A 1,153,433-nucleotide genomic window follows, 5' to 3' on the forward strand; every position below is an offset into this window, starting at 1 on the left:
TAAATTTTATTTTCTTATGTTTCAAAAATAAAATCACACTAGTATTCTTGGGAATAAACTTTATTACTAGGGCTTTAAAATGTATACAAGATAATTGTACTAGTACCTGCAGGTAAATATGGGGATTGAGAGAAAAGGAATTCTTAGGAAAATTCTACATTCTACCTAGAGTACCTCTTAAGCTCCCTCTGCTGGCTACCATTTAAATAAAGTAGAAAAAAAGGTAAACCTTTTTTCTTTTGGGAAGTGATGGATGAGAGACGCATGATGAAGCTGACAACACTACTGCTGAAACTGAAAGGGAAATTCTTTTAAGTTAAGGGCTAAGTCTAACTGATGACTACCTTCCCTAACAAGGTAGGACTTCCAAACAGATTTTGGGGGTGGGGAGCACTTAAAATAAGGGAGTTACTGTCAAGTCTGAATATGTTAATCATTAAATTGATAAGCAAAAATGTAAAAACATTTAGTACAAAATAAATCAACTATAAATATCATTTAACACTAGAAAAATTGAGTCAAATATATTTCACAAACTTCACTAGAACAAAAAGCTTACACCACACTATTTAATCTATTAATTTCAATATTAAATTTATTTTTTTCTTCCAGAGTGGGGTTAAGTAACAATTTAAATAATTATCAGGATGTATAAATGAACACCCATTCAGATAAAACATTACTGCTTAAAAGTGGCTATCTAAGAAATATTTTGTAAGTAATAAATATATTTTATGTTTAGGTTAACAGGCACCATCTTGAGAGCAGAAAAGTTTTTTTTTTAACCAATAAATAAATTACATTCAAGAAAACAAGGTGTTTATATCTAAAGTATGATATATCCTTAAACGTTTTTCTTCATGTAGCACCCAAACTTCCAAACTGTTTAGAAAGTATCTCCCAAAATACAACTCATACCTTAAGTCATAAAAATAAAGGCCAAGAAAAAAATCAATTTAAGACAAAATTTACAGTTTATATTCTTAATTCCCCATTCAATAAAATATCAATTGCCAATTTATTAAAAGTAATTGAACTGTATATATGCAATCTGTTACTGCTGAAAATCTGAAATATATACTTTTAAAAGTCACTCTTTCTCAAAGTATTTAAAATATTGCATCTCTGGTGGCAAACCCGAATACTATTAAGCATTTATCTCCCTAGTTTTCACACTTCCACTCCCACCCCTACCCCTTTATCCTTTAATAGCCATCCAGTTTTTTGGGGGGGGAGGGGTGGTAAATATATACTTACTTATGTCCCAAACACAAAACACTGACAACACTCCTTGGTAAACAAGGAAATCCCAAAATAGTCCAAGCCTAGAGTTTTGCTCCCAAATGTGGCACAGGCTAAATGACAGCGGGGGAAAAAAACAATCGATGGCCCTTATTGATGCAGTCAGAACGCTCCTGAGAGTCCGTGACTGTTCGAGAATTTGCTGATGTAATCCTGAAGAAAGTTTCGACACATTTTTCAGACAAATATCAAAGAATAAGTCTTTGATTGATAATTTTTCTATTTATTTCTGCCAAGGCGACTGAAAACACGAAAGCCTTTTCATCAGAGAGGTTAGCATAGATGTCAATTTCCTTTTCCTGTTTCTCTGTTAAAAGAAAAAGGGGAAGCTTAATATAAAGGCAGTAGATGTAGTAATTTTTTTAAAAAAACTTAAAGCTTTCAAGTATTTCTTTAAATGACAAATATTATACGTTATACTACAGTGTACACTGTTATAAAGTATGCTACTGAACTGAAAATTTTTAAAAATTACACAAAAGAGTTATAGAAATGCCATGAACTAAATTCTAAGACTAAATGGAAATGATGTATGTTTCTATACATAGTCTAATAGCTACATCATTTTTCTAAGACTCTCAAACATTTCCTTCTCCTCACTAGTATGAGCTCACTGTCTTGGTCAAAATGAATTTTCTCACCCTAAAGATGGTCCCTTCTGAACATCAGTGGTGCCTTTATGAATATATTAACTTCTTCACCTTAGCCCTGCTACAGAAAATAAGAATAATGAACATTTATGTCTATTTTTCCCCCTCCTGATTACAAATGTAATCCAAGTTCATGGTAGAAAATTTGAAAAATATAGAAAAACAAAAAAGAAAATAAAAATCATCTATTTTCTCATGAGCCAGCTAAAGTCACAATTAACAGCTTTGTGTACATTTTTCCAAATTTTCTCAGGCTCTATTATGATTCTACTTTTTCCTGTTTTTTAATTTTGTTTTGACCTTTTAATCAAAGGTAAACATGCACATAATTTAGAGTCAAATCATTTTTACCAAACTTGCTATAAAAACAGAAGTCCTCCCCCCATATACATTTCCCACTCTCCAAATGCAACTACTTTTTTCTTCAATTGTTCCTTTTTGTTTTTATGTCTCTATCTCTAATATTTTTTATATGATGTTACTTTTTAGTTTTTTGATTTTAGGCATTATTAAGTGACTTTCTCCCATGGAAAATTAGGATTTTGTTGTTTTCCACGTATTGTACCACACTCTCCCCATTATATCACAATTTCGGTGAGATCAATATTCAATGTTTACATTATTCTATGTAAATTATTTTCCTTTTCCTGCACATTGCTTTCCCTGAAGGGATTCTCTTTTTTCATTTGCTTAGGTTTTCATTACTAATTCAACCCAAACTCTCTCCTAGTTATGTGTGTCTTTCAGAATTTTAGACATATTATGTATTATATCAATGTTATCGTCTTGAAGAAATCTCTCCAAGTCATCTGATGTGCTCCAATCTGAAACGGTTGTTTTCCAGGTCTGTTACACAACTGTTATCTTGAATCTCTTAACACCATGCTGCAGATTCTCTTCATCTCTCTCTTGAGTTGGACCCTGTGACCCGGATCCCAAGATACTTTCTTGGTTTATGTCTTCATTTTGATAACATGTATCCTGCAGTAGCTTCCTGAAAAAGGGAGTACAGGTAGCAAATTTTTTGAGACCCTAAATGTCAGAAAGTGTCTTTGGTCAACCTTTACACTAACTCATAGCGTGGTTGACAAAGGACTCGTAGATATCCCCCTAGGATCATGAAGGCAAAAAATTGTCTGCCAACTACTACTGGTGCCACTGTTAAGAAAACCCAATACTGGGGCTGGCCCCATGGCCAAGTGGTTAAGTTCTCATGCTCTGCTTCGGCAGCCCAGGGTTTCACCGGTTTGGATCCTGGGCACAGACATGGCACCACTCATCAGGCCATGCTGAGGCAGCATCCCACATGCCACAACTAGATGGACCCACAACTAAAAACAATACACAACTACGTACCAGGGGGTTTGGGGGAGAAAAAGGAAAAATAAAATCTTGAAAAAAGAAAACCCAATACCTTTTTTTATTTTTAAAATTATTGCTCAATTTACATACAGTGAAATACACAGATCTTAGGTGTACAATTGGATGAGTTCTGAGAAACATACACATCCATGTAACCCACACCACAATCAAGACATACAAAATTCTTCACGCTTCTTTCTGGTCAATCCCTCCCCACCCTCCCAGCAACCACTGTTCCGATTCTACCACCATAGATTCATTTTGCCTGTTCTTGAACTTCATATAAATGGCATCATATAGTATGTACTGTTTTGTGTTTAGCTTCTTCGTTCAACATGTTTTTTAAATTCACTGACGTTGCTCACATATAAATAGTTTGTTCCTGGCTGGGTAGTATTTTTCCCACTGTATTAATTCCAATATTATTTGATTCTTTTTTCTCTAAACACTTGAAGGATTTTCCCTTTAACCAAAGAGATCTGATTTATGATGAAATGCTCTGGTATAATCTCTACTTTTAACCATCCATTGGGCTGGGAATCTGGTGGGCCATTTCAACATGGAAACTGAACGTCCTTCAGGTTTGGGAAAATTTCTTAAATTATTTCATTGATGACTTCCTTCTCCTCCATCTTCTATGTTCATTTTCTGCAGCATCAATTATTTACAGATGTTGATCTCAAACTGGTCCTCTAAATTTCTTATCTTTCCCATTTTATTTTTTTCATCTCTTTTCCTATTGCTCTATGTTCTGGTACATTTCTTCAATTTTGTCTATAAGCCTTCTGTTAAAGTTTTTCATTTCTGCAAATCATATGAACATATATACATATATATGTTCACTTTTTTGGGGGATTCACTTTTTTTTTTTTAAAGACTGGCACCTGAGCTAACAACTGTTGCCCCACTGGTACATAGTTATATATTTTAGCTGTAGGTCCTTCTGGTTGTGCTATGTGGGATGCTGGCTCAGCATGGCTTGATGAGCAGTGTCATGTCTGCGCCTGGGATCTGAACCTGAGGAACCCCAGGCCACTGAAGCGGAGCATACGAACTTAACCACTCAGCCACGGGGCTGGCCCCAAGATTCACATTTTAAAGTTCATTTTCCAGGTAATTTCTTGACATTTGCAATTTCCTTTTAAATATCATCTTACTCTTGTTTCAAGACTACAATATCTTCTCTTGCGAAGAATATTAATGATAGTTTTAATTTTTTCTTCTCCCTGCAAAAACTTGTTGTATCCAAATTATTTTTTCCCCTGTTGATTTGGTCTTAGCCTTTGATACTAGATGCTTTCTTCTGTATATCTCGGTAATTCTTGGTAATGTGCTCATGTTTAGGGGCGGGACCAAAAAAAGTTAATTAGCTCATGCACATATGTGGAGCTTGACTGTGGTCATCACTTTAGGATGATCTGACTGGGCCATTTCTTTGTGAAATCCCAAATGAATGTATCTGTATCTGGTATCCTAGAGAAGATACTTCTAATCTCTTACCTGAAAGATATAAAATAAGCCTGAACTCAATATTTATCATCTCAAATTTTCACCTAATCTTCCTGATCTTCACATAGTACCCCTGCCCTCACTGATGCCTGGTGTTCCCTAGACCAGAAACTCTGTTTTATCTTATCTTTCCCAAACGATAAACTTGGAGGGAGGATGAGGTAAACAGTCCTAGGGGGCTATTAAAAAAGAGACTTCCAAACAATCTTGTTTTTAGCTTCACCTTCACCTCTACACTTCCAGACATAACTGATGCACAAATTCCTGCCTTAAGGCAATTGTGTAATAAAAATCAGCTTCTTTCTTAGCTCTCCCCAAAGGAGCTTACAATTAGGTTTCATGGGTCTCCTCAAACAGTTTTCACCTCCTGGAATTTTGCTGCCTCTTCCATTCCTTGTCCTTGGGGGTTTTGCCCTTTAAAAAAAAATCCCTTTACTGTGATTTTACTAGGATCTGGTAGGGTACAGAGCTAGATGTTTTTATTCAATCCACCATCTTTAACTTGAAGTCTACATTAATTCTATATGTTCACTAATAAAACACTCAGAATTGCAGAACATACTTTAATCAGTTAAAATATCACCCCTACATTACTAATATCCAGGATAATCATACTCCCCACATATAAAAACATCTTAAACTGACCAAAAATTGTTAAGTTTAAAGGTTTGTTTTTATTATTTGTTATTATCTAGGTGTCTAACAAGCTTTCCTTTTCCATTCTTTTTCCTACTCTTTTTCAAAATACAGAAAACAATAAAGTCAATTAAAAACATGTTTTCAGACACATTGTCAGGTTTTCCTTATTAAAATAAAAGTAAAGCTTGCTTCAAATTTTTCAACTGCCTATGAAGAGGGAATCAAAACTGATTTAAACTAATTACTTAACACTAAGAAACCTATCAAAGAAGTCTATTCTAAAATATACAGATATTTCAAAAGTTCATATTTTCTATCCGCATTATATTTAGAAAACATGGTCTGCCTCAACGGTTGGCAAAAATACAGCCCAGGGGCCAAATCTGGCCCACCACCTGTTTCTATAAAGTCTTACTGGCACACAGCCATGCACATTCATTTACATATTGTCTATGGCTGCTTTCCAGCCACCACGACAAAGCAGTGCAGCTGCGACAAAGACTGTAAGGCCCACAAAGCCTAAAATATTTATTGCCTGGCTCTTTACAGAAAAAGTTTGCTCACTCCCCTGGACCTGGAGATTCCAGTTTATTCTCCAAAAATTGCCTTGAGCACTTTCCTGTTTGTACTAAAAGCAAATAAAAGCATATCTTACTCTAGAACTAGCTTTCTTAAAACTTTTCTATAATAAACTGAAAATACCTGACAAAAACTTACAGCCAAATAAATCTTCTTTTTTCAAGTTAACATGAAATAAAAGTTCAAATCTGCATATATCGAGTCCTAGCACAACTCTATCAACTTCATTTCCCCACTAAAAGACTGTCATCATCTGCTTTCTCATCTCCTCTCAAGCACCACCAGAAGCATTCCTTCTCCATTCTTTGGGTTATATTCCCTTTACCTCAATTGAAAAGAATGTTCTGCTTTCTAGGCCAACCAGTATTTCCCTCTTTTCTCTTTCCTCTTTGACTTTTCGTTTCCTTCGGAAACAGTCTTTTGCATAGATTTTCTGATCATCCCATTGTTAAAAAAGCACATTCAAATTGAGAAAATAACTCAAACTCTCTGGAAGAGCAGTATAATAGAAGGAAAGAGAAAAAGCAATAAAATTACCCAAGAAATTAAGGTGTATCTAAGTACGGTCTTCATAGGATACAGTCAAATACAACATAAACGCTATTCCTTTGGCCATACAATATTAAAAAATCTTTAACTTTGATAAAATTTAGGGACAGCTATACCAGTGAAGTTATTTTCCCCAGCAGCAGTAACTTTATGTAAATAAAAGCACACAAAGCAGACAGAAATGGTGACTGGGTAAAAAATTCTCAGCATCTAAAATACGAGAAATCTACATTTATGCTTGAATACCTGAATACCTAAGACTGACTACTTGAAAAAGCAAAGCATAACTCACAAATAATATCAGAAATTATAAACACATTTCACTAAAGAAGAAATTATATTGGCAGAGGTTTTTAAAGAATTATAAAGAGCAACTATCCTTTTTTTTCATTAATAACTGGCTTCAAAGTCTCAATTTTAAAAAGATAATCATGGGCACATGGGGGTTTCATTATACTATTCTCTCTTCTCTTGTGTAATCTTTTAAATTTTCCATAATAAAAAGCTTTTTAAAAGATGTATAAATCAAAGAAGAGAAGCTAAAGCTTTAGTATGGTTAAAAACAAGTTATTGGTAGACACATTACTTATCAGAAGAAAGGAGAAGATACGTAAGGAGAAATATAAACACATTTTGGACCAAGGGGAATTTACCTAACTATCTAAAAGCTGCTTCAAAGTAGGAAGGACACAATAACCAATCTAAAAACTCATACTGAGGAACACTTTCAATAGTAAATTTTTAAAGCACATAGTATAACAATTTGAAATAAGTCTGAACAGAACTCAGATCTATCCTTAAAAAAACAAAATAAACTCCAAAGTACAGTCATTTTAATAGGCTTCTCCAGAAGCCATTTACAAATTATCATCTCTGAACTCTATTAGTTTATAGCAAGGTGAGTTTTACTTAAGCCTTTAGCTTTCCAGTAAGAATTAAATTTCTGTGTTTTTTAACAAGCATCTACCTCAGAGGAAATGCTTTCAAACTAAAATATGATTGTGATTTCAGTCCAGGAGTTCAGTGCCTCCCAAACACTTTCTTCACTACCATCTAATGAAGATCTGAGACAAACTTCATCCTTGGAAAACCTGCTTGGGTTTGTTCATACCTCGTTCCTCCTCGTGCTTTTTGGCAGACGCACTCTTAGGTCTTCCTCTTCCTCGTCTGATATGATCTGAATGGCTGTTACTTCGAGATCTCTTTCTGTTTTCTAAATCCTTATTTACTGTAGAATTTATCTTCTCTCGCCTAACTCTCTCTGTCCGCCTCCTCTTGGCCTCATGCTTGTTTTCTGTACGGACGAGTAAAAGTGATATACTTTAGAGCTTAGCAAGCACTACCTGCCCAAGTTCTCAATGCCTTCTTTTTCCTTCTAAATAGCACTAGAGTTTGCTGCTGGCATATTTTATAAAATGATAACCACAACATCTATGTCCCTCACACCCGCACAGGAAAAACAGAAATTCAACGGAATTTAGATCCACATTAACACATAGGTAGGAGGAATCTTGTAACAGAAGACAAGTTTCTTTATTTGGCACATTTAATTTCAACCCCTACAAGTTCACACAATTTCACAGTGACCTTTCTGCCTTTTTCCTTCTCTCTGCTTCCAATTAAAAATAGTCAAGTATTAGAAAAGGGAAAAAAATTCCATTTCTTTTTGTCCCCTACCCAAATTACAGATTTGAAGTATGTCAAATATGCAAAAGCAAAACTGACCTTAACCATAATATATTAAGCTTACCAATAAAAAGCAAACAGAAAGCATCCATAACAAATATAAAAACACTAGGGAAGTAAGCAGTTAGTTTTCACTTTAGCCACAGATGACATCATTTCTGACATTCTAGGAACATGTTAATCCCTAACTGGAATAGCAACAGGAGAACTTTAGTCAATATGGTGATTTAATTAAGTAACGCAAGAAGCCAGCCCCTTCACTCCAAACAAATCAAAATGTTGGATAAGACAAACAACAAACTAAAAACCAAAAATTTGCTTTAATACATACCTGAACGCAAAAGCAAGAAAGAGAATTTCCCAAATGCCTAAAATCACAACAGTAAAGAGGCAAAACAAATAAGAACATTCATATCCCAAGAACTAAAGGGAACAATTTAAAAGACTGTCAAATAAGTATGTTCAATAGGCTACTGTAAAGTTAAAAAAAAATTTAAGTAAAATATGTAACAGTTATTTTCAAATACCATATCCTTGGAGAATTAGTTAATTCCAGGTCTCAGATCAGATATATACCAGATGATGTGTTTAATTATTCCTGATTGCAAGAAAGTTATCAAGGAAAACAGGGTCTAGTTAAAGGACTCAATGGCTAACTTGAAGAGGCTCCCATTGACCAGTAGACGACAATTCGAACATCAATAAAAACAGTAACTATAACAGACTGAAACATATCAAATATACTTAAAACCAGGAGTACATGACATTAAACACAAAAACAAAAGCAAAAATTACTTGGTCACCATAGGAAGACGCTAAAGAACCAACTCACCATTTTGAAAACTTAAATAAAGAAAAACAATAAAGCATGTAGCCTGCCTTTTCTATTAGAACTGTACCATTCACTGGGTAACCAAAGAGCAAATGAAGGGAAGTTTCTCATTTTAGAATTACGGCAGCTAAAAAAATGAAGAAGGAGTGACAAAATCAGAGTATCACCATTTTCAACCTGAAATGAACTAAAGGATCTAAGTACTAAATAAACATCAACAGCTGCTAACATCACAAAAACAGGGATAAAGCAGAATTTATGTGCCTCCTGATAGAAGACTTCCCTAATTAAGTACTCTTGTAAAAAAAAAAAAAAAAATCAAATTTCATCAAGCCCTTAGATCCAAATTACAATTCACAGGAAAAACAGAAGTCCATGGAGAGACAAACAGCACATCCAGACGGACAGGTGATGGAGATTTTTAACATATAATTTGCAAGGAAAAAAAAGAGAAAATAGATAAAAAGAGAGCTAAGAAAAGATATCACCCAGGGCCAGCCCAGCGGCACAGTGCTTAAGTTTGCACATTCCACTTTGACAGCCCGCGGTTCACTGGCTCAGATCCCGGGTGCGGACATGGTACCGCTTGGCACACCATGCTGTGGCAGGCATCCCACATATAAAGTAGAGGAAGATGGGCACGGATGTTAGCTCAGGGCCACTCTTCCTCAGCAAAAAGAGGAGGACTGGCGGCAGATGTTAGCTCAGGGCTAATCTTCCTCAAATAAATAAATAAATAAAGATAGCACCCATATGCAATGTGTGGATCTCATTTGGAATCCGTTTCTAAAAGCCTTAAGACCATTTATGAGAAACCTGAAAATTTCAACACCAGTTGGACACTGATATTAAGGAATTATTGTTAATCTTTTACTGTGCTTATGTTTTTAAAGGTCTATCTTTTAAAAACAGAATGAAATATTTATAACTGAAACTATATGAAATTTGCTTAAAAATAATATGCAAGGGAAGGAGTAAATGTGGGTGTGGATGTGTCAGGGTTGGCCATTTTCCACTCTTGTGTATGCTTAGAATTTCTCAAAGAAAAAAAGTTGAAAGAAATAGTAATAGGTAAAGCTTTTTATAGTATGCCTTTTAAAGTTTGACACTGAATTTAGGTGTGTTCCTCCAGCTACCCACTCATCTCTGCAACCTTCTTCACAGCCAACGTTCTCAAAAAAGAGGAACCTGTACTTTCTGCCTTAAGTTTCTCACCTCCCATTCACTCATCAATCTACTCCAGTATAGTTTCCAACACAATGAAAATGATCATCAAGAAGGACAAAAATCTGTTATCAAATCCAACAGACATTGCTCTTTATTCATCTTAATATCATCTCTCAAAAATTCAACAAAGATGACTACTCTTGTCCTTGAAATTATTTCACTTGATTTTCAGGCTCTCCAGGTTTCCTATCTCACCAGCCATCTCCTTTGCTGTCTTCTCCTCTTCATTTCTAATATGAAAGCCTCACGACTCTGCCCTAAGCCCTGTTCTCTTACTGACACTCTGCCTAGATAATCTATAGACCCAAAACAATAAACACTATTGTTATGATGGCTCTAAATTTATACTTTCAGTTCTGACCTCGTCCCAAAATTCTAGACTGCCTACCTACAGCTTCACCTTCTATCACAAGCATTTCAAATGTATCAAAAAAATAACTCTTGGGCTGGCCCCAGCCCCGTGGCCTAGCGGTTAAACTGGGTGCACTCTGATTTAGCAGCCCAGGTTCAGTTCCCAGGCACACACCTACACCACTCGTCGGCAGCGACCCACATACAAAGAGAGGAAGACCGGAACAGATGTTAGCTCAGAGAGAATCTTCCTCAAGCAAAAAGAGGTCGATTGGCAACAGATATTAGCTCAGGTAGAATCTTCCTCAGGAAAAATAAAATAAAATAACTCTTGATTTTCCTTCATCCAAATCTGTTCCTCCCCCAACCTTCATTATATTAGTAAACAGCACCAACCAGTTGGACAAGCCAAATAACTTGTCATTTGTGGCTCAGTTTACTGAAGCTTACATCATCCAAAGGTCCAAAGATACTCCTTGCAAAATACATCCACAATTTCTTCATTTTTCTCCACCTCCACGGGCAACATCCAAATCAAATACATTCCCTACAGAGCTGCCAAAATTATCTTAGAAACAAAAACAAAAACAAACTGTATGGCTCCCCTTCTAAAACCTTTCGTTTGGTTCTCACCATATTTAAAATAAAGTCAAATTTCCTTACCAAAGACTCCAAGTCCCTACAAGAACTGACACCTCTCTCCAATCTCATCTGACACCACTAGCCACTTTGTTCACTGCACCCCAGACATGCTTTCCTTTTAATAAAACAGGCTCCTTCCTCTCCTTGAGTCTCTGCATTTGCTAATCCTTCTGCCTAAAGCTCTCCTCCCAAGGCTCTTCACGAGACAGGCTTTATTTCCTTCAGCTGTCAATTTATAGGTCACCCCCAGAACCCCCCCCAGCCCATGTTACCTTCTAGAATCTACTACTACTACTACTATAATCTACTACTATAAGCTGTCGTTTTTTTAATTATATGCTCAATATGTCCCCCCCATCCAAATATAATCTCTATGAAAGCTGGGACACCTTTGTCTATCTTATTCACAGAACCTAGAATGTTACCTACTCATAGTAAGTGGTGATGAATAAATAAAATCAGACTGAGCACATGCATTTATTTCACCACCTTCTCACGATACCATTGAAATGAAACTAAAACATAGGTAAAAAGTAAAGGGAAAAAGGAAAATAAATCTGCAGAGTTGGAAACAAGGAAAGGGTACTATTAATGATCCAAAACTACAGAATTTCAGCAAACTAACAGGCTGAGAGATTCTGATTAAGAAACCAGAATAGAACAAACTGTAATCCAAAATAGGAATAAGAGATGGCTCCTATAGAAGGGAGAGCTGTTCTTCCCAAAGATACTCCCAGGACAGGACAAACAGTACAGTAAGGGAGAACAGGCCACAAGGTGATCATCAGAATAACTACGTTTAGGACTACTGCTGAACAGTTGGGCCTGTGTATACAGAGCAACTGACATAAGGAAGTAAAGCTCTCTCGTGAACTAAGCAACGTTTAAGAGAACTTTGAACCTCCACAACACAGAAAAGAAGAAACAAACAAACAAAGGCAGCTCCTCATAAAAATGAAATACTCTAAGGGATTCCACACTCTGCCCTAGAACGAAGCTTTCCTTATTTTGGCAATCATGGAATTCAACAGCTGCCCCCAGCTCACCTAATTTACATCTAAAAGCCTGCCAATAAGCTCCTCCCGATTATACAGTAAAGAGATCTGGTGTCAAAAAAGACCTTCTGGGGCCAGTCCACGGCCGAGTGGCTAAGTTGGCATGCTCCGCTTTGGGGGCCCAGGGTTTCGCTGGTTTGGATCCCGGGTGCGGACATGGCACCGTTCATCAGGCCACGCTGAGGCAGTGTCCCACGTGCCACAACTAAAAGGACCCCCAACTGAAATATGCAAATGTGTACTGGGGGGATTTGGGGAGAAAAAGCAGAAAAAAAAAAAAGACCTTTAAAACAGTGTAGGATATTCATGCAAGTTATCTCCAGTGATAAATGAAGTCCTTCATTTATAAATATCAACAATTAAGGATTATCAGCTATTTGAGGAAAACAAAGTGTGAGAGAGAAGGAACAAGATAAAACAGGAGGAACACAGGTAGTTCAGGAAACAAGAAAAATATTTTCTAACATTCTAATGCATACCTTCAGAGAGATATGAGAGGAGATTATACCATTAAGAATAAGACTCTTTTGCAGAAGTAGAAAATTCCATCCTAGAATTCATATGGAATCTCAAAGGACCCCAAATAGGGAAAACAATTTTGAAAAGGAACAAAGTTGGAAGTTTCACACTTCCTGATTTCAAAACTTACTACAAAGCTATTGTAATCAAAAAAGTGGACTGCCATATGACATACAGACCAACAAAATAAAACAGAGAGCTCAGGAATAAATCCTCAAACGTATATTCACATGATTTCCAGTAACGGTGCCAAGACAATTCAAGGAGGAAAGAACAGTATTTTCAAGAAGTGGTATTGGAAAAACTGGCTATCCACACACAAAAAAAATTAAATTAACCCTTATACCATATACAAAAACTAACTCAAAATGGATTGAAGACCTAAATATAACAGCTAAAACTACAAAAATGCTTAGGAAAAACAACAGGGGAAAAGTGCCATGACATTGGACTTGGGAATGATCTCTTGGATATGACACGAAAAGTACACGCAAGAAAAGAAAATAGACAACTAGGACTTCATTAAAATTAGAAATTTTTGTGCATGAAAGAACACTATCAACAGAGTAAAATGGCAACTCATGGAATGGGAGAAAATGTTTGCAAACATCTATCAAATAAGGGATTAACATCCAGAACAAAAACAGGTTCTACAACTCAATCACAAAAAACAACTCAATTAAAAAATGGGCAAAGAACTTCAATAGACATTTCTCAAAGAAGAGAGACAAATGGCCAATAAACACATGAAAAGATGTTCAATATCACTAATAAATAGGGAAATGCAAATCAAAATCACAAGACATTACTTCATACCCATTAGGATGGATATTATCAAAAGCACATAAAATAATAAGTGTTGGTGAGGATGTGGAGAAACCAAAACCTTTGTGCGTGGCTGGTGGTAATGTAAAATGGTGCAGCAGCTATGGAAAAAGATGTGGCAACTCCTCAGAAAATTAAACAGAGAATTATCATATGATCCAGCAATTCCACTTCTGGGCATATCTCCAAAAGAAATGAAAGCAGGGAACTGAACAGGTATTTGTACACTCATGCTCATTAGCAGCATTATTCACAATAGCCAAAAAGTGGAAGCAACTCAAGCGTCCAGCAATGCACGAATAGATAAACAAAATGTGATATATACATAAAATGGGATATTATTCAGGAAGGAAATTCTGACACATGCTACAACATGCACGAACTGCAAAGACCCTATGCAAAGTGAAATAAGCCAGACACAAAGGGACAAATATTGCATGATCCCATTTATGGGAGGTAACTACAGTAGTCAAATTCACAGGCACAGAAAGAACAGTGGCTACCTGAGGCAGTAGGGAAGGGGAACGGGGAACTATTGTTTAATGGATATGGAGTCTCAGTTTGGGAAGATGAAGAGAGTTCTGGAGATGCACAGTGGTGATAGTTAAGTACACAATATTAATGTACTTAATGCCACTGAATTGTATACATAAAATGGTTAAAATACTAAATTTTATGTTACATATATTTTACCACAATAAAAGATATGATAAAAATAAGATTTTATGAAAGAAGAAATCAGAAAACAAGATGAACTGCTAAAAATTAAAGCGCAAAAGACAAGCTAAATAATGGACGTGTCTGAAGACAGAAATACAGATCTAGAAAGGGAAATCAATGAAATTTCCTGGAACAAGGCAAAAGGACAAAGAGAGAGAATATGTGACAGTAAATGAAGAGAAATGAAGGAAAAATCCAACAAATCTAATAATTATCTATGATGTAATTGCTAATTATCCACCCAACATTCACTTCCCCCTTTTCATCAAGAAGAGAATCTTGTTCTGCTCAAGAAGGCAAGGTGCCTAGCTAAGATATACACATTCCAAGACTCCTGCAGTGAAGTGGCCATGAAATTTAGTTCTGGCCAATGACATGTCAGTGGAATTGGGTAAGGTTTTCAGAAAGATTTTTCTTTAAGGGCATAAGCATGGCTGGCATGCCCCTTTATCTCTCTGCCCTTCCCTCTTCTTCCTGCTTGGAAGGCTCATGGGATGCCTCAAAGTACAACAGCTACCTTGTAACAAGGAGGATGAGAGCCTCAGGATGGAAGAAAGAGAAGAGCCTAGGTCCTTGATGACATCACTGACCCACTGGTCCTGTAGTGCCAACTTCATCTTTCTTCACCAAACAGGAAAAGTAAACTATCTGTCCAGTCCCATGTCAGTCAGGTTTTCTGTGGATGGTGATCCTGATAATATCATCCAATAAGCATGCCAGAAAGAAAAAAAAAAAGGAATGGAGAAAAAGAAATAACAGGTAAAAATTGCCCTAAGCTGAAGACTTGAGCCTTCAGATGGAAAGTACTCACTGAGTAGCAAAGAATGAGAATGACATTTAAGTGTGAGTGCAAAGGAAACGCATTCTTCACAATGGGAGAGAGGAAACGTACCACCACTTCTCTCTTACGAAAACTTTTTCCAGGTGTGAAACAATTTCTGGAAAGTTTGTTTCAGAAATAAACACACACGGGTTAAAAGAAATAATAGTATCTAAGAAAAAGTGAGATTATCCCTGGAGTACAATGGAAAGAAATCTTAGTATGACAGCTATGCAGCAGCCCTAAAATCAGTCAGTCTTAATTAGAAGTAATCAGAGGATTCTATTTAAAAAAAAGTCTTAAATATAAATATAGATATCATTATATAAACCATATGATTAAGAACCTAAAAGTACAGATGCAGAGATGAAGTTATGCATTTCTTCATCAAAAGGCAAAATAAAAACTACATAAAAAACATGTTGTGCATATGAAACGTATAGCAATTTTAAGTGATTAGCACATAAGAAATAATGTTTTCTGAAATAAAACCAAACCTTCATTGTCAAGCAATTCTGAGTTGAGGATCACTTACTTCTAAATTAATGCTCAATCACTTTGGGTTTATAAAAGGAACTGGTGATAATCATTTCTCCATTTTTTTCCCCTTAACTAAAAGTGAATATGTCATTTATAGACTTTTTTGCTTATTTATCAGCCTGTGCCTGTTAACTTATCTTAGAAAATAATTTGAAAAGTAAGTTTAGGTTTAATTTTTTTTGTCCCTTTTTTCCTTCCCCTAATGAAAAATAAGGAGGTTATTTGACTAAGCTTAACCTAAAGCTTATACCCACTGAGAAATACACAGTTAAATATTAATAAGCTATTCCAATTTCCTACTTTTAAATCTTTTTTCTTACCTTCAGAAGTCTTTTATAAACTAGTATCTCATCTAGAATTTCAGTTTTTCTTTATAGTTTTTATAATTAAAATTTTTAAAAGGAAAAAGATATATCCATGGTTATTAAATGCAAAATGGCATCCTTAAGATTACTAACCAGCCAGAACACCCATCTGGAAAACCAAATTAAAAGACTTGGAACAAACTGGGTTTGTTCTCACCAAAAACTGCTTCTGTCAGTATTTGGTGACTGACCAAATATTTCAATAGATAACTACTACAGTAGTTACAGACTGATCAAATATTTGAAGAACTACTACAGTGCTCAAGGTTTGGTCCTTTGAGATACTCTCAATTTTAGGAAATACAATATTTCCTTTCATCTCTTTTTTAAAGAAATATCTTCAAATTGACAGTTTAAGACTTAATCTCAAGGCTACTTTTTAAAATCTCAGTCAACCATTCAATTTAGAAATTAAATTCTACATAAACAAGACAGCTAATTTCAAAAAATGTATCTCCGTTTAATATTGGCCCCCCAAAAAGGACAAAAGAAACAACACATACCTAACTCATTTGGAAAGGCGTCAAAGAATATTTTGCCTTGAGGTTCTATGCACTCGTACAAAACACTGAACATTTCTTAATACAGTTTTATTTGGAATACTCATCTCCTCCTCTGACCAAAATTAATTTTAAACTTGTAAAAATCTCTTCATTTCCATAATAGATTTTGTTTATTTATATGTGTTTTCAGCTAGACAAAGGTCTATATAATTTTACTGTCCTACTTCCCTATTTCTATGTATGTTATAAAGATACAAAGATAATTAATATACTTGAAAAACGTGAGTTTTGAACAATCCAAACCTAGATAAATCTATTTTACTTAGATTATTTTCCTCCTGCATGTCACAAAGTTACAATAATAACTAAGAGTTTTCCACAAACTGAAATTTAAAATTATCTTTTATAGCTTTGATTTCACTTTTAAAATAAGTGCAATTTGAGCTTTAAAGATGGTTCTTTTTTGTTTTAAATGTTTAACTATGCAAATAAATCTTCCTTGCTATCCAGTGATCTATCCATCTATACATTTACTGATTAATAACTACATGTAGGAATCATTTTGTGGGGTTTTAGAAACAAACAAAAAATAGAACTATATGATCCAGCAATTCCACTTCTGGGTATTTATCTGAAGAAAACAAAAACACTAAGTCAAAAAGATATATGCACTCCCATGTTTACTGCAGCATTATTTACAATGGCCAAGATGTGGAAACAATCTAAGTGTCCATCAACAGATGAATGGACAAGCAAAATGTGGTGTGTGTATATACAATGGAATATTCTTCAGCCATAAAAATGAATGAAATCTTGCCACTTGCAACAACATGGATGGACCTTGAGGGCATTATACTAAGTGAAATACGTCAGCCAGAGAAAGACAAACACCATATGATCTCACTTACATGTGGAATTAAAAAAAAGAACAAAACACCAAGCTCATAGTTACAGAGAATAGACTGGTAGTTGCCAGAGATGCAGGTTGGGGAGGTGGGTGAAATGGTGAAGAGGGGTCCAAAAGGTACTTCCAGTTATAAAATAAATAAGTCACAGGGATGTAATGTACAGCATGGTGACTATAGTTAATAATACTGTATTGCATATTTGAAAGTTGCTAAGAGTAAATCTTAAAAGCACTTATCACAAGAAAAAAAATTTTGTAAAAAACAAGTTCAGGGGCTGGCCCCGTGGCCGAATGGTTAAGTTTGTGCACTCCGCTGCAGGCGGCCCAGTGTTTCGTTGGTTCGAATCCTGGGCGCAGACACGGCACTGCTCATCAAACCACGCTGAGGCAGCATCCCACATGCCACAACTAGAAGGACCCACAACGAAGAATACACAACTATGTACTAGGGGACTTTGGGGAGAAAAAGCAAAAAAATAAAATTTTACAAAAAAAAAAACAAGTTCATACAAGTATTGTTTTGCACTTTTTTCTAAAATAGTTTTAAAGATTTCTTCCAACTCAGTACCTAAAAATCTGTATCATTCTTTCTAATCAGCACATACCGTTGTTCCCTAAAAGATGTACCCTACTTAACTAACCATTCCCCTACTTATGATATTTGGCTTAACTTTTTGCTACTATAACAGTGTTGCCTGAAAATCCTAGTAAATATTTTATTGTGTATCATAAACAATTATGTCTCTAGGCTACAGACCTACTGACAAAGAGGTCTAGATTCTAGGTTACGTGCATTTAAAACTTTCAACAACTGCTGTCAGATTGTTCTCCAAAAAGACTGTGCCAATTTATACTCTCACCACTAGTATAAGACTATTCATTTTGCCATACTCATAAAAGCACTTCGAAATCCTTTACATTTTTGTCAGAAGGTGAGCAAAAAGAACGGTCCTTTATTTCAACTACATTTCCCTGATTATTAGCAAAGCTATCTTTCCAGATACATAGTATCCATTTTCATTTTTTCTTCTATAAATTCTCTGCTTATTTAAACTGAAATGTTCTAGATCCCACTGACAACATTCATAAAGAACTTCATAAACTGTAGAGATTTTAAAAACTATACTCTTCTCAATTCCCTTACTATGGACTATCCAAGGTAAATCTTACTTTCAGGAAATTTAACTGTAAAAATGAATATTTACTGAACACCTATAACATACCAAGCTTTGTTTACAGTAGACATTTTCATACGTACTTCCTTTATATTTCACTCCTCTAAGATTGGTACTATAAATCTATCTTATACACAAACAGCAGCTGCTTGTGGAGGTTAATTAACTTGTTAGCCAGTGACAAAACTGGCATCCAAATCTGAAGCCAGGTCTTCTGACCCCATGTCTGAAATATCAAACTGTTTTCCAGGCTTTGAATACTCTTAAGCCTTCTCCTTAAAAACCTTTCCTCCTTTGGTTTCTATGGCACAGTCTGTCTCTGATGTTTCTCCATCCTTTCTAACTATTCTTTCTGGAATTTTTTTGCTGGTTACTCTTCCTTCTCCCTGGGATTTCTAGGCTTCAAAGTTTTGTCTTCACTTCAAGGTCACAAAGACACTTACTAAACAACAGAATCTTAGGAACCTAAATGTAAAATAATAATGAATTGCTTCTCACTCATCACCATGACTTATGTAACATCACTCTGTTGGCTGTTCTACAGGTGACATTTCTTCTCAGTTGACCTAACCTCCCTACCCACTTCCACCCTTTAAGATTGAAGTTTGCCAGACTTCAGTCACTGACCTCTTCCTCTTCGTACCCTACAGACTCCGTAGCACAAACCCATCCATTTCCACGATGTCACCTACCATCTCTATTCCCTGATGGCTCAAAAGGGATTTATCTTTAGCTGAGGCTATTCCCTGAGCTTCAGTCTATACATCCAACTGGGAAGAAAAAAACCACACACGAATGATATTTCACAACTACATCCAAAACTAAATTCTTTATCTGTCTCTCAAAACTTATCTTCTCTTTTATATTCCCTTTCTAATCAGTAATCCAAGTCAGAAATCTGGGAATCATTCTAAATTCTTCCCTCTGGTTGAAATGATTCTGACTCCTTAACACTGGTAGCATCTGTCCCTTCTCTCTGTCCTCGCTGGATTTCTTCCTTACCTCATTTCTCACCTGAATCATTGGTATATAGACGGGGCTCGAAAATATCTGTTGAATAAAAAAAAAGACACACACTTGTCCCACTAGGGGCATGGACCATATCTTACTCATTTTGAAGACTCAGAACTGAGCTGATATGCCACTCCAGCATATCTAATGAATGAATCATTCCAGGGTTCCCATACCTGAATCAAACTCTTAGGGAATAAGACCCAGGAATCCATGGGAGCCAGCCCTGTGGCTGAGTAGTTAAGTTCTCGCACTCCGCTTTGGCGGCCCAGGATTTCACTGGTTCGAATCCTGGGCGCAGACATGGCAGCGCTCATCAGGCCATGCTGAGGCAGCATCCCACACGTCACAACTAGAAGGATCCACAACTAAAATATGCAACTATGTATTGGGGGGATTTGGGGAGAAAAAGCAGAAAAAAAAAAAAAAAGATTGGCAACAGTTGTTAGCTCAGGTGCCAATCTTAAAAAGAAACAACCCAGGAATCCATTTTAAACAAGCTTTCTGGATGACTCTTACATAACCAATCCAGACAACAGCCTTTAAGAGCCAATAAATTAAGTCCATTCTCATGATGAAAGGGAGCTAACTCAGACAGAGGAAGAAATAGAATTAAACAACTTTCCTGCCACCTCTATATAACCGAGGATAAAGAGACCTCTCACAGACATAAATATAAATAATTCTTGAATTATCTGCGTTTATAACCACCCTTGGCATCCTCACTCAGTTAACATATTGTAACAGCCCACTTCCATCTTGTACGCCCAAACTATTATCTAGACAGCAGCCAGAATGAGCTTTCTAAAAGGCAAATCAGAGCATGCCACCTTCCCCTTGCCCCATTCCACATCCTAGGAATAGTTTCTCCTCACATTTTAAGAACAAAATCTAAATTTTTTACTCTGGTTTACAAAGCCCTGCATAATCTGGCCCCTGCCTATCCCTCTGGCCTCATCTCCCACACTCTCCTGCTCTTACTGTCTACACTGCAACCACACTGACCTTTTTGTTTCTAAACCATACCACACTTTTTCTGCCTCAGAATTTTTGCATTTGCTATTTCATCTATCAAGACTGCTATGATTCTCCCTGCTGTTACCATGGCTAGCCCCTTGTTCCTATTCAGTTTCAAGTTAAATGTCACCTCTCAAAGAGGACTTCTCCAACCACTCAATCAAAAGTAGCCTTCTAGTCACACACTAGACCAGCACTCAATTTTAATTTCCTACAAGGCATTTATCATAAGCTGATATTCCACCTATTTACTTGTTCACAAGTAAATGCCCATAACAATGTAAGCTCCATAACAGCCGTGAACCTGCCTACAAAGTAGATGCATTCATTACTTTACACCTACAGCTTAGAACAGAGCCCAGCACATAGAAGGTGCTCAATGGATATCTGTAATCAATCTACTCCTATCTGGGGATCATTAGTGCATGAAGTTCTGATTTTATCAAAGAATAAAGTAACAAAATTTCATCTTTTAATAAATATATCCATTGAATAAATCCTATTTGTGTACATTAATGGGAAAGCAAAATTCAAACAAAATTACTTTTTAGATATTCTAAATCAGAGAATTATAAAAAATAACCACTATGTCTAATACTTATATTCACACCAAAATCAAGTTATACTTTCCCAGTCACTAATTTTAAAAAAAACTTAAAAGTTATTACAAATTTTACCAGCACTATGAGAGGAAAAAACCCAAATGTCCACCAACCAGTGAACAGATAAACAAATCGTGGCATATCCATACAAAGAATACTACTCAGCAATAAAAATGAATGAACTCTTATTGATATACACAACAGGATGGCTGAATCTTAAATTATGCTCAGTGAAAGAAGCCAGGCAAAAAAAAGAGTATATACTGTATGATTCCATTTATAAAGTTCTGGAATAGTGACAGAATGCAGATCAATCAGTGGTTATCTAGGTGTGGGGGTAGCAAGAAGGAGAGTTTACAAAGGGGAACTAGAATACTTTTCGAAATTATGAACATGTTCATTATCTTGATTGTGGTGATTGTCTGACTGGTATAAACATATGACAAAAACAAACTGTATACTTTAAATATGTGCAACTTATTGAAAGTCAATTATACCTTAATTAAACTATTTAAAAATTTTTTAAAAATCAGACCAGGTCACTCCCTTGCTTAAAATTCTCCAATGGCTCTCCATCCTCCAAACTAAAAAACAGAAAATTTGTTACAAGCTTTATCAGCATTATAAGGGAGGTAACATTTAAATGGAATGAACAGCAAACTAATGTCACCAGCTAATTTCCAATAGATAATAAAAAGCAAAGGCATACTTAATAGATTTTAATTTTTAACTTCAACAAAAATGTAAATAGTAAATTCATGAAAATTAATTTTAAATTTCTACATAAAAAAGCTAAAAATGTGGTAAACTCTCACATTTACCTGTAGAAGGTGGTGATTTCTCTGGGTGTTTTGCATTTAAAAGTTTTCTGCTAATAAATATGTAACCACAAGGACACGATTTACACGCAACAGGAACCTGTAGGGAAAAAACCCAAAATATATTATTACTATTTTTCTATAAAACTTCTATTTCTATTTTCTATTAAACTTCTCAGTGTTTATGTAGTCTCCTGAACTGAATGATAAAGTACTTAAGTAGGAACCACAGATTTATTTAAACCCCACCTCCTTACAACAAATTATCTGAGGTGGGTATTGTGTCCTGCGCATCTTCACATTCTCCTAATTCTTTATGATATCATGAAAATAGTAAATGCATGATACATGTGCTGATGCGAGTAACCAACAGGAAACCATAATAAGGTCAGAGCCAGAAAAAAATACATGGGAAAAAAGGTAGCATTTCCTAAACTATTAGTTTAATAGTAGTTTACATAAGCAAATTAGAAAAGGGAGCATGGTTGAGAAGTCATTAAAGTAATCCCAGCGTAAGACTGTAAGGGCCCAGCCAGAATAGTGAGAATGGAAATGGAGAAAAGGTAGATCTGTCAGACATTTCAAAAGGGGAAAGAACTGAAAATGACTCATGTTCTAACATGAGAGGGTAAGATGACAAAAAAAAGACAAAGAATAGTTTACAACAACCAGTTTGAGGGGCAAAAGTACAGTACAAACAAAAGAGAATGGAGGAGAAAGTAGGATTGAGATAGGATCTAGGATCTTAGGGTCTTGGCTCCAGGAAAGACATTAGATAAAACACTTAAGCTCTTAAGGTTTCTGTTTCTAAATCTGTAAAATACTTAACAAGTGGCTCCTTTCTCTATTTCAAGTCTATACTTTTTTTTAAGCCAAATGTTATGGAAAATCATTGAAAAAATTTTTAGATTTCCCTCCATAATTGTTTCATTAATATTAACCTTAATAATCCTTGGTATCAAGACATGTTCAGCAAAACCCAGAAATTAATCTCAACAAAAAGCATTCACAGAATAATTACAGTCGGAAAATGACAATTCCCTTTGTAAGATAAATTCCATTTGCCTATTGTTTTGCTTGTGTAAAAGTTTAGTTATAATACTAAATATAAACAATTATAAAGCTTTTTATCCACGTATGCACAGAATGCCTCATATTCTAGAATATAAATACTTGATCTAATTAAGCTAAATCAAAATTTTGGCAGAATTCTTTTTCTTTGTATAAAACACTAAACAAAGCATCTCTAGTTTGTATTAAAGAAAAATAATAACTACATTTTTTAATAGTGTAAAACCTGTCCAAAATAGGTATGCCTGTCATTTTTAAAATTTCACATCGTCATAGAAACCAAGCTCAAAGGTACTGACTCATTTCCTCTACACTTAAACACATCATTAGGACATCCACAATACTGAAAATTGTTTTAAATTAATGCTAGCCAAAAAACACAGAAACATGACGATCTTATTCAACAGATCCTTTGCTACTCAGCAAGTATTTCTTCCAGCTACTGAAACTCAATAAATTTAAATTTAGGTCTCTGTCTCATTCTCAAGAAAATTACATTAACCCATATCCAGAATTCACAGAGTGCTGCAGTTAGATGAGAAATGTCCTTTGGGCTTTAAGATGAAAAATGCACAAACGCTGATTCACTTAGGTGAAGGTTGATCTTCATCCCTTAATGAAAGTGTTTCACGCTTAAGAAATATTCACATGCCTGAGCTAATTCACCATAAAGTCTTTTTTAAAATGGAAAGTTCCTTCCTCCCACCACAACCCCTCAAAAAAACAACCAACCACCGCCACAACCCAGATCCTATAAAAAGAATTATTACATAGGGTGGACAAATTCAGTAATATTAATCTCTTTACAGTACAACTTGAATTTTAAACACACACCTTAAAGTTCCTGCAAATTTCAGTTGTAATGCCAAAGATAACAGGAATGAAACTTCTCACGCTACAAGGCATTTATCACAAGCTGATATTCTCCCTATTTACTTGTACTTTCACGATTTTAAAATGGAAAAAAAACATCCAAAGTTTTCTTTATTGGTGGCTTATTGTGCATCAATTTATTCCTTGAAAAGTGTATTTAGGTTGTTTGTATGTTTTACCAGTAAAACGGGGAAAAAAACCTGCAAGAAACAAAATCCTGTCCTATATTGTTTCACTGATTTAAAAAAGCTCAAAAACATAACCACATTATGGAGAACTCATTTATATCCTTTGCGGCTAAGAGAATCAGTTTAGACATATTTGCTATATGTCACATAAAATTTCCTATAAATGAAAAAAGCTGCTCTATTTAAAAAAAAATTTAAGGCAAAAAGAGAGACACACAAAAGATACCAGAAAACTAACAAGAATCTTGAATACTACTACACACAAAATGGCTCAGTAATTTGAGTTAGTGGATGTGAAGCCCCTTGAAAATGAAAAGTATTGTGGTTTAGATGTTTCAGATCTAGATTTTCAATAGAGGCATGTAAAGGGGATGTTATAAAGCAACTGAAAATCTAGGTCTTTCTGGTTTGCTGATCTCTACCTGTCTTTAAACTTACACACACACAGAACATATGTAAATCTATTCAACTAGGGCTATCTTCCCAAACTTTAAAGATTTTACATTAGTGTTTATAAACAATACCTAAATTCTAATTTAATATTCATCACGCAACTTACAATAACAGCAGTATCTCAATGTTGTTTAAAAAATGGCTTTCTGGATTAACATTTTTTCCTCGATTATAAATACAGGAAGCTTGTACCTTCAAATAATTAGCAAGCTAAAATTAACCTATTATTTTCCTCAATTCACTTCACTTACTTTTAGCAAAAGATAAATAGCTTTTAAAAATCACCAAAACTTTTAATTAGTCCCCACCTACATAGAACAAAGTACAAAACAAACCAACATTTTAAATTACATAATAGCTTGCTATGGACTGAATTGTGTGTCCCCTGCCCCCAAATTCCTACGTTGAAGCCCTAAACGACAAGGTGATGGTATTTGGAGATGAGATAATTAGGCGTAGGTAAGGTCATGAGGGTGAGGCCCTCATGATGGGATTAGTACCTCATCAAGAGACAGCAGAAAGCTCTCTCTGCCAGCATCTTGGACTTTCACCCTCCAGAACTGTGAGAAAATAAATTATTGTGGTTTGAGCCACCCAATCTATGGTGTTTTGTTTTGGATGCTGGAGGAAGGCGTTGTGTATGTATAACAAAATTAATGTGATCTTTCCAAATAAAACGTGATCACATTCTCTTGAACGGTTACAAGGACTCCTACACGCTTATTATCCTTTCCTCTTTCTTTAACCAGGATATCAAAAACAGGTTATTTTTCCCAAAAGGTTACTTTATGCCAAGTTAAACAAGGTCAGGATTTGCATTAACTTGTGCCCTATAGAAACTGGAATGTATAATGCATACCATGTAAACCTTATACTTCTGCACAATTAATTGGAACAAACGGAAATAATTTAAATATTGAAATAATCTTCTGCAAAGAGACTTAAATCGCAAAGTGCAATTTTCTCAGAATTTTAAAAATTGTTTAATGGTAACAATGGAAGATTAACTCTTTACTTTGGAATTTATGACTAAATCGTTTTTATACTTTATACTAAATAAATTCATAAGATCAATAAACTAATTCTCCTTGCACAATCTTCCTCTGCTCAGCATTTCTATCACCGCTCATAAAAAAAATATTGATTAAACCATATAACATCTTCTATTACAAGACTTGTCAACCTACAAGCTTGTCTCTTAAAGAATGCACGAAAATCAGCTTATTAAACAAGGCTCCAGGCATTTCAAGGTACTACTAATCAAAAAGGCGGCGGCCAGGGAGAGGAGACGCGCTCATCCTGTAGAGATGCGCGCCCGCAGGCTGGGCGCTGGAGGCGGGACGGAGGCGGGCAAGGGGCGGGGCGGAAGCGGAGGCGAGACGGGCCCGGGGGCGGGGGCGGAGGCGGGGGCCTCGGAGCGGCGCAGCTCCCGGGAAGACCGGGAGCGCTGGACGGAGGAGCAAGGACGCGAGCTGACAGGCTACCGGCGGCACTACATCTGCGCAGAAGGCAGTCCTCGAAAAGCCATGGAACCAGACACTTTCCAAAAGATCTAGAAGCAGAAACGCCAGCTCTGTGGGCGCGGCGGCGGGCAGCGTCCCTCGAGGTCTCGCTCACCACCACGTGAAGACGCGCTGCGCGGTGACTTACGTCAACAGTGTGACAAATACAGCAAGGAGGGAAAATCTCCAGATTCGCTGAAACTCAGCCCCGCCGCCCCGCCCGCCGCCCGCGCGAACAAAGCGGCCGCACGGCCCGCCGCGCCCGGAGCCGCCCAGGCGGCCCCGCCACGGCCCGCACACCCAGCCCGGCCCGGCCTGCGCGGCGGCCGCACGACAGAGCCCCCGCCCACACGGCCCGCCCGCGGCCACCGAGCCCCCGCCCGCCCGCCCGGCCCGGCGCCCCGGCGAGGGCTCTCCACGGCCAACGGCCGCCCCCGGCCCGCGCGCCCGGCCCCGACGCCCACCTGTTGGTCGCACTCGGGGCACGATTTGGTGGCCATCTTCACTTTCTTGGCCCGACTTGCAGACATGCTCCTCGGCGCCGGCGGCGGCTCGGGCTCCTCCCCCGCACCTCAGCGGCCCGCTCTCCGCCCGCCAGTCCTCGCGGGCCAGACCGAGGCCCTGGCGGGTGCGCGCGTGCGCGAGCTCGCGCGGGGCCTGCGTGCCGGGGGGGCGGGGCTGCGCGCGACCGCGGGCCGTGCGAGTCTGCGAGCGCGCCCCGATTCTCACGAGAGCAGACGGTCTGGCTCGACCGGCGGGACAATGGCTACGCCTTCTCTCGGCCCGGCGCGCTCCGCGGGGGCGTGGTTTGGGCGGGCCTCGGCAGTAACGGGCGTCGGGCTGGACCAACGAGTGCACAGATAGGGCGGGCCGTGGTGCTGGCCACGCCCCCTCCCCGGGAGGACGGAAAACAGCCGCGCAGGAGGAGGTGGCAGGTGAACCCTGGCATTTAATACACCTTAGTAACTGTTTGCAAGTCTAACCACTGAGGAATTGTAATAGGCATATGATGAGATTGCTCTATGCCAAGGCCTGGACTCGGCGCTACCAGATATAGAATTCGTTAAGTCAAATATTTGAGGGCTAATTCTGCCAGACAAATGTTAATAATAAAGGTGAAAAAACACGCAGTCTAGTGGTGTAAACGGCCTAATATTTGAATACAGCGGAGTTGGGCTGCTGATGGAAACAGTAAATCAGATGACTATAGAGTGTTATATCAAAATTTAAAATCCACCTAGCCTTTGATCTAGCAATCCCACCACTAAGAATCTGAAGAAAAGATATTCCCCACCTGTGCTCAAATCCATTTGTGTGAAGATGTTTCACTTTACAGCATTGATTCTCATAGCAAAAATCAGAAACAGCCGAAGCGTCCATCAACAAATTGAGCAAATTAAGGTATGCATACAACAGAATATCACAGCAGCTCTGCAAAAGAATGAGATAGATCTATATGGAAGTAATATAATCTCAAAAATACAGTGTTAATTGGAAAAACAAGGTACAGAACATCTTGTTTAAAATTTTGCAAACGTAATATGAAAATAGATTTCCGCTTGCATGTGCATGAAAAAACTGGAAAAGAAACTGGAGGGCAGGGATTGGAGGGAGACGTATTTTTCATTCCAAATCCAATTGTATTAGTTGAATTTTCTACCAGGTCAACCTAATATGAACTTTTCCCCCCTGAAAGGGAAAACGATTAGTACACAGCTGCTAAGGAGGCCACTAGACCCAGTGCTGAGGGAGTTGAGGTCCTAGAAGGCTTTCTGGAAGACTTGTCCAAAGCTAAATCTCTGAGGACGTCAGGTGGACCCTCCCAATCACAGGTGAAGACCTACCAGGCAGCTGGGACAGTGTAATCAAAGGCAGGGAGATCAACAGTTTGCTGTTCTGGGTACCCAAGTTCAGGGCAAAGAGTCAAGGCTGGAGAGGGGGGCCATGTTCATCTATAGAGGATCTTTGCTACCGTGGGAAGGAGTTTGGGCTTCATCCTGAGGACAATGGGGGCAATAAGGATTATAAGTTCTGGAGTAACGGATAGATTTGAAGTTGAGAATACCTGGCCCAGCAAACTGCCTCAGGTATTAGGCCTGAGCCAAGGGGAGAGGAAAGACAGTAAAAGAGAGGGACATAATTATAAAAATATGAAGGCCATTATATTAGCAAAACTTGAGGAGCTATTTTGCTGGGGGAGGGAGGGTGGTCAGGGACATTTCCAGGATGACTCTCAAGTGTCTATTGCAAAGGACTGGAGGAATATAAGTAACAGAAGATTGTACCTCAGTTTTCCCAAGAGAACAGCGTGAGGCATGAATCAGGAACCCCAGGCCCTACCATCCAGACCCTGAGCAGTTTTCTGAAAGTTTCATTTGAATTGGTCTTTTTTCTGGAAATCTCTCAAGAACGCCGGAGCGGGTGTTAAGGAAGAGGTCTTTAACTCTGTGGATTTTATTTTTTATTGAGTTCATAATAGTTTACATCATTGTGAAATGTCAGTTGTACGTTATTTCTGCTCTGTCACCACGTCAGTGCTCCCTTTCACCCGGTGCCCTCCCCCACCCCTTCCCTGGTAACCACGGAACTGTTCTTTGTCCATGTGCTTGTTTATAGGCCACATAGGAGTGAAGTCATATGCTGTTTGTCTTTCTCAGTCTGGCTTATTCCGCTTAGCATAGTAGCCTCCAGGTCCAGCCATGTTGTTGCAAATGGGATGATTGTCTTTTTTTTATGGCTCAGCAGTATTCCATTGTATATATGTACCACACCTTCTTTATCCAATCATCGGTCAATGGGCACTTGGATTGTTTCCATGTCTTGGCTATTGTGATAGTGCTGCGATGAACATAGGGATGCATATGTTACTTTGGATTGTTGATTTCAAGTGGTTTGGGTAGATACCCAGGAGTGGGATGGCTGAGTCATATGGTAGTTCTCTTTTTAGTTTTTGGAGGAACCCCCATCTGTTTTCCGTACTGGCTGCACCAGTTTGCACTCCCACCAGCAGTGTATGAGGGTTCCCTTTTCTCCATACCCTCTCCAACATTTGCTATTTTTAGTCTTAGTGATTAAACTCATTTTAACAGGGGTATAGTGGTATCTTAGTGTAGTTTTCATCTGCATTTCCCTGATGGTTAGTGATGTTGAACATCTTTTCATGTGTTTATTGGCCATCTGTATGTCTTCTTTGGAAAAACGTCTGTTCATATCCTCTACCCATGTTTTGATCGGGCTGTTTGTTTTTTTGTTGTCCAGTTATGTGAGCTCCTTATATTATGGAGTTTAACCCCTTGTCGGATATATGATTTGCAAATATTTTCTCCCAGTTGGTGTCTTTCTGTTTTGATCCTAGTTTCTTTTGCCTTGCAGAAGCTCTTTGATGAAGTCCCACTTGCTTATTTTTTCTTTAGTTTCCCTTGTGTGAGAAGACATGATATTCAAAAAGATCTTTTAAGTTCAATATCAAAGAGTGTACTACCTATGTTTTCTTCCAGGAGTTTTATGGTTTCAGGACTTATTTCAAGTCTTTGATCCATCTTGAGTTTATTTTTGTGTATGGTGTGAGATAATGGTCTACTTTCATTCTTTTGCATGTGGCTGTCCAGATTTCCCGACACTATTTATTGAAGAGACTATCTCTTTTCCATTGTATGTTCTTGGCACCTTTGTTAAAGATTAACTGTCCGTAGATGTGCAGTTTTATTTCTGGACTTTCAGTTCTGTTCCATTGATCTGGGTGCCTGTTTTTGTACCAGTACCATGCTGTTTTGATTACTATGACTTTGTAGTACATTTTGAAGTCAGGGATTGTGATGCGTCCAGCTTTGTTCTCTTTTTCTCAGGATTGCTTTAGCAATTCGGGGTCTTTGGTTGCCCCATATGAATTTTAGGATTCTTTGTTCTGTTTCCCTGAAGAATGTGATTGGGATTCTGATTGGGATTGCATTGAATCTGTAGATTGCTTTGGGTAGTATGGACATTTTAACTATGTTTATTCTTCCAATCCATGTGCATGGAATCTTTTGCTGTCTTGTTATGTCATCATCTATTTCTTTCAATAACGTCTCACAGTTTTCATTGTATAAGTTCTTCACTTCCTTGGTTAGGTTTACTCCTAGAGACTTTATCCTTTTTGCTGCAATTGTAAATGAATTGTATTCTTGAGTTCTCTTTCTGTAAGTTCGTTATTAGAGTACAGACATGCAACTGATTTTTGTAAGTTGATTTTGTACCCTGCAACTTTACTGTAGTTGTTAATTATTTCTAATAGTTTTCTGATGGATTCTTTAGGGTTTTCTATACATAAGATCATGTTGTCTGCAAACAGTGAGAGTTTCAGCACTTCACTCCCTATTTGGATTCCTTTTATTCCTTTCTCTCACCTATTGCTCTGGCCAAAACCTCCAGTACTATGTTGAATAAGAGTGGTGAGATGCCACAACTAGAAGGACCGACAACTAAAATATACAACTATATACTGGGGGGATTTGGAGAGAGAAAAGAGCAGAAAAAATAAAAGGGGGGTGAGAGTGGGCATCCTTGTCTTGTTCCTGTTCTCAGAGGGCTGGCGTTCAGTTTTTCCCCATTGAGTATGATGTTGGCTGTGGGTGTGTCATATATGGCCTTTATTATGTTGAGGTAATTTCCTTCTATCACCATTTTGTCAGGAGTTTTTATCATAAATGGCTGTTGGATCTGGTCAAATGCTTTCTCTGTGTCTTCTGAGATGATCATGTGGTTTTTATTCCTCATTTTGTTCATGTGGTGTATCACGTAGATTGATGTGCGGATGTTGAACCATCCCTGTGTCCCTGGTATGAATCCCACTTGATCACGATGTATGATCTTTTTGATGAGTTGCTGTAGTTGGGTTGCCAAAATTTTGTTGAGGATTTTTGCATCTATGTTAGTCAGTGATATTGGCCTGTAGTTCTCCTTTTTTGTGCTGTCCTTGTCAGGCTTTGGTATCAGAGTGATGCTGGCCTCGTAGAATGTGTTAGGAAGCGTTCCATCTTCCCTAATGTTTTGGAATAGCTTGAGAAGGGTAGGTATTAAATCCTCTCCAAAAGTTTGGTGGAATTCTTCAGGGAAGCCATCTGGTCCTGGGCTTTTTTTTTTTTTTTGGGGGGGGGGGATGCTTTTGATTACTGTTTCAATCTCTTTACCTGTGATTGGTCTACTCAGATTCTCTATTTCTTCTTGATTCAGCTTTGAGAGGTTGTTAAGAGTCTAAGAATTTATCTCTTTCCTCTAGATTGTCCATTTTGTTAGCATATAGCTTTTCATAGTATTCTCTTATAGTCCTGTGTATTTCTGTGGAGTCTGTTGTGTTATTTCTCCTCTTTCATTTGTAATTTCATTTATCTGAGCTTTCTCTCTTTTTTTCTTTGTAAGTCTGGCTAGGGGTTTGTCAATTTTGTTTACTTCTCAAAGAACCAGCTCTTTGTTTCATTGATCCTTTCTACTGCCTTTTTTTGTTTCAGTTGCATTTATTTCTGCCCAGATTTTTATTATTTCTCTCCTTCTGCTGACTTTGGGCTTTGTTTGTTCTTCTTTTTCTAATTCAGTTAGGTGTAACTTCAGATTGCTCATTTGGGACTTTTCCTGGTTGTTAAGGTGAGCCAGTATTGCAGTGAATTTCCCTCTTAGTAACGCTTTTGCTGCATCCCATATGAGTTGGTATGGTATGTCTTCCTTTTCATTTGTCTCCAGATAATTTTTTATTTCTCCCTTAATTTCTTCAGTGATCCATTGGTTGTTTAATAGCATGTTGTAGTCCCACATCTTTGTCCCTTTCTCGGCTTTTTTCTTGTAATTAATTTCTAGCTTCACAGCACTGTGATCAGAAACAATGCTTGTTATTATTTCAATCTTCTCAAATTTATTTAGGCTGCCCTGTTTCCCAACATATGGTCTGCCCTTGAGAATGCTCCGTGTGCACTGGAGAAGAATGTGCCTTCTGCTGTTTCTGGTTGGAGTGTTCCGTATATGTCTATTAAGTCCAACTGGTCTAGCTTTTCATTTAATTCTACTGTTTCCTTGTTGATTTCTATCTGGATGATCTGTCCCTTGATGTGAGTTATTTCTTCTTGGTGGAGTGTCCCTTTGATCATTATATACTGCCCCTCTTTGTCTCTCTTTACCTGTCTTATCTTGAAGTCTACTTTGTCTAAGTATCGCAACACCTGCTTTCTTTTGTTTGCCATAAGCTTGGAGTATTGTCTTCCATCCCTTCACTCTAAGCCTCTGTTTGTTGTTGGAGCTGACCTGTATTTCCTGGAGGCAGCATATTGTTGGGTCTTGTTCTTTAATCCATCTTGCCACTCTGTCTTTTTATTGGAGAATTCAATCCATTTACGTTGAGGGTGATTATCAATGCATGAGGGCTTAATGCTGCCACTTTCTCTCTCGTTTTCTGGTTCTCCTGCACTTCCTTTCTTTCTTGTCCTGTGTGTTTTGGTCTATCAATTGAGTTATGTAGTTCGTTATGTTGTGTTTCTTTCTTTTGTCCTTATATATTATTCATGTCTCTGTTCTTTTTTGTTTATTGGTTACCATGAGGTTTGTATTCAAAGTCTTGTAGATAAGGTAGTCCACGTTCTGGTGGCCTCTTCTTTCCTTAGACTAAACCGATTCAGTCCCTGTCCCCTTCCCCTCCTAAGTTGTTTTTCTCACATCTTATTCCATTGTGTTGTCAGTTTGTGGTTAAAATGACAAGATTATCTTTGTTTTGGGTGTTTTCCTTCCCTTTATCTGCTTTTCCCTTTAATTTTTTTCCTTCTTCTCCCCAAAGCCCCCCAGTACATAGTTGTGTATTTTTAGTTGTGGGTCCTTCTAGTTGTGGCATGTGGGAGACTGCCTCAGCATGGCCTGATGAGCAGTGCCATGTCCACACCTGGGATCTTATCCGGGGGAACCCTGGGCTGCCGAAGCAGAGAGTGCGAAATTACCCACTTGGCCATGGGGCCAGCCCCTCCTTCCCTTTATCTTTAATGCTTTTTTTATTTGCTAACCTCTTCTGATGTATAGGTACAATTTTCTGATTTTTGTCTACCTAACTCCTTACTCCATGCTTTGTAACCCCTTTCTCCCTTTTGTCTTTTTTCAGGTATGAGGGCCTTCTTGAGGATTTCTTGTATGTGTGTGTGTTGGGGGGTGGTCTCATGGCTACAAACTCCCTTAGCTTTTGTTTATCTGGTAAAGTTTTTATTTCTCCATTGTAGCTGAAGGATATTTTTGCTAGATAGAGTATTCTTGGCTGAAAGTTTTTGTCCTTCAGAGATTTGAATATGTCATTCCAGTCTCTCCTAGCCTGTAAGGCTCCTGCAGAGAAATCTGCTGAAAGCCTGATAGGGGTTCCTTTGTAGGTTATTTTCTTCTGCCTTGCTGCCATTAGTATTTTTTCTTTGTCATTGACTTTTGCCAGTTTCACTAGTACTGCCTTGCAGTAGGTCTTTTTACATTGACACATTTAGGAGATCTGATAGGCCCTTCCACATGGATTTCCATCTCATTCCTTAGGTTTGGGAAGGTCTCTGGAATTATTTCTTTAAACATGCTTTCTGCTCCACTCTCCTTCTCTTCTCCCTCTTGAATACCTATAACTCTTATGTTGCTTTTCCTAATGGAGTCAGCTATTTCTCAGAGACTTTCTTCCTTTCTTTCTAGTCTTAGTCCTCTCTCCTCCTCTGTCTGGAGCATTTCAACATGTCTGTCCTCAGTTATGGTGATTTGTTCCTCTATGGTGTCCACTCGCATGCTCAGGGAATCCATATTTTGTTTTCTCTTCCATTGTGTCTTTTGTCTCCAATATTCCTGATTGATTCTTTATAGTTTCATTCTCTTTTGTGAAGTAGCTCCTAAACTTGTTGAATTGTTTCTCTACATTCTCTTTTAACTTGTTGATTTTTTTGATAGCTATTTTGAATTCTCTGTCACTTAAATTACATATTTCTGTGTCTTCAGGACTGATTTCTGGGTACTTGTCATATTCTCTCTGTTCCGGAGATTTTTTTTTTTTTTTAAGTTTTTTTTTTTTTTTTAGATTGATTTTTTTTTTTTTAATTTTTTCCTTTTTCTCCCCAAAGCCCCCCAGTACATAGTTGTATATTCTTCGTTGTGGGTCCTTCTAGTTGTGGCATGTGGGATGCCGCCTCAGCGTGGTTTGATGAGCAGTGCCATGTCCGCGCCCAGGATTCGAACCAACGAAACACTGGGCCGCCTGCAGCGGAGTGCGCGAACCTAACCACTCGGCCACGGGGCCAGCCCCTCTGTTCCGGAGATTTGATATAATTTTTGATACTGCTAAAGCGCGTGGCTCTGTTTTTGCGCTTCCTGGTACTATTTGGTTGCAGTTATCACCTATTACCCCTGGGTGGGGGTCAAGAGCTGCCTATTCTGAGGCCCTCTGTGTTGTGCTGAGATCCCAGGCACTGGACTTGGTGCTGGGCCAGGGGTGGGGAGGGGCGCTTTCTCCTGCGTGCCCTCAGGGTTTTCTCACTCTGCCCTCGCTATGTGCTCTCCTGGGCTGTTGGCTTGATGAGTTCACCCCCACCTCGGTAGGGACTCTCCCCTGGGCTACAAGGGCCCTAGAGCATCTCCCATGTGCCCATGAACAAGCCTTCCCTCCCCCCTTCCTTCTCTCTTGGAAGCCTCCCACAGTCCCGGATCTGTCTTTTGGGGAGGGAGCAACCTTTTCTCTTACCCGTTCCACCTCCTCTGAGGGGGGCTCCACCTCTCTGCCCTCTGCCATATGGCTGAGTTATGTAGTTTTTTGTGTTGTGGGACTCTCAGACACCTTTTGTGTTGTGTGGATGTCCTCTGTTGGAATATGAATGTCTTTTTCATTGTATGGTGGAGGGGAGAGATTACTGGTAAAGCCCACCCCACCCTGATGCTGACCTCACTCCCCTGTGGGGTTTTTGAGATGGTTAATGTGGCAGACGCTGACAGTTGGCTGATGCAATCTCCATCCAGGTCCCACCCCCCTTTTTAGCCACCTCCTAACTAGGAGTGGTTATGTGGCGTTATCTCTGGCCAATAAGATATAAACCAAAGTCTGTTGAGTGAGATTTTTGGAAAAGTTCTGAGTTCCTGATAAAAATGAACAGATTTGTTTAAAAAAACTCTCATTGTCCTTTGCTTTCCACAGTTTTTCTTACACTCTGGAGCATGAACATGAGGCCCTGAAGGTACAGCAGCCATCTTATGACAATGAGACAAAGAGGTGCTGTAATAGTTATCTATTGTTACATAACAAATGACCCTAAGACTTAGTGGCTTAAAACAACACTTATTATCCCTGCTTCTGTGGGTCAGAAATCCTGGTGTGGTTCTGCAATTTCATCTGCATCCTCCACGAGAGAGAGATCCACTTCTAAGTTCACTCATTTGATTGTTGGCAGGGCCCAGTCCCTCATCACTTGGGCTCTTCATAGAGCTGCCTTGCAACATGGCAACCAACTTCCCCTAGATAATGACTGATCTGAAAAAGAATGAGAGAGAACATGCACGACAGAAGCCATTCTTTTTTTCTTTTGGAAGAACTACTGTGTTAATTGGTTCAAATATACATTGTTAAATCTAGGTAATGGATGTCTGATATTGCTCTATTTTCTGTGTGTTTGGAAAGTTTGTGCGTTTTTTTTATTTTATTGAGGTCATAATGGTTTATTACTGTGAGATTTCAGGTGTACATTATTATTTGTCAGTATTCTGTATGGACTGCATCATGCTCACCACCAACAGTCTAATTTGTATCCATCACCATATATAAGCAGCCATGTTGTTTTATAACTTAATTGCAGCAATGGCATCCCATCAGCTCTGCTGCATTCTGTTTGAAGCACATCATGAAGGCCAGCCCACACTCAATGAGAGGGGATTACACAAGGGCAAGAGGAGCCAGAGGCGAGGATCACTGGGAGCCATTTTAGAGGCTGTCTGCCCCAGGTGACATGCACAGAATTATGATCAGCCACTAAGAATAATGAACAGAAAGTGAGAAAGTGACTGGGTCCCTGACACCATTATTGAGTAGCTGCCTCAGCTTTGGCCTGCCTCCTTAGATTCCTTATAATGTGAAAGGAAAAAAATTGCTCCAAGTAAGATTCAGCTCAAAGCCCACCAGAATAGATAAAACTAAAAAGACTAATAACATCAAATCTTAGTGAGAGGGGGATAAAATGGTGTAATAACTTTAGAAAAAGGTCTAGGAAAACTAAGTATAAAATAATCTATGGCCCAGTATTTCCTATCTTAGGTATGTATCCAAGAGAAATAAAAAACATGTCCACAAAATGACATGTGCAAGAATATTCATAACAGCTTTATTCATAATAGGCCCAAACTGGGGGGCAAAAAAAACCCCTACAGATGTCTCTCAAACAGGTAATTAGACAAACAACACATTGTGGTATATTCATTTAAGGGAGTACTAATCAGCTTTTAAAAGGAAGAAATTATGGATAAATGCAACAAAGTGGATGAATTTGAAAAACATTATGCTTAGTAAAAGAAGTCTTACATAAAAGAGCACATACTGTACAATTCCATTTAAATGCAGTTCTTGAACAGGGATAAAATGAAAATGGGTATGAGGGAACTTTCTGGGCTGATGGTAATAGTCTGTATCTTTTTTTTTTTTTAAGATTTTATTTTTTCTTTTACTCCCCAAAGCCCCCCAGTACACAGTTGTATATTCTTCGTTGTGGGTCTTTCTAGTTGTGGCATGTGGGACGCTGTCTCAGCATGGTTTGATGAGCAGTGCCCTGTCCGCGCCCAGGATTCGAACCAACGAAACACTGGGCCGCCTGCAGCGGAGCATACGAACTTAACCACTCAGCCATGGGGCCCGCCTGGATAGCCTGTATCTTAAGAGGAGTTTGTGTTACACAAGTATTTGCATTTGCCAAAATATACTGAAGAGTATACTCAAGATTTGGGCATTTTATTGAATTTAAATTTTATCTCAACAAGCACCTTAAGCAAACAGCAAACTCTAGGTAAGAATATGTATGCTCAGCTATCTAGGGTGAAATGTGCTAATGGCTGCAACTTACACTGAAATGCATCAAAAAAAAAAAAAAGATGGCTACATAGGTAGAGAAGTGATAAAACAAGTATAGTAATATGTCAATGGTACAGTCTAGGTGGTTGGCATACAGGTGTTCCCTGTAAAATTCAAGTATTTTGTATGTTTGAAAATTTTCCTAAGTTTTAGGAAACAGAACCTATTTATTTAAGCCACTGTTCACTAAGTTTTCAATTATTTGTTGTCAAACACATTCCTTACTTACACGGATACCAAAACAAAGGTTTTCTACAAAGTGGATGAAACTGGCCCTAACACTTACTCATTCATTTAATGAACATTTACTCATTCCTACTTCATGCTGGACCTTGTGCTTTTGATAGGGGTACGATCTTATGAGCAAAACAAAGTCTCTGCTGTGAATCTTATAATCTAACAGAGAAGACTGAGAAACACATTCTATCACACAAATAAATATATAACCACTGTGATCACAATTATGAAGGAACCATACTGGGGCTCTAAGACCATTAGCAAGGTGGCCTGACCCATGGTGGGCTGGGACAATCAGGCAAGACTTCCTGGAGGAAATATGCATGATGGGTAGAGTTAATGAGGTGAAGAGGAGTAGCAAATATTCAGACAGAAAGAACAGCATGGGCAAATTAGCTGAGGTTAAAGGAAGTGAACAGAGGCTATTGTGGCTGAAACACAAATAGAAAGAGCAAGAGAGAATCCAACACACTGAGGACTGGTACTAGAAGAATCCACTTTCCACTGGCTTTCGATGCTATTTCTACCTTTGCTCAGGATCCTTCAAGCGTTCTGTTACAGTGGCTGCAGGTGCTCTAGTCACACAATAAGCAATTAGCATAGGCAGCGCTTCTTTAACAACAGGTGTTATGTACTTAATAAACCAAAATGGCTATTCAAAGCCATTTTTTACTCCTTTTTTATAATTAGGGCCCAAGCTACTTCAGGGAGATGTGGTGGGGGGCCTCTATCTCCACTCTGTTTTTTTAATTTCTTTTAAAGATTTTATTTTTCATTTTTCTCCCAAAGCCCCCAGTACATAGTTGTATATTTTAGTTGTGGATCCTTCTAGTTGGCATGTGGGACACCGCCTCAGCATGGCTTGATGAGAGGTGCCATGTCCATGCCAGGATCCGAACTGGCGAAAACCCTGGGCTGCCAAAGCAGAGCATGCAAACTTAACCACTCGACCATGGGGCCGGCCCCTCCACTCTATTTTGACACTCAAACCAAAGTTTCTACCAAGGAGCCTTTTAAAGCTTTTCCTTCTTTTCTAGGGAAGGCAAATGAGGGCACTGAGATGGTTGGCAGGTCTTTGTGTGTATAAAACGTCTCATTTTTCTTGAAAATCCAATATAGCTCCTAAATTAAAGAGTTATAAATTTAAAGCTGTTGTTCCTACTTTCCAAGGCAATGGGAAGATGACCATCACAATGATGAAAATGTAGTCATTGTGTGTTGATTCTGTTCATAACATTTACATTCCATATTTCCAAAAAGGAGTAGTCTCTGATTAAACAAAAGAGAAAGAGATACAAATAACTGCCAAAGTAAAGACACAAGAGGGTGAGAAGCCTCATCTTTGTCCTTTTCCTCCTGCGTGGCCAATAACGTACTCAGTCAGAGAGCACTCACTGCAGAAAAGCCACAGGCTCAAAGCAACTCGAGAGGCCAGCCTTCCTTTATAGCTGGGTACCTCTGGACAGTCCAAGCCAGGTACCAGCCTTCGCTGAGCAGTGAACTCAGCGCAACGGGCCTGCACTGGGCACAGAGGCGTCCCACACCTTGCTGTGCCTCCTTTGCTTTTCCCTCTCACAGGATTAAATACTAATGTACTGGGCATCTACTCTGTGCCTGTGTTTTACAGTAATTGTCCCTCTTCCTCCCCAAACCCTGCAAAGTGGTATCATGAGCCCCATTTTACTGTTAAGTAAAGTAAGGGTCAGGGAGCCTATCGGTCAGAAATCTTTCTTCTGCCAAAATTAAAAACTCAATTCAAAATGGCTTAAGCAAAAAGGGCTCACATAAACACTGGCTCACATAACCAAAAGACACTAACAGTAGTACCAGTTACAGGCACAGCTGGATCCAGGTGCTCACAAGAACCATAGGGCCCATTTCTGTCTCTCAGGTGTACACCCCTTTTTGGAGGTGATAAGGGAAATCGCTAGGATAATTCCACATCCTCTATCTGCTCCTTTCCCTGTCTCATCACATTTCACTGCTTCTGTTTGGGTTTCCCCAAACCACTTACTTGGCTGGACAAGGATATCCACTGATTGTTTTAGACCAAAGTCTAGTATCCAGCTCTTGAAGTCTGACAAGAGGTCTGAGAATTGAGGGATGGCTGGATGGCCATAAAACAACTACCGTCCAGACAAAGTAACTATACAACATCACTTTCTTGCATATTGGCCAAGCCACTGCTCTCGCCTTCTGTGACCATTTAGCCTCACCCTTGTGCTGCCTTTGAAATAAAATCCTTCCTACACTCCTGGTCTTAGCCCTGTTACCCTATCAGTCTGAGCTAAATCAGAAGCTTCACTCTCTTAGGAGTAAGCAAGAGTCCTCAGAAACATTGAGTAGATTCCTTGACAAACCCAAGAATGGAACAGTAAAATGAGCAGGTGACTCCAGACCAGGGCATACAATCAAGGGAGTAAATTAGGACTGAAAGCATCCTATAAACTGCTCACCAAGCCTTATGTCATAGTGCTGGGCTGCTTATACCCAAAAGAAGGAATTTTATTTTTTAATTTGCAGTAAAGCATCCCATAGTTTTACTCCTTGGGCTCATGGTCAATGCTACTTTAGGGGATTTTCATTCCATCTCTCCCTCCCTCCCTTCTGTCTCTCTCTTCTTTCTCTCTCTCTTTTACTCTCTCTCTCTCTAGGTAACATCCATTCCAGGATGTTCTTCTTTCACTTCTTACCTCTTAGGATTCCTTTACTCTCCTCTCCTTCATGGAATAGACATAGCAGGTTGTCAACAAGGAGAGAGGCAGGAAGAGGACCATCCCAATATTTTTACCCCAACTGAATTCCTGGATGCCACAAAGAGTAACTGCAATCTAGCTACGAAATCATAAAAAGGCCATTAATTATGGTTTCTGATCAGTCACCTGTACTTTTTAAAAACATAGAAGCAGATTGGAAAACATACGAAAGAAGGGACTGGCTCTATGTGATGGGGTAAGTATTGTCATCCAAAAGCACCACTGACCCACGTCTACTGTATGCTTAGCTTTTGATGTTACGTGCTTTCATATCTTTATTCAAAAAATACTTTCTGGGGCCAGCCCTATGGCCTAGTAGTTAAGTTCAGTGCACTCCACTTCAGCGACCTGTGTTTGGTTCCCGGGCACAGACCTACGCCACTCATTGGTTACCAAGCTGTGGCGGTGACCCACATACAATAAAGAGGAAGATGGGCACAGATATTAGCTCAGGGTGAACCTTCCTCGAGCAAAAGGAGGAAGACTGGCTACAGACATTAGCGTGAGGCAAATCTTCCTCAGAAAAAAAAATGAAAAACATATTTTCTGAGAGTCTGAGACCTTTGATGAGGCTGCTCATCTGCTTGGAATGCTCTTGACCCAGATCTTCGCATGACTGACTCCTAAGCATCTCTCACACACACATACACTTTGGGTTGCTCCACATTCCCCCAATGAAAAACCCCGAAACGCAGGAGCAGCTTGCAGTTTTCCTTAGGTGCCTCAGGTACCTTTTCAGTCTTCATGCTCTGATAGGGTCTGGGAAAGTATCAGGTTGAACCATATGAAACTGGCTTTTTGTAGGTCAAAATGAAAATGTTCTATTTTTGAGAAAAAGAAAAGCTTTATTCAACCAAAATATGCACTGTTAGCATTAACTGCTTTCCCAAAATGATAAATTTCCCCAAATATTAAATGACATATACCATATTTGTGAAATTCAGCATTGTTAAAATTTACTCAAGGGGCCAGCCCAGTGGCATAGCAGTTAAGTTTATGCACTCCGCTTTGGTGGCCTGGGGTTCGCAGGTTCAGATCCTGAGTGTGGACCTGCACACCGCTCATTGAGCCATGCTGTGGTGGCATCCCACATACAAAACACAGTAAGTCTGGCACAGATGTTAGCTCAGGGGCAAGCTTCCTCCAGCAAAAACAGGAGGATTGGCAACCAATGTTAGGTCAGGGCGAATCTTCCTCACCAAAAAAAGAAAAAAGAAAAAAACTTATTCAAATCCTCCAATTACTCCTTCTTAATGGGAGAACATTCTGTTTCTCAGAAAGAGTTCCAAATGATGAAAAGGTGGTAATCTGCTGAAAAAAGGTCAGGTGAGTATGATGGATGTAGCAAAATTTCTTAGCCCAATTCAGTTAACTTCCCTATGGTGGTTTGTTATTTCTGTGATTAAATGTTGTCATAAAAAAGCATAGGTCCATGTCAGCTAACCAATGCAGAAAGCTTTTAGATCAGTTTTTGATACATAATTTCATCTTCTTGACAATAAGATGCTACTGTTTGTTTTATCGGGGTTAAAAAGCTGTAATGAAATATCCTTTTTGCAGCCCATCATACAGCTACCAGAACCTTTTTTTTGTTGCAATGATGGTTTTAATATGTTTGGTAATTTCATCAACATCCAACCATTGTCCAGATCACTTTCAATTTCATTTTTTGTCAAAGCTTATGATTCTCTCCAAAATAGATCTCTGCTCTTGCAAATCTTAAGGGATGAGCATATCTCTAACCATCTCAGTTGATGATCATCCCTCAACTGGTGTGGTACCTACCCACCTGTCCCATTTTTTCACCTTTCCTATTGCAGCCAGGTGTCGAGAAATTGTTGTAGCAGAAACTCCTAAGTCAGCTGCAAGGCCTCGAATTGCTGTTTTGGGGTTAGCTTCCACCATGGCTCTCAACTGATCTTGATTTAAAACACATTTGGGTCTCCCTCGAGGCTCATTTTTCAGACTCAGCTCACCAGAACGAAATTTTTCAAACCACCACCGGACAGTCCTTTCACTAACAGAGCCTTCTCCAAAGACAGAATTGATGTTTCTACTTGCCATGGCTGCACTATGTCCTAATTTAAATTCATATAAAAAAAGTATTCGCAAATCTTTCAGAGATATGGTATCGTTCACTTCTGTGGAGAAAATAAATAATAAAAACTCAATCATCAAATAAAACGAAGAGCATAATATCATTAAGAATACTAAACAACCAAGCTGAAAACAGACCTGACATCAACTTTAGCAATCCTGGTCAAGTTAAAACTGTTCAAACACCAACTGCATGTGGGGGGTACATGTTTTTATCACCGTGCTCTGCTGTCATCAGTTTCTGACAGGTGGATGTTACTTTTAGGTCTTTTGCCTTTCCAATAGGAATAAAATTTCCAGTAATTTTATAAGCATCTACCAAGGAAGAAATACTTTTGAACTAAAATACGAGTTATGCTTTTAAATCCAGGAACTCAATACCTACCAATTTTTTCAGTATGATCAAATGAAGATCTCTGATAAATTTAACGTTGGAAAAAAATTCTCCCATAATGGGTTGATAAACACCTGTTTCTTATGTTCTCTGACAGAAGTATTTTTAGATCTTTCTCTTCTCTGTCTCATGTGCTCTAAGTGACTGCTACTTCATGACCTCTTTATGTTTTCTACATTCTTATTAACTAAAGAATTTATCTTCTTTTGCCTCTCTATTTTACTTCTCTTGCCTTCATACAAATTTTGGTGTAGATGAATAAAAATAATATACGTTAAGAGTGACGTCAGCATCGTGGCAGAGGGAATTCTCCCAGCATTCTCTCCTCTCCACCATACAATGAAAAACACATTCATGACTGGTGGGTGGAGCAAAATGGCGGGGTGAGCTGACCTGGGATTCTCTCTCCTCCAAAATACAACAAAAGATTGGAAGAACTGAATTTCAGACAATAAACATAATGCCAGCTCGTTAGAGACCTACTATACCAAGGAGGAGGAGATCATAAAGCTAGCTTTACACCTTCGGAGGCGCCGGAATGGCAGGAGAGAACATCGCTCCCTCCCCTAGAGTCTGCAATCGCTGCGGCGCGGGTCAGGAAGGAGCGGGGGAGGGGCCGCGCGACTGGGGGATCATACAGGACTCCAGCCGCTGATTCAGTGGAGACCCGCTGACGGAGGGGGGGGGGGGGAAGCTTCCGTCTGCGGGGACCCTATAAATAAAGGGCCTTGGGAGACCAGAGAACAGAACTGATCTGAACCCAGACCGGGGCGTGTAACAGCCCCTCCCCCCTACCAAAACCAGTGGGCGCAGCCATCTTGCCCCGAAGGCGGAGAGCTGACACGCCGCTCTCGACCCCCATCTAGTGGCCACAGGCTGTAACTGCAACTGAATTCTACCACCATGAGAAAAAACCGCTCCTCTACCATCCGGCAATTTATAAAAGCCCCAGACCAGAAGGAAAACAATAAAAACACAGAATTAAGTCCTGAGGACTTGGAATTAGGTAAACTAAGTGATAATGAATTCAGAGCAGCTATAATCAAAAAACTCAATGAGGTAGAGAGAAAGACAGAGAAACAAGCCGAGTTCTGGAGTTACTTCACAAAAGAGATTGAAATCGTAAAGAAGAATAGAACAGAATTACTTGAGATGAAAAACACAATGGACCAGATAAAACAGAATACGGATTCCCTGAATGCCCGTGTAGACAACCTAGAGGAGCAAATCAGCATAATCGAGGAGAGACAGGCTGAATGGCGCCAGACAGAGGAAGAAAGAGAACTAAGAATTAAAAAAAATGAGGAAAATCTCCGAGAGATAATGGATTCAATGAGGAGTAAGAACATAAGGATCATAGGAATTCCTGAGAATATGGAAAAGGAAAATGGAGCAGAAAGTGTGCTTAATGAAATTATTGAAGAGAATTTCCCAAATCTAGGGATCAACGGAGAAATGTGTGTAGAGGAGGGTTTTAGATCTCCTAGATTTGTCAATGTACAAAGACCCACCACACGGCACATAATAGTAAAGTTGGCAAATAGGAATGATAAGGAAAGAATACTCAGGGAAGTAAGAAAAAAAAAGAGAATAACCTATAAAGGAGCCCCTATCAGACTGTCAGCGGATTTCTCTACAGAAACCCTACAAGCTAGGAGAGAATGGAGTGATATATTCAAAGCTTTAAAGGATAAAAACCTTCAGCCAAGAATACTCTATCCAGCAAGAATTTCCTTCAGATATGAGGGAGAAATTAAATCTTTCCCAGACAAACAAAAGTTAAGGGAATTTGTAACTAAAAGCCCTCCATTACAAGAAATCCTCAAGAAGGCTCTCATACTTGAAAAAAGAAAAAAGGGAGAAAGGGGACACAATCCACAGACTAGGGAGACCGATGGATAGAACCAGAACAGGATAGCAAATATTCAACTATAGCATTAGGGTAAAAATAAGGAAACTACCAGAACAAGGACGATCTTAGCACTCTAACTACAAATTAATTAAGACGAGTTGGAATAAAAAATGAAAATAATTATTTAGGAGGGGAAGAGCAAAGGGTCTAAATCAGTATTGGTCAAGTAAGAGACCACCAGAGAATATACTATATTATACACGAGATTCTAAATACAAACTTCAAGGTAGACACTAAAATAAAGTACAGAACAGAGTCACAAATCATAGATAAGGAAAAATCTAAGAAACCCAGCATAAGAAACTGCAGTATTAAATGGGTAGTCTAAAGCACACAGGTAAAGAAACACAGGAAAACAAGATAATAAGCAACAGATTGACAGCATTAAGTCCACATGCATCAATAATCACTCTCAATGTGAATGGATTGAACTCTCCAATAAAAAGACACAGAGTGGCAAAATGGATTAAAGAACAAGATCCAACAATTTGTTGCCTCCAGGAAACACACTTCAGCCCCAAGGACAAACACAGACTCAGGGTGAAGGGGTGGAGGACAATACTTCAAGCAAATAGCAAGGAAAAAAAGGCAGGTGTTGCAATTCTCATATCAGACCAAGTGGATTTCAAAATAAGACAGGTAAAGAGAGACACAGAGGGACAATATATAATGATCAAAGGGACACTTCATCAAGAAGAAATAACGCTTATAAATATCTATGCACCCAACACAGGAGCACCAAGATTCATAAAGCAACTATTAACAGACCTAAAGGAAGATGTTAAAAACAACACAATAATAGTAGGGGACATCAACACCCCACTCACATCAATGGACAGATCATCCAGACAGAAAAGCAACAAGGAAATAGTGGAGCTGAATGAAAAACTAAAACAATTGGACTTAATAGACATATATAGATCATTCCACCCTGAAGGAGCTGGATACACATTCTTCTCAAGTGCACATGGAACATTCTCTAGGATAGACCATATGTTGGGAAACAAGACAAGCCTCTACAAATTTAAAAAAATTGAAATAATAACAAGCATCTTCTCAGATCATAGTGCTATAAGGCTAGAAATTAATTACAAGAAAAAAGCTGAGAAAGGCACAAAGATGTGGAGACTAAACAACACACTACTGAACAAGCAATGGATCATTGAAGAAATTAAAGAAGAAATTAAAAAATACCTGGAAACAAATGAAAATGATAGCATGCCATACCAACTCATATGGGATACAGCAAAAGCTGTATTAAGAGGAAAATTCATCGCAATACAGGCACATGTTAACAAACAAGAAAAATCCCAAATAAGCAACCTTAAAGCACACCTAACTGAACTAGAGAAAAAAGAACAAATGAAGCCCAAAGTCAGCAGAAGGAGAGAAATAATAAAAATCAGAGCAGAAATAAATGCTATTGAAACGAAAAAGGCAGTAGAAAGGATCAATGAGACAAAGAGCTGGTTTTTTGAGAAGATAAATAAAATTGACAAACCACTAGCCAGACTTACAAAGAAAAAAAGGGAGAAAGCTCAAATAAACAAAATCAGAAACGAGCGAGGAGAAATAACAACAGACTCTGCAGAAATACAACTGATTATAAGAGAATACTACAAAAAACTATATTCCAACAGAATGGATAACCTAGAGGAAATGGATAAATTCCTGGACTCCTACAATCTCCCAAAGCTCACTCAAGAAGAGGCAGACAATTTGAACAGACCAATCACAAGGAAAGAGATTGAAACAGCAATCAAAAACATCCCAAAGAATAAAACCCCAGGACCAGATGGCTTTCCTGGGGAATTCTACCAAACTTTCAGAGAGGATTTAATACCTATCCTTTTCAAGCTATTCCAAAAAATTAGGGAAGATGGAACACTTCACTTCCTAACACATTCTATGAGGCCAACATCATGCTGATACCAAAACCTGACAAGGACACCATGAAAAAAGAGAACTACAGGCCAATATCACTGATGAACATAGATGCAAAAATTCTAAACAAAATTTTGGCAACCAGAACTCAGCAATTCATCCACAGAATCATACATCAGGATCAGGTGGGATTCATACCAGGGACACAGGGATGGTTCAACATCCACAAATCAATCAACGTGATACACCACATCAACAAACTGAGGAATAAAAACCACATGATCATCTCAATAGATGCAGAGAAGGCATTTGACAAGATCCAACAACCATTTATGATAAAAACTCTGAACAAGATGGGCATAGAAGGAGACTACCTCAACATAATAAAGGCCATATATGACAAACCCATCGCCAACATCATACTCAATGGGCAAAAACTGAACCCCATCCCCCTGAAAACAGGAACAAGACAAGGATGCCCTCTATCACCACTCTTATTTAACATAGTACTGGAGGTCCTGGCCAGAGCAATCAGGCAAGAAAAAGGAATAAAAGGAATCCAAATAGGGAGGGAGGAAGTGAAACTCTCGCTGTTTGCAGACGACGTGATCTTATATATAGAAAACCCCAAAGAATCCATTGGAAAACTGTTAGAAGTAATCAACAACTACAGCAAAGTTGCAGGGTATAAAATCAATTTGCATAAATCAGTAGCATTTCTATACTCCAGTAATGAACCAACAGAAAAAGAACTCAAGAATGCAATACCATTCACAATCGCAACAAAAAGAATAAAATACCTTGGGGTAAATTTAACTAAGGAAGTGAAGGACCTATATAATGAAAATTACAAGGCCTTTCTGAGAGAATTGGATGACGACATAAGGAGATGGAAAGAAATTCCATGTACATGGATTGGAAGAATAAACATAGTTAAAATGTCCATTCTACCTAAAGCAATCTCCAGATTCAACGCCATCCCAATCAGAGTCCCAATGACATTCTTTACAGAATTAGAACAAAGAATCCTAAAATTCATATGGGGCAACAAAAGACCCCGAATTGCTAAAGCAATCCTGAGAAAAAACAAGAAAACGGGAGGCATCACAATCCCTGACTTCAAAACATACTACAAAGCTACAGTAATCAAAACAGCATGGTACTGGTACAAAAACAGGTGATCAGATCAATGGAACAAAATTGAAAGCCCAGAAATAAAACCACACATCTATGGACAGCTTATCTTTGACAAAGGAACTGAGGGCATACAATGCAGAAAAGAAAGACTTTTCAACAAATGGTGCTGGGAAAACTGGAAAGCCACATGTAAAAGAATGAAAATTGACCATTCTTTTTCACCATTCACCAAAATAAACTCAAAATGGATTAAAGACCTAAAGGTGAGACCTGAAACCATAAGGCTTCTGGAAGAAAACGTAGGCAGTACACTCTTTGACATCAGTATTAAAAGGATCTTTTCGGACACCATGCCTTCTCAGAGAAGGGAAACAATAGAAAGAATAAACAAATGGGACTTCATCAGATTAAAGAGCTTCTTCAAGGCAAATGAAAACAGGATTGAAACAAAAAAACAACCCACTAACTGGGAAAAAATATTTGCAAGTCATATATCTGACAAAGGCTTAATATCCTTAATATATAAAGAACTCTCGCAACTCAACCACAAAACATCAAACAACCCAATCAAAAAATGGGCTGGAGACATGAACAGACATTTCTCCAAAGAAGATATACTGATGGCCAATAGGCACATGAAAAGATGCTCATCATCGCTGATCATCAGGGAAATGCAAATCAAAACTACACTAAGATATCACCTTACACCCATTAGAATGACAAAAATATCTAAAACTAATAGCAACAAATGTTGGAGAGGTTGTGGAGAAAAAGGAACCCTCATACACCGCTGGTGGGAATGCAAACTGGTGCAGCCACTATGGAAAACAGTATGGAGATTCCTCAAAAAACTAAAAATAGAACTACCATACGGTCCAGCCATCCCACTACTGGGTATTTATCCAAAGAGCCTGAAGTCAGCAATCCCAAAAGTCCTGTGCACCCCAATGTTTATTGCAGCACTGTTTACAATAGCCAAGACGTGGAAGCAACCTAAGTGCCCAGCAACAGACGAATGGATAAAGAAGACGTGGTACATATATACAATGGAATACTACTCAGCTGCAAAACAGAACAAAATCATTCCATTTGCAATAACATGGATGGACCTTGAGAGAATTATGTTAAGTGAAATAAGCCAGCAAGAGAAAGATAATCTGTGTATGACTCCACTCATATGAGGAATTTAAAACTATGGACCAAGAACAGTTTAGTGGATACCAGGGGAAAGGTGGGGTGGGGGGTGGGCACAAAGGGTGAAGTGGTGCACCTACAACATGATTGACAAACATTAATGTACAATTGAAATTTCACAAGATTGTAACCTATCAATAACTCAATAAAAAGAAAAACTAAAAAAAAAAAAAAAAAAGACATTCATACTCCAACAGAGGACATCCACACAACACAAAGGACGTCTGAGAGACCCATGCAGCCATATGACGGAGGGCAGAGAGGTGGAGCGCCCTCAGAGGAGGTAGAACGGGGTAAGAGAAAAGGTCGCTCCCTCCCCAAAAGACAAATCTGGGACTGTGGGAGGTTTCCAAGAGGGAAGTAAGAGGGGAGGGAAGGCTCCTTCGTGCGCACATCAAAGATGCCCTAGGGCCCTTGCAGCCCAGGGGAGAGTAGGAAGAGGGAAGATTTCTTTTTCAGCAGCTTTAATGCCAGCCCCTTATTAGCATATACTACTCCACAGCAACTTTTTCTGCCTTTTTCCTCCCCTCTGCTTCCAAGATGGTAAAGTGGAAAAGGAAAAGGTTTCTATTTATTTTTTCCCTCACTTAAATTCTAAATTAAGCTATTTCAAATAAGTCAATAATTAATCTTCTATTACAAAAGCAGAAAAAAATCCGACCTAAACCATATTATACTGTCATCAAAATTTTATATTGTAACTATAAGATAAATATTAGGAAAGTGAGTAGCTTCATTTTACTCCCTAGTATACTGAAAGCAATTACCCCGTTGTTCCTAAACGGAAAACAAATAGGGGAGAGAGGTTTCAGATCAATATGCTAAAGTACATCATTCATTCCATGATAAAAATAGATCATTTTCCAAATGGCTACCCATTTGTCCTGCACTATTATCAAAAGTTCCATCTTTACCCACGGCTAACATCATGTTCAATGATGAACACCTGAAAACTTTTCCCCGACGATCAGGAACAAGGATGCCCACTTTCACCACTGCTACTCAACATTGTACTGGAAGTTCTAGCCAGAGCTTTAGACAAGAAAAAGAAATAAAAGGCATCCAAATTGTAAAGGAAGAGGGAAAACTATTTCTATTCATAGATGACATGATTCTATGAATAATAATAATCCCAAAGAATCTACAAGAAAACTACTAGAGCTAATAAACAAGTTCAGTGAAGTTATAGGGGACAAGAGCAAAAATCAGTTTTGTTTCTACATACCAGCAATGAATAATCTGAACAGAAAATTAAGAAAGCCATTCTAGTGATAATAGCATCAAAAACAATACATACTTAGGAATAACTCTAACCAAGAAGGTAAAAGTCTTGTATGCTGAAAATATTGCTGAAAGAAATTGAAGATTTAAATAAATGAAAAGACAACTGTGTTCATGCATAGAAGACTTAACATTGTTAAGATGTCAATATTACCCAACGTATCTATAGATTCAACACAATCCCTATCAAAATTCCAACATGAGTTTTCAAAGAAATGGAAAAGCAGATGCTCATTTTCATATGGAATTGCAAGGGGCCCTGAATAACCAAAATAATCTTGAAAAAGAAGAATAAAGTTGGAGGACTCGCACTTCCCAACTTTGAAATTAACTACAAAGCTGGAGTAATTAAAACAATATGGTACAGGCATAAGGACAAACATAAAGACCAATGAAACAGAAAGCCCAGAAATGAACCCTCATACATATGGTCAACTGATTTTCAACACGGGTGTCAACATCATTCAATAGGAAATAGTTTTTCAACAATGGTACTGGGAAAACTGTATATCCACATGCCAAAGAATGAAGTTAAAACCTAACCCACACCATAGACAAAAATTAACTCAAAATGGATCAGAAACCTAAAGGTTAAAAACTAAAAGTATAGGGGCCGCCCCGTGGCTGAGTGGTTAAGTTCGCGTGCTCCGCTGCAGGCGGCCCAGTGTTTCGTCGGTTCGAATCCTGGGCGCGGACATGGCACTGCTCGAGTCACGCTGAGGGGGGGTTCCCACATGCCACAACTAGAAGGATCCACAACTAAGAATATACAAGTATGTACCAGCGGGCTTTGGGGAGAAAAAGAAAAAAAATAAACTCTTAAAAAACAAAAAAACTAAAAGTATAAAATTCTTAGAGAAAAACATGGGGGAAAATCTTCATATTGGATTTGGCAACAATTTAATGGGTATGACACCAAAAGTGCAGAACAACAAAAGTAAAAATAGGTAAACTGGACTACATCAAAATTTAACATTTCTGTGCAAAAGATACAATCAACAGGGGCCGGCCCCCTGGTGCATAGGTTAGGTTTGTGCATTCGGCTTCAGTGGCCCGGGGTTCACTGGTTCGGATCCCGGGTGCGGACATGGCAGCGCTTGGCAAAAAGCCATGCTGTGGCAGGCATCCCACAATAAAGTAGAAGAAGATAGGCATGGATGTTAGCTCAGGGCCAGTCTTCCTCAGCAAAAAGAGGAGGATTGGCAGTAGATGTTAGCTCAGGCTAGTCTTCCTCAAAAGAAAAAAAAAGATACAATCAACACAGTGAAAAGGCAACCTAGAGAATGAAAGAAAATATGCGCAAATCATATATCTGATAAGGAGTTAATATCCAGAATATATAAAGAACCCCTACAACTCAACAACAAAAACAAGAAATAACCTGATTAAAAAATGGGCAAAGGACTTGAATAAACATTTCTCTAACAAAAATATACATGTGGCCAACAAGCATATGAAAACGTGCCCAACATCACTAATCATTAGGGAAACTCAAATCAAAACCACAATGAGGTATCGCCTCACACCCTTTAGGATGGCTACTAAGAACAACAAGACCACAGGAAATAACAAGTGTTGCCAAAGATACAGAGAAATTAGAACGCTTGGGCACTGTTGGTGGGAAGGTAAAACAGCACAGCCGCTACGGAAAACAGTATGGTAGTTCCTCAAAATATTGAAAATAGAATTACCAGATGACCTGGTAATTCCACTTCTGAGAATATATCCACAAGAACTGAAAGCAGAGTCTCGAAGAGAGATGTTGGTACACTCATGTCCACAGAAGCGTCATTCACAACAGCCAAAAGGGAGAAGCAGTTCGAGTATCTATCAATCAATTAATGGATAAACAAAATGTGGTAAATACCTAAAATGGAATATTATGCAGCCTTAAAAAGGAAATTCTGACACAGGCTACAACATGGATGAACCTTGAAGACATTATGCTAAGTGAAATAAACCAATCACAAAAAGGCAAATACTGTATGGTTCCATTTATATAAGGTACCTAGACTAGTCATATTCATAGATCCAGGGGCCATTATTAAGTTAAATAAGGGTTACTTGAACACAAGCACTGCAGATAACTAAGACAGCTACTAAGTGACTGAGTATGGGTGGGTAGCACATACAGTGTGGATATGCTGGACAAAGGGATGATTCATCTCCCAGGTGGGATGGAGTGGAATGGCGTGAGACTTCATCACGCTACTCAGAACAGTGCACAACTTAAAACTTATGAACTGTTTATCTATGGAATTTTCCATTTAATATTTTCAGACTGCAATTCACTGCGGGTAACTGAAATCACGGAAAGCAAAACCTCAGATAAGGAGGGACTACTATATATCCAAAGCACTGAAACCAGGGATTCAAACAGATACTTGTACACTAATGTTCACGGCAACATTATTCACAATCACCAAAGTTAATCACCACAGGTAATACAATCCAAGTGTCCATCAACAGATGAATGGATAAGCAAAATGTGGTACATACATAAAATGGAAATTAATCAGCCATAAAAAGGATACAGACAGAAAGGAGAATAGAGATTGCACAGGGCTGGGGGACAGAGGGAGGGGAAGGGAAAGATTGTTCAATGGGTACAGAGTTTATGTGGGGATGGTGAAAAAGTTTTAGGTATAAAATAGTACCGATGGGGACACAGCATTGTGAGTGTATTTCATGCCACTGAATTGTACACTTACAAATGGTTAAAATGATAAATATTATGTTAAGTATACTCTACAACAATAAAAAAAAAAAGAAAAAAGGTCCATCTTTACCCCGGTGATTTGAAATATACCTTTTCATATACAAACTTTCCATATGAATTTGGGTCTAATTTTGCACTTTTTATTTTCTTCCACTGGTCTATTTGTCTATGTCAATGCCACAATGTTTTAATTATAGAGGCTTTATAGTATATCCACAGGGTTGTGAATCTAATTTTAAACATTTTTGCCCCTCTCAAAGAAATTACCCATTAACACTTATTCCCCATTCTCCTCCTATCCCTTTCCCAGCTCTAAATCATCAGTCTATTTTCTGTCTATAAAAGTGCCTATTTGGACATTTCCTATAACTGGAATCATACGGTGTGTGATCTTTTATGACTGGCTTCTTTCACCTAACACATTTTCAAGAGTCATTCATGTTGTAGCATATATCAGTACTTCCTTTCTTTTTATCAATATTCCTTTATATGGATATACCACTTTTGTTTGTCATCAGTTTATGGACATCAGGACTGGTTCCACTTTTTTAGCTATTATGAATAATGCTGCTAATAACATTCACGCACAAGTCTGTGTGTCAACTTATGTTTTCAATTCTCTTGGGTATATATCTACGAGTGGAATTGCTGGGTCGTATTGTGACTCTATATTTAACCATTTGAGGAACTGGCAGATTACTTTCAAAGTGGCTGCAGCATTTTACATTCCTATCAGCAGCATATGAGGGTTTCAATTTTTCCACTTCTTCACCAATACTTATTTTCTGTCTTTCTTATTATTGCCATCTTAGTAGGTATGAAGTACTATCTTGTAATGTTGATTTGCATTTCTCTAATGACTGATAATATTGAACATCTTTTCATGTACTTATTGACCATTTGTATATCTTTGCACAAATTCTACTCAAATCCTTTGCCCATTTTTTAAAATTGAATTATTTTTCTTTTTATTATTGAGGTTTAAGAGTGCTTTATATATTCTGGATACAAGTCCCTTAGCAGATATGTGATTTGCAAATAGTTTTCCCCATTCTGTGAGTTGTCTTTACACTTTCTTGATATCATGTGCAGCAAAAAAAGTTTTAAATTTTGATACAGTCCAATTTATTTTTTCTTTTGTCATCTGTACTTTTTTTTTTTAAGATTGGCACCTGAGCTAACATCCATTACCAATCTTTTTTTTTCTCCTTTTTCTCCCCAAAGTACCCCACTACATAGTTGTATATTCTAGTTGTAGGCACTTCTGGCTCTGCTCTATGGGATGCTGCCTCAGCATGGCTTAATGAGTGGTATTAGATCCACGCCCAGGATCCGAACGGGCGAAGCCAAAGCAGAACACACAAACTTAACCACTCGGCCACGAGGCCAGCCCCCTCACTTGTACTTTTGGTGTCATATTTCAGAAAATACTGCCTAACCCGAGGTCACAAAGGTTTACTGCTACGTTTTCCTCTAAAAGTTTTATAGTTTTAATAGCTCTTACATTTAGGTTTATGATCCTTTTTGAATTAATTTTTGTGTAAGGTGTGAGATAGGGGCCCAACTTCATTTTTTGCACACAGATAGCCAGCATGTGTCCCAACACCATTTTTTGAAAAGATTACTCTTTCCCATTTAATTTCCTTTGGACCCTTACTTAAAGTCAATTGACAATTTTCCTAGCTATTTTGCATGTTTGTTTTTCCATATGAACTTTAAAATCAGTTTGTGTAACGATAAAACAACTTGCAAGGATTTTTATAGGATTGCATTGATTTTATAAATTAGGGACAACTGACATCTTTACGATGTTGAGTCAAACTATTCAAGAACAAGCGATGTTTTACCATTTGTTTACATCTTCTTTAAGGTCTTTCAGGAATGTTTTAAATTTTCCTTGAATAGGTTTTGCACCTTTCTTATTAAATTTATTCTTAAGTATTTAATCTTGTATGTTGCTATTATAAATGGGCTTTTCTCTAACGCTATGTTCTGTTTACATTTTGTAGGTTAATTCTAAATCCTCCTCCTTCACTTAACTCTTTCTGTTTTAGTTAGTTTTGTTACTGATTCTCTGGGGTCCAGGCATACTCTGATCCACAGACACACACCATTTTGCTTCTTTGTTACCCGTTCTTAAGCCTCTTATTGATTTTTCTTATCTAACTGACTTAGCTAATTTACCTCTAACACAATACTGAACAGTAGTGGAAACAGTGGGTATGCTTGCCTTGTTCCTGATCTTAATGGAAAAACCTGTAGTGTCTCCCCATTTAAATAAGGTACTAGCTTTAACACTAGGACACTTTATCAAGTTCAAAAGTATTCCTCAATTCCTATTTTCTTGATTGCCTTTATCATGAATGGGTAATGAATTTTGCCAAAGGGTTTCTCAGCATCTAGAGAGAGAACTTCATAATTTTTTCCTTATATTTATTAACATGATATATATTATTAACAGATTTCCTTATATTGTACCAACCTTGCATTCCTAGAATAAGTTCAGCCTTGCAACTTTCATCTTTGCTTTCCCCTCTACCTAGAATTCGATTTCCCTAGTTTTCGTATGTCTAGCCCCTTTATCTATTCAGATCTTAGCTAAAATTACCTCCTCAGAGATACATTCCCCGACCACTCCATCAAAAGCAGCCTTCCAGTCAACCTCTAGGACAGCACCCTATTTTAATTTCCTGCTCAGTACTTATTACTAGCTGATATTTTTCCTATATATTCCATACATATATTCCTGTGTATGTATCTTCCTGCACTATGACAGCACTAAAGCTGTCTTGGTAGCAGATTTATTGCTGTATACCCTAGATGTACAATACCTGGCATATGTTAGGCACTCAATAAATGTTTGTAATAAATCTGCTCCCATTTTGGGTTCACTACTGTTAGAATGTCTGATCTTATCATAGGAAAAAATAGTAGTAACAAAACCCCACCTTTTATGAATACACTTACTGAATAAATCTAGATTTGTCAACTAAAGAGAAAACTACAAACCCAAGCAAAATTAAAATCAGCAATGTTTTAGATAGTCTAAATCAGTGAATTGAACAAAGTAACTGGTACTTTAAAAGATTATATTAATACTAAATCAAGGTTCCCTTTCTTCCAGTTAACATTTTCAAATCAAAATTTCTTAAAATTTGTTACAAAGTTATCGTAAAGGAGTTAACATTTAAGTTGGATAAAGAACAAATCAATGTCAAAAACTGACATATTGTATCTAATAAAAGCCAAAGATGCACTTCAACAGATTTTAATATTATAACTTCACCAGCAAAAGCATTTCTTAACACATAAACATTAATTTTAAATTTATATGATACAAACTATAAAAGATGGAAAGGTGGTAAACTCTCACAATTACCTGTAAAAGGTGATGATTTCTCTGAGTGTTTTATTTTTAGAAGTTTCCTATTAATAAATACATAACCACAGGGACAAGATTTACATGCAACAGGAACCTAGAGAAGACAAAAAGGAAAATATATATTACTATTTTACTATTTATTAAACTTTTCAAGTGTTTATGTGATCTCGTCAACCCACACAATAAGTTACTCGAAGGCAGAAATCACATATATATTTAAACTCCACCTCCTCATAAAAATTATTTGAGATAGGAATCATATCCTTCCCATTCTCCCAGTCCTTTACAGTTCCATGCATACAATACATGGTTAATAACGCTAACATGAGGGCCAGGGGAAGAGGTGAAGCACAGAAATTATTTCCTAAAATGTAGATATGGCAGGAATGGTAGGTATGTTTAACTTTTTAAGAAAACTACCAAACTATTTTCCAAAGTGGCTGTACCATTTTACAATCACACCAGCACTGTATGAGAATTCCAGTTCCTCCACATCCTCACCAACACTTGGTATGTTGTGTCATTTTAATTTTAGCCATTCTAATAGGGCAGTGGGATCTCACTGTGGTAATATGCATATCCCTAATGACTAATGATGTTGAGCATCTTTTCATGTGCTTAATTGCCATCTATATGTGTACTTTGGTAAAATGTCTATTCAAATTTTTGCCCATTTTTAAATTGTGTTGTTTTCTTATTGAGCTTTGAGAGTCCTTTAAAAATTTTTGATACAAGTCCTTTATCAGATATATGCTTTGCAAAGATTTTAATCTCAGTTTGTATCTTCTTTCCATTCTCTTAACGATGACTTTCAGAGTAGAAATTTTCATTTTGATGCAGTCCAATTTATCATTTTTTTCTTTTACGGGTCATACTTTTGGTGTTGTAATTTGCCTAACTTAAGTTCACAAAGATTCTTTGACAAGCATTTAAGTTCACAAACATTTGCCTAACTTAAGTTCACAAAGATTTTTTACTATTTTCTAGACGTTTCATAGTTTTAAGTTTTTCATTTAGTCTATGATCCACCTTGAAATATTATTTGTATATGGCACAAGGCAAGATTCAAAGTTCATTTTTAAAGACAGTTATCATTCAAAGTATCTTCTCCAACCATAACAGGATAAAGTTAAAAATCAACAACAGATAGAAAATTCATAAATTTGTATAAAATAAACAACATACTCTTAAATAACCAATGGATCAAAAAAGAAATCACAAGGAAAATTAGAAAATACTTAGAGATGAATGAAAATGAAAATATACCATACCAAAACTCATGAGACACAGTGAAAGCAATGCTAAGGGGAAAATTTATAGCTGTAAACACATTAAAAAAAAGAAGAAACATCTCAAATCAATAACTTTACAACTTAAGAAACTAGAAAAAGAAGAATAAACTAAACCCAAAGCTAAGAAAAATAAGGAAATAATAATGATTAGAACAGAGATAAACAAAATAGAGAACAGAAAAACAATAAAGAAAATCAATGAAATCAAAGTTGGTTTCTTCAAAAAGATGAACAAAATTGGCAAACCTTTAGCTAGATTGACTAAAAAAAGAGAGGAGACTTAAATTACTAAGTCAGAAATGAAAGTGGGGGGTATTACTACTAATTCTACAGACATAAAAAGGATTATGAGAGGGCCGGCCCCATGGCCAAGTGGTTAAGTTTGCGCGCCCTGCTGTGGCGGCCCAGGGTTTCGCTGGTTCGGATCCTGGGCATGGACATGGCACTGCTCGTCAGGCCACATTGAGGCAGCGTCCCACATGCCACAACTAGAGGCAGTCCCAACTAGAATATACAACTATATACTGGGGGGATTTGGGGGAGATAAAGCAGGGGGGAAAAAAAGGATTATAAGAGAGTACTGTGAACAACTGTATACCAACAAATTGGATAACCTAGATGAAATGGACAAATTCCCAGAAGCAGAAAACCTACCAAGACTGAATCATGAACAAATAGACAATATAAGAGACTACAACTAGTAAGGAAACTGAATCAGGAATCAAAAATCTCCCAACAAAGAAAAACCCTGGACCTGATGGCTTCCTAGTGAGTTCTACTAAACATTTAAAGAACACCAGTCCTAGGGGCCGGCCCGTGGCCGAGTGGTTAAGTTCGCACACTCTGCTTCGGCGGCCCAGGGTTTCACCAGTTCGAATCCTGGGCGCAGACATGGCACCACTCATCAAGCCATGCTGAGGCAGCATCCCACATGCCACAACTAGAAGGACCCACAACTAAAAATACACAACTATGTACCCGAGGGGCTTTGGGAGAAAAAAGGAAAAATAAAAAAATTTTTTAAATCTTTAAAGAACACCAGTCCTCAGATTTTTCCAAAACAAGCTACACAACATGAACCTTGAGGACACTATGCAAAGTGAAATAAGCCACTTACAAAAGACAAATACCAGATGATTCCACTTATAAGAGGTACCTAGAGTAGTCAAATTCATAGAGACACAAAATAGATGGGTAGTTGCCAGAGGCTGGGGGGAAGGAGAATGGAAGCTATTGTTTAATAGGAATACAGTTTCAATTTTGCAAGACGAAGAGTTCTGGAGATGGATGGCGGTGATGGTTGCACAATATGAATGTACTTAATACCACTGAACTGCACACTTAAAAACGGTTAAGATGGGGGCCAGCCCCATGGCTGAGTGGTTCAGTTCGTGTGCTCTACTTCAACGGCCCAGAGTTTTGCTGGTTCGGATCCTGGGCGTGGACATGGCACCGCTCATCAAGCCATGCTGAGGCGGGGTCCCACATAGCAGAGCTAGAAGGACATACAGCTAGAATATACAACTATGTACTAGGGGTGTTTGGGGAGAAGAAGAAAAAGAAAAAAGAGATTGGCAAGAGTTGTTAACTCAGGTGCCAATCTTTAAAAAAAACAATGGTTAAGATGATAAATTTTGTCATGTGTATCCTACCACAGTTAGAAAAATTAGAGAAAAAGTTGTGGTTTTTTGGCATATGCATATCCACTTGTTCTAGCAGCACCTGTTGAAAAAAATACCCTTTCTCTACTACTCTGGTCACCCTGCAGAGACAGATGGACCTCCTATCTAAAATTTGGTTCAGATGTTGACACTGATGATACCATCCATGCACCAGGAGGGTATGAAAAGCCTTTCATAAAGAGGCTTTTTGGGAGTACAAGGCAGGCTCCCAGGCAGGTCCAAAATGGTTTGAGAGAGCAGGTAAAGAAGATTGGCTCTGTTTTTATTGTGGTTAGGAGGAGGGGCTGGGGTGAGGGTTCCTGCATGTGAGTGGCTATGGCTTACACAATTTGAACTTTCTGCTGTCACTAAAGGAGGGAGTACTGGCCTTTCTTATCAACTTGCCCAGATGTGGGACAGGAGGGGAAAGACATGCTGAGGCTTCAAAGCTGTCAGCAATCAAACATCAAAAACGGGAGTCAGGCACTTTATTATAATTCACTCTCCCAATGTTAACTGATGACTGAAATGTGCTGTTTCACTTAACTGAACGTGAACTTGTTTAAACAAGCCATTATGGCAATTATATGAGGTTTGTGCTTTAAGATCCTGACTGTAAAGACTGGGTGCGAAGGCAGGGCTGTTGAGGTACCCCATGGGTAGCTAGGTAAAGGTGTATTATATTCCCTTGAAGATGATGGCAAGGTATGGCTGAGAGAGTCTTCAAACGGCACTAACCAGAACATGTTAGTTAAATCTATGCAAAGCATTTATGAGATATTGATTGGACTGAGTCAGTAATTTCCATTATATTGGGTACAGAGGCCTTAAAGGGTAGGACAGCATTAACGTTGTGGTAATCGAATGCATGGCACCATTCATTCTTTCCAAGTTTAAAAATCAGGTAAAATTGGGCTAATTAAATGGAGAAGCAGTGAGGATAATTCCTTCTCTAAATAAGTCTTGTATCAGAGGTTTCAATTCATGAAGGCCTTGTTTCCCTTTACACTGTGCCATGTTAACTATTTTAACTGGGGGGACCAGGAAGTCTGTGGGGTCCCGTTTGGTAAAGCTGATGGTAAGTGCCAGAGACTTAATTTTAATGTATTACTTAATGGGTCAGGGCATCCATGCCCACTATGGGATATTTTAGGCTAAGAGACACTATGTCTATGGGGAATTTAGGCAAAGGAATAGTTCTGATGGTTAAGGTGAGACACACCTATCTGTTCTCTATTTTACATTTGGTAATTTCTCTGAAAGTATAGGTGTACCTTGTTTAAATTTAGTGAGCTCCCAGATACAACTGTAATTGGAGGCCCAGTATCAATTAAGGCCATGAAGGTTTGTCAATTGGTACACTTCAGCAGATGTTAAAGTTAACTCAGAATCTATGTTGTCGAGGCACAAAAGGCAATCAGAGCCCTTTTATCTTTTCGTTGCACAAAATCTAACTGGAAATTTTGGGTTTCTATTTGGGTTAAATTGTGGACCTGTTTCAGCTTTTTGTTTCCTTGGCTCCATCTCCTCAACTCAGAGAGCCTGCCATGCTACTCCTGAGCGTCCTTTCCCTAAGCCATAGCCAAGAATTCTCTTGGGAGAACCATAGGGCTCATCTAATTTGTTTCTCAATTCTCAGGGTAACTATCCTTCATTGCCTGATGTCCAGTGTCTTCAAAACCATTGTTTCAAATGTTTCATCTGTTTTTTCATAGCTGTTTCAGGTGGGAGAATAAATCTGGTCTCTATTACTCCATCTTGGCCAAAAACAGAAGTCTGTTACTTTTTTTTTTTTTTTTTTGCCTTTTATTTGTTTTGTTTACTTTTTATTTAAGGAAATTGTAGAGTCACATGCAATTATAAGAAATACTACAGAGAGGGGCCAGCCTGGTGGTGCAGCGGTTAGCTTCACAAGTTTTGCTTTGGTGGCCCAGGGTTTGCTGCTTTGGATCCTGGGTGCAGACCTATGTACCACTTGTCAAGCCTTGATCTGGCAGGCGTCCCACATATAAAATACAGGAAGATGGGCACGGATGTTAGCTCAGGGCCAATCTTCCTCAACAAAAAAGAAAACAAGAGAGAAGGACTGGCAGTAGATGTTAGCTCAGGGCTAATCTTCCTGAAAAAAAAAATACTACAGAGATCCCTACACATTTTGGCCTTTCCTCCAATAGTAACACTTTGCAAAATTACAGTATAATATCATGACCAGGACATTGATATGATACAATCCACTGTGATCTTATTTAGACATTTCATCATACTTTAACAGTTAAATCCCTTGCAAGAAAAACTTTTGAAGAGATACTGCCACCAAATAGTTTCACTAATGATGATCCTTAAATCAAAAATTATTCACCAAAAACCAGAAATGATTTTCAACAAAACAGTACCAGCAAGAATAAGTACAGACAAAAAACTGTAATTCCATATGTAAAACAGCCCATTCTCTTACTGTTTTTCTTTAATAAAGCCTAGTTATAGTGCTTTATATTCATGTAATTTCAAGATGCCTTATATTCTCGAACATAAGCACTTTATTAATTAAACTAATTAAGCTAACTAAAATTCTGGTACAGTTCTTTTACTTCAGTAATGTGAAACAGAATAAAGAAAACCTCATTTAAAATGAGGTCAGGAGGCCAGAAGGGAGAGCTCTCACACATTACTACTCAACATCAATTACAGACCCCAACAGGAAGAATCATCAATCACTACCCCAGCAGGAAGAAGATTTCCTCCTTGCCCAGCAACTCAGCCAATCAGAAACTGTCACCACTCCGAACTCTTGCTTTCCACCTACGGGTTTTCATTCAAAACAACCCCTCCCAACTTCCTCCGTTTTCTCCGCTGTTTGCTGACTTGCCTGTGACTTTTCAGGACAGGACTTGCTTGTCCTGAATTGCAACTGCTCTGCTATTCCCATATAAACCTATTTTGCTGGGAAAATAACTGGTTGTTTTGTTTGTTTAGGTTAACATTACATGGTGTCAGCAGTGAGATCCAGAGAAGACCCCCAACAACTCCAAGGCTGGTGGGCAAACGGGTGCTGGTACCCAGAGCCCACTGAGGTCACTGCTTTCTTGCCGACCCTGGAGTATGAGGTTAAGTTTTCTCCTAGATTCAATCTCTTCTCTCTTTGCATTTTGAGCTATCTAGCTTTATTCAAGATCTGTTTTATAAAGCCTTCATCCTTTCTGTATAAAAGCTTCATCCTTTCTGGTTAAAGCCTTTGTCCTTTCTAGGAGTACTTGTTTGGTGTAATTAGGCCTATTAGAAGTGTGCTAGCATTTGGCATGATTCCATCAGAAATCAGGCTGTTTAGAAATTTTTCTTTTGCCCTGGAGAAAAACCTCAGAGAAATGGGATCCCAGGCATCTAAATGCTTTGAGGGCACTCCTCCTCCTCAGGGACCCCATCCAGTTTTATGTTTAAAGATTGCAGTCCATTCTGATGTGCATTTATAACTAAGTGGACCGACTTAACCAAAAGTAATTTAGATGCTAAAGTTTCTAAAAGACAAAATGACTTCAAAAACAGCTCTAAAAGGATCCTTCCAGCATACAAATAAAAAACCTTCAGTTAAAAAAAACTGGTCACCTGAGCAGGTAACCTAACTCTGCCAGAAAGTTTGTATGAGTTTCGTACTTGAGATATGGCTAAAATTTTAAAATTTCTGTGTCTATCTGTATGCTATGTATGTCTGTGTATGTATGTAACAGATATGTGATATTTTTCTACCTCTGAATGGTATTGCCAAAATTAATTTGTAAAAGAGTTCTATTTAATTGCCTTAAGGAAAATCCCATGCTTATATAAAGCATTCCTAAAAAAATATATTTCAGTAATATAACAGAACCTCACCCAAGTGCTTTTCAAGTTCACATGATCTGAGAAAATATCAGAATTAAAGCTAGTTTAAGTTTGTTGGTTTAATTGAAACAGGTAGGTCTTTAGAGTTGTCAGCATTAAATATAATATTTTTCTTCTACCTCAGTTTATTAGTCAAATAAGTTCATGTTATCTTTGCAGCAAAATTTGTGAGCAAAAAAAAAAATCACTTGAGATAACAGCCAACTTTGTCTAACGTCTCATGAAGTTTTTGTGAATAATCCGAACATAATTGTTGGGAACAAATTATTTAGATAGATGAAAATGGAATAAGAATTTTTAGGTACAATAATTACAATATGTGTGTTTAAAAAATAGCCTCCTTGGCCAGCCCAGCAGAGTAGTGGTTAAATTTGTGTGCTCCGCTGAGACGCCCCAGGGTTCATGGGTTCAGATCCTGGGCGTGGACCTACACACTGCTCATCAAACCATGCTGAGGCAGCATCCCACAGACAAAATAGAGGAAGACTGGCACAGATGTTAACTCAGGGACAATCTCCCTCAAGCAAAAGGAGGACGACTGGAAACAGATGTTAGCTCAGGGTCAATCTTCCTCACCTAAATAAGGAAATAAAGAGCATCTCTGGGCCCAGCTCTGTGACCAAGTGGTTAAAGTTCCACATGCCCCACTTCAGTGGCCCAGGGTTTCACAGGTTTGGATCCTGGGCGTGGACGTGGCACCGCATATCAGGCCATGCTGAGGTGGCATCCCATAAAGCAGAACCAGAAGGACCTACAACTAGAATATACAACTATGTACTGGGGGGCTTTGGGGAGAAGGAGAAAAAAAGAAGATTGGCAACAGATATTAGCTCAGGTGCCAATCTTTAAAAATATAAAAAACAAAATAAATGGAGTTGGGAGGCCAGAAAGGGGAGTTTTCGCACAGTACCACTCAAGGTCAATTACAGGAAAGACAGTCAATTACAGACCCCAACAGAAAAAAATGTGCATTGCATCCCGAATAGAAATTGACTACCCTAGCAATTCAGCCAATGAGAAACCATCACCACCTTGAGCTCTTGCTTTTCTCCAGTGGACTTTCATTCAAAACAACCCCTCCCAATTTCCTCCTTTTTCCCTATCAAAAAATGTTCCTCTCCTTTGATTGTTGGACTTGCCTATGGCTTTTGCCATAGAATGTGTTTCCAAATTGGAATTCTTTGGTTTTTCCCGAATAAACTCATTTTGCTGATAAAATAACTAGCTATTTTATTTTTAAGGCTCATAAGGGAAACTTTTTTTTTTTTAAAGATTGGCACCTCAGCTAACAACTGTCGCCAATCTTTTTTTCTTTTCATTTCTTCGCCCCAAAGCCCCCCAGTACATAGCTGCATATTCCAGTTATAGATCCATCTGGTTGTGCTATGTGGGTCACCGCCTCAGCATGGCCTTATGAGTGGTGCTGTGTTCGCACCGAGGATCCAAACCAGTGAAGCCCTAGGCCACTGAAGCAGAGTGCGCGAACTTAACCACTTGGCTGGCCCCCAAAACCTCTTTTAATTATGGCCTTTTGGAAACAGCCTCATCATAATCCTATGACAAATTAATCTTTTCACTTGCTTTTTCTAAAGAGTTAGAAAGTTCAGAATTCGCAGAAGTCTCTCTTTCCTCTGGACTATTAACTGACTCTGGGTTCTTACCCAAATTCATGGTTTCTGAATTTGCGACCTGATAAGCTGTATTAGTGGGCAATCTATTTGGTTCCAAACAGTTCTTTTGAGATAACAATACTGTCTTAATACATCTTCAGAGTTTTGCTATTTTTGTGAAGAGTTGTGAAGAGCTATTACTTCATGTTTATTCCCCCACTGTATCTTCCCAATGCTCTCAGTTAATTCTACAAGTTTGTTCTCTTTCTGTGCTCACTGTTCTATTTTCTCTTCCTAACTAACAGAAGCCTCCCATTGATCCACTTTACTAAATCCTCATGGTTACCTTAAGCAGGAACGTCCAGGAAGCATACAAGACTCCGGATTTGCCTCCAGAAGAAGAGGCTTTTTCCCCTGGGATGAAGTAAGTGCCAGTGACAACATGATTAGAAACTTCTCCCTAATATTGAGAGAGCTAGCCAATTCTAAAGCCAAAAACAGTAGCAGCCCAATGATTACTTAACTCACTAGCTAATGTAGTCTTAGCTCTCAATTACCTACTTGCCGAGCAGGAAGGTGTGCAATAGTGGCCACCACCTATAGCACATGGACAAACTCCTCTGGGGAAATAGAAACTCAATTGCATACAATCATAGAGCAAGCATACTGGTTGCAACAAGTCTCACCTGGCTCTCCATGGTCCCTTGATTTGTTCAGTTGGCTACTTTCAGGCCTAGGATCCTACTTTAGAACCATCGTACAATTTGGAATTGTCATGCTACTTATTTTCTTTTTCTTTGTTTTTTTAGGAAGATTAGCCCTGAGCTAACATCTACTGCCAATCCTCCTCTTTTTGTTGAGGAAGACTGGCCCTGAACTAACATCTGTGCCCATCTTCCTCTACTTTTATGTGGGACGCCTGCCACAGCATGGCTTAATAAGCAGTACGTATGTCCACACCCAGGATCCAAACCTGCAAACTCCAGGCCACCGAAGTGGAGCACACGAACTTAACTGCTACCCCCCCAGGCCAGTCCCTGTCATGTTACTTTTGATTCTGTTTTGTATAATTATTTTTAAGTTTTGTACTTGTTGCCTCCCAAACCTTTTATAAAAACAATATATCCAATAACGTGATGCTGATTCAACACTGCAAAATGATCTCCAACACTTATGACCTTGATAAAACATAGACTTTAGACAGGAAGGGCCTGAGTTCTCCCTCCTACCCTTCCTTATTACTCAAATATGACCTCAATAGGTTTCTAATCTGTGAACTTTCCCTCTGACATGAGACACAACATCCAGGAAGGCTCTCTTCTTGGCACCAAGGAACAAAAGCCACTGAATCAGGAAAACCTGACTCTTGATCAGCAATGCTTTCAAAGAAAGGTCTTGATCAAAAGGGAGAATGCGGGAACCAGCCCAGTGGCATAGTGGTGAAGTTTGCGAGCTCTGCTTTGGCAGCCCAGGGTTCGCAGGTTTGGGTCCCCAGCAGAAGGAAGGAAGAGTTCCTCCTTGCCCAGCAAACAAGCCAATGAGAAACCATCCCACCCTGAACTTGCTTTCCACCAATGGAGTTTTGTCCAAACAGCCCCACCCAACTTTCTCTTTTGCTCTATAAAGTAATGTTTCTCTCTTTTGTTTGCCTATGGCTTTTGCTGTAACTTGCTTGTCTCAAATTGCAATTCATCTGCTATTCCCAAATAAACCCATTTTGCTGGTAAAATAACCAGTTTGTTTTATTTGTTTAAGTCAACAGTAAAAATACTGAAAAAGCAGAACTCTAGCTTGTATTTAAGAGAAAAACTTTAATAACTGATTTCCAAAACACACCTGCACTTCAGGTGTGTCCAAGTCCACATTTTATTAAGTATATCATTTGGTTCTTCAAATCACAACTAAAAACATTAATTTTTTAAAAAGATATATATGCCAGAGATAGGCATGTTTATCATTTTTTCATTTTACATCTTTGTTCAAATCAAGTTCAAAAGTATTAATTCACTTATTTAAGACTAAACATATGCCCAAGAAAATCATCTATGCCCACATTCAGAACTATCAAAAACTGTTAAATGAGAAACAGTACACACTCACATTCAATTAACAGGCTGATGTCCATTATGTAATGAAAAGGTTTAACGTAACATTCCTGCAATTGAGCTAATTATCACCATGATAACAACAAACTACTACTACCTCCACCAAATCCATTTATAAAAAGAGCTCCCTGTAAAAACAACTGTAAAATGGGTTGGACAAGTTGGATACTATTAATCCAAGAGTTAAGGACAATACAATGTGTACTCTGTGTTGAAGACTATTAATGAATTGCTCTAATGTTGCATTTCCAGGATTTTAAAAAGAAAAAAAATCCAAAGTATTATTTACTGATAATATTGTTTGTAGGGGCAACTACATCAATTGACTCCTTGAACATAAATTGTTTTTACATTTTTCCAAGCAATACTGTAAACAAACCTAAGAAAAAAGTCCTTGTCTTATTTTGTTTCCTAGAGTAAAAGAAGCTAAAAAATAACCACGCTATAAACAATTCATTCCAATCCTTTATTACACAGAGAAGCAAAAATCACTGTTAGAAGGTATAAAATTCATAAAATCATGCTCGGTGTCAAAACATTCATCAAATAGAAAACAAAATAGCTCTATTAGAAAAACAGAAAGAAAATACCTAAGATAATAATTAAAACAACAAATACACAAAAAAATACCAGGAAGAACAAATGTTGTATGATTCCACTTACATGAGTTACCTAGAATAGGCAAATTCATAGACAGAAAGTAGGAGAGAGGTTACCAGGAGTTGGGAGGAGTGGGGAATGGGAAGTTGTTGTTTAAGGGGTACAGAGTTTCAGCTTGGGATAACAAGAAAAGTTCTGGAAACGAACGGTGGTGATGGTTGTACAACACTGTGAATATACTTAATGCCATGGAACTGTATACTTAAAAATGGTGAAAATGGTAAACTTTATTTTATGTAGATTTTACTAAAGTTGTTTTAAAGATTTTTTTTTTCCTTTTTCTCCCCAAAGCCCCTCGGTACACAGGAGTATATTCTTCGTTGTGGGTCCTTCTAGTTGTGGCATGTGGGACGCTACCTCAGCGTGGTTTGATGAGCAGTGCCATGTCCGCACCCAGGATTCAAACCAACGAAACACTGGGCCACCCGCAGTGGAGCGCACTAACTTAACCACTCGGCCATGGGGCCAGCCCCTAAAAATGTTTTAAATACTGAAGTTATTTCTTCCAAAGAGATTTATAATTACTCAAGTCAAATTATGTCAGAACATAACTAATTTAATTTTAGACTAAGAATAGGAGTAATCTCTCACCTTGGAAAACATTACCAAATCCTTTTCATCCTGGTGGTGCTTCATGGCACTGGAAAAACATAAATTATATTTCTCTTGTATAATCCTTCTCTGACACTTCCACCACTGTCCTTAAGACACATTTGTATAAAACATAATATAGGGGCTGGCCCCGTGGCCAACCAAGTGGTTAAGTTCGCACACTCTGCTTCAGCAGCCTGGGGTTCGGATCCTGGGCATGGACCTACACACTGCTCATCAAGCCATGCTGTGACAGCATCCCACATAGAAGAACTAGAAGGACATACAACTAGGATATACAACTATGTACTGAGGCTTTGGGGAGAAGAGAAAAAAAAGAGGAAGACTGACAACAGATGTTAGTTCAGGGCCAACTCCGCCCCCCCCCCAAAAAAAGAAAGAAAAGAAAAGAAAATTAGCTCCTTTAAAAAAAAAAAACTATCAATTTGGTTGATCCACAAGATTGCTCCCAAAACAATGTGCTAATACCTCCTTTAAAAAAGAAAAAAAAAAAAAGGCTCTCCAGTCTTTTAAAATTACTCAAACTTAAAATGATAAATATATGTGTAAATACAACTGTGTACAAATATTTTTATTTTCTTCTATTTTTTCTTTTGAAGACATATGATTGGTTAAAGAAGGTATCAGCAAGTTTTTCTGTAAAGGGTCCCAGAGCGAACATTTTAGGCTTGTGGGTCACATAACTGTGTCTCATATTTTTCTTTTTCCTTTTTCTTAGTAACTCTTTAAAAAGGCAAAAACCATTCTTAGCTTGTGGGTCCTAGAGAAACAAGCCAGGAGCCAGATTTGGTATGGGAGCCATATTTTGCCCACTTCTGACTTAAAGCAAAAAGTATAACATTGTATTGTTGAGTTTGTAACATTTATAGATGTAACAAACATGATAACTATAGCAAAGGTGACCAACCTTTCCAATTTGCCCAGGATTGAGGGAGTTGCCCATACAGAAGAATTTCAGTGCTAAAACCAGGAAATTCGCAGGTAAACAGAATATAAACTGATCACTCTAATAATAGCACAAAGATTGGGAGAAGCTTTAAAGGGAACTAGACGGTTACAAAGTTCTTATATTTTTCCTAAACTAATCCAGTATTGCCTCTAAATAGACTGTGATGTTAGGTTGTGTAATATAATTCAAGCAAAGAAAAAAAAGGTAAAAAACCCATAGAGAAATTAAAACATAGTACCCAAAACATGTGATTAAGACAAAAGAGGGAAGAAAAAGGGAAACAGAACAAAAAGCACTGAGACAAAAAAGAAATAGCAAAAAACTTAAATCCAAACATATAAATAGTTACATTAAACACAAATGGATTAATTCTCCAATCAAAAGGCAGATATTGTTAAATGGATAAAAAAGCAAAACCACACTAAGCTATTCACAAGAAACACACTTTATGTTTATACAAGTATAATTGACATACAACAGCCTATTAGTTTCAGGTATACATCATAGTGATTCAATATTTATATACATCACAAAATTATCACCATGATAAGTCCAGTTACTATCTGTCATCACACAAAGTTATTACAATATTATTGACTATATTCCCTACGCTGTACATTCATCCTCATGACTTTATTTTATAACTGGAAGTTTGTATTCTTAATCCTTTTCACCTATTTCACTCCCTCCCCCCCCCACAAACCCTCCTCCCTCTAGTAACCACCATTTTGGTTCCTGTATCTATGAGCCTGGTTTTGTTTTGTTTTCTTCATCTGTTTGGCTTTTTTTCCCTTCTCCCCAAAGCGCCAGTGCATGGTACTACATCCTAGCTGTAAGTTCTTCCAGTTTCTCTATGTGAGCCACTGTCACAGCACGGCAACTGACAGACCAGTGGTGTGGTTCCATGACTAGGAAGTGAACCTGGGCTGCCAAAGTGATGAGAACACCAAACGTGAACCACTAGACCATCAGGGCTGGCTCCATTTGTTTTGCTTTTAAATTCCAGATATAAGTGAAATCATATGGTATTTGTCTTTCTCTGTCTGACTTATTTCACTTAGCATAATATCCTCCAGGCTTATCTATGTTGTTGCCAGTGGAAAGATTTCATTCTTTTTTTATGGCTGAGTGACATTCCATTGTATATATCTACCCCACATCTCCTTTATCCATTCATCTATCAATGAAACCTTAGGTTATTTCCATATCTTGGCTACTGTAAATACTGCTGCAGGGAAGAGAGGTGTGCACATCTCTCTTTGAATTAACATTTTCACTTTCTTCAGATAAAACACCTCAGATAAAGCACAATTGCTGGGTCATACAGTATTTCTATTTTTAACTTTTTGAGAAACCTCCATACTATTTCCCATAGTGGCTGCACCAATTTACATTCCCACCGTCAGTATACAAGAGCTCCCTTTTCTCGACAACCTCACCAACATGTTATTTTTTTGGCTTTTTGATAATAGGCATTCTGAGAGGTGTAAGGTGGTACCTCATTGTGGTTTTAATTTGTATTTCGCTGATGATTAATAATGTTGAGCATCTTTTTATGTACCTTTTGGACATCTGTACATCTTCTTTGGAAAAATATCTACTTGTAACTCCTCTGCCCATTTTTTAATTAGGTTGGGTGGGGTTTTTTTGATATTAAGTTGTATAAGTCCTTTACATATTTTGGATATTAACCCCTTAATGGATTATGATTTGCAAATATCTTCTCCCATTCAGTAGGACGCCTTTTCATTTTGTTGATGGTTTCCTTCGCTGCACAAGAGCTTTCTAGTTTGATGTACAAGAAATACACTTTAAATACAAAGATGCTAACAGGTTGAAAGAAAAAAAAAGAAAAAACATATGTCACTGTGAGATAATAGAAAAAATAGATATATTAATCTCTGTCGTGGGTTCCTGGTACAGAGCTCCTAAATCTTTTGGGAGTTTCCCAGGTGACAGCAGTATCTTTTGTTCTAATGAGGTGACTCTTGGTGGGCTCCTGGGTGGGGGATGGCCACCAGAAAGACCAAGCCATGATCAGAAGCTTGGAATTTTCAGCCCAACTCCCAATTCTCCAGCATTTGAGAACCTCCCTGACCTTGCCCTATGTAAGTAACTCTTCATTTGGCTGTTCATCTGTATCCTTTACTATTCCTTTACTATACAATAATCTAGTAAATATAAGTAAATGTTTCCCTGAGTTTTGTGAGCTGCTCTAGCAAAAATCTGAATTCAAGGGAGAGGAAGTCAGGGGACCTCTGATTTGTAGCCAAGTAGGAGAGAAGTTGTAGGAAACCTGTAGGAAATACTTGCAATTGGTGTCTGAAGTAGGCGGCAGTCTCATGGGACTGAGCCTTAATCTACGGTATATGTCACTATCTCCAAGTAGACAGTGTCATCAGAATTGAGTTAAATTCTAGGACAACCAGCTGGTGTCACAAAGAATTGCTTGGTGTAGGAAAAAACCACACAAATCTGGTATCAGAGGTGTTGGGAGTGTGGTAGTAACATGAGAGTAAAGGAGAGGGAGAAGTGAGTTTTTCCTATTCCACCATACAAACAGCAAGTATAAGAAGGTTAGACTGGCTACTATAAAATCAGACAAAGCAGATTTCAAGATAAACAGCATTTACTGGAGACAAGGAGAGACATTTAATAACAGAAAGGTCAATACATGAGGAAGATAGAAAATTATAAATGTATATGTGTTTAATGATAGAGTTTCAAAATAAATGAACAAACATTGAGAGCACTAAAAAGAGAAACATTCAAATCCACAATCATAAGTGGATGTTTCTAACACACTTCTCTCAGTAATTTATAAAACTAGACAAAAACCTGAGTAAAGATACTTGAACGAAAATATCAACAACCTTAAGATAAGAAAAATTTGTAGAACACAACACCCAACAGCTGAAAGAATATCCACTCGTTTCAAGTGCACAAGGACAGTTACCGAGGCAGACCGTATACTGCGCCATAAAATAATTCTCAGATTCCAAAACGCCAAAATCTTAGAGAAATGCTATCTGACCACAACAGAATTAAACTAAAAATTGATAAAAATAGGATATCTAGAAAGCCCCAAGTATACGGAATTTAAACACTCTTCTAAAAATTACAGGTTCAAAGAAGAATCAAAAGGGAGGTCAGAAAATATTATAAACTAAATAATAATCAAAAAACAACATATGGAAATTTGTGGGATGCAGTTAGCCAGTGTCCAGAGAGAAATTTATAACTTGAAATGATTATATTAGAAAAGAAATGTCTAAAATTAATTATCTTTCTTCATAAAGCTGGAAAAATAAGAGCAAACTAAAACTAAAGCAGAAAGATGAAAACAGTAAACAAAATCAATGAAAAAGAAAACAGGCAAGAGAGAAAAATCAATAAATCAAAAGCTGGTTCTGTGAAACTATCAAAATTGATAAACTTCTAGGCAGATTGATGGATGTAAGAAATGATGCAATTTAACAAAATATCAAGTGTGAAAGAGGACACCACTACAGAATCTACAGACATTAAAAAGATAATAAGGTAATATTATAAACATTATATCAACAAATTAATCCAGATGAAATGGACATACTCCTAAAAACTACACACACTTTCAAAACTGATTCAAGAAGAAACAGAAATATAAACAAATCTATAACAAGAAAGTGAATCATAATCAAAACAACAGCCAACAAAGCACAGTTCAGCACCAGATGGCTTCACCTGTGAAGCCTACCAAACATTTAACGAATTAAATCCTTCTCGGGACCAGCCCTGTGCCCAAGTGGTTCAAGTTCTGAGCACTCTGCTTCGGCGGCCCAGATTTGCAGGTTCGGACCCCTGATGCAGACCTACTCCACTCACGAGCCTTGCTCTGGAGGCATCCCACATACAAAGTAGAGGAAGATTGGCACAGATGTTAGCTCAGGACTGATCCTCCTCAAGCAAAAAGAGAAAGAGGAGGATTGGCAACAGATGTTAGCTCAAGGAGAATCTTCCTCACCCCTTCCCCTAAAAAAAAGGAATTAAATCCTTCTCAAGGTCTTTGAAAAAACGAAAGAGAGGGAACAATTCATAACTCATTCTATGAGGTCATCATTACTCTGATACCAAAGCCAGACGAAGTCAGCACAAGAAAAGAATACTGCAGACCAATATCCCTCATGAACATGGATGCAAAAATCTCCAACAAAATATTACCAAACCAAATCAAGCAACATATTAAAATGATTATCTACCATGACTATGTGGGATTTAGGAATGCCACGGTAGTTCAAAATAGGAAGATCAATCAATATAATACACCCCTTCCCCATTAATAGAATGGAAACAAAAAAAAAACACATAAGCATTTCAAGTGATGCAGAAAAAGCATGTTACAAAATCTAACACTGTTCATGATAGAACGCTGAACAAATGAGAAATAGAAAGGAACTTCCTCAACATGATAAAATGAATTTATGAAAAACCCAGAGCTAACAACCTACTCAACAGGAGGGACTGAAAGCTTTCCTTCAAAGACCAAGAACAAGATAAGCATGTAAAGACCAAGAACTAGATAAGCTGCTGCTTTTATTCAACATTGTAATGGAAAGCCAGAGAAATCAGACAAGAAAAAGAACTACAAGGCATCCAAATTGAAAAGGAGAAGTAAATCTCTCTCTATTCACAGGTCACATGATCTTATAAATAGGAAATCCTAAACAATACACACATACACACAATATTAAAGCTAATGAATGAATTCAGCAATGTTACAGGATACAAGATCAACAAACAAAAATAAGTTTTATTTCTACACACTAGCAAAGAACTACCCAAAAGTGGAATTAAGAAAACAATTCCATTTATAAGATCAAAAAAAATAATTTGAAATAAATGTAACCAAGAATATGCAACACTTGTACACTGAAAACTACATACCATTGCTAAAAAATTAAAGACCTAAATTAAATGGAAAGACAATCAAGTTCATGGATTGGAAGACTTAATATTGTTTTAATATTGTTAAAATAGCATTTCCCAAATTGATCTACAGAGTCCATGTAATTCCTATCAAAATTCCAATGGCCTTTTTTTCAGAAACGGAAAAGCTAATCCTAAAATTCACATGATTTGCAAGGGATTCTGAAAAGCCAAAACAATCTTGAGACAGAAAAACAAAACTGAAGGACTTGCATTTCCTGATTTCAAAACTTGCTACAAAGATACAGTAATCAAAACACTGTGCACTTGTGGTTTCCAGTTCCAAATGTAAGGAGCATGAAAGTCACCAACTCTGCCCTAACAAGTAGAAAGCTGAACAAACTGAAAAACCAACAACTCTTCTTAGATCTGTAAGAGAAGTAAGGTCCCGGGGCAAACCACTGCCCCAAAATTGGAGAAACAGAGGTGAATATAGAGAATCTAAACTGACCAAAACAGAAATTCAAAAGCAAAAAAACCTCTGTAGGAACCAGTGCCAGGGTAGAAAAAACTCAATTATAATTGACAAATTGCTGGAGGCTCAGTGTGGACATGTCTGAAAGAAAAACTCCAGGGGGACTCAGCCATAGGAGGTCCCCCACGCTTTTGTTAGTTTTACCTCCAGGAGCTCAACCAGGTTCTTACAGTATCAGAGAAAAATCCCCCTGTGCTTTCGGTAGAAGGAAGAGAAAAGGAAGCATTTTGAAATATGCCAGAGCACTCTATTATTCTTAACAAGCCCTGGCCTCAGGAGAAAATATTTAACCAAAGCCTAACTTGCTATGGTTTTATTAGTACCTGACTCGAGAGAAGAGAAATACCCAACTCCAGCACACTCTAGCCATCTAAGGGGAGACACAGGGTATGGGGGGGTCAGGGATAGGAGGAATAAGGAGCACTTGTGAGGTCCACAGTCCAGAGGCTCACCAAAAGGCTAAGACCTAATCATAGGACTAAAGAATGCTTCCTCACCCTACATCTTACCACCACGTTACTGAAGGCCTATTTATAGCAGTTTCTTTTATCTAGTACATCATGTCTGGCCATCAAGAAAAAATTACAAGGCATACTAAAAGGCAAAAAATACAGTTTGAAGAGACAGAGCAAGTGTCAGACCCAGACACGGCAAGGATGTTGGAATCATCAGACTGGGAACTTAAACAACTACGATTAATATGCTAGGGCTCTAACGGAGAGACAGCAGGCAACAACAGATGGGCAATGTAAGCAGAGGAAAATCCTAAAAAAGAACCAAAAAAAATGACAGAGATCAAAAGAACTAACAAAAATGATGAATAAATTTGAGGGGCTTACTAGCAGCCTGGACAGAGCTGAGAAAGGAATTTCTGAACTTGAGGCTATATCATTAGAAATCTCCAAAAATGAAAAGCAAAGAGAACAAAGACTGAAAAAAACAGAAAAAAGTCGGACACCAGCAAAAGTGTAACATACGCATAATGGGAACACTAGAAAGAGAAAAAGGAACAGAAGAAATATTTGAAACAACAATGACTGAGAATTTCCCCAAATTAATGTCAGACACCAAACCACAGATCCAGGAAGTTCAGAGAACACCAAGCAGGATAAATTACAGAAAAGCTATACCTGGGCATACCATTTTCAAACTGTAGAAAATCAAAAATAAAGAAAAATTTCTGAAAGAAATCAGAGGAAAAAAAAAACCCTTATCAATATTAGGAACAAAGATAAGAATTACATCTCCTCGTAAACCACGGAATCAAGAAGAGAGTGGTGTTTAAACTGCTGAGAGAAAAAAAACACCAACTGGAATTCTGTACCCTGTGAAATTATCCTTCAAACGTGAAGGAGAAATAAAGACTTTCTCAAGCAAACAAAAACTGAGGGAATATGTTGCCAGTAGACGTGTCTTGTGAGAAATGTTCAAAGAAGTTCTTTAGAAAAAAAGAAAATAACACAGGTCACAAACTTGGATGCGTATAAAGAAAGAATGAGCATCAGAGAAGGAACAAGTGAGGGTAAAACAAAAACTTATTTTTCTTATTCTTAATTGATCTAACAGATAACAATCTGTTCAAAGTAATAATAGCAACATCCCTTTATCATCCCTTTAATGTCCCTTTATCAGAAATCCAGCAGGCAGAAAATAAGTAAAGACACGGCTGAATGCAACAATCATCAATCAACTGGATATTACCGGCATCTTAGTCCATTCAGGCTGCTCTAACAAAATATCACATACTGGGTACCTTATAAACAACAGAAATTTACTCCTCACATTTCTGGAGGCTAGGAAGTCTAAGATCAAGGTGACAGCATGGTCACATTTTTGTGAGAGCCCTCTTCCTGGTTCATAGCAGGCTCTTTCTCACTGTGTCCTGAGACAGCAGAAGGGATGGGGAGTTCTGTGGAATCTTTTTTATATGAGAGTACTAATTCCATTTATCAAGGCTCCACCCTCATAACTTCATCATCTCCCAAAGGCCCCACCTACTAATACCACCATCTTTGGGAATTATGATTTCAACATATGAATTGTGGGACAACACAACATTCAGACCATAGCAACATCTATACACTACCTCATCCAACAACAGCAGAATACACATTATTCTAAAGCCTACATGGAACAATCACCAAGATAGACCACATTCTGAGCCATAAAACAGATCTAACAAATTTAAAAGAAAAAGCATACATTGTCTGTTCTCAGACCACAACTGAATTAAACTAGAAATCAATAACAAAATAACTGGAAAATCACAAAATATACAGACATTAAACAACACATTTTGAAATAACACATGGGTGAAAAAAGAAATCTCAAGATAACTTTTTAAATATTTTGAACTAAATGAAAATAGAAACAATATCAAAATTTGTTGGATGCAGTGAAAGCAGTGCTTAGAGGAAAACTTACAGCATTGAACGTATATATTATAAAATAAAAAATCTGAAATCAATAATCTAAGCTTCCCCTTAGAAAAAGAGGAAAAAAGAACAAATTAAATCAAAGCAAGCAGGAAAAAAAATAATAAAAATTAGGGAAGAAAACAATGAAATTAAAACAGGAAAATCAACAAAACCAAAAGCTGGTTCTTTGAAAATATCAATAAAATCAATAAGTCTCTAGCCAAGCTAAGAAAAAAGAGAAGGCACAAATAATATTAATAGCAGAAATGAAAGAGGGAACATCACTACAGATCCCAGGGACATTAAAAGGATAATAAAAGGATACTATGAACAACTCTATACCACAGATTTGATAACCTAGATGAAATGGATCAATTCCTTGAAAGATCCAATCTGCCAAAACTCACAAAAGAAACAGACAACCTGAATAGGTCTATATCTATTAAAGAAACTGAACCAATAATTAATAACCTTCCAAAGCAGAAAGCGCCAGACCAGATGATTTCCCTGGTGAATTCTATCAAATAGTTAAGGAATAAATACGAATTCTCTATAATCACTTTCAGAAGATAGAAGCAGAAGGAATACAACCTAAGTCATTCTATGAGGCCAGCATCACTCTAATACCAAAACCATATAAAGACACAACAAGAAAACTATAGACCAATATCTCTCACAAACACAGATGCAAAAACTCTGAACAAAATATTAGCAAACAGAAAGACCTGTACACTGAAAACTATAAGACACCGTTGAAAGAAATCAAAGACACAAAGAAACGCAAAGAGAGTCTGTGCTCATAGATTGGAAGAATTGACAGTTAAAATGTCTGTATTTTTAAATCTACATCTTCATCAAAAATAACTTAGGTAATTTTAGAGCAAATTTCTAAAGCTTTATAGATGATGATTATCCTTGCCTTGTTAACAGGTCAAGTTAAATTGATCAGACTGCAGCATAATGGGAAAAAAAACTAAAACAAATGGATGGAAATAAGCACTCCTATAACTCCATAGCTGGGAGGGTAAATTGGCAAATCTTCCTGGAAAGCAGGAGTTTAAAACAAAAAACAACTTTTCAATTTAAAAAAAAAGTCTGTACTTCCTAAGGCAATCTACAGATTCAATGCAATCCCTATAAAGTCCTAACAACATTTTTCACAGAAATAGAACAAAGAATCTTAAAATTTATATGGAACAACAGAAGTCCCCAAATAGCCAAAGCAATCCTGAGAAAAAAGAACAAAGCTGGAGGTATCACACTCCCTGATTCCAAAATATACTATAAAGCTATAGTAACCAAAACAGCATGGTACTGGCACAAAAACAGACACACAGATCAATGGAACCGAACTGAGAGCCCAGAAATAAACCCACACATTTATGGACAGTTAATTTTTGACAGATGGGCCAAGAACATACAATGGAGAAAGGATAGTCTCTTCAATAAATAGTGTTTGGAAAATTGGACAGCCATATGCAAAAAAAAAAAAAAAAATATGAAAGTAGACCATTATCTTACACCATACACAAAAATTAACTCAAAATGGATTAAAGACTTGAATGTAAGACCTGAAACCACAAAACTCCAAGAAGAAAACAAAGGCAGTATGCTCTTTGATATCATGGTCTTAGCAGTATCTCTTTTAGTATCATATCTCCTCAAGGAAGGGAAACAAGAAAAAACAAACAAATGTGACTACATCAAACTAAAAAGCTTCTGCACAGCAAAGGAAACCATCAACAAGACAAAAAGACAACCTAACAATGGGAGAAAATATTTGCAAATCATATATCTGATAAGGGGTTAATATCCAAAATATATAAAGAACTCATACAACTCAACAACAAAAAAATGAGCAAACCAATTCAAAAATGGGTAGAGGATCTGAACATTTTTCCAAAGAAGACAGACAGATGGCCAACAGACATAGGAAAAGATGTTCAACATCACTAATAACTAAGGAAATGCAAATCAAAACCTCAATGAGATACCAACTTAGACCTGTCAGAATGGCTATAATTAAAAAGACAAAAAATAACAAGTGTTAGAGAGGATGTGGAGAAAAGAGAACCCTCATACACTGCTGGTGGGAGTGTAAATTGGTGCAGCCACTATGGAAAACAGTAAGGAGATTCCACAAAAAATTAAGAATAGAGCTACTATAAGATCCAGCTATATCATTTCTGGGTATTTATCCAAAGAACACGAAATCACTAATTCAAAAAGACATATCCATCCCTATGTTCATTGCAGCCATATTCACAAAGCCAAGACTTGGAAACAACCTAAGTGCCTATCAACAGATTACTGGATAAAGAAGATGCGGTGTATATATATACAATAAAAACTTCAGCAGCTAAAAAAAAGATGAAATCTTGCCATTTGCAACAACACAGACGGACCTTGAAGGCATTAAGCTAAACAAAATAAGTCAGACAGAGAAGGCCAAATACCATATGATTTCACTCATATGTGGAAGACAAAAAACCAAACAAAAACAAGTACACAGAGAATAGACTGGTGGATATCAGACGGGGAGGGGGGTGGAGGGAGAACAAAAGGGATAAAAGGGCACATACGTACACTGATGGGTGGCAATTAGACTTTGGGTGGTGAACATGATGCAGTGTTCACAGAACTCAAAATATAATGATGTACACCTGACATTTACATAATATTATAAACCAATGTTACCTCAATTTAAAAAAAAGAAACAAATTAGCAAATTGAATTTACCAACGTATAAGAAACATCACATACCACAACCAAGTGGGATTTATCCAAGGTATGCAAGGCTGATTCAACATTCAAAAATCAATTAATGTAATCTATCACATCAACAGGCTGAAAAATTCACATGATCATATCAACAGATGCAGAAAAAGCATTTGACAAAATTCAACACCCATACATGAGGATAACTTTCTGTAAACTAAGAATAGATGGGAACATCCTCAGCTTGATAAAGAATATCTACAAAAAACCTACAGGTAATTTCAAACTTAATGGTGAAATTCTAGAAGCATTCCCACTAAGATCAAAAACAAGGCAAGGACGTCCCTTCTCATCATTCCTTTTCAACATCATACCTAGCTAATGCAATAAGACAAGAAAAGGATATAAAGGGTATACTGACTGGGAAGGAAGAAATAACACTTTGTTTGCAGATGACATGAGTGTCTATGTACAAATCCAAAAGAATCAACCAAAAAAATCTCTGGAAATGAGCCACCAAAATAGGGTTGCAGGATACGAGGTTAATATAAAAAAGTCAATCATTTTCCTATATACCAGCAATGAACAAGTGGAATTTGAAATTAAAACCACAATACTATTTACATTAGCACACCAAAAACAGAATACTTAGGTATAAATCTAATAAAATATGTACAAAATCTATATGAGGAAAACTAATGAACAAAATCAAAAATCAAAACAAAATCAAAAAAGAACTAAATATATGGATATTCCATGTTCATGGATAAGAAGACTCAATTTTGTCAAAACGTCAGTTCTTCTCAATTGATCTAAAGATTCAGTGCAATCTCAAACAAAATCCCAGGAAGTTATTCTGTGGGTATCAACAAACTGATTCTAAACTTTATATGGAGAAGCAAAAGACGCAGAATAGCCAATCCAATATTTAAGGAGAAGAACAAGTTTGGAGGACAGGCACTGCTGAATTTCAAGATTTACTATACAGCTACAGTAATCAAGACAGTATGGTAGTGGTGAAAGAATAGACCAATGGAACAGAACAGAGAGCCCAGATATAGACACACATAAATCAGTCAACTGATCTTTGACAAAGGAGCAAAGGCAACACAACGGAGCAAAGGTAGACTTTTCAACAAATGGTGCTAGAACAACTGGACATCTACATGCAAAAACAAAAACAATCTAGGCACAGATCTTACATGCTTCACAAAAATTAATTGAAAATGGATCAAAGACCTAAATGTAAACACAAAACTACAAAACTCCTAGAAGATAACACAAGAGAAAATTTAGATGACTTTGGGTCTGGTAATGACTTTTCATATACGATACCAAAGGCACAATTATGAAAGAAAGAATTGATACGCTGGACTTCATTAAAATTAAAATTTCCTGCTCTGTGAAAGACACTGTCAAGAAAATGAAAAGACAAGCCACAAATTGAGACAAAATATTTGCAAAAGACCTATCTGATAAAGGAATATTATCCAAAATATACAAACAACACTTGAAATGCAACAAGGAAATAACCCAATTAAAAAATGGGCCAAAGACCTTAAAAGACACCTCACGAAACAGATGTACAGATGGCACATAAGCATATGAAAAGATGCTCCATGTCTTATGCATCAGGGAAACGCTAAGTCTAACAACATATCTATTAGAATGGTCAACATCTAGAACACTGACACCACAAAATGCTGATAAGGATGTGGAGCAACAGGAACGCTCATTCATTGCTGGTGGGAATGCAAAATGTTACAGCCACTTTGGAAGACAGTTTGGCAGTTTCTTATACAATTAAACATACTCTTCTCATAGAAGCTAGCAATCATGCTCCTTGGTAACTACCCAAAAGAGATGAAAACTTATATCCACACAAAAATCTGAACACAATGTTTACAGCAGCTTAATTCATAACTGTCAAAACCAGGAAGCAACCAAGATGTCCCTCAGCAGGTGAATGGATAAATAAACTGTGGTACTCCCAGACAACAGAGTATTACTCAGTGCTAAAAAGAAATGAGCTAACAGGCCATGAAAAGACATGGCAAAACCTTCACTACATACTAGTAAGCAAAAGAAGCCAATCTGAAAAAGCTAAATATCACATGATCCCAATTATATGACATTCTGGAAAAGGTAAAACCATGGAGACAGTAAAAAGATCAGTGGTTGCCAGGGTTTGGCAGGAGGGAGAGATGAGGAGGCAAAGCACAGAGGATTTTTAGGGCAGTGAAAATATTCTATTATATGATACTGTAATGGTGAATATATGTCATTATGTATTTCTCCAAACCCACTGAACATACAACACCAAGAGTGAACCACAATGTAAACTACAGACTTTGGGTGATAATGATGTGACAATGTAGGCTTACCAGTTTTTTTGGTTTTTTTTAAAGATTTTATTTTTTTCTTTTTTCTCCCCAAAGCCCCCCGGTACATAGTTATATATTCTTCGTTGTGAGTCCTTCTAGTTGTGGCATGTGGAACGCTGCCTCAGCGTGGTTTGACGAGCAGTGCCATGTCCGCGCCCAGGATTCGAACCAACGAAACACTGGGTCGCCTGCAGTGGAGTGCGCGAACTTAACCACTCGGCCACGGGGCCAGCCCCTAGGCTTACCAGTTTTAACAATGGACCACTCTGGCGGGGGATGCTAATAATGGGGGAAACTATGCATGTGTAGGGGCAGAGGATATAGGGGAAATCTCTGTACTTTCCTCTCAATTTTGCTGTGAACCTAAAACTGCTGTAAAAAAAATAAAGTCTTACTGTGGTGATCATTATGCAATATACACAAATATCAAATCATTATGTTGTACACTTGAAACTAATACAATGTTATAAGTACACCTCAATTAAAAAAAGTCTTCAAAAAAAAAATACTGTGGATCAGCAAAAAACAAAAAACACTGTAATAAGAACAGACATATCAATGGAACAAAACTGAGAGTCCAGAAATAAGCCCATGTATCTATGGTCGATTGATTTTCAACAGTGACGCCAAGACCATTCAAGGAGAAAAGAAGAGTCTCTTCAACAAATGGAGCTGGAACAACTGGATATCCACATACAACAGGATAAAGTTGAACCCATACCTCATGCCATCTACAAAAATTAACTCAGAATCAATCAAGGGCATAAACATACGAACTAAAACTATAAAACGCTTAGATGGAAAAAGGGGTGAATCTTCACAACCAAGGTTTTGGCAATGGTTTCTTACTTATGACACCAAAAGCACACACAACAAAAGAAAAAATAGACATACTGGACTACACCCAAATAAAAAACTTTTGTGCGGGGCTGGCCCCGTGGCCGAGTGGTTAAGTTCACGCGCTCCGTTGGTTCGAATCCTGGGTGCGGACATGGCACTGCTCATCAAACCAGGCTGAGGCAGCGTCCCACATGACACAACTAGAAGGACCCACAACGAAGAATATACAACTATGTATCGGGGGGCTTTGGGGAGAAAAAGGAAAAAAATAAAATCTTAAAAAAAAAAACTTTTGTGCATCAAAGGACACTATCAAGAGAGTGAAAAAACCCACAGAATGGATCTTTGCAAGTATTTGTAAATCATATATCTGATAAGGGTCTGGTATCCAGAATATACAAAAATTCTTAGAACTGAACAACAAAAGAAAAATCACCCAATCAAAAAACTGATGGGGCTGGCCCAGTGGTGTAGTTGTCAAGTTTGGTGCACACTGTGGTGGAAACACACAAAATAGAGGAAAGATGGACACAGATGTGAGCTCAGGGCCAATCTTCATCAAGCAAAAAAAAAAAAAAAGGACGACTGGCAGCAGATGTCAGCTCAGGACCAATCTTCCTCATCAAAAAAAAAAAAAAAAGAAAGAAAGAAAGAAAAGAAAAACGAACTTGAAGAGACATTTCTCCAAGGAAGATATCTAAAGGACCAAGAAGCACATGAAAAGATGTTCAATGTCCTTAGTTATGAGGGAAATGCAAATCAAAATGACAATGACATCCCACTTCCCACAATACTAGAATGACTACAATGATTTTTTTTTAAACAAAAAATACCAAGTGTTGGTGAGGATGTGGAAAAATTAGAACCTTCATATATTGTTGGTGGGAATGTTAAATGGAGCAACTGCCATGGAAAACAATTTGGCAATTTCTCAATAAGTTAAACACAAAATTACCATACATCCAAGCAATTCCACTCCTGCAAATATAACACACGAAAGTAGATGTTAAAACAAAAATCTGTACATGAACGTTCACAGCAGCACTACTGACATGAGCCAAAAGGCGGAAACAACCAAAACGGCCGTCAGCTGAAGACCGGACAACAAACTGTGGTACGCCCACGCAGCGACGCTATTTGGCCACAGACGGCCCTGAAGTGTGACACGTGCCACAACGTGGACGCGCTGACTGCTACACCAGCGAAGTCAGACGTCACAGGACACGTACTGCGTGACTCCATTTACACGAAACATCCACAACAGGCAGATGCAGAGAGAGCGAGCACAGCAGCGCCGGCTCGGGCGGGGGGGGGGGGGGGGGGGGGGGGGGGAGGCGCAGCAAGGGCGAGCGCTCCAGGCAGCAGGGCCTCGCTCTGCAGCGAGGACGACGTCCTGGAACTGGACGGTGGGGACGGCGGCACCGAAGTACACACTTAACACGCTTTAAGTGGTGAATGTTAGGGTTTTTACTACAACAAAAAAAAAATCGTATTTCTATATACAATTAATGAACACGGATAAAATGAAGTTTTTAGAACAATTCCACTTACAATAGCAACCAAAAAGTTAAATTCGTAGGGCTAACTTTAGCAAAATACACACAAAGCTGCCCACTGAAAACCACCGCTCTCCGCTGAGGAACTAGAGGAGACAGAGACCCTCTCTCACTGAGGGACGGAAAGGAAGGAGAGAGGTACATTCTGGAAAGAAAGACACCTTAAGGGCTGCATTTTGGCAGAAAAGATGTCTTACAGACGGTTTTAATTGAGGCACTTTCAAATAAACTTTTTCTAGTTAAGAATATCAAATTTTATACATAAAGGAAACAGTAAAACAGCGCTCCGTTGGGCGACACACGTCCGCGGGGTTAGGGGCGCTCCCCGCGCAGCGAGGCCCGCGCCCGCCCGAGGGGCCCCGGCTCCGGGGAGGCAGCCGAGCGCCAGCCCCGCCCCTCGCCCGACGGCCCCGCCCCTCCGGCTGCACGGGCCCCGGAGCCCACGGACTCAGCAGAGCGCAGAGGCGCAGCGGCAGGTGCACCCGGAAGAAGCTAGAAGGACGTGCGCCGTCTCGGGAGGGCAGCGCCTAGGACACCGGCCTTTAACGGGACTTAGCAGTCAGCGGTGTAACACTAAAGACCCAGACCAGGCCGATGCCTGGTGCGGTTAGGAGCGCTGTGAGAACAGACTCAGATCACCTCAGGGCCGGCGGGCGCAGCCCACAAATGCGCACGTTCCACTCCGGCGCCCCGGGTTCGCGGTTCGGATCCGGGTGCGGACATTGGCACCGCTCGGCACGCCATGCTGTGGCAGGCGTCCCACATAGAAAGGAGAGGAAGATGGGCACGGATGTTAGCTCAGGACCAGCCTTCCTCAGCAGAAGGAGGAGGATTGGCAGCAGTTAGCTCAGCGGTAATCTTCCTCAAAAAAAAAAAAAAATCACCACCTTACCGAGATCTAAGAGGCCGGCCCCGCCCGCCGCCCGCGGGAACAAAGCGGCCGCACGGCCCGCCGCGCCCGGAGCCGCCCAGGCGGCCCCGCCACGGCCCGCACACCCAGCCCGGCCCGGCCTGCGCGGCGGCCGCACGACAGAGCCCCCGCCCACCCGGCCCGCCCGCGGCCACCGAGCCCCCGCCCGCCCGCCCGGCCCGGCGCCCCGGCGAGGGCTCTCCACGGCCAACGGCCGCCCCCGGCCCGCGCGCCCGGCCCCGACGCCCACCTGTTGGTCGCACTCGGGGCACGATTTGGTGGCCATCTTCACTTTCTTGGCCCGACTTGCAGACATGCTCCTCGGCGCCGGCGGCGGCTCGGGCTCCTCCCCCGCACCTCAGCGGCCCGCTCTCCGCCCGCCAGTCCTCGCGGGCCAGACCGAGGCCCTGGCGGGTGCGCGCGTGCGCGAGCTCGCGCGGGGCCTGCGTGCCGGGGGGGCGGGGCTGCGCGCGACCGCGGGCCGTGCGAGTCTGCGAGCGCGCCCCGATTCTCACGAGAGCAGACGGTCTGGCTCGACCGGCGGGACAATGGCTACGCCTTCTCTCGGCCCGGCGCGCTCCGCGGGGGCGTGGTTTGGGCGGGCCTCGGCAGTAACGGGCGTCGGGCTGGACCAACGAGTGCACAGATAGGGCGGGCCGTGGTGCTGGCCACGCCCCCTCCCCGGGAGGACGGAAAACAGCCGCGCAGGAGGAGGTGGCAGGTGAACCCTGACATTTAATACATCTCAGTAACTGTTTGCAAGTCTAACCACTGAGGAATTGTAATACACGTTTTATTAACACCCTAGACCCAGTGTCGGACATTGACCCTTCATTTCTTTGATAAAGAATTGCCTAAGGCCTGCTGTCAAGTAAATTTGAATAAAATGCATCGTCTGCCCTCAAGGAGCGCAGCCCAGCTATTTAGACGAGTGCGACTTTACTGTCCACGATGAAGGACCGTTTTGCCTTTTTGTCTGTAATCTATCAGTCACTGATAGATAGTTACTAAATTAAGATAAAAATAAATTACTCGTAAAATGAGTTAAAAAATATAGAAAATGCAAGTTCACTTTTTAAATATGAAATTTGACAGATATAAAATTACATTTCAATAAGTAATTGGAGCAAACATAACAGAGAGAAAATAATTTAAGAAACTGTACACTTTGCTCAGAGAAAATTTGCCAGTTTTTAGTGTAGAGAATAGCTATTACACTGGTAACTTTTTGTCCTACAATTGTACCTAAAGCAAAGTTCTGAGTGAAATTTCTGTTCTGCATATTAAATGCCTGTAAGCACACTTCGAATAAATACAATGTGTATACATATTTAAAGCTTTCAGTATGACAAATGAAATTGTTTAATCATCTATGTAAACTAGGTTGGATTGAGAAAAGCACTACTTGGAGTGAAAAATTTATGTCTAAACTATTTCTAAGTTCTCATGGTAGGAAACTATCTCTTGAAGGTATGTAATGGGAATGGAAGAATCGATTTTAAAGCCATTTCAGTAAATTTATGGTTCATTCTCAACCTTCATCCAAAACGAACTGATGATGTATATTCAAAATTCATATCCAATTGTCGTAAGTGGCTAGATACAATAATTTATCCCATAGAGTAGTAGTTAAAAGTTAAGGGGCTGGCCCTGTGGCACAGCGGTTAAGTGCACACATTCTGCTTCGGTGGCCCAGGGTTTGCCAGTTCAGATCCCAGGTGTGGACATGGCACTGCTTGGCAAGCCATGCTGTGGTAGGCGTCCCACATAGAAAGTAGAGGAAGATGGGCACTGATGTGAGCTCAGGGCCAGTCTTCCTCAGCAAAAAGAGGAGGATTGGCAGATGTTAGCTCAGGGCTAATCTTGCTCAAAAAAAAAAAAATTTAAAATATCTTTCAGTGTCATGCCACAACTAGAAGTACCCACAACTAAGAATATACAACTAGGTACTGGGGGGATTTGGGGAGAAAAAAGCAGGGGGAAAAAATACCTGTCAGTGAAACAAATGGATTCCAGATACATTATTTTTCTATGCTTGGATCTTCTTTTGAGGGAAAGTAGAATTCAAACTGTTCTATCACATTTGTAAAATATTTAATTATAATTTTTCACAGGTGTGCAATGTAAAGTTCATTATCTCTTTTATTGATGATTGTTGTTAAAATATGAAACATAAATAACAATATGTAAAATCACTGTTCTTCCAACTTTATAACTTAAATTTTTGTTCTTCACTCTTAACTGCTATATGTTGCATTCCTTCCTTCCATTAAAATATTAAGATCCAGAATACTCCACAAAATATTAGCAAACCAAATTAAGCAACATATTAAAAGGTTATACGTCATGACCAACTGAGATTTATTTCTGGAATCCAGGAATGGTTCAACATACAAAAACCATTCAATGAAATAAACCACAGGAGTGATATCAGCAAGATGGGAGAATACCTGTTTTCTGCCAATAAGCAGAAAGATTTCTTCCTCTCAAAGAACATTGATTTTGACAACACTCACAGGTAAGAGTACCTTTGTGGGAGTCTGGGAGTCCAGTGGAGAAGTTCTAGCTCATCCTTGGAGCAAAAAAACAAAAGCCAAGATTGGATGCATTGAAGAGAGTAAGAGGAACAGTTTCAGTTTATCTGTGTCTCCCTTGCCACAGGGCGGCACAACTCAGTGCCAAGAGAGATCCTCTTGGCCCCCAATTTCTCCAACAGCAGAAAGTGAGAGCATGTGAGAGAGTGCCCAGCTCCCTCAGGTGTGGGGAACACTGCCAAAGAAACCCACTTTTTTCTCATCCCATCCAGAATACTGAGGTAAGCTGCACACCTGAGGTTGGAGAGAGGCTGGGAGCACAGAAGGCAGAGCTTGGAATGCATCAAAGGGACACACTTCCTACTAACTGCTTTACAGACTCCATTCAGAGGACCACCCACAAACTACTGGAGAGGCCTTGCCTGCAGATCCCCACAACTGGCCCACAGTTGTGGGCCCCAACTCCCAACATTCCCCCCACCTCACCCACATAGCCCCCCACTACTTTGTGGTCTGTTCTCTGTATGTGCCCCTGAGAGTGGCAAGCACAAGCATTGGCAGAGAGCTTAAAAGAACACATAGAAAGCTGGCCCAACTCTGCAAGATTGGAAAAAAGCAAAGGAACTTGAACATTCACCACCACTTTAGGAAAAGTAAAATGGAAGCTATCAGCTCTAGGTATGGCTTTGTAGGATTGAAAGAAGTCATACAGTCCTAAGAATCATACCACCACCACCAAAAGGGAACCAGAAGTGTGGAGGAGGCCTATCCATATAAAAGTTCTGAGAAAGTCTCAGAATCCCTAGCCAGGCTAGCAGAAATTATTTCTCTCCCAAAGCCAGTCAGTAAAAAATGGAGGAGGTGTCTGCTTCTTCAAATGCAAACACAGCAATGCAACACTTCAAGGAACATGAAAAATCAAGGAAATATGAAACCACCAAAGGAACACAATAATTTTCCAGTAACCAACCTAAAGAAATGGAGGTCTATGATTTGACAGATAAAGAATTCAAAATAGCTCCTTTAAGGGAGATCAGTGAGCTACAAGAAAACACAGAAAGACAATTCAATGAAATCAGAAAAACAACACATGAACAAAATAAAAGTATTAGGAGAGAGATAGAAATCATAAAAAAGAACTAAACAGAAACTGTGGAGCTGAAGAAAACAATGAATGAAATGAAAATTGCAATAGAGAACATCAGCAACTGACTAGATAAAGCAAAAGAAAGAAACTGCGAATTTGAAGACAAGTCATTTGAAATTTTCTATTCAGAGAAGAACAAAGAAAAAAGAAAGAAAAGGAGTGAAGAAAGCCTACATGAATTATGGGGTACTATCAAACAAAACAATTTCAGCATTATGGGAGTCCCAGAAGGAAAAGAGGAGAAAGAGACAGAAAGCTTACTTAAAAAATAATGACTCAGAACTTCCCAAATATGAAGAGAGATATGAACATTCAAGTTCATGAATCTCACGGGTCCCCAATAAATTCAATAATTCAAAACCCCAATAAATTTTGGGCTGAATAAATTCAACCCAAAGAGATCTTCTGCAAACATATTATAATAAAACTGTCTAAAATCAAAGATAGAATATTAAAAGCAACAAGAAAAAAAACTACTCACATACAAGGGAACTTCTATAGGGCTATCAGTGTCTTTCTCAGCACAAGCCTTGTAGGCCAGGAGAGAGTGGGATGATATGTCCAAAGTGCTGAAAGGAAGAAACTGTCCACCAAGTATGCTTTGCCTGGCAAAGCTGTCATTCAGGAATGACAGAGAGATGAAGAATTTCTCATACTAATAAAGGCTGAGGGAGTTAATCACCAGGAGAGCTGCCTTAAAGAAATGGTGAAAGGAGTTCTTCAAGCTGAAATGAAGAATGCTAATTATTAACATGAAAACATATAAACAAAAAAAAACTAGTAAAGAATATAGTGAAATTCAGAATACTCTAATATTGCAATATAGTGGTGTGTAAATCACTTAACTCTAGAATAAAGGTTAAAGGACAAAAGTATTAACATAACTATAACTACAATAACTTGTTAATGGATACACAAAATTAAAAAATGTAAATTGTGACATCAAAAACATAAAATGGAGGAGTGATGTCAGCATCACGGCAGAGTGAACTTGCCCGGGACTCACTCCCCTCCAACATACAACAAAAAGGGACATCCATACTCCAACAGAAGACATCCTAACAACACAAAAACCCCAGAGAGACACGCAGCAACATGACAGAGGGTGGAGAGGCTGGAGCCCACCTTGGACGAGCTGGAACAGGGTAAGACAGAGCTTTGCTCCTTCCCCTAAAGACTGCGGTAACTGCCGCAGGAGGCTCCAAGAGGGAAGGAGCAGGGGAGGGGTGACTTGTTTGCTGGATCACCAAGGATGCCCTACAGTTCTTGCAGCCTAGAGGGAAGCCCTCTAACAGAGTGAAAGCTTTCCTGTGGTGTGACCTCATCAAGGCGACACCCCAGGAGACCAGATAGTGAGAGCTGATCAAGAAAGCCCGGAGTGCACACAGGAGACAACACCCCTCCCCCCACTCACCCCGCACCGCCTCCACTGCCTGGGATCTTGGCTGAAGGCAGAGAACTCAAAATATGCGGCTCTCAACCCCTACCCAGTGGCAATAGGCAGTAACTGCAACTGAATAATATCAGAATGAGAAAGACCTGACCCACCTCCTCTAACATCAGACACTACATCAAATCTCCAAGTCAGAGAGAAAATGACAAGCACCCAGAACTCAGTCCTGAGGACACAGAAATATGTAAGCTAAACGACAATGAATTCAAAACAGCTATCATCAAAAAACTCCCCGAGGCAAAAGAGAATGTAGAGAACGAAGTCAACGAGTTCTGGAGCTACTTCATAAAAGAGATTGAAACTATAAAGAAGAATCAATCATAAATATTAGAGATGAAAGACACAATGGAAGAGATAAAACAAAATATGGATTCCCTGAATGCTCATGTGGACATCATAGAGGAGTAAATCAGCATAATTGAAGATAGACATGTTGAAAGGCTCCAGCAGAGGAAGAGAGAGAACTAAGACTAAAAAGAAATGAAGAAAGTCTCCAAGAAATATCTGACTCAATTAGGAAATGCAACATAAGAATTATAGGAATTCAAGAAGGAGAAGAGAAGGAGAATGGAGCAGAAAGCATGTTCAAAGAAATACTGGCAGAGAACTTCCCATATCCAGGGAAAGGGAGGGAAATATGTGTGGAAGAATATTCCAGATCTCCTAGATTTGTCGATGTAAAAAGACCAACTGCAAGGCATATAGTAGTAAAACTGGCAAAAATGAATGACAAAGAAAGAGTACTTAGGGCAGCAAGGCAGAAGAAAATAACCTACAAAGGAACTCCTATCAGACTTTCAGCAGATTTCTCTGCAGAAAACTTACAAGATAGGAGAGAATGGAATGACATATTCAAATCTTTAAAAGACAAGAATCTTCAGCCAAGAATACTCTATCCAGCAAAATAGCCTTCAGATATGAGAGGAAAATTAAATCTTTCCCAGACAAACAAAAGCTAAGGGACATCATAGCCACAAGACACTCCCTACAAGAATTTCTCAAGAAGGCCCTCATATGTGAAAAAAGAAGAAAAGGGAGAAAGAGATCACAAAACACAGAGTAAGGAGATAAATAGGCAGACAGAATCAGACTACAATAGCAAATATTCAACTATAGCATTAGGCTAAAGGGAAGGAAAACACCAAAAACAAAGACAATCTTGTCACTTTAACCACAAACTCAAAACACAAATTGGAATAAGATATGAGAAAAATAACTTAGGAGGGAGGAGGAGAGGGAGTGACTTGGTTTAGACTAAGGAGATAAGAGGCCATTACAGGTCAATATCCCTGATGAACACAGACACAAAAATCCTCAACCAAATAGTAGTAAACTGAATTCAACAGCACGTTAAAAGGATTACACACCATGATCAAATGGGGTTTAACCCTGGGATGCAGGGCTCATTCAACATATGCAAATCAATAATTGTGATATGCCACTAAACAATTAAAGGATAAAAATCTTATATGATCATCTCAATACATGCAGAAAAAGCATTTGACAAAATTCAACATCCTTTCATGATAAAAAACTTTCTACAAATTAGGTATAGAAAAAATGTAACTCACCATAATAAAGGCCATACATGACAAGCCCACAGCTGACATCATACTCAACAGTGAAAAGCTAAAAGCTTTCCTCTAAGATCAAGATAAGACAAGGATGCCCACTCTTAGCACTTCTATTCAACATAGTATTGAAAGTCCTAACCAGAGCAATTAGGCAAAAAAGAGAAATAAGAGCAATCTAAATAGGAAAGGAAGAAATAAAATAGTCTCTGCTTGCAGGTGACATGATCTTATATAGAGGGAACTCTAAAGGCTCCCAAAAAAAAGAACTAATAAATAAATTCAATAAAGTTGCAGGACGAAAAAGTCAATATACAAAAATCAGCTGTATTTTTATACACAAACAATGAGCTAAGAGAAAAATGAGTTAAGAAAACAATCCCATTGACAATAGCATCAAAAGCAATAAAATACTTAGGAATAAATTCAATCAAGGAGGTGAAATATCTCTACACTGAAACTATAGGCATGGATAAGTTGAAGACGACACAAATAAATGGAAAGACACTTCTTGTCCGGGGATTGGGAGAATTAATATTGTTAAAATGTCTGTCCCATTCAAAGAGATCTACAAATTCCATGCAATCCCTACCAAAATTCCTATGGCATTTTTTACAGAAACAGAAAAAATAATCCTAAAATTTGTGTGGAATCATAAGAGATACTGAATGGCCAAAGCAAACCTGAGAGAGAAGACCAAATCTGGTAGTATCACACATCCTAATTTCAAATTATATTACAAAGCTATAGTAATCAAAACAGTATGGTATTAGCACTAAAATAGACACATAAATCAACAGAACAGGATAGAGAGCCCAGAAATAAATCCATATATATACAGACAACTAATCTTTGACACAGGCACCAAGAACAAACAATGGGGAAGGATTGTTTCTTCAGTAAATGGTGCTGGGAAACTGGATACACACACAAAAAAATGAAACTGGACCCCTAAATTGCACCACCCACAAAAATCAACTTGAAATGGATTAAACACTTAAATGTAAGACCTAAAACTGTAAAACTCCTGGAAGAAAACAGAGAGAAAGTCTCTTGACATTGGTCTTGGCAATGATTTTTTGGGGGTATGACACCAAAAGCACAAGTAACAAAATCAAAAATGAACAAGTGGGTTATATCAAATTAAAAAGCTACTACACAGGGTCAGCCCCGTGGTAGAGTGGTTAAGTTCGGACACTCTGCTTTGGTGGCCCAGGGTTTCCCCAGTTTGAGTCCTGGGCATGGACATGGCACCACTCATCAGGCCATGATGAGGCGGCATCCCACATAGCACAACTAGAAGGACCCACAACTAAAAATACACAACTATGTACCAGGGGCTTTGGGAGAAAAAGGAAAAATAAAATCTTAAAAAAAAAAAAAACCTACTACACAACAAAGCAAACCATCAACAAAATGAAGGGCTACGTAAGGAATGGGAGAAAATATTTGCAAACCATATACAGAAAGTCCCCAACTTACAATGGTCTGACTTATTGTTCAACTTTACAATGGTGCAAAAGTGATACGTATTTAGAAAAAACCATACTTCAAATTTTGAGTTTTGTTCTTTTCCTGAGCTGGCGAGGTGTGGTGTGATCCTCTCTCCTGATGCTGGCCAGCGGCAGTAAGCTGCAGCTCCCAGTCAGCCCACGATCATGCTGGTAAACAACTGATACACTTACCACCCTTCTGCACCCATATAAGCATTCTGCTTTTCACTTTTAGCACAGTATTAAATAAATTACATCGCTCAACACTTTATTATAAAATCGACTTTGTGTTAGACGATTTTGCCCAATTGTAGGCTAATGTAAGTGTTCTGAGCACATTTAAGGTAGGCTATGCTAAGCTATGATGTTCAGTAGGTTAGATGTATTAAATGCATTTTCAACGTATGATATTTTCAACTTATAATGGGTTTATCGAGACATAACCCCATTGTAAGTTAAAGAAGATCTGTATCTGATAAGGGCTTAATAGTCAAAAGATATAAGGAACTAATACAACTCAAGAGCAAAAATAAAAACAAAAAACAAATAACCCAATTTAAAAATGGGCAAAGGACCTGAATAGACATTTTTCCAAAGAAAACATACAAATGTTCAACACATGCATAAAAAGGTGTTCAGCATCACTAATCATCAGGGAAATGCAAATCAAAACTACAATGAGATATCACCTCACACCTGTTAGGATGGCTATCATCAAAAAGACAAGCGATAACAAGTGTTGGTGAGGATGTGGAGAAAAGGGAATCCTTGTACACTGTTGGTGGGAACGTAACAATGTACAGCAATTATGGAAAACAGTTTGGAGGTTCCTGAAAAAATTAAAATAGTAACTACCATATCATCCAGCAATTCCACTTCATAGCATATACATGAAGGAAATGAAATCAGTGTCTCAGAGATACCTGCACTTCCATGTTCACTGCAGCATTATTCACAGTAGCCAAGATACTGAGACAACCTAAGCGTCTGTCTGTTGACAGACGAATGGATACAGAAGATGTGGAATATATATACAATAGAATGTTATTCAGCCATGAGAAAGAAGGAAATCCTGCCATTTGCAACAACAGGGATGAACCTAAAAGACATAATGCTAAGTGAAATAAGTCAGAAAGAGAAAGATAAATATTGTATGATATCACTAATATGTGAAATCTAAAAAACAAAATAAAACCAAAGAAAGGTCTAAGTCACAAAAACTGAGTAGAACGGTGGTTACCAGGGTCTGAGGGATGGGGGAAATGTAGAGATGCTGGTCAAAGGGTACAAGCCTTCAGTTATAAGATGAATAAGTTCAGTGGATCTAATGTACGTATAGCTATACATAGTTAATAATCATACTTATATTGTTTTATATTAATAATTATATATTATACTTATAGACTATAGTTAATAATACCGTATTGTATACTTGAAATTTTGATATATGGTAAAACATGGATAGACCCTGAAAACATTATATTTTGGGCTGGCCTGGTGGTGCAGCGGTTAAGTGCGCACATTCCGGTTCTCAGTGGCCCGGGTTTCGCCGGTTCCGATCCCGGGTGAGGACGTGGCACCGCTTGGAAAAGCCATGCTGTGGTAGGCGTCCTATGTATAAAGTAGAGGAAGATGGGCATAGATGTTAACTCAGGGCCAGTCTTCCTCAGCAAAAAAAGGAGGATTGGCAGTAGTTAACTCAGGGCTAATCTTCCTCAAAAAAAAAAAAAAAAAGAAAAAGAAAACAGTATGTTTAATGAAATAAACCTGACACAAAAAGACAAATATTGTATAATTCCATTTATATGAGGTACCTAGAGTAGTCAAATTCATAGACACAGAAAGCAAAGCAGTGGTTACTACAGACCAGGGGGAGAGGGATGGGGGAATTTTTTTATGGATTTATTTTGTTTCCAGTTTTATTGAAATCTAATTGACATATAACATTGTATAAGTTTAAGGTGTACAACATAATGATTTGATATATATATATATATTGCAAAATGATTATCACAATAAGTTTAATATCCATCACCCCACATATTTACAAAATTTTTTCTTGTGATGAGAACTTTTAAGACCTCTTAGCAACTTTCAAATACACAATGCAGTGTTAACTATAGTCACCGTGCCATACATCACATCGCCAGAACTTATTTCTCTTATAGCTGGAAGTTTGCACCTTTTCACCCCCTTCGCCCGTTTCCCTCTTCCCCCACTCCCCACCAATGGCAACTGCCAGTCTGTTTTCTGTTTCTCTGAGTTTGGTTTTTAACTTTTAACCTTAAAGATTTTAACCTTTCACCACTGAATATGATGTTAGCTGTAGGCTTGTCATATATGACCTTTATTATGGTGAGTTACATTCTTTCTATACCTAATTCATTGAGATTTTAGTCATGAATGGATGTTGAATTTTGTCAAATGCTTTTTATGCATATATTGAGATGATCATATGATTTTTATCTCTCATTCTATAAATGTGATGTATCACATTGATTGATTTGCAGATGTTGAACCATCTTTTCATCCCAGGGATGAATCCCACTTGATCATGATGTGTGATCCTTTATTACGCTGCTAAAAATTGTTTGCTAGTATTTGGTTAAGGATTCTTGCATCTATATTCATCAGGGCTATTGGCCTGTGGTTTTCTTTTCTTGTGGTGCCCTTATCTGGCTTTGGTATCAGGGTAATGCTGGCCTTGTGAAATAAGTTTAGGAGTATCCAGAATTTGAGAAGGATTGGCATTAATTTTTCTTTAAATGTTTGGTATAATTCACCAGTGCAACCATCTGGTCCTGGGCTTTTTTTGTTGGGATGTTTTTGATTACTGATTCAATCTCCTTACTCATTATTGATCTGTTCAGATTTTCTATTTCTTCCTGATTCAGTATTGGTAGGTTTTATGTTTATAGGAATTTATCCATTTCTTCTAGGTTGTCCAGTTTTTTGGCATATAGTTGTTCGTAATAGTCTTTTGTGACCCTTTGTATTTCTGTGGTTTCAGTTGTTCTGTCTCCTGTTTCATTTATGATTTCATTGATTTGTATCCTCTCTCTTTTTTTCGTGGTTAGTCTAGCTAAAAGTTTGTCAGTTTTGTTTATGTTTTCGAAGAACCAATTCTTAGGTTTGTTGATCTTTCCTATTGTTTTTCTTTTCTGTATTTCATTTATGTCTGCTTTAATCTTTATTACTTCCTTCCTTCTGCTAACTTTGGGCTTAGTTTGTTCTTCTTTTTCTGGTTTCTTTAGGTGTAAAGTTAGGTTGTTTATTTGAAGAATCTTTCTATTTTCTTGATGTATGTGTTTATAGCTATAAACTGCCCTCTTAGAACTGGTTTTGCTGCATCCCATTAGTTTTGGTATCTTGTGTTTCCATTGTCCTTTGTCTCAAGATACTTTTTAATTTCCCTTTTAACTTCTTCTTTGATCCATTGGTTGTTTAGGAGTATGTTTAATTTCCATGCACTTGTGAGTTTTCCAGTTTTCTTCCTGTTTTTCTTCCTGTTTCTTGTTTCATACCATTGTGGTCAATGAAGATATTTGTCATGATTTCAATCTTCTTAAATTAGCTAAGACCTGGTTTGTGGCCTACCTTGACGTATTCTAGAAAATGTTGTACGTGTGCTTGAGAAGAATGTGTATTCTGTTGTTGGATGGATTGGGCTATATATATCTGTTAGGTCCATTTGGTCTATACTGTTGTTCAAATCTGCTGTTTCCATATTGATTCCCTGCCTTATTGATCTATATATTATTGAGAGTAGGATATTAAAGTCTCCAACTATTACTGTATTGCTGCATATTTCTTTGTTTAGTTCTGTTAGTATTTGCTTTATACATTTTAGGTACTCTATTATTTGTGCATAAAAATTTACAATTTTTATATCTTCTTGATGGATTGACCCCATTAACATTATATAATGACATTTTTTGTTTCTTTTAACCATTTTTAGCTTAAAGTCTGTTTTGTCTGATATATGTATGGCTACCCCTGCTTTCTTTTGGTTACCATTTGCTTAAATTTTCTTTTTCCATCCTTTTACTCTCAGTCTATGTGTGCCTTTAAAGCTAAAGTGGGTGTCTTGTAGGCAACACGTCTTTGGGTCTTGTTGGGGTTTTCCTTATCCATTTCTCCACTCTATGTTGTTGATTGGAGAATTTAATCCATTTATGTTTACAGTAATTATTGATAGGTAAGGACTTACTAGTGTCTGTTTTGTAGATCTATTTTCCTTGATTCTCATCTTGCTGTCTTCTTTTGTGATTTGATGTCTTTTTGATGTCTTTTTGACTCCTTTGTCATAATCTTTTGTGTAACTACTACAGTTTTTTCCTTTATGGTCACCATGATATTACATAAAATGTCTTATATTTATAAAACTTTATTTTAAGCTGATAACAACTTAACTTTGATAGCATTCCTAAGCTTTACACTTTTACTTCCCCCTTTCACATTTTAGGGTATTGATGTTACAGTTTACATATTTTTTATATTGTGTATCCAATAACAAATTCTTGTAGTTATGGTTATTTTAATATGTTTGTTTTTTAACTTTTAAACTAGAGTGGTAAGTGAATTACACGCCGTCATTACAATATTAGAAAATCTAACTTTGACTATATATTTACCATTACCCATGAGTTTTACACCTACCTTCATATATTTTTAATGATGCTAGTTAGCATCTTTTTATTTCTGCTTGAAGAACTCCCTTTAGCATTCCTGTAAGGCGGATCTGGTGGTGATGAGCTCCCTTAGCTTTTGTTCTTTGGGAAAGTGTTTTCTCTCTCCTTCATTTCTCAAGGACAATTCTGCCAGGTATAGTATTCTTAGTTGACAGTTATTTTCTTTCAAAATTTTGAATATATTATCCCATTCTCTCCTCACCTGAAAAGTTCCTGTTGAGAAATCTGCCAACAGTCTTATGGAGTTCCCTTGTATGTGACTTGTCATTTTCCCTTGCTGCTTTCAAAATTCTCTGTATCTTTGACTTTTGACAATTTAATTATAATGAGTCTCAGTGTAGTCCTCTTTGGGTTCAACCTTTTGGAATCTTTTGGGCTTTGTGAATCTGGATGTTCATTTCTCTCCCCAGGTTGGAGAAATTTTCAGACATTATTGCTTTAAATATACTTTCTCTTCCTTTCGCCTTCTCTGTGGCAGCATAGAACATTCTGGACTTCAGTCCCCTTACAAGAAGACCAACTAGCAACCATCCATGAACAGACTCCATTTTGAAAATCCTAGAACGTGAAAGTGGGGTTGAAACACCCCCTGGAACATAGAGACTGAGAAGGACTGCATTAGAAGGGTGAAAGAACCGGCTACATTGTGATTGCATCACCCCTCCCCCAGGCTGGCAAAGCACCTCACTAAGAGGGCCCCCTGGAGCCTACAGTTTCTCCAGTGGGAAAAAGAGAGCCCAAGGTGGGCATCCAGCTCCTCTAGTGTTGTGCGTTGTTTCCCAGGAGGCCTACTTAAGTCTCACCTCACAGGGATTGCAGGGCTTGACCACTGGAGATCATATTGAGCTGGAGTATGGGGGCGGGGCTGATAGCAACCAGTACTGGGATCTCAGCAGCCTGTGTTCCTCCTTGCAGCAGTGCCTGAACAGAGATCCCAGCCAGTGGCTTTGCCCATCTGCAGAGCCAAGCTGCCTGGCCAGGGAACTTGGTGTGCAGTTCTGCATTCAGTACCGCAAACAATGAGCCATGCCCACCTCGAAGCCTATTCTGCTGCTTCACCCAGGCAGGGAAGCTAATTTGTAGTCTTGCCAGTGTAGAATGTAGTGATGGTTGTACAATGTAAGTGTATGTAATGCCACTGAACTGTACATTTAAAAATGGCTACAGTAGGGGCCGGCCCCATGGCCGAGTGGTTAAGTTCGCGCGCTCTGCCTCAGCAGCCCAAGGTTTTGCCAGTTTGAATCCTGGGCATGGACACAACACCACTCGTCAGGCCATGCTGAAGCAGCATCCCACACGCCACAACTAGAAGGACCCACAGCTAAAAATACATAACTATGCACCAGGAGGCTTTGGGAGAAAAAGGAAAAATAAAATCTTTAAAAAAAGAAATGACCAAAGTGGTAAATTTTATGTACATTTTATCATACTTTTTAAAAAAGAAAAAACACTCAATAAGCTAGGGATAGAAGGAAATGTACTCAACAGGATAAAGGCCATATATGAAAAACCCACAGCTAACACCATACTCAATGGTGAAAGACTTTTCAGTCTATAGCTTTCCCTCTAAGATCAGGAACAAGATAAGCTTTCACCACTTCTATTAAATGTAGGTTTGGAAGTTCTAGCTAGAACAGTTAGGCAAGAAAAAGAAATGAGAGGCATCCAAATTAGAAAGGAAGAAGTAAAATGTTAGGATCATTAAAAATACTGAACATAACAGAAAAATAAGCAAGTCTGACTGACCAATTCCTATCTTTAAAAAGCTGGAACCTCAAAATTGTACTGAAAGTTCTAGCCAGGACAATTAGACAAGAAAAGGAAATAAAAGCCATCCAGACTAGAAAAGAAGTAAAATTATCTGTCTTTGCAGATGACATGATTCTGCATGTAGGAGGTCCTAAGGAGCCCACTCAACAGCTATCAGAACTAGTAAACGAGTTCAGCAAGATTGCAGGACACAAGATCAGTATACAAAACCCAATTCTATCTCTACATACTTGCAATCAACAATATGAAAATGAAATTAAGAAAACAATTCCATTTACAATAGCATCAAAAAGAATGAAATACTTCGAAATAAATTTAACAAAAGTGCACAATGTATACTTGAAAATCACAAAACATTGTCAACAGAAGTTAAAGGTCTAAACAAACGGAAGACATTCCGTGTTTGTGGGTTAGAGGACTGCATGTTGTTAAGATGATGATACTCCCCAAATCGATCCGCATATTTAGTGTAATCCCTATCAAAATCCCACCTGGATTCTTTGCAGAAATTGACAAAGCCATCCAAAAATTCATACTGATATTCCAAGAACGCCAAATAAGCAAAGCAATCTTGAGAAAGAACAAATTCAGAGGAGTCCCATTTCCACATTTAAAACCGACTACAAAGCTACGGTAATCAAGGCAGGGTGGCACTGGCACAAGGACAGACATATATAGATCAATGTAACAGAACTGAGTGTGCAGAAACAAACCCTCACACTTAATGGTCCATGGACTTTTGACAAGTGTGCCAAGACTACCGAACAGGGAGAGAACGGTCTCCTCAACAAACGGTGCTGGGACAGCTGCATATCCACGTGCAAAAGAATCAAGTTTGACCTCATATACAATATAAAAATTAACAGAGAATGGATCACAGGCCTAAATGTAAGAGCTGAAAGCTCTTGGAAGAAAGCATAGGCATAAATCTTCAAGACCTTGGATTAGGCAACGGTTTTTCAGATGTGATTCTCAATTCCTATGAGTGGAGGCTATGTGGAGGAAGGGAGCCTCAGATCTCTCGGCCAAACTTACTCACCAGGTATTTGGCCACTTCCACTGGGAATTGAAGGGGTTGACATATGTTGGTGCCCTATTCTTCTCAGGGAGACACCATATCCCTGGATTGGGAGCTGAGGGGAGAGGAAGCCCTGTCTTCTTGGCCACATTTTCCCAGAGTAGTGCTTACATCAAGCTGAGCTGGGAGGTTCAAGTGCCACAGGCTCTTGTTCTTAACGAGTTCTAATAGATCTTCTTTTTTCTTTTAATTTTTTTTTGAAGATTGGCACCTGAGCTAACAACTGTTGCCAATCTGTTTTTTTTTTTTATTCTTCTCCCCAAAGCCCCCTGTATATAGCTGTAGATTCTAGTTGTGAGTGCCTCTGGTTGCACTATGTGGGACGCCACCCCAGCATGGCCTGACGAGTGCTGCCATGTCCACACCCAGGATCCGAACCAGTGAAACCCTGGGCTGCCAAAGCAGAACGTGCGAACTTAACCACTCGGCCATGGGGCCAGCCCCAGTAAATCTTCTTGAATAGATGTTTCTTCGTTTACTTTATGTCCTTAGGACAATTTCCAGAGACTTTAAACAGTTGAGTTTCTTTTTTGTTTTCTATGGTTTCCACCAGTCATTCTTGTTTCTCTGAGTATTGAATCTATTAAGCTCTTCATGCTGCCATCTCAGAAGTGGAATTCCTCAAATTGATTTTGTGTGTGTGAGGAAGATTGGCTCTGAGCTAACATCTGTGCCAATCTTCCTCTATTTTGTATGTGGGATGCTGCCACAGAATGGCTTGACAAGTGTTGTTTAGGTCCGTGCCCAGGATCTGAACCCATGAACTCCAGGCTGCCAAAGCAGAGCGTGCAAACTTAACCATTACACCACCGGGCCAGCCTCCCCAAATTGATTTTTTATCTCACAGAATACCAAGAGTGTATTCCATACCTCAAACATTTTGACAGAACATTTCCCCTCTATAGGTCATCTTACTTCAGCCTATGTTCCAGTTACCTATTGCTCTGTACAAACAAAACTTAGTGGCTTTAAACAGCATTTTGTTATATCTTACAATTTTGTGGGCCAGGAAGGGCTGAGATAGGTTAACTAGGGTCACTCAGCAGTATTTGTCTGGAGGCTGGACTGGGCTAGAATGTCCAAGCTACTTCATTCAAATGCCCAGTGCATTGGTAGGGACTGCTGGAAGGTTGGACTCAGCTGGGCTCCTCTCCCTCCCCTCACAGACTGACGGCTTCCCCACACGGTCTCTCCAGTAAGACAGTCATACCTCCTACATGGTGGCTCAGGGCCCCAGGATAAGTATTCTCAGAGTCCAAGGTGGGGGCTGTGAGGCTTTTATGGGTTCGGAACGTCATGTGGGATCACTTCCGCTGGATTCTCTTGGTAACACAGGGCCAGGCCACATTCACTGTGAAAAAGAACTACACAATTGATTCTCATTATTTGCAGTAGTTAGGTTCTAAAAAGTCACCGTGAACTCTGATTAGTGAATAGTGAACCATTGCTCCCAGGAGAAATACAGGGTTAGGTTCCTTAAGTCTCTGGTCACGCTTTTGTCAACTGATTAATCCATAACCTTTTTATATGTGTGTTTTTGTTTAAAGACACCTTATTTACTATATATTTACTATATAGTGTTGATTCATTAACACTGAACTCATGGCCAACAGCTCTATAACTCATGCCTGAACAAAGCTTATCTAACATGTATGTGTTTTCTCCATAAGGTGATCACAGCCTTCTTGGGCTTAGGAACAGTAGACAGCTCTTCAGCACTTTTCTAAACAGCAAAATCACCAACAAAAAGCACAAAATGCAAACAATGTATCACTAAGCAGACCACAAAAGGGACACTTGTTTACACTATGAGAGCTGAAACAAGAAGACGGAACTGTCACCTTGTTCCACCTTAGGTGGGAATGTGCACACCAGCCAACTCCAATTTTGGCCACTCTGAGCATGTCTGCGAATGACCACAAATGCACTGCAAGTATTGATTTTGCAGTTACAAATAAATTTTAGCGAGTAGGCAAATTTGTAAATAGGCAATCCACAAACAATGATGATTGACTGTAAATACCAGGAGGCCTGGTCCATTCCGGGACCATCACTGGAGACTTGCTACAAGCTATCATCATGTACAATATCAATTGTTTGTGATCAGCTTCCATATTATCACCTAATAAAAGGAATAATCTTGAGTTTAATGTATTCATTTTTACATAATTCACAATTTTTTCTACATCCCTAAAGGCACTATTTACTTCAGCTGACATTTTTTTCACAGCTTGATTTTCTTTTTATTTTTGTCTTTCTTTTTTTTTTTATTAAGATTATGATAGATTACAGCCTTGTGAGATTTCAGTTGTACATTATTGTTAGTCTTGTTGTGGGTACACCACTTCCCCCTTTGTGCCCTCGCCCCACGCCCCCTTTTCCCTGGTAACCACCGATCAGTTCTCCTTGTCTATATGTTATCTTCCACCTATGAGTGGAGTCATATAGAGTTCGTCTTTCTCTGCCTGGCTTATTTCACTTAGCATAATACCCTCGAGGTCCATCCATGTTGCTGCGAATGGACCAATTTTGTCCTTTTTTATGGCTGAGTAGTATTCCATTGTGTATATATACCATATCTTCTTTATCCAATCATCAGTTTCTGGGCATTTAGGTTGGTTCCACGTCTTGGCTATTGTAAATAATGCTGCGATGAACATAGGGGTGCAAAGGACTCTTGGGATTTCTGATTTCAGGTTCTTAGGATAGATACCCAGTAGTGGGATGGCTGGGTCATAAGGTATTTCTATTTTTAACTTTTTGAGATATCTCCATACTGTTTTCCATAGTGGCTGTACCAGTTTGCATTCCCACCAACAGTGTATGAGGGTTCCTTTTTCTCCACAACCTCTCCAACATTTGTCGCTCTTGGTTTTGGATGTTTTTGCCAATCTAACGGGTGTAAGGTGATATCTTAGTGTAGTTTTGATTTGCATTTCCCTTATGATTAGCGATGATGAACATTTTTTCATGTGTCTATTGGCCATACTTATATCTTCTTTGGAGAAATGTCTGTTCATGTCCTCTGCCCATTTTTTGATCAGGTTGTTTGTTTTTTTGTGGTTAAGCTGTGTGAGTTCTTTGTATATTATGGAGATTAAGCCTTTGTCAGATAAGTGGCTTGTAAATATTTTTTCCCAATTAGTGTGCTGTTTTTTTGTTTCAATCCTGTTTTCCCTTGCCTTGAAGAAGCTCTTCAGTCTAATGAAATCCCATTTGTTTATTCTTTCTATTGTTTCCCTCAACTGAGGAGTTACAGTGTCCGAAAGGAGTCTTTTGAAACTGATGTCAAAGAGTGTATTGCCTATATTTTCTTCTAGAAGACTTATTGTTTAAGGCCTAATCTTAAGGTCTTTGATCCATTTTGAGTTTATTTTGGTGAATGGTGAAAAAGAATGGTCAATTTTCAATCTTTTGCATGTGGCTGTCCAGTTTTCCCAGCACCATTTGTTGAAGAGATTTTCTTTTCTCCAATGTAGGCCCTCCGTTCCTTTGTCAAAAATTAGCTGTCCATAGATGTGTGGTTTTATCTCTGGGCTTTCAATTCTGTTCCATTGATCTGTGGACCTGTTTTTGTACCAGTACCATGCTGTTTTCATCAATGTAGCTTTGTAGTATGTTTTGAAATCAGGGATTGTGATGCCTCCAGCTTTGTTTTTCTTACTCAGGATTGCTTTAGCAATTCGCGGTCTTTTGTTACCCCATATGAATTTTAGGATTCTTTGTTCAATTTCTGAAAAGAATGCCCTTGGGATTCTGATTGGGATAGCTTTGAATCTGTAGATTGCTTTAGGTAGTATGGACATTTTAACTATGTTTATTCTTCCAATCCATGTGCATGGAATGTCTTTCCATCTCTTTATGTCGTCGTCAATTTCTTTCAAGAAAGTCTTGTAGTTCTCATTGTATAAATCCTTCACTTCCTTGGTTAAATTTACCCCAAGGTATTTTATTCTTTTCGTTGCGATTGTGAATGGGATTGAGTTCTTGAGTTCTTTTTCTGTTAGTTCATTGTTAATGTATAGAAATGCTACTGATTTATGTATGTTGATTTTATACCCTGCTACTTTGCTGTAGTTGTTGATTGTTTCTAATAGTTTTTTTGTGGATTCTTTGGGGTTTTCTGTATATAAGATCATGTCGTCTGCAAACAGCGAGAGTTTTACTTCTTCATTACCTATTTGGATTCCTTTTATTTCTTTTTCCTGCCGAATTGCTCTGGCCAACACCTCCAGTACTATGTTGAATAGGAGTGGTGAAAGTGGGCACGCTTGTCTTGTTCCTGTCCTCAGAGGGATGGCTTTCAGTTTTTGTCTGTTGAGTATGATGTTGGCTGTGGGTTTGTCATATATGGCCTTTATTATGTTGAGGTACTTTCCTTCTATACCCATTTTATTGAGGGTTTTTATCATAAACGGATGTTGGATCTTGTCGAATGCTTTCTCTGCATCTATTGAGATGATCATGTGGTTTTTGTTTCTCATATTGTTAATGTAGTGTATCACGTTGATTGACTTGAGGATGTTGAACCATCCCTGTGTCCCTGGTATAAATCCCACTTGATCATGGTGTATAATCTTTTTGGTGTATTGTTGTATTCGGTTTGCCACAATTTTGTTGAGGATTTTTGCATCTATGTTCATCAGTGATATCGGTCTGTAGTTCTCCTTCTTTATGTTGTCCTTGCCAGGTTTGGGGATCAGAGTGATGTTGGCTTCATAGAATGTGTTAGGGAGTACTCCATCTTCCTCAATTTTCTGGAATAGTTTGAGAAGGACAGGTATTAAATCTTCTTTGAATGTTTGGTAGAATTCTCCAGAGAAGCCGTCTGGTCCTGGACTCTTGTTTTTGGGGAGGTTTTTGATTACTGTTTCTATTTCTTTGCTTGTGATTGGCCTATTCAGATTCTCCATTTCTTCCTGATTCAGTTTGGGGAGGTTGTAGGAGTCTAGGAATTTGTCCATTTCTTCTAGGTTGTTCAATTTGTTGGCATATAGTTTTTCATAGTATTCTCTTATGATCCCTTGTATTTCTTTGGTATCTGTTGTGATTTCTCCTCTCTCATTCCTAATTTTATTTATTTGAGATTTCTCTCTTCTTTTCTTGGTGAGTCTGGCTAAGGGTTTGTCGATTTTGTTAATTTTTTCGAAGAACCAACTCTTTGTTTCATTGATCCTTTCTACTGTCTTTTTTGTTTCAATATCATTTATTTCTGCTCTTATTTTTATTATTTCCCTCCTTCTGCTGACTCTGAGCTTTGTTTGTTCTTCTTTTTCTAATTCTGTTAGGTGTCGTTTGAGGTTGCTTATGTGAGCTTTTTCTTGTCTAGTGAGGTGAGCCTGTATTGCAATGAATTTCCCTCTTAGGACTGCTTTTGCTGCATCCCAAATGATTTGGTATGTCGTGTTCTCATTTTCATTTGTCTCCAGATAATCCTTGATTTCTTCTTTAATTTCTTCAATAATCCATTGTTTGTTCAGAAGCGTGTTGTTTAGTCTCCACATTTTTGCACCTTTCTCTGCTTTATTCTTGTAGTTGATTTCTAGTTTCATAGCATTATGATCAGAAAAGATGCTTGATATTATTTCAACTCTCTTGTATTTATTGATGCATGCTTTGTTTCCCAAAATATGTTTTATCCTTGAGAATGTTCCATGCGCACTTGAGAAGAATGTGTAACCTGCTGTTTTTGGATGAAGTGTTCTATATATATATATCTATTAAGTCCATCTGGTCTAATTTTTCATTTAATTCTATTATTTCCTTGTTGATTTTCTGTCTGGATGTTCTGTCCATTGGTGTTAATGGTGTGTTGAGGTCCCCTACTATTATTGTATTGTTGTTGATGTCTTCTTTTAGTTCTGTTAAGAGTTGCTTTACAAATTTTGGTGCTCCTCTGTTGGGTGCATATATATTTATAAGTGTTATGTCTTCTTGGTGGAGAGTCCCTTTTATCATTATATACTGTCCCTCTTTATCTTTCTTTATCTGTTTTGCTTTGAAATCTACCTTGTCTGATATTAGTATAGCAACACCTGCTTTCTTTTGTTCATTATTAGCTTGGAATATTGTTCTCCATCCCTTCACTCTGAGTCTGTGTTTGTCTTTGGGGCTGAGGTGTGTTTCCTGGAGGCAGCATATTGTTGAGTCTTGTTCTTTGATCCATCCTGCCACTCTGTGTCTTTTGATTGGGGAGTTCAGACCATTTACATTTAGAGTGATTATTGAGACGTGGGGGCCTACCACTCCCATTTTGTGTCTTGTTTTCCGGTTTTCTTCAATTTCCTTTGTTTCTCGCCCCATAGTTTAATCTGTTCTGATGGAGAGCTGCTACTCTCTGTTGTTGTCCTTCTACTTATCTCCTTTGCTCTTGGTTTTGTAGCCCCTTTCCTTTTTTGGATTTTTCAGGAATGAGGGTTTTCCTGAGGATTTCCTGAAGAGGAGGTTTTGTGGCAATGAACTCCCGTAATTTTTGTTTATCTGGGAAAGTTTTTATTTCTCCGTCGTATTTGAAGGATGTTTTCGCTGGGTAGAGAATTCTCGGCTGTAGATTTTTGTCCTTCAGATTTTTGAATATATCATTCCACTCTCTTCTAGCCTGTAAACTTTCTGCTGAGAAATCTGCTGACAGCCTGATGGGGGTTCCTTTGTAGGTTAATTTCTTCTGCCTGGCTGCCCTTAGTATTTTCTCCTTGTTGCTGACTTTTGCTAGCTTCACTACTATATGCCATGGGGTTGGTCTTCTTGCATTGATAAAGTTTGGAGATCTATTGGCTTCTGACACATGAAGTTCCATCTCTCTCACCAGGTTTGGGAAGTTCTCAGCCATTATTCCTTTGAATAGGCTTTCTGCCCCCTCCTCCCTCACTTCTCCCTCAGGTATACCTATAATCCTTATGTTGCATCTCCTAAATGCATCCGATAATTCTTGGAGAGTTTCTTCATTTCTTTTTAGTCTTACTTCTCTCTCCTCCTCTGCCTGCAGCATATCTATATTCCTATCTTCCAAATCGCTAATTCTTTCCTCCATATTATCGGCCCTACTGTTCAGTGCGTCTAGATTTTTCTTAATCTCCTCTATTGTGTTCTTCATTTCCAGTATTTCTGTTTGGTTCTTCTTTATAGTATCAAACTCTTTTGTGACATAGCTCCTGAACTCGTTGAGTTGTCTATCTGAATTCTCTTTTAACTCATTGAGTTTTTTAATGATGGCTGTTTTGAAGTCGTCGTCATTTAGGTTACGTATTTCACTTTCTTTGGGAATGTTTTCTGCGTATTTGTTATTTTCCTTCTGTTCTGGAGATTTAATATATTTTTCATATTGCTTGATGTTGTAGATTTGTGCCTCTGCATAGAGATAGAGTTTAGTTACTCCTTCCACTTGTTTCTACTGGTGTGGTGGGGGAGCAGCTGTTTATACTGCACTATCCAGGAAGCCTATCAGCTGTTGCTAACTGGGCCTGGGCCCCTCCTCGTAGTCACAGTGGTCCTTCCTGTGGGTTCCCTCTTCAGCTGTGGGAGCTGTCACGGGGGGGGGGGCTTCAGGCTGCTGGTGCCTACTGTTGCAGACCACCTAGACGTGCTCCCTCCTTGGGGTCTGCCACGGTGTTATGGGCTTTTCCAGCAGCCAGGGGTAGGATCACTTATATTTGCAGCTCCGTCACTGTCAGCACCCACAAAATCTCACTTGTCCATTATGGGTCACAGCAGAGCTATTGGCATCTTCTGCAGTATGTGGTTAGCTCGCCTAGCTATGCTACTTTTGTCCCGAGGTCTTCTAGCCTTGTGGCTGCCGGATGGGTGCTCTCTATTAGTGGTGTGCAGAGGCTTTCGCTGAGGCTGTTGTGAGACTGAAGGGTTTCCCCCTAGGCTACGGAGCCTGGTTGCTGGAGCTCCACCCAGTCTCAGTTCTCTCCCCCAGGATCTTGGGGAGCCCTTTGCCCTGTCTGGGGGACAGCTGGAGACTTTGATTTCAGTGGCAGCTGGCCAGCTGCTGCCCTGCCTGGTATTTTTCTCTCCGGGACCCTCCCAGTGTTGTGGATGCTGGGAAGAGCCTCTCCGCTAATGGCATGTAGGGGCTTTGCCTGCTGCCGGGGCGGAACTCTGAGGTCTCCCCCCCAGTCCACGGAGCCGGTCATTGGAGGACCACCCAGCCCCAGTCCTCCCCCAGGATATCTCCAGCAGTCCCGAGCCCTGCCCGGTAGTCAGTGGGGCAGGGAGTGGTAGCTGGCAGGCCGCCGCACTGTTTGGGATTCTTTCCGGGGCCTTCCCGGCATTGTGAATGCTGGGCAGGACCTCTCCGCTAATGGCAGGCAGAGGCTTTTGTCCACTGCCTGGCCTGAGTTCCGGAGCTTCCCCCCAGGGCCACGGAGCTGGCTGCTAGAGCTCCACCCAGCCCCAGTCCTCTCTGAGGGGATCTGCGGCAATCCTATGCCCCACTCGGCAGACAGTGGGGTGGGCAGCGGCAGCTGGTGGGCTGCCGCACTGCTTGGGGTTCTCTCCAGGACCTTCCCGGCCTTGTGAATGCTGGGAGGGGCCTCTCTGCTAATGGCAGGCAGAGGCTTTTGTCTGCTGCCTGGCCTGAGCTCCGGAGCTTCCCCCCAGGGCCGCGGAGCTGGCCGCTGGAGCTCCACTCAGCCCCGTCCTCTCCGAGGGGATCTCCGGTAATCCCGTGCCCTGTCCGGCAGACAGTGGGGTGGGCAGTGGCAGCCGGTGGGCTGCCGTGCCACTTGGGACTCTCTCCAGGACCCTCCAGGCACCGTGGACACCTGGCGGGGCCTCCCTGCCAATGGCGGGCAGAAGCTCTCTCTGCGGACTCAGGTGTGCAACTCTGAAGCCTCCCTCTGCATTTAGGTGGAATTGCGTGGGGCTTAGGTGGGGTTCTGGTCACCTGTTTCCACTGTCGCTCCTCCGGTGTGCGCTCTCTCCTGCCCTAGGTGTGTGCCGATGCTCCGGGGGCGTCCGCTGAAAGAAAGCTGCTTGCAGGTACTAGGCTGCTCGGTCGGGGTCGGACAATTTTCCCCCTATCTCCACATCCTACCGGAGGGAAGTCCGGCCGCCTTCCAATGTATAGCTGCATGGGTCTCTCAGGTGTCCCGAGATGCTGTATGGATATCCCTTGTTGAGCGATGAATGTCCAATTTGTTGCAGACTCGAAGGGGGAGAAACAAAGAGGACTACTCACACCGCCATCTTGGATCTTCTCCCCACAGCTTGACTTTCTTAATGAAGGAATCAGTGTTTTAATTCATACTCTGATCCTTCCTTGCTAATCTGGTACCCTACTCCAGGGTATTTTCCTGTTGCAGCTGTGCCATCAAAACGTACTTTACAGAATTCTTAAACTCTAACTGCATTTGTTGACAATATAATCTTTCATGGTTGTGCGCACTTCAGAGTTTTTTGTTTGTGACCAGAGAAGCAGCAAAAAATTCTTCCTTTATATCACCATTGTTTTCAAATTGCACATCTTACCAATGTCTGTGTATTTATCAAGTTGCAATGAAAAATACTTTGCTGGCTTTATTTTTCTATTCCTCTTCACAAGAGGTTCACCCAATATTTCCAGACAAATATCTTTGATGCAGTATTTCACCAATGACATGTACTCCTATGATTTTTTTGTCTTAGTAACCTCATGTACTACTTTATAAGAAGACTGAACGGTAGTAATATTTGTGTGGGAGATATTGAATGTCTGCTATTCTTGGCTTTTTTAAAGTAACAGGTTTACTGAGATGTAATTCATAAGCCATTTAAAGTATACAATTTAGTGGGTTTTAGTATATTCACGGAATTGTGCAAGATCACCACTATCTAGTTCCAGGAAATTGTCCTTACTCCAAGTGAAACCCCATACCTATTAGCAGTCACACCCCATTTCTTTCCTCCATCTCTTGGCAACCACTAAGCTGCTTTCTGTCTCTACGGATTTACCTATTCTGGTCATTTCAAATAAATGGAATCATATAGTCTATAGCATTTCCCACTTCTGACACCAAGTATGTGGGGTTTTTTTTTCCCCATGCCAACCAATTTTCCAACTCCCTCGATGCTAACTTGATGTCCTACAATTCAACACATTTCTGACACTAACTACCTGGAGATCCCACAGGTTAAGGGCTAAGTCCTACAAGACCACCCCTGTTTCAGATGCCAGTCCTAAGTCCTAGGTCACCACCTCTACTTCTGACCAACCAGCTGTAAATTGGGGGTTCCTACAATCCCCATTAGCAATAACTTGCTAGAACAGCTTGCGGGTCTCACTAACAAAACAAAAACAAAACACAAAACAAAGACAGTAAGGTTTGTTTTGCATATTACGGTGAAAATAAAGTAAATTTTCCTTCCTTAATTTAGCTAATAATATTAAACCATATATTTTTGAAGTTAATTAAAATTTGAAATGATTATAAATTTGGGAGTAGCTTAACTGGGTGGGTTCTGGCACAGGATCTCTCATGAAGAGGTTGCAATCAAGCTGTCAGCCAGGGCTGCAGCCATCTGAAGATTGAAGGCTGACTAGAGCTGGAGGATATGCTTCCAAGATGGCTCACTCACATGCCTGTTGGCAGGAGGCCCCGGCTCCTCACCTCATGGCCCTATCCACAGGGATGTGTGAATGTCCTCGACATTTCAGTGGATTCCCTCCAAATCAAGTGATCTAAGAAAGAGAACAAGGGTAAAGTTGCAATTCCTTTCATGACCAGGTCTCAGAAGTCACAAACCATCATGTCTGCTATATTCTACTCGTGAGAAGTCCACGAGTCCAGCCCACACTCAAGGAATTAAGGGTGGGGAGGCAATTAAGCTCCACCTCTTGAAGGGACACATATCAAGGAGTTTGTGGACATCTTTTACAACTACCACACTAGCTGACAGTGGGAGGCCTCAGTTCCTACCATGTGGGCCTCTCCATAGGACTACTTGAATGTCCTCATGACGTGGCAGCTGGCCTTCTGTTACCGAACCTGAAGTGAGTTCACTCACCCGTTGCACAGCAAGCCAATCTCTGACACCGGGTGTGGTGGAAGAAAGTAGGAATTTTATTTTTGCACAGTGCTGAGCAAGGAGAGAGGGCAGCTAACGCTCAAATCCCAAACTCCTCGAAAAAGCTAAAAGGAAGGGTTTTTATTTGGGGTTTTAGGTAGGGGAGGGGGAGCATATGGCCTTGCTGGTCGGAGCTTTCCCACCAGCCTGTCTTTGGCCTGGAGACACTTGCAGAGAGGAGGGAGCTCATGACCTTGCTGGTCAGAAGCTTTCCCACCAGTCTGTATCTCTTTGTGGGGAGGAGATAGTCCATGTGCTTGTCCTTGACGGTGTCTGTCTCCATGGAGCATAGTGGATTCTGGAGCCAGGAAGCCAGAGAGTAAGCAGGGAATGAGTGTTTTGGTTTTAACCCCATATATGCTGGGTTTAGTGTGGGGACACTGATATCAGGGTCGATATCAAATCCCCCCCATTTTATGTCCATCCCTCAATCTTGAGGGATTTGGGGCGGAGACCAATCTAGCTACTTCCTGCCGAAATGGGGCATAGGTTGTTTCATCTCATTGAACCAGTCTTTTAATAAGGCAGTGATGCTGGTGGGCTCCTGAAGGTGGGCCCGTATCATGTAAGTAAGTAACCAGGTATTTAATAAGAAGTTTTTCTAGAGAAACAAAAAGAGAAAAACAAGGTTAACGATTGGAGCAAGTTATAAACCAGTTTCTGAGCCCGGGGGCAGCCAATCAAGATTTCTAGAAGTCAGGGTTGAAGAACCTTTTGCAGCTTGAAATGTCTCTCATGGTGTCATTGGGCACTCAGGTAGCTTTTTGAGTGGCTTACACAGCAGTAGACATGAATCTCTCTTAAGTTTATATTGGGTCTTCCAGCTTCCGTTTGTAAGGCTTTAGGAAAAAGGGCAGATTTAGTTTTCAGTGACTCCAAATGAAAATAATAGGAACAAAAAAACCCTGAAAATGTCAATTTGGAGGTTTTTAGCCAGATATTTCAGAAACTAGAAGAATTCAAGATCCAGTCCAGTTAACAGAAGTGAAACAAAATTTCAAAGACAATTGAAAAAACTAAAATCCAATATTTATAAACATGTATTATAGTTTCTGTTGAAACATAATCTTCCTCCCTAAAATCACCCTCAATTTCACTAGATATAGCCAAATTAAGACTAACTGGTTTGCACAATGTTTAGTTTTAATAAGTTTGGCATAATTATTTACATAAGTACAGCAAGAATAGTAATTGATCATATAGGCTCTTTTAAATCTGCTTTGCTGAAACCTTATAAGGAATCTCAGGTTGAACTTTAAAGGTCTCTCAAGGAAAGCCAAGCAAAGGACCTGTTATCAGATTCTGCCTGCAGTACATGCAGATTTGGGCGAATCCCTCTCTTCGTGAGGTTCCCCAAAATACTGAGGTTCCTTGTACCTGCCAGAGGGAGCAACATTCTTTGCTCAACCTTACCAGGTTACAGAACCCATAAGCACAGTACCAGGCCAATATTTCCAAGTGGCTTTATTCCAGAATGTCAACCTTCATTCCTTAAAAGCTGTCGTGTTATATCCAAGCCTGTATGTTTTTTTTAAATATGATATTCCAGTCGAAGTCTTGGTAATATAACCAGTGTTTCCAATTGTGTCCTGTTAAAAGAAGAACAGATTCTTATTGTACTTATGCAAACAACCATATTGCCATAAGAATAAGAATACTTACTTATCAGAAGCTTTTGTGTTTTGGGGGGCTCAGATAGGGAGGAAAAAACAAATGCTTCAATTTTGTTTATAAATTGTTGTAAGTCATAGTTCTTTAAGAGAAGAGAGAAAAAGGTTTTCTTAACTCTGAAAAAAGCAAAACATCAAAAAATCAGCAATATCTCAATCAAAAAGTCATAAAAATTATAATCATCCCTATCAGTTTATTCTGTCCTCTGTAATTGGTCCTTGATCTTAATCTTCTGTCAGCAGTTTGTGAGGTCATCAGTTTCTCTGTTGGAGTTCTGTAATTTTTACCCAGTTTGGTTTTACAATCTGAACGTTTACTGGAAACCTGTATTCTAGAGTGTCAGAGTCCTTTCCATGAATTTCTCTGAAGATGAAACATATTTGCAAAAACATCAAAGTAAAATAGCCACTGTTCATAAATAACAAAACATTCAAAAATGGTAATTGACAAAGGCATTTGACCATATCTGTGATATATAAAATTTTGAGATAATAACCAGGATTCTAGCTGACAATCAGAACAGATCAGATAATTTTTAAAATATTTATATCAATAACACTCATTTACATAATACCATTTAAGAAAGTTTATCATTACTTATTTGACAATGATTCTCATGTAATTTAACATACAAAATAAGCCTTATTAGTTTAGCGTTTTTTGGGTTTTTTTTTATAGGAAGAGAGCAAATTTCTCCGAGAAGTCCCAGGGGCCCTCTGAAAATCCCCAGAGAAACTCTCCCTCTTCTTCCAGGTCAAAAGAAAGCTTTTGTTCGATACTTGAATATTTGTGTCAGGGGGAAGCTTGTCAAAAATATTAAAAGCTTTAAAACATTTGTTTAGATAGGAAACAAAGTTCACTGCAAAACCATGTTCAGGCATCTATTCAAAGTGACAACAGAAACAGTCAAGGGGAAACAGAGTTAAAATAGTCAAAAAAAGCCTTTTTATAATCTTTTTATCAAGAGCAGATTAAAAATTTAGGAAAATTAACCTTTTAAGAAAGAGGAAACCAAGTTTTAATTTTGTACCACTTTACTTTTGACATATAAGTGTATTTACTTAATTGGATTTACTTTAATCCTGGACAACTTGATCATACATAAATCCCTTTAGGGCTTTACTTTTACAAACCTTTGGTTACTTTTTTACATTCAGAATTTGTCCCAGCACTTTAGGACAAATTTATCTTTCTCAACTCAAGAAACAAAAATATTTCCATTCTTTATATCTTTTTACTGAAAACATATATTTTACTTTCCTTGAATACAGACCTTTTGGAAATATACGTTTTCTCATAGAAAATTTCTCAGCATACATAAAACATGTTTATTAATAAACCAAAGCACTTTTTAGTCTCTTTGATATAAGAAACCAAAGGCAGACAAATATATGCTCAGTAGTTAACCTTTAATATTTTATCTTATGTGGCAATGACCTAGATACCCAATAAACTGTTATTATTTAATTTAACTTAGTAAAACTATAAAATTAAGTTTCCAAAAAGATTTTGGAAGCTGTTTTTTAAGTATTCAGACTATAAAACATAATTATTGTACTTAAAACTCTTACCCAGTTTTAACAATTACTCTTAAAAACTTCATGTGACATTACAACAGTGAAGTATTATCCTCAGTTGTTTTAAGTATATATATCACAATATAATTATTATACATATAATTATATATATATTTATTTAGTTTACCTGTTCTTAACAATTATATTTAGATTGTCTACAAAAACTCCGTGAGACATTAAACAAAATTAGCTATTATACTGAGTTATGAGTTTTGCTGATAAATTTTGTAACAGAGATGACATGAGCTCATTTGACCAGTAAACCCAGGCTGTATGTCTGCATTGTAGCCAATGCTCATAACTTTGAGGACACGTTCATTTTAAATGAAACCAGCAAGCTTAAACAGGCTTTCCTTCATCAAAGATCATTTTATATCATGTTAAATGACTTTGTCTCTTAGAAGTTTTCGCATATTCATTAAAGACTGCATTCCATTATGAGAGATTTTGAATCCTTTTCTGAAAGGGGTTTGCATAATGGTCATTACAATCCAAATTATCTCAAAAGTTTACTTATTTTTACTCACTCAATTTTAGATCAGGAATTTTGGGGGAGTTGAAGCGAGGCTCAGCTTGCTAGGAAGCTCAGCAAGAGAGTAGACAAAAGCAGCAGATTTGGGTTCTGGCTGCTGGCATGTTTAATTATTTAATTATTTTCTCTTAAAGAGGAAGTAAAGTATTTCTAATTTTATTTAGAAGCCTCAAAAGATTAAAGCAGACTCCCCGTTGTTGCACCTGGCTTTTCCAATTGCATACATCAGTTTGCGTGAACTGAAATTGGCCTGTTTACGTATATCAATTTTTACAAAACTTTATCTTACTTTTACTAACCCTTATATTTTTAATTATAACTTACGTTAGAATTCTATTAACAAGTTTTGGTATTACAATATCGTTCAGGGGAAGCATTCCCAGTTAGACATAACATTTATTCCCAAAGAAAACATCCAGGCAAAGTTGACATAACCTCTTCATATAATATTAGCTTAAACATTTTAATTTTTATAGTCTTATTAATCTTAGTAGCCTAACTGTTGCCCCAAACAATTGTTGGTCAGGTTTCTCACTCTGATTTTTGCGTCCTGACCTTTTACATTTTTCAAACTGGGGTAAATAGAACAGGTTTGTCTGATGTCCTTTAATGTTGGGGAGCCAATAGGCGGGTCCCTTTAGCCCATCCAACCTTAGGCAGTGTTTTATTAAAACCTTTGTTTTAACTTCATTCATATCTATTCCATTTATCCCATTGAGATGAGTCCTGTGACTCTTCCCTTCCTAATTTCTCTTTGTTAACTTAACATTTTTGTTAGCATCTGTAAGACTACAAGAAGCTGAGATCCCAAGTTTGATTAAGTTCTTAAGACTAGTCATTATAGTTTCCTCTTAATTTGGTCTTTTCGTAGGTACCAATAAAACAGTTGTTGATCATAAGAGCTCTCTAAAAAGTTTCCCAACTTGAGGATCCATCTTTTGGCCATCTTTTCTCTCTCTGGAGTCTAAAGAATATTGTGGCCACGTAGTGTTACAAAAGAAAATCATCCCTCTTTAAACCTTGGCTTATAGCTATAGGTCGACCATCAGCCAAAGTTTTTCCCAAGGGGCTCTTAGGTGGAATAAATGCAGCATCTCCCATGTTAACACTTTTAAAAGGACAGACAAACAGACAGACAACAACAAATACCAAACAAGCGCGCATTCCCAAAAACCCTCGGCCACAAATGGAAGCCAAAACAAAGACCAAAACCAAAAACCAAAGTGCTTCCAGTCCCAGCTTAGTCTGTGTCCTACACTCGGTGGGCGCCCAACAAATGAAGATCCGCTATGCAGATCTTCCCAAATGAGCAAGGACAAGGGACCTCGGTTGTGCACACCCGGGGGACTTACCAAAATTTGGCCGGGGCGTCACAGCGACTTCAAAACAAACGGAGCCCAGAGGGCTGCCAAGGTACCCATTATTTCCGGCTGGTCCTGTTGGAAAAGGTTAACACAAAGACAAAAACAAAAACTACCAGCTACTTACAAGAGACGTCTTCCTAAGTCCTAAACCTAGTTTCTTCCACCACCAAAGCAAAAGCACCGTGGGCCAACGACGTCCGGCTAGCAGCCAGTCACTTGGGGCTGTCCCTGAGACAAGCTGCAGGACAGCTTCCAAGAGAGGCCTTTAGCCAGAGGCTGGTGTACCACAGGCGAGACGTCCACCTGGGACATGGTCCCATCTGGGTCGCCAAATTGTTACCGAACCTGAAGTGAGTTCGCTCACCTGTTGCACAGCAAGCCAATCTCTGACACCGGGTGTGGTGGAAGAAAGTAGGAATTTTATTTTTGCACAGCGCTGAGCAAGGAGAGAGGGCAGCTAACGCTCAAATCCCAAACTCCTCGAAAAAGCTAAAAGGAAGGGTTTTTATTTGGGGTTTTAGGTAGGGGAGGGGGAGCATATGGCCTTGCTGGTCGGAGCTTTCCCACCAGCCTGTCTTTGGCCTGGAGACACTTGCAGAGAGGAGGGAGCTCATGACCTTGCTGGTCAGAAGCTTTCCCACCAGTCTGTATCTCTTTGTGGGGAGGAGATAGTCCATGTGCTTGTCCTTGACGGTGTCTGTCTCCATGGAGCATAGTGGATTCTGGAGCCAGGAAGCCAGAGAGTAAGCAGGGAATGAGTGTTTTGGTTTTAACCCCATATATGCTGGGTTTAGTGTGGGGACACTGCTATCAGGGTCGATATCACTTCCACAGAGCAAGTGATCCAAGAGAGAACGAGAAGAATTCACAATGTGTCTTATGGCTTAACTTCAGAAATTACACTTTGTCATTTCTGTAATATCCTGTTGGTTACACAGGTCAGCCTTATTCAGTGTGAGAGGGTACTAAATAAGGGCATGTGTCCCAGGAAGCAGGGATCATTGGGGGCCGTCCTGGATGCTGGGACCCAAAAGAAGTGTGGGGACCTGAAATTGGCCACCCCAAGATATGTCTCTTTGGCATGAGGATTATTTGAGGCTGATTGCTTTTGATAAACTGGGACAGGGAAGGAGGCTCTGAGGAATGGAATTTGCCCTTTGTTGGGACACCTTTGCATTTGTAGGGTAAATCTCTATCTGTAGGGGGTGCCTCCCTCTCTGTACCAGGAAGAAGAAAGGAGATGGCCTTCTCTCTGGAAGCTCTTAACCAATACCAAAGGCAAGGACTTAAATCTGCATTTTATTGTGCTCCTCTGGTAACCTCCTGTAACTGACTTCCCTCCCCCTCCCAACATTGGCATTTCTTTAAGGATTAAGCATCTTTCCTTAGGCTAGGAACTGATTGCTGCGCTCACCTGTGACCGCCCAGCTCCAGACAATAGACTTGCCTCCTGCTACGCCCACGGAGATAGCAGTTCACTACCTACTGTGTCCATCAAGCACTGTGCCCGACAGGGCAATCTTGTGACTATTGTGGGAGGGACATTTCAGTCACATGTGAAACACCCTGTTTGGGGGTATATAACCACTATGTGCGGTGCCCTTTCTTCCTTCGGGAAGAAAGGCCCCGGGCCATGGTTCCTCATAAAGCTTTGTTTAATTTTCTCTTGCTATTCTGTCTCATGTGAATTTAATTCGTTCTCCAGCCAGACGAACCCCCATTTGGGGAGAGGAAATGTCCTCCTCCCCTACAGAAGCAATAACTGCTTCTTCCAGGGCATGCTGGAGAGGGCTCCAAAAATGAAGTGACATGAGAGGTAGGCTTTTGGGGTCCCACAGACTCAGATAAAAATGACAAGCACCAGCAGAAGTTATCTAGTCTATCCTTGACTTTGTAGGGAGGAAGACTTTTCCTCTACCTAAATGTGGGTTCGTCTGGCCGGAGAACGAATTAAATTCACATGAGACAGAATAGCAGGAGAAAATTAAAGGTTTATGAGGAACCATGGCCTGGGGCCTTTCTTCCCGAAGGAAGAAAGGGCACCGAAGAAGTGGGGTGCACAGAGTGGTTGTATACCCCAAAACAGGGTGTTTCACATATGGTTGAAATGTCCCTCCCACAATAGTCACAAGATTGCCCTGTGGGCACAGAGCTTGATGGACACAGCAGGTAGTGGACTGCTATCTCGGTGGGGGTAGCAGGAGGCAAGTCGATTGTCTGGAGCTGGGCGGTCACAGGTGAGCGCAGCAATCAGTTCCTAGCCTAAGGAAAGATGCTTAATCCTTAAAGAAATGCCAAAGTTGGGAGGGGGAGGGAAGTCAGTTACAGGAGGTTACCAGAGGAGCACAATAAAATGCAGATTTAAGTCCTTGCCTTTGGTATTGGTTAAGAGTTTCTAGAGAGAAGGTCATCACCTTTCTTCTTCCTGGTACAGAGAGGGAGGCACATTTACAGATAGAGATTTACCTTACAAATGTAAATATGTCCTAACAAAGGGCAAGTTCCATTCCTCAGAGCCTCCTTCCCTGTCCCAGTTTATCAAAAGCAACCAGCCTCAAATAATCCTGATGCCAAAGAGACATATCTTGGGGTGGCCATTTCCAGGTCCCCACAACTTGAAGACAGAAAGAAAGAACTAGGATAGGTGCCAGGAGTGTCCACTTTTCACTGCCTTTGATGCTATTTCTACCTTTGCTCAGGATCTTTCTAAAGTGGCTGCAGGTCTCACAATACCAATTAGATCAGGCGTAGCTTCTTTAACAACAGGTATTAAGTACTTGATGAAACGCAGTGGCCATTAGAAGCTACTCTTTGCTCTCTTTTGTAATTAGGATGTGAACTTCCTTAGGGAGATTGGGAGAAATGAGATGCAGCAGCCCCCACCTCCACTCCTGTCATTGTTTTTGCATTCAAATCACAAAGTCTCTACCAAGGAGCCTTTTAAAGCTTTTACATTTTTGGTAGTAGGAGAGGACAAGAGCAGTGGGAAGCTCAGCAGATCTTTAAAATAGAAAATTTTCCATTTCCCTCAGAAAACAAAAAATATCTCCTGAGTTATAAGTTAGAGGTCTTTGTTCTCTCTTGTGTTTTTTTCTAAAAAGCTTTGGGATCATCACAATGCTGCATGTGGTCATTTCACGTCTATTCTTTTAATTTTGTTGTAAACTTTACATATTTCCCCAAAAGAATAGTCTATAAACAATCATAACAAAAATAAATACAAAGAACTGCCCATTTAAGGAGAAACAGGGTGAGAAGCCTCATCTTTGTCCTGAGAGAGTTTTCCTTTTCCTCCTGCATGGCCAATAACGCACTCGGTCAGAGAGCACTCACTGCAGAAAAGCCACAGGCTCAAAGCAACTCGAGAGGCCAGCCTTCCTTTACAGCTGGGTACCTCTGGACAGTCCAAGCCAGGTGCCAGCCTTCGCCGAGCACTGAACTCAGCGCAGCTGGCCTGCCCTGGGCACAGAGGTGTCCCACACCTTGCTGTGCCTCCTGACAAATAAAAATGGCAAGTAATAGGATATATTGGAATATATGAGGAAGCCATTTGGTGTAAACCTAATTCGGCCTGACCTTGTCTTTCCAAAAGGGCCTGACTGAGGCGTTGAGCATGCATTGTATATCTGCTTTAGAGATTCCCTATGGCAAGAGCAAAGGCCCTTGAGATAAAGGTGCAACTTCTCTCCCCCTCCCAACGTTGGCATCTCCTTAAAGATTAAACATCTTTCCTTAGGCTAGGAACTGATTGCAGCACTCACCTGTGACCACCCAGCTCAAGGCAACAGACCTGCCACCCTGCTGTGTTCACCGAGACAGTGACCTACCTGCTGTTTCCATCCATCGCTGTGCCAACAGAGCAGCCTCGTGACTATTGTAAAAGGGACATTTCAATCATATGTGAAACACCCTCTTTGAGGATATATAACCACACTGTGTACCCCCACTTCTTTGGAGTGCTCTGTTCCTTTGTGGAAAGACTCTCCCAGGTTATAACCCTAAGATTTAAGCTCAGAATAAACTCGCCCAAATTTTCATTTATAGATTGGTTATGGATTATTTTCGTCGACACTCCTTTGCTTTTTCCTCTCACAGGATTAAATACTATGTACTGGGCATCTACTCTGTGCCTGTGCTTTATATTCATTGTCCCTCTTCCTCCCCAAACCCTGCAAAGTGGTATCATGAGCCCCATTTTACTGTTAAGTAAAGTAAGGGTCAGGGAGTACATCAGTCAGGAATCTTTCTTTTGCCAAAATTAAAAACTCAATTCAAAATGGCTTAAGCAAAAAGGGTGTTTATTGGCTCACATAACCAAAAAACAAAGCACATGGACCTGCAACTAAGATATACAACTACGTACAGGAGGGGATTTGGGGAGATGAAGCAGAAAAAAACAAAAAAAAAAAAAAAAAGCACATGATGGGCTTCAGGCACAGCTGGATCCATGTGCTCATGTGAGCCACCAATGCCTCTCATTTCATGTTTATTCTTTTATTTTGTTATAAACTGTACAAATTTCCACAAAGGAATAGTCTATAAACAATAACAATAACAAAAATAAGTACAAAGAACTGTCTAGGTAATGAGAAAAAAGATGTTGCCCTCTGCCCCTTGTTTTTGTACTCCCTGCAGGCAGGCTGTTCCTTCGTGGTGTTGGGGGGATGGCTGAGACAACCAAATACACTACATTTCATGTAGCGTGGCAGCTGTGGAGGTGCCCCATTTGGATCTCCCTTCTAAAATAACTTGCCATTCAGCTGCAAGGAGCACCATTGACTGACAGCCTGCAGCTGTACCACCTTCAGAATCCATGCCTTTCCTGGCCAAATACCAGCCAATGACTGCATATGGTAGGGGTACTAGGGCCTTGTCACTTCTGCCCAATACATGAGTCCTCTAATGGACAGTCTTTGCTCCAGGGAGTCCAGAGGCATTGGCTGGGATTGGCTGAGAACATTAAATCTGATTGTGCTCTGAGGCTCCCTGTTCATCATTCACAGGCATTGCCCTCTCTCCTAAACAAACCTCTTGTACTCCAAAAAGTCCATCTTTGGAGACAGAGATAAAAGTCCATCTCAGCATCTTCCTCCTTCAGGAGTCAACAGACATGTCACATCTCACAGGCTCCCATCCCCCTTGAGACAGAGATCCCTGCTCCACCACCTCCCTTTGGACGCCCTTGGACTGATCTTCAGTGCGCTCTTCCAGCTCCCAGCGCCTTCAGCTGTGCACAGCTGGTGCTCTCAGTGCCCCACAGTTAGCACTTCATCCTCACTGGACGTGTAGACCGCCCAGCGCCTGGAGTGAATGCCCTGCTTCCTCTCCTCCCCTCCCACCTGACCGGTCACGGGCAAGTCGAGAGCCTCACTGCTAAGCCTCTGCCTCCAGGCAGACCTTCTGAGACAGGATCGACCCTCCGAAGTTCCCCTCCAGGATCAGGCTGAAGCTACCCTCCCCAGGACTTTGCCTGAAATCATGCCTCGCCTGGCTTTCTCACCTTCTCTGCCCTGTTTCTCCCACTCTACTTCCCGTCTGCGCTGGGAGTGCTTCCTTAATAAATCACTGAGACTTAAATCCTCCTCTTAGGGTGTGCTTCTCGGGAACCCAACCAAGAACCAGCAGCTGAGGCCTCAGCACCTGTCAAGTGGTCCTCTCCTCCGGAATAGCTCCTGCTGGGGCCTCTCTGTCTTTTTCTCCATCAGGCCTGCTGGCGGTAGTGGCTTCCTACCGTCTCTAACTCTAGCGCGCCTCTCCTGTCTTGACTGTTTCTTAGTCCCTTCCCGATCCTTTGTGAGTAGCCCTCATTAAAGTCTCCCAAGTCAGCCCTTTGGAGTGTGCTGCCTGTTTCCTGCCAGAACCCTGAATCGTAAATATAACCATCACAGGGTTATTGTTTAAAATTATATCTCTCTCTCTATCTATCCATCCATCCACCCATTCGTCCATTCCTACCTGGATATCTAATCTGTTTATCTATGAAATTCATAGTACCCTAGAGTTTTGGAATGAAACACAAGTTTAACACTGTGACATGATTGCCCTTTTCCCCCATCCAGTCAATTTGGCTCTGAGACTGTACATATAAGAAGCTAAATTAGAGATAACACTGAAAGTCTGATTTTGAGGTTTTTCCTGATATGAAGGCAGAGGTAACGACCTCCTGCCTCTAATTGGCCCTCAAAAGGCCTTCCAGCTGGAAACAGCCAGTAAACAACTTGCAAAAGGTGACATCTGGCACTAGATGGCAGCTGTGACCCACCAGAGCTGTTGCTCACAGAAGCCTTTGATAGTCCCAGCTTGCCTGGCCCTGCAGGTTCAGGATTCACACTTCTGCAAAAGCCAGTTCACCTGCCAGCTCTCCACTCGTAAATGAGGTTTGTTGCACATTCCTCCAACACAGTCGCAGCGTGTGGTTTTCCAGCACCTAGGGTACCTGGGCCTCCCTGCCCTGCCAAGACCTGGGAAGGTTCCAGTTTGCATCTCTCTCTACAGGCCCTCCCTCAGGGCATTTGTTGCTAGATACTCAAACACCGATTCAGACCCCAGGGTCTGCGTGCCTTGGGAAGAGTTGTGGAACATAGAGGTTTAGGGAGAATGCCTCCTGGTGCAGGAAATATTGGTGTGTTTGGGCTGCCCTTCCCCCTGGTCAAATGACCTCCACAATTGCTTTAGCTGGTCTCCCCCACTCCCATTTGGATTTAGCAAGTGAGTGACATCAGTTAAAATAATTGTATTAATAAAGACACATTTAGTTGCAAGCAACTGAAGCCCTGTGAAAATGAGCTTAAGCCAAATAAAAAGATGGGAGAATTGTTTCATCAACAGCTTTAAGAGCCTTACTTATGTGAATTTAGACACAAATATATCCATGTGAGTTTCAGGCATGGCTGGATCCAGGTGCTGAAAAAACAATCAGCAGGAATTTATTTGTCTCCATCTATCTCTTCCCTTCTCTCTTGAGCACAAACTCCCAAGTGCTGAAAGAAATGCATGTCTTTCTTTATAGTTCTGTCAAGACTGTCTCAGACTTGGCCTTGGGTCCAAATTCATCCCCAGACTAATTGTGTGGGAGGAGGCCTGGGAGATGACATACCCAATTTGGTAATGTCAAGTGTCCATTGCTAGAAAGAGGCATCGGTCAGGATGAGAATGAAGGAGGCTTGGATTCCCAAGAAAAGAAATCAGGGTACTGTCACCTGAAGAAGGGACACAGGACAAGCCAAGGCAGCAGATGCCCATGACGACCAGGCAGCTGGTTTCCTTTCCTCTTCCACTCACTCACTTATCCATTGACTCATTCAGTACCCCTCGGGGTCTCCTGCCTCAAAGCACCTCCAGCTCTCCCTCTCCATTCCTACCCAGGTAAGAGTCCTGCTCATCCAACCTCTGGGTCCTCCCACCACACAACCTGCTACCATCCTGTTCTTTTCCTTCAACGCACTGATCAGTTCAAGATTATGTAGTGACATGTGATTATTTACCTGGTGTGTATCTTTCTATTAGATTGTAATCTTCAAGGAGACAAGATTTTGGTGTCACTAGACCCTAGTACAGTGACTGGTACATAGTAGGTACTCAGTACATATTTGTTCATTCATTCTTTTCATACTTTTCTATTAGACAGTGGGGATAGTAAGTCCAATCAGACATGGTCCCTGCCCGGCTTCTACCCTAGTGAGGGAGACAGACAAGTAAATCAATGCTCACATTGCAACTGCAATGCTTTCTCCAAGAACGGTGGGCTCAGGGAGCCTGGGGGAGGAGCATCTACAAACCAGAGGGATCAGGGGAGCTTCCCTGAAGAGTCATGACGCTGGCCTCGCTTTGGGGAGCGAGACGGCACAAGCAAGAGGGAAGGAGGAGGACGCCTCCGAAGCTCGTGGGAGAGCAGGAAATGTGACCAGCCTGGCATATTGGGGGCACTTGACAGCCTCAGTCTCATGGCATTACCCCTTTGGAATGGGGGTAAGTACCCTGGACTAGGTCTTTTAGCTAAGCCAATGCCTTTCTTTAAAAATAGAAAGAAAATTAAAGGGGGCAATGTCAAAAGTAGAATTTTTTGGACAAAAAACTGGCTTAAAAGAATATGGACAAGCTGTCTGATTACCTCAGCACCTGGGAGGGTGACTGCCATGTAGCAGGCCCTCGAGAAACGTTTGAATGTCTGGACAAAGATCACGGGAATCAACATGTTTCACTTGAAACAGAGAACAAAGCCAGCCAGGGATGTGGCCTATTAGGAATCCAAGCAGACTCCTAAAGGTACAGAAAGGAAATAAAGGGCAAAAGAAATTATTTTAAAACAGGAAGATTTATATAACCTTGTCTATGTGGAATAAAATGTGCCCAGCTTCACATGCCATTTGCTGCCAGGATCTGAGCTTGTTACTAAGAAAGGGGTGGGAGGAGACTGTTGACGGAAATCAGATGCCAAGACACAGGCACAGAGGATTCAGCAGTGAGCAGTTGGACAAGAAGGCTGGAACACAAGCCTCTTTTGTTTCTCAGGCTTCTCTTAATTGCCATGTTTGAGACCTGGGATTTATGAAGAAAGCACTGTTCAGAAGGACAGTTAACGCTTCATTGCAAAGTTCAATTGCAGTCCCCAGCTTCCCCTCTACTTGCAACTGAAGTCATCTGCGGGATGGCTGCACGAAGTGAAGAGGAGAGCTAGAAATGGTTTATAAATCAGCGTGTTGGGTCACAAACTGAAGCAGTTGCTGCTCCCCAGGCTGTCAGCGGAATCATGAATCAGAGTCTAAAGTTCTAGGACAATTTTTGTGAATTAAATCTCACCATGGGTTGTCCTTAATGGCATTCCAACAATTGTGCCCTCGATGCGAACTGCAGCGCAGCATGCAAATGCTTACTGCATGCCAAGAAGGATGAGCTGATGAGAGGGTGTACTCCAGTCACTGGATCTCGCAGTCTTAGGCCAAAGGAATCCTACCCTTTATTCAGTGCTTGCTGTACAGAGCGTTTCCCCTACACTCTCCTCAGGATCATTTAATCTCTATCAATAATGGCAAAGACTTGTCTAGATCTCATCCCATACCAATCACCGCTCTAAGTGTTTGCGCATATTTAGTCAATTTTATGTCACAACAATCTTATGGGGGGTGTGCTATCATCCCCCACTTTTCAGATGAGGAAGCTGAGGCCCCAAGATGTTTGGGAACTGCCCAGGGTAATACAACCCTTAAATGGTAAAGCCAATATCAGAACCAAGGCCATTTGGCTCCACAGTCCACACCCTCAACCATCGTGATATGCTGTCTTGTAAGAGGGGGGTGCCATCTAAGCCAGGCTGAGCTGTCCCTTGTCACAGCGCCACTCTTTTAACCATGCCTGATTCCCTCCTCCTTCCACTTCATTCAAGAAGCTCTGAAGAAGCAGCTACCTTGACCAGGCATGAGCCAATCAGCACATCAGCATTCCCCAGACCTCAATGATTGGCTCAGGGCTGGGCCTGTGACCTAATCAGAGCCAGGGAGCCATGGGGCACTTTTCCTGGGGCTCCTGGGGAGAAAGAAGTCTTCCATTCTCTCCTGGTTTTGGTGATGGGAGCAGGTGGGAGAAAAGCTGCTACTGTTCTTGTACTACTGTGAAGGGAGGCTGCTGAAGAGGAGTCAACGAACAAGGAAAGCAGAACGAAGAGAGGGACCCACAGCACAGGATTCCAGGGGCATGGCCAAGAGTGCACACAGTGCAGGGCTTGTGCCATACAGTATAATGGGCCCCCTGCAGTTGGGCAGGGCATATGGCCATGACCCGATTTGAGAGCCCTGAATTCAGCGACTCCTGAAGTGCCAATATATCCCTCTTTAAAAGTCAATGTGAGCCTGGTTTTCTGCAACTTGAATCACAATGCATCCTAATGAAAATAATCTCAATAAACCTTACGAAAGCTCAACCCCAAAGCCCATTAGTTATCAATGCTATGATGGTAAGCTTGCTGATCAAAGACGAAACCATGACTGAGGGCCCTCACCAAGCTGAAGCACAGAGAAACAGTCAAGTTTCTAAAATTGTCAACCCTTCTCAAGTTTTACATTTTTGCACAAATGGAAGACAAAAACAACATAGATAATCCCCCAAAATAGCTGTTAATGGATTCACTTGCAAAATTGCATTCCCTCTGGTTAATGTTAAAGCGACTTTAAATGCTCCCTCAGCAGGCCTGAGTCATGCATGAGAAGTCTTGTGAAGATGAGGCGAAGTTAGCCAGGCATCAAAAAATAGCCGGGGGACCCGGGTCGGTGAGGAGTGGCCAAAGAGGACTTTAGCCTTTTCCAGTGTGTTCCTCTCTTACAAAGAAATGTGTTTGTAAATTATTCATATAGTTAAAAGTTAACTTTAAAATAGATAGAGTTAAAGGATAAGCCATGTAATTGGATTATTTTGGATGCATGTTATCATAATGTTTTTTTTAATGCTTGGAACCCCTCAAATGAAACCTTATACGAAACACTGTAGTGAACATCTGTTGTGTTTCTGCTTCTTTGGTATAGGATTAAAAAATAGAGCTTGCTTTCTGGGAACCATCTTCTATTCACACCTAACCGTGGTTTAGGAACATGGCACACGGTCCGGTCCTGGCCTGGCCATGGGAACAAATAAAACAGTTTGCTTCCTGAGCTGACCTGGCTCCCTTTCCCTCCCTGAGAATTCTGAAAAGACATAGCGGTGTCATAGTTTCTTATTCTCCCTGAATCTTCTCCCCATCAAAAAAGAAACAAAGAAACAAAAAACACAGAGCACCTAGATAGTAAAACCAAAAACTATGGCCAACATCTACAGCAAGGCCAGATAATAAGGTGTCCCCCCAAAACTCCAAAATACAAGAGAGTGAGGACCACCACCAGCAGCACTATAAGACCTGCATGACATCCATATTTACACAGGAGACAGCAGAGGGAAGAAACAGGGCATCTGATGGGCCAGCAAAAGAAGTGTTCATGGGAAGGCAGTTGAAATGACAGGGGTTTGGCCAATATCGACTGAGTCCATGGGGTCTCTGATCAGCTCTGAGGGGGCTGGAGCAGTGTAGGCAACATGGACTCTTAAAGCCAGTCGACTGAGTTCCCTGCCGCAAAACTGATCAACAGTATAAACTAATATTTCACAACCAACTAAAAGACACTTGAAAAGGTACAAGATGTCAAAGAATAACATAAATCAGAACCGGAAAAGTACAGGGGCCGGCCCAGTGGTGCAGCGGTTAAGTTCGTACGTTCCGCTTCGGCGGCCTGGGGTTCGCCAGTTCGGATCCTGGGTGTGGACATGGCACCACTCGGCACACCATGCTGTGGTAGGCGTCCCACATATAAAGTAGAGGAAGATGGGCATGAATGTGAGCTCAGGGCCAGTCTTCCTCAGCAAAAAGCAGAGGATTGGCAGCAGATGTTAGCTCAGGGCTGATCTTCCTCAAAAAAAAAAAAAAAAAAAAGAACTAGAAAAATATGGCAATTAAGTGATAAAACTCAGGAGAAATTAGGAATAAATAAGTTATTTCAAAACTAAACCAGAAAGAAAACAAGAGTAACTACATACTGCAGATATTGCCTTATGAAAAACAGAAGGTGAAAAAAAGACAAAAGTTTTAAAATTAAAAATAAAGAAAGAAGAAAGAAAAAAGATTGGAGAGAAAGTGACAAAACATTACAATAGGAGTAACTACAAAAGAAAACCAAATCAAGGGAACAACTTGACAAATACTAAAAGTTTTAATTCAAGAAAAATTTCTTGAAATAAAGATCTGAAATTAGATATTGAAAAGGCATACCTTATACCCAAAATACTGACCCAGAGTGGCCAACACCAAGACATTTAAAGAGTGAAATTGGCTGTTTTTGCATCTAGACAAAAAGGCCAAGTGAATTATAACAGAAAGAAAATTAGATTTTCATTAGACTTTCAACAGCAATGGTTTGTGCTAGAAGAAAATAGAGTCATATAATTAAGATATCAAGCAAAGAAAATGTGAGCCAAAGATTTTATATCCAATTGAACTGAGCATAGAAGGCACAGAAACCAACAACCTGTTATCAACATCCAAAAACTCAGGGAATCTTGTTCAGAATTGTGGTCCCTTTGAAAAAGGGGTCATTGTGATTGAGAGGAGGCATGTAGATGGCTTCTGGGGTGGCTGCAAAGTTCTATCTCTGGTCCTGAGTGGTGGTTATGAGTGTTCACTTTACAGTAATTCACCAAGCTATACGTATGTTTGGTGTGGTTTTCTGTATATGTGTTTCATTTTATAATAGAAATTTTAAAAACAATAAAAATAAAATAAAATAGACAATTACACTCAGAGAAATTTGAATATGGACTAAGGGTGATATTAGAGAATTATTGTTCAATTTTTAGGTATGATATAACGGTATTGTATTTATGCATGAGATAATGATATTGTAGTTGTGGAGTAGAATATTCTTATTTTTTGGACACGCATGCTGAAGAATTTACTATAATCTACTTTAAAATGCTCTAGCAAAAAAAATTGATTCCAAGTCATATTTTGTTATTTTAATTTTTTAATTGAAGTATAATACATACAGTATTATGCATTATATTCAGATCTTAAGTATTATAGTTAAATGAGTTTTGACAAATGTCATTATTTTATCAAAATACAGAATATTTTCCCCAGAAAATTTTCTCCTGCCTCTTCCCAGTCAATCCTCTCTCCTGCCTCCGGCTGAGAGAACCACTGTTCTAATGATCTCTCACCGTAGACTAGCTTTGCCTGATCCAGAAGTTCATATAATGGAGTTATGTAACACATACTCTTTAGACACACGTTTTTTTCTTTACCCTGAAAATGGAATGCATCTTAGAAATTGGTGGTGTCTTAACAATTAAATGGTAGTGTTTTCTCTTTCTTATCGTTATATAAAATGAAGTGTCTTACAATCAATGGCATCTTTGATTTGATGAAGTGTATTATATATAGATGAAGCAAATATGGCAAAAACGGTAACAATTGTTGAATCTAGTTGGTGGGTATATGGGTGTCCGACTTTGCTGTGAGTTTGAAAAATTTTATATAAAAATTTATTAAATACATCAATAAATAAAAAGATATCACAATTGTTGTACCCTGCTTTGGCCTTTTTCCCCCCTTAATTAAAGTGACCCCTGAGTAATGGAGTGGCTGGAGCCTTTCTTGACTTCTGTGAGGCCCCGACCACAGCAGGGACTTGGGTGCTCCAGACTAGTACAAGATCATCAGCTCTTTGTAACATTTGCCTTTTGCTCATATATATTATTTTTCTCTGCTCTGTTTCCCCAAACTTTTCAAAAGCCAAGAGCCTCTGTTCTCTGCATCCTAAGGCAGTGAAAAAGGGGACCAAATTGTCTCTCAAGATCTAATTCAGCAAGCACAGCACCTGAATCCGAGGAAGAAAGAGAGTCTGGAGGCATAGAACCAGGGCCTTGAAGCTGGAAGGCCAAGGTTCTGGTTATGCAGGTATAGAAATACTTCAAGTTCCTCCTTGTGAATGGTGATCTTAGCTTAAGAGCTGACACCTTTCTTTGCACTTATAAGGAAGGAGCCTGTGAGCAGCAGCCCCTATCCTCCTCCGACTGGAACTTGCATCCCTGCTGGATCTTCCATCAGCAATGGTCCTAAAAGGTCTGAACTCCTTTCGCGTTCTGGCATCTGGCCTCCCCAATCCCTCACCCTGTCACCTTTACGAGGAGGAAGCACGCCCTTTGTCCATGGAGGCAGAGAATGTGACTCCACACTGGATATGTGACTTCAGCCATGGGCAGAATTAGAGTTGATCACATGGCACAGACATAGCTTTCAAATTGGAAACTCTGACTCTGCCACTAGATAACCCACGTGACCTAGAAGAAATCTCAAGATCTCTCAGTCCCAGTTTCCTCATCTGCACTACAGGTTAATGGCACTCACCTTTCAGGGTGGTTGGAAAACTGAATGAGAGGACCAAAGGGAAAACACACAGAAAATTTTAAAGCTGTTTTCAATGCGGACAGCTAACTTTATTCCTGGGAAGGGAGAGAGAAACACTTCATTTCAGATCCCAATTGGCCAATGGTCTGGGCAGCAGTAAAAACCCCCACTGGTCCCTATCTTCACAGAGAGAAGGGAAGCCGCTGGATAACGACAAGAGCCCTTTTGGCTGACATTTTGGTCTTCTTTCAGCATGGAGGAATTAAAGACACCAACATCCCTGGTGTCTTTACCAGGCCCTGGCTTATCCCATTTCCCTTGTTACCTACCTGGTGGAGACCACAGAGAATTGACTATGGTCAGGCATTATTAAAAAGATGCTTAGAGTGACATTGGCAAGATGGCGGACTAGGAAGATCTAGGCCCTCAACTCCCCCAAGGAAACATTAAATAAACAACTAGACACTAGCTAAAATAACTTAATAAGAGCTCTGGAAATCAGTCAAAGCTCTACAACAACCAAGCAAACGTCCAATTAAGAAAAAGTCACATTCAAAATGGAAGGAAGTTTCACGGTGTTTTTACTTGCCACTGCCCACCCCTTCCTCAGTGTGGCACAGAGTGGTTTAGGCAAAGTAGCAGCCCAGTCCCCAGTTTTCTTCCATGAACCAGTGAGAGTAGAGTGGACCTAATTTTCAACATTTTGATCTGTGTGGGAGCTGTCTGATTGGTCCCTGTGTCACCTAACTTGGAGCTCAGATAGCCACACATGGCACAGCTCAGATCTCAGGCTAGGGGAAGCTGTGGGAAGCAGTGGGAATGGCTCGTGACAGCCAAAAGGAGACTACAAACCCAGACATGCATGGGGCGAGAGATACTGATTGAGGAAGACAGTGGAAGAGCTAAGACCCTTTTAAAAACAGGAGTGAGACTCTTAGGAAAATTAAGACACTTAAAACCTGCCGTGTGTATGGGAGAATTGGGGGAAAAACACAAAGACAGGTGCAGGAAAGGCCAATGCCCAGAAAAGTCCCAAGGAGACCTTAAGCCTTCACACCGGGCTGACTAGTGAAGGTCTTTCACTGTACAGAGCCAGTCTGCAAAGACTGGGAGAGGTGCTTGTTTTTTCAAATGCCAAGTTTTGAACCAAAGGTCACAAGGCATACAAAGAAAACATGAAAACATGGCCTACCCAAAGGAACAAAATAGATCTCCAGAAACAATCCCTGAAGAAACATAGACCTTGGACTTACTAGACAAGGGCTTTATTTATTTATTATTTTTTTCCTGAGGAAGATTAGCCCTGAGCTAAAGGCTGCCAATCCTCCTCTTTTTGCTGAGGAAGACTGGCCCTGAGCTAACATTCGTGCCCATCTTCCTCTACTTTCTATGTGGGATGCCTACCACAGCATGGCTTACCACATGGTTCCATGTCTGCACCCCGGATCCGAACCAGTGAACCCCAGGCCACTGAAGCAGAACGTGCACACTTAACTGCTGCACCATCAGGCCGGACCCCAGACAAGGACTTTAAAACAAATGCCCTAAATATGCTCAAAGAGCTAAAGGAAATCAGGAAAATTACATATGAACAAAATAAGAATACCAACAAAGAGACAGAAATTACAAAAAGAACCAAACAGAAATTCTGAGGCTGAAAAATACCATAAGTGAACTGAAAATTTCACTAGAGGAATTCACAGCAGACTTGAACAGGCAGAAGAAAGAAAGAGTGAACTTGAAGACAGATCATTTGAAATTATCAATTCTGGGTAGCAAAAAGAAAAAAAGAATGATGTGAACAGAGCTTAAGGGACTTATGGGACACCATCAAGTGGACTAGCATTATGGGAGTCCCAGAAGGAGCCGAGAGAGAGAGAGAGAGAGAGAGAGAGAGAGAGAGAGAAAGGAGCAGAGAGGTCATGTGAAGAAATAATGGCTGAAAACTTCTCAAATTTGAGGAAAGACATGAATATACAAATTCAAGAAGCTCGATGAACTCTCAACTAGGATAAAGCCAAAGATATCATATCCACACTGAGACACATTATAATCAAACTATTGAAAGACAAAGTCAAAGAGAGAATTTTTAAAGCAGCAAGAAAGAAGCAACTCATCAACTACAAGATATTCGTGATAAGACTATCAGAGGACTCGTCAGCAGAAACCTTGCAGACCAGAAGGCAGTAGGATGATGTATTTAAAGTGCTGAAATAAAAAACCTGTCAGCAGAGAATTTTTTTTTTAATTTTTAATTTTCTTTTCCTTTTTCTCCCCAAAGCCCCCTGGTACACAGTTGTATATTCTTAGTTGTGGGTCCTTCTAGTTGTGGCATGTGGGACACTGTCTCAGCATGGCCTGAGGAGCAGTACCATGTCCCCGCCCAGGATTCGAACTGGTGAAACCCTGGGCCACCGCAGCGGAGTGTGTGAACTTAACCACTCGGCCATGGGGCCGGCCCTTGAGAATTCTTTATCTAGCAAAACTGTCCTTCAAAACCAAGGGAGAAATTAAGACATATCCAGGTAAGCAAAAGCTGAGGGAGCTCATTACCACTAGACCTGCCCCACAAGAAATGCTAACGGGAGTCCTTCAAGTTGAAATGAAAGCATGCCAGACAATAATTTGAAGCCATACAAAAATATAAAGTTCTCCAGTAAAGATAAAGAAGTGGACAAATATTAAAACCAACATTCTATAACTTTGGTTTGTAACTACACTTTTTGTTCTTCTACAGGATTTAAAAGACAAAAGCATAAAAAATAATTATAAATCTATATGTAATTTGTGACATTAATAACAGAAAGTGTGGGAAGGTGGAGCTATAAAGGAATAGTTTTCGTATGTGGTTAAAGTTAAGTTTGTATCAGTTTAAAATAGATCGCTGTAATATCAGGTTGTTATATGCAATCCCCATGGAAACCATAAAGAAAATATTTATAGAACACACACAAAAGTAAATGAGAAGGGAACCAAACCATGTCACTAAAAAATCAACTAAACACGTTAGAGGGCAGTAATGGAGGAAATGAGGGACAGAAAAATCATGACATACAAAAAACAAAATGGCAATAGTAAGTCCTTTTCTATCAGTAATTAAATATAAATGGGTTAAACTCCCCAATCAAAAGACATAGACTGGCAGAATAGCTTTTAAAAAACAGGATTCAACTATATGCTGCTGTGGTATAATAAAAATACATTTGTTTTTTTCCCCAGTTCCTGGCACAGAGTTCCTAAAACCTTGGAATTTCCTGAGTGATAGGAGTGTCTTTTGTTATTCATAATGAGCCTCTTTTAATTATATTTGAGTTTATGCTAACAAGGTGAGCCCTTAGATAGTTTCAAGGGAGGGGTTGACCATGTACCTGATTAGAGGATTGGAACTTTCAGCCCCATCTCCCAACTCCAGGGAGGTGAATGAGTCCAGAGATTGAGTTCAATCATCAATGGTCAGTGATGCAATCAATCATGCCTACATAATGAAACCTTGATACAAACTCTTGAACAAAGGTTTGGGGAGCTTATGGGTTGGTGAATATCTGAACATGCTGGGAGGATGGCATTCCCAGAGAAGGGCATGGAAGCTCTGTGCCCCTGCCCCCTCATACCTTGCCTTATGCATCCCTTTCATTTGGCTTCTCCTGAGTTGTGTCCTTTATAATCAAATTTTAATCATAAATATAGGACTTTCCTGAGTTCTGTGAGTCACTCTAGAGAATTATTGAACTTGAGCAGGGGGTTGGGGTGGGGGTGTCATAGGAATCACTGAGTTTGTAGTTATCTGGGCAGAAGTGTGGGTAGCTTGGGAACTTCACTAGTGACTGATGTCAGAAGTCAGGACAGTCTTGTAGGACAGAGTCTTTAACCTTCTTCTTCTTCTTCTTTTTTTTTTTGCTGAGGAAGATTAGCCCTGAATTAACATCTGTGTCAATCTTCCTCCACTTTTTATGTGTGGGTCCCCGCCACAACATGGCTGATGTGTGGTGTAGGTCCATGCCCTGACCCTGAACCTGCCAACCCAGGCTGCCGAAGTGGACTCCGCTGAACCCAACTACTATGCCTCAGGACTGGCCCCATGGGACTGAACCTTTAACCTTTGAGGTTCTAAGTTCGAGTCTCAGCTCAGCCCCTTACTAGCTCTGTGATTGTGACAAGTGGCCCAATCTCTCTGAGCGTTGGTTTTCCTATTTATGTAATGGTGATCATAGTAGTAAGTATGTCATAGGGTCATTCTGAGGCTTGTAAGAGATGCTGTAGTAAAGTGCTTAGCCCAGTACCCAACACTTTAAAAATGCTTAATAAATAGTAGCTATAATCTTAATAATACTGTTATTAATAAAGAAAGCTCTGTGCCAGGCCACCCTGGTGCTAAACTCAAATCATAAATAATATTCTAGGTAATTATTTGTGCCCATTACCCCAGGCATAAAATAAGAAACAGATGTGCTTTCTTAAAACACAGAGGGGCCTGAAGAATGAATAAGAACTAGAATTTAAAAATTAAAAGAATAAATAAGAACTCCAAAGCCTAAGGGATTACGGTATTTCATAAATATTTTTTCTAAGTTCCTAGGTCCCAAAACTATTTTGCAAGGTTCTCTGGTGAAAGATTCTGTGGCTTCATGAAGAAAATATCTGGGAAAACTTGGAAAACCAGCTAGGAATATTGATTTGAGCCATTGCTTAATATTTGGTCGGGTTTAGGGCCTGAATAGCTAAAGTCATTGAGTTTGCTGCCTAGGATCTCTTCACAAGAGCCCCTTGGGCCCTTTCTGAAGTCTTTCCCAAATGTCCCGCACGGCAGGGGTAAGGGCCAAGATTCCTCCTAGGCCTGCAAGGAGCAACACACACGCCGAATCAAAGACCCTGTGTTCACTCCCGCAGCTTCCACGCGGCCCCTGCGCCGCCGCTCCTCGACGTTTTCCTCTCCTCATTCTCCAGCGCTGCCAGATTTTGTCGAGTCGGCTGCTAAGACCACAATGTGCCTGCTTCTGCTTTGAAATGTCATCAATGTAATACGGAACTGTAATCCTGCCTTTGTGAAATGCCGTTTTCAGTCTCAATCCTCATAAATTACGCTTACGGTGAACGTGCCAGTCGCCTGTGTCGAGCTTGGCTTTGTATCACGTCTGTCTTTAACCCACTTTGCACGTCGTTTTGAAAGCTTACTGATACTGTGTCCTGGCTGTTAGCTCACCTCAACTGACACGTGCTTCTTAGAGAGGCAATAATTTGCTTCAGAGTCTCAGAGCAGGTGGGATCTTAATGAAGCCCCATAACTTTCCCCTAAAAACCCAAGCCCGACTTTAAAAGAAATGAGGCCCTTTTTTAGAAAGGAAAACATGAGGGGCAAGGATGGGAGCTGAGTGGTACGTGGCAGAGACAGAGGGAGAGAGAAGCTGGAGCAAATGTGTCCTGATGCCCAGAAACAGCTCAGTAGCGGTGTCTAAAACAAGGCCATAGCCATCCTAAGAGTTACAGTGTTTCCCTTTTTAAATTTTCTTGCATTACACAGGAAATTCTTGTTCATTTTTTTATTATGGTAAAATATACAGAACATAAAATTTAGCATTTTGAGCATTTTTAGGTGTATGTTCAGTGGCATTAAGTACATTTACATTGTTGTGCAACCATCACCACCATCCGCCTCTAGAACTTTCTCATCATCCCAGACTGAAGGTCTGTCCCTATTAAACCATGACCCCTGGGTCCCCTCCCCCAGCCTCGGTAATCTATTGTAATTTCTGTCTCTTTAAATTTGCCTACTCTACATACCTCTTATAAGTGAGATCATACAATATTTGTGCTTTTGTGCTTGCATAATTTGCCTTTGCCCTTTTCACTTAGCATGTCTTTAAGTTTCCTGTACGTTGTAGCATGTATCAGAATTTCCTTCCCTGTAAAGGCTGAATACTATTTCATCGTACCTTGTTAGCCAGCCACCTGTTGCTGGACATTTGCGCTGTTTCTACCTTTCAGCTGCTGTGATGCTGCTGTGAGCGTCGATGTACAAATACCTGCCTTCAAATCCTTCGCGTATATACCCAGATGTGATTACTGGATCAAATGGTAATTCAGTGTTTATATGTTTTTAACTTTTTAAAGTTTTTTATTACTATGTTTTAAAACATTAGTCAAAAAGAAAAATTAGTCATCAATAATCCCACCACTTAAAGATAACCACCACTAACAATAGAGTGTTTATCCCTTCAGACTTTCTAATCTACCCAAATATCCATAAGAAAAATAAATTTTAAAATATCATTTTAATCCTCTCAGCAACCCTCTGACACAGATACTGCCCTTACTTCCCTGACAAGTAAGGAAACTGAGGCTCAGTGAGCAGAGGCTGCAGCTGTCACTAGGCATGGCAGTTGGGTTGGAAGGGGAGGCTGGGATGTCTTCAAGCTCTCAGAAAAGCCAGTTCTCAGAAATCAGGTGGAAATACAGGTAGTTCTGTGGCTGAGGAAGCTAAGGCCCAAGCAGGGGTGAGAGCATTGGCTCAAGATCACATGTCAAATTAGTGACAAATTTGGAACCAGAATTCAGAACTCCCTGATCCGGGCTTTTCCCACCATGATGCCGCCCAGCCTTGCCCTGCACCTGTGGTTCTCAGACTTCAGGGCACATCAGAATCCTGCCTAAAGGAAAATCCCTGGGCAAACCCACGCCTGGAGTTTCAGGACCAGAAAGTCTAGAGCAAGGCTCTGGAATCTGCATTTTGAGCAAATACTCAGAGGCTCCTTGGTCAACACTTTAGAATCACTGCCCTGGACCATTAGCCAAGGCATTTGATTACCAAGAGCACTAACTTCTACCCAGCTCCCAAGCGTCCTTAGGAGCGAGGCACTAAGAGTTACCTTTGAGTTCACCCAAGCACCTAGCCTGAGCATAATTTTGTAGGGGAGGAAGACATTTCCTCTTCCCAAATGTGGGTTCGTCTGGCCAGAGAATGAATTAAATTCACATGAGACAGAATAGCAAGAGAAAATTAAACAAAGCTTTATGAGGAACCATGGCCCGGGGCCTTTCTTCCCGAAGGAAGAAAGGGCACCCAAGAAGTGGGGTGCACAGAGTGGTTATGTACCCCCAAACAGGGTGTTTCACATGTGATTGAAATGTCCCTCCCACAATAGTCACAAGATTGCCCTGTCGGCACAGCGCTTGATGGACACAGCAGGTAGTGAACTGCTATCTCAGTGGGCGTAGCAGGAGGCAAGTCGATTGTCTGGAGCTGGGCAGCCACAGGTGAGCGCAGCAATCAGTTCCTAGCCTAAGGAAAGATGCTTAATCCTTAAAGAAATGCCAAAGTTGGGAGGGGGAGGGAAGTCAGTTACAGGAGGTTACTAGAGGAGCACAATAAAATGCAGATTTAAGTCCTTGCCTTTGGTATTGGTTAAGAGTTTCTAGAGAGAAGGTCATCTCCTTTCTTCTTCCTGGTACAGAGAGGGAGGCACCTTTACAGATAGAGATTTACCTTACAAATGTAAATGTGTCCTAAGGAAGGGCAAGTTCCATTCCTCAGAGCTTCCTTCCCTGTCCCAGTTTATCAAAAGCAATCAGCCTCAAATAATCCTGATGCCAAAGAGACATATCTTGGGGTGGCCAATTCCAGGTCCCCACAATTTGATGTTCTGGGAGGTCATCTGTCTCTCCCTGCAGCCCCACGGCGCCCATGTGCTCTTCTCAGAAGACCCTCTCACTTTCTGTTCTGCTCTGTGGTTATTTACGAATATTTCTCATCATCCCTGCTCACTTGGGTGGCTCTCCCTGACTCTGAGGGCTGGCTGCTCTGCACTCTTCGGGGTTGCCCTTACCACACGTAACCACACACTGCCTATCTGTGGCCGGACTACAAACACCTCGAGATCATGGACCTTATATAATCTACTTCCTCACTCATTCATTCAACAAAAATTTACTGAAAATCTCTATGTGCCAGGTGTCGACGAAAATAATCCATAACCAATCTATAAATGAAAACTTGGGTGAGTTTATTCTGAGCTTAAATCTGAGGGTGATAACCCGGGGCCTTTCTTCCCGAAGGAAGAAAGGGCACCAAAGAAGTGGGGTGCACAGAGTGGTTATATACCCCCAAACAGGGTGTTTCACATAGGATTGAAATGTCCCTTTTACAATAGTAGCGAGACTGCTCTGTCAGCACAGCAGGTAGGTCTCCTGTCTCAGTGAACACAGCAGGGTGGCAGTCTGTTGTCTCCAGCTGAGTGGTCACAGGTGAGCTGGGTGGTCAAAGGTGAGTGCAGCGATCAGTTCCTAGCCTAAGGAAAGATGCTTATCCCTAAGGAAATGCCAATGTGGGAGGGGGAGTGAAGTTGCACCTTTATCTCAAGGGCCTTTGTTCTGGCCATAGGAAATGTCTAAGCAGATATGCAATGCGTGCTCAACAGCCACAGTCAGGCCCTTTTGGAAAAAACAAAGTCAGGTTGAATTAGGTTTATACCAAATGGCTTCCTCATATACTCCAATATATCCTATTGCTTGCCAGTTTTATTTGTCATTTTCCCCTTTTGATCTCTAATCTTTCGATAGAAAGCATTGATGATCAAAATATTGTCCCTCAGCGCCAGGGTGGTTGCTGCCTGCCCTGGGTCCATCATGTCCCTCGGTGCTAGGCTTTTAGCTCATTTATTTGCCTAGTCGTCCACGTTGGGGGGAAATAGTGGACAAGCATAGAGTTATACATATATTAACAGAGGAAGCATTTCATATGTCATGTAATTTCCAATTAATTTTAGATTGTTGCACAAACATTGTATATGTGCTTCTCTATGACACTTCACAATTACATTGTATATGATTATAGAACAAGCACAGTAACGATAATAACTCAGCATTTTTAAAAGGATTAGTCTGAAGTGAATTCTTAGTCATAGTCCCTATCAGAAAAGGAAATTTGTCCAGGGTTATAAGACAGATCGACCATCTCAAGCCGTAGAACAATCATTACTGTAGTTTGTATGCTACTCTTACAACACTGAGTAAAGAAAACAACAATTAGTTTGAATATTATGACCAGTACAAGGATTGCAATAAGTAATAGAAATAGGAATTCCAATCCGGATCGAAAAAGGGAACTGATACTGAAAAGGGAGCCAACGAAACTGATCAAACTAGGTGCAGGATCGCATAAGGCATTCACCTGCTTCTTCATGTGCTTTAGCAGAGATGACACATTGGAAGATTCATGACATATAAAAGCACAGCATTCAGTCTGAATGATTGTCTATGTACCACCTTGGGATGCAGTAAGACTATCTAAAGGCATTCTGTTTTGAAGGACAGCCCTTCTCATTAAAGACATTTCAGTATTTGAATAAGGTTATTCCTGCTTATCATTAAGAGCTTCTTGAGTAAATTTAGTCAGAGCTTTCATATGTAATAAGGACATCTTTTAGCCCCAAAGAAGAAGCAAATATAGCTGCAAATATAGCCACACCAGTGTAACACTGAACGAGCCCATCTGGCCTTAAGAGAGGGAGATTGACACCAGGTTTTAACTCAGCCTGACTCCTTCCCTGCTTTTAAAGGAAACTCAGGGTGCAGTGTCTTAGCCATCCAGGCAGTAGCCAAGGTCAAAGATTTGTTCCACGTAACCATTGAGTTCCATTAGGAGTCACTCGATAAATTCCTGGCCTTCAAGACCAGTCTGTTCCAAATTAATCACTTTTTTTCAGTATGATAACATTCCAAAGAAATTATAAAGTAGGTATACAGTTTAAGCATAACAAATGTTTAAATGAGGAGATATGAGGTTGGGAATATAGGCCTGGTCCGGAGTCTTGGGACAGCTGTCTACAACAGATGTCATCGTCTTCTCCTCCCGGTATTGTCCTTTCCAACAGGGCTGCAAAGAGTCTCATTTGATGTCTCTTTCAATAAATAAATTCTTCAGGTTACAGTCCATGATCCTTAAGTTCTGGGACTTCTCTGTGAAAGAATCAGCTACAAATCCTTCATTTCCTTTAAGCACCACAGTAAGACCATGAAAACAATGTAATACATCCCTTAAGCAAAGCTGGTTCATATATTTCTTCATTTAATTGCATGGGCTGTTGTATTATTTAAAAAGGAGACAGCCGATGTTTACAAAAGTATAGATCTAAGATTAAGGAGCACTAGCACAAGAGCTTTTGGCTGTAAGAGAGTAAATGCTTCTGAAAGCTTGCCAATTAAGTTTTGGTTGTGCCGTTAGTTCTTTTTACCAATCCTGAGGATCGAGGATGGTAAGCACAGTGGAAATGCTGCAATATTTGCCAAACATTACAAATAGATTTGAGTTCCCCCAGTCACTGTGTAACTCGGGAGGAATTCCTCAAACAGGAATTTATTCTTTTCGATAATAATTTACCTAAAGCCATCGCTCTTCTGCAAGGAAAAACCTCAAAACAATGTGAGAACATGCAGATCATTACATGACATATTTATGCTTGAGATGGTGGCATTTGGACAAAGTCCAATTGTCATACCTCAAGGGGTCCCTTAAGAAGGGGAAAGTGGCCTCGTGACTCATGAAGTGGCTTCTCTGGATTATACTTTGGGCATATAGCACAACAAGTAGAGATTATATGAGCCACTGGGAGGGGTTCCAAAAGTATTGTTTTTTCCCTTTTGTTGCAACCTATATATATATTATTTTTCTTCTTCCGTGGTGATTTCTTAAGCCTGTAGAAAGAAATCTTTTTACTGGGTTAACAGAGTTAACAGAAAGTAGCAGGCATTCTTGAGGCTGGGCAGCACATCCAGCTTGATAACATCCTCACTTATCATTAAAGTAAGACTCATTTGTAAACCAAATTAAACAATAGAATGCAGACGTGATCTTCTCCCCTTGTGATGTTGGAAGCAAGGTAGCAAGGTTAATGGTTGGAGCAAATTATAAATTAGTTCCTGTGTCCAGTGGGCAGGCAGTCAAGAAGATTTCTAGGTGTCAAAGTCAAAGCATCTTTTTGCAGCTTGAAATGTCTCTGATGATGTCATCGGGCATTCAGGTATCTTTCTGAGTGGCTCACAGCTTACACAGCAACAGACAGGAATCTCTCTTAAGTTTCTATCAAGTTGTTCAGCTTCAGTTTGCAAGGGTTCAGGAAAAAGAGCATGTTCAATTCTCAGTGATTCCAAATGAAAATGAGGGAAAAAATTGAAAACATTACTTTGGAAATTTGTAACCAGATGTTTCAGTAGAAGAATTCAGGATCCAGTCCAGTTCACAGGTAGAAAAAAAAGCCTCAAAAACAATTAACAGAACTAGGATCTAATATCCACAAATGTGTATTATAGTTTTTCACTGAAACATAATTCTTCTCTCCAGAATCACCCTCATTTTTACCAAAGATAGCCAAATTAAGACTAATTGGTTTGCAAAATAAGTTTAGTTTCAAGAAACTTGGCCCAATTATTTACATAAGTGCAGCAAGAATAGCAATTGATCATAGAGGCTCTTAAATCTTCTTTGCTGGAATTTTTTATGAGGAATCTCAGATTGAACCTTAAAGACTTCTCGAGGCCAGGAAAGCCATGCCAAGGATTTGTGCCATCAGGCCTTGCCTGCAATACCTTAGATTTTGGTGAATTTCTCTCCTTTCTTGAGATTCCCCAAAAATATTTCGAGGTTCAATGCACCTGCCAGATAAGCAAGCTTCCTTACTTACCAGGTAAGATTGCCAGAATCTCTGTAAACAAGGTACCAGGCCCATTTTTCCAAGTGGCTTTATTTCCAGAAAGTCAACCTTATTCTCAAAGGCAGTATTGTCATATCTGAGTCTGTATGTTTCTCTCAAATATGACATTCCAGTCAAAGCTTTGGTAAGATAACAAATGCGTCCTGTTATAAGGAGAACAGATTCTTATTGAACTTATGCAAACAACAATATTGCCATGAAATAACCATATTCACTCACTTACTAGGTTTCTAAACTCTGGAGGGATCAAGTAGGGAGAAAAGATAAATGTTTCAGTTTTGCTCACAAAGGTATAATTTCACCAAATTGCTATAAGTCATAGTTAGCATAAGAGAAAAGAGAAAAAACTTTTCTTGAATCTGAGAAAACAAAGCAAAACATCAAAAATCAGCAATATTTCAAATAAAAGTCATAAAAAAATTATAATCATCCTCATCAGTTCACGCAGTCCTGTATAATTGGTTCTTGATCTTAATCTTCTGTTAGCAGTTTTATGAGGTTATCAGTTTCTCCATTAGATTTCTGTAATTTCTTACCCAGAGTTCAGTTCTGTGATCTGAAAGTTTATCAGAAAACTGTAATCCAGAGTAAGTGTCAGAGTCCCTTTCCATTAATGCCTCTGAAGATTGAGACATATTTGCAAAAGCAAAAAGCATCAGAGTAAAACAACTGACTGTAAACAACAAAAGACTTAAAAATGACAATTGACAGTGAAACTTATTATTTCTGATATACAACACCTTAAAATAATATTTAGAATTATGACTGATAGCCAGGACAGATCAGAATTTTAGGAATGTTATATAATTTTCAAAACACTTATATCTGTAACATTTACCCACATAATACCACCTAAGAAAGACTATCATCACTTTGTCTCATGATGCTCCCAATGTAATTTAACAGACCAAATAAGCCTCATTAGTTTAGAATTTTCCCCCTTATAGGAAGAGAGAGCAAATTTCTCTGTGAAGTCCCAGAGGCCCTCTGAAAATCCCCAGAGAAATCTTCCTCCTTCATCCAGGTCAAAAGAAAGCCTGTATTTAGGATTTGAATATTTTTGAGGGAGAAGCTTGTCAAAAATATCAAAAGGTTTTAAAACATTTGTTCAGACAGGAAATAACGCTCACTGCGAAACAATGCTCAGGTATCCATTTAAAGTGACAACAGAAACAATCAAAAATCTTAAGAGTGACCTCAGTCATTATTTTAACAAAACAGATTTGTCTTTTAGGTAGACTTACTCAAAGGAACACCTTTTATACCCTCTTTATCAAGAGCAGACCAAAAGTTCAAGACAATTATCCTTTGAGATAAAACCAAATTTTAATTTCTGTACCAGTTTACTTTTTCATATTAAAATCCATTTACTTAATTAGATTCATTTCAATCTTAGCCAACTTCACCAGGCATAAAACTCCTTTCAGAATTTCTCCTTCACAAACCTTCTACAACTTTCTTTTTGCCTTCAGAATTTGTCCCAAAGTCTTTCTTTTTTTTCCCCCCCCACCTAGAACTTTAGGACAAATTTATCTTTCTTAACCCATCAAACAAAAATATTCCATTCCTTTTATACCTTCTTGACTGAAAACTTACACCTTACTTTCCTTAAATACAGAGCTGTTTTTCTTATTAATTTCTAGCAGATTTAATCACATATATTAGAACTCTTTAACCTTTAACAAACTGTAGGAAACACTAAAATGGTAAGCAATTATGAATTGTCTTTTATATCAGCATTCTAAACACTTTTCATAATTTCTAGAAACACACCACTTCACAATAAAACACCCAAAGACTTTTAGCCTCTCTGCAATAAGAAGGCAAAAGTAGATAAACTTAGATACGTTTAGCAATAATGTTTCAGTGTTCTATCCAATCCAAAAATGACCCAGATACTCAGATTTTTTATCATTTAACTTAACTTGGCAAAACTCAAGATCTTTACCAAAAAGAATTTCGAAGCTGGTTTTTTTACCCCAAGTATACAGACCATAAACAGTTATTGTACCCACTTTTATCTATTTAAATCATTTGTTTCCAACAATTATGTTCAGATTACCCACAAAAACCTCATGAGACATCAGACAAAACTGATCATTTAAAGCTATTATTTTGCTGACGAATTTCTAACAGACAACATGAGCTTATTTGACTAGTAAACCCAGGCCTGCGTGCCTGCATCGTATGCAAATACCTACAACTTTTGAGGACATGCCTTTTCAATCAAACCAACAAACTTAAACTTTCATTAACCAAAGATTAATCTATGTCATGTTAACTTGAAAGACATTTGGGTTAGTTCTACTTAGAAAAACTTTTTGTAAGCACTTACTTTAAGTCAATGGAATAGAGCTTTTTAGAAATTGTACCATCCGGAGGTAAAGTATCACACATTTGTAACATATATAGACACAGACAGACAGACAGACATATAGAACAAAGATTTTCCTTAGATTTCTGTTCTCATAGCAGACTGCAGTGGGAAAAAACTTGTTTTCCCAGTTTTTTTCTTCTTTCTCTCTTTCTTTCTTTTTGGCCTTAACAGTCTGGCTTGGGATCCCCCTTTGTTAAGCAATTGCAATCACAGCACGAAGCCAACCGGAGTCTGGAGGAAAGGCTGCATATTCGGGAACCGATCAGGCTGTCTCAGAAGCTCGATTTCCTGCTTCTCTTTTGATTTTGTTTTCTTATAAAGTCCGAACAACTTCTAAGGACAGTGTAGTGGGTCAGAAAGTGTGCCGCTTGTGAGTGTTACTCCCTATAGAAAGGTCGTAAACACTCTCTTACGTGCCTCAGTTTCTCCTCCGGCTATCTAAAACCACCGTAGGGGCTCGGAGTGCGCCGGGTGACCAGCCCTTATGTGTGCGTCCCGGGACGAGCCTGTAATTAATTACCGTGAATGAGAGTGGAGCTCCCTATGGGACTGCTGCACGTCGCAAGGATTGATCCTCTGACACTCCCGCTGAGGTCCTTAGTCACCTAAGGGCGCCTTTTGGTAAAGGCCGGGATGAGCAAGTGTCCTTTTTCTTTGGAGCTGAACACATTCAGTCTCTCATTTCTCTGTCAAGCAGTTTGTTCAGACTTTATAAATACAATTCTTTCCAATTTAAAGCCAAATTAAAAACATCAGCCTTCCCCATTCACTCCCAAGTTCCTCTAGGCTCCTCTGGCCTAGGAAATGTACCGGTACCCCTCAAACCTCTAGTCTTAAGACCTTACCCAGCTCATATAAACTCTTGGACCGTCAACTTAAAGTAAGGAGGTCCGGGTTTCAGGAGAACTCACCAGCGTCACCTGAAGAATGCAGTGATCCAGGGGGCTCAATGGGCCCTTATTGGTACCGAATGCTGGTTCAGTGTAGATTCCAGGTGGCCTTCGGTGGGTTTCGCTGAAATCCTGCCACGACTACGCCAAGAACTGTCGATGAAAATAATCCATAACGAATCTATAAATGAAAATTTGGGTGAGTTTATTCTGAGCTTAAATCTGAGGGTGATAACCCGGGGCCTTTCTTCCCGAAGGAAGAAAGGGCACCAAAGAAGTGGGGTGCACAGAGTGGTTATATACCCCTAAACAGGATATTTCACATAAGATTGAAATGTCCCTTTTACAATAGTCACAAGGCCGCTCTGTCAGCACAGCGATTGATGGAAATAGCAGGTAGGTCTTCTGTCTCAGTGAACACAGCAGGGTGGCAGTCTGTTGTCTCCAGCTGAGTGGTCACAGGTGAGCTGGGTGGTCAAAGGTGAGTGCAGCGATCAGTTCCTAGCCTAAGGAAAGATGCTTATCCCTAAGGAAATGCCAATGTGGGAGGGGGAGTGAAGTTGCACCTTTATCTCAAGGGCCTTTGTTCTGGCCATAGGAAATGTCTAAGCAGATATGCAATGCGTGCTCAACAGCCACAGTCAGGCCCTTTTGGAAAAAACAAAGTCAGGTTGAATTAGGTTTATACCAAATGGCTTCCTCATATACTCCAATATATCCTATTGCTTGCCATTTTTATTTGTCACAGGTAATATGCTAGGTCCTGGGGATGCAGAAGAGCCCTCCCGTTTCTTGTCACCCACACCCTGGTCCAGGCCAACAGTGGACCTTGTTGGTGCTCCAGTTCATCCTCCTGTACCTTCCATTGCCCTCCTCCAATCCATCCTCCATGGAGCAGAAGTTTAAACATAAATATGATCATATCACTCCCCTACCTTAAGACTTCCAGAGGCTTCTCATTGTTCTTAGGATGAAAACCAAAATTCTTCCATTTAGGACCTGCCCTGCGCGTCCTAACATTGCTCACCTCTGACCCCTGTCTTCGAGCCTTGTCCCTCCTTCACTGGGTGCCTATAGTCTCTAGACTAGCCTTCTTCGAGTTCCTCAGACCTGTAGGCCTTCAGTGGTCCCTGGCCTGGCATGCTGTCCGCCTCACCAGTGACACTGAGATAGAGTGAGGTACAAGACGGATATTAGGGATCCACTCCTGTAAGAAGAAGTGGGAGGAGGGAAGATCAGGCAGAGAAAGAAAAACTGTGATGCAGGCCTGCCAAAGCCTCAGCCAACCTCCTAGGGAAACCCTGGAGCAAACACTGCCCCAGCACCTCCCGAGTCTGGCTCAGTCACTGGGGATGGGCTTCTCCCCCAGGGCGTGGCAGCAAGGCAGCTCTGGGCAGGTGAGGCAGACCCCCGCGGCACTGACAGGAGGACGCCGTCTGCTGACCACACCCTCTTGGTGGAAAGCAAGTTCTCCCTTGATGAGTGAGGGCACATCTCCGTGTCCACCACACCTGCCAGTACTGCTATCTCTTACGTCCTGCCAGGGCCCTTCCTCTGGGAAACCTTTGCTCAGATCTCTGGGCTGGAAGTGCTCATAAAACTTTGTCCTTTTTCTCCTCAGCAGTTAACACAGTTTGTAGTCACATTTATGTGTGCGACTATCTAACTGATATCTGCCTTCCCAGGAAACTGTATGTTCTGTGCAGGCAGGGGCCATCTGTGTGACTCACTGTCGTCCCAGAGCTCATGCCAGTCCCTGGTACATGGCAGGTGCCCCGGTAGAACTCGCCGAGTAAGGAATGAAGAGTAGTACCATGTCTTGCCAACACACGACTCTCCCAACTGTGTGAGTCATCAAGAGTTTGCTGTGTATTGAAGCTCTCCTCCAGCTGACAGGGAGGGCATTCATGATCATTTCAATCCAGTTTTACCTTTAATATTTATTTTTTTTTTTAAAGATTTAATTTTTTCCTTTTTCTCCCCAAAGCCCCCCGGTACATAGTTGTGTATTCTTCGTTGTGGGTTCTTCTAGTTGTGGCATGTGGGACACTGCCTCAGCGTGGTCCGATGAGCAGTGCCATGTCCGCGCCCAGGATTCGAACTAACGAAACACTGGGCCGCCTGCAGCGGAGCGCGCGAACTTAACCACTCGGCCACGGGGCCAGCCCTTATCTTTAATATTTAGGAGGCTGCTCCTGCCTCACCCCAATCTGATCTAGAGGGCAAAATTAAGGCAAAGTTCACACTATTACCACCGTCATCATCACACCTACCACCCAGAGCCTTATAAGGGCTGCGTGTGGTGTGTTGCAAGGGGCAGCTCAAATTTCCAAACCCAGAGAGCGGCACTGGGTTAGGAATCACAGCTCCTGCTCTACACTTAACTGTGCCACCGGAACAAGTCACTTAACCTCTCTGAGGCTCATCTGTAAAATGGGGATGATGTCTATCAGTTTCAATGCAGTGATAAGCAAGAAAGTGCTTTGCAAACTATAAATTGTGTTGCACAAGAAAGCAAGGGAGCTTCCTCCTTGTGCAATCATGACAGGTTGGGAAAGGACATATTTGGGACACTAACTTGTTTTCTACAATGATGACGTGGGAGCCCACGTAGATGGGCTGTGTTCTGCGCACTGTTTTTCCCAGTTGTGCAAGTGGATTTGTGTTTACCTCTCTAAGCCCACCCTCCTTCCCAGCTCCTGTCGCTTCTGATCAGGAGCAGAGACAGCAGGAAGTACACCAACTCTGGGTGAACAGTGAGGGACTGTGTTTACATCATATGCAGGTCAAGGTTAAGTGTGTTTTGGCAGTGGAGGGGAGTGTGGGGGGTGTGTATCTTCCCAACTGGACAGAGAGGGTAAGAATGTGACACTGAAGGCAGCGGAATCCTGAGGGAAGCTAAGCTCCCTGGGGGAGAATCTTTTACCTGGAGACTGAGTACCTGGCCACCGAGACAGAGGCTGACGAGGAGCTAGTGTAGACACAGGTGCTGGGGGTGGAACCAGTGATAAGAAGCCCAAATAACTTTCCAGGGCCCTCGGTGGGTCAAACCAGTTCGCTAACCCGGGAACACTCAGAGAGGTCTTTGGTTTCCCTTGTTCTCCCCATCCTCTTTTTCCCTTTATCGGTAGTCAATTTATTTAATCAAAGTACATGGCATTCTCTTGACAAGGATGAATGAGAGCAACCCACACAAGAGGCTCCAAACTCGGCTTTTACACAGCTCCCTCAGTGAACTTTCTCCCCAGCGCCAGAACATACATATGTTACCACATTTTACAGATGGCAAAACTAGGCTTAGAAAGGCTAAGTAACATGATGAAACCTAGATTTTCCAGTACTTTCTCCCCTACGCTGCTGTTTTTTAAGTGCCTCCTGCCCCCTACTCTCATAAATCTAATGTGAGTGTATTTGTTGGGGTCAGGGAGCCCTGGGCTGTTTTTCTGCCTGAATACACCTAGACACAATTTCCAAGATGGGAAGGGACCTTGGAGGTCATTTAATCCAACTTATTTTGCAGATAGAGAATCCGAGGTCCAGAGAGGGAGAGTGACTTCCCCACATCCTGCCGGCCTGGGGTCTTCCAAGCCTAAGCTTGCCTGCTCCTGCTCTGGCTGAGCCACAGTGCCTTTGTCTGGAGACAGCTTTGCCAAAAATAACAGCCACCCTGTGCTGAGCATTCTATCTTCAACAAATACTTACTGACTGCCTACTACGTGCCGGGAGCCTGAAGCGCTGTGAGTACGAGGAGCAGGAATAACGCTGTCCCTGCCCTCTGGAGCTTATATGGTTCATGGGGGAGGTAGACCACAAGCCAGTAAAAAGTATCCAAACAAGATAATTTCAGATGCTTGTAAAGAAATAAAAAGAGGTAATGGAGGTGAGGGAGGGCTTCAGATGGAGTCGTCAGGAAAAGCCTGACCACTTGGGGTACGCCAGGTGCTGGTCCTTTAATTCTCACAGCGACCCTTAGAGACTGGGCAGATCTCCGTTTTGCTGACAAGGAAATCGATGTTCAAAGGGTTAAGGGTGGCAGCCAAGTCCCAAACTCCTGATCCCTACTTCCTACCAGCCCCCGTTGAGCGGCCGCTGCCGCCGTCAGGCCCTGGATGATGAAACTCGGCGCGAGGACTGCACCATCTCGCAGCCTGCGTCCTTGCAGGTGTGGGGGGCGGGGGGCGGGGGAGGGAGTGTGGGGAGGCGGGAGGTGCCTCCAGGGAGAAGCTGCAAATAGCTCGAACTCCGCAGCAAGGCTGAGCAGACAGCCCCAGCCCGGCCCCCACCTGGCTCTCCAGCCCCTCTGCCGGGACAAAGAGCCCGCCCAGCCCAGGCAGAGCCAAACCACCGCTCCCGCCTCTTGCCCGGCCCGGAGCGGGTCAGCGCGGGGCACTATCGGACTTGTAGTTCGGCCACCTCTCCACCCCTGCTCCGGAAACAGACTGGGGAACTACAAGGCCCAGGAGCCAGCGGGCAGGCGCGGGGCGGACTCGCCGGCGGTGGGTGTGCGAGCTCAGGGGGCCAGGCGGTGCGGGCTCCGGGTGCTGAGATGCGACTGGGGGCGCCGGAGCCCGGGAGCAGCTCCAGGCGTGCGCGCTAGTCGGGCGCGGTGAGGAGCGGCCGGGCGGCGACAGGCACGTAGCGTGCATGCACTGGGCGCAGCCTTTGCAAAACTCGGTTGTGCAGCGCTTTGGCTCTGCAGTGGCGCGGTGGCGTGTCTGAGGCGCCGGGGGAGGGGCGCCCAGCCCCGAGCCAGGCTGGCACCGCTTGCTGAAAGAGCCCTTGGCTGGGCTTGGGGGACAGGTGCCGGCTTTGGGCTGTGCGCGACGTGTTTGTTCTCTTTCTCTTTTTGTGCCAGGGTTTCTCTGGGCGGGCGCGCTATGCAGCGGGCAGCGGCGCTGGTCCGGCGGGGCTGCTGCCCGGGGACCCCCGGACCCTGGGGCCGTAGTCAGAGCAGCGCGGCCGCCGAGGCCTCCGCGGTGCTCAAGGTGCGGCCCCAGCGGAGCCGGCGCGAGCGCATCCTTACCCTCGAGTCCATGAACCCGCAGGTGAAGGCGGTGGAGTATGCGGTGCGGGGACCCATCGTGCTCAAGGCCGTCGAGCTCGAGCTCGAGCTGCAGCGGGTGAGCGCAGGCGCCGGGACCGCCGGGTGGGAGGGCCACGGGGTATCAGGGGACGCTGATGGGAAAAGCAACAGCTGTCCCCTTCTGGGGTCCGCCCGCGGGACTGCCTTCCACCCCCGTGGCCAGCTTTCTTTCGGCCAAGCTTGGCTAAAACAGGAGAACGCCCTCCTCCCATCCCTTCACCCACTAGTGCCCGGCACCTGGGACGAAGTAAGGTCCTCAGATACGGTTCACTTGTTGAATTGAATTCATCAATTTTAATTGAGCGGCCCATAGTGCCAGGCACTGCTTGTTATGTGCCCATCCTACCCGCGTGGAACCGAGATCCACTGGGCGGGGGGAACAGCCACAAGCAATAAAGAAATCAACAAGAGAATTTCAGATAGTGGGTGAGTGCTTCGAAGGAAGTAAAATGGAGGAGCCGTGAAATGGGGGTGCTGGAGGGCTGTGGTGGGAAGGAGACCGCTGTAGGTAGGAGGGGAGGGAGGAAGCCTCTGAGGAGAGTTGGGTTTGTTCCCGAAGCTTTTTCGCTCTCTGTCTGAGACCTTTTGGGTCATTCTGTTAGTAAAGAGTGGGGATTTGGAGCGGGATCCTGCTGATTCCTTCCTTTAGGCCTTCTCTGGAACCTTGACTGACAGCCACATTTTGTTCTCTGTCTGAGGACGCAGTCACCCCCAGTGGGTAGTCAGAGGCTTGGGCCTTTTGGCCTTGGTAGGGTGGCCCTGGGACTTTTTTCATCTTGGTGGCTGGCTGGCTGGGATCTTGGCTGGAGTTCACAGCTGTGTGTAAGGTGACCACACACCCAGAGGTGATTTCTGCCCCCTGCGACCAAGGTGGCTGGGGGTGTAAGAGATGCCCCTGTAGGATATCAGAGTTATAACCTCAGTGGGATTCAGGAGGCAGAGTCAAGGCAGAAATGTGAAAAAAGTCAGTACTCCTAAGATTTGTAAGAACTGGTGAAATAGTCACCCAGCTGCTTGCTCAAGATAGTTCTGACCCACAAAGGGGGTGGGGGAGGGTTCCTTGATCTTGCCCTCAGAGGCATCAGAATTGGTCTCAGGGGCGAACTGGTCACTTAGTGTCCCTTGAATGCATGGGAGGAAGTCATGGTGGGACCATGACACTTGGTCCCCATTCCCACGGGGACTTTAGGAGTTTGATGAGCTCATGGCCTGCTGAGACCTCAGTGGGACAACCAGTTCTGCTGACTCAGGGAGCTAGACAAGTCAGAGTCCAGTGTCTCCCTCTGACTTCTTGCAGGGCTAAGTTTAAAGTTTGACCCGCAGAAGGCTGGCTGGGTTTCTGTGCCTTCCTGGCCCAGTGGTGGTCCATGGGCAGAGAACACTGGTTTTTGCTGGTTTGCTCCTTGTTGATATCTGGCAGACTACAGTGGGCCCTCCTTGAGACAACAGTCTCCCTGTGAAAACAAAGCTGAGATTAAATTGTTCCCGGGTTATCACTTTACAGCTGATTTCTCAGGTTCTGGGAATTATCTCTACATTTTGCTAAATAGCAACTTGGGTGTAGGGCTCTGTGAAGTATGAGGATGACTAGGACAGAAAGGGGCACTATCCTTGCCTTCAGGGAGTTGACTGCCATCTTTTGCTCTGGGCCTGAGCCTTTTTTCCCCCAATTCTTTAAAGATTGGTGGGGTTTTTTTAGCAAGCAGAGAAAATGTGAGAGCAATCCAGGTTGGAGCAGGACTGTGAGCAAAGACAGGAGGTTGGGAAGTTCCAGGCCTTTGTGGAAAGGGGCTGGTGCTGTCTGGAGAGTAGTGGCAGGGCATGTGGGAGACAGTGAGATGGAAAAAGTGGACTGGAGTCTTGTGTGCCAGGCTCAGGACTTGATGGTGCAAAGTTTTGGTATGGAGTGGAGAACAAGGAAGGATTTCCAGCAGGGTATGGCCCAATGATTGAGGAAGACAAATTTCTTGATCATTTGGGCCGGAAACCCCCTGTGATTTTTGAGACACATGCCCCACACTCCCGTATCCTGGCCCTGAGTCAGTTGAGACATTCTTTTTGTCCACCTGCATTCTCTGGTGCTTTCACTCAATCTCATGCCTTCTTCTCTTCTCGCTTGTTGAGTCTCAGTTGCCCGGCTCTAGGTGCTGGAGATATGGCTCCAGCCAGGCCGGCAGAGCCTCACTTAAACCTTTCATTCTTAGGAGACAGCCGCTCTCCACTCTGCAAACTTAAACAGTGCCCCTCTGAGAGGGCTATATTTTCCCAGTCATTTCTTTCTTTTTTTTTTTTGGCTTGGCTTGACTTTGCACAACTTCAGTTTTTCTACCTCTCTTTTGAATTGTGTTGATCAAAATGACTGATATCATAAAGGCTTTGATTTGGTTAGAGATGGGCTGGGCAAGGATTTGTAGGGAGTAGGGTGACTTGGAGTGAGTCTCATATCCTCCTGAACTTTGATTTCCCTAGTGTATAAAAGGAGGGAGGTGGCCTGGTGGGCCCAGGGTCCCCCCTGCCATGACTTTTGTGCCTCCTTGTCCATCTGAAGGTGTCCTGAGGAACCTGGGATGGCCCCCAGTGGTACCAAGGCCTTTATGCTGCCTTATGGAATCATTTTGCCAGGTGCTCTGAAAATAGTACCGGCTGTTTGGCTGGACACGTGGCTCTGGTGTTTGACTTTGGGGTGGCTTGCTAGGCGAGTCCCATCCTTCTTCTGTGGGAGGAGTGGAGAATGCTCAGGAGAGCCTGAAGGAGGAGGGGAAGTTGGGTAAGTAGGTGTGAAAGGGGCCATCCCCGGGGGCCTCCTGCAGCCTGGTCTGCGTGCTCTCAGGGAAGCCCTCTTTCTCCCTGACCACAGCTCCAAAAGGGAGAACTGATCAGCTTTTCAGCCCTGATGTTCATTGGGAGCAGTACTTAAAAATAAGCTGCAATTTAGTAGGAGTCTGGAAAAGATCTGTCAGTTCTCCCTCAACCTACTTCTTTTTCCCTGGCTTTACTGGGGCAGGGGAGGAGGTTGGCACAAGTGGAGACAGAGGGATGACTTTATTTCTGTTTGTGAAAGTACACCCTGTCAGAGCAAACATTCATAAATAGGAAAAACATTCATAAATAGGAAAAACTGGTTACTACAGTCATGTGCTGCATAACCACCTTTCGGTCAAGGACGGACTGCATATGTGACAGGTCCTATAAGGTTAGTACCACAGCCTAGGTGTGCAGCAGGCTATACCATCTAGGTTTGTGTAAGTGCACGCTATGGTGTTTGCACAATGACGTAATCACCTAACAGTGCATTTCTCAGAATGTATCCCTGTCGTTAAGCAACACGTGGCTGTCCGGTTAACATCAGTGTGTGCTGCCTCTAAACACAGGAAAAAACAGGATACTAGAGCTCCTGGTTCTGGTTAGCCAAGAGCCAAGACTGGGAACCCTGGGTGTGCTGAGCACAAGCGGTGAAAGCTCATTGGTCGTTTTCTTTAGAATTTAGATGCTGCTTTAAAATAAAGCAATTTGTAGTGTAGGCTTCCAATGGGATGAACCTCCCACCTGCCCAGGTCACCATGGACCTTCGCCCTGAGCTTCGCCTTCATGTGCTGTGGGCCTCAGACAAGTTGTTCAGAGCACCTTGGCCTCAGTTTATTCCTCTGCAAAATGGGGCCAATTTCTCTCTCCTAAAGACTAGTTTGAGATGTTAGCGATGATGCAGCTGGAAGCCAATTAGAACTCTTAAGAGTCTGTTCTCAAGTGAATGAGCGTTCCTTGGGGAGAAGCGCTGAGGGCCCCCTTCCCTGGCCTTCCTCCTGCGTCCTGGGTCTGGGGACACGCTCCACGGAGTTGGCTCTCCTGCCTGGGCCTTAGCCTTGCTGTCGTGAGTTATCCTGTTGGGAGCTCATTCGAGGTCATCCCTGCTTCTGCAGATGTCAGCTTCCACGGCTGACCCTCCCACGGACCCCTCGAGCCCAGGGGCGACACCCAGCCTTCCCTGCTACGCTGGTTGGGAACTCAGCCCTGGGAGCTCCCACCTCATTTCTTAAGCCTGGGATCGGGTTCTACCAGCTTTGCTTGTCTTTCCGTGTGGTCGGGGCCAGGCCCTGTGCGCAGCCTCGGTTTCCTCAGCTGTGTAATGTGCCAGTTTGCGGGGACCGTGAAGACTAGTTGGAGTTTGTCTCTGGGCCCTCGCTCTGGAGCTCTCTGTAGGACTTCTGCCTACCCCAGTCCCGTCCATTGCCTTGGGGTCTTTTCACATGGGGCCCTCTCTCCGTCCCCTGTGCCCTGCCTGGGCTCTGAAGGGGGATGGCCCCTCCTATCTCCTGTCACGGGGCATGGGTAATCCATAAGTATTTGTTGAATGAGAGGGAGGTTCTCTGGGGAGTAACCCTCCTACCAGACCTTCCCCCCACTTGTCACATGTAATGACAGGAGCCGTCTCTTGCTCAAAACTGCCTGTGCCTATTAGAATCATCCACCACCTCTTGACTCTCATGGTGATCCTGGGGAAGACGATGGTAAGTCTTTTTTCCTTCTCCCCAGTAATACTTTCTGAAATATGCCATCCCCAGAGCCCGGGGACCTATTGCCCTGATCGCTACTTGAGCCAAATGGTGGGAAGGGAGCCACCCCTGGTTAGGACTTCATCTCTGCCCCACAGGGAGGCAGCTCTGGGTGGGATGTGTGCCAGTGGATTAGATAGGAGAGCTCTAGGATGCTGTGAGAGGGAACTAGGATGCTATGTGCTGACCTGGCAGGCTCCTAGGGGCTGTGTTGAGGCAAGGTCACCATTGGGTGTGCCTGCCAGGCCTGGATGAGTCACGGTAGGCAGGAGTCTGCCTCTGGCTCCTTGGTATTTCCCAGCCCACGTAGACCTCAAGTGCCTAGATGCAGGAGTCTGCCCAGAACAGCCTCCTCTGTATGGTGGCCTTTGGCTGGGTAGACTGGTCCCCTGCCCATTCAAGGGAGCTATTTTCCCACCCCCACAGCTCGTCCATCAGAGCAGTGTCTGGGGTCTGCGGGCGTCCAGATCCAAGAAAGGGGATGTTCAGTGTTCCCAGGCTCCTTGTCAGCAGGTCCTGGGTTGGTTGAGTCATGCAGGGGGAGGGCACGGGAAGGAACACCTAGGGCTCCGTTCCAGGCATCATTCTCTCCCTGCACTGAGCTAGCCGAGGGCCCCCAGCTGTATGTTGGTTCCTGACCCTCGACTGTGACAGACTTACTCCCTACTGAAGAATGGACTGTGTCACGCCTTGGAAATCACCTGTGTTCAGCTGGCCAGTCCTGCGGGGCTGTGGTGGTTCAGTCAGGCTAACAGAGGGTTCCATGCCAGGAGCCTGGGCCACTGTCAAGGGGTGGGTCAGTCTGTCCCTTTGTACACAGTGGCCTGGGTCACTCCCACATCCCAGCCTTCTTGGCTGTTGCCTTTGAGATGAGCCCTGAGGCCACATACCCCACAGCCTGTCTACAGGGTGCCTGCTCTGACTCCAGGCCTAGCCCCAGAGCAGTGGGAGCACTGGCCCTCTGGATGCCAGCAGCTTCACGGGGCCCCCAGGGACCTCTTTCCACGTTGGCCAGCCCTGAAGAGCTTGGTAGGAGGGGCAGAAGGGAATTAAAAGGCCTCTTTTCCCCCCAGGAATAGCTTTTGGAGACTTAGGCCCTGTTTGTGGAGGTGCAGGGCCATTTCTGGGGTGCCCCCCTCAGCCCCCAGGTCTCCTGGCTGCAGAAGCAGCTGAAGAGCTTCTGTGCGGAGGGACGGAGGGGACACACGAGGGCCGGGGGCCTGTCTGGCAGCTGCTCTCTTCCCTTAAGCCACTTAAGGTGTATATTACTGATTTAAAAACGATAAAGTTTTCTAAAGTTGCTTTTATTCACACATTGTGTAAAATGGAGAAAAAGACAAATGTCAAAACCATAGAATTGTATCTTTAAAACTTGTACTTAGGGTGCCTTTGGGGAAGGGGCAGCTGGAGACGGGAAGGTAGTTGGGCCTTCTACCCGGGCCACTGTTGGCACTGCCGCCTGCTCGCCCCACTGCCTTCCTCCACCGTGACCCTGTGACCTCCTTCCTTGTGTGGGTTTGTCAGTTGGTGACATTTGTACTCTGCCAAGCACTTCCATACTGTTTGTCTCAGATCATCCTTTCAGCTGCCCTGGGACGTCCTTGAACCCGCTGTTGCTTCTGACTCTGCCAGTGGCTAATGCTGGATTTATCAGGCAGCTGTGTGGAATTCCCACATTTCCAGATCCCCACAATCCTCCATCCAAACTGCATCTTCTCATTTGCAGCAGCCAGGGTGTCCTTCAGTCACCTCCACAGTGACGCTGTCTCCAGGGTCTCTGAGTTCCTCCTCTCCCTGTCATCTCTTTTTTGTGCTAAACACAGTACTCAGATAGTGACCTCAATTTTACTCTTCAGCCAGTCTTTTCATCCCGTATGCTTTTTTTAAGAAAATGTGAAAATCAGCCCACATTCTTCATTCTTCAAAGCCAAGGTTGCAAGGGAATGACTGAGAGGTCCCTGCTGATGTATCTTCTGGAGGGAATAGTGACCACAGTGCCCTTAGCCGTTTCCTTAGGCCATCAAGTGGAGCTGCCCTTCGGGGTGGTGGCAGGGGGTGTGGGACCCTCTCCCTGACAGCTGGCTTCTGCTGACCCCTCCTCTCTCCCACCACGTTTGCAGCAGGGCCCCCCTTTAGATACCCCTGTGAGGCAGCGGTCAGGCTGTGGACCTGCAGCTGCCTCAGGGTGCCCTAGCGGCCTGGGGAAGTTCCTCCAGGCTTTTCAGACAGTGGGAGACGGTGGGGCATAGTGGTTAAGAAGAGTGATCTTGGATTCTGGCTTCAAATCTCCAGTACTTGTATTTATCAATTATGTGACTTTGGACAAGTTTCTTAACCTTTTGAAGCCTCAATTTCCTCATCTGTAAACAAGATTAAAATTGGTTCTTCCTCATGGGGTAGTTGGGAAGGTTAAATGCAGTCAGGCATGTTAAGAGTTTGGCACTATGTCTGACACCTGATAAGGCTCAAAATAGGGTTGCTTATTAATATCCCGTGGGAGCATTGCATGACCTCTGGAATCCAGGGTCTGAGAGTCTCTAACCACCTGTTGCCTTCTGTCTGCACAGGGTATCAAAAAACCGTTCACTGAGGTCATCCGTGCCAACATTGGGGACGCCCAGGCCATGGGCCAGCAGCCAATCACCTTCCTCCGACAGGTAAGCTGGCCCTTGGGAGCAGTGGCTGCTGGGAGAGCACGGAGCCGGAGGTGGTAGGGCCAGCCATCTCCTCTCACCTTTGCCTCCTTGCCTGTCAGGCCGCCTCAGGACACAGCAGGCACCAGAATCCCAAAGGGAGGTGCCATTGAGGTAGCAGACCCCTCCCAGTGCCTGGTGTCCCCTGGTTCTCTCTCTCGGCCTCCTCCCCTTCCAAAGTTGTCCTAAATCCACTTTGGGGCTGCTCTAGTGTACAAGGCCCAGGGATGGTCTTCCACGGTGCATGGTCCTGGATGCTACCTTCAGAGCTTGGCTGGTGAGGGCACCAGAGAGGTAGGCAGGAGAAGTAGAGGCCCAGTGGGCTGGGAGCTGGTGTATGGAGGTCCAGATACAGATTCCCAAGTGAGACACCCCAAGTTTGAGTGTTGGCTCTGTTGCTTACCCGCTGGGTGGCTTTGAACAAGTGGCATCACCAGAGCGCGGCTTCAGAGCACTGCTGGGGGCCTCATGAGATGGTGAGCCTAAAGGCCTTGCCCGTGGCCAGCAGGAGAGTATGCATGGGCAACCACTGGCAGCTGCTGCTCTCCAGGCTGCCTGCCAACGTGACCCAGCTCACCCGCGAGGTCTCCAGGAGGCAGATTTCAGTGTTTCAGTTTGAGTACCAACTACAAGGATGCTGCATGGGCTGACACTGTGGGATTGGTGGACTGGAGGGGAAAAACAAAAGGCTGGAAAAACGCCTTAGGGCTGCCTGAACAGAGGCTGGAGACTAGCTATGGGGAAAGCTTGTTCCGGTAGAAGGTAGAGGCCCGTTTTGGAGAGAAATATGGTTCTTGTATGTGGCTCAGGTTCTTAGGCCGGGCCAGCAGGGAAGCTGAGCACCCCAGCCCCCTTTTCCCTGCCCGTGTCTCCTGCTGCAGAGGCTGGCACAAAGGAGGGGTGACCGTGCCCCACTGTTTGGGCGGGGGGTGTCGGGGGGCCGAGGCCTCAGTCTGCAGCCCCTCGGGGAGTTCACACAGGGTCTGGGGGAGAAGAACTGAGGCCAGCACTGACCTGAGGAACACCCACCGTGCCTCACTCCCGTGGCCACTGCTGCTGACCTCAGGAGCAGGCCGGCTCCCCTGAATATCAGAGGCCCCAGGCTGGGCCCAGGGTGGGGAAATGGGTCAGAGCAAACAGAGAAAAGGAGACCAAACAGAGGGGTTCTGCCAGCGAAGTAGAGGCGGGAGAAGGTCGGGGGGGCCTTGGCTGTCCTGGAAGCACAGAGCTTTTGAGGGAGAGGCCGAAAGTGGCCTCTCAGCCACATGTGCCTGGCCTCGGACGAGCAGGCTCCTGTTGCCTCAGCCCCTTCTGACTGGCTGGCGCATTCCCAAATCCAGCCCCGTGACTGGCCACCGCAGGCGCAGCCTCTCCACCTGGTGCTGGCCTCCTCCAGCCTTCACCATCTCCTCTGACCTGCGCAAGTGCCCCTGGGAGGAGGGCAGGCCAGGTCACCGCCCATTGTCCAGATGAAGAAAAGATGGGCTCCAAGAAGCCAGCACCTGCCCAATGGCACCAAGCTGATGTCAGAGCCATGAGTCCAGCCCCCACTCAGTGCCCTGGCACGGCTCCTAAGCTGCCAGCTTAGACTTGCCCGGTGAGCTGGGCTTTACCAGCACTTTTGCAAACATTTCCTTGCTTAATCCTCTTAATTTGTGAGGTTAGGGTGATTTTCTCTGTTACAGAGATAAGAACGGTGACAGGGTCTGACCAGGAAAGGGGGTGATGGTGAGGAAAGAGGAGGCGGGCCCGGGGTGCAGGGAGGGAGCTCGGGTGTGAGTAAGGAGGGGCTCTGTGCAGTCCTGCTCCTGTCAGCTGGGGAGTCACCTTCCTGCTCAGCCCTGGGCCCTGCTGCCTTGGGTGTGTGAGCTGCTGTCCTTTGTGGAATAGTTGGGGCCAGAGGCTGAGCAGCCAGCCTCCTGCTCCCTGGGTCCTCTTCTGGCAGCCCACCCGTGGGCTTCAAGCCCAGGTCATGATGTACCCCACCTCTCCCCATCTCCCCATCTGCTGCAGAAAGCCCACTGTCCTCCTCCCCGCCCACCCCATGGTCCTCTAGCACTGTCCCTAAGAGTCGCCATCTTCATGCCATCTCCCGACCGGTGTCCTCGTGCTCCTCCTGGGACTCTGGGGTGGGGAGCGCTGGGAGTCCAGCCTGCACCTCTGTTCCCCCAGGTGATGGCACTTTGCACCTACCCAAACCTGTTGGACAGCCCCAGCTTTCCAGAAGATGCTAAGAAACGAGCCCGGCGGATCCTACAGGCTTGTGGCGGGAACAGCCTAGGTGAGGCCCTGACTTGCCAGGTCCTAGACGGCGTGAAACAAACTTGTGTTCTCAGTCTGGGCCCCGGCCCCTGCCGTTGCAGAGGGTTATGCCTGTGAGTGAGTGTGCGAATGTGTGTGGGGCGGCTGACATGCAGAGTAGATGAGAAATAGTGTTCCTCTCCTGGCCCGAGCTCTGTTAGCCTCCTGTTTGCTGAGCTGATGAGGAAGGTGCCATCTTTCGGTGAGTTAGGGCACTTCAGGTGCAAGTGCCTGCATTTGGCTGGGTCTTGGTTATACCTGAGAGCCAGCTTCAACAGCCGAGCCTTCCGTCAGAGCAGAAGCTTTAACCCAGTGACTGGCCTTGGCCACAGGAGGCCGAGTGGAAGCGCAGTGCCCAGCTTTGTCCAGCCTTCTTGCCTCTCTGTGGCCCCCAGCTCCAAACACATGCCCACATTGTCTGGTGGCGGTCAGCTGCTGGGGAGGGCAAGCACCGCGAGATGCCTCTGAGCCCTGTGGGTGGCCTCCTGCGTTCCGCCTGTGCCGTCCACCCTCCTTTTCATTGTGTTGCTCCTCTCTGCTGGGAGCCCACACCCCACCTCTGCCTCCTACGGTGGGAGCACACCCAGCGCCGGAGGGCTCCGTGGAGGGAGGCCCCAGGATCTGGCCTTAGATGTGAAAACGGTATGCTCTCCCCTTCTCTGCTGAGATGGATTTCCAGCCTCTGGGTCTCGTGCTCTTTGTTCTCCTTTCATGTTCTTTTCTGTTTACTTTACAGAGGCGATCCAGCTTCCCTTGCCCAGAGGAAAACAGTTTTTCTTAGAGCTTTTTAGGACACACACCTGAATGTTCTGGAATGTGGCACAGGGATTCTTGTGGCTTTCTCAGCAGGGGATCAGCCACTCTTGGCCTCTCTGTCGTCTCCCTGCCTCTCCCTTCCCCTTTTTCTCCTCTGTCCCTTTATCAAGAGCATTATGCTTACTTTCCTGGCTGTGGTCACCCCACCAGCCCCCTGTCCGAGTCTGGGCTCTGTCCTGAGTGGCGTCCCTCTCAGGAAAGGGCCAGCTGCCCCTTGCTTTCCTGCCTGCCACCCTGGATGGGGTGTGGGCCAACACCTTGTGTGGCAAGGCCTAAACCACAAGCTGGCAGACAGCAGCCCAATAGCCCAGAGGCCTGGCCTCCAGGCTCCTTTCCTCCTGCACCCTCTGCCCAGCCCTGAGAACAAAGGTGCTTCTCAAAACCCAGTGGCTCTGGGCCTGAGACTCCTGGAAGCCTCAGCTGAGAGGGGGAGAGAGGGCGGTTGCCGCCTGCGTGTCTGACGTGACCGTCTGGAGAAGGGGGAGGGGATCTTTGTTCCACCTATGAAGCCTCATCAACAAGCTTGTGAAACTCGGTGTCAGCCAGTGCTGCGGGAGGAGGGCTGGGAGGCCATGTCCATGAGCCCCTCTGGGTGTTGTAGCAAGAGGACTATTTGCCTTTGGGGTTTGGGGCCCGCACTGAGTTCTCAGGAGCTCCTGAGGACAGTGAGGTAGGTGCTCTCTGGGCCTCTCTCCTCGTCCTTGAACTAGGAGGACTTTGTCCTCACCTCCTGGGTTTGTGAGGAAGGTTGGCCTGTGCTGAAGCCCCTTGTCAAATATGGAGAAGCCCCGCCCAGGGGTCACTACCAGGCCCTGCCCGTTGCCGGGACAGTGGGAGCTGGTGTTCTGTGCCAGCTAAGCCTTGGGCAGCCTGAACACCTGCCCGTCAAAGGAAAGGAAATAGAAAATGTCATCGTGCCTCAGGGCCACCCTGACCCAAGTGGGGATTGTTAAATGAGTGCACGAAGTCTCAGAGCTCACCCAGATGTGTTTTTATCATGCCCTTTAAAACTATTTATTTCCGGGCCTTCATTTATTTTCTGTTTGAAAATGGGTAGTTCGGTTATCAGGTGTTGAGGTAAAACTTAGACACACCTGCAGGAGGTGTGAGATCTGTGACCTCATCCAGCCCCTCCCTGAGCACACACTCTGTCCCAGCACTGCAGGACACTTCCCAAACAAGGCAGATGGAGTTCCTGTGCTCGCAAAGCTCTCTGTCAGATCTGGGAGAAACAAACATTAAAAAGAATTCACACAAAAACATAACCCCTAGTTTTCATGAGTTCTTGGGGAAAGAGTAGAGAGTTGTGGGGTTATAACAAGGGATTCTAATGTAGAGGGAGGGTTTAAGGAGAAAGTGGTATTCAAATTCATGTGGCAGATGAGTAACAGAGAACCTGCAAATGCTTTCCAGATCGAGGAAATGGTGTGTGCAAAGGCCCTGAGGTTTAAGAACTGAGTGTGATAGAGTGAAGGGGTCTGAGTGTGGTGGTATGCAGTGAGGCTAGGGAGTTTGGAGGTGGTGATGATGCCACTTTGTAGGCTGTGGGAGGGAGGCAGGCTGCCATCAGTCTTGGGGCATTGGGTCCTAACCCAGAGGGGTGGATGGGGCCCAGCAGGGAGATAGATGCTATAGCAGAGATGCACAGAAGAAATAGATAATGGTCCTTGCCTTCAAGGAACTTACATTCAACATGGGGAGGCAGGGCTTCATCTGTATAAAATAAAATAAGTGGAGAGAGGCTGGGCTGGGGCAGTGTCTTGAGGATAAGCCCTCTGCAGAGAGACCACATCTGAGCTCTGAAGGATCAGTGTGGTCTGGAGCAAACAGAAGATCTAAGGGAAAAGGGGGGAAGGTCTGCAGCCTGCAGGAGCAGGGAGCTTGCCTGGGGGAAGGCTTCGAGTGAGTGAGAGGCGGGAAGAAGAGGAGGCTCAGCAGGCCCAGCATTCGCACCTCCCACTTTGTAAATTTACAAACTATTTCAAACGTGTTGGAGATATGTAGCACGAGACTGCACCCGCCACCCAGACTTGATACACTTAATGTTTGTCATTTGACCCTTAGAGAACGGGTCCAGCCCGCCCATTTTACAGCTGTCCTGGGGCAGGGCGAGCCCAGTGCTGTGCAGAGGCTGAGGCAGAGCCCGGCTGGCGCTTCTGCAGGGGGAGCCTTAACTGTGCGCCTCCTGGTGCAGGGCCAGGACTGACCTGCGCTGAGGCCCGGAGAAAATGGTCTCCTTTCCAGAGCCCCAGCTTGCCTCCTGGTGGTGTTTCGCAGTAGCCTTAGAAGGAACGGGCCAGTTTTCTTTATTTTTTTTAAACATTTTATTTTTTTCCTTTTTCTCCCCAAAGCACCCTGGTACATAGTTGGATATTCTTAGTTGTGAGTCCTTCTAGTTGTGGCATGTGGGACGCTGCCTCAGCGTGGCTTGATGAGCAGTGCCATGTCCATGCCCAGGATTCGAACCAACGAAACACTGGGCTGCCTGCAGCAGAGCGCGTGAACTTAACCACTCGGCCACGGGGCCAGCCCCCAGTTTTCTTTAAATGTGGGATAAAAGTCAACGGTGTAGAAGGATATCGAGTAAAACATCTGCCTTCCTCCTCTGACCCCGGCCTGCTGGTGCGCTTCCCTGGAGAATTCGCCTCCCCAGTTTGTCTTCCTCCAGAGAGATTTTGTGCAGGCGTGAGGACCTATTTTGAATTTCTTTCTGAAAACATAGTGGCCTGACATTTTAAAAAACATTTTATCGAAACAGTAAAATGCACATATATGAATGTACAGCTTGAATAATTTTTGCACACACCTGTGTAACCCAGATCCAGATGTTGAACATCCCCAGCACTGCGGGGGCCCCTGTGTGCCCTTGATAGTCCCCCACCCCCTCAACGGCCACCACTGTTCTACCTGCCAGCACTGTAAATTAGCTTTGCCTTTTTCTTGAACTTCATGAAAATGGTGGTCTGGATTTTAATCCTAAATGGCAGCCTGAGGATATTGTTGACATGGGGTGGGAGTAGGGGGTCATGCCCAGCAGGTCCAGGGATGTGTGGTTAGTGCTGGTCGGGGCTGGCAGATGGTGCCGTTTTGGGTTGACCCATTCTCTCAAGTTCTGTGGACCCCTGTGGAGGCAATGGTGATAAAAGCATAGCAAGCCCAGCTTTAATGATTTCTACTGTCAAGCCCGTGTATAAGTCCCAAGAGGGGGTAAAATAGCGACGGGCACCATTTAACTAATTAGAAGCCAGGGCCTAGGATACTGCTTGACGTATAGTAGGTTCTCAGTAAATACTGGGTGGATGGATGGATGGGCGGTGGATGAACAGATGGGCGGATGGATGGTGAGTAGGTAGGTAAGAAGGTGGATGGATGGATGAGAGGATGGGCGGATGAAGCCGGACATGTGGTTAAGCAGCTTGCCACAATTCCAGAGCCCTATCCGAGACCTCCCCAACTCCCTCCCCCAGTTAATTATATGGATATCACAGACCCTATGGAGCCAGACACCCTGCCTCTAGTCACTATCTTGCTGGCTGTCTTACAGGGTCTTACAGTGCTAGCCAGGGTGTCAACTGCATCCGTGAAGATGTGGCTGCCTATATCACCAGGAGAGATGGCGGCGTGCCTGCAGACCCAGACAACATTTACCTGACCACCGGAGCTAGTGACGGCATTTCTGTACGTGAGAGGGTGGCTCATTGTTGTCCAGTAATCACTCACACGGCGAACAGCCTTGCATGTTAGGGCCAAGCGTGCGAGCCCACTGGCAGGGAGACAGGCCTGGGAGGAGGGATTGGCCACCCTTTGGTCCCTGCTGTCCACCCCATCCTGGTAGCCTGCTGCCCTTACCGCATTCACTCTTCATGAACCTGGATATGACTGCAGCCTTAGTGTCCTCCCAGAGTGCACACCAACAGGTCCAGCTGAGGGCACATGAGGGTGCCCGTCTTTCTGGCGTCACTGGCCTTTCCATCACTCGTCACGTACTGCTGTTCCTCCTCTGCCAGGCACTGTGCCAGGTGCTGGGAGACCGTGGGGAACCAAACATGTTTGACCTCTGCTCACACACTAGTGCTGGATCAGACTGGCATTGATGTCATATAACTAAGTGTCACATCACAAGCTTTCCGTTCCTCTTCTGGGTGAAGAGGACAAAGTGCTACGAGACAGAGCAGCAGGGACTCTGACCTGGGGGCAGGGGCAGAGGGTTTCTCCAGGGGAGGCTGAGCAGATGGAGATCCGGCAGATCGGCAAGGCGGGGGCAGGAGTGCAGTGGGGAGGCCTTGAGCTGGAGGGAGGCCGCCTGTTTGGAAATGGAGGGTGAGGGCCCGTTACCAGGAATGGGCTGGAGAGGTGGATGGGCCTTAGAGGCCACACTGAGGATTAGGGTTGTCCTCGTAAGAGCAGTAGGGAGCCACTGAAGGATTTGAAGCGGGGGGCACATAATTAGATTTATGTTCTTAAGTCTTAACTATGGCGGGGGCGTGCATAGTAGATGTGAGGGAGTATTGGAGGCGAGAGAAGAGGTGGTGTCAGCTGTGGACGGGGTGAAGAGGGGCTGGTAGCAGTGGTTACTTAGCAGAAGGAGTCTGAAACCCTGGGTCTGAGAGCTGCCTTCCGTCCCCAGCCTGTATGCTCGTCCCAGCACCTCGGCGGTACCAGGTGCCCTCAGCTCACTTACTCACCCTACTCGGGAGCGTGTGCTGTCTGAGCCCTTCCTTTAATGGGGTTATCTTTGTCTTTGTCGCATGGCCTCCAGTGCTGCTATTTTTGACACTTGTTGAGGGCTTTAATCCTTCCCCAAAGCCTTTCAGATGCATTAAACTCTTCTTGGAGCCCGTGAGGACACTGAGGCCCAGAGACATTAAGTGGTCTGCCTGCTCTAAGTCAGCATCTTGTGGCATTTGGGATTCTAGTGTTGGAGCTCAGGCCCCCCAACCATGGCACATCCCATGGTGTTCTGCTGTCATGGCCCCTCTCGATTGCTCGAGCAGCCCAGGTACAGACAGAGGTCCTGGAGGAGGGGAGGGAGGTGCCCTCAAGATTTAATGAAAAGAATGAAGTCATGGTGCTTTTGAATACAGTGGCGTTCTTGCAGCAAGGCACTGAGTCTGAGAAATGACTTAAGTCCCTGGTGGGGACTCGCCAAAAAGAGGGTTTAGCTTATTAAGTCAATGAATTACTGCCACCTCCACCAGTACCCCACAGGGTTCCCGTGGCTGGTTTCTCAGGAACCCTGCGGATGTGGGGCCCACTCAGTTTTGGAAACAGCTAGGTTGAAGCGCCACCTGGTGGTAGTAGATGGGTATTTTATCCCATTTCAACAACCCCTTCCTTGTCTGGCCTCAGCCCCTGACAAGACAGACTCCTGGCCCCACCCCAGACATACAGAATGAGTTTCAGGGCTGAGGTCAGAATAATTCTGAGCCAGGGCCAGTTTGCAGACTATTGCCTTAAAAGACCTCTAAAAAATACTCACTGGCATCAATCAAGTCTTTCACTACGCATGCACTGTGCTGAGAACTGTAAAGCATTTTATTTTGCCTGTTCCTCACAGCACCCTCATTCTACAGATGAGGAAAGCGAGGCCCGGGGAAGTTGAGTGACCCACATGGGGTTGCACTGGAAGCAGGCAGTGGGTGGCTGGGGAAAGGCTGGAGTTGGGGCCTTCCGGCTTGTCTGCCCGTCCGCCCCGCGGGGTGGGAGTGGCCATGCCCTGTGAGATGTGACTTCTTGGTTGCAGACAATCCTGAAGATCCTGGTCTCCGGGGGCGGCAAGTCACGGACGGGTGTGCTGATCCCCATCCCGCAGTACCCCCTCTACTCGGCAGTCATCTCCGAGCTCGATGCCGTCCAGGTGAACTATTACCTGGATGAGGAGAACTGCTGGGCCCTGAATGTGAACGAGCTCCGGCGGGCCGTGCGGGAGGCCAAAGAGCACTGTGACCCCAAGGTGCTGTGCATCATCAACCCTGGGAACCCCACAGGTCTGCGCTTCATTTCCTCGCCAGTTTCTTGGGCGGGCGGGCAGAGCCCCTGGTGTACTGGATGTCTGGACTCGAAAGAGTTAAGAAATAACACGGAGTCCTCTTTGCTCCCAGTTTCCCCATCCAATTCCAGATTTGCTAACGTAAGGCTGTAAAATTTGCCACAGGCCACTTAGGAGGTGAGCAAATGCAGGCGTTTTCTTGGGCAGGGTTGTATTATTATTAAGACCAGTTTTTTTCCTGTTTTTGTATTTGCGAAGAATCTCCTCCTTGAGGTTACACACAAGCCATTACCAGTAATCAGAGGCCTCATTTTACCTTTCCTCCTAAACCAGTTTTCAGAATGCTGGCCTGTGCGTTTTTGTTTTCTTTGACACAGCATTGCCATGTACTTTGAGGCCTGGAAAGGAAATGCTGTATTAAAAACAAAAGCAAACAAACCAAAAAACCTATTTCCAGAAGTTGAAAAGCCCTCCTAATTTTGCATATTTTTCTTTAAAAAAAAAAGGGGGGGGCACAGTCCTGCCTGTTTTGATCTTTCCAGGCCGCTGGCTTTATATGCTCACAGTGCTGTTTGGATGCTGAGAACAAGAGCTCCTCTCTCCTCCTTTGTTGAGATAAATTGGGTCAGGGCCAAAATGCCTTGGAGTTGATTATAGAATCTGCTTCTTGGGAACATCAAATGATGCTTCAGTCAGCTGGAAGCACCGCTTGAATTCCTAAATGCAGAAAATGGGTGCAGCTGGCTGTGACACTGGTTTGTTTACACCAGCTGCTTGGGGGAAGGGGTGAAGATTCTAACCATGATACAGTAGGAAAATGACAGAGCTGTGTTCTCAATCCTGGTTGCACATTGGAATCTCAAAGGGAGCTTTTAACAATGCCACAGGCCAGGCCGCATCCCAGAATCTGAGGATGGGGCCCAGGCCTCAATATTCTGTGCAGCTAAAGATGAGAAGCACTGCCCCAGGACAGAGGCTCTCAAACTCTAGCTTGTTAAAATACAACTGCTGGGCCCCACTCCCAGATAATTCAAATGTAATTGGGCTGGGGGAGGGCTCGAGAGTTTGCATTTCCAGCAAGCTCCTAGGTGATGCTGATGCTGCTGTCCCACACTTGGAGGAGGAAGTCTGCCATCTTAGGAGATACTCTGCATGCTTACTTTATATCAGAGTTGGTGACTTCTCTGCCAGGTGTTTACATAAATCTTTTCACTTGGCTGTCTGGGAAGAAAGAACCGCACCAGAGACTTTCTGTTTTAGGCAAAGCATTCATGAGAGTGCATATTAATATAATTCATTTTTAAAGAGTAACTTGATGAGGGGGCAGCTGGTTTTGCTCTGTCTTAATGTGTAAGATTGAGTCAGCTACTAGAAGATGGGGCATAGAAAATAGAAACTGACCTGTGATGACCACGTACCTTGTCTGGACCACTCACTGACCACTTTGGCTAAAAGGTGTCAATATGGACTGGTATGTTAAGCCCGGGCTCTTTGGGTTTCAAGACAGAAACCCAGCTCAAGGCTGAAGGGAGTGGCTCATGGAACTGTACAGTCCCAGGGGCAAAGCAGCACACCTGAATCAGTGTCATTGTCGCTAGGAACCTCAGTCCATTTCCCTGCTCCCTTCTCAGGAAGCATCCGTCCTTGGAGTGGCCTTCGGCAGCTCCAGCACTGCCCATCAGCTGAACATCCCCAGCAGAGAGCCTCTCATGGTTTCAACAGAAGTCCCAGGCCAGATTCTTTTTGGCTCAAGTCTTGTCACCTGCCCATCCCTGAACCAGTCAAATCACTGAGACTCTGGCTGGGTCTGTGTCCCTTGCCCCATGCTGGAGTGCAGAGAGAGGGAGTTCCCCATAGGACGGCTGAGCTCTGTTACTCCAGGGGAGCCTGCTGGGCAGGCAAAAGCAACAGATGTTCTGGCTAGTTTGCAGGAAATTCCTTTGGCCCAGCCTCTGGTGAGAGGCTCCTGGGAGACCCCTCTCCAGCCTTCAGGGCCTGTAGCAAAGCCACCTCTCTCTGAGGTGGTCTCCTGTCTCCCCCTGCTGGGCACAGCTGTGCCCTGGCCCCTCTAAAGCCATATATGACTCTCCCTTCTACACCACTGCATATGCTGTCCATCATTGGCTCAGCAGGCGTGTTCTGAGTGACTGCTACGTCCCAGGCACTGCCGAGAAATAAGCTCTGTCCTTGTCCCCAAGCTTGCATTGCACACATCAGTGAAATTAGCTGTGTACAGTGGGTCTCATTCCCTCTACCGTGCTGCTGGCTTTCTGAGGCTCTGGGCCCTGCTCGTTTCCTCTTTGCACTCCCCCTGACATCATGTGCACATGGCTTTGATGTTGTCGGTGCTCCAGTCTTTGCTTTCATTCTGACAAGATATAGTTTGTGGGATCACAGGCATGGAAGGCCAAGACCAGGAGCGTTTGCAGGCAGGCTCTGCCCTCTGGGTAGCCACCCCGTGTCTGTCTATGGGAACAGTGGCTGATTCCTTGTAGAATCCAGGGCTACTGCCCTTCCGGAATCCAAGAACCTGAGCTTGCTTCCTGGGGAGCCTGGCTAGTGCTTGCACGGCAGGAGAAAAGTTGATCCCTTTGTAAAGGAATTGGTTCATTGCTTGGATAGTTCAAGTCTGAGATCCTGGCTGAATCGTACCATGCTCTTAGAAGACACTTCTATATATTTTTTTTCACGCATTCTTGATATTCTTGCCTAGACAAGAATATAGGTGTTTTAATTTTTAACAAAAAGGTAACATACTTTACATACTGCTCTGCATAAAGATGTGTATATATGTATATATAAATAATACGTGTGCATATATATACACACGTGGACATGTGTAATGTCCCTAGATACACGTATACCTGTAGGAAAGAAACAGCCTTTATGAGGAGGTCAGCCAGCCTGACTGTAGTGGTGCTTTTCCAGAGCACATGCGAGCTCCTCAGACATCTCCAGGGCCACGCTGACACAGTCTCAGGAAATACTGGGCAAAGGCTCCATTTCCACCTGTTTGCATTTGTTCCTTTCCCCATCTAAACCCGTGGCATTTCCTGTGAACTGATGGATTAATATTTTGCTATTTACACTCGTTTCTCTGACATGGGTGGTGAGTGTTTCCACTGTCTGTGTTGAGTCACCGTCAAGGGGGAGCCCCTGAAAGGGAAACTGCAGACACAGCCGCTGGCAGCCCCCCGAGCTGGTGTGCAGGCTCATTCATGTAGCCCGGCAGGGCTTGTGCTGCAAATGTTTACTGAGCACCTGCTGAGCACTGGCTGTGAGGGCAGCCCGTGGGCTGTGCCGGCCTTGTCCCTGCCTTGCCGAGCCGTGTGCCTCTCTGGGGAGACGCGGCCCTCCCTCGGCAGTTACCGGTGTGTGGGAAGAGGGGAGCTGAGCTGATCGATGGCACTCCTCTGGTTTTACTGGCCTGCTCTTTAGGGTGCTTCGCTGCCTTCTTCTCCTCCAGGACGACAGACAGACAAACACACCCTTCTCCCCACACACCTCTCATAAGAATGACAAGGAAGTTGGGTGGGAAACACTACTCTCTCCGCCTACCTGGCTTTAGTGAGGCAGAAGGAGGGGGCTGACCCTCCAGCTATCCCTGGAGGTTAACTACACCCCCTCAGGCACAGCAGCTAGGGAGGGTGGGCCCTTAGGGTCATGAGGGAACACAGGACACCTGAGTGATTCTGGGTGGCATTCTTGCCTGGGGACAATTTAAACAGCATTACAACCTGCATTCTGGTTTTGTTTGGGGATTTTCTAGGTCAGGTGCAAAGCAGGAAGTGCATAGAAGACGTGATTCACTTCGCCTGGGAGGAGAAGCTCTTTCTCCTGGCCGACGAGGTAAGAGCAGCCCAGCCTTCAGAGAGGGCGTGCTTTCTCTTCCAGGGGAGAGGCCAGGCCTGACTGTTCTGGCCAGAGAGCTTTCTAGGTGTTGGAGGAGAGATTCTAAGTGAGGATGAGGATGTTCAGTGTTACAGCCTAAGAGACTGTGACCTAAATCATCCCCATATTGGTTTAGGCTCTTGGTTATAAATTTCAGAAATCTAACCCAAACCACTTTAAACTTAAAAAGAAAAAAGGTGGTGGGCTGGGGCCAGCCCGGTGGCACAGCGGTTAAATGTACATGTTCTGCTTCAGCGGCCCAGGGTTCGCCGGTTTGGATCCTGGGTGTGGATATGGCACCGCTTGGCAAGCCATGCTGTGGTAGGCATCCCATGTATAGAGTAGAGGAAGACGGGCACAGATGTTAGCTCAGGGCCAGTCTTCCTCAGCAAAAAGAGGAGGATTGGCAGCAGATGTTAGCTCAGGGCTAATCTTCCTCAAAAAAAAAAAAGTGGTGGGCTCACAGGTGTGGGGCTGGACCCAGGGCCTCAAACAGTATCTTCCAGATTCTATCTCATTCCATCCTGCTGCACTGGCGTCACGCACAGGCCTACCAGCTGCCCAGCCTAGAAAGAACATTTCTTCTTGGGAGTTCCGGCAGAAGTCTCAGAGTTGGGCCTCGTTGGTGCAGCTTGGGTCAAGCTCCCACTGCTGAACCAATCACTGTAGCCTGGTGGCTGCAATATGCAAACTGGCCCTGAGCAAGGGGTGGGGTCTCTGCCCTTCCATCCCAAACCTGGGGACAGAGAGCAGGGGAGGGGTGCTCCCTGAGGGCAAGTCAAGGGGCTCTTAAGAAGGGAGGGGGTGCTGGATGGGCGCAGTGCTGTGATCCTGTGTCCCCTTGTGCTTCTATAACCATCGTCTCATTTAGTTCTCACAGCAGCCTGTGAGGAAGGGGATCTTAATTAACCCCATAGCTGCTGCTGCTTGAACCCCAGTTCTGGAGCCAAGGTCTGCCCTTTCTTTTCCTGCTTTGCAAGGAAGAAATTGAAGACCTGTCAAATCCCATTTTCATCTCATCTTCTGCGTGATTTCTGGTTAGCCGTAGCTTCTGGCACACTACCTTTCTTTGCTCCTTAGCACCCCCCTACTCACTCACTCACACAGATACACACACACACCCTTACCCAGCAAAGTGTTGTCATAATTACCAGCAGATGGGCCTAAAATCTTCATTTCTGGAGGAGAGAAGGGGCAGCAGAGTGACCCAGGGTTTTCCTCCTGACCTGGGCAAGCCCCTCCCCTCTGGGTCTGGGAAGGGGAGGAGGAGCTGGACTCCTCCTGGCTTATTGAAGTGGGCGCTGGGCTGACCCTTCCACAGCCCCACGGTGCCCCAGAGAGCCTTGGCCCTGATCCCCGTGGGGTGGGAGGCTCATCTCCAGGGCAGAGCAGGGCGCTGCCTGCTGCATGTGTGCCATGTAGCCAGGGAGGAGCATGTCCACAGTGGTGGGAGAGACTGACAGTGAGAGCAGACAGAGGACGAAGGAGTCCCAACCCGGCAGGTGTCCCCAGGGCTGAGAGCCACACGCTGGCTCGTCAGGTAGGGAGGCCAGAGCACAGGTGCAGGAACTGCCTTCCTCACTCCTCTTGAAGGAGGTGAAGCCTGCACTTCAGGAAGAACACTCACTCTGGCAGCTGGGAGTCCTTGACAGTCGCTGGTCAGATGAAGTAGAAAAGAGATCTGGAGACTGGGTGGGGTGAATGTGGGAGAAATCAAGTGGACGTCCGGCCCGAGTCCTTTCCTCCTCACTTGTTCTGGAAAGTTTCTTCGGGCACATTCTGGCTCGTGCCTAGAAGCGTCCTCAGAAGCTGGGCTTCACACGATGCAGCCTGACTGCAGGTTGGCCCTGAGCACTGTGCCTCCCGCGGAAGCGCCTGCGTGGCTCAGCCTCTGAGGGCCTTTGGGCCTGTCCCCGTCCTGTCCTCTCCTGCAGGTATACCAGGACAACGTGTACTCTCCCGGCTGCAGGTTCCACTCCTTTAAGAAGGTGCTTCACGAGATGGGGCCTGAGTACTCCAGCAACGTGGAGCTCGCCTCCTTCCACTCCACCTCCAAGGGCTACATGGGCGAGTATGTCCGCTTCCACTCCCTCCCACTGCCTCTGGGTCTGCTGGTCCTAGTGCTCCTCTGCCCCGCCCCACAGGCGACCCACTGGACAGAGAAGGCCACCCTTATCTGTGGCCTCTGCTGATCTAAGAAGCAGGAGGAGCGAGGCCGCCCCTCCCCGAGGGGAGCCCAGTGGGGTGAGGACAGCCCTCGTGCAAGGGCTCAAATAAAATAAGGTGAAGCTTGGAGGAAATCAGACTGTGGATAAACGATGAAATGAAAAGAGGACCTCAAAGCAGCTTCCGGCACTAGTGTTTTCTGCCAGCCCTGTCACTCTGACGTTGACTGAAGTGGCCAAAGAAGGCAGGTTGAGCAGACAAGTGCTGTCAGGCCAGTGAGCCAAGCTCTGTGCAAAAGCTCTGTGCATACCCTTTAGCCCTGCATGACCACAGGGGCCAAAGAGTCAGCTTCCATCCTAGATTGTTCACTCAGCTAAGGTTTGTTGAGCTCCTGCAATGAGTCCAGCACTCATCTGATCACTGAGGTCGTAGCAGTGAGCAAACCACAGCAGACTTGCCCTTACACGGCTTATGTTCTGGTCAGGAGAGAGAGGCAATAGACAGATTAGAAAAATCGGGTGTCAGGTGGACAAAAATGATTAGAGAACAGATGGGAATGGCAGAAGCTGGGGGTGGGCTTACTGAGTTGGCTTTTGAGGTAAGACCTGAAGGAGCTGAGGGAGGGGGCTATGCAGATATCTGAGGGAAGAGCATTCTAACAGAGGGAACAGCATGTGTGAAGGCCCTGAGGTAGAAGCATGCATGGCGTGTTCAAGGAGCAGCAAGGGGACTGGAAAGGAGTGAGTGAGGGGTAAGTGGAGTAACTTAAGACCAAAGAAGTCGTCGGAGGCCAGATCACCTGGGTTACTTGGGTTATTTTTTACTTTTGCTCAGAGTGAGATGGGAGCCATTGGAGGGTGTTAATAGGGTCATGATCTCACCTGACTTATGTTTTACTACACCCTCTCTGATTGCCGTGGAATGGGGACGGAAGTGGGAACCCAGTCAGGAGACTATTACAATCCAGGCAAGGTATCGTGGCCAGGGTAGAGATGGGGAGAAGACGTTGGATCCTGGATATATTTGAAGATAGAGTTGACAGGAGCGGCTTGATGGAAAAGATGGATGTGAGAGAGAGGAGTCAAGGATGATTCTCAAGTTTTTGTCTGTACGACAGGAAGGCTGGAGTTGCCATCAGTAGACGAAGGCTGGGAGGGAAGGGACTCTGAGGAGCTGGTTTGGGACATGGTAATGTTGCAAGTGCCCGTTGATGTCCAGACAGAGATGGATGTGTGAGTCTCTGCTCAGAGCTGATATCCAGCTGGAGATTTAAGTTTGGGAGATGTCGGTGTATGAGTTGTTAGAAAGTTCTCTAAGCCTAGATGTCGTGCAAGGAGTGGTTATAGGTAGAGAAGAGGTCCAAGGGCTGGGCCTGGGTCCTCACTGCTCAGAAACTGGAGGAGGAAAGGAGGAACCTGCAAAGGAGACCGAGAAGGAAAAACCAGTGCATTCCCAGCTAAGAGCGTTCCTTCCTCACCTTTGTTGGGGTGCTGCCCTGTGCCGGGCATCAGGCTGGGGGAGGGTCCGGCTTGTTAAGCTGGAGGCCAGTGTAATTGAAGCTGTAAGAGGAGCTGTTGAGGTTGAGGGAGCTGCCCCTTGGGATGATTGCCCAACTGTTCTTGGCTTTATTTGGTGTGGGCAGGGGTTAATTTACGCTGGTCTTTCCGGTCTAGCCTGTAGCAGTGCCGGCTCCTTGCTAGATTTTCATGTACTATGTAACTCTTTTCCTAAACAAATGTGTTCTCTGTTAACTCACTTTTCAAACTCAAGTGTGTTTATCACGTGCCTATCCATCTCTCCATCTGGGTTATTGATTACTCTTCTAACAGTCAGTCCCCTGGACGTTGGTGTCCTGAGTCCTGGCCTGGTGCCCTCAGATCCTGATCACCCAGGATTCGGCTGCTGTGCTCCGTTGGATTTTCTGCTCTCAGCAGAGGATTCAGCAGAAAGTTCCTTCTTTCAGTCTTTGTAACGGGAAAGCTTTTGAGATGCCGGAATTTATCTTTCTGCCTTGGAGAGTCCAGTCCTGGGATCACATGGGGATCTGCTTTGCCAGTTTAGTTCGGCGGGCTGACCCCAAAAGTGCTGGATTGAGTGTCTCATCATGTGACGTGCTCCGAGCTTCAGGGGGCGGCAGTGTACAGAGGAAGGTGGGACCAGGCTCCCGCCCCAGGGTGCTTGCGTGCCTGCAACTGCTAGTCTGAACGTTGTCCTCACAGCCCAGAGGAGGCCCAGCCTCAGGAAGGGCGGCTGATGGAGCTGATTTGGTTCCGAAAGTTGTTTTTTTAACTCATTGCATGATCTCAGCTTGTTTTCATGTAATTAGAGTCTGTATCAGTCAGGATCCTTTTGGTGGTAAGTAACAGAAACTCAGCTTGAATTGGCCTAGTCAAAGAGGCTTTTGTTTTTTAATCCATATTGGTAAAAGGTCCAGGAGTAAAGTGGAGTCAGGGACTTAAAGATGTGACTGAGTGGGGGGGGGCCGGCCCGGTTGCGCAGTGGTTAAGTTCATACATTCCACTTCGGTGGCCCGGGATTCATCGGCCCGGATCCTGGGTGCAGACATGGCACTGCGTGGCACACCATGCTGTGGTAGGCGTCCCACATATAAAGCAGAGGAAGATAGGCAGGGATGTCAGCTCAGGGCCAGTCTTCCTCAGCAAAAAGAGGAGGATTGGCAGCAGATGTTAGCTCAGGGCTAATCTTCCTAAAAAAAAAAAAGTCACTGGGATGCTGTCTCTGCTTTCTTGCTTTTTCTCATTTTCTTTCTCAGCTCTGCTCTCCTTTGCGTTGGCTTTGTTTTCAGGCAGCAAAAAGTTCCAGCAAAAGTCCTCAGGCTGACGCTCTTTAACACGTGTGAATCATGTGCCCAGCCCTGGAGCCTGTGCAGGGGAATGCCAGGCTTGAGTCATGTGCCCCTTTGGAGCGGGGGCTAGTGTATTAGGTATGGTTTGGGCTAAGCTGCTATAACAAACAGAGCCAAAAGTACAGTGGCTCAGACAGGATGGAAGTGTGTCTCTCTTTGATACAACAGTTCAAAGGCAGGGGAAGTCCAGGGCAGGCTCTGCTCCGCAGGGTCATTCAAAGAGTGGGGCTGGTGGGGTGGCTCTGTCTTCTCAACATATGGCATCCCTCTCTAGCGCCGAGGCTGCTGCTCCAGTTCTCCAGTTCTCAGGAAGTGGGGGAAAAGGAAGGGGAGAGCATGCTTTCTCCTTGTGAGGATGTCATGTAGGATGTCCACATATCCCTCCATTTGCCTTCCGCTGGCAAGAACTCAGCCACACCTGGCTGCTCAGTGTTGGGCATGGAGATGGTTAGAGAAGATTCCGTCCAGCTGCACTGTACTTAGCTGAGGTTCTCCGTAACTAGTGGGTCCTTTCCCCCTCTTCAACCTGACAGGTGTGGCTACAGAGGAGGCTACATGGAGGTGATCAATCTGCACCCTGAGATCAAGGGCCAGCTAGTGAAGCTACTCTCGGTACGTCTCTGCCCACCAGTGTCGGGGCAGGCCGCCATGGACATCGTCGTGAACCCCCCGGTGCCAGGAGAGGAATCCTTCGAGCAGTTCAGGAGGGTGAGTCTGCTGTTTCCTGCGGCCTGTCTGCATTACTGCTCCAGCCAGGGTCACGAGTGTTCGTGATATATTCAGGGTTGCCATGGCCAGTCTGTCTCCAGATGGCCTCCAGGAAGCGCTCATGGTTCCTCTTAGCGCCTGAGCCACCCCTCTGCGTTTCAGTCTGCAGAAGCCGCTGGGCTGTGTTTTGAAGTGGGAGGACTGTGCCTGTGTGTGATGGGGGCCCTTCCTCTTCCTCACCTGTGAGCACCGTGGATGATCAGGCACCCAGGGGGTAGGGCCTTGTGTCCCCAGAACACCTCGGGGGGTTCTGTTACTAAACTAAAGAGGAGAAATGCGTAGGCGCCACACTGATTCTGGGCCGTGGGCCTGGCTCTGGCCTAACGGGACGTCCCCGCAGCACAGAGTGGTCCAGCCAGACCCTTTCGGTTGCAAGTGACAAAAACTCGACTCTAACTAGTTTAAACAAAAAAGGAATTTATGGGTCATATAGCCAAGAAGTCAGTTCCTACCTGTTCCAGGCTCATAGGTTCACATCTTTTCTTTTTATTGTGGTAAAATACATAGAACATAAAATTTACCATTTTAACCATTTTTAACTGTACAGTTTAGTGCGTAAAGTACATTCATATCACTACCGCCCATCTCCAGGACTTTCTCATCATCCCAGACTGAAACTCTGTCCCCATTGAACACTAGCTGCCCCTCCCCTCTTCCCCCCACCCCGGTCACCTCTATTTTGCTTTCCGTCTCTATGAATTTGACTACTCCAGGTACCTCATGTAAGTGGAATCAGACAGTATTTGCCTTTTTGTGATTGGTTTATTTCACTTAGCATAATGTCTTCAAGGTTCATCTATGTTGTAGAGGGTGTCAGTACTCCATTCCTTTTTAAGGCTGAAGAATATTCCATTATATGCATATGGCACATTTTCTTTATCTATTCACCTGAAGGCCACACCTTTTTGCTCCCTTTTCCCAGCAGTGCTTGCAAAGGTCCTGGACTGACTCTGTTCTAGCTTTGGACACGTGGCCAGCTCTGAGCCAGTCACTAATTTGCTTTGCCCAGGTCACGTGCCCCATGCACACCACATGGATTTTGGGAGGAGTAGCCCCCTAAAATGAAGTGGTGGGGCTGTCCCCTAGAAGCATGTTCTGGGGTGTTCTGTCTGGGGCCGAGTCCATTCAGGCTGCTGGGAAGGGACTGACTTTTCTTGTGTTCAGGAATGACATCCTGGTACTAGAATAGAACCCATGACACAGGCTCCCCAGGACCTACCTGTGGCCTGGAACTCCCTGTGTGCTCGTGCGCCCCACGCCACAGGGCACAATGTAGCCTCTCGCTCTGCCTGTCTGCAGGAAGCTCCTTGCAAGGGCGTGCGGTTCACCCACTGCCCTGGTTCGCTGTGCTCATGTGCACACAAACATGCCTTTCTCATCTGCCCTGTTACCCCAGCATGGAAGGGACAAGTTCTGGTGGCTGAAGTCATTCTGTGATGTCCAGAGATGCTGACTCCTGTGTTCTCTCTGTCTCATCAGGAGAAGGAGTCCGTGCTGGGTGATCTGGCCAAGAAAGCTAAGCTGACAGAAGACTTGTTCAACCAGGTCCCAGGGGTTCGATGCAACCCATTGCAGGGCGCCATGTACGCCTTTCCTCGCATCTTCCTCCCCGCCAGAGCCGTGGAGGCCGCTCAGGTCTGGGGCGTGGTGGGCCGGCTCTCTCACCAGGGTCACTTGGGACTGTGGAGTTGGGGGCTACTTCAGGCCTTGGGGAGCAAAAGTGCTGGTCCTAGAGGCCCCCTCAGCCAGTTGGTGCTTACTGTGTAAAGATGGCAGGCTCCCGGAGGCCCAGCCCATGTGGTGTGCTGTGCTGAGAGGGCAGACGGGAGGCCGGCCCCAGGGGAGCCGGCTGCACCGAAGGCAGGTGCCCAGTGTGAGGTGATGCATTTAAAGCTGAACGGACTCTGGGGGAGCAGCCAGAGCTGCCTCTGGAGGAGCCAGCCACGTGCCTGAGAGCATCGCTTTGCAAACTTCAGTGGGGCCTCCTGGGGTCTTGTTAAATGGCAGTTATGGTTCAGGAAGCCTGCAGAGCGGCCCAAGATTCATATTTCCAGTAAGTTGTCAGATGGTGCCACGGACTCTACTTTGAGGATCAAGGGCCAGAGCAGTATTTCAACAAGTGTCCTCACACCCCCAGACCTCCTCAATACCTTGTTAAACCTTTGAAATCTGGCCCTGCCCAGACCTACTGAATCAGAATCCCAGGTGCTGGGGACCAAGACTCTGCTTAACAGGCTCCCCGGGTTGTGCAAACCCAGGTGTGAGAAGCATTGTCCACAGTGCCCCTGGGAAGCTGGTGCCCTGACAGCCCCCAGCGGCTGCAGACCTCGGGGCCCCGTTGTTAGAGGGTGATGTGTCTTGGCCTGTAGGAGGCCACTGTCAGTGCTTCTTGAGCCACTGCTGAGGCTGGGGTACAGAGGAAATAGGCTGATACTTCCAGACAAGAATCAGAAGCCTCCCACCCGTGGCCACCCTGCAGCAGCCTTTGGGTCCTTGTTCCCTGTACCAGCTCGCAGCAGTGTCCAGCGTCCTGCCTTGGTCCTTGCGGGAAGAGGAGGGGAGGGGAGGAGGGCCTGCTATGGGAAAGAAGCCACTGTTTCGATTGTATTTGGCTTTGAGGTTTTAATGGTGTGTTTGTGCAGTGCAAAGCCAGGACTGAGTCCTAAGTTCTGCCCTGCTCCCGCAGGCCCACACAATGGCCCCTGACATGTTCTACTGCATGAAGCTCCTAGAGGAGACGGGCATCTGCGTCGTGCCTGGCAGCGGCTTCGGGCAGAGAGAAGGCACCTACCACTTCAGGTACCACTTCCTCTCTGCACAGAGAGCTGGTCCCAGATGTGTCTTGGGAAACTTGGCTTCTTGACATAGAGCGCAGGCTGCTTCAGAGACTGAGGTGTGTGCAGCCCCTGTCCTCCCCTGAGAGACACCCCCACCCATCCCATCCCCCACCCCCATTGTGTCCTGCTGCAGAGCAAAGCTGAGACCCCGTGCCCAGGGGTTCAGGTAAACTGTGTGTGGACTCCAAGCCCATCTCCTTGACCACTCTGTCTCCCCCCGAACTGCCTCTGTCTATCACATACCATCTGAAATGTTCCCAGTGGTGTGTTTTCTTCTTTTTCCCTGTCCTTTTTCAACTCCATAATGGCAGCATACAGCATCCAGGAGCTCAGTAGCGGCACCAAAAGCCTGCCGAGATGCCGCATCCAAAACCCAGTGGAATTAGCTCCACTCACTGTGACACATTTCCCCGGGCATGCTGACTCGGTGCCTTCACACATGGGGACTCTCAGGATGAGTGAGCTGGGCCAGCTCAGCCAGCTTTCCCCACCGAGGCCAGCTCTGTGGAGTACAGCACCTTCTCCGCGCACAGTGCTCTCAGATGTCTCCTGAAGCAGATGCTAAAAAAAGAAATGTCATGAGCTTAGTTAACACCTGGAGCCAAGTTTTGACTCAGTCAAGGTCATGAGCAGTGTGCCCTGGATGGACAAACGTGGGTGGCCTTTCCGTTCTAGCTAGGTTCACCTCGGTGACTCCTGGCTCATTCAGAAAACAGTTTAAACCTCAAGGGCAGCCCTTAGGGTTGCAAAGCATGTTGACAGTATTGGAGGGAGGGGTTAGTTACCATGGTAACTTGAGAATTCCTTTGGAGGGAGAGTTGTGACTGGAGGCTCTCACTACAAGAGACTGACTAGTGGAGATAAAAAAGGCCCATCTAGTAGGAGTGAAGTCTCGCTCTGTGTCTGCAGGCAATACTGACAGTCATGATCTAGAGAAAGTTCTCTTTATTTATTTATTTATTTTTGAGGAAGATCAGCCTTGAACTAACTGCTGCCAATCCTCCTCTTTTCACTGAGGAAGACTGGCCCTGAGCTAGCATCCGTGCCCATCTTCCTCTACTTTATATGTGGGACGCCTACCACAGCATGGCTTGCCAAGCAGTGTCGTGTCCACACCCGGGATCCGAACCGGCGAACCCCGGGCCGCCGAAATGAAACGTGCGAACTTAACCGCTGCGCCACCGGGCCGGCCCTGAAAGTTCTCTTTTTTAAAAAATTTTTTCTTCTCCCCAAATTCCCCGAGTACATAGTTGTGTATTTTTGGTTGTGGGTCCCTCTAGTTGTGGCATGTGGGACGCCACCTCAGTATGGCTTGATGAGCGGTGTCATGTCCTTGCCCAGGATCTGAACCAGTGAAACCCTGGGCTGCAGAAGCGAAGTGTGCGAACTTAACCACTCGGCCATGGGGCAGCCCCTAGAGAAAGTTCTCTTCACTGGTCAGAATGTTGTGCAGGCCTGCTGCGATAATGGGTGGTGTGTCTTAGCCTAAAGGCTGCCACCAGCTTATTGCTTTTGTTCACATGAATTACTAGGGTAAAAAAGAAATGTATGAATGGGGGGAAAAGTGGTTCAACAAGTGCCAGATGCCGCCCAGGGGCTGGAGCTATCCTAGCGGCCAAGACAGGCCCGCCCTCCCCCAAGCAAGTTGCCCACACCTTCTTGTCTCTGCAACTACAGGTGAAGGAATGAGCTGCTGGGTTCATTCCTCTCCCCTCTTGCAGAGCAACTTGTGCCCAGGCTGACGCTGTTGTCTTTCCTGACAGAATGACCATTCTCCCTCCAGTGGAGAAGCTGAGGACAGTTCTACAGAAGGTGAAAGAGTTTCACATAAAGTTCCTGGAGAAGTATGCGTGAGGACTCCTCAGGCCTCAGAGGGAGACTGGTCCTCGGGCCTTCCTCCTGACGCCCACCCAGACCGGACTGAACTCGCCTTCCCCAGCGACTCCGCCTCAGGCCTCACACAGGTCACTGGTCGCTTTCATGGTCATTTTGCCCCAGGAGACTTCTTTCTTTTGTGCCTTGATGTGGGACCACTTCTCTTCTGAGCAAATGTGAATTGGGGATGTCTCAGAAGGCTTGTTTTTTTGATGCAACCAAAGTAGAGGGGACTTGCTTAGCATGTGTGGCTGGCGTTCTCTGAGTCTCTTATCGTTGCTTTTGGAAAGTTCATTTGGGGTTTAAAATAACCAGGGTGTATTGGGTGAGATGTTTCAGATCTGGAGAAACACGAGAGTATTGGGAAATGTATGATTTAACCGTGGTGAGGACTGGAAATCTCAAACTCACCATGTGATCTGTAAAATAAAACCCTTAGTGTTGTAAAAATCTATTCCTTCCACCAGGAGAGCCTGGAAGTCCACTGGAGGCTCAGAGGGGGCCCACCCTTTGGCTTGGAGGCAGACAGCCTGTCCCTTAAAGACTGGTGAGGGCAGCAGCACGCGAGTTAGACTGGATGCCAGGCTGGGTTGTGGCAGGCACTAGGGGCTGCAGCAAGGTCAGAGGGTCCCACAGGGGAGACTGGTGTCAGCCAGGCTCCAGGTGAGGCAGGTCTGCTCCTGGGAGCAGGCGGCAAGGAGTGAGGACTCTGTGCACACGTGAGGGCTCTAGGAGGAGGGCTCTCTCAAGCATGCGTAGGTTGCGACCCCCATCTGAGACGCCTCCCTGGACTCCAGGGACTCAGGGTACAGCCCAAGAATATCCCAGTCAATGTGGAGGGATCCTGCCTGGTGACATGTGGCTCCATCCCACTGTTACCCAGCTACTGGTCTCTCCCAAGAGCTTGATTGAACACACAACACCCCCAGATGGCGACAGCAGGGAGAAGGAAACACTGAAAACGTCCTAGTGAAGGAGGGGCATCCTCAAGGACTTGACGGTGAAAATGCCCCCCACCGTCCTCCTGTAGTGTCTGTGGAGTTTTTCAACCTGCATTTGGTCCGTTTTCCAGCTCTTAATTGGTCACAGTACTTGGTGGCTCGGCTGCTATGGAAAAGTACATGTGATCTGAGTCAACTTTTATAGAAGTGTTTTCACTTAATGCCAAGTGTTTTGCTTCCACATTTGCTGCTAGTCGCCCTCCTGGAGTCTGCAGGCTCTCCTCTGGCATCAGTCGCCTCTCCAGACCAGAGGGGCATGGTCCTCCAAGCCTGCGGCTACCCTGGCATTAGCAAACCTGGGTGGGGGCCTTACCCACAGTCCCAGAAACTGGGTGCTACAGGCAGCAGCAGGCTGAGTGCCCTCTTATCCTCCACCAAGAGCCCCCTCCTGCCATTGGCCTTCCCCAGGGGCAGCTAGGGAAGCCAAGGCCAGGTCAGGAGTCTAGGGTCCCAGCAAGTCCCAGGGAATACTGAAGGAGCTGAAGCGAGAAAGCTGAAGAAGCTGCGGGTGTGAGCTCTGACAGCGGCCTCCCGTGCTGTAGTATCCACACTGGGCTCGTGCAGGGGACGCAAGAGGAAGCTTCACACTGTCCCCACTCGCTAGCATTGCCATCCCTGTGAAGTAAGCAGCCTCAAATAACAAAGGGAATGTTTTGGAACTTTTCCTTCCTTAAAAAGTGGAGAGAATTGCACGTGTGCTTGGTGACGGTGGATGAACCAGGATGTGTCCCAGAGTCGTGAGATTTCTGGTGGGAAGGTTAAGTCGTAGAAGCTAGTTTATTTTTTATATTTTTATAACAACTGCTTTTTTCATGGGGGGAGACAGGGTTAGTATTTGTAGTCTTAACAAGTCCAGTAGTTTTTCTATAAATCTCTTAGATTATAAATAACCCCGAAAACCTTTGCAAACGTTTACATGAGTTTTTAAAAGACGCCATATACAATTGGTTTGCTTTTAGAATAAATGACTAAAAACATGATAAGGTCAGCTGGTTTGGGGGCTGGGTTCCTTCAGGCAGGAATGCTCATCACCACCGCTGTGCTGTTCTTCAGATTCTATTCTGATAGCTCATTTGGGCCGCCAGAGAAAGCCGTTTGTCGTTTGGGTCGCACTTCAAATCTACAGTTAAGGGGTTTTCTGTCGTTCATCTGATCCACGCCTGAGGGCTGGTGGCCCATCACCTCGCACCTCCAGGCCAGGCTGGTTGTTGTCCAATGGTGTGTGGATTTGCGGGAAGAGCTGCCAGGCCCACCTGTGGCTGTTTTCCAATCTAGGTTCTCATAGGCATCTCTTGACAGAGGTACTTAATGATGGCTCTGATGGAAATTTCTAAACAATAAAGTACATGTCCAAAATGCTAACTGTGTTTAACTTTTGTACTTTAGATCTAAACATCACGCGGACTTCACTGATTGTACATCTTCACTCTTTGTAACTTGTATTCCTAACACAATAGTGAACCTTTCCCCCCAAATACTGTAAACTTCAGTCACAGCTTCTCAGTTTCTATTTCTTTTTAGGTGCCAACTCCAATGACCCTGAGCTGCTTTTTGTCGCTGAGGTGGGAAGACTTTGTGGATTCATTGAAATGGAATGTTGTTAAAATGAACACAGACCTTGGCTTTCTCATGGAGGTGAAATCAGAACTAACAGCTGCTTCATGGGGGAGGGGAGCGGAGAAGCAGCCCTGGGGCCAGTGGGGAGGGGGACGTCACCTATGCAGGGATTGCGTTCATTTTCCCCAGGCTTTCCCAGACGCACATCAGTTTTCGCGTAGGGTTTTGGAATTCAAAACTGTACTTTTCACCTAAAACTAAAATTTTTGAGAAAGTTTTTAAAGAAAATTTGGAAAATATAAAAAGAAGAAAGGACTGTTTCAGTTGGAAGAAATGGAAACCTACTCAAAGTAGCTTAAGTAGAAACGAAGAATTTATTGCCTTGTGTAAGAGGAATTTATTGAAGTCCTGGGGGGAAACTGGCTTCAAGCTGGCTTTAGCTCTCCTGTTCCCTCTGTTAAATGCAAAGCCACATTGTCCAGCTCCACATCGAAGATCCCAAGGAACGACCTTGATTGGCTGCCTTGGTCCATGTGCCCTTCCCTCACCCGGTCTCTGTGGCCCGTAAGAATAGAGTCCTTTGGTTGGCCCTGTGTGCAGAGTGGGAGGGAGAAAGGGAGCTTAGAATCACCAGCCACATCAGCGCTATTGGAGGAAAAGCTGTTCCCTGTAGGAAAGGGGGGTGGAGGTGGGGCTGCACCAGCAAACCTCCTTTACCACAGGTGGCTCTTTAGAGAGGGATGAGGGGGGAATGCGGTGTTCAAGGTGGGTTGAGTCGTTACTGTTGATAATCCGAGGGGACTGGAGTTGCTCTCTGCATCCTCCCTGACAGTGCACGCACACATGGGAACATACACATCTTGTCTGGGAGCTAAACTTGGTGTAGTTTATTATATATGGAGTTAATTAAGTAGGTGGGGTTTGAGAAAGAGTTGTTATTCTAGATTATTTTTGGTATAGGCTTTTCTGTAACACATCTAGAAAGACTTCAGCAAATATTAATAAGGACCCAATATGAGCCATGAACTTTTGGGGGATGGGGAGTCAAGAGATGTGATCACTGCCCTCAAAAAACTTAGATGGAGGGGCTGGCCCCATGGCTGAGTGGTTACGTTCGTGCGCTCCGCTGCAGGCGGCCCAGTGTTTCTTCAGCTCGAATCCTGGGCACGGACATGGCACCACTCATCAAACCACGCTGAGGTGGTGTCCCACATGCCACAACTAGACGGACCCACAACGAAGAATATACAACTATGTACCGGGGGGCTTTGGGGAGAAAAAGGAAAAAAAATCTTTAAAAAACAAAAAACTTAGATGGAATGGCCACGAGACAGTTCAGTGCTCAAATCCTGTGCGCGCAGTGGTGCTGGGCTTCAGAGAAGTCTGGGTGAGGCACCAGAGGAAGGCAGTGATGCTCTTCTCTACCAAGTTGTGGGGAGCGCACCCACCCACCTCTTCTCACTGCCCTCTGAGGGCTACCAGATGTCTTGCCTTTGGCCTTTATCCTGCCCCTGAGCCAGGGGATCCCCCTCCCCAGGAAAAAGAAAGATGAAACTTACTACCAGACACCCACCCAGCTCTCTTGAGAGTCCTGAGTCAGCTAGAGTTTCACACTGAGATTTCATTGTCCTACTTAAAAAAAAAACGACATATTTTTTGTCTCCTCCTCAGTTTCGTCTGCCTTTCCTCTGAATGCAAATATTGGGGCATCCCCTCGAAGTCCTTTTGAAGATATTAAATTTCAAAACTTCAAAGACATCCAGAATCCTAGAGATACTTAGAACAAGGTCAGAGCACAAGTGCACATTACACAAAAGTGTAAAATACAAACAATATTATCAAAGTAAGCATGTTCATGTGGAAAAGCTAGAAAATAAAAGTCTAGAGAATTTGAAATCCCCTGTAGTCCTCCAACCAGAGTAAATCAGGCCTAACATTCTGGGAGATCGTCTCCTTTTCCTGAGAATACTTTTAATGGTGGAGATGTGTGTGTGTGTGGTTTGGATCCTAACTTACGCCCCTTCTACATTTGAACATGGTGGTAAAGGTGCCTGGTGAGCAGTGTGGACGGCTACTCCATGAGTTCTCCAGGTGAACAGTTGTGTAGTTAACTGCACTCAAGCTTTTGGATTGTAAACGGTTCTTGGTTTTTAAGGATAATGCCACATAAGAAACATCCTTACATAAGGAGAGTGTTCCCCTCCCTCCCCCTTGAGTGCAGGCTCGTGTGGAACATTCTTAGGAGTATTTTCCGTAACCTTCAAGGGACTCATCCTCAGGTCAGAGTCCAAAGTCGGGCAGACCATGGTGCCAGCTGTAGGATCACTGAGCCTCAGGGCTTATCATCTGTAAAATGGAGCTAATAATACCCACTCATGGAATAATAGGATCATTGTAGGCATTAAATGGGGGGGAAATGTGCATATGTGTAACTTAGCATAGCTCCTGGCAAGGATCCTCATTTGCTGAGCACTTTCTGTGATTCTCTCTGATTTAGAGCAGTGTGGATATGCGATGCAGGTTCAATAAACATTGAAACTGAAGGGAAGACTGCCTTCAATATGCTGGATATAATATGAGTGACATTTTCAGGTAGTGAGAACCATTTCCCAACACTTCTGAACATACTCTGCTCGGCAAAGCACATTGGTTATTTTTTTTGTCAGTGGTAACTTTTTTGTCACAGTTTCTAAAAAAATGCATGGGTCCAGTTACGCTAGAGTCTTTATGAGGTAGGTCCAACTTAAAAATCACTTTTCACAACTTTGGTGTAAATGGATGTTTGGTTTTGGTGCAGGTCCATCTTGACCCACTGGTGCTGGTTAGGAACTGGGATCATTTGGACTCACTGGTATTTACATGGGATCATGTCCTTCCCCATAGAGGACCTTTGTGGGCCTTTGTCCCTTTGTGGTTAAGATGAGCTGTTGTTTGCCATTTCTGACTTAAAACTTTAAAAACAAGATGCCCCCAATGATATACCTTGGGTGCCAAAACTCCACTCAAGGAAGTAGAGTGTAAAGTTAGGATTCCTTTGATTGTACGTGATAGAAAACCAAACCTGAGAAGTCAAGAAGAATTAGCTAAATCAGACCTATACTTCCCAGCCTCCCTTGCAGCTATGTGTGGCCATAAATTTAATGGGACATAAATAGTGTCATGTGGCAGTTGCTGGGAACTTCCCTTAGAAGAAACCTACCCTGTCTCCTTTTTCTTCCTTGTCCTCTCCTCTAGCTGTTTGGAACACAGCTGCCATGGGAGGCATCTGAACCATGACAACAAAGATCACATGCTTGCACACAGTAAACACTAAGATTTAGCTGTTATTTTTGTTGTTGTTAGCACTCCAACATAATCCCAAGGACGCAGTCTTTTGGGCTTGCAGGAACATTTGCCTCGAGTTTAGATTGATCATCTCAAACTCGTTACCTACAAGGGCGGCTTAATAAGTGTTGGCAACATTCGTGGATGTGTGAAAGCCTCTTGTCGTTCGTTCAGCCCTGGCTGAGCAGCTGCGTGCCAGGCACAGTGCCCAGTGATGGGGAAACAGCAGTGAATCAGACATGGTCCCACAAGTTATAAGGCTGATAATGCCCCATGCTAGTAAGAGTGGGGAAACCAACACTGACACATGTTGGTAGGGGTGTGAATTTGTACAATCTTTTGGGAGGGCATTTTGGCACTGCCAACATTAAATATACACACGCCTACTTTAAGACTACAGTAATCGAGATAGTATGGTATTGCTGAAAGGACAGACAGCAGAACAGAGCTCAGAAACAGACTCATATCCATTTGGCATTTTGGCATAAAATAGACTACACACACACACATATATACATACACATCTTCAACACACCTGTATTGACCAAATAATTTTTGACAAGCATGCCAATACAATACAATGGGAAAGGAAAGTCTTTAACAAATGATGCTGCAACACCTGGACATCCACATGGGGAAAAAGATGAACTTCAACTACTCCTTCCTCGCACATATGCAAAATCTGAGATGGATGACAGACCTGAAATGTGAGAGCTAAAACTGTAAATCTTCTAGAAGAAAACATAAGAGACTATCTTTGTGACTTTGAGGTAGGAAAATATTTCTCAGGACAAAATGGCACTAATTATAAAAGAAAAAAGTGATAAATTGAACTACATCAAAATTAAGAACTTCTCCTTTTTAAAGGATACCATTAAGAAATGAAAGGACTGGAGCTGGCCCGGTGGTACAGCGGTTAAGCCTGCACATTCCGCTTCAGTGGCCCGGGGTTCGGCGGTTCGGATCCCAGTTGCGGACATGGCACAGCTTGGCAAGTCATGCTGTGGCAGGCGTGCCACATATAAAGTAGAGGAAGATGGGCATGGATGTTAGCTCAGGGCCAGTCTTCCTCAGCAAAAAGAGGAGGATTGGTGGCAGATGTTAGCTCAGAGCTAATCTTCCTCAAAAAAAAAAGAAATGAAAGGACAAGCCAGAGACGGGGAGAAAACATTTTCAGGACACAAATCTCATAAAGGACCTGTATCAAAAATATATAAAGAACCTAAAAAAATCAGTAACAATAAGATAAACAACCCAATTAAAAAACAAGGGAGGGGCAGGCCCGGTGGTGCCCCGGTTAAGTTCGTGCTCTCTGCTTCAGAGGCCCAGGGTTCGCCAGTTTGGATCCAGGCCCTGATGTATGCACCACCTGTCAGATCATGCTGTGGTAGGCATCCCACATATAAAGTAGAGGAAGATGGGCACGGATGTTAGCTCAGGGCCAGTCTTCCTCAGCAAAAAGAGGAGGATTGGCAGCAGTTAGCTCAGGGCTAATCTTCCTCAAAAAAAAAAAGAAGAAGAAGAAGACTGTGTTTGAGTTCCCTCTCCCTGTGCTGTGGCCTGGAAACTCACACTAGGCAGAAAGGTGGGGCCATCCTATGGCTCACTTCATTTGTTTGCCGTCTCTCAGGGAACAGAGTCTTGTGCAGCCTGTTGTCCAATGTCTGAAAACTATTTCATATGTTTCTTGTTTTTTAAGGTGGTTGAATAATCCAGTTATTGTTACTCCATCTTGGCCTGGAGCAAAAGTCTACTGTTCCACGTCTTCAGAGGGCTATGTGTTATACTGGTGGATTCATTTGTCAAAACCTGTAGAACTGTACACTTACGATTTGTGTATTTCACTGTCTGTAAATTATAACTCAACAGAGTTAAGTGGGGGGAATATATGCCCATCCCTTGATCTAGAAATTCCACCTCTAAGAATTTATCCTAGAATGTTTTCCCACATCTGAGAGATATGTGAACAAGAATGTTCTTGGCAGCATGGTAGGCCATAGCAAAAGGTGGGGGGAACCTAAGTAGCCATTAATAAGGGATTGGTGCATCCTTCAAAGGAATACCATGCAACTGTTAATCCAGATGAGTACCTTGATATCTACTGACATGAAAAGCCGTCCAACTGGAAGCAGCAATTGCGATTGCCGTGTGCAGTGCAGTAGAGGCGGACGTGTGCAGTATTGTCTGCCCACACTCACCCTGGCCGTCTCCTGAAACGTTCTTCCCTCCTCCCAGCCGGGGAGCCGCCTTCCTCTCAGGTGAGTCTGCACCCCATCGTCTGTGAGTGCGTCAGTAAGTCCATTCCCAGGATTTCCTAACATGAAACCGAGTCTCATTCTCCAAAGGCTGACATTATTAAAACAAAAACAAAAAAACCAAAAACATGAAACTCAAGCCCCAAAGACAAACATGGATCTCGCTCATGGAGGAAAAGGGGTCTTCAGTAAGACAACAAAACCAACATTCAAGGAGAGTCCAACGAGAGTCCATGGCCGGAGGGCCTGCAAGTGCTTTGCCCTGAAATTCTTCAGCTCATCTGAAAGTCCCCAGCTCTACCCCTGCCCTTCCTGTGGCTTGCTTGTCTGATTTCCTAGATTCCAAGAGCTGATAAATCCTCCCTGTTGCCAGCATTAGCTGGAGTTAAGTTTCTGTGCTTACAGAGCATGTGTGGGTATATGCATCGAGAGACGCTGGTCTATAGATGCTCAAACCAACGGCTCAGCTTGATTCTTAGAAAAGGGGAGGCGGAAACAGTGTGACCCCAGCTACCCACAGCTGTTGCCAGTTTGGTCAGAGCACTGGGTGAGGCGGGGCTGGTTTTGACTCCTTGAAGATGGCAGCGTGGCTCTGGAGCAGGGAGCAGGGGCCTGCCGGGTGAACTTGAGATTGCATTGTACTGAAATAGTATCTGATTACGGAAATCAGTTTCTCTCACTTTCTCTGTCTCTCTCAGTCTGTGTCTCTGTCCTGTCTTAAAGACAAAAGATTTTCCCCCTTAATGTTGTTTTGTCCTAAAATGCTTAAGCTGGCAAATCCTTAAGACGAATTCTTAAGAATCATTAAGGTGCTAAAAAGTTGCAAGCCCTTATTTGTCTTTAGAGCACTGCTGGACCCATCAGATTTAGTATTTAATTGCTTAATGTAATCAGTGTGTTCCCGGAAAAAATGTGTAAGTCAAAGGATTTAAAATTTTTTAATTGTTGCTTTTTAATAATAGATGTTATGTTTATTGTAAAAAAGTTAGAAAACACAGATAAGAAAAAAGAAGAGAATATCACTCATGGAAATATGAGTATAATGTGAGAAGTACAGAATACAAAAGGTTATTGTTAATTTTGTTAGGTGTGATAATGGCATTGCAAACATGTAAGAAATGTCCTTTGTAAAGATACATATCAAAGTATGTAGAGATAAAATTCAGTGATGTTTGATATTTGCCTTAAAAAACTTCAGGAGATGGGCCACCCAGTGCCTCAGTGGTTGAGTTCACACTTTCCGCTTCTTGGCCACCTGGGGTTCCCAGGTTCGGATCCCAGGTGCGGACATGGCACCGCTTGGCAAGCCATGCTGTGGTAGGCGTCCCACATATAAAGTGGAGGAAGATGGGCACAGATGTTAGCTCAGGGCCAGTCTTCCTCAAAAAACAAAAAAAACTTCAGGTGAATGAGCGGTCAGTTAAAAAAAAATAGATGGTGTGAATGTGACCAAATATTGATAACTAATGAATTGGGGCAATGTATGTATTACATTATTCTACTTTTGTGTATATTTTCATAATAAAAACATTTTTAAGAAGCTATAAACCTCAAACGCTAAGAAAATCATTATTTCCAACTTTGTGTATACCTTATCTGAAGAGTTGTGCAGGCATATATTTTAAAAACAGTATCATGTTGAATGCATTTTCTGTGAGATAATTAACATCATGTCATAAAACACTCTTTACAACATTGTTTTTTAATAATTACATTCTATGCACCTAATGGATGTAACAAAATTTAATGGGAGATGTTCGGGTAATTTCAAATTTCTCACCATCATAAACAATCTGTCAACCAACATTCTTTTGTTGAGTCTTGTCACTCAGCCGTCATTCCCCTCAGATGAAGGCCTAGAAGGGGAAATTCCAGCTGAAAAAATGTTTAAGCCCCGGGGGGAGCTGGTCTCCTATGGGATCCCCACGGGCAGTGTTTTTTTGTTTTGGTTTTTGTTTTAAAGCAAATGCCCGCTAATTTAGCAGCCAAGCCCATCTCAAATGTCACATTTCAGCTTTGTAAGATGAAAGTCCAAAACATCTGGCACACAGCTCCTGGGCAACGCCCGATACCCAGGAACACTAAACAGAGCCCCTTGTCTTTGAGCCCTCTTACTCAGATGGACAGTGGTGGATTAAATAGACATGAACACATACCGGTTATAGGGCTGTAGGCAGTCAATCTGTGCACTGAGGAGGGAACGGGCGGGGGTGGACATGCGCAGTAGAGTCTAGCCGGGGAGAGCCTGTTTGCTTCTTCATTGCTCCCTGGGCAGGTTTTGGCCATCAGATGATTCTTTCTGGAACATTCTCATTTTATATGAAGGCTTATGGTTATTTGACTCTTTGACTGGCTTTGAGATCTCTCTCAGACTCTTTCACAAGGTTGCAGGGAAGGAAATCGAGATGTTTAACAGTTGACTTGCCTCAGAGGTTGTCAAGATCCTAAGGGAGGGTTCCTTGGGCCCAGGAGCTGCCCCACGAGTCACTTCCCTGATAGATATACATTTCTTTGTCAGAAGGGGTGCTCTAGGGGTGACCTCCTGACACGTCAGCTGGTCAAAGATGACAATGGAAAAGGACAGAAGCACCAAGGCCAGGAGTAGAGGCAACACCAACTCCATGCCTCTCCCTGCCCACCTTCCCCCTGCCAAAGGTGGGCAACTGAAGGGACTCAAACACATAACATGCTGTCACCTTCCAGTCTCAAGCCTTTCTATATGGAAATGCTGACACTGGCACTGCCCAGGTCATGTAATTTAGGTGAGAATGGCTCCACCTCAGCCTCACAGTTGGGCATGTGACCCAGGCCTAGTGACCCTGACCACAGTGATTTGTTCAAGGATAGCATATGACCAACACCAGGCCAATGACAGTCCCTCCCAGGACTTTTGCCGGAAGCGTGGAGAAAGAGGAGCTGCTTTTACAGGGTTGCTGACTTGGTTGGCTAGCATCAAGCGGAAGAGCGTGGGCCTTGGAGTTTGCACTTGAATTGGAATCCTCTCTTCATCACTTATTGGCCACGTGACCTTTCTGAAATTCCTTAGTGTCTCTGAGATTTGGCTTTCTTATCTATCAGCTGAGGTGATAACAATTCTACTTTACAGGATGGGATTGTGGGTGTCACATAACGCAACAGATGTAAAACACTGCCAACTGAGCCTGGCACATATCAATCATTCCACGACCTTGGCTGGTGGTTATGACACTGTCCACACCCTGAGATGTGGAGGCAGCAAGCTTCCAAGTAGCTAAGCCTGTTAGTCCACAGTACTATTGCTCTCTCACCAAATATGTATTTATATATCTGTCCTTTTCCACTATCAGTATATTTATAAATTGGGCGTTACCAAATAGTGACGATACACCTGGGATTTTCTGGGAAATTCTTGAATATTTGATCCTGTTGACAGAAAACAAACGGCAGCTTCTGGTCAAAGGAACATAGTTCCTGTACATCTGTGATGAGAGTGGACCCTTGCTCTGGACATGTGTTTTAAGCCATGCCAGGAGACACAGTCATTTGTGCTGGGGCACCCTTGTGCTAGGTAGGACTCAACTTGTTACCAAGTGAAAGAAAACCCAACTCCAACTGGCTGTAATTCAAAAGAACTGAGAGTAAGGAAGGTGGGGGTTCCTTGGAGCAGAAGTATCCAAATTTTTCCTGAAAAGGGCCAGATGGTAAATATTTTAGGCCTTGCTGGTCTCTACTGTAACTACTTAACCCTGCCAATGAAACATGAAAGCAGTGTAGAAAATATGTAAAAGAATGAGCCTCGCTGTGTTCCAAAAACCTTTATTTACAAAAACAGGTGGTAGGCTAGATTTGACCCGGGGACTGGAATTTGCTGACCCCTGGCAACCAGAGGATAAGTACACAAAGAGAGGGGATTGAATGAAGGTAGTCAAAATACAAAAGATGCCCATTATAAGCCCTTAACACGCCTGACATAGTCTGTTTTTTCTGTCCTCTTCAAGCAAGCAAATGAAGTCACTAGCCTGGACCAAGGATCCTGTCTATGTGGCTGGAACAGAGAGAGGTTCTTTCTTTTTGTGGATTTGCTATACCAGGAGTTCAAACTCAGGACCTTAAAGAAGGACGTGCTGCATGCTGGGGAGCTAGTGTGCTGAGGTTCTGCTTCTTATTTTTTTTTTCCCCCTTCTTCTTCTCCCCTCAGCCCCCTAGTACATAGATGTATATTCTAGTTGTAGGATCTTCTGGTTGTGCTATGCGGGATGCCGCCTCAGCATGGCCTGATGAGCGACGCTAGGTCTGCGCCCAGGATCCGAACCGGGGGAACCCTGGGCTGCCGAAGTGGAGCACAAGAACTTAACCACTCAGCCACAGGGCTGGCCCCGAGGTTTTACTTCTTTATAAGCTGATTTCCTTCGTGCCAACTCTAATTTCTTTCTTTCTTTTTGAGGAAGATTAGCCCTGAGCTAACCTCCGCCACCAATCCTCCTCTTTTTGCTGAGGAAGACTGGCCCTGACCTAACATCTGTGCCCATCTTCCTCTCCTGTATATGTGGGATTCCTACCAAGGCATGACTTGATGAGTGTGTAGGCCCATGCTCAGGATCCCAACCAGCAAACCTTGGGCCTCCGAAGTGGAGTGCCCGAACTTAACTGCTATGCCACCAGGCTGGCCCTCCAACTGTAACTTCTTAGGCAGACCTCTGGACCCATGATTGTCCATGGATCAAGACTCTTGGACTTTCAATGATACTAAACGTATTATGGACTACTCCCCCTTCAGATGTGCCTCACTTCTTCTTATGAATTCTGGTGTATTTTTGTTAATTGTAATCCCAAGATGTCTTAGACTGGTCAGTGTTAGCAGAACGTTAATCAACCACTATGTACTCATGCTTTAGAATGTCTTGGTCAGATAAAAAATGTATACCAATTGCAAAGGCATTCTAAAGATTTTATGTGGACTGAATATTAAATAGTTTGAGGAATCTTATGTTGAACAAATTTAGTCAATAGTCCTCTTGAGTAAATATGACGAAGAACAAGGAAACTCTGTGGACAAACTCTTTGAGATCAAAGCCATCCTAAAAATAAGAAGCCAGAGGATTTCTAAAGGAGTGATGGCAGAGCTGGCCCGTGGAGCACTGCTTCTCTATCCTTGAAGTCTTGGAACTTTCTCACCTCTGAAGCATCAGCTATGACAAGAGCCTAACCAATAATTGAATCTCTTCTTTGATAGCAAAAAATGAAATATTCAAAGCATAAATTTTCATAGTGAGCCCACTACAGTGAACATCTCTAGCCTGCGAGGATGCACAGGGGAGATCCAACAGTGTCTGTCTTTCCTAGGATGATGATCTGGGTATCTAGCTACTGACTGATATCTAGGATCAAGCCAGAGAGGACCTAAGGAGCTTTAGCTGTAAGACATTCCTGGATCAATGAGGTGAGAAAGAAAATGCGATGAGGTGTCACCACGTTGTCCTGGACCCTGGTCATCAAGAGGGTTGGAGACAGAGGATTAGCTATGGCCTTGAAGGAATAGCTCAACCCTCCTGGTGAGCTCTGAAGAGTCCACCTTTACTTGCCTGAACAAAGCCAGAAGCTTGGAGACTTGAGCCCAGCTGACATCAGTTCCCATGAGGGAAGCTCAGTTCCCAGTGACATCAGGGTTAGTACATGAGGCTGGGTACTGGGCTGTCTTTAGTTGGGTGCTTCACTGCAAAAGTACCTGCAGTGTCTTAGGAGGTGGTCTGCAAGGACATTCTCCTTGACTGAATCTTGTGTCTTCCGAAGTTAAGTAGACTACTTTCAACATAGATCCCCATTTTATGGCTTTGGTTCTACTGTGAGTTATGTCATAGCTTTCAGGACTGAAAATTGTGGCTCAATAAAGTAAAAATGTAAGCACAGTCTTGCGCCGCATAACGATGTTTCGATCAACGATGAACACATATACGACTGTGTTCCTATAAAATTATAGCCTAGGTGTGTAGTAGGCTACACCATCTAGGTTTGTGTAAGCATTGTAGGGGAGGAAGAAATTTTCCTCTACCCTTCTAGGTTCTTCTGGCTGGTCTAAGACTTAAAGTGACATGAGACAGATTAACAGGAGGAAATCAAACAAAAGTTACTAATGTGCATACATGGGAGAAACCCAGGAAAACTGAGTAACTCATCGATATAGCTGAAGCCCTCACCCTAAATACCATCCTCAGCTAAAGAGAAAAGATGTTGGGGGCGGGGAGAGTGAGGGACTTCAAAGGGAAGGAAGGCAGTTCACAGGTAGATGAAAAGGAGCAAACATTTGGAAAACAAGCGTTTGTTTGGTCACAGAAACAGAAGACACAGAGGGGAGCCCACAAACAGGCTTTTCTAGGTCCCTCCCTGTTACCACCCGGTTCACATCGTGCTAAGGTGACAGCTCACTTCCTGAGACAGGTTTTTTATCTGAATTCTTTTAGGCAATTAAGGGGGAAGTAACAAGAAAAACTTTCTGAGTCTTTTGTTTCTTAAAAATAATCAGCCTAAAATAATCCTCATGTTAAGGAGACACATTTTGGGGTGGCTAATTTTATACCCCTTCAGTACACTCTATGATGTTCACACAATGACAAAATTGCCTAACGAGACATTCCTCGGAACGTAGCCCCATTGTTAAGTGATGAATGATTGTAATCATAACTTGTTTGGCAAGCAAAATATTTCATCATGTGGTCCTTGGTGGTAAAGAGGTTGAGAAATCACTGGTGTCTAACTGTTGGACTATGTTCATTTTAAACACGTTTTGGTTCCGTCCCTCGATTCTGGTATACTAATAGGCATATATGATGTATGTACGTAGAGTTCCTGTTCAGGGATACAGGTCATTATTTCAGACCCTCCAGATCTTACAGTTGGATGATCAGGAGGTACTTCTTTCATTCAATAAATATTTATTTATTTTCTACTATGTGCCAGTGTTCTGTGCATTAGAAGCTTAACATTGTAATCTGTGCATTGTGTACAAACGCACAAAGACATATTTGTGAAGATGTTATCCATTTCTTTGTTCATAATAAGAAATAATTGGAAACAATCCAAATATCAATAGAAGATTGAACAATGGTTCATCCAAACAGAGCTTTGAGATCATTAAAAAGAAGACATTGATCTTTGAGTATCAGTCTGCGAAGATGGCAAAGGAATAACAAAACCAAAGAAAAGCTGTAGAATAAGTTGTATCCTAGTTTTACACACCCACACATGAGAAATTGGTAAAAACAAATCTGTTCTTCTTGATAGACTCATAAGTGTGAGATTTCAGGGCGAATGGATTATTCATTTCTCCAAGTCATATAGTTCCGTTTGGTTTTTTAATGACCATGTACTGCCTTCCTAACAGAAAAAATAATTTGTAGATCACAAGAGGGGATTAGCTGTTCACGCAGACTGGTAAAATGCATCACGGATTGAAGCTTCTCACCCTACCACTGCCAAAGAGCTTTCTCGGGTCCTTTTCTTCCTATGGCTGAGAAGTCAGGTCTTCCAGTGTTTTCAGCCAGACTCATGGTGGTTGGTCTGGTTGGTCCACTTTGACCAGAGATTTAACTGAACTTTCAGAAATTAATGACAAACAAGAATCATACTATCAATGTTCTTATAAGTCTGTGCCAGATTATGTGGGCTTCAGAATTTTATCAAATCCCTTGCAACTGGAGATGAGTTAATCACAACACTTTTAGAGTAGTTATTAGATTATACGCAAACTCCAGCTATTTATATTAATACAAAATGTGTTTACTTAACACTGAAAGAATATAAAGCTTCCAAGGTGGCATGCTAGAAAAAGGAAGTCTAGGTTTATGGATCTAACTTAATGTGGCATAAGTAAATGGTTGGCAAGGAGAGGCAAGAAAACGAGTGGGTATAATCAATACTTGGGGCAAAATACACAAGACCTCACTGATAGAATTGTTGAACAGTAACTTCATGTGGGCTTCCCAAGGAAATTATCAGTTGCCAGACGGCATCAGATACCAGACACCATGTCCTATCTACTCCCAGAGCCAAATGACTGCTGTACGTAAAGCAGCTACTACACCACAGTGAGCACTGCAGGTCATCTCCCATGTTACAAATTTTGGTTAAAATTCTTCATATGACACCAAAAGCACAGGTAACAAAAGAAAAAATAGATAAATTGGACTTAATCAAAATTAACAATCCTTGTGCTTCAGAGGACACTGTAAAGAAAGTGAAGACAACCCATGGAATAGGAAAAAATATTTGCAAATCAGATGTCTTGTAGGAGATAAACAACCCGTGGTGCATACATACAATGGAATTTAATTCAGCAATAATAAGAAATGAGCTATCAAACCAGGAAAACATATGGATGAATCTTAAATACATACTGCAAGAGAAAGCCATTCTGAAAAGGTTACATACTACATGACTCTAATTATATGAAATTCTAGAATAGGCAGAACACTAAGAAGCAGTTGTCACAGGTTCAGGAGGGGACAAGGGAGGAGTTGAATAGGTGAGGCACAAGTGATTTTTTAGGTGGTGAGACTATTCTGTATGACACTGTAATAGTAGATACACGACACTACGCATTTGTCAAAACAGACTGATGTTACAGCACAGTGACCCTTAATTATGAATATTTTTAAAAGCCATTGGGGGGGTGTCCTAGGATGGAATGTGGAGTGCAACAACACAATCTATCACAGACATATGAAACAATCTCACTGAAGGTGGTGAGGGAAAAGGTGCTGAGCTCCGTGACTTTGGAAATGGAGTCTGTACAATTAAAGGAAGAGAAACTATATACAGCACTGCACTCTGGTTGGTAACGTTGCTTCCCACGTGGGCCTGGGTTAACAATTCTGATGCCACTGCACATGGATACTGGAACCGAACAACTAAGCGGATGGTTGGCAGATGGCGGGAGCCAGGTTTCTCAATGTTTCACTGAAATAACACTATACTGATTCATTAATGTAAGTGGGAACGTTAGAAGCAACTTTTATACATGTGCCTTTGTGGTTTTTAACATGCTGCATGTGTGCTGAAGTGTTTCACTGAAATAACACTGTGATACTGTGATAGATAGAATAATGAATATGTATTTGGTCTGCGTCCCAGTTCCTGGCACAGAGCTCCTAAAACCCTAGGGATTTCCAGAATGATGGGGTGCGAGGAGTGTCTTTTTTAATTCATAATAAGCCCTTTTCAACTATATCTGAGTTTATACTAGTGGGATGACTCTTGGAGGATGGGGACTGGTTACCAGAGGAATCAACCAAGGGATAAGAGAGTTGAAACTTCCAGCCCCAGCCCTCCACCTCCAGGAAGGGGGGAGGGGCTGAGAATGAGGCCAATCCCCAGTGGCCAATGATTTAATTAACCATGCCTATGTAAAGGAACTCCCATAAAAACCCTAAACGATGAGGTTTGGAGAGCTTCCGGGTAGGTGAACAGCTCAAGGTGCTGGGAGAGTGACCTGGCAGGGGGCTTGGAAGCTCTGCATCCCTTCCCCCTCCCCCCCCTCCCCCCCCCCCCCCCCCCCCCCCCCCGCCGTACCTTGCCCTATGCACCTCTTCCATTTGGCTGTTCTTGAGTCTTATCCTTTACTAAAAAATTGGCAATCTAGTAATTAAAGTATTTTCCTGAGTTTTATGAGCTACTCTAGTAAATTATTAAATCTGACAAGGGGTTGCGGGTACCCCTAATTTATAACCAGTTGGTTTTAGTACAGGAGACAGCCTGGGGCTTGTGATTGGTGTCTGAAGTTGGGGCATCTTGCGGGACTAAGCAAGCCCTTCACCTGTGGGGCCTGTGCTAACTCCACGTCGTGTCAGACTGTTGAGCAGAGGAAACGTTTTTCTTTTAAACATTATACTGGTTCATTCCTGTAACTAGTACTGTTAGAAACAACTTCGACACATGTAATACCCAGAGGGACATTCTGCAAAATATGACCAGTATTCCTCAAAATCATCCAAGTCATCAAAATCTGAGAACTGTCACAGCCAAGAGGAACATTTTTCAGAAGGCAGATTTAATAGTATATGAATATTTCAATAAAGCTGTTATATAAGATTGTGATTCTACTAAATATGCCTATTCTCTACAGACAGGGGCTCTATTAAGTAGAGCAAGTAGACTGAATGAAGCGACAGATCTTCTCAAGGTTTTACTCCCCTTCCATACGGTTCTCTTTGCTACAGTAAAAAAAACCTGGGTAGAAGGACTGAAAGAAAAGACTACACTGAACAACTCTCATGTTTCAGAAACCTTTATTGGAAAGGTTACAAACTTTGTATCGCCACTGCATCTCTTACGCTCAAAGTGGTTGTGGGGCAGTAACCATGGAGACAAAGCTACTCTGCTGCTGAATTTTGCCCAGGCTGGTTGTCAACTACTTTTCATACAATGGAGGTAGAGTGGACAGGGCAAGGATTTAAACCTCAGGCCTGGGTTAATGCCAGGACACCCTTTTTTTCCATTCAGGTTCTGGGAGACCTAGAAATAAACTACAAGAATTATATTTAGGCTCAGGGACGGCATAATCCATTTTCAGTTTTTAGTTTTCAGTTTCCCCCGATTTGTTCTTTTACAACTGAGGTCTCTTTTCCCTAAAATTAAAGTGTGTTCTAAAAATACCCTGGGAATGAAAAGAAGATAATAGAAGATGGAAAGAAGTGCAACACAACATCCTTTTCATAGTAGTTTTACCTGATTTTTTTCCTATCAGCCTGTCTTACTTTTCTACAAAACATAAGTAATAATCAATGCTTCCCCCAATCTCAAATATTGAACTTAATGGAGACAGAGAATCTTTAACTTAACATTTAATGAAAACAGAGCATTTTAACAGGTTCTATGCAGACATGGTTCTCATGTTGATTTGCTGTTACCTTATTTTTAAAGGGTGGTGGGGAGATACAGAGGCTAGATTAACCTGGCCCAAACGCTCAGGATCCTAACTTACGAGTATATAACTCACATGTCCTTGACTCTACAAGCGTCAATGGAAGCCAATAAAGCCTGTTTCTACCAACATATCAAACTTTCTTTTGCCTTTTAAAACTACAGAACGGGCATGTGCCTGCAGCATAAGCTTCAGGCCAATGGGTTTTTAAGGGCTGTTCAAGAACCAGAACTAAGGATACATTCTTCTGCTTAAGGATACATTTTACAGTTCAAAATATGCCTTCTTCTAAAAATGTGACACAAAGAATAATTTACACCAACTGCTTTTTATTATCGAGTTTCAGAAACCTTTCACAAGATGGTAAAAAAAAAAAAAAAAAAGAAAAGGAAAGAAAAAGAAAGCTTACAACCACAGCTAATGTTATTTTTTTTCCATTGTTCCCAGTCAGCTCCAAACCCATTGTGTGCAAAGCCCATTTTTCCATGCATCTAAATGATAGATACAGGCTATGAAATTCTTTATTCTATTTGTAGCAGCTTATGCAGGTGCAGCCAAACACAAAGCTTCAGGACAAATTGTACACAAACTTTACAATGTGGGATTTGAATTTAAAATATGAAACATAAAATCTACACAAAACTGATAAAAATCAAGCACAGATACCAGGACTGAAACTTATAACCCACGTGTGAAAGGGAGTCTTGTTTCCTTTCAAGTGCTTTATTCTGCTACAGAACAGTCGAAATGAAGATGTAAAGCTTTGTGGTTAGTTTAAATTATACACTCTGTAGATACTATACCAATTTTAAAAGTTACACACAGACCAACAGATGTCCATCAGTTCATCTGGATTGACCAGACACTCCAGCTGGACGGCTGGAGACAAACCAGGCAAACGTGGAAAGAAAATCCACCTGTGCAATTCGTTTGTAGAGTTTACTGATGGGCACATTGCACTCCTGGTCCATGATGGCTGCTGCTTTCTTCATCAGAGCTATCGTTATAGGCTTCACGCCTCTGACCACTTCCTGAGCCCCGAGTGCTATCAAATTCCTGAAGCTCTACCTCCTCTGTGTCTCCAATGATGTTTGGAACTTCTGGTCTAGATGGCAGAAGGTCTTCTAGTTCCTTAATGAAAACAAACAAAAACAAGCCTAGTTCTAAGATATCTTCATCAACTCCCCTTTTGATACAATTGAAGGTGTATGCTTCCTCGAGAGTTTAAATAGATAAGTCTGCACTTTAAGCCAGAGATCACAAACAGATGACCCACAGGCAAAATCTGCAGACATCTTTTATGCAACCCATCTAGTACTCAGAACACAAAAAAACTGGGGTTAGTTGCCAATATTTAAACATTGGAAAATTTCACAGAAGACATGCCTTCTTGCATGGAACAACCAGGACATGCTAGGCTGGGGAGTCGCCCTGATCTTCAGGTGAGGGATCTGTTCTCCAGGGTGTCCCAATCCTCTCACACCCAGTCCACTGCACTCCTTTTTTTACATGCCCTATTTGGCCCTATAAACATTTATACCAGCAATCCTCATCTTAGTTAAGAACCAGGACAGCCCATTAACCACTCAAATACTAGAAAAGCAAAATGTTATAAATTGTGTGGTCTGATCTCAGCACCAAAAACAAACGGAAAAATGACAAAGAAACACAACCATTATGAAACTTGAAGTCTTCCACTGCTCAAACTTAGGGAATGCTTACAGAAAGCTTATCTGGGTTGATCCAGTTGTTCTCAGGAAACTGCACATCAAACTTGATGTAAAGATCACCTTTTTCAAAGGGATTACGATACTGTGGCATTCCTTCACCTCGAACTACACGGACACATCCTATTAAGTAAAGAGAAAACTATTAAGAATTTTACCCAAGAAGAAAGATGCTCGATAATATTGAGAGTCGCCTACTATAAAAAATTACAAATTGTAAAAGTCCTGAATCAGACAAAAATCAAGATTTACCTGGTTCAATTACTTTGCCAGGGGGGTATTTCACCACAATCTGACGTCCATCAAGGTGCTTAAATGTGAACTGAAATCCACAGAGTGCTTCAACAAGTCCTATCTTATATGTCATGTGCAAATCATTGCCATCTCTCTGGAACACCTACAAATCAAGCACACAAAAACTTTTTTTTTTTTTTAATTATGGAGCCATATTCTTTTGTGCTGTGTTCCCTGAATCAATTTCCAAACCTTAATTCTACCATTCATTGCAAAAGCCAAACTGCCACCACCCTTAAATTCTCTAAATTTATGTAAGGAAACCTAGCTAATCTCAAGTAATATGCTAGAAACTTCCATCAGAAAAGCAAGGGAATTGGGAAAACAATGGCTCATAAGGCACAGCTGAGGCTCCAAAAACAGAACGAGGTATATTCTGCAATTAAGGCCCATTTCCTGACCCTGCCTCTGAGCAAAAACGTGTAGCAGGCCAGTGGGATTCCATAGGTCAGGTTCATCTTAGAGTGCTCCCCAGACATGGTCTTAACAGGGGAAGGGGAGGGTCCAAGTTCAACATAAAAAGCTCAATCAGTAATACTAAGCCAGTAAAAGCTATAATAATTTCTGAAAAACAAAAGTATAGATATAGAGGAGGGACTAACATCACCAAATATTGTGCTTCTCTGCTGTACAAATGCACAATGGTAGCCAGATCACCAAAACATGCACACAGCTGTACTGAAAGATGCATACACATTAAGACACACCACTCTCAAAAGTGAATGTTTTTAAACCAGAAGATTTAGACCAGCACCCACCCTAATCTCATGGCCTCACAATTCCTTCACAAGCACAAGTGTTGGGATTAAAAAAAAAAAAAAAAAGCCAAAAACAAAATAACAAGCTTTTTCATGAACTAGTTCAAACTAGTTAAGTTTTCTTCAGAGGATTAATATTTTCAGTGGTATAAATTAAATAAGATGCCTAAATTTCATCTTGGGCTCAAATTTATTTTACTGGTCATAACAAAACCAAGGAACAACCTTTGACCTCTTACTAGATGAACTTCCATTCTAACCTTTACTATCTTCTATTTTCTACTTTAGACAACCAGTTACATTTGCTGTCTGTTGGAAATTCCATGTAATTCCACTGCTGCCAACAATTTTAAGAGGTGACTTACTTTCAAATGCCTCCCCACAGCCCCAGAAAGAAAAGCAGCTTATTCATTCTCTTATTTGATTCTACAATATCCTTCCAAGGGAGGACCACCTTTGTTTTTAGCAAGTAAACCTAAGCCCAAGGAGGCCAAAGCTAGAGAGTCACAACTTAAGTCCCTTGTCTCCAAATCCAGTGGTCTTTATTTTGAAAATCTCAATTTAATTATATGGCAACATTAAAGACTGAACTGAGTGGTTAAAAAAGGTTTCACCATCAGTTTGATGTACCAACAACTCAAAAACGTCATCTCTACTCTCCTCCAAATAAGCATTACTTCTTAACTTCCTCACTACCCTCCCTCTGCTGCACTGTCAGACATCATTTGATTACTATCCTCAAACTGTTTCAATGATAGATCAATGAAAACACTCACATCCTGTTTATACCATCTTACAATATATTTTACTCTATACTTGAGCAGATTATAAACGTCTCAATTACTTGGTTGTCTTTCTATCTTTCTGCCTTTTATGCCTTGTACAGTATTGTACATGGAAGACAAGATTAAACAAAGAAAGAAGTGGCTAAAATGCCAGTTAATAGAAAATCTTGTAAGGAGTTACAAATATTTCAACCTACAAGACCCCAAGGCAGAATTCTAGAAATTACTCCTATTTTTTTTTAGCAATTTAGGAGACCCTTGCCATTTGCAGCTTCGGCAACATCTGCGAAGAGCCAAGATACACACAATAATTTATAGCTTTGCTAAGGCAAGAAATTTGACTAGTATACCCTGAGAAAAGCTACTGTAGGAGAGCAAGTCACAACCCAGTGAGGGAATGAATCTAATCAAATTGCCAGAATCTACATCTCAATATGGTTTTATTCTCTATTGGATAATTGAAGTGATTTTTAAAATTCACTTTATTTGTAGAAATCATCATCAAATGGGAGAAAATTTTAATGTAAACTAAAAAAGTGGTTGACTTGTGATGTAAACACTTTCAGAGGAACCTGAGTCAATGCGATCAAGTACAAAGCAGAACTCTGCCAAATGCTTCTCTATTCAAGAATCCGGGTGATTATACTACAGGGTTGTTTCGTGAAGAGCTCCAGATACATCCTTCATGAATAAAGATCTACAGTATATTATACAGCACATTAAAAATAGAGGTGCAATGGTATAAGCAAAATAACATACCTTAGACCACATAGTCAGACCAGTTCATTCTGCCTTGTACATAACAGATACAATACGTATTCATCAGAAATTTAAAAAATAAATTTTTTTTTAAACTGTAGAAGATTTTCTTTCAAGAAAAGCTCACCTGGATGTCTAATATGTAAAATAAATCAACAGAGCAGCACTGAGGACTAAAGCCCTGTCCACTTAGCACCCATCAAAGGATTTTCACAGTGAAAAATGAGGGGCCTTAGATGGCCTGGTCCAACGCCCTCACTTTCATGAACAAGGAAACTGGGATAGAGTCAACGGGACGACTTAAGCTTCCAGTGCAATGGCTGAGCTGTGACCAAAAGTGACTGCTTCTACAGTGCTTCTGACTGCACCTACCTTGTTGGTCCACAGGCATACCTTGCTTCACTGCACTTCGATTTATTGCAATTGAAGGTTTGTGGCAACCCTGCCTTGAGCAAGTCTCTTGGTGCCATTTTTCCAACAGCGTTTGCTCATTTCACATCTGTGTCACAGTTTGGTAATTCTTGCAATATTTCAAACTTTTTATTATTCTATTTGTTACGGTGATCTGTGATCAGTGATCTTTGATGTTACTACTGTAATTGTTTTGGGGCGCCACAAACTGTGCCCATTTAAGACAGTGAACTTAAACCAATAAATGTTGTGTGTGTTGTGACTGCTCCACCAACCCAGCCAAACTGGCCATTCTCGTCTTTCTCCCTCTCCTTGGGCCTTATTCCGAGACATAAAAATACTGAAATTAGGTCAATTAATAACCCTACAATGTTCTCTAAGTGTTCAAGTGAAAGGAAGAGTCCAACGTCTCTCACTTTAAATCAAAAGCTAGAAATGATTAAGCTTAGTGAGGAAGGCATGTTGAGAGGTGAGACATGCCAAAAGCTGGATGTCTTGTGCCAGTCAGCCAAGTTGTGAGTGTAAAGGAAAAGTTCCTAAAGAAAATGAAAAGTGCCACTCCAGTGAACACACAAATGATGAGAAACAAAACAGTCTTATTACTGATATGGACAAAGTTTTAGTGGTCTGGCTAGAAGATTGAACCAGCCACAACATTCCCTTCAGCCAAAGCTTAATCCAGAGCAAGGCCTTCACTCTCTTCAATTCTACGAAGGCTGAGAGAGGTGAGGAAGCTGCAGAAGAAAAACTTGAAGCTGGTAGAGGTTGGTTCATGAGGTTTATGGAAAGAAGCCATCTCCATAACATAGGAGTGCAAGGGGAAGCAGCAAGTTCTCCAGAAGACCTGGCTAAGATCATTAACGAAGGGGCTACACTAAACAGCAGAGTTTCATTGTAGATGAAGCAGCCTTATATTGGAAAAAGATGCCACCTACGACTTTCACAGCTGGAGAGAAATCAACGCCTGGCTTCAAACTTTCAAAGGACAGGCCGACTCTCTTGTTAGGGGCTAATGCAGCTGGTGACTTTAAATTGAAGCCAATGCTCATTTACCATTCTGAAAATCTTAGGGCCCTTAAAAATTATGCTAAATCTACTCTGCCTGTGCTTTATACATGGAACAAGAAAGCCTGGATGACAGCACATCTGTTTAAAACATGGTTGACGGAATACTTCCAGCCCACTGTTGAGACCTACTGCTCAGAGAAAAAGATTCCTTTCAAAATATTTCTGCTCAATGACAATGCACCTGGCCACCCAAGCAAGAGCTCTGATGGAGATGGACAATGAGATTAACGTTGTTTTCATGCCTGCTAACACAGCATCCATTCTGCAGCCCATGGATCAAGCAGTAATTTCAACTTTCAAGTCTTATTATTTAAAAAATATATTTTGTAAGGCTACAGCTGCCACAGATAGTGATTCCTCTGGCGGAGATGGGCAAAATAAATTGAAAACCTTCTGGAAAGGAGTCACCATTCTAGATGCCACTAAGAACATTTATGATTCATGAGAAGAGGTCAAAATATGAATATTAACAAGAGTTTGGAAGGAGCTGATTCCAACCCTCATGGATGACTTTGAGGGGTTCAAGACTTCAGTGCAGGAGGTAACTGCAGCTGTGGTGGAAAGAGCCAGGGAACTAGAATTACAAGTGGAGCCTGAAGATGTGACTGAATTGCTGCAAGCTCTTGATAAAATTTTTAACAGGTGAGGAGCTGCTTCTCATGGATGAGCAAAGAAAGTGGTTTCTTGAGATGGAATCTAGTCCTGGTGAAGATGCTACAAAGACTTTGTAATGACAACAAACTATTTGGAATATTACATAAACCAGGGTTTGAGGGAGAGAAGCGATTCCAATTTTGAAAGAAGTTCTACTGTGGGTAAAATGCTATCAAACAGCATCAAATGTTCCAGAGAAACTGTTCGTGAAAGCAAGAATCAATCAATGTGGCAAACTTCACTGCTGTCTTATTTTAAGAAATTGCCACAGCCACCCCAACCTCCAGCAACCACCACCCTGATCAGTCAGTAGCCATTAACACTGAAGCAAGACTCTCCACCAGCAAAAAGATTACGACTTGCTGAAGGCTCAAATGATGGTTAACATTTTTTAACAATAAAGTATTTTTAAATTAAAATACGTACATTGTTTTCTTACACATAATGCTATTGCATACTTAATAAACTACGGTATAGTGTAAACATAACTTTTATATGCACCAGGAAACCAAACAATTCGTGTGACTCACTTTGTTGCAGTGGTCTGGCACCGAACCTGCGTTATCTCTGAAAAAGGCTTGTACTAAATTAACAAGACAATTCTCATGAACTCAGCCCAACTACTTGACAGCTTCATCTATGTCCAGTGTTACTGCATGGAACCCAAAAGATCTAGCCTTAATCTTGCATGCAAGACCTATTTCTGAATAAAACAAACAAAAAGGAAATTACCTCATGTTCTTTCTCTTGTAGCAAAAGAACAATGTCCCCTGGTTCCACTCCTGGGGCCTGGTCTGCTTCCCCAGTGAATGTAATTCTCTGTCCATGTTTCATTCCTTTGTCTACGTGGACTTCAAGAATCTTGACTTCTTTAATCACCTTCTTCCCTTCACATTTTTTACAGCGGTCCTTTTCATTAATTACCTCTCCTGGAAAGAGACGTCATTCAAACTTTCAGCAAGAGTACCATACCGCAGTCTTAAATAAGATAGGTCTTGATAATGCCTTTATTCATTAAATAAACTTTCTGAACTTCTTTTATTTTTCATTTTTTTGAGGAAGATTAGCCCTGAGCTAACTACTGCCAATCCTCCTCTTTTTGCTGAGGAAGACTGGCCCTGAGCTAACATCCGTTCCCATCTTCCTCTATTTTATATGTAGGAAGCCTATCACAGTGTGGCTTGATAAGCAGTGCTAGGTCTGTACCCGGGATCCAAACTGGTGAACCCCAGGCCGCTGAAGCAAACTGTGTGAACTTAACCGCTACACCACTGGGCCAGCCCCTGGACATTTTTCTTTAATAAAGTGAATACAAACACACTTTAAAAAAGAAAAATTGTAAGCCTCTCCAATTTCTGCATTCCCAATCCATTTCAACATAGAACCAGAGAAGTACTGGCATGCATACCTTCTCCATTACAGTCAGAACACACAGACTGCATCTGTTGTACCATTCCTGGAGCCAGCTGTCTGATCATGATGCGTACACCTCGACCTCGACAAGCACTACACTTCTGAACAGCTCCAGACTTTCCACCTTGGCTAAAGCAATCAAAAGCATAAATTAGATTTTGCCCATAGACCATTCCAAGAAGCCATGACAAACAGGAATTGTGCTTTTCACCTTCGTTTTCAACTCAATGAATGGTACTTAAACTGGCTTTCAGAGGTATCACAAAATGTTCTTTGCTGGGTAGTTAGTTCTAAATCATGAACAATTTTCACCTGGTATAGACTAAATGTGCCACTGAAAGAACAGATAAAATTTATATCATAAACCAAAACACTTACCCATTGCATGCACTACAGAGTACATTCTTGCTAAGTTGTAGTTTCGTTGTTTTGCCATTATACAGATCTTCTAAAGATACTCTGGGGGAAAAAAGAATGAGGTTCAATCACATTTTGCCAAGTTCTCTTAAATACAAAACATAAATGACAGCTGATACAGCAATTTCACTATAATCTGCTAAAACAAAGAATTAAAAAACACCTTATACTGTCAACTTGACTAAGGTTTTATTTTGTGGCTCAAATCAGCAGAAACATTTCATGGCTACGGACAGCATATATGGTGCTCAAAGCCAGAACCTACAGGATCAGGCCAACAATTTGCTGTACTACATTTTCTGACAAAGCTGATAATTGCACAAATTCAAGCTTCACAATCTTCTTCTCGCCTCAGGCAGGAGCCCTCCACGTAATCCAACCCTCTGAAAAAGGTACAATTATTATCCCCATTTTACAAGACAAAACTGAGCATAGGGAGGTTAAGTAACTTGCTCAAGATCACACAGGCTTCTGGCTCCAGAGTCCATGCTCTATGAGGCCCTGCTCTCTCCAAGGACAATTTAGAAAGGCCACAAAGTTATATTACAAGTATAGGAGGCATTTAGATTGCATATGTCTCAAAAACAAGTGGCCTTGTCTACAGTATGACAGAGAGGAGGAAAAGAACAGGTTTTCAATAACAAGCATACAAGAAGTTTTAGATGTCTGAAGAACTCACTGAATTATAAGCAAAATTGTCTACCTGAACAACTTTTAGCAAATTTTCAAAGGGGTTTATGACCCAAAAAGATTGAGTTAAAAAGCCTATTAAACATATACAACTGATAAAACCCAACTCACCTTTATTCATATAACATATCTGAATTACAGGACCAATCATTTCCAAACTAACCTCAAAAAAGATCTATGCCTATCAAAAGTCTCACAAATACTATTCATTCAAGATCTCGCAGCAACGTATTTAATTTGGTTTTACCCTTCTCATTGTGTTTTAAAATCTTCTTTAGTAGTAAAATTTTACTTTAAAATAGAGAAACAAAAAATAGTTAAAAGTATTTTGCAAACCCACTATTTTGTAATATTCAAACTTTCTCAAAATTGTTATTTTAAGCTAAAACTTTTATACATTCTAGGTATCATAAGAACAAGAACACTTATGGACAAAACATTACCAACATTTCCAAATAATGACATATCAACAGTTTAACCTTAGACAAAAACAATTGGTTGCATCTGTCTTTTATACTCCTAGTAAGAACCTTTAACCAAATCATTTACAGAAAATACCTAAGTCTTTTACCATTTACATACTAAATTACAACTAGTATGCAAAAGCATTATCTAAGAGGCCAGAAAAATCCTCAATCCAACAAACATGGCCAAGGGAGGAAAAATGAGGTGAACAGTCTGGCAAAGCTGGCATTCTTCACCAGTGGGGCTAAACTGGCACAATACTCTACAAGGCAATTTAGTTGTATTTATCGGCCTTAAAACACTGATGCCTGCCTGAGAATCTCTGCCAAGAAGAGACAAAACTGGATATAAAGATACTCAAAGCAGCAATATTACAGAAAAAACTGGCAACATCAGAAGCACACAGAAAAGGTGAATGATTAAATAAATCATGGAATGGAATACTGTAAAGCCACCCAAAATGAAAGGTAACAACAGGGAAATTTTAAATAATGTTAAAAAGAAACCTTATTTACTGTACCATATGAAAAAACTTTTAAGGAGAACATGAAGAATTACAAGGTACAGCAAACACTCTCTCAATCCTATTTACTTCTTAGACCATTTCTATATCAAAGAAAAACAAAAGAACTAACCCACACAGCATGAGTACCACTCTTGGAATGATATCCAAATGATAATTTATTTCTGAGGATAAACTCTTAAAATACAAACAAATTTAAGAATGAGACTCAAACAATGTAACTAACATTATGCTTTAGGTTCCTCTAATCTCAAATGTATAAACTAGATAATAGGAAATTATTTTAAATAGACACTTGATCTTCAGTCTTTGGCATTTGCTAGTAAAATCATCATTGGTTCATGAAAAAATTAACAGGATAAAAGACCTCACAAATTTTGCAAAGTGAAACAGCTATTTTCATATTGTAGAGGGCTCAGGGGTTTGCAGTCTAAGATCAAGGTCAGATGCTACTCATATGTTGGCAGGTTCACGTCAGGCTTGAAGCCAGCAAGCTCCATGGAAACCAATTTAGGAGAGTTCACATTGAGGATCAAGTAATGACTGACTGTAACAGTAAACAAACTAGCCCGACAGTCGCTCGCTCTCTAAGTTTTTAAATAAAAAGTAACTAGCGGGACCTGCCCAGCGGTGCAGCAGTTGCCTTCGCACATTCCACTTCAGTGGCCCAACCCAAGGTTTGCCGGTTTGGATGGGGGGTGGGGTGGGCAGACCTCGCACGGCTTGACAAGCCATGCTGTGGTAGGTGTTCCACATATAAAGTAGAGGAAGATGGGCACGGACGTTCCTTGGACCAGTCTTCCTCAGCAAAAAGAGGAGGATTGGCAGTAGACGTTAGCTCAGGGCTGATCTTCCTCAAAAATAAAATAATGTGGAAGATTTAAACACGTCAAAGAAAAGAAACTTCATAAATGAAATTTTAAATCAAATGGTAACAAGTAGCCTCAGAAGCATATAACAAAACCATCTTCCTACTTAGCAAAAATGCCAATAATCTTTCAAGATCTGCAGCAAAATACAAACATCAAATTCAACTTAGTCACCCAATGAGGACAGTAAGACAAACAGAAGATTTTTTCCTCTGAAGAATAGAACATTGTTAATGTCCTTCTCTTTTACTGAGTATTACTACTTGAAAACACAGTACTTAGTATTTTTTAAAAAAGAAAAAGATATTTACTTGAGTGGATGCATCATGTCTTCCCCTCTTCTTCTGCCATTTCGACTTCTACTCTGATTGCCCATGAAGCCAAACAATCCCCCACCAAAAATGTGAGAGAAAATATCATCCATGCCACCACCGCCGCCGCTACCTTCCCGAAGACCTTGCTCTCCATATCTGTCATATAACTCGCGCTTCTCAGGATTTGACAGTACTTCATACGCAAAACTTATTTCTTTAAACTATAAAGAAAAAGGAAAAAAGAAAACACCTGAATTTTCAAATAAAAAAGCGTGAGGAAAGGCTACAAGCATCTAGAATCCACTTAATTCCAATGAAAGCTACAAGCTCCCTTTGGTTTGATTCTGCTTATTTCCCACCCACCAGCGCCCAGAATGTCAGTATTCCCATCACAAGACCAAAATAATCTTGACATAAACATTTGGCTCTGTGCACAGAGATAGACTTTTCTCAGAGTTCTTTTTTCAAGGAGGGCAATTTAAGTTGAAACCTGAAACTTCATGGAAAAAAATCTCAACTTACTTTGTCACCAGCATTTGGATTCTTATCAGGGTGGTATTCCTTGGCTAACTTCCTGTAGGCCTGTAGGAACGATGATAAGAAAAGGTTAGATACAAAGACCGGCTTAGAGATCTGAGAGTACTAACCGAACCTCCCCTTTTCTCAGCAGCAGTATTCTAAAATCATAACCTTCCAAAGATACCTTTTATTCCCTGCGATTGGCATCCTTCCATCTCAATACTGTTTGCTCACTACTTTAATATAACAAGGCAGACAGCAGTTACACTTGAAAATTGGTTACATTCAAATCCGATACAAACAACGTAACAGTTTTCTCTGTGGAAACATTGACACATTCCGCATCTTCACCATCGTCCAAGGTTTCCGACGGCCAGCAACTAGACCAAGACGGCGCCACGAGCTCCGAGGAAGCGGCTGCAGCTTCGCAGAGCGCCGAGCCTTCCCACCCACACGGAGCGCAGGGCCCCTCGCCGCGCGGGACCGCCCCTGCACGCCCGCTGACTGCGCCATCGGGCCGCACGACAAGCCCCAGGCCGGTTCCGAGTGCACACGGCGGGCGACCCGCGCCGGCAGCCGCGGCCCCGGGCCGCGCGGCGCTCGCGGACACGCCGATTGCATAAGTCGGCCCCGCACTTCCGGCCGGCTCACAGGAAGTCCACCGCACGCTCGGCCGCCCGGCCCGCCGCCCGGGGAGCGCGCTCGTTCCTCTCACTTTCGAACCCGGGTCAGCCGAGCGCCGGGAGGACGCTGGGGCTCGGCCGGCCGCCTCCAGCGCTCCGAAGCCCGAGCCTAGAGAGGCGCAGCGCGGCGGGCAGCCAGGCCGGGCCGCCGTGCTCCTCAGTCGGCGGGCGCTCGGCCGGCCCGGGCTCACCGCGGCGCCGGCCCGCGGGCGGTGCAGGCGCAGGGCCACCCGGGCGCCGGCGGAGGCGGCCCCAACCCGGCGCGGACGCCGCGGCCTGACCTGTTTTTCCAGGCTGGTGACCTCGGCCGGGCGCGCCCGGCGCCCGCGGGGGCAGGAAGGAAGCGCTCTCGTCGTGTCTGCGCAGGGGTGGGTTTTATCTGCTGCATCGGCCGGCGGGCGGGCGGGGCCGGGGGCCCAAGGTCAGCCCGGGCCGGCGTGCGCGGCCCCGCGGGCCGGTCTCGCCGCCGCCGCCGCCGCCCCCAGCCCGGGCCCGGAGCGGCCGCCCCCGCCGCGCAGGCCCGCGTCCCTCACAGCCCCTAGCCAGCGCGCTCCCCAGTACCTTCTTCAGCTCGTTCTCGCTGGCGCCGGGCGGGACGCCCAGGATGTCGTACAGCTTCGTGTCGGCTACGTTCGCCATGGCGGCCGGCCGGGCAGCGCTCGGGCAGGGGAGCGGCGGAGCGGACGGAACACAGCCGGGCCCACAGCGGCGTCGGCAGCGGCGCAGGCCGAGGGAGACGGCGAGGGGGAAGCGCGGGCGGGGCTGAACTTTGACCCGGCGCACGGCACGCCGTGACGTCGCTGCGCGGACACGCCCCCGAGCTCCAGGCCCGGGCCGTCGGGGTCGTGGGCGGCGCCGGAGATCTGGGCCCTCGGGGTCGCGGGCCGGGCAGGGCCGGGCCGGAGCACCTGAGGGCGCCCTGTGCGCGGCGCTCGCCTGGACTTGAGCTCTCCCGAGGCGTTTCTGGCGGGCGCCCAGGGGTGAAGAGGCGGCCCCGTCGGTCCGTTCGAGGCCGGCGGGAGAGAACGTCGGCCGGGCTCCTGCAGGAGGCCCGCTCGGCCCGCCGGGGTCTTGCTCGGAGATTGAGACGCCGCCGGCGGACCTTCTGGGGCCGGCTCCCTCGGGGCTTACGAAGAGAAACAGCAGCGGGGGGCGGGGTGTTCTGTGTTAGCGTATTTGCATACTTATTACCCCCAAGAGCACGACAGTGAGCCGCATCTTGCGCGCCGTGCTCCCTCTGTCCTCAGGTGTCTCTCTAACAGAGGCCTTTCAAGGCGTCGTCACAGCATCGCAGGTGACGAGGCGAACCCCGTCGTCGAACTCCCAAGCCGCGGCTAGGCCTGGTCCGGGGTCTGCGGCTTGCGCCTCCGCGCCGAGGCAGCCGCCGCCCGGGAGCGGCTCGCTGGACGGCTGCGCGGTTGGCCATCGTCGGCGGGCCTGCTGGCGCCAGGCCGGCCGAGCCCCCGGGTGACGTTCGCTTCGGACCTCGCTCGCTGCGCCCCGACCGCGGGCGCCGATGCGCAGACGCCTGGGCGGGCGAGGGGGGTCGCAAAGGACAAGCCTGGTGCCTGCCTGCCGCCCTCCCAGGACCCGCGGGGACAGCGGGCTGAGAGGTGCTGGTCCTGCGGGCCTGAGCCGGCGGGGAGGGCTCCGGCGCGCGCGTCTCCCAGCACCCTCCTTTGGCGTTCCTGCAGACCTGGTTGTGCAGGGCCTGGAGTACCATGCCAACAAGTTTGAAATGTATTCTGGACACACTGGGGAGGAGTTGATGTGGAGTTGCCTCTGCCGCCTCACTCTTCCCCTTTCCTCCAGCTCTGTGGCAAAAGCCGCTCTTTTGTGAAGCCTCCCTTGATTCCACAACCTGGTGAACGCTGCTCCGGGCCGCTGCCTTTTGTAGACAGGTCCAGCGTGCAGTTTGAATGGTATTTTGGTGTGAGTCTGAACTCCCTTAATGGGCTGTAGGTTCCTTAGGGGAAATACCACCTCCTGTGCCCCACAACGTCTGGTTTTGAATGCAGTCAAGGCCTCAATAATTTCCGTTTCCCCGCTTCCTTTTGACGTTTTGACATGTTCCTAAGAGGCAGCATCAAGTTGTGGTGGCGTTAGATTGTGTGGGTGGCCTGGCTCTGCCATTGAGTAACAGTGTGACCTTGAACAAGGTACTTAACTTTCCTGAGGCTGTTTCCTCACGTGTAAAATGGGATTTAATCGTATTTATATCATTGACTTGTTTTGAGAATTAAAAGAGTTAATACATATAAAGTGCTTAGCACAGGAGCTAAAACCAAGTATTAGCAGTTGCTTTTTGCCTGTTTGCCTGTAGGCTGTCTCCACATCGCTATTCATTGTCTTTACTCATTTAAATTGCTGGCTTTTCTAGTGGGATTCCCCAGCTTCCTCCACGGCCTGTGTGGAATGCCCTCAGTCCTTGCTCCTGATCTCACCTGTCCAGATGTCCCTGCTTGACAATTTCCATACTCTCTTCTTCCTCCATCGGTTCCTGCTCCACATGAGAATATGAACTGAAAACTTTGTCTTCATTGCAACCTTCAGATAGTTTCTCTTATTTTTATCTTATTTCTTTCTGCCCATAAAGAGTCAAAAAGAGCTGGACTTTTCTGTCTGTTCCAGTTTTACTCAATTTTTTTCTTTTTTTTTGCAAAGGGAAAAAAGAAAATCCTCACTTGGTTCAATTTTAGCTTTTGATATTCTAGTAAACAGTAGCTGGGTAAATTCCCTCCCTAGCTTTAAATTATTTTTTACCTGACTACATCAGTCACCCCAGTTCATATTTTTATTTTGTTTTCATTTATAACATTTTCTCCACTTCTGAATGTTAACTGTAGTCAGCATTGTTATTTGCTAATTTTATAGGTCAACAAGATATTTTAGAACAGTTCTGTGAGATTCAACTGATAGATGCTCTCCTCCCTATCATCACATGTTGAGTCAAACCTGTATCATTGGGGGCACTGTAACATTTCAGCCACTAACTTTCTGTTTTTAAGGTATTAGCTCATTTATTTTAGCTCCAGATTTAGCTAATGCCATGAGGAGAATAAGACCTTTATCTCATTTCATGGCTCAGGCACCATAAAATGCTGAGTCACAGTGCAACTGAGGGCTGCTCTTACTAGGCAAATGATTTAAAGTTCAAGGCTGGAGTGATTGCAGATTTCCACCAGGCTTATATTGTTGTTCACTTCCTTTTTTGAAAATTTGGTGTACTTGCGTGACTGCGGGGCGTGGGGGGGCGGCGCGGGTAGCTGGGGAGGAGGTGGATAAGGACTAGGGAGGGAGTTATGAACTACAATATTTTTAACGCTATTCATGCTCTTCACAACTAACTGAATACAGAACCATGTAATCCATTACTTTAGACAGCTCTCTATATATGATTGAGGCAGTTCAGACAGTAGTTTTATTTTCTGCCTTTTATCTAACTCGTTTTGAATGTACAGAGCGGGTGATGCTAGTTAAAATATTTTTCAGGGGATACAGAAGTTGCTAATGGCTATTCAAACCTCAGAACTGATGATTGTTGGTACTCTGGGAAGAAAAAATTGTGGGGTTTGGGTCACTGGATAATCTCTAAATTCCTTGAGGTTCCTGGACTAGACTGTTGGGTGATGGCGCGGCATGGTTGTGTAGGATGTTTACATATATACGTATATACGTGTACATGCATGTATACACATATATACGTATACATAAGGTGTATATGATTATATATGGTATATAGCCCCACTGCTAACTTGTCAAATTCTGTCATGGCAAACCCTTCCATGTCAATTAGCACATTGTAAAGGTTCAATTTGCTTATAAATTGCAATGTTATAGTAAGCAAAGAAGCTGGGTAAGTTTAGCTACCTAACCATTCATGTGGGAAAAAAATAATGGAGAAAATATGTCTATATATTCATTTATTTGACAAAGATGTATTATGGACCCACTCTGTGTTGGGCATTGTTCAGAGCTGGGGATACTGTCATAAACGAAACAAAACCCTACCCTCACAGAACTTACATCCTAGTGGGGAAGACAGACAGTAAACAAACAAGTCAATATATAGTGTATCAGGTGGTAATGTGTGCTCTGGAGAAAAAGAGGGATAGAGAGTATTGGGGTTGGATACCATTTTTATTTAGGGTATTTGGGGAGGACTTCACTGATAAGGTGACATTTGAACTTCAATCTAAAGGAAGTGAGGGAGTTAACCAGAAGGATATTTGAGACAACTTCCGGGGCAGTGGGCCTGCAAAGGTCCTAAGGCAGAACATGCCTCATTTATTCGAGGAAGGAGGCAATTATGGCTGGGTAACAGCAAGTTAGGGAGGTGGTGGAATGAGGGGTTGTGAAGTCAGAGACATTGTGGGAGACCCAGTCAGCTCCCATTATAAAGACTTTGGCTTTCACTCAGAGTGAGATGGGAAGCCATTAAAAGGGTTTTGACTAGAAGAGAGACATAAACTTAATTGCATTTTAAAGTGATCACTCAGGTAGCTGTGTTAAGAAGCTATTGCAGTAAAACTCCGGCGAGAGATGACTTGGGCCAAGGTAGAGAAGCTGGAGTTGGTGAGGAAGGGTTGGATTCTGGATATATTTTGAACTTGGAGCTGATATAATTAAACACTAGGTGGAAATGGGAGTGGGGTTAAAAGAGTTCACGTTAAATTAGAGATGTTTATTGGACATGCAAAGAGAAAGGTTGAGTAAACAGCTGAGTTTGAAAGAATGGAGTCGGGGCCAGCCTGGTGGCGCAGCAATTAGGTTCGTGTGCTCTGCTTCGGTGGCCTGGGGTTCGCCAGTTCGGATCCCAGGTGTGGACCTACCACCACTTATCAAGCCGCTGTGGCGGACATCCCACGTGTAAAGTAGAGGAAGATGGGCACGGATGTTAGCTCATGGCCAGTCTTCCTCAGCAAAAGGAGGAGGATCGTCCTGAAATGAATGAATGAATGAATGGAGTTGGAAGTGGTCAGTCAGGCTGGAGATGTAAATTTGGGACTCCGTCAACATGTTGGTGGTGTATAATGACATAAGACTGGGTAAATTAACCTAGGTATAGTTCACTCAATAACCGCACTTTGGAACCCTGGAGGAACTCTTTAAAAATGCCAGTGTCTGGTCCTCTCCTCCCAGAGGTCTTGACTGAATTGATCAGAAGTAGGGCATGGCACTGTATTTTTTAAAACAGTCTAAGCTGATTCTATTTTTGAACATTTAGATTGCACTTTTTTTAAACATTGTAAACATACTTCTATGAACAGTCTTAGAATTTAATTTTTGTGTGTACATTTTTAGTTGCTTCCATAGGATACGTTTCTAGAATATTGTTGATATTTTTATTTTATCAGTTTCACATGTAAAGAACACATGATTTTTTCCTGGCATAAATATTCTTAAAATATTCTAAAGTTATGAATTTTCTTAATAAAATTTCCACACCTTAAATGTTAGAATAATTGCTATTAAGTGATTGATAATATATATTAGGAAAATCATCCAAAATCTGTAGTGACATTTAAGTGTCAAATCTTTCTCCTAGACATAATGCTGAGAGGTCTCAACATTGTTTAAGCAGAAAAAAAAGAAATCATAGCTAAGAGCAAAAGATGAATAGAATACAGACCATTCAGTTCTGACTTGGTCGTCAAGGTAGTCACAATCTGGGATTCAGTTTAATTTTCTTATCAAGTACCTTCTTTCTCAGTGAATTTCATCAGGTTAAAACAAACCACAGTATCAAAGACACACAAAATAAAATTTTGGTAAATAAAGCTGAAGGAAACCAATTAGGAAGCTCACTTGCAGGGATACAGGAGAGAGAGAGAGATAAAGATAAGACAGCATGGACCAGGATGGCAGTAGTAAAAATGAGGAGAAGTAAATAGATTTGGAATATATTTTAGAATTAAAGACTGGAGGTGAGATGGGTGATCCTCATTGCTGTTTCCAGATATTGCTTTCTTCCACATTCCTGAAAAAGCTTTTAGTCTCCAGTCACCAGAGTATATCACCTACGACCCTACATTGCACTGTCAACTTATTGACCCCTAGAGTCACTCCCCCTTATTTCTCAAAAATTTTAGCTCTTGGCTCACTCTCCAACTCCACTACTATCTTCATTCTTTCCTTGAAATAGATGTATAAATGATCCTTCCAACACCCTGGCTTCTCACTTACTAGAACTCACATCCAGTGATCTTGTCCTCTACTCCCATGGAGCTACTCATTCCCATGGTTTTATGACTTTGTCATTGTCAAACATTCCTTAATCCCATTCACTACAACTGCCTATCTTTCCATTCACTCTAATACTCCGACTCCAACCATCTTTCAAACACACCAGGATCAGATTTAGCAAAGTAGAGAACGTTAGTGAGAATGGAGCAAGGACTCTGAGGGCGTGCAGGGGAGAGATGATGATATTTAACAGTGGGATTTTAGTGAGAATGTGGTACTATCAATGGATTATGGGTCCTGGTCCTATAGGACTTGCTGATGGATTTGATATGGATGTTGGAAAGAAGAGAAACATCAGGATGACTTATGGATTTTTGACTTGAGGCACTAAGATGGTGGTAGAGTCATTTAGTGACACGAAGAAGGCTAAGAAAGGAGAAGATTTGGTGGTTATGTGAATCAAGAATTGTAATTTGGCAGAGTTAAATTTGACATTCCAGTATCTAACTAGAGATGGAGACTAAGGAATCAGACCTAATCTCTTGGAGTTCAGGCAAGAGGTCAGGGCTGGGACAGAAACTTGGCAGCAGTTACTCTGTGGTGGCATTCAGAGTCTGGGGATTGGTTGAAGTCACCCTCTAGGCTCAGGGGTGAGGATAAGAAATAGCCACAGTTTGAGAGGGTTGCAGATTTCCATTTGGCCAAGATGGCAAAGGGAATGTTCAGAGAAGGAGTTGAGGCTATGGGAATTTTGATGGTTAGTGAATTCCAGAGGGCACAGAGGAAGGATTTCAGGCTTATGATAATTTTGGACCCAATCCACAGGAATTTAAACTTTTTCTAGTACCAGCCAATATTGCTTTGAAACAGTTTCAAATCTGGTGTGATCTGGCTGCATAAACCCTAGAATGATTTATTACAGAACTTTAATTGTATTAAAAGATATCAGTTGTTTTTCCAATTCTAGCCTAATCAGGAGTCTTAATACTTTCTCTCTAAATTTCTGGATCTGAAGAATTGACCAATTTCTTAAAGGAAAAAGGGAAAAAAGAAAAATTTGATTTAATCTACTTTAGAAAAATTTCAGTAAATGACTTTCAGAAACAACTTATTTTTCACAGTTTTTTCTGTCTTAACTTGAATGTTTCTTAGACCTATGAGTCCATGCAAGTAGACATCTTGCTTACAAGAAAATTAAGATTAAAAAAATTATTAATATATTTATGTAACTCGAAAGTTTAAACTATATAAAAATCATGTGAAGAAAAGTCTTGCTTCCACCCCTGTCCTCTCTATCCCTGTTTACCTCACTCTCATCGCCTATGTTTCTCACTTGTCCTTCCATTGTTTCTTTATACAAGTCAAGCAAGTACAAATTTATATTCTTTTTTATTGTTGTTGTTGAGGAAGATTCTCCCTGAGGTAACATCTGTGCCAATTTTCCTCCATTTTTTAGGATGTGGGCCACCAGCACAGCATGGGCAGTAACAGAGTGGTGTAGGTCCATGCCCAGGAACTGAACTGAGGCTGCTGAAGCAGGGTGTGCTGAACTTAACCACTAGGCCACCGGGGCTGGCCACGAATTTATATTCTTATCCCCACTTTTTGTTAATATAAAAAGTAGAATACTATATGCAGTGCTCTGCACTGGCTTTGGTCACCTAACGAATCCTGAAAATCCTTTCATGTTGGTACATAGAGATTTTCCTCGTAGCAACGTAAATTGTGAGGATGTACCATGACTCATTTAATTAGTTTTGTGTTGATGGACACTTGTTATCTGGTAATTAAAATATGTGTTTATGCCAGAGATAAAACTGCCTTACTGGGCGGGCCCCGTGGCTGGGTGGCTAAGTTTGCGCGCTCTGCTTTGGTGGCCCAGGGTTTCGCTGGTTCAAATCCTGGCTGCAGACGTGGCACCACTCATCAGGCCACGCTGAGGTGGCATCCCACATGCCACAATTAGAAGGACCCACAACTAAAAAATATACAACTATGTACTGGGGGGCCTTGGGGAGAAAAAGCAGAAAAAAAAAAAGATTGGCAACAGTTGTTAGCTCAGGTGCCAATCTTTAAAAATAATGCCTTAAAAGTTATTCTTTATTTCCCAACTTTTAGAAAATAGGATCTAATTCTTCAGGGGCATTCTAGAAGGCTGAATCAAGTTTTGAATTTATTTAATTATTTTTAAAGATTGGCACCTGAGCTAACATCAGTTGCCAATCTTCTTTTTTTTCCCTTTCTTCTTCTTCTCCCCAAAGCCCCCAGTACATAGTTGTATATTCTAGTTGTAGGTCCTTCGTCTGGTTGTGCTGTGTGGGATGCTGCTTCAGCATGGCTTGATGAGCGGTGACAAATCCGCACCCAGGATCCAAACCAGTGAAACCCTGGTCCACCGAAGCAGAGTGCGCGAACTTAACCACTTGGCCATGGGGCCAGCCTCTGAATTTATTTGTGATAGTTTAATTTTTAAAGGAAGTTGTTTTAATCAAAAGGGAGTTTCAAATTTTCTTTATGACATTAGGCATTAATGTCAAATATCCTGGAACTGAAGAACTCCCGGGGACTATATAAAGCCAACAGCCATCGGCATCAGCATTTGACATTTGAGCTCAAAGTCATTAGCTTTCTCCTGTGATTCAGGGAAAGATATCTCGAAATTGTAAGAACGCTTTGAACTACAGTTTCTAGGTCAATGGAATAGAGACATTACTTTAGCTGTGAACTTGACTAGCAGATTCTCCCTACTAAAGAAATAAGCCACTCAAGTCTAACTGGAAAAATACACAGAAGAAATCCAGAGGACTATTGGCCTTGGCAATGGACGCCTTCTTTTCCTCTAAAATAAACCATGGTAAAATACTCTTTAGGGCAGTCTCCACGAGGGATGGAACTCACTGAAATGACTGCAGTTCAAGTCTGTGTCTTCTTGTGAAGAAGATCCCATTCTGAAATTTTTTTTTTAAAGATTGGCACCTGAGCTAACATCTGTTGCCAATCCTTATTTTTTCATTTTTTTTCTTCTTCTCCCCAAAGCCCCCTGGTACATAGTTGTATATTCTAGTTGTAGGTCCTTTTGGTTCTGGCATGTGGGACACTGTCTCAGCATGGCCTGATCAGTGGTGCCATGTCCGCACCCAGGATCTGAACCGATGAAACCCTGGGCCACCAAAGTGGAGCACATGAACTTAACCACTTGGCCATGGGCTGGCCCCTTTTTTTTGTTTTTTTGAGAAAGATTACCCCTGAGCTAACATCCACTGCCAATCCTCCTCTTTCTGCTGAGTGAAAATTTATGCCCATCTTCCTCCGTTTAATATGTGGGACGCCTCCCACAGCATGGCTTGGTAAGCAGTGCGTAAGTCCACACCCAGGATCCAAACCGATGAACCCCAGGCCACTAAAGCAGAGGGCATGAACTTAACTGCTATGCCACTGGGCTGGTCCTGAAATTTTCTTTCAGCAAACCAAAGATAAGCCATTTAAATACTTTTTTTCCTGCCAGATTGGTGAACTGGCGGACTAAGAAGGGTCATGAATGAATAGCCCTCTTTATCTAGAAAGTCATCATTTCAGTGGTGGCCTGAAGTGAAGTGCCACACCTGAACTGCAAAAATTTCTTAAGAGTTCTTTTGTCTCGGGGCCGGCCCTGTGGCCGAGTGGTTAAGTTCTCGCACTCCACTGCAGGCGGCCCAGTGTTTCATCGGTTCGAGTCCTGGGCGCGGACATGGCACCGCTCATCGAACCACGCTGAGGAGGCATCCCATGTACCACAACTGGAAGGACTCACAACTAAGAATATACAATTATGAACCGGGAGGCTTTGGGGAGAAAAAGGAAAACAATAAAATCTTAAAAAAAATAAAAAGAGTTCTTTTGTCTCTTTTCTTAGCAGAATTAGTGAAGTTCTAAATGTTGGTTGTGACTCCTCTAAAAGTTGCTGTGGGAAAGGCCACAAGTTGTAGCTGTTCTCCTTTGCCGAGGTGGTCATTAGTAACAACAGCAACTAGCTTATTGAATACCCACTCTGGCAAGGTACTGCACATGGGCATAGCCTCTTTCCTCAAAGACCACACCATGAAGACAGCTTCAACACTGCCTAGGTTTTCTAGCAATTGAATTCCAGAATTGGATGGACGTTGAGAAGTGATTGTGGTTTACCACTAATGTGAAGGATTCCATTACTCTTTGGAGATAGGAGATAAACAATACTATAATTGTTAGGTTACAGTGTGCTCTATAAGGGTAAAGGAAGTGTCATCTGTAGATTTGTGCACAGACCAAGAACCATGGTTCTCTTGTCCTGTTGTGCAGTAAGTTTTCTGAATGTGAAAGTCATTTAAAGATTCCTTCCACTTTTTTGATAAGTTTCATGGGAGCAGGAGCTATATCTCTCTTGCTTGTTTTATTCCCTCTACTTTAAAAAGTGCTTCATACATAGTGTTAAAGAAAAAAGTATACAAAGGACACTTAGAGCATGCTAAGGAAGATTTTGCTCAAGGAGGGACCATCACAACAGGTATAGGGACCACTGGAAAGGACTTCTGCAGTGAAGGAGAGAGATTGTGCTCAATTTCGAGTACAGCGTGGGCAGTGGGAATTTATAGTCAAGGAGTAGGGCAGGGGCCAGAGGATGGAAGATCACTGAGCGGAAACATCAGGGGTAAGGGGCGATTCGGGCTACACCAACCTAACAGGATTCTTTCTGAAGGCAGGCCAGGGTGATCACACATCACCTGGGGGATGGTGGAAGATAAGGAACCTGATTGGATATCGAGGGTGATCAGATATTGAGGGTGGGGCATTTTGTTTAAACTGACTTACCAGGATTCTTGTTTAAATTGGACAGTGCAGATATGAATACAGAAGTCCAAAAGTCAGGCCTAGTTGAAAGAGTTCAGGAGAGTCTGAGTAGAACTTGATCAATGAGAGAATCTCTGTCAGTAGTAAGCAGTCAAATATCTGTGGGATGAATGAATGAATTCTTTCTATAAAATATTCATGTATTCATCCATTCATTTCACAAATATATATTAAGTGATACATTTATATAGCCATTGTTCTAGGCACTTGGGGGGAAAAATCAGTGAACACCACCCAGATTTGATGCCTGCCCTCATGGAGCTTATATTCTAGTTGGTAAACAAGATAAGTAAAATATAAAGTGCGATAGTGATCCATGCTAAGCAGAAGAAAAAGCAGAAAAGGAGAATGGGAAATGCTAAGCGAGGGGTAGAATGTTGAAATCTTAGATGTGGTGGCCAGAGAAGACCTCTCTAAGATGGTGACATTTAAGTAAAACCCTGAAGGAAGTGAAGGAGGGAGATACCAGCTGTGTGGGGAAAGAGCATTCTAGTCCAAGCAGAAGGATCAGTAGGTGTACAGACCCTGAGGCAGGAATGTGCATCTTGTGAGCAGTCAGGAGACAAAATCAGAAAGGTAAAGTAAGACAGGACACATAGAGCCTTATGTTTGTTGTGCAGACTGTGGCTGTTACCCAGGGTGAGATGGGAAGACACTGGAGGATTTTGAGCAGGGAAGGAATGTGACGGGGTGGACATTTTCAAAGGTTACCCCGCTGCATTGAGAATAGATTGAAGAAGAGTAAGGGCAGAAGTTAGGAGGTTATTGCAACAATCTAAGCAAGAGATGTCCAGGGTGTTATTGGTGCCAGAAGTTTAGCAGTAGCTGAATTCTGGGTTGATTTTGAAGGCAATACAGAAAGTAATGGCTCATGGGTCTGTTGTGAAGTGTGAAAGAAATGAGTGAAGGGTGAGGACCAATGTGGGCAAATGCTCATGCAGTTGATGTTGAGTTGTTTCTGCAAACGTATATGTTGCATTGAAACACTGTTCATGTATGTAAAGCAAAATATAAAACTCCCTGATGGGCCGGCCTGGTGGCTCAGCAGTTAAGTGCGCACGTTCTGCTTTGGTGGCCCGGGGTTCACAGGTTCGGATCCTGGGCGCGGACATGGGCCGCTTGTCAAGCCATGCTCTGGCAGGCGTCCTACATATAAAGTAGAGGAAGATGGGCATGGATGTTAGCTCAGGGCCAGTCTTCCCCAGCAAAAAGAGGAGGATTGGCAGCAGTTAGCTCAGGGCTAATCTTCCTCACACACACACAAACAAAAACTCCCTGAAAAAAGATAATGTAAAGTGGCATGCCCCAACCAATCTCTTGACTTTTGTGCATGTGCATACTAAGCATTTACTGCACTGGATTATGTGCTTCTTACATGTCTAACCCAGTTGACTTTAGGTTTTTAATGGGTAGGGATTGTGGCTTTCGTCTTTCTCTATTTCCTCACAAAATACCTGGCATAGAGTAGACACTGAATACGTGTTTCCTGAGCCAATGAATTCTTCTGAGCATCTTATGTTCCCGAGCATTTTCCATATGAGTTTATTTAAAAATCTTTTTGTTCATAAAGCACAAAGGTTTTTGTGTTAAAAAAAAATGTACAAATTGCAAATGATACTAGGGTTCCGTTTAGAAACATCTGCTCTTGTACTTTTTCTGTATATGTTGTAATTCAATCAAAATCTTTTTAGATTCCTATTGAACTTGTGTTATTAATATATCCCCTATCAATTAAAAGTTGTGCATTTGAGGATTTATTTTGTAATAAGTTTGATTTCTCTGAGAAGTTTCGTGTTCTTTCTTTTTAAGAAGTTTGTAAAGTACAAAAGTGGCCCTGCCAAGACACTCAGGTCCTCACCTCCCCCTTGCCCCAGCACCCCCACCTTTATCCTGTAAAGCTCTCATCCTGCTAGTCACTCCCGTCACAGACAACGTCTCTATTTCACCCTGAGCTCCCCTTTTTGATTTCCATCCAGTCCTGTCATTTAGTGCCTATCTGCTCTCAAGCTGGCAGACGAAGTGACTTCTCACCTACCTGTCAAATCCGACTTGGTGGCTGGTTACCAGAGTTATACCAACTTTGAAGGAAAATAAAATTAAATAAATTTTTTTGGACCTCTCTCATTTCCCACCTCCACTAGAACACCTGATAATGTAAAAGCAGCAGGACCCCTTCCCTTGTTTTCTTTCCAGATTCTCCTGCCAAAGAACTGAACTCTGCCCAGCAGACAAGTTTCTTCCTAAATATTCCGAAACCTTTTGAATCATTTGTCACCCCAGGAAATATGTGGAGTATTTAAAAAACAGATCATTCTGAGAAGACATATGTATAAAATGTAACATTATCTTAATCTTTGTAACATCAGCTGTGCTGTAAAAAATATCAATCACCTTTCTCTGGAAAGACATGTAGCGGATTCAAATGTGGTCTAAGAGCAGAGCCCTTGTGGCATTAACACCATCTCAGTGGGACCTGTGGATACCGTGTACATACAGGTAAAATCTATGTTTGCCAAGCCTAGCATCCCTCCTAACGTGTGGCCGCTTGACTTGCCTTTGTAAGTGTCGTCTATATAGCAGAAGGATTTATCTCAGATGCACAGGAGGGAATGTGTGTGGAAAATGTCTAGCGATTTTGTCAGACCTGTTGGTGTGTCCTCTTTTCAACATCTAGTCATTGTGATTTCATTCTGTCTTTCCACAAGTTTTTGTTGAACACTTTCTGTGCCAGACTGTGCTCGAGGCTGGGGATACATTCACGAATCAAACAGAAAATTTCTTGCTCTCGGAGAGCTTGCGTTTCACTTAGGAGTTGGGGAAAGACATACAAACAACAAATTAAAGAATATCTAATAGGGCTAAAAGCTAAGGAGAAAATAAAGCTGAGAAAGGGACTGAGAATGCTGGGAAGGCATGGGGCTGAGAGTGGGAGAAGCTGTTTTACATAGGGTGGCCGGGAAGACCCCACTGGACAGAAGACAACTGAGCGGGACCAGAGGGAGGGGGAGGGAACTGGCCACGCTCCTCTTTGAGGAAGAATCTTCAAGGCAGCGGGAGCAGCAGGTGCAGAGGCCCTGGCACTGGAATGTGTTTAGTGGGCTTGGTGGGTTGGTTGCTTGTTTGTTTTTTTCAGGAAAGCAGCTTCTTTTGACAGTCTCATTGAAACATTTGATATTTCAGCAAGTAATCCTCACTCAGTTACCATACACAGTCTACCTTCTTTTAAGAAAGGTTTAAATGGATCACTAAGATCACAAAATCCACTTTCAGTTGAAATATATTAATAAACAAAATGCATCACCATATTAATAACTATAAAGATCTGCCAGAATAGAGCCAATTAGCCATTTGATACAGAATTCAGCCCATCTATTAGAACCGCGGCCAAGAGAAGGCAGATGAGAGGCAACTCTGTTGCCTTAGTCACAAAAAGTTAAGAACACAGGGTGAAAAACGTGAATCAGACTCCTTTCCCTTGCTAATAGGAAAACAGACGAACTGGGAGTGCCTGATCTAGATGTTTTGTTTTTAAATCAGCCTTCCTTCTCGAGAGATTGGTGATGTCAGAGCTCTTTGGGTGGCAAGAAACTGAGATCCCCTTGAGCTTACTTAAATAAAGAAGACTTTATTATAAACATTTACAAGGTTTGACCCCTGGGATCCAAGACTAGGAACCACCACCAGAAATCTGGAACCAGGTACTGTGGGAGCTGCACGCCCCCAATCCTGGTGCCCGACTCTATCCTGTTCTCCTCGCTCACCAGCTGCCTCTAACCACTCCTCTAACAACTTTGACTTACCAATGGCTTTGGCTTTTTGTTTTCACCAGTTGCCGATGTTCCTTTTAAAGTAATACATTCATGAGTAAAGAATTATTTCTCTCCCACTCTCGACCCCTAGCCTTCTTCCCCGGGAGGCAATTTCTGTTAATAACAATCTCTTGTGCATCATCTCAGACATTTTCTGTGCACATATAAACATATATATCCCCATTGTATACACAGTTATGGGCATAGAATGCACAGTTTCCCATTTTCACCAAATTTGAATAAAAATTGCACCCAGAAACAGATTGGTTTACTAATTTACCATGTTTGACCAAAGCAGAGTTCAGAAAAAATTCAGTGAAAGTTTCTGCTTTTTTTGTAGTCTTATTCATTATTTAGTTTTCCTTTTTAATTTTCCAAATCAGATGAACCCTTGGGAGGCATATTAAAAGGTTTAAATTTTAGATCATAAAATAAGTCACTCATTCCCAATAAGCAATACACCACCATGCATTATTCATTCCAGACATGTTGACCACAGCTGTGTGTGGCTGGGAATGTTTTAGGATTTCAGCTTCACAGTGCTGTCATCCTTGGCAAGAATCAAATCAATTTTCCTTTTGTAGTGAGCACACAACTGAGGTTTGCAAGAAAAACTTTTTCTACTGTTCTGTAACTCACTTTCTACTTAGGATCTTATTTGACTAAGGTTGTGGAAATGTGGGAGTTTCCCTTTCCTGTGGTTGGGTCTGAGCTCTAGGGGCTCTCGTCACCCCAGGAAGTTGGGGTGTGTCGTCTGTGTTGCCTACCAGGTGTTCCTGAAGCCCTCCCTCTCCCCGCCTGCCTGGCCCCTTCAGGTCGCATGGCTGGGTGCTCACTGTTGTGAATGGCGCCAGGGCCGTTCTGCTGCTGCCTCCGCTGCTCTGGCGGGGATGGGAATAACCGTCCCTCCTCAGCTGCATCTCCCTAGACCCCTTTGTGGCCATTTCCTCTCTGCGGTTTTTCAGCTTTCCCACGCAGGGGGACACAAGCATGTCTGCTCTCAGCTTCTCAGGTTCCAGTGTATTTCCTTCTGCGTTGGGCCCCCTTTATCCAGATTTCACTGTGTCTAAACCCTCATCACTTTCCCTCCACCTCTCTTTTCTGCCCCACCCAGGGTACCAGACCTTAGTCAAGGTGTCTTTTGCCTTGGTCTGGGATAGTTGGAGGTGGAGAGGGTGATGAGCAAAGAGGTAAAAGGGGCCGTTGTTCTGCTACAGTGTTATTACTCTCTTAGCGTTTCTTTTGGGTTTCTGTTCACCCAGCTGACCCTCCCCTCCGCCTACATATGAGCCCGTTACATTGTGTAAAGAAAAATTCATTAGAAATGCTCCACCTGGTCTGCACTAAATTTTCCAGAGGCATCCATTTGCTAAAGTTTGATCTTCCTCTTTTTATCCCACTTCATAGGGTTAAGAGGGGAGGGGACTTAGGAAGGCTGAACCAGAGGGCCGTAGAATCTGGTTTTGTTTGCTCCTGAGGAGAGAAGTCCTGAGGAAAACAGCTGAGACGGCCCAGGCAGGAGGCTGAGCTGCCAGGCCCAGAAAACAGCCTGGATCAAGTCTTTGGTCCCTGGAGACGGAAAATTCGGGGTGGGAGGTGAAGCCACCTATGTCTCCCCAGCTCGTGCTGGATCTCTCTGCCTTCTAGACAACTGGCCTTTGTGGTTTCCTGCTTTCAACACAACTTTCCAGATATATCTCTTCCAACTGCTGCTGTCTTTAAACAGAGGGACGTAAGAGGGGCTGGCCCCGTGGCCAAGTGGTTAAGTTCGCGCGCTCCGCTGCAGGCGGCCCAGTGTTTCGTTAGTTCGAATCCTGGGCGCGGACATGGCACTGCTCATCAGACCACGCTGAGGCAGCGTCCCACATGCCACAACTAGAAGAACCCACAACGAAGAATACACAACTATGTACCGGGGGGCTTTGGGGAGAAAAAGGAAAAAAATAAAATCTTTAAAAAAAAAAAAAAACAAAAAAAAACAGAGGGACGTAAGAGATCGTGAGTCCAACACATAGTGTGTACACATGGTGCATAGTCCATATACATAGTGCATAGTCCATATACATAGTGCATACACATAGTGCATAGTCCATATACAAAGTGTGTACACAGCACATAGTCCATTAACATAGTGCATACACATAGTGCATAGTCCACATACATAGTGCATATACATAGTGCATAGTCCAATACACATAGTCTATACACATAGTGCATAGTCCGTATACATAGTGCACACACAAGCGCATAGTCCACATACATAGTGCATACACAGTGCATAGTCCATATACATAGTGCATACACAAGCGCATAGTCCATATACAAAGTGTGTACACAGCACATAGTCCATTAACATAGTGCATACACATAGTGCATAGTCCATATACATAGTGCATACACATAGCGCATAGTCCATACACATAGTGCATACACAGCGCATAGTCCATATACATAGTGCATACACAGCGCATAGTCCATATACATAGTGTATACACAGCGCATAGTCCACATACATAGTGTATACACAGCGCATAGTCCATATACATAGTGCATACACAGCGCATAGTCCATATACACATAGTGTATACACATAGTGCATAGTCCATATACATAGTGCATACACAGCGCATAGTCCATATACATAGTGCACACACAAGCACATAGTCCATATACATAGTGCACACACAAGCGCATAGTCCACATACATAGTGCATAGTCCATATACATAGTGCATACACAGCGCATAGTCCATATACATAGTGCACACACAAGCGCATAGTCCATATACATAGTGCACACACAAGCGCATAGTCCACATACATAGTGCACACACAAGCGCATAGTCCACATACATAGTGCACACACAAGCGCATAGTCCACATACATAGTGCATACACAGCGCATAGTCCATATACATAGTGCATACACAAGCGCATAGTCCATATACATAGTGCATACACAGCGCATAGTCCACATACATAGTGCATACACAGCGCATAGTCCATATACATAGTGCACACACAAGCACATAGTCCATATACATAGTGCATACACAGCGCATAGTCCATATACATAGTGCATACACAAGCGCATAGTCCACATACATAGTGCATAGTCCATATACATAGTGCATACACAGCGCATAGTCCATATACATAGTGCACACACAAGCACATAGTCCATATACATAGTGCATACACAGCGCATAGTCCATATACATAGTGCACACACAAGCACATAGTCCATATACATAGTGCACACACAAGCGCATAGTCCACATACATAGTGCATAGTCCATATACATAGTGCATACACAGCGCATAGTCCATATACATAGTGCACACACAAGCACATAGTCCATATACATAGTGCATACACAGCGCATAGTCCATATACATAGTGCACACACAAGCGCATAGTCCATATACATAGTGCATACACAGCGCATAGTCCACATACATAGTGCATACACAGCGCATAGTCCATATACATAGTGCACACACAAGCACATAGTCCATATACATAGTGCATACACAGCGCATAGTCCATATACATAGTGCATACACAAGCGCATAGTCCACATACATAGTGCATAGTCCATATACATAGTGCATACACAGCGCATAGTCCATATACATAGTGCACACACAAGCACATAGTCCATATACATAGTGCATACACAGCGCATAGTCCATATACATAGTGCACACACAAGCACATAGTCCATATACATAGTGCACACACAAGCGCATAGTCCACATACATAGTGCATAGTCCATATACATAGTGCATACACAGCGCATAGTCCATATACATAGTGCACACACAAGCACATAGTCCATATACATAGTGCATACACAGCGCATAGTCCATATACATAGTGCACACACAAGCACATAGTCCATATACATAGTGCACACACAAGCACATAGTCCATATACATAGTGCACACACAAGCGCATAGTCCATATACATAGTGCATACACAGCGCATAGTCCACATACACAGTGCATACACATAGCGCATAGTCCACATACATAGTGCACACACAAGCACATAGTCCATATACATAGTGCATACACAGCGCATAGTCCATATACATAGTGCACACACAAGCACATAGTCCATATACATAGTGCACACACAAGCGCATAGTCCACATACATAGTGCATACACATAGCGCATAGTCCACATACATAGTGCACACACAAGCGCATAGTCCACATACATAGCGCATAGTCCACATACATAGTGCACACACAAGCGCATAGTCCACATACATAGTGCATAGTCCATATACATAGTGCACACACAAGCGCATAGTCCATATACATAGTGCATACACAGCGCATAGTCCATATACATAGTGCATACACATAGCGCATAGTCCACATACATAGTGCATACACAGTGCATAGTCCATATACATAGTGCACACACAAGCGCATAGTCCATATACATAGTGCATACACAGCGCATAGTCCACATACATAGTGCATACACAGCGCATAGTCCATATACATAGTGCATACACAGTGCATAGTCCATATACATAGTGCACACACAAGCGCATAGTCCATATACATAGTGCATATACATAGTCCACAGTCCATATTCATAGTGTATAGGGCTCTTGATTCAGGGCTTTAAAATGTGGCTTATAATTTAAAAACGTTTAAGACAAAATATATTTTATTACAATCAACAGAGAAAGGGCAGGATATACATTCTCTTAGGTTGAAAAAAGCAGTCAGTTCCTTTTTTTTTTTAGCTGTATAGTATTATAGATTAAACTTTTAGAAAAAAAGTAAAAATATGTATAGTTTTGTTCATGGCATAGACTTTAAAAAGTCAATGTTCAGCATAGTCTGAGAAGTTGGGGGTGACGATATGCATCTCTGTCACGTTTGTGCTGCTTTGCCCTGAGGGGGCTCTGTCATCTCAGTAGCAAGGTCTCCCATCTCTCTGAATGTGCTGTCACTATGGTAAAAGAAAAGGCACTCATCTCTTTCCCTCTTTCAACACCAGTGATCATGCTTCATCACCTGAGAAGCGATGTTTTCCAGTCACAATCACACTTCAAGTTTAAGAAAATGCTTAGCATGTAATTTAAAGTCCCTGGGACTGCATAGCCTCCCACGGCAACTGCAAAAGTGGGTACTGGTAGGGAAGTGACTGTTTCTTGGCTTGAGTACCAAGAACCCCAAATTTTGGCTTCAAGAGTGTTATTCCAACAGTAATACACTTAAAATAAAACGTTGTTGTAGGGGCCAGCCCGGTGGCGCAGCGGTTAAGTTCGCACATTCCGCTTCGGCAGCCTGGGTTCGCTGGTTCGGATCCCGGGTGCGGACATGACACCGCTTGGCAAGCCATCCTGTGGTAGGCGTCCCACATATAAAGCACAGGAAGATGGGCTTGGATGTTAGCTCAGGGCCAGTCCTCCTCAGAAAAAAGAGGAGGATTGGTGGCAGATGCTAGGTCAGGGCTAATCTTCCTCAAAAAAAAAAAAAAAGTAGTTAATTTCTTTATTACTTTATTCTAAAAATGTATAAAGTGATGAATTTAAGCTGGTTTTACAGAAGGTTTGTACGAGGTTCATTTTGCTTCATATCTTTAGTTATTTTCTCTTTCTCTTTATGATACTTTGAAGAAAACCATTTAGACCAAGAAGGTGTCTGATATTCTAGATCAGAACTTGGAAATTCAATTAGCTGCAGAGCAGCGTGAATGGGGTAAACTGAAGGTCTTAGAATTTGGATTGATGAGGATTGTGGTGTTCTGGAGGACTCATGTCAACTAAATGAGGAAGCCACTATTCAAGTCCAGCTAATTATAGCCAAATGAAAGTGTGGGTGCCATGTTGCCAGAATACTATTTCAAGAAAAGATGGGAATCTAGATTTTCATGTGAAATTGCTTGATTTTTTTGAGTTTTATGGGACCTACCAAAACAAACCTGTGTGCCAAATTTGGTCTTTGGGTCACCATGTTGCAGCTTCTGTTCTAGAATTTTTGGTTCACATTCCTTTTGTTATAAAAATGAAACCATGAGACTCTAGAGACAAGTTTTGGCAGCATATATCAAATCGATACAGACAGTAGAGAAATTATTTTTAATCCAGGAAAAAGAGTGAGAAGTTAAAACTCCTTCCAAATGGTGGCAACATTCACACCTTTCTTCAGAGAATAAGAATAGAGCAAAAATTTGCACTAAAAGAATTTGCATATGGGGAAAGTATCTTTTAGAAAAGGATATGACAAAAGCTACTAAAGGAGCTCTTAGAAAATCTGAATGCATTCCAGCCACTGAGTGCAGAAGAAATGCCTCTGAGGTACTAAGGGGATTTATTTTTTTTCTCTATAATTTCCATTTAATTAAAAAAATCCACTCCAAATCTTTGCAAGTTAACGAATGTAGTATTGATTTCTTATCAGTCTTTCCATCATACCTCAAACTTGCAGGTGCTTCATGATCATCTCAGTTGTTCTTCAAGAACTGCTGAATGAGGGAGGCTGCGTTCCACTTTCCGTTTTTTAAAAGCAGACTAATGAATCTTGTGCTCAAGTCTGGAAGACAATGGGACTGTGCATAACATACACGGTAGGACTATACGGCCTCGAGCCACTTGAGAAGAATCATAAGGTTCTTTCCATTAGAATTATAAAATGTATGAAAAAATGTTTGAAGGAAACAAGATATTTATATTTGTACCTAAGCACTTGATAGATGTTTCAAAATTATTTTTTTAATTATTTTAATAAAACTTAGATAAAAATACTTACAGGAATTGAAAAACGGCCAAAAAGGCATAAATGGAAGGACACTGATAAAGGGTGAAAAACAGGGGCGCTCAGGCCCGGTCGATCCTCCCACAGTCTTTGTTAGAGACGCAGACACTGCAATGAGGACTAGACCATGCTGGGTCTCTAATGGAGCAGAGACCCCGAAGAAAACACGTATTCGGCCATCTTTTTTTGGGAGGAGGTTGGGTAATAAAGTGTTTATTTTAGAATAGATTTAGATTTATAGAAAAGTTGCAAAGATAGTAGAGAATCCCCATACCTCCTCGCCCAGTCTCGCCTATTGTTAACAATACAAGCATTGCCGTGGTACATCTGTCACAGCTAAGAAACCAACGTGGTACATTACTGTTTAGCTAAACTCCAGACTTTATTCTGATTTCCCTACTAATGTCTTTTTTCTGTTCCAGAGTGACATCCCGAATATCAACTTACATTTAGTCATCACACCTCCTTACTCTCCTCTGGTCTATGACAGTTTCCCAATCTTTCCTTGTTTCTCCTGACCATGACAGTTTTGAGAATCACTGGTCATGTATTTTGTAGACTGTCCCTCAATTTGGGTTTGTCTGATGCTTTTCTCAGTTATAGAATTATGGGTTTTTAGGGAGAACATCACAGAGGTGAAGTGCCCTTGTCAGCACATCCTCTCAGGGCACGTGCTATCAGCGTGACTTACCACTGGTGATGTCAACCTTGATCGCCTGGCTCAGCTGGTGTTTGCCAGGTTTCTCCACTGTGGAGTTCCTCTTCTGCCCACCGCCCCCGCCCCGCCCCCCCGCCGCATACTCTATTCTTTGGAAGAAAATCACTAAGTACAGCCCATTCTAGGGTTGAGGAGGAGGTTAAGCTTCACTTCCTGGTGGGGTGTTATCAATATAAATTCTTCTGCAAGAAAGATTTCTGTCTTCTTCCCTGTTTACTTATTTATTCAATTGTTTATCTATATCAGTATGGACTCATAAATATTTATTTTATATTTTGGGTTATAATTCAATATGATCATTTATTTTGTTGCTCACATTGTTGCAGCCTTGGCTATTGGGAGCTCTTCCAGGTTGACTCCTGGGTCCCTTTGACATGTTCCTGTCCTTTTGTTTGTTTGAGTACTTTCTGGCATTACAAGATGCTCCAGGCTTATGTTGTATTTTTCCTGCTCCAGACCTAGAATCAGCCAGTTCTCCAAGGAACCCTGGTTTCTTTTGTTGGAGAATGGTGTTTAGAAACCAAGAGCTCAATGTTGGAAGTGCTCATTGCTACTGAGGGAGGATGTAATCATTGCTACTGCCCTCTCAGTGGGCAGAGCTAGGAAAAATATAGATGTGTACTAACCCATGTGTGCACACACTCTATAATTACTTCTGTATCTATCCATCTGTGTCTATATTAAGCTGCACATGAGTTCATGCTGATGTTAACCATCCTTTCTAATGTATGCCTCTACAACACCAAGTACAGCAAATTTCCTGTTATCTGATGTGGTCAAGGAAGGCAGTACCCTGGTTGATTAACTTGCCTAGATCAGTGAGCATTACCAAATGTAACTTAAGCATATTATCAATCTTCCAAGAACTGGGCTATAACATTAAAATGATTTCTATAGATAATAACAAATCTTTGTATTGTAGTTACTATGTGCCTGTCACTTTACATTTAGTCTTCATAACCCTTCAAGTAGGTCCTGCTACTATCCTAATTTTACAGATGAGGAAACTGAGGTACAGAGAAGTGAACTTGCCTAGTGTTATATAGTGAGTGGCAGAGCAGCCGCCAGAATCCACCGTGCTATACCTCCGTAGCAAGCTTTGTCTGTCTTTGAGGGTTCAGAGGACAATGTGGAGTCCTGAGTCTGTGTCAGTTCTAAGTATTCTGCAGGTGCCTGGACATGCCACAAACCAGGGTTAGGATTTATTGAACATCAAGTAACCAAGAGTTTTGTTTTCCTTTTGGTTATCTGGAATTGCCATATTTTCTACAATGAGTATCTATTAATTTTATATTAAGCAAAAACTCTGAGCATCGTATACATATGTTGAATAACAGTAGCTGGCTACACCTCCCCACCAGAGTTTCTCCCTCCATGTCCAATATTGGAAGATCAGAGTTTAATTTTAGTAAGGTGAAAGGTAACTTTTCCTTATACTTGATACATTTTCTTCTTTTATTTATAAAAAGAACATTACATATCTCCCATTTCCCTTTGCTGTCAGGAAGCTCAGTATAACAACTGCACAGGTCCTTATGGCCTATGCTAATATTTTTTGGTCAAAATCTTACTTATAAAATATTAATTGTAATTTGGTGGATGGACCTTGAGGGAATTATGCTAAGTGAAATAAGCCAGATAGAGACAGATGAACTCTGTATGACTCCACTCATAGGTGGAAGTTAACATATAGACAAAGAGAACTGACTGGTGGTTACCAGGGGAAAGGGGGGGTGGAGGGAGGGCACAAAGGGTGAAGTGGTGCACCCACAACATGACTAACAATAATGCACAAGTGACATTCCACAAGGTTGTAAACTATCATAGTCTTAATAAAATTTAAAAAAAAAAAACAGCCAAGCAACTAAAAGAAAAAAATATATTAACTGTAATTTCGGTTTCATAATATGATACAATGAACTAACGTGGACCTCCCTCTTGCTGTAAACAGTAGATTAAAGTTTTTTTTAAAAAGTTCAAATCCAAAGTCAAGCTCAAAATAAAGAACCTACAATTAGAATGTACACTTATGTACTGGAGGGCTTTGGGGAGGACAAGAAAAAAAAAGAAGATTGGCAACAAATGTTAGCTCAGGTGCCAATCTTTAAAACAAAATAAAAAATAAAGACAGAGAATTTCCCAGGTGCCAACAATGACGGGAGCTCGCACCAGAGTGGTGCCCATGCAAGTCGCCATCATGGCCCAGAAAACAGTGGGCCTGGACGCCGGCCCACACAGTTCATTGGCCACACTGGAATAGGAGACATGCCTCCAGCCACAAGTGGCAGGGCACTGGAACTGGCCCCTGCATCAGCCTGGGGTCTACAATGGCTGCTCCGCTGTGATTAGGGAACCAAAAACATTGCTTGCCTACTCAAGCGTGAGAGTTTATCTTGTCAGGGCTCTGAGTGAAAAAAAAAGACGTCCTTAAGAAGTTGAAACCCCAAACCTACTCCACACATGAATGCAGAACCCAAATTTACTCTCCCTACTAGTGGCAATACAGAGCCAATAAATTAACGTAAAAACCGACCACAGAGAGGTGAGATATTGGAGTGTTTAGCAGAGGCAAATGCAGATCTGCTCTGCGGGGCCACTTCCACACACTAGACCTCAAAGAACGCGTGTGTGTGCACACACGCACACGCACACACATACGCCTGGGAAAGATGAGCTCACACGGGAGATTGCTACATCATCAGAGAATATCAGCAGACACAGTATCGAAAGAATTAGTGCCCCTGAGAACTTGAGATAAGCAGTATGAGAAATGACTCTACGGAAAAAGGACAGTCAGACTTGATGAAATACATGAATCTCCAGATGGAAGAAGGACCCTGAATGCTGAACAGGATGAGTAAACCAGATGTGCCCGTGAAGTATTTGTTTTGTCAATTCAGGTTTTCATAAATCGAGTGTTCTTAAAGTGGAGCCCACCATACACAGTGAGTGCCATCTGGAAGGATTTGGGAAGGCCTTTGGGCAGCCCTGACAAAAGAGGTCACCGCTTTCCAGATGCCTGGACAAAGACTCAGGCCACACTCTTTCTACCCTGAATGGTCCTCAGCAGTGCCCCGGCCCCCAGGGCTTGGCGGCCACAGGATGTCTTCTCGCCTAGGTCTGCTCAGGACACTGGATTAAAAGGTTGTGGGTTGACATAGGAGGAAAGACTAGAGGGGCTGAAAATGAGTACTGGATGGAGTGACATAGCTGTGCTGACAAGACAGCTGCCCGCACAGTCCTGTGGGGCATAGACAAGTCCACTGGCTTAGCAACGGCAATCTCAGAAACTGAGAAACAGAAAGTTAAGAGTGTGTGCCAGGGGAAATGGCACAAAGATACCAGATACTCCTGCCAAAGATACCTTCCTCAAGAGGAGACGAACGTTTGCAAGGAGAGAGGACTCAGCCCCGCCCAGGCTCTGCAGCATACAATGAAGCGAATCAGCTAGCTGGTTAACACACTCCCTGAAACAGTACGCTCAGCCACTTGTTCTCCTGTTCATCCTTCAAGACATGGCTGCAAAGTCCCCTTTTGGCAAAAATCTCTCTGCCTGTCCCCACCCCAGGCTCGGGTGTGCCCCTCCCTCAATGTACCTTTGATTCAAGTCCATATGGTGTCTGTCTAGTAACTCTAACAAAAAAGGCCACAGTGGCTAAATCCTTGGGCAGTGACCCCTGGGGTCTTTGGCCCCTGGGGTCAAATGATGGGATGTCTAGACGAGCAAGGTCACCACACTCCACACATTGCTTATCCCTGCTATGTGTGCAGGGACTAAGTCAACTGCTCTAACAGAAGGTGATACATATGCAGTGTTAATGCCAAGCAGGCAAATTGAATCAACTTATTAAGAAAAACCACAGTTCAGTGGGAACAGATCAAACAGATTTCTTGACGTGGCGTAGACAAGAGTTAATTGACTAAGTTCTGCTCTTCATTAAAACATTTGGGTATCATTTATACTATCATAATCATTTTATCTGCCTTTCCCAGCAGTTTTTTTTTTAATTCTGTTGGACATTTTAAATATCTTTTCCGGTCAATTCTGAAGGAAAGAAACTCATTGGGAGAGCCAGCAGTCTATTTTTAAATGGTTAAGTAGGCTATATTGCTATTTTTTAAACAGGATTTAAACATTTTAGCTATTAAGTTAGTTCTTGTTCCCTAAGAGTTTCTTTGGACGGTAGTGGAACAAGAGGGTTATTCTGTTTGAATAGAGAGAAACACAGTATATATGAAATAAGCTACTATTTAGATAGACTCCTTGACTTACTAAAAATGGTTCTTATTGTAAGCCCAATTTTTGAATTGGGAAAGGCATTTGTTAAAAGCATAATCTAGCATGCTCCAGTGCTGAAATCAGAAGGAGGGCAAGAAGTTCATTAAAAAGTCATTTAGAAGCTGAGTGAGTCTCCTTTTCACACGCGGCAACTTCTCGTTCAAATTGGTTCAGACTCGCAGCTCTGACTGCAGAGGTGATTCTGCGCTAGAAAGCTCCGGCGTGATTCCAGTCTATTAATACCTTGGAGGACATAGAACTGTGTCTTTCTGCAGCTCTTGGTCTAATCTTTCTGCCAGAAAGGAGCCTACAGAGCTCGAGGAGCCAGGCTTGTTGCTGTAAAACTGGAGGACGACGAGGCGGACGTCTTTTTCTATCCAGCCACGTGTGCTGGACCGAGGCGTGCATTCAGTGTCCTCCTGTGCGGGGTGAGATGACAGACGCTCCCCTGTGCTTCTGGCAGATCACAGCGTGAGAGGATGCGGGGCGAGAGAGGCCCACATGCCCTTAGTCACAGAATCAACGCTGTCTTGGGACAGAGATTGAGTCAATAAATGAAGGACTTTATATATTGAGATGTTAAAAGCCTTGATTTGAAATAAGACAAGTATGATTTAAAATAGACTGGCTAACTCATTGATTAAAGCAAGTCATGAAATTGGGCCAGGGTCTCAAATTGAGCCTCATGGGGGCATTTTTTTTTTTTTTTTTTGGAGGAAGATTAGCCCTGAGCTAACATCTGTTGCCAATCCTCCTCTTTTTTTTGAGGAAGGCTGGCCCTGAGCTAACGTCCGTGCCCATCTTCCTCTATTTTATATGTGGGACGCCTGCCACAGCATGGCTTGCCAAGCGGTGCCATGTCTGCACCAAGGATCTGAACCGGCAAACCCTGGGCCGCTGAAGTGGAACGTGTGAACTTAACCACTGCGCCACCAGTCTGGCCCTGGGGGCAGTTTGTTTTGATTTGGGGAAATACAGTGTCTCCCGATGGTTCTCAAACCCAGCTGATCTTCAGAGTCACCCAGGAAACTTTTAAAATACAAATTCTTAGGGCCGGCCCGGTGGCGTCGCAGTTAAGTGCACACGTTCCGCTTTGGTGGGTCCGGGTTCGTCAGTTCAGATCCCGGGTGTGGACAAGGCACCGCTTGTCAAGCCATGCTGTGGTAGGCATCCCACATATAAAGTAGAGGAAGATGGGCACGGACGTTAGCTCAGGGCCAGTCTTCCTCAGCAAAAAGAGGAGGATTGGTGGCAGCAGTTAGCTCAGGGCTAATCTTCCTCCAAAAAACACACAAAAAACCAAATTCTCAGGCCAGCCTCCAGATTTACTGAGTTGGGGTGGGAGAATGGGGCCCAGGAATCTTGAATTTGAGAACCACTGGGACTTGGAGAAGGAGTTCAGGCTCAGGGCCAGGCAGTCTGGCTGTGAATCTTGCCTGTGTGAACTTGAGCAAGTTTCTAGACTCTTCTGAGCCTCAGAACCTCTAAAAAGAGTAACTTTGGGGTGAATCGATGAAATGCCAAAGGTCTCAAAGGGTTGGTACAGAGTCTGGACATTAGTAGGCATTTGGTAACTGTCAGTCCATTCGCTATTTGGTAACTGTTATAGTGCATTTTGCTGTAACAAAAATACCATGGACTGGCGCTTGAACAATTTCTCTCTCGCAGTCTGGAGTCCGGGAAGTCTGAGAACAAGGTGCCGGCAGATTCTGTGTCTGGAGAGGGTTTGCTCCCTGGTTCATAGACAGCAGTCTTCTCACTGTGAGCTCACATGGCCAAAGGGGCAAGGGAGCTCTCTGGGGTTTCCTTTATAAGGGCACTCATCCCATTCATGAGGGTTCCATTCTCATGACCTAATCACCCCCCAAAAGCCCTACCTCCTAATACCATCACACTGGGAATTAGGATCTTAACATCTGAATGTTGTGGGGACACAAACATTCGGTCTCTGGGAGTAAACATGGGCTGCCCTCTCCTTCCTAACTCCAGCACATGATGCCCTCTGGGATGTCTGCAGACAAGACGATACTCAGTTAAACCATAATTAGATGGCCACATAGCAGGTCAAGAAGCTGGCTGAATCACAGAGAGGAAGTCTTTGACATCCAGGATAATTCTGATAACCTCAGGTTGAACCTGATTAAATGTGTGGCCGGCCAATCGAAGGCCAACAGCAATTGGACGGAACCAGCTGAGCAGGCAGGCATGAGCCTCATGGTTTCTCATTCACTGAGGAACGTTGCTTGCCTTGGATCCCCCACGTAGGCAGTAATCATGCTTCATGCTCACACACCTTCAGTGTCTTCAAAGTTTACTTGATTCTCACCATAACTGAGTGGAGGGTGGCCTACGGGCTCTGTCCCCCAGCCTGCTGGCCCAGGACCTTCTTCGGGCGCAGAAACTGAGGGAACTCGAGGGCATTTGGAGCCAAAGGATAAACACAGCCAGGGGATTGTCAATTTTATTCTGATCCTAGAGGGAGCAGCATTACTTTTACACTAATAATATCTAGTGTTAATGAAGCATTTGCTTCGTGCCAGCCATGTTATTTGATCCTAATAACAATCCTATGAGGAAACCCTGAAACGTAGGTACTATTATCATCTTTGTTTTATAGATGAGGAAAAATGGAGAAACAGAGAGGTTAAATAACTAGACAAAGAGGTACTGGAGGAGAGTGAGGAGTAAAAGGAGAGAGGGCATCCCTGGTAGAGGGCACAGCCTTTGCAAAGGCCCTGGGGCAGAAAGAAACACAGTGCATCTGAAGAAAAGAAAGGCAAGAATAGCCAACGTGCAGAGAACAAAAAAGATAGAGCCGCCAGATTGTGCATGGCTTCGTGGGCCATGGTGATTTTGTCTTTTATCATAAAAGCAATGGGAAGTGACTGAGATTTTGTTTTTAATTTAACTTTTATTATGGAATTTAAAAAACATATACAGGAGTAGAAAGAAGAAGATAACAGATCCCTATGTAGCATCACCCAGCTTCAACAAATAGCCCCTGAAATGTTTCAGGCAGGAAAGTGACATGATTAGCTTTATGTTCAAATCAACCAACCAACCAGCCCATGGCTCTTGCAGAAAAGGAACTGGAGGGAGCAAAGTGGACACGGAGAGAACAGTCGGGAGGCCACTGCAGTGGTCCAGGTGAGAGTGAGTGTCATGGCAAGGTGAGGATAGACTGAGGGCAGTGGACGGATTCTGGAGAAATGGGTATGGAGGGGTCATGGGTCTGCTTTCCCCAGAAGCAGACCCTGAGACTAGGATTTGAGTTCAAGTCGTTTATTTGAGGTCAGGAAATACTGACAGAGAGGCGTGACAGAGAGACGGCGAAGGAAGGAGGGCAGGCAGCCAACACCTTCTCAAACCAGTTACCCCTTGGGCAGGACCAGCTGCATAATTTACGGGGGTCAGTGAAAAATGAAAATGGGACGACTTTTGCTTAAAAATTATTAAAAATTTCAAAATTATGGTAGCAGAGTATTCAGCCAAGCACTGGCCTTGTATGCACAGGGGCCCTCTGCAGCTGTACATGCTGCATGCCATGAAGCCTGCCCTCACTTTGGACGCCTGTAGCTTAGTCCTGAGGGGAAATTCAGTGAAATGGGGTGAATCTACATCTGAGGGGGAGAGGGAGCATCAGTCATGGGGAAGGCTGTACTTGGAGCGTTCCAACTTCCTGGTAGTTCCAGCCTGCCTTGCCCAGGAATAATGGCTTTCCATGGCTTCTTCATGCAGATCCTGGCAGCTGGAAGTGTGCCAGTGCCACCGACAGATGTGGTCTCTCCTTTGGGACATGGGCCAGACACCAACAGCATCTGCTATAGGGGCTGAGGATGAGAGAGTGTCTCCAAGGAGACACAAGGTGACTTCTAGGTTTCTGGCTTATGCACTGGGAGGTCAGAGCGTCCTTCCTTGAGACAGAGAGCACTGGAAGTGGAGCTGGTCGGGGCAGGTAGGGGAAGCCCCTGAGTTTGGTTTAAATGTGTTGAGCTTGACTCATCCATTTGGAGATGGCAGGAAGGCAGTTGGTGGGGCCCATGGAGTAGTGATTAAATTCACGTGCTCTGCTTCTGTGGCCTGGGGTTTGCTGGTTAGGATCCTGGGTGAGGACCTATGTACTGCTCATCAAGGCATGCTGTGGCAGCGTCCCACATAGAAGAACTAGAAGGACTTTCAACTATGATATACAACTATGTGTTGGGGCTTTGAGGAGAAACAAAAAAAGAGGAAGCTTGGCAACAGAAGATGTTGGCTCAGGGCCAATCTTCAAAAAAAAAAAAAAAAAAGAAGAAGAAGAAGGCAGTTGGAGGAAATGCCTGGCTATGGGCATGGATGAAAGTGCCCAGGGAGGGTGTGCAGAGGGTTCTGAGACAACTGGTATCCACTGTCCGCAGGCTGGGGCCAGGTCACTGGCCAGCACCGAGGGCACTTAGGTAACTACAGCAGAAAGCTGCTCCCTTACGCCCCTCCTCCTCAGGCCCTAGCCTCAGGACCAGGAGTCAGGTGGATGCTCGCCCTTAAGGCCCTCCAGGTTTGTGCCATCTCTCCCTGGGGAGGCTGAAGCCATCACTCCCCCAGGCTCCTGTAAACGGCTTCCTGTGGTGGCCTTGGTAGAAGCAGAGAGCAGATGGTCTGAAACCATCATTGTCAGGCTGGCCTCACACACTCCCCGAGCCAAGGCAGAGGTGGAAAGAGAGGGAGAGGGAAGTTCTAAAATCGCATGTACAAACACTGAAATAGTTTCCCATCCTTATCTCCAGTTTCTGCCTTATGGAGGTTTTCTTTGCAGATAAAACCCTCAGTTTACTAGTGGATATTAAAACAATGAATTTCCCCCCCAAATGGAGACAGTGAAATGGCTGGAGTTTTACAGAAGTTAATTACCAGAAGCAGTTAAAGTATCCACAGCTTAGTGTGTGGGCCTCGGGATGACACAGGTGCTCTTGCATATTTCAGTGTCTATTTAAAGAAAGGGTGCCCAGGCTCCATTAGTGCCAAGAGAGCCTCCTGGAACCCACTTTATTTCTCATCATTAAAGTCAATGCAGGTTTCCAAACAAGGAGGAGGATATAGGAATCGCACCTGCCAGGCTCAGGCAGCCCTGGGCTCCTCCGCCCAGTAATTGCTTCCCTATTGGTCTTTCTCATTAAAACAAGGGTCAAAGGAATCACATGGCCCCTGCTGTTCTCACTTCAAGAGAGAGAAATCTTCCAGGAGGCCCTGGGGATAGTGGAGGGACCCGTGAGCCCACCGCAGGGGCAGTCCTGGGCCAGCTCAGGCTGTGGGTCAGCCTTGCGCTTTCACGGCTTTACTTCAGGTCTTCCTGGGCAGAATCTTTCTACTTTCTACTTTCCCTGTGCTTATAAAGAATGTAAATACATGGAACTGTGTCCTAGGTTGCAGTGTGGGCAGGTTGAAGTGATCCGAAAAAGAGCCAGAGTGCGTATCTACCTACTCGAAAACATTTAGACGGAAAGTGGAAAAAATGCAGATAGATGTGTTCTATTTGTCATTGTGGAAAGTTAAACATCTGGACTGTTAGTTAATTTTTTACTTTTTAATCCAGCTATTTTGGCATGGCAAAGTCACAGCTTGAGAGATTCTTATTTATTATAATTTCATGCTGTTTTACTCAGGGGTGATAAATATGGAACATCAAGTTCAGCATAAACACCAGTCGAAACCAGCCTGTCTATGGTCCTGGTGTGTGCTGGGCCCATGACAGTCCCAGCTGTCCTGTTCACTCTGAGACTGAAGGGAAGAAGAGGGGACAACGAGGCAGAAGTCTAGAAGGCATCTCCATTTGTCCTAGTAGCCTGCTGTAAACAGGAGGTGGAATGACAATGGTGAAAAAGCTGAGTGTTAGGTGACGCTTGTGTGCCCCGGGAATTCAACCCATGGAGGTTGGCGCCTGCCTGGCCACCCACTCCTAAGGCTGGCCTGCTGCCGCTGGCTGTCGTGATAGTGCAGCAGGAGCACACAGACACCATGGACTTGGAATTTGAAGATGGATAATCCAAGATATCAAAAATGACACTCCACATTGGTTCCAAACACAAGGATGTTTCATAATGTGCTGGCGCTGCTTGCCTCTTGCAGCTTCATGCTTCAAATGTTTTCAGCCCAATAAAGAGGCCTAATAGCCATCAAACTCCTGTCCAGTGTCATCACCATAAATCCTTATAAATGGATTCTAACATTGCTGAAGACACAGACACACAGCCATGGTCCTCGGGAAATGGGGCCACGAGATTGTTCTGCGGAGGGAGTGTGACACCACATCACGCCCGTGGGACGAGCCTGAGCTCGTGCTCGGGAAGTGAAGGAAATCTCCCCAAAGTGTTTTGTGGTTGTTACAGGTGGCATTAGTTGAGGGAAAGAACTGGAACACGAGACTATTACAGGAGAAAAATCAGTGGTGATACCCCTCAGGAAGCAGTGTTTCTACAATAACCATGAATGTGAGAGCTAACATTGATCGAGCACTGACCGTGTTGCGAGGCCCCCTTCTAGGGACTTCACATCCAGTAACTGCCGTGTGAGGTAGGCCTGGCTATCAGTCCCATCTGAGATGAGTCCCATTTGAGTTTCCATTGAGAGGAAAGAGCTGGCAAATAGCACAGGCAGGCGCTACCAGCCTACAACTCTTCCTCTTTAAATGCGTTCATTTGACACCAATACTGATACCTTCTGGGTACCCTGGGGGAAACACAGAAGGAGACCAACTTCTGTCCTTGATGGTGTGGCAGCGCCAATGTGTCCCGCAGATACAAGTTTGAAGACACTGGAGGGCAGCCCCCTGTGGTTGAAGGGCCCCAGGGAAGACTGGGAGGTGGGACATTTGAGCAGAGCCATGAGGATAGCAAGGTTCTCCTTGTTTTCACCCGCCCCCATGATGTGGATTAAAAATGTGAAGCTCGTACTACTGTTCTCCTCTCTCCAGCCCCAAGCTGGATTTAGACCCAGCCCCTCTGCCTTGCCCCAGCCTCTCTGGAACCTCCTTGCCCAGCCTCCCCCTACCCCACTCCCTGCCTTGCCCAGGTGGGCTCCTTATGGCCATTACTCCCCTCAGTAGGGTGCCAGATTTAGCAAGTCAAAGTACAGGATGTCAGTTGAATTCAAATTTCAGATAACGGAAAAAATTTTTAGTTTAAGTATGTACCAAGCAATATTTGGGACATATTTATACTAAAAAAAAAATTGCTTGCTCGGCTGGCCCTAGTGGCCTAGTGGTTAAGTTTAGCATGCTCCACTTTCCAGGCCCAGGTTTGGCTCCTGGGTGCAGACCTACACCACTCATCTGTCAGTGGCCATGCTGTGGTGGTGGCTCACATGAAGATTGGCAGTGGATATTAGCTCAGGGCGAATCTTCCTCAGCAAAAGAAAAATAAAAGAATAAAAAATTGTTTGTTGTTTATCTGAAATTAAAATTGAACTGGACCTGTTGAGTGTTTCATCTGGCAACCTAATACCCAGCCTCTAGGAGACCTCCCTTGGCACCTGAAGGCCTGGGCCATCCACCTAGGCCCTCCCAGTGATGGCTGCTCTGGTTTATCTGAAATTCATTTATGCATCCTTCAGAAATGGCCTGAGCATCCACCGTGAAGAGAGCCCTGTGCCATACTCTTTGGGGATGAGATGACATGGCACGGTCTGCCCTGGAGAACCTCTGTTCAGCGCGAGGGAAGGACACATCCGTAGTAACACTGTTACAAGGTGGGAAGCGCCAAGCACCGCCCAGGATCCTGAGCGGCTGTGGGCTGGGGCAGAAGGGTGCCAGGAGGAGGTAGTCTTGGAGGGGGATCTTGAGGGAAGGGTTGCCCCTGGAGCCCGGGAGAGCGACGCTGTGGGGCTGGGTTCAGGCGACTTACAGCCTCCAGCTCGTCCTGGCGCCTTCTCTACGGGAAGGGTGTTATCAGTAGAAACAAGCAGAGCCGTCCCCGACTCTGGCCACCAGAGGGCGGGCGGCCCGTGAAACGATCTTCCTCCGCCACGGGGAGCAAAACGGACCATTTCCCACGGGGCAGGTTCCCTTTTTCTTTGTTCTGCAGCCTGGTGAAAGATAAGAGGAAATGCGGGCACGTCCCTTCTCCTCTGACCGCGGAGGGCTTCCAGGAAGCCCCGTGAGAGCAGGACCGAGCCTTCCTAGGCCAGAGGCGGGTCCCCAGCGCCTAAGGCGGGGCCTGGGGCTCAGGGGGTATTCAGGAAATACGGAGGAGAGGGAGGGGGTGGGCAGGAGAGGGAGGGGGAAGGAAGCGGGGAGGGAGGAAGAAAGCGGGGAGGGAGGGAGGAAGGAAGGGGGAGAGACTGAGGGAGAGAGGAAGGCGCGTCTTCCTCGCTGGGCCAGGGGAGTGACCTGCTGGATGGTTCAGAGCTTCGAGCCCAGGGCTTGACACACAGAAAGACACTTGATGAAATACTGGCTGAGAAAGAGAATGAACGGTCCCGAGGAAGGGCAGTTCTTAGAACACTTTCCTCCCGGACGTTCAGGGTATCTATCATTGGTCTAGAGTGAAACCTGGGAAGGAGAAGTGGTCAGAGAGGACAGGAAGGAAGGGGGACACTTCAGGAAGAGAGAGGGATGGTGCAAGTGGCGGAGGAGTATTCCCACGGCTTTCAAATGTACTGTCTGACTTTGAAGAGATTGTGTAACTTTTTTAGGCCTCGGGTTCCACATCTGTAAAATGAGTGTTCTTGCGCTTGCCACCTTATAACAGTTACTGCGGAGGTGTCCTTCCCTCCCACGGAACAGAGGTTCTCCAGGGCAGACCCTGCCACGTAGTCTCATCCCCAAGGAGTATGGCACAGGGCAGGGCTGTCTTCACGGCGGGTGCTCAGGCCATTTCTGAAGGATGCATAAATGAGTTTCAGATAAACCAGAGCAGGCAACACTGGGAGGGCCTGGGAGGACGGCCCGGGCCTGCAGGTGCCAAGGGAGGTCTCCTAGAGGCTGGGTATTAGGTTGCCAGATGAAACACTCAACAGCCCAGTTCAATTTTAATTTCAGTGGTTGAAAAAAGAAAACAGACGTGATCGTGTGACAGTGCTTTGTAAACCGTGAAGTGTGTGCAAAAATGAGAGTGGTGTCAGTGTCATTGTTACTCTCCTTCCCCTGAAAACCAGGAGAGAGAATAATGTTGAATAAAAGGTGGGAAGCAGGGAAAGGAGGGAGGCGAGAAGACGAGAGACAGCGCTCTCTGCGTGTGGTCCGCATCTCCTCTTCCCCCCTCGGCCCGCGCTAGATGCGCTCCAGACCCTAGGGCTTTAATTTTCTTGGTTTCAGGTGAGAAGGTTTACTCATTGTTCGACAAGCATTTACTGAGCCCATAGCTCTCCCCTCCCCAGGGGAACGTTCTGTGGGGCCTCAGCCTGTACACCGCCAGGTTCCCTCGAGGGTCTGCAGAGCGTCAGCGTTCGCGGAGCGTTTTTACAGAAACTTTCTCATTCGTCCTCTAGGCAACTGAGGGCAGGTGCAGAGACGGATTAATTTTTCTCCATTTTAGAGACGGAAGCAAGGTTGGAGGCCCCGAGTGCTGCCTGAGGTGACCACAGCAAGTGGGTCGGTGGGGCCTCTTTTCAGCCAAATGCTTCAAACGTGGTGATTTGAAAAACAGCAGGAGAAAGGGATCTTGTCTGAGGAATAGGTGAGAAACTGTGGCAAAATCAGGAACAAGCTGTACCTTCTTCACTGGGGGAAGAGGCTCCTCACCTCCGGACGATGGAAGGCAGTGCCTTGTCCCTGTTGCTTGTTTGTTTCTGAGATCTTCTTCAAGGCCTGCCTGACTTAGGGCCCTCTGTGCACCAGGCGCTCTGCCGACCTTCCGCACAGTTCATCACTTCAGCCTCACACCAGCGCAACAGGCAGGCCCAGCGGCCACAGCGGGGCGTGCTGGGGCGGCTCTGAGCACAGGCCTCTCTGACTCTGGGACCTGCCTTCTCTTGATTACAGCTGTGAGACATGCTCAGCTCTTGTAGGTGTTCAGGGGGTTTGTGCAAAGGTTGATGGGTTCTCACCCCACTGAGACTTATTCCACTGACCGGGCTCTCCTCTCTGAGTGGCCCTGCTTACTGATTAGGCAGCTCTGTAGGCACTGACCTGGAGAGATGCCCACGAGGCCTTGTTGAGTGAGTAAAAAAAGGAAGTTACAGAACTCTGAAGACTGGTGTGTTAAAAAAGAAAATTTCATGTGGGCTCATATTTTTGTCTATGTGAAGAATAACTCCGAGAGGATACTGACCAAACTATCCTCAGTGGTCACCTCTGTGGGGAGTGGAATTGGAGTGCAGCTAGGTGTCAGACATTATTTGATGATCTTGGCTACGGTCTGAATTTCTTGTAAGATGCCTTGTACTTTAGAAACCTTGGAAATGTGTTTTTTGTAATCATGAAAATTTGGAAACAACCTAAATGCCTGCCACCAACCCCGTCACTCCTCCCAGTCCGTCAGGCCAGGCTGCCCTCCTAGCTCAGCCTGGGATGGGGCTGAGGGTTGGAGCACATCCAAGAATGGGAATCAGTCCAGATTTGAGTCAAAGAAAAGACAGTTGGGCGGCCATGGCAGGGCCCCCAGGGGCTGCCGGGATGAGAGCTGAAAGTCTATGAGAGTGTGCACACACGTATACACAGACATATCACCCCGTCCCCCATGACAGGCACTCTCTAACCTGCCCTCTGCTCCACAATCCAGAGGGTCCTCCATGTGCCTGCAGGCCTTGCCTCCTCTTGGAAGCCTGCTCAGGGCTAGGGGAGCAGATGTGGTCCCTGGCCCAGGCCCCATCATCAAGGACATTCACAGGTCAGATCTCTCTCTAACTTGCCCCTCTGCCTGACCCTGCTGACCGGAATGGGTCAGGAGAGGGGATTCAGGGTTATCGGGTCTCTGGACAACCAAGGCCCTGGGCAGCCCCAGGTTCTCTCTTGTTCCTTTTCTGAAAGGGAAGAAAAGCTCCTCCTCCAGCCCCTCGGCAGGTCTTCCTTCCCCAGGGTAGCTGGGCCGTGTGCGCTCCATCTGGGGAGGCTCTGATTTGGTGGGAAGCTTGTGGGTATATGTGGACATAGGTGTCAAGAAAGCTTTGGGGGATGTCGTCCAGAATGTTCACTGTGGTTATCGCTGGGCGGGGAATTGTGGGTGAGCCTCAGTTGCTTCTTTCCTCACATTTGTAGTTTGTATTTGTTTAATTTGTTTTTTAAAGTCTGCCTACAGCCCCAGAGATAAAATCATCATGAGAGGAAGGGAGAAAGTAGGAGAGACCCGCAGAAAGCAAGCGGGAAAGGGCAAGAGGCAGGGAAGAGAGAACAAAATAAAATGAGAAGGAGGGGGGCACAGGAGTGCAGAGAGTGAAAGAGGGAGAGGCAAGAGCAGAGGAGAGGATGGGGTGCCGTGGGAGGCCTGGGCTGAGGCCTTAATGTGACCCCCAGAGTGGCAGCAGCTGGTGTCCGGAGAGCCCACAGTCTGGCCAAGGCCAGCAGGCCTGGCACCGATTGGCTTCGCAGCTGCTCATGGGCCACCTCCAGATGGCACCATAATCCCTTTTCCAGCCACGCTTCCCAGGTCCTCTGGCTCTGTGGGCAGCCCCAGCATCTCTGCTGGTGATGGAGGCAGCAGGTGCTGTACGTGCCAGAGCTCAGCCTCCAGGCCAGAGCAGCTGAGTGTGAGGAGACAGCCCTCTGTGGATCTCTTGGATTTCTGCACATCTCGTGAGCAGAGACGGAGGCGCTGACCGCCTTTGTTCCGGATGACCTTTTCTAGGATGTCTGTATGACAAACAACCTTAGAGTCAAGCAACAGTGTTTCCTTCTGGAGCAAAGAGCAGACATGCCCACGGCCCATTATAAACTGTTCTGTTCTTTTAAGTCTCTGATTCCTCTTCTGGAGGTTTGCATTGCAAACTACACACAACCTCACATGGTATGTTAGACTCTTTGTTCTCAGAAATACAGGGAGCTAGTGTAGCCTAGTCATTAAGAGCTCAGACTCCTAGTGTGGGCTCAAGTCCCAGTGATACCTTGTAGCACGTGCCATAGGCATGCGACCTGGAACAAGCTGCTTGAGATCACTTCTGTATAGAATGTGATTTGAGAGCAGACTCTCAAAAGAGAGGTGGGCAAGAAAACCAATTGGTAATTTCTATTAAAAAGGAACATATGGGGGCTGGCCCCGTGGCCGAGTGGTTAAGTTCGTGTGCTCCGCTGCAGGCAGCCCAGTGTTTCGTTGGTTTGAATCCTGGGCGCGGACATGGCACTGCTCATCAAACCATGCTGAGGCAGCATCCCACATACCACAACTAGAAGGACCCACAACGAAGAACATACAACTATGTGCCAGAGGGGCTTTGGGAAGAAAAAGGAAAAAATAAAATCTTTAAAAAAAAAAAAAAAGGAACATATGACAGGGGCCGGCCCAGTGGCAAGGTGGTTAATTTTGCGTGCTTTGTTTCCACAGCCAGGGGTTTGCAGGTCTGGATCCCAGGCATGGACCTAGCACTGCTCGTCAAGCCATGCTGTAGCAGGTGTCCCACATAATGTAGAGGAAGATTGGACAGATGTTAGCTCAGCCACAATCTTCCTCACACACACACACACACACAAACGAACATATGAATACCCTATGACCCAGCAGTTTCACTCCTGGGTAGACACCAGAACTACATCCTCATGTGTGCTGAAAAACATCTACTAGCGTGTCCAAAGCAGTGCTAGTCAAGATAGCCCCAAACTGGAGACTACCCAAATGTCCGTCAACAGTGGATGGGTTAGTTGTGACATTTCCACGTGACAGAACAGTCTGCAGCGAGCAGGGAGATGGTCTATAGCCACAGGCAATAACATGGATGAATCTCACAGACGTCACGTTGGGGGAAAGATGCCAGGCACACCAGAGTGTCCATGATGTAGGACTCTGTTCACATGAATTACAGTGCGGGCACAACTGAGGGATGCTGTCAGAGGTCAGGTTACCTTTTGGGGGCAGTGACTGAAGGAAACACAAGGGGTGCTCCTGGGAGCAGGTCACCTCTGTGTCTTGCACTGGGGACCAATGATGCAGGTGTGAAAAATAATGATATGTCTCTCTGTATGTAAATTATTTTCCAATATGAAGTCTAAAACATGGGACGGGATGGTCGGGGAGGGATTTGTTTAACTCCAGATAATAGGACTGAGTTCTTTTTGAGCCTGAAAAGGGTTGTTTCAGAAAAATCCATAAGATCTTATACTTTTCACAAGACAATGCTCAAAGAGATGGATGCCAATAACAAAAAGAGAAGCCTAGGTATGTTCAAGGAAGCCTTGTCCACAGTGGGTTACTAAGAGAAACAGGTTTACTAACCCTCGATGTGGGCTGCACTGTGTAGTTTTCAAAGCACTTTCACATGTGTCTGATCATCATGTAGTGAGTATGAAAAAATTATTATTTTTTGGCTGGCACTTCTAAAGAAGGACATCAACTTTAGGAAATTCTTTGATAAAACAACTTGGGGGCGGAAGGTAATGTCCTGGTTTGGAAGGTGACAGTGAAGCAAAGAGGTCATCTGATTGCTTCACATAAGAAGTGTAAGGAGACGTGTGGCAGGGGGGCAGAGGAGAGCCGGGAGGAGGCGGAGTGGGCGGCGGCACATGCAAGATGGCGGAGGCTGAGATCTTAAGGATCAGTGACCCTCACACGGACTCACTTTGTACTGGGCACTGTCCTAAATTCCTTCACAAGTGCACACACACACACCCCCCCCCCTTACAAAAGTATTTGATCCTCCATTCAGCAGGAAAGTGACCTGAAGCAGCTTGTTCCAGGTCACACGCCTGGTGAGTGGTGGTGCACGCTGGCTCTCGGAGTCCTAACTGCTAGGTACACCGCCTCCCTGTGTCTCTGAAACAGAGTCCAATATGCCATCCCTGGGTGCTTGTGATAGGCAGGGTAAACCGTCTCTTCCCCAAGCCCATTTCAGTAAAGACCCCTCACATCTAGATGCCTGTGGGAGTATTTGGGAAGGGGCTGAGTTGCTTGTGGCATCAGCACTCAGCAGAGACACAGGAACAGTCATGGAAGTGAGACATGAGTGAGCTAGAACACCAGCAGGGGTGGGAGGTGGCCCTGAGTGCAGCCATCCCCAAGGAGTCACAGAAATCTTGAGGGAAAATATTGGATTTCCCGCTGACAAGGATCTGAGGTCCCAGCTAATTTAATTTGAATTTCGAAGAACAGCGTGAGTACAGCTGGCATCTGGGTTATATGACAACAACTGTGAGAGATGGGGAGGAAGGCTTTGCAATCTCAATTTCATAGAATAAATTAACCCCAGAGAGATTAAGAAACTTGTCCAAGGTCACACAGTGAGTGTGGTGCTGTGGGATTTGAATCCACCTGTCCTAAAACACCCAGGGAGAATTTGTGCCCTAAAAATACAGTTCCTAGCACCTGGGTTCCCAGGCTGCTGGAGCTCCTGCCCTTTCCAAGGCTGGGAAAGTGTGTTCAGCCCTTTCTCTTCCTCTGTGAGCTGCCTGGATCCTTCTGGAAAATTACCTTCTTTGGCCTAAGCAATCCAAAGGTGTTTCTTAACTTGCCAAGAAGTTAAGTTGCCAACTAACAGACTACAATGAGGCCTGCCCTGTGCCAACCCTCAGCCAGCCGGGGCACATGGACCCTGCCCATGTCTCAGAGGGCTCATAGTCAGGAGGGGAAGAATCAGCTGTCCTCAGAAGGAAGCTGATGCAAAGGTGTGGGAATGCTAAGAAGGGGCGTGGGCTCCCAAGGCCTCATCTGAGCTTCCCCAATGACCATTATTCTCAAGGAGCTGAGGTGGGAGCAGGGGAGGACGGGGGAAGAGGAAAGTGCCCCTAATTTGCAATGACTGGACTTGAATCTATAAATAGTTGTCAGAAATAGAACACAGAGAAGTCATTTGTGGGCTTACATTTAGTTCAGTGGTGGCCTTTTCCTTCCTTCTGAGACAATTTGATTCTATTCAAACTGAAAACAACAAAACCATCTTGAATTACCAAAGAACCTATTCAGACCCCTTGATGCCTTTCAGGATGGGAGTCACATGTGAGGGCCTTGTCCAGGGGGCATGTGCAGGTGATGGCTGCCGGGCGTGGAGGAGAGACAGTGACCACCCGGCCCTTCCCTCCTTCTCCCTCCAACAAGGCACCCGAAAAAGTCAGCACCAGCAGCCGGAGGGGCAAAATTCACTAGCAGGTCCGGTTTTGCATAATTTAGTAGCTGGCGTTAGCAAATTAAGTCTGCTTGGCCTCCCTCATTGCAATGGCCATCAGAGAAAATGTGAGGAAACCACAGGCTCAGCAGCCCAGCAGTTTTCCGGAGATGATAATTAAAAACAACAATGAAGTGCTAATAAGACTTCACAGTTTTTCCTTCCACTTACATTTTCTTGCTTGTTCCTCACAACTGCAGCAGAGGAAAGCAAGGCTGGATTATTGTCCCATTTGATGGACAGTGAAACTGAGACCTGGGGAGGTGTGTACAGCAAGGGAGGGAGCTGTCCTGGAAGCTGCCTTCTTCAGCTGTCCTCTGCCTACCTCGGGTGTGTCTGTGTGCCTGCTGAACTCGGGTGGTGAGTGACCTTGGGGAAGTCAGGGCTCAGGCAGGACCCAACAGCAAGGCCTGCACCCACAGCCTTCTCTGTGGGAACCTCAGTGCTCACTTGGCTAGAGAAAACTCTTCTATTAACAATGGCAGCAACAATAATAAAGCTAATATTTGCTGAGTACTTGTAGGCACCAAACACCTTACATATATACTATCTCATCAATAGTTCACAGCCACTCACGAAGTAGGCAGCAACATCGCCGCAACTCACTGGGGAGGAAATCAAGTCTCAGAGAGGTGTAACAGACACCAATCAGAGTGACTGCCTGGTCCCCAGTGAGTCTCTCTCTGGGAATGATCTGGAAACACAGGTGAACTCCAGTGGGTCTGCCTTTGTCATGTGGCCCTGGCCCCTTGGCAAACCTGATTGGGCCTGAGCTTGGTCAATCAAAACCCCTCTCTGGGAAGTGGTGTCAGCAACATGGCAGACTGAGCTTGCCCGGGACTCTCTCCCCTCCAAATTACAACCAAAAGGAGCAACTGAATTCCAACCAAAAGAATCCTAATAACACAGAAATCATCAGAGACCCACAGCAGCCAAACGATGGAGGGCGGAGAGGCTGGAGTGGCCCTCAGAAGAGCTGGAACAGGGTAAGAGAGAACTTTGCTCCCTCCACTAGAGACTGGGATCGCTGCCGCGGGTGAGGGAAGGAGCGGGGGAGGGGACGCACATCTGTGGGATTGTCTAGGACTCCCACTACCCGTGCAGCAGAGACCCCATCAAGCCAGGCCCCCAGGAAACCAGTGAGCGAGAGCTGATGGGAATCCAGGTCGGCGCGCGAGAGAAAGTGCCCCTACTCCCCCAACTGACGCTGCACATCACCATCGTGGCTGAAGGAGGAGGGCTCAGAATGCACGGCTCTTGACCCGCATCTAGTGGCAGCAGGCTGTAACTGCAACCGAATAATAGCATTACGCGCAAAAACCACTCCTCTACCATCCAGCAATTTATAAAAGCTCCAGTCCAAAAGGAAAACAATAAAAACACAGAATTATGTCCTGAGGAGTTGAAAATAGGTAAACTAAGTGAAAATGAGTTCAGAATAGCTATCATCAAAATACTCAATGAGGTAAAGGGAAATATAGAGAAACAAGTCAACGAGTTCTGGAGTTACTTCACAAAAGAGATTGAAACTATAAAGAAGAATCAATCAGAAATACTAGAGATGAAAAATACAATGGATCAGATAAAACAGAATACGGACTCCCTGAATGCATGTGTAGACACCATAGAGGAGAAAATTAGCATAATCGAAGATAGACAGGCTGAATGGCTCCAGACAGAGGAAGAAAGAGAACTAAGAATGTAAAAAACTGAAGAAAATCCCTGAGAAATAGCTGACTCAATGAGAAAATGCAACTTAAGAATCATCGGAATTCCTGAGGGTGTGGAAAAGGAAAATGGAGCAGAAAGTGTGCTCAACGATGCAATAGCAGACAACGTCCCAAATCTAGGGATTGAGTGAGAAGTGTGTGTGGAGGAAGCTTTCAGATCTCCTAGATTTGTCAATGTAAAAAGACCTACTCCAAGGCACATAGTAGTAAAAATGGCAAAAATGAAGGACAAAGAAAGAATACTTAGGGCAGCAAGGCAGAAGAAAATAACCTACAAAGGAACCCCTATCAGACTTTCAGCGGATTTCTCTACAGAACCCTTATAAGCTAGTAGAGACTGGAACGACATATTCAAAACTTTAAAGGATAAAAATCTTCAGCCAAGAGTACTCTAGCCAGCAAAAATATCCTTCAGATATGAGGGAGAAATTAAATCCTTTCCAGACAAACAAAAGCTAAGGGACTTCATAGCCACAAGATCTCCACTACAAGAAATCCTCAAGAAGGCTCTCATACCTGAAAAAAGAAAAAAAGGGAGAAAGGGGTGACAAAATACAGAGTAGGGAGACTAATAGATAGAACCAGAATAGGATAGCAAACATTCAACTATAGCATTAGGATAAAGGGGAGGAAATCACCAAAGCAAAGACAATCTTATCACTCTAACCACAAACTCACAACACAAGTTGGAATAAAAGATGAAAATAATAATTTAGGAGGGGAGGAGGAAAGGGATTGAAACAGTCGAGGCTAAGGAAGTGAGAGGCCACCAGAAAATGGACTATGTTATACACAAGATTCTGAATACAAACTGCAGGGTAGCCACTAAACTAAAAAAAAAAAGAGACACAAAACATAAATAAGGAAAAAGCTGAAAAACCCACCATAAGAAATTGCAGAAGTCAATGCATAGGCTAAAACACACAGGATGAGAAACAAAGGAAACACAGGAAAACTGGAAAATGAACAACAGAATGATAACATTAAGCCCCCATGCATCAATAATCACCCTCAATGTAAACAGATTGAACTCTCCAATAAAAAGACACAGAGTGGCAAAATGGATTAAAGAACAAGATCCAACAATTTGTTGCCTCCAGGAAACACACCTCAGCTCCACTCAGGCTCAGAGTGAAGGGGTGGAAGACAATACTCCAAGCTAATAGCAAACAAAAGAATGCAGGTGTCACAATACTTACATCAGACAAAACAGACTTCAAGATAAGGCAGGTAAGAGACACATAGAGGGCCAATACATAATGATCAAAGGGACACTTCATCAAGAAGAAATAACACTTATAAATATCTATGCACCCAACACAGGAGCACCAAAGTTCATAAAGCAACTATTAACAAACCTAAAAGAAGATATCAAAAATAACACAATACTAGTAGGGGACCTTGACACCCCACTCACATCAATGGACAGATCATCCAGACAGAAAAGCAACAAGGAAACAGTGGACTAAATGAAAAGCTAAAACAGTTGAACTTAACAGACATATATAGAACACCTCATCCAAAAACAGCAGAATACACATTCCTCTCAAGCACGCATGGGACATTCTCAAGGATAGACCATATGTTGGGAAACAAGGCAAGCCTCTACAAACTTAAAAAAATTGAAATAATAACAAGCATCTTCTCTGATTATAATGCTATAAAGCTAGAAATTAATTACAAGAAAAAAGCTGAGAAAGCCACAAAGATGTGGAGACTAAACAATATGCTATTGAACAAGCAATGGATCATTGAAGAAATTAAAGAAGAAATCAAAAAATGCCTGGAGACAAATGAAAAAGATAACATGCCATACCAACTCATATGGGATACAGCAAAAGCTGTATTAAGAGGAAAATTCATCGCAACACAGGCACATCTTAACAAACAAGAAAAATCCCAAATCAGCAATCTTAAACTACACCTAACTGAATTAGAGAAAGAAGAACAAACAAAGCCCAAAGTCAACACAAGGAGAGAAATAATAAAAATCAGAGCAGAAATAAATACTATTGAAATGAAAAAGGCAGTAGAAAGGATCAGTGAAACAAAGAGCTGGTTCTTTGAGAAGATAAATAAAATTGATAAACCCCTAGCCAGACTTACAAAGAAAAAAAGGGAGAAAGCTCAAATAAACAAAATCAGAAATGAAAGAGGAGAAATAACAACAGACTCCGCAGAAACACAACAGATTATAAGAGAACACTACGAAAAACTATATGCCAACAAAATGGATAACCTAGAGGAAATGGATAAATTCTTGGATTCCTACAATCTCCCAAAGCTTAGTCAAGAAAAAGCAGACAACTTGAACAAACCAATCACAAGGAAAGAGCTTGAAACAGTAATCAAAAGCATCCCAAAAAATAAAACCCCAGGACCAGACGGCTTCCCTGGGGAATTCTACCAAACTTTCAGAGAGGATTTAATACCTATCCTTTTCAAGCTATTCCAAAAAATTAGGGAGGATGGAACACTTCCTAACACATTCTATGAGGCCAACATCACGCTGATACCAAACCCTGACAAGGACACCACGAAAAAAGAGAACTACAGGCCAATATCACTGATGAACATAGATGCAAAAATTCTCAACAAAATTTTGGCAACCCAAATTCAGCAATTCATCAAAAGGATCATACATCATGATCAAGTGGGATTCATACCAGGGACACAGGGATGGTTCAACATCCGCAAATCAATCAATGTGATACACCACATCAACAAACTGAGGAATAAAAACCACATGATCATCTCAATAGATGCAGAGAAAGCATTTGGCAAGATCCAACAGCCATTTATGATAAAAACTGTGGAAAAAATGGGGATAGAAGGGAATTACCTCAACATAATAAAGGCCATAAATGACAAACCCATAGCCAACATCGTACTCAATGGGCAAAAACTGAGCGCCATCCCCCTGAAAACAGGAACGAGACAAGGATGCCCTCTATCACCACTCTTATTTAACATAGTACTGGAGGTCCTGGCCAGAGCAATTAGGCAAGAAAAAGGAATAAAAGAAATCCAAATAGGGAGGGAAGAAGTGAAACTCTTGCTGTTTGCAGATGACATGATCCTATATATAGAAAACCCCAAAGAATCCATTGGAAAACTTAAGAAATAATCAACAGCTACCGCAAAGTTGCAGGATATAAGATCAATTTACATAAATCAGTAGCACTTCTATACTCTAATAACGAACTAACAGAAAAAGAACTCAAGAACACAATACCATTCACAATCGCAACAAAAAGAATAAAATACCTTGGGGTGAATTTAACTAAGGAAGTGAAAGACCTATACCATGAAAACTACAAGGCTTTTCTGAAAGAAATGGATGACGACATAAGGAGATGGAAAGAAATTCCATGTACTTGGATTGGAAGAATAAACATAGTTAAAAATGTCCATTCTACCTAAAGCAATCTTCAGATTCAATGCAATCCCTATCAGAATCCCAATGACATTCTTTACAGAAATAGAACAAAGAATCCTAAAATTCATATGGGACAACAAAAGATCCCGAATTGCTAAAGCAATCCTGAGAAAAAAGAACAAAGCTAGAGGCATCACAATCCCTGACTTCAAAACATACTACAAAGCTACAGTAATCAAAACAGCATGGTACTGGTACAAAAACAGGTGCACAAATAATGGAACAGAATTGAAAGCCCAGAAATAAAACCACACATCTACGGACAGCTAATGTTCGACAAAGGAGCTGAGGGCATACAACGGAGAAAAGAAAGTATTTTCAACAAGTGGTTCTGGGAAAACCAGAAAGCCACATGCAAAAGAATGAAAATTGACCATTCTTTTTCACCATTCACCACAATAAACTCAAAATGGATCGAAGAGCTAAAGGTAAGACCTGAAACCATAAGGCTTCTAGAAGAAAATGTAGGCAGTACACTCTTGACATCAGTATTAAAAGGACCTTTTCGGACACCATGTCTTCTCAGGCAAGGGAAACAACAGAAAGAATAAACAAATGGGACTTCATCAGACTAAAGAGCTTCTTCAAGGCAAAGTAAAACAGGATTGAAACAAACAAACAAAAAAACCCCACTAACTGGGAAAAAATATTTGCAAGTCATACATCCGACAAAGGCTTAATATCCATAATATATAAAGAACTCACACAGCTCAACAACAAAAAATCAAACAACCTGATCAAAAAATGGGCAGGAGACATGAACAGACATTTCTCCAGAGAAGATATACGGATGGCCAATAGGCACATGAAAAGATGTTCATCATCACTGATCATCAGGGAAATGCAAATCAAAGCTACACTAAGATATCGCCTTACACCCATTAGAATGACAAAAATATCTAAAATAAATAGTAACAAATGTTGGAGAGGTTGTGGAGAAAAAGAAACCCTCATACACTGCTGGTGGGAATGCAAACTGGTGCAGCCACTATGGAAAACAGTATGGAGATTCCTCAAAAAATTAAAAATAAAACTACCATATGATCCAGCTATCCCACTACTGGGTATCTATCCAAAGAGCTTGAAGTCAGCAATTCCAAAATCCCATGCACCCCAATGTTCATTGCAGCATTATTTACAATAGCCAAGATGTGGAAGCAACCTAAGTGCCCATCAACAGATGATTGGATAAAGAAGATGTGGTATATATATACAATGGAATACTACCCAGCCATAAAAAAGGATAAAATCATCCCATTTGCAACAACATGGGTGGACCTTGAGGGAATTATGTTAAGTGAAATAAGCCAGATAATGAAGGACAATCTCTGTATAACTCCACTCATATGAGGAATTTAAAAATGTAGACAGAGAGAACAGATTAGTGGCTACCAGGGGAAAGGTGGGGTGGCGGGTGGGCACAAAGGGTAAAGGGGTGCTCTTACAACACAACTGACAGACCATAATGTACAACTGAAATTTCACAAGATTGTAACCTATCATGAACTCAATAAAAATTAAAAAAAAAATTGTACTGGTTGATGTAAATGCACTGACAGTACAGGTTACTAAGCTTCTTTCTTAAGGTGAAGTTCAGTGGAAACTAACTGTGTAGAATGAAAAGTTCCATTTGTCTCTTGTGGTTGCAAGAAAGTTTGTTTTTAATAAAAAGACTTCTGTCAGAATTTTTTTCTGATACAAACAAACAAACAAAACCCCTCTCTGGGATTTGATGGCCCGGAACTAAGGCAAGGGAGCAGTCCTCTTCTGGTGATGGCTGGAGCCATGGCAGCCCTGTTCTCACATGGAGAAAGTCAGGAAGGGAGATGCAGCGAGGCAGGAAGGGCTGGGCAGGACGCTCTGGTATTTGAATCTTTCATTCTAGTTGTCCCTGAGGCACGTGGGAAGTGAGAAGCCCTGGTATCCTCCCAGTAAACCCCCTTTTTCTGGAGCTGGTTGGATTCAGGTTTCTGTCTTTTGAAACCATGAGTCCTAAGCCAGGACCTTGCCGGGGTCCCCCAGGAAGTGTGTAGTGTCGCAAGGACTGGAATCTCCTTCCCTCTCCACCAGGGCCTCCTGAGCCTCTTGTCTTGGGACATGTCTAGCGGGACAGAGGGCAGCCCAGGCAGGCCTCTAGCTCTTGATGTCCCCCGGCTTGGGGGAGGAACCCCACTGAAGGGCAACTCCTGCTGAAGCTGAGTCCTCAGCTAAAGCCCCAAATCCCGGCGTGAGTGTGCTGCAGCTCACCACGCCACTCCCTGCTCTGGGCAGGCTTGGCAGGGCTGGCTCTCGGCAGCTTTGAATTTTTTTTTTTTTTTTTTTAAAGATTTTTTTTTTTCCTTTTTCTCCCCAAAGCCCCCCGGTACATAGTTGTGTATTCTTCGTTGTGGGTTCCTCTAGTTGTGGCATGTGGGACGCTGCCTCAGCGTGGTCTGACGAGCAGTGCCATGTGCGTGCCCAGGATTCGAACCCACGAAACACTGGGCCGCCTGCAGCGGAGCGCGCGAACTTAACCACTCGGCCACGGGGCCAGCCCCGGCAGCTTTGAATTTTTGAGAGAGAGGAGACAGCATCCTTCTTGTGTTGGAGGGTTCGGGGAGGCAAAGTGTCCCTGAGGCCGCCCCTGGCCTTCCCCTGGGCCTCAGCCTGTGCCCGACTCTCATGCCCCAGGGCACTCACTCGTGAATCAGCACGCAGACAGCTGCCTGCACCTGGGCCTCCCCGAATGCATATCAGGAGTCCAGCAAGTGTCTTTAGGGTCTCTCTCCTCCCCATTCCCCGAGTCTCTTGGGAAAAGAAGGCTCAGGCTCCGACTGGGCCGGAAACCCCCTCCAGCCTCCTGAGCGGCCGAGGCATGCACAGCAGGCGGTTTGCACAGAGGCTGAGGTTAGACTGTAGGGCGCTCCAGCCTGGTTCTGCCATCACTAGTCTTGTGACCTTTAGGGACATTCTTTGACCTCTCCCTCCCTCAGGTTTCTAATCCGTAACAAAAAGAGGACAGTAAGTACCTACTTAGGATGATTGCTAGGCCTCAAAGACAGATTACAAGTGCGTGGCAGAGCTCAGTGAATGCAATCAATGTTGATCAGCAAAGACGGGGACACCGAGGTCAGGAGCAGGAGAGTGATTTGCCCAGGATTACACTGCAGTCGGCATGGGGCTGCACCAGCAGCCGGCCGCCCCTGACCAGAGGTTTACCTCCTGGAAAGACCAGAGAGCAGTGCCGCGGCCAGGCCGGCGAGGGGCCTCTACATTTGGCAACTGCCGAGGGAAGGGATGGCGCTGGGCGGGGGAGAGGCTTTGTTTGTAAAGCGACCGAGTCTCTCCTGGTGAGTCAGGCGGAGATGGGTGATTTATTGACGCGTCGGAGAAAGCCGTCGGCCCGCCCCAGTCGGCCCCCTCCCTGGCGGGCGCAGCCAGGACCTGGGTCGTGTCGCGTCCCGTCCGGTGCGCCCGCCCGTCACCAGCCGTGGACGCGGGCCGCAGTCTCAGGCGCGCAGCGGGCGGGGCCGGGCCCGACCTTGCTGCCGCCGGACCGCCAAGGGGTTGGGAGCTCCGTGCCGGGGTGTGGCGCGCGCCCCTTCCTTCCCCGGCCGCCCGGGCTGCCGTCCGAGGCGCGGGACCGAGGGTCGCGGGGACGGGAACCCCTCCTTGCTGTCTGCTACCGCAGAAAGCTGTTAAAATTTTTTTTAACCAGGACTATTGATTGACAGTAATTTTTTAAAAAATCAATAAAGAAAATTTAGCACTAACCTGAGAAGAGGTCTTGAAGGAGAAATAAAAGGATGAAGGCGGACAGACATGGCAGGGGCAGGGGCCCATAGCACCGCCAGGGCCGGGAGAGGAGCCGGCAGGGGCTCTGGCATCCCGGGCAGGGCAGGGCGTGGCGCGGCCGAGCCTTGGAGATGCCTCTCCAAACCCGCCAAGGTCTCCTGGATCACACAGCACTGCTGGCTGGGAGAGAAACATCGCCATTACCCCCATTTCACAGGCGAGGAAGCCAACGCTGGAAGAGGAGGCCACGACTTTCCCCGGCTCGCAGCGCTGAGTAACGGCAGGGCCGTGACCCCCTAGCCCAGACGGCACCTTTGGGTGAACTTAGTCCTGCGGGCGCACAGCCGACAGCAGAACCTCATCTGCCAGGGGTTTGGGGGTACAAGGCACACAAATGTACCCAGCAGCCCTGGCTGGGCTCACACCATGGTCTCTGAACTCCAAAGGCCCAGTTCCTCCCGCCCCAGAGCAGCCCTGGGAACAGTGAAGGGCCGTCGGAAGGGCGGGAGCACCACGGCGGGGAGGACGGCGGGCGTGGCTTGAGAAGGTGGATGCTCCTGGGAGGCGCCGTCAGGCACGCACTGAGAACGGCTGCGGGGAGGATGAGCTCACGTGCTGCGTGCCTGTCCGTACTGACGAGCCAACGCCCAGAGCTTGGAGACTTCTTTGTGCTGTTTACTAAACAAATAAACAAATTCTGAAAAGCTCCTATCTCCTGGTGTGGTGAAGCCACAGACAGCCCAGACGAGGGCTGCCCCTGGAGTGGGGCTCTCAGTCAGGCACAGTCCTCAGCGATGCGTCCCTGATACCATCCCCGCCCACTTACCCGAGCTGGAAAGGGCAGGTAAGGCCCCCCAGAGAAGAGGACAGGGCCCTCCCCCCGACATGAATTCCCTGGACCCCTCCTTGCTGCTGGACTCCAGCTCAAATGGTCAGTGAGAACTTGGGGAGCAGCCCCCGGTGCCAGCTTTGGGCCAGGGATACAGCCAAAGAGATGGTCGGCTCTGGAGGCCAGGAATTAGGCTCAGTCCTGCAGTAACTCTTCTGTTCACCTGTCTGTCCACCTGTGCGCTCATCCATCCGACACGGAGCACCCAAGTCGGGTGAAAGTTTCTAGTGGAAAGTGTATTAAAACACCAAGGGGAGAGGCTGAATCCATAAGGTGGTTCTTTCCTTGGTGGATTCACCACAGTCGCTGGGCTGGCCCCCAGGCCCCGAAGCTCACAGTCCCCACCTGGTCAGCATCTCCCAGCGCATGGGACTCCGGGAAGCTGGCTCACACCTCCAACACCCTGGAGACTGAGGCAGAATTGTATATCCACTGATTAATCACCCGCGAGAATTACAACTGCTGGACTGAGGTTTGTGTGGCCTCACCAGCACCTTCGCTCCCTGCTGGCCAGCGATGTGGTGGGCCCGGTTGTCAGAAGGGGTCATGGTGGGCACACAGTGACAGGGGGTCAGTTAGGGATTCCAGTGACTTGTGCATTGGGAAATGGTGGCCAAGGCAGGCCCCAATCTGGTCCTGGCTTCCTCTCAAACCCCTCAGGTCAAGCATTTCTTTCTTTTAATTCTCTGAAATGGGGCCGCCGTTTCCCTTGGACACTGTCTCTGCTGCTGACTCCCCCTTTCCTATGCTTTCAAAGCCAGCCAGCCCCCTGTGACAGACACTTTGTCTTCAGTGCCTGTAATCAGGTTATGGTTGGTCTGGCTGACTGACGGTCCATCTGTCTCTCTGGGGTGACAACACATGGTTCGCCTTTGCTCTGAGCTAATTTCATAGCTTAATTTTTTTTTATTTGAAGATTGGCCCTGAGCTAACAACTGTTGCAATCTTCTTCTTTTTTTTCTTCTTCTTGCCAAAGCCCCCCAGTACAAAGTTGTATATTCTAGTTGTGAGTGCCTCTGGTTGTGGCATGTGGGATGCCGCCTCATATGGCCTGATGAGCAGTGCCATGTCCACACCCAGGATTCAAACTGCTGAAACCCTGGGCCACTGAAGCAGAGGGCGTGAACTTAAATCACTCGGCCATGGGGCCGGCCCCCATAGTTTAATTCTTAGAAAGTGACCTTCTTCCTTGTTTTTCCATCTTTGGGGCACCCCACTTCACACCACAGCACACCCTACACTTGGCACAAGGAACATAGAGAAGCATAGCACAGGGCCTCTGTCTTCCTTAAGTGGGAGGGAGCAAAGGGCATGCTCGTGACTGATGCACACCTTCTGGGGTTTCTTCTTGGTGCCCTCCCTGTGCGCTGCAGGAGTATTATTTGCTTGCAAGGATGCAGGCTGCCAAGGGGGGAGACTCCTGCAAATGCTGGGTGGTCCCTGGAGGCCACAGCTATGGTATCTTGGGCTGTGGGGAGTCTTTGGCTCACCTTCCCTTTGAGTGCCCTCCACAACTCTGAGAATCTCTTATTCTCAGGCTGCCCTCCCTAGGTGAGGTGACGTCCCAGGATTATGCGGCGGCCTGTGTAGTGTGAGTCCCAATTGCTTTTGTGCCCTAACTCCGTCCTACTCTCAGCCTGGAGGTCTTCAGGACTGAAAATGATGTTACTGTTTTTATTTTAGTTGGATATTTTTGATGAGTTTGGTCTTAAAGTAAAGGAATGGGGTTCTTAATGGTGCAATTCCGGGCAAAAGTGGGCATGTTTATTTAGTCCCTTTTCAGAGCTTCCAAGATCTCAACCGGAAGTAGACCCTCTCTCTGCCTCTCGCCAGTAGGACCTGGAGCAGATAATTTTTCTCAGTGGAGCCTTAGTTCCTTTGTAAAACGGGCATGGAGAAGACCAGAGCCTACCCCACGGGGTCCTGGGGAGGGTTAAATGATTGAAATTGTACAGAGCTTAGAACACGGCCTGTGCTTGTGAGGCAAGTGCTTAAGAAACATTAGCTCTTCCTATTCTGACTACGTGGCCTCTCCTCTGAGTTGACTTTGTAAGGGGCCTCTCTCTCTGCCTCCATCTCTCTGGCCCTTGTTCCTCCCCTCCTGAAGCCTGGCCCCACTCCTGGGGGACGTACCACTCGGGAAAGGAAGTGCCTGCAAAGGGCTCTGGGAATCTCAGTTGTGGAGGCCCGGGGTTGGCTTGGTAGTGATGCCCCAGCCCAGAGAAGGCCCCGCTTTCTTCTTTTAATTAACTGAAATCTCTGCCTCCTGATGAGTTCTTGCCAAGAAAATTGGTCTTAATCGTTTATAGCTATTTTCCTTTCCAATGACTGTCTAATTCCTAGAATGCTGCCCTAATTGTATTGTGGCTGCTGAGGACGCGATGATGGTATGGGCAGGGCTGTGTGTGTACTTGCTGACAGCATTCCAGGACTGGGTGGGGAGCTCCTGGTGGCCCCTCTGGACAGGGGACAGGGTAGAAGCGGGTGCTGCCTGCACCCTCACTCCCCCTCGGCCTCTGTGCTGTGTCTGAAGTGGTGTCTGAGACACTGGTGGCCCTCCTGAGCCACATCAGCTGGCCAGAGACACAGGCTGGGAGACAGGCCTGGAGGCGAGGTCACCAGATGTGGCCAGGAGTGAGCCAGAGGTGCCTTGGACTTGAAGAAGAGCTCTTGTTTTCAGCAACACCTGGAGGGGGCAGGCGCCCAGAAGAGACGGAGTAGGGACACTCTGCCCCCGGGCTCATGCTCAGAAGGACCATGGGGACCCCGCTGGGTTACACAGAGCAATTTCCTCTCCTGTGTCCTGGCCTCCACTCAGTCCTTCACATGGCCAACTCCTGCGGCCTCATCTGAAGCAATGTCTGTGAAACCAAGCATTTGATGAACTAGCTATATGTTTATATTAAATATGTAGCTATTAAAACAAAACAGGTCATGTTGCGTTTCCCCTAAAAGCATCCTGTGTCCTGCCAGTGGTAGCTGCCACTCTTCGAAAATCTTAGTTTGAGTTTTGGGTGAAGGATATGGCGTGAGAGTACACACCATGTGCACATGCCAGGCTGGGAGCCAGGTGAGGACAGAGCTGTGTCTAGTCCTGTGCCCCGCACACAGTGGGTGCTCAGGGTGACACGGTGTGGGTGCAGGGAAGAACACAACTTCACATTCAGAAATGGGTTAAAAAACTGGCTTGTTGGGGCCGGCCCTGGGGGCGTAACTGTTAAGTTCATGCGCTCTGCTTTGGCCGCCAGGGGTTTCACTGGTTCAGATCGCAGGCGCAGAGCTACACACTGCTTGTCAAGCCATGCTGTGGCAGCATCCCACATATGAAACAGAGGAAGATGGGAACGGATGTGAGCTCAGGGCCAGTCTTCCTCAGCAAAAAGAGGAGGCTTGGTGGCTGATGTTAGCTCAGGGCTAATCTTCCTCAAAAAAAGAAAACAAAAACAAAAACAAGCAAAATTGGCTTGTGCTTTACCGTGTGTGCAACTCAGGGGCAGCTACTGTGTCTTGGCTTTCTAATCTTACAATGGAGAGAAGGTTATCTTTGGGAGGTGTCGGCAAGGCTGCCGGGGATGGTACGTCCAGTACCTGGGACAGAGCAAACTCTTAGGAGATGCCAATTTCTTTCCTTTCTCTCTTTTGATAGTTGATTACCAATTTGTACCAAGCTGGTAGTGAAGTAATACGCCTCCTCCTTTCCCAAGGGAGTTTGCATTTAACTTCAAGGATGAATCCCCAGCAGTGGGCCCACAGGCGGCAGCAGTACAGCTGAGAGGCACTTAGGATGAGTAGCAGCCCTCTACTGGGGACCAGGGTCTCAGATCTCAGACTGGGGCCATCACACCTGCTGGCCTGGGGGGCAAGAGTTGAAATGAGGAGCACCACCCTTGGGGACTGCAATCTCAGTTCTTCCTGGGGCTGAGTAGGTGGGACAACCTGACAGGTAATAAAACTGAGTGCAGGACTGAATTGAGACAATAGGGAGTGGTGGTGCCTATGGCAAACTGGAGAATGCCTAATGGCGTTCGAGTTCGACTGAAAGCAACAACACTATATTGGCTAAATGAAACAGGTTTGACCAGGCCAGGGGATCACTAGTTTGCAACCCCTCAAAGAGCTGTTCCAGGCAGGAATAATAGTCACCATATTTAACCACCAGAAGGCTTGCTAGTGAGACCCTGGCAGCTCCCCATTTCAAGCCTCCCCACTCCGTAAAACTCTGAGTAGAGAGAGGAAGGAACGTTCCTCTGGGCCCCAAGGTCTGCTGCTGCTTCCCGCCGGCCATTTTATGCCCAGTCTGTGAACAGGCACTGTCCTGGTGGGCTCTGACTGGGCTTCTGTCCAGGCCTCCTTGCCTGGGGGAGAGCAGCTGGCTCTGGGTGGGATCCTCAGCATGTGTGGGGGGCTCCCTCTGACCCTGCACTATCCAGCAGAAGATGGCCCGGCCTGATTGCAGTGCCAGGCCTCTCTGCCAGGGGCAGTTTGCCCTGTCCTGCCCTCCTGGCAGAGTCCCTCACCTGTATGTGTTCCAGTCTGAAAAGCACTTCCACGTCCACACACCACGGGATCCTGGTCACCGCCCCAATCGAGGCAGGGCGAGGAATGTTATACCCGCGTTTTCGGTATGAGAGGAGAGGTCCAGGGGGTCTCCTAAAGTCAAAGGAAGGCAGGATGGAGCCAGGGCGAGACCACAGTTCTGCCTCCAGCGGCTTCCCGCAACCTCTTCTCCTTGGTCCTAGCTCTGATGCCCCCTGCTGGGGAGCACGCGGCATGGGCGGGCACATTCCCTTCCACGAGCAACTGGAGGAGGACAGCGATAGTGAACATACCAGAGGGGAGCAGCGAGCATTTGAAACCCAGTAAAAGACCCTGTTTCAAGGCCCTTGGTGTACATTAATCAGATCATGTGTGTTTCACAAAGTTTACGACACCATTTGTGACGTGTGATAGCCCGAAGCGTTTCACTTGAATTTGTCAGATGAGGACCCAACTAAACGACACCACAAGAAAGCAACCAGACAACTTAGAGGACGGGGCGCTCTGCAGGACCAGTGGTCCAGCCTCTCCCCGCTGTATGCTCACATAAAGGAATACTGTACTAGGTTCAAAGAGACCTGGGACAGAACTACCACGTGCGCTGTGTGGTCCTGGGTTGGACGTTGGTTGGACGCCCTGGCTGATGGCTGTGTGTGTATTCCATGGTATGAGCATGCATTCAGGTGGGAGGGAGATTGCTGACTGAACAAAGTAGGTGGGATCTCTGTATTAGACAAATCCTCTTGAAGGGTGTTCCACAAAACAACTGACTGGGTCACTCCAAATGTTAATATCATAAAGGACAAAAAAGGCAGGGGAAATGTTATAACTTAAAGGACACTGAAGGGGCCAAGTGGTTAAGTTTGCGCGCTCTGCTTCGGTGGCCCAGGGCTTCACCGGTTCAGATCCTGGATGCGGACATGGCACCGCTCATCAGGCCACGTTGCACATAGCACACAGCACAACCACATAGCACAACCAGAGGCACTCACAACTAGACTATACAACTATGCACTGGGGGGGTTTGCGGAGAAGAAGAAGAAAAAAGGAGACTGAAGAGACATGACAACTCAGTGCAACAAGTGACCTTTGATTAGATCCAGATTTTAAAGGGAAAAAAAAAAAGCCTGGCTCTGGAAGATGTGGATGTGTACCACCCAGATCTCCCCTCAAGACTTGCTGCCCAACTGCAGAGACGTTCGGAGCTGCCTCAGCTGGAGAGCCCCGCTGGCCCAGGGAGGCTCTTCCCAGAGCAGAGCCACAGCAGGACTGATCAGGGGCTATAGAGCCCGTTTTGGCTCCACACAGGATACCTGGATGGGCAAAGTGCCCTCCAGAGCTTCCCCATCGGGTAGACAGACTTCGTCAGGCCTGTGTGGCAGTTCAGCTTCTTCCTCGCCCAGTCCTGCTTCCTCCCGCTTCACAGATGCCTGATAAACCTCTGGCACCCCAAACTCTATCTCTCCGTGTCCTTCTGGAGAGCCTAACCTGTGACACCAAGTGTAAAGGACAGTCTTGGGCAATGAGGGCACTTTGACTCTGGGCTGTATATTAGATGATAACATTGTATCACTGTTAACTTTCTTTAGTGTGGTCGTTGTGGGGTGGGTTGCAGATGGCTGTCCCGTTCTTAGGAAACATGCTAAGATATTAGAGGATAAGGGTCAACCTACTCTCAAATGGTTACTATACACCCACGTACCTGTGTTGCTATATCTATCTATACAGATCTCTCTACACAGACATTTGAATATCTGGATATAGATACATGGACACTACATCTGAATGTAGATACATACATGTCTACATAGAAATCTACATATATCAGGGACAGAGATAGAGACTAAATGAATGTGGCAAAATGGTGCCAATTCAGGAAGCTAGATGAAATGTGTACAGATGCTCATTATACTAGTTCTTCAACTCACTGTAGGTTTGAAATTTTTCAAAATAAAAGTTGGGGGGTTGGCATCGTGGCCGAATGGTTAAGTTTGCACATTCTGCTTTGGCAGCCCAGGCTTTTGCCGGTTCGGATCCTGGGTGTGGACATGGCACCACTCGTCAGGCCATGCTGAGGCGGCATCCCACATAGCACAACTATAAGGATCCACAACTAAAAATATACAACTGTGTACTGGGGGACTTTGGGGAGAAGAAGAAGGAAAAAAAAAAAAGAAGGTTGGCAACAGATGTTAGCTCAGGTGCCAATCTTTAAAAAAATAAATAAGTAAAAGAGAGAAAAAAATCAATAGGTGTAGTGTGACCTCATTTTGGTAAAAACAATACATATACATATATACACAGAAAAAATCTGGAAGGATATATACTAAGGAACTAAGTGGTAATCTCTGAGTGCTTAAAAATGTATTATTACGGGCCGGCCCCATGGCGCAGCGGTTAAGTGTGCACGTTCTGCTTCGGTAGCCAGGGGTTCCCGGGTTTGGATCCTGGGTGCAGACATGGCACCGCTTGGCAAGCCATGCTGTGGTAGGCATCCCACATATAAAGTAGAGGAAGATGGGCACTGATGTGAGCTCAGGGCCAGTCTTCCTCAGCAAAAAGAGGAGGATTGGTAGTAGATGTTAGCTCAGGGCTAATCTTCCTCAAAAAAAAAAAAGTATTATTTTCATTTTTGCTTGTCAGTATTTTCTCATTTTTAAAATTCACATTTTGCTTCTGTAATGAAAGATTATTAAAACAATTCATAAAGGCCTATGGCAGAGGAAAAGGTGGGCCTCCTTCTGATCCAGAAGGGTAGTGGCCTGGAAAAGGGGCCAACTCCTCCCGCCCCTGTGAGTGAGATGAAAATCCCAAAAGTGTCACCTCCTCCACTGGCTGTTCCAGTCTTAGGCTGTGGCACTTGAGAAAATGGGTCATTTGATGGGAAATTCCCAGTGGATAACAGATGAGGCCAGCCTGCTGGTGGGATGGGCAGGGCTGGTCACTGGTTTAGGGCCCCTGGAACTTTGTCTATGACCACAGCGGCATGCCGTTTTCATTTTCCAGCTCTGTTGTTGGTGTGGGGAAACATGAGTATTGCTTTTTTTTTTTTTTTTTTTTTTAAAGATTGGGACCTGCACTAACATCTGTTGTCAATCTTCTTTTTCTTTCTTCTTCTCCCCAAAGCCGCCCAGTACATAGTTGTATATTCTAGTTGCAGGTCCTTCTGGCTGTGCTGTGTGCGACGCCACCTCAGCATGGTCTGATGAGCAGTGCCATGTCCGCGCTCAGGATCCGAACCGGTGAAACCCTGGGTTGCCGAAGCGGAGCGCACTACTTAACCACTTGGCCACGGGGCTGGCCCCTGAGTATTGCTTTGAGTTACATCTAAAATTAAATTTCTTTACCCCTTTCGAGTGTGCAACTATCAGTTCAGATATTTTTGTAACCTTTTTTTAAGAACCTTTTTCCCTCTTATCGCATCGCTTTCAGTCTGAATACAGTTTCTCAGCAATAAATAAGCGGGAGGTTACATTTAAATGCCCTCAGTGGGAGACTTAAGCACTTCTCAGAGACTCCCTCCTTGTGGACTGAGCCCACCTGGAGGCTCAGGTGAGCAAGGAGGTGGTGTCACCCTTAAGGGAAGGACTCAGGGAGGGCCTCGGCCTGTCTTCCAGGGAGCTAAGAGGATGGGGAATCAGCATTGACGTTAGGAGGAGAAAACGCTGTCCTGAGGGAAGAGGAGTGGAGAGAAACAGGAGACAAACTGAGTTAAAACCAGGCCAGGGGGAGAAGGAGGGGTCTCCAAGCAGGTTTCACGTGCCAGGGCTCCTCCGGTTCTGTCCGCGCAGTCTGGGCCTCTCACCCCTTTCTGTGGTCCAGTGCTGTCTGAGGGTGGGCCGTGTTGTGTTAAGCCTGCCTCAGTTAAGATAGGTTCTGTTTGTGTGGCCCAGCCCTGGGAATAATCATCAATCAATCAACAAATATTTACTGGTCCTTTATTATTTGCTGGGTGCTAGAATGAAGCTCCGACAACTCAGCTGACCTTTTCTAATATCCTGAAGCGCCAACCAGCAGAGCGCATGGTTATTGGCCTCCAGTAAGCGTCTCTTGTTTGTGGGGCAGGGCACTCTCATCTCTTTAGCTGGCCTGGGACCTCCTGAATAACAAATCTGCATGTGTCTGTTCCACATTCAAAGCGAACTTGATACCAGACCTCTTAATCTCAAGTTCCTGTGCCCGATGCACAGTAAGCCGGTCACTGAGATAGCAGTGCTTGGAGATGGAGAAAGGGTTATTCAAATTGGTCAAAATGAGAAGAGAAGGCCCCAGGATAGGCGCTCTCAAATGCGCCTTCGTGAAAGAAGAAAGCAGGGGGTCTTTAAAGAGCTAACTGGCTTGGGAGGAGGAGTTTCAGAGAAAACAGAGGGGAAATCTGTTTCTTTTACTTCAGATAACCTCTTGGGCAACCAGACTTCTGGGCTTCAGCAGCAGCTGGGGGCTGGTGATCTGGTGATCATAATGTCCTTAAAGGCATTTTCTTTCTTCTGCAAAACAAGCACATAAATCCTTGTGAGCTTGAATCAGCCCTCAGGTTAAACAAGAAAACAGCAAATTAACAAGATTAACTTCTCTTCATCTGTGTCTGCTCATCTTGTGCCCTGTGTTGGCAACAAGGTTGATCATGTTCTTATCGAATATTTACAGTCACCCTCAGGTACCCGGCTTCAAACTTAATGTGGATGGGGCCCTCAGTCATGTGTTGCTGGGATCCTGGCCACTGGGCTTGGTCTGGGTGGGAGCGTGTTTGCCCAGAGCAGCAGAAGCCCACACAAGCCAAAGTGCAAGAGAGTCACCTGGATGTCCCCTAGGTCCTGCAGACTCAACAGGTTCCATTTTGAACTCCTCATTTGTTCTTTAAGCTCACTTCTGTTTGGAGGACTTCCCTGAGCACTGCACCAGGTGTAGGGCCTTGCCACGTGCTCCCGCAGGTCCTCCTAACTGCGCTGCATGACTCATCTTATTTTATTTTAACTTCTTGTTTAACGTTAGCCTTCTCTAAGAGCTTCTAAGTTCGTGAAGACAGGGACCATGTCCATTTTATTCAGGATGGGATCTTGGCAGTTGGAATGAAAATTAAGCCACAGTTGGAGAGGTAAGCCAGAAGGCAGTCCGGGAAGAGCAGCAGCCTCCAGCAGAGGCCTGAGACCAAACGCCAGAGCGGACGTGAGGGATGGGGGCCACAGGCGGGCATGGGTTGGGAGGCGGTACCGGGCAACCATGGTTTGAGCCATAAACTGCGGGCAAGGCAGGGTGCTAGGATCTGATCAGAGTGAGGACTTGGTAAGCTGGCCACCTTAGAGACACAGACTCCAGCCGGACACTCGCCTCCCTGTTGTCAAGCACTTCGGTCAGTCATCCAGATGTTACTCACTGGATCCTGGGTGACTGAGTCTATACCCGCGGATCTTCTCTCTGGAGAGGATGGAAGTGCTCAGCACAGATCTTGGAACTCAGCAGGACTCAGGAAATGATTATCAACTCTAAAATTGAAAGAGCAAAATTATATTATCCAACCAAAGAAAAAGAGTTGTATCTCTTAGGTTTCTCTGATTATAAACAAGAGAAACTGACTTTGGCTAACTTAGGCAAACATTTAACTGAAGGAAAAATGGAAGAAGTCTTTGGGACAGACAGGAACCAGCATAGCTCTGGGAATGTGACGTTGGAATCAGTGAGGTGTCGCCATCAGGAAGAATCTGCTTCATCTGTCCTTAGTCCTTCTAACACTCTGCTCAGGAGGGGCAGACCCCTTGACTGACGGTCCCATCAAGTCTGCATGCAGTGGGTAAGGGGGAGTCCCTAAAGGAAAGAGGTGTAGATGGAGGGAGGGCAAAGTCCATACAGGTTCACTCTGTCAGCCCCTGTGCCGACTGAGTGGGAGTCTCCTGGCACTGGCTGGGCTGTCCCACCTGGTCTCTGCTGTTAACTCTTCCTTCACATCAGGCTGTTGTCCTTTCCCCAAGCCTTGGACTAGACGCCTGGAACTTTTTGGCTTCCTGGGCCACCTGACCTGGTTTGCCTTTGTTTTGCATTTTGCATCCATGGGTCCAGGCTTCCCATCCTTAGTTCTAAAAGCTGGTCCCCTTACTTGCCTAGAAGGGGAGGTCAGACAAGGATCCCAGGTTATCCCAGACAAGGATAACCATGTGTTCTGGATCTCGGAGGCCTAGAAGTGGAAAAGAAAGGTGTTCAGGGTCAGTGAGTGAGTTAAGGGGAGATTCCCAGCCACAGCCCAGGCTTCTCTGTTTTCTGTACTATATATATATATATTTTTTTTTTTTAAGATTTTTTTCCTCTTTCTCCCCAAAGCCCCCCGGTACACAGTTGCATATTCTTCGTTGTGGGTCCTTCTAGTTGTGGCATGTGGGACGCTACATCAGCGTGGTTTGATGAGCAGTGCCATGTCTGCGCCCAGGATTCAAACCAACGAAACACTGGGTTGCCTGCAGCGGAGCGCGCAAACTTAACCACTCGGCCACGGGGCCAGCCCCTATATTTTTGTTTTTAATTATAGAAGTAATATATGTTCAGAAAAGGAAATCCAGAAAATATATGAAAGTAAAAAGTACCCACCCCAATACACCCACCCATTTACATTTTAAGCCCAATCATTTGACATCTAGTTTCGCTTAGGAGGCAATATAGCCAATTGGTTGAGAGAATGGGCTCTGGAGCACTGGCACTGCCAGCTCCGAGCTGTTTGGCCTCCCATTGTGGCTTAACTTCTCTAGCCTCCAGTGATCACCTGTAAAACAGTGGTGTGGGGAAGAAAGGGCAGAGGAATGTTTGTTATATATTAAGCGCTTAGTAAATGTTGGTAAGTGCTCAATAAATATTAAATTTTATTAACATCTTACGCCCTTTCGATGTTGTCATGCTGCCTGTCCCAACTCTTTCCCTGCTAAATTCCTCAGGCAACTTCTCATCTAACTTCTGGGCTTTTAGGATACCACCCATTGGTTTTGGGAATAATTTTTCACCCGTTCCATGCCCTAAAAGCAAAGCCAGCATCCAGGGGATTATATTGAGCCATTTGCGTGGGGAGTGCGGGGTATAAAAGACGCGCGTGCAAGAGCAGACTGAGCGCCATGCTCGCCACAGCAGCTCAGCTTGTCTCCTCTCCCCTTCCGGGAGTAGCACCTTGTCCTTTGGGGAAGTCTTCTCCTACCCCAGGTGATTTGAATGGGGCTGTCAGTCACATTATCTGGCGCCGCCTGTCCGAGCCATAGGTGTAGATAAGGGATCCAGACCTAGTCCATCAAGTACCCCAAGCCGTTGGCCTCAGAAAGAGGTTCAGTAATCATCAAGTGACTCGGCCGGGCCCAGGAGACTTCTTCCTGGGACTTTTTGTCTTTGGAATGAAAGTGCTGGAGGGATGTGAACATGTACGTCTCTCAACCACGTGGAGGAAGCCTCCTCGCAGGGAGAGAGAATGAGATCAACGCCAAGAGAAGGAGACACGGGCCGGGGTGAGCCTGGATTATCAAGTCCCAGGGTCCAGGCCCTGAAGCCCTGGTTCCTGCAGAACTTCGGAATTACGTGAGTGTTCCCAGTATTCTTCCAGCTGTGTGAGCCACAGAAACTTCCAGTTTTTGCTCCACCAAACTGTATCAGCCTGTTGTTATTTCAAGTCAGAGTCCTGACTAATACAAATGCTTTGCTTATAAAGGTGGGAAGGCAGTCGTGTAATCATTTGTAATTTTGTCCACTCTGACTCTGATAAGAAGGAACATTCTCTCCCCAAGTTGGTGGTACTCCCAGCAGACTGACCAAGATCAAGGGACCCCCAATCTCTCGGTGCTATAGCTTGTCGATTTCCTATTCAAGCCTTCAACTTGTCCTCCGTCTTGCTGGTTGCTGATATGATCTGCAACATTCAATCTATCAAGCAGAGCTTGAGTCTCTCAAGTCTTTGGAGTTGTCTGAAGAAGCTGTGGTCCTTTCATCTCTTCTCGTTTCCTTCATGCTTGTTCTCTCCTCTTTCATCTCCAGCTCAGCCCTACAGAAAGGTGTAATGGCATGAAATCCTGGGGTCTGGATGTGCATGAAAGGATACAGATATAATCTGAGCACTCAGAACCAATAATGTGGTGTCCACATTCTGCTCCCTTTATCGTGACAGCCTGGGTGAACGGCTCATCCCTGGGGGACGTGTACGCAGGCCTCCCTGTCTGGTGGTGAAGGAAGAAGGAAGGTCACATTTGGTCAGAGACAAGACAGGCTCCCACTTTACTGCTGGCTTCAGGAATCCCCTGCGATCTGAGTCTTCCCATTGTTTGGGAAGTCCGCCCACTTTCTTATCAGGCTCTTCCTCTTCTTCAGAGAAGTGCTCTGAACACTTCAGAAAGGCTTCTAACTTGATTCCTTTTAGTGCCAGTAAACCCAGCATTTGTTTTCTTCTATGAGTCCTTTTATTTTTTTTTGAGCACTCAATACCTTACTTGGGGGCAAGAATAATGTATCCTTAGATTTCCTTTAAGAAAATCACAGAAAAAACAAGGAATAAGGGGCTCGAGGGCAGTTTAATGGATACTGGGGCACGTCTAGCATTTCATCTTCAAAGTGAGGAAACAGAACTGGAAGGAGTATGCTGTGTGCTGTGTACTTTATAGGATAAAAATGTTGAAAGAGGGGCCAGCCCCGTGGCCAAGTTTAAGTCCGTGCAGTCTGCTTCGGTGGCCCAGGGTTTCTCCTGTTCAAATCCTGGGCGCGGACATGGCACTGCTCATCAAGACAGACTGAGGGGGCATCCCACATGCCACAACTAGAAGGACCCACAACTAAAAATACACAATTATGTACCAGGGGGCTTTGGGGAGAAAAAGGAAAAATAAAAAAATCTTTAAAAAAAAAAGAAAGGTTGAAAGAGCTGTGACCCATTTAGGGTTTCCAGTTTTACAAAATTCATAAGAAGTAAAAGGATTTTTTTTTTTACTCTCTATTTCACTTATCTCTGCTCTAATCTTTATTATTTATTTCCTTCTGCTAACTTTGGGTCTAGTATGTTCTTTTTCTAGTTCCTGGAGGTGTAAAGTTAGGTAGTTAACTTGAGCTCTTCCTCTTTAATGTAAGTGCTTTTGTCTATAAGCTTTGCTTTTAGCATTGCTTTTGCCGCATCCCGTAAGTTTTGGTAGGTTGTGTTTTCATTTGCATTTGTCTCAGGATACTTTATAATTTCCCTTGTGATTTCTTCTTTCACCCCTTGGTTGTTTAAGAGTGTCTTGTTTGCCAAAGGGAGGGCTGCGGGGCTGGGCAAAATAGGTGAAGGGGATTAAGAAGTACAGACTTCCAGTCGTAAAATAAATAAGCCATGGGGATGTCATGTACAGCACAGAGAACATAGTTAATAATATTGTAGTAACTTTGGACAGTGACAGATGGTTACTAGTGATCATTTTGTAATGTATAGAAATGTTGGATCACTATGTGGTACACCTGAAACTAATATAGTATTCTATGTCAACTATACTTGAGTAAAAAAAGAGTGTGTTTTTAATTTCCACATCTCTGTGGATTTTCCAGTTTTCCTTCTGCCATTGATTTTAGTTTCATCCTATTGTGGTTAGAAAGGATTGTTTATATCACTTCAATCTGCTTAAATTTGCTGAGAATCGTTCTGTGGCTTAATACGTGGTCCATCCTGGAGAATGTTCCATGTGCACTTGAGAAGAATGTGTATTCTTCTGTTGTTGGTGACAAGGGCTCCCTCTTTGCCTAAATTTTAGTCAGGTTCCTCTCAGGTACTCTAGGCCTCAGCCTTGGGGCCTATCCTTGTTGGGCCTGTGTTGCCCAGTTGTAGCAGGAATCTTGCTAAGCCCGTTTAGAGAGAATCCCTCCACCCTGGATATCTGATCCCTCTCCATCTCTGATCAAATTCCTTACCTCCAACAATCACCCAGCTGATGTCTGATCACCGTGGCCTGCCCTCAGCAAGAATCCTGTTAAGTGTCCTTAACTAGAATTTCCCCGTACCCCTGATGTTTCCTTTTAGTAATTTTCCATCCATTTACCCCCATCCTGCTCCTTGACTATAAATCTCCACTTGTCTGTGCTGATTGGAGTTGAGCCCAGTTTTATGCTGAAGTCTCTTTTCCTATATTGCAATAGTTCCTGAAGAAAATCTGGTTTTACTGCTTTAACTATTGTCAGGCTCTGTTTTTCTTTAACCTTGGGAAGAGGATGTTTTTTGAATATTCACATAGATACACATAAATGTGCAAGTGCCCACACAGATTTTTTTGGCTTAATTTGTCAGCATTTGTAAATATAAATGCTACTGTGATAATTTCACTACAATCAACCAGTAATTTCTGAACAAAAAAGTAACCAAGACTTCCAACCAATGCTCCACTTGGCCTTTCTAGAGCTCCAGGGGGTGTAGAAGCAGAAACTGTGGACCCTGCCATAATGTGGCGATAAGGAGAAACTCTAAACGCAGTCAGAAAGAGAGGCTGGTTATATGCAGAAACTGAACGGTCACAGACTTCCTGTCAAAAACGATGTAAGCCAGAAGACAATAATAATGTATCTTTAAAATGCTGAGAGACAAGAAAAAATCTGTCAACTTAGAATTACATAATCGGCAAACACATTTTCCAAACATACTCTTTCAGACGAACAAACCCCATGAGATCTGTACTACAAATGGTACAGGCTGAAAGAAAACAATATAGATAGACACTTGGATCTTCACAAAGGAAGAAAGACTGTAGGAAATAGTAAAAATGTGGGTGAATGTAAGTGACTTCCCTTAATTAACATTTTTTTAAAAGATAATTGATTGCTAAAAGCAAAAGTAATAACAATGTATTGTGGACTTTACAGCATAAGTAGAAGTAAAACGTGTAACAATAGGGGCTGGCCCCGTGGCCCAGCGGTTAAGTTCGCGCGCTCCGCTGCAGGCGGCCCAGTGTTTCGTTGGTTCGAATCCTGGGCGCGGACATGGCACTGCTCGTCAGACCACGCTGAGGCAGCGTCCCGCATGCCACAACTAGAGGAACCCACAACGAAGAATACACAACTATATACCGGGGGGCTTTGGGGAGAAAAAGGAAAAAATAAAACCTTTAAAAAATAATAAAAAAAAAAAAGTGTAACAATAATAGTGGAAAGGATGGAAGGAGAGAGAAAAGCTACTAATGTAAGGTTCTTACATTACATGTGAGGGGAAATAAAAGTATCTGAAGGTGGCCTGTGTGAGTTTAGGACGCGTATTAAAACCCCAGAGCAACCACTTAAAAACAGGCAAAGCTGAAATGCCTAGTAAACCACTAAGTGAAGATAAAATGAAATAATGGGGAAAAAGCCCAACACAGGAAGGCAGGAAAAGAAAAAAGGAACAAAGAGCAGATGAGACACACAGGAAACAAACAGCAAGATGGGAAATTAAAACCGAACCAGATTAATAATTATGTTAAATGTTAATGGTCTACCTTGTTGGGTTACAACATACAAGTCTATTGTCAGGGATAAAGTGGGTAATTATAAAATGGCAAAGGGATTAATTCAGTAAGAGGAAAATCTTAAATGAGTATGCATATAGAAGAACTTCAAAATATATGAAGCAAAAACTGACAGAGGTGAATGGAGAAATAGGCAAGCCTACAGTTATAGCTTGAGATTTCAAAACACCTCTCTTAATAACTGATGGAAAAGCAATAGATACATAGAAGATTTAAAGAAATGAAGACTATCAACCAACTGAACCTAATGATATTTATAGAACGCTACACCAAACAATGACAGAACATATATTCTTTTGAATTTAATGTGAAATGTTTACCAAGAGAGACCATACGTTGGGCCATAAAATGAGTTTTAATAAATTTAAATGACAGAGATCATATAAGGTGTGTTTTTTAACCACAAAAGAATTAAATTAGAAATCAATAATAGAAACATTGCTAATAGTAAAAAAGTCTAAAGCCAATGATTGAAGCTTCCATCTTAAGAAGCTAGAAAAATAACAAGCCCTAATAAAGTAGAAAGAAGAAAACGAAACTATAGGAGTAGAAATCAATAAAATAGGAAATGGACAAATGATAGAGAAAATCAATCAGACCAAAGGCTGGGCCTGGGTAAGGATCAAAAAAGTTGTAAACATCTAGCTGGACTGACAAGAGGAAAAGGAGAGAAGAAGCAAATTACTAATATCAGGAATGAAATAGATATCACAACAGATTCTACAGCTATTTAAAGAATAACAACATATTATGACTAATTTTAGGCCAATAAAATTAACAACCTAAACGAAGGGCCCAAATTCCTTGAATTCCAGAATGGACTCAAGAAAAAAAACAGAAAAACTAAGTAGCCCTGTATCAATTTTTAGAAATGAATTTCCTATTAAAAATCTTTAGATAAATAAAATAATCAGGTTTAGATGACTTCACTGGTGAATTCTATCAGACATTAAGGATGAAATAATACCGATATTATGCAAAATCAGGAAATGCAGGAGGAAGTACAATACCTCCAAGCTCATCTCATGAGGCTAACATTGCCCTTGCACCAACATCAAAGACTTCACAGGAAAGCTTGTAAACCAATATCCCTCACGAACACAGACGTAAAAAATCCTTAACAAAGTATTAGGACTTAAATCTAGCAGTATACAAAGTATAATACACTATGAGCAAGTGAATTTATCCAAAGAATGCAAGATTGGTTTAACATTTCAAAAATCAATGTAATTTACCACATAAAAAAGAGGAAAACCATAGGATCATCTCAATAGATGCCGAGAAAGCACTTGATAAAATTCAACACCTATATGTAATAAAATCTCTTAGCAGACTAGGAATAGAAGGGAACTTCCTCAACCCCATGACAGGCATCTATGAAAAATGTGTATCTAAATAATACTAGGCAGTGAAAGACTGAATGCTTTCCCCCTAAGATCAAGAACAATAATAGGATATCCACTCTCACCATTTCTATTCCCCACCTTACTGATGGCCCTAGCCAGTGTAATAAGGCAAGGAAAAGAAATAAAATACATATATAATATAAAACTGCTTTTATTCACAGATGTTATGTTGGCATATATAGAAAATCTAAAGGAAGCTATAAAATGCTAAGAGAATAAATGAGTTTAGCATGCTTGTGTATAAAGTCAGTATTCAAAAACCAACTGTGTTTCTATTTATCAGCAACAAACAATTGGAAATTTAGATAATTAAATTATTGAATACAGAATATAAAATATGTTTAAAATGTTTAAAGAAAGAAAGAATAAGAACTAGGAGAACATCACAATACATATATGTGTATTATATATATTCTTAAATTGTATGAATTTTACAGAATATAATTTATACTCCAATAAAATTAATAAGAATTTTATAATACCTGTGGTTTTATATATATACAAAGAACTATTATTGCTCCATAATAAGAAAACAACCCAGTTAAAAAAAACTCGGCAAAAAATTTGTATAAAAGCCTGACCAAAGAAGATACATAAGCACCTGTAAACGTATACAACATCATTAGTCCTCAGGGAGATACAAATTGAAACAATGTGATATCACAGTAATACAGTCAAAATTAAAACAGATGAGTCAGACCAAGTGTTCGTGTGCATGCAGAGGAAACGGAACTTTCATACGTTGTTGGTGAGGTTGTAAAATGGTACAAAAACTCTGGGAAAACAATTTGGCAATTTCTTAGAATGTTCAATCTGTACTTATAGATGATCTAGCAATTCCACTCTTTGATATTGACATGAGAACATATATATCCTCACAAAGACTTGTACATGAATGTACACAGAGGCATTCAAATTGAAAACAATCAATATGTTCAACAAAGGAATAGATAAATAAATTGGGGTATACTCAACCATGGAATACTACTCAGCAGTAACAAGGTATGGACCATTGATACCCATGACAACATAGATTAATGGGAACATTATCTTGAGTGAAAAAAGCCAGACACAAAAGAGTGCATAACATATAATTCCATTTATATGAAACTCTAGGAAATATAAATCTACACTATGGTGCCAGAAAGCAAATCAGTGGTTGCTAGGGGCAAAGGGAAGGGCTCAAGGGAATCTTTTGGGTTGATGGAAAGGTTTTATATCTTGATTGGCATGTTAATTCAATGGATGTATATATTTATAAAAACTCATCCAACTAGACATTTAAATTGTATGGGTGTTATTGAAAGTAAATTATACTTCAATAAAACTAACATGGAATTTAAAAAAAGCTGTGGTTTTTGAAAATTCCAATATGAAAATTAATCTAAAGTTATCCTGAGTTGAAACTACTCTGGGAGTATCTCATATAAGCCAATGGAAATTTTTTTCAGAGGGAATATAATCACACAATTCTTTATCAGAGTCCCACAGACATAAAAGCTTTTCATAGATGCATTCACAATAAAAAGAAAATTAACAGTCACCCAAGAAAACCAACTACCATGTGCATGAGTCTTCAGAGATGAAAAATAACTAAAACCCTAAAGAAATTTAGGTAAGAGAATTATGGAATACAGAATATAAAACATGTATAAAATCATTAAAGAGAGAAAAGAGAATAAAAAAATAGGAAAAGAAAAACATATCACAAAATAGAGCAGGTAGATTTGGGAAAGAACTAAGCAGAATTTCTAGAAATAATCAACACAATCATTCAAGTTAAGAACTCATTGGAACTGAAGAAAACTAACTGTCATGAGTTAAATAGAAGTTAGATATGGCTAAAAAGAACATGTAAAGAGATATGGCACATGGAAAAATATGAAGAGATGGAGATACTGAGAGACCAAGAAACGTGAAAGAATTTTTCAAAACTGATAAAAGATATCTTTAGATTCAAAAAGCATATGGAGTCACAAAAATAATATAAAAATAAATCCATATGTGGACATATTGTAATGAAATGGCAAAATAGTAGAGAATATTGTAAAATCAGTTAAGAGGAAAAGACTGATTATAGGTAAAGGAATTTAGATTTATAAAAGAAGCCAGATCTTCATGAAATAAACACTGAAAGAGAATAACTGTCAATGTAGATTTTTATACCCACATAAACTATCATATAATAATGAGGAGGAAATACAGAGATTTTTCAGAAAACCAAAAATTGGACAGATCACTATGCAGGGTGTCAATAAATAACTTCCAAAGGAAAGCAGAAGGAAAGTGGATCCCAGATGTAAGGTCTGGGGTGTGAGAGCAAAAGAACAAAAGAACCGATAAGCATAGAGAGAAGTCTAAATATTCACTATAAAAACAAAAATATTGACCGTTTGGGGGAGACATAAAAAACAAGTTAGAACTAAAATAATATACAAGATGGAAGAGGGGTGACTGGAGATAAGGCATTATATGATTCTTGTTTTGTTCAGAAGGAGAGTAGAACTATTAATTTTCAACTTGACGCATACATGAGAAATATGAAAGTCAGTCACAAAAGTGAGAAATAGAGTACACGACCTCTGACCAACACACACACGGGGGTGCTGAGCCAAATTCAGGACCTCTGACCTACACACACACGGGGGTGCTGAGCCAAATTCAGGACCTCTGAGGGATGAAACGGGGAGATATTAAGCAGGGTTCTGGGTATGCGGGTGCTCATTATTCTTTATACCTCTTCACAAGTCTGAAATATTTCTTTAAAATAGAATTCAACGGCTTTTGGTTATTTTTTTTTTAAATCTCTTTCATCTCTCTATAGCAGTGGCTTCCAAAAGGGGTTGATTTTGACTCTCTCCCCCCAGGGGACGTTTGGCTACATCTGGAGACATATTAGGTTGTCACAAATCAGGGCAGCGCTGCTGGTATCTGGCGAGTAGAGGCCAGGGCTGCTGCTGTACGCCCCACAACACACACAACAGCCTCCATAAGAAGAATTATGTGGCCCAAAGTGTTAACAGTGCCAAGTTTGAGACATTCCATTCTTTAGGATAAGAAGATTTGTTTTTTTCAAAAATTAGATTTTCTCCTTCTCCCTTCTATTTAAAGGGAAATGGAACTTCATTTTGAAGTCATGAGAAGCAGAAATGATTTTATCACATGGTGACTTCATTCACAGTACTTCTCATGTACATATTTATTTTCAGAAAGTAAAAATGCTTAATAAAGTCTTCAGGAAAAACATGAACTTCCTAAATAGGCGGTGTAATTAATATTTTAAAGTGTTAAAAATTAATTTACCTTTGCTTGATTAAGTGGTATGAACATAAGAACAACTACCATGGGTTTGCTTTTGACTGGAGTTTCTTTATGAGATGAAGTTTCCATGAAACAGTTAATTGCTTTCCGTTTCTCCATCTCCAAGAAAGGTGCAAAAAAAAAAAAAAAGCTGTTTCTGTCCTCTTGTTTTCTTGCTAGGGGCACATTAGTATTCAACGGTGATACTGTGCTAAATTCCGGGGCTGCTGCTGAAATGCCATCATTAAATTCTGATTTTACACATCTGGCATGCTGCCTAAATGCGGCCACGTGTGTGAACTCGCTGAGTGCAGTCCAACAAATCAATGCTCTCGTTGTGCGGGTTTATGTGAACCTGCAATTAAAAGCAGCGTGCAATCACTTTCTTTGCCGACCTGATGAGGGGAAGAGAGGCGAGCTCTTTTCGCAGGTGGGAGGTGAGAATGCTGGCTTAAAATAGAAGCACTCCCTGGCACATCCTTTGAGACATGGCTTTTGATAAAGCAAATTTCTCTACATATCTCTCAGCCTACTGCTGACCTGCACCACTCAAGGAAATACCCTCATTTTCATTGACAAACTTGGGAGTTCCTTCAGAGAACCTGGTTTGGTGTTGTAGTATTTCCTTAAAAAGCCTGTGAGCATTTGTGGGTAATGGGAAAACAAAACAAAACACCGAATCCTCATGAAAGGAGTAGCAGGCCAGAAGATTTTTGGAAAGTGAGGGTGTTGGTATGCTTATTTAAAAATAACAGAGGATATCCACAAGACTTCTAGTGGACAGGTAGGCACTTCTTCCAATCCTTCAGGAGAAAAGCAAAAGCTTCCAGCAACACTGTCACTGACCACCACTTAGCAATTAACAATGGCAGGATGGAAAGACTGGATTCACTTGATGCGTCTCTTGAAAAGATTAGGTTACACAGGGGAGCTTCCAAAGCAACGGGTACTGTGAGAGGCTCAGGTCAGACAGAGTCAGAGAAAAGCATTTGGGAGACAATTCTACCCAGAGGGCAAAACACTGTCAGCAATAACAGCTTCAAATTCCAAGGGAAAATTTATATACAGATACAATTAAAGATACAATTTTATCTTTACAGCAGGTAGCTAAGGCTGTGAGCCAGCTATTGAAAACAGTTTCAGAAAGAAAAACTTTCCAGAGTTTGTCTTTCGATCATTTTGACGAAAGCAAAGCAAAGCAAAGCCAAAAAACCATTCTCTTCCAGGAAATCTACTTTTCATCACAACAGAAAAACTTCTGTGTGGAAATGCCTTGGTTACACTTCTCATTTTGGGGGCAGGGTGGGTTCTAGGCATGAAAGGCTTGTATTTCTTTTCTTGGTGACAGGCCCCTCCATCTTTTTTTGGGGGAGGGGGACTCCATTGTTTTCTAAATCAGTTGACCCAGTTGACCCTTTCCAGGTAGTGATAGAGTTGTACCCAACCCTGCAGTCCAGGAAACTGAGTGCTAACGTGACTGGAAATGGGAGAGATGTTGACTGAATTATGGGAATGCCATATGGAATCTGAATAGAATTTTATCCTTTATTCATTTTTAGATAATTTCATCTTACTCAAAGGAGACTTGACGAATGACTGAAAAGGGACAGTATTCCAGGGCTGAGATTTCATTGTAATCTAATTTACATTTCAAATGCAGAATCAGATTTCAGTCTCTTTTGCGGTACCTGAGAGAGAGAATGGATTAAGTGTTTTTGTTCGTGGCTAGGAAGGCTAAGATAGCAGACAGGTACTCACACAGGAGGAAGACCGGCTCTCCTAACTCTGTGCTGCCAGATTCAGCATGATATGCTCACTGCTTTGACAGTTTTTCTGCAAACAGAAAACATCATGTTAGAGCTCTATCAAGTACTTTTACCCCAGGAATGGAGTTGGGATAAGCCATTGTCCTTTTCTAGCTTTGTTATCTAAGGCTGCATAACAAATAACCCCAAAAGTTAGCAGCTTAAAACTTCACGTTTTGTTTGTTTTTGGTGAGGAAGATTGTCCTTGAGCTAACATCTGTGCCAATCTTCCTCCATTTTTTATGTGGGATGCCTGCCACAGCAAGGCTTGATGAGCAGTGTATAGGTCCACGCTTAGGACCCAAACCTGCAGACCCTGCGCCGCCAAAGCGGAACACAAGAACCTAACCACTAAGCCACTGGGCCAGCCCCAAACTTCACATTTTATCTTGGGTTTCTGAGTCAGTAATCTGGGTGTGGCTCAAGGTCGCTCACAAGCTGCAATCATTGTCTGCAGTGGCCTCACGGCTCCAGTAGGGGAGGATCCCCTTCCAGACCCGCTCACGGGCTGCTGGCATGATTCAGTTCTTTGCAGGTGGTTGGCTTGAGGGCCTCAGAGCCATGTTAGATGTTGGCTGGAAGGTCCCATTGCTTGTCACACAGACCTCTGCATAGAGGATCTCAGAACATGGCCATTGGCTTCTATCAGAGCCAGAAAGCACAGAGCAGTGATCAAGACAGAAGCCAGAGTCTGTCACCTAATCTTGGAAGTGACACTTGTCACTTTTGCTGTATTCTAATCATTAGAAGCAGCTCACACCTTAGGGTGGGGAGGATGGAAGACTGTGAATACCAGGAGGCAGGGAGTGCTGCATGCCACGCTAGAAGCCTCCTACTCAAGCTTTGTTTTTTAATATTAAAAACTAACGACTGAGGAAGTAAGACTATGAATGTGAAAGGCAGGGGCTATACATTTGAGCCAGTTGCAGCAAGTTCACTCTTTACTTGTGCACATTTTCAGAACTAACTTGTTTTCCAAGAAGTTACACATAACACAGTGATACAATAACTCAAGGGTATAGAAAGAACTCTCCTATGAGTCACATGATTATTTTTTGGTTTAAAATTTGTGAATCCTTCTCTGAAACACCACTTAACATAATATAACAAAATCATCAATGGAAGAAGAGAACAAGATTTGAAAGCATGGTTCAGTACCCGATGAAAATTCCTTCTGCCAATCAACAGCTACTCAAAATGTTTCAATAAAGGATGTAGCAGCTCAGTGGCCTGCTGGGACCAGATGTTACAGGGAATGACAAAGCTTGGAAGGTGAGAGCACTTTTAGATGAAAGCTGTTTCTTGATCCTAAATAACACAAAGTAAAATTGCTCTGTAACTAATTGCAGAGACAGACCACTGGGAGCTACCTTTTTCTTTCTTCTTCCTTTGCTCCTCGATCTGTGTCTGTGACTGTAAAACTCAGAGGAGTTTTTGCCTTCCTTTGCGTTCTCTTCAGTGTACCCCTTTTGTGAGATCTCTTCCTCCCTCCCTACTGATGTGTGGCTGTGACTGATGCATTCTGCATCTCAGAAGGAGAGCAGGTTCCAACAGCCCACTCTGTGGAAGTCCTCACTGACACTTCAGTGACCGGATGCAACTCTAGATCCTGCAGGCATCTAGGACTAAAGTCATCTTTTTTTTTTTTTTCAGTTCATCTTCACTTGAAGATTAATTAATCTGGAAAGTTAAAATGGTTTTAAGTGTAATAGCCTGAGGATGCTTTTTCTTTTTTTAATCATAACTATGATTTTACTTTGGAAGCTACTGGATAAGAAATGTCAACTTTTCCTTGGAAGGAAATAAGGATTCTTTGCTGCTGCTAGATGATGAGGATTTTAGGCTGGTTAATTTTAAAACTGCAGATGAGAAGCAGGCTCCGAGGAGTGGAATTTGCTTGCCCTTTGTTGGGAGGCATTTGCATTTGTGGGGGGAACCTCCATCTGTGGAGATGCCTCCCTCTCTGTGCCAGGGGGAAGGGGGATGGCCTTGTCTCTGGAAACTCTTAATGGGGAAGGCAAGAACTTAAGTTGGTTACTGTCTGGCAACCTCCTGTAACTGATTTAGGGTGGTAGCTTCTGGCCTTTACTTAATCCAATTTGATTCTTATCTAAAAGTTGTGGGACCACCCAATGGCCAGACCCCACCTGCACTGATACCATTTTAACTTTTTTACATGTTCTTTCCTTTGTCTTGTAAAGAGATGGCTCACATACCTATGCCTTAAAATTAGCCCTACCCTCAGCTCATTTTTGCAGCAGCAGCTCTGACTGCCCATGGGCCCTGTCCCCATGCTATTCCACACTATTCTCTAAATAAAAGAGCACTACTGCCAGATCTTGAGAGTCCAAGACATCTTTCTTTTGACTCCTTGGCTCACCGACCCCACATCACTAGAGACTTTGGAAATTGAGGTAAGCAAGGAAATCAAAACACAAGTTTTTATTTCTAGCTCAAGGGTCAAATTCTTTAGTGTGAGGTGCCAAATCCAGGAATAAGCATATGACAATTCCTATGTGGTTTGGAAGTTCATGTCTGACAGAAAAATTCATTGCTTTAAAAAAAAAATTTACTCAAAACAGCACGTACTAAACCCACACCCAACTCACTAGCTTCTTTGGGCTTTTGTAGTCATTAAACCAATCACAGAAATACATGAAAGATACTAAGAAAAAGCAAATTCAGAATTTAGAATTTGTTATTAGTAGAGGTAAATGAAACATGGACAAATGATTTTGCAGGGAGCTAAAGAAGATATCCGAGGTCAACTTGTTACTTATAATGGCTCAGAACTCAAATCATTCTCAACTTGAGAGATCCAGCACACAAATGTTTAATTTCTAGAGTATACATTGTTTCCTTTAGACTTAAAAAACATCACAAAAGCAAACCACTGAAGCTCTTTCTCTCCAGTGTCAAGCCCATAAACTGTTAACGAACATTGTTTATTAAGAATTCCCAGTAGGGGCCACCCCATGGCCGAGTAGTTAAGTTCACGCTCTCTGCTTCAACCGCCCAGGGTTCAACGGCCACTGGTTCGGATCCTGGGCAGGGACATGGCACTGCTCGTCAGGCCATGCTGAGGCAGCGTCCCACATGCCACAACTAGAAGGATCCACAACTAAAATATACAACTATGTGCTGGGGGGATTGGGGGAGAAAAAGCGTAAAAGAAAAAAACAAAAAAGAATTCACAGTAGTTGTCTTGCAGAGTTTGCAGGTGCCAAGAAATCATGGCAACAAAATTGTAGAATAACAAAGAGTTACATAAAGAAGAAAAAGTAAAATATAATGCTTTAAAAAAATTGCTATAGAATGAATTACATTTTAACTCAGAATGATTGACAAGCTTACATGGAACATCTGGATTGCTGTTTAGAACCACTTGACTTTAAACGTATAGCCAGCTACAGCAAGGAGACGGCAAACAGCAAGGTGAGCGCACTGGGCTGGTTCTGAGATGTGGGTACTCACTTCTCTCTGGGCTTCAGTCTTCTCATTAACAGCTGGACCAGATAATCTTTCTTGGATCTTCAAAAGATCAAAAACTCAAGGTTCCTTCTAATCAGTCTGATCCAAGGCATTTTATTTTTACTACTTGAAATAAAGTAACATGAACAATATAGCAGATACCATTTTGCAAGAAAGCATAATCTTTTTTGGATTGAGAATTATTTCTGGAATCAGTTAGGCTTTCCCTATCCTGTCTCATCAGTTGACACACTCCTGAAACAAGGAAGCATCCTCATCAGACAATGGCAGAACTATAAAAATGTTCAGACGCAGACATTTACAAGGACCTTTTAATGCCTAATAATTATATGAAACGTGACGAAGACGCTGACACAAGAGCTGTTAACCAGTCAAAGGGAAAGGAGCCTCTTTAATCCCTTTTGTGATGTGAAATGTGGCAAATCCTTTGCTTCTTTTCCGTCCTTTAGGCTGAACATCTCCCCCCACAAAGGATGCATCATGCCTTATGACAACACACTCTAGATGTTGGGATTAGCAGGGTTCCTGCAATTGGGAGCACTTGGGGACTGCTATCTTGTGTTAAATTCGGGATCAACTGTGTCACAGATAAGACAACGGGACAGTCTTGTAGAGCTGTCCTGAATGGAAGCTATTCCCCTCCAGACGTGCATTTTCCATTATAAGATCTGTTTACACTGGGTACTTTATTCTCTGTGAAGGGTGTAATCACTTCCACAGATGGCTAAATTTCATCTTCCATTACTAAAATTTATGGCTTTCACTTTAGTAAACAACTTGTAAAGTTTTCTCACTGACCTCAAAGATGAAAGACTATATATACAGCCATTAGCATTATGCTGGTAGTAATGCCTAAAATTTATTAGATTCATTCTCTTTTCTTCCTATAGTATACTGCTAAATGTTTCAGAAATAAATGAGATCTAATACCCATTTATAGTTCAATCAAGACATATAACATTATGCAGCCTGAGGCTGGCTCATCTGGGTCCTTCGTCCCGCCCCTGCAGACAGCCTGAGCAGGAACAATGTTCCTTGATTACATGAAGATGTACCTTCACTGGGCTAAGATTTACCGTAATGGCTGCTCTCTGCATTTTCCATCTTTTTTAAATTCTAAGGAAATGCTGTCGTCTATAAAGAACCTCTCTTTCTTTAGTTTAAGAGAAAACTGGCTTCTGCAGATAAGTCTGGGTTTCCCACTGTGAAAAACAAAAACTATTTCACATGTTTTAGCAGCCAGAAAACTTAAAACCAAATTTGTTGTCCAAACTTGCTGAGTTGCAGGAAACGATGTACTTCCGTGCCATTTGAATATTAAATGTCTTCTTTAAAGGCTCTATATTTTGTAGGCCTCTTCACACCTTTTTAAAAGAAAACAGGATAAAAATTTAAAAAATAAAAATATAGTTAAGAGACAATAGATAATGTGGTTAAGCATGCCAAATTATTTCCTACCATAATCTAGATATTAAAGATGGATTTAACAGCTGTTTTTATAATGGATATAATTTTACATAGAAAATATGCTAATTTTCCTTTCATTATGATGAAGAACAAGATCACAGTTGTTATTATATTAAGTATTTACTATGCTGTTCAAATGCTGGCTGGCAGGTACCTGCTAAAATGCATACTCAACACAGCTGTTGAAAGGATTTAGGTGTCTAATCTGGCTCTGGTTCATTAGTTCATTGAATAATACACTCATTTTTACCTTCCCAAGTTGTATTTTTAAAACAGGAAATTATGCCGACTTAAAAAAACCCCTTAAATCATGAATGTACTACGTGTAGATTTCCTGTCTCTGGAGATTTGTATACTTTTCAAAAAGTAAAAAATGTGATATAAGAAACATTTTGGGGGCCGGCCCCACGGCCGAGTGGTTGAGTTCGTGGGCTCTGCTGTGGCGGCCCAGGGTTTCACTGGTTTGGATCCTGGGCGTGGACATGGCACTGCTCATCAGGCCACGTTGAGGCAGCGTCCCACATGCCACAACTAGAAAGACCTACAACTAAGAATATACAACTATGTACCAGGGTGCTTTGGGGAGAAAAAGGAAAAAAATAAAAATAGAAGACAAAATATTTTTTTAAAAAAAGAAAAAAACATTTTGAAGGAGTATGATATATATCATATTTAAAGTCACAGTTTTCACTAATCTGAGAAAACACATAGATGTGATATTTAAAAGAATTAACGAAATCCAGTGAAACTTCAACTTCTCGTTTCATTGAGAATTTACAACAAAAAATAGAGAAAATTAGAATTTATCTCTTAAATGGCATGTCTGTATTAGTTATAATTCAATAAACATATTCCTTTCCATGTAATATCTTAAGATCCAAAATCTTAGTGCCATAAATAATATGACTGAAGAATCATGTAACAATGCATATTTTAATATAAGATTTGTGTAGTGATTTAGAACAATAAATATCACACAGTGGAAAATGTATCATAAACTAAATGCAATAACAAAAGGAAACAAAAAGCTTATGTACACATTACCAAGGTCTTTACAATAAATTATAGAGTACAGTTCCATCACAGCATATTTGTATACAGAGCTGCTAATGTGAACACTGAAAGAAATCCGCCATGTAGGTCTTTAATCTTAATTTAATAAAGTTTGTACAGTATCAAATAATATCAAAAGTCTAAAAAAACACAAGGGGTTTTTATATCATGTTTATAAATTATTGTTTATATACCATAAAAAAGAAAATAAGGTCAAAAGTGCAGTTTAAAAAAAAGTGGAAGTTGTTATTCTTGGTAAGAACTAGAAAAATGTATTGTCCCAAGTAAGAAGCAATCTAAAGGCTTATACAGTTTCTTAGGAATTTTCCTTTAACTCTCATACAACCATATGCTATAAGAAAAACCAATAATACAAAGGGAGCTAAATAATCTTTTTATACAAATAATAGGAAACACAGATCTGGTGATAACAAACATTGGAAATAAACATAATTATAGAACTCCCTAAAAATAAATTAAACGACTCTTTCCTAAGAACGAATGGGCTATCAGTGAATGTAACCAAATTTCGGAAATTTCAAAGGATTTCCAGAAGTTTTCACCTTTTTCAAGTTTTTAAGTCATAACTGGCAATGGTGCATACATCCCAGGATTATGAAACTTTCTAGTATAATACATCTTAAGACAAAATATGACTGAAACGTGAATCATACCATTTACTTCTCCCAAAAGATAAAGACTCAGGATCCAGCAATTAAAAGGCAGCAGTATAGAAATTACTCAAGAAGAAACAGATGGACAAAAGATAACTCTGGGTCTTAATTGGCACTTACCACAGTAACTAGTTTTATTTTGACAAATTCTAGAACAAATGCCTATATTGAAATATGTGTAGTACATTAACCACTCATATTTATTTAAGAAACTGAAATGGCAAAATTACTGGCTTATAAAACAAATTAAATTTAGAGAAAAGAAAAATAAAAGGAATGTAAAGAAAAATCTTATTTTTAAGCTTACTGTGGGGTCAAAATATCGACAAAGCTATCCCAGTCAAGAGCAGTGTTTCTGCTACAGTAACAGGCAGCCTGAGCCTGCTCAGCACAACCCTCCTCTTCTCAAATGCCATTCACCCGGTGCTTCGTTTACATGACACCAAGCGTTAGATGATGATTATTTTTTTCAGTGAATTTTGGAAAAAGTTCCTTGGTTGGTTTAACATATATAGACTGCCTGAGATAATAAAGCTTCACCATTACAATAGGTTAACGGGAGACGGAAATCTTCCTAGTTGTGACAGGAGAAAAGGGCTGGCCGCTGAAAACAGTGCGGCCGCCCTGCAGGCTGCATATGTACACACTTAATAATTAACGTCATCTTTAGTCGAAGATTAAAAATCAATGGATATGGATGCTTGTGCAGAATCTTCTCGGCCCCGGACATAAATTTCACAGGGAATCTCCTCCATTACTCTGTCTTCTAGGGCCTGTTCAGGGCACTCATGTGCCTGTTTGAAAGTGTAGCTACTTTTTTTGAAGGTGCTATTAAACGTTTTCATTGGCTGTGGTTGTGCAAAGTCATTTCGGAAAGGAAGTTCCATGGAGCTGAGGTTGGTCCTGCTCTGTTTGGTGCTGGAGGCTTGCGACCCACAGTGATGGTCGTGCACGCAGCGGGAGGCCGTGGAGGAGCGCCGCAGCTTCTGGTAGCTGTCCAGTTCCTCCGACAAGTCAGCCAGGTCTGCAGAGATCTCTTTGTCCCGGAGAGAAAACAGTTCATAATGAGGAGGATCAAACACTTCTTGAAATCCAGTTTTATTAAAAGCAGTTTTGCAAGTCATGACCTTTTTTCGAGGCTGTTTCACTTGTACTAAAATAGAAATAATGAGAAGGACCAAAACAACCCCTGATGTAATGCCAATAATTGTGCCGTGAGTTTTAGTGATTTGTTCGAACAGTCCTGCTTTTTTCTTTTCTGTAGAAAGAGAAAGAGAAATGTTGAGGCTTTCAAAATTCATTAATGAGTCCTGTCACAAATTGGTAAGGTATTTGTAGGTATAGCAGGACACACGGGTCAAACACACCACAGATAATGCAATTTAACATTAGGTTTTTTAAAGAACACAATCCTACTACGATTTCTGGTTAAACTAAGCAATCATAGTATAGCTAGATTACAAAAAAAAAGGTCTTATTTCTTTACTCAGAAGGTACATGAACCATGAATACATATACTTTGCAAATCAAATTAAATACACAAATATAGAAAATACCAAAACCATTACTCTTGGTTCTATCCAGTGTAGCTTTCTGCTGTACAGTAGATTTGACCAACTGCTGCGTTTAAGTAAATCCACAGTATTTCTACTGGGGGCCATCAGTAAGAGACAACTGAAATGAGTGGACTAACCCACTCAGGGATGTTATCACGGTCCACTGTTTTTGAATGATGACCTGAAATACTTCACAAGTACCTGAGGCAGCCATATCAGATTACATTGACTTTTCAGAGTAAGGTATTTATGGAAACCTTGGAGAATAAAAATAGAGAAACCTTAGAACTGAGACAGTGACATGATAACCAGCCTGCAGACATTCAATGATGGCCACAGCCATGTTCATCTGCCAGGGAGCATGCACTGGAAATACAGCAGAGGAAATTTTATGAAATAAAAATAGCGGTTCTTACAATGAGTCTGCTTTTACAGTGTAAGACTGAATCCATCAGCTGATTTTTATTAAATAGTATTTTCATATAATTTAAAAATTACAATACTCTAGGTTATTTTCTACATTACTTTGAGAATAAGGTATCTTTACAACACAAATGACCAAGAAAATAAGGGCAGGAAATATCATGATGGACTTTTGAACAACTTAAAAAATATAATTTAAAGAAAAATGCTTTTGTTGAGAATAAGTATTTTTACTGGCTTTTGCCACATCCCAGAGGTCTATGATCCATCTAAAAGGAACATTCTATTATACGTCTCCGCTTCTGCCAAGGAAGCTCTGCTAAGCACAGTTGTAGAAAAGGACATTTTAAGTCTTTCTTAAATGAAAAGCAAGGGCCACTCTTCTCTCAAAAGGCAGGCCTGGCCAGCAGACTCACCTTTACAGTGATTTTCATCCCAGGGGTACGCACAGTTCTGCACGCCGTTACACACTAAGGAGTTGTTGATGCACATGCTGCTGTGGCAGAAGAAGGTGCTCCCCGTGCAGGGGGCTGCGGGAAGAGAGAACACTGGGTTGCCAAGAATGGAAAGCACACAAATCATGAGCTCATCTTGATTTATGTTACACTTGCTCTTATAAAATCAGTATCTTACCTCAAAGGCCTTCCATGAATACACTCCGTACTATACAAACAACAAGACAAAGGCCAATATTCTCTGATGATGACTTGTAAACTTTTACTTACATTTGGGCACCAAAATGTCATTTTTAATAATGACAATATGAATATATTTGTCATGGTTCTTATGGAACTAGTATATAGCTTGGTAAATTTTTTCAAAACGTTAAAACAAAATGTTGGTGAGGATGTGGAGATACTGGGACCCTTGTGCACTGGGGGTGGGAAGGGAACATGGTGCAGCTGCTGTGGTGAACAGCACAGCATTTCCTCATGTTTATAGACATTACCACATGCTCCAGCAACTCCACTTCCAGGCCTACGCCCCAAAGAGCTGCAAGCAGGGACTTGAACAGATACAGGTATGCCAGTGTTCGCAGCAGCATTATTCACAAGAGCTAAAGGGTGGAAATGACCCAGATGGCTGTCGATGGATGAAGGGATAACCACAATGCAGTATATACAGAGAATGGAATATTATTCAACTGAAATTTCAGAATGAAATTCTCACGTTACGACATGGATGAATCTGGAGAACATCATGCTAAGTGAAATAAATGAAGACACAAAAAGACAAATATTGTATCATTCCCTTTATATGAGGTATCTAGAGAAGTCAAAATCATGGAGATAGAAAGTAGAATAGAGGATATCAGGGTATGGAGTGAGAGGAGAATGTCGAGTTGGTGTTCACTGGGGACAGAGCTTCAGTCTAGGATGAAGAGAAAGTTCTGGAGGTGGATGGTGGTGATGGTTGCACAACAATGTGAATGCACCTAATGCCACTGAACTATACACTTAAAAAAATGGTTAAAATGATAAATTTTAGGTTACATAGATTTTACTACAATAAAAAACCCCACTCTTTGGAATTAAATTTATTTTTAAAAAACAATAAAGATATATGGAGTATACACCATGTAATTTCCGATTTTGTAAAAGCTGTTCATTCAGCCTGAAATGTCTGCTGCTTTCTCTTTCTGGTGGCCACCTACTCATCTGTGAAGACCATCCCAAGTGTTGCCCTGTAAAGAGTCCCCGCAGTCCCCGAGGTGGCTGGTGACTCCAGTCCTACTCCATCTATTCTTCTAATTAGCACTTCTCCCTGTACGTGTGGACACTCGTTACACTAGATTACGATTCAGTGTGTTTACTTCTGTTAGGAAATAAAGTGCTAGATTGGAGACAGAAGTACCAACATAGTAATATCATGTATTTCAGGGTAAAGACACAAAAAAATCTGAAAGTCAAGATGGAGGACGGCTTATTTACCCTCCCCACTAAAAAAAGATTGTGGAGGTTAAGACAGAGGCCCTCCCCAAGTCAACTAACCATTTTGACTTAAAAAAAATAAGGAAACAAAATGCATTTCCTGCCTAATAAGTTCAACATTTTTTTAAGTTAATTTTTATTGAGTTTATGATACTTTAAAATTCAACATTTTTTATTTTCAGAAAACACGTTTAATCAAGGAAGAAGAACTGACTATTGCTCTATGTTATGCTAACAGGCCTCAAGTATCTTTTATATCTTTTTAAATGTTTCTTTTTGGGATGAAAACAAATCTAAAATTTTTACAGGACTAATAAGAAGTGTGTTTTTTTTCCCCTAAATACTAACTTTCTTTTTATAAATATACAATGAACCTCATTAAAATGATAGCTATGAGTTTAGTGTTTTCTTCTCTCTAAAGAGAAGGCTCTCTCTTCAGATTACAGTCATGGGAAGCTTTGAAATACTTAACCCCATTCTCCAGCTACAGTGTCAGTAATAAAACTGACAGCTTGGTATATCCACCTGCCTGGGCCCCTTTGTCTACTTCTCAGTTGGTACTGAACACGGGCTGGAAAAACAGGTACTATTTATTGGGTCCCCAGAAAGCCCCAAAACATAATCTGATAAAAGCAGGTGAATAGAGAACATCCAAAATTGCTTTGCTACTAGAGAGCAAACATACCCTCTCTTTGAGGCAGAATCCCCAAAAAGGTAATATTCGCCCACGCCCCAGTGCCGCAGGTTAATCATTATGAAGTAGGATTTGTCTGTCCCTCCTCCCACCCCACTGCAAGCCAAACTGAGTTTATGCATGACTTCTATCTACATACGAGTGCATATTCTCACACTAAACTTTCCAGTTCGCTAGTTTGCTGAGCGCTCACCCACCACAGCTCAAGGGGAATAATCCCCAGGCGGCTCTCATGACTGGAGTCTAAAATAGCCAAGAGGTGTGAAGAACTGGGGAGCCAGTGCTGTGAAGCAGAGAGTGCAACAAACAATGGACTACTCATTAATTGAAACGGTTCTGTTATCAGTTCACTGGTATACCTGAAGATATTTAACCTCCCTGGGTCTCAGCTTCCTCTTTTTTTTTTTATTTTGTTTTTTTGAGGAAGATTATCCCTGAGCTACCATCTGCTGAGGAAGACTGGCCCTGAGCTCACATCCGTGCCCATCTTCCTCTACTTTATATGTGGGACACCTGCCACAGCATGGCTTTTACCAAGTGATGCCACGTCCGCACCCGGGATCCGAATCAGCGAACCCCGGGCCACCCCCTCAGCTTCCTCTTTTTAAAGACTGGCATCTTAGCTAACATCTGTTGCCAATCCTTTCTTTTCCTTCCTTCTTCTTCTTCTCCCCAAAGCCCCCCAGTACACAGTTGTAGATTCTAGTTGTGAGAGCCTCCGGCTGTGCCATGTTGGACACCGTCTCAGCCTGGCCTGATGAGTGGTGCCAGGTCGGTGCCCAGGATCCGAACCAGTGAAACCCTGGGTCACCGAAGTGGAGCGGTAAAACTTAACCACTCGGCCACGGGGCTGGCCCCAGCTTCCTCTTTTTAAGTGACTGGTATGCACTATAGGGTGCTAAAATCTGAGGAGATTATGAAATTAGTGGTCTCAATCATGTTGATACTTCTGTTCTTAATCCAAGTGCAAAACAATGTATATATCTAAGAAGTATTTTGCTCAGAGACTGTTAACCTGTTGGCATCAATTAAACTATTAAAATAAGTTTTTCATGACTCAAAAACTGCTTGATGGCTTCAAAGCTCATCATAAGGACAGTAAGTATTGGTTACATAAATAAGCCATTAGATTAAGTACAGAAAATGCAATGAAGATGTATGGCGGTATTTTATTAAGCATAAAATTAGCTAGTGTACCCACCTCAGTTGTGTATTACACAAATGTGTGCATTTTAAAATGTAACAAATGGCCTAGAGAACACAAAGCATTTTTTAATTTCTTATTTCTAAAAACTGGAGTTTTCTGTTTTTTATTTCTATACTATACCATAATTCTATTACTTACTATATCATACTCCATTTTGAATTCTAATTTTACCTCTTTTATCCAGTTCATAAGTGAGAATATAGGGAAGAGAAGTTATTTTCAAGACAGGTTGAGTGAGGTTATAAACAGCACTGTAGCTTCTAGATATTCTGAGTCCAACTATCATTAGCTCTTAAAGTTTATCCATAGAACATTCTGTGACTGCATTTTGATGGCTCTTTATAGCTTCAAAAGCAGGAAAAAAGAGTGTTCAGTGCTTCTCATTGATTGAACAGTGAATGGAAAATACCCTCAGTTATAGAGTCTTTACAACCGCTCCCCTCGCTCTTTAAAGCAATTAGAAAGCAGCACTGACATTGTCAGATTTTGTTTTGTAGAAACGCGAATTGTATTTATAATTACAAGTCTATTAAATTTTATGGATTTTCAGTGGACAAGCACAGCTGTTTATAATAAGAATCAAAGTATCAGTAACTGACCTGGGATGCCAGCGACACACTTCAATTCAAAACTACAGAAAACGGCTGAATTCCAAAGCAAAAGACAAAGATGACAGCCAAAATTAGTGCCAGTTATGAACTGCTCTCTATTCACAGCCTAAGGACTCTCTGCTTCTCCCCTTTATTCACTATCGGGTCATAGTGTGGGCAAGAGGGGGGTTAGGATTTCGGCTCCCCTCGACTTTGGAAGAGATGCGGCAATGATGCTGAAAGACAGTTCTGTCCCCTTCACTAAGCCTGCAGGGGCCTGGAGGCAACACGACACTGAACTTCGCATTCTGGATTCATTCTAACAAAATACCTTCTGCTGCTTTCACAGTGCCAGTCCTAGAAAGCATTTTCCTAAAACCATATCCTTTCTTAAAGAGTGAGGTCTATATTAGCATTCGGTGCTCGGGAGGAAGTCAAACATACCCTGACTGCTGTTCTGTAGCATCCATTTTAGCCGAGTTACACTATTTTAGTCACATTCTCAATCTACAGTGGGTAGACATGAAGTGACTCTCTCAAGCAGAAATAGTCCATTTATATGCACCTCCTCTGAAAGATTGTTTTCATGGATGGATTCATAACAGTTACAAATCATGAAAAGCTCAGAGACGAAGAAATAGTTTAACAATTTGAATTAATGATAGGCGCGTAAAAGGTACTGTTCGGAGCTCTCAAATGCGCTTATCAAACAGAGCTTTTCAAACTGGAACTTATGTTTTATAAAAATTCATGACATCTCATATTTTGATCTCACACATGCTCTTTTGGAGGGTGGCTTTCTTCTTGTTCCTGGGTAATAAAGCTGAATTTCGGATATCGAGTGAAGGTTACTGCAGCCTTCAACTTGGTCCTACATTTAGTGGTGAGTGTGGAGAGTCTCCTGAAGGAGGCTTTTCACCTATTTACTTATCAGATTTGCGCTAATGGAGAAATCATTAGTATATACAGAGAAAATAACAAACATACTAGAGAGGAATTTTTCATGTAAGTATATTAGATCAGTGCTGTCCAAAGTAAACATGCGAGCCAAAGATACAAGCAAGAAGCTATGTTAAAAAGGTCTTTAAAAAGAAACAGGTGGGGGCCAGCCCTGTTGCTGAGTGGTTAAGTTCGCGCGCTCCGCTTTGGCGGCCCAGGGTTTCGCCGGTTCAGATCCTGGGCGTGGACATGGTACCGCTCGTCAGGCCAGGCTGAGCTGGCGTCCCACATGCCACAACTAGAAGGACCCACGACTAAAATATACAGCTATGTACTGGGGGGATTTGGGGAGAAAAAGCAGAAAAAAAAAAAGATTGGCAACAGTTGTTAGCTCAGGTGCCAAGCTTTAAAAAAGAAACAGGTGGAATTAATTTTACTAATAGTTTATTTAACCCAATATACCTGTGCAGAAAAGAGTTCCTACAGCAGGACTGAGGCAGCTACCTTCAGAAGGGTCTGTGTGCAAGGCTGGCCCGCAGCGGGCATCTGGGAACCAGGCTTTCCTTCACTCCCTGACTGATGAGGAGGGTCACAGTGCCAAGAGTTTGTGTTAACAATGTCACTTTGCCAAATACCTGCTTTCCTTCTGTGAGTCGAGTATTTTGCTACATGCAAGGCAGAGAATGCCCATGTGATCAGCCCCCGTACGAAGCTTGGGCGCTGGATCTCTAACGGGCTTCAGAAACCCTGTACACATTCCTGCATTTTTTGTTGGGGAAATGAACGTGCTCACTGCTCCCCGATGGGAGGGAGGAAGCATAAGGAAGCCCGGAGAAGGGCTGCTCAGACTCAGGCTTTTCTCCTGGCTGATCCCACCTTGTATCTCTTCACTGTAATAACTCTTAGATCTAAGTACAAATATGCGCTGAGTCCTTCTAGCAAACCACCTAACATGTGGGTGGTGTTGAGGAGCCCTGAAACAATATGCAAAATATTCTCATTTTAACATGTAGTCAATATAAAACATTATTAATGAGATATTGTACATTATTTCATACCAAGCCTTTGAAATCTGGGATATATTTTTATAATTATAGCACATTTCAATTTAGACTGGCCACATTATAAAGGCTAAGTAGCCACATGTGGCTGATGGATGCTGTGTTGGACAGTGTAGGTACAGATGTTAGGCATAAAAAAACTGAGGAAAAAGATGGCTAAAAGGCTTTCTTGCTAACTATATCTTTGCATCAAGCACTGATTTATAGTATTAGAAATAGTGAAACAGTCTTTGTACAATTTTTTTTTATTTTTCAGATTTGAAAAGTTCCCCAATTTAAAAAAGAAAGAAAAAAAATTTAGGGGCCAGCCCAGTGCAGCAGTTAAGTTTGCACGTTCCACTTTGGCTACCAGGTTCAGCAGTTCGGATCCCGAGTATGGATCTAGCACGGCTTGGCACGCCATGCTGTGGGAGGCATCTCACATATAAAGCAGAGGAAGATGGGCACGGATGTTAGCTCAGGGCCAGTCTTCCTCAGCAAAAAGAGGAAGATTGGTGGCAGATGTTAGCTCAGGGCTAATCTTCCTCAAAAAAAAAAAAAAATTGGAAATAAACTGAGGTTATACCCACAGGGTAACAAGCAGCAGCAGCACAGTTTACTCACGGCAAACACCACTGCTGAGCTCTTGACACTTCCAACTGCCCCAGGAACTCACTTTATCCAAAATAACCCAACACTTTTTCCCTCTGATCGGTGCAATTTTCATTCCCCAAGTCAGTCAGACCCAAAATTGTAGGTATCTTTGACATATTCTGTTACTTTCCATTCTTGATTAATCACTAAATCTTGCTGACTCTATCTTGCAACACTTCTTTACCCTCACTGGCACTGCTGTGGTTCAGAGATTCCTCACTTCCCACCTTGACTATGGAGCAGCCTCCAGCTAAAGCCCAACTCTGCCCACGGCGTTTTGTAGCAGGAAACCTTGCAGAACTCCCCACGCCTGTAACATGAAGTCTGATACAGCCTTTAATCGAAAAGCCCTCGAATTCTGCTTTGATGTGCCTTTCCTGGCTCAACTCTCTGCTCCCTCTCCCACTACTCCTTGTGGCCCAGATCAGCTCTGGGTCGATGCCTTCGTTCATCCTATTGCCTCTGTTGGAGATAACAACCTCACTTAACACTTCCACCTTCTAAAATCCACCTACCCTCAAGGATAAACTCAAAGGCCCTACCCTCAAGGACTCCTTCTCCATAATTGATGCACCTGGTAGAACTGACTAGGATATTTAATAAGAAGGCACTCTGTTTTCTGTCTCAAATGGTCTTTGTCATAGAGAATCCTGTATTTGCCTTATTTGCATATGTCATCTCACCTAAGTGACCATAAGATCCTCTGGGACAGGGACTGTTTCATCCATTTTTCTATCTTCACAGCAGACCCAGTACCCGTATGATAAACGTTCAACAAATGAATGGAAGGCAGGGAGAAAGGCTGGCTGGCTAGATAGGCTGCATAACCCAACCGACCTTCTGGCAACTCATCAAGTTGGACATAAAAGCCTGGACACGGTCACATACAATCAGGGTTTTATAGAATCCATGGCATAATAATACAGTATTTTGAATTTATAAGTGAAAAATTATTCTTTCCCGCTTTTCTCCACAAGTCCCCCCAGCACATAGTTGTATATTCTTAGCTGTGGGTCCTTCTAGTTGTGGCATGTAGGATGCTGCCTCAGCGTGGCCTGATGAGCAGTGTCATGTCCGCACCCAGGATCCTAACCAGTGAAACCCTGGGCCGCCGAAGCGGAGTGCGCGAACTTAGCCACTCAGCCACGGGGCTGGACCTGAAAAATCATTAATTCTCAAATTTCTCAAGAAAAATGTCAGATAATATCCTACTGTCATACCTTTGTATTTACAAACTTTGGCTTTGCAAAAATCACACAGCTTATCATTATACCATATTCATCAGTCAGGATACAAAAGCTAAAATATTTGTTTCTCTCACGTGGACCATAGGTAAGATATACTACTTATTTTTAGAATACATGTGATGCAAACATACACACTCGATTACACCTGGGCCGTTTGGATGACTCTTTAAACGGAAATTTTGGGGGTGGCCCAGTGGCCTAATGGTTAAGCTCACGAGCTCTGCTTCGGCAGCCCAGGGTTCGCTGGTTGGGATCCCAGGTGCGGGCCTACACACCACTCAAGCCATGCTGTGGCAGGTGTCCCACATATAAAGTAGAGGAAGATGAGCTCAGGGCCAATCATCCTCAGCAAAAAGAAGAAGATTGGCAGCAGATGTTAGCTCAGGGGTAATCTTTCTCCAAATAAATAAATAAATGGAAATCTTCTCCATATGGGAGATGACCATATGGGAAAGAGACCAGAGAGGCTAATCAGCTCTACCCAAATGTAGATCACAGTTAAGAGTCATTCAAACCAAGTAAAAAACATGATGGCATTTTATTTTATTTATTTAGTGCTGAGGAAGATCTGCCCTGAGCTAACATCTGTGCCAATCTTCCTCTAGTTTGTATGTGGGTTGCTGCCACAGCATGGCCGCCACCGAGTAGTATAAGTCTGTACCCAGGACCAAACCCAGGCCGCCGACATGGAGTACACCAAACTGAACCACCAGGCCATGAGGCTGGGCCCAATACAGTGGTATTTTTGAAAGCAGGTTTTTTGTCAAAGCTAACGTAATATGATCTGCACTTAGGATAAGCAAAATCAACAAAATATTAGGAGGTACTGACAAGTCACTTGGACTTTTATAGGACACAGGCAGCAGAACCAACTTCTCCTTGTAAGAATTATCAGGAGTTTAAGGGAAGACTCCTAAAATCTCTCATGAAAGTTTCTCTACTTTTAAGCTAGGTCAGTGTCTACACATGACCTACAACATCTTTTAATATGAAAAAGTTCCCAGGTGCTCACAAAATAGCAAAGACGATTTTTAAAGACTTAAGCAATTCATAAAAAGACAAAAATGTCCATTGTAACCACAAAGAAAATATCTAAATACACACAAAAGGAAATTCAAACACGTCACTGGAAAAAATCAACTGAACACAAAAGAAGGCCAAAATGAAGGAGATAAAGGACAAGAATGCTATCAGGCATATAGAAAACAAATAGCAGAAAGGGAATGTCCTTCCTTATTAGTAACCACTTTCAATGCAAATGGACTAAACTCTCCATTCAAAAGGCAGAGATAAAACCAGACCCAACTATATACTGTGCGACTACAGACTCACCATAGATCTAAAAGTAAAAACAGTACAGACTGAAAGTAAAAGGATGGAAAAAGATATTCCATGCAAATAGTTACCAAAGGAGAGCTGGGGTGGTGATGTAAATATCAAACAAAAATAGACTTAAGTCAAAACTGTTACAAGTGACATTGATAAAAGGCTCAATTCACCAAGAAGATATAACAATTATAAATATCAATGGATGGAAAATCAGAGCCCCAAAATATAAGAAGCAAACATTGTCAGAATTTAAGGGAGAATTAGATAGTTCTACAATAATAGTTGGAAGCGTCAATACCCCACTTTCAGTAATGGACAGAACAACCACAGAGAAGATCAATAAGGAAATAAAGGACTTGAACAACACCACAAACCAATTGAACCTAACAGACATATATGGAAAACTTGACCCAACAACAACAGAGTATACGTTTTTCCCAAGTGCACATGGAACACTCTCCAGGATAGACTATATGTTAGGCCACACACACACAAATCTTAATTTTAAAAGACTCACATCATACAAAGTATCTTTTCCAATCACAATGGAATGAAACTAGATACCAATAACAGAAGACAAGTGGAAAATTCACAAATACATTAAACTACAAACTTTTTTTTCCTATTTTATTTTTATTGAGGTTATGATAGTTTACAACCTTGTGAAATTTCAGTTGTACATTATTTTTTTTGTTTTTTTTCCTTTTTCTCCCCAAAGCCCCCCGGTACATAGTTGTGTATTCTTTGTTGTGGGTTCCTCTAGTTGTGGCATGTGGGACGCTGCCTCAGCGTGGTCTGACGAGCAGTGCCATGTCCGCGCCCAGGATTCGAACCGACGAAACACTGGGCTGCCTGCAGCGGAGCACGCGAACTTAACCACTCGGCCACGGGGCCAGCCCCCTCAGTTGTACATTATTATTTGTCATTCACATTATAGGTGCACCACTTCACCATTTGTGCCCACCTCCCCACCCTCCCTTTCCCCTGGTAACCACTAATCTGTTCTCTTTGTCCACATGTTTGTTTATCTTCCACATATGAGTGGAGTCATTCGGAGATTGTCTTTCTCTATCTGGCTTATTTCACTTAATATCCTGAAGGCCCATCCATGTTGTTGTGAATGGGATAATTTTATCCTTTTTTATGGCTGAGTAGTATTCCATTGTGTGTGTGTGTGTGTGTGTGTGTGTGTGTGTGTGTGTGTGTACATATATATATATACACCATATGTTCTTTATCTAATCACCAGTAAATGGGCACTTAGGTTGCTTCCAGGTGTCGGCTATTGTGAATAATGCTGCAATGACCACAGGGGTGCATAGGTCTCTTTGAATTGCTGATTTCAAGTTCTTTGGATAGATACCCAGTAGTGGGATGGCTGGGTCATATGGTATTTCTATTTTTAATTTTTTTTTTTCTGGCAGTAGTGCTCTTTTATTTAGAGAATAGTGTGGAACAGCATGGGGACAGGACCCATGGGCAGTCAGAGCTGCTGCTGCTGGCGTGGTATTTTTAATTTTTTGAGGAATCTCCATACTGTTTTTCATAGTGGCTGCACCAGTTTGCATTCCCACCAGCAGTGTATGAAGGTTCCCTTTTCTCCACAACCTCTTCAACATTTGTTATTTCTTGTTTTGGTTATTTTAGCCTTTCTAATGGGTGTAAGGTGATATCTCAGTGCATTATGATTTGCATTTCCCTGATGATCAGTGATGATGAGCATCTTTTCATGTGCCTATTGGCCACCCATATATCTTCTTTGGAGAAGTGTCTGTTCACATCCCCTGCCCACTTTTTGATCAGGGTGTTTGATTTTCTGTTGTTGAGTTGTGTGAGTTCTTTATATGTCATGGAGATTAACCCTTTGTGGGATATATGATTTGCAAAAATTTTTCCCAGTTGGTGGGTTCCGTTTTTGTTTCAATCCTGTTTTCCTTTGCCTTGTAGAAGCTCTTTAGTCTGACGAAGTCCCATTTGTTTATTCTTTCTATTGTTTCCCTTGTCTGAGAAGACATGGTATCCAAAAAGATCTTTTTGATACTGATGTCAAAGAGCGTACTGCCTATATTTTCTTCTAGAAGCCTTATGGTTTCAGGTCTTACCTTTAGGTCTTTGAACCATTTTTAGTTTATTTTTGTAATGGCATAAAGGAATGATCTATTTTCATTCTCTTACATGTGGCTGTCCAGTTTTCCCAACACCATTTGATGAAGAGACTTTCTTTTCTCCATTATATGTTCTCAGCTCCTTTGTTGAAGATTGGCTGTCCATAGATGTGCGGTTTTATTTCTGGGCTTTCAGTTCTGTTCTATCGATCTGTGTGCCTGTTTTTGTACCAGTACCATGCCGTTTTGGTCACCATGGCTTTGTAGCATATTTTGAAGTCAGGGATTGTGATGCCTCCAGTTTTGTTCTTTTTTCTCAGGATTGCTTTAGCAATTCAGGGTCTTTTGTTGCCCCACCTGAATTGTAGCATTCTTTGTTCTATTTCTGTGAAGAATGTCATTGGAATTCTGATTGGGATTGCACTGAGTCTGTAGATTGCTTTAGGTACTATGGACATTTTTAACTATGTTTATTCTTCAATACATGTGCATAGAATGTCTTTCCATTTCTTTACGTTGTCATCAATTTCTTTCAGAAAAGTCTTGTACTTTTCATCGTATAGGTCTTTCACTTCCTTGGTTAAATTTATTCCAAGATATTTTATTCTTTTTGTTGCAATTGTGAACGGGACTGTGTTCTTGACTTCTCTTTCTGTTAAGTTCGTTACAGAAATGCTACTGATTTATGTAACTTGATTTTGTACCCTGTAACTTTGCTGTAATTGCTGATCACTTCTAGTAGCTTTCCAATGGATTTTTTAGGGTTTTCTATATATAAGATCATGTCGTCTGCAAAGAGAGTTTCACTTCTTCACTGCCAATTTGGACTCCTTTTATTTCTTTCTCTTGCCTAATTGTTCTGGCCGACACCTCCAGTACTATGTTGAATAAGAGTGGTGAGAGTGGGCACCCTTGTCTTGTTCCTGTTCTCAGAGGGATGGCTTTCAGTTTTTTCCCCATTGAGTATGATGTTGGCTGTGGGTTTGTCATATATGGGCTTTATTATGTTGGGGTACTTTCCTTCTATACCCATTTTATTGAGACTTTTTTTTTTTATCATAAATGGATGTTAGATCTTGTTGAATGCTTTCTCTGCGTCTATTGAGATGATCATGTGGTTTTTGTTCCTCATTTTGTTAATGTGGTGTATCATGTTGATTGACTTGTGGATGTTGAACCATCCCTGTGTCCCTGGTATAAATCCCACTTGATCCTGGTGCATGATGTTTTTAATGTATTGCTGTATTCGGTTTGCCAATATTTTGTTGAGGATTTTTGCATCTATGTTCATCAGTGATATTGGCCTGTAGTTTTCCTTCTTTGTGTTGTCCTTGTCAGGTTTGGTATCAGGGTGATGTTGACCTTGTCAAATGCGTTAGGAAGTGCTCCATCTTCCTCAATTTTCTAGAACAGTTTGAGAAGGACAGATACTAAATCATCTTTGAATGTTTGGTAGAGTTCTCCACAGAAGTCACCTGGTCCTGGACTTTTACTTTTTGGGAGGTTTTTGATTGCTGTTTGAATCTCTTTACCTGTGATAGGTATTCAGATTCTCTGTTTCTTCCTGATTCAGTTTTGGGAGGTTGTAAGAGTCTAAGAATTTATTCATTTATTCTACGCTGTCCAATTTGTTGGCATATAGTTTTTCATAGCATTCTCTTATACTCTTTTGTATTTCTGTGGTATCCGTTGTGATTTTTCCTCTTTCATTTCTGATTTGATTTATTTGAGGCTTCTCTCTTTATTTCTTAGTGAGCCTGGCTAAGGGTTAGTGAATTTTGTTGAAGAAGAACCAGCTCTTTGTTTCATCCTTTCTACTGTCTTTTTTGTTTTGATTTCACTTATTGACGCTCTAATTTTTATTATTTCCCTCCTTCTACTGACTTTGAGCTTTGTTTGTTCTTCTTTTTCTAATTCTGTTAGGTGTAGTTTGAGATTGCTTATTTGAGATTTTTCTTGTTGATTGAGGTGAGCCTGTATTGCAATGAATTTCCCTCTTAGGACCAGTTTTGCTGCATCGCAAACAAATTGGTATGGTCTGTTTTCATTTTCATTTGTCTAAAGATAACATTTTATTTCTCCTTTGATTTCTTCAATGATCTATTGGTCGTTCAATAGCATGTTGTTTAATCTCCACATCTTTGCCCCTTTCCCAGCTTTATTCTTGTAACTGATTTCTAGTTTCATAGCATTATGGTCAGAAAAGATGCTTGATGTTATTTCAATCCTCAAATTTGTTGAGGCTTGCTTTGTTTCCCAACATATGGTCTATCCTTGAGAATGTTCCATGCACACTTGAGAAGAGTGTGTAACCTGCTGTTTTTGGACGGAGTGTTCTATATATATCTATTAAGTCCAACTGGTCTAGTTTTTCATTTAATTCTATAATTTCCTTGTTGACTTTCTGTCTGGATGATTTATCCATTGGTGTTAGTGGGGTGTTGAGATCCTCTATTATTATCATATGGTTGTTGATATCTCCTTTTAGTTTTGTTAACAGTTGCTTTACGTAGTTTGGTGCTCCTGTGTTGGGTGCATATATATTTACAAGTGTTATGTCTTCTTGGTAGAGTGTCCCTTTTATCATTATAAACTGCCCCTCTTTGTCTCTCTTTACCTATTTTGCCTTGAAGTCTATTTTGTCTGATGTAAGTATGGTGACACCTGCTTTCTCATGTTCACTATTATGTTGGACTATCATCTTCTATCCCTTCACTCTGAGTCTGTGTTTGTCTTTGGGGCTGAGGTGTGTTTCCTGGAGGCAGCATATTGTTGGGCCTTGCTTTAATCCATCCTGCCACTCTGTGTTTTTTGACTGGAGAATTCAATCCATTTACATTTAGTGTGACTATTGAAAAGTGGGGGTCTGATGCTGCCATTTTATTGCTCATTTTCCAGTTCTCCTGCATTTCCTTTGTTTCTCATCCTGTGAATTTTGGACTACCAATTCAGTTAGGTTGTTTTCTATGTTGGTTTTCTTCTTGTTTGTAATTTGTGTCTCTGTTTTAGTTATTTGTTTAGTGGTTACCATGTGGTTGGTATAAAACATCTCATAGATGAGATAGTCTATTTTCTGATAGCCTGTGATTTTCGTAGACTAACCTGGCTCCAACCTTTTCTTCTTCCCCTTCTAGGTTCTTACCATCACATCTTTTTTCCTTCTTGTGTTGTAAGTTTGTGGTTAAAATGACATGATTATATTTATTCTTGGTGTTTCTCTTCCCTTTATCTCTAATGTTATACTTAAGCATTTGCTCACCTGTTCTGATAGAGAGCTGCAATTTTCTGATTTCGTCTTTCTACTTATCTCCTTGCCCAGGCTCTTGTAACCCCTTTCCTTTTATTTTATTTTTTTCAGGTATGAGGGACTTCCTGAGCATTTCTTGTGTGTGTGTGTGTGTGTGGGGGGGGGGGGGGTCTTGTGGTGATGAACTCCCCTGACTTTTATCTGGGAAATTTTTTATTTCTCCATCATATTTGAAAGGTAGTTTCACTGGATAGAGTATTCGTAGCTGCAAGTTTTTATCTTTCAGAGTTTTGAATATATCATTTCACTCCATCCTAGCCTGGAAGGTGTCTGCTGAGAAGTCTGCTGACAACCTGATAGGGGTTCCTTTGTAGATTATTTTCTTCTGCTTTGCTGCCCTTAGTATTTTCTCTTTGTCATTGACTTTTGCAAACTTCACTACTATATGCCTTGGGGTTGGTCTTTTTACATTGATGATTTTTACATTGATAGTCTGGGGATCTATTAGCTTCTGTCACATAGATTTCCAGCTTTCTCCCCAGGTTTGGGAAGTTCTCAGCTATTATTTCTTTGAACAAACTTTCTGCTTCATTCTCCTTCTCTTCTCCCTCTGGGATACCTATAATCCTTACATTGCATTTCCTAATTGAGTTGGATATTTCTCAGAGAGTTTCTTCATTTCTTTTTAGTCTTAGTTCTCTCTCCTCGTCTATCTGAAGCATTTCTACATTCCTATCCTCCAAACTGCTAATTCTGTCCTCCATAATATCAGCTCTACTGTTCAGGGAGTCCAGAATTTTCTTAATCTCCTCCATTGTATTTTTCATCTCCAACATTTCTGATTGGTTCTTCTTAATAGTATTAAGCTCTTTGTGATGTAGCTCCTGAATTTGTTGAGTTGTCTATCTGTATTCTCTTTTAGCTCATTGAGTTCTTTATTGATAGGTATTTTGAACTCTTTGTCATTTAGGTTGTAGATTTCTGTGTCTTTGGGATTGTTTTCTGGGTACTTGTCATTTTCCTTTTGCTCTGGAGATTTAATATATTTTTTCATATTGCTTGATGGCGTGGATTTGCGCCTCCACATAGATAGAGAGTCTGGTTACTGCTTCCACTTGCTGCCACTGCGGGGGTGGGGTGGGAGGGAGAAGCAGGTGTGGAATCTGCACCAACCAGGATCCCTGTTAGCTGTTCCTGATTGAGTCTGGGCCTCTGCTTGGGACCACAGTGGCCCTGTGGGGTCTCCCGTCAACTGTGGGAACAAGCACATGAGGGCTTCAGGCTGCTGGTGCCTACTCCCACAGACCGACCTAGACACACTCCTTCTTTAGGGACTGCAGTGGTCTTACTGGCTTTCACGACAGCTGGGAGCTGGTTTGCCCAGACTTGCAGCTCTGCCACCGTCTGGTCCTGCTGGATTTCACTTGCCCTCTCTGGGCTGCAGCAGAGCTATGGGCATCTAATGCAGCCAGCAGCTAGTTCACCAAGCCATGACGCATCTGCTCCTAAGTCGCCCAGCCTTTGTGCTTGGTGGGTGAGGCCTCTCCACTAAGGCCAGCAGAGACTCTCCCTGGGGCGGCTGTGGGACTCTGGACTATCCCCCTGGACCAAGGAGCAGTCATGCTGGGGGTACAGATTGTCTCCGCCCACTTGCATGGTCCCACTGGATCCCACTTGCCCCTCGGGGCTGCAGCAGAGCTGTGGGTGTTTAATGCAGCTGGCAGGTAGCTCACCCAGTCACACCACTTCTGCTCCTAGGTTGCCCAGTCTTTGTGCTTGGTGGTTGGGGTCTCTCCACGAGGGCCGACCAGAGACTCTCCCTGTGGCCACTGTGGGACCATGTGTTTTCCCACTAGCCCCAGGGACTAGACCATACACTCTTAACCAACCAGTGGTTCAGAGAAGAAATCACAAAGGAAATCAGATAATACCTTGAGACAAATGAAAATGAAAACGCAACATAACAAAACTTACAGGGAGCAGTGAAAGCAGTGCTAAGAAGGAAATTTGTAGCTATAACGCCTACGTTAAAAAAGGAGAAAGATTTCAAATCGATAACTTAAAGAACTAGAAAAAGGAGGGCAAACTAAACTCGAAGTTCTATGCCTTTGTCAGAAGTATTGAAATAATAAAGATTAGAGCAAAGATAAGTAAAACGGAGAATAGTAAAACCAGAGAAAATAAAAAAAAACAAAATTGGTTCTTTGAAAAGATTGACAAAACTGGCAAAACTTTATTTAGTTAGACTAAGACAAAAAGAAAGAAACAGAGATAAAAAGACTCAAATTACTAAAATTAGAAATGCAAGTGAGGACATCAGTGTAGACCTTACAGATATAGAAAAGTTTAGACGAGAATACTAAGAACAACTGTACGCCAACAAACTGCCAACCTAGATGAAACAGACAAATTCCTAGAAACATGCAATCTACCAAAACTGAATAAAAAAGTAGAAAATCCGAATAGATCTCCAACTAGCAAGGAGACTGAAGCAGTAATCAAAAAACCTCCTGACAAAAATGAATTCCCTGGACCAGACGGCTTCACTGGTGAATCTACCAAACATTTACAGAGAACTAACACCAATCCTCAAACTTCTCCAAAAAGTTGAAGTGGAAGGATCACTTCTTACTCATTCTATGGGCTAGCATTACCTTGATATCAAAGCCAGACAAAGATACTACAAGAAAATAAAACTACAGGCCATATCACATGCATATTGATGTAAAAATCCTCAAAAAATTATCAGCACCAGATACAGCACCATATGAAAAAGGATTATACACCATGACCAAGTGGGATTTATTCTTGGAACATGAGTATAGGGAAATCAATCAGCGTAGTACACCACATTAACAGAACGAAGGGGAAAAACCACATGGTCATCTCAACTGAATCAGAAAAAGCATTTGACAAAATTCAACACCCTTTCATGATAACAACACTCAATAAACTAGGAATAGAAGAAAATTTCCTCAACATGACAAAGGCCATATAAGAAAACCCCTCAGCTAATATGATACTCAATGGTGAAAGGTTGAAAGCTTATTATTGCTATTTTTTGGGTGAGAAAGATCAGCCCTGAGCTAACATCTATTTTATTTTGTCTTCCTCTATTTTGTATGTGGGATGCTGCCACAGCATGGCTTGATGAGTAGCATGCAGGGCCACACCTGGGGTCTGAACCATCAAACCCCCGGCTGCCGAAGTAGAGCGCGTGAACTTAACCACTACACCACCAGGCCAGCCTGAAAAGTTGAAAGCTTCTGTCCTAAAATCAGGAACAAGACAAGAATGTTCACCTATACTTCTATTCAATATAGTACTAGAAGTTCTAGCCAGAGCAATTAGGGAAGGAAAGGAAACAAAAAAGCATCCAAATTGGAAGTGAGAATGTAAAATTATCTCTATTTGCAGACGACACAATCTTATATGTAGAAAATCCTAAAGATCACACACACACACCCACCACACACAGAGCGAATAAACTAATTCAGCAAAGTTGTAGGATATAAAATCAACACACAAAAATCAGTTGCATGTCTACACATTAACAATGAACAACTGGAAAGAAAATAATTCCATTTATGCCAAAAAGAATAAAATTCTTAGCAGTAAATTTAATGAAAGAGATGCAAGACTTGTACAATGAAAAGTATAAAACATCGCTGAAAGAAATTAAAGAAGACAAATAAATGAGAAGACATCCTGGGTCATAGATTGGAAGACGTAATATTGTTAAGGTGATAACATTACTCAAAGCAATCCACAGATTCACTGTGATGGTGATCAAAATCCCAGTGATGTCTTCTGCAGAAATAAGAAAACCTATCCTAAAATTCATAGAATCTCAAGAAACCCTGATAGCCAAAACAATCTTGAAAAAGAAGAACAAAGTTGAAAGATTCACTTTTCCTGATTTCAAAACTTACTACAAAGCTACAACAATCAAATCAGTTGGTACTGGCATTAGGACAGACATAAAGACCAATGGAATAGAAAGGAGAGCCCCAAAATGAACTCTCATGTGTATGGTCAGTTGATTTTTGACAAGGGTGCCAAGACCACTGAGGAAAGGACAGTCTTTTCAACAAATGGTCCAGGGAAAACTGTATATCCACATGCAAAAGAACGAAGCTGGGCCCATACCTTACCACATAAAAAAGTGAACTGTGGCAGACGTTCCACACATAAAGTAGAGGAAGATGGGCATAGATGTTAGCTCATGGCCAGTCTTCCTTGGCAAAAAGGGGAGGATTGGCAGTAGATGTTAGCTCAGGGCTAACTTTCTTCAAAAAAAAAAAATAAGGATGATTTTTATGAACTGATGTGGAGGGATCTCCAGGATATACTGTTAAGTGACAGAAGCAAAGTGCAAAGAGTATCATCTGCTTTCCTTCATGTAAGAAAAAAGAGGATATAAGGAAATACACACATAGCAGCTCATTTACGCAAAAAGGAATACAAGGAGGATACAGCAGGAACCAATGTGATTGGTTGCCTACAAAACATGGGCAGGAATGGAGCACAAAGGATGGGGGAAGGGGGCCAGGACAGCGGAGACACGAGCCAAGGGTACTTGGACTACAGCTTTTTCATATAGCTCTCTGGAAACAATGGTGATAGTCCAGGGATTCTAAAAACAGGAACAATTGAAAGTAACCATGATGTGGGGGGAACACGAAATAAAAAGTCACAAATGAATCTAAGTGTATTACAAATGCGTGACATAACAACAAGGAAAGGAGAGAGGAAAACAACCAACCTAAGTAACTGGAAACCCATATTTTGACAGTAAGACTAAAGACAAAAAGAACTGTACACAAATAATGTCTCTGTTAGGAAATTTCTAACAGGGATATGTGTCAGAAACTCTAAAATTACTTTATGTGTATACTGCGATTGGACAAATCTATCGTGGATAATTAGAGCCAGGTTTCTCACCATAAGAGAAGGAAAAGGACTTCTTGGAAATACGGTTGGTTCCAGGACTGGGGCAGGGAAAACAAAAGTTGAGCCTGGTTCATCGTGTGGTAACAAAAAGGAAGGAAGTGATTAAAAAAAATAATGGGCACATGAAACGGATAGAGGAGGCAACCTGAAGGGGCTCCCAATGGCCAGAGCTGGGACTCAGCAACAAAAGGACGTCAGTAATACAGGATGATAGAATATATATACAACAATGGAATAAAATAAATACCTATGAGCTCATACTGATAAAAAAACTGAATAAAGAAATGAGGAAAAAGAACAGCTCTTCCTCACAATCGAATTATAATTACTAAATGTAGAGGGAATGACGGAAACAGAAAACCGTCATTAGGTAACACTACAGTAATAACTATGACAGGCAGAAACCATTAAAGCATGCTAAAACTAGTGAGCAAAAGTATATTTGCGTGGTCTCAAAGAGACTTACTAATTAGAAAGGAAAACATTAGTAACTTCACAGTGGAGAAACCTGGCAGACAGCACCTTAAAGAAGTGGTCAAAGTTAACCCAAGACAGAACATGACGCACCCCTACCTCCTTGGTGTGATGCGCTGAGAAAGATATGACATGATTTCTCTGGCATTCTTGACAGAAATGCATAACCTCAATTGAATCCATGAGAAAACATCAGACAAACCCAAACTGATGGACATTCTACTAAATAACAGGCCAGCGCTCTTCAAACACATCAAAGTCTGAGACGGAGGAGACTAAAGGAGACACGACAGCCAAATGCAACCTGGGATCCTGGATCAGAAAAGGACACTAATGGGGAAACTAGTGCTAACTGAATAAGGTCTCTAAATCGGTTAATAATACTGCATCAGTGTTAATCTTCAGTTCCACCTGGTGTGTAAGATGGTAACAGGGGAATCTGAGTGAAGGGCATATGAGAATTCTGTACTATTTTTACAACTTTTTATAAACTTACAATTATTAAAAAATAAAAACAAAAAAAAATAGCCTACCGAAATTTTTGGTGAGCATGGTTTGGTGGATTCATAATTAGTCACCAAGCTGAATTAATACTACTGATAATTATGTATAATTTTGAAAATCTTGAGAGAAGACTCCACTCTCTGTGTTGCCTGTCATGTGTTTACACCTTTATAATAACATAGTGGTGTAATTTATGTATTAACATGTTTTTCACCCATGAAGGTCAACTCCTTGAGAATAGGGATTAAGACTTAGTTATTTCTCCATCTGTGACTCGCAGTCTTTGTCAAAAGGAAACGATCAAGATAGTATTCTGAATGAACGAAAACTATGTAAACGATCTCAGTGCTATAGGAATCATTTACTTACGCTCCACGAAGGAAGTAAAGAGCATTCTGAATCTGCTAAGCCGACTGCCTTCGTCTGCCCACATCCGTATCACTCCAACTCCTGTTTTCAGCATTATATCATTGGCCACAGTGCTGCAAAACTTGGCCTTCAGATTTTCAATAGAACTGCTTCCATCATAGACCGCAACGAAGTTTCTCTTGCATTCATTTGAGTGCTCCATTTGATAATCTAGGAACCTCAAATAAATCTGTAACATTAAAACGAAGAAAAACACTGCTTTAAAAAAGATACACTAATTTGAATTTTCTAGTTCTCTTATCCAGTCAACATGGTAGACTTAGTCGAGTTACGACAGCTGACAGAAAAACAACAAAGGCCGATGCGTACGTATTTCAAAGAACCAAGACTAACGGTCTGTTTCTTTGGTTGTCCGAATAACGCAACCAAGCATTAACAAGGAACCTAAACTTTCTGTTTTGTCTACAGAGAAGAAACTTTATGTTCCATGAGGTATGACTATATTGCATATTTCCCTTCTTATAAAAGCAATCTCATGGTACAGACAAATTGGGAAAAGAAAAGAACCACACTCATAATTCTACTACTCTAACAATCATTGGGATTAATTGGTGCGTTTCAGTTCTTCACATTTTTAAAACCCAAGTTTACTTACAAGATACATACTGTCTGCTTTTGCTGTAACACGTGAACTGTTTTATCCTATCTATACTCTTCACAACCATAATCATTCCCATAATGTCCTGTTGTTTACCCACCATCCTCTTATTGTACACTTAAGTGGTTTTAAGATTGTACCCCATAAATAACAATTCTGCATTTTCAGTCAGGAAGATTTGAACCATAGTATCAAAATTAGTATTAGAATACTATTAGTATCCTATTTTTATTATCCTTGTTCTTCACATTTTATAGGCAGCTTGCTACCTGGCACTAAGTTATTTCTTAAAATATGCTTGGCCCACTCTTTTTTGAAGATTTCTTTTACATTCTAGGCTTCAAAAGACCTTGAGGATTAATCTTTAGGTTGTGGACTTAGAAAGATTGTGAGCATCTTCTCTAAAAGAACTGCATGAAGTAGGTATTACTTATAGGTAGGGAGGAAATTAAGGGTCAGAGAGATGAAGGCACTTGCCCAAGGTTACTCAGAGGGGGAATATGAACCTAGGCTGGTCTGACTAAAGAGTGTGTTATTCCCACTGCCTGGGGTGCCTTCTATGCGTCTGTATGTGCACACACACAGAGTTCGCTTTTAGCCTGTAGTTGCTCATATGTAACTCATTAATGAAAATAAATTTTACTGAGTGATGAATAAAGACTTCCTTTGCTTGCCACTGAAGACGTCTAACGAATATTCACTTTCTAGTTGCTAACTCTAAGGTAGCAGTATAATGCCACTCATCCTTTAATTAAAAGGGCTTCATAAAAGAAAAATGTAATGTTAGATTTTTTCCCCCAAAATACTTTGATGGCATAAAACTAAGAGCAAACAACTAAAAAATTATACTTAAAAAGTTAAATTTTGACCAAGTAAGGTTTACCACTTCCATGAGAATGGTAGAAAATTGGTAAAGAAATAGGATTTCCATTTTCAAAACTTCACAGAATCTTCATAAATGTATTTTGACACAGAAGCAATGTTTTCTCCAATAAATCATCTGTTCTCATGAATTGCTCCATCATTTACATAACAAAAACACTCTTTCCATGGTTCTGTTATTATCTGTTTTCTCCATTAGACTGTAAGGTCTTCCAAGGAAAAGATCACATGCTAACCATATCCAGTATAATCCTTCCTCATAGCGAGTGAGGAATAAACGACGAGACTGATAAAACGATGAATCGGGAGAGCTAAACATCAGGAAGACATTCAAGAAGTCTGAAGTATTTACTCTCCGCTTTTTTTTAATCCAAAGAAACATGGTATTGCACAAGGCCACAGTAAATGCTCTTTAAAGATACAATTTTTTAAAAGTCAAAAGTTTTAAGATGTCATATGACAAGAATGACATTCTTTTCTATTGTGAAAAAAGCTAAATATTGTAGTAGTTTAGTTCAACTAATTTTCAGAAAATACATCTAACAATATGAACCTGACAAACTGAAACAGATGGAGGGCACAAACTACTCCTCTCTCCCCCAGAATGAATGAGAAGAGATCTTCTAGTAAACACTCGTGCTCTTACCCTAACCCCCCTCTCCAGGGACGCAGAGTGTGTTACCTGGATGGTGAGGAATTTGTTCTGTTTCCTTTCCTCTTTCCCTGGACAAGTGAGTCGGGAACAGTGACCTGAGTAAGTGCACCTCTTCTGCAGATGCCAACTTTCCCTGGATTGGGATAGGCCAGGGTAGACTCTTGTGGAGGTGGAATTGGCGCGAGAGGAATTAGCAAGTCTAATTTGACTCTCACAAGCTGCTTCCCTAGCCTTCATCGTAATAAAGGGGCTATTCTGAATCTCCACATTCTCAACTGGTTCCAAACTCCAGTGGGAAAAAGGGACACTATTTATTGAAATCCCCAAAGGCTTTAACAGAAATGAAATCTCCAGAAAGCCACTATATCTATGGAAAGGCCACTGACGAAAGTGGACTAAAACACTACTTGCATAAACAAACACCAACAACTTCTTTTGCATATATTTATAAGTGGATTTTCTTGAACATCACCCATTAACTAGTTTACCCCTTTTGAGTATTCAAGGGTTATGGTGGTCTTTAAAATTTTTTCCTTTAAATTTCTTAAACAAAACCATCTGGTTACTCATTTAACACTTAAGAAATGTGATCCAGGGGCTGGCCCCGTGGCCGAGTGGTTGAGTTCTCGCGCTCCGCTGCAGGCGGCCCAGTGTTTCGTCGGTTCGAATCCTGGGCGCGGACTTGGCACTGCTCGTCAGACCACGCTGAGGCAGCGTCCCACATGCCACAACTAGAGGAACCCACAACGAAGAATACACAACTATGTACCAGGGGGCTTTGGGGAGAAAAAGGAAAAAATAAAATCTTTAAAAAAAAAATAAAAAAAAAAAAAAAAAAAAAAAAAAAAAAAAAAAAAAAGAAATGTGATCCAATTCCCATATCAACTGTGAATAGTATTTTTTAATTTTTAAAAATTGATTTACTTTTACTAAAAGTAACATTCTCCAATATTCCAGGTAATACTCCTGAGAAATTTATGAATATAGAATTATTTCTTCAGGAAATATTTCAATAAAGAACAAGATCTAGGAAATATAATTTAATTTCACTTAAATATTTATTAAATATTGTCAAATAAAAAAATAGACTATATATTACAAATATAGCTGAAGCCTCTTGTGTTCTCCTTCTTTCCTACATACCCTTATCCTGAGTTTGATTTTCATAATTCTCATGAATATTTTTATATTTCCATATTTATGTATCTATAAAAATATGCAGTACTGCTCCGTACTTTTAACATCTTTTACCAATTATAGAAATAGATCACTATTTATTTATTCACTCTCCTTTTGGATATTCAGCTTGCTCTCATTTTTTAAAATATTAAATAATACTGCTACAAACATTCTTGAATTCTCATCATGCACATGTATGATGATTTCATTTGGGTATGTTTCTAGAAGTGCAGCTGCCATGTTACAGGAGGTGACCATTTTCAGCTTTACCAGCCTGTGCCCAATGGCTTTCCAAAGTGGTTGTGGCAATTTATCCATCTAAAGCAAGTGAAGAGCGTTTCCATTACTCAGTCCTTGCTGACACTTGGTCATGTCAAATAACATACAGTAAAATTCTTCAACAAATGCAGTCACGTGACAGCCAGAGCAACCAAGAACAGCTCCGTCACCCCGCCCGGAATTCTCTTGTGCTGCCCCTTGGCGGTCAAAACCCATCTCCAGTCTGGATCCCAGGCAACCGATGATCTTTGGCTGCACTTTGGTTTTACCTTTCTTAGAACTTCATATACACAAAACCACACCGTATGAGTCTGGACTCTTCCACGTAGCATGATCCATTTGAGATTCTTCTAGGTTACTGCAGGTACCAACAGTTTGTCCCTTTTTATTACCAAATGGATTTCACATTATGGATGTAATACAGTTTATTCTTTTAAAACAGCTGAAGAACACTTGGACTGTTTCCAGTTTTTGGTTATTATGGATAAAGCTGCTACAAACGTTTATGTATAGGTGTTTCTGTATAAACATGTTTTTATTTCTCTTGGGCATCAGGAGACCGCTGAGTCACATGGTAACTCTATAAGGAACCATCAAGCTGTTTCCCAAGTGGCTGTAGCATTTTGCATTCCCACCAGGAGTATTATCAGATGTTCAGTTGCTCTACACAGGTTCCAGCACTTGGTACTGTTTTTTTAAACTAGTTATTCTAACAGATGTATCATGCCATCTCATTGTGGTTCTAATCTGCATCTCTGTAATGACTAAATCATCTTTGGTGAAGAGTCTGTTCAAATCTTCTGCCCATTTTTAAATTGGCTAGTTTTCTTATTGTTTTCAGTTCTGGATTAAAAGTCTTTTTGACCAGTGATTTGCAAGTATTTTCTCCCAGTTTGTGGCTTTTCTTTTCACTCAATAGTGTCTTTCCCAGAAAAAAACTTTTAAGTTTTAATAAAGTCCAATTTATGTTATTTTATGGATTCTCCATTGATGTCATATCTAAGTAAGAATTGTTTGCCTAACCCCAGGTCATAAAGATTTTCTTCTAAAAGTTTTATAATTTACACATATGTTTATGATCCATTTTGGGTTAATTTTCTACAAAGTATTAGATATAGGTCAAAGTCGGTATTTTTTTTTTTGCATATGGATGTCCAATTGTTTGGCAGCATTTGTTCAAGATTATCCTTTCTCAGTGTATTGTCGTTGTATCTCCATAAAAAGGTCAATTACAGTCATGCATCACATAACGATGTTTCAGTCAATGGCAAACCACATACACAACGGTGGTCACAAAAAATTATAATAGAGCTAAAAAATTCCTATCCTCTGGTAACACCATACCCGTCTTAACGTCATAGTGCAATGTCCTACTCACACTTGTGGTGATGCCGGTGTAGACAAACCTACTACACTGCCAGTTGTATAAAGTACAGTACATACAATTATGTACAGTACCTAGTACTTGATAATAATAAACGACTGTTACTGGCTTATGTATTTACTATACTATACTTTTTAATTGTTATTTTAGAGTATACTTTCTACTTATAAAAAGTTTACTGCAAAAGAGCATGCTGTTTATGCCAGCAGCAGCCTCATACATCTCATGTTTACGGCATCTCTTGATTGCATCCTTTTCTCTTGTGCTTGATTTAATCTCATGTTGTTTTGTTCATCACGGTCCCTAAACATACAAAATCCACTGCTAACCTTGCCTGCCTGTAAGAGGCCACATCGAGCGACTGACCTGGAAACAAAACTGAAAGTGATTAAGGACTATGAAGGTGGAAAATCTGTGATGGTTATTGCTTGCCAGTCAGGCATGCCCCATTCCACCACAGCTACGATCTTGAAGAACAAGAACAAAGTGAAAGAAGCTGTTAAAGGGTCTGATCATTGCAGGCCACGAGACTAACAAAAATTCGAGAAGGGCCTACATCAGACATGGAGAAACTTCTCATGACCTGGATTGAAGACCAGGCGCAGAACTGTATCCCTCTCAGCACCGTGACATCACGGCCAAAGCAAAAGCTTGTTTGTGATGTTGAAAGAAGACGCTGGACCCGACTGTGATGTTGAATTGACTGTGAGGCTTGGTGGTTTCCACGACTCAGGAATCCTTGTTCATCACATAACGTGACAGTGAGGGGCGAGTCTGTGAGTGCTGCTGTGAAGGCGGCTGAAGAACTTTTAGAAACTCTAGGTAAGCTGATTGTGGAGGAAAACAATTTGCCAGAGCAAATACTCGATATGGATGGAACCTCCCCACTCTGGAGGTGGATGCCTGAAGGACTTCCATCCCTCAGGCCGCCAAGTCAAGGCCAGGTTTCAAGGCTTTTAAGGACAGGATAACAGTTTTGCTTGGGGGCAATGCCCAGGCTACAAATTGAAACCCTCTGTGACCTGGCACAGTGAGAACCCAGGGCCTTCAAGCACATCAAGAAGCCCACAGTGCCAGTGGACCCCAGGAGCAATAAGGAGTCATGGATGACTCAGCTGCTCTTCCAAGATGCCCTCCTGAATTGCTGTGCCAGAGAAATGGAGAAGTGCTGTGTGGAGAGTAACACATCTTTCAAGATGTTGCTTCTTGTTGGTGATGCTCCTGGCCATCCTCCTTTGACTGGTGATCTTCGTCCCAATATCAAAGTGGGGTTTCCTCCTCCAAACACCACCTCTTTGCTCCAACCAGTGAATCGAGGAGTTAAGCAGCTTTTCAGGCCCAGGATCTGAAGAGGACCTTCGCCCAGGCTCTTGCTGCAACTGAGGCAGACACTGACGCAATTCTGGCAGGATTACAACATCTCTGACTGCATCAAGAACCTTGCTGGGGCCTGGGGTGATGTCACTGGGGAGTTATGAACGGCATCTGGAAGAAGACAGTCAGGAGGTTGATCCATGACTTCAAAGGGTTTTCCAAGGATGAGGAGGTTGCAGAAATCAACAGGCTGCGGTTGAGATGGCAAACAACTTTACCCTGGTTGTGGATGAGGATCACACTGAGGAGCTCCCAGAGGTGGTTCCTGAGGAATTGACTCACGAGGAGCTGTTGTAACCGAACAGGAACACACAGCTGAAGAAGAGGCAGGACAAAAGGAAAGTGCAAGGGAAGAAAAAGAACCCTCAAGAAAATTCACAGTGAAGCTTTAGCAGAAGCTTTTGCAGACCTCAAGAAGCTCCTTAAAAAGTTTGAAAACAAGGACCCCAACACCGAAAGGTTTTCAGTAATAGAAAGGAATGTTCATGGTGCATTATCTGCTTACAAGCAAATCTACAATGAAAAGAAGAAACAAGCCAAGCAAACCACGATGAAGAGCGACACCTCCTCAAGAAGCTCAGGCAGGTCCTTCAGGAGGTGTTCCAGAAGGCAGCATCATCATAGGAGATGACAACTCCATGTGTTATTGCCCCTGAAGTCCTTCCAGGGGGACAAGATGTGGAGGAGGAAGACAGTGATATTGATGATCCTGACCCTTGTAGGCCTAGGCTAATGTGTGTCTCTGTCTTAATTTTTAACAAAAAAGTTTAAAAAGCTAAAAACAATACAAAATCTAAAAGCAGAAAAAATCTTATAGAATTAGGAGATAAAGAAAGAAAATACTTTGTACAGCTGTGCAGTGTGTTTGTGTTTTAAGCCATTGTTACTACAAGAGTGAAAATGTTAAGAGCCAGCCCCGATGGCTCTGCGAGCTCTGCTTTGGCAGCCTGGGTTCAGTCCCTGGGGTGGAACCACACCACTTGTCTCTCAGTAGCCATGCTGTGGTGGTGGCTCTCAGAGAGGAACCAGAAAGTGTTACAACTATACGTAGCTATGTACTGGGGGTAGGGGGTGGGGAGAAGAAAAAAGGAGGAAGATTGGCACAGATGTTAGTGTCGGGCAAATCTACCCCCCCCCAAAAAAAGAGAAAACAATTAAAAAGTTTATATAGTAAAAAAGTTGCAGTAAGCTCAGCTTAATTTATTATTAAAGAAAGAAAGATCTATTTTATAAATTTATTGTAGCCTGAGCATATATTGTTTATAAAGTCCACGGTAGTTTTCAGTAACGTCCCGGGCCTTCACCTTCACTCTCCACTCACTCACTGCCTCCCCCAGAGCAACCTCTAGTCCTGCGGGCTCCGTTCATGGTCAGTGCCCGAGACAGGTGCACCATTTTTTACCTTTTATACAGTATTTTTACTCTAGCTTTTCTCTGTTTGGATACAAAATACTCACCACTGTGTTACAACTGCTACAGCATTCAGTGCAATAACATGCTGTACAGGTCTGTAGCCTAGGAGCAATAACAGGCTACACCAACAGGCCAGGTGTGGAGTAGGCCGCACCGTCTAGGTTTGTGTAAGTACACTCTCTGATGTTCGCACGACGAAATCGCCTGATGATGCATAACCCAAAACATATCCCCGTTCTTAGGCGATGCATGACCGCATAGCAAGCTCCCATACATGTGAAGTTCTCCCTTAGGATACTTTATTCACTTTCATTAGTTTGCACATCCCAGTAGCAAGTGCATTCTGTCCAATTACCACAACTTTATCTTGAAGGATAAGTCACCCCACTTTGTTTTTATTCAAAATTGTTGTGGTTCTTCTGGATCCTTTCCTCTTCTATGTGCCTCCGAAAGCCCTACTGGGATTTGGATTGGAGTTATTTATGATTATTTTCTTTGGTGAGGAAGATTGGCCCTGAGCTCACATATGTTGCCAATCGTCCTCTTTTTTTTTTTTTTAAAGATTTTATTTTATTTTTTTCCTTTTTCTCCCCAAAGCCCCCGGGTACACAGTTGTATATTCTTTGTTGTGGGTCCTTCTATTTGTGGCATGTGGGATGCTGCCTCAGCGTGGTTTGATGAGCAGTGCAATGTCCGCGCCCAGGATTCGAACCAATGAAACACTGGGCCGCCTGCAGCGGAGCACGCGAACTTAACAACTTGGCCATGGGGCCAGCCCTGTCTTTTTGCCTGAGGAAGATTGACTCTGAGCCAACATCTGTGCCAGTCTTCCTCTCTTTTGTATCTGAGATGCCACCACAGCAAGGCTTGATGAGCAGCATATAGGTCCATGCCCAGGATCCAAACCTGTGAATCCCGGGCCGCCAAAGCAGTGTGCCAACTTAACTGCGACACCACCGGGCCGGGCTCTAGATTGCAATTATTTTAAATTGATAGATTAATTAGGGAACAATGAACATATCTGTGATATTGACTCTTCCCACCCATGACAATGATCTCTCTCCCAACATTTCTGTAGATCTTCTTTTATGTATTTCATTGTAATTTAAAAATTTACTTCCTGGTAGTTTATGGCTTGTTTCTGTTGTAAATGGTGTTTTAAAAAGTTTCACTTTCAAACTGCTTTTGGCTGTAGTACAGAAAAACCATTGACTTTTATAACTGATTAACTTTTTCTTTCTCTCATCTTGTTGTATTGACCAGGATTTCTGAACACCACCAAATAAAATATTGACAATAGACATCCTTGACTTATTCCTCAGATTCAAGGAAATGCTTTTAAGCTTTCACCATTAATTACAATGTTTGTTTTAGGGTTTTAGTAGATATTCTTTGTGAGCCTGAAGTCGAGTTTTCCTATGTTGGAATCACTGAGAGTTTTTTATATCGATAGGTTTTAAGTTTAATTGAATATTTTTTCTGCATCGATTGATATATCTGGATTTTCTCCTTTCATCTGTTAATATGGTAAACTACATCATTCAATTTTCTAATACTAAACTATCCAAGAATTTCTAGGATAAACGCTTCTTGGTGGTGATTTCTAAAAAACTTTGTTAGGTTTAGTTTCTTATTGCTTAGTCTAGTCTTACGGGTCGCCCCCCTGCCCCACCTTCCATTTTATAAATAATCCTGGTTTATAATTCTCTCATGCCTTCTATTTAATTTTCATAGAAACAGGCTGAGGAATGGTCTTTCTTCTTCAGTTTTCTGAAACAGTTTATATAACATGTTCCTTGAATATTTGGTAAAATCTAATCTGGCCAGTTTTTTCTTTTCTTTCCTTTTCTTTCTTTTTTTTTTTTTTGAGGAAGATTAGCCCTAAGCTAACATCTGTGCCCATCTTCCTCTACTTTATATGTGGGATGCCTGCCACAGCATGGCATGCCAAGCGGTGCCATGTCCACACCCAGGATCTGGACCGGCGAACCCCTGGCCGCCAAAGCGGAACGTGCGAACTTAACCCCTGTGCCACTGGGCCGGCCCCTAGCCAGTTTTTTCATAACATATTTTAAGTATAAAATCGATGTCATCAATTTGGCAAAAGTTTATTCTTGTTTTCTATTTCTTTGATTTAATTTTGGTAAATTATATATATATATAAATATATATACACACACACAAATATATATTTCAGGAAATTGTCCATTGAGACTGTTTACAAATTTATTAGCAAAGAATTACTCATAATATTCTCTTATAGTTTAAAACACTTTCATTATGGAAAATTTCAAACATGCAAAAACAGACAAAATAGTATATAAACCCATGTACCCATCCCCTAAACTTAATGAAGATAACTCAGCCGGTCTTGCTTTATCTATAACCCTCCCCACTTCTGCCTCTCACTTTCTGAGACAAATCCCAGAGATATGATTTCATGTGTAAATAGTTCCAAACATACTGCTAAAGACCACTTACAAAAATAACCTCAGTAGTGTTCTCCAACTGCACAAATGAGTAATTGCTTAGTATCAAATACTGGTTGGCGTGTAGACTTTTCACTGTCTCTTAGCGCTCCCCTCCTTTCATGCTTCCTTCGAATCCACAAGTTCCCTTGACTTTTACATTTCCCTGAATCTGCAGGTTCCCCTGCCATCTTCCTTCTTCCTTTTGTCATTTGCTTCTGGAAGAAACGCTCGGGTTTTCTCTTCTGCTCAGCAGGTCTTCTTCCTAGTTGTCTCATGAGTTTTCAATCTCAGCTCTAGCTGATTTATGTATGACCTTTTCTGTTTCTAATATTTCTTTTTTTCTAGATCAATCTTGCCAGAGGTATGTCTATCACTTTTTTACAAAGGGGCAGCTTTTAGTCTGTTGCTTCTTTCTTTTTGTAACTTCGTTTTAGACTTCATTTATTTCTGCTCTTGTATTATTACACTTCCTTTGGATATTTTGGTTCTGTAACTTTATTTTTTTGAGGAAGATTAGCCCTGAGCTAACTGCTGCCAATCCTCCTCTTTTTGCTGAGGAAGACTGGCCCTGAGCTAACAGCCGTGCCCATCTTCCTCTACTTCATACGTGGGATACCTACCACGGCATGGCTTGCCAAGCGGTGCCATGTCCGCACCCAGAATCCAAACCAGCAAACCCTGGGCTGCCGAAGTGGAACATGCGCACTTAACCACTGTGCCACCAGGCCAGCCCTTTCATTTTTTTTAAGATTGGCCCTGAGCTAAGATCTATTGCCAATCTTTTTTTTTTCTTCTTCTCCACAAAGCCCCCCAGAATATAGTTGCATATTCTAGTTGTAGGTCCTTCTAGTTGTGGCATGTGGGACGCCACCTCAGCATGGCCTGATGAGCAGTGCCAGGTCCGCGCCCAGGATCCAAACCAGCGAAACCCTGGACAGCGAAAGTGGAGTGCATGAACTTAACCACTTGGCCACGGGGCTGGTCCCTCTTCTAACTTCTTGAGTTGAATCTTAGCTCATTAAATTTAACTCTTTTTCTTCTTCTAAAGGAAACATTTACAGTTATAAATTCTCCCAAAGTACTTTTCGCTGCATCCCACAAGTTTTGTATGTAGTATTTCCATTCTTCTTTTTTTTCTTTAAAGATTTTATTTTTTTTCCTTTTCCTCCCTAAAGCCCCCCAGTACACAGTTGTATATTCCTCGTTGTGGGTCCTTCTAGTTGTGGCATGTGGGACGCCGCCTCAGTGTGGTTTGCTGAGCAGTGCCATGTCTGTGCCCAGGATTCGAACTAATGAAACACTGGGCTGCCTGCTGCAGCGGAGCATGCGAACTTAACCACTTGGCCACGGGCCAGCCCCTCATTATTTTTGAGTTTCAAACATGTTCAAATTTCCATCCTGATTTCTTCTGTGACCTATGAATTACTAAGTGGTATATTATTAAATTTCCAAACATACGGACTTTTAAAGTTATCTTTTGGTTGCTGGTTACTAACTTAACTGTATTTTTTTTGTCAGGGGATGCTCTGCATGATAGCAAGCACTGGTATATATTTCAGACTTTCTTTTTAGCCTAGCATATGGATCAGTTTTTATAAATGTTTCACTTATACATGCTCACAGAGAATGTGTATTCCTTGAATCTTGGGAGCAAGATAACATGTCTCATTAGGCAGCCTGTGTTGTTTAAATCTTCTGAGCCTTACTAATTTTTTTGTATGACTGACACATTACTGAGAGGTGAAAAAAAATTACCCACTATAATTGTGGATTTGTCAGTTTTCCTCGGCAATTGTCAGTTCATAGTTTGTACATTTTGAGGCTAATACATAAAAATTTAAAATTATTCTTCCTTGTGAATTAGTTTACTTCTTGACTTCTATTTTAATTGCTGTATCAGTTCTCTTTCAGTATTTGTCGGTATTTCTTTCTTGTATCTGTATTTCCAAAATTTCCTGTGGTTATCCTAAAACAGGATATATTTGGATTTTCACTGTAGCATTTTATCCATTTAAGATTTTTTGCCCAGAAATATCTTAATTTTGCTTTCATTCTTGAATGATAGTTTAGCTGGATATGGAATTTTAGAATTTTAGATTGTGATTTATTTTTCCTCAGCATTTTGAAGACATTTTTCTATTGTCTTCTGGCTTCCATTTTGATATTGATGATTCTGATGTCACTCCTTGTAGGCAATCTCTCTTTTTCTCTCTACTTGTTTTGAAGATTCTCTTGTTGTCTGTGGTGCCCAATGTAAGCGGGTGCCAATTAAAACATTTTTTTTCTTGCTTTGGGAGTCACTTTGTATCAATGCTTTTTGTCAACTGAAAATTTTCTTAATAGCTGCCACCCCCCCGGACTCTCAAGCCATATTCAGGGCAATTTTCTCAGATCTTTCAATAACCATAGTTTTTACTTGGATAAGTCCTATTTGACTATTTTTAAAGTGTAACTGGTCATTGCTCTTTCTCATCTTTCTAATTCCTTCTTGTAGGATATTTAAAACACTTCCATTCTACGAAGCCCCTGCCGTTGTCGTGTCTGCTCACTCACTCATGGTGGGCTGCTCACTTGTGCATTTCCTAACTGTGGGCTGTGCGTTTACCTCAGCTTTATCTACCATGATCCCACAGCCTCCATGGTTATTTCGTATTCTTTTTTTTTTTTAAGGTTTTATTTTTCCTTTTTTCTCCCCAAAGCCCCTTGGTACACAGTTGTATATTTTTAGTTGTGGGTCCTTCTAGTTGTGGCATGTGGGACGCCGCCTCAGCATGGCCTGATGAGCAGTGCCATGTCCACATCCAGGATCCGAACTGGCAAAACCCTGGGGTTCCACAGATGAGCAGTCGAACTTAACTGATTGGCCCTGGGGCGGCCCCTGGTATTCATTTTTGTTAGGTGCCACAAATGGCTTAACAAGCCCAGAACCATTTTGTTAATTTTTGGGCTAAGTGGTTCCTGAATTGAACAGGGAATGTAAATTCACATCCCAAACTTTCTATGGATAAAGTTTTAGGGGAAACCCCAGCATCACCCCTATCCCAAGACAGCCCAGAAAAATAAGCTTCTTGTTATCAACCTGTGCTAGTGGAAGATGTTTTCTGTTCTACCATTTCATGGCAATATTCTCCCTTTGAGGGTTCCAGCTCTATGTGAGGGATCTCACAAAGGTCACATGAGCCCTAGGCCTTTTTTTCTGTCTCAGTGTGGGTATTAATACCAAGCTCCTGGCATGTCTACCGCTGAGTAGTCATACGCTACTGGAATCAGCAAGGGGCATTTGTATCATCAATTTCAGTTTTCAGTTTATCACTCTGGTTTATAGTTCTCTTTATTTTTAGTCCAAAATAATTATCTCCTTCTTTTGGAGCTTATATATGCTTTTAAAAGGACACCTGTTATATTTTATCCAATGTTTCCAGGTGTTTTGTACAAGGCAAAAGGTATATTTTCAGGTAATCTATCCATCATATTATCATAACTCTAAATTTGATTTTCATAATTCTTCAAAGGTTTGTTCTTCCACCCTCATTCTCTTTTCTCTTCTTACATATTAAATATAATCTTAACTCTCTTAATATCCCTAGAAGTGTAAATTAAAAGCAAAAAGCCTAAGTAGTTAGCAACCAGTCTCAATCTGGCAGAGTCATTTCAAACATTCTCTCCTGTGACGGATTCCAGTGAAAGCCCTGCCTGATTAGCAGAGGACAGCACGGGAACAACACAGCCCTGAGATTCAACGTGTCTGTGTTTGGGTTTGACACTGCCAGGACCAATTCTGAGATGTCTGACAACATACCTTAACCTCCTGTTGCCTATTTTTTCTCCTCATAAAGTTTTTATGAATCTATGATCATAGTGACCAATACTTGCACTCTCTAATTAGGAATACACAGATTTCAAGAATCTTAAAATTCTTAAAATAAGAATATTAATGTATGTGTGATATTCCTGAAATTTATAGTGTAGTTTAACTATAACAAGGCTGAGATCTTAGGAGGTACCTGATAATGTTACTGAGATAAAGTTAATTTTTTAAAAGTTGTAATATCAGTTTATATAATCAATAAGTATCTGCATTAACCAAAATAACATATTATACAAATCACGTCTTATTATGTTCTTCTCTGAAGTGACTCAATACATAATAATACCTTAGCTCTTGGAGTAGCTTTAATTGTCCATATGCAATCAACTGCTTGCCCAGGTTTCGTTTTTCCTTCTTGTTCTACCTGACTAGAACGCACTACTCCATCAGCTCCTGAGAGCTCAAACTGGCAATCTAGAAAGAATAGATGAATGATGTTCAAAGGAAAATAAGACTGATAAAAACGCCATGAGGAAAAAGAGGTGATATACTAAACCTGGGATGGGGTTTAAAATACCTCCTAGGTAAGTAAAATCTGGATCTGCAACAGAAGAAAGAAGAAAGTCATTGGCATTGAGATATTGTAGAATGACTTTAAGGCTCAGTGTCTCAAGTTATATCCAATACTACATTTAACAACAAAGCAAGAGAAAGCTTCCACTGGTATAGACTGCAGACCACTGGTTATTTATGAGCATATTCAGGTGCTCACTTCAGGATCAATGTTTCTAAACTAATGTTTACACTTTTGATCCCATCACAAATTAATACTCATCTATACTACCTGAAAACTCATAATGCTCCATCAATAGCAGTAGCTAGTCCATTGATGGATGAATGAATAAACAAAATGTGGCATATACAGTACAATGGAATATTATTCAGCATTAAAAAGAAATGAAATTCTGACATATGCCACAACATGGATGAACTTTGAAACATTATGCTAAGTGAAATAAACCAGACACTAACGGACAAATATTGCATGATTCCGCTTACTGAAGTACCTAGGTTACATCAGTCAGATTCACAGAGACAATAAGTACCAGGAGCTGGACAGAGAGGGAACAGGGAGTTAGTGTTTAATGGGTACAGTTTCAGCTTGGGATGACAAAAAAGTTCTGGAAATGGATCGCGGTGATGGTTGGATAACACTGTAAATGTACTTAATGCCACTGACCTGCACATTTAAAAACGGTTAAAGTAGTGAATTTATGTTATGTATAATTTATTGCATACACACAAAACGTGGTAGCTGGTAAGTGGTTTTTTCATAATGGCAGGAGAAAAGAAAGATGAGTAAGTGGTATACAGGAGTAATTAATACTTTTATTGTCAAAAAGAAGTTACAAAATCTTCTATATAAATCAGATCTTGGCAAACAAGTGTATACTACCTGAAAGAAAAAACAGACATCAAAAACAATGTTCTTAATTATTTGAATGTTTTTAGATACTAAAAACCAAAATCAGGCAATTTTATACATAAAGATTCTTACTTTGAGGAAAAGTAGCTCTTTTTCCTCTATTAGTTTTATGTATCACGAGAGCAACTTTATAAGGCTTACAGTTAAAAGATCAACCAATGTTCAATATTACGCTAATGACAGTGACATCGGCAGGATTATGTAATACTCCATTTTACAGAGGAGGAGACTGAACCAGAGAGATTATTTTCTTAGATCATACAATGGCAAAGTCAGGACTAGATGCCAATTCTCTAGAATTCTGTTACACTACCATGTTGCCTTTGTAATGTGGGTGAGGATTCCACAATTTTACCACTAAAAGAAAAAAATCACGTTAAAATAAACAAGCATAATTAACTAAATTATGGATGTGCCTAGTTACTTAAACTCATATCTATAAAATAAAGTTTGTCTAGGGATTGGTAAACCTAGAAGAAGCCTGCTAACAATGCTGAGAAATTAGTATCTTTTCAATGAAATCCTCTAAGCTCCTGGTGATATCTGTTGAGGCAGAGAGGCTCTTAACAGATTGCTAGCTCCTGGAAGTCACTGGGATAATTCTGGAATTTTAATGTAGTAACGATATCCTAAAAGTCTCGCCTACATATGAAGAAATTCGGATTCGTTTGCCAGAGAGCTCGCATGGCTTTACTCCAGTGCTGTTTAGGATTTAAATTTCTCTTTGACATTTCTCTGCAAAAGAGCTGAAGTGTTGTTACTCCCTTTTAGCAAGGCTGGGTTTAGTTTATTAAGTTAAAAAAGAACAGTTTTGGGGCCTGCCTGGTGGCGCAGTGGTAAAGTGCGCCCCTTCCGCTTCTCGGGGGCCCGGGGTTCGCCGGTTCGGATCCGGGTGTGGACATGGCACCACGTGGCACGCCATGCTGTGGTAGGTGTCCCACATATAAAGTAGAGGAAGATGGGCACGGATGTGAGCTCAGGGCCAGCCTTCCTCAGCAAAAAGAGGAGGACTGGCAGTAGTTAGCTCAGGGCTAACCTCCCTCAAAAAAACAAGTTTCTGAGATGTATCGTAAATTGAGCTAAAGTTTTCCCTCTACCTTTCCAGTATGAAATTTGGATAACCATGGTTAAAGCGTCTGGAATTACAAACAACTGGAACAAGACTGAGTGCCCAGTGACAGAAAAGAAGAGTGTGTACTGAAAAAGGTCTTGCTGGCTGAGGAAAGGCGCTGGGACATTTTACACCGGCAGCTTCCACTCTGCCAGTTTGGTATATTTAGGTTCGATCTGAACTTTCAAATTAAGTTTTTTTTTTAGATACCTGTTTGTAATTTTTTTAAATTTATTTTTATTGTAGTAAAATACATATACCAATATTTACCCTTTTAATCACTTTTAAGTGTACAATTCAGTGGCATTAAGTACATTCACAATGTTGTGCAAGCATCACCACTATCCATTTAACCAAAAATTAAAAAGACAAATTTTAATATGATCCAGCATTTGCACTCCTTGGTATTTACCCAAATGAGTTAGAAACTTGTCCACACAAAAACCTGCACATGGATGCAGGTTTATTCACAATTGCTAAAACTTGAGAAGCAACTAAGATATCCTTCAATAGAATGGATAAACAAACCGTGGCACAACCACATAATGTAATACTCAGCACCAAAAAGAAATGGGCTACCAAGCCATGAAAAACATGGAGGAACTTTAAATGCATGTGACTGAGTGAAAGCAGCCAATCTGAAAAGGCTACATATTGTACGACTCCAACTATAGGACATTCTGGAAAGGGCCAAACTACAGAGACAGTAAAAAGACCAGTGGCCCTTGGGGGTTTAGAGGGAGGGAAGAACAGGTGGGTTTTTCAGGCAGTGGAGATAATCTGTATGATATTGTAATGGTGGACACACGTCATTACACATTTGTCTAAACACAGAGAACATACAAGACCAAGAGTGAACCCTAATGTAAACCACAGACTTTGGTGATAATGATGTGTCAGTGGAGGTTCATCGATTGTAAAAATGTACCACTCTGGTGCAGGATGCTGATTTTGGAGGCAGTTGTGTGTGTGTGTGTGTCGGGGGGGGACGGTAAGAAGTATATGGCAACTGTACTTTCTGCTAGGTTTTGCTGTGAATCTAAAACTGTTCCAAAAATAAGGTCTATTAGACAAATTTTCCTTTTTGAAAATGTTATCCTTTTGGCATTGAGAAGGTACATACTGAAGCAACACTTAAAAATTTCCATAATATGTTTACTGACAGGAAAAAAGTTGACTACGTTGTTCACGCAAAAAATCAGGTATCACAGCTGTACGTACAGCAGGGTATCAGCTAAGTGGAACAAAATAGACAGAGAAAAACATCTGAAAGGATACACAGCAAACTGTTAACACTGGTTTTTTATATATAGGGTGGTAAGATTATGGATATTTTCTTTTCATTTGGATATGTTTTAATTTTTTTCAACTAAATTTCTTGCATGAAAACATAAAAGCAAAACGATTGTACAGTTGCTCCACTAAGTCACTTTTCATCTTATTAGTTTGTAAGCTCTCTGAAGACAGCAGCAACAACTTGCCTATCTTAGTGTTTCCATCCTGGGGATACGCCCACATTTGCATGCGACAGGCCCCTGCAGTTCTTAAGGTGTTCTCACACCCCACGGGGCAGGGAAGACAGGCGGAGTCTGCTGCACGGAGTCTCCTCCGCCAATGCATGTGCACACCCTAGTCCTCAAGACCTGTGGATGCTACTTCATATAGTGAAAATCAGTGAGCATTACGAGGTGAAAGATGTGATGAAGCCAAGGATTCTGAGAAGAGAAGTGATGCGAGGATGGAGGCAGAGACTGGAGCCATGTGGCCCAGAACCAAGGAATGCTGGGGCAGCCACCAGAAAAGCTGGAAGAGACAAGGAATGGATCCTGCCAGACTTCCAGAGGGAAGGGGGCCTGCTGGAGTTTGCACTTCCGGCCTCCAGAGCTCAGAATAAATTTGCGTTGTTTCCGGCTGTCAGTGGGTGGTAGTTAGTTCTGGCAGCCCCAGGGGACGCACACAGCAGGCGTTCCCATCTCACCAACAGCAACCCCTAGTCACCACACTGTGCTTAACAGCCTCACAGTTATTAGGTGACAGAGAAAGGATTCAAACCCAGATCTCTCGCCTCCAAGTGTAGAGCAGTTTTCTTTCTATTGCTTAATATTTTCTAGAGACTATTCAAATGAGCAGTTAATTCAATCATTCCAATGGAAAAACCTGCCAAACTAATTACTTCAATTACTTTTTAAAATGTATTTCTTTGGATGCTTTTGGCCTTGATATATGCTATGAAACAAAGAAATCTAAGAAAACGTGATACCATCTATGATATGCTTCAAAATTCAAGTGATACAGTTCTATTTCTAATTTTTGTGAAGTGTTCATTTATTCATGGACTGACTTTCCTTTGACTTTGCTAATTTCTTTAAAGCCTTGATTTGGTTAACTCTATTAAATTATCTCTTTTCTAGCCTTACGATTCTAAAACTAGTATGCCCTAACCGCTGAAAAGATGACTTCATTACCTGGAATAAATGAATATTTTGCTCGAAATCCCAGTCCTTCCAGTTCTTCATCAGAACTAAACTTAATCCACATGAATCTCCCTGTTGATCTAATTAACGGGGGGCTCTTCACCCCACAGTAACGATCTATTAGTGGAGAGAAACCAAATGGCCCATCTCGAACTTCCAAGTGATCAAACCGACATTCGAATGATGGTTCTATATAATAACGTTCATCAAAGGTTAACTCTATTCTCTGACGTGGGGCAGCTGGAAAATAAAAGGAAGTAGATCAGGGCAACGGGAACAAGAAAGGTACAAACATCCCGACACAAGTGAGAAAGGAAAGCAAACGTGCTGCTGCCCTCAGAGACGAGGGCCACGGGGACGCTGAGCGCAGTCACGCGAAGCCTACACTTCACATTACTGGTAACACTGCTGTCTGCAGAACTGCAGTAATCTTTCCTCTGGCATATGCTACATAGCAAATTAGTTAAATGTAGGCAACTGATTAAAATTAGAGTTGAGAAGCCAATGCTCAGTACCTGAGAGACGATGCACCATGAGGAACAGAAGAAATGAAAGGAGCAACTGACGGAACTATGGACATAAGTTGCATAAGGCCTAATAAGAACCGCCAGGAAGTTTAAGTTTCTTACCAGAAGTTTCTCATATACACTGATGCATCTAGTTGAATTATGTTTTAGGAGATTGAAAATTCCTATAAAATTTCAACTATTATTTTGTTAACGTGTCCAGTCTTTAGAAATATTTATAATTACTAGAGTTTGATTGAAATGCATGTTTAAATTTTGTTCAAACTGGTTTAAACAGGGCATTTTAGCAATGTATTTAGTTTTACAAGAAAGTAAAAATTCATTCAATAAAAGATAGAAATTGGTCAAATACCTTCCAAAACGTAGATACATTCCTTGTTGGGTGGGTATGAGTCAGGGTAATTGGGCGAAGCGAAATGACCTCCATTGCTGGTCCGAACCCAAGTGCCGCACTGGGTTGCAGGAATGTGCTTCATTCCAATATTTTGTCCATCTTAGGGAAAAATAGCATTTAAAATATTAGTTACAGCAAAGACAACACCGTTCTTCTCTTCCCCCACAACTTCCTCAAACAACTGCCCACTCTACGTTACACACATACATAATTTTCTAAGAACCACTGTCAAATTTAGCACAACAGATTGAATCCAGCAGAAGTGAAAGAAAGGTGAGACTGTATGGCGTGCTTGCTGGAAAAGTGGCTGCTGGAGACAAGTGTGCCACGTAAGAGAGCAGGGAAACAAAATGCTTAGACTTAACTAGGGCAAAACCCTGTGGAAGAATCTGATAAATCAGTAAACCTCTATAAAATTCAGTCTGACATAAAAATAAAAGGATCCCAGGAGTTGATCTCAGATAGTACCTCGATATTTAGTTTAACACAAAAGTCAAATAAGATTCAGAGGTTACAAGGGGATTTAAAGATTCTAAGTTGAATGCACATATTTCTCTCTGCTTCCTCCTCAAACTCCACTTAAACAATAGTACAGTTTTTTTTTTAAGGGCATAAATCTGTAAGTACAAAGAGGCAGATACAATAGTAACAACTGGCAGTACCAGCTATCTCTGGAGGTGGGGGAGAGCGGTGGAGTGGGGCTTTTTTAAAAACAGGAGGCTTGGTTAAAAGTCTATTTAGTATCAATTTGATTTCTGATACCCACCCCTACTCCACAAATCCAGGTATTCTCTGTTCTATCACCAGACCAAAAAACGAGACTATTTCTTTGGAGAAGGTCAAACAGGGCTACAGGGCTAGGGGACACCAGGCCCAGCTGAGGGTGAAGACAGGGAGACTGGGTGAATGTTAACATACTGAATGATGCGCCCAGTCTCTCCCGCACGCACCTCCTCAGGAGGCCTCTTGCTCAGATGTGGAGCCTCTAAACAGACAATGCAAAGATTCTTCCCTGGGGAATCCAACCAGCCCAAAGAAGACGACCCCAGGATGCAGACTCGGGCTCTCCGAGGGCAGCCACTCAACAGCGTGGCTGCAGGAAACAGGCCCTGTCTATATCTGCAGACAGCTAATGATCAGACTTTAGTGCTCCTCGCACAAATACGAGTATTCAAGGATCACCAGAAATTTGAGAAAGCCTCTAGTATGAGAAACAGATTAAAAAGCAAACAAAAAAGCAACTCTGAGGAGATGAAGATTATGTAGAAAAAACAGTAAAAAAAAAAACCCAATAACAACAACACTACATAAAACTATCATTTAATCTCCTCAGACAAAGAGAGAGTAGTATATCCATAGAACACGAACGAGGATACTCTGAAGAGAGGATATTGAGGAAACAAAAGAAAGCTTCTAAGAACAGGAGAAATGCAAAAATCAGTAGACAGCTTAGAGCAGAGGTCCACAAACTGTGGCCCTGGGCCAAACCCGGCCTGCTGCCTGCTACTGTGATCACGCTTCTCCTGGAACAGACCACGTCCACTCAATGCACACTGTCTGCTGCTGTCACCACAGCAGAGCTGAGCACTTGCTCCAGACCCTGGAAGGCCTGCAAAGCCTTAAATATTTACTAGCTGGCCCTTTACAGAAAAAGTTTTCCAATTCCTGGTTTAGAGGATAAAATTGAGGAAGTCTCAATAGAGACTACTGAGAAGAAAACAGAGCAAAAAGAGAGGTGGAAAGTGCTGGCCCAGTGGCGCAGTGGTTAAGTTTGCACACTCCCCTTTGGCGGCCCGGGGCTCACTGGTTCAGACCCCGGCTGTGGACCTACACGCGACTTATCAAGCCATGCTGTGGCAGGCGCCCCACATAAAATAGAGGATGATGGGCACAGGTGTTAGCTCTGGGTTAATATTCCCCCCCAAAAAAAAAAAAAAAAAAAGAGCGATGGAAAATAGAAAAGATAAAAGAAAACAAAACACCAATAATAGGAGTTCCTGAAAGACAGAGCAGAGAAAACAGAGAAAAGAGAATTAAAAAAATTAAACAAGAAAAAAAAGGAAATGAAAACTTCCTAAACTGAAAGACAAAATTTTCATATTGAAAAAGCCCACTGAGTGACTTCATGTAAACCCTAAATACAGACGTAACCAGAATTACGGTCTAACTGCTGAAGAGGGGGGTACAGATGGAAAGTAAAAAACACTTCTATCACTTGGGGGTAAAGAGGAGGTACACAAAGGAGCTCAATTCTCATCTTCCATGCTGGGAAATCATTATCTACTACCTAAAACTGAAAGAATAAAGCAGGAACAGCCTAGTATGCTGTTTATAAATATGCAGGGAAATAGCCAAAGAATCAGCTAAAAGAGCGGCTATGTCCGTGGAGCAGGAAGCAGGGGAGGGTGGGACGGGGGACTGAGTTTCCTAATTAACTTCTTCAGAATGCTTTGCCTCTTGTCATGTGTATGTAGAACTTTGATGAAAATAAAAAATAAATCAGGTATTTAGGAAATGTTCTAAACTCTGACATGAAAATCTGGTTCAAACATCACACTAGCTAATTTCCTTCCTAAACAAGGACAATGAGAACAGGTCCAAAGGGCCCTGAACAAGATATTGATGGAAATGTTTCATTTGTCTCCAATGGAAAAACGGCTTTTTATTTTTGCTTAGTGATAGAGCATGAATCTCATTTAACATTTGGACAAAATCCACGGCACGCCAGGAGCTACCAGTGACAGCAATTTTTAAAATTTATCAGGGCAAGACTTTTCGTTGACACTTTACTCTAGTCAACTGCAGCTGAACGCAGTTAAATTGAAGCTGATGGGTTGGCAGAAAGCCTAGGTCATTGAAACACCCCAGAGGGATGATGGAAATAGTATTCGAAAGTTGCAGTCCTTTCAAATAAACCATCCACTGTCCTGAACATGCGGTTAGTTACTGCTGTGAACACCTTACCTTGGGTCTTTTGGGCCACAGCAATCCCTTCCACTACAAGTACTGTTATTAACAACACTGGAAAAACAACAGAAAAGAGAAGTTAAAAAATTGAATCCATAATACATTTTGCTAAGTTTATAAGGAAAATCAGACGGCAAAAAAAGATTAACTAAAACCACTATTTCTTACTAGCATTCACTCTCAAGATTTTTAAGGGTTAAATGTTCTGTTCTGATTTACTATTTTACACTTAAGACAACTAAAGAAAAAAACATAATTCATGTTGTACACAGTTCTACAAGCACTAATAGTACATGGCAGTTAAAGCATTTTTCAATTTATGATGGATTTAAAAAAGCATAATTCTGTTTGCAACAAATTTGCTGACCCCAGTTCTTCTTAGATTAACTGTACTCCATATCTCCAAATTTTATATGCATTATAGTGAGCTCCACGACGTCCTACGCCACCAAAAGTCCAATTCGATTATCTGACTCGCGAGGACACTCATGAGCGAGACAGCGCGCAGCCAGGTGGCAGCAGTCTCCTAGAGATCAACAGGAGACACTGCATACTGTGCAGTGCTGCGCTGGGTCCTGGGGAGCAAAAGCCAGCACACTTAGAAAGGGAAGCTTTTCATTCCAGGGTGAACATTTCTGAGACCCAATCAACAGACGGAACTGTTTTGTGTGTGTTGAAGATTCCTTTAAACATTTTATTTTTATGAACTGTGCACTGACATCTTTCACTCTCCCTTTCAAAGGAAATCACACCAGCACACTGTCCCAAACTCCTGTGTGACCTGGAGTTATTACTTATTCAGTCAATTAGCAGTCACAGGTATCTGCTGGATAGGAGGCACTGAGGATACACAGATGTGTGAGGAGAAATACAGCAAAATAGTAAGAGCATGGACTTGACAAATCAGATGGATCTAGGGTGGGATCCAAATTTTGCCACGTACCAGCTGTGAGGCCTGTTCAGCTCTGTTTACGTTTTTGTAAAATGAGGATGTTGTATTAATAGGACCAACCTCATAAGGTTGTTGTGATGATTAAAAGAGAGGATGCACACAGCAATTTTTATGTATTACACATTCTGCTAAATAAATGACAGATATTAGGACAAACTACCATCCTTAAGGAGGAGTCACTCTCTTGTCAAGGACAACCTACAATACAAGGTGAAAAGGAGTTCAACAGGGCTCCACAGAAAGCATAATGGGAGCAGAGAAGGGAACCAATCTGCGGGCGTTAAGAGGAATAGAGCGAGAAGAACTTCAGAAAAAGAAAGTGCATATACTCTAGTTGGACCTTACAGGATTCAGTCCAGGAGAGGGAAAAAGAAATACTTAGACAAAAACACGGAGGCACGAGCACTTACGGACGGGACGGGTTGCAAACTCTCAGTGATACAGGATGGTCTGAAGTGCCCTACCAGGTTAGAACTCGGAGGATGAGATCTGAGGGTAAAGAGTCTTGAATCCCATGCTAAAGAGTCTGGACTCTTCACTATAATGAGAAGCCACCGTGGGGTTTGAAATTAGAATGTGACATTATCACATTTGTTTTTCAGACCAACAATTCTGATGGTTGTGTGGAGTCGAAACTTTTGAAAAGAAGAGAGGTTGTTTAGGAAGCTAAGGTGATAAGGTCTTGAAGCAGAGCAGTGGCAGCAGAACTGGAAAGGAGAGATGTACAGCCTGATTCAGATGTAGCGTCTAGTGCAACCGGTGACTCAGAAGACGTCAGGAGTGAGAAAGATGGACGCATTGAAGAGGTTGCTAGTTAAGTGACTGGTAGATGGTCATGCCATTGTTCACTCAATAGCATGTACTGAGTATCTACCACCCAAAGTTACCAATGTACAAAGACTATTCTTGCCATTCCATTGTCTACATCTTATAATTTAATCCTTTGACCTCTCCATCTTTGGTTTCCGGTGTCCTTGCTGACTTTCGTCTCCTTTGTCTTCTCTCAACAACTTTAACATCCCTTTTCCTTTCCTTGGTCGATAGTAGTGTTAAAGGTCTCACGTTACGTAGGAACAATCCTTCCTTCAAACTCTTCACATCTTTGCACTGGATCAGAGTTAGAGGAATGGACTCTTAAAAGATATATTTTTAAAAACAGAAGATTTAGGATAAAAAAGAAAACCTAGGGTAATATTAGATACCTATCAATTAGCAAATAGCCATTTGTATCAATTTATCTCATTAGAGGACATTATTTTCCAAGGCATACCATTCAGATGATACACAACTGGTCAAAATTTTGTGCTCAGTATCACCTTTCCTTCTGAATCACAGGCATGACAATTTACCAGTTTTCACATTTATTACGCACAGTATGTAAGCAAGTAATGCAAAGCCAGGCAGACAGGGGAAGTAAGAAATCAACAATCTGAAACCAGGAGAATAGTAAAACTAGAGCAAAAAGGTCAACTGTGCCAGGAAAATTAAATAATGATCAATAAAACTCTGGCTGCGTAGATATCTGATTTATGAAATCTGCACTGAATATACAACTAAGGTAGAACAATCATATTAAAAATAAAATTACACCACCAAATAAACCTATTATTCTTTTCTACTTTAGAGGGCTGCTCACAATTTTCTTTTTTCCCACATGTTTAAAAAATTATTCACCACTCAATCAACCAAATGAACTGTGCCACTGAATATAAAAATGACATATAAAGAATAGGGCAAATCTGCACAATAATTAAGGACAGAAATGTGCAGTGATGCAGCTGTTGGCGACACAGTTGCGACTGTTGATCATCCTAACTTCTGTATCGTAGTAAACACAGTTCCTCCCAGCCATGTGACAGAACCTCTGTAAATCACTTGTTATAATCAGACTGAGATACTGAAACAAACTCCATTACCGCCCAGCCTCGGAGTGGCGCCGTGGAGCTCTGTCCTGTCTAGACCCCATCTCCCTGTGACCAAAAGAACCCATAATCTCTCAAATCCAGAAACACCTCAGACTTTGAATTCAAAGACAATGTCCCCAGGGAGGCACTAACTCTGTAAGGCAGAAACCCACGCCCAGTGAACATTCTAATCCACAAGCACACAGTGTGACTACGCAGAGCTGCCCGAGGCTCAGTGCCTGCCCACCATTTCCGCCCTCACCTCTGGGTCTGGAGTCCAGCTGAGGCCTTGTGACAACCCGTGCACAGATCTGACTTCAAAATGAAGGCTTAAACGATAAAGACAGGTGCTATTCAAGGTGTTAAATACAAATCCCCAAGCCTACTCCTTCTACCCGGGATCACCGTCACGTTAGCTCTCCACAGAGTCTTGTGCCCAGGCTTTCTAGCGGAGAGGCCCAACTTCCCACAGCAAAAATCAAGGTCAGATTTATTCTCTTCACTGCTACTTAATAGTGGCAACTCTGGCCAATGCACTAAATGCTGGAAAGGAGACAAAATTATTATTTCTAGATAATGTTATTTAAAACCTAGAAGTCCCAAGAGAATTACTTGGAAAATTATTACACCTATTAAGGGAAGAGAGTAAGACTAAAATAAACAAACAACTAAATAAATGTAATACAATGAAGAAGGAACATGCACTGAACAGTAAAACATTGTAAAGGTTAACAGTTCTTCCCAATTAGTCATACATTTAATGATACTTCAGTGAAAAATCTTAGTTTTCGGGGGGACTTGAAATGTTACCGCTGTTCCTCTTGACCAAGTAAACACATCCAGCCCCCACTGTGTCCAGGCAGTGAGTCAGTCCTTGAGGACACAGCAATGAGTCAAGCAGCCATGGTCCTTATTCTCAGGGAGCTCACAGAACAGAAAAGGGAAGTAAAGAAAAAGCTCAGAAACACATATATATCCCAAATTTTATTAAGATATATGTGGTATTTGAAACTCTTTTGAAAGGATGGTTGTAATAAATGGTTCTGGGATAACTTGCTAATTATTTGGGGGGGGGAAGTAGATCCTCATTCCCAGCTAAATAGAAAAATAAATACCAGACTGAAAAAAAGCTGAATTATGCATATACTTTTGGGTGGAGAACATGTTCATTTACTAAAGACAGAAACATAAACAAAAACCACAAATAACTGGGAAAAAAAGATTACGCCATCAGAAAAATGTGCCAGGAAACAAAACAACACAAAAATTCAGCCGTACTAATATGAAAAAAAAGAAAAGCAGCAGATTCTAGTGTTGGTCAAGACATAGGAAACTGACAGATACTGCCATTCGACTATAAGCTGGCACAGCTCTTTGGAGGTTATTCTGGTAACATGTATCACAGCCTAAAAATCTACAAATCCCACCCAGCAAGTCTACCCTCAGGTTTGGGACCTGCATCACCGGGACAGTGGCTATCAAATGTTAGTGTGCACCATACGCACCTGGAGGTTTATGAAAACAGAGAATTGGGGCGGGGGTACCACCAGAGACTTTGATCCAGTAGGTCTGGGATGGGGCTTGAGAACTTGCATTTTAACAAGTTTCCTAGTGATGCTAAAGCCGCTGGCCCGGGGACCACACTTTGAGGACCACTGCAAAAGGAGGAGGACAGGACACTGAGAGAAGCAGAAAGGGCCTGCCTGCTTCCTCCTTTGGCGATGGGAGGGGCACGCTGGGCCAGACGGATGGGGCAGGGTGGAGGGTGGGCAAACAGGAGCTGACGAGCCAGTTTTGGAAATGTTGCTGAATGCTCCGCTACTTCTTCTCATAACGTCCCTACAAATACTCGTTTCTGAGCATCTGCACTTGCCATGGACCTCCCCTTGCTTCTACGAAATTATTTTCACACTGTCCAAAACCTGCTTTTTCTTTCAAGATTAATGTTATTGGATAGCATCCAGACTTTTCACTTCTGTGACTGTTCCACAGCTATCTATCTCTGGTTTTGTTTCTTTCACTGATTTTGCACACTCCTATGACGTTAGCATCAGGTTTGGCCCAAGTAATAGGAAAACCTAAACTAACAGTTTAAAGTAGATACAGTGTATTTCTCTGCCAAGTAAGCAGGCGGTAAGCGGTCAGGGGCTAGAGTGAAGGCCGTCATCACTAGGGATCTAAGTTTCCGCTACCTTCTAGTTGGGCTGTGTATGACTTTCATTTCCAAGGTCATTGTATGGCCCAACATGAACGCTGGAGTGTCAGCTATTATATCTTCATTACAACTATGCTGCCAGCCTTGGGAGTCAGCAAGAATGAACAAATGGCAGGGCATTCTTCTTTCCTTTAAAAACACTTGCCCAGAATCTACAGTGATCTCAAGATAAAAATTTTAACTAAATAACAAAAACACCACTTCCACAAAGGTGTACACACATCTGACTGGCCAGATTTATTTAGTCACGTGGCCACATCTAACCCTAAGGAAAGCTGGTGACCGTATGCTTAGCTAAAACTCAGAGAATTTCTCAAGGGTAAAATGGATGCTGAGACAAATGACAGTTTCTGCCACAGTTCCCTAAAGTCTATTCTGCACTCAGCAGTCAGAGATCCTTTCAGAAGAGAAATCAGACCACGTCACAGCTTTTCATAAAATCTTCCAGTCGAGCCCCATCGCATTAGAGTAAACCCATACTCCTCATTCCGACTTCAGGGGGCCAGCGCCCTCTGGCGCCTGACCACCTCTCTGACCCTCCAACTGCCATCTCTGCCACCCAGGTCTCCTTGTCATTACTTCAACACACCCAGCTAATTCTTGCCCTAGGGACTAGCCATTCCGTCTGCCGAGAACCTCTCTGCATGGCTGTCCCTTCATGTCATTCAGGTCCTGTGAGGCTTCCTCATTTTCTCCTTCATCCTCTTTTTATTATTTAAATAACATTTTAGTTATTACTTACATTACCTGACATTTTCTTGCTTATCATGATCCTCTTCCTGCTAGAAAGAGGGGCCTTGTCTGATTCACTGATGCATCTCTAGTGACTAGAAGATTGCCTGGCCCACAACAGCACTCAATAAAAACTGGAGGAACCCCTGTAGTGGCTAAGCATGATCCTGATTCCCCTTCTTCAGAACCACACACACAGTCCAGAGAGCCCTGCACTGACCACACACAGGCACACATCTTGGTTAACGGCAGCCATGCATACGACCCAGCTTCTTTTTATTGCAGCACAAATCAGGGAAGTTTTTTCCTTTCAGATACCCAGCCACTACTCTCACTTTTTCTTAAGCGGGCTCAGTTTACCTCTGTTAGTAATTAAACACGCCTCTTTCTGGGCCTTCCTGTTTTAAGCATCTAAGTGGTAAACATAAGGTTTGTCCAATCAGTCATGAGACGCCAGAATGTGACAACCAGCTAACTGGTCTGCATGCTCCGCGCTATTTTCTAGGGAGAGAAGAACGCAGCTGGATGAGCGTCTACACACTCCTCGAGGGAGCAGCAACCTGTTTTCTATAAACTATGTTCCTAAGAGCAAAAACCTACCTAAATTTAATCAAACTCAATTTTACTTATTAGTGAAGAAACCAGATGGATCTTGGTGACCTTTGGGATCAGATCACTCTCGCCTCCGTCGGCTCATCACAGTGCCAATCACGTCTATAAGAAAGAGGAACTGCGGCAGGGCTTGCTCTTTCCTGCAGAATGGGACAATCTCCTTGTCAGCCACATGCTCCTGAGGTGGCGGTGCGGGTTCCAATTACACAGGAGTCTTCCTCAGACATCCACAGCAACTACTACCAAATTGTACCACGACTAAGTCACATTGTGAAGAGGATGTGCTATCTTCTCACACACTAGTGCTGTAACTTCCAATATATTATTCTAGGAATATGTAAACCAACACAGTTTAACATCACTTTGACTAGGAAGAAATGAACTTTCATTTTATTTTAGCACACTCTGTAATTTTGTGAGTGATGTAACAAATATCTTAAAAAGTGTCAGATTTTTGTCACCACTCTGAAGAGGACTGAGAAGGCAAGCCCCTCCCCATCCAGAGCCGCCCTGCTCTTAGCTGTCGTTCTGCTTTGTTTTAGTGCCTCCTGAGGGCGCCTTTGGGGGAGGCACTGGATTAGGTCAGCTCTCAGGATCCCCTTTCCAACTCAAAGGCTCGAATAACCAGGATCTCAAAGTGCCTCAGGGACACTTTTTTTCCAATGTCAATTCTTCTGCAGGAGCATAAATTTAAAAATAATAGGAGATTGTGCTGAATAGGTAATAACCGAGAGCAGAAGTTGGAATGTTATTTAAAAATTTTAGATATGAGCTTTCTAGTCTATCTTTTATCTATTTTATTCCAAAAAGGACTGAAAGCGGCTTTGATTTGAACCTGTTTTGTACTATACATGCGTGTGTACTTCAGGACTGCATGTTTTTCCTAAAATGTGAGTATGGTTTCAAAGCGTAAACGGGGTTCTAGTTGAGGATTTACTGTAATAAGACCATTGTTTAATCAGACTTTTCAAGTGTCAGCATTAAAACATTTTCTCCCACTCCTGGAGAAAAAGCCAAAAAGTTAATTTTTAACAAGGCTGCGTTAAGAAACTTCAGTAGTAAAGGGACAGCTTTTCAGTATTATACCTTTTCTGTATAGTTTACTTTCTTGGATGAGGCTTAAGAATAAAAGACAGGAATTAATATTTGTCACAGTCTCAGATAAGATTTTTAAAATATACAGGCAAGAGATATTTATGCTTTATTACACCATAAATTTGACCACAGTTTACAGATTTAAATATAACTGAATCTAATAGGATTCTCCTGAAGCCAGTGCACAGAATGAATAAGAACACTAAAAAAAATAGGTTTATAATCCTAAAGTAATATTTTTGTGTGACTATGATGCTTCCTTAACTTTGACAGAAGGTAAGTCAAATTTTATAAGACCTGGAGTGATCATAAACACTTTTAATTAAAAGTGAATCACTCAGTTTTAACAATACATGAAAGGTTTAAACAGCCTTTTGTTCTCCACCGCTGGAAGTAAAACAAAAAGAATACACGGCATCCTAAAGAAAAGTACTTGGTACTTAAAGTCGCACACACTCATTACGGCTGATTGGTGTTAGTAGAAACTGACTGTAATGTTCCAGACAAGGCTTTTGGTAGGTAATATCTACGACTATGCAAATAATAAATGACTGCTTCTGATAAGAACCTCTTCGATGTTGAAGTAACCCACCTTCCAGGATACCTAAGGGATAGCTTTTCATGCCTTGATGCACGGCAGCACGGGGAAAATCCGTATTTTTTCAAAGATATTTTTTTACATGTAAAACTATTAAGTTTTGTATAGGTAACACAGGCATCTGGTTAAAAAAAAATCAAGTGATACAAATGCCTATGCAGTGAAATGTAAGTCTCCCCTTCTTTCTTGTCTTTCAGTTTCCCAGATTCTCTTCTCAGAATCAACTTTTGTTAATTTCTTGAATCACTCCGGAAATTCCCCATATTTACAAGCACATACACACAAACTTGAAAGACTTAAAAATAGCTTACTTTCCCTCTAGCAAGGCGACAACAATTTCATTTTAGCTTTAAAAATACTCCCGCATGTAAAAACAGTGTAGGCTGGGTAACAGGAAAAGAAGAAAAGCCAGATACTACGTTGTTTCCACCGCGGTTCGGCCAGCGCCAGAGCCCTTCCCCGGGAGGCGCGCCCACCGGGCGGAGGCGGCGCCAGAGGACCGCGCTGCACGGGCGTCGGAGCTTCCGTCCACCCGGCGCGGGGCCGCCAAGTTGTGCAGGTGAAGCTGCCACATATCCACGGGCCTTGTCCCCAGGGGTCCACTCGGATGAACTGTCGTCGTGATGTCGACAACCACACGACCATCAGAACAACGGAGAAAATCCAGAGAAGGGGCACTATAGGAAATCCTACTGTGCAGATGGTTTATTTTGAGAGAGTAAAATAAAATCTTAATTTCCAAGGAAAGGCTGTATCAATTAGAAGTTACAGATAGGAAAAACTACGAAATTAATTTCAGAGTTTTAAATTCTACTACAGTATCATGAGGAAGTGACTAAGAATTTATGAGAGAACTATGAAATATTCACCAGCCACAAAGTCCCAGGTTCCCTTAGCGCAAACCGTATACAGAAGTACACAGTTGGGTAGTCAAACATTTTAAACTGCTGAAATCGAATTATGAATTTAGGACTATCTGGAGAATAAACAATTTGTCCAACTAAAAGCAAAATTATACTGAATTTTCCAATAAAACAAATTTGAAAAAAGTGCTAACATGGAGTGGAGAAAAAACACTATTTGTCATTGTACAAATATCAAGACACAATGATAAGCGATATGCGACAGCTAATACAATGCCTTAACTCCTTCCCCAACATGAAAAAGAATACTTAATTACATTACAAATACGCAGCTATTCGGTTTTCAATTTAAATCAGTGGGGGGGGGGGAGGAAGCCCTTTATTGGTGCTGCTGTTTTCCTCTGAGGACTGAAAAAAGCATTTATTCAGTCTGAGTTTCGGAAGCAACTTTGTATCACAACCTTAATGATCGATGTATATAAATTTTAATTTAAAATAACCTCTTGGAATGCAAAGCCGCTATTTTTGGGTTTTGTGCACTTGGCAAGCCGTTTCAATTCCCGGTACAACAAATCAGAAAGAGAGAGGCGCCAGCGCAGGTCCGCTGCGGTCCCGGGAAGCGCCGGGCGCAGCCGAGCCGCCGGCCGGGCCGGGCGCCCGCAGTGGTGCCGCAGCCTCGGCGGCCGCAGCAGGTGGGAGCCGGCCGGGCGGGCAGGCCGCCTCCCGGGGCTCCCATTGTTCGCGTGCAACGACTCTGTTACCCAACGGTGCAAGGACCAGCCTCCGCCCCGCTGGCGCGAATCCCACAACTTTGCAGAGCGACGAGCGGGATGCTAAGCGAGAGCGCGCGGGCGCAGCTCGGGGGGCCGCGGGGCCGCCGCCCGACCGTCCCCGGCGCCCGGCAGCCGGCGGAGCCGCAGGCCGGCAGCGCGCGGGCCAGGGCGCGGGCTCCGCGCAGACAAAGGCGCCGGGCAGCGCGCCGCGCCTCGGCCCGCAGGGGGCGCCGTCCGCGGCCCCGCGCGCTTACCTTTGAGGGCCGCGCAGAGCTGCTCCAGGGCCATGTTCCCGGGCGGCCCGGCGCTCGCCGGGGGCCTCAGCTCCGCTCCGTGCCCGCCGCCCGCTGCAGGCCGCCTCCGCGCGCGGGGCTCCGGGGCCGCGGCGCCCACGCCCGCCACCGACGGGCGCCGCCTGCCCACCAGGCCGGCCGAGCAGCGCGGGCCGCGGGCCCCCCGAAGCGGCGTGCTCGGGCGCCCGGCCCATTTAAGCGGCGAGCGCCGCGCCCGGCCCTCCCCGCCCCGCGCCGCCTCCCGGCCAATCGCCGGCGAGCTCCCCGCCCAGCGCCCCGGTGGGCGGTGCCTGGCCGCGGCCGGGGGCGGGGCGGGCCGGGGGCGCGGGGCGCGGGGCCGAGGCCGCGAGGCCTGCCCCGAGGGAGGGGCCGGGCCGGGGCTCCCCGCGCGCTCTCGCGGACCGACGGGGCGGCCGCCCCTCGGCCTGCCGGGCCCTCGGCGCCGGTCACTGCGCCGCCCCGCGCGCCCCGCGCCCCCTCGCCCGGGGGCCGGGAGCCCCTGCTTCAGCGCGGCCGGGGCTGCGCGCACGGCACCGACCCGTGACCATCTGCTCGTTTTCACCGCAGACGCGCCGCGTGCGGTGGGTGCTGCGGGAGAAGGGGAAACACCGAGGCCAGAAAGCTTGAGTGATTTGCCCGGAGCCACACAGCGAGTGCGAGAGGCAGCGTTGTGAACCCACGAATCTGCCTGCAGAGACTGCCCTCTTCACCACTAAGCCTGCTGATGTGGTCGCTAGACTCGGCGGATAAAAATCTCCAAATCGCAAACCACTGCGTCCTATGTGGATTAATGATCTTGTTACATTTTCTCCATGGTGATTATCACGCCCTGAAATCGCCTTGCTCATCCACGTGTTTGTGCATCATCTGTATCCCGCCTCCCCCCCCCCCCCACACACACACAGAAGCTGCCTGAGGGCACGAGGCTGCATTGACAGAGTCACTCAACACATGCTCACTGAGTGTCAGCTGTGTGCAGAAACGGTGATAGGTGCTGGGAGCATCCGTGACAAAGCCCTACCGTAACAGAACATATATGCGGTGCTTGATCCGTCCTAGGAACCCCGTAAACATTCGTCTAACAACTTATAGCTAAGGACGTCAGGCAACTAAAACAAATCTTCCAGGATGTGAAGCTCTCCTCCCTTTTCTTATATCCCTTCAAGAAAGTCACAAAGGCAAGTATTCACACGGTTTACAAGTGAAAAGGTGTTTAACACCAATTAATATCAGCGTATTTCACCCTTTACCATGTACGATGGGAGGTATAAAAGAGGTCTTTGGGTTCCTAAGGACAAATCACCTATTTAAATCGAGATTGCACAAAAGAAGCAATTAGGAAATAAAACATTCAAAGCATTTCCACAAATATAATAAAGGGACATGCTGGGAGGCTGGGACAGTAATAACAAGAATACTAAATTAAGTCACAATGGTGCACAAAAAGGGCTGCGAGGAAGGAGCCCGCTCAGCTTCCGAAACGTAATAGGTTCCTAGTGCGTGGTCGACTTGAAGAATCGAAGCGGTGTGTGTGATGTCATCAGAGAGAGCTTCCTGAAGGAGGTGACACAAAGAATGGAAAGGCTGTGGACGGCGGGTGGAGAGGAGCAAGGGCGGGCGAACTTTCACGCCAGGCAAGGAGCCGGGACGGGCATCGCACTTGGGGCAACTGCTGTCTTTGGTGGGAGGTAGAGACAACCCTGAGTATGGGGACTTTGACCGTGGAGACCCTCGCTTGAACGCTAGGCAGAGGCGTTTGTGCGCAATTCAGGACGCCGGAGGCATAGTTTTAACAGTGGAGTTCTGGGAAGATTAATCTGGCAGTTGAGTTGAGGCTATAATAAAAGAGGAGAGATTAGAGCAACCGCAGGGATTCAGAAAGTATATATGGGGGCGGCCCTGGGCCGAGTGGTCGGGTTCCCGCGCTCCGCTGCGGGGCCCAGGGTTTCGCAGGGTCGGATCCTGGTGTGGACATGGCACCGCTCACCAGGCGGCGTCGCACATGCCACAACCAGAAAGCCCCACAACTAAAAATATGCAACTATGTACCGGGGGGCTTTGGGGAGAAAAAGAAAAAAAAAATAGTATATATGCAGCACTTTTTCAGTTAGCCTGGTAGCTTTTATTGGCAGTGCTGTTTTGATGAAACCTAGAAAGTCTTTTCTCTTCTAGTGTGTTGGCTGGGGAGCAGCTTCCCAAGGAGCAGACTGGGGATGTTCATTTTGTGGCTCCCTTGTAAGACACCTATCTTTTGGATGTACTGGTGTAATTGTCTGGAGCAGATTTTTCAAGGAATGTGGTAAAGCACAGATCATAGCTGAGACTACTGTGTGGCCATATGTTAACTAAACCGAAAGGGAAGCAGTTTGCAAAGCTCTCAGCTGGGGAGCTCTGTATTTGAATGATTCTTCCCCCAGCAGAGCCCCCAGTAACTCCCGGTCTGTCCCCAGGTTACCTGGCGGTTCCCAGGTGACGAGGACCCCGCTTCTGTTGCTTCCCGCCTGATCTTCCGGGCGTGATGGTCTCTCTGCCTCCTCACAGAATCCTTCCTGTAGTTGAAATTTGGTTTTCTCTGAGTCCTCTGCAGCGCTTGAATGGTGTGTGGCATTGACTTACTGTTAGAATGAATCATTTAAAATGCATTTTATCCCGGTGTTTATGTACCAAACAGATTTTGTTGTCTGTCTTTTTTGCTAGAGTTTGAGAGCTCTAACATCTTATTAAACGATAGCCTAGGAAGGCAGGCTGTTACGTTGAGATTGTTATGGACTGAATGCTATGTTCCCTCGGAATTTGTATGTTGAATTCCTAAGCCCCAGTGTGACTGCATTTGGAGGTGGGGCCTCGAGGGTAAATGCAGCCTTAAGGGTGGGGCCCTAATCTGGTAGGATTAGTGTCCTTGTAAGGAGAGAGGCCCGGGAGGGAGCTTGGAGCAAACGCGTGTGAGGAAGCGGTGAGAAGGCGTGGTTCGCAAACCGGAAGAGAGCGCTCACCAGGGGCGGAGTCGGCTGGAGCCTTGATCCGGACCTTCATCCTCCAGGACCCGGAGAGAGTAAATGTTGCTGGATGTGCCCAGTCTATGGTGTTTGTTGTGGCATCCCGAACAGACTCATACGGAGAGATGAGGCAGGAAGACAGAGGAAGTCACACACAACCAAACTGGTGTACAGTAAAATAAGGATCTCACACTGCTTTTTCTGTACAGTGTGCAGATATGGCTACAATGATGGTGAAATTGAGTGAAAAAATCATATAGGATCTCAGTGTATGAAGGTTTCACTGTTACTATACAACTGTAAGGGATTTTTTTCTTCTTTTTTTTTTCCCCCCTAAATATTCTTCTCCCCAAAGCCCCCAGTACATAGCTACATATTTTAGTTGTGGGTCCTTCTAGTTGTGCTGTGTGGGACGCTGCCGCAGCATGGCCTGATGAGCGGTGCCATGTCCGTGCCCAGGATCCGAACCAGCGAACCCGGGGGCGGAGGAAGCAGAGCGCGGAGAACTTAACCGCTGGGCCACGGGAAAGGAAAAAGAGGAAAAATTTTAATTTTTTAACTCATTGTACTAGCCTGCTTGGGTTGCCATAACAAGGTACCACAAATGAGATGGCTTAAACAGTAGAATTTATTTCTCGCGGTTCTGGAGGCTGGAGGTCCAAGGTCAGGATGCTGACAGGCTTGGTTTCTCGTGGGGTCTCTCTTCCTGGCGTGCAGACTGCAGCCTTCTTGCTGTGTCTGCAGGTGGCCCTTCCTCTGTGTGTGCAAACAGCTCATGTCTCTTTTTCTTATAAGGACACCAATCAGATTGCATTAAGTTCCCGCCCTTATCATCTCATTTAACCTTAATTACATCCTTAAAGGTTCTGTCCCCAAATACAGTCACACTGGGGGTTAGAGCGTCAACATATGACTTTGAGGGGACACAATTCAGTCCACACACCCATGAACCAAAATTATTCCTGTTAATGATATTGAAGAAGAACTGCCTCCAGGGAGTCAAAACCAGTTCTTTCAGTAACCCTGTCACCTAGACTTGTGTCCAAATTTGTGCTTAGTCTAATTCCAAAGCAAAAAGATATTTAAGAAAGATTGCCTAGTACCAGTACTAAAGTATTTCAACTTTATCAAGAAAATTTCTGGTCATCCAGTTACTTTCATTTGATTGTGAAAAACTTACAAAAGTCCTGATTATATTTCTTAGAATAATATTGCTAACATATAACAGTATGTTGGGCTTTTCTTAAAAGCCTGTTAGGCCGCAAGCCCAGCTGGGCTAGGGCAGGGGGATATCACGCCGAGAGACCGAAGAAACAACCGGAGACTGCGAGCCAGACGTATAGGTTTATTGGGCCCTACATACTGGAGCGAGTGCAGCGGCCGCCGGCTGGATGGAAGAACGCGTCCGCCCGGAACCGGCGGAGAGAAGCTTGCGTAAGTAGGCAGAGGAACAAAGCTGCACACTGGCCAAAGGGCTGTCCTTGGTACGACCAGCGTTCCCAGAACAGTAGCTCACATGGAGGGTCCTGCGTCCCTGTAAGGCGTGCTGTTATTCTTGTGGGGTTAGGGAGGGTCCGGGCTGGGCAGGCCCAGATTGTCAGAAATCCCCGCAGCTGGGCGGCCTGCCCAGAAGGGGCCAGAAGGACACATGGTTGCAACGGGCCCGGGGGTTTCTGCTGAGCAAGCAAGGCCCAGGCCCTACAAAGCCCCAATCCCATTTTGAAAGCAGATGTTTCCTTTATGCTTAAACCTCTTTACTACAAGCTGAAATGAATGCTTGTTTATTGGTACAATATGAAACCATAAGATTAAAGTGTAAAATTCTTGACTTGGTTATTTGGTAATGTTTACTAGATAATAGAACTTTCTTATATGTTCAACTTAAGAGCTAGACGGACTGTGAATATCTGTGCTGCTTGATATACCTATGCTATTATTACCAGTGTCATTAGAATGCATATTTTCAACTACATGTCCATGTTAAATTCTCATATTTGTAAGGAAGGTGTGTCTAAATTATTGCGATTATTAGCAACAAATCTCAAACTATTTTTTTGCATTATAAAATATATAATCTAAGATTTGTGATGCAAACATATTTCTAGATATGTGATCTACGAAGAGATCTTTGGGAAACTTTGATAGGATCTTTAAAAAATTGTGAAATATAATACATATTTGAAAAAGTGCCTAAAATAAATATGAATGTACAGTTTGTTTATAATGCTGAGTGCCATGTAAATACCACCCAGATCAAGAAATAAGACTTCACCTCCACCTGGAAGCCCCCACGTGCTTGTGCCTGGTCATAATTTTTTCTCAGTTCCCTAGAGTTCATCATTATTCTGACTTTCATCATTTCCTCCCTTTTCTTTATAGTTTTCCACCTCTAAATGCATCTTTAAACAATATAGTTTTTCCTATTTTTGAACTTTAAGTGAATAGAATCATGGTGTGTGTATTCGCTTGTATCTTGCTTACTGCTTACTTTTGGAAAATTAATCTGTGTTGTTATGTATAGCTCTCCTTCATTAAATGTCATGGCTGTGTAGTATTTCATTGTCTAAAAATCCATGTAGATGGACGTTTAGGCATTTGTAGCTTTTGGCCATTAGGAACATTGCTGCTGTATTTATACCTAGATCCTGGTATACATGTGCAAGAATTTCTATTAAGAGTAGAATTGCTGTGTGGAATGAAAATATCCGTATCTTCAACTGCAATAAATAAAAGTAAAAGCAACCACTGCATTATAAAGCAATTATACCCCTTTCTATGAAGTCCCGCTCAGAGTGTAAGACTTCCCTTGCTCCACATCTACGCCAACATTTGGTTATTGTCAGCTGTTAACACTGTGTGTGAATCTAGCGGGTGTGTGGTGAGGTTTTAATTTGCACTTTCCTTACTAATGAGTTTGAACACCGTGTTATATGTTTATTGGCTACTTGAATTTCCTCTTTTTGTGGATGACCTATTCAAAACTTTTGCCCAATTTTTTACCAGTCTGTCTTCTTAAATCATTTTGTAGAATTTCTCTATTTTGGGTACTACTCAGTTATACATGTGGAAAATATTTTCTTTCATTTTATGGTTTGTCTCTTCACCCTTGTAATAGTGTCTGTGATGAACAGAAGTTATTAATTTTAATGTACTCCAATACATCAAAAGTTTCCTTTAGGGATTAGTGTACTTGTGATTTGATCATGAAGTTATTTATGTATATTAAATACTAAAAGCTTATACATTTGCATTTCACATCCACCTGTCTTTTCCCTAATACTACACTACATTAATCATTGTAACTTTATATCGTTTTGATATCTGACAGAGCAAGTTCTTGTTCTTTTTTCAAGCTTGTCTTGGCTATTCTTGGTCCTTTGTATTTCCATATATGTTTTAGAAACAGCTTATCAAGTTCAGCAACAATAACAACAAAAACCCATTGGCATATTGAGTGGAGTTGGGGAAGATCTGACATCTTTACAATGTTTAGTCCTTCTATCTATGAACATGGTATACATATGCATTTATTGAAGATTTCTTTAATGTTTCTCAGGCAAGTTTTATAATTTACCCCACAGAGATGTGGTGTATCTTGTGTTATATTGATTCCTAGGTACTTGACTTTATTTGATGCTGTTATAGTGTTAATCTAAGTCCATTTTGTAACTGATTCGCTTATATGTAAAAGTGAAATTGATTTTAGAAACTACCAAACTGTTCTCCAATGTGGCTTCACCATTTTGTATTCCTACCAGGAATATATGAGAATCCCAATTGTTCTTCATCCTTGTTAGCACTTGGAATTGTCAGTATTTTTTGTTTTAGCTTTTACAATGTGTATGTAATAGGTGTGGTAGTGGTATCTTTTCATGACTTTAGTATTCATTTCCCTAATGGTTAATGATGTTGAATATCTTTTCATGTGCTTAGTTGCCATTTGTATGTCTTCTGTGGTGAAATGCCCAAGTTCTTGCCCACTTTTAAGTTGCGTTATTTGTTTATGTATTGTTGAGTTTTAAGAGTTCTTTATACATTCTGGATACAAGTCCATTGTTGGATATGTGATTTGCAAATATTTTCTTTGCATATGTAGCTTGCTTTCATTCTCTTGAAAGTGCTTTTGGCAAAGAAAATGTGTTTAATTTAGATGAAGTCAAATTTATCAATATTTTCTTATGGATCATACTTTTGGTGTCATTTCCAAGAACTCTGCCCAGTTCATGAAGATGTTCTCTTGTGTTTTCTTCTAAAAGTTTTATAGTTCTACATTTTACATTTAAGTTTATGATCCACTCTGAGTTAATTATTGTATAAGGTACGAGGTTTAGGTCAAGGTTCATTTTTTTCTTTGCATATGGATGACCGCTTGTTCTAACACTGTTTGTTGAAAAGACTGTCTTCCACTGAATCACTTTTACACCTTTGTCAAAAATCAAATAGCTATATTTTTGTGGGTTTTTTCCTGGACTCTATTTTGTTCCATTGATCTATTTGTTTATCTTTTTGCCAACATCACACTATCTTGATTACTATAGCATTATAATAAGTCTTAAAATCAGGTAGTTTGATTCCTCCAACTTTGCCTTCTTTTTCAAAATTAAGCTCTTCTAGTTTCTTTACTCTTTCACATACATAATCTTGTTTATGTCCACAAAAAATACTGTTGGGATTTTGGTCGGAACAGTATTAAATCTATAGATCACTTTGGGGAGTTTTACATCTTTACTAGGTTGCATTTTCCAATCCATGAACACAGCGTCTTTCCATCTAAGTCTTCCTTGAGTTCTGTCGTTAGCATTTTTAGTTCTCAGCATACAGATCCTACGCATGCTTTGTTATATTTCTACATAAGAATTTCATTTTTTGGATCAGGCCATGCTGAGGCGGGGTTCCACATAGCACAACCAGAAGGACCTGCAACTGGCATATACAGTGATGTACTGTGTGGCTTTGGGAAGAAGAAAAAAGAAAGGTTGCCAGTACTATGTTGAAAAGTATCAGTGGGAGAGGACATCATTGCTTTGTACCTAATTTCAGGGGGAAAACATTCAGTCTCTCACCACTAAGTATGTTGTGTTAGCTGTAGATTTTTTGTAAATGCCCTTTATTAGGTTAAGGGAGTTCTATTCATAGTTTGCTTAGATTTTTTTTTAAAATCAGGAATGATGTTAGATCTTGTCAAATTATCTTTCTGTGTCTATTGAGAGGATAAGATGGTTTTTCTGATTTATTAATATGGTGAATTATATTAATTTTTTTCCTACAGATAGTGAACTAGTCTTGCATTCTGGGATGACACCCACTTGATCATGATATCTTTTTATATTTTTCCAGATACAATTTGCTAATGTTTTATTGAGGATTTTTGCATCCATGTTATAAGGGATATTGGCCTGTAGTTTTATTTTCTTGTAACCTCCTTGTCTGGTTTTGGTATTAGGGAAATACCTTATAAAAGGAGTTGTGAGGTGTTCCTTCCTCTTCTTTTTCTTCAACAGACGGTGTAGATATTAGTATGTATTATTTCTTCCTTAAGTGTTAGTAAAATCTGTCAGTGAAATCATCTGTTCCATTGAGTTTTCTTTTGTGGAAGGTTTATTTTTTAAGATAAAAATTGATAAGGTTTATTGATTTCTTCTTGGGTGAGTTCTGGTAGTTTGTATCTTTTAAGGAATTGATCCATTTAATCTAACTTATTGAACTCATGGGCATAGATTTGTTCATAGCATTCCCTTCTTGTCCCTTTAATGTCTGTGGGATCAGTAATGATGTCTTCTCTTTCATTCATTATATTGGTTATTTATGTCTATTCTTTTTATTTCCTGGTCAGCTTAGTTAGAGGTCTATCCATATTATCTATCAATCTTTTCAAAGAGCCACCTTTTTATTTCATTGATTTCTGCTGTAATCATTTCCTTCTGTATTTTGTTTGCTTTAGGTTTGCTGTGATCTTTTTTCCAGTTGACTAAGGTCAGAGTTTAGGTTCCTGATTTTAGATCTTTCTTGTTTGTTAGTATATGCATTCAACGCTATAAATTTCCACAAAGAACTGCTCTCTGTCTCCTACAAATTTTATGTTGCATTTTAACTTTTATTTGGTTAAAAATATTTTAAAATTTCCTTTGAGAGTTCCTCATTGACCCCAAGGTTATTTAAAAGTACATTAATTTCCAAATATTTGGATACTTTCCAGGTATCTTTCTAGTTTAGTTCTATTTTAGTCTGAAAATCTTTGTATCATTTTTACTCTCTTACATTTGGTCAGGTTTGCTTTATGGCCCAGAATACTGTCTGTCTTGGTGAATGTTCCATGTACACTTAATGAGACCTGTATTTCACTGTTGTTGGTTGGAGCGTTTTATACATACCCATTAGGTTAGGTTGATTGACTGTGCTTTTCATTGCTAAGCCTTCTGATTTTCTGCCTACTTTTTCTGTCAGTCACTGTAGAAGAGTATTGCCACTTCCAACCTAAATTGTGGCTGTGTCTATTTCTCCTTACAGGTCTGTTTTTGCTTTATGTATTTAGTTTATACGCATTTAGGATTTTTACGTCAAGAAGAGCAGAGTGATCTTGGGTGAGTCTGCTCTCTTCAGTTGAGACAATCTCCAAAGGGGGATGACAGCTGATTACTGAAGGCACTCCCAGAAATTAGGAGAAATCCTTTATTCCTGAAGGAGGATCTGGACACCGCATCACAGCATCTACCAGAGGAGTAATCAGGTTTTCTAGTTGAGTCTGTTTTAATGATGTTTTCCTAGGAATTGGTCTATTTTGTTAAACTTTCAAATTCATTGGTATTAAAATTAACGTCTTCCAGTTTTTGTTTTATATATACATTATCTGTAGTTCTCTCTCCTTTTTCGTTTCTGGTGTCGGTTATTTGTGCTTGTTTTCTTTTTCTTGATAGAGGCTCTTGGGGCAACTGGCAGCCATTTAAGTGATTAACTTGGGGGTACACAGGCCTAGTCTTCTTACCCTAACTTGAGACAGGTTAGGAGATAGGAGAGGTCATTCTATCTCAAAATTCAACATAGGGTTGTATGAGGCATTCCACTGAGAATGGATCACAACTCAATTTCTCTCCCTGTCCAATCTTCCTTCCTTCCCTTCTATGCTGGTGTTGATCAAGAGCACTCTGTAATCTATTATCTGTTTTATTAGTCTTTAAAGATAAACACTAGTAAAGACTCCATCGCCTGGCCAGGGGACATAAAGCCAGGCTGCAAGTCATCACAAAGGCTGCTTAACTTTCAGGTCACCTTCACCCTGAGGAGTTAGCCCTTAAGTATCCTAGCTTAATACTTGGTGTACCATCAGTGTCTGCCGGACACAATTCAAGTTTTTGAGTTTCTTTTTTGAGTAGTTCTAGCTATTTGTAAGGATTAATATGTCCTGACTTTTATTATTTCTTAGAGGTCTTCTAAAGAACAAAAGGAAAATTATTTTTTAAAATATGGAATAAAACTCATTCTCTCTTGCAATTACCATATGTATCCACTGGACCCTTGTATAAATCTAAGATTTATTACGTAATCTTATTGATCTTATTTTTCCTATATTTTGAAACATTTTGCTGTAGCATTTCTCTGCATGAAAACGCTATGAAGCCAAGATCCTTTTCCTTTTAGTAACCACAGCCCGAGTAGAGATGCTCTTCACAGACTTGTAAAGATGCTCAATAATCTGAGGGTGCATCTCTAGGTATCTCTACCCATAATAGGGCCCTATCTTTCCTTACTATGAGTGGGAATGGTAAGGAAAGTATGTTTAAAAGTTGTAACCTTTAATTTTGAGGCCTTCTAGGAGTGAGAAACTATTTTGGGAATTAAGTTTCGGAAAATACATAAAGTTTTTTGGGTGGTAGATGGAGAAATATAAAAGGCTAGTCCAAATAAATGGTGTCTTACCAACAATGTATTTATAGTATTTACAAATACCATAATTTTTATCTTCAAAGTTAAGTCTTAATTAGTCCTCCTTGTTCCCCAAAGAAGGAGGATTATAGAAGTATAGATCAGTGGAAGAGAGTCAGAAAATGTTAAGTTACTGTTGTCACTGCAATGGGAAATGGGAGGGAAGAAAAGAACCAGCACTTAATCAAGCACCTTCTGTGTACACCTTGCTATTTAAGACTCAAAACATCCTTAAAGGAAGCTATCACTCACGGTACTTCTTTTACAGATGAAGAAACCAAAGCTCAAAGAAGGAAAGTGACTAAAAGTAACAAAATGGGAGGGTTAGGCTTTGAATCCAGATTTGTCTGATGTCAAAGTCTTGTGCTTTTTCCACTAAAATATTCAAAATTAATATAAAAGTCTTTCTATTTGATTCTCAATGTTGTGACATATTTTTCACCTGTTGCCCCTTAATAAATGATATCAATGTTGCATTTGGAGGTAGTATCAAGATACAGAAACATAGTATAATACCACTAATTGTATTTTCAATTGTCATTAACGTTTTATTTGCCTATAGCACTACTCCTCGAAGACCCTGACTCCAAGTGAGTTTTAAAACTCATGCTATTGTCAGCTGAGAGACACTAACCCTAACTATCTTTAGGAACAGTGTGGAACAGGGCCCGGCACAGTGCGCGGGTGGGTAACTGTGTAGTGAGTCTAAGCGCGGTGGTCAGGAATCTTGCCCTGCTCACAAGGAGGCAACGGCAAGTCACTTTACTTGTCTCACAGTCCAGAGAAGTGACTTAGACCTTGGATTCTCTAAGGCCTCTTCATGCTCCAAAATAACGATTTACAGACTCACCAGAATACCTGGTTCCAATACAGAGTATTTATTCAGAAGACATATTAACATGCTCAGATACACAGAGTAAACCACTTATACACGCCATTCTCAGCGAACTGTAAAGAAAAACTAACATGAACAACAAGATTAAATATTCTCTGAGAAGTTTTTGTAGTTTATAGCTATCACATGCCATTTGCATATTAGAAAATTATTAACACTGATATATAAGCTGTTTTCCAGATCTTAGATGAAGTCTTAAAGTAACTTTTTGGTGAGGTGAAGTTCACAAAAATTTGCATTGAAGTCTGAATGTAAATTAGAGACTCCTACAAGCTCTGAAGAATGCAAGTGTGATTGAGGATCTGTATTCCCAATGCTATCCAAAGTAGTTTCCTTTCCAGAAATCAAATGCTCTTCATCACCACATGGTAAGCATCAGTGCTCAAATGAAAATTTTAGGGCACATTAATTCTTAGAGGGCACTATAATTTTTAGTTATGAACAAGTAATAAATCTTTATATAAGATGTCAATGACCGAGAATTTAGGCTTTCCAAAGAACATTATTTCCTTACGCCTGAAAATAAAATTCTATCGAGTCTATATATTTTGACAATTAGTTCTAGAAGTCTGTAAAAAAATTATCTAAAATAGTAATAAATGACAGCTACCACTTATTGAGCACTTACTTTGTGCTAGACACCAAGCTAAGCACTTTACATACATCATCCCATTTAATGTTTGCAATAACTCGAGCAGTAGTGTTAACTCTGTTTATAAACAAGAAAATGGAGGCATACAGAGGTTAAGAACTTAGCTAAGTTCAAACAGCTTTTAAGTGGTGGAACCAGGAGTGTAAGGCGAGTCTGCCTGACTGCCATCCCAAAGCCAGCGCACCCAATCACTACATTGTGTGCCCCCTGCGAGCGCCCCCGACCTGCGACGGCCAAGAGGAAATCAGTAGCTCTGTGGTACATTCACAGAATTATAATTGGCATCGTTAGAATAAGAAGCAAGACCAATTCCAGCGGAACACAAGAGACCCTGCTCATTTAAATATTTTTATTCACACGTCTTTCCCCAACATCATTATTCTAATAAGATTATAAATACATGAACACCTGAGAACATGCAACACATTCCACAAAGGAACACAAATGCACAGCACAAGTGAATAAAGAACCCAAGTTATTATATACAAAGTGCTTTACAAAAAGACCTTGTGACATATTCAGACCATATTTATTTGAATACTTTCCAATAATTACCAAGAGATGCATCATTTATAAATAATATTCAAAATCTCCTACTTTCTTCTATAATCCAAATTAGTATTTCAGTTAATCAAGCGAATAGCTGTTCTGTTGCCTTTATATGATAGTTAAGGCAAGTCACATGGCATCAAAATGAAACCGATGGGCTTCTTGTCGTTTTTCTCTATCATCTGCTTTCTGAAAAAGAATTTGAGACTAGTTTATAAATGATAGGAAAATGTCAAGAAAAGACTCACTTCTGAAATATAAAGTGGCTAATTAAAAAAAAGCCCTCAACAATTAATAGATTAAAGGTGTGATTTTATTATGCAATAATCTTATGAAATATTTTTGTAGTTTACAGTAGCTATTTTATAACTAATGATCCACTAAATTGAATTTAAAAACCAACAAGAAATGTTCCTTAAATACTTAGTTTGTTGTCATTTATTATTTATGTGAAAGTAGGAGTAAACATTAGACTCTGTAAGGATGGAATCAACAATACATTTCCCCCATTAGTTAATAAACAAGTCTAAGTGAATTATATTAAAGTACATTAATTATTTTTGGTTAAGCTATTGATTTAGCAGATATTTATTGACCCTCTGCTACCAGCAAAGTACTGCGCTTGGTATTTTGAGGGACTTAGAAAAGCCTGTTTTGTATCTTGTTCTCAAGGAACTTAAACCCTAGAAAGGACAAAGCAAAACATACTGAATAACTGTGTTTTGGGATAAAAAAGTGAAGAATGTTACCAATATTCTGAGAGAAAGATTATTTCTAGGTTGGGGTGAGGAAAGGGAAAGCTTTGAAAAGATAGTATTTATGGAAATGGAGACAGAGGCATTCATTCAAGCTGGGGTGGAACAGGAGCAATCACGGGGAGTCCGGCAGGAGCGCGGCACGTGTGAAAGCAACTGGGAAGAAACAAGGTGGGAAAGGTGCATGGTGGAGTCCCATGGGAGTCCAGGAAGGCGAGGCCAAGCAGCTTACACTAATTAGGAGTGGCAGTCATGAAAGGTTTCTGAGCAGAGGAGTGACAGGATTAAGTCTAATCTTATTGATGAGTAATCTGGCAGCACTGTGCTAAATGGAAGGGAGAGAAGAGAGAATGGAATCAGTGAGACCAGGTAGGACACAACAAGGAGCTGAGCTTCAAGCACTGGCAGTAGGAAGAAGAAGTGGAGGCAGCTGCAGAGATTCGTAGGGAGCAGAATCAATACGGCAACTGATTGAATCTTGTAGGAAAGGAAGAAAGAAGAGAGACGGAGCTTTAGAATAGTCATGGACCACATAATGACGTTTTGGTCAATGATGGACTGCATGTATGATGATGGTCCCATAAGGTGAGTCTGATAAAGCCTGGGTATGAAGTAGGCTGTACTATCTAGGTTTGTGTACGTACACGCTATGATGTTCACACGACGATGAAATCGCCTAACAACGTATTCCTCAGAACATATCCTTGTCGCTAAGCGACACAGCACTGTACGGGTTTTAAGCTGCTTGTCCGTGATCCAGGTAGAGCCGTTTGGCGACAGTTGGAAATGGGGGAAGAGACTTTTAGAGAGAGATGAGGGCTGGGCATATTTGAGGTGATACCTGAAGCCATGATTTTAGATAAAATCGGCAGAGAAAGTGTAGAAAGAAGAGGGCCTAGGGCAGACCCTGTGGATGGGGAATGGCAGAAAGGAGCAGACAGCGCAGGTGAGAGAGAAGCGGTCACAGAGGCAGAGACTCAGCACCACAGGGAGGCAGCTACACGGTCCAATCCATATTGTAATGAAAACTTTAATCTTTAGCCACTGCATCATTATTGTTGTTATGTTTATACTGTAATCAGATCCCCTGAGAAGTTAATGAATTAGTTTCCTTTCCTTCCTAGGTCTAGAGCTATGTAATGTTCCAGACTGTGTCCTGACACTTGTCTACAAAGTCTGTAGGGTCTGAGCTTATCTCTTAAGTTGCCATCTTAAAAGTAAGTGAATATGTAACTTTATGTCCTCATTTTGATATGTAAAGGAGCAATTTTTTTGGAGAGACAAACCTATGAACATTTATCAGAACAATTAACATGTTCTCTTTTTCATGAGTTACGACAGCTAAGATAAAACAGATGGTAATTTTAGTTAACAAAAAATGATGATGATTGGCATGACAATCCAAAGAGAGTAGGTACAAAAAAAGAAAACCTTTGGGACACAAAGAAGTCTTTTTCAGGGAACCTTGTTGGAACCTACTAGTTTTGTACTTAATATATGTTCATATACAAACAGAAATTAGCTTTTTCAATTTATATCTAAACTGCTGATAAATTTATGTAGTAGCTTCTTTTTCTCATAAACATTGTATAAAAAATCTACATTTTTGGAATTTTGTCTTTAATTATCATTTAGGGTGTTACACTAAAGAACAGAAATCAGTTTAGTTTAGTGCAAGAATAATCGATAGATGGAAGAGAAGTTTTACTTTAGTTATTACTTCCAACCTAAACCATGAGAAAATCATTTAACCTCTCCGTGCTCTAATTCTTTATAAAGAGATAGGTGCTATTCCTGGAAAAAAGTGTCCATGGCTCTATGAGTGACATGAACAGAGGCTCATTTAAAAAAATGATTATTTTCCAAGCTATTATGAAATTGTTTCTAATTAAGTTTTTCTATATACCTGGTGATTTTTGGGGGATCACTTTATTACTAATGAACAACATGAGAGTTTTAAAATAGTCTTCTCTTATGATTTGTATGAATTGCTGAGACTTTAGTAACTTAAAAGGGACACTATGGACAGAACTTGAAAAATCAGAAACTCTTGGTCATGTGAGAAAGTTTAAAATAAAGTTTTTAAAGAGCAATCTATTACTATTATAAATTAACCAAAGCTAATGTTCCATTTAAATGAACAAACCTTTTCCTGCCAATGTAGAATGCCAATTATTGCCAAGATGAAAACACAGACACCGATGAGAGCTATAGCAGTAAGTAGAACAATGTTACTTGGTGTAAGATACAGTTTGGCACTCCAGCTGTAGATGAAAACAGAAGAGCTGAAATTACACATTTTAACTTGTAAATAACAAAATTCTACTGAGATCAAAAAGCAAAACAGCTTATTAAAGAATCAATCAATTCATTCATTAATTCATTCGCCCATCTATTCATTATAAATAAAAAGGCAATTAAACTTAGATAGGGCTAAAAATATTGATGATCCTGCAGAGTTCACATTTTACCCAGAGAATTGAAATCGAATTTTTGATGAGATGCTTCAATGTTTTCATTGATCCTGTGTGAGGATTACTCTTAAGTAAACCTATCAAGGGTACTTTGGGTAATCTTAGACATTGTTTTGACATCTTGATTGACTTGCTGAGTTTGAAACCTTGAACTCTAAGGCTATGTAATCACAAGATTTTGGTAAGGTTTCTATAATTGGCTTATTTTTTACCCCTGTTCACATATGTATTTTGACCAATGAAAACGACCATATGTCCAAGTGGGTGTAGACAGATGGTTTGTGCAAAACTTCTACCATTTCTTTGTCATGTTGTAGGGTTTACATACTACAGTGATGATGTAACTTCTTACAAAATCACTTTTAGTCCCTCAGTGTTAATGGCAACATACAGACTTTAGCATAAGTAGGACTAGCTCTTTTTCTCAAACAGTCCACATGATATAGCTCCTACAAACCCTGACAAGCCTAAAACTGAGGTCTGCATCCCCAACACTGCAGGTGGTCTACACAAAGAAGTTTTTGTTCTCTCTGAAAATAAATAATGGATATATTTCCATTTTAAAAGTTTAATAAAGGTAAGATCATTCTCATGACTAGCAAGTAGCAATTGACTTATTTTGGGATAATAAAAATTTATTGATGCATAAATTAGCCCCTAGTCAATAGATCTCAAAATACACCTCAACCTAAAATCAATTTGGGTTTTTATTACATACGTAAATTTGAAAAGAATATTTCTTCAGAAAAAGCAAGAGAAACATGAAAAATATTAAGATTATAGAAGAAAGCTATACCAGAATTTTCAGAATTTCAAGAGTAAGAAAACAAATACTGTTAATTAAAGTTGAGGTTAGTTATTCTCAGTACCTTCATACTTAAAAAAAAGTTTTTTCATGAGTATTTTTGGTGGTTCTACTTTTTAAATTAATTAAACCCATTCATATAGGAATTTTGGTAAGAAAAAAAATTGGGCAAAAGCCCAATCCTCAGTTTCTTACTCAGAAGCAGTCATTCTTAACAGTTTCTTGCATATCCTTCCAGAGATATTTTATACATATGTAAACATACATACACAGATATCTTCTTTTTAAAACCATAAATGGGTGCTTACTATGCATACTCTAAATGCATTTTCCTTTTACTGTCTTTTGCTTACCACTCTATTTTAAGATATTGTCCTGGTAGGTCATGATATTACTCCATACAGAAGCATCATAATTTATATAGTTTCCTACTTATGGTACAGATTTTCTAGTTTTGTTATAAATTTCATGTATAGAAAACTAACAAACACACAATACAGACTCATTAAAACAATCTGAACTCGGACTGTAGGTGTTTCTATTGATGTTATCTTATTTCCAGCATAATGAGCATAATGCTTAAGAAAGTTGTTTCCTTAAGTAGTTTGGCTCTACAGCCCAGAAATCCACCATGAAACACATCCAGTGGTGTACTGGTAAACTGGCTCTCGGAGGGGGGGCATGTTGAGAGGGTGGGGAAGCCCTGATTGGCACTTGCCAATTTTCACAGTGTAAATACTCGAATCATAGCTGATTTTAATGTGACTCACTCAACAGAGGTGGAAAGAGATGCATACAGTTAGGTCTTGAGGTGGCTTGAGCTGGTTCTAGAAAACCACTGAATACACCCCAACTAAAAATTTAATAAAAACAATATAGTCTGTATTTTGAGAAGAAATGTAAAAAGTAGGACCCCACTGGTTACATATTCAGAGATGGATTACACTGTTTCTCTTCAGTTATTTTTTCATATTGCTATCAGACTAGCCTTAAGAACAAGTTATAGTCTTCCCAATGATTTTAAATTTTAGTCAATATCTTCATCACCTATTTTTTTTAAAAAAGATAGAATCACTCTAGTAACTTGAAGAAAAAGAACAAAGATAAATTAAGGATTTAGAGTTAAATGCTATATTATGAAAGGAACATATTCTGCTAAAAATGATAAAAAAACCCTACCATTCACTGAAAACTTCCTATATGCTGGGCACTGTATTGCATCTTCATCCTTCTAATGTAGGTGTTTTTTCTCCCATTTTACAGATGCAGAAATTGACCCTCAGAGAGGACAAAGGACTAGCTGCCAATCTCAGTCAGCAGTGGATCGGAGTTTCTAGCCTATGTCTGTTTGACTCCAAAATTTTTGCCTAACCATTGTGGGAGATATACTACTTCTCAAAGCATTTATTAAAAAGATTGATGCTTATTAAAAAATTCAGCATCCTGAAATTTTAGAATTTATAGCTAGCAAACTGAAGACCAGTTTATTTAAGCGGAATAGGAATAAATCCCTAATTAGTCAACCTCTTGTTGTTCCAATAAGGTTTAATTTATTCATGAAAAATGCCAGGGACCTTCAGTGTAGGTATGTTAAAGTTTGCTTTAAGCAAATTAAGTGATGGCACTCATGGGAAAAAGTTTGTTTTTTTTTTTTAGGAAGCTTAGCCCTGAGCTAACATCCGCCACCAAGCCTCCTCTTTCTGCTGAGGAAGATTTGGCCCTGAGCTAACATCCTGCCCATCTTTCTCTATGTTATACATGGGATGCCTGCCATAGCATGGCTTGATAAGTGGTGTGTAGGTCCATGCCCAGGATCAGAACCGGTGAACCCTGGGCCACCGAAGTGGAGGGTGTGAACTTAACCACTATGCCACTGGGCCGGCCCAGGAATAAGAGTTTTTAAAAGATGTAACTGTGTCTATGATTCAGAGTTGACAAGATTTCTGCCAAATTCAGTTCAAGCAAGGGTATTACCTTCGAGGAACGTTGTGAGGATATGGAATGACAATTAGCTGGGAATTTGGAATGATTGCAGTCCACTCCTGTTTTCGTATAGACTAGAAAAAGAATTTAAGAACATTTTACATCAGTACACTTTCAAAACAATCATTATTCTAAATAAAGAAAAACTTAAGTACTCTTTGATTAACTAAAATCCTATGTATGGATTACATTAAATTTCCATATAATAAGCCCAAAATAGGACTCCTGTGCCCTCTCGACAAAAATTTTTTGATCTTTTCAGGGAAGGAGTATATTTCTGTCTCATGGACTCATTAATTCAACAAATATTTATTGAACACTTATGCAGCAGGCACTGTGCAAAGTGCTATTTACAAATGCTGCTTGGAGCTAAAATTCAAGTTGAGGGGGGAGTCTGATGATAAATAATTTATAGTATATTAGATGGTGAAAATGAGGAGGAAAAGCAGGAAATAGGGATAGGAAGTGGTGAGATGTATGGGAGAGGCGTGGAAACTATATCTTCAAATTTTGATGTGCTGTATGTAAGACAGGCTTGGATAGGTCACTACCAATCATTTTTAAAAAATTCTTTAAAGGGCCTAAAAAAATTGCATTACAGTAGTCCCCCCTTATCTGTGGGAGATACTTTTCAAGACCTCCAGTGGATAAGGGGCATGGATAGTACTAAACCTGTATAAAGTATGTTTTTCCTATACATACTTACCTGTGATAAAGTTTAATTTATAAATTAGGCACAGTTAGAGATTAACAACAATAACTAATAATAAAATGAACAATTATAACAATACACTGCAATAAAAGTTATGTGAATGTGGCCTCTCGCTAAATAACTTATTGACCTGTACTCACCCTTCTGCTTCTTGTGATGACGTGAGATGATAAAATGCCTACGTGGTGAGAGGAGGTGAGGTGAGTGATGTGGGTACTGTGACATAGTGTAGTATGAGGCTACTACTGACCTCTGACTATACGTCAGGAGGAGGATCATCTGCTTCCGGACCACAGCTGACCTTAAGTAACTGAAACTGCGGAAAGTGAAGCTGCAGATAAGGGGGAGCTACTGTATTTGAACTCAAATTATTGAATCAAAATATTTGAATAGTTAATATTAAAACACAGATTAATTGTATATAAATTTTTACTCACCTTCTCTCCAGATGGACGGGGAATACCAACATAAAGATGATCAAGAAAATTTGCACTTCGACCTAACCCAAGTACACTGTATGGCAGCTGGAGAGCTAAATGTGCCGACTGGCTGAGTTGTCCAGCTAAATTTATTTAAAAAAAAAAAAAAGGAAGAAGAAATCTTTGGAAACATTGCTCTCATCAAATATTAAAATGATAAAATGTTAAAAATGTATGTGCTAGAACTTATTCTTTAAAGATAAAAATGTGAAATGAAATGTCCAGTTCAGTAACATTAAAGATTTACTTTTTAAAGAAAACAGCTTTATTGAGATATAGTTCACACACCATAAACATCACCCATCTAAAGGGTGCAGTTAAGTGGTTTTGAGTATTTTCAAAAAGTTGCTGAGCCATAACCACAATAAAATTTTAGAACATTTTCATCGCTCCAAAAAAGAAACCCTATACCCACTAGCAGTTACTCCTATTTCTAACCTGTACCCTTCTAGCTGTAGGTAACCACTGATCTACTTTCTCTCTGGATTTGCCTATTCTGGAGCTTCATATAAATGCAACCATGCAATGTGTGGTCTTTTTATGAATAACACTGCTGTGAACACTCACATACAAGTTTTGTGTCAACTCATGTTTTCTAAAATGGCCGCACCATTCTAATTCCCCCCAGTAAGCTATGAGGGTTCCAGTTTTTCCACATCCTTGCTAGCACCATGTCTTTTTGATCATAGCCATTCTAGTGGTTGTGAATTGGTATCTCATTGTGGCTTCTATTTGCATTTACCTAATGACTAATGATGTTGAGCTTCTTTTCATGTGCTTATTGGCCATTTGTGTATTTTCCTTTTTATATCTGTAAGGTTGGTAGTGGTCTCCTCATTCATTCTGGCTTTTAGTAATTTGAGTCTCCTCCTCTTCTTGGTCAGTCTAGTTAAAGGTTTGTAAAATTTTGTTAATCTTTAAAAAATCTTTTGGCTTAATAGGTTTTCTCTGTTTTTCTATTCCCTACTTATTTCCTCTCATATTTCCTTCCTTCTGCTTGCTTTGGGTTTAGTTTGCTTATTGATTTCAGATTGTTCCCATTCCTGAATATAGGCATTTACAGCAATAAATTTCCCTCTAAGAACTGCTGTAGCTGCATCCCATACATTTTGGTATATTGTGTTTTTGTTTTCATGTACCTAAAGTATTTTCTAGTTTCCATTGTGATTTCTTTGTGTGTTTTTTAGGAGTGTGTTGTTTAATTTCCACATATTTGTGAATTTCTAAATTATTACTGATTTTTTTTTTCCTTTTTCTTCCCAAAGCCCCCTGATGCATAGTTGTGTATTTTTAGTTGTGAGTCCTTCCAGCTGTGGCATGTGGGATGCCTCCTCAGCATGGCCTCATGAGTGGTGCCATGTCCACGCCCAGGATTCGAATCAGTGAAACCCTGGGCCGCTGAAGCAGAGTGCACAAACTTAACCACTTGCCATGGGGCCGGCCCCTTATTACTGATCTCTAGTATCATCCCATTATATTTGGGGAACATAGTGGGATGACTTCAATACTTTTAAATTTGTTGAGGCTTGTTTTATGGACCTAGCATATGGTCTATCCTGGAGAATGTTCCATGTGTGCTTGAGAAGAATGCTTAGTCTGCTGTTGTTGGGTGGAGTGTTCTGTACATGTCTGTTACATTTAGTTGGTTTATAGTGTCATTTTTTTCTTTCCTTATTCACCTTCTGCCTAGTTGTTTGATCCACTATTGAAAGTGAGGTATTAAAGTCTCCAATTATTTATTGTTGAATTATTGATTTCTCTCCTCAATTCTTCATGTATTTTGGGGGCTCTGTTGTTAGATGCATGTCTTTATAGCTGTTATAACTTCCTATGGAGATACTTTTTATTGTCATTATAAGATGTCCTTCTTTGTCTCCAGTAACAATTTTTGTCTTAACATCTAGTTTTATCTGATGTTAGAATGGACATTCCAGCTCTCTTTTGGTTACTCTTTGCAAGGTATAATCTCCCCCATCTTTTTACTTTCAACTTATTTGTATCTTTGAATCTAAAGTGTGTCTCTTTTAGATAGCACCTAGGTGGGTCATATTTTCTTATCCATTCTGCCTTTTGATAGGAGTGTTTATTCCATTTACATTTACTGTAATTACTAATAAGGTAGGATTTAGGTCTGCCATTTGCTATTTGTTTTCTATATGTCGTGTCTTTTTAACTCTTCTATTCTTTCATTGCTGCTTTCTTTTGTTAAATGTTTTCTAGTATATCATTTTAATTCCCTAGTTGTTTCTTTTGTTATATATTTTTTGAATTCTTTTCATAGTGGTTGCACTGGGGATTACAATTAGCATATTATCTTAAAAAAACCTTAATTCCTAGGGCATATGACAACTTTGCTCTCCCTACTTTGTGCTATTGTTATGCAAATTTATTTTTATATATATTATCACCTCATGAACACAAGTTTCTAATTATTACTTTATGCAGCAGTCTTTTAAATCAGACAGGAAAGAAGAGGCATTACATAATAATAACACATGCAACATATTTTATATATCTACAGTCTTACTGGTATTTTTTACTTATTTGTGTAGGTTCAAGTTACTGTCTAGTTGTCTTCTCAGGTTCAGCCCAACGGGTTCCATTTAGTATTTCTTGTAGGGCAGGACTGCTAGTGATGAATTCTCTTTTTCTTTATCTAGGGGTGTCTAAATGTCTTCATTTTTGAAGGATAGCTTTGCCAATATAGAATTCTTGATTTGACATTGTTGTTTCTTTCATCACTCCCTTCTGGCCTCTATGGTTTCTGATAAGAAGTCAGCTGTAATCTTATTGAGGTTCTCTTGTATGTGACGAGTTGCATCTCTCTTTGTTTTTTGACAGTTTGACTATGTGTCTTAGTGTGGATCTCTATGAGTTTATCCTACTTGGAGTTGTTGAGCTTTTCAGATGAGCAGATTAATGTTTTTCATCAAATTTGGGTGGTTTCCACCATTATTTCTACAGATAGTTACTGTGCCCTTTTCTTTCTCTTCTCCTTTTAAGACTCTCCTTATGTATATGTTGTTGTGTTTGATGGTGGCTCCACAGGCCTCTGAGGTTGTTCATTTTTCTTTCTGTAACTCAGACTGTGTACTCTTACTTGATCTACATTCACGTTTGCTGATTCTTTTGCTGGCTCAAATCTGTTGTTCAGCCCTGTATTGAATTTTTCATTTCAGTTACTGTACTTTTCAACTCCAAAATTTCTGTTTGATTTTTAAAAATAATCTTTATCTCTTTATTTGTATTTTCTATTTAGTGAGACATAGTTGCCATACTTACCTTTAATTCTTTAATGCTAGTTTCCTTTAGGTCTTTGAACATATTTGTAATAGCTGATTTATAGTTTTTGTCAACTTAGATATTGATCTTCCAGCATGTTTTCTGTTTTTTTTTTTTTAAATGTGTATGTGGCATACTCCTCTTTCCTTGCATGCTTTATCATTTTTTGTTGAAAACTGGACTTAGATAATATAACAACTGTGGTACTACCTATCTCCCCCCAAGGGTTTGTAGTTTTTTCTTTGTTGTTGTTGTTGATGCTCATCTGTTTAGTGACTCTCCTGGATGAATGCTATAGATTCTGTATTCCCTGCAGTGCCTGCCATTAAGTTCTTTTATTTTCTTATTTTTAAAGGTCTTATTCTAAGCCTGGCTTCCTAGGGGGCATACCTGAGGCAGTATAACTTAGGGGTCAGCCAATGATTGGTCATAAGATTTCCTTAAATATCTTGTCTATATGTCTTCCAGCCTTTGTCAAGGGGATTTATGTGTGAAGGCATGCCTTCAAACTTCAGGGAGTTTATAGGACACAGGGCCTTGAGGTCAGGCAAAAGGGAACTGAGTATGTGAATGAGGTAGTTTCCCTTCTAGGCACGTTCACAGTCTTCTGGATCCCCAAGAATATGTTGTAGCTTTTCAAAGTTGACTATGGTTGTCTAGTTCCTCAGGACTTCCTGTTATGTTTTGGCCAGGCTTTTCTTCACTGCACCATAGGCTTAGGCAGCTGAGATTTTGCCAGTAGATTGTTGTTTTTGTTGGTAATGCCCTGGGGATAGGGCTTTTCTTTTTTTCTTCTCCTGCTGGGCTGAACTCTGAGTCAAGTCAAATAGCCCCTACATCCTGAGGATGGAGATTTTCCAGGGAGTTGCTAGTTTGGACAAAATATTGACAGTGCTGTGCAGTTGGGAATTTTAATAGAGCTCCAAAGGTCAGTCCTGGCCACTGACTGTGCAGCTGCCTGCTTTTCAGGGCTGCTGTCCACTCAGGAGAGAAAGGAGGTGGGATGGGAACAGCCTCAAGTTAAAATGCACAGACCCTGTTATCTCATCGAGGATTAGTAGTTTCTCTTGGACAGATGACACACAGTCCATTCTGTGGCTTTGGCTAATTTCCAGAGTTCTGAAATGGTTGATATGAGTGTCTGGCCAGTATTTTTGTTGTTGTTTTTTGGGAGAGCAGGTTCATGAAGTCCTCACACTGGCATTTGAACAGTCAATCTCTCCCTATTATGGTGTTCGCTACATACTTAAGATTTAAATACAAGGTTAACTAGTATCTAAATATTTTAATTAATTAATTAAAAAATGTTTTAAAATCTACGTGTGTCAATGAAGGGTGAAGTTTCATTTTTTTTGTGAGGAAGATTGGCCCTGAGTGAACATCTGTTGCCCATCTGCCTCTTTTTTTTCCTTTCCTCCTCAAAGTCCCAGCACATAGTTGTATATCCTAGTTGTAAGTCCTTCTAGTTCTTCTATGTGGGACGCCGCCTCAGCATGGCCTGATGAGTGGTGCATAGGTCTGTGCCCAGGATCTGAACCGGTGAACCCTGGGCTGCTGAAGCGGAGCATGCAAACTTAACTACTTGGCCATGGGGCCGGCCCCTACATATTTTAATATTCACTGGGACTCTGCTAAACCTCACTAATGTTACCTGGAAATATGAAATCATTGGAAAGCATATATCTGATTCTTTATATAGTTCTTATGTTAATAAGTTAGGCATTTTTTTTTCCTCCCCAAATCCCCCCAGTACATAATTGTATATTTTTTAGTTGTGTTTATGATATTGTAAAGCAATATAGTGAATTGCATGGGCTGTACAATTAGTCCACCTTATGGAGTTATGCTGATTGAATGATAATGATTAAAAGAAGAGTGTTCCATGCAGTAAACACTCAATACATGTTAGCTGTCTTTATTAAAATTTATTATACAGTTGAACTAAAAATTAAATATATATGGATTTCATTACACTATCAGCAATGACTGACTTAAGTGACACCAAACTAGACTTATAAACTATTTTCCAATAATTACTTTCCTGAAAAGAACCAAAATAAGAACATTTATCAATAGTACTCTATTAAGATCATAGAGCATAAATTCCAAATTAAAATTATATGTTTAATAAGAAAACTATTAAAAACAATAATGAAAATAAAATTATCCAAAATATCAAAAGGAAGACATAATTATTATATTTTAGCATACTTTTACTCATGTAATTTTCCCCTAGGTATGTGCATGCACAAATAAACATGTTAGCATACTTCAGTATTATTGCTTTTCACTCAGCATTATTTCCTGAGTATTTTTTCATGTCATTAAAATTCTTTAAAAATAGATAAGAAGAGAGAAAGATGATTGCAACACTGAAATCCCATTAAGGGAAAACCAAGGATAACACAGTTAAAAGACACATATTATTACATTTACCCTTTAAAATTATTTTTCTAAAACTATACACACATTATCAAAAACATAATTTTATTGCCTACATAATATCCTTATATCATTATTAAAAAAATTAATCTCCTACTGTTGGAGATTAAGGATTTTTCCTAATCTTTCACTATTATAAATGATGTCTAATGAACATGTCTGCATATCAATATTTGTCTGTGCCCGGATTATTTCTTACGTCCTAGAGATGGAATACTGGATCAAGGAGGAGGATGACCATTACTTGGATGAAAGAATAGTCTCTCCAACAAATTTTGCTAGGACACCTGGATAATGACATATAAAAGAAAACCTGATTTCTAAAAAGAGGTTGTACTACTTTACATTTCCACTAGTTTTCAGTGAAAGCACCCATTTCACTCCATTCTATTATTATTTTTTAGGTCAAATTCGCATAATGTACAATTACCCACTTAAAGGATAAAATTAGGTGGCCTTTGGTGTAGTCACAATGTTGTGCGACCACGAGCTCTCTCTAGTCTCCAAACGTTTTCACCACCCAATAGACACCCCACACCCATGAGGAATCGCTCCCCATTCCCTTCTCCCCTGGCAACCTCTAATCTGCTTTCAGTCTCTATGGGTTTATCTACTCCACATGTTATCACAAAAAAGGAATCATCCATGACGTGAACATTTATGTCTGGCTTCTTTCACTTAGCATAACGTTTTCAAGATTCATAGAAGTTGTAGCAAGTATCAGCACTTCATTCCTTTTTGTGGCTGAATGATATTCCTTGTATGTATGTACTTTGATTTGTTTATCCATTCATCAATTGGTAGACATTTGGGTTGATTCCACCTTTTGGCTGTTATGAGTAATGCTGCTATGAACATGGATTTACAAATATCACTTTGACACCCTGCTTTCAGTTATTTTGGGTATATACCCAGAAGTGGAGCTGCTGGATCACATGGTAATTCTCTGTTTAATTTTTGGAAGAAGTGTCATACTGTTTTTCCCAGCAGCTGCACCATTTACATTCTCATCACTAACGTCTGAGTGCTTAGTTCTTCACCCCCTTAGTGACACTTGTTTCTATATTTTTTCACTAAAGTCATCCTAGTGGTTGTGAAGTGGTAACTCTGGTTTTGATTTTGCATTTCATTCATGAATAATGATGCTGAACATCTTTTTATGTACTTACAGGCCATTTGTGTATCTTCTTTGGAGAAATATCCTTTGCCCATTTTTTAATTGAGTTGTTTCTGTTTTAGTTGTTGAGTTGTAAAAGTTCGTTATATATTCTGGCTACTAGAATTCTATCAGAGATAAGATTTGCAAATATTTTCTCCCATTCTATGCAGTTGCCTTTTCACTTTCTGGAAAATGTTCTTTTTTTTTTTGAGGAAGATTAGCCCTGAGCTAACATCTGCTGCCAATCCTCCTCTTTTTGCTGAGGAAGACTGGCCCTGAGCTAACATCTGTGCCCATCTTCCTCTATTTTATATGTGGGATGCCTGCCACAGCATGGCTTGACAAGTGGTGCCATGTCCACACCCGGGATCTGAACCGGCCAACCTCGGGCCATGGAAGCGGAATGTGCGCACTTAACTGCTGCGCCACCAGGGCGGCCCCTGGAAAATGTTCTTTAATGCACAGAAGTTTTAAGTTTTCAAGAAGTCCAATCTATTTTTTCTTTTGTTACTAGGGCTTATGGTGTCAAATTTAAGAATCTATTAGTAAATCCAAAAAAATGAAGATTCACCTATTTTTTCCTAAGAGTTCTATAGTTTTAGCTCTTATATTTAGGTCACGGATCCATTTTGAGTTAATTTTTTTTAATATGGAGTGACATAAGCATCCAACTTCACTCTTTTGTATGTCACCATCCAGGTGTCCAAGCATGATTTGTTGAAGAGACTATTCTTTCCCCATTGAATGGTCTTGGCACCTTTGTCAAAAATTAATTGGCCAGAGATGTTTGGGTTTATTTCTGGACTCTCAATTCTATTCCATTGGTCTACATGTCTACCTTTATACTGGCACCACACAGTTGACTACTGTAGCTTTGTAGTAAGTTTTTTTTTTTTTTTGAGGAAGATTAGCCCTGAGCTACCTACTGCCAGTCCTCCTCTTTTTGCTGAGGAAGCCTGGCCCTGAGCTAACATCCGTGCCCATCTTCCTCTACTTCATACGTGGGACGCCTACCACAGCATGGCGTGCCAAGCAGTGCCATGTCCGCACCCGGGATCCGAACTGGCAAACCCCGGGCCGGCAAGAAGCGGAACATGCGAACTTAACCATTGCACCACTGGGCCAGCCCCTTGAAGTAAGTTTTGAACTTAGGAAGTATAAGCCCCCTTACTTTGTTTTTCTTTTTCAATGTTGTTTTGGCTTTTCTGGGCCTCTTGCAATTCGCTATGAATTTGAGCACTGGCTTTTCCATTTCTGCAAAAAAGACCACTGGAATTTTGATGGGACTGCACTGGATCTACAGATTGCTTTGAAGAATACAGCCATCTTAACATTGTTAAGTCTTCCAATCCATGGACATGGGATGTCTTTCCATTTATTAGGTCTTTAATTTCTTTCAGCAATGTTTTGTAGTTTTCAGTGTACAAGTCTTTCCCTTCCTTAAATTTATTCCTAGGTATTTTATTCTTCTGGATGCTGTTGCAAATCAAAGTTTTAAAAATTTCCTTTTCAGATTGTTCATTGCTGATATATGGAAATACAACTAATTTTGGGGGTTGATCCTGTACCCTACAACTTTGCAGAATTCACTTATTAGATCTGAAAGGCTTTTTGCATGGGTTCTATGAGATTTTCTATGTATAGAACCATGTCAATTGCAACTACAAATAGTTTTACTTCTTCCTGTCCAATTTGGATGCCTTTTATTTCTTTTTATTGCCTAATTGCTGTGTCTAGGAATTCTAGTCACAGCAGTAGTGAAAGTGGGCATCCTTGTCTTGTTATTGATCTGAGGGGGAATGCTTTCTTTTTTTCATCATTAGGATGTTAACTGTAGGCTTTTCATAAATGCCTTTTATCATGTTAAGTAAGTTCTTTTCTATTCCTAGTTTGCTAAGTGGTTTATATTATGAAAAGGTGTTGAATTTTGTCAATGGTGTTTCTATGTCTCCTAAGATGATCATGTGGTTTTTTCCCTTAGTTCTATTACTGTGATGTATTACCATTGCTTGATTTTCTTATGTTCAACGACCTTTGCATTCCTGGGACAAATCCCACTTGGTCAGTGTATAATAATGTGCTGTTACATTTGGCTTGTTAGCATTTTGTTGAGGACTTTTACATCAATATTTGTAGGAGATATTGGTCTGTAGTTTGTTTCTTGTGGCTTCTTTGTTTGACTTGATATAAGGGTAATGCTGGCCTTTTAAAATGTGTTAGGAGGTCTTCCCTCCTTTTATATTTCTTAGAAGAGTCTGAGTGGTATTGATGCTAATTTTTCTTTATTTGGTTTGTAGAGATCACCAATGAAGCCACCTGGCTTTGATTTTTCTTTGTTGAGAAGTTTGTAAGTCAATTTTGGCATTGTGTGTTTTTAGCAATATGTCCACTTCATCTAGATTAATTTGTTGATGTATAGTTGTTTATAGTATTCTCTTATAATCCTTCCAATTTGGTAGTAATGTTCTGATTTTTGTTATTTGTGTCTTCTCTCCTTTTTTCTTATTCAGTCTAGCTAAACGAGTGTTAATTTTGTTGATCTTTTCAAAGAACCAATTTTTGCTTTCTGTGGTTCTCTCTGTTGTTCTTCTCTTTTTTATTTCACTTCTCTCTGCTGAAATCTTTATTTCCCTCCTTCGGCTGGCTTTGGGTTTAGTTTGCTCTTCTTTTTCGAGTCCCTTAAAGGTTAAAGTTATGCTCTTGATCTGAGATCTTTCTTGTTTTTTAATGTAGGTGTTTTCAGCCATAAAATTCCCTCTGCATACTGCTTTTGTTACATCCCTTAAGTTTTGGAAAGCTGTGTTTGTTTTCATTTGTCTCAAAGTATCTTCTAATTTCACTAATACATAGTCTCATCTGCCTTGAGTGAACCATTCATACAAAGTAGTATAAAATAGATTATATCAAGAGTTCTGTGTCTGCTTGCTACTGAATGTATATTTAGTTAATGTCTTTATTTGCACAAAATTTGATTTCAGATTTTCTTTCATGTTTCCTAGTAGTAAGGAAAGGAGCTACTAATCCTTGGCAACTGTAACTTCCTTGTGGACTACAATTATCTCTCCAACCTAAGAGTTGTGTATGACCAAGTTAATTTAGGTCAGTCCCTAATACTCCCAAAATTTTAACTCCAGCTTAGAATTCCAATGCCTGAACTCTAGGCTCCTGTTTCCAACTGCATGCTCAACATCTCTATTTCCATGTCTAAAAAACATTACAAATGAAATATATTCAAAACAGAACCCCTGATTTTCCTTCCTATACCTGCTCCATCTCAGCTATGGCAACTCAGTCTTTCTATTTACTTAGTAACCTTATAGTTCTAGTATGCTTTTTCTCATACCCTATATTCAGTCTGCCAAGAAGTCAAATATATCCACACTCCAAAAACGTCCACAATCCTAACACTTATTTCTACCTGCAATGCTGTCACTTTAGTCCAAGCCGCCATCCTCTCTAGCCCGAATTCTTTTAACAGTTCTCTGCTTGGGTTCCCTGTTTTAACTGCTGTTCTTCCCACAGTCTACTGCTTCATCAGACTAAACACTTGTACCTGGTTTATACTTCCCACCCCTCATTTAGCTCGATTTCATCTTCCACTCCTAAACCCTGTCTTTCACTCTGCCCCAGGACACTGGCCTCTTCACCATTCCTTGGAAATTCCAAGAATGCTTATACTCAGGGCCTGTGCACTGGCTCCTCCTTTGCCTGGAATATTCTTCAAAAGATAACTATATGTCTAACTCTCTTACCTCCTTCAAATCTTCGTTCAAATGACATTTCCTCAGAGAGGCGCAGTCTGACTACATAACACTGATGACTCCTTCTCGATCCTTCTTACCCTGCTCTAGTCCCACTCCCCCCACAGTACTTAACACTTCCTAACAAGTACAGAGTATAAAATAATTTACTTATTATGTTAATTTCCTCTTTTCCCCTACTAGAAGAATGTAATCTCCATGAGGGCTGAGATTTTGGTGTGTTTTATTCACTATAATATATTAAGAGCCTGAAAAAGCCTGGCATGTATTAGGTACTCAGTACATATTTGTTGAGTGAATGAAAGAATAAAAGATATTTCACCCTTCAAACATGTCAGATCTGAGACTTGTAACATATTCCAATTCAAAAATAATACATCAATTTATACCACATAGGTATTATTACAGAAAGATAATCTACCTAAAGGTAAAGCCGCAGTTATAAATAAAAATTTCAAGAAATTTATAATAAGTACATAAATGGCATTTGTGATATAAATTAGATACGCCAACCATCAGATTCAAATGCCTGTATGTTCTTTTGTTTATGATTGCATCTTAGTCTGACTTTCCAAAATATTTCAAGTACACCTTATTTATATAATTAAAAAAAATTAACAATTTCTGGGGGCCGGCCCCATGGCCAAGTGGTTAAGTTCATGTGCTCCGCTGCAGGCGGCCCAGGGTTTCACCGATTCGGATCCTGGGCGCAGACATGGCACCGCTCATCAGGCCACGCTGAGGAGGCATCCCACATGCCACAACTAGAAGGACCCACAACTAAAAATACACAACTATGTACCGGGGGGCTTTTGGAGAAAAAGGAAAAATAAAATCTTTAAAAAACAAAACAATTTTTAAAGTTGATCTGTCCTTATTCTCCAGGAGAACACTATGCTGACATCCAATTCTGACTGGTTAGCACCACTGTAAAACAGGTTATGCTGTACCTTAAGATCCTGAATTAAGTTACAAGGCCCCACAGGAGATGAACTCCACTGTAATGATTCCAATCCACTCTATTTTTAGGTAAGATATTGAAGCCAACTTCATTGTCTAAGAATGCTAGATACGAACTCTTAACTGTAGCTCTGATGTCTGTTGGTCAAAAATAACACTTAAATCATGTATATATGCTAACATAAGAGGCAGGAAGAGAAAAAGGGAAAATTCACTAGCTGGAGGGGAAGAAAAATCACTGAAATTTTATCTTTGTTGGTATATGAATGCGTGCATGTGTGTGTTTTACTCTGAGTCGAAAGAACACTGAATTCTATCTCCCTGCAAGACTTTAAGTCACAAGGAATTTTCATCTAACAGTAATGTCTGCAACTCCTCTGGCACTGCCCTGGCTTGAGGAAAAATAGCATCTCTATAAAAATGAGATAAAACGACACATTCAAACAACCAATGTTTAATTTAACTTTATGGAAAAACATGTCTCTTCTCGGGAGAGAAAATTGCTCTGAAAAATATTTGTTATTGATAGCTCTGAAACAACACTACATTGTCATCAATTAAAATGAGATGAAGAATACCAAAGGAAGACAAAGTATAAAAATTAGATGAAATGCCTTCCATAAGCAATAATAAAAGCATTAACAGCTATTGAATACTTATGGTCAATCAAAAACTGTGGCAAGTGCTTCTTGCACAATATCTCAGTTACTGTTAACAATGACTGCGTGTGGGTGGGTGCTACTGTTATCTCCACTTTATCACGAGCAAACTGAGAGGTTAAGCAATTTGGCCAAAATATTTAGCTACTAAATGGCGGAGACGGGGTTTTAATTTTGGCAGCCAAATTCCAAATCCTGCACTCTTTATCATCACGGGTGAGCTTGTTTTCTGCTGAAAAAGTGTGATATTTGTCTTACTGCTCTATAAAAAGGACTTCTAATGAGACAGAAATACCCCTTCCAATGCCAGTTGTTCATTTCTTTTACTGTTTGGATCTCTATAGTATTGGTGGGGTCCTGGGCTGTGATCTGGGAATCTGTAACATTTCACATGCAGTCATTCTGGTTAACATGGCATTTGTCAATTTTGGCAAATCCAGGCTGTAGGGCCATACACATGGTTGTGGCATTTGGGCCCACTGAGCATATTCTGGGCTTCGTGGTGTTCCCTTTCCATACTTAAAGGCTGGGCTATTTAATTCTGCAGGGACATGAGGCTGGTTTACCTTGCTGCTCCTCCATGACAGGCACTAACTTGCTGAGGAAGCGTTTAATCCACTTATATCCTTGCAGGATATGATCATGAAAAAGATGGTGCTCTGGATTTGGACTAGTCCCTGACTTACACCAGAACAAGCTTGGGTTCTTTGGCTCATTCCCAATAGTTAACAGGGTTAGAACTGGCAGTGAAAATCTTGAGTGTTCTCACTGCTAGTGAGAGGATGCTAAAATAAATCTCATCATGCTTTCGTTCCATGTGGTATACATGTTAAACTATATTCTCCTTAAGAAAACAACGTGAGAATATCGCGTAGAGCACAATGTTTCTCTGTGAGGAGCATTTGGAAATATGAGCGTGTCAAGCTGGATAATAACATGAATGGTAGAGCTTAAGAGAAATAAAGTTAATGGGGCTGGCTCCCTGGCCGAGTGGTTAAGTTTGCGCACTCCGCTTCGGCGGCCCAGGGTTTGGCCGGTTCGGATCCAGGGCGCGGACATGGCACCGCTCATCAAGCCGTGCTGAGGCGGCATCCCACATGCCACAACTAGAAGGACCCACAACTAAGAATACACAGCTATGTACTGGGGTACTTTTGGAGAAAAAGGAAAAATAAAATCTTAAAAAAAAAAAAAGAAAAATAATGCAAAGACGTAAGAAAAATATGTTGATAAATAGATTTAATATTAACTATATTTCATTATATAGGGACTCAGATATAAAAATGATGTGGCCAGTAGTGTTTCCTCTTACTAACTGGCATTGTACTCTTTAATAGTTTGTTTTCCAATTTTCAACTGCTTAAAAGACTCACGCTCCGACTCTATTGTCATGTCTGCTGTGTGTCTCTTCACTCTGAGTGAGGGACAGCCCCTGAATCAATGTGCTCTTTGCTCATTAGGTGGCTGATACCTGATCTCTCTTCCTGGCAGGGGAAAGGAATGGAGAAAAAGACTGTTACACGTACTGATGTATTTTTTTCTCATAAAAAGTTATCAAGAGTGATTAGGATTTTATTAAAATCATGGATTTAAAAAGTTTGGATAAATTATAAAATTAAAATTTTAAAGATATATTATCACTTGCTTTCCTTTGCTGCTAGTCCATTTTAACTGCTGACAGTATAAGTTTCTGACACAATGATTAAAATCTTCCTAGCTCTAACAATTCTCATGGCCCCTTGTACCTAAATGCAACCTCGGGCAATAAGCTGTGTTATCCTATATGAAACGGCTCATTGTGAACATTTATAAAATCAGATATCCGGGCCAGAAAAAGTCGACCAATTAAAGTGGTGTTTATGGTCTACTCTGATAATATAATCTTCTTCCTGATATTTAAAAAAATTGTTCCAAGTTTCAAACAACTTGCACAATTTATAGAAATGAAGCTGTACGTTAGATGCTATATCTATGTATTCTAATTTTGTGGAAATAATAAAAAATACAAGGTGACCTTAGTGGCTTCTTATCAAAATATTTGATTTGCTCTGAGGACTGCCCCTGCTCAATGCCCTCAATTTTCTTCTTCTTCTTCTTTTTTTTTTCAGGAAGATCAGCCCTGAGCTAATATCTGCTGCCAATCATCCTCTTTTTGCTGGGGAAGACTGGCCCTGAACTAACATCTGCGCCCATCTTCCTCTACTTTATATGTGGGACGCCTACCACAGCATGGCTTGCCAAGCAGTGCCAATGTCTGCACCTGGGGTCCGAACCGGCGAACCCGGGGCCACCAAAGCGGAACGTGCACACTTAACCACTATGCCACCAGGCCGGCCCTCAATTTTCTGATTATATAAACTATCGTAGCTGTTATAGTAGGATTATTTTCGGAAGATACCAGTGACCACTTTTTTAACAATAAATAATCAACTAAGAGAATAGTAGCCAAAGTAAGCAAGTAATAAAATGTATTAAAACAGCGATCAGTTTTGACATTTAAATTCCCTGCTGAAGTGTTCAGCCAGCTGCAGGGAGAGACAGCCAGTTCCTATACATAAAACAGCAACTGTGGAAAGGCTACTTGTCAACAGGCTAACCTGTTCTTCTCAAGAGCACATTGTCACCTGACACCAGAATTCAGAAGTGAAGAAAAAAAGAGGATGAAACAGATTTGAAAGGTGAGGAGAAGCCAAAACAAATTTTCACTGAGAATAATAAAAATATTTGTATTGAATTTTAAAATTTGGATAACTTTTAGGCTATAGTCACTTGACATTTAAAACACTTATGAAATCATAGCTTATCTTACTTTTTGTTTTAAAATTCATGAATTTTAATTAAATAGATCGCTATGCACACAGAAAAAAAGCACAGCAGTTGTCCTCTGCTTGATGGGCAAAATCTACTGGCTGCGATGACTAAGGCGCATCACTTTCCTTGGACTTTGGGAAAATCTAGTTTCTAGTGTAAGTAGATTCTTGCTAATCGCTTACTGTGTTTGTGATTAATTAGTTTGTTCCACAGATATGAAGCACTTGCTATCCAGTCATGCGTCCTTAATGATGGGGATGTGTTCTGAGATATGCGTCGTCAGGCGATTTCGTCGTGCGAACATCAGAGAGTGTACTTACACAAACCTAGACGGTGCGGCCTACTCCACACCTGGCCTGTTGGTGTAGCCTGTTATTGCTCCTAGGCTACAGACCTGTACAGCATGTTACTGCACTGAACGCTGTAGCAGCTGTAACACAGTGGTGAGTATTTTGTATCCAAACAGAGAAAAGCTAGAGTAAAAATACGGTATAAAAGATAAAAAATGGTGCACCTGTCTCGGGCACTGACCATGAACGGAGCCCGCAGGACTAGAGGTTGCTCTGGGGGAGGCAGTGAGTGAGTGGAGAGTGAAGGTGAAGGCCCGGGACGTTACTGAAAACTACCGTGGACTTTATAAACAATATATGCTCAGGCTACAATAAATTTTTAAAATAGATCTTTCTTTCTTTAATAATAAATTAATCTTGGCTTAGTGCAATGATTTTACGTTATAAACTTTGTAATTTGTTTAACTTTTTGACTCATAATAAGACAGCTTAAAACACACATTGTACAGCTGTACAAAAGTATTATATTTATATCCTTATTCTATATGCATTTTTCTATTTTAAAAAAGTTTTATTGTTTTAAGCTTTTTTATTAAAAATTAACAGGGTTGGCCCAGTGGTGTAGTAATTAAGTTCACGCACTCTGCTTCAGCAGCGCAGGGTTGGCGAGCTCAGATCCTAGCGCGGACCTACACACTCATCAGCCATGCTGTGGCAGCATCCCACATACATAATAGATGGCCACAGATGTTAGCTCAGTGACAATCTTCCTCAAGCAAAAAGAAGATTGGCAACAGATGTTAGCTCAGGGCCAATCTTCCTCACCAAAAAAACAAAACAAAACAAAAAAACCCCACAGACATTAGCTTAGGCCTACACAGGGTCAGGATCATCAATATCACCGTCTTCCTCCTCCACATCTTGTCCCCCTGGAAGGACATCAGGGGCAATAACACACATGGAGCTGTCGTCTCCTATGATGATGCCTTCTTCTGGAACACCTCCTGAAGGACCTGGCTGAGCTTCTTGAGGAGGAGTCACTCTTTGTGGTGGTTTGCTTGGCTTGTTTCTTCTTTTCATTGTACATTTGCTTCTAAGCAGATAATGCACCATGAACATTCCTTTCTATTACTGAAAACCTTTTGGTGTTGGGGGTCCTTGTTTTCAAACTTTTTAAGGAGCTTCTTGAGGTCTGCAAAAGCTTCTGCTAAGCCATCACTGTGAATTTTCTTGAGGGTTCTTCTTTTTCTTCCCTTGCAATTTCCTTTTGTCCTGCCTCTTCTTCAGCTGTGTGTTCCTGTTCGGTTCCAACAGCTCCTCGTGAGACAATTCCTCAGGAACCACCTCTGGGAGCTCCTCAGTGTGATCCTCATCCACAACCAGGGTAAAGTTGTTTGCCTTCTCAACCGCAGCCTGTTGATTTCTGCAACCTCCTCATCCTTGGCAAAACTTTTGAAGTCATGGATCAACCTCCTAACTGTCTTCTTCCAGACGCCGTTCATAACTCCCCAGTGACATCACCCCAACCCCCAGCAAGGTTCTTGATGCAGTCAGAGATGTTGTAGTCCTGCCAGAATTGCGTCAGTGTCTGCCTCAGTTGCAGCAAGAGCCTGGGCGAAGGTCCTCTTCAGATCCTGGGCCTGAAAAGCTGCTTAACTCCTCGATTCACTGGTTGGAGCAAAGAGGTGGTGTTTGGAGGAGGAAACCCCACTTTGATATTGGGACGAAGATCACCAGTCAAAGGAGGATGGCCAGGAGCATCACCAACAAGAAGCAACATCTTGAAAGATGTGTTACTCTCCACACAGCACTTCTCCATTTCTCTGGCACAGCAATTCAGGAGGGCATCTTGGAAGAGCAGCTGAGTCATCCATGACTCCTTATTGCTCCTGGGGTCCACTGGCACTGTGGGCTTCTTGATGTGCTTGAAGGCCCTGGGTTCTCGCTGTGCCAGGTCACAGAGGGTTTCAATTTGTAGCCTGGACATTGCCCCCAAGCAAGACTGTTATCCTGTCCTTAAAAGCCTTGAAACCTGGCCTTGACTTGGCGGCCTGAGGGATGGAAGTCCTTTCAGGCATCCATCTCCAGAGTGGGGAGGTTCCATCCATATCGAGTATTTGCGCTGGCAAGTCATTTTCCTCCACAATCACCTTACCTAGAGTTTCTAAAAGTTCTTCAGCCACCTTCACAGCAGCACTCACAGACTCGCCCCTCACTGTCACGTTATGTGATGAACAAGGATTCCTGAGTCGTGGAAACCACCCAAGCCTCACAGTCAATTCAACATCACAGTCGGGTCCAGCGTCTTCTTTCAACATCACAAACAAGCTTTTGCTTTGGCCGTGATGTCACGGTGCTGAGAGGGATACAGTTCTGCGCCTGGTCTTCAATCCAGGTCATGAGAAGTTTCTCCATGTCTGATGTAGGCCCTTCTCGAATTTTTGTTAGTCTCGTGGCCTGCAATGATCAGACCCTTTAACAGCTTCTGCCACTTTGTTCTTGTTCTTCAAGATCGTAGCTGTGGTGGAATGGGCCATGCCTGACTGGCAAGCAATAACCATCACAGATTTTCCACCTTCATAGTCCTTAACTTTCAATTTTGTTTCCAGGTCAGTCGCTCGATGTGGCCTCTTACAGGCAACATTAGTAGTGGATTTTGTACGTTTATGGATTGTGATGAACAAACCAACATGAGATTAAATCAAACACAAGAGAAACTGATGCAATCAAGAGATGCAGCAAACACAAGCTAAATGAGGCTGTTACTGGCAATAACATGGCATATATAATATATATATATATATATTTTTTTTGGTGAGGAAGATTGGCTCTGAGCTAACATCCGTTGCCAATCTTCCTCCTTTTGCTGGAGGAAGACTGTCGCTGAGGTAACATCTGTGCCAGTCTTCCTCTATTTTATGTGGAATGCTGCTACAGTGTGGCTTGACAAGCAGTGCTAGTCTGTGCCTGGGATCCGAACCTGCAAACCCTGTGCTGCTGAAGTGGAGTGTGTGAACTTAACCACTATGCCACTAGGCTGGCCCCAGCATACTGTTTTACAGTAATCATTTTTTTTTTACGAGTAGAAAGAGTATACTCTAAAATAACAATAAAATGTATAGTAAATACACAAGCCAGTAACATAGTCTTTTGCACTATTATCAAGTATTATGTACTGCACACAGTTGTATGTGCTGTACTTTTATACAACTGGCAGCATAGTAGGTTTGTTTACATCAGCATCACCACAGACACATGAGTAACGTGTTGCACTACGATTTGACGATAGCTAAGTTGTCACTAGGCGATAGGAATTTTTCAGCTCCACTATCATCTTATGGGAGTGCCATCATATGTGTGGTCTGTCTTTCACTGGTACGTTGTTAGGTTGTTTATGACTGTCTATCAGGCCTTGTGTTGACGAGAGGAGCACTTTAATCAATCTCTGATCAAATTACAAATCTAAGACGTGTATTAATTTAATGTTACTATATAAATACTCCTGGTTTTTTTGAGTTCATAATAGTTTACATCATTGTAAAGTTTCCGTTGTACATTATTTCTTGTCTGTGACCACATAAGTGCTCCCCTTCACGCCCTGTGTCCACCCCCTACTCCCCTTCCCCTGGTAACCACTGAACTGTTTTCTTTCTCCATGTGCTTGTTTATATTCCACATATGAGTGAAATCATCTGGTGTTTGTTTTTCTTGGTCTGGCTTATTTCGCTAAGCATAATTCCCTTCAGGTCCATCCATGTTGTTGCAAATGGGATGATTTTGTCCTTTTTTATGGCTGAGTAATATTCCACTGTGTGTGTGTGTGTGTGTGTGTGTGTGTGTGTGTGTGTGCGCGCGTGTGTGTGTGTATGCCCATCTTCTTTATCCACCATCAGTCGATGTGCACTTGTATTGTTTCCATGTCTCGGCTATTGTGATAGTGCTGCAGTGAACATAGGGGGACATGTGTTACTTTGGATTGTTGATTTCAAGTTGTTTGGGTTGATGCCCAGTAGTGGGATACCTGGGTCATATGGTAGTTCTATTTTTAAGTTTTTGAGGCATCTCCATACTGTTTTCCATAGTGGCTGCACCAGTTTGCATTCCCACCAGCCGTGTACGAGGGTTCCTTCCCTTTTCTCCACACCGTCTCCAACATGTGTTATTTTTAGTCTTAGTGATTATAGCCATTTTAACAGGCATAAGTTGGTATCTTAGTGTAGTTTTGATTTGCGTTTTCCTGATGATTAGTGATGTTGAACATCTTTTCCTGTGTTTATTGGCCTTCTAGATATCTTCTTTGGAAAAATGTCTGTTCATATCCCCTGCCCATTATTTGATCGCTCTGTTTGCTTTTTTGTTTTCAGTTGTGTGAATTCCTTATATTTTATGGAGATTAACCCCTTGTTGGATATACGATTTGCAAAGATTTTCTCCCAATTGCTGGGTTGTCTTTTGGTTTTGATCCTAGTTTCTTTTGCCTTGCAGAAGCTCTTTAGTGTGATGAAGTCCCACTTGTTTTTTTCTTTTTTTTCTTTTATTTCCCTTGTCTGAGAGGACATGGTATTTGAGAAGATCCTTTTAAGTTTGAGGTCAAAGAGTGTCCTACCTATATTATCTTCCAGGAGTTTTATGGTTTCAGGACTTATCTTCAAGTCTTTGATCCATTTTGAGTTACTTTTTGTGTATGGTGTGAGATAATGGTCTACTTTCATTCTTTTGCGTGTGGCTGTCCAGTTTTCCCAACACCATTTATTGAAGAGACTATCTCTTCTCCATTGTATGTTCTTGGCACCTTTGTTGAAGATTACTGTCCGTATATGTGTGGTTTTATTTCTGGGCTTTCAGTTCTGTTCCATCAATCTATGTGCCTGTTTTTGTGCCAGTACCATGCTCTTTTGATCACTGTGGCTCTGTAGTACATTTTGAAGTCAGGGATTGTGATGCCTCCAACTTTTGTTCTTTTTTCTCAGGATTGCTTTAGCAACTTGGGGTCTTTGGTTGCCCCATATGAATTTTAGGATTCTTTGCTCTATTTCCGTGAAGAATGTGATTGGGATTCTGATTGGGATTGCATTGAATCTGTAGATTGCTTTGGGTAGTATGGACATTTTAACTATGTTTATTCTTCCAATCTATGTGCATGGAATCTCTTTCCGTCTCTTTATGTCATCATGTATTTTTTTCAATAATGTCTCATAGTTTTCATTGTATTAAGTCCTTCACCTCCTTAGTTAAATTTATTCCTAAGTACTTTATTCTTTTTGTTGCGATTGTAAATGGAACTGTATTCTTGAGTTCTCTTTCTGTTGTTTGTTATTAGAGTGCAGAAATGCAACTGATTTTTCTAAGTTGATTTTGTACCCTACAAATTCACTGTACTTGTTAATTATTTCTAATAGTTTTCCTATGGATTCCTTAGGGTTTCCTATATATAAGATCATGTTGTCTGCAAACAGTGAGAATTTCACTTCTTCCCTCCCTATTTGGATTCCTTTTATTCCTTTTTCTTGCCTAATTGCTCTGGCCAAAACCTCCAATACTATGTTGAATAAGAGTGGTGAGAGTGGGCATCCTTGTCTTGTTCCTGTTCTCAGAGGGATGGTGTTCAGTTTTTCCCCATTGAGTATGATGCTGGTTGTGAGTCTGTCATATGCGGCCTTTATTATGTTGAGTTAACTTCCTTTTAGCCCTCTTTTGTTAAGAGTTATCACAAATGGCTTTTGGATCTTGTCAAATGCTTTCTCTGCATCTGTTGAGATGATCACATGGTTTTTATTCCTCATTTTGTTAATGTGGTTTAAATACTCCTAGTTATTAATAGTCCTAATTAGTAATCAGCGTAAGAACAAGACATAGGCTGTCTTCATGGAAAGGCAGAATCCATGCAGAGAAAGTGGTTCCTATCTTTTAACAGTATGTGCTGTTATTACTAGGTGCTCTGGACTGTGGATCCAGAATAAGGATCCTGCATTATCCTACGTGAACAGCACATAGGGAATTTGTGAGGCTACATGCTCAAATGCTAAATTCTTAGATTTCAGAAGTTAGGTCTGTAGATATTTATGGAAAACTTCTTAAAAATACGGTTGGCCTCTTTTCCTGGTAGTTGATGGGTGGCTTATAATGGAGAAATAAAAACCCACTGACATTTGACTATTATTCCTTCAGAATATTTTGAACTACCTCTGAACTCCGCTTCAGATAACTGACAAGGATTAAGTGATGAAATGTGTGGGAGAACCTCCTACTAGACTGAAAATAGCTCCATGCAAAGGCGTGTTTTGGTGCTTCTAGTCTAGTGACTTACTCATTTTTATGGTTATTCCTAGGGCATAGCACAGCGGTTGACACACAACAGGCATTTGGTAAATGTCTGTTGTACTACCCTGAAGGTTTGGTAGTAAACAACAAAGTATAATTTGTAGAATAGTTTTCCTTGAGGTCTTATCATATGCGATATCAATGATTACTGTTGAAGACATCCATTTGGGCTTTGAATAATATGATACCAGCTTAAAGACCAGAACTTGATAATTGTGTTCCCTAATACAGGAGACTTGTGATGTGGTATTATGGAAAGCACAGAGGATTTGAATGCCAAAGACAGTATTCTAATACTGCTTTGTTTGACCTTTAGAAAGTCTCTTGCCCTTCATAAGCCTTAATTTATTTGTCTATTCACTCACCTAAACATTTATTGAATGTACACTGTATGCCTTTTTTTTTTAAAGATTGGCACCTGAGCTAACATCTGTTGCCGATCTTCTTTTTTTTTTTCTTGCTTCTCCCCAAAGCCCCCCAGTACATAGGTGTATACTCTAGTTGTGAGTGCCTCTGGTTGTGGCATGTGGGATGCCGTCTCAGCCTGGCCTGATGAACGGTGCCATGTCTGTGCCCAGGATCTGAACCAGGGAAACCCTGGGCCACCAAGTGGAGTGTGTGAACTTAACCACTTGGCCACGGGGTCGGTCCTGCACATTGTATGCCTTTTATATAGAGATGAAAAAGAGAAAAATCTTGACTTGGAGATGCTCAAAAATACAACAGAAAAATATAACTTGAATGTTTCCTCATGTATAAAATTAGAATTATAATACCACCTACTGCACGGATTTCATGAGGCAATTACAACAGTACTTAACTTTTAAGTATATAAATGTGCTTTGGGGGGCTGGCCCAGTAGCGTAGTGGTTAAGTTCATGCGCTCTACTTTGGTGGCCCGGGGTTCACAGGTCTGGATCCTGGGTGTGGACCTACACACACAGGTCGTCCAGCCATGCTGTGGCAGTGTCCCACATGCAGAGTAAAGGAAGACTGGCACAGATGTTAGCTCAGACAACCTTCCTCACCAAAAAAAAAAAAAAAAAGTGCTTGGGAAATGGCAAAGCAGTATACAAATGTTAGTTGTCATTTTGATTACTATATAATCATTCTTCATAGTTTCTGTTTTTTTCTTAGGTCGAATTTCAACTTGACATTATTTCCTGAAAAGTAGCGTAACACCAATTTTTCATGGAAGTTTTTCGAATTTCTCTTTTAGAATAAATCAGGAAGCTTGGAGCCCTGGTTCAAGCTTTACCTGTCAACTTGCTTCCCAATTATAAATTTAGAATGTGAGTGGGTTTTTTTTCTTTTCTTTTCTGTTAAATCAACATATAAGTCCACCACTTTAAAGTATACAATTCAGTGGTTTAGATATAGACACAAAGTTGGACAACTGTCATCACTAATTCCAGAACATTTCCATCACCCCAGAAAGGAACCCGTACCCATTAGCTGTCACTTCCCATTTCTTCCTCCCCTAGGCTCTGGTAATGCCCTCCCCAGTTCCTTTCTATCTCTATGGATTTGCCTATTCTAGATATTTTATATAAAGGGAATTGTATAATATGTGGCCTTTTGTGTCTGGCTTCTTTCACTTCGAATAATGTTTTACAGTTCATCCATGTAATAACATGTTTCATGTTTTTATAACTGGATAACATGCTATTGTATTGATATGCCACACTTTGTTTATCCATTTATTAGTTAATGGACATTTGTTTGTTTCTACTTTTTAGCTATTATGAATAATGCTGCTATGAACATTCATATGCAAGTTTTTGTGTGACATATATATTTGATTCTGTTGGGAATATACCTGGGAATGGAATTAATGGTTCATGTGGTAACTGTATGTTTAACTTTTTGAGGAACTGAGTAGTGTGAATTTGATAACTGCTTCTCTGTAGCTTAATCCACATGAAGATCTGATGAAGGAATGATAAAAGCTCCTGCCAATGCATGTAAAAATGATGCAAAGAGAAGCAATAAATCTGCAATTCTCATCAAGCCAAACTGCACTGATGCCACTGCCTGCGGAGGCCCAACTCGGTGCACTGATGCCACTGCCTGCGGAGGCCTAACTCGGTGCACTGACGCCACTGCCTGCGGAGGCCCAACTCGGTGCACTGACGCCACTGCCTGCGGAGGCCTAACTCGATGGTCAGTGTTCCTTACCGAGCTGCATTAGGGATGTACGCTTTTCTGAGGTTATGTGCAATTATATTTCAGTTATCATTCTCTGGATTAAAAAGGTAAACTTTGGTTTCCAAAGTGGACAATATGGTATAAAGGAGCTAAATGGGAAATCCTGGCTCGGTTTATGCTTTAGTGCACTTTATTTTCCATGTTGGAGATGATACCTCTCTGAGAGCAAACCAGTGGGCCGTGGCATTTTGCTATAAGCTATGTTTTTTAGTACCGACAAAAAGCGCAAGGGAGAAAAACTGCTTAGTTCCGTAACAGGGAGAAAGACACATAGGTACTTTATAAACCAAAGGTGAGAGGAGGTTATTTTAGTCCCAAATTTCAAGATAGGTTATTTTTGCTGAAACGCGATTTTAAAATAAATGCTCATTAGACTAGGAAGCTGTCACATGTTAGTCAACTTGGAGACACCTGGAGGCAATTACTTTGCTATCAACAGACATAAAACACCAAAATATCTTATAATTTTTCCTTTACCAAAGTCATTTCTTTCACATGTACTGTCTTTCTAGAGGATGTGCTTACAGTTGTGACTGTCAGTAACCATATTCTCTTAAAGCCTTAAATTCTCACCTTCTGCTTCTGTGCATTTCTTTTGCTTTCCTGTCTACTCAAGTCTGCACTTCCCAAACACACCTTTTTATTAACATTGACAGGTCCATCTCTGTAAATTATTTCATATTTGGCTCTTAAGCAAAGCAGAATACGTTCCTTTTAGCAATTATTGTTGTATAACAAACAAACCCAACGTTTAGTGGCTCAGAACTATAATCATTGTATTTCTCATGATGCCATGGGTTGGCTGAGAAGTTTCTGCTGGTTTTGACTGGGCTCACTCACGTGGCTGCATTCAGCTGGTAGGTCAGCTGGGATGTCTGAGTAGGTCTTTCTCCTTAGAGTCTTTCATTCTCAAGGAGACTAGACTGGGCTTCTTCACCTGCAATCTCAGGGTAGCATCCCAGGAGGGCAAGTCTCAAAGTCTAAGAGCTTATCAAGGTTCTACTTCTGTCGTGTTTGCTGATGTCCCTGGTTAAGCAGAGTCCATGTGGGAGGGGAATATATTATGAATCATTGGGGGCCAGTAGTGTAGCAATTTACAACTCAATGTTCACTAAGGTTAACTCTATTTTTTATTCCTTTTCTCTTTGCTTCTTAGTTTGGGAAGATTCTATTGATATCTTCGAGCTCACTGATTCTTTCCTTGCCATGGCCAAGCTGCTGAGGAGTCTGTCAAAGGCATTCTTCATTTCTGTTGCAGTGTTTTTGATTTCTAGTCTTTCCTTTTTTCCATTTGAGCCCTTAGGATATTAATCATAGTTATTTTAAATTCCTGGTCTTATAATTCCAAAATCTCTGTCATAATCGAATCTGGTTGTGATGCTTGCTTTGTCTATTCAAACTGTCATTTTTTTTTTCCTTTAGCATGCCTTGTAATTTTTTGCTGAAAGCTGGACATGCCATAGCAAGTAACAGGAACTAAGGTAAACAGGCCTTTAGTGTGAGGTTTTATGTTTATCTGGCTATGAGTTAGTCCACATTTACTGGTCACTGTAGCTGTAGGAGTCAGAGGCTAAAATTTCCTCTAGTGTCCTTGTTTTTGTCTCTTCTATTATCTTTGGGTTTCCTTAGAGCCTCCTTTTTAAATAGGGCTTGAGACTTGCTCAGCTGTAATCTTCTGTTGTTATACAGGAGCCTGACTGATGTGGTGGTAGGCTGTAGGGGGAGGGTAAGTGTTCTAGAGTCCTATGATAAGGTAGCAGTTTTTTAGTGAGCCTATCACGCTGGCTGTGACTTTCACAAGTGCTTTTCAGGTCCCTTCCCTTCCACCCTCCATGTATCCCCACAGGCAAGACAAGAGTAGAGGGCGCCAGAGTTGGTATCTCACTTCCCTCAAGTCATTCAGGCTCTGGTAAAACCCAAGTTGGTTAGGCTTTGGTAAAATAATTTCCCTTGAGGGCATGCCTTTGTCAAGGAGAACAGTAGCTCTGGGAATATTTTAAAATGTTTATTTTCCTCCTCCCCTGACAGAAGCACAAGGGGATTTTTCTCAGATTTTGACCTTGAAAACCTGGTATGGTTCCTAGAGATAAACCCGTGAAAGTGTGGGTCCTCTAAGGCTGGGCCTCCAGAAGTTTTTAATCTCTTCAACTAGTCTCAAACTCAGTCTTCAGCAACTAGTCAATTCCCTTTAAGTGTTCCTGCCAGTGACTGCCCTCTACTGTGGTCTCTGTGTCCTAGTAAGCTGTGATTCTCTGTCCTTACCTGTCCTTCCACTTTGGGGGTCAGTGGTTTGCCTGTGTTTTCAATTCTTTGATGGCTCTAAGAGTTGTTGGTATTCATTTTGTTCATTTTTTTGGGGGGGTGAGGATGAGAGTATGCCTTCCAAGCTCTTTACATGTTGGACTGAAAACTGGAAGTCCCCAACACTGTACTTGTGAAAAGGAGGTTTTTCTTTCATTTGTTCATTCATTTATTCATTCATTCATTCTCTTTCTTTTCTTTATCTTAAAATATATTTCAAGAAATGGGCAACCAGGCCTATTTTAGATTATCGCTTCCTTTAAAAATATAAAATCTTGAAATAAATTAAGTAGGATTCATATTTTCAATAACTATGTTTTGTGAATTACATAATTAAGTAAAATGTGTTATAATGATTAGTAAACTGCTCACTAAATTAAATTTAAAAATAAATATTTTGTGTAAAGAACAATGACTATACTAAATTCCAGGCCATTTGTCAAGTTAGGAAAAAATACTAGAACAACTAAAACCAATGGGAACATCCATTTAGGATACTGGAGTTTTCCTCAATGTGGTTAAGAAAAAGGAAATATTCAAAGATATATATAGCTTTTGTGTATAGTATAGATTTCAAAAACCAGAGCAAGATTGTCTTTGATTGTCAAATTACTCCCTTTTTGTGTTGCTTCTAACATAGCTGCATTTCTCATATTTTGATCTGCCAACGCTACCTCTACATTTCGTCTTGTTAACTTCTTCTGACCCATATTGTACCAACCCTTCAAATGAAGACTTCCTATCAATCAGCCCACAATGGTCTCTTCCTTCTGTGAACTCCTATAGCACTTATTGTTGCCAGTAATGTGACGCTTACTTATTGCTTTGTAATCACTATTTAAGAAGATATTAAAAAATATATATGTCTAGCTCCTGAAAATATAAAGTTCTTGATGGCAGTAACCAGGTCTTAATGCTTTTGCACCTTCATAGCACTGGGCAACACATCATGCTCAGTTATCCAGGCAAATAAGGTCAAGGGCATCACGTTTCTAGGAGGTAATGACATGGAATCCTAGTTCTTTGTGAAGACTCCACTCTAGACACCTAAATCTAGAAGAAGGGGCAAATCATCTTACAGGAAGTTATTAGTCTTCTGTTAAATCTTTCATTAGTGGCTTATCATGGTATTTTTTTCTTGTTTTCTCTCTCCAAACTGTAGACTTTTTGAGGATAATGAATATATTTCATATTTCCTAAAGTGCCTAGGATTACAGCTTGCACTTAGATATCCAATAAGTATTTTTTGAATAAATAATAAATCTTCTTAGAGCAAACCACAATCACCGTGGAGTTTACCGTCTACATGCACAGCCGCCACCCTCAGACCACACATACATTACAAATGATTCTCATACTCTTGACCTTTTTTCTTGTCAATTTTCAATCATTCACTTAGCAATTTCTATTCTCTGGCTTTTGTGTCTTTCTCACTTGCTCATACTTATTTCATAGATTTGTCCTTATAAGTTTCTTTCTGATTTATTCTTACTATACCCTACCCTTATTTAACCTCATGTCTTCTTTAGTTCTCTATGGATTTGGTGGAGGGGGTGCTGCAAAGTCACTCCTCTTTGAAGATACACTGTATTAAAGTTTTATAGCCGACTACTGTTGAAAGAGGTTATCACACAAAGCTGATGGTAAGGAAGGACTCCTGGTTGTCATTTCCAGAAAAGGACCAACGTAAATAAATAACAGAGTATTTCCAATTCCTCCCTCCCATCTCTTATGGCATTGTTGCCATTCATATCACTTATCCATATGCTATAATCCCCCAATACACTGTTACTCTTATTACTCTAAACAGGTACCTTTTAGATCAACTAAGAAAAAAGAAAGGTCTTATTTTATCTTCTTTATTTCTTCTCTGATGCTCTTCCTTTCTTCTGTAGATATGTTTCTGACCTATCACATTCCTTCTCCCTGCCTTTATTTCTCCTTCATGTTTAAAAGATAATTTTGTTGGATATAGAATTCTAGGTTGGTGATTTTTTTCTTTCAACACTTCCACACTTTAAATAGTTCACTTTCTTCTTGCTTGCATTAGTTTCTGATGAAGTGAGCTATAATTATAATCCTTATTCTGCTATAGGCAAGGTAAGGTATTTTTTCCTATGGCTTGTTTCAAGATTTTCTCTTTGTCTTTGGTTTTCTGCAGTTTGATTATGATACGCCTAGGTGTAGATTTGGTATTTATCCGGCATGGTGTTCTCTGAGGTTCCTGAATCTGTGGTTTGGTGTATGCCATTAATTTTAGAAAATTCTTGGCCATTATTACTTCAAATATTTCTTCTGATCTGTTCTTTCTTCTCCTTCTGAGACTCAGTTATACATATATTTCACACTTTGAAATTATTCCTTCAGTTCTTGGATGTTCTGTTGTTGTGGGTTTTCTCCCCCCAATTCTTTTCCTGTCTTTGCATTTTCATTTTGGGGAATTACTACTGGCATGTCTTCAAGCTCACTAATTCTTTCCTTGTCCACGTCTATTCTACTGATGAGCCCATCAAAGGCATTCTTCATTCCCATTACAGTGTTTTTGATTTCAAGCATCTCCTTTTGATTTTTTCTTAGACTTTCCGTCTCTCTGCCAACATTACACACCTGTTCTTACATGTTGTCCACTTTTTCTATAAGAGCCCTTAACATATTAATCACAGTTATTTTAAATTTTCTGTCTGATAATTCCAAAATCTGTGACATATCTAAGTCTGGTTCTGATGTTTGCTTTGCCTCTTTAGACTATATTTTTTCTTGCCTTGTACTTTTTCACTGAGCACCAGATATGATGGACATGATGTTATAGGAACCAAGGCCTTTAGTGTGAAGTTTTATGTTACTCTGGCTATGAGTTGGACCACGTTTAATGTCTGCTATAGCTGTTGGTGCCAGAGCCTTCAAATCCCATTAGTGTCCTTGTTTTTGTCTCCCTTGTTATTTCCGCTTTCATTAAGAACTCCTCTAGAGATAGAGTCTGCTCTTGCAGCTTGTTCAACTGTAATCCACTATTGTTATACTGGAGCACTATGTGTGGTGGTAGGATGTTGGGGAGGGGAAGAATTCTGTAATCTTATGAGCAAATCTCAGTCTTTTAGTAGGCCTGTGTTCCTGTGCTATGAGCTTCAGAAGTGGTCCTTAGTTTTCCATCCACTCCCCACCCCCACACTCCTAGGTGAGACAGGAAGGCTGGAGGGGGGCTGGTGTCAGGTAAATGCCATTCCTCCAGGAAAAGTCTTTTTCTTTGGAGAGTAGGCTTTTGTTATGGAGAATACTCTGAGCATATGAGGGGATATTTTTTGGCTCTTCATCATGAGAAACTCGTGGAAGTAAAACCCATGAATGTGTGGAGCCAATATTAATAAATGCATGAAAAAATTATTTTCTCTGATTTTACTTCAGCATATTTGCCCCTGTGGTTTTGTATTTTGAGTTAGGGAAAGTCAAGATATGATAAGCTCTGTAGTATAATTTCTTCCTACAGGGCTCAGGGATTACATTTTGGTAGGTAGTAGAATTAGACTGTTGTTACTGATTTAACTTTAAGAAAACACAAAATATTTGTTCTGTCACAATGAATCAAGTATTATAAAGAAAATAGCAAAATTATTCAGTCATCAACCATAAAACTCTCTCATGTTTCCATACATTTATCTGAAATAGTTACAGATGAGTAACTTTGAGATAAAATATTAGTTTTCAAATTTACCTGTGTATTAGAATTTCACATTGAGTTAACTTAAAAGTTTCACATTTAGAACACAAAAAATATAAGTGGTAATTCAACCTCAGAGGGGTAATGCTAATTATCTACTTGCACATTTCTACATAAGAGAGGCTACAAATTACAAGTAAGTAATCTATGATGACTTCCCTGCCAGGAAAATGATATGCCTTAAACAGATAATAACAAAAGTGATAATGACAATGGTCAGTAACAACATAAATTATTTCCTACATTGTCTTCTTAACATTACACTTGACATAAAAACTTCTAATTGTGGGAATATGGAGAAGATAAATGAATTATTATAGGTCATTTAGGTCAGTGGTCCTTAAATATCTATTAAACTTTATACCAGGGAAAAAGGAAAAATACAATACGTACACTTCAAACTTTGGGTATATTCTTAGCTGTGAAAAGTCTTATTGACTGTTCTCAAGATGTGGTCCCTGGATTCCTGGACCACCTGCTGAGAGCTTGTTAGAAATGTAAAACCTATAGTCCTACACCAGACCTACTGAGTTCAAACTTTGGTGGTGGAACTCAGCAATTTGTGTTTTAATTTAGTTCTCTAGGTGACTCAATATGTTACAGTTTGAGAACCATTGCTCTAATCAAAACCAAAAACATGTTAGAAAAACACAATATAGCCATGAATCACTTAAGTACAGGGATGCGTTCTAAGAAATGCATTGTTAAGCGATTTTGTTGTTGTATAAACATTGTAGAGTATACGTACACAAACCTAAATGGTATAGCCTACTACACACCTAGGTTATATGGTACTACTAATTTTATGAGCTCACCACTGTATATGCAGTCCGTCATTGAACGAAATGTCATTATGTGGTGCATGACTGTATATGTATTAAAGAGAAAACAGATGTATTGAATACATCACAAATTTACCAAATTCCTGGCTTATTTTCCTTACAATATGTTTCAAAAGCTCTAAAAGATAGTAAAAATGGACATTGGGATATTTAAAAGCAACAAAGTTTGGGAACCACTGCAATAGCGAGACAATGACATCTGTAACTATCAAATACATTTTCAGAATAAATATATCACCTTTTCTAAAATTACAGAATTTCATGAAAAGGAAGAGAATTTAAATTTACATTTAGGAATAAATTTCCATTTTGCATACTACTTAAATCTACGAATATTTTTACTGAATTTATTTTCATACCAAATCCTCAGTCTCACGGTTTATGGACGGTAGGACAACATGAATAAGGAGCCAAACACGGCATGGTGGAATGAACTGAGGACCTGTGAAATACTATTTTAACGAACCTATCAGTCAGCAAAAAAATAAACTCCCCTAACTGTATTTCACATGAATATTCAGTACATTTTACCTCATAATTAATCATGTTGTAATCTTTTCTGACAATGGTTTAAAGTTTTCAATAAGTCTCAGCAGTAAACCCCCAGCCCTTTAGGGAGAAGGCTGACCTGCTGTTTATCTCTGTATCTTCATCCAGGGCTCTGACCCAGTACTCTGAATGCAGTGTTAGGAATTAAAAATATGCACTCAACTAACTGAAATTATTTCAAGTTTCTCAAAGTGATCCTTTAATGTTTTACAGCTGGGTTGTGGTGACATTTTTCTTAAGAATTTTGTACTCTTTAGGCTGTAGATTAAGATTGATGGATTTTACGGTCGTTCTGATCTGCTAAGTAAACTACAACACCAAAGTTGCAGTAATTATGCTAAAAGCCAACAGAAAGAGTTGCAGTTTATATATTAGTAATCTGCCTTACAGTCAAAGCCATTTATTTCAACTTTTTAAAAACATATGGCTAATGAGAAAACTCTAGTTTATGTGAATAGAGTAAAAAAATACTTTCATGCATAAAACATGCCTAACAATAAAATAGTACATATCTTTTCCTAGGTGTTCTCCATGTAGACATTCCATTTGTCCATTTTAATTGGTAAAATAATTTCCATTGTTTTTGATATACTATATTAATTTTTTTTCACTTAATTTAGGGGTCAATCATGGGTCTCAGTGATACAGCTACACACATAAAGGTACTTGTTTTTCATCCTAGGTAATTAGCTGAAAATTGTACTATGCTCATATTCATATTTCTACTTTACTCAGTCAAAATAATCATATGGGAATAATGATGTTAAAACATTCTGGTCTGAAAGTATATCACAGAAGATAAACCAGTTGCATTTTGAGGTAGTGCTCCTGATAAAATGAGTTTAATTCATTGCAACTCCAAACATCCCACCACACAATTAATAGATTTCACATGAAACTGTGAATACTATAAAACTTAAGTACTTTTGCTCGTGAATCAGAAATTCCTTCATTTTTGGCTCCATGATACATAATCGTTGTACATTATCATGTTCCCCTTCACACATACATGAATGAGATGAATGAACCAATAAACAAATTGCTGGTAGCAGTGCATACATTAAATTTTACTAGATAGATGACTATTTATTTTATTCCGGAAGTTTAGAAAGTGCAAGATGCAAGTGCAAGAAACCAAGGCTGCTGTGTCATGAAAGTAAGGTTAAGACTTTTTAAAAAAGGAATTTTGGAACATTGATTCAATAGAATTCTCCTGAAATTGTGGAATAAACTGTGTTTGACTAATGCCAAGAAACGCAAGTCTGAGGCTGTCGTACCTTCCCAACCCCTCCAGTCTACCACTGCCATTCTCTCGTTTGAAAGCTAAACCTCAGCTGTGGCAACAGAAACTGGCATGGTCAAACTCAGAAGGACAAAACATAGGGCAGAAAGTTTTTCCCACTAGTTTTTCTTCCGGATCAAAATCACTCAGGCTGAACTTTCCCTTCTGGGAAGAGACTACAGTAGTAGATATACGTTTCCCTATTCTTCCAGCTAAGTATAACTAAAAACCCTAGACACTAGGTGGGGAGAGCATGTGTGGAGACATTTTTTCCCTGCCAGTTTTATTGAGATATAATTGACATACGGCACTAAGTTTACTGTGTACAGTATAATTATGTGACTTACATATATTGTGAAATGATTACCGGACTAAGTTTAATTAACATCCATCATCTCATACAGATACAAGAAAAAGGAAAAAAGTGTTTTTCCTTGTGGTGAGAATTCTCAGGATCTACTTTCAACAACTTTCAAATATACCACACAGAAGTGATAACTATAGTCACTCTGTTGTACATTACATCCCTGGTACTTATTTACCTTAAACCTGGAATTTTGTACCTTCTGAACACCTTTCTCCAATGCACCTCCCCTCACCTCTGGTAACGACAAATCTGATCTCTTTTTTATGAGTTTGGGGAGTTTTTTTTAGATTTCACCTATAAATGAGATCATATAGTATTTGTCTTTGTCTGGATTATTTCACTTAGCATTATGCTCTCAAGGTCCATCCATGTTGTCATAAATGGCGGGATTTCCTTCCTTTTTTATGGGTGAATAATATTCCACTGTGTCTATATGTCTATATATATGTGTGTGTGTGTATATACATATATACACACAGACACACACACACACATATTACTTCTTTATACATTCATCTGTTGATGGACACTTAGGTTGTTTCCATGTCTTGGCTATTGTAAATATTGCTGCTATAAACATAGGGGTGCAGCTATCTCTTTGACATACTGTTTTCATTTCCTTCGGATATATTCCCAGAAGTGGAATTGCTGGGTCATATGGTTGTTTTAGTTTTTAATATTTTGAGGAACCTCCATACTGTTTTCCATAGCAGCTATACCATTATACAATCCCACCAACAGTGTACAAAGGTTCCCTTTTCTCCACATCCTCATCAGCATTTATATCTCTTATCTTTTTGATGATAACCATTCTAACAGGCACAAGGTGATATCTTGTGATTTGGAGTTGTATTTCCCTAATCATTAGTGTTGCTGAGCAACTTTTCATGCACCTGTTGGCCATCTGTATATCTTCTTTAGAAGAATGTCTGTTCAGATCCTTTGACTATTTTTCAGTTTTTTTACTTGAGGTCATAATAGTTTCTAACATTGTGAAATTTCAGTTGTATATTATTATTTGTCAGTCACCATATAAATGGGCCCCTTCACCCCATGTCCACCCACTAACCCCCTTCCCCTCTAGTAACCACTAATCTGTTCTCTTTGTTCACACATTAGTTTATCTTCCACATATGAGTGAAATGATATGGTGTTTTTCCTTCTCTTTCTGGCTTATTTCACTTAACATAATACCCTCAAGGTCCATCCATGTTGTTGTGAATGGGACAATTTTGTCTTTTTTATGGTTGAGTAGTATTCCATTGAGTATATATACCACATCTTCTTTACCTAATCATCAGTAGATGGGCACTTGGGTTGCTTCCACTTCTTGGCTATAGTGAATAATGCTGCAATGAACCATAGGGGTGATTAAGTCTCTTTGAATTGTTGATTTCAACTTCTTTGGATAAATACTCAGTAGTGGGACAGCTGGGTCATATAGTATTTCTATTTTTAACTTTTTGAGAAGTCTCTATACTGTTTTCCATAGTGGCTGCACCAGTTTGCATTGCCACCAGCCATGTATGAGGGTTCCCTTTTCTCCACACCCTCTCCAACATTTGTTACTTTTTGTCTTAGTGATAACAGCCATTCTAATGGGTGTAAGGTGATACCTTATTGTAGTTTTGATTTGCATTTTCTTGATGATTAGTGATGTTGAACATTTTTCCATGTGCCTATTGGCCATGTGTATCTTCTTTGGAAAAATGTCTGTTCATATCTGCTGCCCATTTTTTGATCACGCTGTTTGTTTTCTTTCTTGTATAGTTGTGTGAGTTCTTTATCTATGTTGGAGATTAAGCCCTTGTCGGATATATGATTTGCAACTATATTCTCCTAGATGATAGGTTGTCTTTTTGTTTTGTTCCTGATTTCCTTTGCCTTGCAGATGCTCTTTAGTGTGATGAAGTCCCACTTGTTTATTTTTTCTTATGTTTTCTTTTCTTTGTTTCCCTTGTCTGAGTGGACGTGGTATTTGGAAAGATTCTTCTAAGACCCATGTCAAAGAGTTTACTGTCTATATTTTCTTCTAGGAGTTTTATGGTTTCAGGTCTTCTCTTCAAGTCTTTGATCCATTTTGAGTTAATTTTTGTGTATGGTTAAAGACTTTTATTCTTTTGCATTTGGCTGTCCAGTTTGTCCAACACCATTTATTGAAGAAACTTTCTTGGGGCTGGCCTGGAGGTACAGTGGTTAAGTTTGCACATTCTGTTTCTCGGCGGCCCGGGGTTCGCTGGTTTGGATCTCGGGTGCGGACATGGCACCGCTTGGCAAAAGCCATGCTGTGGCAGGCGTCCCACGTATAAAGCAGAGGAAGATGGGCATAGATGTTAGCTCAGGGCCAGTCTTCGTCAGCAAAAAGAGGAGGATTGGCAGTAGTTAGTTCAGGGCTAATCGTCCTCAAAAAAAAAAAAAAAAAAAAAAAAGGAAGAAACTTTCTTTCCTCCATGGTATGTTCTTAGCCCCTTTGTTTAAGATTAGCTGGCCGTAGATGTGTGGTTTTATTTCTGGGCTTTCAATTCTGTTCCATTGATCTGTGTGTCTGTTTTTGTACTAGTACCATGCTGTTCTGATTATTGTAGATTTGTGGTATATTTTGAAGTCAGGGATTGTGATGCCTCCAGCTTTGTTCTTTGTTCTCAATATTGCTTTAGCTCTTCAGGGTCTTTTGTTGCCCCATATGTATTTTAGGATTCTCTGTTTTATTTCCATGAAGAATGTCATTGGGATTCTGATTGGGGTTGCACTGAATCTGTAGATTGCTTTGGGTAGTATGGACAGTTCAACCATATTCATTCTTCCAGTCCATATGCATAACCATCTTTCCATTTCTTTATGTCAGCTTCGATGTCTTTCAATAATGTCTTATAGTTTTCAGTATATAGGTCTTTCATCTTCTTGGTTAAGTTTATTCCTGGGTATTTTATTCTTTTGTTGTGAACATAAATGAGACTGTATTCCTGAGTTTTCTTTCTGTCAGTTTGTTATTATAGAAATGCAACTGATTTTTCTAAGTTGATTTTGTACCCTGCAACTTTGCTGTAGTTGTTGATTATTTCTAATAGTTTTCCATGGATTCTTTAGGGTTTTCAATATATATAATATCATGTCGTCTGCAAACAGTGAGAGCTTCACTTCTTCACTGGATATTTGGACTCCTTTTATTTCTTTTTCTTGCCTAATTGCACTGGCCAAAACCTCCAGTACTATGTTGAATAAGAGTCGTGAGAGTGGGTACCCCTTGTCTTGTTCCTGTTCTCGGAGGGATGGTTTTCAGTTTTTCCCCATTGAGTGTGATGTTGGATGTGGGTTTGTTACATATGGCCTTTAATATGTTGAGGTACTTTCCTTCTATACCCATTTTATTGAAGTTTTTATTACAAATGAATGTTGGATCCTGTCAAATGCTTTCTCTGGATCTACTGAGATCATCATGTGGTTTTTATCCCTCATTTTGTTAATGCAGTCTATCACACTGACTGATTTGCTGATGTTGAACCATCCCTGTGTCCCTGGTTTAAATCCCACTTGATCCTGGTGCATGATCTTTTTAATGTACTGCTGTATTTGGTTTGCCAATATTTTGTGGAGGATTTTTGCATCTATGTTCATCAGTGATACTGGTCTGTAATTTTCCTTCATGTTGTTCATTTCTGGCTTTGGTATCAGGGTGATACTGGCCTTGTAGAATGTGTTAGGAAGTGTTCCATCTTCCTCAATTTTTGGGGACAGTTTGAGAAGGATAGGTATTAAATAGTCTTTGAATGTTTGGTGGAATTCTCCAGAAAAGCCATCTGGTCCTGGACTTTTATTTTTGGGGAGGTTTTTGATTACTCTTTCAATCTATTTACTTGTGATTGCTCTATTCAGATTATCTATTTCTTCTTGGTTCAGTTTAGGATGTTGTATGAGTCTAAGAATTTAACCATTTTTTCTAGATTGTCCAATTTGTTGGCAGTTTTCCAGTATTCTCTTAAAATATTTTGTATTTCTCTGGTATCCATTGTAATTTCTCCTCTTTCATTTCTAATTTTATTTATTTGAGCATTCTCTCTTTTTTTCTTAGTGTGTCTGGATAATGGTTTGTCAATTTTGTTTACCTTCTCAAAGAGCCAGTTCTTTATTTCATTGATCCTTTCTACTGTTTTTGTTTGTTTGCTTCAATTTCATTTATTTCTGCTCTAATTTTTATTATTTCCCTCCTTCTGACTTTTGGCTTTGTTTATTCTTTTTCTAATTCTGTTAAGCATAGTTTAAGATTGCTTATTTGAGATTTTTTTTTTTGTGATGGGCCTGGATTGCTATGAATTTCCCTCTTAGGCTGCTTTTGCTACATCCCCTAAGAGTTGGTATGGTGTATTTTCATTTTCATTTGTCTCCAGATATTTTTTGATTTTTCCTTTAATTTCTTCAATGATCCATTGGTTGTTCAGTAGCATGTTGTTTAGTCTCCACATCTTTGTCCCTTTCTCAGCTTTTTTCTTGTAGTTTATTTCTAGTTTCATAGCATTATGGTCAGGAAAGTTGCTTGATACGATTTCAATCTTCTTAAATTTATTGAGGCTTGCTTTGTTTTCTAACATACGGTCTATCCTTGAGAATGTTCCATGTGCACTTGAGAAGAATGTGTATTCTGCTGTTTTGGGATGGAATCTTGTTTATATATCTATTAAGTCCATCTGGTCTAGTTTTTCATTTAAATCCACTATTCCCTTGTTGACTTTTATCTGGATAATCTATCCACTGATGTAAGTGGGGAGTTAAGGTCTCCCACTATTATTGTGTTGTTGTTAAGATTTCCTTTTAGGTTTGTTAATAGTTGCTTTATGTACTTTGGTGCTCTTGTGTTGGGTGCATATATAAGTGTTATATCTTCTTGGTGGAGTGTCCCTTTTTCATCATTTTATCCTACCACTCTTTGTCTCTCCTTGTCTTTTTTATCTTGAAGTCTACTTTGGCTGATCTAAGTATTGTGACACCTGCTTTCTTTTGTTTGCCATTAGCTTGGAGTGTCATCTTCCATCCCTTCACCCTGAGAGTCTGTTTGTCTTTGGAGGTGAGATGTGTTTCCTGGAGGCAGAGTATTGTTCAGTCTTGTTTTTTAATCCATCCTGCCACACTGTGTCTTTTGATTGGAGAATTCAATCCATTTACATTTAGAGTGATTATTGGTAATATGAGGGCTTAATGCTGCCATTTTGTCACTTGTTTTCTGGTTCTTCTGCCTTTCCCTTGTTTCTCATCTCGTGTACTTTGGACTACCAATTCAGTTTTTAAAATTAAAATACAAAAGAATAAAAAAATATAGTATCATAATAGGACATATACTGATAGATAGGAAGAAGAGAAAATTTCCCAGGACAATAAGTTAAAGTTATGATCCTGGTGTTCTGCTCTGCATTTCTTTCTTCCTTGATTTAAAGAAGATAGATTTCCATTTTCCTAATACAACCTCAAGAAGACAATAGATTCACCCTAAAACATCTAATATTTCTAACATTCTTCATTTAAGAACAAAGCAGTTACATTTTTAACAGTTAAGATTATAATTAAATTCAGTCATTTTAATCAGTTATTTGAAAGGCTGCTATGCAGTTGTAACTATTAAATGAAATATAATAAGAAAGCAGAACTCTTAAATCATATGGGTGTGCTCAACAATAAGAAAAACAAAAACAATTATAAAGTGGGCATAGAACTTAAATAGCTGTTTCGCCAAAAAATATAGCCCAATGGCTAATAAATACATAAAAATATGTTCAACATCATTAATCACTAGGGGAATACAAATCACTCAACTACTAAATAAATAAAGTAGGATCAGCAACCTTCCAGAAAGCCAAGGAATATAACCATTATCTAAGTCCTGTTTCTGAAATCATTATGAAAAAAAAAGATGATGAAGTACAAAAACCATAACCCTACAGCAATAAAAAAGACAGAGAAACATCATAAAACAACAGTTTGTGTTTGTTAAATTATAGTCATCACTTCACTTTACACAGTTACCATGGTTTAAATAGAAATGAAACAAAACTATTAAGGATAATTTACTCTTTTTAGAATACCTTAACCTTTCACAAGATGACATTTAAAAATACTGGAGTAGTGTTAAGAATGTCTAGCTTTGTAATTAAATAGTCTTGAGTTTTAATCCAGCTTTATTAACAGCTGAATGACACAGCCATTTAGTGAAAAGAGAGTTTATTTCTAGTTTCAGGAGTGGGCTTAGTGACAGACTGATGGCACAGTGCTAGTATTGTCATATTTGGAAGTTCTGATATACAGGGATGGGGAAGAGGTAGACATTGGAAGGGTGAACAAAGGCATTGATCGTGGAAGTGGAGAAAGCAAGATATACTGGAAACAAAGCTGGAGATGTGTAGGATGCATAAAGGGAATTAGAGACAGATAAGGCTGGTAGATATTTTAGGGCTCAATTCTGAAGTCCTTGATTCTCAGGCAGTAGGAAACCACTTAGGGATATAAAAAGAGCTGTGCTTTAGCAAGATTAATGTCTACAACTAGGTTTCTAAGAGATCTCAACATTCTAGAAGCTAATCTCTGATGTTATTGAGGACAAACTGTTCAGACAATTGTTATGTAAATTTGCAATGACCAATGTTAGGGGCTATGGAAACACAAGAAAATACTGATCCATGATTTAGGTATTTGTGGGTAGCTAGAGGCATTATGTTGAACAGGCACAATCTAATTATGAGTCTGTACCATATATTTGTTTTTCATGGCCTCTAATTCTTCTGTTGTTTTTCTGGTCTAGAAAGTCTAGATTAATAACGGAAAATGCATATGAGAGAATAAAAATTTGGAATTTTTTTCATGGTAGAGCTAGCTTAAAAAAGCAAATACCTATGAGTAAATTGCTAAAAATAAAATTGGTAATTAAATCAGTACATCTCTTCCTTAAATTTACTTTTGTTACTTTCCTTGATATTGTTACTTCTAATGAATGTAAGATAGGAAGTAGTGAAAAATTAAGTAAGGAGATGCAGAATCTAGTTTTTTTTCAAATACTATTCTATTTCAATTTTAGACTTAACTTACAGTAAATTATTCCTTGTATCGGTAATATTTCACTTAAGCATACATGAGAAAATCATCTCACGAATTTTATTTCCTTCTTGTATTTGTTCAGTGTGTACTGAGTGCTTCCTCTGTCACAGGCATTGTACACATAATATATTTGTGAATTTCAACTTTTATTGTAGCACATAATAGTCTTCTATGGTTTGTGTTATGTATGAAGTTAGAGGAAAGCATGGATATTGAAAATAGTTAAGTCCTTAAGTAAGATTAAGGCAATGAGAAGGAATACATCAGTGGTATTACTGGGTAAGGAATGAGATTTTAATCAAATTCCTTTGTACCAAATAAACTTGCGCAGTAGACAGGGTTTGTTGGATTATTTACAACTTGTGGAATGACAAAACATTTGCTAGCAAAGACCACAGAATAGACAAATAATATTTTTTCTCCCACTTTCTGTTCCCAAAGCTGTTATTGGCAGTTTTTCCTTCAGTATTAAGCTCTACATTAACTGCAATACTATGCTGGAAATCAGGTTGTAAATAGAATTTCATGAAGCCAATCTTTCGTTTTTGTTGGTACTATAATTTCTGGCTTTCTTTCCTTTGATTTTCCAGAATATGACTTTGACTCATTTGCATCTGTGCAGATAGGATTTCTAATTGTGAACAGCAGAATAATTTGCTGTTTCTTACAGTTTCTCAGACTTTCTGTATTTCTTGTGATTCATTCAGTGCTATCAAGAGGATATATCAGTTACTGCTTAGAGTTATTCCCTATCTTCCGTCCCTCCCTCTGTTTCTTTCTTTCATTTCAATAAAAGAAAATCACCATAACCTGAGTCCCTCATCCTTATCTCTGTTGACTTTGCTATTCCTGCCAGATCTTTAGTTGATGTGAGATTAAGGTAAGGGAATGACTCCTCTTGCAAGAATTCATTCTTTCAGAGAAGAATGTCATGGATAATCCAGGAGGGCATAACAACTCTTGCCATGTTCTTTTGTTATGAATTACGATTTTTGACACAAAAATAGGCCTTAATGTTGAGGACTGCTCAAGATAAAATTTTTGGCTGTTATGAGTATGACAATTTAAAATGCGATGAGTAGTTAAAATGATTTGGGACTAAAAAAGTTCTTTTATGGATAGTTACATGTGGATAAATGGAACATGACTATACTTTGACGATAATTTCAGAAAATGTGTATATGAGAAATGAACATGAAGAATAAAATGTTTTTTGACACTGGAAGATGTAATTTACAGTTGATGAAATGAAGAAATCTGAAAGGTTGTAATTAAAATTATAGAAAGACAATGTGCTTATGTGTTACAACAAATCCTTTTCCTCAGTAATCTACTATTTACTGTCAATATGAATTTTGTTATATTGTTCATCCAAATGCTTCCTTGACCTTTGCCATGCTGTGCTCTCAGCCTGCCATACATTTCAACGGCTCTTAGATTTGAGGCATGTAATGAAGGGTGCACAGCAGGCAAGGGTTACTTATGTTTTTCTCAGATACGTTCACAAATAGTACCTTAGAGTAACCTTTAAATAACAGGGCCAAATAGGTAATCTAAGGGGTAGAAAAACAATTCTTGGTCTAAGAATGTTATTGTTCACAAAAAAACCAACAACTCACTTGTTCACATAATTTTGCCAATGTGCTCCAATCTTCTAAGTTCATATCAAATATTGTTTACAGACTATGGATCCCCATTGTAGATCTCCAGCTAATTTACAAGGGTAGTAAACAAAATCCTAGATTCAAAACTAGAGGAGTTTAGCTCCTAAAATGCTCATGACAAATGTAGTTTATTCTTTTGATCTGTCAGCAACTATAAGTTATCGAGAAAATTAATGACTTCTCTGTAATGTAACTATCTAATAACATTTGGCTATTCAGGCTTTGCTAGGAAGTGGAGTAAGATCAGAGAGTATTTGGTAACAATGATAAGATCTATCTATAAGCAAGAGGATAATTAGGCCAGGCCTTTTTGAATAACACTAAGGCTGGTTATTGTCTCTGGCAGTGGCTTTCAAAGTTGTTTGACCACAACCAATAATAAAAACTATATTTTACATCATCACTCAGTACGAACACATACACAAACTGCTAAAATAAAACCTTCATGAAACAATACTTAGAATTATATCTTTGGTGTACTCTGATACTTTTGATCATTTTCTTTTATTCTATTAAATAAAAAGTGCTTATCATAAGCCACTACATTAATTTTGTGACTCATTAATGAGTAGTGACCCTTAGATGTTCTGTAAGTGAACCAGCGTTGCAGCTTCTGAAGTACATATATGTGGTCATTCTCTTCCTAGAGTGGAAAGTTCTCTACTGGTGGGGCTGGATGGGTTGGAGTGTATGGTTTAAACAAGTAATATTTCTTTAGACTTCAACATGCTTAATATTTAAACTAGGAATTTTCAACCTTTTAAGATTTGGGGCAGGATTTCACTATAGTACTTCCTAAATAAATTAAGTGCCACTTCTCTGTTTAGAACATATATTTATGCATGAAATATGGTGTACATATAAAATATTTTATCACTATTAGTTTGTATTTCTTAAATTAAAAGCAATATGTGATCAGTGTAGTAAACTAAAATGCAAACAATATATAAAAACGAAAACCCTACACCCAAGAGATAATCATAGTAACATTTCTATACGTTATTTTGTTTTTATATTTTTCCTACACACAGGTAGACTTAAAAACACATACGCACACACAGAATTTGGATTATATATATAGATGTGCCTCCCTCCCAAAATTTATACCATAAAGATTTAGTCATTTCATTAAAAATTATTTTAAGGTCAGATCTCATAGGCAGACTCTGAACTCACGTCCTTCCACAAACACAACCAGGTTACAGCTACTCTTGGAAAAACTACCCGAGAGAGAAGTGAAAACTGGATAAAAGGAACCCCCACAACAAGGTTCAGTCCTGACCCAGGTGGAAGGGCAGAAATTCCTTCTGGAGAGAAAAACGTCACCTTTGTGATCCATGGAGCTTCACAGCCGGCCAGGTGGGGGCTACCCTAAGGTACGGAGCCCTCCCTAGAGGAGTGGGGACCTTAGTGGGGGCACATTACCACTATAAGCATTCTTTAAACTCAGCACAACTGAGATGAGTGTCCTACTATCTGGCTTCTCTATTAGCTGCAGCAGAGAATACCACCAGAAAAGACAATGGACGAAAGCTGAAAAAAACCGGCTCTTAAAGGGCCCATGCACAAATTCACCTGTCTAGAAGAGCAACCTAAAATCACCAGAAAGAAAGGTGCACAGTCCTTTGGTGAAAAGGGACTCACCTGGTAGGCTCTGGGCGCATCTTGGTGAGAGATGAGACCTCTCCAGATACTGAGACATTGGCAGCAGCCATTATTGTGACTTAGTAGAGGTGGGCTGGCAGACCCCATTGGTAGTTCTTACCCTGCCCTGTTAGCCCAGAGGTCTGCCACACCCAATAGAGCATAGACTTCATCCAGTTCAGCCAGGGTGGGCAGCCCACCTTAGGAACTGGCTCCACCAAACAGCAAGCCCTCAGGCTACTTACTGGCCTGCACAGACTAGGTGCCTTGACATTCTACAGGCAGGTGAGTGTGTTCGCCTCATGGGGCAGGGCCTGTGTAAGGACCAGGTGAACTGTGGGGGGCATTGGTGGAGAGGTGGGCACCTCTGCAGTGGGGTGAGTGGGTATGCCCCAGGGGGTCAGGAAGCGTGCATGGGCCAGGACTGTGTTGATGGTGTATGTGGACCTGTGGGGGGTGGGGCTTAACAGTGGCAGAAGACCTGTGCTTCACAAAAGCCACAAAGGGGATCAACCCCCACCTTCCAAAGCCTGAAACAATTGGGTGCTCCTGTGCCTGAGGCCAGCCTGACTCAGCTGAAATCCTAACAGAGCTGACAACAGCCTTGCAGGCCGGAAGCCTACAGCAACTGTAAGCCCCTGAGCCTAGCAACCAGCTACACTGGGTGCCTACTCATTTACCAGGAAAACTAATAGACCTTGTAGCCAATGGTGCTATGGCTCTTCAAACCCAATTTAGAAACAGCCAGCCAGGGAAGGAAAGCCTAGACTCCCTGGGTACCTGTAACACAGCAACCCTGCCACAGCAGAAGGACACAAGTAGCCCACAAAGGGTCCACTCCTGGAACATTTGGACTGGTGACTGCTGGGCCTCAAAAGGCGTCTGTTACATAAGGCCACTTCTCCAAGCTAGGAAGCCATAACTGACTCACCTAATACAGAGATATAAGCACAGAGAAAGAGGCATAATGAGGAGGCACAGGAATAGGTTCCAAGTAAGGGAACAGGATAAAACCCCAGTTAAAGATCTAAATGAAACAGAAGTAAGCAATTTACCTGACAAAGAGTTCAAACAAAAACCCATAAGGATACTCACTGATACTGGGAGAAGACTGGATGAACACAGTGAGAATATCAACAAAGAATTGGAAAATATAAAAAAAAAAACCCAACCAGAAATGAAGAATATAATACTGGAAATGAAGAATTCACTAGAGGGACTGAGTAGCAGAGTAGATGATAGAGAAGAACCAATCAGTGAGCTGGACGAAAGACTAGAAAAAAATCACCCAAGCTGAACAGATAAAAGAAAAAAGAATTAAAAACAACGAGAACAGTCTAAGGGAACTCTGGGACAATATCAAGCACACTAACATTCACATTATAGGTGTCCCAAAAGGAGAAGAGAGAGACAAAGGGGCAGAGAATCTATTTGAAGAAATAATAGCTGAAAACTTTCTTAACCTAAGGAAGGAAACAGACATCCAAGCACAGAGAGCACCAAACAAGACAAACCCAAAGAGGCCCACACCAAGACACATTATAATTAAAATGTTTAAAATTAAAGATAAAAAGAGAATCCTAAAAGCTGCAAGAGAAAGGCAACAAGTGACATACAAAGGAAAGCCCATAAGGCTATTGAAGGACTTCTCAGCCAAAATAAAACCCCACAAAACCCAACAGCAACAAAAAACCAGGCAACAAAATCACTGGTAAAGGCAAAAATACAGTCAAGGTAGCAGATCAACCACCTATGAAGATAATATGAGGTTAAAAGACAAAAGTAGTAAAATTACCTATTTCAATGATAAGAGGGTAATGGATAGACAAATACAAAATAAGAATTCAAGAACATGAAATGTGGGAGGAGGGGCATAAAATAGTAGAGCTTTTAGAAAGAGGTCAAACTCGCGATTAGCAACTCAATATAGATTGCTATATACATAGAATATTATATATGAACCTCATGGTAATCACAAACCATAAACCTATAATAAATAAACAAATAAATAAGAGGAAAGAAATCAAACATATTACTAAAAAAAGCCATCAAACCACAAGGGGAGAGAGAAAGAGAAGAAAGGAACAGAGAAGAACTACTAAAACACCCAGAAAAAAAATTACAAAATGGCAATAAATACATATTTATCAATAGCTACTTTAAATGTCAGTGGACTAAATGCTCTAATCAAAAGCCACAGGGTGGCTGATTGGATAAAAAACAAGACCCATATATATGCTGCATACAAGAGACACACTTCAGATCTAAAGACGATCACAAACTGAAAGTGAAAGGATGGAAACAGATACTCTATGCAAATGGCAAAGAAAAGAAAGTGGGGGTAGCAATGCTTATATTACACAAAATAGACTTTAAAACAAAAACTGTAACAAGAGACAAAGAAGGGCACTATGTAATGATAAAGGGAAGAATCCAATAAGAGGATATAACACTCGTAAATATCTATGCACACAACAGAGGAGCACCTAAACATATAAAGCAAATATTAACAGACATAAAAGGAGAAATAGACAGCAACACAGTAATAGTAGAGGACTTTAAACTCCACTTACACCAATGGATAGATCCTCCAAAGTGAAGATTAATAAGGAAACACTGGCCTTAAATGACACATTAGATCAGATGGACTTAGTAGATATACACAGAACATTCCATCCAAAAACTGCAGAATACACATTCTTTTCAAGTGCACATGTAACATTCTCCAGGATGGATCACATTTTAGGCCACAAAACAAGTCTCAATAAATTTAAGAAGACTGAAATAATACCAAGCCTCTTTTCTGACAACAAAGGTATAAAACTAGAAATCAACTACAGGAAGAAAATCAGAAAAGTCACAAAAATGTGGAGATTAAACAAAATGCTACTGAACAACGATTGGGTCAACGAAGAAATCAAAGGAGAAATCAAAAAATACCTGGAGACAAATGAAAATGAAACCACGACATGCCAAAATCTGTGGGATACAGCAAAAGCAGTTCTAAGAGGGAAGTTTATAGTAAGTCAGGCCTATCTCAACAAACAAGAAATAATCCCAAATAAACAATCTGACTGTACACTTAAAGGAACTGGAAAAAGAAGAACAAACAAAGCCAAAAATCAGTAGAAGGAAGGAAATAATAAAAATCAGAGGAAAAATAAATGAAATAGAGACTGAAAAAAAAAAACCAGAAAAAAATCAGTGAGATCAAGAGCTGGTTCTTTGAAAAGATAAACAAAATTCACAAACCTTTAGCTAGACTCACCAAAGAAAAAAGAGAGAAGGCTCAAATGAATAAAATCAGAAATGAAAAAGGAGAAATTACCACAGACACCTCAGAAATACAAAAGATTACAAGAGAATACTATGAAAGGGTATATGCCAATAAATTAGACAATCTAGAAGAAATAGATAAATTCTTAGAATCATAGAATCTTCCAAAACTGGAGCACGAAGTAGAGAATTTGAATAGACCAATCACCAGTAAGGAGATCAAAGTAGTAATTAAAAGCCTGTGAAAAAATAAAAGTCCAGGACCAGACAGCTTTCCTGGTGAATTCTACAAAAGATTCAAAGAAGACTTAATACCTATCCTTCTGAAACTCTTACAAAAAAATTTAAGAGGAGGGGAAGCTTCTTAACTCATTCTACAAATCCAACATTATCCTGATACAAAAAGCAGACAAGAACAACACAAAAAAGGAAAATTACAGGCCAAAATCACTGATGAACATCAATGCAAAAATCCTCAACAAAATACTAGCAAATACAACAATACATTAAAAAGATCATACATCATGATTAGGGGGGATTTATTCCAGGGATGCAGGGATGGTTCAACATCTGCAAATCAATCAACGTGATAACACCACATTAACAAAATGAAGAATAAAAATCACATGATCATCTCAATAGATGCAGAGAAAGCATCTGACAAGACATAGCATTTATTTATGATAAAAACTCTCAATAAAATGGGTATAGAAGGAAAATACCTCAACATAATAAAGGCCATATGTGAGAAACCCACAGCAAATATCTCAATGGAGAAAAACTGAAAGCTATCCCTCCAAGAACAGGAACCAGACAAGAATGTCCACTGTCACCACTCTTATTTAACATAGTATTGGAAGTCCTAGCCAGAGGAATCAGGCAAGAAAAAGAAATAAAAATGATGCAAATTCGAAAACAAGAAGTGAAACTGTCACTCTTTGCAGATGATATGATTTTATATGTAGAAAACCCTAAAGAATCCACTAATTAACTTTTATAAATAATAAATGAGCACAGTCAAGTTGCAGGATATAAAATCAACATACGAAAATCAGTTTTGTTCCTATAGACTAAAAACAAAGTAGCAGAAAGAGAAATTAAGAATACAATCCCATTTACAATTGCAACAAGAAGAATAAAATACCTAGGAACAAATTTAGCCAAAGAGGTGAAAGACTTGTACACTGAAAACTACAAAACATTGTTGAAAGAAACTGAAGACGACACAAAGAAATGGAAAGATATTCTGTGCTCTTGGACTGGAAGAATTAACATAGTTAAAATGTCCACACTTCTAAAGCAATCTACAGATCCAACGCAATCCCCATCAAAGTTCCAACAACATTCTTCACAGAAATAGAACAAAGAATCCTAAAATTTATATGGAACAACAAAAGATCCCGAATAGCTAAAGGAATGCTGAGGAAAAAGAACAAAGCTGGAGGTATCACACCCTGATTTCAAAAGCTACTACAAAGCTATAGGAGCCAAAGCAGCATGGTACTGGCACAAAAACAGACACAAAGATCAATGAAACAGAATCGAGAGCCCAGAAATAAACCCACACATCTATGGACAGCTAATTTTTGATAAAAGAGCCAAGAACATACAATGAAGAAAGGAAAGTCTCTTCAATAAATGGACTTTATTGGGAAAACTGGACAGCCACATGCAAAAGAATCAAAGTAGATCATTATCTTACACCATGCACAAAAATCAACTCAAAATGGATTAAAGACTTGAATGTAAGACCCGAAACCATGAAACTTCTAGAAGAAAACATAGGCAGTACAGTCTTTGACACCGGTCTTAGCAGCATTTTTTCAAATATCATGTCTGTCTGGGCAAGGGAAACAATAGAAAAAATAAACAAATGGGACTACATCAAACTAAAAAGCTTCTGAACAGTAAAGGAAACCATCAACAAAATGAAAGACAACCTAACAATTGGGAGAAGATATTTACAAACCATATCTCAGGTAAAGGGTGAATATCCAAAATATACAAAGAACTCATACGTCTCAACAACAACAAAAAACAACAAGCTGATTAAAAAGTGGGCAAAAGATCTGAACAGAGTTCTTTCCAAAGAAGATATACAGATAGCCAACAGGCACATGAAAAGATGTTCAACATCATTAACTATCAGGGAAATGCAAATCAAAACTACAATGAAATATCACCTCACTCTGCTCAGAATGGTTATAGTTAACAAGACAGAAAACAAGTGTTGGAGAGGATGTGGAGAGAAGGGAACCCTCATACACTGCTGGTGGGAGTGCAAACTGGTGCAGCCACTATGGAAAGCAGTATGGAGCTTCCTCACAAAATTAAGAATAGATCTACCATATGACTCAGCTATTCCACTGCTTGGTCTTTATCCAAAGAACATGAAAACACGAATGCATAAAGATATATGCACCCCTATTTCATTGCAGCATTATTCACAATAGCCAAGACTTGGAAGCAACCTAAATGCCCATCAGGGGATGAATGGATAAAGAAGATGTGGTAAACATACACAATGGAATACTACTCAGCCATAAGAAAAGATGAAATCCAGTCATTTGTGACAACATGGATGGACCTTGAGGATATTATGGTAATTGAAATAAGTCAGAGGGAGAAAGTCAAATTCCGAATGATCTCACTCATAAGTAGAAGATAAAAACGACAACACACATGGGGCCGGCCCTATGGCCGAGTGGTCATGTTCGTGCTCTCTGCTTCCGCGGCCCAGGGTTTCGCTGGTTCAGATCCTGGGTGCAGACATGGCACTGCTCATCAAGCCATGCTAAGGTGGCATCCTGCATGCCACAACCAGAAGCACTCACAATTAGAACATACAACTATGTACTGGGGGGTTTTGGGGAGAATTAAAAAAAAAAAAAAGATTGGCACCAGATGTTTGTTAGCTCAGGTGCCAATCTTTAAAAAAAAACCCAGAACAACAACAAACACACACATAGCAACAGAGATTAGACTGGTGGTTATCGGAGGGGAAGGGGACACGGAGGAGGGAAAAGGGGTGATTAGGCCCAGGTGTGTGGGAATGGATGGTGATTAGTCTTTGGGTGGTGAACATGACATAATCTACACAGATTCGAAATATATTACAATGTACACCTGAAAGTTATATAATGTTATAATCTAATGTTACTGCAATTAAAAAAAAGAAAAAACACTGGGCATAAATGTCCATTAACAAGAGAACAGGAAAAAATCCATTACTTTAAAATATTTTGTAGGCTAGAAATTATTATAAAATGGCACAGTTTATTATTTCTCTATTGTTAGACATTTAGATTTTCCCAGTTTGGTACTGCCTTTTATTTTTGTTTATGATTTTTTAACATGAAATTTATGCATTCATTTGATTTGTGAATTCAATTGCACTTATCGTTTTGGTAGATATCTCTCCTTTCCCTTTATGCTTACAAATTCCTTTCCACTCCAGGGAAGACGTAAAGATAAATTTAGTAAGAATAAACCCAATGTTCCCTTATTGTTTTGGGGTAGATTAAAAAGAAATCATGGTAAGGAAATAATCTTCCATTCACTTAAAAAAATACTAATGAGTAGTGAATATTACTAGAATGGATTTTCAGTTTCTTGTAAAATATCCTATTAGGCGTCAATGTCTGGTTTGTAGCAGAGGTTCAATAAATATTTTTTTTAGCGAATCACCAATCACAGAATTAAAAAATATTTTTGACATCTAATTTTAAAAGTAATAGCTTTGAGATGCTTTGATTTGCTATAAAATTTATCTTTCTTAAAAATAAAATTTAAAAGGACTAACATAGTATATAGTTATAGAAATGTACCAAGTAGGAAGTGAATCTCTTAAATTCTTGGTCCAGGATAAACGTTAAGAATTTGATGAATATTCTCCCAGATTTTTTTTCTATGAAGTGAGAATTATTCATTTAATTGCACAGAAATAAATGCACGTAGATCTTTGCTGTTGTATTGTTGTATTATATTGAAAAAAGAAAACAATAGAAGATTGACTAGACTAGTTATTGTATCAGCATTCAAAACAATCCCAAAACAAATTAGGACTAGCTATGCGGACAGACATGGGAAGATTTACACAATCTATCAGTATACGAAAAAATAAGACGATAGGTCTTAAAAAATTTGATCTCATTATGATAATAAAGAGATTCCCCCCATTTTAAACCATCAGTGCAATCCTGAGATAATCACCTAATTGACGGTGTTAAGTAAGCAATTCTTTCAAAATAGAGATGAATTTAAATTGTTAGTATTTTAGATAGAATTTTTCATTGAGCTAAGTTTTTGGTTTTGAGTATGCTGGCTCTGCCTAAGTTATACTAGCTTCATGAAATGAAATAAGTAATTTCATCTTTTTTTCCTATGTTCTGGAATATCTTACCTAGCACTGAAATTATCTGCATTTTGAAAGTGTAAGAGAACTAACTGACAAAAGATAAACCAGCTGGTCCTGAACCTTTTTTGTACAGTTTACTATGTATCTGAATTAAAGCATAAGTAATTTGTACAAATAGTCTATATCCTTATTTATTTTAAATTTCTTTGCCTGACAGCGGTATACTGAAGTATTAGACTATAACTGTGTTTGTCAATTTCTCCTTGAATTTTTTAAACCATTTTGTTTTACGGTATGTTTCTGTGCTGAGGCAGTGGTATGACTGAGAGTTCTAAACGTGTACAATTAGCCAAAAAGGAGACTCACTCTAGTATATTTGATTTATGTTTGGCCATTATATAAACTGAGAATGACCCTTAATGAGTTCTTCCCTTTTGTCTGGTCCATAAAAATGGAGGAATAACAGCAACTCTGTTTATCCTTCTTCATGATTAGGACTCTAGGAGTCTCAAAGAAGCATATAACATGTTAGGATTCCTTTTCTGATTTAGTGAACTGAAACAGTCCCACTTGTATTTACTGTGATTTGGATCTCATCTGTCAAAAGCAGACATAATTGCTTAGTCTTATTTCCTTTTTGTCTTGATTGCATTTCCCTTTATTATTTATTCAAATGTATAACTAGACTCTTTTCTTTATAATCATATACCAAAAACCCCTCTATATAGGGGCCGGCCCCGTGGTGTAGTGGTTAAGTTCGTGCACTCTGTTTCAGTGGCCTGGGGTTTGCTGGTTCAGATCCCAGGCGTGGACCTAGCACTGCTCATCAAGCCATGCTGTGGTAGGCGTCCCACATATAAAGTAGAGGAAGATGGGCATGGATGTTAGCTCAGGGCCAGTCTTCCTTACCAAAAACAAACAAACAAACAAACAAACCAAAAAAACCCCACAACAAAAAAAACCCCAACTCAAACAAAAACCCTCTATGTAATATTCCAGCTTCTATTCCACATATGAAAAAACTAGGATTAGTCTAAGCCAGATTCCTACGTTTTAACTTCTTCTAAGATGAGCTTTATTAACTAATTTACCACTTCACACTTTGATGAAGATAACTCAAGTAATTTCTCCCAATCTCTGTTACTTCAACTGAAAAATAAGGCAATGATTTGGCTCCATCATAAGAGGGATATATTAGGAATTACTATTTGTCATGAAAACCTTTTGTCATCTACCAATGTAAGTCTATAGAAAGGCTAAGTATAATATAAAAAGTGGACATTTTATAAAGGGCATAAAAACATGATAATTTTTGTTACCTAGTTTATTTGGCCAATATATTGATTAAAGGTGCTTTTACATATTAAGGATATCGTATCTTGTCTTACCTGAACCGTTTTTCAGATATCCATTTGCATCTACAGTTGTATACATGATATAAGGTCCAGGTTGATTTACTCCGAAGGGCTGCAATAAAAAATGAATAGTTAAGCCTTGGAAAATAAGTGAAGCATTTGAAGTTTCAGGCAAATGTATTACAAATAAAGTAAGACATTCTTACATCTAAGTCTTACATAAATGGCAGTTACTTAGAGAACATTTCCATAGGTAGATAATACTTTAAAAGAAAACCTGTATTAGTAGAAAATTCTTAATATTTTAAATGATTTGATGATTGCATTTCTATGGTTCATTAATTTTATTAGATATTGCTAAGACTTAGTATCATCTCTTCTTTACTATATAAGGGTGAATATTTTAAGCAAAATTTTCTTCACTACTTTTGGTTCTATGTAGAATAGAGCTGTGACAGTTTTACTATGACATTTCTGTTGATTACAGCATTGCTTTCCCCTTCTGGGATGGACTGGACATAGATTACATTTTCCCACTAAAATAGCAAAATAAATAAAATCCATCCATAATAATTAGAATGGAATGAAAAATACTGATGAGTAGTTTACCACATTTAATCTCCTGTACTGGATTTAGAGAATACATTATTTTCAGTTAAGAAAAACATCATTGGCAGAGCCTAGTCACAATGGTGAGGTTTATCTCCAACTTGTATATTGTTCCCTATTTCTGGGGCATTCTTCGCACTTAGACAGGATGATTTATTCTCTTTAGAAATCAAGTCTATTTAAACAGGGTATAAAGAAACCAATATCTGCAAAAGGTATATGAAAAAGAGACGACAAAATGGTCAAGAGATGCTGTAAACACTGCATAGAATTCAAAATTCTACTGTTCTCAATGAAGTAGGAAAAAGTTCATAAAGACATTTAGATAGTCTAATGATACACTAGAAATGATTTTCCTCTAGGATGACAGGCAAGAAATAATTAATTTCACTGGTACTACAACTATCTGATTGATATTGTAAGAACTTTAGAAATCCACATGCTTTCAATGACCATAAGAAAACAGGTTGTTCTAAGAGGAATTACTCATAAGACATTACTAACTGAATGAAGACTCATGAAGAATATCACAAAAGTAATAAAAACAAACTTGTTAATGAATTATTTTTATGTAGAAAGCAGAATATTACACTTTGTAAAACATACTATTTCCATGAAAGTTACCAAAATTCTATATCTATATTAATGTTTTGCAAGAGAAAGCACTGTTCTTTAGATAAGCAGTTTTAAAGCTTAGAAGTTAAACTGTGGAATTATCTTTCTCATGCAATTATTCATTTTTTTCCTTTATAGTTTTATCATATATTTCAATATGTTAAAATATATTTGTTGCTTCGCATGCTTAGCAAGAAACATTGCTAATGTAGTATATACTTAACATAAAGGAGGTCATCTGTCCTAGGTTTGTTTGTTTGGAATAGGGTATGCTCTTTTATTCTTTCAACTTGTCTCATTCCAGTGAGGCTGAGAGATAACATTTATGAGGCTACGTTTATTACTGTGCTATCATCTCAAATTTACTTTATTATCCATAGTCTAGTCTATGTACCGGAAGACTGGTATCTTGGGCTATCAGCACTGTTTTCAGTGCAACTTCCCAATTATATTCTTGAATATATTTTCTAATTCACACTTGGAGAATTTCATACTATTATCCACAGTATCTTACTTTACAGATTTATTTAGGCAATTTTTCCCTTTCTTCCTCTATACTCAATTTAAAAAATCAGGTCAAGCAAGTCTCTATTCTGAGTCCTAAAGCTGAAGTTCACTTCTCACCATGGGCCAGTGACTCTAATATTTGAAGACAAGATCCAAACATCCAGATTTGATTCCTCCACACAGTGGTTCAGTGTGGGGCAAGGATCCATGGGGGTGGTCACAAAACCCCACTGTAGAAAGGGTGACTAATCAGAAGCAGCACTAAACTGCGGTTATTCAGACTTGGGTATTTCGACAACATTTTCCTGAGAATGACAAGTGAGTCTGTCACTTTAGGAAAATGACTGACAGTATTTGTTTCTAATAATAAAGTTTGAGCTTCCAAACGAAAATTGGAATTTTGGAAGACTTGTATCCACCACTGTGAGACTGACACATTAAAAATTTAAAACCTTTTTTGATGAGATCAGTGGTGATATTAACAAATGTGTTTTTAAATATTATATAATGAAATGTGTCAACATTAGGAAGATCTACACACCTCAGTAAACCAATATTTTCCAAGTGACCAATGCATGATGTTACAAAACCATGCATGGATAAAAGACCATTTAAAGTACAAGATAGACCAGTGAGTTTTCAAGTAACAGAGAAGAGGAGAAGCACTTCTGGAATGGAATGGTATAGTAAGGGCCTCAAAAAAATCTCCTTCATAAAAGCAGTGAGAAAACTGGCAAAAATTTTCAAAATAATTTTTTCAGAATTCTGGAAATCAGCCAAAGGTTTGCAAGAATCTGAGGAATATCTGTTGAAGAAAAACAACTGAATCTTGATAAGAATATAGTAGTCCTACCTTAAACATGGTTTCACTTTCTGTAGTTTCAGTTACCTGTGGTCAACCATGGTCCAAAAATATTACATTGAAAATTCCAGAAATAAACAATTCATAAGTTTGAAGCTGTGCACCATTCTGAGTAGTGTAATAAAGTCTCACGCTGTCCCACTCCATCCTGCTCAGGGCATGAATCATCCTTTGTCCAGCGTATCCATGCCATGTATGCAACCTGCCTGTTAGTCACTTAGTCTTGGTTATCAGATCAACTGTATGTTATTGCAGTGCTTGTGTTGAAGTAACCCTTATTTTATTCAGTAATGGCCCCAAAGTGCAAGAGTAGTGATGCTGGTAATTTGGAAATGCCAGAGAGAAGCTGTAAAGAGCTTCCTTTTAAGTGAAAAGGTGAAAGTTTGTGACTTAATAAGGAAAGAAAAAAAAATCATACGATGAATATGCTAAGATCTATGATAGCTTTTATTATAGTATATTGTTATAATTATTCTATTTTATTAGTTATTGTTGTTAATCTCCTACTGTGCCTGATTTATAAATTAAATTTTATTGTACGTATGTATAGGAAAAAACACAGTATATAAAGGGTTCAATATTATCTGTGGTTTCAGGCATCCACTGGGGGTCTTAGAATGTATCCCCCATGACTAAGCAGGGACTCCTGTCATGCACTTTGTTGTGTTTTAATTTGCCCTATTCCTATAATGCTCTCCCCAGCTCTGAAGTAACCTTGAAAGCCAACAGCTTTGAACTCAGGAAGCTATGAAAATGAATAGCCTAGCAGCCAGTGGGGGTGCAGAATAGGTTGAGAGCTCCCCAAAGCCCCATCCCCAGAGAATTGTCACTACTTGATCTATCTGGCAGTTTCCTGAAAAGCTCCATCCTTAGTATTTGTCTTTATTTGGCCAGACTGAGAGCTTGCTCGGTGTGAATAGCTCTATCAAACTGGAACATTTGTTAAAAACAATCATTAGGAACTGTTTATACTGAAGCTGCATGAGGTAGTATATCAATTTGGGCTAATAAGCAGTTGACCAAATCTTAAAAGAAAAATGTGAACGAGATGTTCAAAGGGGGTGTTTTGAAAAGCTCTGACATATTCCTGGGAATCTAGAAAGCCACACATGTGCAACACTGTTTTCAGACAAAAGACCTAAGAAGGCCCTAGTCTCTCACCTAATCTCTCATTTAAGGAAACCTCTGTCCAATCATAGCTGACCACTAAGCTGAGTAGGAACTTCAATGGCTACACACAGTAAAGAATAAAGACTTTACAGGATTAGTCCAGGAAAGTCACTGAACAAACAGCAAAAACAACAACAAACAGGAGCAACAACAACAAACAGCAACAACAACAAACTCAGGGAAGGGATTTCCAGGGTTGAAACATTATTTAAAATGCCCAGTTTTCAAAACAAAAAATTATGACACACACACAAATAGGAAAGTATGGGTCAAACATAGGGAAAAAAAGGCAGTCAGTAGAAATTGCCCCCAAGAAAGCCTAGATGTTTGACTCATTAGGCAGAGACTTTAAATTAGCTCTTATATGTTCAAAGAACTAAAGGAAATCATGTCTAAAGAATTGAAGGAAATTATAAGAACAACGTCTTACCAAAACAGAGCATCAATAAAGAAGCAGAAATCACAAAAAAGAAGTAAATTCTAGCTTACAATAACTGAAACGAAAAATTCACTAGAGAGAGTCACCAGGAGGTTTACACTGGCAGAAGAAAGAATCAACAAATTGAAGATATGTCAATTCAGATTATCCAGCCTGGGGATCAGAAAGAATAATGAGGAACGTAAAGAAAATGAACAGAAACTCAGAGACATACAGGGCACCATGAGGAATACCAACAATAATGGGATTCCCAGAGGAGAGGAGAAAAAGAAAGTGGCAGAAAGAATACGTGAAGCAATAATGACTCAAACTGCCCAACTTTAAATACATCAATCTGAACACCCAAAACCTCAATGAACTCCAAGGAGGATAAACTTGAAGAGATCCACACCAAGACACATCACAGTCAAACCCCACCAAACACATCATGGTCAAACTGTTGAAGGCCAAAGAGAGAATTTAAAATGCAGGAAGAGAGAAGCAGCTCATTATGTACAAGGGATCTTCCATAAGATTAATAGCTGATTTCTCATCAGAAACCCAGGAGACCAGAAGGCATTAGGATATTCAAAGTGTTGAAAGAAAGACCGTTGACCATGAAGTCTAAAATCCAGGAAAATTATCTTTCAAGAATGAAGGGGAAATGAACAGATTGTGAGATAAAAACAGAGAGAATTTCTTATTAACACACCTGACCAACAGGAAATACTGAAGGGAGCTCTGGCTGAAATGAAAGTACCTTGGTAACTCAAATCCACACAAATAAAAAAACAGGTACCAGTAGAGGTAACTAAAGGTAAATATACTAGATGGTATAAATGTATTTTTGTTTGTAGCTCTTTTCTCCTATCTAAAACACTACTGCATAAAGCAATAATTAAAAAATCATGTCATTGGGCTCATAACGCATAAAGACGTAATTTGTATGACAATACAGGCACAAAGGAGGGGGGTAAACTGAGCAAAATCAGGGCAAAGTTTGTTTATTTTATTGAAATTAAGTTGGTATTCTTTTTTTTTTGAGGAAGATTAGCCCTGAGCTAACTACTGCCAATCCTCCTCTTTTTGCTGAGGAAGACTGGCCCTGAGCTAACATCCATGCCCATCTCCCTCTACTTTATATGTGGGACATCTACCACAGCATAGCTTTTGCCAAGCGGTGCCATGTCTGCACCCGGGATCCGAACTGGCGAATCCCGGGCCGCCGAGAAGTGGAACGTGTGAACTTAACTGCTGTGCCACTGTGCCGGCCCCTTAAGTTGGTATTAATATGGACTAGATTGTTTCTAAGTTAAGATGGAGACTGTAATTCTGAGAGAAACCACTAAGAAAATAACTTAAAAAATAGAGTACAAGAAACAAGGGAATTAAAATGACAGCCTAGAAAATATACAACACAGAAGAAAACAGTAATGGTGTAACAGAGGAAGAAAAAAGATGTAAGATATATAGAAAGAAAATAGCAAACGGCAGACATAAATCCTACCTTATCAGTAATTATAGTACATGTAAATGGATTAAACACTGCTATCAAAAGGCAAAGATTAGCAGAATGGATAGAACAATATGATCCAACTACATGCTGTCTATAAAAGACACACTTTAAATTCAAAGACAACAAATAGGTTGAAAGTATAAGCATGGAAAATATACCATGGAAATAGTAACAAATGAGAGCTGGAGTGGCCATACTAATATCAGACAAAATAGACTTTAAGACAAAAATTGTTACTAGAGACAAAAAAGTACATTTTAATGATGATAAAAGGGTCGACCCATCAAGAAGACATAACAATTTTAAACATAAATGCAGCCCCAGTTCCCTGGGGACAGAAGCTCCTGCACTTGGGACCCTTCTGGACCTTGACCTATGTACCTCTTCCATCGGGCTGTTCCTGAGTTATATCCTTTTATAATAAACCAATAATCTAGGAAGTAAAAAACCCCCAAAAACAAAAACATAAAACATAAGTGCACCTAACAATAGAGCCCCCAAATACATGAAGAATTGACAGGAGAAACAGACAATTTAACAATAATGGTTGGATACTATTAGAATCATTATTAATTATTATTATTATTTTGTGAGGAAGATTGGCCCTGAGCTAACATCTGTTGCCAATCCTCCTCTTTTTGCTTGAGGAAGACTGTTGCTGAGCTAACATCTGTGCTGGTCTTCCTCTATTTTATGTGGAATGCCACCACAGCATGGCTTCATGAGCACTGCTAGGTCCACGCCCAGGATCCAAACCTGCGAACCCTAGCCTGCTGAAGCGGAGTGCATGAACTTAACTACTATGCCGCTGGGCCAGCCTCAAATCATTATTAATTATCAATATACCAGTTTCACTAATGGATAGAACAATGAGGCAGATGATCAACAAGGAACTAGGAGACTTGAACAATACTATAAATCAACTAGACCTAGCAGATACATCTAGAGAACAGCACACCCAACTCCAGCAGAATACATATTCTTCTCAAGCACACATGAACATTCTCCAGGGGGAACCATATACTAGACCATAAAACAAGCTCCAATAGGTGTAAAAGTACTGAAATTATACAAAGTATGTTCTCTTACCACAATGGAATTAAATTAGAAATCAACAAAAGAAAGAAATCTAAGAAATTCATAAATGTATGGAAATGAAACAACAGACTTCTAAATAACCAGGGGATAATGTAACAGAGAAGGAAAAGTTCATTGGTAAGGTTTCAGATCTCACATTACAACTAACCTTTAAGTAACTGCCACTTGCTGAGTTTCGCTATAGTATTATCTGAACAGGATATGAAATCTTCCCTTTTTCTACTATACATCTGTGTGAAGTTAGATTTTTTTTCCATATGTTTCAACCCAAACAACAAAAAACTAAATGTAAAAAGAGATGTAAGAATCTTCTGTCTTCTATTATGCTAGGTGTTAAAGAGATTTGAAAAAATGTAAAGCAGTGCTGCTCTTCCCTAATTTTTTAATTTGGAAAATACAGGGCTTTTTAAAATAAAACATAGATTGTGTTAACATGTAATGGGTTTATTGTTATTGCTAGAGTTAATAAAACCATTTAAAATTATTTCAGTGTTAATTTCATATAGAGTAATACTGATAGACATAACTCACATAAAGAAAAATTCTTTGGGGTCCTCAGACCCAGAAGTTTGAGAACTGCTGCACTGTACCATGTACATAATGAGTAATTTGATTCCTGCTTTGCCCTTCCCAACTGAAATGATATGACTGGTACTTGTACCTGTAAGTCTTTTGGTTTCTTACCCCATATATCAATAGCATTACATTTTTCAGAGTTTGTTTTTACCCCCCCAAATAGTGCCATTTATTTCCCTATGAATGTTCAGTACAAAATGTACTAAAAATGGTGATGCTTACACCAAGTGCCAAGACATGTAGAATTATTTTTACTTTGTGTCTCTTCTAATACAGTTGGGGTGCTACGAGTATTGCTGTATCCTTTTTTTTTTTTAAAGATTTTATTTTTTCTTTTTCTCCTCAAAGCCTCCCAGTACATAGGTGTGTATTTTTAGTTGTAGGTCCTTCTGTTGTGGCATGTGGGATGCCACCTCAGCATGGCTTGATGAGCGGTGCCATGTCTGCACCCTGGATTCAAACTGGTGAAACCCTGGGCCGCCGCAGCGGAGCGCACAAACCTAACCACTTGGCCATGGGACCGGCCCCTGCCATATCTTTAATACCTCTAACATACCTGGGTTACATTAGTGTGTTCCAAAGAAAATCTCAATTTTTAGAAATTTATAATTTGGGGAGTGATTATTTCTATCCTTGAGGAATTTTCAATTTAAAAGGATTAAGAATTTCTGAAACAATTAATTCCTCTAGTTAAGTATTTATGCACACATCTTAAATTCCTTTATGTGAAACCTGAAATACTAATATGCCAGGACTCAAACTATGGTATCAATCAGCAGTGATGACAACACATCTGTCAAAGTTTCATGTAACGTCTTTCTCACACTTCTCTGAAATAATTTACTTATTTGTTATAGAATGGATGTTTGTCTTCACAAAATGCTTATGTTCAAGCCCCAGCTTCTAATGTGATGATATCTGGAAAGTCAGCAGTGTTAGTGATGTCATGAGGGGGGCTCTCGTGATGGCATTAGTACCCTGATAAGAAGAGGCACCAGAGAGCTTGCTCTGCTCTCTCTCCACGTGCACAAACCTGGAAGAGAGTCCTCATGAGCACCTGACCTTACTGGCACCTAGATCTGGAACTTCCACCTTCCAGAACTGTGAGAAAATAAACTTGGATTGTATTTTGTAATGGCGGTCTGAGCTGACTAGTACAATAATCTAAGGACTATGAGTTATTCCATATATTTCACGTCATGAGAATATTTTAGGTATTAGCTTTCCAAATTCTGAAAATAAGAATGTAGTTTTTAGAGTCAGAAAATCTGACTTCAAATTTCTCCTCTTCCACTTATTTTCTGTGTGGCCTTCAGCAAGTTATTTAACTTCTTCTGCTTCAGTTTGCTCATCTTAAATTAGGGATAATCACATTATCTATCTCATAAGACTGGAGTAAAGACTGAGTAAATGTGTAAAATAAGTAGAACAGTACCTGGCACGTAGTAAGTGTTCAATATATATGCACTATTATTTTTTTATTTTGGCAAAGTAAGTTAATGTCTTTTTTTGGTAATGAAATCTCATTTTCAATTTTTTTGAACTACTGAGCGAGCAAAATCATTTCGATCAAAACCAGAAACATTTACCTTCTCGTTTTCTTTAATGTATTGGAGGATTCTAAAACTACAGGAATCATTTATTTGCATGAATGTATGTTTTATGTTTAGAATGAAGTCCAACTTCTGAGTATATACAATCGCTGTGTAAGAAGACAAGGTTGTAGCTTACAGCAAAGCCCTTTTCTAGAGGTCCAGTGCTCTGGTTCTCGAACTTTAGCATGCCTCAGATCCAGCTGGTGGGATTGTTAAACTAGAGATTCACTGGCTATATCCCAGATGTTCTCATCTGGTAGGTCTGGTGGAGCCTGAGAATGTGAATTTCTTACACGTTCCCAGGAGATGCTGATGCTGGTTTGGGGACCCCTTTGTAAGACCCACTATCTATTGGGATGACAGTTTGTATACTTTATAAAAATTGGCAGCTTGTGAGAATATTCAGTGTAACCGAAATATTTTTATAATGATTAGATTTGACTACATACAAGAGAATAAAACCATTAATTCAGTTGAGCACACAAAAAACAATGTTTGAAACACTTTTCATTCTTTTCAGTTGATTTTAGTGGTGCAGAAAACTGTCGTCTTAGTAGCAATGCTCCATTGTCAACCAACACAAATGCAAAGGAGTGAAATGAGGGTTCACAGAACTGAAATTTCACAGATTTGGAAGGCAGTTAGAGAGAGATTCAAGTTGGGATCATTAGGAAGCTTTCTGAATTGTGAGATATCATCTGCAATGTTTAGATTTATTTTAATTTATTTCCCTCTGAAAGGTATGCTCTTAAAAGTATTTATTCTATAACTGTTTTCACATGCTCTATACTATTATAACATCAGCATACTCAGTTTTCATTCTTAACTACACAATAAAACAGCATGATCTTTTCCTCTTAAGGGCAAACTTAAGGCTGTCTATCAGCTAGGTAGGTATCTAAGTGAGCTGTAGGATCTTGTTGGGTTAGGCGTGGGAGCAGAATTGCCTTGACAAGCAAAGAGGCAAGTCGAATACACCAGAAAATATAGATATTTCAGCATTAAATAGGCTTCATTAAAATTTACAAGCAAATTTTAATTTGCAAGTGACAAATTCAGAGAAAGGGAAGAAACATGAAGGGGGGGCAGTCTTACCTTGAGCAATAAATACAGTGCATTTCAAATGAAAGAATTCTGTAGTTTATGTAGTATCACAAAAGACTGCTTAAAAACAACTTAGAGGGAACATCTCAGAAAAGGAACCTATCTGATTAAATGGATAATTAGGGTGCTGGCTTAAAAAGGCAGGTGCGCTAGTCGAACACATAGCAGATCAGAGAAAGATGAAGCAGATTTTACCTTCTCTTGCAGTTGTTATTTCAGCCCAGGAGTTGGCAAACTTTTTCTCTAAAAAGCCAGATAGACAGTAAATATTTTCGGCTTTGTGGGCCATAAGGTCTTGTGCTGCAACTACCTAACTCTGATGTTGTAGCATGAAAGCAGCCATATACATGGTAAATAAACATATACATACGTAAATAAATAAATAGTGGGCTATGTTTCCATAACATTTTACCCACAGAAACAGGCAGCAAGCTGGATGTGGTCCATTGGTTGGAGTTTTCTAGCCCCTATTCTATCCAACAGGAGAAGCAATAAGGCAGAAATTATAAACTTCTAACTAGTTTGTCTGATACAGACTTAGCCCTCTACACAAGGCTAATAAGCTGATGATATGTTTTTATGTTTAGAAATGTTTTCCACATACATGGGGTAAGGAAAAGGTACTTAATATACACAGGGATACTTTTAATAATATATAAAATAAGAAATTTCTTTTAACTTCCTATAGTAAGTGAATAATTATGAAGTTCTTCAAAAAGTCATGACACAGTTTCCTCCTTTATACAGAGACATCTAAGTCCCTGAGTTGAACAGAAAAAGGCACAGGGTTATTTTCCTGGCTTGTAAGTGGTGGGAACAGGCATGTCAAGGTGCTTAGGCACAGACTTGGTGCTGCTCTTGTGGTCCTTAGCTTCATTTGAATTTTCCAGACCCACTTTTGAGGATACAACCTATGGTAACTGGTATGGTAATCTTAGTTGTCTAAGTGCAAAGAGTTCTTGCTTAACGAAGTGAACACATACTAGAGTTTCTATAAAATGAACTGTTTTCTCTGAGAATTTTTTAAATTTTTAAATTAAAAAAAATTTTTTTAAAGATTAGCACCTGAGCTAATAACTGTTGCCAATCTTTTTCTTTTTCCCCTGCTTTTTCTCCCCAAATCCCACCCAGTACATAGTTGCATATTTTAGCTGTGGGTCCTTCTAGTTGTGGCACGTGGGATGACACCTCGGCATGGCCTGATGAGCCGTGCCATGTCCGCGCACAGGATCCGAACCAATAAAACACGTGCCCGCCAAAGCAGAGTGCATGAACTTAACCACTTGGCCATGCGGCCAGCCCCTCTCTGAATTTTTTTTTAATGAAGCAGAAACATATTTCCATGGAAAACATTTAGTAAAATGACAATACATTTTGGTAAGAAGTGATTAAGACATTAGCTATTCCCATGGAATGCCGAGCGCTATACCACATCATCTAGCAAGCTCACTTTCTGTGTGAAAATCTTAGTACAAATCTCTCACATATTGTCTACCTTTCCTTTTAAATGTCATGTCTAATATTTGTTTGAAAGAATTCAGAAAAGTTAAATGAAAAAAATTAGTAATCTCTCAATTTTTCCACAATGCAAGTAAAAAGGGACTATATTTGGCTCCTTTTTTTCTATTCTAGGTTGTGTCATACTTAATGCAGTTTAGGTGTTGTATTATACAGATTCTTTTTAACCAACTGTCCTCTGTATGCCTGTTGACTTATATATAATCAGGGTTGGCATACCTGTTTTTTCTTCAGAGACTATCTTTTTCAATAGCTTGGACAAATCTTGGTGGTTTTTATGTCAGTGTCAAGTACCTGATTATCTAACGATTTGTTTCAAGGTCTGGGGCTCCTACAATGAAGACCAAGTATATTCTACATCATTGGCTCTGGATGGTAAAACAAAATTGGAAGAACTTATAAGAAATATTATTTTAGATAAAATAAATATTAATTATGCAATATAAATTTATGATTCTAAAATATCAGAAAAATAGCTGACTTACAGTATGGACTTTATTTTTCTCAAAGGTAAGTTGCATCTCCGGTAGGAAGTGCAACTACTTTACTACTGAAGGAAGATTTCTCTCCCCTCCTGGCAATAGCGCAGCCAGTGAGAAGCGCTACAGCTCATCCAATGAGAAGCTGTTGTCACCCTGAACCGTTATTTTCCCTCAAAGAACTTTCATTTAGAGCAGCCCCACCCTACACCCTTTTGCTCCATAAAAGCAAGTCCCTTCCTTTGTCCCTCTGGATTTGCCTGCGGTTCACCATAGCATGCACATCCTGATTTGCAAGTCTTTACTGATCTCAAATAAACCCATTTTTGCTGGCAAAATAACTGGCTATTTGTTTAAGGTCAACAATATAAAATCCTTACTTATCTCTTAGAGATACACACTGAAGTATCTATAGAATATTAGACATGATGGATTCGCCTTAAAATAATCTAAGGGGGGCTGTGAGTGGAATAACCAGGAGGTGGGGGTATAGGTGAAATAAGATTGGGTACATGACGACAGTGTTGAAGCTGGGTGGTAGTATGGGCACAAGGAGTTTTATTATGCTAGTCTATACTTTTACAGATGCTTAAAATTTTGCAAAAAAGAAGTTAAAGGAAGAATTCAAGGTAAAGAGCAATAAATGACATGGAGGATGATACATTGATAAAAGCCCTGAAGTAACATGGACACAAACTTTTAAGATAAAGCAACACTGACAAAGAACCTCAGTGGTGCCTGAGGAACAGTGGGGTAGGGTCAGGGAAGATCGGAAGGAGGGATAGCCAAGGGGTGCAAAAAAACTTTTGGATATGATATATTGTTTGTTATAAGATATATAGCCATTAAAAATATATTGTGTATATATATATATACACACACACACACACAATATATGTCATGACATAAAATTGAATATATGAAATATGTGCGGTTTACTGCACGTCAATTGCACTGCAATAAAGGTGCAAAAATAAACAAGAAAAATAAAGCAATACTGATAAAAATGCAAGGAGAGTTTCTGCTTTCTGGTCTGACATGTAAAGAGCTTGGAAATCATCAGTCCTACCCTCACAACAACAACAAAAAAGCAGAAGAAATGGACAATCAACTCTTCTCAGATTCATCAGAAAATTGAGGTCATAGGGCAAACTACTCCCAAACTGGAGCAAGAAAGGCAGATGCGCAGAGTCAGAGCCTCCTGAGAGCAAAAGCCAGTAGCAGAAGACTGAAACTGGAGCCAGTGCTGGTTGGAACATCTGAACTGTAATTGAGAAATTGCTAGAGGATCAGTGTGAACTAGTTAGCTCAAAACTCGGGGGGAGGGGGGAGGCAGTCTTAGAGGAGCCCCACGCTTTTGTGAGTTTTACCTCCAGAAGTGCAACAGATTCTCAGGGGGAAGACTGGAAACAAACAAACAAACAAACAATACAACTCTCAAGCTTCTAGCACAAGGAAGGGAAAAAACCATTTTGAAATATGCCCAGAGCTCTTTGTTCTCCTTAACAGTTTGCCCTCAAGGAAAACTATTTTATCAGAGATTAAGTGACTTGGGTTTTACCAAAACCTAACCAACCTGGCAGAAAGGAAACACCCACCTTCAACACCCTCTAGGCTTCCTGTCTCCACACCAAACCGCAGATCCAGGAAGCTTAGAGAACACCAAACAGGAAAAATACCTAAAAATCTAAACCTATGCATGTCATAGTCAATCAGTGGAAAATCAAAGACAGAGAAAATCCTGAAAGTAACCAGAGAAAAAGAATGGGAGAAAAGATGACCAGAGGTCCATATAAGAGTATGCTATAATTATGAATACTGATTTGAGCTTGAAGAATATGAATCAGTGGTGGTACCAATATGCAGGGCTGTATATATCTTTTTCTTCAGAAATGCCCAGGAGCCTAGGTCTAGGAGTGAACAAGACGGATAGCTCGACTAACCCAGGCTTGTATTTTTGCCAGGAAGGTGCAGTAGAAGGAGAATGCTTTCTGAGAGTTAAAGGTAGTGGCAGAAGTGATGGTTGGTGGATGGTAGCTAAATAAGGAGGGAGGTAAAGACAAGAGGGGCCTGATACAGGTGAAGATACTAATGGTCTTAACGTTGAACAGGTAGAATAATAAGAGAGAGGGCTGGAAAAATAGGCTGTGGTCAGAGAGGTGAACAGACGGCACTGAGATTTCAAAAGTAAAACAATTCTGGTATATAAGGTCTAGAGTATGGCCATGAGAGTGAGTGGCTAAAGTTGATTAAGAATGAAAAACTCTGGGATTTTTGAAATGGAGATGGAAGAATTTGGGTGGGATTAGTTGCTGACCTGAATAATTCTTTCCTCTCTCCATGTATCAGACAGGTTGCCTGCATCAGGTGGGAACACATAGGCAGCAGAAGAGCTATTCAACTCTTACATTAACTCGAGGTAGAGAATGTCGTATAATAACTACATTTTCCCTCTCAGTCTCACACTGGGTCATAACTAACATGATAACACTTCTATTATTTTCAAATGGATCTGATGTCAAAACAATATGAAGAGATCCTTGAATTGAGGGAAGATCCAAGATGGCGCCGTGAGTAGTCCTCTTTGTCTCTCCCCCTTCGAGTCTACAATTATTTGGACACTTATCGCTTGACAAAGGATATCCAGACAGCATCTCAGGACGTCTGAGAGACCCACGCGACTATACATCGGAAGGCGGACGGACTTTCCTCCGGGAGGATGTGGAAATAGGTGAAAACTCTCCGACCCCGACGAGCAGCCTAGTACCCGCAAGCGGCTTTCTTCCAACGGACGCCCCCAGAGGAGCTACACACATCTAGGGCAGGAGCGAGCACACAACAGAGGAGCGACGGTGGAAACAGGTGACCAGAACCCTACCTAAACCCCCCGCAATTACTCCTAAACACAGAGGGAAACCTTGGAGTTGCACACCTGAGCCCGTGGGGAGAGTCTCTCCCCGCCATTGGCGGGGAGACCCCGCCTGGTGTTTGCGGTGCCCGGAGGGTCCCAGAGAGAGTCGCTGAGGGTACGGAGGTCTCCCAGCTGCCGTTGCCCGCCCTGTGGGAGTAGGGATTGCCGGAGATCTTGGAGACGACCGGGGCTGGGGGAACTTTCAAAGGCCGGCTCTGCGACCCGGAGGGGAAGCTCCGGAGTTCCGCCCGGGCAGCAGACAAAGCTCTCTGTCTGCCATTAGCAGAGGGGCCACGCCGAGCATTCACGTCTCCGGGAGAGGCCCGGAGAGAATCCCAGAGGGCGGGGCGAACCCCAGCTGCCGTTGCCCGCCCCGTGGGACTAGGGATTGCCGGAGATCTCGGAGAGGACTGGGGCTGGGGGGAGTTCCAGAGACCCAGCTTCGTAGCCTAGGGGGAAACCCTACAGGCTCACGGCAGCCTTAGGGAAAGCCTCTGCACAGCACCAGTAGAAGGCACCCAGCCGCCAGCCACAAGGCTGGAAGACCCCAGGGCAAAAGCAGCATAGCTAGGTGAACTAACCACAGACTGTAGAAGATGCCAATAGCTCTCCTGCGACCCATAGAGGACAAGTGAGATTTGGTGGGTGCCGACAGCAACGGAGCGACAAATATAAGTGATCCCACCCTTGGCCGCTGGAAAAGCCCATAACACCGTTGCAGACCCCAAGGAGAGAGCACATCTAGGTGGGCTGCAACAGTAGGCACCAGCAGCCTGAAGCCCCCCTGGGATGGCCCCAACGGCAGAGGAGGGAATCCAAAGGGCCACTGTGGCTACGAGGAGGGGCCCAGGCCCAGTTAGCAACTGCGGACAGGGTTCCTGGTTGGTGCAGTATAAACAACTGCTCCCCCACTGCAGCAGCTGAAACAAGTGAAAGGAGCAACTAAACTCTATCTCCATGTGAGGCACAAATCAACAACATCAAGCAATATGAAAAAATACATTAAATCTCCAGAACAGAAAGAAAGTAACAAATACACAGAAAGCAATCCCAAAGAAAATGAGATATATAACCTAAATGACGATGACTTCAAAACAGCCATCATTAAGATTCTCAATGAGTTAAGAGAGAATTCTGACCGACAACTCAACGAGTTCAGGAGCTATGTCACAAAAGAGTTTGATACGATAAAGAAGAACCAAACAGAAATATTGGAAATGAAGAACACAATAGAGGAGATTAAGAAAAATCTAGATGCTCTGAACAGTAGGGCCGATAATATGGAGGAAAGAATTAGCAATTTGGAAGATGGCAATATAGAAATGCTGCAGGCAGAGGAGGAGAGAGAAGCAAGACTTAAAAGAAATGAAGAAACTCTCCGAGAATTATCAGACACAATTAGGAGATGCAACGTAAGGATTATAGGTATACCAGAGGGAGAAGAGAAGGAGAAAGGGGAAGAAAGCCTATTCAAAGAAATAATGGCTGAGAACTTCCCAAATCTGGTGAGGGAGATGGATCTTCAGGTGACAGAAGCCAATAGATCTCCAAACTTTATCAATGCAAGAAGACCAACTCCACGGCATATAGTAGTGAAGCTAGCAAAAGTCAATGACAAGGAGAAAATATTAAGGACAGCCAGGCAAAAGAAACTAACCTACAAAGGAACCCCCATCAGGCTATCAGCAGATTTCTCAGCAGAAACTTTACAGGCTAGAAGAGAGTGGAATGATATATTCAAAAATCTGAAGGACAAAAATCTACAGCCGAGAATTCTCTACCCAGCGAAAACATCCTTCAAATACGACGGAGAAATAAAAACTTTCCCAGATAAACAAAAATTAAGGGAGTTCATTGCCACAAAACCTCCTCTTCAGGAAATCCTCAGGAAAACCCTCATTCCTGAAAAATCCAAAAAAGGAAAGGGGCTACAAAACCAAGAGCAGAGGAGATAAGTAGAAGGACAACAACAGAGAGTAGCAGCTCTACATCAGAACAGATTAAACCATGGGACGAGAAACAAAGGAAACTGAAGAAAACCGGAAAACAAGACACAAAATGGGAGTGGTAGGCCCCCACGTCTCAATAATCACTCTAAATGTAAATGGATTGAACTCCCCAATCAAAAGACACAGAGTGGCAGGATGGATCAAAGAACAAGACCCAACAATATGCTGCCTCCAGGAAACACACCTCAGCCCCAAAGACAAACACAGACTCAGAGTGAAGGGATGGAGAACAATATTCCAAGCTAATAATGAACAAAAGAAAGCAGGTGTCGCTATACTACTATCAGACAAGGTAGATTTCAAAGCAAAACAGATAAAGAAAGATAAAGAGGGACAGTATATAATGATAAAAGGGACTCTCCACCAAGAAGACATAACACTTATAAATATATACGCACCCAACACAGGAGCACCAAAATTTGTAAAGCAACTCTTAATAGAACTAAAAGAAGACATCAACAACAATACAATAATAGTAGTGGACCTCAACACACCATTAACACCAATGGACAGAACATCCAGACAGAAAATCAACAAGGAAATAATAGAATTAAATGAAAAATTAGACCAGATGGACTTCATAGATATATATAGAACACTTCATCCAAAAACAGCAGGTTACACATTCTTCTCAAGTGCACATGGAACATTCTCAAGGATTGACCATATTTTGGGAACCAAAGCAAACATCAATAAATACAAGAGAGTTGAAATAATATCAAGCATCTTTTCTGATCACAATGCTATTAAACTAGAAATCAACTACAAGAAAAAAGCAGAGAAAGGTGCAAAAATGTGGAGACTAAACAACACGCTTCTCAACAAACAATGGATCATTGAAGAAATTAAAGAAGAAATCAAATTTTATCTGGAGACAAATGAAAATGAGAACACGACATACCAAACCATTTGGGATGCAGCAAAAGCAGTCCTAAGAGGGAAATTCATCGCAATACAGGCTCACCTCACTAAACAAGAAAAAGCTCACGTAAGCAACCTCAAACGACACCTAACAGAACTAGAAAAAGAAGAACAAACAAAGCCCAGAGTCAGTAGAAGGAGTGAAATAATAAAAATAAGACCAGAAATAAATGATATTGAAACAAAAAAGACAATAGAAAGGATCAATGAAACAAAGAGTTGGTTCTTCGAAAGAATTAACAAAATTGACAAACCCCTAGCCAGACTCACCAAGAAAAGAAGAGAGAAATCGCAAATTAATAAAATCAGGAATGACAGAGGAGAAATCACAACAGATACCAATGAAATACAAGAGATCATAAGAGATTACTATGAAAAACTATATGCCAACAAATTGAACAACCTGGAAGAAATGGACAAATTCCTAGACTCCTACAATCTCCCCAAACTGAATCAGGAAGAAATGGAGAATCTGAATAGACCAATCACAAGTAAGGAAATAGAAACGGTAATCAAAAACCTCCCCCAAAACAAGAGTCCAGGACCAGACGGCTTCTCTGGAGAATTCTACCAAACATTCAAAGAAGACTTAATACCTATTCTCCTCAAACTGTTCCAGAAAATTGAGAAAGATGGAGAACTCCCTAACACATTCTATGAAGCCAACATCACTCTGATCCCCAAACCTGACAAGGACAACACAAAGGAGGAGAACTACAGGCCGATATCACTGATGAACATAGATGCAAAAATCCTCAACAAAATTTTGGCAAAGCGATTACAGCAATACATCAAAAAGATTATACACCATGATCAAGTGGGATTTATACCAGGGACACAGGGATGGTTCAACATCCGCAAGTCAATCAACGTGATACACTACATCAACAAAATGAAAAACAAAAACCACATGATCATCTCAATAGATGCAGAGAAAGCATTCGACAAGATCCAACACCCATTTATGATAAAAACCCTCAGTAAAATGGGTATAAAAGGAAAGTACCTCAACATAATAAAGGCCATATATGATAGACCCACAGCCAACATCATACTCAATGGACAAAAACTGAAAGCCATCCCTCTGAGGACAGGAACAAGACAAGGGTGCCCACTTTCACCACTCCTATTCAACATAGTACTGGAGGTGCTGGCCAGAGCAATTCGGCAGGAAAAAGAAATAAAAGGAATCCAAACAGGTAACGAAGAAGTAAAACTCTCGTTGTTTGCAGACGACATGATCTTATATATAGAAAACCCCAAAGAATCCACAGAAAAACTATTAGAAATAATCAACAACTACAGCAAAGTAGCAGGGTATAAAATTAACGTGCATAAATCAGTAGCATTTCTATACACTAACAATGAACTAACAGAAAAAGAACTCAAGAACTCAATCCCATTCACAATCGCAACGAAAAGAATAAAATACCTTGGGATAAACTTAACCAAGGAAGTGAAGGATCTATACAATGAAAACTACAAGACTTTCTTGAAAGAAATTGATGATGACATAAAGAGATGGAAAGACATTCCTTGCACATGGATTGGAAGAATAAACATAGTTAAAATGTCCATACTACCTAAAGCAATATACAGATTCAATGCTATCCCAATCAGAATCCCAAGAACATTCTTCACAGAAATTGAACAAAGAATCCTAAAATTCATATGGGGCAACAAAAGACCGCGAATTGCTAAAGCAATCCTGAGCAAGAAAAACAAAGCCGGCGGAATCACAATCCCCGATTTCAAAACATACTACAAAGCTACAGTGATCAAAACAGCATGGTACTGGTACAAAAACAGGTCCACAGATCAATGGAACAGAATTGAAAGCCCAGAGATAAAACCACACATCTATGGACAGCTAATCTTCGACAAAGGAGCAGAGGGCCTACAATGGAGAAAAGAAAGTCTCTTCAACAAATGGTGCTGGGAAAACTGGACAGCCACATGCAAAAGATTGAAAATTGACCATTCTTTTTCACCACACACTAAAATAAACTCAAAATGGATCAAAGACCTAAAGATTAGGCCTGAGACAATAAGTCTTTTGGAAGAGAATATAGGCAGTACACTCTTTGACATCAGTTTCAAAAGAATCTTTTCGGACACTGTAACTCCTCAGTTGAGGGAAACAATAGAAAGAATAAACAAATGGGACTTCATCAGACTAAAGAGCTTCTTCAAGGCAAGGGAAAACAGGATTGAAACAAAAAAACAGCTCACTAATTGGGAAAAAATATTTACAAGCCACTTATCCGACAAAGGGTTAATCTCCATAATATACAAAGAACTCACACTGCTTAACAACAAAAAAACAAACAACTCGATCAAAAAATGGGCAGAGGACATGAACAGACATTTCTCAAAAGAAGATATGAATATGGCCAATAGACACATGAAAAGATGTTCATCATCGCTAATCATCAGGGAAATGCAAATCAAAACTACACTAAGATATCACCGTACCCCTGTTAGATTGGCAAAAACATCCAAAACCAAGAGTGACAAATGTTGGAGAGGTGGTGGAGAAAAAGGAACCCTCATACACTGTTGGTGGGAATGCAAACTGGTACAGCCACTATGGAAAACAGTATGGAGATTTCTCAAAAAGTTAAAAATAGAAATACCCTATGACCCAGCTATCCCATTACTGGGTATCTATCCTAAGAACCTGAAATCAGAAATCTCAAGAGTCCGCTGCACCCCTATGTTCATCGCAGCATTATTTACAATAGCCAAGACGTGGAACCAGCCTACATGCCCAGAAACTGACAACTGGATAAAGAAGATGTGGTATATATACACAATGGAATACTACTCAGCCATAATAAAAGACAAAATCGGCCCATTCACAACAACGTGGATGGACCTCGAGGGTATTATGTTAAGCGAAATAAGCCAGTCAGAGAAAGACGAACTCTATATGACTCCACTCATAGGTGGAATTTAGTATATTGATAAGGAGATCTGATTGGCGGTTACCAGGGAAAAGGGGAGGTGGGGGGAGGGCACATAGGGGGAAGTGGTGTACCCACAACATGACTAACAAAAATGTACAACTGAAATCTCACAAGGTTGTAATCTATCATAACATTAATAAAAAAAAAACAATATGAAGAAGATCCACTTTTTCATGAAATAATTTCACAAGTGGACATACATTTCATATATGGAAAACTGGGGAAGTACAGCGTGCATTCGTTTCTTTTAGGTTGTCATAAAATTGTGATCTATCATATCAGTGGGGAATGAAAATGAATATGTGAGGGGCAATTCAAGAGAATCTGAAGTTTAAAGAAAGTAATGAATAGATGAATGGGAGGCAGATGTATCACCTGCAGAAAAGCCCGAAGGTGCTGGACCGTTAGAGTAACAACTGTAACAACAGCTCTGCACGCGGGATTCCACTTATGGGACTTCCCACGATTCTGTTCTCCATATGATAGAGGTGGCTTTTATTTTAAGATAGAAAGAATGGGAGCTTTATTCATGTTAGAAGTATAATCTGCCTTAATCATATAGCCTTTCTATCAAAATTTCTGCGGGTAAAAAAAATTTCTGTGGGTAAAACGAGTGGGTTCAATTTCAATGTTTTAAAGTTCTCTGATTGATCATGTAATGAAAGAGCCACACAGTGGGGATATGGTCAGTAAGAGCAAGGAAGAGGAACAAAGGGTCTGAATATTTCACAAGCTGGGTAGACAATACTTGGATAACCAAGTTAACCTTTAGCCTCCAATTAATCCCATCTACACTTTAAAATTTTTAAAAATACTTTATTTTTTAGATTCACGGCAAAGGTGAGTGGGAAGTACAGAGAGTTCTCATATATCCTCTGCATCACTCCTCTCACAGCCTCCCCCACCGTACATCCACGTTTATGACATAAGAGCAGACGGGGTTGCCGTTCCCAGTGAAGGTGGTGACGCACTGTCCAGCACCTCCCTTCAGGACTGAGGCACATATTCCCTGAGTCGCTCCAAGTGTTGCTGCTGATAGCTCCCAGCTAGGTTCCTACCTAGAAATTGTTCTCAGCCAAGGAAGCAGGCTCTCAGGAATCATAGCCCCTCCCTGGGGACTGCCTCCAGGCAATGCTTGATTGATGTTAGGAATACAGAGGCGTGGCTCCTTTCCATCAACTTGGGCCATGTCTGAAGGACCATCCTAGCTTCACAGCTCTCCATGCATCAGAGACCAACTTCTCCTGCCAATCCTGCCTTCCTCACTACTTCAGAGGTGTTGCTCCCAAGTCCAGAGTAAATCTCTGCATGCAAATCTCTGGGTCAGGATCTGTTCCCACACATCTTAAATATGGGAAGTTTCCCAAACATACATAAAATGTTGGTAATGCAACGCTTTAATGGGAGAGTAAAAATACGAGACTAAAATCAGAACACCTAGCTTTGTGTTCTAGTTTCGCTACTTAAAAGCTCTATCACTTTGGATAAATGAATTTCTCTGAGCCTCAGCTGCCTCATCTTTATTTATTTCTTTTTTGAGGAAGAGCAACCCTGAGCTAACGTCTGCTGCCAATCCTCCTGTTTTTGCTGAGGAAGACTGGCCCTGAGCTCACATCCATGCCCATCTTCCTCTACGTTATATGTGGGATGCCTGCCACAGCATGGCTTGCCAAGTGGTGCCAAGTCTGCACCCAGGATCCGAACTGGAGAACCTGGGCCAAGGAAGCGGAATGTGCGAACTTAACCACTGCGCCACTGGGCCGGCCCCTCGTCATCTTTAAATGGGGGATAATTCCTTATGAAACAAGAGTTACTTTGAGGACCCAAGCAGGAATATACCAACACACACACACGCTTTCAAATATAATGTAATATTCTTATTACAATTTATATGAACTGGCAATTTTGAAAACTAAGCCTAATTATTTTCACATTTTGTTATTTCACTGAAAAATTCTATTAGACGGCAAGTCAATATTAAGACTATACCAAAAAAATTTAATAATTGTCTACTATATGCTTGACCCTGTGCTATGTAACAGGTATACAAAGATGGCATGGTTGCCCCCAAAGAATTACAGTCTAGTGTGGAGAGGCATTTAATATAAACAGGTAAGTGTGATCAAGTTTTACAGATGCCAAAATGGCAGTAGTATGTACAAATATAATTGGAGGGGTAGTCATTTTTTGAAGGGTATCAGAAAAGGCTTCATAAAGGAGGTGAACTGTGAGGTGAGGAAGTTTTTAGGCAAGGTACCTTATTCCCAGTAAAGTTTTTTTGAGCCCTGAAGGATACTTTAATCATTTCTAAAGAGGAAAAACAATTTGATTATAACCTATAACAACTATTTTGTGTATATCTTTTATCACGCAGAGAATTTTCACAGAAATATTTACAACTAAGAGTTAAGTTTACTTACTGTTATCTTACGAGGACAGTCATTAGAACAGAGACCACTAAGAACTGTGGAAAAATAAAGAAAAGGCTATTATTACTGTTATAATGTAAGCCTATATTTAAAGTGAGTTCTATCTTTTCACCTAAAATCTGTTAATATGCTCTGTTGATTCATGAACACAAGCAGAAACCAATTCGATTTCTTTAGATCTGAGTAAATTAAGTTTTCTGTTGTTCATTTTATACCAATATTTCACAAGCCTTTATGAAACAGTCAAGATGCTATTTTGTGAAATATACAGGTGAGATAATTACTGATAGTTACATCATACCATACCTACTGTTGGTTCTATTTTCTAAGTGGTTAGCTAAATTCCAAGGATGACTTAGAATCTAACAGAAAAGCGCCAAATCCAAACCAATTAAAATGTATAGTGAGGGGGCTGGCCCAGTGCTGTAGTGGTTAGTTCGCACACTCCACTTTGGTGGCCTGGGCTTCACAGGTTTGCATCCTACGTGCAGACCTACACATTGCTCAGCAAGTCATGCTGTGGCTGCATTCCATGTACAAAATAGAAGAAGATGGGCACAGATGTTAGCTCAGAGACAATCTTCCTCAGCACAAAGAGGAAGATTGGCAACAGATGTTTGGTCAGGGCTTCCTCACCAAAAAAAAAAAAAAGTATACCGAGAAAAACAAATCAAACATTTAGCACTTTATATCTCAAACTAAACCTTTTCCATTTATCCAGTCAGTTTCTGGGTCAAAGATTCTGGCCACCCTTGATAACTAGTATGGAAAACATAACTATAAAATAATTGATGGGTCTACAACAAATATACAAAAATGACAATGACACATTTATTCTATAATCACAACAAAGAAACAGACAGAATATCTGAACATTCTTTATGTAAGCAACATGAGTTTTAAAACATAGCTATATTACCACCACTTCCCGTGAAGTGAGACCTTTGTAAGAAAGTGGACACTATGTGCTATTAAATATGCTATGTTACAAGTTAAAGAAAGACAGCTGACCGTTCTGCTCAAGCATGAATTATTTCAATAATAATTATGAATATTTGTTCAAATATATCCATAGGAAAATGGTTTCTTATTTATAGTCTATGAATGTGACACGACAATCATTCTAATAGAAATATTATACCTGGGCACAGCATAAAGTACAGACACCAAGAAAGGAGCATGGCATATCATCACAAAAGAAGAAGCTGTTCCTTTACCATAGCACGTTTACATGAACAACTGAGGACACAGTGAAATAAACATTTTACACTTGCAAGAACGGCTTCCAAAGTTTAAGTGTCCTAGCCCAGTAGTGTCTGGTTCTCATCCTTTCCTTCTCAAACTGTCCATGACCTGACTTTGCCCTCTCCTTTGCTCCTCTTCTCTCAGCTCTAGGCAGACTGGTGCTTCTTCTCCACTTGTCCCAAAATGGTTTTCATGAACTTTCATTTAAACCGTTATCTTGCTGAACAGTAATTACTTAATCACAAGTCTGCCTTTGAACTATATGTAAGCTCTGCATCATTTTATCCTTATTTTCTCAGGGCCTAACCCAATGCATTTGCTCAATAAACACTTGTTAAAGAAGGGAAAAGATGGATTATTCAATAAATGGTATGAGATAATTTATTATATGGAGGAAAATGAAGTTAGACTTTAACTCATAACATAAAAATTACATTTGGGAAAGACACAAATAATACAAAGAAGTCTTACATTTCAATAATAAAAAGACAACCCAATTAAAAAAATGAGCAAGGGATCTGAATAGGCATTTCTCCAAAGAAGATATAGAGATATAGAAAGCTCATGAAAATAGCTCAACATCATCAGTAATCAGGGAAACGCAAACCAAAACCACAATGAAATGTAGACTATTCACAATATCCAAGAGCTGGAAGCAACCCAAATAAATGCCCAATGACAGATCAATGGAGAAACAAAATGTAGTATATACACACAATGGAATATTATTCAGCTTTAAAAAGGAAAGAAATCCTGTCACCTGTTACACATGGATGAACCTTAAGGACATTATATTAAGTGAAATAAGCCAGTCACAAACAGACAAATATTGTACAATTCCATTTATATGAGGTAGTCAAATTCATAGAAACAGAAAGGAGAATGGTGGTTCCCAGAGGCTGGGGTCGGGGGGAGGAGGGGCAGTTGTTGTTAAATGGGTACAGAGTTTCAGATGTGCAAGATGAAAAAGTTTGGAGATCTGTTTCATAACAATGTGAATATACTCACCTCTACAGAGGTGTACACTTAAAAATGGTTAATGATGGTAAATTTTATGTTACATGTTTTTTACCACAATAAAAAAAAATGGTTACACTGGTAAAAAACAAAACAAACCAATAGATACCACTTCATACCCATTAAGATGGGTATAATAAAAAAGTCAAATAATAACAAATGCTGGTGAGAATGTTAAGAAATTTGACCCTTCATACACTTCTGATGGGAATGTAAAGTGGTCCAGCTGCTCTGGAAAAGTATCTGGCAATTCCTTAAAAGGATAAATATAGAGTTCCCATTTAACCCAGCAATTCCATTCCTAGGTATACCTCAAGAGAAATTAAAATATATGTCCACACAAAAACTTGTACATGAATGTTCACAGCAGTATTTTTCATAATAGCCAAAAGGTGGAAACCATTCAAATGTCATCAACTGATGAATGGATAAACAAAATGTTGGTATATTTATATAATGGGGCATTATTTGACAATCAAAAGGAATAAAGCACTGATGCATGCTAAAACAAGGATGGACCTTGAATACATTTTACTAAGTGACAGAAGTCAGTCACAAAAGACCACACATTATATGATCCCACTTATATGAAATGTGCGGGATATGCAAATCTATGGTACAGAAAGGAGTGGTTGCTTAGGGCTGGGAAGACTGAGGGTAATAGCTAGAGGGCAGAGGGTTTCTTCTGTGGTGATAAAAATGTTCTAATATTGATTGTGGTGATGGTTGCATAATTCTGTGAATATCCTAAAAGCCATGGAATTGTTTACTTCAAATGGGTGAATGGTATGGTATGTGAATTATATCTCAAAGCTGTTACAAAATAAAAAAGAAACCATAAAATTTACAAAAACTAATGACAAGGGGGTGAACTATTTTTTTTTGTTGGCTGAGGAAGATTTGCTCTGAGCTAACATCTGTGCCAATCTCCCTCCACTTTATATGTGAGTCGCCACCATAGCATGGCTGCTGAGTGGTGTAGGTCTGTGCCTGGGATCCGAACCCATGAACTTGGGCCGCTGAAGTAGAGTGTGCTAAACTTAACCACTACGCTGTGGGGCTGGCCCCAAGGGGGTGAACTTTTTTAAACATACATTACAAAGAAATACTATCACTAATATACAAAGAGCTTCTAGGTTTGAGTTAGAGGATGATAATCCAATAGAAAACAAAGTTATCAAAGAAGCAATATCGAGAAGATAAAATGCAAATAATCAAAAACCATGAAGAAAGACACTCAATCTCACTAGCCACGAAAAAAATCAATGTTATACCTAACAAACAGGCAAAAAACAAAAGACTGATAAAAATGTCTGTAGGAAAAACAATAAAATCAAAGATAAATGATAAACTAGGGAAAATATTTGCAACATATATCACAAAAGATTAATTACCCTAATATATATTATAGTGCATTTATAAATCAATAAGAAAACGAAAACGGACAAGGATCATTCATAGAAGTAAAACTATAAATGGCTCTTAAACATATGAAAAGATGCTGAATTTTACTCAGTATAAGAAAAATGCAAAATAAAAGCGACAATACTTTCCACTTGGGTAAGTGGTAAAAATCAAAAAGTTTAATAACCCATTGGGTTGGTGAAGGTGTTAGGAAACATGCATTGTCATACTATACTGCAGGTGGATGTGTAAAGTGACACGATGTCTACAAAGAGACATCTGTTAAAACAAATAATACTTATACTATAAAGTCCAAAACCAGGCAGAATTAATCTACAGTGTTGGAAATTAGTGGTTACCTTTATGTGAAGTGGGTTAGTAACAAATAAGAGGGCATGAGGAAGCTTCCGGTTGCTGGTAACACGTGTTTCTCGATCCGGGTGTAATAATACGGGTGCATTTACTTTGTGAAAATTTATAGACCTGTGTACTTATGTGTACTTTTCTGTATGTTATATTTCAATAATATGTTCATTTTAAAAATGCACATTTATTATTTTTAATGCTTTCATTTTTATGAATTTATCCTACAGGATATTCACTGTGCATTATTTATAACAATAAGAGACTGAAAATAATCTTGATATCAATAAAGAACTTATTAGATTGTGTTGTATCCATACTACGTGATACTATTAGTAGCTAAAATAATGAGGCAGCTCTAGATTATATTACTATGGTATAATCTCCAAGATATGTTGTTAAGTGTAGAAAGCAAGGTCTAGAACCGTCATTTATGTCAAATAAAATTGTATACACATATATGCTTGTATATTCATAAAATATCTTGGATAGACACTAAGAAAAGGTTGTCTTTGGGAAGAAGAATTGGACCATTGGGAGACAGGCATGAAAAGGAGACATACTTTTCACTATACACTCTTCTGTATTGTTTTCATCATTTGCATGTATTACCTATTTTAAAAACTAATTACTGAGAAAAATTTAGAGCTCTCAGCTGAACATGCGGCAGACTAGACAGTGTCATACTCTGGTGGGAATATAAATGCCTACCACTTCTGGGAAAGGTAATTTGGTATTATCTACTAACATTAAAAACATAGCCCCTCGGGGCTGGCCCATGGCCGAGTGGTTAAGTTCGCGCGCTCCGCTGCAGGCGGCCCAGTGTTTCGTTGGTTCGAATCCTGGGTGTGGACATGGCAGTGCTCATCAAACCACGCTGAGGCAGCGTCCCACATGCCACAACTAGAAGGACCCACAACGAAGAATATACAACTATGTACCGGAGGGGCTTTGGGGAGAAAAAGGAAAAAATAAAATCCTAAAAAAAAGAACGTAGCCCCTCAACTCATCAGTTTCATGTCTATGAAATATTGGAAACCACTTATGTGTCCACCAAAAGAGCAAATGCTAAACAAATTGTGGAACATCTATAGTAGTATGGAATGACATGGAGCGATTAAAAGAAGGAGGGAGACCTGTAAGTCATGACTTGAAAGCGTGTTTATACTCTCTTGCTAAGGTGAAAAAACAAGACGTAGGCAAATATGTTTAGTAAGATTCTATTTACAGATGTATGTGTTGCATGAATCTCACAAATATAAAATTAGGTAAAAGAAACCAGACACAAAGAGTACATACTACGTGATTGTTTTTATAGGACATTCAGAAAAGGGAAAGCTAATCTATGGTGACAGAGATCAGAATAGTGGTTACACTTTGGTAGGGAGTACTGACTGAGTGGGGGGATATGAGGGACCCTTCTGAGGTACTGTAAATATCTTGATCTGGGTGTGGCTGTGATTTTTTATTTAAAATTTTTATTTAAAATTTCACCAAGCTGTATACTTTACCTTATTTACTCTATACACCCACTGCTACCACCTTCTCTCCACTGTCCCATCGCCTCATGCCTGGATGACTGCATTCCGAGGTGGTCACCCCAGGGCCGACCTCTTAATTACGAACACCTAGCTTCTCCCTTTGAACACTGATGCAAAATTCATCTTCTTAAACCACACAGTTGACCACAGGCTCTCTCTATGAAGAACTTAAACAGTAAATCGTGGTGGTTAATTTTATATGTCACCTTGACTTGGTCATAGGGTGCCTAGATATTTGGTCAAACATTATTCTAGGTATTTCTGTGAGCTTGTTTTGTATGAGATTAATATTTAATTGGTAAACTGAGTAAAACAGATTGCTCTTCATAATGTGGGTGGGCCTCATCCAATCAGTTGAAGACCTGTGTAAGAATTATCCAGCCTAATGGCTTTCGAAGTGAAACATCAGCTTTTTCTGCTTGATGAACTGGCACTTTGATTCTTCCTGGTTCCATAGCTGCCTGATGGCCTTTTGACTCAAAATGGGACGTTGGCTCTGCAGATTTTGGACTTGCCAGTTTCCATGACTGTATGAATCAATTCTTTAAAATAAATCTCTCTCTCTCTCCTCTATTGATTCTGTAGTACAGTAAGTATTTGCAGTTATTGCATCACGGACAAAATCTTCTCTTTGCCATAGCTGCCCTTTCAGCAATGGATACCATCAATATTCTCCCTTAGTAATCTTCAACCTAGTGCAAGAAAGTGAGTTTCTACTTCTCACCATCTGCTCATTCTCTATTACTGTGATCATGGCCTCCCACCTGGAATGTTACGCCACTACCCATTTTGGTCATTCCAACTCTTAATCATCTTTCTGGATATAGGTTCTCACCTACCATCTCCAAAGAAGCCTTCTTTGACTTTAATAATTTTATAGCAGATATAATTCCATTTCAACATTTGAGTACAAAGCACTTTTCACTGTCCTTTAGCTATTTTACATGCATACATCTTCCTCTTCCAAGTAGACAGATGCTTATTGATAGTAATAAATGCCTGCTACGTAAATGTGTAGATCCTCACTGAGAAAAACTGAGTAATTAATGTTCAAAAGCCAAAACAATAATGTGCAATGTGGGAGAACATACTGGATCTAGTGACTGGAAGTGCTAAGAAATGGATCTATTTCCAAAATCCCCTTTACAGACACACACACACCTACTTTTTATAATAACGTTATTGAGATATAAATCATATACCATACCATTCACCCATTTAAAGTGTCCTATGCAAGGGTTTTTAGTATATTCCTCCAGTTGTGCAACCATTACCAGAATCAATTTTCATTACTTCAAAAAAGAAACTTGTGCCCTTCAGCTGTCATGCTCCAGTCCTCCATTCCCACACCCAGCCCAAAGCAGCCACTAATCTACTAATCACCTACTGTGTCTATATACTTTTCTGAATATTTTGAGTACGTCATTGTAGAAAAAATTAAAAAATATAGATAAGTAAAAGGAAGAAAATAAAAATCACTTGTGATCCAACCATTCAGATATTGTCATCAATTTGCTGTAAGTAGCACATTGTCATAGAGTGAATGTTTGTGTCTCCCCAAAGTTCGTATGTTGAAGTTCTAACCCCTAGCGTAGCTGTACTTGGAGATGGGGCCTCTAAGGAAGAAAGTAAGGTTAAATGAGATCATAAGGGATCTGAAAGGATTAGTGTCCTTGCAAGCTTGCTCTCTCCCGACATGCACAAAGAGCACACGAGACGGTGGCCATCTACAAGCCAAGAGAAGAGGCCTCAGAACGAAATCTACCTTGCTGGCACCTTGATTTTGGACTTCCAGCCTCCAGAACTGTTAGAAATAAATTTCTGTTGTTTAAGCCCCCCAGTCTGTGGCACTTTGTGACGACAGGCAGAGTAGACTAATACACATACTTAGTTTTTTTTTTTTTTTAGTTTTAAGTAAATGAAATCAGGCTACACACAATTTTGTAATCTTTTTGGTTAATGTAACAAACTTTTCTAATATCATTAAATATACTCTATCATATAACTGCATGGTATTCCATTGTATGTATGGATGGATACATACACACATGTACGCACGCCCATTCTCCTCATTAGGACATTTAGGTTCTCCTCCATTCTATAAGTCAACTTAAATTTTTCCTCTTAAAAACACTGAAAGATCGCCTTTATAGAAATGGTACGTTATGGATAAATCTTTGGTGCATTATACACAAATTTCTGGCACATCTCTGATAATTTCCTCGAGATAAATTCATAGAAATATCTTAAAGCTTTTGGATGTATATTGCCCCGCACCTCGTTTTGTTATTTCCAGAAGGGGAAACTGAAGCTTGGGCCCATACATTATTCAAAGTCACAAAGCAAATGGAACTCTTTTGAAAGACCATGTGGCCACTAGACACTCATTAAAAAGACATTACCCTACTTTTATGGGAGATGGGAAATCAATGAACCATTGGATTATTTTATTTTCTGTGTAAGATAAAATGTCTGTGTCTTGTTTAGCATAGTTCAGAGTATTTACTCAAAATTATGTAATAGTGTCTTTCAGTTTGTATATAGCAAGCTAAAAATTGGTTTCCTGTGTCTATTTTTGTCTTTTACAAGACTTCCTCTGTCAAATTTGAAGTTTCATATTATAGCAATAGAATCAAAATGATAAGACTTAAATGTATCATACATATATACATATCATACATTTTTGTCATATATATTATACAAATATATGTTTTATAAAAAGAGATGTCTACATAATACAAATAGAATATGCATTTCCTTGGTTTTTGCAACCACAGATGCAAGAAGCAATGATACTAATCCTTGAGCTTAATTAATTTTCCGGTTGATAATATTGTTTAATTAGGAATTCAGAACTCCCAAATACTATCATAAAAGTTAAACTGTTCTTAGCCTGAAATTATTATTTCAGCCACAGACAACTAGGACTTTTCCCAGCGCCGTCGGCGTGGCTGCTGCAGCAGGTGAGGCGGACTCGGACTGCATGGTTTCTGGGCTCAACTAGCTGTGTATATTAGATATAAGACAGAAAAAGAATGTTTTTAGCTGTGTTCAGTAATTACACGGCTCTTTAAGGGAATACTACAGAAGAGCGGAATTTTACTTTTAGCTGTGGCTCTATCCCTAAATCTCCCTGTGACTCACCCTTTAGTTTTCCTATCGGAAAAAAAGGGACACATCCGCACTTCTTACTATTTTCTTCCCCTCTTGAGTTAATAAAATTAAAAAAAATCTGAAAAGTGTTAGGTTTCCTCAAATGTACAGGTTGTATAAAGAAAATTTTTATTTTCACTTCTCATATTTTTCAGTATATTAATGTGACAGGCTTATCAGTACAGTTTAAATCACAGCTCACTAAAATTAGACACAACTTCTTCAAAAAGAAAGAAGTGAACTAAACGTTGCTGAGAAACACAATATAGCATATATTTTATATATGTGTTTATAGATGCGTTAGTTCATCTTATTAATAGTTTTTTTCTGTTAGTTTCTATTCATATTAGATTAATTATACTAAGTCTACAGATCATGAGTGTTCATCAAGAATAAATCCCAAAGTGACTATTTGATACCAACATTGGCTAAAAACCATATGCTTAGCTCCTTTCAGGCACCCTATTCATACAGGAGACAGGAAATTCTATCTAGGGCCATCTCCTGCTGTGTGAACCAATGCGAAGTGTGGGCATGGACAGATTCTTCACTTCTCTCTGCTTTACAGTTTAGAAAAATCTTTAAAACAATGTGGTTGGATAAAATGATTTATAAGGTTTACACAAACTCCCAAATCCTATAATTCCGAACTGGGATCTATCTTGCTATTAGGTAGTGTTAGGCACTTCACATCCACCCTAGCACAGAGGGAAGTGGTTTGATTTTAAAGGGCCCTTTGTGTAAGTTTGCTCATATATGACAAAATTATCTGGAAAAGTGGAAGCCTTGAATAGGCAGGGTCTGAATGAATGAGGCTGGATCATGGATGATGCATACTTTCTAAAGTCAGAAATGCAGAGGAGAACCAGGAGTATAACTTTTTATTTTATAAGCTAATTTTCTCCTTTCTCTGTACACAAAATGTAAGATTATACTATTTTTAAAAGTTACACATTCTCACATATTTTCATTTCAAAATTATCAAATACAGATACTACTCTATGAGACAACCCACGTAGACACCTGGTGGAGGGCCTGGCACAGGAAATATGATAAATATTAGCTCCTGTTGTTCAGTTGTTGAAATAAACTATGGATTCCATAATTCTGGATTCCAGGATTTAAAACTATCAGCTTTCACTGCTGCAGCTTCTTTTGGTGTTCTTGAAACTTTGGCAACCAGCAGAAGCAGCCAGAAAATGCTCAGTGCTTATTGTATTTATATCTAATAATTGGCAAAGGGTACAGATTTTTAAAATACTTTTCCAGATTTTCCAAATGCTTTGCAATAGGCTGCCCTTTTTTTTGTAATCAGAAGACAAAACGAAATAAATGCCAAACCAAAACTTTACCAATAAAAAAAGGAATAATGGTTTAAAATTCTCTTGCATAATCAAAGAAGTAAAAGGGTAGACTGTCATGGCGTTTCTACAAATGTCCCCCTGAAATTACAGTTTTAATACCCTGTAATGTTAAACTTACGAACAAGTAAAAAGTACCGGCAGTCTATTAAATCAGTGCAAGAATGTAATTTCCCCAGTGACATCAGAGTAAACATTCCATCCTTTGTGCTTTAGTCAGGAAAGACCCCACTACTAAATGCTCTAAGACAGAATTTATTATTTTTACAGCAAAAGCTCACTTCCTAGAAGTGGGAAGTTATACATTTTTCTAGAAAAGCATATGGTTGTGAGTGAAGTAAAACATTTTTCTTAAGCACCTATAACAACAACGGGGAAGGTGTGCTAAAATACATAAAGAGCCCATATGGAAAAGGGAACTTTAATGGGGCAGATACCAGTATACAATTCCAGCTTTCCACTATTTGGATTTTTTGCCACTGTGAGTTTCTTGAAGTCAAGAACTGTTTTTATTTGTTTGGTTTTTAAGTTTCCTCTATGCTTCTCATTTCAAGTATCAATAAATGTTTTCCTACTACCTACTTGATTTTGGTTGAACCAGAGTCTAACTTTTAGAAGTTTAAAGATTTTTAACCATTTCATAAACTTTCGTAAATTATTAGTATTTGTAACCATATTCAAAATTCTATATAGATTTCACATTTTATAATATCCTTTTAAATAAACTGTTATAAAAAGTAATTTCTAATACCCCTAGACTTTGAAAAACAAAGTTGTTTTCAAAAGATTTACACAGTAAAAGAAGATAGGCTATTCACAGAATTAAATGAAAAACTGTAATTAAAATTCTTAATGAGCTATGTGAATTACCAGTTATTAGTAGATTACATTAGTTTAAAACATGACTACTGGGATGTGCAATTCATAAGTTTTCTTTAAAGTGACAAAGCTTAGAATCTTGACATTTCATGTTAAACCACACTATACATTATAGCCCACGTATTCTTACAGATATTTAAAGTACGTCCAGCTTTGTCATTCAGTTTACGTTAGCTACTTTTCACAAATGCCAGAACCAAAAAATAGCAATAATCATGCATAAATACTGTAAAACCAAGCCAATGTGCAGGTTGGGAGAAAGATGAGTAGAAGAAAGTCAAAGTAGTAAAGGTCAATACTGTATAATGGTTTTAGGAGCATTTAAAATAAAAAATCCTTGTCTCGATTATGGGTCACTCTTCGTATTCATTCTCCGAAAATGTTTTTAGTTTTTGTTTCCTTAAGACACATGAATACAAAGCAAATATCATAATCAAATATGTGTGAAATAAAGCCCCCCATTCTTGTCATTTAGACATTATTTTAGACATTATATGGAAACCTCTTTTTGTCTGTTATTGATTACCTATCTTTCACATATTTTTCTAAATTAAAAAATTGTATGCTCATCGTAAAAAACAAATACAGAAACATATGAAGCAAAAAGTGGATCAGCTTTCAAGTAATTTTGACCCTGTTCTCTTCATGTGCAAACATATCAAATATTAAATGTGAGAGGTATACGTTGTATGCACACATAATTTTTTATACACATAAGTATATTTTTATACACATATAATGTTAAAATTTTTGCTAAATTCGGGAGAGTCTTGACCTTTAAAAACATATTTGGTTCACAGTAAATATACTTGAAAAACTTTTAGTAAATAATCTGCATTTTAATGCAAAACATAAATATTTACTTCAATTCTCTAAATATCACTACAATGACTAAAAAGGCATGAAAATAAAAGTGTGTGGTCATCAATGGCAGATATTTTAAGTAATTTCTAAAGGTTATTAAATAGGTAAATAACATTGAGAAAACAGCCGCTTAGCGCTGAGCAGGTCAGAGAGTCAACGGGGCCACAGTGGCTGTACTCCCAGCAGACCACTGAAAGCCTGTAACCTCGGAGCTGCAGCAGCTGAGAGCAAGCCATGGCGGGGCTAGGGGAACACAGCGGAGCCGAAGGACTCCCAGAACTGTGCCGAGGCTCATAGAGGGGGGAACTACATTTGTCACTTGGAGGTTCTTGCTAGCTAAGTAAAATGGGTAATTTGCTGGTACTTATACATAGGGTCCTAAATAATTTTAGAGTATTGCCAAAAAAACCAAACCTCTGAACCCGTATGGTGCAATAATACAAAATGGCTCAGCAAAGCAGTGAGACTGCCTAATAAACTGTGCCCCCCGTAACTCTCCTCCTCTTCCTCCCACTGGAAAGCACAACTCTGCTCAGACTCAGAGTCTGATGACACCCCACGCTGAGGCCATGGGCGTGGGTAAGTCAGGTGCTCTTGGGGTGCCCGTCACTAGTGAATCTCACAGAGTGGCTGCAGTTCAGCACCAAGGCATCACTTTGCTGTGTTATGTGAGAACCTCAAAGCCACCATTTTGCTCAAATACGTCCACCTCTGCTCAGCTCCCAGCCTGCATGCCCTGAGGAGCTCCTGCATGGGCAGGGGAGAAAAGGAGTAGTGGGAATTGTCTGCTGGGCAGAACTGCATGTGACACAAGTGCTTTTGCTACCCACATTACCTTTCAACACTGATTCTGTTTACAAATATAAGCAGAGAAAAATTCTCAGACACATGAAAAAAAACTCAACAGCTTAAAAGAAGGAAGACCAAAGTGAGTAATCAGATAAACAGTCCCTACCTAAATAGGACAATATGTGGGAAAAGGAGAGAATTTCAAGACTATCATACTATTTGCAAGAAGAAAATGGAACAGTATTATATTTATATAGCAAAATTAGTGTTGATATGTAACGGCAAGAGAAAGATATTTTAACACACACCAGTACTCAGAAATATATTAACCTACGTACAAATTTCTGAAAGTCACTTGAGGAAGCACTCCACTAAAAGAAGCAGGAATTCGAATGAAGAAAGGAAAAGATGTGGTATCTAAGTGAAATGGTGGCAATAAAGCTGGTAAAACTTGTTAAGTTTAAATAACCACTGATAATATGGTTGTGAATTGTCAAAAAGGATTTGCAAAACAGAAGTCACAAAAGGTAAAACAAAATAAATCATCCAGAAATAAACTTCCACATTGTTTCAATAAAATCTGGAAGCAGGCAAAAGAATAAAATGTTTTAAAGGTCTCATCTTATTTGGGAAGTAAAAGGTGAAGATGCAGTTACAATTTTAAAAGTGCCAGGGAAATATAGGTTCATATATGCGTCTTAGAAATTTGAGTTCAGTATTAGTAAGATAGAATTAGAATGCAGAACCTCCAAGTGTAGCTGGCAGGAATGAGAAAAAAATTAGAGCTAGGAACTAGTTCTGATTCAAGGGAGCTAGGGAACCCCAAAATTCTGCAGTCCACAGGGTCCCCTGTCTTCACACAAGTGTTGGGAAACCGTTCTGTGATCTGTGGCGTTGCGGGAATCAGCAGGGAAACAGGCAGAAGGATAATTTTACCCTTCCCCAGCCACATACAAAAGCTTAAGTACCCAAATTTCCTCAACTGAACAACACTGACATTTAGCACAGGCTGGTTTAAGCATTAGAGTAACAGAATAATTTCAGATCAAAATCAACCCTGGACATCATAGACAGCTTTGTAAGGGTAATTACATACTAGTAACTGTCTGACTTAGGGCAAACAACTACTAATCGAAAGGAAGAGTGGAACGGCACCTCAAAATAGCTAGAAGGTTATTTTTCCCAAATGACTGCTTTAAATTGGTATCTCACTTCCCATGACCTTTCTGTAAAGTATGTTATTTATGTTAACATCTTTATAATGCAAATATAATTTATATAAATGTAAAATTTATATATAATATATATAATGGAAATATAATTACTTGTTTTCTAAAACTAAAACCTCCTGCACCAACTTGGCTATTTCTGGGTCTGAGTGTGGAGACGTGAGAAAACTTTCCCTAGGCTACTGTTACTCAGAGGGCAGTGCTGCCCAGTGGTACCCATCCTGACTTAGACGAGGAAGTCACAGGCCACAGATTCTCAAGAGACTCTGTGGATTTTAAACTTTTTACATGAAATTTTTTAAACATATACAAAATCAGAAAGAACAGTATAAAGAACCCCACTCACACTTCACACGACTTCACTTGTCAACAACATCTATATTCCGTTTCCTACATCCCTGGACTACTTTAAAGAAACACCTCAGACATGTCTTTTCATTTTCAAGTAGTCTGTTGTCTCATTATTTAACTCTTTAAGTAAGTTTGCTTTATCCCCAAGCAGGACCATAATGTGTTTATAAGCATTCTGTTACTACAGTTATAATTTATGGTCTGCTTTAAGGACAAAAACCGTTAATAGTTTTATTAGGACTAATTGTTTTTCATTCAACAGATACTTATCAAGGGTCTACAACATACCAGACACTAGTGTCAACAGACAGAAGTAACTAAATATACACATTTTGATTTCATACAGAACAAATTTTCCAGCAACTAAACTGACTCAGAAGAAGTGTGTGTTGCTGTCCGAGGAGGTGAGCTTTACTCCAAGGCATTCAAGAGAAGCTGGCTGAGATGGCACATTGGGTTGGGCTTGGGCAAGATGCCTTCTGAGGCCTTTCTCATCTCTAAAATTCCCTCATCTTTTTGTAATTTTTAAAAATGTAAATGAACAAATACCAAGGAAGGATTGAGGATCCTAAATTATATGTATGCATTTTTCTACATGGACAATTTCCAAATGATCAATTAAAAACAAAAAAGGTGAGACTGGCTTCTGCCTCACACTGAGAACGGCCTTCTCTCTTTAGCATTTCATTATTATTATTATTACAGCTGGGAATTGGAATCCCTTCTCAGTTAGGAAAACCCTATGCTCTGATTCACTTCTGCCTCCCATGACTGACAACCTCTGCTTCGGAAAGGGCCTGCAGACTCAAGCAGGGCACAGCGGCATTGCACGCCCTCGTGGCAGCTGACAAACCTGTGATAAGTAGAGTATGAAGACAATCAAATTTTTTAAGAGTACAAAACAAAGAATATTTAGTAGAAAAGTAGTTTTAAGGCTTGAATAAAAGGATGCAGGGTGAACCTGATTTGTCTTAACCACATACAAATTAATATCTCTCTCACCTGAATTTTTCCCTACCCTCAATGACTAACACCTGCTCTAGAAAGCACTAATCTTCAATCCATACAGACAGACACATGGACACACCAAATTCAGATGAACTAAGTAATAAATCTGTGTTTTTTTGAAAGCTTCAAACTTGAGAAAATAGTTTCTTTAAAGCACACTGGCAAAACTCCTACAGCTACAAATCTTACAGCTATCTCACTAAACAGAAAGAAGATACTTTGAAAGAGAATTAATTTGAATTTCAAAATGCATTTTTGAAACAAATAACATTTATTCTAGGTTGGAGAAAATGGTCATTTTCACAGCATCTCCTAAGGTAATGAGAGAGAACCCTGCTCTTACTCACTACACGTTATTCTTTCTGTGTACTTTTGGTGTTGTAAGCCTGGGAAATTAAGTTAGAGTTTCCAGTCACAGAGAGTCTGAAAAGATGGGTAGACTTGAGAAGTTAAACCAGGGCAGGGTTAATTCATTCACTAAGGCTCAATAAATTCTCTTTTTAAGAAACAAAGTATTGACTAGCTGTGTCCCTGATATCAGAAAATGGGTAAAGGTGGAAATGTGTCCTTGAATTAGAGTTCATATTTTGGTGGAATGCTTCCTAGAGACAGAACATGGGGTGAGAGGCATCAAGTGTTGCTTTGGTACTAGAGGAAACACTTTTAAATCAAGACAGCCAATCAATCTGTGCCTCAAAAAGTAGCCGGCCATTTGTCTAACATATGTCCTGAATGCCTCCTCTTATGCCAGGCCCTGAGTTAGGTACTGGGGAATCACAGACAAATAAGACATAGACACTAACCCCCAAGCTGCTTAGACTATCACAATATACTCGGAGAGAAAGATGGTAAGCAAATGACCTAAATAAATACATTATTTCAGAGTGCTTCTCAAATATCCTGGGATGGATGGAGGCAGGGAGGGGAGACGATTATGTGTGACACTAAAATACATGGGAACTAAGAGCGTGCTGTCATCACAAAGGACGATGATTCTAGTGATCCAAGGGCACAGAGCAGATGTTGAGATGTTTGCTTTTGTTGAATCTCCCGTTGGCAACCAAAGCCTGCCTTAGTCAATGGCTGTACTTAGTATTTATCGGAAGGGATCAAATTCCAAACTGTTACTCCAACAGCCTTGTATCAATTAAATGAATCGAACCAGGTTTTTCTAATTACATATACATTTAGGGTTAGCAAAAGTTTTAAGGATTCCTAGTCTTCTTATCTGGAAGATTAAAAGTTCAAGGAAAACCACTGAGAAAAAAACACACTTCAAACTAAATAAGCTAATAGCATACCAAATATATAGACTATTTAAATTTTTTTTAGCTGTAAAACAGTCAAATAATACCTCCTTCAAATGGCAAAGAGAAGGAGAGAGTCACATGGATAAAAACTATAGAAATGGTTAGACTCATAATATCTATTCTGTGGCTGCAACAGTAATGAAGACAAGAGTTACTCCTAGTTCATTCAAGTAAGAGTGAATTTGCTGGTTAGAAAGAATTAGATTTTCTGCCATTTTTATTTCTCAAATAAATCTCCCAATAATCTTTCATTATTCTGTTGCTTTTCTGTGTTCAGCTACTTGTACCCATTTCAAAATGGTAATAAATATTTATATGAAATACATGTCATCTCATTAACAGATGAACTGATATGACTGTCTTGATGTCAACTATAATAAGAGTAACCCAAAAAGTTACCTTCCAACACCAAATCATGATAAAGCACTCAGCATACTAGAAATAGGGGAAACGTCCTTAACAGAAAACAGAGTATCTACAAAACATCCACAGCTAACATCATACTTAATGGTGCAAGACGGAATGCTTTCCCCCTAAGATCAGAAACAACACAAGATGTCCACTCTTACTAATCTTATTCACCATAGTGATGGAAATTCCAGCCAGAAAGAAAAAGAAAAAAAAGAGGCATGCATTTTAAAGGAAGACATAAAACGGTCCCTTTTTGCAGATGAGCTAATTGTCCACGTAGAAAATCGCATGCAATCTAAAAAAACCTCCTAGAACCAATAAGTGAGTTGAGCAAGGTTGCATTATACAAGATCAACACACAAAAATCAATTGCATTTCTATATACTAAAACAAACATGCGGAAACCAAACTTAAAAACACAGTAACACATAACTTCAAAAAAATAAAATACTTAGGGATACAGTTAATAAAACATGTGCAGGGTCTCTATGATGAACATGGGTGGCAGGTGGAGGACATGACTAGCATGGTTGGCAACAGGTAACAATGAACAAATAGGTAAATATATTGAGGAAAATGGGAGTTGAGTTTCTCAGTGCTAGCAAAGATATCTACAAACAGAAAAGATTAGAAAGAACCCTTGAAATGTGATGTTGGATTAGAAATGGAAGTTAATGGTATGAATTCATGGTTTTATAGGATATGTATATGCACGTGTGTGTGTGTGTATAAATAATTATAGATGTGTGTATTTGTGTGTTGTATCTGAGTGAAGCCATACTTGTATTTCCTAGCTCTGTCCATCGAGACAACCTAGAAGAAATGACAACCCAGTAGCAACCAGCACAATGACTATGCAAAACTTGGTTTTTAAATATTAACCTCTACTAAAAGAAAGCAGGGCTCCTTGGAAAAAGATCCGCTTCTACACTTAGGGCAAGGGAGGTATAGGATGAATCTGGTGTACCTTGCTATGCCAGAAAACATGTCAAAAAGATATAGCAGCCAACCTAAAGGAGCTCCTACTGCCTCCATAGGGAACAATTTGAAAATTAAAAGATTTTATTTATTAAATAAAATATGAATACACAGATCTATACTGATAAATGAATACATAAATATATGGGAGAGAAGTGAAAGATCTTTTTTCTTTTTTTTCTTAAAGATTGGCACCTGAGCTAACATCTGTTGCCAATCTTTTCTTTTTCTTTCTTCTTCTCCCCAAAGCTCCCCAGTACATAGTTGTATATTCTAGTTGTAGGTCCTTCTGGTTGTGTTATGTGGGACGCCACCTCAACACGGCCTGATGAGTAGTGCCATGTGCGTGCCCAGGATCCAAACTGGTGAAACCCTGGGCCACTGAAGTGGAGTGCATGAACTTAACCACTCGGCCATGGGGCCAGCCCTGAAAGATCTTCTTATGGTAGAATGCCAACTAATAAATGTAGAAGGAATGTTGGAAATAGACAACATTCTTTGACAACTATCATATTGGTTGATTTAGGCAGAAGCGGGCAATGGACTCTGGCTAGTAGGTAGAGATTTGATAAGGAAAAAGATTAAGGTAGTATCAGAATACCTCTCCAAAAAACACTAATCAATTACAAGGAGGAAAATATTGAATTTAAGCTGGATGAACCTGGTGGTCATCAAGATGACCAGATGATCAAGGTCAACAACATGGAGGCAGGGTAGGTCAACATCACACTTCCTGCTTCCTGACATAATGCACGGAGAAGTGCACAGCATTGGTTCTGCAATTCTGTAAGCGGAATTTCTGCAAAGAACGGACGACCTGAGTCGGGTAATGAGGAAAGAGGGTTATCTTACAGAATGTAAGCCCTGTATTCTTTCAAACTGATAAGAACATGAAAAAGAACTGTTCCAGATTGAAGAAGTCTGCAAAGATATGACAATTAAATGCAATAGGTATTCTTGGACAGAATCCTGGACCAGAAAGAAAAAAGTCATTGTTGGGATAGTTGCTGAAATTTGAACAGGGTCTGAGCACAGGATGGTAGCGTTGTATTGAAGTTGATTTCCTGATTTGGAGAGTCGTAAATAGGTTATGTAGGAGTGTGCCTCACTCTTTGGAAAATTTGTGTTAACAGAGAGAGAATACAAACTTAAGGTTAATATTTAATAATAAAACATATAAAACAAATACTCACCAATAACTTTCACAAAATAAGCATCTGCTTCAAAGTTATTTTTTAGTGTATGGATAGCAAAATCATTCTTTGTATATCCTTTACTCAGTACTATAATGTCCAAGATTCCCTGGAAAAAAAACATAAAAAAGGTAAGAAACTACTCGACTGACTGAGAAAAAATGATGAAAAAGCATGGCATGTTTATCATGTAAATATAAACCTTATTTATTCAATTCAACATTCAAAATATATAAAAAGTTGAATAGTAAAATATAAATAAAATGAAAAAATCTGTAATTTTAATCTCTGGAGATAATTGTTAGCATTTTAACATATTTCCTTCCATTCGTATTTGCATGAATTTTTATAGGCCTATGATATGGACTGCCAAACCATTTCCAAACACCAGAGAAAGAAGAGTATCTTTTCATCTATCCTGGCTACTACAGCATATTATCATTTTCTTTTTCCTAAAAAACGGGGAAGCTTTGCTAATTTTATCGGTGGGAAAAAAAGGTGTGTTCATTTCCATTCCATTGACTCTTAATGAGGTTGATCATTTATGGTATTTTTTCAAATGTTAGCCACTTGTGTTTTTTCTCTAAATTGACTATGTTCTGTTTTTCCAAAGGGAATTTTTGGTGACTTATATCAGTTTGTATAAACCCTTTTTTATCTTAAGGATATTAATTATTTGACTCTTTCATAGCAACTTTATTTCCCAGATTTAAAAACAATTTTAAATTTCATTTATGATTTTTTTATGTACAGAAATTAAAAATTGATCTGTAGTCAATTCTCTTGATTTTTCCCTGGTGATATTTTTGCCAATTAATTTTATGCTTGGAAACTGCTAATAAAAAGTGAAATAATATAAGATTTTGTAGCAGAGAGACAGAAGAAAATAAGGACCTGCATAATTCATATAATTGAAAATTGGCCTCTTATAAAAAACAAAAGAAAATAAAAAACGGGGTTGAGGCAGACATAAATGTCCTGATGGATATTTAACTTTTTAAAATACTCAAGTTATTTTACAAGGATATACTGTGATACATTAACTCTGGAATTTAACACATTTTTATTAGAATTTATTATTTTTCTGAGTGGTAGACTGGCTTTTCACATTAGAAAGGAGGAAACCTGGGCCCTGAGTGCCTTTCACAAGGGCACCTGGCACATGAAGACAGAGTCACAAGAATCTGTCCTCTAGTTCACAAAGTTAAAAGAGAGCACTGAACTCATGCTCCTTGCTCTTTGCAGGGTCTTTGTATGTTGGCTGTGCTTTTGTCTACTGATGCACATGTACATTTGTCAGTCTCAGAAGATGATTCTCTAGAGGTTTAATCTAAATAAGCACAAAATGAGATAAAGGCATTTTCATATTTCACTGTACTGATCAGCCAATGGTGTCAATAAATTTGTTCCCTCTGCCATTTATTGTAAAAGGGGCTTGCTTTAACTCATTTGCTTTCATTATCTCGTCTACATTTCCTGGTCAAACAGGGTGTAGCAAAAGTGAGATGAGGTAGCTGGCAATTAGAAGCCAAACACACAGGAGAGCTCTGAACTCACATCTTCGTAAATGTCAAAGAAGGTGGCAACCACGGCGTCCCTGATTTGATTTAGGTCCATCAGCTCCCAGTAGACTCTAAACATACGATGTGCCCCTTCGCAGCTTGCATTATTACAAGGGACGTTCTCCAGTAAAAAGGCCTGCTGATTGCTGTAAGACAAAGGAAAGGCTTTTAGTTAATATAACACGTCAGTGTTGTGTGGCATCAGCTGTGCTGTGTTTCCTAGAATCAAAGAGATGGTAAATGGTATATAGTGAAATGATGTTTACAAACTCCACATCTTATTGATTACTGTACTGTGTCATAAAAAACTTAAATTGTTGGCTATCTTTTGTCAGCCTTTGGCAAAAATCCTCTGAGGCTAGTTGGCTGCTGGCCTCTCTCTCCTCATGTGGAGTTTCCAAGTCCCTATCTCCTTCCTCGCTTGCTGCTCTACAGCCATCAGCCCTGTGTTCCATGACTGTGTTCCTGGACCCTGTCATTATCCCTTTAGATGTGTATAACTCCTCAAGTGAATATCTGCATTTTAACTGGAGACCCCTCATATCCTCAAGTCTTGTAAACCCAAAGCAGTGAATCCATAATGACAGAATTTCAGCTTCCCAGCCAGGCAGTAGAATAGACATTGCTGGGCACCCTTCAGATAAAAGCAGTGTTGTATTTGTATAGCTCTCAAGTCCTCCCTCTTGAATCCTACTCTGCAGGCAAAGAGGTTATGAACTTAGATTTTGGAGCCAGATTACACGGATTCAAACCCTGGCTCTGTCATTTAGAAGCTCTGTGACCTTGAGCAAGTTATTTAACCTCCTGAAGACTCAGATCCTTATTTGTAAATTGAGTAATGAGAATACTTATATTATAGGATTGTTGTAACAATGAAATGAAATACTGAATGCAAAGTACTTGGAATAATTCCTGTTATCCTGTTAGCTCTCAGGAGAAGTGTTTATACTATCGTCCTTCTTATTTATGTAGTGCAACATCATGCCATGTAAAAAGATTTCCTTTAGAGATAGAAGTAACTTTGGTAAATAGTGTAGTTTTATGTAATGGCTTCCATTTATAGGCATTTTCCAAGAAATACATTCCTTCATTTTCCTCTATGTACATAGAAAATAACAGGCTAACTGGCTTAAATTTCATTACATTCAATTTTCTCTATTAATTATTTTAAAAAAATGATAAAGACAGATTTCTTTTTTTCCACATGAAAATATTACTCTGGGTCTGGGCAATTTGGAAAAGAAAAAAAAGTCCTATTATAAGATAGGAAAATTTCTAAGTGTTCAATATAGTAAGGAAACCTATGTACAAAATATTCAATTTGCATGACGTACTAAATATATGATTGACTTTTCTAGATAAAAAATTCCAACACAAACAGTTTATAACAACAATTCTTTACCAAAGAAAAACACCTCCCAGGTTCTAACATTTACCTGGAAAACTTTGAGGTGACTTTGCTTAAGACCTAACACACAACAGTATTCTTTCACTAGAAGCAATGATTTCTTGTCTCCTGTGTAATAACTGATGCTTAAATTCTAATTTGTAATATTCTTTCCTGGAAATTTACCCTTTCCAGGAAACTTTTTTTATTAAGATTATGATAGATTACAACCTTGTGAGATTTCAGTTGTACATTATTGTTAGTAATTTTGTGGGTACACCACTTCACCCTTTGTGCCCTCCCTCCACCCCCCCTTTTCCCTGGTAACCACCGATCGGTTCTCCTATAAGTGAGGTCATACAGAATTCGACTTTCTCTGTCTGGCTTATTTCGCTTAACATAATACCCTCAAGGTCCATCCATGTTGATGCGAATGGAACAATCTGGTCCTTTTTTATGGCTGAGTAGTATTCCATTGTGTATATATACCACATCTTCTTTATCCAGTTGTCAGTTTCTGGACATTTAGGTTGGTTCCACGTCTTGGCTATTGTAAATAATGCTGCGATGAACATAGGGGTGCATGGGATTCTTGGGATTGCTGATTTCAGGTTCTTAGGATAGATACCCAGTAGTGGGATAGCTGGGTCATAGGGTATTTCTATTTTTAACTTTTTGAGAAATCTCTATACTGTTTTCCATAGTGGCTGCACTAGTTTGCATTCCCACCAACAGTGTATGAGGGTTCCTTTTTCTCCACAACCTCTCCAACATTTGTCACTTTTGGTTTTGGATATTTTTGCCAATCTAACGGGTGTAAGGTGATATCTTAGTGTAGTTTTGATTTGCATTTCCCTGATGATTAGCAATGATGAACATCTTTTCATGTGTCTATTGACCATACTTATATCTTCTTTGGAGAAATGTCTGTTCATGTCCTCTGCCCATTTTTTGATCGGGTTGTTTGTTTTTTTGTTGTTAAGCTGTGTGAGTTCTTTGTATATTATGGATATTAATCCTTTGTCGGATAAGTAGCTTGTAAATATTTTTTCCTAATTAGTGGGCTGTTTTTTTGTTTCAATCCTGTTTTCCCTTGCTTTGAAGAAACTCTTTAGTCTGATGAAGTCCCATTTGTTTATTCTTTCTATTGTTTCCCTCATCTGAGGAGTTCTAGTGTTTTCCAGGAAATTTTTAGCTAAACAATTTTACTAGATATTTCACAGAAATGAAGAACACTCTATTTTGTTATTAGGATATTATATGGAAGCACGGCAACAGGTGGCGAAGGCAGCCTTCCAATGGTCTCCTACAGGCAAGGCCCGCATTGGCCAGCCCTCTGAGTGGGTGGGTGCTGCCGCTTTCCCTTTAAAGGGGAATGTGCGCATCTCATTACCATATTATAACTTGGACCACAATTTCAAATTCACAATGTACAACCTAGAACAAGAACTCTAATCGCAGTTGTGCAATTTAAAATATTTTAATTTTGATATGAGTTTGTAAAGATTATAAATGCCATGTGCCATGGTTCTCGTCTCACTGCTAACTAGCTTAGTCTTGCACTGTGGAACTTGGGGTCTGTAAAATTTCAGTTCTTTTAAGTTCTACTGAGCTCTACAGCTAGAGCCCAACACTTAGCTTTAAAAATAAAATTCCATTTAAACCTAGAAGGAAGAACCTTGATTGATCTGGCTTGGAGACCCATGGGGAGAAATAATCTTGCTTCTTTTTTTTGTTTTATTTTTGAGGAAGATTAGCCCTGAGCTAACATCCAATGCTAATCCTCCTCTTTTGGCTGAGTAAGACTGGCCCAGAGCTAACATCTGTGCTCATCTTCCTCTATTTTATATGTGGGACGCCTGCCACAGCATGGCTTGATGAGCAGTGTGTAGATCCGTGACACTGACCAAACCAGTGAACCTGGGCTGCCAAAGAGGAACATGTGAACGTAACGGCTACGCTGCCATTAGGCCGGCCCCCAATCTTGCTTCTTTTGAGTCTGTTTCACTATGTGTTCTTGGCAATTACAACCAATATATCTTTTTTAAGATTGTTTTTTCAAAACTATGTCACAAGTTGTAAAATTCAAGTAAGGGAGACATTTAAAAAGTTGAAATCCTTCCTTTCCGGCGATAACTATTGTTAAAGATTTGATGTGCATCTTTCTAAACCTTCTTCTAGGAATGTACAAATATATGAGTACCCATATCATTAAGAAAACACCCAATTGGGTTTTACAACATATTTTTCTGTAACTTTTTTCTTTCCATTCAATAATCTAGCATACACATGGGGGAAAGGCATATAGTCTGAATGAGGACTTTTGATATCTGTTTTGAAAATTCTCCCCAGAGAAGTTGTACCCATTTATATCTCTCAGCAGCAGCCCATCAAATTGCCTGTTTCCCCACACACTCATAATCTTTTCAACGGCTACTCTACTATATGGCTAAGCCATCATTCATTTTAACACCATGTTATTGACAGTCAGGTTATCTTCAATTGTTCTCCACTACAAACACACACACAGACACACACACACACACGTAAAAGTCATTTTTCCTTGGGAATTTGTAAAACAATTTCCAGATGACAGTCATCTGGGCAAAGGATATGTATATTTTAAATACCAACAGGTAAAGCTAAATGGCCTTCTAAAAAATGCACCAATTAATACTTCTAGTAGTGTACGAGCACATCCTTCTTCATATTTTGCCAATATGAAGTATCACTGCCTCTTATTTTTGCCAGTTGGGTAGCTTAAAAAATGATCTCATTCTCCTGATTACGACAGAAGCTGAGAATTACTTTTCCATTTATCGGCTATTCGTGTTTCTTCTGAGAATTGGCATAGATTTCTGTTTATTGATTGATTTTTTTAGGACATCTCTGATTGTTATGGACATTAGCCCCCTACTTGTTGTTATCATATCCTTATTTGTAAAATGGGGGTGGAAATTACCTCAAATGGCTGTTCTAAGGATTAAATGAGAAAATACATGGTAAAGCATTTAGTATAGTGCCTGGTACTAGCACAGCACACAGTCAATATCTGCTATTATTATTATTATTATTATATATGCTGTTACTATTACTCCAATGTGTTGCAAAAATTTTGCCCCATCCTTTTGTTTTTAAAATTTATGGTGTCCTTCAAGAGAAGGTTTATAATATTTATATAGCCATTTATAACAATATTTTTCTTTATGGCGCATAAGAAATGTCAAAGGAAGTCCATCAGGCAGATGGAAAATAACACCAGATGAATATCTACAGTTACAGAAAGAAATGCAAAGCAGTGAAAATGTTACATATGTAGGCAGATACAAAAGATATTTTTTATTATTTAAACCTCTTTAAAGATAATTGATAATTAAACAACAGAGTGTGGTATTAACAATATAAGTAGATGTAAAATGTGTGAAATAATAGCGCAAAGGCCAGGAGGGGAGAAACAGAAATACGCTTATGCTGTAAGGTTCTTAAACTATAAGTGAAGTGGTACAATATTGTTTGAAGATAGACTAGGGTAAGTTAAAGATGCATCCCCTAAAATAACTAGATTTATAGTTAATATGTTAGCAAAAAAGATAAAATGGAATAATGAAAGATGCTCAACTAATTTAAATGAAAGCAGAAAGAGGAAAAAGACAACAAAGAAGAAAATAAATAACAAGACCCTAGACTTAAAACCTGACCATATCAATATTGACATGAAATAAAAAGGCACAGATTGTCAGCTTAGATTAAAAAGACCAAACTATATGCTGTGGCTTTCTAAAAGAAATCCACCTTAAATATAAAGACACAAATAGCAATTTGCAAATCATGTATCTGATAAGAGACTTGTATCTAGAATATATAAAAAACTCTCATAAATCAGTAATAAAAAGACAATCCATTTTCAAAAATGGACTGAAGAGACATTTCTCCAATGAAGAGAAACAAACGGCCAATATGCATATATACGCTCAACATAATTAGCCAACAATGAAGTCCAAATCAAAATCACAATGAGAAACCACTTCACATCCACTAAAATGGCTATACTAAAAAAAGACAGATGAGAAGTGTTGGTGCAACGTGGAGAAATTGGAACCCTTACATATTTTTGAGGGACATGTAAAATGGTACAGGTGCTTTGGAAGACAGTCTGGCAGTTCCTCAACAACCCGATCAAAAAATGGGCACAGGATACGAACAGATATTTTTCAAAAGAAGATATACAGATGGCCAGTAGGCACATGAAAAGATGTTTAACATCACTAATCATTAAGGAAATGCAAATCAAAACTACTATGAGACATTACCCCGTGCTCGTCAGAATGGCTATTAAAAAAGACAAGAAATAACAAGTGTTGGAAAGGATGGGGAGAAAAGAGAACCCTCATACACTGCTGGTGGGAATGCAAAGTGGTGCAGCCACTATGGAAAACAGTATGGAGATTTCCCAAAACATTAAAAATAGACACACCATATGGTCGAGTTATTCCACTTCTGGGTATTTATCCAAAGAACATGAAAACAACTAATCCGACAAGATATATGCACCCCTATGTTCATTGCAGCATTATTCACAATAGCTAAGACTTGTAGGCAACCCAAGTGCCAATTGACGGATGAATGGATAAAGAAGTGATATATATATATATATATATATATATATATATCCACACACACACACACACACACACATGCAATGGAGTACTACTCAGCCATAAAAAAGACAAAATTATGCTATTTGATACAACACGGATGGACATTAGGGGTATTATGCTAAGCAAAACAAGTCAGAGAAAAACAAATACCAGATAATTTCACTAATATGTGGAAGATAAACAAACACACACATAGATAAGCAGAACAGATTGGTAGTTAATAGACAGGAAGGTGGCAGGGGGAGGGTGACAGGGGTAAAGGGGCACATGTGATGGTGACTGATGGAAACTAGACTTTTGGTGGTGAACACAATGCAGTCTATACAGAAGCTGAAATATAGTACTGTAAACCTGAAATTTACACAATGTTATAAACCAATGTGACCTTAATAAAATAAAAAAGAAATGAAATACTTAGGTATCTGACAAAAGATGTACAAGACCTGAGCAATGAAAACTATAACACACTGCTCAGAAAATTCAAGACCAAAAATAAAATAAAAGGATACACACACACACAGTGTTCATGGATCCAAAGACTCAACATAGTTGTCAATTATCTTCATATTGATTTACAGATTCAATCAAAATCTCAGCAGATGTTTTTTTCTTGCAGAAATTGACAAACTCATCCTAGAATTCAGAGAAAATGCCCAGGATGAACTTTTTCAAAATTAAGTACTTCTGAGCTTTGAAAGACATTGTTCAATGAAGAGACAAGTCAGTGATGAGATAAAATATTTGCAAAAAACATATCTAATAAAGAATATGTATATAAAGAACTTTCAAAACTCAATAATGAGAAAAGAAATATCCCAAATAAAAGGTGGGCAAAAGACTTGAGCAGACACTTCACCAAAGAAGATGTGTGAGAGCCAAATAATCAAATAAAAAGATATTCAAAAATCATCAATTACAGAAATAATCAAAATTAAAACTATAAAGAGTTACATTACAAACAAAATAGCTAAAATTAAAGAAGACTAACCATACCAATGTTGAAGAAAATGTGAAGCAACTGGAACTGTTTGGCATTTTCTTAAAAAGTTAAACATATACCTTCCAAAAACGTAGCCATTCCATTCCCAGGTTTACCCGAAGCAAATGAAAGCTTATGTCCAGACAATGACTTTTACAGGAATGTTCATGGCAGATTATTTGTAATAACTGGATCTGATAAAAACTCAAATGTCCATCAATATATAAATGGGTATAATAAGCAAATTGTGATATATCCATACAATGGAATAGTCCTCAGCTATAATAAGCAATGAACTAAAGATACATATAATGACATGGATGAATCTCAGTATTATAATGCTGAGTGAAGGAATCTAAACATAAAAAAGCAGATATTGCGTGATTCCATTTGCATAAAATAGCAGAAAATGCAATCTAACCTACAGTGTCAGAAAGCAGACTGGCGCTTGCCTGTGGGATGAGGAGCAGGTGGAAGGAGGAGAACGGCAGACTACAAAGGGTTAAAAAGACACTTCTGTGGGTGATGGATATCTTATCCTTATCTTGACTGCAGTGATATTTTCATAGGTGGTATATGTCAAAATTTATCAATGTACATACCTGAAAGATACACAGTTTACTCTATGTCAATTAAACCTCAACAAAGCAGTTAAAAATATATGGTACCCCTTCATAAGAAAAACATCAAAAACACAAGCAACAAAAGAAAAAATAAACTTGACATCATCAAAATGAAAAACATCTGTGCTTCAAAGGACAGCACCAAGAAAGTGAAAAGACAACCCAAAGCATGGGAGAAAATTTTTGCAAATCATTATATCTGACAACGGACTTGTATCTAGAATATACAAAGAATTCTTACATCTCAATAATAAAAAGACAAATAACTCAATTTTAAAAATGAGCAAAGGATCTCAACAGACGATTATCCAAGAAAGAAACACAAATGGCCAATAATTACATAAAAGGAAGCTCAGCATCATTTACTCATCAAGAAACTGCAAACCACAACAAGATAATACTTCATTCCCATTAGGATGGCTACAACAGAAAAGACAGGTAATAACTAACGCTGCTGAGCATGTGGAAAAACTGGACCCCTCATACATAGCTGATTGGAATGTAAAATGGTGCAGCTGCTTTGGAAAACAGTCCGGCAGTTCCTCAAATGGTTAAACATAGCGTTCCATTCCTAAGTATTTTCCGCTCCTACGTAAATCTCAAGAGAAACGAAAACATGTCCTCACAAAAACTTGTATGTGAATGTTCACAGCAGTATGATTCAAAATAGCCAAAAAGTAGAAACAACCCAAACATCTATCAACTGATAGAAAATGTGGTATATCTCTACAACGGAATATACTCAACAACAGAAAGAAATGAAGTACTGATACAAGCTACCATACGGATGAACCTTGAAAACATTACACTAAATCAAACAGCCAGTTATAGAGTACCGTGTATTGTTTGATTACATTTACATAAAACGGCCAGAAACGGCAAAACTACAGAGACAGAGAGTAGATGAGTGGTTTGCTAGGGCTGGTGAGATTGGACAGTGATAGCTAAGGTGAGTGGGGCTTCTTTCTAGCGTAATGAAAATGTTTTAAAATTGATTGTGGTGATGGATGCACAACTGTGTGAATATACTAAAAGCCACTGAATTGTATATGGTAAATGGTTGAACTGTATGGTGTGTGAATTATATCTTAAAAAAGCTGTTAATAAAAAAACAGAAGTAATTGCAGAAAATTTTAAGTGACAAGAAAACCCCATGGGAAATGCTTAAGTGACATAACATGTAAAATGCACGTATCAAATGCCTTTTCTCTGAGTAGGCCAGTATTTAAAGACCTAGCGTGCAGCCTTTTTAGGCTGGTTTTAATTTCTCTTCAAAGGCTATAAACTAAGTGTTGTTTCTCGGTACACTACCACTTGACAAAGTTTGGGTTATTCTAGGTTAATATGCTATGTGTATCTGTCTTATTTCTCATTAAGAAAGGTAGCTGATGGATCATTTAACTTGAAGTTTGATTTTCTCCCTGGCTGATCTTAGAGCTTGTGTGTCCGCTTTAGTCATTTCTATCTCCAGTGAGTTGTGCTCTTCTAGATTGTCCTTAACTCTCTTCCTCTTAATTCCCCAATTTCATTATCAGCCTAGGCTCAAATTGAAGGAGAAGAGCTTCAATTTGGGGATATGTCTATCTTTCTGTGTAAACCTTAGAAAGGCAGTTTTACACACAGAAGAAAAACAAATTAAGAAGAAACATAAGTCAGTCTATTAGGAATCTTCTAAAAATGAAACAGTTTTTGTTTGAATTGATGCTTTAAAACCCATGCTGCCAGCTATTGGTAAATGCAGAATTCTCAGCCAAGCTAATATAACAAAATAAAACTTCCACTTTGAAATACTAAAAATTACTGAAGTGTTTCTGTAATACAGACTACTGACAATTAGAAATGTTCAAAAAGGTGATAAACTTGATATCCAGAATAAATTTCATTTGAGCTCTGGGCAAAAGCAATACATTTATTCCCTAGACAGTATCTAGGATTTAAGATTCAGTTGGTGGTAAATATTTCTTGAATAAAAGGAGGAGGCTAGCCATCTTTTGTAGAACAAGGCCAACTGAAAGGCAAAACTTAGATGAAAGACTGGATGCTAAAAGGTCCTGTCAAATAACTGGTTAGAAAAGATTTTGTCAGGTTTTAATTTATCTTTATTCAAAGGTATTCCTTACATTGGCCAATTTGGTAGCCACTCCAACACTTTCTTTCCAGGGATTATAATATGTTTTTTATTATGTAAAATGAAATATAACAGTCATTTATTTGTTAGTTGGATAATGGTATAAACAGGATATTCAGACTTTAGAGTGAGAAATTCAGGGACATACCACAACTTATAAAGTACACATGCAGAAGGAACAAAGATTGGTTAGGAAATTACACTCATTCTCGTTCAGTTGTTAATCACTGTAGGATGCAGTCATGAGTTGGATAAGGGGAAAGGGAGAGAAGCAATGATGAAAGAGACATGGAAATGAAGGCCAATGTCCACATTTCCGGTTTGAGTTATGGGGTGAATGATGGCACACCACCTGAGATACACAGTACACTAAGAACAGGCTTAGGAGAGAGAAGACACTTTTAAGTTTGGGGTGACACAGGTAGAGCATCCAGGGGAAGTTATATACACAAGTGTGAGGCCCAGATACAGTGATTTCAAAGTCCTAAGCTTACCAGTGGCTATAAAATAGCCAAAGTAGATGGAGAACAACCAGAGTGAGGACAAAGGGATGAGAATGGAACCCTCAGAAACAGCAACGTTTAAGGTGGCCAAGATGAAAAGGAGTTCTCAGAGGAGACGGTAAAGGAACAGTTAGAGAGGATACAGAGGGAACTAGAAGAGTTTTAGGAGTAAATTATCAATAGCCAAACATAGGCAAGAATCTGGTGACATGAAGACTGTGACGTGTCCACGGGATTTGCCAGTTACAAGTCTCTGGGAGTGAATGAGAGGTTTAGTAGGGTGGAGTGGGTTGAAGCCAGACTGGCAGATTAACGGTGAATTTGAGGTAACAAAGTAAAGACAGCTGTCCAGAGTCACAATTTTTTTTTTTTAAAGTTTGGGGAGACTTGCATATATTTAAATCAAGAGTGGAATGAGAATATTTTGAAGGCAAAGGAGAGGGGATAATTGATGCAGCAAGATCCAGATGATAGAGGCAGAAGTGAAATGGAGAGAGTTTCATATAGAGACAGAGAAATCAAGGAGGAAATTGTTACAATAATTCAGGGTAAGGAGAAAGTGACTTCAGCTGGGGATGTGGCAGGATTATGGAAAAGAAGACTGAAAATCACATTATTAAAACGGATTGTACTTGCTTGGGGGAGGAGAGTCAATGGTAATTTAACCCTTCTAGGCTCTAATGATTGGGCCTCTTTGTAGTAAACAGGAAAACCAGGAGAAAGAGTCGGATTTGAAGAGAGGGGAAGGTATGATTAAGTTTGGTTTTAGACAAGGCAACTTTGAGGAGATGGTCGGACATCCACACGGCAGAGAACACACGGTTTGAGATAAAGATCTGGGAGTTATTCACCTAGAAGTTAAGACAACTTGTGCTGTAAATCTGAATGAAATAGCTGAGGGACGAAATAAAGGAAAAACTAGCAATAGCTGAAGATTCTACCTTGTGGAATGTCCTCAGGGAGCAGATAAAAGACTTAAAACTAAAACAACAAGTTAGAAGCATGAAAATACGTATCTCACAGTGAGAGAGAGAAAATTGTGTCATCTGACATTAGAAATGACTTTTTTTGAATATGTGAACTTTAGCTAAATATGACATCTTCCCATGTGATTTGTTTTTTTTTTGTGAGGAAGATTGTCGCTGAGCTAACATCTGTGCTAATCTTCCTCTATTTTATGTGGGATGCCCCCACGGTGTGGCTTGACGTGTGGTGCTAGGTCTGTGCCCAGGATCCAACCTGCAAACTCTGGACCGCTGAAGCAGAGTGCACAAACTTAATCACTGTGCCACAGGCTGGCCCCCCAATGTGAGTTTTTTGAGTCATGCTATAAGCCAGTCTAAGCACTCAATAATTGAAGATTGCTTAAATCGACATAATGGAATATTTTACAATTACTAAAATGATATCATAAAAGTAATATTACCGACATAAAATTGTTCATAATATGTTAAGTGAAAAAAGCAGGTCATAAAACAGTATTAATGGTACGATCTTGTTTTGCAATACAAACAGAACATCACAAAGAACTCATAAACACACTCATGAGCACACAGAGGCCAACAGACTCTGACTCTGAGGAAGGTCACCTACTTCTCTGGGCAGCCTAGTGAGACGCATCACAAGGCCCAGAGCAGTCCTGCACTGCTGCACAAGAAAAGACTGAGTGCAACCAGTTGATATGACTCATTTTATAAAAGAATAATCCGAGAACACACACAAATCTTGTGTCCTCAAGCCAGCTCCTTGTGATGTCCATACTTATTTCAATGTCGCTGCTCACAGTATTTTTGTGATTCCTCTTTGAGGATGCCTTCAGAAGCTGCTGGGTCTTCTGATATCCTCAGTGACGGAAACCTTCAATGTGAGCAGCAAATGTGAACTTAAGTGTTATGGCTAAGTTAAGTAAATAGGCTGGTCAGTACAACATTTGTACAAAATCAAAGTATATATTAAGCAGTGAGACTTACGTGAGTCTGACTCTTTAAATGGCTTATTTTTATTGAGATATAATTCATATACCATAAAATTCACCATTTTAATGTGTTGAATTTAGCAGTTTTTGGTATATTCACAAGGTTGTACAACCATCACCATTATTAAATTCCAGATTATTTTCATAACCCTCATATGAAATCCCATATCCATTAGCAGTCACTCCCCATACAACTTACAGAAGAATTTCTAAAGTGTTTTAAATACTACTAGAGAAATACCTATTCTACTAAGGTGACTCTTGCGGAGAACTGATTCATCTGTATATATTATTTTTAGATAAATATCATCATATTCATTTATAATTGGAAATACTAGTGAAATTCAATCAAGGAAAACAAATTGTTTTCTCACCAGCCATATTTTGTTTTTACATCATATTCTAAGACCACCTTCTATGAAATATTCATTCGTTCATGAAAGCTAAGAAATCCTATGTACTTGAATACCTGTGAGACAAAATAACTAAGCATATTTAAGTTTCAATTTTATCTTCTTGGGAAAAGCTTGACAACATGCTGAGTTAAGGTAATTATGTACCTTAAAAAAAAGGGTATTATCCCATTAATGAAAATACATTAAAATAAGATCAAACCAGGAATGCATACATAATCACCTATTAAACCCTTTACTAAGTAGAGGCCAAAACATTTAGGTAATTAACTGAAACTCTGAAACAAAAAGCAGATGTAATAGAATTAGTGCTTCTGTAAAACTGGAAACTTTTTCCTCGTCAGGTCCTTCTTGGCCTTGAGTGACCCTAAGTCAATTTAAGATTTGAGTTCATCATCCTAAATTACTTTCTACCATTACTTGAAGATGAGATAAAACTCTCTGTTCTTGGGGTAACAACGGCCTCAAAAATGCCAAGTAATGGCACACTTACGACAATGAAAATTTATAGAAAATATCACTAATAAATCATGACTCCTCTGTTAGGATACTCATGCTAACAAATAATAAGTTGTTGAAGATGGAGAAAGACTGGAACTACAAGTGGGAAAGACCATGAGTTCAACTTACATTCTGTGGGAAAAAAGCCCTGGTAAGTCTGTTTGAATACCCCAGCTATAATGTAAGAGGAGATTGAATTCAGTCAGTCCATGACTCCTCCTCCACTCTTTAGAAGTCTACTTCAAACTCTACGGCATATGAAAAATGACAGTTATGCACCAGTCTGCCTCACTTTGGTGTTCTACTTAGTCTTATATTCACTTATTGAGAAGGGAGGGAAGGAGTTTCTAAGACCTATGAACAACAGCATTTTAAAAGCTTGGCTAACGGTTCTGCGACCCGGAGGGGAAGCGCCGGAGCTCCGCCCGGGCAGCAGACAAAACTCTCTGTCTGCCGTTAGCAGAGGGGCCACGCTGAGCATTCACGGCTCCGGGAGAGGCCCGGAGAGAATCCCAGAGGGAGGGGCGATCCCCTAGCTGCCGTTGCCCGCCCCGTGGGGCTAGGGATTGCCAGAGATCTCGGAGAGGACTGGGGCTGGGGGGAGTTCCAGAGACCCAGCTTAGTAGCCTAGGGGGAAACCCTACAGGCTCACAGCAGCCTTAGGGAAAGCCTCTGCACAGCACCAGTAGAAGGCACCCAGCCGCCAGCCACAAGGCTGGAAGACCCCAGGGCAAAAGCAGCATAGCTAGGTGTACTAACCACAGACTGTAGAAGATGCCAATAGCTCTCCTGCGACCCATAGAGGACAAGTGAGATTTGGTGGGTGCCGACAGCAACGGAGCGACAAATATAAGTGATCCCACCCCTGGCCGCTGGAAAAACCCATAACACTGTTGCAGACCCCAAGGAGAGAGCACATCTAGGCGGGCTGCAACAGTAGGCACCTGCAGCCTGAAGCCCCCCTGTGACGGCCCCCACGGCAGAGGAGGGAATCCAAAGGGCCACTGTGGCTACGAAGAGGGGCCCTGGCCCAGTTCGCAACTACGGACAGGGTTCCTGGTTGGTGAAGTATAAACAGCTGCTCCCCCCACCGCAGCAGCTGAAACAAGTGAAAGGAGGAACTAAACTCTATCTCCATGTGGAGGCACAAATCAACAACATCAAGCAATATGAAAAAATACATTAAATCTCCAGAACAGAAAGAAAGTAACAAATACACAGAAAGCAATCCCAAAGAAAATGAGATATATAACCTAAATGACGATGACTTCAAAACAGCCATCATTAAGATTCTCAATGAGTTAAGAGAGAATTCTGACCGACAACTCAACGAGTTCAGGAGCTATGTCACAAAAGAGTTTGATACGATAAAGAAGAACCAAACAGAAATATTGGAAATGAAGAACACAATAGAGGAGATTAAGAAAAATCTAGATGCTCTGAACAGTAGGGCCGATAATATGGAGGAAAGAATTAGCAATTTGGAAGATGGCAATATAGAATTGTTGCAGGCAGAGGAGGAGAGAGAAGCAAGACTTAAAAGAAATGAAGAAACTCTCCGAGAATTATCAGACACAATTAGGAGATGCAACGTAAGGATTATAGGTATACCAGAGGGAGAAGAGAAGGAGAAAGGGGCAGAAAACCTATTCAAAGAAATAATGGCTGAGAACTTCCCAAATCTGGTGAGGGAGATGGATCTTCAGGTGACAGAAGCCAATAGATCTCCAAACTTTATCAATGCAAGAAGACCAACTCCACGGCATATAGTAGTGAAGCTAGCAAAAGTCAATGACAAGGAGAAAATATTAAGGACAGCCAGGCAAAAGAAACTAACCTACAAAGGAACCCCCATCAGGCTATCAGCAGATTTCTCAGCAGAAACTTTACAGGCTAGAAGAGAGTGGAATGATATATTCAAAAATCTGAAGGACAAAAATCTACAGCCGAGAATTCTCTACCCAGCGAAAATATCCTTCAAATACGATGGAGAAATAAAAACTTTCCCAGATAAACAAAAATTAAGGGAGTTCATTGCCACAAAACCTCCTCTTCAGGAAATCCTCAGGAAAACCCTCATTCCTGAAAAATCCAAAAAAGGAAAGGGGCTACAAAACCAAGAGCAGAGGAGATAAGTAGAAGGACAACAACAGAGAGTAGCAGCTCTACATCAGAACAGATTAAACCATGGGACGAGAAACAAAGGAAACTGAAGAAAACCGGAAAACAAGACACAAAATGGGAGTGGTAGGCCCCCACGTCTCAATAATCACTCTAAATGTAAATGGATTGAACTCCCCAATCAAAAGACACAGAGTGGCAGGATGGATCAAAGAACAAGATCCAACAATATGCTGCCTCCAGGAAACACACCTCAGCCCCAAAGACAAACACAGACTCAGAGTCAAGGGATGGAGAACAATACTCCAAGCTAATAATGAACAAAAGAAAGCAGGTGTCGCTATACTACTATCAGACAAGGTAGATTTCAAAGCAAAACAGATAAAGAAAGATAAAGAGGGACAGTATATAATGATAAAAGGGACTCTCCACCAAGAACACATAACACTTATAAATATATACGCACCCAACACAGGAGCACCAAAATTTGTAAAGCACCTCTTAATAGAACTAAAAGAAGACATCAACAACAATACAATAATAGTAGGGGACCTCAACACACCATTAACACCAATGGACAGAACATCCAGACAGAAAATCAACAAGGAAATAATAGAATTAAATGAAAAATTAGACCAGATGGACTTCATAGATATATATAGAACACTTCATCCAAAAACAGCAGGTTACACATTCTTCTCAAGTGCACATGGAACATTCTCAAGGATTGACCATATTTTGGGAACCAAAGCAAACATCAATAAATACAAGAGAGTTGAAATAATATCAAGCATCTTTTCTGATCACAACGCTATTAAACTAGAAATCAACTACAAGAAAAAAGCAGAGAAAGGTGCAAAAATGTGGAGACTAAACAACACGCTTCTCAACAAACAATGGATCATTGAAGAAATTAAAGAAGAAATCAAATATTATCTGGAGACAAATGAAAATGAGAACACGACATACCAAATCATTTGGGATGCAGCAAAAGCAGTCCTAAGAGGGAAATTCATCGCAATACAGGCTCACCTCACTAAACAAGAAAAAGCTCACGTAAGCAACCTCAAACGACACCTAAGAGAACTAGAAAAAGAAGAACAAACAAAGCCCAGAGTCAGTAGAAGGAGGGAAATAATAAAAATAAGAGCAGAAATAAACGATATTGAAACAAAAAAGACAATAGAAAGGATCAATGAAACAAAGAGTTGGTTCTTCGAAAGAATTAACAAAATTGACAAACCCCTAGCCAGACTCACCAAGAAAAGAAGAGAGAAATCGCAAATTAATAAAATCAGGAATGACAGAAGAGAAATCACAACAGATACCAATGAAATACAAGAGATCATAAGAGAATACTATGAAAAACTATATGCCAACAAATTGAACAACCTGGAAGAAATGGACAAATTCCTAGACTCCTACAATCTCCCCAAACTGAATCAGGAAGAAATGGAGAATCTGAATAGACCAATCACAAATAAGGAAATAGAAACGGTAATCAAAAACCTCCCCCAAAACAAGAGTCCAGGACCAGACGGCTTCTCTGGAGAATTCTACCAAACATTCAAAGAAGACTTAATACCTATTCTCCTCAAACTGTTCCAGAAAATTGAGAAAGATGGAGAACTCCCTAACACATTCTATGAAGCCAACATCACTCTGATCCCCAAACCTGACAAGGACAACACAAAGGAGGAGAACTACAGGCCGATATCACTGATGAACATAGATGCAAAAATCCTCAACAAAATTTTGGCAAAGCGTTTACAGCAATACATCAAAAAGATTATACACCATGATCAAGTGGGATTTATACCAGGGACACAGGGATGGTTCAACATCCGCAAGTCAATCAACGTGATACACTACATCAACAAAATGAAAAACAAAAACCACATGATCATCTCAATAGATGCAGAGAAAGCATTCGACAAGATCCAACACCCATTTATGATAAAAACCCTCAGTAAAATGGGTATAAAAGGAAAGTACCTCAACATAATAAAGGCCATATATGATAGACCCACAGCCAACATCATACTCAATGGACAAAAACTGAAAGCCATCCCTCTGAGGACAGGAACAAGACAAGGGTGCCCACTTTCACCACTCCTATTCAACATAGTACTGGAGGTGCTGGCCAGAGCAATTCGGCAGGAAAAAGAAATAAAAGGAATCCAAACAGGTAACGAAGAAGTAAAACTCTCGTTGTTTGCAGACGACATGATCTTATATATAGAAAACCCCAAAGAATCCACAGAAAAACTATTAGAAATAATCAACAACTACAGCAAAGTAGCAGGGTATAAAATTAACGTGCATAAATCAGTAGCATTTCTATACACTAACAATGAACTAACAGAAAAAGAACTCAAGAACTCAATCCCATTCACAATCGCAACGAAAAGAATAAAATACCTTGGGATAAACTTAACCAAGGAAGTGAAGGATCTATACAATGAAAACTACAAGACTTTCTTGAAAGAAATTGATGATGACATAAAGAGATGGAAAGACATTCCTTGCACATGGATTGGAAGAATAAACATAGTTAAAATGTCCATACTACCTAAAGCAATATACAGATTCAATGCTATCCCAATCAGAATCCCAAGAACATTCTTCACAGAAATTGAACAAAGAATCCTAAAATTCATATGGGGCAACAAAAGACCGCGAATTGCTAAAGCAATCCTGAGCAAGAAAAACAAAGCCGGCGGAATCACAATCCCCGATTTCAAAACATACTACAAAGCTACAGTGATCAAAACAGCATGGTACTGGTACAAAAACAGGTCCACAGATCAATGGAACAGAATTGAAAGCCCAGAGATAAAACCACACATCTATGGACAGCTAATCTTCGACAAAGGAGCAGAGGGCCTACAATGGAGAAAAGAAAGTCTCTTCAACAAATGGTGCTGGGAAAACTGGACAGCCACATGCAAAAGATTGAAAATTGACCATTCTTTTTCACCACACACTAAAATAAACTCAAAATGGATCAAAGACCTAAAGATTAGGCCTGAGACAATAAGTCTTTTGGAAGAGAATATAGGCAGTACACTCTTTGACATCAGTTTCAAAAGAATCTTTTCGGACACTGTAACTCCTCAGTTGAGGGAAACAATAGAAAGAATAAACAAATGGGACTTCATCAGACTAAAGAGCTTCTTCAAGGCAAGGGAAAACAGGATTGAAACAAAAAAACAGCTCACTAATTGGGAAAAAATATTTACAAGCCACTTATCCGACAAAGGGTTAATCTCCATAATATACAAAGAACTCACACTGCTTAACAACAAAAAAACAAACAACTCGATCAAAAAATGGGCAGAGGACATGAACAGACATTTCTCAAAGGAAGATATGAATATTGCCAATAGACACATGAAAAGATGTTCATCATCGCTAATCATCAGGGAAATGCAAATCAAAACTACACTAAGATATCACCGTACCCCTGTTAGATTGGCAAAAACATCCAAAACCAAGAACGACAAATGTTGGAGAGGTTGTGGAGAAAGAGGAACCCTCATACACTGTTGGTGGGAATGCAAACTGGTACAGCCACTATGGAAAACAGTATGGAGATTTCTAAAAAAGTTAAAAATAGAAATACCCTATGACCCAGCTATCCCATTACTGGGTATCTATCCTAAGAACCTGATATCAGATATCTCAAGAGTCCGTTGCACCCCTATGTTCATCGCAGCATTATTTACAATAGCCAAGACGTGGAACCAGCCTACATGCCCAGAAACTGACAACTGGATAAAGAAGATGTGGTATATATACACAATGGAATACTACTCAGCCAAAAAAAAAGATGAAATTGGCCCATTCACAACAACGTGGATGGACCTCGAGGGCATTATGTTAAGCGAAATAAGTCAGTCAGAGAAAGACGAACTCTATATGACTCCACTCATAGGTGGAAATTAGTATATTGAGAAGGAGATCTGATTGGTGGTTACCAGGGAAAAGGGGGGGTGGGGGGAGGGTACGGAGGGGGAAGTGGTGTACCCACAACATGACTAACAAAAATGTACAACTGAAATCTCACAAGGTTGTAATCTATCATAACATTATAAAAAAAAAAAAATAAAAGCTTGGCTAACATGGATTTTATCTATCAGATTTCTGTTATTATTACAGTTTCCCTTGCTTGGATTCATGTTCACAAATTTTTTGCTAAATTTCCCACATGTGCCTGAGCATGTATCAATCTGTTATTCTACTCTGTTTAGTTGACACTAGTTGTACACTTCCTTCAAGGTCTTAGAATGAAAAATATATTTTCTTGGAATGTGAGAATCCCAGGTCATTCCCTTGTTACTAAATTTCTGCAACTGCTGTTTTTGTATTGCAAAGGGCACCATTTTTGAAAGGCCAATTATGGGCCTAAGAAAAATACTAGCAAGTAAATACACAAATATAGGTATTTACAAAATATGGTACACTTTACATGCGAGTTGCATCTTACACAAGTATAGGTGCTCAAGCCAGTAAGGTGAAAATCATGTACATATTGGAGTTGATCCATATGCATTTGAATTCAACTCTATGTATAATGCTTGGCACACTGTGAGAGAATAATATATAATCTGTTGTTTAATAACTACAGAAGTATAGTAAAAAGGCTAGAGAATTGTATTTTCATATGTATTCTCTATTTCACTTCTCAGTATATATTATATGTATAGGGAGGTTTATACAAATCCATACATAAATTTTTTAACTTATGGGTGATTTAATAGATTTTTAAGAGTAATTTTGCCATTTTTAGATTGATTTTGCAACCTAAACTGTGATTCAGCCATACACCAAAATGCAACAGTGATCATCTCTGGGTGATGTGATTATGGGTGATTTTAATGAATTTTTTCATTTATACTTCTAAATTTCTACAATTTGTGTTTATTAGAAAAACATAAATATACTACACCATATTTTCATTCTTATTAAATCATGCCAGCTTCTGTTATATATTAAAAAATAAATGACTCTTTTGAATAAAACCATAATGTGTGGTCACGAACAAGTCAGTGATGCCAGATAACACCATTACTAGTCATCATTGTAATGAAAGTCCTGGCCAATGCAATGAGAGCAGAAGAAAGAAGTGTTATAACAATCATATAGCAAGAGATCTAACTATCCTTAATTTCAAATGAAGTGAGTATATACATGGAAAATCCAAGAGAATATACAAACTATTAGAATAAGAGTATAAAGCAAGATTGGTGAATACAAGATCCACATATCAAAACAACAGTCTTCTCACATACCAATAACAATCATTAGAAAATTAACAGAAAAATCTCATTCATAGCAACAACAAAATCTCCATGTTATCAAGGAGTAATCTAATGAAAGATACTTCATTAGGAGTTTTATGAGGATAATGACAAAACAATGACAAAATGTTTACTAAAAAATATTTAAAGAAATCATGAACTAGAAGATTCAACATAATAATATAGCAACTCCTCACAAATTAATCTTTAAATACAATTTAATGAAATCAATCAAAGGTCCAACAGAGGTTTTCTTGGTCAAATAACAAAAATTAATTCTAAAATTTATGAACAAAGGGACAAGAATAGTCAAGATAATTCTAAAGGAAAAGGTTATGAGGGAGATTTTCTCTACCAAATATGAAAACTTATGTTAGAGCTATAATAATTAACACAACATCAAATCAATACACAGACTGACAAACAAGATAAGTCACCAGAATAGAAGGTAGCATTACAATCAGTGGGGAAAAAATAGAGAACAAAGGCGGCATTACAATCGGTGGAGAAAAAACAGACAATTCGATAAACACAGGGACAATTAGCTATCCAAGAAGAAAAGAATATAATCAAATCCTTTTGATGTAATATACAGAAGCAGATTTTATGGGGGCCAGCCTGCTGGTGTAGCGGTTAAGTTCATACATTCCACTTTGGTGGCCCAGGGTTCGTTGGTTTGGATCCCGGGTGCGGACATGGCACTGCTTGTCAGGCCATGCTGTGGTAGGTGTCCCACATACAAAGCAGAGGAAGATGGGCACAGATGTTAGCTCAGGGTCAATCTTCCTCAGCAAAAAGAGGAGGATTGGCAGCAGATGTCAGCTCAGAGGCTAATCCTCCTCCTCAAAAAAAATCTGCTCAAAAACAGATTTTAGGTAGATTAAAAGTCTAGATGTGAAAAGGAAAAATTTAAAACTTTTATGATAAAATACAGGAAAGTATTGTTATGACCACAAGACATATCGGTATTACCAAAACAAGATTAAGAAAGTTTAATCTGTATTTATTCTACGTATGTATTTCTGATATTAAATTAGATATAATGATCTCTATTCTCTGTAATTTTTTGTCACATGAGAAGAGTCTGTGTGTGCCAGTGGTTATCATTAACATTGTGGTAGCTTACATGCAATGATATATAAAAACATTCTAGATCATATATTCAATTGAGCTACATAGGACATAAAAAACATAAAATTATGTTAAAACCAGTTTTTTTTTTAAAACTGATTCTTTTATTTTTAAGATTGGCACCTGAGCTAACAACTGTTGCCAATCTTTTTTCTTTTTTAAGATTGGCAGCTGAGCTAACAACTGCTGCCAATCTTTTTTTTTTTCTTTCTGCTTTTTCTCCCCAAATCCCCCCAGCACATAGTCGTATATATTTTAGTTGCGGGTCCTTCTAACTGTGGCATGTGGGACGCCGCCTCAACGTGGCCTGATGAGTGGTGCCATGTCCACACCCAGGATCCGAACCAGCGAAACCCTGGGCCCCCGTAGCGGAGTGTGCAAACTTAACCACTTGGCCACAGGGCTGGCCCCCAAAACCAGTTTTCTTATTTTATTAGAAATACAACCCAGGGGCTGGCTCTGTGGCCGAGTGGTTAAGTTCGCGCGCTCTGCTGCGGCGGTCCAGGGTTCGGATCCTGGGCGCGGACATGGCACCGCTTGTCAGGCCACGTTGAGGGGGCGTCCCACATCCCACAACTAGAAGGACCTGCAACTAAGATATACAACTATGCATCAGGGGGGTTTGGGAAATAAAGCAGAAAAAAAAAAAAAAAAGATTGGCAACAGTTGTTAGCCCAGGTGCCAATCCTTAAAAAAAAAAAAAAAAGAAAGAAATACAACCCATGCATTTTTATTTCCAAATTATGAAAATATATTTACAATGAACATAATAGCTGGAAATTTAAAGAGAAAATTAGATATTGGCTATTTTAATATGCAGTTTTAAATGGTAACAACATATGAAATTAAATTTATAATCACAAATTTGAATTTTCAGGTTGTTAAGAATGAGATGACTTAGTCCAAACCTGCGCTATCTAATACAGTAGCCACTAGGTTACATGTGGCTACTAAGCAACTGAAGTGTGGCTGGACCAAATTCAGATGTGCTGTAGTGTAAAATACACAGTAGATTTTGAAGAATTAGTACACATACATAAAATACATACTTCAATAAAACTATACTTTGAAGAATATGCTATCTATATTTCTTATTCTGCAAGAGATGGTTGCATGTGATGTGCAGGCATATTTATTTTAGCTCATAGATTTGGGAGGGAGCTGATGTTTGCAGTTCAAGCTCAGAATTGCCTCTAGCCAGTGAGGCACACCTTTAAAGTATGTCACAAAATTATATATAATGAATAAGGTAGGAGAAATTTGTTTCAACTTTATACCAAATATTTATTTAAATATCTTCATCTCTTTGTTTCCTGATACTCTTAACTGTATAAAAGGGAGCTAAAGTTTACATCCATCCATTCGCAGGTCCTGAGTACTGTTTCTAGTCTTTGTTTAAAGCAAACAAATTTATTTAAGAGAGATTACAAATGAAGATTCTGTGCATAAAAGCGGCAGTGCATAATACATATTTTCATGTAAAAAACAGAGATACAAAGATGAGAGGGCAACACAAGATTCACAGAGGTCTCAGTTATATCTGAAGGATGTGATGCAAACATGACAAGGAGTCAGGACTTCTTAGAGCGGTGGAGGTCTGCAGGATGAATGGAAGAAGTCATTTACAAACGTTTCTTTCCAGACATCAGAACTGGCTTAGTCAGTCTGGTTCAGGAACAGACCAGGCAAGTAGTGCTGTTTCACTCCCTATTTCAGACGGCAGAGCATTATGCACAAATGCCCAGGGCCCAGACATGATGGGAGAGAGACTGACAAAAGAGGAGGAAGGAGAGGAAGGCAGACCTGTTTTCCTACCTCTGCCTGGACAGCGATTTGGCTGCCATTCTTTTACAGGCCTGTCACACTCAGGCTTAGATAAAAAATACTTGTGCATAGAAAAAAGTTGTGAAACGGATATTCTGGAATACTTGACGCTGTTATTGCAGGGAAAAACCAGAAGTGGCAATGAGGAAGAAAGGCAAGTGACATCACATGTGAGGAGAAAATCACTTAGCGACGAGAGTAGAAATAGTGATTATCAGCTAATAGGAATTAAGATCACACTAAGTATTACTCATTGACAGCACAGCTATGTACAATCTACGAAAAGAGAGTAACTTAAGAAATAGTGAATATTTATGAAACCTTGAAATTCTCACATTTCTTGTTTATTCCAAATTTAACCCTCATGAAAACTTAGAAACCAGGCTACATTCTGAATCTTGTTATTTTTTTACTGTTGAGTTTAGAATTCTTTATATATTATGGACACAAGTCCTCTTTGAATATGAGGCTTGCAAGTATTTTCTCCTAATCTGTGGGTTTTTTTTTTTAAATCCCCTTCACAATGTTTTTTGCAGAAGTAAAAGGTTTGAATTTTGGTAAAGATAAAATTTTCAATCTATTTTGTTTACTAGGACTATGTTTTTGACGTCATGTCTAAGAACTCTTCAATTAACTCTAGGTCACAAAGATTTTCCGTTTTCTTCCAAAAGTTTTATACTTTTACATTTGACATTTAAGTTTGTGTTCCATTTTGAGTTCGTTTTTGTATACGGTGTGAAGTTTAAGTTGAGGTGCTTCTTTTTTGCCTATGCATGTACCATTGTTCCACTACTTTTATTGAGAAGACCATCATTTCACCACTGAGAGAGCTTTGCCAATACCACACTATCTTGACCACTGTAGCTATATGGTAAAATCTTCAACTCAGGTAGTGTGATTCCTACAATTTTATTCTTCTTTCTCAAAATTGATTTAGCTATTCTAGTTCTTTTGTCTTTCTACATAAATTATAAAATCAGTTTGTGTATATCTACAAAAAATCCTACTGGATTTTGATAGGAATGACATTAAATCTACAGAGGAGAAGGAACAATATGTTTGCTGAGTTAAGTTTTCCAATTCAGAATGTGGTAGTCTCTTCATTCACTCGTCTTTGATTTCTTTCATCAGCATTTTGGAGTTACTGGCATACAGATACAAGTTTTATTTATACTTAAACATCTCATTTTTCTATTTTAACCTGTATTGTGTTATTAATTTCTATTCCCAATTGTTTTGCCAGTACATAGAATAAGATTGATTTGTGCATTGATCTCGTATCCTGCAATCTTCCCAAATTCACTTATTAATTCTACCACTTTTTTTCCTACATTCTTTGAAATTTCTATACAATCAAATCATCTGAAATAGAGGAAGTCTGATTTCTTCCTTTCCAATTTTCTTGTATTTTATTTTCTTGCCTTACAGTACTGTGTAAGATTTCCAGTACTATGTTTAGTAAGAGTGGTGAGAATATACACACTTGCCTTGTTTTCAGTCTTAAGGAGAAAGCAATAGTTTGTCTTTCACCATTAAGTATAAGATTAGCTGTAGATTTTTTTGTAGTTCTTTATCAAGTTGATGAAATTCCGTGTATTCCCATACTTATGAAAGTTTTTATCATGAATGGATGTTGAATTTTGTCAGATGACTTTTCTGTGTTAATTGATATGATTTTGTCCTTTAATTTAGAGTATTAAATGGAAGAATACGATGATTTTTGAATATTAAACTAATCTTGCATTCATAGAGTAAACTCTCCTTGGTAGTGGTCGTCTCAAAAGAATTTATGTGGCATAATAGGAAATACATTTGATCTTTGTCCCTAGCTCCTGGCACTAAGCTCTTAAAATTCTAGGAATTTCTTGTTGACAGAAGTGTCTTTTGGTATTCAAAACAAATCCCTTTCAACCATATCTGAATTTATGCTAATGAGGTGACTTGTTGGGCCCGTCAACAGCTTCAGGATGAGGGTCAGATGCCAGAGAGACCAAGCAAGCCTTGGAACCTCTCCGGAGAGGAGAGGGACAGGAGCTGGAGTTCCATCACCAAAGGCCGATGCTTTAACCAATCGTGCCTCACAATGAAACCTCCATAGAACTCCTAAACAACAGGGCTCAGGAGGCTTCCAGGTTGGTGAACACATCCATGTGCCATTAGGGTGGCGTGCCTCAACTCCACAGGGACAGGGGCTCCCAAGCTTAGGACTCTTTCGGATGTTGACCTATGTACCTCTTCATCTGGCTATTCATTTCCATCTTTTATAATAAACTGTAATAGTAAGTACAACATTTTCATGAGTTCTGTAAGTGGTTCTCTCAAATTATCAAACCTGAAAGGCGGGACTGTGGGAACCCCTGAATTTGCAGCCATGTCAGACGAAAGTGCAGATGGCCTGGAGAGCTGGACTTGCAAGTGGAATCTGGAGTGAGGGCATTCTTGTGGGCCTAAACCCTTAAACCTGTGGAATTTGACACCAGTTCCGGGCAGTTAGTGTCAGAACAGGATTGAATTGGTGGGCACCCAATAAGTGTCGGAGAATCAGAGAGATTCAGTTTGCTAATACTTTGGCAATTTTGTTTCTCTTCAGGAAAAATACTGGTCTGTGGTTTTCTTTTTGTACTCTGTGTGATTTGATATGAAGGTAATGCAGGCCTTTTAAAATGAGCTGAGTTGAGAAGAGTTTGTTCATTGTCTGTTTTCTGGAAGAGATTATGTAGAATTGAAATTATTTCTTCTTTAAATGTTTGGTAGACCCTTTCAGTGAAACTATTTGGGTCTAGAGATTTCTTTTTCAGAAGGCATCTACCAAAATAATTAATTTTTAAAATAGTTATATGATGGTTCATATTATCTATTTCACTTTGGGTGAATTTTGGTATTTTGTGGTTTCAAGGTCCATTGCATTTAAACTGTCAGTTTATGCATGTAGAGTTGTTTGCAGTAGACTTTTATCCTTTAAAAGTCTGTGAGGTCTGCAGTGATATCTTCTTTGTCACTTATTGGTACTTTTTATCTTCTTCCTTTTTTTCTTTGTCAGTTCTGCTAGAAGTTTAGCAATTATTGTTCTTTTCAAACAACCAGCTTTTGATTCGACTTTGTTTATTGTTTCTCTATTTTTAATTTCATTGAATTCTTCTATCTGTATTATTTCCTTCCTTCTGAATGCTTTGAATTTATTTTGCTTTCTTTTTCTAGATTATTGATTTGATACAGCTATTCTCTTCTTCTCTTTTTTTAAAAAGATTTTATGTATGTATGTATGTATGTATCCTTCTTCTTCCCAAAGGCCCCCAGTTCATAGTTGTATATTTTAGTTGTGGGTCCTTCTAGTTGTGGCATGTGGGACGCCACCATCCCACACGGTTTGATGAGCAGTACTATGTCTGCGCCCAGGATCTGAACTGGTGAAACCCTGGGCTGCTGAAGCAGAGTGCGAGAACTGAACCACTCGGCCATGGGGCTGGCTGCTATCCTTTTCTAATGTAAATATTTAGTGCTATAAATTTTCTCCCAAGAACTGCTTTATCTGTATCCCACAGAGTTGGATATAGTCTTGCCTCATTTTCATTTAGTTCAATTATGTTAAAATTTTCCTTGAGACTTTCTACCCACATATTATTTAGATTGTGTTGTTTAATTTCCAAGTGTTTAGAGACTTTCCTGTTATCTTTTACTGATTTTCAGTTTAATTGCAGTAATATTTTGTACAGGTAAATTCGTTAAGGTGTGTTTTATCTTGATAAATGTTCCATGTGCTGTTGCTGGGTGGAGCGCTCTGTAAATGTGAATTAGATCTTTTTGGTTAATAGTGTTGCTTAGTTCTTTTAAATCTTGCTGACTTTTTGTTTAGTGGTTCTATTATTTGAGGGGGTACTGATGTCTCCAACTATATTTGTGGATTTGTCTGTTTCTCTTCTCAGTCCTATTAATTTTTGCTTCACTTATTTGGAGCTCTGTTGTTTGATCATACACATTTAGGACTGCAATATCTTCTTGGTGAATTAACCCTCCTATAATCATGTAATATCACTCTTTGTCTCTGGTAATTTTCTTTGCTCTGAAGTCTACTTTACTGATATTAAAATAGCTACTATAGTTTTTATTTGACTATTGTTGCCACGGTGTCTTTTCCCATCCTTATACTTTTAACCTACTTGATATATCCTTATATTTGAAGTGACTGTCTTGTAAAGCATACTCTTGGGTCATAATTTTTAATCCATTCTGACAATCTGTGTTTTAATTACTGTTTCAACCATTTACATTTAATGTAAGCATTGATAAGATAAGGTTTAAGTTGGCTATGTTCTTAATTCCTCTGTTGTCTCTAATGTTTTTCATTCTTATCCCCTTTTCTGTCTCCAAGTTGGTTATTTGAATATTTTTAAAATATTGCATTTTAATTTATCTATTATGTTTTTGAGAATCTCTGTATGTATAGTTTTTTTTCTTTAGTGGATGCTCCACGGATTACATTCACACACAACACAGCATATATCACCATCTACTAGTATCATTTTACTGCTTCAACTGCAATGTAGAAAACTTATCAATTAGGTCTATTTACCCTTGATTATCTTGAATATTACCTCTGTATACATTGAGAGTCTTATCAGAAAATGTTACATTATTTTCTTTCAACCATCCCATAGTTTAACTCAGGAAGAAAAGAATAATCTATTGTATTTACCCTTTTCATTGTTCTTTCTTTATTACTGATATTCCAAGTTTCTTTCTGGTATCATTTTCTTTCTGTCTGAAGAATTTCTTTTAACAATGATTTTACAGCAGGTCTGCTGACTATAAATTTTCAGGCTTCTGTTGGGAATGTATTTATTTAACCTCCATTCCTCATGGATATTTTTGCTAGGCACAGAATTCTGGGTTAACACTTAATTTCTTTCAGCCCTTGAGAAATGTGTCCATTTCTCCTGGTCTCCACAGTTTCTGATAAGAAACATGTAGTCATTTGAATCACTGTTCCCTTAAAGGCAATGCTTCTTTTTCTTCCATCACGTTCATGGTTTTTTTCCTCATCTTTAGTTTTCATAAATTTGATTATGATATATGGATTTCTTTGGGTTTGATCTGTTTGAGGTTTGTTCACTTTTTTCAATCTGTAGGTTTACGTCTTTCACTAAATTTGGGATGTTTTCAGCCTTTGTTCCTTATTTTTCAATGCTGCATTCTTTTTTCTTGCTTTCTGGGTCTCCAACAACATGAATGCTAGATCTTTTATTATTGTCCTACAGAATTCTAAGGCTCTGTTCATTCTGTTTTCAATCTATATTCTCTCTGTTATCAGGCTGGATAATTTCTATTTGTAAAGTTCAATGATTCTTTCTTTTGTGATCTCTATTCTGCTCTTGAGACATTCAGTGAGTTTTTAATTTCAATTATAATTTTCAATTTTAATATTTCCATTTTGATTTACTTTCCCTTATATTTCTTTGCTATTTTTGTATTTATTTCAATAGGGTTTGTAATTGTTGTTGGAGTGTTTTTATAGTAGCAGTTTAAACTGTAGATAATTCCAATATCTGTGTTGTTGTAGGCACCAGTCAACTGTTTTTTCTCATTTGAGTTGAGATTTTCCTTGTTCTTGGTATGATGAGCAACTGTGGATTGTATCTTTGACATTTTATGTTACAAGACTCTAGTTTCTATTTAAATCTTTTATTTTAGAGGAGTCAATCAGAATGCACATCCCAACTCACTTTTGTGGACTTCAGTTTGAATGTCAACTTAGATTCTGAAGCCCTTGCAATGCTCTCTGGTTGCCTCACTTGTTTACTACCAGAGGCCATTTTGAAACCTAGCCAGTATTCCACAACGTACTTCCGTTATCAAAAGCTATCCTCTTTTGACCCTGGTCATTTTCATGCATGGCCCACTTAAGGGCACACCCAGGACTTCCAAAACAGATTTAAACAATCTCTTTCTCTAGCTCCCTCTTCTCCTTAATCCTCTTTGCATTCTCTTGTTGGTAGGTGGTAGGGCACTGGCTCTCTGCTGACATTTGCTTATAGGAGGGTGGGGATGGTCAACAATTCTCCATTCCCACAGTCTGCAAAGCACTTAAGAGGGAGAGGGTGTGATGCCACTTTATTAGTGGAGGGTGGGAATAGTCAGCTTTGCCTCAATCTCGTTACCAGGTGAGGAGGGGCAGAGTGCTCCTCTGCCTGTTAATGCACAGTTGGCATATTCCGCAAGGCTCCACTCTCCAGTCTGCATGGCACCCAGTGGGGGTGTTCATTTAGAGTAGAGAAGGTGCTAGGGACTGAAGTGTGTCCTCCCCAAATTCTTATGTTAAAGCCCTAACCTCCAGTGTGACTATATCTGGAGATAGAGCCTTTAGGGTAAGTAAGGCTTAATGAGGTCATAAGGGTGAGGCCCTAATCTGATAAGAGATTGGTGTCCTTATAAGAAGAGACACCCGAGACAGAAGAAAGGCCATGTGCGAACAGAGCAAGGTGGCTGTCTATAAGCAATGAAGATAGGTCTCACCAGAAACCAACCCTGAATCTTAATCTTGGACTTCTAACTCCCAAACTGTGAGAAATAACAGCAGGTTTGGTCAAAAGGACTTTTGTTGTACAATAGTTCTCCATCTTCAAAGTCCTTCAGCTTCAAAGTCTTTTCTTAGGGCTTTTTGTTTTGTCTTTGCTCAACTTCATTTCAGAGTTGCAGGCTACCCTACTGTCCAGGCCAGGATATATAAGAAGCAACAATCAATCAACCCAAAAAAACCCAGCTAACTAGCCAAACAATATTTAAAAAAGACCAGGGAACTCATCACTGGGTTGTCCCTCTAGTCCTGAGGTCCCCAGCCAGTCCACCTTCTTTTTTTTTCTTCTTTAAGAGTCTTATGATAATTGTTTTATGTACTTTATGCATTTTTAGTTATAATTAGCAGGAACAAGGTCCATTTTGATTAGTCTATCTTCTCTGAAATTAGAAGCCTCCATTTAGTTTTGAATTCACTCCAACTGGATTTTAATCTTCTGAAAACATTCTTGTCCAAATTAACAAGAGCTTTGTGTTACTGTCTAATGGTAAATTCTCAGTCTTCAGTTTATCCAGACTCTTAGCAACATTTAATATAGGTGATCACTTCCTACTCCTTGAAACTCTTCTGGAAGCTACATTGTGATGGTTTTCCTCATCAGTGACATCTCCTCAGTCTCCTTTGCCGGCTACTTCCTATTCCTGACTTTTAAATGTTGGAGTGCCCTATAGCAGTTATCAGACTCCTTCTCTATCTATACTGATTTCCTAAATTATCTCATTCAGTCTTAAGGTTTTAAATATTATATATAAGCTGACCCTTCTTCATTCATTTTTTCATTTCAGCTTTACATTATCTCTCTTCATATTTACATATCCAACTATCTATACAACAAGTCATCTGAGGTGTTGATGTGCTAATGAACATCCCAACCAAAACATATGCAAAACAGATTCTATGCATTCCTTTCTCCAGTGCTCCCCATCTCAGGAAATGGCAGCCCCATTCACCCAGCCAGTCAGGGCAAAAATCATGGAGTCATTCTTGACTCCTCTCAGTCTCTTGGACTCTTCATTCAACTCATAAAGAAAGCATGTTGATTGACCTTCAAATATACAGCAAAACTTACCACTTTCCCACACCTTCACTGCTATCACCTTAAGTCACCATTATCTCTTGCTTCGAACTGTGCAGCAGCCTCCTAACTGGCCTCCCTTACTTAAATCTTGCCCAAACCCATTCTCCAAACAGCAGCAAGAATAATTAGAAATGATTCTTTAAAAATTGAAATCCTGTCTCTGTTCAAACCCTCTGAAGTTTTCCTATGATACTTCAAGTAAAATCTGAAGTCTTCACTATGACTCATAAAGCTGTAAATGACCTGGCCCCTGGCTACTTCTCCGGCCTCATTTCCTATTATTTTCTGGACACTCCCTCCAGCCACACTCACTTTCCTCCCTTCTTCCCTCCTTCCTTTCCTTCTTCCCATTCCTTTCTTTTCAAATAATACCCATCCTAAGTGGTGTGAAGTGGTATCTTATTGTGGTTTTGATTTGCATTTCCCTAGTGGTTGGGATGTTAGGCATCTTTTGATGTGCTGATCAGCCATCTGTATATCTTCTCTGCAGAAATGTTTATCCAAGTCATTTGTCCATTAAAAAATTTCTTTTTAAAAATTTTCTTTGGTTGGAGTTATTTATATATTGTGGATATTAATGCCTTATCTGACATATGATTTACAAAAATTTTCTCCCACTCTGTGGGTTGTGTTTTTATTCTGTTGATAGCATCCTTTAATACACAAAAGTTTATCATTTTGATGGGGTTCCATGTGTCTATTTTTGCTTTTGTTGCCTGTGCTTTTGGTGTCATATCCAAGAAATCATTGCTAAAACCCAAGTCACGAAGATTTTCCTCTATGTTTTCTTCTATGTGTTTTATAGATTTAGCTCTTATGTTTAGTTCTTTGATTTATTTCAAGTTAATTTGTGTAGATAGTTTAAGGTAGGGGGCCAATTTCATTTTTTTTCCATGGGGAAATACTAATTGTTGAAAAAAACTGTCCTTTGCCTACTGAATGGTCTTGGCACCATTGTAAAAAATCATTTGACAATATATGTGAGGGTTTATTTCTAGGCTTTCTATTCTATTCTATTGTCTGTATTTATGCCAGTACCACACTGTTCTAATTATTATTGTCTGTAGTAAGTCTTGAAATCAGGAAGTCTGAGACCTCCAACTTTGTTCTTTTTCAAGATTGTTTTGGCTATTTCACAAGGGTTCGAAAGTTTAGCATTTAAACCCCCTCCACCATCTCTTACATGTTGTCATTTGTGTTCAGTTCATTATACGGCAACCTCAGTTTGTTCCTATAAAACGGGGTAAAAACAGTACCAGCTTACTGGGATAGTAGTGAGGATTAAATGAAATATCATATTTAAAACTTTTTGCAAAGCACCAGGACACATCATCAGTGCTCAGTAAATATTAGCAACTATTCTGAGAAAAATACACCAATACACAACCTGTAAGAGACAGAATAATGGCCACCCAAAGATGCCCAAACCCTAATCCCCACGACTTCTGAATATGGTAGTTTATATGGCAAAAATAACTTTTCAGAAGTGACCAAGTTAAGGACCTTGAAGTGTGGAGATTCTTCTGTGTTGTGTGGGAGGGCCCCAGGTAATCACAACGGTACTTATGAGAGGGGGAAGGAAATGAAAAGTAAGAGCCAGAAGGTGATGTGAGGATTGAAGCAGAGGGAAAAAATGGTGATGTGGGGCCAGCAGATTTGCTCATGTGGGCCTCAGTAGAAGGAGGATAGCTTCTAGAAGCTGAAAGAGGCAAGAAATGAATTTTTTGAGCCTCCAGAAGGAACCAGTCTTGCCAACAACTTGGTTGTAGCCTTAAAAAGACCGATACAGAAATTTCGACCCCCAGAACTGTTACAGAATAAATCTGTGTTGTTTTAAGCCATTAAGTTTGTGGTAATTTGTTAAGTTATAATATCAAGCGAATACATATTTTGGCACTAGAAGTGGGGTGGCGCTATAACAAATATCTAAAAATGTGAACGTGGCTTTGAAATTGGGTAACTCGTGGAGGCTGAACCAATTTTGAGAAATATGATAGAAAAAGCCTAAATTGCCTTGAACAGACTGCTGTTTGTAAATATATGGACGTTAAAGACCGATGGTGAAGGCTCAGAAGGATGTGAGAAACATGATCAAAAAAATCTGTATCATCATAGAGAATACTTTAATCATTGTAAACAGATTGTTGGTAGGAATAAGGATGTTAAAAGCTCTGCTGGTAAGGGCTCAGAGAGAGATGAGGGACATATTATTGGAAACTGAAGGAAAGAGAAACCTTGTTTTAAAGTGGCAAAAAGCTTAGGTGACTTGCGTCCTACAATTACATGAAAGCAGAATTATAAGCGATGAATGTGGATGTTTGAGAAGGTTTTGAAGAAAAGTTTTGAAGGTAAAACTTCATTCTACTGCTTACAGTAAAATGTGAGAGGATAAAATGATAAATTGGATAAAGAGAGAAATTGAGGGAAGAACTGCTAATAAAAAAGATGATAATTTGGGAAATTTTCTGCCTATGCAGGTTGCAAAAGACACAAAGAGTACTAGACCACTGTCAGGAAAGCATGCTCTGGAGAAATGTCAAGGTCATGACTGGACAATATTTTGTTAGTGTCTTGGAAGGATCAAAAGATAAAAGTATTCCATCACAAACAGGGCTCTTTGAAGATTAGGTATGTGACTCATGTATCCCTTTAACCATCTCAGAAGCCAAAAATCGAGATGGGTTTACCCAAGAAAGATTTGTGGAGAAGCCTCTTGTCTAATGGAGAGAATCTCTTAGACACACACAGGAGACCCACAAGGTTTTTGAGAAGGTTATACCAGCAGAAACACTGCTAACTTGGACAGAGAGGATTAAATGAAAGAAAGCGGTTAGACTCTCAAAATTCTACATGTAGGAAATAGGCTGATGAAACTACTCAACTGCATACATGTGGTGCCCTCTAAGGAAAGGAAAGGAAAGGATGACTCCAAGGATGAGCCATGGGCCCACAGATGGAGAAGAGGGTCATAGAGGATTAAACTCAGGCCTTGAAACCTCATTGCCTGGTTGGATTTTGTAATTGCTTGAGACCAGTAACTCCATTTTTCCTTTAGTTTTCTCGCTTTTTGAATGGGAATGCCTGTAATTATTATCCCATGATTGTCCCACCATTGTATTCTGGAAACAAATAACTTGTTTTCTAGTTTCACAGACCCACAGACAGAGAGTGATTTTGCCCTAGGATCAATCATACTGACAGCCTTACATGTGCCTAATTTAGATAATTTACAAGATGAGATTTGGGACTTTAGAACTGATACACTTAGATGACATTCTAGACTTGAGTTGATACTAACATGGATTGAGACTTTTGGGGATGAGGAGATGGAGTGAATGGATTTTGCATGCAGGATAAGGGTAAGTCTTTGGGAAGCCAGAGGGCAGATGGTGGTAGGCTGCATAATGGCCCCCCAAAGAAGACCACAACGTTCCTTATAAAAGGGAAGTTGGAAGATGGGAGCAGGGGTAGGAGGAGAAGATGTAAGGATGGAAGCAGAGGTCAGAAAGGAGGGAAGATTGTGACAGTTGATTTTTTTTCCTTCCCAAAGCCCCCAAACATGTTTATATATCCTAGTTGTAAGTCATTCTAGTTCTTCTATGTGAGCTGCTGCCACAGCATGGCAACTGACAGATGGGTGGGGTGGTTTCGTGACTGGGAAGCGAACCTGGGCCACCAAAGTGGTGAGAGCCAAACTTTCACCACTAGGCCATCAGGGCTGGCTCTGGTTAAAACATTATTCTGGGTCTATCTGTGAAGGTGTTTCTGGATGAGATTAACATTCAAATTGTCAAACTGTGTAAACTAGATTGTCCTCCCTAATGTGAGTGGGCCTCAGCCCATCAATGCAAGACCAGAATAGAACAAAAAGGCTGGGTAGGAGGGAACTCCTCCTACCTGACTGCTGAGCTAAGACACTGGCCTTTTCTGGCCTTTGAACTTAGAGTAAAACATTGGCTCTTCTTGGGTCTCAAGTCTGCTGGAATTTGGACTGGAACTTATACAACGGACTCTACTGGTTCTCAGGCCTTCAGACTAGGACCGGAACTACACATTGATTCTCCTGGGTCTTCAGCTTGCTGACAGCAGATCTTAGGACTTCTTAGCCTCTATAATCATGTGAGCCAATTCCTTATAATAAATCTCTCTCTCTAAATGTTTCTCTATATATGTCCTATTGCTTCTGGTTTTCTGGGGAACTTTGACTAATACGAAGATGCTACACTGTTGGCTTTGACAATGGAGGAAGGGGCCACAAGCCAAGGAATGTTGGCAGGCTTCAGAAGTTGGAGAAGGCATGGAAACAGATTCTTCCCTACAGCCTCCAGATAGAACCAGCATTGCTAACACTATGACTTTAGCCCAATGAAATTGACTTCAAACTCTGACCTCCAGAACTGTAACAGCACGTATTTGTGTTTTTATAAGATACTATGTCTGTAGTAGTACACTAATAATCCAATGTCATTTCTGGTGTCATATTGTGTCATTCTTCACTTGAAGCTTGGATAAATAAAATGTGGTATATCCATACTGTGGAAGGTTATTTGGCAATAAAAAGAAAAAAGTATTGATACATGCTACAACATAGGTAAACCTTAAAAACACTATGCTTAGTGAAAGAAGCCAGATAGGATCATGTATTGTATGACTCCATTTATGTCAAATGCCCAGAACAAGAAAATCTATAGAGATAGAAAGTAGATTAGTGGTTGCCTATGGCTGGGGGTGGGTTGGGGGTTTTAGAGGTAGTGATGTCTTAGAGGTATGGAGTTTCTCTTTTGGGAAACAAAAATTGATTGTGCTCTAAAACTGTGGATCCACTCTGTGGATATACCAAAAGTCATTAAATTGTAAACTTTAAATGGGTGAATTTTATGGTATGTGTATTATATCTCAAGGGTGTGAAAGAATTATACATTTATAAAAAAATTAGCTATGAAGTAGTACAAAAGTATTCCAATATCCTAGCAAGAAACAGAGCACCTGTAAGATACACCACTTCTCTCTAGTCACAGATATATACAACTTATTTAAGCAGACACTTTGTTCATTACATAGTAACCTTAGAAAACAGTACTCTTTTCTCATATTCACAAGCATTTTAATGCGGATAGATGAAACAATTTTAATTTCTCTAATATCTGTTTCAGTTACAGTGTAGCCATCATCTAAAGAGATAACAGATAAATGTTCTTATAATAATTTTTTTCTTCAAACAAAGAAACAAAACCCAAACAGCTGTTTCATTAGAGTCTTCAACTGCCTGTCAGATCATTTCAGAAGGGGACAGGTAAACTATGATCACTTTCCTCGTTGCTGCTCTCATTATTTTCTGTGTTCCTTGGAGAGCCAAGAGAGAAATAAATGTACTATTTTTGATATATTTCTTTGAAAAAAATTCATGTGCATGGCATAATCCATGCCATGACTCAAGTGTTATAAAATCTCACCATTTTAAAGTGTATAATTAAGCGGTTTTTAGTATATTCACTCTGGTGTGCATCCATCACCACTAATTCCAGAACATTTCCATCACCCCAAAAAGAAACCCCATACCTATTAGCAGTCAGTCCTAATTCCTCCCTGCTCCTACCTCCTGTTAACCACTAATCTTTCTGTATCCATAGATTTGCCTATTCTGGAAATCTTAAATAAGTAGAATCATATAATATGTGGCCTTTGTGTTTGGCTTCATTAACTTAGCATAACGTTTTCAAGATTTATCAATGTGGTACTTCATTCCTTTTTTGAGATGAATAATATTCCAGTGTATGTTTATCCATTCATCTGTTGATGGACATTTGGGTTGTTTCTACTTTTGGTTCTTATGAGTAATACATAGGAACATTCATACACATATTTTTGCATAAACATGTTTTCAATTCTATTGGATACACATCTAGAAGTGAGATTGCAAACGTGATTTGGAGAAAATCGGGATTAATACATTAAAATAAAGTCAAATCTATAAATGCTTTAGTGAGTCTGTTTTAAATTAAGAGCAAAAGTAAATAAATTCTACTAGGGAGTAGTGATATTTCTAATTTCTTTAGCCAATTTTTTTTTTTTTTTGAGGAAGATTAGCCCTGAGCTAACTCCTGCCAATCCTCCTCTTTTCACTGAGGAAGACTGGCCCTGAGCTAACATCCGTGCCCATCTTCCTCTACTTTGTACGTGGGACATCTACCACAGCATGGTGTGCCAAGCGGTGCCATGTCCGTACCCGGGATCCAAACCGGTGAACCCCAGGCTGCTGAGAAGTGGAACGTGCGCACTTAACTGCTGCGCCACCGGGCTGGTCCCTAGCCAAATATTTTATAATACTGACAAATGATAAATGATAAAAATTTAGAGAATGACTGAATGATTTGACAGAGTATCAGAGAACCATTTCATCTTCTTCTGCTGCATGTTTCTAACAAACTTTTCAAAGATCTCAGTTCAAATTTTGTTTGTTAGGTCTCACTTTATTGGTTGACGAGAATCAGCCAGAGTTTTTATTAACAGATTATAGGATTTGATAAGCTCAGAACTGCCCTAACTCTCAACTTATTTCATTAGGTATTTTCACATGGATGCCAGACACTGAGGAGGCAGCCAACCATATGGATGTGATCATGTCCACTTCCTCCAAGTGACTCTTCAAAAAAAAAATAACGTTTCTTTTGGTTAAAAGAGAATGCTGTGGTGCAGAAAATTGGAAAGGAAGCACAAGAATAAATAAAATAAAAGGCAACCTCTTCTAAAATATATAGGTTATTATTCTGATTCATTAAGAATCCTGCTCTTCAGGAAGTTGTGTTAATTTTTTTTCCTATTAACAGAAGTGTTAGCGTCAAAACTTGTGTTCATATTTATCAGGCTAGAGAAATCTGAATCTTTTCTTTTAAAACAACTCATAAGCATCTCTCCCAAATATTTCACTTAATAGAAGTGTTACACCAAGGAACAGGCCTCTTCTTTAGCTATGACCTATCTTCTTGGTCTTATTTCTTTTCAGCAATGCTAATGCCAAATATAAAGTACATTTAAAGGAGATCATACTATACGCAAGATCTCAATAATGTAATCTCTAAGTGTAGTAAATTTAATCACTGTAAATACTTTGAGTGGTCAAAAACTGTTATCAAGAAATTAAAGATTAAAATAGAGGCTTAATTTAATAAAATACTTGGAAGCTTCCTCTTGCATATGTCATCCATTTTATTGACAACTCCTCTGTAATGCAGCACAAATATTTGCTTCATTTTACAGATGAGAAACTTATGACTGAAAGTCAGGACTCTAGGGCAAATCTTTTTACATCAAATCTAATTCTCATTGCACTGTGCCATACCGCCTTGCTACCTCGTTTCTATTTGGTATGTTTGCATATTGTGGATACTGAGGATGAAGAGAACAATTATTCTGAATCAAGACTGTCCTGTGTAAAAAATAGCCCAGCCCTTAAAAATTCTATTTATATTTAATTTAGTGACAAAGATAAAAAGGCAATGGATGATAAAATTAATTTATAATTTCATTATGTATTCTTTATGTACATTATTATTTATGACTGTCCCTCTCTCTTTGCTGATAAAGTGAGAAAATGTGACAGACATACATAAAAAGATAGATCTTGCTACCACAGACCTATTATTATTATTTTTTTAAAGTCATGTGTAACAACACTGGACACAGTGATCTGCTACAGCATTTAATTTATCGGCCTCAGAGAGAAAAAGGCTGCAAACTGAGGGTCTGGAAATACTTGGAAAATTTTAAGTTGCTTCCTGAAATCAATAGAAGAAAACTTTTGGCTAATTATCTTTTAATTCTCTCTTTTAGTGTTACTCATTTTCCTTTGGAAGGTGTCAACTGATTCCATCCTTACTTAAAATATTCCAATCTGTGGGATTTTTTTGAAACTACTATTTTCCAAATAAATATGCTGTATTTCGGAAAAAAAAATTCCAATCTGACTAAACTACTTAGGTTTGAACAAAATACTTAGATGCTTAGATTGATATGTTTTAAATTTTCTAACATATAAATAAACTGCTCCGTGGGGTTCAAAAGTAACAGGAATAGAATAGCCATCGGACTTTTCCCTGACAATAATCTGTGGGGTCTACAGGTGGTCAGAGGTCACCTGGCTGTCATAGATATCTTGGAACTAGAGTCAACATTCATGCTGTTGACAGTCTAGCTTAAATACACATAGGTTTCTTAATAAGGTAAGCTTGAGGGGGAAGGGGAAGGAACAGTATTTCACTCAACGTCACAAGAAAGTTGCAGAGTAGGTATAACCATTCTTATTTTATAGATTTATAGATATATAAATAGGCTAAATGCCTTGCTGAAGGAGACAGAGCTCCTAAGTGGCAGCAAGGGCATTTAAACTCAAGTCCGAAGTCCACGCTCTTTTCTTTCTCTCCTAAACTGCATTTAGAAATAAACATTTCTTTTAATCTTATGTGATATATAATGTAGTGGAAGAAACACATTTCACAATGTACTCTCACTTAAATTCTTTTTGGCATAAATGCTGTCCAAAAATTTGGGGAAAAAAAACCTCAACTCCATTTGTGTTTTATTTCTTCTTTGACTGACATACCTACTGCAAGTACACACATAACACAGAGGTCTGAATCTAAGTCTTGTCTTGTTCATGGACTGTTAGGAGACCCATTTTCCACTCTGTCATCCTGGGAAATAGATTCCATAAAGCCAGTTTCTAACATCATTAGTCTGATTCATACAGCTGGTAAGAATTACAAAAATAAAAGCTGAAAATCTTCCATGTTACTGTTCTTCTGAAGGAACAGTGTCACTGTTCCTGGGAGTCCATAAAACTTTGTAAGAAAGTTGATTAAAATGAAATAAAATGGATTTAATCATACTATTCCAGAATGCCTTTCTCCTTTCCCAGCATCTCCCCTCCATTTACAAAAGCTAACTGTATATGCTGATGAATCAACAGCTAAAAAGCTTAGTTTACTTTATAACAGTATAATTTTATGCAAAAACAAAGTTAGCAAAGCACTCATCAATTATACAGAAAATGCTTATTGGAATTTATCTTGGTAGCAACAGGGTACAAGTAATGAAATTTATCAAAATAGTCTGTTTGGAAAGACTAGCATATACACTCATATTTCATTCACTACTCTTTCTCTGTAATTAATGATGGGCTGTCCTATACAAATAAAATGCTTACAAAGATGATGCTCCTGACCCACTGCTAGTAAGTCATATCTTCTGAGTTGTTTTCACAGTGGTGACAGGTAATTTATAGTGATTAAACCCAAAATTCTATCTTATTCAGTTCTATAATCAAGGTAGTGAGTAGACCCAAATATTCTTCTAGAACGTAGCACAAAAGAAAAAAGATAAAAAAATGTGAGGGGGTGAGAGGGTGAGACAAAGAGGACAGATCCAGAAGCTCTCTTGTTTGTTCTAACATAAGCTTCAGAAAAAATGAACAAACAAGAAAAACCTAAGAGAATTAAAAAAACCCATAAAGAACAAAAAGAAATTTATAGAAGTAGGAGCCACAATTAGACTCAATCTAGTAACATTTTAGAACACTGTGGATAAAGTACAAAGCTGTATCTTAGAACATAAAGAGGGTTCCTGCAAAGGAGCAATCAGACTAATATCAGACTTGCCACTAGCAAAAGCGAGTATTAGAATTTAATGGCGAAGTATCTTTAAGGATGTAAAACAAAATCATTTTAAACCCTGAATCCTATACTCTGCCAAGTTAGCATCCCCGCTGGAGAAAAATAAAGAAATTTTCAGACATGCAAGGTAACAGAAAGAGTCTGCAGACTCTCTCTGATAGAATTATTTGATAATGTATCCAGAAAAATAATACACAAATCAAAGAAAGAATGGAAGACACAGTGTTCAATGGTGATCAAAGAAACTAGTGAACTTTGTACCCAAGTGTAAACAATTATAGCAACAAAATGTAAAAATAAGTACATAAATAAATAAATATTGGATGATATCAACATGGTGGTGATATCACTGAATGGGGAGTGACTGGGGTCGGGGGAGAACTGAATGCATCCTAGATTCTTGTCTTAGGTACTACCATGTCTCTAACAGTTCATTAAAAATAAAGTTTAAACATATGTACTAAACATCTAAGTGCAACCGCCACAGCAGAAATGAAACTTATAATATACAAATCATCTTAAAACTATAAAAAAAGAAGAGGCCAGCCCAGTGGTTAAGTTCGCGTGCTCTGCTTTGATGGCCCGGGGTTCGAAAGTTCCAGTCCCGGGTGTGGACCAAGCACCACTTGTCAAGCCATGTTGTGGTGGCATCCCATATATAATAGAGGAAGATTGGCACAGACGGTAGCTCAGCGACAATCTTCCTCACAGAGAAACACAAAAAACAAAACACACACACAGAAAACTATGAAAAAAGAAAAATTTGAACAATCCAACAGAGGGCAGAAAAGAGGGGAAAAAACTGAGAAAAAAACACAATGAATACAAAACATAAATTGGCAAGAATAAATCAAACCATGTGACCACAAAATATTATTATTAAATAATGAAAATAATAGTAGACACTCACATAGAACATATGCTGTGCCACGCGCTGTTCTAAGTCCTTTGCATATGTTAACTCATTGATCCTCACAATAACCTCATGAGGGAGGTACTATTATTATTCTCATTAGCAGATATTAAAACTGCAACACAGAGAGGTTGTTACTTTCCATGATCACATTGCTAATACACTGTAGAGGCAGAATTTGAATCTAGGCTCCACAGTCCAAACTTTTAACCACTAAATTATACTGCTTTGAATGGGTTAAATTCTACTATTAAGAGACAGAGACTCATATATTCAGTTTTTCAAACTCTCATCAGGTACTCCTTTTTTTTACTTAACCTAAAGTTTTTGAGATTCATCCATATTGCCGACTACCCTTCTTCAGTAATTTACTTTTTTTAATTGCTGAGTATTATTAAATCGTATAAATATACTGTCTTTTGTTTATTTTCTTCTTAGAGACCTTTGATTTGCTTTCAGTTTGGTACTATTATGAATAAAGATGCTATGAACATTCTTTTATGTCTTTTTGTGAACTTAAAAGTTTTCATTTCTCTTGCATAAGTACCTAGGAATCGAATTGCTAGATCACAGGAGGTACATGTTTAACTTCATAAGAAACTGCCAGAGTTTTTCAAAATAGTTGTACAATTTTACATTCCTATCAAAAAGTGTATAAGAGTTCCAGTTGTTCTATATCTTTACCAACGTTTGGTGTTATTGGGTTTTTTTTAATTGCTGGCAACCATTCTAGTTGGCGTGAAAGCCATTATATCATAATAGCTTTAACTGCATTTCCCTAATTGCCAATAACGTTGAATGCCTTTTCGTATATTTATTGGTCATTTGTATATGTTCCACATTGAACTGTATTGGCACCTATGTAAAAAACTCAGTTGACCATAATCTATATAGATCTATTTCTGGACTCCCTGTTCTGTCCCAGTGATCTCTGTGTGTATTCTTCTGCAAATACTACAGTGTCTTGATTCCTGCAGCTTCAAATCTTCAAGTCAGGTAGCATGAGTCTTCCATCTTTGTTGCTTTCCTCAAGATAATTTTGACTTTTAAGTTTTTAATCTAGCTAATCTAGTTTTTTTCATATAAACATTAGAATGAGCATGTCAATTTCCACAGGCAGCTTGTTGGGATTTTGATTGGAATTGCACTCAGTCTGTAGATCAAGCTGGAGGGAACTTGACCTTCCAGGAACACTGAGTATTTTGATGCATGAATATGGTATCTCTGTCTATTTTTTTAGATCTTCTTTAATTACTCTCAGCAGTGTTCTGGGGTTCAAGCACAGGCAAAACCAACCTATGTTGACAGAAATCAAAACACTGGTTACCTATAAGGCTGGGGAGTAATAAGAAAAGAAGCATGAGAGAATTTTCTGGTGTGATATCTTCACTGGAGTTCTAGTTACACAGGGACAAACACTAGCAAAACTCAACAAGTTATATATTTAAAATCTTTGCAATTTACTTAGATGCAATTTTTTCCTTAATAAAATATCACATAAAAGTTGAAAATGAAGGGATAGAAATACATGCCTGGTAAATGCTGAGAAAAGAAACAGTGTAGAAATTGTAATACTATAGGAAAAGAATTCAAAGCAAAAAGAATTAAATGGAAAAATAGAGATATTTCACGATTAATAAAAGAAGTGAGGAGGACAAAACAGTCATAAAACCTTACGCACCTAATAATCAAGGTTTCAAGCAAATAAATGAAAAAAGAGAAGCTGACCAACTGTCTACATTCATAGCGAAGGATTCCCTTAAAAGAACATAAAAAATATGTAAGGGTATATAGAAGATTTAAATAACATAATTAACATGAATGATATTTCAAATAACCATTCATTGAGCTATCTGTTAAAACTACAAGAAAAATCTCAACAAGTTTTGAAAGGTATTGCACAAGACACATTTATGTTTGCAATGCAATAACTTTAAGAATAAACAATAAAAATACAGACTCAAACCTCAAAACAATACAAAACAATTCCTCAAACACATTTATGTGCACATTTAAAAACATCTTTTAAATAAGTCTTAGGTTAAGAGAAACTTAAAATTAAAAAAAAAAAGAACAAAGAAAGCTCCAATTATCAAAATATGTGGTATAAAGCCAAGTATATAGGAAATATTTAGTCTTAAAAATGCTTATTAGAAAATAAGAAAAGGGCAAAAATCTATTAACGAAGCATTCAGTGAAATAAACTAAAACACAAAACCAAAAAATAAACTTAAAGAAAGCAAGACAGGAAGGAATTAAATATAAAAACAGAGGTAAAATGTTTATGGAAAAATTCACCTTATAATTGAAAGTACAAGTGATTCTTTGGGCAACTACAATAATAACAACAAAAACAAAGACATGAATGAAGTAATAAAATGGAGCCTTTATCAAGTCTGATGAATGAAACAAAAACGGCAAATAACATTAGAAATATGAAGGGGCTATACCCACAGTTCAGAGGAATGTAAAAATTATAGAAGAATGCAATGTTATGCCAATGAATTTAGTGTGCAGGAGTAATTATTAATAGATTGATTAAAAATTGGTGATAGAGTAAATAATATTTAATATATCTCCTTTTGGAATTAACAGAGCTTGCCAGTGTTTTAGCTCAATAACTACATAATTTTTTCCCTCATAACTGACTAGTAGGTCTTTCTTCTCATTTTAGTAGGGGATTAAGGATTTTAATATGGGATTCATCAGGACAAAAGAATAGGCAACCTTATTGTAGAAAAAATATGATTGTTACATACTCCAACTACTGAAGCTGGAGCTGGGTGGCGAGTGAAGGTTAGCTAACACAGCACTGTGAGTTCTTCAATGATGAGACAGTATGAGTTCTTCAAGACTACTGAACAAGATATTTGATCATAAATAGAGTAAAAATGAAAGTAAATTTAAGCCTGATAAGATATTCTGTATTGTAAAAGCTGATACTAAAAAATCACATATTGAAACTCCCAGAGGCTTTACGATAACTTGCAGAGGAGAAAGTAATGAATTTTCTTAAATCCAAGCAGTAAAATGATTATGATTCTTGAATTCAACACTCTTTTCAATTTTGAAAACAAATATTTTACAAAAACAACCCTGCTCTACCTCTACCTGCAATTTTAAAATACTCTAAGCAAAGATATTCTTTTGTCTTCAATAACCTATGAATGCAGATAACTTCCCTACCCAGAGTTACCTTCCTTAACTAAAGACTAGTTAATGATTTAGGTCACAAGACAATGATAAGGTTATAAGGTGAGACACAGGCAATCCTCTCCAGTAACATCTGAAGAGAGAGCAGCACTGATATGGTATGTGACACAGCAAATCAAGATTTATTTTGCAAACTACCACTAAACATTCACAGGTAGAATAGTCACGGGACATTTTTTTCTTTTGCTGCAAATTAGGAAGTCTGCTGCATTGTTACCTCCATGAAAGAGATGATGAATAACTTTATTTTAAACAAAAATTATGGTGAATCATTTGAAGTATAAAATATAAAATTGGTAAGAGGGTTGATTTATTTTAAAATGATGATGAAACCCTTTGATACATTTCATAATGAAAATGAAAAAAACAGTGGTTAGAAATGTTCCAGTAGATATAGGTTCCTGTACTATGACTCTCCTTGCTTTCTAAAGCAGAACATCTGGAACATAACGTAAACTTTTCTTGGTGAGTCAGTGTATCAGTGTGAAGCTAAATTATTCTATAAAGCCAAGGGTGAAGATGCAAACGCAGATTATACTGAACGGATAAGTAGCTAACACCTTCAGCAGAAGTCCCCAGCAATTAGTTTCCTGACAAGAGTTTGGTTTCTGGTTTCTGAATTACTAACATAAGAGACCACTTGCTTGCACATAATCTCCTTTGACAGCAAGCAGTTGTGGTGAGGAACTATTGCCACGGAATATATAGACAGATACTTATTTTTTCTTCTTCAGGGCTCACAAAACTTCTGAATTTTATTTGTCTCCAGCTTGCTCCTTTTTTCTCTTGTCAGAGTGATATTTACTATCTGACCAAATTATCACTTTTAACCTCTGGCAAAAACATATTATTTTTGCTTATCTACTACTTCCTTCCTTCTAAATTTTTTTCTTACAGGGAAAGAAAAAAGATTTAGATTTCATGAGCTGAAAGTCCTGACTGCAACTGTGTGATCTCTGACACACTGTCTGACTTATCTGAGACTATTTTCATATTTATAAAATAAAGATAATACCACCCTATAAAAAGTTACTGTCAAGTAATATGTATGAAAATCACTTTATAACTAAAGTTGTTTCTTCCTGGCATTAACTAACAAGGAATATATCGAATTTGGACATTAATTGATTTGCTTACCATTTAACAGGTTTTGGGTGCTATTATGGCTGATACTCAGAATCTGCCCCTTTGATGCTGAAACCCTTTGTTTTAAATTTTTTAAATCTAATTTTAGGCTTAGATCTCCTATTTATTATAATTTATCCTTCAGTTTCTTTTAAAAAGTTTTTCAGTTCTATACTAAAGGCTTAGGACATAAAACATCTTTTCAGTGTTACCTTATAAATGAAATTTTAAAAAATTCTAAAAATAGAATTATTATTGGCTCAAGAGTACACGATTAGAACAATATCATGTTAAGTTTGCCTTTTTTTCTCTGAAAAAAAAAAGAAAATTCAGAGAATTAAGACAACATAACTAAACACAGGGCAAGTGAGTAGCAATGGGACAGCCAAGGAAAAAAACAGGCTTTCCGTTAGTGGTGGCCCAGATGTAAACAGCTGATCTTGAACCATGTTGTTTTGTTTAGCACCACTTGCTGCCTCTCTCAAATGCCATTAATAGAGATGATTTTCATGTAACATGATTTTAAAGGTTAACTTAGACAAATTAGATTTTTACTATAAAATAAAGTACAAATAGAAACCCAAACAACAGCTATCTTCTGAAAACAAAAACAAAAAAACAAAACAAGTTAACAAACCATGGCTTCAAAATTTCTTTTTATGAAATACATGTTGCAGAGTTTATTCTCACCAGCATAGTTAATCTCTACCTGATTTTCAAACTTGCAGGAAAAAAGGAGACACAGTTCTCCAGATAGCAACGCTTCAAATTAGAAACATCAACCCGGAACTAATTCTCAGCAATGTAGCAGTCTTGAAATCAATTAAAAATTATAAAATGCTTTCTCAACAAAAGTGAATTCATGTAGGAAAGAACTATAATGCACAGTATGTCTCTTTTTCCTTCTTCTATGTTTCAAAAATTTTATTACACTGAATTCTCCTAGACACATCTCCTTTTCAAGTATAGGCCCATTTCTCATCTAGTGATTTAACGAACACTCAGATGCACTGAAATCTATCCTTCACCTCTCTTCTATCTCAGAAGAACAAAAAAGAAACCCTGGGTTTTAAACAACTGCTTCTATAAAAGCATCAAGAGTCTATGACTGCCTCTTGTCTGATTTTTCCTGTAGAGCTATAGTGCTCCCTGCTGAATTAGCTGTTGGTACCATCATTATTACTAAATGGTGAAGAAACTTAAGTCAAATATGTGAAGGTTTAGAAGAGAAAATATTGATAAACTTTTATGACAAAAATAAAATTGCATGTTCTTCTAAGGATGAGTAATCATAGACTTAAATGAATTTAAGATGTAATTTCTTATTCTTTTGAATAGGGTTAATGTCCCAAATAAAGCAATTTTACATTTCTTTTATGTGTCACTATAAAGTTAAAAGGAACAACAGTCACATTCAAGTCAAAGATTTCTTTTGGTTACGTCAGCTTTGCTTCACACACACAGTTTGTGAGTACATACACTCTGCATTACGGAGCATGATAATTACGTCCCTGGAAAAGTCTGCAAACACAATTCAGAGCAATTATAATTTCAAATCAAGGTCTTTAGAAAAGCTTAGGTACAGACTGTCCATCATTTTCCATAAATACTTAGGGATACTCACTGATAATGTATGTTTCTCTAAAAATCAGATTTCTAGACAATTTGGTGTTAAAATCAACAACAGGTCTGATTTTTTCCAGAGAAGTTGTATTGCATCATAAGCCTGATAGTAAATGTGGAGCTGAATCATCATTAATTCCAGGGTCAACAAATGAATTAATGCTCAGAATAAAAATTATGGATAGATATGATACAGCAGGCAAGAAGGAATAAGGACCAAGAAATACAACTAATCATGATATGAAGAAAACAATCCGATATTAAAATTTAGGAAGAGTCATATTTATGGAATATCCCAAGATTCAGGCTAATTCTGAATTTCACTATATTGGTTTACCTACCTCTGCTTAAGGGAAAAAATGTATCTACAGCATTCAAAATCACAAATAACACAATCAATGTACTCATACATTTTATATATACCAACAATATCAATAATCACGTTAGAATTTTCAATGCCATTACAAAACAAGCAAGAGTAAGGTAACATTCATTGAGAGTACATGCTAAGTACCTTACTAATCGCTTCATTTATTTTTACCTCATTTAATCTTCACCGCAACTCTACAACAGAGGTACATTACTCTCATGTTATAGATGAGGGGTTTAGGTAATTGCTCAAGGTCACACAGGTGGTAAGTGGCGAGACTGAGACTGAAGCCTAGGCTCAGCTCTTAAGCATCATGGTCTTCAGTCTCAAAATCTAACTGGGTCATTTGCTAATAAAAGATTTTGATCTTTTAAAGATCAGGTTTTGTTGAATGAAAAATAAGCTTTGTAGTTTAGATTAGATGTTCATTTCATTCTACAGAAAATAATTCTGTGAAAAAGAACAGGTATTCTCAGCAGTTATGAAAAGTTCAGGAACCATGTATGGAACTGAGCTCATCGTGTTCCTTATTTAAGAGACTAACCCATATTTAACTCCTATTCATTTACAAAGTGTCAAAGTGAAGACATTTTACAAATATTCCTCATTTGACTTAATTTCCATACCTTCCAGATGTATTCTTCAGTATGGCAAGAGCATCTGGATAGCCATCCATGTTGTAGTCTCCAATACGAAGGGTAATTGGAATTTCTATTTCAGTTGCTTCTTCATGCACATATGGCACAAAGCCCCAGAGGGTGCCCTTATTGCTGAATTCCTGTAAGACTGGAACCCACTATGGATTTAGAGGCAAAAAATTAGATTTTACAGTTCTTTTAGAAAAAGAATTCACCATTTGCAAAACAGATGATCCATTAAAACTCTTCAAGATAAGCATCATCTTACTTCTTTATCTCTACAATATGGTAGGATATTATAACAATTAACTTTGATGAATAGGTAACTAACACTGGGAGAAAAAAACAGTCTCCTTTAAAATTTATCACTAGTCATCTTCCCTTGAACTGGTAGAAGGAGCCTTACAAGGTTTTTCATGGAATCATAGAATCTTAGGATGAACTGATGTTAATAATCACATAGATGAATTTCCCATTTTAAAATCTGCGTTGAGAGACAGCCCTGACGGCCTAGCGGATAAAGTTCAGTGTGCTCTCCTTTGGCAGCCTGGGTTCAGTTCCTGAGTGCAGAACCACACCACTCGTCTGTCAGTAGCCATGCTGTGGTGGCGGCTCACAGAGAATAACCAGAAGAACTTACCATTATACACAACTAGGTACTGGGGCTTTAGGGGGAAAAAGGAAGAAAAAGGAGAAAGACTGGCAACAGATGTTAGCTTAGGGCGAATCTTGCCCTGCAAAAAACAAAAAAACTAATCTTTAAAAAAAAATCTGTGTTGAGTGGACATATAACCTCAAATGAATATTTTTAAAAATTAAAGCAAAGTGTAATATCATCTAAACTCATGTCCTTTCAGGAGGACCAGCTTAGGAAGAAAGTTAGAACATGACAATCTCCCTTGTTTTCCTGCTGTGCCTCCTATACATGATGATGACTTGAGTCATCATCCTCAGAGCCAAGAAGCTCTGAGGCTTTCCAAATGATAACAGTCTTGACAAGCTCGGCCAACTCAGGAGAACAAGCTTTTTCACTAAAACAGCCAGAAGCTCCATTTCTAGTAAATTTTCTCTTTCTACATTGATTCTAAAGAACAGAGACTATGTTAATTTCAAAATGAGCTTTTGGAAATCCCTTTCTCTTCTGAATGCCTGAATCTTCACTATTTTTTTGTTTTGAGGAAGATTAGCCCTGAGCTAACATCTGCTGCCAATCCTCTTTTTGCTGAGGAAGACTGGCCCTGAGCTAACATCTGCGCCCATCTTCCTCTGTGCCCATCTTCCTCTACTTTATATGTGGGATGCCTGCCACAGCATGGCTTGATAAGTGGTGCGTAGGTCTGCACCCAGGATCTGATCCAGTGAACCCTGGGCTGCCAAAGTGGAACATGTGAACTTAACCACTGCACCACTGGGCCGGCCCTGAATTTTCACTTTTAATAACCTAATGCAAACTGAAAATCTGAAAGAGCAGAAAATATGCCATTAAAATTATAGATGTGTCCATAATTAGCTAAGAGTATGGATATTGCGACACAACCTGGAGATGTCCAAACAGAAGCAGGTGCAGCTGGCTTGAAATGACAGGATGCCAAATATGCCTGCAGATGTGTTTTTTCTTATAAGCAGGTGAATCGTTTACATGGTCCCAAGCCGAACCATATCAAAAATGGGTTCTTGAAAAGAGTTTAGAACACAGGTATCCCGAACATTTTCTAGGTTTCCAAAGAAAGCATAATTTGCCAAGGCAAAAAGAAAAAAAACAGCTTAATGATAAAAATATATTTACAGAAAATGGGCTGTTTTAAAAAACTCATCTGCATCTTTAATCAATTTTTCAATCTTTCTTAAAGCAAAAAAGTAAGTACTATATATCATCAAAATGTTTTAATGTTTCACTTGACTTTGAAAAAAAACTGTTGGTTTTGTTTTAGAAGAAGATAAGAAATTTTACAAAATGTCACGTTATCACAAATTTCTGACTAGGCTGACAGTTTATTAATGAGGATAAAGTATTCCTGTTAAGGTAAATGTACTAAGGTCTAAAAAGTAAAAAGGTTTCTCATTAATATGATATCCTTAACAGTCACCAAGGAGCTGTGACATTTATCTTCTCACAGAGAGCTGACTGTCTAATTTGAAAATATTCTTTCAGTAGTCCGTCACTTGAAGACAGGCTGTAATTACTAGGTTTATTTATACCTATGAAGCAATGATGAAGTGTTATTTGACCTAATGTTTTCAGTGATGCAAAACTTAAAAGTTCAAGATAATAAAACTTACGAGTGTATTAGTCAAATGTTTTTAGAATGCTGACTGTACGAAGATGTGTTTTGTTTAGTGTCTTAGTGTAACATGTGATGTTTCCTACCTATAAGGGCTATAGAAGCCAATATGTTGTTCTATCATTTATTATCCCAAAAGAGAAAATAAAACTGATTAATTCTACTAGTATACTAATGGTTTCCTTTTAGGTGTTATCAACATGGAAAAATTCTCAATGTCATAATCTATTGTTCCCATATTAATCTTTTACAGTGACTATCAGATTCTACATTGTTTACCTACAAGATACAGGTAAAAAGTTAGCAGGAGAGTATGAAACAGATCTAGATACCCCAAATAAAAACAACATTAGCCTTGAAAATGGATACAATGTCCTTCTACATAACCCTTTATTATAGTTATAGTGTGTTTTACCATATTCACAGCCCATAAATGATTAACAGATATTTAATTACAAGACCAAGAATGGGTTTCTTCACCAGAAATGATCATAATAGTACTTTTTTCATCTATAAAGCAATAAAAAATAGATTTAATTAAGTTAAAATGAAGAAGCCAATAAATTATTTTTGGTTTCTCTCTGTTCTGATTCTTCAGATACCTTTTCTAATCTCTGAAGATGTTTTTCAAGCACTCAAGTCTTTTTACATTAAAAAACAAGCTGACCTGGCCCTGATGGCCTAGCGGTTAAAGTTCTGCGTGCTCTGCTTTGGTGGCCTGGGTTTGGTTTCTGAGTGTGGAACCATACCACTTGTCTGTTAGTAGCCATGCTGTGGCGGTGGCTCACATACATACAAGAACCAGAAGAACTGACAACTAAACACAACTATGTACTGGGGCTTTGGGGGACGGGAGAAGAAAGAATAAAGGAGGATGACTGGCAACAGATGTTAGCTTAGCGCAAATCTTCCCGTGTAAAAAACAAAACACAGGCTGATATACCTGCTTTGTTCCAGATCTCATTAAGTAAATGGTGCTTTTCTGGCAGTTTTTATCTTCACAGCCTGGCAGTAAGTGATCCATGTGTCCATCTCCATCTGCCAAAAGAAACTTCAAGAGTCCATAACAGCCACAAAATAAAGTGTCCTTGCATGGCAGATTAAATTTCCTATGTGTTCAAAGTGTGCATCAATCTGGGTAAACTGAAGAATCTGATGTACGGCTTTGTAATGAATGTGATTCAATTACAAAAATTACTCTGGCCCTATTACCCGGACTACGTCTTGTTTTAAATTGCTCACTTTTCTATGGTTAGATATGTATCCAATGCTGGAAAAAGAGCCCATTTCAGGCTCTAATGTTAAAATCATCAATTTTGGGGCTGGCCCCATGGCGGAGCGGTTAAGTTCGCACGCTCCGCTGCAGGTGGCCCAGGGTTTCGTCGGTTCGAATCCTGGGCGTGGACATGGCACCACTCATTGAGCCACGCTGAGGTGGCGTCCCACATACCACAACTAGAAGGACCCACAGCTAAGAATATACAACTATGTACCTGGGGGCTTTGGGGAGAAAAATGAAAAAAAATAAAATAAAATCATCAATTTTTAAAAATGTGGCTTTTGACTTATTTACTTAATAATCATTGCTCTCATAGAAGAAAGTAAGCAGGTTAATAGTAACCTATTATTATAGGGCTTATTTGAAATGTATCTTTACACATAATTTTGTGTCTTTTATATAGCATGAACTTCAGATGGCAAGAAAAATAGAATTAACAATAAAGAAATATTCTTCCTTGAGCAGGTTTACACGATAGAGACATGTAAGTATAATAAGCCTATCAAGTCTCCAATAATGTATTCAAAAAGAAAAAAAAGAATTTTAGCCTGAGTGGGATGAAAATTTAGCCAATGGAAGTTGACCTTAGCAAGGTGAAGTAAAAGGCACAGCATGGAGAAAAATTAAGTTCTTTCATTTAATTTCATGGTTTAATTACTTATGACCTTCATTATTAAAATCATTTGTGATAATAAACTCTTACTTAGAGGAGAATAACATTAAATGAAATAGCTGAATTAATAACTGAAAGTTGGAGGACATCTGTGATTTGACAGTCTATCAATTTGGACTACTGAGAAAGAAGCTGAGAGAGAGATGCAACTCTAGCAGGAATACTTGGAAAGGAGAACGGTTTCCAAGGGCATCAACATATATCACGGTCAAAAAGGTAAATAAAAAAGAGCTAGCCAAGTAAGAAAGAATTAAATGCAAAATGCAATTTATAAGCTGACTCTAGTTACATCACAGACTTCATTAAAAGCCAAACCATTTGATTGCAAATTAATGGGGGACCAATTAGAAGAACGTTACTAAGTCTCTGCCCTTTATTTTTACCCCAATGGCAAAATACTCAGATTAGATTCTGGTTTACTCTTCATTTCCCCTAGTTTCCTTCTTCCAAGTAGTTTCCTATTTCCCACAAGCATTTCGATCAAGACCCAGCTGATATTTAATACTGGCAATAACCATCTAATAAAAATATAACCAACTCATGATAAAATCATAATCATGCCTCTTAGTATAAATTATCAGTAATATTTTACAGACATTGTCATAGAAATCTAGAACTCAATCAGAGAATGTGCTCATTAGGCTGACTCTAAGGGCTATTTCTTGATATTTAGGGGAAGTGATAGAAAAGCTTTCTGAGAGTACAATTTCATGCCCAAAGGAAATTTTCTCTCTCTTAAAGAAAACAACCTTCTACATCTTACTTGTTTCACTTTTCTGCATGTTTTTTGAAAAACCTTTTCATTTTGAAAAAATTTAAACTTAAAATTGCAGTAATGAAAATAGTACAAGGAACACTGCAAACCCTTTAACCAGATTTGCCTGTTGTTAACATTTTATCCCATTTGTTTTACCATTTACGTGCTCTATGAAATCAATTTTTTTCTGAACCATGCACATAATTAGGCACATAATTATGGCCCTTTACCCCTAAATACTTGAGTGCGTATTTCCTAGGAATAGGGATATTCTCTTATATAACCACAGTAATCAATTCACACAGATACAATACTTTTATCTAATGTACTATTTATATACCAATTTTGTCCATTGACCTAATAATGTCCTTTATAGCGTTTTTGCCCCTCTAACACTGGATCCAGTCTAGGGGTAGGAATTGCATTTAGTTTTAATCTTTAGCCTCCTTTAATCTAGAATATTCCCATAGCCTTTCTTTGTCTTTTATAATCTGCATATCTTTTTTACCTCAGACTACAGGAATCTTACTTTTTAATAAGTTATTATGCCTAGGGAAGAAAGTAGTTTCAGAAAAATAAGTTTCACGTGAACCAGAGGCACAAGGCTAGGAACTAGGATTCATTTAAGAAAATTCTCTTGGAAATAATGTGACCTTGTGAGTAGACTATGAAGAAATTCATGCTGATGGAGGTACCAATCTGTGAACTCGGCACACATTCCTTAAAGAAGGCCCAGGAACTAATAACTTCGGACTGTCTCTCCTCAGGACTTCAGTATATTACATATCTCAAGTTTTCTTGCAGGCTAAAATCCCTTTGTAAACCACAATTTCTCAATATATTGATTCTCTTAGTCACCAGTCCCACAGCCTCAGCATCACCTGAGAACTTGTTAGAAATGTGAATTCTTAGGCCCCTGCCCAGATCTAATGAACCAGAACCTCTAAGGGTGGGCCCAGCAATCTATATTTTCATCAACTTTCTGGCTGATTCAGATGCATGGTAAGGTGTGGGGACCATGCTGTATGCTGGCCTCCCACTGATGGCAGGGGTGCTGTATGTATTCCTACTTCTGTCTTGATCACGCTCCTCCATTTAGAATAAACTGTTCTCGCTACCTCTTTAAAACTCAGTGTACCCCTTCCTCAGGAGCTTTGCTCCAGCCTCTTGGAACTGACTCCAGTCATCTGCAAATTCTTGGGTCTCCTGGGCAGGTCATCTCATTACGGCAACAAAACAATGACCACTACATAAAACAATTGTTTTCTGTGAATGTCTTGCCACTCCGTGAGAGTGTGTGGCAATTTTAATGTAATGGAAAGAAGGTAGAACCAGGATCAGTTAGATTTGGATTTTTAACCTGGTTTAGCTCCTACTAAGTAATTAGCCATCTAATTTTAGGGAAGAAATAAAAAAATAATTTTTAAAATATTAGGATTTTTTTGGGGAACAGATACAGCTGTCTTTTGCATTTTTTATAACAGCTCAAGAGGTATTCAGATTTTTAGAAATGTCTTCCTCCTACTCTTACCCACAGCTCCCCTCCACACTGGCAACCACTTTAGCAGTTTCTTGTATATCCTTCAACACGTAGTCTACGCACATACATACACTACATATAATTTTGCACAAACTGTAGTGTACCCTACACATTTTTTGGCCCTTTGAATTTTTGATTTAATATATCTTTGAGATTGTTCCACATTGATAAATTCACACCTGCTTCATATATAATATAGCATTACGTTGTATGGATATATCTCAATACAAACAATTCTCAACTGATGTGCATTCACCGGGTTGTTTCCAACCTTTTAGTAATGCAAACAATCCAACAATGAATAACTCTGTACATGTGTTATCTCATCTTTGTGAGATTATATCTGTAGTAAAAATTCCTAAAGTGGGAATGACTGTTTCAATAGTTATATGAACTTAAAACTTTTAGTTTAATCTCCATAGAAGAGTAGTTCTCAAACTTTTTAGTCTCAAGAATCCTTTATACTCTCAACAAAAACATTTTGCAAGAAGTGTGGTATTATCTGGCTTAATAGAAAAAAGCTGGATTTTCATACTGCTTTTGCATTTAATTTGTTGATTTGGTTGAGAAATATGAAAATATGTAGCTGGAAGAAGTACTTTAACAGTCTTTTCAGATAACTCTGGATATTCTTCCATATTACCACCAAAACTCAGTAAGTGGTAAGTCCTTAAAGGTTAATGAAGAAAGCAATGAAGAATCTAAAGCCATATCAACGAACTTTTTCTACTCTGCTAGTTAAAATCCAGTAGTCTGTCTTGCACTTTGAATGGTGTTTTAGCAATTACAACTTTGACTTAGAAAATACTGGTTCACCGAGTTATGTAGATCTTCCAAATGCTGAAACATTTCACTACACAATATCACAAATTCACATTTGTTAATATCACCACCAATCCCACCCAAAAAGTCTTTAGGTAGTGGGAAGCTTTCAGTTCATGGAAGTAGATAAAAGTTTTCCAACGTTCCAATTTTTGCTTGAAAGATCAAATTTTATCATTGGCACCTTCTTGTCAGTTGTTTTCTTGAACAAGCTTACTTTGTTCCTTTCAGAGAAAATGTCTACCAAATCCCCAAGTCAGAATAATCATAGTTTGGCTGTCAGTTGTTTTTTCAAGTAAAAAATGGTATTACATAAAAAAAAAAGTGGTTAGTTCAGCTGACAACTCAGACACACCAGTGCTTTTCATCAAAACAACCACAATACTCTGTGGAAGTGTTTTAGGCATATTTCTTATTTCCCAACACGGATTTAAAAAGGTGTGTACTCAAGGGCTGAGAGCTAACAAAATCATTGTTTTTTGCTGTTTCATCAAAAACATTCTTAAGTGAAACTATTCTTATTTCCTTCCTCCTTCTCCTTCTTCTTTAACACTGTGAGTGGTGAAGAATAACACTATGGTGGTGAAGAATACAACAAATGCTAATAAAATTTGGTGCCACTGCTTTGATTTGTGCTAAATGGCAATCGGCTTAACAGATCATTGCTTTTACATTATGAGAGCAAGTGTCAACACTGTGGAAAAGGCAAATAGTATCTTAACATTATTATGAAGATAGTTTTGACCTTGTGGACCCCCTGAAAGAGTTGCAGGAAGCCCTCCCGCCCCCACTGGGTCTATACTTTAGACCATGCTTTTGAGAATCTTTGCCAGAGAGGTTGCATCAATAAGTGAATTATCAAGTTATTTTAATTTTTGCCACTCTGATAAGTGAAAATGGTATCTCACTGTGGTTTTAATTTTTAGTTTGCTTATTAATGACATTGTGGATCTTTTTCTTATCAATTTGTAGGAGTCTTTTCTACACTAAGTAAATTATTCTTTTGCCTGTGATTTATTAATATTTTCCTTTACAGCTTCTAGGTTTTGCTTATAACTTATAAAGGCTTTTCCAATTCACAGTATTTTGGGATATTATTACTGTTTTGACTTTTAAGTCTTGGATTCACCTGGAACTTATTTTAGCATAAGATGTCAGTTATGATCCTAACTGCACTTTTTTTACAGATGCATATATCCAGTTGACCCACACCACTACTGAATGATTGATCCATAGTTTTCAGAAAAGAAATTCAATATGTCCTGTATTATTCATCTTTACCTGTAAAATGATCAAAAGGAACATAATTTGGCTACTGCAAGGGGGCACTGTGAAAGTTAAATGTGGGGGAAAGAATTTGGAAAAAATTGTAAAGCAGTTCATTATCCCTGTATATCCCCTCTATCACTGTGGTATGCTGTATGTACTTAAGAGAGTGGTATACTGTGCTCAGCAGGTGGACAATAGAGTAAAAAAATGCATAACTCCCAGAAAGACAGGATGCTTTTTCTTCAGAGTTCTCACTTCCAGGACCCACTGTAGTGCTTCCAGTAGGCAACACTGAAACATTTGGTCATGAAAAATGAAAGCAACAATTTAGGATTTGATGAATGCTACTCCATAGGTGGAGAAAAAACTATTGTAAGTAGAATGGTTAAATATTTTGATCTGTAACCTGGAACTGCGAGTTCAGTAACAAAAATACATCAGTGATTTCTGAATTATAGAGTAGAACATGTCATGACAGCTCACATGGGGAATAAGTCAAAATGACTCCTTCCACCATCTGGAAAATTTACTCATGGTGGCTATAGCATATACAAGATATAAATACTACAAGTGACATAACTAATTAACAGTAGAAAGTTCTAAACAGAATTCAAGGCTTTCTTTAACTTTTAACATGTAGGACCAAAGACTAAAAGAATTCTACACAGGATTTCTAAAACTTCATTTCTCACTGAAATAGACCCAGAATATACGTAGAAGTAACAGCTTTCCCATCACATTTGTCAAGAGATATGTGAGACATATGACAGATAATGTATTCACATATAAAACTACATTTTTTTGTGATTCATTATTAATAAACAGCTAGAAATATACACAGTAAAATAAAAAAAATTTACCAAAAATCCACTTCACTATTACTTTCACTGTAATATATAAAGTATATCACTTTACACTTTTCAGAAGAACACATCACTCACATAAGAGAATTAAATGGCACAAAAATTAATTAAATATGATATAAAAACTACTGCACTATAATAGCCAGATTAGTTTTTCTAGGAAAAAAAATTCATAATTTTAAAATAAATGATGATTAGTATAAAAAATAGAGGGCATGCCTGAAAATATTTAGATTTCTTTAGCTTTTTAAAATGCTCATAAACCAAATTATGACAATGAGAAACAGGTGCTATATCAATTAAAAATTCAAGAAAAAAAGGAAAGAAGAATATATTATCACATTATCATGTGGAAAGGATAAACTTAATTTCTTCACAATATTCATTTTTAAATGACATCAAAGACAGAATTATGAATATGTACATCAGTTTACTTATTTTGCTTCAGATATTAAATAGCACACAGGCTGATCTTTAAGTTATACCCACATAAATATAGTATGAATAAACAAATGCCACTGAAGACAAGTCTACAAAGTGTCAGGGCCTTAACAGATTTCAATGACAAGAAACACATATTGTCACAGAAGATGAACATGATCAGAAGAGAAAAACTATAATTCTTTAAGATGCTGCTGGTTACTATCAGACATGGTAATCCTGGAAAGTGCGAGGTGGGGCCAAGGATATAGAAAGGTAACCAAATTTGCTTTACTCACATAAGTTTAGGCTTTGTGAGTAGCAGGCCATGAAACAGGACTTTCACGATGACTTCTTTTTATATTGTCAATTCTATTTATTGTTCTTATTGAAATGATGAAATATTTTTTCTTGTCATTTCAATCCTAAATATCCATCAGGCTTCAATAATGTCTCCAGGATACTTGCCTGCTGATGCTTTTTTGTTTTGCTGAATATACTGATTCTTTGACTACTATGTCTTAATGATTTTTTTCCTAATTAAGAATTTTACCAAGCAAAGTAATGACCTATTCAACTTTGCGTTCTGAGTTTTCCCTGCTCTCTCTACTATGTGAATAAAGGCAAAAGCCAACTGTTTCCGTGAGCTGGGAAGTACTGGGGGAAAGAGGCCCAAATCCAGCCCAGGCACCAGTAGGGCAGATGGTGGTGGAAATGTCTCCTCCACACTCTACATGGCAAAGGCCTTGTCTATCTTACTTTCTGAAGCTGGGAAGAGGGTGAGAAGAGGAAGGTTGGACTAGATGTTCTTAAGAGTCTTATGATTAAATCTAAAACTCTATGTCTATTATTTCTTATTAATTATCAAATGTGCTGTGAAATTATAATTCTTTTAGCTTTCCTTACCAAAAATAAACACTGTATGTTTATTTCACTATGCATGGATATAATTTTTATATAATGTTCATCTATCATATAAAATGAACAGAAAATATCTCTATTAACAATGCTTTAAAATTTCTGAACACATTTTTAAAAATCAAACCATACATTATTTAAGACCATGCTGGTAAAACAGCAAAAAAAGACTTAAGTCTATTCTACTTGTCGTACAACTGATTAGCTTACTTTAGAAACCCTTCTTATTTTCCAGAGTTGAGTGATAGTCAAATAGTATTACTTTGTGTATTTGCTTGCTGAGGGCACTCAATATAACATGAAACTGTGTGTGGGATCATTTTAAGATTATCTCATCTCAATGAAAGAGACTAAATTTTTTTCTTTCAGTGGTCTTTAATCCTACTAGTAAAGTAACCTATTAAGACAAATTACCAGCTAAGTTAAATCCATAACCTGAATTCCAAAATAAACAAGAAGCTAAAGCAAAATCCTATTTTTTACTTTATACATTTATTAATATCCACCCAATAGGGTAGGGAAAAGTGGCTGCTAGTTTCTTTCCGTTAATACAATCTTGCATCCAAAATAAGGCTGTAACATCAAAAGAACAGAAATGTATTTAAACATGAAAATCCACATTTAAGCAAAAAGGGCAGCAAAATGGCTCAAACTCTTATTTTGATAAGAACAAGGAAGCATAAAATGACAGTACAAATAAAATTAGTTTAAGGATGAAATCTTTAGACTCAAAAGCTTTAATTACATGCTAACAATCCAGTATTTTATATTTTGGCAGAGGTCAGAATCAATACAGATATCATGAAAGCTGTCCCAAAGAATTCTCAGGATATGTGCACATGTCTGGGGCCAGGAGAAAGGCCAGTGGATCAGGAATGGGAAAGATTGTGCTTTTGAATTGTTCACTTACTAAGGTGTTCGGTCAATTCAGTTTTTCCATCCATAAAATGAAAAGACAAGATTCCACATATATCATTCTAAAACGCTATCAAGAGTCCACTTCTACTAAGGCCACAGTACAGTTTTAGAACATGGGCTGAGGTGTCAGAAGGACCTGAGTTCAAATCTCAGCTATCACTTGCTAGCGGTCTGACCATGGGCAAGTTACTTTCCATTTCTTGCCTTAGTTTCTTTATCTGTAAAATGCACACAGCATTCCAACATTATCTTGACAATGTTGAATGATGATGATGATACTAGGAAGCATTCACTGAGTGTTTACTATGTTCAAAAACTGTTATGTTTTATACATGTGTTATCTCCTTTAATCTTCATAATAACCCCTATTGTGTTATTATCCTATGCTATTACCCCATTTAACAGAAGAAACAAAGGCACCCAGAGGTTAAGTAACTGCCCATAATCACTGAGTTAGTAAGAGGCAGAGCCAGAATACAGCTCAGGCAGCCTGACTCCAGAACCTACATTCTACCACTGCCCTTTGCATCGTGCTTGGCATATACAAGCTTAATAAATAGTAGTTATTGTTAGGACAATGAATATTCAAAGTTGTCAAATGTGATGCTATGATGTCAAAGATAGCTGTTTTTACATAAGCCAAGAGTGGCCACTTCAAAAGAGCAGGGAAGGGCTGTGGTCCTTTAGTTTCCTGTGAAGAGCACGAATGAGGGTGTTACCTCCGAAGATAGCGGAAAACGACCCGAATTAAAATGGACATTGATAATAACCACTAATTAGGGTTTTCCTACAGCTTCTGCCTATATTCATCTTTTGTTGAAATATGTAGCTTTGGGAGATTCAACTTCGAGATCCATTTATAATTGGCAACATTTCAAATAAACATGGATTATTTAAAAGTATTAAAAAAAGGACAAATTTCAGAACTATGTAGACTAATTTGAAATATTCTTTTGAAAAGTAAATATTCTAGTAGTGCTAATTTAAAAATTTCCATGAAAAAAAGTGCTTTAGAAGTTTTTAGGCATTTGATTGTACAATCAATGAGCTAATTAGCACTTTTTCTCAGAAGCTAAACATCTTTAATTCCCTTCACAATTGTAGAGTAGTCATAATTTCCAGTGGGGTGACAATTTACTTAGGTCAGTTATTAAACAACCAAATGTGCAACTTGACAAGTACCCAACGAGTTATTAGGACACCAAGCTCTCAGGTATCAGCTCCCTGTCTTTAAGAACTGCGTTTCCTCTCTCAAAATATTAATACAAGATTCTTCTGTACGGAATGTCTGAAAGAGTGTTCACTTTTTCTAGCTCTGGCTGAATTCTGTTTCACTGGTTGGCTGTGAACTTCTTGCCAGAAGGATGGGGATGGATGAAATAAACAGCTGGTAACAGTGATAATACCATCACTCTTACAAGATATTCATTTTCAAGATTAAAATCTTTATTATCTACCCTTTTCAAAGCAGAAATAGGAAATGGAACTTTATGAACTTGTTAAGTTCACAAGCAAAGTGAACACTGAATTCTAAGGCAGCTGTGATCTCTGCAATTATTCCATGGGCATTAATTAAAAACAAAATGTTCTACCTAAAGAAGTATAAGGATCTCTCCTAATACTAGTGTTTTTTTCACATACTTTCCTAACTATTAATCCCTTTATTTTAAATAGTCAACAAAACATAACAATCAGGTTTGATTACATTAATTTCTCACTGATTTCAAATTATATAATGTTAGAAATACAAAGGGCCATAAAAATTATGTCCTTTACCTCCATCATTTTATAGATAGAAAATTCAGGCCCAGAAAGCTTAAATTATTTGTCCAGGATCACATGGTGAGGAAGAACCAAAACTTGACACCAGTCACATGTTCCTTCAACCATGTCGGCTCTATTTAGGAATGGTTCTCATTTAGGAATGGCCAGAACCAGGTAATTATTCAGTTTGTTAGGCATAAGTCACTGCACAACGTCAGAGTACTGATGTAAGGCTTTCCAACCACCTCCTGCATTAGAGCAACAGTTTATCTATGGATACCAGAGAGATTTAAAGGGTTATTCATCCACAAAATAATTGAAACATCATTTACTATCACATTTATATAGACATTTGACAAATAGAAATGGCAAGCAATAGTATATATTGGAGTATATGAGGAAGCCATTTGGTGTAAACCTAATTCGGCCTGACTTTGCTTTTTCCAAAAGGGCCTGACCATGGCCGTTGAGCACGCATTGTATATCTGCTTTAAACATTTACTATGGCAAGAACAAATGGCCTTAAGATAAAGGTGCAACTTCCCCCCACATTGGCATTTCCTGAAGGATAAGCATCTTCCCCTAGGCTAGGAACTGATTGCTGCACTCGCCTTTGACCACCCAGCTCACCTGTGACCACCCAGCTCAAGACAACAGACCTGCCACCCTGCTGTGGTCACCGAGACAGCAGACCTACCTGCTGTTTCCATCAATCGCTGCGCTGACAGAGAGGCCTCGTGACTATTGTAAAAGGGACATTTCAATCATATGTGAAACATCCTATTTGGGGGTATATAACTGCTCTGTACACCCCACTTCTTTGGTGCCTTTTCTTCCTTTGGGAAGAAAGGCCCTGGGCCATGGTCCTCACATTTTAGCTCAGAATAAACTCTCCCAAATTTTCATTTATAGATTGGTTATGGATTATTTTCGTCAACACATTTCAATTGTGTTCATAAGCACTGAAAAAAATCACAGAAGAAAAAGGGGAGGAAATATCTAGACATGGAGTTGTCTCAATTTTAATAAATATATGATACCTAGAGCTGCGGTTCTCAAGTTTTTTCCAGTCTGATACACAGGAGGGGGATGACTTGGGCTGGAAGAAGAGAATAGGTAATTCCTTAATATCTGCTAAGTCCTAGTAGAGGTTCTTTTATACACACTTGCACATTTAATTCTGACAAAAACCATGAAGTGAATAATATTATTCTCATTTTACAGATGAGGACACTGATGCTTGGTGATATTAATCATCTAGGCGAAAAGCCAGTAAGTGGCAGGTAAACCTGGGTTTTGAATTCAAGTCTCCCTAAGTTTATTATCCAAGGCTATCTCCTTCCCTTATTGAAACTGACATGTATTTTTGAAGGGTTCAACTAGAATTAGAGAGCTAGCAAACAGCTGGAGAATATCGTTTTCCTCTGGATTTAAAGGGAGTAAGCAGTAATGAAGAATATATCCTCAAATAGGACTTTTTATCTTATTCTGAGTTGATCAGTTCAAGTGTGAGAAATGTGAACATTCACTCTAAAATTTTTCATTTAGCAAAGTATATTAACACTGTATTTACTAACCATGATATAGAATGGTCAAGTAACTTTCATAAGTTCATAAAGTTAGTTAGGGATGAGCTTGGATTCATACCAAGAACGGTCTAACTTCAGGACCACAGGCAAGCTGCTTTAGTCCATATGCTCAGTTTTCTAATGCACAAAACAAGTAGAGTGGCCTCCCTGTTGCTTTAAGGAAATGGTTCTCTTTATTGTGTTCCTCCAACAGGAAAACAAATGTATTCTTTATCACACAAAGGCCTTAATTGACATTTCAAAAGTCAATGAACTGTGATATTCACATCTGTGTGGCTTCAATGCAGATTAAATAGTGCCTTATTAATTTAGATATCCACAAAAACATTTTAAGACATACCATTCACCATATTGTTATATTGGCCTACCAGTAAGTGTTGCAAAATAATAGTGTTAGTATGTGAAAAAGCTTTCAATCATGTTCCATTTCATTTGGTTAATCACTGTTTTTGCTAAGTACAATAAAATCCGCTAATGTTACTCTCATCCAAAGGCCATCTCCTTAACACAGGAGTATAATTTTTTCTTAGTTCCTTGATAAATCATGTTATTTCCCTGTATGATGAGTCAAGGTTACAGAAAATACATTTTGTTCTATATTAAACAAACAGTTGAATCTAGGTGCAATGAAACTTAAAAAAAGTCCTACAGCAAGTAATTTCAGAGATTTTCTTTCCTTGGTCTATGATTCATTTCTTAAAGTCTTGTTTCTATGCAAATTATACATCTTTATGTGGGTGAAGAACTGTCAGCTGTATTATAATACTAACACTTGAGTCTGTAATTTCAACTCTGACAACTGAGAAATTCCTGCAGCTTCTTCCTCACTCTGAGCTACAGCAAATAACCATCAGTCAATATTAGTATAATCTCTTAAATATGTTCCATTTTATGTGATATTACTCTCCTTACATACAAATATTACGAGTAGAAAATACTCTAAATAATACAATGCTCTGAGTTGAGAAAAAATACATGTTGTTGATAACACATAACACTCAAGAACTTATTTAAAATTAATTTGAAATGGATCATAGACCTAAATGTAAGAGTTAAAATTAGAAAATGTATAGAAGAAATCATAGCAGAATATCTTCCTGTTCTTGGGTTATGCAAAGATTTCTTAGACATTACACTAAAAGCACAATCCCATTAAAGCAAAATCTGATAAACTGGACTTCACAAAAATTTATAACTTTTGCTCTTCAAAAGGCTCTATTAGGAAAATGAAAAGACAAGCCACAGACTAAGAGAAAAGATTTGCAAGTCACATATCTGATATAAGATCTATGTCAAGAATATACAAAGAACTAGAACTCTACATTAGAATTATAATTAGAATACACAAGGAATTATAGAACTTAATAATAAGAAGACACACAACCAATTTAAAAAAATGGACAAATAACTAAAATAGACATTTCACTAGAGAGAAAATACACAAATGGCAAATAAACACATGAAAAGATGCTCAGCACCATCAGTCATAAGGGAAATGCAAATAAAAAGCAAATTAAGATACCAGTATACACTCAACAGAGTGGGTATAATAAAAAAGAATGACAATACCAAATGTTGACAAGGACGTGGAGAAACTGGAATCCTCACACATTGCTGGTAATAACTTAAAAAGCCACTTTGGGGAACAGTTTGGTACTTCATAAAATGTTAAGCATAGACTTACTACACAGACCTAGTAATTTCACTCCTAGTCAAAACCATGGAAAAATGAAACCATATGTCTACACAAAGTTGTATAAGCAAATGTTTATAGCAGGATTATCCACAACAGCTCCAAACTAGAAACATTCTAAAATGTTCATCAATGTGTAACAAAGTGTGCTATACTCAGACAATGGAATATCACTCAGCAATAAACAGAAACCATTACTAATAGGTATTACAAATTGAATGAACTTCAGAAACATAATGCTAACTGTAAAAAGTCAGGAATATTGTATGACTCCATTTATATAAAATTTCTAAAACAGGCAAAACTATAGAGGAAAGTACATCAGGTGACATCAGCAAAATGGCAGGCTAGGCAGCTCAGGCTTTGGTTCCCTCACAGACGTTAAAAAAAACCAAGCAGAAACTGACAGAAACAACTCTGTCAGAACTCTGAAAACAGTCAAAGGTCTGTAGCAACTAAGCAAATGTTGAACTAAAAAAAGGCAAGTTGAAAATGGCAGGAAAACTTCACAGCACTTCTATGTGCCCTTGCCCTACCCCTCTCAGGCGTGATAGCAGTGCTAAAACAATGATGGCCTGTGTTCTCAGTGTGAGACCCCAGACCCAGAGGGAACAGAGCAGGCCTTGTTTGCAAATTAGTGTATATTTCTTTTCTAGGAGTTACTTGAAAAACAGATGCAAGGTGCTTGTGTTTTCTCCAGCTAACTTGAAACTCAGGCCAGAAATGCAATTGGCATTGCTCAAAAACACTGCAAGGCTCACAGATGCTTAGGACAAAAGATTATAAGTCAAGACATATAATTGGCTGCCTAAGGCAGGGGAGGAAAAGCTGAGGGAGATTCTTTGGGCAATTAGGACACTTAAAGACACCTGTGTATGAGGATGGATGAGGGGGTTGATTTAGGAAGCCACATGCCCAGAGCAAGACATATGCCAGAAAAGACCCAGGAAGACCCTAAGTTTCACCTTGGATCACTCCCTAGACTCAGTGGAAGCTGGGCTAAGTTCTGAAGGAATGACTCAGTGCAGAGTCAAGATACAGACAAGGATAAGGGGTGCTTTTTTTCCTATGCTTTTTTTTTTAATGCTCCTGGTAGTCAAGGACATCTCTGTCAAACATTAGTGGAACAGGAGCTAAAAGAAGAGAGACTTCAGTGAGTGTACATGATAAGGAATACCACCTTGGAGAAAACAGTTTGGAAAAACACCCAAACAAATGGACTACCATAGCCCAGAACCCTAGGAAAGGATAAGAATCTGATTTCTAGAGTTAACACATTATAGTATTCAAATGTCTAGTTTACAACAAAAAAATCACAAAGCATATAGAGAAACAGAAAAGGAGAGCCTATTCAAAGGAATAAAATTAACTGATTGAACCATCCTGGAGGAAACCCAGATATGAGACTTAGTAGACAAAGACTTTAAAACAACTGTCTTAAATATGCTCAGCTGGCTTAAAAAAAACCCACAAAGAACTAAAGGAAATCCATAAAATGATGTATAAACAAAATGAGAATATCAATAAAGAAATTATAAAAAGGAACCAAATAGATATTCTGGAGCTGAAAAGTACAATAACTGAAATGAAAAGTTCACCAGAGGAGTTCAACAGCTGATGTGAGTAGGCAGGAGAAACAATCAGTGAACTTGAAGATAGGACAATTGACAATAATTACTGAGACTGAACAATGGAAGGAAAAAAGGATGAAGAAAAGTAAACAGAACGTAAAGGATGTGTGGGATACCATCAGTGGATCAATATATACATCACAGAAGTGCCAGAAGAAGAGAAAGAGAGAGAAGAAACATTTGAAAAAATAATGGCCAAAAACCTCCCAAATTTGAGGAAAGATATGAATCTACAAATCCAAGAAGCTCAACAAATTCCAAGTAGGATACTCTCAGAAACTCATACTGAAAGACACTATAATAAAACTGTTGAAAGCCAAAGAAAAAGAAAATCTTGAAAGCAGCAAGAGAAAAGCAACTCATCACAAACAAGCAATACTTAAGAAGACTAACACTCAATTTCTCATCAGAAACCAAGGAGGCCAGAAGGCAGTGGGATGACATATTTAAAGCACTAAAAGAAAAACAGTGTCACCCAGCAATTCTATAGCTGGCAAAACTGTCCTTCAAAAGTGAGGGAGAATTAAAAACATTCCCAGATAAACAAAGGTTGAGGGAGTCTGTTACTATTAGACCTGCCCGATGAGAAAAATGAGGGGACATTAGACAGTTATTCAAACTCATATAAAGAAAAAAGATTTTTGGTAAAGGTACATACCAGGTCAAATATAAAAGCCAGTATTATTGTTTTTTTTTTTTTTGGTAACTCTACTTTTTATTTCTTATATGACTGATGACAAATGCATAAAAATAATTGTACCTCTTTTTTATTGGGCACACATTGTATAAAGATGTAATTTGCGACAGCAAAATAAGGAAGGAGAGCTGCACAGCAGCAAAATGTCTGTATGCTATGTTGTTGGTTTTAATGCAAATTAGAATGCTATAACTTTAGGTACTTAAATGTAATCCCCATGGTAACACAAACACAAAATCTATAGAATATATACAGAAAGATATAAGAACGGAATCAAAAGAGTTCACTACAAATCAAGTAAACACAAAAGAAAGAAGAAATAAGGACAAAAAGCTAAATGACATATACAAAACAAATAGCAAAATGGTATAAAAAGTCCCTCTTTATCAGAAACCACTTTTTTTTTTTTTAAAGATTTTTTTATTTTTTTTCCCTTTTTCTCCCCAAAGCCCATCGGCACATAGTTGTACATTCTTCATTGTGGGCCCTTCTAGTTGTGGTATGTGGGACGCTGCCTCAGCATGGTTTGATGAGCAGTGCCATGTCCGTGCCCAGGATTTGAACTGATGAAACACTGGTCCGCCTGCAGCGGAGTGCGAGAACTTAACCACTCGGCCACGGGGCCAGCCCCTATCAGAAACCACTTTAAGTGTACATGGGTTAAACTCTCCAATCAAAAGGCAGAGATTGGCAGAATGGATTTTAAAAAAATTTGGTCTAACTATATGCTATCTATAAGAGAGACAGTGTACATCCACAGACACAAATGGGTTGAAAGTGAAAGGACTGATCAAGATAGTCCACGTAAACAGTAACCAGAATAAGATGGGGAGGCTACACTAATATCAGAGATAATACATTTTAAATCAAAAATTGTTGCAAGAGACAGAAAAGGACATTATATATTGATAAAGGGTCAATTCACCAAGAAGATACAACAATTGTAAACATATATGCATCAAAAAAAGAGCCCCAAAATATCTGAAGCAATCATTGACAGAACTGAAGGGAGAAACAGACAGTTCTACAGTAACAGTTGGAGACTTCAATACTCTACTTTATGTAATGGATAGAACATCTAGATAGAAGATTAAAAATGAAATAGAGGACTTAACAATACAAACCAACTAGACCTAATAGACATGTGTAAAACACTCTAACCACCAACAGCAGAATACACATTCTCAAGTGCACATGGAACATTCTCCAGGGTAGATCGTATGTTACGCCGCAAAACAAGTCTCAATAAATTTAAAAAGACTGAAATCATACAGACTGTCTTCTCTGACCACAATGGAATGAAGCTAGAAATCAATACCAAAAGGAACAGAAATGCTCACAAATATATGCAAATTAAACAATACACTTTTAAACAACTAACGGGGCAAAAAAGAATCACTAGGGAAAACAAATTACTTAAGAGATGAATGAAAACAAAAACATAACATACCCAAACTTATGGGATGCAGTAAAGGCAGTGCCCAGAGGTAATTTTTAGCTGTAAATTTAATGCCTACATTAAAGAAGAAGAAAGATCTCAAATCAATAACCCAAGGCATTAGGAAAAAAAGCAAACTAAACCCAAAGCAAGAAAAAGAAAAAATAGTAAAGACTATATACTCTCAAGTTAGAAAATAGAACCAATGATAGTAAAAGTGACTTTTTTGAAAAGATCAAAAGAATTGACAAACCTTTAGTTAGACTGACAAAAAAAAGAAGACGACGCAAAACACTAAAATCAGAAATGAAAGTGGGGGGGGCCGGCCCGGTGGTGCAGCAGTTAAGTTAGCACATTCTGCTTCTCGGGGGCCCGGGGTTTGCCAGTTGGGATCCCGGGTGCGGACATGGCACCGCTTGGCAAAAGCTATGCTGTGGTAGGCGTCCCATGTATAAAGTAGAGGAAGATGTGCATGGATGTTAGCTCAGGGCCAGTCTTCCTCAGCAAAAAGAGTAGGATTGGCAATAGTTAGCTCAGGGTTAATCTTCCTAAAAAAAAAAAAATGAAAGTGGGTGCATTACTACCACCTTTAGAGAAATAAAAAGCGGGATAAGAGAACAGTTTGAACACCAACAAATCAGATAACTTAGATGAAATGGAAAAATTCCTAGAAACACACAAATTATCCAAACTGACTCAAGAAGAAATAGAAATTTCAACAGATGTATAACAAGTAGAGATTGAATCAGTAATCAAAAACTTCCCAACTAAGAAAAGTACAAGCAGATGGCTTCTCTGGTGAATTCTACTAAATTTAAATAATAATTAACACCAAATTCTCAAACTCTTCCAAAAACAGAAGAGAACACTTTCTAACTCATTCCATGAGGCAAGCATTATCCTGATACCAAAGTCAGTAAAGACATCCAAGGAAAATTATAGACCAATATTCTTTACGATTACTGATGCAAAATCCCGTACAAAATATTAATACACTGAATCCAATGGAGTATTAAATGATTATACATTGTGACCAAGTAGGATCTATCCCAGGAACGCAAGGGTGATTCAACATAAGAAAATCAATCAAGGTAATATATCACAGCGATAGAATGAAGAATAATGACCCACATGATCATCTCAGGTGACACAGAAAAGGCATCTGACAAAAATCTAATACCTTTCCTCAAGAAAGGGTTTATCTTATCAATAAAATCTCTCACAAAACTAGAAATAGAAGAGAACTTCCTCAACATGATAAACGGCATTTAAGAAAAACCCACAGCTAACATCATTCTCAATGGTGAAAGACTGAAAACTTTCCAGCTAAGTTCAGGAACCAGACAAAGATGCCCACTTTCACCACTGCTTATTCAACATTGTACTGGAAGTTCTAGCCAGAGCCATTAAACAAGAAAAGAAATAAACGGTAGCCAAATTAGAAAGGAAGAAGTAAAATTGTCTCTATTTGCAGATAACATGATCCTATACAGAGAAAACCCCAAAGAATCCCAGAAAAAAAGAAATATGTCTATTATTATAGATATAATAATAAATGAATTCAATGAAGGTGCAGGGTACAAGATCAATAGAGAAAAACTGGTCGTGTTTCTGTATACCAGCAATGAATAATCAATAATAATAATTGTTTTTTATTTGACACCAAAAACAAAAATAGGCAAATGGGACTACATCAAATTATAAAGCTTCTGTACAATAAAGGAAACCATCAATAAAATGAAAAGGTAACCTACAGAATGAGAGAAAATATTTGCAAATCATACATCTGATAAGGGGTCAATATCTAAAATACATAAAGAACTCACGAGAAAAGAAACAACTTGATTAAAAAATGGGCAGAGGAACTTAATAGACATTTTCCCAAAGATGACATATAAATGGCCAACAGATACATCAAAAGGTGCTCAACATCACTAATCAGGGAAACGCAAATCAAAACCACAATGAAATATCACCTCACACCTGTTAGAATGGCTATTATCAAAAGGACAAGAAAGTGTTGGCAAGCATGTAGAGGAAAAGGAACACTTTTGCACTGTTGGTTGGAATGTAAATGGGTGCAGTTACTATAGAAAACAGTATGTAGATTCCTCAAAAAATGAAATATAGGACTACCATATAATCCAGCAATTCAACTTCTGGTTATTTATCTGAAGGAAATGAAATCATTATCTCGAAAAGTTATCTGCACTGCTATCTTCACTGCAGCATTATTTACAATAGCCAAGACATGGAAACAACCTAAATGTCCATTGATGAATGAATGGAAAAAGAAAATGTGATATATATATATATATATATATATAAAATACGTATACATACAATGCAATATTTTTCAGTTATATAAAAGAAGGAAATCCTGCCATTTGCGACAACATGGATAGACCTGGGTGTGTTATACTAAGTGAAATAAGTCAGACAAAGACAAATAAATACTATATGATCCACCTATATGTGGAATCTGAAAAAAACTGAACTCGTAGATACAGAGAACAAATTAGTGGTTGCCAGAGGCACGGGGCAGGGGGTGGGGGGGGTGGAGTTGGAATAAATGGGTGAATGGGGTCAAAAGGTACAAGCTTCCAGTTATAAATAAGTCCCGGGGATGTAATGTACCGCATTGTGACTATAGTTAAGAATATTGCACTGTACATTTGAAAGTTGCTAAGAGAGTAGATCTTAAAAATTCTCATCGCATGAAAAAAAATTAGTAACTGTGTGGTGATGGATTTTAACTAAAATTACTGTAGTAATCATTTCACAATATATACATGTATCAAATCATTATGTTGCACACCTAAAACTAATACCATGTTATATGTCAATTATATCTCAATTAAAACAAAAAACACCACAATACGGTACTGGCAGAAGGATAGGCATATAGACCAATGGAATAGAATTGAGAGTACAGAAATAAACAACACATCTATGGACAAATGACAAGGGTCCTAAGTCCATTCGATGGGGAAAGAACAGTCTCTTCAACAGATGGTTCTGGGACAACTGGATTTCCACGTGCAAAAAAAATCAATCAAGTGGATTCCTAACTCACGCCATGTAAAAAAATTAACTAAAAATGGATCAACCTAAATGCAAGAGCTAAAACTATAAAACTCCTAGTAGAAAACACAAGGGAAAATCTTCCTGACTTTGCTACTGGATTCTTATATATGACAATGAAAAGAAGGAAGAAAAGAAAAAACAGACAAATTGAACTTTATTAAATTTAAAATCTTTTGTGCATCAAAGGACATTATCAAGGAAGTGAAAAGACAACCCACAGAATGAGAGAAAATATTTGCAAATCAGATTTGCATATTTAAACATATATGTTTAAATAGCCATATAAAGGGTTTAATATCCAGAATATACAATGAACTCCAACAATTCAACAATAAAAAGACAGACAACCCAATTAGAAAATGAGCAAAGGACTTGAATTGACATTTCTCCAAAGAAGATATACAAATGGCCTACAAGCACATTAAAAGAAGCTCAACATCATTAGCCATTAGAGAAAGGCAAATGAAAACCACAATGACATACCACTTCACATCTACTAAGAAGGCTATAATAATAATAATAATAATAATAAGAATACCAAGGGTTGGCGACGATGTGGAGAAACTGGAACCTTTGCACATAGCTGGCAGGAATGTAAAATGGTACAGCATAGCATGCTATGGAAAAGTTTTGATTCCTCAAAAAGTTAAACATACAATTACCTGATGACTCAGCAATTCCACTTCTAGGTATACACTTAAAGGAACTGAAAGCAGGGACGCAAACAGATACTTGTATGTCAATGTTCATTTCAGCATTATTCACAATAGCTAACAGGTGAAAACAACTCAAAAGTTTCTCAACAGATGAATGGATAATCAAAAAGGAAGTTCTGATACTGGTTAGAACCTGGATGAACTTTGAAAACACTATGCTAAGTGAAATGAACCAGACACAAAAGGACAAATATTGTACAATTCTATTTATGTGAAGTACCTAGAATAGGCCAATTCATTGAGAGAGAAAGCAAATTAGAGGTTTTCAAGGGCTGGGGAAAGAGAGAAAAGAGGAATAATTGCTTAACAGTTATAAAGTTTCTGTTTGGGATGATGAAAGTTTTGCAAATAGATAATGGAGATGGTTGCACAACAGTGTGAATGTAATTTACACTACTCAACTGCACATTTGAAAACGGTTAAAATGGGAAATTGTATGTTATATTTTAACCAAAAGTTTTTAAAAAGTAGATTAGTGGTTATTTGGGGCTGGGGGTAGGAGGGGATACTCACTACCTATGGGCATGAGGGAACTTTTTGGGTTAATGGAAGTATTCCAAAATTGGGACCGTGGTCATGGCTGCACAACTGTCTCGGAGTTTATCAAAACTCACTGAACTGTACACTTAAAACAGGAGACTTTCATGGTATGCAAATTATACCACAAATAAAATTGTTAAAAATGTAAAAGAATTTATTTAAGCATACTCTTTTCAAAGGAATCATTCATTAAACATTTCTTGGGCATTTATTATGTGCAACCACTATTCTAGACACTGAAATATAAATGTGAAAAGTCACACCCTCTATCTCCAAGGAATTCTTAGATACGTGAGAAAAATAGAAGTAAATAAATAATTGCAACAGAGTACAGCAAGCACTAAAACAGAGTAGGCAGACAAGAACAAAAGGGAACTGGCAAGTCAGTCTAATTTGAAACCGCACCTGACATAATCATCTAATCAATCAAGTAAGCAGTTTATTTATCCATCCAGCAAACACTTCCAGAGAGCCGTTACTGTGGTCAGTTACTGTTGTTAAAAATAACTATTGAAAGACCTGAAAGATGAGTAGGGATTAGGTGAGTAAAAAGAGGAAGAAGGGGATTTCAGGCAAAGGGAATTACACACACAAAGGCTTGGAAGAGAAATAGAAAAAAAGAGTATATTTGGAAAACTGTACATAAATCAGCTTATCGGTAAAATCTTGTTGTAGATGCATAAAGAGAAGCCAGATCTAAAAGGGCCTGGCGTGCCACAGTGAAGACTGGACCTTGTCCCTAAGGGCACAGGCAGCTCTTAAAGGAGTTTAGTATTTCAGGTTTACTCTCTGTAGAAGCAGCGCTACAGACTGGAGAATGGTTTGGAGAGGCACAAGAGCAGAGTCAGAAGATCAGTAATCTTTGAGTGAGCTAGGAGAGAGATGAGTTAAACGAGTGTCCGTGGGGAAGGATTGCTGTAAGAGGAGGAAGGAGGGAAGACTCCACGGCATTTGGTGGCTGGAGGAGTACAGGGGCATGAAAGAGGAAGAAAGACAGCCAAGATCATGTTCCAGCTCTGCCACTTCCCAGCTCTGTGCCCTTGGGGCACGTTTCTTAACCTCTCTGAATCCCTGTTACCGCATCTGTATAATAAAGATAAATGATACTGCTCACTTCAGGGAGTTTTGGGAGGATTAATTAAGATAAATGTAAAACACATCCTGTAAAAGAGTTCCTACCAAATATCAGTTCTGTTAAGTATCATGAAAAAGCAGCAAACAAACATTTGGAAAACACTAAACCCCTAAATCCTTAAATGGCACCAATTAACACAAACTCTACTATTGATTAAATTAAGAATACACTAGTTATATGGGGTAATATGATAATAGGCAGGGGCAGGTTAAGCAGGTTAAGTATATAATGTCCACTCGTCTCTATGTGTAACAGGGAATACAAGGGAACTGCCTTGCTATTGTGGAAAAGAACAGGAAAATGGGATTGCTTTGTTAGAGCCACTGAGGGAAGGGATTGCTCTGGACAAGGGATAAGTAAAAGAGCACTTTCCTCCATCCATCCACCACCCATCCACCAGCCTCCTTGCTACCCAATCCATCACTTAACTCTTTACATCCAAGAAGTACATCTTTGCTTTTGCTTATCAATGGATGGGGCATTTACAAAGAATGAAAATGCAGAGTTGCAGATGGAAGAAAATGGGCTTGAAGTGAAAGTCAGAGTTGTCTGAAAATGAAGCAGGACATTTAGAAAGGGGGTGACATTGGGCTCTTCATAATTTATTCTCAGGCTTTTATACTGCTCTGACTGATAGCGGGGAATTACACTCAGGTATAATGTAACACAGGAATAAATTTCACTGTCTTTTAATCTTTCTCAGGCTGTATGCATCTGGAAGGTCTAAGAATAGGCAAGATCCTGCAATAATCACTTTCCTTGTATTGTGGCGATCAAATAATAATGAGATGAATGCATGGTGAAGTTCACAGGGCAGTTAGATGAGTTGCTTCACTTATCACAGATCCATTCTATTAATTAAGGCAGGCTTAGAGAGAGAAGTGTCCTGATTAAGTTGTGGGTTATATTAAAGTCTTAAAACTATCACTTGTTAAATTATAAAATAGCAATGTAATAATGTAAAATATAACATTATCCTGTAGAATCTTTGAGTACTTCAAATTTAATATTCAAAGGGCTAATTATACATTCATAATACCATGCACCATTAAAAAATTAAAAGAATAGCATAGTTTTGAGAATACAATATGTCACAGGTATAGCTTTACTAATAAAACCTCTTACCTAGAAAGGGAAGAATCTATCATACATAAAACGGTACTTAAAGGCTTCAGGAATTTAGGATCCTAGTTTTTCCTTATATTTGTATTTCTCAAAAGAAACGACTGCAGCCTGGTCTACTTTAAATGCTGAGTATGTATAAAACCAAGATGCTCAAGTAACAGTTTTGTAATTTGTATATAAATTACCATTTCGAATCAAAAAACATTCAAAAAATTTCCCAGAATCACATCTGGCATCCATGACTCACCAAGATAGATGCCTCAGTCTTTGCTAGAAAGCAGAAAACTCAGGGACTAATCACTTTTGCTATGGGCACCACGGCAGTGCAATCGCCACAGTGACATGGAATGGAGAAGAAACACTCACGAACTGGACTTAGAAGAATACTCAAAGAATGTCTAATCACTTTACATGCCATATGGCAATGTGTGCTTATAAAATAATTCAGTTTTACCAAAAATTTATAATAGTACTGTCCTTCTTTGGTGTGACAAGGACAGGTCAGGCTGAGGAAGATAAAGGTCCAGCAGGTTAGAAGGAGAACTGTTTAAATTGGTTGCGTTTACTTTGATCATATCATAACAAATTAGCACTACAAAGATTAAAAAAGATGTTGAGAAGCTGTACAAATACAGTGGTCTGTTTAAATGTTAAATAACATAAATACTCTAGATAACGCATGTTGTCAGAATTCAGGAATTAGAAAAATGGAAATATGAACACTAAGAATTACAATTTATAAGGACTCAGTATGTCTCCTACTGAAATCAGCATCCATCTATTTTACAGATTCAGAACAATTTTTAGTTCAATCACTTAACTTTAATCAAAATGAGCAAAAGTAATGTTAGATCAGTTCTCATCATGTGAATGACACTCAGAAGTTTTGGTTTAGGATTATGATTGAATACATTTAAGACATGTCCTAAATTTGGGCTCAATTCTTAAAAACCAGTTAGTTAAATCAATTAGAATACTTTTTCACTTAATGAAATTATTCATTCAAAATTACTCATTGAGTATTTGCAGTGTGACTGGCACTGCTCCAGGGATGAGCTATAGCAGTGAACAAAACACAACCAATGGAGAATACTCTAGAGACAACACAAAAGTAAAATGCACAGTACATCAATGATAAATGTATGGAGAAAAAAAAGAGGGAAAGGGGTCAAGAGTGCTGGAGGGAGGGGTTACAATTTTCCACGGAGCGGCCAGGAAAGGCTTCCTGGAGAGGGTGACATTTTGGCAAGACTAGAAGGTGGTGAGGGCAGGAGCCCTGAGGAGTACCCGGAGGAGGAGCATTCCATGCAGAGGAAGGGGCAAGGGCAACAGCCCTCAGGGGGACTGTGCCTGGAGCGTGTGAAGAGCCCAAAGAGGCCAGTGTGACTGGAATGCAGTTACATCTATAACGGTAAAAAGAAAGGTGGGATACTTGGGGCAGGTATTCCTTCGTTTACCCATTATCTTCTAAAAAGCATTTAAACGAGGATATACTGATATCCAGCTCTATGTCTCTTCAGAGCTTGTATCTCGTTTTAGTGTCAAATGGACATCTCAAACGTACCATATCCAAAACAGAGCTATTAATTAACAAAACTCCAAAGTTTCTCTTCCTACTCCTTTCCTACCTCAATGGTGTCACCATCCAGACAGTTATTCAAGCCCCAAATCTAGAAGTCATCCTTTGTTCTTCTTTTTCTCTTCCCTCCAACACTCAATCTATCAGCAAGTCCCGTCAACTTTGTCTCCAATATATCCTCAACATGCCCACTTCTCTCCATTTCCTAGCAATTGCCCTGGTCCAAGTTATCACAGCCTTTGCATGGTAAATTGCGTATCCTATTTAACAAGTCTCCTTAAAGCTTCCAATTACATCTAGAATAAAATCCAAACTCCCTACCTTGGTCCACAAGGCCCCAAAGACCTGGCCCATTGCCAGCTTTCCTTTTGTTCCTGGAACATCAACCTGTCACTTAGGTATTCTCTCTGAATGGAACACTCTCCTGAGACCTCCTGTAATTTCATTCAAGTGTCGGGTCAACTATGACCTCCAATCAGCTGCAGAAAATAGCTCTTCTCACTTCCCACTACAGTATTTTGTTTTGTTTCCTCCAAGTTCTTACCACTTTCTAAAAATAAGTTACCAATTTACTTCTTGTCGTCTTTCCTCCCTCAACAGAATTTAAACTCCATGAAAGCAGGGTTCTTGGACGCTTCATTCATAGCTATATACCAAGCATTTAGAACAAAGCAGTCCTAACAGTAGGCACTTAAAAAGTATTTTTTGAATAGGTTAATTAACATCTGGTACATCTTTCAGTACAAAATAGGAATAAAACGGAATGGAAGAAACACTGATCATTAAACAATTTTAAAAAATAGATTAAACTATTTGAACTGATATGTCTGTACCATAAAACTAAGTCAAAGGAAATACAAATATTGTATTTCAAATTCAAGGAATTTGTATTGGTATTAGCTTAATAAATTCTGACTGGGGACGAAGGTACTATAATAGTACATTTAAGAGAGAATATCTGAAACCTTAAATGTTTTTCTGTTTTATTGGTTATTCTCAATTGGAATTCAGTGTCCCTTTTTAATGAAAAAAATAAATAAGGTTACTTAACAAAAAATAAGCCAATTTTCAACTATAAGAAACAAACAAAAGTCCCCTATTAAGTCTTTGGAATAAAAGACGGCCTTAAATGACTCACATAACAAGACTAAGTCCAGAAATCCTAACACCTAGAACTTTCCCTTATACAGTCTCTTTTAATATAATCATCTGTCTATTTGAAGATATTAGACTTTTAAAATTCTTTTGTAGAAGAGAATATGAACATTCAATTATCCATTAGCATTCAGGCTACATATAAAATTTAAATTTCCATACATGGATCTGATTGACTTTTATTTCTAGATCAGGCACTAACAAGAAAGAATTTTAACTTGTCAGATTGTTGTTGAATACCCCTAACTGTAAAATAAGAGGAAGCGTAACTGCTGAGTTATTCTGAACCAAGCACTCAGCTCTACCAGGGTTAATTTGGAATTAAAATCTGAATTTTTATCAAGCATCATAAAGACTTCATAAAATAACCTAATTGTGAGGTTGCCCTCCCTTTCTCCTTCACTTTAATAAATATCATTGATTACCTACTGTGCTAGGCAATGGGGATACTCAATTGAATAAAATTTGGTCTCAACCATCAATGACACCATCTTTAAAGAGTTTGATATTTTCCAATATGTTAATAATTCTTATGGATGACAAAGTTTTGTTTTCATTAGCACCTTTATTTTTTATAGGATTATTCAGGAGATCTGATTGGCAATTCTCAGGCTTCACCAACATACTAGGTATTCTTCCTTCACTTGAAGAATAAAATGTGATCTTATAATGATCTGATACATGAGAGTTACCCCCTGTTTTGGATATGTAAATTTACGTATTATGAGATTTAAAATATGATTCAATCTGAAGAAAATGCTGACATTCTGTTAAGGTTTCTGTCCTTCCTTCAGTTTTGTAGTTTTTTTATTGATTTCCACTACATCTCACATTGCATACAAAATCAATGTTTTCTTTAAGTCTGGTTGTATGTAATTTGTTTTTGATAGAATAAATGCATTTATTTTTTCTTTATGTTTTTGTCTTATGTAATTTAATAAAGAGATATCACCTTATTTGTAGACATTCTAGAATTTGACGTTCTAAGCCTACCTAGAAAAAGACTCAACTCTAACATATAGTTTAAAAGGATGATATAGCAGGGTAAGACACAAATAATATTCAAACCAGCTTTCTTGCTTGATTACCTGTCTCTATGGAAGATGGTAGAAAAAAGAATGATTCTTTTAGTAATTCAGAGGCAAATTTTTTTCTTACTTTCTCTAGTGTCAAACCAATCACTAAATTTATTGATTCTGTCTTTGCGAAGTTACTCACACCTGTCCCTCTATTTATTGATGTAAGTAGCTCACACTCTCACCACTTCATGCCCTGAATGGTTTCCATTCCTAGAAAATCCAGTATTTTAAAACTGTTTAAATCTGCCTCTCTTTTGATATAAAAATCTTGAGCATCTCAAAGATTCTAACAATCTTCCTCTGAATTCCTATTCCATGTCCAAGAAGCATTACCTTCTGCATATCTCAACAGATCAGAAGATTCTGTTTAACTTTACTTTCAGAAATTAATTTAAAAAGGTATTCATAAAGAGCTGATCAGAATTGTTCTACTACTTCCCGCTACTTTCACAGAATAAAATGAACATCTGTTTATCTGCTATTCATTTGGTAATTCAATGTGTTCACAGTCCATTTTTATGTTTCTACATTTTTATAGTAACTCTCTATTCAAGCCAAACTGGTTTATTCACTAGTTACCTATCATACTCTGTTTTCACACCTCCAGATATTTTTAGCCAAACCTCAAAATTGCTTCAAAGGCCCTCTAAAATCTCACTCCTTCCACGAGGCTTCCTACCCTTTCTTAACCTAGACTGATCTGTATTGCCACAAGATTTTGCACCTGGTCTATGGCATTAATTTCATAATGAACAATGAAATTTAGTCTGGTTTATTTTATATTGTGGCAGTTATTTTTTTTATTCTTGTACTTTTTATATATTTGTCTTTTGTCTTCCCAACTAGACTGTGAATTTCCCAAAGGCAAGAACCTTACCTTAAAAATCTCTGCTTTCTTACATGTTATTCAGCACATTTTAAGCATAACAGAGGTCTAACTTTTGCATTTTGTTCGTAAGAGTTAAAGGTCATGTGAAAGTACATCACCTTCTCCAAAGGAGTTGTTCATGCAACTCAGAAGACAGCATCAATTATATATGAATTTAGAAGCACTACAACAAGAAAAATCCAAAATCACATGAAATACACACTTTGGTTTTTCTTGCCATTGTTGACTTCTTCTATAACTTACTTTTTCATTATTAAATCAGTATATTAAAGTAATCTAAGTACCAGAAAATTTGGAAAACAAGGAACAAGATAACCTATTATCCTATTTTAATATGGCCATCATTATGATTTCAATATACTTCTTTATAGTCTGGCTTTTTTAAGATGATCATATTGTACAACATATTGTTCTGCTCTTTTCTCCAGCAAAATCTTCATAACCATCATTTTTATTGGCTGTGTAACATTCCATGGAGTTTTATTTAGCTGATTTTCAGGAAAGTATTTCTTTGTCTTATAAAAAATAAATAACATTATAATTGTTTGAATAAGATTTCTTTGCTTTATTTGCTAAACGTTCCTGGTATGTTTGATTTCAGACCACCCTACCTAGTTCTCTTTGGTTATACCAGAACAGCCTAAGTTTAGAGTAGATTTTTTTGCTATCTTAAAAAAAATATTTTGTGTTAGCAGCTAAAAACTTCATCACAGCTGTAAAATGCTTCTGTTCCAAGACAACTTAGGGGAGCTGTGAGCCATTTCAATGCTTCTTTTTGGTACAGGATTCTTCCTGTGAGCTATATCATTTATTCACGCATGTGCTTTTTTACCAAATGAATGGTGAATTTCTGAAATCATGCTGACTTCCTGGCTGTCAGTCACTTCCTGTGACTTGGTTCAAAGGGAGTAGGATGAGTGGAGGATGGAGGGCAGGATGCAATTCACAGATGTATTCAAATGTATATTTTGTATATATTAATATTCATAACCTTATTCAATACAATTTACTTTTTTGGACTCATTAGCAGTCTTGTTTTTTGATAATACTCAACTAAAAATACATGGACTTTAAAAAGACATAGGACATTTATTTAAGGTTTACTGATATATTAAAAAAGTTTACTGATATTTACCTAAAGTTATCAAAAATAGGGGAGAAAATACAGTCATGTTTCTTAATTGACTATATCCTATATTCTGTACATTTTAAAAATCCCAACAAGTAAATGTCTACGGTTATGGTCAGCATAATAAAAAAAAATTTAAGTAACGCTGCTAATAATTTTGTTAAAAGCAAGGTACTTTATGATACAAAACACACAGTCACAAAAGAAGTAACTTTAATTCAGAGGTTCTTAGCCAGGTGTTAGGGGAGGTCTGAGAGCTCCCTGAGAATTATATAACGTATACGCACTTTTTTTCCCTAGAGAGAGACTTGCATGAGATTTCTCATTAATCCAGCTAATCAAGTCAATCAGCAAATTAAAAAAAAAGTAATTTCATATGGTAGTCCATCAATTGACTATTCGCATTAAAGACTATAAAGCAGGCACCAGAAATCTGCTCAAAATCAAAGTAATATTCAATGTAACAAAACTAAAATACACTACAACATAGAGATTCATGCTGAAATTTCCATCAAATAACACTATCAAACCTGCTACTTATCTGCCCTGGGATCGTCTCTATGACACTGAATGATGTATTGATTTATTCAGCTGAGCAAAGAGCAGTAGCAATGAAAAGACTCAAACTATACAATAATTTCTTGTGCTCTTACTATGTACTTGACATGGTGCTTTACTCACATTGTGTTATTCACAAAATAGCCTTTTAAGGTGGATATGATCATCATCATCGTTTTATAAATGAGGAAACTGAGGCCTCTGGACATGGTGGCATGTCATCCGCATTTTGAGGGATAGGCTGAGGTGTTTATCGGCAGAATGAAGGAAAAGCATGTTGGGAGTGAGCTTGGAACTCTTAGGTGGTGGCCATCTAGACTACATTCCTGTGTAATACCGAAAGCCTTTCAATAATAACCCCGACAAACAATGAAAGAGACATACATTGTTTTGGAAATTTCTAACCAATGTGAACTTGTTTACTGAGTAGAATCTTAAGGAAAACAGAGATTCACATGTTCTCTTGTGGCGAATTCATAATACATGTTAATCTTCTTTGGAATTAAATGTAAATAAAAATGGTTTTTAGTATTTAAGTTTCAAGAGGTTAGGTTAACTGCTACAATTATTTTTGTTCCATAACCTGGATATACGGTTGTGGTGGAGACACCACAATAATTACTATTTGGTATTCTCTAGAACAGCCTCAATAGTCTTCCCTGTTTTACATGTTACTCTTGCAAACAGGAGTCCCTTAAGTTCAAACTATAATTTAACATACATGTGATACATTGCTCCTTATTGTATCAAATAATTGACCACATGTCATATAGATTACTAGAAGAGGCATCTTTTAAATCTATAATAGTTCTGAAGACACTAACGTTATTTTCTAATATGGGGAATTAATATCACTAGGTCAGAGAGAGGGGGAGAATTTGAAAGATGAAAACAATCTTACCAAAGTCTGCAAATGCCGACTGTCCAACCACCATCATATTGGGAGGCTTTTCAAATACAGCACTGACAGAGAAATTTCCATCCTGTTAAAGGCAGAAGATTTTGGATTAGACCATCATAATTCAGTCATTTGTCAAGTGTGAAACAAAGCATTTTAACTGAAGCAGGGAAATTAATAATCTGAGGCTTTTGTTGTACTGCATAAAAATTATTCTAATTTCCTGTTCCACTTTTACCATAAAACAAAAGAAACTGCTGTGAGTTGATGAAGATGTGCATCTGGAATGTTTTCCTTGCTCTCAAATCTGGTATGATATCCTTTACTAAATCATCATCATAATTTCAGACATAGTGCATGTCTTCTACTTTCAAGCACCATGGAAGGTTTTGGAAATGGAAAGAAGTATAAAAAATATTTCCCACTGTCAAAGGGCTTACAGTCCAGTTGGGAGATAAGATATAAGTCAGGAAAATAGAATTTCTGAAGGTAACATGTAAGTGGTACAAGTAAGTAGTAAAAACACTATGTTTTATAGATTTCAAGGGAAGAAGAGTCTGTTGGGGACAGGTGAGAAGATATTCAAGTGAGATGAGAATTATAGTGATCCTTAAAGGGCCAATGCATTATTAACTCAAGTTTATGTATCAATGAGAAGGGGAGCAAAAGATTACAACAGCTGACATGTACTAGTCAGAAGTAGCTAAGTTAAACAAAAAAGGAGAACCCATTAGACATTCTTCATCTCTTTCCAAAATGTAGTAGTACACATCTGACTTACAAAAATAATATGTACTTCTTTAAATTACTGCCTTCCTTTCTATAATTTTAGATTATTACACAAGAAAAATAAACCAAAACACCGAATTTAAGATTTTGAGCTCTCAGTTTTATATAGTGCTCTCTTCTTATCACTGACACATCTACTCACTATTTGATATACTGACTCTGATTCCTACATACTTTATATAAAATCCCTATATATTTTAAATATTTAAAAATTTTAAGATATTTCCCCATTTTTGTTCCTCTAAGGATACTGCAAATCTGCAAGTTAATTTCTAAGAAATCATGTCTGACATTTCCAGAGAAAGGCAGTGCTACATTGAAAGCATGCAGACCAAATGCTTGAGGACCATGAGTAAGGGAGTAAGCCTTGTTTTGTGACAGGCAATTTTCCAACCATTTTAACACTGCATTATCCACATGCAGAAACATGTTTCCTCTGTCATTACTAAAGTACATGATGTAGTTTTTGAATGATTTTTCTATAGAAATCTGATGTACACAAGTGTCTTGAACCTTAGGATCTTCTCTAGTCTTACTGAGTATCTGAGATTACACTACAGATGTATCAAAGTTGACAAATTTCTGACTGAAGTATCAAGTACTTTTGTGTTTCAGAAAGATCACAGTATTTGGTACAGAGTGGACAGAAGGATTCTAGAATGAATGGAAAAATCTCTCAAAATACATCAGCCTCATATAACATAAAGCTGAATATCAACCCATTAGACTGACTCAAATGAACAAATTACCCCACTGCAGTTCTGTTAAACTTAATACATATATCTAGAAATGTTTCCAGATATAACCTCATGAAGCATCTCCATCAAGAAACATGAGTACTGGGGGCCGGCCCGGTGGTGCAGCGGTTAAGGGTGCACATTCCGCTTCTTGGCGGCCCGGGGTTCGCCGGTTTGGATCCCAGGTGCAGACATGGCACCACTTTGCAAAAGCCATGCTGTGGTAGGCGTCCCACGTATAAAGTAGAGGAAGATGGGCATGGATGTTAGCTCAGGGCCAGTCTTCCTCAGCAAAAAGAGGGGATTGGCAGCAGTTAGCTCAGGGCTAATCTTCCTCAAAAAAAAAAAGAAAAGAAAAGAAACATGAGTACTTTCCAGGTGATGGCCTCACATCTCTAAGATGCTACATTCACCGTGAAGCTCAACAGAAGAAAAGCAATACCCCCTTCTAATTGCTGGAGAAAGAGAATATATTCTTGCTAGAGTGAAAGCATGCAGAATACATTATATGTATGAAATATAGGGGAAAAGACAATACTTTATTAAATTTAACTTCCTATCATTATTATTACTTATTCTTTACTTCATTTGGCAGTACAAACCTATATGCTCATTTCCAATCGGATAAGTGTCATTTAAAAATGATTCAATAAACTTCATCATCAATGTTATTACTCTTACTAGATAACACATTTTAAAGTGATGCATGACAACACACTTTCAAAGATGAAGCTGTTATATACCCATTTAGTGTAGGAAAGATAAACATGTGACCAATACTTCTTTACACTGAGAGAGCAGAACAGACTGGAAGAAAGGGCACTAGACATGGAGTGAGATGACATGGGTTCCAGTCCTGCTTTCATTGATAAGTTGTAAAACTTTGGAACAGCCATTTACTGCTCTGGGTCTTGGTTTTTAATGTTACAAGGGAATAAATGAACTGTCTACTTGCAGGGTTCTGCAGGGGATCGATGGAATGATAGATCAGAAAGTGTTCTGGAGGGTGGGCGGAGCAAAATGGGGGGGTGAGCTGACCCGGGATTCTCTCCCCTCCAAAATACAACAAAAGATTGGAAGAACTGAATTTCAGAGAATAAACATAATGCCAGCTCGTTAGAGACCTACAATACCAAGAAGGCGGAGATCATAAACCTAGCTTACACCCTCGGAGGCGCTGGAACGGTAGGAGAGAACATCGCTCCCTCCCCTAGAGTCTGCGATCGCTGCGGCGCGGGTCGGGAAGGAGCGGGGGAGGGGCCGCGCGACCGGGGGATCATCCAGGACTCCTGCCGCTGATTCAGTGGAGACCCGCTGACGGGGGGAAAGCTTCCCTCCGCGGGGACCCTATAAATCAAGGGCCTTGGGAGACCAGAGAACAGAACTGACCTGAACCCAGACCGGTGCGTGTGAGTAACAGCCCCTCCCCCCTAACAAAGCCAGTGGGCGCAGCCATCTTGCCCCAAGGCGGAGAGCTAACACGCCGCTCTCGACCCCCATCTAGTGGCGACAGGCTGTAACTGCAACTGAATTCTCCCACCATGAGAAAAAACTGCTCCTCTACCATCCAGCAATTTATAAAAGCCTCAGACCAGAAGGAAAACAATAAAAACACAGAAGTAAGTCCTGAGGACTTGGAATTAGGTAAACTAAGTGATAATGAATTCAGAGCAGCTATAATCAAAAAACTCAATGAGGTAGAGAGAAAGAGAAACAAGCCGAGTTCTGGAGTTACTTCACAAAAGAGATTGAAATCATAAAGAAGAATCAAACAGAATTACTTCAGATGAAAAACACAATGGACCAGATAAAACAGAATACGGATTCCCTGAATGCCCATGTAGACATCATAGAGGAGCAAATCAGCATAATCGAGGACAGACAGGCTGAATGGCGCCAGACAGAGGAAGAAAGAGAACTAAGAATTAAAAAAAATGAGGAAAATCTCTGAGAGATAATGGATTCAATGAGGAGTAAGAACATAAGGATCATAGGAATTCCCGAGAATATGGAAAAGGAAAATGGAGCAGAAAGTGTGCTTAACGAAATTATTGAAGAGAACTTCCCAAATCTAGGGATCAACGGAGAAATGTGTGTAGAGGAGGGTTTTAGATCTCCTAGATTTGTCAGTGTAAAAAGACCCACCGCAAGGCACATAATAGTAAAGTTGGCAAATAGAAATGATAAGGAGAGAATACTCAGGGAAGTAAGGGAAAAAAAGAGAATAACCTATAAAGGAGCCCCTATCAGACTGTCAGCGGATTTCTCTACAGAAACCCTACAAGCTAGGAGAGAATGGAGTGATATATTCAAAGCTTTAAAGGATAAAAGCCCTCAGCCAAGAATACTCTATCCAGCAAGAATTTCCTTCAGATATGAGGGAGAAATTAAATCTTTTCCAGACAAACAAAAGTTAAGGGAATTTGTAACTAAAAGCCCTCCATTACAAGAAATCCTCAAGAAGGCTCTCATACTTGAAAAAAGAAAAAAGGGAGAAAGGGGACACAATCCACAGACTAGGGAGACCGATGGATAGAACCAGAACAGGATAGCAAATATTCAACTATAGCATTAGGGTAAAAATAAGGAAACTACCAAAACAAGGACGATCTTAGCACTCTAACTACAAATTAATAAGACGAGTTGGAATAAAAAATGAAAATAATTATTTAGGAGGGGAAGAGCAAAGGGTCTAAATCAGTATTGGTCGAGTAAGTAACAGACCACCAGAGAACAGACTATATTATACACGAGATTCTAAATACAAACTTCAAGGTAGACACTAAAATAAAGTACAGAAAAGAGTCACAAATCATAGATAAGGAAAAATCTAAGAAACCCAGCATAAGAAATTGCAGTATTAAATGGATAGTCTAAAGCACACAGGAAAAGAAACACAGGAAAACAAGATAATGAGCGAAAGATTGACAGCATTAAGTCCACATGCATCAATAATCACTCTCAACGTGAATGGATTGAACTCTCCAATAAAAAGACACAGAGTGGCAAAATGGATTAAAGAACAAGATCCAACAATTTGTTGCCTCCAGGAAACACACCTCAGCCCCAAGGACAAACACAGACTCAGGGTGAAGGGGTGGAGGACAATACTTCAAGCAAATAGCAAGGAAAAAAAGGCAGGTGTTGCAATTCTTATATCAGACCAAGTGGATTTCAAAATAAGACAGGTAAAGAGAGACACAGAGGGACAATATATAATGATCAAAGGGACACTTCATCAAGAAGAAATAACGCTTATAAATATCTATGCACCCAACACAGGAGCACCAAGATTCATAAAGCAACTATTAACAGACCTGAAGGAAGATGTTAATAACAACACAATAATAGTAGGGGACCTCAACACCCCACTCACATCAATGGACAGATCATCCAGACAGAAAATCAACAAGGAAATAGTGGACTAAATGAAAAACTAAAACAATTGGACTTAATAGACATATATAGATCACTCCACCCTGAAGGAGCTGAATACACATTCTTCTCAAGTGCCCATGGAACATTCTCTAGGATAGACCATATGTTGGGAAACAAGGCAAGCCTCTACAAATTTAAAAAAATTGAAATAATAACAAGCATCTTCTCAGATCATAGTGCTATAAGGCTAGAAATTAATTACAAGAAAAAAGCTGAGAAAGGCACAAAGATGTGGAGACTAAACAACACACTACTGAACAAGCAATGGATCATTGAAGAAATTAAAGAAGAAATAAAAAAATACCTGGAAACAAATGAAAATGATAGCATGCCATACCAACTCATATGGGATACAGCAAAAGCTGTATTAAGAGGAAAATTCATCGCAATACAGGCACATCTTAACAAACAAGAAAAATCCCAAATAAGCAACCTTAAAGCACACCTAACTGAACTAGAGAAAAAAGAACAAATGAAGCCCAAAGTCAGCAGAAGGAGAGAAATAATAAAAATCAGAGCAGAAATAAATACTATTGAAACGAAAAAGGCAGTAGAAAGGATCAATGAGACAAAGAGCTGGGTTTTTGAGAAGATAAATAAAATTGACAAACCACTAGCCAGACTTACAAAGAAAAAAAGGGAGAAAGCTCAAATAAACAAAATCAGAAATGAGCGAGGAGAAATAACAACAGACTCTGCAGAAATACAACAGATTATAAGAGAATACTACAAAAAACTATATGCCAACAGAATGGATAACCTAGAGGAAATGGATAAATTCCTGGACTCCTACAATCTCCCAAAGCTCACTCAAGAAGAGGCAGACAATTTGAACAGACCAATCACAAGGAAAGAGATTGAAACAGCAATCAAAAACATCCCAAAGAATAAAACCCCAGGACCAGATGGCTTTCCTGGGGAATTCTACCAAACTTTCAGAGAGGATTTAATACCTATCCTTTTCAAGCTATTCCAAAAAATCAGGGAAGATGGAACACTTCCTAACACATTCTATGAGGCCAACATCACGCTGATACCAAAACCTGACAAGGACACCACGAAAAAAGAGAACTACAGGCCAATATCACTGATGAACATAGATGCAAAAATTCTAAACAAAATTTTGGCAACCAGAATTCAGCAATTCATCAAAGAATCATACATCAGGATCAGGTGGGATTCATACCAGGGACACAGGGATGGTTCAACATCCACAAATCAATCAACGTGATACACCACATCAACAAACTGAGGAATAAAAACCACATGATCATCTCCATAGATGCAGAGAAGGCATTTGACAAGATCCAACAGCCATTTATGATAAAAACTCTGAACAAAATGGGCATAGAAGGAAACTACCTCAACATAATAAAGGCGATATACGACAAACCCATCGCCAACATCATACTCAATGGGCAAAAACTGAACCCCATCCCCCTGAAAACAGGAACGAGACAAGGATGGCCTCTATCACCACTCTTATTTAACATAGTACTGGAGGTCCTGGCCAGAGCAATCAGGCAAGAAAAAGGAATAAAAGGAATCCAAATAGGGAGGGAAGAAGTGAAACTCTCGCTGTTTGCAGACGACATGATCTTATATATAGAAAACCCCAAAGAATCCATTGGAAAACTGTTAGAAGTAATCAACAGCAAAGTTGCAGGGTATAAAATCAATTTGCATAAATCAGTAGCATTTCTATACTCCAGTAATGAACCAACAGAAAAAGAACTCAAGAATACAATACCATTCACAATCGCAAAAAAAGAATAAAATACCTTGGGGTAAATTTAACTAAGGAAGTGAAGGACTTATATAATGAAAATTACAAGGCCTTTCTGAGAGAATTGGATGACGACATAAGGAGATGGAAAGACATTCCATGTACATGGATTGGAAGAATAAACATAGTTAAAATGTCCATTCTACCTAAAGCAATCTACAGATTGAACGCCATCCCAATCAGAATCCCAATGACATTCTTTACAGAATTAGAACAAAGAATCCTAAAATTCATATGGGGCAACAAAAGACCCCGAATTGCTAAAGCAATCCTGAGAAAAAAGAACAAAATGGGAGGCATCACAATCCCTGACTTCAAAACATACTACAAAGCTACAGTAATCAAAACAGCATGGTACTGGTACAAAAACAGGTGCACAGATCAATGGAACAGAATTGAAAGCCCAGAAATAAAACCACACATCTATGGACAGCTTATCTTTGACAAAGGAGCTGAGGGCATACAACGGAGAAAAGAAAGTCTTTTCAACAAATGGTGCTGGGAAAACTAGAAAGCCACATGTAAAAGAATGAAAATTGACCATTCTTTTTCACCATTCACCAAAATAAACTCAAAATGGATTAAAGACCTAAAGGTGAGACCTGAAACCATAAGGCTTCTGGAAGAAAACGTAGGCAGTACACTCTTTGACATCAGTATTAAAAGGATCTTTTCAGACACCATGCCTTCTCAGAGAAGGGAAACAATAGAAAGAATAAACAAATGGGACTTCATCAGATTAAAGAGCTTCTTCAAGGCAAATGAAAACAGGATTGAAATAAAAAAACAACCCACTAACTGGGAAAAAATATTTGCAAGTCATATATCTGACAAAGGCTTAATATCCTTAATATATAAGGAACTCTTGCAACTCAACCACAAAACATCAAACAACCCAATCAAAAAATGGGCTGGAGAGGGGCTGGCCCCGTGGCCGAGTGGTTAAGTCCGCGCGCTCCGCTGCAGGCGGCCCAGTGTTTCGTTGGTTCGAATCCTGGGCGCGGACATGACACTGCTCATCAAACCACGCTGAGGCAGCGTCCCACATGCCACAACTAGAAGGACCCACAACGAAGAATATACAACTATGTACCGGGGGGATTTGGGGAGAAAAAGGAAAAAAAAAAAAAATCTAAAAAAAAAAAAAAAAAATGGGCTGGAGACGTGAACAGACATTTCTCCAAAGAAGATATACTGATGGCCAATAGGCACATGAAAAGATGCCCATCATCACTGATCATCAGGGAAATGCAAATCAAAACTACACTAAGATATCACCTTACACCCGTTAGAATGACAAAAATATCTAAAACTAATAGCAACAGATGTCGGAGAGGTTGCGGAGAAAAAGGAACCCTCATACACTGCTGGTGGGAATGCAAACTGGTGCAGCCACTATGGAAAACAGTATGGAGATTCCTCAAAAAACCAAAAATAGAACTACCATACGGTCCAGCCATCCCACTACTGGGTATTTATCCAAATAGCCTGAAGTCAGCAATCCCAAAAGTCCTGTGCACCCCAATGTTTATTGCAGCACTGTTTACAATAGCCAAGACGTGGAAGCAACCTAAGTGCCCATCAACAGACGAATGGATAAAGAAGATGTGGTACATATATACAATGGAATACTACTCAGCTGCAAAACAGAACAAAATCATTCCATTTGCAATAACATGGATGGACCTTGAGAGAATTATGTTAGGTGAAATAAGCCAGCGAGAGAAAGATAATCTGTATATGACTCCACTCATATGAGGAATTTAAAACTATGGACCAAGAACAGTTTAGTGGATACCAGGGGAAAGGTGGGGTGGGGGGTGGGCACAAAGGGTGAAGTGGTGCACCTACAACATGACTGACAAACATTAATGTACAATTGAAATTTCACAAGATTGTAACCTATCAATAACTCAATAAAAAAAAAACTCACTGAAAAAAAAAATCTTTAGATCATGATAATAAAAAAAAAAAAAAAGAAAGTGTTCTGCAAAATGTAAAGTTATCAGGCAATGACAAGGTGCTTTTGTAATGGCAGTCATGTGCTTACTAGCTGCGAGCACTTTTTTCATCGGCTGCTTTCTGAGACTCATCCACTCTAGCCTGGCCCACTCCTTACCACGCTGTTCTTACTGGCCTTCACGGGACTCCTGCAGTCTAGAGTTGGGCCACCTCACTCGGGGTTCTGCTGCAGCTACGTCCTCCACTTTTTCTTTTGCCTACTTGGTTTCTGGAATGATTGTACAATGACAAGGGTATAAGTTTTAGATCCAGATTTCCTAGCTCAAGTACCAGCTAGCGGTGAGTTCTAATCTAAGCATCATTCACTTATCTCTAAAATGTATTTTTACAACGTTTTTGTGAGGATTAGTGAGATAGCCATATAAAGTGCTCAGGACAGTATATGCACACAGTATGTGTTTAGTTAACATTAACTATTAGTAGTAGTAGGAACACTAGTAGCAATACTATTTCTGCTACCACAACTACTACAAGCACCACTGAAGCAGCTAACCCACTGCCATGGACAGAGGAGACTGTCTGCCACTTTCGACTTGAATTCTAACCACAAGCGCTAGGTTGTAACAAGTATCTTTTCACGGATGACTGCCTTTTCTGGCCTGCGTGTCTTAATATTTCATGTTAAAATTGCTGTATTTATAATGCTAAAAAAATGATCACGAATCAATTACAATAACTATCACGTGTCCACGTCTTTATTCACGTAAAGCAATGATTCTCAATTGCGGGTGATTTTGTTCTCCAGGGGATATTGGGCAATGTCTGGAGACATGTTTTTAAAAAATTTTTTTTTATTGTGGTTTAAATAGTTTATAACATTGTGAAATTTCAGTTGTACATTAGTATTTGTCAAATACCATATAAATGTGCCCTTGCACCCCTTGTGTCTTCCCTGCCCCTCCTTTCCCTCTGGTAACCACTAAATTGTTCTTCTTCTCCCTAAGTTTGTTTATATACGTCTGGAGACATTTCTTTTTTGAGGAAGATTAGCCCTGAGCTAACATCTGCCGCCAATCCTCCTCTTTTTGCTGAGGAAGACTGGCCCTGAGCTAACATCTGTGCCCACCTTCCTCTACATTCTATGTGGGACGCCTGCCACAGCATGGCTTGATAAGCGGTGCTAGGTCTGTGCCCAGAATCGGAACTGGCGAACCCTGGCCGCTGAAGCAGAATGTGCGAACCTAACTGGGGCGCCACCAGTTTAGACCCTGGAGACATTTTTGATTGTCACAATTAGGGGGTGGCTACCAGCATCTAAGTGAGTAGAGGCCAGAGATACTGCTAAACAACCTACAACGCAGAGGACAGATTCCCACAATAAAGGATTATCTGGCCCCAAGTGGCAATAGTCCAAGATTGAAAATTTCTGACGTAAAGGGTCACAGGTGTTGTCCAAGGCTCTGGCCTTGCGATTCTTCTCTTTACTCTTTCCCTTCATGATGCTTATCTACTCTCTTCCTAGAGTTCTACCTTCTCCATTTCTAACCAATTCCTTGATGTGTCTCTCACCTGATTTTTTTTCCTGCCCCAAATTAGATATTTTGCCTTTTCTCTTACTGGTCACCAGTATAAAACACAAGTTACCCTTGCAGTAATGGTCATCCTGTCTTCTCATATCTATCCCTTCTTGTCCATTCCAACATTTTACTCTTTTAATCATTCACTTCTTTCCCGGGTTATAGTAAATTCTACTTATGTCCCCACCTCCAGATTTTCCATGCAAACCTATCTGATATGCAGTAGCCACATTAACTGCAATTAAGGAAATCTTTATTCCTTTCACCCTCAGTCCTAAAACCTTTAAAAGCTTCTCAATAAATTCTTAAAAGATCAACTTACTTAGTTTAGAAGTTGAGGCCTTTGCTGATCTTATCTAAACCAATTCTTCCAATCTTACCTTCCAGTATCTTTTCATGTTCTGGCCCAAGCCAGCCACTTCTACTCTGAATATACCTTGTGTTCCCTGTGCACTTCCTTGCCCTTCTCTTCCTTTTTCTTAATTCCGATCCCTAAAATCCTGCTCATCTCTACTAGCCATTTCAAATACCACATCTTTCTGGAAGCCTTGCCTGATGAGCCTGGGCACATCAAATGGAAGCAACTGTTCTGTCTTTTAATTGCTTATAGCATGAGGTTTGTGCCTCTCATTATTATCGCCGGAGTTGCCCACATTCACTTCCTAGCCCTCCTCCTGCCCCAGAAGCTCTATTCACTTCTGTGTCTCCCAGAACATCCACTGTGGGGCTATGCACACAACTGACACTCTGAAAACATTTGTGGCAGCTCATTCTTCTACTAGCTAATATGTTTTATAGGTTTTGAGGGTTTTTTGTCAATTAGTGTGCTACTGCAAATTGGTTGCCCAATCTCCAACTGAAAATGATCCTCCATTTTACAAAGCCTACATTTTATCTGAACTAGTTAACTTTCAGTCTATATTCTCCTTAATTTGTACTAATGACTTATTCACTGTGAATGTGGGTATCTGACCCAGTTGTTTTATAGCAAGTACAACTCTTAGTCTCTATTGTCCAATAGCCAATTTATTAATTTTCTTTAAAGAAAACAATAATAAAAGGAAAAAAGATCCCAATCAAAATCTAGTCTCTTCATGAAGATTTTTCTCCTATTGAGTCGTATCATTTTATTACCTTTAATTAGCCTAGGCTGAGAGGACACTATATACTTAAAAGTGTTTCATAATTTTATATATGCATTATATTTACTTGTAATGAGGCTTTTTTCCCCCAGATGGATACAAGTTAATCAATCAAAATGATTTTCTTATTTTCTAATTTTCTAATATGTCAAGATCTACTTGAGGTATTGTTTTCAAGTCCACCTGAAAACAAATATCTCCAGCAGTAGGAGATTTAATTTATGTAATCATTAAGAATATAACAATCATATTTGCATCATCTGAAAAACAAATGTAATTATATTTTTTTAAAAAGTAGAGCATTAAAGAAAGATAAATCTTTCTGGTTTAGATGTCTTTCTTCCTTTTCCTTGCCCCATTAAATGAAAAAAAAAAAGATCAAATTGCTTAGTTTAGAAGTAGTAGTATTTAGAAACCCTGATCTTGTCTAAACAAAGCTCCTCCCCTCATCCTAGTTTCCTTCCACGAAGAAATTTGAGTCATGACCAACATCACTGACTATGCTATAAGAGATAGCTGATAATAATCTCCTTACATAAGCTTGTGCTTTACATTTTTAAAAATCTGCTTAATTTTCATCAATATTTTAATAAAAACCTATTATGTTATAAGTTTAATGCGGACTGAATAAAAGACAATCAAGAATAAGCAGATGGGAAATCAAGAGATCTAAAACTAAAATTTGGTTAAGTGTCTACTGTGTGCCAGGCGCTTTACCCACATTGTTTCATTTAAGCTTCAGAAACATTCTATGAGGCAGGCACTCTTAGTGAGGCTTAATACTTGACTGTTACTAGACGAATGTCAATCAGTTGGCCAATTTGGCCTGTCTTCAAATCCTGTCCTTTACTGAGTAGCCTGAAATTCAACTTTAAGATTTCAAGTGGTTTATTCTTCATTAATTAATCTTTCATATAATCTATATCAAGCTAAAAATAAAAGAAAATCGTGACATCAGTTTGGGAACCCTCTACTTGCAATTAAAAAAACATATTGGGAAAGACTCCTTAATTTTGGTCAAGTTGGCAGGAACCTTAGTGTATGTTGTTCTTATTTTTTTATATAAGCCTGAAGTCAAGGAAAAAAATTAGTTGTTCTAAAAGGGTTTTCTTCAATAAACCATCATGCTGACAAATTAAATGACAGTAACCTCTCTCAACAGCTGACAGCCTGGTGGGGGCCCTGTTAACATGCGCATTAGGGCAGACTGATTGGTTTAATTTGCAGTCATGCCTAAAAATCTGCAGAGGAATTGATGCTGAATAAATCATTTTCTTCAGCAATATTCAGCAGTTTGAATGCAGCAATGCAACCAAAGATTCTTAAAGCTGTTCTATTTATTGCTGAAACCAGCCGACCAAGTGACTACTTTCATTTTATTTTCTAAAATTGTGTGCTTTTACTGAAAGCCATCAGTTAAAAATGCTTCAAAGGTAAGATTTCTTACCAAATTTTCCCATATCTCAAACTGGAATGTATCAGAGGTAGGCGATGTCGTAAGGAATAAATCTAGAAGGAAAATAATAGAATTTAAATTTTTGTTACTGATGTGTACTTGTAAAAAGAGGAAGAAATGCAATACATAAAAATAGTTATTAATATAGTTGCACTTAAACATATTTTAAATGATATTTTAACAAGCTTGATCCATCAAAGAAAAAACAGCCGATGATCCTGTATTAGCGCAATGAAGGAAAATGTATTTAAGGAGAGCATTTGGTATTAGTCCTTCAAAAGCATTTTTTATTTTTAAGAACAATTAGGTGCACTACTTTTTTATCTTACACATTTTTTTAAAAAAATACATTCTGATTATAATCACATTTTGATTTCTCACCCTAAAAGCTACACTTAACCTACATATCATAGTCAAGTTTCAGCATAATTTTAAATCACAGTATTACAGCATCTAGAATCTTTAGAACTCATGTTGAATGAACAATAAATTATATTCAAATTTTGAGTAGCAGAACTGTCTTTAGATATTCCAAATAAAGAAAGTTTGTTTTATTGGAAAGTGCAAGAATTTTGATAGAATTTTTTGAAAAACAATAGGTTGACAGTCAAATCAAACATCCTATTAATGCAAAGGCCAGGTGAACTGCAAATCTATTCTAGTAGCGGCATTTATGATGTTCGCATAATGGCAATTTTACTTAGGGAATATATAAAGTTTTAAAATGATGAGTTGAGTCATGATATTAGTCTTTCATGCTTTAAAAAAATAGAAATTATTCTCAGTGATGTGAATGCCATGTCTATTTTAAAGAAAAGGGTTTTTTCCCCTCATTATATATGTTTAGAACACTCTCATTCACGTTTTAATGTGTTTTCTGTAAAGGTTTCATATGAATTGAATGAAGCTAATTTATAACTATAATAATAAAGATTTTCATAGAATCCCCAGAGCGCTAAGTAATTTGTTCAATTTTATAATTAGTTGAACTCAAAACTCCTGACTCCGAGTTGGTAGAACCACTCTTTATGTCAATGTACAAATATCTCCACATTTATTTCCCCCACACTAAGGATACTTTGCCTATAGATATAGAAATGTAGCCTTTGACAAAGATAATGTCCTTACTCTGTCAAACACACATTACCAACGAAGTGTTTACTTCCACATTTATGTAGGAAAACTCCCAAACAATATCTGAGATTTGTGTCATGGTGTAACTTCAGCCAATCTCCTCTCCTTCTCTTGTGTCTTCTCCACATTGCCATCAGCATGATTAAAAAACAAAAGTGCAAATCTGACCTCATTTTTTCTCTCCTAGGATCTCTCTTCCTCATATGAAGGCCTACCTACTTGCGTTTCCAGGCTCATTTCCTGCTACTCCTTCACAAGAAACTTACTCTCTGTAATATCCTTTTAACTCACAGTCACCTGGTGAACTAATTCTTCAAAATGAGCTCAAGCGTCCCCACCTTTCCTGAGGCCCTTCCATTCCCTATGCCTAATATCTTTCCCTCCATTGTTATTCCACTATGATATCTCTATTGTCACAGTTATTACAATACACCATGATATTCTCATTTCACATCTGTCTTTCCTGAGCTTCCTGAGGGGAGGAGTCATGCCTAATATTTTTATATCCTTGTGGTTCCTATGTGCTTGAAAATAGTATGTGTTTAAATGACTGTTGAATAACTAAATGATACCATGTTATATATACTGTGGTTTTTGCAAATTTGCTTGAACTGTCTAAAAATACTCTATTGCATCTTTAAACAGAGTCTAGGGAAAAGAAAAGTCTTATGTTAAAGCATTTCATTCAAAATAAATATGACTGATCACAGTGACTACTGTATTAAGCATTAAACATGCTCTTATCTTTTTATACTACCTGAAAATGTGGATAATTACCATAAGAAAGTGATAACAGATTAATAGCCTCAGAAATTTCTAAGAATCACTGAGAGCCACGTCAATGTAAGCTCTGAGCTATTCGAAAGAAGCAAAATCCAGAAAAGGGGCAATTATGCAATTATATAACAGGTGAATTTGTTTAAACTGAAAACATTACACTGTTGAAATTCTTAACCCATTTGAGAATAAATGAGAAGGCATCTTTCCAACAAGGGATCAAAGGCTCATTGCCTTGATAAGCCAGTTAGCTTCATGGATTTGCAAGAGCTCTTCTGTTATCACAAATGACCAAGTAGGGATAGTTAGATGGGAGAGGTAGATGGCTACCAGCCATCTATCACCATTCCTGGAAAAACAACACAAAATGTTTTTTTCTATCGGTGTTGCATTAGTCTCAATATATTTGCATAAAAGGTGATAAATAATGAGCTTCCTATTGTTTCACTCATATTTAGAAAATTTAAGAACTATAACACACAATGTTTGCTGAATTCTATTTTCATAGTTTCACTAACTATTATTAAGACTTTGAAAAATAGTAAAGTGAGATAAGGGATTGGAAGTACCTTGTAAAACAGATTTAAAAAAATTTCATTTCACTATTCAATTATGTAATGTTTGAATTCAACTATATAATGTATGTAATGTAAAGAGGTAAAGAGGTTATAGGAAAATAAATGATTCATTATGTAGAGAAATAAAAAGAGACAATTATTAACAATCCAATACGATGAATCATGCCTCAGATTTTGAATGAAAGGAGAATAACAAGAAAAAAATTTTAGTCAACAAAGCAATAAAGTTCTCACCCTCCCACATGGTAAAGAGTAATTCGCACAATAAAATTAAAGGAAATGTACTCAATGAAACCGTAATGGGTGCTGTGACATGCCACCCAGATCCCCTCTTCGGAATGAAGGACTTATTCCCTCAGCTGCTGGAAATGCTGCTGGCAGACAGCCCTAAGTAGTCACCCTCTTCGGAACAGCTTTGGCTGAACAGAGCTACCTTGCCAAAGCTTGCATTTCTTTCTGCACTAACCTGTATTCAATAACTGGTCAGTTCAGAGGAATAAAAACTAGACCCCCTCACCACAACTCAGGAAAACGCCGCAGGGCCATCCCGCATACAGAGGTCCTAGGGTCAGCTGAGGCTTTTACCGACACTGAATCATAGCCCAGCTCTCCTTCCTTCCCTTCCCTTTCAGTGGTATTGACTATAAGAGCACTCCCTAAAAGTAAACTTTTGCATACTAATCTCCACCTCAGTCTGCTTGCCAGGGAACCCAGTCTACAACAGTTGATACCAAAAGTGATCAGAGAAGGTGGACACCAAGATTTTGGAGTTGTATCACCTAACATGGGGCTGGCGTTAAGGACTCGTTCCTTGGGGGTAAGCAGTGCAGAGCGAGTTGCAAAACCTTTTACTGGCGCTATTCTGGTGGAAGGGAATGTAGTAGTGGATGTGCTTTTAAGATTTTTGAGAAGTAAAAGGTAAACACTAACGATAAGGATAGTGGAATTAGATGGCTATTGCTAAGCTCAATTGAGGAAATATAGAAAAGTCACAAAAGCTAAGCATGATTGATCAGAAATTAAAAGCTAAGTGTGAAAGCCAGAGGGCCTCTTGGGCATCACATAAAGAAGTTCTCATCTCCTGCAGCAGGAGGGCAAAGAAAGCTGAGGGTCAAGACCAGGATGTAATAATGTTAAGAGTAGAAGAGCTCCCAAGAAGGTTGAATTCTCAACCTAAGCAGGTCTGCTGTGCTAAGGTTAGGGCCCCAGTTGGGAAAAAATGATACTTGACCCATGGGATAGGAACACCTGGCGAGGAACCTGAAAATTTTGAATCCCCAGATTCACTTGAACCTTCAGAGCCTGCAGAAGTGGCCCACTCTTCACTGTTAAAGGCTGGTGTTTGCTCCTGTTGGAAGATGATGGAGAAGTTTCTTCTGAAGGCTAGTGTTCTCTCTCGTTTGACGATGACAGATTTCTGCTCCCATTAGGCAACATGCTTCCCACTTCCTAGAGTCTGCCTCACCTTCTCTCTTGGCCACCATGCCAAAAAGTGGGGTTAAATTACAAAATAATCTGACCAGGATTGTGACAGACATGTAAAGGAAGTCCAGGTTCTAGATAACACTGACTGGCAGGAGCCAGGAAAGTCTGCATGAGACTACATTCTGAGGGTGCTTGATCAAGGCAGGGGGTAAGGGGTGGGGTAGGAAGGATGGGGTGCAGGGTGGAGGAGAATAAAGAGTTGGGGGCAAGGTGATTACACTGGTTCTCTTCCACCCTAGAAGTGGCAGCAATTCATCTTAAGGAGTAGACACATATTCTGTACATGGGTTTGCCTTTCCCGTCTTGAAAACTAATTTTAAAAATGCTAATAGAAACACTATGATGATAGCTGAGATCACTGGTATTTCTTTGAAGAAATAATCCTTAACAAAAGATAACATTCTGAGTTAGTAAAATATTCAGGATATAAACCCCAAACTCAGTTAAATCCTTTTTCATTAGAATCTTCTAACAAGTAGAACAGTGAAAATATTCAATGTGCAAGGAGTTTCCTCCCCAGAAAATGCAGACACATAGTCAAGTGTGTACAAAAACAGTAAATGTTTATGTTTACAAAAATAACTTTATACTTCAATTATTTCCATTCATAGCTTGAGAGGATTAAGGTAAGGCATTTTAATTGTTGCCAAGTGCAGTACAGCTTTCCCTTCAAGCGAAGAGCCCTTTGGTTAAAGTTGGAATCAAAAGGAAGCTTTAGGAGTTTTAGAAACTTAAATTGGAAGTTGGACTATGTGAACTAAACCATATTAGGAAAAACAAAACAAAGTCTTATGATTATGATCAAAGTTTAAAGTTTAATGATAATGGGCACCTAACACCCTTTTGATATACTATAGTATGAAGAAAGATGTTAAACATTGTGATTTTTGGTACTGTATCATTTCAGTGTGAAGTCCCGACATTTTAAGAAAAATATTCTGATGACAATTTTTAAAAAGCATTCATAACGTCATTTAGAGTTCCTGCACGAAGAAATTCTCCTTAAATGATGATAGTCACTGTATTTCCAAAGGAGTACTATGGTTCATTTTGGAAAATACAGTTAATAAAACCTTTGTAGTGTTTTCTGGAAGCTTTAGACATTTCCACAAAGAATGATTCAAAGCAGTATCATAATCTGTACTGTTTCTATGCTTGAGCCAGGAGGAGATACCAAGCTCATGTTTACGTCTGTTCTACAGTACAGCCCAGTTTTGCTTAGGCCTAGTTACATTAGCGAAAGAGCAGCATAAGAGTGCAGAATAAAAATATCTTTCACCTGCTTCCATCTGTTCAGAAAAAGTACACTGAGGGCCATATGACTGCTGAAATCATTAAGATGAACCAGCTAATGCCAACAACTCTTGCCCTTCGCAGCAGCAGTTTAACTGCATTCTGTAGCTCAGAGGTCAACTCAAACGCTGTCAGGCATGAGGCCCTAACTTAAATAAGTTAAGAGGTCCTAGCACAACCAAGATGATCAGATAGCAAAAGGGTGCAGGGCACGCAAACTGACTAAGGGTCTCAGGATAGAGGAGATAGTAGGAAGTAGGGACTCAGATGAACCAAAAAGAGCTCATCACCGACCAAAGAGGACAGCAACTAATTAGCTCCCGGCAATCGTTGTTATTATGGAAACGTGATTTTGTAAATGTGAAAAATCACATTTTAAAAAAATACTGAAATCTAATTAAAATATTTTAAGCAGTATGGGCAAAAAAAATTAAATATATGTCTGCAGACTCAATTTGAGGCACAGGTATCTGATAGATTATTGCTTTGGTTACATATTTGTTCGCAGAGAACCAACCCTACTTCCTATATTTCCCAATAACCAATAATACTGCCAAATAATATTAATTTGGTAAGAGGACATGAGGAAGCTGTTTGAATGGGTCCCCATTCACAAGATACTATTCTTAGGAAGAAATCTAAATTTCTAGGAATCATTTCAAAATTTCACTATTTAAGTTCATAACCTTCCATCTAAATTTCCCTTTCCTTTCTTTCTCTTTCTTATCCCGAAACATTGGGTCCCAAATGAAGACTCACTATGCTTAGCAGAGAGCTCTGACCACCTCTAACTTCAGAGAGTGTACACAAGATAGAGAGAGACTCAGACACCATATTCCATAACACAGGCACACACTATCACAAGACTGAAAGCCGTTAGTGCTGGGTAAACAACAAACATACTCCTGCCTTGCCTTCCTTCAGCAAGCAAATCATTATCAGAAGCACTTTTGTTGTAAGAAAAAAAAGGTTGGATTTATTTATTTCAGGTAGTGTATGCACACGAAAATCTCAGGTGAAAACAATAAAATCCAAGTCACAGGTTGCTGGCAGCAAATGATGATGGGAACCTAACTGTCCTGAAACTGAATGTGGAAGGGGTTATGATTTTCATTTGAGGAGGATTATTAACAAGTAAGGAACGGTTATATTTTAAATACTACCTTTTTATCATAGGGAATTTATTTTTCATAACTTGTATGTTGAACTTTTAAGAGAAATATATTCAAGGTAATTATTTTAAGTTAATGATCTTCAAAGACAACAATATTTTGAATTCTAGTGTTATACGTATATCTCAGTTGAAGTTACACATTTCCTCTACTCCTATGAGATTAGGTTCTTAAGGAATCTGAGGGAATTTGCAGTTTTAATATTTTAAATCTTGTAATGTTTCTATGGGTTAACAGACTTTATAATTCAAAATTCCAATATGAGAAGAGGACTTCTATCTTCTAGAAGAGTCCTCTATGTTCCAGAAGGTAAAGAATTCATTAGAGATGATAAGCCTTAATGACAGAAAGAAGTGGAGAACAAGAACTTGGCATTAATCATCACTAAGATTTTCAGATTTTCCATCAACTCTCATTATAGTAAATTTATTTAAATGAAGGTTTTATAATACAAATTTTAGAACCATATATGGCCTGATTTTTTTCCTTAGGTAATGAAGTCAGTCTGCATCCATTTGGTTTATATAATAAGGCTTCCATTAGTGTATTCATTAGTCCCTTACATGCCCAAATCCGGATCCTTTCTTATCATGTCCACTTATGTGTTCATTTACAAACATATAAAGACGTCATCCCTGCGAACTGTTCAACAGCTGCCTACACAAGCACTGCCATCCAAACACTGTTCTTCTGGCAGCTGAAACACAGCAGGCTGGACTTCTGAGTGCTTACTTTCTCTGAATAAAAAGATTGTGTGTTAGTCTAGGTTGTGTGTTAGTCTAAACAGATGTTAAAGGACTTCCCCCCAAATATATCTTTTATGCATTTCTGCCCCCTGAGTTGTTTCATTTTGAATAGAATTCTTAATTTTTACTATATCATGGGCTCCTACTCAAGGGGTTTGAGTTAGAGAAGAAACCTCAATTTTGCTCACAAAAATAATGGCTAGACATTTAAAATCAAATTCAACCTGAAAGTAATTTATTTCTTAAGTGGCAAGATTCAATTAAGGTGATGAATGCTCTAAAATTTATGAGTAGAGGCTGGCCTGTGGGATAGTGGTTGGGTTTATGTGCTCCACTTCGGCGGCCTGGGGTTCACTGGTTCAGATCCCAGGCGCAGACCTGTGTGGCACGCCATGCTGTGGCAGGTGTCCCACATATAAAATAGAGGACAATGGGCACGGACGTTAGCTCACGGCCAATCTTCCTCAGCAGAAAGAGAATTAGTGGCACATGTTAGCTCAGAGCCAATCTTCCTCAAAAAAAAAATAATAAAATAAAATTTATGAGTAGAAGATGTCAGTCTCTCTGATAATTGCTATGTCAGACTGAAATGCAAAACACAATACATATGGTCAGCAAAGTTTAGCAGATTATTCCTCTTCTAAATCCAAGGGCAGGACAGTTAAATATACAAAATGAGTTATTTGGAATGATTTAAACTCACAGTCACTCAAAAACAAATCTCTAACAGTAGGCAGTTATACCCCATCTAGTCAAAGAACTTTTGATTTGTGTACTGCCTCCTCTTTTTAACTGGTCTCAGGTCCCTTTCTAACACCAGAGAGGAACTTTCTGCAGACTAGACTAACAGTGGCCTTAATGAAATAATTTATCTACATGGTTTCTATGCACCATTTCCGGTACATACTGGAAGGGAATATTTTTGCTGAATCTAAAGCACTGTAGTGATAAAATCCTTGAAGTGTAATGAATTCAAATAACTTAGAAAAAATACAGCAAAGCATTAATCTCTCTGGGCTTCATTTCCTTGTGTATAAGACGATCTGGTTAGATGAAATGATCCTTAAGATTTCTTTAATGTCATAGTCACCCACTCATTCAACATCTTTTAAGCACCTGCTATGTGCTTGGCACTCAGTTAGGTATTAGCTGAACACAAGTGAGGCGTGCTCCTTGCCTTTGAGGAGCTTTGCGTCTCTGGAGAAGAGGGATGTGGACACAGACAAATACCACCTGGCAATGGCTCAGCCAGAATTATGAACATGTATTGTGGGAACTGAGTTGGCAGAGGTACTCAAGTTTTGGGTGAATTTGGGGAGGGCATCACTGAGAAGGTGACATTTGTGCTGGTCAGAAACTTAACAGATGATTAGTTTTACAAGTTATGATACTCACATTAGTGAAATGCTAACACTACCAACACATGACATTTTATAGTATAAAGCTCTTTATATATGAACTAAGTTAAAACCAAACAATCAGATCATTAATAAACATCAAGTTAAAGCAACTTATTAAAATAATAAGACATACTCATGGCCTCTAACTCATTCAAAAACAAATATTAGGTAAAGCTTATCTTATTAATGTAATATACACAGTGAGTACACTTGACAATAACAAAAATTGCTCAAATGCCCAGTCCAGCTGTACAAAATCTGAAATTAGTGATAATTCTGAGAAGTAAATAATTTCCTCAAGATTATGGGATTTGATTAAAGTAGTACCTAAACTTTACATGTAAAATTAAAAATATATTTCTCTTGAAGCAGAAACAAGTACAATAGTGATTAAGCATGAAAATTAAGTGTATATTAAATGCACTAAAGCTTCCTTTCAAATAGCTACATGAAATAATTTAAGAAACTTAACATTAACTCCAAAAGTACATCTTTACTGATGTGGAAAGTATGCAGATGGTTGTAATGCAAACAGTAAACCTAATAGTGAGTAATGAACCTCTAATAAATCTTTTAACTCTGTCATAATAGGAGAATGCTATTTATATGTCATGTTAAGAGTGCTCACTTCAGCACTCATGGCAGCAGATCCACACGGCCGGGGAAGTGCACTCCAGGCTTGCATGAGTGCCCATATTACTGCTGAACCACAAAAGTGGGAATGTGCCCTGGAGCGACAGTAGGAAGAGGTGGCAGCAGCCCTTAGCCTGCTTGTGATGGCTTTCCTGGCAGGGGTGAGAGGGGAACCCATGCTGCCCCTGCAGCCCCAAGGAGTGGCCCTGGCTTGGTCCCAGCAAGGAAGCCACGCCCATCAAATACAGTCCACACAAGCACCTGAGCACTCCCCAGACTTGTGCAAGCACCCATAGTACCCCACAGCTTCTAGAAGACAGGGTGGGACCAGAAACTCTGTCCCTGCTTCCCCATAGTGATAACAGTGGAATCTGTGGTGTAATATTACCACAAATGCCCTGACAAAAGATTAGTTCATGAAACTGCAGCAACAATTCAGACTAGAAAGAAAATGACAATTCTCCAGAAACCAACCCTAGGCACAGAAATTTACAACCTAAATGACAGAGAATTCAAAATAGATGTGATAAAGAAACTGAGACATTTACAAGAAAACACAGAAAGACATTTCAATGAGCTCAGGAATAAAATGAATCTCTTCACCAAAGAGACTGAAACTATTAAAAAAAAGCAGAAATTCTGGATATGAAAAACACAATTAATGAAATAAAAAATAATCAAGAATCCTTAAGAAATAGAGCTGATGTTCGGGAGGAAGAATTAGTGATTTAGAGGATAAAAATATAGAAATTCTACAGGTGGAGGAGACAGAAATAAGATTTTAAAAAAACGAAGGAATTTTTTGAGAAATTTCTGACTCAATTAGGAAAAGCAACATAAGGATTATAGGTATTCCAGAGGGAAAAGGAGCAGAGAGCTTCTTCATAGAAATAGATGAGAATTTCCGAAACCTAGGGAAGAGCAGATTTACAAACACACGAAGTAATAGAATGCCTAATTACATCAATACTAAAAGATCTTCTCCAAGGCATCTAATACTAAGACTGGCAAAAGTCAATGACAAAGAAAAAATATTAAGGGAAGCAAGGCAAAAGAAAATAACCTATAAAGGAAACCCTATCAGGCTTTCAGAGGATTTCTTGGAAGAAACTCTACAGGCTAGGAGAGAACAGAATGATGTATTCAAAATTCTGAAAGACAAAAACTTTCAGTCAAGAATACTCTGTGCAGCAAAACTTTCCTTAAGATATGATGGAGAAATAAAAGCTTTCCTAGATAAACAAAAGCTGATGGAGTTCATTGCCACTAGACCTCCCCTACAAAAAATAATTAAAGATGCCCTCACACTGGAAACAAAAAGGCAAAGGTCTACAAAGCTGTGAGCAAGGAGATAGATAGACATAATCAGAAACCTACAGCTCTCTATCAGAACAGGGAGGCAAATACTCAATTATAAATTAAAAGGTAAAGGGAAAGAAAGAATCAAAAGTAACTATAACACTTCAGGTTAGTCACAAAATCACAACATTAAAAACAGAATAATTTGTAACAGCAATAACTCAGAAGGGGAAGAGGGAAGGGATGGAACATGCTTAAGTTAATGGAGATAAGAGGCTATGAGTAAATGGACTACTGCACCTACAAGATCTTATATACAAACTTCATAACCACTAAACAAAAAATCAGAGCAGAGCCACAATTCACAAAAAGTAAGAAAATCTCCTCAGAAAACCACCAAAATTAAATTTTAGTCAGAAATACAAAGGAAGAGAAACAATGGAAACACAAAACCAGAAAATAAGAGACAAAATGGCAGTATTAAGCTCTCATATATCAATAATCACTCTAAATATAAATGGATTGAATTCCCCAATCAAAAGACACAAAGTAGCTAGATAGATTGAAAAACAAGACCAAACAATATGCTGCCTCCAGGAAACACATCTCAGCTCTAAAGAGGCTCAGAGTGAAGGGATGGAAGACAATACTCCAAGCTAATAGTAAACAAAAGAAAGAAGGTGTTGCCATACTTATATCAGACAAAGTAGACTTCAAGTTAAAAAAGATAACGAGAGACAAAGAGGGACAATATATAATGATAAAAGGGACATTCAAACAAGAGGACATAACACTTATTAACACATATAACACCTAACACAGGGGCACTGAAGTACATAAAGCAATTATTAATAGACCCAAAGGGAGAAATTAATAGCAACACAATAACAGTAGGGGACCTCAACATCCTACTTACATCAATGGACAGATCATCCAGACAAAAAGGCAAGAAGGAAATAGTAAATTTAAACAAAAAACTTGATCAGATGGACTTAATAGATATATATAGAGTATTCCATCCAAAAACAGCAGAAAACACATTCTTCTCAAGTGCACATGGATCACTCTCAAAGACAGACCATATGTTGGGAAACAAGGCAAGCTCAATAAATTTAAGAAGATTCAAATCATCACAACCATCTTTTCAGACCACAATGCTATGAAACTAGAAACCAACTATGAGAAAAACACTGAGAAAGTCAGAAATGTGTGGAGACTAAACATGCTACTGAACAACCATTAGATCAATGAAGAAATCAAAGGGGAAATTAAAAGATACCTGGAGACAAAGAAAAATGAAAATACAACATACCAACTCTTATGGGATGTAGCAAAAGCGGTCCTAAGAGGGACATTCATAGCAACACAGGCCCACCTCAACGAACAAGAAAAACCTCTAATAGGTAATCTTAAACTGCACCTAATAGAACCAGAAAAGAAGAACAGACAAAGTCCAAAGTCAGCAGAAGGAGGGAAATAATAAAAATCAGAGCAGAAATAAATGAAATAGAGACTAAAAAACAAGTAGAAGGGATTACTAAAACTAAGATCTGATTCTTTGAGATGATAAACAAAATTGACAAACCCTTAGCCAGACTCACCAAGAAAAAAAGAGAGATGGCTCAAATAAATAAAATCTGAAATGAAAGAGAAGAAATTACGACAGATACTGCAGAACTACAAAGGATTATACGAGAATACTATGAAAATCTATATGCCCACAAATTGTATAACCTAGAAGAATGGGTAAATTCGTAGACTCATACAACCTTCCAAAACTGAATCAAGAAGAAATAGAGAATCTGAATAGACCAACAACAAGTAAAGAGATTCAAACAGTAATCAAAAACCTCCCAAGAAACAAAAGTGCAGGACCAGATGGCTTTTCCAGAGAATTCTACCAAACATTCAAAGAAGATTTAATACCTATCCTTCTCAAACCATTCAAAAAAATTGAAGACGATGGAATCCTTCCTAACTCATTCTATGAGGCCAACATTACCTTGATACCAAAACGAGACAGTGACAATACACAAAGAAGGAAAATTACAGGCCAATATCCCTGATGAACACAGATGCAAAAATCCTCAGCAAAATATTGACAAAGCAAATACAGCAATACATTGAAAGGATCACGTACCATGATCAAGCGGGATTTATACCAGGGATGCAGGCTGGTTCAACATCCGCAAATCAATGTGATACATCACATTAACAAAATGAGGAATAAAAACCAGATGATCATCTCAGAAGATGCAGAGAAAGCATCTGACAAGGTCCAACATCCATTTCTGACAAAAACTTTCAATAAAATGTCTATAGAAGGGAAGTACTTCAACATAATAAAGGCCATATATGACAAGCCCACAGCCAATATCATACTTAATGGTGAAAAACTGAAGGCCATCCCTCTGAGAACAGGAAGAAGACAAGGGTACCCACTGTTGCCACTCTTATTCAACATAGTACTGGAGGTATTGACCAGAGCAATTAGGCAAGAAAAAGAAATAAAAGGAATCCAAATTGGAAAGGAAGTGAAACTCTTGCTGTTTACAGATGACATGATTCTATATATAGAAAACCCTAAAGAATCCAACAGAAAACTACTGGAAATAATCAACAACTTTAGCAAAGTTGCAGGGCACAAAATCAATTTTAAAAAATCAGTTGCATTTCTATACACTAAGAACAAACTAGCAGAAAGAGAAATCAAGAATAGAATGCCATTTACAATCACAACAAAAAGAAAAAAATATGCAGGAATAAACCTAACCAAAGAGGTGAAAGACCTATATACTGAAAATCATAAGACATTATTGAAAGAAACTGAAGAAGACATAAAGAAACGGAAAGAGATTCCATGCACATGGATTGGAAGAATAAACATAGTTCAAATGTCCATACTACCTAAAGCAATCTACAGATTCATTCAATGCAATCCCAATCAGAATCCCAATGACATTCTTCACAGAAATAGAACAAAGAATCCTAAACTTCATATGGGGCAACAATATATCCCGACTACCTAAGGCAATCCTGAGAACAAAGAATAAAGCTGGAGGCATCACAATCCCTGACTTCAAAATATACTACAAAGCCATAGTAACCAAATCCGCATAGTACTGGTACAAAAACAGGTACACAGATCAATGGAAAAGAATGGAGAGCCCAGAAATAAAACCACACGTCTATGGACAGTTAATCTTTGACAAAGGAGCCAAGAACCCATAATGGAGAAAGGAAAGTCTCTTCAAAAATGGTGTTGGGAAAATTGGACAGCCACATGCAAAAGAATGAAAGTAGACCATTATCTTGCACCAAACACAAAAATTAACTCAAAATGGATTAAAGACTTGAATGTAAGACCTGAAACCATAAAACTCCTAGAAGAAAACATAGGCAGTACACTCTTCGACATTGGTCTTAGAAGGATCTTTTTAAATACCACGTTTACCCAGGCTAGGGAAACAAAAGAGAAAGTTAACAAATGGGATTATATCAGACTAAAAATCTTCTGCAGAACAACAGAAACCATGAACAACATGAAAAGACAGCCCATCGACTGGGAAAAATTTTGGCAAATCATTTGCCCATCAAGGGGTTGATCTCCAAAATACATAAATGTTGGAGAGGATGTGGAGAAAAGGGAACCCTTATGCACTGCTGGTGCAAATGCAAACTGGTGCAGCTGCTATGGAAAACAGTACGGAGATTTCTCAAAAAATTAAAAATAGAAAAACCATATGATTGCGCTATCCCACTACTGGGTATTTATCCAAAGAACTTGAAATCCTTGATCCAAAGAGATTTATGCACCCTTATGTTCACTGCAGCACTATTCACAATAGGCAAGATGTGGCAGCAACCCAAGTGCCATTCTGTGGATGAATGGATAAAGAAGATGTGGACTACTACTCAGTCATAAAAAAAGACAAAATCATCCCATTCACAACAACATGGATGGACCTTGAAGGTATGATGTCAATCAAAATAAGTCAGAGAGAGAAAGACAAATACTGCATGATTTCACTCATATGTGGAAGATGATAAATATATGGATAAAGAGAATACATTAGTGTTTACCAGAGGGGAAGGGCATTGGGGGTTGGGTGAAAGGGATAAAGGGGGACATATGTATGGGTGAGGGACAAAAATTAGACTACTGGTGGCAAGCAGGATGAAGTCTATCCAGAAATTGATAAAAAAATGGAGAGTGTTCACTTCAAGAAGAAGAGACCTTTCTTTTTGTTGCAAGGAAGATTCACCTTGAGCTAACATCTTTTGCCAATCTTCCTCCATTTTACATAGGATGCCACCACACCGTGGCTTGACAAGTCGTGCTAGGTCCACAGCCGGGGTTCCCAAGCTGTGAAACCCGGGACACTGAAGTGGACCGCATGAACCTAACCACTACATCACTGGGTCTGGCCCTTAACCTTTTTTTTTTTAATGTCCAAGGGCCTTACACAAGAATCAACACTTCATCATTTAAAACTGAAAACCTAATTAAAATATTGTACCAAATATAAGAAAGGAATGGCTTGTTCAGCCAGATAGGAAAGTTCTAATGATGTTTTGTAAAGTTATCATATTGAATTTATAGAATAATCTCTAACATGGCAGAATAATCCCATGTAGCATCCATTATAAACCTTCCTCCTGAAAAAGCTCCACTAAAAAGAGTGAACAAGAAAATTCAAGACTGTAGGCTTAAACAAAAACCACCAGTTGGCGTTATGAAGGACTACTTTTAGGTCAGCAGACGCCTACTAAATGCAAACGTTCCATCTCTGGAATGGCAGTGAGACGCTAGTGCTGCAGACCTGCTCCCCAGCAAAACAAGCATAAACGGGGAAAATTAAAAAAAAATCTCACCATTTAAAGCCTCTGGAAATTGTTCTAAGAGCCTATGGCAAATGAAGAACTATTTATTCAAGAAAATATACTAAAACTGAGGAAGAATAGTGAGAGTCTGTGGCATCTGAACCACAACAAGCTCTCTTCCTTCCTTTCCAAGCTCAGTGCAATGGAAACTCTGCTGCAGACAGGTGTAGCCAAAAATACAGGGCTCCCTTTCTCCCTAGCTACCAATCAAGCTATTTTTCTAGACCATTATCTTCCTCTAGTACAATCAAGGGCTATAATATATTCCTGGGAGTGGTAGGCACCAGCATTTCTCATCACCCCCAGCAACGTGCTGCAGAGGCTAAATTCCAAGCAAGTGTAGCTGAGATGTCAGGGAATCCCTTCTTTAAATCAGACCCCACTCATAGGGTGGAAGATCAACTTCAGGCACGACACACTGAAAATACTGGGGCCCACTGAAAATACCTGCACCCCAGGTCATCTATAGGCTATTGGTTCTACACTGGAGAGGCAAGCCAAAAGGATCAGAAGCTACCACCCTCACCTTGTACTCTGCTCCTAAAGCAGGTGTGTCACTCAGAAGAAGTACATCATTATCCTGGCTTCCAGCTCTGGAGTGATGGCTCAGAGATTTTGGACAGGAGAGGCAGGCTGTAACAAAGATGGCTCCAAAGCTCTTGTACAAGAAACTGATTTTCACTTGAAACAGAAAGGGAGGAAGGTCAAGCCTAAGGGCACACTCCAAACCACTGGAGGGAAAGCAATTAAGCAGACGATGTCAGCTTCATGAAAGAAACAACCTAAAGCACAGGCTGGATAGCTTACCAGAGAGGACCAGGGAAAGAAGAAATAAGATGAGCCTTTCTGGGGTCTGAACAACCCAAAACACTGAACTAAAAAACTAACCTGCAAAGGAGTCTGAACTTAAGTATATCAGAGTATGGAGAAATTTATGCCCCAAGGTATTGTTAATAATAGAGCAATCCGCTGGCAATTACTGAAGCCTAACAGCTGAGTGTGATCAGGGAAAGAGACAAAGCGAACCCTGCTAAAACCACGGTCATCCCAGGGTGACTGTGCACATGTGTAAAGCTATAGCCTCTGAGGAGCAATATCAGCCAACCAGGAGAGGGAAATACAAAACAATATATATAGAAAAGCAGAGCTAGAACAGTGGTGGCACTGGTACTGCCATTTTAGGACAACTGGAGCTTAGATGCTCAGGAAGAAATAAGGAAGGTTACCAGGTCCCCAGAATTTCCTGGATATCTAATAATAGCCAAGGACACCACCTAACGTATTTGCTCCTTTTCTGACTACATCACACTTGAGGGTGCCTGAGCTTCTATTCCTCTGGTGTTATTAGCTAACTAATAGTGTAATGGTATGCAGCATGCATAACACATTATCCAAGGGGCTGTACTGGTACTGAAGTGCTCTGGGAGTTCAAGAAAGGGTCTGTGGTAGACCGGAGAGATCCTACAAGAATGAGTGCCAAAGAGATAATGGGCAAATTTGGCTTTTTTTTTTTTTTACAGTGCTTACAGGATTGATCTTTTTGAGTTTCTCACAGTCAAGAGTGACTTTAGGGGAGAGGATTCTGGGAAGATAGTGGAGTAGAAAGCACCAAGAATCTGTCTCTCTACCAAGACAACCACTGCACTGGCAGAGTCTGTCTGATGCAATTATTTTGGAATTCTGTAGCCTATTGAGGGCTTGCAACTTCCAGGGGAAGGTGTGGATCATAAACTGCAGTTAGTTTTGATCTAATTCAGTTCTTAGCACAGTATCAGCTACCCAGCCCTGACCCCCAGCTCCGTGGAAGGCAGCCATGCACATGTTCCTGGAACAGCATCAACACAGTTTGCAGGAGTCAAGGTAAGCAAAAAGGACCTTGGCCTCCAAATATTGGGGATCTGTTTTCTGATCACTGACTGCTTCTTCTGATGAGAGAAGAGAAGACAAAGAGGAAGATAGCCATTGTTGTTGCACCTCCCCCATTGATGTAACCCTCCCTTACAGCTGAAGTGACTTCTGGAGGATTTAAAAGGCCAGTTGCCTCACCCCTACCATTTTTCTCCTTTTCGTCATTTAGGAGCAAGACATAAAGACTAGTTCTTTAAAAAACAACTGTATATATGGAAAAATTAAAAAGTGACTGTACATGCCCAGGGAAAGCCACAGCCCAGAAAAGACCTGAGAAGACCTTAAATTTACACCTCAGATTGATCTTCAGTATTAAGAGAGGCTACAACAATCAAAAACAATAAACAAAAACAATAACAAAACACAGAAAGCCCTGAGCAAGAGGGAGAATCTGATTTCAAGTGTTATCAAATTATTAGATTTAAATGTTCAATGTTCAATAAGAAATCACAATGTATAGAAAGAAAAAGGAAAGTATAGCTTATCCAAAGGAAAAAAATAAATCAACAGAAACCCTCCCTCAAAGACCTGACGGCAGATCTACTAGAGAAAGACTTTAAAACAAATCGTCTTAAAGATGCTCAAAGAACTAAAGGAAGATGTGCAGAAGGTCAAGAAAACAATGCACGAACAAAATGGAAATATCGACAAAGAAAAAGAAAATCTAAAAAGAAATCATGAACAAATTTTGGAGCTAAAAAGTACAATCACTGAAATGAAAAATTCACTAGAGGAATTTAAAGGCAGACTTCAGAAGACAGAAGAAAAAGCCCAGCAAACTTGAAGATAGGACACTGGAAATGATTGAGTCTGAAGAACTCAGAGAAAAAAGAAGAAAAGTAAACAGAGTCTAGCTGACCTGTGGGACACTGTGGGAGTCTCAGAAGCAGAAGAGAGAAAGGGGCAGGGAGAATATTTGAGAAACTAATGGCTGACAACTTCCCAAATTTGATGAAAGACGTGAATTTAAACATCCAAGTTCAGTGAACTCCAAAAAAGATAAATTCAAAGAGACCCAAACCAAGACAATATAATGAAAACTTTTGAAAGACAAAGAGAGAATCTTGAAACCAATTCATCACATACAAAGGATCCTCAATAAGATTCAAAACAGATTTTTCATCAGAAATCCTGAAGGCCGAAAGGCAGTGGACCCATGTATTCAATATGCTATAAGAAAAAAACCTGTCAGCCAAGAATCCTATATTCAGCAAAACTGTCCTTCAACAGTAAGAGAGGAATCAAGACATTTGCAGGTAAAGAAAAGCTAAGGGAGTTTGTGACCACTAGACCTGCCCTGAAATGCTCACAGGAGTCTGGCAGGGTGAAATGAAAGGACACTAGACAGTAACTTGAAGTTGTCTCATGAAATAAAGAAATCGATAAAGCTAAATACATGGGCAATTATAATACTAATATTATTGTAACAGTGGCTTGTAACTCTACTTTTTTGTTTTCTACATGATGTAAAAGAAGAACACATTATTTAAAAAACTAATTTTTCTAAAAACTAGTATTATCACAACTTTGGTTTGTAATAACATATTTTGTTTTCTACATAATTTAAGATACTAATGCATTTAAAAGAATTATGTTTTTGGTCACAAAATGAAAAAAGATGTAATTTTGTGATACCAAAAAACTAAAGGGGCGGGGACAGAGCAGTAAAGGAGCATAGTTTTTGTATGTTTTTGAAGCTAAGCTGATATAAATTCAAATTAGAGTGTATGACTTTAGGATGCTAAATGTAATCCCCATGGTAACCACAAAGAAAATAGATAAAGAATATACACAAAAGAAAATGAGAAAGGAACTGAAACATTTCACTACAAAAAATCAACTAAACACTAAAGACAGTAATTTAGGAAATGAAGGACAAAAAAGGTATAACTCATATAGAAAAAAATAGCAAAATGACAAGAGTCCCTCTTTATCAGTAATTACTTTAAATGTAAATGGATTAGACTCTCAATCAAAAGGCAGAGATTGGCAGAATGAATAAAAATATATGACCCAACTCCATGCTGTCTATAAGAGATTTACTTTAGATCCAAAGTCACAAATAGATTGAAAGTAAAAAAACGCAAAAAGATATTCTGTGCAAATAGTAAGCAAAACTAAGCAGGGTGGTTATACTAATACAAGACAAAATAGACTTTATATCAAAAAAGGGTACAAGTAACAAAGACAGACATTATCTATTAATAAAGAATTTAATACAGCAAGAAGATATAACAATTATAAACATTTACATACGTAATAACAGAGCAAAAAATGTAAAGAACGATACAATATATTTCATATTTGAAGATATGAAGTAAAAACTGACAGAATTGAAGGGAGAAATAGACAGTTCTACAATAATAGTTGGAGACTTCAATTCCCTGTTATCATTATTAATAAGATAGAACAAACACACAGAGGATAAGTAAGGAAAGAGAGGACTTAAAAAAGAAAATTAACCAACTAGAGCTAACAGACATACACAGAACACTTAACCCAACAACAACAGCATATACATTCTTCTTGTGTGCACATGGGACATTTTCCAGGACAGACCATATGGTATGCTACAAATTAACTCCTTTTTAAGATTTAAAAAGATAGAATCATAAAAAGTAACTTCTCTGACCACAATGGGATGAAGTTAGAGATCAACAACAGAATTAAAACTGGGAAATACACAAATTTGTGGAAATCCAGCAAGAGACTTTTTAAAAAACCAATGTATCAAAAAGAAATCACAAAGGGAATTAGAAAATACTGAGAAACGAATGAAAACAAAAATACAATATTATAAAACTTATGGGACACAGCAAAAGCAGTGTTACAAGGGAAATCTTTTGGTAAATGCTTACATCAAAAGACAAAAATGATCTCAAAACAACAACCTAAATATTACAACTTAATGAACTAGAAAAAGAAAAACAAACTAAATCCAAAGCTAGCAGAAGGAAATAATAAAGATCAGAGTAGAGATAAACAAAATAGGGAATAGAAAAATAATAGAGAACATTAACGAAACCAAAAGTTGGTTCTTTGAAAAGATTGACAAAAATTGACAAACCTTTATTACATGGACCAAAAGAAAAATAGAGAAGGCACAAATAACTAAAATCAGAAATGATCATGGGAACATTAGTAGTGATCTTACAGAAACAAAAGAAAAATTGTAAGAGAGTACTATGAACCTAAATCATGAAGAAATAGAAAATCTGAGTAGACCTATAACTAGTAATGAATTAAAATCAGTAATAAAAAATCTCCCAACAAAGAAAATTCCTGGATTTGGTGCCTTTACCAGTGAATTGTCTTAAACATTTAAAGAAGAACTAATACAAATCCTTCTCAAACTTTTCAAAAAATTTAAGAGAAGAGAGAATTTCCTAACTCATTCTATGAGGCCAGCATTACCCTGATACCAAAACTGGATGAAGACACTACAAGGAAAAAAAAACTACAAACCAATATCCTGTAAGAACATTGATGGAAAAGTCCTTCAGAAAATACTAGCAAACAGAATTCAGCAGCATACCAAAGGAAGTATACTCCATGACCAACTAGGATTTATTCCTGGAATGCAAGGATGGTTCAACAAATGAAAATTGATCAATAAAATATATCACATCAACAGAATGAAGGAAAAAACACATGATCATCTCAATTGATGCAGAAAAAGCATTTGACAAAATTCAATAGCATTTCATGACAAAAACACTTAGCAAACTAAGAATAGAAGGAAACTGCTTCAACGTAATAAAAGCTAGACATGAAAAACCCAAAATGAACAACATACAGGTGAAAGACTGAAAGCTTTTCTTCTAAGACCAAGAACAAAGCAGGGATGAGAGCTATCACCACTTCTATTAAAATACTGGAAGTTCTAGTCAGAGCAATTAGGCAAGGAAAGTAAATAAAAGGCACCCAAATCGGAAAGGAAGAAGTAAAATTATTTCTGTTCACAGATGATATGATCTTATATGTAGAAAACCCTAAAGATTGCACAAAAAACCTGTTAGAACTAATAAATGAATTCAGCAAAATAGTAGGATAAAAAATTAACATGCAAAAATCAGTTGCATTTTTATACATTAAGAATGATTAATCCAAAAAGGAAATTAAGAAAACAATTTAATTTACAATAGAATCACAACGCATAAAATACTTAGGAATTAACCAAGGAGGGAAAAATGTATATAATAAAAACTATAAAACATTGCTGAAAGAAATCATTAAAAAGACATAAATAAATAGAAACACATTTCATGTTGATGGATTGGAAGACACTATTCTTAAGAAGTGAATCCACTCAAAGTGATCTACAGATTCTGTGCAATCTCTATCACAATTTTAATGTCAATTTTTGCAGAAACAGAAAAACCCATCCTAAACTTCACATGAAATCTCAAAGGACTCCAAATAGGCAAAACAATGTTGAAAAAGAACACAGCTGGAGGACTTATATTCCTGATTTCAAAACCTACTACAAAACTACAGTAACCAAACAGTGTGGTACTAGCATAAAGACAGACATATTGACCAATGGAATAGAACAGAAAAGCCAGAAATAAACCCTTGTATAAGTGGTCAAATTATTTTTGACAAGGGTGCCAAGACAATTCAACGGGAAAATGACAAATGTTTTCAAAAAGTGATGCGGAGAAAACTGGTTATCCAAACGCAAAGGAATAAAAGTTGGACCCTTATCTAACACCATATACAAAAATTAACTCAAAACGAATCAAAAACTTAAATGTAAGACTCAAAAGTATAAAACTCTTATGAGAAAATACAGGGCAAAAGCTTCATGACATTGGATCTGGCAATGATTTCTTAGATAGGACATCAAAGGCACGTGCAACAAAGAAACAATAGACAAATAAAACATCATAAAACAATAGACAAATAGACATCATAAAATTAAAAATTTTTTGCATCAAAAGACAATATCAACAGACTACAAAGGCATCCCATAGACTGGGAGAAAATATTTGCAAATCATGTATTTGATAAGAGACTAATATTCTGAACATATAGAAAACTCCTACAACTCGACAACAAAAACCTGATTAAAAAATGGGCAAAGGATTTGAATAAACACTTCTCTGAAGAAGATATGCAAATGGCCAGTAAGTACATAAAAGGATGCTCAGGATCACTGAGCATTAGGGAAACGCAAATCAAAACTACAATGAGATACCACCTTACACCCAGTAGGATGGCTACTATGAAAAAACCAGAAAATAATAAATGTTGGCAAATGTGAGGAGAAATTGGAAACGTTGTGCACTACTGCAAAGAATGTAAAAAGGTTAAGTTGCTGTGATGGTAGTTCCTCAAAAACTTAAAAATAGAATTAGCATATGATCCAGCAATTCCACTTCTGGGTGTATACCCAAAACATTTGAAAGCAGGGTCTCCAAAAGATGTTTGTACACTCATGTTCATGGCAGCATTATTCACAAGAGCTAAAATGTGGAAATAATCCAGTGTCCATCAATGGATGAATGGAGAAGCAAAATGCGGTACATATGCAATGGAATATTATTCAGCTTTAAAAAGGAAGGAAATTCTGACATATGCTACAACATGGATAAACCTTGAGGATATTATGGCAAGTGAAATAAGCCAGTCACAAAAAAGGCAAATACTTTATGATTCACTTATGAATCATATGAGGTATTTAGAGTAATCGGAATCACAGAGACATAGGAGCTGGCCTGGTGGCAAAGTGGTTAAGTTCGAGTGCTCTGCTTCAATGGCCCAGGGTTTGTGGGTTTGGATCCCAGGCGCGGACCTAGCACCACTCATCAAGCCATGCTGTGGCAGCATCCCACATAAAACAGAGGAAGATTGGCACAGATGGCAGCTCAGTGATAATCTTCCTCAAGGGAAAAAAGGGAGATTGGCAACAGATTGGCTCAGGGCCAGTCTTCCTCACACACCCCCCCAACCTCTCAAAAAAAAATCAGAGACATAAAGTACAATGGTGGTTGCCACGGTCTGGAGGAAGGAGAAAATGGGAAGTTACTGTTTAACGTGTAAAGAATTTCAGTTTTAGAAGATGATAAGTGTTATGGAGAAGGATGGTTGTGATGGTAGGACACTATGAATGTATCTAATACCATTGAACTGTACACTTAAAAATGATTAGGTGGTAAATCTTGTTAGCTGTATAAGTAAAAAATAAATAAAATCTTAAAAATTCTTATAAACAAAAAAAGAGCGACCTTATGTCACCATAAATGTAAACTCAGTCATTAAATACAAGATCATGGAATCACAACAAACTTCAAACATTTCGCTGTTTTATGTTTTGGGGATTAATAAAACCATAGGCAATCATAACACATTAACAGGTCAGTGTCACTTAAAATATATAGCTTTTAATTTAAGTCTCTTTAGGTACACTGAGTTATCAATTATGAAAATAGATTAGGACTTATCCTTTGGGTTATTAAACATTTCATGTAACATACCATACTTTGCTATGTACACCGGAATTTCCATTTATTCTAAGAGCAACAACTAGAAATGCTTTTGTGAGCAATGGAAAGGATGTACTCAATAGAAGCAGGATTTAAGAACTCATTTTATGTTTAGTAGTTCATACTCTAAATGTTTTTGTAAGAGAACTCATTTATTTCCTTCATCTGTATTATTTCTAATGATCATAAAAAATTAACTCTGGTCTAACAGGATAGAGAAATTTAAAGTTAGATCTAACTGAACTGTTTTGCAGATATATTCTGTGCTGCTTTTAAGGGAAAAAACTGTGTGTGTGTGTGTGTGTGTGTGTGTGTGTGTGTTTGGCATACTGATCATCATTACTAAATTGATGGGAAACATTATAGACTTTTAAGTCAGCTGATAGCTTACAACTCTCAGGAGTCAAAAAATGCCCTCTACCTCAGCTTGCTCCGCCCTTCCTGATAGCTTTGTTTTAAAATTTGAAGTGACTCACTGACACAAATTAATTCCACTTTAAAGTTTATTTCAGAAACAAAATTCTATTTCACTTTAGGTAGAGGCCACAGAAAGAAAAAGCACACTTTTAAGAATTATGACCGGATGCCATGTCCCAGGCACTATGCACTTTCCTAGAGTGCAAGGGCTCAGGTCCTATTAGTTGATAGAAGCACTGCAACAAAGGTTCTTTCAAAAATCAAATTGAAACAAAAAGATGATCTCTTAATTTGTAAAAAGTCCTCCTGTATGTTTTTAGCTCATTTTACCCCATGTTTTAATAACTTTGGATATTAAAAGCATTCTCAAAAATCTCAAAGTGCCCAAGCTCCATGAACGATACCTGAGATCTCTGGTGCTAAAAGAGTGGAAATGAGATCTCCGGTCATTAAAAGCTAAAGTTTCTTCTTACTCCATGATTTCAGCTAGCCTTCAAAAAACATTAATGGAAAATTAACTCTTTTGGTTTTAGGGGAAGGTTAAGAATGGTGCAACTAAATCTGTCCCTTTAGACAGTTTTATTTTGCAGGCCAATATACAACACGAAGTGAGAGTGTGTTATGACTATAGACAGTTTCTACTAAGAGAAATGTAAACATCTTGCCAAAACATTTTTGAATGACTTAAGTTACATGTTAATTTTATATTCTGCTTAGCTGTACCCAGTGTAACAGTTTCAAGGTCCAGAGTGTTTAATGTTTATAGACTTTAAGTTCATAGTAAACCAACTATAATGGATAGAACCTGACCTAGTTCATGTTGATTAAGACTAGATAATAATTCAAACAATTTAAGCTACTTATTTTATATGCATCACATTGGGTTTTAAAAATATGCTGAGCTATCATAATCATTTATGTTTATTGGCAGAATGTGTGCTGCTTGAGGGATGCCATAAGCTGTCACTCAGATTAAAAAACATAGCAGGTGTCACATTCTAATTCAGGCAAAGTGCCCAGGCATACAAACTTGATTTAACAGTCTGTATTACAATCTAAACCAATGCAAAGGTAACTAGTAACAGTTAAAATGTCGGCACAATTCTGATAATTATAGACAAAGATTGAAAGTAATCTTTAGTGATTAAGATCACTGTTTGGGGTACATTAATATATGGAAAACACTGTATTATAGAAGCAAAACATGTAATTCTATTTTCATTATTATACAGTCAGTAAGAGCTGGCTATCTAAGGGCACCAATTACCGTTTTAAAATGAAGTTTCTATTCTACAGTTCAATTAATAATAAAAATACTCAATTTCAAAACGTTAAAAAAGCTGAGTTTCCAAAAATTCCTTCCATTTATGTGGAAAATACAGTATTATTGCCTTGTGTCTATCGTCAGCAGTATGCAACCCTGGGTATCAGATTAAGAACATAACTATATTCAGAAAGCAGGTGTGAAGAAATATCAAACCATGCAACACAACCTGCTACTAAATGTCATATCAGTCTCCTGGCAAAAGACTGCCTAAAGATTTAGATATCTGATGACCCAATTTACATCTACTCAGTTATCCAAAGGATATTTCATTACTTTAGTCTCCTTGATAGTAGCAGAAAACTCATCTCTCCCTTGTTATCAAGTATATGGGGTGGGGTGGGAGGGAGGTCTACATTTGTCTCTGAAGCTACTCAGAGCAAGTACATTGCTAAACGCCAAAACAGAACAGGTCCAGCTGTTAATGGTTGTTGAAATGTGTGCACTGCTTTCTTCTCCAAGTTTAGCAGGAAGGGAAGAGGGGAAGGGAGTGAGATAGACCACCTGACATAAATCAGGATGAGAAAGGAGACTTTAATTTCAAACTGTGACAAAGTGAGGAAGAAGTTCAGAAACTATGACATGGAATAAAACGGAGGCTTGACTTTAGACTGTGAGACTGAGATCAGGGATAGACTTCGAACTCAATGATTATAATGTGGTTTTCTTGGAGAAAAACTGTAGGTGGCTGGGTTTACCAGTGAGTAGAGTGTCTGAGTGTGGGAGAATGAGAGAAGTCAAGTGTATTTGCAAGAGACTGTTTATAATGACGCACCATGGATAGGGAGGGAAGTGGAGGCTGGAGGCGGGAGGGTTGGAGTGGACATAAAGTAGCAGAGCGAGTCAGTTTCAGTGGGCTGGAGGTCTCAATGAAGTCTAAGAAGCGCTGCAGGGAAGGCACCTGAGCAGGCAGCCTAGAAGGATAGCAGGTGGTGGTAGACGAGTGGGATATTTGATAAGTGATTTTTGGGACGGTATATTTTCTGGTACCTACAAGGTACAGTGAGTGAACTGAGGTAGGTGAACAGGTCATGGTGCTGGGGTGGGTCATCTGTGGGGATAATGAAATCATCTAAAATGATGGCAGGAGTTAGACAACTGTCTGGGAGGCTTTATATCTCCAATAGTCTAGAAAACTGGTAGGTGTTAGTAATAAAAAATGAAAAGTGGTTGGTGTAGCTTGGTGACAGAACCCTCAAAGGAGTAGGAGATTTTCAGAAAGATAGGACAGAAATAATTGTAAGTGTAATTTGCCTCCCAGGGACATCTGGTAATGTCTGGAGACATTTTTGGTTACTACTGGTATTTAGAGGGTAGAGGCCAGGAATACTGCTAAAAACCCAACAATGCATATTACAGCTCCCCACAACAAAGAATTATGCAGCTCAAAATGTCAATAATGCCATGGTTGAGAAACCCTGAGGTGGAGGAAGCAGCATAAGCAAAGGTACGGCAAGGAGGAAAACTAGAGCACACTCAGGCAAAAGCAGCTTAGCTCAGCTGAAGCGTAGGATACCAGCAGGGCAACTCAGGAGATAAAGGTGGAAAGGAGGCTAGGCTGACAGTGTACGCAGGCTAAGGACCTAGCATCTAATTTAGAGGATCTTCATCCTCTGAACCACTGAAGGTCTCTGAGCAAAGAAAGGACACAAACACCATTAAGTTGGGAGGCTTTACAATTATAGTCTTACCAATAATTTGTCTTTTCACTTTACCAGCACTTAAGCATGACTTTAATCACTCTTGAATGCTTCATTGATGTCTCACCTCACAGAACAGTAAGGCCCTGGATAGAGACGGCATGTTCCACAGTTGACTATGCACACATGGTAGGCTAGCTTGAAATTCAGACTTGAAGCTAGACTGCTTTTAACAGCATTGCCACATGCACCCTTCAACCACTAAAAATAGAGAAAACACAAAAAACTTGAATTTCCTCTTTTCATTCCCAGTGTCTATTTAGAGGTGCTGAGGAACAATGAAATAGAAGGAAGCATGAGGCAGGAAAAGAAAAAAAGGCATGAATTAATGTAAGAAGCACCTAAATCTTTCCCGAAAAATTGAGTGCAAATTGTACTGCTGAATTCTGGAAATACTCATGAAAACTAAAACATGGGTCACTAAACTTCTTCAATCTCTTCAAGAAGGAAATCATTAACAACTCAAGCTTCTGAATTTCTATCAGTTTTTAGCTGTTCTACAAGTTTGTTTGGCTCGCTTCAGTTAGCAGTTACTTTCTAAAATGAGAATAATTTATAAAAGCCTGAATATAACCAAGGCAATCTGTTTCTAAGAAGAAAATATTAACTTGATTCAGGTTGCCTTTTTTATTCTTCTCCAAAAACAAATTAGACACCAAACAGGGTCACCAAGGCAATAATGCCCCCAAATAAATCAGATCCTTTCTGACAGGTAAAGATTTAATCCACTGGCAGGCATGCTGTTCAGAATGATAACCATAATGCCAAAGTGTCACTTATTCCTTCCTCCAGCAAACCAAATAGGGCCCTAATGACATTAAAGAGCTAGTACTATTTCAATGGTGCTCTTTCTATACTCAGGGAAAACTTATTCACCAGACAATGTTTTAGTTAACATTAATCAGAGAGAGAAGCTCAATTCTCCAAACTACACACATGGATCAGACTAGATAAAACCAATAATGGGAAGAACTTTCCACATCAGGAAGGAGAAAGAGAGCCTCTCTCCCTGTGCTTTGAGTCAGCTCAGGTAAGTGTTTCCCTCTCTACAGAGATGAAATTTTGAGTAGGCCAGGCCTTCTCTGACAGATCGCAAGAGTATAAGAAATGTTACCAAGGTGTAAGTAAATTAATCAGTATCATCTATTAATACATAATTCAGTGAAAATGAGATAAAGGGTAAATGGAGCAATACTGTTCAGTGAATTTTAACAGAAATCTACATTTTATTTTCCTTTTTAAAGAAAGAACACTTTTAGACGTACCTTAGTAGGCAGTAGTTTCCATGAGAAAAAGTTCAGAAACCTTACATCTTTTCCATCTGTTATCAGCTATAATGAAGTTGCCCTTCTATTTCATGCAGCACACATGTATAAAGCACATTTTTAATATACTGTAGTTAGGCTCACAGATCCTTAAACAAGTAAAGACTTTGTTTTACCTCATACGATAATTGTATTTTTATCCAACTGGGAAGACAGTTACCTTTTACTAGTATTTTCAGGGGTTGAGGGCCACACATAATAGTTTGCATCACGTCTGTTGATATTAACCAAGCAATCTCTGGCTGTGGGGTCATGTAGCCCTCTACGTATGTGTGCTTTTATCGTCAAAAAGAATACAGTGATAATCAGATTCCTTCTTATTTCTTTCTGTTCATATATTAGAATGGAATGAAATCATAGCTAGCCTTACTGTATACTAATTATGCTACAGGCACTGTGCTAGGTACTTTGCATGCATTCTCTAATTTTATTACTTACCCAGCAAGGTAGAAAGTATTAACATCCTCATGTTTACAGATGAGGAAAGTGAAGCTTAGGTGAAATAATTTGCTTGGCTGGTCAGTGGTAGAGCCAGGACTGGAACCCAGATCCAGTGGACTCCAAAGCCTGCATTCTTAACCACAACGGTACACGTCTTTGTTTGTAACTGGCTTTCTCTCACTTTCATTCCTTCCTTTGTCAATCAAATAGGTATCACTAGGCACCAGCATTGTGTCAGGAGCTGGTGCTAAAACGGTGAACAGAGCAGACAGAGCCACTCTCCTTAAGAGCTGACACTGTACTGGAGGGAAAAGACAAATGAGCAATTATAACAGAGTAGTATCCATTACATTGGGGGGTCAGAGAAAGCTTCCCAGAAAAAAGAGAAGTCTCAGTTGAGAGCCAAAGGATAAGTAAAAGTCAGCCAGGGGAAAGGAGGTGGAGGAGTTCAGAGTGTCTTGGGCAGAAGAAATAGCGTGTAAGTTCCATGTGGCAGGAGCACAGAGAAAGAGATGAGGGTGAGAGAGAGCTAAGGCTGGAGCCAGGCAGGTACCAGACCAGGAAGGGCCTGTGTGACATGATGAGGAGCATGGAATTCTTCCTGTTGGCAATCAAGTGCCACTAAAAGATTTTAATAAGGGTGTAATAAGATCAAATCTCTATGTTAGACGTTATGAAGAGGAGGAGACTGGTGGCGATGAGACCAGTCAGGAGACAGCCACAGTAAAGTAAGCAAGATCTAACAGTGGTCTAAACATGAGTAGTTGAAATAGTGGTTTCAAAAGGTTTTCAGGAGGCAAAATCATGACGATTTTGGAACTGACTAGATGTGAGGAATGAGAAAGAGGGTGAATAAGAATAACTCTTGTAAATGGCTTGACAACTGGGCCGATGATGCTGTCACCCACTGTGAGAGGAAGAAAAGCAGGGTGAGGAGGATTTGAGGGAAAGAGAACATGCTCTCTTTTGGACATGTCGAGTTTGAAATGCTTGTGGGTTACAGGAGTGTTAAAATCCATAAAAGAGATCTGGGATAGGAGAGAGAAATTTGGGAGCTGGTGGCATAACTAACGTAACTGATGTCAGCCGTGGAAGTGGGCAAATCAATGAAGTGGCCAAAGAGAGCGTTTAGTGCAAAAAGGGAGAGGGCTGAGGACAAAATCCTGAGCTTTACCCACATCTATGGGTTAGACAGAGGAAGAGGAGCCCACAGAGGGTTCTGAAAGAAAGAAAACCAGGTTTCACAGTGGCTAAAGAAAGCAAGCGCTATAAGAACAGAAAAGCTGCGTCAGATGCTGCCAAGAGGTTAAATAAGAGCCAGAGGACAGGAGCTGTGGTCGGGAGTTCTGGGAGACAAGGACTAGGTATGTCCATGCGACCAAAGCCTGAAATCTGGTGAGGGTGGTGGACCATGGGGATAACTATTAAACAGAACGAAGATTAAAATCATTTGGGAAAATGATTTATGCAAAGCATTATTTATGTGGTTAATTACAATTAGTTCATTAAAAAGTAATCAGTGACCTCTGAGGCACAACTTAAAGCACAATTTTCAAACTCGTCTAGTCAAGACAAGTTTCAAGAGCCCCTCTGAAGCTTTCCTTCATTCTTGCTCTGGTTATCTGAGTCCTTTCCTTCCAGTTTCAGCTGAACTCACATTGTACAAGCTCCTATGCCCGATCTAAAGCTGATTCTCCTTGGTATCTTTCACACGCCCATGTGAAACACCTTGCCTAGGAGTTTCTTTGTGGCTTAGATGAGAGTTCACAATGACACATTTTCTTGTTTATTTTTCTCTCTTCCCCAAGGGCTACAAACTCCACAAGCTTAGGGACTGCCAGTTTTGTGCACACAGGTACAAGATAATCGCTCAATAAATGTTTGCTGATTGAATGACCAAAGTGGCAGAATCATTTTGGTAGTAGAATCCGAAACTGATTGAATCTTTATACAGTGTTTTCAAACCAAGAGTCATTACCCTCTAGCGGCTCATAAAATCAGTATCATTAATATTTTAAAGTAAAGTGTACCCCCCACACAGGTAAGCCTTGTTATGTAAAAATGTTTATACACATATAGGTATACACCTATAAACATATATGGTGTAACTATTTGTGTACAGGTTATGAGATAAAATATTTTCTTACTATAGTTCTCAGTCAGAAACTATTTGAAAGTAAGTTATGGAGGAGATCTCGTCAAGATGGCAGCGTGAGCAGACTCTGAACTATCTCCTCCCACGAACACAATCAGGTTATGACTATTTTTGGAAAAATTACCCTGGATAGAAAACTGAAAACTGGATAAAAAGAACCCCCACAACAAGGGACAATCCTGACGAAGGTGGAAGAGGCAGAAATTCCTGCTGGAGGGGAAAAAAGCCACCTTTGGGAGCAGCGGAGCTTCTCAGCTGGCCAGGCGGGAGCCACCCTCCCTGGAGGAGTGAGGTCCAGAGTAGGGGCGGATACAGCTATAAGCGTCCTTCAGACTTAGCCCAACAGAGACGAGGCTCTTACTGTCTGGCCTCGCTGGCTATTAACTGCAGCGAGGATACACCAAGAAAAGCTATCACATAAAAGCTGAAAAGACCCGGGTCTTAAAGGGTCCACACACAAACTCACCATTTCAGTAACCTAAAATCACCAGACAGAAGGCTGACAGTCCTTTGGCGAAACGAGACTCACCTGGTGGGCTCTGGGGGCCTCTTGGTGAGAGGAGTGACCTCTCTGGAGACTGAGACATTGGTGGGGGCCACTGTTATGACCTGGTCCAGGCATGCTGACACAGACCCCAGTGGACGCCACTGAGGTTCTTCCCTTGGCCTGGTAGCCCAGGGGTCTGCCACACCCACTAGACACAGATTTAATCCAGTTCAGCCAGGGCAGGCAGCCCCCCTTAGGGACTGGCCCCACCCAACAGCAAGCCTTCAGGCTACTTGTCAGCCTGCATTGACTGGGTGCCTTGATCCTCTACAGGCAGAAGAGTGTGTCTGCCTCTGTGGGGCAGGGCCTATGTGAGGACCAGGAGAACTGTGGGGGGCATTGGTGGAGAGGTGGGGGCCTCTGCAGTGGGGCATCGGGGTATGTTCCAGGGGGCTGGGAAGTGTGCATGCACCAGGACTGTGTTGATGGTATGTGTAGTCCTATGGGGGGTGAGGCTTATCAGCCACAGAAGATCTGTGCCTCACAAATAACCATAAAAAGGATCAGCCCCATCTTCCAAAGCCTGAAGAAACTGAGTGCCCCATGCCTAGGGCCAGCCCCACTCAGCTGCACTCCTAAGAGAACAGACAACAGCCTTGTAGGTCTGAGGCCTATGGCAACTGTAAACCCCTGAGCCTAGCAACCAGCTACAGTGGGCACCAACCCAATTAAGAGGAAAACTGCAATAGGAGTGTGCTGATAGACTTTGTAGCCAACGGTGCTAAGGCTCCCCAAACTGGATTTACAAACAGCTAGCCAGGGAAGGAAAGATTAGACTCCCTGGGTACCTGCAGTAAGAGCAACCCTGTCACAGCAGAAGGACACAAGTAGCCCACAAAGGGGTCACTCCTGGATCATTTGGACAGGTGATGAGAGGGAAGCACACTGCTGGGCCTCATAAGGCATCTCATACATAAGGCCACTTCTCCAAGATCAGGAGACATAGCCGACTCACCCTAACACATAGATACAAGCACTGAGAAAGAGCCGTAATGAGGAGACAAAGGAATAGATTCCAAGCAAGGGAACAGGACAAAACCCCAGAAAAAGGAATAAATGAAACAGAAATAAGCGACCTACTTGACAAAGAGTTCAAACAAAATCTCATAAGGATGCTCACAGATATTGGTAGAAGACTGGATGAACACAGTGAGCTCATTGCCAAAGAAGTGGAAAATATAAAAAAGAACCAATCAGAAATGAAGAATACAACGCTGGAAATGAAAAATTCTTTAGAGGGACTCAACAGCAGAGTAGAGGATGCAGAAGAATGGATCAGTGAGCTAGATGAAAGACTAGAGGAAATCACCCAAGCTGAAGAGGAGAAAGGAAAAAGAATTAGACAGAATGAGAACAGTCTAAGGGAACTCTGGGACAAGTCAAGCACACTAACATTTGTATTATAGGTGTCCCAGAACAAGAAAAGAGAGACAAAGGAGCAGAAAATTTATTTGAAGAAATACTAGATGAAAAGTTTCCTAACCTAAGGATGGAAACAGACATCCAAGTACAGGATACACAGAGAGCTCCAAACAAAATAAGCCCAAAGAGGCCCACACCAAGACACATTATAATTAAAATGTCCAAAGTTAAAGATAAAGAGAGAATCTTAAAAGCAGCAAGAGAAAGGCAACAAGTGACATACAAAGGAAAGCCCATAAGGCTATCAGTGGATTTCTCAGCTGAAACCCAGCAGGCGAGAAGAGAATGGCATGATGAATTTAAAGTGCTAAAAGGACTTTAAAAGGAAAAAACCTACAGCCAAGAATATTCTATCCATCAAGGTTGTCATTCAGAATGGAAGGAGAGATAAAGAGCTTCCCAGACAAGCAAAAATTAAAGAAGTTTATCACCAGATGAAGCCAGTACAGAAAGCCAGTCACACAGCAGTTCCACCTTCAGCCCAGGATTCCCTTCTTTGACGTTCATTCAAGGAGTTTGTAAGCATCCGCTAGTTGTTGAAACAGATTCCCAGAGAAACAAGTCATCAGAGACTGAATCCCTGAAGTTGTGTCTCTCCGAGAATTCTTTTGAGAATGGCTTTAGATCTCAGAATCTCATTTCAAGGTGAACCATCCAGGAATGATCCTGGGTCAGAAAATCACGAGTTTAATCCCAGTCAAGTACCTGCTGTCCAGGAGGGGGAGGGGATCTCTGAGTTCCCGAGCACTCAACACAGCTTATTTCAAATTGGCAAGAACTCATGTACAAGGAAGGAACTGCAAAGACTCTATAAGTTATTTCACTCCTGGCTACAGCCAGAAAAACAAAGCAAGGATGAAATGATTTCTTGTTTGGTCCTGGAACAATTTATGATCAATGGCTACTGCAGTGACAGGTCCATGTTGAAAGAGAAATGGGAATCAAGTGGCAGAAACCTGGAGAAATTCATGGAAGATCTGACCGATGATGGCATGAAGCCACCTTGCTTAGTCCACGTCTGCATGCAGGGGCAGGACGCTCTCTTTTCTGAGAACATGCCCTTAAGAGAAGTCATCGTTCACCTCACAAAACAGTTGTTAACAGGAACCCCAACTGGAGAGAACATGGGGACCCCTTTCCGGACTCCCAAAGATCATTCCCTGGAAACAGAACAAGGAGATGAAGATAAAGAAAATGGTGGCAACATTTCTTTGAAAACTTGTCAAGTAAATGACAGTATGACTAGTCAAGGCAATCAAACGCCTTCCCTACTCATCATCCAGGGAGAGAACCGGCCTGGGCCTGGAGAGGGAGGTGTTCCTTTGGAGAATCCACTCAGCTCCAGAAGAGCAGGTCTAGGCACCTGCAGGTCCCAGGAAGAGTCCCTGAAAGGACCCCCTTATCAAGATGTCGTTATAGAGGTGGGACCAGGGTTTCTCTCCCGGGCAAACCAGGTTATGCCTGAGTGTGTTCCTACCCACCAGAGCATTGAGGGAAACTCAGCATGTGGGGGACACCAAGAAAGATCCCACAGAGCCCCCAAATCATACAAATGTGAGAAGTGTCCCAGGATCTTTAGGTATCTGTCTCGGTTAAAAGCCCATCAAAGAAGACACAATAATGAGAGGACATTTATTTGTGGCCAGTGTGACAAAGGCTTCTTCCAGGCATCAGACCTACGCGTGCATCAGAAGATTCACACAGGAGAGAAACCTTTCAAATGCAGCACATGTGAAATGTCCTTCAGCCACAAAACCAACCTTCGGGCTCATGAGAGAATCCACACAGGGGAGAAGCCCTATGTGTGTTCCCTTTGCCGGAGAAGATACCGCCAGTCATCCACCTACCACCGCCACCTGAGGACTCACCAGAAAATTGCTTTCAAAAGTGTTCCCTCCACACCAGATGCTTCCTCGGGTACAGTCCCAATGTAATGTATACGAATCTGTACAGGTATATGTATTTCCTAGTACTTCTCTATTTAGAACACATCTTATAACTTTCTGATTATATTTTCCATTTATTGTCTCACTCCACTAAAGTGTAAGCTAAATGAGGGCAGGCAATTTCTCAGTTTTGTTCACTAAAGTATCTCAGGTGCCTAGGAAAGTGGCTGAGACATTTCAAATGACCAATAAATATCTGTTGAATAAATGAATGAATGTGTAAAAAAAAAAAAAAAGTTTATCACCAAGAAACCAGTTCTACAAGAAATGCTGAAGGGACTGATTTAAGTGGGAAAGCGATAACCACAAAGAGAGATAAAAAAATTATCAACTCCACCCCCTCCCCGCAAAAACCAGGGAATAAAATCACTTGTAAAGGTAAAAATATAGTAAAGGTAGCAGATCAACTACCTGTGAAGACAATATGAATGTTAAAAGATGAGTGTACTAAAATCACCTGTTTCAATGATAAGAGGGTAATGGATAGACACACTAAACAAGAGTCTATATATGATTTCAAAAACATAAAATGTGGGAGGAAGGAAGTGAAAAAGTAAAGCTTTTAGAAAGAGGTCAAGTTGAAGAGTCTATCAACTCAACACAGACTGTTACATACATAGAATATTATACAGGATCCTCATAGTAATCACAAATCAGAAACCTATAATAAGTAAGCAAAAAAGCACGAGAAAAGAAATCAAACATATCACTAAAGAAAGACATCAAACCACAAGGGAAGAGAGTGAGAGGAAAAGAAAGGAATAGAGAAGAACTACTAAAACACCCAGAAACAAAAAGTAACAAAATGGCAATAAATACATATTTAGCAATAGCTACTTTAAATGTCAATGGACTAAATGCTCGAATCAAAGGGCAGAGGGTGGCTAATTGGATAAAGAAACAAGACCCATGTATATGCTGCATACAAGAGACACATTTCAGACCTAAAGACACTCACAGACTGAAAGTAAAAGGATGGAAAAAGATATTCCATGCAAATGGCAAAGAAAAGAAAGTGGGGGTAGCAATACTTACATCAGACAAAATAGAGTTTAAAACGAAAACTGTGACAAGAGACAAAGAAGGGCACTACCTAATGATAAAAGGAACAATCCAACAAGAAGATCTAACACTTGTAAATATCTATGCACCCAACAGAGGAGTACCTAAATATATAAAGCAATTATTAACAGACATAAAAGGAGAAATACACAGAAACACAATAACAGTAGGGGACTTTAACACTCCACTTACACCAATGGATAGATCATCCAAACAGAACATTAATAAGGAAACAGTGGCCTTAAATGACACATTACACCAGATGGACTTAGTAGATATATATAGACCATTCCATCAAAAACCACAGAATACACATTCTTTTGAAATGCACCTGGAACATTCCCCAGGATTAATCACATTTTAGGCCACAAAACAAGTTTCAATAAATTTAAGAAAATTGAAAAAACACCATGCATCTTTTCTGACCACAAAGGTATGAAAGTAGAAATCAACTACAGGAAGAAAACCAGAAAAGCCACAAAGATGTGGAGATTAAACAAAATGCTACTGAACAACGATTGGGTCAATGAAGAAATCAAAAGAGAAATAAAAAAATTCCTGGAGACAAACAAAAATGAAAATACAACATACCAAAATCTGTGGGATACAGCAAAAGCGGTTCTACGAGGGAAGTTTATAGCAATTCAGGCCTACCTCAGCAAAGAAGAAAATTCCCAAAGAAACAATCTAAAACACATTTAAAGGTACAGGAAAAAGAACAAAAAACAATGCCCCAAATCAGCAGAAGGAAGGAAATAATAAAAATCAGGGCAGAAATAAACAAAATAGAGACTAAAAAAAACAATAGAAAAAATTAATGAAACCAAGAGCTGGGTCTTTGAAAAGATAAACAAAACTGACAAAACCTTAGCTAGACTCACCAAGAAAAAAAGAGAGAAGGCTCAAATAAATAAAATCAGAAATGAAATAGGAGAAATGACAATGGACACCTCAGAAATACAAAAGATAAGAAGAGAATATTATGAAAACCTATATGCCAACAAATTGGATAATCTAGAAGAAATGGATAAATTTCCTAGAAAGATAGAACCTTCCAAAACTGGACCAAGAAGAAGTAGAGAATTTGAATAGACCAATCACCAGTAAGCAGATCGAAACAGCCATCAAACATCCCCCCCCAAAAAAGTCCAGGCCAAGATGGCTTCCCTGCTGAATTCTACCAGACATTCAAAGAAGACTTAATACCTATCCTTCTCAAACTCTTTCAAAAAATTGAAGAGGTGATGAAGCTTCCCAACTCATTCTACAAAGCCAAAATTATCCTGATACCAAAACCAGACAAAGACAACACAAAAAAATGAAAATTACAGGCCAATATCACTGATGAACATTGATGGAAAAATCCTCAACAAAATGCTAGCAAATTGAGTACAATACATTCAAAAGATCATACATCATGATCAAGTGGGTTTCATTCCAGGAATGCAGGGATGCTTAGACATCTGCAATTCTATGAACATGATACATCACATTAACAAAATGAAGAATAAAAATCACATGAACATGTCAATAGATGCAGAGAAAGCATTTGACAAGATACAGTATCTATTTATGATAAAAACTCTCAATAAAATGGGTATAGAAGGAAAACACCTCAACATAATAAAGGCCATATATGACAAACCCACAGATAATATCATTCTCAATAGAGAAAAACTGAAAGCTATCCCTCTAAGAATAGGAATCAGACAAGGATGTCCACTGTCACCACTCTTATTTAACATAGTATTGGAAGTCCTAGCCAGAGCAATCAGGCAAGAAAAAGAAATAAAAGGGATCCATATTGGAAAATAAGTAGTGAAACTGTCACTCTTTGCAGATGACATGATTTTATATATAGAAAACCCTAAAGAATCCACTAAAAAACTTTCAGAAACAATAAAGGAATACAGTCAAGTCATGGGATACAAAATCAACATACAAAAATTGGTTGCGTTTCTGTACACTAACAATGAAGCAGGAGAAAGAGAAATTAAGAATACAATCCCAGGGGCTGGCCTGGTGGCGCAGCGGTTAAGTGCACACATTCTTCTTTGGCAGCCGGCGGTTTGCCGGTTTGGGTCCCAGGTGCGGACATGTCACCACATGGCAAGCCATGCTGTGGTAGGCGTCCCACATATAAAGTAGAGGAAGATGGGCATGGATGTTAGCTCAGGGCTAGTCCTCCACAGAAGAAAGTGGAGGATTGGCAGCAGTTAGCTCAGGGCTAATCTTCAAAAAAAAGGAAAAAAAAAGAATATAATCCCATTAACAATTGCAACCAAAAGAATAAAACACCTAGGAATAAAGCTAACCAAAGAGGTGAAAGATCCATACACTGAAAACTATAAAACATTGTTGAAAGAAATTGAAGAAAATACAAAGAAACGGAAACATATTCCGTGTTCTTGGATTCAAAGAATTAACATCATTAAAACGTCCATACTTCCTAAAGCAACCTACAGATTCAAAGCAATCTCTATCAAAGTTCCAACAACAGTTTTAAAGAAATAGAACAAAGAATACGAAAATCTATATGGAACAACAAAAGACCCTGAATAGCCAAAGAATTCCTGAGAAAAAAGAACAAAGCTGGAGGTATCACACTCCCTGATGTCAAAATATACTACAAAGCCATAGTAACCAAAACAGCAGGGTACTGGCACAAAAACAGACACACAGATCAATGGAATTGAGAACTGAGAGCCCAGAAATATACCCACACACTTATGGACAGCTAATATTCCACAAGGGAGCCAAGAGCATACAATGGAGAAAGGAGAGTCTCTTCAATAAATGGCGTTGGGAGAACTGTACAACCACATGCAAAAGAATGAAAGTAGATCATTCCCTTACACCATGCACCAAAATCAACTCAAAATGGATTAAAGAGTTGAATATAAGACCAGAAACCATGAAACTTCTAGAAGAAAACAAAGGCAGTACACTCTTTGACATTGGTCTTAGCAGCATATTTTCAAGTACCATGTCTGAGCACGCAAGGGAAACAAAAGAAAAAATGAACAAATGGGACTATATCAAACTAAAAAGCTTCTGCACAGCAAAGGAAACCATCAACAAAATGAAAAGACAACCTAACAATTGGGAGAAGATATTTGCAAACCATGTATCAGATAAGGGGTTAATATCCAAAATATACAAAGAACTCATACTGCTCAACAGCAAAAAAACCAACAACCCAATTAAAAAATGGGCGAAAGATCTCAACAGAGATTTCTCCAAAGAAGATGGCCAACAGGCATCTGAAAAGATGCTCAACATCATTAGCTATCAGGGAAATGCAAATCAAAAGTACAATGAGGTATCACCTCACTCTGGTCAGAATGCCTATAATTAACAGGACAGGAAACAAGTGTTGGACAGGATGTGGAGAGAAGGGAACCCTTGTACGCTGCTGGTGTGAGTGCAAACTGGTGCAGCCACTATGGGAAGCAGTTTGTAGTATCCTCAGAAAATTATGAATAGATCTACCATATGATCCAGCTATCCTATTGCTGGGTATTTATCCAAAGAACTTGAAAACACGAATGCATAAAGATACATGCACCTCTGTGTTCACTGCAGCATTACACACAATAGCCAAGACTTGGAAGCAACCTAGGTATCCATCAAGGGAGGAATGGATAAAGATGATGTGGTATTTATACACAATGGAATACTACTCAGACGTAAGAAATGATGAAATCCGGCCATTTGTGACAACATAGATGGACCTTGAGGGTATTATGCTGAGTAAAATAAGTCAGAGGGAGAAAGTCAAATCCCGTATGATCTCACTCATAAGTAGAAGATAAAAACAATGACAAACAAACACACAGCAATAGAGACTGGATTGGTGGTTATCAGAGGGGAAAGGGCGGGGGAAGGCAAAAAGGGCGATTAGGTTCACATGTGAGGGGATGGCGTAAAAAAAAAAAAAAGAAAAACAAAAAAACTCGAAAATTAAATAACCAGGTTGTGTTTATACTGAGTTCATTTGTCCACTTTTAACTCATATTTCAACATAATTAAACAACATTATAAATGAAACAAATGTAATGGAATAGTAGCTTTCATAAATAATGAAATGAAATTATTTCATAAATTTCATTATTTTATAAATAATGAAATGAAAAGCATATATACATACATAGTTTACTTTTTCTAGCCACGTCATATGTCTTTAAAATTGAACAATAATAAAATAATATAAAATTGACACATACATTGGCCAGTTACATTATCTTTAAACTTATAACCTGAATTTCATTCATGTTAGAAAATAAATGAATGATTTCCTTTTTATACTGTTCCCATTGCTGTTAATATAAGTGGACATACTTTCTGAAGCATACACGAAGTCTTATAAAAATATTTATAGCAAACTGATCTAAAGTATTCATGTTCAAATATAATCATCTTTTCCATGAAAGTGAGTTATGGACATCTTGACACTTTACCTGTGAATACTTTAAAATGAATCTTTTAAGGATAAGGATGTTGTCCTACCCAACCACAACACCACTATTACATCTGAGAAGATTAATAGCTATTCCATAAGATTATTTAATAACCAATCCATATTCACATTCTCACAAATCCATATTTCACACTCTAAAGCCACTGCATCAGGCTATGTGAACTATCACCATTTTTACAAAGGAAGAGACAGAGTCTCAAAGAACAAACGGGATTTACCCAAAACCCAAGCTGTGAGGGACAGAACCCAAAGCCTCACCTGGTTGAATGCCACAGCCAACGCTCCCTACAGAACCTTGGCTCTTGCCACCCAGAGGCATGTGCATGGTGTTAAATAACGTTCACTCACCTTTCTGTGATTATAAATATCTGGAATATATTTCCATTTGGTACCAAATGCCCAACTGACTTCAACTGCTTGTCTGATCTCAATAGCTTTTACATAAACACAATGTATTAGTGATTTAAATAACTAAATTGATTATGCACATAAGGAGACTATGTTCTTATTTCTAGAACCATAAAACATGAATGTCAAGTATCTTTGCATGGAACCAAAGAAGAGATGTACAAAATACAAATATCTCATGTACTGAAATATAGCTGGTTTTTAATACATGGGGAAAAAAGTCATACTTCATGTAACAAATACCACAAACTATTTGAATCAAAGGAGGAAATACCATGCTGTTATTTCTATACAATAACTAACATATTGCACTAATATAATGAGAAAAAAAGTAACAGAGATATTTTATATTTTTTAAAAGATTACGAGACTCTATAATTGCTTATGGCCAATATACTGTTTTCTCTGTGGAAATACAACTGATATAATAAGCACTTATTATATTTGATACTTCGATTTTCTTAAAAAAGACAATATTTGTGGTACTTTTACCATTTGTTCCTTCTCTTTCTTCATAATGAAAACAAAAAGGGTTCATCTATTTTGTCAAAACATACAAAGCCAACAACACTGAGCTTATTGGAGCTTATTATTCTATTTTTTACTATAAGAAGTTGGTGCTCAAAAGTTAAAGCCATGTGGAAACAACCAGATAAATCCAGAATGTGGGATATTCTATAATACAAGTGGCCTGGACACTTCAAAAACATCAATATCCAAAAAAAAAAAAAAAGTAAGGGTATATAAAGCTGGATAAAGAAAGATCATAAAGAAATAACTACCAAATGCATACGTGAGCTCTGACTGGGTCCTAAATAGGGAAAAAAAAGCAGTAATGAAAGGTATTTTTGAGATGACTGTGAAAATGTGAATATGGATTGGTTATTAAATGATTTTGTACAATAATCATTAATTTTCTCAGATGGAATAATGGTATTGTGGTTGCGTAGGAGAACATCCTTATTCTTCAAAGATGCACGCTAAGGTATTCACAAATGAAGTGTCAAAATGTCCATAACTCACTTTTAAATAGTTCAGGAAAACGTTCTCTCTTTACATACATAAGTATGCATGCACACATGTATGTACATATGTGAAAATACAGCAAAATGCTAAAAATTGTTCCATCTGCGTGAAGAGTATTTTAATAATCTTTTAAACATTTTCTGAATGCTTGAAAGTTTTCAGAATAAAAAGTAGGGAAAAGAAAAAAGAAGTCAGTGCTGAATGCAGAGTGCTGTGTCAAACACAAGCAAACCAAAAGCAGAGTTAGTATTACATATAATGGTATACTAGCCTTACAGCATGTGTTTCCTTAAAGTTTAAATAAAGCTTAAACCAACAAAATTTAAAATTTTTCAAGACTCCTTTCTTTTTTTTTTTTTTACAGATTGGCACCTGAGCTAACATCTGTTGCCAATCTTCTTTTTTTCCTCTTCTTCTTCCCATAAGCCCTCCAGTACACAGTTGTAGGTAAAATTTAAATTTTAAATCAACAAAGTAACAGCCTTAAATACACTGATGGTTAGTAATATCTATAAAAACAATACACAAAATCCTCATGAACGCAGGGAATCCGTTCACAAACCAGAATACGTTAAGTACGTATTTACTACTGGGGACCCTTCCACTCTTTCTTTAGTGGCAAGAATTAGTACATTAAAAGAAATATATGTTCACATAAGAGAATATAATTTAGTTATGACATAGATGAGGTAGATCTAAGTACTGAGATAGAATGGTTTCTAAGAAATTAAGTGAAAAAAAGTTAGAAAATGGATGCATAGTTGGACCCTCTATTTTAGGAATCATTTTTAAAATTGTGAAATAACTCACACAACAAAAACAATCTATCAAAGATGTAAAGAATAATAAAATAAACACTCAAATATCCTCTGCTCCCTGAACAGATCACCATTCTGCAACTCAAATCCAGCGTTCTCTGCTGAATCTTTTCTAACTCCTCTTCCACAAAGGTTACTTTCTGTTTATTTCCCTACTCCTCTATGGTTTTACTTCACACACCCACAAGTACACAATACAAATTATTTAATTTTGTATACTTTTAAACTCTACCTAAATGCTATCACAATTCTGAGACTGCTTTTGCTCAACATTGTTTCTGAGATTCATTCATGTTAATATATACAAGCTTCAGTTTTTTAATTTTTTCACTGTGTAATAAGAGCAGTCCAATAATTCTGGCAAATCCAATGAATGTAAAATGCTATCTTGTGGTTTTTACTTAATTTCTCTGATTTCTAATATCTAGGGTCTCAGGTAATGTGCGACTTTGTTTTCTGCATCACATATGCCTGTAATGTTTATGTATTTAAAACGAGCTACATTACTTTACTCTTCACTGGGGGACATTCTAGGGAGTTTATGGAGAGGTTTCATGGTGTTCATGAACATAAAATTGTTATGGGCATTTTTCCTGGGAAAGGTGCTATAACTTCCCCCAGATTCTCAAAGGTGTTTGGGATCACAACAATGTTAAGAATACAGCTCTACACAGTTATGTAAAATGTATAATACACTGAAAGTTTAGAGGCAGAGAGGCTCTCAGTTTCCAGGGTATGACCTTGGGGAAGTTACTTAACCTCTGTACGTTGGCTTCACAACATGCATAATGGTGTTAATAAAAGAACTTGTTCCATAAGGTTGTTGTGAGGAATAAATAAGTGAGTGGATATACACTACTGAGAATAGGTCCAGGCTCCTCTACGTGCTCAATAAATGGTAGCGATTATTCTTACTATTAATTCCTGACTCTATTTCAGATAAAGACTAAAAAATTTATGGAAGATTCACTACATTTTTGGCGAGGGTATGAGGAAGGACTGGACATGCCTGGATTAAGCCCAGGTACCAATAATGGGTACTAACAGCTATGAAATAAGCAAGTGTAATATTGCTACAACAGACTAATATCTCTGTAAAGTTTCTCTCAGAAGTCTTTAGGAATAAACAAGTATAAGTATCAGAGAAGTTATTGGATGCTTACAAAAATATTCCCTATTACTTTGTCTCCCTGGAGCCCTAACCTTATCAGAGAACAGAATAACATCAGAAACAACAGCAGTTTTTAGTAAACAGGTCTCTTCATCTTTGCTGATAGAGATCAACTATTATTTACAACAGAATTTTAATCAGTTCAAACTGAATGCATTTACAAGGGATTTATAAGATAACCTTACGATATCTTAAGGGTTGGAATGGTTTAATTTGTATTTTTAGAAAAATGGACAGAATTCTTGAAAAAGTCTCCATTATTTTCTACATCTGCTTAGATAAAATTGCCAACAGCCAAAGTTCCTAAGCTTTGTATACAGTTCTGAGAACCCTCTTGTGGATTTTTTAAAGAAAATCCACTCAATAATACATGCTGGAACGTCTACAAACACACACCATTTTCATCAGGAGCTACCTTTGTTAGCTGTTAAATCTTTACCTGAAAGAGGCCTATCCATTCGGGACAGTTTGAGCACTTACAAACATGTTCTGTCTTCAGGTTCTGTTCTGATGTAAAAAAACTTGACTATTCAGTAGATATCCACCAAGTCCCCATTTGTTGCCAGCACTGCTCTAGGCACTGGAGAAATGACACAGAACAGAACAAAAATCCCTGTTCCCATGGAGTTTGTGTTATAGTAAGAGAAGCTATAATAAAAATAATAAGTATACAGTATTTCAGCAAGTTAAAGGGCCTTGGAGAAAAACTAAAGCAGAGCAAGGGCAAAGGGAAGTGCTAGAGAGTGGCAATTTTGAATACAGCAGGCATCAACGAGAAATAAGATGAAATTTGAGGTTAGATGTGAAGGAAGTGAAAATATTTAGAGAAATAACTTGAAAGAGGTGATATGGTTATCTGGAGGAATAATATTCCAGGCAGAGAAAATAGTTACTTGACCCAAACTCTGAGATTGGACCTTGCTTTGTAGTGTTTAAGGAACAACAAGGAAGTCAGTGTGGCTGGTGCAAAACATCAAGTGGGAAAATCGAATAGAAAGTCAGAGAGGTGATGGTGGGCCAAAGTATGCAGGGCCTGGGAGGCCATTTTACAGACTTTGGCTAGTTCTCTAAACATAAAAAAGAAGCCCCTGGAAAACTCTGAGAAGAGTGACATGACCTGATTTACACTGTCAGAGGATCACAGCAGCTCAGGTGTTGAAACAGACCATAGGGGAACAAGAGCAAAAGCAGAGAACGGTAACTGGAATAATTCAGGTGAGAAATGACGTTGTCTTAGACCAGGACGGTTACAGCGGAGGTGGTGAAAAGTAGTCAGGCTGTGGATACAGTTTGAAAGCAATGAATAGTATTTCCTGACAGACTTGATGTTAGGTATGATAGAAAGAGGTGGCAAGGATGACTCCAACATTTGACAGAGGAATTGGAAGGATGGGACTGCCATTTAGGGAGATGGGAAGACTATGGGTTAAGGAGATTTGAAGGAAAAGATCAAGGATGCAGTTTGGGAAACATGGTCTGAAATGTCTTATCAGACACAGACAGAGATGTCGAGATGGCTGGTAGGCAGCTGAATATGTGACTTTGGAACTCGAAGGGAGGTCCAGCCTGGAGATATATAAATTTGGGGGTCTTTGGCATGTAGATGATGCTTAAAGCCATGAGAGGACAGGAGTGTAAGGAAAGAAAGAGAAGAATCTTCTATAGCTCCATCCAAGTGCACTACAAATGATACTCTTGAGTATTAATGTACACCTGGTTCTGAAATTCTGCTGCATTTTAAAACATTTAAGATATGAACCAGTGTATTTAAAAATCAAGCTTAAACTTCTAAATATGGCATAAATAGAGTGATGTCTTGGTATAATGACATCCTTGAGATTCATGCTACTGTAACTCTTGAGTCTATCTTGCTTTTCATTTTTGAACACTTGGTTTTTAACATAATGCCTTGCAGAGGAGAGGCTTAGTAAATAATTACTGAAATTGATGAATGAGTGGAGAGGCATTTGTGATATTAAAGAAATTTTCAGGTTATCTTGAAATGTAAATCAAAACCACAATGAGATATCACCTCACCCCTGTTAGAATGGCTAGCATCAAAAAGACAAGAGATAACAGATGATGGCAGGGATGTAGAGAAAAGGGAATCCTTGGGTACTGTTGATGAGATCGTAAATTGGTATAACCACTATGGAAAAGAATATAAAGGTTCCTCAAAAAATTTAAAAAAAGAACTACTATATGACCCAGCAATTCCACTTCTGAGAATATATCCTAAAGAAATGAAAACACTATGTTCAGGAGATATTTGCGCCCCCATGTTCACTGTAGCATTATTTGCAATAGCCAAGACATGGAAACAATCAAGTGTCCATCGATGGACAAATGGATAAAGAAGATGTGGTACATATATATGTATATACACAATGTAATATTATTCAGCTTTAAAAAACAAGGAAATCCTGCCACTTGTAACAACACAGATGGACGTTGAGGGCATTATGCTAAGTGAAATATGTCAGAGAAAGACCAATACTGTATGATCTTACTTATATATGGAATCTAAAAAAAAAAAAAAGAAAAACCAACAACAAAAGCAACCAAATTTATAGAAAAAGATCAGATTTGTGGTTTCCAGAGGTGGGGGGTAGGGGAAGGGGGAATTAGATGAAGCTGGTCAAAAAGTACAAACTTCCAGTTATAAGATAAATAAATAGTAGGGATGTAACATACAATATGATGACTATAGTTAAGACAGCTGTATGATATATATGAAAGTTGTTAAAAGAGTAAATCCTAAGAGTTCTCATCACAAGGAAAAAAATATTTTGTGTGTGTGTGTTTTTGTTTTGTTTTTCTATATTTATAGGAGATGATGCATGTTAACCTATCAGGGTAATCGTTTCAGGATATTTGTCAGTCAAGTCATTATGCTGGACACCCTAAACTTACACAGGGCTGTATGTCAGTTACATCTCAATAAAACGAGAAATAAAGGAAAGACATTTTCAGGTCATGTTTCCCTCGCCATCCCAATGTCATAACACATGTCCCTGAAATGCCTAACAAGCTCTATCCACCATGTTCAGTGAAGAGACTAGGGAGGCATTCTCAGTGTGAACTTTCAAGTTCTAAAAGTAAAATACATAGCTAATGGCCATGTAAAGTGATAGCCTTCCAGTTATGTAATAAGCAGACAAGTGACCTCACAAAGAAAATGGTAAAGGGTCCCTGGAGTCAAGGGCTATATGTTTTATACCACCTCACCAATAGACCAGCCTCTAAGTTTGCTCATTTGGTTGCCTTTCAGGTCTAGATGCCAGAACCATGACAACTATTTGGCAGGAACAAGAAAGGGGTGGTGGAGTGGTGAGGGTGGTGCTTACAGAGATTGTTATAGTCTATCTGACTTGTGTCACTGCAGAGATCTTATCTTTGCTTGATCAATCTATGTATGTATCAAGGCTACTGTACTGCTCTTTCTCATGACTTTGTACAGTGACCAGAGCCAATCAGAGGCATCCATTTGCCTAGGGCAGCAGTTTGCAAGCTTTTTGGTCTCAGGATTTCTTTACAGTTTTAAAAATTACTGAGGACTTCAAAGAGCTTTTGTTTATATGAGCAATATCTACTGATATAATACTGATATAATTTATTATATTAAAAATTAAAGCTGGTTTTTAAAACACGAGAATACATAAGCACAGACATAAGATACCAGATCAGTGCAGTTATTACATATTTTAAAGTTTCTGAAAAACTCCACTGTATACTTCTGAGAGAAGGAGAGCAAAGAGAACGACAGTGAAGAGAACGCGAGAGAATAAGAGTAAAGAGGGCAAATAATGTCTTACGATTTTTACGAAAATTATTTTGATCTCATGGACCCTCCAAAAGGGTCTTTGGGATCCCCCAGGAATCCCACACCACACTTTCAGAACTGTTAGCCTATGGGAAGATTAGGATTATTATAGCAGGACTGAAAAAAAGAGTCAATATTCAGCTTTTGGCTTCCAAAATAGCAGTTTTTGAGTTTCTACTCAGAAAAAAGTATTGAAAGTCAGGCTTTATTGAGAATGAGAAAAGATTCCTAAATCCCCAGAATTTTATTTACAAACAAAAAGCAAAATCTTGGGATCTGAACAAATTTTACTTTAAGTCACAGGGAGAAAGAGTTCAAGTCTGGATGTCAGCTACCTATGGAGGCAATGAGAAGGCTTAGTGCAAAGAGGAGGAGTTGCAGATTATTGGAAGATGGAAGTGGTTCAAGTCCAGTTTCCCCAAGCATCCTTCCTGGTCTCAGTGTCAGGGTTCAACCTGGAAGGGGGTAACACTGAGAATACAGAAGCTGGGGAAGTAAAGGGAAACATGGCACAAAGAGCCTGGCTTCCCGTTGGAACTTAGGGCAGAGCCTATCTTTTGAGATGATAGCTACATACAAGGGTTATCCTTAGTGACACACACATAAGACAGTGCAGATCGTCTAACCCAGTATTCTTAAACTTCCCTTGAGCTTTACACGTAGAGAAGGAACTGAAGATCCTCTGTGGTAAACATAAAAGGTAGCCAAGTTGAAGGCCAATGGACCTTCCATGAGCTGCTACGGTACAAGGCAAATGAATCCCATGGTAGAGGATGGGCGATGGACAGTCCAAGTCAGAGGGTTGGATGGAGGAGGTGGAGCTTCAGAAGAATCCATCAGAACGGGAGATTCAAGGCAGGATCAAGTCAGACAGGGCAGACTATGAGGCTCTGACTGAGCCAGGAAGAGAGACCAGGAAGTCTCCAGCTGCCAACTTCAGCAGCAAATGCCGGCAGAGGGCATAGGACACAAGGGTCATCAATGTGGTGGCACAAGGATCTCAGGGCAGATACAAAGAACTCCTTCCAATCGTTTGAGGACATATAAGCCTATCCTTAGGCTCAGCCAGTTACCATTTTTGCTAGAAGAAGCAGAAACGACACAAGATCCACAAAAACTGAAAATTTAACCAACAAATTATAATCTTAAAGAGACCAAGATAATTTTAATTGAGAAGTTTAAATTCCCTTTCTCCCATACCCAAGGCACAGATCTTTGATTTTAGAAAATAAAGAGGCTACTTTTGCTGTGTATATCTATGTTGTAATTTATTAAAATTTTAAATCCACTATTTATGATATTAAAGTGAGTCTTGTTTTATTATAATAAATCTCTTGTTTAAATGACCCATGACTGGGAGAGTTCCTTTTATTTATGGTAAACCTTTCCTGCTTATAGCAGGAAAAGGTGACCCAAATGCTCTGTAAAAGAAGACACAGGTAAACAATAAGGGTAGGAATTAACTCCTCAATAGCATGGCAGGAATTCTAAGGAGGTCTGTGCTGCTGAATAAGGACTCTTCAGGGGCCATCAATACAGGCAGATGTATATCTAAAGGTATAACAAAAATATCAAGAAGAGGGGCTGGCCAGGTGGTATAGTGGTTAAATTCACACGCTCCACTTTGGCAGCCCGGAGTTTGCAGGTTCAGATCCTGTGTGTGGACCTACACACCACTCATCAACCATGCTGTGGTGGTGTCCCACATACAAAATAGAGGAAGACTGGCACAGATGTTACCTCAGGGCCAATCTTCCTCACCAAAAAAACCAAAAAAAACCCCCCCAAAAATCAACAGGAAACTGAATCAAAGATTTAAATACAAAATCATAAAAGCATGAAAACATTTTAAAAACTCGTTTGTTTAAAAAAATTTTACATACAAATGGCATTTTCCAAGCAAGACACAAAACAGATACCATGAAAGAAAAATTTGACTAGTAAATATTTAACAATTCTCTATGACCCCCCCTCCTCAAATACAATACACAAAATAAGTTATACAAGAAGCTGGAGATAGTATAGCATGTATCACAAAGTAAGATAATTTCCTTAAGGTACAAGGAACTTTCATAAATTTTAAAATAAGACATAGAAAAACTCTAACAGAAAAAATGGCAAAGTATATGAACACACAATTCCAAAAAAAAAGAATTATAAATGGCTAATAATTATATGAAAAGCTGTTTAACATTAATAAAGACCTCAAGAAATGCAAATCATAACAAAATATGAATTTTTACCTGACTTGCAAAAATGTGAACATTTAAAATATGAAATGTTTAATCTAATTTTTCTACATTCCTGAAATAACCCATAATTAATAAATATACATTTTACAAAACAAAGGATAGAAAATATTCAATATTGGGAAGAACAAGCACTTCCATAATACTTTTTGTGGGAACATAAATCACTATAGTCTCTGAAGGGAAATTGCAATATTTATTAGAATTAAAAATAAAAGTTTTCTTTGTTTATTCTAGTTTATTCTTTGTTCTCTTCAGTATATTTGAAATATTCTATGATTAAAAATATTTAAGGGAAAGAAATGCACATGCACAACCTTAATTAAAGCGCTGGAAATATGAAATACCCCCACGTTTGCACAGAACACAGAGATGTACGTGCAAAAATGTCTAATGGAGCACTGTTGCAAACAGAAAAGAGAGGCATACAAGTGTCCATTGAGATGAATATTTAATCAAATTATAGTATATGTATTGGAATACCACGAATGTATTAAAAACCTGAGGTAGATCTACATGTGCTGATACGCCAACACACCTGAATTAAGACAGAGTCACACTTACAGTCTCCTTATCCACTGCAAGACCTCCAGTGAACACCTGAAATTGTGTACAGCACAAAATCCTATATACATTATGTTTTTTCCTATATATACACACCTATGATAAAGTTTAATTTATAAATTAGGTGCAGTAAGAGATTAACAATAATAAAACAGAATAGTTATAATAATATACTGTAATAAGTTACATGAATGTAGTCTCTCTCTCTCTCTCTCAAAGTATCTTCCTGTACTGTCCTCACCCTTCTTGTGATGTGGAATGAAACAATGCCTACATGATGAGATGAAGGGAGGTCAATGACATAAGTACCGTGACATAGTGTTATTTTTGGACTGTGGTTGACTACAGTAAGTAAAACTGTGGAAAGCAAAACTGTGGATAAGGAGGACTACTGTATATACAAAACCTTCTTCCATTTGGGTGAAAAAGGAAAGTGTGTATGTATCTGTACAGAACATTTCAGGGTGGGCACAGAAGAAACTGAAAATAGTGGTTGCCTGTGCTTTATAAACTTTTGAACTGTTTGAGCTTCTTACTAGAATCATGTTACTTTTAAATAATTTTTTTAAAAGGGATACAAATACACACATGAGTAAACAATCAAACAAAAGAAAATAAGATAAATAATGAGTTCACAGTCCTCTGTCTTATCACTCCAAGCTCACTTTTTCTGAGCTCAGCCATTTCCACGGCCTCTACAATGCAGAAGAATCCCAAAACCAAGGCTTTGACCTTGACTTGTTTTCTGAAGCTCTAGGGCAAAATTGACAATGGTTGCCTGCATGTATCTCCCACCCATTGCCTCAAAAGCATTTTTGTCTAAAGTCAAATTCTCCGAAATCAAATGCTCTTCCTAAATTCTCTACTTTGGCTTAGAGTTCTGTTATTCTGTCAACCATGGGACTTTCACACAACCACTGGCAATTCTAACTCATGAATGCTACAGCTTTCTAAATAGTCTTCAAGGGTTCCAGTTCAGTACTCCAAAACATTCTGCATATTAATCTTAACACATTACTCTGATAATCTCATTTTCTTCAATAATCCATGTTAAGAAAATAAAGTCTAGCTTTTAGTCTCATGGCCCACCCCGCCCTGCACAGCAGAAATGGCTATTGATCACCTAGAGTGGACTCTGTTACAGTCATTTATTCCTAAAGAAGAAAATCAATTTTACCATCTGTTTACCATCTGCTCACCTCATTTGATAACTAAAGAAAAGGTATCCGCCTTCAAAAATAAAGAAAAATATCAGAATCCAGGTCCTTGTTATAAAATGAAACCTGTACCAAAAGTCCAGTTGAGAAAGAAGATAATTTACAAGCGAATGACTGAGGACACGTGGACCATTCTTCTCTCTTGACCTTCCAAGGCTGGTCCTTGGTCTAGGCTATAACATGGATGCTACTGACTTGGTTTTCCTGCAGAACTGCTTTCATTGAGTTGGTTTTTCGTGTTATGTTTTTAGTTTTCATTTAGTTTCATGTTGTTTTTTAAGCTTTCACTCTGTAAGAGACAGCCTTAATTAACTGACAACTGTCTGCTACACGTAAGGGAAAACAGAAAAGGTCAACTCACCTATGAAAAGGAAAAATTCTATTTCAGTAATCTGAGAAATGCATATTAAAATCATAATGAAATATGTTTTTCACCCATCAAAATAACAATAACTTAAAAAAAGGTAATACTCAAGAGTGGCAAAGGCTGGGGAAATAAGCACGCTCATGGCCTTTCTGGAGGGTAACGTGGCAATGTTTCACCTCCTTAAAACCAGTTTTGTTTTTTTTTTGTGAGGAAGATTTGCCGTGAGCTAACATCTGTGTCAATCTTTTTCTATATCTTTTTCTATGTGGGATGCCTCCACAGCATGGCTGATGAATGGAGTAGGTCCACATCCAGGATCTGAACCCACGAACCTGAACCTGGGCTGCCTGAGCAGAGTGCGCGGAGCTTTAACTACTCAGCCACGGGGCCGGACCCTCCTTAAAACCAGTTATTTTACTTCCAGGAACTCTCCTTGAGGAACTTATGAGAGTCCCATACAAAATAAGGCATATAAAAGATGGACTGGCAGGGGATGTTAGCTCAGGGCTAATCTTTCTGAAAAAAAAAAAAAAAGAGAATTTCTTGTAGAGCTTATTGTTTGGAAAACTTTTTACTTTCTAAGGCATGAGATACTATGAACAATGAGAAGCACAGAAGTTACTAGTTTTTCATTTGGCCAAACGCTCAGCTCAGCTGTGCAGGACTCTGCAGTCCCAAGAATGTGAGTCTGCCTCCTCCTCCGCCCTCCCTCATGATCATACAGCAGTGTGTAACTCATGTGCACTCATTTCATTCCGCTACACATCACGGCTGGACTTGTACACCTCTCCCAGTAAACTAAATGCTCTTGTAATGGCTGAAAGCACTTCTTGTCATCTTTGTGCTTCACATAATAGAGTAGAGGGCTTTGCACAGAGTAGGTACTCACTGTGTGTGGAAATGACTTCAAAAGCAGAGAGAGCATTTTGATTAAAAATAATAACAATTACAATTTCTAATATTTCCTCCAAGTATTTTAAGTTATTTTCCAAAACATTACTCATCAAAGAGAATTACTTTACATTTTATACAACAGATGGTTTACCTACCTCAAAATGACAACTCCTATGAAAAAATGGCTCTGATTTGTTTCATCACAAAATTTTTAAGGTAGATTTTGCCAACTATAAAACCATACCCCCAAATTCTTAAAACATTATGTAAATGCAAAGTCAGTGTTGTTTAAGGAAGTCTAATACTGAACTAATAGAAACTAAGTTTCTAAAACCTCATAAGATAGGAATTTCCTCAGATAGGAATTGTAAAAAAAAAATCTGTGTGTGTGTCCATATATATGGAATGAGATAACAGAAAATGAGCCTATGACTATAGAATTTCCTTATCTTGAAAAACAAACTTTTAAGACAACTTCAATGGCAATGTCCTCAAAACCTTATTATTTTGTTTTCACATGATTTAGCATACCAGGTAAGCCACATTAAAAATAACCTCTTTTCTCTCTTTAAACTCTCTCTTCTGTTTCCAACATGAACAAATACTCAGGAACCTTAACTCTTAGAACCATAAAAATCTTACTGGACAAGGGGCTGGCCCCGTGGCCGAGTGGTTAAGTTGCCGCGCTCCACTGCAGGCGGCCCAGTGTTTCGTTGGTTCGAATCCTGGGCGCGGACACGGCACTGCTCATCAAAGTCACACTGAGGCAGCGTCCCACATGCCACAACTAGAAGGACCCACAACGAAGAATATACAACTATGTACTGGGGGCTTTGGGGAGAAAAAAGGAAATAAAATAAAATCTTAAAAAAAAAAATCTTAGACAAAAGGCACCATTTGTGGTTTTGTTTTAAATCAGTAAAATCTGAAGTAAACTTGAGCACTAAAATCTTCTTAACTTTGCAAATTCTATCTAAATAAAGAAAATGCTCTGGTGAAATCCATAATCATCCAGAATTAATAAAATGCTTAAACTATACAGTATTATTTGTTACCTGTTTTTCAAATAAAGTTTAGATGTGTAATCATGGAATACTTCTAAAGGAAGGAAGTTTGACTACTGTTAGCAGCCACCAGGCATGCTTTACTCATCTGCAATTAATACACTGTATAAAATTGTAATTGCAAAAGCAGATTAGAAGTGTTTGAAAACTTGTAAAAAATGGGAGGAATAGGAAAAAGAAAAAAAGACATGAAAACTAGAAAATAAAATGATCACTGCTCACAGATGATATGATTTTATATGCAGAAAACCCTAAAGACTCCACAAAAAACTATTAGAAGTAATAAATGAACTCAGCAAAATAGCAGGATACAAAACCAACATGCAAAACTCAGTTGCGTTTCTATACATTAACAATGAACAATCCAAAAAGGAAATTAAGAAAACTGTTTCATTTACAATAGAATCAAAAAGAATAAAATACTTAGAAATTAACTTAACCAAAGAGGTGAAAAACGTGTGCAGTGAAAACCACAAAACACTGCTGAAAAAAATCATTACGAAGACATAAACAAATGGAAACACACTCCTTGTTCACAGATTGGAAGTTGATATTGTTAAGAAAGCAGTACTACCCAAAGTGACCGACAGATTCAGAACAACCCTTATCACAAATCTCAATGGGAATTTTTGCAGCAATAGAAAAACCTGTCCTAAAATTCACATGGAATCTCAAGTGATCCCCAAAAGCCAAAACAACCTTGAAAAAGAACAACGTTGGAGGATTCATAACTCCTGATTTCAAAACTTAGTACAAAGTTACAGTAATCAAAACAGTGTGGTACTAGCATAAAAACAGACATATAGATCAGTGGAACAGAACAAGAGCCCAGAAATAAGCCCTTGTATATATGGTCAAATGATTTTCGGCAAGGGTGCTGAGACCATTCAATGGGGAAAGGACAAGTCTTTTCAACAAAAGGAAAACTGGATATCTATGCAAAAGAATGAAGTTGGACCCTTATCTAACACTGTATATAAAAATTAACTAAAAATGGATCAAGCCCTAAATGTGAAGAATAAAATTCCTATAAAAAATATAGAGCAAAAGCATCATTACATTGGATTTGGCAGTGATTTCTTGGATAGGATACCCAAGGCACAGGCAACAAGGAAACAACAGACAAACCGGACTTTATGAAATTAAAAAAATTTTTACATCTAAAGGCACAATCAGTAGAGTAAAAAGACATCCCACAGAATGACAGAAAGTATTTGCAAGACCTATACCTGATAAGGGAGTAACATTCTTAATAAAGAACAACTAAAACTCAACAACACACACACAAAATCCAATTAAAAAATGGGCAAAGGACTTGACTAGACATTTCTCCAAAAAAGATAAGCAAATGGCCAATATGCACATGAATAGACGCTCAACATCACTAAACAGAAGGGAAAAGCAAATCAAAACTACGAGATACCACCTTATACACATCAGAATGGCTGCCATGAAAAAAATGGAAAATAACAAATGTTGGCAAGTATGTGGAGAAACTAGAACCCCGGTGCACAGTTGGTGGGAATGTAAAATGGTAAAGCTGCTGTGATTGTGGTTCCTCAAAAAATTAAAAAGAGAATTACCATACGATCCAGCAATTCCACTTCTGGGTATATACTGAAAACAACTGAAAGCAGGGTCTCCAAGAGACATTTTACACCCATGTTCACGGCAGCATTATTCACAAGAGGTAAAACGTGGAAGCAACCCAGTGCCCATCAACGGATGAATGGAGAAGCAAAATGTGCCACATATACTACGGAATATTATTCAGCTTTAAAATGGAAGGAAATTTTGATACATACTACAACATGGATGAACTTTGAGGACATTATGCTAAGTGAAATAAGCCAGTCACAAATAACAAATACTGGATGATTTCACTTATTTGAAGTATTTAGAGCAGTCAAAATCGGAGAGAGAAAGTAGAACAGTGGTTAGCAGTGGCTGCGGGAAAGGGGAGAATGAGGAGTTACTGTTTAATACGTGTAGGGTGTCAGTTTCACAAGCTGAAGAGTTAGACAGTAGGTCAACATTATGAATGTATTTAATACTACTGAACTGTAAACTGAAAAATCGTTAAGATGGTAAATTTTGCTATGTATATTTTACCACATTAAAAGAAATTGGGGAAAAAAACTGGGGAAAAGGAGGGGAAAAAAATAAAGCATTTAACCTCCCTGTTTCAACTGTATTTTAGGTGACTAAAGAGATAATGATATAAGTCCATTTGTCCGTGTCCTGTTCCCCACCCCATGCCCTCCCCAACGCCCCCTGCAGACTCCCTCTGAGCTGGCATCCGTTCCAATCCTCCTCTATTTTCCGTATGTGGGACACCTCCACAGTGTAGCTGGTGAGTGGAGCAGGCCCAAACCTGGGATCTGAACGCGCAAACCCGGGCTGCCGAAGCCGAGCATGAGGAACTTTAACCGCTCAGCCATGGGGCCAGGCCCCCTATTTTTTTTTTTTAATAGAAAATTGCAGCTAATAACATACACAGAGAACTGAGAGATTTAGCGTGCCACAATTTTGTAACTCCTGTTGTAACTCCTACTGAAATAACTCCTTTTGAAATGATCTTACAATGCTCATTAATAGTTGCCAAAACGATTAGGAGAGCATTATAACGAATGGTCCATGGTGAGGAAAACTGAAGTCTGATCAGACTTAACATCACAAAAGAGAGAACCTAAATCATGTGTCTCATAATTGGCTGAAACAAGCAGCAACATCTAGGAAGTATTTTTGACCAAGAAAAAAAAAAAAGAGTCTGATTCTGATCAAGGCTCCAAATTTAACTCCTGGTTTAGAGGAAATTCAGGGGACAGTGTTACATGTTAACACCGCAGGGATGGATCAGCAAAATCCAGACTGAGAAATTCTACAACACAGATAATGTTTTTTCCATGTACGTACCTTGTTTAGTTTCTGATTTGATAAAAACACTGGGGCATTCTCAATAGTAAATAAATGTTTGATGATATTAAGGAGTTATTGTTAAATTTTTTTAGTTTTGAAAATGATCTTGTGATTGTTAAAAATAAAAAAGTCCTTATCATTTAGAGATATAGATTGAAATATTTACTAATGAAATGACACTATGTTTGGGATTTCCTTTGAAATTATCTGGGGTGGGAGCGGCTTGTGGGTGGCTGTACAGATGAAATGAGATTGGCCATTTACTGATAATTGTTGAAGCTAGGTGATGATCAAAAGTGCATATATCACACTATTCTGTCCAGTTTTCTACGTTTAAAATTTTCCATATTAAAAAGTTTTAAAAAGCCTTTGAAATATTTTAATACATAGCCAAATATTTTTCTTATAATTAAGTTTATCACATTTATTAGTTAAAAATTTTTAAATGGAAAGAGAAAGAAACATCAGGCAACATGTGTCTAAATTACCGTAAATTCACAATAAGTGGAGAATCCAAAAACCACAACTAAAGACTTATTTTTTATATCCAGTATTTTTTATATGTATCCAATATCACCGACTTCCTTATAACCCTTTAGTTTTAACATTCAATTCAATAGCAAATGACTACTAAGAAATCAAATCAAATCAAATCTCATAATTCTTTGGCAGTTTAAAAGAAATATATTTATGTGCAACTCACCTGCTGTAAAATCTTCAGTCAGATCAATAAATGCATGAGAATGCGGAATTCGAGGTTTACTTTTAGTGGTCAATGCAGGATGCCATGACAAATTCCTAAAAAAAAAAAAAAAATCATTTTATTAAGGCAAACATAAAAATGACCATTGTTCTAGAACAGAAAAATCTGTGCATGCAAGGTATTTTTAAAATTCATTTACTTTTACTGAGATATTTCACATACCATAAAGTTCACTCTTTTAGAGTGTATAATTTAGTTGATTTTTAGTACTTTCACAGTGTATAATCATCACCATTATCTAATTCCAAAACACGATGGTCACCTCAAAAAGAAATCCCATAACCATTAGTTATTTCTCATTCTCCCTTCCCTGGAGCCCCTGGCAACCACTAATTTGCTTTCCGTCTCTATAGATTTCCCTACTCTGGACATTTCGTGTAAACGCAGCAACATAATATATTGCCTTTTGTGTCTGGTTTCTTTCACCTGGAATAACGTTTTCAGGTTCATCCATGTTGTAGCATGTGTCAGTACTTCAGTCCTTTTAATGGCTGAATAACATTTCATTGTATGACTATACTTTTTGTTTATCTGTTCATCTGTTGATGGACATTTGGCTTGTTTCCAGTCTTGGCTATTATAAGTAACGCTACTATGGATATTCATGTACGTGTTTTTTGTGGACATATGTTTTCAATTGTTTTGGGTATACACTGAGGAGTGGAATTGCTGGGTTACATGGCAACCGTATGTTCACTTTTCTGAGGAAGTGTCAAACACTTTTCCAAAGTGGATTCACCATCTGACACTCTCATTAGCAACGTAGTACTGTTCCAACACCTCCATTTCTCTGTCAACACTTACTACTGTCCATTTGTTTTATGATAGCTATCCTAAAAAGTATGATAGTATTTTGTGGTTTTGAATTGTATTTTCCTGATGGCTAATGATGTTGAGTAGGTTTTCATGTGCTTATCAGCTACTTATATATCTTCTTTGGAGAAATGTCTATTCAAATCCTTTGCCTATTTTTAAATTGGGTTATTTATTGCTTTATTTTTGAGTTGTAAGAGTTCTTTATATAGATTGAATACTAGATCTTATCTGATATGTGATTTGCCAGTGTTTTCTCCTATTCTGTACACTGTCTTTTCACTTCCCTGGTAGTGTCCTGTGATGTACAAAAGTTTTTATTTTTGATGATCCTGAATCATCTATTTTCTCTTTTGTCACCTGTTCTTTTGGTGTCATATCTAAGAATCCATTTCCAAATCTAAGGGCATGAAGATTTACCCCTATGCTTCCCTCTAAGCTTTATAGTTTTAGCTCTTATATTTATGTCTTTGATTCTTTTCTTTTTCCCTGAGGAAGATTTGTCCTGAAGTAACATTCATTCCAATCTTTCTCTATTTTGTATGTAGGCTGCTGCTACAACATGGCCACCAGCAAGTGCTGTAGGTCCCCGCTGGGAACCGAACCTGGGCTGCCAAAGCAGAGCATGCTGAACCTAACCACTAGGCCATGGGGCTGGCCTCAATACTTTGTTTTAAGTATAAGAAATGATTTAATATTATCACTGATGGTTTTTTCCAAGTCTGTGGAGAATGACAACGATTATCTTCTAGGAATATTAATTCCAAAGTTTTAAGCCATATAATAGAATGAATTTAGATCCCATCTTGCATTGTATACCAAAAATTAACTCAAAACAGATCATAAAGCTAAAACTATAAAACTCTCAGAAGAAAACATAGGGGTAAATCTTCATGACCTTGGATATGCAAATCTTATTTCTGATAAGGGCCTAGCATCCAGACTATATAAAGAACTTCTCCAACTCAACAACAAAAAGACAAACAACTTAATTAAAAAACGGGCAAAGGACTAGACATATCCAAATGGTTACCAAGCACATCAAAAGATGCTAAACGCCACTAGTCATTAAGGAAATGTAAACCAAAAACACAATGAGAAACCACTTCACAACCACAAGAATGGCAATAAGCAAAAGCCAGAAAATAGTTAGTATTGGATGGATGTGAAAAACAGAAACTCTTATATATTGTTGTTGGCAATACAAAATGGTGCATCAGTTGTAGAAAACAGTTTGGCAGTTCTTCAAAAAGCTAAACATAGAATTACCATATGACCTTGCATTTCTATACCTAGCTATATAACCAAAATAATTGAAAACAGGTATTCAAACAATACTTGTACCTGAATGCTCTTAGCAGCACTATTCACAATAGCCACAAAGTAGAAATAATGCAAATATCCATCCACCAAGGGATGAACGGATAAATATCATATATCCATACAATGGAAATATTATTCCGCCAGAAAAAGGACCAAAGTACTGACACATGGTATAAAACGGATAAACCTTTAAAACATTATGCTAGGTGAAAGATGTCAGACATAAAAGGTCGCATCCTGTATTATCCCATTTATATGAAATACCCCAACAGACAAATCCATAGAGACAGAAAGAAGATTATTGGTTACCAAGGATGGGGTAGGGTAAAGAGACAGTGATTTCTTAATTGGTACAGGGTTTCCTTTTGGAGTGATAAAAAACTATTGCAACTAGATGAAAAGCTATTGGAACTAGGTGACAGGGCTGTACAACACTGTAAATGTACTGAATATCATTGAACTGTACACTTCATAATGGTTAATTTTATGATACGTAAATTTTATCTCATTAAAAAAATAAATAGTACGAAGTTTTCATATATCCTCATCCAGTTTCCCCTAACGTTAACATCTAAGATAACCAGAGTACAATTATAAATACTAGGAAGGTCACACTGGTTGACTATTATGAACTATAGAAAGAAGAGCAACTTTAAATAAAATCATTCCCCCACAATTCCTCATGAGTAGAGAACACTCCAGTGTCAAAGGCACTCCCTCCCACTTATTAAGACCCTACTCACATCAGCTTCCTCCTTAAAAGGCCTTTGCTCTTCTCTTACTGTTTTCCTATTAACATTTTTCTCACTGACAGCACTGTGGTTTGCATTAAAGTCACCTGAGGAACTATCTCCGAGAGCGTAAGCTCCTTTAGAGCCCCCTGACTCACAGATACTTGTATCTACAATGTCTAACCAGAACCTGGCTCCCAAACACTGGCGGACGTGAATTACAGTCTTGTGAGCAACTACTAGCTGGACTGAGTTATATTCTCAAGCAGAATGTCCTACTCTTCTCTACTTCTGCTTAGAATTTGCTATTTTTTTCATAGTACTATGTTCCAGTCCAATATGAAAGCATAGATATGTCACCTCTGAAGAGCAATTTAAGGCTAATTAAGTCCAGTTTAATTGTGAACGTAGTATCCAACTGACTGGACAGCAAACAAACTTTATTTCTGAATTTGGTTTTGATGTGTTTGGAAAGTGGAGAGAAACGATTAACTAATTTGTTCTTGGCAGTTGGAATCTGAGAAAAGATTAAGCGTTCATCAGGAGAAAATTTTCCCTACACAAAGGGTCCATGTTCTACAAACACTAACTTCTCGATAACCTTTTTCCACACTCTTTCCAGCACTCACTGGGCCTGATCTGTAACCTAAATGAGATCGTAAAAACAAAACCAAGCAGTATTTATACAACTTGATTTTATTATTTTAACCCAAACCCCATAATTTTAGGTCACCACAATAAGATATTAAAATAAATTGAGAAATTGTATTTAGTCTTTGTTGTAAAGTAATCCAACGCCAAGCATTCATATCATGTTCTTCTCTCATACTATGCAAGGTTAGAAATGCTTAAAATAATTGCAATTAAGTCCAATTTAGCAATGGCCAGTTGACTTCTTTTTAAGACAGGCCATTTATTCATCAGTTTTTAAATTCTATGCATTAAACTATTTTTAATTATTAACAAAATAATCAGACTCACCCTGGAGATTCTATGACAAGTTTAACCCAAAGTCATTTCAGAAGTTTCCTAATGTTCCCAACAAATTTGTAATTACAGGTCAAAAGTGAGTAAAAAAACACAAGCTCTTACAGAGTTCGGCTCAATGAAGTTAATCATGCGGTTGTCTTTAATTACTACCTGAACAGTTATTGATCTCATTCCCTGTAGAATTTTTTTTGGGGGGGCAGATAAGGAAGATTGGCCCTGAGCTAACACCTGTTGCCAATTTTCCTCTTTGTTTTTTTGCTTGAGGAAGATTGTTGCTGAGCTAACACCTGTGCCAATCTTCCTCTATTTTATGTGGGACTCTGCCACAGCGTGGCTTGATGAGTGGTGCTAGGTCCATGCCTGGGATCTGAACCTGCAAATCCCGGGTTGCCAAAGTGGAACATATGAAGTTAACTACCATGACACTGGGCTGGCCCCTAGAGTTTTTTTATAGTTTGAAATAAGCTACATCTGGAATTTTGGAAAATCTCCACTAACTTGTGACATTTTATCCTAGGAGCTACTTAACAAGATGCACATTTCAAATGAAGAAATCTAGAATAGCGATAAGGCAGAAGTCATAAAGTGGCAGACCATGGGTCAAATTCATCATAATGATGTGTTTTATTTGACCCACACATTGTTTTGAAAATTCTGAATTCACTGGTAAAACCTAAATAAAAAAATCAGATTTCACATGAAAATCTGGATTTCCAGCTTCTCTTGAAATATCTGAATGTCTGGGAACCAAGTGGCTCTTTTCAGACAGATCTAGTGCCTGCAGGCAGCTGAAGTCCCAGTCTCCCCAACTGCTTCACTCGCTATGGTTTCCTAATGGGCCCCTGCAGACATCTGAGTTTGCAACTCCTAACAGAATATTAACTGTAATCTTGCTTTCTTGAACATTTTAAATCAATGTTCAAGTTCGTCACAGTATTTTAAGTTTTATACTTGTTATCTATAGTCTGCTATTTTACATTAACATCTCTTAAAAGGTAGTTAGCTGATCCTTATAGTTTATTTTACACACAGTGTCTATTTACTATTCTGACGCTTACCGAAGTTGGGTGAAAGAGAGAGCTGTTGTTTCTTTTTGTGGTGCATTTTAAGATGGTCGAAAATTGAACATACATACAGTTGTCTATCAGGATTAAATTGTTTAAAAATTCACAGTTGAAAATAAAATTCATTTCTCCTTCTACCTTGAATGTTGCTCTTTGTACGCATCATAGTTTTTCAATAATAAGCAGACAACCATATTTTTCAAGCAAGTATACTCATATAAACAATAATCTTCCCATATACATGCTCAACTCTATTTGAAGGCCAAGGTCACAAATACAAACTGCTCTAGATTACAAAGGAAGACACAGCAGAGGTGAAAAAGTGGGCAATTCTGAGCCATGCTGAGTCCATTTGTTGACATTTCTTGACTTCTGTAGAAAATTCAAATTATTAGCTTTTCCTCCCACAGGAAACTAGCATGAACATGGGTCTAGCATGCCTCGCCAAGCTGCCTAATTCTTTAATCCAGTGGTCTTCAAACATTTTTGCTTAGATGGGTGCTAAAAGAATTATGAAGAACTATTTATCCCTTAACACATTTAAGTTCATTTCTAAGAAAGTAACCTAAATGTTTTCATCAGCTTAAATAGCCACAAAATATGTAATCTTCAAAGCTATTAGAATTACTGAGATTTTAAAATAAAATGATTACTCTTAAAAAATGTATCCAGTGGAACATAAATACCATAGTGAGTTGTTATCCACCATCATCTGCATACACACAAAAACCACATGAACAAGTTCTTCTTTAATTGTACATCTTTCATCTTTGAACTTGTACTCCTGTTCCATTTTGATACCAGCCCTGATATCAGTTCCCCTACATTAAACCCAGCATATATGGGGTTAAACCTAAAAGCACTCATATGTAAATACATTTCTTTAACCTTTACCCTGAGCTTTACAACTAAATAGAAGATACAAATTGTTAAAGCCCAGGTGGCTGCAGATGGGCTCACACTAAAGTTTCGACTCATCACAGGCCCCTGAAGTCTATCACAGGGAAACTGATGTCCAGAGAATATCAAGAAACTGAAGCTTCCCAGAGTTTTCTGGGACTGGAATCTACTATCCACCAAGGGCAGCCACCTGTGGAATTCCTTATCTCCTCCTTCCTGCAAGCAGCCTCTCAAGGTCAAATGTAGGCTGGCAGGAAAACACTGGCCAGCAAGGCTACATGCCCCACTCCCCTACCTAAAACCCTAAATAAAAATCCCTGTTTGTAGCTTTCTGGGGAGTTTGGGATTACAGTTTTAGATGCCCATTCTCCTTGCTTAGCATTTTGCAATAAAAAATCCTACTTTTTTCCACTACACCCCATCTCAGAGATTTGCTTGCTGCACAATGGGTGAACGAACCCACTTCAGTTTCGATATCAATTTCCCTTACAGAACTTTATCATGATGTAAAATGTTTTTATATCTGAAGTCTTTTTAGTGATCACTCGATCATATGTCTCCAAAGAAATGTACGACTACAAATTGGTATATAAATTAAAATTGGTACTTAATTGCTTTTGTTTATGTATCCAAGTGTTTAAAAAAATGTTTGAGGTTGGGTTATTTTAACTATTAGTGTACAACTGATGAAAACACATATTATATAGTTCAATAACTTACTAAACCAAAGGTAAAATTTTATTGAAAACGCATTTTTGAAGAGATAAAAGGAGCTTTAAAATATACTAGTTTATTTATTCTTAGAATATGACACTGCTACAATGAGACAGGATTCTGCAGAAAGTCTATTCCTACTCTTCATCTTTATAGAAATAAATGCTAAGAAATCTTGTTCATATATTTTCATTAAAATCTCCCTGGAAATTTAATATTAAAAATTTTTCCTTAATTTTTCAGGTATGATAAATATATTGTGATTATGTATTTTTAAAAATACTTATTTTTTAGAGATATATATTGAAATATTTATAGGTTAAAAATGTCTGGAGAGGTGCTAGAAGAAGAGAGAAATGAGAAACAGGGTGTGAATGACATAAGCCTGGCCAAGAGTTGTTCATTGTAGCTGGATGTCAGATACGTTATGTGCAAATGAACTGTCCCATTCTCTTTATCTTTGCATATGTTTAAAATTTTCCAGAATGTAAGTTAAAAAAAAAAAGTAGAGCTACTGTTTTAGCTCATTCAATTTATGGAAAATGTCTGCCACACAATCCAATTAGCAAAGCTAGTCCTCACTGTCAAACCAATCTCCAAATGAAAGTTATTTTCTGTTAGAAAGAGTTTGCCCTCATTTTTTCAATTCAAGAAATGTGTTAATATGTGTTTCAAGGAATATTACAAAAACTGCTGAGAAAAGTATACTATTTTTTGTAGGACACATCACTAAAAGCAGTCAAGATTAAAATAATGCAATTCTTGGGGCTGGCCCCGTGGCTGAGTGGTTAAGTTCATGAGTTCCGCTGCAGGTGGCCCAGTGTTTCGTTGGTTCGAATCCTGGGCGCGGACATGGCACTGCTCATCAAACCACGCTGAGGCAGCATCCCACATGCCACAACTAGAAGGACTCACAACAAAGAATATACAACTATGTACTTTGGGGAGAAAAAGGAAAAAAATAAAATCTAAAAAAAAAAGTATATCATAAAAATCACTAAAAAAAATGTAACTTTCTTTAAAAAAAATAAAATAATGCAATTCTCATAAAATTGATTTATCTATTTTTATAAAATAGGTTATAAAACCAAGCTAGTAAAGCAACATGCTGTTTATCACTAATGAACTTATAGCAATGCAATGTAATACAGCTAAAATAATTTACAATACAAATAGTATGATAAAAGACATAATAGTCTGGGGCTGGCCCATGGCCTAGTGGTTAAGTCTGGCGCGGTCTGCCTCAGCAGCCCAGGTTCGGTTCCCAGGCGCGGACCTACACCACTCATCGGCAGTGAATATTGAACTCTGGTGTCTGACTTTTGGAGCAATTAAATAAAAATAGAGTACATAAATGAGAAACAACACCATTTCTTTCTTATTTCTTTAGACATAATGAATTTTTCCAATGACTTTAACAAGTGGGAAAGGTATATACTGTAAGAAATTATCTGGCTCAGGAGACAGTGTATAATTTTATTTTCTAGTAATAGAAGAAAAAAATAGTAAACATTTCATAAGAAAAAAATAAGATGCTTGACTTTAAATGAAATTTTCTCGATGCAATTTGATAAAATAGGTTTTAGCTACATTATAGAAAAACACATCCTAAATATGAAAGAAATTATGTAAAAGTTTGATGTATGGGTTTGGTAGTTCTAGAGAACATTCCAGTCACATTTTGAACAATCATTGTCATCATCCAAAACTACATTGGCACAAAAGGGTATCTTCTTTCTAGTTCATGATGTGTCCCAGGGATCGAGTACTAAAAATAGATGAAAGGTCTGCTTTGTGGAGTTTGGTGTTTCTTATGGATGCTCTTTGCTTTGCTCTCCCAGGGCCCTCTTTCAACAATAACCAATTCTTTGACAATAGTCAAGGAATGGAGAGGCAAAGTCATTAAAACAAAAACTGGTTACTCCCACAACTGCACTCTAGCACATCTGAATTCAGAATATCTCAATGTGGATCAAAATGCTCCGTTGTGCAGGCAAGCTTCATCTTAAAAGAAATATGTATTAAGAAAGAGAAAGATTGGAAATTCTATTAGTTTAGTATGTCTGTGTTCGGTGCCCTGCAGGTTTTTATTCTCCAGGAAATGCATCATTAGTAAGATTTAGGGAGGTAAGGAATATGGCATTCTTATATGAAGGAGGAGAAAGTTACAGTGAAAACAGGTACATTCTCAGGGATGTCAATCTTAGGTAGGAGTGCCCCTGAAACCTGAGGATCCAGAAGGTGATCTCCTTAAATGATCTGTGTTTGCATATTCCTTTGTAAGTCTCTGCTTGTGGTAAAGGAAATAAACACAGCCTACTGTGTTGTGTTTGCAAAGATGGCCACATTATTTCCCATCCCAATGCTCTTTTGCATTTTGATTTTGTTGTGCCCAAATCGACAGGGAGAGTCTGTAATCCTCTAATTCCCTTGAGTCTTAGCTAGTTCTTCCATCTATTTTGACCAATAGAACGCAGCAGAAGTGATGCTGTTTAACTTCCAGGACTGGGCCTTAAAGAGATCTGCAGTTTCTGCCTACACCTCTTGGAATGCTCCTTCTTGGAAAACAGTCACTATGCTACGAGGAAGTCCAAGCTAGCCACATAGGAGCACCACCAAAGGCCCTCTGTGACGACAACAATGGTAATGGCTGTACAGAATTGAAGGCAAGGGCACAGGCTTTAGACCCTGGGAGACTAAGATTCAAAGTGCAGATCCACCATTTATTTATACACTGCAAGCTTGCGATGGTCACTTCACCTCTGAATTAGCCTCTTTAAGCCATCTCCTTGAGAGAAAATCTTTAACCATACAAGCTAACTGTTATGAGAAAAAAAAATGAGAGAACTGATATAAAGCGCCAACCCCAAAGTTACTCAGTAGTTGTTTAAAAAGCAAAAAGTCTTAAGATTTTCTTCCTTCTCTTCCTTCCCTATCCAACCCTGTGCCTCAAAGGACAGATCCGCTGTGCAACCCTGTGGTATGGCTCTTCTGCAGGGGCACAGTGAAGAGGGGCATATACGAAGAAGAGTGGGAAAAGCAGCCTCACTGGAGAAGAAAAGCCACACTGGTAAATACTTGATGGGTCACTCACTCGATCTGGGACCTTATTAGAACTCAAAGGTGTGGGATGGACCAGAAACGTTAAGGACCTCTCAGAAACAACATATTCATAAGAGAAAATGTGGAGATTTCTTTGAGTCATATCCTTTCTTTGTCCCAATATTCCTACCTCCACAGGGTGTACAACAATAATGTTACACCTAAGACGTGCTGGGCAGCACTGGCTCCTGTGGCAGGCAGACCTAACAGAAGAGCAGGCAGTCTGAAGAGCAGCACAGGCCCCCTCTGTTCAACTCACACCTCTGCTCAGGACTAGTGTGGAGCTCAGGAACTGCAGCTCAGAGCCTGGGCCTCCAGACTGCTAAAAACCAAGTATTTTCAGGGTATTTTCAAAAGCACATATATTTCTAAAAAATGCAAGAGGAGTCTAATGAAAGAGGACTTAACCTGTATTTTCAGGAATTATAAAGTCTTATGATTCATCTTACTCTAAATGGAAATGATAATGTACATTAATCTTACTCAAACTCTTCTGTATACACAGCTTCTCTAACTATGCTTGCTTTTCTTTTTCCAATTTTTTTTTTGGTGAGGAAGATTGACCCTGAGCTAACATCCCTGCCAATCTTCCTCTTTTTGCTTGAAGAAAATTGTCACTGAGCTAACATCTGTGCCAATCCTCCTCTACTTTGTGTGGGAAGCCCCCACAGCATGGCTTGATGAGCGATGCAAGGTCCATGCCTGGATCCGACCCTGTGAACACCAGGCCGCCGAAGTGGAGCATGCAAGCTTAACCACTATGCCACTGGGCTGGCCCCTGCAATTTTTTTTATTGTGGTAAAATATACATAACATAAATTTTACCATCTTAACAATTTTAAGGGGTTCAGTGGTATTCTACGTTCATTTTAAAATGGACTTTTTTCAATACACATGCAAATAGTAATGAAACAAGACAAAACCTTCCCCTCAAAGAATGAAATAAAATTTTGATACATGCTAATAGAAATATGCTGAATTCAGACAGTTTTAAATATCATCAACATTTATGATGAAATGTTACTGTCAAATTTCTTTGCACAGAAACTATAAAACTATGCTTTTCTCAAAAGCCTATCTTTCTGAATGATTACTACAAAGAATACATATCTAAAAATTGTAAGATTTAACTAAAAGTAAAGTGAGTAAATTTTGAGAATAACATGTTAAATCATTCACTAAGAAACAAACAAAAGTTCACTTACATCCAATACTGCCAGCCAGAACCCAAAACCGAGCAGTACGAGACACCACCAGGGACTCCCGGGCGTCTCACTGACCTCTCGAAAGCTCCCAGTGGGACTCCAGAAAATAAAATTACAGATCCTAAGTAATACGCCACTCGCAATGATCTCAGCACATGCAATGTTCAGTCCTCTGCTAAAGCCGCTCACTATTTCTGTGGCTGAGTTTTGAAAAAGCTGTAGGTGAGCAACAATGGGAGAATAAATGACTTTATCCCCAACAGCAAAGCTTTCTTAGGAAAAGAGAAAAGTTAGAAAACTGAGGCACTTCTTCTATGGAAACACCAGTAAAAAACTTATGTCTCAAGTTCTAACAGATTCCTTTAAAGAGCAACGTTCAAAGCATAAATGGCGTACAAGGCTAGAAGGGGGCTAGCTAGCAGGATTCTAGAAAACGTGAATCATCTCAAAGCCACCTGTTTCTGCTAAGATTATGAGCACAAGGCTGATCACAAAATTAAAAGTCGACTTGATAATTATTTGGTTTTCCTTTGTCTTATAAATCTCATCAGAATTTTCATATTTTTCTAAACAATAGATTTAAGTGATACAATATATTTCATTAAGATAGGCATTTGCAGTATTTTCTATAATTCTAACAAAATCAGCAGTAAGAATGAAGGGTGGTTTAATAAACCAATAATTGGTTATAATGTAAGAAAAGACAGAAGATTACATGGAAGAACAGGGATTTATTCCTTCTGGGTCAAGAGTAGCTAACTATATTTAAATAGAAGATCTAGTTTTTTTCTGGTAAAAATACCCACCCGCATAGCAGATAAAATGAGTGCTTTCAGTGCCAATAATATTACAAAGAAAATTTTCAGGGCTGGCCCAGTGGCGCAGTGGTTAAGTTTGCGCACTCCACTTTGGTGGCCTGGGGTTTGCAGGTTCAGATCCTGGGTGTGGGCCTACATACCGCTCATCAAGCCATGCTGTAGTGACATCCCATATACAAAACAGAGGAAGACTGATACAGATGTTAGCTCAGTGACAATCTTCCTCAAGTGAGAAGAGGAAGACTGGCAGCAGATGTTAGTTCAGAGCCAATCTTCCTCACCAAAAAAAAAAAAAAAAAAAAGTTTCATGATCACTCATGAAGTAAACAGAGTATGGCAAAATATTTATCTGTCACATACCCATAGCTACATTAACATTCCCAAGTATACACAACTTGGACCTGACTCAGAACTGTGTTTGAACTCAGCATATGAATCATAAAAAATCTGAGCAGAGCAACATTACTTTTGGCTTTGATAAGAGCTACAGGTACAAATATTTTCATTTCAATACTAAAAACAATATTCTGAATGCTTATGCAACACCAGTTTCAAACATCCTTTTATAGAAAATGCTCATTAATGATAACCTCACATCACTGCAAAAGCTGTTCTAACACTTATTAGCTAGGTGTTATTTCTAAGTATTGCAGCACATTATTATATTATTTCACATCATTATAAAGTGAGGTTGAGGCACAAACTGAAGCCTCACCTTTGACCATTTAACACACTTCAATGATCTCTGGCGCCTCAGTAGATTTAGCACCCATTCTGCCCCTGTCAGATAACCCCTACTGTACCAATAAAAGGGATTCTTCTGCCTATTACCACCGCCTGCTTAGACTGAACAACTGCACCTTTACTCCAGCCAAACTGGTCATGCTAGTTCGATTTGTGGGCAATCTCCTACTTCCATGGCTGTACTGGGCCAGGTTACAGCCCTGGGCTTTCCAGCACAATCCTATGGGAGCATTCAGCACTCTATTTAAAGATCTTTGCAAATTTCCCATAAAATTAAGGTACTGGCCAAATTTAATTAAATTTAAGATAATCTTGGGTCTGGCATACCCATAAAGCATAATATTTAAGTTGCAAAAGGTAGGTTAAATCTTTTGATAAATAGGATTGGACTGCCAATCAGAGGTCATGCGAATAGTCCAAAATGTCAACGCTGATAACTTTTTCACTTATGCACCTATGCATATGTCTGTAACTTATAAAACTGATATGGCCTAAATCTATTTTTCTTATTTTAGTAACATATTAATGCTTGCTCCCCTAGGGAAATATTCAGCTTTCTGCAGTCTAAATCATGATATTGCTAGTGTGGGGGGTCAGAGCTGGCCACCCTGAAATGTGTCTCTTCAGCTTGATTGTTTTTAAGAACAAAAGACTATGAAAGAAACTTTGACCTTCCCCTTAACTGCCTAAAAGAATTTAAGACAGAAGGCCTGTTCCAGGAAGGAACTAACGCCGTAACTATAGTAAAATGTGAAACAGGTATGAGAGACAGGAAGTCACCGGCAAGCCCATGTTTATCAAAGTCCTGTCTCTTGGGTCACACTGTTGATAGATAGCCCGGCAAACACTAGTTTATCAAACATTTACATTTCCATATTCATGAAAATTGTCTTCCACCCTCTGAAGTCCCAAACCACTACCCCTAACATCCTCCTTTGTCTTTAGCTGAAGATGGTATTTAAGGTGGTGGCTTTAGCCATTCTGGCAAGTTACTCAGCCCTCCTGGGTTTCTCCCATGTACACATGTTATTAAACTGCATTTTATTTTCTCCTGCTATCCTGACTCATGTCACTTTAATTCTTAGAGCAGCCAGAAGGACCCAGGGGCAGAGGAACTGTCGTCTTCCCTACACTAGGCTACAGTCATCCTAACAACGCAACTGACAGAAATTCTTTTCTGTCAATTTTTCTAACTTATTCTTTTAAATTGGCATCAGAACAAATCCTGGATACAAACTTGTTACATACAATATGGTTAGCTACAATTGTTTATAACTGAAGTTTAAATGAGAAATATCATAAAATACGAGTATTACTCCAGTATACTGAAGTATACCAGATTAGAATGTCGAAATCCAGAATACAAACTTGTCACGTACAGTGTGGTTAGCTACTATGGTTCAATCAATAACTGAAGTTTAAATGAAAAATATCATAAAATACCAGAATATTAGTCCAGTATACTTAAATATACCAGAGTATAATGTATAAAAAATAAAAGCAAACATGTCTATGACACTATCACATGATATTCTAAATAGTTTTCTTGTAGATTAAGTAGAAAATCCATAAAGATATTAGTTTTACTTTTCTGAATTACCAATTATAGTTATTTCACAAGTTTTAATTTCTAAAGATCAAACTATATCATATTAAAGATATTCGAAGTATTTCTCTGACTAAAATGGAGGTTACCATGACATAAACCAGGCCAGAAGTCACCATCACATTCTCAATCACATGACTGCCTTTAAAGGAGGAGATGAAAGGAAAGAACAGGATTTCTTAAGTAGTCCCCAAAACTCGCAGGGCTTGCCCCTGTAGGAGTGGCTTGTGCGTTTCCCCAATGCTGCTCGCACTCAGCTCCTCCTAGAGATGGCCACAAACGCAAAGCAGGATCTCCATCCAATTGGTCTCCAAAGCAGGACTCTCTTCCAGGCATTTTTCAAAGTTTAGGGAAAAAACAGGTTTCTCATTTAAGATTCACAATAACTCTTTCAGAGGTCACCATGACTAGCATCAAAACACCCATATTCTTTATTGAAAACCTTCAGAGAAAGTAATAGGAAATGCGACAGTTTCTCCACAGAATACCTTAAGTTTTAACAATTTACTCTTCCGTGTGCCTGTGAATCACATTTCAAAAACCAATCATAAAAATACATTACTTCTCCAAACACAGAGGGAAAATTCATTAGATTTTCAAGTACCTGGGGAAGGCAGATTGATCACAATGGCTCTCTGCACATGCTGGAAAGTCAAAAAAGTTAATAAATGTGTTCTGTACTCTTGAACTAAATTTTTGCCTTATCAAATACAGAGAAAATTAACCAAGTTGAAGGTAGCTCGTGAAAGTATCTTGCTACCACGAATTCCTGTGCTAGGAGGACCATTCTATTTAAATGTAGAAGAATTATAATTGAGATTTTTGAATTGCAAGATTCCACGCAGTTTTTCTTAAGAACGCCATGCTTGGATAATAAGAATCCCAGCACACATATTGGTCAAGGATAAAGTATACACGGAACAGTTTCCAGAGCTTACAGAAGGAATGTTTACATTTTCAGGCATTTAGTGATTGCTCACTGAACAAATAAAGGAAAGAAGGAACAAGACTTATTAACAAAAGTCTGAGAGCTAACATGACTAAGGTGGAAAATCCATCCAAGATACTCAGCTATCTATCCTATTTAAATTCAATCATTCCATTTCTAAAAACATCTAACGAACTAATATTTAGATGGGGACCTGTAAAGTTTGTATCTCTAATTTCCAGAGGGATAAACGGATTAAGCTGGCTCTACATGGAAAGCAGTTACAGATGAAATCCAACCATTTGAGAAAGCTTTTATGTTGATCAAATGCCCTTTTAAAAATCTTTACCAACAAAGATTTCCACTGAGCTGGGATTCTTCCCAATGGGTAAAGCAATCAAATCACACAGACACCCAGTCCTTGCAGCAGCAATATGTGCAATTAATTACATGGTTATAATCATATTTACTCACCCTCCTAATAGTATCTGTGGCTGGTCAGATTCATTTGTGATACCAAACACATCAGGAATTAAATCACCATTGAAGCTGAAAAGGAAACATTAAAAACATTAAGCAACTATTTTATTAAATTCTCCCTTGTAACTTAGCTTTAAAAGAAAAATAACTTTTGAGAGATGTGGTAGACATTACAACGCTCACTAGTATCTGTTGTAGTCAATGAAATGTCAGCAGAAGTGACACGTGTCACTTCCAGGCTAAAGTGTTTAATTTTTGTCACTGCACTCTCCAGCCCTCTTTAAGCTTGCCATGGTAATGAAAAGAGTATGTGGTCCAGATGGGCCAGCTCCACAGACGATGGGGCTCCAACAGCCTGACTCTGAGTGATGGCATAGAGCAGAGCCTATCACTGACCCACACTGGACATGTAGTGTGAGGAAGAAATAAACTTTTGTTGTGAGATTTTGGGGTTGTCTGTAACTTGCGCATAACCTAGACTATTCCTGAATAATAAGGAGACAGCACTTATTTCAGAATCATAACCCAACTTGCTTAGTTAGATGGGTTTGGGAGAAATAACCCACAAAAATAATCCCTATCTGGTATAAAAAAGTCACATTTGAATTTTGAATATTGTAACGACAATGAAAAAATACCCAACTATGAAAGAAATCAAGCTGAACATCTTTAAGACAACTAATCCATGGACTTATAGTTCAGACTTCTAACGGCCGTTGACCTACTGAAGTCTGACTATTATGTTAGTAACCGTACAAAAGGCAGCCCTGGAAGTGAGAAGGTGGCTACACAGTGTTTTAGTCCCCAAATGATCTCTCTACCTCATTACCAAACTCCTGACAGAAATGTGGATTCAGTTTATCCTGGTACATGAGTCTATTCTGAGGAAAAAAATGATAACACTAAGGAAGAATTGTGAAAAAAAACCAAAAGCTTCTCCCTAATATAGAAATCTTTCTAAATTTCTAGAGGAAACCCTGTACCCTTCATATCTGCTAATCAAGCACTAATAGTTTTACCCAAAAAAGAGTTATCTTAATTCTCTGAGTAATAACATGGCTAGAATCAAAACAGATCCATAATGGATACATTCAAAGCTAGTGAAACAAAACAAAAACACAAATTTCTTCCCCATTCCAAAATATTGAATTTCATTTTCCTCTATTCTCCATCATGGCTAATATAATATAATCAAGAGTATCAGTTTTAAAGGGAGAATGAACTTACTGTCTTAGCAAAGTAGTTTCTTACGTGATAGATTTTATTTTATGCTTCTAAGTTTTAAATCATTCAAAGGGAAGTAAGCATATACTTACTCCATAATTAGTGGTTCATCCTGAAAAGTCCTATTGAGTATAGTCATATTGTTAGGATCTGTGAAGAAAGAAAATATATAAATTAGCAGGTATTTTATATTATTTTTGAAATCAACACTTAGGGAAAGATATTCTTTTACTCTTTTCAAGATTTATCTGTAATTAATTCCAACTATTACCATTAATGAGATACTATGAATCTAACTTAAATGGACATCAAGTTTGTAAAGATAAAATATCGGGATAGTTCATTCCACAGTGAAGACTAGCATTATAATAACTTCTTTTTGAGGCTTCAATCTGAAAATCACTTAGGTTAGTTTTCTTTATATCCAATTTAGTACTAGAGCAGTTGACAATTAAGGTTTTGGTGTAAAGAAGGCAAGATACACAAAAATACTTGACTCTAAAATGTCCATGCCCTGCCCCCGCCTCCCCCATCCTGGCCTTGAAATCTGGCTCCATGAATAAAGTTGTCTATTTAGGTATAATTAATTGGCTTTTCAGATAAGACTTGAAGATTTGTGAGTGGATGTCATAGACTGATTCTCAACCTCATTCTAACTTTTTTGTGTTTGCCTGCACTGGGAAGATTAGAAACCAAAAATAGCATTTCTCAGATATCCTTGCATCTGAGCTTTTGGAGAAAATGTAAGCCTTGCCAATCAGCTATCCTGTGAGTTCTGGAAGGCGGGAATGAGGTGAAGGCTGTGCTGCCGCCATTTCTGCTTCAGTGTCGGATGGCTGACCTTGTGAGCATCAGGAGGCAGGGTGCGGGGCACTCATCTTGCTGGTGAGAATCACAGCAAGGACAGTGTCCTTCTAGCAGTTGTGCAACTGGCCACTTGCTGATAATGAAAAGGCAGTGGCTTCCTGAAAGTTCAGCCCAGAGAACTAAAGAGTTCTTCAGCCATCCCAATAATTCTGTAAGCCATAAGAACCCTTTGATAAATCTCTCTCTTCCTCAAGCTAGAAAGAGTGGATTTTGTTCTCTGGAATTGATCCCAGACCAGTTCTGGGTTGAAAAATAAAAATCAACCTTTAAAAAAGTTTTTACAGACAATTACTGATACTCAAGAACTGCATTTCTGAACTGATTTCAGAGAAATATTTTTGTTACATTTACCTAAGAATACCAGGCAAATTTTTCCTTTAATATCCAATGACAAATATTAAAAACTCTTAAAACTAATTCACCTAATGTTTGGTTTTGTCCCCAGAAGATAACAGCTCCTAATTCATTGTTGGCAATATTTTTGGGAAAATAGGTCAAAAGGACATCCATTTGTGAATCTCCGTCATAATCTCCCGGGACTACACTTGTTATCAGTGCACTGTGATTCCTAAAAGAAACAAGCATTTTAAGATAGTCGGTCAAGTTATAATAAAAAAGGACACCTCTATATTTGTACCACACAAAAAAAACACAAAATTTAAAATTTCACAGAAGTGATTAATTTCATTCTCTTCTTTAATATCTTATCATCCTTTATGTATGTAGCCTTCTTTGGTTTACAAAAGAACTCAGGGTGAATGCAGAGTAGTCTTCAGAAACAAGAAAAATTGCAGATATATATCAAGAGAAAGCTCAGTTTTATGTTCAAGCTTTAGCTAATATCGTCTTTTTACTTAGTTCTCTTGTCAAGGACACCAGGACATTCGGAAGGGAGGCTCGTAACCAATTGCTAAAGCAGCAACGAGTATCACTGTCATTTTAAAGGTTAAACGATGTACATAAAATATTTAATTGTGGATTTTAATGAAGATTTGAAATTTACAGTGAAAACTAAGTAATCATGTTATTTCTGGAAACTACTCAAGATTTGCAATAGAATATAAGTTCTTTTACCAAACCTGGCAATATACTATCAAATCATACATACCTAATTTTATATTTTTAACAATAATTCTAAAATTATTAACGTTGAAAACTTAACAAAAACATTCTGGAGTCTTGTCATAATGTCATCTGAGTGATCTAACCAGAAAATAGGTCTTAAATTCAACTTATATTTAATTCTACTTAGAGCAAATAGCAACACAGCAAGTTTCCAAATAGACTATGAATAATTATTTTCTAAATGGAATTGAGACTATAGAAATATATGTTTTATTTCAAAATAAGAAATGAAAATGAAGAAAATACAGAAAAGGTTAAGAATAGTGAAGAAAAACAATAACAGCTCTATCATAATGCATCTACTTACTGTGTCCCAGATACTATACCAAGTGCTTAAAAGCTATTATCTGATAATTTAATGTTTATCACCAGGAACAGACATTGTTATTCTCCATGAACAGACCAGCAAACTGAGGTTTGGAGTGATTAAGTAGCTCTCAGTGTTAACACTTTAAAGAGCTAGTTAAATGAAATAGCTGGAATTCAAATTCAGTTGTGCTGGCCTCTAAAATTGATCCTGATGACAATAAAATATTTTTGGTAATGTCAGTTTCCTCAAAGAATTCCAACAATACATTAACCTTTCTATGAAAAATACCTGGTCTTTAGAAATGATGATATAGCAATCACACAGACTACTATGCCGCAAAGTGCACCTAACGTGCATGCCTCCGCATGTGTATGTGTGTATATATGGATGTACAGTAATGCAAACTGTACATCCTTGGAAGTCATACTTGTCCAAAAACATTCATGATTTGGGGGCTGGAAGTACTCTGAAATAGATAGGAATTTCTTACAAAGGATTAGATAGGAACTTAATCTAATCAGGTTTTACTCCTACAATTGCCCAGCTTCTTAATGGTTTAAAAATAGGAAGTAGAAGTTTTAACAACATCAGATTGACACATGCACGTATCTCTTCTTTCAAATGATATGGAATGAATTAAAAACAAGAAGTATAACCCTCAAAGACAAAAAGCTAAGAAAGGAGATAGCAGGTGGAGGGATGCTAATCGACTCAGAAGGGCAAGGAAACTGTAAGCTGAAGTGCCTGAAGATAAAGACTCAAGAAGGAACGTTTTTTGCCCTGAAGAACCCCTGAGAGCCTCAGAATTTGGAGTCATCAGAAACAGTGGAAGACAAGAGTGAGGCACAAGGCTGAAAAGAGGTTTAATTTAAGTCTGTGTTGTGAGTGATGGTCCCTTCTTCCTCTTGCTTCCCAAGGCAAGAACCAAGAAGTTTATTTCTGGCAAGTTTCAGGCATTAGAGATTTAAGTTGCAGCAGAGGCTAAGGTTTTAGCCTTAAGCTAAAAACAAGGAGTTAATGGGAAGTCTACACAAGAAACAGTGTGACCCTTCCCCCAGCTCTACCCTACTCCCAGGATGCCAGCCAGCCAGGACACACCCACGGGGCTAAAGGCAGGAGGCAAGGCCCAGCACGCAGTTTCTAGTCAGCTCTTGAGTGCCTTACTCAAATCTTAAATGTGAACAGACACCTCCCTTTGGAAGAAAACTATGAATACTAAAGAGAGCCAAAACACATGGCAATAAGGAATCTGAAGAAAACAGAGATAATAGAGGGAACAGAATAAAACTTTAAAATTATACTTGAAGATGTAAAAAAGTATGTCCATAAAAAAAAATGACAGCATGCTAAGAGTAAAGAACACTAAGACAACAAAGAAAATTTCCTGAAGATAAAAAATATGGCAGCTAACATAAAAAATCCAATAGAAAACTTAAGATAAAATTGAGAAAAGCTCCTGGAAAGGAAAACAAAACAAAATGACAAAAACATAGATAAAAGAAAGAAAGAAAGAATGGACCCAGGCAGTCCAATAACCAACTAACAGGAATTACTGAAAGAGAGCAAAAAAAACTATCAAAGAAATAACATGAAACATTTTAAAAAGCCCCAAAGATAGAAGCCTGTAGCTTGAAGGGGACCACCTAATGCCCACTATAATAAATGAAAAATAATCTACACCAAGATGGATCATCATGAGATTTCAGAGCAAAAGAGATAAAGAAGAGACCCTCATAGCTTCCCAAATTAAAAATAAAACAAGTTACATCTGAAGGATTAGGAGAAAGAACATTGGATTAAAATAGCAACCCACGAAGCTAGAAGACTACAGGCCAACCAAAGCATTAAGGGTGAGTGGAAAGTTTTTGGACATGGAAGGACATACTGTGTATCCTTCTCAGGAATTTACTGAAGGATGCGCTCCAGTCAAGTAAATGAAGAAGCAAAGAATAAAATGGCATTGGATCCAAGAAACAGGGATCAAACAAAGAACAGCAAAGGGCAAGGCCCCAAACTGCAGCTCTGTAGAAGGCCTAGAGAATGAATCCAGATTGGGTAGGAGTGCAGAGGTCTCAACGGAAAACAAAAATGCACAATAGGTATATGGCAGATACGATGGAACATCTGCAAAGAAATTAAGGATAGGTACACAGAAAACTGGGCAATTTATTTTTTAAAAAGCAATCATTTGCTCCAGAAGGGAAAAACTGTACAGAAATTAAATACAGTATACTGCTTGGTTCTGAAGTACACAGAATCTACATGGTCAAAATGTAAGCAACAACTACTGATTCAACTAAAAAATGTGATATAACTATATGAAAATGATGGAGATAATTTCAAGATGCTAAATCCTTATCCATGCCAACAAAAAAAATTCAAGAGATGAAATAATAACTTAAGAAATTACAGTGTAAAAACTTATTTTAAAATATGGAAATAGACACCAGAAGAAACAGCTAAAAGTTTTAAAAGTGGTTACATCTGAGAGGAACAGGGGAGTGGGGGGAGAAAAGGGTGAAGAATCATTATTTTCACTTTGAAAAATATTCTAAATAAATAAAAACAATAGTTTCTAAAATTTAAAAGTATATAAAACAAGACTGCATTAATCAAAGAAAAAGAAATTTATTTATTTTTTAACTTAGTGGAACCCAAGTCCTTTATATACCATAAATTTCCTTAACTTTTAATCTTCCAAAAAAAAATCACTTCTGGATAGTTCAATTCTTGTACATAATATTTATCAACTTCTGTTCCCTTTCCACTCTAAGCATGCTGACATCTAATACCCAGGAACATTTCTCAAGAGGGATAAGTTCCTGTTTATCCATTTATAACTTTCCTCTCAATGTTCTAACTCAAGGCCAATTTTTTTTTTTTAATATATGTCTGAGTTTAAATTAAATATTGTAGAATCTGAGCACTCATTAGCTCATTGGGGACTTTAAAAGTGTTTTAAACCATTTCCTAAATAATTGCTGATCTTTCTACATAGCAATTCATCCTGCACAGGGTTAACAAGTAAATCAATTTTAAATACCATTTTCATCATCTTTTTTTTTCTTTCTTTCTTTCTTTTTGGTGAGGAAGATTTGCTCTGAGCTAACATCCATTGCCAATCCTCCTCTTTTTTTGCTTGTGGAGGATTTGCCTTGAATTATCTTCCGTGCCAATCTTCCTTTATTCTTTGCTTGTGGGATGCCTCCACAGCATGGCTGATGAGTGGAGTAGGTTCGTGCTTGGGATCTGAACCCACGAACCTGGGCTGTGGAAGTGAGCATGTGGAACTTTAACAAATCTGCCATGTGGCCGGCCCTATCATCTCTCTCTTAAACAAGGACCTGTAATGATTCTCCACTTATCATGGGATTGAGTTCTAACTCTTTCTGATATTTATGAAGGTTCCTAGTCTGCACTGATCTCTTCCTAGTCCATAACTCTCCAAAGCGTACCCTCCACTTTTGTTAGGCAAATCTTTCGGCCTCCTCTCCACAATATACTGTTTTTAATGCCATCTCTTGTTAATGCTGCATCCTAAAGCTGAAAGCCTTCACCTAAATTTTACTTATCTTAAGGTCAAGCTCAAGTCCCATGGCCTTCTATGCCACTTTAGCCTGCACGGACTCATCTCTTCTTCCTTGAATCAGAGAACAATCAATACTTGCTTCTTGTAGGTTCAAAACTGTGTTGCTCACTATTGATAGGGGTCACTGTGTTTCAAGCAAGGCTAGTTACATAAAAGAAAAATAACAACTATTATCTGAACATTTAAAAAATTCAGCTTGATTTGAATTTCTTCAAAATCAACCATAAAAACTCACCATCTACCAGTCAATAAACAACAAAAAATCAGAACAGAAGTCACTGACCTTCTCCCCTCTTGCAAACTACTCTCCCTCACCTCATACAAAACACACAGTTGACCTGACGAGCCCATAAGTGAGCTGCTCCCACAGCACACTCAGGATGAGGGACAATCCCTAACACATTCAAGAAAGCATATCTGATGCAAGGGAATAAAGGGTGTTTATGCAGGAATACATCTGGATCCACTCAAATTTATTTATATTTTTAAAAAGTAAATCACTTTAAAGCTTTGGCACATTTAGTATTTTTCCTAACAAAATGCCTGCTACTCATAGCTCATAACTAGTGGTTTTGTGTCAATACCACAGTTGAGTAAAACTGATTTCAAAGCCAATCCAACTAGCTACTGCATACCATTATTACACTAATGACTACTATTTTACAGAAACGTATTTGTACTTACTTCAAGGATACCTTTACTTTGGGTTTAAAATAGGGTGCATTCTGGTCTGCCAAAAAGACGATTAAATCATTTCCTAAAAAAAGCAAATACATAATATTAGAAAAATGTTTCCTGGTAACATATCCAATCAGTGGTCACAAGAAGTTTTCCAGGTACTTTTCTCAACAAGAAAACTTTTATTTTACTCCAGTTCATCTGCTCTCTCAAGGTTAGTCCTACTAATCTATGGAATGGGAATTTCTAACTCTATCACAAATTCAATGTTCAAAGCAGCAGAGAAACAGGAAGGATGAACATGGAAAACCTAGTAGGTCAAGATAAATTAAAGCCAATGGCTTCTGCCAGGAGTCAGATCGGTTGACTTAAAAGAACCACATAAAGGACATACCTTATAACTATATTATATATCAAGCCTTGTCCTCCCTAAACCTAAGAATGCAGCCCCTTATAAGACTGTTTAGTTCACCACACAGATGCATCACACCAAGGACACAGGAACACCCACTGTGGGTATTGGATTAGCAACAAGGACATGATTATGTATTTAATCAGAAAAACCTGAATTGCTTGCCTAAGACCTTCCTCTTGTGGCTCCTGTGGAACCATTCCCCAGGTTGATGCATTTTTGGAGCACAGTAAGTGCTCACTGGGACAGACTTCTGAAATTGTTTAAGCACACGCAAGCCACCTTTAAAGTTAAGTCTCTGTATGCAGTAGTTCCAAGTTTGGCAGTATGCACTCGTCTTGCAATACAAGGGGTCATACAAACAGAGGAACAATATTCAGGATCCACAAGAGGCTCTGGGGTCCAGGCAAAGACCCCAAGATATCTGAGCCAGAATTGTGTCATTCAAGGTCTGTATAAGCACATCTCTTCCTTGCTTCCACCGCCTTGACCTTAAACAGTACCTGCTTCTGTGGGTACTCAAGAACACTAAGACCCTCTAAGCCCATTGTCAGCATCAAGATTTACAAAAAACTTTGTTTAGTGATGGTTAGGAAAAGGAACTCTCAAGAACCACGAGTTGGCAAAGAAAGCAGAGATGTGAAAGACTAGGGTGGTGACCAAAGCTAGAAAGGATCAGGCGCACACAAAAGACTAGTCAGCTTAGGAAAGAGAAGAATCTGCAGTTTGAGATTCCTTTCCCAAGGAGACAATGGGTTTATCAGTGGTCCCTGCAAAATGCATGTGTGAACTGTGGAGTGTTCAGGGCGTTGGGAGGGCAGAGGAGCTTCAGAGAAAGCTGGGACGCTGACAGCGGGAGTAGGGGGTGAATTAGGTAAACGAGGCAGGGAGAAGTCTCCTATGAGAAGAACTTGACAAGTTGCATCAGTTCATCAACGGGAAGGAATACTGGAGGAAGTAAAGAGGTAGGGGATGGAGAGACCTCGGGAGGGAATGTATAGGCAAGCTACAAAGACTCCTGGGAATCAGGAGGGACTCTGGAAGGCGGGTGATTCTATGGGGAGGAGGGGGTGCGTGGGTGAAGGCCTAGAGCTTATTAGGAAAAAAACTGGGGTGTTTCCATTGCTTTTGGGGGTTAGGTCAAACAGTGGGATGGCCAGGCCAGGCCCTGGCGTTGGAAAAGATGGAGAAAACCGGCAAGCTGTCAAGGATGCTGGAGATAAAGGGAGAGACACAGGGCTGGGAGAGAAGGGCCGGGAAACGCAGGAGGACTGGCCATCCGAGCAAGGGGTGTGGGGAACATCGGGAGGGGCACGGGGACAGTGGACAGAGGGAGGGCCGGGCAAGCACTGACTTTCCCGCAGCACGAAGAGGTCCGTCTGCTTGTCGGAGTTGAGGTCTCCGAAGGCCGCCAGGGTGCCCCAGGCCTCGGCCCCAAAGAGCTCGGCCGTGACGTTGTGCAGCGCCCGCGCGGGGACCGGCCCGACTCCCAGCAGCGCGAGCCCTCCAAGCAGCGGCGCCAGCAGCACCCAGGAACTCGGCAGCCGGCCCGCCGCCGCCATGGCCCCCGCCCGCCGGCCCGATGCCGCGCTTGACGGCAGCCGGAAAGCACTGTGCCGCCGGCCGAGAGAGAATGGCACAGCCCCGGCGCTCGTACGAGCCGCCGCCGGCTCCCCGCTGGCTCTCCGCTGGGGCTGCCGCTCTGACGCCTGGGAGGCCGTGGAGCTAGGTCGAAGACCGCCCTTGCGCTCACTTCCGGCCGGCGCGCCTCCCGACAGTGTCGCGCGGGGGGGGCGGGGCCTGCCGGGGCTGACGGGCGGCCCCGGGGGCGGCGGCTAGAGCGCGATGGCGGGGGCGGCGGGGCTCGTGGCCGAAGTCAGCTGGAAGGTCTTGGAGCGAAGAGCCCGGACCAAGCGCTCAGGTTTGGCTGGCTGGGGCGCCACCCCTTCCCCTGCACCGTGGGTAGTGCTCCTCCTCAAGCGCCTCGGGCGGGAGGCAGGTGCAGGCCCTGCGATGGAGCTGTGCTGGCGTGTACCGCCTGGGAAAGCAGGCGGCGGCCCCGGCCTTCCTCCTGCTGACTCCCATACCTTTAGAAATTGGACAGTGACCCCAACTTTACTCCGTGTGTGTTTCCCCCTAGAAAGATGGCAGTGATGCCGACTTCTCCGGAGTCGTCGTCTTAGAAATCAGACGGCGGCCACATCCCTAGGAAAGAGTGTGTTCTCCCTGTGTTTCTCCTCAAAAGTCAGGTAGCTTCGTTGTTAGCTGTGACTATAATCTGGTCCTAGAAAACCGGCGCTGCTCCTTGCCTTATTTCATCTCTCCCTTTTACATTTCTCAGAAGTTCTGAGCCCGAGCCAGTTATCTGTGTGGCAGAAGTTGAGGGGGACAGGGCGTCAGGCCACGCAGTGGGTCACATTGAGCATAGTCAGGGCTCAGAAGGAAGCCGGCCCTTCCCCGGGCAAGCGGCCCTGGGACGCCTAGTTCCCGGTCGCGGCTCCCAAACCCAAGGCCGCCGAGGTCAGAAGACGCTGCGCAGGCAGTTAGAACACTTCAAGTGTCCTGAACTGACTTCTTCAAATTGCAAAGTCACGACTTCGAAGTTAGCGCTTGTAGCTGGTAACTCTTCTGAGAGACAGGATTGAAACTTCCCTTATTCCTGGCTGGCTGGATATAATCTTGAGCTCAACGTGTGCCTGTAAACAGGAAAGATGGTGGAATGAAAAGTCTTCAACTAAGACTCTTCTCTTTTAAAGGATTGATGTTACTATATGTCCGTGTTGAGAGATGCTAATGTCTATGTGTCTAATCTAAGAACACGGGAAAGCTTAGGCCTAGGAAAATTCTCTCTGCATTTGGTTGATATTAAGAGGGTTTTTTTTTTTTCCCTCAGCTAATATGCCCCCATTATATTTTGGACTTTTCCCGTTTATGAAGTTCTTAGTTGTCTCTTGTGCATTCTGCCTTTTTTTTTGGTTGAATTTTGAATAAAGTATCTAATTTCATAAATCATACAGAAGAAATTCACCCAATCTTTGTTGCTAATATTTTTAAACCTTAAAAAAAGTTTTACATTTATTTATGTAGGATTATAGCAAAACTACCACAAAAGTATGAGAGCATTTTTCAAAAATAGTCCCTAGTACATTTTAGAGTCAATGCAGTTACTTGGAGTGGTCACATATATTTTTATTTCACACTTTTTCTTGAAATTTTTGTGTCATGTTTGAGTTGACCACTAACAGTGTGTCAATATGGCTATAAAAAGTGTTATTGGATTGATAATATCTGGTCAAAGAGAGTAACTGGAGTTTTCTTACAGGGAACTGAATTCTGCCCTCAACATATATTTTTACAGCAATTTCTCCTTTCCTTTAGAAGCACATTGGTTCATTTTCTTCTCCAGTCTTTATTTCCTCTGAAATGCATGTCATAACAGTAAGCTTTGAAAACCTACCTTCTCTTTTTAACTTAGAAAAAAATTTGAAATTTTATTTAACTATTGTTGACTGCGGTCACTTAAATGCAATTTCACGAGCAAAGTAGTTAAGTGCATGGTGTAAATGTGGGGTGTTCCTTCATGTTCACATCACAGTAGAAGGAGAGACCGTTTGAAGTCATTCCTCCAAGTGAGTTGAGATTTCAGATTCTTCCTCTGGTAACTGAGGTGTAGACTAAAGTTTCTTGAGTGAATCATTGACTGACTATGTCATTAAAAACAATCAACTGATTCCTGTTACTTTTGGAAGAGTATATACACTGAGCTTCGTTTTAAACTTGGACTAAGCTAACTCTGATGCAGATGCCGCTGCAAAATTCTGAGCATTGTTACATAGTAGCATAATCGCTTCCCTGCTCAATGAAGGATGTCACTCTTATGTAATGTGTAGTAAGCGGCTATATTTCCTGTCTCATTTATATAAGCAAATGTAATTTATCAAAGAAAAGAAAATCAAGTTTTCAACTCATGAAAGAGAAAATAAAATTATAATGAACCTCAATTATTGCCTTTGTTGCACACTGCATCATCTTAATAACTACTCACACTGCTTTCAATTAATCTAATGCTGATTGCTCTAACCCTCACTAAACAGTTTTGAAAATTGCTGTAGTTTAGCCCGCGACGCTTATGATTAGAGTCAACAATTTGAAATGGCCAGCTCACCTGATGCGGTCGTCTCTTCTCCACCAGCTTTCTTAAGGTCTGGTAAGTGTGTAGACCCCAAAAGGGTCACTGGTAATTTTAAATACCTTTGTTTCTGAAAGTTCTTGTCACCATATGATATCTTTTTGGTTTTATTTCTTCTTTGGTGGGCCCAAGCCTGAGCATCATTTCTGCTATTATTAGGCTCCAATTTGCATTGTATGTTGAATGTGACCTGTTGTGTTGTTATGTGGGTCATGAGAAGTTCAGAGTGGAGTCCGTGCCTTTGTACTTGCTCTGTTTGACAAGGGGCAGTTTCTCAGTGTCTGGGAAACTCAGTTGTCAAATGGGTACATAAAAAGTCTCTTGAATTATTTTTGTCTTCATGCATAATGGAAATAACTTTTATACATTAGAAATTTTGGTCAGCATCCCAATTATTTACTCTTCATCAACTCCCCGTGAAGTAGATATTTTTATGTACATTTTCGTAGACAGGAAAGGGAAGCTCACAGAGTGAAGCAATTTGCCCCAGATCTTGAGACTATTGTGTTTCAAGGCCATGTGCTTGGTCTTCAATCCCATGGCTTCCTGGTGTAAGGGCTGGAGGGGATGTTGGCACAATGGCTCTTACACTGTCATGTTGGTAGGACCCTTTGCAAGCTGGATGAAAGCTGTGGAATTGCTCCCCAGAGGAGTGGCCAGGATTTTGAAAACAATTTTGAGGAGATTCCTGCATCCAGGAAAGACCATGTATGGACTCCCATTAGGAACCCGGGCCTGTGGATGTGTCCAGTCTTGCTTTACAGAGGAAGAAAAGGCTTCATTAAGTGGCCATAGAGCTGAACTGAAGACTGAAGTCTTAGGGCTTTTTTCTGCAAGTCGTGACCCACCTTGGGCCATTTAAAACCTGTGGTGTGTGTGAGCACTCAGGGAGAAGACTGTTGGCAAGAGGCTGCTTTGACTCTAATGTACCTTAAGCAGAATATTCAATCTCAGAACTCATGAACAGGTAAATGTGAGAGGAGCCAGCCCAAACAGTGACAGTGAAAACTCTCTTAGCTTCACCATAACCATTCAGAATTGGTTCTCCCCTTTATTTTCATTTATATTTCAAGTCCTCTTTTTGGCAAGTTGGAGGAGGAAAATCTTGAAGAAAAGAAATAGGAAATAGCTTAAAGAAGAATATAGTTCAACAGGAGAAAACAAAGCTTACACTTTAAGAAATGAAAATGATCCTTGTTTTTAGTTGTCATCTGCTAAATGACAAAATAGGATATGTAACATTGCCCAGTGATTTCTCGTTTGATCTTTAAACTGAGAGAAAAAAAGGGCAGAAAACTTTAGGCAGTCTGTTCTTCTTTTGAGCACCAGGCTCTTTTCCATCTAGGCTTTCATAATAAGGGCTCAGTGGGTTTTCAGCATTAGCAAAGTCCTTCAGCAGTTATGGGGAAATAGAATGCTAAAGATATGCTTTGATGCACCAATAGTCCTGAAAATTTCAAAATTTAAGCACTGTGCTTTAACAGTACATAGAGTGTTTGAAGGAATATACAAGGAACTTTTCCAGTACCATATTATTCAATCAAAATAGAATGCCTCAAGAAACAAAATAGAAAAATACCATTTTTCAAAAAGAAGCCATTTTAAAGACTGATTCCTTAAAAACTACTTTTCAATATTTATACTTTTGTGTTCCTCTAACTAAAAATTTAGTAATGACTATAAAGAAATACTTAAAACTTTTATCTGTTAAAATAAATACTCAGAGGGGTTTGCATTTATAGTTTATTTACTAATTTGGAAATACTGCATTTATGTTGGAAATGATTTGTTTTCCTCTATTGTGTTTCCTTGGACATTATCATTGTAAGAGAGTGTTTTATGGTGTAATTTCATTTCAAAGTCATTTTAAAGCGTGTGCTGGGTTCACAGCTGAGCTTTTCCCTGGTACTTTTGGCTGGAAACTATCCAGTGTTACCAAAAATGAAAGCCAGTATCTTGGTTATGGAAAATTAGTTTCCAAAGTACCCGGATTATTTTATGGATTTTAACTCCCTTTCTTCCTCCTAGATTTGATTCTGCTGTTTTTTCTTTGTTTCTACTCTTTCTTGAATTTATTGTGTGTCCTGCGTTTCTATGCGTGCATGCTTGAGCTGTGCTCTAACTGCTACTGTGTCGGTATGTGCTGTGGTTGAATATAATTTCTTCAGTTCTGATTGCTTAAATCCAAAAAGACATCTGGATGTCCAGGTTTTTCTTTAAAGAACCTTGACGTAAAATGTACAAGACAATCAACTTATAGGCAAATTCCACAACCAAAATGAATTAACTAATTATTAGGGAAGGAGTGTAGCATCCAGTACCTGAGATTGCTTTCATTTCTCATTTGACTACTACAGTTATGTAATATATTAGGTTAGCAGAGTTGGTCAGCTATACCAGTCACATTGGTACTATAGTTCAGTTATTTATAGTAATTGTAGCATTTTTGTGGTGAGGTAAGAAATGTCTCGGCATTTTCACGTTTATTCTTAGATGATTATTTTTAAAATTACTCCTTCTTAAAATGAATCATCAGCTTATCTCTATGCTGGCTCTGTAAGTTTATCAGCATCTCTCTGTGTTTATCAGCATGTGACTTGAGTTTTTTCCTTATTTCTTTTTAGGTTCTTTGATTAATTTTCTTTGATTTGATTTGGTTTGATGGGCATATCAATACCTGGTAAAGTTTTGTTGTATATTCTGGGCAAAACTCAACTTTTTATTTTATGTGACTGACAATTTCTTCTTTTTAGGCATTTATATAGCAGCCTTGTCTTCACCCTAATTTAACACTCAGGTAATCAGAAAGGTTCTTGTGGGTTAAAGAGACCATAGGCCCGAGGCTTCTGGACTGTTGTGTGTCTTGGCCTCCTTTAAGAGCCTACGGAAAAAGTACGCATTTGTTTTCCGCTATACCTGAATCTCATCCTGGCTCTGTTGTTTAGTGCCTGTTTGATCTTGAGCAAGTTACTTTATATCTTTGAGACTTGATTTCTTTCTCTGTAAAAATAAGGGTAGTAAAACCTACCTGGAGGGATTATTGTGAGGATTAAATAAGATATTGTAGGTAAAGCACTTGATATTTAGTAGCGGCCCAATAAATTTTATATCTTATCTTTCCTAAAAATGTGTCTTTTACAATATTGCTGGTATATATTTAGGAGTAGGACTTATACAAAAACAGACATGGTTGCTTATCTCTTTCTTTCATTTTGGTATCTACCCTCAAAATAGCCATTTGATTAAGAAAACTTGTCATGCTAAAATATAATTAGCTAGAATCAGATTACCCAGAATCTAGCTCTCATTTTACGCTAAGTCCATTTCGTTATCAATAATCACTGCAAGTCTAAAGAAATTGTTTCTGTAGTTTCCATGGAAACTTCTGTATGACAGCAGGAAGAGCAGTCATTATTTTATGTATAGTTAGAAGATATTTTTGTCTTATATTGGGTATGCGATGAATTCCTTGCAACTAGAATGGAATTTTCAGAAGCAATTGTAAATTGTATCCTGCTGGGAGCTCTGATCTCTTCTTACTAGGTCCTGCCCTATAATCTTATAAAATTTAGGAAATAGAAGCCATATGATACGGCTTAGCTCCCTTGGTATGAATCTCATTGACCTTAAAGCTTACTTTCTTTCTGTGTCATTATCCTCAGAAAAGATAATGCTTCAGATCTTGTAAGTGAAATGGTTTCGTGAAGAGTACCGTGGCTTGTCTCACTGTTTAGATTGCTGCAGAAGGCTCACCTTGTGCATCTTGAAAGCTGTTGTCCTCTTGCTGTTTTATCTTCAGTCTTCTGTGAAGCCAGAGAAATAGTAAGAGGAACTCCCCAGAATTCCTGGTTCTGATCCCGGTGCCTACTGAACATTTCCAAATGGGTGTATATGACGGGCATCTCAAAAGTAACCTGGCCAAAACAAAACTCTTATTTTCTAATCCTGTTTCTACCCCAAATATGTGCCTTCCTAAATCTTCTCCACCTCAGTGAACTAAACCATTGTTCCTCCAGCTACTCAAGCTAAAAATGTAGAGGTTATTCCTTATGACTTTACCCTTTTTATTCAGTTCTTTTGTAAATCCGTTCTGCTCCATCTCCAAAAACATATACCAAAATCTCTGTGTTTTTCTCCAGCTGTACTCCTACCTCCCTAGTCTAAGCCACTTTCATCTCTGGTCTAAACTACTGAAATAGCCTGGTTTCTTGTCATCACATTCTTGCCTCACTGCAGTCTGTTTTCTGCCCCACAGTGGGAAGAATCTTATAAAAATGTAAGTCAGATCATGTCACTTTCCTGTGATCCTTCATTACTTTTAGCATAAAATCCACAGTTCCCTCCCTTGGATGACCCCAAGCCTGTGTCTCTTTTCTCCTCATGGAATACCCATCTCCTCCCCTACTGCTCTCCAGCCATGCTGACTTGCTTTGGTTCCTTAAGACACAGTTTTGTTTTCATTTAGCCTCTCTATAGTAGCTCTTTCTTCTGCCTGGAAAGCTTTCTATCCTGCTGTTTGGGGAGCTTCTTCCTATTGGTTGTCTTTTAGGTTCTCATCTTAAACTTAGCCTCCTTAGAAAGGCCTTTTCTTCCTGCTCAATCTAAGTGGCCCTCAGACACATCACTCTTGATTTTAATTCTCTGTCGTATACTTCTCATTATTTGATATTTTTCTCTTGGCTTCCCTGTCCCATATGATGGAATAGACTTCATCAGTTTTGTTTACTCCTGTATCCCTAGAGGTCAGAAGAGTGCCTGGAACATAATAAATGCTCAGTAAATCCTATTTCTTATCATGTCTGACTCCTTCCCACCCCTTTTGAAAGAGTGTCGTAATGTGGTTGGTATATGGACTGTGGACTCATACAACCAGGCTAGATCCCAGTATGATACTTACAAACTGTGTGAATCACTTTTGCACCTACTTTCCCTCATTATATAGTGGAGATAATAGTATATCCCTTGTAAGTTCTAGTGTGAAGATGAAATAGTGTCTGAGAAGTACCTACTGGTTGTAGTAGTGGTACTAATGATAACAATTATAAGGTTGATGATGACATCAGTGACAATTTCAGTAGCTAATTTTCATTGAGTACATAGTATAAGACAAGTAGTGTTCTCAGTGCTTTATATTTAAATCTCACAGTAATCCTATGCTATAGGTGCTATTGACTATCTCTGATGAAAAAAATGGAAACCCAGAGAAGTAAAGTAGCTTACGTAAAGTCCCATCGCTAGGGTGCAGACTCAGGCAGAGCCGCTGCTCCTAACCACAGCTACCTTCCCCTTCTTCATCGTGTACAGTGCCTGGTGTTCCATAAACGAATGGCAGTGATTGTTTGCATCTTGGGAATGTTTGCTGCTCTTCTCTCACTCATTTCAAATTAATTAATGTTTATTGGACCTCTTTGATGTCGTAGGAAGTTTGTAATGTATGACACTGGTCTTAGAGAGCTCGTAGCCTGATGGAACTTCGTGCAGAGCTAGAGGTGACTTCAGTACTTTCACATACATACTGTATTCCTTCCAGTTGTTTCCTATGTAACTTTCCTGCCTATAGCCATCGCCTCCCGTTGTACCACCTCTCTAGCCAGTCCATTCTACAAGTTCCTGTCTGGGTGATTTTTCTAAGAGAACTAATCCTGTTGCTTCCTTGCTTAACACCACTTGTCAGCTCCCTGTCTCTTGTAGGATTAGGGTGTGACTTAACGGAAAGCGACTCTGAAAGTGACATTTGAGCTGATTGAGGAAATAGGAGTCAAGTGAGAAGCTGGAGTGAGGAAAGTTCTAGGCTAGCATTTGGGGATAGATAGAGCTGGATATTTGAGGAGTACTGAGAAGGCCAAAGGACAAAGCATTGTGAATGACAGGATTAGGAGAGAGAGGATGACTGGGATGGGCAGGGCATTGGGAGCCTTAAAGATATTTAGATATTATTATAAATGGAAGGGAAAGCCATTGAAAATTTGAAGTAATGGAGTGATAAACCTGAGTAATATTTTATGAAGATCCTCTGACTACTATGAAAATAAATTGGAAAGTGGTGAGAAGGCAGGATGTAGCCTGATGGCAGAAGCCATGTGTTACATGTCTCTGTCTCTATGTTTAACACTTAGCACGGTGCCCAGTGCTGGCATAGGAGCACTCAATCCATGTTTCATATTAAATAATGAATGTCTGTGAAAGCACAGATAATGACTCTGTCATCTGTCTGGATTTAGAAAATGTGGCCACCTTTATTACGCATTAGAATCTATCCAAAATTTCTAACGTATCTTCAGCTCTACAGACTAACTTTGAAATGTGGCCCAATCAACAGAGGAAAATTTCCTGTGTGTATATATGGCAAATTCTTATAAATCTATATCTTATATTATTATAATTATCTCTGTTCATATTTGAAGTGGCAGATTGACCATTCTGTTTCTGAGGAATAATCTGCAAAGAGATATTTAAAATAAGAGCATGTTTTCTTAATTTACATATTTCTGAGAGTAATTATTTTTGCTTTATGGAATCTTTCTATGAGTTTTTAAAGTTGTTTCTATCAGTTCAGAGATCCTCATGTTTGGATATGTTATCTTGTTTTTGTGGGAATACACAATGAAGCTCAATTTGTTATATCCACTTAATCCCAATTCTCAGTAGTCATGTAGCTTTGATGATAGTCATTTGCTCAATGACCACAAGGATTAAAAAAATAGACTAGCAGGCTTTATAGTTAATTATTGTAATTTGAAGGAATAAAAAACTATTTGAGAATTAGAAATTATCACTGGACTCTTTCTTCTGCTGCATTACACTATACGATATTGATATTTGTACCAAAGACGGTACCAAATTTAAGCCTCTCTTCAGTCTTATTTATTCTACTTTTTAAATATTTCTTTAGTATTCCCTCCCCTCTGTGTCCCTGCTGTCACTATCTTAATTCAAGGCCCTATGATGAATGTTTTAACCAAAAGTGGACTCTTGTGCCTAGGACTCACCACTTTTCTAGCAGTCCTTCACGATGCTAACAGAATTATCTTTCTAAAGTTTGGATCATATGACGTCCTTGCCTCAGCCTCCCCAGTGGATCTCTGTCGTTCAAAGGATAAAATGAAGACCTGGAGTCTGCTGTTCAGCATCCTCTTCTGTTAGGCCTCTGGATACCTTTCTAGCCTCCTCTTTCACTTAAGTTCTCTGCTGCAGTGCTGCTAAGCTATCTGCAGCTCCCAGATGGGCCGGTCACTCTCTTTCTGCCTTCTGCACCTTTATCGTGAGGTTCCCTGTGTTAAATAGCCTTTCTCTGTAAGCTTGGTGCACTCCCGTGATCTTTTATTCTGCTCCAGTGATCTCTTATCTCTACATATTTTGTGACATCCCCTCTCCTGCATCCCAAGTTTCAATTAATTGCTCTGCTGGTTACTGTGTACTTTATACATGCTTCTTTTGGTTCTGATGTCATTCCTTTGCTATTAGATAATTGTTTATCGGTCTCCTTTCTAGGTTATGAAATCCTTCAGGTTAGAGACTGAATTGGTGTAGCTTTGTGTCAGTAGCCCACGATATAGGGCCTGGTGCTGGGGACTGAAAGTGGAATGAATTATTGAATGACGCTAAAAAGAATTAGTGCAACTGTGGTGCAGAATCAACTTCCCAGCATTCTATGATGTCTCATCATTTTAGCTTTTTGTTTGGGAAATAAAATTTGGTGAATTTATTTCCTACCTATTTTTGAATAAGGATGTATCATTTTCATACTAAATATAGTTCTCCCACTGGTCAAGTCCACAAAGCTTCAAAGTTCAAATTCGAAAAAGAAATATAATGAAGCAAAATTGTGACCTTAGTGTGTAATAACTTTATCACTTGGTGAGGGCCTTCTTGATTGTTCTCTTAAATTGTGGACAGCATCTTTAGGGCCAAACTACATGGCTCTGACTGCCTTTGCCACTTGCTTAAAAGTCTTGAGCAGTCTCTGTGTACTGACTTTTGCTTTCCCTGAAGGGAAAGTGGAGGAAATCACATAGACTAGTCATCTACATTGTGATCAAAATGTAAGTTATCAGTAACATGTTTAGTCTTTCACACATAGAGAAGGTCAACACATTTTAAAAGATCTTTGTCTATCACAGGATAGACTTTACCTAAGATACCAAGAAATTTGAACTTGGCATTTAAATTTCAGGAATATGGTAATGAAGGAGAGTAAAATGATACACTTTTAAATGAAGTGATAAAAAATTAGCTTCCTAAATCTTGCCATGTAGAGAAAGTTCAAAATTTTTCAGAATAAGAAATGATATAAAATCTGTTTCTATAAAAGTCCTAAATACAGTGCTAAATATTGCACTAGAGAAAAATCTCTGTTTTCGTGTTAGACCTCTTCAGATCAGAGACTAGCAGTTATTGCATATTTAATTTATAGATGAGAGCTCTTATTCTTGTGCTTTGCAGTTGACTTGAACTAATAGAAGTAAAAGGAAGTGGAAGCTAGGTAAAGGGCAGGTTATCAAGTATAGGATGGCAGAAACACCTCATTTACACTGCTGACGTGGACAGAGTGCAGTGAGCAATACTAGAATTGCTTAGAAAACAACTTAGTATTTTGGGGACAATTGTCATTAAAGCAATATTGCTGATTTAAATGTAACCTTGGAAGCAGGTTATATGTTGCTGTGAATCTACATTGTTTTCATAATAAGAAATGAAATTTTCAAGAGAAGACCCAAAATAATAACTATATACTCATTCTTTTTTTTTGTTTGTTTTACCTGAGACCAAAAAAAAAAAACAACAAAGCAGGGCCGGCCCTGTCGCCGAGTGGTTAAAGTTCTGTGTGTTCCTCTTTGGCGGCCCAGGGCTTGGGGGATCGGATCCCCGGTGTGGACCTACTCCATTCATCAACCATGCTGTGGAGGCATCTCACATACAAAATAGAGGAAGATTGGCAGAGATGTTAGCTCAGGGCTAATCTTCCCCGAGAGAAAAAAAAGGAAGATTGGCAATGGATGTTAGCTCAGGGCAAATCTTCTTCACCAAAAAAATCAAAAAACAAAAAAGGCATTCTTCAGTGTTTAAGTTCTTGCTCTTCTACTTGTTAGCAGTGTGACCTTGGATAAGTCACTTAAGCTCAGTTTTTTAAATCTGTGAAATGGGAATAATAATAGTACCTACATAATAGGATTGTGAGGAAATCGTGCATATAAAGCTCTCAACACAGTACTTTACACATGGTAAATGCCTCGATAATGTTAGCTGTTTTTATTATGATGTGGGTAATAATGAGATGATTATATTGTTCTTTCCCTTTTGATCTCTTTGGTGAAAAGTGGATTTACATGTTTATGTTCAATCTGGCCTGCTGTATATTGACAGCTCCCATTAAGTGTGGTGGTCTGGGTGTACTGGTAAATTATATTAACATTGAGCTGTGTCCTTCTCTGGGACATAAAGGACAAAATAATGAGGTAAATTAAAATAAACCATCAGACCCCTGAAGAGGGAGTCAGGAGATCTCCTTTCTGGTGTTAATCCTGCTCTTAATAGCTCTGCATTCCTGAGCAAATTGTGAATTTCTTCCATGAGTTAAGGCTCTTGGACAGATGCTTATTCATCTTCCTTTCTGCTTCAGAATATTATGGCTCTTGACCATTGACTGTCGGGGTAGTCAGAGGAGAATATTTATAGAGTTTTAGGGCCTATGCTGTGTGATTTTAAGGCAGATCTTACAAGACAGGAACTGGTTGGGATTGGGGAGAGTTGATGACATGTTATCTTTGGATTGTTACAGTATTTAAGGTCTTGAAGCAAGCCTCGATGAAGAAGATGTTAGTCTTGATGTTAAGCTATTTGGTTTATTCACAGTTTTACCTTCTGTGGTTTATAGAGTTGGATTTTCCTAAGACAACAAAGCTGCTATTTGATTTTGATCCCCTCTCTTTTCCTCCCTTCCCCTTCCCTCTCTCATTTTTTACAAGATGGAGTTACTACCTCTGTAGAGCCCTAGATGTCCTTGAAATGCAGATTCTGATTCAGCAGGTCTAGGATGAGGCCTGAGAGTCTGCAGTTCTAGCAAGTTCCCATGCAAGGCCCTCCTGCTGGTGGATAGACTGCACCCTGAGGAGCAAAAGTCTATCTATGGCACCGTACTTGTGACAGCAGCAGTCCTTTGTAGCATCCTCATCTCTTCTCTGTCTTGTATTTTAGACCCTAGATCTTGGGCTCCAAATTAAGCTTCCTCATGTTCCCAATCTTGAACTTAGCCTTTGGATAAATATGTCATTATCGGCATCCCCGATTCCCATTAGGCACAATCTCACACTTTCTGTGTGTGACCATGGCTGTTTCTGCAAGCTGCCTTTCACTAGTGTGGCTCTCTGCCTCTGTACCAGTTTGCTGGTCTACTGCAGTCTCTGACTTCTGGCCTGAATTCACCTGGACCAAATCCTTTTAGTCAGCTGAGCCACTGCAGTTGGGTTGCCAGTTTAGGGCTTCCATTTTGAGGCCATTGCTGTATATTAATAAGTTAAATTTTCCAACAGATGTTATTAGAAATGGCTGCATATTATTCACATTTCCTTCCAGTCTCTTTACCATACATGATTTCAGTAATTATGTTTAGTGATCCTTTCTATGTCTAGAGGATCATGTAGTCTCCATTTCAGTAGCCAGCTCTGCTCCACGATGTGACGACTGCCTCCATTTTCAAGGAGTTGCCTAGCCATTTGAATGGAATTGAGAGGCATAATTGGTCAGCATTATAAGTTAAGCTGCTCCTCCCCGCCCCCAGCCCCCAGCCCAGTTTATTTTCTGCAAGTATTTCTTTGAGAAACTGAAGTGCTGATTGCTTGAAGATCTTTGTGGGGGCGGGGCAGGGGGGAGGGGTTGAAGAATCTGGCCTCTCATATCTCATGCACCTTATCCGAATGATGCTAGTAAAGACTGGTTTTACAAGTCTTTCTGTCCTAGTCATCCTTGTCAGGTAAGATTCAGCCATCTTATAGAATGAACATAAAAATGAGAATAGTTGCTTCAAGTAATAGAGTATAATTTTGTGTGAAAAGAAGGGGAAACAAGCAGTCTTTCGAAGATCTAGCAAGTTCAAGGCTGATTTCCATTATGGTTTCCTGTTACAGTAGTAGTTTAGTTTCATGTGCAATAGTATAAGCTGAATACCTTAAATACCTTAAATCCATTGTCGTGACTTTAGTTTTCATTTCAATTTTTTGCTCTAGTAAAATCCTTATGACTAAATTATAATGCAAATTAGTACAGCAAAATTTTAGTAGTCTTAGTGTTCACCCAGAGTTACATTTTTTCAGTTTTGTATTACATAAAAAAACTGATAGTCCATAAAAATTATGGTGAAGTTAAGCTACACATAGAATAGACATGAAAATTTTTTAAGCCAAACTCGATGGTTTGGGTAGTGTATTGCTTGATGAATGACGTAGTTAGACCTTAAAGAATGCCTATTATAGTATTCCACTTCTACAATTTTAAATGTATTTATTAGAAGGTAGATTAATTTCCATTTTAATCTTTTCAATTTAGCATGGGTGTGGCAGCCTAATACCTATGCTATACTTCTTAATGAGAGATTCGGTTCTCCCCCCGAGGGTCTTGAGTTTACTTTGTCTCCCCACAGAGACAGCACGCTTTTCTGAGATGTTTCACAATTGGGCCTGATTAGGCGTGGAGATTGTTAGTGACTTGTCAGTGAAATTAAGGTTAGCTCTGAATAGTCATGCTTCAGAAATAATTATCCATTTTGGTTATGAAATTTGATTGACGACCTGTCAGCATCACTCCTGTCTAGCACAGGGTCGCATTTCAGTGCCACCTCCCCCTTCTACCCTCAGCCAAGATCCTTCCTCTGGCAGGGTTAGAGAAGGCGGTGATCTTGGTTTCTGACGGCTCCTGCACGGAGGCACCAAGCTATGTATAGCAGCCCTAGGATACTTTAATATCACACGTATAGCTTAAATTCCACTCAGTTGTCTTTTTCTGTTTCTTAAAAATTACTCGTTATTTAAATTGCTGATTTAAAATCACTATGTGGGGCATCCATTCTTGCTTTGATCAAGAGGATTCTGATGTTAACCTGACAAAAATCAATTAATCAAGAACTCCTTGATTTCTTACTTTGTGACCAGACCTATGCTAAGTGTTGGAGGAGATTCAAAAGTTTAAGAATGGGGAAGGAGGCAATTAGTATCTGGTATACCCTGTGTTAGTTTCTTTTCTTAAAATGTTTCATTTAAGTCTCAAAGAACCCTGTGAGATTATATAATTTTCCCCACTTTACAGATGAACAGACCTAGCTCAGAGAGAGCCCAAGTCCTGGAAGTGATACCACTGTGATTTTGAGCCAGGGCTGTCTGTCTTCAGAACCCATGTTCTGTTCACAGCTTCTTAGGTTTTAAGACAGTCTCCATCCAGGAATTTCTTTACCCTCCAGGGGTTGATGGAGACGGTGGGAGAGAGCAGTGAGGCCTCTCTTTTGCTTGATTGAAGCTTGGGTTTAACGATACTCACTATAGAGTGAAAGTTGGCTTGTAAAAGACGTAGCTTGAATTCTATGCAAGAAAGTTTGGTCAATTAATGAATTTATTGTAGGTGGGTCTTTACAGAATGCAGTTCATCCACACAGACCCTCAAGGTAGTCTTCGAGCAAACTGCTGAAGTCTGAGGGTAGAGGGTAGGAAATGGCAATGCCATATCTGCCCTGTTTTACTTAGCCAGTATTCTAAACTTCACTGCATTTTGATGAGAAGAAAATTAGCTAGCGTTCATGATCTACAAACTTTATGCTGTCTTTCAGAAGTATTTCTAGTTTTATTTTGGGTGGGAATATTTTTATTCCTATGATCAGCTTACTTTGCTAATGCATAGTTTATTGTGATTTTTTTGATTAACATTCAAGACTTCCTCTATTCATGCCTACTTTACAGAGTGTCATCAGGGCAATTTTTAATTAGTAGTAATAACATTCATATTAAATACATTGCTGAACTTTGCCAAGAAAGGAAATACAGACCAGGCTTCATCAAAGTGTAGATGATAAATGGAAATGGTTCAGTTCCATTTTTCAAATGCTGAATGGATTGAAAGTATTATTTCTGTAGGACTTGTGTAGAGTAATGTATGCCTAATGTCACATGTTTTCATCACTACAATAACAGAAGACATAAAAGAATTAAATATTTCTTGTAAAAACTGGCAATGATGTATAGTGAATTTTTTTGCCCTTCCATGTAATTCAGTTGATATTAACCTAAGACTCTATCATTTAAATCTTAGAAGTTTGGAATTTAAAATTTTCACTGTAGTATAGGTATCAAATAATGACTCTAGGTTTCTCTTGAAAAATCTTATATATTCAGCTTAGTATTATGCTTTATAAAGTGGCCCACTTGTAAGGCTCTACACATTTATGCTTGTGATCAAATCATTGTTAATAATATCCTTTTGTGATTTCATTCAGGTTTTTCTGTTGCTCCTTTATGAGCAATAGAAATATATATTTATAATAATATATATAATATAAATATATATATAATTATAAATATAATATGATGAAATATAATATCACTCATAAAGGAACAATAGAAAAACAGAACAGAATAGAATAAAATAGAATAGAACAAGTTAAATTACTTTGTAGTCATAGCCTATGTTATTGATGAGTGAATCTTACTTAACGTCATCTGCCCTGATGAATTATCTTAGTCATTGCAGCTGATTCTGAGTAACTTTTGGCAAATTTTAGCTGTCAGAGGGTATTAATTCCATTTGTTCAATAAATATTTATTGAGTCCTCACTGTGTTCCAGGCAGGCACTGTTGGCACTGGGGTTATAGCAGTGAATGAAACAACTGCTATTGAGAACATTTCATAGCTTGTACCGCTTCCGAATGCATTTTTTTTCCTTAAAGAGGAGTTCCAAAAACTTTTTAGAAAGATTAGAATTGCTGGAATACAGCTCTGACTTCACAGAAATACAGATTTATGGTACATTGTGGCAAGGTACTCAACTAGACTATAAATAACAAAGGAAAATGAAACAGCTAATTGAGTGATTGGTATTCATAAGGTCAGCACATGAAACATCAACCAGATTTAATATCTTTAAATAGATTTTATAGGCCATACTCCTTCTTTAAAGGTCACTGGAAGAACTTAATACCTTTTTATTAAAAATAAAGTGGGAACAGTGAATGGCCTTTTCACATCTTATTTGTATAAGTTGAATAGGCAAATTTTACTTCATTTTTACAAAGTTATTTCATATTTGCCATTTCATATTTTACATTTAAAATGTTTTTTTACCCAGCTTGCTATGGAGAAACTTACAGACTTAAAAAGTTAAGGGTTCAGATGAACTGTGATCATAAATTATGGTTAAGTGAGTAAAGGTATATGTTTGTGTATATGTACGTGTACATATAATTTTGGAGCAGTCTGTTGTTTAAGGCAGAAAATGAAAGCAAGGATTAAGGGCTTTTAACTCTTCTCAGCCAAGCATTTCTGTGAGGTTTCATGGTATTGGGAAAAGAGCACACATGCAGTTTGTCTTCAGAGAGCCCCGTGTTCAAATTCAGACCAATAGTTCACAGCTTAACTTCTTTGTGCCTCAATTTACTGCCAACCTCCTAACTTTGTTATGATGATGAAATGAGACAGTGTGTAATCTTGTATAACGCATAGGAGTAGGCATTCAACCTTTCCCATTTTAAAGAATTATACAAGTAGTAAATGAATACCTTCTTATGTAATATTTAGATATCAGGAATATATAGTGAAAATCACTGTGCTCTCCCTAGTAGTAATTACTTTTGAAAGTTTAGCATGACTCCTTCTAGGCTTTTTAAAGTACTTAGTTATCCATATATGCATATACATTTATAAACATCACACATGCATAGTTATTTTTACTTAGTTTTGCAACACATAGTATACTCTATGCCTTGTTTTATGACATTACTTTTTCACACTATTTTTTTTGGTTTCTCGTGATATTACAAATTGATCTACCTCCTTCCTTTAACTGTTTCAAAGTACTTCATTGAGTGGAGGTGTCATAATTTATTTGTTCCCGCATTGGAGGCACATTTATTCCTTAATGTTTTAAATTTTTGTGCATGGTGGAACTGAACAGTATAGAAAATCATGGTTTAAGTGTTTTTTCTTTCTTTTTCTAGGAGATATGATCTTGAAGATCCTCAAAGTGCTGTGTTATGTATAGCGTGTATCTTTAACTATAAAAGTTAACTTATATCCATTCTGAAGTTAGTAAGATAAGTTTTTCAGTTTGTCTGATCGTGAAAGTTGAAGAAGTGGCACTTGATCGTTAAACAGAGGGTGTGGATGGGGTAGGATCAGGAGATCGCCTGTGAGAATCAAGTTGAAAACTGGTCATCAGAAAGTTCCTGAAATTTATTTTTGTCAGCTTCTCTCTTTCTTTTCGTTCCTTCCTACCAAACATTGACTGCCGTCTACTATTATTAGATATGGTCCCTGTTACTGGTCAGCTTCCAATGTAGTATAACACACAAATCAAATAGTGAAGATAAAATGCGTTGTGATAAGCAAGACCTGTAATCAAGGTATTTGCGAAGTGCTGTATGGTTGCAGAAGACGGGACAATTAAGTCTGCCTGTGGGAATTCAAGAAGGCTTACCCCCAGTCGTGTGCATCACCCAGTTCCATTCAGTAAATATTTACTGAGAACCTCTTGGTGCCAGCATTAGGGATACAAAGTTGAGAATGTGTTGGAATACCTTGTCCCTTCTATAGTAGTGTCGTTCTAGTTTTTATAGGTGGAGGAATAAAAGGGAATTTTAAGATGAAGAAATTATTATCTGACGTTAATGATGTAATTTAAATTTCAAGTTGCTTGAAAATATATTGTATCATATTTAGATGATACGTAGGATAAACATATAGATTATATTCTGGAAACACTTGCTATCTTAGCAACTCAAAAATTAATGTTTTAATACTGATAAACCACAGATGTGGTTTGCATATATTTTGTATGTTCATATACAAGGCTGTGTCTTTGCTCTCCCATGCCTACCTGGTTGGCACCCTTCCTGCCTGCCTCACCTTCTCTGCATGCGTATATGAGTACAAGGAACATACACACCTCGTGAAACTGTGGGGCTGTTTGACTTTCCACAATACAAAGTCTTCAGATTCTGCTTAGTTCCGGAGAATCTTGTGTGGGCTATGTTGGCTCAGGGAGTTTGGTTCTTACTGCTTCCTTGTCCATACTCTCTTCTTCGTTTATTAGCCGCTGGACTTCAGCCTTCAAAAGCTGGACTCCTCAGGCTTTCAGAGGCTGGTTTCTGACTGAAAATCACAGCTCTTCACATGTGCCCCGTCTGTGAAACCAGCTGCTCTCTGAGAGCTGAGGCAGGAGCAGGCTCTGAAGTCGCGGTCGTGAGAACTGCTGGACTTCAACCTGCTCGATTCCCAGTTAGGCAACCGCTAGTAAACGCAGCGGGGATACTGAGTGATTCTTTCCTTGGGCTAGGATTCTACTCTCACAAATTTTAAGTATTTTTCTTCTAGAAACCAAGACCCATAGAAACATGAAAGTATGCTGTTTAACTTTATGTTTTAACTTTGTGTCAATATCCAGTGTTGAGTGCTACATAGAATACTTTTCTAAGAAAATGAATCTGTGTTACTCCAGGCAATGAGGATTTTTAGGGACATTAGTGTAACCACACATAAAACTGAGGATTAAGCTATTTGTAAACGTCATATGTCCATGATAGGTTTGAAATCTTGCATAAAATTTATATCTGTGAGAAAATATAAGTAGGCCAAATGCTACATTATTAGATACTAGAGTTTTTATGTAGCTTTTAAAAATTGTTGTATTATTTCAAGAGGAAATAGTCTATTGAATCACATAATTTTGGATGTTCCATGCTTATAATTTAGGATAAATGGATCTTTCTTGTCAATACTTTGTAACCAAAAAAAAAAAAAAAAGGTAGGGGCTGGCCTGCTGGTGTAGTGCTTAGGTTCAAGTACCCTGCTTCAGCAGCCTGAAGTCGGTGGGTTCAGATCCCGGGTGTGGACCCACACTGCTCATCAAGCCATGCTGTGACAGTGTCCCACATAGAAAATAGAGGAAGATCGGCATGGATGTTAGCTCAACAACAATTTTCCTCAAGCAAGAAGAGGAAGATTGGCAACAGATGTTAGCTCAGGGCCAATCTTTCTCACCAAAAAAAAAAGAAAAAAGATGATGGGACCAATTGGATCTTTTAAAAAGTATGAAAATCACTACTTACTTTAAAAGCAGTTTAGGGGGCGTCCCGGTGGTGCAGCAGTTAAGTTCGCACGTTCCGCTTCTCAGCTGCCCAGGATTTACCGGTTCAGATCCCAGGTGCAGACATGGCACCTCTGGGCAAAAGCTATGCTGTGGTAGGCGTCCCACATATAAAGTAGAGGAAGATGGGCATGGATGTTAGCTCAAGGCCAGTCTTCCTCAGCAAAAAGAGGAGGATTGGCAGTAGTTATCTGAAGGCTAATCTTCGTCAAAAAAAAAAGCAGTTTAGAAAGCAAATTTCTAATGGATTAAATACCTAAATGGGAAAATTTACTTTTTACATAATAAAAAACTTAGCAGAGAATTGAGGTGACTGTATGTGTAATTGAGGGGTTGCCTTTTTAAACAGAAAGGAAAATGTGAACCAAGTGAGGAAAGATAGATATATTTGACTATTAAAAGTTTTTATATTGTAACATTGGTATACTAATGAAAGCTCCTGGGAAAATATTTGAAATAGAAATCTTAAATAGCAAACAAAATATACAAAGAGCTCTTAGAAACTGATGACAGAAACACTAAGAAAGCAATAGCAAATGGCAAAAGGATGTAGGCAGTTCACAGAAGGGCAAATCCGAATGGCCAGTATGAAAAGGTTCTCAAGCTCACCAACAGCATGGGAAGTGAAAAGTGAGTAAAAATGGGATACTGCCTGACTCCTGTCAGGTGGGGAAAACTCTTAAAAGCATGGAGCACTTACATTTCTGGTAGGAATGTGAGTTGCTTTAGCCTTTTTAAAAAATGCCGTTTCCCCTTATTTTGTAAAAAGTACATTTATCGTCTAATTCAATACTGCTTCTGGGAATTTAGAGCAGAGGTGGGCAGACGTTTTCTACAAAAGGCCAGATAGTAAATATTTTAGGCTTTGCAGACCATATGTTTTTGTCACAACTGCTCAATTTTGTGTGACGTCACTGAATGCAGAATTGGGAAGAGATGTATTGTAGCATGCTGTTATAGGATATTTCCAACGTATAGATATAGATATAAATAAATTCAAGAGCATATTTAATAGTAACCTGTAGTAAAATAAATTAGGAAGCAATGTTTTGAATCTTTATTATCCTTGTTTTTAATAATTATTTAGTTGTGAATTTACATAATTTAATTTTCAGTTATGACTGTTTCATAACCAGCTCCCCAAATTCCTGAAATTTCACAGTTGACTCTCTCTAGCTGGTACCATCTGGCTGTAGTGTACTACTGGCTGTATCTATGTGTAACGATGTTTTGTGGTATTGTTTATAATGGCAAAACTAGGAAACACATTATGTATCTACTGGTTGGGGAGTAGCTGAATATGTTATACTGTATCAACACCCTGCAATATATAGAAGCCATTAGAAAGAACCATTGCCTTTAGTGATGTCCGTATGTATTGTTAAATGAGAGGAGCAAGTTGCAAGGATGAGTCTATTTCATGATGCCATTTTTATAAAACAAGCAATGACAGACTCTCTCCTCATTTATGCATATGTGTTTGATTATATAAACATGGAAAAACATACGGTTACCTGGGAATGAGGACAGAAGAGGACAGGAGGTGAGGTAAGGGAAAAAAAGAATAATGTCTATGATAAAACCAGCATGTATGTTAGAATTCCCTGTGTGCTAAATTTTATGTATGTTTATATATACTGCCTAAAGAAATGCCTGAGAGTAATGTACCAAAATGTTAATGATGCCTGTTTTAGGGTGATGAAATTTTGTCCTTTTTTTTTTTCTTTGGTGAGGAAGATTGGCCCTGAGCGAACATCTGCTGCCAATCTTCCCTTTTTTTTTTTCCCCTCCCCAAAGCCCCAGTACATAGTTGTACATCCTACTTGTAAGTCTTTCTAGTTCTTCTATGTGGGAATGCCACCATAGCATGGCTTGATGAGCGGTGTGTAGGTCTGTGCCCAGGATCTGAATCGGCGAATGCTGGTCCGCTAAAGCAGTGTGTGAACTCAACCACTTGGCCATGAGACCAGCCCCATGTCTTTTTTCTTGTAATCTGAAAATAAATTATTTTAATTGAATGAGAAAATGAACATCCTATAGGACTTCTAAGGATTTAGATTTATAATAAAATTTCTATCCTGTGAAAGGGCATACTTGGGTCAGTGCTTTAATAAAACTTACCGTTGGTGATACACTTTCTTACCTAGACCTTTTCATGTGTATCACTTCAAAAAAAATCTTAATAGGTAGCATCTTGTTTCATGAGACGTGTATAAGTTTTACAACTATGACATTAAGTATGTGCGCATGTATGTACATATGTATGTGACTTCATGTCCTCCTAGATTTCAGTTATCTTCATATTTAAACGGCACTCATTTTTTGAAATTACTATTGTTTTCAGAGATTGCAGTGCATGAGTTACCTGTTCTCCAAGCCCCACAGGGGGAGAGAATTTTCACGTCCTTTGTCTTTTAAGGAACTTGCCACTCTACTTTGTGTTACTCGTATTCAAAACCCTACTTTTCCTTCTAATCTGTAGGCATTGGTAACCTGCTAGATGTGGGGGCCAGAGTCTTATGCACCCAGTGTATGTATTAATTGAATGAATAAATAATAGTATTTATCTTAGTCTATCATTGTACGTGGAAAAATGATAAAACTACTTCCAGGATCATCAAAGTCTTGATTAATAACATTTTCATATGTATTAAAGAGCTTTGAATCATGTAATGAAAAGTACTACGCCAAAATAATAGACTATTGATGTTTTGGTTTGCTGATCAGTTTTCTACCTTGAATTTCCTCTTGGATCTTTTTTTTTATTCTTCTAACAGTTGGTGTTTGAATTACCATTGTTGTTATTTCTTAAGAGCCCCCCCCATAACACTCAGAAACCTTCTTGGTGTTTTATAGAGCAAAATTCAGAAAATCTATGCCTTTGTTAAGTTTATACTCTTTCTTTTTTTTTTGAGGAAGATTAGCCTTGAGCTAACATCTACTGCCAATCCTCCTCTTTTTGCTGAGGAAGACTGGCCCTGAGCTAACATCCGTGCCCATCTTCCTCAAGTTTATACTCTTTTTTAATATTGTTTCTGTCTCATAGAAATGTCTTCGGAAACTCTTTCTTTAATCTTGATAGAAAATAGCCCTTTCCTCCTTCATAACAAAGCTGTAATATTTCTTCTCAAGTAGCAACTTCTGCTACTGCTTCTTTTGTATTGTTCTCTGTCACTGTATCTCTTTGACAATAATGTGTTCTGAAATGAAGATGTAGATTGTTTTTTTTTAATACCAAGGGAACTGACAGGTATAAGGTTGACATATTTAAACTCATTTTACAAACTTGATAGCTGGTAAGTTTCCTTTTACTTTGTGATGTTTGGATATAGGCGTAATTCAAATGGGGAAAACATAGAAGGAAAAACTTACGTTTTAAAAATTCATTTCATTTTGAACTCTAAACATTAGAATTTTCTGTCATTTTGCGTCTTTTTCCTCGTTTTTGGGAAATCATGCTCCATTGATTGCTTTCTCCTGCTCATTTTTATTTGTATTGATGCTTTTCAGATGTCCAATTCTTGTTTAAAATGTTGCCATCGATTACTTTTCCTTTGACTTCAGGTTTGTGGTACTGTTCACCATAAATTGTGTGGAACATCCTTGTTTAATTGTATGCAGTTACTTCAGGAGCAGTGCAATGGTGATCACTAAAATGTTACCGTTGATCTAGCCAGGCTGTTCTTAATTCACCATGGGCTTTCTTTGAAGATACAGGAAAGTATAAGAAAATATTGATTCTTGGTGAATTAGGTGATTTTACTTTTATGCTTTTCTCTTATGCTTTAAACATCTTGTTTAGCTCTAAGTAGGTATTTATTTTATTGAAACGTCTGGTTTTCCTTTTGTTTATTTATTGTTGCTTCTAAGACATTCCATTGGCGATTTTTATTGAGAAGCAGATGACAGAATCATTTAAATCTTTTTTGGGAGGGGAGGATCACCTTAATGTAATAGCACTTTGAAAAATAAATACTTTTTCACTCCGGAAACCATGATACAATGTCATTAAAACAATCTTGCAAAATAAATTCACCCACCCTTATAATGCAGATGGATTTCAGTTTTGCATATTCTATTCCAATCTTTATCCGTATGCACATTATTGTTTTCCTACTTGTAATGAAAGTATATATGCAACTTTTGGTGATTTTATTTTTCTTATAGAAAGCAAAATGTTAGCTCTACTAATAGAGTTCTAAATAAAAACAAATATTATTCATCTACAACCCTTCCACACCAGCAAAGGTGTCCACTTTAATCTTTGTATATATGTAGGTACAATTTAAAAACTGTGAAGATTTGTACCTGATTTTATTTTATTAATTATTAGATGAGCTTCACTGAGAATTTGTAAACTCCCAGTACTTGATACCTAAAGTGCAAGTCGTGGCCATACTGTTCTTCCCAACTGCCAGGCTGCCCAGATACTCATACCCACCCAGAGCTGAGTGGATGCATGGAGGCAGAGGCAGAGGGCGTGGCTGGGCGTCTGCCTCCTGTACGGGAGTCCTCATGCTTTCCTGTCTGTGTTGATAGGGCTCCCCATTCTTCGCCATGGGGTCATTCTGATTGTTGTCATTGTGAAGACTCTTTTTTTAGAAAAATCTCTTCACTCAGAGCAGGTCATTTTGTATTCCTTGTTTTTATCCACAAATCATCTCTCTTTCCAACCGAAGATAATGGGAGTATTGCCTGAATGTGTGGATCCTTTTCTTACTTCCTTTGTAATGTTTATCTCCCTAAGCATAAAGGGATTCCTAATACCTTGGCTTCAAACTACCATACTGGTCATAATTTTACGAACATAAATACTTTAATTTTCTTTAAAAACAGATGCTTAAAGCATGCCAACATGATTTCCCCTCCAGGTAAATTATAGGTTCACTCTTGTGCTGTGTTGTTAGACTATATGACACGCATTACCTGAATCCATAGGTGGATTAATTGTGACCTTGAGATGTTTATGATTTCTGGGTGCTTTTAGCCAGAATGAGAGACAGTACTTAGTCTGATGGCTGAAGGTTCAGATGTCTTCTTTTCAGTCCGCAGTCGAGAAGTGCACTAGTCAAGTGAACAATTTTCTGTATCCATTTTGTGGCAAATTACCGTGATTAGTATGTGTTCTGTAGCTTTGGAGCACTGTGCTCTGCTAACACCTTGGAGTAGTTTTCATGGCTGAGAAGTAGAAATCTTTCTGCTTATAGTCCAGATAATAAGGCAAGAGTATTATCTACCTAGGAGAAATTGGAGACTTGGCAGAATTTCAGCGTGAAAACCATCTGAATATTCGTGAAGTGGATGATTTTGGAACATGTCAGCATTATCTTTTTCCTTGAGACTTTTGGGGTATGATCGTTTGACAGAAAATTGCCTGATGAAGCATGAACATAAGGAATAAGGTCTGGATTGCAGGGCATGTAACTAGGTATATTTTTCAAAGGGAACTGAAATTATGGAGCTAGTGACTACCACCTGAGTACTAGTGATATTTCACGTGCAAGGACCAGCGTACACGTGAGTTAGTTGGATTGACTGCCGGGCGTAAGGGTGGGGGTGTCTCATAACACTTAGAACCCTCTGTACTTAGTACAAGAGTGCTTTCTGCTCTCTCCTTCCCCCACCAAAAATTTGACCAGTGGGAAATATGATAGTTTACGTATAAAAATGAAAATTAGTTTGCTAAGTAGTACTTCTTCATTTGTTTGGTTTTCTTTGTTTATCTGGATGAAAATGACTGAATTTGATGGATTTTCATCTTTCTTTTAGGCTCAGTTTATGAACCTCTTAAAAGCGTTAATCTTCCAAGACCTGATAATGAAACTCTGTGGGATAAATTGGATCATTATTACAGAATTGGTAAGCAAAACCTGAGGTAAACATGTCCTTAGGTAGCTGTGACTAGTATTTACTCTGCCTTCGTTACATTGCGCACATTAGGTGATGATGTTGGTCCCTCATTTGGATGTTGGGGTAGTTTCAGTGCTTGGCAGCTATATATTCCAATTGCATATTGATACGGGGACTATAAAAGGAATCTAGCAAGTCATATCTGTCCCTGAATAATTTTAAAACTATCACCAGTGTCCTCTGTGTCCTTTTAGCCTTCATAAACATCACCAGATTTGGAACCAGAGGCTATTCTTGATTAATGCTTACACAGACAAAGATTTTGCAGTATTCATTGCTCATTTACCTATACATGGTTCCTAGGTGGTTCTGAAGCTTTTATATCCATTTCTCATTCATTGAGGTACAGAAAGTAATCTCAGATTACTGTTACTAAAATCAGGCCCCTGATATTTTTGGTTTGTTTGTTTTGTTTTTGCCAAGATCAGCCTGGCAAATTTTGGTTTTCGATATGAGTAAGCAGCTTTGAGATATGTGTGTATAGGGCTTCTCTTTGTTCATGAGACTGTAAGTTGGAAAGACCTATTAATTTTTTGTCAGTTTGCTTCTTGTGCCATTTACTTGGCCTACTATGGCAAATAATAGACAATTTGATTTATTTGTCTCCCCTGAGATAAGGATTTTTTTGTTTGTTTCAACCTCATGTAAAACTGTAATTCAGCTTATTTTGGTCAAGATTCTAGTATATATTCTATTCATATGTTGCCCTTTTATTATTTCTGTAGCCATAACCAGCTAAAGAGATTTAACTACCTTTTTAGAGATGTCAATTGTTTACTTCAGACTATGAGGACCAATTCTTTACTCTGGGAAAAATAACAAATACCCTCATATTCTGAAAGAAATGGTAATGATAATGTCAGTTCAGTCTGAGAAAAAGAAAAATAAGTTAAATTTAATTCTTTAATCTCTGTGAAGGACCAGATTGCTTTGGACCTTTGAAAAACTGTCCTAAAAGTAGTTGACACATGCCAATCCAGATTAGATTAGTATATTTTTAGGAAAAACATTACTCATCTGTGTATAGACAAGAATAAGATAGCTTTTAGGAAATGTAGTTTTAGTGTATTTAATTTTCTATTTTATTACTCTTTTATAAAAGTTCATAAAACATTAATCTTTTATTTAAGTGAAACATTCCAAAAATAGTTTACTTGCTGTTTTCATGTCGTATATGGAAGGGATTCAGTTTTGAAATGTTAAACATATCCCTAACTTGTACAATATAATATGTAACATGAATATATTCCTCTGAAGACCAGGCACAAAATAGTCATCTGTGAAAAACAGGATTCTGGCCTGTTCACCAATTGAATTGGCTTTGGGTTGAGTGAATGTGTACCAGTCTTTGTTGTACATTTGCTTTATGTTTCCTTATTAAACTGATTTGTTGAAAATATGCTTAGTTTTTTGGCTGATCTTTTCTTTTGTACCTGATGTTGCCTTACAGCTCTTAGTGGCATTAACCAGGGTATGCTAAAGGCTTAAAGTTCTAATTAGCTGAGACCTTTCCTCAAAAGTGGGAGACTCCTCCGTGCAGGGTGGATTCCCACTTCATCTGGAGTAACTTAAGTGACATTGTTTCTACATCTTTATAAAGTTTTCTACTACAGCTAAGTTGAGAAACAACAAAATTATCGGACGTGGGATGAGGATGAGGAAACCTAAGGAGAATGAATGGCTGTACAATTCCTTCTTTTTCTTGTCTTCAATTTCAGTCAAGTCAACATTGCTGCTGTATCAAAGTCCAACCACAGGTCTCTTTCCTACTAAAACGTGTGGTGATGACCAGAAGGCCAAGGTGCAGGACAGTCTGTACTGTGCTGCCGGTGCGTGGGCTTTGGCTCTTGCCTACAGGTGAGCTGGTGTGTGCGCTACTGGTAACTCACGTCTAGGTAAGAGGGTTTTGTTCGCCAAAGACAAATTGGGCAGCCGTCTTTTGGTCCTGCTGCTGACGTACTGTGTGACCTGTGACTGCTCACATCTCCTTTTAGGCCTCTAAACCTTTTAGTTTTCCTAAGGGTTTATGTGAGATTAGTTCTAACATTTTATGACTTTGTGACCAAAATTTTTCATCTCTAGGCTTGTAAATCAGCATTAGTCTTTGGCAGAATGAACTGACCATTCTCATTGAGTTGGTTGGTTTCAATCATAGAGAGAATTGATGGTGATTGAATTTTACAGATGATAAAACTGGGGCATAGAGTAGTTAAAAGGATTTGTTCAAAATTATGCAACTAGTTAATGATAGAGTCAGGGCCAAGGCTCCTTTTTTTTTTGAGGAAGATTAGCCCTGAGCTCACTGCTGCCAGTCCTCCTCTTTTTGCTGAGGAAGACTGGCCCTGAGCTAACATCCGTGCCCATCTTCCTCTACTTTATATGTGGGACACATACCACAGCATGGCTTGCCAAGCCGTGCCTTGTCCACACCTGTCATCCGAACCGGCGAACCCCAGCCCGCCAAACCAGAATGTGTGTACTTAACCGCTGTGCCACTGGGCTGGCCCCTGGGCTCCTTTTTTTTCTCTCTCCACTTTAGTGTTTTGCCCATTGCACTTCATTGGGTATCACTTGTTAAATCTGGTTGTAAGTCAAATAACTATTTTATAAAGTAAAAAAAAATTCTTTCATTATACAAAATTTCTCCTTACTTTTTAAATTTCATTATATATGGAAAACATCCAATGTGGGTCCTGACACATCAGTCAATAGTAACACATTTGAACCATTATTAAGATTAGGTTTCTGAATATTAATTTTCTGAGGGTGACACATGCGTATCCTTCTGATTTGAAAATTCTCTTTCAGATGAACATGATTCCTTGTCTTAAATCATTGATGTGTTGCATTTGTAAAAGAAAATCAAATACTACTGACTGAGTAGTCACTTTCAGCATGCTTGTTTCCTAATGTCACTACAAGCCTTTCTTTACATATTCTATGTAAGCACAGTATAGCCTCCATTAAATGTGAAGCTACTAATGTCTTACGAGTACAAGGAGCAGCAATAGCACTTTAACCAAGTGGTCAAGCCAGTAATGGGGTAGACTGACATCAGGTGCCTCCTGATGTGACACAATGGTAAGTACCCATCACCCATGTTGACTTCTTACCAAAATGTTTAGATGGATCTACCTGTGAGTAAACAATCAGACAAAGCCAGATTGTGGCTGCTATAAGACGACTTACTAGGGCCCTTAAAAAACGTAGCTATCAAAGAAGATTAGAAAATAGATACGAAGATTGCTAGATTAAGAAAGACTAAAGAAATATGACAACTAATGCATTGCATGGTCCTTGATTGGACCATGCATTAAAAAACACCATAAAGTATGTTTTGAGGATAATTGGATAAATTACATATAGACTATATCTTAGATAATATAGAATCAATATTAAATTTCTTGGGTGTGATAATGATGATGTTATGTAGGAGAATGTCCTTGTTTATAGGAGATACTTCTGAAGTGTTTAGGGATGGTGATGTTTGTAGCTTACTTTCAAATAGCGCAGAAAGTAAATTATGAATAGAGGATGCAAGCTAATTTTAGCAAGTGGTGAATCCAGGTGGAGAGTAAAAGGTTTATTGGAGCATCCTTTTAGCTTTTCTAGAGGTTTGAAATTTTTCTAAATAAAATGTTGTGGGAAAAATCGCTTAAAAAATACAGAAGCCTTTAAACATATGATGGAGACTTTAAAGTCCTTTCTTTGCTGGGCACGCTATGTACAAACTCCCTCGGAAATTTACCTTCTTATGTGGTTAAAGTAGCAGATTTTTCATCTTACTAGCAAGGGAAATAGTTCCCATTTGGAGAAATGCAAGGGTACTTATCACAGAATTATAATGAAGTCCTTTTTAGTTTCACAGTATTAAGTTGTGATGATTTGTTTAGAGAATTCTCATGTTGTAAAATTAATAGAATTTTTGTTGCTAATTCTACTTGTAAATGCCGGTGAAATCATATAAGATTACGTTATGAAGAATTTCCCAAAAATTAAGCTGTCAATATTTTCTCTTTAGGAATTTATATATGTATCTCTTTTTGGTAAGGAATGCATAATATAAAGTTATTAGTTTTTAAAAATTATGAGTAATTTAGTTTTTCTACTGGCATTAGTTTTCTGTCAGTCTTGTCAGCAGTCTCATTAAACCTGACATCTGTTTGAATTTGTCTGTGTGTATGTGTACTGAGAGCTTAAAACGATTATTTTATGCACAATTATATTTCACACACATTTAGGAGTATAATTTGGTGTTATTTCATTGATTAGATATATTCTATTTTATTATTAGAGACTGAAGTAATTTATTTTTAAAAATGCACTTTTAAATGGTTTTTTTTTATTGAGTGCATAATAGTTTACATCATGGTGAAATTTCAGTTGTACATTATTTCTTGTCCATCACCAAATAAGTGCTTCCCTTTGCCCCCTGTGCCCACCCCACACCCCCATGCCCCTGGTAACTGCTGAACTGTTCTCTTTGTCCCAATGTTTGTTTATCTTCCACATGTGAGCGAAATTGTATAGTGTTGTCTTTCTAGTCTGGCTTATTTCACTTAAGATAATAGCCTCCAGGTCCATCCATGTTCTTGCAAATGGGATGATTTTGTCTTTTTTTGTGGCTGAATAGTATTCCATTGTATACATATATCATATCTCTTCTTTATCCATCATCAGTCGATGTGCACTTGTATTGTTTCCATGTCTCGTCTGTTGTGAATAGTGCTGTAGTGAACCTAGGGGTACATGTGTTACTTTGGATTGTTGATTTCCAGTTGTTTGGGTAGATGCCCAGTACTGGGATGGCTGAGCCATATGGTAGTTCTATTTTTAATATTTTGAGGCATCTCCATAGTGTTTTCCATTGTGGCTGCACCAGTTTGCATTCTCACCAGCTGTGTATGAGGGTTCCCTTTTCTCCATGCTCTCTCCAACATTTGTTATTTTTACTCTTAGTGATTATAGCTATTTTAACAGGGGTATAGTGGTATCTTAGTGTAGTTTTGATCTGCTTTTCCCTGATGATTAGTGATGTTGAACATCTTTTCCTGTGTTTATTGGCCTTCTAGATATCTTCTTTGGAATAATGTCTGTTCATATCCTCTGCCCATTTTTTGATCTGGCTGTTTGTTTTTTTGTTGTTCAGTTGTGTGAATTCCTTATATTTTATGAAGATTAACCCCTTGTTAGATATATGATTTGCAAATATTTTCTCCCAATTGGTGGGTTGTCCTTTGGTTTTGATCGTAGATTCTCTTGCCTTGCAGAAGCTCTTTAGTCTGATGAAGTCCCACTTGTTTATTTTTTCTTTTATTTCCCTTGTCTGAGAGGACATGGTATTTGAGAAGATCCTTTTAAGTTCGAGGTCAAAGAGTGTACTACCTATATTATCTTCCAGGAGTTTTATGGTTTCAGGACTTATCTTCAAGTCTTTGATCCATTTTGAGTTAATTTTTGGGTATAGTGTGAGATAATGGTCTACTTTCATTCTTTTGCATGTGGCTGTCCAGCTTTCCCAACACCATTCATTGAAGAGACTGTCTTTTCTCGATTAGTATGTGCTTGGCACCTTCGTCAAAGATTAGCTGTCCGTAGATGTGTGGTTTTCTTTCTGGGCTTTCAGTTCTGTTCCATTGATCAGTGTGCCTGTTTTTGTACCAGTACCATGCTGTTTTGATAACTATGGCTTCATAGTACCTTTTGAAGTCAGGGATTGTAATGCCTCCAGCTTTGTTCTTTTTTCTCAGTATTCTTTTAGCAATTTTGGATCTTTGGTTGCCCCACATGAATTTTAGTGTCCTTTGTTCTATTTCAGTGAAGAATGTCATTGGGAATCTGATTGGAATTGCCCTGAATCTGTAGATTGCTTTGGGTAGTATGGACATTTTTACTATGTTTGTTCTTCCAATCCATGTGCATGGACTCTCTTTCCATTTCTTTATGTCATCATCTATTTCTTTCAATAAGGTCTTCTGATTTTCATTGTAGCAGTCTTTCACCTCCTTGGTTAAATTTATTCTTAGATATTTTATTCTTTTTGTTGCGATTGTAAATGAATTGTATTCTTGAGTTCTCTCTCTGTAAGTTTGTTACTACAGTATAGAAATGCAACTGATTTTTGTAAGTTGATTTGGTACCCTGCAACATTACTGCAGTTGTTAATTATTTCTAATAGTTTTCCAATTGATTCCTTAGGGTTTTCTATAATAAGATCATGTCATCTGCAAACACTGAAAAGTTTCACTTCTTCCCTCACTATTTGGATTCCTCTTATTCCTTTCTCTTGCCTAATTGCTCTGGCCAAAACCTCCAGTACTATGTTGAATAAGAGTGGTGAGAGTGGGAATCCTCGTCTTGTTCTTGTTCTCAGAGGGATGCCGTTCAGTTTTTGCCCATTGGGTATGATGTTGGCTGTGGGTTTGTCATATATGGCCTTTATTGTGTTGTAATTTCCTTCTAGTGCCCTTTTATTAAGAGTTTTTATCATAAATGGCTGTTGGATCTTGTCAAATGCTTTCTCTGCGTCTATTGAGATGATCATGTGGTTTTTATTCCTCATTTTGTTAATGTGGTGTATCACATTGATTGATTTGCAGATGTTGAACCATCCCTGTGTCCCTGGAATATATCCTACTTGATCATGATGTATTATTTTTTTGATGTATTGCTGTTTTCGGGTTGCCAATATTTTGTTGAGGATTTTTTCATCTATGTTTATCAGCAATATTGGCCTGTAGTTTTCTTTTTTTGTGCTATCCTTGTCAGGCTTTGGTATCAGAGTGATGTTGGCCTCATAGAAGGATAACATGTTAGGTGTGTTAGGAAGCTTTCCATTTTCCCTAATTTTTTGGAGTAGTTTGAGAATGGTAGGTATTAAATCCTCTCTGAAAGTCTGTTAGAATTCTCCAGGGAAGCCATCTGGTCCTGGGCTTTTATTTTTGGAGATGCTTTTGATTACTGTTTCAGTCTCTTTCCTTGTGATTGGTTTATTCAGATTATGTATTTCTTCTTGATTCAGCTTTGGGAGGTTGTAAGAGTCTAAGAATTTATCTATTTCCTGTAGATTGTCCATTTTGTTAGCATATGGATTTTCATAGTATTCTCTTATACTCCTTTATATTTCTGTGGTATTCATAGTTCTTTCTCCTCTTTCACTTCTCATTTTATTTATCTGAGCTTTCTCTCTATTTCTTTGTATGTCTGGCTAGGAGTTTGTTAATTTTGTTTATCTTCTCAAAGAACCAGCTCTTTGTTTCATTGATCCTTTCTACTGCCTTTTTTGTTTCAGTAGCATTTATTTCTGCTCTGATTTTTATTATTTCTCTCCTTCTGCTGACTTTGGGCTTTGTTCTTTTTCTAATTCAATTAGGTGTAGATTCATACTGCTTTTTTGGGATTTTTCTTGTTTATTAATGTAAGCTGGTATTGCAATGAATTTCTCTCTTAGTACTGCTTTTGTTGCATCTTGTAGCATTGGTTTGGGATGTTTTCATTTTCATTTGTCTTCAGATATTTTTTGATTTGTCCTGTATTTTCTTCAATGGTCCATTCTTGTTCAATTGCCTGTCGTTTAGTCTCCACCTCATTGTTCCTGTCTCAGCTTTTTTCTTCCTTTCTTTTTTTTTTAAGATTTTGTTTTTCTTTATCTCCCCCAAGCTCCCTGGTACATATTTGTATATTTTTCATTGTGGGTCCTCCTAGTTGTGGCATGTGAGATACTGCCTCAGCATGGCTTGATGAGTGGTGCCACATCCTCGCCCAGGATCTGAACTGGCAAAACACTGGGCCACTGAAGTAGAGCGTGCGAACTTAAACTCTTGGCCCCGGGGCTGGCCCCATCCGCTCTTTTCTTGTAATTAATTTCTAGCTTCCTAGGATTGTGATCAGAAAAGGTGCTTGTTATTATTTGAATCTTCTTAAGTTTATTGAGGCTTGCCTTGTTTCCCAGCATGTGGTCTATCCTTGAGAATGTTCCAGGCACATGTGGGAAGAATATGTATTCTGCTGTTTTTGGATGGAGTGTTCTATAAATGTCTGTTAAGTCCAAGTCATCTATCCATTCATTTAATTCCACTGTTTCTTGGTTGATTTTCTGTCTGGATGACCTATCCATTGATGTGAGTGGAGTGTTGAGGTCCCTATTTTTATTATGTTGTAATTTATATCTCCTTTTAGGTTTGTTAATAGTTGCTTTGTGGATTTTGGTGCTCCTGTGTTGGGTACATAGATATTTATAAGTGTTATGTTTTCTCGGTGGAGTGTCACTTTGATCATTGTATACTGCCCCTCTTTGTCTCGCTTCACCTGTCTTATATTGAAGTCTCCTTTGTCTAATATAGGTATTGTGGCACCTACTTTCTTTTGTTTGCCGTTAGCTTGGAGTATCGTCTTCCATCCCATCACTCTGAGCCTGTGTTTGTCATTGGAGCTGAGATGTGTTTCCTGGAGGCAGCGTATTGTTGGTTCTTGTTTTTTGATCCATCTTGTCACTCTGTGTCTTTTTATTGGAGAATTCAATCCATTTACATTTAGGGTGATTATCGATATATGAGGGTGTAATCCTGCCATTTTATGCCTCGTTTGCCGGTTCTCCTGCATTTCCTTTGTTTCTCGTCCCATGTGTTATGGGTCTATCAATTGAGTTCTGTAGTTTTTGTGTTGTGTATCTTTGTTTTCTCCTTATTTATTATTTGTGTCTCTCTTCTGCTTTTTTGTTTAGTGGTCACCATGAGGTTTGTATTCAAAATCTCGAGATAGGAGTCCATTTTCTGATGGCCTCCTATTTCCTTAGACTAAACCGATTCAGTCCCTTTCCCCTTTCCCTCCTAATTTGTTTTTCTCACGTCTTATTCCATCTTGTGTTGAGTTTGTGGTTAAAATGTTGAGAGTATCTTTATTTTTGGTGTTTTCCTTCCCTTTATCTTTAATGTTATACTTGAATATTTCCTAATTCATTCTGATGTGTAGCCAGACTTTTCTGAGTTTGTCTACCTGTTTATCTCCTCACTCCATGCTTTGTAACCCTCCTCTCCCTTTTTTCTTTCATGCGTGAGGGCCATCTTCAGGCTTTCTTGTAGGGTGCAGATCTTGTGTCTAGGAACTCCCTTAGCTTTTGTTCATCTGGGACAGTTTTTGTTTCTCCATCATAACTTAAGGATATTTTTGCTGGATAGAGTGTTCTTGGGTGAAAGTTTTTGTCCTTCTAAGATTTGAATATGTCCTTCCATGCTCTCCTAGCCTGTAAGTTTCCTGCAGAGAAATCTGCTGAAAGCCTGATAGGAGTTCCTTTGTAAGTTATTTTCTTTTGCCTCGCTGCCCTTTTTTTTTTTGTCATTCACTTAAGCCAGTTTCACTACTATATGCCTTGCAGTAGGTCTTTTCACGTTGACGTATTTTGGAGATCTGGTAGTCTCTTCCACATGGATTTCCATCTCCTTCCCTAGGTTTGGGAAGTTCTCTGCTATTATTTCTTTGCACCAGCTTTCTGCTCCATTCTCCTTCTCTTCTCCCTCTGGAATACCTGCAATTCTTATGTTGCTTTTCCAAATTGAGTCAGATATTTCTCAGAGACTTTCTTCATTTCTTTTTAGCCTTTTTCTCTCTCTTCCTCTGTCTGGAGCTTTTTAATATGACTGTCCTCGATTATGCCAATTCATTCCCCTGATGTCCACTCGAGCATTCAAGGAATCCATATTTTGTTTTTTCTCTTTGATTGTGTCTTTCATCTCCAGTATTTCTGTTTGATTCTTCTTTATAATTTCAGTTTCTCTTGTGAAGTAGCTCCTGAGCTTGTTAAATTGTTTCTGTACTTTCTCTTTTAACTTGATGTTAAATTAAATTAAAAACTTGAATGTTTGATGATAGCTTTTTTGAATACCCTGTCATTTAGATTACAGATTTCTGTGTCTTCCGGAATGATTTGTGTGAATTTGTCTTTTTCTGTCCGGTCTGGAGATTTAATATAATTTTTGATACTACTATATGGCATGGCTTTATTCTTTTACATCCTGGTATTATTTGGTTGCAGTTCCCACCTATCGCCATTGGCTGGGGGTTAAGAGCCACGTTTCTGAGCCATCTGTGATCTTCTGGGATCCCAGGTGCTGCAGCCAGTATTAGGCAGTTCGGTGAGGAGACGCTTTCTTCTGTGTACATTTCTGTGGTTACTTGCTCTGCCCTTGCTATCTGCTCCACTGGGGTCTTGGCTCGATGAGGTCATTGCCGTGTTAGCTTTCACCTCAGTAGGGGCTTTACCTTGGGCTACAAGGTCCGTTGGGGATCTTTGATGTTCCCACGAATGTGTGCTCCCTCCTTCCTTCCCCCTCGGAGGCTTCGTGCAGTACTGCATCGCAGTCTTTTGGGGAGGGAGCACACTTTTCTCTTACCCTGTTCCACCTCCTCGACGTGGCCTTCATCCTCTCCACCCTCCGACCTGTGGCTGTATGGGTCTCTCAGATGTCATTTTTGTTGTGTGGATGTCCTCTGTTGGAGTTTGAATGTCTTTTTCATTGTATTGTGGATGGGAGAGGTCATTGGGAGAACTCACTCTGCCATGATGCTGACATCACTATAATTTGGCTTTTGAAATTGTTTTTTAAAATGTAATATTCAGTTCTACTTAATCATTTTATTTTAATTTAAAGAACAGAAGAAAAGCTTACTAATATGTGTGAGTTTTTAAAATGTTTATGTATCAGGTTGTAGTTCCAAATGCACCATTACTTGTAATTGTATTGCAGTATAATTATCTACTTACTATAATTAGGGTAAACAAATGTAATATATTTACATTTTGTTGTTATATAATTACAACTATTATGATTATATTATTTTAGAAATAATTATGTGATTTTGACCTACATGGTTCAAGTTAAAACTGTTTCTGAATGTACTCAACTATGTAAAATCTGTTAAAAGAAAGTTGAACTTATACTTCATGTCATATTAAAAAGTATTGTGCAGGTTTTTTACAGTTTTTATTTGTTTCTAATATGACTTCTAGAGACAAACATGACTTTAAATGAGAGTTTAAAGGTGGAATTTCCTTTTCTTTGCTTTTAATATTTGAGAAGAGTCTTTTTTATGTTTTTGAGGATGAATCATTTTTTATTTATATTTATCAGCTTGATTATAAATGTATTTTTTTATTGAGGTTATAATGGTTTATAACATTGTGAAGTTTTGGTTGTACATTGTTATTTGTCAGTCATCGTATAAATGTGCCCCTACAACCATTGTGCCCATTCCTCAACCTCCTTCCCCTCTGCTAACCACTAAAGTGTTCTCTTTGTGTCTGTGTTAATTTATCTTCCAAATGAGTGAAATCATATGGTGTTTGTCTTTCTTTGTCTGGCTTATTTCACTTAACATAACTTTCAAAGTCCATCCGTGTTGTGAATAGCTCACTTTTTTTCTGAGTAGTATTCCATTGCATATATATATACCACATCTTTATCCATTCATCAGTCGATGAGCACTTAATGGGTTGCTTCAACTTTTTGAGTATAGGGAACAATGCTGCAATAAAGATAAGGGTGCATAAGTCTCTTCGAATTGTTGATTTCAGGTTCTTTGGATAAATGCTAATTAGTGGGATAGCTGGGTCATATGGCATTTCTGTTTTTGATTTTTTGAGAAATTTCTATACTGTTTTCCATAGTGGCTGCAACAGTTTGCATTCCCACCAGCAGTGTATGAGGTTTCCCTTTTCTCCATGTCCTGTCCAGCGTTTGTTATTTTTTTGTCTGTTGATTATAGCCATTCTAATGGATGTAAGGTGATATCTTAGTGTAGTTTCGATTTGCATTTCCCTGATGACTAATGATGTCAAACATCTTTCATGTGCCCATTGGCTATCTGTATATCTTCTTTGGAAAAATGTCTGTTCATATCCTTTGCCCATCTTTTGATCAGCTTGTTTGTTTTTTTGTTGTTGAGTTGTGTGAATTTTTTATATATCTTGGAGATTAACCCCTTGTCAGATATATGATTTGCAAATATTTTCTCCTAATTGGTGGGTTGTCTTTTCATTTTGTTCCTAGTTTCTTTTGCCTTGCAGGAGCTCTTCAGTCTGATGAATCCCACTAGTTTATTTTTTCTTTTGATTTCCTTGCCTGAGTAGACATGGTATTTGGAAAGATCCTTAAGATCTATGTCAAAGAGTGTATTGCCTATGTTTTCTTTTAGAACTTTTACTGTTTCGGGTCTTACCTTCAAGTCTTTGATCCATTTTGATGTAATTTTTATGTATGGTGTAAGAGAATGGTCAACTTGCATTCTTTTACAAGTGATTATCTGGTTTTCCCAACACCATTTATTGAAGAGTCTTTCCTTTCTCCATTGTATGTTCTTAGCTCCTTTGTGTAACATTAGCTGTCCATGGATATGTGGTTTTAATTCTGGGCTTTCAATTCTGTTCCATTGACCTGTGTGTGTGTTTTTGTACCAGTACCATGCTGTTTTGATTATTTTAGCTTTGTAGTATATTTTGAAGTCAGGGATTGTGATGCCTCCAGGCTTGTTCTTTTTTGAGAATAGCAATTCATTTGTTAACAGAATATTGACTTGAAAGACTATTTTCAGGGTGTTTAAATGTACATACTGGAAAAACAAAAACTCCAGGCAAATGTGTATGAGATACCTTGCAGTACTGTCCAATGGAGAGAAAGGATGCTTTCTCCCAAGAAATCAACCCGTTCCCTTCCAGTGCTAGGTTCATCACCATTTTAGGAGTTGAACAAAATAGGTGGTCCTCGCTTAGTGCGAATAAACAATTATGTCATCTAGCTATTTATACCAAACAATATTCTGGTTTTATTTACCTTGAAATTTGCCTGTGGGGAAATAATGCACCAATGATAGGGTTCACATGTCTAGTTTCTTCATTTGTTATTTAATTATGGAATTCTGCTTTAGATATAAATTCAAGAGTTCATATTATAGGAATATCAGATCAACACTTGCATATAGCCTGTATCAATACGTTGTCTAGAATTAAATTAAAGTTTTCATTTATTTTTTAAAGTTAAAAGTATTCTTCAGATCATATTAAAATTTGATTTTGCATCCATAGAACTTCCTAAAGAGAGTAGAATATTACCAATTCCTGGTAGAAAATAGAGGAATTATTTTGAGTCACAAGGTTCACTTTAATCTTAGGAAAGGTAATAAATATACCCTAATGGCCTAAATGTTTTTACTAAAATGCAGCTGCTCCTTTATTTTCTCAGTTAGAAGAGACATATTCTTCTGATTACTGTATTATTTGCAGAAGAAAGAACAAACAGCAGAACTTCTTTAAAATAGAAAGATCATTTATTGGAATTGAAAGATTCTAGAATATTTTAGTTGTGGTCTAATACTTATTGACATTAGGGGTAGAGAATTATTTTAATGACTTGATTTCGTCTTTGTCTGAATTATTTTTTTGTTTTTAGATGAAGTAGGAAATGTACATAGAACATTTCAGTGAGTTCATTATACTCCAGTTGTGGTATTTACTCCTTATATCAATGCTTGGTCCACTGTTATTCATACCATAATTTGCCTGTGAAAACACTTGTGTCTCCCAACAGGGGGTATAATGGAGCAGAGAGCATAATCATGCTCGTTTTGCTGCATTGTCTGTATTTGAAAGGAGGAATTATATTCTGATGATGAATAAGTTACTTTTTTTTTTTTTTTTAAGATTTTATTTTTTCCTTTTTATCCCCAAAGCCCCCCGGTACATAGTTGTATATTCTTCGTTGTGGGTCCTTCTAGTTGTGGCATGTGGGACGCTGCCTCAGCGTGGTTTGATGAGCAGTGCCATGTCCGCGCCCAGGATTCGAACCAACGAAACACTGGGCCTCCTGCAGTGGAGCGCGCGAACTTAACCACTCGGCCACGGGGCCGAATAAGTTACTTTTTACTGACATTCACCATACTATGTTAAAATGATCATCATTCTTCCTAGTAGTGGTGTATGAGGCCTGCAGTTAGAAGAGGAGGTAATCATAGTAGACTTTTTAAGGAGGCAGGTTATGCTTTTTATCAAGTGAGGATGATTGCCAGATATTTTAGTTAAGATTTAGTGAAACAATGGATAAGCTACTTTTATTTTTCAGTAGTGGGTAATAATCATCCACCTTTTGAAGGTCACTGATCCATAATAAAAAAGGAACTTAAGAAGAGAAGAACATCTTAACCTAGTTTGATAGTTAGATTTTAGCTGTTCTTTCTTTTTAAAAGCAAGAGATTTAAACAATCGTCAATCGACTTTAAACTAAGATCTGAGAGTACAAAACTTCACGCCCAAATCCATCATGTCTCGTACTGCGTGTGTGTTTAGTTGAAGGCCTCCTTGACCGTGTGCCCACCCTGGCATCATTAAACACGTGGCAGAGCAAAGCAGACGTGTGGCTACCTTAATCTGTGCTTCCTTGAATCGAAATGGTATTGCTGTAACCTAAAGGGATTGATTTTAAAAATTGCCATTTTGTTGTAACAGTGAATTTTAAAAATCTTTTGGTAGATTCTTCCAATATAGAAATATCCTTTAAAATTTCAGGCAAGTCAATGTAGAAAATATTGTATGCTATTTTTAAAGAAGTTGGCTTACTTCCTTACAAGAAGGAAGAATCTGCAGAAGTTTCATCACAGGATTTTTTTTTTTACTGCGGCATTTCTACATCTGCCGGGAAAATGGAGTTTCACTGTTGCACAATTAGTAGATGTTGCCAGAACTCGGGATTAGCCAGATAGTTAAATACTTAATTATCAAAAGCTCTGCTTCCTTTTGAAATGCATTTCCAATTTGTTTCATGAGTTATCTCTCTCACCCAGGCGCATTGATGATGACAAGGGAAGGACCCATGAGCTGGAGCACTCGGCTATAAAATGTATGAGAGGAATTCTGTACTGCTATATGCGTCAGGCCGATAAGGTAAAACACTGTGGTGTGGACTGGAATTCTCATTTCATTCTGAAGGATTAATTTAACCAGTATAGCAATAGAATTTTCTGAGGAGGAATTTACTTGCAAAAGGTAAAACCACATCCTAGGGCAGTCTAGATAGGTTAAAACAGCTTCTGCCTTCCTAGTTCAGGGTTTTGAATACTGAAATTTGAAGAAATACTTTAAGCAAGAGGTGATTGAGAATTGGTATGTAGGCTTGAATTTGTTTGTATTTTGCATCTGGTGTTTGCTTGATAAAGACTCAGTTTCTCAGGAACCTCACAATATTCATAATTCTAACTATTATTATATTACTTAAGGAAATCCTTATCAAAGTTCCTTTGGCACATGTGAATGCTCTGGCTTAAGTCAACTTTAGTTAAAAAATATAATCATTTATTTAAATGTAAAGAGTTCAGCAATTATAGAGTTAGTTAACAGCATTATTACGGTTACAGGATTATTGTGGAAATTAAGGAAATAATATACATAATAAAATCTTTTAAACTGTAAAGCTCTATATACATATGATATTCCCCCTACTTAACTGCATCTCTGTGTCCCCTGATCCTAATACAATGCATCCATATATTTACATCACTGTGTCAACGGTCCCCAGGACAACCCCCAGGTTTGATGATTCTTTAGCAAAGATGCACACTGGTAATTATGCAGGCAATTTTGATCACCTAATATCTTGTATGTTTTTGTCATTTGCATATTATATTTTATGCTTGAAAAGGATCTAAAAGTTGTGATAGCACATTTTCTTCTTGAGATCTGTATCTAAAAGTTAAAACTGAAAAAAAAATCATTTATATTCTGCACCAGACTATGGCAACAAGAAAATGTTAGTTGGCAGAAAAAGTAAATTTATTCACAAGCTGATAATAGATGTGTGACAAAACTATAATTTGTCTACTGAGATTTGACTTTGTAAATCATTATAAAGGTTTTTCAATGCTTGAAAAAAAGTAGTATGTCACATTGACATACTTGAATTAAATTAGTATGTCATATATATTGAAGTAATTGTGATTAAAGTTATTTTTTCCTAAGTGTGAGAAGTTTACTATTTATTTCACATTTATCATTTCATGAATGCCTAATGTCTGTGAATTCAGCTTTTCTTTCAAGGAAACATTGTGGGAGCCGTGAATTTCATGTGTTTGCCAAACAAGCAGACAGACTTAAATTAGAGTTGTTTCTCAGACGGAAGGAAATGATGTAATATGAAGTTTTTTCTCGGTGGCTTGTTTAGCCCATTGTTAATGTCCCTTTCTAAATATTATTCAACCTTACTAAACAGTCTTGACACTTATGTCTTCTTTTGAATGTGTCTGAAGCTGTCTTGAGTTTCACTTAAGCTGTCTTGAATTTCTTAAAGTGTAGGATTAGCCTTTCTTTGCTTATGTAGGTGCAGTGGTTACCATTAAAACAAGTGTGAATTGAAAGAAGGTATGGATCACATTAGGATTGGGTATTTATGCATACCACAAAATGTAGGGTTTTACAAATTTTAAAGTGTTTTCATTGCTATAATCTTTGTTCATACCAGTAACTTTTTAGAGTCAGAGTGGAGGATATTACTATAATCCGCATATGAATGAGAGGGCTTGACTCAGGGAGATTGAACCATGCACCCTCTCACTGCCTCCCACCAAACCTTCACTCTTATTGGTGCTCACCATTTCCTTCATGACTCCTTAGCAATAGAGAATGTTAGCATACTTTAAAATGTGAAACATCTGTGGGCCTTTCCTTAGACTGAAGTGAGGCATATTTATAGTGTTCATTTATGAACCGAAGGCTCATCTTCTGTGTCTTCTGAAGTAAAACCATGACTTAGAATGTCTCAGGCTCCTTGCTTTTATTGATTTCTCATTGTGAAACATGCTTCCTGACATATTTTCTAAAAATCCTACCTAAAAGAGATATTTTTAATTTATTATGAATTTGAATAGAGTTGTCCTTGATTTGCAGAATGTATAGCAGTCTGATTTCTATTACTGTTTTGCCACTTGTCTTAATTCCTACTTATTAATGTTATGTATTTTTTACCTCTAAATCTTCGTATACCTGTTCTCTCATTTACTCTCTTTTCTAATACTCCTTAAGGAGAAGTACTCAGAATTTTTCAAAATTGACTCAATCTGCCGTTAGGAGTTTGGAGGGCAGAGATATGCTTTACAATAGGCTATGAATGTTGCTGTCCCTACTTATCTACTTAAAAAATTTGTTTAAAATGCTCCTAAGTAGTTTCTAATTCATGAGAAATCACTAAATTTTTATAAAATATATTCTTTCAGGATTCCCTTATGAGATGATTTTTCCCACCTAAGTGCCTATTTTAAGGCTATAAATCAAGAATAGATGATAAATACTCACTTACCTTTTCCTAAATCATTAGCTGTTTATTCACAATGATTAAAATTTTCAGGAAAAGTCCAAATAACATACAAGCAGAGAAAACATTATTCAGGATTTTTTTTAGTCTAGAAAATTTTGCTTTAATTATTCTTTATTTTTACTTATCAGATGCCAGACATCATATAAAATACGAATTACTGTCCCCTTGTTTTTACTGCTTTTAAGAGTACTTTTTGTCTATAATTCACATATAACACGCCCCATTAATTTTCAAAACTTATAGAGTTTAGGTCTTATTTTTTTCTGAAATTTTATATTATTTGTCTTTTAACAGCTTTAAGACCCAGAACATAGTTATGTAATTCCCCCATTTGAGCATCTTTAGTAGTTGCCTTTCCCCTGACACGGTGATTGAATATAAATTCTCTTGCTGGGTACTTGCATGTTTTGAAGACAAATGACAAATACCGCCTTGTCAACTGCAGCAATCACTTTATTAAACTAATAAAACCTTATCCTTTTATAACCTTATTGAATGGGCAAAATGTATTTTTGTCTAAGACTACAGAATAATGTTCAACACCTTGAGATAATAATTGTGGTAGTGTGAAAGGAGTGACCACAGTGATTTCTATGCGTGTAGTCTAAGACTGTTGCCAGCAGTTTCAGATAGTGGGAAAGATAGCCTTCTCTCCTTCTCTGAGTTAACGCTGGATGGCTTGGTCACTTTACAGACAGAGGATATACATCCCTACTTTTACCCTTGTTCTCTCACACTTGATTACCTAGTCATGGGTCCCAACTTTCGTTTTGTTGACTTCAGTCATAGCGAGGGCTGTATGTTTGTGCTGGGCTCCTGGAGGGTGGAAAGTTGCATTAATCCTTCAGCACAGTACTGCCCAGTAAACTTTCTGTGATGACAGAAGTGTTCTACATTAGTGTGTCGAGCAGTGCAGAAGCCTGTAGTCACATATGGCTGTTGAGCTCTTGAAATGTGGTCAGTGTGACTGAAGGACTGAATTTCTAACTATTTATTGTAATTTAATTAGACACATGTAGCTAGTGGCTATTATAATGCATAATTTAGCTTCTAGAAGCTTATAAGATAGTGGGAGATACAGACAACTAACAAGAATAAAAGACAGGAGAAGTAATTGAGGGATAAGCACCCTGATGTAGGAGTCCAGAGAAAGGAATTTCAGTGGGAGTTCAGAAGGGACTTTATAAAAGACAAGGTTTTTTGAGATGGGATTTTAAGGATGAGAAGAATTTTGAAGATACAGAAGAGAATATGGTTCTATGTGGTTTCTTAGCCAAGTGAAGCAAGGCAAGATCATAACCACCCAGATATTATAATCGCTTATATCTTTTCAAAGAGAGAAGAAAATCATTACCTTTTATAGAGCTATGTGTCATCCTATTCATCTCATACTTCCAGAGACTAGCACGGTACTTGGCATACACTTGGTGTCGGTAAATGTTTGCCAAATTGAATTGAGTAGGACCTAAAAGAGTAAATGGATTTTTTTGTCCTTGGAGTTTATCTGTTAGATTGTTTACTATTTACTTAGTATTCTACAATAGTTAAATTTTATGTTCAATTAATAAGTAAAGGATTGGCCTAGGTTCTCTTGGAATTGATGCCTTAGTAATTGAGAATTTATGTGGAAAAGGAATGAAAACATGTTGACAAGAGCATAGGTTACAATTTGTGATCCTTAGAGAAAGAAATAGACCTGAGGTTTGAACACTTGATTAGAATGTGGCCTAAAGCACTTTTTCACTGAATGTCTTGTAAACATGACCCGATAGCAGTACAGTGGGTACAATCTCTGAAATCCTGTCCCACAGAGTAAACCATTATTGGACTCAAAAATAAAATGCAAAACATTGAAAAAGCCATTGCTACTCCATTAACATGCTCTCTATTACACTTGAGTTGATATGTTTGTGAAATATCAATTAAGTATTCAACAATCATGTTAACTCTGTGAAGTTAGTAGTTATGAGTTTTATCTGTGTTCTGTTTCTTTAGAAAAAGTAACATTTCTGCTTTGTTCTGTAGTCTGCCTATAAGCTGTAGCTTTCCTCATTAAAAAGTTTCATGAAAAATAATTTCTAATCTCTAATCTTGGATGAGAATGTGAATTACTAGCATTATTTAAATTTTATATTTGATTCTAGGTTCAGCAGTTTAAGCAGGATCCACGCCCAACAACGTGTCTTCACTCCGTTTTCAATGTGCATACAGGAGATGAGATCCTCTCCTATGAGGACTATGGTCATCTTCAGGTAAAAAGAGAAGATTACAAGTTTTCTTCTTCTCTACACTCTACGTCATGGAAGATTTGAGGCTATTTACTACTTACTATTTAAAAAGTAGATTTCATAGATTGTTCAAAATAGAAGTAGGAAATCAACCATGAAATGAAGGTGTGAAATGCCAAGCACCAGGGCTGAATTAGTCATTGTGAGTGAACATTAAATTTGACTGAGTTCTTGGTCTCCAAGCAAAAAGGGCAACTGGATAGATTATAGTATTACTATCTAGAAGAAGGAATCCTACAGTTCTTTCAATGACAAAAGCTTGTACTTGTTATCAAATTTAGAAGAATTTCAACACTTAGGAACTAGGGAATAAAAGACAGTTGACAGTGATGTAACAGCAAATCAGAAGTTTTTGTTAGGTGACTGTTCATTTTTAATATTATCAACTTTCTATAAAGCTAAAAGCATACCAGTAAAATGAAATGCCAAAAGGCATTTCTGGAGTCTATAAATTTTCTCTTATTTAACATATTAAATTGTATCCTATGCTAAGAATACACTGTAGGATTTCATGTTTTTACTTTTTTTCTCTCACATCTGTGTACTGCTTTTAGCTGGAGATCCTGTAGCTGCGTTTCCGGGATACAAATATTATACATGCTATTTGTCTTTCATGGATTTTCTTCCTGCATTTGGTTCTGTGATCTTTAGGACAGACTACTTATTATTCATATATTCCTTACTAAAATAAGAGTGTCTCCTTTTTATGCTACCTCTCTCTAGAGATCTGAAATGTCTTAATTTAGTATGACTCCTTCATGCACAGAGAGTGCAGTGTCCCCATTTTTATACAGCGGAAACTCATTCTTATTTGTAATCAGTTCCTTGGAGAATTAGTGTTATGTGAATAGGTAGTTTCTTAACCTTCTCCTTCTAGTTATCACATAATTAGAATTTCTGTACCTTTTGCTTTGACAAATATGTTTACTGTCTGAAATAGGGTTTTCAGAAGATAACAGCTCATTTATTTTTGTATCCCAGGATTTAAGCTCAGTACCTGGCACATAGTAGGTGTTTGGTACATGCTGGTCACCCTGTTATTTGGCTGTCCCTTTACAATTTGCCACTTACTGATGCTTTCTCACAGAAGCATCCCCAAAGTCAGAGCAGAGGGCTTGGAGGTGTAGTTTTCAGTGGCTGTCCTTAGGAATGAAATTTCTTTGAAATCACTCTGACAGGCCAGTGTCACTGCTGTATGAAATATCTGGGTGAGCCTGGCAGAGGGATGATGCACTTCTCCACCATGTTCTAAGTAGGTCACTGAAAAGTATATTCAGTCTAAAGAACCTAAAACCAGAATCCTATATCTTATCGTGTGCCCCACTTGGATCTTAATAAGACCCTGATACCCACTGGACTTTGAGTGCTGGAAGTCAGGAGATGTCCAGCATAGTCCTGGTTCCTGAGAGAGCTGCCAGCAACGCTAGGCCCTGGTGGCACAGGGCTGCTTTGTCCAAGGGCTCTAAGGCACAAATAATTTTGTGCCCCAACTTTCTGTCAGTTACTCAATAAGGATTGGAGGAGAGTCAAGGGAGACAAGCAAATTTACATCTTGCCTTCTCTTTGTTTTTAACTCATTAGCAATTTCCTACCTAAATGAAACATTTTCACTACTTTGTATTTATTTATTTAATAACAGCCTTATTGAGATAAAGTTCACATGACATAGAATTCACCTATTTAAAGTGTTCAATTCAGTGATTTTTAGTATATTGATAGACTTATGCAACCACTCTCACAATCAGTTTTAGAACATTGTCATCATCCCATAAAGAAATCCTGCACCCATTAGCAGTCACTCCCCATCTTCCCCAAGACCCCAGCCCTAGGCAATCACCAGTCCGCTTTCTGTCTCTATGAATCTGCCTATTTTGTACATTTCCTAGAAACGGAATCATACAATATATATATAATCTTTTGTGACTGGCTTCTTTCATTTAGGATAATGTTTTCAAGGTTTGTCCATGTCGTAGAATGTATCTTTCACTGCCTGTTTACTTGAAACAATTTACACATCCCATTCAGGATCCTGTGAGAATCTTTTTTTGTTAAAGTGGATATTATTGTCTTCATTTTTTTTGTTTGCTTAGGTCATATAATGTCTATCTTTAATAGACTAGTATACTAAAAGAAGAAAATAACTCACTTGTTTATAAAACTCATTTGTTAATAAATATATTTTAAATTATATGCTATACCATTGTTTAAAAGTAATATGTCCCTGTAGTTCCTTTCATAAATTCTGTATTCTCTGAAAATAAGACTGTTTTCAAGATGCACTGCCTCTTATTTATGGTGTCCTGGCATCATCCTAATGCCTTACTTGCCAAATACGTTTTTCATTTACATACGTTTGAGATGGATTAACATTGCGTACCTGCCTGTGGGGCAGCACTGTTGCAGAGTAGGAGTACTTTAGACCTAGAGTTTAGAAATAAATCTTTGAAAACAAATGTTACAACACACCTGCTAACAGTCCTACTGCAGCTGTCTTCCTAATCAGGTGTTAACCATTATGATGAATTTGAAGATTTTAGAGTTTTATATGCAAAGCTAGGGTTTTATTGTGAACTAAATCCACAGCTTCTTTATTTCTCAATAGAAAAGGAAATAGTTTTTTATGCTGTTATTAGAGCAAATGACTTGTAATTTTAACTTTTACGTTTAATTTCATAACATAATATTTTTGTTGTTTCCTTTAACCTTTTAACATTAGTGTTTGTTTTCAGATAAACGCAGTGTCACTCTATCTCCTTTACCTTGTGGAAATGATTTCCTCGGGGCTGCAGATTATCTACAACACTGATGAGGTATGATTTCCTCAAATTCTTTAGCACCAAATTTAATCTCTGAAAACATATTTTTTCTTTTTACTTTTTAAAACATTTTTAGCTTCATAAAAATGGGTTATTCTTAAATTTGTATAACCTGAGACTGGATCAAAAAGTCTTCGTATTTTCAAAGCAAAGCACTTTAAAAATGAACAAAATATATAACAAGTTGTAAAACTTTACTCCTATGAAAAGGCTCTATTTCAGGTTATCTGAAATAAAAGCTTGTAATTTTCTGAAAATTTTAGTAACGATGAAAATAAATAGCTTCGGAGATTTTCTCGGAGTTATGATGTCTCTTTTCACATCATTGCTTTTTGTAACCCATCCTTTTAAAAGTAAAAATATACTTTTATCATATTGTATTATTTTTATTTGTGGGACCTCAGTAGAGTTCTTGATGTTTTTTAAAAGATAAATGCTGTGTTTTTATTCTTATTAGGAAATTTGAAAAGAATTCATATCTAAGTTGAGAGACTTTTTTTCATAGACTAATGCTTGAACAAATGTGCAGACACACATGCTGACATGTTTTGAAATGTGTCACAGTGGAAGCGAAAAGCTTTTATTATTGAGATGGTATATACAATGAGAATTCTGTCAAAGAATAGGCATGCTGTCTATACTTGTTATTATTCCTGTCCTGTGATCCCTGCAGGAGAATAATTGTATCATATATCAAACACCACAATCGTCAGTGGACTGGATTGAGGGTGCTTGAAATTGGTACTTGTAGTCCTGCTGTATAGTAGTTTATAGTCTTGTGCGTCCTTCCAGTTGTGCTTTTTAAATGCAGTAAGTAAAGTCTATTTAGAAGTGAACATAAAGAAGAAACAATGATAAGAAGAAATTAATAATACCCATTTAAGGTTTCTTCTGTTTGATTCATCAAAGAATTACATGTTTTCATTTCAGTTTTTATACTTTTATGAAATACAAGTATTCAAATATTTTGGGTAGAGGTGGGGTTGGGAGACTTCTATTTCAGACCAATCTTAAGCAGACATCTGAAAATGTAAGACAAATAAAAGAAGCATTACTCTGACTGGGGAGAGGAGAGCTCCCAGAACCAGCTCATTTAGCTTCTCATTTCTTTTCACCCATAGAAACCTCAGAGCACTGGGAGAAGTATCCCAGGTCCCAGCAGAACACAGTATGAGAACCATTTACAATAAGTAGCAACTAACGTTGATGGTTGGAAGTGATTTCCCATTGGTGTTACTAATAGTAGTGGTAAAATCGCCTTGGCTAGTGGTGCCTTTGTCTTGTTTGGTATTTCATTTTCATTTTTAATTTTTAGCATTTATTTTTTGCTTTCTCAGTATCTACCATATCCATCTTAAATCTTCATTTGTCAACTGACATTTTTCATAAATAGGATATTGTTTTAACCTTTTTATTGTTTTCTATTGCTTAACTGTACTTAGGCAATTTTGGTATTTTCTATTTTTTTCTTATTTGTTATTTCTTGACCTTATAGGTTTTCTTTGGTACATATATAATTTTTAGATAAACAATATCAATAGGAATTCAAGATGTACACTTAAAATCCTGGAATAATAAAATATGTTTTTGCTGCTCACCAGCTTTTTCTTTGAGATTCCATATATTTTGCCAGGAATCACATGGAAGGGCAGTAAATGGGCCTGCATAGAATCTTTCAGTAAATGAAGTTCGTTGTATCGAGATATTTCAGAGAAATGAATCCTCTGAAAGGTGATGTGACTTGGAACCATTTTCTTTCCTAATTGTATCTTATGCCCTGGAATGGGAAGTTGTTAGTCCTATCTCTGTTCTTCACTTCACAACCACACTCACATCTCAGGGGAATCTAAGGACCTGGGAAGGAAGTGGGGCTACCGCTCATTTCTTTTTCTATTTACTATCAAAGTTGTAATTTGCCAAAATCCTTATTTTTCTTAGGATTGGAAAATACAGAGTTTGGGGATATATGTATATACATACATGTGTAACACACACACATACATGTAATGTTATATACATATTATATTGTCAGCACTTTGAGTTTTTCAATGAGCCATTTCCTTCTTTTGACAATTGATCATATCTTCACTGATTCTCTTGTTTTTGTAAACTTTATGCCCACATTGTAGTTTCTTAAGGAAAAGGTCCTTGTCTTAACAGTCGTGTGTAACCTCCCTAAGGTGCAGTGAACAGATTGAGTGCCAGTGTTTGTGCGGATGAGCCTTGCTGGGGAACATACTTCCTAAGGGCAGAAACAGTAGTATACACTCATTTTCAAACATCTTTCCTCCACACACGTATCATGTTTCATGTCTGCATTGGTGTCTGAAAGTAGTGCAATGCACAGATAGTGGTTTCTTATTAAAAATAAAAAGTCTTTTTATTAAAAACTGTGAAAAAGACAAAGTTCTCTAGTTCTGCCCTGATGCTGTTATTTGCTTTCTCTTTTTTATCTGGAGAGAAACCCATAATATATGTTAAACTTAAACATTTTTAATATAAGTTTATAAATATTATATATGTATGTTTAGAAATATTATGTGTGTATTATATATTTGTCTATGTAATAAAAGTTTGTAAATATATCGGCATTAAAATATAAATATTTATGTGTAAATATAAATATATATTATGTATATGTGAATATATGAGTATACTTATTTTTAATATGTTTATAAATATGTATAAGTTTATAAATATTATATAGTTAATATTTGTTTATATTACTTAAATATAAAGTTCATCTAAGTTAGTCCTTCTGTCTACTAATGGAGAAAACTAACTTAATCTGTTGGAGGGGGCCAAAGTAATGAACTACCATAACATTCTCTGAGGATATTGTTGTCCACTTCTGAAATTCTTTATTGTTATTCAGTGTCCCCACGTTGTCTGATTGGGAAGACTTTAGTCTTTTCTTTTTTACTATATCATGAAAATTTCACTTGGCTTACTTAAAAATTTGTAAACACCTTTTATGGGCATTTAAGTCAAGTTGTATTATTTAGTATTTAATGATATTGAAAAATGGGTATTATTTTTCTGTTGGTTGCAGTATCCTGGATCTGGCAAAGTTTATGTATTTTTTTTAGTAGAATTTTTATTAGGATGACATAAATAATTAATTTTTTCCCTGAAATCCCGATATGAAAATTCTTTAGAATTGAACACACCTGCACTTGTCACCTGTTACTGTATGAAAGAGTTAGAAGAATAACTCCTCATCAAGGACAAATTATTTTAATATTTTGGGAAAAAAACAGGAGGTAGTTCTGTCAAGAAAAGACTTATTCTTTGATTTTTTATATATCTGGAATTTATGCATACAAATGATCACTGTTTTAGGATGGGGATGTCTTTTTTTAATAATTCCAGAGTATTACAAGGATAAGTGGATTTTCTGTCAGTGTTTATAGATGTGTAAATGTATTCCAATTTGTTCAACAAACATTTGAGGACCTTCCATGTGTAAGAAACTATGATAGGTGATAGGATAAAATGGTGAATAAGATAGCGATCTCATCTAGACTTGGGGAATCAAGGAAGTTTTTCTCTTTCAGGAAGTTTCCACATCCAGGTTGTTTTCTGAAGGCAGCGAAAGAATTAGCTAGGTGAAGCAGTGGAATAAGAGCATACTAGGAAGAGGTATGTAGAAATAATCAAACTTGGGAGAGAGTATAGATTATTCCAAGAACTGGAAGAAGCTTCACTTCTAACTTTTTGGAGGCAACCAGAAACTTAGTGGGGTACCCGCCATAACAGAAATTTGTTCAACTTTCTGTAAATCTGACAATAAAACCAAATAAGCTTATTGTTTAGCCTCTCTCACTGCAAAAATATGGAATACTAGATAAACTAAAACAAAATTTATTTTAAGAAACCAATTAAGTAACCAAGCACAAGTGAAAGAAAAGGAAATCCCTAGATGCCAGCAATGGAGAGAGAATTAGCAAATTAGCACTGGATCTGGTGTTATGGGTAAGACCAGGCGCCTAATGGATTCGCTGATATTGTATCACTTAGGTATTATAATTTCTTTAAAAAGCACCCCCAAATTAATGTCTTATAAACAGCTTTTTTCCCCCTCCTAGTCTATAAAAGGGCTGGCCAGTTCTGCTGACTGTGACCAGGCTCAGCTGATCTTGGCTCAGCTTGCTCACGCAATTTGTGGCCACTTGACAGGTTGACAGCTGATTTAGGATGGCATTGACTAATATAAGCCATCTCTGCTCTACATAGTCTGTCATCCTCCAGAAAGGAGCTACCCTTGTTTTTATAGTGAAGTTAGGGATCTGAGGGGACAGATACACATGAGGCCTTTTGAGGCCTCACCTCAGGATTGGTACATGCTCACCTCTGCCACATTCTGCTGGCCAAAGCAAAATCATGCTTCTGACCTCTTGATGGAAAAAAAGTGTTAAATAATGTTTCAAAGCATGTGGCTAGAGAGACAGGTAGATAATTGAGGCCATTTTTGTGATCACTGTACCATAGATCTTATGGGCCAGGAGCTCGAGTTTCAAAAAGCTCACATTGGAATAAGACACGTTCTCTTGGGCTTACTCAAAATAAGGTATTTCCTGTGAGTGCTGTGCATAAATTTAAACAAAATTGTGCTCCTTATGGAAGGAAGACAAAAACACTTCAGCCCACTGGCCTAGAGAATAGGAAGCTACTGTTGTCTAGGACCCTAGATTGAAACCTAAAACCTGTGCTGTATGCTGATGTGGGGTCTGAAACAAAGATAAACTTGCTTTTTAGGTACATATCCACAAATGAAAATCTTTGCTGAAAATCAGTTAAATAATACAAATAGTAATTACAAATTGCATAAGAACGTTATTCAAAGCAAATAACCAGATACAGCAAATAGAAAAGCTTGTCACTCCAAGATTTTAGATAATAGAATAACTATTTGAAAGAGACTCTTAAAATAAAAATTTTTAAATTCTTAAATATTAATAGAGACAAAATAAAGAATGAAAAAGAACCAAATATGAGTAGAAATAAAAATATAAACAACTAAAAAGTTATTGGACATTTTAAAGAGTAGATTGGACATTGCTGGAGAACAAATTTATGAACTGAAAGATAGTCCTGGGGAAATTAGCCAGAATATAGAACAGAGAAGTAAAATGATAGAAAATATGAAAGAGTTTAAGAGTAATTGAGGATAGAATGAAAACATCCAAAATATGTTTCACGGGGAAAAAAGGATAGAATTAGGAAAAGGCAGTAGTTGAAGAGATGATGACTCATAATCTTAATTGAGGAAAACAGGAGTCCTTGTGCAGAATAGGTAACAAAATTCTCCACTCCAGCCACCCCTCCCCTCTGCATCCCTCACTGGGAAACCCCTGGGAAATTATAGGTCAAGTGAGAGAAGAAACTTGGGTTGCTAAATGACATTGTAGAATTAATCTGCCATACCAACCTGTGTTTTAAGAAGATTTAAAGATTTTTTCTGAGTTCATAATAGTTTACATCATTATGAAATTTCATTTGTACACTATTCCTTGTCTGTCACCACGTACGTGCTCCCCTTCACCTCCTGTGTCCATCCACTATCCCTCTTGCCCTGGTAACTGCTGAACTGTTTCTTTGTCCACATATTTGTTTATATTCCACATATGAGTGAAATCATATGGTGTTTGTCCTTCTCAGTCTGGCTTATTTCACTTAGCTTAATTTCCTCCAGGTAAATCCATGTTGTTGCACATGGGATGATTTTGTCTTTGTTTTCTGGCCAAGCAGTATTCCATTGTATATAGATACCACACCTTCTTTATCCAATCATGGGTCCATGGGCACTTGGATTGTTTCCATGTCTTGGCTATTGTGAATAGTGCTGCAATGAACATAGGGGGACATATGTTACTTTGGATTGTTGATTTCCAGTTGTTTGGGTAGATACCCAGTAGTGGGATAGCTGAGCCATATGGTAGTTCTATTTTTAGTTTTTTGAGGAATCTCCGTAGTGTTTTCCACTGTGATTGCCCCAGTTTGCATTCCCACCAGCCGTGTATAAGGGTTCCCTTTTCTCCACACCCTTTCCAACATTTGTTATTTTTAGTCTTAGTGATTATAGCGATTTTAACAGGGGTAAGGTGGTATCTTAGTGTAGTTTTGATCTGCATTTCCCTGATGATTAGTGATGTTGAACATCATTTCCTGTGTTTATTGGCCTTCTAGATATCTTCTTTGGAATAATGTCTGTTCATATCCTCTGCCCATTTTTTGATCGGGCTGTTTGTTTTTTTGTTGTTCAGTTGTGTGAATTTCTTATATTTTATGAAGATTAACCCCTTGTTGGATATATGATTTGCAAATATTTTCTCCCAATTGGTGGGTTGTCTTTTGGTTTTGATCGTAGATTCTCTTGCCTTGCAAAAGCTCTTTAGTCTGATGAAGTCCCACTTGTTTATTTTTTCTTTTATTTCCCTGTCTGAGAGGACATGGTATTTGAGAAGATCCTTTTAAGTTCGAGGTCAAAGAGTGTACTACCTATATTATCTTCCAGGAGTTTTATGGTTTCAGGACTTATCTTCAAGTCTTTGATCCATTTTGAGTTAATTTTTGGGTATAGTATGAGATAGTGGTCTACTTTCATTCTTTTGCATGTGGCTGTCCAGCTTTCCCAACACCATTCATTGAAGAGACTGTCTTTTCTCGATTAGTATGTGCTTGGCACCTTCGTCAAAGATTAGCTGTCCGTAGATGTGTGGTTTTCTTTCTGGGCTTTCAGTTCTGTCCCATTGATCTATGTGCCTGTTTGTGTACCAGTACCATGCTGTTTTGATCACTGTGGCTTTGTAGTACATTTTGAAGTAGGGATTGTGATGCCTCCAGCTTTGTTCTTTTTTCTCAGTATTACTTTAGCAATTTTCGATCTTTGGTTACCTCATATGAATTTTAGGATTCTTTGTTCTATTTCAGTGAACAGTGTCATTGGGAATCTGATTGAGATTGCCTTGAATCTGTAGATTGCTTTGGGTAGTATGGACATTTTAACTATGTTTATTCTTCCAATCCATGTGCATGGAATCTCATTCCATCTCTTTATGTCATCATCTCTGTTTCTTTCAATAATGTCTTAATAGTATTCATTCTATAAGTCCTTCACGTCATTGGTTAAATTTATTCCTAAATACTTTATTCTTTTAGTTGTGATAGTAAATGGAATTGTATTCTTGAGTTCTCTTTCTGTAAGTTTGTTATTACAGTATAGAAATGCAACTGATTTTTGTAAGTTGATTTGGTACCCTGCAACATTACTGTAGTCATTAATTATTTTTAATAGTTTTCCAATTGATTCCTTAGGGTTTTCTATAATAAGATCATGTCATCTGCAAACAGTGAGAGTTTCACTTCTTCCCTCCCTATTTGGATTCCTTTTATTCCTTTCTCTTGCCTAATTGCTCTGGCTAAAACTTCCAGTATTATGTTGAGTAAGGGTTGTGAGAGTGGGCATCCTCCTCTTGTTCCTGTTCTCAGAGGGATGATGTTCAGTTTTTGCCCATTGAGTATGATGTTGGCTGTGGGTTTGTCATATATGGCCTTTATTATGTTGAGGTAATTTCCTTCTAGCCCCCTTTTGTTAAGAGTTTTATCATAAATGGCTGTTGGATCTTGTCAAATGCTTTCTCTGTGTCTGTTGAGATGATCATGTGGTTTTTATTCCTCATTTTGTTAATGTGGTGTATCCCGTTGATTGAGTTGTGCGTGTGGACCCATCCCTGTGTCCCTGGAATAAATGCCACTTGGTCATGATGTATGATCTTTTTGATGTATTGCTGTATTCGAGTTGCCAATGTTTTGTTGAGGATTTTTGTGTGTATGTTGATCAGCGATATTGGCCTGTGGTTTTCCTTTTTTGTGCTGTCCTTGTCAGGCTTTGGTATCAGAGTGATGTTGGACTCATAGAATGTGTTAGGAGCGTTCCATCTTCCCTAATTTTTGGGGCTTGAGAAGGATAGATATTAAATCCTCTCTGAAAGTTTGGTAGAATTCTCCTGGGCTTTTATTTTTTGGGATGCTTTTGATTACTCTTTCAGTCTCTTACCTTGTGGTTGGTCTATGCAGATTATCCATTTCTTCTTGATTCGGCTTTGGGAGGTTGTAAGAGTCTGGGAATTTAACCATTTCCTCTTGATTGCCCACTTTGTTGGCATATAGCTTTTCATATTATTCTCTTATAATCCATTGAGTTTTCTGTGGTATCTGTTGTTATTTCTCCTCTTTCATTTCTAATTTTATTTATCTGAACTTTCTTTTTTTCGTTGTAAGTCTGGCTGGGGGTTTGTCAATTTTGTTTATCTCTTCAAAGAACCAACTCTTTGTTTCATTGATCCTTTCTGCTGCCTTTTTTGTTTCACTAGCATTTATTTCTGCTCTGATTTTTATTATTTCTCTCCTTCTGCTGACTTTGGGCTTTGTTTGTTCCTTTCCTAATTCAGTTTGGTGTAGATTGAGATTGCTTATTTGGGATTTTCCTTGTTCGTTAAGGTGAGCCTGTATTGCCATGAATTTCCCTCTTATTACTCCTTTTGCTGCATCCTATATGATTTGGTATGGTATCTTTTCGTTTTCATTTGTCTCCAGATATTTTTTGATTTGTCCTTTAATTACTTTAATGCTCCAGTCTTGTTCAACAGCATGTTGTTTAGTCTCCACATCTTTGTCCCTCCCTCAGCTTTTTTCTTGTAGTCAATTTCTACCTTTGTAGCATTGTGATTGGAAAAGATGCTTGTTATTATTTGAATCATCTTAAATGTATTGAGGCTTGCTTTGTTTCGCAGCATATGGTGTATCCTTGAGAGTGTACCGGGCATACGTGAGAAGAATACGCATTCTGATGTTCTTCGGATGGATTGTTCTGTATATGTCTGTTAAGTCCAAATGGTCTCGCCTTTTATTTAATTCTGTTGTTTCCCTATTGATTTTCTGTCTGGATGGTCTATCCCTTGATGTGAGTGGAGTGTTGAGGTTGCCTACTATTATTGTGTTGTTATTAATATCTCCTTTTAGATTTAATAGTTGCTTTATGGACTTTGGTGCTCCTTTGTTGAGTGCGTAGATATTTAAAAGTGTTATTTCTTCTTCATGGAGTTTCAAAGTCCTGGGCTTTAACAGTGTCTGATCATTGGGTGTCATTGAGGATATAGACTCCTTTTCTCCTACTCTGCCATCTTTAGCATGGGACATTTATCCAAATAATCGTAATATAGATGCTGTTCTTCTAGGTATTATGTCTACACTAGTAAGTAAGAATTGAGAAAGAAGAAGGGACTTTTAAAATAGTTTCTAGAAGCCTGACCCAGTGACTTCTGCTTAATATCATCAACCAGAAGTTGGTTGCATGATCACTCCTGCTGCTTGTGAAGTTAAAATCAGTGTTTTGTTAGTAAGAAGGAAAGTGAGAGTAGATATTGGTGATCTACTAGCATTATGTGCTGGAACCAAGTTGTGTTTAATTCCAGAAATGCAAAGATGATTTAAAATGAAAAAATCCATGTAATTTGATTCATCACATTAGCAAGTTAAGGTAGAAAAACCGTATGTTCATCTCAATAGATGCAGAAGAGATAGTTGGTAAAAATTCATCACCTACTCTTGAAAAACATTCTTGTAAAATAAGTAGAAAATGCAATTTTCTTTACCCAATAAAAAGTATCTTGGTGGCCTAGTGGTTATGATTTGTGCTCTTGCTGCTGTGGCCCAGGTTCATTTACAGGTCAGGGAACCAGACCACCTGTCTGTTAGTTGTCACATGGTGGTGGCTGCATGTTGCTGTGATGCTGAAAGCTATGCCACTGGTATTTCAAATACCAGCAGGATCTCCCATGGTGGACAGGTTTCAGCAGAGCTTCCAGACTAAGACAGAGTAGGAAGAAGGACCTGGCCACCCACTGCTGAAAAAATTTGCCATGAAACCCTATGAATGACAGCACAACACGGTATGATATAGCACTGGAAGGAGAGGATGGTGCAAAAAGATGGGGCTGGGTCTGCTCTGCTGTGCACAGAGTCTCTAGGAGTCAGAATTGGCTTGATGGCGCCAACAACAACAACAAAGAGTATCTGCCAAAAATCGACAGCAGATATCATATTTAATGGTGAAATGTTATAAGAAGACCCTTTAACTTTAAGTTCAGGGACAAGGTAAGGATATTGATTATACCAACTTTTATTTAATGTTGTACAGATGACCTAGCCAAAGCAATTAGACAAGAAGTAATGGGAGTGGATGGGAATGACAGAAAGCATTTCTGTCAGTTGTTACCTTGGGCTGGGGAACTTGGTTGTGGAAAAAGAGCTTCAGATGTTTCTGTTTTATGCCTTTAAAATAGGATCTAAAACAGAGAATGCACTGTGTTAACATTTATTAAATTTAGTTGATGGTTCATGGGTGTCTGTTACTTATTTTTTGTACTTTTTGCATGTGTGTAATGTTGCATAATTTAAAAAATTTACTTCTTCAGCTGAGTTCCCTGTAGCAATCAAGAAACTGCATAGCTAAATTTTACGTATCTAGTACGTTAGAGTGAAGATTTTGAGGAGTGAGAATTTTGCTGGAAAATCCATGCCCCAAAGTAGAGTTCTTTCTTCTTCTGAACTTTAACCTTTTGCTCAGTGCATAGAGCCCAGGCTAATTCAAGGGAAAAGTATTATTTGTATGTTAGAATGTTTATTATTCTCTTGAAAAAAGAAAGCTGACTTGCCTTTTGCCAAAATTCTCCTACCCAGCATCAAGTTACTGTTATAGGAAATTCTAAGGTACTTGAATTTAGTCTCTAACTTTTTTTTTCTTTTTTTGCTGTGAGAATTTGGGGTTCTAGTTAACATGAATTGCGAATCACTTCTGTTGAGGATACTTAGCAAAAGAAGGAATTAAAGGTTAGAAAAAGTGGAAAGAGGAAACAGAAGTCAAAGCAAGAATGGAGGCTTTTGCTTTGAAAGTACTGCAAAAGAGAGAGAAGCAGATGGAAACACACCTTCATGCCCAGGCCTGCATCCATTGCTGGGGGTTGCTGTGTGGGCGGTTTGGTACATGTGCTTTGGCCGGTAGCTATTGTGCCAGGACGAAAACCACATTGCCCTGGGTATCAGGGAGGGTATTTGCGAAGTAAATTAACACTACTCCACAGCTTCTTCCTTCCCTAGCAACCATTGACTGAAGGTAGGGCTCAGTCCTGCTAAAGAGTGTGTAAAATCATAAAAGCCTTAAACATTTAGGTGAATACCAGATGCAGGGGAAACAAAGCCCTTCAAATATGCATTTATCTTCATTTGCACAAAATTACTTTACAAATATCTTTGAAACCATGGGGAAAGAGATCCTGAAATGTTCTATATGGGAAAGGAACAGTAAATAGAAATTTATTCCGTAGTACTCATTATTACTAATTTAATAAAATACAATAAAAATTACTTTTTGTTATATTGAGAAGGGGTTACTGTACTATTTGGTTAACACTGATTTATTATACTGGATGTTTTCAATTCTATGTAGAGAGAGAGTTAAATTATTGTTTGCCTTTGGAGTTTATCATAAACTAGTTAAAATTATATTTGTTTATTCAATATGAGGTCCTCTTAATCTCTAATTTGTCATTGTTTTTGTTATTACACATGGTTTATGAAATCCATTAAGATTTTGTTTTTTAATACAGTATTACTCCAATTCACTATCTCCCAAAATGTGATTGTTTCATTGGCATTTAACTCTACTTTAAAACTATTTCAGATATTTGAATTATTATTTTATAGATTTAACTAAAAATATCCAGAAAATACTTCAGACAACATTGATTCTGATGGTTCTAGCTCTTTCAGATTAGGAATCTTTCCTTAGGGTCTTTTTTCCAAAAGTGACTTTCAAAGATATATGTCTTCAAAGCAAAGTAACACAAATTAGGAATTGGTATAAAGATAGAACAAAGGGTTAACAACATTGGACACACAAATTAGAGTCAGAATTGAAGTTAGTACACAAAATACCCTGACCTTGGAAATGGTTGTGATCTTTATTTTCATAATTATAGCAATCTTATATTTCCCCCACGTGCCCAGTCCCTTACTAAACCTCGGTATTGCTTGTGTACATAATACAAGAAATACGTGTTTCTGAGTTCAGAGAAGTTATACAGGTCTATAATTCCTTGTCTAAAGAAACCTTTGGTACCAGATATGTTTTAGATATCAGAGTTTTTTGATTTTACAAAGGATATACTGTTTGTTTATGTAATAACCCCAGCAGGGTTAGCACAAAACCCCATAATCAGTATATTAATATTTTTGCATAAGACATGCATATTCACACAAAGGATAGATAAAGCAGATAACCTCATGTCAATTCTGGGTTTTGCTGACAAATGAGTTAAGAAAAAACAACTGGTTTCAGAGTTTGTGGGCTTTTCATATTGCAAATAAGGGATGGTAGACCTATATACTAATTAGAGGTAGGGGAAAAAACAACATGAAACAAAAAAAAATTAAGAGCTGTGGTCTTGGCTGTAAATGCAATTTGAGTTAAGAGAAAGAAGTCAGAGGCTTCACCAAGGGGCGAAGTTGAACTGGGACTGAAGGAAGATTCATAGAAAAGCGTTTCAGTTGAAAATGAGCCACCTACGGTTCCTGTCAGACTGTGAAGTACGTAAAGACATAAGAGGATGGGGTGGAAAGATTATGAAGAATTTGAATGTTAGACCTGAGAGTTGTGCTACTGTGTCAAGATTCAGGGAACTTTTTTGACCCAAGAAACAGGACTTGGTATCAGAATGATATTGGGGATAAAGGATACAGAGTAACCAAAGATAATTTCCAGATTTCTAGACTGAGGGCATGGAAAACCATTGGTCTCATGGAGAAAAACACAATTGAGGCGTATTTACAAGTCATGAAAGAGATTAGAACATGGCATTTAATGGGAAATCCAAGTGGAAATATTTTATAATTGGGTATAGAAACAAAGGTATGAATTATAAGTATTCAGGGCTAGGATGTAAAAATCACAGTGTTGTAAACATGTATTGTAAACATTGTACTGTCATACTGTTAACTGTGGATAAAATATTGATAGTGAATGAGCTTGCTGGAGGCATGAGATATGAGTATAGAGAGAACAAGACAGAGCTTTGTAAAATATCCACTGGTAAGGGTGGAAGGAAGAAGAGGAGGCAAGTAGAGGATGTGGTGTCAGTCAAAGGGATGGGAACTTTGAAGAAGAAACAAGTGATCAGTTTTATAAAACGTCATAGGGCTAAGAACAGGTAGATGAGGATGGATGATTAGACTTGTATGAGAGTTATTTTGGAAAATTTTACAACTACAGTTTCTGGCGTGATGAGGGTGGAAGTCAAGCTGCAAATGTTCATTGAGCATCTGCTGTATGTCAGGCACTGTTTTCTTGGGATATAGCAGTGACCAGAGCAAAATCTCTGCCCTCATGCAGCTTACATGGGGAAAGGGATAAAGTAACAAACATGTAAATGCTTTTTTTTAGACTTTATTTTTTTAGAGCAGTTTTAGATTTACAATAAAATTGCAAGGATGGTAGAAACGTTTCTCATATATCCCCTGTCCCTGCACATGCATAATCTCTCCCTTTATCAGATCACTCAAGGGAAGGCTACATTTGTTTACAAGGATGCACCTAGAGAGACGCATCGTAATCACCAAAGTCCGTAGTTTAACTTACTGTTCACTCTTGGTGTTGTTTATTCTGTGGGTTGGGACAAATGTCAAATGACATATGCCCATCATTATAATATCATGCAAAGTATTTTCACTGCCCTGACAATCCCCTGTGCTCCACCTATTCGTCTCCCCCCATCTCTGGCTACTGCTGATCTGTCTCCATGATTTTCCCTTTCCCAGGTGTCATATAGTTGGAATCATACAGTTATAGCCTTTTCACATTGGCTTCTTTCACTTACTGGTAAGCATGTAAAGTTCCTCCGTGACTCTTCATGGCTTGATAGCTAATTCCCTTTTATTGCTGAATAATATTCTGCTGTCTGGATGTACCACAATTTGTTTATCCATTTACCTACTGAAGGACATCTTGGTTGCTTCCATGTTTTGACATTTATGAATAAAGCTGCTATAAACATCTGAATGCAGGTTTTTATGTGTACATACGTTTTCAGTTCTTTTGGGTACATAGCAAGGAGTGCAATTGCTGGATCATACGTTAAGAGTATGTTTAGTTCTGTAAGAAACCTGCAAACTATCTTCCAAAGTGGCTGTACCATTTTGCCTACCCACCAGCAGTGACTGAGAGTTCCTCTTGCTCCACATCCTTGTCAGCTTTTGGCGTTGTCAGTGTTCTACATGTTGGCCATCCTAATAGGTGTGTAGTTGTGTCTTAATGATGTTTTAATTTGCATTTCTCTGATGACATGACTTGGAGCATCTTTTGGCATATGCTTATTTGCCATCTGTGTATCTTCTTTTGTTAAGCGTCTTAAGGTCTTTGGTCCATTTTTTACTTGGGTTGATTGTTTTCTTATTATTGAGTTTTAAAAGGTGTTTGTACATTTTGGATAACAGTGCTTTATCAGGGTATCTTTTGCAAATATTTTCTCCCAATCTGTGGCTTGTCTTCTCATTCTCTTGACATTGTCTTTTACAGAGCAGAAGTTTTTAATTTTTTTCAAGTACAGCTTATCAATTATTTCTTCCATGAATTGTTCCTTTAGTGTTGTATCTAAGTCATCACCAGACCCAGGGTCATCTAGATTTTCTCCTATGTTATCTTCTAGGAGTGTTATAGTTTTGCTTTTAGATTAGGAATATGATCCATTATGAGTTAATTTTTGTAAAGAGAGTAAGGTCTTTCTCTAGATTCATTTTTGTGTGTGTGGATGTCCAGTTATTCCAGCACCATTTGTTGAAGAGACTATCTTTACTCTATTGTACTGCCTTTGGTCCTTTGTCAAAGATCAGTTCACTGTATTTATGGGGGTCTATTTCTGGGCTCTCTCTTCTCTTACATTGATTTGTCTGTCCTTTCACCAATACCACTGTCTTGATTACCATAGCTTTCTAGTAAATATTGAAGTTGGGTAGTGTTAGACCTCCAACTATGTTCTTTTTCTTCAATATTGAGTTGGCTATTAGAGTCTTTTGCCTCTCCATAAAGACTTTAGAATCAGTTTGTAAATATCTGTAAAATAATTTTCTGGTATTTTGATTGGGATTGTATTGAATCTGTAGATCAAGTTGGGGAAGAATTGACATCTTGACACTATTGAGTCTTCCTATCCATGAATGTGAAATATCTCTCCATTTATTTAGTTCTTTGATTTCATTCATCAGAGTTTTGCAATTTTCCTTATATAGATCTTATATATATTTTGTTAGATTTATACCTAAGTTTCATTTTGAGGGGTGCTCTTTTTAATTTCAAATTCCACTTGTTCATTGTTTGTATATAGGAAAATGATTGACTTTTGTATATTAAACATGTATTGTCACCTTGCTATATTCACTTATTGGTTCCAGTTATTTTGTAGATTTTTTTGGATTTTCTACATAGATGATCATGTAATCTGTGAACAAAGATAGTTTTATGTCTTCCTTCCCAATATGTCTACCTTTCATTTCTTTTTCTTGCCTTATTGGATTAGCAAGGACCTTCAGTATGATACTGGAAAGTAGTAGTGAGAGGGGCACGTTTGCCTTGTACCTGATCTTAGTGGGAAAGCATTGAATTTCTCACCATAAGTATGATTTTAGCTATAGATTTTTTCTAGATAGTCTTTATCAAGTTGAGAAAGTTCCCCTTTATTCTTACTTCACTGAGACTTTTTATGATGAATACGTGTTGGATTATGTCAAATGCTTTTCTGCATCTATTAATATGATCATGTGATTTTTCTTTTTTTAGTCTGTTGATGTGATAGGTTATATTAATTGATTTTCTAATGTTGAACCAGCCTTACATCCCTAGGATCAGTTCCACTTAGTTGTGGTGTATAATTCTTTTTATACTTTCTTGGATTCAATTTGCTAATATTTTGTTGAGGATTTATGCATCAATGTTCGTGAGAGATATTGGTCTGTAGTTTTCTTATAATGTCTTTGGTTTTTATGTTAGGGTAATGCTGGCCTCATAGGATGAATTAGGAAGTATTCTTTCTGCTTCTTTCCTCTGAAAGGAGATTGTAGAGAACTGGTATAATTTCTTCCTTACATGTTTGTTAGAATTCATCAGTGAACCCATCTGGGCCTGGTGTTTTCTGTTTTGGAATGTCGTTAATTATTGATTTAATTTCTTTAATAGATATAGGTTTATTCAGATTGTTGCTTCTTGTGACTTTTGGCAGATGGTATCTTTCAAGGAATTGGTCCATTTTGTCTAGGCTATCAAATTTGTGGGCGTAGAGTTCATAATATTTCTTTATTTACTTTTAATTTCCATGGGATCTGTAGTGATGTCCTCTCTTTTGTTTCTGGTATTAGTAATTTGTGTCCTTTCCTTTTTTTTTTTTTTGTTAGCCTGGCTAAAGGCTTATCAGTTTTGTTGATCTTTTCAGAGAACCAGCTTTTGGTTGTGTTGATTTTCTCTATTAATTTTCTGTTTTCAATTTCGTTGATTTCTTATCTAATTCTTATTTCTTTTCTTCTATTTATTTTGGATTTAATTTGCTCTTCTTTTTCTAGTTTCCAACTTGGAAACTTAGGTTATTGATTTTAGATCTCACTTCTTTTTTAATATATGCATTCAGTGCTATAAATTTCCTGCTGTGGAGTGCTTTTGCTGCATTCCACAAATTTTGAAGAGTTATATTTTCATTTATCTCAATATGTTTTCATTTCTCTTGAGGTTTTTTTCTTTGACCCATGTGTTATTTAGAAGTGTGTTGTTTAATCTCTATTTATTTTAGGATTTTCCAGTTATCTTTCTGTTATTGATTTCTTGTTTAATTTTGTGGTCTGAGAGCAGATATTATGTGATTTGTATTCTTTTAAATTTCTTAAGGTATATTTTATGGCCCAGAATGTGGTCTGTCTTGGTAAATGTTTCGTGTCAGCTTGAGAATATTGTGTTCTGCTGTTGCCAGGTGAAATAGTCTATAGATGTCAGTTATATCAGTTGATTAATGGTGTTGTTGAATTCAGCTGTGTTCTCCTAATTCTCTGCTGAATCTGCTCATTTTTGATAGAGGGGAGTTGAAGTCTCCAATCTGATAGTGTATTCATCTATTTCTCTTTCCAATTCTGTTGGTTTTTGCCTTACATAGTTTGATGCTCTGTTAGTTTCTGTCTTATATTATTTTCCTTCTCTCTAAAGAACTTTTAACATTTCTTGCAGAGCAGGCCTATTGGCAACAAATTCCCTCAACTTTTATTTGCCTAAGAAAGTGTTTATTTCTCCTTCACTCTTGAAGGATAATTTTACAGAGTACAGAATTCTAGGTTGACGGTGTTTTCCTCTACATTTTAAATATTTTATTCCACTCTCACTTGCATGGTTTCTGAGAACAAGTCAGATGTAATTCTTATCTTCGTTCCTCTACAAGTAAGGTAATTTTTTCCTCTGACTTCTTTCTGGACTTTGTCTTTATGTTTAATTTTCTATATTTTGAAAATGATGTGCTGAGATGTAGTTTTTTTGGCACTTACCATATTTGGTTTTCTCTGAGCTTCCTAGGTCTGTGGTTTGGTGTTGGATATTAATTTGGGGAAATTCTCAGACATTATCATTTTAAATATTTCTTCTCTTTTCTTTCTTTATGTTTTCCCTTGGTATTCCCATTATGTATGTTACACCTTCTTTGGTTGTTCCACAGTTCTTGAATATTCTATTCTGGGTTTTTTTAGTCCTCATTCTCTTTGCTTTTCAGTTTTCAGGGATTCTGTTGACATATCCTCTAGCTCAAAGATTCTTTCTTCAGTTGTGTGCAGTCTACTAATAAGCCCATCAAAGCCATTTTTAATTTCTGTTACAATTTTTTGTCTCTAGCATTTCTTCTGATTCTTCCTTAGGATGTCCAACTCTCTGATTGCATTAACCATGTGTTCTTGCATGATGTCTACTTTACCCAATAGAGTCCTTATCGTATTAATCATAGTTTTTTTAAAAATTAAGTCTGGTAATTCCAACATCTCTGCCATGTATAGTGCTCTGCTTGCTTTGTTTCTTCAAATTGTGTTTTTTTTGCCTTTTTGTATGCCTTGATGGCCAGACACAATGACAAAGTGAAAGAAACTGGTGTCGATAGGCCTTTAGTATTCTGGTGGTGAGGTGTGATGGGGAGGGAAGCAAAGCATTTTATAGTCCTATGATTAGGTCTCAGTCTTTTAGTTACCTTATGCGTCTGGACTGTGGACTTCGCAAGTGTTTCTTAGCTTTTTTTCTCTCCCCTTAGATAGAACAAGATGGGTATGGTGGGCTGGAGTTGAGTATTTCCGTTCCTTTTGTGGAATGGCTAAAGCTGGCTGGCATTGGGTATTTCCCTTCCCCAGTTCAGTTAGGCTCTGATAATAGCCCAGCAGGTCAGGCTCTGGTTTACCATTTTCCCCCTAATGGCAGGCCTTGCTAAGAAAAACTGAGTGCTTTGGTGTATTTCAAAATGGTTTCTTTTCCCCTCCCCCTTCTGAAAGCCAGAGGGGATTTTTCTCTGATATTTAGTGTGGAAATCTAGTTGAACTCTTGGAGGTGAGTCTCACAGTATTCTGGGAACCCCCTTATGACTGTGTCCTCCTGGAGTTTTTAACCCTCAGTTTTTAACTGAGCAGTGTGTCAGTTACAGTTCTGGTTTTACTAGTCCAGCACTAGTTCCTTAGTTGGCTTCCCCTGTGAGTCCCTGCTCCAGGAAGCCTTGACTGCTTGTTTTCACCTGTCCGTCTTTCCATTCATGGAGCAGCAGTTTGTTCTGTGTCCTCCTTTCTCTTGTGGATCCAGGAAGAGTTGTTGATTTTTCAGTCTGTTCAGCTTTTTACTTGTTAGGATGGAGTGGAATGGCAGTTTCCAAACTGTTTACTTGCAGTTACTTGTAATGTAAATGTTATTTTAGTTTTCCCCACAGTGCTTGTTAGCCAAAAATACCTTTTTAGTCACCTATTATACCAATTATACAGCGTGACCAGACTGCCTTACTTGGGCCTAGCCCTGGTCCTAAAGTTCTTCTAAGAGGAGTAAGAAAGACATATATGGGTTATACACTTGAGACGTTTGTCATGAAAGGAAGAAGGATCTGAATCATTTGAAAGCTTTAAACTTGGAGACCTAACAAAGTATAGTGTATGTCCTGTATGTATTATAGAGTCTAAATAACTGTATGGACCATGGAAGCCAAACACACTAGGTTTTCTGAAAATGGACCAGGGTTTTTATACAGGCAGGTTTTCCTTAGGGTCTATGGGCAAGGTAGCAAGAGGTTGGGAAAGCTGGGGAGACCATCACCAGTATTCAAAGTAAAAACAAAAGTTTACTGTAGGTATGTACTGCTCCACTCTTGGCTAGAGAAGTTGTGGGATACATGCATGTTTTGTGGAAACCTGGAATTATGTTATGTTCGGTTCTTTTTCTGGGAGGCCCCAACACCCTAGTTGCTTTTTTAATCCACTGAAGTGTGTGAGTTGTTCTTGGCCCCAAGGGCAAATATGTCTGTTGGGATGGATAATGGAAAGGTCAGATATCAAGTGCCCCAGCTATTGATCATTTGTAAGAGAATCTGGGTAGACACCTCCCTGATCAACTCTTGGTCAATGTATATGTTGACTCTGGCCTTGGAGACTTTCCAGAGACCCTAGATTACAAAGAACCATTTTGAGAGGCTGTGGTTTCCTCTGCTATTTTCTTGATCAATTTCTTTCTACTGCTTTCTGTCTTTCTGTAATTTCTCAAAGTTTCTGGTCTACTGATGGAACCTTACCTTGGTTTTCAGTGTTGTTATTGTTTCAATCTTAAAAGTATACACATTACATTAATTGTGTGTGTGTAGGGTAGAGGTTGGGGATGTGTATTGCCACTTGAGAGGGATCTTGAGATGAAGGGTAGGCTAGATAGACTTATTCAATTTGTCATATGGAACCAAACATGATGACTAAGTTAAAAACCCTGTAATCAGGACCCTAACCCACTTAAGAAATTGCCTTCATTAAAATGAATAAAGTTTTATTAAATAAGAACTGACCATAATCTTTGCTTTCCATAGTTCCTTATGAGAGTGTAAATTTCATCAAGTATTTGAAATCTTTACATGGAAGCTGTGACTCCTGGCCTAGTGTTGGGAGCCCACCTCCAAGTGTAAGCTTTGAGTCGTAAGAATGGGTACCTATAGCTATCGAAAAGGCAGGAGGAAGATTAGATTCCAGGAGTAATAGACTCAAGACTCCAGGTTGATTCAACGTGGGACTGGCTTGTTACAGAACTGAGAAATAGCTTTTTATCTCTGAAGTTTTAGACTTATTTAACATTTCATATGGGCATTTTAGATTCGAAATATTATTATCTAGTATAAAACAGTGTTACCACACAAAGGGCACGATCTGCTTGCTGCAAGACAAAAGCCAGTCGTCAAGAGGCAAGTTGGTGGCAGACAAAGGGCATTTTATCACAGCTTGCCAGCAAGCGGGAAGATGGCCAACTAATGTCCAAAAGAACCATTTTAAGTGGGCACAGAATCTTGAAGCAGTTATACAGGCCAGTGGGTTACAGGGGAGGGAGTTAGGAATGTTGACCCTCTGGTGTTGCAGACTGGGAATGGCTGCACTAGATCTTTCAGTTGTCATTGAGGATGGCTGTCAGCATAGACTCTCTGTTCGGGGGTCATCACAGTCCTAAGGAGCTCAAAATAATGAAGTTACTGTCTTATTGCAGCTGGGAGGTATGTGTACAAGCGGGGGTTATAGAATCCGCAGAGCAGTTGGATCTCCTGGAGGGTAGTTACCCAGCTGGGTTAGTTAGTCAGAGGGCTTTCAAAGTTACAATGTGGTTTCTTTTCTGTAATATGGCTTCCCTATGTCAACCTTGTGTTGAGCCAGTATCAAGAGTGCTTTATATTTTTCTTACTTCTTAAGATGCACAGTCCTCGTGAACAGTAATAGGTATATCACTGAAGTATTATAGTTGGAGCATTAACAGGATTTAAATTTTGTTTCTGTGCAGTATAATATTAGGTTCTCATTTTAGGCTTTATATTAGAAAAGCCAGGTATAACAGAATATTCATAGTAATGTAATAATCACAAGAGTTTCAACATGGTAAAAAAGTGCTGGTAGGCAAGTATGTATTTGGATTTCAAATAGTATCTAATTATTCTTATCAGTATCAAAAGATCCTGTTATTGCATGTGTCCTTATGTTTCATTTCTTTTCTTTTAGGTCTCTTTTATTCAAAACCTTGTATTTTGTGTAGAAAGAGTTTACCGTGTGCCTGACTTTGGTGTCTGGGAAAGAGGAAGCAAATATAATAATGGCAGCACAGAGCTACATTCGAGGTAATTTGTTGATTTCTGAGTGTTTTTTAAAAAATTTAAATGTGTAGAATTTGAATATGAATAAAAATCAGAAGTATTAGATTGGAACTATGGTTTCTATGTTAATTTTCATCTTTTTTTTTTTCTATATGATGCAGATGAAATTCACTTAAAATTAAAGCTAAGGGTGTGCTCTCAGTGCCCATAAACAGATGCAGGAAAGGCACAGTGTCCTTCCCAGCCTCCCAGGTGTCAGTCCACGTGCAGCAGCCTCCAGTCCACGGCTTGGACTTTCTGCTCAGCCACGTGGTTTTCTTCTTCCCCTTTACCGTGATGCTCTTTGAAGAGTGAAGTACATTAAAATTGCCAAACACCAGTGTATATACATTGCATGTAAAATTCCCTTCCAAGTTATAGAGCTGATTTTTCTCCTATTCAGAGATACTTATACCCTTCCTATAAGACGTAACATTCATTGTTTTCTGTAAGAGGTGTGGTCAACATCTTGAGCTGTGGTTTAGGGGGTTTGAATAAACAGCAATAGTTGATGACTGATGTTAGTAGTTTATCACTTTCCTTTACTCCTTAGGGTTAGGGAAACAGCTTTAGTGACTAATTGCACCTTTCAGATATTCTAAGTTTTTGCCCAGGAGGTGATCTTTTAACTAAACAGTGTAGCTCAATTAGTCGTATCCATTTCACACTAAAAGATTTAAGAATTTAAAGGTGATGACCTATAGGTCAGTTTAGGTCGTTGAGACTTAAATGAAGTGGAGAAACAGTTTAGAAAACACTGGTTAAGAGGAATCTACACTTCTCTATTTTCTTGGATAGAAGAACTAATCACACACAAAAAATTAGGCCAATTTAGTTGTTATGTAAACGAAAAACTGACTCCAGATCACTAGCTATGTATCCTTTCTATGCTTCAGTTTCTTCATCTATAAAATGAAGATGATAGTTTCTACTTTATAATGTTGTTATAATGATTGAGTTAATATTTATGTAAAGCATTTGAATACCTGGCATAAGTAAGCACTAGGATACAAATGTACTCTTTAAGACTATTTTGATAACAAAGCTTGAAACAAAAAGGACTTTTTGGTTAACTCTGGTTAACTAAAATACAAACATTTTTCTATAAGTTTTATGATTCATATGAGGCATTTTTATAATACACAGCAGAACAGTAGCAGTCAGTGAAGTGGAGAAATAATTTGTGGGAAAGTTCAGAGCAGACATTAAACAAATTCTGACAAATATTAAAAATAGGAAGATAATGTTATGTTTCAGCCATCATCCAAATTACATTCTCAAGATTCCAAGTTATCAGTCAAATTACAAGAAAGAAAGTGGATTTGATTAGAAAAGGTGATTTTACCTTTTCAGCATTTCTGATTTATCAGACCTCTTAACTGCTTTTTTTTTTTTTTTTGCTGCGGAAGATTCACCCTGAGCTAACATCTATGCCAGTCTTCCTGTATTTTGTATGTGGGTCACTGGGTCACTGCCACAGCCTGGCTGCCACTGAGTGGTGTAGGTCCACTCCGGGATCCAAACCTGGGCTGCTGAAGTGGAGTGTGCCAAACTTAACTTAGGCCGTGGGGCCAACCCCTCTTATCTGCTTTTTAATAACCATTTAATATATGCCAATGTTATCCCACTGACATTATTTTCAGTATGAAATATTTGGAGTAGGGGTTTTTCTGTTTATAAAAACTGTGTTAAACTCAGAGTGAGCCTTGGGTAAAAGATACCATTAATGCTAGAAAGTTAAGGTGTTGGAAGGTTTCTAGTGAAAAAAACAGAGTCTCCAAGTTGTTTTCTTGTAACTAAGATGCTAATCTTTAGATTGAATCATTAAGGATTTTATTTCAAGGCTTGGAGGATATGAAGTTCTTTGCTACCTTTTGCATGCAAAATTAATCTTAATTGTAGCAGATCAGTTATATTCAAATGGATGGGAAATGAAATTTGCCATTTAGATTTGGATGATGGGTTTTATACATTTAACATTGATCTTCTAATTTTCCATGGTATAACACTTTACAATTCCCCAAAAGAATTTTAAACATTTTCCTTTTCAAATGTTTCTGAGCTCAGATCTCCACAAGCCTTTTTGGGTCTGTCACCTCTGGTGCCAAAGGAGTCTGTTTTGAAACTGCAGCAGGACTCCGCGCTCATGGGCACAGTGATAGCAGTGGTGGTGGGAAGCCAGTATCTTTCTTTGCTTAGGCCTGGGGAGTAGAATGTAGAGCTGCTACCAGTGAGGGATTAAGTCACGCCTTTTAATCTATTGCTGCTGTAAGACATCCCAGAACTATCTGTGCCTAGTTGGATCTGATCTTTATTGCTTAATGCAGTATCCTTGTTACATCTTTAAGCTGTTCTCATAATTTCAGACAGCCTGAAGTAGTGTACAATAATTCTTGCTATAAGTACGCCGTTTGCCTTCTTGACTTTCTTTGCCATTCTCCTTCTATTTCTATACTATGCAGTCCTGCTTAGCAGGAGTCAGAGAAGGGACAGAGTACACTCTGACTGTTGCCTTGGTGCTCACTAGGGCTTTGGCCAAAGTAACTGGCTTGGTGAATGTCCCTTTCTTCCCTTACCACACTGGGCACATCCCTTCTAAGCTGCAACTTGATCAAAGAAGATTCCCACCCGGGTCCCCCAAAACACACACATAGTATTCTGAGGTCAGAGGCTCCCTTTTCAGCATCCATGCTCAGTGGCCCTGCAATAATTGCAGTCTGTGGCACTGTACAGTTACAAAATAAATTTTATTTAGGTCAAGCAGGGAACATCATTGCCCTTTATACCGGAGGAAACTAAGGTTTAGAAGGTTTAGTGCTCTCCCCCCAACCCTGCCCTTAAATGATACAAGCCAGTAGGTGGTAGAACTGGAACTAGATTCCAGGTGGTTGGCCTCCAAATCCAACCGCTGAAAGTGGAAAGTTTCTACTCTTTCATGCTGAATTTTCTTCTTCTCCCCAAAGCCCCAGGACATAGTTGTATATCCTGGTTATAAGTCATTCTAGTTCTTCTATGTGGGACGCCACCACAGCGTGGCTTGATGAGGGTTGTGTAGGTCTGTGCCCGGGTTCCGAAGTGGAGAATCCTGGGCTGCTGAAGAGGAGTACACGAGCTTACCAACTCAGCCAGAGGGCCAGGGCCCCTCACATTGTATTTTAGAGTCTTAAAAAGTTATTCTAAAGTTTGAAAGAACAGTAGGGTGTATGCTCTCTGTGAAACTGTGGTAAGTTTCAAGGGTATCTTTGTTTAGTACTCAGTACAGCTTGATTCAGCTTAATGCTTTGGTCAGACCTTGTTGATCTGCCCTTTTCAGCCCCAAGTTTGCTGGTATCCCTTTTAGTCCAAGTTTTTGAATTATTTAGTATTTCTTAGATAAGTCTTAGAATTTTTTTTCTGAAAGATGATCTCATTACATTTATCTGAGCCCAATTCTAGCAGCAGCCTCATGCTTTTCAGGGCTGTAGTGAAAGGATCTGTTGCTCTAAGCTCACTGTGATTTTCTTGAAATGTTTCCTGAGCAAGTGTTCCCTGTTCTCCTGATTTTTCTGTTGACTTGACTTTCCTCAAGCAACACGCTCGTTTCAGTTTCTCCCAAGGTGTCTGGAACTGTCAGATAATTGTCCTCTTTCAGGACAATGTTCAGTCTCTAAGTCTTTTAATAAATGCCAGTATATTTTAAAATCCTATATTATTTGATTTAATTACATTTTCCTTCATATATCCTTTTGGTACCTATTTATTGTAGCACTAATTCTTAACTCCCAAAATTACGTATTCAAGTAGTCTTCTCAGCTGCTCCAAGTTTAATTAAAGTATTTTAGTCTTTATATTTCCCCTTCCTCATTTGTGTAAGGATAGTCATACACCTTGGGACTACCTTTAAACCAAAACTCTTTGTTTTTGAGAAGAGATGAGTCTTCTATAAACTGTGAATTGAATGCCAAGCCTAACTTTGAGTTTTTTTGGCTCTTGGGAAGCAAAAAGGAAAATGGTACTTAATAACTTAGTAATGTGGCTATATGCTCAAATGGAAAGAAAAGTTTCTGAAATGTTAACTCCTAAATAGAACTTTCCATTTAACAGCATAATTTCCTTTTTTACTTTGTTAAATCTTGTATTTGCAGTGTAAAGAAGACTATAGAAACAAAGACAATTTAAATCTGATTTTTCATGGTTTTTTCAATGGTTTTATGTTCTATTATCTTGCCTTTTTCAATAAAGAAAGGCATCACTAAAATATCAGATAAGTAACCATCATGTCATTGTTTAAGATGCTTTTAGTGACCATTTTATTCCGTACACTGCTTGTTATTTGAAGTAACTATGTAGTCTTCTTAAGTCATTTTTGATGTTCCAGTCATTGAATTATGATAGAAGCAACTATCCATCCATTCTGCTTCATTTTATATATTTTTGCCATACCGAACAGTTCCTGAACATCCATGAAAACTATAGTACTGTAAAGTCTTTGTTCTTTCAGGAAGTATGATTGGGTGCTCAGGGAGTTAAAGCATAGTGTTAGTGAGCAGGAGATTGTGAATTTAGTTCCCATGCATGCCAATTAATTTTTTCAATTCCATGATGAGTTATAAATCATCTGGTCCAAACCCATCATCTTTCTAGAAAAGCTTCGATTTATGCAATCAATCACTTTTATTACAAACTATCTCCCTAGCAAACGTTGCTTTATTTTAGCCCTCTTAAGTGAATGTTGAGGTAACACCTTGCAAGAATCAAATTGGTGAATGTTCTACTGATAATAGTCACCTAATATTAATATATTCAATAACTAAGTATGAATAATGTAATTTTCTGAGAATGTCCTGTGCTAATAAATATTTTCAATTCTTACAACATTCTTATATTTGCCAGTAGAATATAAGATCAGATTAGGAGTGTATTTGAGTTTCTAAATAGCTTGCTGTTGCCAGAGATTTAAATAACCAGTGTATTCATGAATTTCAATTAAGTCCAATTATTTAACCAATTGCATTGGGAAAGAAAGTTAAAATGGAAAGAATGCCACATTTACTCTAGTCCAGGTACAGTGTTCGGTTTTTTGTAACACTTCATTTAGAAGGCAATTTCCAAATTGCTTCCTTACGTGTCTTAAAGATGGAGCCTTGAGTGGGCTACATGGTATCTCCTCCAGTACAGAATTTCTTATGTATTTGCCTTTTGAATAATTTATTTCTTCTCACTTCTCAAAATACTACAAACAGTCTTCATAATACATGTACCTCATACTGTAAGTGGAGGTTTTCTGGTGTTACTCAGTTAAATGCAGATAAATGTTTGTGCATTGGGGGCTTTAGGGGAACTCCTAGGACATCAGGAACACATTCTTAAGCAAGAAAACCAGTTGACAGTGAATTTTTTGCATGAACTGTCAGAATATATGATTCCTATGGGCTCTCCTAACCCTTGGGTTCAAGAGTCTAGAATTCTTGTGCAGGTACTATTTGGTTTCCATTTGGAGTATGCAAGGCTAACTATGATTGGCCTGCTTGTTCTGGGTACGTGATAGAGTTAGGAACCTGACTTAGGTTCTCTTCTGGTTACCTATTGTTGCAAATAAACCACCCCAAACTTAGAGGCATAAAACACCAACAATATTTTACTATTATTAGCTCTCATGGTTCTGAGGGTTGACTGGGCTAAGCTAGGTGGTTCATGCTCAGTGTCTCTTATGTGTTTGCCATCAGTTGTAGCTGGCGTTGGAGTCAGCTTGAAGGCTTCCTCTCTCTGGCTTTGGAGTGTTGACTAGAGCCTTGGCAGGAGCTGTCTGCCAGAAGACTTATGTGAAGTTTTTTCATACAGACTTCCTCACAACGTGGTGGCTGGGTTCCAAGGTCCAGCGTCACAAAAAAGAGAGCCAGCCAGGGGCTATGTCCTAGCCCTGCTATGACCTAGCCTCAGAAGTCGTGCAGTATAACTTCCACCACATCCTATTTGTTAGAGTCAGTAAGACCAGGCCATCTTCTAGTGAGGGGAATAAGACTCCACCTCTTGATAGAAGTGTCAAAGAATTTGCAGACATGTTTTAAACTGGCATATATTTTTCACTTGGACTTGATTCCTTCAGGTTCTAGGCCTTATCATTTCTCTAAAATGACTTTGGATATGAAAAGAGACTGCTGCCCTTGTCTTGAGTATACTAGCAGTACCAGCTGACTTGTCATGGAATTTGTTTAACCTGTGGAAGCATCAGGCACTTTGTTCACTACCAGTGAAATACGGGGCTGCAGATTTGAAGCGGTAGGCCAATATCTTAAACCCAGATTATTGGCTCATTTGTTCTTGAAAATCAGGGCAAAACGGTCAGCATAGATTCTAGTAGGGAACAGAGTTTTCACCAAAGAGAAGGTCAGGATGCATTTGAAATCCACTACACTTCATCTTTTGGGACTTTAGATTCCTCATCTTAAAAGTAGAGGGAGTTAGCAAAAGAAGTACAAGACTTGTACATTGGAAACTACAAAAAATTGTTGAAAGAAATTAAAGACATGCAAAAATGGAAATATATCTTTGTTCAGTGTAATGTATATCAAAAACCCAACTATCTTTTTTGCAGAAATTGATAAGCTAATCCTAAAATTCACAGGGAAATGCAAGGGAGTATTATGTTATAAGACCCTGAAACTTACTTTAACATTCTATTTTAGCTGAATTTTTTTGGCATCACTGTGGGAGGGGAAGCAGATAGGGGCATCACCCCATTACTGCCAGGTGGGAATGTAAGGCTGGGTCTTTTGTTGACACCCAAGATGGAGACTCTTCATTACTGCTGGGTCTGGTTGGGATGTCTAGTTCCCCGGTAGGCTTCCATTGATACCTGCCTGGCTGGGAAAGATAGGAGTGTCTCATTACTGATTCCCAATTGGCCTCTACTTAACATAACAGGGAAAGGGTATGGCCTGTTTATTTTACTTTTTGGAGATTGGCACCTGAGCTAACATCTGTTGCCTTTTTTTTTTCTTCTTCTCCCCAAAGCCCCCCCAGTACATAGTTGTATATTCTAGTTGCAGTTCCTTCTGGTTCTGCTATGTGGAACGCCACCTCAGCATGGTCTGATGAGTGGTGCCATGTCTGTGCCCAGGATCCAAAGCAGCGAAACCCTGTGCCTCCTAAATGGAGCACACCAACTTAACTGCTCGGCCATAGGGCCGGCCCCAGGGTATGGCCTCTTTACAACTGGGCATTAGAGAAAGTCCTGACGCCCCATTCGACCTCCTCTGATGCCATCGCAGCAGGAAGGGTTGGTTCACTCATTGCTGATGAGCAGGGGTGGAAGTCTAGGCTTTCCATGTGATCTCCACTGACACTGAGGTATGAGGGGGAGACTTCTTATCATTCCTTGGGAATGAAGGTCTTGGCTTCCTCCTTGGACTTATCTGACACCACACCATAGCTGAGAGGGTTGCAGGTTGGGTGCAGTTCCTTATTATAGACTCAGGAATGTAGAAGTCTAGGTTTAACCCTTTCAGGAGTGGGTGGGGGTAGGGGCCCAGGGTGTTTTTGTTTTTGAGTGGTTATTGTTTAAATTTTAAACTGTCTAAATATTGAGTGGTTATTGTCGTATTTTGCTAGGCTTCCCTTTTCTTGGTCCTTTGGCTAGAGAAAGCAGGCTTTTATTAGGGCTTTTCTGTGCGCTTACTGGCATTTTCTGGTTGTTGGCTTCTTCAGCTCTGAGTCTGGTATATAGGAGGCAAAAAGGAAACTCAGGAAACTTACCACAGTGTTGTTGCTAAAATCCTAAGGTTCCTAACCTAATAGCAAGTCTACCTTTCTATCTTTCTGAGCCTTTTTATTTTTGTTTATGTAATATCTAGTGTTTTTAGTTGTACTTAGTGAGAGGAATAGGGAAAATTATGTCACTCTACCTCCCCATCCATGTATTTTAAAATAAGTTTCCCATCTCTTTACTATCCTGTAATAAAAGTAATGCTTACTTGAGAACATTTCATGTAAACAACTCATTGAAAATGTAGATAACGATGATTTGAATAGCTTAGAACAGTAGTTCTCGAATTTAAAGTGCATGCAACTCCCTGAGGGCTTTGTAACACTGATTATTGGGCCCCCATTCCCAGAGAAGAGTGAGAACTGGCATTTCTAACAAGTTCCCAGGTAATGCTGCTGCTCTAGGGACCACACTCTGATAATCACTCCTTTAAAGAAATGCTGAAATCATGACAGAGCATTAATTTTAAATGATGCTAATGACATACGCATTTGCTTTTAATAAAAACAAAATATTGCAATAAATAAAATAAACTGGATATTAGATCTAAAATATTTAAAGGTTGAGAAGATGCCTGTGTCATATTTTTAATGAAATTTGGGTCTTCCCATTTTCCAGCACTATTGTATGTGGCATTTGAGAGGCCAAAGGAGTATACATTTTATTACAAAGAGAAGAATATAGCAAAAAATGAGAGGTATGATGATCAGTTGTTTTGTGAGCATAAAGTAATGCCTATTTTATTAGACTCTAAGCAAAGAGTATTTGAATGAGTATATTAAACCACACTCTGTGGTAAGTGTATGATGTGTGAGATCTTTTTTTAAGGTTCAGGATTGACGTCAGAAAAGCTCTTTTATATTGATCTGAGCTAATGATGCCCAAGTTGATTATTACTGTGCACATATCATTATAATATACCTTCCTCTAAAGTTCGTCTTTTTTTCTCCTTAAGTTAGTGGATATAAATGATGCTGGAATTAAAACTACTCCCATCAATAGTATGACCATTTGCCTGGATCAAGGTGAACTTAGAAATATTTTTCCCGGAAGATCACTAACTATGAAAAAGAAAAATTAAAATAGTGAAATGTCAGACTGAAGGCTCTTAGACATTATTCTTTTTACACTAGCTATAAGTGTTAATTAAAAGACTTCCTTGTGAATATTCATCAGATAATTGTTCTTATTTTGTAGCCAGTTGTATCAGAATTATAAAGCATTTCCTTTTCTCTTTTAGCTCTGTTGGCTTAGCGAAAGCAGCTCTGGAAGCAATTAATGGATTCAACCTCTTTGGCAACCAGGTAAAAAAAATCAGCAATAGCAACAACAACTTTGATTATTTTAGTGAATTACGTTTTTAATTAATTTGGCCATTCATTAACCAAATCACTCCTGATGATCAGAGAATGTCTGAAATTTGTGTAGCAGCCCATGGTTGAGCAAACTTTCCTTTGAATGTGATTTGCCATTTAAATTTTAGTTTTCTAACAGAAAAACATTGCTTCCTTTAAGAGAAAAAATGTCTTGATAAAGAATTCTCATTTTCTTTGTCAGTAATTTTTCCCTCAAGTCTTTTGTTGAGCTTTCACAATTTTAAATATTCCTAACCTTATATGTCATATATTTTCCTTATTAGTGCTCATGTTGGTTTCAATTTAATGTATATCAACATATATTTCATGTAGACGGGAATTTGTATAATGTGTGCAGCCAAAGAATTGTATGTACTATGTACCTCAAATCTTGAATTTAAGAGTTTCAAGTTGGAGTATCATAGAACAACTGCCTTTCTTCCTCTCCTTACGTCCACAAACTCTCTTCTCTTCTCACTCTAACTTCCTTTTGGAGCACGGACTCTGGTTCCATCCATGACATGAAGAGTAGAGAATGACCATAGACATGAAAAGATGGGGAAGAGGAGAGCAGTACCTCATTTTGGGTGCCCAAGACTAAATTATCCACTTCATACTCTTCCTCCTCTCTCAAGACCTCTAACTGGAGAAATGGAGAGAAAAGAGCTCATGGGGATTTGGGGAGTATGAGCCTGTCAAAACTCATGGTTATTAATCTTATGCCTCTCCTGGAGATTCTTGGTGCCTCTGGCACTGATCTCTTGGCTTATATCAACGTTTCTCTCTCACTGGAAAAGTCAACATACTCATGAAAATCCTACATCTACCTTTCAGTACTTTTCATTTCCTTTTCACCGCTGCCTCACTCTCAATACATTTATTTAAATGTGCATGTATATGTGTATGTGTGAATGTGTGTGTGTGTGTGTATGTGTGTATGTAATATATATGTATCAGAGAGAGAGGTAGGTAGGAAGGAAGAAAAGGAGTATGAGGGTGACATGGCGTAAAGGAATGGTGTTTTAATCATTATTTGCAATAGCTGAGATACAGAAACAACGTAAGTGTCCATTGATGGATGAATGGATAAAGAAAATGTGCTGCATATATGTGCAGTCATGCACTCTGTTGCGATGTTTTGATCAACAATGGACCGTGTATATGATGATTGTCCCATAAGATTAGTAACATATGGCATAGGTGTGTAGTAGGCTGTACCATCTAGGTTTGTGTAAGTACACTCTATGATGTTCACACAATGACAAAATTGCCTAATAACGCATTTCTCAGAACATATCCCCACCATCAAGCTATGCATGACTGTACAATGGAGCATTATTTAGCCTTAAAAAAGAATGAAATCTTGACATTTATGACAACATGGGTGGACCTTGAGGGTATTATGCTAAGTGAAATAAGTCGGATTGAGAAAGACAAATACCATATGATCTCACTTACATGTGGAATCTAAAAAGACAAAACACCAAGCTCATCGATATAGGGAACAGATTGGTGGTTGCCAGAGGTGGGGGGTGGAGGATAGGGAAATAGGAAAAAGGGGTCAAAAGGTACAAACTTCCAGTTATAAAATAAATAAGTCATGGGGATGTAATATACAGCATGGTGACTATATTTAATAATACTGTGTTGCATATTTGAAAATCGCTAATAGAGTAAATCTTAAAAGTTCTCATCACAAGAAAAAAATTTTGTAACTATGTACAGTGATAGATGTTAACTGGACTTATTGTGGTGATCATTTGGCAATGTACACAAATATCGAATCATTAATGTTACACACCTGAAACTAAAACTAATATACTGTTATATGTCAATTATACTTCAATTAAAAAAAGAAGAATGGCATTGTGTTCAGAGCCAAGACACCCACTGTATGCTCTGTACTCCCACCAATGAGTTCTATAACTTTGGCTAGTTATATACCTGTCTCAGCTTCCTCATCTAAAAAAATAGAGATAATGATGCTAGGACCTAACTCAGAAGGTTTTCACCCAAATAAGCTTAACATAGTGCTTGGCAAAGATTAAGCCCTCAATAAATGTTATTACTTGTTATTATTAACGAAGTACTAGTCATACTAAAGAAGGGAAATGAAGAGATTGGACTGAAAAACCTCTAGAGTATCTCAAGGGGACTGAGAGGAGTCACGGACCAAATCAGTAGTGTTACAGCAGCAGTCTGGAAAGATGCAGGTCTTGTCCTTCTGCCTTCCGTGGCACATCAAATAGTGAGCTGAGTGGAGTTTCGTGTCTAGGTCAGCTCTTTTTTGCAGTTGTTCCCTCTGCTCAAATGTACCTGAGTCTTAGTGTGCATACATATCTACTATGCACTCCCTCCGCATACATATATGCCCACACATATATATGGTACCTTTCCTAACTACCCATCTTTCAGGGCTCTGTCTTCAGCTTGCTTTTCCTGGGAAGCTTTCATAGACCTCTTAGCCATAACTCTAAAAGCACTGAATTGCTTTACTGTGCTTTCTGATTCTGAGTTATAAATATACTGCTGGAATTGTTCCTTCGTGATTTCTCAGTCTTGGCTGCACATTGGAAGCATTTGCAGTACTGATAGCTGGGCTCTACCCATATAGATTCTGATTTAATTGGTCTAGGGGGAGGCCTTAGCCTTGAGATTTTTCCAGACTGCCCAGGAAGTGTAATGTTCAGGTTGAGACAAGGATGAGAACAACTGCTCTAAGCAGAGTTAATATTGACTTTGGTTAGCTCATATCCATTTCCAGCAGAGCTATGTACTAAATGTTTGCTGAGTTGACTATTCCTTGAGTATTTCAGATAGAAATATGGACAAATAATGTCTTAGTCCGTTAGCCACACGGGTGTCACATGTTGCAAGTAGAGCCTCTCCATTTTCCCTTTTTTTGGATAATGTCAAGAGTATCCTAGTTTTACCAGTTCCCTTTGATCTTTGTTTCTGATGTGGAGAATTACAGAAACCTGACTTTGAAAATGTTAAAATTCCCATCTCTACAGCAGTTAAATTAAAAATGTACCTGCTAAACATCACGTTTACAAGTGCATATGATCATTTTAGTGTTTAATCATTTTATTATATTGCTCTATGTACTTCAATGGGCTGTGGTCTCACTAAAAGTCAGTGGCTTGGAAAAGAACTGATATAACAAGGAAATGTTTTTATTCAAATGAAAACCCAATGAAACCTGAAGATTTGAGGGATTTTAGGTCAGATGAGTATTCTGTTATTTCTGAAGACTGTTGATAGAGTGTTTCAGAAGACCTGATCATGTATCTTTAACTAAATTAATCTAGAGCTTTGAAAAAGTACATCTCCTGTTGGTGGCAACTCAAAGAGTCTTAGATCTTTGGAGCTGGAAGGGCCCTTCTCTCAAAATGAGTGGTCACAGAGTTGAGGTGTCTTTTCACAGGTCATGCAACAAGGAGGCAGAACAAGAATTAAACCAAAGCCACTTGGTAATGAATGTGGAATATCAACAGTCAATACAGGAAATCTTAGATCTTGAATGAATTCTACCTTTAGAACTGTGCATTTTCTGTGAAAATTTTTAAGCCATTTTCTTCTTTTTTTAAAACAACGTAATGATTTGATATTTGTATATATTACGAAATGATCAACACAATAAGTCTAGTTAACATCCAACACCACAAATAGTTACAAATTTATTTTTCTTGTGATGAGAACTAAGTTCTTTTTTAAAATTTATTTATTAATTTTGAAGAAGATTAGCCCTGAGCTAACATTTGCTGCCAATCCTCCTCTTTTTGCTGAGGAAGATTGTCCCTGAGCTCACATCCGTGCATATCTTCCTCTATTTTGTGTGAGATGGTGCATAGGTCCACATTGGGGATCCAAACCAGTGAACCCAAGGCCGCTGAAGTGCAGCGTGCGAGCTTAACCACTGTGCCACTTGGCGGGCCCCTGTGATGAGAACTTTTAAGATACACTCTCTTAGCAACTTTCAAATATACAATATGATACTGTTAACTGTAGTCACCTTGCTGAATATCATATCCCCGTGACTTATTTCTTTCCTAACTGGAAGTTTGTACCTTTTGACCACACCATTTTCTTTTTAATTGCTGAACTTCTGAAGGAGGTATCCACTTGACCAACAGCCTGAAAGGCTTACCTTTTGTCGTTTTTGTGCTTCAGTGTATGAGATAAGACAAATGTTAATTTTTATTTTTATGGAAAATTGTTGGGTGGAATAAACCTTTAGCTTTGATAATGATTATGTGTTCCTATGCTTCCTTTCTTCTTTTTTTTTTTAAATATCAGACTTGCCTTATTATTCAAGGGAAAAACCTTGTCATTTAAATCTTTCCTTTGAAACCAACTTATTTTTCACAAGTTATTTTCTTTGGCAGAAAATATCTAAGAAGAAAATGTGATAAAATAGCCTGATTTCTTCAGCAATGTCTATAATAAAGGCTAATTTGGAGCATTTAGAAACATACTCATATAATCCTCGATATGAGAATCACATATTTCATCATGGTTTCAAATATATTCTCTATAAATAATCACATATTTCATCATGGTTTCAAATATATTCTCTATAAATATAGTGACATGTATCAATGTTATTTAAGTGATATTTGACAATATTTAAATAATATTTAAATAAATTATACTTTACACTCAGCAAATGTCCTAGACATGCTCAGCAACAGTTTTGTGGTTCTTGGGTGTGAGTCTCAGCTCTGCTCTTCTGAAATCCTGAGAATTACCACTCAGGTTCATCTCTCTGTGTAGTTTGAAAGTTCCTTTAACAGTACTCCAGTAGGATTTTCTGTAGAGAAGAGAAGCATGGCTTGTGAGAGGGGCTGCTGGAAGCTACTGTTGGGTCAGTAAGTAAAAGTTGACTATTTACATGCCCATTGCTACCACAGCCATGGTGCAGAGGGATAATTCCCATCAGTAAATATCCTTTCTTTAAGAATACTGCTCTCCAGGTTCTGCCGCAGAGCTAAAGAACAGCTTAATGCTGAACTGGGGAAGAAAGTCTCCTGATCATAGTTTTGTGGGATGATTTTGCTTTCAGAAGAATAGAAAAGATCGTATATGGTAGATAAACTGACTAGTTTCATCTTGTTTTATTCTTTGATGCTAGAAGGCAGCAAGCCCATTAGCTCAGTTTCAGAAAAGTGATTAATGGGGAAAAGAAAGGCCCAGACAATGGTTCAAATCATTTCACTTTGAATTGAGACTAAAGAGATCAGCAGTGTCTTATGGTCATAGAAATCACCCTTGGCCTTAGGTACCATCTCAAATGTGTTTGTTGTGGTTATGGAAACTGGGGTAGATGGTTCAGTGCAGCTTTTCCCCACCATTGGAATGCAAGGCCCCATGACAGTGGTCAGGTTGAATCATCTTCTAGTGTGTTTACTCGAAAATAGTCATAGTAACTCAGTTTGGGAGTAAAATTTGAGCTGGCAGTCTTAAAGTATGCTCTTTAGATGGACTCAGGATATTATGGTAGAGTTGTGATGATTTCAGGAAATGGAAGATGAAAATAAAATATACAGAGTTAATCAGATACTCTGGAGTGATGTATACATATGAAACATCCTTTGATATGCCTGTCTTTAATTGGAGAAATCACAATACTGACAAATGAGCTGAGGCCAGAATCTAAAAGGTAATGACTAGAGAAATTGCTCATGTTATGCAAAGCGTTCAAAGCAATGCAGATATATCTAACTTCCTTTGAAATTTGCAGGCCTAAAATTAATGTCTGATGATTTGAAGCTGGTGATAATTAATTCCATATGTAGGTTCTCTTTGATGACTTTTTTAAAAATTTGCTTCTGAATAGGAATGAGTGCCCATGGCCTTGGGTGAATTTTATCTTCCTGCGAATCTGGGCCATATGCCTAATGCATGGTGTATATATATATTTCGCATGTGTGAGGAAGATTGGCCCTGAGCTAACATCTGTTGCCAATCTTCCTCTATTTATGTGGGATGCTGCCATGGTGTGGCTTGACGAGCGGTGCTAGGTCCGCATCTAGGATCCGGACTTGTGAACTCCGGGCCACCAAAGCAGAGTACACAAAGTTAACTACTACGCCACCGGGCGACCCCAAGCATGGGATATTTTTTTAAGAGCACAGGCTCACAATGTAAGTTAACTAGCCTTTGCTATCTGTTAAAATACAGTAATATTATGAGATTATTTTTCCCTTTGCACATATTTCTTAGAGGCTGACAGAGGAAGAACCTGAACTAATACTTTCATGAATTTAGATAATTAAACCATTCATTTGTGGCCAGAAAATGGAAGTTGGCTTGTTTATATTAAATAATGGTAAGAATTGCCAAATTTGCCATTTCACTTCATTATTTATAAATTACCCTACTTAGATTATATCTTTTGAAAATTCAATTCAAGGCAGACTGATTTGGCATGCAATTAACTTTACTAATTATCAGCCTAAGGATAAATTATAAGTCTGTTATTTTGTGTATTCACAGGCTCCCAACATCTTGTACCTATTCATTTTTCTGCTCTTTGTTCCGACTACTCTACCTACTCCCCTTTCCCCAAAAATTCAGATCCCTGGCTCTGATCCTCACCTTCTGAAGTATCCCAGGTTCCTATTTTGTTTTTTTCATGATCGTTATTATTCTCTCATCTAAGCCACTCACTTGGTACATAATCATGTTTGTTGGTACATAGTCATGTATTGCCGTGTGCAGTCTTTTTGTGTTGTTTAATAGTCATCTGGTTAGGACTATATCGCCTAGGTCAGCTCCTTGAGAGCAGAGGTCAAGTTCTGTCTTGTTTTCCTCAAAGCAGAGAACACATTACTCTGACATTGGCAGATACTACATGAAGCTTTGTTGAGTTCAATTTTGTGAGTTGAGATGAGAAGTAGGAAATTTCAAATAATAGAAAGGACAGTTTAGCATTCGTCTGGTTGTTAAGAGACGGCCTCATTCCTTGTTCATTTATTAATTTACTTGTCAGAGTTAAACGAGATTTAAGAGATGACATTATGAATGAGAAATCCTTCTATTTTATGAGCTAATACTCATGTATGAACATGAGTTATCAGGAAAAATGTACATATCATGAGTCTGATATTTGGATCTAGGGTCTAGTACTCCTAGACTTTGAACTTCAGTCTAGGTGATTGGGTGATTCAAGGTATTTTAGTTTCAGAGCGAATGCATCTTTGAAGTTGGTGAAAATTGGGATAATAGTTCTCTTCTTCCTTTCCTCTTGTCTTTTTCTCAGTATTCTCTTGTAATGGAAGTAGTCTTTGTATTCCAATTTCATTCTCTGTTTTCAAAATATTTAGCTGCCCAATAAAAGAACAAAGACATGTTTACTTAGGACTATGCTCTTGAATATGGAATGCACTAATGGCTAAATAGTAAATTGTTTTTGACTTGGTTAGCAATCCAATTGACATTTTTTGTTATACTTATTTTTCTGTTCAAGTTTTTGACTGTTACTTGAAAAATATTTTTTATTGTGGGAAATTGTATAACTAAATGGTTAAGGTGTGGGCTTCTGTGTTAGAGACTTGATTTTGAACCCATGCTCTGTAAACTAAGATTTAGCATCCTTTTCAGTACAATGGGGTATTAATAATCTACATATTGGGGTTAAATGAGATAACTCATGTGGAGCATAAAACACAGTACCTAACACACGGTGAATATTAGCTAATATTATTTGCGTTTTTATTATTTGAGATTCTCCTATCTCCATGTTTTAATCAAGTAGTTTTTATATCTATAATTCTAGATTGTATCTAAATTTGCTTAGTTTGATCATATAATCAACCTTCTTTATCAGGACTGTACAGTTCAGATTTTGTGAATTCAAATTAGTTCTTTATTCCTTGTCAAAAATGTAAGTAAGCGATTTGTATTTTTATTAACATAAATATCCTTAATTGATTAGTTATAATCAATACATTTTGATTTATAAGAAAACCAGGAAATAGGGAAAATGTAAAAATAGCATTTTTTATGATTATAAAATTAATATTTATTGTAAGAAATTTGATAAATACTGAAAGTATAAAAAATTAAAATCTTCTGTAATGCCGCTCTCAAATGCAACCATTGTTTGTAGTTTTGTGTAATTTCTTACAGTCAAAATGCCCAATATTCTACAAGTCCTTTTTTCTTAATTTTGGAAATATTTTTCTCTTTCTCATTCCAGGGCTGTTCTTGGTCGGTTATATTTGTGGATCTCGATGCTCATAATCGCAATAGGCAAACTTTGTGCTCACTGTTACCCAGAGAATCAAGATCTCATGTGAGATATTTTTATAATAAATTAATATGAGCTATCATTTATGATTGTTACGTAATTTTGTTTACTTTTCTAAGAACGTGCTCTAAAATGTTAGAGGTTGCCAGAAAAGATGAGAACAGAGAACAGATGTTGCCACTCACTCCTCTGGTCTGTGGATGTCTTGTTCAGGATGTGAGCGGAACTGTGGACAAAGCTGCTTTGTTCTTTGAGTCTTTGGTAGAACAATAGAAAGATAGATGTATATTTTTTAGGAGGAATAGCAACATTATACCAAAATGAATTATTTTGTCATAGAATATTAGAAAAATATTTTTCGTAATTTGTATTTCTTTTGAATAAAAATACTTTTCATGCTTCTTTTCTCTCATTTGAGTCACCGTTTTTTTTTTGTCAGATAAACTTTTATATGGCTATAGTTCTCAAGTGCAGATTTTTCTAGTGGTTACATGTGGCTCTATTCTTAGAAAACACCCAAAATGGAATAATTATTTTAAGATAAGTATTTTATAGAAGTTATGTGAGATTATGATAAAAGAAAAACAAAATCCACAAATGACCAAATAATAATAATATAATATCCACTCATTCCACTACTCAATTATAATCTTAGGGTGACAACATTTGTGTTTATATGTTTGTATATATTTTTATATATGTATATAGGATTTTAATTTTGTAAAACTGGGAGAATATTGTTCATAATGTTTGATAGCCTGGTTCTGTGAGTGGATGTTTCCATATCAATAAATGTTTCTTCAGTATGTAGTTTCTTCTACAACTTTAATAGCTGCTAATTTACTCAGCTAATTATTAGACATTTAGATTGTTTTGTGTTTTCCAGTATTATGAACAAATTGTTGTGATAAACTAAGTTGTAATGACTAATTATTGGTGTTAAATTTTTACACACTGCCTTAATTAATATCTTAAAGTTTGAGTTCAGTGTTGAACTTTGAAAATACTCCTTATTGCTGAATAAAGTTTTATCCTCTCTGTGAGGTTTTACCATATAAACGTCTATCTGTGCTTTGCTGCACAGCGATCTATCAGTTAGTGACTTTTATTGACTCATTTATTACTTATTTACTTATTTATTCCTTGTTTATTGACTTATTTTTATTGGCTTTTCATCTCCGTGATTCTCCTTGGGCTGTGTTGATCATATCACTACAGGCACTTACAATTCCTTCGTTTTTTTATTGCCACCAGAACACAGATGCTGCCCTGCTCCCCTGCATCAGTTATCCTGCATTTGCCCTGGATGATGAAGTTCTCTTTAGCCAGACACTTGATAAAGTGGTTAGAAAATTAAAAGGAAAATACGGATTTAAGCGTTTCTTGAGAGATGGCTATAGAACATCATTGGAAGATCCCAACAGACGCTACTACAAACCAGCTGAAATTAAGGTATCAAAAAATATTCCATATCACATAGCATAAGAGAGTGATCAAAAGGACCGATTTGGGAGACTGACTTCTTGGGTTTGAATTCTGGCTCTGCTACTTACTAGCTGTCTGGACTTGGGCGAGTTAATTAACCTCTGTGTTTAATATTCTTCATTGGTAAAGTAATAGTACCTACTATTATTGGTCCTATTACTGAGGTTCTTGTGAGGATTAAATGAGTTAATATATAAGAGTGCTTACATCGCTCCAAGCACATCGTAAGCACTTGATAAGTGTTAGCTCTTACTTCTAGTGAGGCCCATTTGCTCGTGTGGGGCTGTGTTTATTCATCAGGTGAATGATTCTTCCTTTGCACTTTCAGTACTCTGCCTGCCTGTCTCGTACCATTTGTCTCATATAAGAGAAAATATCTATTTGTGATCCAGCTTTCAATCTATTAAGCAAATGCCCTTTTTTGCTGTTTCGCTTAGACACTTCCCTTTGAAATACAGTCCTCTAAATAATTAGTTTCAAAATATTTTATATTTCAAACACACATACATACCCTATATCTAGGTTTATATCTGTTTTTTTTTAACTTTTTATTAAAATTATGATAGTTTACAACCTTGTGAAATTTCACTTGTGCATTATTGTTAGTTATGTTGTAGGTGCACCACTTCACCCTTTGTGCCCTCCCACCACCCCGCCTTTCCCCTGGTAACCACCAATCAGTTTTCTTTGTCTATATGTTTAACTTCCACCTGTGAGTGGAGTCATACAGAGTTCGTCTTTCTCTATCTAGCTTATTTCACTTAACATAATACCCTCAAGGTCCATCCATGTTGTTGTGAATGGGACAATTTTGTTCATTTTTACAGCTGAGTAGTATTCCATTGTATATAGATACCACATCTTCTTTATCCAATCATCTGTTGATGGGCGCTTAGGTTGCTGCCATGTCTTAGCTATTGTAAATAATGCTGCGATGAACATAGGGGTGCTTGGGACTTTTGGAATTGCTGATTTCAAGTTCTTTGGATAGATACCCAGTAGTGAGAAGGCTGGGTCATATGGTATTGCTGGGTCATATGGTATTTCTATTTTTAATTTTTTGAGGAATCTCCATATTGTTTTCCATAGTGGCTGCACGAGTTTGCATTCCCACCAACAGTGTATGAGGGTTCCTTTCTCTCCACAACCTCTCCAACATTTGTCACTTTTTGTTTTGGTTACTTTTGCCATTCTAACAGATGTAAGGTGATATCTTAGTATAGTTTTGATTTGCATTTCCCTGATGATTAGTGATGATGAGCATCTTTACATGTGTCTATTGGCCATCTGTATATCTTCTTTGGAGAAATGTCTATTCATGTCCCCTGCCCATTTTTCGATTGAGTTGTTTGAGTTTTTGTTGTTGAGCTATGTGAGTTCTTTATATATTATGGAGATTAATCCTTTGTCAGATATATAAGTTGTAAATATTTTTTCCGAACTAGTGGGTTGTTTTTTTGTTTCAATCCTCTTTTCCCTTGCCTTGAAGAAGCTCTTTAGTCTGATGAAGTCCCATTTGTTTATTCTTTCTATTGTTTCTCTCATCTGAGGAGTTATTCTGTCCAAAAAGATCCTTTTGATACTGGTGTCAATGAGTGGAGTGTCTCTATTCTCTTATCGAAGACTTATTGTTTCAGGCCTGATCTTTAGGTCTTTGATCCATTTTGAGTTTATTTTGGTGAATGGTGAGAAAGAATGGTCAATTTTCATTCTTTTACATGTGGCTGTCCAGTTTTCCCAGCACCATTTGTTGAAGAGACTTTGTTTTTTCCACTGCAGGCCCTCAGCCCCTTTGTCTAAGATTAGCTGTCCATAGATGTGTGGTTTAATTTCTGGGCTTTCAATTCTGTTCCATTGATCTGTGCACCTGTTTTTGTCCCAGTACCATGCAGTTTGGATTACTGTAGCTTTGTAGTATGCTTTGAAGTCCGGGATTGTGATGCCTCCAGCTGTGTTCTTTTTTCTCAGGATTGCGTTAGCCATTTGGGGTCTTTTGTTGCCCCATATGAATTTTAGGATTCCTTGTTCTATTTCTGTAAAGAATGTCATTGGGATTCTGATTGGGATAGTGTTGAATCTGTAGATTGCTTTAGGTAGTATGGACATTTTAACTATGTTTGTTCTTCCAATCCATGTGCATGGAATGTCTTTCCATCTCTTTATGTCATCATTAGTTTCTTTCAGGAAAGTCTTGTAGTTCCCGATGTATAGGTCTTTCACTTCCTTGGTTAAGTTTACCCCAAGGTATTTTATTCTTTTTGTTGCGATTCTGAATGGGATTGAGTTCTTGAGTTCTTTTTCTGTTAGTTCGTTGTTAGAGTGTAGAAATGCTACTGATTTATGTACGTTAATTTTATACCCTGCAACTTTGCGGTAGCTGTTGATTATTTCTAATAGTTTTCCAATGGATTCTTTGGGGTTTTCTATATATAAGATCATGTCGTCTGCAAACAATGAGGGTTTCACTTCTTCATTACTTATGTGGATTCCTTTTATTTCTTTTTCCTGCTGAATTGCTCTGGCCAAAACCTCCACCACTATGTTGAATAAGAGTGGTGAGAGTGGACACCCTTGTCTTGTTCCTGTTCTCAGAGGGATTGCTTTCAGTTTTTGTCCATTGAGTATGATGTTGGCTGTGGGTTTGTCATATATGGCCTTTAATATGTTGAGGTACTTTCCTTCTATTCCCATTTTATTGAGGGTTTTTATCATAAACGGATGTTGGATCTTGTCGAATGCTTTCTCTGCATCTATTGAGATGATCATGTGGTTTTTGTTCCTCATTTTGTTAACGTAGTGTATCACATGGATTGACTTGCAGATGTTGAACCATTCCTGTGTCCCTGGTATAAATCCCACTTGATCATGGTGTATAAGCTTTTTAATGTATTGCTGTATTTGGTTTGCCAAAATTTTGTTGAGGATTTTTGCGTCTATGTTCATCAGTGATATTGGCCTGTAGTTTTCCTTCTTTGTGTTGTCCTTCTCAGTTTTGAGGATCAGGGTGATGTTAGCTTCATAGAATGTGTTAAGGAGTGCTCCATCTTCCTCAATTTTCTGGAATAGTCTGAGAAGGATAGGTATTAAATCTGCTTTGAATGTTTGGTAGAATTTTCCAGAGAAGCCGTCTGATCCTGGACTTTTATTTTGGGGGAGGTTTTTGATTACTGTTTCAATTTCTTTACTTCTGATTGGTCTTTTCAGATTCTCTCTTTCTTCCTGCTTCAGTTTTGGGAGGTTGTAAGAGTCTAAGAATTTATCCATTTCTTCTAGGTTGTCCAATTTGTTGGCATATAGTTTTTCATAGTATTCTCTTATGATCTTTTGTATTTCTGTGGTATCCATTGTGATTTCTCCTCTCTCGTTTCTAATTTTTATTTATTTGAGTCTTCTCTCTTTTTTTCTTAGTGAGCCTTGCTAAGGGTTTGTCAATTTTGTTTATTTTTTCAAACAACCAACTCTTTGTTTCATTGATCCTTTCTGCTGGTTTTTTTGTTTCAATTTCATTTGTTTCTGCCCTAATTTTTATTACTTCCCTCCTCCTACTGACTTTGGGTTTTTTTTTGTTCTTCTTTTTCTAATTCTGTTAGGTTTCATTTGAGATTGCTTATCTGAGTTTTTTTTGTTTATTTAGGTTAGCCTATATTGCAATGAATTTCCCTCTTAGGACTGCTTTTGTTGCGTCCCAAATGAGTTGGTATGGCGTATTTTCATTTTCATTTGTCTCCAGGTAATATTTGATTTCTTTAATTTATTCAATAATCCATTGTTTGTTCAGTAGCATGTTGGTTAGTCTCCACATTTTTGCCCCTTTCCCAGCTTTATTCTTTATTCTTGTAGTTGATTTCTAGTTTTATAGCATTATGATTGGAAAAGATGCTTGCTATTATTTCAACCCTCTTGAATTTGTTGAGGCTTGCTTTGTTTCCCAAGATATGGTCTATCCTTGAGGATGTTCCGTGTGCACTTGAGAAGAATGTGTAACCTGCTGTTTTTGGATGGAGTGTTCTATATATATATCTATTAAGTCCATCTGGTCTAATTTTTCATTTAATTCCTATAATTCTTGTTGACTTTCTGGATGATCTGTCCATTGGTGTTAATGAAGTGTTGAGGTGAAGTGTCCCTTTTATCATTATAAAGTTCCCCTCTTTGTCTCTCTTTATCTGTTTTGCTTTGAAGTCTACTTTGTCTGATTTAAGTATGGTGACACCTGCTTTCTTATGTTCATTATTTCTTGGAGTATTGTCTTCTATCCCTTCACTGTGAGTCTGTGTTTGTCTTTGGGGATGAGATGTGTTTTCTGGAGGCAGCATATTGTTGGGTCCTGTTCTTTAATCCATCCTGCCACTCTGTGTGCTTTGATTGGAGAGTTCAATCCACTTACATTTAGAGTGATTATTGAAATGTGGGGGCCTAACGCTGCCATTTTATCACTTGTCTTCTGGTTCTCTTGCATTTCCTTTTTTTCTCCTCCTATGATTTTTGGACTGCCAATTTAGGTAGGTAGATTTCTATATTGGCTTTCTTCTTATTTGTTATTTGTGTCTTTATTCTTGTTATCTGTTTAGTGGTTACCATGTGGTTTGTATAAAACGTCTCATAGATGAGATAGTCCATTTTCTGATGGCCTCGTATTTCCCTAGATTAACCCGTTCCATCCCTTGCCTCTTCCCCTTCTAGGTTGTTATTGTCAGATTTTCTTTTTCTTCCTTCTAGTGTTGTGAGTTTGTGGTTAGAATGACAGGTTTATATTTATTCTTGGTGTTTCCCTTCCTTTTATCTTTAATGTTATACTTAGCCTTTGCTAACCTGTTCTGATGGAGAGCTGCAGTTTTCTGATTTTGTCTTTCCACTTATCTCCCTAGCTCTGGGTTTTGTAACCCCTCTCCTTTTATTGATTTCTCAGGTATGAGGGTCTTCCTGAGCATTTCTTGTAGGGGATCTCTTGTGGCAATGAACTCCCTTAACTTTTGTTTATCTGGGACAGTTTTTATTTCTCCATCATATTTGAAGGATATTTTCGCTGGATAGAGTATTCTTGGCTGCACGTTTTTCTCCTTCAGAGTTTTGAATATAACATTCCACTCTCTTCTAGCCAGTAAGGTATCTGCTGAGAAATCTGGTGACATCATTATGGAGATTCCTTTGTAGGTTATTTTCTTCTGCCTTGCTACCCTTATTTTCTCTTTGTCATTGACTTTTGCAAGCTTCACTACTATATACCTTGGGGTTGGTCTTTTTACATTGACAAAGTTTGGAGATCTCTTAGCTTCTGTCACATGTAGTTCTGTCTCTCTCCCCAGGTTTGGGAAGTTCTCAGCCATTATTTCTTTGAACAGGCTTTCTGCCCCCTTCTCCTTCTCTTCTCCCCATGGGATACCTATAATCTTTATGTTGCATTTCCTAATTGAGTCGGATATTCCTTGGAGAGTTTCTTCATTTCTTTTTATTCGTAGTTCTCTCTCCTCCTCCATCTGCAGCATTTCTATATTCTTATCCTCCAAATTGCTAATTCTTTCTTCCATAGTATCTACCCTACTGTTCAGAGAGTCCAGATTTTTCTTAATCTCCTCCATTGTGATCTTCATTTCCAGTATTTCTTTTTAGTTATTCTCTATACTATCAAGATCTCCTGTGACATAGCTTCTGAACTCGTTGAGTTGTGTATTTGTATTCTTTTTTAACTCACTGAGTTTTTAATGATGGCCATTTTGAATTCATTGTTGTTTAGGTTATGGATTTCAGTGTCTTTGGGATTGTTTTCTGGGTACTTGTCATTTTCCTTCTGTTCTGGAGATTTAATATATTTTTTCATACTGCTGGATGGCGTTGATTTGTGTCTTCACATAGAGATAGAGTTTAGTTACTGCTTCCGCTTGCTTCTACTTGAGTGGAAGGGCTGCACCTTCTAAGTGCTGACCGGACCTGGGCCCCTCCTTGTGGTCACAGTGGCCCTGTGGGGTCTCTCATCAGCTGTGGGGACAGTCGCAGGGGAGCCTCAGTTTGTTGGTGCCTCCTGTCACAGACCACCTAGATGTGCTCCCTCCTTAGGGTCTGCAGCGGTGTTATGGGCTTTCACAGTGGCCGGGAGCAGGTTCAGCTAGACATGCAGCTCTGTCACAATCAGGGCCTGCAAGATCTCACTTGTCCCCTATGGGCCACAGCAGAGCTATGGGTATCTACTGCAGTCTGTGGTTAGCTCACCCAGGTGTGCTACTTCTGCCTCAGGGCCTTCCAGCCTTGTGATTGCCAGGCGGGGCCTTTCCACTAACGCTGCACAGAGGCTTTCACTGCAGCTTCTATGGGACCGTGGATTTTCGCCCTGTACCACGGAGCAGGCTCGCTGGGGCTCCAACTTGCTGCTGCCCACTCACATGGTCTCTCTGGGTCTCCCTTGCCCCCTCTGAGCCACAGCAGGAGTTTGTGTGTTAGATGAGGCTGCCAGGTTTCTGTGCTGGGCAGGGCTCCTCCTGTCCCGGGCCTTCCCAGTGTTCTGAATGCTGAGCAGGGCCTCTCTGCTAATGTCGAGTAGATGCTTTCCCTGCGGCTGCTGTGGGACCGTGGATTTTCCCACTGGGCTAAGGGGCAATCATGGGGGGCTTAGGTAGGTCTGTAGTCACCTGTTTCCACCATTGCTTCTCCGATGCATGCACACGCCTGCCCTTGGTGCCATGGCAATGCTATGAGCATGTCCGCTGGTAGAAAGTTGCTTGCAGTTACTATGCTGTCTGGGGGTCGGAGAGTTTTCACCTATCTCCACGTCCTCCTGGGGGGAAGTCCGTCCACCTTCCCATGTATAGCAGCACAGGTCACTCAGGCGTCCTGAGATGCTCTGTGGATATCCTTTGTTGACCGATGAATGTTTGTAGTTCGAAAGGGGAGAGACAGAGAAAACTGATCACTCTGCCATGTTGCTGACATCACTCTATATCTGATGTTTTTAAGCTATCCAAAAAACGATAACACTCCCCAAAAAAGGTAAGCATCCATCCACATTGCTGAAGATTTTGCTTTAGTGGGGTAGATTGAAAATTTATTTTTGTAAGCATTGTTATAATTTTGACTCACTCACTGTAGATAGGTTGAATCCCATGAATCTATGTATAAAAAATGTCTAGGCAACATTGTACCTTGTTATTTGTTTGACAATTAAATACTCCTTTAAAATTTAATATACACTTACTTTTCCAGGACAATGAGACATGCTATTTATCATTTTATTTAATTTGACAACTGACTATCATTTCGGAGCATTAGGAGCCATTTTATTATGGGCATCTTTGAAACTTTATAACAGTCTCTTAGATTGGGCCAAAAGATCCATTTATCTCTTAAACACCTTCAGATGTTTCTTTTGTATATAATCCATTTCCTTTGCTGATTTATAGCACTTATATTTGAACTGGATCTCCTGTAATTACGACCCTATGTACTTTCAACTTTATGTCAGTCCAGTAGACTTTCTCTATTTCTGCACCGGAGCAGCACTGAGGAAAGTCACAAGCAGTGTGAACTGATGCCACCCCAGATTTAGGACATCCATCTTGGTTCAGTCCTCATCCTTGCTTTCACTGTTGTTAGTTCTGGTATGTGACTCTGCCAGGGACTCCTCTTACAAGCTTTTCTGACTTTTTTCCATTTGTCCTCAAGTTCCCAGACTTGACTTCTTACTTTCTACTTGATAGCCTTTCATTCCTGTTTGGCTTCATCTACTGCATCTATCCTTCATCCATGCTTACCTCCATCTCTCTTGCCTCACAGAAGTTGCTGTCTGTTCTTCATTCTAAGCCTAACTCTCGATAAATACACCCCATCCTCTTCTCTTTTACTTCCTAGGACTCTTGCTGTATCATTTTTTTCTTCCCTGATAGATGGATGTCTATTTTTATCTCTTTCTTTTTTTCTCCATATCTTCCCCACTTCTTCTTTCCCTCTGTTTTGCTTCCCCAACTCAAATCAGCTGCTTTTTCTTCTGGGAAACACATTGATGTTCATCCTTAAAAAAACAAACAAGTTTTGAGTGGCTTGAGCATCATGGCAGGCTGAACTCTCCCCCCCTAAAATACAACTAAAAGGACATTCATACACCAACAGAGGACATTCACACAACACCAAAGATGTCTGAGAGACCCAAGCAGCCATATGTCTGAAGGTGGTGTGACTAGATCCTCTGGGGGAAGTGGAAACTTGTTGGCAGGAACTCCATGGAGAGAGAGAGGCAGCAGCTGGGGGAGGTGCACAAAGTGAGAAAACGCGGTCCTTCTGTGCCTGGCACTCTGGCCCCCAAATCACCCAAAGCACAACGCAGAGAGAGGGGCTGCAGCTGGGGGAGGTGTGCAGATGAAGAAAGATACCCCTTTTCTTCCTGTCACTGCAGCCCCACAATCACTCAGAGCACAACACAGAGAGAGAGTTGCTGGCTGGGGAGATGGGCAGCCATGTGATTGCCGAAAGCACTGTGCGAATAGAGAGGTGGCAACTGGTGGAGCCCCGGGATCACCCAGAGCATGGCACGGAGAGAGGGGTGGCAACTGGTGGAGTCCTCTGACCACCCAGCGCACTCCACAGAGAGAGAGAAAGCGGCTGCAGGAGGCACACAGGTGTAAGAAGGTGCCCCTTCCCCTTCCCAGCACTGCAGCCTTTCGATCACCCAGAGGTCCATACAGAGAGAAAAGCAGAGGCCTGGGGAAGCACAGGTGAAAGAAAGCACCCATCCCTGTGCCTGGAAAGAAAAGGAGTCAGCGGCTTGAGCTGAGGAACCATGGATCATGCTAGGCCCAGAATACACAGCGCCTGATCCCCACTCCTTTGCGGCACATGGCAGCTGCAACCAGATAATAACTATGTGGAAGGAAAAAAACTACGCCATCAAGCAGTATGAAAAAGTATATTAAATCTCCAGACCAGAAGAAAAGTGACAATTACCCAGAAACCAGCCCTGAAGGCACAGCAACTCGTAACCTAAATGACAAAGAATTCAAAACATCTGTCATAATAAAGCTCAGTGAGTTACAAGAAAACACAGAAAGACAAATTAACGAATTTTAGAGCTTCTTCACAAAAGTGATTGAAAGTATAAAGAAGAACCAGTCAGAATTGTTTGGAGATGAAAAATGCAATGGATGAGATAAAGAAAATTCTGGATTCTCTAAACAACAGAGCTGACGTTATGGAGGACAGAATTAGCAACATAGAGAACAGTCATAAAGAAATGCTTCTGATGGAGGAGAAGAGAGAACTAAGACTAAAAACAAATGAAGAAAGTCTCAGAGAAATATCTGACTTAATTAGGAAATGAAACATAAGGATTATAGGTATTTCAGATGGCCAAGAGAAGGAGAATGGAGCAGAAACCTTGTTCAAAGAAATAATAGCTGAGGATGTCACAAACCTGGGGAAAGAGCTAGAAATACAAGTGAACAAAGACAATAGATCTCCTAATTACATCAGTGTAAAAAGACCTACTGCAAGGCATATAGTGGTAAAGCTGGCAAAAGTCAATGACAAAGAAAAAATACTAAGGTCAGCAAGGGAGAAGAAAATAACTTACAACTGAACCCCTATCAGGCTCTCAGCATATTTCTCAGGAGAAACCTTACAGGCTAGGAGACAGTGGGATGATATATTGAAAATTCTGAAAGACAAAAACTTTCAGCCAAGAATACTCTATTCGGCAAAAATAGCCTTCAGATGTGACAAAGAAATAAAAACTTTCTCAGATAAATAAAACCTAAGAGACTTCATCATCACAAGACACTCCCCTACAAGAAAACCTCAAGAAGGCTCTCATACCTGGAAAAAAAAAAAAATATGAAAGGAGTTACAAAACCCTGAGCAAGGAGATGAATAGGTAGGCAATAATCAGAAAATGGCAGCTGTCTATCAGATCAGGTTAGTAAATACTTAATTTTAACATTAAGGATAAAGAGAAGGAAAACACCAAAATAAAAATAAGTTCGTCATTTTAACCACAACCTCACAACACAAGATGGAATAAGATATGACAAAAATAACTTAGAAGGGGAAGAGGTAAGTGATAGGATCAGTATCGTCTAAGGAAATAAGAGGCTATCAGAAAATGGACTATCACATCTACGAGATTTTTTATATAAACCTAATGGTAACCACTAAACAAATAATTAGAACAGAGACATATATGATAAACAAGGAGAAAATCATGAAAACCAACATAGAAAACTACCTAATCAAATTGGTAGTACAAAATGCATGAGACGAGAAACAAAGGAAATGCAGAAGTACCAGAAAATGAGGGATGAGATGGCAGTATTAAGCCCTCATATATCGATAATCACTCTAAATGTAAATGGGTTGAATTCTCCAAAAAGCACAGAGTGGTGGGATGGATTAAAGAACAAGACTGAACAATATGCTACCTCCAGGAAATACATCTCGGCTCCAAAGACAAACATGGGCTTAGAATGAAGGGATGGAAGATGATACTTTATGCTAATGGCAAACAAAAGAAAGCAGATGTTGCCATACTTATATCAGACAAAGTAGACTTCAAGATAAAACGAGTAAAGAGAGACAAAGAGGGGCAGTTTATAATGATAAAAGGGATATTCCACCAAGACATAAAACTTATAAATATATGTGCACCCAACACAGGAGCAGCAAAGTACACAAAGCAACTATTAACAAACCTAAAAGGAGCTATTAATAACAACACAATAATAGTAGGGGACCTCAACACCACACTTACATCAATGGATAGATCATCCAGACAGAAAGTCAACAAGGAAATAGGGGAAATTAAATGAATAACTAGACCAGATGACCTTAATAGATAGATATAGAAGACTCCATCCAAAAGCAGCAGAATATGCATTCTTCTCAAGCACACATGGAACATTCTTAAAGATAGACCGTATGTTGGGAAACAAGGCAATCCTCAATAAATTTAAGAAGATACAAATCATATCTACTATCTTTTCTGACCATAGTGCTATGAAACTAGAAATCAACTACAAGAAAAATGCTGGGAAAGGAACAAAAATGTGGAGACTAAACAATATGCTACTGAACAACCAATGGGTCATCGAAGAAATTAAAGGAGAAATCAAAAAATATCTGGAGACCAATGAAAATGAAAACACATAGTACCAACTCATATGGGATGCAGCAAAAGCAATCCCAAGAGCGTAGTTTATTCCAATACAGGCTCACATTAACAAGATAAAGCTCAAATAAACAATCTTAAACTACATCTAACAGAATTCGAAAAAGCAGAACAAACAAAGTTCAAACTCAGCAGGAGGGAAGCAATAAAAATTAGAGCAGAAATAAATGAAATTGAAACAAAAAAGACTGCAGAAAGGATCGATGAAACAAGGAACTGGTTCTTTGAGAGGATAAACAAAATTGACAAACCCTTTGCTAGACTCACTAATAAAAAAAGAGAGAAGGCTTAAATAAATAAAATTAGAAATGAAGGAGGAGAAATTAGAATCAATACCACAGAATGAAAGATTATAGGAGAATATTATGAAAAACTATATGCCAACAAACTGGACAATCTAGAACAAATGGATAAACCGTTAGACTCTTACAATCTCCCAAAACTGAATCAAGGAGAAATAGAGAATCTGAATAGACCAATCACAAGGAAAGAGATTGAAACAGTAATCAAAAATGTCCCAACAAGTAAAAGTCCAGGACCAGATGGCTTCTCTGGAGAATTCTACCAAACATTCAAAGATTTGTTACCTATCCTTCTCAAACTATTCCAGACAATTGGGGAATGTGGAATGCTTCCCAACACATTCTATGAGTCCAGCATCACCCTGATATGAAAGCCAGACAAGGACAACACAAGGAAGGAAAACTAGAGGCCAATATTGCTGATGAACATATATGTAAAAATCCTCAACAAAATGTTGGCAAACCGAATACAGCAATACATTAAAAAGATCATACATCAAGTGGGATTCATACCAGGGACACAGGCATTGTTCAACATCTGCAAACCAATCAATGTTATACACCACATTAACAAAATGACGAACAAAAAGCACATGATAATCTCAACAGACACAGAGAAAGCATTTGACGAGATCCAACATACATTCATGATAAAAACTCTCAAATAGACATAGAAGTACCTCAACATGAAAAAGGCCACATATGACAAACCCATAGCCAACATGGTACTCAATGGGGAAAAACTGAAAGCCATCCTTCTGGGAACAGGAACAAGACAACAGTGCCCACTCCACTCTTATTCAACATAGTACTAGAGGTTTTGGTCAGAGCAATTAGGCAAGAAAAAGAAATAAAAGGAATCCTAGTATGCACTGAAGAAGTGAAACACTCTCTGTTTGCAGATGACATGATTTTATATATAGAAAACCCTAAAGAATCCATCAGAAAACTATTAGGAATAATCAACAACTACAGCAAAGTTGCAGGGTACAAAGTCAACTTACAAAAATCAGTGGTGTTTCTATACTCTAATAATGAACCAACAGAACTGGAACCCAAGAATACAATCCCATTTACAATTGCAACAAAAAGAATAAAATATCTAGGAATAAGTTTATCCAAGGAGGTGAAAGACCTATACAAGGGAAACTATAAGACATTACTGATAGAAATCGATAATGACATAAAGAAATGGAAAGATACTGCATGCACATGGATTGGAAGAATAAACATAGTTAAAATCTTCATACTACCTAAAGCAATCTAAAGATTCAGTGCAACCCCATTGACGTTCTTCTAAGAAATAGAACAAAGAATCTTAAAATTCATATAGGGCCAAAAAAGACCCCAAATAGCCAAAGCAATCCTGAGAAACAAGAATAAACCTGGACCCATCACAATCCCTGACTCCAAAATATATCACAAAGCTATAGTAATCAAAGCAGCACAGTACTGGTATATAAAAACAGGCACACAGATCAGTGGAACAGAATTGTAAGCCCAGAAATAAAACCACACATCTGTGGACAGCTCATCTTCGACAGAAGAGCCAAGAACATACAATGGAGAAAGGAAAGCCTCTTCAATAAATGGTGCTGGGGAAACTGGACAGACACATGCAAAAGAATGAAAGTAGACCATTATCTTTTGCCATACAGAAAAATAGACTTAAAATGGACCAAAGACTTGAAGGTAAGACCTGAAACCATAAAACTTCTGCAAGAAAATATAGACAGTACACTCTTTGACATCAGGCTTAAAAGGACCTTTTTGAATACCATGTCTACTCGGACAAGGGAAACAAAAGAAAAAGTAAACAAGTGGGACTTCATCAGACTAAAGAGCTTCTGCAAGGCAGGGGAAACCAAGAACAAAATGAAGAGACAACCCACCAACTGGGAGAAAATATTTGCAAATCATGTATCTGATAAGGGGTCAATCTGCATAATATATAAAGAACTCATACAACTCAACAACAAAAAAACGAAGAACCCAGTCAAAAAATGGGCAGAGGATATGAACAGACATTTTTCCAAAGAACAAATGCAGATGGCCCATAGGCACATGAAAAGATGTTCAACATCACTAATCACCAGGGAAATGCAGATCAAAACTGCACTTAGATATCACCTTACGTCCATTAAAATGGCTATAATCACCAAGACAAAAAATAACAAACGTGGGAGAGGTTATGGAGAAAAAGGAACCCTCATCCACTGCTGGTGGAAATGCAAACTGTTGTACTCACTATGGAAAACAGTATACAGATTTCTCAAAAAATTAAAAATAGAAATACCATATGACCCAGCTATCCCACTACTGGGTATTTATCTAAAGAACTTGAAATCAACAATTCAAAGAGACTTGTGCACTATGTTCATCGCAGCATTGTTCACTATACACAAGTTGTGGAAACAGCCCAAGTGCCCATTGACTGATGATTGGATAAAAAAGATGTGGTATATATATACAATGGAATACCACTCAGCCATAAAAAAAGAAAAATCATCCCATTTGCAACTACATCGATGGACCTTGAGAGTATTATGTTAAGCTAAATAAGCCAGAGGGAGAAGGGCAAACACCATATGATTTCACTTATTTATGGAAGATAAACTTATGGACAAAGAGAACAATTTAGTGGTTACCATGGGGAAAGGAGGTGGGGGATGGGGACAAGGGGTGAAGGGGCACATTTATATGGTGTTTGACAAATAATAATGTACAACTGAAATTTCACAGTGTTATAAACTATTATGACTACAATGAAAAAAATTAAGAAAAATAAACACCAACAAAAACCCTCTCTCAACCCTCACCTCTTTCTGCCTCCCATTGCCTCTGTCTTTGTGGCTACACTTCTGAAAAGCATGGTCTATTCTTGGTGTAGTGCCTTGTTGGCCTCCTGCTTACTCTTCACTTTATAACCCTGCTCCTCTCCCCAGTACTTCTGGTAGCTGTGCTGGCTTCAGTCAGTGTAGGTCATTGGTCACCCTGGATGCTTTTATGACCTTATTTCACTTATTTCTTTGGCATTTGAGTGTCTTAACTGAGTTCTCTTTCTTGAAACGTTTTCTGTGACCCAGTTCTCTTCCTGACTCTCTGCTTACTTCTCTCACTGTCTTTGTTAGTCTCCTTTGCAGGTTCCTTTTCTTCCACCTCTTAAATATTACTCTTCTCCTGGGTTCCATCCTCAGTCCTCTTCTGCTATTCACACAGTCATAGCTTCAGCTGTCACTGTTAACCCTAGTGTTTCTATCCCTAACTCATACTTCTCCCCCTGAGTGCCCTACCATGAATCCAACTGCCTTTCGGACATCCTCACTTGGATGCCTTGCAGTCTGCTTATGTTCATCTCCTACCCTTCTTCCCAAGTCCCAGTCCTGAGAGTCATCCTAGGTGCTTCACTCTCACTCAACTCTATTTATCACTCCCCAGGGCTGACAGATTTAGCCTTCCTCTCTATTAATGCCTTGGTTTAGGCTAACGATTCATAACCAAGAACTGTCCCCAGGGGACCTTTGACAATATCTGCAGTCATTTTCATTGTCACCATGTGGTGGGTGCTACTGGCATCTGGAAGGTAAAGGCCAGGGATTCTACTAAACATCCTGCAATGCACAGGATAGCCCCTATAACAAAGAAGTTTTTGGCCCAAAATATCAATAAGTGCTGAAGTTGAAAAGCCTTGGTTAGGCTATCATCTTTTCTCTTTAGATTATTCCCAGCAGCCTTCCAAATGGTCTCATCTCTTGCCCTAAAAGTCTCTTCAGTAAACTGTCCATCTAGCAAGTAAATCTAATGAGTAAATCTGATCCTGCTGAGTATTCAACTGTGGTTCCCTGTCACTTCCAAATCAGTGTCTTAGTCTCTTAGCGTGCCCTCCCAGGCTCTTCCTGATCTGGCTGGCCTGGCCTACTGTTGGGCTTCAGCTTCCACTATTTCTTCCTTGCTTGTTCCAGAAATACTGAATTGTTGGTAGTTTCTTTAAGAAACTTTGTGCTTCCATACATCTGTAGTTTATACTGTAGTTGCTTTCTCTGTGTAGAGTTTCCGTAGCTCATCTCCATAGAGAAATCCGTCAAGCATTAGTTAAAGCATCTCCTGGCCTATAAACCCTTCCTGACCCCCTAGGCAGACTCGGGTCCTTCCTTCCCTGTGTTTCTGATATGCTGTGTGTATAGATTTCATCAGGTGCTGCAGTTGTTCGTTTACGTGCCTGCCTTCCCGCTAGGCTGTGAGCCTTTGTGGGCAGGTTCTCTTGTCTTTTTAGCCCTCTGTCTGGTTGGTGCTAGGTATTGCTAAGTACTTAGTAAATGCTTATTGAATGAATAACTACTGTGTGACGGATTAAATGAATGAGCATTCGAATGAGTTCTGAGAAAGTTTTTGAAAAAAGAATAAGGAAAATTCTGGTAAATCAGTCCAATTTTGTTATTACTATAAATGAATCTTTTATGTACATCCTAAATATAATTGTTCTAAGTCATATAATTGTACTAATTGTTCTGTTAGTGAACTTTTCAATATTTTATTTTCTGTTTTAGCTATTTGATGGCATTGAATGTGAATTTCCCATATTTTTCCTTTACATGATGATTGATGGTAAGTGAGCTTTTCTCCTGAAATTTAAGCTATAGGATATAAGTGGTTTAAAGAAGAGAGAAATGAAACATGGTTCCTTTCAGCTAGCAAAATAGACTGCACTACCGTGATGTTAACTGCTCTGCATTTTCGTATGCTGCTCTTCTGCTTTCCGAGTGAATATTAAATCATTTAATATAGAAGAATTTTTAAAAACTTTAAGTATTTAAAAAATAATACAAATATATTTTCACATTTGCAAAGAATTTTTCTATGAATAGAAATCATGAATACTGTAATCCATAGCATTATGAATATCCATAACATTTACACTTAAGAATAGATAAATTTTGACTAAAATTCAGTTTTCGATTCTAAATGCTGACATGACCTTGTAAAATCGATTTCCTGAAAAAATATCACACACATTTGTGTTACCTTTTTCAATTTTACTTTTATCATTTATGTAGAAAATTACCAAAATAATTATAACTGGGCTAATAGATTTTCCTATGGTAAAATTTGTATGTTGCTTATTGAGCTCAGGTACTATTGGATTTTATATTTTACATTTTAGGAGTTTTCAGAGGCAATCCCAAGCAAGTAAAGGAATATCAGGATCTTCTGACTCCAGTACTCCATCAGACCACAGAAGGTACAGTTGTTTTCTCAAGAAAATCTTCCTACTAGTATTTCCTTCATGTTCCTTTGAAATGTGTAAATGATTCCTTTTTAAACAGAGCAGTTTATATTAAATTTTAAAAAATGAGTGGGACCTTGAATGAATTAGAATAATTGTTAATTTTTCATCGTAAATTTGTTTTTCTAAAAGGAGTTCATTAGGCAGTAGAAGGGTGGAGATGAGTTTCAGTGGTCATGGCTATAGTAACTGCAAAATAGTTTGGCAGATAGGCAGAGGTTCTTCCTCCGTTAGCTGCTATGTAACTTCTTCACTCTGTGTAGTGTGACAGTATATAAAGTGACTGATTTTTATTCAGCTCACCAGAAATGGTTTGTTCAGGTGACTGCTGCCCCTCCAGAGGGTCACCTAGTGACTCTCATGGTCAAGAACTTTCTGGCCTCCCTTCTGGACCTGCCTCTAGGGCTTTTAGCATCTTATTTTGAAGATCAGCTGTGAGCTAAAATGTCATCCTTTGAGGATGGATTTAATATTTTAGAAATGGTCAAAAGGCCCTGTCTTATGAGTAGGATGTTGGTTTCAGTTAAACACTGGCAGGGCCCATAAAAGAACATAACTGATTTTTCTGTATGACTAGAAAACCAGTTATCAAAGGAATTCCAAAGGAGAAATTCCAAGTATCTTTGGGGTTTGGAAATATTAATAAAATAAGAATATTTTCTCATGAGTGAACAGCTTTGAAAACATATTTATCTGAAAGTTAAAAATTATGATGTCTTGGGGCTGGCCCCGTGTCATGGTGGTTAAGCTTGGTGCACTCCACTTTGGCAGTCCAAGTTTGTGGGTTTGGATCCTAGGCACAGACCTGCACTACTCGTCAGCCATGCTGTGGTGGCAACCCACATAAACAGTGGAAGAAGATTGGCACAGATGTTAGCTCAGTGCTAATCTTCCTCAGCAACAACAACAACAACAAAATTATTATGTCTTGGTAAAAATGGAGGGTCTTGGGGCTGGCCCCGTGGCTGAGTGGTTAAGTCTGTGCGCTCCGCTGCATGGGGCCCAGTGTTTCATTGGTTCGAATCCTGGGCACGGACATGGCACTGCTCATCAAACCATGCTGAGGCAGCATCCCACATGCTACAACTAGAAGGACCCACAATGAAGAATATACAACTATGTACTGGGGGGCTTTGGGGAGAAAAAGGAAAAAACAAAATCTTTAAAAAAAAAAAAAATAGAGGGTCTTATGGACACAGTCCATCCACTAACAGTTACAGCACTGAGCCCATTCCTATCTCATGTGAAGTTTGTAATATTCTTTAGGGTTTTCCACAAGTACCCTAGAGTAAATACTTCACATTATGTGCTCACCCTTTAAAATACTTTTAATGTTAAAGTAGTGATGTTTATGGATAAACATTGAATTTGAAATAAATACTAATTTTTTGAACCAGTTATGTCTTTACACTCTAAATAATTACTTTTCCACTGTGGGAAGTAGTGTAATGCATGTTGTGATGAATATGATATAGAAATCCCTTGAATGAGATCTTTCAGTATTCAGTGGTAGATCATTAATGCATTGAGGTGGTAGTTTAGTGTGCCAGACTTTAGGCTTCATCGCATTCAGAGAGTGGTGTTCAAAGTATTCCCTGTGAATATAGGCCTTTTTACTAGTTTTAGACACAGATAGCACAATTGATGCATGAAGAAGGAAGCAAATTTTAGGGAAATCTGTGAAATATTATTAGGAAGATTAAGTTTACTGTGGGCTGATATTGCAAAAAGACTTCTGTAGCACTCTACTAGAGTCGGGTTTTTTTCCCCCTTTATATCATCCACAAAGATTCTAGTCTTTAAATAATAATTTTTAGTTCCTACCAAGTAATATTTTTAAACAGGTTGCTCACAGGGGAAGATGGATTTGTTCTCTTCAGTGATATTGAATGGTAGATAATGGGCTTAACGATTAAAATGGGGGTTTCTTTGCTCTAAGCAATGGCTCAGGGTTATAATTCTTCATTTAAGATTACTCAGTGTCTCCTTTGCAAAGCTTCCACAGACTAATCGTCTTAAAAATAGCTTCTTCAATGACTCTAAATATTTGCATGCTGTATATTTGTTGATTCATTTAAAGTTGTTGAAATTAAATGTTGTTAAAGGAGATTATGTACACATTGTCGGCTAAAGTATAGCATATGCTGTCAAATTAGTGTTTTCAAGTCAAGAAGCTTTTTCCACATTTTGCACTGGCAATTTCTGAAAGGAGGCAAAATATCCAATTTTCTATAGTCTATCAAATCGGTTACCTGCTACATACCTTTCCCTTTGCTTTCTAATCATTGCAGTTTCTCAAAGAGAAAATTCAGGAAGGACACTGATTTGTTATATTTTAAATATTTATTTTTAAACTCCATAGGTTATCCTGTTGTACCAAAGTACTATTATGTCCCAGCTGATTTTGTAGAATCTGAAAAAAGAAACCCTGGTAGTCAAAAGCGATTTCCTAGCAACTGTGGGCGTGATGGAAAACTATTTCTTTGGGGACAAGCCCTTTATATCATTGCAAAACTCTTGGGTAAGTAGAAAAGATTGGGAACAGTTTTTTCTCTTGTTATCAAATCGTTAGAAATAAATATGTCTTTGCAGACATTTTTCTTGGATTTGGGTGGTGTTTCATGTTGTTAAGAGGTCTTGGGAGAATTTCTTAGTGTGTAAATGTATATTAATATGTCTGTTTCACTGAATGATGATGGACAGTTTCTGGGAAGAAAGTCAGATAGGTGTGGGTACCATTTTGATAATTTAGAGAGCTGCATTCAGCTTAGTGGATAGGTTTCTAGCAGAAGCCGGTGGGAACTTTACTTACTTTTATATAATGTAGTAAAATTCTGATTTAATGTAACAATCATGTTTGGTCATAGCTTTAGTAAACCACTTGCCAAAAGAGGTTAGTTATCCCAAAGTTTTCTTCTTTCCAATAAATACATATTGGCAATTTACTCAATTATCTAGAGCCTTAATGAGACTATTATTCATAATTCTTTGAAGAATTTTTCTTCAGCTTCTCCTAAAACTTCAGCCAAATAAAAGTACTCTTTGGACTCATTGAAACGAAGCCTAATTTAATGAACACAAAGAAGCATTATGCATTTTCCTGGGCCATTCCTTGCTAAAATTTCAAATATTATTAGCATTTCCATCAAAAAGTCTATCTTATTAGAGGCAGAATTCCCTTATGGCAAAAAGATTATGAAACAGGCTGATTGTAAATACTGTACCTGCACTAAAAGAATTGCTTACTATGTCAAATACTGTTACTGTCTTTGTTGTTCTTAGTACTGCATAAATGCCAAATTTGTTTGTGCTGTAAGAGTAGTAATCTTGGGTTTCTCTTTGTACATTCCATTAGGGAAGAATATTTCAAATTCCAGATTTCCAATTCAAGCCTTTCACAGGTGATATATAAGAGCAAATAGAAGGTAACCAAAGAAGAGAAAATTAACTTAATGCTGTTTTCAATTTGCTCTTTGCCTAACTGCATTTTCTGGGTCTCCATATAAACTTAATACCAATTTAAAAACTGTAGAAAAATGTTCTTCCTTTAAAGGGACAGTTTTTTGATAAGGAGTTGATGTTACTTACACAGATTTTGCTTTTAGATTTTCCAAAAGACAAAAATATGAGATGAAGTAGTTTTCTTAGAATCAAGCCAAGCTGGTGAGGTTATCTCTGGTTAGAATGTTATTTCCATCTCACTAAGCGTGAATACGAAAAAGGTTTGTTGATACTCATAGCTAAATAAAACATATTACAGTAGAGGATTAGCTAACCTATCTAAGGGCAAGAATTTTAACATCAGAATCCTACGTACTACACTTGGAAATTACAAATGATCATAATGAAATTCTTTTTGTGATTCTGAGGCTGAAAACTGGTACCTGGGATATGGGATTTGAGATCTAAACCTTCTTCATTTTGCTTTTTGCTCTATGTTCAGCCTGAGGTTGATACAGCTAGAAAGAGTGCTATTTGAACAAAGCCTCTGGATACAATTGAGAAGGCTGATGAATTGGGAATGCAGAATTGACTATACTCTACATAAGCAAATTGACCTTTAACAAAAAAAGAAAAAGACTGAACCAATATCCATCGGTAAAAAAGCACTGGACCTTCCTTATTCCAAAATAAATGTATTCGGTTTAGACAGATTTTGTGGTAGGTAGCATTTTCTTATGTTAAGACCAGAATGAACAGAAATAGTGTAGGTCATTTCTTGATCTCTGGAAGAGTGAGCCTTCAAAGAAAGAGTCAGTTTCTCTTTTCCCTGCTGAGCCTTCTGCAAAGGCAGTAGAGAACATGCAGAAGGTGCGTTGCAAACTAGGAGACCACATGCTTGTCTCCCACTGAAAAATGAGAGGCTGCGTGTTCGTTAGCGCTCTGACGTAGCTGTGTCATCTGGTTAACAACTCACTCTTAACTATTGTAGACTTGCCCCAAGAACCTGCAAACTTCTATGGATGTTCATCAGGAGTCCACACACCACATTTACTGACAAAGTCTTATTTGTTCATTAAAGAAGCCTCAGTAATTTTGTGGGCAGTTAATTGGAGTTACGTGAAAATATTAGAACATTCAATTTTTAAAAATATTCTGTAATATATGCCTTTCACTAATTCAGGCCAATTTGTGTCCAGTGAAATCTACTAAGAATATTTTGTTCTTTGTATGCCTTAGTGAATAATTATACAACAGAACTATGTGGCTTTTATTCCATTGTTAGAGCAAAAAGACTCAATATGCTGTTTCCTGGCCCAAGACCTGAACTACCCATTGTGTTCTTAGAAAATAGTTAATTATTACAGTATTTATTTTTCTTTTCCTTTGGAAAATTTAGACTTTTAGAAAATCAGTATTTGCTATAAATTAGGTGTATAAATTATAAACTTGTTTATTTTAAACCAGAGACATATTTTAAGATATAACATTTGACGTGTCTTAGAATAAAGTGATCATTTGTTACATCATCAATTATTATTTAAATTTGGGAGTTTAGAAACTATCCATGTAAGAAATGATCAGTCTGTAGAAAGCAGTGTACTTTTTGAGTTCTTTGCAAAAATAACTATAAAAGTATTTATCATATATACGTTGTTTGAAAATCATGATCTTTGGATTCTGATTTTTTTGAGGTTAAGAAAACTAGAGAAATATGAGATAACATAAGATTAATGATAACTTTACTCTAAAACTTTCCCAAAGCCATTACTTAACTTTAACGTATTTTCTTAATATTTTTTAAAAGAGAAACTAACAGATCGGTTGTTTAGCTTTAAAACATATCTGACTTGTAGATTTTAGCTTTTTTTTCCAATGTACATGCAACTGACTTTCCTTGCCCTGTACCTCAGACATTCAAGGTGATGACCTTCATTCAGGTACTACTGTAAGATCCCAAATCATTAAAGATTAGAGCTTTACATACTGTGTGACTTAAGACAGGTGAATGAAGGATTTTTTTAGAATGAATACTTTGAAAACATTATTAGTAAACATCAGGAGTTAAAGTCATGTTCTTTGATTAAGCTTGAATTATTGAGCAATTTTAATTAACTACAACTTTCTCTCCAATACACACAAACTCCCAAAATATTTTCTAGAATTTTACAAAGAATTTTTTCTTTTTGGCATGGGTATTATTTAATTTTCTGGGAGTTTTAGTCAGAGACCTTTAAGATAAAATAGATATGCAAGTACTTTAAAATATCCAAAATGTTATGTACATAAACGGTTCCCAGTTTAATTTCTTGGGTCCCTAAATTTCTTTGGTAAGTCATTGTTTGGAACTCAATTTATTTTCCAATAGACACCGTATTTTAAGTGAGTATTAATACCTGGCAAACTTGTAGCCATGTGATATAGGTTATTTCTTGGACATGATCATCTTGTTCCTCCACTTCCTTCTCCCCTGGTTTCTCTTCCTTTTTTTTCTTCATATTTTTCTTGGACTGTAGTGGAAAGATCAAGAGTTTTAGTCATAAACTCAGGAAATAAGCGGTTCAGGGTTTGAATACAAGTTCTACTACTTACTACTTATATGACTTGAAGAATTTTCTTAACTTCTATGATCATCAGTTTCTTTATTTTTATGTAAGAAGGATAAACTGATGAGGAAATACACATAAAGCATTTACTGTGGGACAAATACATACTTAAATGATTCTTCTACTTCCTGTCCTTCCTTTTTCCTTCCCTCGCTCTCTCAGACACCATTTAGGAGATAGTATTTGTGAAAATAGGTTTCATAGTTCTTGTTAATCTGGCAACTCAGGATGTTCATGGACCCTCCTTGCCAGTACTCCCATAGCCACAAAACATCACTGGAAGAAAATGCTTCCCTCATTGCTCCCTAACCGTTAATCTACTCGATGATTCAGCTACTATTTGTAGAGGCCTGCTCTATGCTAGTCATTGTGATAGCCAGTCACTCTACAGCAAGCAGGAAATGCGACAATCTGGGAAATATTTCTGCCCTCTGAGGGCAGCATAGTTATTCTGATGTACTACCTCCTAATTCCAGTGTTTGTAACTAAGTCCATTTGCATTTGATTTCATTCATGATATTTCTTGCCCAATTGACCTCAAATATAAAAGCCACTGATTAAGCCTGAAAGTCTAATGCTTTTCAATTAGTGATCAAGTGCCCTCTAGTGTGCATGAGGTCGTAAGAAACTGAGGTCTTGATTTTCATTCATCTGTTGACTCCAAATGCAATTGACTCAATTACTCAGTATAGCACGTGGTTTTGTTACTGATACTCATCAGTAACGCATCAGTAAATCAGTCTTTAACTCAAAGACAAAATGAATAGATAAGAATGTACAGATAAATTTCTAAATTGTGGTTGCTAAAAGATTTCCCAGCTGTTACACTTCAGGAAACTTCAAGCAGAAAGACATCAATTTCTGAGCACTTTTGTCATCCTTTTTGTGGTATTCATGTGATTGCTAGTGACCTACGGTAGGATTTCTGTGCAGTAGGCATTATAAACACCTTGAGAGCACATGTAATACAGTATTACTTTAAAAGCTTCACTTATGGGCTGGCCCCATGGCCCATGGCCAAGTGGTTAGGTTCACGTGCTCTACTTCGGCAGCCTGGGGTTCACTGCTTATCAGGCCATGATGGAGCGGCGTCCCACATAGTGGAGCTAGAAGAACCTACAGCTAGGACTACAACTGTGTACTGGGGGGCTTTGGGGAGAAAAAAAAAGAGGAAGATTGGCAGCAGATGTTAGCTAAGGGCAAATCTTCTTCAAAAAAGCTTCACCTAGAAAGATCTTCTTCCATTGTGTAAATGACTGGCTTTCTTGAAACTAAGATTTTTAGTTGAATTACTACTAGGGCTAGAAAACTTGTATAAAAAATTTGTGATCCCACCCTCAAATATGTTAGTAAAATTAAATATAAAAGCATATGTATTGTCAAACTGTTTCCCAGAAATTTTAATAATATCTGCCTTAAAACGAGTCAGATTCTGTGCTCTACCCTTTACAAATAATATCCTAAGTAATCCTCCTAACTTCTCTATGAGATGGGTACTCTGTGTCATAACTGAAGCTCAGAAGAGTTTAGCAACTCACCCAAGGTCATTCAGCCCAAGACTGACAGAGACTTTATTGATTTATTCAGGAGTCTGCAAGGTGATTGTGTCACCCTGTAACCTTTGTGGCATTAAATATGCTTATTAAAACTAAAAACTTTCGCCACAACTAGAAGGACCCACAACTAAAAATAGACAACTATGTGCTGGGGGCATTTGGGAAGAAAAAAGCAGGGGGAAAAAAAACCTGAAAACTTTTGAGCCAGCCCTGGTGGCCTAGGGGTTAAGTTCAGCATGCTCCACTTCAGTGGCCCAGGTTTGGTTCCCAGGTGCAGACAGACCTATACCACTCTGTGACCAGCCATGCTGTGCTGGTGGCCCACATACATAGGGGAAGATTGGCACAGATGTTAGCTCAGGGAAAATCTTCAGCAAAAATAAAAATAAAAACTAAAAACTTTGGTAAGCTAGTAAGAATTAATTTGTATCCTGTTTTCATTTACATGCTGATTGGTTGTTAAAAACATATTTCTTAGTCATTTCTGTGTCCTCTGTGAATTGTCTAGTTATTTGCTTTGCCCATTTAACCTTGGTTTTACAGTTTTTCTTATCAGTCTGCATAAATGTTTTATATGTTAGATATATTAGTAAACCTTTCTGACAGTTTCCTAGTTTGTTTGCCTCTGAACTTTGCTGCTTCTGTTTTTTGATGAACGAAATTTACAGTCTTTATATATTCAGGTCTTTCATTGTTTTTATATTTAAATTCTTGCCATAGAATTTAACATCTAATCTTTGAAAGTTCATCACTGTTAATCAATTGAGTTAAAAACATACATTTGGGATTTTTTGGTATAAGGTATGACGTTGAAGATCTATGTTTTCTTTTTCTCCATAGCTCACTTCTCTTAATACGTGTGTCTCTAATATGTGTCACTGCAGTTGGGAATCAACTAGGCTTTGAATCACGTAATCTTTCTCTGTAAATTAGCTGCTGAGCCTATTTTAGTGTGTTCTATGTAATTTTGTGTCATGATAAAAAAATTTCCCACTCTGTTAAATTTCCTTTAAATTGTCCTTTGATTAAAGAAACCAAAATACTCCTTAATATTTTCTTTTTACTCTCAACAATTATTGTTAGAGGTAAACTCAGGGTATATTTTGTAAGCCTTTCTGTGCATAAAAAATGCAAATCTTAGTGACCCTAATCTGTCTTCTAAGGATTTAAAGTCAGCTATCCCTATTTATAGAAATGCTTGATTATCTGTGCAGTTGGGTACTGTATTGTGAAATGTAGAAAGCCAGTTGCTGTTTTATCCTGTTCTTTCATTTTCCGTTTAACAGTTTTGTAATTGGTTGGGTATAAGTTCTTTCAGGCTCGTCACTCTTCACCAGAAAACCAGTACCATGGAATTAGCACTATGAGGTGCTCTGTTTTTGCCTTCTGAATGCTAAAAATCAATGCAGTGAAAAAAAAAAAAAGTCTATTAACTTGACGTTTTAAGGTGCTTGTCACTTTTACCATTATGGGAATTCATGTAATGATTATGGCAATTAATGTTTCCATTTGTTAACCCCCAATTTATTATTTTGTTTAATAAGTCTCTTGAATACCTACTTTGTGCCAGATGCTGTGCTGGGTAGTGGGGTGCAGCCATGAGTAAGAAGCATCCGGCCCATGGAGTCATAGATAAGTACATGGTATAAGTTGGAACATCAAGCCAGATATGCAGGTGCAGTACAAAGGAAGAAATAGGAAGGAAGTGTGAAGAAATAAACTTTTTCAAAAGACTTGGTTAACTGTTTGATTCATATCAATTTTAATAGATTAGCATTTATGCTTTCCAAGGATATAAGATTTCTTAATTTATCTGTCATAATTTATAAATAACAAAATAATATATTATTTCATTTCTATAGAATGACAGTGAAACATTTATTATGTAAAATGCTTGTTGGTAGTGGAAATTTTTTTCACATCTCAATGATCAGACAAATGAGACAGAGAAGTAATTTGCTGCTCTTTAGACTATGACTGTCAACCTTGCATCATGAGCTAAACAGATATTAGTAAATTAAAATTATATGTCGATATTTGCCATAATTAAGCCTGTATTAGTTTGTTTTAAATTTTGTGAAAGTGTATTTTTTTCAGAGAGAGAGAAGAATGTTCTGTAATAGGCTCCCTGATTTGGGTAGGAAAATATAAGGTATCAAGGTCTAAATTGTTTGCTTATTGTTTCTCCCTCCTGCTATCTGTTCCATCTGTGTTGTATAGAATGTCAGTGTTCTTAAAGGACAGGATTGTTTGTGGTTTAGAACCCAGACTCCAGAGAGAGACTGCCTGTGTTTGAATCTAAGCTCTGTAATTATAGCTGTGTGCAAAGCTGCTTAACTACTCAGTGCCTCCGTTTCATCATCTGTAAAATGATAAAGTTATTGTGAGGATTAATGAATTAATATATGTGAAATGCTTAAACAGCAGCAGAAATGTCGTGAGCACCGTCTCAGTATTGCTACAGCTGCTGTTGCAGAGGCAGCAGTGGCTCTGTGGCTGCTGCCACTCCTCCTCTTTCTTATTATTCTATTTTAATATCACTTTTATTATTATTAAAAACATCTTCCAAGAGTTACAATAAACGCCTTTGGTGATTTTGTCTGTTGGATAACATTGCACATGTGCCCTGAAGTTACCCTCGAATAGAAATATAATGAGAAACTTTCCCAAAGCTGCAAAGATATTTATAAGCATTTTTGTGGTTAACTCCCTGCTCTGTGTTTTAGAATTATTCACTGCCTAAAAATGGTACCTAAAAAGATATGGAAAGTGAGTTGTAGTATTTTTTCTTTTTTTTAGTAAATACTACACACAGGTAAATTTATACAAAACTCAGCATGGTGTTGTTTTTATATGGTCAGTATAGAATTGAAGATCAAGAATGAAATGAGCACATTTTCAACACTTAAGTGCAGTAAAAATAAAGTGTGCTGACTCACTTTAGAAGAGTTGGATCCCCTTTTTGTTGTTATTATTTAATTAACTTTCACATGTCTGAGCATAATAAGATAACTTTATAGATATACAAATGCTGGGTCAGAGGATGCTTGCTGTAAATTTGTGTAATACTGCCAGTTTGTACTCTGATGAGATATGTAGAATTACGTTTGAGTTGGGTTTTCCCACCACCACCCCTCACAGCTTAATTTCTTCCAGGCTCACGGAGAATCCCTGCCTTAGTGAGCCTCGGGTGCCGATGGGTCTCTCTGAGGTGTGCTAGAGCAGAAGACAGCAAGGAACCACAACTTAGGATTTTCTTCTCACCCTGCCCTCCCAAAATCTAAATGGCCTTCCTTGTGGTATCCTTGGATTTTATCAAAATTTGCCACAAGGAACTACCACATGAAAAGAGCTTCCATGTTTACCGTACAGCAGCAGTTCAAGACATTACCCTCGTGCCGATCAGTGCCCCAGAGGAAACGCCTGTCTCAGAAGTCTCTTATAATGTAGCGTCAGGAAACACTTTGACTCCCCTTAGTGAACTGATTTCCTTCCTCGAGAAGGCAAATGCATTCTTTTTTAAAACTTTATTGAGGTACAATTTACATACCATACATTTCACTTAAAGTTTACAAGTCAGTGGTTTTTAGTATATTCACGGAAGATTTGTGCAACTGTCACTACAAACAATTAATTTTAGAATATTTCCATCATCCCCCCCAAAACCTCATACCCTTTAGCAGTCACTGCTCACTTCCCCCTAATCAGTTCACCTTTTTTCTCTCCCCCCCAGCATCATGGCTGTATCAGACAGTGTTCTGCTGCTATTCATAGAGTTTTCGTGGCCAGATTTTTTGGAAGTGAGTGGCCAGGTTATTCTTCATAGCTGCCCTAGTCTGAAAGCTCTGCTGAAACCTCTCCACCTGCTGGTATTTGAAATACCCGTGGCGTGGCTTTCAGCATCACAGCAACACACAGTATGACAACCCACATATGGGTAGCGTGGTTCCCTGATTGGCGAAGCAACCTGGGCCACAGCAGAGGAGCACCTGATCTTAACCACTAGACCACCAGCACTGGCTCCCCGCCCCAGCCCTAGACAATCATTAATCTACTTCTTATTTTCTATAGATTTTCCTATTCGGGACATTTCATATACCTTGACTCATATAATGTGTGGCCTCTTGTGACTGGCTTTTTTTTTTTACTTTTCTCACTGTTTTCAAGGTTCATCCATGTATCAATCAACACTTCATTCCTTTTTATGGCCGAATAACATTCCATTATTTGTATACACCACATTTGATGTATCCATTCATCAGGTGATGGACATTTGGATTGTTTCTACTTCTTTGCTATTATAAAGAATATGGCTATGAATTTTCTTGTAGAAGTTGCTGTTTCATTCTTAAAATGACATGTTTTTATCTCTCTTGGGTATATACCTATGGATAGAAATGCACTGAACTGTAAACTGTAAATAGATGAAATGTATGGTATATACCTAGGGATGAGACATATAGTAACTCTTCCTTTAATATTTTGAGCAATGGCTGACTGTTTTCCAAAGTGGCGATAACATTCCAACCAGTGATGTATGAGGGTTCCAATTTCTCTACGTTTTCTCCAACCCATGTTTTTGTCTGTTTTTTTGATTATAGCCATCCTAATGGGTATGAAGTGGTATCTCATTGTGGTTTTGATAAGCATTTCCCAAATGACTACTGTTGTTGAACATCTGTTCATGTGCTTATTGGGTAATTTGTAAATCTTCTTCAGAGAAATGTCTGTTCAGTTACTGTGGCCATTTTTAAATTAGGTTGTCTTTTTAGTATTGAGTTGTAAGAATTCTTTACATATGCAAGATAGAAATTTCCTACAACATATATGATTTGCAAATATTCTCTTCCATTCTGTGGGCTGTCATTTTGCTCTGTTGATGGTGTCCTTTGAAGTACAAAAGGTTATAATTTTGACAAAATCCAGTTTATCTCATTTTTTCTTTTGTTGTTTATGTTTTGATGTCGTAGTTTTGTCTAATTCAAAGTCATAAACATATTTTAACAGTTTTATTTTTTAGGATTGGCACCTGAGCTAACCATCTATTGCCAGTCTTCTTTTCTTCTTCTTCTTCTTCTTCTCCCCAAAGCACCCCCACCCCCAGTACATAGTTTTATATTCTAGTTGCAGGTCCTTCTTGTTGTGTTATGTGGGACACTGCCTCAGCACAGCTTGATGAGCAGTGCTAGCTCTGCACCCGGGATCCAAAGTGGTGAAATCCTGGGCAGCCAAAGCAGAGTGCGTAAACTTAACCACTCGGCCACAGGGCTGGCCCCTCTTACGTTTAACTTTTTGCTCTATTTTCAGTTAATTTTTGTAGATGGTGTGAGGAATGAAGATCCAACTTCATTCTTTTGCATTTGGATATCTAGTTGCCCCAGCACAATTTGTGGGGAAAAAAACTATTCTTTTCCCCATTGAGTTGTTTTGGCATCCTTGTGAAAAATCAATTGACTGTAAATATAAGGTTTTTTTTCCAGATTCCTGAGTCTATTCCATTGATCTCTATATCTGTCTTCATGCCAGGACCACACTGTCTTAATTACTGTAGCTTCCTCATTTCAATTTGGATGCCTTTTATTACGTTTTCTTGCCTAATTTCTCTGGCTGGAACCTCCAGTACAATGTTGAATAGAAGTGCCAAGAGTGGACATCATTGTCTTGTTCCTAATCTTTGTGACATTCAGTCTTTTACTATGAGTGTGATATTAGCCATTGGTTTTTCATAGATGCCCTTTATCAGGTTGGGGAAGTTCCCTTTTATCCCTAGTTTATTGAATGCTTTTTATCAAGAAAGGATGTTGAATTTTGTCAAGTGTGTTTTCTGTGTCTACTGAGATGATCATGTAGTTTTTTGTCCTTTATTCTCTTGAAATGGTGTATTAGAATTACTGATTTGGGGATGTTAAGCCATCCTTGCATTTGTGGGATAAATCTCACTTGGTCATAATGTGTAATCCTTTTTATATGTTACTCACTTTGGTTTGCTGGTATTTTTGTTGGGGATTTTTGTGTCTATATTCAGAAGAGATTTTGGGTTGTAATTTTCTTTTCTTGTGGTGTCTTTGATTTTGGAAGTAGGGTAGTGCTGGCCTCTTAGAATGAGTTGGGAAGTGTTCTCCCTACTATTTTTTGAGAAAGTTTGTGAAAGGTTGGTTTTAGTTCTTCTTTAACTGTTTGAGAAAATTTACCAATGAAGCCATCTGGTTCTGAGCTTTTTTTGGGTGGGAAGTTTCAGTCAGTTGTTATACATCTGTTCAGATTTTCTGTTTCTTCTTGAGTCAGTTTTGGTAATATGTGTGTTTCTAGGAATTTGTCCATATCATCTGGGTTATCTGAATTGTTGGCATATGTCTGTTCATGGTATTCTCTTATATTCCTTAAAGTTCGTAGTAATGTTCTTTCTTTCATTCCTGATTTAGTAATTTGAGTCAAAGCTTTCTTTTTGTCTTGGTCAGTCTAGCTAAAGGTTTGTCAACTTTTGAGCTTTTCAAGAATCTACTTTTGGTTTCATTTATATTCTCTATTGTTTTTCTTTATTTCATTAATTTCTACCCTGATCTTTATTATTTCCTTCCTCTGCTTGACTTTGACTTAGTTTGCTCTCTTTCATCCACTGTCTTAATGTGGAAGCATAGATTATTGATATGAGGTTTTTCTTCTGTTTTAATATAGGCATTTACAGATACAAGTTTCCCTCTGAGCATTGCTTTACCCATATCCCATAAGTTAGGGTATGTTATGTCTTCATTTTCAATCATCTCATCAGAAAGTACATCAGAAAGTATTTTCTGATTTCTCTTTTGGTTTCTTTTTTGACCCATTGGTTATTTAGTAGTATGTTGTTTAATTTCCACATATTTGTGAATTTCTAAAACTTCTTTCTGTTACTGATTTCTAATTTTGTTCTATTGTGATCAGAGAACATACTTTCTATGATTTTGATCCTTTTAAATTTATTGAAACTTGTTTTATGGCCTAGCATATGGAAGGTGTTCTATGTGTGTTGAGAAGGATGTGTATTCTGCTCTTATTGAATGGAATGTTCTATGGATATCTGTTAGGTCTAGTTGGTTTATTGTGTTGTACAGTTGTAATTTTGATAATGTCATTTTCCTTCTTTTTTTTCAGCTGATGAATTAATCAGTCCTAAAGATATTGATCCTGTCCAACGCTATGTCCCACTACAGAATCAACGTAATGTGAGCATGAGGTTTTCCAATCAGGTAAAGAGATATTTTATTTCTTAATTTAGACTCAGCCGAAGGCATTAAAAGCTTAATTGAAGAATAATTTAGTTCTGATTGGGTTTTTATTGCTCCTTCTGAGGGCAAGGTTTCTCCCTCTTCTGGTTAGTTAAGATTTACCTGTGGTAAAGGGCTCTTTGTTAATGAGGAAGTATGAGCCAGATATGTCCAACAAGATGTCTTCCAGGTACACGTTTTCGTCTTCGTAGTGGTTGAGTTTAAGGTGTCAAATGTCTTTGAGAAGATACAGTATATATGGGTGGCCAGGAGATAGATGAGATGGCACTATTATTGAAGGGAGTGGGGTCCCGTGAAAGGCCCTGTGCTTGATGTCTCTCCAATGCTGTGTCTCCGTGACAAGACTAAGTGACTGACAGAGTTGTTCTTAGTACTTGGTACCTGTCGGATGAAGGAATGGTTTTTAATTTTTTGCATTTAGTAGCTATGGATTCAGATTGTGTTATGTCAACAACATTAAGTGTTTGCAGGATCAGCAAGATTGGTATTGACTTGAGGAAACTCTCCACTATTAAATGATACCAGTAATGAGGGCTGTTGAAATGAAAATGTTGTGAATTTTGGAAACTGCCTGAGGAGAAAGAGAATGAACCTGAATGTGTGGCTGGGATTCCAAGCAGTTATCATTTGTTTAATAAGAATAGCATCAGCACTTAGAGAAAATATGCTTACAAAATTGAAATCCTCCTTTTATTTTAAAAAAACGTATATATACGTATACCACGCACACACTCAACACACATACACACACATGCAAATAGATGCTTGTTTTAATGAGAGAAAGGAGAGCCAACCAACTCTATTAGGTTCTATCACTATTTCTGAGTCTTTTGCTGGTCTTCAACAACACATGTAATTACACTGAGTGGTTAGATGGGAAGCTGTTTGGAAGACTTATAAATAAATGTTAAGATTTTCTCAAGAACATAAAATCCCTATGTTAAGATGTGATAGAAATTTTTCACTGGCCTGTTAGCTCCTATATAAGATGAGGATTTAACCTTTATCTTAGTTACCACTCGGGTCAGTGTAGTGCAAGTGTACATTCTGTACAGATTTGAGATACGCAGTTTCACTTCAAGAAATGATAAAATAGGGAATATGTTTAACTTCATACTACCCAGTGCTGTGACTCTGAGCCATTTTAAGACTAGCATGTATCATTTACATAGCATTTCACATGTGTGATCTACTTCTCTAGAAAATAAAGTAATAGGTCACAGGTTTGAGATGTGGGGACAGGAGCCAGAGAACATCAAAGCCCATGGCTAGCAAAATCAACAGTATAAGCAGTTTTTTAATGCTTGACACATATAAGGAAGGCTGTGGGTTGTGTTTATTTTTGAACAGATAATATACTTGCAACTCTTTTCTCTCCCACTTGAGAAAGCTTATCAGAGTATAAGTGAGAGTGAAATTTATAGAGAATTCACTCTACATGTATTGTTTTCATATTGAAATCATTTTCTGATGTTGCTATTAAATTATCTGTGACATGCCTTCCAGATGGAGCCACATCCCAGCTGAGAAACTTGCTCTAGGGTAAAGACATGGGCTTCTCTCCTGCAGCCATGTGGTACATTATATCTGTGCAGAGTTGCATATGGTTCCTGAGAGGAAGATGATGGGGAGGATTGGCAGCAGAAAATTGCTGGGAGCTGTCATGCCCCACCCTGCTGGCAGCTTGGTTGTGGTGGTGTATAAAATGGTGAGGTGCCCTTGTCACTTTCTCAGCCATTTAGGCAGTAGCCAAGACCTGGCATGCCCATGTCCATTGCTATTTTGGGTGACATGGACTGGTGAAATACAGTGTTGTGAGATTCTGACCAAGAGAAAAAAAAAACCTTTCGGAGATCTTAGAATGTAAGCTCCTAGAGATAAGAAGCTATGTTTTATTCATTTTTATAGCTTCCGTACCTGTCGTAGTACCATAACACCTGTTGTATAGGAGGTACTCAATGTTTAACCTGAATGTTTGAGTGTACTTGAAGGTATGTGTGGGAGGAAGGTATGTTATGGAAAATAGTGAACTTATGCAAATATCTCTAAATCTGTTTCTCTAATCCTGACCTTTTTCCTAATATTTAAACTTGAATTTCTAACTACCTAGTGATCATCTCTCCACAAATCTAGTATTTAAAACCCGATATTTCTGGTTGTGCACTATCTCCAACTTATCAAGTTGTATCCATTAAATATGTATAGTTTTTTGCATGTCAATCATATCTCAATAAAGTGGTTTAAAAAATAAAATAAAAATAAAACCCAAGATTTCTAATGCCAAGTTTGTTATGTTCTCTCTTCAAACCTGCCGTCCTTTCCATAGTCCCTGTCTTGGATAGGGACAGTCTTCACTAGTTCCTTCTCAGGCCAGTAGCTTCTCTATTCAGTCGATGGTCACATTGGCTTTGTCTTCACGGTAACATCTACCTTTGTCTCTTCATGTTCATCCCCACTGCCACGTACCACTCAGACTGTGTTACTCCTCAGTGAGACGATTTTTATAATCTCTCTGTCTTCAGCCTCTCCTCCTGTCGATTCTTTGTGCTTGAGGACACATGATCTTATAAAGCATGGTACAATTCATGTTATTTTTTTGCCTAAAACCTTCCCTGACTTTCAACTACCTACAAGATAGATTCTAAACTCTGTATCCTGACGTTGACAGCCCTATACAATCACCTCAATTCCTTGTTTTTCACCTATAATCCTGCATTTTCTCCCAACCCTCCCTGTACTACAGTCTCCACAGACTTGTTGATCTAATGTCACACCCTGCCCTCGACCACCCCCAGACCTCTACATTTAGTGCAACTTCTGTCCTGAAACCTGGGCTTCCTTTTTAGTCAGAATCCTTAAAATCCAAGCGCCATGCAGTGCCTTTTTCTTTGAATACAAATAAATGTTACATAAATGCATATTGTAAAAAATGAAATAATACAGATGAGATTACGATGCAATTGCGTTGCAGTCCATTGAAAGCATTAACCAGTCTGCCATTTCTCCATCTCCAGAAAAGCCTTTTTTTTAACTCCATATCTGTTTTCACCAAATTTCTGAATAATGTAGATGTAACTCTTTTGCTTGATGTTTTACTTTTACACATGTAGTGGGCCCTTTCATTTTGTGACTTTGTTCAGCCGTGAGAAACTTTTTAAAATTATTTATTTGATAATTTTCTTTATTTTCTCTATCCTTTCTCTTAGGGCTGTTTTTTTGTGTGTGTTTTTTTTGTTTGTTTGTTTGGTTTTTTTGCCTAAGGAAGATTAGCCCTGAGCTTCCTCCACTTTATACAGCATGGCCAATCAGTGGTGTAGGTCTGGGCCTGCAAACTCGGGCTGCTGGAGTGGAACGCGCTGAACTTTAACCACTATGCCACAGGGCCAGCCCCAGCTGTTGGAATTCTTGTTAGTGAGATCTTAGACCTATAGGAATGGTCCTCTGAATCTCTTCCCTCTTTTTCGTATGTTTTCTATTTCTTTGTGGGTGTTTTGTTCTACATTCAGGAAATCTTCCTTAACTTTTATTCCAGCTCTTCTGTTGAGTTTCTTTTGAAAGTCATATTTTAATATCTAATAGCTCATTCTTGTTCTCTAATTATTTTTTCTAAGCTTCCTTGTTTTTTATTTAAAATTATCACAATATTACAGATTTGGAGAGTCAAAAATTTTTGAGGTATCAATTGAATAAAAAGTTTTTTTTAAACTTTTTGTTTTAAAATAAGTACAGATCCACAAGAAATTTCAAAGTGTCTAGAGATGGTCTGTTAATCTTTCACACAACCTCCTACAATGTTAATGCCTTATATAGCATAGTACAGCATGAAAACCAGGAAACTGACGTTGGTACAATCCGTGGAACTTGTTCAGATTTTACCAGTTACGCACACACTCACGTGTGCATGTGTGTGTAGAGCTCTGTCCATTTTAATCACATGTGTAGCTTTCTGTAACTTCTGCCACAGTCAAGATACTTAATTGTACCATCACCATATCATCATAAGGCTTCCTTGTGTTACCCTTTTTAACCACACCCACTCCCTCACCCCCATTTTTAACCCGAGGCAATCACTAATCTCTTCTCTTTTTTATAATTTTGTCATGTCAAGAATGTTAGATAAGTGGAAGTATATGGTATATAGCCTTTTGGATTGACTTTTTTTGCTCAGCGTAATTCCCATGAGATTGATCCAAGTTGCTGCATGCTGTCAAGTTTGCTCCTTTTTATTGCTGAGCAGTATTTCATGGCATGACTATACCATTGTTTAACCATTCGTCCATTGAAGGACATCTTATGGATTATTTGAACATTTCTTAGAATTCCATTTTGATTTATTTATACTATTTTTTAGTATATTGCTTTCTTAAATTTTCATCGTGGTTGTTCTAGGAATTACCATGTACATAGTTAATGTTATCAAAAGCCTACTAGTATCAAAATTTTACCATTTTAAGTGAAGTGTAGAAACTTTACTTCCATTTAGTTTTCTTTCCTTTTTTCACTTTTTAAGCATAATTTTCTTAAGTATTTCCTCTGCGTTCATTGACCAGCACATTAGATTGTGCGAAAATTTTTGCTTCAACTGTAAAATTTGATTAAAGAAACTCATAAGGTAAAGGAGAGTCTATTGTGCTTATCTCAACTCTTAACCATTCCATTATTCTTTCCTGTCTGAATATCTCACCCTTCTGGGAAAATGATTTCATATAATATGTAGTATTTTGTGGCTGACTTTTTTCACTTGCATAGTGTTTTCAAAATTCATCAATCTGGTAACATATATTAGTACTTAATTCGTTTTACAGCCAAATAACATTCCATTGTAAGTGTATACCTCATTTTATCATTTTCTTTCCGTTTGGATAGCTTTCTTTAGATATCATTTGTGAATAGGTCTGCTAGCAACAAATTTATTAGTTTCCTTTGTCTGATAATGTCTTTATTTCCCCTTCATTCCTGAAGGGTGCTTTTGTTAGATATAGGATTCCTGATTGATAATTGTTTCCTTTCAGCAGTAAGAATTATTGTGCCACTTCCTCTAGCCTCCATAGTTTCAGATGAGAAATCCCTTGTCAGTTCAAATTTGTGTTCTTCTATGGGTAATACGCCATTTCTCTCTGGCCTGACTCCAGCTGGGCTCAGCTGATGTGGGTGGCTTGGCCCCCTCACAGTTTCCCCAGGTGTGGAGCAGGGGTTGGGTAGGCTTGTCACTGTTGTGAAGCTGCTGTTGCTGGCAGACCAGACTGCTTGCTGGTGCAGTGGTGGTGAAGTGGGGATTGGGATGGCTCTTGGAACTTTACTGCTGCTACTGCAAGTGAATTGGACTGCCTACTGAAGCCTAATTTGTGGAGCAGGGGTCGGGACAGTTCACTGGGGCTTCTTTGCTGATGCTACAGTTGAATTGGCTCACCAGTGCCCTGGTTGTGAAGCAGAGGTTGGGTGGGCCCACTAGGGCTTTGAAGCTGCTGCTAAAGGCAAATTGACCCACAAGTACCTCAGTTGAGGAGCTAGGGTTGGGCCTCCCCACTGGGTCACTGTTGTGCTTCCTGTTTCCCAGTCCTTTCATCAGAGAGAACAGACTTTTATTGTTTTTCTGTTTATTTTTTTTTTTGTCTATGCCTGTTGGTTGTTTTCGGCTGCAGGCCTCTCCGGTGCTCAGCCCAGCATATGTGGGATCTCAGGAGTCTCACTCCATTGCCATTCTTCAAGTCCTGAGGTTCTTAGCCAGTCCAGTCTGCCTTCTTCTTTACAGCTTTCGGAGTCCTTTAATTGTCATTCATTGATTATTTCTGGGGTAAATAATTGTATTTAGAGCAGCAGGGAAAACTGAGTCTAGGCATCTTGTTCCCACTTCCCTTTTTTTTTTTTTTTTTTATTAATGTTATGATAGATTACAACCTTGTGAGATTTCAGTTGTACATTTTTGTTAGTCATGTTGTGGGTACACCACTTCCCCCTTTGTGACCTCTCCCCACCCCCCCTTTTCCCGGTAACCACCGATCAGATCTCCTTATCAATATACTAACTTCCACCTATGAGTGCAGTCACATAGAGTTTGTCTTTCTCTGACTGGCTTATTTCGCTTAACATAATACCCTCGAGGTCCATCCACGTTGCTGTGAATGGGCCAATTTTGTCTTTTTTTATGGCTGAGTAGTATTCCATTGTGTATATATACCACATCTTCTTTATCCAATTATCAGTTTCTGGGCATGTAGGTTGGTTCCACGTCTTGGCTATTGTAAATAATGCTGTGATGAACATAGGGGTGCAACGGACTCTTGAGATTTCTGATTTCAGGTTCTTAGGATAGATACCCAGTAATGGGATGGCTGGGTCATAGGGTATTTCTATTTTTAACTTTTTGAGAAATCTCCATATTGTTTTCCATAGTGGCTGTACAAGTTTGCATTCCCACCAACAGTGTATGAGGGTTCCTCTTTCTCCACAACCTCTCCAACATTTGTCGCGCTTGGTTTTGGATGTTTTTGCCAATCTAACGGGTGTAAGGTGATATCTTAGTGTAGTTTTGATTTGCATTTCCCTGATGATTAGCGATGATGAACATCTTTTCATGTGTCTATTGGCCATATTCATATCTTCTTTTGAGAAATGTCTGTTCATGTCCTCTGCCCATTTTTTGATCGGGTTGTTTGTTTTTTTGTTGTTAAGCAGTGTGAGTTCTTTGTATATTATGGAGATTAACCCTTTGTCGGATAAGTGGCTTGTGAATATTTTTTCCCAATTAGTGAGCTGTTTTTTTGTTTCAATCCTGTTTTCCCTTGCCTTGAAGAAGCTCTTTAGTCTGATGAAGTCCCATTTGTTTATTCTTTCTATTGTTTCCCTCAACTGAGGAGTTACAGTGTCCGAAAAGATTCTTTTGAAACTGATGTCAAAGAGTGTACTGCCTATATTCTCTTCCAAAAGACTTATTGTCTCAGGCCTAATCTTTAGGTCTTTGATCCATTTTGAGTTTATTTTGGTGTGTGGTGAAAAAGACTGGTCAATTTTCAATCTTTTGCATGTGGCTGTCCAGTTTGCCCAGCACCATTTGTTGAAGAGACTTTCTTTTCTCCATTGTAGGCCCTCTGCTCCTTTGTCGAAGATTAGCTGTCCATAGATGTGTGGTTTTATCTCTGGGCTTTCAATTCTGTTCCATTGATCTGTGGACCTGTTTTTGTACCAGTACCATGCTGTTTTGATCACTGTAGCTTTGTAGTATGTTTTGAAATCGGGGATTGTGATTCCGCCGGCTTTGTTTTTCTTGCTCAGGATTGCTTTAGCAATTCGCGATCTTTTGTTGCCCCATATGAATTTTAGGATTGGTTGTTCAATATCTGTGAAGAATGTTCTTGGGATTCTGATTGGGATAGCATTGAATCTGTATATTGCTTTAGGTAGTATGGACAATTTAACTATGTTTATTCTTCCAATCCATGTGCAAGGAATGTCTTTCCATCTCTTTATGTCATCGTCAATTTCTTTCAAGAAAGTCTTGTAGTTTTCATTGTATAGATCCTTCACTTCCTTGGTTAAGTTTCTCCCAAGGTATTTTATTCTTTTCGTTGCAATTGTGAATGGGATTGAGTTCTTGAGTTCTTTTTCTGTTAGTTCATTGTTAGTGTATAGAAATGCTACTGATTTATGCACGTTAATTTTATACCCTGCTACTTTGCTGTAGTTGTTGATTATTTCTAATAGTTTTTCTGTGGATTCTTTGGGGTTTTCTATATATAAGATCATGTCGTCTGCAAACAACGAGAGTTTTACTTCTTCGTTACCTATTTGGATTCCTTTTATTTCTTTTTCCTGCCGAATTGCTCTGGCCAGCACCTCCAGTACTATGTTGAATAGGAGTGGTGAAAGTGGGCACCCTTGTCTTGTTCCTGTCCTCAGAGGGATGGCTTTCAGTTTTTGTCCATTGAGTATGATGTTGGCTGTGGGTCTATCATATATGGCCTTTATTATGTTGAGGTACTTTCCTTCTATACCCATTTTACTGAGGGTTTTTATCATAAATGGGTGTTGGATCTTGTCGAATGCTTTCTCTGCATCTATTGAGATGATCATGTGGTTTTTGTTTTTCATTTTGTTGATGTAGTGTATCATGTTGATTGACTTGCGGATGTTGAACCATCCCTGTGTCCCTGGTATAAATCCCACTTGATCATGGTGTATAATCTTTTTGATGTATTGCTGTAATCGGTTTGCCAAAATTTTGTTGAGGATTTTTGCATCTATGTTCATCAGTGATATCGGCCTGTAGTTCTCCTTCTTTGTGTTGTCCTTGTCAGGTTTGGGGATCAGAGTGATGTTGGCTTCATAGAATGTGTTAGGGAGTTCTCCATCTTTCTCAATTTTCTGGAACAGTTTGAGGAGAATAGGTATTAAGTCTTCTTTGAATGTTTGGTAGAATTCTCCAGAGAAGCCGTCTGGTCCTGGACTCTTATTTTTGGGGAGGTTTTTGATTACCGTTTCTATTTCCTTACTTGTGATTGGCCTATTCAGATTCTCCATTTCTTCCTGATTCAGTTTGGGGAGATTGTAGGAGTCTGGGAATTTGTCCATTTCTTCCAGGTTGTTCAATTTGTTGGCATATAGTTTTTCATAGTATTCTCTTATGATCTCTTGTATTTCATTGGTATCTGTTGTGATTTCTCCTCTGTCATTCCTAATTTTATTAATTTGCGATTTCTCTCTTATTTTCCTGGTGAGTCTGGCTAGGGGTTTGTCAATTTTGTTAATTCTTTCGAAGAACCAACTCTTTGTTTCATTGATCCTTTCTGTTGTCTTTTTTGTTTCAATATCGTTTATTTCTGCTCTTATTTTTATTATTTCCCTCCTTCTACTGACTCTGGGCTTTGTTTGTTCTTCTTTTTCTAGTTCTGTTAGGTGTCGTTTGAGGTTGCTTATGTGAGCTTTTTCTTGTTTAGTGAGGTGAGCCTGTATTGCGATGAATTTCCCTCTTAGGACTGCTTTTGCTGCATCCCAAATGATTTGGTATGTCGTGTTCTCATTTTCATTTGTCTCCAGATAAAATTTGATTTCTTCTTTAATTTCTTCAATGATCCATTGTTTGTTGAGAAGCGTGTTGTTTAGTCTCCACATTTTTGCACCTTTCTGTGCTTTTTTCTTGTAGTTGATTTCTAGTTTAATAGCATTGTGATCAGAAAAGATGCTTGATATTATTTCAACTCTCTTGTATTTATTGATGTTTGCTTTGGTTCCCAAAATATGGTCAATCCTTGAGAATGTTCCATGTGCACTTGAGAAGAATGTGTAACCTGCTGTTTTTGGATGAAGTGTTCTATATATATCTATGAAGTCCATCTGGTCTAATTTTTCATTTAATTCTATTATTTCCTTGTTGATTTTCTATCTGGATGTTCTGTCCATTGGTGTTAATGGTGTGTTGAGGTCCACTACTATTATTGTATTGTTGTTGATGTCTTCTTTTAGTTCTATTAAGAGTTGCTTTACAAATTTTGGTGCTCCTGTGTTGGGTGCGTATATATTTATAAGTGTTATGTCTTCTTGGTGGAGAGTCCCTTTTATCATTTATATACTGTCCCTCTTTGTCTTTCTTTATCTGTTTTGCTTTGAAATCTACCTTGTCTGATATTAGTATAGCGACACCTGCTTTCTTTTGTTCATTATTAGCTTGGAGTATTGTTCTCCATCCCTTCACTCTGAGTCTGTGTTTGTCTTTGGGGCTGAGGTGTGTTTCCTGGAGGCAGCATATTGTTGGGTCTTGTTCTTTGATCCATCCTGCCACTCTGTGTCTTTTGATTGGGGAGTTCAATCCATTTACATTTAGAGTGATTATTGAGATGTGGGGGCCTACCACTACCATTTTGTGTCTTATTTTCTGGTTTTCTTCAATTTCCTTTGTTTCTCTTCCCATGGTTTAATCTGTTCTGATGAATAGCTGCTACTCTCTGTTGTTGTCCTTCTACTTATCTCCTCTGCTCTTGGTTTTGTAGCCCCTTTCCTTTTTTGGATTTTTCAGGAATGAGGGTTTTCCTGAGGATTTCCTGAAGAGGAGGTTTTGTGGCAATGAACTCCCTTAATTTTTGTTTATCTGGGAAAGTTTTTATTTCTCCATCGTATTTGAAGGATATTTTCGCTGGGTAGAGAATTCTCGGCTGTAGATTTTTGTCCTTCAGATTTTTGAATATATCATTCCGCTCTCTTCTAGCCTGTAAAGTTTCTGCTGAGAAATCTGCTGATAGCCTGATGGGGGTTCCTTTGTAGGTTAGTTTCTTTTGCCTGGCTGTCCTTAGTATTTTCTCCTTGTCGTTGACTTTTGCTAGCTTCACTACTATATGCCGTGGAGTTGGTCTTCTTGCATTGATAAAGTTTGGAGATCTATTGGCTTCTGTCACCTGAAGATCCATCTCTCTTACCAGATTTGGGAAATTCTCAGCCATTATTTCTTTGAATAGGCTTTCTGCCCCTTTCTCCTTCTCTTCTCCCTCTGGTATACCTATAATCCTTACGTTGCATCTCCTAATTGTGTCTGATAATTCTCGGAGAGTTTCTTCATTTCTTTTTAGTCTTACTTCTCTCTCCTCCTCTGCCTGCAGCATTTCTATATTGCCATCTTCCAAATTGCTAATTCTTTCCTCCATATTATCGGCCCTACTGTTCAGAGCATCTAGATTTTTCTTAATCTCCTCTATTGTGTTCTTCATTTCCAATATTTCTGTTTGGTTCTTCTTTATCTTATCAAACTCTTTTGTGACATAGCTCCTGAACTCATTGAGTTGTCGGTCAGAATTCTCTCTTAACTCAGTGAGCATTTTAATGATGGCTGTTTTGAAGTCATCATCATTTAGGTTATATATCTCATTTTCTTTGGGATTGTTTTCTGTGTGTTTGTTATTTTCCTTCTGTTCTGGAGATTTAATGTATTTTTTCATATTGCTTGATGTTGTTGATTTGTGCCTTCACATAGAGATAGAGTTTAGTTGCTCCTTTCACTTGTTTCTGCTGCTGTGGTGGGGGAGCAACTGTTTGTACTGCACCAACCAGGAACCCTATCCGCACTTGCTAACTGGGCCTGGGCCCCTTCTCATAGTCACAGTGGTCCTTTGGATTCCCTCCTCTGCCGTGGGGGCCGTCACAGGGGGGCTTCAGGCTGCTGGTGCCTACTGTTGCAGCCCACCTAGACGTGCTCCCTCCTTGGGGTCTGCAACGGTGTTATGGGCTTTTCCAGTGGCCAGGGGTAGGATCACTTATATTTGTCACTCCGTCACTGTCGGCACCCACAAAATCTCACTTGTCCACTATGGGTCGCAGGAGAGCTATTGGCATCTTCTACAGTCTGTGGTTAGTTCACCTAGCTATGGTACTTTTGTCCCGGGGTCTTCCAGCCTTGTGGCTGCCGGATGGGTGCTTTCTACTAGTCCTGTGCAGAGGCTTTCCCTGAGGCTGCTGTGAGCCTGTAGTGTTTCCCCCTAGGCTATGGAGCTGGGTCACTGGAACTCCACCCAGCCCCAGTCCTGTTCCCCAGGAACTCGGGGAGCACTTTGCCCTGTCTTGGGGGATAGCCGGAGATCCTGATTTCAGTGGTAGCTGATCAGCTGCTGCCCTGACTGATATTCTCCTCTCCGGGACCCTCCTGGTGTTGTGGATGCTGGGAGTGGCCCCTCCGCTAATGGCAGACAGAGAGTTTTGTCTGCTGCCCGTGCGGAACTCTGGAGCTTCCCCTCCGGGGTGCAGAGCCAGCCTCTGGAGCTTCACCCAGCCCCAGTCCGCTCCGAGATCTCCGGCAATCCTTAGCCACACGGGGCGGGCAACAGCAGCTCAAGGTCACCTCGCCCTCTGGGATTCTCTCCGGGACTTTCCCGGAGTTGTGGATGCTGGGCATGGCCCCTCCTCTAATGGCAGACAGAGAGTTTTGTCTGCTGCCCGGGCGGAACTCTGGAGCTTCCCCTCCAGGGCGTGGAGCCGGCCTCTGCAGCTTCACCCAGCCCCAGCCCTCTCTGAGATCTCCGAGATCTCCAGCAATCCCTAGCCCCACGGGTCGGGCAACAGCAGCTGGGGGTCGCCCCGCCCTCTGGGATTCTCTCCGGGACTTTCCCGGAGTTGTGGATGCTGGGAGTGGCCCCTTCGCTAATGGCAGACAGAGAGTTTTGTCTGCGGCCCGGGAAGAACTCTGGACCTTCACCCAGCCCCAGTCCTCTCCGAGATCTCCGGCAATCCCTAGCCCCACGGGGCGGGCAACGGCAGCTGGGGGTCGCCCCGCCCTCTGGGATTCTCTCCGGGACTTTCCCGGAGTTGTGAATGCTAGGCGTGGCCCCTCCGCTAATGGCAGACAGAGAGTTTTGTCTGCTGCCTGGGCGGAACTCTGGAGCTTCCCCTCCAGGGCGCGGAGTCGGCCTCTAGAGCTTCACCCAGCCCCAGTCCGCTCCGAGATCTCCGGCAATCCCCAGCCCCACCGTGCAGGCAGTGGCAGCCGGGGGACCTCCGTACCCTCAGCAATTCTCTCTGGGACCCTCCGGGCGCCGTGAACACTAGGCGGGATCTCCCCGCCAATGGCGGGGAGAGACTCTCTTCACGGGCTCAGGTGTGTAGCTCTAGAGTTTCCCTCTGCGTTTAGGAGTAATTGCGGGGGGTTTAGGTAGGGTTCTGGTCACCTGTTTCCACCGTCGCTCCTCTGTTGTGTGCTCGCTCCTGCCCTAGATGTGTGTTGATCTTCTGGGGGCGTCCGTTGGAAGAAAGCCGCTTGTGGGTACTAGGCTGTTCGGTCGGAGTCGGAGAGTTTTCCCCTATTTCCACATCCTCCCGGAGGAAAGTCCGTCCGCCTTCCGATGTATAGTCGCGTGGGTCTCTCAGATGTCCTGAGATGCTGTCTGGATATCCTTTGTTAAGCGATAAGTGTCCAAATAATTGTAGACTCGAAGGGGGAGAGACAAAGAGGACTACTCACGGCGCCATCTTGGATCCTTCTGCCTCCCACTTCCCTTTTTTAATGGATAATTTATCTTCATAAGTCTTTCATAAGTAAAGTTTAGATTTAAGATTTCTTCTGTTCCTTGAAGCATCTTTTTTCTCCAGGGTAATTTTGTAAAACAATAATAGCTATCATTTATTGAACATTTATTTTTTATAAAAGCGTTACTGAGATATAATTTACATCCTATGCAATTCACTAATTTAAGGTGTGCTATTCAATAGTTTTTAGTATATTCACCACAATCAATTTTAGAACATTTTCATCACGCCTGAAAGAAACCCTGTATCCTTTAACAGTCACTCTCCACTTTCCTCAGCCTGTCTCTCTCTACCTACCCCAAGACTAGGCAACTACTAATCTACTTTCTATCTGTGTGTATTTTCCTGTTTGGGACATATCATATAAATGGTTTTATATAATATGTGATATTTCTTGACTGGATTATTTTACTCCCATAATGTTATCAAAATTCATCAGCATTGTAGCATGTATCAGTACTTCATTCCTTTTTATGGCCAAATAACATCCTATTGTATGTACATACCACATTTTATTTATCCATTCATCAGGTGATGGACATTTAGGTGGTTTACGCTTTTTGGCCATTATGAATAATGCTGCTATGAAATTTTGTGTACAAATTTTTGTGACATGTTTTCATGTTTCTTGTATATAATGGAATTGCTGAATCATATGCTAACTCTTTGTAACATTTTGAGGAACTGCTAGGCTATTTTCCAAAGTGACTGTATTATTTTGCGTTCCTACCAGCAGCATATGAGGGTTCCAATTTCTCTACATTCTTGTCAACACTTGTTATTATCTGTCTTATGATTATAGCCATTCTAATGGGTGAGAAGTGGTATATCATTGTGGGGTTTTTTTTGCACTTCCCTAGTTAGTAATGTTGATGAACATCTTTTCATGTGTTTATTGGCAATTTGCATATATATCTTTGGAGAAATGTCTATGTCATTTTTAAATTGGGTTATTTGTCTTTTTATTATTGTATTATAAGAGTTCTTTATGTATTCTAGGTATGAGTTCCTTATATGATTTGGAAATGTTTTATCCCATTTGGTAGACTGTCATTTTGCTTTCTTGATGGTGTCATTTGAAACACAGAAGTTTTCCATTTTGATGAAGTCTAATTTATCTATTTTTTCTTTGGTTGCTTATGTTTATGGTGTCATAGCTAAGAAACCATTGCTTAATCCAGGATCGTAAGATTTATGCTGACATTGTCTTCTAAGAATTTTATAGGTTTGTCTCTTACATTTAGGTCTCTGATCCATTTTGAGTCAATTTATGTATATGTTGTGAGATAGGGATCCAATTTGATTCTTTGCATATGGATGTCTAGTTGTAATAATACCATTTGTTAAATCTCCAAAGTAATTTAATTTTTTATTATTGTGGCAAAATATACATAACATAATATTTATCATTTTAACCACTCATAAGTGTACAATTCACAGCATTAAATGTATTTACAATGTTGTATAACCATCACCACTATCTGTACGTAAAACTTTTTCATCATCCCCAACAAAAAGTCTGTACCCATTAAACAATGACTCTTCCTTCTCCCCTCCCTCCACGTCCTAGTAACCTCTATTCTATTTTCTGTCTCTATGAATTTGCCTATTTTAGGTGCCCCATGTAAGTGGAATCATACAATATTTACCTTTTTGTGTCTAGCTTATTTCACTAAACATAGTATCCAAAGTAATTTTTGTGTTTCATTAAGGTGGTGTTTCTCTTTCCTCCTGCTGGTTATTCTGTCACCTACCTGATGATCCTCCTTTGTCCAGTCGTATCAGTGTGAGAAATGGTGCGGTTATTCTCAGTGTCTCAAGTGATCTCTCCCCACCAGCTCCACAAGGGTTAGGGAGATGCAGTGAGCAGTTTCGTCTCTCAGGATCTTGTGGAAAATGGACTAGACCCTCGTCACCCTTGCCAAACGCCAGATGTGAAGGGAGAACTTTGAGGAAGCTGTTGCCTCCACTGGAAGCATAACTCACCCCAGCCAGTTTGGTCAGTGTATTAAGAGAAAAACTCTGTTTTCTTGCTGACTGTGATTCTCTACGTGGGGCATGGGGCTGGCCACTGTGGCCTTTAATCCGTTGTGTGTCATGCCCCACTTCTCCCATCTGCCCTCCATTGTATCTGCAAACCAAGTGCCCCTCTGGAGTCCCCCTCTATTTAGTGGAGCAGCTACCACGCCTGTGGCAGCATTTTGGTGATACTGTAAGTGGCATAGTTTGGGATATATGGGCTTCCTCTGCTCTGCTTTATGCATTAATGCACTTCCTTTTGCCATCTTTCATACTAGAAATGTGCTGAAATATCTTATTTGATGTTTTCTCTTCAATGCTGTGGCTTTAGTCTTGTTTATTTATTTTTAACATCTTTATGGTCATTTCTGTGGGGTCTGAGAAGAAATGAGAATTGAGTGCCTGTGCTCACTTTTCTCTCTGGAACTGGAAGCCTGGGCTTCACCTCCTAGAGTTAAGTCTTATCTCATTGTTTTTGTTAAGTGTCTTTTCTCCAGCTACACTCTATGTTTCTACAGATGTTGGTCGATAAACCTAACACTGGGATTTAAGTAGAATAGATGTTCATTAAACAGTTGTGATGGCCCCAAGTAGATGCAAACCAGGTAAATTAAATGCCAAAAATATTCATATTGTCTGGTAAAGAAATATTTGAAAGAAAATAATTTACCCCAAACTGTTAATCTGTCCTATGTTCTTATAAGTAGGGTAACAATGCCTGCTCCTCTTACTCCCACTTTCCTATGTTGCATTTGATTTAGAGAAGATAAATTCTACAAAAGACCAGATTATCCAGTCATCCTATAAACTACTCCCTAAAAACAAGTCATGTGGGTTTAGAAGCTGTCCCACTAAGCCTGCTTTCCTATCACTCTTCACATATTCCATGTTACAGCACTTATGCTGTTGTAGTTGTTGCTTGGCAAGGGTCCTCAGAGTCAGAGAATGTGTCTTGTTCTTTGTCTTCTATCAGCCTAGTTTGGTATTTGTCAGGGCAAGAGAAAGGAAATGAGAGAAATAAGAATAGCTACTCTTGATTGTGCTCCTACTGTACAGATATTTTATATGTATTATATGTATTATATCTGATTTTAACACTTTTCTGAAATAAATATTATCATACTCATTTTACAGATAGATAATGTGAGTCTCAGAGTGGTTAAGTAGTTTTTCCAAGGTCACACAGTTGACAAGTGGCAAAACCAATATGAAGGTGTTACCTGAAGAAGGAAAGGAGGAGGGGATATCAAGCATTTGAAAGCAATGATTTTCATAATGGTGTGAAGAAATTAACAAAGGAAAGAGCTTATTAACTGAACAGACTGGCTCAATATCACATCACAGAAAAATAGTTGTACCTGTGCCTTAGAACACTGGGAGGCCTGTGGAAATTATCTGAAAAATTAAATGCAAAGGTGTCACATCAGTACAAAATGTGTGATGGGATTGATCATGTTAAAAGGGTCTGATTGTTCGCTTCTTTCTTCTTCCCTGTTAGGATGAGACCAAGACCACAAGTCTAATAATTAGTAATTTTTTTAGGGATATTCTTCCTCCTTATCCAAAGGAAAACCCTTTCAGGACGCTAGCAAGCTTCTTTATTTGAGTGTTTACTCTCCCTCTCCTTTCACCCTAACTTGCTCCTGTTAGGTGTCCGTCATTTTCTGTTGCCTAGGTAATTCTGGTGCTGGCTACCTACTGATTATGTGTGAATGAGACTTTCATTGTTCGCACTGCAGTGCCTCTGCCATGTTAGTGTGAGATAATAGTCATTTGAAGACTGCGTTTGTTGCCAGCTTTTGTTGCTCATTCATATTTGGAAGAGATCTGACTGGTACAGAACCGTAAGCAGCTGACTGTGTACATTTCACTGATTCTTTGGATTCTACATTACAGTTGTCCACTGGGGATAAGGTGACCCTATAGAGGACACCCATTTATAGCAACTGGGGGCGGGGGAGGGGGTTCTGGAGTTCTATAGCAAATGGACTTTATTTTGAAATGTGTATTATACTAATCAAAATACAGAAGATTCCTAGTTAAAGAGGAAAACACACTTGATACTTTTTTAAATGTTTGCTGGATTCTGTCTGAAACTCACATATTTAACAGGCAGTAGCATAAGACCAGCCAGGAATTGGGTTTTGTTTCTTCATTTTTAAACCAACTTCTGAAAAATTGATATTGTTTCTTGAAATAGATGTTGAATGCAACAGAGTTTTTACATAAAAAAGCCATTCTAATATCAAAGGAAGAGTCACAGAAAAAAAACACTCTGATGTGAAAACGCTGTCTTAATATTCAAGAACATAAATGACGATTTCATGTTGCTGGATGTTCTGCCTAGCAAAACAGTGAAGAACACACCCTCTGGAGGCACACTATGTGGGTTTGAATCCAAGTTTGGGCAAGTGGGTTATGCTTCAGTTTCCTCGCATGTAAAATCAGAATAGCACCTCATAGAGTTGTGAGGATTAAATGAGTTAACACAGCTAAAGAGCTTGAAACAACAGCTCCTAACTTGTAGTCAAGCCCTCAACAAATGTTAACTATTATTAATATTTGCATTTTGATCGTTCCAATGCAGACATGGTAGTTAACTGAGGTCCCTAGCAGATAATTAAAAGAAAAAGTACAAGGTCATGTTGCTGTTGAACATGGCTCACGGTGGAAATTGAAACAGTGAGCAGACAGTTCTTGGGAGGCCAGGCTTGAGGCTTAGTTCTTTGCCAGGGTGTGGGTGATGCACATGCTAGAGTAAAGGGATGTGCAAGGAAGGGCAGGACAAAGGAATCTCACGAGAAGGTAAGACAGTGTCGATGGATGTGAAAGTGTGGAGAATTTTGACTCTGAGACAGTGGTTCAAGAAGGCTTTTGACTACCTATTTGGCTGGGAGGAACAGCACAGCACTGGCAGAAATGCAGGTGCTGGTCTTTAGACCTTGCGTGATTCACCTGCAGTGTAATCTGGGGAAGGTCTCCTAACATGTATGGAATGTAGTTCTCTAATCTATAAAATTATTTGGCTGGGTTTGATGTGTAAATCTCTTTCTAGCACTTCCGTTGCTGGCTTCCATGATCTAGGTTATTGGTAACCTTTGAGTGATTTTAGTGGATAGTGTGCCCAGAAGCCAGATTGTAGGGAGTAAAGAGCTATTAAATGTTGGAAGCCCATCTGTTCAGGAAGTGAGTTTGCTGCAATCGAAGAAAGGTTATAAGCCTCTCCTAAATTTAGTAGATTTGTTGTATAGCACTCCTACAATATGAATTTATACCTATTTCCCTTTTTATTCTTATTTCATATCTGTTCACGGTTCTTAAAGGTTTATTAATCTCAGGTGATTTAAGGAAATTTTGCATATGGCTCAGTTTTATTTGGTTCAGTTCATTCTAATGCTCTCAAATAGATTAACCCTTTTGAGGCATAATTTCTACTTAAAGGATTGAAAACAAACTCTACTTCATTAGCTTGGCTAAGAAAGAAAGTTTGAGGAACCAAAAGCCAAATTTATCTACAAGTGTGGGAGTGAATTTGAATGCTGAACAGACATTCTTATGATTATCATAATAAAATGGAATGCATAGTTAAGGCATCGAAACTGCTTCTGGAAGCCCAGCCTGCACATCCCATGGCTGCACAGAGGATCTTTCAGGTAATGCTGTCTGCAATCTTGGAGGGAAATGAGAGTCTCCTGTCAACTGGTGTTTATACCAGAGCCAATGAAAGTTAAATGCCTTGATCAACAATTTCCAGAAATGAGAAAAGTGAAACTGGAAGTAAAAAAATGAGCTTATACACATTTAATAGCATCGTTCTAATTAACCCATGGAACTTACCAAAATTAAAAGTTCCAGTAGTAGTCATGAGAGATAATGAAATATTTCATCTACAAGATGAAGACTTCTTCTAGTCACAGCTGAAATGTAAAAGAGGAAAAATAGATCCAAGTAAGAAAGCAAGGTTTATGGTCCAGAATAAAGATGTACAAGGATTATTATGATCTACTGTTGTTTTAATGACTCTACTTCAGTTCTCAGTTTGTGCCCCTGCTCTGGTCCAACCCACTGAGCCTAACTGTATTCCTGGCATTTTACTCTAAGAAAAAAATCATATGTATTTGTAAATATAAATAAATTTATGAACTTACCTGGGACTTCCCTGCTTCCCTCACCCGCTTTTTTTTCTTATTTTGAATTTATTAACAGTCTTTAAAGGTCTGTTGATCTTTGAAGAAAAGCCTATCCTTTAGCCTTATTCTGACCTCTCTTGTTTGCTGAGCTGTGTTACAAGGAGCTGCCCTCTTGTAAATCAGAGGACGGGACTTTGGGAACCCGACTGCCCTGAGGAGTGATGTTCTCTCGTGAGGTTCTTGGAGAGTTCTATGTATGTTTGCCATCGTACTGGTGAATACAATATGAGTAATTTTGGTCAGCCACTTAAAGCAATATTTTACCTTTATGCCATAATTATTGTGATAGAGCAGATCATGTGTGTTGAAGCATGCTTGAGAAAATTCAGTGTCACATTTGTCATTTTCAGTGAACCCAAGCTTTAAATCTGAGAAGCAGACTAGTACATTTAATATGCCAATTAAAATGGATTGATCTACTTTGACAGTCTTTGGAGAAAAGGCTAATATGAAAGGAATGCTTTTTATTCATGAGAGCTTATTTTCCAAGCTGCAAAGATGATAAATTTAGGATGAAAGTCAGTACTTATTTACTAAATCATGTACATACTTATACAGATCTGAGCTAAAAACATATACCCTCATTGATCTCGTATTTTTCAAATTAATAAAGAAAACAGGATTTTGTACTTTGTTTTGTGAAAATAAAGGTCCACAAAATTTTGCACAAATTATTTTCCTGAAGATTAAAGAGGACCACATATATAAGTAATAAATTTTTATTTTTAAGAAGATGATATACTATAGTGGCTTTGCATCATACAGGCCCGGTCTCTTCTGCTTCTTAACTGTGTGACCTTGGACACTTTAATTAATCTCTTTAAGCCCCTCTTTCTTCATCTCTTAAATAGGGATAATAATTCCTAACTCATGGTGGTTCTATATGATTAAATGGTAATATATATAAAGCTCTTAACAAAATGTCTGACGCATTATAGGAGCTAAATAAATATTATTGCTATTTTTATTTTATTCCAAATAACATTTTATAAATAATAGTAATTTCTCATTAAAGAGAATATGAAAAATCCTGAAAAGTCTGCAGGAAAACATTGTATTTTCAACATTCGGCCTATTCCTAATAGTCACAGGCTTTCTCATTATGTGATTACAGCCATTATTGGATATTCACTTTTGCATTCACTAACATTTCTTTATACTATCATAGTTATTTTTCATATTATTTCTATAAAGTATTACTTTAAATGTCTATATTGTGTTTCTTCATTAGGCTATACCAGAGTTTCCTTTACCACACACCCTTTAATATAATGATTTCTTTTCTAGAAGTTTATCCTAATAAGAGCCAATTAAGATTTGATATTTTTACTGCAGCGTTATAGCAGTTTTAAGACTGTTGATGTGGCTAACTTGCTTTTCATTAAAAAGTCTCTCCTTACTCAAAGCTTTTCTGTTTCTCAGTGAAGTATTTTATGTTCCATAGTGTTCATTAGCTAAAGAAAATGAGGCAAGAGACTATAAGATAAGCAATTTAAGTTTACACTTATATAAAAATCATAAAAATGATAATCACTTTCTAAAAACTTTCCTTCCCTAAGACATACTTGATCCAAACATATTGTTACAGATCTTGATTTGGGAATATTTTATTGTATTAAAAAAATTTTATTGAGGTGATGTCGGTTTATAACATTATATAAATGTCAGGTGTACATCATTATATTTTGACTTCTGTATAGACTGCATCATGTTCACCACCAGAAGTCTAGTTGCCATGCATCACCATACAAGTGTACCCCTGTACTTCTTTTGCCCCCTGCCCCACCTCCTACCCCTCTGGTAACCACCAGTCTGTTCTCTGTGTCTGTGTGTTTGTTTATCTTCCACATATGAGTGAAAGCATACGGTACTTGGCTTTCTCCAGATGACTTATTTCACTTAGCATAATACCCTCAAGGTACAACTGTGTTGTCACAGATGGCAAGATTTCATCTTTTTTTTTTGAGGAAGGTTAGCCCTGAGCTAACATCTGCTGCCAGTCCTCCTCTTTTTGCTGAGGAAGACTGGCCCTGAGCTAACATCCGTGCCCATCTTCCTCTACTTTTTATTTGTGGGACGCCTACCACAGCATGGCTTGCCAAGTGGTGCCATGTCCGCACCCAGGATTTGAACTTGTGAACCCTGGGCTGCCGAAGCAGAACCTGCACACTTACCCACTGCGCCACCAGGCCGGCCCCAGATTTCATCTGTTTTATGGCTGAGTAGTATTCTGTTGTATATAGTATTCTGGTGTGTGTGTGTGTGTGTGTGTATGTATGTATATATGCCACATCTACTTTATCTATGCATTTGTTCATGGCACTTATGTTCTTTCCAAGTCTTGATAATGAATAATGCTGCAGTGAACTTACAGATACACATATCTTTTTGAATTAGTGTTTTCATGTTCTTTGGATAAATACCCAGACGTGGAATAGCTGGATCATAGATATTTGAAAATCTCCATACTATCTTCCACTGTGTCTGCACCAATTTACCTTCCCACCATCAGTGTATGAGAGTTCTCTTTTCCCCACATCCTCTCCAACACTTATTTCTTGTCTTCTTAATAACAGCCATTCTGACGGGCATGACGTGATATCTTATTGTGGTTTTGATTTGCACTTCCTTAATAATTACTGATGTTTTAAATCTTTTCATGTGCCTGTTGGCCATCTGTATATCTTCTTTGGAACAATGTTCAGATCCTCTGCCCATTTTTTGATCAGATTGTTTTTCTGTTGAGTTGTATGAATTCCGTGTATGTTTTGGATATTAACCTCTCATTGGATATATGATTTGCAAATGTCTTCTCCCAATTTGTAAGTTGTCTTTTCATTTTGTTGATGGTTTCCCTTGCCATTCAGAAGCCTTTTAGATTCATGTAGTCCCATTTGTTTATTTTTTCTTTTGTTTCTCTTGCCTGAGGAGACATGGTATTCAAGAAGATACTGCTAAGATTCATGTCAAAAGTGTACTGCCTATGTTTCCTTCTAGGGGTTTTATGGTTTCAGGTGTTATGTTCAAGTCTTTAATCCATTTTGAGTTAATTTTTGTGTATGGTATAAGATAATGGTCTACTTTCACTCTTTTGCATGTGGCTGTCCAGTTTTCCCAACAACATTTATTGAAGAGACTTTCCTTTCTCCTTTGTGTGTTCTTGGCTCCTTTGTCAAAGATTAGCTATCTATAGATATGTGGAGTTATTTCTGAGCTCTCGATTCTGTTCCATTGATCTGTGTGTCTGTTTTTTTGTCAGTACTATGCTGTTTTGATTACTGTGGCTTTGTTGTATACTTTGAAATCTGGGAGGGTAATACCTCCAAGTTTGTTCTTTTTTCTCAGGATTTCTTTGGCTATTCGGGATCTTTTGTTGTTCAATATAAATCTCGGAAGTCTTTGTTCTATTTCCATGAAGAATGTCATTGTGATTCTGATTGTGATTACATTGAATCTGTAGATTACTTTAGGTAGTATGGATATTTTAACTGTTCATTCTTCCAATCCATGAGTGTGGAAGTGTGGAATATCTTCCCATTTCTGTTTTTGTTTTTGTTTTTGTTTTTGCAGGGAAAGACTCACCCTGAGTTGACATCTGCTGCCAATCTTCCTCTTTTTTTTTTCTTCTCCCCAAAGCCCCAGTGCATGGTTGTATATCCTAGTTATAAGTTCTTCTAGTTCTTTTTTGTGAGCCAGCACCACAGCATGGCAACTGACAGACAGGTGGTGGTGTTCTGTGACTGGAGAAGCAATTCCAGGCTGCCAAAGCGGTGAGAACGTGGAACCTTAACCACTAGACCATCAGGATTTTCCATTTCTTTATCTCTTCTTTGATTTCTTCCAATAATGTCACATAGTTTTTAGTGTTTAGATCTTTCACCTCCATGGTTAAATTTATTCATAGGTATTTTATTCTTTCTGTTGCGATTGTAAATGGGATCCTGTTCGTGATTTCTCTTTCTGCTAGTTCATTGTTAGTGTATAGAAACACAACTGATTTTTGTATGTTGATTTTGTACCCTGTAACTTTGCTGTATTTGTCAATTGTTTCTGATAGTTTTTTGGTGGATTCTTTAAGATTTTCTATATATAAAATTATGTCATCCACAGATAGTGACAGTTTTACTTCTTCCTTTCCAATTTGGATCCCTTTTATTTCTTTTTCTTGCCTATTTGCTCTGGCTAGGACTTCCAATACTATGTTAAATAAGGGTGGTGAGAGTTCACATGCTTGTTTTGTTCCTGTTCTTGGAGGGATACGTTTCAGTTTTTCACCGTTGAATATGATGTTGGCTGTGTCATATGTGACCTTTATTTTGAGGTACTTTCTTTCTATACCCATTTTATTGAGAGTTTTTGTCATAAATGGATGTTGGATCTTGTTGAATGCTTTTTCTGCAGCTATTGAGATGATCATGTGGTTTTCATTCTTCATTTTGTTAATGTGATGTATCACATTGATTGATTTGCAGTTATTGAACCATCCTAACTTCCCTGGAATAAATCCCCCACTTGATCGTAGTGTGTGATCCTTTTAATGTATTGTTTGTATTCAATTTCCTAATATTTTGTTGAGGATTTTTGCATCTATGTTCATCAGTGATATTGGCCTCTAATTTTCCTTTTGGGTTTTGTCATTTCTTGGTTTGGTATCAGGGAAATGTTGCCTTGTAAAATGAGTTAGGAAGCATCCCTTCCTCTTCAATTTTTTGGAAGAGTTTGAGAAGTATAAATATTTAGTCTTCTTTGAATGTTTGCTAGAATTTACAAAAGAAGCCATCTAGTCCTGGACTTTTGTTTTTTGGGAGTTTTTTGATAACTGTTTGAATCTCTTTACTAGTGATTGGTCTATTCAGATTCTCTATTTCTTCTTGGTTCATTTTTGGGAAGTTGTATGATTCTGAGAATTTATCCATTTCTTCAAGATTATCCAATTTGTGGGCATATAGCTTTTCATAGTATTCTCTTAAAATCCTTTATATTTCTGTGGTATCTGTTGTAATTTCTTCTCTTTCATTTCTGATTTTATTTTTTTGAGGCTTATCTCTTTTTTTCTTAGTCTAGCTAAGGGTTTGTCAGTTTTGTTTATCTTTCAAAGTAGCACCTCTTAGTTTCACTGATCCTTTCTATTGCCTTTTTAGTCTCTATTTTATTTATTTCTGCTCTCAATTTTTGTTATTTCCTTTCTTCTACTGACTTTGGGCTTCATTTGTTCTTCTTTTTCTAGGTCTTTTTGGTTTAGTGTTAGATTGATTATTTGAAATTTTTCTTGTTTCTTGAGGTAGGCCAGTATTGCTATAAATGTCCCTCTTAGTACTGCTTTTGCTGCATCCCATAGATTCTGGTATGCTGTGTTTTCATTTTCACTTGTCTTCAGGTATTTTTTGATTTGTCCTTTGATTTCTTCATTGACGCAATGGTTGTTCAGTGACATGCTGTTTAGTCTCCACATATGTGAGTCTTTTTCAGCTTTCTTCTTGTAGTCAATTTTTAGTTTCATGCCATTGTAGTTAGAAAAGATGCTTGATAAGATTTCAGTCTTCCAAAATTTATCGAGACTTGATTTGTCTCCTAACATTTGTTCTCTCTTTGAGAATGTTCTCTGTGCACTTGAGAAGAATGTGTTTTCTGCTGCTTTTGGATGAAATGTTCTCTCTATATATCTATTAAGTTCATGTAGCCGAGTGTTTCATTTAAGGCCAGTGTTTCCTTGTTGACTTTCTGTCTGGATGATCTATCCATTGATCTAAGCGAGATAGTAAAGCCCCTTACTATTATTGTTAATAATAATAATTTCTCCTTTAGGTCTGTTAATAGTTGCTTTATATACTTTGGTGCTCCTACGTTAGGTGCATTATATTAATAAATGTTATGTCTTCTAGATGGATTGCCTCTTTTATCATTATATAATGTCCATCTTTGTCTCTTGTTATCTTTTTTGGATTGAAGTCTATTTTGTCAGATGGAAGTATGACTCCACCTGCTTTGTTTTGGTTGCCAGGTAATGTTTTATTTTTTTAATCAAATGTGTATGTATAAGCTATAAAACTGCCTATAGCTCTGTAATAGAAAGGAGCTGATTTCTTCTTGTTGCACACTGATAAAATTCAAAATCATTTGCCACACCCTATATTTATTGCCTGTACCTCACATACATCTTAGAATATTAAGATTATCAAGAGCAAACTTATTTAACCCCCTCATTTTATAGAGCAGGAAATTGAGATTCAAAGAGAAGTGACATGTCTGAGATGACACGGATGCAGATCCAAAACTGGAACCAGATGTCCTAAAAGTGTGGCCTGGTGAGCCGTGTACACCATGGGTAAATGATGGTGTACGTGGTGGGTACAGTATGGTGAAAAATTTGCATTTACTGCATGCTATTAAGTAAAAACATATTCAGTGACACTTATTAAAGATAATAAGGCTGACTTTATTCAGGACCATAATGATAGGGATAGGGACCACTGCACTGGGATCTTACAGTGGAGGAGAGAGATTGGGTTCAACTCAGAATACCATGGGCAAGTGTGAATTTATAGCCAAGGAGCAAGGTGGGGGTCAGTGGATGGAAAACTACTAAGCGGAAACATCATGGGTAAGGAGGGTTCTGGCTAAACAATCCTAACAGGATTCTGTGCTGAAGACAGGCCAGGGTGGTCAGGCATCACCTGGGGGATGGTGGAGGGTGAGGAACCTGATCAGATATTGAGAGTGATCAGATATTGAGGGTGGGAGATTCTGGTTAAACTCAGCAGATTTTTCCTAAAACTGAATTTTACAAGGAAACTTACAGATGAGCCTAGGAAAAGGTTTAGGAGCCTGACTAAAATTTGTTCGAGCAAAGAATCATTGTCAGTGGGGCTTATATTATTAATGCCATTTTCCTATATTCCCATCATCCCTTAATTATGACTAACTACATTAGTCATAAGCAGCATGTCTTATATTATTGTATCTCCAACACCAACAACTAGCACAGTGCTTCTATAGCTAGGCCAACAAATATTCATTTATCAACCACTTACTTACCAGTAATATGAAACCAATATGTAGTTTCTCTCATTCCTTTGCTTTTTTCTAAGTTGGGAAATTTCTCATTTATTTTTGTTTCTTGAATACTTAGAGAGTTTGACCTTATTGATGATCATTATATATTAAAATACTTCTTGTACAAACTTTTATAATTTCTATTGATTAAACATTATAGTTGGGCTATTTTGCAGAAGATGAGATTTGAATTTTGGAAGAATTGGGAAGGAATTCTAGTGTAAAGGAATCACTAGCCTTATTAAGTAAGGAGTCATTTGAATATATTTTTTAGATTATATTCAACTTAGACAAAATTAATTTTGAGTATTTGACCTGTTAAATTCCTTTTATCTCTTTGTATGTCTCTAATTTAGACTGTCTCTAATTTAGACTGTCCCTATACATATGCAAGCAGTATTTTAATTTGGGCTAATTCTTTTTTCTTAATTTGGAATATAGTTCCATTAAGAAATAGCCATAAATTGATAGTTTTTATTTGGTATAGAAACAACTTAATTGTATATTGTTTTTACTCAGGTTACATTATCCTGTTGCATCCCATACTTCTTAAGAATGATATTGAATTAGAAATGTCAGAATATAGTGCTCAAGAAATGTATCTTTTGAAAATCACTTTCAGAAGCTAGGAAAATGCTACGTTGATATAATGCATAGAATTCTCGTATACTTTCATAGATAATTTTTATAAGTTTTGTGAATTTTCATGAGCAAATCTTCATATTTTATTATCCTTTTTATTTATTTTTGTGTGAATCTTATTATTTCCCCTACCTTATTTAAAACAGCTTCCATCATGGGAGTCTGTGCTTTGGGAGCCAGATGGTTTATGAAGATGACTTGAAAAGGGCACTGAGGCATGGTCAGATAACTGCATCCTGATTATGACTCTTCTAATCGTATCGTTAATCAGAGACTGAAGAAACTAATAAAGTCAGTCCAAGAATCTGAGTTAAATGTGGCAATGAAGAATGAATACTCCTTTCTAGCAGAGCATGATTCCTTCCTTGTACTAGGTCAAAATTGTTAAAAGTAGGAGATAGAGTTTTAAGTTCTCAGGGGATCTGTAAACATAAAGATTAAAAGTAGACTAAAGGATTCTAGAATATGCTGAGATCCTTGCCTCTAATTATGAATGAATCTTTTCTTCTGAATCCCAGAAGAATAAGAAAAACCCCATTCCCAGGCATTAACTCACCCAACTTTTTCCCCTCCACTTTTAAGCTTTCTGGTTTGATATCCATTCTTCTATATTTCACCCTCTTTCTCTCTACTTACTTCTCCTGAATCTATATACATGTTTAATTACCCCCTGACCTAGAAAACAAGAAATATTTTCTCCTCTGTGCTCCTCTCTCAAGGTCCTCTCTCACTTCCCTTCTTTCCTCACCTTTCAGACATCTTGGAAGATACTTGCACCATCTCCATTTCCTCAGCTCCCCGTCACTCCTTACTGTACCCAGTCTGGCTGCTTATACTACCACTCTACTAAAATCACATGCAGCAGGTTACTAGTGACCTCCTAAGTGATACATCCAATGATCTCTTTTTAGACCTCAAAGATATTCAGCACCATTGAACGCTACCTCTTCCTTTAAACTCTGTAATAACATAGAAGTAATCTTTGATTCCTCTCTGCCTTTGTCACTATTTCTCTCCTTCCAAATCCAATCCTGTCAGTTTTATTTCCTAAATATTCCTGAAATCTCTTCACTTGCTCCTTCTTCCTTCTTATCACTACTGCCCAGGACACCATCATCTCTCAACTGTAACCTCCAGCTAATCTCCTTGTGTCTACTCTGCCCTCTGCAAACCATGTCTATTTAGCAGCCATCATAATATAGGTTAATATATACTGTCATATGCCGCATAGCGGTGATTTGGTCAACCACGGACTACATATACAACGGTGGTCCCATAAGGATCAGTACCATATAGCCTAGGTGTGTAGTACCATCTAGGTTTGTGTAAGTACACTCTATCATGTTCACACAATGCAGTCATGTAAAGATGCGTTTCTCAGAACATATCCCCATCATTAAGTATGCATGACTGTATATAAAATGCTTAGGCAGGGCCTAGCCCATAGTAAATACTATCTATGTGTTTATTGCTGTTGTTCTTAATTGTGAATTAAATTGAATCTTTTCCTTTTTTGAAACTCTTTTAGTAGCTTTTCATTCCACAAATGGCTTGTTGCATTATAAGGCCCTATTGGGCCTTAACCCTCTCCACCTTCATCTGTCGTCAGTCTTTTGCTTGCCTGTTATGCTCCAGACACACTGATCGCCTCAAAGATTTCAAGTCTTTCTATCTCAGGGTCTTTGCACGTGCTGTTCATTCTGCCTAAAGTGCTCATTACCAGGTCTCGCTCCTTTCAATGACACCCCCAAGAGAATTCTCTTCCGACCGTCAATCTAAAGTAACTTCTATCTTCAGTTACTCTGTTATACTTTTCTTCACTTTTCTATAACATCCTTCTCAGTTCTCTGAGGCTCAATTAGATGCTCCTTCCCTTGCCCTCAAAGCACCCATTAAGAGCACTGTATTTAGTATCCTGCTGAACTCCATATATAGTTTTTCTTCTCTTTTATAGTAGGGATAATGTTTCATCTTTCTGCCATCCCTAGTGCCTATCGTGGTGTCTGGATGAATGAACAAATGAACAAACCCTCTAAGGCCTGGAGCATTTCTAGTACACAAAACTAGTGAATTGTGAGCTCATCAATATGGAACATTTAGGTTTACTCTGCTAAGAGTGATGGTAAAGTGTCTTTTCCACTGTGGGGTTCCCTGTGAGAATCCATACTGGGAGCAGTTTGGTCTCAACCAATGAATAGTTAAAGGGTTGTTGGATTATAGAGCTTGCTGGGAACCTCTGTAGCTGTTTGGTCTAACCCAGCAGCTATGTATCTTGCCACAAGTTCTCCCTTGCACTGTCTTACCAGCCCTGTCTTTTTGTCCTTGGCATGAGGACCTAGTGCTGAAAGAGAAAGTAGCACAGATTTTTGTACTCTTCCCCCTTCAAGGACACTTTTCTCAGGTGGCTTTCATCTTGTAATAACTGCATATGTGACCTGTCCATTCAATTCCACTCATAAATAGAGTCACACACTTAGCAATTCTCTAGTGTACTGAGATTTTTACAGCCTGTAAGATGAGTCAGTCTGCCTTGGTAGAGAGAACTCTAGACCAAGTCCGTTTAGAGACCTGGATTCTGCTTCTGGATCTGCCACTAACTTGCTACAGGACCTGGATCATTTCCCCTGTCTGGGCATCAGTCTCTTCATCAAGTAGATTACTGATTTTTATCAAGGAGATCCATTTTTCAGACAAAATCTCAGGTGGAATTTCAGCATAAAAAATAGTTCAAAGTTGTGCTGCGCTGGCTAAAGTGGAGTCCTGCCACCCAGTCTCTCACATAGACTTCTTCACACCTTTTCCATTACCCACGCACTCCCACATGATAAAAATGTCCTCTTCCATCTCTGACATTGTCCGCTCAGACACCACAAGACTGAGCTAGTCAGTACAAGCCCCCAAAGGAGAAAAACCAAACACAAGTTGGCTCACTTGACTTGCTTCCTTTTCCCCGTAATTCTAACTAGCTGGTTTCCTTTCATCTACCTTTAGAGGCCTTTCATTGGTTGTAACCCACCGCCTGAGGTCCTTTGAAATGACACAGAAACCCAGAGTGTGCAATGACTAGATGTTTGGAAACCGTAGTTCCCCTTCTGCCTCTGCTTTGCCTGTCTCACCCTCAGTTTACCAATCTTTCCAGATGTTGATCTTTCCTATTATGTTTATATAAGTTTTTCATCATTTGTTCTTCCCTTTGGCTGTGATTAAAGCTGTGTGAACACTATGGTCACATTCTCCTGGGCCTATATAGTCAGTTTAGCATTCTTTCCAGGAAGTAGGCAAGACCTTTAGCACTGCCATTTCTTTAAGACAAAAATATAGAAACATCCAGTTACAGCAAGTGCTTAGAAAGAGATAAGAACAGCTTTGCAAATCAATATGTTGTGACAAAGTGATGATCAGTGTTTTTCTTCCAAGATATTTGCAGTCATTGAAAGGACTGCTGTCAGAAAACATTGCCTGAGTTTTTCATTTGGGCATTTGAAACTATGTGTTTGAGGTCAGGAATACTTTTTAAAATTCATTTGTTTTCCTCCTTAAATGAAAGCTTATATAAACACTAATGCAGTTTATAAATACAAGGCTCCTAAAGGGCCATTTTCTCCCTGGCTAGCTCTGCTCTTGAGCCAAGTTTAGCTTTTTACCCATGCTTGATGTTGTTATTCCTTAGATATTTCCACTTACTTTTCCTCTGCTTCTCTATTAATTTTCTCCGTGTTGCTTCTTTGGCCTGGTTGAAAATGTCGGAACAAGATGCCAATGTTTTCCAGTCAGGATGCACCTGTGTTCAAACTGCCGTAGCCTGTTACTTGGCTCCTACAGGAGAAATACTGCGGGTGCGGTGTCTCCAATTGGAATTGAGATGTATAAAGCATCTGCCTGGTTTCTTCAGCTAATGAGGTTTTTCTGAAAAATGAACGTAATGAGAAAATGCTGGCTGTTGGCAGGACCTACTGAGGAAGGCTAATGAGCATAAATGAGCTTCTGTAAGGCCCCAAAAGCAGAGGCATGGAATGTTTCAGACGCCCCGGCCTGGAGGCGAGACCAGCCTCCGATGTGGTGTGATCCATTTATTTGTTGGCTTCTTTTTTTCTTTCCTTCTCTCCCTCCTCCCTTGCCCTTCTTTCTGTAAAAGACCTATTCAAGCCAAGCACAGTATATTATTTTATGCAGCTTAGGACATATTAAAAATAAAGCTACTTAGACCTGGGCTCAATACAGTGTTACAGAAATAATACGTTATTTAATACAAGAGGTAATTTTTAAATTAATTGCCAAGAACTAAAGAATTAGGTTCTCTCAAAAAACAGATAAGAAAAAAGGTGTGTTATAGACAACACTTGGAGTTGAGCTTTTTTAAAACCTGATCTCATGTGGATGAAGATTGGCCTGTTGTTGGGACACAAGACTTCTGCTAACCACTGTGCCCTCTATGCTTGTAACATGTCCCTCCAACCATGTCATGCTTAACTTTATGTGTCAACTTGCCTGGGACACACGGTTCCCAAATATTTGGTCAAACATTATTCTGGATGAGGGTGACAGTGTTTCTGGGTGAGATTAACATTTGAATAAGTAGATCAAGTAGGTCAGATCGCCCTCCCTAATGTGAGTGGTCCTCATCCATGAAGGCCTGAATAGAACACAGAGGCTGACCATTCTCCGAGCAAGAGAGGATTCTCCCTGCCTGATGGCCTTTATATCAGCTTTTTCCTGCCTTTGGATTTGAACTGGGTGTCACCCTCCTGGCCTTTGGACTGGAACTGTACCATCTCCTGGGTCTCCAGCTTGCCAACTCACCCTGCTGATCATGGGACTTGCCAGATTCTGTAATTGCCTGAGACAATGCTTTATAGTAAATCTCTTTCTACTCTTTATACACACACACACACACATCCTATTGGTTCTGTTTCTTTGGAGAACCTTGACTAATACAAACCACAACAGCAACCAGCACATAATGAATGGAATGTGTACTATGACATGTGCCATTTTGACTTTAGACTTAGACATACCTGCAGTCGGGTTTAAGTTCTACCACTGATTAGATGTATGACCTTCAAAATGATTCCATCTCTCTTCACCTCAGTTTCCTGATCCTTAAAAATGGGAGTTCTTGGGACAGTACATATAACATAGTGCTTAAATAATATGTGGCCTATGGCAGGCTCTTGAGATATATTAATTCCTTAATATTTTTAAACTGGACTACAAAACAAATATAATCAATAAAATAATATAAATCTTATTAATAAGCTGTCATGTTATTTCCATGAATAAGTTGTAAATGGACATCTGTGCGTCTTTCTGTGGTATTCTTCTAGAAAAGATTCAGATTCCTCTCACTGCCCCCCTCCCAAAATCCAATCCTACTGATCTTTTCTGATAACAGTCTTCTAATGACCCACATAATGCAGTGGTAGTAATGCCTCTGAATGATTTAGGTTGAGTGTTTGTTCCACTCTTATAAGCAAAATTAAAACCTGATGTTTAATGGTTTCACCGTATAACCGTAACCATGTCCAGAGACTTCAGTACAAAAGGTTGACTAGCCTTAAATGATAAAAGATGTGAAAAAATGGCATTAATAAGTGGTACATCTACAAAATGGAAGACTAAGCAGTTATTACAAAAATGAGGACGTGTTCTGTGTACTAATATATATGAAAAGAACACAAGAATATATAATTATTAAATGGAAAAAAGTGCTTTTAGTGTGCTGCATTTTGTCTAAAAATATGAGAAAGTAAGAATATAGATTCTTATTTGCTTTTATAGGCAAAAGGAAACTCTGGAAAGAATCATAAATAATCCTAGCAATTGCCTCGTTGGTAGACAGTGGGGAACTGAGTAGATACAGGGACGACTGGTGGGAGAGAGACATCACTGAAAACTTTTTCATAATTTTTAAATTTTTGAACCATATGAATTAATTATCTGTTGAAAAAATTAAGTTAAAAGAAGAACAAGGGGAAGGAAAACCAGTAAGGCAGATTCACATTTAAGTTTCTCTGTATACCCTTTGATAGTTGTAGCACACTATTTATAGCTCCCTGCTCCAAATCTTCTCGCCTTGCTACTTTGTCCTGATGTGGATTATTTAAAAACTAAAACCCAGACAGTTGTACATGCAGTGTTTTAGTTACCATATTTTACATTTTGAGCAAGGTAAGTTGCAATATTAATACAGGTAGTGCCCAGTTTATGGGCAAGTTATGCTATAAAAGTTCTCCGTCCACTGTACACTTAAAAATGATTAAGAAGGTGAATTTTATGTTACGTGGTTTTTTAATCACAATAAAAAAATAACGTAAAAAAACCCCTCAATCTTACTTTATTAACTTGTAGAAATAAAAATTTTAAATCAGAATATTTTCAACTACAGATTGTTGGTCCCCAATCATGTGATTAAAATGACTTGTGTACATTACTTGATAGCTTATATAAATAGGTATGCATTTAATTATGATTCTTTCCCTTTCTTAAAAATATCCTGTTTGTATTTGCAAAATATTTGTCATCTGTACTCAAGGGAAGATTTGTGTGTTGCTAATAAATGTAAGCAGCAATACTGGAGAAACAAAAAGATTCTTCTTCCAGACCATCAAGTGAGAACCAGTTGCCTTTCTTTTAGTATAAGGTGCTATGTACGTGCTAGGTGAGAAAGTGAGCATGAGGAGCCCAAGGGGCTCACTCTCTGGTTATACAGACCACTCATAAGCATGCAAAAAGCCCTTGCAAAGAGTTGGTGTGTGTATTCCTGAGTGACTCATGCAGACCGTGCCTGCTCTTGCTGACACGGACAGAAGAGATCTAGACACTCTGATGTTTGAGGGAGTTTATGGAGGAGATGAAGTTGAAAGAGTGAGTCAGGAACTGGATAGACAAAAAGGAACAGAGCAGCACACAAATGTGGAAGGGCAGTGGACAGAAACGAGATGGATGTGAGTGAGCTGTTTGTTTAGTGATTGTTCTGAGGCAAACAGATGGGAGACAAATAGGGAACGGTATGTAGCAGTGAAGTTTTAAGGTCCTCAGAAGTTGGGAAACACTGCTTTATTTGGGAAACACTGGTCCTGGAGTAGAGAATTAAAGTCTTAAACATTACATAAATGTATGTGTTTACTTACCTGCCTTCCCTCCCTTTTCTTCAGTCATTCAACAAATAAATTTTTTGACCACCTGTGTTGTATAAATCACTGGTGTAAGAAAATTAACCTAACTGTAAAGTACAGAAGAAGAGCAGAGGCAGATGTGGAGCAGAAAGCCAAGGAAGCCTATCACAGCAGTTGAGGGTTGTGGTTGTGTTACTGGAGTTGATGGAAAGGCTAATGTTTTTGAACACTGAAGCATCTATACCAGACATTGTATTAAATGCTTATATATGTTACGTATTATTCTCATAACCTGATGAAGTAGATACTTTCATTATCCCAGTTTACCAGTGAGAACACTGAGGCTTCGCAAGGTTTATTGACATCAGAGTCACACGACAAATAATAGTATAAAAATTATTTGTTTAGCAGATCAAAATTAGTAAGTATTTTATATGCCCTCTTTTGTCTGCTCTTCCCCTTGTGCAACGGCAGACTGATTATTATTATTCCCATTTTACAGATAAATACAGGATTGAGAAACTTGCCTGGACAGTCATTCATCAAATAGGAAGTACCGACTATGTGCCAGGCACCCTTCTAGGCAATGGAGACACAGCAGTGGACGAGATAGATCAAGGTCCCTGCTTCTAGGGAGTTACTCTCTGGTGGGAATGAATAACAATGAACATACAATTTAATAATGTAATATAATTTCTGGAGCTGACAAGTACTATGAAGTAGACAAAATAAGGTAAAGTGGTAGAGAGAGGGGCTGGCCATGGTGGAGGGGGAAGGCCTTTCTGAGGAAGGGATGATAGTTTGGGACCTGCATAACAAGAAGGCGTGCGTGCACCCACCTAAAGGAAAACATTCCTAACAGAAGTGCAGCAAGTGCAAAGGCCCTGTGATGGGAACACTGTTGGCATGTTCGTGGGACAGAGAGAACCCACGTGTGGCTGACACATGGTGAAGAAGGAGAGGGAGAATGAGCAAGAAGAGTTAGGCTGGAGCTAAATCATGTAGGGCCTTGTAGGCCATGGTAAGCAGTTTGGTTCTTATTCTGTGGGCCATAGGAAGTGACTGGAGAGTTTTAAACAGAGTGTCTGTGTATATGCATGTGTGTGGGGTGGGGTGGTGATGGGGTGGTCTGATTTATACTTAAAAAAAATGCTTATTACTCATACATCTCAACAACAAGGAAGCAAACAATCCAATTAAAAAATGGGCAAAAGATCTGAACAGACACTTTTCCGAAGAAGCTATATGGATGGCCAACAGGCATATGAAAAGATGTTCAACATCACTGATTATTAGGGAAATGCAAAGCAAAAGTACAATGAGATATCACCTCACACTCATCAGAATGGCTATAGTTAACAAGACAAGAAATAACAAGTGTTGGGGAGGATGTGGAGAGAAGGGAACCCTCATACACTGCTGGTGGGAGTGCAAACTGGTGCAGCCACTATGGGAAACAGTATGGAGAATCCTCAAAAAATCAAGACTAGATCTACCATATGACCCAGCTATTCCACTGCTGCGTATTTATCCAAAGAACTTGAAAACACATAGCATAAAGATACATGCACCCCTGTGTATGCAGCATTATTCACAATAGCCAAGACTTGGAGACAACCGAAGTGCCCATCAAGGGATGAATGGATAAAGAAGATGTGGTATATATACACAATAATACTACTCAGCTATAAAAAAGATGAAATCTCGTCATTTGCGACAACATGGATGGACCTTGAGGGTATTATGCTAAGTGAAGTAAGTCAGAGGGAGAAAGACAAATTCTGTATGATCTCACTCATAAGTCAAAGATAAAACCGACAAACAAACACAGAGAGGTAGAGGTTGGATTGGTGGTTACCAGAGGAAGATAGATTAGATTGCCCAGGTTTGGATCTCTACTTTGCCACTTATTAGCTGTATGATTTTGGGTAAGTTTTTTAGCCACTCCATGCCTCAGTTTTCTCATCAGTAATAGTAACCTGCTTAATAGGAGTGTTTTGATGAGTAAATTTAATATGGCTACATGATGCTCAATAAGTGCTATCTATTTTTTAACTGTTATTGGTTATGAGATTTGAAGGAAAAAGAAGAATAAGGAGGACTTACACATTTTTGGCCTGATCAAATGGGTACATAGTGTGGGGTCTTAAGGAGATAAATACTTTGAGGGTGGGTGGGTTTAAGGATAGAAATCAGTAGTTCACTTTTGTCCATGATAAGTTTAAGGTACCTTTTAGATGACCAGGATCATGTGGGAGGAAGTGACAAGATGGGACTTGTATATGGGTCTTTTGGTTCTAAAACCTGCCATCTTTCCACTCTCTGAGAGGCGGAATAAGTGAGTGATTATGAGCACAGACTCAGCAGTCAGACTGCCTGCATCTGAATTCTAGCTTTGTTGTTTGCTGACTCTATGACCTTGGATGGGTTATGTGTGCTTTCTGTGCCTCATTTTTATCTGTAAAATGAGGATAATGGTTTGTTAAAGCCCTGAGAACAGTGCTTCGCACATACAATGTAAGGTATATGTAAAGTGTTTGTTGCTGCTGTTGCTACTTTTCAATCCTAATGTTGCTGTAGAAATGAAAAGAAAAGAAGATTCAAGATACTTTATGAAGGAAGGATTAACAGGATTTTGGTGACAAATTGCATTATAGAAGCTAAAAGGGAAGAGGCACAGCTGATTCTGAGGTTCTGAGCTGGAGTGAGTCTGTTTGAGGTGGAGGTGGGGTTGATGAGGAATTGAGTTTTAGAACTATTAACTTTGGAAATAGCCAAGAGAAAATGTCCAGAAAGCACTTAAAAATGTGGGAACTGGAACTAAGGGGAAGTTCAAGACTAGAGATATAAACATGGAATCATCGCTTAGAGGCAAGAATTGTAGCTCCCAGAGTGAATGCATTTGGTGAGAGAGAAAGAGAAATAGTCGGATCAATAGGAGACCAAGGACTTAAGTGTGAGGATTTCCATCTCTAAAGGCAAAGCAGGTCAGCTGGCAGAGTACAGAGCTGCAGAGGCGGGGAAGGTGAGGAAATAGTAAGTCTATGTTTGAGAAATAAAAGGAAGAAAATTAGGAAGGTGGTAAGTCACTTGAAGGTTTCTTTTAAAAGATGTTTGAAATTCTTGGGGGAAGAACTAACTAGCACATAAAAAATGGAATAATGGATGGTCCCAATGTCTTAGAATGGTCAAAGCTAATGGCATCTAGGGCAGCATAGGTATTACAGCAAATCTGAACAAGGAAGAGAGGAGCAGCTGTCCTAGGGTACGTGTGAAAATAGTAAGTACAACTGCAGCAAGTATGATTGTTATTACGTGTCAAATACTGTGCTTAGCACTTGATTCTCTCCCTCAGTCCTTGGGAATTCTTTGAGATAAGGACAGTTATATTCTCTGCAGAAGTGAAATGTCAAATCAAAATAAACATTCCTTTAATAAATTATGGTGTGTCCTTACAATGTATTGCCCTTCAGCCATGTTTTTCAAATGAGATAGAGTGATACTGCCAAAGAAAGATATCAGTGAAATACGTTTACATGATATTAAACACGTATTTGAAAACTTATGTCGTGTCCATCTGTCCCAGTAGACTCTAAACTCCTCAAGGAGTGTGACTGGATCATATTCATCGTGCAAACATCAGGGTGTAGCGTGGATTAGTATGCCTTAACTATTGGTCAAATTTGTGAGTGCATAAATGCATAAAATGGACAGTACTAGTACCACACAGGGCTTGAGTGTGTATATGTATATATATGTGCATTTGTGTACTTTGTGAACCTAAAAGCAGAAAATGTTACGATATTTTAAGGAAAATACTAGTCAGAAATAGAAGGTATTAATTACTATTAGGAAGTTTTCAGAGACTTCATGGGTTTAGACAACAATGTTGTTGGTTTGAAGAAAATGGTGAAAATAGAGAAAAGCTAGTTCTAACTTTGGCAGTGAAAGGAAGAGAATTATTGGGGTCTGACTGCCCATGCTGAATTCTTTCTGTGGGTGGAAATGGGGTGGAGAGTCCCGCTTGGGCTGTGGTTGAAAGCCTAAGCTCATTATGGTAGGTAGTTGTGAATTGGGACTTTGTGAAATGCTGTTTTTACGATGAAAGAGTTCTTCAGCATCTAATAGTCCCCTAACCAGATGCTCACTATGATTCAGCATGTGTAGTGGACGTTTTAGATCTGAATACTCTGTCATACAAATGGAAACGAAATTGTCCTAAACAGGCCTATGATTTAAAAAGAAGATACCAATTTGCCAATTAGGATCTATAAGCTGCCTCATTTATTGTTATTGAAATATCATCTGCATTCTGATATTTGTGTTCACTTGCTTTTCCTTTAAGGATCTCTAATTGTCCTGAAGATTTTCGATAATGGACCACTTTAAGGGCCATTCGTCCTTTTGATGAGTGCTAGAATACTAGATTTCATCCAAAAGAAATAAGGCTTAATGTTTTCATTTGTTGTTAAAAATCTTGATGAGACTGAATAATTGATTTTTCCTCAGACTTTTGAGTTAACATTAACTTTAAAGTCTTTATCAAATAAAAATAGAATTTATAGTAGTTTTAGCGTGTATTTATTTTTCTTGCGTGGTTGTATCATATTTTCTTCTATATATTCACTTAAATCACTTGGAATTCTGCCTGAAATGGCATTTTCACGATAATTCTGGGAACTCTCCCCTTTGAGTGTATGATATTTATTGCTGATACATGTATTCTAGTGTTTCTTGCCTCTCATCATACATAAATTCTAGTGGCATGTTGAATACCATTGAGCAGAACTGGTTGATGGTAAATCAGACATTTTACAGCATACTGTTGGGAATGTTGGATTCATTACTCTAAAGAAATTACATTTGATCAGTATTTTGAGAGCTTCCTAATATGGTAATTTATTAATGTTCTCTGTTAATTATATATACAGGCTGAAAACTTGGTTCATTTTAACAATGTATAATATATGCCATTGTGAATCTTTTCCACAAGAAAAAAGAGTAGCAAATAATCCAACACTATCTTTGATTAGAACTATTAAGCCCAACAGCTTGTATTTAATGAACACAGTGTTAATTATATAGTCAACTGAGTAGTTCATTCTCTACCATAGGAACTATATATTCAAATAAAGCTGTTTTGATGTATAAGGTGCCAAAGGAAAATTGACTAACAAGAAAGGGAATAGCCTTATATGTGGTTAAGATGTCAAATGAACAATTTTAACTCACAATCATTTTTTACGGAGAATACATAAATTGGGTTTTTATTTTTAGTTCTTCCTCTTCCCTTCAGAGTTAAATGATTGAAAATGACTCTCAGTCCCCAAACTACTCTTACACATCATTCAAAATAGCCCTGACAGGCTAGCCTCTTCTGGTAGTGATGAGATTTATGACTTTCCATTCCTTGGTGTTCCATTACTCTGTCTACACCATCAAATTGATTAGTAGGCAATGGAGAGCAAAGAAAGAGAGGCAACTGCTTAGAGCCAGCTGGTGTCCATCATTTTAATGAACTGCCTAGAGATGGTTAATACTGTCCTTGATTCTCTTTGTAGCTGGTGATGACCAGATCTTTTAAAATATTTTCTCCCCTCCCTTATTCTGTATTACAGGGCCCACTGGAAAATGATCTGGTAGTTCATGTAGCACTCGTAGCAGAAAGCCAACGGTATGAAATCCAGATGGTGGTGTGGTCTTTTGTGGGGAAGGGATGGGGACTGATTGCTTTACGCTTACAATATTAAGTGTGGTAGTAGAGATTAATTCATAGACCCCTTGACAGGGTTTCAAAGACGTCTTTAATGTCACTTTAAGTGCCAGAACAACATTCTTTTCATATTTAAAAATAACTTTGTTTTAGTTGAAATAAATGTTAGAGACTGTGACCAGTACCAGTGTTGCCTGGGGTGTAATTTTGAGAAATTAGTGCAAACAAATTATAGGGATTCCAAAAATCAGTGCTTACCCTCTCTCCCAGCGCCCACGGTGCCCATCTAATGCTTTGTGAAGAACCCAGGAGGGCCTCTGGATTCCAGGGCAGAAGGCATATTGCTGACATTAACAATCAATAATGTGCTCCAAGTTAGCATAGTTTCTTCCATTTTCTCCCCCTCCTTCACCATTTTCCAAACTATAAATGCATTGCTTCAAAATGTCTCTCTCTTTTTTTCCCTATGTTCTTTAGCCTTCAAGTTTTCCTCAACACGTATGGTATTCAGACTCAGACTCCTCAGCAGGTAGAACCCATCCAGATATGGGCTCAGCAGGAGCTTGTGAAAGTAAGTGGTTCTGCCATTTTACTGTCTACTTTGTGGAGGTCCTAGAGCAGGCTCATTAGACTTAGTTTACAGTCAGAAGCATAGCCAGTCCAATTCTGAGGTAGGGTCATTGATCCAAAAGTCTTTCTAATTATGTTGAGAAACCTGCTTTATCAGACATTGTTACTAAAAAAAAGACTGCGTTGTGGTGTATATATTATATTCATAGGTCTTGATTTTTACTCCTTGCTAAAACCTGGACTGAGCACATAAGTAACAAATTAGCCTTAATTTTAGTAGTTGTGTGTAAAATTAACCTTTCCATTTGATTTGATTATTTTCCCTTTTCTTAGCTGTTAAAGTAACCTTCTCATCTAAATATTTCTGTATTGGTAATAACTACTTCCCTTTTTCCCTTACCTTTACTATTTGGAGTCTAAAGTAATTTCTACCCCTTCAGTTTGCTGAGTCTCAAGTAATTATAAAGTAACATCTGAGTTTATCTTTGGTACAGTTACATACCTATTTGGATTAGCTTAAAAGGTGATTTTTGAGGCCTTTTCATGCACTGCCTGCAGGTAGGTGCAAAAGTGCCTGTGTTTAAGAGTATTCCTGCTCATTAGGGACAATAAATTGTTGAATTTCACTGGTTATTTATAAACTACCACTTTTATTTGGTAATTATTCAATATAGGCGCAAACTCCACGGTGTTTGGTAGAAGTGTTCAGAATAGTCTCTCTCAAGTGATCAAGATTAAGTTGGTTAGATTGGTGTAAATGTTGTGGTCAAAGCCTTGATACTACAACAAAGAATAAAAGCTTAGAGAAGTGAGGGGCACAGTGCATGGGAAACTGCAGGGCCTCAGAGTGCTGCTAATCAGACTGGACCTTACCCATTGGCAACCAAACCAGCACCTGGGTGTTGGGTCACCCAGAGCACCAGCTCTTCAAGAGTACTTAAACTTCCTCTATCAAATTTAGAGCTCTTTTTCTCCCAATTAAAGAGAGAAGACTAAAAATGCAAGGATCCCTGGAGTAGGTAACACTTTAAAATCACTGAAGACATAAATGATTGGTTTTTATGGTAGAAAAGGGTAAATGACACCAAGAAGGAACTGATGATCCACAAGGCAAGGAAAGGAGGCAGCATGGAAGGGGCAAAAATCTAAGGCTCTAATACTGTGCACTTATCATTCAGGTGCAGGCTATATTTGCTGATACACTTTTATGGTCTCTCACTGAAAGCTCCAGAAAATGATAACAAAGGTTATTATTCTTTGATGAACATACTCTCAAAGAAAATTAACCCAAGTCTATTTTTTCAGTCCTAATTTATAATAGAAACTTTTTAAAAAATTATTTTTATTATTATTATTGAGGTCATATTGGTTTATAACATTGTGTAAATTTCAGGTGTACATTGTTATATTTCAGTTTCTGATAGACTGCATCATGTTCACCACCAATAGTCTAGTTTTTATCTGTCACCATTCATGTGTGCTCTTATCCCTCTTGTCTTCCCTCTACCCTCTCCTCCTTAGCAACTTTTTTGTGGTAGGTGAGGCCCTACTCTACCAGACAACATGCAATCAAGATTTAAAAGACCAATGTGGTTCCAAATGACTTGAATGTGGCATTTTATTCCATTTATCAACAAACATCTCCTATGTGCAGAGCACTACGTGGGGCCCTCAGATACAATGACTCTGTCCCTGTTCTCCATGTCTAGTGGTGTGACAGAAAAAATACTTAATTGCAATCCACTTTGATAAGTGCTGTTGTATACATTTGTACAAGGCTCTGTGGAATCACAGAGGCGGTAGGAAGCATTTCTTTACAGAGTAAGGTGAAGACTTATAACGTGTCCTACTTACTTCATATCTTGTTGTTTTAAAGATGGTGTTAACAAATGATTTACAGTTTAGGTGTGTGGTATGGCTAAAAACAAAGATTTATGACCAAGAGCCCAGCTTCCCTGTACATATGTCAAGATGGAAGATTCTCTGTGGCTACAGTCTCTGTGTTCCAAGCTAGCTGCTCTTTGGGATTCATCCTCTAAGATACACTGCCTAGTATACTGCTTCTTATAAGTCTGTCTTTTGAAAGCGTTCCCTCAAATCTTAGTTAATACACATATTCTTATGCCAGTGGCTGATTCTGTTCTGAGAAGCTACACCCTTTTTCAGCCCACTGAAGAGAACGTGAGGGCAGACAGCTGAGAGCAGGGCTTTTACTGTCTGTAGTTAATGTTGCATGACGTGGTGACTGTGATGTGATTTGCCTCATAGGAGATCTGCATAAGTGCAGATCTGGAATGAAGTATTTCTGTACTTCTGGGTGGTTTGGTCCCTACTATATATTTCAGTGCATTGAATGGTGTGAATGGGTACAACGTGAGGACAGTATTATCTGCACCCTGAAATGCAGGGAGCATTCCATGTCTGAGTACTTAATTGTCATAGACTTGCTGTACCTTGGTTCAGAAATTTAAGGAAAATCCTTTTACTGTGATGGAGTCATATTTAAAGGAATCTACCTAGATCTGTACATTTTAACTTGTGCATGGTGGATTAATATAATAACTTGTCTAAAAGAAGAAGTCTTATGTAGTTTAGACATACATTTATTTCTGAAAAATTGAAAATATTTGAAGGAAAGTGGGTTCTATCTAGTGTTATACACTGTAGTTTCCGGGCAGCTATATAATATAATGCTTATAGAATACTTTTCTGGCCAGTTAACTCTGTCTAAAACCACTGCTGTTCTAGAATCAGTATTCACACAGCACATGTGGCTCAGGAGGACATTCAGTTCCTTCATTCATCCATCAAGCTCTATGCTAGGCACAGTGCCAATTCACGGGTTGCTGTTCTCTAGGCACGTACAATGCAGAAGAAGGAAGAGACAGAGAGCTTACTCTATCATAGATGTGTACACCATTGCAGAATAAATAGAGAGCTCTGGTGATGACAGTAATTTTGTACATGATCAGGTTGATATTTGAAATAAGTTCAAATCATAATCAGTAGATTGTGTAGACATGGTTGGATTTTCCACTTAGGAAAATTTAGGTTAGATTTCTACCTCTCATCAAACACAAAAATAAATTCTAGACAGATTAAAATTTTAAATATTTTTTTTAAATGATTTAACTATAAAATCACTAGAAGAAAAAGTAGGAGAACAGTTTATAACTGTTGGGAGGAGAAGTCCATTTGTAGAATAATACCAGTGTCAGAAAGTCATTAAGGAAATGATTAACAAATTTAACTAAATATAGCTGAAGATGGCATAAGCAACCTAGCATATCAAAGTTGCTTGTGAAATTTCCTAGTAGAAAAATGTTTAGATTGAAATACCACATGCTGAAATTATGTTTGACCTCCTGTGCAGTCATTCTCACATTTCATAGCAGCATTGAAGATGAGCAAACTGGGTAAAATGTTTGATACAAAGGGTAATGTTCTTAATATACCAAGATCTCTTACAAATCAAACAGAATAATAAATACCCAGTAGAGAAGGAAACAAATGAAAAAATTTATAGAACATACAAATAGCCATTAAATATATGGGAAAATGGTCAACCAGAAAACATTTGAATATGGTAGTGTAAAACTGGAATGAAATATTATTTTGACCCAAGAGAATGACAGAAAGGGCCTATGCACTATTAATGTCAATATAAATTGGTCCATTATTTCTAGAGGGTGACCAACCTGGCATTATGTTTCAGAAGGAGTGTATATTCTCTTTGATCCAGGAAGTCTAGGAAATTATCCTGCAGAAATAATGTTATACTGTTCAAAGGTGTTTATTGAATTAGTTTTGAAATAACAAAATATCGGGAGCTGCCTTCATCAGGGAATAGGTATTAAATAGGGTAAAGAGCCTTCCTGACTGGATTAAGTGCTCAGCTCTGGCACTGATTAACTTCTAATTCATTCCAAGTCTGTCTGCTTTTACCTTATAGAAATTCTAGAAGTTTCTGCTCCACGGTGGTACCTTCCCCTTTTTCTGATACTTCTACAGATATTTTTCCAGCCTTTATATTTCTTCAGTCATTTCAACATTGAAATATAGAGTAAACGCTTAGTCTCAGTTTACCATCTTGAAACTGGAACACGGCAGTATTAGGTTTAAAAAGTTTTAAAAAATGGAATACCAAACAGATTAGTGTATGAACCCATTTATGTAAATATTTAACTATGTACTTTTAAAAATCTGTAACTCTGTCTTATACTTTGGTGTTTCTTAAGGATCACACAATAAATTAACAGTCCTTTCAACATAACACCAAAGTGATATAAAAGTTGCCTAAGGTGTTGTGAGAGTAAATGGGAGCATTCATTTGTAACATATGGCTTAAGTTTTTCATAAAATTCTTCTAATCAGAAAAATCAATAAAGACAATTTCCATTTTGGTGGGAAACACTTGAAGGTGGGAATCTAGTAGGAGATGTGTGGCCCTGTTTTTTAAAAACTTTGAATAGCCAGATTTTTTATCACACAGTATTTATCTCCTTTTGTTTTTTTATGAATCAGACAGAGCTATCCAAGTTGTACATTTATGACAGAGTAAGAATAATGTCAAATTTTAAGATGTTGCTAAGTGGATCTGCAAAAGCTTTCCTCTAAAATCTCTCAGGGCCCCAAAAATCTTAGTTGACATCTTTGGCCAGCTTGTTTCCCTACAAGTTCACTGAATAAGGTTTCCCTAGGCTCTTTTTCTCTGGAAAGATCAGAAGTTATCAGGGCAGTAGTCGGGGGGAAAAAGACGCAAAAAAGGAAAAGCATGGATTCTTGCCTGACTCTGGTTTACAAATTTGTGTCTTACAGGCTTATTTCCATCTGGGTATCAATGAAAAGTTAGGACTCTCCGGAAGGCCAGATAGGCCCATTGGCTGCCTCGGTACATCAAAGGTGCTCATGAAACGTCCTTGTAGAGCAGTGTTCTGGTTATGACACACAGACTGAAATGGTGTTTGACCTGCTGTTCATCCATTCTCATGTTTCATTGTATAATTGGACTAATTATCTGAACTATTATTTTCTACAACTGAATCTTATTTGTCTTGTGTAATATTGCAGACATCTTCTAGGAATGAATACGCATCCCACTGCTGTATCAGTTCTAAGCATTCTAAGATACTCGATTATAACAGTATTTACGCAATCAGGGGCTTTTTCCATCAGAGTAGAGGAGGACTACTTTAAGTTTATTAGCATACTGATCCAATCAAGAAACTTTGAAATTTCTTAATATTAGGCAGATTTCACAAGATATTATTTTATTTGTTTATTCAGATTAAAACATAAGTTTTAATTTTTATTAAGACTTACGCTCCTTTGCCTTTGGTCTGTTTTGTACTTATTTATTTTTTAATTATCCCTTACAGATTTATCGCATTTTAGGAAAGACTGTGGTTTGTTACCCTATCATCTTCGACCTAAGTGATTTCTACATGTCTCAAGATGTTTTACTGCTGATAGATGACATAAAGGTAGCTTCAGAACATCTTTTTACTGAAATGGCATGACTTTGTTTCTACTGATTTTATCACGTGTAACTAACTTGAGTGCTCCTGGGTGTCTGTGACACTGGGTTAACACAGTGTAAAATATGAAAGTAAAACAACATCTGCATGGGAGAGAGTTAAATTACTTGCAGCATTGAAATAACAGATGGAGTGTGTTTTATATAAAGCTGTATGACTTTGCTTAATATACCTTTCTACGAATGGAATGAAAGGATCTAGTTTGTAAAAGCAGAGGGAGAACCATTTTGTAAACCGTGTTCATATGACAGCAATAGTTTATCTCATTTTGAATAAAAGTTGAGTTAGCAAAATAAATTTATTTATGAAGAATGCCAAGTAAAACCTCAGCTAACTCATAACTCTCAGTCAGTTAAATTCTCCTCTACTCCCTTTTCCATTTGCAGAGTACAAAAGCTTAGAGTCATAGTCCAGAGTATGAATTCTGGAGCCAGATTGTATTTGTTAAAATCTTGGCTCCACTATTTACCAGCTGTGTAATTGTGGGCAAGTTACTTAACTTCTCCGTGTCTCTGTTTTCTTATCTGTATAACTGAATAATAATAGGGCTATTCTGAGGATTAAATGAGTTAATATTTATAAAGTGCTCAAAGTAGCACCTGGCACATGGTGAGGTGTTATATAAGTCTTTGGTATGATGATGATGATGATGATGATGATGATGACAGCAGTAGAAACTGAGTCAAATAAAGAAATCTCTCCACATTTCTAATGGTCTGTATAGATTCAGTCCATTCTCTTTTACCTGCTGTAATATAAATCCTCAGTAACGTTGAGTGAGAATTAATCTCCTGGATGATAACCCCAGGTTGGTTTTTCCTCCTTGGGACCATTCTTGAACTGTACTTATTAGGGCACCAAAAAAAAAAAGCAGTCTTAATATATGCATGATCTGATTAGTTTTAAGAACAAACTTTAAAATCAAAATGGTTTCTAGCTTAACTTGTATGTATTAGAACATTTCTACCCTAAGTAGTTTATATTATCCAGAGTTTGATTCTGAATTATCTTAATGTATATGAGTTTTGTTGGCTCTTTGCCACTAATGGTTAAGTATCCTGATCAGCTCAGATACTGTGCCATTACTTCCTACCTCATTCTTATGTTTTGATAGAATGCACTGCAGTTCATTAAGCAATACTGGAAAATGCATGGACGTCCAATTTTCCTTGTTCTCATCCGGGAAGACAATATAAGGTAGGTTGATGAGAGAAGTTCACACTGTGGGCCTTTTGGAAGCAAGGTGTTGCGTTGTTTGTATCCCTCTCAGCGTGTGGCAGAGTGCTTTGCATATGTGAAAGGGCACTTAGTGTTAGGTTATTAATTTATCATTCTGTTGTTAATATGCACATTTTGTTTATCTGTTTATATTTTTTAGAGGTAGCCGATTCACCCCCGTATTAGATATGCTGGCAGCCTTTAAAAAAGGAATAGTTGGAGGAGTCAAAGTTCATGTTGATCGTCTACAGGTAATCTTCTGAATTTCAGTGTGTTTCTGTTTTCAGGACAGTTAATCCACAGATATAGCTGTGTTTTTAAATATATGTTCTATTTAAGATTTCTGTGTTAAGGTTTATTCTGTACCTTCCTACCTATTCCTGTTGTCACCACCCTGTTTATCTGATCCCTCCAATCAGATGCTTGAACAATCGCAGTGGTTTCCCACCTGGAATTTTAGACTTTAATAGCTCATCTCTAATCTCAGTTTTGCATTTAAGGAAGCTTGGGTCCAGAGTGGTGAAGTGACCTACTGTATAATCTTGAGTTGGTAGGTACAGATTAAGTGGCCTGACTCCCTGGTCCAGTGCTCTTTTCCCTGCTCCATAGTAACATCTAACCTGGAGATAATCCTTGTTCCATTTAGAACTTCACAGCATTGCCTTCACAGCTCCTAATAACAGAAGCCCTTTGTGGTTCCCTGTTAGCTATAACAACTTCTGCCCACAGTTATGGCCTACTAAACACTCTGTCCTTCTGCCAATACAAATTGATTACTGCGTTCTGAACCTTGTGAGGCTCTGCCCCTCTCACACTGTTTCCTCTGCCTGGAATATCCTTCCTTCTTTCACGATCTCGGCTTTGAAGTCTTACCAGACTTTAAGGGCCAATTCTACAAAATCACCCAGACCAGAAATGACACGTTTCTTCTTTGACATCTTTTTGTGACCTTTGACGTGAACTGCTCAGATTGTAGTCCATCATGGACTTAAATGCCTTATTTCCTTCAAAAAATTGTGATCATCCCATACAGTCTCTCACGTAGATAGTGCTCAATATTGAGTAAGAAAGAAGAAAACTCGTATAGAGAGACTTATGCAGCGACGTTATAAATGGCATGTTTATATACTCATTCACTAGTGCTTGTGTTTTGCATATTTGATTGATTTTTATCTGAGCTTTTTATCTTTTCCCCCTTATTTTCTATTGCTTTGTCTTTTTGTAATGCTTCCTGGGGCAATTTCTTTGATATTTATCATGCAGCTCCTCTATTAAGTTTTGTATTTTAGCTATCATGTTTTCAATTTTCACTTTTCATAGTATCATGTTCTTATTTTCTGGGTATTATATTTTATCTTATCTTTCTGAGAATATGAACAAGACAGTTTTTGAAATTTTCTTCTCTACATTATCTCCTTTAGGTTTCTTTTCTCTGTTTTTTTGGCCTCAGTCTTTCATGTTGGAGGCATTTGTCAGATGTATAGTAATCTTTAGCTACCCATTCATTTTCAAGAATGAAAGAGTAAAAAGTTTGTTGGAAGCTATGTGTTTAGGAATAAGGACTCTTTCCATGATGAATTCATTTATAAGGTGGTCTGGTGGCAAGGGCCTTTTGTTGGGGGAAACCTCAGTGCCAATATCTGAAGATTTTTTCTCCTGGGCTCTTCAGTTTCCCAGAAAATGAACATCTAACCTCCAGCCTGAAAGACATGCATTTTGTCTCCATGTCCTGAGAACAAGGTCAGGGAAGGGAGCCAGGGGTCCCACTGCGCTGTATTACAGTCTTTCGCTTAATCCATTGTTTAATCTTCATATCTCCTGCTCTCTGCTGCACCCTGCACTCTTGAGTACCGAGTCTTCAATCAAAGAATAAGCCTCTTTTCTTCTTGCAAAACTGAAGCTCTATACTCATTAAACAACAGCCCCTCATCCCCCCATTCCAGCCTTCATCTCTCTAATATAGAAATGAAAATGGCAGCTGTATGCTTCCTTTGGATTTTATTTCAAGCCCTTTCAAATTTCTTTAGCCCCTGATCCGCAGTCTCTCTCATCACTGGGCCTCAGCCTCCCTTCCCAGCTTCATCACCCAGGACTCTTTCCATGCAGTTCATTCCTGGCCCTGCTTTCCACTCCCCGAGTATACCGCATACTTGAAAATCTCTGATTGTAATTGGAGTTTTTTTCCTGCTCATGCTGTTACCCTATTCTAGAGTTGCCTTTTTCTTTTTCTTTCCTTTTAAGTCATACTTTAATTTCATAACTTAGGTCAATGTCACCTCTTTAGTGAAGTCTCCAAGACTGAAAGTAATTTCTCCTGCCAGTGTGCTTCTATGGCTTTTTACTGAACCTTTGCTGAAGCTCTTATTTTAGGTGTGGTTAGTTTCTTGTGTTTGCTTCTCTCAGTGGATTGAAAACTCTTTTAGGCCAAGGTTTACAATCTCTGTATTCCCAGAGTACTCTGCCCACTACTGTTCTCTCTGTGGGACATATATAAATATTAGTGTATTGACTCAACAAACGTTTATTGAGCTCCCTTTAGGCACTGGGGATATAGTGTGAAAAAATATACAAGGTCCTTGGTCTCACGGAACTTATTCTGGTTGGGGAGCCAAACCCAAACCAAGCGAGGTCAGGTGCAGACTGATGAGATGGCGTGCAGGCGCAGGTGGGGTGCTCAGTTGGAAAGGGCCTGGAGGGATGTGATTGAGTATCAGAGAGCAGGGTACCTTTTTGAATATTATATTGCATTTGCCACATATATTACAATATTAAGTTATTTAATTACCATCAGGAATAAGGTATTAATGCCTAGCAAATTAATCATAAGTATCATGTTTTTTATAAAACTAATTTAGGAGCCTCTGCAACCAACTGAATATTTTTTTATCAAAAGCTCTAGAGACTATTAATGGAATTTAGCATTTGCCTGTTAATTCAGATTGAACATTTACTTTATGGACTGAATTAGTACGTAAGAGTAGGTAGGCTAATAAAAGTAGAAAATATTAAATCAAAAATTTTTTTAATGTTTTCAGTATTAGCTATCAAGTTTGAGAATTAAATAATTCTTGACTCCTCTTTCTTTCATACCCCACATTATAATCCATTATCAAATCCAGTTTTCTGTATCCTCAGATGATATCCAGGATCTAACTATTTCCCGAAACTTCTAGCGCTAACATCATGATCCAAGCTACCATCATCTCTTACCTAGATTTTTATAGTAGTCTCCTAAATTCCTACTGACCATAAGCCAGTAGTCTACATGCTGTCCATGATATCGACATTCTTCTCTGACCTCATCTTTTTACCACTCTCCCTCAGTCTACTCTACTTCAACTGCACTGTCCTCCTTACTACTCCTAAAGCACACCAAGCATGCTCCTGCCTCAGGACCTTTGCACTTGCTGTTCCTCAGCCCTGCATACTCTTCCCTTAGATCCGTATCACTGACTACAATCCTTCCTTCAGTCTCTACTTACATGTCTCCCTGTTAGAGAAGTCTTTTCTGATCACCTGTATAAAATTGCACGTCTGCCTCCTCCTACTCTCCTGCCCTAGCACTCCCTATCCCCTATCTTTCTTATTTCTACTTTGTACTTATAAGCATCTGACATAACTGTTTAGGTTTCTGTTTGTTTATTGTCCACTTCCTACACACACCTAAAGTCGGTCTCAAGAGGGCAAGGATTTTGTGTATTTTGTTCATGCTGGATCCTCAATACCTAATATAGTGCCTGGCCTATGCTAGGTGTTCAGTAAATATTTGTCTAACAAATTAGATAACTCAAGAGCCAGATGTGTAGATGTGAGCCTACATCTTGGGAAACATCACTCAGTGGGCTTTTATTGTGCTCAGCACTGCTGTCTGCCCAGGCACAGACTCCTCTCACACCCTGACCGTGGCTGGGCCACATAACAATGTGCACATCAGTTGCATGTTTGGCCTTCCTCACGCAAACTCTGCAAGGAGGCTTTAGCGTGACTGCTGGTAACATGGCCATCTTGCCATTTGTAGTAGGTGTTTTTGTTGCTGATCCACTTTGTTTATGAGTTTCCACAAGAGGAGAGGGCAGCATAGCTCTGGGTGGTTAGCCAACAAGAGCACCATTCCCTTTGTCCTGTCACTTCACATTTGAAATGAACAGTGAGAAGACAGAAAAAGTAATATATGTAAGACAATTTTGATTGAAGAATTGACTTATTTTTAAAATAATAATTTATGGCTTAGTTTTTATGCAGTACATTTCTTAGTTTTATCTGACAATTCATCAGGTAATTAGAAGTGACACATACTGCTAAAAATCATTGTGGGTTATCATTCATTTCTATTACTCATCATGAACCACTGACAAACAAAAACTATGAGTTTGGCCTCATTTGGTTTGCTCAACCTATAATCAGGAACTAAGGGAAAATAAAGTGACCAATTGGTTTCCAGAATGTAGAGAAGCCCTGGCCTAGATAATCAACACCTTCACGATCCTGACGAATGGAGACTTGGCACTATCCCATTATTGGAGAACCCTGAAATACACTCTGGTAGCAGAACCCTAAGTGCGATTTCACATTGTCTTTACCCAAAACAATTTTAGTATTTCATGTTTTTTTAATTTCAAAATAATTTTTAACATTTTAATAGGTACTGAATTTTAATTCCAGCTTAAAAATAAATACCCACGATTCTAAGAACAGAGAGAATATACAGTTCATCTCACATTTATTATGACTCATGAGCTTGGAACTTGATGTGTATGCTCTGTTTCAGGGAGTTTTGTTGTATGTGAAAACCTGTCTGATTTCAGAATGCTCGTTTAAGAACTTAAGACTTGTGTATATTTTGTAAGTAAACTCTTCTTTTTGAAGTATTGTGTACTTACAGAAAAGTTTATGCACAGATCATAAAGGTATGGCTTGATAAATTTAAGAGGTGTGAACCTTTTCTCAATCACATTTCAGACACTAATATCTGGAGCTGTGGTCGAACAACTTGACTTCCTACGAATCAGTGACACAGAAGAGTAAGTCCCTTTGAGTTATTATTGTGTTTCTTGAGATTATACATTAGAAATGCAGGAAATCTGACGGTTTTTCTGTTAAATTCTAGGCTTCCAGAATTTAAGAGTTTTGAAGAATTAGAACTTCCCAAACATTCAAAAGTCAAACGACAAAGCAGTACCGCCAGTGCTCCTGAAGTGGAACAGCAATCGGATGTCGTCATTGCTGAGTGGAAAAACAAACCCACCCATGAAATTCTTCAAAAACTGAATGTGAGGAAGATGCAATTCCCACATGGCCCTGAGTGAGGCTGGCAGAGCAGGAACTCCCAGGGGCAAGCGATATTTCTTTTTGTCCTCTCAGAGAAGATAGCAGTTAACCTGGAGGTAGATGGCCTGTCTATATGCAGGGCAGTAATGAGAGGTGGTTCTCACGGTCTAACATTAGCATGGATGTCTTACGGTTGGTTAAGGAGTGCGGATGAATTGGGTTGTCTTAGGCATGGAAGTATTGTCTGGACCATTAAAGAAGTGAAGCCAGTGATAGTTGCCTTTGAGGTCTCCTGATTTCTCTTTCAGTGCCTTTTCCCAGCCCGGATCCTCTCTCCTGACCCTGTATTTAGGACTGATAGTGTTAAGTCTCACCAGTCGCTGAGGAACGCAATCCTAAGACCACATCCATGTAAATATTTTATGTTGGCAACTAATATTTTACCTTCCTTAAGGTTATTTGCATTTTAAAAGAGGAGAGGTGGAGAGAGTAGTACTTATCCAAGGAAATGAAATTCTAAGCATGGTGACATCTTGTTGTGCCATAAAAATTTGAGCATATAGTCTAAATATATATCCTGCCAGACACCATCGGTCCTTGTTATTGATCGATATTATCTATTGATCTACATAAGCACAAAGATGATATAGAGGCATAAAGGCATAAAGCACATAGCACAGTGCCCTAATATATAATAAGCACTCTGCTCATGTCCCCTCCTTTCATCCATCTCTCCACAGTGGGTAGAAAGCAGCATGGTCTCCCATGAATAAGTGAAGTCAAGAAGGGAATGATTAAATGACTTGGCCAAATCTCTCAGAGTAGCAGAATCAGTATTCATGCTTATCGACAACACATTTTCTATCCATTACTTACCTTGTTTCCTGGAAAATTTGATTATTAAATCCTACTGCCCCAAGAAGCCAGCTTGCCTACCCTCTGTCTCTGAGATATCTAAGATAAATGGTTGTATAATGTCATCTTGTTCCTGGTAGTATCTCAGTGGCGTTTGTCTTTCCTCAGTTCCACAGCAGAATATTTCCTCCCTGCACCATGTAATTTCGTGATTACTTACCCACTGTGGTGACTTTTGTACCCATTTCATTCCAGTTATTCACAGTGATGTATATTTTCAGGACTGCAGCTGTCTGGCTAGCCAAGCCATCCTGCTGGGTATACTGCTCAAAAGAGAAGGCCCCAACTTTATCACAAAGGAAGGTAAGAGTTCATGTCTAAGAGAACATTTTTAAATAATAAAGACCTCAGTATTCTTGAACATGTATCAAATATGCATCATGAACATCCACTAAAATACTACAAGTTATTTTCTCCTTTGTTAAACTCTTTTTTTTTTAACTTTTAAATGGAAAATGTTCATTCATACCCCTAGAGTGGAATAGATTGATGTCTGAACTCCTAATTGCCTTTGTGCAATGATGCTTGATTGTTTCTCTGATTGTCTGAATAGTGTTGGAGCCTGGATTCTGCTTGTGACCGTTAACCTCTGATAACGCCCTAGTTTTTTATTGACAGTTTCTGTTTCCAGTTTTATTTTCTGTACGTTTTCGAGAACAATATTGAATCATTATAGCTATGAAAATTAGCTCTCTCATGGTCTGTAGCAGTCACTTGGAATGGAACGTGGTATTTAATAGAATTGTGCTTTACAGATTGTTAACAAAAATAAATCATTGGTATTCGCGTCCATGTCCACTCTGCATTAAGGATGAAACCCAGTTATCCCTGAAATCCACGCTTGTGTATTGAGTCACTGCTCTGAGGAATCTTTGAATTCTGCATCATGGCCTGCTTCTGGCATTTTATAGTACAGAATAATGTAGAATACTTTTCAAGTACTTAATGTCTAGCTACTCAGAGTTTTTGGCTCAACTGAAAGTCCTCTGTCCAGAGAGGGATTTGATTTGATTAGAATTGGAAATTGAGTTAGTATTCTAAACAGTAATGTCGTTTATAAGATTTATAGTTTTGATAGTAAACTAGACAAAATTGTTTATTCAAATAAGGTCTACTTAGTTTTTTGCATTATTATAGCTAAGAGATAACCTTCAATCCAGTATTACACATGTGGATTGAATAGTTTTAATTTTGTTAACTGATTAAAGGCAGAAGAACTCTAAGCAAATTTCTGACAGAATCCTTCATGTTTCTAATTAGTCTTGAAACTATAAATATAAGCAGAATCCCAATTATATTGAGAACATTCATTGCAATTTATACTTTGACTAAAACAATAGGATTTTTAAAAATCAAACATTTCATTAGGAAGCTGGAATTCACAATGGTTATTTTAGTAGTGCTTTAAGATAAAATTTATATAAAATAGTTTATAGTGAAAATGCTGAAAGAATTAATTTTTAAATCATTTTTCTAAACTGGGGAATAATACTCATCTTTTACTTAGATATTTGAAAGACTTTAAATGTTTTAAATCTGTAAAACTTTATGATACATTGAAAATCATAAGCATCTAACAGAATTTGAATACAATGTTATCCAATTTGTTATAAAGCTATAAAAATAAGTTCAGGGTAAAATGATAAAGACCTTGTTCTTTACCTTTGTTTCCTTTTTGGTGCTCTGTTCTGTCACAGGCTTAGTTTATTAACAAACCAGTCATGAGGCCAGATCGCATGTAAATTGCTGCCAAAGAATGAAGCCCAGGGATGTCTTTTGCCCACTAGTATATGTTGGGATGATCATGCACATAGCAGTGTGCCCACAAAGTTTTGTTGAACAAATAGATGAAGAATCATATATATTCAGAGTCTACAGTATTTGTTCAGTTTGCTATATTCTATTTTTTATTTTCTGCAGTAGATTAAAATGACATTTTTATTTGTTGAAAACTTAGATTGCATATTAATTAAGAAAAGAATGAATTTCCAGAAATAAAGTACTTCCTAAAATCATATACTCAAACTAAATAATAACAAGGGCTGAGGGCAATCACATTATATGTATGGATTATATATTGAAATATGTCAGGTGGTTCAGAACATTAATGGATGGATGTATCAACTCTAGTGGAAAAAAGTGAAAACTCAAGAGTCATTTTTTTAAAGGAGAATAAATGTTATGCATTTAATTAAAAGCTTCTTTCAACAAAGACTCTATTATCCAATGTCTAGGTACCGTTTCTGATCACATTGAGAGAGTCTATAGAAGAGCTGGCAGCAAAAAACTTTGGTTCGTATTAGTGTTGTTGTCATTATGTTTTATTTTTTGTGTTGTCATGTTTAATAGCCTAAAGATAATGGGCCAACTTAAAGATGATTATTCATCCTAATTTTTACTTTTAAACTCCAAGGTTACAGCACCGTGACTCTGTCTACTTTCTAAGGATCTGCCTACTTTCCATTTTTATCATGGCTCTCTCAAGATATTTTTAAAATGTCTGGGAATAAAGACTGCCACTGGAATAGAACCTGGAGAGTTTTCACAGGAACGATATATGTTAATGGCTCTTTGCTGCCCCGCACCCCCTCTGTCCCAGCAAGGTGCTTTAGGTTCTAATTTGTATTCAGGAAACCTGTTCTGTTATAAGGCCATGAAAAGAGACCAATGGTTAATTTAATCATAAGCAAAAAATAATATACTTAGAAGGTAGTTCTCTTCCCACTTAAGTGGACTGAATCCCAGTGATTGTAGTTGCTTCATAAAAAATAACTGATATTCTGCAGAGGTAGTCTCCTGCTAGAGATTGAAAAAAAATTAGGTAGGTTGAGATAAAATTGTTGAAATTCAGAATTGGGTAGGTATGCCTAAATGTATGGCCCTCCGCATTTTGAAGCAATTCTAACAGTTTTTCTAGCAGAATCTAACATTTTGAAAGTAAGAGTTATATATACTTTTTAAATGACCCATTATTATCTAATTTTGAAAAAAGTCTCAAACGGGGTCATGAGAAACTCCCTTAACCTCAAGTGAGCCTCAGGTTTCTACTGTCTGAAGTAAGGGGATGAGACAAAACAATCTCTTATTAGTATTTCAACTCTATGATTTATAGTAAGTATACCATTCCAACCCAGAAGAAATAATGTAATAATCCTGTGATTTAATCTCAGATTTTCACTGTAAATTCTCAGCACAGTAAGGCATGCAAGCTGATAGATGTTGTTTTTTAACCAGTAAATTTCAAATGTGGTCTATAATCATATTTTTTTTCTAAGCAAACTTGTTTTTGCTTTATGTATTAGACTTGCATTTTAGATAAACCATTAACTAGCAGACATGTAGAGTGATGTTATGTTTAAAAGAATAGACTCCTGGAAGTTTCATTCACTGTATTTTCCCTTTTATGGCTTTCCACTGACACACCCAGGTTGGCGGTGCGCTACGGGGCTGCATTTACCCAGAAATTTTCTTCCTCTATAGCCCCACACATTACTACTTTTCTGGTACATGGGAAACAGGTAACATGCACAGAATGTGGAAACTCCAGCTGCTTGAAACGTGTGGGCTTATTTGCATTCTGAGGGTTAAACATGGTTTTGGTCTTACAGTGTGGGGGTGAAAGCTTCTCTAAAAGCAGGAAGTGTTTGTTTCACTAACTTTATCACATATTGACTTAATTTTCTACTAGTCGGTCTATGTTGAGATTAAGGAATATAAATTTTTTTATAGGTCAGCTTCCATGGATATCCTGAAATACAAGGAAACAGTTTTAAAACTACATTTTTATTGTATTTTCTCCATCTAAAAGTTCCACATGAATTTTTACTTTTGAGGGAAAAAAAAGTCCTATGTGTTGCATGTGCTGTGCTTAAAAAAAAAGTCTGTTCTCTCTATAGTCTGAGACTTTTTCAGAAATGTAAAAATAGTGGTGTGAATTCCTTCCTCCAACATTTTGGGTTTATCAAGAAAAAAAATACTGATATTTCATTGTATCACTTCCTAAAATTGGATATTAAGTGAGTCCCCTAATCCAGAGATTTGGTTATCTAGGCACCAAAATAAACATGATTTAACGTGGCTATGGAAATAGGTGACATGTACCAGTGACAGACTTAATCAATTTTTCAATGCAAAATCAGAGTATTCAATTCCTCCTCTGACCCCACGCCCCATCAAAGGGATAGTTAGGCTCCCTTTTCTTTAAGTTAATAATGACAGGAGTAATGCTGGTGTGGAGGTCCCTAATTCTGGATGGTCCTACAGTCTAGGAGATTTTGGCTGCAGGGTCCAATGTCTTGGGCTCAGTGTCTCCTCCACATTATCACGTGAGGACCTGATTGTGTCTATTTTAAGTCTCCCCATTCAGGGGCCCTGTTCATTCATCATCTTTTAGATTTGTCAACCTCTGGCCTGCTTTGTTCTTTGCCCCCAGGTCGGTTGTGCGCCGTGCAGCAAGTCTTTTAAGTAAACTAGTGGACAGCCTGGCCCCATCCATTACTAATGTTTTAGTGCAGGGCAAACAGGTAAGTATCTAATTTTCAGACTTTCACTTGGTCACAGCCACAAAGGTTTCTGGGTAAGCCCCTCGCTTTTAAATCTGACTAGCCTCAGTGTCCTAGGCCTCTCACAAGCACATCAGCAGGGCCTCAGGCATTTCCACAGAAGGCTCCTTCCCCAAGCAAAATTTAGTCTTAAAGATGCACAGATACTAAATAGACCATCCCTTTTCCTGCTGCACTTTAGAGCTTTGATTTTCAACTCCTCTGTTTACTTGAGGTCAGTGAAGATGCTAAGAAAATGGAATCATACCTGCTGAAGTACTCCAGACAGGTATAGGAGCAAAGACAGGTGAATAGTTAAGGGCACATTTTCCCTTCTCCACATGAGATTCTTCTCCCCTTAGAAATGCATTGGCTCCCCAGATCCTTAACCCTCTGGATCTGCTCTCCCTCTAGCTCCTCCCCTCCCACCAGGGCCAGCTCTTGTCAGCTCCTCCTCACAGAGCCATCTCCAGTTAGCAGTTTCTCTCTCCTCTGGGTTCTCATAATAGGCCTGTGACACGTCTCACCATCTGCCTTGGATCCAAGTTCACTTGAAGGTGTGTCTCTCACCCCAGGGTATGCTGTGGACCCCTGGAGGTCAGGGCCCAGGTCTTGTCCAGCACCTGTCCCAGTGTACCCAGTATGGGACCTTGAAATAGGCACTTGGTGAATGTGGGTTGAATTAAGCCTGTGCATGTGGGTGTGCAGAGTGGGATGTGGCTGTGCATTTTTTGTTTTGTGTTCTATAAGCTCTAATTACCTGGCTGAATCATCATTTGGTTGGAATGAAAACCTATTTGCTTTCTTTCTCTTCTTTGGGAACATGTGTGCTTTATTGTGTCTTCTTGACAGATAACCTAGGGAGATAATAAGCTTTAATAATATGAAATACTTTAACCCTCTTTAATGGAATCAACCCATTGCTCATATTTCTGGACTCCTAATTCATTAAAATGAAAAATATTTCATCTAGCTTTTTAAATGTTAGAATAATAAGCTGTTTATTTTATCCTGTAATGTTTAATAACAATGAAAAATGATAGTACTAATAAACTCCTGAGAAAAAGTTAAATTATTTTCTGTTTTCTCCAAATTATTAAGAGGTAGAATTTTCATCCTCATTCATCAGCTAAATAGACCAGGGCACAGGAGATAACTTATCCAGTGCCTTTTCTCCTCGCAATCCTCACCTCCAGCTCAGAGTTTTGTGTTGTTTGCCTGGATGAGCCACCTCTGGAAGAAAGTAAACAGGCTCTGGGAAGCTATTTTTCATTGGATTTTAGGCCCCTGTAGTATGTCTGAAAATACAGTTAATTCTCCTTCATATAAGCATATGAGAAGGCATTGGAGATCTTTGGAGTCTCCGGCACCTGACGCTTGGAGAGGGAGCAGGTTAGGGTGTTCATCTCCATTCTGTACACTGTCTAAAGAGGGCTTGCACCCTGTGATCCTGACACTCTGCTCCCCACATCCTGGAAGCCTTGGAGTCTGTCCTGAGGCTGTGGCTGGACAATTGCCAATCAGACCAGCACATCTCCCAAGGAAACAGTCACTTAGGGAGCTGGGTACACCTGGGAGGCTGACAGCTCCACTTCAGGTGTATGAAGTCCATTCACTGACCATATCTTACCCTCTACAGAAAATAAATGAGAATGGAGCATTCAAAGTTTGCATTTGCTCATTAGTGAAATGCCGCCCTGAGAATTGAAGTAACATTGTTTCTGCAGAGCAGTTTCAAATCAGCTCAAGCTCTCTGGAATGAATGAGTGGTTTAGTCATCATTGCTTCCAGAGTCAATGATGTGCCTTCTGTTTGTTGTCTTCTTTACACACTGACATTTTAATAAAAGTAATTGCACTTGGACTAACTGGTTGGTACCACTGATATAATAAACAGTAGTTCTCAGTTTTCACTCCATCACAGAATTAGGGCAAAAGACCCCATGTTCTGCACTCTCCTCTCGTCTCTGAAAACACAAGGGCCCTTTTATATGCTCTTCTTTTTCCTGCTTCTTATAAACGTGCACTGTACATGGAAGAGAGAGGGAGGGGATATTGAGGAGGAAGGAAGGGCTGCAGACTCTTCTGGGAGGCGAAATCCAAGGAAAGAGGAGAGGGAGAGACCAGGATATTCCTCTTGCCAGCTTCAGCTGCACTTGCTGCTTTGAATTGTTCATTGCCGTTTACCTCTGTGCTTCCTCGTTTCCCAGGCTTGTAGGCAGCTGTGTTTACTCCCCTCCACAGGTGAGACATACATCAACAGTATTTTAGCCTCACTAGGTACCAGCACTAGGCCAGGAGGAGTGGCTGCCCTACAAGCATGTGACCTCACACCTGCCTTTGAAAAGGTCACAGTGTTGTTAAAGAGCAAGAAGTTCCACATGAGAAACTATAAAGATGTGAAAAACATACTCTCAAATACTAAATTGTGTAGGCTGTGCAGTGAAGTAAAGCTATTTAAAGTATTCTGGTTTCTCTGGGGAGTTTCTAGCACTAAAGTTATTCAGAATAGTTTTACCTTAGCAGTTATTTATATTCCTTTCCTGCTTTTATCTACTCACCTCCACTCCCCTAACTGGGACCCTCACCTGCCCTTATATTTTAGACCAGACTGTGAACCATCATGAACTCCAGAGGGAGTCATGCTTTGAAAGCCATTTTAATAAATAGCAGGAACAGTTATTCTAGCTAATTCCCTAGCTCGCATAGAGTAATTTCCGCCTGCCAGTCATCCTGAGCCTTGAATTTCTTTCTTTTATCTTTTAGTAACTAGGAAATTTTTACAATAAAAATCTGCCACTTGTAGGTAACTCTGGGTGCCTTTGGGCATGAAGAAGAGGTTATCTCTAATCCTTTGTCTCCGAGTGTGATTAAGAACATCATCTATTACAAGTGTAATACCCATGATGAGAGGGAGGCAGTCATTCAGCAAGAACTGGTTATCCATATTGGCTGGATCATCTCCAATAACCCGGAGTTATTCAATGGCATGCTGAAAATACGAATTGGGTAAGTAAAATACTTTGCATTTGCATGAAGAGAATTGTTCAAGGTGTCCTCTAACAGACTCAGCCTCTCCAAGTGAAGTGCTGCCCCTGGTCTGGTGGGTATTTAGGAAAGTGCATCTTTCCCCTAAGTCATAGAGGCAGTGTCTGGAGATATGAAGAAATAAATACTAGTGCCCTGAAAGATTCCTCCTGTTTATTTAACTCCTATGTTAGACATAGTAAAGTAACTCTGTCTCTGGTAAAATTTAAAAAAAAAGTCTAAGCATGATACTTGTAAAAGTTCCTGTAAATAAAGTGGATAAGCCTTAAGAATGATTTTTCAGTCTAAAGGGTATCAAGAGGACACACTCAGATAAAAATTTGGTCCTTTTAAGAATATTCTGCTGCATCCATTTTCTACCAAAATCTAATTTTTAATCATTAAAATTGTGAGTGTTTGGAGAAGAAGTTGTAAGGCTCTGGTGACTTCCGTCTTCTTGATCAAGGGTCTCGTGAGGCAGCGTGGTCAGGGGCGTCGGCCAGGCTCTGGCGTTCAGCAGAACTGACCGCCTCAGGGACCTGGGACACGTGGCTGAGCCTCTCCCCGGCACTTTCATCTCAGCCCTCTCGTATTACGTGACATGAAGGGAGATAGTTCGTTAAAAGCCAATCACAACCAGATAAAGTCTTTTCTTTTTTTCAGTATATTTTTGATTGTACAAGTGTCACATGAATATGTTCTAATTATCGAAGAGTCAGCAATACCTGAGCATATAGAGTAACCTAACATGTGGCCAATTTGGGGGTGTTCCTCAGTGTTTGGAAAGAACGTACAGTCTCTGTTGGGAACAAATGTGTGTGAATGTGTGTGAGTGTGAATAAGTGTAGCTTGCTAATTGTATAATGGGATCCATATCTTTACTATTTCTGTTCTACTTGATCCTCGATTGCTGATAAAGTCTTAAAATTTTCTCATCATAATTATAGATGTCCATTTCTCTTTGCATTTTTATCAGTTTTGCTTTATATATTTTAAAGCTTCGTTTTGTTTCATGATACTTTAAAGTTTTTTCACTATATCTTTGTATCATTTATTCCTTTTCAACTTGAATTCTCTAAAAATTTTTTTTTAATTTCAAACATTTGCAGAAGTATAGAGAATAGTGTAATAAAGCCTTGTGTGGCCATACTGTCACCCAGCTTCAACACTGTCATCATATGACGATCTTATTTCACTTTTCTCCCCAGTACTACCCACCCCCACCAACACCCACCCCCTCTAGATTTAAAGCAAATCCATCATGTCATTAATCTGTAAGTACTTCAGTGTGTGTCTCTGAGTTATGGCCTTTTTACATAACCATGACACCATTACAATGCATAAAATATAACAATTAAATTATTTTTTTGTCTAATATTACAGTCATGCCTGCTTTCTTTTTCCGTCATTATTAGCTTGGTAAACTGTCGTCCATCCCTTTACCTTCAATGTTCTTTTTTCATTTTGTATAGCTATATCTTATATATTCAGCATTTATGCTATATTTATTTTTAATCCAATCTGAGTTGATCTTTTAATAGAAATACATATTTCATATTTGTGCCATTGCTTATTATTTTTACTTTATTCCCACCATTTTATGTTTTCTATTTGCCATGCTTTCTTGTTGTTACCTTTTTCCTTTCTTCTTTATTGCTGGATTGATTTTCTTTTCATTTTTTAGTTTTAATTTTGCACATATGTATGAAACACTTTATGGGAAATGACTACCCATTTTTGCCTTCAAAAAATTACATATAAAAAACTAGTTGCTTATTGGGCAGTATCTGCATACCTGTTGTTTCAGCAATTCTCATTCTAGGAATTTAGACATGTTTTACAACAGTCTTCATTTCACCATTGTTTGAAATCATGAGACACTGGCAACAGCCTAGGCACCCATCAGTAGGAAATAGCTTAAATTGTTACAGCAGTACAGTAAAATGGTTACAACCATTACAAGAAACAAGATGAAGTCTATGTACCAACATTTATAAATGTCCAAGACAGATTAAGGAAAACAAGTTGCAAATGTGTTGCTCCCTTTTTTGTAAAGGAATGATAATAATAGTGTACATACATAGGTGTAATGTATGTGTGGAAAAATGTCTGAAAATATACGTAAAATTGGTGTCAGTTCTTTTCTTTAGGAGGTGTCTACTTTGTAAGTTATATTTTTCAGTTTTATTTAAAATTTTTTAGTTGAGGTTGTTATTTTTTAAACTATTGGTGTGATTTCAACTGCAATCATGCATCATTTAATGACAGAGATAGGGTCTGAAAAATGTGTCGTCAGGCAGTTTTGTCTTTGTGCGAACGTAGAGTGTACTTACATGAACCTAGGTGGTATAGCCTACTACACATCTAGGCTATGTGGTACTAATTTTATGGGACCACCATTGTATATATGGTCTGTTGTTGATCGAAACATCATTATGAAGCACATGACTGTATAGTATATTTCAGGTGAATTTCCCATTCTTTTTTTTTTTTTTGAGGAAGATTGGCCCTGAGCTAACGTCTGCCATCAGTCCTCCTCTTTTTGCTGAGGCAGATTGGCCCTGAGCTAACATCCATGTCCGTCTTCCTCTACTTTGTATGTGGGATGCCTGCCACAGCGTGGCTTGACAAGCAGTGCGTAGGCCTGCACCCAGGATCCAAACTAGCGAACCCTGGGCTGCTGAAGCAGAGTGTGAGAACTTAACCGCTGTGCCACAGGGCCAGCCCATGAATTTCCCATTCTTTACCTTCTTTTTCTTTTGATCGAGAAGTGAATTCACTCCGCATGGAACTTTAACTTCATTTTTATCCCTTAAAAGTGTTACTTGCAAAGATTTAAAGGTATTCTGAATCAGTTATAAGAACTTTGAATCATACCCTGATTTGTTTGATCTCTGCTCTAGTATTTTCAACTCCAACCTCTTGACTAAATATGAGGATACAGAAATGGGTCTTTCATGTGAGTTATCTCTAAGTGAAAAGAAATGTGATTCTCCGTATCCATCCACGGTATTGAAAGTACTCTATTGTCATAGACTCTGGCATTTCTCTCAGGCTGACTGAGAAGTGTAGGTTATAACTCTTCCAAAGTACATTCTTTGTAATAAATGTTCTATTCATGAGAGCCTCTTTCAATGATAGTCATCCTTGCAGAGATTTAAACAAAGCCTTAGAGTAAAATTTAACAGTTTCCCAGGATTTTACAATGCTGTGTTTTTCAGCCCCTGGTAGTTTTCCCTTTACTGCTTATTTAGCATTTTATGTTTTTTTGAGATTTATGTTCTCTCAAAAATCCAATGTAATTTTCTTTCTTGAATTCAAATGTGACCTGAAGCTTCTTTCTCTCTGAATGAAGTATGTTTAGTTTCTTCTAAAAATAGTTTTCTTCCTGTTTCTGTATCTGCTACTCCATATGTTCAGTGCCTTCTATGAGAAATAATATTCTCTTTTTCCTTAAACTGTGGCACCCAAAAGAAAAATGTCAGTACAGCAGCATATGACTTAGTATTTAACAATAGCAAAAAACCTCCTAATGAAGAAATTTTCCGTGAAACTTTACTCACTGTCCTGAAACTCATCCTGGAATTAATTATGGCATTATATTTCCATTGTGAGTATTAACAGTGTCCCTGCCTAACTCATTATGGATATTTCTGTCGTATCCAGGACTCACAGGGTCAGCTCTAAACACTGGGATGTTTTTGGTTGGAGAAAATTCTAATTTTTTTTTTTAATAAGGAATAATTTATTTAAGAAATTTACTTCTGCTGAGGGTAGGGGCTAGATCTTATCTTTCTGTCTGTATCAGTGTCTAGCTCACAGGAGTTGCCCAATGAAATTTGACAGATTGTTTAATCTGTAGGTTATAAGCAGGTTCAGGTAGCTTGCCTTGAGCTAGTAATTGAGAATTTAGGAAAAACAAAAGATAGCACATCCTGTACTCATTAGAAAGAGAAGTAAAGGACTCTTGTAATTTTGATAAATGCACTTGATTTGTACAAATCATGACCTTCAGAAAATGACCAAGTTAAACAGGGCCTTGATTATATGAAGGATAAAGGGGATAAAAGGATGTGGCACTTTTCTCCGTTCATTTGTTAATGGAGTAGTGCAGATAATCATAGCAGAGTGTGCCACGAGTGTCTTATCAATGCTGCCTCTCTAAGCAGCATTCCCAGGAAGGATCTTGGGGTGCAAATAGGAATAACACATAGTTATTGTGCTCAAAAGTTTACTCTGGTAAACTGTTTCTCCTGCTTTTCCTCCATCAACATAACCACAAATATTTATTGAACACCTATTTTTATGTAGGCAATATGCTAAAAATATTTCACATATATTATCTGATTTAATCTATACAGACTTTGAGGCAGACACTAGGACCCCATTTTAAAGTAAACAAACTGAGACTCAGAGAGCTTAGATGGCCTGTTTTTAGTGAAACCAGTAAATGAAAGAACTGGAATGTATACCAGGTGTGCCTGACTCCAAAGTTCTTGTTCTTCTATCGTAAGTACTTTGCACGTGTCCGTTCACTTATGTATACTCCTACTGTTTTCTCGGGGTAAGGAGTCTTACTGTTTTGTTTCTAAACCCTATGACCTTTATGGTCCCTTCTACGTGATTTCAACTTATAACCCATTTTGTATTCAGGTGTTATGTAACAACTATGATATGCATTGGCTCCAGATGTTTTTTTGTCTTGTGTTTGTCAGTCCTCCAATCTAGGATCACCGTGGTATAGTGCAAGGCATACCAGGGAGCCTGAAGTTAACAAGGTAACAAACATAAGAAATGAGATTTTGCCCTTTTTATTCAATATGAGATCAAGGAAATGGGCATGATTTGGAACTGATTCTAAGTTAGCCCCTTGCACACTACAAGAGATATATTAAGATACTATGAAAATTCAGTGAAGTTAAGGAACTTGCCCAAGGTCACAAGACCAAGAACCAGGATCTGGACCTAGTGTTAGTGACTCCAGAGTTCAGGCTTCCTCATCCCCTCCCCCAGCTCCCTTGTCTATCAAATAAGGAAGGTTTCCCTGCTTTGGCTTCCCCCTTGGATTGTGGGGATTCTCGGTAAGGAATGTGAAGGTGTTTTACAAAGGATAAAGCTTCAACAGTATTGCTGTTAAATTTGGTAAATTGTGCTCCTGTCTTGTGGCTTTTGGAGAACAAGTACCTCTGGGGATTTCCTTTTACAGAATACAAATCCCAAGAAGCGGGAACCTCCCCCCGTCCCAACAAACACACACACACTCACTCTTGTCTTCCGGTCCTAGGTTTGCAAAGACCCTCTGCTCCCACAAAAGACGTTCACCCTGAAGGTATCTCTTTGCGCTATGGTTGTGTCTCCTTTAGGGCCCAGTGGGATAATCCCCAAGCATTTCATACAAAAACCTTAATTCAAAACCCTTTTGGATTCTCCACTGCTATCTGACCTGGTCTTGCCCCTCCATCACCTGGTGGGACCTCGTGAAACGCATGGCAGACACTCTGAAATCCCCTTAGACCTGTGCCCCTGGTGCTCTTCCATCACATTAACAAAAAGGTGTTGGAACCCTGTTTCCACTCTAGGGATGTCAGACAGTTTCAGAGAATTGCAGTTGTCCTGCCCATGGGGCTTGTGACAGTGTCCCTCTGAAAAGAAAGAATATATTTTTGTATCTTTTTAATATATTTTTGTTGCACTTCATCCTTAATAAATTTTTGATAAATTTTACTGAGACCTCAGCTCCTTGAGTGAATATCTTCCTTACATGTTAATCTACTGCTAGCAGCAAATGCATCCTCAATATATTTCTTTACAAAATTTACCTTGAATTAGTCCCTGGAAGGTTTTAGTTTGCTTAAAATTGATGAGCAGATTATTCATTTATAAAGTCCTTGAATGTCAAGTTTCTTATAAATTGTTAAACTTGTTGCTCTAGAAAGTCACTCTTGTGTATTGTAGTGATTATAGCATAATTTTAAAAGAAAGGAGGGAGGGGATTTATAGAAAACATTCCTTTTTCACTTCCTTATAGGTTAAAGCACTTTAGACTTACTCATGTCTGACTTTTACTATTGTTTCTCTCTTTTAAATGTTGATTATGATTAAAGAGATTGATAGTTCGGTCAGCTTTGAATACCATATACCTCCTGAAGTGCCAACATTCCCTGGGCTGAGTGGACATGAGAAATAAGAACATAAGTACATGTACTATGTATACTTTTATCTCTGTTTTAACTTCTCTCGCTGAGGTTTTTGGATTTTTAAAATTTATTTATTTATATCACCTATTGCCTCCATTGCTTTAAACCAATACCACCATGTGTCTTTTCTCGTTTCAAAGGTTAGTCCCCCCAGTGCAATTTCTTCAGTGTTACTGCTCTCAGGCACTGTGGGGAACAAAATTAACCTGCTCACAGGAATGGTATGCTAGTCTGATAATGATTTGATTTGCTGTCTCGTTATTGATTTGTGCTCCAGCTCTCATGTTGAAATAGATCAAGTTCCTGACAGGCCCATTACTATAGACTCCAATCAACTGCTTTCTGCTCTGGGTCTGTCAGTCAGGCTTTCGTGGGAGATAACGCCTGAGGATGTGTGTTATCAAGCCTTTGTCATCTCTGCTTTCCATACTGCCAAGACATCCTCTGTAAGCAATTATGATCCAGCCGTGTCTTGTCCTTTAATGCCCACAACTGCGTCTGTGGATCACATATCCAATGCTTAGAGAAGGCCACTAGTGTCATAGGAACTGTGACTATAACATTGCTTGTGCAGTCAAGGAAAGGAGATTATCACAGTTCTGAGTTCATTAGCAAAGTTTGATACTCATTCAAAGCTTTTTGTTTTTGACATTTGATGTGAGGTAGGGAAGTGAGATGATGGAGCTCTGTTTTTTTTTGTTTTTTTTTTAAGATTGGCACCTGAGCTAAGATCTGTTGCCAATCTTCTTTTTCTCTTCTTCTTCTTCTTCTCCCCAAATCCCCCAGTACATAGTTGTATATTCTAGTTGTGAGTGCCTCTGATTGTGCTATGCTATGTGGGACACCGCCTCAGCATGGCCTGATGAGTGATGCCATGTCCGTGCCCAGGATCTGAACTGGCAAAACCGCAGCCTGCGGAAGTGGAGCGTGTGAACTTAGCCATCCAGGCATGGGGCCAGCCCCTGATGGAGCTCTCTTACCTGTATTCTGTTATGATTAGATTGAGGGTAGAGTGAGTGAGTCCTTCTTCTCCAGTTACCAAACAGGAAGCTCAGTTTGCCTTATCAAATTGTCACCCTCTCTGTATTAATAGGAATCAAGCAAAAAAGTCCCTTATGTGGCTTTCCCATCTCCTATTATACGGCTTTAGTAAAATGCTTGCACAGGGAGTTATTCCTTCACTTGTTTAACAGCAAACTTGGCAAATACTTCTTGCTATCTTTTTATTTACTTATTTTTTATGGCAGTAACATTGGATTATAACATTATATAGCTTTCAGATGTATATCGTAATATATTTCGAATTCTGTGTAGATTACATCATGTTCACCACCCAAAAACTAATCATAGTCCATGCCCTCACATGTGAGCCTAGTCACCCCTTTTGCCCTCCCCCTTCCCCCTGTGGTAACCACCAATCCAATCTCCATTGCTATGTGTTTGTATGTCGTTGTTTTTATCTTCTACTTATGAGTGAGATCATACGGTATTTGACTTTCTCCCTCTGACTTATTTCACTCAGCCTAATACCCTCAAGGTCCATCCATGTTGTCACGAATGGTCAGATTTCATCGTTTCTTATGGCTGAGTAGTATTCTATTGTGTATATATACCACATCTTCTTTATCCATTCGTCCCTTGATGGGCACCTAGGTTGCTTCCAAGTCTTAGCTGTTGTGAATAATGCTGTGATGAACATAGGAGTGCATGTATCTTTATGCATTTGTGTTTTCAAGTTCTTTGGATAAATACCCAGCAGTGGGATAGCTGGATCATATGGTAGATCTATTCTTAATTTTCTGAGGATTCTCCATACTGTTTTCCATAGTGGCTGCACCAGTTTGCACTCCCACCAGCAGTGTACGAGGGTTCCCTTCTCTCCACATCCTCTCCAACACTGGTTGTTTCCTGTCTTGTTAATTATAGCCATTCTGACGGAAGTGAAGTGATACCTCACTGTAGTTTTGACTTGCATTTTCCTGATAGCTAATGATGTTGAGCATCTTTTCATATGCCTGTTGGCCATCCGTATATCTTCTTTGGAGAAATCTCTGTTCGGATCTTTTGCCCATTTGTTAATTGGGTTATTGGTTTTTTTGTTGTTAAGATGTATGTGTTCTTTGTATATTTTGGATATTAATCTGATCTATGGTCTGCAAATATCTTCTCCCAGTTGTTAGGTTGTCTTTTCGTTTTGTTGATGGTCTCCTTTGCTGTGCAGAAGCTTTTTAGTTTGATGTAGTCCCATTTGTTCATTTTTTCTTTTGTTTCCCTTACGCGGTCACACATGGTACTTGAAAATACGCTGCCAACACCAATGTCAAAGAGCATACTGCCTATCTTTTCTTCTAGAAGGTTCATGGTTTCAGGTCGTACATTCAAGTCTTTAATCCATCTTGAGTCGGTTTTTGTGCATGGTGTAAGGGAATGGTCTACTTTCATTCTTTTGCATGTGTCTGTCCAGTTCTCCCAACACCATTGATTGAAGAGATTCTCCTTTCTCCATCATATGCTCTTGGCTCCCTTGTGGAATATTAGCTGTCCATAAACGTGTGGGTTTACTTCTTGGCTCTCAATTTTGTTCCATTGATGTGTGTGTCTGTTTTTGTGCCAGTACCATGCTGTTTTGGTTACTATGGCTTTGTAGTATATTTTGAAATCAGGGAGTGTGATACCTCCAGCTTTGTTCTTTTTTCTCAGGAATCCTTTAGCTATTCGGGGTCTTTTGTTGTTCCATATAAATTTTAGGATTCTTTGTTCTATTTCTGTAAAAAATGTTGTTGGAACTTTGATAGGCATTGTGTTGGATCTGTAGATTGCTTTAGGAAGTATGGACATTTTAATGATGTTAATTCCTCCAATCCAAGAGCACAGAATGTCTTTCCATTTCTTCGTGTCTTCTTTGATTTCTTTCAGCAATGTTTTATAGTTTTCAGTGTACAGATCTTTCACCTCTTTGGTTAAGTTTATTCCTAGGTATTTTATTCTTTTTGTTGCAGTTGTAAATGGGATTGTATTTTTAATTTCTCTTTCTGCTACTTCGTTGTTAGTGTATAGAAATGCAACCGATTTTTGTATGTTGATTTTGTATCCTTTGACTTGATTGTATTCATTTCTTATTTCTAAAAGTTTTTTAGTGGATTCTTTAGGGTTTTCTCTATATAAAATCATGCCATCTATATAAAATCATGACAGTTTCACTTCTTCTTTTAAATATGGATCCCTTTTATTTCTTTTTCTTGCCTGATTATTCTGGCTAGGACTTCCAATACTATGTTAAATAAGAGTGGTGAAAGTGGGCGTCTTTGTTTGGTTCCTGTTCTTAGAGGGATAGCTTTCAGTTTCTCTCCATTGAGAATGATATTTGCTGTGGGTTTGTCATATATGGCCTTTATTATGTTGAGGTGTTTTGCTTCTATACTCGTTTTATTGAGAGTTTTTATCATAAATGGATGCTGTATCTTGTCAAATGCCTTCTCTGCATCTATTGAGATGATCACATGATTTTTATTCTTCATTTTGTTAATGTGGTGTATCACATTGATAGATTTGTGGATGTTGAACCATCCCTGCATTCCTGGAATGAAACCCACTTGATCACACTGTATGATCTTTTTAATGTGTTGTCATACTCAATTTGCTAGTATTTTGTTGAGGATTTTTGCATCGATGTTCATCAGTGATATTGGCCTGTAATTTTCTTCTTTTGTGTTGTCTTTGTCTGGTTTTTGTATCAGGGTAATGTTGGCTTTGTAGAATGAGTTAGGAAGCCTCCCCTCCTCTTCAATTTTTTGGAAGAGTTTGAGAAGGATAGGTATTAAGTCTTCTTTGAATGTTTGGTAGAATTCCACCAGGAAAGCCTTCTGGTCCTGGACTTTTATTTTTTGGGAGGTTTTTGATTGCTGTTTTGATCTCCTTACTGGTGATCGGTTTATTCAAATTTTCTACATCTTCTTGGTCCAGTTTTGGAAGGTTCTATCTTTCTAGGAAATTTATCCATTTCTTCTAGATTATCCAGTTTGTTGGCGTATAGCTTTTCATAGTATTCTCTTCTTATCTTTTGTATTTCTGAGGTGTCACTTGTCATTTCTCCTCTTCCATTTCTGATTTTATTTATTTGAGCCTTCTCTCTTTTTTTCTTGGTGAGTCTAGCTAAGGGTTTGTCAATTTTGTTTATCTTTTCGAAGAAGCAACTCTTGGTTTCATTAATTTTTTCTATTGTTTTTTTAGTCTCTATTTCATTTATTTCTGATCTGATTTTTATTATTTCCTTCCTTCTGCTGATTTTGGGCTTTGTTTGTTGTTCTTTTTCCAGTACCTTTCGATGCACTGTTAGATTGTTTATTTGGGATTTTTCTTCTTTGTTGAGGTAGGCCTGAATTGCTATAAACTTCCCTCTTAGAACTGCTTTTGCTGTATCCCACAGATTTTGGCATGTTGTATTTTCATTGTGATTTGTCTCCAGGAATTTTTTTATTTCTCCTTTGATTTTTTCATTGACCCAATTGTTTTTCAGTAGCATTTTTTTTAATCTCCACATTTTTGTGGCTTTTCTGGTTTTCTTCCTGTAGTTGATTTCTAGTTTCATACCTTTGTGGTCAGAAAATATGCATGGTGTTATTTCAATCTTCTTAAATTTATTGAGACTTGTTTTGTGGCCTAATATGTGATCAGTCCTGGAGAAAGTTCCATGTGTACTTGAAAAGAATGTGTATTCTGTGGTTTTTGGATGGAATGTTCTATATATATCCACTAAGTCCATGTGGTCAAATGTGTCATTTAAGGCCAGTGTTTCCTTATTGATCTTCTGTTTGCATGATCTATCCATTGGTGTAAGTGGAGTGTTAAAGTCCCTTACTGTTATTGTGTTACTGTGTATTTCTCCTTTTATGTTTATTAATAATTGCTTTATGTATTTAGGTGTTCCTCTGCTGGGTGCATAGATATTTACAAGTGTTATATCTTCTTGTTGGATCGTTCTCTTTATCATCATGTAGTGTAGTTCTCTTTATCATTATGTATGTTGTCTCTTGTTACAGTTTTTGTTTTAAAGTCTGTTTTGTCTGATATAAGTGTTGCTACCCACGCTTTCTTTTCCTTGCCATTTGCATGGAATATCTTTTTCCATCCTTTCACTTTCAGTTTGTGAGTGTCTTTAGGTCTGAAGTGTGTCTCTTGTATGCAGTATATATATGGGTCTTGTTTTTTAATCTAATTGGCCACCCTATGCCTTTTGATTGGAGCATTTAGTCCATTGACATTTAAAGTAGCTATTGCTAAATATGTATTTATTGCCATTCTGTTACTTTTTGTTTCTGGGTGTTATAGTAGTTCTTCTCTGTCCCTTTCTTTTTCTCTTAGTCTCTTCCCTTGTTTTTTGATGGCTTTCTTTAGTAATGTGTTTGATTTCTATTGTCTTACTTCTTTGCTTACTTATTATAGGTTTCTGGTTTGTGATTACCATGAGGATCCTATATAATATTCTATGTATATAACAGTCTATATTGAGTTGATAGACTCTTTAGCTTGACCTTTTTCTAAAAGCTGTACTTTTTCACTCCCCTCCTCCCACATTTTGTTTTTGAAATCGTATCTAATCTCTTGTTTTGTGTGTGTTTTTCCATTACTCTCTTTTCATTGAAATAGGTAATTTTAGTACTTTTGTCTTTTAACCTTCATATTGTCTTCACAGGTGGTTGATCTGCTACCTTTACTATATTTTTACCTTTATCAGTGATTTTATTGCCTGGGGTTTTTTGTTTTTGGGTTTTTTTTTTGATAATTTTTTATCCCTATTTGTGGTCATTGCTTTCCGACTATATAAGTCCCTTCAGCATTTCTTGTGAACCTGGTTTCTTGGTGATAAACTCCTTTACTTTTTGCTCATCTGGAAAGCTCTTTAGCTCTCCTTCCATTCTGAATGACACCCTTGATGGATAGAATATTCTTGGCTGTAGGTTTTTTCTTTTTAGCACTTTGAATATGTCATGCCATTGTCTTCTTGCCTGTAGGGTTTCGACTGAGAATTCTGCTGATAGCCTTATGGACTTTCCTTTGTATGTCACTTGTTGCCTTTTTCTTGCTGCTTTTAGCAATCTCTCTTTATCTTTAATTTTGGTCATTTTAATTATAATGTGTCTTGGGGTGGGCCCTTTGGGCTTATCCTATTTGGACCTCTCTGTGCTTCCTGTACTTGGATGTCTGTTTCCTTCCTTAGGTTAGGAAAATTTTCATCTATTATTTCTTCAAATAAATTTTCTGCCCCTTTGTCTCTCTCCTCTCTCTCTGGGACACCTATAATACAAATGTTAGCATGCTTGTTTTTGTCCCTGAGTTCTCTTTGACTGTTCTCATTCTGTCTAATTCTTTTCTCTTTTCTTTTGTTCAGCTTGGGTGATTTCCTCTAATCTTTCCTCTAGCTTGCTGATCTGTTCTTCTGTATCCTCTACTCTGCTATTGAGTTCCTCTAGTGAGTTTTTCATTTCTAGTATTGTATTCTTCATTTCTGATTGGTTCTTTTTTATATTTTACAGTTCTTTGTTGATGAGCTCACTGTGTTGATCCAGTCTTCTCCCAGTATATGTGAGCATCCTTATGAGTTTTTGTTTGAACTCTTTGTCGGGTAGGTCACTTATTTCTGTTTCGTTTAGTCCTTTTTCTGGGTTTTTGTCATGTTCCCTTGCTTGGAATGTGTTCCTTTGTCTCCTCATTATGCGTCCTTCTCTGCGCTTATTTCTATGCATTAGGTGAGTTGTCTATATCTCCTGATTTTGGGGAAGTGGCCTTGGCCTTATTTAAGAGATGCCTTTTGAGGCCCTGCAGTGTCCTTCCGTCTCATCACCAGTCCTAATGATACAGGAGTGACCCCTTTGTGGGCTACTTTTGTCCTTCTGCTGTGGCAGGGTTGCTCTTAATGCAAGTGCCCAGGGAATCTAGTCTTCCCTTCCCTGGCCAGTTGTTTGTAAATCCGGCTTGGGGAGCCTCTGCACTGTTGCCTACAAGGTCTATCAGCACTCTCCTGTTGCACTTTTCCTCTTAATTTGGTAGGTGCCCAGTGTGACTGGTTGCTAGGCTCAGGGGCTTCCAGCTGCTATTGGCCTGAGGTTTACAAGGCTGTTGTCAGTTCTCTTAGGAGTGCAGCTGAGTGGGGCTGGCCCTAGGCACAGGAGCACTCAATTGTTTCAGTCTTTGGAAGGCCAGGCTGATGTATTTTACGGCTATTTGTGAAACACAGGTCTTCTGCCACTGATAAGCCTCACCCTCCACAGGACCACATACACAGTCAACATAGTTCTGATCTGTGCACACTTCCCAACCCCCTGGAGCATACCCCAATGCCCCACTGCAGAGGCCCCCACCTCTCCACCAATGCCCCCCACAGTTCACCTGGTCCTCACACAGGCCCTGCCCCACAGAGACAGACACTCACCTGCCTGTAGAAGATCAAGGCATCCAGTCTGTGCAGGCCGACAAGTAGCCTGAGGGCTTGCTGTTGGGTGGGGCTGGTCCCTTGGGTGGGCTGCCTGCCCTGGCTGAACTGGATTAAATCTGCACTGTAGTAGGTGTGGCAGACCCCTGGGCTTACAGGCCATGGGAAGAATTTCAGGGGCGTCTGCCAGGGTCTGTGTCACCACGCCTGGACTAGGTCACGGCAATGGCCGCCACCAATGTCTCAGTGTCTGGAGAGGTCTCTCCTCTCACCGAGATGCAGCCAGAGCCCACCAACTGAGTCTCTTTTCACCAAAGGACTGTGAGCCTTCTCTCTAGTGATTTTAGTTTGCTAAGACAGGTGAGTTTGTGCATGGGCCCTTAAGACCTGGGTCTTTTTGGCTTTCAGCTGATAGCTTTTCTGGGCTTATCCTCGCTGCAGTTAATAGCCAGCGAAGCCAGATAGTAAGACCCCTGTCTCAGTTGTGCTGAGTCTGAAGGATGCTTATAGCAGTATTGGCCCCGCTCCGGACCTCACTGCTCTAGGTAGGGCTGCGTACCTTAGGGTGGCTTCTGCCTGACTGGCTGAGAAACTCCGCTGCTCCTGACGGTGGCTTTTTTTCTCTCCAGGAGGAATTTCTGCCTCTTCCTCCTTAGGACTGTCCCTTGTTGTGGGGGTTCTTTTTATACAGTTTTCTATCCAGGGTAATTTTTCCAAAAATAGTTGTAACCTGGTTGTGTTCAAAGGAGGAGATGAGTTCAGAGTTTGTTTCCGCCATTACTTTGACAAGATCCTCTCCTTAGTATCTTGAAATAGCCTCAAAGTGACTATTAAAAAAATTGTTTCTTGCTATGGATCAGTGCTATTCTTTATGGCACTGTTTCAGAAAATGTCAGCCATTCTGGTTTACCAATGATGTCAGATTTCCCTGCACTTTGTTTTATATTTCACACCTTGATTGAGGCACGTTGAAAAGAAAAATGCCAATATCTACACGATATGCTTACTAACCTCACAACCGGAGAGTTTTTAGAAGGATAAGCTTATTCCCAGGACTATATAGGAATCCTAGTCCCCTTCTTCACACTCTTCCAGGAGTGCTGAGGCATTCATTGTCCTTAAGCCAAACCGTGATACATTTGAAGGTTGATCTGGTCAGTCGTGTGTATCTGCCACGTTCTCATTTGCTTATTGGCAAGTAGAGCATGTCCCTGAATTCGTAAGGTTCTAGTCCAAGGATAAACGTCGTTCTTTTGACCTTCCACATTTGCTTGCTTGCTTTATTTCCCCATTTTTCATTAAGGGCTTTTACACTGGAAATGTCAAATTAGATATGATGACTTTGTCAGTGAGAATGAGGATAAGAGGTCAGATTTTCCCATGCAAAGGGATAATACAAAGGGCATGCCCTTTTGTATTAGTAGTTCTAAAAATGCATAAAATGTCTTTCATTTTCTTAACTGTGTTACTCACTTGGTAACTTACTTTCTCTAAGTCGCTATGACTGCTATATAGTATAGTATAGCTTATGTGTAAAGCTATTCTGCTGGTTTTTTTCTTTTTTAAAGATTGGCACCTGAACTAACGGCTGTTGCCAATCTTCTTTTTTTTCTTCTTCTCCCCAAATCCCCCCCATTACATAGTTATATATTTTATTTGTGAGTGCCTCTGATTGTGGCATGTGGGACGCCACCTCAGCGTGGCCTGATGAGCGGTGCCATGTCTGCGCCCAGGATCTGAACCTGCGAAACCCCAGGCCGCCAAAGCAGAGTGCGCGAACTTAACCACCTGGCCATGGGGCCCGCCCCTGCTGTTTTTATTTTAGTCTTTTGAAGAATTCCAAGCTAAAAATATTAGTTTGGCCAATATTTTTTAATGAATAAATGTGTTTTAGTAATCTGACAGATAAGTTATATTCATTTGTGCTTGAATGAAAAACACTCCTCTTTCTTTGGTTGCTGTTGAGTACCGTGTTTTCTATAATTAGCTCAAAGAACTGCTGAGATTTTACAGTCAGAAGGAAAAAGCCTGAGGGGGAATTTTTAAATCTCCAACTATCTTTGTTTATGATACTGAAGATTTTAAAAGATAAATGTAATAGACGATGCTTCGTTTTAATAACTCAAGTTTGAGAGGACTTTCAAAAATGAAAAAGTTACTTATTTTAGAAGAGGATGCATCCTGCAGTTAAATGGACGCAACACGTGCGTAAGTAACTCCAAGACTTGAATTAAAATACTGTATTACCTTTCCTCCACCTTGAGTCTGAGAAGTCAAATAAAAGGAGTTTGCTAACATTTTTATAGCTTCGTAATTTCAAAATCCTTTTTTCGGGCAGTCTTATTTGTTCCTCAAAATAATTCCATAAAATGAGCTGACTACATAACAGTAATAATCCCATTTGAAAAATAACTTACCAATGGGGCACTATTGGTAAGTGACAGAGTTGATATTCAAGCCTGTCTTCATGTTTTTTCTTTTCAGTATGAAAATTTTTAAATGTGTAATAATAGAATGATTTGGTAAATTCCCAAATGTCCATTATTTTTCTTTTTAAAGATTTTTTTTTTCTTTTTCTCCCCAAAGCCCCTGGTACATAGTTGTATATTCTTTGTTGTGGGTCCTTCTAGTTGTGGCATGTGGGACTCTGCCTCAGCGTGGTTTGGTGAGCAGTGTCATGTCCGCGCCCAGGATTCGAACCAACGAATCACTGGACTGCCTGCAGCGGAGCGTGCGAACTTAACCGCTTGCCCACGGGGCCAGCCCCCCAAATGTCCATTATTTTAATGAGTATAAGCAATTGTTAGTAATTTACGTTTGCCATATTTGCTGCTTTTCTTTTTTGCTGTAGATTATAAAGCAAATTCCAGACATTTTGACTTTTGCCCCTCAGTATTTTAGTAAGTATGTATCTCTTAGAAAGGATATTTTCTTAGTAATCACAGCACCGTTATCACACCCCAAAAAATTGGCAATACTTCCTTAATACCACCTGATACCCAACTCTTATTCAGATTTCTCTTGTTGTCCCTAAAATGATTTAAAAAAAAAATCAGGATCCCAAACAAGGCCCACACTTGCCATTAGTTGTTACGTCTCCTAAGTCACTTTTAATCTACCCCCTACCCTCACTTTTTTTTGATGCCATTGGCTCATTGAGGAGACCAAAAGGCAGTTGTTTAGCTTTTTAATTTGGTGTTCCTTCTGTTATACTAAGCTGCCTCAAATATAAATTTTAAATGTTAAAGAAAGAAAACAATAAGTAGGAGACAACTCTGTCTAACCTATAAAATTAAAAATAGAAATTTTTTGTTTAAAGAGAGGTCCATGGAGCCAGCGCAGTGGCACAGCAGTTAATAACGTTCACGTGTTCTGCTTCAGCAGCCCAGGGTTCGGCAGTTCAGATCCCAGGCGAGGGCCTACACACTGCTTGTCAAGCCATGCTGTGGCAGGCATCCAACATATAAAATAGTGGAAGATGGGCATGGATGTTAGCTCAGGGCCAATCTTCCTCAGCAAAAAAGAGGAGGGTTGGCAGCAGATGTTAGCTCAGGGCTAATCTTCCTCAAAAAAAAATAAAAATAGAGTTCCATGGAGCAGTTTATTGTAACTGAAATGTTTCTTTAACAGCTAATTTCATAAACAACTTTAACATCAAAGCATCCAAAGGGACTATATCTTTGTGAATTTTATGCTTGTATAACATTCTGACTAAATATAGTTAATAATAATGATGAACAATTAAGAAATTCTAGTCTTTGGCAATAGCACGGATTTCGTCTAGTTTTTCTTTTCAACTGATTAGAGAAATACAAATTGTAAATCTTAATTTTGTTACGTGTTCTGTTGTACATTATCAGGAAGCTCATAAACATTTATTTTATTGTTTGCAAATACTTTGTCATCTTTATTCTTCTTAACCAATGAGCAACTATGAAATATTTATTATGTTTTATCAGTGGTAGTAATAACGATTATACATTTTAAAAATTATGTTCCCTTCTCGTCTCTCTCTCATACCTCTGTAATCTCTCCAGTGTTTTGCAACACATAACCCTGCAATTGACTGGTAGACTAAATCCCTAACTTCTAGAATTGGGAATAACAAAGAATAGAGGAGGGGGTAGGAAAAAGAGCTGAAGTTGCCTTAGCAGAGGGGAGTGAGATTGGAAGAGACACAGAGCAGGCACACTTTGCCTGTGGCCTATGGCCTCGCCTGACAGGCAAAGAAGTCTCGTTGCTATCACCTCTGGCTCACCTGGAAAGGCTTAACATTTCTCACCTTCTTTTCCATTGAGAGACATTAAAGTCATCCCATGAGGATGCATCACTGTTGTTTTGCAAACTAGCCTTGGCAGAAAGAAGGACTTTAATCTTTTGATTATTTCCACCTAACTTTTTAATCTCTGTATCTGCAATAGCCTTGTCCCTTGTCTTTCAAAGAAGTGTATCAAGAGAAAGATAATGATATATTTGGGTGCAGTAACTTAGCCACTTTAAATCTTAGTAGCTGTAACTAGACTTTTCTACCAGTGGGCTGGCTACACAGCCCCTCTTTGAGAGACAAAGCGGCATGGGCAAATGAAGCCACATTCTTTCCAGATGCTGAGCTGTTCTGTCTGTTTGTTATTCAGTGTTCACCAAAGGACTTAAGGATAAAGCGTAGGAATCTGCTGTGTAGAGCTAACTCCCTAGCTTTTCCTAATGGTGTGTAGAGTTCTGCTTCCCTAAGGTAAAATATTTTTTCCCGAGTTTTCTTTGGTATCATAACTAGTTTATCTGAGTCTTTCCTCAGAATACGGTAAGTGAAAGAAATGAGATGATGTTGTAAAAATACTTATTAAAAGTTTCTCAAATTAGAAAATAAAATTTCTTTCACATAAAATAATTAATGTTTTAGGCATTTCTAGGCATATAACTATACCACCTTGGGAAATACCAGGCATACAAATAGTGTTCCGTAAATGCTTGCTTAAATAATTATATTAAAGCTTTTTCTGTGATAAAAAATTATTTTGTGAACAGCAATTAAATACTATTAAAGAATTGATTCTTTAAGAATAGGTACATGAGCAGCACTTAAATATCTGTATTTGAATGTCTATAAAGAAGATTATTCTGAAATCTGTTGGTTAAAGTGTGTTCTCTAACATACTAGTGTAATTAAGTTATAACTAACTGTGTTCCTGTATGTCAAAGGCAGGTACTTCTCTTCTGTTCCCTCCAATTGCAAGGGAATGACTGCAGAGTAAAAGAAAGAGGTGAAAATTTCTTATCCTTCTTGGGAAAGGGGCATTTATAACGGCATATCTCAGCCTATTTCTTAAAATGATTTGTTTTTGTCCTCTTTGCTTTTTGCATATTCTAGTATTAAGAAAACAATGGTGTGGCAGCTGTTTGTGTACAGTATTTTATCCTACCGAATTGGTAGAATCTCATTTGCCAGGAACCTAAGTACCAACCTGTTTTCATGTTTACTACCGAACCACATAGGCAAGAACAGGCCTCATTTTTAAGAGTCTAATCATGTCATATAACCTTGGTAGAAGTAATTATATCAACAGTTCAGGAAATTCAAATGGCCTTTTCTTCATTCCCCTTTAGATAGGTCGGTGCTGTTAAGGGCATTGCCATGAGAAGCACAAAGTAATTTTATCTCAAGAGTTGCTGATTCATGCTTCCCCTGTTTGCTTCAGGTGGATCATCCATGCTATGGAGTATGAACTAGAGATCCGTGGCAGGAACAAGCCAGCTGTGGACTTGTATCAGCTGTCACCTAGCGAAGTTAAACAGCTTCTGTTGGATATTCTCCAGCCTCAACAGAATGGAAGGTAATGAGGGCCGTTTGTTCCCTACAGGACACCTGGATGTATTCAAATATCATAACTTTGATACATATATGAACTTAATGAGATATTAATAAGAAATAAAATGCAGCAGACCATCAGAGTTCACTCTAGTAGATGAACAGTATGCAGAGATACTAATTAAAATACCTGTCTTCAGTTGTGATGTTGTGTTAATTTGAATTTTATCCTTTTTTAGGTATAGTTTATAAACATTTCTTAATTTTTACTATTCTGTGCAGAATGGAGCACTTCATACCCCTTTGTTCAGTTCTCTTTCTGAATCTTTGTAGCACTTACTGTCTCCCCCTGACATTTTGGCATAAAAGTTTGGGTTTGGGAACATTATTTAAGTGTGTTGCCTGTTACTCTGTCTCCCTAAGTATGCTGTCAGTTTCTTCGGGGCTAAACCCTTTCCGAGACTTAACTAATGCTAACCTTAGAATAAGAGCAAGACAAATACTTGTCGATAACATTGAATTGAAGAATATTTTTTATTACAGAAAAAGCTTTAATATAATTATTTAGGCAAGCATTTATTGAGCACTATTTATGTGCCTGATATTTTCCAAGGTAGTATAGTTATATGCTTAGAAATGCCTAGAAAAGAAATCTTCTACAAAAGGAGATTTGGACAGATGGAAAGGCATCCCTGTTCTTAGACAGGACAACTCAGCATCATAGAGATGTCAGTTAGAAATGTGACGCAGTCCCAGTAAAATTCCAACAAGCTGTGTTATGGAGTTAGACAAGTTAATACCAAACTTCATGTGCAAAAACAAACATGCAAGAGAAATCAGAAAAACGTAACAGAAGGACTTGCCCTAACAGACAGTCCAGCATACTGTAAAGCCTCTAATTAAAACAGTGTGGTGCTGCTACATGAACAGACAGAGAGACCAGTTGAACAGAATAGAAAGTCCAGAGATAGACCCCAAGCACATATAGAAATTTAATGGATGACAAAGGTGACATCTCAAATCACTGGACTTTTTAAATGAATAGTGATAGGACAACTGGATAGCCATTTGGAAAAAGGTAAAATCAAATCCATACTTTATACCATACACAAGAATAAACTCCAGATAGATTAGAATCTAAATGTAAAAAATGAAACCATAATAGTGCCAAATTCCTCTTTAACCTTGGCATGGGAAAGGCTTTCTGACCATGACACAAACCTGGGGCAATAAAAGATTAAAGAGACAATGTAAAAATTAAAAACAACATTTTGCATGGCAAAAAATAGAAAATATCAAAAGATAGCTGAGAAACTGGAACAAAATGCTACAAAGAGCTGATATCCAAGAATTCTTAAAAGCTGAGGGACAAAGAACCAAAAGCCCAAGAGAAAAATGGGGAGAAAACATGATTAATCAGTTCATTTAAAAGATAAAAAATGGACCTTAGATATTTGAAAAGATGTTTAAACTAACTCATAATTAGAGAAATATAAATTAAAACATGTTGAGATACCATTTCTCATGTGTCAGACTGGCAAAAGTTAAACAGTATGACAAACATTTGCTGAGGCTGTGAGGAAATGGACACTCTTATATAAGCTGGAAGGTACAGCCCTTCTGGATGGGAATTTGACAGCATCCAAAAAAAATCTACTTGTCCATTTACGCTTTGACCCAGCAATCCTACTTTTAGGATTTATGGAGATTTTAGGAGATATGGCTCCAATAATATGAAAATATATATGGACAAGGTTATTCATCGCATCGCTGTTTATAATTGCATATTTTGGAATGCCCATAACCTAAATCCCCATACGTAGGAGATTATTTGAATAAACTGTGGTACATCCACACAATGGCATACTATACCGCTGTTAAAGAAGAAAATGAAGGGTCAGCCCAGTGGTGTAGTGGTTAAGTTCAGGCATTCTGCTTCAGCAGCCTGGGTTCGCGGGTTTGGATCCCAGGCATGGACCTATACACTGCTCATCATACCATGCTGTGGCAGCATCCCACATACAAAATAGAGAAAGATTGGCACAGATGTTTCCTCAGGGCAAATCTTCCTCACCAAGAAAAGGTTTTTTTTTTTAAAAAAAAAGGAATGGGTATGGTCTCTATGAACTGATATAAAGTAATTTCTGGGCTATATTGTTACATGAAAACAGAAAAGTACAAAAAAGCATCTCTGGTATACTACTCTTCATGTAAGAAAGAAGGGGATATCTGCTCATTTATGTCAAAGAAATACAGGAAGGATAAATCAGAAACTAATGAGCTTGGTTACCTTCAGGGGTGGGAGAGAACAGGGTGCAAAGAATGGAGAAAGAGGTCCAGGGCATTGGGTGGAGCAGGAGAGCATGCAGTACACCCTCCCTGAGCCTGGCCTTTAGTGCAGCTCTGACTCTGAAACTGTGGGACTGTTTTATACACCCAAAACATAAGTCAGTAATTAAAATTAATCCAGATGTGGAAGGAAGCAAAACAGAATACAAACAGTAACAAATGAACCTAGCTGTATTACAAATGGGTAGTATTCTTACTCTGAAGGGCTTCGGGAAGAAAAGAGGTAACTGAAGTACCTTGGGAAAACATTGGATACTGTAAAGCTAAAGAAAAAAAGGACTACACACAAATACTGTACTCTAGTTCATTTTTTTTCACGGAGTTAGGTATTAGCAATTCTGAAATTGCTTTAAATACACACGCGCGCACACACACACAAGGGTTGAATACATAAGTAAATACATTGTGGGTAGTGAGAGCTGGGTTTCTCCCTGTTGGGAGTGTAGGTACAGGTGAGGAAGAGGGAAAGGCTAGACTATCCTGTGGTGTTGGATTGGAGTTGAAAGTTATCAGTATGAATTCATGGTTTTTACACAGATGGATAGATATAGAAATAAATATGGATGTGTACATGTATATATGAGTATTTATCCATATCTTCCGTAGCTCTATCCACTGAGAGGACCTAGAAGCAATGAAACCCCAACAGCAATGAGCAAACTTAGTGCCGATATATTGATTTCTAAATACCATTTTCTAATAAAAGGAACCAGCATTCCTTGGAGAAATGGTTGATTCCAGAGCTGGGGCAAGAAGAATACAAGATGAGCGTGGAGCATCTTATGCTGCCGGAAAGTAGGAAAGTGCTCCAAAAAATTACAGAGGTGTCTTAGAAGGATACTGGAGACAACTTGAAGGAGGCTCAATGGCCAAAGCTGGGACAATTTGAGCAAAAAAATAAGTAGTGATAGTATTGGATTATAACCCATAGAATGACTACCCATGAGGCCATGCTGATATAGATAGATAAATGGGAGAGTAGGCACTCTTCCTTACAGTAGAATTCTAATTAGTAAGTGTAGGTGGAAAGATAGAAATAAAAGATCACTGTTAGACAATTACAGCAGTAATAATTGTTGCAGGCAACAACCATGAATGGATGCTAAATTTAGTGGGTAGAAGTATGATGAGAATTGGAAAATTTGCATAATTTCAAAGTATTTCCACTCAAGGTACCTTTTGGTTGCAAAAGGAAAAATAGTAACTTTACAGTGAAGAAACTCAGTTTACTCCACCTTCACCAAATGATCAAGGTTAACAACCCAGTAATAAGGCATATCAGCATCACATACCCTTGTGTGATGTACTGAAAAAGGCACAAGCACTTCTGGGTATTCTTGCCAAGAATGCATAATCTAAGTTTAATCATGAGAAAATGTCAGACAAACTCAAATTAAGGTACATGCTACAAAATAATTGACATTTCTAAAGTACCAGAGTCATGAAAGACAAAAGAAGATTGAGGAACTGTCACAGATTAGAGGAGCCTAGGGAGACATGGGAACTAACTGCAGTGTGGGGTACTGGGTTGGATTCGGGACCAAATCAAGGACATCAGTGGTAAAATTAGAAAAATCTGAGTAAGGTCTATAGATGAGTATGGTATCAATGCTCATTTCCTGGTTTTGATAGTTACTGTTGGTTATGTAAGATGACAAAAGTAGAGGAAGCTGAGTAAAGAGTATATAGGACCTTTATGAGTTATCTTTTTGACTTTTCTGTAAGTCTAAAATTTTTCAAAATAAAAAGCCAAAAAATAAATAAATAAAAGAGAGATCTTCTAAAATAATTTTCCACCTCCATTGTGAGTATTCACACATTTCTATTTTTATGTTGTTCTAAGCAAACATCTCCTTTTTATAGTATTAATCATGACTTTATAGAACTCTGAAAACATCTTTTGAAGGGAATAGGAAAAAAAGATAAAATGCGGAGTGTAGGATATTCAGTTTTCACACCCATTATTCAAAGTAAAACATCACCAAGGAACCCTGCTCCTTTGGGCTTCTTCTCTGTAGCATAGCACTGAACCCAGTCACGAGAGTCTGGGTATCCCAAAAGAAACTGTACCTCCAGAGAAGATGCCTCTCTCACTTAGTGTTAAAACTTCATTAGTCCTCTTTCACAAGAACAAAAATGTCTTTTTCTGAGGTATGTCCCTATTCTATACACATTTTTTGAGACTTTTTATCATAAATGGTGAATCTTGTCAAAAACTTTCCCTGCATCTATTGAGATGGTCATGTGATTTTTATTCTTCATTTTGTTAATGTGATGTATCATGTTGATTGATGCAGATGTTGAACCATTCCTCCTTCCCTGGAATAAATCCCACTTGATCATGGTATATGATTCTTTTAATGTTTTGTTGTATTCGGTTTGCTAATATTTTGCTGAAGACTTTTGCATCGGTATTCATCAGCAATATCAGCCTGTAATTTTCTTTTCTGTATTGTCCTTGTCTGGTTTTGGAATCAGTGTAATGTTGGTCTCGTAAAATGAATTAGGTAGTGTCCTCTCCTCTTGAATTTTTGGAAGACTTTGAGAAGAATGGGTATTCCATCTTCTTTGAATGTTTGCTAGAATTAACCAAAGAAGCCATCTGGTCCTGGACTTCTGATTTGGGGGCAGGGTTTTGATTACTGTTTCAGTCTCTTTACTAGTGATCAGCCTGTTCAGATTCTCTCTTTCTTCTTGATTCAGTTTTGGAAGGTTGTATGATTTTAAGAATTTATCCATTTCTTCTAGGTTTTCCAATTTGTTGGCTTATAGCTTTTCAGAGTACTCTCTTATAACCCGCTCTGTTTCTGTGTTATTTTCATGATAATTTCTTCTTTCATCTCTAATTTTATTTATTTGAGCCTTCTTTCTTTTTTTCTTAGTGAGACTAGCTAAAGGGTTGTTAATTTTGTTTATGTTTTCAAAGAACCAGCTCTTGACTTCATTGATCTTTTCTATTGTTTTTTAGTCTCTATTTCATTTATTTTCAATCTGATTTTTATTATTTCCTTTGTTCTACTGACTTTGGGCTTTGTTCTACTTTTTCCAGTTCCTTTAGGTATAATGTTAGACTGTTTGAGATTTTTCTTGTTTCTTGAGGTAGGCCTGTCTTTCTATAAACTTCTTACTTTGTACCAGTTTTGCTGCATCCTGTAGATTTTGATATGTCGTATTCCACTTCTGGGTGTTTATCTGAAGAATATGAAAACACTAATTTGGCTGTTGTGAATAATGCTGCATGAAAATAAGGGTGTATAAGTCTCTTTGAATTGATGATTTAAAGTTCTTTGAGTAAATACCCAGTAGTAGAATATCTCGATCGTATGGTATTTCAGTTTTTAATTTTTTGAGAAATCTCCACACTCCTTTTCATAGTGGCTGTAGCAGTGTGCATTCCCACCAGCAGTGTGTGAGGGTTCCCTTTTCTCCTCATCCTCTTCAACATTTGTTGTTTTAGGTCTTGGTAATTATAGCCATTCTAACAGGTGTGGGGTGATAGGTCATTGTAGTTTTGATTTGCATTTCCCTAACGATTAGCGATGTTGACATCTTTTCATGTGCCTGTTGGCCATCTGTATATCATCTTTGGAAAAATGTCTGTTCATATCCTCTGCCTGTTTTTTGATCAGGTTGTTTTGTTGTTGTTGAGTTGTATGAGTTCTTTATATATTTTGGAGATTAACCCCTTGTCAGATATATGATTTGCAAATATTTTCTTCCAGTTGGTGGGTTGTCTTTTTGTTTTGTTCATGGTTTCCTTTGCCTTGTAGAAGGTCTTTAGTCTGATCAACTCCAGTTTGTTTATTTTTTCTTTTGTTTCCCTTGCCCTAGTAGATAGGGTATTCAAAAAGATCCTTCTAAGACCAATGTCAAAGAGTGTACTGCCTATATTTTCTTCTAGGAGTTTTATGGTTTCACATCTTACCTTCCAGTCTTTAATCCATTTTAAGTTAATTTTTGTGTATGGTGAAAGATAATGGTCTACCTTCATTCTTTTGCATGTGGCTGTCCAGTTTTCCCAGCACCATTTATTGAAGAGACTATCTTTTCTCCATTCTATGTTCTTGGCTCTTTTGCCGAAGATTAGCTGTCTATAGATGTGCGGTTTTATTTCTGGACTTTCCATTCTCTTCCATTGCTCTGTGTGCCTATTTTTTACCAGTACCATGCTCTTTTGATTACTATAGCTTTGTAGTATATTTTGAAGTGAAGGATTGTGATGCTTCTAGCTTTGTTCTTTGTTCTCAGATTGCTTTAGCTATTTGAGGTGTTTTGTTGCCCCAAATGAATTTTAGGATTCTTTGTTCTCTTTCTGTGAAGAATGTCATTGGGATTCTGATTGGGATTGCATGAAAACTGTAGATTGCTTTAGGTAGTATGTACATTTGAACTATATTTATTCTTCCAATCCATGTGCCTGGTATATCTTTCCTTTTCTTTATGTCATCATTGATTTTTTTCAATAATGTCTTAGAGTTTTCATTGTATAGGTTTTTTACCTCCTGGGTTAAATTTATTCCGAAATGTTTTATTCTTTTTGTTACAGTTGTGAATAGGATTATATTCTTGAGTTCTCTGTTAGTTCATTATTAGAGTATAGAAATGCAACTGATTTTTGTAAGTTGACTTTGTACCCTGCAACTTTGCTGTAGTTGTTGATTATTTCTAATAGTTTTCTGATGGTTCTTTAGAGTTTTCTATATATAAAATCATGTTGTCTGCAAACAGCGAGAGTTTCACTTCTTCACTCCCTTTCTTTCACTTGCTTAATTGCTCTGGTCAAAACTATGGTCAGTGCTATGTTGAATAGGAGTGGCAAGAGTGGTCACCCTTGTCTTGTTGCTGTTCTCAGAGGGATGGCTTTCAGTTTTTCCCTGTTGAGTTTGGTGTTGGCTGTGGCTTTGTCATATATAGCCTTTATTATGTTGAGGGAATTTCCTCTTATACCCTTTTTAATGAGAGTTTTTTTTTTTTATCATAAATGGATGTTAGATCTTGTCAAATGCTTTCTGAGCATCTCTTGAGATGATCATGTGGTTTTTATTCCTCATTTTGCTAATATGGTATATCACATTGATTGATTTGTGGATGTTGAACCGTCCCTGTATCCCTGGTATAAATCCCACTCGATCATCGTCTATGATCCTTTTAATGTATTGTTGTAGTAGGTTTGCCAATATTCTGTTGAGGATTTTTGCATCTATGTTCATCAGCAATATTGGCCTGTAGTTTTCCTTCTTTGTGTTGTCCTTGTCTGGCTTTCTTATCAGAGTGATATTGGCCTCATAGAATGTGTTAGGAAGTGTTCCATCTTCTTCAATTTTTTGGAATAGTTTGAGGAGGATAGGTAATAAATCTTCTTTGAATATTTGATAGAATTCTCCAGAGAAGCCTTCTGGTCCTGGACTTTTATTTTTTGGGAGGTTTTTTATTACTGTTTTAGTCTCTTTACTTGTAATTCGTCTTTCCGGATTCTCTATTTCTTCTTGGTTCAGTTGTGGCAGGTTGTATGAGTCTGAGAATTTATCCATTTCTTCTAGATTGTCCATTTTGTTGGCATATAGTTTTTCACAGTATTCTCTTATAATTCTTTGTATTTCTGTTATGTCTGTGTATTTCTCCTCTTTCATTTCTAATTTTATTTATTTAAGCCTTCTCTCTTTTTTTCTTAGTGAGTCTGGCTAAGGGTTTGTCAATTTTATCTTCTCAGAGAACCAGCTCTTACTTTCATTGATCCTTTCTACTGCTTTTTTTTTTTTGTTTCAACTTCACTCATTTCTGCTCTAATTTTTATTATTTCCCACCTTCTGCTGACTTTAGGCTTTGTTTGTTCTTCTTTTGCTAGTTCTTTTGTGTGCAGTTTAAGATTGCCTATTTGAGATTTTTCTTGTTTGTTAAGGTGGGCCTGTATTGCTATGAATTTCCCTCTTAGGACTTCTTTTGCTGCATCCCATTTGAGTTGGTATGGTGTATTTTCATTTTCATTTGTCTCCAGATAATTTTGTTTTCTTCTTTAATTTCTTCAATGATCCACTGGTTGTTCAGTAGCATTTTGTTTAGTCTCTGCCTGATGGTCACTTTCCCAGCTTTTTTCTTGTAGTTGATTTATAGTTTCATAGCATTATGTTCAGAAAAGATGCTTGATATGATTTCAGTCTTCTTAAATTTATTGAGGCTTGCCTTGTTTCCCAACATCTGATCTATCTTTGAGAATGGTCCATGTGCACTTGAGAAGAATGCATATTCTGCTGATTTTGGATGGAATGTCTTATATATATCTATTAAGTCCATCTGGTCTAGTTTTTCATTTAGTTCCACTATTTCCTTGTTGACTTTCTGTCTGGATGATCTATCCATTGATGACAGTGAGGTGTTAAGGTCCCCTACTATTATTGTGTTGCTGTTAATGTCTCCTTTTAGGTCAGTTAATAGTGCTTTATGTACTTTGGTGCTCCTGTGTTGGGTCATATATATTTAAAAGTGTTATGTTTTCTCAGGGGAGTGTCCCTTTTATCATTATATAGTACTCCTCTTTGTCTCTCATTGTCTTTTTTATCTTGAAGTCTACTCTGATATGAGTATGGCAACATCAGATTTCTTCTGTTTGCCATTAACTTGGAGTTATTGTTTTCCATCCCTTCACTCTAATCCTGTCTTTGTCTTTAGAGCTGAGGTGTGTTTCCTGGGGACAGCAAATTGTTGGGTTTTGTTTCAATCCATCCAGCCACTCTGTATCTTTTGACTAGGGGCTTCAATCCATTTACCTTTAGAGTGATTATTGATATATGAGGGCTTAATGCTTCCATTTTATCACTTGTTTCCCAGTTGTTTTGTATTTCCTTTGTTTCTCGTCCCATGTATTTCAGACTGCCAATTCAGTTTGGTGCTTCTCTATGGTAGTTTTCTCAGTTTTCTCTTCATTTTTCATTTATGTGCCTGTTCTGATTTTTGTTTAGTGGTTACCTTGAGGTTTGTATAAAAGATCTTGTAGATGAGGTAGTCCATTCTCTGATAGCCTCTTATTCCCTTAGTTTAAGCAGGTTTCATCCCATCCCTCTTCCCCTTCCAAGTTGTGGTTGTCACAACTTATTCCATTACATATTGTGAATTTGTGGTTAAAATGAAGTGATTATATTTATTTTTGACGTTTTCCTTCCCTTTATCTTTAGAGTTCTAATTGTTTGCTAATCTGTTCTGATAGAGAGTTGCAATTTTCTGATTTTGTCTGCCTATTTATTTCCTTGCTCAAGGCTTTGTAAACCCTGTCTTCTTTTTTTGTCAGGTATGGAGGCCTTCTTCATCAAATCTTGTAAGGGGTTCTTATGGCAATGAACTCCCTCAGCTTTTGTTTATCTGGGAAAGTTTTTATTTCTCCATCATATCTGAAGGATATCTTCACTGGATATAATATTCTTGGCTGAAAGTTTTTGTTTTTCATAATTTTGAATTTGTCATTCCATTCTCTCCTAGCCTGTAAGGTTTCTGCTGAGAAATCCACTGAAAGCCTAATAGGGATACCTTTGTAGGTTATTTCCTTCTGCCTTGCTCCCCTTAATATTTTTTGTTTGTCATTGACTTTTGCCAGCTTTACTGATATATGCCGTGGAGAAGGTCTTTTTACATTGATGTAATTAGGTGTTCTATTAGCTTCATTTACATGTAATTCCAGCTCCTTCTACAGGTTTGGGAAGTTCTCAGCTATTATTTCTTTGAACAAGCTCTCTGCTCCTTTCCCTCTCTTTTCTGCTTCTGGAATATCTATAATCCGTAGGTTGCATTTCCTAATTGAGTGGGATATTTCTCGGAGAATGTCTTCATTTCTTTTTAGTCTTACTTCTCTCTCCTCTTCCTTCTGAAGCATTTCTGTATTCTTATCCTTTAGATTGCCCATTCTGTCCTCTAATATCAGCTCTGTTACTTAAGAACTCCAGGTTTTTCTTTATCTCATCCATTGTGTTTTTCATCTCCAACATTTCTGATTGATTTTCTTCATGGTTTTGATCTGTTTTGTGAAGAATTCCCTCTGTTCGTTAATTTTGTTCCTGATTTCATTGAACTGTCTTTCTGAGTGATCTTGTAACTCGTTGAGGTTTTTTTTGATGGCTGTTTTGAGTTCTCTGACATTTAGATTGTAAATTTCTTTGCCTTCAGGATTGATTTCTGTGTGTTTGTCTTTTTCCCTCTGGTCTGGAGTATTAGTATATTTCTTCATACCATTTCATGGAGTGGATTTGTACCATCGCATAGTGATAGTATCTGGTCTCAGGTTCCACCTGCCACCACTGGGAGGGGCAAGGGCTGTGATATATGAACTTTCTGCAGTCCCTTCCAGCTGTGCTTGTCTGAGCCTGGGCCACTCCTTGGGATCCTGGCAGCCCTGTGGGGTCTCCCATTGAATGGAAAAGCAATCACACCAGGGTTCAGGGCTCCTGCCACCTGCTCCCACAGTCCTGCCAAGAAGTGCTCCCCTCTTGGGGCCATAGAGATACTGTGGGTGTTCATGGCAACTGGGAGCTCATTCGTCCATGCTACAGATAAATGCTGCTGACTGCTTGTAGGTCAGCTCATAGGTTGCATCAGCTGTTGTGCTTGGTGGGTGGGGACCCCCCAGTGGCTCCGAGCTAGAGCCACTCCCTGAGACCATGATGGAACTGTGGGCTCTCCCACCGAACCAGAGAGTGATCATGGAGGACCTCAGGGCTGCCGGCGCCTGCTCCCACAGTCCCCCAGAGTCACGCTCCCTGCTTCGCAGCCACAACAGTACTATGGGTATTTGAGGCATCTGGGAACTTGTTTGCCCAGACTCACAGCTCTACCACTCCTAGGTCTCCCAGTCTGCTCCTAGGTGTCACCAGCCTTTGTCCTTGGTGGGCAGGGCCTCCCCACTGGGTCCAAGCCTGAGCTGCTCCCTGTAGACCACACAGCCCTGGAGAATCTCCCACTGGACAGGGAAGCAATCATTTGGGGGTTCAGGGCTGCTGTCACCTGTTTCCACAGTCGCACCAAGGTGTGCTCCCACCCTTGGGGCCACAGTGGTGCTATGAGCACTTCAGCTGGGAGAGCAGTTGCACATGGGTACTGGTCTGCCTGGGGGCCAGAGAGTGCTCACATATGTCCACTACCTCCCTGAGGGTAGTCCATCCAAGTCTCCCAGGCATCTTAAGGTGCTGTGTGGGTATCCTCCACTGATCAGTGAATGTCCATTTAGTTGTAGTTTGAAGGAGGAGAGACAAAGGGAACAGCTTATTCTGCCCTGTTGCTGACATCACCCTAGTATTATATCTTTAAGATTTAATATTTAATCAATAAGAGATCAAGAATTTTAGCTTATCACTACATTCTGATTATCATGACATGAAAGATTTTGTAGCTGATTTTTTAGTATTGGTACTTTGTAGTTAAATATAAAACTAAATGTAAAGTTTGAAATTAAAATATAAAGTTTAAAATACAGTAGCTCCCCCTTATCCATGCTTTTGCTTTTTATGGTTTCAGTTATGTGTGTTCAACCAAGGTCCGACAACATGAATTGAAAATTCCAGAAATAAACAATTCATAAATATTGTATTCAAGTAACTCTTGTTTACCTTAATAATGACCCCAAAGCTTGAGTAGTGATGCTGACAATTTACTATAGTATATTGTTATAATTGGTCTATTTTATTAGTTACTGTTGTTAATCTCTTACTGTGCCTAATTTATAAATTAACCTTTATCACAGGTGTGTATGTATAGGAAAAAACATAGTATATACATGGTTCAGTACTATCTGTGGTTTCAGGCATCCGCTGGAGGGGGTCTTTGAATGTATCCCCTGCAGATAAGGGAGGACTACTGTAAGGTAATTTCGTTAGATACATTATCCTTTTTTGAGCATTGATTCTCTTATCAACTGGTTATTAAGCACCTTTCTGGGAGAGGTGTATAGGAGCGGTCAACCTATATGGTGTCCATGCCTTTGTGGAGCTTACATTTTATTGTATGTAAGGACCACATAAACTTATTTTGAAATTGGCTGCTCCTGTGTTTTTAAATGGAGCTGCTTTGCATATTAGAAAGTCATTTGATCTCATAGTGAGCAACCTTATAGATTACTAGAGAATAAGTTTTGCCTATTAAATTTTTTTAAATCTTAGGAATTTTCTCCTTTCTTGCAAGCTCTGTTTTTCTTATGGAATATTTAGTAATCTCTGTAACACATGGTAGGTATGCATCATTTATAGATTTTGGCTTTTATTGCTCACCCTATTGGAACAATGAATCCAAATTGAAAGCCCTGCTTTCTACTAGAACAAGCTTCTTTTTCAAATCTGAGGCATTTTCTTTCGGTCTGCAGATGTTGGCTGAACAGGCGTCAGATCGATGGGTCTTTGAATAGAACTCCCCCTGGGTTCTATGACCGAGTATGGCAGATCCTGGAGCGCACACCCAATGGTATCATTGTAGCTGGGAAGCATTTGCCACAGGTACAGCCTTTACTTTATGTCAGTAAAAGGGATTTCTAAAGAGACCTAAAGGAGTAGAGAATTCTTTTCCTCTCTGCATTGCAAATAACCTCTCTGCTTATTCTAATTTGTAAGAGTACTTAAAGAAGGGATGTCCAGATACCTGGAGGGAGAAAATACTAGAAAATAAGAAGTCTAATCAATTGGATTGGAAATATTTTTTCTCAATCTGAGTTACTTTTACTTTTCAGTTTTAGCTTCCCTCTATACAAAGGCTTTATACAAAGTTTTAGCTTCCCTCTATAGAAATGGATATTTTACTGAAAAGTTGTATTTAAAATCAACAATTTTTTGTATTATCGTATTTCAAATATTTCAAGGAAGCGCTCTGTTTAAATCAACCACGTGGCCAAACCTTTGCCCAGCAAGCTGTCCTTCCTCTGTTACGTGTTAGTGACCTTAGGGTTTTGTATGTTAGCGTTACTGTGAGTGGTGGTGTTCCTCCACTGCCAGGCGCTGGGGGCCAGTGCTGGAGACCTCACCAACAGTAAAATGGACGTTCAAAAGACAGAACCAGTCAGGCCTCAGAAGCAGGTGACTTAATGATGCTGTGGTTGAGGAAATTGCTGCTTATACATTGCACTGAATGCAAAAAAATGCAGCAACTTTTTAGGTCATTAGACAATCACTTATTTTACTCGAAATGTAACCGCCTTTTGGTTCAATTCAATTGATGCCCCCTCCTTCAGATGGTTTCCCTGTTATGTAAACTAGCCTGCTTCTTTGATTTGATTATTTTATTTGATCCTGACATCTAAATCATTCTGCTTATACACAGATGTGAATAATTAGGCCTTTTGGAAGTGGAGTACTGTATTTGTTTCTGGTGTTGAAGCATTAACCAGATTATTTTTGCTGAAGGTCTTTATACAAATAAAGTGTTCTTAAATACACACACCTGTACTCATTTTGTTTATATGTACATAGAGTGTTTCTGGAAGAACCCACAAGAAATTGTGGAAATGTGGTCTAGTGGGCTTTTCACTAAAAACCCTTTTAACCTTTCAAATTTTGAACTTTGTCAATCTGTTACTTATTCAAAAAAAATGAATAAAAACTTTTTGGAAGTGTTCTTTTTACTGCTCACAAACTATTGAATGGGTTTCTTTGGTTGCCAGTAGAGGTGCTCCAGCCCTTTCCCAGATGCTCTGTGCCCGTTGTGTGGGCAGCTCCATCTCTGCGGGCAGAACACAGGCCTCCACTGTCCTGTCCCGCTGCTTCTGCATACAGTGGCCTAGGGCGACCTTTTGTTACCTTCTTTCCCAGACCCCTCTAGTTGCTACCAGATTTTCATTTAATCATCTGATTGCCTGGGCCACTTATTTAGTATCCTCTCTTTGCTAACAACAATGTGTGTTAAGTATTTTTATGCCCCAGGCACTTTTCCAAGTGCTCTTTTAATCCTCACAATAGTTTTGAGGTAGGTACTTTATTATTCCTGTTTGACAGATGAGGAAACTTAAGCACAGCTAAGTGATTTTCCCAAGGTCATACAAGTAGTTGACCCAGAGTGTGACCCACCCCACCCCGGAAGTTTGACTACTGAGCCTTTTCTCTTAACTCCCCCACTACACTGCCCATCCTGAGTCGTTTCAGAGAGTGCCAACCAAGGCAAGCTGGATGTCTCTTCTCTAGGCTTAATTATCATAGTTGCATAGTAACTAGGTTGACTTTTCAAATGAGATATATTAAAAGGAAATTAATGTGAAACCATGAAAGAGTCTTTCTTTCCTTCTGTAACCCCATTAATCCCATTGCTAGACATCTAAATAATTATAATTACTATGTTCAGCAACTGGGCTTCATTTTCCCCATATTAGTATATATTGGATTGTGTTGAATACAGAATACAATAGATGGACCATATTGAATATAGGGCTGAGGCATTATTATACTGGGCAAAATAACTTTGCTGCCGTTTGATTGAAAGGGGACATTTGTGCTGGGTCCCATTTTGAGTAGTAAGTAGACACACATTGTTCTGAGGCCGTGGTTAAGTTCACTATAAATCACCATGGTAGTAGAAGCGGATAGGTATGACTCATCGTCTCAGCATCTCTGGTAATAAACCTGGTGGCTCCATCTGCTTTCTACCACACAAGTCCAACATTTAGAGCCTTCTCTTCCATCCTTTGAGGGTTTTCCATCCTTAGTTTTGCTTTTTTCTGTGTTTACTTGCCATTTTTCCACATACTGTTGTTTTTGCTTATTTGTATGCATTTTTATGCTGCCAGTTCAGAAAGGACCTGTCACAGAAATGATGTAAATTCAATAGCAAATGACTTATACGCTAAAGGCTGACAGCAAACATAACTTCTTATGTTAATTCTGAAAGCAGCGTGTACTCTATTGTCTCAATTTTTGGTTGTTCCTTTTGTGTATTGAAGTAGCGTTCTAATATAGTCCCTTTCTCCTAAAAACATTAATACAGTGAAGATAACTACTAAAAACAGGAGGTTTAATTTATCACAATAGTCAGCTGATTGGCTTCAGTAGTTTGACATATATAAAATCCACTCATATAGCTGAAAAAGCTCTCTAAGGTTTTATAGGAACTGAGAAAGTTTATTGATTAGAAAATGAAATTCCTTTGTTAAGTGGGAACCGGAGTGTAACAGTGCAGCGTGTTAACGCTGAGGTCTTTTTTTCAGCAACCAACCCTGTCGGATATGACCATGTATGAGATGAATTTCTCCCTCCTTGTTGAAGACATGTTGGGAAATATTGACCAGCCGCAGTATAGACAGATCGTTGTGGAGGTTTGTACTTAGAAATGTAGATTGCTGAAGAAGTGCTTTCTCTCTGCTCCCTGAAAACTAGTGTAAAGGAAACTGCCAGAGAGACCAGGAATTCCACTCCTCACCTAGCCCGAATCTCCTCCAGCCACGTTCTGGAGAAGGTGACCATCCTTGACCCAAATCAAGGCACAGGCACAATTCAGACATCTTCAGTCCTTCAGGGCAGAAAGACTGACGATCTGACTTTTTCAGCTACACACCTACCTCTCAATAGCAAGTGCATCACAACCACCATTAAAGAGAGGAAGTGATCTTTTTCTGTTTATTTTCAGTTTTTTATGTTTACACTAATAATGCATGACTATTGTAGCAAGTTTCAATAAATCAAAAAAATTATAGAAAATAAAGAAAACAATTTCCCCACACCCACTAGCAGTAAGTCATCACTCTTGGTATTCTGAGGGACATCTTTCCAAACATTCTCTGTGAATAGAGAAGACATGAAATTTCTGTGCTGTGTCATCATTGCTCTGTACGAAGTGAAATGCTGAGATACACGCACATGCATGCACATGTATACATGTGCTGTTTTGCCATTTTAAAACATTGTACCAAATACATGGAGAATTCCCCAAATGAATGGATTTAATATGTAGCTCATCTTCACTTGCCTCTTTCTCTGGAAATGTCTCTACCAGACTTTGTTTTCCTTGAGGGTGGGTAATGTGTCATAGATACAGAAGCTCTCAGTGAGTGCTGAACTGGATGTGGCACCTCCTGAAATCCAGCATGTCTGGAGCTACAGTCAGAGCCGAATGAGATTCAGCCTTATCTCTGTGGTGCCAGAATTTGGAAACAGGATTAGCCAACCCATTTCATAGCATGCGCGAATGAGGCAGAGACTGGGGTCAGGAAAAGATAGGGTTAGTAGAGGGGTAAACGCCTTCCTTGTGCTGTTAGTCTTTTGGTGTCCACTGCCCAGCATCTGGGACCTACAATGGCTGTAGAAGTTCTTCTTATTGACCAAAGTGAGGTCATTCCCTTTGCAGAAGAAATTTTCCTTCCGAACTAGAGCAAACCTTTGTGTTAACCTGGCTAAAGCCCTACTCCAAGGTCTCCCGCACTGTGACTCTGGGGTTTTTCTGAGACTGTTACGTTTAGTTGTTTCAGGTTCTGTTTTGGAAGCATTTCAATAAAGTACAGTCAAGGAGATTCCCAAATTGGGAATTATGAAGCCCTGTTCCTGTTGCGTATACGAAGTTGGAGTCATAATCATCGTCAGAAAGTCTCAGACACAATCTTTGCATATAACAGTTTGTCATCTAAAATGAACATTATGACTTAGGATAAATGTGCGGGATAGCCAGACAATAGGATGATGCATTAAACTAAGATACTTGTATAGACCAAATAATACTTATGTCATAAAGAGATCAGAGTTAAATGTATTTTTTAAAACATATCCGTCTCCTGAGAAACTACTATGATGTCACAGAATTGTACCCATTTTGGGGTGCTGGGCTCCAAATCATTTGGTCATGAGCCTGAATCCAGAGTCTCCACTGAACTGACCTACCTTCTCTGGCTGTTGCCCATTGTCTTTTCTGGGGCAGCCTCTGGTTTTTGGTGTCTTGACAACAGGATTAATGCCCAAAGGCCAGGAAGAGTTCAGACACTTTGGGTGAATACGACAACTATATACTATAGAGAGGAGTAGGAAAGTCATTTTTCTAAGTAATTAGTTTTATTTAAGTGACTAAAAACATTTCTGTACAGCTCCAACAATACATTCAATGAAAAAAAAGTGCAGTTTCCAATCAGAACTTATGCTACTAATTTGCAAGATTAGGAAGATTCCATCCATAGATGATCCTAAAGTGTGTCATTGTAGAGAACATACTATGGAATACGAGAATCATCTATTAATATGAATAAAGAATGGAAACATGTCCAGACAGTGTCACTTTTGTGGTCCATATAATTTGCTTTCAACATCTGTCTCTTCTAGTTACTAATGGTTGTATCCATTGTACTGGAAAGAAACCCTGAGCTAGAATTTCAAGACAAAGTAGATCTAGACAAACTCGTGAAAGAAGCCTTTTATGAATTTCAGAAAGATGAGAGTCGACTGAAGGAAGTTGAAAAACAAGTAAGTAGAAAAAATAGCTTTTTGTAGAATTGTTTCGTTGGCTCAATTCTTCAACATATCCCTAGTCTCTTATCATTTAACTTATAAAACAGATTTACAGAGCGCAAAATAGAGTACTCGAGGGGCAGAGGGAAGTCTGACTTATTTGGAGAATTATTCTTACTTTTTAGTTAATTACTAGTCAATTCAGCTATAAAGTTTTGACTTAAAAGAAATCTAGGAAGAGATAAGTTTCTTTTATACAGTTGGCAGTCAAAATGTCTTGTACCAGAGAGGAGCCGTAGATTCCAGAAGCCTATGAAATTAAAACCTGAGGAGGGAAGGAATAGGTAGTACACTGCGTTGGTGCTGTGTACTACCTAATGTGGTCCCTTCTGGGCTCTCTGTTTAATATTTTATGCTCGTCTGTAAAAAGGTTCCCTAAGTAAATAAAAATTACCAGCAGAGAGAATACTAAAAAATGCCTGTCTTTGTTTTATGTGCTGAGAAGACGCTTCAGGAAAATGAAAGAAAAGCTCAAGAAGCTCATATTTTCTATGAGGAAATCTTTCTGTGAATTTATTTTTCCCCTTAGGCTGACACTGATTTTACCTGTCAACTCTTTATAAACAAAAAATCAAACAACTTGCTTACTGTTTTTCTTTGTAGGATGACATGACTTCCTTTTACAACACTCCCCCACTGGGAAAAAGAGGAACGTGCAGCTATTTGACAAAGGTCGTGATGAATTTGCTGCTGGAAGGAGAAGTCAAGCCAAGCAATGACGACCCCTGTCTGGTTAGCTAGTGAGGAAGGTGTAAGAGGCTCTGATGAGACTCACTTTTTAGAAGTGTGTTAAGGTTTGTGTTGAAGCTTGATCAGGGCAGCCGTTAGTGCATGGACTGGTGGTGCTGTGAGGGCTGCCATGCCCTGGGCAGAGCTACTGGGCTCTTGCATGCCACAGCCAATCTAATGGTAAGAAATTCTTCTCAAGTGGAGGGAAGTTCTCATGATTATGCCAGCTACAATAATAATCTTTACTGAATGATAGAAATAGTTTATGAATAGAAAATTCACTACTGCGTGTTTTATCATCAAATAGCTCATCAAAATGAATCTTTGCTCTTTGGACTAAATTCCCACCTTACTGTCATTAAAATGAATTTGCCAACTAGTAATGCATACTAGGAATGAAAAGATATTGAAAGAGTGGTGAACCGTTGTTAGTGGCATTGTCATACTAGAAGAAATGTTACTATATATCATAAAGGCAAAATCAGCCAGCTGATATTTTGATTCTCAGAAACTGCATTATTGATATTTTAGTATGTATAGCTATTGTACAATTTTTACTTTGTAAACATGACTATGGTTTTGTATTTGTGCTAACTGTAGAGGTTGGGCTAAAATACAGTGTAATAAATCTATACCTGATCAAACATTTTCTTTGAGCTCTTAAAAAATTGGACATGTGTAAGATTGTTAAGTATGGACTGTTAACCTAGTTTATACTAGTAAAAACAAAATTAAAGGTCATTAAATTTTATTTCTGAATTAATGAATTTATCTGGGTACATTCTTTGTTCATGTTCACAATATTGAGTATATTTTCCTGAATATTTTCATGTAATTGATCAGGAGATGGAATAGAAGAGAATCTATGGTATCTACCATTACACATATTTTGCTACCAGATTTACTACTTAAGCAAACTTTAATAAAAATAGAAAGTAGATTAAACTTTTAAATTTTATGAATTTATTTCATTACTGAATGTTACAGTGCAACCCATTAGTTTGAGCCCTGGCCCCAAAGAGAGTCATTTTTCTGATCAATCTTATATGGAGTTTCACTTGAGAAGTCAGACTTGTCACATAAAAAAATACAGCCCATTGTAGGGTCTCAAGGGTCTAAGGAAGAAAGGACAAGTGGCTTCAGTAACAAGTTAAAGTGATATCAAATAAATGGATGCATGAGCACATGGAAAAATCTGAAGGCTCGGGCATATTTCTTATAACTTTGAGATACACTGCTTAGATCTTGCATAAGAAATCATATATGTCCTGGTTGCGAAAATTGAGAAGAATGAGTTAAAAGTCTGACCTTACAGAGTATCTTAAGGAGAGGGGTATGACAAAGAAGATAATTACTTGACTTGGTATATTTAGAGAGTTTATGAAAAGATAATAATGAAGCTAGTTTATACAACAAGCATGAAAAAAAGTTAAACCTGAAGCCCATGGAGAGAGTATTGAGGACTGACATGTCATAGCTGGGGAAACTAGAAAGAAAGAGAAAAAGAATCCTTGAAATAGTTAATATTTGCTGAAATCTGGAGGAGAGTAAACTGTGTTGTATTTTTAAGAATTTTAAAAAAGTCTGATTAGCTGAGCAAAGTTACCAGAAATCTGCCACTGTCTTAGTTGAAATCAGCCTTCATTTGCAAATGTATATTTCCTGAATGAGTTTTAAAGCTTCCTGCTTAAATGCTACATGTACGGAATTCTAAAGTTTTCCAGTGCTGCTGAAGGCATTCAGAATCTGTGACATATCTATCGACTTTGTGTTTTAATGAAATTAAAAATTTGTTGTTCTGAAAGATGTATTAGGATCAGTAAATCTTGACGTTCACCTCTACAGAAGCCAAAGTCGGTTTTCTAATCAGAAAAGCAAAAATAATAAGAAGTAGAACACGAACTCATATGAATTTTAGAAGTCCTACTTGGCCTACAGAGTCGAAATGTTTTAACAGCTGTGCTAGAGACTGACTGAAAATATTAGCACATTTAGCCAGGCATGACAAGATTTAAATCTGATTTAAAGCTCCTCTAGCATAATGGCAGATTCACTGTGTAAGTTTATTGTACAAGCAACGTCTGTTGGAAACTCCTGACTGAATATCAATTCAGCTACATTTCCAGAGCATCATTTTAAGAAACATGGTGTTTTCCAGGTTTCTTTTCATTTTATTTAAGTCTGAAATAGTCATATTTCAATTTTTAAAAATCAGAATGTAGAATCCCCTTCAATATGTGATAAGCTTGCAATGCCTTATGGACACCAAGTAACATTTATAGGCTATCTGAATGAGTGTAACTTTTCCCCAGAAATCTGAAGAGTAGATCCAGATGTGCTTTTAGCTCATCTTGATCATGCATATTAAATAGGTGGCGTGTAAAAGTAGAAGAGTCAACACAATGTGAAGACACAGTTACAGCTGCACAGAGAGACCACATTTAAAATCAAGGAGAGGCTGGAAGTAGCAGAGTAGTATGCAGGCAGATCGTAAAACTCCTCTAAGAAACTGAAAACACAAATGAAAAATGAGGGAGAAGGTATCAGCGAGACAACTGCAGCAGCACAGCCGCCTCCACAAACTGGAGCGCCGCACGAAGGCTCCTGGGACTTGTCCTTGGCTCCTGTGCGCTAACCTCCCCGAAGCTGTGCAGGGTGAGGACAGGGCAGTAGATAAAGTATGAAAAACTTACTGCATTTGAGGGGGATCAGATGAGTGTTGAGTCAAGCTCTAAGGCAAAAAGCCAGAAAATGTTCTTCCAGTGTGGAAGTTCTTCCCCTCCCACACAGACCACCATTACACGTCATTCTCCTGCAGGGGCTACTGCCAGCTCACATGAAGCTTGTGTGAATTAGAAAAAGGTCCCTTTGCTGGACACACTCAGCCCAGTGGGCACAAGGTTTAGCACCTTTGTACAAAGAAAAAAGTCCTTTCTCTGAGCAGATAGAATGGCATACCAGGACACACGGCTCAGAAAGCCAAGCATAAACTGTATTTCAGCCCCCTGTTGCCCTCTCAACTGGCACCTTTGTTTAGTGCACAAACTGCACCACTGCCACAGTGCTGCTCCCCAAGGAAGGGAATAGCTGTTGGGAGTAGGTATTTCGATTTTTCACCTGGGAGGAGGCAGATGAAGAGGAAGGGTAGCCATGATCCCACAGAACTAGTTATCTCCAATAGACGGTCTGAGAGCTGGGACCCCTGACCTATGACTTGTTGCCTGAGAGGGGACCTTATGGGCAGTGCTTGGATTTGATGACTACCTTTTTTTTTACTGCACATAATTTTGGTTTAGAACTATGAGACTCGAATTCACTCTGTCTAGTTAAGGACATATCCTGTTTCCAAGGACGGTGTCTTGCAATATGATACTGTTCTTCCAAACAGGGTAAACTCCGGCGCTTACCTATTGCCTGAGAGGGAGGGACTCAGCTGGAAACAGACAGGAGAGAACAAAAGAGTTCAGGCTGGGACAAGATCCAGAAGACCACCCACACTGTATCTGGTCACCCACAAAGTTGCTGTGCCTGTCATGAGAAAGATGGAAGAAAATTGCTTGTAAACTGTAAAAATAGCAAAAAAAAAACAGATACAGAACTCATTCTGAAAATAAATTTACTTAGGAAATAGGACATCCTCCACAACAAATGCCCTATACTCTAAAAAAAATTAAAGAGAAAAGGAATCAATAAAGAAAAAATCAAAGACAAGATAATACAGTAAGAAAAATAGAGCTGAGCAAGCAAGTTTCATAATTTAGAAACAGCAAAAAACAAAGTATACACAGCTGAAAACTGAACTGCTAATATACAGGGAATGCTTGAGATCATTCAAACACTGAACATTGATTCTGTGCCAGACTATTCTGGCACAGTAATGGGGAAAAAAGAGACAAATTTCCTCTCCTCATGGAGCTCATGTTCTAGTTGGGGTTGGGGACATGAGGTGACATGTAGTAATAAATGCTGTGAAGAAAAATAAGACAGGTTGGGGGCAAAAAGTGACAAAGGTCCTTAGGTTTCCTGTGGTTGTGGAAAGGCCTCTGATACGGTGATATTTGATCAGAGAGAGAATCACAATGAATGCAGATGGAAAAGAATAGAGATGGTGGTGGACAAGGTTGACCCAACATAAAGTTGGTATCCATAGGTAGAGAAGTCTACATTTGGCTCAGAAAAAATTCAAAGATATGATAAAATGTTCCCTAAATAAGAAAGAACTCAGTCAGCAGATAAAGAGAACATATTATGTTACAGAAAACTTTGTTCCAGAATGAGCGACATTGAAACACCTTGGAGGTGTTTCGATCTTAGAGGGCTCAGTGCTCCACGCCAGTTCAATGTCACACAATAAGTGTGACCTAAGATTTTTTTCCCAACCAGTTACAAAGGCAAATGAAGAATTCTTAAATATGCAGTAACTCAGGAATCATGACAACTGTGAACCTTTCTTGAAAATAGTATTTGACTAAATCCAGTTAACCAAGAGGATCAATGTAAAGAATGTAGTAATGGAGAAAACGTAATACTGTTTATGAACCATTAATCCATTAAAATGTAAAATTAATAGTAACAACAAGGTGATTTATAGTTACAGAAAAGAATGTGAAGATGACTTGAAAGAAAAACTTTACAATTTAATATAATTAATGGACTGGGACAAAAATCCTAGAGCTTGATGACAAAGCTCAGTAGGTACTGAGAAGGAAGTGAGCTAATTTCCTTGTCTTTCACAGCAAGAAGTCAATATTTACTTCATTTTTTAAAGTTAGTAAATCAGGAAATAAAGGTTTTTAAAGTTTACCATTTGAAATACGAAAATAATTTTAAATTTCCAGAAGGTTGCTGGGGGCGGGGGATATTCAGAAAATTGACCATATAGCACAAGATAGAAAAAGAAAAATGGCAATCTCCAGATCCATTATAACCACGACTTTCCACTTTAATATCAGACAACATGGAATTAAAAGTGAAAATGTCAAATCTATAACTAGAATCAAAACAGCATTGTGGCAGAAACTGCTAGCTGTCAGTCAGAGTCTATTCTCCACCTCCATGATAACAGTTACAGCCGGGCATGTGACTGCTCAGATACACCATACATTGTATTCTCTCTTACAGTTAGGGTGTGGCCTTGTGACTTCAATGGAATGTTCTCCAATGGGATGTGAGCAGAAGTAGGGAGTGCCACTTCTAGGCCTGGCCCATAAATCTCCCTGCTTGCCCCTCTGTGCTCTTCCCTCTTTCTGTGGGCTGGGATGACAGTGAGCTAGGTGAATGTGGTAGCCATGTGTTGAAGATGGCCGAACTGCTTCATTCTCAGTTCCTGACTAACTCTGTCACCTCCACACCCCCCTGCTTACTCAAACTCCCATCATTGGCTGTTGAGCCAGCATTCTGTCTGGAGACAGAAGCCAGCCCAGTTATTTGGACAGAAAGAATGTCATATAAATAATTGTTTAACCAGAGATAAAGTAGGAAACTGAAAGAGTGTGCGTGTATGAGCCATTATGTTCATTCCAGCTGTTTACTCTAACCTGTGTAAGTATCAGGATATATAAAGCAAGTGTCTGAAAATGCAAGGAGAAACAAAAACATGATCAGAGCAACTTATTGTGACAAATGAAGTCCACAAGCATAAATAATGCAGCATGGGGAGTACAATAATCACTAATATATAAATATTTCAGTCCATATCCAAACAACCATGATGACACCTCCTAGTCCCCCTGAAACGTTTCACAGATGACCATATTTTGGATGCCACAGAGAGCCTCCTCCATGCATTTCAAATCGGGAATGGTGACGACTGCGTTCTCTTATGTCAAGAAGAAAAACCTACAGCTGAATAACCAAAAGAAAAAGGAAAAAAGCCAACCTCTTGGAAATTTTGAAATTCCTTTGTAAATTGAAACTAAAACTGAAAATTCAGAATATCTAGACTATAATCAAATTACTACAGTAAGATGGCTAAAACCATATTCCACAAAAATTCATAGTTTCAAACAGTACTAAACAAGATAGAATGGAAATAAATGAATTAAATACTCATTGCAAGAAATTTTTAAATTGCAACAAAATAAACATAAGGAAAGTACAAAAAAGAAAATGATAAAGTGAAACAATTAATTCAAAACCAAAATCAGAATAAATCCAAGGGCTGTTTTTTTGGAAAAAAACATTAGATAGCGATCCCCCCAGTCAGCCTAATCGAGTGGTAAAGAGGGCTACGCATAGCTGGCGTTGAATGAGCCCTTAATATAGGAGGCACTGGGCTTCGTGCTCTGTTAGCTCTACTTGGTGAGGCCGGGACTGTCAGTGTCCTCCTTTTACGTAGGAGGAAACTGAGGAATAGAGTTGAAGCATCTTATCCAAGGTCCCACAAATGTTAAGTGACTGAACAGTCAGCTTCCAGATCACAAATTACAACTCAGAAAGATGAGATAGTCATTTCACAAACACAGAGGAAATTTAAAATTTAAATAGTATGTGTTACTATTAGAAAATTCTCAAACTTATAACTTGACTGGTTCAGAGATGCTTCATGAAGAAACAAGCTCATCTACTTTTGAAGATTTGAGAAATCGGGGGTAGCGCTGGGAGAGTCTCCCCTGTGCCCCGCCCGTGCCCACCTTACAGCACTGGTTCATCTGCGATGTGTAGGCGTCTAATGAGCAGCACGATGGGGACGCAAGAGAGCAGTTTCCTAAACGAGGCAGCTGGCAACAATGCCGCTCTGAGAAGCACAGGGGCCCTGAGCCTGCCTCAATCCCCTCCCGGCTGCACAGATGCTGCCCGAGGCATATCCGTCTGACACAAAAGGCCAGTTCCATCTTGCTGAAAGCCCTGAAGGTACCCAATAAGCACAGAAGTCACAGTGTGAGTATCTTTCACTCTTTTCTGAGCCCACAATAAAATGAGAATGAAGAAACTCACCAAGTGCCCACCCTGCCACATTCCTGTGTTTGCTGGAGAAATACAGTGCGAGGTGGGTATTCACTCTGTGCTCTCAGTACAGTGAACTGCAGGGGGCAGGTGTAAGTGGCAATTTTGGTTCAAATACTGGCTGAGCCACCAGTGAAGATGATAGGTTCAGAAGGTGTTCGGATCATTTAGAGAAGTGTTTGTTTTCTGAGCCTGAGAGTGGATGCTGTAATCAGAATTTCGTGCGACATGCGATTCTAGCTCTTCAGATTCAATTGTGTTTTGTTTTTTTTTTGAGGAAGATTAGCCCTGAGCCAACTGCTGCCAATCCTCCTCTTTTCGCTGAGGAAGGCTGGCCCTGAGCTAACATCCGTGCCCATCTTCCCCTACTTTATACGTGGGACGCCTACCACAGCATGGCGAGCCAAGCGGTGCCATGTCTGCACCCGGGATCCGAACCGGTGAAACCTAGGCTGCCGAAGCGGAACGTGTGCACTTAACCGCTGTGCCACCGGGCCAGCCCCTCAATTGTTTTTTCATGAAGATATTGCAAATTACAAAAGCACAGCTCATAACCCAGAAGTTTGGCAGTGCAATCAAATTTTCTTTCTGGTCAACTTCACGCACAGCTCTGGGCTGAAAAGGAGCAGGATGAATCCAAGCCGAAATGAAATTTTTGAATGGATTTTTTCTGCCACTTCCTTATCCTGAAAAACATAGGGGAATGAATCTCCAGGCTTTGAAATGATTAATCTGCCCTCTTTTACAGACATTAAACAAAATTAAAGAGATTCTGTTTCATTTTAAGATAGTTTTCTGGTTTGGCTTTTTTCCTTGTTGTTTTTTATTGACCTATTAAAAGACAAAGGATATTCACTTTTTTAGTATTCCCAATTCCTTGACTCATACGTTTATTTTACCCCAATTTAGAAGCTCCCAATGGCCAGTTTCATCCTGGTGGTCAACATTAATTAGCATTCACCTTGCACACAGCCATTTCCTGGTGTTCAGCTTAGAACTGTGGGAAAGGATGAAAACTGGGAGTCTGAGAACTTGGTCTCCGTCCCAAGGTCTCTCTAGATGTTGTGAACTGCTTGACAAATCACTGATGTTCTCTGAACCTCAGTCTTTTTATCCCGCAAGTGATGGAGCTGGGTGAGATTTTTGCAAGGCTCCCTTCAACTCTATCATGTTATCAATTCATCTTCCCTTTATGCAAGTGTGCACATCCCCTTCCTTTAGACTTTCACTCCCCTGTGTTGGTAGGTGCTGTCTTTCAAAGAGCACCTCCATTCTCTTGCCTTAAATATCATCTCTATCCTCATAACTCATATATACATATATATATTGTGTATCTCTAGTTATCCACTGGAAATTTCCACTTACCTGTCCTACGTCCTACCATCTTCCATCAAACCCCTTTCTTATCCAAATTATGTAGAATCTGTTTTTCCCTCCCAATGTAGAGAGTTCCCAGTTCTGGCGTCGAGGTCTCTTCTCTACGGCACCCCTATTCCCAAACCTGCAGTCATATTCAACAGCCCTCTTCATCAATCGCCAGGTCCTGTTGTCTTCTTACTCCTGTCCTCAGAGTCTGAATCTCCTCTCTGTTCCCACTGCCAGGACCCGGATCACCTAGTTTCTCTGTATCTGCCCACCTGATATCTGGCTTGACCCAGGAGAAAGTTCCTCAGCAGGGAGTGGAGATTGCTCCCTGCCTGTCGTACTGTCTGTAATCACAAAATCACAAATGGGACAAAGAGAGAATGTGGTTTATGACTCAGACCTCAGCCCAGAAGAGAGGAGGCTTCCACCCCATGGGTCACTGAAGAACCAGGGAGCCATGCGCCTCGAGAGACTTCCCTCCCCTGCCCAGAGCCTGAGACGCCTCCTACCAGGCCCTTCAGGAATCTCGGCTCCACCTCCGCTAAGCTCTTTGCAGGATTCATCTCACTTAACCCTAACACCAATTCCATAAGAAAGGTCTTGTCATTACTCCTATTTTACAGATGAGGTACTGAGTGAGCTGAGAGTTAAACAGCCTGTGCCAAGTCAGTGGCAGAGCAAGGGTTAGAACCAAAATCTGCTTGATTTCAGATCTGGGCTCTTACTACACCAGTTTGCCTCACTTTCTTAAACAGCTGGCTTTAGTTTATTATACTTTTTAACCATCTGTCTATCTTTTATTCAGTGACAATAGTGGCTAAGAAAAAGCGAGTCTGCAGTAGTGTCCTCACCATTGTAAACCTGAGAGGTGAGTCCTCCCTGTTCTAAACGTGGAAGAATGGAAACTCTCTTCCGTTTTTTGGGCTTCTGCTCCATTGCATCCTCCCGCCGCCCCCATGCCCTTAATGGAATCCCCAGCTCAGTTAAGGACAGCTCTCCTTACAACCCGGGAGACCTGGGGGCTTGTCTGGTGGGCAGGCTCTTCCCAGGCTAGAATTCCCATGGACACAGTACAGTTGATTGACTAGGACAGTAGGGCTTTAAATCTCTCTCCCTATCTGAAACTTAACGTCTCTTAAGATTCATGGTTTCAAAGCAAAGCCCTGGATTTGGTTTAAACTGTGGTGTTTGTATGCCATGAGGAGGAAACAATGGGACAGAAGCTTTCCCACCCTTGCCTCTGCCCTGATCCTGGGGAGGCCCCATGTGGAGCTCAAATTCCTGACACTGCGAAGGAGTCGGGAGGTGGGAAGCAGAGACTAGCCAGGCCCTGGAAGGATCCCAGGAGGAGCCTCTCCCAGTCTCTAGCCCACCTCCCAAGATTGTAGGAGAAGTTGACCAGAGTGGTGTTTTTTGAAACAGGATGGGTTGTACTTAGGCGGAATGGTTGTTTTGAATCTAGAGGTCCAGGGTCTAGCAGCTCAGGACTACCTGGAAGCACACATCTTCTGTGAGGGAAGGCACGTTTTACTTTTGCTTTATAGTCCACAGCACACCTTCCCCCGGCCTAGATTAAAAAGAATCTGACCTTGGGGGTGGGGAGTGGGCACAAAGGGTGAAGTGGTGCACCTAACAACATGACTGACAATAATGTGCACCTGAAATTTCACAAGGTTGTAAACTATCATAACTTAATAACAAAAAAAAAAGGCTCAAAGACAAAGTGCTGAAAGGTTCTGATCCAAAGTGGTTGATTTGGAAAATTTCTAACCAACAAGGAAGCTTCGGAGAATGTGTGCTAACATGGTTCCCTGCTTTGGGAACAAACAAGTCATAGGTCTTCAAATGAAACTTCTAGAAACTTTCAGGTGAAGATTCTAAAATTGGCCTACAACTCACCTGCCATGCTCTGAAATACATCTTTAAATTTTGAAGACAACTCTGCTCTCAATCTGCCCCCCAGTCAGGCACTACAGAGGAAGCTCTCTGCATCTCGCTGTGCAGCCCGCTCACCCCTGTGTCCACGCTTGCTTCTTTAATTTCCCTGCCTATTTATTTTTGCTCATTTTTATGAGCTAAATAATTGTCACCACAATGATAATGTAGACACATGTGAAACTCTGCATTTGGAGTAAGCAGGAAAACCTGGATAGTTCCAAGATTCCAAGGATAACTGCCTGCAAGGATGCTGGGCTCAGGCAAGCATCCCTCAGCATCAGGCATCAGTCAAGAGAGTGGCATGGTAATTTCTAAGAACTTGCCTTGAGTGGAGGGAAAAGCAAGAACTACTCTGAAGTGGTCGGAATCTTTCATGTGTGTGTTTTGGGGGAAGGGTAAGTGGATGGGGTTGTTTTTCTCAGGTTTGGGGAGTTTCATTTGTCTACATCCCTAATCCACACCATAATATGCAAATAGACTCAGGAGGTGCCTTCCTCTTTCAGGCAGGGTATCCCTTCCTCTTGCTGCTAAGTGGGAGATGCTGACTTCCAACCTTAGAACCAGCCTTAGTGCCAAAGGCAACAATTCATCTGCCGTGGCAGAATTTCCTAATCCTGAAAGACACTATGGTATTTTTTGGCATGCAGCAGTTGTTGGGGTTCATTTGAGTCTGCCTCTTTGCTTCACCATTCATAAAAGAAAAGAGAAGGAACACTTGTATTTCAAGGTGTTAGAGCAGCGATCTCTAAAGGGAGAAATTCTGTTATTATTTCATCTTCTATGGTGTATGGTTTATAAAGTTCATTGTATACCAGCAGACCAGTGAATGAATGAACAAACAAATAAATAATTTCTAAATTAAAAAAAACAAAAAAAAAGAATATGACCTTGCTGGGGTTATCAAGGTATATTTCTTGCTGCCTTGGGAGAAAAATGATGCTATCCTGGGGAGTCAAGAATCCTTGAAGGAAATGGTAATCAAACTGTGGGACTGCTTCCACACTGACAATGCTCTGAATTAATATGTTTCTTCCCCTTCCATCTCATACCCCAAACAGCCTTTTGGGTTCTTTTCTTCCTCGTGGGTTCCTCCACTGGCGGGAGATAAGAGAGTCCCTTTCTGGCCCTAGAACTATGTCACTGCCAAACACTTTGTCTGACCACATCCTCCATCATCCGGTTCAGGACGCAAGTCTAGTTATCTGTTCCCTTCCCGCCATTGCAAAGCAATGTGTTTGAACTTCTTGTTAATCTTGTAAATAAGCCTTCCATGTTCCCTATTGTCTGCCTTTTTGAGTCAGTCCAGGCTACTCATGGTCTTCAAAACAGATACAGACACGGTCCCCTTGCCTGAAACGTACTTCCTATCCTTCTCTCTTATTCAGCACTTCCATCCTCGTGTCCCCTCCTCCTCCTACTAGTCTCTGTCTCCAAATGCCCAAGGATGCCATGTAATTCCATGCAATTACAGGATATCCACTGGTATATTCATTATTTCTTGATGCCAATGCTTTCTTTAGGTGAACTAGAAGCCTGCTGAGGCCCAGCACTCAAGAAAGGCTAAATAAATTGAGCATCTCCACCCACTGCTCACTGCAGTACTGAGCATGTAGCAGAAGCTGAATAAATGCTTGTTGATTGACAGAAAAGACAGCGGATAATAAATATTTCATATGAATGGGATTTCCCCAAAGGGATGTGTAATTGTCTGGTCATCTGAAAATAGGAGAGGGACGAAGGGCTGTTTTGGTAGTTTATTTAGTACTGTGCAGTGAGAGTTAGAGAAATTCTGTAGACTCGTACATGTTTATGTTGTCTAGAAAATGAAAGGTAAAAAAATTGTTAGCTCAATGTTTATGAGAACCGCTGATGAATGACTTCAGTCATTTGAAAACAAAAAGCTGAGAATTCCAACTTTCCTTTGTAAAAATAGCTTTAGAGTCATATTTTGAAGCTGAAAGGTTTTTTGCAAATTAATAATACAAGTGATTTTTCAACTTCTATTGAACAGGGAAGTAAATAACTAGAACTAGAAGAGTCAGCAGTTAAGTGGGTCTCTCAATGCATCAAGGGTCGTGCCATTAATCTTCTCTGTTGTGGAGGTGGAGGATGGTCCCAACGCGCTTCCTTCTGCTTTCTGCCCAGTGCCCCAAATCCTTGATAGGCGTTTAGTTGGCAACTGTTTGGTTAAAATATATTATAACCAATGTACATTATACATTATACAAAATTTATGCATTATACAAAAGGTACACAATATACAAAATGCATTATAACCAGTGGTATGTTCCTTGGCTGCTTTAACTAAGAAGGCACCTGAGGTGACAGTGCTCAGTGTTAGTTGGAGCGAAGCTGCCTTTACTCACTCTGCTTTACTAGTCACTATGTTACCAGCGACATGCACAGGTTCTTTACCCACCACACAAGAGGGGTCAAAGAAAAACTGGAATGCCAGCCTTGCGGCAAGGACAGGGTGACATCAGCCACAAGGGGGGAGTGAGCCCTCCAATTCATCTCATCTCATCTCCACGAAAGATGGGAGGCCAGGGGTTTTAAAAGTTTGTGGCTGCTTGTGGGGAGAAGGGAGTCTGTGACCTTGCTTGTCAGTGCTTTCCCACCAGCCTGCATTTGGCCTTTTGAGGAAATCTGCAGGTGGGTGTCCTTGGTTGGTTGTCTCCGTGGAGGATAGTAGATTCTGGTGCCAGGAAGCCAAGGAGTAAGCGGGGATATGAGATGAGTGCTTGGGTTTTAACCCCATATATCCTGGGTTTAATATGGGGAACTGATGTCGGGGCCAGCATCAACTGGAAGAAAGATGTGCTCCTCTGGAGGTCTCTCTTGGCTCCCCCTCCTTGTCAGATGCATGAGGGAAACCAGTAGTTACCCACAACATCTCAGAGGGTCATTGTGAAGAAAAACTGGGGTGATAAATGAGAAAGAGCACTGAAAAGTGTAACACTTCAATATATAGTATATCATTATTCATGGCTGCTTGGTCTAAAACAAAGGGTCTGCATAGTAGTTATTCCATCACACGACGTATAAAATGAAGCTTTAACTATATACAGGCATTGTATTATTGTACATATGGGAGCCTGACTTTAATATGTCCATGCTGGTGTTACAACAGTGACCGCACAGGCCTTTGACTCAAAGCTCCCTTACAGGCCAGAGGTTCACATGAATCTTTGCCAAGTCCTTCCAACATCAATGATTCATGATAATACTAGTCACCTGTTCAAGGACCTTTCCCAGCCATCATCCAATTTTATCCTGACAGCTCTGAGTCCCTGCTCTGGGTGGTTCCTCTCCTGCTGGAGCAGTGGCCCAATGCCAGGCCCTGTCCTCACCCCTGCTGACCACTCCGGAGCTGCACCTACGGCCCTCTGTCTGTCCTCTCTGACTAGAGATGGGGGCCGCTTCCTCCGTCACATCTCAGCCTTGAGGCTTGGTGAATTGTCTCAGTCAGCAGGGCAGGGCGTCAGGCAGCAGCTGCTCTTCTCAGTCGCCGCTGCTCCTTTTAGTGCCGATCTTGTTGCCTTTGGGAAAATAATGTCTTGCAGTGAACCAGGCTCCACCTCCCCAGAGAGCTGTTATTCTTCTGACTTTCCTTTTGCCTCTTGTTGCGTCTCAATTGACCTGTCCATGGGACTGGGCCATACATTATCACCCTGAGAAGGCGAAGGGGGAACTCTGAGAGCAGGATGGATGGAGACAGCGTGTTTTGATGTGTGAAGCGTAAACTGAGGTCTCCTCTGGGCAAAGAGAAAGCCTTCAGGCAGGAAGTAGAGGTAGGGCCTCCTTCTGTGCGGTTCCTGTTTCCAAAACGCGTGTTTAATAAGCGTGAGTGTGTGTGTGTGAGTTTGGGTTTGGGGGGCGGGGTGGACAAGAAGAGAAGAACTCTCATCTGTCACCAGTGCATAGTGAAGAGCAAACGACGCCCAGGGAGGCTCTTTGAGAACATGGCCCCAGCTCCCATTGCCGCATGGGTTCATTCCGCGCTGTAACTGAGATCAGAGTTTGCGTCAGGCTCCTCAGGGCAGAAGCAGGTTTCCCTGCCACCTGAGTCTGGTCCTGCAGCTGTGCTGGGATCCCACTGGCTCCTGACTTCTCAGGCGCCTTACCCATCAGTCATTCCTCTCCTTTCTACTCCTCACTGAATCCTTCCTATTAGCACTAGCGTTTGCTTACGTCTCTCTCATCTGAAAACAGATCTTCCGCCCTCACCCAATGTGGCTCCTCATCACACCATCCTTCTCCCATTCACGGCCAAATTTCTCAAAACAATCCGCACATGTTCTACTTTTCGACCTCCCTGTCTGTCACTAAAATGACTCTTACTAAAGTCACCAATAATTTTCATGTCACCGTGTCCAAAGGACATTTTTTAGGCCTCATGTCTCAGCAGTGTTTAAACAAACAGCCTCTTCCGCCTTAAAGCACCGTCTTCCCTGGGTTTCCAGGCCACCATGCCCTGCTGGGTTACCTCCTCCTTGCTGGCTGCCCTTTCTCAGCCTCCTTTACCAGCTCATCCTCTTCCGTCCACCACTGAAACGCTGGCGCTCCCCTTAGCTTTGCCTGAGGTCTCCCTCTGTACTTCGTTGTCTCACTTGGTGGTCTCGCCTGCTTGCAGGACGTCAATCAATGGTCAACAGCCTACTATACAACAGTGACTCCTGTGTCTGCATCCTTAGATGATCCCAGATTTCACCTCTGATGTCAGACTCATACTCAATTACCTACTTGACAGCTCAGTCTGTAGACACCTCATTGTCATTATCCAATTTTGCATCCGTAATAATCTCTCTCTCAACCCCTAAAATCCCGGTTTTCTTCCAGTTTTCCTTCCATAACCCATATACCCAGCTGTGGAGGCATCATATTTGGGATTTATCACTCCCACAGTCAATCAATTACCAAGGTCTTTCAGATCAGGTCCTAACAAATCTCAAATCAACTCACTGTTCTCGTTTCTACTGCCAACTTTCTGACTTAGGCCACCTCATCTTGTGGCTGGATCCCTCTGATGGGCTCCTAAGTGGTCTTCCTGCTTTCATGCCTGCCTCCCTCTGACCCATTCTCCAGCTGGTAGCAGGAGATATACTTTTGAAATGAAAATCTGAGCATAGGGGTGGGGAGTGGGGATGAGGAGAGAGCAGGGAGACTTACAAGTCTTGAAAAATAGAAAACCAGGTGTTCTAAGATAAAACCTAAAATTCTCTTCTCAGTTCCTCAGATTCACCACAGAGCCTTTGCTCCTGTTTTTTTCTGCCTCCTCTTCACTTCGTTCCCTCTGCCTGGCTCTCTCTTACTCATCCATCAGCTCTCAATTCAAATGTCACTTTGCAGGGAGCCTTCTTGGAGCCCTAAGACCAGAGAGCACCTCATGTTACATGCTTCATCCTTTCAAAGATGTGGAAGCAATGATCACAATTGAATCTCAAAAATTGACCAGGTGATTAGCTCCTTAAGACCTAACACTACCTTTTAGGATAATGAAAATGTTCGAAAATTGAATGTGGTGATGGTTGAACGACCCCATGAATATACGAAAAGCCATTGAATTGTACACCTGAAATGAATTGTACAGTATGTGGATTATATTTCAATAAAGCTGTCTTTAAAAAAAGACAGGCTAACACTAGAATGAGAGCTCCAGAGGCAGAAGGGAGCTTGTCAAATCTTGTTTATCTGGGAGTACCTAACACACAGCAGAGGGCCTTGCACACGGTGGGTGGTCAAGTACTGGTTGACTGGTGGTGAAGAGCGTGAGTCAACCTCAGGGCTGCCCTTCTGAGAGGGTCTGACCTTCTAAATGTTTTGTTTTTTCCTAGATTTGGGAAAGAAAGGTTGACTTTGATCTATTCCACCCTAATTATTTTAATGCTTTTTATGTAAATGCCTCTAGACTTCTGTCATGCTACAAGAGGAAGCAGTGACCCTGAACTTAGAGGTTCCAAGGCCACCAGACCCTGGAGTTTTCTAGCTTCCCTCTGAAAGCCTGCCTCTTGAGCACTAGGCCAGCTCCATCCGTGCAGATACAGCCGAATGACGCCAAGCGCCTCAGTCCTCACAGCGAGGTCTGTGCACAGCTCTGTGCCCTAGAGTTCTTACTGACAGTTCCTGGGGAAATACAGCTGCATTCGTGTTATTATTACTATCATCATCATTATGTTACGTCTCCTGAGCGGTTTCTTTGTTGTTTGGTACGGCTCCACAGAGGTGCCACATATACCTGTGTCACCACTGATGAAATTTTGTAACCAATAGAAATCAGTTAGTCATGGAGGGAACCACAGCGGAGAATTCAGACAGACCATATGCCCTTCTTTCTACAAAGCATTGACCTTTATGTATTTTAGAATTACTCTAAAGGGAACCAAACACGACCAGTGAATTTGGCCCCATTTGGTTCCAGCTCTTTCTGCCTTCCTTTCTGGATCACTGACTTCAGATGAAGCAAAATGTGCTCCAGGGAGCATGCCACAATCTGCATCATTGCCAGAACACTGCCTTATTTGTGTTTTCCGAGGGGTGTGTGGCCGCCCAGGACAACGTCTAAGTAGATGTGTGAGAAGAGTAGGTAGGCAAGTGGCCTTCAGAGGGCCAGCCTGGTTCGAGCTGCCCCTTGCTCCCGGGCTGCCCTCGCCAGCGCCAGGGGCACTCTGACTCTGAAACTACTCCTGTGCAGACTGCTTGAGATATTATTTTAAGGACTTTCCAACAGATGCCCCTTGTGGCTTGTTTGTGTAAGATATTAACGGGCTGACTGCAGGACGCATCTCTGGGTAAAAATACCCATGAATGAGTGTAAGTGGTTCTGGGGAGTCAGAACTAGGGCCTTTGGTTTCTGCTGTGAAGTGACTTCCTACAAGTCCCCTCCCTCTTCTTTTGGTGCCAGCCCAGAGCAGGGGGTGGCTGGGGCTGCAGCGGTGGCTCTGATGGGGAGGGCGCAGGAATCCCTGGGCAGCAGGCCCAGGGTGGCATCTTCGCACACATAGTCACCTGACTGCTGAGGTTTTTAAGGATTTATTTTTAGATTTTTAACAATTGTGAGTCTCCTCACAAATTCATTCACTCGTTCAAAAATATTGATTGAACACTGTTGTAGCGGCTGGGGATTGAGTGGCAAACCAGAGAAGTGAGGTGTCTGTTCTCAAGGAGCTTATATTCCAGTGTGGAGAGACAGAACAATAAACAAGTAAAGAAATATAGTAATGTCAGAGATTGATGACAAAAAGAAACAAAAACAGGACAGTGATTAGAAAGTTGTGGAGGGAAGAAGGGATATTTCATACAGGGAATGCCAGAAAGGCTTCTATGAGCAGCTAACATTTGAACTGAATGATGGTAAGGAACCAGCCATATGCAGATTAGAGAGAAGAGCAATCCAGGAGGAGGAAACTGCAAGTGCAAAGGCCCTGAGGCAGGAACAAGTTTGTTCTGTTCACAGAACAGAAAGTCCAGTGTTGCTGGACTGGAGGGAACACAGAAATGGCTAGGTGTGAGTGTGGAGGGCAGGAACTCTGCAGGCCTTGGCTAGGGGGTTGGCCGCTAGTCTAAATGCAATGGGAAGACATTGGAGGGTTTTAAGCAGGGGGTGATATGAATGCCTTGGAGTGAAGAAGAATTTGGGGCACTTGTCACAGGGCTGGAAACAAAGAAGGCAGCTCCTGGTGAGGTCCAGGCCAGTAGGGGTTTGTGTGGCATCTAAGCCAAGCACCCATCACTAGCTCTCGCTGAGCTGCCTCCCTTGGGACTATCTGCCTGGCCTTGAATCTGAGACTAGCTTTAGGAAAAGGCGGCTTCAGCAACACATTTAGCCATGCCCTCCATTCTTCCCAACACACTGAAGCAGCCTATCCTTGATTTCCAAACTCAGTGTTGTTTCTTTTTCATGAAGAGTCTCCGGCCTTAACCACAATGACTTGGCCACATTAGCAGAGATAGCTTTTCACCTTTAAAACTGCGGTCACCAAATGGCTGGGGGCCTGAAGCCAGCTGTCTCCCTCCAAGACCTGCCTTCCTCTGTGCCTCCCAGTCGGGGATGGGCAGGCACCTCTGGGCTTCCGGGGGACCTTTGCTTGACGTGCTGGCCAAGGCTCTCCTGCACGTTCGTCAGGGGTCTTGGAGGCAGAGAATCGCCAATCATCCACGTCACCTGCTTTTGGAATCCAGTCCAAACATCATTTCCTTAAAGTGAGCTAAATTATAATTTTTTTCTGCTGATTGTAGATAAGAGATCAGAGCATTTCTAAAATTCTAAAATTCTAAACTTCTAAAATTGCTCTTTTTCAGGGGAAGAATGACAATCTTGACACTTAAAAAAATAGCAGCAAGCAACCATCACCACATGCTCCCTGCAACGTGTGGGAGCAAGTTTTCACGTCCTTCCCACATGGAGGTTATCGTCTGGCCGCGGTGGAGCCGGGGAGCCAGACGGCTTCATGATGGATTTGGGTTCTCCTCTCCTCTATCCTCTGCCTGCTTGTGATTTTGACTCCCACTAGTGTTTTTGGGTAGAGTAATACTGAGTTATGGCATTCTTTTCTTTAGCAGGATCTCTCACGGCTAGAACTAAGGTAATACTAATAGGAGGCAGGAGGAGGAAATGGATCTTTAACCAGCTGTTATGTTTGCGATAGGTGGAGAAGCAGGGCACAGGGTAAGCTTCGAGTGAAGCCCAGGGGTAGGGCCAGGTAACAGGGCTGGGAATTTTAAAACCTATTCTGCACACTAAAAAAAGTCAATCATCAAGGTGCTTTTATAATAGTCCCTTGGAAGCAAGACGTGACCCTGCCCATTTTCCAGAGAGCCAGCAAGGGGGCTTTGCCGGCCAAACACCACCACTGTATCGAAAGACGGGCTCACGGGGAAAGGACGAGGACTCAGACGATGGCACAGCAAAAACACCTCTCTCTTCATTTCTCAGGAGTCTTTGGTTGGAAAAGCTGCTGTCTGGTGATGGGCCTCCCGCTGCTGAGTAAAGCGAGAGGCGCTCCACCAGGCTTCAGGGCCTCCGGTGCCTCCCTTCCCAGAAGCACCCCTCCCCAGCTGCCCTGGGTGCACGGCCAACGGGAGCAGCCCTTTGGCTGGAAGCCATTATCCCTAGGATATCCCTGCTAAGTGCGCACTCTGACTAAGGGACCACATCATATGAGCACATTTACATGGTTAATCATACAGGCTGTCTAATGGTTGGACCCCTCGTCTCTTTCCACTTTTATCACCTCTTCGTAACCTTTCATTTTGATGGCTCCAAGTACCTTTTCCCACAAACCTGAGTTTTGTCCTTCCAGCCCAGCTCCCCTACAAGCATGGCATCCAATCCACTTCCTCTTCTGCTCAGAAACCTTCTTTGACTCCCCACTGCTTACAGAATAGAGTCCAGACGTCTCAAACTGTGTCCAGGGAAAAGTCCCAAATCTGTACTCTGCAACGGACTAGCTCTCTGCCTGTGGGAGGTCCTGCAGCCCCTGGGGTCCCGAAGCAGAGCAAAGGAGCTGCAAAGACAGCACCGCCCTGGGCCACGGCAAAGTGTGCGGACGCCAGAGAATGCTGATTTCCTTTTTCCATGTTACAATCTTTAGATCTGTTGAAATGTCAGCTTCAAGAACACACCTGAGTTTCTCTGTGTCTTTACCCATTTCCAGCTCAATTCTGGGGAGGCGTAGGGAGAGGAGGCAGAAACACATCACACTGACTCCTCCACCACTGGGTGAGGCTCCTCTCTGGAAAACAGGAAAAGCACTGCTGAGCGCTGTGGCTTGCTGCAAGGTAACACACTTGAAAGTGACGCTCGTCAGATCTGGTCCCAGCACTGCAGCATTAGTCCCCTCCCAGCCCCTTCTTACATCTCAGCGGTGTCTAGAGGTCACCTTGCATATTGGAAACTCATACTTCTCTGCATGAGGCCAAACTGTGGGAAAATCTCCACCTCAGCCCGTGTTCTCTGAGAAATTGCCCACTACCTTACGTCATCCAGCTGCACCCGCTGCCCCATGTCCACCCTGTGCTGCACACCTGGCTGGCTTTGTCCTTCAGTTGTCTTTTGTTTTGTTTCCTGTGTTTGTGGACTCTTATGCCTGGGAAGGATTTTGCTTCTCATGAGCTGTCACAACTGTAAGAAAATCAGTCCTGTTTTTCATGCCTTTAATAAAGGAGATGCCCATTAATTCAGGCATACTTCAGTGTTTAACTTCCTAACAATGAGAAGTTTTATTCCTCTAAACTGCGTAACCCTAGTCCTACTTCCACCCCAATGTTGGTGTGTAAGCTTAGAGAAATCAGTCAGCCGTGGTTGGCTCACCTGTAAGAGGTTGGAGGAAGGGCGTGAGATGATCCTGCCTTCATTTCCCAAGCCTGGCTTTGCTGGTTTCTTGTGTGTGCCTCTCTGGAGATGAACAGCACGCTGACAACACCCTTTCTGTAAAAGCCCTAAACAAATCTACCTCACGACGTTTCAGAGGCAAAATGAGCAGCGGCCGCCAGCTGGGAGATGAGCGTGAGTCTCTGAGTTGCTAGTCGGTTCGCGATGAGGTGGTGTGGGTGTGAGCAGGCGCTGACATCAGGGCAGGGGCTGAGGCTGAGAGCCTGGACTGTTTCCTCTGTGCCTCTCACAGTCTTGCTTTCACACTTATGCCCGCTCATGTTGTTTCATCTACATCAACGAAAAAAATGAAAAAACTGCTGAAAAAGCTCAGCGATTTCGTAGAATGTGCCCCATCTCCACGCCTGCCCCCTCTGCTTCTGGGCAGGACTACAGCTCAGGCGCCTTCGCTCCTGGTTCAGCCATGCCTCATGGCCCTAGGAAGGCTTTGGGGTCCGATCTGACCCTTTCATCGCCACGCTGTGGGTGAATTGTGCTGCTTTTACGTTTGGGCGGTGGTCTCACGCATAAGTCCTTTTCCTTATTTCCAGCTGCTCTTCTCCTAGCTCTTTTCAAAGTTTTCCATGCTCCCCTGGTCTGGGAAATCTTGAGCTGATAGAGATGTCATCATACTGACATGGTTCTGATTTCTTTGACTCACTTTGTTATGAGATGTTGTCTTTCCTTGAGGTCCCTCCACAAAAAAACCTAAATGCCTCTCTCCCAGTTTTGCTGTCCTGCTTATTTCTGCTCTATTAACACAGAACAGCCTGCCCTGTAAAAGGCCACGGCCAGCAGCCTACCATCCTTCACTGGGTTTCTTAGGAAGTGGAGAAGTGGTGCCATGGCAGTTTAATTTCACCTCTGCTCCCCAATCAGATGTGGCAGATGGCTGGCCCAGGGAGCCAGCTGATCGAAATGGGGTCTCTTGCTGCCTACCCTGTGCTCAGAGTTCATCTTGTTCAAGGGCACAGTGCACGGAAGGGAGCCTTAATCAAAGCGAAGCCACAGGTGATGAGGGCCCCACTTCTTCTCAGCTCCACATTCCTCTGCCTCCAGTTCCAGCATTACCATGAGCACAGCTCTTCTTCTGATAAAAAAAGAAAAAGAAAAAAAAAGACCGGATTTCCTACTGGATCCCCCCTGGCTGATTGAGTTTGGGTGGTAATTCTGATTTAATTACTGCTTATCACCATGATGGCAAATGATCTCTGGTTGCTTCTTACATCCCTCTGTTAAAAGTTGCTTTAGCTAAAGATCTCAAGCTACTCCAGTAAGGATTGAAAGAAGTTTAAACCAAGAAAAATAGTATAATAAATAATAATCCTCATCACTGGCTGACTACCTCGAGTGTCAGATAACGTGCTAAGAACTTTGCATGAATCGTCACCTCATCTAACCCTGCTTTTGACTTTATAAGGCAGAGGGGAGTACCTCCATCTTTGTGATGAAGAAACCAAGGCTCAGGGGGATCACTAGCTTTGTCAAGGTCATGGAGCTATAAAGTGTGAAATTAGAATTCAAACCCAAGTTGGTCTGCTTCCAGAGTCCACACTCCCAGCCGTGTCTCACTGCCCCCTGGGAAGAACTGGAGCCTGAACTTGTTGTCTCAAATTGTCCAACAGTATTTTATTTTTCTGCTTCTTAGCTCCTGCCTGTCTGTAAGCAAATTACTGACCCACTCTGAACTTCGAGGTCTCCACACAGAGTGGTTAAGATTAAGGTCAGGTACACTGAGTCCTCTGCGTTGTGTCAGCCGCAGAGCGGGCATTCAGAAAAGCCCAGTTACATTTCTCCTGACGAGTCTCTACAGGGACACTTGGTTCTCGTTTGTGAAGAGACGTTTGGATGTACGCCTTTTGCAGAAGATGTCTTTCGCAGCTCCCTTTATCAGATGTAAAGAATGGTCTTGCTTGTGAATGACACAGTCAGCGAAGTAGCTGTTTCAAAGATTTATGTTCCAGTAGCCAGGACGAGGGCACCCAGTGTGGTCAGCTCGAGGGAGAGAAACAATGAGAGGCCAGATGTGAGTGCACAGTGTGGCAGGGGTGAGCAGCTTCACACTGACCTTCTTTGGCTGAGCCGAGACCCCTGCCCAGTGAAGACCATGCAGGAGATGAAGAATCTTGTTTCGTTCCTACGCTTCTACACCTAGGAGCAAATTGAAGCCTTTGTGGTTAGAGCCTGTTGAGATCCTGGGGCTTCCTTCTTCAGTTTGAGTTTTCCTCCTGGTTTTCTAGGGGCCTGTTTCAAGAGAGGCTTGAGAAATCACGCAGTGTCTTTGGATGATTGGTGTACTTTAACTAAGGCTGCAAGAGGCAACCTGCAGCACATTTCAGGCTGGCTGTAATAAGGCTGGGCAGGTGTCTGCCACATAAAGCTCCAAGGAGAGGCTCATCTTAACAACCCACAAGGTGAAATTGCCGTCTGTGGCTGGTCTGTGCTGTTAAGACTGTGGGGTTGGATTTGGATGCAAAAACTAGTGAGTTCTCTGAATGATCACCCTTTAATCTGGCTCCATGTGGGTTGTGTCTTAATGAATAATGATGATTGGTTCCCTGGTAGGACAGGAAATGCTCATTGCATGGAATTAAATGACCTCTTGATAAATTTTATATCAGTCTAGTTTCCTTCCAGCCCTCATAGCTATCTTCTCTAATCATGCAGTTTGTGCCTAGTTGAATATTTAACTAATTTTACTACTAGATTAGTCAGAGCACAATTTGGGAAGCAATAAGGAAAATATCCTAAAACTCCAACATATTCCAAAAGCTCAGATGCAAATTACTTTTAGATTACTTGGCATTTTGGAAAATGTGCTACAATTGTATTGAAAACCAAATGTGCAAAGATGAAGTTTCCCTTAATTTTTAAAAATAAAGGCTCAGAAAACTTGAGAGTATAGATAATTATAAGACACGTGCATGGCTAGAGTGGAAGCAAGAGCTATTTTATCGTGGTGATGGTTAGGCATCCAGATGTCATCCCATAGAAAGCTTCCTAAGAATTGCTACTCATGGGAACTGATCAGAAGATGCTTTTGTTGTGTGTTCCTAGTTCACATGTCTGGGTTGCTCTTGTCTCATTGGTAACACTTGGGACCATTTTTTTCTCTGTGAGCTCACCTGTCCTGGGTGGTGTCTAGTTCAAGATAATGTGAAGAAATGACAGCCGTGACCCACTTCACAGCTGTCTCTCCTGAGACTCTCAGGACACAGGGACAATTCAATGAGACAAATATAGCATTGTCACTGTGTGTGTGTGTGTGTATGTGAGAGAGAGAGAGAGAGAGAGAGATATCCAGGACACACTACTAAAGGAGTATTTAATAAACAGGATCTTCTATACAAATGGCCAACAGATACATGAAAAGATGCTCAACATTACTAATCATCAGGGAAATGCAAATCAAAACCATGATGAGGTATCACCTCACACCTGTTAAGATGCCCATCATCAAAAAGGCAAAAGGTAGTGTTGGTGAGGATGTGGAGAAAAGGGAACCCTTGTACAGTGTTGGTGGGAATGTAGATGGATACAGCCATTATGGAAAATAGTATGAGGTTCTGCAAAAAACTTACAACTAGAGCTATCATATGATCCAGCAATCCCACTTCTGGGTATATATCCAAAGGAAATGAGATCAGGATCTCCAAGAGATATCTGTACTCCCATGTTCATTGCAGCATTATTCACAGTAGCCAAGATATGGAAATAACCTAAATGTCCACCAACAGATAAATGGGTTTTATCACACCACACACACACACACACACACACACACACACACACACACTGGAATATTATTCAGCTTTTAAAAAATGGAAATCCTACCATTTATGACAATGTAGATGAACCTGGAGGACATTATGTTAAGTGAAATGAACCACACACAGAAAGACAAAGTGTGCATGATTCCACTTACATGTGGAATCTAAAATAGTAAAACTCATGGAAACTGAGAGTAGAGTGGTGGTTGCAGGGGCTGGGGGAGGGGGAAACGGGGAGATGTTGTTCGAGGGGTACAGAGTTTCAGCTATGCAGAGGAACAACTTCTGGAGATCTGATGCACAGCAGGGTGACTATCCTTAACAATACGGCATTGTATAGTTGAAATTCGCTAAAAGGATAGATCTTAAGTGTTCTCACCACACCAAAAAAGATAGAAAATACTAACTGTGTGAGGCACTGGATATGTCAGATCATGGTGACCATTTCACAATGTTCACAATGTATATCAAAACATCAAGTTGTACATCTTAAATATATACAATTTTTATCTGTCAATTATGTCTCAATAATGCTGTCAAAATTAAATAAACAGGGGGCTCTATCGGGGGCTACTTGATTTCTCCATGGCATTCCCTGACTGGCCAGCTCACAGAGTTTCCTCTGTCTCTGGCTCTGGTAACTCTGGCACGGTTCTCCATCTGACCCACACCTCTTGGCCGCGGTGATGGGCACACCATTGTTGTCAGGGCTGTCCGTCTTGTCTCCTCAATCAGACTGGTAGCTCCTTGACAGCAGTAACTATGTGAGAGATGGCTTCTCTAGCCTTCATAACGTCTAGGACAAAGATCCACATACATGTCACGTACTTAGCTTGCTGGCATCACTATTAAAAGTAAAAAGCAATTTCCTTAGTCTTCTATTTTCCTGGAAGTGAGACTGGTGTAGATCTGGCTTCTTAACATGGATCTTGTTAATCTTTGGGCTGCTTCTTACTGTATGCAGCCACCAACCTTCCTCAAAAGCCGTGGAGGGCCTGTGGCTCCCTTCTTGGCAGACTCAAGTGAGCAACAAGGGCAGGAAGGAGTTGGTAGAAATCTGGCCTTCACCCTGTGTGACAGGGAGCAACACGAAGAATAATTTTCTTTTCTACAAAGCTGCCTACTGCCGAGTGATTGAACACCATTCCTCATTTGTCAGAGGAGGGAGGGGACTGAATCTGAGGGGCACGTGGTAGCTTTTAAATGCTGACTTTCTTTTCCTATTTTCTTTTGCTATTTGAGGTAAATTTTAAACTGATATTCAGAACGAGGAAGAACATTGAAGAAGGTTTTTTCTGAAACAGTTCAGTTTTCTTAGGAAGTTTGCAGAAACCTTTAGGATGTGCAATGCTGCTGTCATTTGGAAATCACACGAATCTTACAAGATAGGCATACCTGAGAACAATGGTGTGTAGATCAATCCTGCCAACAGATGTGGTTCAGATGGTGATCCTTACTAGGTCATGAGAATTATCTAAGTCTGAATCTGTATACTTGGTGTTATTCAGAACATGATCCATTGTTCACATTTAAATTTGATCTTTGGATTAAGATGTTCAATAACGTTGGGATGGAAACAGAAAAGGGGCAACAGTGGCGGTAGAATGAGGAAGCAGATAGGAAATCACTGTCAGGTGCTTGTCATTAGAGACATCCTCTGAATAAGCACCACCTCCAACCTGCTGGCCTCGTTTTGCTCACCTGCTTGACCCAGGACAGTAACACAGCAGTCCCAATGTGGCCCAGTGGCAGGAACAAAGTTGACAAGAGGCCTTTCCTTCCTTAGTCTTTCCCAGTTTAGTGTAACTATTTTCTAGTTGTTTCTTTAGAAATTTAATGTCTAAGTTGGAATTCTCTAGGCCGGGTATGTCAGTTAGTTATTGCTGACTAACAAATTACTCCAAAACAGATGAAGCGTTTATGTGAGTCATGGTGCTGTGGGCTGGTTGGGTGAGTCCTTGGTCTTGGCTGGGCTTGCTCGCACGCCTTTGGTCAGCTGTGGGTCAGGTGGTGACTCTAGAGATGCTGGCTGGGCTTGCTCAAATGTTGGGAGTCCGCTGGCTGGCAGCTGGTCTGGGGCGGCCTTGGGTCTCCTCCAAGCTCAGCTAACCCAGCTTGCTCGCGCTGCAGGAGCAGGGCTCCAAACGAGAGAGATGAAGGGAGCAAGGGCTCTCGACGCGGCTCTTGATGCTTAGGCTCAGAACTGCAGGTCACTTCTGCTGTTCTAGAACTGCCCTGGGACGCACCCGGCCGGCCAAGGCTCAACGGTGGGTAACGGACTCTACCGCTTGCATGAAGGAGCCACAAAGTCACATTGCAAAGAGCACAGATACGGGGAGGGTAAAGAATTGTGGGTTTGTTTTTTGTTTGCAGTTTATCACACTGGGAGAATTTTATACATATGCACAGATACAAACAAAAAATTTTGTTTGAGGGGCTGGCCTGGTGGCCAAGTGGTTAAGTTTACACACTCCACTGTGGTGGCCCAGGGTTCATGGGTTTGGATTCCAGGCATGGACCTACACGCCGCTCATCATGCCATACTATGGCAATGTCCCATATACAAAATAGAGGAAGATTGGCACAGATTGGCAACAATATTCTGCAAGCAAAAGGAGAAAGATTGGCAACAGATGTTGGTTCAGGGCCAATCTTCCTCACCATAAAAAAAAAAAGCTCTTTTGAGCTGCTGGAATGTAGGAACAATGATCAGAGTACAAGATTAGGTGTTGACATTGAAAAGAAGACACTTCCCTGTGCTCTGACATTAGGGGTCCGTTCTCTCTGGTTTCTACCTTGGTGGCTTTGCTGCTGTCGCCCTCTCTCCTCATTCGGCTACATTTTCAAAGGACTGGGATGTTCAGATGTCTGAGATCATTTAAGATGCAGGCCTTAGCTAGCTCTGCGTGTTTGGGATCTCTGTACTGTGTAATTGAGTCCTTTTGGCCCTAATAGTTTATTTTTCTAAGACATTCATACTCCATGTTTCTTTGCGGCATTTAATAAAATCCTGTCTTCTAATTTAGACAATAAAATTGAAATTTTTCTGAAACACTGTTCTGGGCCAAAACCAATAAGTCTTCTGAAAATGTCTGTGGACCTTTGATTTTCAGCTTCTGTGAGACTCTCCAGACTCCAGCCGGGGGGTCGCCAGCCCAGGCCAGGGTGGAGAAGGTCTCAGGGGGCCGCTGGGCACGTTCTCTGGGAGGCAACAGGAGGCGTGGGGTCCTGTGCTCGACCAGCCGTTCTTGACATTTGCTGCGGGTTAAAATCACCTGGGAGTTTTACAAAAATGCCCAGGCTGCAATCACTATTTAAAATAGAATCTCTGGGAGTGAGACCCAGACATCAGTATTGTTTTAAGTTCCTTGGGTCATTTTAATATGCAGCCCAGTTTGTGAACTAGTGAATTAAGCCAGGATTCTCAGTCTATAATGTGCAAACAAATGACCTGGAGACCTTGTTAACCTGCGGATTCCGATTCATCAGGTCTGGGGTGGGCCTGAGCTCTTGCACTTTTAGTAAGTTCCTGACCAGCATCACTGCTGCTGGCTTTCAGAGCAAACTATGAACAGCCAGGATGTCCAGCAGCCCACAGACTGTTTTGTGGGTTTTTTGTTTGGTTGGTCTGTTACAAATTTAAACACTAATTGAGTCAATATTTCAAAATCAAGAGATTTCTCGTAAAAATCCAGATTTCTGATTTCTCATAAAAAAAGTGAAAGCTCCGACAACACCACCTTTGCATTTCCACATGGACCAGTGCTGAAGAGTGACTGCCCTGAGAAGAGGTGCAGGTGATTCACAAAGGCCTGCTCTGAAATGCTTTTCCACACCTGTCTGAGAATAGGATAAATGTGTCTTTTTCCCACATGCACTGACCTATCTACACATGCACATATGGATGCTCAGCAAAAACCATGACAGCAAAAGTCAATCAATTAAGTGGGAAAGGGTAAAAGGAGAGGAGAATAAAAATCATTCTTTAAAACTTAGCTATGTTTATTAGAAGCCTACTAGAGCTGTTTAAGGCAAAAAGTAAGCAAGGAGGAAGATTCGTCATAAGGATGAGAGTAGCTCATGGGTCCGTCATGGATCTGTGTTTCAGAAAGAATGGAACCAGGGACACAGGTTTCCCCAACGAGGAGCCTCCCTTGGCCTTCACTTCAGCTCCTCTCTGCACATCTTCCTCATCCCACGACCTTGCTTCCTCTGGTCTCCAGGTCACCTGGTGGAAGCACGACCACCAGCAGTACCTGGGTTTACATGCTAGGGATCTTGCTGTGCAGTCCCAATCCCTATTCCTGAGGAAGGGACTATGATGGCTCAGCCTGGGGGGCTGGGGGGTGACCTGAGCCTCTGCCACACTAAGGAAACACTCTTGAAGCTTGAAGTTGAGCATGAAGTTGAGCCCTCCCATGCAGGGAGGAAGAACTAACGCCGTGGAACTCTAGAATGACCCCAGCCCATCCCAGAGTCAGGAGGATAGACAAGAAAATCCCTGGGCTCCTCCACTCCTGAGGCGTCTTTGCCCTCCAAAGGAGGAGAGTCTGTCCAATTGCAGTCTCAAATGTTTCTCAATAATAACGATAATAATACCTGAAAGTGAGGCAAGGACAGCAGTGACTAGCTTCATTGATTTCTTCTCTCTCCAGAACACAATGCAAAGCATGAAAATTACATGAAGCCATCAACAGCTGACAGCCTACTAGAGGCAAACTTTTGTGTTACGAGTGTGACTGTGTGGGCAGATTTAAGTAAATAACACACAGAGATCATCTCTGGAAGCTAAGTCAGGGGAACACAGCCAAGGATACACAAGACGGAGACGCTCCAGCTGAATTTCAAAAGATGAGGAAACTAGGTGAAATGATAAAATGGGAAAAGAGAAGAGGAAAATGTTAATAAGCCAGGTTATTGAGGAATCTAAAAGTGGTTCATAAAAGTGTGCATTTACTCCCCTATAATGAGATCTGGGATTATCTGTAAAAACATTTAGCTCTGATTGTTTTAAAGAGAAAAGATAAAATGTTTAATATGTGGCACCCCGGAGTGTGCCTTTTCCTCACATTTTAAATGATAATCCTAATGAAACACCTATAATGTGTAAGAGAGCAAGTCATACAGCTTCCCGTTAGAGAGTGCAATTGAGAACAATGGCACAGATGTCGTCTATTCAAGTGACAAGGTGAGAGCAGGTTTGAGGATAAGAGGAGCTGAAGTGCCTAATAGAAGAATATCTGAACGCTCCCCCCCGGTCCTGGGATTCACTGTCTGACTTTGGCTGAGGTGTTTCATAAGACATAAGGCCAAATGCTGAGTCTGCCTCGTAATTAAAAATAAACCCTATGGCTCTTCCTTGAGATCCGAAAAAATGTGATTGTACCGATAAATTACATTGAGTCCTTGGGACCCAGTCCAGTGGTCCTTGAAAGTTGCCTTAAAAAGCCAAGAGAATGCACGTCAATGTGCTTGGAGGAAACATTGAAGGAACTCATCCCCTTGTCCTGGGGAACAATCTTCAGTTTCAGGCTTGTCAGGGGACCTAAAGTTTATCTGTTTGTCTTTGACTCTTTCAAATCTACAGCTACTGGCCATTCTCTCTGGAAAACTAAAAGTGGTACCTTCTGCCAAGTAACCTCAGCTGAGGTGATTCCTACCAAGGCCTAGTGGATCCCGTGGAGACAGACACGGAAACCCCTGCCCGGCTCTGTGTTTGTGCTTGCCTCCTTTCCCCGTCCTTTATTGTGGAATCAGGCCCTTGGAACAGTGCATTAAAGTAAATCGGCGTGCTCCTGGACCAGGAATTCGTCTTTATTGAGGCATAGCTTCTTTCTACAAGGAAGGCTATTTGGAAAGCCACATCTTGCTTGGTGAGGCCTCTACAATGAGAACATCTGGGACGGCTGGCTGGCTCGCTCCCTTTGCCAGTGTGTGCGACTGGCTCTGTCTTAAATTCTCCCTTGCCAACAGGCCAAGTTGCCCTTTCAGTTATGCTGACTGCACTTACATTTGCACCAGATACTTCCTGGCTGCTCCAGGCAGGTAAATTCAAGCAACCTCCCATTTCTGCCTTCACACCTGATGATTTCTGAGGGTCTTTTGCGGAAAAGAAAGCCTCCCCCTTTCCTGGACAGGACTTGCGTCTTCCTGCCCTTCTGAAGAAATCAAGGCTAGAGAGAGTTTGAATCACTCTCACTTCATTAATGACTTCTTAAATTGTTTGTGAACTCAGATCCCTGTGACTTCTGAAGTGGTGAACGCTTTACAACTGGATCTAGAAATATTTCTTTTTATGCAAGAAGTTGGAGTATATCACCCACATGCTTCATTTAAAGAAAATACTAGGGAAATGACTGACCACAAAACAAGAATAAAGAACTTAAGTTGGGGAAAACCAGGAAAATGAGGCGAACAACAGAATATCTGTAAATGATATAGATAGATCAACATTGTGGAATAAGAGACAACAAGGCAACAATTCTTCAAACACAAAGGGTAATGACGGGGAGATTCTAATAAATACTCAGCAAGTTTACAAGCTGGGAGGTGAGATGCAGGTGAAGCGAGTTCCGGAAGTCATAAAGTGGAGGTGAATATGAAACAGACTGCAGAGGGAGTGAAGGTGATGAGTAAAAGCATATCACAGACCGCACTGTACCGTGGTCACGTAGAAACCACGTGCGCCATGGGCCCACTAACATGGCCCTCTTAAAATTAAAGCGGGATTTAAGGGTAAAAGCACCTAACAAGATAAAAAGGAATATTGTGTGATGACAAATAAAACATGTGTGCACCAAAAGCAATAGCAATTAAATACACAAAGTAAGGGAGAATTGGTAAAAATTTAAAGTGGGCACCTCAATCAACTCTCTCAGAATTGTAAAGTTGGTTTTTAAAATATGCTATAATTTTAGAACAGTTTCAGATAAAAGAAATTTGTGAAGATAGTACAGAGAGTTTGCATATACCTAATATACAATTTCTATTACTAACATCTTACGATAGTATGGTACATTTGTCACAATTAACTCACCAACATTGATGTGTTATTATTAACCAAATATAGTAGTACCCTTTATCCACAGTTTTGCTTTCCTGGGTTTCAGTTACCAGTGGCCAACAGCAGTCTGAAAATATTAAATGGAAAATTCCAGAAATAAATGATTTATGAATTCTAAAATTCTCCTGATTCTGAGTAGTATGATGAAATCTCAGGCCATCCCTCTCCATCTGGCCCAGGACGTGAATCATCCCTTTGTCCAGAGTACCCACACTGCGCACACCACCCGCTGCCAGTCAGTAGCCGTCTCGGTTGTGAATGGACTGTCGTGGTATCTGCAGGGCTTGTGTTTCAAGTAACTCTTATTTTACTCAGAAATGGCTCCCAAGCGCAAGAGTAGTGACGCTGGCAATTCAGATATGCCCAAGAGAAGCCGTAAAGTGCTTCCTTTAAGTGAAAAGGTGAAAGTCCTCAACTTAACAAGGAGAGAAAAAAATTGTATGCTGAGATTGCTGAGATCTACAGTAACTTTTATTACAATGTATTGTTATAATTATTCTACCTTATTAGTTGTTAATCTCACTGTTAATTTACAATATAACAATAATTTATACTATAATATAATTTATAACGTTAATATTGTTGTTAATCTCTTAGTTTATAAAGTAAACTTTATGGTAGTTACGTACGTATAGAAAAATACATAGCGTACACAGGGTTCTGCACTATCTGTGGTTTCAGGCATCCACGGGGGTTCTTGGAACGTACCCCCCCTGGATAAGGGGGACTACTGTACATACTTTATTTGTATTTTCTTAGTTTTTAACCTAATGTCCTTTTTCTGTTCTAGGATCCCATCCAGGACACCACATTATATTTAGTCACTTGTGTCCTCAGGCTCCCCTTAGATGTGACAGTTTCTCATACTTTCCTTGTTTTGGATGACTTCGACAGTTTATTATTTTGGGAGGTAACAGCTTTACTGAGATATAGTTCTCATACCATACAATCCACCTGTTTGGAGTGTACAATTTGGTATTTTTTAGTATATCCAGAGATTGTACAATCATCCCCACAATCAATTTTAAAACATTTAAATCACCCTTAAAAGAAACCTGTTCCCTTTATTTATCAGCCCCAAAGTCCCCGTCCCTTCAGCACTAGCCAATCACTAATCTGCTTTCTGTCTCTATAGATTTGTCTAATCTGGACATTTCATATAGATGGAATCATGTAACATGTGACTTGCTGTGACTGGCTTTTCTCACTTAGCATAATATTTTCGAGATTTGTTCATGTTGTAGCATGGATCAGCACGTCACTCCTTTTTGTGGCTGAGTAGAACTCTATTGTTGTAGACACCACGTTTTGTTTATCTGCTCATCAGGTGATGGACATTTGAGTGGTTTCTATTTTTTGACTGTTATAAATACTACTGCTAGTTTCTTTCAACAATATTTTATAGTTTTCAGTGTACAAGTCTTGCATTTCTTTTAATTTATTCCTAAGCATTTTACTCTTTTTTGTGCTATTGTAAACAGAATTGTTTTCTTAATTTCACTTGCAGATTGCTCTTTGAAAGTATATAGAAATACAACTGTTTTTGCATATTGATCTTGTATTCTGCACTCTGATAAAGTCATTTATTAGCCCTACTAGTTTTTAGTGTGCATGAATGGCTTAGAATTTTCTAAAAGATCATGTAATTTGTGTATAGAAATGGTTTTACTTCTTCCTTTCCAATCTGGATGCCTTTTCTCTCTTTTTGGGCCAGCTGCCCTGGCTGGAACCTCCATGCAGTCTTGAATAGCCGTGGCAGAGCAGTCGCCCGCGTCTTGTTCCCGATCTTTGGGAAAGCAGTCAGCCTTTCACCATGAATATTATGTTGCTGCGTGTTTTTCATAGATGCCTTTATCAGGTTGAGGAAGATCCTTTCTATTCCTAGTTTATCATGTTGATTTTCTTTTTTTTTTAAAGACTGGCACCTCAGCTAACATCTGTTGCCAATCCTTTTTTTTTCCCTCTTCTTCTTCTTCTCCCCAAAGCCCCCCAGTACATAGCTGCATATTCCAGGAGTAGGTCCTTCTGGCTCTGCTATGTGGGATGCCGCCTCAGCATGGCCTGATGAGTGGTGCTGGGTCTCCGCCCAGGATCCAAACTGGCGAAAACCTGGGCCACCGAAGCAGGGTGCATGAACTTAACCACTTGGCCACGAGGCTGGCCTCCAAGAGTGTTGAATTTTGTCAAATGTTTTTCTGCATCTGGTAAGATGATCATTTTTAAAAATTATTCTATTGTATGGTATATTGTGTTGATTAATTTTCAGATGTTGAGACAACCTTGGATTCCTAGGATAAATTCTACTTGGTAATGATGGATAATCCTTTGTATATGCTGCTGGATTCTGTTTGCTGGTACTTTGTTGAGGATTTTTGCACCTATTTTCATGTATTCTTTTTCTTGTGGTGTCTTTGTCTGGATTTGATGTCAAACTAATGAATGTCCTTTCCTGTTCTACTTTTTGGAAGAGACTGTGGAGGACTGGTGTGAAATATCCTTCAAATGTTTAGTAGAATTCAACAGTGAGGTCATCCAGTTCCGGGCTTTGCTTTGTGGGAAGTGTTTTGACTGCTGACTCAAACTCCTTACAGGCCTATTCAGATTTCGTATTTCATCTTGGGTCAGATTTGGGTCAGTTTTGGTAGTTTGTCTCTTTCTCGACCTGTGACTGCTTCATCTAAATTACATAATTTGTTGGTGTACAATTGTTCATAGTATTCCCTTATCATTTTTTAAATTTCTGTATGGGCAATAGTAATGTCCATTCTTTCATTCCTGATTTTAGTAATTTGAGTCTTTTCTTGTTCTTGGTCAGTCTAGCTAAAAGATTTCAATTTTGTTGATTTTTTTCAAAGTTTTCTATTTTTCTATTCTTTATTTCATTTGTTTTTGCTCTAAACTTTATTATTTCCTTCCTCTTGCTTGTTTTGGGTTTAGTTTAGTCTTTTTCTTCTAGTTTCTTAAGGCAGAAATTTAGGTTATTGATTTGAGATCATTCTTTTTTAATGAAAGTTTTAAGTTTTTGTGTGTTGTGTTTTTGTATTCATTTACTTCAAAATATTTTCTTTCTTTTTTTCTTTTTGCTGAGGAAGACTAACCCTGAGCTAACATCTGTGTCCATCTTCCTCTATTTTTGTATTGGGGATGCCACCACATGATGGTAGCTCACTACTTGATGAATGGTGCATAGGTCTGTGCCTGAGATCCAAACCTGTGAATCCTGGGCCGCCGAAGTGGAGCATGTGAACTTAACCACTGAGCCACTGGGCCAGCCCTGTGTACTTTCTAATTTTTCTAGTGATATTTTTTTTTCCTGGCTTATCATTTATTTTGTAGTGTGTTTTTAATTTCCACACATTTGCATATTTCTAAAATTTCCTTCTGTTACTTATTTTTAATTTTATTTGATTGTGGTCATGGAACATACTTTGCATGACTTCAACCCTTTTAAATTTACTAAGACTTGTCTTATGGCCTAACGTATGTTTTTTCCTGGAGAATGTTCCATGAGTACTTGGGAAGTACGTGTATTCTGCTGTCATTGAGCAGAGTGTTCTATAGATGTCTGTTATGTCTAGTTGGTTTATAGTGTTGTTCAAATCTTCTGTTTCCTTGTTTATCTTTTGTCCTATCCATTATTGAAAGTTACATATTGAAGTCTCCAACTGTTATTGTAGAGCTGTCTATTTCTCCCATAATTCTGTCATTTTTTCCTTTTTGTATTTTAGAGATCTTTTTTTAGGTGAATACATGTTTACAATTGTTATATCTTCATGATGGATTGACCCTTTATCATTATAAAATGTCCTTATTTGTCTCCAGTAACAGTGTTTGTCTTAAAGTCTATTTTGTCTCATGTTACCACTGCCACTCTCTTTGTTATTGTTTTCAAGGTGTATCTTTTCTCATCTTTTACTTTTGACCTATCTGTGTCTTCAGATGTATTATGAGTCTCTTGTAGGCAGCATATAGTTGGATTATATATTTTTTATCTGTTCTGCCATTCTCTACATTTAATTAGAGATTTTAATCCATTTACAGTTAATGTAATGACTGATAAGGTAGGATTTGTCTGCCATTTTGCTATCTGTATTCTATATGTCATGTCTTTCTGTTCCTCATTTTCTTTATTACTGCCTTCTTTTGTGTTAAATAGATTCTTTAGTGTATCACTTAAATTCCCTTATCATTTCTTTTATTATATACTTTTGACTTATTTTCTTAGTAGTTGCCCTGAAAATTACCACGAACATTTTAATTTATAACAATCAACTTGGAGTAATACCAACTTAATTTCAATAGTATACAAAAATTTTGCTCCTATATAGCTTTATTCCTCTACTCCTTTGTGCTGTTCTTGTCACAAATTACATCTTTGTACGTTGTGTGCCCATCAACGTAGATTTATAATTCTTGCTTTATGCAGTTGTCTTTTAAGTCAAAGAGGGAAAAAAGGAGTTACAAGCAAAAAGTGTATTTTCAATGTCATTTAGATTATCTACACAGTTAACTTTACTGACACTCTTTATTTCTTCATGTGGATTCAGATTGCTGTCTAGTGTTCTTCCATTTCAGCCCAAAGCACTCTCTTTAGCATTCCTTGTAGAGCAGGACTGCTAGCGATGAAATCTCTCAGCTTTTGCTTATCTGAGAATGTCTAAAATTCCTCTTCATGTTTTGAAGGATAGTTTTGCTGGATATAGAATGTTTGGTTGACAAGTTTTTTTTTTTTTTTTTAGCACTTTCAATATGTCATTCCATTGCCTTCTGTCCTTGAGAGTTTCTGATGAGAAATCAGCTATTAGTCTTATTGAGGGTCACTTGTACACATGTTCAGGAAACACTTGACACTTGAGGAAAGTCCTAAGTTCTCCCTTCTGATTGACTTTGAGGCTCTGTGAAAGCAGCAAGTGCCAACTTAGGCAGAGCTATAAACACCTGGCTGAGAGTTGAGGACATACCCCAGCATGCACACAGATCCCTTGGCAAATACCCCTAGACTTATTGATTCTAGATGTTTAAGCCAATTTCTGTCCAATCATTGGCTGATCACTAAGCTACATAAGTAGAGACTTTAGTGTCCACACATGACAAAAATACAGGCTTAAAGAATTATTTCAGAAATGTCACTAAACAGACAATAAAAACCACAAGCCGCAACAGTAAACCCTGGGTAGTGGGGAGAATCTGATTTTCAAAATTGTCATACATATTATTTGAAATACCTAGTTTTCAACAAAAAATATTATGCGACAGTACAAAATAAGACATGACCCATACGTAAGAATCCAATGGAAATTATCCCTCAGGAAGCCTAGACCTTGGACTTACTAGACTAAGACTTTAGGTCAGCTCTTTTAAATATGTTCAAAGAGGTAATGAAAACCATGTTTAAAGAACAGAAGGAATCAGGAGAAAAATGTGTCACCAAATAGAGAATATCAATAAGAAGACAGAAATTATAAAAAGAAACCAAACAGAAAAGCTGGAGTTAAATTATAATACCTGAAATGAAAAACTCACTAGATGGGCTCAATATAAGATGTAATGCAAATGAAAGCAGGCAGAAGAAAGAATCAGTGAGATGGAACATAGGTCAATCGAGGTTATTCAGTGTGAGGAACAGAAAGAAGGAGGGAGGATAAGAAGCTCTACAAGTACCGTCTCTGTGTCACCACATCGAGGTGCACACGGCAACTGTCGTGGTGCATGTGGGAACAGGAAATTGAAGCTGGAGTGCTGTGACCACTGAAGGGAGTTGGCAGGGGGCGGGAAAATGGGGTACACCCGTATCTCTGACTCTCAAACTACACATATGCGGAAGACTTAAAGCAGCGCAAGTAAAGACAAAAGATCTGAACTTAGACTAGAGCCACTGCTTAAGACATGAGTTTGAAGTTGAAGTCTAGGCAAAAACATTATCTGCTAAAACACTCTAAGAGAAAAATAACAGGCTGTAGGAATTTTTCCTTGTTGGGTGCTGTACACTGTAATATTCCTATAAATAGACTTCAGCTTCATTTTGGGATGCAGTTAAGTTACTTGGAAACAATTTGATTATTTGGGTTTTGCTCTAAGCTTTGCTAGGAGGGAACAGAGCAATGTTTAATCTAGGGTAAAATTTTCTCCACTACTGAGGAAAATCTCTTCTCCGTATTCTACCAATCCTTATAATTATGAGGATTTTCCACTCCAAATGGTGTGAGCAGGCACTGTTCTGGCCTTTTGTAAACCTTGAAGACCTTCCCCTCTAATCCTTTTGATAGTTCTCTCACACATGTGCTGAAGGATACTAGGACTCTCATAGTGCTGTCCTCTTCAACGGTCTGCCCTGCTAGTTCTAGCTGCCTTAGCCTCCCTCGCTCCCAGCTCTTCCTCTTCAACTTAGGGAGACTGCTGTGCTCCGCCTGGGTTGCCCCTTCCTGTGCTGCCGCCTAGAAATTCTCTCCAGGTCATAGCCAGGGCAATTTTAGGGCTCACTTCATTTGTTTCTCATCTCTCAGGGGTCAGTGTCCTTGATGTCCAATGTCTTGAGAAACTTTCTTTAATGTATTGTCCAATTTTCTAGTTGTTTCAGGCGGGAAGGCTAACCTGTTCCCTGTTACTCCATCTACTCTGGCCCCCTCAGTCGTCACATCCCCCACTTATGGGCTCTGCATCTGGCATGCTCCAGTGTCTGAGAAGATGAAAAACAATAGGCTTTTTGAAGAGATTGACAAGCAGACGTAAAAGTTTATGTGAAAGGCAGTGGACTTAGAATAGCCGAAACATTTTTGGAGAAGAGGAATCAATTTGGAAGACTTACACTACCTGATTTCAAAACTTACTGTCACTCTATAGCAATCAAGACTGGCATCAGGACAGCCACGTAGACCAATGGATCAACAGAGTCCACGAATAGACTCACACTTCTGCAGTCAATTGAATGCCAAGGCAAGCCAATGGAGAAGGGATAGTCTTTCCAACAAAAGGTGCTGGGATAATTGTGTATTCATATGCAAAATAATGAACTTATACCCTTACCTAACACTATACAAAAAAGCTAATTCCAAGTGGATGACAGACTCAGATGTAACAACGAAAACTGCAAAATTTCTAGAATAGGAAATAGGAAACTTTTGTGACTTTTGTTATACTTTCTTTTACAGGATACAAAAAGCTTAAAATATAAATAAAAAATTTGATAACATGGACTTCATTCAGATTAAAAGCTTTTGGATTTTAAGAGACACAGTTAAGAAAATAAAAATGCAATCCATAGACTGGGTGAAATTGTTTTGCAAAGCATACATCAGACAAAGGGCTTGTATCTAGAATGTATAAAGAACTCTTATAGCTCAAGAATAAGAAGTCAAACATCCCAATAAAAATTAAAGTCTTTCTAAAACAAAGATCAAATTTGTGAACATATATTTTACAAATGAAGATATATAAATAGACAATAAGCATAAGAAAAGATTCTCAACATCACTAATCATCAGAGAAATGCCAATTAAAAATCTCAATGACATGCCTACTAGAATGGCTGAATTGAAAAATACTGAGTACAAGTGTTGGTGAGGATACAGAACAATTGTCTCATTCATTGTTGATTGAAATGCAAAATGGTACAGTCACTCTGGAAAACAGTCTGTAAATGTCTCTAACTGTATGACATACACCTACCATATGACCCAGAAGTTCTACTCCTAGATATTCACCCGAAAGAGAAAGAAAAACTTATACTCACAAAGACATGTACTCACATGTTTATAGCAGAACATTCCATAAAGACGAAAACTGGTGAATGGATAAAGAAATTGTGGTTTATCTATAGCGTGGAATTCCACACTGCAATAAGAAGTAATAAAAGATTAATGCACTCACCGTCATGGATAAATCTTGAAAACATTATGCTGAGTGAAAGAAGACAAGCACAAAAGTCTATACTGTATGATTCTATTTACACAAAATTATAGAAAACTGCAAAACTATAGTAACAGAAAGAAGATCAGTGTTTGCCTGGAACTGGCGCTGGGGGTGTAAGAGAGGGAAAGAAAACATTTTATGCTGATGAAACTGTTCCTTGTGATTACTTTATCATATATAATTACCACAATTCATCAAATTGTACACTTAAACAACTGCATTTTTTAAAAATAGAAATAGTACCTTAACTTTTAAAAAGAAAAAAATAGTTTCCTCATGACTTGAGTACTCAAGTGTAAGAAAAAAATCCTGAAAAACAATGCTCTTGCAAGAAAATCTTACAAGTTAGGAGTCAGGGAGAACTTCTTAACTAAGATCAGGAACTTAGATGCTGTGAAAGAAGTGATAATAACCTTTATGTAGCTATAGAAACAACTAAAATCAATGGACAAAATAGATGAGGACAAATTAGTCCAATGTGAATGGCAGACAAGGGGTAAGTTGTCCATATTATTCAAAGTCCTTCTCCAAACTGACAAGAAAAATACAACGCTGTTAAACAATTGAGTAAGGAAAAGTCATAGAAGAGCAAAGGTAAATGGTCACAGATATATGAAAAGATGCTTAAATTCACGGGTAGCCAGGAGGATGCAAATTTAAGGAGCAATGAGATAGCAGGTTCGTTCATCAGAAAGAATTACACACTTAAGACTCCTGGGGAATTAAAGGAAGAAATACTCCCATATTCCTAGTGGAATGTGCCATGTTACAGCTTTTGGTAGAAGTAATCTAGCAGAATTTATTAAAAATAAAAATGCAGGATCTCATCAAGATGGCAGTGTGAGCACACGTTGAACTTGCCTCCTCCCATGAACACAACCACGTTACAACAATTTTTGGAAGAATTACCCTGGATTGAAAACAGAAAACTGGATAAAAAGAACTCCCACGACAAGGGACAGTCCTGAGGAAGGCAGAAGAGTCAGTAATTCTGGCCGGAGAGGAAAAAAGCCATCTTGGGAGCAGTGGAGCTTCTCAGCTGGCCAGGCAGGAGCCACCCTAAGGTAGGAGCCCTCCCTGGAGGAGTGAGGTCCGGAACGGGGGCAATACTGCTATAACCATCCTTCAGACTCAGCTCAGCTGAGATGGGGGTCTTACTGTCTGGCTTTGCTGGCTATTAACTGCAGAGATGACACCCCCAGAAAAGCTATCGGCCGAAAGCCGAAAAGACCCGGGTCTTAAAGGGTCCACGCACACACTCGCTCATTGCAGCAACCTAAAATCACCAGAGAGAAGGCTGACAGTCCTTTGGTGAAACCAGACTCACCTGGTGGGCCCTGGGGGCATCTTCGCGAGAGGAGGGACCTCTCTGGAGACTGAGACATTGGTGGGGGCCCCTGTTATGACCTGGTCCAGGCGTGCTGATACAGACACTGGTGGGGGCCATTGAGGTGCATCCCTTGGGCTGTTAGCCCAGGGGTCTGCCACACCCACTAGAGCACAGATTTAATCCAGTTCAGCCAGAGCAGGCAACCTGCCCTAGGGACTGGCCCCACCTAACACCAAGCCCTCAGGCTGCTTTTCAGCCTGCATTGACTGGGTGCCTTGATCCTCTACAGGCAGGAGAGTGTGTCTGCCTCTGTGGGGCAGGGCCTGTGTGAGGACCAGGTGAACTGTGGGAGGCATTGGGGGAGAGGTGGGGGCCTCTGCAGTGTGGCATTGGGGTACGCTCCAGGGGGTTGAGAAGTGTGCACGGACCAGGACTGTGTTGACCGTGTATGTGGTCCTGTGGGGGGTGAGGCTTATCAGCAGCAGAAGACCTGCACTTCACAAATAGCCATAAAAAGGATCAGCCCCACCTTCCAAAACCTGAAACAATTGAGTGCCCCCATGCCAAGGGCCAGCCCCACTCAGCTGCACTCCTAAGAGAACTGACAACAACTTTGTTGGCCTCAGGCCTATCACAACTCCACACCCCTGAGCCTAGCAAACAGCTACACTGGGTACCAACCCAATTAAGACTATAATTGCAATATGAGTGTGCTGATAGACTTTGTAGCCAACAGTGTTGAGGCTCCCCAAACTGGATTTACAAACAGCTGACCAGGGAAGGAAAGATCAGACTCCCTGGGTACCTGCAGTGGGAGCAACCCTGCCACAGCAAAAGAACACAAGTAGCCCACAAAGGGGTCACTCCTGGTTCTTATGGACTGGTGACGAGAGGGAAGCACACTGCTGGGCCTCATAAGGCATCTCATGCATAAGGCCACTTCTCCAAGATCAGGAGACTTACTGGACTCACCTACTACAAAGAAAATAGCGCAGAGAAAGAGGCATAATGAGGAGGCAAAGGAATACTTTCCAAGCAAGGGAACACTACAAAACCCCAGAAAAAGAACTAAATGAAACAGAAACTAGTGACCTACTCGACAAAGAATTCAAGTGAAATATCATGAGGATGCTCACAGATATGGGGAGAAGAATGGATGAACACAGTGAGCACATCAGCAAAGAACTGGAAGATATAAAAAAAAAAAAATCAGAAGTGAAGAATACAATACTTGAAATGAGAAAATCACTAGAGGGACTCAATAGCAGAGTAGAGGAAGCAGAAGAACGGATCAGCGAGCTAGACGAAAGTTTAGAGGAAATCACCCAAGCAGAACAGAAAAGAGAAAAAAGAATTAGACACAATGAGAACAGTGTAAGGGAACTCTGGGGCAATATCAAGTGTGCTAACATTTGTATTATAGGTGTCCCAGAAGGAGAAGAGAGAGACAAAGGGGCAGAAAATTTATTTGTAGAAATAATAGAGGAAAATTTTCCTAACCTGAGGAAGGAAATAGACATCCAAGTTCAGGAAGCACAGAGAGCTCCAAACAAGACAAGCCCAAAGAGGCCCACACCAAGACATATTATAATCAAAATGTCCAAAATTAAAGACAAAGAGAGAATCCTAAAAGCAGCAAGAAAAAGGCCACAAGTGACAAATAAAGGGAAGCCCATCAGGCTATCAGTGGACTTCTCAGTTGAGACCCTACAGGCGAGAAGAGAATGGCATGACATATTTAAAGTGCTAAAAGGAAAAAAACCTACAGCCAAGAATACTCTATCCATCGAAGTTGTCATTAGAGTGGAAGGAGAGATAAAGAGCTTCCCAGACAAGCAAAAATTAAAGGAGTTTATCGCCAAGAAACCAGTTCTGCAAGAAATGCTGAAGGGACTTATTTAAGTGGGAAAGCAATGACCACAAATAGAGATAAAAAAAAATTATCAAAAAAACAAAACAACAACAACGAAAAAGCAGGCAATAAAATCACTTGTAAGGTAAAAATATAGTAAAGGCAGCAGATCACCTACCTGTGAAAATAATATGAAGGTTAAAGGACAAATGTACTAAAATCACCTATTTCAATGATAAGAGGGTAATGGATAGACACACACTAAACAAAAGACTATATATGATGTGAAAAACATATAATGTGGGAGGAGGGGAGTGAAAAAGTAAAGCTTTTAGAAAGAGGTCAAGCTAAAGAGTCTATCTACTCAATATAGAATATTATATGCATAGTATATTAAATAGGATCCTCATGGTAACCACAAATCAGAAACCTATAACAAGCAGGTAAAAAAGTAAGACAAAATAAATCAAACATATTACTAAAGATAGCCATCAAACCACAAGGGAAGAGAGCAAGAGAAAAAGAAAGGAACAGAGAAGAACTACTAAAACACCCAGAAAAAATAAAAAGTGACAAAATGGCAATAAATGCATATTTATCAATAGCTACTTTAAATGTCAATGGACTAAATGCTCCAATCAAATGCCATAGGGTGGTCAATTGGATAAAAAAACAAGACCCATGTATATGCTGCATACAAGGGACACACTTCAGACCTATAGACAATCACAAACTGAAAGTGAAAGGATGGAAAAAGATATTCCACGCAAATGGCAAAGAAAAGAAAGTGGGGGTAGCAATACTTACATCAGACAAAATAGACTTTAAATCAAAAACTGTAACAAGAGACAAAGATGGGCACTACATAATGATAAAGGGAACAATCCAACAAGAAAATATAACACTTGTAAATATCTATGCACCCAACATAGGAGCACCTAAATATATAAAGCAATTATGAACAGACATAAGAGGAGAAATAGACAGTAGTACAATAACAGTAGGGGACTTTAACACTCCACTTACACCAATGGATAGATCATCCAAACAGAAGACAATAAGGAAACACTGGCCTTAAAGGACACATTAGACCAGATGGACTTAGTGAATATATATAGAACATTCCATCCAAAAACCACAGAATACACATTCTTTTCAAGTGCACATGGAACTTTCTCCAGGATTGATCACATATTAGGCCACAAAACAAGTCTCAATAAATTTAAGAAGATTGAAATAATACCATGCATCTTTTCTGACCACAAAAGTGTGAAACTGGAAATCAACTACAGAAAGAAAACTAGAAAAGCCACAAAAATGTGGAGATTGAACAAAATGCTACTGAAGAATGATTGGGTCAATGAAGAAATTAAAGAAGAAATCAAAAAATTCCTGGAGACAAATGAAAATGAAAACACGACATGTCAAAATGTGTGAGATACAGCAAAAGCAGTTCTACGAGGGAAGTTTATAGCAATTCAGGCCTACCTCAACAAAGAAGAAAAATCCCAAATAGACAATCTAAAAGTGCACCTAAAGGTACTGGAAAAAGAACAACAAAGAAAGCCCAAAATCAACAGAAGGAAGGAAATAATAAAAATCAGAGCAGAAATAAATGAAATAGAGACTAAAAGAAACAATAGAAAAAATTAATGAAACCAAGAACAGGTTCTTCGAAAAGATAAAACAAAATTGACAAACCCTTAGCTAGACTAACCAAGAAAAAAAGAGAGAAGGCTCAAATAAATAAAATCAGAAATGAAAGAGGAGAGATTACAACAGACACCTCAGAAATACAAAAGATATAAGAGAATCCTATGAAAAGCTATACGCCAACAGGTTGGATAATCTAGAAGAAATGGATAAATTCTTAGAAACATACAACCTTCTAAAACTGGACCAAGAAGATGTAGAAAATTTGAATAGACCGATCACCAGTTAGGAGATGGAAACAGCAATCAAAAACCTCCCAAAAAATAAAAGTCCAGGACCAGATGGCTTGCCTGGTGAATTCTACCAAACATTCAAAGAAGACTTAATACCTATTCTCAAACTTTTCCAAAAAACTGAAGAGGAGGGGAGGCTTCCTAACTCCTTCTACGAAGCCAACGTTACCCTGATACCAAAACCAGACAAAGACAACACAAAAAAAGAAAATTACAGGCCAATGTCACTGATGAACATCGATGCAAAAATCCTCAACAAAATACTAGCAAATCGAATACAACAGTACATTAAAAAGATCATACATCATGATCAAGTGGGTTTCATTCTGGGGCTGCAGGGATGGTTCAACATCCGCAAATCTATCAACGTGATACACCACATTAACAAAATGAAGAATAAAAATCACATGATCATCTCAATAGATGCAGAAAAAGCATTTGACAAGATACAGCATCCATTTAGGATAAAAACTCTAAATAAAATGGGTATAGAAGGAAAATACCTCAACATAATAAAGCCCATATATGACAAACCCACAGCAAATATCATTCTCAATGGAGAAAAACTGAAAGCTATCCCTCTAAGAACAGGAACCAGATAAGAATGCCCACTTTCACCACTCTTATTTAACATAGTATTGGAAGTCCCGGCCAGAGCAAACAGGCAAGAAAAAGAAATAAAAGGGATACACATTGGAAAAGAAGAAGTGAAACTGTCACTCTTTGCAGATGACATGATTTTATATCTAGAAAACTCTAAAGAGTCCACTAAAAAACTTTTAGAAATAATAAACGAATACAGTTAATTTGCGGGATACAAAATCAACATACAAAAATCGGTTGCGTTTCTGTACACTAACAACGAAGTAGCAGAAAGAGAATTTAAGAATACAATCCCATTTGCAATCGCAACAAAAAGAATAAAATACCTAGGAATAAACTTAACCAAAGAGGTGAAAGATCTGTACACCGAAAACTATAAAACATTGTTGAAAGAAATTGAAGAAGACACAAAGAACTGGAAAGATATTCCGTGCTCTTGGATTGGAAGAATTAACATAGTTAAAATGTCCATACTTCCTGAAGCAATCTATAGATTCAACACAATCCCTATCAAAGTTCCAACAACATTTTTTACAGAAATAGAACAAAGAATCCTAAAATTTATATGGAACAACAAAAGACCCCGAATAGCCAAAGGATTCCTGAGAAAAAAGAACAAAGCTGGAGGTATCACACTCCCTGATTTCAAAATATACTACAAAGCCATAGTAACCAAAACAGCATGGTACTGGCACAAAAACAGACACACAGATCAATGGAACAAAATTGAGAGCCAAGAAGTAAACCCACACGTTTATGGACAGCTAATATTCCACAAGGGAGCCAAGAGCATACGATGGAGAAAAGAGAGTCTCTTCAATAAATGGTGTTGGGGAAACTGGACAGCCACGTGCAAAAGAATGAAAGTAGACCATTCCCTTACACCACGCACAAAAATCAACTCAAAATGGATTAAAGACTTGAATGTAAGACCCGAAACCATGAGACTTCTAGAAGAAAACATAGGCAGTACACTCCATGACATTGGTCTGAGCAGCATATTTTCAAGTCCCATGTCTGACCGGGCAAGGGAAACAAAAGAAAAAATGAACAAATGGGACTACAGAAAACTAAAAATCTTCTGCACAGCAAAGGAAACCATCAACAAAATGAAAAGACAACCTAACAATTGGGGGAAGATATTTGCAGACCATATATCAGATAAGGGGTTAATATCCAAAATATACAAAGAACTCATACAGCTCAACAACAAAAAAACGAACAATCCAATTAGAAAATGGGCAAAAGATCTGAACGAGATTTCTCCAAAGAAGATATACAGATGGCCAACAGGCATATGAAAAGATCCTCAACATCATTAGCTATCAGGGAAATGCAAATCAAAACTACAATGAGGTATCACCTCACTCCGGTCAGAATGGCTATAATTAACAAGACAAGAAACAACAAATGTTGGAGAGGGTGTGGAGAGAAGGGAACCCTTGTTCACTGCTGGTGGGAGTGCAAACTGGTGCAGCCACTATGGAAAGCAGTATGGAGAATCCTCAGAAAATTAAGGATAGATCTACCATATGATCCAGCTATCCCACTGCTGGGTATTTATCCAAAGAACTTGAAAATGCAAAGGCATAAAGATACTTGCACCCCTATGTTCATTGCAGCATTATACACAATAGCCAAGACATGGAAGCAACCTAGGTGCCCATCAAGGGACGAATGGATAAAGAAGATGTGGTATTTATACAAGATGGACTACTACTCAGCCATAAGAAATGATGAAATCTGGCCATTCGTGACAACATGGATGACCTTGAGGGTATTATGCTGAGTAAAATAAGTCAGAGGGAGAAAGTCAAATACCATATGATCTCAATCATAAGTAGAAGATAAAAACAATGACAAAAAACCACATAGCAGTGGAGATTGGATTGGTGGTTACCATTGGGGAAGGGGGAAGGGGGGGGCAAAAGGGGTGATTAGGCTCACATGTGAGGGCATGGACTATGATTAGTGTTTGGGTGGTGAACATGATGTAATGTACACAGAATTCGAAATATGATGTACATCTGGAAAAGAAAAAGAAAACTATTTGTTAAACTGGAAACTTTATAAATTCTAAGGAAAATATGTATAATGGGGTGTTTTTGGATCATTTTTTGTTTTTTTTTCACTCAACTTTGAAAAGCCATTTATTATAATAAAAATAAAAGTGGTATTTATTTTTTTAAAAAATGCATGTATCATTTAACCTTACTAGGCTTCTCCCAAGAATGCCAATAGAAACAAAAGCAGACGATTAGTGGACTTTGGCACTAAAGTGTTTATTGCAGCATTGTCTCTAATGGCACAAAACTAGATCAAAGTGGATGCTGGTCAAGAGGTGACTGGTTGAATAAATCCTATTGCGTGCGTACTACATTCTGGTGAGCAATCAGTAAAATGAATGAATTAGAGCTATAGAAGGTGACTTTATTCCATAAGTTATTGCTGAGTAAGAAATGCGAGATGAAGATGCAGAAAAGGGTGTACAATAGTCCACTTTCTTATTTTTGGAAAACAAAGGCTAAAATCCCGCTTTACATACATACATATATTTCTATGTATATGTGATGGATATATTTGTATAGTATTATGAGCATGAAGGAAAAATATGGAAGGGTACATACCAGGTTTTTAAATCGTTCTACCAAGGTGACCCAAGTTATGCATGTTGACATATGTGTAGATAAGGGTGAAGCCAAGCAACTAACAAACCCAATGACAGCGTCTGCATTTGGAAAGCGTACTTGTAATCAGATTGTATTGTATTGGTCAGGATAAGTTAGGTTATTCTTCAGTAGTAAACAATCTGACATCTCAATGCATTAACCTGAAAAGAAAACACTTACTTCTTGCTCACACAAAGCCTGAGCATCTGGGAGACTCTCCAGACAATTTTCTCAACAGGTTGCTTTAGCCTTCCAGGCCATTTAGATCTCGTGGGATCTTCCTACCAACCTGTGTTTTCATGATTGCTGCAGCAGGGGTAGAAAGAACACGGAGATTCATGCACCAGCGGTTTGATGCATGTCATGTTCATCCTTTTTTTCCCCAAGGCACATAGCCATACACAAGTTCACAGAGTTAGGGAAACTGGTTCCTCTTGTGCTCCTCTGGAAGGGGAGGAGGAATGGAAACACTGGTGAAGAGTAATAATGTCTACAATACATACATTTATGAAATTATTTATTTATATAAAGAAACTAAGTTTTAAAATGGTTTTGAAATGGTTTATGCTTTATGAACAAGCAATTTACAAAATACAAGAAATGACCAATAAAAATGAAATTATGTATCTCTTAGCAGATTAGCTAAGATTAAAAAGGTTGATAAGCCCCAGTGATGATAAAAGTGAAATTCTCATACACTCCTGGTATGGAATAAATTTGTATATTTCTGAAATATAATCAGGCTGAACATATCAAAATGTAATTTTTGAATTACCTTTTGGCTCAGTAATACGACGTATAAGAATTCACCCTTGAAAACAATCAAACAGGTGCATATGTAAAGAAATGTTCACTGCACATTATTTATACTAATCATAGGGAAAACAGTCTAAAAGTACAACTACTAGGGATGAGTTATTAGCATATGGCAAAGGCATATAATATGAGAACCACTAACAGAGATGAGGTGGATTTAATTCGTTTTAACATAAAAAATTTTCAAAGAATATGTTTTAGTTATCTGTTGCCATGTTACAAACGACCCCAGAACTTTGGAGTTTGAAACAACCATCTTACTTTAGGAGACATCTCTGGCTTTGGTGTGGAGAATGAGTGAAGGGGTTGCACCTAGTTGGGGAGCCCATTTAGACGGCTGTCACAATGACTAAGTGAGACAAGCAAAGGCATGGGCAACGTCATGTTGTATTTACGGTTTGGGACTTAAGTTTTTTCACTTAATATTCCATAGTTATTGTTTTCCCATTTCATTTAAAAATTATTGGTAATAATTAAAAAAAACAACAACTATTTTACTCTGCTGCTGGTTTTGTAGATCAGGACTCAAGAAGGGCTCAGCTGGGTGGTTTGTGTTTGAACTACCCATGCGTAGATTGGGTGGGTCAGCTGGGTTGGAAAGATCCACTTCCAAGATGACTTCTTCATGTCTGGGGTTTTGGTGAACTTTGGTTTCTTCACTTCTCAACATGGAATCTCATCTTTGAGGCCTTCTTGGGCCTCCTCATAGCATGTTGATCTCGGAATAGTCCTACTTCTTACAGGGTGGTCAACTTCTAAGAAGTAGGAAGTGGAAGTTGCCAGGCCAGTTAAGCGCTATGCACAGAACAAGTATAACATTATGGCAGCCATATCCTATTGGTTGAAGGTGTCCAAAGTCTACTCAGATTCCAGGAGGTGAAGAAATAACAATTCTTGACGACAGAATGCCAAGGACACTTTCAGAATAGCATGCAGGATGGGTATATTGTTGTCGCTGTCTTTGGAAAACGCAGTCTGCCACGGTATCATATGATGCAACTTATGTAAATATTGATGTTTCTTTATATTTAAAAATCTAGAAAAAATATAGAGATAAAACAATGTTTCTGTGGGGCACAGCAATTTTGAGTAGACAATGCTTTCTACTTTAGATTCCTGGGTGTTTGATTTTGTTTTTTTTTACAGTAAACACAAATTACTTTTATATTCAGCAAAATTTTTTAAAATCTCTATTTTGACATGAAAAAGAAATAGGTTGTTTAAAGTTGTTTGCTCACAGAATTTGCAGGACTCAAAGCGCGCATTTAAATGGATGACTTTTTTTCCCTATGGAAAATTTCAGGAGGAAACTCTACACTGAAGTTTCCATATTTGCACGTAGAGTAGGCATAATAGCTTCTTGGCAAAATTGAATTTAAATGATGGATTTAAATAATAGAAGCCATTATTCAGGATGAGCTTAAAGCAGTCCCCACCCAGAAGAAAGATTTAGGCAAAGAAAGGGATCATACAAAAGCCTTGCAGCTGCCTCGTGCAAATTATATTATATTAAAAATTTAAACAAACCATTGAAAATAAAGCAGACGAAAAACTTCAAGAAGGAAGGGCTGAAGGGTTAAGTGTCCTTTTCAGCAGTCAGAAAAATGATCTCAGCCTTTAATGGGCATCTGTCTGGTTCCTACTCTCTATTTTCAGCTTCATCATTCCTGTAGCTGCGAGTTATCAGAATAACAACAAATGTGTGTATTCAAAGATTTTTCATTGCCTTCACCCATCTTCTCAAATATACCCAGAAGTCATAATGCTGGAATTACACTGACACAGTCATCCCCATGGAAACAGAGCCTGGTGTCATAAACAAGGCATTGTGACTTCTCAGCAGGAGGAGGCAGATGGAATTTTGGCACTTAATCTGTAAGATTTATTCAAAAACACAAATGTCTTAGAGAATAACACCAAGGAAAATAAAAAAGAAAGGGTATAGAGTTGCCCCTATAATATTTTTTATATTTGTTTTTCTGTTTTTGATATTTTCCCAGGATTTCTTCACCTCGGCAGGACTTGATTTTGTCTATTCTTTTTCTTTTCCATTGTTGCGTTTGGCACAGCGTGTTCTCGTGTTATTCACTGGCTGTTCATCTTGGGAGGGGCTGCACCCTCACATGGAGGGGTTGAGGCTCCGAGAGGGGAGCTGACTCGCTCCAGTTACCTAGCAAGTTAGTAGCCCTGTGAAGCCAGGGCCCTTCTCCTGACTCCCAATCCACACATTTCAGTGTCCCTTTAATGTCTTAGTTTTATTTGAAGAGCATAATTTGTGATCAATTAAGGCATTGCTTTGACCAGTCTAACAAGATCCCTCCTCAAAACAAGTGTTTAAATAAGATAGAAGTTTGTGTCTCTGTCAACACAGCCATGGTGTCAGGGACCTAGGCTGTCTCCATATTCTTTTTCTGCCATCTCTGCTGTGTTGCCCTCATCGGCTAGTGCAGGAGGTTGCACATTCCACACAGAGTCACGGGAGCGCATTCCCACACCTTTTAAGAGCACAATCTGAAAGCTGCACATTTCACTTCTGTTTACATCCCATAGTCATTTCACCACACTTGGTTTCAAGAGAAGCTGGATAGCCATGTGATCAGCTAAAAGTGGGTGAACTATCCTTATGGGAGAAGGGAGAACAGACACTGGCAACAACCAGTGGTCTCTGTCATGCCTTGCATCCCTTCCAACGGACTGTTGCTTTCAGTGGACTGTCAACTAATTGCCTTTCAGTTAGTGCAATGGTTGAAGATTGATTATGGTATTTACTCCCCCAAGGGTATTTAAAACTGTAATTACTATACTAGTTATAGAGATCACTAAATTTACAGAAAGACTGAACATCAGATCTGAGATCAAAACAGAAATTAATTGCCCATTAGAGTATGTCTTAGGATTATAACAAAGACCCTCCAATTTAGTGATTAGTTGAACAAATAAATTTGTTTCTTTTTCACCTAAGAGTCCAAGATACGTGTTCCAATGTTGGTGAAGCTTTACTCTATGCACATAATCAAGGATCCGGGTTCATGATAGTGCTTCTACTTTCAATATGTGGCTTCTAAGGTTCCTCTTCTCATTGCCATTCTAGTTATCATGAAGGGAGAAAGTATAGAAGTTCCATGTTGGGGTTTTTGTTCTTAATATGTGAGACAGGAATTGTTCTGCTTATTCTATTTATGAGAGCTTAGTCACTTGTCACCACGAGAGCTGGGAAATACGGAAAGCTGGGCTGCTACATCCTATGTTCAACTCCGTTACTACAGAAGATGGGCACATGGATATTAGTGGACAGCTGGTGGTTTCCTCTGCAGGCTCGAGCGGCTGGAATGACGGAGCTACAACAATTTCTTTCTTCCATCCACGTATCTTTCCACCAGAAGATGAGAGAGGGAGAGGAAGGTTTTTGTGATCAGTTAGGCTTAGGCCATGTGTGCCCCCATTGGTAGCTGTTGGGAAGGCAGGAAAAGGATGGTGGAACCTCTTTGTGTACCTGCATTCACATTTCCACCAAGACTGTTCCCAATGCAGCACTGGTCAGGAGTTTCCTTCAAAGGACCCCCTTGTTCTGAGCATTCCTTCCTGTTCCTGTTGTGTAGCAGCACCCCATTTCCTTTTGATATTTAGGATCAACCACCCAAACCAACACAACTGTTTTTCGGTTGTTTACCCAGTGGCAAATAATCATGTAGAATTTTCAACTTCCAGTTCAATGTAAACATGTTGGAACCCCCTGGTAGAAGCTTTTTTCTCTCTAATTCTAAAACCTCTAAATTAACAAAGTCCAAAGTTACAGAGATTGGAAGAAAATTTTGTTAGTCCACCCTCTGACTGCTGGATCATAGTACGTCTGGGTCCCCAGGAATTAGTGCTGGCTAACAGCTGGAGTCCAGTAATTCCTGAATGATCCTAGTATTTTCTTTTCCATAATGATCAGTTATCCTGGCCTTTAGTCCCATTGGCCATGGCAAGAGGGGAGATTTCCAGTACACATCTGTGTTATCTCAACATTCTTACTCAGTGTTTACGTGAATTTCCCTTTGTTCCGGGGATTCTGGGTCTATGAATTGATTGAGGCCTTGGAATTGAGCAATAGGTTGTGATTCTTTTTATAATGTTTTAAGTAAGTCCTGTTTGCCAGACCCATAGCATGATCAATCATACAGAGCAGGTAAGACCACAGATTTGCTCATCTGTTTTGGTCCCAGAGACCCCAATGATTAATTGACTTCCATTAAGTATTATTTCACATATTTCTAATTCCTACTTGGGCTGTGCTGGCTGTTACTGAAACTATGCCCAGCTTGCAGCAGGTTTATAAGTGCCACCAGTTGTCTTCTGTCACTCCTGGATAACATCATCCTAATTGGAAAAGGAAGATCTCATTTGAAGGGTGGTCTTTTCCATCTTAGTCTCCTGCCTGCAAAGGACAACTTCTATATCCTTTTTCAAAAATAAATATATTCTTATGTCAGAAATGCAAAGCTCATTGAACATTTGAAAATAAACAATGTGTGATTTCTTAACAGACTAAAAAAGAAAAACCACACAATCATTTCACTAAGTGCATAAAAAAGCATTTGACAGAATCCATCATCTAGTTATGATTTAAAAAAAACCTGTGTAAGTTGTAATAAATGTAATTTTCTCAACCTGATAAAAGGCAACTATAAAACATGCAATTTATATCATACTTAATAGTGAAAGACTGAATACTTTCTCCCTAAGATAAGAAACAAAGCAAGGATGTCCACTTTCATCCCTTTTATTGAACATTTTGTTGGAGGTCTTAGCCATCACAAAAAGGTAAGATAGTAAAATAATAAATAAGTAATAATAAAAGGCATCCAGAGTGAAAAAGAAGAGGTAAACTGTCTTTATTGGAAGATGGCATGACATCTATGCAGACAATCCTAAGGACTGTGCCAAAAAACCATTAGAATAAGTGAGTTTAGCAAAGATGTAAATACAAGATCAATATAGAAAAATCAACTGTAATTCTGTATAGTTATAATGATCAAAATTGAAATTTAAAAACTGATACCACTTACAATATCAAAATATATGAAAAAATTTAGGGACAAAATTAACGAAGGATTTGTAAGACCTGTGTACCGAACTACAAAGCATTGCTGACAGAAATTAATGGAATGATACATTATGCTTATGCATTGGAAGACTCAACATTATTAAGACATGAGTTCTTCCCAAATTGATTTATAGATTGAATACAATTGCAATCAAAACCTCTAGGCATCTTCTGTAGAAATTGACAAACTGATTTTAAAGTATATGTCAAAATGCAAGGGCCTCAAATAAAATTATTTTGAAGAAAAAGAACAAAGAGAAAGGTATTACTTGATTTCCAGACTTAGAAAGCTACAGGAATCAAAACAGTATGGTAGTGGCCTAAAGGAAGATATGTAGAATAATGATACAGAACAGAGTGCAGAAATGGACCCAAACACATATGACCATCTAACTGTTGACAAAAGGTGCTGGAAGAATTAGACGTCCTCACGGACGAGGGGAACACAGACCCCAGATTCTTATTTCTCACCATATACAAATACAGAAAAATGAATTATAACACAAAATGGATTATGAACCTAAGTGTAAAACTTACATTGATAAAATTGCAGAAGAAGGTATAAAAAGAAATCTTTGTGACCTTGAGTTTGGGAAAATTTCTTAAGTATGACACACAAAAAATTCTAAAATCATAAACTAAACTTCACCACAATTAAAACCATCCACTCTTCAAAAGATATTCTTGAGAAAACTAAAGGTAAACTACAGAGTGAAAGAAAAAATTTGCAGTAAAAAATATGAAAAAAAGAACTGTTATCCAGAAAATTATTATTCAATAATAAGACAGACTCAATTTTTAAAATGGTCAAAAGTGGTTCTTCTTTTGGGAAGATGGAGTAAATGTACTTTTTTCTCTTCTTCTCTCAAGTACAGCCAAAGTCTCTGAATGTTATATACAAAGGAACACAAGAAGACTCAGGGACACAGAGAGGAGAAGGCAGGCCAGTGAGGGACCTCTGGACCTAGTGAACAATGTGATGATGAATTCCCTGAGTTTTCTTTTGGCCTCATATACTCTAGACTTGGAGCTGAAGAAGTCGGCAACCTGGAAAAAATAAGGGGTGCAGACCAAAAAAAACTCCCAGCAAAAGTCCAGGAAAGGGGCAGCAAGATAGAAAGCATTTAGGTAATAACTATGCCACTCCAGCCAAACACCAGAGGAAAAATTGTGGCCTCAATCCCCACCCATGCCATCAAAGGACAGGGAAGCCTAGTAGGGGGCCTAGACTTCCACCCTCGTGAGGCTGTAAAGAGGCACCCCAACACCATCTCAAAGAGGTGATGTCGGGAAAGTCCAAGTAGGAATGTGGCACTTCACGCCAGCCAGCAGGTAGTGAGGCCCAGCCTACGTGGTATCAGTGCAGACCATGTGGGGAGCTGAGACTCCCGCCCTGCCCAGCAGTTATGAGGCACCCCTCATAATACATGGGTGTCAAATCAGGATTAGTGGAATGTCAGGACTTGCACTAGAGCCTGGTGGTAATGAGCCTGCCTCCACCACAGTGTCAGTGGAGACCACATGGGGAACTGGAACTCCCACCCCTGCTCAGCACTGACAAGCCCTCAATGCACAGGTGTCAGTGGAGGCTGAGTGGGGAACCCCTGCTCCCATCTGGTAGTAATAAGGCAGTGCCCCTACTTCCCCAGGAAAATACAACCAGAAATATTTTAAAATAATATCCTGAGTTTCACAGCGCAATATGAAAATGTCCAATTTTCAATAAAAAATCATTCATCATACCAGGAAGAATCCAAACTGAATGATCCCAAACTGAATGGAAATATAATTAATACATGTCAACACCAAAATGACAGACATTTTAGAGTTATCTGACAAAGATTTTTAAACAGCCATGATAAAAACACTTCAATGAACAATTACAGACACGTTTTCAATAAGGGAAAAAGTAGAAAGCATCAGCAAAGAAATAGAAAATATAAAAAACAACTAAATGCAAATTTTAGAACTGAAAGATGCAATAACAAAAAAAAATCAGTGGATGAGATCAATAGCAAAATGAAGGGAACAGAGGAAAGAATACGTGAAGACAGAAGAGTAGAAAACACCCAATCTAAACAACAAATTAAGAGAAAATAGAATGAAAACAATTGGACAGAGCCTCAGGGGTCTATGGAACTATAATAAAAGATCTAACATTTGTGTCTTCAGAATCTCAGAAGGAGAAAGGGCCTGGCTGAAAAAGTACCTAAAGAAATAATGACTGAAAACTCCCCAAGTTTGGAAGAGATATAAACCTACAGATTCAAGAAGCTAACCAAACCTCAAACAGGATAAACTCAAAAAAATCCACGCCAAGACACACCAGAATTAAACTTCTGAAACTAAAGACAGAAAAAATCTTGAAAGTCAGAGGAAATATAACAGCTTAACTGTAAGGAATAAAGATTAGAATGACAGCAGATTTCCGAAAGAAGTCATGAAGATCAGAAAGAAGTGGCACAATATTTTCCAAGAGCTGAAAGAAGTATCAACCCAGAATCCTATATCTCACGAAAATATTTTTCAGGAATGAAGGGGAAATCAAGATATTCTCAGATAAAGTAAACCTTAGAGAATTTGTTACACGCAGACTGGCTCTAAAAGAATGGCTAAAGGAAATTCTCCAAATAGAAAGGAAATGATATAAGCAAGAATCTAGCAGCATAAGGGAGGAAACATATGAGTAGAAACAACAGACTTTCCTTCTGCTCTTGAGTTTTCAAAATTATGTTTGACTTTTGAAGCAAAAACTATAACACTGTCTGATGTGGATTTAAATGTATATAGGGGAAATATCTGAAACAATTCTATTCCACATGGGGGGTTAAGGGAAGGAAAAGGAGGTGAGGTTTCTATATGTCACTGAAACCGGTAAAACAATGACTCCAGTAGACTGTGAGAAATGATATAGAGAGAATGTATCACCGAGAGCAACCACTAAAGGACTTATACTGAGAGCGTAACACACTTATAAAGTTAATATCACTATAGATAAATCAAAATTATAAAAGCATGTTCAAGTAACCCACAAGAAGGCAGGGAAAAGAAAACAGAGAAATAAATGGAAAGAACAAGGAGAAAACAAAAAAATAAATAGACTTAAGCCCTAACACATCAAGAATTACATTAAAAGTAAGTGTTCCAAGGGCTGCCTGGTGGCGTAGTGGTTAACTTCACATACTCCACTTTAGCAGCCCAGGGTTCACAGGTTCAGATCTTGGGCATGGACGTATGCACTGCTTATCAAGCCATGCTGTGGCAGGCAGCCCACGTATAAAGTAGAGGAAGATGGGCACAGATTTTAGCTCAGGGCCAATCTTCCTCAGCAAAAAAGAGGCAGATGTTAGCTCAGGGCCAATCTTCCTCAAACAAACAAACAAACAAATAAAAAAATAAAAGTAACTGTTGTAAATACCAGTTAAAAGACAGAAATTGACAGAGTGGGTTAAAAACATGACCTAACTATGTAATGTCCGCTAAAACTTGCTTCAAATGTAACAACATAGGCATGTGAAAAGTAAAAAGATGGAAAAGATATATCATGTAAAAATTAATTTATAAAAAGCTTTGGTAGCCATACTAATATCAGATAAAGTAGATTTCAGAGACAGAGAAGGACATTATAAAATGGTAAAAGTGTCAATTTACCAAGAAAATATAGCAATCCTGTGTATGCATCAAACAATAGAGTTTCAAAATATGTGAAGCAAAAACTTACAGAACTGAAAGAAAAAATCTGCAGTTATAGGTGGAGATTTCAATGCCTCTTTCTCAACAATTGCTAGAAAACTAGACAGAAAATATGTAAGCAGATTAAAAAACTAGACAACATCATTAACCAAGAGGAACTAATGTATATCTATAGAAGGCTCCACCCACAGCATCAGAATGCACACTCTTCTCAAGTGCCTGTGTAACGATTACCAAGATAAACCATATCCTGAGACACAAAACACACGCTAACAAAGTTAAAAGAATTGAGGTCATACAGAGTGTGTTTCCAACCACAACAGAATCCATTACTAATCAATAAGAGGAAAATCTCCAGACATTTGGCAACCAAGCAGTATAATTCTAAATAATTAATGTGTAAGAGGGGAAGTCCTTAAGCAGATCAAAAAATACATCGAACTGAATGAAAATATAGCATTTCAAAATTTGTGTAACAAATCTAAAGAAGTGCCAAGAGGGAAATTTATAGCACTAAGTATGTATATTAGAAAAGAGGAAATGTCTCAAACCAATAATCTAACTTCCCACTTCAATAAACTGGAAAAAAATAGCAAAATAAATCCAAATCAAGCAGAAGCAAGGAAAAATTAAAGATATGTCCATAGGAACTTTTAAAATTGAAATGTAAAAAGAAAAGAGAATGAAGACGGAGCAGAATATCTAAGAACCGTGGGACAATTACAAATGGTATAACGTGTAATGTGAATACCAGAAGGAGAAGAAAGAAAGAAACAGAAGAAATACTTGAAGCAATGATGGTTGAGAATTTTCCAAAATTAACGACAGATGTCAAACCACAGATCCAGGAAGCTCAGGCAGGATATGTACCAAAAAAGTGACACCTAGGCAAATCATATTCAAAATGCAGAAAAGTTAAAAAAAAGAGAAAATCTTGAAAGACACCAGGGGACAAAAGTACCTTACCTACAGAGGAACAAGGATAAGAATTACATTGAACTTCTCTTAGAAGTCGTGCAAGCAAGAAGAGAGTGGGGTGAGGTATTTACAGTGTTGAAATAAAAAACCCTCACCAACCTAGAATTCTGCACGAGCAAAATTATCTTTTAACAGTGAAGGAGAAATAAACACTTTCTTAGACAATAAAAATTGAGGGAATTTGTGACCAGTAGACCTGCCTTGTAAAAAGAATGTTAGAAGTTCTTCAGAGAGAAGGAAAAAGATACAGGTCTACACAAAGAGAGGGAGTGCTAGAAAAGGAATAGAGGTAAAATAAAATCGTTTCTTTTTCTGATTCTTAATCTAACTGGTAACAGTTTGTTCAAAATGATAATAGCAACGTGCGTTTGGTGATCATTGCTCATAGATAAATGAATTGAATGACAGCAATGTTATAAGAGACAGGAAAGAGGAATTGGGAATGCTCTATTAGAAGGTACTTGCACTACTGTGAAGTAGTATAATCTTATTTGAAAGTGGACTTGGATTAGTCAAAAACGTGTATTGCAAACTCTGGAACAACCAGTAAAAAATGTAAAAAGAAGTATAATTGATATGCTAGTAGAGGAGATAAAATGGAATCACATAAAATGCTCAGTTAAAACCACAAAAGGTCGGAAAAGAGAGGAAGACAAAAAAAGAAAGAAACAAAGATTAAGGATAACAGAAAACAGTTGTAAATATAGTAGATATTAATCAAACTATATCAATAATCACTTTAAATATGAGTAGTCTAAATATACTGGTTAAAAGACAGAGATTATCAGAGTGGATAAAAAACCAAGACTCAGCTATATATTGTCTACACAAAATCTGTTTGAAATACAAAGGCACAGATAGATTAAAAATAAAGGGATGGACCATTTATGAAAACCCCGCAACTAACATCATACTCAATGGTAAAAGACTGAAAAATTTTCCTGTAGGATCAGGGTCAAGACAAGAAAGCTGCTCTTGCCATGTCTTTTCAACATAGTCCCGGAAGTCCTGGCCAGAACAACCAGTCAAGAAAAAGAAAAAAAAGCACACAAATTTGAAAGAAAGAAGTAAGATTGTCTGTTTGAGGATGACATGAGCTTATATGTAAAAAAGTCTAAAGATTCTACCAAAAAACCCTGTTAGAACTAATAAATGAATTCAGTAAAGTTGCAGGATATAAAATCAACAAGTCAAAATCAGTTGTGTTTTGTACACTAATAATGAACAATCAGAGAAGGAAATTAAGTAATTAATTCTATTTACAACAGAATGAAAAAGAATAAAATACTCAGAAATTGTGAATGGATAAGCAATTCTGTCACATGCTACAACATCGATGATCCTTGAGGACATTATGCTAAGTGAAATAAGCCAGACACAAAAGGACAACTTGTGTACTATCCCACCTATCTGAGGTATCTAAAGGAATCAACTTTATAGAAACAGAAAGTAGAGCGATGGTGACAGGAGCTTTGGGAGAGGAGGGGGTGGGGAGTTGTTGTTTAACGGATACAGAGTGTCAGTTTTGCAGGATGAAAAACCTGTTGCATAACAATGTGAATATATTTAACACTAATGAGCTGTACACTTAAACATGGTTAAGATGGCAAATTTTATGTCAAGTATTTTTACCACAATCAAAAAGAAGGAAAAAAAAAAGTAATGAGATGGAGAAAGATATACCTAACACTCTATTCAAAAGCAAGCTGAGGGGCCGGCCCAGTGGTGTGGTGGTGAAGTTCATGAGCTCTGCTTCAGCGGCCCAACGTTGCAAGTTTGGATCCAGGCATGGACCTATACACTGCTCATCAAGCCACACTGTGGCGGCAGCCCACATATAAAATAGAGGAAGACTGGCAACAGATGTTAGCTCAGGGCTAATCTTCCCCACAAAAATAAAGAAGAAGAAGAAAGCTGAGGCAGCTATGTTATTTTCAGAGAAAGCAGACTTCAGAGCAAGGAAAATCATCAGAGATAAAGAGATGCATTATATAATGATAAAGGAGAAAATTCTCCAAGAAGATATAACAATTTTTAATGTGTATGTGCCTAACAACAACGCGTTGAAATACATGAGGCAAAAAAAAAAAAAAAAAAAGAACTGGGAGGAAAAATAGATCCACTCTAGTAGGGAGGGCTGACAACAAACAAAATGGAGCATACAGGATGCAGGTGGGTGACGCGTGCTTTGGAAGAAAATAAAGTAGGAAAGGCGAATATGGAGCGTTGGGGGAGAGTCGCGTTTAAATAGGGAGGTCAGATAAGGCCTCACCACTCAGATGACATTTGAGGAAAGAACATTCTGGTCGAAGGAAACAGCAACTATGGAGAAGCCTGTAGCGGGAACTTGCCTTTCATACTTGAGGCCTTTATGCCCGGAAGGGAGTTCATTAAGTGAAGGGCGGTGGGGCCAGAATATATTGTTTTGTGAGCCTTTGTGGGGATTTTGGCTTTTTTTTCTGAAAGAAATGAGGATTTTGAACAGAGTTGTGAGTTGAATTGCTTGCAGTTTAAAAGGATGTGGTATAATAAGAAATATATTTGGTCTTGTTCTCCTAAAACCCTTGGAATTTCCTGAGTGATAGAAGTGTCTTTTGTATGCGAATGGGACATCTCATGGCACAGGGTGGGGGTGGGAGGTGGGAGTGGGGCCGGGAATGGGGTGGCTAGACAGCTCAGGATGGCTGCCGTGTGACTGGAAGGCTAGAACTTCCAGTCTCAGCTCACCTCTCCACCTCCACCTCAGGGAGGGAGTGGAGCTGGAGACTGGTTCATTCACCAATGGCCAATGATGTAATCAGTCATGTCTACATAATGAAACGTTTATTAAAGCTGATATATCAGGGGGGCTGGCCCCGTGGCCGAGTGGTTAGGTCTGTGCGCTCTGCTGCAGGCGGCCCAGTGTTTCGTTGGTTCGAATCCTGGGCATGGACATGGTACTGCTCATTGGGCCACGCTGAGGCGGCGTTCCACATGCTACAGCTAGAAGGACCCACAACGAAGAATATACAACTATGTACTGGGGGGCTTTGGGGAGAAAAAGGAAAAAATAAAATCTTTGAAAAACTGATATATCAGGGCCAGCCCTGTGGCCAAGGGGTTAAGTTTGTGTGCTCCACTTTGGCCGCCCAGGGTTCTTCCGTTGGGATCCTGGACACCGACCTACACACTGCTTGTCAGGCCATGCTGTGGCAGCGTTCCACAAAGAAGAACTAGAATGACTTATAACTAGGATATACAACTAGGTACTAGGGCTTTGGGAAGAAAAACAAAGAAGAGGAAGATTGGCAATAGTTGTTAGCTTAGGGCCAATCTTCCTCACCAAAAAACAAATGAGAAAAAAAGCATACCTTTAAAAAAAAAGATTAAAAAAACCTTTGATATAATTAGGCTGGGGGAGTTTCCAGGTTGGTGGTCACATTGATGTGCTGAGAAGGTGGAGTGTCTGGAGAGAGCCTGGAAAGCTCTGTGCCAACCCACCTCTCCCTGCTGCCATAGCTTGCCCTATGCATGTCTTCCATTTGTCTGCTCTTGAATTGTATGCTTTATAATAAAACTGCAATGGTGAGAACATCGCTTTCCTGAGTTCTGTGAGCCATTCCAGCCAATTATCAAATCTGAGAGGGGTGGTTGGGTTATGAGAACCCTCAAATTTGTAGCTGGCCTGGCAGAAGTGCATGTAGCCTGGGGACCCTACTCACAGATGTCTTCTGAAGTGGGGACAGTCTTGTGGGACGGAACCCCCAGCTTGTAGGCTCTGTGCTAACTCTGGGTAGTTAGTGTCAGAATTGAATAGAATTGTAGGACACCCAGCTGGTGTCAGAGAATTGGAGAATTGGTTATCGTTAGAAAAAAGACTCAAAATGGATGGAATCCCTTTGGCTGTTTGGAGGACAGCATGGAGGGGATCAACAGTGGACGAAGCAGGGAGCCGTGTGTCATAAGCCAGGAGAGACACAGCAGTGGCCGTGATGAAGAGTGTCTGGATTACGGATGTTTTTTGAAGGCACAGCCAACATGATTTGCTGATGGATTAGATGTGGGATGGGAGAGAAAGAGGAGCTGAGCTTGATTCAAGGTCTGGGCATGTGGAACTATAACGTATTTCTCAATATTTCTCAATGCCTTAGTGAAGGAAGTGTCCTCTGAGCTTTCTTGAAAAATGTAGTGAAGGGTTGGGTGAGCAAGTCACACGTGCTAAATCCATTCCAACACTCCCATTTTTCTATGTCTGTGGATTTCTTCTATATTATAAGAAGAAATTTTTGGCATTTACACTACATTCAGTGCAGGTCACCATTTAGTCTGGTTTTACTCAACCAAATAAGCAAACACTTAGAACCACTGAGCTGCAGCTGGCACGCTGACTCCAGAGCCTCTGATAAGCACATCCACATTGAGAGGTGCAGATTGAATGAAAATTGCTTCTGCCTCCTGTGCTCAGTGCCTTCAGAATCTATTTCATACATTTCCCCCAGGTTTTTGCTGATAAATTTGCAAAATCCTGCAATTATTTTTAGTGTTTTGGCTTTCTCCTGGGTTTGACTTTGTGTTTGATATGATAGGTCTGGAGTTCAGCCTAAACACAATGGGAGGTGTTGGCTATGGGATATGAGGAGAATTAATGTCCCCTTGCAATGTAAATACCTCAGGTGAGGCCATTACGAACTCTTCAACCAAGGCATCACAACCTTCAGATGGAGTAGGAATGGCCGTTTCTGCAGCACAAGGGGTGTCAGTGGGGTTTGAAGGTTTAGAATACCCAGAGTCAACTGCTCCTCCCAAATATTGCAAATCCAATTCTCAAGGTGCCGTTTCCAACCCCTTTCAATGCCCCAATTTTCACATAAAGGATTAGAAAAAGAGTATGAACTCAGCAGTCCGCAGGGTCGGCCTTTGCTTCTCACTTTTGCTTATGTCTGCCTTGTGGATATAAAAAAAAGATTCTTTTGTACCAATTATAAAAACTCCTATCATGTCTTGAGCCAAAAATTTACAGCTCAGAGCCTATAATGTTTTTCTTTTAAGTTTTCCTAAAGTGGGAAACACCTTGCATTCTTCATGAGGTCACAAAGATGCATCCCATCAGCCTTTCTGTCCACCTAAGTCCTGACTTCAATAGGTCCCGGATTCCAAGTGATCACATAACTTCTACCTTTGGAGCCAAGGAGCACTAGGCACAGCCTCCTAATGGTCATCAGATCTTCACTGTCTTCAAATCCGACTGTGTTGGTTCGCCACTTCCATATTCTCATTGCCTTGAGGACTTGTTGGTCTTAAAGCAATCACTTTTGTGGTTTACTCTATTGGTTGAAATTCTTAGTCACCTAAGCTAGTTTAAGGAAAAGACATTTAGTAAGAGCTGTAGGTGGATCACAGAACATCTCAGAGGGTTTAATGAACAGAACTGTGATGACTAATTTTATGCATTGACTTGACTTGGCCACAAGGTCCTCAGATATTGGTAAAACATTATTCTGGGTGTTTCTGTGAGGGTGCCTCTGGATGAAAGTAACATTAAATTGGTAGACTGAGTAAAGCAGATCGCCCCCCATTGTGTGGTTGGGTCTCATTCAATCAGTTGAAGGCCCAAATAGAACAAAACGTCTGACCCTCCCCCCACGTATGAGAGAATTCTTCCTGTCTGATTGTCTTCAAACTGGGACATCGGCTTTCTTCTGCCTTTGGGCTTGAAGTAAAACATTGGCTCTTTCTGAGTCTTCAGTCCAAGGACCTAAAGATTGGAGCCACACCATCAGCTCTCCTGGTTCTCAGGCTTCTGGACTTGGACTGAACTAAATTATCATCTTTCCTGAGTCTCCTGCTTACAACTCACCCTGCAGATCTTGGAAATTGCCAGCCTCCATGATCATGTAACCATATATCTATATATCTATATCTATATCTGTATCTGTATCTGGATCTGTGTGTGTATCTGTATCTATATCTATATCTGTGTTGTGTTTCTCTGGTGAACACTAACTAATACAAGACTCTAGGCTTCCAGGAATGACTCTGAAAACTAAATTACAGCATTGGCCAACCAAGCAGCTACCACCCCTGCCACAATCAGGAAGCTGCCACCAAAGCTGCAGCCTCCTCTGCTGTTATCTATGCCAAGTAAAATGGGTGCCTTGCTCCTTTAAACTCCATCTCCACATAAACCCTCTTCCGAGTTGGTCTCAAGTGAATGCATCTAACTGGCAGAACCTAAGGCATGTCTAGAACCCTAAGTTGCAAGGAGTGGATTTGATGTCTCCAATCTCTGCAATATAGGAAGGAGAAGTTCTGCCAGACCGCAGTTGGAATGGTTGGAGCAAGCCACAGTGCCCTGAAAGGCGATTGGAGAGATGTTGGAAGGAGGTTGGTCGTTGGTATCAGAGCACGGCAATGTCCAATGCAGTTACTTAATGTTTAAGTTATAAAAGAATTCGCAAATGCATGCTAATAAAAAAAAAATCAACTATGAATGTTTAAGGAAAAAGAAGGTTTATCTTTACCTTCTACTCCACCCAAATCTTACCAACCTCCTCATAGTTAACTGTCATCAGTTTTTTAATCCTTCCAAGTCATTTCCTATGCATTTGTAAATGAGTGTATGTACCAGTTTCTTACATAAAAGTTAGGCTACTAGCTCTTGGCAGCTAGCATGGTGACCAGCAGAGAGGGAGAGTCAACACCTTGACCCCACTCCCCACTCCTGCTCATCTCCTGCTGGGGCCCCCACTGGTTGAGAGGACATGTTGACGTGGCACATGCAGGCCAGCCTTGCGGCACAGAGCACAGGGCAGAGAGGAGACCCGGAAGGGCAAAAGCGGTGTATCCAGCACAGAGAGACTGGAGCGAGGGGATAAGAACCCTATTTGTGGCCGCTGTGTGAGGAGTAGTCATAGCAGGGGTGGATCCCACAATCGCTTCCTCCTGCTTGGTCAGGTAACTCATGGAGCAGCTGCATCAATGTCTCTGCGTTACATCCCTGCCTCCCACCTCCACAGGGAGGGGGTGACCCATACCATCAGTGACTTGTGACGGATTCCTTGCAGTCCTGAATAAGGCACACCATCCCTGCCCTCTTCCGAAGGCTGGGCTAAGTGGGATATCAACTTTTCAGTGACGTCCTTCAGCTGTCAGCCACTTGCTCCTCAGGCCACCCCTCCTTCTTTCCCAAGCCAGTCCAGTGACCTGGAGTACCATGAAAAGGCCATATTCCCCTGCGGAAGGCTTTAACTGGCCTGCCCTTCTCCCCTGGATAAAATCCACCTCTCTTTTCCTGACTGAGACTGTGGGAGCTAACACTCAGCCTGGGCTGCTGTCTGTCGGTCACAGGTGTGGGGCAGGCCTTGGCATCTTTGGGTGCAACTGTTTTCCAAACCCCACGTGCCTCAGACCTTCCATGCAATGCTCATGAGAGCATGGATGGCTGGAAAAGCCTCTTCTCCTTAAAGCACTTCCTTTCTGTCCTTCCGTGTTAGTTAGCCAGTGGCGGGTTTCAGTGAAAGCTTTTGATGGCATTTTTCACCTTTACTCTTAGCCCTTTTAGCCAAATGCCTTGTAGGCCTCTGTTTCAGTTAAATTTTCTTGGCCAAACATAGTTATTCTCTATCCTCCAAAATCCAGCTGAAGCTTCACCTCTGGTGATGGGCTCCCTCGGGCCACCCTGATTCCTGCTTCTTTTCTGGTGGATGTCCTTCCAAACCCAGGCTTTTTCTTGTTCTTCTTCTGTGGACACGAGAGCAGTGTGTGACGTTGTGGAAATACCCCCGGCCTGGGTTTTGAAGGGTCTGGCATGACGTAGCCCCATCTGGCTCTGGGACTTTAAGTAAGTCCTTTCTCTAGGTGGTAGGGTTTGCACATCGGTGACCAGTGGACCAGATCTGGCCCAGCATGTCCTGTTGTCCTAAAAAGTGCTTTTACTATATATGTTCTTAAGTGTGACTGTGCTTTCCAGCTCACTGTACCCTACCCTGCCTTGCATGCTCTACCTGGCCTGCGTCATGCACTCATACTGGCTTCGTGGTCCCTTTGGGTACGTGCTCTGGACTCCCAATCCTTGTTCATTTATTCTTAATATTTTGGGAGATGTGGATCTTCTTGAAAATCGATGGAAAGTCTCTACCCTTTTCCTAAAATGACTCACATATCACACATAGATACAATTTTGTATAGGATTTCAGGGTACTTAGAAACACTCTGGATCTATCCATGGATGACCCTCTCCCGGAGGTGCATGGGCCCCTTCCTCTAAATGATCTCAGAGCCCTGTTGGTAGGCTGGATTTGGAGGATTGTTTGCAATCCTCCGCTTCTCTAGGGTGGAGTGCACTCAGTCCGTGGGAAAGTGCCCCATGTGGCTGTCATGTGCAAGGCCCTGTGCCCACGTCCTCAAGAGAAGGGGATGTCTGAGCCCACGTGGAGCAGGCATGAAGGGAGTTGAGTTGACTCTCTCCAGAAGCGGCCCCAAGGCCCTGGGCACTTTTTCCAGGGACCTGGGAAGGGATTGACTTCTGCCAGATCCCAATGAACACTGGATACAGGCCTTACAATTGAGCTGCTTCCTGTCCTCATAAAAAAAAAAACCGCTAAAGCCAAGCTTCTTCCCAGCCACATTCAGTGTCACAAGGAGAAGGGGGCTCTTCCAAGACGCCAGGATGTGGCTTTTCTCAGCACGTGGCCACTTACCCTCTCAAGATGTTGATGATTTCCATTAAAAATCACCATTCCAACTTGGGGGAGAAGTTCTCCTGGTGGCTTCCTCCCAGGGCCAGGCTATGCAGCTAGCTTTCATTAGAACCACTCCTCAGAGAGGGTGGAGAATGAGTAACGTGGTGTCAGGAGAGCAGTGAGCCTGGTGGCCAAGAGATCTGAGTTCCAGTCCTGCACATTTACGGTGACAGCTGGCACCTGTCAACTGCTTGTCTCATATAAAATTGCAACAAGCCTATGAGATAGGTCCTATTATTCCCGTTTTACAGATATGGACACTGAGGCTCAGAGAGTTAAGGTGACTTGCCCCAGGTCACACAGCTTGGAAGCAGTGCGTCAGGCCAAGCTGACTCTGTCAAATAAGTTCTTATCTGCAAAGCTGAGAGTTACTGGCTGTGTAGGTGGTCGAGGGACTCAGGCTCCCCACCTCAGGGTGAGTCATACCGGGTTGTGAAGGGAGGAGGAGGGGAGGGCGTGATGCCAGCCAACACTTGCAGCATCTCCTCCCTGAACCCAGCACCACAGAGCAGCACCTGAAGGTGGGAGGAACCACAGGAGTCGCCTAAGAAAGCCCAGAAGGAACTCACTTCAGAACAGGAAGCAGACACTCAACCTAGACTGTCCCTCTGAAGGTGTAAAACCCTCGTCTCTGACTCGTAACCAGTCAGGTTACTTTGCAATTATAACTCCCAAGGTCCCTTCTCTGCCATTATTTCATTTTTCTCTGAAATAACCCTGGGACATTGTACATTTATTTCATCCGCTTTTCTGTTTAAACACTGTATTTCACACTAAAAAGGCAAAAGAATGCCCACAACTCAAGCAGGGCAGCTGGTGTTATTCCCTTTTTACAGATGGAAAAACAGAGGCACAGAAATTATTTGATTTGACTAAACAGAGCTGCCACATACAGTTGTGCAGGTTTTTCACTGTGTAAGGAAACCAGCAGAGAAATGAGTGCTAGATAGCCAAGCTGTCGACGGGCTACATCTGCCTGGGGGAAGGGATGCCTTTTCCTGTTTTGCGCAACGTACCTTTTGGGCTGGGGCAGCCCAGGGCCCTGGGCAGGGAGGTGGGTCAGTGGCATTGCTGGGAGAGAGGCCAGGTCTCCAAACTCTCGCAGCTCCTCTGTATTACCCACTGTCCATGTGCTCTGTCCCTACCCACCTTCAGTTATCCTTGGTCTCTGCCTGTAACCCCCGACCCTGCTGTCTAAATCCAACTGCTTTAGAGAGAGAAGGAAAAAAATTGATGCAAAGGGGGTCAAATGGGAGTGAAAACAGAAATGTAATGAGCTTTAAAAAAGCATCAGTGGCTCCGGTAGGCAGGGACAGAAATGTATGCAAATGGAGGAGGATGGAACTCTTCCTGAGAAGACATGCCTCTAGTTCCTGGAGCCCTGCCAGGTGCGGCTGAAAGGTAATTTGGTGATTTCTTTTCACTCTGCTCCCCCGGAGTAGGTTCATTCACCCCACCTTGGTGAACCTTCCTTGGGTTTCTGTTGACCTGCCTGCTGCTTCCTGTAGCCCAGAGCCTCCCTGGCCCTTGCTTCCACTCCCCCCCGCCATCTGTCCCTGCACAGACAGCAGTGCCCCTGGGTGCTGGGATTTCCTGTGGTCCCAGAGCACCCGGGAGGGGGATTTGTTGGTAGGGGTGGCCGGGGGAGGCTGGTGCCCTGCTTCCTGCAGACTCTCCTGTCTCAGTCTCTTTTGCATCTGCACCTAGCTGTGCATTCTCACTCTTGCCCGCCCAGAATTCATCTCCCTGTCCAGCAGCACCCAGATTCCTTCCAGAAGTTTCCTCTCTCCCAGCATTTTCTGCCTTAGGGGCAGGCCCGTTCCAGGTCCTGCTTCCCACGGCAGAAACTAAGGACACAGCTTTCCTCTCCCCACCCCTGGTGTCAGTGCCCAGTGCAGGTTGTCTGAGTGTGAGGAGATGCTCTGCTTTCCGATGCCCATCTCCTGACATCACGATGCCTTCTTGTTTCCTGCCCTTTCCCAAGTCCACTGCCCCAGGAACTCCATGAGTGCCTTGATGTCCTCAATAGATTCCCTTTGTTTCTGTTGCTCGTAGCCGAGAAGCCAGGCTTAGACAGCTTGGGCTGCAAAATACCACAGACTAGGGGACTTAAACAAGAGCCATTTATTTCCCATAGTTCTGGAGGCTGGAGGTCCAAGATCAAGGTGCCAGCAGATTTGATTCTGGGTAAGGGTTCTCTTCCTGGCTTGCAGAAGGCATCTATTCGCTGCATGCTCACGTGACCTCACGTGGAGAGAGAGAGAGCTCTCTTGTCTCCTCCTCTTCTCCTAAGGTCACAAATCCCATCATGAGGCTCCACCCTCATGGCCTCATCTAAACCTAATTACCTCCAAAGACCCCACCTCCTAATGCCACCACATTGGGAATTAGGTCTTCAACATATGAAATTTGAGGGGACACAAACATTCAGCCCATAACAAACCAGGGCTGACCCAACCCCCAAATCCCCAGGCTTAGTATGTTACAGCAGCCTGGCGGAAACAGTGTTTCTCTGCCATTTTGCTTGAAGACTTATTTGGAGGAAAGAGTGTTGTGGACGCAGCTTCCAGGCACTGCAAACATGCCTCCTGTCCCAATGTCCCCATTCTCTCTCCAGTGCTTTCCTTACCACCTCACATTGCCTGAGAGCTGCCTAAAGGGAGCATCTCTCTGGTTGCCACCTTCTGGTTTCTCAAGACAGACATCCATACACTCTTATTAGTAGGAGGTAACAACAATAATAAGCTTAAGGAATCTTCAAACGGATTAAAACTCAAGTTTTCTTTGATCCTATGGGATCAGACCCCTGTCTGGCAATTTCCTAACTGTGTTGCCTTGGGCAAGTTACTGAATTGTCTATGCCTCCAGGTTCTCATCTCAAATACAGAGTAATAATATCTGTGTCTTAGGAGTCTTGTGAAGATCAAATGAGATAACAAACGTAAGGTGATTAGTGTGTTGCTTCACGTATAAGCACTTAACAAATAAGAGCTGTGATATGCCTGTTATTACCGTTTGAGTAGTATTTGTAGTTGTAGGGTCTTTCATTCCCCCTTACCTTTGACGATTTAGGAAGGTCTGTTTCCAGCCCTCTTTCCCTCCCCCCCCCCCCCCACCCCCGCCCAGACCCTTGGGAGTGAGACACCTGTCTCCACTCTTCCTTTAGGAATAATTTCCCACCCTGGCACTGAAGGTTCCCTCTGTGCACCAGCCAGGCCACACATCAACAGCTCCTGTGAACCCATGCACCTCTGGAGTGCCCTGCGCTGGGTGTAGGGCACAGAGACCCCAGAGGCCGCGCTCTGTAGCTGGTGTCTATCCCTCTTAGCCTCTCTACCATCTGTGAAAAAGTCCTCTCCCTTTAGCCCCTGAGAACTTCAGGCTTCTCTGTAACTTCTCAGCTTTTCTCATTCACTCAGGGAAAGTTCTCCGGCTGCCTGCTCCTGCAGCCCACCTCCGCCAGGAAAGGTTCTCTGAGTAGTTGACAGCATGGTGATGATTCTCCACAGAGACACAACCTACTCACAGGTGACTCGCTCTTCTTGTGTTCGTGGGCTGGGGAGGAAATTGCCTCGGGAGACTGGAACTCCTGGGACCCGTTGGGTACCATAACCTGCTGGGGGAGAAGGAGGCTCCCAGGCCCCTTCATATTGTAATGTCCCGCAGTCCTCATGCAAGTCCTTAGAACCCTAGAACTCAGAATTCCAAGCAGCATCCAATGCTCACCTACCTTCACTGAAGATAGACTCATATTGTTGTTCAGATATGTGGACATCACAAGGTCACATGGCTGGAGCAGAAAGAGGAACCAGACTTGAGTCTTCTTCCTCCTGGTCAGAAGCATTGCTAGAAGAGACTTTCTCTCTGAGCAAGCCCGTTCTTCAAAAGTAGTGTGGCTTTGATACTTTCTCTCTCTCTTTCAGAGTCTTTCTCTCTCTCTCTAGCACTTTCAAAGCAAGGGTCAGTCTGTCCAACACGCAACGGGGACATTAACAGGCTGATGGAGTGAACCCAAAGAAGGCGAGTGGGGGTGGGGTGGGGACTTCCTGACTTCCTCCCCTGCAACACCAGCCCCGCTCCCTGGTTGTTGGAACATGGCTCCGCCTCTGCTAGCGGCGTGATGTGTCCCTTGCCCTGCATCCTGGTGCTTCTTTATGAGTTGGGTTAGCCTCCCATGCCCATCACTGCTTCCATGATCATAATTGGCCTGAAGATTTTGAGGCTCAGAGCTATCTGTTTGGTTTCTCTCTGAGTCTCACCACATGCTCAGGAGTAAATAATTGATTTTAAGGTACAAATTCACAGATTATAGACGCTATTAGAAGAAGCCAAGCTTCTCTTATGTCCCCTGAATGCAAGGAGAGAACTTATTCAGAACCTAGGACATTTCTTGTAGATTTTTCTTAGAGTGTTTAAAAATAGGTTGAACATTTTCCAGATGTATTGGATTTCCATTCTTTTGTGAATTAAAACAAGATGTTAACTTTGTTTGGGGTCTCTGGTGTGTAAGAGGGCCACATTTAAAGTGTTAACAGAGTCTTTAATAAAAGCTGGGAGGAAGCAAGTAGCAGTGAAGAGGTTTTTTTTTTTTTGGTTAAGCAGCTTGGAATTCTGAACATTCACATGTGAAATTCAGCTGCAGCATATCTGGGTATAAATAATACATTGAAATTTTCATGTAGTTGAATATTACAGGAGTTGGACAAGTTCTGCAAGGATTTGCATTTAATTCTATCTTTTAAAAGATGTGTTAACTAAAAATAAAATAATTTCAGACATATAAAGTAACTAAGACAGTAAGGAGAATTTGCAATAGAAAGTGACTCGTTTAATTTAGTGCCTGTATCTTAAACCATTCATGGGATTAATTTGCAGGAAAAGGTCACCTTGGGGCTGGGAGAAGGAGGAGGCTGCTCTGAATGACAAGCCAAGACCTTGGTTTTGGCCTTCAGATTTTACTCCTCCTTAGCTCTTCACAGACCCAGCTCTTCTGTTGTTAAACAAGGCCAGAGAAACGTTCCTGCAGCCGGGGAGGCCACAGCGTGGGCAAAGACAGGAGGGGAGAGGGAGGGATGGGAGGAGGGAGGCCTGGAGACTCAGCTCCCTTTGTGTTCACCTTCACCTTGATCCGTCATCTGAGGCTTCTTCCTTCTTGCGCGCAGGACAGCTCTGAGCAGGCATCCGGCAGCCTCTTGCTGCCTGTATTAGTGTGCTCCAGCTGCCGTAACAAACACCACAGTCTGGGGGCTTAAACAACAGAAATTTATTTCTCACAGTTCCAGAGGCTGGAAGTCCAAGATCAAGGTGTCTGCAGGTTTGATTTCTTCTCAGGCCTCTCTCCTTGGCTTATAGATGGTTGCCTTTTCACTGTGTCCTCACATGGTCTTTCCTCTGTGTGTGTGTACCCCTGGTGTCTCTTCCTCTTCTGATAAAGACACCAGTCCTGTTGGCTCAGGACCCCCGCACTCATGACCTCAGTTAACCTTAGTTACCTTTGTAAAGGCCCTGTCTCCAAAACCAGTCACACTAGGGGGTCAGGGCTTCAACATATGGACTTTGGGAGGACACAGTTCCATCCCAGGCAGTGATCACAGTCTTACTGGTACTGAGTAGGGGCCCACAGAAAGATGTCTTGAAGCCATCCTCTCCTTCCATCCTCCATGTGGCCTGAGTGAGTGTATTATACAACCTTGGTTTCCTCCTGTAATATAAGGTGGAATTACAAAGTGATGTTTCTGATGTGTCTCAATTCTGAGGTCCAGACTCATACTCACTAGACATTTACATTCCTGGGGTTTAGACACAGGTTTATTCCCAGTTGACTTTGAGGCCTCAGACAACTCTCAACTTACCCAATAATAAATGTATATTCCAGCCCCTGTGCTGGGCACCAGGGACACATAGCTGATCATAACCCAGCCCTTCTCCTAAGAAGCCCCCAGACAGGTAAAGCAAAGTCTGCTACATGTGTAAGCACTGGGTTAGAGGAGGGGAAAAGGTGCCTAAAGGGGCACCGCTCCTGCTTGGTGAGGTGGGAGGAGCACACACTCTGTGCTATTCCCTACGCCGAGCACCCTGTCAGCTTGACGCAGGAGACCGAGCACGTCATGGGCCCCAGGTGCACACCATCTCCTCTAGTGGCACGATCTCACTAGGGCATAGGTACTACTGGTTTTATTGTGATAAATTTTATATAACATAAAATTCACTTTTTTTCATATGTATGTTTTTTAGTTTTATCAAGGTCATAATAGTTACATCTATATGTTGCTTACAATAAAGAAAAATTTGGAAACAAGAAGGCAGAGGGTACAGGTGACCAAAGTTCAGAACATCACTCCTGTGTAGACAGCAGGGAGGTTACTCTAGCCCTGACTTCTCTTTGGAGCTCCAGAACCACCCCAAGCCAAACGCTTTATTGTTTTCTCTGAATCTGCGTTGCCACATCCATTTTCATGTTTCCTTAATGGAGCCACTGGCTAAGTTGTAATCCAAGCTAAAACCTAGGAGCTGCCCTTCCTTCCTTTCCTCCTTGCTGTGGTCTGAATGTGTGCTCTGCCCCCAACCCGCAAATTCTTAGGTTGAAATCTTAACATCCACAGATGATAGTATCAGGAGGTGGGACTTTGGGAGGTGTTTGAGTCATGAGGGTGGAGCCTGCATGAATTGGATTAGTGCTCTTATAAAAGAGACCTCACGGAGATCCCTAGCCCCTTCCACCATGTGAGAACACGGTGAGAAGGCACCATTTATAAACCAGAAAAAGGGCCCTTACCAAACACCGAATCTGCTGGCACCATGATCCTGGACTTCCAGCCTCCAAACTGCGACAAACAAATTTCTGTTGTTTATAAACTGCCCATTCTGAGGTCTGTCGTGATAGCAGCCTGAATGGACGAAGATAATCCTCTTCTCTTTCATTTAATCTGTCCTCAGATTTTGTCTTGGCTATTGTGAATAGTGCTGCAGTGAACATAGGAGATGATACTTCTGGGTGAATTGATTGCCGGAACTGGAATTACAGAGTTACAGGGAAAGGAGCAATTGGCAAACAGGATTTGAACATACTAAGGATGTGCAGGAATTCATCTTATAGCTCATTCTCGCTAGAATTGGCTATTATCATTTTAACAAACATTTGCTAATCTGATAGGTGAAGAACAGTTCCCTTACTGTTGTTTAGATTTGCTTGTCTTTGATTATACTGGAAGTTGCACATTTCCAAATGCTTTGTATTTCTTATTTTGTGAATCTTCTGTTTGTGTCCTTTGCCCATTTATCTAGCTTGGTTTAAATGTTTTCATAATTCATTTTAGGAGTTCTTTATATGACAAAGCTATTAACCCAATGTCATGTAGCTACAAATATTTTTTCTCAGTGTGTTTGCTTTTCGTTTGAGTTGTGGGTTTTATTGTTGTTTTACATGCATACATTTTTCATGCTTAGTCTTTAGATTAAAATCTTTCTGCACTCAACTTCTGAGCATTGTATGCAAGGCCCTTCAGGGTCTGGCCCCCCTTCCACTCCTCCCCTGGCAATTCATCCCACAGAAATGCAGTCTTTAACTACTTCTCCCTTCATGAAAGCAGCTCTCATACTTCTAGGACTTAACACATCTGCCTAGAACGCCCTTCCTACCCCATCAACCGGGATAACTTGCAGTCCTTCAGGAGCCAGCTCAAGCATCCCCTCTAAGGCAATGTGATGGAGGGGTTCAGTGCACGGGCTCTGGAGAGGCCCTGGGCCTGAGTTCCAGCTCTGCAATTTACTAGCTACAATAGCTAGTTGACCCAGACAATCCAAGCCTTCATTTCCTTAGCTGTTAAGTGAGAGTAAAAGTAGTGGTCCCTCAAAACATTAAACATAGAGTTATTACATGACCCAGAAATTCTACTCCTAGGCATATACCCAAGAGAATTAAAAGCATACATTCAAACAAAAACTTATACATGAATGTTCATAGCAGCATTATTCATAATAGCCCCAAAATGTCCATCCAAATGTCCATCAACTGATGAATGCATAAACAAAAGATGGTATATCAACAAAATGGAATATTGCTCAGGCATAAAAAGGACTGAAGTACAGACTGGACAACTCTAAAGGGTCATCCCAGCACCAGAGCACATGCAGCCTTTTCTTGTGTCTGCAGCACAGTTCGGCTTCTCCCCTGACCCATTTCCATTTTCTTCACTCCCAAATGGGTGTTGATTCCTAAGTCACTCTCTGATACATTTCCAGTACGCAAATCTCCATCTCTGAGTCTGTTTCCCAGAGAACTGACCTGAGAGAAATGATACGTCAAGGGCTTACATTTTCATCCCAGTGTTTTCCTAGATTGGAAAATAATTCCTTTGAGACAGCTACTAAGGTCACTCCCTAGATATTTGAAGATCCTTCTGTCATTTTTGTTAGTGGCCCCAAAGCTACTGCCAAATGATCCCACCTCCTCACCCATGACCTGAGTAATTTTTTGGTAATGACTGATAAGGTTTTAGTTTTTAAGTCATATTATATTTTGTAATGTAGGTATCTGAAATTAGAATAGATTTATCAGTGAAACAGCATGGGATAGAACACTTTGAAATTTTGATCCCCTTCTCTATTAGCTGACTTTTAAGGACAACTCCAACTTTTAAAGGAAGGACTGCTTTAACTAGAAGTGTTTTTGTTCCTAGTTAGTTGAGTTAGAAGGATGAGAGTCTGTTTACTTAAGATCAGTGAAAGTCCCTTAAGACAAGGCTGTGGTTTGGGAGAGCTGGCCAGAGTATGTTTGAGATTTTTAATTCATAGCCTGAGATACCAGTTGTTTATTTGAAACAGCAAAGGTAGAGATGGTCAGACATCCAACCATGGTGGTGTTTGACCCTGAATGTTCCCTTCCAACGACACCCTTCCCTTGCTTTGAGGATGTGGATGGCGGTGGCAGTGCATCGGAAGGCAGATAGAACCTGTGGAAGAGTTCTTGTTAGAAGGCCAGGCCCTCTTCCACTCGTCCTTTCTCTTTGGACTTGCCCTCAGTTCTTTTGTCTCCAATCCTTCCTGGGACTTGGTCCTCACTCTGGACCTTCGGCTCCAACAGGGGGCCTTGTCTCTAGTAGTCTCTGCAGCTTCTGCCTCTTCATCCACATTCCTGTTTGTGTTGTGGCAAATTTTCTCCAGGTTCCCCAATTCATTGTTTATTAGAAATGTTTTTTAATATTTGTCAATTCATTTGGCAGGCAGACATTGCGATTATGGACAAGATTGACTATTAGGAGAAATCCTCCCCTCTTCCTTCCTCCTCTGCAGCAATTGAGTAGCACGCCACACATTAAGTCACATGAGCAGGCATTAGCGTCAGATGTAAACAATTTACACTGCAGAACTCCTGCCGTCTTGCCAAATCCCCCAAGAATTAGATGTGGGTTCCAACTCACCTTGCTAATTAATTCAGAATGAGAGGATGTGCCAAAAAACAGTACTCTTTCATACTGGTGGAGAGTCACATAGGCATTTAAAAATGCTTGTAATATCTATCCTGTTATTTTTAGTTTAAGAGATCTCTTTGCCAAAGTCGGTTTCCAAAATTTCATTGCTTTCTGAGAAAAATAGTGTGCCTGGAAGCATGTGGATTCTCTTACTGTCTGTCCGGTTCATTTTTGAAACTCCAGCACCCAGCATAGTTCTGCACATATTGTAAATCCTCAGTCGTCGTGATATTGAATTAAATCCTAATGTGTTCTTATAGTGCAGTAGTTGATTCAGGAGTTCATAGGGATGACTGAGATAAATTTCAGTATATTTCCAAGTGTCTTAGTCACTTTAGGCTGCTATAATAAGATATCATAGACTGGGTGGCTTATAAACAACAGAAATTTATGAAATTTCTGAAACAGTCTTGGAGGCTGGAAATTCAAGATCAGGGCACTAGCATGGTCGGGTTCCTGTGAGAGCCCTCTTCTGGGTTGCAGGCTGCCGACTTCTCATTGTGTTCTCACAGGCAGAGAACAGAGAAAGGAAACAAGCTCTCTTGTGATTCCTATAAGGGCACTAATCCCATTCATGAGGGCTACACCTTCATGGCCTCATCTAATTCTAATTACTTCCCAATGGCCCACCTCCTAATACAATCACATTGGGGGTTGGGATTTCAACATATAAATTTTGGGGGAAACACAAACGTTCAGTCCCTAAGACCAGTAATGCCCATTCCATGTGCTTTTGTAGCCAATTTTCTAAGAATGGAATTTTCCCCAAGGTTAGTAGGTAGAGGAAATGAGGAACCAGATTTTGAATTTAGCACTGTTTGATTCCAAAGTTTACAATCTCTCCCTCTCACCATGCTGGAGGATCTATTTTAATGGTCTTCCCTTGGTACTTTTGTTTGGTTTCAATTGTGTGTGTGTTTTTGCCTTTTGAAACATTCCTCCCTGCATTCAGAGCCTCCAAGTCAGACACTTGTGCTTTCACCCTGCTGGGACTGTAATAGGAATGGGAAAAAGGGGTATGATCAATAGATTCCAATTAAGATGCTACCCCCACCAAGGATGTTTGCATTTTAAATGAGGAACCTGGAAAAATGGACATTTATGTCATTGAAGTATGTTCACTCAACAATCCAAGTGTCACTCTCCAGCTTAAAATCTCCCGGTTGGCCTCCCATTGCACATAGAATACAATTCAAGTTCTACCCGATGGCCTGCAAGGCTCACTGTAATCTGGCCTCTGCCCGCCTCCCTGGCTCCATCTCATGCCACTCTCTCCTTGATTACTAAACTCTGTGGTTCCTTGGACAAGCCAAGCTCATTCACAGCTCAGAGCCTCTGCATTCACTGTTCCCTCTGCCTGGGATGCTTTTCCCTCAGATATTTTCCATGGCTGCCTCCTTCTCATTTTTTAGGTCTTCTTAGAGAAGCCTTCCTTTATCACCTAATCCAAAGTTGCCCCCAATTTCTAGTCACTCTCCAACCCATAATCTTGTTTTAATTTCTTTACAAAACTTACCATTATCTTATTTATTTGTATGTTGTCTGTCACCACCACTAGGGTGGGAAGTCCTTGGTTGCAGGGACCTCATCTTCCTTCTTCGTTGTTGGTATTCCTCATGCCTAGAACACTGCCTGACACATGGTACGTGCCCATTAAATATCTGTAAAATGAATGAGTGTCTTCCAAGGTCAACTTCAGATCTTTATAGAAGCGGGATGGGGAGGGGGATTTGGGGTCAGAGAACACCTCTGAAGGCAGCCCTGCACCTCTTCCCAGTCTCTAGATGTGAAGACCCTCTCTCGGCTCTGGCCCCACACCCCTCACTGACCTGGAGTTATGGTTGGAGTCTGAGAGCTGATACCTGTGTGGCTGTTCCCTGAAAGGTGCTTGAGGGCCCCTCAGTGGGTAGAGTTGTACAAGACCAGTGGCTGTGTTGTAATCTAGAACCTATCATTGTGTTGTGTTCATGTGAAGTAATGAGCTAAATTTTGTTGAGGAGGTAAAGATAGTTAAAGAAAGCAGGAATGGTAGCTGTCGTTGTTGAGCAGACAATGCCCTTGAGGGCATTCTGTCCTCTCTGTTGTGAAGCTCCCAGGAAGCCCTGGATAAGAGGATTTCTCCCCAGTTGTTACCTATTCTCACCAGAGGCAGAAGGAGCAGATACTTATGGAGAGGGGTATTTTAGTGACTGCGTGGATTGACTAATCACTCTGCAGCCACTTTAATGAAATGATAAGTTCTTGCATTAACTGACACGTGTCTGCACTTAAAAGCTGGTTTAAAACTTCTTTCCTTTCATTTACTTTTGTGGGCCAAGTTTTCCCACTAACTGGGTAGCCTCGCTGTCCATGGTGCTGAAACAATCTTCCTTACAGCGGGCAACTGAGCGGAAATAACGTTCCTGCCGTTTTCATTTTGACGCTACAGAGAGATCTATGGGTTTCAAAACTCTTTTCACACGTATCTTGTGTTTTTTTGTAAATTTTGTAGGGAAGGTGGTTCCTTCTTCCCACATTTTATAGACTGAGAATCGTTGGTTGGAATCAAAAAAGCTTCACGCCTATCAGAATTTCTCTCATTTTGATAGATATCTTTTAAAGCAAATATTTTTTACATAGGTAAAAAACATTAATTATGGAAAATTTCAGAAATACAGATAAAGAAGAAAATGAAAATACTTCATGGGCCCACACCCAGGGAGAACCGCTATTAACGTTTTGATAAATATTCTTTAATGTAGATAGATAAACGGATGGAAAGAAAATACATGATCTAATACTGTGTATTCTGGTTTAAAATGATATTTTCCACTTAGAAGGTTATCAGGTACTTTTTTCTGTGTTAATAAATATACTTCTATAGTGTTTCAGAGACAGGTGACTAGTATATAATTGTGAATTTGTACCATAATTTGTGACCAATTTTTTTTTCTTAAAGATTGGCACCTGAGCTAACATCTGTTGCCAACCTTCTCTCTCTTTTTTTTCTTCTTCTTCTTCTCCCCAAAGCCCCCCGGTACATAGTTGTATATTCTAGTTGTAGATACTTCTGGTTGTGCCATGTGGGACGCCACCTCAGCCTGGCCTGATGAGCAGTGCCATATCCGCGTCCAGGATACGAACCGGTGAAACCCCAAGCTGCCGAAGTGGAGTGTGTGAACTTAACCACTTGCCATGGGGCCGGCCCCTGTGATCAGTTTTTTTGTAGGACATTTAGATAATTTCTAATGTCTTTGTTATTATAAACAATATTGTAATAAGAGCTCTTTTAGCTAAATGTTTATGCATATTGTTATTTATACCTTCAAGAAAACTGCTGGACTTGAAATTCCTGGACCACATAATTTAAGGTCTTTTGATCCATATTGCTAAATAATCCAATTTGTTTTTATTTTTGGGGGGGAAGAAGATTAGCCTTGAGTTAACATCCATTGCCAATCTTCCTCTTTTTGCTTGAGGAATATTGTCCCTGAGCTAACATCTGTGCCAATCTTCCTCTATTTTGTGTGTGGGATGCTGCCACAGCATGACTTGATGAGCAGTGTGTAGGTCCACACCTGGGGTCCGAACCTGGCTGTCGAAGCAGAACGCGTGAACCACTATGCCACTAGGCCAGCCCCCAAATGATCCAATTCATACAAACATCGGCAGCCTGCTTTCCTCTATACTCATACACTCTGAGTATTATTATTTAAAAACATATTTAAAAAAATTTTATGGGTGAAAATGACATCTTGCTGTTTTAATTTGCCTTTCTTATATTACTAGTGAGATGGGATACTTTTTCAAGCATTTTTGGCCATTTGAATCTCTCTTTACTCAACTTCCTTCTCATAATCTTTGCCTACTTTCTTGTTTGACAGTTTTGAAATCTAGGTCCTCTGACTCTAAATTCAATGCTCTGTCTTTGAAATAGGAAGCGCAGCTGTTAGGAAAACAGGCATGTGTCTGGGACTGGTCCTTAGGTTGTAATGTGGCCTTTCCTTTTAGGCTGTTCCCCCTCAGGCTCCCAGTGCTGTTCCAATTCTAACTGTGATGACTCGCTAGTGTCTGTGTTGTTTTATTACTTATACATTATCTCATTCTGTTTTTATAAGTGTCCTGAGAAGCAGATGCAGCAAACCACAGCATCTACATAGCAGAGGACATTGAGGCCAAGATCACAAACTAGTACTTAAATCAAGGTAAATCCTGCGCCAGCGTCTCAAGAGTCTAGTGGGAAAGTGAGCTGATAAGCTAATCACACTGATGCTTAATGACTCTCATAATGTCTTATCTTTTCCAGAGTTATTTGCATTTAAATAGAGAAACCTGAAGCAATCACTATTTAATGTGCCCCATCACGCTGGGGGAAGAACTATTTTAGGGTCTGGAGCCGGCCCACCCCTTAATTTAATCCACTCTGTGTGGATACCCACCTACTTCATCTGTGCATGGTCCTGCCACCTCTGTCTCAGTGTGGGTTGACTTGAAATACCAGCTGTGACAATCTGAATATGCACAATGTAGTGCCAAAAATATAAAGAAAATAGAGGCAGGTTCTCCCTCTCTCTCATTTTTAAGTTGTCTTCGATGTGCAGAAACCTGTTTTTCCATTTTCTTCACAAAATTACTCAGAGCCTCTTTCCCTTTTTCTCTGAGGTCAGAGAGTTACTAAGTGCCTCTCAGAGTTACTAAGTGTTCCCTAAGTGCCCAGAAGAACAGCAAGCAGTTAGCTAGAAAGTTACAGAACACTGAGCAGCGGGGACAGCTCTCCTCTGCTGACCCACCGTCTGATGAACTCAGGCTTAGTTTCTCACCGCTTCCCCGGCCCACAGACCCTTTGCGGTAGACTCACCCTGGACACCATGGTGGGCGGACACCATGCCTCATCAGAGCAGGCAGGGATGTCTCTGAACACCACCTCTTCAGTGCGCTTATTGTGTGGTGATATTTCAGATTGTACAAAATCGCAAAGAGGTGTCAAGACCCTTCCGGGGTATATTTCTCCCTCACCGTGGATGCTGTCCTTCCACTGCCATCTCTGCCTTGGTTTTCTCCCTGATAGATTTCACCATAATGACTTTAAACATTTTAGAAGAGGGGACTTTGCAGTTTTTTTGTGCGATATTTTTTGCAAAAAGTTTTGGCAATATTTTGCTGGTGTTCTTTTAAGAATGACTGAAGAGAATTGCTTATTTCAGTGACCATTTAGTGTCCTGTCTATATTATCTTTGCTCATCTCTATATCATCTTTTGAAGAATTTTCTAAAGGTCTTTGTTGGTACTTTAATTTTTGTGGAATTAACACGCTGATGCTAGAAATCCTGAGACTCAAAGTAGACTGGCATGGTACAGCATTATGAATTTTTCTTTTTACAAAGATGTGAGGATTGACACACCATCAACTCTAAATTGGCTGGTGATTACAAGAAAGAAGGAGATCATAGATAGATCCTTACTTTGGTTAATACAGTTAAATTCTTTTATCCAGTGGTGGATTAACCATGGTCAAGATAAGGAAGGACTAGAAATGTCTCATATCTCCAGGAGGAAATAATTAGGCAGCAGATGATCGCTACCAATTGACACGCCTTCCACTGGTATGTGTGTGCATGTGTGTCTGTGCACAGCAACAGGGAGGTGATATTCTCTATATGAGTTGGGATCAGTCCTAACTCATCCTGGACCTTTTTAGGGTCCACGGTTTTCTTTTCCATCAAACAGTGATAATAATCCCTGCCTTATAAACCTAATAGGGTGGAAGTCAAGTTTAAAATGAAAGGACTTTGAGAAGAAGACAGTGCTATGTAAGTGCAAAGGATTTTGATTTCCTGCTGTTTATTAGAGTAAATGGGCTCACACAGGGATCCAGAGGGCCTGGTTGGCAGGCCCACCAGAGCTCGATAACTAAGACATCAGGATGTGTCCCTGTGAGGCCCCATACTGAGATGACTACGTTTTTGAAGAAAATATTTCAGAAGCTAGAATGGCAGATGCCTGAGAATCCATTTTTTGAAGCACAGCCTTATTTCAAGTATGAAAGGAGCCCGAATAATTTGTTTCAGAGAAAGACACGTGCCAGCCCCGAGAGTCAGCTCCTAGAATGTCTCGGGCGGTTTCACGTCCGTGCACACGGGGGGCAGCGCTGCCTGATGAGGAGGAAGGGCACTGGCCTCACGTCGGGCAGCTGTTCCTGCTGGAGCCAGAGCTATACTTTCCTCTCATTTGATCAGAAACAATGTGTTATTTTGGTAACTCTCTATTTTCCACACTGCAGCTTCCTGTGTAATTATTGGATGCAATTAGGTGTCCCCATGCTGCATAATTACTCAGCTATCTGTGCTTCTGAAAGATAGGAAACAAATGATTGTGAAAGTCCATGGTGAAACCCTTCCACACAAAGACTGAACCTGGGCTTTCCCCCTACCTGACAGTGTGTCGGAAGAAGACATAACAAAATTTAAACATTTGGGATTTTTCCTCCAGCTGCTGTACACAGGAATAAAACTTAACATTAGTACAGTAGAACAAACTAATTTGGTTGACATTTTTTGTCATATTAAGCTATGGCTTCCTATTCTGGTTTGTGCAGACATCCAAATAAAACCTCTTTATAGCATGAAAAAAAAGAGCAATGGCCCAGGGTCCAAAGATGATCCATAAATCCTGCTTCACTAACCAGTGCCCAGGGTGGCTGGAGCATCCTGCTTTATCTCCCCATCAAATTCATTCTTTAACACAGAGAAGAAAAGAATAGCAAGGCATGTTAAAGTAGGGAAAGAGCTTTGCTTTTTGTATACATCTATATTAACCAGGATTCTTCTAATTACAAGTGACAGAAACCCAATTCCAGGAGCTGAAGCAGAGAAGGGATCTAGTAACCTGACACTGGGGCATCTCAGAGAGTGAAAACGAGATACAGGGAAACGTGAAGCTCAGAGACTGGAACTGGAGACTTGATTCCAAGACCGTCTCCCACTGTCCCTCTCTTATCTTTGTTTTTCTCTCTGCCTTGGCTTCATTCTTTTGTACACCGGAGAAGCTTTCTCCATGTGGCAGTGACCACCACTACTGGAGACTCTGGAGTCACATCTCTGAAGCTCCTATCAAAGGAAAAAGGGAGTCTTCCATGCTAGTTCTGCTAACGAAAAAACCCAACAGTGAACGCCTCTGATTGACCTTGATGGGTCAAGTACCTTCCCTGGACCAATTTCTGGCTTTAGGGGTAAGTTAAGGTACTAAGACTGGTCCAGCCTGGGTCATTTACCCAAACCTGTTGAGGGAACAAGGTTTGTAACCAGAATAAGGTGGGGACTGGGGCAGGAGAAAGCATGCTGGGCAGATGACAGTAACGGCACCAAAGCACCCCAGCATGACTTTGTGCAAACTCCGAGAGCATCTTCAGGGCCCAAGAGAATAACCCAAAGTGTACTGAAGTGAGGTCATTTTGTGTAGAATCTTAGAATTCAGTTTTCTATTCTCAGAACCTGTATTTTCTCTCATGACCAGGACCCTACTGAGACCACATGGAAACGCATAAGAATTTCAGGCAGAATTATTTTCGGAAGAAAGCCAATATTGAAACCCTAGATATGTGAGGACAGGCAAGGCCTCAGGGAGCCAGTGGTAGAAGTTATTGTCTTGTTGGGTTCAAGCCAAGCAAGGCAGCCATGGAAGAAAGAATGTTGGTTATTTTCCTCCACTCAGATAGAAGTCCTCTTGTTGGGGAGGTCCATGTCTTACCTTTTTCTTGCCTCGCTTAAAGATCATTTCTAAAGGGAATTTTTATCTCTTTCTCTAGGTAGACAGGCAGATAGATAAAAATAATTGCCCAATGATACTCTACTTTCTAAAGACAGTCATGAGTCAAGTGTAGGACTTTGGGTGTTTCTTTTGGACTATAAATTTCACATTGTCTAATTTGGTCCATGAATAGTCCCAGTGTCTTAGCTCGGTTTCCCTGGAAAGCCAGGCCTGAGGCAAAGCTCATGTGCTACCTGTTTATTAGAGAGTAAAATCCCAGGAAGCAGGTGTGAGGGACAAGGGGAGTGGGAAAGAGGAGGAAAAGCCAGCGTGAGGGTGCCTTGATAAGCTGGCCACCACTTGGTGAGTATAACTGGTTGCTCTCTCTTGTGGGACCATCCACTGCAATGTCAAATCAAAAGATGCTTCTCAGAAAAGTCCATCTGGCTGAGGAAGGGAGAAGAATTTCTGCTCGATTGCATCTCCCATCAGTCAAATGTTTGACCTGCAGGCCTTGAATGCCCTGGTGCTTTCAGGTCGTGCAGTGTGGGCATTCATACATCAGCGTCAAATGGGGAAGTCCAGGACAAGAGGCTGCAGGTGGTGGTGCAGGCTGGAGGCAAGACGCTGTCAGGTCGTCTCCATGGGAGGCTGAGGCTGAGTCAGGCTGAGCTGGGAATCACAGCGCTGGCCAAGGTGGAACAAGCGGCCCAAGGCCTGAGGTAGGTGAGGCCGAGGGGAGGGAAGTGACACGCAAGAGGCATAAGATTCTGGTATAAGATTCTGCTATTTCCCCCAGAATCAGAGGGTCAAACCGAGGAGAGACCTCAGAGATACTTTTCACATAAGCAAATTAAAATCCAGGCAGTTTAAGGGACTTGCTAAAAAAATCTCACAGCCAGTTGCTCCAGTTAGTGACAGGGCTTAGCACATGCGCCACTCACAGCTCTCTATTCATTGCTTCTCCATGGCTCCCCAAACATCAGACCCCTATTTGTGGCACAATTTCCCAAATGTCTTATGAGGTGAGAAGCCAGTCAACGCCTATTACATATTCATGAGCTGTTTAATGATTCAATCTCGGTGGGTAGTAATATGTCTATCAGGATCTATTTATTCTCATTACTTCAGTGTTGTTCTGGAGCGATGCATTATAAACAATTTATGATGTGTTGACAGGACAGACGAATGCTAGGATAACAGGCTCAAGAGGAGAAAATCTCACCCTGGCAAACAGAATGCAGAGGCGTGACCCTGGAAAGTGACAGGAATGACTGTGATGGTTTGACTGCTCAGCCATTTATGCACCAGGCTGCAGCCCTGCTGGTTTTGTGCCGCAGCGCTTGTGTGTCCATCTTAGCCTTTGCTTGCCTTGGGCATCCTCACGGTGGAACCTGCAGAATCTCTGCTTTGCAAAAGGAGGGTTCCACGGCCGGGGAGGCGCAGTCGGCAGCAACCGGTGAGCAGGGACATCCTTGAATCCTAATGCCCTAGTAGCCTCTGGAGGAGATGTCACCTTACTCAGCCAGCCCAAAAGGGATTTGACTCAAGTTTTGGGTGATGATTAAGTTTCCAAAGCCAAGGCTAACAGCTCAGGCTCAGCAGTCTCATCGTTCAGAGCTGCTGCTGTTTTGAAAAGCGTGTCTGAGAACAGAATGCGAGCGTTCTCTCAAACGTTGAGCACTGACCCTTCTCCGCCATTCACAGTGATGTTCTATGTTCACTCCCCACCCGAGTGAGGACAGGCTCTGCTTTCCTCTCGCTCTTACATACCTTGCCTGGAAAAAGCCCCCCCAAAAGAAACAAAAACTGTGTTGATGTTTTTCCCCCCAGGAGACACATTATGGGAAAAAAACATTTGTTAAACACTCTTTAGGTATTACCCACATTTTACAAAGGAGAAAAAAGAAGTAAAAACGGCTAAGAAATTTGTCCAAGGAGACAGAGATGACATGTGTTAAAATCAGAAATCTCAGCCTGCCAGTTACCTCCCACCGACGGTGCTGTGAGCACTGTTATGCCTCCATGTGGCCTTGAGAAATGGCATTTAATTCTCAGTACCTCATATTTCTCATCTATAAAATGTGGGTTTAGATAAATTGCCTACATATCTTAAAGGCAGTTTCTGAGGATAAAATAAATGGATAAATCTGAAAGCATATTGAAAAAAGCTAAAAGATATGGGGAAAAGAAAGGAAGGATTTTTTTCCCCATTTGTCTTTTTTTTGTTCATTTGTTTCACTCCAAATTCTTGTCTTTTGGGTGGTTTCAACAAGTTCTCTCTCATACCCACCGTGGAGGTGAACTTTGGTGTTCTGAAAAGCATATTTATGTACATCCTCCAATCTGAGCTTCAGAATTTTGAGAGCTAGGATGATGTCCTTTGATTTCTGGGTAAACTGAGTCTGCTGTGGACTCATCTGCTCAGAACTGGTGAGTGAGCGGCCCAACATTGTGCAGCCATCTAGCGGCAGAGCAGAGCCCTCCTCTGTTGCTCTGTGTTCTTTCTACATACCCCGCAGTCTCACTGCACCTAAACTAAGTGTTGGTATAAGAAAATCTTGCAGTCAGTGCCAGCAGGGTGTGCTGGGCGAACTCCAAGGGCTTGAGGTGGCGGGTTGAGGATCGTGGAGATTTCATGTCAGCCTTCAGTTCTGCCTTCTCTTCTGAGCTGCCACACACCTTTCTGAAGCACCGTCTTCATCTTCTCAGCCCTGACCTCTGTTCTCCTGTCTTTTCCTCAGTACCAAGTCAGGGTGACACAGCCAAGAGAGGGACAGAGAAAGGACAGCAACACCTTGTTGCTATCTAAACATTTGCTTGATTTAGTTATCAAGCCCGTAGTTGCAACTATTTTTAACTGTTGATATTTACGTTTTATAAAACATTTAATGCTTTATGAGGGGCACATAGGGAGACGAAACACGAAAGCTCACCTGCCAATGTATGCCTCTCATGAGCCGGCAATTGCCGAAGCTGAGTGATGGGTATATGACAGTTCATTAGATCAGGGGCCAGCACATTTTTTTAAAGGTCCAGATAGTAAATATTTTAGGCTTTCAGGCCATATGGTCTCTCACTCAACCACTCAACTCTGCCGCGATAGCATGAAAACAGCCACAGACAGTATGTAAGTGGATAAACGCAGCTGGGTTCCACAGACAGTAGGTAAATGAATAAACGTGGCGGTGTTCCAACACAACTTTACAGAAACAGGTGGCACGCCAGATTTGGCCCATGGCCCAGATTTGCTGACCCACGTTTTACTCTGTCTAGTTTAGTAGATGTTTTAAATTTTCCATAGTAAAATGTTAAAATATTTGTGCTTGAAGTTATATGTGATAATTTCTTAAGGAGGGAGGCCATGGTTACAAAATTCTCACCCTCTATTGCTATGCACAAAGCACAGGTCGCTTAGTGGCAATCACATTTTGGTAAAAGTAAGCCTTTTCTGCATGAATAAAGTAGGATATTCAGCAATTATCTAAAAAATTTTGGAGACAACTAGGTAATCATTCTGTAAACTTTGGGTAAAAGAAAAAAATCTAGCTTTGCTTGAATTATTTGGCCTGACTGGTGAGGCCTAGCTGGGAGCTGGGTGTCAGGTCAGGCAGAGCTCATCTTTTGACCTTCCAGAGTCGGTCATCGGCAGGCTCCAGCCGAGGGTCATCTGCCTTGGGCTGCGCAGGCATGACTTAGGAAGCGACAGTCCCGCTCCCAGCCAGCAATGGTTTCTGGAGCTCATCAGAGCCAGTGCTCACTCCTCTGCTGCTCTTACATCTGTTTCCGTGGCAGCGGACGCCAGCTCAGCTAAAACAAGGTAACTGAAGTTTTAAAACAGTGATTATTTGGACTCTCAGTTTCTATGGAATCACAGTGAGCCAAGCATCAGCACTTAGGTTGTGATGTTTTTCATGCCTGAAGTAGGTACCAGACTTTGTGCGAATGTCTTATCTGTAAAATAGGGATAATGATAGTATCTGCCTCATAAAAACTCTCCAGATGACCAAAGGCAACTAGAATGTTATAGTACAGTACACCACAAAATTGTAGTATATTGTGCAGCTATAGAAAATAATGCTATGGAGAGTGGTGAATGGCAGGTAAAATGCTTACATTAAAAAGTTAAGCAAAAAAGCATGATAAAAATTATTTATATGATATTATCTCAATAACTTAAAAATATGCATAGAAAAAACTGGAAGTAATATTGTAAAACAGAATTCTCATTAGCGAACTCACACATCATTTCCACCTTTGCAAAATGGGTCTATGGTCAGTGTTTAATACCAGCTTCTAGAATTAGGAATTGTTTTATGTGACTACTTTTTATGTTTTAATTTGATTCGAATATTTCAAAAAGAACCTGCAAGTGTATTTCCCAGGGGCAAAAAGCTGTTTTTTGCAATATAAAATGATGTTTTTAATTCAACCGTTTAATAACAGTGTTTCTCAAGGGATCTGAAATGTCTCATTGTAAGACGAAATGAATATCCTGTGTTATTTGGGTTAATAACAGGGGTTAATTCTGCTGGGCAAGACTGGAGCTCCAGTTTCTGCCACTCTTCTGCAGGACCGAGCAAGCAGACTAAGTTCAGGTGCTATTACCAGTGACATTTAGTCTTGCCTATATACGGCTGGGGCTTAGAAGGTGGTCCTAGGATTAAGAGAAGCGACATGACTACTGCAGCAATAAGCAGTTGAAAAACTCAGTTTTCTATCAAGAAGAAAGTTAATTTTGTTCTATTTGCCCTTCCTGGGTGCTGACTCACTCAGTGTTTGCCCACTGCCATATTTTAGCTAGAAGAGCAATGCTCTCGCTCTCTGCATCTCCCCCCGCTCCGACACCTCCTTACTCTCCCTATAGTGAAACTATATTTTAGACAAATTAAAGGATTGTTTTATGGAATTCTTCTCTGAGAAACATAAAAAAAGAAATTAGAGAATTTTTAAAAAAACAAAACTTCCTAATACTGTCAAGACGCTCTCTTATGTTGCTGGTTGAAGTGACCCAATCTTTCTGAAGGAAAGTAAGGAAGAATGTATCAAGAGCCTTAGCGATGTTTATACCTTCCAACGCATTAATTCCTCATCTGAGGATTTAACCTGAGGAAATAGCACAGAATGTTGACAAAGACGTCCCTTGAAGTGTTATTTTTCCTTCCAAGGAAGAAAAACTGAACTCCAGTGCCCATAAGGGGTGAATGGTTTAGTAAATTACAACGTACTTATACAGATGAGCCTTTGTGCAACCATTGAAGATGTTTACAAAGTTTTTTTAAATAAAGAAATTATATTGAGCCAGCCCTGATGGCCTAGTGGTTAAAGTTCAACTCTCTCTGCTTCAGTGGCCTGGGTTCAGGTCCCAGGGGCAGAACTCATCTGCCAATAGCCATGCTGTGGTGGTGGCTCAGACAGAGGAACTAGAAGGACTTATAACTAGAATATACAACTATGTACTGGGGCTTTGGGGAGGGGAAAAAAAGAGAGAGAGGAAGATTGGCAACGGATGTTAGCTCAGGATGAATCTTTCCCAGCAAAAAACCCCACAAAAAACAAACAAACAAAATCAACTCTGAGATTTGTGCTCAGAGTTTGGGGAGTAGCTCCCAAAGCACAAGATGGAACATTAAAAAAAAAAGAAATCATTATGGCATAATTGGTAAAAAAAAGTCAAGATTTTAAATTGCAAATGTAATCTACTCATACCTGTATAATAACATATAACATACAAACAATAACAGATAAAATGGAAAGAAATATCCCAATAACAAAATCATAATTTATTTTTCAATTAAATTTTTTTTTTTGAGGAAGATTAGCCCTGAGCTAACTGCTACCAATCCTTCTCTTTTTGCTGAGGAAGACTGGCCCTGAGCTAACATCCATGCCCATCTTCCTCTATATATGGGACCCCATCACAGCATGGCTTGCCAAATAGTGCCATGTCTGCACCCGGGATCCGAACCAGTGAACCTGGGCTGCCAAAGCAGAACGTGCACACTTAACTGCTGTGCCACCGGCCGGCCCTTGATATCTCTTTTGAGGCTGAGCAAGAAACGAATGAAAGAGTGCACAAATAACCCATGCCAAGTGTGACAAAAGGGGGGCATGAATCCAAATCCCATAGATAGAAAAAAAGTCAAGAAGTGGATATTATGAACAACTTTATGCCAATAATTTAAAACTATAGATAAACAGACAAATTTCCAGAAAAATGCAGCTCACTAAAACTACCACAAGAAAAATTAGAAAATCTAAATAGTGTAGTTTCCTATGGATATGATATATGTCACAATAAAAAAGGTTAAAAAATGAAAAATAAGTAAAGTTAAGAATCACAGAGCTGAAAGGGAACTCAATAAGTCAGTGGTGCTTTATGACGTGCCTTTGAACAGATTAATGTCTAGATTCCAATTTTATGAAACCTCAGATATGCAATATTATTTAAGAGGTTAGAAGTGACTTTAATTTAAATTCAGATAAGTTAATTTAGAGTTTTTGATATGGTGAGAGTTTTTGTAACGCTGGATAAAGTTATGTTAGAACTTGACAAAACTCCTGAAAGGTTGATAACCAAAAGAAAGGTAGACTTGTTTGTTGTCTTCTTGATATAGCTTCCATTTCTCTTTAGCTCCTTGACAGTAAAGCAACTCTTTCTATTGTAATATCAGTACATGTTCTTCTTATTTGAATTTAGAAAAAAGCTGGTCTGTATCTGCCTGTAAAATCTCTGAAGGGAGAAATCAGCTCACTTAATTTCCCTTCTCTTCCCCAAATGAATATTGTACCTTCCACTTGGCCTCGGACCACACACTGGTAAACTATGGATACATTTCTTAGGCCTACTCTGCATTTTAAGAAGAGTTTTGATTCCTTATAAATCAAGTTGGTATTAGGCTTCATCATAATACAAGCACATTCCGCCTGTTGAACTCATGTTACCTGCTCCTTTTAGACCAACAATCTCATTATCCGGCCAATCCTTGTCTCTATAGTTGTCTAACCCTATAGCTGGTGTTTGGGATTAATTCTGACCTCTGACAGGAGGAATCTGGGTTGTCCGTCATTGAGGATACTGAGAAGCTTCTGGGTGTTTCTTGCTTCTTTTCTGCCTTGGTTCTGGGATGGAGGCCCTCCCTGTCATTCAGTTACAATATGACACCCGCAAGTGAGAATCCTTGTCATTATAACCTTGCCACATGCTTCAATTTCTCCAAAAACCCTCCCCAGGTCTCCCCTCTCCTGCCACTAAAGGCCTGTTCCCTAGTCTTAGCTGAGTGAGCATGTCCCAGGCCCCTGCTCAGAAACTCCCTATCACAGACAGTGCTGCTGAGACCCTGCCCACACTCTTACAGGGAATGGCAGTGTGGCATATTGCACAGGGCAAGGGGTTGAAAGTCAAACAGAAGTGGGTTAAAGCTCCTGGCTCTGACACGTACCAGCTCGGTCCTATTAACCTCTTTGGGTCTCATTTTTCTTATCTGCATACAGAAAGTTGTGATGACTATCTTCTAAGCTTTTATGAGAATTAAACAAGAACTTGTAAAAACATTCCTTTTGGTCCACATTTTCACTTTTCCTGAATTTCATGACCAGGCCTTAATCTTTCTGCCTATGTCTTCTTGCCTGTGGAGTAGCCTCCCAAGAACCCATGTGTTCCTCACAATCCTCCAGTAGCCCAGTTTTTCTCATCTGATCTCTTCCAAACTTTCTTTGAATTGAAGAGAGCGCCAAGATACAGCCTATCTAGTGAAATAACTTTATGTTAAAGGCATCTATTCTGCTTCAACACCAACTGGATGTACTGCAGTTCAATTCTGACACTGACTGCCTGGAATTAGCCTCAGGTTCTACAGGTTTAAGGGCTCAGTCTTCCACAAGACTGTGCTTACTTCAGATACCAGCCACACTTTGGGGGTCCCCGGGCTGCGCTTGTGACGAACTGGCTATAAATTTGAGGGTTCCCACAAGCCTCTCAGGTTTGATAATTCACTAGAATGACTCACAGAACTCAGGAAAGCACTGTACTTACAATGACAATTTTATTATAAAGATTACACATAGGGTGAGTCCTAGGAGGGTCCTGAATGGGGAGCTTCCATGCTCTCTCCCCATGGAGTCAGCGCATGCCACCCTCCTGGGGCTTCAGTGTGTTTACTGACCAGGAAGCTCCACTGAGCTTTGGCATCCAGAATTTTTATTGGGGTTTCATCACATAGGCATGACTGATTAAATCCTTGGCCAGGTGGTTGAACTCAATCTCTAGCCCCTTTTTCCTCCCCAGCAGTTGGTCTGGTCTGATGTAGCTACCCTTTAATCACCTGTTTGGTCTTTCTGGTGACCAGACCCCATCCTGAAGCTATTTAAGGACCCACCATGAGTCACTTTATTAGCATAACAGAGACACTTCTATCACTCGAGAAATTCCAAGGATTTTAGAAGCTCCCTGCTGGGAACGCGGGATAAAGATCAAACAAATTCTTTATTATACCACAGCATCTAGTAAGTGCTCTTTGATTAGGATAAAAGATTCTATCCTCCCCAGAAGATAAAAGACACATTTTGAAGCCAGAAGGTGTGGTGGTGTACTAAAAGAGAGAAGGCAGGCACATCTTCAAATACATTTTGTTCCTGAACTTAATTCAACTCAAGGTGCACATAGCTAAGTAATTCAGTGAATGCCTTTTTAAAATAAGAGTTTGCCAAATAGAATTTTCTTTGACTTCTCAAGTGTAAGTTTTCTAGGTGTTGGTAGCATGTTTACTAGAAATTATTTTTCATTATCCAAAGATAACAGTTTTGAGATCTTTGCTTTGCAAAATGCTCTGCTCCACAAAGCAGGTCCCCAGTTGAAATGGCTGTTTTGGATGCTTTTCAATGTTATCAAATTATTTTTCTGTAAGGAAGTGCAAAGAATAAAAAAAGAGGTAGCAGTGAATCCTAGGGTTAGTCGAGTCCTCAAAGGTGTTCTAGTTCAATTCCCGGATGTGGTACCTGAATTATTTCACAGTGTTTCCAGCCAGTGTTCATCCAGCTTTTACCTGAATATCTCCTGTGATGAGGCATTCATTACCTCTAGTCTCATATTTTAGACAGTCCTACCTGTGAGAAAGTTCTTCTGTTACACTGAGCTGAAATTAGCCTCCCAAACTCCAACCGATGGTTCTCGCTCTGATTCTTGGGATCTACGAAAGAAAGATCTAGTTGGGGACTGACAAAAGGATGAGGAACATTCTTCCAAAGATGTGAGCGGATGGACATTCATGCAGGCAGAAGACGTTCCTGGGTAACCTATGAGTTTTCAGCTTCAAGAAGAATGGTGGTCAAGAGCCTGTCTTATAGCTCTTCTTGGCTGTTAGTCTGGGAATTTCAGCACAAGCAGCTTTACTGATGATGATGATAAAGTAGATAAAATAATAGATAACATTTTTGAGTACCATTACGTGCCAGGTACTGTGCTAGGAGCTTTCCTTGAGTGATCTCACTTAATCTTCAAAACTATCCTGTGTGGTAGACACCATTGCTGTCATCACTGAGGCTCAGAGAGGTCAAATTACTTTCTCAAGGTCCCTCAACTAAGGGAACCAATTTCAAACCTTGGATCTTAACTCTAGAACCCATATTTTTAGTGGTTAACCCTACACTGCATTCTACTTTAATTTTAATGACACATATGGGTTGTTGGTTAGTTTTGCCTGAAGCTAAGAGTCTTTTGTCTCCAGATCTTCTTGTGCGCCATCCACTCCTGGAAGATTCACTATCACCTTGGATGGGGAAGGGCAGTTTGGGTAGTTAGAGTCTTGGGGTAAGTTGGTAGCAACAGCAGAGGGGAAAGAAACAAAATAAAACCCCAAACAGTCTCCAGTACCAGAATCTAGTTCTAAGACTGGTGTTTCAGGGTTTATTTTTCTAATCTAGATAACTTTCCTGGGAACATCCTGCTTCAGGGCATGTTACCAGCTGGATGACACCTCACAATAACTTTTACAGATGACTAGTGCCACCAAGAATGTTGGCCTGAAATTGCCTCACAGATTAGTAACTGCCCAGGGTCACAGCAATTCAATAAATGAAGGTTCTTCTGGGCTAAGGATGATAAATAGCCTCCCCAGTGGAAGACTCAGGGCTGGGCAATGAAAGGGAAGTTTTAGGGAGCCACATCAGAGAATGAACCCAGGATCCCTCCCAATTTTCTTACCCACAAAGCCTTCCTGAAGTATCTGACTATGTTTGTTCAAGGTGCTGTAGTTAGTAAAATGCACAGTTTCTGCCTTGTGAATTTTCTTCAAGAAATCCATCCAGGCTAGACATCATGGGCTGAAAGAGATGAATCACCTGTGATTTCTGTGTTGGAAATCCAGAGATCAACATGAAAGATAAGACGGATGCACAAATCAGGATAATACAAAGTGAGACGTACAATGAGTGGTGTAAGAGAGAGAGAAGCAAATTGCTGCAGTGGCCAAAGGAGAGAGTGGTCATCTCCTCTTGTTGAGAATCAAAGAAGGTTTCACCAAGAAAGTGGAATTTTAATCTCTAGGTCACAAACTGGAGGCCACCATCTGAATCTAGCCCGTAGATGTGTGGGAAGTCAAAGGGTGCGGCCTGTGTAAAGCAGCACATCAAACTAGCATGGGCATGTATAGAAAAACTTTTTATTCCAGGCTTGTTGCAACAGGGACTGAAAAGGAGAAATGAGAGATGGGATTTGAAAGGTGGGCCAGAACTAGATTAGAGAGCCTTGCCAAGGAATTTGAATTTCCCTTCTTATTGAGTATGTACCCTAAAGGGGTCCTTGCAAAGCAGAACTGTCCTGTACCGCTCCAGTCCTTCTCTCCAAGAGAACACCTTAAGAATTATGGAGATGGGGGCCAGCCCCGTGGCCGAGTGGTTAAAATTCGCGTGCTCTGCTTTGGTGGCCCAGGGTTTCACCGGTTCGGATCCTGGGTGCGGACGTGGCACTGATCGTCAGGCCGTGGTGAGGTGGCGTCCCACATGCCACACCTAGAAGGACCCACAACTAAGAAAAATACACAACTATGTACCAGGGGGCTTTGGGGAGAAAAAGGAAAAATAAAAAATCTTTAAAAAAAAGGATTATGGAGGTGAAAATTATCAAAAGATTCAAGTCATTCCTGCTTATTTGGTGACAGTATTATGTGCCAGGAGGGGGTTATCATTATGCAACTGGGAAAACCCCAAGAGGATTAGCAGATACAATATTTTTGTGGTTAAATCAAGAATCAAGCACATATTAAATTGTATGTTATTGAGAATAAAATGTATTCTGTATGAGTTTCACTTTTAATACAATACACAAATAAAGCTCCCTGAAGGAGCTGGCTCTGAACTATGGCTCCCTTGGAATAACTCACACCCGCCGACTTCATCCTCCTCTCCTCCAACCAGCCAGCCTCCATTACTCTGGATATTGCAGGTTGGAAGAATGGCACCTTTAGTTCTCACTTTATTTTCATTTAATATTCCAATTATGGGTTTTGCTAATCTGCCCATGGGCAGTTTTCCAGAAGACCTGTTTCACTTAGTGTAGACTAAATCAATTATGCTGATTCAATTTCATTGGCAGCACATGTGGGACACTTATTACTCAGGTTCTCTACTTCTCATTCGTGATTTAAATCTACAGATTGTTCCAATAATCACATCACTCCATCTCTGTCTTGACTCAGATCGTAGAGTTCCTCTCTTCTTGCCTAAAGAATAGTGAATTTAGTATTGCCACTCCAGAGTCAGCACAGAATGGTTTGAATGCAAAGCTCCAATGGCTATGTCTTGTGCCACAGAACCTTAGCTGGCTTTTCCAGAATGTAACGAAACCACTGAACCAGAGTCAGGAGACCTGAATTTTAGCCCTGACTTTGCCAGTGACTGTGGATTATATCCCTGGCATCCGTTGTCCTCTCCCCTTCACAAGAGCATCCCACATTTCTCAGCCATGAGATTTGGGTGAACTGATCATACTTCCAGCTGTAGGGCTAGGCCCTGTTTGCCTTAATGCAGGCTGCATGTCCCCTTCCAAAGGCCACAGTGACGGGTCAGAGACGTACATGTACCAAGGCAGGTGAATCAGGGCCAACAAGACCAACTTCTGGGGCTTAGGTTGAATTATTGGGGAAATTGAGTCCAATGAGGAAACGTAGTTCTGGAGTGTCTTAGGGCACATTTTGGTACCACAATGGGAGAGCCAAGAAGAGAGAGAGAGAGAGAAAGAGAGCGAGCAAGTGCACATTAATCTCCATCTCATCATTGGGGTCTTAGATCAAGTCTTTTATCTAAAGCTACGTACACCTCTGTACTGTTCAATTACATGAATCAGTAAATTCTTTTTCTGCATAAATCAGTTTGGATTGAGATTTCTGTTTCTTGCAACCAAAAGCATCTGAACTGCTGTGTGATGTTTGGTAAATTACTTTCCCTAGCTGAACCTCAGTTTCTTCATCTGCCACACAAGGAGCTGGGCTGGCTAAGGTTTATTCAAGCTTTGAGATTCTGAGACTGATTTTTTGCTTCCAATTCTTTGTAATCATCTGGCTGTTTTCTCTGATGAGATAGAAAGGAAGTGTGGGTGTGGACCTTCTCATTGCACTATAGTTGGTGTCAGGGGTGGATCACAAAAGGCCACTCTAAGGGAAATGTTTATTTTTAGTTGAGGTGTGAAGAATAAGGGACAGTGAGGATGGCAAAACATAGTGTGTACTCTACAGGCAGTGGGAGCATGTGTCCAGTCCTGAGCTCCACACGCCTATTGCTCGTCCCACATCTGCCTTCATAAAGAAGAGTCATCTCCCTCATAGAGGCACCTTCCATTTCTACTGTCACTGCAAATTCCTTGAGGACAGAGGTCGTGTCTTAATTAACTCGGTGCCTCCACAGTGCCTAGCATGGTCCTCCCTCTGCACACAGTGCGTTGAATTTCAACTCACAAGATGAGTGCTCTCAAAAATGGGAAAGAGCATGACAAGCTTTGACAATGAAAAGGAGACAGGGCTGGCTGGAGTGGGGAATCAGGCAGGAGAGTAGAGGAAACGGGGCTTCAAAATTACACTTGGAGAGAGCCTCAAGTAAGGTATTGGGGTATGAGTTACCTTTTGGAGGGGACTAAATAATGAGTAATCAAAGGACACATTTGTGCAATCATAATGCATTCAGTCTCTTCAACTGCTCAGGCCATTGAAAGAACATTTGGCAACAAGGGATTTGTATGAGCTGTATGCTCACCACCTCAAGAAGTCTCCCTTGAAAGCATAAGTTGGTCACAGAATGGGGTAGATGACACAGGTCCCCCACCAACTTCAAGAAAATGTCTGTGTAACGACAAGGCACTCTGTAAAGCACACATGATTCCCAACCCCGCAGCACCTCTCTCCCAGCTATTATTCTGGCTCCAAGAGACCCAAGGCTTAGCTAAAGCTGTCATTGTGAATATAAGAAAAAACCTCATCCAGTCTTGTTCTGTGTCCTGAGAATTTGGCTTCTTGACCAGTGAGCATATTCTCCTTGCTCTCCACTATACAGAAGGTGCATTTACGGGGGTGCACCTTGGTGGCCAGTCAAATACTCTGGGATTCTGAGCACTCCCTTTGTCCGGCTGTGCCAAGCTCTCAGGGGAGTTTGTTATAAAGGGCCCAGTCCATAAGGGGCTTTGTTGTCCCCACCTTCATTGCTTGATAGTGCTGGAGAAGTCCCATTCCAGTAGCACCTGCCCGGTGTCACAGATTAGCGGGTCTGTGACTGGAGGCGTCCCACGCTCTTGTGGGAGACCGGAGACACCATTTTCACTACACTGTCCTTACCGCCTGTGCAATGAAGGTCTTTCCTTTCTCTGACTAGTTCTGGGAGTGAACCTGTGGATCATGGGGCTACATCATCTGCGCCCTCTCCAGGGACGCCTCTTGTGTCTATAGTAAAGATTTATTCTGAGCCTGGAAAGCTACCTCTGGATCTTTCTTTAAAAAGGCTTATTGGGGGGCCGGCCCGGTGGTGCAGTGGTTAAGTTCGCATGTTCTGCTTTGGCTGCCCACAGTTCGCCAGTTCGTATCCTGGGTGTGGACCTAGTCACCACTTGTCAAGCCATGCTGTGGCACGCCTCCCACATATAGAGTAGAGGAAGAATGGCACAAATGTGAGCTCAGGGCCAGTCTTCCTCAGCAAGAAGATTGGTGGCAGATGTTAGCTCAGGGCTAATCTTCCTGAAAAAAAAAAAAAAGGCTCATTGCGTTGAGTCGCTATTGGAGTAAATACACAAAGGAGATCCTACTCATCAACGGCCAGATGACAGATCTTTTGAATTGGAAAAACTTCTATATTTTAAAAATATTTTAGAGGGCTCTCATAACAAGCAGCTGCCTTATTGGTATGTATGGGAAGATCAAATTGAAAAGAAAACCCAAAAAAAGTATAATGGCTAGCCTTAAGGAATCTCTTAATAAATTGAGAGAGCAGAAGTCAGACTTAGAGCGAAGATTAAAAAGTAAATTCGATGAAAACTCCCCTTCTTCTCCGTCCTGTGCTCCCCTATGTCCCCAGCTCCCTGATTCCCCAGATCTGTTGGATCTCTGGGCCCCGGGTTCAAACCCTCCCCCTCAGGACTGAGCTCCTCAGCCAGTTCCCTTAGATCCTAGAATGCCCACTTCTCCAAAGGGCATTCAGCTGCCTGTTTAAACTTCTCTCTCTCTCTAGAAGACTAACAGGCAGCACTCAAGCCTGACCTCCAAGCGAGAGGCATACAGGTCACTTGTGTAAATGCTGAAAGCTGGGAAGTGAACTTAGTAGAAGCAGCCAGGAAAACAGAAAGCTTTGTTTTGCTGACCCTTGCAACTCCTCCTACTTTCCAGGGCTCTGTGAGCAGGCTCTGCCAGCTTCAGGGGTTCCTATGCAGTGTCCATTGCGGATGTCTCCTGGACCCCCGCTGCAGAGAATTCATGCGCCCGGGACAGCAGCCGATCTGTTGAACTATAAAACTCTCCTGCCTCCATCGTAAGAAGATCCCACTGAGTTTAGAGAGGAATTAGAAAGATTAGTGGCCATTCATAACCCCACCCACAGAGATCTTGACTGGCTGCTAAGGGGCGTTCTTCCAGCCCATGATTACACTGTAGTTATCAGACAGGCCAGACAACCCCCTGGAGAAAACCCCCCTCACGGGGGAGATAGAGGGTCAGACCCTCTCCCGGCCCTCCTGCAAATGAGCAGGAAGTGGCGCAACTAGAGGCTCATATTCAAGGCTTAATAGGAGCAATTTTAGAAGCATTTCCTCCCAAAGTTAACTGGTCAAAAATTGAATTATGCACTCAGAATGAGGGGGAACCTCCAAACTAGTGTGGTTGTTGGTCAGGGCAACCATGAAGCATAATAATGGAGGCTACTGCACAATTCTTTGAAAATAGTCAGCAGGAAAGTAAAAGAAAAAGAGAATTAAAGACAACTGTTCTCGCTTTACAAGTTGAATGCTTTGAGAAACAAAAAAGCAACTCAGAGCAAACTAACGCCCGCTCAGAGCTCCCTATTGGCCTCCAGACAACTGCAGGCATTGCAAGGAACCAGGGCATTGCGAAAGAGAATGTCCTGCTCTTAAGAGAAGGGAAAGTTTAAAAAATATCCCCGCTTTGCCCCAGAACCCCCAGAACCCCCAGAAGCCTTGTTTTTCTCATCCTGAGGGGCATTTCCCCCTTAAATGATGGGGTCAGCCGATCCTCAGTCGCTCCCCTGAGCCACATTAACCTTAAAATACAGGATCTGGAACTGGGTATTTCAGTTGATACTGGTGCGACTTTCTCTTCTATCTATTCGAAGGATTTATCTCTACCTGTCACCTCTGATTCTATTCAAGCTGTTGGAGTCCCTGGGCAGCCTATTTCACCGCCCATATCTCAGCCCACTCCAGTGTCTTTAGGCCCCCTTAACACTCGTCACGCCTTTCTGGTTTCTGACTTCACCAGCCAGTTGGCTGAGTTACTCAGTTTCTCCTGAGTTTCTCCCTTGTATACATGCTATTCAACTTTGTTTGATTTTCTCCTGCTAACCTGCCTTTTAAATTATCTGACCAGCCATAAGAACCTTAAGGAAAAGGGTGGGGGGTAAATTCTCCCACTTCCCAGACAAAGGCATAGCAAAAGGCAAAAACACAATTTGAAGAAACAAAGCAAGCATCAGAATGAGACATGGCAGGGACGTTGGAATTATCAGACTGGGAATTTAAAACAACTATGATTAATATGCTAGGGCTTTAATGGATAAAGTAGAAAGCATACAAGAACAGATGGGTAGTGTAAGCAGAGAGAGGGAAACCCTAAGAAAGAAACCTACCTCTCATTATTCTTATCATACATGGTCAGTTTTTCTGAATATCACCAATCTCCTATTACTGCTGTTCTTCCCACCAACGTGGACATCTCCTCACCCCATTCAATCTCTGACACCACACACTGGGCTGCTGACCTGCTGCCCCTGACGTGGCAGCCTCTTCACTCAGCAGGATCTGACCCGAGGCAGGGCTGCCGCCTTATGTGAAAATACACCTTCCTCTGTCCAACTGACACTCCATCCCTGGTTGCCCTTCCCTCAAACCACACAGAAGCCTCCTTATCCTTCACAGGCTCCAACGTATTGTGCTTGGATGTCTTCTGTGTGGATGTCCTTCTCACCCTCCCATAAGGCTTTGAGACCCTGAGCTGGTCTGTCCCCGCAGAATGCCCCCCATCATCCTCCTCAGGGTTCAGCATCTTGCACATGCCATTCCCCTGTGGTAAGTTCTCAAGTGGCCTCTCATCTCCAGTCTCTTTCTTAAGTCTAAAACAAAGCTCATGCCATTCTACTTCTCAATTTTCCAACAACCTATTTTTTGTCATATAAATGGAATCAGGCACACAGAAGGGTACATCCTTTGCTTAGCTTTTTCCACTTAGCATAATGCATTTCAGATTGATCCATGCTGTGGGAATCAATTGTCATTCCTTTTTACTGCTGAGTCATTGTATGGATTAATCATTCTTTGGCCATCTATTCATCAGTCGAAGGACTTTTGGGTTGTTTCAAGTTTTTGATGATTATAAATAAAGTCAATATAAACATTTATGTACATGTTTTTGGGTAAACAAGCATTTTAATTTTACTAGGGTAAATACCTAGGAATGGTTGTATTGGGTCATATGGTAGGTAAAGGTTTAACTTTAAGGAAACTGTCCAACTATTTTCCAAATTGGCTAAACTATTCTGCATTCCCATCAGCAATGTCTGAGAGTTCCATTTGCTCTTCCTCTTTGTTAACACCTGATATTACGTTTAAAAAAAAAAAATCCTAGGGGCTGGCCCCATGGCTGAGTGGTGAAAGTTCTGCATGCTCTGCTTCAGTGGCCTGGTTTCATGGGTTTGGATCCCAGGCATGGACCTACTGCAATCATCAGCCATGCTGTGGAGGCATCCCACATATAAAATAGAGGAAGGTTGGTGCAGATGTTAGCTCAGGGCTAATATTCCTCAAGTGAAAAAAAAAAAAAAAAAAAAAGAGGAGCCTTGGCAATGGATGTTAGCTCAGGGTGAATCTTCCTCAAACCACACACAAAAAATTCTAGCCATTTTAATAAGTATGTAGTGGTATCACATTGTAGTTTTAATCAGCATTTCCCTTCAGGATTAATGACATTGGGAATCTTTTCATACATTTATTTGCCAACAATTTATCTTCTCTGGTGAAGTATACGTTCATATCTTTTGCCATTCCTTTGGGTTCTATATTTTCTTATTATTGAGTTTTGAAAGTTATTTATATATATTCTGGAAACAAGTCTTTCCTCAGATATTTGCTTTGGATATATTTTCTCCCAGTTTATAGCTTGTCTTTTCATTTTTATTTCCAATTGTTTTATTGTGGTAAAATACACATAACATAAAAATTGCCATCTTGAGTGTCTTTTTTTTTTAACAGAATCTTTTGAAGAACAGAAGTTTTAAATTTTGATGAAGTCCAACTTATCAATTTTTTTATGAATCATGCTTTTTGTATCATATCAAAAATATTTGTCTAACTCAAGATCACAAAGATTTTCTATGATTTCTTCTTGAAGTTTTGTAGTTTTAGGTTTGACAATTTGGCCTATAATCCAACCTGCAAATTTGTGTATATGGTATGAAGTATGGGTAAAGATTCCTTTGTTTTTTGCATATGTATATCCAATTATTCCAGAGAATTTAATGAAAAGACTATAATTTCTCCATTGAATTGCCTTTTAATCTTATTTTGTTTTTGCTCGAAGAAGATTGTCGCTGAGCTATCATCTGTGTCAATCTTTCTCTATTTTACGTGGGATGCCACCATAGCATGGCTTGATGAACATTGCTACATCTGTGCCTTGGTGGATCCTGGAACGCCTAGGTGGAGGACACAAACTAAACCACTATGTCACCAGGCCAGACCTGCCTTTTTATCTTTGGATGAGGATGATATCGGCAAGATGGAAGATTAGGAAGCTCTAGGCCCTTATTCCCACAGAGACACCAAATTCGTAGCAATATATCAACCAAAATACCTTTGTGAATATCCTAGAAATCAGTTGGGAAGTGGAGAACCCAGGAGAAAGCATAGCCAAGAAAAAAACCCCACTAAAAATGGTAGGAAAGTTTGTGGCATTTTGCATACCCTTGTCCTTCCCCCTACCCAGTGTGGCACTGCCCAGCTGGGAAGAAACCTCCAAATTCCTAGCTCCTCCTTTGGGAGAGGAAGGAAAGAGTGGAACTTATGTTCAACATTCTGGTTTTTCTGGTGGCTGCCTGAGGTACTGTCATCTGTCTTGTGACTTGGGGCACCAATGGCAACAGTGGCATAGTTTAGATACCAGGTTGGAGGCCACACTGAAAACAGAGGCAAGCACTGCAGAATGTTAAAGCAGCAGAGAATCTGAAGTTCGGTAGACAGGCATCAGGGAAGCAAGAGATTATGAGCAGGGGAATACAACAAAGCAGAAACCAAAAGCTCTGAGAAAAAGCAGGGGTGAGACTTTCAGGGAAATTAAGATAGTCAAAAGCAGCCACATATACTGAAATAAAAGCACACACACAATTCCAAAGAAGACATATGCCAAGAAAAAGTTTGAGAGGTCCAGGAACCTCTAGATAGGCTGATTAGTGAAAGTTCTCCCTTGCACAAAGTGAGCCTATTAAGACTGGAGAGCTGGCTGTTTATGCAAATGCCCAAATCTCAACAAAAGATCACAAGGCATACAAAGAAACAAGGCAACTCAGCCCAATCAAAGGAATGGAATAAATTTTCAGAAGCTGATCCTAAGGAGACACAGATCTCTTAATTATCTGACAAAGAATTTAAAGCAATTGTCTTAAAGATGCTTTATGAGATAAAAGAGAACACAGATGGGTAAACAGAATCAGGAAAAGGATACAGGAACAGAATGAGAATATCAAACAAAAGAAACTATAAAAAAGAAACAAACAGAAATTCTGAAGCTGAAAAATACAATAACTGAATTAAAAAAATTCACTAGAAGGGTTCAACAGTAGATGTGACCAGGCTGAAAAATAATCAGCAAACTTGAGGACAGTTCATTTATTATTGAGTCAGAGGAGCAGAAAAAGAAAAGAGTGAAGAAAAGTGAAGGGAGCTTAGGGATTTATGGGGAACCATCAAGCAGACCAATATGGGAGTTCCAAAGGCATTATGGGAGTCCCAAAAGGAGAAAACAGAAAGGAGCAGAGAGCTTATCTGAAGATATAATGCCTGAAAATTTCTCAAATTTGAGGAAATAAATAGTCATAAAACTTCAATAGTTTCAATGAATTCCAACTAGGAAAAACTCTGAGACCCACACTGAAACACTGAGACACATTATAGTCAAGCTGTCAAAAGCCAATGACAAAGAGAGAATCTTGAAAGCAGCAAGAGAAAAGTGATTTATCACATATAAGGGAGCTTCTGTAAGATTATCAGGGGATTTCTCAGCAGAAACCTTACAAGCCAGAAGGCAGTGGGATGATATATTCAAAGTGCTGGAAGAAAAAATATTACCAAGAATACTACGTCCAGCAAAACGGTCCTTCAAAAATGGAAGAGACATTAAGACTTTCCCAGATAAACAAAAAATGAAGAAGTTCATTACCACTAGACATGTCCTGTAAGAAATGCTAAGAGAAATCCTTCAAGTTGAAAAGGAAGGATGCTAGACAGTAACGTAAAGCCATATGAGAATATAAAATTCTCTGGTAAAGGTAAATATATGCGCATATATAGAAATCTGTATTATTGTAATTTTGGTGCATAAATCTACTTTCAATTCTTGTATAGAATTTAAAAGATAAAAGTATAAAACTAACAATAAATCTATATTAATGGGCACTATATACAAAGAGGTAATGTGTGACATCAATAACATGAAAGGGTATAGCTGTAAAGGAGGAGCGTTTTTGTGTGTGATTGAAGTTAAGTTGTTATGAGTTAAAACAGATTATTATAACTGTAAGATGTGTTATGTAATTGCAATAATAACCACAAAGACAATATCTATAGAATATACAAAAAAGGAAATAAGAAGAGAATCAAAGATGTCACTATGCTTTTTTTTTAAAAAAAAAACAACGAAACACAAAGGAAGGCAGTAAGAGAGGAAAGAAGGGGCATAGATGCTAGAAGACATAGAGAAGACAACTAACAAAATGGTAATAGTCCTTCCCTATTGGTGGTTACTTTAAATGTACATGGATTAGAGTTTCCAAACGAAAGACATAGACTGGCTGAATGGATTAAAAAAAACCCAGGATTCAGCTATATGCTGTCTGCAAGAGACTCACCTTAGATCGAAGAACACACATAGGCTGAAAGTGAAGGGATAGAAAAATATTCCCTGAAAATAGTTAACAAAAAGACAGCAGAGTGGCTATACTAATATGAGGAAAAATAGACTTTAAGTCAAAAACTATTACAAGAGACAAAGAAGGACACCATATAGTGATAAAAGGGTCAATACACCAGGAAAATATAACAATTATAAATACATATGCACCAAACATCATAGCTCCTAAATATATGAAGCAAACTTGGCAGAATTGAAGTGAGAAATAGACATTTCTACAATAATAGAAGGAAACTTCAATACACTATTTTCAATAATGGATAGAACAATAAGATAGAATATCAGTTAGGAAACAGAGGGCTTGAAAAACACTATAAACCAGTCGGACCTAACAGACATGTACAGAAAACTCTACTCAACAACAACAGAATACATATTCTTCTCAAGTGCACATGGAACATTCTCCAGGGTAGACCATCTGCTAGGCCACAAAACAAATTTTGAAAATTTAATTAACATCTTAATATCTTAAGTTATTTTGAAAGGTTGGAATTATATCAAGTATCTTTTTCAATCACAGTAGGATGAAATTAAAAATCAATAGGAGAAAGAAAACTTGAAAATCCACTAATATGTGAAAATATAACAACATGCTCCTAAGCGACCAACAGGTCAAAGAAGAAATAAAAAGGGAAATTACGAAATATCTCAAGACAAATGAAAATGAAAGCACAACATACCAAAACTTATGGATGCTGTGAAAGTAGTGCTAAGAGGGAAGTTTATAGCTGTAAACACTTACATTATAAAAGAGGAATGATCTCAAATCAACAATCCAACTTTATACCTCAAGGAACCAGAAAAATAAGAAAAAACTAAACCCAAAGCTGATGGAAGAAAGGAAAAAATAAAGATTAGAGCTGAGATAAATGAAATAGAGAATAGGAAAACAATAGAAAAAAAATCAATAAAACGAAGAGTTAGTTTTTTGGAAAGATCAACTGAGTTGACAAACCCTTATGTAGATTAACTAAAATAGAGAGAAGACTCTCTAAAATAAATAAATAAATAAAGTAAGAAATGAAAGAATGGACATTACTACTGATGCCACAGAAATAAAAAGGATTATAAGAGACTAGTATGGACAAATGTCAATAAGCTGGAAAAACTAGCAGAAATGGATGAATTTCTAGAAAAACACAACCTACCAAGACTGAAGCATGAGGGAATAGAAAACGAACATAGACTTACACCTAGTAAGGAGATTGGAGTAGTAATCAAAAACCTCCCAGCAAGGAAACCCAGGACACACGACTTCATTAGAGAATTCTACCAAATATTTAGAGAAGAATTAACACCAATCCTCCTCAAACTCTTGCAAAAAATTGAAGAGGAGGAAACATTTTCAAACTCATTCTATGAGGACAGAATTACTCTGATACCAAAGCCAGACAAAGATACTACAAGAAAAAACAAATAAAAAACAACAAAAACCTCCCCAAACCTTAAAAAGCCCCTACAGAAAAATATCTTTGAGGAATAGTGATCCTTGACAAAGTACTAGCAAGCCTAATTCAACAGCATATTAAAAGGTTTATACACCCTGACCAAGTGGGATTTATTCCTGGAGTGCAAGGATGGTTCAACATATAAAAATCAATCCATTTAGTATACCCACATTAAGAGAATGAAGAAAAAAAATAATCATTACAATTGATGCAGAAAAAGCAGTTGACAAAATTCAACACCTTTTCAAGATAAAAACGCTCAACAAATCAGGAATAAAAGGAAACAAGCTCAATATGATAAAGACAGTATATGAAAGGCCCACAGCTAACATTATACTCAATGGTGAAAGGCTGAAAGCTTTTCCTCTAAGATCAGGAACAAGACAAGGATGCCCACTCTCACCACTTCTATTCAGTATAGTTCTGGAAGTTTTAGCCATAAAAATTAACCAGGAAAAAGAAATAAAAGGCATCCAAATTGGAAAGGAAGAAGTAAAATTACCCCTGTTCACAGATGACATGATATTACATGTCAAAAACCCTCAAGATTCCACAAAATATTGTTAGAACTAATAAATGAATTCAGCAAAGTTGCAGGATACAAAATCAACCCAGAAAAATCAGTTGTACTTTTATACACTAAAAATGAACACTCAGAAAAGGAAATTAGGGCCAGCCCCATGGCCGAGTGGTTAAGTTCGTGTGCTCTGTTTTGGTGGCCCAGGGTTTTGCCGGTTCGGATCCTGGGTGCGGACATGGCACCACTTGTCAGGCCACGCTGAGTCAGCATCCCACACGCCACAACTAGAAGGACCTACAACTAGAATATACAACCATGTAATGGGGGGCTTTGGGGAGAAGAAGGAAAAATAAAATCTTTAAAAAAAGAAGGAAAAAGAAATTAAGAAATCAATTCCATTTACAAAAGCATGAAAAAGAATAAAATACTCAAGTAAACTTAACCAAGGAGATAAAAGATTTGTACACTGAAAATGACAAAACATTGCAGGAAGAAATTAAAGAAAACACAACTAAAATGGAAAGACACCCTTTCTTTACGGACTGGGAACCTTTGTATTTGCTTCCCAAAGCAATCTACAGATTCAGTGCAAGCCCTACCAAAATCTCAATGGCATTTTTTGCAGAAATAGAAAAATTCATCCTAAAATTCATATGGAATCTCAAGGGGCTCTGAATAGCCAAAACAATCCTAAAAAAGAACAAAATTGGAGGTCTTGCATTTTTTGATTTCTAAACATATTACAAAGTTATAGCAATCAAAAACAGTGTGGTGTTAGCATAAAGACAGACATATAGACCAAAGAACAGAATAGAGTGCCCAGAGATTTACCTTTGAGTACACAGTCAAATGATTTCTGATAAGGGTTCCAAGGCCACTAAATAGGGAAAGGACAAATGGTGTCAGGAAAACCTTATATCCACATACAATGGAATAAAGTCTTAACTTATGGAATAAGTCTCTTAACTTATACCACATTTAAAAATTAATTCAAAATGAATTAAAAACCGAAACATAGACCCCAACCTATAACATTCCTAGAGGAAAACATAGGGAAAAAGCTTCGTGACATTAGATTTGGCAATGAGTTTTTGGCTAGGACACCTAAAACATAGGCAACACAAGCAAAAATAGACAAATGGGACTACTTCAAACTCATCTGCATCGAAGGACACGTCAACAGAATCAGATGGCAACATATTGAATGGGAGAAAATATTTGCAAATCATATATCTGATAAAGGATTAATACCCCAAATATATAAAGAACTCCTGCAACTTAATAACATGAAACAACCTGATTAAAAAATGGGCAAAGGACTTGAGTAGACATTTCTCCAAAGATGAGATACAAATGGCAAACAAACATGAAAACATATGATGCTGAATATCACTAAACGTGAGAAGAATGTGAATCAAAACTACAATGAGATATCATTTCAGAACCATTAGGATGGCTGCTATGGAAACAAAACAGAAAACAAATGTTGGTAAGGATGTGGCAAAATTGGAACTTGTGCACTATTAATGGGATTGTAGAATGGTGCAGACACCATGGAAAACAGTATGGAGGTTTCTCAAAAAAAATTCTAAAAATAGAATTACCATGTGATTCAGTGATTCCACTCCACTTTTGGATATATATCCAAAAGAGTTGAAAGTAAGATCTTGAAGAGCTATTTGTACCCCCATGTTCGTACTGGCATTATTCACAATAGCTATGAGATGGAAGCAAGCCAAATCCCCATTGACAGATGAATGCATAAGCAAAATGTGGAATGTATTAATTGCCTAGGGCTGACATAACAGAACACCACAAACGGGGGCTGAAACAACAGAAATTTAACTTCTCGTAGTTCTGGAGGCTGGAAGTCCAAGATCAAAGTGCCAGCAGGGTTGGTTCTCCTGAGACTTTTCTCCGGCTTGCAGAGGCCACCTGCTTGCTGTATCCTCACATGGCCTTTTCTCTGTGCCTGTGCATGCCTGGTGTCTCTTCCTCTTCTGTGGGGACACCAGTCCTATTGGATCAAGGCCCCCATCCTTGTGACCTCATTTAACCTTAATTATCTCTTTAAAGGCCCCGTCTCCAAACAGAGTCACATGGGGCTTAGGGCCTCAATGTAGGAATTTGGGGGGGGACACAAGTCAGTCCACAACAACATAGAATGGAAGATTATTCAGCCGTAACGAGGAGGAAATCCTGTCCCATGCTACAATATGTGTGACCCTTGAGGACGTCATCACCTGATGTCCTATACAGAACACTCCTGTGATTTGGTCTTCAAGTCTGCCCTCTTCCCTGCCACCCAGAGTACTCACACCTCCACACCACATGCTGTCCTGTCACATGGCCCTGGGCCTTTGCACATGGCTGTTTGCTCTCCCAAAGTGTCTTTCCTTCACTCTCACCATCAGAGGGGAAGAATGGAATCTCATCCATTCTTCTAAGCCCAGCCAAAATGCTCTCTTCTAGGGAGAGCTCTCTCCTGAGGGAGAGTTCGTTTCTTTTCTGTCCTCCCCTAGTTCTTTGTACAACCCATTCTGTTACAACTCTCTTTCTCCCACCCTACTCCCTTGACTAATTGTAAGCTCCCAAAGGCACAAAGCCTCTTCCTCTCTTGTCACCCATGCCTGGCACATGCCCATGTATAGTAGTTACTCAATAATGTCTGTTGAATGAGTGCAGGCACAGATATGTAACCAATGGTAAGTGAATTGAAACTATCATGACCCAATCAGATTTGGAGAGGCCACCTAGTCCAGTCTTGGCAAAGTGTGGTGTGTGTATAAATAGTGGCCCACAGGATGACTTTAGGTGGCACCTAGATGAACATTTTTTAATAGTTATGTTTATTTTGATGTGTCCAAAAAATATAACTAGATCTCAAACCAGTGCTTTCATGCACCTCCTGGCTTCTCATGAGGCTAAGTAAAAAGCAATGAGTCAATTTAACTAGAACTATTGAGTAGATAAAACTTCAGGTAGCACGTGGACATGGTAAAAATCCCAAGTAGCTAAAGACTGAAAAACACTGGGCTAGTCTTTGGCCTCACTCTTGGGCAAAATTATGGTCTGACATTCCCAGTGACTTTCGCAGAACAGTGTTTTCAATGATTCCTTCTATTTTTCAGTCTTCACTAGCAGGAAGGCATGGGAAGAGCTGTGGGGGGGAAATAAAAGCATCCTCCCTGTGTCTCCATCCATCTTCCGCAATGCAGTCTTCAGTTTGTTCTGAGTGAGGGGTCATGAGCAATTCTCGCAGAGAACATCAGCCAGCTCCTTTCATAGCCAAGCTCATCAGCATTTCTGGTGATTGTGCATTGTGGTATCTGCAAACAAGTGATATATATTCCACAGCCTTCTCCATCAGGATGTTTATAAGATACATGTTAAAAAGATGGGTCTTTGGTTTGCTTCCAAGTCACAAAGATATCAGTCCTCTTTTAAAAATGTTCTTTATGCCTAAAAGCTGACCATACAGAATGGAGGGGGTGGGGGTAGGTGGCCACCAGGAGGGATGGAGGGGCAGGGGAGAAAGAACGAGATGGGAGACCTGCGTGGTAGTGGTATTTTTATGCTACAGAAATATTCTTTGCCTTACAAAAGAATTAATCACAGGGTTCCTTTTAAACAGAAAGTTTCATGCATTTCAAAAGAGGATTTGATTTACAAGAAACTTTTCAGGAACACAGCTGCTGGGCAAAGTAAGCTATTTACACTGACTTGAAATCCATTTTATGAGCCAGGAGTCTGCGGTGTCAGGAGGAGTGATAAAACTCCTTTAGTTTTTAATTGACAAGTGGTATTGACTAGCACAGTGAGGGGCCAAGGCATTGGGCCTGGGCCAGTGCGTTTCTGCACAAATATGTGTGAATGTGCTGAGTGCTTGAGTATTGATCCGTCTGGGTACCTGTTTGGCTCTCGCTGTAAGGGCTTTGTATTGTGCAGCTTTAGAGCCAAGCTGGCTTTCACAGAAACCTGTGTCAGAACATACCAGGTTGTACAGCATGAATCATGGAGCTCCATGGCCTCTGGGGAGGGGCCTTGGCCTTGTATGGCACTGCAAGGAGTAGCCTCAAAGATGTCTCTGGAGGGGAGGGCATGGGGGTGAGAGGGCTGTGCAAGTGAGGACATGCAATCTTTGCCTTGGAAACAAACCTTGGCATTCCTTTCAAGCCCCTTTTCCCCTCCCACCCAGACTGCTAATAGTTATCTCCCTCCCAATCATCCCACTCCATTGAGTTTTATTACCACCTGCATCTTCTGGAAATTCCACAAGAGCCTGGGTCCTTAAATGTTTCCTTCTTTCCCTGCTGCCTGCTGCAACAGCACAGTAGCAGAGTGTCAGGTTGAGAGCTTCTAGAAAAAGAGACTATCCTACTTCTGAGCCTCGAGTCTCAACCAGGCAAAGACACCATAGAAGGCCTTTGTTCCACAGGTTCTGAGACCCACCTAAACAGTCATGGGATTTCATCCTGGAGCTGGCAAAATCAGGGTATTGCACATAAAAAAGAGCAGTTGTTCTCAGAGGGTAAGGGTACTAGAAATTCAATCGTTTTCAATGGCAAATGTTTACTGAATGTCAGAGAGAGGGAAATTTTCTAGGCACAGCAGTTTGCATAATTAGGGAAAAAAACCCCATGGAGACTGACCTCAAGGAGCTTACAGTCTAAAAGGAAAGGACAAGGGCTGGCCCCAGGGCCACATGTTTAAGTTCATTTGCCCTGGGGCCGGCCCCGTGGCAGAGTGGTTAAGTTCGTGCGCTCCACTTTGGTGGCCCAGGGTTTTGCTGGTTCGGATCCTGGGCACGGACGTGGCACCACTGATCAGGCCATGCTGAGGCGGCGTCCCACATGCCACAACTAGAAGGACCCACAACTATAATATACAACTGTGTACTGAGGGGATTTGACAAAAGAAAGAAAAAAAAAAGAAGGAAAAAAAGAAGATTGGCAACAGTTGTTAGCTCAGGTGCCAATCTTTAAAAGAAATAATAAAAAAAATAAATAAAATAAATTAAAAAATAAGTTAACATACTCTGCTTTGGCTGCCCAGGGTTTTGCTGGTTGGGATCCTGGGTGCGGACATGGCACCGCTCGTCAGGTCATGCTGAGGTAGCATCCCACATAGCACAACCAGAGGCTCTCACAACTAGAATATACGACTATGTACTAGGGGCCTTTGGGGAGAAGAAGAAGAAAGAAAGAAAAATACAAAAGAAGAAGATTGGCAACAGATGTTAGCTCAGGTGTCAATCTTTAATAAAAGGAAATGACAAAATAGTGCATGAAGTACTCTGCCTGAGGACTCTACTGCTGTTCAACGTACCTGCTTCCTCTTCCTTACCCATGTGACTCCATATGACTCACTTTAGCAGATGAAATTGTTACTGCACAAAAATGGGGTTCTCCTATCCAATGCACATAAAAAAGCCAATTAATTACAACATCAGCTTTTGGGAGAAGAAATCAGCTTTATTCTGCAAGATGAATCTGCAGGGAGACAGGGGGCATCTGCCCTCAGATCTATCTCCCTGATCCAGGGCTTGGGGCACAATTTATGGGATGAAGGGCAGGGCGGTCTGCATGGTGGAGACAGATGATTGGAGGTGAGGAGAAGTGAGGTGATTGATGATCTGCGCAAGCATAGTCAAGCTTCATGGCTCTTCATAGGACACACGTTCACAAAATGGTGGCATTACCATGATCTGAGGTGGAGTTTTCAGCTCCTTGACGTCAAAAAGGTCACTTATTCAGCATTCATGCAGGTCCAGTTGATGGGTTTGTGGTCTCGACTGGCCTGAACTGGACAAGGGGTCTCAGTTCCTGAAAAACAGCTCTTAATTGCTCTGTTGGTAAGATGGGGTCAGTTGCACTGGTTCTGGAGGGCCTGTGGTTCCAGAATGGGAAGAAGCCTAAGAGACATCTGTGCTCTCCTGGACTCTCTTCTTTCCCTCTGGCAAGTACACCGGTTCTCTGTCCACTGGACTCTGAGTGAGAACAACAAAGATAACAACATAAACGGCGATGCTGGAGCAAAGCCCCCACTAACCTGTGGTAGACACAGAGTGTGAGCGAGAGACAGACCTTTATGATTTTCAGCCCTGAGATCTTAGTGATGTTTGCTATTACAGCATAAACTAGCCTGACTGATACACTTTGGGCCAATTCTGAGTAGCTACAAAGCTTAATCTTTTTTTTTTTAAAGATTATTTATTTATTTTGGTGAGGAAGACTGGCCCAGAGCTAACATCTGTTGCCAATATTTCTCTCTTTTTTCTCCCCAAAGCCCCAGTACATGGTTGTATATCCTAGTTGCAAGTCGTTCTAATTCTTCTATATGGGATGCCACCAAAGCATGGCCTGATGAGCGATGTGTAGGTCCACAACCCCGGGCTGCTGAAGTGGAGCATGCGAACTTAACCACTTGGCCACGGGGCTGGCCCTCAGAGCTTAATCCTAAATGGATCTTAGCTGACTAACGTTAACTTCTTTTCATTTTATAGTAAGTATCTGACAAGTGCTTAGGAAATCTATATATATGCATAGAATTTGGGAGAATGAAAGGACGTTTGAGATTTGTCCAACCCAAGTATTTTACCATCAACATTCTGCTATGCGTTCTTGTTCACATCTTTTTCCATCTATCTTCCCACTGTCCAACCTTCAATCCACTTTAGACTGGTGCATTTTGGGTAAACTTCCACGGTAGCGCTTTAAATGATTGTTGTTTATATTACTCATTTTGACCTGGGCCGGACCATTGTACTGTTGACAGTTCATGTAGTTGTAGGCTCCAGTGACATAAGGAATGTTCAAAAAGTTAAAACAGCTTCAAATATGCTTATCTGAGAAATGTTTACTGAGAATGTTAGCGGCTGGCACAGTTTCGAGTGGGGTCTTGGGGACGCAAAGATCAATGGCTGTGCTGGTGGAACTTGGGGACTTCACTGTGGGGACAAAGTTCAGGCTTCATGTTACTGTGCTAATATAGCCTCAGAGTCACCGGTGACCATCTCTGCAACAGGCACAGACACAGACACTTGAACTCATTAATTTTCTTCTTAGTTCCCTCTCTTCAGACCTCCAAGGTATTTAATCTTCAGTTGTAGTATAGGTACACAGATACAGACTTTCAAAGAGCACAGTTGTGCTCACACACACGTGTTCACGTCAATGTGAACACAGCCAGCATGATGCGCAACAGAGTTTGAAAGACATCAATGATTAAAAAGATGACATAGAACAGAATGAGCTCTCCCAGTGCTGAGTCCTCAAATGCCTTTTGTACTTTTAGGACAAGTTTTGGAGAGGTAGGGAGAGAAATCCTCTTTGCCAGCATGTCAGGGCTGAAGAGCAAGCAGTTTCAGGACCAAGGCGCAGAAGCAGCGTCATCCTGGGCTGGTGGTATCCATGCCAGCTTGGGGGCCTGGTGGAGCTAGTGACCCTGTTTTTCAGATCTCGGCTGCTCTCCTTTGGAGGGGAGAGAAGTGCTGGGCTTGGCTCTGCTTAGAATTTCTATGAATTTTCCAGCTGATGCATCATGTCAGAGGTGCCAGTCCCTTCCTGTTACATAACTCAACAGGGTTGACTCAATGGGCCTGAAAGGGACTTGGTGGCTGAGAGGGCTTTGAACAGTCTTTGGCATTCCATGTGGGACACAGAGCAGTGTTTGTTGCAAACAGTCCCCTCCTAACAGACAAAAAATGGATTTCTTTGCTATATCCCAAAGTCAAGTTTGTCTTGGTGCCATGTCACCTTCTCAACTGGCCTTGTTTCCTGGCGTCTGAATTCGTGGCTGCTGAGTGCCCTGCAGCACTTCAGATTCTGAAGTTGGACAACTTTATGTTCAAATCCCAGCTTGGCCACTCATGACTTTCCTATCCATCCCATGCCTCAGTTTCCTCATTTTTAAAATCATAAGGATGTTGACTGGGTAAGATGATCTGTGTCCAGTGTTTAGGACAGTACCTAGCATATGTGATAATGACATTATTATTCCTGCTGCAGGGCAGTTCACTGTGGGCTGAGGCATGCCTGGAGGTAAGAAAGTATGGGGGCTGGGGCTGTGAACGCAGCCGAGAGGTACGTGAGGCTGGCACAGGAAGATGAGTTACTGATTCTATGACCGGAAATAGCTCAGGCTTGTCAATCCCTCCCCGCCTCCACCCCTACCCTAAACCTGCCCATCTTCCAGTCTTCCCCATCTTAGCAAATGACACATCCACCTACCCCATTAGCAAAGCCAGTAGTCTGGTGGTCATCTGTAACTCTTCTCTTCGCCTCCCTTTCCCAACGGATCACCATGTCCTGTCAGCTCTTGGATTAATTAATTCCTTCAACAAATACGCTTTGGGCTTCTACTGTGTATTAGACGTTGGTTCTAGGCACTTAGATATGTCCATTAACAGAACAGTCAAAGCATCCCTACCTTCATGAAGCTAGAAGAAGGAGACAGAAAATAAACGTAACAAAGAAGTAATTTCTATACTTTTGTCAATGTCCTCCAGGCAAAGACCACTAGGAACACAGATGCAGTTGAGCAAGTTGGGTTTAGTGCTCATTGCAGTGAAGGAGATGCCCCACAGTTCCCCTGATATGTCATCTGTCATTGCAACAGTAATTAGCTGAGCATGTCCCACTGCAGGTGCGTTCCTGGTGGTCTTTGGCCAGAGGGCATTGACAGCTGTTAGAAGATAGTGCAGTAGAAAAAGCAAAGCAAGGTATAAAAAAGAGGGGAGTATTAGAGGTAGGTACGGGGGTGGGGGGGGGGTGTGTGGTAAGTTTCAGTATTACATAGGTGGTCACGGTCAGCATCCCTGGGGAGGTAAGATTTGAGCAAAGTTTTGAGGTGGTGAGAGGAAGATGAGAAGGCACCCCAGGCAGAGGCAATAGCCAGAGAGAAGGCCCTAAGGGGGAAGGGTGCCATTCCAGACACAATGAGGTCAGTGTGGTTGGAGCTGGTGGGCAGGAGGGTCGTCTGAAATGAGCAGAGAGGTAACAGGTCACAGAGGGCCCTGTGAGGACTTTGCCTTTTATGCAGAGGTAAATGCGGAGCCATTGGAAGTTACTGGGCAGAGGCATGATGTGATCTGACTGACGTTCTAACGGAACTGCTTCGCCTGCAGGGTTGAGATCCACTGTGGGGCCAAAGGAGCAGTGGGAAGGTTATTGCATGGAACTCCCCTTTCCCTCCACTCCCTTCCACCCACTTCACTCCCCAGCACCCTCAGAATGGACAGCCTCTCAACACAACTTATAAGGTCCTGCCCGACCTGACCTCCCTCTAGGCCCACATTCCTCTCCATTCTCCTTACTTGCCTCTCTCCCAGACACATTTGTTCTTTCAGTCACACTGAATTCTTTGTTTTGTAAACCCAGTGTTGGAATGGCTCATCCTCCCTGCACTCCTGCCGCCCTCCTGGATGCCCTTCAACAGTCACTCCCGCACTGTCGGTGGTTATCACTCATTCTCCCCAGTCCCCACCGCCCCACGCACACACATGCACACATACGCACCAACTGTAATTCCCTGCAGGCAGGAACTGTGTCCATCTTGTGACTCTGCCCAACACCGTGCCTGGATATAAGATATTCCCGAATTATTTTAAACAAATGAACACATACAAGGCACAGGGTCAGCACTTTACACACTGTTTCTAAATTTCACAAAAACCCTGGACGATTTGTAAATTATCCTCGTTATACAGAGGATGAAACAGAAGCTGAGAGGCCTTGCCCAGGGTCACAGTCATTAACATCTCCGAGTTCCAGCTCCCTCCCTTGTAAAGTTGGGATCATCATTCCAACCCTCAAAGGGGCCGGAGGAAGCACCCAACCATGCTGGGCACGTTGGTGCTTGTTTCCCTGCCCTGCCTCATCTACCTCGCTGGTCCTGGACCCCCACCCGGCAATACAGAACCCTGGGGACCCAGATTGAGCTGGGGGTCTTCTCTCCCTTCTGAGAGGAGGTTAGTGTCTGGCTGGGATGTCTGAGCCTTAAGGGTTCAGAAGCAGCCAGCACAGCAGGGAGAAAAGCTGGGAGAAGAAGCAAGAGGCCCTGATCCTAGTAGAATACTGGTCAAGATGCTTGTCAGGCCTGCTGAGGATACTCTCATATTTATGGGGAGCAGTTGGGGTGCTGCTGAGTTTGGAGTACAGCTCCCGAAACTGAGGCTTCATGCAACGCCCACACGGTGGGCTGGCCAGCTGGGCTCCGTTGCATCTCTGGACCCAGGAGCTCCTGCAACTCTTCTGAGACTCCGGACAGGCTGCAGAATTCTGTCCAGCTGGTCTCTACCTTGCTTGTCCACCTCTGCAGGCAGGGCTCCCCAAAATCTCAGTTGAACATTTTGCCTGTGTCTTTCCCCAGGCCCTTCATTCACCTGGGCAAACCCCTTCCCCACGTCATCCACTCTAACAATAATAACCCACCTTGCATATGAAGAGGACTTTTATATTTAAAATCCTACTCATCCTTTAAGGCTTGGCTCAAATTCGAATTCTTCCTGGGAACTTTTCTCGGTTTCTCCTTCCTCTCCCCCCGGGGAATCCATTGCTTCTTTCTCTGCTTCCCACAGACTCAAGTTTGTACTCTTCGGCCACTTAATTCACTCTGCTCACCCAGCAGGTAAAGTCAATGAGCACAGCAGGCTGGCGGCGGGGGCGGGGGGTGGGGCGGGCGGCAGCAATAGGGAATGAAGGGGTCTAGGGAAACTGGCGAGCACATGCCCCACTCCGCAGCAGCAGCCAGCCCGCTTGCCCGTTCTCACTGACTGTCTCCATGTGGGAATATGGGCTCAGTCCTGCCACCTCGGATCTGTTTACGAGAAGCCAGAAATGTGGCATTGAATGCGAAATGTCCTGTCTTTTTAATATTGGCAACGAATCCAGTTTAGAAAAAACATACCGTATAAGACGAGGAAAAAGTGGCTGGGGCCAAACCAGTTTGTGAGGCTGTTTTCATTTTTGTCTTCCCTGAGAGGGCAAGCTCCTTGAGGTTGAGTCAGAAAGGTGGAGCTGAAGCTGCCAACATGACGTACTCCTGTTTGGGAGCGTTCTACTCCCCTGGAGCACCTGATGAGCCGTGTCATCCTAGTACTGCCAGGTCACTTTCCAGAGGGGCCCATGTGGGGCTTAAGAAAGTGAGTTCCCGGAGTGCTGAGGTGCCCTTGTGCTCTTCCAGTCATAACTGGTGTCTTAGCTCAGTGCCTGGCATACAGAAGGTGCTTAATAAATGCTTGTGGAATGGATGCATGTTCTATGAGCAAGTTCACTAGTTCTAGGGCAGCAGGGAGATTTTGCTCTGAGGAGTACAAGAGAACTGGGCCAAAATTTTGGTTTTTCCATATTGGGGATGTGAAGGCAAATTATTTAATCTTTTTAATTCTGCTTCATCATCTGAAAATGGGATAATAAAGAGATAATGTAGTTAAAGTCTTGGCACATAGTAGATAATTAATAACAGCTATTAAAACGTGGATTGCTCAAGAATATTAGGTGCCGCTAGCCACAGTGGTTGGTTCATGGGTAAGTGTGTGACCCACGCAGGGTCAGTCAGAGCCATGGCCATCCTTTGCTGGGAGTTTTGCTAGAAATATTGACAACGAAAACCTCTCTATCTTGGGGAGGCTAAAGTGGAAAGATATAAGCTTGGAGTTGGAGCTGCTGGGACCTACCCTCATAGCACATGAAAACAGCCTGCCTGGGAAAGAAGTGGGCATGGAAGAAAGACCCTAAATGGAAAAACCAATGTCTGATAATGCTTTTTGGACATTTGAATCCAGCTTGCCTGAAGCTGGACTACCACTAAGCTTTTTAGTCACAAGGACTACTCTGTCTTCTTTTTCGCTTAACTCAATTTCCGTTGGGTTTCTGTCACCTGCACCCAAGAGTCCTGACTATATGAACCTCTCTAAGTGAGAAAGGGGATCTGAGGAAGACAATGAGTTATTTCTTAAAGTACATGCTTGGTTGGGATTTGAATGAATGATTGCTGTGTCAATCAGAGATCTACATTTGCACGGCTGATGGATGGAACCCAGTGGTTTTCAAGGGGGTCCAATTTGTTTGCAGAGGACTATGAGAGTCCAAGCTTCTTGTCAGAACAGGGGGCCAGAGGCTGTGGAAATGGTATGTTTGTAGGAGCTTGAGGTGAAATTGTTTTTGTAGATTCTTGACTCCAAGACCTTAGCAAGCTGGAGGGTCTCTGTTTTACAAGATTCATATCAAAACCAGAAGTGACAAAGGAGCTATGATGCTGCTGCCACAAGGTTTGGCAGCCAACTGCTGCCTCTGGCATCTCCTATCAGCCTGAAAGACCTAATCCAAGATGGACAGGGATCCTTGTCTGTCCTTAGCTCTCTGACTCCTCATCAACTTGCAGGGTTTCACGAGCTGTGACTCCAAGTCAGCCACGAGGGCACAGCAGCCGTAACCTTTGCCTACAGCACCTGGTGCAGGCTGCCAGCATTTCAGAGGCATTCCTGAGCCATTCTCACGCATCTCTACCTTCTGGCCTTCTCCATACACAGCCCTGTGCTCTGCCAAAGGGAGCTAAAATAAGCCCTTGCTTCAGCAGCCCGCTCAAGCATGGGGACACAGTGTGCTGCAGCAGAAGAATTGGGCTGGGGTGGGGCAGTGGGAGCCTGCAGAGAGAAGGGAAGGATTGCATGCTAAAACTCTCCCTCTCAAAGAAGACTGGGCATAAAGCCTGTTTCAGGCTTATGACAGTTCCAGGCCAGGAGTCATAGGACTGTAGCTGTAGGAAACACAAGAAACAAATTTTTTGTTATCTCATCAAAATATCCCAGGGGAGCCAGGTTGTTGGAGCTAGTTGTATGTCACTATTTGCATCAACCAAGAAAAAGAAATAACAGGTCTGGCTCAGGCGCTGAACCTTTCATCACAAGGAAAGAAAAGGAACATTTCCTGAGTGCCAGACATAGCAACTACAAATATTTTTTGAGCACTGTGCATGTGCCAGGCCCGGTGCTCAACACTTCCCCGGCATGAACTCAGTGATTCCTCCACTCGTCCTCTGAGGCAGGCTGCTCTCATGACCCCATTTTAAAGATGGGGCAACAGACGCTCAGAGGGGCCAGGTGATGCCCACAAGGTTCATCACAGTGAGCGGTCGAGGCAGGATTTGAATTGGTTTGCCTGGCTCAGAGCCCATACTCGTGCCTGCAATGCTGAGCAGCTCTGACTATAAGGAGCAGGGGTCCCTCCTCCCAAGCCCAGGCCCTGTGCTGGGCAAGTCACACTCATTATCTCATTTAAGTTTCACAACAACCCTGAGGCATAGGGATTATTAGCTCTGCTTTACAGATGGGGAAACTGAGGCCTAGGAAGTTCGAGTAATGCCCAAGCTCAGACCGTCCACAGACAGCAGGGTCAAGGCACCCAGCTGAACTTCTGGCTCCAAGTCTAGTACTTTCCCGCTGCTTTACCAACAGGGAGGACAAAAGGCACCAGTTGTTTAGTCCAGAACTGAATTCAATACAGAGACAAGCAGAAAGCCTGTATCTTTGCTGTTTCTTTCTGTTTTTGATCCTTTTTCTTAAATGCATAAAAACATATCTGATTCTCCTTGTGGGCCATGGTGCTCAGAACAGGGCATCGTCTCAGTTGGGGTGCTTTGCTTGCAAGCAACAGTAACAGACTTGGGCTAGTTGAATTAAATGGGATTCATTGGAAGGATATATACTTTATTATTGTTCACTGAAAAACTATATATTGAACACCTAGTATGTGCCAAGCACTATTCTAGGTGTTGGGATAGTTCAGAGAAACAACAAAGATCCCTGAGCTTGTAGAATCTAGTCTCTTGTTGAGGAAGGGGAAGAGTGGTGGGCAGACAGACAGTAAACCATAGAGAAAAATAAGTAAGTTACAGGATATATGAGAAGTGATAAGTTATATGGGACAAATGAAAGCAGAGCAAGGCAAGGGATCAGGAGCACCAGAGGGAGCACTTTCAATAGTGTGAGTGGGGTGGGACGCAGTGACAGGGGAGACTCGAAGTTGGTGAGGGGTTAGCTGTGCCAGCCAGAGCTCCTGAGGGGAGACACAAGCCTGGTATGTTCCAGGAGCAGCAAGTAGGACCGTGTGCTGGAGCAGAGCGAGCTGGGGGAGAGTGGCGATAGAGGAAGTCAGAGAGGTAAACGGGCTCCAAACCCTGCGGGCTCTTGTCAACCATGGCAAGGAATTTGGATTTTACTCTGAGTTAAATGGAGAGTCTGAAGGGTCTGAACGGGGGAATGACACGCTCTGATTTTCATTTTGGAGGATATACTCTGGCTGCCGCGGGCAGCAGACTGTAGAAACAAGGAGGCCCAGCATGAGGCAGTTGCAGTGAATCCTGCAAGAGATGGTGGTGGCCAGAAGGTGGTGAGGAGCTGGGTTCTGAATGCACTTTGAAGGGAGAGCCAGCAGGATGTGAGGGAAAGACAAGAGTCAGACATGACTGCAAGGTTTTTGGCCTGAGCAACTGGCACAATGGAGCTCCTATCCACTGAGGTGAGGAAGGCCACGCTGGAGCAAGTTTAGGGGGAAGAGCAGCAGTTAGATAAGAGTTGGAGGTGTCTGCTAAATACTTAAGTGGAGGTATCAAATAGCAGTTGGATATATGAGTGATGTTTGAAAGAGAAGGCAGGGTGGGAGATATAAATAGTTCACAGAATCCAAGGTAATTCTGAAAAAAAAACAAATCTTTTTGGAAAAGACAGGAACTGTGGGAATTTCTCAGTAGGAGGAACATGAGGAGTTTTCCCCCGAAGGAAAATCGGGGTGTTCTGAACATAAGAGGTGGAAATGAGATGGGCACGAGAAATCACCAGGGAGGTTCACTGCAGGGCCACGTGCTGGGCATCTCTGACATTTCTTTCTAAGTCTTCCTGAATCATCAAATGAGGGTAAGTGATGTTCCTGACAGGCTGCTTTCCCATCTGCTCAGAAAAATCTCCGTGTCTGGGTGAAGAGTGATGGTGTGTTTGGGCTAGCTCAAAGCCGCCAGGAGTGTGTTTAATCAAAGTCAGGGAAGACATGATTTGCAAACCTCAAAAGTCACTTTTCATTCTGCTTTCTCTCCCTGAGAGAGAAACAGCCCCTCACCCTTACCCTGGATCCTAGAGGAGAGTGATGTACTGATAGCAGAGGCATCTAGGTCCTGGGGAACAGGCCGAAAAGGCCCGCCCTCACATCCCCGAGTCCTCAGTGTCCTGCTACTGTGGAAATGGAAAAGAAAAGGGAAACCAAAATCGAAGTCCAGGAAAGCCTGTAGTTATCTTTTTCCTGCTCCACTGGGGAGGAGGAACATTGAAACCACAGAAGAATCAGATCACTGATTTTCCTATCTTGGGACTTCCCACTGGAGACCATCTGTGTCGAATGGACAGGTTCCATTTCCCTTTTTACTCTTGAAGAAAAGTGGCCAACAAGTCTATGCTTCTGGGTCTTCCATTTCTGCCCACAAACATCTGAGGGAATAAACTACTTCCTGATGTTACGGGTTGAGTTGTGTTTCCCTAGCCCCATTCATATGCTGAAAGCCCTAACCCCTAGTACCTCAGAATGTGGTTGTATTCAAAGATAGGGTCTTTAAAGAGGTAATTAAGGTAAAACAAGGTCATTAAGGTGGGTACTATTCCAACAGGACTGTCCTTATAAGAAGAGGAAATTTGGGCACAAACAAGCATTGAGAGAAGACCATGTGAAGACACAGGGAAAAGACGGCCATCTACAAGCTGAGGAGAGAGGTCTTAGAGGGGACTACCCTGCCAGCACCTTGATCTAGGACTTCTAGCGTCCAGAATTCTAAGAAAATACGTTTCTGTTGTGATCCTTTGTTATGGCAGCCCTAGCAAACTAATATACCTGATTTAAGGGTTAAAGATTCTTTTGGTCAAACTCTTAAGTTTAATTGTTTTGCCTTCTCTTATGAGAGATGAAAAGGAAGGCAAAGATTTCTAACATAGTCCTGAGATAGAGGACACCCTTTATCTCCAGTTGTGTTGGAAAGGAGAGTAAGGAAGGAAGGGCAACACATTATTAGGAAACAGTTGTGACAATGTTTAGAAAATGTTTTCAAGATAATTTAGTCTTAACAGCCTAACTGAGAAAAATATTTATAGATATCCCCGAGTGGGCAAACCTGTGGGACCCCTCTGGCAGGGTTTGGACATCTTTGCAGTTCCACATAAAGTTTTATTTCCTTCCGACAGTCACCTCATCTACTTTTCTTTGGGAAATGTTTGCCTAGGGAGGAAAAAATCTTCCTGCTGGAACTAAACGATTTAGTGTTTGGGATGCTGGCCAATTAAATGTGACTCCAAGAATATATTTAACCTTGAAAATGCTTTCATTTCAAACAGAAATGCAGCCCTAGGGTGAGAGGGTGACTTCTTGCCCCGAGAAATGCTGTTCTGGTCTATACCCTGTTCATTCATTCAACAAATATTTATTGAGTTTTTCACAGGCACCAGGCACTGTGTGAGGTGAACTATACTCAGTGCCAGCCGACACGGAGTCTACAGGGAAAAGATAGATGATGAAATGGACAGTTATAACCCTGTGTGATAGGTGCTACAGTAGCAGCAGTCGCAGGGTCTGGAAGATTAGGGGAGAATTGTTGGAGGAAGTGATATCTGAGCTGATCTTAAGGACTGGGAGGAGTTAGCAGGTTGAGAGGGAGTGGGGAAGCACGGCAGGCAGAGATGTGCAAACAAGCAGCCTTGTTGAGACAACTCACGATGGAGCCGTGTAGCCATGTGCGCTGATGCTCTGTAAGTGCCATCCCATTCTCACTGCCTAGTGGGGAGAATCTCTTTGTGTTTAAGGTCAAGTCTGAATTTCTAGTAAGAAACCTTAGGTATCGAAGGGAATGGCTGAGGCACTTATTTTCCTTTCTTCTAACTTTTTAAAGTCTTCCTTCCCTGCAGTCGTTTTCTGTTCAGAGTCCGAGATTCGGTGCTGCTTTCACTGTACTACTTCGGGTACAAATAGTTGCAAGCCACAAGTGGTATCAGTAATTGAGTCTATCTCAGAAAGAAATAATTTTCGACAGTGAATTTGAGCTTATTTTCATTGTCTTCCGTTCATCTTTCACTTCATAAGATTCTTAAATAAGGATTTTCCTTGCCAAGGAACAGCCTGTGGCTAAGAATGCTCATCATTTTCCTTCTTCTTTTTTATGCCCGAGGCAGCTTCCTATGAAAGTGTGTGCACAAAGGAAAATGGACATTTTCCTGCCTAACTCAGAGGCTGTGGGTTTTATTCCTAACATTCAAAAAGAGCCATGCACAGCAGGGTTTCCGAGAGCCAGTCTGTGAATCTCCAAATGCTTCCAAGGGTAGCGGTATCTTGTGTTAATATTAATAGGCTGCAGTTGGCTCTCTAGAGGAATTTTCAAAGGGCTCATTTTCCAGCCTCCGTTCTCCTCCCTGGCCCTCAGTGATTTTTTTTAAAGTTTGGATTGCTTAAATCAAACATAGAAAAAGCAAATTTGTCTCTTGAAGGACAGTTTGCATTTCTCAAATCTTTCAAGTCCTTCTGGATTGGGGCTGCCGCTGGGGCAAGTTTCAGCATTTCCTTTCTCTGCTCGTTCTCTGGGGAAAGAGTCTGTGTGTGAAAGGGCAGGGAGAGCCAAAAAGTCAGTCTGTGCTTTTTGAGAGGAGGCAAAGCGTTTTCCCACAACGTCCTTTTGCGCTTTGGAAGGATACGGCTACTCCTACTCCTGATGCTTAGGTTTGATACGGAAGGTGGTTCAGAAATATGAGAGTATTTGCCACCAAGGCCCTAATGTTTGTGAGAACATTGTTTGGATTTTTTACACTCTAGTTCTTCTAAATTATTTAAGAGCAGAGTAGAGCTTGTATAATGTGATGAAATAAATGACGGAGGTACGAAGAATTTGTAGGGAAAATTCAGAGTGTATTCAGAAAAGTTGAGAGATTCACATAGGGCAAGATTCTGGAGGGCCATCCAAGTTGCACAAGATTGTCTATACTGCCTGGAAGGTAAGCTCAGAAATTCAACAAATATTCATTCCACAAATACTTATTGAGCACTTATTTTGTGCAATAGTTTGCAGATGTTTCGATTGCCTATCTAGAAAATTCAAGAGAATAAGCCAAGTAACTATTAATTCTCATGAGTGTTAAGTAATGTGGTCAAATACAAGAACCATAAATAAAAATTGTTAGTTATCCTATATATCATTAATAACCAATTATAAAACATAAAGGGGAAAGGATTCTATTCACAATAGCAAGAACAAACCTAATAAGATACACGAGCCCTATGTAAAAGAAACACTAAAACTTACTGATGGACATAAAAGGAGACATAAACAAATAGAAACATACCATCTTCTTAGGAAATATAATATTAATTCTTCTCAATTAGACTGTAAACTCTCAATTATAAAATCCCAATTAAAATCACAATAGGAAGCTTAAAACGTTTTGTCTATTACATATGTGGAAGGGAAACATGTTCAAAACTAGCCAAAAAACAATGAGAAATGGCTTGCCATAGAAGATAGCCAAATTGACGTTACAAGCCATTTTTAATGAATGATAATAAAAGCGCTACAAATCAAAGCCAGTGGGAGATGGCCAATACGGTACTCAGAGGAAAATGTATAGCTTTAAGTGCACGTACTGGAAGCTGAGAAATATTAAAAATTAATGAACTCATCTTCAACATAGGAAGCTAGAAAAAATGACAAGTTAAAGTAAATAAGCTAAATAAAATTAATGAAGATTAATTTCTATTAATTAAATAGAAGATAAGCTAATTAAACTTGATTAATAAAATCAAATTCACTAAAGGTTAAAAAAATACCTGAGAAGACCAATAATCATGCAAGAAATTGAAAAGGCAATGAAAGATATAACCTTAAAAGCAATTTGAGAAACAGTTCATAAGTCAGTTCTACTAAATCATTAAGGAATAGATAATTTTCATTATCCATTGTTGCATATACACAATGATCAGTATCCAGTATACATACACTTTCAGGATTATAGAAAATGATGCCAAGAGTTCTAGCTCATGGAATGAGCTTATCGTATTACTCAAGTATTTTGTGTAATGTTTTATAATAATACAAAGAATGGAAGACCTAAGTCAGTATCAGTTATGACATAGATGCAGAAAGTCAGGGTTGGAGACGTTGGTTGGGAGAAATCAATGCAAGAATGATGACAGAACCCACTCCTCCATGAAGATAAGCATCGAGTTAAAGGAAAACCATGTCAAGCATGGTTCTTGAATGACCAAGTATGGATTATGAATGCCTTCAGGATGTCTACTTCAGTAACTGATTGAGAAATAAACACTATCTGATCATTTCAAATAATTCAGGAAAAAGCCAATTTATAAAATTCACACTCATGTCTTTAAAAAAAAAAGCTCTCAGTAAGCTAGGCGTAGAAGGAAAATTCCTCAATTTGATAAAGAGTAGCCATCAGAAACCTCTAGCATGCATCCTACTAATGGTGATATATTAGAGGATTCTCACTAAAATCAGGAACACGGGAAAAAATGCCCACTAACACTGTGACTGTTTGCAGTGGAGAGAAGTGTGGAAAGTTGGGAGCAAATTGAGGCGATAAAGAAGTGGTCTCAACAGAACCTTATGACCTATTGGATGTGGGTCGGGTGAGAGGTAAGTGACACTAAGATGAGGTGAAACTTTCTGTTCTGGGCACCCGGCAGCGGCAGAGGCAGAGCAGGAGGGTTGTTAGTGAACTTGGGGGCACAGCAAGAGCAAGTCTGAGGGGCCTGAGAAAGTAAACACAGGACATGTTGACCACCAGAGCCCCCTTGAATGGCAATCAGAGAAGAGATCCTGAAGCTCGAGAGAAGTCTCAGTTGGAGACGTAGATTTAGAAGTCAGGATAAAGATGATCAAGCAAGCCACAGGGGTAGCTGAAATTGCCCAGAAAAGCAGATGAAAAGGATCCTGCCGTCCACACTCCAGCTAGAGTGAACAATGGGTCTGTTCCAAGCCTGCTGCATTCTCTCATCCCAGTGCAGTTACTGCCTCCACCAGAGGCCCACCTGCCCACTTTCCACTTTCCCTTGGCCAACTCTTACTTATCCTTCTTGATTTGTCTAAGTTATCAACACTCCTTCTCTGATCAGCCACAGTAGGATTAGATCCCAACCTCTCTGCTCGCACAGGGTCGGTGATCCCACACAGTGAGGCAGGATTCTGCTACAAAGCTGTGTAACAAACAACTGCCAAGTATCAGTAGCTCACTATAACAAACATTTAATTTCTTTGCTCACGTGTAGCTGCATCACGTGGGGCAGCTCTGCTGCAGGCTGCAGATGGCAGCTCTGTTCCTCATGTCTCTTGTGCTAGGACATGCTCTCAGCATTTCAGGTGGCAGAAGTGCAAGGGGCTGAGCCAAGCTGTGTTAGCTCATTAGAGCCTCGGCTTCGTCATGTCTGCTCACAGTCCTTGGGCCAAAGCAAGTCTCACGGCCAAGCGCAGAGTCAGGGGGCCGGGAAGCATACTCTGCTGCACAAATTCACAAGGCAGAGGGCATGAATGGAGTGAAGAAGTGTGGAGAGCAGTCCAATCCACCACATCAGTATCAAATATTATGGCGTTGGCCTTTTTCCTTGTCTTCCCACTAGGTTCTTAGTGCCTTTAGGGCAGGACGCTGGCCATCCTGCTTATTATTAATCCCCACTTCTGCCCACAGAACCCCAGTATGTAATGATGACTCATGAACAGTTACTGAATGAAACATTGGATGAAGGGGCACCAGAGTGAAGATGGAAATGTTTCAGGAAAGCAGAGTAATCAACACCTGAGAGACGCCAAGACTGGAAAGTGCTTTCTTGATTGAATAAGTAGAAGTTCATTGCTTACTTTGGAAATAGTTTCAGGGAAGTGCCGGGCAAGGGAGGCAGAAGTCGGGCTGCCGTGGGGTGAGCAGTGAGTGGGTGGCGAGGAAATGTAGGTGGTGAGTGAAGATCATTTTTTCAGCTCTTGGTACAGAAAGATCAGGTGGTAGGTTATAAGCAGGGTATGGATAAAGGAGGGTGTTTAATGATGGGGGAGATTCAAACACGTTTACAGGCTAAAGGCAAAGGGCTGGCAGAGAGGGAGGGGTTGAATATAGCTGCAAGAGAGGGTGATCGAGAGAGGGAGGAACTTTAGGAAGCCGGGCAGGGATGAGATGCAGAGCATAGGTGGGGGTGTGGAGGGCTTAGGAACACTCGTCACGTCTGAGTGGTTCAGCTTCTCCCCTCCTGTGCTGGAAGCCATCCCCACTGAGTGTGGTCCTGCTCTGGATGCTGAGGCCCTGATTTTCCTCGTCCCTCCCCCTGGCAGCCAGCACACCGGCTTGTGACTTGGACTCAGCCAATTAGACCCCATAGCAGACTTTGAATCTTGACAGAGGGACACACAGATGGTAGTCCAATAGGACTCTTTCACGTAGTGATGGCTCCATCCTGTCAGACAACTCGCACTTCCTCTTTTCGGTCCTCAGGAGCTGCCCTGATTAGAAGCTTCCTCTTGTTTCTGTGAGTCCTCATTCTCCTTCCAGTAAATTTGTTTCACCTCCCTGTTTGTTTGTCTTTTGTTGCTGTTGTTTGTTGTTTTTGCTTGAGATAGTACTCATTTCTGTTACTTCCACCCTAACTATGCCTAGCAGAAGAATGAGGAGTGACATGTTGTTGGGACTGGAAAGGGGGTGTTCTGTGAGCAAGGAGTCTACCTGGTGAGGGATAGCTTCAAGAAGCCAGGAGAGGCTGGTGCCAGACTGACTCCTGGTCCTCCTGGTTGAGCTCTGCCATATGGAGCTGAATAGATTAATCATACCCAGAAAAGTCGGACCAGTGTTTTCTAAACTTCAGTCAATCAGATTCCACCTTACCAATACTTGCCATGTCCACCCAGTACCTTATGTATAAATGCATTATTCTGTGCTACCTACCACATAGTTTTCTCTAAATTGATTAGATTTTCATTTAAATACATTGACTTAAAAATCATGATTTCAAGCAAAACCCCAGAATAATTTACTTTAATTAAAAATGGATATAACGAAAACAAAATAATGTTATTAAATTCTAGATGGATATTATTACGTGATGAAGGTTCTCATCCGGAACTCTCTTTGTTAAAAAAGGGAGATTAGCAAGTGTTATAGTTGTTAAAGACATTTTAGTACCAAACTGAGACTTTCTTCTTCTTTTTTTCTATTTAAAGATTGGCCCTGAGCTAACATCTGTTGCCAATCTTCCTCTATTTTTGTTTTTTTTTTCTTCTTCCCAAAGTCCCCCAGTACATAGTTGTATATTCTAATTGTAGGCCCTTCTAGTTCTGCTATGTGGGACACTGCTTCTGCATGGCCTGATGAGTGGTGCTGGGTCTGTGCCTAGGATCCTAACTGGTGAAACCCTGAGCTGCTGAAGCGGAGTGTGCAAACTTAACCACTCGGCCACGGGGCCGGCCCTGAGACTTTCTTCTTGACTTGATCAGCTGTGCTGAAGTAAAAGCAAGAAGGGTGTGATTTACTCTATGATTTAATGTTATTTAAAGTTGAGTCAGCTTACCCTTATATCATCTCACACTTCATCAGTGGGGTGCATTTCCTGCAATGGGAAAAGCAGGGTAAAGCAGTATGGGTCAGTGCATGGAAAATGCCAAAGGAGCACCAGGACATTTGCCCTATTGGGGTGACCAGGGGAGGTTTCATGGAGAAGGTAGAGCTTGAGCTCCGAAAGACAGAGAGGAAAGCAGAGGTCATTTCTGGCAGGAAAACACAAAAGATAAAAATATGGGGGTAAAAGTTAATAGTAGGGTTATGGGCCCGGCTAGAGGGCAGAGTTTGTGTTGGACACAAGCTCACAAAAGGTCGTTCTTCCTTTCTTCCCCCCATGGTGCCTCCTCGACTCCACCCTTTGTGGGCAGGATCTTGGACTTGACCGTCTCCTCTTCCGACTCGCTTCTGTAGCCTGTCCTTGGCCCTGGGATGGGAGGCGTGAAGTGCCAAGTGTGAATTCTCATGTGCTGGCCACTGCTTCACAGTGACTTGGTCTAGGACTCTGTGGGTCTGGGCGCCTGCTGGGCACTCTGCTGGCTTCCCTACCGGTGCTGGGCTGACTCCACTGACGGGGTCGGCACAGCAAGTTTCAGACTGCTGCAAGTTAGGCTGCGTGTTCCTGGCCATCTCCCTGTCCAATATATACTGTTACTTAAATATTAATAATGGAAGCAACTCGCTTTTTAAAGGTGTAAATAAATTAACTTTAAAAGACATTTCATGTCACTGTCATAAATGCAAAACTGGCATCAGTTGCTATAAACACGAAACACCACTAAAATAAATGCGTAATTGCTAAACAATGCTTTCCAAGTACCATGTTAAATCCCTGCCAATACGTTTATCCCACTTCGGGAAAGCATCGGGTTAGAGAATGAAGCAGACCCATTTCTACTGGAAAGGGAGGAATGTTGGAACCTTAGAGCCAGAAGGGGCCTTAGTAAGCATGTAGACAGCGGTTTGCAAGCTATTTTTCCCCACCAGTGATACCCTCTTGGCATCTCTCCACTCTTTATTTTTTTAGCTGGAAACGATACATAAAGCAGCAAAAAACAGGGCTGCTCTGTCTGAACCCTGTCACGGATTCTCCCTTGTTTCTCTAAGGAAATCAAATATCCCCAGACACCCGGTCTGAAAACCTCTCCCTGAGTCTCTTCCTCCTTCTGTCCTGTGCTGGCCCCATGCTGGCCCCTTCTACAGAGGAGCAGCATGCATGTCCTCCACCAGCCCCACTGGCAGCCAGAGGAGGCAGAAGCTCGTAAAAGCCAAGCAGTGGGGTGGGCTATGGAGAGCCTACTCTGCTTTGTGACACCAGTGCACCCCAACGTAGGATAGCACCCCAGGCCTTATCAGATTTTGAAAGCCATGTGTGAGACGCCTGCAAATAACCCCTTACTGGGCCGCCAGCTTCCTTTCAGAGGCACTTCAGCTTGGATCTCTCTGCTCTCTTTGACACCAAGCACTGGGGAAGTTTTAAAGAGCAGGCTGTTGCTTTTCTCTGCATGTGCATTCATGCCTCACTCCATCTTAGCCTCCCCATGGTCTCCCCGACACTCCTTTCCTGAATATCATTTCTTTCCCTTTCTCCTGCACACAAAAGCTCAATATGGAGTTCATTCTGTGAGCCTGACCTTTTGCTTCCCCTGCTTGGCTGGCTCAAACGCCACTTGGAAAAATGCAAATCTCAGCTAGGCTGAGTGCAGTTTTTGCTGTCCCTTTTCCAAGGCCCTGCTCGCTCTAAATCATCGTGCAGCTCAGAGTCAGAGCGGATCAGGCCTTGGAGAATCCACTGTTTGGGCTAATACTCATTCATCACCTGGGCAAATACTTCAGAGGCAAACCCAGCCTGGTGCAGTGGGAAGTAAGACTCCAATTCCAGTCGTTCTACTTGCTGAGACCACTTGTAACCTTGGGTTTGTCTCCATTATAAAGAGAAGAAACTGTGCTCTTGCCAAGCTCATAGGGTTTTGGTGAGGACCAGCTGGAGAAGGAGACTCGTAACCTGAAACACTGTAATGATGAGGGCATTCTTTCTGTTAGGCCCTGTAAGCCCTTTCCAAGGTGGGGGGGGGTCGAGCAGTTTCTTTAGGGAAAACGTTTTGAAAATTGGCTGAATTCTCCCCTCTCTGCAGACCTCCAAATGCCAACAAGTGATTCTGTGGAGGGGTAGGTAGAGGAATGTTTATGCAACGTATGTCCTGATTAGATGCAAAAAAACAAGACAATAATTGTTGACTGCTTTTTGAGGGTTCGTTTTCATTTGAGGGTTTTGTTTGCACATTAGATGCACACAATGTGATTTACATCATTGGCTTCACCCTGTCTTATTTGCCTTAATGTAATTGTCTGTTCAGATCCACTGATGGTGAAAATTGCATTTGTCCTTATCAGTGAAGATATTCTAAAAATGAGAAGTTCAAAGAAAGCAGAGGCTTCAATACAGGGAAAGTATGTTTATTTTCTTAGTTCCTTTGAAATAGTCTTACCCCCTGAAATAGAATAATCTTTTTGCAGAACACCAAAATTGATGGCTCATGGTAACCCCTAACCAAGGAAATCGCTAAAACGGTGGCCTGATTCAGAGTACTTCTGTGAGTTCAGCATGGTTCTTGGATAGACTTGGAAGATGTGGGGGTTGTCTGAGAAATCCACAGTGTGTGCCTTGTCTTGAGTGCAAGGGTAACTCCAAGTTCTTCCTTTACTGGAATGCTTGTTCTAGGAAACATCCCTCAGTTGGGAGTAATACAGGAAGACATGGAGTGTAGACGTGGGGAGGGGAGTGAAGTTTTCACAGTGTGGAATGGGCTCCCTTTGTTAGGGTCCGACACTGGAAGTCTACATTTACAGGGCTCTTAGCATTTATTTTCTGGCTTAGTACAAACTTTTGATGACATGCTCTACTCCAACATTATTTACCTTCATTAAGCTATGGGACTGTAGCTTTACAAGGAGTTTTAGGCTGCTGGATAAGCGTAGGTTTGCCAGACTGCACACAATAAAAACAATAGCGAACATTCATTGTGTGCCCACGTGCTGGGAATTGTGCTAAGTGCACAACGTGAATCATCCCATTTAATCCTCACAACAACCCTCTGAGGTCGTTCCACTGTCATGACCCCTTGTGGTTTGAAGCAGATAAGTGACTTTCCCCCAGGTGACACAGCTATCATGGGGAGCTGGGATTTGAGCTCAGCGGCGGGGGCCTCTGTAGCAGCGGCCTTACGAAGTCCCCAAGCACACAGCTGCAGCAGGCTTATACAGGAAGGCTTTGAAATACAATGAGATGATTATGAAGTGTCACTGGGGGAGAGCCCGGGGGTGTGTGCTCTAAGATGGGCATTCTCAGCTTTGGTTCAGAACCATACCCCAGGCTGGTTGGGTTGGTATTGTCAAGCTTGCCTGGCTCCCAGAATAACTCAGGGGCACTAGTTAGAATACAGATTTCCAGGCCCCACTTTGGAGCTCCTGAATCAGAATTGCCCTGAAAACACCTGGGAAGCTTATTTTAAGAAAGCTCTTGTCCCACGTGCTTATCCAAGGACGGTGCATGGAAAAGGTGCTTGGTAGAAATGTACTGAAGGAGACAGACAATTCATATGGAAGGTCATTTTTGTGATTTGTCGTGGTGAGTGCTTGGGACTAAGTCCTGCTCCCGTTCTGCTCTGTTCTCACCAGATGGGCAGTCTGTGACAAGTCACTTTCTCTCTCCAGACCCCAATTCTCCCAGCTGTAAAATGGAGAGTGGCCAAGATGACACTTTCTGACTCTCACCTTTTTAAACACTGCTAATATTCACTGAGCCCACTTTTATAAGAAACATCCAAACACAAGACTGCAGGCTTTGATTTAGATGCCCCAGTGCTAATTTTTAGGGTAAATCACCTTAATTTGCTGTGAAACAGTGAGTCTTTGTCGGTGGGAGTCTGTTTTCTCATGAACTCTAAACACTGATCAAGCAGACATCCCACCCAGGTTTGACTCCTGGGCAGACACTGGTGAGCCACCTAACCACTTCTCTCTGGGGATTAGAAGTTGTCGTTCTCCACCTGGGACAGGCTGGGGAGACCGCCAGGGCAAGTAAGGAACACGCCTTACCTTGAAGGCTACCTCAGTTTCCCAACTCTCTCCTTCCACACCTGTGACCTCATCTGACCTTGACACAGATATGTACTATGGGCAGGTCAGGGGATGTTACCCTCTTCTGGTCAAGGAAGTCCCATAGCCAGTCAATGCTGAGCTGGGGCTACTTTCTCAACTCCTCCAGTGTGGGTGTGGTTTCCCTGAAGGATGTAAGCACCATGAGAGAAGAGGGCTCATCTATCTTGTTCAGCCTGGTGCCCAGAACAGTGCCAGCACACAGTGGGCTCTAGTAGTTATCTGTTCAATGAATGAATGAGTCTGTCCCTGACCTGAGCTCTCCAGACGTTTAAAGAGGTGCAAGGTGGTTTGTGGGTGTTTGGAGAATCATTTTTAACAATACTGTCATTTTTATTGTTCACATGGCGACTGTTAAACCCTTCTTTTTAAAATGCTGTTGAAAGGCTATGAAAGCAGAATTTCCCAGTGTGAGAGCTACTAGAGAGGTACCAACTGATGGTTGCCATCTGCCCTTGAGAAATTCCTGTCTCTATGTGGTGGGTGAAGAAAAAGGAGGAAAACTTCGTCTCTTGAGAAGCCCCTGATCGAAGGCAGCCCCTCTGAAGAGGGCACACCTGCAGGGGGTGGTAGAGTCACAAAACTATTGGCTGGCTTAGCACAAAAGACAGTGGAGCTGGCAGAACTTTGTATCGGCAAAGACCTTCACCCTGAATTCTGCCTCTCAGGTGGGACAACACCGAGACGAGCTCTACGCAGGAAGCTCTCTCAGAAACGGGTTCTTCCTTAGGATGTGATAAAGGCCTTGTGAGGTGACAGATGGAAGAAAGGGTCAAGTGCTTTATGAACTCCAGGCAATGGCATCGTTACTTATTGTAGCAGAAACTATAAAGTGGGACCGGCAGATGAGCTTTGTTTAGGCTGCACGATGTTTTTAAAATTTTTGAATTCATTACCAACACATTTGAAAATCGAGAGATTTCAAATAAAACTTAGATTTGAATTTTTCTCTTGAACGCTCGGTCCACATTCTTGCATGGGCAACAACTGGCTGGAGCTAAGTAGCTGCAGCAATTTCTTACTGACGTGAAGGCTATTGCCTTTGTCATAGTAGAGAACTAGTTTTCTGTATGTGTGGTGGGCGTTGCTGGTGCCTAGCCCACCCCCCAGGCCCATCCAGTCCTCACATACCCCACACTGCTCTGACTTGTCCTTCTTTCCCTCTGAGCTTTCTTCATGAGCCAGAAATGTCAGTGAGCCGCCCTTGGGAATAGCTCTCAAAAAATGATGGCTGGGCCTTAGTGGATAAGTATCTGACTCTAAGGCACAGTCTAGGTGGTCCCTGGGGTCCTCAGCAGAAGTGAACTCCAGGTGCCCCCAGTGGAACCTGCTCACAAACACGCCCTGCATTCACTCCCTTCTCTTCCCTTTCCTCCTGGTGTTCCTGGGATCGCCTCCCAAATAAGCGACTTGCACTTAAATCATTGTCTCAGGATTTGCTTCTGGGAGGTCTCAACATACGACAGTATTCTTGCCTTCATCCCAAAAAGGAAATGAAAAGAAGACCCTGTAGCTGACTTTCCTTGATTTGCCTGGTATTTCCTATTCCAGTGTCCCCCAAGATCACATCTTTGGTGATGCGCAAAAAGCCACTCTTTCCAGTGCAGACGTGGCCTGGGACATCACTGAGCAGCATACTTGTCTTTAGGGTCCTTGTGCCTTGAGATAGTCACCCCCAAGGCCCAGGACCCTCAGGGGGCCATCACATCTGGACAGTGTCCCTTGACTACCCTTCAAGCATCTCAGTGCTGGTGATGAGGAGAAAAGCACCCTGCTGAACACATCCATGCCACGTGTGAACGACAGCTGTTGGAAAGGCTCTGTCGCTTCGCCCAGCATTCCAAATCTTTTCTGGTCCAAGAGGCCCCCTCTTCATTTTGAGGAATCATTTCTCACCTGGCCTCATTCTGTAATGTTTGGGGGTGTCGACAAAAATAATCCATAACCAATCTATAAATGAAAATTTGGGTGAGTTTATTCTGAGCTAAAATGTGAGGACCATGGCTTGGGGCCTTTCTTCACGAAGGAAGAAAGGGCACCGAAGAAGTGGGGTGTACAGAGTGGTTATATACCCTCAAAGAGGATGTTTCACATATGATTGAAACGTCCCTTTTACAATAGTCGCGAGACTGCTCTGTCGGCACAGTGATTGATGGACACAGCAGGTAGGGCTGCTATCTTGGTGGCCACAGCAGGGTGGCAGGTCTGTTGTCTCGAGCTGGGTGGTCACAGGTGAGCTGGGTGGTCACAGGTGAGCTGGGTGTTCACAGGTGAGCACAGCAATCAGTTCCTAGCCTAAGGAAAGATGCTTATCCTTAAGGAAATGCCAATGTGGGGGCAAGTTGCACTTTTATCTTAAGGCCATTTGTTCTGGCCATAGTAAATGTTTAAAGCAGATATGCAATGCGTGCTCAACGCCCACAGTCAGGCCCTTTTGGAAAAAGCAAAGTCAGGCCGGATTAGGTTTATACCAAATGGCTTCCTCATATACTCCAATATGTCCTATTGCTTGCCATTTCTATTTGTCAGGGGTGAGATTTGATCCTAGGTAAAGCTACTCCCAAAGGGCTCTTAACCACTACTGTAGGCTGGCTGACAACACAGGTTTGGCAGTGAGGTCTGCCACAGTGCACATCTCAGCCATACTTCTTACCAGCCATGAGGCTGGGGAAGTCCTGGTCACCTTTCTGAGCCCTAATTCCTTCCTCTGTTTCACGGGCTTGTTGTGAGAATTTAAATGATGTAATAAGCAGAAAGCACCTAGCATAGCTCTCGGCTCTTTGAAAGTGCTCAACAAATAATAACTGGTAATATTTAAATTATTGAGATTCTAGTTGGCTGAAGAAAGGTGGTAAGAGCACAGACACGACATCTGAGCTGTAGTCTCTGAGCTGCACTCCGGGAGCTCCCAGAGAACTCAGACGATTTTTGTTCTTTTCCTTTCTGTGTCTCCCCTCCCACTACACCCACCCCCGCCCCCCGCCCCCGTGAGTGATTGAGAGTGTGTGTGTGCGTGTGTGTAGAATCACAACCCATTGGACATGCTTCCTGAAGCTTAGCTGGGTGAGCTCCCTGCTGGGAACTATGTGTGGCCACCCGGGAACTGAGCATTAAATAATATTTAACTTCACTTTTCCCCAAGTATTATTGCGTTCCATCCCCAGTAACTTTTGTTTTTGACTTGCTCTTTTCGAGGCAGTTCAAGTGGAAAACAAAATCGCTTAAATGCATGTGAAAGAGCCTCATTCAAACAAAAGAGTTCTCAGCTCGAAGCACGGGAATGGGTGAATTTTGTTTTCTCACGTACGTTATTTAGCATAATGATTATCCTCGTGTCCTTTTTTATTTTGGGGACTGCTTTTCCCATCTCCCTAGGGAGACAGTTTTTAGCTCCATGGAGCGTGAATTTTTTCACTTTTCTGATGACTATTGGGCATCAAAATCCCCTTTGGTAAGAGATTCCACCTTTAAAAATCTTTTCAATGGGCAGTTTTCTGTCAATATTGCATATGCTTATTCAGGGCAAAGTAATGCTCCTGTGTCTGGATCCTCCATAACCCCTGCTGACAACAGCGCCTGCTGAGGCCCACCTGGTGGATCTACGGAGCTGGCAGGGGTTCTAGTCCGGAGCAGCTCTCTTCTTCAGGCTCCCACTGCTTATCTTTAATGGCATTTCCACATGACCCTGGAGCCGGACTCTGACGTTTCGCTTGAATGTGTGATTTGAACAGAGTACTTCTCTCTGGCTCATTTTCCTGATCTGTGAAATGAAGACGTCATCAGGGTCTACTTCACAGGGCTATGGTGAGGATTGAATGAATGAACACAGGTAATGTACTCAGAAGGGTACCCAACTCATAGTAAGTACTTTGTATGACAACCATCATCATCCCCCTCTACTCAGGTGGTTCCTCACTTTCAACATATACAGGCCGCCAAAGGAATGATCCAGAATATGATGCCCCGCCTGTGGAATCCCTCTACAGGAACGCGAAATACAGCAGGCAGTGACCGCCTTAGTTTGCTCAGCTACAAAAGGGATAATAATGATATTTGCTTCACGGCATTGTTGTGAGGGTTGGATGAGCTAAGGAAGGTGCGGCGATTAACACAATGCCTCACACACAGATCTTCAGGAAACGCCAACTCTAAGTCTTAGTGGGCTCTTGCTCTCAGCTTAGCTCTTTAAGTTTAAACATGCAAAGTAAAACCCCAATATTCATGAAACAAATATTGGTGCCTCTGTGTGTCAGGCACCATTCCAGCCACTGGCAAAGGTAAAGTATTAAATACAATTGACAAGCGCCGAGATTCTTATACCATCTGCTCTCATGGGAGGTGACTGACAACAAACAGGCAAATATCTATACCATGTGGTAATAAGGACTGTGGAAAAATAAGGCAGGGTAAGGGAATGGAGAGTAAAGGAGGTCAGGAGAGGAGGGGGGGTGTTAAAATAGATGGGGTGACCTGGGAAAGTCTCTCTGTTGGGGTGACATTTGAGCATGGGCCAGATGAAAGTGAGTAAGTGAGAGGAGGCTGGGCAAGCATTCTAAATGGAGGGAAGAGTAAATGCAAAGGCCTGATGGAGGCAGGACCTTCTTGGAGACTACAACATTCCTTCCTTTGTCTCCATTGTTTTCTCAATTTTCTCTCCAGCCTTAGACTAGAAGTTTCCAATGACCCAGGACTTACGGAACAGATGGACTTTGGGAAATCCAGGGCTCAACGACGTAAGAAGACTTGAAGTCATCAGCAAACTCCCCATGTCACTTACTGCCCTGGACCTTTGGAGGCAGCTACCACTTCCCAACGGAGCTGCCTGTTTAGTTCAGAGAGTAGTCACTCGCATTCTCTAAACTGCTGATGCAGCAATCCACTAATTAAATTACTGCGCATTGCTGGTTGCAAGGCTAAAGCCAGTGGAGTGATTTGTTATTATCCTCTTGAAGAACAATCCGTGGGCAAAATATTATTAGATTTGATTTTTCGGAAAAGCTGGGAGTGAAGTTATTTAATTAAGATTGTGTCAAAGCATGACTCTCTTTTCCCCTTTGGCCCTTTTCTTTCCATTCCAAATATGAAAGGATTCCTCTTGGAAAAAATGTAAAGAAACTGGTTTGTCTCTATTATTGCTAAGGTACAAATTTTATTTAATCAACCTATCCCCAATGCATATTGTAAACTTGCTATCAGGGCTCTTTCATGCAGGAAAGTCCAATCAGATATAATCCGTACTAGAGTGGTAGCTGAACTTTGTTTGACGCCAACAATCTCCAGAAGAGACCACAGTCTGGGTAGGGACTTTGGGGTTAACTCTTCGTTTACTAATTAAACTCATTCATTTACTTCCTGTTAATTGAGATCCTAATTTGTGCAAGATATTGTGCTAGGGCCTGAGTGTACAATTAAAGAAAATATAAAATTATAATTCCTCTTGCCGAAAGTCCTTGAACAGTGGAAAGCTATAATAAAAGAGAAGTGATTTGGAGCCACCAAATTGCATTTGTTACTCCCTAGAAATGGCCCCTCCTCCCCACTGTCCAAGCTAATCTGTCCTTTACACGCTTGCTCAGATGAGGTCTCTTCCATAGGACCTTTCCTGAATACTCCATTCCTTACTTGGAATTCTTTTTTTTTCCCACCTGAATTTTCTCTGAACAATCTGTACCACATAATTTTATGTTTAGTTATACATTGTCTTATTTCTGAATTAGATTGCAACTTTTTTGAGGGCTTGGACCATATCTTCTACTCCTTTGTCTCAAAACATCCACCACCTTCATGTCTTACATAAAGCAGGCACTTACTTAATTGGAAATAAGCAAACCTAACGTGCCTCAGATGATCTGCTTTGACTACAAGAGTCTGCTTACATCCACCACCCATCCACCCTCATCCATCTGTCTATCTACCATCCCTCCAGCTATTCATCCACACACCATCCATCCAACTACCATATGTCCATCTATCCATGCGCCATTCATGCCTCTCTATTGATTCACCATCCATCCATCTATCCATCATCTATTCATCTTTCTGTCCACCATCCATCCATCTACTAGTCCACCATTCATCCTTTCATTCATTCCCCAGGAGAAGTTTATTAAAAGTTAGTCCACCAGCTGGCCCCATGGCCGAGTGGTTAAATTCTCACACTCTGCTTCGGGGGCCCAGGGTTTTGCCAGTTCAGATCCTGGATGTGGACATGGCACCACTCATCAAGCCATGCTGAGGCGGCGTCCTGCATGCCACAACTAGAAGGACCCACAACTAAAAGAAATATGCAACTATGCACCTGGGGACTTTGGGGAGATAAAGGAAAAATAAAATCTTTAAAAAAAAGAAAAAAAGTTCAATTATGGCAAAATTTGTAGTTTTAAAATTCTTCTATCTTATGACCAATATTAATTACTGTATCAAAAACGTGGAGAGAATCGGCATAGAAAGTGGCTATGGGAAACGGGAGCAGGTGAAGATGATTGGCCTGATGACATTTGCTGTTTCCTCCTCCCCACATACTCTCTTGCTCTTAGGAGGCAGAGGAAGTCAGCTTATAAGCATTCAGGCAACAAAAATAACTCAGCGTTTTGGACTGAGAAAACCAGCTCTACTGTCTAAGGGCGTAGCAGTCAATGGACATCTGTAATTTCAGCCATATGACTTGCTTTCACATGTTTGGTTTTTTTAGAAGCAAACAATTTATGCTAATATAATTGTTATATTAAAAATGGTACTAATTTAACCTTTCTAAGAATATAAATATACAGCTCATAACTGTTCTGCTTTCATTAGTCACACACAAGAGAACACACACAAAGTAGGTACTTTGTCTCTTGGAAACAAAAACAGCTTGAAAGAACAAAACATCAGTTCCCTGGGGGAAAAAGTACCAGCCAAGTGGAGGGCCTCCTATAAAACGTTAGTGACAAAAGGAAGATGGGAGAGAAGGAGACAGAGACAGAGGTAGTGGGAAAGGGGAGGGGGAGTGAAGGAAAAGGTTTTCCAAATGGCTGAGGAAACAAAAGAGAAGGAGAAAGAAAGACCCTCAGGAGAGAGTGTGCCATGACCTCCTAGAAGAGGCTGTGGGCTGCTCGTTGGAAAGAGGACACCAAGTCGGCTCCGTTTGGCAGGCCTGCCTTCTCCATATTGTCGGGGACTGGAATTGGCCACCCCAAGATAGGTTTCTTTGGCACTAGGATTATTTTGGGCTGGTTGCTTTTAAAAGCTGCAGACATGGGAGAAGCTCTGAAAAGTAGAACTTACTTACCCTTTGTTAAGAGATGTTTATATTTGTGAAGGAAATCTCCATCTGTACAGGTGTCTCCCTCTCTGTACCAGGAAGAAAGGCGGATGATCTTATCTCTAGAAACTCTTATCAATGCAGAAGGCAAGGACTCAAGTCTGCATAATAACCTTATTCTTGTTTACTGTGCTTTTTTGGTAACCTCCCGTAACTGACTCCTCCCACCCCCAACATCCTCCTTTGTCTTTAGTTGAGGATGGTATTTAAGGCAAGAGCTTCTGCCATTTTGGCAAGTTGCTCAGTTTGCCTGAGCCTCTCCCATGTATACATGTTATAAAGTTTTGTTTAATTTTCTCCTGTTATTCTGTTGCACATAAATTTAATTCGATGTCCAGCCAGAAGGACCCAGAGCAGGTAGAGGAAATGTCTTCCTCCCCTACACAGCCTTGCAATGTTTGAGGAAAATATTTCAGGGGACACTGATAATTTCAGGAGACATGAACTTGAGAGGAGTTTGTGTAGCTTTTCTAAAATAGACAAGAAATAATAAGAGAATGGTTTGTTACTCTAAGAAGCAGAAACACAAAAGGAGTCAGAATATCTTGAAAAAGAAGAGATGTTTTGGCTTTTTGGCTTCTTGTTGTGTAATTATTTAAAAATATTTCAAATGATTACTTTGCTGAATTTCCTTTTCCTGTAGGAGCCTGATAAAAACATGTGAGAGTAATACTTTCTCTTGCTCCCCAATTTTTTTTTTTTTTTTTTAGATTTTTTTAATTTTTTTTTTTTATTTTTTCCTTTTTCTCCCCAAAGCCCCCCGGTACATAGTTGTGCATTCTTCGTTGTGGGTTCCTCTAGTTGTGGCATGTGGGACGCTGCCTCAGCGTGGTCTGACGAGCAGTGCCATGTCCGCGCCCAGGATTCGAACTGACGAAACACTGGGCCGCCTGCAGCGGAGCGCGCGAACTTAACCACTCGGCCACGGGGCCAGCCCCTCTTGCTCCCCAATTTTTATTTGTTTATTTTGCAAAATATAACTGTGTTTAGAGAAAACCCCAAATTTCTCTGTAGTTCCAGCCAGAAGCTTCAAACCTCTGAAATGGCATCCAAGGGGAGGAAATGGCCGGGTGAGGGCCGTCCTTCAAGCAACATCTGTCTTCCTTCTTCTTGCTGCCACTTCAGTCCCTTCTCGGAAAACAGGTTTACTTGGTAAAGCTATCTAGCTAATTCCTTCTTGTTCTTGTAGGGATGTCAGTAGTCTCCCCTCCCCCAAGTTCCCTTTCTCCTCAGCCAAATGGGTAGATAATTGTAAAAAGTAGAACCAAATAACAACTTCTCTGAGACTGACACTGAAATCAAAGCTCTAATTTGCTGTGTGATCTTGGATAAGAGAGATAACTTCTCTGTGCCACAGTTTCCACATCTGCAAAATGGGAATAATAATCTTCCATACTTTATAGGGCTTCTTGAATGTTTGCCAAAACCACTTATTCACAAACAAAAAACCCCCACAATAGTGATGAGGATTTTAGGCTGGTTAATTTTAAAACTGCAGATGAGAAGCAGGCTCCGAGGAGCAGAGTTTGCTTGCCCTTTGTTGGGAGGCATTTACATTTGTAAGGGAAACCTCCATCTGTGGAGATGCCTCCCTCTCTGTGCCAGGAAGAAGGGGGATGGCCTTATCTCTAGAAACTCTTAATCAATGCCAAAGACAAGAACTTAAGTTGGTTACTGTCTGGCAACCTCATATAACTGATTTAGGGTGGTGGCTTCTGGCCTTTACTTAATCCGATTTGATTCTTATCTAAAAGTTGTGGGACCACCCAATGGCCAGACCCCACCTGAATTGATACCATTTTAACTTTTTTACATGTTCTTTCCTTTGTCTTGTAAAGAGATGGCTCACATACCTATGCCTTAAATTTAGCCTTACTCTCTACCCATGTTTGCAGCAGTAGTGGGGGCAGCAGCACCTCCTCCTGCCTGTGGGCCCTGTCCCCATGCAGCAGCTCTGCCTGCCCATGGGTCCTGTCCCCCTGCTGGCAGCAGCAGCTCTGACTGCCCATGGGTCCTGTCCCCATGCTATTCTACACTATTCTCTAAATAAAAGAGCACTACTGCCAGACCTTGAGAGTCCAAGAAATCTTTCTTTTGACTCCTTGGCTTACCGACCCCACATCAATAGTACTCGGTATGTGGTTAATACCTGATAAATGCTAACAATTATTGGCGCCCCCATCCCCAAATGCAGTGTCTCTTCCAAGATGCAGACTTTGTCCTCAACTCCATACATTTCCCATTCCCACAGTTGTTCATGTGTTTTCTTCATTACTCACGTCACACGTGTTCCTTATAATTCACATCACAGCTGTTTTTGGCAGCCATTGCTTAAGCAACTCAATTTATTCTTGATAATCTTATTTGATATAATTTGATATAATTCTTATCAGTAGTCCCTGACAAAAGCAAATTAAAAAAAAAAAGCCTCAACATCTATAGCTGCCTCTGCTGGATTTCCTTGCATTAGTTATTTAGATCATCTGTCTAGTTTGGCATTTGGCACCTTTTGCTGAAGTAGTTTTCATCCCAGGAGACTGACATCCTTGCATCTTTCTATCAGTGCTTTGAATCTTGTTTTTCACACTGACGCCTGTGCCTGCGGCAGCAATGAGCTATGGACTCTTCTCGCCATTTAACATTCTAGTGGAGACCCTGGCAGACCAATTTACAAACGATTGCAAAAGTGCTTTGGCAAATCGAGGGTGGTTTTGACTGAGAAAGAAAAATATAGACTGTGAAAATTTCACACCTCTCAATTGGGTTCACTTCATGCCACACAGGCTCTCTCCTAATGAGCATTTTCAGTCACCGTTAGAAATCCTGTCTGCCTTCCCAGGTCCTGTGCTTTGCAGGGCGCCCTCATTCCCGCGGGTGTCCCATCTCCGCACTTTTTGGGCTGGCGTTGACTCCTGGACAGGATGCCTTGCCTCCAGGCTGCGCCTCTCTCAGAGGTTAGACTTTGCCTTGGCAGGCCGACCTGTCCTGAAAGCACCACCATGGGGTTAGTTCACAGGTCCTCAACTCACTCGGCAGACGCCACTTTTCTGATGCATCTGTCAGGCCCTGCAATTCATGGTCCTCTCTAGGGCAGAAGCCATGAGCTATAGAGCGAGGCCAGAGACAGACTGTGTATTTCAGGGTTGTTTCTTAGTCCTTGGCTTGGAAGTCTAGCCAGGAGGTTTTCACTGGGGGTCTGTTTGCCTTAAACAGCCTGTCTCCAACGTGCAGTTTGGAGACAGAGAGACGTCAGGGCAATCTTCTGTCCTGTGTTGACAGCGTTATTACGGAGAAGGAAGGATGAGGGTTGCCTGCTGTGCTAATCACTGTTTCCCGTCTTGCTTGGATGCCGGGGGATGTAAACACTGCCCAGTGCTCACAGCCAGCTCCCTGAGAGCCTGGCCTGGAGCTCCTCTCCCTGAGGAGGTGACGTTAGTGGTTTTCTTTGCAAATCCCTCTCCACCCTCTGTCTCTTTGCAGGATTGAGAACCACTATGTCTAGACGCCTAGGAGCTTCTAGGAGGTCGTGAGCCTGTTTTTGCTTGTTTATTGTGCTGTCTCATCTGAAGATTGTGTCAACACCCAGTAGGGTGAAGGATAGGGGGCAAATGAGATGCTGAGATCAGACCCGATAAGTCCCTGCCTCCCTCCCACAGTCCTCCGGTGCTCTCTCTGGGCCCTTGTCACACTCGCCCTCTTTAGGTCCTTGAGCGTCTCTCAGTTCTGCCCTTTTCAGAACCCTGAGAAAGCTCCTGGCCTAGACTGCTCCTCCTTTCTCCTCTTCCTCTTCTTAGTACCCATCCATCCTCTGCAAGTCCATGAGCGAGCCCTCTGCACCTCCACCCCAAGCAGGGGAGGCCCTGCTGGAAGCTCTTAGAATTCCTGGTTTGTTTCCTTCAGTGCCTTTCCACGTTTGCCACATACTGTTTGTGTGTGAATGTATTTGGCCTTGTCCCCCGGATAAGCCAGAGGGGCTCCCGAGAGCCAGGCAGCCTGGCTCAGCTCACCGGCACTCCAGCGCCAAGGAGAGGTCTTTACCCCGGAGTTACTGGACTTATTAATCTTTATGGCATGAACCACTGCGAGGGACCAGCCTAGGGTTGTCCGTGAGGGGTTTTGAGTCAGAGGTGGGGTACATAATGTGTATGCACCTGAAAATGATCTTTTCTCTTTCAGTCCACCCCTAGGAAAAAGGATGGAAAAAGGAGCCTCTTCACACGGTGGGTTATCCGGGTAGAGAAAGAAGAAAGGGCACAGGATCCCGTCACAGTTTACTCATCTTGACATGATCTATGTGTGCGAAGAGCTGTTAGGAGTAAACTCAAAACTCAGCTAAATCTTAATGGAAGTCATTTCCAATAGACCCTTCGACTGAACGGTGAGCAGATTGTCCATTTCAACGTTGATGTGTGTGCAAGCACAGAATTGTTTATGTAGAAGATACAATTTTAAATATCAAATGAGGTAAAAATTGAAGCATTGAAAATAAAATCATGTTTTTCTGTGGAAGCATATTGCCCAAATTAGAGTGCAGGTCAAAATATCTTAAGTTTTTTCATTCTCTTTTCTGATTGTAAAAATCCCATTATTCTCCATATCAACTTCCTCAATCCCCCAAATACCCAAGCATCCCAGGACTTTGGCAGAGTTTGAGTCTTATGCATTCATTTAGAAAATACCCACCAGGTGCCAGCTATGGTGCTAGGTGCTGTGACCATGTGCCAGTATCATGCGGGACACGGTCGTGGCTCAGATGGCAGGCGAGGTGTGAAGAGCCTCAGGTTTGGAATTGTGCAGTCCTGAGCCGGAGGGACAAATCTACCATTTACAAGCAGCATCAACTTGGGCAAGATAGTTGATGTCCCCCAATTTCTACATCTATAGAGTGAGGTTAATGATACTTCTTGCTTAAGATCGTTTTGAGGATTAAAAGAGGCAATCATTTTAAATGTAAATCAGATCATGGCACACCCTCACTTAGAACCCTCCAAAGGGTTGTTGTGAAGTTTGGAATGGAGTTCAAAGTCCTTCACAGGTCATGGTCCGGCCCTGGTCTACCCCATTGTCCAAAGCTCCTGAGCCTCATTGCCTCGCTGCCTGTGCTACCAATACGCTGACCTCCCGGCTGTTTCTCCAGCAGCTCAGACACATTCTTACCTGAGGACTTCTGCGCTGGCTGCTTCCTCCAGCTGGAATACTCTTCCTCCCAATAGTCACAAGCCTTGCCACTCACGTCATTCAGGTCTCTGTTCCAGGGCCACCTCCCCAGAAAGCTCTCTCCTGACCCCTGACCTAAAATATCTCCCATCACTTCTACTTCTTTAATCTGCTCTATTTTTCTTCATAGCCATAATTCCTATCCGACATGATGCGGTCTTTTTATTTGCTTACTGTCTGTCTCCCCGCACTGGAATGGGAACTCTGTGATGGCAGCGACTTTACTTTTTCCTTTGCTGACTCCCCAGTTCCTAGAACAGTGCCCAGTACTCAAATGTTTGCTGAATGAGTAAATGACGAGAGTCATTTCACCCAGTGCTTGGTATATAGTAGGAACTCAATAAATAAATGTCAATTCTCTTCCTCTGCACTTCTCAGCAAGAAGCTTAAACTTTACAGCTGAAGATAAGACAGTAGGAGATGGATTTTTTTGGATTTAGTTAAGCTGCTTGGATCTTTTCACATCCCAATAGCCACAAATGGCAGAGCCTAACAGAAAGTGAACCCTCGTTTTATGTTTTAATCAATTTGTTCCACATAAAGTATGTCTGGGGTGATAAGAACAAATGTTAGAAAAAAATAAAGCACTAGAACAAGAGAGAGAATCTGCTTAGTGGTCCTTGTCCTCTCCAGCACTGCTTGCCTTGAAAGGCGGAGCCAGCTGGAAAGAAAGAGCCACCTGCTTCTGGGAGGGAGCATCCCAATTAACAAAGTTTCCTTTAATGAATTCTGGGGAACCTTGCCATTGAAAGATGCGTCAATGGAAACTATTTCTGTCTGTTGCTTTAGGAATGAATTGTATGGAGACATTTCTCTGCTATGGTGAAAAGCATCCCACGTGGACCACATGCTCCATGTTTCCTGCTCCTTGATGGCTGGTGTGTTTATGGGGTGGAGATTAAAAGCCCTGTGTGGTGGGTGGAGATTGAGGAGATGGGGAAGAAACATGCTGGCAGATGCTATGAGGGCATATAACCGGGCCTAGATCACGTGAGGTTGAGTAGGGGAAGGTCAGGGAAGAAGTGTCAGAGGAGAGGATGTCTGAGCTGAGATTTTGAAATTAATAGGCATTACGTAGGCAAGAAGGTAGTATGGCGGGGAGTGCAGGAGGAAAAGCATTCTAGGCAGAAGGAAAATTGGGTTCTGGGTTCTTATCTTACCTCTACCACCATGGAGACCCACCTCCTCTCTGTGCCTCAGTTTCCTCAAATGTAATGCAAGGGGTTGGATTAGATGATTTCCTAAGTTCTATCCAGGAGGTAATTCTGTCTGCTCCCGGGGAGCCCTCTTTTTCTTCCCCTCCCCATCCTGTGCCCTTCTTGTCTCACGAAGTTCATTTCCCTCTCCCCTTTTCTTTGACCTGATCCTGTTGCCCCCTTATTTGTGAAGTCATTAAGAGCAACAGAGAGCATTACTGAACGTCTTTGAGAACACTTGGGGCAGAAGGAATGGCAGATTGCCTCTCCAGCATTTATTCCCAAATTTTACAGCCAGAAGAGTAATTGGGTTCACTAAACCCCATGGTGGTAAGAAGAAAACTTGAGTTCTATAGTAGCCATATTTGGGTAAAGAAAGAATTTTTTTATGGGATGAGTAGTCACTCTGTCTTTAAAACTAATCACTAGCACTGGTTGGGCTCCTCTTACATTCCTGTATTATCCCGCAGAATTCTCACAGCAGGTAGACGTCAACACTTGCCCTCAATTTATGGGTGGGGAAACTGAGGCTCCAGGAGGACGCTCAGCTAGCAGGTGGCAGAAGCAGGCTCAGATCTCTGGGAGCCAGAACGCAGGGGTCACCCATCCCTCCCCACACTGGCTCATCTGCCTGGATCTGCACATGCTGACCACGTGATCCTGGCTCACTGCTTCTCGGGACCTCAGTTTCCCCGACTGATCTCTACAAAGCCTCCACCAGCTCTGACATTCTGATTTGGCCACAAGCCCTTGTTCTTTCCCTGCCTCTGAAGTCACTGTGAGACAAAGGAGGAAAACACAGCAGGAGACTTTCTAGTTCTGTGGGAAACGCTCTGAACTATTTTAATGACTGGCAATGTGCTTAAGTCAAGGGCAAGTGAAGGACAAGTTGAGTTTCGGTATACTTGGATGGCTAGAGAAGAGAGTAAATTCAGAGCACATGACAATTTCTAGGACTTCAAAGAGAACAATAAAAATCAGATTTTGCAGTGGGGAAAAGAAACCTTCCATTCCATCTGGGCCAGATTCATACCCGGGGAGTAGTTTTGGCAAGGGGAGAGCCGTGGTTTGTTAAATATTAAACAAAAAAAATACTAATAATCTGGCTCATTCTTCATGTCTGTCTCTGATGTACAACAACCCCTAATTCACTTTTCCTCTTCATTCTCTATTAGTTAAGCTGATATTTGATTCTAGGAGAATTTATTTTATAGCTAGTGGTAAGCCTCCAGAAGGTTTGCCAAAAGGTAGACTCATAAGAACTGTTCCCCCTTTCCTTGACAGTGCAGGAGCTGGGGAGGGCGAAGGATACCAGAGACTCTTAAATGTTGCTTGGTTATGACAGTAGAAATAGCATGCAGCCCACCTTTCTCCTTGGCACTGGCCTTCCCCTATGAAAGAGACATGCTCTCAGAAGGTGTGCAATGGACCAGACTCAAGAGTCTGATTATATATATATCACATCCAGATGTTGTAGGGCTAGCTCTTCAGAGGAAGGAGAAATAGGTTCCCTTACCCTCAAGTCTTACAAGATCAAAGTGATGGAGTGAAGGAGGTAATGGGAAGTGTCAGAATCTGCCTGAAGAAACAAAGGGACAAGAAAGATCACTAGGAGGACAGATATGAAAGTGAATGAAGTGTAGCTTGAATTATGGCACAAGAGTGTGGATAAAAGTCTCTGAAAGCATGCGATTAGGGTATTATAAATAATATACAAAGATATTAGTGCCTGTCTTACTTATTTCCCATCCATATTTGAAATATGTCAACCGCCTACACTGTTTCCTATGGCACCATTTACAAAATGGGTTGAGCACACATCCAGAGTTCACTGCCACTCCAGACAAAATTTTACCGAATTAACAGCCTATTGTGTTTTCCTTTTCTCATAGACATGCTTGAAAAATATCCCTAAACAAAGAAATACTTATCTGGCATTTTAAAGCACAAACTGCCTGCCAAATGAAATAGCAGGATTTTAAGAGCTCTTTAATAAACGCATACACTCTAAAGACCTAATGTACACACTCATTTCAAGTACATTTTATGAAATAATTTACTCTTAGTCTGTTTTGAATAATTTTACAAAAATAGTTCACAAACATAATAAATCTTTAACATACCCTCATCTTGCATGATGTTCCTCAAAGTCTCAATTTGAAGATTATACTTAATGGAATTGTCTGTCAGTTTCAATCATTACCATCATGACTGTGCATGCAACATGCAGAAATACCCTGTGCCTCTTCTGCTTTGGCCTTAGCCTCCTGACAACTCACACTGTGGTAGGTAGTGTTCTCTTCAGAGAATTGTTTCCCTTAAACACCACACTTCATGCATCGTTACAAATAAATATATTCAGATGAATTTCTTTATTTATTTTAATTTGTTCACCTCACATACCAGCATTTAAAATGGTGCTCCCTTGGGGTTTGTTACATAGACGCTAGATTTGAGAAGAATATATGCAGAGCTCCCACGCAAGCCAGAACCACAAAGGAAGCTGGACACCTCATGGAAGCAAGATTTGTCTGAGGCAGAGAGAAATGTATAGGGCCTGAGTTCAAGAAGCTGCCTCATTTCTCTTACCTTGCTCTTGGGATATTGGATTCTGTGGGGGACTGGAATCTGCTACCCCAAGATACGTACGTCTCTTTGGCATGAGAATTATTTTGGGCTGGTTACTTTTAAAAGCTGCAGACATGAGAGAAACTCTGAAAAGTAGAACTTACTTACCCTTTGTTAAGAGACATTTACATTTGCAAAGGAAATCTCCATCTGTACAGGTGTCTCCCTCTCTGTACCAGGAAGAAGGGGGGATGAACTTATCTCTAGAAACTCTTATCAATGCAGAAGGCAAGGACTTAAATCTGCATAATAACCTTGTTCTTGTTTACTGTGCTTTTTTTTGGTAACCTCCCGTAACTGTCTCCCCCAACCCCCAACATCCTCCTTTGTCTTTAGTTGAGGATGGTATTTAAGGCGAGAGCTTCCGCCATTTTGGGGAGTTGCTCAGTTTGCCTGAGCCTCTCCCATGTATACATGTTATAAAGCTTTGTTTAATTTTCTCCTGTTATTCTGTCTCATGTGAATTTAATTTGTTGTCTGGCCAGAAGGATCCAGAGTGAGTAGAGGAAATGTTTTCTTCCCCTACAATTCTCTCTAGGAAGCCAATGCCCCAATGGGTCAAAGTTTTGGTATATACCCCTAGCTCATGTGGACTGGGTATTTTTCCCAGAATTTTGCCTATACCATTATTTTCATTTTTATTCAACACACTTCCAGGATGAGTGGAACAAAGGGGCATAAAAAACATGGGGTCAGAATTCTCACTTTTGATGGCACTAAACCGGGTGGAAGACCAGTTGTGAAGATTGTGGCTGCTATTTTAACATGTCCTGAGCATCTGCTAATGCAGCTGTGACTGTCTATGTCAGTGTGAACAGATCTAAGGGTATAATACCATTTGTGAATCTTACGTCACAGCGTAACATACTAGCAAAAACACAGGTTTCGGAACCATAAGACTCAGGTTTGAATTTTAATTCCTTTACTTGGGAGAGAGTTTAGAGTTGAGGTAAAGAAGGGGGCTCTGGGGTCCATGAAGCTGTGTTTGAACCCCAGCTCCTCAGCTACTAGCTATGTGACTGTGATCGTGAATGTATCCTCTCTACATCTGCTTCCTCATCTGTAAGGTGATTGTGAGAATTAGATGAGATAAGGCATATAACATAAAGAGGCATCTAAAGAATGCCAGTCAAAGGTAACAATTGTATACCAACACCAGGCATTTTGTACTTGTTCAAGACCTATTTGACGAATGAATTAATGAACAGGAAATGGAAGATAACATAAACTCTTTCGGTGTTTAATGGTGAGAATGGAGTGAACTTAGACCCCGTGTGTGCTGTCCACGTGCTGAGCTCAGATGGCCTAGCTATGGGACCTTGGGCAACGTACTTAACCTCTCAGCCTTAGGTTTCCAGCTATAAAAACGGAGTAATAATATACCTACGTCATAAGACTGTTGTGATGAGGGATTACCAGCAAAGCATGCAGCATGTTCGGGATTATCATTAATTTAGCAATTATCTGCACAGTGCTTGGAGTTCTATCGTTTGCCCCAGCTCCCCCTCCGTGCGGCTGCCTCACAGAGAAGCTCTCCCTCGCGCACGTTTTCCCCCCGGCTGTCAGCCGCCTGGCAGCATGGAGACGTGGCATTTGGGGAGCCTTCCGCTGAGGCCCTGCCCAGTAGAAACGGTGATTCTTAAACAATCTTGTGAATGCAAATAGCAATATCTGATTCCCAAATATTTAGTTTGCATCCACCATTTCCTAGTTGCACAATCGGCCCGCACACTCTCCATCTGAACAGTCATGCCCTGTGTGCGAACCACATGTTATGTCGCAGATGCGTCTTCATTAGTGATCAGAGTGGTATGAGAAATGGGTAAATTGGATCACTTAATATCATTGATTTACCTCCAAAAAAAAAAAAAAGAGATTGAAGTATTTCTTTCCCTATTACAGTTTATAAGACTTGAAAGGCTAAGTTTTCGTTAGGAAGGCAAAAGCATTCTCAGAAGTTGTCTCTATAAAGAAGGGCTGAAGGCAGCAGAGTGTAGAACCTGGCAGCCGTGGTCGCCATCTTCCCAGGGTGGAAATCCTTGTGGTCCGTGTGGACTCACTTCTCTCTCTTTGCTGCTAAGTCTTTGGAAGTCAAAACCCCGCAGCCCAAAAGGGATTTTTGGGTTACCAATCACATTCCTCTTTTCTGAAATTAAATCAAGAGCTTGCTTCCTCCAGGAAGCCCTCTCTGCTTGTCTGCTGCACTCTGGTCATGCTCTGTATACCCCACTTCAAGCCACTTTTAGACTCAGCGTCAGGTGTTCCCCCAAAACAGAGCCTGAGGCAAGGACTTAGGAGTGAGTGCTTCATTTGGGGGGCGATCCCGGGGAGCAGAAGTGAGGGGCTGGGGACAGTGAGATAGGAGATGAGGATGTTTCCTGAGGTCACTGTCATGTGCGGCGGGCCTGGATTCTACCAGGACCTCCAGAGAAGCCTGCAGAACTCCTTCCAGGGGTGTCTGACTGAAGGGTAGGTGGAGGGAGAAAGGAAAGCTCCTGCCTCACTGGTTGTATGTTGCCCCTGGGCGCTCTAACCTCCCACTCAGTGGCAACACTTGGGTTCTGACCCTGTGTAATCCCAGGGCAGCAGAGACGACCCCAGGGCAGAATGAAAATCTGTGAGTGCTTGAGGTGAGAGCCAGCAGGAGGTGAGTCAGGGTGCCCATGGGACTGAGCACCCAGCTGTGGCTGCAGTCAGAGGTGGCGGCACTGGGAAGAGGGTCGCCCAAGGCACCTGCCACGGAAGTAAGAAAGGAGATTAACACATGCTGAGTGCTTATACGTCAGTCATTCACTTGCTCACAAACGAACACTTATCAAGAGCCTGTTATTTCTCAGATCCTCTTCCAGGCTCTGAGGATACTACAGTGAACGGTACAAAATAAGTAAATTTCAGGTGGGGATATTTATGAAAAAAGATGAAGCAGAGTAAGAAGGTAAAATGTTTTACTTCAAAGTGACCAGGGAAAGGCAACACTGAATAAAGTTACCCCAGAGAGCTTGGGGTGGGGTGGGTGGTGAGCACAATCTAGTTGGAAGAGCAGCCAGGCAAGGGCCCTGAGGTGGGAGGAAGGAAAACTGTGGAGGCCGGTGGGCCTGGGGGTGAGTGAGCAGGGGTGGGGGCACTGAGGCTGGAGAGACAGGCAGGGTGGGGCTGCGCAGCTTTCAGCTCTGAGGCCCTGGTGGATCTCGTTCCCTCTGTGACAGGAAGCTGTCAGGGCACTCATGGGAGCTGGTTAAGCTTTTCAAAGAGTTTTTAATCGAGCGGGTACGAAACATTGTGCATGTTCTGATTTTCAGTCCTTGTAACAACCCCATGAGGTTTTAGGGATGGGAGGGTATGCGACTTCCCCAAGGTCACACAATTATCACACACAGGCAGGACCTGGACCCAGAGAGTCTGGCTCCAGAGCTCTGGACCTCTTGCTAGTTTGCCTTCCAAGTCCTCAGGCTGTTTCCCTAATACTGTGCCCTGCGTCCCCACCTGATGGCACACTCCCAGGTCAGGGGTGTCCCTCCGTTTTCTCTCTGCCTCCTGCAGCACACAGTGCTGCTCACACCTGCTGTGGCCCGAGGGAGCCGGCTGGACTGTGCGAGTGCACGGCCTGGGCACACAGAGGCACAGGGGCTGGTAAAAGGTGATTGTGACATTCTGTCCTGACTTAGTTCCTGCTCCCTGTCGTCTCTGGACCTGATGTTCCTGCAGGCATGCAGTTTTTCTGGATTAGTGCGGCCAGACTGTGTCTGCTGCTGCGGGTGAGGGCAGGCCCATCCAGGAGGGCTCTCAGGCGCCAGCGCACAGACACTTGATGGATGACTGAGGGACCTAGGCAGAGAAAGGAGAGAGAGACCAATATTTTGCAATTTTTCTATCTATAAAAATAAACTCCAGCTACTTCAACAATTTGATTTGAGCCAATGTTCTGACCTGTCTGTGACCTCTCATTCAGTATATGAAAAAGGAGGTGTTAATTTTTCCTCTGCACTTAGACGTTTCTTGGACCAGCAAAGATGTTGGGTCAGCTCACCCTGTAAAGGTGACAACTCCAATTTAAAAGATGTAAGTTTTGGAAAATGTGCTCTCTCCTAAGAGCCCTGGAGCAGAGTCATAAAAAACTCGCTCTCCCGTCCACAAGCAGTGGTTTATGTGGGTTCATTCTGGACGCTTTCAACGGGTGTAATAAAAAAGGCAAGAGTGACAGCGGTTCACCCACGGCAGGGTCAGCTGGCCTCAGGGGTCAGCAGGGCAGCTTGCTCTGCCCCTGCTTTGAGGAAGAGCAGTACTTGGTCAGAGAGGTGTCATGCTCAAGGCACAAGACAGGTAGCCACTAAAGACCTCCGCAAAGCTCGTTAATCAAGCCTGCAAGGTCTAGGCTGCCACAGTTTGGCATCTTCAGAGGTCAGCAATGGGGGGACCCAGAGTGAATTAGAAAGAAAGACCAGAGGCCAGGCTGGCTTCTCTGTGATCCAGATCCTAGCTTTGTGAAGACAGGTGAACAGATCTTACTTGCCGATTTTCAGAAACCAATAGCAGACTGCCTTGACCCGTCCTTAAAGCTTTAGAACAAAAAGAAAAAAGAAAACCAGCCTTACCCAGTGTTATCAGCTAAAGAATGCAATGTGCCAAGAAGGCAGTTCTGACCAAAACCATAAATAACCTCAGGATGGTTGAAATAGGTAATAGAGAGTAACTTCCTTTGCCATTTGGCTTCCAGGAAGAGAATCAGGATGAGATTTGAATCTCCCTCGGTAATCCCATCATAGGGACAATTCCTCAGTTGAATGGATGATGGAACTAACCCGGAGAGAAATGCTAGTCTCCTTAATGTTTGGTGTAAGTTGCTGTGGTTTTAGATATACATTGATTTCCTAAATCTTTGGGTGCATGAATAAGAATGCAGGCAGGAGCTTGCGTCAAATTCTGGAGACCTGAAGATGTCTCTGAAGGGTAGCAGAGTCATTGTGGTTGCCGTAGTTGTGACAGCCAACATTCGTTGTGCACTCATGAGCCAGGCACTGTGCTGTGTGCTTTTCATACTTTCCTACATCTTATCTTCACAATAACTCTGTAAAGGGGCTTTGAATCATTCTCTCTGTGTTAGAGATGAGGAAACCAGCACAAACTAACTTGACCAGGTTCACTTTAGTAGCTGGGGGCAGAGCTGGGATTTGAACATGAAGCTTGATCCTAGGGAGTGGTATTTTAGCCCCCAGGCTGGACCCCCTGTCAGGCAGACCCACCTGAGCCAAAGGAATGTTGGCTGAGGGTCACTGGGATCAGATGGTGCCTGACTGGGAATGTTCCGCTGGGTCTGGAAAGTGCCTGACCCCCCAGACCAGAGCAGTTGGTGGCAATACCACACACACATCTGCCTTAGTTGGGAACAGAAACGTTAGAAATCATAAACTATTTAAGCCTGGGCTTGAGTGTAGGGAGCGCTGAGGTTTGTCTCTGAGTCACTGCATCTTTCTCAGCACTGCTTCATAAACCCTTCGTCTGCCTTTACTGTCTCTGAAGCTTGGACTTTTCCTGAGACTTTCTGTACCCATTACATTTGTTTTGGGAAAAAAGTGCAATGGCCAAGGGGCAGTGAGGAAATTATTGTTCTGGCTGATAGTGAACTGACCAAGGTCAAGACACTCGAAATCCGAGGAAGGCGACTCCCCCCTCCGCTTCCCAAACACCCGAGTCAAGAATCCGTCCCAGTCCTCGGAAGACACTGTCCTTCAGTCCGTCAGACCTGTTTCAGGGAACAGAAGGGCCACGATAATTTCTTAACATTTGAGACAAATTATAATTTGATTAAGACATTTCAAATGCTGATAGCAGCAGTTCATCTGTAGAAACGATTTGAGGTCTGGGGAAAATAACTACATTGAAAGAGAGTTTCTGAGCTGTTAAAAAGGACAACGTGAACAAAACTTAATTAGGAGTACAGGCTAATGGAATTGAGAGGGAGGCAAGATGAATTCATATATTAATAATAAACCTAAACTTAGGGAAGGGAAAGCAGCTGGAAAGAAAGGAATATATAACGGGTTATGTTTCATTTCTTCTGAATAAAATGTAGTGTGCTGAAATGTAACGAGATTATCCATCCTCTCCATCTGCTTTTGTCTAAATAAAATCAGATTTTTCACAAATGTAGTGATTTAAGCCTGTAATTTGCTGTCTCCGGTGTGTGCAATGCTGAGGAGACCCAAGATGCTCTCTCTGAATCCCGTTTGCTGCATGCCCCAGGCCTGGGACCTCCGTGGAGCACCAGACACTCACAAAGCATCAGCAAGAAGGTTCAAGGTCATCTCACTCTCAGCATGGGTGGGAGGTCTTGTCACAGCAGCCTCCGGGGTAGGGATGGAGGTTGCATGGCACAGGTTGGCAGAGAAGGATAGTGGCCTGGATTTGGGGTGTGGGGCTAGAGTAGCAAGTTGGGTTTCTTTGTCTGCATCCTCTGGGAGTGAGATGAAAATTCATGAAGCTCTGTTCCCTCCTCATTTATCAGTCACTTATCTCCATGTCTTTATTCATAAAGGTTTCTCCACCAGGAATTCCATCTCTCCTATTCTTCAAGTTATCTTACTTTTAAAAACTCACTTATTTCAAAATTTCTTTTTTAACTGCTTTAAAACACACAGATTTATTTCTCTTCTCCCTCATCTCTGTTGTCCTTTAACTTGATGAATTCGACTCTGGACTCAGTTATTGAATTCCCTGCATTGTTTCTTCTGAATATGATTGTAAGTTCCTCCTCTTTCCTTTTTTTTAACAAATATTTGTTGAATACCTTCCATTTGCTACATAATGGGCTTTGTAGCCATTGGGGATTCAATGGAGAGCAAAGTAGACTTGGTCCTTCGCCTCATGGAGCTTGAGGGCTAATAAGGAAGACATATAAATAGTATTCACTCAAATAAATAGATGTTCATTTTATGTGTCACCTTGACTAGTCTAAGGGGTGCCCAGATAGCTGGCATACATTATTTCTGGGTGCGTCTGTGAGGGTGTTTCCAGAAGAGGTTGGCAGTTGAATTGGTGAACTGAGTAAAGCATATTGCCCTCCCCAGAGTGGGTGGACATTATCCAATTCGTTGAGGGCCTGAAAAGAACAAAAAGGTGGAGGCAGAGCGAATTCTCCTCTCTCTGCTTGAGCTGATACGTCTGTTGGGGAAGTGGGAGAATTCTCCCCCGCTTCTCCTTAAGGCTCTTCAAATAATCCAAGAGGCAGTTTAGCAAGAGAAAATCAAAGTTTAAGAGCATGTGTACATGGGAGAAACCCAGAAGAAACTGAGTAACTTAGCCGTCTGGCTGAGGCCACCTGTTTAAGTACCTTCAGCTACAGACAAGGAGGACATTGGGGACAGTGATTTGGGACTTCAAAGGGGAGGAAGACAATGTACATAGAGATGGAATGCCAATGTTTGTTAAACAGGTTTTGCTAGGCTAAAAAATTGGTTTGTTGGTGTCCTTTTTTTGAGGAAAATTAGCCCTGAGCTAACATCTGCCACCAATCCTCCTCTTTTTTGCTGAGGAAGGCTGGCCCTGAGCTCACATCCGTGCCCATCTTCCTCTGCTTTATATGTGGGACGCCTACCACAGTATGGCTTGCCAAGTGGTGTCACGTCCGCACCGGGATCCGAACTGGTGAACCCCAGGCTGCCAAAGCAGAACGTGCGCACTTAACCACTGCACCACTGGGCCAGTACCCAATGTTGGTGTCCTTTTATCACACCCACTTTGCATCATACTATAGCTATCATGTGGTATGAGCTCCTTCCTGGAACAGGTTTTCTATGTTAAAGTCTTTTAGGCAGTCTGGAGGGGGAAGGTCGGACGCTCTTCCTGAGTCTTTTGAGCGTTTATTGGCTTCAGCTCGAAATAGTCCGCATACCAGAGTGGCACATCTTGGAGTGGCCTGCCCTGAACCCCATCACATCCATCGTCTCCTGTTCTTGGACTTTCCTGCACCAGGTTCCCAGGCTTTCAGCCTCAGTTTGGGACTTACACCACCTGCTGCCCGATTCTCAGGATTTCAGACTCTGACTAAATTATACACCAGCTTTCCTGGGTCTCCAGCTTGCAGACGGCAGATCGTGGGACTTCTCTGCCTCCAGAACCACGTGAGCCAATTGCTATATAAAATCTCCTCATATATATCTCTATCTATCTACCTGTCTATCTATCTATCATCTATCTATCTATCTATCTATCTATCTATCCATCCATCTAACTGTTCATTTTGTTTCTCTGGAAAACCCTGATTAATACAATCACAAAATTTAATGTGTCAAATTTAAGTCAATGTTGTTGAGATATAATTTTACACAATAAAATTCACACATTTTAGGTGTACAGGTCGATGATTTTTGACAAATGTAACCACTCGTGTAACCACCATCCCACTTAAGATATAGAATATTTTCATCTCCTCAAAAGTTTCCCCATACATCTTCCTAGTCAACCTCCTGCTGTCCAAATCCTGTCTGCCACCACTGATCCGACTCCTATCACCACAGGCTACTTTCACCTCCTCTAGAATTTCATATAAATGGAATAATATAGCATGTACTCTTTTGTGTCTGGCTTCTTTCACTCAGCCTAGTATCTGTGAGGTTCTTCAATGATGTGTTTCCAAGTCATTTGTTCCTTTATATTGCTGAATATACATGAGGATATACAAATAATTTATTTATCCATTCACTTGTTAATAGACATTTGGATTATTTATAGCTTTTGGCTCTTATGAATAAAGCTGCTATGAATATTTGTATTCAAATTTTTCTGTAGCGTATATTTCCATTATTCTTGAATAAATACCTAGGAGGGAACTGTTGGGTTACATGGAAAGTGTAGGTTTAACTTTATAAGAAACTACTAAAGTGTTTTCCAAATGGGTCATAGACTTAAAGCTAACAGCTAAAACTATGAAAACTCTAGAAGAAATGTAGGAAAAAGTTTTCATGACCTTGGGATAGACAAAGATTTCTTGGGCATTTATGCTCTTCCCCAAGTGTTTTTTAAAAACCTCACAAATTTGACTTCATCGAAATTAAAAAAGTCTGCCCTTCAAAAAAAAAGAAACTTAGGAATTTAAAAAGGCAAGTCACAGATCAGAAGAAAGCCTATGTAAAATGTATTTGGAAAAGTAGTTGCTCCAGAATACATAAGGAACTCTTAAAATGCAATAATAGGGAGACACAACTAAAAAATAGAAGGGCAAAATATTTGAACGAACACTATATAAGAATGGTCGAAAAGCACGTGAAAATATGCTCAATATCATTAGTCCTCAGGGAAATGCAAGTTAAAACTACAGTGATATACCTCTTCACACCCACTAGAAGGGATTAAAAAGAATGAAAATCCCAAGGTTTAGTGAGAGTATAGAACAAGAGAGTAGTGTAAACACGCTGGAAAACTGCTGGGCAATATTTTAAATAAAGTTAAACAGGCACCACAGTGTGACCCAGCCATTCCACTCTCAGATGCTACCCAAGAGAAGTGGAAATGTGTGTTCCCACAAAGACCTGTACACAAGTGTTCATAGCCGCTTTATCTATAATAGCCCCAAATGAAACAATCCTCATGCTCATCACCCATGAATGGATAAACAAACCGTGATACATCCATGCGATGAAGGCACACTACTTAGCAACAGAAAGAAACCTCACAGACACTATGCCGAGTGAAATAGACGATCACCAAAGAATATATGTGACATGGCTTCATTTATATGAACTGTAAAAAAGGGAAATCTAATTTAGAGCAACAGAAACAGATCAGTGATTTTCTGGGGCTGTGGATCGTGAAGGGTTAACTGCAAAGAGGTAGCTGGGAACTTTCTGGGGTGATGTGAATGGTCTATATTTTGATTGTGTGGTTACATGGGTATATACATTTGTCAAAGTTATTGATCTGGACACTTGAAATGGATGCAATCTTTTGAATGCACACTATACCTCGGCCACGTTGTTCAAAGCAAACAAACAGGCACAGACTTACTAGTGATGGCTGTCTAAAAGAGACTCTTCTCTTCTCTCTGCTGTCCTCCTAGCAAGAAAAGGGACTCAGTAAGTGCAGGCATATCCTGTTGTAGAGACTTTACGCGTCGTGTGGGAGCATGGTGGAGGTCTGCTGGAGTGCTGGTTATTTAGCTCTACGTTATGCTGCAGAAAATGAAACGAGAAGTGGATTTCATGTGACACTTGCGCTTAGTAGCAGAGAAACAATGGATCTGCTAAGAAGAAGGACATTCTATTGTGTGGATGTCACTTCTGATTGTCAAGTTGCAGAAAACATTCAGCTAAGTCTTCAGCTTGTTAAACCTCAAAGAGCTGTTTACATGTTTTGTATTTTCTTCTTGTGAACTCTTAAGCATTCCATTTAATTTGCAAAGGCAGAACAGGTTTTCTTGATGGCTTGGCTCTTTTGGGATGAATGCTGAGAACCACACTCCATATTAGTACCTATGGGTCTTGTCCTCTCTATTAAGACAGTTTGAATCTTAAACTGGGGGCACCCAGAGTACCAAGAGTTGCGGCACATCTAAGTTAGAGTGATATGTCCACTCACAGAGATGTCACAACTGGACTGATGCTTGACCCTCACCATGACCAGTCATTTCTCCTCTAAGAGGTGTCATAAGAGTTTAACATGCTGCCCCTTTTTTGTAGCAGATACTCAATTGTGAGCAAAACTCTGTTTCCATGACCACACATGCCTCTATGCCAGGGTCATGGGTAGCATAGCTCTGTGGACATATGGAAAAAGGGGAGAGAGCCCACTGAGGACTGCAGCCACCGTCAGTGACTGAAAGTTGTATAATGTTTGAGCAGAGAAAGGGGCAGCAGAATAACCCACAGAATGTCCTGGGTCTCTCGGAGTCCAGAAATTTCCAGCCCATAGTTAATTTTAATGAACCAAACATTAGATGTAGCCTACAGAAGTTACCTTCCTGATTTGGGAAGGAGCTCAAGACATGGAAGCAGAGAGGACTCAAGGGGTCTTGCGTTCTAACTGGGGTTCAGATATGTCAAACGATGTCAGATTAGCCACTTAGCTCTTCTGATGAGATTTCCTTACTTCTGAACTAAGTTGAAACCCGATGCTGATAACCAGCTATTTCCTCATCCTTCAGATCCTTCATTTTGAGATTTCTGTTTTTGCTTACTGCCACAGTGGAAATAAAACCTAAATATATCCAAAGAACCCACTCACATGAAGAATATGAATGAGCCATGCTGACTTCACTGAAGATCCGGTAAGGAGAAGGGATTTCACTGCACTTTCCACACCTAAGGAGTATTCCAAAGGGACTGCATGTGTTTGAGCGGGTGTGTGTGTGAATGTGCACATGCTTGCATGCGTGTGTTTGGCGGGTGTGTGTGTGAATGTGCACGTGCTCGCACGCGTGTGTTTGGCGGGCGTGTGTGTGAATGTGCACATGCTCGCACGCGTGTGTTTGGCGGGCGTGTGTGTGAATGTGCACATGCTCGCACGCGTGTGTTTGGCGGGCGCGTGTGTGAATGTGCACATGCTCGCACGCGTGTGTTTGGCGGGCGTGTGTGTGAATGTGCACATGCTCGCACGCGTGTGTTTAAAGGCTCTCGCTCTTCCTCCCTGCAGTACCCAGAATCCTCTCTTCTCTTCCTCCTCCTGCTCTTCCTCACAGAATTGCGTTCTTTTCTGTCCTCCAAGAAGCATAGCAATTCTGCTCATTCCCCCGCTTGTACCCCCAGACTCCTGCAGGTGCTCAGCAAATCAAACGGCCTCCCTGGGACCCTCTCCTTCAGAAGGTGGCTTGGTGATCATTTTTGTAGTTGCACGTGATTTGGTATTTTCCTCCTTGCACGTCAAATAGCTTATACAAATCTCCATATTTTATCAGTGCTAAGACTGACTGTTTCTCGTATCTTAACATCTCTGAAATTGGAATGCTACATACAATAGAAGACATCTTACAATTATAAGTGAGATTTTTCATTCTTAACATTTTAGATTTGGTTAAACATGGCATTTCCTATAGCTGAATATGGGGCTATTTCTCTCCAGCAGCAATTATTATTATTATAAACTTACTATGTAAAATTTTCTCCGTCTCAAAATCAAAAATATCTCAAAGTCCATGGGGTTCCAAGGCCTGGTTAACAAACTTTGTACGCAGATATCCCCACCGCTGCTCCTGGCTCCCTCACTCTCTCATGCTGGCAAGGACAGTGACAGACAGCAAGAAATAAGGACAGGAAATTGTCTGTGTATCTAGTTAAGTGAGATTCTGTTCAGCGGGAAGAAGTCATTAGTGGAATTGGGACTTACCTAGCAAAGAGGTGACTCTTAAAGTGTGGTCCAAAGACTGACTAACAGGCTTGTTAAAAAGTATGACCTTCTGGGCCACATTTCAGGTCACCCCAGTCACATCTCTGGGGGCGGTGCCCTAGAATCTGTATTGCAAACAAGCTCCCCAGGGGCTTTTTATTCACGTTAACGTTTGAAAACTAGACTACTGCTTTTGGAAAAAGGTAAAAGCCTGCCACAGATTAGGAACTTCTATTTCAATTCACTATGATTTAAAACTCTCAAAGACCCTTTAAAGATGTGCATTAGTCTTGTGTTTGCAATGGGGAAACTGAGGCACAAAGAGCTTGAGTAACTTCCCAAGTCACCACCTAGGAAGTGGTGGAGGCTGGAGGAGAGCTTTGCCTATCTGACTCCAGGGCTTTCTGAGCCCCATCTTCTCTGCACTAAACAGAGAACATAATTTATTCAGCCTTTTTGGAACATAATTTGACAAAATCTATTGAATTCAACACACCTATTCCCTTTACCCTACAATTCCATTTCAAAGAGTTCTACTACAGAAATACTCAAGCATTGGCCCAAAGACACACACCTGAATATTCACTGTAGCATTGCTGGTAATAGCAAAAAATAGTCAGAAATAATCTATAGTTCCATCAATAGGAAGAGTATAAAATCACGATATTTCCACACTATGAAATACTGTGTATCAGTAAAAAAATAATGTACATTTATATATAATAGTATGGAAAGATCTCTAGGACATAGGATTAAATGTAAAAAGTGAATTTAAGCACGAAAATGAAGAGAAGAATGCTGTTTACGTAAAAACAAAAAACAAACAAACTCCCTTTTTATGTTTATGTTACAAATGTGAAGTCATAGAAAAATATCTAGGGAATTATATGCTAAATTGCAAATAGTGGCTACCTTTTAGGAGGTGAGTGGCATTTGAAGTGGCTAGAGTAGGAATATAGGGGTGAAGGTCATTTTTAATGTGTATTCCTACTTCTATATTTTGTTAATTTTTATCCTGACAATTCAGATGTCAGGCAAATTGTTTTAATAACAAATTTCTTTTATTTTTATTTCTTTTATTTATTTCTTTATTTTTTTGAGGAAGATTCACCCTGAGCTAACATCTGCCACCAATCCTCCTCTTTTTGCTGAGGAAGACTGGCCCTGAGCTCACATCCATGCCCATCTTCCTCTACTTTATATGCGGGACACCTACCACAGCATGGTGAGCCAAGCAGTGCCATGTCCGCACCTGGGATCCGAACCAGCGAACCCCGGGCCGCCTAAGCGGAACGTGCGCACTTAACTGCTGCGCCACCGGGACGGCGCTCAGGCAAATTTTTAAATTGCAAAAAAAGGCAAAACTTGTACAGTAAACTGCTCACACACTCATTTTCAACCCCGAGGCTAGCTACAAAGATGGTCAAAGGCTGCAGTTTCTGCAGAATAGCTAATACAAAGGACCTTTGTTATTTCTTGTTCTGAATTATGTACTCTGCCTAATGGGTACTTGTTCTTTTTATCTCAAAACAGAACTGTGAAGTATAAAAATATAACTCAGCAAAATCTACAAGTCAGCATGTACTGGTGAAACATTCCTATTAAGGGTAATGTTGGGCTTGCTGTAAACTAGCCATATTTCATCTTATGGTTAGTTGCTTCCAAGTTTTAATAAAGGCCCATAATATTTGCTATTTACCAAGGGAATTCAAGAAAGCTCATCAAAACGTATACAAAAAAACAAAGATGAAATGCATGCAAGGAACTGCCACATTCTTCTTGGTCTGTTAATGAAAAATGGCTATTTTACTGAAAATTTCTGTCTCTTGTGTCTTTTTTCTGTTTTGAAAAACCCAAATTGGCTCTTAGCAGAGTACTGCAACACCTGTGCCATTTGTCTTGAAGAGGTCTTTAAAATATACCTATAATTACAGGCTTTGTGCTATAAATCATTTAATTTTCAGTAAAGAATAACCTTACTGGGACCGGCCTGGTGACGCAGCGGTTAAGTGCGCACGTTCCGCTTCTTGGCAGCCCGGGGTTCACTGGTTCAGATCCCGGGTGTGGACATGATACTGCTTGGCAAGCCATGCTGTGGCAGGCGTCCCACATATAAAGTAGAAGAAGATGGGCACGGATGTTAGCTCGGGGCCAGTCTTCTTCAGCAAAAAGAGGAAGATTAGCAGCAGATGTTAGCTCAGGGCTAATCTTCCTCAAAAAAAAAAAAAAAAAAAAAGAGTAGGCTTACTGAGGGAATGCTGCAGTAATGTGGCTTGAAGTGTAGGCAGAGGAGTTTTTCATGACTTACCTGGGCAAGCAGATAAAAGAGAAATTTTCATCATTCTCAGCAGCCCTGACTCATCGTCCCCTCCTCCATGGATTGTCTCATTGGTTTTACTCCTTTACCATAGTGTTAAGTTGGATCAGCACATACAGGGAATAGGACAGACGCACTAACAAGCTGTGTGACCTTGAATAAGTCACCTATCCACTCTGAATCTCATTTCTTCATTTATAAAATGAAGGACTTGCTCAAGAGAATCATGCATGTCCTCATTTTAAAATTAAGAATTTGTAGCTTCTCCTATAAAAAGATCAGTGGGAAAGATCTTTTCTCATTTCTTAAGTGGCTGACCTTGGGACTTGCTTTAACCAATAGAATGTGATGGAAGTGACACTGTGCCCATTCTAAGCCTGAGCTTCAAGAAATCTTGCATGCTTCCACTCTCTCTTTTGGAACCCTGCCAGCTGTTATGAGCACACGCTCATGCCAGCCTCCAGGAGGATGAGAGACCCTGTGGAGCAGAGATGAGCCAACCTAGCATGACCTAGTGAGTGAGCTCCCCCAGGGTAGAAGAACCGCCCAGCCACGCCTATCTTAAGTGGTCAGCCTAAGAGCTGAATTAAATAAATGGTGGTCGTTTTCAGCCACTGAGTTAGGGTGATTTGTTACATAGCAAAAGCTAACTGGTACCATAGTAGATGTACAAGCAAATAGAAATAGTGTTAAAATACTGGGTGAAGATCATATTCTATGATTTTTAGTATAAAGACTAGCAATGCCTTCATCCAATTTGTAACATTTATTATTAAGTAGAAATATATCAGATTAAAAAGAAGGCTCCCTAAAAATCAAAAGATTGATGAGACATGATTTTTTGTGAGGAGATGATAAAATACATACTCATATATTTATATGGGGATTATCAATTGGTATGACATCTTTGGATGATAATTTGCCAATATTCATCAATTTAAATCATATGCAAATTTTCCCAACAACTACTAGGCATTTATCCTACACACATACTTCACAAATGATATATGTGTAAGCATGTTCATTGAAGCAAAAAAGGGAAACAATGTAAATTTAAGAAGTACCTGATTAAATGAATCATGCACTATTTATACTGAAGTAATCTTTATAGTGAATATGTTTAATAATAAATAATAGATTGACCAGTAATTTAATTTAATATTTAATATAATAAAAATATTTATAGTGAAATAATGTTAAAATAGATACATGTTGCTATGAAATGATTAATCTATGTTCTGAACTGGAAGTTTGTGTCCCCCTAGAATTTGTATGTTGAAGTCTAGTCCCCATTATTTGGAGGTGGGACCTTTGGAAGATAATTCGGTCATCAGGGTGAAGCCCAAACGATGATATTAATGCTCTTATAAGAAGAGACAGAGAGAGTTAGCCTCCTCTTTCTCTGCACTCTGCCACGTGAGGACACAACGAGAAGACAGCCATCTACAAACCGGGAAGCTGGCTCTTACAGACACCGAATCTGCTGGCACCCTGATCTTGGACTTCCCAGTCTCCAGAACTTTGAGAAATAAATGTTTGTTCCTTAAGCCACTTAGTCTATGGTATATTTGTTATGGCAGCCCAAATTGACCAAGATAATCTGTAAAGTATATTGTTGGATGAAAAGCAAATTGAACACTATAATTTGCTCCCGTGTAAGTCAACATTCATATATGCAGTCACGTACCACATAGTATTTTGGTCAACAAAGGACTGCCTATATGATGGTGGTCTCATAAGATTATAGCCTAAGTGTGTAGTAGGCTATACCATCTAGGTTTGTATAAGTGCACTCTGTGCTACTCACATGGCAAGGAAATCACCAACAGTGCATTTCTCAGAATGTATGCCCTTTAAGTGACGCGTGACTCTACACATCCAAGCATAAATATGAATCTACCCATGATACAGTGAAGTGGAATCCTGGAACTGGAATTTAATCCTGAAGTTTCCTTTAATATTCCCTTAACATTTCCTTAGATACATTAGGCATGTATCTAAGTCTAATTCACCATCCAGTGTAGACATTAACATTATGACTTTCTATCATTCGCCCTGGGCTTATGGAACATCTTATTGGTGGAGATCTCATTACCTGTGTACTTAGTGTATCTCAAAAGAGCTGTGCCAGAGACCTCTCTTAAAACTTAAGAACTGCTGGCATGGGGAAAATGTTAAGTTGTCTTCAACTAAGGCTTGACATCCACCCAAGAGGAAGGACCTGCAGGAATGAACTATAGGTTGGATACCTAGCAAGAATGGGTGTCTTTACACTGCTGATGCCCAGTCGAGAAAAATAATATGATAGAATGCAGAGAGCTTGGGTTTGGAGTCGAGCAGATAGGTCACTCTAAGAGGTGTTTGTGCTCGGCATCATTCACTCAGCCCACCTTTGATTTCAGCTGTAATTGTGGTGGACAGGTCCATACATGCAGACATTTCCCTCAAAGTCCAGCCCAATCAGTCCATCAGCTTCCCTGCCTCAAAGGTCTCCTCCAAAGCTAGGGGCCTTCTCTCAGCTCACATGCAGGTACAGCCCAGAAGCACAGGGGACTGATGCTTAGCCTCTCATCCTTTGAAGGGACAATTCTGAGGTACATTCTACATAGATCCTCAAAGTGTCTCCGGTGGGATTGAGCCCAGTTGCCCATATCAGTAATCACCTCAATAAAGTGCTTTGTGTTGGCTCTCTCGTCTTTCCTTGTAATCACCCTCCCCACAACTTCACTCTTGTTTACAAGGATGTCCTTGAAATAAACTACCTGCACTCAAGTCTTTGCCTCAAGTTCTGATTTGGGGACAAGTCAATACACTTACTCAACTTATCTGAGTTTTGATTTTCTCATCAGTAAGGGAAAGATATATATATATATATATATATATATATATATATATATATATACAAACACACACATATACACATACAAACAGATATATATGTATATATACACATTACTGTGTGAAATTAAACTATCTATCTATCTATCTATCTGGTATGCTGTAGGCGTTTGACAAATAGTGGATAGTTTCCAGCCAGGGAGCATCTTTTCCTCAATCCTGATGTAAATTCTTCAGTTCTTCCCAAGTCTGTGAATTTCTGCTCTCTACTGGAGATTTGCCTCACGTAAGCAGAGGCATGGTGGAACACAGTTAGTTAGTAAAGCATGTCTTAGCACTTGGAACTTATCACTTGACCTTCAGCCTTCTGTCTGCTGTGCCTTGCAAGTTTCATTTCTGTGAAGAAGAGCACACTTTCCAAAAGGATGCTTGAGGAGCGGAGGCAATGTGCCCAGTTTCACTGTGTCATCCTGACTTTTACGGAAAGACCTGCTCAGCTCTTCATTAGCAGCCCTGCTGGTGGCTTAAGTGATGGTTTTCACAAACCGACAGCAGGAAATCCAATGAGAAGCCGCTGTTTATGTAGCAGAATAAAGGATTCTAGCTGTCTATCTCTAACCAGTGACCCTGGCATGTAGAATTGAATTGATGCTGACCACATTGTGCTTAATTTAGGCTATCTTTATTCCTTCTGGATGGCTCATGCATCCTAATATATTTCTTTTGAGAAAAATGGTTAGATTTCTTCAATGGAGCAACCATTTCCTAGGTTGTCATGTCCTGTGAGAATAACTTTGTGTGTGTGTGTGTGAGAGAGAGACAGACAGACAGACAGACAGAGACAGAGAGAAATAGAGAGAGAAGGAGAGATTGGTTCACTAGTGACTTTTCTCCTCTAGCCACTCAGATCTGTGATCCTTCAATCAGGAACTTTTTGACCATGATTCCCAAACCATATTTTTGGAACTTTAGTGATTTTCTACTTTGTATCAGAATGACTGCAGATGGGTGAGATCTCAGTAGAGAAGTTATTCCAATATTTATTTCCTCATGTTCCAGCCACTCCTTTTCCCACCCCCAGTGCCTAACTCAATTCTCCCAGGGGAGGAAGGAAAAGAAAGAAATGTCTTTTCTTTGCCTATCCTCTGTCTCTAAGTAAGAGACCTGGTAAAGTGCACTCACCCCGTTGGATGGATATGGTGACAGGAGAGAGCCGCTTTCCCGCCCTGCGCCTTGCATCAAGTCAGGGTCCTGAGAGTGTAGAGGGAAGGAGTTTGTGCCTGCATGAAATACGTCATGACGGAGACCTGTGACCAAATGGGGATCCTACACCCTCACTCATTTGCAACAGGAACAGTTAGTCCTGGAGTGTATGAGAGGGGTCTTGCTGACTGAGGACTTGATGTAGGTGTGTGGTTTAAAAATGGAGCACCTCTGACTCTCTTATTTGGTTCAAAGGAAGATTCAAATGTTAGGTCCTAAGGGAGGATGTGGATGGATGCTTTCCCCTGACATGCTACTGACAGCATCATGATCATATATACATTGCCTGTCACTCCTGATGGGGCAAACTTGGGTATGGGTAAGAATAAAGAAACGTTATGCAAAATCAGCTCCAACCCCCTGTTATCTGCTGCTGTGGTAATGCTGCCCTAAAGGGGCTCTAGATGGCAAGTGCAGAGACCTAAGTTCAGGTCCTCAGAGCTTGGGCTTGCTCCTGCGAATACGAACACTTGCGCTTGGACTTGAGGACTGCTAAGTCCCCCCAAGATTCCTGTTTCAGGAATCTAAGTAGGAGACCTATCTGACTCCAACCTCTCCCCTGCCATGGGGTGGGAATTGCTACAGGAGAGATGGTTTGTTTCACTGTCCAGCTGTGTGGCAATGGCTCCAATCAGCAGGCACTCTCCTGCCAGGGCAACATCAACTCTCCCTTCTACATGGCGAATGATCCAGATTATGAGTGTTTCCAGTATTAGATTTCTCCTAGTTTTCCTTTCCTTTACTGTATTTTAATGACATTTTTAACCGAAGCATTCATGGTAGCCTAACAGCAGAAACAGAAGAGGGGAAAAAAGTTGATGGTGCACAAATTACATTTCTGTGCAATTAACCTCTATAGTAAGCTACTTAGTTACAAACTTGCCAGTAGGGGAAACCAGCCATCTGGACAGGAAATGACATAATTATAGTCTGGGGCAGGAGTGCCTCTCAAGAGATTTTCTAGTGTGGCCCCAGATATGGGGCAGAGAAGATGCATCCCCATTTTGAAGATGAGGAACTGATACTGGATTACGAAGCCGAGAGAAGAAAGCGTCTTTTCTTGCATTGTCTCAGTAGAAAGATTTGTCTTGAAGACAAAGAACGCATGGTTAAGAAGTGATAAGGAGGGAACGTGAGTGGAAAATCGTGTGTTCCTGATTTCTGCTACCCACTCCACACCCAGCCTAACTCCCAAAGAGGCCTGTAGATTAGAGTGCTAAATTGCTATCAAACCACTCTTTTTTCCTTCAGAAAATAATGTTTGAGTGGATTTTTTGTGCCAGACACTGTTTTATGTAATGGAAATAGAGTGGTGAACCAAAAATTAGGGTATCTTTCCTTACCGAGTTAGGAAGATAGATATTAAGCAAACACGGAAGTAAACATACCACCATTGTGAATATGGTAAATAACAGAGAAGAAGAAGAGCGGGTGTGGGTGCGCACGGTCCTACTGAAGACGGTTTGGCTGTTTCTCACACAACTAAACATACTCTTACCATATGACCCAGCAATTAAGCTCTGTGGTATTTACCCAAAGGAGTTCAAAATTTGTGTCCACACGACAACTTGCATACAGATGTTTATAGCAGCTGAATTCATAATTGCCAAAACTTGGAAGCAACCAAGATGTCCTTCAGTAGGTGAATGGATAAATAAACTGGTACATTCAGACAAAGAAATACTATTCGGTGCTGAAAAGAACTGAGCTAGCAAGCCATGAAAAGACATGGAGGAAACTTAAATGCATATACTAAGTGAAAGAAAGCAATCTTCTTCATACTGTATGATTCTAACTATATGACATTCCGGAAAAGGCAAAACTATGGAGACAGTAAAAAGATAAGAACCGGGGTATGGAGGTTAGGTGAATAGGCAGAGCACAGAGGATTTCAGGGCAGTGGAAATGCTCTGTATGATATTATAATCATGGATTATGTCTTTTTACATTTGTCCAAACTCGTGAAAGGTACCCAGAGTGAACCCTAAGGTCAACTGGGGACTTTAGGTGCCGTGATGTGTCAATGTAAGTTCATCCTTGGTAAAAATTGTATCAAGTGATGTTGATAATGGGGGAGGCTATGCATATATGAAGGCAGGGGGTATACGGGAAATCTCTGTATTTTCCTCTTGATTTTGTTGTAAACCTTAAACTTCTCTAAAAAATGTTTCTTGACTGTCTGTGATTTCATAGGCCCTGTGATAATGTAAAATCTAATAAAGAATAAATGATTTTTAAAAGTCAGGGTGCAAAAAGAGTGAATAATACGTTAATTATTTAGATTGGGGATTTCAGAATGTCTGAAGGATGAGTAGGGATAGAAATAAAGAATGCGGGCATATTCCAGGCAGGGCAACACCATAAATAGAGCCTGAAGGTGGCAAAGGGCTCAGTCCATTTGAGGAATGAGAAAAGGCCCATGTTGCTGGAATGTGGTGATTGGTGGAGGGAGAAGCACATAAGAAGGCCAAAAAGGGTGCTCAGATCCAGTCAAGAGGGGCCTTGTGGACGTCCTCAAGAAGTTCGGACTTTATCCAAAAGCAGTGGGAAGACTCTGAAGCAGCACTGTCCAGTTGAATGTTTCTATGTTCTATAATCGGTGCTGTCCAATATGGCAGCCACTAGCCACGTGTGGCTATTGAGCACTCAAAATGTGGCTAGTGCAACCGAGGAACTGAATGTTTAATTTTATTTAATTTTAATTAATTTAAATTTAAATAGTCACATGTGGATAATAGCTATTGCATTAGTGCAGCTTTAAAGAGTTTTATCAAAGAGAGTTACAAGGTTGGATTTATCTTTTGAATCACTCTAGTTACAGGTCAGGGGATGAATTGGAGAGGGCAGGAATAGAAGTGGAGCGGCCAGTCAGGAGTTTGGGCTGGATGGAGGCAATGGATATGGGGAAATGGGGAAGCATCTGTGATATATTCTGGGATAGAATCACAGGACTCAGTCATGGAGAGGGTCAAGACGGCAAGGAAAAGGGAGGTAGAGAGGTGTCAAGAATGATGCCCAATGTTCTGGTTTGAAAACTAGTGGAAGGGTGCTGTCACCAGGACAGGGTGAGAGGAAGGGGGGCAGGTTTGAGAGTTGGGATCAGACCAGAAAATGTTTAGTTGTGAATATTTAACCACTGTGACGCTGGTAGGATGTACAAACGGAGATGTCAAAAGACTGCTGGATACTGGAGCCTGGAGCTCAGGAAACATTCTATGGACACTCTGAGCTTCAGAGACTGAGTATTAAGAGAAGGAGGCTAAACATTACATTGGTTGCGTATGAACGAATTTGAGAGAAATAGAGTCAAGTCTAGAGGTTAAGTCGAGGCTTTCAATTAACAATATTTTCTCTGCTCATGTTCCTCTATTTTGAAGTATTTAGTGCTTCTTTAATAAAAGAAGAAGCAAGTTATCCTCATACATCTACTCAGGCATAAGCATTTGTCAAGAGTGTATTTGGGCCACTGCATGCCAATGTTTCCTAAAGTGAAGATCAAACACTTCTAGTGGTACAGGGATGATTTTCGATAAACACAAAAATAGCATTAAATAACAGGAAAACATATCATGAGAAAGTTATTTGCTTTTCTAATTTCTTTCGCTCTTCTGCTGATAGAAGAAAGTCTCAGTTTGTTGTAAGCATGCTTTAATGTTGAACACTTGCTAATCTCCATTTCAAACAGAGAGAGTAAACCTCAGGCTTCCAGACCTTGGTAGGCAACGGAATCCGGCTATTTAAATCTAGCTATTTAAAGCATTATTTAGTTTTCATTGCATTTCTGTTACAGTTACTTTCTTTTTAAATACTAAGGATAATTTTTATTTTGAAACAACCTCAAACTTACAGAAAAGCTTAAGGAATTCCCACAAACAAGGAAACGCTCTTCACAACCACAATACAACCACACAAATCAGGAAATTAACACTGATATGTAACTACCATATAAGCCACAGACGCCATTCATATTTCACCAATTGCACCAAGAATGTCCTTTATAGCAAAATAATCTAATCCAAGATCACTGTATTTAGTTGTCATATTTCTTTAATTTTCTTTATTGTGAACAGTTTCTCAGTCTTTCCTTGACTTTCACGACCTTGACAATTTTAAAGATCTCAGGTCAGTTATTTTGTAGAATGTCCTTCAATTTGCATTTGTCTGACATTTCTTCATTATTAGATCCAGATTATGAATCTTTGGCAAAATAGCACAGAAGTGATGTTGTGTTCCTTTCATCGCATCCTATCAAATGGCATATGATATTGACTTGTCCCATTACTGCTAATGTGAACTCTCATAACTTGATTAGGGTGATGTCTGCCAGGTTTTACCACTGTAAAGAAAGCTACTCTTTTATCCTTTATAATCTGTAAGCATTTTGTAGGGAGGTTCTTTGATACTATGTAAATATTCTATTTCTCATTAAATTTTGAAGACTAGTTTTAGCATCCACTGATGTTTCTTGAATGATGTTTCATTACTCTCATGGTTGCCAAATGGTGAATTTCTCATTCTATCATTCCTTCTACTGAGAGATAAAGCTTTCTTTTTTCCCAATTATTTATTTATGTTTGTGTGGACTCACAGATTCCTATTTTATTCACTTGGTTATAATCTCTTACTATCATTATTATTTTGATATTCAAATTGTCCCCACTTTGGACAGTAAAAGCCTGTCTTCTCTCCTTTTGATGTGTCCCTATCATTCTCTGAGCACTTCCTTGCTTCCTGGCACAAGATTCTCCAGGCTTTTCAGCCATAGCTCTGGAATCAGCCATTTCTCTGAGGGATTCTGTTTAATTCTAGTGGAGAATGGTCTTAGAAACCAAGATCTGGTGTTGAATGTGCCCATTGCTATTGGAGTATCACTGTCCCAGGACCTCTCAATGTTGCTATTTGTTTTTAACTCTCCTCTCTCTCTGTCTCTCTACCTAGTATGACTTTACACTAACTCCAGCCCAACACCATGGGTTTTATTCTAGTTTTTTCCCTTCTCATATGCATAACTCTCTTCTCCAAATGTGAGAAAACTGACTCCCACTAGCATCCATCTATTTATTTTCTACAGCAATCCCCCCTTTGTATAGCCAGTCTCCAATTACCATGACTGCCCCATGCACAGATGCCTCTCTCACCCCACTTGGGCTTTGACATCTCACACTGGGCCATACCTCTTCCATTCCCATTGCATTTGTGCTTCTTACCCTGCTCAGGCTCTAACACCCCACACCAGCTGCTGTTGCCATCACCCCTCAACACACACAGTTGCCCTCCTCATCTCTCTTGGACCTGACATCATGTGCTGGCTGCTGCCACCCCACCCCATGGATGCCTTCTCTACCCAGATGGAATTCCAACATACCACATTGGGTCACACAGTTGCCTTCTTCATCCCACTTGCGACCCATTACCCCATGACGTCCGCCGTTACTGCCCCTTCCCTATGTATGGATGTATTCTTCATTCTTCTCAGACTTCAACACCTGCCATCCCTGGGTCATCGCCACCCCTGACCCCGACCCCTGAGCACAGACCCTTACATCCTGCCCCATGCTGCAGGGATGTCCTCTTCCCTTCACTTGTGACACTTTACCCTAGGCTGCTTCATGACCCATACAGACTAATCTTGCTTGGAACTGCCTGATGACTTTTGAACTGAGTTTTTCAGGATGAAAGGAGAGAAGGAAGAAAGGAAGGAAGGGAGGAAGGAAGGAAAGCAGGAAGCTAGAGTTACTGCTAACTAGTTAGTTCAAGGCTAACATTGATTTTTCATTTACTGGATATATAGAATAAAATTTCTTTTTTTAAGTAGATTTTATTTTTTAGAGAAGTTTTAGGTTCAGAGCAAAATTAAGTGAAAGGTACATAGATTTCACATATATAGCCTACCCCTACGTATGCACAGCCTCCCCCAATATCAAAATCCTGCAACAGGATGGTATGTTTGTTACAGTTGATGAACCTGTATCAACACATTATCACCCAAAGTCTATAGTTTACATTAGGGTTCATTCTTGGTTTTATACATTCTATGGGTTTTCACAAATGTATAATGACATGTATCCACTATTATAGTATCATCCAGAATAATTTCACTTCCTTAAAAATCCTCTGTGTTCCACCTGTTCATCCCTTTCTCTCCCTTAACCCTTGGCAACCACTAATCTTTTTATTGTCTCTGTAGTTTTGCCTTTTCTAGAATAGCATATAGTTGGAATCATACAGTGTGTAGCCTTTTCAGATTGGCTTCTTTCACTTAGAAATACACATTTAGGGTTCCTCCATGTCTTTTCGTAGCTTAATAGCTCATTTCTTTTCAGCATTGAATGATACCTAGTTGCTGAATATACCATAGTCTATTTATCCATTCATCTACTGAAGGACGTCTTGGTTGCTTCCAAGTTCTTTGGCAATTATGTACAAAGCTGCTATAAACATCAGCGTGCAAGTTGTTGTGTGACCATAAGTTTTTAAGTCATTTGGGTAAATACCACAGAGCTTGATTGCTAGATCATATGGTAAGAATATGTTCAGTAGTATAAAAAACTGCCAAAATGTCTTCCAAAGTGGCTGTGCCATTTCGCATTCCCACCAGCAATGAATGAGAATTCCTGTTGTTCCAAAGCCTCACCAGCATTTGGTGTTGTCAGTATTCTGGACTTTGGCCATTCTAATAGGTATGTAATGGGATTTCCTTGCTTTAATTTTCATTTTCCTAGTGACATGGTGTGGAGCATCTTTTCATATGTTTATTTACCATCTGTGTATCTTCTTTGGTGAGGTGTTTGTTCATGTCTTCTGCCCATTTTTAAACTGGGTTGTTCACTTTCTTATTGTTGAGTTTGGAGAGTTCTCTATAGTTTGGATAACAATCTTTTATCAGATGTGTCTTTTGCAAACTTTTTTCCCAGTCTGTGGCTTCTCTTCTCATTCTCCTGACATTGTTTTTCACAGGGCAGAAGTTTTTAACCATAGTGAAGTCGAGCTTATAAATTATTTCTTTCACAGATCACACCTTTGCATTGTGTCCAAAAAGTAATTGCCAACATCAAGGTCGTCTAGATTTTCTCCTGTTACCCTCTAGGAGTTTTATAGGTTTGCATTTTACATTTAGTTCTATGATCCATTTTGAGTGAATTTTTGTGAAGGGTGTAAAGTTTGTATCTAGATTCAATTTTTTGCACGTGGATGTCGAGTTGTTCCAGGACCGTTTGTTGAAAAGACTACCTTTTTTCCAATGCCTTTACACGTTTGTCAAAGATTAGTCTATCATATTTATGTGGTTCTATTTCTGGGCTGTCCATTCTGTTTTACTGCTCTATTTGTCTACTGTTTCACTAATACGGCACCGTCTTGATCAGGTAGCTTTCTAGTAAGTCTTGGAGTTAGGTTGTGTCAGTTCTCTGACTTCATTCTTCTCCTTCAATATTGTGTTGGCTATTCTGGGATTTTGCCCTTCCGTATAAACTTTAGAATCGGTTTGTCAATATCCACAAAACTTGCTGGGGTTTTGCTTGTGATTACATTGAACTTATAGATCAAGTTGGAAAGAAGTGACATCTTGGTCATATTGAGTCTTCCTATCCATGAATGTGGAACATGTCTCTATTTATTTAGTTCTTCTTTGATTTCTTCCATTGGAGTTTGTAGTTTTCCTTGTATAGATATTGGACAAATTTTATTAGATTTATCTCTAAATATCTCATTTTGGGAGTGTTAATATAACTAGTAATGAGTAATGTGTTTTTAATTTCAATTTCAATTGCTCATTAGTTCCAGGAGGTATTTTTGTCAATTATTTTGGGTTTTCTATATAGCCGATCATGTCATCTGTGAACAAAGAATTTTATTTCTTCCTTCCCAATCAGAATACCTTTTATCTCCTGTTCTTGTCTCATTGCATTAGCCAGGACATACAGTATGATGCTGAAAAGGAATGGTGAGGGGATATCCTTGATCTTGATTTCAGTGGGAGAGCTTCTAGCTTCTCACCATTAAGTATAATGTCACCTGTAGGTTTTTGTAGATGTTATTTATCAAGTTGAGGAAGTTCCTCTCCATTCCTAGTTTACTGAGTTTTTATCGTGAATGGGTATTGGATTTTTTTTTTTTAAAGATTGGCACCTGAGCTAACAACTGTTGCCAATCTTTTTTTTTTTCTGCTTTATCTCCCCAAATCCCCCCGGTACATAGTTGTCTATCTTAGTGGCAAGTCCTTCTAGTTGTGGCATGTGGGACGCTGCCTCCATGTGGCCTGATGAGTGGTGCCGTGTCTGCACCCAGGATTCGAACCGGGGAAACCCTGGGCCGCTGCAGCAGAGTGCACGAACCTAACCACTTGGCCACGGGGCCGGCCCCCAAGGTATTGGATTTTGTCAAATGATATTTCTGCATCTAGTGACATAATCATGTGATGTTTCTTTTTTAGTCTGTTGATGTGAAGGATTACATTAATTGATTTCCAACATTGCCTTGGTATTTCCAATGCAACCAGCCTTGCATACCTGGGACAAATCTCAGTTTGTTGTAGTGTATAACTCTTTGTATACATTGTTGGATTCAAGCTGCTAATATTTTGTTGAGGATTCTTACATTTATGTTAATGAGAGATATCAGTCTGTGATTTTCTTTTCTTGTAATGTATTTGTCTGGTTTTGGTATTAGGGTAATGCTGGCTTCATGGTATGAGTTAAGAAATATTTCCTCTGCTTCTATCTTCTGGAAGAGATTTCTCTACAGAAATGTCATAATTTCTTCCTTAAATGTTTGGTAAACTTCACCGGTGAACTCATCTAGGCATGGTGCATTCTGTGTTGGGAGGTTATTAATTATTGATTTAATTTCTTTAATAGATATAGGGGTATTCAGATAGTCTATTCTTCTTGTGTGAGTTTTGGCAGACTATGCCTTTCAAGGAATTGGTCCATTTCTTCTAGGCTATTAAATTTGATGGCATAGAGTTGCTCTTGATGTTCCTTTATTAACTTTTGTCCATGGGATCTGTAGTGATGTCCCGTTTTTATTTCTGATATCAATAACTCGTATCTTATCTCTCTTGTTTTTTTAGTTATCCTAGCTAGAGGCTTATTGATTTTATTGGTCTTTTCAAAGAACCAGGTTTTGGTTTTGCTGGCTTTCTCTATTGATTTCTTGTTTTCAGTTTCCTTGATTTCTGCTCTAATTTTTATTATTTCTTTTATTCTTCTTATTTTGAATTTAATTTGCTCTTTGTTTTTTAATTTCCTAAAGATGAAGCTTAGATTATTGATTTTAGATCTTTTTATTATTTTTTATATATATATAAATGCATTATATATATATATATATATATATATATATATGCATTAAGTGCTATAAATTTTCCTCTCAGCACTGCTTTTGCTGCATTTTGGTAAGTTTTATTTTCATCTTTATGTAGTTCAAAATATATTTATATTTCTTTTGAGATTTCTTCTTTGACATGTGCTATTTAGAAGCATAGAGTCTAATTTCCAAGTACTTTTGGATTTTCCAGCTATCTTTCTGTTATTGATTTCTAGTTTAATTCCATTGAGGTCTGAAAACAGATATTGTATGATTTCTATTCTTTTAAATTTGTTAACCTATGTTTTATGGCCAGAATGTGTTCTATTTTGGTTAATGCTCCATGTGAACCATATGTATTCTGCTGTTGTTGGATTAAGTACTCTATAGATATCAATTATATCCAGTTGATGTATGGCATTGTTGAGTTCAACTATATCCTTACTTACTTTCTGCTTGCTGGATCTGTCCATTTCTGATAGAGGGATGTTAAAGTCTCCACCTATAATAATGGATTTATCTAATTTTCTTGCAGTTCTATCAGGTTTTGCCTAATGTATTTCTTTTGCTCTGTTGTTAGGTGAGCACACATTAAGGATTATTATGTCTTCTTAGAGAATTGACTACTTTATCATTATGTGATGTTCCTCTTTATCCCTGATAAAGGGATAATTTGGGGGAATTCTCAGTCATTATTGTTTCAAATCTTCCCTTTTCTCTTTCTTCTCCTTCTGATATTCCCATTACGCATATGTTACACCTTTTGTACTTCTTCCATAGTTCTTGAATATTCTGTTTCTTTTCTTGAGTCTTTTTTCTCTTTGCTTTTCAGTTTTGGAAGTTTCCATTGACACATCCTCAGGCTCAGAGATTCTTTCCTTAGTCGTGTTCTGTCTACCAATGCACCCATCAAAGCATTCTTCACTTCTGTTACAACGTTTTTGATCTTTAGCATTTCTTCTTGATTCTTTCTTAGAGTTTCCATCTCTCCACTTACATTAATAATCTGTTCTTGCTTGTTGTCTACTTTTCCCATTAGTGCCCTTAGCATATTAATCATAGTTGTTTTACATTCCTGGTCTGTTAATTCCAACATCACTGTCATATCTGGTTCTGATGCTTGCTCTGCCACTTTCAAACTATGCTTCTTGCCTTTTAGTTTGCCTTTTAATTTTTTCTCCATAGCCAGACATGTTGTACTGGGTAAAAGGAACTATTGTAAACAGGTCTTTAGTAATGTGATAGTGAGGTGTGGGGAGAGGGGAATCTTCCTATAGTCCTGTGATTAGGTCTCAGTCTTTTGGTGAGCTTGTGCCTCTGGACTGTGAACTTTACAAATGCTTCTTAGGCATTTGCCCCCTTAAGTGGGACAGGATGGCTAGAGTGGGCTGGAGTTGGCTATTTCCCTTCCCCCAGGTTGATTAGTCTGACAAGACCCAATAGTTTAGGCTCTGGTAAAATGATTTCTCTTGAGGGCAGGCCCTGTTAGGGAGAGCAGAGTGCTCTGACCTATTTCCAAATGATTCCTTTCCCCTCCCCCAGCTGGAAGAAGGTGGGGATTTTTCTCTGACATTTACTGTGGGAATTTGGTTGAGCTCCTGGAGGTAACCCTGAGGAGGCCCTCGTGTCTGGCTTCCCCTGGAGTTTTTGACTCTCAGCCTTGTCCACTCTTAACCTCCAACAGTTTGTCAGTTACAGTTTAAGTTTTCCTGCCCCGGCACTGGATTCCAGGGAGGTTTCTGCCCTAGTAAGCTGTGACTCCTTGTGTTCACTTATCTGTCCCTCCAATTTTGGTGGCTTCGATTTGACCTGTGACTTTACTTCTCTGACAGATCTAAGAAGAGTCATTGCTTTTTTCTGTCTTTTCAGCTTTTTACTTGTCGTTGGAATGCAGTGACAACTTTCAAGCTCCTTACATGCTTGAAGGAGCATGGAAATCTAAAATTTCTTTTTAAATATTTTTATTTATTTGTGTTAAAAAGTGAGTCTGAATAAAAGGACAACAGTATTAAAAATCATACAATTGATATTCAATAGCTTCAGTTTGGGAGACACTTTTGAAGCCCAAGATGGGTGGGGACAGAACCAATCTCTTTCTTTGTTTATTTCAACTCTCTGGTCTAATAACCACTCCAGGATGCATATGCAGTTCTCCAACCACACAAAATCCACACACGTGCTCCAGTGGCCATCTGTCCCTGAAACAAAAGGTGTGCACAGCAGAGAGCCCCCGCCCTGTCAGCAGTGATTTATGAGCTCCTGAGCTTGGAGGAGTGGCTGGTCTGGGCTGTGTTAACTCAGCACCCCAAGGGCAGCTGTCCTGATAGTCTATCCTCTCCTCGCAGTGACTGTGTAGTCACTGTCCAGACACAGAACCCCAGGAGTGCTCTGTTTCTCACTCCTTACCCACGTCACTTCCGGAATTTCTCCGTTTTTCCTGGCTCTCTCTGGGGGAGACACCCTCCCCACATAGCCGCCTTACCTCCTTTCAGCTGGGCTGGTCTGACCTGTCTTGGATCTCCTCTGTACAACTGTGAGGCTCATCTGAGCACCCTATTCCATATCCACTTCCCTTTTGGTGCCTCTGCCCACCATACCTCCCTCACTTCGCAGGAGTCTGTCCTAGAAGGGTGGAAATAAAGGATCGGGAGTCAAAAGACACGAGTTGAAGTCCTCATTCTCTGCTACTAATGTGTTAATGTGTGTGCATTGAGGGTGGGGAGAGGAGAGCTTGAGCAGGTCATTAAAGATCTCTAAGCCCATTTTCCTTGAGTGATCCTCTGGACTTGTATGCTGTTCTGAATCAAACGCCCTTTATCCTATTAACACCCTGATCTCCACCTGGGAAATGGCCCATTGTATACTTTTGAAGTAGGACAGTTCCTATGCCCACCTCTTACCATGGAAGTGGAGGGGCGTGAATCCTTTCTGTACCTTCCATCTATCCCACATCCCAGCCAGCGGACGGGCAGCTGATGGAAGGTCAGTCAATCAGCTGCTCCCTTCTGTGACCTTGCCGAATGGTAAAAGCTGGAGGGACCATCTGGAGGTCGGATGCTTGCCCATGCTGGTAGGGCGTGTGGGCCAGATAGGTCCTCCGGCATGACCCTCGTTCCCACCCAGCCCCAAGCCTGGTCCTCCTATGGCCCAGTGATTCTTTGAATCCCTAATATCCTTTCATTATATTCTCTTTTTCCTGAGAGAGCCAATCTGTTTCTGTTTTTTGCAGCCATCAGTCTGACTGGCACAGCCCCTGCTTGTTAAACAAGAATAATAATATCTACCTAACAGGGATTTTGTGTTTATTGAATGAGAAAGTGTGCCAACACTCCTAGCTTGAGGTTGGAATATAAAAACTAAGTTTACAGAAAGCTTAGTATGTGTCAAGTCCTGGGATAACCAATAGACAACTTTAGCTCAGGGAATCCTCATAATGACACCATAAAGGTGTTCCCATTTTGCTGAGGTGGAAACTGAGGCATGGAGAAGTTAGGTAACTTGCCAGGACTACCCTGTTGTCAAATGCAGAACTGGGCTTTGCCTGGGCACGCCCTCTGCTAACGCGGAGAGTCACACCCCGGTGTGCCGAGCAGGCCCTGCTTTCCTGCTTCTCCTACTTGGGAAGATGTCCTGAACACTAGGCCGTGAGCCGGGCCACGTTCAGCCCAGGAAGGCAGCCAGTGCTGCTTTGGGGCTCACAAGCCACGAGCTTCCTGAAAACGTGACTCAGGGGAGAGAGCATAGGCCCACTGATTCACAAAGTGTGAGTCAAGCAGAGCGAAGTCCCTGCAGCAGTTTCAAGGTCGATGGGTTCTTTCCCCGGGAGAGAGTTGAGGAAGAGGTTGGAGCAGGTGGGGGAGGGAAAGAGGAAGGGGGGCTCGCTGTGGAGTCCGCTCAGACCCCACTGACCAGCACAGTCAGCTGGATACCCGGAGGCTCCAGCTCAGTTCGGCAGCATCCGTGGTGTCTGTGGAAGCCCCTCCAGCAGCACCAGAGCCCTGAACATTCTGGTAGATTTGTGGCATGTGTTTTGGTACCAGGCAAGACTTCCTCAGCTGCAACCGCCAACTTAAAACTACCTTTCAAAAGATGAATTCACAAGCTTGGCAACTGGGTAGGTAGGGGATAAACTGCCGTCAGGCACAACCACATCTCAATGCTCTGACCGTGTCCTCAGCGCTCTGTGACTTGGCTTTGCTGTCCTGTTAGGCTCCTTCCCCTCACCCCTATGATGCAAACACAGCCCTCAGTAGCCGCAGGCCTGCTTTCTCCAGCTTAGCACTCACAGCCGAAGGGGTGTACTTCCTCTCCAACAGTTCCCAGAGGAAGTCCTGGGCCTGATTCTTGCTGGTCCGACCTGCTCACATGCACACCCCTGGGCTGATGACCATGGTCAGAGCTATGGACAGCCCTGCTTGGCCATGCCTGGGAAACAGAGAGGGCAGGGTGGGGTCAGTCCCACCAAACAGTAGGGACTTAACCCAGGGCAGATGGCTTTACAGCGTCTGGCTTTGCGGGGAGCGCCTTCCCACCACCGAAGGAGGAGAAGTGCTGGCTTTCCCTCTCTACTTGCTCTGTCCGCTGTCTGACCCATGCCCAGAGAACTCTGCTGGAACTCGCAACAAGGGAGGAGGAGAGCACGAGACCCAGATTAGGTTTTTCATAGTGGCCTGTATTTATTCCTAAGGACTCTCCATGTATTCTGAAGATCAGGGCTGTCTTTTTTCCCTTTGTATCTTTTCTCCTTTCCCCCAGTGACTTACACATAGTAGATGCTCAGAAAAACTTGTTGAATTTGATGGTAGAATATTGAGGGAAACAAGCAGAGGAAGGCAGTCCTTGCCAACTGAACGCCAGCCCCTTCTGGTCAGAGCAGGGAGGATACTCCTCCCTCGGCCCCAGAGCCCTGCATTGTTTTCTTGGGCAGGACTGTGTTGGACTCTATGGGACGGAAGGGAGCAGAAGGTGGAGAAGACTGGGTGCCGCTCTGTCCTGAGGAGCTGAGCAGAGTGGAGAGGTGACGCGCCACGCGGGGAGGCGGTCAAGCCCACAGCACTGCCGAGCCCCCGTCCTCAGCGAGGCCCGGGCTGTAGATCTGGCTGCAGGTGTGAACTGGGCACAACTCAACTTCCTGTGACTGCGTTAGCGCTGCTGGAGTAACCCGCGACACACGGAATGTGCGTCAGATGCAAGGTTGTCGTGTAGGAACTGTATCTCAATCATATTAATTGACATTTCAGAGCAGATGGATTTCCTTTCCAAGCCACACGTTATTACATTTCATTAGCATCATATTAATGGCAGGGCAATAGCAGAAAATCTGGACATTAAGACAATTTTCTGATGGCTCAACTACAAGTTCTGTGCCGTTAACTTGAATGCTGGTCTGCTTAGTCAGGATTTCTCTGCTGGTTGAAATATAAGTGACTGCAGATATTCCCGAAGCAATGGACAGACCCAGGTTACACTTAGACTGATTTTTACCAAGCTAATGGTTTTTCTGGACTCTGAAGAATCTTGGTCTAGAGACATGGCTCATCCGAGGCCCCAAATTGTGCCTGCTACACTGCCTTTCTTCCTTTCTTCCCTGTCTATTCCAAAATGGTTTTGAAGTGGCTTATAAAATAAATACACAGGGTAAAGACAAATAAGACCAGTGTAAAGGGATGCTTGAATTCAAATCTCTACTTCATCTATTCCTAACTGTGTGACGTCGGACAAGTTACTTTACTTCTCTGAGCTGCAATTTCCTCATCTGTAAAACGATATCAGAATCTACGCCTGGGAGGGCTGCTGTGAAGATTAAATACAAGGTGCGTGGGTAGTCTGTGTGGCTGGGGTGAGAGAAGGTGGAGAGGGCCTGGGGGTCAGCTCAGGCAAGTCCGTGAGGGCCTCGGTGGACCTGGCTGCGTGCTCAGGGAGGCGGAGGACCGCTGGAGCGCTGTGAGCAGAGCAGAGGGGCCTCATCTGACCTATGCTGGGAAAAGTGCTTCTGGCTGTTGCATGGAGAGCAGACTGTCGGGGGAAAGGCAGAAGCAGGGACCAGTGAGGAGGCTGTTGTGAAAGATGGCGGTGGCTAGGATAGTGAGGTGGTCGTGGAGGGGATCCCCTTTGAAGGGGAAGCCAACAGAGCTTACTGAGTGGTGTGGATTCAAGAGAAGGAGTGGAGCCAAGAGTGGGTTACGGGGTGGACAAGCCTAACAGGTGCTCACCCGGCCAGCCCCCAGGGAGCCCTGTGGCCAGCCCTTCTGCCCCTGGTCCAGCGCTCACACCCCTCCGCCCCACTGTCAGCTTGTTACCGAGAAGGATTCAACCTTAGCTTCTGATGAGCAGGGCCCGAGTCATGCCGGTCGTGTAAGAGGACAGGATACTGTGCAGAATCTCAAATGGACGCGGGGAATCAAACTGACAATAGCTTGACTTTGTATGTTGTTTTTCATATCCTTTAAAGTGCTTTCACATAGCCTACCACACTTTTCTTCCTAGGCCGCTCCTGGGCATTAGATAGAGCACCACATTATCCCATTTCCCAGAGAAGCAAACTGAAACCTGGAGAAGAGAAGTGACCCCCCAGGGCATATACTTAGCCGTGACTGTGTGAGGATGAACGAACGAACAACACGGAAAGTTTGAGTTCCTAATGAAGAAAGGTGTTGGATAAATCCAAGATACTCTGATTTTATGAAAAGATACTTATACAAACTCTAATAATAAAGTGTAAAATGTTTAAGTTTAAAATGTTTAAAGTTTAAAATATTTAAGTTTAAAATGTAATATACTTCTTCCTTCTCCATCTGTTTCATGATTTGGGGATATAATTTTCTAGATAAGAAACAGAATGGAACCAATGGTTGATATCCTCTTGTAAAACCACATATTATACATAGATTTTTCCAGTTAACCCCAGTAAGGACCCCAAAGAATGGGCATTACCGCCCCCATTTTACCATTACGGTTATGGAGGTGCTTGTGGCCTCCAGTCACTTATGCCTGTAAGACGCCCGAGTCCCTCACTCAGGGGAACAGTCTTGGTGGAAAGCTGAGCCAGGGAGCAGCCGTGTGCTGCGTGCCGTCCATTCCAGTGGAGATCACGTCAGGCCTATTTCCCAGGAGCCTTCTCATGTCAGCCTTAAATACAGATGTCAAAACACATCACCCTCTGGGGAGGCTGCAGCCGTCTCAAGGTTGCATGTTTAAATGACTAAAACAGAAAAATACAGCTCTTGGATTTATGACAAAAAGCCGAAAGCTTTCACCTTGGGCAGAGCCATGTATCAGGCAACCTGTAAGGGTGGGAGGAGGCGGCCAGTGCTCCCTGGCGTCTCCAGAGGACACGCAGGGAGCCGTGGGCCAGCCTGTGGCTGGGAATCCACCCTGCCTTGTCATTTGTCAAGCAAACAGCTGATGTCACAGTAGATTATGCTGGTGTCAAAAAGAACACCCTGGCTGAAAACACATCTGAGACTGAAAAATGTTCCTCCTTAAAAAATGGAGCGTGTTTGAGGCGCCGGTGTTCTGGAGAGGACTGGTGGGCAGGTGTGGATGTGGATCCTCCTGTTAATGACACAGGGGCAGGTGTCCTTCAGTGCTGTGTGTGTTGCTCACAAGACAGGGCTTCTTGAAAAACACTCTGTGACTCCGCACTAGCAGAACAGTCTGGAAACACCCCAGTGAGCAAGAGAGTAGGCCAAGGACAAAATGCTTAAATCAGAGGCGGCAAACTGGTTTCCCCCGGAGCAAATGTTGCCCATGGATTTCTTTTTTCTTTTTTGGCCAGTTTAGTGTTTTAAAAAATATTTGATTTGTGAACTAAAATGAGATTACAAGTACAAATCCAGATTTTTTCCTTCTCTGGAAAGATCGGAAGATCTGACAATTCTGGGCCTATTTTCCGACATGAGGAGCTGGCTGAGTTGAGCCCCAGCTGCCCCTTGTGGACAGAGAATGGACTCTCCAGTTGGTAGCATTCTTTGCTCATTTATTTAAATTACCTGCCTGGCCCTGTTGGCGTTCAAGTTTGCAGTCCTGACTTAAATCTGCTCAATCCCAAGATCTTTGAGGGATCCCCCCCACTGACAGCCCCTTCCTTGTACAGTTTCTCCCCCGATCCTTACCCCCACCAAGGCAAACCCATGAGCGTCAGCTTTGCATCTGATAGAAAAGGAACACCCTCACCCCCGTGGTTTTATAAATAAGAATAAAATATTGAAACAGGTCCCTGTGAGCAGGTCAGAGCCTTCCCATCTCTTTCCCTCCCCATCTGGTCCTCAGTGAGAAGGGACATAGCTTCAAAATTTAAAGAGAAGCCATTTCATGTTTATTTTGAAGCCGCAGATGGAGGAGAGAATCCCCTCCCCCAACAGTTCTCTCTGCCTGCTCTGTTCTTCTGATAGCCAGACAGGATAGAATTCTAACAATATCGCCCTGGAATGACTTTCTTCATGCATCAATTATTTCTCATTTACAAAGGTTTGGGAGATGCTTTTTTTCCTTCCTTTTTCGCTGTAGAAAATGATGACTGTTTTCATTGCTAGACACATTACTGTCAGAACTCCTGAAGCTGATGGTCAGGCCTGTTCTCCCATGGAGTCCCTCCCCAGCAGCCGGCTCAGCTTGTCACGTCCCTGAAGTAGCAGCTCTTGTCAAGGCATGTACAGGAAGGTCACAGTTATGACAGCCAAAGGCAGGTGACCACTGTGCCTACCCTGCTGGCATGGAGTAAAGGCAGGTGTGAGGCTGTGGAGGGCCGGCTTGCTCTCATTTGATCCTCACAAAAAACTTTTGGGAGTAGGTGTTATTATCATTGTTTTTACAGATGAAGAAACAGAAGCTCAGAGAACTGAAGCCACTGTCCCAAGGTCACCCAGCCAGTAAATGGCAGAACTGGTCGTTATATCTGGCTCTGCCAACTCCCAACACTTGAACCAGCACGCGGAGCTGCTGTGCCAGTGTTCTTTCTCTTGGAGCGCTTTCTCCCCCCGGAGTCGGCTTCACCTTGAGGGGTGGGGGATGATTTCTGAGGTGTGGGCACAGGATGGTGCCGAGGTGCAGCCAGCAGTGGTGAGCTGTCAGGGGCCCGCGTTCCCTTGCCAGCAGCAGTGGGCTGGAGCCCCGTTTAAGCTTCAGCCCGTTTAAGCCTCATAACGCCCCTCTGAGGTGGGTACTGTTTGCCCTCGCTTTACAAGTGCAAAAACTATAATCACCGTGCTGTGCATGAAATCTCTAGAACATACTCATCTTCTAGTTGCAACTTTGTCCCCTTAAACAACAGCTCCCCAATTCCCCCACCCCCAGGCCCCAGAAACCATCTTCTTGTCCCAGTTCCTCCACGTTCGAGTTCGGCTTTCTCAGATTCCACGCGTAAGTGAGATCATACAGGCTTTGTCTTTCTCTGCCTGACTTGCTCGGGTAGCATAATGCCCTCGAGGTCCAGCCATGTTGTTGAAAATGGCAGGATTTCCTTCTTTCTCATGGCTGAATAACATTCCAGTGTATATATTTACCACATCTTCTTTACCCATTCATCCATTGTACTTCAAAGTTGCGGAGAGACTAGAACTAAATGTTCTCATCACAGGAAAAAAAAGATAATTATGTGATGTGATAGGAGCATTGGCTAACACTGCAGTGGTAATCACACTGCACGGTACAGATGTATCCCGTCAACACTTTGTGCGCCTTGAACTTAGACAACGTATATGACAGTTATATCTCAGTTGAAAAGAATTTTAAGAAATGAAAAAATTGAGGCTTACAGGGGTTTTGTGACTTGCCAAATATTGAATAGCCTAGAAAGGGAACTTGAACTCAGGCCTGCCTGGCTCTAAGAACCACCATTCTTTGCTAGCCTCTTACTGAGAACTTCTGAGGGCAACATCCCAAAGGGTGGTACTCATGTCGGCGGGGTACATGGGACCATTTCAGGAATTCATGGACAAACCCTTTTTATTTTAATGGCGTGCACTTATTATAATTTATGCTAGAAAATATTTAAAACACACCAAAATCACAATTTTATGACCATTATTGTTTAGGTCAAGGCCAAAACTTACTTAATAAAACAAGAGCTAATTTTTAAAAAAATTATGTAGATAACAGGAGAAGTGGGACTCAGAGATGGCAAGAATTGTCAAGGTGGTTTGTGAATGAATGCAGCTTGGGAAATATAGGATAATCATCCAGTGACATCAAAGAAGAGGATTTCATGTACTAGGTGCCTACATGGTGAGGCCATAGAGGACAATCTTGGGTATGTCCCAGTTCACTGTGTAGTGACCCTTCTCTCATAACTGTCCCCTCCCCACTCCCAGCTTCTTTTTCACAGTGAGAGGAGTCATTTTCATATAGCATGGCCACGCCCCACAGGCCACAGTTGGTGGTTGGTCCACAGTGGCCTAAGCTAGCTGGGCCAATCGGTTGCATCCCTCTAAACACAGACTGGGACTAAGAGAGGGCAAGCTCAGTTGGATTGCTCTGTCGAAAGGAGGCCATGTGAACTGAGGAGCTGTTGGTGACTGCCACTCTGCCTTGTAGACAGGAAAGCGGAGTTGGCTACTCTGTTGGGGGAAAAAAGAATAAAGTAGACATGCTGAAAGAAGCAGAGATGAGGTTGAGAGAGAGAGGGCCCTCTGAGCTCCCTACAGGGCTTCAGGCCCTGGCTCTGTTCTGTCCCTGAAATCCGGTGGGTTCCATACAACACTTCTATATTCTTCCCATTGCTTCTTCTTTTGGCCAATGCTCTCTCCAGTGTGGATCAGTAATTGCAGCCAGAAGAGTTGTAACTCGTACAAATCTCGTACTACGAGATTGGCGTGACTGTTAAACACTCACCTTTGCCAGCTCCCCTTCCTTCCCTCCCCTGTGTGCTGCTCTAATAGCTTATTGCCAGGAGAGGCAGCTGGGCGCATGTTCCATCGCCCAGCATAGGCCCCTTGAGATGAGACAGGTCTGTTCCACTTCTCAAAATGGCAATTAGGGCCAGTCGGCACAGCCCCATCTGGAGGCCTGGAAATCTTGATGTGCACCTGCCACCGTACTCAGGAGCTGCTGAAGTTTCTGCTCCTCTGGGTGGTGAGGAAGGGCAGCCTCTGTAATGAGAGGAGGCAGGTCATTAAACTGCTCACAACAGCACATCTTTGCATAGAAAGCGGTTCTGCAACTGAGCCCCAGATTGCTTGGACTTGCTCTCTCTGGTCCTCTTCCTTCGGAAGGCATTTCTAGCAGAGGTGCAAGATACACCCCTAGGGAACCCAGAGCCCCAAGTTAAAGGAATTGTCCAATACAGGCTCTCTCCTGCCTGAAAGCTGTTGTCATATCTTGTACAGGCACCCTGCTGGGCCTTCATCTGGTCAACCTCAGGGATCCAACCCCATCCCAAATTTTTATCACACAGACCCTCTTTTCTAGTCCAGCTGATTTCCTTAGGATGTCCTGGAGTTGACACACCTGTGGAGTTCCTGCCTTGCCAAGGCCTGGTAACTGCCTTCCACCACCATGGAGTAGATCCCTGCAGTAGATGTCCCCTTTCCACACCCAGCTGGGGGGTCCCAGAGACTTGAGTTAGCTGCAGAGCTAGACTGGAAGGTCTTAAGGACTTGGGGCGCTGTGGGGTGAACGGAGGATGTCCAGACTGCACCATGTGCAGAGACAACAGGCCATATGTCTACAATCTTGCCAGCATTTCAGGTCCTTGTTTCTGTCTGTCCTGACAACCACCATGTTTCCCTAACTTGGATATCAGGAAATAATCTTATAATAGGTCCACTTTTGATTGTTATAATTTATATGAAGTAAATTGCTCAAATCTTGAATGGGTTGCTGTTTGTAGATACTGAATGATGTGTGATGAGCCATTTCCCCACATGACTATTTCACTGTCTCCCATTTGTTTATGCTGCCCCCACTTCAGCAGTGCCCTTCTCACTGCTCTCTGCCCACCTGATCCCTCTGCATCGTCCATGAAGCCCTCCCCTACTCCCCCAACCCAGAAAGGTCTCCGTGTGCTTTGAGCCTTCTGGGTCCGTCCTGGTTGCTATAACAAAACGCCTTAGCCTATGTGGCTTAAACATCAGAAATTTACTCCTCATAGTTCTGGAGGCTGGGAAGTCCAAGATCAAGGTGCTGGCCAGTTTGGTTACTGGGGAGGACACTCTTCCTGGTTTTCAGATGCTGCCTTCTTGCTGTCTTGTCCTCGCACGGCAGAGAGAGGTCATCCCCCTCATGTCTCTTATTATAAGGGCACTAATCTCATTCATGAGGGCTCCACCCTCATGACCTAATTACCTTCCAATGACCCTGCCTGCAAATGCTGTTCCATTGAGGATTAGGTTTCAGTACACAAATTTAGGTGGACACAAACACTCAGTCCATAGCACAGCCTAAGGTCTTGACTCCACAGTAAAGTAGTTCAGTTAACAATCGTGAAGTGAGCCTACTCTCTGTGCCAGGCCTGTGCTGGGTGCTGGGGACACAAAGACATAGAGGCACATTCTTTCCTCCAGGAGCTCACAGCAGAGGAGACAGACCTGTAAAAAAAACCAACCACTGGGGCCGGCCCCGTGGCGCAGTGGTTAAGTGCGCATGTTCCACTTTGGCGGCCTGGGGTTGACCGGTTCGGATCCCGGGTGTGGACATGGCACCGCTTGGCAAGCCATGCTGTGGTAGGTGTCCTGCATATAAAGTAGAGGAAGATGGGCATGGATGTTAGCTCAGGGCCAGTCGTCCTCAGCCAAAAGAGGAGGATTGGCAGCGGATATTAGCTCAGGGCTAATCTTCCTCCAAAAAAAAAAAAAAAAAAAACCAACCATAGCACTATGTGACAAGTGCTAAAATGAGAGCTTTTCCTTCTGTTGGGGGAGGTGTGGGGTCCTCAGGGAAAGAAGGAAAACAAGGTGACCTTGGAATTGAAGGATGAATGAAATTTTGCCAGGTGCACAAGTGGGCACAGGACCTTCCACACCTTAATGTTTAGTTAAAGAAAAAATTATTCTGATGCTTGTTAACACAGTAAAGAAGACTATTTAAGACTGTTGCAATAGGAGTATTGCCATAGGCGAGAGAGATTGGGTTCAACTCCAAAGACAGCAAGGACAAGTGGGGATTCATAACCAAGGAGCAGGGTGAAGGATCAGCGGATGGAAAATTGTTAAGAGGAGACGTGAAGCACAGGGAGACTCTTGCTAGAATGACCTAGTGGGATTCTTTCTGAAAGTAGGCCAAGGACTTAGACATCAAAGGTGGGGGATGAAGAACTGGATCGTATTTCAAGGGTAGGGGGTTGACATAGCCGGATTCTTTGCTTAGACTGGTCTGGGCAGGCCAAAGACAGGATGGGGCTGGGTCAAGGCCGAGTGGAAAAGAAGGCTTAGAGGAGCCTGCCTAAAGTTTGGTCAAGGAGGGAGTCTTTGTCGTAGTCCAGGTCCTGCAACATTATCTAATCATTCTGTGTAAGAAAGACTTCTCTCCTTAGCTATCTCAGTCAGCGGCTGGGATGAAGGAACTGTCTGCTTCCTCTTATGGGGGTCACCTCTCTTCTCTTCACTCCCCTTCCTCCTCATTCCCAGGCCCCACTTCACCCTCCTCCTTGCCTCAACTACTTTAATTTCCAGTTTTCTTTCAGAGATCTAGGAATTTCAGCATCTGGAAATCACACACACACATAAAGACATACACACACACACACACACACACACACACACACACTATGGTAATGAAACCATCTGGGAAGTGTATTGAGATGTAAAGAAGGAAGGGAGGAAAAACTCCTACTTCCTGCAGAGTCATATAAAGGAGCTAGGAACTGAAGTTAACAGGGATGGAGGCAGTCTCCTGGAATAGACAAAGGCTGGTAAGTAAAGAAACGCACGTGCAGGAATGGCCCAGCTTTAAGATCAACGTGCGGAGGCAATGTTGAGCTTCTCCAAGTTTGCAGAAAAGCAGCAGCAGGCCTAATCTGTTTATGGGAGGCACTGTCGACTCTGCTCCATTCCTATCTCAGCCATCCCTATGGCCCCTCAAGCAAGCACTTGTCATATCAAATGGAGTTTAATTAGAAGCCACTGCTTAGTTACCCTCGTCACAAATGATGGCATAATTTACTTTCAGGACCCCAAGTAACTTGAGTGATGGACCAAAAATATATTGTAGGTGTTAAAAGGAATTCAGAACAGCCTGCCCTTCTTTTCAAATATCTTTTCTTCCATTTTTTTTTCTTGACAAGAGTTTTGAAATAATGAGTGCCAGTAGGTGATACATGAGTGCCCTTTGTTGCTTACAGCTATGATAAAGACAAGGGACTTGGCTAAAGAATCCCATCTTCATTGTCGTCTACCCTTGGTGGAGATGTGAATTGGTACAGGCTTCAGGGAGGAGATTTGACAGTATCTATCAAACCATAAGATTTCCTTTCCTTCCATCCAGCAATCCTGATTCTAAACATTCTGTTCTGGTTATCTATTGCTGCATAACAAACCGCCCCAAAACCATTGGCCTAAAACAAAAGCTTATTATTATCGCTCACACTTCCGTAGGTTGTCCAGGAGAATCTCACTTACAGTCTCTTATATGGCTGCAGTCAGATGCAGCTGGGCCATCTGAAGGCTCACTGGGGCTAGACATCCAAGACGGTGCTCTCCATGGCTGGCAGTTGGTGTTGGCTGGCAGCCGGGAGCTCCATTGGGGCTGTTGACTGGACGACTTCACATGGCCTCTTCGTGTGAATTGGTTTTGCACAGCTTCGTGGCCAGGTTCCAAGAGGGAGTGTCTCATGAGTAAGTGTTCTGAAAGGCAAAAAATGGGAGATTCCGGGCCCGTTAGGGGCAATGCCCAGAACTGGCACAGCATCACTTCTGCCGTATTCTATTGGTCACAGCAATCATTGGGTGCGCCCTCCCACCAAGGGCCTATATGCCCCCCACTCCCTTATATGTTCTCTGAAATGTTTTCCAAAATTCTCCTTTTGTTTTATAAAACATCAAAACTCTTTTACATACCAAGTTTTTTTTGGTTAGGTCTCTTTGATACCGAGCAACGGAAACTGGTTGCAAGGAATAGAGAAATTATTGGAGGAGGAGAGGTTGAGAAATCCGGCTTGGAACAGCAAGGAAGTGCTCAGTAGTATCACCTGGGTTCTACTGCTGGAATGAATGAACTCTACAACTGACTCTGTCCTTGCTCCTCAACTCAGGAGTCAATATCCCAGAGGAGAGACCCTGGCTGGCCACGCTTAGGTCCCGAGCCTAACCCTCGTCTGTGGGGAGTGGAAGAGAGATCTGGCAGATCCTATAGACTCCTCTTACAGCTTCCATGGTGGAGGGCAGGTGACTAGATTTCCATTCCAGCCTGATTTAACCCAGTGGGGGAGAGGCAATTTTCCAAAAGGGACAATGGATGCTGAATTAACAGACAATAATGGACATCCTCTCCACTGGGTTTACTTTCTAATGCTTCTTCTTGATGTTATACACTGCATCCACAGACAGATATCAATCTAGAGTGCAGTCCATGGAGGCTGGACCTTGGAGCCAGACTTGGACAATCATTTAATCTTTCCTGGACTCAGTTTCCTTATCTGCAAAATGGAGGCAAATAGTGCCTAACTCTCAGGGTTCTTATGAGGATTAGAGATAACCTATATAAAGTCTTTGGCACAGTTTCTGGTGCACAGTAGACCCTTAATAAATGGTAGCCACTGCACCATTCTTAATGATGGAGCAGCCATGGCCCTGCTCCTCTCTCTCTCTCACCACCACCATGGGACATCTGCCCTTCCTCCATGATGGGAGATGAACTTATTAGCCATCCAAAAGGGAGGGGTGCTCAGCCCAATTGTTATATGAATTGGGTGTGAACTGTGGAGTCTCAGAACACACCAGGAAGAGAGTATGGCTGACAGAGAGCCCCTTCCTGTCCCAGGTTGCTGGTAATTGCCTGCACCCAGAGTTGTTGAAGGAGGGGCTCGATCCTCACAGCCACGTGACAGCATGTTTGAGCACAGATGCTTCAGCCTGTTGCTCCTTCACAGGATGCCAGGCACACTGTGTGCTATTTTAAGCTGAGATTCCACATGCAGTTACATTCCTCCTCTTTCATTCCTGGACCTTTCTGTTCTTTAAACAGACCTTTGTTCTTTTTTCTTATGTTTTCTGTCCCTCTAAGAGTGATAGGATGAGTTCGCGACTCCTGCCATCCTCAGAATTGCCTGGCTTTGAGATTGTATTCAGAATCCTTTAATGGTGCTTTAATGTCAGGTGCAAAATGAAGCCTTTCCCAGGTCTTTATAACATGCTTGAAGGGACAAAGTGGTCTTGTCACAGGCTGCTGCGATGCTCTCAGAGCTTTGCCACAATTCATCTTGTAACAGATGGACTCTTCATTAGGTGTACACATTGCATCTACCTGGGAACTCACCACCTTTGGTTTAGAGAGTGATTTCGTTTCAGCTGCAGATAATTCCTCGCTTTCTTGTCTTGACCCTTAGATCAAAGATTATCAACCAATTCAAATTCTTCTGTCTTTTCCTCTTCTGCCAGATTGGAATGCTAGAAATAGGTCAGGTGAAACCAGCTTTCTTTCAAACAGCTTGGCTTGGACTCAGATACCAAGACCAAGGTTATTAGAGTTTGGTGGGTACTGCAATGTGGGGTTTCTGACATTCATAACCATGAAAATCACTGATGACAACAGATTCTGTTTCTACTGCTCTTGGTATCACTCCACTGCAAAGCTCAGGTAAGGCCCCAATGACTCTGCATTAAGAGATCATCCATAAAATGCTCCCTTCCTCATCTTCATTTTCTTCCTACTACTCTAAGAATTATGTCTCTTTTTACAGGTTTCTCTTGGCCATTAAATATTGAGGAAACTCAGGCTTAGACCAATCCAGTTTCCATTCTCAGTCTTTAATCTCCTATGAATTTCATCCATGCCCATGACTTCAATTACCTCCTCATGGCAGATGACTCACAAACTCTAGTTTGAAGATCCTCAAACCTGTATGCCTAACTGCCTTCCTGACATCTCCATGAGGATGTGTCAAAGGCTCCTCAAATGCAGCCTGTCAAAATCTGAACTCAGTATTTCCCCTAAGAAGCTTTTCTTCTTCCAAGATTCCCATCTCCATGAATGGTGGCCCCATCCACCAACCTTCAAACAAAAAATCCAGGTGTCTTCTTCGACAAGTCTTTCTCCGGGCCCTCTCCTATCCACTCTATCATTAATCACTGCAATTATATCACTTGAATATCTCCCATTGGTCTGCTTGTTTGCACCCCATCACCAGTACCCTGGGCCACATCATCTTCCTGCCTGAGACTACTGGTCTGCCTTGTGCATGGCCCCAATCTGTTTTCATTGTTGCAAGCTTTCCAAAACATAAATCTAATTATGTTACCCTCTGCCTAAGAACCTTCAGGATTTTCCAATTGATTTTAAGAAAAGAACCCAAATCCTTAACATGTCCATAAGGCCATTCCTGGTCTGACCCCAATCCAGCCTGCTTCTCCAGCCACACTTCCTGCCTTGCCTTCCCTTAGCCTGTTTATGTGAGGTCGCGTCAAAGGTTTTGCACACGTTGTTTGCTCTGCGTTCTGTACCACCTCCCTTGTTTTAGATGATGTTTACTCTTGTTCAGATCTCTGCTCAGTTATCCCACCCTCAAGGCAGGCTTTCCTTTACCTCCCAGACAAGCCAAGTCCCTCTGTGAGCCCCCTCAGAGCACCTCGTGCCTCTCAGTCACAGCCCTTATCATAATGGATTTGCGGGATTCCCTGATTACGTGGCTCTATTCCAGGAGGGCAAGGAGTGTGTCTCTTTTTGCTCATTGTTATGTTGTTGCACCTAGTACAGACCACACACATAGTAGATGCTCATTAAATACTTTTAAATAAATAAAGGAAGTCCAGAATGAACTCGTGCCGCTCAAGAATTAAACCAGATAAGCCTTCATGAGACCTCAGATTTTGGATAGAAGTAGAGAAGAAAGGGGGCAACTTACTCAGAAGGCTGGGTTGGGGCTGGGAGACACTGGTCTCTGCTTTTTATCATGAAGGTCTTTGTAGTATCCCCAATGTCAGCGCCCAGTGGGGTTCCTTCAATTGTACAAGCTGGGTTTGTGACGGGAAGGACTGTTCTGTCAGAGCATAGAGCCCTGTCAGCGGGACTGCTCTGTCAGGTCCTAAATGTGTAGTTCCACTGTGTCCCATTCCTGTGCTCACTGAATTCAAGGAACCAAGTCTAGCGGGAGGGCCAGGACAAATGAACACAAAATGCGGGCATTGCGTCACGAGGCGAGAGAAGCGGGTTTAGGGTCAGTGCTTCCAGTCTCTAGATGTGGGACCTCCAACACGTTTCTTAACCCCTCTGAGGCCAAGTTTCTTCATCCGTGAAGTGGGGATCCCAAAATCAAGGTGGGTTTGAGGATTCAATGAGATAATACAGTGGGTGCTGTGCACAGTGAGCAAAGGTTTGCTGTAGTTACAAGCCCTGACTGGGGCTGCGTGGGCTCTGAGAAGTGCAGAGGGAGGAGTGGGGGAGATGGAGTCACAGAAGAAAGGGCCTGGGCTGGGCCTTGGAGTATGGGGAGGCATGGGACGGGGAAGAGGAGGAACAAGAAAGAGAGGGGGAAGTGGGCTTTCCTGCTCAGAGGCAGGAAGGGAGTTGGCCTTGGTGGGAGGGGAGGAGCATTGGAGGCCTGGTGAACACACCTGCAGAGGCTTAGAGTTCCTGCTCTGGGGAGTCTGGGTTGATCTGTCACCAGAGGAACTGGATGTTTCTTACAACCGATCCCTTTACTAAAAATCAAGAAAGAAATAAAACTTACCATGTGAGTTTGACCTTCAGTTTGTTAAGTATTTTTATAAGGCAAAGAAAACAGTAAATTGCTTGGGTCCTATGCTAAATATTTCAGCACTTGATTTTACAAGCAAAAGAGAAGAAAGCGCACAGGTTTTGGTGTCTAACTATGTCATGATAACATGATAGCATTAACTTCTCTCAACCTCAGTTTTCACATCTTCAAAATGGAATTAAAACGCCATCTAGCAATAGGAAATAGCTGCTATGGGCCAGGCACTGAAGTGTGTTAAGTAATTAAGATTACTTACATTTGTTGAACACTGTGCCACAGGCTATACTTGAATTTGATACTCAGGACAGCCCACTGAGTAGGATTATCATTGCCCCCATCGTACCTGTGAGGCACCAAGAGGTTAAGTCAGTTGTTCGGGCAGACCCCAGAGCTCAGGTTCTGACCCACGAAGCTGGACTGCCCTAATTACTCCTTAGAGGGTGGCATCAGAAACACGTGGGACGGTGTACGGAAAACACTAGCCCATGCCTGGTTTGCGGTAAGTGCTCAACATACGTTCGTTCTCTCACATTTGCTTGTACTCAGCTCAGTACTTTATCACATACTGTTCCTTACCGGTTTCAGGTGTTTCTCTTTCCATCCAATAACAATGGTAACTATGTTTCTTAAAGAAAGGAAGGGTATTACCACTTGTGTTTCTTTTGTGGCTTTCAGAGCGCACCTAGAGGTTCTCAATAGCAATTTCTTAAAATGAACTGAATAAATGCTTCCTGGCTGAATAAATGAAGGATTCAATAAAAACAAATGTAGAACATGAATGATTGGCTTTTATAAGCTCTCATTTATTTTATGCCACTGGATTCTGAAAGAGGATTTGAGGAGGATTTAAAAATATGAACGATTCGCCAGGATAAAAGCAAAGTGAGAAAATTGGAGTGAAGGGAAATCAAATCAAATCAGGAGTGTTTATTTCTTTGTCATTTCTTGATAGAAATTTGTCAGCAAGTAGCCAACGTGAACCCAGAAAATCTGCCAAGAACTGAAACTTGTAGAAAGTTCCTTGGCCTCTGATGAGACCCAGCTCGAATCTCAAAGGAGAGGAGGGTATGGGTTGAAAATTGAGAGAATCCAGGACTCTCTCTGGTCTGGCTCCTAAGAAAATACCACATTTTCCTTGATCCAATGCACCCAGACCTCATTTTATAAAGAGGAAGTTTTCTCAAAGGTTGAGAGAATCATATCCTACTGGCTCACATTACCACATCAAACCTCTCTCTTCTCTTTTTCTACCTGATCTCAAGATCTATCCACATGTGTCTGGAAGGCGTGGAAGAGCCTTATCAATCACCCCTCTTCTCTCCTGGACTTGGAATCAATTAAGAATAGGCACAACAGGGTCCTGTGGAAACCAAGGATGATGGAATAAGGTTAAAATGTTGCCAGTAAGGCTACCTGCCCCGTCCATCTAATTTGGCCTCTCTGTATAGTAATCTCTCTAAATCAGTGGTTCTCAGTTTGGGCTGCACACTAGGATCACCTGGTAGCTTTCAAAAATTCCCGGTGCCTGAGCGCTATCCTTGGAGCATCTGGTTGAATTGATCTGGGCGGCGCCAGGCATTATTATTTCTTAAGCCCCTAGAATGATTCCAATGTGCAGCCAATATTGAGAACCATTTAGCAGGTATCAGAATAGAATCCCCCACAGGGCTTGTTAAAACACAGATTGCTGGACTCCACCCCTCACCCCGAGTTTCTGATCAAGAAGGTCTGGGGTGGGACCTGAGAATCTGCATTTCTAACAACCTTGTAGGTGATGCTGATGCTGCTGATCCTGGTACCACACTTTGAGAACCACTGCCCTAAACCAACAATTTAGCCAGAAGACCTCAATGTTTACAAAAATTCCATTATAATATAACAATTTGTTTATAAATATTTGTTTATTGTTATGGAGGTAAATTTTTGTTTTGATTTTTTAAATTTGTTGAATAATGCCAGAAAAAAAAATGGGAATGGAATGCACATAATCCCACGACCTTTACACACGTGCCATCGTGTTGCACAACAGCGGCAGCTGCAGTAGCCAACATTTATTGCACACTTGCTATGCCTCAGGCATGAACTAAAACTCGAGACATTCTTTCCTTCCATCCTCGTGGCAACCCCATGAGGTAGCTACTTTACTAGCCCATTTTACAGGTGGGGATTTGCAACACAAAGAAATTATAGTGGATCTTTCACACACTTGTACCAGAGCATAAAGCCAGCTTCTCAGCACCATGGCGTATTTTCCATCTTGTATGCGCTATCCCATTGCATTCATGTATCACGGTTTTCTTCTCATTGGACATTTAGGTAATTTCCACTTTTCACAATTATAGTTAACACAGCAATGATCAACTTCATTTAGTGCTTGTCTTAAATTTTCTTAGGATAAAGCCTCAGTCAGACAAAAGGTAAAATCACCTAGATTTGATTACAATGTACAGAGCAGAAAACATTTTTTTCCAAACCAAATTTTTTTTGGACCAAATCATTCTCTGGATGGGTTTAGATAGTCAAACATTTAAAATAATAGTACCTAAAATATTCAAGAAGACATTCCTTATAATCTAGCTCCACCCCCAAATCACTCCAATGAAGGTCACTTCCCAGGCAACCAAGCTCTTCAAGAAAACTTCCAGCTTGCTGATGGAAAAAGTACGTTTCTGCTGTCTTCTCTTAGAATCACCCCAAACAGGAACGGAGTAAGAACTAAAAACGCAACTTCATTTTGAACAATAGCAGAAGACACCTGTAACTTCGAACCCCCGTTGTATCAGCAGAGGGCCTGGGAGGAGCGTCAGACCCGGATGCCTGAAGGCAGAGTTGGCAGTCCGAGGCACCAGCTACTGCTGAAGGTCAGCGAAAGGCAGCAGCTGAAGACGAGAGAGTTATCTGCAAGTCTGAGTAAGGGACAGGCAGAGCCTCCAGAACTCTACTCCTAGTGCCAAGAAGCAGGTAATTCTCTGGTGTGACTGAGTGAAACTGAGACTATGCACGTAAAGAGACGACCTCCAGATGTGGGCTCCCCGGGTGCGGAGGAGGGCAGGCGTGCCAGACCAGACCAGGGATTGGGTGAAGGTCTGCATCTGCATCAGGTGGGCCTCCAGCCCCTTGGCCAGGCGAAATCATGTCATTGTCGTTCGCTAATTGACTCAGCAGGGGGCCAATATTTATGTGTCCTTAGTGTTGAAAACACTTCATATGGATTTATTCAAAAGTCGTGATGGAATCGTATCATGAGGTTGAGTTGAACAGAGGTAGGTCGTGAGAGAGTTTTATCTATTCACTTTAACAGGAAATTGTATTGAACATGAAAATATTTGGAAATGTTGAGGTAAATAAAGGATATAGAGCTAAAATGATTAAAAATGGTCGCCTTGAGGGACCCGGATGAGGCAGGAGTATTATACTTGGGGGGATTGCTGTTTTTTCTCATAAGCTTTTAAGTACTAATTGATTTTTTAATGATGTGAGTGTATTTCTTTGATAAATTAAAATTGAGGACAAAGGGAAAAATTGCTTGGGCACTTACTTATCTGCTACTTCATTTATGTACCTTATGAGTTGGACTTCCATAAATGGATTTCGTTCAAGCAGGCCACTCATGGAGGTTGCAGATCATAAACAAGAATTGATGATATACTGGGGAGGTAATTGATTGGTCAGTAGCCAGAGATAACACGGATTCCTAAGGGAGGAGTCTGGGCTCCAGCTTGAAGAGCTGGGATGTCTACTGTGGACTTCATTCTGGCCAAGATTCTAAGAGAAACTCTGTGCTAATCCACCCTTTGCAATGCAATCCACCTGATGAGTCACCCATACTGTTGGCAAGAGTCTAACTAACCATCGTTCCAACTAGGAAAATGCTTGCGCCTGCTCTCCGTTGCCATAGAAACAGTGCAGCTCAAGTCTCTGTTGCTTTGGTAACCCACCCCCATTTCCTCACATCACTACCGCTGGGGTATTTTGCTGCCAGGATAATATTCTCTACTGTGGATTGAATGTTAATGGGGCAGTCCTCTATCCCAGCCTCCACCCAGCCCCTCTCCACAGCTCCACATGTTAAGACCTTGTCTAAGTGGCATCTCAATGAGATGTTAATAGACACTCAAATCAGATAGAGAGGAGCCGTGGTGGCGGCGGTGGGAGTGGAGGGGGGGCGGCTCCTTATTACAGTGAAAGAAGGGTTCAGCTCCTAATCCTGAAAAGGGAGGAATGAGAGGCAGGAATGGGGAGATCATCCGTTAGAGGGCCTCAGCTGTGTGTCAGGGACCGGAGCCATTTCTCTCAATCAGTAAAGGATAATGATTGTAAACAAAGCTTGTTGGGTAATGAATATGTGGTAGGCAGTGGGTTGAGCACTTTATGTCCATTTAATCCATAATTTACAGAAGAAGGAAAGGGTAAGTAACCTATTCAATATCACACAGATTCAGAATTCAAACTCAAATCTTAATCACTGCACTAAGCTGCCACTCACTCGAGACCAGGGGAAACGAGAGAAGCATCCGAGAGTGTTCTTGCACCAAAAGGGCTTACTCTTCAACTGGAAAAAGAAAGTTAACACAAAGGGGCAAAAAGGAGAAGATAATACCTCACAGGGCATAATTAAGTGCGAAGTTCAGGTGCCGTGTTCACCAAGAGGCTGGAGTAGGCACAGAATCATAACAGACTTTCCACAGGGATAAAGAAGAAGGAGGGTCCTGCAGACACTGCGAGATCCAGGAGCAAATCTAATACGGCAGAAATCAGGGTCAAGTTCAGGCTCCGGCCCAGAGCAGGCATTTAACCGAAGTCACCTCCCGCTGAGGGCAGCCTTTCGGTTGCTCAGCAAAGGGAGAGCTTTCACTCCTCTCCCTGTTCCTTGTGTCCTTAAGCCTTATGAGATTCAAATTGACATGGGGCTGTCTGGCTCTGTTACTCTGAAATACAACAAAATTGAAGCTTTATATAAAATTGTTTGAAATTTTATGGCTCTCAACTTCACAATCCAATAGTTGCATTTGCTTTCCAAGTAGACATTTTTTAGCCACCCCAAGTCCTCATGGCATTAAGTGGAATATAAATCTTCAGAAATAGTTTTTATGGTGTCCTGATTTTTTTTGTTGGAATTATAACACTTAGACTTGTCCTTGTGCATCTTCTAATTTGCCCCCACTCTCCACCTTTTAACACTCCAGGCCATGACAGTCACGGACAGCAGGCTGGAGACCCCAAGCAGAGCTCTGGTGGAGGCACTGAATCCTCCAAGGGTAATTCAAGCGTCCCCATTGGTGAGGTCTTCTTAAGCCTGAAGCAGTGGTTCTCAGTCCTGAGCTCACTCTAGTCATCTCAAAAAACATAAAAAACGCTCAACTGTCAAAGCCAAATGAATATAAACTGACTTTTAATTTTTATAATATATATGTATGTTATCAGGAAATCTTAAAGGGAAGTGAGGCAAAGGTTCGTCTGAGAGTAGTATCCATTGTTGGCTAAGATGGTGGTTTGTGAGACTGTCTACATTTGAATCCAGCTCAACCTCTTTCTGTCCCTCTGTCTCCTTCTCTTTCTCCCTTTCCCAATAGCTCTTCTATCTCCCAATAGCTGTGTGACCTTGGATAAGTCACTTCATTTTCTTAAGCCTCAGTTTCCTCATCTGCAAAATGGGGAGAATAACGGTAAATCACCTTTTGCGCAGATTGAATGAGACTACGCATGTAAAGAGTTTATGGTGGTACCTGGTGCATAATGCTTAGCAGATATTAGCAGTTTTTATTCTTGAAAAAGGGATCCCACTAGGTGTTTCAGGTCGTCAGAAAGACTCCTCTCCCTTAGGGGTTGGCGTCTTTCTGTCAGTCTTAGCCAGTTTGAGCATGCGAACTTTGGAATATGGCGTTTCCCAACTCCTCTTGCAGCTTCTCTTTTAGGATCCTACCTGGATTTGGTAATTCAGACTCTGATGTCTCAAGCTTCTGCCCTTGTTTAATCCTTGCATCCACTCACTTCAATGTTCTACATCCTGATTTTTTGTGGTTCTGCTCCTGGAGCCAGGGCTAGATTCTGAATCTTAGTTGCTACCTTGCTCAGCCATAAATTTCTGTCATTCTTGATGGTGAACTGTATAGTGGATTATAATTAACAAGATTGTGGAAGGTATGTAGGGCCCTCATAGGAAGAAATCAGATATCTGAGCATGGGGTGAATTGGGGCTGGCTGCCCCAGAATGCAGAGGAAAATGTGTTAATCAACTACCGTGTGCCTGGTGTCGGGCTTTAGGATTTAGCTTCTAGCATGAATGTATGGCTGGTCTGGAATAGTTTTGTCTGAAGACCAGTCTCCTCATATATGGAAAGTCTTCATCACTAATAGAGCATTCAGCCTACAGCAGCGAGGAGAGAAGGGGACCCACCTCGCCACTAGAGTAACAGGATCAATGTTGGTGACCCATGGGGTGACAGGTGGTAATGCCTCAACATAGTCACAGACCCAGTACTTTATGGGTTGCAAAAAAAGAAAACGCTTCCATATCACCCTCAATAAGCTGATGAAATTGTTGGGGATGGGCAAAAAGAATCAGATAATTATATAGAGAATATGTATGCAGTATATATTTGTATATGTATACGAGTAACAAACTCTAAAGGCTACAGAGTTTGAAAGATACTTGACAAAATGTGACAGAGCTGAAACAGAATAGTTTGGGGGCCGAGGTGGCATAGTATTCAAGGTGGTTGTTTATGTTTGGTGTTCAAGGGCCATCAAAATATAGTGGGAAGAGCGTACCAATTTAGAGAGATGCAGTTCCATCTTGACCCTCACCTTGCTGTGGGAACTGGAACTCGTCCCTTTGTCTGCCATGTGATATATGAGTCTCCCACAGCTGGGTAAAAACAGATAATGAATGCAAAGGTGATTTGTAAACGTGTAATTGCCATGGAGTCCATAGGTCAGTAACCATTGTGAGTCCATGCCTTGAGTTTCAACATAGCTGGCCACTCTTTGTACTTGTTCACGATATTGCTAAGGAAAATTTTATTGAGTCTCTCCTATGTACCCAGAGTTGCCGAGTGCTGAGCAGGTGTGACTGGTGGGCGCTGGGCCCCGTCTCAGACCTCCTGGAGTGCGCACAATGGAAGGTGTGAAGTGTCCGGGGGACTGAAACAGCCTCTAACTCGTCCTACTGCTTCCACTTGCTCATGCTTCCCTCAACTCCATTCTCCACGTGACAGACCAAATGGTCTATTTTTCTCTTCAATATAATATTTGATACATTACATATATATAACCTATTTATTATATATAACCTATTTTACACATATTTACAATGTGTGTGTGTGTGTGTATGATAAAACATAATTAAATGAGCACTCAAAATCAACCATCCCACTTAAGGACTAGAACACAAACCTGGTGACTACCTGTGTGTCCTGTACCTACACCCCTGCTTTCCTCTTCCCAGAGGCAACCACCATCCTGAATGTCATGTCTATCGTTCTCTTTAAAAAGTACTCTTGGGGCTGGCTCCGTGGCCGAGTGGTTTAAGTTCGCGCGCTCCGCTGTGGCGGCCCAGGGTTCGGAACCTGGGCGGGGACATGGCACCTCTCGTTAGGCCACGTTGAGGCAGCGTCCCACATCCCACAACTAGAAGGACCTGCAACTAAGATATGCAACTATGTACTGGGGGCGGGCGGGGGTTGGGTGGTTTGGGAAATAAAGCAGAAAAAAAAAAAAAAGATTGGCAACAGTTGTTAGCCCAGGTGCCAATCCTTAAAAAAAAGAAAAAGGAAGATTGGCAACAGTTGTTAGCCCAGGTGCCAATCTTAAAAAAAAAAAAACAAAAAACAACCCTTTACCCTAGGATCTTTTGGAAAAAAAAAAAAAGTACTCTTTCATCCCATCTATGTCCTCAAATAACATGTTGCTTAGTTTTGCTTATTTTTGAGCTGGTCTTCTGAGGTTGCTTTTTAAATTCGTCATCTTTCTAAGCTGCTGTTGTGTATCGTGTGTAACAACACATGTTGTTGTGGATAGTTTTTGTTCTGTCATTTTTACCACCGTATACCCAGTGTGATCTTTAAAAAATTATCAAAATCATATCCCTCTCCGACTAAGAATACTTCAGCGGCCTCCCTCTGAATTTAGGGCAAATCGCAAACTCTCTACCTCCACTACAAGGCTCTCAGTGATTCATTCAGGTATTTGCAGTCCTTAGGCAGCCTCCTTTACTCTAGGGATCTGCTTCTCCAGGCCAGCCTTGGCCTCTTGGTCCTGTGGATTTTGGAACATGCTGTCTCCTACCTTCTCCTGCTCCCTCTCTCCTGTCCCTAACTGACCTTGGGAATTCTGGGGCTCCCTCCCACCTCTCCACTCTCTGCTCTCCCCACTCTTAGACTTGTCTTATATTTCAACCATACTGCCCTTTCTTTCCAGTTCCTATATGCCCATCTCAGAGCCTCTGCACACAACGGACTTTCTGCCTGGAGTGCCATGGTTCCTTATTCTTGATCTTGTTATCTCCTATCTGCTAGGGTGACCCTGCCTTCTTAGCCATACCCTCTGTGCTAACTAGATGGAGTGGCCGTGTCCAAGTCGCTCATCCTGCTCTTATCATTCTCTTCATTGTACTCAACAAAGTGTGAACTTTAATTATGTTTAATTATTTGTGTGATTATTTAGTTACTGTTCATTTTCCTTTTGGAAATTCAAGGAGGTCAAGCACTTTCTATCTTTTTTCACTGAAGTGTAATTGACAGACAATGTTGTGTTGGTTTCAGGTGCACACCATTGTGATTTGACATTTGTATGCAGTGAGCAAGGATCACCACAGTGAGTGTAGTTGCCCTCTGTCATCGTACAGAGTGAATACACTATGAGCGACTATAGTCTCCATGCTGTGCATTCATCCTCATGCCTTATTTATTTTATGACTGGAAGTCTGGACCTCTTGATCCCCTTCACCTACTTTCTCACCCCCCAACACCCCTCCCCTCTGCAACCACCCATCTGTTCTCTGTATCTGTGAGTCTAGTTTGTTTTGTTTGTTCATTTGTTTTGGTTTTTAGATTCCACATATAAGATAAATCATACCATATTTTTGTCTTTCTCTGTCTGGCTTGTTTCACTTAGCATGATACCCTCAAGGTCCATCCATGTTGTTGCAAATGGCAAGATTACCTTCTTTTTCATGACTGAATAATATTGCATTGTATATTTATGTACCATATCTTCTTTATCCATTCATCCATCAATAAACTGAGGTTGTTTCCATATCTTGGCTGTTGTAAATAATGCTGCAGTGAGCATAGAGGTGCATGTATCCTAAAATTAGTAGGGTTTTTTTTGATGAATACCTAGAAGTGGAATTGCTGGATCATATGGTAGTTCTATTTTTAACTTTTTTGAGGAAACTCCATACTGTTTTCCAAGTATTATCTATCTTGTTCGCCACCCCCTCCCTAGAACCTAGAACAGTGTAGGCAAAAAGTAGATATTCAGAAAATGGTTGTGGACTGAATACATGCTTGAATGTGTAAATGAAATAACGAATAGATGTATTAATAGGAACCTAGATGGAATGAGCATTTGTTTACGAGATCCATTGCTATAAGCAGCAAAGTCTCTCAGCCTCTCCCTGTTCCTCCAAAAGAGCTCTGACCTTCTCCATCCCGGCCTCCAAATTCCAGATAGCTGCATTTCTGTTGTGTTCTGTTGTGAGAACCATGCTCTGCAGAAGCCCGCAGTTATGCCCCGTAGTGACAGTTGTGCTGCAGGACGCCCTTGATATAAGCGCCTACCCCTGGGGCTCGACTGCTGCCCCCACCTCCCAGGTGTATACCTTGAATTGGCTTCCTCTCTCCAAGGCACTCAACCTCTCTTAATATTTGTGTTTCTCTCTCCCTGGAAAAAGAGGGTGTCAATATGGGTATGCTGAGGGTTAATTTGACTGTCTCTTGCTGGAGCCTGAAATGACATTTTTGCTTTGACCTGTCGAGTTCTTGTGACTTTCCAGAAATGGATTTGGGTAATGACTTGTCATTATGAGTAATTAGCATTTGTGGAAGTCTGAGAAGACCTGCCCTTTGTTTTTTAGCTTTGGAAACTTTACTACCCTTTTGACACTTCAATTGAGGTTGCACATTTGGTAAGAGGTGAGATAAAAACATGAAAATAAAAGGTTATCAATCAATGCCTACAATTAACCCTTCACCATCCTGAAAGAAATGAAAGTCTTTACGTTTCTAGATGTATCTAGACATATCTTCTAGACTAGACCAGTTTTCCTTTAAATGCTATTTGTCTTTCTTCAAGTTAAAATTAGTGTTTATAAGTTGATATCTGGAAGCAAAGAAGAGAGCCATAATTCTCATTTCTTAATCAGTATGTTTCATCATGCACCGGAGGATCTGTGACTGCTTACTGCTCCTAGATATTCCTTTTGACTTACGACATTCTGTTGGAACCAGAATGAATCTTGGACTTTGACTTGTCCTTTCATTTTATGGATGAAGAAACCAAGGCCCCCCAAAAGATAAAATGACATTGTTTTTTGGTACTTAATTCTTGGTTTAGAGATTGACCTAGATGATCTTTAAAGTTCTTTCCAACTACATAAAATACAGAGCAAAGTATTTTAAACAGTTCTGGCGTGTGTAGGGATTCTCTGGCCTCAAAGCATTGGTCTTCCTTAGTTCTAAGTCAAATTCTGGCATGTTGGCAAGTGGATTGTCTCAGTTTAGACATAATAAGTACCTTATCTGATCTATTATCAGGGCTGCATCGTGCTGGAGTATCAAGCAAGCACCTGGAAACTGAATGGCAAAAAGCAAACAGTACTGCCAGACTGCATTCCAGAATCAAGAGAGAGTGGCCATAAGCACATTCACGGGCTCTCACAGGCATCAGAGAAGTCATGAAGGAGGGACATTGTTACTCTCTGTCTTACCAAAGTCACTAAATTGTAAACGGGAATGAGGAAAGTGTGGGAAACAGTGAATCTGATCTTGGTGTCCCCCTGACTAATCCAAACTTGTTGCTCGTGAGTTAGAATAACATCATAAAATGATCCCATGTACATATAATGCAATTAGCTTCAGATAAAAACCTGGGTGTGGCTTCAGAACTCTCTCCTTCCCTCCTTCCTTTCTTCCTTCTTGTTCCTTCCTTCCTTTCCTTCTTCCATTCATCCTTCCTTACCTCTTTTCTCTCTCCCTCCCTCCCTCCTTGCTTTTTGCTCTCCCATCCTCTCTTTTTGGTCTTTCTTTTTTCTTCCTGCATATTATGCTGGGCTTTCTCCCCCTTTGGCCCCCAACTAGATTTTCCTATTTTGATGAAGAGTGCTGAGACAGTCTAGGGGTCCCAGAGTGGACTGATTGCAAGAGGACGCACTGTTTGGCAGCACTAGACATTATATTTCTATTTATTGTATCTACAGTATAAAACATTAGGTTTTACTAATATATCCCTACATTTTTACTGATAGTGGTAAAAGATCAAAGATATTTGGATTTCTTAGGTTTGATCAGAGAAATAAGGACTTGATATAGAAAAAAAAATGTGGTTCTAGTCCTGGATCTGTGCAACTTTCTCTGTGATCTTCACCAAGACACTTGTTTTCATCATTGCGGGTTTCAAGCCTTCATTTGCTAGATGGGCATGGGAATGCATCAGGAGTTTAACTCTTTTCTTGTAATATGCCTTGTTACTTTTTTCCAGCTGCCAAGTCAACTATGGCTTTATGAAACCTTCCTTCTCAGCATATTGCAAAAGCAGGTGCTCATCCCAGGCACTGTGTAGTGATGCAGAGGTGGGACTGGCTTTTTCCATGGAAATACAGTGGGTGATGATGTGTGTTTGTGTGTATGACTAATGTGGAGTTGGGCCCATTTTCACATATTTGATACACATTTACTGAGTGTCTCTGGGTAGAGTACTGTGAGCCAGGGACTTGGGCTGCAAAGATGAATAGGAATGGGTTCCATTATCTGGTGACAGATACAAACAGACAATGGCAAGAGAGCGTGATACAGGCTTTGACAGAAATACCATGGGTGTTGCCGCAACGAAGAGATTCTTGGAGTGGGTGTCCAATGCACTCTCTCCCCATACACCAATGTTTTTAAAAAATGTGGTGTGTAGACCCTGCGAAGCTTGATGAATGTGCAGTTCCTCACCACCACACCAGCACTCTGAGGGTGGAGCCTGGGAAAATGCATTTATAGCAAGCTCCTAGATAATTTATAAATGATTCCAATGGAATATGCTGTTTAAAATATATCCAAAAATCTACTATTTGAGATACATTTTTAGATCTCAGGCTTTAAACTCTTTTTAGGCTTAAGAAATCCCAATTTAAAATGGAGGCCATGTTGGAACAGAGCTCGTGTCATATCTTTACCTGTGTACCTCCCCATACTTGCACCATGCTCAGCATTCTCTAGTTATTCAGTGACCAGGGGCTGCATAGAAAAGACGTGCCAACTATTGTCAGTGCGACCCCTAAGCTTTGGGGATAGGAGCAGATTGGGTCAGACAGCTAATTGTGTTTAAACAATTGAGAAGAAGTGGAGGACCATGGTGACAGATCAGGAGCATCAGGAGTAGAGACAAGGATCTGAAAGGGAAAGTGGGAGTGAGGGAAGGAAAAGCTCAATCTGTCCCACAATGTCCAATAACCTTTATCAGGTGAGACTGGGGACAACTGAGGACAAACCTTACTTTTATTTTTTATATTCTGTCACTACCACTACTTGCTATTAGGATATAGTCTAATTATAAGATATATGCATATTTTAAACTTAAAGATGAGATTTAGAGTCCTATCAGGTTTGATATTCTGACTCCATCACCCAAAAGCTACGTAACTTGGGTAAATCTTTAACTTCTTTCAGACTCAGTTGGCTTGTCTATAAAAATTGACAATCCTTTGCTTGCCTCAAAGGATTGTTATAATGATTCAGTGAAATCAGATATACATATTTGAAAGCTGTGTTGAGTTATTTCTGAAACATCAGCTCCAGGAAAGCAGAGATTTTTGTCCGATGTTCACTGCTGTGTCTCCTGCACCCGGGACAGTGGTAGCTTATCGTGGGGTCTCAAATAATGGCAGGTGAAGGACTTCTAGTGACTTATCTGACGAGGTAGATGAATGTAGTAGAGCGAGTGTAGATTTCAGACCCAGGCAGAGCCTGGTTCAGATGACAAGCTCTACCTCTGATTGCTGTGTGACCACGGGCAAGTGACTGACCATCCTTGATTTCTCCTCTAGAATATGGAAATTAGAATATCTATCTTAAAAAGTTGTGCAAAACCCAAGAAATGATACATATAAAGTGCTTGGTACCATGCCTGGTATTTAGTTGACAGTTGAGAGCAACTGTATTATTAGCCAAAAGCTTAAAAACTGAGGGTATAAGAAAGGCAGAGGGCACAGAGCTACATTCTGGAGTTCATAAACACCTCTGATCATTGGAAGAGAATAAGACACACTTTCTGGAAAACAAAAAGCACACACATACATATTATACATAAAAGTTGCACTATAACTTCAGAGTTCGTCTTGAAGCTATCCCTGGACCCATACTCATTGACTCTTTTCAAGTCGTGATTTTATTTTTTTAAACATAAGTACATGATCGTGGTAAAAAATGCAAACGAGACAGAAAAAACAAATATTGAATCAACAGACTAACTAAACTCCCATTGCCTGGAAATAACTAATATTGACATTTGGTGAATGTTTCCAGACATCTCTGTATGAATATATATATATATAGGTAGCAAGAGAGAGAAATCTGTAGAATACATGCTTTTTAGAAAATAAAAGTATTTATATTTAATTTTGTATAAATTTAATAGAAGGGAAAGATGCAAAATTGATGGAATTTCCAAACTTCTATTAAATGCTTTTTTATTATAGGTATCCTTAATTTCTAAAAGATTAATTGATGGTAAAGAAAATATTATAAAAACTTTAAGAGTTAACTCTATTGTTAATTCGATTAATTGGCCTCTGATCTCGATGTAGAAAATGAGCTGATCATCCTGCTTATATTTTTGTCCCTTTCCTCCCTTCACAACTCGATTTTTGTTGGTTACATGGTTGGTTGGTTCAGTTTATCAGAATGTTGTATGTTTATATTCTATACTGGAATCATAATCCCCTCAATAACTTAATGTTTATTCTATATTGGTGAAATCTTGTTACAAGTTTTTTATAGTATTTATTCTGTTTCATCAGAAGTCAGTTTTGTGGGAGACAGTAGACGGGAGTCTCAGGATATGGATACTATTACATTATTTTAAAGTGGTCCAGGGGATGCAAAATATTAACACAAAGTCCTTGGGCCAATGGATGGGAGGTTAGGATGTAATCTGACCACATTATTTGAGGAATGCAGGTGAAGGGCATGAGCACAGGCCTACTGGTCAACCACAGCCATGGCCCGTTGTGCTCCAGGTCCTGGGAGAAGCCATTGGCTGCCACATTCTCTGGAGAGGACCATCTGGTAGACTCCATCCTCAACCTACTTCACCAAGTCCCTTGGAAGAGGCTATTCTTCAAGGCCAGCTGAGTGGGCCCCGTGAGGTGTTGTTATCCAGTCTACTCCTAAACTTATTGCTTGGTTGATGTTGGCTATTCTTTTTTTTTAAGATTATGATAGTTTACAACCTTGTGAGATTTCAGTTGTACATTATTGTTAGTCATGTTGTGGGTATACCACTTCACCCTTTGTGCCCTTCCCCCACCCCCTCTTCCCCCTGGTAACCACCGATCAGTTCTCCTTGTCTATATGTTATTCTTTTAATGGTGATGGTCAGAAGGGAGGGGGGATATCTCATCTTTTCTACAAATGCCAATAAAACGTTTAAAATGAGGCAGTGGACATGCCTAACCCAGTCTTGGCCACATAGGTGCTGAGTTAATGTTTACTTGGAATGCAAGTCGAAGTAACAGTTTAGTGTTTCATCCACGTTAATCAGCCAGTCCTTGAGGGATAGGGCCTGCTGTCAGCTCCTTGTCAGCATCTACTGGAGGAAGGGCCTGGAGTGTGGAGTGAGGTAAGGGGGCGCAGGTGGGGAGAGGAGGAAGCCAGAAAGGTAGACTGAGGTCACAGATGATGGAACTTGTGCTCTTCGTTAGAGGGCTGCTGTTTATCATCAACACGAGGGGAGAAATAGACGTTGGGCACTGAGGTATTTTTGTCGTGCAGCTGCATAAGCAGGCAGCTCATTTTGCATGATTTATAAGGATCTTTCTTGTTTTTCCTTTGAACCTGGCTGACTCTAGGAGAAAGAGCTCCATGCCGAGGGAGTCATTAGCCAAGGTATTCCTTGGAAGAGGCATATCTCCATGGGCAGGGCTCCGGAGAGGTCACTTGGAGACCCCATCCAATGTTATCAGTCCTGCCACACAGCAGATCTCTGGAGGTGTTATTAACAACTCTGATGCCTGGGCTCTGCACTAGGAAATTACAAATTCTAAGTTTATCTGTAGAGGGGCCGTGCATGTGTGTGTTTGAAAGCCCCCCCGGGTGATTCTATGTGTAGCCGGTATTGAGAACCTCTGAACTCTGTCGACCCTCTCATGGCACAGATGGGGAAAGTGCGGCTCAGAGACGAGAAGGAGCTCCCCTAGTGTCACACAGTTACATTGATTGTCCAGTTGGGACAAGAACCCAGGGGTTCTGACTCCCATGTCAATGTTCTCTGGAATAGCATCATGCCCTATCGTAACCAGACCTTTGGCAATAGTAACTAACCTCTGCTTTCCCCTTCTCACAAGGCTCAAGAGAAATGAACTTCAGCTGTTGCTGCCAGACAACTGTTTATCCACTCCTGCAGTGGGTATTTTAATGAAATTAATTACCATCCAGAATCCTACTGAGAGTTTATCAAGAAATGAACAAATACTCTTTCTTCCCCATAAATAAGAGAAATGACTAGAGGATGTCTCAATATCCTTTGAGAAAGGATATTGTTGTGGCCAGATTGTTTTGTTTAAGGCAGAGAGTTTGCCTAATGCATCTCCCAGGTCTTGTTTTGTCTGGCCTTTGCTTGAGGTATGGCGGGGGGCCATGGAACAGAGTAAAACTAAGTAGTCCCTATACGCTGCCAAATGTGGTGGTATGCTTTTAAAATCAGATTTTGGAAAGTATGCAACTTAACATGGTTCCTTTTTCACCTTGGATGTCAGGAAGCTCAAAGTAGTGATTCATATTTACTATAGTCTAGACCTCTACAGTACTATTTTCTGTTTTGTCTCTTTCAATGTCTGTTCCTTATCCTTGAGTCTTGGTTTTATGGGCTTAATGGATGTGTCTTTTGGTGGAAGCTATGTCACATCTTTTGGAAAGTAGTCAGGGGTATAAGTAATAAATGGTCCATAAGGAGTTTGACCCAGCACGGTGTGAATGCCAACAACATCAGCCCTAACGCACAGCATCACAGCCCCTCGTGAATGCGGTGCCTTCCCTCGGAGCTCCTGGCTGGCTGCGGGGTTGCTATTTGAATCGTTCATTCTGGTTGCTTCTTGGATAGGTACAGAAAAGTAGGAGAACCTGCTCTCTCCACTGAAGGGCTTAAACTCTAGGCCCTGCAGTCAAACTTTTCGAAGGGGATGTCTGTTAACTTATTTACATTTCAAATGCCTTCGAAGCCAGTGGAGCGTGAGTGAAAATCGGGGTGCAGGGCAGAGGGTGCGAGGGAAGGAGCTGCAGGTGGAGGGGAGGTACCAGGGACAGCGCTGCTCTTAGAAGTCTAGACATTGGGGCTGAGTCCTCTGAGGTCTCAGTCACCCATTTATGAGGAAGCCACTATCCCCTAAGTTGAAGTCCCTGGCAAATTTCCTCATTTTGTAAGTTTTGGGTTGATTAAGCCAAAGTAAGCTCCTTCCATCTATTCTCACTGCACATCTTCCCTGTGGATTAAACAGCAAGGGGCACAGGCCATTTGATATTTACAGTGAAGTTTTGTGAGCAAGGCCAGTCTGAAAGAGTGTCCTTGACAGAGCATCCTTTTTTGCAGTATCGTCATGGCTGGTGATAAAGGAGGAGAAGGGATAGGGCAAGTGCGAACTCCACACTGAAAATTACCATTCAAAGAGGTTGCTGACTGGTCTTTACCCTCCTAGTTCCATTAATCTAGGATGGTCATTAATATGTGTATTAACATCTACAGGAGCATCTGCCATCATGAGGCGAGGGGAAGGATGGAATTGTCAGCCCAGGTAGCAAGAAGGAGAGAAAAGAAAGCCTGTGGGTAGGTGTTCTTCCGTCTGTCCACTTGGTTCTCTAGTGAAGCACTCTCTCTGTATTCGTCCCAGGGCCATTAAAGTGGCCAACAGCATCTTTAATGAGGTGGGGGCTTTGCCAAGAACAGCTGCTGAGACTTCTCTGTCTTCTGTCTCACATTGAGAACGTGAAGGTAGTTACTCTCACCTCAATCTCTCTCCCAATGTGAGTGACAGCAGACTTCGTTATCGAGGAAATTGTACCCCATTCTCCAGGAAAGAACCTCGCTCTCTCCCTCCTCTTGCCTCATTGTCCACCTCTGTAAAAGGTCCTAGAAGCAATTGAAGAGTTAGTCTCTACAGATGGATATGTTGATGGACATATGACAAGGATTGTGCTCTATTATCTAAACACATAACTTGCTTTCCTGGATCCTCATTAAAAGCAACTTTTGGGGGCCGGCTCCGTGGCTGAGTGGTTAAGTTCGCGTGCTCCGCTGCAGCGGCCCAGGGTTCGGATCCTGGGCGCGGACATGGCACTGCTCGTCAGACCACGTTGAGGCGGCGTCCCACATCCCACAACTAGAAAGACGTGCAACTAAGATATACAACTGTGTACGGGGGGGTTTGGGGAGATAAAAGCAGGAAAAAAAAAAAAAAGATTGGCAACAGTTGTTAGCCCAGGTGCCAATCTTTGAGAAAAAGCAACTTTTGGGGCCAACTCGGTGGCATGATGATTAACTTTGTGTGCTCTGCTCTGGCAGCCTGGGGTTCACAGGTTTGAATCCTGGGCAAAGACCTAGCACTGCTCATCAAGCCACACTGTGGCGGCATCCCACATAAAATAGAGGAAGATTGGCACAGACGTTAGCTCAGGGCCAATCTTCCTCACACATATACAAAGTGATTTTTATGTGACTTAGATGGTCTATTCTTGGGGTAATGAGAATGTGAGTTTGGGAGGTAGACAGATCTGGACTCAAATCTGTGCCCCCCACCCATCCCCCAATACACACACTAAGTGTGTGGCCTCAGATAAATGACTTCTCCTCTCTGAGCTTACTTTCTCATCTATAAAATGGGTATAATCATAGCATCTACTTCATCGGCATGCTGTGTGGAAATAGATGGAATGAAACACGCATGCACAAAGCTTAGCAAAGTTCCTGGCCCACAGTCAGTGCTCAGTAAGGCACAGTGTTATCACCCAGTGTGGATGGAACGACACCCAGAAGTGCTTCTCCAAGGGACCCCTGAGAATCAAAGACATGGATTCTGGCAAACCACTTCCAGGGGGCTTCACAACCTCAATTCTCAGCCCTCCACATTTTGCAGAATGGCAGCTCTGAAAATTCCCATCCTATTTGCTATGTCTGTGTGGCTCAGCTGAAGACATAACACGCAGCCTTAAATAGATCTAGAGAAAATTGAGAAGTATGTTAAAATTGGCCACAAAAACAAGCAAAAATCAAGCTCTGTAATTAATGCTCAGGCTTCTGTAGACTGTGAAGTTTAACAAGATGGTCTAAAGGTCAGGAGTGAGACTTACTCAGCTAAACACAGAGAGAGAGGAAGCATCTTGCTGCACGACCGCATCCAAGTCCTTTAACAGGGGACCTCAGGCTGGGGAGTTAGAGGAATTCCAATTAAACCCTTTCATTTTGATTTCTCATTAGATCCTTAGAATATCTGCAGAAAATTAAATTGAACTGGAGACCTCCAGCTGGGAGATTTATCAGATTTAATGTTTTGAAAAAGACTTATTATCTTGTCAGGAATAATTCGAAAATCCAAATAAGAGAAATTGAATCAGTAGAATTTAGGCCTCAAGACAACACGCATTCTGTACAACCAACCACAGCATTTAAACAGCTGGAGTGGCACTTCCAAAGCTGCTGCTCCTGGAAGTTTTGTCCTTCCAACAGCTCAGCCCTTTCCAACTGTGCCCTCTCCCTCCCCTACCATCACCTGCCATTTTTTAAAGACCACAACAGTAGACCACAGCAATTGCGTTAAAACTAAGCCCATATCTGGGTTCCTCACTCTGGCTTCACTTGTCTTCACTGGATGGTGTGCAGATGGGCTGCCACCTCATGGCCTCCAAAATGCTTGTCCCATTCCACTGGGGGTCTTTGGCTGGCTGTGTTCTCCACGTGAAATGGCAGCTGACTGCATCCCTCATCATCTCCTGGGATAGGGGGCTCACTGATAAAAACAATTACACGTGTTTCAAGATGTAATTGGGCTTCTTGTTTTATAGCCTTCCAGCTACAGGCAGCAACTAGATGGAGAGATCTGAGGCCATGCTGTTTTGCTAATCACCAGATCATTCAGGTGAAGTCGGGCTGTGTGTTCGTTCACCGCGGCTTCCTTCCAAATCCCTGTTGAGACCGTGTGGATGCTGGGATTTATCCCATGACTTATGGCTCAGTCCTGAAGGACGAGGTCCCTTTAAGTATCCAAGAGCTCTCCAACCTTCTCTGCTGAGAATGCGCTAGATAGTAGGGAGAGAGGAGAAGGCAGGTAACAAACTTCAAACTTGCCAAATAATGGTTTCTCCAACTCAAGTCATTTAAAGAGTCTCTTTTAGTTTGGAACAGCCATTTCCTCTTTCCTCCTCCTCCTGACTTACTTCTGGGTGTAGAGAAAGATTTGAGTCCTTCTGGCATGGAGATCATGACACTAGGTCCACATGCTTTCCACTTTCTCTGATCTTTGCTGTTGGGTGGCTGAGCTGGTTTGATGGCTAAACAGGTATTTGCTTAGATACCACTGTCATTGCCTCCAGTCATCAAGGTCCCACCCTTGATGGCCTCCTTTTCCTAACCCAGGTCTCTGCTCTACCAATAGTCCTCTCTGTATCTTTCTCTTCTTCAAAGAACATGTAGAAACTTCTGGGTTCCCTGCAGCCCACACACAGGCCTGAAAGAGCCAGGTATGCCACCACAGGGTGTCCTATCTGACCCCTCACTCTGAGATGCTGCATCCCCCTATGCCACATTGGGTGTGGCCATGGATGTTTAGTTTTTCCCCAGGCAATGCCCACTGACATATGCTACCTTCCAACCCCCAGCCTCATGGTTATCTTGGCTCCTCCTTGCCCATCAGGATATTTCTACCAACCTCAGCAAAGCTTCCAACCAATGAGGAAGACAGTGGGGACACGTGTGACATCTTCACATTTCTTCTTCCCGTACTTCACTATGGTAGATGGAGTGTTTCATCTCACACTTTCTCTTTGAAACGTCCTTTTCCTATTTGCCAGGTCCCTGAGTCTCATGGTGCAAACTTAATAGCAGAAGGGGAAACATCCTTGCTACACCATGGAAGAAATTCTATGATCTGAGCCTATCAGGTGTGGTTCTTGATGTGGGAGCCTATGACTCCCCATAGGGACCTCCTTACTGTATTTACAACCTGCCTTACTTTCTGGGGGAAATGAATCCCAAGGAGGAAGCTTTGTCACTGAGCAGGGGCTGAGTGTGAGGATGCTCCCTGGAGAAGCTGAGAGCATGACTCTCACTGCCCTTCCTAAGGAAAGGAAGACAGGGACACACAGAACATGAGTAGCTGTGGGTGGGAAGGAGGCCAGGTCCGGCATGATTGGGAGGTTGTGGGAAGGGCTGCTCTGGAGGAGAAAGAGGAAATCAGTTGGCTGTCGACAGGAGAGGACTTTGAGGACAGAGCGGAGATGTTTAAAGGGAGCATTGTGAAGTGTGGCTCCATGTGTGAAACACAAACTGCCCCCTCCACCTCCCGGAAGTAGAACATTGTGGACTTGGATCTGGTGACACAGCACTGTGGATCTGAATCTAATCTGGAAGTGTGGCAGCTGGGCTCTGCTTTAGGGTGGCCATGGAGCGAGGGCCAGGACCACGCGTAGGCGTTCAGTCACGTTGCAGTCCCATGTCCAGCTCCCTGCGTTCTGCACCTAAATGAACTCTGGAGATTGAGGACGTCTGCAAACACTCCTGCTTCCCTTGATCGGTCCTCTTTCTTTTTGCAGGGGGAATTTGTCCATACTTTTTGTTGAGCTGTTTTTATTTTTGTCACCCTTCTTTCAGATAATGAAGTTTTAAAATTTCTTTCCCTTTATCAGTTAGCGAGTTTGCAAATATTTACTGAATGCCCATTGTGTAGCAGGTAGCCTACGAGAGGGCGATGAACACGACAGGCACAGTGGCTGTCCCCATGTAGTTTTGTGAGAAGACAAACATTAAAAAGAGAATTACTACGATCACAACAAAAAGAATAAAATACCTTGGGATAAATTTAACCAAGGAAGTGAAAGATCTATACAACGAAAACTACAAGACCTTCTTGAAAGAAATCTACGACGACATAAAGAGATGGAAAGACATTCCATGCACATGGATTGGAAGAATAAACATAGTTAAAATGTCCATACTACCTAAAGCAATCTACAGATTCAACGCTATCCCAATCAGAATTCCAAGGACATTCTTTACAGAAATCGAACAAAGAATCCAAAATCCGACAAAGGGTTAATCTCCATAATATACAAAGAACTCACACAGCTCAACAATAAAAATCAAATAACCCAATTACAAAATGGGCAGGGGATATGAACAGACATTTCTCCAAAGAAGATATGCGGATGGCCAATAGACACATGAAAAGATGCTCATCATCACTAATCGTCAGGGAGATGCAAATCAAAACTATGCTAAGATATCACCTTACACCTGTTAGAATGGCAAAAATATCCAAAACCAAGAGTGACAAATGTTGGAGAGGCTGTGAAGAAAAGGGAACCCTCATACACTGTTGGTGGGAATGCAAACTGGTGCAGCTACTATGGAAAACAGTATAGAGATTCCTTAAAAAGTTAAGAATAGAAATACCTTATGACCCAGCCATCCCACTACTGGGTATCTATCCTAAGAACCTGAAATCAGCAATTCCAGAAGTTCCATGCACCCCTATCTTCATTGCAGCATTATTCACAATAGCCAAGTCATCGAACCAACCTAAGTGCCCAGCAACTGATGATTGGATAAAGAAGATGTGGTATATATATACAATGGAATACTACTCAGCCATAAAAAGGACAAAGTCGTCTCATTCACAACAACATGGATAGACCTTGAGAGTATTATGTTGAGTGAAATAAGCCAGACAGAGAAAGACGAACTCTGTATGACTCCACTCATAGGTGGTAGTTAACATATGGACAAGAAAAACTGATCGGTGGTTGCCAGGGGAAAGGGGGGTGGGGGGAGGGCACTAGGGGTGAAGTGGTGTACCTATAACATGACTAATAATGATGTACAACTGTAATTTCACAAGGATGTTAACTTTTATAACCTTAATAAAAAAAAAAAAAGAATTACTAGACAATTTAGTGGATTCCGTATGTGTGAAGTGCTGCAGCAGAGGAGATGTCAGGGTGCCTGGAGGAGGTAATCAGGAGACTTATCATCCTCCAAGGGGTCAGGAGAGGTTTCTCAGAGGAAAGGGTATTTGACTGAGTTGTTCTGAAAGGTGAGTGGATATGAGCTAGGGAAAAAGAGGAGGAAGAACATTCTAGAAAAGGGACCGATAAGTCAAAAGTTTGGAGGCAAGAGAGAGCACAGCATCTTCTAGGACTGAGGCTGGCCAGCATGGACAAAGCATAGGGAAGGAGGGGGGCAGTGGTAAGAAGCAAAGCTAGAGACACTGCCAGGGCCTGCCTTGATGACAGGGTAGCACAGAGCTAAGTGCATAGGCTATGGAGTCAGAAAGTCTGATTGCCTGCCTCCCAAATGGGTGACCTTGAGAAGTTAGTCTCTCCAAGGTTGGCTCATCTGTAAAACCAGGATGATGTACCCGACTCATGGCCTTATTTTGAGAATTAAATGACATGATCCACAGAAATCACTCAGCACAGTGCCTGGCACATAGTAAGCACACGAGAAATGCTACGCATGGCCTTATAGCCATGACGAGGAATTCGGATTATGTTTTCAAGGCAATGGGAAAGCATCAATGAATTTTAAGAAAGATTTTATGGTCTGTCTTGTGCTTTTTGTGTGTGTGTGTGTGAGGAAGATTAGCCCTGAGCTAACATCTCTCTAGTCTTCTTCTACTTTGTAAGAAGGTCACTGCCACAGCATGGCTGACAAGTAGTGTAGGTCTGCGCCTGGGATTCGAATCCACAAACTCGGGGCCACTGAAGTGGAGTGTGCTGAACCCAACCACTATGCCATGGGGCCAGCTCCCATATGGTCTATCTTGTATTTTTAAAAGCATTGTTTTGGCAGCTGAGAGGAAAGGGGGTTGGAGGAGAAGAGGAAATATGAGAGGCCAATGAGAAGGTTGTGGTAGATATGAGGGGTTGACATGTTCAGTGTCTAATTCGTCTCCCTCAAATATGCCTTCTTGTACTGTAGAGGCTACAGAAGATCAGGTTCCAGTTCAGTTTCTGGAGCAGATAAGATTCCATGAGCTGCATGAATCTTGGAGATTCAGAAGATGGCCTCAGCCGGCAAGATTGGTCACGGCCATTGGCTTTTTCTGAAGCAGCAGTCCAGCATCAGTAACCAGCAAAATGGTGACAAGAGACAGCTTCACTGGCTTTGTGACCCCTGGATCTCATCTAAATTGATGTTCTTAAAGTCAGCAGTTTCAGTGATGGCTCCCTGATTCTCCACCTTCCTGACTGTGGTAGGAGAGCAGTTCCCCTGCTGGGCTCATTCTGTCGTGTTGTTCTCGATGCTATTTCTGGAAGCCTAACTCAGAGCTTTCCAGTCCTTCCAGGATTGTGCGAACTCCTTGTTTCCTGTATTAAATTCTTTTATACTTAAGAGCTAAAGTGATTTCTACTTCCTACAACCAACTCTCACTTCGTATAGAGATTATAGATATAGATAGGTTATTGCAATACTTCAGACAAGAAGTGATGGCTAAACCAATGTACTGTCATGGGGGATGTACAGAAGGGGATATATATGAAAGATATTTAAGAGATTGAATTAATAGGACTTCATGATTGATTGACTACAAAGTTGGAGAGGAATAACAACTGACGCATAAATTATTGACTTTAGAAATTATGTGGGTGGTGGTGCTATTTCTTAAGGCTACCGAGATTGGAGTTGGAGCAGTTTGGGTAGATAAATCATGCATGTAATTCTGGACATATTCTGTTTAAGGCATATTTAAAGTATCTACATGGAGATGTGACAATGGCTGTCGAATATGAGTGTGGAGTTCAGGGGAAAGGCCTGGGCTGGATATTTAGGAATCCATTGTATAGAGATGGTGCTTAAAGCTTTAGAAATGCATATAGTTGCTTAGGGCGCACGAGGAGTGAAAAAAATTAGGTTCCAGACAGACTTTGGGGGATACCATCACTTAATGGGTGTTGAAAAGAAGAGGAACTGAAAAAGGAGCTTAAAAGGAGCATCTGGACAGGCAGGGGGAATACAAAGAGAAAGAAGCCAAGAAAAGAGAATGCACCAAAAAGGAGGGAGAGGAGTCAAGTAGGATGGGAACTGAAAGGTGTCCCTTAGATTTAGCAACATGGACGTTGGAGGTAAAGTGGCAGGGGAAGAAAGCAGATTGAAGTGGGTGGAGAACAGAGTAGGAGGTGAGGGAATGGAGGAGATACATGTACACAGCACCATGGGGCAGCATTCACCAGCTCATATGCCAGAAAAGCTCAAAATAACAATAAGGGGAGCAGGCACATCCTTGAAGGGCTCCCTTCCGGCCGTATCTTGAGTCCTCCAAAATCTCTAATCTTTCCGTAATGTAGACGCTTTATATTCCACATATGAGGGAGAAACGTAACCGTGAAAAAATTATTTATAAACTCCAACCACTTACTGCTGAAGGTTGGCTAGGAAAGAGCCGGGGCGGGGGAGGGGGTAGCTGAAAAAGGGGTGGCGTTGAGGGAAGTTTTCTTTTTTAAGAAGGGAAAGGCCTGAGATTGTGTCAGTCCTGACGGAAAGGAGCCGAGAAAAAGATAAAGTTATTGATCATGCAAGGTTCCTGGGAAGACAGAACAGCGTGGGGTCCAGAACACAGGAGGAGGCACTGGCCTTGAAGAGGAGCAGGGATCACTCAGTTCCAACAGGCGGAAAGGAGAGAGAAAAAGCCGATGGGTATCTTAGGTCAAGTTCCCCAGAAGCAGAGCCTGATATGGGGATTTTTGTGCAGGTGGTTTATTGAGGGAGTATTCTCAAGAAGAAAGTGTAAGGGAGCACAGAAAGCAGGATGTCGCAGGACAGAGGATAGGCAAAGGTGTGGTTTCAGAAATCCAGCCTTAAGTGATCCCTCAGGGAGCTCTGGCATGTGAACTGCTCCCACTGAGTTTGTCTGTCTTTGAGGCAAGGGGGCTGAACTTCTATATCCTTGATTCAGCTGTTAGCCATCGGCTGTCCTCTTAGAAGCGGAACGGGTTGCGTAATTTCCCAGGCATCTTTGGGTGAAGCAGCTTCCCTAATCCAAGGACAATCATCCAGAGAAGGGTGCAGGTGTGAGCCATTAGCAACCAGCTCCCACAGCAGCGGAGGAATGGGTGCACCTACCTGTAAAGGAGATCTCGGAGGAGCCCCAGTAGCAGATGCTATAGTGCTGGTGCAGGAAGATTTGCATATTTGGTTTCAAGGATAAACAGCAAGTGAGGAGGCAAGGGAATCTGAGATTTAAGAAGATGAGAAAAGTTTGAAAATAATAGGAGTAACTGACCTGGAAAATGTAGTAGGCTGCCTGCACAGTTGGGGTCAGTGACCATGAGTTTCTAGTGGCACCATGAGCCACCTCGCATAATTTTCTCCAGTGATGTCCAGCAGTCCAGATACAGCCATGGAGCAAGCAGTTAGATTCATTTGGGCAGGAGTCAGGGTAGGTGCTTTGAAAAGAAAGAAAAGAAGGGAAGTTTAGGCACTAGTTATGGTCCTTAGGGTCTAGCTGGCCTAGGGAGAAGAGGAGGAGACTGATGGAGAGGGAGAAGAAAGATAAGAGTCAATGGCTGAAAGTTTCCATGAGGTTGGAGATTAGGTCTGGCGAGCGGTTAAGGGATTGTTGAGCGAACCAGCTTAAATGATAGATCTTCATGCGTGTACAGAGAGCTCTTTGAACCTTTGATCTGATAGAGTGGACGATGGGAAAGGATGGCTCATTTGAGCTGAATACCATAGTCATCAACGAATAAGGCTGGAAATGACTGAGAAACAGAGGGAGTGGCAAAGTGGTATGGAGAGTATTGCAGCTAGAAGGCACATACATCCAAAGTGGCAAGATTGTACAGCGAGGTTCCTTTCTTTGGGGATCTCCTAAATCTTGTAGCAGGATTTGGTGATAAGGCAACCTCCACCATCCAGCTCAGCCTTCATTGTTCCTGACTGAATAGGCCTCTTACACACCAGGCTCCTTCCGTAAGCTGTGATCATTTGGGTTTCTGTTTCTGCTGTTCCCTGGAACTTAAACTCCATCGTGTTTTTTTCTCCTTGAGATATGGTGAACTCCGCTCTGTACTGCATTTAGAAGGGAGAGCCATGGAACTCTGGTCCAAGATGGGCATTGCAGCCTCAATGGAGCCTTGTGTCCTCAGGGTCAATACCAAAGTGGCATGGCTTTAGGCCAGTTTTCTTTTGGTGATAATTTAGTGTAAACACCATGCCTTCAAGTGCTTTTGGAGCAAGTAAAGCTCCTTCCTTTCTCCTCACCCGGGAAAGGAGGCAGCGTGCTCAGGATTTCGGGACTGGACTTTAGGAGCCGACTTGCCTGATCTGATCCCCAGCTCTGAATTTCTACCTCTCCAAGTGTGTTTCCTCCTCTGTAAAATGGGGCCAATTATACTACTTTCTTAACAAGTTTTTGGTAAGGAATTGACACATTATGGCTCCTAGCACAGTTTCTGGCACATAGAAACTCCTCACTAAAACTTATCCATTAGTATTTGTACAGCAGTCCACCTCCCTTAGTAAGTGGTGGGGTGTCATGGAAATATTCGCCTTTGGAATCGGTATGGGTTCAAATCCCAGCTTCTCCATTTGTTGGTCGTATGGTCTGGGTAAATTACTCACATCTTAGAACCTTCGTTTTTTCATATGTAAAGTGGGGTAAACTCATAGAAGCAAAGAACAGAATGGTGGTTGCCAGGGGCTGTCAGGAGGGGGAAATGGGGAGTTGCTAATTGACAGGTATAAAACTTCAGTTATGTAAGACGTGTAAGTTTTAGAGATCTGCTGTATGACGTTGTGCCTATAGATAACGATACCGTATTGTACACTTAAAAATCTGTTGAGAAGGTAGATCTCACGTCGTGTTCTTACCACAATAAAGAAAGAAAGAAAGAAAAGTTTTAAGTTGTCAATGCAAAAAAATGGGAGTAATAGGAGCTTTATAAGGATGAAATGAGATAACGTATACAGGAAGGTGCGTGGTCAACTACTGTTCGTGCCATTTCTGTTATTTCTGCTTGGAAAAATAACAATGTTAATACTGCTGACAAGAACTAGTTAACTGGGTATTTGGTACTAAATCTAAGTTAATGCCTTTTGACCAATGTATCTCAAGATTTTTCAACATTGACAGTGAACAGAAGAAAAAGAGCTTTTACTCATATTTCAGAGTTTGAGAGAAATGGATGTTGCTGCAGTGTGGCGCCCCTTATTTTGGTTGACTGTAAAAGCCACAAGAGTCATTAGAGTCCACCCAGCTCACGCGTCCTTCACACGTGGGAGCTTTGGCCTCCAAGGACAGTGGGACTGCCTTAGCGTTGGGGTGGTACCTGTATTGTGATGGTCTGCTGTTTAAATGTGTATCAGCCACCCAAGCCTGGCAAATAAATTACTGCCAAATCAACTATGTAAGAAAAAGAGCCAATGTACATCCATCAAGGAGAAAATGACAGGGATTTCACTAACTCAGAGAAATCTTCCCACCAAGCACTGGACACTGAACAATTTGGCGGGTAGGTGTGTTTTTCTAATTGTTCTTTGAGACAATTCCTCCCGCCTGATAGATGTCTACAAGCGGACGGGCTCTCAGCATGGGGACCCATGGATATTTCTGACCAGTGGGGGGCGGGGAGGGTCTCAGTGTATTTTATCCCAGAATATAATGATGGAAGGTACTTTCTCCAGAAACATTTCTATTCTCATCTTAAATACTTTGTTGACCTGAGATGCATCTCAAAGGCAGGAATCACTATAAAAGAAATACCATGTCTAAAAACACTCGTTTATAAGATTCCCTGGCAGGAAATCTCCGTTTTGAAGCCTGTGATTGTTTTATTTTTTTTCACCCAGAATGGGCTGTCACTCAAATCACACGCCGCACGTCCGAATCATCTACACACCTCTTTGTACTCCACCACGCCCATGTTTTATTCATCAGCACCTGCTTCTCTGAGTGTCACGGACGCTTGTTTTGCTTAAAGTAACTTCCTATCAGCCTTTTATCAAATAATCTCCAATCCCCCCTTAATAATTCGATGGGAAAAGCCTGGAGATGGTGTTCTCCACAGTGTGAGAAATATGCCAATGATTTCATTTGAATTGCAGCAATGGACTGTCTACCTTTGCAATCAATGATTTTCTTCCTTCCTTGGGCAACAATAATTTTTTATTATAAGTGGTGTTCAACAAACTCAACAGCAGTCCCTGGTGATTTTCTTTAACAGCAGCCATATGGAACTGTAATTTCAAAGTCCCTCTGATCTCGTTCAGTTTTATGCTGTCGGATTAAATGTCAAAGTTGTCTTTGTACCATCTGCAAGATTTCTTCTATTCTGTATACTCTTATTTGCTCTCAGATATCTGGTGAATCGTTCTGTGCATTTTTCACTCGTATTAAATTTCTAACTTAAAGGAAGCTGTTCAACATAATTTATTTTGCTGCCTCTAGTTTTCATAACATGGTAGTGAAATTGATTCCCAAGTGTCAAGAACTATACAGCCAGACCAACAGGGAAGAAAGCTTGATTTTAGAAAGCATCACACATATCCCTTAGGGTCCTAATGAAAACATCTCATGATGTCTGAAAACACATTGGTTTATGTTTTTTCTTAACCTCCACCAACAGAACAGAGTTGAAAGTAATGTGCCTGAGAAGGTTTACGATAAAGAGCATTCTTGAAGATAGCAAATACTGGACATAATTCAAATATTTATCTATAGAGAATTGGTTAAACAAATATAGTAGCCCATGCTATGGACATACAGTCCTTAGAGAGAATGCAATGTGTCCAAAGCATTAAAGGGGTAGATGAACTTTTTGTTAGCAAAATTATAATATACGAGAAGAAAATAATAGATATAAATCTTTATGTGACAAATAAGTAAAGAAATATGTATAATAGGGGCCAGCCCCATGGCCAAGTGCTTAAGTTCATGTGCTCTGCTTCAGTGGCCTGGGGTTTACCGGTTTGGATCCTGGGTGTGGACCTACGCACTGCTCATCAAGCCATGCTGTGGTGGCATCCCACGTAGAGAACTAGAATGACTTACAACTGGGAAATACAACTATGTACTGGGGCTTTGGGGAGAGAAAAAAAAAAGAGGAAGATTGGCTAAAGATGTTAGCTCAGGGCCAATCTTCCTCACCAAAAAAAGAGAGGAAGTTCTGGTAGACAGCAGAATGGGAGGGGCTTTGGAGAATGTGCATGGTTCCAAAAAAAAAAAGTAAAACCAGAAATATGTAAAATAGAAATGTATGAAGAATTTGATAAAACTATATTAGTACTGGGAGGCTTTGATCCAGAGCTTTTGGAATTTGACAGGTCAATTAAACAAAACACAAGAAGGGTATAAATGATATGAATAACATAATCAACAAACTTGAAGTACATTTGGCATACTACAAATAGAGAATACATGGTCCTACTTTTTCTTTTGCTTATTTCCATAAATCATTTGTAAAAATTGGCCCTTTACTTGGTTACAAGCAAATAAAAGTCTTAATAAACTCTCCAACTACAAATATTTTAGGCCACGTTTTTGGACTATAGTACAGTAGAAAGATAAATCAATGAAATCACAATCTCCTTACCAAAAAAATCCCACTTTGAAATTTAAAAGGAAAGTTTAAAATAATTTTTGCTCAAAGGAAAAATCACAACTGAAGTTAAAATTTATTTGGGATTAAAGATACTTAAACTATTTATCTCAAAACCTTCAGAATGATCTTTCTAAAGTACAATCAGAATGTCACCCTTTTGCTTAAAACACTTCAACGGATTTCTAAAATAAAATTACTGGAATAAAAATCCAGACTTCTTCCTACAGGCTTCATGCGCCTACATAGCTTGTCTGTCTGCCTGGAAGCCTCAGCACTTACCTTTCTCCCTTCCGCCAGCCCCTCCCACCACACCACCTTTCTTTACACCCCGCAGAGTGCCAAGGTCACTCTCATCTTAGCTTCCACTTTTTCTTCTGCCTGAAAGTTGCTTCTTCAGGTCAGCGCTATCCAATAGAACATCCTGTGGTGATGGAAATGTTTTATACCTGTGCTGTCCAACACAGCAGCCACTAGCCTCGTGCGGTTATTGAGCACCTGAAATGTGACGAGAGCAGCTGAATAACTGGATTTTAAATTTAATTAAACACTTTTAACTTATTAAAATTTAATTTAAGTAATTAAATTTGGTTAGCTAGTGGCTGCCCCTTTCGACAGAGCAGCTCTAAACCTTTGCCAGGCTGTTTCCTTTCATTCACATTTCATTCATTCGTATTTCAACAGAAATATTGCCTCCTTAAAGAAGCTTTCAGCAGGTGATCAAATAAATTGTTGTGGTTTAGTCTTGGTAAGTTGTGTGTTTCTAGGAATTTACCATTTCTTGTAGATTGTCCAGCTTGTTGGCATACAATTATTCACAGTGTTCTCTTTCAGTCTTTTTTATTTCTGTGGCATTGGTTGTAATGTCCCATTTTTCACTTCTGATTTTAGTTATTTGAGTCATCTCTTTATTTTATTTTTTAATATATATTATTGAGGTCACATTAGTTTATAACATTATATAAATTTCAGGTGTACATCATTATATTTCTACTTCTATATAGACTGCATCGTGTTCACCACCAAAAGTCTGATTTCCATCCATTGCCACATACATGTGTCCTTTTCACCTTTCACCGTCCTCCTACCCCCTTCCTCTCTGGTAACCAACAAATTGTTGTCCATATCTACATGTTTGTTTGTTTATCTTCCACATATGAGTGAAATCATGCAGTATTTTTCCTGCTCTGTCTGACTTATTTTGCTTAGCATAATGCCTTCAAGGTCCATCCATCTTGTTGCAGATGGCATGCTTTTGTCTTTTTCATGGCTAAGTAGTATTCCATTCTGTGTGTGTGTGTGTGTGTGTGTGTGTGTGTGTCTGTGTGTGTATAAATCACATCCTCTTTATCCATTTATCTGTTGATGGGCATGTAGGTTGCTTCCAAGTCTTGGCTATTGTGAATATTGCTGTAATGAATAGGGTTGCATGTATCTCTTTTTTTGGTGAGAAAGATTGTCCCTGAGCTAACATCTGTGCCAATGTTCCTCTGTTTTGTATGTGGGACAGCATGGCTTGATGAGCAGTATGTAGGTCCACACTTGAGATCTGAACCTGCAAACCCTGGGCTGCTGAAGTGGAGCACATGAAATTAACCACTGTGCCACTGTGCCGGCCCCAGGGTGCATATATCTTTAAAAATTGGTATTTTAATGTTCTTTGAGTAAATACCCAAAAGTGGAATAGCTGGATCATATGGTAGTTCTATTTTTAATTTTTTGAGAAATCTCCATAGTGTTTTCCATAGTGGCTGCACCAGTTGGCACTCCCACCAGCAGTGTATCAAGGTTCCCTTTTCTCCACATCCTCTCCAACACTTGTTATTTCTTGTCTTTTTTTTTTTTTTTTGAGGAAGATCAGCCCTGAGCTAACATCTGCTGCCAATCCTGCTCTTTTTGCTGAGGAAGACTGGCCCCGAGCTAACATCCATGCTCATCTTCCTCTACTTTATATGTGGGACGCCTACCACAGCATGGCTTGCCAAGCGGTGCCATGTCCCCCCCCGCCCCGGGATCTGAACTGGCAAACCCTGGGCTGCCAAACCAGAACGTGCGCACTTAACTGCTGCACCACCGAGCCGGCCTCAATTTCTTCTCTCTTTAATAACAACCACTCTAACGGGTGTAAGGTGATATCCCATTGTGGGTTTGATTTGCATTTCCCTAATAATTAGTGATGTTGGATATCTTTTCATGTGCCTGTTGGCCATCTGTGTATCTTCTTCGGGAAAATGTCTGTTCCTATCCTCTGCCTAGTTTTTGGTCTGTTGCTTGTTTTTTTTTGTTGTTGAATTGTGTGAGTTCTTTATATATTTCGGATAGTAACCCCTTATGGATTTATGATTTGCAGATATTTTCTCCCAATTGGTGGGTTGTCTTTTCATTTTGTTGATGGCTTCCTTAGCTGTACAGAAGCTTTTTACTTTGATGTAGTGCTGTTTATTTTTTTCTTCTGTTTTCCTTAGCTGAGGAAATATTTTCAAAAAAGATGCTGCTAAGACCGATGTCAAAGAGCGTACTGTGTATGTTTTCTTCTAGGAGTTTCATGGTTTCAGGCCTTGCATTTAAGTATTTAATCCATTTTGAGTTAATTTTTGTGTTTAGTGTAAGATAATGGTCTACTTTCATTCTTTTGCATGTGGCTGTCCAGTTTTCCCAACATCATTTATTGAAGAGACTTTCCTTTCTCCATTGTATGTTCTTGGCCCCTTTGTTGAAAATTAGCTGTCCAAGATGTGTGGGCTTATTTCTGGGCTCTCAATTCTGTTCCACTGATCTGTGCGTCTGTTTTTCTGCCAGTATCATGCTGTTTTGCTTATTATAGCTTTGCAGTATATTTTGAAATCAGGGATTGTGATACCTCCAGCTTTGTTCTTTTTTCTCAGAAGTGCTTTGGCTATTCAGGGCCTTTTGTTGTTCCATATAAATTTTAGGATTCTTTGTTCTATTTCCATGAAAAATGTCATTGGGATTCTGATTGGGATTGCACCGAATCTGTAGATTACTTTAGGTAATATGCACATTTTAACAGTGTTTATTCTTCCAATCCATGAGCATGGAATATCTTTCCATTTATTTATGTCTTCTTCAATTTCTTCCAGTAACATCCTATAGTCTTCAGTGTATAGATCTTTCACCTCCTTGGTTAAATTTATTCCTAGGTATTTTATTCTTTTTGTTGTGATTGTAAATTGTATCGTATTCTTGATTTTTTTCCTGCTAGTTCATTGTTAGTGTAAAGAAATGCAACTGCTTTTTGTATGTTGATTTTGTACTCTGCAACTTTATTGTATTTGTTAATTATTTCTGACAATTTCTTGGTGGATTCATTAGGGTTTTCTATATATAGAATCACGTTGTCTGCAAATAGTGATAGTTTTAATTTTTTTCCCATTTGGATACCTTTTATTTCTTTTTATTGCCCAATTTCTCTGGCTAGGACTTCCAATACCATGTTAAATAAGAGTGGTGAGAGTGGGCATCCTTGTTTTGTTCCTGTTCTTAGAGAGTAACTTTCCTTTTTTCACTGTTGAGTATGATGTTGGCTGTGGGTTAGTCAAATATGGCCTTTGTTATGTTGAGGTACTTTCCTTCTATGCCCATTTTATTGAGAGATTTTATCATAAATGGATGTTGGATCTTGCCAAATACTTTCTCTGTACTTATTGAGATGATCATGTGATTTTTATTCTTCCGTTTGTTAATGCACTGTATCACATTGATTGATTTGTGGATGTTAAGCCACCCCTGCATCCCTAGAATAAATCCCACTTGATCATGATGTATGATCCTTTTCATATATTGTTGTATTTGATTTGCTAACATTTTGTTGAGGATTTTTGCATCTATGTTCATCAGTGATATTGGCGTGTAATTTTCCCTTTTCATCTTGTCCTTGTCTGGTTTTCATATCAGGGTAATGTTGGCCTTGTAAAATGCGTTAGGAAGTGTCCCTTCCTTGTAAGATTTTTGGAAGAGTTTGAGAAGGATGGCTATTAAATCTTCTTTGAATATTTGGTAGAATTCACCAGAGAGGGCATCTTGTCCCAGACTTCGGTTTTTGGGGAGGTTTTGATTACTGTTTCAATCTCTTTACTTGTGCTTTGTCTATTCAGATTCTAAATTTCTTCTTGGTTCAGTTTCGGAAGGTTGTATGAGTCTAAGAAATTATCCATTTCTTCTGTGTTATCCAATTTGTTGGTATATAGCTTTTCATAGTATTCTCTTATAATTCTTTGTATTTCTGGGGTATCCATTGTAATTTCTCCGGTCATTTCTGATCTTATTGATTTGAGCCTTCTCTCTTTTTTTCTTAGTGAGTCTAGCTAACGGTTTGTTAATTTTGTTTGTTTTTTCAAAGAATCAGCTCTTAGTTTCATTGTTCCTTTCTATTGTATTTTCAGTCTCTAGTTTATTTATTTATGCTTGGATTTTTATTTCTTACATTCTGTTGACTTTGGGCCTCATTTGTTCTTCTTTTTCTGGTTATTTTTGGTGTAGCGTTAGATTGTTTACTTGAGACTTTTCTTGTTTCTTGACTTGGGACTGTATTGCTCTATACTTCCCTCTCACTACCGCTTTTGCTGCATCCTTTAAGTTTTGGTAGGTTGTGTTTTCACTTTCATTTGTCTCCAAGTATTTTTTGATTTCTCTTTTGATTTCTTCACTGATCCAATAGCTGTTCCTTAGCATGTTGTTTAACTTCCACATATTTGTGACTTTTCCAGCTTTTTTCTTGTGGTTGATTTCTAGTTTCATACCCTTGTGGTCAGAAAAGATGCTTGATATGATTTCAGTCTTCTTAAATTTATTAAGGCTTGTTTTGTTTCCCGACATATTGTCTATCATTGAGAATGCTCCAGGGGCACTTGAGAAGACTGTGTATTCTATTGCCTTTGTATGCTGAGTTCTATATATATCTATTAAGTCCATCTGGTCTAGGGTTTCATTTAAGGCCAGTGTTTCCTTGTTGACTTTCTGTTTGGATGATCTATCCGTTAGTGCAAGTGGTGTTAAAGTCGCCTACTATTATTGTGTCACTTTCAGTTTTTCCCTCTAGGTCTGTTAATAGTTGCTTTACTTACCTTGGTGCTCCTGTATTAGGTGCATATATGTTAATAAGTGTTATGTCTTCTTGGTGGAGTGTCCTTTTATCATTATATAGTGTCTATCTATATCTCTTGTTATCTTTTTTTTTTATTTCTGTGGACGTTACTCTTTTTTTTATTAAGATTATGATAGATTACAACCTTGTGAGATTTCAGTTGTACATTATTGTTAGTAATGTTGTGGGTACACCACTTCACCCTTTGTGCCCTCCCCCCACCCCCACCCCCTTTTCCCTGGTAAACACCAATCAGTTCTCCACGTCTATATGTTAACTTCCACCTATAAGTGGGGTCATATAGAGTTCGTCTTTCTCTGCCTGGCTTATTTCGCTTAACATAATACCCTCAAGGTCCATCCATGTTGATGCGAATGGAACAATTTGGTCCTTTTTTATGGCTGAGTAGTATTCCATTGTGTATATATACCATATCTTCTTTATCCAGTCGTCAGTTTCTGGGTATTTAGGTTGGTTCCACATCTTGGCTATTGTAAATAATGCTGCGATGAACATAGGGGTGCATGGGATTCTTGGGATTGTTGATTTCAGGTTCTTAGGATAGATACCCAGTAGTGGGATAGCTGGGTCATAGGGTATTTCTATTCTTAACTTTTTGAGGAATCTCCATACTGTTTTCCATAGTGGCTGCACTAGTTTGCATTCCCACCAACAGTGTATGAGGGTTCCTTTTTCTCCACAGCCTCTCCAACATTTGTCACTTTTGGTTTTGGATATTTTTGCCATTCTAATAGGTGTAAGGTGATATCTTAGTGTAGTTTTGATTTGCATTTCCCTGATGATTAGTGATGATGAGCATCTTTTCATGTGTCTATTGGCCATCCGCATATCTTCTTTGGAGAAATGTCTGTTCATGTCCTCTGCCCATTTTTTGATTGGGTTGTTTGTTTTTTTGTTGTTAAGCTGTGTGAGTTCTTTGTATATTATGGATATTAATCCTTTGTCGGATAAGTAGCTTGTAAATATTTTTTCCCAATTAGTGGGCTGTTTTTTTGTTTCAATCCTATTTTCCCTTGCTTTGAAGAAACTCTTTAGTCTGATGAAGTCCCATTTGTTTATTCTTTCTATTGTTTCCCTCAACTGAGGAGTCACAGTGTCCCAAATGATTCTTTTGAAACTGATGTCAAAGAGTGTACTGCCTATATTCTCTTCTAGAAGACTTATTTTTTCAGGCTGAATCTTTAAGTCTTTGATCCATTTTGAGTTTATTTTTGTGAATGGTGAAAAAGACTGGTCAATTTTCAATCTTTTGCATGTGGCTGTCCAGTTTTCCCAGCACCATTTGTTGAAGAGACTCTATCTTCTCCATTGTAGGCCCTCAGCTCCTTTGTCGAAGATTAGCTGTCCATAGATGTGTGGTTTTATCTCTGGGGCTTTCAATTCTGTTCCATTGATCTGTGGACCTGTTTTTGTACCAGTACCATACTGTTTTGATCACCGTAGCTTTGTAGTATGTTTTGAAATTGGGGATTGTGATGCCTCCAGCTTTGTTTTTCTTACTCAGGATTGCTTTAGCAATTCGTGATCTTTTTCTGCCCCATATGAATTTTAGGATTCTTTGTTCAATTTCTGTAAAGAATGTCCTTGGAATTCTGATTGGGATAGCATTGAATCTGTAGATTGCTTTAGGTAGTATGGACATTTTAACTATGTTTATTCTTCTAATCCATGGGCATGGAATGTCTTTCCATCTCTTTATGTCATTGTCAATTTCTTTCAAGAAAGTCTTGTAGTTTTCATTGTATAAATCTTTCACTTCCTTGGTTAAATTTATCCCAAGGTATTTTATTCTTTTCATTGTGATTGTGAATGGGATTGAGTCCTTGAGTTCTTTTTCTGTTGGTTCGTTTGTGTATAGAAATGCTACTGATTTATTTATGTTGATTTTATACCCTGCAACTTTGCTGTAACTGTTGATTGTTTCTAATAGTTTTCCTATGGATTCTTTGGGGTTTTCTATATATAAGATCATGTCGTCTGCAAACAGCGAGAGTTTTACTTCTTCATTGCCTATTTGGATTCCTTTTATTTCTTTTTCCTGCCTAATTGCTCTGGCTAACACCTCCAGTGCTATGTTGAATAGGATTGGTGAAAGTGGGCACCCTTGTCTTGTTCCTGTCCTCAGAGGGATGGCTTTCAGTTTTTGTCTATTGAGTATGATGTTGGCTGTGGGTTTGTCATATATGGCCTTTATTATGTTGAGGTACTTTCCTTCTATACCCACTTTATTGAGGGTTTTTATCATACATGGGTGTTGGATCTTGTTGAATGCTTTCTCTGCATCTATTGAGATGATCATGTGGTTTTTGTTTTTCATTTTGTTAATGTAGTGTATCACGTTGATTGACTTGCGGATGTTGAACCATACCTGTGTCCCTCGTATAAATCCCACTTGATCATGGTGTATAATCTTTTTGGTGTATTGCTGTATTCGGTTTGCCAGAATTTTCTTGAGGATTTTTGCATCTATGTTCATCAGTGATATCGGCCTGTAGTTCTCCTTCTTTGTGTTGTCCTTGTCAGGTTTGGGGATCAGAGTGATGTTGGCTTCATAGAATGTGTTGGGGAGTACTCCATCTTCCTCAATTTTCTGGAATAGTTTGAGAAGGATAGGTATTAAATCTTCTTTGAATGTTTGGTAGAATTCTCCAGAGAAGCCGTCTGGTCCTGGACTCTTATTTTGGGGGAAGTTTTTGATTACTGTTTCTATTTCTTTACTTGTGAGTGGCCTATTCAGATTCTCCATTTCTTCCTGGTTCAGTTTGGGGAGGTTGTAAGAGTCCAGGAATTTGTCCATTTCTTCTAGGTTGTTCAATTTGTTGGCATATAGTTTTTCATAGTATTCTCTTATGATCCCTTGTATTTCTTTGGTATCTGTTGTGATTTCTCCTCTCTCATTCCTAATTTTATTTATTTGAGATTTCTCTCTTCTTTTCTTGGTGAGTCTGGCCAAGGGTTTGTCGATTTTGTTAATTTTTTTGAAGAATCAACTCTTTGTTTCATTGGTCCTTTCTACTGTCTTTTTAGTTTCAATATCGTTTATTTCTGCTCTTATTTTTATTATTTCCCTCCTTCTACTGACTCTGGGCTTTGTTTGTTCTTCTTTTTCTAATTCTGTTAGGTGTTGTTTGAGGTTGCTTATGTGAGCTTTTTCTTGTTTAGTGAGGTCAGCCTGTATTGCAATGAATTTCCCTCTTAGGACTGCTTTTGCTGCATCCCATATGATTTGGTATGACGTGTTCTCATTTTCATTTGTCTCCAGATAATATTTGATTTCTTCTTTAATTTCTTCAATAATCCATTGTTTGTTCAGTAGTGTGTTGTTTAGTCTCCACATTTTTGCACCTTTCTCTGCTTTATTCTTGTAGTTGATTTCTAGTTTCATAGCATTGTGATCAGAAAAGATGCTTGATATTATTTCAACTCTCTTGTATTTATTGATGCTTGCTTTGTTTCCCAAAATATGGTCTATTCTTGAGAATGTTCCATGCACACTTGAGAAGAATGTGTAGCCTGCTGTTTTTGGATGAACTGTTCTATATATATCTATTAAGTCCTTCTGGTCTAATTTTTCATTTAATTCTATAATTTCCTTGTTGATTTTCTGTCTGGATGTTCTATCCATTGGTGTTAATAGGGTGTTGAGGTCCTCTACTATTATAGCATTATTGTTGATGTCTTCTTTTAGTTCTGTTAAGAGTTGCTTTACAAATTTTGGTGCTCCTGTGTTGGGTGCGTATATATTTACAAGTGTTATGTCTTCTTGGTGGAGAGTCCCTTTTATCATTATATACTGTCCCTCTTTGTCTTTCTTTACCTGTTTTGCTTTGAAGTCTACTTTGTCTGATATTAGTATAGCAGCACCTACTTTCTTTTGTTCATTATTAGCTTGAAGTATTGTCTTCCATCCCTTCACTCTGAGTCTGTGTTTGTCTTTGGGGCTGAGGTGTGTTTCCTGGAGGCAGCATATTGTTGGATCTTGTTCTTTGATCCATCCTGCCACTCTGTGTCTTTTGATTGGAGAGTTCAATCCATTTACATTTAGAGTGATTATTGAAAGGTGGGGGCCTACTGCTGCCATTTTATGTCTTGTTTTCCGGTTCTCTTCAATTTCCTTTGTTTCTCGTCCCATGGTTTAGTCTGTTCTGATGTAGAGCTGCTACTCTCTGTTGTTGTCCTTCTACTTATCTCCTTTGCTCTTGGTTTTGTAGTCCCTTTCCTTTTTTTGATTTTTCAGGAATGAGGGTTTTCCTGAGCATTTCTTGAAGAGGAGGTTTGGTGGCAATGAACTCCCTTAATTTTTGTTTATCTGGGAAAGTTTTTATTTCTCCATCATATTTGAAGGATATTTTCACTGGGTAGAGAATTCTCGGCTGCAGGTTTTTGTCCTTCAGATTTTTGAATATATCATTCCACTCTCTTCTAGCCTGTAAAGTTTCTGCTGAGAAATCTGCTGAAAGCCTGATGGGGGTTCCTTTGTAGGTTAATTTCTTCTGCCTGGCTGCCCTTAGTATTCTCTCCTTGTCGTTGACTTTTGCTAGCTTCACTACTATATGTCTTGCGGTTGGTCTACTTGCATTCATAAAGTTTGGAGATCTATTGGCTTCTGTCACATGAAGTTCCATCTCTCTCCCCAGGTTTGGGAAGTTCTCAGCCATTATTTCTTTGAATAGGCTTTCTGCCCCCTTCTCCCTCTCTTCTCCCTCTGGTATACCTATAATCCTTAGGTTGCATCTCCTAATTGCGTCAGATAATTCTTGGAGAGTTTCTTCATTTCTTTTTAGTCTTAGCTCTCTCTCCTCCTCTGCCTGCAGCATTTCTATATTCCTATCTTCCAAATCGCTAATTCTTTCCTCCATATTATCGGCCCTACTGTTCAGTGCGTCTAGATTTTTCTTAATCTCCTCTATTGTGTTCTTCATTTCCAGTATTTCTGTTTGGTTCTTCTTTATAGTATCAAACTCATTTGTGACATAGCTCCTGAACTCGTTGAGTTGTCTATCTGAATTCTCTTTTAACTCATTGAGTTTTTTAATGATGGCTGTTTTGAAGTCATCATCATTTAGGTTGTATATTTCATTGTCTTTGGGATTGTTTTCTGTGTGTTTGTCATTTTCCTTCTGTTCTGGAGATTTAATATATTTTTTCATTTTGCTTGATGGTGTAGATTTGTGCCTCCACATAGAGATAGAGTTTAGTTACTGCTTCCACTTGTTTCTACTGGTGTGGTGGGGGGACAGCTGTTTATACTGCTCCAACCAGGAACCCTATCAGCTGTTGCTAACTGGGCCTGGGCCCCTCCTCACAGTCACAGTGATCCTGTGGGTTCCCTCTTCAGCTGTGGAGGCCATCACAGGGGGGCTTCAGACTGCTTGTGCCTACTGTTGCAGACCACCTAGACATGCTCCCTCCTTAGGTCGTGCAGCAGTTTTATGGGCTTCCCCAGCAGCTAGGGGCAGGATCACTTATATTTGCAGCTCTGTCACTGTCGGCGCCCACAAAATCTCGCTTGTCCACTATGGGTCACAGCAGAGCTATGGGCATTTTCTACAGTCTGTGGTTAGCTCGCCTAGCTATGCTACTTTTGTCCCAGGGTCTTCCAGCCTTGTGGTTGCCAGATGGGTGCTCTCTACTACTGCTGTGCAGACACTGAGGCTTCTGTGAGACTGTAGAGTTTCCCCCTGGGCCACAGAGCCAGGTCGCTGGAACTCCACCCAGCCCCAGTCCTCTCCCCTAGGATCTTGGGGAGCCCATTGCCCTGTCTGGGGGATAGCCGGATACCTTGAGTTCAGCGGCAGCTGGTCGGCTGCTGCCCTGCCTGGGATTCTCCTCTTTGGGACCCTCCTGGTGTTGTGGATGCTGGGCGGGGCCTCTCTGCTAATGGCAGGCAAAGACCCTGCCTGCTGCCTGGACGGGACTTCAGAGTTTCTCTCCCAGGCTGCGTAGCTGGCCGCTGGAGCTCCACCCAGCCCCAGTCCTCTCCCAGGAGATCTCCGGTAGTCCTGATCCCCTCCCGGGCGAAAGCCCAGTCAGTGGAGCCGGCAGCAGCAGCTGGCGGGCTGGCGTGCCATTTGGGATTCTCTCCAGGAGCCCCCAGGCATTGTGGGTGCTGGGCGGGGCCTCTCCGATAATGGCAGGCAAAGACCCTGCCTGCTGCCCGGATGGGACTTCAGAGTTTCTCCTCTAGGCCATGTAGCCAGCCGCTGGAGCTCCACCCAGCCCCAGACCTCTCCCAGGAGATCTCCGGTAGTCCTGATCCCCTCCTGGGTGAAAGCCCTGTCAGAGGAGCTGGCAGCGGCAGCTGGCGGGTTGGCACGCCGCTTGGGATTCTCTCCGGGGGCCCCCGCATTGTGGATGCTGGGTGGGACCTCTCGGCTAATGGCAGGTAGGGGTTTTCCCCACCGCCTCCTGTGTGTAACTCTGGAGCTTCCCTCTGGGCTCAGGTGTAATTGTGGGGGGCTTAGGTAGGGTTCTGTTCACCTGTTTCCACCGTTGCTCCTCTGGTGTGTGCTCCCTCCTGCCCTTGGCATGTGGCGATGTTCTGGGGGCATCCGCTGCAAGAAAGCCACCCGCAGGCTCTAGGCTGTTCGGGGGTAGGGGTCGGAGAGTTTTCACCTATCTCCACCTCCTCCCGGAGGGAAGTCTGTCTGCCTTTCGATGTATAGCAGTGTGGGTCTCTCCAACGTCCTGAGATGCTATATAGATATCCTTTGTCAAGCGATGAATGTCCAATTAGTTGTAGATTCAAAGGGGGAGAGACAAAGAAGTCCGCTCACGCCGCCATCTTGGATCTTCCTCTCTTGTTATCTTTTTTGTCTTGAAATCTGTTTGGTCTGATATAAGTATAGTTACTCCCACTTTCTCTTGGTTGCCATTTGCTTGGAGTATCATCTTCCATTCCTTCACTCTGAGCTTATGTTTGTCTTTAGAGGTGAGATGTGTCTCCTGGAGACAGTGTATTGTTGAGTCTTGTTTTTTAATCCATCCAGCCACTCTGTGTCTTTTGACTGGTGAATTAAATCCATTTACATTTAGAGTGATTATTGATATATGAGAGCTTAATACTGACATTTTATCTTTTATCTTTTGTTTTCTGGTTGTTCTATGTTTCCATTGTTTCTTTTTCCTTGTATTTCTGTCTGCCATTTCAGTTTGCTGGTTTTCTATGATGTTTTCTAGGTTTCCTCTTTGTTAATGTTTTGTGACTCTGCTCAAATTTTTTGTTTTGTGCTCACCATGAAGTTTGTATGAAAGATCTCATAGATGAGATAATCCTTTTTCTGCTGAGAGCCTCTTATCTCCGTTAGCCTCTTATCTACGTTAGCCTATGCAGGTTCTGTCCTTTTCCTCTTCCCCTCCTATGTTTTTTATTTTTGTTTTTAAAGGTATGCTTTGTTTTCTTGGTGAGGAATATTGGCCCTGAGCTAACATCTGTTGCCAAGCTTCCCCTTTTTTTCCTCTCCAAAGCCCTAGTACATAGTTGTATATCCTAGTCGTAAGTCTTTCTAGTTCTTCTATGTGGGATGCCACCACAGCATGGCCTGATGAGTGGTGTGTAGGTCTGCATCCAGGATCCAAACCAATGAACCCTGGGCTGCTGAAGCAGAGCACGCAAACTTAACTGCTCAGCATGGAGCTGCCCCCCTGCTATGTTTTTGTTGTCACAAATTATCCTTCTTTTGTGTGTTGTGAGTTTGTTACCAAATTGAAGTAGTTATAGTTATTTTTGACGTTTTCTTTCCCTTTAGCCTTTATGTTGTAATCAAGCATTTACTAACCTTTTCTGACATAGAGCTGCAAGTTTCTGATTCTGTCTATCTTTGCCTTTTTGTTTCAGATAGCAGGGTTCCCTTCATCATTTCTTGTAAGGCAGGTCTAGTGGCAGTGACTTCTCTCAGCTTTTGTTTGTCTGGGAAAGCCTTTATTTCTTCTTCATATCTAGAGACTAACTTTGCTGGTAGAGTATTCTTGGCTGATAGTTTTTATCTTTCAATATTTTGAATATGTCATTCAACTCTCTCCTAGCCTGTAGAGTTTCTGGTAAGAAATCCACTGAAAACCTGATGGGATTTCCTTTGTAAGTTATTTTCTTCTTTATGGCCACCCTTACTATTCTTTCTTTGTCATTGGCTTTTGACAATTTTAATATGATGTGCCTTGGAGAAGGTCTTTTTGCATTGAGATAATTAGGAGTTATATTAGCTTCATGTACTCATATACCCAGTTCTTTCCCCAAGTTTGGGAAGTTTCCAGCTATTATTTCTTTGAATAAGCTCTCTGCTCCTTTCTCCTTCTCTTCTTCTTCTGGGATGCCCTCCATCCTTGTGTCGCTTTTCCTAATTAAGTTGGGTATTTCTCATAGAATTTCTTCATTTTTAAAAAATATTAGTTCTTCACTCTTCCACCTGAATCGTTTCTAAATTTCTATTTTTGACCTTGCTATTTCTCTCTTCAATATTGTATCCTCTATTGCCAATGCTTTCTACTATATTTATTTATTTATTTTGCAGATTGGCACCTGAGCTAACATCTGTTGCCAATCTTCTTTTTTCCCCCTTCTTCTTCTACCCCAAATCCCCCTAGGACATAGTTCTGTATTCTAGTTGTGAATGCCTCTGGTTGTGCTATGTGGGATGCCACCTCAGCGTGGCCTGATGAGTGGTGCCTTGTCCACACCCAGGATCCGAACTGGTGAAACCCTGGGCTGCCAAAGTGGAGCATGTGAACTTAACCACTTGGCCACGGGGCCAGCACCTACTTTATTTTTCATCTCATTAATTGTTCGTCATCTCCCGAATTTCTCTTTGGTGTTTTTTTCTTTAGAGTTTCCATCTCTTTGGTGAAGTGCTCTTCTGTGCATTAATCTTACTTCTAAACTCATTGAACTGTCTTTCTGAGTTTTCTTGTTACTCACTGTGTTCTTCATGACAGCTATTTTGAATTCTCTGTCAGTTAGATCACAGTCCTCTGTGACTCCAAGTCTGGTTTCTGGAAGTGGTCATTTTCTTTCTGTGCTACCGTGTTATTGTAGTTCTTCATGGTGCTTGATGAGCTGATCCTCTGCCAGTGCATTCATGGTAGTAAATAACTTTCTTATTTGCGTAAGCCTTTGGTTACTTTGGTTCTGAGCTGCTTCAAGTTATTTGAGAACCTGCACTTTACCCTCCACTGCCTCTGCTAGAGGCACCTTCAGTCCCCTCCTTGTGCTGCTTGTGCCTCCGAGGTTGCTGGTCCTTGCTGCTTACGGTGTTGCTGTAGTCATGGGTGTCACCACTGTGGTCACCAGGCTGTGAACAGCTCTGCTGCTTTGAGGGTTACCTGGGTCTCGTGTTCTGCCACTGGGTCTCTGTGGGCTCTTCATGAGATCTGGTTATGCTTCCCCGTGTACCACATGTGCTGTGCTGCTCCTGGGTTATCTGGGGGTGCTGGGATCACCACTACCAAGGGTGCTGGGTTCATGGGTGTCGCTGCCACTGCCAGGGGCCTGGTGTCTTGTATACAGACCCTGGTGCTTGTAGGGCTGGTGTTGGGGGTGCTGCCACTGGAGTCTGGGTCATGGGTTCTTCTGTGGCTCCTGATGCCTCAGGTCACAAGTGCCACCTGCCATAGCTGAGGTAGGGGTAGGGGCTGCACCATGCATGCTGCTTCTCCTGCAGCCTCTGGTCTCCAGCTCAGGTGTGCTTTTTGAAACCCTCGGGTCAGGTCACCACCACTCTTGCCAGGGGTATCTGTATTTTGGAGGCAGCCCTTGCTGCTGGAAAAAACAGGGTCAAACTTGTCACTACCTGTGGAGGGGGAGGGGGTTGTTTCTTGGCACTGCTGTGTTTCGTGAAATTTCAGGTCAGGGCACCACCACTACTGCCAGGGGTATCTGCATTTTGGATCACCACTGGCTGCTCCCCTAGTTCCATTGCCTCCTAGAGGTCCAGTGCACCCACCCTCAGATGTATGGCTCTCTCAGGTGCCTGTTGTGCTATGCAGGGAGTTCTTTGTTGGTCAATGGATGTCCTACTGGTTGTAATTTAGAGAGTAAAAACAAAGGAGACAATTCACTCCACCGTGATGCTGACATCACTCTTATCTCCTTTTTCTCTTAGTTAATTTAACTAGGTATTGGTTAATTTTGTTGATCTTTTCAAAAAACCAACTCTTAGTTTGGTTGAGTTATTTCTACTCTCTATTTTGTTTATCTCTGCTCTTTATTATTTCCTCCCTTCTGCTAACTTTGGGTTTAGTTTGTTCTTTTACTAGTTCCTTGAGGTGTAAAGTTAGGTTGTTGATTTGAGATCTTTCTTCTTTTTTAATGTCTGCATTTACAGCTATGAACTTTCCTCTTAACATTGCCTTCACTGCATTCTATAAATTTTGGTGTTATATTTTCATTTTCATTTGTCTCCAAGTATTTTCTAATTTCTCTTATTACTTCTTCTTTGACCCTTTCGTTGTTTATTGTTTAATTTTCGTATTTGTGGATTTTGACATTTTCTTTCTGCTATTAATTTCAAATTTTATTTAATCATCATCAGAAAAGATACTTTGTATGATTTTAATCTTCTTGAATTTGTTAAGACTTGTTTTGTGGTTTAACAAGTGGTCTATTCTGGAGAATATTCTATGTGCACTTGAGAAAAATATATATTTTGCTATTGTTTGGTGGAGTGTCCTGTATATGTCTGTTAGGTCTAATTGGTCTATAGTGTTGTTCATATCCTCTTTGCAATAAAGATATACTCTTCAATAAATATATTCTGTGTAATTTTCTATCCATCATTGAACGTGGGGTGAAGTCCTACTATTATTGTGTTGCTGTCTATTTCTCACTTCAATTCTGTCAATGTTTGCTTCCTATAGCTAGGAGCTCTGAGGTTTACTACATAAATATTTATAATTGTTATGTCTTCTTGTTAAATTGACCCTTTTATCATCATAGAATATCCTCCTTTGTCTCTTGTAATAGTTTTTGACTTAAAGCCTATTTTACCTAATATTGGTATAGCCATCTCTGCTCTCTTTTGCTAACTGTTTGCATGGAATATCTTTTTCCATCCTTTGACTTTTGACCTATGTGTCCTTAGATCTAAAGTGAGTCTCTTGTAGGCAGTGTATTGTTGGATACTATTTTTCATTCCATTCAGCCAGTCTATGCCTTTTCATGGAGAGTTTAATTCACTTACATTTAAAGTAATTACTGATAGGGAAGGACTTGCTATTACCATTTTGTTAACTGTGTTCTGTATACCTTATAATTTTTTTGTTCCTCCCTTCCTCTCTTGCTGCCTTCCTTTGTGTTTCATTGACTTTTTGTAGTGACATTGTTGATTTCCTTCTTATTTTCTTTTGTGTATATTATATAGATATTTTCATTGTGGTTACCTTTGCAGTTACACAAAACGTCTTAAAGTTACAGCACTCTATTTTAAACTGATAACAACTTAACTTCAATCACATACAAAAACTCTACTCCTTTATAGCTCCACCCTTTCTTCCTTACTTTATGTTATTGATGTCACAAATTACATCTTTATGCATTCTGTACACATTAACATAGATTTATATTTTTGTTATGTTTTTGTCTCCAATTCTATGCACCAAAATTATAATAATACAGTTTACTATATTTGTCCATATATTTATGTTTACTGGGGAATCTTATTTTTTTTTACAGCTTTGTGTTCATGTCTACCATCTTTTTGTTACAACTTGAAGCAATCCCTTTAGCATTTCTTGTAGAACAGGTCTAGTGAGAACGACCTGCCTTAGCTTTTTTTTATCTGAGAAAGTCTTAATTTCTCCTTCATTTGAAGGACAATTTTACCAAATACAGCATCCTTGGTTGACAGTTTTTTTCTTTCAACACTCTGGATATAACATCCCACTGCTTTCAGGCCTGTAAGGTTTTTGCTGATAAATCTGCTGATAATCTTATAGAGACTCTCTTATACATGATGAGTCAATTTTCTGTTGCTTCTTTCAAAATTCTCTTTGTTGTTGACTTTTGACAGTTTGATTACAATGTAACTCACTAAATAGATCTCTTTGGCCTTATCCTATTTGGAGTTCTTTGAGTTTCTTGAATATGTATGTCCATTTCTTTCCCCATATTTGGGGAGTTTTCAGCCATTATTTCTTAAAATAAGCTTTATGCTCCCTTTTCTCTCTCTTCCCCATCTGAGATCCCCATAATTCATATATTGATCTACTTTCTATATCCCATAAGTCCCTTAGGCTCTTTTCACTTTTCTTTGTTCTTTTTTCTTTTTCTCTTCTAACTGGATGATTTCCAGTGACCTATCTTCAAGTTCAGTGATTCTTACTTTTGCCTGATCAAGTCTGTTATGAACCCCTACAATAAAATTTGCAGTTCAATTATTGTAATTTTCAGCTCCATAGTTTCTGTTTGATTCTTCCTAATAGATTTTATCTCTTTCTTGATATTCTCATTTTGTTCATGCATTGTTTTCTTGATTTCATTTAGTTGTCTATCTGTGTTCTCTTGTAACTCCTTGAGCATCTTTATGACAGTTATTTTAACTTCTTTGTCAGGCAGCTTATATAGATCTGCATTTCTTCAAGGACTGTTTCTGGAGTTTTATTTTGTTCTTTTATTGGGCCATGTTTCCCTCTTTTTTTGTATGCCTTGTGATCTTTTCTTGAGACTTGGGCATTTCATAAGCAGCCACCTCTCCAAGTCTTTACAGTCTGGCTTCGTGCAGGGGAAGACCTTCACAATCAGCCTGGCTAGAGGTTCTAGGACCTGTAAAACCTTTTCTGATCTCTTAGTCTCCTTGATGTCTGCCTGCAGAACTGTAGATGTAGTGTCTTGCAATTCTTGCCTCTGTTTTCAGCAACTTCCAAACTCTGGCTCCAGTCCTGTCAGTGCTCAGGCAAAACAGGCAAATCAGAAGTCACTCAAAACAGAAACCAGTTTCTCAGGCAGCCCTGAGACAAGCCAGAATATTGGATGCACAGTCCACTCTTTTATTTCAGACCCAGTGAAGGATCCTCGGTATTTGGATACGTGGGGGAGTATTGTGCCTTGGCATGCTGTATAGAGGGAAGGACATGGAGGATTGTGCAAGATACCATGAATTTTCCCACCTCTTTCTCTGAAATATTTTTTGGTTTTACATTTCCTGGGTACTGTTGCTTCCCACCTGTCTCTAGAACTCTCACAGAGGCATTATGGTCCATAAATTGTTGTTAACTCACTGTTTCTCTAGGGGATGAAGGGTCTGGAGCTTCCTAGTCTGCCATCATGCTCTAACTCTAGTGTACTTTAAACAAAGAACTAGCCATCTCTAATGAGAAATAAACTCTTCATTGTTTATTATTTTGTACTGTTTGAAATAGTTCAAACTGTACTACTTTTTAAAAGTTAAAAAATATATTGAAACAAGCAATGTATACAATATCTACTATGGGAAATCAAAGAAGAGAGAGATTAGAGAGGTGGTCCTATGTTTCAGAAAAGGTCTAGTCACAAAGACTAAACCCACACAGGTGTCCAAATAAAGAGAATTTAATTTGGAGCACTCCTTACAAAGGCACAAAGGCGTTTGGAAGATCTGAGAAGCCAAACAGGGTTAGTGAGGCAGCCTAGACATTAGTAACAGCAGAAGTTAGGGCTGACCATGGAGGTGACTAGTTGCTACCAGAGATGTCACTTCTCATAGATGTCTTCTAGATTCTCACCTCCTATCAGGTGAATCTTCCTGGAAGCCAATTACCAAGGGAGCCTGGGAAACAGAGTTTGCAGGATGCAGCTTGCTGCATACAGAGTGGAACAGGGGAAAGGTGGCAATGAATTGAAGAACAAAAGGTAAATGACTAGCATATTCTATGACACTTGGTAGTCCTCCAAAAAGGTGGAAATCAAACCAAGCTTTAAACAATGGAGGATGTTTGGAATAAGTTGAAAGGAGGAGATGAGGATGTCAGGGGTGAAAATAAGCATAAAACTTTGGAGAATTGAGGAGGCAACCCCAGATTGAATAGTTGGCAATGAGATTGCTTTAGGAGAGTGGATCCCATCATGTGTAGTTTTGAGCACTAGACATTTATGGAGAATTATAATGAAACAGTGTTTATAATAGATTAGCTTGGCATCTGTGCAGAGGACATATTAGATCAGATTAGTCTTGTCCAGGGCTGTCTGTCTCCAATATTAATTGTGCAAAGTAGTAAGGAAATGTTCAAGTGGGCTTTTAAAAGTCATCCTCAATTCCAGTTTAAGGGGCAGTGCTGAAAAGCCACATGATCTGAGAGTGGAGTAGAGATGGTTCCTCAAAGGAAATCAGTTTTCCTTGGGTGGCATAAAGGAAAATGGACACAGCTCCCCTGTGGTAGACTGTGAGCCTCTTGAGGGTAGAGATCACAGCTCATGTTTTTCTGAGCACAATCTTAGGCACTACAAGCACATGGCATGTGCTCAAGAAATACTTTTTCCTTTACCCTGGCTATCACCAAGCCTGACTCATATAAAAAGCTCCTTGACTTTAAATGCTATGATTCCATCTTGGTTTTTAGGAAGAAAACCCTAGGGAAATACTTGTTGCCAGAAATATAGCATAAATACTTTAAAAAATCGTTCTTTTACTTTGTTCAAGGTTGTGAATGGCACTCAACAGCCTCAGACTGAGCAGCAGACCTCAAAAGTGTCTTTGGGGACTCTAAGATGGGGTTAATGGTCTTTCAAATACATGAGGGACTGACCAGGCCAAGGGGTATAACTTTAAATAGGCCTATACCGTGTAGGGACTTTGACCCACCTCGAGGGGCCAATGAGTACTAGGTTTCTCTGGGACGCTTGTTGGGGCACTGCTGCAGCAAATGTATAGCCCTGGCCAGCCTGGGGTAGAAGGCTTCCCAGGACACAGTTGGGTTTTGCTCTTCAGCTAATATGCTGTGGAGGAGTGTTTCCCTGCCTATAAATCTGCTCACCTCAAATGCCGAGATAATTCTTTAAAGGCAAGGATAATTTGACCAATATAAAAACACTGATGGAGCCCACGTGGTTAAATGCCACAAAGTAAGGGAATTAGGATAACAACAAGAATGTCCTCTTGTCAGCATCTCCGAGGCTGTTCCAGCTAGGGAGTGCTGGTAAGCTGGCTCAGAGAGGGGAGATTAGGTGACCAGATTCCACCATGATTCTACTAGGTGACCTTGGATTCCACCATGAGGTGTGAATTTGGGGCAATGAACTGTAAAAGATTTTGGTCTTCATTCTCTTTTTTTAGAGTACAAGAATACTATTGGAAAGAATCATATTTTAAGATCCTAACAAGTAAACTTTTGTTGAAAAGAGAAAAAGAGCCAAACAGAGACAGAGAGAGAACATATGTGCACGTGTGCCAGGCACTATGAAGATGATTGCTTCATTATCTCTTGTTGCTAGTAAGAAAGGAAGATCTAGAGAAGGGGGCACCTCCTGGGAAAGGCCCATCGCAGTGAGTGGGTGGGAGAAAAACAGTGCATGAGTGGCTTTGAAACACAGGCACATCTGGTGGAGAAGAGAAATGAAGGGCATGCTAATGAATATCTGCCCAACACCACTGGCACTCTCTGCTTGGAACTCCTTCAGCCTCTCTCGTTACCCATAGGATCTGTCATGATCTTCCATGCCCCTCACTTAGCCATAGTTTATTGGTCAGAGGAAGGCACCTGACTCAAGCTGGGCCAATGATAGTATCCCTACCATCTTGTCCATGGCTGATGGTCCAGGAATGGGCCTTTGATTCACTTGGTCCAATAAACCTCTTCCCTAGGAATTTATATTGGAAGCACAGAGTTTATCACTCCAATGTCTGTAGCAGGTGAAGTTAACATGGAGCTGCTGGTAGCCACATTCTCTGCAATGTGGAGACAGCACCTCTGCAGAGGGGGCAGACGGAGCCGATGTGCAGAAAGGAGCAGGGATGCATGAGTTTGGTGGCATTTGAGGCCTGGATCCACCTTCTCCTGAGGCCCATCCCAGACTTTCTGTGGCTGACTGCCCAACCTTTCCCTGGATTCTCTTGAGTCTATAAGTTTCCTTCATTGCTTCAGCAGTTTCCAGTGGCTTCTGTTACTTACAGCTAAAAGAGCCCTAACAGCACAGGCACTTAAATGGTCCTGAGAAGACAGGAAGTAGACGGGTGATTGCCAGGGGCTGGGGGAGGGGAATGGGGAATTGTTTAATGGGAAGTAGTTTGGCAAGATGAAGAGTTGTGGAGATTCGTTGCACAACAACGTGAATGTACTTAACACAACTGAATTATACACTTAAAAATAGAAAGGTAAATTCGATGTTATGTGTATTTTATCACAATTTTTAAAATATGATCCTGAGGAGAACAGGTGTGTTTTTGTTACCTCCCAAAAATCTGAGTCTAGGGTCAGCCTTACTGTGGATTTGGGCTGCAAATTATTTTCTTCATATCTTTGCAACTGAGTTCGAAACTCTTTGGACCCCAGTCTGACCCTTCCTTGCCCCTTTCTAGATCCCATCGCTGGTCACCCTGCTTTGCGTGACTCCTTTTAATAACACAGATTCTATCATGCTAAGCTGTAACAAGTAATCTAGAAAATACACTGGCTCCCTTAGAACAAAGCTCTTTCAATTCCTTCCAAAGCCGTGTAGGAATGATGAGAGGTCCTCAGCCTGCTGCCACCCTCCATCGGCACAGATAGCTAAGAGTTGCCTGAGCCAATGCACACGTGTGGGAGGGAGGTGTTCAGTCTAGACGTGGGTCTCACGAAGAATGAGAGAAAGGCTTTGCTCACGCTAGATTTTAAAATCCTTTTGTGTGGCTGAAATTGGGGAGAGTGGTTTCTAACAGACGCGATCTGGTTCCCAAGCCATGCAACACACTCTCTGCTAGCCTCCTGAACAAGTCTGCTGGACAAGGATGATAAAGGGAGAGCAGCTCGTCTTCCACTTTGAGGAGCTTTTCACCAAGGGCTCAGCCAGATGCAAAGCAATCAACAAAGACAGGATTTCAATAAAGAGAACTCCAGAGAAGATTTCCCCATGCCTGTTGAAAAGCTCTATCAAACACAAATGCATAGCTTTGTCCTCCAGATCCCAAAACGTTTTGTGAGTATTTGTGTGTATAATATTCTCATCCGCAAACCAAGAAATCCCTTTCTTTTCAACATATGCTATTAAAAATACAAAAATCTTCAAAACTTATTTAAAGGGAATTGACTTGTAGAGATGAAAATCTCCCCACAGAGGTGAAAATAGAAAACATCTTTATAAAGTCCTTGGAGAGGGTGAGTTTGAGTGTTAAAAGACGTGGAAGAAGCAGTGGGGGCGGGGGATAATAGACCTGCCTAACGAAACGCATTTTTGTTTCTGAGCTAAATGCAGAAGATGTTTTAAAGTGCAAAGTGTAAATTTTACCAAGTCCTTTGGCTTTAAATAGATGCATGTACGTATCCATGAGAATGCCCTGACAAGCCAGCCCCGCTGCCTGTGCTGCGCATTAACATGCTGGGCGGCAGCAAAACGATTTGGTTTTACCAAATATGAGAAGCTATTAATAAAAGCAGAATTGAAATAAATCACCATCATGTGGGTGCTGGCTGCTGGACTTTGAGGGAAGGCGAGATTCGTGAGGCTGTGCAGCGTGAAAAAAATTAAAACGGTTCCCTTCTGAGCATTCCTACTGGAATGCTGTAGCAACTCCGCCAGCTCTCTCTGCTGGAGCCGCCCGTCTTGCTGCTGTCGCCTTTGCTCAGCGCTCTCAGTGCTGTGGGGTCCAGACCAGCCCTTACTCCGCCCTTGCTCGTCTCTCTTTCCTTTCTTTTGTTTCAAAGGACATACATATACCCTGGAATTCATCTGTAACTGCTTCTTGGAAAATGATTCACCTTTTCAAGAGAGTCAATTGCTCTGGAAGAAGTTTTTTAAGGCTCAGAAAAATTGATAAAATATATATTCTGCTCTTTACAAAAATCTTTACAAATGGACTTAGACAAAGTTATGAAATAGACAAGCTACGTCTCAGTCACGTTAACCATAACTCCCGTCGGCATCGCCCTCCTATGACCATCCTGGTATTCTTTCCCACAGCCCATTCTGGCACCCTTTGACCTCTAGACCTTCTCCCAAACGTGTATTCTGTTCCTCAGATCCCTCTCTTTTCTAGGAAATAAGAGGTAATAATGGTTTAGTTACCAGATAATGAACACGACTTGGTTACCTTTCAAGGGAAGAAATCCATAATTTAGCTACAGTGTACATTTTTAGAAAGTCCTTACAGTCCAACTAGTCGTATTGGAGAATATTTAAAACACAACAGGTGTCCAGTGAGATAGCAGATTGGGACGCAGTTGGGTGTCGTGGCACCATTTCTGTCCAGGGCCTGGAACTAGGTTTAAATCTTGATATTTGACTGACTTCCTTTTCTCCAGACCATGCTGGTTCACTTTTCTGCTCATGGGTTTGCTGAAGACAAAAGTAACTGCCTGATATTTTAAACAAGGCAAGCGTTATTACCTCTAACCACAAGGATAGCAGTGCAGCGGGACCACCATGCCCATCAGCCCACCCGGCTTCCAGCTGGTGGGGCCTCACCGTTGTCTTTCCACTGTCCGCCTCTAGACTGCCGGTGTGGAGCGAGCCTACCAGGAAAGGAGTTTAGAGCCTGTCTTTTTGATGCTGAGGTGACATACAGATCTGTATCACTGACCCTGACAATTGTAATCTTTCTGGAGGGCACGAATTTATACGAAAAACCATAAAGCTGTCATTCAAAATGACTCCTGATTGTTGGCAAGGTAAAGCATGTGCTGTGATGGTTCTTGCAATCACTAGTTCCAAGAGGAGGAGGATGGAGTTAGCACTTGTCTGGCTTTCAGGTAGCGGGGAAGGTCTGGGATTGGCAGCTGACATTGCTACGTTATTTGATATGACGAAAAGATGTGGAGGAGAATAGATTGTTAAATTTAACAGCAGAACCCAGAGTATTGTTCAGGGAATTACATGTCTGCTGTATCTGTGGAGACAATTCTCCAGTATTTCTCTGGACCAAGATCCGGGTCTACTTCCCTTGGTTACACAGGCAGAATGGAGGTGCCAACCTACGTACTGAGAGGGGCACAGGCTGGGCTTGTGTGTGCATATGTCTGTGAGTCTTAAGCCTTTGAAGCAGACTTCGTGGACCACTAGAAGCACACAAAGTGGATTTTAGGTCAATGCCATCAAGTGTGGTGTGTGCACATTTGTGTGTGTGTGCTTATGTGTGTACTTGATGCTATATGCTGGCAGGACTATAAAAACTTGGTGAAAGCAGATTGAAGGCAGCATAGAAACGCCCTGTTCCCCAGCAAAGCTGAACTGCTTTCTGTTGCCGGAAAGGCTCCAAGGCACCATGCTGTTCCACACTCCTCTGTTTTTGCAATCAAGTCTCAACTAGCTGGAATGTCCTCTCCTGTTTATCATTTACTGCTCAGCTTAAGCATCTCTTTCAAGCCTTCCTTGACTGTAAGGAGGCAATTACCTATTGCTTCCTTGGGGCCCACTGCACCTTGTAGCCTCCTCTGATAGAACATCAAGCTTCATAACCAGTGTTTATTTACATGTTTCTCTCCCCAGCTGCCTGAGTGAGAGCAGGAATTCCATCAGACCAGAGGCCCTCCTATGGCCACCAGTGTGCACTGTGCAGGGAATGAAGCATTCAGCTGTGAGCAAAACACTAACGCAGGATGGCAACTGACCCCAGGCACCCATCTGTGGGGTGTAATTTGTGTGAATTGAGTATTTGACTGTAATGTCAGCACAGAAGTGACCAGGATCCTTCTGGCATCTTATGAGAATTTCTAAGGGCTTCATAGCAAGAACTCAAACCAACAGAATCAGTTTGTTTCAGATTTGTTTAAAAGAACGTTTTGATGTTCCAGAGAGTTTTGGAAATGAGGAGATTCCTGTCCAGGTATAAGTGATTTTCTTGATGCCATTTGCATATGAGACAGAAAATTTTAATTTTTCAGTTCATCTTAGTTTTTGTCGTTCATTCATTTACTCATTTGGCTAATGTTTATTGGCCATCTGAAATTCAACTCCAATATTACATCATGCACCTGAACATGACACAAAAATCTTTATTCAGACAGAGTGTTGTAATGTGGGATTTAGAAATTTTGGAAATAAAGCCACTGTATTATCCACCTGTGGTAGCTGCCTCCCCATTCCAACTTACTCCTCCCTCTATGAAGCCCAGAGACCCTGCTCATTGAGTTTACGGAAAGCTTTCCAGCTCCTCTGTGAACTCCTGTCTCTGCGTGTAGTGAGAAAGGCAAAAGACAGTGAGCCCTAACAAAGGCAAAGGACATCAGTCAATGTTTTTCGAACATTTACTACATGCACAAAATAAAGGAGATGCAAGGAGAAAACAAAGTCCTGTCCTCCAGCAACCTTACCTCAGTCTTGCTGGAGTGACCAAACTAACGCCTGGGAAATAACTACAGACAGCAGACAACTGTTTGTGCCCTCGACAAGGATCCGCCAAACTCCTCCTGTAAGACCAGTGCTGTGGAGGTCCTGGGAAATGCGGGTATAGAGACTCAGTCCCAGTCCTCCAGGGGCTCAGGTCTAAGGGCTGTACACACATAACTTACCTTGACAGAGTGTGGTAAACTGTAGCGGTGGACATCTGTGGTTGCCCGATGAAGCAAATAATGAGCCCATCGGAGGCCAGGCAGCCTTTCAGAGGGGACGACATGGGAGGGGTGAGTTCACAGTGGGGAAGCTGGGCCCATTAACTGCTACTGAGGTATTCTCGTGAGATGTTCTAATTACATTGAGGTGTGATGTCAAAATAGCACTAACAGTGAGTTTGAAGGGGGAAGAAGAGTTTCAAACTTTGCCAAGACCTCAAGCACTTGGAGGAGACATCTTAAGCCAAAATGGCTTTAAAGGACACATGTATACACAAAGGTTCTTCTTTGTTGCTTTCTTTCATATTCACTTATTTATTTATTTATTTATTTACTCAACAAACTTTATTGAAGTCCTAGGTTCCAGGAAGGAGTGTAAGGATTGAGGATACAGTGGTGCAAGGATGAAGCCCCTGCCTTTGAGGACGACCACCCCAGAAGGCGGGGAAGCAAATAGACAAGATTTTATCAGTTGTGACCAGTGCCATGAAGGATGAGGGTATGAAGTGACTGGGAGGAGCTTCTTAATACATTCTGGTCAAGGAAGTCCCCCCAGAAAAGGTGATGTTTGAGCTGAGACCTAAAACATAAGGACTGAACTGTATGGAGAGTTAGCAGGTGGAGAAGAGAATCTTTTAGGCTAATGGAGTTAGGAAATCTCCATTAAATAAATCTAACTTCAGGCCTTGATCCACTTACAGCCCCCATGTAAAAAGGATTTGACCATCAGTCAAAACAGACTGGGTTATGCTACAATAATGTGGCTCCAAATACCAGTGATTTATAGCAAGATGGGCCTCCATGGTGCTCATGGAACGTGTCCACATGTCCATCTGCTGTGCTCTGTCCACAGAAGACAGAGGGCAGGGAGTCTGCTTCATGTCTTCAGCCCAGGACTGAGGCTGACGGAGCAGCCCATGTCTCAGTGCCACTTCTCATGGAAGAGGGAAAGAGAGGAAGCAAGACCTTGATCAATCGCACACTGGCTCTTCTAGCCTCTACCTGGAAGAGACTGTGCACATTTTATTGGCCAAGGAGTGACACATGTGCACACCTAACTCCAAGGGGATAGTGCAGTACAGTCCTACATTGTACTAGGAGAATGAGAAATGAGAATGTTTACTGAAAGCACTAAAGACTACCTCACACGGGGAAGGTAAAGAATGTACATTTCTCCCTTATCTGATACATGAAATCAAGACTTTAAGATTCGGAAGTTTGGCATTAGCTCCAAGAACTTTGTTCACAGCTTATCCGAGCTTTCTGAACAAAGGAGCAACACTTTGTTCTGCTCCTGCTGACAACATACAGCTTCTGCTGATAACCTCCCTGTCTCAGTCTGCTCAGGCTGCTACAGTGAAATACCACAGACTGGGTGGCTTAAACAAGGGAAACTTATTTCTCCCAATTCGAGAGGCTGGAAGTCCAAGATCCTGGCCGCCTCTCACTGTGTCCTCACACACCTTTCCTCGGTGCATGCTCATGGAGAGAGAAAGGGCTCTTGTGTCTCTTCCTCTTCTTATAAGAGGAACCAATCACATCGTGAGGGCGCCACACTCATGACCTCACCTAACCCTAATCACCTCCCAAAGGCCCCCTCCTATGCCATCACATTGAGGGGAGGACTTCAACACGGAAATCTGGGGGGACACAAGCATTCAGTTCATCGCAGCGCTCCTGTCATGTGGTCTTTCAGAGCCAGCTTTACTTCTAAACATCTCAAATTCCCCTGAAACAAAGGACACTGTAGACAATAAAATCCCCAAAAGATTCTGCAGCCAAACACATGTGCCTTAATGTCTGTAACCTTAGGATCCTAGGAGCCACAGAGGGAGATAGTTCCTGGGATCCAAAGCAATCATGAGATTGTATGAAAGTTCAGAGAAACAAGGGATCCACAAGGGATGAAGTAAATGCACACTGAGGGCTGGCTTGGCCTGAGTCTGGAGGAAGTGTTTGATGTATGAGAGGAAAGAGGCAAACTTGGCATCCCAGACCTCTCAGCTGCTGCCCTCCCTCAGCAATGAAAACCCCAACAAAAGATGCTTCATCTCCCTGAATCTCAGTTTTTAGAAAACATGCTTCAAAATGCTCAGAGACCCACCAAGAAAAGAGTCTGGGCTCTTATGTACCCAGGCTGGGGCCACGAGAAGAGCTCAGAAGGCAGTGGGGAAGCTGGGGCTTTGGTTTTTAATGACGGTGGGAGAATGGCAGGAGAAGGAGGGGCAGAAAGGGGAAGATGAAAGACTTGAAGCATTTCTGATGAAAGAGCGCGAGTGAGGTGAAGGTGAAAAGAGATGGATGAGAGATCCAGAAAGAGAAGGTCATGAGGCAGTGCAGGTGCAGGTGAGGGGAGAGTAGGTATCAAAAGAGCAGGGTGTCCCCACAAATCAGAGGGGGCAGTGCCTAGCGGAGCACAGATTGGCAGCTGCCACTGGCTGGCCACTCCCTCTCTGGGGAGTGGAGAGATTGGTTCATACCTGTGCCTTATAAATCTGGGGACTCAAGAGTAGGCAGAAGCAATGGGTGCAGGATTTGGCTGATGAGTGTCTGGTTAACTTTTCTTAGTATATGCCAGACAGCAAGGGTTAAAAAAGACAGCTACTGTTCTTGCCTCTCCAGCATCCATACCCTCTTCTGCTCACAGCACCTTGATTTTCATCTGGGGACTCTCCTTACCAATGCTTAGCTTCTTTCCACCATTACATTGTGCCACATTTGGGTGCATGAGCCAGGTTTGGCTAATGTGAATACAGCATCTACCAAATGATTGGTTTGGGGGTTGGCATCTGGCCCAAACTGGACCATTCACACTAACATTATCATCTCCAAGACTGGGCTGGAATGATGGGGGGATAGGTTCCCTCTTTCTCCTGGGGTTACTAAGCTACTAGCTAGAGTCAGCTGTGCTTAAAGCTTGCATCCTTGGATATCTCTGTATTGTGAGCCTCTAAATTCCTTTTGTTCCTTAAGACTGCCTGAGGTGGATTTCTGTCACTGAAAGGACCTAATATGGCTCCCATCTCTTCCGGCAGCAAGTTCACCTTCTGCCCAGCTTTCCCTGAGTATACCAATTTAGTTTCTTTCCACGGCTACAACCCAAACCCAGGGTCCTAGCGGGTGGTTTGAATCCTAGCTCTGCTATTTACTACGTGTAAGACCTTGAGTAAGTTCCTCAAGCCCTCTGTGCTTTATTTCTTCATCTGTAAAATGAAGATGATAACACTATTTATCTCACCGGGTTTTGGGGAAATTAAATGAGTCAATAGATGTCAATAGCTTAGAATGGTGCCTAGCACATAGTAAGCTCTCAATAAGCATCAGCTCACTGGTCGCATTTCTTATCCCATGTGCTGACCCAGGAAGACATGCAAAACAGTTGCTGCTGCCAAATGGCCTCTTCTGGCTGAGCCTGCTCTTAGAATGCCGGCTGACACAAAGTTGGCTTTCCTCCCACACCTCTTGTTACCTTGAACGCATGCAAAGGACAAAGTGAGTGTTATGTGTTGCCTGGATCCTGGGGTTCAGCCAGCCATGGCCCAGGGACGAGAGTGGAGCAGCCCAGCCTTCCTGGCAGCAGGAAAGGCATGGGCTCTGAACGGGCACAGCAGCCTGCAGGGTGGAGGCTGTCAGTTGGTGGGAAGGGTTGCTGCGGCTGGGCATTGAACAGCTTCAGATAGAACAGAGGATCGGTCCCTTCCTCCTTGGAAGCTTCTCCAAGGGGTTTGGAACCACGTTTAAAGTTTATTTGCGGGTCTGTTGCCTGCATAGTAATTGAATGCTGCAGCCCTGAGAATTCACTCTCACTGACAATTTCGTTCTCTCCGTCTTATTTTCTGAAGCCTTAAATTGTCCTTATAAAGAAAGACAAAAGGTGAACTTGTAGGGGAGAATAAGCTAAGAAATCCTGATATCTTTAACACTCCACTTGCTGGGCCCATTCCTGTAGTGAGGATGCTGTTTTTCTTTGACATATGGCAGGGTAGCCCTCCAAATGCCCAGGATTCATTTTCAATTCCCCCCATGTCAGAACACACACAGTCCTTTCTTCGTGGACCCTCCACTCAGCTTGTTACCATAGAAACAGCTGCCTGTGTCAGAGCACCTCTGAGAGGGTAAGAAGGAGGCATGAGCTGCTGCCATAGCAACACGCATCTCCACAGCAGCAGCCCACGCTCAGTGCCATCTTGATTCTAAAGAGGGCGGAATGGTTGTAGGGGATGCCTGGGCAGTTTCCACAGGCTGGGAAGTGGGAACACAAATAACGGATACTTATCACTAATTCAGGCAGCTCTGCCTGGGATGGAAGAGCCAGAAAAGTTCATTTCAAAGTTCTGAGATGACCATATGGGCCAGAACCCATTTGAAGCCATACTACCAGGGAGGCTATTGTTGAAAAAATTAAAAGACTAATTCCGATGTTTCTCCTAGCATTGTACTTATACGGCTAATACACATAGCATCAGGGTTAAGAGCGAACTCAGGAGCCAGATGCTCTGGAATCAAATGCTGGCTTTGTCACTTACTGGCTGTGTGACCTTGGACAAGTCAACTTGTCTGTGCCTTAATTTTCTTACCTGTAAAATGACAATTAATAGTCCTTACTTCACAATGTTGCCATGAGAGTTAAATCATTGAGTTTATGAAAAGCTCTAAATCCCATCATACAATAATCCCCCAACAATTGTTAACCCTTATGGTTATCACCGACAATGATGAGATAGCTCTTATGAGTGCTTCACTGGGGCCGAGCGCGTGCTTAGCACTTTACTTGCAGCATGGTCCCATTGTTATCCTGTGCTAGTGTAGAGACGAGGAGCCGACTTCTCGAGAGGTGAGGTCCCATCAGTACTATCTCCCTAGAACATTCATTCCCAACAGGGCAAAATCACCCCCAAGGCGGGCAGAGAGGCACAAACAGCACATACGCAGAGGGCCAGTGTATCTGGAATTATTCCATGGGCTGAGGCAAGCAGGGATATTATCTAAAAAGGCTTTTTAGGGAGGTGATAATGAAAACAGGGTTGAGGAATCGGAAATCAGACGGCGAGGTTTGGGAAGCTAACCTACAGGCAAATTCAACCCCGGCCCACACCCTCTACAGGTGGTCAAGGCCAGAACTTCTGAAGTGTCATCCTTTCACCCCAGCCTGGATCAAGCACTGGCAGAAAAAAACACACCTTCCATAGTGACCTTGGAAGAAATGAGCCTAACATCCAAGAAATTAGTTCGAACTTGTTAGAAGAAGGGCCCTGTGTAGATCCATAGGATTGTTTGATTCACAGCACTGATGGTGAAGTCTGAGATCATCACGGGAATCAAGTCCGAAAGCTCTTCTCTGACCTGTCAAAGGATAGCCAGCCGAGTCCTTGGAGGGCGGATCCGGCAGACACCTGCCCCAGCTCCCCGGGAAGCTGAGCGCCAGCTGCCAGGACACGTGAGTTTAGGGCCTGGCTATCGCTCAGATGTCTGGGAAAAGGCTGACAGAGCTAAATCCTGCTGGAAACCCTGCCTAAAGGACTGGAAGCCTTTCATCCCTGTCGCCCAAGCAGCTAACCTCTGGGCATTGAGCTTCTAATCGGAAGAAATGGTGCCCCGAGCGAGGCCTGGCAGGCGGTGGCAGCCACGGGGCAGGGGGAGAGGGACTCCCCGGAGCCTGTGATGAGGTCCCAGAACACCTGCTCCCCTCCAACCGCCATGTGAACAAAACCACTCAGCAAAAGTACAAGTCAGCCTGGAACTTACCAATGTGCAGCATATTATGATTCGCTAAGCCATTTCACCCCGTCAGAGCCATGAGAAATCATCGCCTTGATATTTGCATAGTTAGGAAAGGCAGGAAAGGCCGGGGGGCAGAGGGCCTCGACTGGAAACATCCAGCTTTTCCCGAGGACCCTGTAGACCAGAGATCTTCAAACTGATTTGGGTTGTGACTAAACTCAAGAGACACACTGTACCTTGTCAACGGGTATGTGCACACATGTCAGCGTCAAACTGAAATAAAAGCGTCAGGAATAATACTTGTCCTTAACACGGATGGTGCCCTCCCATGTCCCCTATTGTAGCCTTGTGTAGTCTATTTTAAAGGGAGTGTGATTCACTGCAATGACTTCACGGGTCACAAGCCAACATTTGAAGAACACCGTCAATGACCACGTCATTCTTTACGGCGGTGACACAGAGTAGTTAAGAACTTGGATTCTGGAGTCAGACTCCTGCGGTCTGCTCCCAGATTACCAGTCACTGCTGTGGAGATTTCAGCCGAGTTACTTCACTTCTCTAATCCTCGTTTCCTTATTAGCAAGGCAGGAATGTCTGTAGTACCTAGGCCCAAGGACTGCTTTGAAATTAAGTGAAATAATGCTTGTAAGGCACTTAGCACAGTGCTTGACATATAGAAGGTGGCCACTAAGTGATAATTATCATCATTATTACTGTTGTGGTGGTGGTGTTTGCTTTTAAAGAACGTAGAAGGAAGAGTGTTCGCCAAATTGTGGACATTTGAGAGTTCAAGGCTGGATAAAGCAGCAGTGGAAATGAAGCCTGGCCCAGAGAGAGAGGAGGACGTGCCCTAGGGAAGCAAGAAGAAGGAAGAAAGGGCCCCCGAGACAGAGAGCAACAAGGCTAGGAGCCCCAGCGTGGATCAGAAGGGGCGCTATTCCCGCGACAAGGCTGGGTGCATGTCGGGGGTGGGGAGGGCGAGGTCAGCCTCTGAAATCTTCACGTACAAAATAATTTTCCTCCTTTGCAACAGTCCAGGGCTCATTGGCTTTTAGACTACAGCCAGTTGCAAAACAAATTCCAGAAGAGGCTGCTGTGGCCTAGGCAAACCTGGAAGCTTGTGACGTACTAATCGAAAATTGCACACTTGGTTTTCTGACTGCCAACTGCTGTCCAAGGATGATCTTAAATATGGGTCTGAGCACACAATTCACCCAACTCCTGACTCACATGGTGTTTACTGAGCTCCCCAAAGTGCTGGTGAACCTGCAGAAACAGTCCCATTTGTCCTGCAATCATTGTGTTCAGGCCAGAAGCGGCACGCCGGCTCCTAACCTATGCCCTTGCCCCACAGGACAGCCAGGCCAGGCACTCCTAGAGCCACATGGTCAAGGGAGAGACGCGTGTGTGGGTGTGCACGTGATGTGCACGCCGGAATGTGAATGTGTGTGCGCATGTGGCCAAGTAGAGGGCAGTAAAAAACAGACAGCTCCCAGAAGCAGTGAAGGAGGAGGCTTCTTCCCAGACTGTGGCTTGAACTTGAAAACCAGGACTGGAAAGGAAGGGATAGTCATGCTGATGCTCATAGTAAGAGAGAAATGGCTAATCTTGGCTGAGCACTTCTTTGCACCGGGCATGGTGCTAAGCTCCTTAGTTGCAAAATCACCTGTGCTCTTCACAGTAACCGTGTGAGACAGCTGTGACTATTACCCCCACTTTCCAGAGGAAAAATCTGCAGCTCAGAGATGTCAAGCAACCAGCCCAAGGTCAAGCAGCTGGTCAGTGGCCAAGCAAGGACTCGGACAGTTTGACTTAAAGCATCATCCTCACAGAAGTGGCCAATAGATGCATTTTCCATCTGGGAAAAGGTAGTCTTCCAAGCTGGGCTTAAAGCTGACCTAGCTTTTCCATCTAGAGATGCAGGGGGTAGGTGACATCTTCAGACAGGTTCAGGTGTTGGGGACAAATGAGGAACAGGGAGGAGAGCCGGGATGGCTTGCTTGAAGGCTATCCTTCCCATAAGTGCAGACTGTAAAATATGTGAGCGGGAACGGCCCTTTGGCTTTGCAGATAAGGAAACTGAGACCCAGAAAGGAGAGTGACTTGCTCAAGGCCACAGCAAGTTAGTGGCAGAGCCAAGATGAGAATTGATATTGACAAACTCCCAGTCCACAATGCTCTTTCCACAGTTCCAACGACAATAAAAGTAATAGCAATATATAAAGATTTATTGAGTACCTATTGTTCACCAGAAACCATGCTAAATATGCTAAAAGTGTTAACTCAGTTATGCTTCGTAACAACCTGATAAGGCGTATACTATTATTATCCCCATGTCACAGTTGAGAAAACAGTGGCACAGAGAGGTTAAGCAACTTGCTCAAGAGCACACAGCCAGGAAATGCTCTGTGTCCTTCAAGGCCAAAGGAGCTGTTGTCCTTCCCTGTTTCATTCGCTCAAGTTAACTGGCCGAGTTTCCTCGCAATTTCATTTGCCCACAGCGGCCTGCTCTCCCCTCTACCCTAGCCCCTTCCCAGAGAACCCGAATGATCCTTTCCTGGCCCTGATCTCAAAGAGTTCAGGAAGGGTCTGGAGAGGGTGTGGAAGGAAGCCCACTCTGCAGGACCAGCAGCAAGGGTTTTACTCTTCTGAGCAGAGGGCTCCTAAAGGTTGCGCTTGTCCCCACTTCTCATCACACTGAGAAACAGCCAGCCACCGGGTGACCCGGCGGCCACCGAGCAGGGAGGCACCAACTGGTCTGAGGGCTCAGTGCACAGGGGGCGCAGCTCCAGGACTTATCTGTAAGTCATGACTAAGAACTTCACACCCTTCAAAGAACTTCCATTTTGGGGGCTGGCTCCCTGGCCTAGTGGTTAAGTTTGGCTCTGCTGGGCCTGGGTTTGGTTCTGGGCCTGGACCGACACCCCTCATGGGTGGCCGTGGCATCCCACATACAAAGGAGAGGAGGATTGGCACAGACGTTAGCTCAGGGTGAATCTTCCTTAGCAAAAACAACAACTTCCATTTTGAATCAGGGGTCACCTTAGACGGAAAACGTTTTTGTTTAATTTGGGTTATCTGGGTGGCAGTCACTTCTTTTAACGTCACCTTACCCTTTCACAACTGTAGATAATCTTTTTTTCTGCAGACAAGCCCAGAAGTGTAGCTGTATTTATGGGTCAGGCTTCGCAGGCATCCCTCAGAAGATGAAGATGGAGCAGAAACGCACCGGAACAGCCGCGGCTCCTTCAGGCACTCCAGTCTCTCTCCCCAAGCTCGCTCACGTGGAGGGCGGGCGAAGGTGATCCCCTCCAGAGAGGCATAGAGGATGAAATTGCAGCCTGGGTACAAGGAGAGTGAGAACACAGTGGGCAGGAGCAGCTCAGTGGCCCTGGAGGATGTGCACGGGTGGTCAACGTCCTGCCGCGTCCCATCTGCCCAGGGCAGGACACGCAGAGCCAGGTTCTTTGGCCTCGGGCTCTGCAGTCAGACACAGGAGCACAAATTCGGACTGATCCACTGACTAGCAACGCGACTCTGAGCAAGTGGCCTAACCTCGCTAAGCCTCAGTTTCCTCAGCTGCAAAACAGGGATGAGAACCACACAACACGGGGTTATTACAAAGACAGAAGGAAGGTAAGGTGCTGAGCACAGGGCCTGGCTCACTGTGAGGGCTCAAAAATGTTGGGTGTTATTTGTAAGAATTAGATGAACCTGGAAGGTTATGTTGAGTGGAAGAAGTCAGACACTGAGAACAGTGCTACCCTGCACGATTACACGGAGAGGAAGTTCTCAGATGGGCAAATCTAGTCCAGGAAAGAAATCAGAGCAGCAGTTGCCCCTGAGGTGGGAGGCGGGGACAGACGGACTAGGAAGGGGCGCAGGGGACCTTCCGAGGCTGATGGAATTGTTCTACGTGTTGGTAGGAGTGTGCACACATGTGTCAGAACTCACTGAACTGAATACATAGGATCTGAATTTTACTGTTTATAAACTATACCATCATTTAAAAATTACCAGTAAAAATCATTATTATTCTACTTGTGCTGGGCATTTTGTGTCCTAAGAGAAACCTTAATGAGGAGTCCTTCAGTGATGGAGACCAAACTAGATTAAACAAAGAGGGGATTTATCGATTCTCTTAGCTGGAAAGATCAGAAATAGTTTGGCTTCAGGAACAGCTGGATTCAGAGGCCATGCCTCTTCATCTTTCAGGCGGCTTCCTACCGCATCAACGTCATTCTCAGGGAGCCTGTTGCCACATGGTGGCCAGAGGGCTGCCAGCAGCTCCAGACTTACCAATGATCAGCTCGGCAGCCCTGCGCCGGGGGGTGGCCTCTGTCGACCATGCCTGCCAAAGCCCTGGGTCTAACTTGAGGAGTGATCTCGGATAAAGAACAAGGTGGGGGCTCCCCAGACATCAGTCCAGAACGGCGTCAGTTCAGGCATGTTTTGTTGTTGTCACTGTTGATCTTGTTATCAACCCTCTGAGGAGGACAATTAAATGAAGTGGTTTAACTGAATTGAGAGCCAACCTGACAAAATTGAGTAATTTTTACACTCTCGGTGGTCTCTTTGTGTGAGGCAATACTTTAACTGCCCCGAGCCCCGAGCTGAGGAGACCCACAGGACATTCATTTCTTAGTGGGCTCTCTGCAACCTCATTTCCATTTTCTGAAGGCTCTTCTCCAACTGTGCAGGCCCTTCTGAGGAGCTGTTTGGAGCTGTAATAACAGAACTTATTACAGATTTGACACCACAAAGGTTTTACTCTCTTTTCCTTATTACGACATTTTCATCCTTAGAAAGTCACTCTAGGAAAACAATAGGTTCCAGCTGTACCCATACTAGTCCCTGAGCACAGTCGCTGTCACTCCTGCTGACGAGTGTGTGACCTGGGGCTGTCGGTCACCTCTCCTGTAGAATGGGGATGATGTTGCTTTCCAGCCTGCATCATGGGAATCGTTAGATCCAGGGAAGCTAATCAAGTGAAGATATTTTGAAAATTACAAACACGGAGAGTAAGAGTTACAAGAAAGACTCCTAAATGTCCAGGCAGAGAGACCCTTGTCGGTCCCCTGCAGCCACTTGCAGGTCGCCAGAGCGAGTTTGATGGGCTAGCACCTGGGGAAGGAACTCACTCTCCTTGGGAGCCCCACCCAAGCCTGAGCAGGGAGATGCTGATTGAGCACTGCCGGAAACGGCTGTGGCCTCAAAAACTCTGCAGGCCTCAGGCGCCCTCTGACCGACTCCTATGGGGTCCTTTAACATCTCTAGGACAGAATTTAAACCCTCCATATCCTCTGACGCGGCAGTTCCACTGCAGGGACTGTCCCTCGCTGAAGCGCTCATTCCTGCATGCCTCGGTGCGCGTCAAAGGGGGCTCGCTGTATCGCGTTTGTCATAGAAATGCTGCAAAATACCCCCATGTTTATCAATAAGGAGAGACGTAAATGCATTAAAGTACACCTGCATTATGGTACGTTTGGCAGGCCTTACAAAGAATGAAGTAGGTTCATAGCTCAGTTTCTTGAAAAAAAAAGTAAGTTGCAGAACATATCACTTACTCATTCAGCATTCAACAAGTGAGATTGGCCACCTCTCCTGGCCCTCTCCTGGGAACACAAGAGTGAGTAAGAGACACAGTCCTGGTTTTCATGGGGCCTATTTTGGGCATAAAAAAATTTAGTGCCACATCCTCACAAAATGCCTACTTACAGCAGCCGGCCTTAGAGAGGGGATTGCAGGGCGGGCCAGGGGCACGCGGGAAGGAGGAAAGTGTTGTCACTTCCTCCGTTAGACAGGTCTGTGCCATTTGAATATTTTACAGTGAGTATTTGCCACTTTGTAGTTTTGTAAAACCAATAGAGGGAACAAAATAAATGACCTGCGTGCATGTGCAAGCACACCCCGTCTGCAAGGAGCCAGCCTGGGAGGAGGCACAGGGCAGGTAGGCAAGGGTCCATGGCAGAGATGGACATTCCCCAGGTCCCCAGGGGAGGCAGCTGACAGAAAATTGCTTCTGGAGGGAGAAAGCTGCTAAGGCATTCCTTCTGCCATGTGCTCCTGTGCCAGGAACCAGGCCTGACCTGAGAACGTGGCCCCTCAGTCCTGGGTACAGGGGCGGCAGACGCCAGCTGGCACACGCTGGGCCCACTTTGGGATGGGAGGCAGGCTCTGTCCCTGCCCCGACCAGGACTTCATCGTCTTCTCCATGCCCATATCCTGCCCCCTCCAGCATAGGGCAATGTGCCCCCGTACCATCATGCAGAGTTCAAGGGCTAGCTGTACCTCTAACAGGCAACTCCCTTCATCTCTCTGTGCCTCTGCTTTCTCATCTATAAAATGGAGATGATGGCGATGATAGTTATGCTGAGGGTTTGGTAAGTGAATACATGTAAAATGCTTAGAACAGTGCAGAGCACTGGATTCAACCTCTTGCCCCTTCCTGCCTCTTCAACACAGACGAGTGTGTGCGTAGAGGGGAGAGCTCTGAGGATCTGCTAACTTCATTTCCACACCAACACAGCCTTGACGGGACAGTTGAGTTTCAAGCACCATAACCTGTAGTGTAAAAATGATGCTAAAATTTTCAGTGACTCTTTTGTGGATATGACTAAATGTAAATTTCTTGCTGTTATATATATTTTCATCTTGGACTATTGTTGCAGTTAAATTTATGTCCCAACTTGAATGGATTACAGGGTACCCAGAGATTTGGCTAAACGCTATTTCTGGGTGTGTCTGTGAGAATGTTTCCAGATGAGGTTAGCATTAGAATCAGTGGACTCAGTCAGGTCGACTGTCCTCCCCAGTGTGGACGGGCCTCATCCAATCCACTGAGGGCTTCCGCAGAACAAAGGAGGAGGAATGGAGAATTTGTCCCTTCTCTGCCTGACTGCCGAGACGTTGGTCTTCTCCTGCCCTTGGACTGGGAACTACATCACAGGCTCCCCTGGTTCTCAGGCCATTGGACTCAGACTGAATCACACCAATGGCTTTCCCATCCTCCAGGTTTCAGACAGCAGGTCCTGGGACTGCTCAGCCTCCATAACCGTGTGAATCAATTCCTCATAATCTCTCTCTCTCTCTCTATCTATGTACTATTGGTTCTGATTCTTTGGAGAAAGCTGGCTAATACAGCTGTGTATTTTTTTAGCTTAACTTTTTATTTTGAAATAATTTTAGACTTATAGAAGAGTTCCAAAGATAGCAGAGTTTCCATACACCTTTCACCCAGGCTCCCCAGTGTTCATGTCTTACATAACTGGATACAATGACCAAAACTAAGAAGTTAATATTGATGCAGCACTTTTAACTAAACTACAGACTTTATTTGGATTTCTTTTTTCTATTCCAGAATCTAATCCAGGACCCCACGTGGCATTCAGTCATCACGTCTCCTTAATCTCCTCTAATCTGACACTGCCTCATTCCTTTCTTGTCTTGCATGACTTTGACACTTTGAAGATCAGGCATTTTGTAGGCTGCCCCTCAGTTTGCATTTGGCTGATGATTTCTGATGATCAGACAGAGGTTATAGATTTGGGGAAGTACACCACAAAGAGGAACGCTTCTCATCCCGTCGGATCAGGGGGTAGGTGAGATCAGCATGTCTTATTGCTGCTGTTGCTAGCATCCAACACTTGTTTAATGTGGTGTCGTTTGTGTTTCTCCACTGAACAGTTAGTATATTCCCCTCTCCACACTCTAGGCATTAGAATTGAGTCACAGGTGCCACCCCGGGAGTGTAGTGGTTAAGTTTGTGTGCTCCACTTTGGCAGCCCAGGGTTCATGGGTTCAGATTCCTGGTGTGGACCTACACATTGCTCATGAGGCCATACTGTGGTGGCATCCCACAGACAAAACAGAGAAGGATTGGCACAGGCGTTAGCTCAGTGCCAATCTTCCTCACCAAATAAAAAGAAAAAGAAAAGAGAAGTGAGTCACAGAATCCAGCCCACACTCCAGGGGAGGGGAGGTAATCTCCTCCTCCTGGAGGAAGAAGACATGTCAAAGAACTTGTAGAGAGATGTTAAAGCCATATATAATTAGTACATAAACAATAAATTTAATAATTAATTTTATCAACTAATAAATATTTGAAAGGAGATACTTTGAGGCTATGCAAACATCCTATTTCTTCTTAAACTTTCCCTCACATGTTAGCATTCATCGGGGGAACTCGCCTGCAGCAAGGATGGTTGTGATATTCTATTTCCCTCATTCCTTCTCTATTTATTAATTGGAATTCTTCTGTAAGGAAGTGTCAGCCTTTCCCCTCCATTTATTTACTTATTCAATCATTTATGAGTATAGGCTCATGAATATGTATTTTCCTCTTTGGTTATAATCCAGCACCATCATTACGTATTTTGTTGCTGACAATGTTCCAGTTTGGCCATTAAGAGCTCTTTCAGCTTGGCTCCTGTGACTTTTTAATATGTCCCCATCGTTTTGGCATTTGTTTTTGGTTTTGTTTTGCTATGCTTTATTTCTCTTTTTTGGTGCAGATCATGGATTTTGAAAGCATCAGTCAGACATGTTACTCTCCAACTCCAAACCCTGCAGGGGGTTCCACTGTGCTTAGAATAAACTGCAGAGTTCCTCCTCTAGCATGAGTCCCTGCATGATTTGGCCCCACACATCTCCCATCTCACTTTTCCCGCTCTCTTGTCTCTTGCTGACCTCGGCTTCCTTTGGCTTTCCTCTTGCTCTTGTGATACATCTAGTTTGTTCTCTGCAAGCCCTTTGCTCCTGCATCCCCTCTGCCTCAAGCAGCATCCTTGCCCAGGTTTCATCTTGGCTGACTCCTTGTCCTTCAAGCCAAAGCTCCCTGATCACATGTGAAGTGGCAGGAACACTCAGAAGGGCAAATGAAGAGAGTTTAATGAAGGTGCGTTTTACAGAGGGGCTCACGGGAACCAGGAAGGAAGGGTGAAGCGCTGAGGAGGAGCCAGACAGGGGCTGTTACCAATCCCTGGCTTGAAGGGGTAAGAGGAGGAAACAGTGTTAATAGTGCTGGCGAGAGCTGGGGCCACAGGTAGAGGATCTCAACCACTGCCCAAACCGTGGTCCTAGCTGGGGCAGTGGTGGGTCTTGGAGTGTATTAACCTTTCTCTCCTACTCTTTGATCTCCTGTCAGTGCTCCCCATTGGTCAGACCCAACAGAGAGCTGGAGGACAAGCCTGCTGCGCTCCACAGAGGTCAGCCTCCTGGGATACAGGGCAGGGTGGAGAAGGATGGAGAATGGGTCTCCAGGGGCAAATGGAGAATGCCCAGCTCACTACCCAACATAAACTGTGTCTATCATCAGTCTAACATTTCACCTTGTTTCTCCCCACCCCATCGTGCATTTACCACTATCTGAAACTGTCTTATTTATCTATTGTGTGTTTACTGTCTACCTCCCCCCAGAATAATGTGATTTCCATGGAGAAGGGACCATCTTATTCACCACTATATTCACAGTCCCTGGCACATAGTAGGTGTTCAATAAATATTTATGCATGAAAAAAATGAATGCACGTTCAGAAGCCAAAACACATGCTCAGGCCCAGGGTACTCCCGGCTGGTTTTTCTCCCTTCAGAATGCTGAGAGATAATCGGCTGGGATGATTCGTGCCATTCCAGAATTAGAATTCCTCTAGGACCTCTGACCCACCCTCTCTTCCCATACTCCCCCATCAGCCAGCTGCACTCCTGGCACAACAGTGATGTTTCATCCACAGGTGCCTCTGCCATCTCTCCCAACTTCCTACCCTTGAGGCCCAGCTCCACCTGCCTCCCCCTGAAGCCTCTCTGAGGTCTGCAGCCTTCTTACCCTCATCATTCCTCTTCACAGACATGCCCATCGCTCCTACTGCTCACCTATTTCTCTAGACCTGTGCTGGCCTGTGCAGTCACCACTAGCCACACTATCCATCCAGCACTTGCATTGTGGCTGTCCAAACCGAGATGTGCCGTACGTGTAAAGCACACACCAGGCTTAAAAGAATTAGTGTGAATAAAAGAATGTAAAAATCTTGATTACATGTTGAAATGATAACATTTTGGGTACATTGGGTTAAATACAATATATTATTGACTAATTTCTCCTGTTTGTTTTCAATATAGCTACTAGAAGCTTTAAAATTACATATGTGGCTCACATTGGATTTCTGTTGGACAGAGCTGCTCCAGACTAAATGTCTCCGCGAGTGTCGTTTCATTTGCCGCAGCATTCCCAGGGCTGGTGCAGAGCCCGGTCTGTCGTAGGTGCTCAGTAAATACCTGTTGACTAAAGAAACACTTCCTACTAGGTCTTTTCCCCAGGGGATCACAAGCTCCTGGAGGAGAAGGCAGGGACCCTCTGTCTGCCTCACAGGTAGTGTGGGTACGCAACTCTCAAGCAGGGCGAGAGCTGCCTATGGCATGTGTTTGCTGAATGAAGGTCATCAGGGAGGTGCATGCCTGACTGAGGCTCCAGAAACGACACCTGGCGGGGCCTGATGTGTGAAATGGGAAGAGAAGTCAGAAGACCAGCCTGGAGAGTAAGCGCCATTGCCTCCCATTAAGGATAACTCGCAAGAGGGTCTTAGAAGAACACAGGGCTCCTACAGAAGAAGGGCAGGACCCTGACCTGTTTTGCTCAGCCAGGGATGTTGCTATGTGCCAATTTTCTTGACAGGAAGATGCTAGAGTCTGCTGACTCAGCACATTTTTACCTGACAGAGGGGGAAAATATGTAAACTTTTCTGCTGCAGAATGTTGTAAAAGGAAGAGATACCTGCTTCTCCCCAGAGGCAGAGCTTGAGCCAGACGTTCTCGTGAGCGCTCTAGAATTGTTATTTCATAAATCCCTTCAATTCCTCTGCGAGGCAGAAGTATTACCAGCTCTGCTTTCCTGATGAGGAAAGTGAAGCTCCAAGAGGTAAAGTAACTTAGCCAAAGTCTCAGAGGGAGGGTGGCAGAGTCAGCAGTGGAACATAGTTTTCTTGACCCTTTCTCCAGTGTACTTCAACTATACCACACTGTCTCTATCCCTCAATTGAAAGAGAGAGAGAGAGAGAGAGAGACGGAGAGAGGAAGAGAGGGAGAGACAAAGAGAGGAAAGCGGTGGGGAGGGAGACAGAGAGAGTTTCGAGGTCTGTGATTCGTTGGTTTATTCATGTAGCTCTTTGATACTAGAATTTTTCAAAGCAGTAAAGTTGGGCTCTGTTTCAGAGCACAGCTATGTGACAGGAGCCCAGTTCCGGAATTCTAGAATCAACATCCATAGTTACTTCTCTCTCTGTCCAACCACTGGCTTTGTGGGTCCCCAAGGACACTTCCAAGTTCTCCGTGCCCTTCTGTAAGATGGAGGGCTGAGATGTCGTGCATGTTCAAGTTTCCTGGTACACATACATAAAACACCATCTGCCGGCTGTCTGACCTGGCAGCTGGACCACCTGTGTCGGTCAGCTATTGCTGCATTACAAAGTGCCCCCAAAGAGATGCTCACTCACATGCATGAAGATCTCTGAGGTGCTTCTGCCTCACAGATCTCAGCTCAGGACCCTGACCAAAGAGGCCTTGGCCACCCAGGGCATGTTCTTCTCATGTCAATGGCAGGAGCACAAGGGTGTAAAACCAATCCCTCAAGCATCCCTCAAGCCTCTGCTTGTAGTCCCATCTACCAACATCTCATTGGCCAAAGCAAGTCACATGGCTCAGCTCAAAGTCAAGGGGCAGGGAGACTGGATGAGGTGGGTAGGAGGAAATATTCCTTAAGAACAATCTAATCTACTGTGTTCCTTTGTCTATCTGGGCCTCAACGACTGTTGGTTTCAATGACTATTTGGTCAAAGTTAGAAACACACCTCATGCTTAAAGGATAATACTGGGTATATTATTGATTTGTGAAATAATGCTACAACAGATTTCTATTGCATTCTAGTTCATTACTTCCTTGATTTGAGTATTTCACAAAGTCAAATCCCATCTCTGAAACTGAACAACTACATTTGATTTCATGCAATCAGCCAATGTATAAATCCCGTTTCCCATTACCAAGGTGGTAAAGAAACTTACCCATAGCATCAGGAGTGAGCACTCTTCTCCAATTGTAGTTTTCTCCCTGCATGAATTATTCACGACAAAGGCTCTCCTTATAAATCTACTCACTTTTCCATGGCCTTCACAGATTTTAGAGCTTGCTACTTTTCTGAGAGGGTTGCATGAAGGTTTTCTGCATTTAATGGCAAATGGGTTTGGCATGTTCATTAGCCAAGTAATCATAAATATCCAGGTGCCAGTTATGCACAGAGCGCTGTGGCAGGGGAGCAAAGACAGACTGAGTGGAGGGAGGCAGTCCCTACCCTCAAGGGGCTTAGAGTGTGGCTGGGAAGTTGGGATGCTCATCCACGCTGACATAGACTAGCCCTGCCAGCCTATAGTGTACGTGTGACTCAGGTCAGGCTGTCACAGAAAATATCACCTTACGTTCCAGTTTGGGCTATGGAACGAATGTTTTTGAACATGTTTCTCAAACCTGACCTCCGCAGTTTGGGTCTCAGAAGCAAATTTGAAATTTTGAAGACATTTCTGTTTTCTGAAATGATGGGTTTAAATCTCTGCTCAGCAATGCGCAGGCCTCTCTGACGTTCCTTTCAGCTGAATTTCTCACCTTATAAAGGGTATTTTTATCAATTTATGGAAAAGACTAATTTTGTTCAATGAAAGAAGAATAAAAGCACTAGATGGGAGGCAGTCACCTTGTTTTCAGTTTATGTTTCATTATGAATTTCCATTGCATCTGACACTCTTGCATTAAAAAAATCTTCAGATACATCATTTTGGAGTTAAGGTAATCTGTCCGCAAATTTGACAGAAAATTTGGTAAGGCTGGAGATCCATCATACAGACATAATTTGCTACTGCTCTGATCACTTTCAGTAAAATGATCCAATTATATTCCACATGGCTTATTATTAGCCTCTCTCCCTCCACCAGCTGAAAGAGGGAAAATAGTGTCATGTTATGAGTTAATGGCTAAAGCTTGCTTTGTGCAACTCAGAGTCTGATTTTGACAGTGAATCTCCGGGGACTTCAAGCCCCAAACCCTGTAATCACTTATGTGCTCAATAAATACATACTGATCCCGTGCATTACACAAGACACTAGGCAGAGAAGGCAGAGGAGTAACACAAAAAGGAGTAAGACAGGAGGGCCGCAGTCTCAGCACGCGCAGTTGCTGAGCTGCTGACTGACGGGAACAGCTGAGGTGAGCACCAGAGGGCTCGGCAAACAGGAGGCGGCAGGCCCCACCCGCTCAGCTCCCGTTACCTAGCAGCCGGCACACAGGTAAGACAATGTGGTGTGGCCAGATCATCTAAACTTTTAAAAGAAGCCAGAAACCTGGGCATTTGGTGAAATCTCCTGACTTGAAAGCCTGTCTATTGGCCTCTGGGATGCTAATTGGGAGCCCCTGGTAGAGACAGGGTTCCTGCCCTCAAGGAGAGCAGGCAGCAGCAGACACAGTCACTGTGACACAGTGCAGAGTGAGATGAGCAGTGTGACAGATGTATCTCCAAAGTCCCAAAGAAGCAAGAACGGGGGTGGAGCCCTCCAAGCGTGGGTCTCCTCTTGTGAGACATCTGTAAGTTGCAGGCCCTCTTTCCTTTGAAGACCCCACCCCAAGACATGGTAATCATATTAAAATACATCCAGTTCTCATATTAAATAGAATGTTTTGTTGTCAAAGTTTGCTTTCAAAATATTATTTTGATTTTTCAGTTTTCATATTTTGGAACTCATTAGTTTTTCCCCTCCACTGCAGGTCTCAAACACTGTCATAGGCTCATTAAAACCCTGAGAGCCTGATGGATAAAAATACTCCTGGAGTCAGGAATGGTGTCATAGATCTTGAAAGCAAAGGGTATCTCCACCAGTAGAGAGGGGGCTGAAGGGCTTTCCAGAAGAAGGAAACAGTGGGAGGATGTTCAGGAACAGCCTAGAAAGGATAAAGTATTCAGCCCTTGCCAGAGACAGATTAGAGAGAGATCTGGAAATATAATTAGGAAACAAACTTTGGAGACTGGATGTGGATTTTGGACTCTATTCTCCAGGCCATGAAGAGCCACCGATGGTTTCTGGGAGAAGCGTGACCTGTCCAGAGGACTGCAGGTGGGACTGGCCTGGGAAAACTTCAAGGAGGTGAACCTGAAACTTGACTTTGAAGAATGAACCTCAGAGCAGAGCTTGGTGTAGAATTCACTTGCTATCTGCACTCACTCTGCTCCCTGTGTTTCTTAATTCTGTCTTGTCACTTTGCTTTTCAAGGTTCCTTGCTTCCTTTCTCCGCCACCATGTTCCCTATAACATGTGCTCCTCCTCCCTCTTGAGCCCCAGCAATCTTGGCACTGGCCTTGCTCTGTCTGGCTTTCTCAGTCAACATTTCTTTCATTATTAAATTTGCTTCTCTCAAAATACATTTTCAAATGTTCATACTATAGCTTCTCTTTCTATCATAGGAAAAATTTATCTTACAGAACTTTAACACTGAAAGGGACATCATAAACCAACTACTCTTCATTCCTTCAAGTTCAGAGTAAAGGAAACTGGCTTACACAGGAAAAGTGACTTGCCTAAGGTCACTGGAATCAGAGCCAAAGCTGGAAGAAGAGTCTGTGTCATCTGGTTCGGGTAAACTGGCTTCTCTGTACCTGGCCACCTCCTGTGGATATAACCTGGAGATTAAGCTGACAACTACACAGCAGCACGAGCTTTCAGACACTAAGAAGAGACACAATGGCCCTCTGAATGAAGATTGATGTCCCCTAAGACAATCCAGGAATACTTTCAGTCATGGGGCCCTGGGGTTTGCAACCAAACTCAGTTGTCTTGGGGTCAATTAAACTGACCTTTGGAAAGCACTCTCCATGGACTCTCCAAGTCAGTCTCTGATTTGCTTTCTTTTTTCATCCTTTTCAAACACAAGTGAATGACATAAATGTTGTGACTGATAAGCCTCCCTTTTTCTGATCCTCCAAGAGAAAATGTCTGACCCGGAAATAACCATTTTTTTAAGACTGCTGTCCATTCTTGGCAAAAAAGTCATGTCAAACATAGCCCTGGGCTTCCTCAAACTTGCAACCTGCTTTCCGCCATCATTTTAACAGAGAGGGCTTCCCGGACATCATGAACTTTGCATGTAATCTTTGTTTGTCTTTCAAAGAGATTTGGGGCTGGATTTTCCATGACAGTCTGTTAATGTCAACATAACCATTGGTGATATGTTGTGTTGTGGAGGCAGTGGAGGTGAGCAAAAGAGCCATCGAACCACCCTAAATGGACCAGTCCCACTTACTCTTCTGGCATTGTCTTCAGATTGCTATCACATCCCTTCCTGAAGACGTCCAGGAGGGGACACACCACGCCTTGACTCTGTGGCCTCAACCTGATGTTGTATCATGAGACCTTCACAAAGCTGATTCTCCTGCCGAAACTGTAATGCCTGGAACATTCGTTTCCTCTCTTCCTTTCTCAGGTCAGTCCCTAAAACAAGGACATGGCTGCTCAACCTTGTTCCTCTCCTTGCATTCTTGCAGATGACCACTGTTTCTGTTGCGACCGGCACCAAAGGCTCTCGAGGGTATAGGCAGCTTGCAAGGAAGGTTTCCTTGGACTCACGGCCCCAGATCCTCCTCCTGGGCTGCCTTTCAGACAGCCACCCTTGGAAAGTTGGTAGCTCGCTTCTCTGCTGCCTCTTCACTTCTTCGAGATGCCAAGGAACCTACTGCATGCAAAGTGACAGTTCTTCCCATGTTTGAATGTGCGCTTACAGTTCCTAATTAAATAATAACTTTCACAGCACTCTGCTGCTCTAAGCCTGAACAGCATTTCCATTACCTCCTCTGCTAAAGTAAAAATTACAGGCCTGTCATTTCCTGGATTTTCTCATAAATGCAAGCATTAAATTATACCTACACTCATCCATTAGTAACTTCTCTTTGTAGTGGGTGTTTAAATGTCTTATAATGACTATCCTATCTCTCCAACTTTCCATCCCTCTCAGAATATTAATGAATTCCACCTTGTTCTAGAGTTCCTGTCTAGTTTGTCTTCCAATTTCTTGATGCAATAGGAATTTGCTTTTATAAGGTTCTTTTTTCCTTCTCTTTGGGAAGGGAAAAGAGAAACATCTTTCTTATGCAGAGTTCCCATTCTTCTTTGAAGGGCAAGAACCTGATAGAAGACAACTCACCTTTCAGGTTTTATATTTTTCTTTGAGCAGAAGTACAGACAGTTTGGGTCCAGTTGCAGACAATTGAGTCCCTTCAGCTGGGGTATTTAATTATTTTTTGCCACTTGATCACACTTTGATGACAACACATGTTCTGGGTGCTTTATTGACTCTTAATCCTCACAACAACCCTATGTTCCAATTTTACAGATAAGGAAACTGAGGCAAAGAGGTTAATGGACTTTCTCAAGATCACGCAGCTGGCAAGTGTCGGACTGAACCCAAGCAGTCTGGCCACAGAGTCCACATATCTGTCAGGGTTTTTGAGTTACAGGTGACAGAAGCTCAACTCAAATTAGCTACACAAAAAGGGCTTATACAACCACTCCTTGAAAAGAACCAGAAGGGAGTTTCTCTCTGAGACAACTGAGGCTGGGAACTTTGCCCTCAGGACTCTATCTCTGATCTCCAGGTGTTTCCATATCTCCTTCAGGTTGGTTTCTTCTGCAAGGCAGGATTCAGGGCTACCAATTATTTCTAAGCTGACATCAGCCCAGCTTCACAGTGAAAAGAAGGCTCTTACCTCCATGCTCCAACTTAAAAAAAGAAAACAAACAGGAAAGGATTTGACTGGCCAGATTGGGTCACATGCCCAGCCCCTGGACCAGTCACTGTGGCCAGGAGGGTGAGGTACCAGGATCATTCAGCCTGGGTTAAGCGCCCATCCTTGGAGAAGTTATTGTGGAGTAGGAGATAAAGTAGCTTCTGGCAAATCACATTTTAGAGTCGTGGAATAAGAGAAAGACAAGACAATTCCCTAGAAGGGGGAGAGCAGAGTTTTGCCACCGGAATAATTACCGCAAGCTGAACAGCTTCAGGAACAGCAGTTATCTTACCCTTTATATTTCTCTGAGTTTTCTAGTTGTTCCTGAAGTGGATAGAACAGATCCACAGATCTGCCAGCACCAGACTTGCAGGTCAACGGTCAGCTGGAACTGAGGACCAGGCGCTCCCTTTAGGTGGCAGGAGGACAGTCCACTTGGCCAAAGCTGCCATCAAGACTGCTTTGCTCATTTATGTGGCCTGCCTTATCCCTGTAGGCATTTGAGTTGGAGGCGAGTGGCTTAGTGTGTCACCAAATAGCACAGTCAGTCACTGGGATGACCAACTGGAACATCCGTTTCCTCCATCATCTTTGGTCAACAGCCCATGAAGAAAGCTAATTCTTTGAATAAGAAAGAGGCAAGACAAAGGAACTGGCAGTTAAAAACAAGAGTTTTCTTGACAGAATGGCTTATGGCATTTGACAGAATTTTTCAAGGCTCAGAAAAACAAGTTTGACAGTGTGCGTTTTAAGCAGAAATGGGTACATGGCACTTTGAAAGTCAATCACTGCCAGCCTTTGTGTGGGGTGGGAGTTGGGAGGGAGGGGGACTTTGTCTCTCTCTCCCTTCTTCTTTCCACCCAGAGCCTCAGTCTGCCCTCTTTAGATGGCTGCATGAAATAGGAAAACCCATTTCCCTCTTGTTCCCAATTTCCAGGGCGCTCTCTGCCTTGGCATTCCCTTTGTGAAAATGCCCAGCAGCTCCTGGAAAGCCAGGGGCCCCGGGGCATCTTCCAACGCTGAGCCTTTCAAAATATAGTTCTGGAGAGTCTTTGCTGCATAAACCGGAGGCGTTTTCTAGCAAGATGCCTATTGAAAAACTTTGAGAGCTTAGAGAAAAGATTTTGTTTTCCCTGAGAGGCTGGGACGGAATGGGCTAGTAGTGGAAACACAGGATGAAAGTTTTATGTTCCACATCCAATCTTCATTTTTCTCCACATCCAAAGCTGTAAAAAATATAATAAAGAGATTTGGTGGGAAGGAGAGGGCGGACCCTGAGCTGGGAAGTGGAAAGCGAGGGAGTAGGAGGTAATCATTTATGAAAAGACATCACATTGGTCAAGCGAAAGTGGCGCTTCCTAGTCCCCTCTCACTGAGCGCCCCTGAGAGGATGAGTCTCTTGCTTCCTTTTCCGGGATTATTGGTTCCATTATCACGCTTGGGGCAGAGAGTAAACTCGGCTGCGGTGCTGGCTGTCTCCTTCCGCCGTCCCTTGTGGAATAGAGCCCGTGTTTGTGGAGCAATTCCGTGTTCCCAACGGTTTTGCGGCTCCTCTGGGCACAGTTGTCCTCCCTGCAGCCTGTGTGATCACCCTGCTACATTCCGCAATGATTTTGGTTTTCATTTATATGTTTTCCTCTCATTTCGCCAAGAGGGAAGAAGAGGTTTACTGCTCCCTGGTCGCATCCCCGCCGAGTCTCAGCTTAGCTGAGTTTTAGATCATCTTGTCCAAACTCTCAGTTTGCTGATTATTTCAAGTCAAGAAATACTTCCTTTACCAAATTCAGCTGTTGGCCAAAAGTGAATGAGAATGTTTTAACTTTCATTTTCTTCGAAGTTCTTCAAATTTATAACCTATGCTCAAGGTCATGCTCAATCTAACAAGTGATTGTCTCTCACACCGGATTAGTCATTTGTCCAGCCAGCCAGCCAACCAGCTACTTAACAAACATTTTGTTGAGTGAATACTGTGTGCCTCACATGAACAGTGTCATTACTCTTTCCAGCTGCAAATAATATTTCTTCGGACAAAATATCAGATCATATACCCATTTGTTTCATATCTCAATTAATCCCAGTGACCACATGGAATCAGCGGCATCACACAGCACAGGTATCAGTTTTGGAACAACTGAAGAAGCGGCTCGCCAGGCAGTCACTGAGTGTATAACTGGACGCTTCTGTAGAGTACTATTCCCAAATCTGCAGAAGTAATGTTTAGTCATGGAAGTAAAGTATGACTAGATTTCTTAAAAAGAAAAACAAAAGGAAGAAAAGCAGGGAGAGGAAGAGAGGGGAGAAGAGGGGATGTGAGGACATTACAGACGTCCCTGTGTTAAGGCCCCTTTGCTCCCTGTGCCGGGTCTGGGTCCCCTCCTTTCTCTCTAAAGGCCACCACTGTTATGAGATGAGGTTTGCAGACCATCTTGGAGGAATTTATTAAATACACACAAAATAGGGCTACATATTTCTCCATTGGTAGATAAAAATACATGCATTCCCTGATTTTTTATGGCAAGCAATTTAAAAAATTTCCCACAGTTTCAGTAGAAATGAACATTACTTGGGTCATTTATTCCTTGCTTTTGGGCATAAATGTGGAAGATCATGGTTAAATATCTGTGCTTCAGGTGGCAGCAGTGTCTGGGCTCAGGTCAGAATGTTGGCATAAATTTAGAGAAATGTAATTTGCCTAGATCAATTAAAATTTAAAACCACTCGCTTTTGCAGAGGGTACTACGTGATCACCTTTCCCCGGGTCTTTTCCTAGTAGAGGCTGGGGGTTGGGAAAAGCAGCCCATCACCACACTGATTTCCACAAGCTAGCCTCTCGAACTACACACTTGTTCTGAGCTCATGCTCCCTGAATTGAGAACAGAAAAACTGCCACCCAGGGAAAAATAACTTGAACAAGAGAAAGCCTTAAAGCATGGGGCTCTCACTATAACAAGCCCAAACTGGAGGTGGTGGAGGCATGACATAAGGAGGGCCTTAAGTCGCAGTGTTAAACTTGCTGTCACTGACAGGAGGCTTTCCTTTCAGCCCTTCTTTCACATCCTCACCTTATTCTGTCTTGACTTTTGGCTTCACTCTGGTAGCACAGAGCATGATAAATGCATTTGCCTTTAACACAGGGGTTCATTCTTCACCCTCTGCCCCAGCTATATCACCAGCTCTGCCCCCCAACATGGATTAAGAAAATACGGGTGTCAACAACGACATAGCCATATATTAATATACACAGAAATTTTCAAATTGGAAGTCTTTAAGCTTAAAATATATGCATCTGAGTTACAAATCAGCAGGATTTATAGATATGTTCAAATAATCTATGTAAACAAGAATAATCATGCATGTTATCCTAAGAATCCACATTAAATTATTCATCTCTACAGCTGATTTTCCAATTAACCCAGAGTCCTTTTCTTCAAGATGCTTTTTTTGAGATTAATGATTGTTTTGGGCCTTTTTTTTTTTTCAACAGTTTGTGTTTATTATGAAGAATTTAAGCAATGCCAAATCTACAGAGAAGAAAGTAAAAGAATTACCCCAAATCTAACCCCTAGAAATAGGTATCATTAAATAATGTGAATATTTTTAAAATTACAAGAACGTCATTCCAAATACCTCTTTCTTTTTTGTATATACACAGATGGGAGGCCAGATAAATACGAAAAAAATGACATTAAAGAAATTCATAAAAGAATTTATGAATTTCAAGTGAAAGTTACTGTACCAGTAAGGGTATTAATTTCTAAAAGAGTTTTTAGATTAAAATAATAATGATAATTAAAACTTGAAAATGTCATTTTTTTTTTAGCTATGTCAATTGTAAATGACATTTATTTACTCCACTCTATGGAAGATTTAGAAATCAGTACTACCCTTCCCCTATTTTTTTTAGTTTTGCTTTTTTTTTTTAATTTTCAAGGCTTAACATTTGCAGGCTGTTGTATAATTATAATTCCCAATTTATTTAGTCTTGGTTTGTGTTGAAGTGACTCTCACGTTCAGAACCTATGCTTTTTCCTTGGCGTCTCCGCCCCTGCTTCTTTATTTTGACTTCTCTTAATTGGCTGTATTTTGTTGTTGGGTGTTCATTCCCAGAGGACTGAGGGTATTGTTTTTTCCATGGTTCTTTTCAATGAGAATCTCAATCTGTTACTGTTACAGCTGACTGACATCTTGTCGGAGTAGAATAGGTGTGTTAAATCCAGACCCTGAAAGCCTTGGACAGAGATGCTGGCAACATCTCACTCAGACTGTTGGGTTTCAGTGGTCCCATTGCAGTCACATATAGAAAAAGAAGGAAAAGGAGGAAGAATGTGCTGGGGTAGGGGGTTGGAATGACTCCCTGGGAGCTGGATGAGGAAAAGGTACCCTGGTCCTTTGTGGTTGCTGAGGAAAGGCTATCCATCAGAGGGTGATCCCCGTACTTGTCCCAGCTCTTCCATCAGCTGCACATGGAACCCAAAGGAGGAGGGCAAAGCCCCCACGACAGGACAGGATGTGAGCAAAAACCAGCCTGCCAGGGAACAAAGGAGGAAATTCTGCCACCTGAAATCCAATCCCCCTTAGGAATAAAGCTACGTAAAACTCAGCTACCTAAATGGAGCAAAAGCAAATGAAAAGAGGTGGTGAGGGTAGGAGGGAATGAAAAGCTGCTGATCAGGCACAGCTGGTCCATTCAGAGCAAGCTGAATATCTCTCAATTCCAGGATGAGCTCTGCTCTTGAAGAACGTTCACACTCATTTTCTCATTCAGTGCTCACAGCAACCCTGCAAGGCTGACAAGACTAGCTCTGTTTTACAGACAAGGACACCAAGCTGGGAGATGGTGGTGCTGGAACTAGGTCCCCACGTGCTAATCCGGGTGGGGTTTCCTATGTGCTACCCCTGGTATATTCAAAAGACACAAGGCGGGTAAAACTGGAAAAGCTTTAGACACCTTCCATTGTATTTTTCTTTTCTTTTGTCTTTTGCAAGCTGGAGGCTGGGCCGATTCTGTAGTGGACATCCATCAGCTTTGGCTGCCTTACATCCATGCCTTTCTGTAATGGCCCACCACTTCCCTATTGGGGGAATTATCCTTTGCTTCTGCCCATTGGAGATAGTCTTGGTGAAAAATAATTCCAGGTGATCGCTTTTCAGTACAAAAACTAAGGAAGCCAAATCCACTTCAGGATAGCTGATAGGACAGGTGCTCTCTCCCCAGACCTCGAATCTGGAAAAGTGCTGAAAGGAACAGTGTAAACGGTTGAAGGGCATTCATCATGGCAGTGGTGGAGGTGCTGGTGGCAATGGCATCCATGCTTGAGAGAGAACAGCTCCTGCCTGTTCTATCTTTCCTGTAAATCTCCATTTGTGTCAAGAGGCCAAAGTTGCTTTCTGTTGCGTGCTGCCCAGAACCCTAACTGACACAAAGGGTTTGGCAGGGCTTATAATCTTTCCCAAGTTCCAGCCCCCTACTTGGTCACTGAGGCCCTAGACGGACAGGCAAAGAATTGGAAAAGGAGTAGAGAGGACTAGATCCTCCTTGGGCCATGCAGCTACAGATGAGCAGATGCTGAGTTTGGCAGACATTCAGCAGTCACTGGTGAATCAGAGTGAGGGGACCCTGGAGCCTCCAGGATGGTGGATTCATGGCCAAACAGAGGAGTTCTGGGGGGACTCTGGGACAGAAGGCTGCATTAAGCTGGGATTGCCTGAGGGAAAGGACACAGGCTTTGTTCAGGAACATTCCGGAGTTGCCTCTCCATCACAAAGCTTGTTCAAGGTGTCATTTGCTCTTGCAAATGATTCCTTGCACCAGCAGAATGGCAGGCATCCTTTAGAAAGGCTGTCCTCCAAGTCTTGCTGCTGTGTGCAGCCGAGATGCTTGAGAGAGCCTGCCCAGGAATGTCAACCAGTCGAGTCTGAAGCACTCACCCCCGACCGTTCACCAGGGCAGCGTCCACTCCTTGGGCTGCCCATAAACCTGCACTTTCCATCTTATGGCTGAGCTTTCTTTGCAGAGCACTCAGTGGAATGGCCTCTGTAAGTCGTGCCTAGGAGCACACTTCACTCAGGCTCTTTCCTGCTGCCCACGGGATGAATGGCGACCACTTCCCTGATGCTGTGGGTTTTCTGCTTCTCTCCTCTTTTCCTCCTCTTGCTGTACAGGAAAAGCAACATAGTTCTCCTTGTGGGAGTCGGTGTTAAATGAAAGAGCCAATTTGGCCGAAACCCAAAAGCTTTTATTTTACTTTATTCATTCTTTCATTCTTAAGAAGGCTGCTTGCAAAATAGAGATGAGAAACAACTGTTGGGTGTACAGCAACAGAAGCAGCAAATGCTTCTCTCCTGACTCCCCCCTTGTCTTTCCAGCAACTCTCAGTCTGAGCCGCAGTATGTGGGCCAGAGAGCTGTTCGACGAGAGGGACCCCGCTGTTTTTGGTCTTTCCTTCCTAGAATGGAGGCTGTTTGCTCCAGTTGCTGCTGCCTCTCCATGGCCTAGAAATGTGCCTGACAAAGGGGGGGCTCATCAAATACGGTAGAATGGAAGTGGTGTGCACCAAGTGGTGTGAAGTGGCAAAGTGTCTCTTTTCCTGATTTTCTTAGCATCTGGAATAAAACGTAGACCACGGAGGGACTTTAGTGATGTGCTCCAAAGGCTTCATTTTATGATGAAGATGACCAGAGAAGTAAAAGAATTTGCCCCCTCCCCATCCACCGAGTCACACAGCTGGTTAGTTGTAGAGATGGCACTCAAACTAGAGACTCCCAGATAATTCTGTCCAGACCACAGAAATAGAAGTCCTTCTAAATTATTAAATTTTCAGGCTATATTAGAAATATATGATTTTTAAATTTAATTTTATTGTGGCAAGAACACTTAACACAAGATCTACCCTCTTAACAAATTAAGTGTACAATACAGTATTGCTAATGATAGCTAAAATGTTGTACAGCAGATTTCTAGAACTTATTCATCTTGCTTAACTGAAACTTTATACCAGTTGGCTAGTAACTCCCCATTTCCATCTCCCCACCCCCCCCTCACCCCCCAACCCCACCCCCAGCCCCTGGAAACCATCATGCCAATGTTTGATTCTATGAATTTGAATATTTGAGATATTTCATGCAAGTGGAGTCATGCAGTACTTGTCCTTCTGTGATGGCTTATTTTATTTAGCACAATGTCCTCCAGGTTCATTTGTAGAACTTCCCTCTTTTTTAAGGTTGAACAATATTCCATTGCATGTATATACCACAATTTCTTTCTTTCTTTCTTTTTTGAGGAAGATTAGCCCTGAGCTAACTACTGCCAATCCTCCTCTTTTTGCTGAGGAAGACTGGCCCTGAGCTAACCTCCATGCCCATCTTCCTCTCCTTTTTACATGGGACGCCTACCACAGCATCGCGTGTCAAGTGGTGCCATGTCCACACCTGGGATCCAAACTGGTGAACCCTGGGCCGCCGAGAAGCAGAATGTGCACACTTAACCGCTGCGCCACTGGGCCAGCCCCCTACCACAATTTCTCTATCTGTTCATCTGCTGGTGGATATTTAGGTTGTTTCCACATCTTGGCTATTGGGAATAGTGCTACAGTAAACATGAGATGCTAGCATCTTTTCAAGATCCTGATTTCAGTTCTTTTAGATAAATATCCAGCAGTGGGGTTGCAGGATCTTATGGTTAAGAAAAAAGGAAAAATGAAATGGATGGTCTTAACTGCCAGATTTTAAGAGGGACTTAATCAATCTTTTTGAATGAATTAATGTTGAAAGAATTACTTTGACAACTGGATGAGCTGAAAAAGATTGACAAAGGAGTCTGAACGCTGTATCATTTGAGAAACAACTGAATCGGGAGCCTGAAGGAGGATTAATGGGATGCAGAGCTGCTTCTGCACGTATTTATCTTTCCTCCCCTGCAAACACCGAGCACCGAGTGGGCACACCAAAAATATTTACGGGGTGAGTGAAGTGATAGGTTTCCTTGGAAAAGAAGGGGCTGACTTACTACATGCTGCTTCAGAAAGCTCAATGATAGCTGATGAGTAGAAAAGTTTCGAAGAGCTGGCTGTCTTTGGGGGAAGTGGGTGGCACACGTCGGAGCTGAAGAACAGTGCTTCCCAAACCTCCACGTGCTCGTGAGCCACCTGCAAGTCTTGTCAAATTGCAGCCTCTGATTCCTTGGGTCTGGTTTGGAGCTGAGATTCTGCTCGTCCACAAGCTTCCAGGGATGCTGGTGCTGCTGTTCCTGAGTAACCCTTTGGGCAGGGAGGACAATGATGAAAGTCCTCAGAGACGTTAGTGTCAGTAGCCACTTCCATCTCGAAGAGTCCTTGAGTGCTGAACCTTCCACAAAAAAGACAAAACTGAGAAATCTGGTAGGGTGTGATTCCTAGACATACAAATTCATCTTTACATTTATGTAAATCCAGAGGTCTCTGTGCTGGGAATTGTGATCAAAGGAGGGAGGAAGTATTTGTATTTTCACACCAGAAGAAGGCATTCCTGGTGACTATGATTCTGCTAAAATACTCAGCATATGTGTACTGCATTTCACAACAAACCCGCTCAGTCTAACGCATTTAAACCTGTCAAATGCTTCACAGGCAGAAGACACATAACTCAAGCAGAGCCCAGAAGACTCTTAAAGCCCTTTGCTCTCAGCAAAAGGAGGCCTCTCAGACTCCCACAGTGTCTCTGTTAGGTCTGTTTCTCTGAGTTATCAGCTTCCCATCCAGATTTTCACCCTGATGATGCTCCTCCACTTGGCCTGGAAAGCCCGAGAAAATTGTCCTCTGGTCCCTTGAACTGACTGCCGTGGCCATTCCTGACTCACCAGATAGGAGGCCAGTCTTTCCTCACCAGCGATCACTGGATTGACAGCTTCTGATTAGGGGAGGTGCAAGCTGATGGGGAAGGGAGAAGAGGAGGAGAGAATCACAAAGTTGAGCACATGATACCTGCCAGACAATGGACCAGGCTCATCGCACACATGTTCCCTAATGCTTATTGTACCATCGGCAGAGGGCAATGGAGGGGAAAGATAGAAACAGAAGTTTACTGATATGCACAGACACCAAGTACGAGTAAGCATTTCCCAGCATGCTCCCCATACCTCTACACACAGGTCCAACTTTGACTATGTCCAGAAATCTCCCACTGTCTCTGGGAGACCAGGCTAGACACCAAAGCGTGCCCAGATCAAGGCTGCCTGGCTACACGAGGAGAATCTAGGGATGATGGCTCTGAACTGTGTTATTTCCCTCCAGAGCCATCTGCTCCCAGGGGAGGGCTGCAGAGAGCAAACGCAGACGTCTTGCCAGGATGCTGCCCTCACTGAAATTACAGATCCTCTTCTGGAGCCTGAGGTGCCAAAGTATGAGTGCCCACGCCCAGACCAAAATACTGTGACTTGAAGACTGTCTGATTTCAGGTCTATTTCCAATCGGGGAGAAATGAGTTTTTGCTTTTTTTGTTTTCAAAGTGAAAGGGCTAAATTGATAAACAATGATGCATGTCCTTTGTGGACAATTGCTCACACTGGCAAAAAATGTCCAAGATAAGAATGACAAAAGTAATAATAACAATGCCACCATGACCTTTTAGCAACATGCAGGAAATCACTCCCTCAGCAGGGATTCATTTTTCTAGCTTTCCTGCTTTTTAGCTGCAGGAAATAAAGGAAGCATCACACACTACCCTTTAATTCACCATTTCCCCCATCCAGTTTCTATTTCCTGGCAAATTAAATAGATGCAATTTACAGGCTTTTCTTACTTTCCTTGCTCCTGTGAGCTCTGTTTTCAAAAGCCTCTCTGCTCTTCCCCTACCTATCCCTCCACGTTTCTAACTTGGCTCTCCTGAAGAGGGCTCATATAAGTATTGCTGAACTAGAGTAAGGTGTCCTGTATGTAGTAGGTGCTCAATAAACGCTGTGTGGGATTAAACAGACGTGCCGACAGCTCCTTATCTTGGTCTTAGCCCCGTGGAGAGTTACAGAATCTGGGTAGAGGTGCTGACCATACCTTCCCCTCAGCCACCATCTGGTTTTCTCTCTGCCACGATCATTTCCCGACTTGCTATGGAGAAGCCACCTCCTCTCTGTATCCTCAGAAGAGCTGTTTCCCCTAAGTACCATGTTGGAGATGAAGCACGGCATCTAGCCCAGCCCATCGCAGCCATGGCAGCCTTTACCTGTCAACACAGGGCCTGCAGATCAAATGCAGGGGAACTTCTGATGGGGCCGACCTGGCAGGGCCACTCTGCAAGAAAGGAGTCACATGCTTGCAAAATGGGGGCAAGGGGCCAAGCACACTACTCAAATCCTCTGAAATCACAAAAATATTCATGGACTGAAATAATCGTTGCTTTGTCTTTTCTCTCTTTTTCCCTCTTTGTAAACAGCTCTCTCGTTCTTGGTTCTACTCCCTGACCACAGCAGCCCCTAGTGGCAGCAAGCTGGAACATGCAGGACCACAAAAGTATCCCAAAAGGAAGGGCTTTAAGAGTTTCAACTGTTCTAAATATGTCTCTAGACATGAATAGGAACCTAAACATCCCCATCCCTCCCTCCCTGCTCACCTGCATTGATCCAATTTTTACTTCTTGGAGGATGAAGTTAGCTTTTTGGTTTTCAACACATACAAATGCACACAAATGTAGGCTCACACCGACACTGTGTGGGGTGGGGGAGGCAGCCGGGTCAGGGAACCCCTGGGTGGGAGGTGCAGAGCTTGAGATGGGTGAGAAGAGGGTGTAACTCAGTAAATTCACTTGTCCAACGTGTCCTGTGAAACTGGGGCCCAGCTCTGACTTGATTTTTGTCCAGAAGAATCAACTGTCAGAGTTAGGGGTGGGCTGAGCAGACCTCACCTGGGGCCTCACGGTCCCTGCTTTTATCCTCATGCCCTCACCAGCAGCTGCCACCAACCAAGTGAGAAAAGCACCGCGGCACCCTTGAGAGAGAGAGCCCTCCATTAGGCGGCAGAATCTCTCTTCTCTTCCCAGGCAATGACTTAACGAAACCTCGAACTCCTACCTGGGATGACAACGTAAACGACCTTGTTAACAAACCCCTAACTGCAAAAGCTTATTTGAAACAGCATCCCAAGGGAGTCCTTACATACCTGACCCCAGGCCGTGAGTTGATGCGAAGACTCCTTTCCTTTCTGGGAGTCTAAACAGTCCAGTCCTCCCCGCAGTTCCCCTTCTGAGCATCAAAGACCGGTGGGCAGCACCAGCCCGCTCTCTGGAGCGTCTTGGGAGGGCTGGGAAGGGAGGGGAAATGGATTTGCGAACGACTACTGAGTGCTGAGACTGCTGGCTGCTGCTTTCACTAAGCTTAGTTCACTCCAGACGTGTGCAGAGAAAACCAGCGCGTCAAGAGCTTCTCTGGGCGGGAATGGACGCTTGGAGGAATGAATTGTAACTCTTGATCTTGCGTTTAAGGATTCTCTGCAAATGTTAAAATTGATTCAAATACAACTGAAACCATGTTGGGTGATTTTGACATCAACTAATATACTCTAATAAAGTTAGCAGAAGAGGTGTTTGAATTAAGTTCAAGAGAAAAAAAGAAGATACTTCCTGCTTTAAATTTGAACATCGCATACAGGACAATTCCCCCAGGGCTTATTACAAAGACTTGGAAGTTGTTAAACCCACGGGAAAAGCCCAGAGCTCTGGACCTTGGAGGAAAACATGCGTTGGTAGGCGGACAGGAGACCCTTTTAACCCTGTGTGACGCTAGACTTGGTGTGGTCTGCTTCTCAGCCGCCTGAAGGATGGGTGTCAGAGCAGACAGGCTGGGCTCTCACGGCTTAACTTCCAAGCCAAGATCAGGAGAGAAGGACCTAGGCATTTTAAGAAACTGAGCCTTCTCCCTTCATCCCTCCTGTCAATCTGGATGTGAAAGATTGTCCCCCTTCCCACATGGCCTTTGGTTGCTGAGGCTTTGCTCCTCCCTAGTCCCCAGATGTGGCACACATGAGCTGATTCCACCTCCTCAGCAGCCCTTCTGCAGGCCGCGTGCACTGAACCGGCCTCGGGGAAGCTCAGCAAGCTGAACGCCCTCTTACCAGCCAGGTCCATGAAACCACTCAGGCCTTCCCACAGCTGACCTTTCTCTCCGAGCTGTTCTCCTCATGGGCCTCCAGAGACGTGGCTCCTGAGTGAGTCTCCTTTCCTCCTCTCCTCTTCCTCATGTCCCTCAATCCATCCCCCGTTAAGTGCTGATTTGGTAGCAGACATCCAGTCTTTATACTAACCCAGTACCCACTTTCCCTTCATCCATTCATTCCACAAATACTCACTGTCTACCATCTACCAGTCATTCTTCCAGCAATGGGGATACAAGAGTGAATCAAACAGACAAATGAAATAAAAAAAGAAGGACCTTAGACTTTGATCCTAGGGCAACGGTTGGCAAACTTTTTCCATAAAGGACCAGATAGTAAATATTTTAGGCTTTGCAGGCCAGATGGTCTCTGTAGTAACCACTCAGCTCTGTTGCTGTAGCTCAAAGCCGCTCAGACAATGCATAAACAAATGCAGGT

At 40.4% G+C, this 1,153,433-nt stretch overlaps 7 protein-coding genes and 4 long non-coding RNA genes across 45 annotated transcripts; 6 read left to right on the forward strand and 5 right to left on the reverse strand.

Moving 5' to 3' along the window:
* Positions 1-568: 568 nt before the first annotated feature.
* Positions 569-85,943, reverse strand: C28H16orf87 (chromosome 28 C16orf87 homolog). 10 transcript variants are annotated; one of them, XM_070500632.1, is made up of 7 exons: positions 85,634-85,943; positions 56,354-56,450; positions 27,587-27,723; positions 22,209-22,305; positions 8,608-8,644; positions 7,702-7,884; positions 569-1,609 (listed from the first exon to the last, which is right to left on the reverse strand). In XM_070500632.1, the coding sequence occupies exons 4-7, from the start codon at positions 22,242-22,244 to the stop codon at positions 1,491-1,493; spliced, it is 375 nt and encodes a 124-aa protein (XP_070356733.1). In that variant the 5' UTR covers positions 22,245-22,305; positions 27,587-27,723; positions 56,354-56,450; positions 85,634-85,943; the 3' UTR covers positions 569-1,490. The 10 variants fall into 10 exon arrangements, with proteins under 10 accessions (XP_070356733.1, XP_070356732.1, XP_070356734.1 ...); XM_070500631.1 differs by lacking the exon at positions 27,587-27,723; XM_070500633.1 differs by lacking the exons at positions 27,587-27,723; positions 85,634-85,943 and adding an exon at positions 85,366-85,384.
* Positions 62,162-66,517, forward strand: LOC106848226 (uncharacterized). Its single transcript, XR_001402385.3, has 3 exons — positions 62,162-62,413; positions 65,148-65,216; positions 65,602-66,517. It is a non-coding gene; the product is annotated as an uncharacterized lncRNA (long non-coding RNA).
* A 64,457-nt stretch (positions 85,944-150,400) lies between the features above and the next one.
* On the forward strand, positions 150,401-184,404 carry GPT2 (glutamic--pyruvic transaminase 2). Of its 4 annotated transcripts, XM_070500636.1 has the most exons (13): positions 150,696-150,837; positions 151,062-151,326; positions 155,709-155,794; positions 158,407-158,496; positions 160,705-160,813; positions 165,194-165,327; positions 167,393-167,636; positions 171,408-171,487; positions 173,464-173,600; positions 177,095-177,269; positions 178,809-178,964; positions 180,016-180,128; positions 181,930-184,404. In XM_070500636.1, the coding sequence occupies exons 3-13, from the start codon at positions 155,771-155,773 to the stop codon at positions 182,018-182,020; spliced, it is 1,353 nt and encodes a 450-aa protein (XP_070356737.1). In that variant the 5' UTR covers positions 150,696-150,837; positions 151,062-151,326; positions 155,709-155,770; the 3' UTR covers positions 182,021-184,404. The 4 variants fall into 4 exon arrangements, with proteins under 4 accessions (XP_014723469.1, XP_070356736.1, XP_070356737.1 ...); XM_014867983.3 differs by lacking the exon at positions 155,709-155,794 and having other exon boundaries at positions 150,401-150,837; XM_070500635.1 differs by lacking the exon at positions 155,709-155,794 and having other exon boundaries at positions 150,461-150,702.
* Positions 184,405-200,420: 16,016 nt separating this feature from the next.
* Positions 200,421-215,058, reverse strand: DNAJA2 (DnaJ heat shock protein family (Hsp40) member A2). The gene is made up of 9 exons (XM_044761135.2): positions 213,983-215,058; positions 212,742-212,801; positions 212,217-212,440; positions 209,320-209,400; positions 208,937-209,070; positions 208,261-208,457; positions 203,052-203,196; positions 202,795-202,922; positions 200,421-202,203 (listed from the first exon to the last, which is right to left on the reverse strand). Exons 1-9 carry the CDS (start codon positions 214,058-214,060, stop codon positions 202,012-202,014), a joined length of 1,239 nt encoding a protein of 412 aa, XP_044617070.1. The 5' UTR covers positions 214,061-215,058; the 3' UTR covers positions 200,421-202,011.
* A 60,623-nt stretch (positions 215,059-275,681) lies between these two features.
* LOC139042375 (uncharacterized) lies at positions 275,682-292,010 on the reverse strand. Its single transcript, XR_011499060.1, has 3 exons — positions 290,977-292,010; positions 287,576-287,650; positions 275,682-275,815 (listed from the first exon to the last, which is right to left on the reverse strand). It is a non-coding gene; the product is annotated as an uncharacterized lncRNA (long non-coding RNA).
* Positions 292,011-293,236: 1,226 nt separating this feature from the next.
* NETO2 (neuropilin and tolloid like 2) lies at positions 293,237-351,372 on the reverse strand. 2 transcript variants are annotated; one of them, XM_044761172.2, is made up of 9 exons: positions 350,631-351,372; positions 340,630-340,686; positions 337,624-337,764; positions 336,736-336,984; positions 332,251-332,274; positions 332,020-332,147; positions 317,571-317,799; positions 296,704-296,817; positions 293,237-295,566 (listed from the first exon to the last, which is right to left on the reverse strand). In XM_044761172.2, the coding sequence occupies exons 1-9, from the start codon at positions 350,662-350,664 to the stop codon at positions 294,986-294,988; spliced, it is 1,557 nt and encodes a 518-aa protein (XP_044617107.1). In that variant the 5' UTR covers positions 350,665-351,372; the 3' UTR covers positions 293,237-294,985. The 2 variants fall into 2 exon arrangements, with proteins under 2 accessions (XP_044617107.1, XP_044617106.1); XM_044761171.2 differs by having other exon boundaries at positions 332,230-332,274.
* An 11,071-nt stretch (positions 351,373-362,443) lies between these two features.
* ITFG1 (integrin alpha FG-GAP repeat containing 1) lies at positions 362,444-646,550 on the reverse strand. 4 transcript variants are annotated; one of them, XM_014867980.3, is made up of 18 exons: positions 646,127-646,550; positions 644,367-644,439; positions 639,081-639,226; positions 637,884-637,941; positions 636,562-636,636; positions 621,090-621,184; positions 563,242-563,303; positions 550,367-550,448; positions 519,146-519,240; positions 515,909-516,078; positions 467,171-467,321; positions 465,614-465,722; positions 446,509-446,552; positions 423,245-423,323; positions 370,848-370,972; positions 369,690-369,772; positions 366,583-366,700; positions 362,444-363,870 (listed from the first exon to the last, which is right to left on the reverse strand). In XM_014867980.3, exons 1-18 carry the CDS (start codon positions 646,332-646,334, stop codon positions 363,811-363,813), a joined length of 1,833 nt encoding a protein of 610 aa, XP_014723466.1. In that variant the 5' UTR covers positions 646,335-646,550; the 3' UTR covers positions 362,444-363,810. The 4 variants fall into 4 exon arrangements, 2 of the variants coding, with proteins under 2 accessions (XP_014723466.1, XP_070356746.1); XM_070500645.1 differs by having other exon boundaries at positions 366,583-366,721; positions 646,127-646,546; XR_011499061.1 differs by lacking the exon at positions 446,509-446,552 and having other exon boundaries at positions 646,127-646,532.
* LOC139042376 (uncharacterized) lies at positions 364,885-369,114 on the forward strand. The gene is made up of 3 exons (XR_011499063.1): positions 364,885-365,021; positions 365,561-365,653; positions 368,979-369,114. It is a non-coding gene; the product is annotated as an uncharacterized lncRNA (long non-coding RNA).
* On the forward strand, positions 594,499-598,886 carry LOC106848208 (zinc finger and SCAN domain-containing protein 4-like). Its single transcript, XM_070500708.1, has one exon. The coding sequence runs from the start codon at positions 596,993-596,995 to the stop codon at positions 598,310-598,312; it is 1,320 nt and encodes a 439-aa protein (XP_070356809.1). The 5' UTR covers positions 594,499-596,992; the 3' UTR covers positions 598,313-598,886.
* PHKB (phosphorylase kinase regulatory subunit beta) lies at positions 646,538-866,080 on the forward strand. Of its 19 annotated transcripts, none has more exons than XM_044761197.2 (34): positions 646,570-646,693; positions 646,913-647,021; positions 648,095-648,210; positions 648,867-648,979; positions 672,069-672,158; positions 673,928-674,066; positions 687,036-687,135; positions 691,702-691,809; positions 694,575-694,655; positions 715,995-716,110; positions 725,110-725,173; positions 733,428-733,523; positions 734,733-734,930; positions 750,956-751,013; positions 751,570-751,647; positions 754,055-754,213; positions 766,427-766,521; positions 806,197-806,252; positions 806,769-806,862; positions 811,680-811,763; positions 812,240-812,344; positions 813,513-813,595; positions 813,777-813,867; positions 818,576-818,637; positions 818,724-818,886; positions 820,021-820,102; positions 822,034-822,091; positions 824,232-824,322; positions 827,146-827,348; positions 846,689-846,823; positions 859,484-859,613; positions 862,304-862,411; positions 864,399-864,539; positions 865,188-866,080. In XM_044761197.2, exons 4-34 carry the CDS (start codon positions 648,925-648,927, stop codon positions 865,323-865,325), a joined length of 3,261 nt encoding a protein of 1,086 aa, XP_044617132.1. In that variant the 5' UTR covers positions 646,570-646,693; positions 646,913-647,021; positions 648,095-648,210; positions 648,867-648,924; the 3' UTR covers positions 865,326-866,080. The 19 variants fall into 19 exon arrangements, with proteins under 19 accessions (XP_044617131.2, XP_044617130.2, XP_044617135.1 ...); XM_070500639.1 differs by having other exon boundaries at positions 648,151-648,210; XM_070500641.1 differs by having other exon boundaries at positions 646,615-646,693; positions 646,917-647,021.
* Positions 866,081-989,092: 123,012 nt separating this feature from the next.
* On the forward strand, positions 989,093-1,031,660 carry LOC139042361 (uncharacterized). The gene is made up of 6 exons (XR_011499029.1): positions 989,093-989,192; positions 1,010,617-1,010,818; positions 1,012,447-1,012,535; positions 1,023,450-1,023,598; positions 1,026,657-1,026,738; positions 1,031,361-1,031,660. It is a non-coding gene; the product is annotated as an uncharacterized lncRNA (long non-coding RNA).
* The last annotated feature ends 121,773 nt before the right edge of the window (positions 1,031,661-1,153,433 follow it).

The sequence above is a fragment of the Equus asinus genome, chromosome 28, assembly GCF_041296235.1.
Source record: "Equus asinus isolate D_3611 breed Donkey chromosome 28, EquAss-T2T_v2, whole genome shotgun sequence".
Lineage (NCBI taxonomy): Eukaryota > Metazoa > Chordata > Mammalia > Perissodactyla > Equidae > Equus > Equus asinus.

Coding starts and splice junctions, on each gene's coding strand:
- PHKB (XM_044761194.2), top strand. CDS start 646,618: ATGGCGGGGGCGGCGGGGCTCGTGGCCGAAGTCAGCTGGAAGGTCTTG. Junction 672,159..673,927: donor GGATCATTATTACAGAATTG/GTAAGCAAAACC, acceptor CTTCAATTTCAG/TCAAGTCAACATTGCTGCTG. Junction 812,345..813,512: donor TGCTGATAGATGACATAAAG/GTAGCTTCAGAA, acceptor ATGTTTTGATAG/AATGCACTGCAGTTCATTAA.
- DNAJA2 (XM_044761135.2), bottom strand. CDS start 214,060: ATGGCGAACGTAGCCGACACGAAGCTGTACGACATCCTGGGCGTCCCG. Junction 209,071..209,319: donor CTCTGTAGTGCATGCAATGG/GTAAGTGTTTTG, acceptor TGATTGCTTTAG/CCAAGGTGGAAAGTCTGGAG. Junction 202,204..202,794: donor TCAACCCAGATAAGCTTTCT/GTAAGCATTCCC, acceptor GTTTTCATTAAG/GAACTAGAAGACCTTCTGCC.
- LOC106848208 (XM_070500708.1), top strand. CDS start 596,993: ATGGCTTTAGATCTCAGAATCTCATTTCAAGGTGAACCATCCAGGAAT.
- C28H16orf87 (XM_044761219.2), bottom strand. CDS start 26,822: ATGTCTGCAAGTCGGGCCAAGAAAGTGAAGATGGCCACCAAATCGTGC. Junction 7,885..22,208: donor GAAATCACCACCTTCTACAG/GTAAATGTGAGA, acceptor TCGTCCGTACAG/AAAACAAGCATGAGGCCAAG. Junction 1,610..7,701: donor AAAGCACGAGGAGGAACGAG/GTATGAACAAAC, acceptor TTCTTTTAACAG/AGAAACAGGAAAAGGAAATT.
- NETO2 (XM_044761171.2), bottom strand. CDS start 350,664: ATGGCCCTGGAGCAGCTCTGCGCGGCCCTCAAAG. Junction 332,275..336,735: donor AAAATATTCATTTATTCCAG/GTAATGAAGTCA, acceptor CTTCTGTTGCAG/ATCCAGATTTTACTTACCTA. Junction 296,818..317,570: donor CTTTACTTCCTTCGTGGAGC/GTAAGTAAATGA, acceptor CTCTTCCCGCAG/CCCCCTGCACGGGGAGCACC.
- ITFG1 (XM_070500645.1), bottom strand. CDS start 646,334: ATGGCGGCGGCGGGCCGGCTGCCGAGTTCCTGGGTGCTGCTGGCGCCG. Junction 370,973..423,244: donor ATATCTGAAAAACGGTTCAG/GTAAGACAAGAT, acceptor AAATAAATTTAG/CTGGACAACTCAGCCAGTCG. Junction 369,773..370,847: donor CCCGTCCATCTGGAGAGAAG/GTGAGTAAAAAT, acceptor TTCTTTTTCTAG/TCTATACGAAAACAGGAGTG.
- GPT2 (XM_014867983.3), top strand. CDS start 151,084: ATGCAGCGGGCAGCGGCGCTGGTCCGGCGGGGCTGCTGCCCGGGGACC. Junction 173,601..177,094: donor TCCAAGGGCTACATGGGCGA/GTATGTCCGCTT, acceptor TCAACCTGACAG/GTGTGGCTACAGAGGAGGCT. Junction 178,965..180,015: donor GAGCCGTGGAGGCCGCTCAG/GTCTGGGGCGTG, acceptor CTGCTCCCGCAG/GCCCACACAATGGCCCCTGA.